The 1,153,433-nt window shown below is 41.8% G+C and overlaps 2 protein-coding genes, 1 non-coding gene and 1 pseudogene across 11 annotated transcripts; 1 reads left to right on the top strand and 3 right to left on the bottom strand.

Moving 5' to 3' along the window:
• The first annotated feature begins 36,160 nt into the window (after nucleotides 1-36,160).
• LOC118617982 lies at nucleotides 36,161-36,223 on the top strand. The gene has a single exon (XR_004956929.1). It is a non-coding gene; the product is annotated as a U7 small nuclear RNA (small nuclear RNA).
• Nucleotides 36,224-72,012: 35,789 nt separating this feature from the next.
• TPRG1 (tumor protein p63 regulated 1) lies at nucleotides 72,013-206,248 on the bottom strand. The gene is made up of 6 exons (XM_036243153.1): nucleotides 206,063-206,248; nucleotides 174,598-174,815; nucleotides 168,377-168,468; nucleotides 145,515-145,691; nucleotides 85,569-85,722; nucleotides 72,013-73,070 (listed from the first exon to the last, which is right to left on the bottom strand). The coding sequence occupies exons 2-6, from the start codon at nucleotides 174,805-174,807 to the stop codon at nucleotides 72,876-72,878; spliced, it is 828 nt and encodes a 275-aa protein (XP_036099046.1). The 5' UTR covers nucleotides 174,808-174,815; nucleotides 206,063-206,248; the 3' UTR covers nucleotides 72,013-72,875.
• LOC118617552 lies at nucleotides 115,199-115,688 on the bottom strand (annotated as a pseudogene).
• Nucleotides 206,249-450,646: 244,398 nt separating the features above from the next.
• On the bottom strand, nucleotides 450,647-1,086,427 carry LOC118617124 (LIM domain containing preferred translocation partner in lipoma). Of its 9 annotated transcripts, XM_036242751.1 has the most exons (13): nucleotides 1,086,297-1,086,427; nucleotides 1,039,416-1,039,538; nucleotides 1,022,890-1,023,014; nucleotides 925,274-925,336; nucleotides 868,699-868,900; nucleotides 807,926-808,038; nucleotides 779,734-779,856; nucleotides 691,827-692,516; nucleotides 602,979-603,105; nucleotides 555,540-555,709; nucleotides 461,026-461,204; nucleotides 455,138-455,258; nucleotides 450,647-452,385 (listed from the first exon to the last, which is right to left on the bottom strand). In XM_036242751.1, exons 5-13 carry the CDS (start codon nucleotides 868,889-868,891, stop codon nucleotides 452,257-452,259), a joined length of 1,845 nt encoding a protein of 614 aa, XP_036098644.1. In that variant the 5' UTR covers nucleotides 868,892-868,900; nucleotides 925,274-925,336; nucleotides 1,022,890-1,023,014; nucleotides 1,039,416-1,039,538; nucleotides 1,086,297-1,086,427; the 3' UTR covers nucleotides 450,647-452,256. The 9 variants fall into 9 exon arrangements, with proteins under 9 accessions (XP_036098644.1, XP_036098648.1, XP_036098651.1 ...); XM_036242755.1 differs by lacking the exon at nucleotides 1,022,890-1,023,014; XM_036242758.1 differs by lacking the exons at nucleotides 1,022,890-1,023,014; nucleotides 1,086,297-1,086,427 and adding an exon at nucleotides 1,023,064-1,023,262 and having other exon boundaries at nucleotides 1,039,416-1,039,434.
• Nucleotides 1,086,428-1,153,433: the final 67,006 nt, after the last annotated feature.

Below are 1,153,433 nucleotides of genomic sequence, written 5' to 3'. Positions count from 1 at the left end.
CAAGTATTCAGGTATACGCACCATTAATATAATGCTTCAGATTAACCATCAACCAAAGTCTCATATAAACATATGATAGAATCATCTCCAGTGCAACTATGCAAGAAAAATATTTCTATTCATTCTGTGTATCATTGCCCACAAAACTGGTTCTGATTGAAACATATGAGTAGTTTTTTATACTGAGGAAGTAAAAATATCGGAAATACAAAATTTAACCCAATAACACACATTTATAAAAGAAATTAATAATAGTTAGCCAAGGTTAATTCCAAATAAATAGTTCCAGAAGTAATATTGGCCAGAGAGAAGGCAGTTTATTTTTTAGAACCATGAGTTACCCCAAGAACCTTGGCAGAAATGACCTCATTTGTATTTGCACCATTCCTTCTGCAATAGCCCATGTGGTTCAAGAGAGAATATTAGGCAAACAGATGGCTATTTGTTTTCTGCTTATTTTGTTTGTGATAAGTACTGCTGTGATTGTCAGGTACTTATCACAAGCAAAATAAGAAGGAAATCTCTGCATTGGCATAGACCTTGCCTGAGGGCTCATAAGTAAGAGGCCAAGAAAGCCAGTGATATCACCTCCAGACTCAAACCTCGGAACATCTCACCTTTCATATCAAATACCCTAATCCCTCTATTCAGTACAACTTCAGGTCAAGGGATTAGAATGTCCTGGGCCTTAAAGAAAGTATTTGTCATCACAAACAGGTTCATGTCAGGAGTCTACTTTTCATTAAAACGGTTATATCTGAAATGGAAGCTGGAAGCTGGACTCTGGGAAACAAGGGATTTTCACCAGCTCACTGGGAAGTCCCCCTGGTTTCTAAATCCATTTCTCAGTTCATTTGATGAAGCTCTTAATACAGCTGGCCCTGTCATTTTAAACCACATAATCAGTTTTTTTCATCATTGACCTTGCAGATGGACAATTGAGGAAGTCAAGTCTTCGATTTCTACTCAGTTATAGTCATTGGATTGGCCTGGTCATTCAATCCTAATCTGTTAAACTTAATTTTATAGCAGAGAAACCAGAAGCCTAACCTGGGTAAAAGTGTTCCCCAAATCAGACAGAAAGGGTAGTACTAGAAACCAAATCTTAAACCTCCAAGGACAGTGTCTTGCACCATGCTACACTGTTTTAAATATTTCAGACTAGCCTGGTTGGTGTGGCTCACTGGTTGAGTGTCGGCCCATGCACCAAGAGGTTGCCGGTTCAATTCCCGGTCAGGGCCCAGGCCCAGGTTGTGGGCCCGATCCCCAGTGGGGGGCGTGCAGGAGGCGGCTAATGGATGTTCTTTCTCATCAATATTTCTATCTCTCTCTCTTTCTCCCTTCCTCTCCCTCTGAAATCAATAAAGAAAAAATATATTTTTTTAAAATTCCAGACTAAGATCACATATGCAAATAAATGTAGATTCATTTTTGTCCATTCAAAATTGTTTTCTTAGATGTTTGAAACTATGCTACTACTATTTAAAATGTATTTAGGAATCCTCTTTGGGCATAACCTAGTCAGGCACATTATTAGTGATTTCTTTAGCTACCAGACTGCAGGCTCATGAAGGGTTCAGTCTGTTTAATTTTGCCTGTCTCCCTAGCACTTAGCATAATACTTGGCAAATGGTAGATGATCACAAATATATTTTGAATAAAATTTGTCAATGTTTATCTTTTAATGGAAGATTTAACTACTATGAACATCCAATATCACAAGAAAAAAATATCAAGTACATAAAGCCACTTGTTGAGTTGGATATTCCACATCATATTATTCAGGGTCCCTGGCTCTCCTGGACAGTGCAATTTGAGCAGATAGAATATATTCACCTCAAACTCTTACAGCACCACTCCTAATGATTGCTCAGAAAGAGAACCCTCATAGATATCCAATAAATGTTTGATGAATAATGAAACAGTGGGTAGGAATTTGAATGAAGGCACAGACTATTTATTTACAGATTGCTAAAGCAAGAATGTAATACTAATATTTCTTCTTGGAAAATAAACATTAACATGGGTTACTGCCAAAGTTCTAACCCTCAACTAGCCACTTTGAACAGTGACCTTGGATAAAAAGGCATTGTGTGTATAATAGATTATACCAGGAGCTGACATCCAAATATCCTTAGCAGTCAACATCTTGATCTGAGAGTATTGCTAAAGACACAGGTTTTGCCCTGGCCAGTTTGGTTCAGCAGTTGGAGCATCAGTGCCTGAACCGAAGAGTTGCAGGTTCAATTCCTGTCAAGGGCATGTCATATTTTAGTTTAAGTTCAGCCCCAGCCCTGGTTGCGGTGGTGTGGGAGGCAAGCAATTCACGTGTCTCTCTTACAGTGATGTTTCTCTCTCTCTCCTTCCCTTCCTCCCTTCTACTCTATCAAAAAAAAAAAAAAATTAATGGAAAAATATCCTCAGGTGAGGATTTAAAAAGACACAGAGGGTTTTTCTTTTGCAAAGATCTCATCCTACCCTTTCTGGGGTGAAATACGTACTCGTTACCAGCAGAAACTACACATTAAATAAGGAGCACTATGACTATAGTTGAGTTCTTTGATACTTGTTGGTGCTGGTGTACATATATTTATGCTTATGTGGGATGTCAAGTTATTAACAAATGCCACCTAGAAATAATGAACCCTAGGATATTTTCTGAAAAAGCAAACAAACATTCACACACTTAAGTAATTGAAAGTTGTTTAATAAATGAGCTTGGGCAAAACCATGAGACCTAGTTGCCCAGAGACATTTCTTTTAAAATCTGTGGTTGAATGATGAAACTCAGGTCCACATTTCCATCTTATCACATCTTCTTCTAGAAATAAGAGTTAATAAACCTTACCTTTACCACACATTATTCTGGGTAGAGATTGATGTGAATTAGTCCTGGGACTAGATAAACTTCAGGGCTTTGAGATGCCATGCAGCTTCATTAAAACTATAAAATAAATAAATTCAATTTTGGTATACCTATCAGGGTAGTTAACAATGCCTTAGGTGTTTCTCACCATCCAAAATAATTTTTCTTAATGGAGGAATATACTTATAATATTTTGTTCTATGTCTTAAAAGGGGTCTCCCTTGTTTGAGATTCTTAATAATTTAACACACAGAACTTATTTTTAACAAAGTGCATTTTACCACTGAACTGGTTTGTGGAGGAGACCAAGAGCTGGTTGTGTTGAGTTCTACCCACATACAAATACGGTGTTTGGTTGGGGAGGAAAGGACTTTTGTCTTCCACAGTTTTTTCCCCTCTAGTTGTCCTGACATAACTCTCCATCCAGAGCACGTATAAATATTCTGGCACATTAAGAAGAGTGTCCGAATGTGGGCAAGTCAGATGGGGACTGAACAAAGTGTCAGGACGGAATCACACTTCTGTTGGACAGCCGGTGGCACAAACTTGCTGGCTGCTGACCTGTCAGAGAGAAGCCAAGAAGAAAAACAGGTAATAAAACCCTTCCATCCAGGCCATGTACATTCCTCATTCTAACAAATATTTAGTGAGTGGCTGCGGCTGTGATTTTCCTCCCATGTGGCTTTGCAACCCAGGCCAGCAAAGGTCCTGTCTGGATTGCGTGCCCGGCAAGATCTGAAGGTCTTCGGCTGCGGACGCTGCTACTGTCTGTGCCACTCGAGACCAGCTCCTCTCTTCCCCGGACCTACAGAGCTCCCTGCTCACCTCGTCAATGTAGTCTCTCCTTTCTCCACCACTCAAGGGATCTGCTCAAGTTTCCAGGATGGAAAGCATTTGCCTTCCTCCTCCTGTCCATAGTCTTTCTAATCTGATTTCAGGCATGTGGATCTTACCCAACCCCTCCGAAGTTAAGACTTTCAAAACTCAGAAGCCAGAGGCTAATGCCTTTATTTCTGCAACGTCATCCCTTCTTTCAGACAACACAAAGAATGTCTACCTGGAAGAATGGTGCAGTCAAAGAGAAAACATTAGGGGTAAACATCACATTATAATACTTCAAAAATATTATCTCATGATAGCGTGTGCATGCCTGGAGAGAAAGAAAAGAGATGTGAGCTCAGAGAATGCATTAGTAATTTGTTATTTTAAGAGTAGGGAGATAAATAGAGATCACCTGGTTTAATTTTTCCATTGATTGTGGGAGATAACAAAGATTCAGAGAAAGAAAGTGACTTGTTCAATGTGAGAGTATAAGTTATTGGGGGAAAATTGGATTTTGTGACCCATATTTTTATTGGTTCAGTTTACAGAAAAAAAAATACAGACTTTAATGTTAGTCAAATTCACATTTTATTTAATATCTGAAAGGGATTTTTTTAAACAATTATTAAACATGCATACGGGTAATCTTTGATGATAATATTAAACTTTGTGAAGTATCTAAATTTGTGGCACATACAAGATGCTCAATAATTCATAGCTATGGTATGTAAGAGAAGGCTGCCCTATAACTTTTATATTTATAGTTACATATTGTTATATAATTTTATAGGCAAAAGATGCTAGCTAGATGTTTAAGTAACATTGAATAATATGTTATTTTGAAGGTTAGAATATCCTTTGACAGGCAAAGTTAAACCAAAGTACTTTTGAACCTCTTTAATTCAAGTCCAAAAAGTATACCTTAAATTAGACACATGGAAGCATTCACAAGTAGGATTTTCTGACATTCACTTCAAACAGTTCAGCTAATCAGAATATTTGTTAGTTGAAAAGGAGCAGGATTAAAAACGACAGCTTAAATGTCTAGTATCTTTTCTTTTTCACACAAGAAAACTGAACCCTACAAAAGGGAAAATTACTTTCCCAAGGTGACAGTCCCTTACAGAGCTAGGTGTAGAATCCCAAAACTCAGGTATCTAAACTGTGTCACATTACATTCTTGGTCCCATTTGTAACTTAACAGTTAGGAAACACACATCTCAGAATTAATACAGACCCTCTCTCTGCCTTTATACTATACCCTCGGTGGACTCCCAGCTATACTGCAAATGGCCTTGCGTAGCTCTTTAGACTCACTCCACACCAGCAAAACGTGGACTACGAGGGACAGCACTGACTGCCCCAGACTTCCTGTCAGTAGATTCTTATTTCCATACGTTTTTTAAAAAAAAGTTTCCAATGCCTTCTAAAACTAGCTATTGACACATTATTTTAAAATCTTTCTAAAGCAATGATTTTGCTTATTAAATTCTCACAATTCTATTTCTTTGGTATTTGCTCATTTTACTTTTCCAGATCTTCAATTGAGAGAGAGAGAGAGAGAGAGAGAGAGAGAGAGAGAGAGAGAGAGAGAACTGGTTGCTTTCCCAGAGTTTCAACCTATTACTAAAATAAAGAAGAAACAGTTATTTTCTGATCACTTTCTTTTCTTAAACAAATTGAAAAGATAAAAACAAACAAATGCAGGAGTGATTCAGAGGGAATAATGGAATTTTACCTAAACAATCTCTATCACAAAGACACAAACATGCCAGTTAAACACACAGGACACACGATGGACAGTGACGAAGGCTTTCATCACAGACACACCTGAAGCATATTCTCAAACCAGCCATGTCCATTTTACAATAGTGAATACAAGCTAATGCTAGAATAATTTTATAAAGATTTTTTGAAAATTAAACCCCACCCATTTATAATTCATATAAACAGACCTAAAGACAACACACAAAACTGTCAACATCCGCGTCCAGGCGAAAAAACTAACAGAACAAGCCGCAATTCCCGCAGTGAAACAGCAACAGCTTCCACATCACAAACTCGTCTCCTGACGCTGCAAGACGTGTGTCCCTTGCTTAGCAGGAGGGAACACTTTTTTCCATTTAAATAAGAAAATGTCTTTATCAACACGGAGCACAAACATTATTATAATAAATTATCTTTATATTGGAACACAGCAGAGAATTTGCTGGGCAGGGAGGAACCTGTATGGCTGATTATTTCCCTGTTTACATCTTCCAGCTTTTTCAAATACATTTTGCTGTGTGAATTTGGTTTTATCATTTAACCTTCTTGAATCTTCTGTCTCAAAATAAAACTGAAACAGTATCTTCCTCACTTGTCGTTAGGTATATATTTTGAAAAAAAAAAGGCCAACAGAATTTCTTCAAGGACTGGACTTGAAGGTGAGAAAAAGAGGTGTCAAGAATGACTTCAAGGTACTGAGCCTGAGGGTCTGGAAGAATGGCATTGTCATCAGGGGAGTTGGAAAAGCCTGTGGAGGGAGCTGATCTGAGATACGCACTCTTCCAGCAGACAGTGGCCCAGCTTGCTGACCGCATTTAACAGCAAATGTCTAGACATTTGAAGGAGTCCGAGTTCTGTGCAATCTGCTCTTTAGCTCAGGCCTAGCACACGTGGACATGGGCTGCTCACGGTATTTCAATGAGAAGAGCCTATTTCTAAGAAAGTTCTTTGTCTTCCAATAAAATTACCTGCAGAAAAGCAGGTCACGGTTATCTCAATGGTAGACTCTATTTCATGGGATACTTGCATTTCCTAATTATTTTATCATTTAATGCATTTTATATTTGTAAGGTAAGAACCGATAGTATGTATTAGAAATCATATCCACAATACTGTTTTTATAGAATTGCCATAGACTTTTAGACATAATCAGAAGAAACAAATTCCAGCTGGCATGCAGGAATTAATGATAAAAAACCAAAAACATTTTTAACAAGATATTTTCTAATAATAATTGTAAGAATGCACAACTCCTCTCTGGCTGATAAATTCCTTCCTTAGGAACTATAAGGATATGACATTATTTATCTTTCCAATTGGGAAGTCAGTGAATATATAAAAGGTAAAAGAAAAAAATTGCAATCTATTATTTAGAATTATAAAAGTATCCAGCAGAACAATAAAGAATAGAGATGTATAAATCTGTGAGACAAGGTTGATGAGAGCACACTTTTTATAAAAAGAAGTCCTTAGACATGTCAGTTGGAATCTGAGCAGAAAACAGATGGCACACTGTTGTTGAAGAGAGTTTAAGGAAAAGCAATTTGCAAAGTTGTGGACCATGTTTATGTAAAACAACATGAGATGATATAGTACTCAGATTATACCAAGGGTCAGGGGGAAAGAAGTAATTACCGGTACCTGGAGTGACTTGTGGCTGTTGGGAAAGGTTACTTACAGGAGTTAGGGCTAAAAGGAGCAGTAGCCATGGATGGGAGCCATTGTCCACCTATTACCCAAAAGAAAACTAGCCAGTGCGACAAATACCCTCCCCTGCTTTGATCTCCTGGTGATACCATTGGTCAAACCCATTTGGAAGACACAGAGCTTGGGAACCCGGACAGTGACATCCAGAGGTCAGCCTCCTAGGTCACAGTGCAGGATGGAGAATGGTGGATAATGGATTTAAAGGAGCACAGAAAGTTCCAGCACAGTTACTCACTAATATGAGAAACTTGAACATGTTAAAGTTGCCTCAGAAAACACATAGATGACTACACAGAAATATAATTTTTAATACAGAAAAGTTGGAAAAGTAAAGCTAAATAAAAATTATTATTATCACTCAGAAATAACCATTATTTATACATTATTTACTTATCATTTCAGATCTCTCTAGATAGATAATCAAGATAAATAAATATGTAGGTGGACAGCTTGATAGAAGACATTTAAAATTATAACAATTATAATTTCTTATGAAGAGTACTAAATAAATGGAGGTTAAATCTAAGATATTTAGAGTATAACTGAAAGGAATTCAATGATTTACCAACACACATTTGTTTACCACAACTTTTATTAGTAAATATATATTTACAACATGCCCCTTAGCACATATTACTTTTTAAAAAATGTATACTTTATGTGACTTATTAAACTTTCCATTTATAATTTATTTATATATGTATGGAGTCACAGATTTTTACTTTGTTCTGTCATTATTTATTTGGGTGCTTACATTATCCCAAATTTGGTCAGAGGGGCCCCCTGTGCTTTTCCTGCCCAAGCCCTGGAAACATCCATTTCCTCAAGGATTCCTGGGTCTTTCGTGGAGAATTCTACTTCAAAACCAAAATCTAAGTGATAATTATGCTTATTCATATAGGTGTATCACTGCTCCCAAGCCGTCTTAGTAGAGAGACAGGTAATGCGCTCACACACATACCTACATTTACCGACATCTATTTCTGCATCTATTTGTCTTTTTTGAAAATCTTGAGTTCATACTGATACTTTCAATTTTAATCTAACAACATAATGTCATTTTGTTTTCTCCCTTTTTATATTTTTAATTTCCTTCTCTTACAGTGAAACACTTGGCTCCCATTAAACTTAGTAGTTTTGCTCATTTGATGGATTCCATGTATGTTAAAAGTTTCCCTCACTGCTCAGACACACACACCCCTTCGCCTGCCGGGACTCCAGTGTTCCATGTTGAACCCACACACAGAAAATCTCCACGCTCCTCTTTGGCTCCAACACCTTGTTCTAGACTCCACAACCTGCACTTGGACACCTCTCTTACACTAGTTGGGCTCTGAAATCTCACCTGGGACACCATGGTTTTCTCATCTTTCCAATATGGACAATAAATTCGCTTTAGACTGAATCATTCAAGAAGAGAACAGAAAGAGGAAAAAGAGAACAATTTATTTATCACTCTAAATGCCTATATTAGAAAAAATAGAGGTATAAAATAAATAAGCTAACTTTCCACCATAAAGAAAAGTCTAAGAAAAGAACAAATTAAAATAATGGAAATACTAGAAGAAAAAAATAATAATGTATGGAAACCTATACAATAGAAACTGGACACATAGAAAAAATCAATAAAAACAAATTTTATTTTTTTCTTAAATTCTTTTAGCAAATCTGCTCCAAAAGAGAGAAAATAATTAGCAATATCAGTGATATTAGAGGAGACATAAATACAAACAATAAAGTATAATCATGACTGAATAACATTACACTAATAAATTTAACAACTTACTAACATAAATAGAAAAATTATAAATACCAATGCTCATATACCTATAAGAAAATTGAATTATTGATAAAAAACCTTCCCACAAAGAAATTTCTGATCACAGATGGCTTTATGGTGAATTCTAACAAACAACTAAAAATAAAAAAAAGAAAGAAAATATATATTTCTGCAGAATATAAAGGAGGAAACACTTCCCAAATTATTTTATGAAATCAGCATAATCATGATAACAAAGTCTGAGAGATATTATAAAAAAATAAATTATAAACCAAAAATATAACCAAAAAGAAAAAATCTCTAGTAAAATATTAGCAAATCAAATTTAATAATTTTAGAAGACAATATATTATGACTGAGTGGTTTTTAACCCGGGAATAGAAGGTTGGTATAATAATTATTAAAAAAAATCAGTGTAACTTATCATGTACACAGGGAAAAGGAGATAAGTTATACAATTATCTTAATAGGTACCAAAAAAAAAAGCATTTATGATCAAACTTAAGGAAACTTCTTTATTTTTTTAATCCTCACCAGAGGATATTTTTCTATTTATTTTTAGATAGAGTGTGGGGTGGGAGAAAGAGAGAGAGACATCAACGTGAGAGGGACACATTGACTGGTTGCCTCCTGCACGACCTGACCAGGGTCAGGGATGAACTGCAACCGAGGTTCATGCCTTTGACCGGAATCAAAGTCGCAACTAACCACTGAGCAAAACTGGCCAGGGCTTAAAGAAACTTCTTTAATCTGACCATGGGTATCTATAAAATCACCACAGTCGGCATTATTCTTAACTATGAAGGGATGAATGCTTTCTCTCTAATAGTGGGAAGAAAGCAAGGTTGTTCCTCTTCAACACTTGCCTTAAACTTTCTTAGGGAGAATCTTAACCAGTGCAATAAAACAAGAAAAGAGGAAGAAGAGGAAGAAGAAGAAGAAGAAGAAGAAGAAGAAGAAGAAGAAGAAGAAGAAGAAGACAAAGATCAAAAAATAAAACTATTATTATTCATAGATGACATAATCATTCATATTAAGAGCACAATAAAATACTCCTAGAATAAATGTATTTACCAAGTTGACAGGATGTAAAATTACCACTGAAAAATCAATTGTCTTTCTATATATAGGCAACAAATAATTGGAAAATAAAAATGTTTAAATACCACTTAATATATTATCAAATCTATAAAATATCTAGAAATAAACCTAATAAAATACCTTTGCTGGAAACTACAAAATATTGCTGAAACAAAAATAAATGCATAGCCCTGGCTGGTGTGGCTCAGTTGACTGGAGCATCATCCCATACAATAGAAGGTAGCAGGTTAGGTTCCCAGTCAGGGCACATACTCGGGTTGCAGGTTGGTCCCTGGTTGGGGCATGTACAGGAGGCAACTGACTGATGTTTCTTTCTCACATCAATGCTCTCTCTCTCACCCTTCCTGCTCTCTCAAATCAATACATATCCTTTGGTGAGGATTAAAAATAAATAAATATATAAATAAATAAAATCTAAAAATATAGAAAGATATTGGAGAGACATACAATATTCATGAATTGAAAGATTCAAAATTGTTATCCTCTCTAAATTGATCTCTAAATTCACTGCAATCTCAATAGACTCTTTGAAGAAACTGATGAGATTATTCTAAATTTTATACAGGTATGTAAAGGATCTAGATGATTGTAACAATTTAATATTTGTACCCTGTAGCATTTATAAGATTCTAGAATAAGAAAGTGACAGTTACCATAATGACAAAATGACCTAAGGTAAGAAAGGTCCTGAAAAGGGATTTAAAATAAAAATTTGTAGATATCTGCTTGCTAGCTTCCAGGCATTATGTAGTTATTTGGTATATATTATACTTTTTAGTCCTCACAATAATTCTTTAAGCCATCCATAATTATGACCTCTACTTTACAGATGAAACAACGGTGTTAAGTAACTTGTCTGAAGTAATAAATCTATTACCTCGCAGACCCAGAATACAAAGTTAGGACTTTCAGATTACAGATCTTATCCATAAATAAAAATGAACAGATAAAAATTGCATTTACATTCCATATGCAATATAAACAAACTGAAACATGTTTATCTTTCCAATGCATTATTAGTATCTCTAAATAAGAAATGATGTGTCATTATAGCGTGACACCTTGCTCTTCATGTATTTCTTTCCAAAGTCTCTCAAAATGGTTGAGTGAACAATATGCTGATGTGAAGACTGAATGATAAAATGAAAGTAGGAATGACATGAGCGATGGTGGGGAAGGATAAACCCCAAGTGATTATTTCCAAAGTCATGCAGTAAAGAGTATAGACATGGACAGTCCCAGACTTCCATTCATTCCAGAAGTGTGGAGCTCTGAACTAAAGAATTTTGAAGGAACCAACCTTTATCATTATACAAGGATTATTCTTAGAAAATAAAAAAATCAATAGGTAGGCTTTCCCTGTATCATTCAAAAAGAACAGAAATAACTTCCGTTTGTGTTGGGAAAAAATGTAAATGTATCATTAAATATTTATTCTAATAATATCTGTTGAATCTTTTTATAGGGAGAGAAAGATTTAAAGGCAACACTATTGCATTTGAGAAATTCAGCTTAGTGGTTAAACAAATGCATATGCCCATCACTACACATAGAGCAAAATCAGAGGCCTAGAAAAGGGAGCAGTCAAGCACAAATGCAAGAAGAAGAAAGGAAATGTGATAAATCAGTAGTAGGGCAAGGAGAAGAAATACATTCTAAATAAAGGTTCATCCAAATCAGAGACATGGTGGCTTAAAAGAACACAGCATGCTCAGAGAACTGCAAGCAATTCAATACGACCACATAAATATGTGGTGGATGGGCAGGCAGTGAGGCTCATGAGCAGGATGTGCAGGAACTGGAATTGTATCCTCAGGTTGCGGAACCATGGAAGCTCTCACGCATTGGGGTAATCTCTTTGGAGTGTATTGCTCATCTGGCTCAAGATGGAGTTTGGATGATGATTAAAATGTGATTGCAATAGTCTACAGGAAATATGACCTGGGCCAACTCCAAAGACATGGAAGTAAGACCGAAAAGTGAATCTGAGAACATTGGCCAGTAGAATCAACAGAAATGAGCAAACTATTGAATGTGCAGGGACTGCAGAAGAGAGACTGACTCAGGGAATCCGTGGAACAGGTAGAGAGATGAACATACACATTGCTAAAGGATGACTTTGATCATCCTTCCAATTACAGACTCCTAGAACTAAATTAAGAGACCAAAGTATACGTACAACCACCAGTTTCTAAATGGGAATTTCACCCTCATATCTTTCATGAATTGAGCTTTGACAAAATACAAATAACCTTGAATTCTCTAAGCTTTGACTTTCACCAAATGGCAGAATGACCACTGAAAACTTTGTTCGGCAATACTACTTTCACCCAGAAACTGAGATGTCAATTTTCCTTGTCATAAGGACTCAGGCACATAATTCCTTTCTAAACATTGTGCATGATTCACTCTGCCTGACTAATAACCTGACAATAGGTAAAAGAGAAGAAGAGAAGAAATTTCCTCAGAACAGAAAAAGGAGAGGCCAACAAAATATGTTGAATGTAACACCTGCTATTCCACACATAATGAGTTATTTCAGAACTTTCAAGTTGAATAAGCACCAAAAGCCCGAGCGGAAATGGAAACATCTCCACCCAGAATGATCTCTCCTTGTACCACACTCTGAGATCTTACTCTATGTTGCTAAAAACGAGTTAAGCACCGACCTTGCCCTGTTGGCATTATCTGCATATGGCCCAAGCTACTGTGAAGAGAGAGATCATTCCCCTTTCCTTCTCCATATTTGTTCATACCTTGATCTCATCTACAATCTTAACTAAGCTCTGGAAATTCAGCTTCATCCCCATGTCTGACCTCAGGTCAGTTTTCCAGGGAACCCCCCATCCCTTGGCCTCTCTTTACCACAGAGGAATCCCAGCACAAATTGGTGGTTTAATGAACTAGCATCACCTCATCTCACTTCAAGTTTCCATTTCTCAAAGTGGAAACAGTCATGACTCAGCCACTGCATCACAGTTAAAACCAAATAGAATTATGTTGTAAAATGTTCCTTGTAAGCTTAAAATGCTATACAAATGTGAAGGATTATAGTTGTCATCTAAATTTTCTTAGCCAGTTTGTACATTTTGTCTGAACTGCATTGACAGAAAACTTCATTTTCCTCTTTTGTATTCTGAGGATAAAAACAGTGCCTGAACAAGTGGGTATAAGAACAAAATGAGTAAACATGCGGAGTATATGACATAAGCCTCAGAAGTACTGAACACTGAGTACAAGGTAGTGCTCCTGATAGAAGCCTTGCTGTTATCAGTATTACCCTTACTGAGACATTCCAAAGCAATCAGTATGTGGTTCTGACCTATTTACAGTGTGCAAATGCAGTGCTTGGTGGGGAGTCTTCAGGCAGACTGTGCAAAGGGATGATGTAATAACACTCTGTGTGCAGGATGTATATCGCATTGCTTGTTTAAGTAGATGTAGCCCAGGCTGTGGCCCTTTGTTGGTACTAGTACAGCACTACCCACTGCTAATAAATAGGGCTTGATGACACAGTGAGTCTAAGCTTTTTTTTCTTTTTTAATTTTCTTTTCTTTATTGATTTTTAGAGAGAGAGGAAGAGAGATAGAAACATCAATGAGAAAGAACATTGACTGGCCGCCTCCTACATGTCCCCCTCTGGGGATCAGGCCCACAGCCTGGGCATGTGCCCTGACCGGGAATCAAACTGGCGACCTCTTGGTGCATGGGTCGACGCTCAACAACTGAGCCACATCGGGCAGGCTGAGTCTGAGCTTTCTTAAAATCGAGCCTCCTGTGTGCATTTTGACTCATCACTGGCAGTGAGTTTAAGTTGTCCTTTTTGGACCTGCCCATAAGAAAGAAAAGCTGTGGTACATATACACAATGGAGTCCTATGCAGCTGTAAGAAAGAAAGATCTCTTATCCTTTGAGACGACATGGAGTGACCTAGAAAGTATTATCCTAAGTGAAACAAGCCAAGCAGAAAAAGACAAATACCACTTGATCTCACTTATATATAGAATATAATGAATATAACAGTCTGAGGAATAGGGTAGACCCAGAAACATGGAATAGGGTAGACCCAGAAACATGGAAGTAGGGTACAGACTGACAACCCTCAGAAGAGAGGGTGGTGGGGGGTGGGAAGAGATAAACCACAGAACTTATATGCATGTACACATAACCAATGGACATGGACAACAAAGCCGGGGATGGGGCGGGGGGGGGGGGGAGGGTTGGGGAGGAAGGGGCCAATGGGGTAAAAAAGGAGAAACATCTGTAACAAAAATAAAATTTAAAAATTAAATTAAAAAATAAATAAATAAAATGGTTAGGCTGCTATGGAAAAATAAAATAAAAAGATCACTGCAGGCAAGTAACATTATCTTTTCGGTAAATGCTTAAGCTGCCCATTATTTCAGGTTATAGAATTTGAGAATTCGACAAGACCCTAGAGATCATTTAGCCTAAATCACTTATTCCCCAGATGATGAGACTAATGCAGGAGAGAGGTGACTTGCCAAAGGCAGTTCAGCTCATGAGTAGAAAAACTCGGCAGGGTCTCCCGATTCTCAGCTAGGGCTTGCTTCCTCTTCTCTTTTGCCATTAGTTAATTTGGCCTTCTGAGGCTGAGCACCTGGGTGGTTTCTTATCTGAGTCTTGGACAGTAGCCAGGCATGTGGCCGGGCAGGGGTGGCTGACTCAGACATCGGAACACTTTGCGCCTAAGGGGCTGAGCTACAGTCTGAAAGAAGGGTGTGGGCTCTGGGCGCTTCCCCATAGCTCCAAGTTCTGTCAACATGACTGCGGGCAGAGGGGGAAGGAAAAGGAGTATGGTCTCACCCCTCAGGGCTCCTGCTAATGAGTTCTGGGACATGGAGCAGCTTTGATTACTCACCCAACTCAAGGTATATTTGGTCCAGGTAAGCTGAGCCACTGACTTAGGAAGGCATCACTCAGAATGAAGAGAATGAAAAGAGAGTTTTGCTTTTGCAGAAAACAATCCTTATTATATAATTTTTGCATTCATTCGTTTACACAAGAAACATTTATTGATTACGTGCCACATGTCAGGAAGTGTGCAAATGTCCAGTTATACAAAAGCAAATAACAAGACTCCTGTTTTCAAAAAGTGAGAGATGGCAAGAAAATTGCCAAATTATACAGAGTAAGATATGTGACAGTGATAAGAACAAGGCATGTCAACGCTCCACAGGGACATGTGTGCATTTAAGTGCATGTTGCTTAGGAAGGTTTTCCTGAAAATTATGTTTGAATGGAACCTTTAAAGATACAGAGGGAGTAAGACAGAGGGAGTAATAATAACAGAGGTGTATGCCTGCTCTGGGCAATTGGTAACTCAATATGACTGGAGCGCAGAACCGAACGTAAGGATTATTAGAAGATACTGGGCGCCTGGCTGGTGAGGCTCAGTGGTTGAGCATTGACCCATGCACCAAGAGGATACTTGGCATGCACTATCAACTCATGGTAGAAATGTTCCTTGTCACGTTGCTATTGGGCAGACTGAAGCTGAGGGAGATGAAGCCATTCTCCTAAGACTCAGGAGCTATGAAGCACCGATCCAAGATTAGGTTTGACCTCCATTTCTTGTGTGTCTCTAATCCTAGATTCAGAAGGGCACATTGGAAAAAAAATTATTTTCTAGTCTTCCTCAACAGAGAGATTGCACAGCAATTTGTAACTGAGAGGTCATTTTCTTATGGAAAGCATGGCATATATGTTGGTTAAGGACACAGGTTTATCCCATGAAAAGCTCATTGGTCTGTGATGCACCTATAACACTGTATGTATCAAAATAGTTACAGTAACAGACTGTCAAGCACAACCAAGTTTGTGTGGGAAAATGCGCTTAAACTTGTAATGCTTGGAAAATCTCACCTGTACCCTCCTGAGGTGTGAGGTGGAGATTTGAAGACCATGCTGACAGGGTCAGTAGGACAGGGAGTGAACACATAGAATGTGGCCAAGAGGCACGGGGGACCCAGAAAGCACAGGGCAGAGAAGCATTTCTAGAACAAATTCTTCAGAGACACCTCTCAGCCCTGCAAGACCCATAGTCATCTATCCTTTCTTTTCTCAGTCAACCCTTTCATATCTCCTGGGATGTATGGCCATGTTTCCCTGAGAAACTGGTATCCCATAGATCTTTACCTTCTTTTCTGAATCAAGCATTTCAACATTTGGGAGTTTCATAAAGGGCATTTGCTGTTAGAACCCATGAAAAGAACTTGTTCCCCTTACATTTGTTTTTCAAGTAGATGATTTGGAGAGAGTCAAAAATATATAATCAGATCCACCCTTATTGTAAAAAGGCCAGGAATTCTCCTTTGGCTAACCATCTTACACCAGTCTAAGTGCCTAATACAAAGGTGCTTGGTAGGTTTTCTCTCATCTTTACTTTGAATTTAAAAACAAAACATGGTGTTAGAACAAGTCAGTATGCTGATAACTCTGTATTCCTGAGGCATCCTGCCACCAGATCTCCAGATGCTCAGAAACAGAAAATGGGAATGGGGTGGAGAGGACGTCATAAAGTCACCACATACCCTGATACCATTGTCCTTTCACCAGTTTTATCTTCCTGCTCTACCAATAACCAAAACAAATACTTATCTAGTGCTTCAGCATTTCCAAAATGTTTAAGCACTTTAAAAAAAAAAATTTAGGAATCAGTTATTTTTATTTTATTTTTTTAAATCTTTATTGTTGAATGTAGAATGTATTACAGATGTTCCACATTTTTCCCCCATGGACCCCCTCCTCCCCACTCCCGCCCTTCTCCTGCCTTTTCCCACACTATTGTCTGTGTCCATTGGTTATGCATATAAGTTCTTTGGTTTATTTCTTCCCACCCCCCACCCCCACCCCTTTCCCTTTGAGGTTTGTCAGTCTAGCAATGAATTTGTACTTCTTAATCCCTTCACCTTTTTCACCCATTACCTCACCCCCCCTCCCAACTGGCAACCAACAAAATGTTCTCTGTATCTATGAGAATGTTTCTGTTCTACCTGTTCATTTTGTTTGTAGATTCCATTGGTTTTTTTTTATTTGTTTTATTTTTTTATTTTTTATCCTCACCCGAGGACATTTTTCCATTTTTTGTTCAGGTAGAGTGGGAGGGAGAGAGAGGAACAGAGAGAGAGAGAGAAACATCGATGTGAAAGGAACACATCGAGTGGCTGCCACCCGCACGACCGACCAGGGCCGGGGACAAACTGCAACCAAGGTACGTGCCCTTAGCGGGAACCGAACCCCGGTCTCTCTGGACCGCAGGCCGACGCTCTAACCGCTGAGCCAAACCGGCCAGGGCTCCATTGTTGATAGATATGTATTCATTGCCATTTTGTTTGTTCATATATTTTATCTTTTTCTTCAAAAAGACCCTTCATCATTTCATATAATAATGGTTTGGTGGTGATGAACTCCTTTAACTTTTTCTTGTCTGGGAAAGTCTTTATATGGCCATCGATTCTAAATGACAGCTTTGCAGGATAGAGTAATCTTGGTTGTAGGTTCTTGCTTTTCATCACTCTTAATATTTCTTGGCACTCCCTTCTGGCCTGCAAAGTTTCTTTTGAGAAATCAGCTGACAGCCTTATGGGAACTCCCTTGTAGGTAACTAGCTGCCTTTCTCTTGCTGCTTTTAAGATTCTCTCTTTGTCTTGAACTTTTTGCATTTTGATGATGATGTGTCTTGGTGTGGGCCTCTTGGGGTTCATCTTGTTTGGGACTCTCTGTGCTTCCTGGACTTGTATGTCTGTTTCCTTCACCAAGTTAGGAAAGTTTTCTGCCATTATTGTTTCAAACAGGTTTTCAATTTCTTGTTCTCGCTCTTCTCCTTCTGGCACCCCCAAGATCCGAATGTTGGCACGCATGAAGTTGTCCCAGAGGCTCCTTACACTCTCCTCATTTTTTTGGATTCTTTTTTCTTTTTGCTGTTCTGATTAGGCGTTTTTTGCTTCCTTATATTCCAAATCTATGGTTTGCTTCTTGGATTTACGTACTCTACTATTGAATCTGTGTTAATTATTCTTTATTTCAGTTAATGCCTCCTTCAATTCTGACTGTGCATCCATCATTTCTGACTGGTCCTTTTTTATACTCTTGAGGCCCTCACTAAGTTCACTGAGGTTCTCACTAAGTTCATTGAGCATCCTTATAAGCAGTATTTTGAACTCAGCATCTGTTAGGTTGCTTATCTCCATTTCGCTTAGTTCTTTTCTTGGGGTTTTGTTCTGTTCCTTCATTTGGGACCTGTTTCTTTGACTCCTCATTTTGGCTGCCTCCCTGTGTTTGTTTCTATGTATTACTTAACGAGTGGTATGGGGCTAGCTGAGACCAGATGCTGCTCGTTTAAAAGAATTTAGGAAAAACCTGAAGCAGGATCCAATACAGGCCAATTCTATGGTTAAGCAAGTGGCAACAGCTTGGGTGGGCCTGAAAGTTGGGTGGGGTGGGGCCTCAGGGAGGCACCAGGGTGGGGCTACCAGTGTGAGCCAGGTTGCTGGAGTCCCAGATATGGCGACTGTCTGCCGCCCCAGGGAAGGGCTCACCAAAGGAACAAAGGCCTCTGACAGCACGTTTGTCTCCGAGAAAGCCCCCTCTCCAGCCCTTGCTCCAGTGCCAAACAGCTCAGTTCTTCCCTGTGTGTCTCTGGCACCCCTGGAGCTGCCTCCCCTCCAAGCATAGAGGGAGAGAGTCCGACAAGTCCGTGCGCGGGCCCTTTAAGGAGCTGCCTGGGGCTCCAGCCGGGTCAGCTTCCCTGAGCCTCAGTTCCCGCTGATTTTTCCAGCCAGAAGTTATGGGGATTCTCTTCCTGGCACTGAAACCCTGAGCAGGGCTCCTGGTGTGGGACGGGGACCCCTCAGTCCTCAGGGAGGACCTTCCCAGCCGAGGTGTCCTCCTGATTTTTATCCACCACACGTGGGTATGGGACCAGCCCGTCGTGCCTCCGCCCCTCCTACCAGTGTGGATGTGGCTGCTGCTTTAATTCCGTAGTTGTAGGACTTCCATTCAGCTTGATTTCAGGCTGTTTGGAATGATGGTTGTTCTGTAGTTTAGTTGTAACTTTGATGTGGTTGTGGGAGGGATACCATGTTTACCTACCCGCCATCTTGACCGGAAGTCTTTAGGAGTCAGTTCTTTTATATATATATATGTATTTATTTATTTAATCCTCACCTGAGGACATTTTTCCATTTTTTGTTCAGATAGAGTGGGAGGGAGAAACAGGAAGAGAAAGAGAGAGAGAAGCATCGACGAGAAAGGGACACATAGAGTGACTGCCACCCACACAACCCAACCAGGGCCGGGGACAAACTGCAACCGAGATACGTGCCCTTAGCGGGAACCGAACCCGGGTCTCTCCGAACCTCAGGCCGATGCTCTAACCACTGAGCCAAACTGGCCAGGGCGGAATCAGTTCTTTAAGTGTGAAATATGGGTTAATTCAATATAAATACTAGAAGGAATCTCAGAGGTGATCTGGCCCATCTTCTTCATTCTGCAGATTATAAAACCAGAGCACACGGAGAGAACTCCGTGTATCCATGTTCACCATGAACAGATATGACCGGAGGCATATTCAAAGTCAAAACAGCACGTTCTTAATCATTGTCTCATTTGCTATTCACAGGACTCTGGGTTTGCCCCAAATCAAATTGGTTAAAGCGATTTGCCTCAAGCCACACAGTTAATGTGACATCTATAAACAGACCTTAGCTTTTTTAAGTCCCCATTCCAGTGCTTATAAGACTCTGTAAAGAGACCTTGTGGGATTCTTCCCAAATAAATGATAACCACAGAAAATTTATTCTTTTGATAGTCCCAATAGCAAACAAACAAATATAAAACACTGAAAGTCAAAACTTTATACCGAACTCTTCTCACAATTAGTATTAAATAAACCACCTGCTTTTATTTCTTTATTTCCTATAACAATTCAGAACACTTTAAAAAATAGGATTTCTAGAATGCTTTCATTATAAAACATTCTCACACATGTTAATCATGTTAATTCATTTGGTTTGGCCATTCCTTAGAACAAATTGCTATTATTGTTGTTATTATTATCATCTCTTTGAAGATGGGACACTGAATCCCACAATCTCAAAGGTAATCAATGACAGCAGAAATGTAGAATGTCTAATTTTGTTTTTTATTTTTAAAATTTTTTAATTGATTTTAGAGAGAAAGGAAGGAAGGGAGAGAGAGAGAGAGAGAGAGAGAGAGAGAGAGAGAGAGAGAGAAACATCGATGAAAGAGAACATTGATTGGGTGCCTCCTGCATGCCCCCCACTGGGGATTTGGCCCACAACCTGGGCATGTGCCCTGACTTGATGCTCAACTGCTGAGCCACACTGGCCGGGCAGGATTTCTGATTTTAAATTCAATAGATTAACTTATTACTTCTGGCACCCTTCAAACTATTTCTCTCTTTTTTTTCATTCTTTTTCTTTATTCATTTTAGAGAGAGAGAAAGGGAGAGGGAGAGGGAGAGGGAGAGAGAAAAATCGATGAGAGAAAACATCAATTGGCCACTTCCTGCATGCCCTCCACTCTGGATCAGGCTCACAATCTGGGTATGTGCCCTGAATGGGAATTGAACTGACAACCTCTTGGTGCATGGGTCGATGCTCAACCACTGAGCCACACCAGGCTCAAACCTGGTTTCTTGTTGTATTTGTTTTAGTCTCATGAAAACACATTTTGGCAACCACAGTCCTGAATAACACTTGTGTATTGAAATGTCTATTTTCTTTTAGAAAAATAGTGGCCCTATAGATTAGAGACTATTGAGTCTTTGTGTGCTATATAAGGAAAGGTTTTGCTATAAACACTAGCATTGAAAACTGGGTTTTCAAAATGCATTTATAAGTACTCGCCTACCAAAATCAAGTTTACAGTTAAATTTTTATTTTCAATCTGTTCCTCAGGAAAACATATAAATTAATAAAAAAAATAAAATGTATAGATTGTATATATTTCTCTGGAAAGCAAAGACAAAAAAGGAAACATGGTAGAAAAAATAGTAAACTCTCAGAGTACAGTAGTGTCCCGTGTTTTTAATCATTTGGGTATTACCAGTCCCTTTCACTTGGTCAATGTAAAGTTGTCTTAAATTTTACTTAAGTAACTCCTTACTTAACCTAAATTAGTGCAGAAAATAATATATAGTATATAAATATATATATGTACATATATATAAGGAAAGTGATAGTGTTCTCAACTTAAAGCTATATTGAGTGAGAGTGGATCAAATGGTGAACTGAGTACATGTACCTACCTTCTCACCTTTAGAAATCTATCTATCTATCTATCTATCTATCTATCTATCTATCTATCTATCTGCATGTGTGTAGATACATGCAAAATATATTAAGTAGGTATACCTACTACGACATAATTTAAAACCAATAAAAATGAGTAACAAAGCTGTAAGAGGATTCATCTCTGTTGAAAGAAATTATGATAGATGTGTATAAATGTGTATATAAAATTATATATATGTGCATAAAATGTGGAAAATATAATGTGTATATTTAATGTACACACATACACACACAGGCTTTGATTACTAAGAAAATCACAGCTCTATACACCTAGTTGATTAAATCCCATCCCCACCTCCAGATCCTCTATTTTGACTTTGGGTTTATTAACTCTCTGCAGGCTGTCTTGGTTTTACTGCCAAACTCCACATTGTGTTTCTGAAATATATCCACGTTAATATATGTGGGTTTTGTTCGTCAGCATTAATTATACATTCTTTTGGTAGATGTTCGGTCGTTTGCAACTCTTCACTGATGTAGCGCTACAGTGAACATTCTAGGACGTAGATGTCTCTTAGGCGCAATACAAGCACATCTCTTAGGGCCACTCTGATGGGTGGCTAGATCAGCTAGTTAATTTTTGTTTTCAAAGTTTATCTTCAGCTTTAATAGATATATCTAAATGGTTGTGTGGTCTTATTCTCCCCCAGCAGTGGAAAAGAATTTTCATTTTACCACTTACTCTTAAAATAGTATGTGGCACATCAAAGTATCATGTAATATTTTACTATTATTGAGATTAAGCTAAAATCTACCTCATAATATGACTTAAATAAAATTTTCCATACATTCTGTATAATGCCTATATGTTAGCAAACCTTGACTGTTTGCTAAAAATAAACATAAAAACACTTGGGTCCTGTATATTCTGGAGGGTATTTGATTTTCAATTCAGTTTTATAATTGCTATTTGTTTAATTCTTGTTTATTATTTTATATTAAGTCAAATTTATAACTAATATTTTTTTTCTAGAAAATAGTCATCTCCTATTTTATTCCTAATTTTATTGACAATTTAACAATATTTATTAAATATTTATATTTATTTTTTAATAATTACTACATTTATTCACTGCCTTTTCTTTTTCTTGATTAGTTTGAATAGAACTCCATCCAGTTAAAATTGGTTAATATTTTTTAAAGAATTGACCTTTGATTTTGTTGTTTACTTTCCAATTTAAAATTATTTTGGCTAAACTAAATTTCTTTAGGTTTACCTATTTCCTCTTTTGTGGTTTCTTGAGTTGAATGTGATTTTCTCATTAACTCATGACTTATTTTAGAATTTGTTTCTTAATTTGCAAACATATATTCTTAGTGGGTGTGGGTATTTTCATATGTAGATTATTTCAAATTTAAATCCACTTTCATTCAAGAACATGTTATTGATTCTTTGAAACTTAGTGCAACTTCCTTTGTGACCAATTGCTTACATAGTTGCAAAGAACTAGTTTAGATCAGCTAGTTTAGATCAAATCTTCTACATTCAGAGCTAAATTTTGTCTGATTGATAGATCACTTCCTGGTATATGCATGTTAAAGATCATTCACAGTGATTATGAATTTGTCCAATTCACCTTGTGAAGTATGTGTATTTTGAGGCAATATTGTTTAATAACTACACGTTTATTATTATACTAATCATAAACGTGTAGTTATTCTCAGTAAGATGTTGCATGCATCATTATCAGTATCATTGCAATGTTGTTGCTGTTGTGTCTTTCTTAATTCCATTGAATTAAAATAATAATTTGTATTTTGTCTTTTAGGAAATATCTACTGAATTATCTGACATATTTTAGTGTTTAGACTATCTGTGTTGAGTCTTCTTATTTTATGTATCCCAAAGGTGATAAGAAAAATTTCGTATTGTTCAGCAATCCAAAATTATGAAAATAATTACTTAACCAGAGGAATGAATGAGCTCTTGCATTGAATTAGTGAGGTGGTGGCAGTAGTACCAATAATGTGTGTATATGTGCACATGTATGTGTAAGTATGATATAACTTAAAGAGTCAGGGGCTAGATAGGTAAAACCTGGTGGATGCAAAAGTTTTTGAAGTGTGATGAGGACGTCATTTTATAAATCTTCACGATTTTGGAAAAACTTTGTTGTAATAGTTATAAGAGAAAATCCTGGAATAATTATTTTTCACAGTCAGTAAAAATTAATTGGCATCAATAGTTTTAAAAGTAATATCCTTAAAAGTCCCTTTCTCTTCCAAGTTCAACCTTTGTATCATAACCTTGATTGTGGTATGAATTTGCTTAAATTATTATTTCTAGGTATTTGGACAAACTTCAGTGATATCTTTGTTGGAATTTTCATGATTTCTGATGATTTTACTTATTCTAGTATTGATATACACAATGTATCAATACACAATGTCAGCTGCTCCTGTCACTGGAGAAATGCAAACTTGTGAATTATTTCAGGCCCTTGCAGAGCCATAATTAATTCAATGGCCATACATATAGTGTGTTTTTGAAACAGGACCTTCCCTAAGTCTCTGGAAAGAGGAGAATAAAGAGCAACACTTTGTGGACTCAAGAAGCTCACATTTCAGTAGTGAAGACAAATAAGGGTGATACAATGCGGCAATGCTATGTGAAGAGGTGGTAGTTAGTTCAGCTAGGGCTTGCCAGAAGAGGGCTTGTGTGAGGACACTCCATAAAGGAAATGTCACAGGGCCCAAAGGCCAAAGAATGAGAAAATTTCAACAAGAGGTTTAACGAGGGAAGTTTGTTTGATCAGAACACCCTATGCAAGCAGAAGTAAAGAGATGGGAATATGCTTGGCTGGACTAGGAAGAGTAGGTGCTAGTCAGTGTAGTTGGAGAATGAGGGCAGGGAGAAAGCAGTGCTTGATGCAAATTAATTAATTAACTAATAATTATTATTGTAGCTAACACATATATAAGTACCATTCTAAGTTCTTTAATATAATAAATCATTTAAGCCTTAAAATAAATTTATGCTATAGCTATTATTATCCCCATACTATAGATGAAGGAACTAAAGTCCAGAGAAGTTAAAACTTTACCAAGGTCTCAGAGCTAGAAAATCATAGAAATAAATTAACATCTAGGTATTGAGTTCCAGAGCCAGAGCTCTTAAAGACTGAGTAGAAGTAACAGCATATGGGAGGGAAATTTACAAGATCAGCTATCATCAGAAAGCATACAGACTTCATGTATTGTTATATTTCCTTGACATAAATGATTCCCTTAGGACAATGGCTATTTGTAACTACTACCAGATACAAAGACCGAGGCAATCCAGATGGGAACTGACAAAAACCCTACAGCCTGGTGAACCTATTCCCATTTTTTAAGAGTGTTGGTTTTCCTTATGAAAAGCTAAACCTTATAGGCTGTGAAAGTAAGATAGTTTTAAAACGAGCCCTCGGGAGAAAAACCAGAGTAGACAATGTCAGCTGCTCCTGTCACTGGAGAAATGCAAACTTGTGAATTATTTCAGGCCCTTGCAGAGCCCTCAAGCTCTTATGGGCAAATGTTTTTATTTAAAACTATTTAAATCACGTTACGTTAATTTACCACCATATTTCTGAGTTCTGGCCTGAAGCCAGCATCTTCCCAGTCCTAATTTGGTCCCCACTTGAATTCAAATTTTAAATGTCATGTTTCCAAAGAAACTAAGCTAACTTTCGGGACTTGGAGAAAGCTACGCCCTGTAGCTTCCTCATGCTTAGGTGTGTTGTATGGAAACATACAAACAATATACATGTTTTCCCAAACAGGGATCTAGCTAACTTTGTCCACCTCAAGTCTCTTTAAAACTACAAAATGGATTTTAAGAAACTCTGTGTCCAGAGCTCACTCACATCATTGCCTGTTGCCTTGAGCTGCTACTGATAACTCAGTGACTGCCTCTTCCATGGGAACGTCCAAACCCCAGGTCTCATTTCTTGTAAAAGTTCCCTCCCATATGCTGTTACTTCTACTCAGTCCTTAAGGGCTCTGGTAATGTAGATTTTGAGTCAAAGCCTGTTTTCGCTGAAGAAGAAACTGAGGTTAAAGAGACGAGTTATTTGCCTGTCACACAGAGAGTGGTTACTGAACACAGGCTCCAGTCCAGAGTCCTCAGCTTCCAGCAAGAACTTTTTCCATGGGGATTAAGAATCTCAATATTTAACTGACTTAAATGGCTGAGTTGGAGGTAATGAAGAGGAAAAATAAAGAGACAAGGATGTGTTTAGAGCTTCATCCGGGGTAGTTTTATGTGGTGGAAGTAATCATTGGGTTTTTGAAAGGAACTATAATTGTAGTGTATGTGAATTGTAATTCAAACATGCAGGTGGGCAAAATGTTCAGTTTTCTTTATTTTTACATAATTTAACCTATTGTATATGTAGGATTCCTGTTCTACTAAGCGGTGGAAACTTAATCTTGGTCACTTTAGGGTTCTTGTTCTTATTCTTGGTTTTCTTCTAAGTGCTAAAGGATGTATTTTATGCTACGGCACCAGGAGGCATCTGGTCCTCTGCTGCCATTAATCATTCACTGAGATACCCACACAGATTTGATTTCTGTCCCTCGTCCACATGGATCACTGCTCAGTCATCCCTCACTCTCGTGACCGAGAGGTCTGGTTCTCTCTCTGTGCCCCTGGGCCACCTGGGACTGTGAGGCCACGCCCTGTTCGCATGCACTATGCAGTATTTCCACACGGGACTGTGTGTTTTGCTCAGACTTTCCTGGGAAGCAAGGACAGGCGTCTCAGCTCTCTAATTCTACAAATCTGTCTGAGGATTTGATTATCTTCCCCAAGGGTTTGGTCTGGGGTAGAAAAAGTGGTAGAAAACTTTTTCAGGGTCTTAGCATATCTATGTATATATATTGCTTTGTGACTCAGTAATCTGCCCAACCTAGGAAATTGTTTCTTCTTCTTTTTTTAGCTTTTAATTATAGAAAATTTTAAATATATACAAAAGTAAAAATGTATAATGAACCCATGTATCCTACCCAACTTCAGCAATCATTGATCCCAAACCATTTTTTTTCTTATCTGTACTCTTGCTCATTTTCTTTTTTTTATCCTCACCTGAGGACATTTTTCCATTTTTTGTTCAGGTAGAGTGGGAGGGAGAGAGAGGAACAGAGAGAGAGAGAAACATCGATGTGAAAGGAACACATCGAGTGGCTGCCACCCGCACAACCGACCAGGGCCGGGGACAAACTGCAACCCAGGTACGCGCCCTTAGCGGGAACCGAACCCGGGTCTCTCAGGACCGCAGGCCGACGCTCTAACCGCTGAGCCAAACCGGCCAGGGCCTCTTGCTCATTTTCTACCAGTGTTAATTTGAAGAAAATCTCAAATATTATATACTTTCATTTGTAAACATTTAGGTAATCTCTAAATGATAAGAATTTTTTTAAAAGGCAAAATATAATACTGTGAGTATTTAAGAAAACAATTTCCTAACATCAAATATCTACTTAGTATTTACATATTGCACATTTTAATGTCTAATAAATATTTTGCTTTTCAATAAAACACAAACAAACAAAAACACCTTGACATCTTGAAGAAACCAGGTCATCTGTCATGCAGATTTTTAGGGAATCATTATCTGAACCCCAGGTGGGGAACTGCTTCCCCATCCCTTTCCCCCACCTATACACATCCACTAGATATCCTCCTAAATCTATTGTTCGAGCTTCTTGCTATTGTCACAGAAAACCCACATCAGAGAAGCTTACCACCATAGAAACATATTTCTTCAAGAAAAGCTTAAAATAGTTACTGATCCTCTAAACAGTGGCTTTCTTCCATATAGTGATACAGGGACCTGCTCTGTTTTCATGCAATGATAAGGTACTAGGATCTTTATCTTTGTGGCTCTACTGTGTCTATCTAACATGTACCTTTAAATTGGTCAAGCAAGTTGACTCATTCCAGTTAGCCAGCCAGCAGGGAGGGAAAAAAGCATGGGTGATCTCATGTGGAGGTGTTTATTTCTCTAATGTGCTAGCCTGGAAATGGTGTGCATCGCTTGCACTCATGTTCCATGGCAACAACTGCAAAGGAGCCTGGGAAGTAACACTGGGCTATGTGCTAGGAGGAAGAGGGGATAGGTTTCGTGTAAAATCAGCTAGTGTCTGCCACTCTCCAAGGGCTGTAATTTTGAAGTTCAAAAGCCAAAATAATAGTCTCTTTTGTTCATGCTGTTCTGTTATCTGTTCCCTTAGTTAATAAATTCAGATGTGCCTACTTTGGCTGGGCAGCATCATGGCGTTAGAGGAAGTACTAGGGTTGAGGCAGAAAAATATCAGTTACAATTTCAATGTTTTTTTTTCCTGCTGTGCAATGTAGTACTTTTTAAACAGGCTTATAGCATAGTTTCATTGAGTTTGGATCCTTGACCTACCATGATTTAGTTGTATAAACTTGGTTAATGTTTCTGAGCTGTGTTTTCCATATTTATAAAATGACACCAATCATGCCTTATTTCATATGCTTGTGGTAAAAATGAAATAAGATAAGCAAAGATTTTAGTACAATGCCTGATATAAAGCAGAATCTTAATAAATGGTAGATACTAATAGTAAAGAAAACGATGAAGTTTCATCTAACAAACCATTCCCCATTACTTTAAGGCAGATGATATAAACCAAGTGTCTAGATATACCTAGTTTTCTGAATGTAGTCATCAAAATCCACCTGGAAAATTTTGACTGCCTGTCTCCTCATCCTGAATATAAAACACTTTAAAAATCAGAAGCAATAGAGTTGAATGACATATAAATAATTGTCATTTTGAATAGTATAGATTGTACTATGCGTATTATTCACACTTCCAAATGGATTATTTCCTTTACAAAAGGAATCAGAGATGATTTTTCTTATTACTGTTGAGATTCTTGTTTCTGCCTTGTTTTGTTTTGCTTTGAACTTGACAGCTATTTGCCTTCAGCGATATACACAGATGCACCTCCAAATGCCTGGCAATGAGCATTTGCAAGGAAACTCTTGCCTTGCCCTTGCTCACTCCCAGGCCGAGAGATGCAGCTGGAAACAGGAGCAGCTGCCTCTGGTGCCCTAGTTTAGGACACTTAAAACACAGCTTTAGCTTTATCCCGTTTTAAGTACAGACATTTCAAGATCCCATGGAATGGGACACGACCCATCTGCTTTATATTTGGATGCTTCTTTTACTGAAGATAGACTGCAGGGGGAGGGGGAGGGGAAGGAAGGATGGAGTTAGAGCCTCTTGATGCCAGGTCAATGATATTTGTATTTTTAGAGTACCTTTCACTTCCAAGAATGTGTCTACTCTATCTCAGTGTCCACAGTCACATTAGTCCCTCAGCTATTACATGTTGTTGTTTTTTTTAAAAGTTAGATGGTGGTGTTTCATTTGAGTTGAAAAAAGGTAGATCCAGTTGGGAATTGGACCTGTACAGCTTTGTGGGTTGCTCACCTCACAGAGCATCATCCTTCTTAGGGTGAAGGGGAGTCACCATTCCACTGTTCTGCTAACAGCCTATTTTTATGTTCAGGAAGTCAAGTTATTGTGGAATCATGAGAATTGGATATGGAAAGAATTCACGAAGCAATCTATTCCAGCTTCAGGCCACTTAAGAATTTTTAGTTTGTTCTCCAATGGTTTGTTCTCTTCTCACCGTGTGCTGAGCTGATTTCACCCAAGGCTAAAATTCTGTCAATTTCATAAACAAAAACACAGAGGTGTGAACAGTCTATTCACAGCGAGATTTAAATGGCTTTCCGTGAAACAGACTACTTTCTACTGCAGTTTTCTTTCACAGGACAGTTATCTTTCATTAAACAAAACCCAAGTCACTGTACATAGATGAGAATATATAAACATGTTAAAAATAAACAGAACAAAAATCAATGAATGAGACACAACCCATTAAAACATATATGACAGGGCCCTGGCCGGTTTGGCCCAGTGGTTTGAGCATTGGCCTGCGGTCCAAAGAGACCCAGGTTCGGTTTTCACTAAGGGCACGTGCCTCAGTTGTGGTTTGTCCCTGGTTCTGGTTGAGTCGTGTGGGTGGCGACCACTCAATGTGTCTCTTTTGCATCGATGTCTCTCTCTCTCTCTCCCCCCTCCCACTCTATCTGAACAAAAAATGAAAAAATGTCCTCAGGTGATAATTAAAAAAAACCAAACATGTATGACAGGAAATACCCTTTAAGATAATATGATTTATCTTGTCATTATCATTCCAAATATCGATACAATAGCCAAATTTGAGCTATAGTATCAAAATAGCGAAAAGAATAATTGATCTTTAAACCACTTTCATAATTTTACTAAAGATAAAATGAGGACATAGAGAATTGAGAGACTTGCTTAAGGGTTCCTAGAAAACTATTTGTAGGCTTCTCCACTGATATATAAACCATGGATCTTTGTACTATAGATATATACATATACAAGCTTGGTCTATAGTAACAGCCTTAAAGTAATGGGAATCACTTAGAGTTAGAGAAAAATATGCAGTCAATTAACTGCTTAGGAACTCTGCAAATCGCTGATTGAAGTTTGCAAGTATCAATGTCACCCAATAGCTTCAGCAGGATTTGGTACAACATCAGGTGAATTAAAAGTCTCTAAAGAACTTATGATTAAATTACATTTGTAGTAAAATGGTTGGATTTGAGAAAATTACCTGCTTGAAAATGCCATTGACCTTAAGTTAGTTACAGAAAACTAGCCTCTGAGTAGGAAATCAACAGTGTATTAGTGCCATCTCTGCCTATGAAGTGTTGGATGAGTTGTGGTAATTACTGAACTTCTCTAACGTGAAGGGATGTAATTAAATTGTTCCTAACGCCCTGTGAGAGCTCCACTAGTTTACCCAGCATAGCTGTTCTTGCTCCATTAAGGAAATTTCACACATATGCTCCGTGGAAGAGTCTTTCATCATATGAAGTTTGGAGCATGTCTTTCATTGGAAGAAACTAATGAAGAAATGTCAACCAGGCTCATTGATTTATTTTACAACTATACTCCATACAATCTTTGTGAGGTTATTCCGTAATGCTCTAGAATAACACATAAATACATTTAGTTCTGAGAGAAGTCAAAGACTTGAAAAATAATATAAAAAATAAGTAATCCCTATTGACATGGCTTCTATTCACAGCAGAATTTTCAGGCTGAGAATTTACCAACCTGGAAAATATAGAATGAAGGGTAAGAGGGGAAGGGGGAGGGGGAGAATAACTGGACTGCTGTGGGAATCCCTGCAGTTGGAAATTTTTCTGTAACATGACAAAGGTCCTTTGAAGGGAGGCCATCTGCTCACTGCGGACCAACAACCTCAATGCTGCGCAGAGTACTTGAGACAGGCAACACCCTTCCTCTTTCGTTAGCTTCATGTTTTCAAAATCACATTTCGAGTTGGTTATCACTATGGAACTATGTCTGATTTGTAAACTTGTAACTTATGTGAAGTTGTAACTTATGTGAACTAATAAGTAGTATTTGTTTTACAGATTGGGCATCACAGTTAATATTTCTGGAAGGCATTTATTCACCTAAATTCTTATGCGTATGCACCCTACATTGTTGAATATCAAGAAATAGGATCATAATAAAATGCAGTCTACATACCTGTCACACAGGACCCTTTCCCAGCTGAGAGATTCCTCTTCCGAAGTTTTCAGTGGCACCTGTTACTCATTATTCACCCACTTGTTTGCACACTTGACCTCCTCCCTGAATGTATCCTTTATGACTGAAACCATATCTTATCTATCTTACACACCCAGGTAAGTTTGTTTCCAAAACATTTAAATGTTTTTAAAGTAATTAATGAAAATTAAGGTCTGTAGTTTGGTGACATTACATCTCTCATTACATTTGGGTGTCACACACCTGTGTCAAGGAAACAAGTCCGGTATCCAATCTGATCCCATATCTCTAAGGTGAAGAATGAGAATAACAGTGATTACTTTTCTACCTTATAGGGTTATTGTAGTAATCAAATAAAAAAGAGGGTGTTATTGTGTATTATAATTTTAATGGGCTCTAAATAGGGTATTATAATGCAATTTTTTATATTTTTAATGGTCTTCACTTAGTAACAAAAAATATTAAGTCACTAAGAAGAAAAACTAAATTAGGTTTACAAAGGGTTATACTTTGGGTATTAAGAAAATTATTTTGGATAAAGAATTAGAAAGGCGACTTCCGGTCAAGATGGCGGCGTAGGTAAACTCGGTATCGCCTCCTCCCACAACCACATCAAAATTACAACAAAACTACAGAACAACCATCATTCAGAACCACCTGAAATCGAGCTGAATGGAAGTGCTACAACTATGAAATTAAAGCAGCCGCCACACCCAGACTGGGAGGAGGGGCAAAGGTGGATGGGCTGGTCCCACACCCACGTGTGTTGGATATACATCAGGAGGACACCTCAGCTGGGAAGATCCTCCCTGAGGACTGAGGGGTCCCTGTCCCACACCAGGCGCCCAGCTCAGGGTCCCAGGACCAGGAAGAAAAGTCCCCATAACTTCTGACTGTAAAAACCAGCGGGAACTGAGGCTGAGGGGGCTGCGGCTGCTAGAGCCCCAGGCAGCTCCTCTTAAAGGGCCCGCACATGGACTTACTCAAACCTACTCCCTCTGAGCTCTGAGGGGAGGTAGACCAGAGAACAGGGAAGAACTGAGCTGTTTGGCCTCAGTTCGGACGAGGGCTAGAGGGGCAGCTTTCTCCTGGACAGATGTGATGGTGGAGGCCATTGTTCCTTTGGTGAGCCCTTCCCCCACAGGGTAGGCCAACTGCTGCCATATCTGGGACTCCAGCAACCTGGCTCACACTGTTGGCCCCACCCTGGTGATTCCCTGAGGCCCTGCCCCATCCAACTTTTGGGCCCACCCAAGCTGTTTCCAAAGGCTTTACCATAGGATTGGCCTGTCTTGGATCCTGCTTCAGAGTTTCCTCAAATCTCTCAAGCAAGCAGCATCTGGTCTCAGCGAGCCACATTCCTCTCCTTAAGTGGCCCCAGGCCTGGCACTAGAAGCCTTGGTTCACAACTTGGCTTTTCTTGAACACCTCCAAGTCCAGCACAAGAAGCAGCCATTGGCAGATCACTTTGTAGCTTATGCCGGGTGGCCCTGGATAGAGTACAGGCAGTGGCTGACCTGGCCCCAGAGCCAGCACACCTGTTGGACAGCTTCAGACCACATGGAAACACCACCACTCAACCACCTCCACAAGTGACACACTCAATGAGTGGGCTCAGTGGGTACCAGAGCCCTGATGAAGTAAGTCTTGCTCTGTGTGGTGGGCCCCTACACAGCTGGTCCTCCAAGGTAGTCAAAGGCCAGTAACCAGTGGGCATAGCCAGTCCTTGCAGCTGATCAGCCTGAGTAAATCCCTCAAGAAGCAAACCATCAATTTGGAATATAAGAAAGAAAAAAAACACCCAATCAGAACAGCAAAAAGAAAAAAGAATCCAAAAAAAAAAAAATGAGGATAGTGTAAGGAGCGTCTGGGCCAACTTCAAGCGTGCCAGTATTCGCATCATAGGGGTGCCTGAAGGAGAAGAGAGAGAACAAGAAATTAAAAAACTATTTGAAACAATAATGACAGAAAACTTCCCTAACTTGGTGAAGGAAACAGACATACAAATCCAGGAAGCACAGAGAGTCTCAAACAAGTTGAAGCCAAAAAGGTCCACACCAAGACACATCATCATCAAAATGCTAAAGGTTAAATACAAAGAGAGAATCTTAAAGCAGCGAGAGAAAAGCAGTCCGTTACCTACAAAGGAGCTCCCGTAAGACTGTCAGCTGATTTCTCAAAAGAAACTTTTCAGACCAGAAAGAAGTGGCAAAAGATATTCAAGGTGATAAAAAACAATGACCTACAACCAAGATTACTCTATCCTGCAAAGCTATCATTTAAAATTGATGGACATATCAAGTGTTTCCCAGACAAGAAAAAGCTAAAGGAATTCATCGCTACCAAACTAGTGTTATATGAAATGTTGAAGGGTCTTCTTGAAGGCAAAGAAGAACAAAAATATGAACAATAAAATGGCAATTAATATATATCTATCAACAATTGAATCTACAAATAAAATGAGCACGCAGAACAGAAACAGACTTATAGATTCAGAGAACTTTTTGTTGCTTGCCAGATGGGTGGGGGCTGGGAGAAGGACTGAAAAAGATGAAAGAATTAAGAAGTACAAATTTGTTGTTAGACTGATGAACCTCAAAGAGAAGGGGGGAGGGTGGGTGGGATAAGATAAACCAAAGAACTTCTATGCATATATGCATAACCAGTGGACACCATCAATAGTTTGGGGAAGTCAGGAGGGGGCAGGAATGGGAAGGAGGGTGTTAATGGGGGCAAAAGGGAGAAACATCTGTAATACATTCAACAATAAAGATGAGTTTAAAAAAAAGAAAAAGAAAATTATTTTGCCCTGTCCGGGTGGCTCAGTTGGTTGGAGTATCATTCCATGCACCAAAAGATTGCAGGTTCAATTCCAAGTCAGGGCACGAACCCAGGTTGCAACTGATTCTTTTCTCTCTCCTTCTCTCTCTCTCCCCCACTTCTTCTCTCTCTGAAAATCAATTCAAAAAATATCCTCAGGAAATAACTTAAAAAATAATTATTTTTCTTTAATCAATACAAAATGACACTGACCACTTGCCAGAATAATTACCTAGTCATGTTAGAAATCAGTGCAATTGAAGTAAGCATTTTACCAGGCAGTTCATTTGTTTCACACATCGGGTCATCTCCCCACTGCCACTGGCATGACTCTGTGCTGCTTATTCTTCAGGCTGGTTTAGCTTGGAACATGGATATGCAGGGTGGACAGCAGCACAGACTCACGGAGTCTGGTCATGTCACTCTGTGTCACTTTGATTCTTCTCTCATATAACTATCTTTATGCTCTTTTTTTAACTGGTGAAATTAGTGGCCATCAGGATGCCTCTCTCAGATTGCCTTTAAACGTATTACTTGCTGAATAAATTCTCATTGGTTAACCTACTGAGTTATGTTACCTTCAGCCTATTAGTCTCTTTACCTCAAATCCCTACACTTCCTAGTTTTGCAGTTCCTACATGAAAGATTGCAAACTCTTGCCCTGGCCGGTTTGGCTCAGCGGTTGGAGCATCAGCCTGAGGACCACAGAGTCCCAGGTTTGGTTCCCTCTAGGGGCACGTACCAAAAAAAAAAAAAAAAAAGAAAGAAAGAAATATTGGAAACTCCCTAGAACCCAACCTGGGATCACTTAGCATGTGAAACCACCATTTAGGGATCAAACATTCAATGGAGTTGTCATATGTCTATAACTTAGACTCTCTGGGGATAAGACTGGAAATGATCAAGTTTGCTGTTTTCAATTCAAAGATGAGCTGAGTTGTTCACTAATCTTATTAATGACAGAACTGGAATTAAAACTTTAGTTTCTGTACTCTTAATTAAGAACTCTTTACATTGAACAATTCTGTCTCCTTTTCTAGAGCAAAAGTTTTAAATACTCAGAATTGTTCAATACCTTTAAAAGGCCTGGTGTAAGTTCCAAGCCATTAGGCTTCATTCCTCCTGGGGTCACCCCAGCCACACAGCCCTAAGCCAGCCATTTTCAGACCAGCGCAGGGCCTGAGGACGGTGTCTGTGTTATTGAGTGTGTGTACATTGGTTACTACAAGTATCTGCAGTTCTAAGGCCTCTCCGTGGATCGCATTTCCTTGCAAGTTGCACTGCAGTGACCCAGACACAACACTGACAGCTGTGGTGTAAATAAATAAAAACAGAGTATTTTGATCCTAACGGGGGAGGGGTAGTGAGAGGTTGAGGATAAGAAGAGAAAGAGGCAGACAGAATGAAAGAGCCACAGCTGTGAAAAGAACAGATGCTGGCCAGGAGAGAGCGAGAGAGTGAGAAGGGGAGGAGAGAGATTAGGGTTCCACCAATGTCAGAAATGTTGAGGCTCTTGGAAAAGGATACACATACTTGGGACAGGTGGGAAGTGTTTACATTAAAACCAGAATATCAGATGCCTTCCTAAACGCTAGCCAGATCATGGAAGACCCAAGTTGACCCAAAGGAAAAAAGCTGAAGTCCTGGCCTAGAGAGCCCATTACAGAGAGAGCCTCCAGAATTCTTTATATTCCATTCAAATGACTGAGTATCAGCTGTGTGTTGCTGGATATCAGCTGTGTGTACCAACACACTATGCAGTATGCCGGTAGCTCTCAAAATGTGGTCCCTAGACCAGCAGCATCAGCATCTCTAAGCAAACTGATACAAATGCAAATTTTCTGGACCCAATCAGACCTACTAAATCAGAGATTCTGAGGGTAGGTCTTGACACCTTTATTGTAACAAATCTTCCGGGTAATTTTGGTGTATGCTCAAAATTGAGAGCCTCGGCTCTATGCTCATGATACTGCTCAGCTTCCTCAGGACTCTCCATAATCATATCGCCTTCAGTCACTAGGCCTCCGGTCAACCTCATACCTTGGTCCCTCTGGGTTCTGCAGGACCCATGTCCTGACATTACCAAGCATTAGTTTTCCCACAGGGGCAACAAAGACAAGAGACTCTACAGCATGAACTTCCAACAGCGGGGGCAACAACCCAACTGAACACACAGGACAAAATCCTGCAATCTATGCATTGATGTTCCATTTAGTAAGTGGTGTCCAGCACACACCCCCGACCAGAGATTGACCCCGCGCACGGACAGCAGCCTCAGTCTCAAGAATGGCTTTCTGCAATGCCTTTCATTTAAAAAAATATAAAACAGTGCTTACAGCTCTTTTTGAATTTGTCTAGTAGGTCTTCCAGTTTCTACTGGACGGCCCTCCCTAAAAAATAAATAAATAAATAAATAAATAAATAAATAAATAAATAAATAAATAAATAAAAAACATTTTTCATTAAGTTACTGAACTTGAACACATCAATGTCTAGAGGAGATATGAACATTTGGTGGAGGAAAATTCAGTTTAATATGAAGAAAAACTTATTTCCCATCCTTCGACATTGCTTTAGGGGTTGGTAATACAGTGTCTAGGAGCTGAGAGATGCAGCTTCCCGTGCTACCGCTACTAGATTTCTGACCCCTGGCAGTCACTCTTACTCTTCCATTCTGAGTTTTCCCTCCTAAAGCATGAGGGTCTTGATTAGAGAGAATACTCAAAGCCCTTTTTCAGCTCTAACAGAGAATACCTCTGTAGTGAAACTGGCTGGTTGTAGCGCCAATTAATTAGGTGACCTTCTAAGTTTAATGGTCTAGGTCAGCGGTTCTCAACCTGTGGGTCGCGACTCCTTTGGGGGTCGAATGACCCTTTCACAGGGGTCGCCTAAGACATAACAGTAGCCAAATTACAGTTATGAAGTAGCAACAAAATTAATTTTATGGTTGGGGGTCACTACACATGAGGAACCGTATTAAAGGGTCGTGGCATTAGGAAGGTTGAGAACCGCTGCTCTAGGTGGTTTGGAGGCTGCTTCAGTACAGTCAATCCATCTTTAATAATCATTGTTTTCCAAAGGAATCTGGTGGCTCACTCTACAGTATGTGATCACTACTTCGGGGAAAATGACTCAAAGTACATACTGCTTTGTACCCAATAGTGTTATGGCCTCCACTGGAAGGAAGTCACAAAATTATTATCGAAGAAGCTATTCTAGAGGTAGACTAGAAAAGAGTTTGTAAGTTCAAGAAATTTTCTTCCTATTTCCCGGGACCTTTCCCACTAGGTTCTGCCCTTATGTTAAAAACCTCAGCATGCCTAGGTCAAGTCTCACTTTGCTGAAAGACATAATTCTAAAATTACAAAATGTCAGACCTAAAAATTTCTTTAAAAGGAGAGTGGAAGACAATGATTGTTTATTTAGTACCATCTCTGTGCAGGAACTGTTAGGTGCTTTAGCATGGCTACAATTCCATTTTACTTCATTGAGAAAATCTAGTCTTACCTTTCTCCTTTTGCCAAATGGGGAACTGGAATTCTCAGAAAAGACATGAAGGTGACAGGTCACACAATAACTTACGAGTAGAACTAGGACTAGACAGACTCCTAATGCAGTGATTTTTCAAATCTGTTTTGTTTGCTCCAAAAGCTCATTATGCTCCTAGAAAAATTTAAAGGCAACACAGAAAAAATAATAGTTAAAAAAAAAACAAAAAAAAACTTTTGACTTTTTATTAACTCCTACTGCCCACTATAAAAAATAACTGCATTTTAAATCTTGGGATCATGAAATTTTTAAGGATAGTTAAGAATTCTCTCAAAAGAGTACCTAGACAATTGCTTCAGTGTCAGGAAATCCAGGGTGAACTTCCAGAAAGACTCAGCTCTTTCAGACTTTGGGAATAATATAACCACAGTTTGTAAAATAATAGTAATAGAAAAAAAAAAATATGTTAATTGATTATTGTGTGTCATCCACTTGGCACCACTTAGTTTAACTCTCAAAATAATCAATTGAGGGAGGTAGGAAACATTCTTTTTTATGTGTTTTTTTTTCTAACTGATTTTAGTGATAGAGGAAGGGAGAGGTAGAGAGAGAGAGAAACATTGACGAGAGAGAAACATCATAGATCGGCTGCCTCTTGCACGCCCCCTGCTGGGGATGGAGACTGTAACCCAAGCATGTGCCCTGACCACGAATCAAACCGGCTATTTCTTGGTGCATTGGACGATGCTCAACCACTGAGCCATACCAGCTGGACAAGGTAGGAATTATTATTAATGTTCATTTTTCCAGAACAAGAAAACTGAAGCTTAGGAAAGTCACAGATCACCTGAATTCAAACAGCTTGTAAATGTCAAAAGCAGCATTTAAACAAGTTTGATGTAGTTGCAGATCCTGGGCTTCTCACCAGTATTCTATACTCCCCTTCTGAACAGATGGTGATAGTTAAGTATTATGTTGTCCTTCAGGGTTTATAAATCTTAATACCTCCATCTTATTTAACCTTCATCAATGTGGGAAGGTGTCTCAAAGTACATACTGCTTTGTACCGAATAGTGTTATGGCCTCCCCTGGAAGGAAGTCACAAAATTATTATCGAAGAAGCTATTGGATAATAAAAGGGATGATAAAACTGAGACCATATAAGTTTAAGGAACTGGTGGTCTTGGGTTTTACAGATGAAAAGTGCAGAAACAGAACTTCTGAGCCCTAGTGCACTGCATTTTCCCTTTCGCCACAACGATGGGCCATAGCTAACCATGGAGGGCCCTGGAGATGTGTGACGATCAAGCCTCAGACTAAGTCATTACATAGAGAATTGGAGGAGAATCCCCTGCCCCTGGGGAAGATGGGAAAGGGATGGGGGTAATTCCTGAGGTCAGGGCGATAGAGTAATACCATGGCTTTCTCCTCTCACCACTGAGTCCCATGTGGATTGGAACAGCCAGTGAGGCACCAGTTATTCCTGTAAATATGGGGGTGGGGGGAGGGTGGAAATCACAGAGTGGCTGTTCTTCCTAGTAACCTACAAGGATCTCTTTTTTGGAGGTTTCTTTTTTTTCTGTCTACATATGACCCAGAGGGATCTTTAAGCTTCCACATCTGCTAATCCCACTGGCCCTGGGTGGCTGGTGCAGAGGGGGGAGTGCAGACTCCTCTGTCTCTCTTGTATCACAGTTTCCTCAGTTATAGAGTCATGACTGCCATCGCTATTGGTTCCCCAGCCACCGGGTGCCACACCCCTTCTAGCTGTCTCTGCTGAATGAGTTTTCATCACACTTTCTGGCAAAGCATGCTTTGTGGTCTGATGAGTCCATATCACACATTAAAGTAAGTTTCAAAAGCAGAATTTTAATAATTATGTTAAATTTAATCCTTAATGGACATGTATTTTTATATCAATAAAAAGTCCCATTTTTATAATAGCATTTTACAGATGCTGAACTTCTATTTCCTAAAACTAAAACAAGCTTAAAACCCAAAGCAAAAAGAAGAGTTTCTATGAACATGGCCCTTGAATTACTGAAATACTTTAATTGGAAAGTTTTCATTGATTCTGAATGGCAAGCAAACTTATTTTGCGATTACTCCACTGCTGTTTTAAAATATCTGGAGTCCATCTTTTCCTTTTCTTCCATATGTCCACATTTATTAGTCACCAAAAGTCTAATTATACATTTGTAAACACACACAATTTGACATGCAAACTGTCATAAAATGCCAAGCTATATATGCATAGCACTAAAGAAAAGCTACCAAATGCAAGAGCTGATTACCAACCTCTTCTCTTTTCTATTTAACCTTGAGCAAGACTTTTAACATCTCTGGTCCTCAGTTTTTATGCCTATAAAATGAAAACAATATTCTCCATTCTGCCTCCTTCACTACATTACGGAATTTTTATAAAGATTAAAATGAATCATTTATATTACACAGTTTTGTAAACTATTTGGTACACGGGAGGTATTTTTACCATGATTATATTTATTTCTCTTTTTAAACTGCTCCTCAGCCTGTGCTCCATACAATATGAACCTGTTATCATACTATAGATAGTGCTCTCTTTAGCTGGTTTTATGTCTTAGAAACATATGACTTGATCATGTATAAATCTGCTTTTCATCATTATTGATTTTCTCAGTTACCTGTAATTTGTTACCATTGTCACCGGTTCACAAATTGAGTATGCCAAGTGCCCAGCTTTACTAAGAAAATGCTGGTTATAATATTGTATGTATTTATTAATGATTGAAAGAACTATTTTTATTTATCTCTCCACTTTATATATTTTCTATTTTTATTGAAAATATCACATTCAATATTTTGATCGGAATATTTATTCAAGCTATTTCATACTACAATATCCAGAACCTGATAGTAAAGTTGTTGCCATGACAAGAACAATGACAAATATATATATCTTTAGTAAAGAGTGTAGGAAGGAGGAATCGTTAGGGGACACATGACTACTGCCTGTCAGTCATCCTAAACTTGCTAAATTAGCAACTCATACATACACATACAAAAGGTACAATAATACTTAATGCCAACAAAAATTTAAATTGTTTTATTTATACAATTACAGCAGCTGTAAGATGTTGGGAAAGTTACTTTATCTCCCTGAACCTCAGTTTTTTATCATTAAAATGAGGTTCATAATGCCCCCTTCATATGCCTTGAAGATGACTGCAGAGAACAATGATAACAATGGGTACGAGTGCAATTGATGAACCGTAGAAAGTGGTCCTGAACGCAGAGAATGTGGTGTCGTGAATGTGTTGGCCTTGACGGTGTTTGCAGGTAGACCTAAGCCAGGGACCAGGGCTGGCATTCACAGTCCATGAATCATCACTAAATCCTCCGTCATAAAATGAAAGGCGAGTCTGAGCTCTTCTCTCATTTGTTGTGGTTTTATGCCTTTTCAAGCCACGCCCACCTATAGAAGAACCAAGAACTTTTGAAAAATTTATTTGAAATGCTTGTCCTGTTGGGTACAGCAATCTTAGGTCCAGCCAGCCCTTTCATGATAAGCCCAGGTTGATCTTGTTAACGGCTGGCATCTGGTTTTCAAACCTGCCCTTACATAACCTGAGTGAGTCCTAATTCAGCCTCAAAATTTAATGAAGGCAGAAAGCTTGCACATCAGGGCAAAGCACCCTTGTTCTCAGCAACTTCTAATCAGCACAAATGGGGCGTCCAAGGCTACACAAAGGAAGCTAGTGTTTCATCAGTTTAACGACCAGGCAGAGGCATAGAGATCTCACCCCGGGCTCATTACCGCAACCCGGTTTAAGAGCACAGAGACCACAAAACTGTGGCTGTGTGTACTGCAGCAGGTACTCCAATCACCCTGGGCTCCTGGATCCTCGGATAGCCAGGGAAATGTTAAAAAGCACAAGCCCTCGGGTAGCCTCTAGGGGAACTACTGGAATGTTGTTTATCTTCAGACCGCAACAACTGGTCCAGTGTTTCACAACAGGAGGATCTGTCCTGGAGCTCAGACATTGAAAGCTTAGAGAAGCACAGCCTGAAATAACCCCCTCTTCTCTTCTACCTCTGTCTCCCCATCCTCCTGGACCCCTCTCCCATCCAACAATTCCGATTAAAAAAAAAGAAAAGAAAGAAAGACAAGCACAGGCAGGGTTGTGACCTTGAAACAGATACAGTTTTCCGAGCAGCTTGCAGTTAATTTAATACTCGAGCTGGGATGGGACCAGCCTGATCCAACAGGACTCAGGTGATAGGGAAACCAGAAACTATGTCTTCTTTTATTGTCTTAACCCCTTGATCCATAAAAATGTCCCTTTACTCAACAGCAACTGTGTTTTAAGAAGTTCAGATACATTCTCTCAGATCTCTTGAATGCGAAGAAAGGAGAAACTGATTGTTATTTTTACTTTATTGTAAATTTACCTTTATTGTTGAAAGTATTACAGATGTCCTTCCTTTTACCCCCATTAACCCCTTCCTCCCAGCTCCCCTCCCCTGCACCGCACTATCGTCTGTGTCCATTGGTTATGCATAGATGCATGTAAGTTCTTCGGTGTGATTAAAATTCTAAAATAATAAATGCCTGGTAACTTCGTTTTAGTTCCATGTGATTTGGGGGAGTTCATTAAAAAAAAAACAAAACCCTAATAAGTAGCTCTGTGATCTTGGACAAGATTAACCTCTCTGAGATGTGTAGTGTCAGAAAGAGATGGCGAAAGCCCGCATGCAGGCCCGTGGCGGAGAGGCTGCAGGAGCCCAGCACATCTGAGCTCCAGGGACCTCTGAGCCTCCCTGACACAGAGCAGAGCACTCAGAAGATTCTGGGTGGTTTTATTATTTAGAGTAATGGGAGCAGATTGCTTTTGAGAAAGGACTCTTTGTACACCAGACCATGAGAATGTTCCTGAGTTTTGGAAGTTACAATAGAGAAATATTGGTTGGTAATGTTTATGACTGGGTCTTGTCACCTCAACTGTTTTTGCACAACCTGCTTCAACTTGGCTCTTCTTTCCTGTGAGGAAGAGAAGGGAAGAAGCCGGATCCAAGGAAAATGTTCTTTTTCTGGACGTGCCAAGATGGAGAAGCGCTTGACCCGAACACAGCAGAGTAAATAATACTTGTTTCAGAAAAATCTACTTCATGCCCAGCTCCTTCTTGGAAACATTTAACCCTTAGTACTCTGTAGGCCATCACAAACCTGCTTCTAAACAAACTGACAAATGAATTCATTCATTTATTCAGCAAGCGACTACCATGACTTGTCTTAAGCAAGAAATGGATTATACATTTTGCATTTTGCATCAAAAAACAAAATAAAACAAAAAAGACAGAGAGAAAAAATAGGTTAAAGAGTGAATTCTGATATCAAGCAAAATAAAATATAGATTATAAGGAGCAGGTGATGATGATGGAACACAAAGAATACACAAACAATGAATAGTGGCTGTAGGTTTCAAGAAGGCCTTCATGAAATCAGTGCAATGGTACTTGAGCCTTAAGGGACAGGCAGGTTTTGACAAGATGAGTACGGGGGATGAACTTATTTCAAGTTGAAGCCAAAAGAACAGCAAAAGAAAACACCGTGGAATACTACACAGCTATAAAAAAGAAGGAACTTTTACCCTTTGCAACAACATGATAGTCCTGGATTATTATGCTAAGTGAAATAAGACAAAGAATGACAAACAGCATATGATCTCACTAATATGTGAAATTTAATGAACAAAATAAACTGATGAACAAAATAGAACCAGAGGCATAGACACATGGAACAGACTGGCAAATGTCAGAGGGGCGGACGTGGGAGGGGACTGGATAAAGGAAGGTGAAGGGATTAACTAACTACAAAACACGTATGCATAACCCATGGACGCAGGCAATAGTGTGGTGAGGGCCATGGGAGGGGGCGGGGCTGGGTGGAGGTGGGCAAAGGTGGGGGATATGGGGACATAGGCAACAGTGTCCACAATAAAAACAATTTCAATTACAAAAAGTGTGAGCCCTGGCTAGTGTGACTCAGTTGGTTGGAGCATCGTCCCGTACACTGAAAGGTTGTGGGTTTGATTCCCAGTCAGGGCACATACCTAGGTTGGAGGTTCTGTTCTCGGTTGAGGCATATATGGGAAGTAATCAACTGATGTTTCTCTCTCTAAAAATCTATAAACATATACGTATTTTTAAGTGTGAACATATGTGTGATGCACACGGAACACTACGAGCAGTCAGTGAGGATTGCTGATACCTTCCCAATGCCTCCAAAGGCCTCCAGCGTCCACACTGCCCTTCAGGGCACCTGTTCCCCATGTATGATCTCGCTTAATCTTCAACAACCCTGCAAAATCAAAATGTCTCTCTTTACTTTTAGGATAAAATTCTAGCTCTTGGGGTTCTCACACTCGGTCCTTTAGGAGCTGGCCCTATCTACCCGGAGGGCCTCTGCCTCGTTGCTGATCCCCGACACCCTGCCTCCACCCAGCACCTCCTCCCGCCCTTGGTGCCCTTCCATGCTCCTCTAATTTAATGCATGTTACTCTTTGTAGACACAATCATCCTAATTACCCCTAAATGGCCCGCCTCAACTTTCTGAAGTCCACCGCTGCTACCATTTCCAATGCTAGTGTCGTACAGAGCTCGGCTCTCTTCCTCTGTTCCCGGTTCCCACCCCCAGGAAGAGCTCCTTCAGGCCAGAACACTGCCCACGCCCACGTCTAACCCCACACTGACGAACACAACGGCTGAAACATAGCAAGCCCTAAAATAGAATCGGATGAATGAATAAATGTGAAATGTAAAATTTCTGGACCAAAAGGATGATGCCTGACTTCTATCCTCTGAGCTGCAAACTCAGGGGAGGCTGTCGAGCCACTGAGCTTAGATCCTGATTCCTAATTCTACACTAAGTTCTGCACATGCCCCAGTGGCATCACTGTGGTCTTTTTGTCCGAAGATGTCTGAGGCTAACGGAAGGACATAGAGACTATAATTTTGCTGTGTCGATCTCAGCTGAAACCAAGGTGTGTTTGCAGGAGACAGTAATCACCTAACTGCCTTGCTGCTAAAAACACTAATAATTTGGCCCCTCCAGACAGGCTTGGGAATGTGATTAGGAATCATTTGAAAAATGACACCCCACAGTAAAACGGAGCTTTGTGGCCTCCTTTTCAATCCCAGCTTCTGAGCCTTTAAAACCTCCTTTAGAAACATTTTTCTTTTCTTTTCTTGTGTATGTTTACAAAAGGGAGAATAAGAATTCTATTCTGAAACTAGCCCTACCTGCCAAATTATCCAGCATTTATTTAGGCAATAGTCAAGTCTCTGTGTTGAAAATAAACCGAAATTCTTTCTATCGAATCAGCCAGTGAGTGTCTATGGTAGATTATGTGGGCAGTCACTATTCTTCTTTGCCAAATGCATATAAACAGAAAATGACTTCATGAGTTTTGTTCTTATTTTTGGTCTTCCCGCATCCTGCCGAGCCGTTATAGACAGCATTTGCCTCGGCCCACGTTTTCACGATGCCATGACTGGCTAATAGAATCTCAGGTCTGGGCGGGACCTGGATGTTGGATCCCTTCTGTATAGTTGTCTGCCAAATGGCTGTGGAATTTCTGTTTGAAAACTTTTAAACAGAGAACTCACTAACTCCTAAAAACAGCTTATCCTGTTTTCAAACAGCACTGACTATTTCACCTTCTGAGGTCATTTCCCCTCGAGTCTCCTTAATATTAGTCCTAATCTATCTGTTAGGGCCACAGAGCATAAGTACAATCCACTCTCCAGGCTGTCTCTTCAGATACGTGACGATGATGAGGCTATCACTTGTTTTCTGCAAGTGACTCCCTCATAGGGAAGAGTTTGAGTCATGCTCCCTGAAGGTTCCTCTGATCGGCAATATCACTCAAAAGTTTGGTCCCTAGAGTCCAGAGCTGCCATCTAGATGTTCTCTGAAGAAACAACACTGTCAAAACGGCTACATACCTCCTTCAACAACTGACATGAGCCCCACCTCTTTCCCTGATCTCGTATTTTCCATTCTGCTTTTAAATTTACCTTTCAGTTTATTCTTTTAAGAAGTTCATACACTCATTACGTTGTCTTTTCTTCCCCGTGCTATTAAAAAGTGTAGCACACAGACTATTTCCAATACAGAAAGCCCAGATAAATAAAGAAAATTGTGACACATTTGTATTTCATATTTACTGAAGCCCCATTCTGCCCGGTAGCCAAAAAGAATGCTTGATTTTTGCCATCCTGGGTTATCGCAGTTATTTTTCATTTTAATTCTGCCCAGTCACAATTTTCCTTCTGTCTTCTTTGCAAGAGAGCATCTAAGTTCTGAGAAGGTTCACATCAGGTCATGCAGAAAACATCAGGCCAAAGCTATTTTGTTGCAAGATTTTTACATTTCTATCTAGCAATATCAATGCCGTGTGTTCCGCTGCCTTCTCTCCTCACCAACCCTTCTACTTACACACTATATTCTACCTCTTGTTGACAGTGAGAAGACATCCACACAACCTATCCCAGATCAATTACTGACATCCAGAGCCCCAAATCTCTTCTCACAGCCATCCTAAGTTCAGAAACGGCAACTTTATCCTTCTAGTTGCTCGGGACAAAAATCATGGAATAATCTTTGACTTTTTCCTTTTTTTCTTATAGCCAACATTTATTCTAGTATAAAATGCTGTGCTTCTATCTTCCTAATACATCCAGAGTCCAACCACTTCTATTGATCTGCACTGTTGCTCCAATAACAAAACCACCATCATATCTCACCTGGATTATTGCTCTAGTCTCCTTGCTGCTGTCTCTGTTTCCCCCTGGAATCCTATGAGCTATTTTACTCAAAACAGCTAAGGTGCCCTGGCGGTTAGGCTCAGCGGTTAGAGCGTCGGCCCAAGGACCAGAGAGTCCTGAGTTCAGTTCCCGCTAAGGGCATGTACCTTGGTTGCAGTTTGTCCCCGGCCCCGGTTGGGGTTGTGTGGGTGGCAGCCAGTTGATGTGTCTCTCTCACATCGATGTTTCTCTTCCTCCCTCTCTCCCTCCTGCTCTATCTGAAGATAAATGCAAAAAAAAAAAAAAAAAAAAAAAGTCCTAGGGTAAGAATAAAAACAGCTAAGGTGACCCTGTTAAAAATTAAGTCAGACCATGCCACACTCTGCACAATATAGTGAAAGGCTTCCCATCTCACTGAAAGTAAGAGTCAAAGTTCACATCAAAAGGAATGGCTCCTCGTGATTGGGATGCGTGGGGTCTGCCTGACCTTGACTTCCCCCCTCACTGCTAACTCACCACACTGCATGATCCCGGCCTCCTTGGTTCCTCAAACACTTTAAAGTACTCCTGCCTCAAAGCCTTTGCACCGGGTGTTCCAACGTCTCTCTGGGGTTCTCTTTCTCGTCCTCTGCAGGTCTTTGCCAAGTGAGACCTTCCCTGACATCCATATTCAAACCCATGCACCTTCCTCCAGCATTCTCCACTTGATTTTGTTTTTTCCCATGATGTTTTTCAACTTTCCAAAATTCTTTTATTGTGTTTATATTTCCTTCTTTTGCTTGCTGCTTCTCATCACCAAAATGCTTCGTGAAGGCAGGGCTTTAAAAAATTTTTTTTTATTTTTAATTACTGGATTCCAAATTGCTAGAACGCTATCTGGCACGCAGTCAGAACTCAATAAATATTCACTAACTGAAATCCTACCCGTCTCTTACCATATGTTCCACATCATGCTTTGACATTGCCTTTTTCTGATCATGAGTCTTTTCCAGCCCTCAAGCTCCTGCCTCTGAGCTCTCCAAAGAGATGCACGAGCAATTGCTGGTACTGAGCACGCCCCCCTGAGGCTGCCAACGCTTCTGAGGCACGTCTTTGGTCTCTCCTGCCCAGACATGATGCAGTTCCATTCTTTGTCCAGTGCCACTCCTCTGGGCTGGATGAAGTACCCTAGAACCTACCAGAATCCATTCAGGAAGTAGGCTCTTGGTCATCTGTAATCTCAGATCACTGCTTTGCAGGGAAGTGTAAATTGAACCACTGACCTCTCAACTCTTTGTAGTTAACCACTGAATGGGGTGAGTCACTTCCTCGGAAACCTTCTTCAGCTTCTCACTAGTTTGTTTACCTCTCTTTTCCATCTCCAGAGTTTAATCTCACCATGGGCAATATGAAAACCATTCTAGGCTCATAGCTTCTCTGCCAATACCCATTCCTGCCAGAAACTTCATTGTGAATTTCCCAAAAGCCCAAGCTCTTATAAGCCCTGCAGCAGTTTCTCTCAGGGTTTTCATCTCTGCCATGACTTTGAAAACCTCCTTCAAAACTAAAACGCTGAGCCCGGCTGGTGTGGCTCAGTGGTTGAGCATTGACCCATGCAACAAGAGGTTGCTGGTTCAATTCCCGGTCAGGGCACATGCCCGGGTTGTGGGCCCGATCCCAGTGGGGAGTGTGCAGGAGACGGCCAATCAATGTTCTCTCTCATAGATGTTTCTATCTCTCTTTCTCTCTCCCTTCCTTTCTCTCTAAAAGCAATAAAGGGAAAAAAAATTTTTTAAGTTGAGCCTTCCTTCTTTCTTTTTTTTAAATCCTCACCCAAGGACATGTTCTCATTTTTTGTTCAGATAGAGTGGGAGGGAGAGAGAGGAAGAGAGAGAGAGAAACATCGATGTGAAAGGGACACATCGAGTGGCTGCCACCCGCACGACCCAACCAGGGCCAGGGACAAACTGCAGCCAAGGTATGTGCCCTTAGCGGGAACAGAACCCAGGTCTCTCTGGACCACAGGCCAACGCTCTAACCACTGAGCCAAACCGACCAGGGTCTTCCTCCTTTCTTATACCTGAGCTTTGACAGTAATGATTCATCCTGAGGTCATGAGGCTAAAGACAATAATCTCTCATGATCCAAGAAATTAGAGAGGGGTACACATATTAATTAATATTTGAAAATCATATTCAGCTTTTCATAAAATAAACTGGAATGAAGAAGGGGTTCAAAGCATTTATAATCCAGAATTTCCATATTCCCAGCCTTTAAATCTTCCCAGTTTTTCTGCTCTAGGTTTCTAAGAGACATGCTCAGAAGACCCTGCAATGTACCGTATTCCTATATTATTAATCTCCCACCCAGGTGAAATAACAGGACCTATTCCTATCTGATTATCTCATGTTCAGGTTAGTTAAGATACTCATGTGCAAATCCCAAGAACTCTTTTTGGCCCCTAGGGTCTCAGGTAGTGATTAGAGTGCCCTGTGCAGAATCATGTCACCATGTGGACAACAGGCCTTCCTAGAGATGCCCACGAGGAAGGGATACTGGCAGGCCCGGGATGGCAAGGAAGAGGGCAGCTAGACCAGTTTCGAATGCATCCATATGTCATAGGGCTCGGCCAAACTGGAAAGTGTTGATGTCCTCCAGGTAAAGAATGGGATGCTATTAACAAATGCATACCAGAACGGTAGGCTATTCCATCTCTCCTCATGTGCATGCCAAGGAAGGTCTCCATTGTAAAAGTGGCTTAAAAATAAAAACAATGAAGCTGATACATAATTATTAATCATTTCCTTACAGGTTGATAAACTATGCAAATTGGTGTTTTTTAGGTCCTAGTCTCAAACCCAGGTGAGTAAGAGAGTATATTTCCACTAGGAAACGCCAGGGAAATCCCAGGACGAGGGTCAGGCTAAGATGCATGGTCAGAGTGGAAAAGACAACATCATCACTGTGATGAGAGGATGCCATGGAGGAACTGGTGGGGAAAAAAAGCTCAGTGACTAGGAGAGTTAAGAGACATCAAGAAGGAAGATTTAACCCGGGGTGTTGCTTTTATTGCATTTCTAGCACATCTCTCCTCTGAATCCCAATTCTATCATAATCCGCTGTGAGCTCAGGTAATGCAAACTCATTTTCATATCAGCAAAAGGGATTAGGAAGGTAAATCTTCAGAGGAAAAAACATATTCATGATGTATTTTAAAGCTGAATGCAGTATAAATGATTTTTTATCCACTCTTTTGTATTATTCATGCCTCAGCTCCCTGTCATGGCCATGAATAAATGAAATTTAACAAGTGTAGTGTGGTTGACAATGACCCGAAATCATTCTAGAAGCTAAAGATTAGCCGCAACCCATCCCCGGGTCTCAGAGACTGTGAATGTGAAGGCTTTGGAGATCATCAAAATCACAAGATTTCCTCGGTCTTTTCAAAACTCCTTTGGTAAATAAACAAACAAACAAACAGCAAATACAAATCTACATCTAATTGCATTTGAAATTCAAAGTGAATTAAATAGCGTGACAAAGGGCAACTCAGATCAATGGAGCGAGTGTGCTGCTGTGTATTTACACTGTACCTCTCCCTTCGACGTTTTAGTCTCTCCTTTGAGGACGAAGGTGTGGGTCAGAAATCAGCAAAAGCCTGTGCGTGGCTCGTGAAGTGAGAATGGTTTGTACTTCTTAAAGGGTTAAAAAAGCTCTAAAGAAGAAGAATGCTTTAGGATATGTGAAAATTATATGAAACTCAAATTTCCACTTCTATAAATGAAGTTGCCTTGGAGCGCGACCATCCTCAGCCAGCCTGTCTGTGGCTTGCTGTTGCGCGAAGCACTGGAGTGTACGCAGCGTAGATCAGATGGCCTACAAGGCCTGAAATATGTACTACTTGACCCTGTGCAAAAAAAAAAAAAAAATCATTTATCCCTGGTGTAAGCCAATTTCTTTTTTTAAAGACAAGAACATTAAAACCCAAGGAGAAGTCACATCTCCATGCCACACAGCTGGTGTGTGTCAGAGGCAACATTGAACCCAGTCATCTGAAGCTCATCTGGCATCGTTTCTCATTACACTACATGGCCCGGGCATCACTAGGACTGCGGGGTGCAAGCCAGTGATTGAATAGGCCATAGGAAGTAGAGCCACTGTTTCAGGGTCTCAAGAGCATAAACAAATAATGTTTCCTAAGGAGAGGAGGAGAAAAATCAAAACAAACGCAGACTGGTTACCAAGGTGTGTGTGGCGAATGCATTTTGTCCCAGCACACGCCTGACCGTATGTGAAGGGGCAGCGTCACCTTCGGGTCTGAACTGAATGCTGCTTGTTTTGGGTCAGAGTACCACAGGCTGTTTGTACTTTTTTTTTTTTTAAAACATGTTTTTATTGATTTCAGAAAGAAGAAGGGAGAGGGAGAGAGATAAAAACGTCAGTGAGAGAGAAACATAGATCAGCTGTCTTCTGCACGCCCCCTGCTGGGCCCTGAGCCAGCGACAGGGCGTGTGCCCTAGTGGGCAATCGAACCAGCACCCTCCTGGTGCGTGGGATGACACTCAACCAACTCAGCCACACTGGTCAGGCTGTAAATATTCTTACATTGCTGCTGCAATTTATAAGCCCACAGAAACAGGGATGCGGGACATTTCAAATGGGGGAGGAAATACGGGGGGAAAGGGAAGCGTCTCCGAGTGGGGCAGAGAGCTGAGCTCAGTTTCCTGCTGGAGGCTACATTTTTATTTTTATTTTTTTCTGACTGGCACGTGTCTTCTTTGTTTTGAATAATGAAGATAATTATACATTCAAGGGATCACACTCTAAACCCCTTCAACGATTAAGAAATCCTATCGCAGGCAATCATGAGAAAATGCAAGGGGGGATTACCCAGAGAGACAATGGAAATCATACTTCTTCGAGGCCCTCGCTTAGCACAGAGGCCTAATCACCATTCTCCTCTCTTTCCCATGGCCTAATTGTTGATATTCCAGGCTCTCTCAGGGCAAAGCAATGTTCTCTCCTAAACCCTGTTCATATGAAGTCAGAGGTTTGGATGGGCCCCTCTTGGGAAACTGCTCCCTCAGTGGTTTTGATACTGACCTGTCAGCTCCCAGTTACCAGTCACTGGGAGGAGAACAAAAGCTTTCATTGTGTTCAGTCTGCATGGTTCTGTGTTGGTAAAAAGGAACCTTAGGTTGAGCAGCTACCAAATGGCAGACATTATTCTGGATGCTGAGGATTAAACAGGGAAAAGAATGTATAGTCCCTGACCCTAAGGGCCTATGTCTAATCAAACCAGGTAGATAGATGAGAATAAAAAATAAAAAAAATGCAAATGTGTGTCAAAAGGGATAGGAAAAAAGTAAGTGCAGATTGTTCAGGAATGTCTAGGTTCTAAGCAATTTGAAGGGAAAAATGGAAGTAACCAGGAAAAGAGGCTGGAGGAGGCGTTTGACAGGCGAAGGGCACAAGTATGCAGCCAGCAGACCCAAGTTATAAGAAGCAAGTTCTAGCTCAGCCGAGTGACTTGGTTGAGCTTCGTGGAACAAGAGGTCCTGGTTCAATTCCCGGTCAGGGCACATGCCAGGGTCACAGGCTTGATCCACAGAAGGGGGTATGCAGGAAGCAGTCAATTGATCAATGTTTCTATCTCTCTCTCCCTCTCCCTTCCTCTCTCTCCAAAATCAATAAAAACATATTTTTAAAAAAGAAGCGAACCCTGTAGAGGACTTGTGGTCCTCTCCTCTGCTCTTCCTCACCAACACAGTCTTCTTTCCTGAGGCCTGAGATGAAAATCCAGTGACAGAGTGATTTCCATAAACATGTGTGACTGTCAGTGGATCAGAAAATACAATGTCACCGGAACTTACCTCCACCACATGTCACTGTCTACAGGTTTTGTCTTCTTGGTGGTCCATCGACAGTGACAATAATCCATTACACTTCAAGCTGATTAAGGCGAGTCTTTCTCATTAAAGAAAAATCAACAGCTCTGAAAAGGCAGGTGTTAAAAGCTAACAAAAAGATTCAATGTTAAAAAATGGCTAAATCGTGTTTTCTGGATTTGGAGCGACCAACACATGCCTTTGAGTTCACAATGCTCTCCATAAAATAGAATGGGAGTCGCAAACGGCAAAACTCCTCTAGAGAACGGTGGAGAATCCTCCCATTTTCGTGCCCTCGGTTGCCAGGGTAGTATCAAAGTCCAGTTGGCTTTTGATAGTGGAAACATAACTCAGTGGTCTCAGCTTCAGAATTCTTAGACTTCCTGGAACCAAAAGTTTAAAGTCTTGGCAAGCGTGAGTCATGACTGTAAGTCTCTGTCTCCTTAGAAAAAAAATCTGAAGAGCAAGTGATTTATGGTATGTTCTTCTTCTGGAAGGGCTCCCCAACCCCTGGCCACCGAATGGACTTTGAAATATGCCCACAGGGTTCCTTTATCCAAGGACAATCTCTGAGTGCTTATTATTTACTTTACAAGTGTAGAAGCTCTTTAATCATTGTCTCTGCATTTGCTTTCATCTAGAAACTGTCAATTTATTAGCTCATAACGTGCCTGAAGCTTCTCACCATCTTACTGGAGAGAGACTAGTATAAATTCAAAAGAGGATTCTAAAAACGTCAGATTGATGTGAGATTAGGATATGAAAAGACAAAATAATATAACAACTATAGTACAGACGTAAGTTTATTTTTGAAAAGAAACATTCCATATTTTGTTTTAAGTGGAGTAACACCATTTTCAACTCCAGCCAATGATAACAATTGATGAGGGGAGTAAACACATTATTTATGATAAACCTGAAGTTAGCCATTCCAAAAGATTTTCAGCACCAAAGTTTTGGGAAGTTACTCAGAGTGCACATTGGAGAGATGCTCCTGAAAACAAAGTGATTAAGAAACCAGACAAAGACCATGAGCTACAAAACAAACAAACAAAAAATGAAATAAAATAATTTATGGAGAACAATCAGAGCATCAAGAAAAAATAATGTTCAGGATACAGGGATATGGGAACCCAAGACAGCACAAAGCAAAGCAGTATATAGGGCACATGCTAAAGAGAAGGTGCTGTAAGAGTCCAGAGAGAAAGGGCTGAGGGAATGACTTCACCTTAAAATAAAACTGCAGTATCCTTGGCTTCTAGATGACCACAGCTGGTCCAATTGCTAAGATCACTCAGAGATCTACCTATAACATTCTTTTTTAAAAAAATATGTTTTATTGATTTTTTTAAAGAGAGAAGAAGGGAGAAAGAAATAGAAATATCGATGTGAGAGAAACGTTGATCGGCTGTTTTCTGTATGCCCCCTGCTAGGGTTTGAAACCTGGGCATGTGCCCTGACCAGGAATCCAACCGGGACCTCTCAGTCCATGGGACGAAACTCAATCCGCTGAACCACACCAGCTAGTTTTCTTGCTATTTGTCTTGATCTCTTGCTATTTGTCTCTGATCTTTCTCCCCAGAGTTGTTTTATTATCAAGTAAACATTTACTTTTTTTTTTTCTTAGAGAAGATATTTTAAAGATTACCTGGCCCAACTCATTCACATTACAAATGAAGAAACCAAGACCCAGAGAGGTTAAAGTAACTTGCCCAAAGTCATCCTGGTAGAGTACCAGAAGCAGGACCAAAATCCTGGATCCTCTAATTCCCAAATCATACTTCATTCCAGGAGTCCATTGTTCCCCTCAAATAATCACTACATGGCTCTTAATTATAGTGGTGATTTCTGCAAAGATAAATAAATGCTGGAGGTGATTTTCATGTTAGGTTTTAAAATTAGCCTTTGGGAACTATATATCTATAAATAATTACTGGAAATTGGGAGGGAGACAATATCATCACATTTCAAAAGGGTCTCAATACAATCTTACAGAATACCAGCTTAAAATAATAGGTTCTGTCTGCTCTATCAGTTAATGATCCTGTAATTATTTTATTGCCAGAAATAGAATTTAGGGATTCAAGGGATTTTAGAGATCACCTAGACCTACTTTCTCATTTTATAAATGAGAAAGCCGAGGTTCAAAGAGGATGTCTTACAAAAAACACAAAATATTAGAATTTGAAGAGGCAACAGATATTTAGTCAACTTTGTTTTTAATTTAGAGAAGTACAAGAAGTATTTAGCTATTATAACACCTGTGTTTCCCATCACCTATAATCGACAACTGTTCATATTTTTCATGTTTACATCAAACATTTTTTGTTGTTAATCCTCACCTGAGGATGTTTTTTCCATTTTTTTTTTTTTTTTTTAGAGAGAGTGGAAGAGAGGGAAGGAGGACGAGAGAGAGGAAAACATCAATGTGAGAAAGACACATCGATTTGTTGTCTTCCATATGTACCCCAACCGGAGCTGGGGATCCAGCCTGCAACCCAGGTACATGCCCTTGACCAGAAATCAAACCAGAGACCCTTTGGTTTGTGGGCTGATGCTCCAACCACTGAGCCGCAATGGCAAGAACAACTTCAAATATTTTTACATAAGAAATAAAACTATGCAGATACAAGTGAAATAATCGTTTCCCCAAGCCCTATCCTCACATTCCTCCTCATCAACCCAGGAACAGCCACTATTAGACATTTGTCTGTGAATCCTTGCAATGTACTTTGTATAATTTCATATACACATACAGATATCAATAGATAATATATAACTTCTGTTAGTGCTCAGGGTTAGGGACCCTTCAAACAAAGCTATTCTGATTTTATCTGATTGTATATTATGCTTTCTAGAAATATTTAGTAGAAAATTACTGTAAAACAACGAAATTGTAAACAATTGATCTAACGCACCATTTAACAGACACGTCAGAGAGGCTAAGTAACTGGCCTCCATGGATGTACTGTCAACATTCAACAAGAACCCAAAAGTCCTCCCCAACCCCATCTCCACATTGTCCTTTCACTAGAACACCCCGCCTGATTGTTTTTTTCCTCCTATTTTAAGTGCTGTGGTTGTTTCTCCTTATATTCAGAAAGCCATGTTTCTCCCCTACACTTCCATTCAGAAAAGAAAATTCTGGGGTGGGGAAATCTCATACCAGAAACAATATACGCTTTAACTTCACACTTTGTTCCGAACAGCAGGGCAGCCAGGCAGACAGCAGGCTCGCACACCATTATGAATCTGTCAGCAATTAGAATTCTAAACCCTATTTGGTTTTTACTTGCTTCAGTCAACTTGTCACTGCAGTGAGGATTATCTGCTTTCTCAACATAAACATCAACAGAACTGAGGGCAATGGCTTGCGTCCTTGGCGGAGGCACAGCCAGAGAGAATGTTAAACAGCACATTTTGCAGACAGGAGGGATCTGGGCCTTAATGGGCCATAATTAGAGGGGGCAGAGCTACACTAGCCTTTGTGTGAGGTTTCAGAATTCTGCTCCTTAGCATTGGGAGACGCTTGGGGAAATGCATGAAGACCGCTGTCTACTTCTGACATCTGCATATCCTGAGCTGGAGAGAAAGGAACAGGAAAGAAGAAACTGTGTCTGTGCAATGTTTCAACTCAGACTAGAAGGACCTTGGGGATCAGGCCGACCAACCCCCTCATTTAAAGGATTAGGAAACTGAGATCCCAAGACAAGAGAAGGCCTTGGCCAAGGTCAAACTCGAGACAAAACCCAGTGTCCTGACTACCAGCCCTGTGCTCTTCCCACCTGACCACAGTGCCCCCTGCAGGGGAGGTGGAAAAGACCCATGAAATGAGCCACACCACTCAAATTCCCCTTCTTAGTTTTCCATGTCACCCAGTGGTGCAAAAGACAAAGCCACACAGTGCAATAAATGTGAGGACAAGGAAAGCCCACAATGCCAGGGGCCCTAGAGAGGAGTCTCATCCCACATCAAATCTCTTCTGAAGACTGAGTGTAAGTACACAAGTAGAAATTAATTTGATTCCTTTCAATAAGCTATTTTTAAACAATTGTCTAAGAAAGTTAAAGTTGGATGGGAAAAGACAAAGAGTTTGTTATTTCCTACTACTAATAATAACTAACATTATATATTGACTTATTTAACCCCATAACCATTTTGTGAGGTTAGCATTATTATTTAATCTTTATTTTACAGATGAAGAAACTGAAGCACAGAGCGTTGGGCGACTTGATCAAGGTTATGCACATTGTATGGCAAACTAAAATCTGAACCTAGATAATTTGGCTCTCGAACCTCATTCTTAAACAACAACAGTGAGGGGACCAATGATCTAAATTTGCCTGGGACTGTTCCGGTTTTAGCAATGCAAGTCTCATGATCTGGGTGACCCCTTAGTCCTGGACAAACCTAGATAGTTGATCGTACTACACATTACTGACTCTTTTGTTTGTGAACAACTAAACTCAAGCCTGAAGAGGTGATCTTGCCACTTGGGTTGCCAGACCTGTCTTTGTCCTCCTGGGAGCCTGAGATCACAGGAAGAACTTAAGTATTAATATGTGCCAAGTACTATACTGAGCGATTGTAAGGCATTGTGTATGTTTGATTCTCACACGCACCCTACCTGAGGTACATAGATAAGAAAACAGAGGCTCAGGGAGGATTGGGTCAGTTGTCTAACATCTCAGAGTCGGAAAGTATGAAGACAGGATTTGAACTTAGACAAGCTGGAAGATCTTGAAACTTTTTTGTAGGGAAATAGCTAAAATGAGGAAATCTCTAAATATAAAAATCCTACCTGCTTGGTGTTTTGATTTTTCAGATATAGGAAGTCACACCTAAAGAAACTTAAATATATAGCTCTTGAGGATTCCCTCTTTCGGAAAAGAGAGCTTTGAGCTTCTGCTTCCTTGCCATTGGCCACAAATGTGAGCCAACACCTCAGTGTTCCCCTCTCTCCATGCTGTGTCCACACCGATTCTTCCACTTAGATCAGTGATTTTCAACTGGTGTGCTGCAAGAATTTTTAAAACATGCAATACCTGAACATTTAGTCAGGGGCACGGACCTCTTTTCCCTTTGATTGTCAAATTTTTAAAAAAATGACAACAGCCAACACAAAAATAGCTGCTAGTGTGAATGAATCAAAAGTATACCTATATTTTTTGTCAAATCTGCAAAAAAATATATTTTCGGTGTGCCGCAGAATTTCAGTAATTAGTTTATGTGTGCCATGATATCAAAAAGGTTAAAAATTGCTAATTGAGAGTATTGCTCCCCCTACAGTTGAGCGCATGTAAAATTCCTATCCATCCTTTTAGACGAGTTCAAATATTACTTCCCTAAAGCCTTCCATGGACATCCTACTTTAACTTAATCATTCTCTCATCTTCTTGCCCTACGAATAATTGATGCTTTTAAAATCAGTATCCCAATCTGCCTTATTCTAGAGTCACAGGTCCAGGAGTGGGAGGGAGTAATGCCTGGATCCCTTGCTATGCAGTGAACCCAACTAAGCTTTATTCTATTTCCTCTCTCAATGCCCACAGTACCAGAGTGGGCGCTGTGCACAGGCAGTCATTCAGGTGGCTTGTTGAATGAATATGTGTACGTATCAATGTATTTCATTATGAACGATGATGTTTGTACATGGAGATTTGGATGATGAAAACAAATATCCAAAATGTTTGTGTATGTCAGGGAATAATTTCATCGGCTCTCCTAGGCCAGGCTCTACTCTAAAACTAAACCAAAAGATTAAGGCAATCAGCTAGAGGGTAGTTTGAGGTACCCACTTCTCTGAAACTTACGTTAAATATCTTTGCAAAATTATTTGGTGTTAAGAATAATGACTGTAAAAATGATTTAATAGAAATTAATGCAGGGTGGGCCGTCAGTTTCCACGTTCTCAGTTATAACCCAAACTCACTGTGTGACCCTTGGTCCTCTTTTTGCTCAAACTGGAGCATGATAGTGGTAGAATTACATGACTTCTAGGACCTCCTCCAGCCCTACATGCCTATACTCCAATAATTCTAATGATTAGACCTTTTTTTTTTTTTTTTTCTCCACCGGGACATTCTGTTCCCTACTATTATAGCCTTGGCATTCAGAAAATTTTGGATGAATGGTATTATTAATAACAAATTGGTAAAGGACCAGCTGAAGCCACCTGAGGAAGAAGAGGGTGTGATGTTTGAAGGAAGGAAGCCAGAGATTCTGGAGGGACATGATGTGTGAAATGAAGGCTGGGGGTTTAATGAGTTTGAGGCGTGAAAAATCTAAGCTTCAGGGCAGCATTCCCTGGCAGTGTGGGGCCGGCATGTTTCCATGCCCTCTGCGGCCCGAGTGCTATTTTAGAATGTACTTGCGCCTGGATCCTCTCGCACAGCTGTGACTGTCTGTTAACTTTGAGGCATGCCTCTCCATTCAAGCAAATGGCTCGTGGTCTTGTTTATATTGACAGACTTAGGGGAAAGGCAGCTAGAGGAGGACAGACCTAGAAACCATCAGAAAGCTGATTGGTGGCAAAAGATGTGGACTTCATTGAAACCGAGATGTAGCGAATTGAGCCCCATGGACCCGGGAAGATAGGCGATTTCTCTATGAAGATCAGAAGCGAATGTTATGCGAAGTCTTACTGGACAGCCCCACCCAGCAAGAACTGTTTCTTTCAGCATTTGACAGCCCCTCAAAACTACTTTGCTATTAACGTTCCTTTCTAGCTAGGACATAACCTCTTGAGACCTTAACCCATGGAAAAAATGAGAGCACAGATGAGTGGTTTCACCATGCTCCCACCCTGCTCCCTTCTGGAATCCCTTCCAGGGCTCAAAGCGCAGAGCTATCAAGTCCTGCCCTGAATGCTTTGGTTAAGTGGATGCCCAGCCCAGCTGAAGAAGCTGTGTCAGGGTTGGGGTAAGCTCTCCAGCTGCTGGGAAGGTCACCATAGAAACAAGGCCTTCATCAATCATGTAGTGACTCACAAGGAAATGACTAAGATGCAAAGGGGACTAGAGTCCCTGGAAAGACTACACCTTTTTCTTCTTGAAAAAAGCTGATTAAGCCTAGAAAAACAAGGCAGCCACTTCCAAAGCAGAGTGAAAATGGCGAGAGCTGCTTCTATCTCCGGACTTTAGGCCTAGATGCTATGGCGCTCTGAGCTTCTGAAGACAGAGAGGTCCCCATCTGTGTGCATTTTGTTTTTGCAAACAGTTCTTTTGGATACCACTTAATGTCAGAGGGAGGAGACAAACTTGTAACTGGTCCAAGTTCCACATAGTGAGTCAGCGAGAGAGTCAGGACTAGAACCAAGGTCTCCCACTCCAAATCTGTTACTGGTTCCACAATCCTGGGGTCCGAGTGGGCTTCACAGTGAACTAATAAAGATTCCATTTCAAAATAGCCCCTTCAAAGTGTCTCCCTCTCTGTTCCTATTCCCCTCAGGTTGGGAGTTAGAATGGCCTTGGGCATTTGTGAGATCTGGCTCAGGGAAAGTTGAGGTAGGTTAACTGTTAATTTAGTTGGGGTTTAGTCAGATATAATTATGTGGTTCCTAGTCACTCCCTGGAAGAGTTGTTGGTTATCTTAATGTAGGGCTGTGTTCCAAGAATACTTCTACAACCAACTAGCACCAAAATCCAAAGAAATTGCAGGGCCAAAATTTAGGTCCTAAGGAGATAAAATTGGGCCCTGGGGCATCTGCCCAGAAAACATGAGGGTAGCAGAGAAAAACAAGGTTTAAAACATGCAGAGCCTGCTGGTGGTCTGTAAAAATTCTCCCAACTCTCATATCTCATGTGTGGCAGAAACTTGATAGACATCTTCTCTTATTGATCATGAAATTTGAAGCTAAATGAAACTTTTTTAAACTATCAATAACAATTTTATAAAAATACCTTTCACGCAAATGAAGAAAAATTAAATTCTCTGTTCTCTTTACAGAAATAATTTTAAAAATAGATTTTCATAGGCAGTGGTGATTAGCCAATATATAGTCAATAATGGGTATAAAGTATTATGTAAGTGTGATAACAAAGGTATTATATTCTTTTCTGGGGTTTTTAATTTGTATAGTACTTTCCAGGTTTGTAATACCTGCAATTATTTTGTGTAGTTAATGGAGATGTATTTTGTCATTCAAAAAATATTCATTTTGTGTCTAATTTGTTTTTTTTATAGTATTATATTCTGTTTTTTTAAAGATAGCCCCCATGTCATATAAGCCACATAAAATTTGGATCTGCTTGGAATACCTCTTTAATGATTTACATTAATCATATGATTACCGAGAATGACAGATATGTCCGGATTGTGTTCTGTGAATCAGGAATCTATCCTTATTGTGCAATCACTCCAGCACTGTCTTCATTGAAATTTAGCCGTTTAGAAGAGTGTTCAGAGTCTCTTGTTTTGTGCACAGGGACAGTTCTCCAGTGCCAATCCATTTGGGTCATTTCCATTGCTGGTAACAGGAGCAAAGCCTTATATAATACTTTGCTATTACTCATCAGTGTTGTGTTTGTATACTGCTTGTTCCCCAAGCAACCAAGCCATTTAATCTCATTTGATTTTACCAAATTCAGTTTATCTTGTGAATATGCACATTTTTAAAATATGTCTGGAGGACTGGTTACCATTTACAGAAGGAGAGGACTCAATTTTATTGATGAATTATTAAAATTTGAACTACTCAATTTCTTGTCTAATATGGTCTCTACATAAAGAATTGCTGTGAGTATTGACTAAGGTAATGTATATGAAATATCCTACCTTAGATACTAGCACAGGAGTGTTTGGTAAATGTTAGTTTAATGTTAGATGATTCTTTACCCATAGGTAAACATTTGCCAACTTGAGTTCATGAAACACCCAGATGCCCGGAGGCATGTCTACCGTTCCTTGAAAGAAAATGTGGTCACAGCACACGAGCTTCTAATTTCTCTGCTCCAATTGACCCATGGATTGTAGACCTAACGCAAAAAACCATCTACAATATTTTGCAAACTTGAGTGGTTAGGACACCTTACGGAGAACAGATTTGTGAGGTGGTATGACATCAGAAAACCTGACTCCCAGCTTACCTACTTCCCAGTTATATTACCTTGGTCAAGTCATTCTACGTATTTCTATTTTGACGTATTTATCTGAAAAACCAGAATATTAATAAGTTTTGGGCCTATACAAATAAAAATAATAAGATATATAATAAATTTGAAGATGTATAGCCAATAATAATTTTGCACCAGAAATTCAGCTGGAGAACTAAGGCAAACCAGTGGGTAATGCATCTCACACTCCTCCTTTCACAAGCCCATCACTACTCTCCTCAGAAGTATTAAGTGAAAATAACTGGGACACACATAACACGTGTACAATCTGGCTAATGCAGAAGTAAATACATGTTTGACAAAAGGCAAAAAGTAAGCATTGCTGCAGAAAAGCAAAGGTTATCTCTCCAACATCTTTATGTTCATAGACAGATGAGCTAACAACCAAAGATGATTTACAAAACAAAGTGAAACATTATTTAATAAACACATGTAATCAATAAGGTAGTGAAAATAATGAATACTTAAGGAGGAAAGGTAAAGTATAGTGTATGTGAACTAAGTCTGATTCTTTCATAAATGAAAGTCAATAGATGATACCTGATGTTGATAAATCAATACATACAAATAAAAACATATGTTTTGGTGTTATGAAGGTAATTACCAACGGAACCAAACACAAAGACTGTTAAAATAAATGATCACTGCCCAGCTGGTGTGGCTCAGTGGTTGAGCGTTGACCAATGCACCAAGAGATCGCCCGTTCAGGGCACATGCCCAGGTTATGGGCCAGATCCCCAGTTGGGGGCATGCAAGAGGCAGCCAATCAATGTCCTCTCTCATCAATGTTTCCAACTCTCTCTTCGTCTCCCTTCCTCTCTCTCTAAGATCAATGAAAAAAAATAATAATCAATTACCACTACACTGGAAATAGAAAGGAGTTGGGAAGCTATTTGTGTCCAACCCAAGCTCTTCTATATCATTTTATTTTCTTTACCATTTGATAAAATATTGAAGCAAAAATAAACTACATATGACATGTTCTTGTTTATCTTTGGTGGCATCAAGATAAACTCAGATATTCAATATTGTTGTTACTAAGGATTTTCTTTTTATCCATCTCCCTCTTTTATTAATTCTATACCTGACTGTCTAGTAAGACAGTTCCTAGACACATGTGGCTATATGCAATTATGTTAATTAAAACAAAATTATATAATAATTTTAGTTTATAAGTCTCACCTGCCATATTTCAGGGCTAATGGCCACTGTATTGCACAGCATAGAACTATGGAATTTTCCATTATGGCAGAAAGTTATGTACCCTCTAAGGAATCTATACACATTTAAGGTTTTACCTATCACATGTTATTGGGTGACTTCTTGACCTTTATCTCTAGCCAAACATCCTGCCTCCAGAGCAACAAGCCTTCACATGCAGCTTCTGATTAGATTGGAATATTTTCACTTGATGTCCTATAGCCCTTTACACTCAACTTACTTAAATCTGAACACATTGTACTTCCTGTGAAAGTTATTTTTACTTCCTATATTCTCCACCTCTACTGTTGGGACCGTCCTCTGAAAAGTCACTAGAATCAGATGGCGTGTCTCGGTTGCTTGTGCTCATTCCCCCTGAAGCTGAAGGATGGTAGCATCAGATCAGCACTTTTCCTGACACACCTCTTCTGGCCAGAGCACCTACCAGGTCATCATGTTCTGATTAGTCTGGGTGTGGCCTACACTTCTGTTAACTGAACTCTGTTCTGAAACCGACAAGCTTCTGACCGATGCTCTAGGTATCACTCAACTAGTCTTCTTCATGATTTTCTTCAACCCTAGTAAAATGCCATTTCTCACTTTCTGAGACTATGATACATTCTGAGTGTTGCTATGTGTTTTGATGTAACCACAACAAAGTCTGGGAAATAAAAAGTCTTTTGGTAAAATCAAAATATGATTTCTTTCTAAAGTCAGGGAGAAGGCTTAAGTTGGTCTGCTGCTTTGTAAAACCAGACCACAAAAAAGCAGTGGTTTCACAGAGGCTTAAGCAAGTGTTACCGAGTTGAAACCAAAATGATGATGGCATCAGGATCATAAAATGAATGACTGATTGAATGCCTAATATGTGTAAAGGTCTATGTTAGAGGAGAAACTGGAATACTTTCAAAAAGTTTATCTTCAATCAGGGGAGAAAATAGTTGAACAGCTATCTTTAACATGAGCCAAGTTGTGGATTCAGTAGACTGGCCAGCTTAACACCTGTTCCCGTCTTGTTCTAGTGGGTCTTTGGTACAGCAGAGATTAGAAGACTATCGCAATACTCAGGTTCCTTTGTAGCTAGATTCTGGATGTGATTCTATTCTAATTTAATCCACATCTTCTACCTATGAGTGTACGATCTTAGCTAAGTTTTCTTAGCCTCTTTGCACTTCGCTATCCTTTGTTTCAATACAGTTTGTGACATGAATGTATTCTGGAGAGTTACCTGAGGACTGATTCATTGATGTAGTGAATGGAAAGGACTTAGTACACTCCCTGGCACCTATAAACACTCAACAACAACAAATTGCAGTCACTATTAAGGGGAAGAAATGGAATGCCCTCCCCATGTCCTGCTTCAAAATAACTAAGGAGAAAGGGGCAGAATGTAGTATATTCGTTTTGCTCATGCAGACCCCGTTGATGCAATGCGGCTCTGGATCCAGTAGGTCCAGTGGCGGCTCCTGACCCTTACATTGTACTTGGGTGTAATGTGACCCGGCACCTACTGCTGGAATAGAAGTGTCCTGTGTGTGGCAGAGATAACCAGTCCTACGGTGGGCCAAGTTTGCAGTGTTGTTCAGGGAATCATTTTTGGGGTCACAGCTTAAAGCTTGTGCCTCCAGCCTTTGTAACAACTTTGCAAGTACTTAATTCCACATGTTAAACTCTTTGTGTTTAAAATAGTAAAGTGGTTTACATTATGTTAAACTGAACTCAACCTGACAGAGACAGAACGGAAGAGGTGGCATCACGTCTCTGCCGCCGGCAAGCTGTGGTGGCTTTGTGTTGTGTGTGCCAGTAGCTGGGTCAGATCTGTTTTCTTATAAAATGAAAAGTGGTCTTAAAGCAGGACATAGAAATGGCATTCCATTTGTTCTGTCCACTAGAAGGAATTTCCTTCACCTCTGTCTTTTAGGACAACCCTGGAGTAACCGGTAACAGCTATCCGCCTTCAGGTGATGCGGCCTATCATGCAGGGCCATTGGAAAATCAAGTTCAAAATTGTTTCCTCAGCCCACTGAGTGTAGAGAACTCTCTGTGAAACCACAGGTATGGCAGCTTAGGCTGCATTACTGCTTGGTGCCTGATGGTTAAGTTTTCAGTCTCTACTAGGGCCCAGTGATCAAAAAGAAAAACAGAATTGTCATCTAAGAGAATGGAAAATCTTTAGTTAAAATTCTAAGGTCCATTCAGTGATGCACCTGTAGCGGCTGGCCAAGGATTCCATGCAGGACCGCCATCTGCACAGGGACTTCAAGCAGCATGGGGTCTACTGGGTATGCAGTGCACGGCCCAAGTGATAAAGCAGCCTGCACAGCAGCCTGGACTGCTCCAGGTCCTTCTCCTGTTCTGTGTCTCACTCAAAACTAGCACGCTTTTGGATTACTTGGTCAATGGGCTTGAATAGCAGACCCAAGTGAAGAATATGTGGCCTCCAAAATCTAAAGAACCCCGTTAGGCATTCTGGCTCTTTTTTTAGAGATAGGAGAGCAGAAATTTTCCAACTGCCTTAGAAGGTATATTTTGACATGTCTCAGGCCACTGATACCATAGAAAAGTCTTCAGTGTAACTTTCAGTGACAAAAGCCCCAGAATTGGAGGGATGTTTTCCATGCAGGTGTCACATGATTGTTAGAATACTGTCTACTTCCTGTTCACCTGGTTAAAGCCAAGTGATATCATCAGTGAAATAGACCAGTGAAACAGAGAAGTGGTCCAGTTCCCTGTTGACGAGAATATGATGTAGGTTTAGAAGGTTCATATAACCATGAATGTGTTACTGGTCCCGACAGATGAAAGCAAACTGCCTCTGATGATCTTTAATAATAGGTAAAAAGAAAAAAAAAATAACTCGCCACATCAATAACAGCATATCAGGTGTCAGGGAATGTACTGTTTTGATCAAGCAAAATACAAGCAAGCAAACAAACACATCTGGATCAAAAGCTGTAGTTGGAATCAACACCTGATTAAATGTGCAACACTTTATTCTCATTCTCTTTTGTTTCTAGACTTATCACCAAATTTAGCTTCTTACAAGGAACTTAGAAAAGTGTGATTCATGGAAAATTTTTACTATACCCAACAATAATTATGAGTTTTTTGGCAATATATACCAACAAAGTACTAAACCACCTGTAAGAGAACTGATCCCAAAGGTCTTAGTTCAGGGTGAAATAAATATAATCTTGGAGTAGGGAAAATATATTGATTAAAGTGCACTAGGCTAAGATTCTGAGTGCATTGTATTTGAGCCACTAAGAATGGCTCTAAAAGTCTGTTTGACTAATTGACTAACCCATGGGCCCAAAGCATTATACACTGAACAAATGGGAAACACTAGAGAAAGGCATCTGAGAATTTAGGGAGATTGGGACGCTACAGTGCTGTTTTATTAAATATGTTTTTATTAATGTTTTAGAGAGAGAGGAAGAGAGAGAAAGATAGAAACATCAACGTGAGAGAGAAATAGAGATCGCCTACCTCCTGCATGCCTTCTACTGGGGATCCAGCCCACAACCTGGGTATGTGCCCTGACCAGGGATGGGACGATACTCAATCTACTGAGCCACACCAGCCAGGTGCCAAGTGTTTTTACCACTTTAGACCTTCTCACCTACTTTCTGACTGTGACCCCTCAGAAGTTTCAGAGACACTTCCTTCCCCCCGATCAGGAGAAATGCAGTTGTGAGGGGAATCCCAACACTCTTCAACAGCTCCGTTGTGGCTTCTCTCTGCGGGCCAAGAATGACAATGGGAACTATTGCCACTGCATTGGGCAATCTGGATTCAGTGAGGATAATGATTTACCAGGGTGGTAGTTTCTGATTCAAGTCAGACTTCAGTTCCCTAATGCTTCCAGGGGTGGGGAACCTTGTTTCTGCCAAGGGCCATTTGGATATATATATATAACATCATTCACAGGCCATACAAAATTATCAACTTAAAAATCAGCCTGCTATAGTTGGTCAGGCTAATTTGGTGAAGCGTGTGATGTTAGCTGGTATTGATTTCTCAGGCCTTGTAGGGCCTACGGGCCAGATGTTCCCCACCCCTGAAGGGCACAGATCAAATAAGACTTGAGTGGCTGTCCAACAATTATTGTGCTCTGGGGACAAAACAATCAAGTAACCAATTCCAAAAATCTCTGTGGGTCAAACCATCTGATTATGCTTTGGCTCAGCTGTCCATCATGGAAGTCATACCCACCTTGTTCCCTAGACTGAAGCCAGAAAAAAGCAACCTAAGAATAATGGTGGTTGTCAGATACTGTAGAAGAGTCAAGTGTGACACTGACTCAGGATACAATGTTAAGCAGGTAGTTTAACAAAAAATTTAAATGTCAGAAAAGAAAAGCAATGAAGGTGGGGGACCAGAAGAGATTAACCAAAGGACTTATTTATAAGCATATATGGATAACTCATGGGCACAGACCACAGTGCCTGGGGGAGAGCTGGTTGGAGGGGCTCAATGGGGATAAAAAGGGAGACATCTGCAATACTTTCAACAATAAAGATCATTTTTAAAAAAAGAAAGGAAAGTAGTGATTACTAGGAGCTGATATAGGTTCACTACAAGTAATCCATACTAAAGTGGTCTCACTTGTTCCTTAAATGAAATTACTAAATCAGAAAACAGTGATATATCTAGAATGGGGTTGACCATGTGTTTCACTTGAACACATAGTATGATAAAGAAAACCTGGATTTTATTAATAATATATTGGCAAGTGAAGAAAAACTACACTCTAACCTGCCCTGGTCAGCCTATATATTGGAACTGCCATGCCAGGGTTGAATATGATATTCAGAAAGAAATGTTAACCAACAGAATCATCTTCAAACAAGTTCAGTAAGGGTTATGGATAATCTGTCACATGAAGAATGGCTGTGGTAACTGGGGTTTGTGTGTCAAAATATGAAACAAAAACAAGCATAAAAGTATGTTGTTGACCAAGCACAAGTTAGCTGCCTTTATTTAGAGTGTAACTATCTGAAATAGGAAATTGATTTGTTTTGGATACTCTCAACAGAAAATCTAGGAGCAAATAAATTTCCAGGGAGGAATATTTGGATGCAGTATTCAGAAAAACCTTCTCCTTGCTGCAGATGTTCAGCAACGGAATGAGCTGCTGTGGAAAGCTAGGGATTCTCTGTCTTTGGAATGTTTGTGCAGGAGCCGAGTCTGCCTTGCTGTGTGCTTTGGTGCCGCACATTCCTACAGTAGGTAGGAAGCTGGCCTAGGTTACTGATAAGGTCTCTTCTAATCTCAGTTTAAATGAATCCATGGAGAGTGAACAGAGAATGAGAAAGGAAGGAAAGGAAATTTCTGAGATGCATGCAGTTGGCATTGTGGACAGTAGGTGAGTGAGAAGGTAGTGGTTTAGGGAACCTGATCCCCATATATGCTTCATTCATAGTGTAGCATCAGGATCTCTCATATATATCTAACACACAAGAGTTAATTAAACTGGACCTATTATGTCCCCGCCTCAAATGAACCCAGCAGCTATGATGCACTGACTCAGAAGACATGCCTTTCCCTGGGAATGGAGATACATGGAAAGCGCAGTGGACCAGAAATAAGAAATTGGAGGTTTTAGAATCCAATCTCAGTATTGTCAGATATTCACCATCTGCTTTTTGAGCAGTTCTTGCAAATTCTAGTTGGCTTCACTAAAAAGGAGACTTGTGAGATGTTTACTAAGAACTTTTTATAATTGAATATAAAATAGTTCATCGGGTACAAGATCTAGACTTAGGAGCAACCTCCTGTCTCTGCTTCTCATATTTCACAATGGTTTCAGCCCTGAAATGAAATCGAGCATGCTTGTTTTCTTCCCCTGGTCTTGGGTTTTGATGCTAAAGCAAGGGTTTAGCGAAGGATATCATAATTCCTCGTTTTGACTACAGACTTGTCCTAAGGGGTTATTGCTACAATCGAATGGAATAGGATAAGTGTGGATTGAGTCTCTGTCACCCCCAAGGCCACAAAGATCTCCAAGGGAATCAGGAGACCTAGCCCGCGAACAGCCTTCAGAGCACGTTGTGGGAGGTGCAGACCAAAGGTGAGTTTACACATCAGTGACTAAAGTTTCCTGCCACTAAGCATAAGAAGTCACTCAAGAGCAGCGTCCCTAAACCACAGCTACAGGATGTGGGCACAAACCCTTGTATAATTGTTGGCCAAGAGCCAATAGGCATTCATCCCTGTGCAAATACTGGGGCTTTTTCTGTTGTTGTTAACCTTTGAAAACCACAGGCATCAGCCTCTCTTTCTTCCCCTTGGCACCGACGTCTTCTTTTCTCCAACGTGGTCTCTTATGTGTAAAGAATTTCTGAGGAGCTTTTAAGCCTAAATTTAATACGTTTGTCCTCCCCTCTCTTGCCCCACAAAATACCAGGCAGAGGTAAAAACCTACTCACAAAATATGTGCTGGCTGGGTTGGCTTCCGCAGTTTTGTTTGGGCTTCTTGATCAGAGAGCTCTGTGAGTGACCTTAGCCCTCAAGAAAATTCAGACAACTTCTGGAAATTCCCCCTGCACAACAGCAACCTGTTTGTTTTCTCGCTTCAGAGTTCGCCCCGCAACTATGATACAATAGTTTGGTGGCACGTCTTTATCTGGGAACCGAGCTATATGGAAAGAGCAGTGGACTGGGAATAAGGAACGAAGCTGTACCGTCTAATCCCAGTATTGCCCAAAATCCACCACCTGCTTTTTTGAGCAATTTCTTTCCAGTTTCTAGGCTTTTCCTCTGTGAAATAAAAGCTTTGGATTAGAATTAGCTGGTTCTTATGCTCCTATAGTCCCACAGCTCTGAATTGAAATGCTCAGGAATGTTTCAGCAGAGGGCCGATGAGAATGGGCCTCGAGGTCAGAGATCCTAAACTCATAAATTGTCCTATTTGGGGCTTTCCAGGCTGGCCAAACGTCAGGCCTCCATGGAGGTGCTGTTGCCCACCGGGAGGTCAGGCACTGTGATTCTTGACACCCACCTTGTTAAAAATGATAGAGAATTAATCAGCCGTGACTCCATACCCGAATGTCCCACATCCTAATATGGAAACCCAGGCTGAACCTACTCCAGCATAAGAATACTTTTCAATAGAAGGATGGCAGATGAGCATTGCACGGTCTGAGTAAACAAAAAAGTAACTTTCTAACCACCAGAACCAGCGGAGATGTGTTGGAAGTCTGTGGGCAATAGTAATGTTCAGGCAGCTTCTGAAAGGAGACTTCCTGGGATTTTCTAGGAGGAATTTCTGCATGGGATAAAGATCAGATAAAGAAGACCGCCCACCAGGACATTTTAATGATGATATGTTTTTTACTAAGTGCCTCTTATATCTAACCCTATTCCCAATCAAACCTATGATGACCCTTTGGAATCTTCATTGGTATAGTTCGGATGATAGTCTGAAGGAAAAGCCCAGGTATACATATAGGTCCTGTGGTTTGTGGATGTTTGCTGAGCATAGGAACAAGAAGCCCAAGTGAGAACATCAAGTGTTAGCTGAGAAAATGATGGTCAGTGGGTCCACAGTGACCAGGAAACCATTACCAGGGAGAACCGAATTTAGTTTTTTGGGATGTTGCTTCACTTTCTGCCACAAAAGTCACATCATTCTGCAAGCAGGTACTCAATGCTTTTTCTTTAATAAAATAATTTAACCTCATTCCATTAAGTCCTCACAATACCTTTATGAAAAAGGCAGAAGAGGTATTATTGTCTCCATTTTTCAGATGAGGAAATTAGACCTTAGGAAAGTTAAAGTAATTTTCCTGACTGATTTAACTCTTTCCAAACAAAAAGGAGTCTAATTAATTAGTAGCAACAATTATTTGGAGAATCATAAAACTCATAGGTTAGAGGATTACAACAATCATCTCCTCAGGAATCCCTTCCACAATGTCTACTTTACCTGTTTCTACCTGAACACATCAAGCAATGGGTACTCACTACTTCAAGGAGCAACCCATTCTATTTTTGGACATTTCTAACTTTATGAAGTTTATTCTTGTTTTCAATTGCCATCAAAATCCATGTATTCTCTCATTCTCTGACCATAATCCTGCTTTCTAGCTTGCATTTATTACTTTAGGACCTATCCCTCAAGAGGTCTTTGTGAAATGCGAAGAGGGTCCTCATGCCATCTCTGAGTTCTCCATACTCACAGCTTTGGTGTGATTAAGTGCTCATTCTGTTGTTACAGGCTGGACCTCAGGGCTCAGAGACATCTGCCTCCTCTCATCTTTTCTGATTTGATTCCATTGATGATGTTACAATGTGTCCTTTAGAAGGTCATTTGGGAACAGTCCAGCTTAGGTTACAAAGAGGACAAATGTGCAGAAAGAAGTCAATTGTCAGGCTGATCCTTAAATGGTAACTGAATAGAAAGGGCTGGACATTTCAGATGCTTCTGCCAACAAATGCCACTATCTTGAGGCAAATGGGGATTTTCAGGCAACAGTGTTATAATAATTTGCCAATTATGTGTACTTGAGAATCATTGCCAAAATAATCCAACGACTTTTCATTCCACCGCTGTTGACAGGACAGCTAAAAATTTCAACATTTCCTTTTACAGACTGAATAGAAGTTCCCTGCCTTGGGGATTGTAACAATATTTGCTATCATGGGGAAGAAAAGTGGATGCTGGGAAGGGGAAAGAGAGGGAGGGAAATACTAATGGAAGTAAACAAAGACAAAATGAAACGAGGTTTATTCAAGGCTTGGGTTTTGAAAGCCTCCATCAAATTGACATCTGTGAATGTATCAGAGGACAAATCTTAGGAATTGAGGAAGTGTTTCAAAGAAAAGACTTCAAAAATAGATGCCACATAAGCAAAAAGAAAGAAAATTACGTGAAAATTTGTATTTGAACATCTACTGAGGTTTCTCAACTTGGAGTCTTGGGACAGGCAAAAAGCTGATTGTAATAATGTTTATGGTGTTCAGCATTTAAACCTTACTTTCAAAATGTTAAAAATAAGATAAAATTGAAAAATTAAAAAAATACAAGAAACCTGAAGAGTTAAGAAAAGATGAGATAATATTCCAAGTTATGCAAAATTAGAAAAAAGAGCAATGGAAAGAGAATGAGTTAGGGTGTACCTCAAAACAATTTGGGGTCCATAGACATTCCACAGGGCCCCCCTCTGAGACCCCCATAAAAAGACACCAGAGGCATTCCCAACTCTACTTCAATCATTACGGGCCCGTTTTACCTACTGGACATCTATTAGAACAAAAGGGTCTGTTATTTTATTTTTTTTTTAATGTTTAAACAAAGAACTGCAAACAGAAATGAGCCATAGAAAATTCTTGAGCAGGGAGTGATATGATCAAATTGCGCTTTAGGAATCTGGCAACCAAGAGCAGAAGGGATCAGAAGAGAGTCAGCCTTGGAGTGAGGATCCCAATGAAAAAGCTATGACCTTTAAAAAAAACAGGGTATGACCATTCTCCAAGTGAACAGAAATAAAAAGTTGATCTAATAATGTATCTGTGAGAATGAAAAGGAGAAGACGTGTATAAACAATTTTGAAAGAAGAATGAATAATTTGACATCTGGGCACGGGGGTATAATGCTAAACCACCTACAGAGGTGGTACTTCTATGGTCTGAATGTGTCCCCCCCAAAAAATTTTGTATGTTGAAATCCTAAAGGCCAATGTGGGGCCACTCGGCAGTGATTAGATCATGAGGGCAGAGCCCTTATGAATGAGATTAATGCCCTTATAAAAGAAAAGAAGCAAAAGACAACACCGTTGCTCCTTTATAAAGTCTGCAGCCTCAGAAGATACCCTCACTGGACCATGCTGGTACTTTGATCTCAGAATTCCAGCCTCCAGAACTGTAAGAAATAAATTTCTGTTGTTTATGAGCTACGCAATGTGTGGTATTTTGTTATATCAGCCCAAATAGACAAAGACAGATACTATATGGAATGTAACTGGCAAGGAATTTAAAGAAATGAAAATTGATGTATTTCAAGGATGATGGCTGGGTCCATAAACACGCCAGAGAAATCCAGGAACTTGAAGATGCTGAAGGTGAGAGGTCGTTGGAACACTGATGCAGATGAGCAGCTGACACAAATGCAAACCTGAACATTGAAGAACATCAGGGATGCGAATATGGACTTGGGAATGATTCTCCTAAGAAGGGTAGCTATAATAATACAGACAGTGAGACCTCGCAGATAGAGAGATCGAGACCAGAGGGCTAAAGATCAAGGCCTGCAAAATGCCTACAATTAAAGGACCCAGAAACAAGAACCCAGAGCGTCTGCCCTAAGTTTATACACAGATATTCATTTGAAAATATTATTTAGTGGACTTAGGATAATTTATTTTCTGGTTTTAGGAAATTTGATGATCCTTACATAAGGTCTGAAGTGTACATCTATCATTCTAATCAAGGTTTTTAGATTTCTTAAGATACTAAATATCCAAAACCATATAATACTATTTAAAAGTAGTTCATTGTTTCAGTCCAAAAATATGATGGGCTGAACCAGAATCTTCCATAATGATATATCTATAGATGGTGTGCTTATACATCAAAAAGAGTCTCAAAAACCAATACTTCCACGGGCAAGGGAATAGCCAAGTTTGTTGCGGTTTCCAATGAATGACATCAGTCCCATGTAGGTCTCGATCAAAATGGGTTCAGTTAACACCATCAGGTCCTTTCCTCTTCCAGATCCGCGTGAACTCTTGAGGGCCTGCTGTACGGCTGGGACAAGCTCAGACGTGAACCCAGACAACTGAACAGGGAAAGAAGGCACAGAGTTAGTGAATGGAGATTCAGTCCAGATGAGCCCCCTCCCTCACCAGTCCTTATAAAAGTTGACCACTCTTGGGAGCTACAGTTATTCATATTTCTTAAGCAAGAATCATTTCTCAGAACTGTTCACGTGGCTTCTGTTAGCCTTTTAGTACATTAATCAGTTAACAAATTAGATATTTAACAGCGTCTGCCTCATCGCGTTTATTTTTGTCATTCATAGTTTGTGCGACATTAAGAAGTCAGTTTAACACATGTTTGCTGGTAGTGTGTTATGAATCAGACACATGTTGGGTGCTACTGAAGATGAAAAGACAAAGAACATATAGTCTCTGCCCTCAAAGAAGTGATACTAAAATAATCTAGGAAATGAACGTGTAATGATTATTCAAAGTTCACAAAAATAAAGAGCAAAAAAGAAGCACAAGAAGCTGAAGGAACACAAACAAGGGAGGAATCATACATGATTAGAGAATCAGGAATGATTGAAAAGAGTGTCTTAAGACAACCCTTTAATAGTTAGTAGGGTTTCGCCCTGGCCAGTTTGGCTCAGCGGTTGGAGCGTGGCCTGCGGACCAGAGAGTCCCGGGTTCAGTTCCCGCTAGGGGCACGTACCACCAAAAAAAAAAAATAGTAGGGTTTCAACCAGTGCAATAAGGATAAGGAGGGCCTACTTGATAGTTGCTGTTTTTTCTAACCCAGCACTAGTTCCACCATTTGAGATTATTCTTCTCATAAGAGTACTTCCAGTTTCCTTTGGAGAACCACTCTTCCATTTCGTCCAAGTAGTTTAAGTGGAGCTGAGTTTAGCACATGACTCAGTCCTAATCATTCAGAGGAATCCATTCCTCTGGTTGCAGAGATTGGTTCAGGTGTGGCCACATGACCACTAGAATTGGGAAATTGATAGAATACTAGCCAGTCGGTATTCATGGCCACACAGTAAGGACCTAAGTAACATGAAGCAAACAAAGGTGAAAGAGCTTTGGTATCAAGTGAGATGAATTCTTAACAGAGACATTTGAATTACTATGTCAGCCTACCATGAATTCTTAGTTAAATGAGTGAAAAGAAAATGCGTTCTGTGGTCAAGCCAAGTCCAGGTGGGTTAAGAGGAGAGTAATTCAGGTAGCAGTCCAGAGATATAAACAAGGAAATGAATTGAGAAAGCTTTTATCTTTGCATTTCCCAAAAGCTTTTTTTCTATCACCATTTATCCCCTCTGTGCCCTCTTCCACCCCCTAAAATCACCAAACTGTTATCCATGTAAACTTTTTTATATCCTTTCTCATTCTAATATAAAACTGTCAGGTTCGTAAAAGAAAGTATCATCATTTCCATGTTAGAAACCAATTCTCATATAGAAAAATGACTTACCCTAAGTCACTCTATTTTCTGTATCATAGTTTTTTGGTTTTTTTAAATCTAGGAATAAGGGTCTACTCACAGTAAGATCCAAATCTACTTCCTAAGCAATTGAATCAATAGCAATTCAAATTATTAGGCATAGAATATAAATCGCTCTTCCCCTTCCTCCACCAGGCAGCCACTCTCTGCTTTAAAGAACAAAAACAGGAGTGATGAGTCAATAAAGAAGTAGAAGCCTATAGACTTTCACCACAATCTAATTTTCTATGTAGGTTTTATCCCAGATTCTTAATTTTATATCAAGTAGCCCTTGGGCAAACCACTTCTCCATATTGGGTTTAGTTTCCTTATTAGAAAAACAAACAAAACTAAAATTTAGAACATATCTATTATTACTAGTTGACCTTGCACCTAAGTGAGAAAAAAAAAGAAAAAGAAAAGAAAAAGCCATGCAAATTAAACCTGTAATTTGCTAGCTGGGTAACACTGTAATTTCACTTTGCTTTTAGAGCCTTAGTTTGTTCTTTTGAAAAAAGGCATTAAATTCTGTTTTTAAGGTAATGTCAGAAGGAAAGGTTAGTCACTGATGATAAGACAACAGAGAGTTTGCAAAATACCTATGTGTGGGTTTTTCAGAATAAACCAAAGTATTTGTCCCTCTACTTTTATTTAAAGTAATATTTTCCTAATTGGATAATATAAAGACATTGATTTTTTTTAAAGTCTCGCTTCACTGAGGTTAAAGACTCTAACAGACAAGCAGGGTTTTGCTTGTTCTCCACGAATTTCATGTAGAGTCGCAAAGACAGACAGACAGCAGGTACATCTTATTACCAATGCCAGCACCCTCTCTGAGACCTCAGAAGAGATCTAAATATCGGTGTTACTGAATGAAACAAGATGTAGTCACATAGCCCGGGGATTCTGGAAGCAAGGACAGCGTCCTTTTCGCACAGTCTATCAGTGTTTTAGTTGATTGGATATGAAAAGCAGTAGAAAGTGTTCTTTCTTTAACTTCCAAAAGAGGAAAAACAAAAAGGAAAAAACAAGTTAGCATGGGCCTTTCATCACTGTGTTTGAAAATCACTGTATTTCAAAGTCAGAAGTAATCTTAAATTTATTAATTTCAGCCACTCACCTATGATTTTACTTTCCTTACCATATCCTCACCAAGAAGCCACACCTTTCTACACAGACATATCCAATGATATGCAACTCACTGCTATGTAAGCAAATCCTTTCCATCACTGTGTATAGTGGGAAAATGCTTGAGACTAGATACAGACATCTGGGTACGTTTTCTTGCACTCTCAGTAACTGATGATTAGTCCTAGGAAAAATCATTCAATCTCACTAAGCTTTAGTTTACACATCTGAAATGGGAAATAATAAAATGATAATGTTACTAAAACTAACCTCATCAGGTTGTTGTATGAATTTAAGTGAATTACTCAAGATTATTTTGTAAAGCATATTTATTGATATAAATATTATTATTTGTAGGTAGAAAAGATTTTAGTTCCCTTAATCCTATTCCCTTCAATCTCATACTTTGAATATGAATTTCCTTAATATGTGTCATAAATTCTAGAAAACACTTTTTTTTAAAACTGTGACATGCGTTTTTTAAAGCAATGAAGAATTAGTTCCCTGGATGCCAAAGTATACGTTAAATTCTACTCAGAAATCATGATTTCAAAAACACAGATTGAGTATCAAAGTATTTCCCCAAGACATTCACCAGTTAAAAGGGAAAAGTATTAACTCTACAGAGAAGAAACCCAGCACACCCCACCTTAAGTAAGTGATCAAGGTTAACACCACAAGTAGTAAGACACACAGGCACCACAAGCTTGCGATTTGACGCAGTGGAAGGGCACACCATCATTTCTGCAGTATCCGTGGTAACACCCACCCACACACACAACACGCCGAAATCTAATCATGAGAAAATATCAGACGCATCCAAATCGAGAGATCTTCTACAAAATAACTGAACAGTATTCATCAAAAGTGCCAAGGTCATGAAAATAAAAGAAGAATGAGAAAACTGTCACAGTGTCGGGGACAATAAAGACACAGAACACCAACATGTAATAAAGGATTCTGGACTGGGTCCTGGAACAAACGGAAGACATTAGGGAAAACACAACAGTGAAATGAAAGTTGAATAGGATCTGTAGTTTGTTAATGTCATGGTACTAATGCTTCATTTCCAGGTTTTGATCACTATATCATAGTTACGTAAGTTGTTAGAAGAGCTTGAATACAGGTCCATGGGAACTCTACCATAGCTGCAATTTTTCTTTAAGTCTAAAGCTATTTTAAAATAAAAAGCATTTAAAAACTAAGTTTTAAAAAATTCTAAATATTAGTCTCCCAAGATTTTTGCAGTTTCCATTATTCATGGAGAAAAGTTTACAAGAAAAACAGGTGCAACAGGATATTGTTACTTGTTTTTCTTATCTCTATATTTTTAATATAAACCTACATCAAAACTATACAGGCATTAGTATATTTTCATTTAATAATGTTGGGGCAGCAGATTCCTGAGGGTTTGGGGACAGGGTGTGGAAGAAAAGAAGCCAAGCAGGTAACCTGCTTCAGCCCTTGCAGTCAAATCCATTGGACAAGCTCTATTTTTATTAGTGTTATATATTTGGGGTCTGAATAAGATTGTATTTTAAAATGGCTTTTGTCTTTTAAGAAAATTGCGAGCCCTGGCCAGTTTGGCTCAGCGGTTAGAGCATCAGCCTGCGGTCTGGAGAGACCCGGGTTCGGTTCCCGCTAAGGGCATGTACTTCGGTTGCAGTTTGTCCCCAGCCCTGGTTGGTCGTGCGGGTGGCAGCCACTCAATGTGTCCCTTCACGTCGATGTTTCTCTCTCTCTCTCCCTTCCTCTCTCTCCCTCCCACTCTATAAAAAAAAAAAAAAAAAAAAGAAAAGAAAATTGAGAAACATGGTGCTAAGCTTGCCGAGGAACCTCGAGCTCTGACTATTCAATCCACAAGATCTATAGTGCCCACATTTCTATTCATCGTAAAAACCAAGCTTAAACCTTATCTTGCCCACAATGCCTTCCCACACAGTCAAGGCAAAAATTATTTTTTATTCTATTACATTCTATTTAAACCTCCACTCAGATAGTTAATTTAGTTGTCTAGGAACTAGAATAAGAAGTGTGGCTGTCTGTCTGTACCACTAGACCAAGGTTTCTCTACTTTGGGACAATTGCTCTTTGGGGCCAGATAACTCTTTGCTGAAGGAGAGGACATTCTCTTTATTTTAAGAAGTTAAGAAGCCTTCTTAGCCTCCACCACTAGGTACCAATAGCATCCCACCCCAGGTATGACAATCAAAACTGTCTCCACACATTGTCCAGTGGCCCCTGGGGACAAAATCATCCACTGAACTAAAGAAAGTATAGCATGATATAACATGAGTATTGAAATCAAACAGATCTTGTTTTAATTTACAAATATGGCAATCACTAGCTGTGTTGATTTTACAATTTCTCAATTAATTTTATAGTAAATAAGACTTATTTTCTATTAAATAAGACTGTTAATAGGATCACACTCATTATTTGTAAGGATTAAACTAACTTAAATAAAGGGATTGTTTATAAGTTCTATGTGGGTGTACACACAGGCTCATGTATTTCAGGAAGGGTTAGGAAAGTAAAATGCAATGGGCTAAAATTTGGAATCCTATTGCAAAGGGCCATAAAGGAAGCCTGTTGCTAATCATCAATAAATATTGTCAATAAATTATTGATATCCTCCTCCTCATCATCATCCTCGTCATCAACAAACTATGATTTCCTGAAGGCCAAAGTACAATTCACCTCAACATTTCCAGTCCCCACACCCTCTGGATAGTCTCAATGCCCTTTCATACATTAATACATGTTTGTCTAATAAGATTACTAAGTGCCTCCCCAGTCCTCATTGTAAGCTTCATTTCATGAGAATCCTTTGTGGCCTCAGAATCTAAGTGCTGGAAAGAAAAGGATGACACTACTTCATACTCAATGAACTTGACATTTCATGCGAACCAGATGCACTTTATTTCCAGCCATTGCTGCGAACCCCCGAAAAGGAGGAGGGGCCAGGAAGACAGAACAGGCTTTACATTGAAGGAGAGGCAGACAAAAGGCCAAGTACCCAAGCTGGCTCTTAAGCATTTCAAGCACCTGAACTCAATCTGTGAGACAAAAACGCGGTGTCATCTGATATGAATGCCACCAGCCACATACTTTTCTCTAAAAGCTTTTCTACACCCACCCCTGGCTCCTTCTTTTATTCCTGTCTCAAAAACATGGGGTCAAATTTTAACAACTCCGATTACATAGAGGCTGTATGTTGGTTAGGGTGAGGTGTAGCAGTGTGTGTGTGTGTGTGTGTGTGTGTGTGTGTGTGTGTTGGGGAGGTGGGGAGTGTTGAATGCTTTTGACTTTATAATAATTATTTACCAGCCAAGTGACTGGGCACCTGGTTTGCTTCAGGTGCTGTCTGCCAGCAGTTCACTGTCCAGAGTCTCAGTTTTCCTTATTACAACCATCATTTGCTTCCTGTTTACACTGGATAAAGAGACCTGGTTTCATGGCTGCAACCCCACATTCCTCAGCTGAGCAGGTTTTCCAAGCCTTCAGGCTATACTTTCAGTCTCCCTATGAGGAAAGTGAAGCATGCTGGGATACAGAGGAAGTCCATCCAATACCCAACACTGACAGCCATCACCACTGCACATTTTACTTGGAGTTATCTTTATGGAGACACCAAGACTGTGGGTATGTCCATGTATGTAGAAAGAAAAAGGAGGATGACAAGAAACTTCCTTCCTACAAAAGAGAGGTTTCTACACATCCTGTTACATTCTATTAACTTTCCCATCAACACACACACACACACACACACACACACACACACACACACAGAGTGAATTCTAGCTAAAATAAACTACTCTTTACCCAAGAACATTTCATATACCTTTCCAATTTGCAGCTTCTAACCATGTTTCTTTTACTTAAAATATCTTTCCCCACCTTTGATGCTTAAATCACTTACACCTTGAGATTCATATCAAATGTCATTTCATCTGTTAACTTTTGGATTTACCTGTTTCCTCTTCTGGGCTCCCATAAAACCTTGGGACTCCCTCTATGAACAGTCTTAGCACATTAAATTATAATTTGTTAATTACCTTTTTTTTTTTTTTTTTTTAGTCTTCTCCCTTTCTACTATAAGTACCTGGAGGGCAAAATCTGTTTTATTCATCTTGGTATCCCAGGTTACTGACACACTGTTCAGAGTGCAGTATGCGATGCCAGGTAGGTACTCAATAAATATTGGTGAAGGGAATTCAAGGGGCTAAGGCTATAGTTACATTTGACTGGTAAAATATTGATTTACTTCCATAATTCCCTTAAGAAGAAAGGTAAAGATGCCAGAAAAGAATAAAAACAATTAGAATGCAGATCCTCTTGATTTGCTGTAGAGCTTCCATGATCCATTGGCTTTATTCTCCAGTTCTGGGCCCTCACCAGGTGCTCTGAGCAAGACTCTTCCAACTCCAGGAACCCAGCATGGCAGTAGTTAAAAGAGGGGAGATAATGCCACAAGTTGCAAATGTTAAGTTATTGAAACAATGGAGGACAATGTAGCCTGGTCATAGTGTAAAATATCCTATTAGATATCACAGCCCATCAATGAATATGAGAACACACAGCGTTCCTTCAAATTTAAACACATTTCTCTGCATATTAGCAAATTGTTTTGGTGTAGAAATAGAGCTATTTTATTGTAATACCTTAGTCAACTCAATCACTCTAAGTACCCTAGTTTTCATTTTATTATTTATAATTTATTTATTTATTTTTTGTTAACCCTAACCCAAGTATATTTTTCCATTGATTTTTAGATAGAGTGGAAGAAAGGGAGGGAGGGGGGAGGGGGGAAGGAGAGGGAAAGAGAGAAATATCGATGTGAAAGGGACACATGGATTGATTGCCTCCTGCATGACCCCGACCAGGGCCGGGGATCAAACCTGCAACCCCAAGACATGCTGTGACTGAAAATCAAACCCATGACCCTTTGGTTCATAGGCCCATGCTCTAACTGCTGAGCCAAGCCAGCTAGGGCAGTACCCTTGTTTTTAAAACACAGATAGCTATGATATATGTTAGTGAATTTCATGAAAACATGCAAACTGCAATCAATAAAAGTAAAGTATATAATTACATAATATTACATGAGATTATGTTTATGTCTTGTAATAATTTAATCAATGCTAAGAACTCATTTTCTATTTACATAACTGTTTTATATGAACAATGCAAAGTATATGCACGCACAGATTGGAAACGGTTGGTGAGGTTCAGAGATAAGTATGACTGTCTGGGAAGAGAATATTTGACCCTCATATTTGCCAGATGTAGAAGTATTGTAGTGAGAAGAATTTTAAAAAATGTACTTTGACATAGTATCTCATCAATTTGATTGTGATTTTTAAATCAGTGAGACTGAGAGATAATATAAATTAGAATTCGACATCTATGGTCATCAGGAACATTGACCTGTACTTTTCTTTCTTTGTAGTGTCTTTTTCTGGTTTTGGAATTAGAATTATGCTGGCCTCATAGAATGAGTTTGGAAGTCTTTCTTCTTCTTTAATTTTTTGAAATAGTTTGAGGAGAATGGGTGTTAGTTCTTCTTTGAATGTTCGGTAATACTACCCCATGAAGCCATCCAAGCCTGGGCTTTTGTTTGCTGGGAGAGTCTTGATTACCTCTTCAATTTCCTTAGTTGTTATTGGTCTGTTCAAAATTTCTATCCCTTCCCAGTCCAGTTTTGGGAGACTATGTGTTTCTAGAAATTTGTCCATTTTGCTTAGATTGTTGAATTTGTTGCCATATAATATTTCATAGTATTTGTTAATGATCCTTTGTATTTCTGTGGTGTATTTCTCCTCTTTCATTTCTGATTTTGTGTATTTGGGTTCTTTTTCTTTGTTTTTTGGTGATTTTAGCTAAGGGTCCATCAATCTTGTTTATCTTTTTAAAAAACCAGCTCTTTGTTTCATTGATCCTTTGAATTGTTTTTTTGGTCTCTATGTCATTTATTTCTGCTGTAATCTTTACTATTTCTTTCCTTCTACTTGCTCTGGGGTTTCCTTTTTGTTTGTTTTCTAGTTCTTTAAGTTGTGAGGTTAGATAGTCTATTAGAAATTTTTCTTGTTTCTTGAGGTAGGCCTGTAGTGCTATAAAATTTCCTCTCAGAACTGCTTTCACTGCATCCCATAGATTTTGTGTTGTTGGGTGTTCATTTTCATTGGTTTCCAGGAAGTTTTTATTTTCTTCCTTGATCTCCTTGGTAACCCATACATTGTTGCAATTGTATCCATTAACGTTCTTTGCAAAGGTAACTTCTTAACTAGTCAACCCTAAGATTGGTTTTGACCCAATGGTGTGTAATCTGAAACCTCTCTCACCAGTTCAGCTTTTTCTCCCAAGCTTCAGACCTAAATTTCGAACTGCCTGACAACAAATTCTACTCCATGTTCCAGGGACATTTCCAATTCATGTCCTAAATTGAACCTCAAATCTATTCTTCTTTCAGTTTTCCCCATTTAAAGTAATGGAATCACCATCTACCCAGCCAGAAACCATGCCATCTTTGAAATATTCCTCTTCCTCACCTACTCTATCCTGTCAATTACTTGCTTCCATTGATTCTCTAATCTGAACATCTCAAATGTCTCCATCATCCCTCTACCCCTATTGCCCTACTACCTTAGTTTAGGCCCACACATCTACAGGGTGTGGAAAAGTAGGTCTACGGTTGTGAGTACATGGAATACAGAGTTTACTCTTGCATTACTATGTATTCATTATTGTTATTTTTCATCTGAATGACCGTAAACCTACTTTTGCCCCACCCCGTATTTTTTGAGCTATTAAAATTATGCTGGGGAATATATAAGGTTAAACTCCAGCTCAGCTGAATTATTCTGTGTCTAAGAAAAATCCTTGTACCTTAGCCTCTGTGCCTCTCCATTTGATCCAAACTTCTGTTGAAGTCCATCAGTACTCATTTACAAATATTTGCATTTTTATCTGCCTTCTCTATTAAGAAATGCATTCTGCAAAGGGAAGACTCTTATCTCATTGATTTTTGTATCCTTAATAATAGTCATAATGTCTGTGCTTTGTGGATGTCAGAAAATACTTGTTGAATCTAGAGATTCCAGGGGCTGTAGGAGAAAAGATTCTGAGTAAAAATAAATTTTGGATTTTTTTAAATAAAAAGTTATTCCATTAGATTGTAAATAATTTGAAATTTTAACTGCATGTGACTCAGCTCTACATGACTCCCTTTCCTGTGCCAGAGCAGTTTTAAATTGCTTCAGGTGTTTTTAGTTATGCAATTTTCCTCATATTCTTCTATATTTTACAGTTTAATTCATAAGGGAAATGAGAAAACTATTTTACATGACCCTTTTAACATCTTATGTTATGCCAAATTATTCATATAAAAGGTATTCTATATCCCCACAATTATTTTTCTTCTTGTTTATTCTTTTACGATAATATAACTGGGTTTAATCAAAGCCAATCTTGGAAAATGTACTAAACATAAATAATATTGTGACATAAAAACCAACAACAAAAGAAAAAATAAGGCTCTATGAACTGGATCAAAGTAATCATCTCACATTGCTTGTTTTCCTAGAGAGTTGGGACTTGGGGTGGTCTTTGAATTAAGAAATGGTTTGGCAAATGAGAGAGCCAGATTGTTGCCAGGAATTTAAAATAAAATAGTTTGCAAGAATACAAAGAAAAGCCTCAAAAGCAACACACGTAACATATCCACAAAAGAGATTGACTGAAAACCAACCAGTCAACTAGCCCACCATTTATAATGCTCAAGCTCACACATGTGGACACACATGGACACACACACACACCCTATTGTTCTTGCCTCTATCCAATAGGAGCTACAAAATTCCCTTTCAGCTTTGGCTAATAGGTAGGCTTGGGGAAATTTTAATGTTCCTGTTTACTAATTATATTCATGGGTGTTTGATAAATAATTATTCCAGCCCCCTTTCAATATTTTAGTTTGCATCTTCATTATTAAATTATTTTATTGTATTTATATATAACAGAATAAAGCAAAGCACTACTGAGTATTAGAGTAATACATGGCATTTCTCTGTAGTTCATAGAACTTGTTTTTTAATCCTTCACCCTAAGCTTCTTCTAGCAAAGGACATTCAAGGAATAAGTCTTTAATGTACCAGGTATGAGGAATAAGAGAAGATTTGGCCCAGGAAGTGATGAATGTAATCACAAAGGTTATTGTTGGTATGTATTTATTAAGTTGGTATTTATTTTTATTTACAATAAGATACAATTACTATTAATTCAAATATATATATATCTTAATGGCTAAGAACTAAATGCCCTTTAAAGGTGGGGAATGGCTTTGGAAAGTTCCATTATTAAGTTCTTGAGTTGGAATAGCAGGTGTTAAAAAAGAAACAGATAAACTACTCTATGCTATTAATAAAAATAAATAAAATAGGATTTGGGGGCGTGGCAAGAGCAAGATGGAGAGGAGAGAAAAGGGGATTATGGAGCAATGCCTTAGAGTATTATTATTAATAAGGTCTTTTAAAAACATGGAGATCTGATATTCCACTATAAGTTTGGGGCATTAGTATGATGCAAACTCCTGCTCTCTCCCCGAAGCCCTCAGTGAGTCTACCTTCATATAAATACCTTTGTATAAGGGCTATGATGTTCTTATTTGTTTTCATTTCATTTCATTTTGTTTTGTTTTGTTGACTTTGGGTGGTGATGCTGATGCTTGGGTAGAGGTATTGTGAAATAGGATTATAGCATATCCATACAATGAACTAATTTAGTGCCTGCAATAACTTGGAGCCAGGGGTAAGCTTGAAACTATACATCCCTGGGGATGGTTGCAAACATCTGGAGAGGACCGTTGACTTTTCCTGAGAGCAGAATGGGGTGCAAACCAAATTTTCCTATATATAAAGGAGGCTAAAGATCCCATGCAACCTCTAATAACCTATATTTTGCCTCACATTCTTTTTAGAAGAGGTGACTTATCAATTTAAAATACTTGTTTATGCACATATATATAAACCTGTATGAATAAGTGTGTTTAAAATAATGCAAGAAATGTATTGTATACTATCCAACCACAGAAGTCTTTAGATGCAGGTTATCATGTTCTGAATTTATATTAAATGAAGAGTTGTGATAGTTTGAAGTGAATGCTAGCATGTAAAGGTAAACATAGAAAGGTCAGAGAAGGCAAGAATTTCTAGGCCTCTAAGCGTACTTGCATGTGTCTCTGGTCTTGTTGAAATGTAAAGTCTGATCTTTCACTGTTTGTATGGCTCCAACTGTTTTACTTAGACTACTTGAAGTATTCTACCTTTGCTGAAGTTTCCTTGCAGAAGGAAAAGGGAGTCTCCCTGCCACCAATCAATTTATAATCCACTTGGGGAGATGAGATTTAAAGACATAAAATACTATTAATTGCTTCACAGTTTATAGAACATTTTTATAGACATTATCTCATTTAACCTTATAATGGTTCAATGAGCTTGGGAGGTCAGTGTTCATTATTTCCACTTAGGGATAAAACTACCAAGACCCAGAGAGAAATTGACGTAAACACTACCACACAGCCATACTTAATACTTCACACTATCCACACTCCTCTGAATAAAATAATTAAAATTTAATTATATATAGAAAATTACATGCACCCACAGGATAATAAACACAGTAGACAAACACAAGCATTGCAATTTTAAAACAATATTGAACTATTATTTCTTGCTAAGAAATTAGCAAGGAGGAAACAGCATGGTATGGTTAATTTAAATATTCCATTAAAAAAATTTTTTTAAACAGCTCCATTGTTTACTAAAAAAATGTATATAAACCTATTTGAGTTTTCCCTATATAAACCTTAAGTTGTATCTTACTTTTTTTTAACTGCACATGTTTTACAACCACAAAACTTGACCAACAAAGTTAATCCAAAAGTGAATTCCAAACTCCTTCCTACCTTGCAAATTTCAAGGAATTTCTCACTGGTGTATCTCATAGGGTGTTCAGTGAAGGTAGCATAAGGCACCTCAGTGGACCACGGGTTCCAACGGGACAGTAGAGACTGCTGCTCCAGACTCCCCCAGTAGATCCTAAGGCCTTCTCCTTGTCTCCTACAAGAAAGGAGTTTTCTTTTAGATTAGCCATTTCCATTAGATTAAAACAAAAAAGAGAGTATGAGAAAGGAACATCAGCCTTTATGTTGTTGCTGAGATAAGCAGCTTAAGTACCAACTAACTGAATTGTTCCAAAAATATAGAAGATGAAAAGGATGAATTTGTTTTTAAACATGATGAGTTCAAAGTATGGTTGAGAATTCTATGTGGAAATGCCTAGTTGGAAATGTGATTCTGGTATTCAGGACAGACACCAGAGCTGGACATTTGAACACTGAGCTCATGGCAACAATCTGATGGTAAGAATTACAGGACAAAGGGAGAAGGAAGAGTGATGGTGATGGGACAGGAACTGAAACAGTCAAGGTGGGAGATGATTTCAAAGAAGCAGGGATGTGACCATGATTTCCACAGAACTGTAAATGAAAGAAAGGACTAAGAAAAAACTTGGGACTTCCCAAATAGAAAGATGTACATGATCTTTAAGAAGAATGATGACCAATTCAAATGTTGTTACCTCAATTTCCGTATCTCACGATTCTCTATTCTCTATATACATTCCATCTAGCGAAATGTCAGCAACAAACATGTCAAACTCATAGGGAAACTGTCCCTGCCTTTTTCCACCAAATCACAGTCCTCACCCACAAAATGTGGGAGGCAGCCACTCTCTGGTCTCACCCAGGCCTGGTCATCTGGTAAACCCAAGTGCAGAGCACGAGAAAGTCATCTTGGGAGTGATGGGAGAAAAGTTGTGGCAGGAGAGTATGGCCACATTGATCAACAAAATTGTAATTTTCTGTGACCTCTGCTTTTGATTATGCCCACCAGAATTTATAGTTTGTGGTTTTCAGTATCTCTGATTGCAAAGAGATCTCTAGAAGTTAAGCCAAGCTCAGAAGCTTTGCATTATACAAGCTTTAAAATTAAGTTGCCTGTAATTCTAAACAGCCCCATGGAATATCACAGAGGTCTTGTTTCTTCTAGAAATTAAATCCTGGGATCTAGAATGAAAAACTGGAGCTTAATTGTGGTCCCTTCACAAAGCTGTGACTTCCTGTATTAAGGAAGGATTCCTTGGGAATGCTATTGTGGTTTCTAAATGTTTATCCACGTAGAGATGTGTATAAACACCATCTCACACATATGCATATGACACCCCTCTTTCAATCGGCTGGTCTCTCAGCTGCTTCTTACAAAAGAAAAGTTAGAAAGAGCCTGGCACATTCTGCCTAGTTTTCAGATTTTTGACGATTTGAAACCTGACACCAACCCTTTTTTAGTGCTTAATTCATTGCCCAGAAAGAAAAGCAAAGAAAAAGAAAAAAGAAAAAGAAGAGAAAAAAAGAAAAATATTGTACATACCTTTCTAACTTCTCACTCTCTCAGGTGCTGTACTGACATTTATCATCCCCCCTCTACTTTCCTTCATTTTTTTTTTTTCCTGACCTAATGGCAAACCCAATGCTCAGTGAATTTTCTATACATGCTGGTTAATGGAGCATTCTGGCTTGAATCCATTAAAACAACTTGCACAATGGAATTATTTACTGCTTCATATGTCAATTTATATACTGTGTGCAATTTTGCTTTTATCCAAAGGGGATGAAAATCTGCCAAGATAGCTTATCTAATAAATACACTTATATTCCTTCACCTTAGGGGAAACTCAAATGAAGTTTAAGCATGAAATTCAAGAGGGACCCTATATCTAAATAGACCATCAATTTGAGTATGGCAATGACCTTTCTCAAAGATGTAATAAACTTATAAATATACAAGTTTAGAAACCCTCTCACCTGAGCTCAAGGTGATAGATGGAAATATAAATCTAGAACTAAATAGTCTCCCCAAGGTAAAACTAAGGTGCTACTTCTCAGAAAAGCCTTTAGTACCAGAGTACTATGAAAATCTATCATCTTCTCTTTTGTCAAATGTCACTAGGGAAATTGTGGAGAATATGGATGCCTTTATGACCAGAAATGCTTTATTAAACAGTTACTTGTGCTTACTCTGAGAGACGTTATATAAGGTAGAGTAAAAAATACAGTGACCAGGATGCCAGGTAGTCCAGTGTAAGAGTCTTGTTCTTGACAAGTAATGTTGTGTGACCATGGCAAAACGTACTTGATTTTCTGAATCTGTCTTCCCATATGTTCTTTTTTATTTTATCCTCACCTGAGGACATTTTTTGTTCAGATAGAGTTGGAGGGAGAGAGAGGAAGAGAGAGAGAGAAACGAGAAACATTGACGTGAAAGGGACATATCGAGTGGTTGCCATTCACACAACCCAACCAGGGCTGGGGACAAACTGCAACCGAGGCACATGCCCTTAGTGAGAACTGAACCCAGGTCTCTCTCTCTGGACTGCAGGCCGATGCTCTAACCACTGAGTCAAACTGGCCAGGGCTCCCCGTATGTTCTTTAGAGTGTTTTTATATGGCTTTCCATGACCTCACCAACTCTGTGTGAAAGGTGTAGACAGTTATGGTCATGATACTACTAGCATTACCCAGTCAAGGATATAGGATTCATAAAAAGCCTCTGAACTTTTTTAATTAGAGGCATCAAATTAGCCCCCTCCCACCCCCAGCAGAACACATCTTCTACTGCAAAAGCTACACCAAGTATTGTCCCATGACTTCTAGGAACTTTAACATCTACCGTGTTACTCCAAAAACATGTAATAGCACCAATCATTCAGTATGAAGGAATAGCAGCGTAAGGCTTATAAAATAGAGAATGTCAGAGCTAGAAAGGCTCTTGGAAGGTAGAACACAGTGTCTTTTTTCTGAAGATGGGAAAACTGAGACTCAGAAAGGACCAGGACTTTTCCAAAGCATCACTATACACAGGGCTGAGTTGGAGAGAGCCATGGTTTCCTAAAACTTCATTTAGGGGTATTTTCACCATTCTGGGCTATTGTTACAAAATACATTCCAAGTTAAGGTCCTGCCATTACACAACACAGCTTTGTTTCCAATTAGATACAGAGTTAAAAGAATTGCCCTAAGGAGACTGCCATCTTTTGTGGGCAAAAAGCCTTCTCAGGAATTCTAGCTAAAGGTCAGAAAGCAAACCTCTGTCTCAAATGAAATTGTAGATTTTTATATGTACTCAATATTAGCATTTCTGAGTTTGTAGGAGAATCAGTTATTACTGGAAATAAGAGGGGGTGGTTACAAAAATGTTATGTCAGCAGGTTAAGAAGACTGAGTCTTTCTCACTGAGCTGCTACAGTCAAATTTTCAAGGTAGGGGTACAATCCCAGACATAGAATGTTGCCCAATTTTTAAGCAAAGAAAGATTTAGTAGCAATTTTTTCTCCAAAAACACACTCTGAGTATAAACCATGGCTTTCCCTAGCTCTGTCATTGAGCATTTCACCAGCTTTCTGATCTTTAGGTAGCAATAATATGATAAGGAACAAGAGGATAATGGATGAAAAAATGTTTTGTGTGCTGTAAGGCACTGTCCAACTAGCAAATGTTGAGTGGTATCATGTACTATAATGCTTATTGTGTACTGTTAGAGACTTCACATTTTTAAAATTTTATTTAACCCTCATAGCAATTTAACATAATTTTTTGACAGAAATAGATAAAGTTAATAGGAAATAAGATACAGTATTTGACCAGCCTTTATCAGATCATCAAGTCAAGAACTACTAGTGGAATAGAATGAAAAGGAGAAAGAGAAACGGCATTATCCCTGTGTTAATGATCCAAAGTCCATGTGTTGGATGCTTCAAAAGGCTAAAACTCAAAACATCAGAGTTTGGAGTAAGAAAATATTTATTGATAGAGACACCAACTGAAAAGATGGAAGACTTAGCAGTGCCTCAAATCCTTTTTAAGAATGTAGAAAGTTCAGGTTTGTTTTATGTCAAGGGAAGGGCAAATAGAAGCGGCAAGAGGTGAGCAATTCTGCAGATATCTGGGCACCAGCAGGGGTTCCAGAAAGATTGTGCTTAGTCTGTTGACCCTAGTTGATGTGAGTCTGGTCAGGAGGTACCTGCAAATCTTTAATTAAACAATACATACTTCCTTTATCTCCTTGGGAGAGACACATTCTTGTGAGTGGTTATTTTTGTGAAACTCAAGCTGGAAGCACAATTCCTCCAATGATTAGCATGTCTATGTGCAAGAAGTCATTTACCTGAAGGCCATGAGAACAAAGCAGGTTTGAACAAGATGGAGTCACAGAAGTTGAGCATTGCACTTTATTACAAAGATAACTTATTGTGTTCCCACTTTCTAACCTCAAGGAAACCAACCGTATCTGGGCTCCATTTCCACTTCTTACTCTTCACTTTTGGTAAATATCAAAATCTCACAGAATGGTATTGAAGTAGAGGAAAGAGCCTATAAAGACAAATAAGAACTTGATGGAAGAAGGGGGTTTATAATAGTCGGAGATTTTTAGTATCTTAGACTATTGGAGTTGGAAGGCCCCTTAGAGGTGTGTGTTCAGTGTTGTAACCTGTCAGCGAGATAACCAGAGACACACTGCCGAATTGCAAAGGAGCACTTCATTACACAGGCTGGGGGGGATACAGCTTCCCCAGATCCTCAGCATTGAGTCTTCTTGCTTGTTTGATTTTAAAGACAGAAGCGCCATCCCTCTTTTGGCTCCCCCCAACCCTAGAGAACCGGTAGAATAGTGGGTGTGATAGTGATTACAGAAGTCAAAATTAGCATTATTCACAGATCTTACAAGTACCTGCAAATGCCTTCAGAAACTGCAAATGCCTCCCAACACGTGGGGCTACTATAATCTTAGGCAAAATTCCTTTACTTCTAGGGGTAATTAATCTATTATTGGATAAATATCGAAGAAGGTCCATTGATGATAAAAACGGAATCTAGTCAGCTCAGGCTCAGGGGCCAAGGCCACCAGTTCTTTCACTGTATAGATATATAAACTGAAGATCAGAATTTCCAGGGATCAGAGTTCTTCTTTGAGTTGTTTTAACTACATGTCTATCCAGTAACTGGCACTCAGAATTCTACTCAAATACAATTGTTGGCAGGGTGGAAGGCCTACGCAATTACTACTTTAAACCATCATAACATCCCAAAAGATGATTTGCCTTCTACACCAAGAAAAGGAAAAGCATGTTGAAGAGATGAGGTTTTTACAGAAGAAACTATTACAGAAGTGGTGAAAGACCAATCATGAGATATAAATATGGTTTAGCAACACAGAAAGGAGCTCCAAGTTGAACAGAGGTGTGACTTTCTTTAGTAACAAGCTTTGTAAAACAAAGAAATTATTTCTACCAAAAAAGACTCCCCTACTCAAAGTCATTCTTATTGATATTAGAAAAATATGCCAGCCAGTCACCAGTCTGGGTTAATTTGCTCATTCCACACATTCTTCTTTCTTTGGAGAGAAGCCACACATCCTTTTTCGTAGCAGAATAGAGCCAATTTTCTTTCCTTTGACTTTCTACTCTCTGTCCATCTTGGCCCTCCCAGATGCTGGGCTGAGGCATTAAACTACCTGTTAGAAAAACTGAATGAAGATGCCAGGCTCCCTGGAAGGAAAAATGGCAGCTTCCATTATTACCTCCGTCAGCTGTCCCCTCCTTTCCACACATCTCAAATCTCAAAGCTTCACCACAGAATTAAAAACATAGCTCAAGGCACCAAAGCAAGATTTATGAGGAAGCACAGACATTAACTCTTGCTCTAAACGCAGGGCGTGTGCTTGTAAGTATGGGTGAGCAAACAGAGCGAGGCAGTGGGGAGGAGGGCGGGCAGGGAAGGGGAGACAGCAGTTCAGAACAACACAATATATTTTCTTAATGTCTCCTTTCAGCCTGTATTGTTGAAAGGCGGACCTTCCAGGCCCATGAAATGTTAGTCCCTTGCTTATTTAATTTGCACAAAAGGGGGGACTGAGTTGGCACCCTGGAGGGTATTCAATGCTCCTTTGCTCATTGAATGACCTCAGTAGTGGAAATATTTTCCATGACAAGAACCCAAAAGACGCTGGCACAGAGTCAGACAATAAGATTTGCAGAATGTGTTTACATTCTCTCCATGTCCCCAGGCTGTTCCAAACCCATCGGCAGGTGCTGCCTTTATCTGCTCTCTTTGCTCACCTGGCTCCCTCCCAGAAGTTTCCAGGGCCTTGGGCTCAGTGAGATTAACTGTTTACTGACATGGGTAACCAAGAAATTCTGTGCTGTTATGTTGCTTGAGGGAGAGGTAAGTGATAAAGTAGAACTACATCAGCAGTGTTCATGAAAAGAAAATTTAGGGGCAGTTGGTGCCATGGTAAGGCTAGATCTGCCACTAACGTGGTAGATAATTTGAACCATTTTTTCACTTTGGGCCCCTGGAGTCCATCAGTAAAACCAGGTAGTTGAACTAGATCACCTCTAAGATCCTTTCTGTCCCAATAAATTAATATCCGTGCTGATAGACCAGAATAATTTTTATTATACTGGTAATAGCTAAAGCCTTAGGATAACTTAATGAATATGAGAAATTCTCAGAGGGCTGATGGCCTGATCACTTTTTTCCCTAGAAGAAGAAATAATTTTAAACTGCAAAATAAAAGACCTAAGGGTAAGCCAAAAAGAGAGTGTAGAGGAAGTGAGGGTGAATAATTAGAACAAGGGTTACAAAAAGAGATATGCAGTCCAGTCACCCAATCTAAAATATGTTCATCTGCTTAGGAAACTTCAGCTGTGCTTGTCCTAGAGGTAAGTGGTCATATTCAGGGCTGAGGTGAAGACTAAGACCCACACCAAAAGTACAACCTAATATTTTGTGTTTCACAGTGTAAGGGTGTGTGTGTGTGTGTGTGCGCGCGCGCACGCGTGTGCTCACGCACGCTGCAAATACTTAAACTAAAACATGGGCTCTTATCCTGCTAGGTACATAGTAATCACTTAACAACTCCTTGTTTAACGACAATGAGTGAATAAATTTACAGAATAAGTTTTCTTTTATAATAATAAAATAAATATGTAAATAAATAAAAGACACTCCAGAGACTACGCCCCTTTCACTGTGCGAGGACACAGCAAGAGGTGCTATAAGTGAACCGGAACCAGGCCTTCGCTAGACACTAAATCTGCTAGCACCTTGATCTGGGACTTGCAGAGCCTCCAGAACTGTGAGAAATCAATTTCTGTTGTTTATAAGCAACTCAGTCTCTGGTATTTTTCTTAGCAGCCCAAATGGACTAAGGTACCCTGTTTATAAAATAATGGAGGCATTGGATTAGATACTCTCTAGAGGACACTCCAGTTAGGCACAAATCCAACACAACTCATCAAAGTCAAGGATTACTTACCTTTGGGTTTTACATAAATAATATACAGAAATATTTTATTTTCCAGAACTGGTATAAATAAATTATTTGAACTGAAATTATTCTAAAACTTATATACTTATTTTCTTAAACAGATCACATTGAAAAATAACTAATTCTTTTATAGCTTAATAAAAGTTACCATAAACTCCAGATTTTAAAACCCAGAAGGGATTTATTGTTAGTCATTTATAGCCTACATCCTTGACCACAATTTTACTGGTACAGAGGCTGAATTCCAGAAAGTTATTTAGATCAATACTCAAAGTCCCCATAATAGTTTCTATACTCAATGCTTTTATTTACAAAAGCCAACTATTGTATATGAAGAATAAGGCTATTTACTCAAGCTCTGAAAGACTCTGCTAAAATCATTAGTTCTTACATCAGCTGTCTCTTCCCTCACCATCGTTCTGCCATTTCTTGCTGCTATCAACATTCCGCTACAACCCTCCAGTGGCTCTTCCTCTCATTTCTTTTTTCTGAATTCATATTGACCAGGAGACTAGGAATGCATTTCTCTTGGAGTCGTGGGGAAATAAACAACAACAACAACAACAACAACACCCTCTTTCTCATAAGGGAAATGGATTCATTTTATAGAAAAGCTTTGGTTTCACAGATGCCATTTAAGTGAAGAGCTAATCCAATGATGTTGATAGTTAACAATTTTTAGATGAAAGAGAAGAATCTATGTTTTTGTTTTTGTTTTCATCTTGAAGCATGTAAATGCTCATATTTTAGAAGATCCATTTGGAGCTACACCTATAAAATGAAACATGATCCCAGGACTAATAATAATAACCTTTCTACTGATGGGGATGGCATAAAATTATGTCATCCTTAGAGTCTTACTCTAATAGACTAGCATTGCCAAATTCTGTATGAGAAGCCTCATGTTCTCATCCCCCTTCAAATCTTTTAGCCTGCAACTCCCACAATATGTAACAATGACTCTGGGTAGCAAATCCTTGCTAACATTCCTTCATGAAGTCCGGAGAAATTTCTCTGGATAAAGTTGTAATGAGAATTCAGAGGCAGGAACAGTCCCTTACAGTTGAAGATATCAACGAAAGTTTCATTCATTCTATACATGTTTACTGATCTTCAACTTTGTACCAAGGACCTTGCACTGAAGACAGAGGAAATCATGAGAATAAAGACCCAACTGGGGATGGAGTGGGGTGGGGTGGGGGACAGAAAATTCAGTGTATCTGCCATGATTTATACTTTTACGATAATCGTATTTATTTCCAGCCAGTTACATATGAGTGGCAGGGAGAGAGGTCAGAAGAAAGCTACAGAACTTTTTGGGGTTAAGGTTGGTTGCGTAGGACAGTAGGAGGTCTAGAGAAGCATACTCCTAAAACAAAAGCTAGTGAGAAGCTTGGAAATCTGTGGAGAACAGTTTAATTAACTAAGGGAATTTGTCTCTGACTGCTCTACTCAAAACTACAGAAATGAGGGGGACTGTGTGTAGAGGTAAGTGGGTCATATGGCTAAGGCAGATGCCCACCTTGATCTGCGGACCATAAATGGGGCTGAATCTTGACCATGTGGGGGCTTCCTACTGAGTATCATTAAGAAACCTAGAGGCCAACAAAAAAAGGATAAAATCAAAAGTTGGGTGGCAGTGGTGATGATAGCAGAATAAAATGGAAAGAGAATCTTTAAATGGGATATAATTTTCCTTCAACAGATTCAAATTATATCTACTACTTAACTGAATTAGCAGGCTTCCTAATCTTACAGTACATCAATTTTCCCTTCTGTTGAATAAAACTAGTGACATTGTCTTAAAAAGAGACTATAAGGGTTAAGTAAAATAAACAATGTAAAGTCTCTGATAAACAGTAGGCAGTCCTTATTTGCTAGTTGGACAGTGCCTCCCAGCACACAAATCAGCTTCTCACCCATTAGCCCATTATTCCTCGTAAAATTGTTGTTCTCATGAAAATTAGAAAGGTGGTATGAAATGCCCACAGACACAGAGCTCATGAGAGCCAGGGTTTACACCTAGATATTTCCGATCCAGGGGGAGGACTCTAACCCAGGTCTCCTAGTCCAAAGCCCTGAGCTCTGTTCACATGATAGGAACGTCGAGGAGATCCAGGGTTGGTTAGCGAAGGGTGTTGAGCAGCATTGCCAACGCAGGTATCTATACCCAGCCGTGCTCAGACTAGAGGTCTGGGCAGCACAGCGGCTGCAGTGATAGAGGAGAAAGGAGCGATCAAGGGCCACCTAGTCCAGCTCTAGTTCTTCCCCTTACAAATACCAAAGACAATCTGGCACCAGGAAAAAAGAGTCTCAAGAAAAACAGCTGAAGCCTGCTGCTGCCTTTCCGGTTCATCACACTAGACCTGAGTGGAAATCATGTAGAAGGGCTGAAAGAAAGATACTAGAATATTAACACTATTGATACAGTAGGATTATTCTTCTTGTTTCAAAAATTCTTATTTTCTATCATGAGCATATACTATCTCTGCATAGAAATGATAAACTGTATATTTAAGATATTATCATCCGTCCTCATCAGAGCAAGGGCTAACTTCTATCAGGCAGTGTGCTAAGCACCTCCACGTGTGCTATAACCTCACCATAAACTCACAAGGTAGATTTATAATCTCTGTTTTACAGAGGAGAAAACCAAGATCTGAAGGCATGAAGTAGTAAGTGCTGGAGCTGGGGTTAGGATTTAGGTCTCTCCAGTTCCACAGCCCCTCCTAACTCCATGGTACCCTATGATGTATGGGGCAAGGGGGCCAGAAATATTTATACCAACCAGATGTTTGTGTCCCAGTGAGCCTACATAGAGACACTAATTCTAGAGCTCACATTTGCATTTGCAGTCTCTCTACACCAGAACGATGCTACCCTCTGCCTTTCTCTCTAGTGCTGATCCAAGGAGCTCAGAAACCTACAGGGCTTCCAGTGGCTTCTAAAATTCAGAAACTTTCCCAGCCTGACAGTCCAGGCCTTTCATTGCCAATATTCAAAACCACGACTCCTCAAGACGCCAAACAAACAATTCAACCTGCTGAGCCTGTCTGACCGCATCTGTGATAATTTCACCAACATGAAATAATTCCGTTTACTTGCCTTATATCACCAAATGAACTGTGAGTTGTTCAAGAACAGAGTTCACGTCTAAATCATATGTGTTGCCCCCACAATAGCTATCTTGTAGTACACGATCAAACAGTCTTCCCAGGGTCTTTACTATGAAAAAAATAAAGTCAAACAAAACAAAAATCCTCAGTCCTCAGACCAGATTGAATCGGCTGCTGCTTTTGTTTTTCATCCGTCTACGTTTCTGAATTGCATTGTTTAAAACTGAGCTCTTAAAGTGCTTGTTTAAGGAGGCTGGGGGATCCTGTATCAGTTTTGAGGTGTAGCTAAAATGAGGCTTTTAGAAGGACACCCGGGACAGTGCGGCTGTGCTCTTGCACACAGGACTCTAATTCTGCGGAGAGCACTGTACTGAAGACGCTGGCCCAACAGGACCAGATCCAGCCCCCCCCCCCCCTCCCCGGTGCCAGGAGGCAGCTGGGCAGAGAGGAGACGGCAGCTTTTGCAAAGCTCCCAGGGAAAATGCCACACTATAAAGGGAACCATTTCGGGGCAACACGCTCTATTATCAATTAGGATATCTGGTAAATCAAATTGGCCTCAAATTCATGGCCTCTTAAAAGGAAGTTACTTTTAAGTATTCCAAATAACCAAGTTTCAACAGGCATGGGGTAGCTAAGTTTGAAAAGAAAAATATAGGTTCTGAGAAAAACATTTTTTCTGAATCTCAGTTCTTCTCGAGGGAGACCGAGAGTAGAAGATCTGGGATACACACATAGGCCATCAGAGAGACCAGTTGCCACAAACGTTAGGCCCAGCTCTCTGTGGCCGGGCGGGAAACAGCCGGAGCAGTCCGTCCAGGACACGGAGGGCCTCTGACAGCAAGGACCCGCTATGTTCTCCCAGGGCGGCTCTTTGGATCGTGCTCCTAAGGCTGCGATCATTTATTTCACTTTCTCTACTTCGGAAAAACAAAAAATAAAATAAAAAGATTAAATGATACACATTTATTTTTCCCTTTATGTTTTGTGAAAGTATTTCTTGGGGAAATTAATTTATGGCACTTTGTACAATAATAAATACATTATGCAGAAAAAGCAAAAATGTCCATCTAACGTCCACTCACAGATGTAGTGCACAATTAACATCATTTCCCTGTTGGACATGGTCAATGTGAGCCATTCAGACAGTTCAGCGAGATTGCATGTTCCGTGGCCCCTCCATCTCTGCCTGAAGTGGTTATATTCTACCTATCACAGGTAAAATTCACACAACGAAATCCCGTGTTATTTTTTAGGCACTTAGACATAATGAAGGATGTGATAGGGTTTAGAGGATGCAGGACTGGGTTCAAATCTCAGCGCCTTTATTTACTAAGTGACCTTGGGGAAGGGACTTGAACCCTTAGTCTGTTTCCTCATTTGCAAAATGGAGATAAGGTTGTAGGGCTGTGTGTAGGGTGCCTGGTACCTCTCTTCGGAGGTTTAAAGCACTCCTTTAGCAGAGCTCTGGAAAGTAAGTCAGAAGAGAAGACATATCCGAATCTCCTTGCATTCCTGCTAGTTTCTTTCGCATCCACCCCAAACTGCCAAATCATAAATTCGGTAGAGGGGCGGGAGGGTGGGGAGGACACAAAGAAAGAAGATGGTGTGAAATACTAAACTATGTACAAAGTAAAGAAGTTCCAAACATTTCCTGAAATACAACTGATTTACCTACATTCCACAGTGAATGTTTACTTTGGGGTAAGCGACCTAGAGTTTACTTGGGGATATTTTGATTTATCTTCATGTTGCAGTAGTATTGTTTTGCATACATACGAGCCTGGGGTTTTATGATTGTGTTTTTTACTTAAGATTTGCTTCTACCTCAGAACTTTATATTACCACCCAGGTCCAGAGCAACAGTACAGACAGAGACCTGGGATCCTCCCTCTTGTTTTTCAGTCCTGGTGCTGAGTCCCTTGTGCAGCAGCTTTGTATACATAAGTGAGAGCAAGCAGGCCGCATCTCCAAGTTCCATCCACAGGTCCACTCTCTGAATCGGTCGCCCCTCAGGCCTGAGAACATGTTTATTTTCCAGCATGGCATGCTCTAGGAAGGACAGGCCTGGAAACAGAAGCAGGGCCACCTGGACAGAGAATTCTAGGGTCTCAGGCACCCAGAGAGAGGGCTAGAATAGTACCTGCCACAGTGTATGTGTGTTTGATTATTCTGGGGGTCTTGTTAAAAAGCAGATTCTGCTTCCGTTGGTGGGGTGGGTCCTGAGTAGCTACTGAGCTCTCAGACGATCCTGCCACTGGTTTTATTGACAAGGAGCCGGGGAAGGGGCATGCGCGGTGAGGGGCATAGCCCTTGGCCCTGAGGGCTGCACACCGGTGAGATGGACTCAGCTAGTTCGGGATCAAAGGAGGGCTGTCTACAGTGTGGGCCTAGGACAGGGGTCTTGGTTACCCAGGGAAAGGCACAAGCATTTATACCTGCTGCAAGGTAGGAATCTAGGAAAAGAGGGTTCTATTGGGACAATTAAAGAAAAATTCCAAAGGATTCCATTCAAACAGTGTTCCTATTATATAGTCAAATTACCAAATAGCAGTTCTTAAGAAAATTTATTTATTTTTATTAAGAAAATAGGCTGGTAGTTTGGTTTACAGATTATTCAAATGTTTACAGTGATCATTTTTTTTATCATAAAATCTCTCTCTCAATCTCTTTCTCTCTTTTCATTAAAAAGAAAGAAAGAAAGAAAGAAAGAAAGAAAGAAAGAAAGAAAGAAAGAAAGAAAGAAAAGAAAACACAAACAAACACCTAGTTCCTTCAACCATTCCTCACTGGACTAGGTTAAAATTCCCTAACAAGCCAGGTTATCCTCTTCTGAATATATTTCAGTTTTCTAATGTCCTTATTAAAGTAAGTAGCTAAGAAAGAAAAACAATATTCTGACCGTGATCCAATCCCTGTGGAATATGCTATGAGAACAGCCTCCTCCCTTCTGCATATCTGCTAATTTACCCCAAAAGGTATTGATCATTTATCACACTGCTGACTCACCTGGAGTTTACCAGCATATGCGGTTTCTAATTGCTAAGTCTTTTCCACACCTGCTGCTGCTTGAATACATCGTGAGGAGTTGATTTTTCAAATTGACTTTTGAAGAAAGTAGACATGGAAAATATAGCTCAGAGTTAAATTCCACCTTTGGCACCTGATCTTTCATAAAGAAGTGTTTGATCAAAAACTATAAGGCAGGGGAAAAAGACAACAACCCTCCTGATACCTTATTCAGGCCAAATGCTCAAGGCAAAAGCAAAAAGAATTAAATGCATTATATCCTGGTAAGACAGACATTGAATTACGAGCCCATCATAAAGTGTAATCCATTTTAGAAATAGTTCCTGAATCAAGAGAGTTAGAGCCCAAGCATATAATAAGTAAATGAACGGATAAGTAGGTAATTAGGTAGGTAGGTTGGTAGATAGATACATACACACACACATACATACATACATAGGCAGAAAGATAGATAGGTAGATCTCCTATCCTGGCTAAAATTTAAGAAATTACTAAGTGTTTTTTTAAAAAAGACATCATCTAAAAATGAAAACAAATAAATAATCTTTCCACAACATAATTAAAAGGTGGCAGAACATTTCTGTGTCTGGAAAAACTAATTCTATTTGCATTATAAGATTATCCAAAAGGCTGTAAGAGCCACAGGGTTTGAGCATGGTCTTTAATCAATCCCGTGCCATGTTTAGTACAGCAGTGTGGACCCTTGGGAACTTCTGATCATTAAAATTAAAATTTGCACGTATATACAATTCCCTGAAGATGCCTCGGGTACAACTTCAGCCTTCTTCTACCATATCATCATGTATTTCTACAGAGAGGGAGTAGAAATGACTCTCAGAATATCAAAGCAACTTCTTCATAATTATTTAAAGGTCAATGAGACCAAGGCCTTTTTTGCAATCTTACTGAGCCCAGTAGAGTTTATGTTAACTAAGTACGGAATACTAAACAAAATGAATTATCACTTAAAGCCACAGAGACGATGTAGTTTTCAAGATGTAAGGTACTGAACTTTATCCTAGCAACAATATTATGCATTTAATAAATGTATGCTCAGTGGAATTATGCTCAGAACACTGCCCCAGGCAACTTCATCTGAGATAAGAAAATTCCTCTGTATTTCACATTGCATACATTTTCCCAGGAAAGAATATGTGTTCTAAGAAAATAGTAGGAGAAAACCACAAAAAGAGAAGCTATAATTACAGAGAGGGAGACTCCATCACTGACTTGAGGATCAGTAAGTCCTAAAAGAAGTGGCAGCTGGAACATAAAAATATCACAAGAAGTGTGCCTCCAAGAAGAACGTAATACGGGGGCATGAATCATGAGAGTGGGAAAGTATTGGAGTTCCTCCACCTCTCACCCTAAGTGGGGTAGATACTGAGTATTGCCCTTGAGCTTAAAGTCTTTAGCCAGATCCTTTCTGCTCTAGAATGAGGAAGACATTCCTTCCCCCCACTGCACCCTTCGTGAATGGGTGTGCATGTGTGCATGTGTGGGTGGTGTGTTTTCAGTAATGGGAGGTGGCCTAGAAAAGGGAGCATTCATTTCTGCATGGAAGCACACAGTTTGCACATAGCAAACTCTGATCATTCATGGCCTGATATGATAAGAAACAAAGCTGCAATTTATTAATAGACACTTTACATTTATTATAGCAAGCTTCCAAAGCAGATATAATTTTTCTATATTTATGAGGGAGTTGAAACCAAACTATACAAAGAGCCTACTTAAGAGTAGTGAAGTATTCTCTTTGGTTTGTTTGGCCTGAAGGCCCATGCATTCCCTCCTGGGACACACAGCTCACTCAACATGTCTCCAAAGGGTTTAGAGCTGGGGGTATGTTTTTCCCAGCCAAACTCCTTACCAAATTCTTGTAGGATGCAGAGCATTTCAGTCACTGTAGCTTATTCTTCCAGTTCTGCCTTTGTTCATTCTCTTACATCCAAGAAGCACAGTGGGCTCTGAGAACAAATATTCTATCGTATATGATGATATTATGACACCAATCTGATTCTCACATAATTTTGAACAGGTTCTAAGAAAAAGCTTGGTTTTTCTTTTTTTTTTTTTCCCCTCACCCATAGTATCTTACATTATAGTATCTTATCTTATCATTGCAAAGGTAACATAGTATCTAAATACTGGATTCCTAGTCTGCTTCACTTTGATCATGGTCCAAAAACTTAAACATCAGTCTTTAAAATCTGCAGTTAGTCCCCCATGCAAAGAACCATCTGGTGGGAAGGGTAAGCTGACAAAGAGACATGTGTTAGATACTCAGCTACCTCTTATTCTTAGAACTTCATACGATATTCCCATAAGAAACTGTAAATATTTCTGTGTGACTTAAACCTACTACGCATGGAAGAGGTGAACCAAGAGGGTGGATACATAGACTAGGGTGAAGAAATAGAAGACACTGAAAACTAGGCTAAAGAGTTTATCCTTATCCTATAAGACATTATCTTATCAACAACTGGGGGCTGAGAAAGACTTCGAATAAGAGGGGAAATGTGAACTTGACTACGGCTTTGATTTGAGAGGCTTGTGTGGGCAGAGATGAGAGGCAGAATGGATTTTGGAGAGCATCTAATAGGGGAGGCTAGTTCAGAGCCTCTATGTGGAGAACTGGTGAGGCCTGGATCAGGGCAGTGAGAAGAATAAAAAGGAGAATAAGGTAGACTTCAGAGTCAAAGGTAATAGGAACTTAACCTCAAGTTGCAAACGTCCTTGAAAAATTACTTAGTAAACTCTTCTCCCAACTGTTCTCTGGTCCTGAGGTTTGTATGCTCAGTGAGTGAGAAGACAGCGGTTCTCTGAACCAGGGCAGTCAGTGCAGGTCTGGGAGGGAGATGAGTTTACACCCGACTTGCTGAGCTGGAGAAGTCCGTGGGTGGCAGACCCATCCTGGACATGTCCTTGCTCCTCCCCTACACTTCTTTCCCCACTCCTCTAGCAAGCCCTCCCCAGGGGTGAACGAGCTCTGTAACCATCCGCACTCCAGACCAGGAGGCCCAGCTGCAAGAGCAGAAGGAAGGAGACCGTGGTGACCCGCACGGCGCGTTGCCCCGGTGCCCTTCCCAGTGTGGGGAGGTGGCGGTGCTCAGGAGGGGCCTCCCAGCCACGCAGACCAGGCCTCCGACTCTGTAGAGACTGAGAGCCAACCTAAGGACCCTGCCGGAGGCCCACGTCACCTCATTTATACCTGGACAACAAAACAGACATGGGCAGTGCGGAATCTCTCCTCACAGTCTGGCTTCAGGTCTCCAACTCTAAACAAAAAAAAAGCAATTCTTTTTTTTTGTGGTATGTACCCTAGCGGGAACCGAACCGGGGACTCTCTGGTCCGCAGGTGGACGCTCAACCGCTGAGCCAAACTAGCCAGGGCTAAAAAAAAAAAAAGCAATTCTTAATGAATGACATAAACCAGTTAGAGAGCTGCCTGAACGGGGCCCAAGCTCCAAACCAGCGGTTGCAGGATCCTATGAGGTGGTGTGATCTGAACAAAGACCCAAACAAGCAGACACCGGCCGCCGGGGCGCCTGAGTCCTGGCCTGTCCAGAGGGCAGCCCGATCCTCCGCACTGCAGAGGCCACTCTCATCCGTCTCCTCACATCTAGGCTGTCCTTCAAACAGTGCTCCCCAACCTTCCTTCCCCGAGCATCGGCCAGGCTTCCCTGCTCCCTGCCCTGTAGCACTTAATTACCCTGTAAGCACCTGTCACCAAAGTGCACGTGGGAAAGAGTGAGATTCGGAATAACCTGTCACCTTAAAGCTTTTGCTTAGTTGTTTTGCAATGTGTATGTTTAGTTCCATAAAGAATTTAGAGTTATGACAACAAGTGTTTGTGGCCCAGAAACCATTATAAGTGTGAAAAATAGGGAAGAAGAAGTAAGGATGGTGGTAGACGTAGCGTGAGTAATTGATCACCTAACATATGCAGGTCTTTACATTATGTAATTTATTTTAATCCCTCCACAACCTTATGGGCTGTATATTATTACTGTTCTTCTTCTTATTATTATCGTTATCTCATAGAGAATCAGGGAGGTGAAGGAAGTTTTCAAGAAGCACATGGAAGAGACACATACCAGCTCCAAACTGTGTCACGGTCGTCAATCTACTATAATCACTAGTTTTACATAACATTTAATGGAAGGAGAACTGGTGGCAAGGATAGAAAAGCAAAAAAAAAGGAAGAAAAAAAGCCAAAAATAAGGAAAATTACATCTAATCCCACCACCCAGAGATAATCACCCTTAATATTCTATTGTGAATCCTGCAATTACAGAAGTTTAACTCCCTTTTCGGAGCTCCCACATGGATGCTGCAGAAAGCTTCGCAACACATGACATCTTCTTGTTCTATTCGGAATCTTAAAGGAAAGATATTTTCAGGTTTTTTAAAAAGTGAATTTGAGAAGTAGTCACTGAGTCCTATCACACACTGCAACACTGCGCGGTATCTGGAGAACTAGAAGGCACCTGAGTTCTTTCAGAAGGCACTTGAAACAGGAGCCATGGACTAGGAGAGGCACAGCCAGAGGTCTGGGGGGTCCCTGCAGAAGCAGCCAGAGGGTCCACTGGATCCATGGCAAGCTTGTTTTGTGACCATGGCCTAAAACAATGTCCCAGGTCTGGGTGTGTCTGCCTTCCGATTCATGTTTATCATTCTTACCCTGCTTAATTATCAGGGTCGTTTTCAGGATTATTGATGTACATATTTATGAACAGCCTTAGAAACAAACAAAGCATTATGCCAACAAAAGATAATTTATAAAACCTCTAATTATTAAGGACTCGACTTCTGAGATGAAGATTTTGCCAAGAGGTTAAAGGACTCATGATAGATCCCTTTGCTACCCTAAACAATAAGTTAGTAGCAAAATCATAATGAAAATGCTAACCATAATCATATCATAACTGTTATAGGTATAGAACATGAATAGTAAGAATGATGATGATGGCAAATACTTATTCTCTCTGGCATCATATTTTCAAATACTTTGTAAATGAGTTGCATAGTTTTTCTGTGTAATCCTCAGAATAACTTTATGCAAGGATAGCCCTGGCCAGTTTGGCTCAGCGGTTAGAGTGTCGGCCCGCGATCCAGAGAGACCTGGGTTTGGTTCCCGCTAAGGGCCTCGGTTGCAGTTTGTTCCCGGCCCTGGTTGGGTCGTGTGGGTGGCAACCACTTGATGTGTCCCTTTCACATCGATGTTTCTTTTCTCCCTCTTCCTCTCTCTCCCTCCTGCTCTTTCTGAATAAAAAGTGGAAAAATGTCCTTGGGGGAGGATGAAAAAAAAAAAAAAGAATAACTTTATGCAAGGATATATTATTATCTCTATTTCACAGATAAGGAAATTCCATAAAAATGTACAAAGTTATCTTACAGAAAATTCAATCATCTCATTTAAGTCATCTGTTCCCATTATTGTTTCTATTTTGTTGGATGAAGGAACTATGACCCAGAAAGTCAATTGCCTAAGTTTGCAAAATTCTTACAAGTCAGATCTTGGTCTAGAACGAGGTCTACCTAGGGTTTTTACAACTAAACTGCAACAGTCTTGGTGTTCAGTCACACAATCATAGAAAACTCCCTATCCAGTTAACTCCTCAAATACACCAACGTCGGCACCTGTTACCCATATTTTAAGAGGGGGGTTATCTGACTTAGTTTGAAAATATGTAATTCAAAAGATATCTACAAAGATTCTCCAAAATGACCTTATCTCAAACCTCTTCTGTAATCTAGTTTGTGAAACATAAGGAAATAATGGGGCATCACTAGTAAAACTTTGAGCAAAGAGATGAATTGATCAGAGTAGTAATTTAAGATAATCTGGCCGTGTTAAATTGAATGGATCTGAAGACTGGTTAACACTGGAGGCAGTAAGATCTAATAATCTCATAGTACTTAATATTATTTGGGGCTGTATTAGACACTAAATAGTCTCAATTCATCCTCACAATCCTATGAAAGTACAGTAAATTTTCACTTAACATTGTCAATAGATTCTGTGACTTTAAGTGAGACAAGGAATAACAAACCCGATTTTACCATAGGTTGATATAAACAAGAGTTCAGTTCCTATAGCATCTTATCAACATAATAACAAAATGACATTGAAAAGAATGACAGTATTTGAGGACCTGCTGTACAGATTATCATCTTCATTCTACAGATGGAAAAAACAAAGGAAAGAGAATGTAAGAGACATTCCAAAGACCATACGGCCACTAAGTAGCTGAGCCTGACCTTAAACCGACATAGAAGGTCTGAGACCACCGTAATCGCTGAAGTGAGAGGTCCTGCAAAACCAAAATAACATCACAACAGCAGAAATGGAAAGGGTTCTGTGCGAAAAATGTGGCAAAAATAGACTTGACAGAATTTGACAACCTGATTCGATCGGAGGGAAATGAGAAGCAGGAGCCAGAGATGACAGAGTGTTCAAGCCTGAATAATTAGGAGGACAAAAAGGCCATCCTCATAAATAAGGGCCTGCAGAAGGAGAAGCAGGTTTGTTGGGGAAGCATGAGATGGGAGGAAGATGACAGGCTGAGTTTGAGATGCCTGTGGGGCACACAGGTGGAGACGGCCAAGGGGAAGAAATGCAGGTGTGGAGTGTTTCCCATCACTGAGCCCCAGACTTGCTACAGGTCCAATCAACTCTTTTCAGCCTAGATTTTCAGTCTTAGACTTACCCTGCATGTTGGTGAGTGACACGGGATAGAATTTTCCATAAATGCTTGGATTTGGGGGGGGGGGGATGCTCACCCACAGGGCAAGCACTCATAAACTCAGCCACCTCTTAACAAGCTGGATTCTTGTGCAAAAGCATCTTAAGCTGCTTATTTTCCAAACTTAAGGTATTAGGCACACAAATCAGTGGCTAGAGGATAGACCAGTAACAGCTGAGTAATTCTTTCTTTTCACAGAGACCTGTCCCTTGAAGGACATTTGCGTCTGCATCATGATGAAGTCTACTCAGGACTTTGTAAAGTGAAGGTTGGCTCACAATGTTTTCCTTTCCCCAGGTGAGGCCTAAGAGGATCCTCAACCTGGCTAAGGTGGGAAGAGAAAACAACAGGGACAAGGAAGAAAAATTCAAGGTTAGGGATGGAAAAAAGAGGTGGCTTCAGAACCCCCGTTTCCTTTACAGAGCTGATGCTGTGTCTTGGTTACTTGAGATTTATGATCATGACACTGAGTGAGTTTTCCCTTTGTAAAAAATAAACAAATCACCCCAAAATGAGATGGTAACTAGTATCTAACTGTCCATATCAGTCCTGTATGGTAAGAGCAGCATTGCCTTTCTCCGGCAGTACATGCGGACCTTTGGAGTTTGCTCTGACTTCCCCCTGCAATCTCTCTACAGGCACCAGAAAAAATTAACCAGAATATACAGGCTTTGCTACCTCAACTTATGACAAATAGGAATGCCTGCTCCTTACATACAATATATTACTAAAAAAAAAAAGGGAAGTAGCTACATTATTGGTCCAAATCTAAAAAGTTACCTTTATTTAGCTGAACTCTCAGTGAATACACACAAATGCACGCACACCCAGAGATCCCTCCGTCTCATCCCTCTCTGCCCCTTCCACCCCTTTGTTGCTCCTTGTCGCTGTTTCTTGCATACACTTTCTGTTAAAAATCGAAATGCTGATCTTAGCTATTGTAAATAGAAGTGGCAGTTCCAGTTTCAATTTTTTGAGGTAACACCATGGTGTTTTCTACAGTGGCTGCACCAGTCTGCATTCCCACCAGCGGTGCACTAGAGTCCCCTTTTCTCCACACCCTCGCCAGCACTTGTTGTTTGATGATTTGTTGATGGCAGCCATTCTGACAGGCGTGAGGTGATACCTCTTTGTTGTTTTAATTTGCATCTCTCTGATGATTAGTGATGTTGAGCATTTCTTCATATGTCTCTTGGCCATTTGTATGTCCTGTTTGGAGAGGTGTCTATTTAGGTCCTCTGCCCATTTTTTAATTGGATTGTTTGTCTTCCTTTTGTTGAGTTGTATGAGTACTCTATATATTTTGTATATTAACCCCTAATATCATGTATCATTGGCAAATATGTTCTTCCAGAGAGTAGGTTCCTTTTAATTTTGATTCTGGTTTCTTTTGCTGTGCAGAAGCTTTTTAATTTGATGTAGTCCTATTTATTCATTTTTCCTTTGTTTCTCTTGCCTTAGGTGATGTATCAGTGAAAATTCTGCTACATATAATGCCTGAGATTTTTCTGCCTACATTTTCTTCTATGATTTTTATAGTTTCACAAGTTACATTTAAGATCTGGAAACAGCCCAAGTGCCTATCAGTAGAAGAATAGATTAAAAAGCTGTGGTACATTTACACAATGAAATATTATGCAGCTGTAAAAAAAGAAAGATCTCTTATTCTTTGAGATGACATGGAGGGACCTGGAGAGTATTATGCTGAACGAAATAAGCCAGTCAGAGAAAAAGAAGTACCACATGATCTCACTTATTTGTGGAACATCATGAACAATATAAGCTATTGACCAAAAGTGATCCAGAGTTATGGAAGTAGGGAACAGACTGACAAATCTCAGCAGGATGAGAGGTGGGAGGGGTGGGAAGAGATAAACCAAAGAATTTATATGCATATATGCACAACCAATGGACACGGGCATTAGATTGGGGAAAGCAGGAGGAGGGTGGGAGTGGGAAGGAGGGAGGTTAAAGGGGAAAAAAGGGGACATCTATATGTTTAACAATTAAATATATAATTTTTTAAAAATTAAAATGCTAATTTACATGATTTCATAATTGGGTGATAAAGTAATTTTTCATCATTGCGAACTCCAGTTCTCTAAATCTTTTTCCACACTCTCACCTGAAAAATTTTCCTTTAAAAATCATACCTTAAATTGGGGAGGCAGGGGTGATATCAAAGATAGACACATTTGAGTTATGGTTATGCTTCAAGAGTTGACTCCTCATTGAAAATGCTGATATTTTAAACAATTATTACAAAAACCCAGTGATTTTTTCTGGGCAATATTAACTGAACATCTCCAATCAAAATAACATTTGTACTGACGGATAATTGCTCTTTGAACTGGCGGGGATGGAAGGTAGTTCTTGTTACTTTTCTCATCCTCCTGACTGGCTTCCACTTTCCCTCTCGTTCCTGTGTCTGTCAGTCTATTGTCACAGCATCATTTGCAGAGTTCTATTAAAACAAGCATTTTAGTAACTTTCAGCAAAGTGTGGTCTCCTTGTTTTTAGAGAGCCTTCAGTGGTTGGTGGTATTTATAGGCAAATACTACTTTTATTTTTACTTTTATTTTAATTCTAGAGAAATGTGCAAACAAGTTGAATTTTGCCAATAAATTAGTAAAACCCAACCCTCTGACGCAGAGAGTTCTGAGAGCTAGTATTCAATGACATTTCTATTCACTTGTAGAGTCATTACACTCTGACTGTGAAGATAGCTTTGTATTAGGAGTATAAACAGCAAAATGCTTACAGTGCTGTTAGGACATAAAGTTAGACAAGGAATGCTCTTGGAGTCAGATAAGATGGCAATTAATAATGAGTTAGAGCTCAGTTTTCCTTTATAGGAAATAAGGTTCTCAGGCCAAATTAAAATCTGTAATCACATTTGTATATGCATATTGTAATCTAGATCTTTGGGAAGTATTTTTTTTTTTTTTTTAGATGTTTTTAGTGCACATTAGTCTAAAGCATTCTGGAAACGCATGAGTAAGAATCTATATGACTGTATGCAGTTGGATATTTCTTCATTTACATGAATACCCTTCTGATGTGTGAGATTCCACGCTGGGACTGATGTTCTCAAAGGGCCCTTCCCCTTCCCACACAGAAAGGCTACTGTGCTCTCACTAAGAGGAACCCTGTAGCACCATAGGTCCACCTGTCATAGGTCTGGCAGACCTTGAAAAGAAAGACTCATAAGACAAAGTCCACAAACACTTTGCAAATTGCTTGCAACACCTGTCTTCTCCCAATAATGTGGCAACCAGGACTACGGAAAAATAACCAAGATCATCTTAAGAAAAAGTGAGAAATTTGAAAGGGAAAGGAAAGATGGGGGTGGGGGGAACAGGCAGGAAGCTCTCTTCTTGAAGTTAATGGAGAAACACTGATCAAGAGTTTGGGGACATGAGCCAGGGACACGAGCCACTCTGCCGATGCCTGACCTTATAATATCTGTGTGTCCATTTTTGTTAAATATCAATGATCTGCCCTTGCTTTTAATACAAATTCTGGTTATGGAAGTTGGGAAGTGTTCAGTCTTTTCTGTTGCAAAACATGAAAATAGCAAAGTAAATTTAAAGTGTTAACCTCTCCTTTCAGATATTTGATTTATTTAACTCAAGGTTTAGGTTTGGATCTTGGCTCTGCAATTTACTAACTTTACTAACTGTGATCTGGACAAATAATCTCATCTCCCCACACCTTAATTTTTGTTTCTTTAAAAGAAGAAAATAATTGTTACCTCTCAGGACTACATGAGAATAAATGAAACAATGGGTGTGACAAGCCCCTGCACTCCTCAGTTTGCACAAACTTTGTGGAATGAGAGATTGATAGGTGGCTGCTCACCATTTCCCATCATGAAAATGCCTTCTTTCTTGGCTTCCATGACTCTATCCAATACTATTTTTAAGGAAATTATTGAAATGTCAATTTCATAGTCAGTAAACACAAACTGCTTCAGTTACTCTATTAAAACATATTATTTAAAAAATACTCTTAATTTTAGAGCTTCAAAACATCCAACAAATTATATTATTAAAAAAATTCTTTTTTATTCATTTCTTTGATTTCTATAAAATAAATACTCAGTTGGCTTTTTTGAAGGAAACAAGGAAAGAAATCAGAATAAAACCAGGAAGTCGCCTTGGAGACATTCCCGGCCCTGAGCCCTTAGAGAAGCTGAACACCTGTTGAATGGATCGGGAAAACTATCACCAGTCCATTCGATCCGAGTTGTCCCAGTACATTAAAAGATGGGCACAGCCCTGGCCAGTTTGGCTCAGCGGTTAGAGCGTCGGCCTGCGGTCTGGAGAGTCCCGGGTTCGGTTCCCACTAAGGGCACGTACTTCGGTTGCAGTTTGTCCCAGGCCCTGGTTGGTCGTGCGGGTGGCAGCCACTCGATGTGTCTCTTCACGTCGATGTTTCTCTCTCTCTCTCCCTCCCACTCTATCTGTACAAAAAAATGGAAAAATATCCTCGGATGAGGATAAAAAAAAAAAAAAAAAAAAAAAAAAAAAAAAAAAGATGGGCACAAACATGAGGCCAAATAACTGAGGTTTGATATAAAAATAAAAATGAACAGCCAAAGAACTGCAAAGCCTTTAATAATTAATACATAAACCTTCTGGTAATTTAAATGATGGGCGAGGTCACGCCGATCCAATACATTAGTTCACCTTGCGAGTGGGCTGACTTCAAGTTTCCTCTTTAGATATGCACGGTTTGCTCAGTAATAACAATGAAGGAGAACCACAGAATTCCACACGCACAGCATCACTCCCTCGGAACCGGCCCCAGCACGCCAGGCTGCAGAGCACGTAAACCCACACACCAGGAGTTTAACTTGAGCTTGGCTGAGGGACTTGGACGAGACTTTCACTCTTCAGAGACAGAAAATATTAATTATCATCAAATCTGTCATTATCTTCCCATCCCCCCTCCACATCCTCATCACGCCTATCTCATCCTTCCTCCCTCCAGCCAGCAAATGAAAAGCAGTGATTTACCCAGTAGATTGTGGTTTTACTCAAAAGAAAAAGGGGGAGGGGGCTGGCTGTGTACGCCTATTCCAAGTAATCAAAACAAGGAGACGGAGAGGTATTCTTCAAAGTGCCCGGAGGCAGCTTGGTAGAAAATCCAGAAAATATGATTTCATTAAAGCACCAACAAAAGAAAGGCAAAGAGAAAGAGGGGGAAGGGAGAGAGAAAGACAGAGAGACAGACAGATGACAGAGGGGATGGACGAAGAAGAGAGGGAGAGAACTAATGAGAAAAAAGATAGAGCTACAAGGAGAAATAAGACAAAAACAAACTAGGCCCTCCCCCCACGCTCTCTGCCCTCCCCCCCTCTCTGCTCTGTCCACTCTCTCTGCCTTCCCCCCACTCTCTCTACCCTCCCCCCACTCTCTCTGCCTTCCCCCTACTCTCTCTATCCTCCCCCTCACTCTCTACCCTCCCCCCTCTTTCTACCCTCCCCCTACTCTCTCTCCCCTCCCTCCACTCTCTCTACCCTCCCCTACTCTCTCTCCCCTCCCCTCACTCTCTCTACCCTCCCCCCACTCTCTACCCTCCCCCCTCTCTCTACCCTCCCCCTACTCTCTCTACCCTCCCCCCACTCTCTCTACCCTTCCCCCACTCTCTCTACCCTTCCCCCACTCTCTCTACCCTTCCCCCATGCTCTCTACCCTCCCCTCACTCTCTCTGCCTTCCCCCCACTCTCTCTACCCTCCCCCCACTCTCTCTACCCTTCCCCTACTCTCTCTGCCCTCCCCCCTCTCTCTGCCCTCCCCCTCTCTCCCCCCTCTCTCTGCCCTCTACCCACCCTCTCTCCCCTGTCCCTTCTCTCTCCCCTCTCCCCTCTCTCTGCCCTCTCCTCCCCTCTCTCCCCTCTCCCACACTCTCTGCCCTCTCCCCTCTCTCTGCCCTCTCCTCCCCTCTCTACCTTCTCCCACTCTCTCCGCCCTCTCCCCGACTCTCTCTGCCTTTGAGTTGCTTGTCCAGGCAGATAAGGGTGCTAGGAGAGTATGTAGTAGCAGCAAGAAGACCTGGCTGGGCATACTGAAAAAACAGACAAACGCCTACAAGGTATGATTTCAGGAGCGCCTGGCTAACCCACTGCCCAAAATAACACCGCTTCACCCACTGGCTGATGCCGAAAATTCCACTGTTCATGCTTCATTTATTTTGCAAAGGGCTGTGATGCCTTTGACATTGGCCTTGGCTAGGGAACTCTTTCAGCCTCTTCTATGTGTGCCTTTCAAGGTCTCTCCTGGGTGCTGGTTTGTACCCAGGGGTAAGAGGGAAAAACATAAAAATAGTAGGTTCCTGAGCAGAAAGCTAAAGTCATTGAGAACAAAATTTACCTACTCAGCTAGCCCTCAGTTCATGTGAAACCCAGGCTTACAATGAATATTTAGTTTGTATTGGAAATTAAGGAAGATAAAAAAATACCAATTACATGATTTTATATTTATAAAATTGTATGTGTTGAATAAGGTTGCATAATTAAGATAATTATGTGGTGTCCCAATAACACACACACACACACACATCCACAATGATACAACTCCAGGGTTGTTTGCCTCAGGAGCTAAGCATCATTTTTAAAAACCAAATTTTTTCTACTTTTCTGCTTTGCTGTTCTCCACATTTCACCTTAGTGCCTCTCATGGTAGCAAGATGGCTAAAGCTGTACCAGGTTTCATATGCAGATCCAATGACCTAGAGCTTTCTTTCCATTTAAAAAAATCAATAAAGAAAATCTTCCCCTGAAATCCCCTAGAAGCCATCACTTATGTAAGAAGCCATACTTAGTGGTTAGGAGCACAGACTTTGGGGTCAGACTCCTAGGTTTGAATCCAGCTCTATCACTTATTAGCTGTGCTTCCTTGGACCAGTTACTTAAGCTCTCTCTGTTCATCAGTTTCCTCATTTATAAATTGAAGTTAACAGTATTTTTCACCTCGTAGGATGCTATCTGAATTATAACAACATCTGGATCATAGTAGGTCCCATTTCATGTTAGCTATTGGAACTGAACTGGGTAACACTCATGCCTAAAGAATTAACTCACAAGGGAGGGAATTTACCAATCATTCATCTCTTGAACCTGAAGATCACCTTCCCTGAATCTCATGACTTCTCAGAGGAGAGTTTATATGGAAATGAGACTGATTCTGGCTAGAATGGAAGAAGGGGGTTAAATGGTAGTTGAGTAGGCAATCAACATGGTCTGCTACATGTTCTCTACCCAGTAGCCCTTACTACAACCCTACCATCCCTATATGACAGAGAACATCTGAGACTTAAAGCAGTTAACTTGCCTACAGTAACGGAAACAGCAAGGGTAGGGTTGATGCGTTAAACCCGACTGCTTGCAAGTCCTGTGTTCTTTCCATCAAGACAATCAACTTTATTTTCATGGAAGGGCCAAGGCTTCTCCATGTCTCCATTCGCACAGCCTTCCTTTAGCCTTATGGAGCTGCAGGCAGGAAAGATGTGGGAGCTGGTCTGGACACCACGGCCAGGGGAGTGCAACACTGGAAGAAGAAGGGGGCGAGGAAGACAAAAGGAGCTACAAGTTCTTCAGTGCTCGCTATGAATACATGTATTAAACGAACAGCGTCTGAGGCTCATTCATGACACTCATACTTTCTTTTTTCTGATAGGTTAAAGGACATTAAAAATATCTTCATGGCTTAGAAATAAGAAAGCATTAACATGATTTGGATGCACGTTGGGTATTACATGATAATAAGTCTTATCACGTTTCCTTCTTCCTGTATTAGTTTTTATTTTATATTTTACCAAGAAGTCATCTGTTTCCTCTCAGATGTCAAATATTTTCACACAAAATTGTATGTGGTATTCCAATTTCTTATGATTATTTTAAGTTCTTCTCTAACAGTGGTTTTTACCTTTTTCCTCATTCCTAATTTTATCTATTTCTGCCTAATATTAGTGATATTAGTGACAAATAATAGTCTGCCTTTCATATTAAAAGTAGCTTTATTTTCCTTGTTTTGCCTTAAACTGAATCAGGTTTTGGATGATTTGTTTATTGCACTGACTTCTGCTTTTATTTTTTATTAATTTCTATTTCCTCGCTTTTTTTTTTTTTTTCATTTTATTTTAATGTTCTTTCTTTATTTTATAAATATGAGTACTAGGTACTTTTTAAATAGTTTCTCTTTTGTAATGAACATAAAAAAAGCTTTGCTGATTACACCACAGTCCCTTTTAGTATTTACTGTATCCCATGGGCTAAGATATACTTTTTCCTACTAATCTATTATTGCAAGGATGACATTCCTACTTTAAAAGAATTTTTTTCTCCTATACTTTACTGGGCTAGAGGGACCGAAAACTAAGTAAAACTATAAAATATCTTCTAATCTAGCATGGGGATAGTCCTGTACATAGCTGGTTCTGATGTGGGGATTTACATTAACAGCAAAATCCCTAAGGAGCAAAAGACAAGGTGTAGTAATATCACTACTTCCTTCCTTTCTCTGCAGTAGGAATCTCGCCCAACCATAGAGATAAGAGGAAGTGGCTAGAGATCCTACTCAGATATCTTCTGGATAAAGATGTGCGATCTACCAGAGTATCCTTACTCTTTGAGACCTCTTCCTCTAATCCATCTGCCTATCTGAAGGGCTGAATCCAGTTTACTCTCTCATTCAGACGTCCCCCTCTAAAACTTTACATAAATACCTCATTAGAGAGGGAGTCACCTCTCTGCACTGTTCCATCCAAAGTCATTAGCTACAGGTTGATAAATGAGTCTCTAGACTCATCGTATCTCCGACACAACCTGTAGTAGTAGTCGGAGAAGTCTGCCTCTGTGTGATAAATCAACGGAAGTCATTTCTCCCCCAAAGCAGATAATGTCCTTTGTTTTTGTTCTTGGTTCAGTGAGATTTGTCTTTTTCTTTAAAGATTGCCTTTAATATAGGCAAACACATAGGAAACAGAGCTGGAAGGTTGTAGGGGTGGAGCTGTGGGCAAACATCATCACAAACAAGCTTCCCAAACATGACCTCCTGCTGTGGAGGATAGTGATTTACCCTTGCCTCACCTCCCTGTCCTTATTCAAAGACACCTGTTCCTAGCAGGGCTAGACCCAGGGAGCCCATTTTCCAACCTGTTCTCTTCCTGGGAGTCTGGGAATGGTTGTATAGTTCTCAGGTTTTCAAGATATAGAAGACAGTGTGGAAAAGGAAAAAATATTACAGCCTTTTATTCTAATGTCATCCTCAACCCTATCCCTAGGTACTTATTTATGCCAAAAAGACAAACCGCATGGAGCTGGAGCAACTTAGGCAGCAGTATGCTGAACAAAGAGACTGTGTTGATGGTGATGTGAGCAGCATCATACTTGGTGCAGCAGCTGGCTAAGTGTAGAGTACAATAGAAGAGATGCTGAGGAATATGCGGAAAGAGGTAAATCAGAGCCCATAGTTCATCTGTTCCCAGGGTGTCAGTACCCAAACCTTTCCTTGATCAGGGATCTCAAAAGGTGTTCCTTTCATCACATGTAGGAAGACATACATAGCCAAAGTCTGGATGACATTAGTCAGAGTCTAGACAACAGGGATGCTGAAGAAGGGGATGCTGAGCAGAGCCACATGCAGCAGTCCTACTGAGGTGACACAGCCAGCCAGATGCCCCGGCTATGCATCACTCAAGGGCTGGGGTTTACTTTGCTGGGTGCCACCCCCACACTCATCCTGCCAGCTTCAGAAGCCGATCGACTAGAGGTGCAGCGCTCCAGTGAGATTTTTCAAACTACCCTTCATTGACAGCTTAGTATGTGTCAGACGTTGCATTAAACACTTTATATACATCATGTAATTTAATCCTTGCAACAACTCTCAAGACAAGTAAACTTATGCCCATTTTACAGGTGAAAAATATAAACTTTAGGGAGGCTGAATAACTTACACAAGTTAGGAAGAATTTTTCCAAGTAGAAAGTGTCAAAGCTACAATTTCGAGGTAGGTTCCTCTAACTCCAAAGGCAATGCTCTTAGCCACTAGGGCCATAACTGCCTCTTTCTGCACCATAATCATGTTGCAAAATATATTACAGAAGATCGATTTCCTGAAACCTGCAGATTTACCAGGTGTGTCCTCTGCCATCAACTGAATCCTACATAGGAATGTTGAACAGGTCAGAACAGGGCCTCACCATAGGCTGCCAAAGACTGTTCTCTGCTATGCTAACTGTCCACCCTCTGGGGCAGTGATTGGCAAACTAGGGCCTGTGGCCAAATCTGGCCCACTGCCTGTTTTCTAAAAAGCTGTATTGGAACACAGCCCCATCCATTCATTTTTATATTGTCTATTGTTGCTTTCACTCAGCCAAGTTGAGTAGTTGTGATAGATTCTGTATGGTCCGTAGAGTCTAATATGTTGACTATCTATTCCTTTAGAGAACAAGTTTGCTGACTTCCAGCCTAGAAAATACCTGACCTCAAATACATTTTGAAAGGTTTGACTTGTGAAATTTTATACTTCATACATATTTCCTAAGAACCCGAAGCATGGGTGCTAGGGGTTCTCCTTCCATGATACCACATTCAGCATATTTAATGAGCTCATGGACTGTGACAAGATGGGTAGAAACCGGCATTGTTCATAGCCTCATGTATCACAGCACTGAGATGGGACATTAGAGATCTGGATGAGCCATCCGCCCAGTTTATAAACCAATCTGCTTCCCAGCACCAGCTTCCACACCTCATATTGGACCAGAAGCCCCAGGGCTATGACAGTACAGACTCCTCGTGACCTCCGGACCCCTGAGGCTCTCTCCCAACCCAAGGGAGCAGCAGCCATGACACAGATGTTCACCTCGGGAGCACTAGATCTGATGATCCGGGCAGTGGGTTATCCAGGCCCTTCACTGTTCCTAAGCCTTGGGGTCACAGCACTATTTCACCTTCTCAAAGACAGAGTGTCATGAAATGAAGAGGCACAGATTCTAAATCAAGCAACCAAGGGTATGAAGATAGAGATCTCTGCTGTAAGTGAATGTCCTCTGTGGAGAGGGTCAATCAGCCTGCAGATACACATCTGGGAAAGCACATGATTTAGAGTTCATAAATTTGAAGCATATTTATGGATATGAAGAATTAGGCTTCTATGTAGTGACAGTGAGTTCCCCATTTCTGAGCACGTTGGGGCAGGCACCAGTGACCCATTTGCCAGCTAATATCATAGTAAATTCCTATGTGGAAGGTGGAATTGGACTAGTAAACTTAAAATACGTTCTAGCTCAGGGATCGATGCTACCCTTGCTCCTCAATGTTTTCTTTTAACTTGCCTATTCATCAATTGTTTTCCAACAGTTGATCTCTCTAATTAATGGGCTTTTAGCACTTCAAGCCCATAAACTTTCATTTAGTATTCTATGTGCTGTATACTGGTCAAACGTATACCCACTGCAAAGTCCTAATGAATGAATCATTTTGATTTGGGGAGGTTTGAGTCATAAATTTAAAACAAGACTTTTTTTTTTTTAAGTGCTTGCTTCTAATAGAATTGAGTTGTGGTGTTCCCATTCTTGACTTCTTCCTACAATCTGCATTCTTTTCTCCACCAAACCATCAGACCACCCAAATCAATTCCTCTCCCTATTTTGAATTTACTGTTTCCTGAAACATGTGTGTGGTTTTAAAATACCCCTGAGATCTTAGCGTATGAGGTATGTGCGTACGTGTGTGTTTAAAGTGCCTCCTCGTATCCAGGTAATTACGACGTTTGGGGCAAATGCATCATGTAGACTTACCTCCACCTCGCCTTCAGCGCCTTGAAAGCCCTAGAGGGTGGGAGCCTGGGGGGAGCTGCCTTGGTTGGCAAAAAGCCACAAGGCTACATGTTTCACACAAACCTCCTGTTCCACGTTATTTCCTGGCCACCCTCCTGTTGCCAAACCACCGCATTTCAGCTCATTCCTCCTCGAGCAGCGCCTCACCCAGCGCTGCAATTACAGTGGAGACAGGAGTGGAGTTGGAAATGAAGTAACGAGGAAGCACAGAGAGACGGCCACCGTGATTCATCCCGAAAGCATGTGGGGTCATTAAATCCATACGCGCGGTCCACTAGTCACTAATTTTACCCACTAACTGAAAGAAAGAAGGAAGAAATGAAAATTACGTGCTTGGAGCAAACCCTGCCTCTGTTGGTCCCTTTCCGAGAAGGCAGCTTACAGCAAAGTGCTAGCCTGTCATAACAAACAATCCCAAGGTATCATTTAGAACATCCATACACGGAGACAAGGAAGAGTACAGACTATCCCCTACTTAGAATATAGTTCAATTCAACAATGGTGCAAAAGTAATGCACATTCAGTAGAAGCCACACTTCGAAGTTTGAATGTTGACCTTTATGGTGCAGTAGCCGCAGGGAACTCTGCTCCCAGTCAGACGTGCAATCGTGACGGAAAACAACCATACTCAACAATGCACTGTGTTGCCAGCATTTTTGGGATATTGTTATGTGGTTTTTGCATCATCCCATATTATCTACAAAATGACCACCCACGTGTCTCCTGCTCCTGGTGAGAAGAGGAAGGTGATTACTCTCTTGAGATAAAACTCAGGATAATTGCCCAACTGTAGGTTGTGCTCTGAGCACATTAAAGGTCAGCTAGGCTAAGTTCTGCTGCCCAGTCCATTATGTGTATTAAAGCTATCTACAACTGATGATATTTTCAACTCGAGATGGATGTGTCAGGATAGAACCCACCGTAAGTCCAGGAGCATCTGTATAGAAAATGTTAACAAGGTATGGTTTGTACAGTTTGTAGTTAATGCACAGGATCTCTTTGCCTTAGACATCAATACTCGATTTAACGTCTGCTTGAGGCAATATTTCAGCACTTGTCCTATGGCCTGAAATTTTCCAAGAGATAAAAGGGAAAAACTATTACATCAGTAGACCAAGAAGTCTTGCTCCTGGCCCACTTTTATGAAAATTTGCCTATTCTGCTTTCTAGTAGTGACCCAACACTGAATTCCACACATTTCCCCTGAAACTATGTTCTCCTGACAGCTGCATTCCTCCTAACAGCAGCACCCTTCTCCTTGCCCCCGAGACTTACCATCGTAGCCATTGTTAGTCCCTTTCCTCGTGTTCTTCCCTCTGCCATTCCCACCCAGTCCCCACTTCAGCAGCAAATCAACGTCTGCTGTTACTGTCTCTGCATCCTCATAGACATTTCAATAGTTCAGGCGTTCGCCGCCTTCCCTGTTCTACTGCAGCAGCTTCCTCCCAGTGTCCTGTGCCCATCCTTCCTCAGGATAATCGCTCCTCCCTGTGTTCCTGGTATTAGCAATCACATAAACTGTTTCAAGGGTCTTACTGGAGCAGCATTTCTCATTTCTTCCATCTATAGAGCCCTTATTCAATTCTTAAGGCTCATCTCCTTTAAGAAATTTCCATGATCTCCTGGGTTACTGAACAAGATGCCCCGCTCAGTACTCTTAATTATATGAAAATAATTATATTTGACTTTTGACTTTGGGGTATAAAGTCTTCTGTTTTTTGCTTTAAATTCTCAGCAGTTTACATAGTACCTGACCTATGGAAAGCATGTCAAAAAATATTTGTTAAATGAATGTACTTCCTCATTTAAAATTCAGCTGTAGCTTCCTTGCTACCAAGAATGTGCAGACATTTCACACTGGCGTTCAAAGTCTCCAACCTTCATCTGGTCCCATTTCTAGGCTTATGTAGCTAGTATGTCTAGCTAAACTGCACCCACTCACCATTCTCTGCATTTCCCTGCTATTTCTCAACCACGTGCCTCTCTTCTTGCAACACTTACTACCTAGACCAGGCTTTTCCCCTAACCCTGTGTTTGCATCCCAATTCCCCACCAATGTCCTGGTATCTCTTCTCTACAGGTCATGTCATATGCCACTTCTTTTATGTTCTCCAGATGCAGCCACAGTGGTATAGATTCTCGTTGGTGTCAACTCCTCTGCAATGACATAAGCTTAATGCACCTTAAAGCATAACTGTCCATATACTTGACTTATCTCTGCTAATGAAATACGTACTATTTATGGCATAGACTATCTTACTTAGTTCTATATCACAACACCTAACATAGTGACGTACATGTATTCACACCCAGTGCGTGCTTATTCTATTCAAACAGATTATCTGAACCTGGAGCGAAATGTTACTTTCATGCATACTGCTTGGTGTCTCAGCCCAGTTGTCAAGCAGAAGCTTGATTTGGATGAGTTTGCTCAAAAAGGAAAAGGCCTCAGACCTCCCTATGCATTCCTATAGGTGATGCAGTTTTTATTCTGTTCTTCCTAGAGCAATCGGAAACCATAAAAACATGCAGTACCTTAACCTCAATACATATTTGATAAGAGAGTTTGTGAATTATAATATTTTTGGATTATAATTATTACAGTCAATAATGAACTTGATTTTCATACATATATCAAAATTCACTGAACTCTCAAGATATGCTCTTGGGAAAACTTAGTGGATCAAAATTAAAGTTAAAGTAAAAATTGATAACTATTTGTATGCTTTCAAATATAGTAAAAATCAGTCAACTCTCTCTAAATGTTTTTAAAGTGGTGAGAAGTACTTATTGCCAAGTTGAAGGACAAACCTCATTCTCTTTAGTTTAAAAAGAAAACAGGAAGTGGCAAATCCTGGGGATTCTTTTGCAAAACAATTAAATTATTGCTTAAAGTTTACTGAGATTACATTTACATTAGAAAATCTACACTCTGATATCATGGCCTTAGATCATTCTCAGTGCCGGGCCCCATTCCTCAATTACTCTCCCCATCAAACACTTGAGAGTCACTCAAAATCCAAATACCAGGAAGTTTAGTGTCCCTTTGGGTCCATGTTCTGATTTAAGTTCTATATAGTATAAAATACTCCCCCAAAAGATGGGCATTGACCTTGAAATTTATCTAGACAGGTTATACAAGTAGCAATTAGATGTTTCCTATTCCAGAGAAAATATTTCATGTAATGAGACTTAGAGACTGGATTTCATATCCCATCATTAAGAGATTTCCCTCCAGTGACTGTGAGATGTCCCACGGACCTAATCTTTTCATTTCTCTTTAGCTGCAATATATATAAATATCAGAGTGTGACTGTAGCAGGTGGGAATAATGCCTGTCTCGGTTCTAACAGACTCCTGAGACCCCTGAATCTGGCTCATTCACCTGTTTCCTTAAAACCCCTGCAAGGATCAGTGAAAAATATTGGAGTCAAGAATTTAAAATGAAAGGATTTGAAGTAGCAAGGCAATGGGGTACAGAATAACCTATCTTAGGCCATTTTTCAACATACATTTTTTTACTGGCTTGCAGACAAACACAACATCGTTTCCACATAGGAGTGGGCAGACACTGCCTGAGTCATCTTTTGTGTGCTGGGCAATGGAAAGGTCCTAGGGGCAATTCCAGTTTGTCTGGGCATGCTCCAAACTTCTGTGGGCTTTCTCTAAGTGTGCTTTTAATTCAACGATTGCTAAGCAAAAGCTGAAGGTCACCACAATGCAGGCCCGCAGTATGGAAGAGGGGGCTCAGTGGGACTCAACACAGCTTAGGTACATGGAGAATTAAGCACTGTTTTTCTTCTCTATGCTGATGAGCGAGGAGCAGAGATAAAGAGGATGCAAATATTGGCCTAGATTCATGAGATGAGTGTGTCAACTATTTATTTTATTTTTTTATCCTCACCCGAGGACATTTTTTCCATTTTTTGTTCAGATAGAGTGGGAGGGAGAGAGAGAGAGAAACATCGATGTGAAAGGGACACATCAAGTGGCCGCCTCCCGCACAACCCAACCAGGGCCAGGGACAAACTGCAACCGAGGTACATGCCTTTAGAGGGAACTGAACCCGGGTCTCTCTGGACCACAGGGCAACGTTCTAACCACTGAGCCAAACGGTCTAGAGCTCAACTATTTATTTTAAAATGTGAAGGACTAACAACAGGAAAGGATGCTACCTGCAGCCCCTGCTATGGGAAATGGATTGACTTGTTCGTTATTTTATAGGGACAAGGGCAGTAAAACTGGGATTAGAGCTCAGGCCTCCTGAGTCTTGCTATGACTTCCAGGATTACAGATGAAGGGGGACATGAATATTTTGATTTCAAACCCTGTAGGATAGCCGACCTGCTCTCCTCCTTCCTAGAATACCCTATGTCTGCATCCAGCAGAACCGGCCACATCGTACAGCAACTGACATTTCCCTCTTCTCTGTCTGCAACCACACTGTAAACCCTTCAAGAGAAAGATGCCATGTTCTCCCCAGAGCTCAGCACAGTGTATGACATGTAATAGGGAATAAACAGTTGTTGAATTACTGCACTGACTCTTGATTCTTTGTAGCAACAGAGAAAAATGCTAGGACCCAGGGGTGACAACTTCAAGAGGAGCTTATTTGAACTCAGTACAGGAAAGACCATTCTAACCAGAAGTTCCCTGAGTGGGACAGGCAAGGTGGGAAACAGTGAATTCTCTTTCACCAGAGGTGTTTAAACAGAAGCTAGATAGTTACCTGTCAGGGTTACGGTCCAGAAGATGCCTGCTTGGTGGTCTCCAATGTAAAGATCCGCAACCATTCCATTGCAGACCCCAGGCCTCATCTGAGAGAAGAGTCTCTGGTGCCACCTTCCTGTAACCCAGGGTACTTTATAAAAGTCTATCCTTGCTAGTGCTGACTAATGAACTTGCTGATCCTATTTAGTATTGAGGCCTTGCCTTATAAAAACACAAAGCCAAAAAAACACCCAATTTAGCAGGAAAGGTCTATGGTTAGGAATGCAGCCTAATCTTCCACTATTGGACTGAGTTCACTTAGAAGAATAGTAGTCCCTACCCCACTAGAAGTAGTAATCAGATATAATAAACTGTGGTCTCAATATATAATAGTAGAAGAAAATGTTTTAAAAAATCAAATCTTAAAACTGATTAGGATTTATAGATTACCTGAACTCAAATGCTCATATTTAGGCCTCAAAAGGAAGCATCTATAATCAGACAGCTGGTGCCTGGCAGAGTTGGCACAAAATTCCCCTGATTACAAGGCCAGAATTCTTTTCATTACCCAATGCTGTGAAGCCCACTATAATATAACACTTAATTATACAGGTTCAGGAATACAAGTCAAAGCAGATCCCAAATGTAATAATAGATGCTAAAACTACATGTGGCAAAAGCATGCTATAACATGGTTAACTTATGACGAGAATAATTCATAAAGGGATTGATTGCACAGTGTTTTTCCCATCGAGGACTGAGCTGCACTTCTAGATCACGTGAGTAATCTGCGCTTTAAACTCTGTAACACACGATCTCATTAGAATCCAAACCAAGCGAGAAACATTGGGGCATCAGGGTGCACAGAAAAGGCAAAGTACACACACTGCATTAGGCTTTTGAATATTCTAGTTCCTTTAGATGGGCCCCCTTACCCCCTGCAAAGTAGGTATTATTATGTCTATTTTAAAGATGAGACTAGGGCTCAGAGACATCAAGGATTTAAGTTGCTGTCATATTACTAGCAAATGACAGTCAGGATTCAATCCATGAATGTTTGGTTCCCAAGCCCATGCTTCTTTCTGAGGGATCAGGACATCCTAGTCATCCATCCTCTGTAAATAAGTTTGATTTATATAAGTGACTCCCTCTTTGGGTCTTAGGTCCAGTCTACTTCCAGAAGTTCTGTGACACAACCTCAGATATTCAGCATTTGAAAAGAATTTCTTATTTATATTCTATCCAAAAATAATGTAACACATAAGCAAGGCACAGTATCCGAGGTATTTATGTTACTTTCTTTTCTATCTTCTGCTAGGGATCATTTAGCTAGGTCTGTCTGAACATCGACACCAACCGAAAGCCTTCAGTGAAGAAGTGGCAGATTTGCAGTTTCACTGTGTACATGACGGGCCAGCCTAGGGAGGTGTCTCCCATGTGCGGGACTCCGCAGACAGCTGCAGCTTAACCAGGCGTTATCATGAGTGCAGGCGGGAATTAGCCAGTGCTGAAAGATGAGGGCTGTCAGGTCAATGGGGACTGTCTCAGCTCTGTGCACTAAGGCCTAAGACTGTCCCTCTACCTTAGGGAACTGCCCACGTAGAGAAAACAACCCATTTCTTTAAGGCTGCATGGGATAGTGGGAATGTCTTAGCCCGGGGAATCAGGAGACCCAGTTTTGCACTATTTACCAAGAACTTTGTTAAGATGACTTCACCTTCAAGTGAGCTTCAGTTTCTTTATTTGCAAAGTTCAAAATTAACCACCCTCCTGCATTTACTATGGGTTTGTGTGTGTGTGTGTGTGTGTGCATATGTGTGTGTGAATCCAATCAATAAGGAGTGTGCAAGGGCTTTGCAGATTCCAGGACACTATGAACTAAGAGCTGACATTATTATCATCTCTCTACTCCACATGGACCTGACACTTTCACTCCTGTTAATTCACTTACCTCAAAAACAGAGATGAGGTTTTTGTTGTTGGCTTAATTTTTACTTATTTAGTAGTCTTGTGATAGGAAAAGAATGGATTTTGGTGTAGTAAGGATCTATGTTTCATCTCAGGAAAAGCACTGGCTGGCTTTGTGCCCTTGAGTCTGTTTGTTGATCTTCTCTTTGTCAGTTTCCTCGCCTGTGAAATGGGGATAATAACACCTCACTAGTGGTGATATTTGAATTCACAATGACATATATAAAGAGTCTAATGCGGTATCTAGTCCACAGTGGCTGCTTAATAAACTGTAGTGGCTACTGTGATCATTTACTACCCGTTTCGAATGCCCATTGACAAACAAAGGGAAAGGAAAGATTCCCCTGACTACCTGCCAGTCCAAACCCAATCCCAGCTGCGTCACCTGTGGGGACCAGGACACACATCAGTGCTAACTGAACATGCTACTACTACCCCTTTGCCATTCTGCTTGGTCCAGGGGCCACCACTTTAGCATTCTGCTGCCACCCAGCAACTGCCCAGGGGAACTGCATGAATTTCAGTCGAGTAATATTTTAAGGGATATTTGTTTAAAAATTCTAAGAAGCAATGAGGGAAACCTCTTTTGAAAGACTCTTCCCCAATAATGACAATATACAAAGGTATGGGGGGTTAAATGCTGGGATTGGGTCCATTTCAAAACTCTTGACACTGGTATCCAGGTGTGTCTTGTTCCACATGGTATAATTTCTGTAGGAACCACCTACACTGTTTTGTTTTTCTTTCTCCTCACCATATCATTTGTCCTTACGTTTAAGAGTACCCAGATAAAAATTCAAATTGTTGAGTTTGTTCCAAATACCACCAGATCACACACTGTGCTCTCATTGCTCTGCAGATGCTTTTGTAAAAGTCCAGAGAAGAGAGGACATAGTCAATAGCCAATGTCAGGGAGTCCCTTTATGGAAAGTCAAAAGTCTAATTCCACGTCTGCTATCTATCTAACCAATGCTTCATTCCCTAGATGCTTCTAAAGAGCAGATTCCCTTGCCCTGACCATGTGGTCGAGTGGTTAGAGCACGTGCCCTCACACTAAAGGATCTCAGGTTCCATTTCCGATCAAGAGCACATCGCTGGGTTGCAGGTTCAAACCCCAGCTCCAGTCGGGGTCGTGCAGGGGGCAACCAATTGATATGTCTCTCCCACATCAATGTTTCTCTCTCCCCTACCCTTCCTTTCCACTCTCCCTAAAAGTCAATGGAAACAATATCCTTCAGTGAGGATTAACAAATCAATGGAGAGTGAGATTCCCTGTTCTCTGATGACATGAGGAGAAGAAAACCTAAACAGGCTTGAACTTAAAGATTTAGGTGAATGAACAACACCCTTAGTTGCTCACCCATCTGTAAGTTCTACTCCCAGCTCTGTCATTGGGTGTCTTGACCACAGTCCCCAAGATCACAGTTCATTTCTGCAAAATGAGGGAGATGGAACCAGACACTAAAATCCCTTCCAGCTTCTGTTTCTTATCATTACTCTCATTTGTTTAAGTATAATAACAGCACCTTGGAAGAATTTTAACAGATCATCACTAATAGTTTTTTTCTGCAATAAATTAGCAGAAACAAATCCTGAACTTTGAGTCTCTGCCAAGTGTGTCCCCCAGTCCCGTGTCATCCCTCCAGATGGCTTTGCACTGAAACATGCCCTGCACAGCCCCTGGGCTCAACCCAATCTGTTGAACAAGCCTCTTACCACTTGAATTTAATCTGCTACACACGAGTAAGGTCTCCCCTTTCTGAGACAATCTATGCCAGTGGATATTAATACCACCTCTAATAAAAAGGGGCCCAAAGAGCTAAACACAAAAATAAAATAAGGTATAGCTGGTGATTAAGAGAAGATTCAGAAAACCGTGGGGAAAGTCACAGAATGTGACTTCAGTGCCACATGTTGTTATGGAAACTGATTAAAATGAATCTTGATAGGAGCATCAAGACACTGAACTTAGACCTGGAAAGTTAGGTGAATAGTCTTTTTACTTGTGTTCCTGTCTTATGCCCTGTTTGTTTTTATTATTGTTATGCACTTTCATTTGTTTTGTTCTGTATTCTTGTCTAAAAAAAAAACAACCAAAAACAACAACCTGAGAATGTTAACTGGGTTATTTCTAAAGACAGATGATCCAAAGAACAGTTATAAGATTTAATTGCTGAATCCTAATTATCTCATTCAGTGAAAATAGAAGGAAACTATATAAGAGGATTCTTTCCATAGAGAGAACAGAAAAGGTTACTTGATGGGGCCTGAAAAGCCAACATTTAAATATTAATTACAAGCAGCAAGGGCAAAGTTAAAATGCCCTGTGTCTAAAATATCCAAATTCCCTGGCTTCCCAGACTCTGTGCTTTAGATTCCAGAAAGGATTAAGCTCTTTTTCAGAGAACCGATTTCTCTCTTTAAAGCCAAATCCCTGAGTCGGATTCCATTTATGCTTCAGAATCTTGCCATAATGACACTAAAGGCCAGAAGCACCTCCCGAAAGAAATGCAGCGTATCTTACATCGGTGGGTTTTCTTGTTAATCAGAGCAATAGATTTTTGTGACACCGCGAACTAGATGCCCTCACAGTAAGTGCAGTACAGTGTCAGTGTTCTGGTGGTTCGCAAGCATCTCCCAGCTGGGTCGGGATCCTGCCCTCTGCAGGAATTCTTAGGCAACAACTTCCTAAGGAAGTATTTCTCATTTAAATATAACCTCCTGGCAACCAAATATTTATCTAGAAGAAATTGGGAGTGGCCTTGTCCAATCAGGCACCTGGGTTCAGTCCATTACTCAAAAATAACAGGATTGAGGCATTTGGGGAACGCCTCCTTCCAGAGATTTGCCAAGAAATAGCTCAGCAATCCCCCACCATCCACCCATCCTTGTCAACACGCCTCCCTGGGCATTATGAGTGAGTGGACAGCACCACACCCAACATCAAATCCAGGGCATTCTTGGCACAGATCCCCAAAGGCAAAGTCAAGAGCATGCATGACAAAATCCTTGCCTGCTGCCCAGTTCATCAGAGTATGTGATGTAACTTGATCCCTGCTGAGGATGGTAGGTCCATAAACTCCAAGGCCATTCTGTTTTCAGACTTTACCTCAATCCAAGCAAATCTCAAGTGACTGTGCACTACTGGAGTTTGGGGGCATTAGTCAGTATTACATAGAATCTCATATATGACCTCTCCTTTCCACACTCAGGTTAAGCATCCAATACCTCTCACCAGCACTGACTCAAAGATCTGGTCAAACTATTCTGTGCTCCCATCCACCTCACACACCATTGCCTGCTTTAATCATTTACTCACCATTTATTGAGTACACATCAGTGTGCCTGCTACATACTGGTGTCATGCTACCGGCTGTGGGGACACAAAGATAGGTAAGGTCCTGCTGCTCTAAACCTTCATGATTCTCATTAGCCAATGAAAACATATAAAATTTCCATATCCTGCATTGAACACTGCCTGTGAACAAGTTACCCTCCCTCCTTCTCTCTCCCTCCATTCTCCCTACACTCCAGTCAACCAGGAGACTCATCATGGTTTCTGGAACATTTTTTCACACGTTTGTGTTATCACGTCTTTTGATAATACTCTTCCCCTAATGTATGAGGCATCTTATGGTTTTCTACCAAAAATTTTCAGCCTGTTTCTCTTCACCAACAATCCCCCCTTTTAAAAACCGATGGGCTTATCTGTGCTTCCATAACATGTTGTTTCTATCTTTCCTTTAGGGTTCGTCACATTGTGCGTTATATGAAAATGTGTTTTCTATTTATTCACTCTCCCTGTGTCCACTTAGATCTTGGGCTATTTGAAGGCAAGACCAACATATAATTCACCTCCCTTCCTGCAGAGATTATCAGGCCATTGTCCACCTGTTGTTGAATCACCTCATTAGAACTATTACAACTAAATCGTGTTTCTAGAATCTGGGTGCAGCAACATCAAATTTACCATGAAGGAGAAAAGACACAAGGAAAACACACAATGACTGTAAATCCATGAAGTAGCTAAAACAACTTTTAATTTAAAACATCAATAAATATTAATTACCTAATGTTCTTTTTTTTTTTTAAATCCTCACCTGAGGATATTTTTACATTTATCTTCAGCCAGAGTGGGAGGGAGGGAGGGAGGGAGGGAGGGAGGGAGGGAGAGAGAGAAACATCGATCTTAGAGAGACACATCAATTGGTTGCCACCCACATGACCCCAACCGGGGCTGGGGACAAACCACAACTGAGGTATGTGCTCTTGGCCGGAATCAAACCCAGGACACTTTGGTCCGTAGGCTGACACTAACTGTTGAGCTAAACTGGCCAGGGCTACCTAATGTTCTTAATGATTAGGTTTTGCATTAGAACTAGCTTCCTCTGCCTGCTGGCCCATAGTCGAACAATATAAAATATAACTGTAGGTGGCCATGCATAGGGTTTAAGGTTACTCCTCTATGCAGACCTGTAGAGTCATCCGTTTTGACTCTATTTGTCCCTGCTTAGTCTGAATTGGTGGAAACCATCCTGCTCCTAGAAGCATTTTAAGGTATGCATTCTCTGCTCACAGAGATAGATCCCCTATCTCCAATTAATTAGGGCTTAGGCTCTTGCAAACCAATTCATCAAATTCCTGTTCCCACCAGAAAACAGGGTCCAGCTCTCCGTTAGTTTGTCTTTGAGTGACATGCCTTGAGTTTAATGAATGATTAACGCTCCTCCCCTGTTAAAGTTAGAGCACAGACCTGTAGTCCCACTCAGTGACTCAGTAGCTTCTCAGGCAGTAGCTATCTGTAAGCATTTTGTAATACATTAATGGATATCTGTAAGGTGCCATCTTCCTTACAAAGGCAGAGAAAACAAACACTAGTATGTTTAGAGCACCTACAACAGCCACATGCTTGGCACTTCTCATGTCTTCTCATTTAATCTCCACAACTCTACTTGGTGGACATTGTTAACCCCATTTTTGAGATAAGAACATAAGCCTCAAAAAAGTGATGCAGCAAAGGCAACAAATGACATGTCTGAGATTGGAACTGTGGTCTGTGGAATCTGAAGCCATATGAACATGCTATCATGCAAAGCTTCCACCCCCACCATCCCTAACCTTCACGAGTTGGGAGAACCCATCTTATTTTCTGGCTCTATTAGTTAGAGTGAAGTTTGGCTGCATATAAAAGAAAAATCCCTATTACAATGAAGCAGACATTCTCTTTTGGTGAAGAAGATCAGAGGTGAGCAGAGCCAGAGCAGAAGCCAGGCTCCTTCCAGCTTCCCCCTCTGCCACCTCTAGGTTTGCTCCTTGCACCGTGGCCCCAGAGGGGGGGTGGAGCACTATCGTCATGACAGGCAGAAGGAAGGAGAAGTAGGAAGATACAGAGAAGACTGCCTTTCTGCCTTTGGAGGAGTCTTCCTTAAAGGCCCTCCTATTTCTTCTGCTTTTATTTCATTGACCAGAACTTAGCCAAATGGAGACACCTGGTTTCAAGAGAGTCTTAAAAACACAGTGTTTGCATTAGATAAATGCCTGCCTCCGATAACTTAGTGATCCTGTTAGATGGGAGAATAAGAGAATGTTGCTTCCTGCTATGTGCATTTAACAAAGAATTTTTCTACTCTAAGGACTAATTTAAGTTTTAAAGACAGAATTTTCAAGATTCTAATGTAGATGAGAAAAAGGTAGAGAAAGGAAATCAAGTCTTTTTTTATTCATGCCTGAAGACACTCTCCAGAGAAAGTGAAGGTTGCTTTTGCCTGAGTGGAAGGAGAAGATGATATAACCATGTCACAACTCATTGGCTGATGCCACTCTCCAGAACAGGGGACACACTTCACTACCAGTCTCACTACTCACTTCCGTTCACAGCCATCCCAGGACGCTGTGACCCAGGCACTGTAGAGATGATGGCCTTCTCTACTCATGTGTAAGTCAAAGGACCCACAATACTAAATCCAAAAGCAGAAAATTTGCATGAGTGCTGAAATTAGAATAGTTTCTTTTAGGGTTTATAGATTAAACATTTTGAATAAGTACATTAAGAATGAACTTCTGGGTGCACTTTGCTGTCATCACATGCCTGTGAATGTCTGCCTCTTGGATAACCCAATGCGATGGACACTTTTTCTTGAACTTCTGTTGTTCCCACTGTTTCTTATCCTGAGTCCTGTGCAGTGCAGTGATGTTTGATTTGGGGAGAAACGTACTGCGCCATATCATCTTATTTACTAAAGAGTGTTGGGGGAAGAAGACATGAGAAGCTAGGAAGTCACTCCTCAGGAAAGACAAAATACTGGACTCTTAATAGCCTTTCACCCCACTTCTACCTAATGAAAATGCTTTTGTTTGTGCGGTTAAAAATATCCCGTCTTTGGTGACGTAAGGACTCTGTTAGATGGGTAATCTAGTAGTTAGGCAAACCTAAAAGAAGAAGAATTTAACCTACTTTATAAATGACTGGGTGTTTCTAACAGAGAAATGAGGAATGCTATGATATAAAACATATGAAATATATAGCTAAGGCCAGAGGGTTTGTAGGAAGAGAAGAGAGAGGGGGCACAAAAGAGGAGACCTGAGAAGACTGTCAGTTGAAGCTAGAAAAAAGTGGCTCAAACACCAACTGGATTATTTTCTCTTCTCCCAGTCTGAAATAAAGACACAAAAGTTCGAGTTCTGATGCCGATGATAGACATTCCCAAAACAAAAACTGTCACTTGGGTACAGTGTTCCTTGACTGCTGACAAGGAGTTTTTATGGTTCTTATTTCATGGAAGCAAAGCTGGAAAGAACATTGTACATGGTTGGTTAATCATTGCCCAAGAGATGGCAAAGACCTGAAAGATCACCTATTTTAACCCCTTTCATGTTACATGGAGGTAAATTAAGGCTTTGAGAGAGGAAGCAACTTTCTTTAAGGATGCAGAGAAAACTGAAGTCAGAATAAACGGAGAATTCAGATATTCCTACTCCCTGTGCAGAAGTAGGTTCTCCATGCTGCATTTTAAAGGAGTCCTACTCACCTAACTAGGCTTAACAGGGCTAGTGCTCTTCTTCAGTAGAGTGAATGAACTAAAAGAGAGTTCTCCAATCCCCACATTGCCTGTTCATGGCTACACCCATTTCAATCACTTCCAGCACCCTGCCGCCTCTACTTCTTAACCTAAAGCATTTCTCAAAAACTCAGGTGAATTTAGCAGTTCTCTTAGTTTGGAGGAAAATTCCCCAGTGTCAAGATGCCCATCTGATTTTAATCCCTCAGAGCTGTTTCCATCATCACTGATAAAGCCTTGTGTTTATATACTACCTTTCCCCAATAAGCCCCGGGTGATTTATGAACATTATCTCATTACATAATAAGTAATTATCCTAAGAGCTCAGTGGGAAATTTTATGTGTTTTATACACTGAATGAGACCCATTTCCCAGCAGTTCCAGAGACAGTCCTATAGTTTAGAGTAAAGGTTTTCAAACTAATTTTAACTGGGAACCCCTTCACTCTCTTGTGAATGCCAGTGCGATGACAGGTAAACGCAGAATCACTCTAAATCCTCCCAAATGCCACAGCTCATCGACACCTGAACACAGACCTCATCCCCAGGGCCCTTCCAGTGAGCCCCCGTTAGCTTGTTTACAAATCCTCAGAGGTACCCAGCTCCCTCCTTCCCTCGAGCACATTCTTCCTCTCCCCAAAGCATCCTCTCCATAACCCCTTCCCCTTGTCAACGCTCATGCACCCTTCCAATCCCAACTCCAGAATCCCTTCCTCAGAGAAAACTTTCTTGATCTTCACCCTCCAATTCAGGTCTAAATCTTATGATAAATGTTCTGATATCCTTCATGTGGTGGGCTGCTTCTCAGATGACCTCCAATAATGTCTGCTTTGGGATAGTCACGCCCTACTGAGATAGCCCCCCCTCAGTGCGAGCTGCCTCTAGCGAACAGTGTGGCCCAGGCGATGCGCTGTCACTTCCAAGATTACGTTACCTGAAGACTGTGGCTTCTACCTTGCTCAGCCTCTCTTGCTCTCTCAATCTCGCCCTTGCTCCCTCTGAGAGAAGCTAGTAGCCATGTTGTCAGTAACCTGAGGGTTACTGCTCCCATGGTGGGAACAGGTATCTGTCCAAACTCCAGTGAGGACCTGAGCTGCCCACAACTACATGAGTGAGCTTGAAAGTGACCCTCCCGTTTGGGATGCCACAGCCCCAGTGACACCTTCACTGAAGCTTTGGAGAGATCCTGAACCAGAGGAGGCAGTTAAGGCACACTCATATTCCTGACTCAGAAACAGAAATAAGAAATGTTATTTTATAGTACTCAGATTTGAGGTGTCTGCAATAGATAATTCACACACTTCACATATCTCTCCTTCAAAACACCATCGTTGTTGTAATTTTGTTCTTATCAGGATGATTATTTGATTATTGTCTGGTTGTCTCTCTGTGAGCTCCATGAGGGAAAAAATTCTCTTCAGCACCATGGTATCACAATACTCAGCACAGCAACTGGCGATGCAAATGCTGAATTAATGTCAGTTGTATGAATAGTTTCTCCCAACCATCATCTTCTCCCATAGCCTGACAGGCACACTACGCAATTAAGACGAAGTCCATTCTCCACTTGGACGCTCCTTGTCCATCCTTCCCATTCCCTCTCCCACAAGGGGGAACCCAATCCAATCATCACATGCTGGAGAGTCTACTTCAGCCAAGCCTTCTCACCCCAGGCCACCTTTTCTCAGCCACTGGCCAAGTTCAGGTCCTTATGATTCCCCAACTCTACCATTAGAGAATCTCTCCCATGCTCAGCCTCTTCCTACTCTTTCTGTTTCCTCCAAACCATCTCTTCTAGTGTTGCTACCCTTATCTTCCTGAAGCAAAATGCCAATCATTTTAGGCTCCTCCCCCCAAACCTTCAACAGCTCACATCCTAGTATAACTAAAACCCAAACTCCTCATATTATTATTGTTCAAAACCATTCAGAAACGTCCACTAAACTCTCCCAGCAACTGGAACCCAGCCACCTGGTAGACCTGGCATGAGCACCTTGGTTGGGCGTTTGTCCACTTATGTCTGGACAGCACTGTTCCTCCCTATCTCTCTGCCCAAAATCTGCTCATCCTATAAAGACCTGTTCAGATCAGACTTCCTCCATAAGACCTTCCAACAGCTCCCAGGGGAAATTCTTTCTCCCTCTCCTGTGCCCATGACACTGTTGAGTTTTCACTGGAGCACTGGTTAGAGCATGGTTAAAGCATGACTGTGTGTGAGTCCCTGTCCCCGACCTCCTCAGGCACTAGGCCTGCCACCTGGCCAGGCTCAGAAAAGACCCGCCGAATTAATCAGATTGCTACTCAGAAAGAACATACCTTTAGGGAGCCACTTTTTATTTTCAGAATGCTGCTGGGAGGGCAGATTATTAAATCAGTGGCTTTTCTTTTTAAACCAAAGACCACAAACTACCTTTGAAGCCAAGAAAAAGATGTGATTGGAGGAAAATAAATCGGTAGCTTTAAGCCTCCACTGGGTTTGGAAAAACAACAAAATGCCAGCTTCCACCAGATCGTTTCTTTTTAATTAAAAGTTAGCCGGATTCTTTTAGAGGGCTCAATTTTCTGGTCAAGTCAACAAAAAGGAACCAGTGCCATCCACCCGCCTCCCCTGTCCGCCCGCCCCACTCCTGGAGTTAGGCAACCCTTGGGGGCGGCACACACTTCAGCTGTTTGCTCTGCGCTCATAATTAGATTGTCTAGACAGGAGATGTTGCTGGAGCAATAGAAAATATTTCACAAGGTGTTCCGCAGAACCGCACTTATAACAGTGATTAGAACGCACTGACAGACGCGAAGCCAGCAGAATCGGCCTGGGCCACAAGCCGATTCCCCAAAGAGCAAAGCAGAGGCCTTTGAAGCTCTTGTCTGAGGAACGGAGGCCAAATCAGACCTCCTCCGGGGCGCACAGAGCAGCTCCCTGGCCTTTGGCCCCCAAGGAGCAAGGCTGAGGTGACGGAGTAACATCTGGACCTCCCTGCGGCTGTCCACGGGGGTGGCTCCTAGCTGCTGCTTCCTTCCGCCAGCATCTCTGCAAAGAGGGTGCTGTGACCGCCGGAGGGCTTCCAGCGACCTCTGCGTCGCTGCCTACCCCATACTCTGCAGAAGGCACAGTTTAAACAACGGATTTTAAAATAGAAAGATAAATGTGTGACGCCTACTCTTGCAGGAAGACATTTCTCGGCCTGACCTTCCCGTTCAGCTTTTGTTGACAAAGCAAGGTGACAACAGCAATGTTTTCCCTCCGAAAGCCTATGTAGAGACACTTTTCCACCGGAGTAATTGATTAGGTGAAATCACGTAGCCCTCTAAAATGAACGACTTTGGGAAAATTGCTACACCAGTAGAGAAGTACCACCCAGCACAGGGGTTCAACACCAAACTAAACCTTAGAGATGGTTAAAACGAGGAAACTGAGAGATTCAGCAAGGAGAGGAGACTTGTATCAAGACAGTCAGTCAGCATCCAGCTCCCTGACTCCTGTACCAGTGGATCACTTTTACAAAACCTTACAAACTCCAAAGACTTACTGCATACCAGATATTTTTCTAAGTATTCTATATGCAGTATCTCCTTTAATCCTCAACACAGACTAATGAGATAGACACTGTGTCCCTCTCCAGTTCACAGAGCAGGCTGAGGCCAGGAGTGCACTCAGGAGCAGCTGTAGGACTGGCTCCCAGGCAGCCCACTCAGACCTGCTCTCTAAGACTGTCTACCCTCTACCTCCGCATCTCAGAGGTCCGGTGGGAATAGAGTTAAAGACAGGGGACCCGTTAACCCTGAAAACCTACAGTGCTTTTGAGGAACAACAGGAATTAGGTGCATGACAAAGGGATGATTGGAAATCAGAGGATCGTATGTTTCAGACCCACCACCATCTATTTACATGATCACTTACAAGTCACTTGACTACTCAGAGTCACGGGTTTCTCATCATTGTCTAGTATAGGCGTATTAAAAAATAGGGGGGAGATTTGACAAGTAAATATGAATTTTTAGAACTCTTTACGTGACAACTTACTTTATTTTAGCACTTTGAAATTTACAAAACACTTTCACATCCATCGTTTAAATCTACAATGAGCTCTGAGTTGGACCCAGCAGGGACTTTTTATTATCGACATTTTATAGGTTGGAAATTGAGAGTTCAAGTAAAGTGACTTGCTCAAATGTAAACAGCAAGAAATTGGTGAGGTCATGGTTAGTCATAGCTTTAACCTTATGCTTATTCTCACAGAAGCTTAGTCCTCTTCTCCCTCCTCCACTTTTTGGGGAGGTTAGAGACACAACAGGATTATGAAATTAATTTTTAATTAAAAATCTGTGAATGAATTTAATTATAATAGAAAGAAGATTTCGGGTTTGCATCTCAGATAAGGAATAATAACAAAAGATAAGGTCCCAGCAACTGGTGACTGACGCTGGTGGGTAAAGCAGGCCTTTTCCCATTGCCTGGTTTTGTGTCTAGGGAATGCTCCAATCCTAAGAGAATCCGCCTTCACCGCACAAATAAATGATCCACCGCCTTCAGTTTTCTCTCCCCATCGCCTTCTCCCTTCACACTGAGCCAAGGGCAAACAGTGAACAAAACAAAACAGCTCTGTTTTGTAAGCACCAGTACGTGGGATAGGCTCGCACATGTTCTGCTAAGTTCCAATAGTCCTCTTCCTGGCGTCTGAAGAGAAGCAGAAGGTACATTAACAGAAGTTACCTTCACCCAGAGAGACAGAGAAGAGGAAAGAAGAGGGGACAGGAAGACAAAACAGGCGGGATCATGGAGAAAAAGAGGGAAGGGAGGGGAAGGGAAGGGGAGGGGAGGGGAGGGGAGGGAAGGGAAGGGAAGGGAAGGGAAGGGAAGGGAAGGAAGGGAAGGGAAGGGAAGGGAAGGGAAGGGAAGGGAAGGGAAGGAAAGGGAAGGGAAGGGAAGGGAAGGGGAGAGGAGAGGCACCGAAAGATGGAGATCAGATATTATTTATGCAAAGAAAAGAATATGAACAGGGACCTGGAAGAACGGATTTTGAAACCCAGCTCTAACTCTAGTTAGCTGATGGTTCCTGAATCCCTGAACCCCTTTTGGCCTCACTTGTCTGGTCTCTAACATGTAGTCAATCAGCCCTACTAATTCTTGGGTGTTGATGATCAATGGCACAGGGGAGGTAAAAAGCTCTGGGTAAACACTGCCAGTTTTACCACCTACAACTCGCTGATGCTCATGTTAAATCACTGCATTTTCTCCTAACAAGGGGATTTGCTCAGACTCCGTCCAGGCTTTCCTATGAAGTCAGCTCCTGATTATTTAGCAGCTGATCTTCCCTCACCTCTTCCTCCTTTTTCTGACCCCTGACCTTATACTAGTGACTTAATTCCCAACCAAGAAGGGCCCACAGACTTGGAAATAAAGATAACAATCAAATTAATCTACTTAGTTCCGTGTTAACAAAAGCTTTTATCTGGGAGAAAATCAGAACTTGTTAACACCTGATATCTTTGAGGCATATTACAAAGTGCTTGCAAGCTCTCTCATTAGAGACTTACAAGAAGGCTGTTAATGAAGCCGAATGACAACCACTATGAATGACCCTTTGATAGAGGAGGACGCAAAATTAACAGTTGTGAAATTGTGCCTGAAATCCACGACTCTGCTCTTAGTCCAAAACTCTGCTATGAAAGTTTGCTAAAACACTGAGCCGAACATAAAATCCACCCCTTCTCCACACTCTCTGTTCCTACCTCCAGGGGCTCGGAGACAGCCCTGAACATTGAACAGCATGCCAGCTGCTGGCACAGGCGCTCTCGCTCCAACCCCAGAACGCCAATCTGGATAACGCTGCACAAGTTAATTAGGAGGGCTGGGATTGCATCAGCTCTCTGTGGTAATAATTGGGTGCCTCATGGGAAATAAAATAAAATATACCATAAAAATGAAATTTGTCTGGCACAACTAATGAAGAAAGGGGAGCGAAGGACTTGAGACTGTAGGAATAGTGTGAAAAGGCAGATTTCTTACTTTCTGGAGGGGAGGCTTAATGTACACTCTTTAAGGTGGCACATTAGTGGAAGCATATTATGTTAATACGTAACCATTGAAGCAATTAATAATGATAATTCTAAACAACAAAAAAGGAAAGACGGAGAAGTTCTCATCTTTTCAAGAAGACGAAAGAAGCGGGTTGTCAGTGTCAGTGGGTTTATAGTAGGAGTCAATAACAGATAATATTTAAAAAGATGGGAATAAGAATGCTATGTTAGGACTTCCCGTCCAGATGGCGGTGTGGGTACAATGTGGTACTCGCCTCCTCCCACAATCATACCAAAATTACAACTAACCTACAGAACAATCATCATTCAGAACTGCCTGAAATCTGGCTGAATGGAAGTCCTACAACCAGGGAATTAAAGAAGAAGCCACATGGAGACAGGTAGGAGGGGAAGAGACAAGAATAGGCTAGTCCCACACCCACATGTGGTGGATAAAATCAGAGTGAGTATCTATGGCTGTGGAATGAGGGGTCTCAGCCCCATATCAGGCCCCCAAGCCCTGGTTACAATGCTGGGAGAAGCAGTTCCCATAACTTCTGGCTGTAAAAACCAGTGGGATTCCAGGCTGAGTAAAACCAAGAGCTGCTAGGGTCCCAGACAGGTCTTCTTAGAGGGCCCACGCATGGGTTCGCTCTGACTCACCCTCTCTGAGCTCCAGCACCAAGATAGCAACTCGAAAGGCACCAGAGACATATGGGGACGAACTGAATTATCTGGCATCAGGACGAGAGACGTGGGGGCAGCTTTTCCCCAGCCAGAAGTGCTGGCAGAGGCCATTGTTCTTTGATGAGCCCTCCCCACACTGAGCCAGCAGACAGGCACCCATATCTGAGCCTCCATCAGCCCAGCTAGGACTGGTTGCCCCACCCTGGTGATCCCCTGAGACCCCACCCCACCAAACTTCCCGGCCCACCCAAGCTGTTTCCAGTACCTTTTCCATACAAATGGCCTATCTTGGCTCATGCTCCAGACTTTCCTGAACTCTCAAATAAGCAGCATCTGCCCTCAGCATGCTCCATACCTCTGGATAAGTGGCCCCAGGCCCAGCACTGGGAGCAGCCTGCTACAGTTTGCAGCTCGGCTTCTCCTGGGAGCACGAGTAGCAGCAAGCTGTAGATCACGTTGTAGCTCAAGCCAGGTGGCTCCAGGCAGAACACAGGTGGCAAGTGACCTTGGCCTGCATCTCATAGGGGACCCCAGAGCAAGCACACCCAGTGGACAGGTTGAGATCACAACAAAACACCACCCAACCACCTCCACAGTGACACACTCAAGGTGTAGATTCAGTGGGCACCAGAGCCTTGTTGAAATCAGTCCTGTTCTGAAGGGTAGGCCCCTACGCAGCTGATCCTCCACAGTGGTCGGTATTCCTTGTAGCGGATTGGCCTGAGGGTAAATGCCTCCCACTGACATGCCAACAGCAATCAAGGCTCAACTATGATAACAGAAAGGGGTACGTAGTCCACACCAGGGCAGGAGGAGCAAAACTGGAGTGCCCAGCTTGGGCGATTGAGGAGGCTGTGCTACCGGGCCCTAAGAACACATACCACACATTAGGCCACTCTACCAAACCCAGGAGACAGAGCAGCTCTACCTAATATTCAGAAACAAACACAGGGAGGCTGCTGAAATGAGGAGACAAAACAAAACAAAGCAAAACAAAAATCATGTCCCAAGTGAAAGAGCAGAACTAAACTCCAGAAAAAGAAGTAACTGAAATGGAGACGAGCAATCTGCTAGAAGCAGAGTTCAAAACACTGGTTATAAGAATGCTCAATGAACTTAAGGGAAGAGAAGTTGAATTTAGAGAAAACTTCAACAGCATATAAAAGGACATTGAAACCATAAAATGTAAAAACAGTCAGAAATGAAGGATCTACTAACTGAAATGAAGAGTAAGTTACAGGGAATCAACAGTAGAATAAATGAAGCCAAGAATCAAATTAACAATTTGGAATATAAGGAAGTAAAAAACACCCAATCAGAACAGCAGTAGGAAAAAAATAATCCATAAAAATGAGGATAGTGTAAGGAGCCTCTGGGACAACTTCAAGCGTGCCAACATTTGCATCATGAGGGTGCTGGAAGAAGAAGAGAGAAGGCTATACATTGAAAACCTATTTGAAAAAATAATGACAGCCCTGGCCAGTTTGGCTCAGCGGTTAGAGAGTCGGCCTGCGGTCCTGGAGACGCGGGTTCGGTTCCCGCTAAGGGCGCGTACCTCGGTTACAGTTCGTCTCGGCTCTGGTTGGTGTGTTGGTGACAGCCACTCGATGTGTCACTTTCATGTCGATGTCTCTCTCTCTCTCTCTCTCTCTCTCTCTCTCTCTCCCTCCCTCCCTCCCACTCTATATGAACAAAAAAAAAAAAAAAAAAAGGAAAAATGTCCTTGGGTGAGGATAAAAAATAATGACAAAAAAATGATAAAAAATATATGAACAATACAATGGCAATAAATATATATCTATCAACAAATGAATCTTAAAAAATTAAGCAAAGAAGCAGAACAGAAATAGATTCATAGATACAGAGAATATTTTGATGGTTGTCAAATGGGAGGGGAGATGGGGAGATGGGTGAAAAAGGTGAAGGGATTAAGAAGTACAAATTGGTCCAGCTGGTGTGGATTAGTGGTTGAGTATTGACCCATGCACCAAAACCTTGTCGGTTCTATTCCCAGTCAGGGCACATGTCCAAGTTGTAGGCCCGGTCCCCAGTGGGGGGCATGCAGGAGGCAGCCAATGGATGCTCTTTCTCATCAGTACTTCTCTCTCTCCTTCTCTCTTCCTCTCTCTCTAAAAATCAATAAAGAAAAAAGAATTTAAAGAAATAGAAGTACAAATTGGTTGTTACAGAATAGTCATGAGGATATAAAGTACAGCACAGAGAATATACTCAGTAATATTCTAATAACTATGTATGGTGTCTGACAGGTATTGGATTTATTGGGATGGTCACTTAATAAGTTATATAAAATTTAATCACTGGAGTGTACACCTGAAACTAATATACTAAGTAAAAAACAAAACATGATTTAAATTAAGAATGCCATGTTAAGTTACACTTAGAATCACCAGTAGGAAAAGCTAGACTATGAGGCTTCTTGTCTAAAAAAAACCAAATATATATGTATATATCTATACACACACACACTCGCGCTCGCGTGCACGCACACACACACATGTACATATATATTCAATGAAAAGCAAAGGAAATATAAGAAATATGATAATATATATTTTAAAAATATAACAATACAGAAATTTAGATGAGGTAACTAAGACCATAACTATTGCACCAATATGTATAAATAGGTTAAGCTTACCAATGAAAAGAAAAGACTCCTAAGTTGGATTGCAAAGTAAAATTCAATTATAGCTGCATAGAAGAACATATAAAAACAAAACAAAAAGATTCAGAAAGTTTAAAGTAAAAATATATAGGCAAAATATATGAAGAAAATTCAAATAAAAATAATATAAGTTTTGTCATATTCAGCAGGCAAGACCAAAAACAAGCAAAGCATTAAAGGAGATAAACTTCATAATGAAAACTTTATAATCTAAAATAAAGATTCACTATCTACAAATGTTCCAAAATCAAATAAGACAATATCAACATTCATGATGTAAAGTCACAAAAGTAAAATAAACAACCACAGGTAATCTCAACAACACTGTCAAACACAATTAATTAATTGAAATGTATAGAAAACTAGACACAAAATTCTTTTCATGAGCACATGGTATATTCACAAAGATATACTATAGTTCAGTCAATAAAATGTCTCGTATTTACAAAGATTAAAATAAAAAACTTAAAATTTAACAATATTAAAGTATCTAGAAAAATGCAAAATATTTGGAAGTGTGCCAAAACACTTCTAAAGTATTCATGGGTCAAAGAAGAAAGCACAAGAAAAATTAGAAAATATTTTTAACTGAATTATGATACATGCACAATACAACAAAACTGTGAGTCGCACTGAAGCAGTGCTCAGAAGAAAATGTATAGCTTTAAATGATCTTATTAGAAACATAGAAAGGGCTAAAATCAACATGCTTGGGTTCAAAATTAAGAAGTTAAAAAAACAAACAAATAGGCAAAGTAAGCTAAAAGTACATAAAAAAACGAAAGAAAAGAACAGAAATGCAGAAATCAACTGAATAGAAATCAAATAATTATAAAGAGTAGCAAAGTGAAAAGCATATTTTGGTTAAAACCAATAAAATTGGTAAGATAATCAACAGAAATAAAAGAGAAAGAATGCAGATTACCAATGTCAGGAAAGAAAAAAAATTCACTAAAAATCTTATAGACATTAAAGGGATAATAATGGAATAGTAACAACTTTATGCTTTCAAATTTAACTTAAAAAGTGAATGTAAATTCCTTGACAAATACAGTTAACCAAAATTAACACAAAATCAAAGAAAAATAATGAGCTATCCAACATTTATTTCAAAAATATAACTTTATGCCCAGCCAGTGTGGCTCAGTGGTTGAGTGTCAACCCATGCACCAAGAGGTTGCCAGTTTGATTGCTGCTCAGAGCACATGCCCAGGCTGGGGCCCAATACCCAGTGTGGGGCATGCAGGAGGTGACCAAATCATGTTCTCGCTCATAGATGTTTCTATCTCTCTTTCCCTCTCTCTAAAATCAATAAAGAAAAAATATTTTTTTTAAAATGTGTGTATATGGATATAGTAGATATATAGATACAAATATACACTTTATTATCAAAAACTATCCATCAAAGAAATCTCAGGTCTAGAAGATTTTCCTTGTAAATTCTACCAAACAATCAAAGAAGAGATAACACCACTCATATACAAAATATTTTAGAAAATAAAAGAGGATAATGCACTTTCAATCTTGTTTAATTTTTATTAAAAAAAAAAATTTTTTTCATTATTGAGTTTAGAGACAGAGGAAGGGAAAGGGAGAGATAAAAACACCGATGAGAGAGAACATCAATTGGCCACCCCTCACATTTCCCCCACTGGGAATTTTGCCCACAACTGGGCATGTGCCCTGACCAGGAATTGAACTGGTGACCTCTTGGTGCATGGGTCGATGCTCAACCACTGAGCCGTACCGGTCAGGCCCCATCTTGTTTTATGAGGCTGGCATAGCCTTAATACCAAAATCTGGCAAAGATATCATAAAAGAATGAAAATAATAGACTAATATCCCTAATAAACACAGAACACAACTCCTTAATTAAATATAAGCAAACTAAATCCATATGTATACAAAAGGGATAATATACCATGATGAAATGTGTTTATCTTAGGAATGCAAGGTTGATTCAATACTTAAAAATCCTAATAAAAATAAGATTTTAAAAATGCAGCCAAGCTGCTGGGAATTTAAATATGCATGAATAAACATAAATTCTTAAAAACAAGGTAAGAGGAGAGTAACTCTAACACATATTAAAACATACATGAAGGTTAAAATCATTAAAGCCATTTCGTACTTTAATAAACAGATAATGGAGTAAAATGCAGAATACAGAAGTAGACACAAATACACATGGTAAAGTATACATGATAAAGGGGGAATGGAGTATTGAATAACTGATGTGCAGACATCTAGCCTGCCATCTGGATAAGAACATAAAGCTGGCTGCACATGCTTTTCCTTACTTAAGGCAAGTTCTGTGTGAAAAATCAATTAACCATTCTTAAAAATAAAATTATAAAAACACTAGAAGTAAACTTGGATGTATATTTTATAATTTCAGTGTAAAGGAGGACTTTCTTAATTAGAAGCCTTGAAAGACTAATAAATTTGACAACTGAAAACTCAAAACAGTGGGAAATAGCATTTAAAAAGTTAAAAGAGATATAACAAAGTAGGAAAAAAAATTTGCAACATATATGGCAGACAGGAGACCATGTTCTTTGATATATAAAGAGCTCTTATAAGTCATAAGGAAATATTTAATATCTCAATAGAAAAATATACAGTATATATATGTATGGGCTATGGTCATAAATAGGCAGTTCACAGAAAAAGAAATAAAACAGCATTTAAAAAAATATGTTTTATTGATTTTTTTTAGAGAGAGAGAAACATTGATGTGAGAGAGAAACATCTATTTGCTGCTTCCTGCACGCCCCCTACTGGGGATGGAGCCTGAAACCCTGGCTTGTGCCCTGACTGGGAATCCAACTGGGATCTCTCAGTCCATGTGACTGGCGTTCAATCCACTGAGCCACTCTGGCCAGGCTAAAATCTCTTTTAACATAAGGAAAACACCCTCAACTTTCTTCAAATTTTAGTGATGAAATATAAACAAAAATAAGATATTTTTCTTTATCTCATTGACAAAGTAAAGGAGTTTCATAATATGCAATATTAGTAAAGATGTGTAAAAAAGGATACTCATATTCCACAGGATCATAAATTGGTGCCACCTGTATAGAGGGCAATGCGGCAATATCTACCATTTAAAGTTCATGACTTTTGATCTAATAATTCCACTTACAAAAATTTACATTGCAGACACATTTACACATTTGTACACAGTCCTATTGACAAGGATATTCATAGCTGCATTGTTTGTAGTAGAAAGGTAAAAATAAATATCCATTAATGAGGGGCTGAATAAATAGATTAGCCTTAAAATTAAATATTCTGCACTATTAAAAAGACTGAGGTTGATATATAGGTGATTATACAATAAAGTTTCCAAGGTATATTACTGGGTAAAATCACTTAGGCAGAACAGCTTTTGACATGTGTACCCATTGGATAAAATAATTTGTGTGTGGGAGTATATATTTACAAATGTGTACAAACACGCATGTGTCCCTACAAAGACATTTTTATTCTTATATATTTATAGACTATTTCCTTTAAAAAAAAAAAATGAAACTGCTAGCACCTATGGAAATCATTCTGGGAAACTAAAAATCTGGATTGAGAGAACTATTTCCTGAAAATAAACATTTTCTGTAATGTTTATATATGGGCTTACAGTGTGCATATATTATTGGAAAATAACACCAGTTCAAAAAGTTAGTGAACTAAATCAATTAATCACTTCTTGCATCCATGAAAAGAGTAAATTAAAAATAGGTCTTTGACATGGTATGCTTCATGTAAGGAAAACTAGTCACTTGATCGAGCTCTGACTTTTTCACTATTTTAGAAAGATTTTCAATTCCCATTATGTGGTAGGCTCAATACCATGTGCTAAAAAGTACCTGCCTTCAAGGAGCCCATGGATTAATGGGAAGAGCTCATATTCTGAGTTCAGAGGAAAACTGCATTTTTGCTTAGACCTAAAATGTTAGATCTAAATATCTTTCTGAGAACATAACAAGAACTTACGCAGTTCAACAATCCTCCTCTGTAGACATCACCAGGTCTTTTGGTAACTGTCAACATCTCTGAGATGATGTTCCCTCCACTAAGCTTCCAAGGAAGATGCAAATAGACTTCTTTTAAGACCTGTCCATTGAGCTTTACAGAATAATTTTAATTCCCAAAGGCATTATCCTTTTTCCACCTCCACTCCTTTGGTTGTGCTATTTCTTCTGCTTGGAATGTTCTTAGACTTTTGCTCTCCTTCTTTGGCTAACTCCTACCCAACATCAAATATTGGGTCAGGTGCTTCTCCAGGAAAGCCTGGCTTATTATCTGCCAAACAAATCAGTTGAGAACCTTCCCTACCATTCTCCCTCTGCTCTTTCCACTTTATATTTAACAGCTTACTTATCAGGTTTTCATAACAAAGTAACAACTTACTCAAAATGTTATCCCTGTCTGACACAGAGTAGGAATTCAATGATTGTTTGATGAGTTCCACAGTAGAACTTCAGTGTTCTCCCCTAACTTCTCCCAGCTTACAGAACTAAACTGAATGTTGTCATTGTTTTCCCTAAATGTTCTGCTCCCACTACAGCACTTCGCCAAGTGTAAGTCATCATACTCACTTGTCCAGGGACATCCCAGGGAAGGCAAACTCGCCCAGGCAGATGCGATAGATAGCACTCAGAGGAATTCGCTGCAGCTGCACACAGCTGAGCATGATGAAGTCATACTTGCAGATCAAGAGGGTCTTGTCTGTGACCAGCAAAATCCTCTCCTTCTCATTGTTCCAGTGATCTATCCTGCAAGAATCATCACAAAAAAGTATAGTTGATGGCATAATCTTTCCAAGTTAAAGATAATGGCATTCACTGAATCATCTCTAGGAACACAGAAGATGGTGAAGTTTGATCATTCAGTAAAAAGAGGAGTTGAGGAGTACCAGCTCCTCTCTCTCTCAGTCTGGCTCCATGACCAAGGTAGTGGAAGGGTGGAAGCTCACAGGGAAATGTCATATGGTCACAGAGCTCAGAGATGATGACCAATAACGGGATCCATTAGGGGAATAGTAAGTTTGTATTCTGTTGGCAGTCAGCTGATTCATGCTCCTCCATATCTTCCCAGTTCTCTAGGAAACCTACATTTTCTTCAAGAACACCAAAAACATCTCTTTGTTCTAATACAATCTGCACCACAAATTTGACTCACTTGGCACTGCTGTATGCCAATCTACCCAGATCATATTGCTGACTGGAGATAAAATGGAGATTTGAACATAGGTTCACTGATGCCCAAGCCGTCACTGTTTTAAGCTCATCCATATCCTTGTGGTGGAAACATAGTGAAACAAGTGACGTGGGATCCTTATGAGCTAAGGATAAACTAGACACTAGATACATGTTTCTTGAGTTGATTTCCTTCATACATGAGAGCCTTTGGGGGCATGCATGGAAAATTCAGTGATAGCATTATCTTGAACAGAGAACAAGAAGGAATCAAAACAATGGCTTCTGGTTAAAAGAAAGTGGACATGGCCTATAATTCCTCTCGCCCACGGCACTTCCGCCTTTGGAATACAGCACTTGATGACTTGTATTAGAATTATTTTAGAACATGTTTTGTCTTCCCTAAGAGACTAAAAAGGGTGATTTGTGATTGAGTTATATCTAAATCCCTACTCCCATCCATGCACAGTAACAACAGGGCTATTCTTAAAATACAACAGGAATAATATCACTCCTTGTTCACCTTATTAAATAGCCTCTAACTGGATTGCAGGTCCTTGAAGGGTCTGGCCTCTGCCCAACATCATCTCACAGAAGGATGAGAAAACGCGTTGTTCACATCATGGCTCACATGCCTCATCCAAAGATGATTTCATAGTCTCCTATGTAAACCTAGCCCTTATTACACTACCTCAAATCATCCTGATCTTGTTTCCTTTATGGTACTTGTCACCATGTATAAGAAGAAATTCTATGTAAAAATTTTAGTGACAGGTACCACCGGGCACTGACAAATCAGAATGGACACCATAATACAGGGGGTAGAGCAATGGCAGGGAGACAGGCAGAGTATCATCTGTGTGTGTGCATGTGTGTGCGCGTGCGTGTATGTGTGTGCGCACGCGCTTTTCATGAGGGCACCTGGAGACAAGACTAGTATTCATCTCCTTAGTTTGCAAAAAGAATTAAGGAACCTGATTCTCAATCAGTGTTCTATACATTAACGGTCATTATCACTGGCAGGGACCTAAGTCACTAAATAATTTTGGGTAACCCAAATGTATGCCATTACTCAGTATAATCTAAAGAAAGACAAGCAAGACAAAGTGAGGAGTTAAATCAATGGGAGGATAAGTAGGAGGAGATATGAAGGGGAGAAAAAGGGACAAGGAGAAAGAAAGAGGAAAGGAAGAAGCAGAAGAAGGAAGATAAGAAGGATGGGATCATTGATGGAGGTCCTATTGCATGTCGACAATGTATGTATAGGTATTAACTCTGCATCTCCCTACCACCCTTTGAAGAAAGGCATTATTTAAAGTCACTTAGCTAGAACATGCTAGTAGGTTTAGTGGTGCTGAGTCTGAGAGATCTGGTTTAAATCTTGGTTCAAAGGTTTCTATCTACTCCAACAACACTGCAGTACTCAACTCTTCACCGAGTGAAGGAGAGAATTCTTAATGATCTGTTTAACACTCTCAGTCTTAGTCAGAAAGAGAAGGGGACTCTGAAATGTCTTATCAGATATCTACATAAATGTCTCTAAATAGACTGCATCTATTTAGCAGCAAGTTATAAGCTGCTGCCTAATAAACCAGACTTGTTTTCAGTCTAAAAAAACTGCAGCTTTTGGTTGAATGGTTTTATTGAAAATGTCAGCACTCCATAATGAGATTTATTTTAAAAGGTAAAGGATTTGGAGAAAAAAGGAAATTCTTTTTAGGAACACAGAGTGCTCTGCTTTGACACAGACTCTGCATAATTCACAAGTTGGGGAAGTCTGAATTCAAGTAAACACGCAGACTTATAAATAGTTTGGGGCCACCATCACTGGCTCCTAGGTGGTGTACTTATTTATTTAGACTTCAGTCATACCCCCCACCCCCAGAACTCATGAAGAAACATTGAATTTCATATTCCTAAAATTTATATAATTGAAGTTTGTTGGTGATAAAATCTGGAACAAATATAGGAGTGGAAATAACAATCATATATGTCGTGTGTGTACAACCCGTAGAGGTTTACAAAGTCCTTGAATGACAATGCTCTCATTTCATTCCCACAACAGAAGATGCTATTACCTTCATTTTAAAGACAACAGAACTAAGGTCCAGACACCCTTAAAATGACTTGCCCAGTGCTTTATGCCCGCCGAGCAGTGGTGCAGGGACCGTAAATTGAGATGCCAGTTTTAGCCGTAGCGTTGGCTTTCTCCACAGTATCACCCACCTCCAAATAAAGGAGCCTGCAGTATGATGTAAAAATGTGGGAAAATCCACCTCTGGAAGAAGGTGGTGTGATGATATGTATCACTCCTAGAATTATTCTCTCTGGGAAACTTCTCCCTAGGACAACACTCATGACTGTCCTTCCCAAACCTTGTCCTCGTCATGTTTTCTGTCTTGGGGAAGAACCCTCGTTCCATTCAGTTATGCAAGCTAGAGACATAGGAGTCACTCTGGACTAATCGCGTTTCCTCACCTCACATGCCAAGTCGTAGACATTTTATTTCCAAAATATCTCTCAAAACTACACACTTCTCACCTCTACCTTCACCATCCTGATCCAGGCTTCCCTCATCTGCTGCCTGAGCTACAGATCAGCCTCCCCCTGGCTGGGCTACCAGTCTCCTAGACCTGGCTGACCTACATCTGCTCTCGTTGCCTTCCAACCTCTTCACCGTACTGCAGGGAGGTGGACCTCTAGGAAAACCAATCTGGGCCCTACCGCCGCACTCTGGCTTCGACCTTTCAACAGCTACATAAACACACTTTAACTATTCTTGAGCATTCTTATGAAAAAATGACAAAAATGCTCCCCCTGGTCTAAGAGGCTCTGCAGGGTCAGGCCCTACCTACTTCTGCACCCTCATCACAGACCAAGTCTCTTCACTCTACTCTCCTTGGTTTTCTTTCAGTTTCTTGTATGCAGCATGTCCACACCTCCTAAAGGGCCGCTGAACACGCTGTTCCCTCTGCTAGCCATGCTTTGCTCATCTTCTTTACCCAGCTAACTCCTACAGTGGAGCTCAATATTACTTACTCCGGCACGTGTCCCCAGACCTCTGGGACTGCTTTTCTTCTAACATACACTTTCATGGCACCTCACAGTTCTCCCTAATAGTATCTATCCCAGATGCAATTTTACAGCTATTTCTATGATTATCTAAGTAATGTCAGTCTCCTCTCCTACACTGTGAACCATACAAAGATGAAGTCCATTCTTAGCTTTGCGTCCCCAACGTCGTAGGTGTCCAAAAATATTTCTGAAATAAATTAATAAAGAATGAACAGTCCCGGTGCTGTGCAACCAATAAGCCTTGACTCATGGGGGAATTCCTGTGAAAAACTGAAAAGCTCCCCAATAAAAGAGCACCTTTAAAAAATCAGCCTTGGGCCCTGGCCAGTTTAGCTCAGCGGTAAGAGCATCAGCCCGCAGACCAGAGAGTCCAGAGTTCGGTTTCCCCTAAGGACATGTACCTCGGTTGCAGTTTGTCCCTGGCCCCAGTTGGGGTAGTGTGGGTGGCAACCACTCGATGTGTCTCTCTCACACCGATGTTTCTCTCTCTCTCTCTTCCTCCCTCTCTCCCTCCTGCTCTATCTGAAGATAAATGCAAAAATGTTCTTGGGTGAGGATAAAAAAAAAAAAAAATCAGCATTGGGAAAATGTGCATTCCATAATAGTGAGAACAAGATACAAAATGTTACCTTCAATACACTTTTAATTTTGTAACAACAACCACAGAATACATAGATCAAAATTTCTGTGTGGTGAGATTTCAAGCCACTTATTTCTTTTCATGCTTTTATAAATCAGTTTAATTCTTTTTTACAATGAACATATTCTATTTTTTTGATAAAAAGAGAATTTTTAAAAATAACAAATTTCACCTATCCTTCAAGTTCTCAGCTTAAATGCTTGCCATTTCATGGGGAGGCTCACCCTCACCTCCTCCCCCACCCCAAGTGCATACTCTCTTTCTTTTCCTTTAAATACACACGAGCCTTCATCAGTGCCTCAGTTGTGACTCTAGTCACAATCTTGTCTATAGTGTAGTGATTTCTGTGCTTGTCCTGCCATTCCCCCCACATTTGATTCATAAACGTTGACTTAGTCCTGTCTGGGTCCCCTCACTGTGCTCAGCACAGAGCCAGTGAGGAGAGAGCAGGGTCTTAGCAAGTGAGCACAGCATGAAATAAAAAATAAAAACTAGAACTGTAAGATGCAGTCATTGCGAGAGCCAGTCTCTGCTGGCAGAGGTTTTGCCACATCTCCTCCCCACACCAGTGTTCCTAGCGTCATTTAGGGACCCGTCCCCGCAATATATGAGGAACCTCCGAGCTCCGTGAAATTTGTATTTTCCTGGGATGACAACAGTTTAGCCAGCAGAGGGCAACAGCGAACTAACAATGAGGAAGGACCTGTCAGAGCAAGTTTCCGGAACATCCACCCCAGAAGCCTTCCCAGAGGTCCCAGCCCTACGCCTAACAATAATTTCAGTTGCTCTTTTAAAGCTGTGTCAAATCAATTTGTGGTTTGGAAATTATTTTCTTTCAAAAATACTTTTTTCTAATATTATTCCCACACACACATACATGTATGCGTATACACACACACACACACACACACACCCCACAAGGGTGCACACAAACACACACCACTCAGTAGAGACATCTTCCCTGATACTGACTACCCGATTGACAAGTCAGCTTTCCTTTGTGCCCACCCCCCACCCCCACCCCACCACCAGCAGCTTCTTACCATAGCCCAGTCCTTACCGGAGGAAGACAGTATCTTGGCTAGCCAGGACCAAGCAACTCAGGAGAAAAACACTGAATCATTCATTCCACACATATTCCCTGAATACCCACTGGGTTCCAGGGCCCTGAAGAGAATCCAATTTGGTTTTGCTCTTCAAACACTAACAGATGAAAAATGCATGGCATTGAAGCAAAGCGATTTCCCTTGCCCCGAGTTAAGTGAAGACTTATAAAACCTGTAGCTAAATAATCCACATGCGATTCTTTCAATCATTTGGTTACTCTTCCCCTAAGTCTCTCTGATTTATTTAAAATAGATGACCCTCCAAGTAAACAGTATTCTAATAAAAACACGATGTCCATAAACCTTCCCTGTTTCCAGGTCCCCTGACTTGACTTCTTGTGGCTTATTTTTTCTCCCTACTGCCCCAAGCAGCCAGTCATGTACCAGATTCTGTGCTAGCTACTGGGGGAAGAGAGAAAAACATTCTGCTCTTAAAGGATACACAATTCTCCTGAAATCATGTAGGGAAAAGCTGATGTGTCACCCAAAGGTGAGAGGAGACTTGATAATGGTAACACAAGACCACAGACTCGGGTTGCCAGGTTACCAGCCCGTTGCCCACAGGGTTGAGGCCAAGGGACCCCAGGCATCTAGTTGATGCCTTTGAAGAAGGTGTTCATCAACACTTCATTTCCTGCTGTTTGGTGAACATGTCAGTGTTGGAAAAGCACAACTTACAAAGTATGCATGATTCTTTGGAATGTACACCAAAAATAAGTCTCAAGAGTATTTATTCATTTCTTCAACACTTCTCTAGTGTTAGGGGACAGACAGAATGTTCCCATAAAACATAGATAGGATGAACCTGGAAACATCTATTTATGTATCCACAGAGACTACTATATTTCCTGAGTAAAGAAGTCCTATCATGGATTTTTATTGTTCCAGTTGATTGCAGATAAAAAAAAAAAGGTCAAATTTTCCCTCAGAAAACAAAAGGGTTTATGAGTTTAAACTTACACACACACACACACACACACACACACACATATGTATATGTATATACAAACATATGTATGCATGTGTGTCAGGTCTAAAACTTTTCAGATCTACATGCACATATGAATAATTTTGCCATGCATTTTCCTTAAGTTATAATAAGAACAGCCTCCATTTATTGGAGTTTTTCTCTGAACCAGACACTGTGGCAAATGCAATGTATGTGTTATCTCTTTTAATCCTCACTGAACAATCCTGATGCAGACAGGTTATGAACATGAGGCTTGGGAGCATTACAGACTGAACGTGTGCCCCCACCTCATTCCTGTGTGAAAGCCCTACCCCCAATGTGGTGGGCCTAAGAGGTGGGGCTTTTGGGAGGTGACTATGTTTAAATGAGGATAGACTCCCATGATGGGGTTAGTACCCTTATAAGAAGATAAAGAAACACCAGAGCTTCCTCTCTTCAGGTTGTGAAAACACAATAAGACAAGCTGGGAAGGGAGCCCTCACCAAGATACAATGTGAGCATAATGTCTTGGGTCAATCTCCTGGTTCTCTGTTCTGTTTCATTAATCTATATGCCTGTTCTTGTGCCAGTACTAGGCTGTTTTGATTACAATGGCTTTGTAGTATAACCTTATCACCAGTATAGTGATCCCTCCTACTTTGTTCTTCTTTTTCAAGATTGCTGTGGCTATTCGGGGACTTTTTTGGTTCCATATAAACTTTTGGAGTATTTGTTCTAGTTCTGTGAAATATGTTGTTGGTATTTTAATGGGGGTTGCATTGAATCTATAGATTGCTTTGGGTAATATGGACATTTTTAATCCATGAACAAGGTATATGCTTTCACATTTTTATATCTTCCTCTATTTCTTTTGTCAATGTCCTGTAGTTTTCTGAGAATGGGTCCATGAACAAGGTATATGCTTTCACATTTTTATATCTTCCTCTATTTCTTTTGTCAATGTCCTGTAGTTTTCTGAGAATGGGTCCTTTACTTCTTTGGTTAAGTTTATTCCTAGGTATCTTAGTTTTTTTCCCTGCAATGGTAAATGAAATTGTTTTCTTAATTTCTCTTTCTGTGAGTTCATTATTGGTGTATAAGAATGCTATCAATTTATTGCATACACTAGAGTAAAGACAGCTTCTTTAATAAATGGTGTTGGGAAAATTGGACAGCTACATAAAAAAAAAAAAAAATGAAGCTAAACCACCAACTTACACCATACACAAGAATAAACTCAAAATGAATAAAAAACTTAAATGTGTCTCATGAATCCATAAAAATCCTAGAAGAAAATGTAGGCAACAAAATTTCAGATATCACACACAGCAGAATTTTCACTGATACAATGCCTAAGGCAAGAGAAACAAAGGAAAAAATTAATAAATGAGACTACATCAAACTAAAAAGCTTCTGTACATCAAAAGAAATAAGCATCAAAATGGAAAGGGAATTCACTATATGGGAGAGCATAATTGCCAATGATACATCAGATAAGGGCTTAATCTCCAAAATATATAGAGTGCTCATACAACTCAACAAAAGGAAGACAAACAATCCAATAAAAAATGGGCTGAAGATCTAAATAGACACCTCTCCAAACAGGACATACAAACGGCCAAGAGACATATGAAAAAATGCTTAACGTCACTAACCATCTGAAAGATGCAAATTAAAATGACTATGAGGTATCACATCACACCTATCAGAATGGCTGTCATCACCAAATCACCACACAAGTGCTGGTGAGGGTGTGGAGAAAGGGGTACTCTAGTACACTGTTGGTGGGAATGCAGACTGGTGCAACCACTACGGAAAACAATATGATGTTTCCTCAAAAAATTAAAAACTGATCTGCCATTTGACCCAGTGATCCAAGTTCTAAGAGTATATCCTAAGAAGCCCAAAACTCCAATCAGAAAGAATATATGTACCCCTCTGTTCATAGCGGCACTATTTATAATTGCTAAGATCTGGAGACAGCCCAAGTGTCCATCAGTAGATGAATGGATAAAAAAGCAGTGGTACATATACACAATGGAGTACTATGCAGCTGTAAGAAAGATCTCTTATCCTTTGAGATGACATGGAGGGACCTGGGAGTATTATGCTGAGTGAAATAAGCCAATCAGAGAAAGACAAGTATCACATGATCTCACTTATTTGTGGAATATCATGAACAAAATAAACTGGTGAACAAAATAGACCTAGAGACATGGAAGTGGGGTTCAGACTAACAAACCTCAGAAATAGGGGGTGGGGGTAGGAGGGAAGAGATAAACTAAAGAACTTATATGCACATATGCATAACCAATGCATATAGACAACAATGATGGGGGACCATTGGGGGGGTGGGATCAGGAGGAGGGTGTCAATGGGGGAAAAAGGAGAAACATCTGTAACAAAAATAAATTTAAAAAAAAAGATGCAATCTGTAGGCATCTTGATCTTTGACTTCCAGCCTCCAGAACTGTGAGAAATAAATATCTGTTGTTGAAGCCACCAAGTCTATGGTATTTTGTCATAGCAGGGCCAGCTGACTGACACAGGATGTTAAGTTATTCTAAGTAACTCAGCCAGGATTCCTCTGAGGTACATTTCACTTTAAGCCTTTGAGCTTTCTACTTTACCAAACTGCCACATCCGCGGGGATGGAATGAAATCTCTCCAACTAATCAATAATTATTCCCAAGCGTCTATACTGTATTAAAGATATTATATAGGTTCTCAGACCATAAAGTAATCTACAATCATCTCTGTCCTTAAGAAACATATAATCTAATATTGGAGAAGACTGTTAAATCAAGTATTATGGTACTGAGAGATAAATAATGTGGAAATTTGTACACAGTGCAATGGAAGTCATGATTAATGGCTTACATTTCATGCTTATTTTGTATGAGTGTTTGCTCTAAGTGCTTCATATAAACTTCTTAATTTATGCTCACAGCAACCCTGTGAGGAGTGTCCTTATCCCCACTTTTCAGATAAGACATGAAGGCATTAAAAGGTTAAATCACTTGCCCAAAGTCCTACAGCCAAATACTGAAACTGAAACTGAAACTGGGGGAGTCTTTCCCCAGAGCCTAGGGTTTTAATTAAACACGTTGCTCTACAGAAAGGCATCTTAAACCACTTAGGAAGTCAGGCAAGGCTCTGGTAAAATGCGTTGTAGGTTTTGAAGGATAAGCAGAAGAGAACATGATGTGGAAGACAGAGTGATGAACTTGAGACAGAGGGAGCAGCCTACGCAGGGATGTACATGTGCAAACCTGTATAGCAACGTGTACAGAATGCCTTGCTGGATGAAACGTGTTTGTAAATTAAATTGTGTTTAAATTAAAATAATGAAAATAAAATTACCCTTAGAAAGGAGGGTAGCACCCATGAAGGTTCTGATTCAGGATTGCTGAGATGGGATCCCAGGCATATATATATCCTCGTCAAAGCTACCCAGATACAGACCAGGTTTTGAAGGACCAGGACATTTTCAGGAGCTGATCTAGGAATTTGAGTCATACCTAGAAGATTTCAGCCACCTAGGGGGATCCTTTGAGTTTAGACCTGAAGAATTTTAGATGGCATTGGAAGATTTGTGGTTTACCCAACAGTTCCCATTGGAATGCCCCAGAATAATTTCAAGGAGTGCTTGTTCCATCCAGATAATTAGTCCTGACCACCTTCACTTTATCAAAAGTGTTTTTACTCCAGGAATGAACCTCTTCTGCTCTTCACTCCCCTAGCCAGGATGACCAAGACCAGAGAGCATCACTACATCATGTTATAGTCCCAACTTGGACCTGGTAAAGATAAACTGCTTTGTGAATGTTCATATCTTTTCTTATGTCCCTTCTCTGAAGACAAACTGCACTTGACCAGCAGTTTTGTCAAGACTCCCATAAGTTTAAGGCTCATTTGAACCATATATAAGTTTTTATTTTATCTTACATTTCAAGTGCTGGGTTCTTGAGCTGTAGTAGGGTTCCTATCACACATCCTGGGTCTGGAGACACAGCTCTGACTTTTACAAGCTGTAAGGTCTTGCAGAAGTTACTTTCCCTTTCTAAAGTTCATTTTTCACATCTTCAAAATGAAAACAATAAATAATAATGCATACCTCACAGGACTGTTGTGACTTTAAGAAATAGTTCATATAGAACACTTAGTAAAATACAAAGCACATAAAATACTCAACTATTGTTGGCTACTAATATGATGATGATGACAATGAACTCCTCTAAATCCCCTTTAAACAATTTTGCAACATTTATTGAGTTAATAAAATTAATGAATGGCTGATTGAAATAAATTACTTAATAAGAATTCCTCTAACTTATTAGTTTTTACATATACAAAAAATTATATCTATTTCAATGTTCAAAAACATTGAAATAGTAGTTTAATGCCACATGTAAAAGACATGTTTTTGTCTGTTTGGCTGTTTATTTGTCTAACACAGCTGGGTGTATTTTCATTATATTAGAAGTTATGTTTGAGTTACTCTATCTTAAAATATAGACCATAATATCACATAATAATATGTGAAGTTCCCTGTACAAATGGCTATTGTGAAAGACCAGGAATAACTGAAACAAAAACCCAACAGGAAACCCATGAGAGTGTTATTTTCAGGAGTCATGTCACACTCACTTAGATACCCTGGCAGAGAAGCCAACAGTGGATTCAAATATGAGCCCAAGTCAGAAGTCACAAGGGAAGCAGCTAAGAATTATTGCTCAAAGTCAAGTCAGTGATTTTCAATTGAATTTCTTCAACTGAATAGAAAGGCTTTTCATTAGAAAAGCAATACCAGGTAGCTAGTTCAAAAATAATCCCCTTTAGCGATCCAATATTTCTTGAGCATCTATTACACTCCAGGCTCTCGTGGCATCATGATGGACCTAACAAATCTCTGCTCCTCTTGTACTTACATTCTGGGAAGGGATGTAAACCAAAGGACACAGACACATAAATATAGAGACCTTGACAAAAAAAGAGACAGGAAAAAAATCTGTGGAAATAGCATTGAGATAAAGTAAAGACCTAGTACAAAGGCCCAAGACAGGGTCCATTGTGTTCACAAAACAGCAAGGCAGTCAGTGCGACCGAAGCCAGAGCAGCAAGGAGGAGAGTGGAGGGAGATTTAAAGCAGAAGCCAGGTCACACGCTGCAACAACCACAGTTTCTTTGCAGCGTATGAATGTTTTTCACATTAAAGGGTTACTATTCCCCACTTTGCAGATGGAGGAACCAAGCCGCAATAAAGTGACAAGCACCTAGTACTGAGTGACAGAGCCAGAGCCAGAGCCAGAATCCAGCGCTCTGGCCCCCTGGCCGGGCCTTGTACATTCCACCCACTTCTTCTCCCACTTATGTTCCTACGCAGCCAGGCAACTTTGCTCTCCCTACCACATACCCTCAGTAAGAAGATATTTTAAAAGCTACACAAAAGAAAAGACTCTGGGCACACCTCATCCCCTCTCTTTCCCACAACATGACTGAATAGCTGGTGAATAGCTCCAGTCTCCTACAGCACACCAGGAGCTAACAAGAGGCCCACCCCCTGATGCACTCTCTCCTCCCCTGAATTCATTTGAGGGGATTCATTTGATCAGAAGCCAAAGAGGCTGGCAGGCAAACAAGACCTAATTTTGAGGAGGTGGTAGAAAGGGAAGGAATGAGGGACAAGATACAACAAATGCTCACATCTTGCACCTCCACTGTTTTAATTTCTTCTTTTGATGGGAGAGATGTCTGCTTACTGCACTTTGTTAGTTACAGCTCTTTGGGTACAGAGGACACAGACCAAATCAGGCAAGCCCAAGAAGAGGAGATGGGTTATAAAATACTCCACGTCATTCCACAAAAATCCAAGAACAGGGTTTATGGTTGGGCTTTATGAAACCTGAAAAGCCACAAGGAATGAAAGCTACTGTCTCAGGGGCTGTCTCTCTCATGATGCCTGTGTGTTTCTCTACACATCTCATCTGTTTTCTCTTGACTGATGTGCTCTGTCTACTTACCCACAATGTTTGTTCCTCTTTAATTCCACCTCGCCTATGACCTATAATTGTTTTCTTTATCTTGACTACACATGAATATTCAGAACTGCTCTCATAGCTAAGTTGCCTTTGTAGCTCTGTATGTCCAAGTTCAACTTCTCAAGAGAGGGAATCCTTTTAGTCCAAGTCATTCTTTAGAGGTGTCTTTTTTGGGGTCACAGTCCAGCTAGTGGATTAACATCTCTTTGTCTAATCAGCCATGGTCAGGGCTGTAGTTTTACAGTAGAAAATAGGAATTGCCAGTTGGATGCACTTTATTCTCTTTCAGAATTGTTTTATCTATTCTAATTCCTTTGTCTCTCCATAAAAATTTTAGAGTAATCTTTTCTATACCTACAAAAATATCTTGCTGATATTTTGAAGGCAATTACGTTAAACATGGTTATCAAATTTGTGGAGAATTGACATCTTTACTATATTGAGTCTTCCAATGTCTTAACACGATGTGTCTTGCCATTTATTAGATGTTCTTTCATTTCTTTCATGATCGTTTTGTAGCTTTCAGCATGTAAGTTCTGTACATATTTTATTTGATTTACACCTAGATACTTCTACTTTCTTTGAGTGATTGTAAATGTTATTGCATTTCTATTTGTTTTCATTTCTTTATAGAAATACAATTGATTTTTGTACGTTGATCTTGTATCTTGCAACCTTGCTAAACTCACTTATTGGTTCTGGGAAATATTTTGTAGATTCCTTAAAAATTTCTACAAAGGCTAGTATGCCATCTACAATTAGGAACAGTTTTCATTTCTCCCTAACTGATCTGTATGTCTTTTCTTTTTCTTTTCTTTTTTTTTTTCTTTTCTTTTCTTTTCTTTTCTTTTCTTTTCTTTTCTTTTCTTTTCTTTTCTTTTCTTTTCTTTCTTTTCTTGACTTATTAGGCTGTCTAGATATTCCAGTATTATGTTGAATAGTGGTAATAAGAGTAAACACTTTTGTCTTGTTGCCAATCTTAGAGGGAAAACATTAGTCTTTTCCTAATAGTATGATGTTAACTGTAGGTTCTCTGGAGATGTTCCTTATCAAATTGAAAAAGTTATCTTCTATTATTTTTCTGAGAGCTTTGATCATGAATGGGTGTGTTAAATTTTTCCAAATGCTTTCTGTGCATGGATTGATCTAATCATGTGGTTTTTCTTTTTTAGCCTGTTAATATAGTGGATTACACAGATTAATTTACCAATGCCAAAGCAGCCTTTCATCTCTGGAATACACCCCAGTTGGGGATGGCATATAATTTTTTTATATGTGATGAATTCTATTTGCTAACACTTTGTTAAGAATTTTTACATTTATATTCATTAGGGGTATTGGTTTGTAGTTTTATGTTTGTTCTGTCTTTGCCTAGATTTAGTATCAGGTTAATACTATCGAGTCATAGAATAAGCTGGGAAATGTTCCCTCCGCTTCCGTTTTCTGGAAAAGATTATGGAAACGATTCTTCTCTATAGCATTCTCCAGTGAAACCATCTGGGCCTGGAGAATTCTTTTGGGGGAGGTTTTAATTACAAATTCAATTTCCTAATTGTTATAGGGCTATTCATATTATCTATTTCATGTTGGGTGTGTTGTGGTAGTTTTTGTGTTTAGAGAAATTAGTCCATCCCGGCAGGTGTGGCTCAGTAGCTGAGCGTCCACCCATGCACCAAGTTCGATTCCAGGTGGGGGCGCAGGCCCAGGTTGTAGACCAGATCCCCAGTGGGGGGCATGAAGGAGGCAGCCAATCAATGTTCTCTCTCACCGATATTTCTATCTCTCCTTCCTCTCCCTTTTTCTCTCTCTAGGATCAATAAAAAAATAAAAAATAAATAAATAAAATATGAAAAAAGAGAAACTGGTCCATTACATCTAAGTGGTCAAATTTATGTGTGTAAAGCTGTTAGTTATAATCACTTATTATTTCTTTGTTGTTTTCAATGTCTGTAGTGATACCCCTGTTTCATTTCTAGTATTGGCAATTTGTGTCTTCTCTCTTATTTTTTGGCAACCTTGCTAAAAGCTTGTCAATTTTATTAAACTTTTCAAAGAACCATCTTTTGCTTCATTAATTTTCTGTATTTTTTATTATTATTATTGATTTCTACTCTTATCTTTATTATTTCCTTTCTTCTTCTCACTTTGGGTTTGTTAGGCGCTCTTTTTCTAGTTTTTTGAAAGTAAGAGCTTAGATTGTTGTTTTAAGACTTGCCCTCAATTGATTTGAGCACTTTTCCTTTAGTGCTATACATTTATCACTCGGGATTGCTTTAGCTGCATCCCACACATTGTAATATGTTGTATTTTTATTTGATTTTGGTTCAGTGTACTTTTTATTTCCTTTGACCCATGAGTTATTTAGAAGTATGCTGCTTTGTTTCTAAGTGCTTGGAGGTTTTCCTTTTATCTTTCTGTTACTAATTTCTTTTTTGCCTCCAGTGTAGTCAGAGAACATATTCTGTGTGCTTTCAGTTCTTTTCCACTTGGTGATGTTTGTGTTGTGGTTCAGGATATGTTGGATCTTGGTTTATGTTCTGTGGGTGCTTGAAAAGACATGTGTTCTACTATTACAGGGTGACGTGCCCTGTAAATGGCAGCTAGGTCCCACTGAGCTCTTCTAACTCCTTGCTATCTTTCTGCCTGTTTGTCATATCAATTGTTGACAGAACCGTGTTGAAGTCTCCACCTGTAATCAGGAATTTGTCTGTTTCTGCTTTCAGTTCTGTCAGTTTTTAGATTGCATATTTTGCATCTGTTTTTTTGGTGCCTACACATTTAGAATTGTCTGTCTTTATGGTGGATTGATCCTTTTATTATTATACAATTCCTACTCTTTGGTGATTTTCTTTGCTTAGGAGTCTTTTTTTTTTTCTCACTAATTCTCATAGCACAGCATTTCAGAAGCCCAGCAATTCCTAAACTTTGTACTTCTTTCTACTAAAGGGACCAGTGGAAACAGAGGCTCTCTCCTCTTCACATGGATTATCCTAAACCCACCCTGCCTTCCCCACTACAGGGCATTTGGGGACAACCTAGGGACCCCATAGAGTGGAGACAATTTACTGTTTGTGAGTCAGGCAGCATGTTTATTCATAAGAGTCTATAATAGTTGTTTGTATAACAGCTGTAGTGGTTTAAATGTGTTGATAGCTTCTATATTAACATTGAGGTCTTATTTGTTTTCTTTAATAAAACACACATTGGCAGGCTCCTAAATAATCAAAATTAAGTTTAAATTATTGCAAATTATTTCCAGGACCTACTGCTTTTCTAAAAATGTCAATATTCTATTAGATATTTTTCAGTAACTCAAGAAAATAATGCCTATAGTGGTCCCAAAGAAAACATAAAGGCAGCAGCATACTGTGAATGATAAACACATTCTAAAATAATAATAATAATGATGATGATGCCCTGATTTTATTTCCTGGCATAAATGTCCCTGCCACGACAGAGTTCAGTATACCAATGTGAGGTCACTGGACATGTGGCTGGAAGAGATGCGCGTAGTTGGCGCTCACACATGGTTGAGCCCACCACACAGCACTGTGCCACAGGAATGAAGTGGGTCCCACCCAAGGCAATGAGGAGTGGCAAGATACTGGCAAAGTGAGAAGACACATCCTACCTAAAAGCATTCAAATGGCCTGTGGATCTCTAATTAGTGACTCCAGGAAAAAATCTAAATTCATTCGCCTGGAATTCAAAAGTCTTGTCTTCCTGGCTCCTTTCTACCTTTCTAGCTTATTTCTAGGTGTCTCACTCTTGATCACTATAATCCAGCCATACGGAATGGCTTGTAGGTCCCTGAGCCTGCGTCTATTACGACACATATTCTTTCTTCTGCATAGAATGTTCTTTCTCATTATAACTTTTTGGAAATTCCTCTTCCTCCTTTAAATCTGTCCATACCCTTTGTCTAACTCAGCAGTACAGACACCGTGAGTTCTGTGTTCCCACGGATCACCATGGGATCACCACATGACTACCAGCATGTATCATATTCTCTTGTGTGTTCATTTACATGTGCTCCTTCCCCACAAGTGAGAGCTCCCTGAAGACAGAAACCTGTCTTATTTGCCTCTGTATTTTTGTCAGTTAGGAAGAGTGTAGCTTATGAATGGAGCTTGGAAATACTTAAATAAATGTATGAATGAGTGAATGTGAATAAATAACAACAACAATTAAAACCAGCTCTTACATGGCACATGCGATACGGCAAGGACTGTTTTGGGTGTTCGACATGTATATGTCACTTAATTCTAAAATTAATAACCCTCTTTCTATCCCCATCATATAAATGACAAAACTGAGGCCCAGAGAATATAAGATATTTATACGGCCAAGGTTATAGCGCCAGTAAGTGATGGAACTGGGCATTTAGCTGCATCAGACTTTTTTCACCTCTCGGATCTTTCTAACTCCTCCCTAATTGGTAGCTGTCTTGGGAAAACAAACACTTCCAAGTACATTTGTGACTGCAGTAACTAAATGCCCTCCCTGTCCTATAATTCAGGTCACTCAGGGACCATTAGCTATCTGGATGAAGCTGCTGCCACGGGGAATTTATAGAGAAAAGCAATGTGTTTAATTAAGTGGTTGTCGAAAACACCCACCCAGTATAAATGGATTCTGGCAACGAAGGTGCTTTCCTTGCTGCCAGAGTCCTGCCACAGGTCATTAACATCTTGATAGATTCGAGGCACTTTTCAGCTCTAGCGCTTCCACCCAAGGACGGAGGAAGTCTCTTTGGGCTTTGGGCTGCTTGGAGGGCCAGGGAAATGGAGGCAGACCTCGATGGATGGACCCTGCTCATGTCAGTGGAAGGCTCCCGCAGGAGATGACTCTATCAGAATTCAATTCAAGTCAAGTCCAGGGCAGGTCTGAGACCGACCAGGTGCCAGACGCTGTGCCCAACGCTGGGAGGCGGCACAGACGGCCTGGGCACGGTGACTCAGGATCAGACCGTCTGAAGAAACGCCCTCCTTGCACTGTGCGCATGGACTGTGCTATGAAGACTAACCTGAGCACAAAGAAGGGAGAGAAAGTTACTTTGGCTGAATTATTATTGAAATGCTTTATGGATATAACATTCCTGAAGGACAGGCAAGATCTAGATGAACACAAAGGAGAGAAAGGCAAATAAAATAGAGCCAACTGGGTCAGTGCAATGAAGAGGCCACAAAACCGTGTCAGGAACTTTGGGGACATAGCAGGCAGTTCAGTTGTCAGTCCATGACATGCAGGGTCTTTCTTTGGTGGTGGGGTTAATCCTCACTAGAAGACTTTTTCCCATTTATTTTTTGAGGGAGTGGAAGGGAGGAAGAGAAAGAGGGAGAAACATCAATGTGAGAGAGTCACATTGATTGGCTGCCTTCTGCATGACCCTTACCAGGGCCGGGGATTGCACCTGCAATCCAGGTACGTGCCCTTGCCCAGGAATCAAACTCTCGACCCTTTGGTGTGCAGGCTGATGCTCTAACCATTGAGCAACACTGGCCAGGGTGACATGCAGGGTGTTAAAGATAAAGCAAAAGAGTGCACAGGCAATGATAACCCACTGAAGTCCTCGGACCGTAACATGAGAGTGATCCGGACAAGTGCTTCTCAAACTGTAATGCATACAGGAGTCAACTGGGGATCCTGTGAAAACAGTTTCAGGCTCAGTATGTCTGTGTGGTTCCTGAGGGTCAGCACTGCTAACAAGTTCCTCAGTGCTGCTGATTCTGCGGATTCCGAGACCACACTGAATCACAAGCATCTCCAATATGTACGTAAAAGTACGCAGAAATCATGGAATTGGGTAGGAGAAACAGTTTAGAATGTTAACTTAATTTTCATAGTGTGTTTATTATTCATGACAAAAAGGGTAAGACATCCTTGATTTCCAGATTTTTAAATCTTTTTATTTGTTTAACTATAGTAGCAAACACACACACACACATACACACACACACACACATATTTTTACAAAAATCGTTCAGTGTTCCTTATAACAGAATTAGGCTGTAACAAGATAAAATGTGATTGGCATCTGACTTCTTAGTTAATTCTAGAAAAAGACTGAAAAAAAGTCAAAGAAACAGTAAAAGACAGAGTATGATCTGGAGAGGAAAGGTGTCGCTGAACCTCTTCAGTGCATCTCTGACCCTTCCCCCTGCAAACAACAAGGCAACCCACAAACAAACCGACACAGGCACAAAGATCCTTTAACCAATTCAAGCTGCGGTGATCACTGTGTCAGGGATGAAAAACATCCCAAGCAGTGAGAACAGCACTATGAGAAGACAACAAGGTTGGGTGGGCCGCCGTGAAGTCCAGCCCTCCTGAGACCCTTCATAAGTGGTTGCCCTTAGGCAGGTCATTTCATCTCTGGGTTTCTTCATTCATAAAACGAAGCCAATAGTTCCTCCCTTGCCTTCTCCTGTGGCTCTAAGGATCGGTGTGAGAGCAGGTGTAAAAGCAATCACACGCAGTGCTGTTGGGGGCTCAGCGTACTCCCAGGAGGCACCTGGTACCTGGAAAATAGTTCCAAGTCACTTGTTCCTCAAGGCCCCTTAGTCTCCCAGGATGCCTTTCTTTTTATTTAAACATCTAAGATGCAACTTTCTTCTGGGGAATATTTCTAAATTCAGGAGAGATGCTCTGCATACCACCACTTACCCCAAGCCCGAGAAACAGAATTCTGAGTTTACCCAACATGCTCCTGCCAGAGGAACCGCATGCTACAATTTAGTAAGAGGCACATGCGCAATCTCTGCGCAGGAGCTGAAGGACTATTTTAGCAACAGGCAAGCCAGCATAACGCACTGGGGCCTTCTCTCTGCTGCTCAAGGGCTGTGTAACTCTTCTGAGCCTTGACGTCCTCGTGAGTGTACTGGAGGTAATGTGTCCTATCCCAGACGATTGCAATGAAGACTGACTGAAATGAAATAGAGCACTTTTTGTTTTTATCCTCACCCAAGGACACTTTTCCATTTTTGTTCAGATAGAGTGGGAGGAAGAGAGAGAACAGAGAAAGAGAGAGAGAGAGAGAAACATCAACGTGAAAGGGACACATCGAGTAGGTGCCTCCCGCATGACCCCAACCAGGGCTGGGGACAAATTGCAACAGAGGTATGGTGCCCTTGACTGCAATCAAACCTGATGTTCTAACCACTGAGCAAAACCGGTCAGGGCAAAACACAGCACTTTTTAAACTATAAAGTGCTATAGAAATATGATTTATTATTTTTTTCAAAAACAAATTGGGAATGCCTTATATATTTTCATTTCTCTTTCTAATCATGGAGTTTTACTCTGCCCCACTTGTAAATATCCCGTACTTTGTGGTTCAAGTTTAAAGGAATAATCTAACCCCGTAAGTGTGTGTAGCCATCGACAATTGGGGAAGTAATTGTCCAATAATAGATGAATGACTGAGTCACTTTACAAAAACTGCATGATAAACACAAGGAAAAACCTAAGAGAAGTGCCATTTAGAGATCATCAGGATTATATGTATTATGCTAATACAATGGCAAATGCACGGAAAGTCCTCATCACAATACTTGGTACAATTTACGTGCTCAATAAATGTTATCTATTGTACTATAATAATCTTTGGCAAAAACGCATGGAGAAAATCTGCAATAACATATAGCAAATATTAATAGTGGCTGTGCTTTTTCAAGAACAGTGAATTTCTAGTGAACTAAAGAACATATTCAAACACAGTCACAAATTAAAAAAATAAAAAAGATAAAATCTACTCAAGTCCACCCATCTTCAGTGCTGGTGAGTAGCAGAGCAAGCTAATGTTACTGAATGACACAGCTGTCAACTTAGAGCCTTGCACAGCAGCCCACCTGAACTAATTCAGATGGCATTCCTACAAAAAATGCTTTTACTGACCTAATGTGATTTAAGCTTCTATAGAAGGCAAGATAATAAAAATCAGGATTATTCTCCTTTTTGATAAACTACTTATAAAGACAGGATCGAGACCCATATGTAAAACAATCTATTCAACATCTCTGTGGATGCTCTAATGGAGATCTCAGATACATTTTCCCCAAATCTGTACTCAACAAGTTCTGTAAAGAGTGAATGACAAGATTGTTTGGGAGGAGAAAGTGAAATTATGTGCACCAACTTCCTTTTATGATGTTTGGCATATGGTGGTTTCTCAATCAAGTGGAATGTTTTTATTCTAAACCTGGAATAGTGGCCCAGCCAACCCATCAGTTTCCCAGGACAAAGCCCAAGAGTGACCCTGGACTCCTTCCTCCTAGATGATTAAACACAGAGGTCCACCAAGCTCAGCTACCAGTTACCAGTTTATTGCCTCTCAGTTCTAAATGCACCCTTTAGTATATGCTCTATGATAAACAGAATTCTTTGAAGCATGTTTCCTTTTAAGTGTGTACCATGTTGTCTTGTGCAGTAGACAGCACTAGATGGATGGAGCAGGAAGAAGAGGATTCCGTCCTTCCCAGCTTGGGCTGGCGGGTCCACAGGGTAGGTATGAGAACAGCCAATGGCTTCGGCCTCAGCCTCAGGCCCAGACTACAGCCCCTCTACAACCTTGTAGCCTCTGCCTGACATCACCTTTCCTCAACCACCTGCCTAGTCTTCATCCACTGATCAGTAAAAAGGGTGATTTTTTTTTTCTTTCTGAATTGAATAACAGCTTTTGAATGTTGGAGGAATATTTCCTCAATATTTTTTGTGCTATTACAAAACAATAAATCAAGCTCTGACCTCTGTTATACGCTGATTGCCATGGTGTAATCACTGCCACCAGGGTGAATTCTGAGCTGCCAATGTGGCATCACTGGGTTTGCAGTTGGGAAGAGATAGGTAGCAAGCAGCACACCGTCATATGGTATTTTCATCACACAGATGTTAGAGGCATAAACAACCCCAAGACCGTACGTAACAGCAAAATAATCAGAAAGCAAGGAGTTTTGAGTATATTACTTTTGTTTTAAGTTTAATTTATTTGGTTAGAAACTTTATATAATTTAATTTTAAGAATTAACAACTGTTTTTCAAAATTCCTGCAATTGTACCATTCATTTATTTTCTTAAAAATATTTTTTCCTTATTGATTTTAGAAAGAGAAAGGGAGAGGGAGAGAGAGAGAAATAGAAACATCGATGAGACAGAACATCGATTGGCCGCCTCCTGCATGCCCCCCACTGGGGATCAGGCCCATGACTTGGGCATGTGCCCTGACTGGGAATCAAACCAGTGACTTCTTGAGCCACACTGGCTGGGCGTACCATTCACTTCTTTTGAGCCAGTGTGGACTGGCTCTGGCATGCTGCTAGATCAGACCCTCCCTACTAAAGGTAGAGGAAGTACTGAGCTGCAACTTTTGGTGATCACGTTACTAAGACAGATACTCACTAAACCAATTAAGTTCTGAAATGGAGTTCTAATTTCATTTTCCATTTAATATTAGGATTCTGTAGCAGGAACGCCTCGTCTTTTCCCCTTAGTATGTGAATAATTTACATATCATTGTAAAAATGATGGTATTCCTAATATTCTCATGGTGGGTGAAAAAAAAGGTCACACAGACACTAGAGTTTCAATACAGGACAGAGAGGTAACCACCTTCATGGTGTCATCTGCAATGAGAGCCCTTATAGACAATATAAGATCTGAGGGAAAATGGAGTATTAAAGTGATAAGAACTTAAGTTTTAACCTTGGTTTTTGTATCCTAATTCAGTGGTTCTCAACCTTCGTAATGCCACACCCTTTAATACAGTTCCTCATGTTGTGGCAACCCCCAACCACATTATTTTTGTTGCTACTTCATAACTGTAATTTTGCTACTGTTATGAATTGCCATCAGAAATACGTGTTTTCCGATGTTCTTAGGCAACCCCTGTGAAAGGGTCATTCGACCCCCAAAGGGACCACAACCCACAGGTTGAAAACTGCTGTCCTAATTGGACCGGTGGCCTGTCTTCTCTATTCTGCATGATTTTCCCTGTTTTGCTGCTCATATTATTATACACAAGATAAAATTCAAACTGTATATGTTGACCTTGTTCATCCTCTTTCCTATATTCCTTCCCTTTCTACCCAGAGTGGGATGGTTAGTAGCCTTATGTGGTTGAAGAGAGAGTGCTTATAAGAGCCAGAGATTGGAACCAGTGTCCAGTTAAGAGGCTAATGCAACCGTCCTTGAGATCTGTGATGAGGGCCTGACCGAAGGTAGTCACAGGGATACCTGAGTGAAGAGACTAGATTGAGAAACAGTTGTAGGAGTCAAACCTGGTCAAACCATCACCCATGGGGCACCATGAAACTTTACTTTCTACCTGGATATGTCAATTATCTTACATGACAACCAGAAGAAATTCTTCCACAGGTCCATCTCCTATTCTGTTACAGTGGTGTCAAAAAAAATGCTAGATTTCTACTTCCCTTCACTGAACCATAACTACTCACTCTGTCAAGAGCCAGAAGCCTTGAATTTTCTCTCCAGATGTCTTGGTTATGTGGTCTTTCAAGTCTTCCATGGCGGTCTCAATGGCCCCCGGCTGAGTGGGAAAAAGAAAATACCTAGTTTAGGGAAGACTGAGTACTGTTTGTGCTTGTGATTAGTTATTATAGTTCTGCAACTTCTCCAAAAAGCTGAGCAGGAAATATAGTTCTTAGATTGGCCTATTTGTTCTAGGCACTATCTGCTGGAGGACTTAGCCTTGAACCCTGGTATTTACTAAGCTGCTCTTCTTGGGTGAGACAAAAGTGATCAAATCCTCCTTCCATGATCGTACTCCCCCTCTCTCACAGAAACAAAGACAGACACTCTCAGAGGGCGAGTTCTTCTGAACCAACACGTGTATAAGAAGTTCAAAGCATTTAGCAATCTACACATTTTTAAAGTCAAACCTTTCTCTCTTCAAAGAGAACATGGCAATAAAACACGAAAGAGAAACCTTCTTCCAAAGTTCTGACTATTATTTTAGCTGTCTCTAAGAAAGAGACTTGTCTGTTTCCTTACTTCACTTTCTGCTCCCTTCTCTAAGCAGGTGTCCTACATATGGGCCTACCGCTAGTATAACATGGATCAATCCCTGTCCTGATTGGGAATTTGTAGATCCTCTAGCTCAGTGGTTTTTTAAAACTGCAGAGCACATCAGAATTACCTGAAGTGTGTTTTAAAACACAGATGCCTAGGCACGGTCCCCAAGTTTCTGATTTAGTAGGTCTGAAGTGGGCTTAAGAACTGGCATTTCTGTCAAGTTCTCAGGTGATTCTGTTGCTGTGAGACCCTACTATGAGCGCCATTGATCTCTCGAGAGCCATTCTCCACCTTAGCTGCTCATCAGAACAACCAGGGAAGCTTTAAAAGACCCTAATGCCCACGCAGTGCATCAGGCTAATTACATCAGATACTCAATGGATGGGACACACATATCAGTCCTTCAGTATTTTTTCAAGTACCCAGATGACTCCAATGTGTAGACAAGGTTGAGAATGAATGACTACAGCCTAGAGCTTATTTAGACTAAGCCATTTCCTTTTATAGGTGTAGAAAAACAGGGACCAGTGTGGGGGAGTAACTTGTCAAGTTCACTCAGCTAGGAAATGGCAGATACAAGAAGCCGAGACAGTCCATTTCTGTGCCCACAATGCAGTGCTTGCCTCATTCCCAAGTCTGGGTTATGGGGTTATTGCAACTTTTCATATATTCTCTATATAATAGGGCTTTAATACTAAATGCCTTCTTTTCTCTCTATATTAACATTCCTAATACTCCCAGCCTGAGACCCTTCTCTCACAAAAGGAAACAGGGACCCTGGCTAGGACCCACTCAAATACCGTTTCCTCCCAGAGGTGGGGTGGTGGTGGGTTTTGGTGAGTTTGTCTTCTCAGTCTATGATAAAAAGCTTTCAACATTTTAGACACAGAGTCCATTGATCAAGAAATATTTTATATAAGAATCCATATGTGAAAAATAGGAACAGAATGGAGCTGCCTCAAATAAGTGGGGGTAGAGGTATAGCGCTTTACTTACATGGCTCGTCCCTTCCTCCAATGCCCTGCACACAGCCCACGTTAGCCAGGAAAGGGACAGGCCGACCCCTCAACAGAGCTGAGTGACCGGGGTTCGTATTCCAGAGCTGCTGTGAATGAATTCTGTGACTTATAGACAAGTACTGTATTTGACTTTCCTTGGCCTCTGCCTTCTGATCTAAGTAGGAGGCCAAACAAAGCTTTCTGAGACAAGTTGGTGATCAAAACCTCCTTGGCATCTTTAAGAATAGATGATCGTAGCCCTTATACCAAGAGATCTGGATTCTATCATTTTAACAAGTTTCCTGTTGAGTTGGGTGGTCAGACAGTAAACTGAATGACTTCTGACCACCCCCTGCTGCTAGTGAAGGGCTGTCAGAAAGCTCCCACGCCTAGCAGCCCCGAATGCCGTGGACCCGGTGACGTTCTGACCCCCCTGCCGCTAGTGAAGGGCTGTCAGAAAGCTCCCACGCCTAGCAGCCCCGAATGCCGTGGACCCGGTGACGTTCTGACCCCCCTGCCGCTAGTGAAGGGCTGTCAGAAAGCTCCCACGCCTAGCAGCCCCGAATGCCGTGGACCCGGTGACGTTCTGACCACCCCCTGCCGCTGGTGAAGGGCTGTCAGAAAGCTCCCACGCCTAGCAGCCCCGAATGCCGTGGACCCGGTGACGTTCTGACCACCCCCTGCCGCTAGTGAAGGGCTGTCAGAAAGCTCCCACGCCGAGCAACCCCGAATGCCGTGGACCCGGTGACGTTCTGGGACGCCAGTCAGAGTCCTCGAGCTGCCACTGACAGGAGGTTGTGCCAACATCACTGGTTTGCAGTGACCGTACTGGAAGACTGGACAACCGCGGAGGGACATTTCCTATGATCCCATGACAATGGTCCCATTACGCAACCTCAGCTCCCACGGTGCGGCCTGACTCTACCCGGCCTGCTGATCAAATTCTCTAAAAAACAGTATTTTCTATAATGACTTATCATGGGTATTTTTCCTGTCTCTTCCTATATTCACATAATTTCTGCCGCAGTTAATATAATTTGGTGTTGGAATCAATACTTTACATTAGGAAAAAAAAAAAAAAAACAGACACACACAATGGAATGGGAAACTAATGAAATAATCCTAAAATAAGTATTTTGTTGAATGCTTTTATGCCAGGCACTTTGCCAAACAATATTTGAAAATGAATATAATAATGTAGAATTTTGCAAAACCTTACTTGTATTCTTTATGGAAAGCAGTTGGCAAAATCTATCAAAATAATTTATTCTTTGTTTTGCACATTACACCTCTGTGAAGTTATACTACAGATATTCTTGCATATGTGCAAAATGACATGTATACAGTGTTCTTTGCAGTCTTGTTTAGGGATGGCAAAAATTTGGAAGCAACCCAAATATCTATCAATAGGAGACTAGTTACCTATATCACGGGATACATCTACACAAGGAAATATGTTAAATATATTTAAAAGAGAGGAAACTTGTATTAACATGAAACGATTTTGAAATATATTATTAAGTGAAAGAAAAAAATGTTCAGAAGAGAGGGTAAATATGCCACCTTTCGTATAAACAGGAGTAGAAGAAATAAGAATAAACGTGTGTTTGGTTGTATATCGAAGGTAACTCTAAAAGGATATGTAGAAATGTTAACAACGGTTCTCTAAGGGTGGGGAAGGAATTCGATGGGTGGGGACTGGGGATAGAGGTGATGTTTTACTATATACTTTTCAAAAGTTAAATGGTAAAAATAAAGGATGTTCGTTACTGAATGGTTTGGAAGTCTCTGGGGTTCTGTCAATGTCCTTCCTGTCTGTGATGTTATTCCTGAAGTATAAACACTGGCCATGTCCTTAAGGAACAGTTATACATGTACTCCAACAAAGTACCTTACTGTCCTCCATTTGCTATTATTGGTACCATAATAATTAACTTCAACCACTTAGAGTTGGAAACGAAATAAAAATGTGTGTGAACGCTTTGGCTCGTAGTGAGGACAAGGGATAAATCTCAGCCCTTCTGCTCGCTGTGAGGCCCACGTTAAGTCATGTCGTCATCCTGTGTATCAGTTTACTCATTTGTCAGGTGGGTAATGTTAGTTGTAACAGAGCCATTGGGAGACGCCAAAAACATTTGGTAATTTGATAGCACTGAATAATAAAAGATTGCATTATCATTCTTATTGATAATATAAATTAAAGGTAAATAGTTATACCAGGATTTGGGGATCAAATGGTTATTGCAATGGAATAGTTAGTTCTGAGACTCCTTATAGCCTAATGGAAAATGATGACAAAATAATCTCTACTCATCATCTGATGAAAGAAATCTTATCAAAGCAATACACATATAGTTCTGATTCTAAATTTTAACAAATAAATCATTGGAGGGAACCTTTATTTTTATGTATTTACTTTTTTTTTTTTTATCCTCACCTGAGGACATTTTTCCATTATTTGTTCAGATAGAGTGGGAGGGAGAGAGAGGAAGAGAGAGAGACAGAAACATCAACGTGAAAGGGACATATCAAGTGGCTGCCACCTGCACGACCAACCAGGGCCGGGGACAAACTGCAACCGAGGTACATGCCCTTAGCAGGAACTGAACCCGGGTCTCTCTGGACCACAGGCCGATGCTCTAACCACTGAGCCAAACCGGCCAGGGTGGGATCTTTGTTTTTACGTCACTGTATAGCATAATGGACAATATCTTCTTTAATAGTCTAGTACTGAATATCCTCGTCAAAACAAATCTACTGAGAGAATTTCAAAGACATATGTCTTTGTTCCCTTGCTTTTCCTTGAACTAGACTAGCCCGGAGCCAGTTGTCAGACAAAGGATACTCAAGTCTGCTGCTAATTTCCCCCCATGTACTGTACTCCTTAACTAGATAGTGAGAGGAGGGAATAGAAAGCAATGCTCCTGGGGACTCAGATACAAGGACAGCTGTCTTGTGGCTGTCATCCTGTGATCATGCCCAGACAGGATTGCTTTGTGGTAAACACACAAAGTAAGAAAACCATCTCTAAGTTGTAATGATTTGTACAGTCCAAGTAAATGTGTCTTTCCCTGAAAATGAAGGAAATACATCCTATTTTATTATTGTTAAGTCTCTGCCGTTAGAAAGAAACATCATCTTTATTATACTCTTCAAGGGATTTTAGGATAAGGAGGGGAGTTGAGAAAACTTTTGCCCAGTGAGATATATAATTTCTAGACCAGAAAGAGGTTCATGCAGACAATTACAATACAACTAATATATTTAGTTGTTCCCAATGCAAAAGCAAGACGCAGGGAACCCTACAGTAAGAGAAGAAGGAGAGGGAGAGAGTGCGAAAGCCAAATTAGTGTCATGAGAGCAACGACATCTTGCTACACAATGGGAAGTCCCAAACCTGCTTATTAGAGTCTCGTTGCTCACAATAGAACATAGGCTATAAAAAGGCCATGGGGAACCATTCATTAAATATTAAAAGATCAAATAGTTTTCATCCCAGTCGTTTATATGTAATTTACATTCTCAAGTATAAATTTAGAGATAATTCTCCATCCCTGATCGCTTTCAACTTTCTGATAAGGTATCTGCAAATATAGAGTCCTACAGGGAGTTTAAAAATATCTTTCCCCATGTGGATCAAGCATTGTTTCTTTCACAAGAAGTTGTCTTTGAATGTGTCTCCATAATCAAATGATTACCCTAATATACCTCGAGCGATGAGCCTTGAGGAGTCCTTTGTTCAGAGGAGGCACTCGGCTTTTCGAGATAGAGCTAAGCAATCGTAGCTGATGAACCATAAGAGGAGGAAAAGGTTATCCAAGCTGATGAGAGGCCCCAGGTACCCTTGAGAAACAAGGTGGTCTCTACTGTCACAGCGCACAGTCCCCAATTTTGTCCCCAGCTGTTGTAGCCTATGAGCTAACCACTCCCCTGTTGACGAGAATGTTGGAAGACTGGGAAAGAAGACTTCTAAGTAGGAAGGAGAGTTCAAGACAGAGACAGGTACTAAAAACCACTGAAGCAGTTTCTATTGATTCAAATGCTAGAAGTTTAAAACATCATGTTTTTCCATCCAGATATACACACCTCACCCTCATTACCCACCCATCAATTGACTTTCCCAGCTGCAATGCATAGACAGTGCACTGGGCTCCAGACTGCAGCTCCAGGATTGAGATGTGAAAGCCCCTCCCCCACACTGTCGTGCAGCATCCCGATGTAGACCCTGATGAGGTTCAGCACATTCTCAGCAAGCCTTTCCACTTCACCACCCATGTTTACAAAACATAACAAATATCCACTCTGGGCTCACAGCTTTACATCTCAGCTGCTCTGGGTTTTCTCTCCATAGGACATTAATTTGTTGAAGTCAGGTTTGGCATAAACACAGGACCGAGGAGGTGAAGATGCATGGACACTAGTGGACCTGCTTCTCCTTGGCACTATCTGGTGATCAAAAACACACTCTCTTAATCTCTCTGAAATTTAGATCCTTCCCTTGTAACATGGGGGTAAAAATATCTACCTCACAGTTATTGTGACTATTACATAAGATAACAAATATGAAAACACTTGGTAAAACATGAGGTATATAGAAAGACAGGAGTTTTTTAAGGTCTAGCATTTAAGAGCACCAGTGATTTTACCCGTGTAACAAAGTACTTCCGTGCGATATTAATCCGGTGATAAGGATTAGGGGAGAGTGTGGATTCAGTTACACTTGGCTGCCTTGAAATCTGCGTTGGTCCTGGGTCCCCTTCTTCCATGGACAGTTGATCAGTCTCTGAGGGTTGGTCATCTCCCTCTTGTTTCAAAGACACAGGCTGGAATCCTTCAAAACTCCTAATCGTTGACATTTCTTTAACTTAAAACAAAGGACAAAACAATATCGTCAGTAAAGAAACAAGTCACCTGGCTCTGACAAAATAGGTACACCAGTAAATGATGTTCCTGAAACTGGCAAACCCCACACACATTAACTAAACAGACTGGATACACTGGATACAATTCAGTAACTCAGACTGCACAGTGCGGGAGGCTATTCCCTGCACAGAGGAAAGGACGCTACCAGACTTTGCTTTTTCATCTTTAATCCCCTGGTACAGGAAGTTGGATAGGGGAAGAGCTATGTGAAACAATTGGACAATTTTGTTAGAAATTTCATAGCATTTTTGCCTAAAAACCCACCAGCCTGCAAGCTTACTTAAGAGTTAAAGGCAATGATAATGCACTTTCTTTTGTACTTCTTGGGTAGTAATAGGGTGCAAAAGCACTTAAAACTGAGCATGTTTTAAGCTGAAACATGGCAATCCTAAAAATGTATCATAAGGAAATAATTCAGACAAATCCTCAAAGACATAAATATAGAAGGTTGTTCTCACAATATCTATAGTGTCTAATAGCAGAAAAATGCACAACTTTAGGTCTAATAGCTAAACATTACATGCATATAATAGAACATTATATACTAACACAACATTGTATTTATTACCAAAAAGAAAACTACATAGTGAAACTAAGTACTATCCATTGGGAACTGGCTAAATAAGATATGTTATACCATACAGTGAAATACAATGTAGTCAGTGAAAATGTAAGCATATATTTTTATTATGTAAAGATGTCCAAAATATATTGTTAATGAGAACATAAGTTATAAAATATTATAAACAATGTTATTCAAATTTGTAAAATAATTCTGAAAGAAAGAAGAGAAAAGAAATAATATTTGGTTTTATGTACATACATGTATGGTATGAGAGAGGTTACAAAAAGTCTGAAAAGATGTAAAATGAAACATTAACAATGACTGTCTCCGGATGATAGGGTTTCGAATAATTTTTATTTTTCGTTTTGATAAGTCTCTAGATGCTTAAAATGGTCATACAAGAATGGGCAAAAGAAGTTTCGTAGTTGTTTGTATGGGAAAAGACAATAATACAATAATTAATAAATAATAATATAAGAATAAATTGTAAACCTACTTTTACCCACCCCTATGTATGACCTAAAATAAATAAAAACACAATAAGTGTATTTCTATTTTGTAAGTATAAAGCAACACAAAACAAAAGTCACACGATGACCTAGTAAAAAGTGCCCCTAAATCAGGTCTCCATTTTCAGTCTGAGGCCGATAGTCATCCCCATAGCAAGCACACTCCCATTGTCACAGGAGGGAGGGTCTCCCACCCAGCTTCACCACACACCTGGAGTGCCATCCTGGTCTCAGCTCTGCCTCTGTGTTCTTAGTCAGATAAATTCAGACCCCTCGGTTCTTGTGAAATACCAGAAAGTGAGAGCCAACCCCTATTCCCAGCAGGTTTACATTCTTGAAATTGGGATTAATCAGAGTATCCAGAGGAGATGAAAATAGTATGAACATATACTGTGTTGCCTAAACCTGGACTCCTTTGAGAGTGAACAGGGTGCTATTAACAACTATACCAGGATGATGGGAATAAACTGGGATTGTCTCGGGCAAATGTGAATATAGGGTCATTCTGAGGGGTTTGAATGTAGGAGAAAACACAGTTGGTTAGACGTCGTGAATCCAAAGCCCTCTGTGATCACATTACAGGTTATCTCACCTGATCCGCCCAGCAAGCATTGGAGGATACCTGCATCTCCATGTCTTGGGGGAGCACAGACTTGGGTACTTTCAGAAACACTTGGATAATTATAGCAGCACACTCACCCAGGACTCCCAAACACACTTTGTTTCCATCATGCCCACCATGATACACACTATTTTATTTTATTTAAAAAATTTTTGTTTTTCTTTATTGATTTTTGGACAGAGAAGAAGGGATGGGGAGAGAGAGATGGAAACACCAATGAGAGAGCACATCAACTGGCCGCCTCCTGCACGCCCCCCACTGGGGGTTGGGCCCACAACCTGGGCATGTGCCCTGACGGGGAATGGAGCTGGTGACCTCTCAGTGCATGGGGTGATGCTCAACCACTGAGACACACCGGCTGAGCAATATACACACTATTTTACACCAGGAAGAGATTTGCTGGACTTTCCAGTAATTTTTTAAAGTTAGGTCTACAAAAAAGCAGAGATTGACTTCTGTAAAATACAAAGAACACATAAGGAAGTAGAAAAAATCCAGTGTGTCTGTGAGAGACAGAGAGAGAGAAAATGAAAGAGATATCAGGGAGACACTGGCTTCCCTGGCAGCTACATGCTCTGTTTATGCAGGTCTGCCACCTCTGAATCAGTGGGTGTTGGAAGGAAGTGCATTTCCAGAGTTCCCTGTAACCTGTGAAGGAAGGTTTGTGCCTTTGGGCATGGAAAGCTTGCTTCTGTATTTGCTGCACTCTGTGAACAAGCACCGAACAACAGACATCTGCGAAAGACTTCTGTGCCTGGAAAACAGAGGGAGGATTTAATTAACACCACTTCCTCTCCCTCAGGCTGTCTTCTCTGGAAACACTTGAAGAGGAGCAGAGAGCCCTTTAGAGACAGAGCTGTTTGAGATTCAGGAAAGAAGGAAACTCAGCTCCACTTAAATTCTAATAGGCATGATTAGCAGGAAATGTGGACCCAACCACCTCAATCCAAAATGATTCCAGCTCTGTTCTAGTCATGGGGACTTCTTTGCAAGGACATGTAACTTCTTCATCAACCTCCCTCATAGCAGAGGAGCAACATGTATCTAAGCAGCCCATTCCATTCTTTATCACCACCTGCCCAGTATTTATTCCCAATTCAATAAAATGTGCCCTTCTATTGTTGCAAAAATAGTCTATATACATTCAAATACTAAAAGCATATTAATACTGGTAACAAATGCAGCCAAATCCAAATGTTTCTACCGCTTACATGAATAAATTTTGCCTTGCAACAGAGCCATTTAGAATAGAAAATCATTGTTCCCTAAGACTGCTCAGCAAATTTATAAGTACTGCTAAAGAGAGTACAATTTCTAACAGAAGCAAAGGGTCAAGGCTTAGAAAGAAAATTATGTTCTTCCTTCTTCACCTTATTTTCTCATTCCAAAAAATTCATGTAGTGAAAATTATCCTAAAAAAGGAAAAGAGTATAATATTGCTTACTGTGGGTGGTAATGAAAAGTTGGAAATGAATTAAATACCTAATGGTCAAAAAATCACTAAGTGTATCTAATCAATACTCTGCAAACATTTAAAATAATGTGGGCATGAGAATCCAAGATGGCAGCAGAGTAGATGGAAGCTACACTTACCTCCTTCTAGGATCAAACTGGAGTTACAACTAAATCATAGCACAATCATCCTGAATAACGAACTGAAGACTAACCAAGGATTTACAGAAGAAGCCTCATCGAGACTGGTAGGATGGGCAGTCCTCACTCCCACAGGCATCTGAGGTCCTGGAGGTATATCTCAGCTGCAGGGGGGGTTCTAAATCCCAAGCTGGGCTCCCCATCTTGGAGCACCAGAGCTGAGAAGGTATGCCCACATGACATCTGGCTGTAAATAGCAGCTGGATTTCTGTCAGTCAGGGAGAGACAGAGGTCCACTAGAGACACAGGTGCCCTCTTAAAAAGCCAATGCACAAAATTTCACTTGTAGCCACTCACTATGGACTTTGGCAGAGGGAAGGTGGAAAGGACTAGAGTCCCATGAAAAGATTCTGGGGTTTGTGGCTCTGGGAAGGGACCTGAGGGGACTTACACCCTGCTGAGGAGTCAGCTGCTTGGCTAGGGTGTCGAGATCAGGGAAAACTTGAGAGGGTGTCAGTGACTGAGTTGAGTGGCTTTGGGGTGGGTGCCATTCTCCTCCCCTCCTTTCCAATGAATGTAACTGGAGCTTCCTCCTCATAGAAGATCCAATAGAACCACCCTGTGGGCTTCCCAACAGACCCCTTCTCCAGGCTTTGAAAGCACCACCCACCTGACTCTTAGTAACTCCACCCTACTGAGGTCTGGGCAAAGTACAGGATAGACTGAGTGATGTAGTTCTAGGGTAGAGACACATCCCCCACCTTCCCTGAAGGCTGACCAACACCTTCTCCTCACAGGATAGCTACTTTCCCCTATCTGGTGACTCACTGTGAACCTACCTCGTGCAACTCAAGTACCACCAGATGCTCTTTTAGTGACTGCCCCTAACAGGCAGCTGGCAGATGGAGGAAAGCAGAGGCAGACCTTGGGTTGCTTGGGAACTTTGGCTGACCTGCCCCGGTCCTGGTACTGGTAAAAGCAGGCCTTGGTGCATAGCTTGGTCCTTCTCTTGCATGCTCAGTCTTAGCAGAAGTAGCCACAAACTGTGGATCACTTGTAGCTCCAAACAAGTTGCCCAAGATCAGTCACAGGCAGCATCTGACACTAACCTGCACCAGAGTCCCTCCCAAAAGACCCAGAACCAACACACCCACTGACCAGTTTCAGACAACATCAGAGGAACCAATAAGCTTCACAAGCAGCATATCCAAAGGGAGATCTCAGAAGGCACCAAACCCTGATGAGGCGAATTCTGCTTTGTGTGGTCAGCACTTGCACAGCAGCTCACATGCCATGGTTGGGGATGAGCCTCACAGTGAGCCAGCCTGAAGGTAATCTCAGGTATCAATGTGCCAATAGCAATCAAGACTCAAATGCAACAGGAGGGCCCACACAAAGGATGTTCCTAGAGCACCCAGCTCAGATGATCAAGGACACTTAACCAGTGGACCACATAGGACACCTACTACATAAGGCCACCCCAGAAAGACTGAGAGTCATAGCAGATCTATGTAGTACATAGAAACAAGCACATAGAGGCAGCCAAAATGGTGAAACTAAGAAACAGGCCCCAAATGAAAAAACAGGAAAAAGTTACAGAAAATGAAATGGAGGCAAGCAATTAATCCAATATAGAGTTCAAAGTAATGGTTATAAGGATGCTCAACAACATGAAAAAGGACATAGAAACCATAAAAAAGGTCAAGTCCAAAATAAAGAATACAATATCTGAAATAAAGAATACACTGGAAGGAATAAATAGTAGATTGGATGAAGCAGAGGATTGAATTAGTGATTTGGAGGACAAGGTAGAAAAAAACACCAAACCAAAGCAGCAAAAAGGAAAAAGAATTGAAAAAAGAAGTATAGTTTAAGGCACCTTTGAGACAACATGAAGTATAACAATATCTGCATCATAAGGGTAGCCAAAAAAGAAGGGAGAGAGCAAGAAATTAAGAACCTATATGAAGAAATAATGACCAAAAACATCCATAAGGAAAAAGACACACAAGTCCATGAAGCACAGAGGGTCCCAAACAAGATGAACCCCATGAGGCCCACACCAAGACACATCATAATTAAAATGGCAAAGGCTAAAAAAAAAGAGAGGATCTTAAAAGCCACAAAAGAAAGACTGTCACCATAAGACTGTCGGCTGATTTCTCAACAGAAACTTTTGCAGGCCAGGATACAAAATTAATATTAAAAAATTGGTGGCATTTTGCCCTGGCCGGTTTGGCTCAGCGGTTGGAGTGTCCACCTGCGGTCCGGAGAGACCCGGGTTCGGTTCCCGCTAAGGGCATGTACCTCGGTTGCAGTTTGTCCCCGGCCCTGGTTGGTCGTGCGGGTGGCAGCCACTCGATGTGTCCCTTTCACATCGATGTTTCTCTCTCTCCCTCTTCCTCTCTCTCCCTCCCACTCTATCTGTACAAAAAATGGAAAAATGTCCTCGCGTGAGGATAAAAAAAAAAAAAAAAAATTGGTGGCATTTTTACATACCAATAATGAACTATCAAAAACGAAAAATAAGAAAACAATCCCATTCACAGTTGCTTCAGAAAGAATAAAATACCTAGAAATAAATTTAACCAAGGATCTAAAAGACATGTACTTGGAAAATTATAAGACACTGAAGAAAGAACTTGAAGAAAATACAGATAAGTGGAAGAATAGACCATGTTCATGGATAGAAAGAATTAACATCATTAAAATGTCCATTCTACCCAAAGCAATCTATAGATTCAGTGTAATTCCTATCAAGATACTAATGGCATATTGCACAGAACTGAAACAAATATTCCAAAAAGGTATATGGAACCACAGAGGACCTTGAATGACCACAGCTATCTTGAGAAAGAAAAACAAAGTTGGAGGAATCACATTACCTGATATCAAATTATACTACAAGACTATAGTAATCAAAACAACATGTTACTAACATAAAAACAGACATGTAGATTAATGGAACAGAATAGAGATCCCCGAAATAAACCCACATTTTTATAGTCAATTGATATGTGACAAAGGAAGCAAAAATATACAGTGAGATAAAGATAGTCAATTCAATAAATGGTGGTGGAATAGTTGGGCAGATACATGCAAAAAATTGAAACTAGAACACATTCTGACACTGTACACAAGAATACACTAAAATGGATTAAATACTTAATTGTTATTTTCGAAACCATAAAAATCTTAAAAGAAATCATAGGCAGTAAAATTTCAGACATTTCTCATAGGAACATTTTTGCAGATATATTGCCTCAGGCAAGGGAAACAAAATAAAAAATAAACAAATGGACTAGATTAAACTAAAAAGGTTTTGCATAGCAAAGGAAACTATCAACAAAATGAAAAGGCAACCCACCTAATGGGAGAACATATTTGTCAATGAAACATGATAAGGGGTTAATATCCAAAATGTATAAAGAACTTATATAGTTCCACACACACACAGAGCAAAAAACAGATAATCCAATCAAAATGGGCAAAGAACCTGAACACATACTTCTCCAAAGAGGACATACCGATGATCAATAGACATATGAAAAGATGGTCACTGTCACTAATCATCAGAGAAATGCAAATTAAAACCACAGTGAGATATCACCTGACACATGTCAGAATAGCTATCATTAATAAATCAACAAACAAACAAGTGTTGGCGAGGATGTGGAGAAAAGGGAACCCTTGTGCTCTGTTGGTACAGCCACTGTGGAAAGTAGTATGCAGTTACCTCAAAAAATTAAAAATGTTTCTCTCACATTGATGTTTCTCTATCCCTTCCTTTCCCTCCAGAAATAACAATCAAAACATATTTTAAGCTGAGGATTTTTTAAAAATGAAACTACCTTGTGTCCCAGCAACTCCACTTCTGGGAATATATCTGAAGAAACTCAAAACACTAATTCAAAAGAATATATGCACCCCTATGTACGTATGCAGTGTTATTTTCAAGAGCCACAATTTGGAAGCAGCTCAAGTGTCCATCAGTGGATAAGTGGATAAAAAAGCTGTGGACCATTTACATAATGGAATACTATTTGTCCATAAAAAAATGGAAATCTTATCGTTTGCAGCAGCATGGATGGACCTGGAGAGTATTATGTAAGTGAAATAAGCCAGTCAAACAAAGACAAATACCATATGATCTCATTTATATGTGGAATCTAATGAACCAAAGAAACAAAGTAGAAACAGATTCATAGATAGAGAACAGATTGACAGCTGTCAGAGGGGAGCCGGGTTGGGGGCTGGGTGAAAAAGGTGAAGGAATTAAGCAAAAATAAACAACAACAAAAGAAAAACAAACTCAGACACAGACAATAGTGGGTGATTACCAGAGGGAAAGGAGGGCGGGGGAGGTAAAAGAAGGTAAAGGGGGGATAAATGGTGATGGAAGGAGACTTAACTTGGGGTGGTGAACACACAATACAACATACAGGTGAAGTATTATAGAACAGTACACCTGAAACCGATACAATTTTATTAACCAATTGCACCCCAATAAATTCAATAAAAATAAAATAAATAATGTGGGAAAGCACTGCAGCAGCATGGGGTAAAGGATATATCTTCTTGGGTGAAAAAAAGGCAAAAACAAAAAGATTTCCTCGGGTAATGATGGTTTAAATTCTTTTTACAGTGGTAAAGACTAGAAAGGCAATACTGAGACTTATTGAGGTAGTTGGATTGTAAGTAAATTTTTGCTTTTTTAAAATCGTTAAATGTGTTTGTGTTGCTTTTTTAATAAAACATTAAAATGTATGAATATATGTGTTGGTTCGCAAACTTGGGAGCTTCCTGGGTGAACTCTGAAATCGGTCCCTACACGGAGGGCAAGGACAGATTCAAAAGGGTAGGACCACTCCAGATTGGCAGGTGGCAGGTTTAACAAGCCATGGAACTTACAGAGGAGACTTGCCTTGAGAGACTGCAAGATGAGTAGATCTCTCGACCCACCTGCCAGAATCTTAGCAGTTAACACAAAGGTCCTAACTGGGTTCAAGCACATGTACCATCCAGATGGTCTCAACAACACTTTGCTCTCTCAATGCAACATCCTTGAAAATAGCTCTTACGGTGGGAACAATGGGCAGAATGTTCATTCCAAGGACAGGGGAAGGGGTGAGGGGCCTCTGATCACTCAGGTCACATCCTCTCAATGACCTTCTTCAAAGAAATGCCAAATAAATACCTAGAGATGTGCTACTCTTCCTTTGCTAAGACGAAAAGAATTCTGTATTTCTCAGCTGCCAACAAATTCAGAGCTAAATTTAATACCGCAGTGCAGTAAATAACTTATTTCTGGACCCTGATGTAATTATACCTGCCTCCCTTTATGCTTGCTTTCATCTATCTCTCTGTAACCTTTTCTAACAATACTAAAGAAGCATATAGAGCATAAACTATAGCTAGAAAATTAATGTCTAGTTCAACTCCCTCATTTTGCAAATTTGGGAACACTGAGGTGAAGGACTTGCCCAAGGTCACACAGCTAAATAGAATCAAAACAGGAAACCAGACTCCCAATCTCTAGTTCACTGCTTCCTTTTGTAACATTTAGAAGAAAAGCAGAGAGAAGCAATCATCAAACTTATGCATGGGTAAACTGGAGACACCTTTGCCAAATGCCTGTTCCAGTCAACTGCTTTACTCTGGGATTGGAGATATGGCTCCCACGAAGCAGGGCTCATCCCCAGCTTCTCCTACACCATCAACCCTACACCCTCACCTGTGCTACAGGCTGAAGCTCTCTCCTTCTCCTGGGGTCAGACCGATGTACGCATTCGGCACAGGATGGGCAGTGCCTAGGGTCCAAAATCACTTAGGGGCTCAGAAAGTCTTTTCATTTATTTTAAAATCAGACAACAAAAATCAAGTCATATAGTTGAAAGAATGTTGTAATATGTTTCTCACGTCAGAAAAAAGGAAGCTTTGCAGTGTACCCAATATCTACTACATCTTATCTAAAACCAAATAAAATAAAATATTGAACCATGTAAAGTTATAGGCATATAAGTGTTAATACTGATATTGTGGTGGAGGCCTTTACAAAGGCAAAGGCGTTTTGGGCCGAGGAAGTTGCAAGGAGGCCTCGACTGGAACCCACACCCATGACCGGCGCCCCCTGCTTCATGTTTCATTCTGGGCCTCCGTGCTAGACCACCAGAGCTAGAAACTTCCCAATTTCTATTTTGGAGAATTCTGTTCCACTACTTACTAGGAGATGTCTGGTTGGAGACAAGCTATGCAATCTCAAAATATTGATTTTTGCTTTCTTAAAAATCAAAGAGAGATTCAGCATAATTGACCCAATAAATACCTGTCCCCCAGGGCCGTGGATAAAGAGCTACCCTGAGATCAGCTCTGGAAGGAGTAGCTGAACTCACTGGGTGGCCACAATCCCAGCCGGAGGCCAAGGAAGGGGGCGTTGAGGGATTTTTTCTCCCTCTCACAGGAGTTTATAATAAAGAACAGTTTGGACATAACAAAAGTCTCCCAGTTTCGACAAGACAACAGGATTGCCATTACACAGAGAGACTGGGGAAACTGAGGGCTGTTTGGGGACGGGCTCTTCTCAAGGGTCGTCGGTGCTGGCTTCCTTTCGCCAGCTCCCCGCCCCCTTCCCCACCTCGCCTGAACAGTCCTCGGACCCCTGCTCGCTCTGCCTCCCTGGCCACCCCGCACGCTCTCCTTCGCTCTCTTCACTCGCGAGTCTGACTCCCGAGGTCTCCACGAAGTGTGTTTTGACCCTCAGCAGTCCCGTTGTAGGTGTCTGATTTCCACACAGCCTCTGTAGGGTTAACAACTGCTTCAGGGCCTTCCTACTACCTCCCTGGCTCCGTGGGAAGACAGAATTCCCAGGGAGAAAGACTCGGGCATTCTGACCTCCACATGTTGTAAATGGGGAAACTGAGGCTCCGATGGGGTACGTGTGGGGAAACTGAGGCTCCGATGGGGTACGTGTCTCCCTTGAACTCTCACTTTAACCACTTAAAATATAGTGAAAGACAACAAAGAATGAAGTTATGGCCACCGCAGGATTAAAAATATTGTCTCCAGAGAAATACTTAGGGGCCGACAGGAGTTTAGGAAAGTCTATGGTTTGTGAACAAGAACTGCTACCCTCTTACAGGTGGGTAGAGCTGGGCAGGGGCAGGAGTGTGCGAGGCAGTTCCTGTGGCTTGTGTTGTATTCGAAGATGTCAACTGTGTTTTTCTGGTGATGACATCTCTATCCACCTGAAGGGGTTAACCTTCTCCAGGCATATCCCCAGAATAAAAATCCACTTTTAATTTTGACATTTGGTAGAGGTAATTTATGTGAATTTATGTGTGCACCTTTCCCGAGCCTCTCTGCGTGAACAGCGACGGGATGTCAGTGGATAAACAACGATGCTGAGCACTCGACGCTCCGACAAGCCCTCCTCTGTGCCAGCTCAGATAAGGAAACTGGCAAACAATCCATCACCGTTTCACATGTGGTGCATTAGTGATAACAAGCCAGCAGGGCTTCTCTGTCCAGGGGGAAGTGGGATTGATGGAGGGTCTCTCCCCTCCCCACTGCTCCCCTGCCAGGCAGGCCCCGCCCCTCTGCTATGAGTGCTTTCTCTCAGCGGGGGTGGGGGAGTCAAGGGCAGGATAAACAAAGGGGGGTCCCCACTGCCCCCTCCCTCACTGGGTCATCCTGGGCAAGTGGCTTCCCCACTCTGCACTGCATGTCCCTTCTCTACAAAACGAGGAGCCAGACTTTATGGTTTGCAAATTATACTCCTAGCAATGACTCCCCCCCCCCCCCATTTTAATCAATAGCGATCCATAGTTCTGTTTCTGGACATCTCCTGAAGCTTTCATGGAGGCTGGGGGTGAAATGCATTGAAGTTTGAAAGCTGTTGGACTAAATTATTCTTAAATTTCCTTCCAGTTCAATCACTGCATAAGATTTAAAAATATAAAGTTTTTCTTGATTTTTAGAGAGAAAGGAAGGAAAAGGGAGCGAGAAAGAGAAACATCTGTGTGAGGGCACAACATTGATCAGCAGCCTCCTGCACCCCCTCCCACCCCCGGAAACAGAGCCCAGCCAGGGCATGTGCCCTGACCCAGACCTGAACCAGCAACCTTCTGGGCATGGGAAGATGCCCAACCAACTAAGCCACACTGGCCAGAACATTCATAAGATTTGATTAATTATTTTTCAGTGCCCAGAATAGTCTAGATCTAAGCCTACAGAGGTTGCTCCTCCATGGTTTCCCTCGGCTCCTCTTCATGATTCGACTCCCACCTGCTCCGTCGCTCCCTGTGATTCAAACGCTGTGGGGCCCGAGAAAGACTGTTGCGATAGCAGTCACCAGTGTGGGCACCCATTGCTGCGGGGCTGGGGTGTCTGGCTGCTGACCTTGTGCTAACACAAACGGACATCCACCCTGATGAGATGGTCCAAGAGTGGAACCCTGAGCCCCTCACCCAGGTGAGGCCAGGAACAGGGACATGCCAGAGCCCCAACAACTATTCTTGCATTGAAGAAGGGGGAGGGGGGGGAGGAATTAGAGGTGAGCTGAGCTACTCACACATGAGATTAATTTATAGTTGTTTCCTCAAAAATATATGTGAAAAAGAATTAATAAAGATAAGAATATTGAGAACCTTGCGAGACTACAGATCCCTGTGACCCCTTGAGATTAATCGCCACACACACTTCCATGAACACTTCCCTAGATGCCCTGCAGAGGTTAGGACAGCCCTGCTGGGGTCAGGACAGCCCTGCTGGGGTCAGGACACGGCTCCTTGGCTTTGTTGCTCTGTTCTGCAGCCAGCACTTACTTCCCTGCCTTTGCTCCCAGGCCAGGAGCAGCTCCAGAGCACACTCTGCGCTGTGGTCATCTTAGACCCAGCACTTGGCATGGGCACGGTGGAGAGCAGGCACTCAGCACAAGTTCCCACACAGAGGGACCGATGTCCCGTGTGTCTCTCCGTCAGGTCTGTGATCTGCAGGGCAAGGCTGATGTCTGATCCATGGTGGTGTGTGCATTACCTCATACCCCAGACATGAGTGCTCAGTCAGTGTCTGCGGGCGGGGTGATGGAGTTCTGCTTGAGGCGTGAATGGAAACATCTTCTGTGCACGCACACTCACCCTCAAGCAGACACGCACAGCAATGCACGCTGTGCACGCGCACTCACCCTCACGCAGACACGCACAGCAATGCACGCTGTGCACGCACACTCACCCTCACACAGACACGCACAGCAATGCACGCTGTGCATGCGCACTCACCCTCACACAGACACGCACAGCAATGCACGCTGTGCACACACACTCACCCTCATGCAGACACGCACAGCAATGTACGCTGTGCATGTGCACTCACCCTCACGCAGACACGCACAGCAATGCACGCTGTGCACGCACACTCACCCTCACACAGACACGCACAGCAATGCACACTGTGCGTGCGCACTCACCCTCACACAGACACGCACAGCAATGCACGCTGTGCACACACACTCACCCTCATGCAGACACGCACAGCAATGTACGCTGTGCATGTGCACTCACCCTCACGCAGACACGCACAGCAATGCATGCTGTGCACGCACACTCACCCTCACGCAGACATGAACAGCAATGCATGCTGTGCACGCACACTCACCCTTACACAGACACGCACAGAAATGCACGCTGTGCGCGCACACTCACCCTCACGCAGACATGCACAGCAATGCACGCTGTGCACGTGCACTCACCCTCACACAGACACACACAGCAATGCACGCTGTGCACGCGCACTCACCCTCACGCAGACACGCACAGCAATGCACGCTGCAGCCTCTCATTTGTCGAGGTGCAGCCTTGTGGAGGTGATGGAAACACCATCAGATCAGTGCAGGCCCATGGGATAGAGACACAACAGGAGAGCGTGCCACAACAGTGGAGGCAGAGATGGGAGTAACAGGGCGGAGGGAGGGCGCTGAGAAGGTGGAGAGTTAGAGGCGTGGAGAAAGGCACCTCAGATCTGACTGCACACTACAGGATGGGTGAGGACATTCCAGGCAAAGGTGTGAGAAGTGAAGAGCAGGGTGTGTTCAAACAATGGCAGGTAGCAGGGTGCCTGGACCTGACATGTCACCTGTCCACCTCCAGCCCCCGGCCCTTGAAGGCCTGGTAACACTTGCTCCGAACGTCCACTCTCTACCATGGTGGAATGAAGTCCTCCTCACACATCCTCTGTGTCCCCTCTGCCTGTCACACCTCCACCCCTGCTCGGACAGTTCCCTCACCGTCCATCTGCTTCTCTCTTCTCTCTTTCCAAGGTAACGATTTCTTGTCTGCATGTGTCTTTGTTTAGCATTTGAAATAATATTTATTTTATCCACACATCCAGGTCTCTCAGGTTCTCTCCTTCAACTTCCTAAATAAATGGAGACCCCAATCTACCACAAAGGTAACTCCTGGAGGTAGCTATTGATGTAAACATGTACCAGCATGTGAATCAGGGGCGAGCTGGCTGGAGATGTATCTGGAAAGTAGAAGCAAGCCAACCTGTAAGGCTGGCATCAGTGTGGTGACTTGTCTCACACAGTAGCTACAGGACCCTACTTTGCAATTGGCAGGGAGGAGACAGAAAAGTGGTGGCATTTAGGGGAAAAGAATAATTAAGGTTAAATCCCCAGCTTCCCCACTACCCTCCAGAAGGAAGGGAGGGAGGGAGCAAGGAGCAATGAACTGCCCAGGACAAAGATGTTAGTCCTGGCACAGTACTTTGGGAAGGGCCTGTAAGCACTCAAATATTTCCTGCATGAACAAGCGAAAAAGAAAGGAGCAGATAAATCAAAGAATCAACCCAGGCCAACAATGCTGACGGCAGCTGCCACCTTTCTTCTCGCTCTTGAATTTGAATCTGCTGAAACTAGATGGTGACACTGCTGAGACACTAAACAAGCCTCTTTCCAGGTGCTGGGACAGCCCAGGGCACGTGTGGATCCCATGCAGCAGGGGCCACTGGCCACCCACCCAGCCTGGCTCCCAGTGCCGGGCGGGCGCATCAGAGCACACTCCACAACCAGACGTTCCGGTGGGAGCTTTGTTTGAGGAAGTCACACCAGAACCTGGGTTTCCTGCTGGACCAGCGGTGACTCACATACTGATTTCATGACATTCCAGGAAACACATTCATCCACATGCTGACGACAGCATCCCTGCTCCCACCTCCAAAATAAAAACTACATCCTTTATTGTTTTGTTTTTATAACTCATTTTAGTTAATTTTTTTCTTTATTAATTTTAGAGAGAGAGGAAGTGAGAGGGAGAGAGAGAGAGAAACATCGATGAGAGAGAACATTGATTGGCCTCCTCCTGCATGCCCCCCACTGGGGATTGAGCCCACAACCTAGGCATGTGCCCTGACCAGGAATCGAACCGACGACCTCTTGGTGCATGGGCCTATGCTCAACCACTGAGCAGCACCAGCCAGGCCATCCTTTATTATTTTAATGACATTGTTATTATAAACAAAAATCATAAATATGCAGGCCAATGAAGTATAAAATAAGCACACCCATGTAGCCATCACACAGGTCCAGAAATACCACGTTCCTGGCCCCCTGACAGGATTATTTCCTCAAAGTGATTCTCCAGCTGGTTTTACATGAGGTCCTGAGACCGCTGTTAGGCACTGGGAATACCCTCTAACTCAACACCCTCACTCTACAAATAAGAACCCAGATGTTCAGATGGGAGCAGGGAAATGATGTACTTTGGGTCACAAGGCAAGTCAGAGGAAGTGCAGAGATTTAGGCTTCTTTCCCATTTTTTTTTTTTTTAATCCTCACCCGAGAATATTTGACATTTATCCTCAGAGAGAGTGGGAAGGAGGGAGAGAGGGAGGGAGAGAGAGAAAGAGAGAAAGAGAGAGAAACATCAATGTGAGAGAGACACATCAACTGGTGGCCACCCACATGACCCCAACCAGGGCTGGGGTCGAACTGCAACTGAGGTACGTGCCCTTGGCCAGAATCGAACCGGAGACTTCCTGGTCTACAGGCTGATGCTCTAACCACTGAGCAACTGTCCCGGGCTCTTTCCCATTCGTGGTGCCTCAGAATCCTAGGAAGACCGCGCTGCCCTGTGGAGCAAGAGGAACCAGCTCTTCACATGCACTTCCTTCTCCAGGAGTCTGAGGTTCACTCTCTCTTGTCCACAATGCCAGGCTCCCAGGAGCCGTCCAGAACACACAGCCCTAAAGCTCACAGAAACAGTCCCTTTCTCCTGTGTCATGGTACTAAGAGATGCTTTTCAAGTCCCCCCCTCTTCTATTTCCATGATCTGACTGGTCATCTGGACGTGGGGACTGTGAGATGACCGTTCTCTTTTCTACAGAGGTCACCACTTGGATGGTGAGTGACTGCCCACTGTGTCCCATGAGGAACAGTAGAGAAAATGGGAGGAATTTAGTTGGGAAGAGAGAAAATGTGGAGAACACTGATCACTCTTCTCAGATATCTAAATTTTCCAGAAGGAAAAGAGCACATTTTTCCACTCTATTTTAGAAAGCATGGGAGGATGATTGGAGCCTTTGTTTTTCATGGCCAAGCTTCTCAAAAAAAATAGTCCACCTTCTCTTTCTCAACTTAATTTGATCTCATTCACACCTTAATTCACAGAAATCTTTGTTTAGTGCCAGCATACATTTGAGATATTTCCAACCAAGCTCTTGTGCCGGAACCCAGTGGGTACTTTCCACTCTCCATCTTCCGAGATCTCTTTGGCACTGTTGTTGCTGACATTATCCTTCTTGAAATTCTCATTTCCTTATTTTCCTTGGAATTGCAGATTCCCAGTTGTCTACTTCTGTGTTCATGGCTTCTAGTTTTCTTCACAGAGGCTCCTGGTTTCTCATATGCTGATGTTTATCAGAGCATTCCAGGTGTTTTCATTAAGCAATCTCCTTTAATTCTCATTGTTTAACAACAATCTATAGATCTGTGACTCCCATGTTGTATCCCCAGCAAGATCCTTCTCTCGAGCCACAAATTTGCCTACGCAACTCTCAGCTAGACATGTCATCGTATTTTAATATTTACTTCTAGCTCATCACATCCAAAGATGAACTTATCATCTTCTTACCTCCCCCATAAACTTGCTCCTCTTGTTTATTCCAATCTCAGTGAATGAGATCACAGCTGTTTGGTTCCCAGGCCAGAGACCTGCCTGATTCCCTCTTCTTGCCCAATACTAACAAATCAGGAGCCTAGTCCTATAGTTAGTAAGTCCTTAATATCTATTAGAATCTCTACTTAGCTCCACTCTTATTCCCCAGACTCAACTCATCTCTTGAGGATTATTATAAAGACCCTCTTTCGCCCTAGCCAGTTTGGCTCAGCAGTTAGAACACCAGCCTGCAGTCTAGAGAGACCCGGGTTTGGTTCCCACTAATGGTACGTACCTCGGTTGTGGTTTGTCCCCGGTCCTGGTTGGGTCGTGTAGGTGGCAACCACTCGATGTGTCCCTTTTATATCAATGTTTCTTTCTCTCTCCCTCCCACTCTATCTGAACAAAATATCATACAAAAAAAGACCCTCTAACTTGTTTCTCTCCAATATTATCTTCTCAAATTTAAGTAGCACACAGCAGAAACACTAATCTTCTTAAAATACAAGCTGGGTTGTATCACTGATCACTTAAACGTCAATAAATCCTCATTGCATTCTAAATAAAATCCGAACTAAAATCTGAACTCCTGAGCACGGTAGGCAAGACCTTCGTGGTGTGAACTCCTACTAACCTGTGAAGGTTCATCCTCCCCTTCTCCCCTCCCTGTTTGTCTCCCACCTGTGCTTTAGCAGTACTACTTTACCTGTAGTCCCCCAAATTCACCAAGCTCCTTCTTCTTTTCTTTACCTGGTAACTCCCACGGCCCTCCTCTCAGCTTGTAAAGCATCTAGAGGCTTCCCTGATCAATCTTGTTCTATGAGTTACGTGGTTCCCACTCTTTCTCCTTGTAGACTGCACTTAGCCTTATGACAGTACCTATCGTACTATAGTGTAGCTACCTATTAGCTCGTCTTAACGTTCACATTCTCCCCACTAGCACATACTATCTGGTGAGATATATATATATCAGCTTCACTCTACGGAGTACGCATAACAGAAAATGCAAAGGAGATAGGGCTGAGAGAATCTCTCCTCGGGTATGACGGAACCAGCCCTGCCAAGAGAAGGCTGGAAGCTCTTCCTCCTAAACCAGGCTCCACACTCGCCAGTTTCCACAAGCTTAACGTGAATGGCAATTTGTAAACGCCACTTTTCTATGTTCTCAAGACCCCCTGATCTTTGTTCAGCCAGTTCGCTGTCCTTGCCCGTGGCTGGGCTCCGGGAGTGGATTGGGAGATCTCTGGAGGAGGAGCCCTGCCCTCATTGTCCTCCTACATGCCCACGAAATGCTCAGCCCTTTGTGCAGCACAGTGAGCTCAATCCCAGCCAGGGTCACAGACGTCTGCACCACTGGAGACAGAACAAGAAGAACTCACTTCCGCTTCACTCGACCTTGAAGACTAAGTAACAACTATGAGAGCCTTTCCTGAGAGCAGGTCTCAGGATCAAGGGAAGAGCAGAGATGCTTATCCTGAAACCAAAGGGCGATATTCAGTAGTAGGCACTGGAAGGGAATGAAACAAGACCTGAAAGGGGAGCCAAGAATCTTATAAACAGACACTGGAGGAACCTGGAAAGTATTATGCTGAGCAAAATAAGCCAGTCAGAGAAAGACAAGTACCCAATGATCTCACTTTTATGGAACGTCATGAACAAAATAAGCTGTCAACAAAAATAGATCCAGAGTCATGGAAGTAGGGAACAGACTGACAAACCTCAGAGGTATTTGGGGTGGGAGGGGCAGGAAGAAATAGACCAAAGGACTTATATGCATATATGCACAACCAATGGACACAGATATTAGGTTGGGGAAAGCAGGAGGGGATGGGGTGGGGAGTAGGATAGGAGGTCAATGGGGAAAAATGGGGACATCTATAATACTTTCTTTTTTTTTTTTTATCCTCACCCGAGGACATTTTCCATTTTTGTTCAGATAGAGTGGGAGGGGGACAGAGAAAGAGAGAGAGAGAGAGAAACATCGATGTGAAAGGGACACATCGAGTGGCCACTTCCTGCACAATGCCAACTGGGGCCACGGATAAACTGCAGCATACGTGCCCTTAGCAGGAACCAAACCTGGGTCTCTCTGGGCCGTGGGCGGAGGCTCTAACCGCTGAGCCAAACCGGCCAGGGCACATCTGTAATACTTTCAACAATAAGAGAGAGAGAGAGACCAGACACTGTCAACTTCTCATCTTGTTGGTCACAATAACTAAAGGGCAATTTTTGTTTTAATAATTAAATATACACTGAGATCCTAAAATGGTAAATGCTAAACAAGACACCAAGTTGGAAAAAGTAATTAAATACAAGAAAGTGTTGGAATCATATCATTCTAAGGCAACTTTGACCCATTTCTACTCCACCTAGGTGAGAATGTTAACACCTGGAGTCAGCCTGTTAGACAAGATGCTGGAGATTTAAATAGGTCCAGAGAGCTCCACCCAGAGAGAGAGAGAGAGAGAGAAAAGGCAAGAGAGTTGGAGCGAAGGGATACTTCTCATGAAAATAATGAAGACAAGAGTACACGTATGGAGAAATCAAAGCAGTTCTGTTTTAAGAATGACATTCAGATTCATCTGAAATGATTTAAGAAAAGTGGAGAGTTCAGATTGCCGAAGAATGAAAACTTAAAAAAAAAAGTTTATATTAGCTTGCAAAAATTATCAGATAAGAGACACAGATATGAAACAATAACATCTATAACAAAACACTTTTTCTGTATGTCAATAATAGAACAAAACAAAAAATATGTGTCCAACAAAATATAATTATATATGCACATAACTACAAAAATAATTCCAGAGTATTAAAGTAAGGATAAATGTACACATATTTATGTGTGATTTGCTACAACTACTGTTAAAGCAATGAGGAACATTAGCCAGGATAGGTAGTAAGTACACTGAAAAAATGAAAATGCTACCTGTGATATTCACATGTTCTTGTTCTGTGAATGTGTATCTGAAGGTTGGTTTCTGGAGGGAGGAATAATGTTTGGTTTTGATCAGTAAAGCATAGCTCCACTCATAAAGCAATCAAGAGGGGCATAGAAGTGTGGGCCAGGGAAAGAGCAACCAATACAGTCACGGTTAAGTGTGGTCAGTAATGCCATCTTCCTCTATCAAGTGTACATAGATATGGCGTAGTCATACCTCTCAATGTCTTTGTCTGTGAAAAGGGCATGTTGATGCCCGCTCTGCTTATTCTATGAGATATTTTGTGAAGATCAAATGAAAAAGTTGTGAAAGTACTTTGTAAATGATGGAGTACCTTGATCTTGCGACTTTTGAAGAGCCGTTATTATATCATCATAGAGGAAGGAGGAGGCTACAAAATAACATCGGAGCAGAGCATCTTAGCAGTCCCTGAAAGATGCCCAAGGCAAAGTGCCACTGCCCAAAGCTTTCGGGAAGGCTGATTCCTATCCTGATGAAGTCAAAACTGCTGGGGAGGTGTGGGGGTGATCGTGAAGAGAGGCGATGTGTCTAGACCAGAGATGGCCAAATCCTCCCAGGAGGCAATGGTTCCTCCTAGCCCAGGGGACCAGATGGAAACAGAAGCCCACAGGGCCAGAATTCGATGCTGCCCTCGTCATCTGTACACACTTCCTGGGTCAGTTCCTGCTCTAGAGTATCCTTTCAGAATATAAAAGCAGTGAAAGAACATCTGCGGCTTGTATAATGTGTCCTATTTGTGAATGGAGAAACTCAATGATGGGTAAATCTGACCACTCCTTAGAGCTTCTCTTTCGAGATAAGTGTCACCAGAAGTAGGTTAGCTCACAGGATTACTGTTTGGCAGTATCTCTGCATCTAAGAACTTCAATTGTGACACTCCGTGGTATTTAAAGAGATCACTGAAATGTGTAATATGTCCCCCAAATATATTCTCTGCTGACTCTTTCCTTGTTGATATGCTGGCATCAATCTACACGACCCACTGCTATTCCTAGTTAATGTTGTCCCACCTAAATAAGTTCCAAACGCCATTAATGTTTACTATGGGGCATCTGTAATTCTCCCACCACCGAGCAGTCAGTGGGTCAACTTTTCAGAAAATGCTGCACATAGTTGCTGAAACCAGCTCTCCTGTTGGGAGTGACTGAACGCAGAACCTTCAATTCAGGAGGGACCTCACTTTTGTTAGTTCAACATCATCTCCAGCACAGGCATCTTTGAGATTGTTACTTTGGTTCACTAATAATATTACCCATTTATAGATTTAGGTCTCATGATAGAGAAAGTGGGATTAACCGGTACCTCCTTAGAGGCTGTGTTGGCACATTTTAAAATACGAAATAAAGAGATCATTTACAATCAGTGATATTCCTAGCTATTAACTCGTCATCTGCCATTGGCAAATCCAAGTGCATCTCTTATGCCAATGCCTTTTCAAAAGTAGCAGTACAACTTTAAAAAATATATTTACAATAGCTAAACTGCCTTGGTGTAGTTCAGATAGAATATGTGGCCATTACAATTAACATAGTACAAATATAATAGACATCCATTTTATATATATATTTATATATATATAATTATAAAATAGGACATAGCCTGATCTTAGTTTTTCTAAAAATAAAACATGGATATGTATATAAGAAAGTTTACAAGAATAGCCACCAAAATGTTAGCAGCGTTGTTTTTTTTTTTTTAAGAGGGGGGCAGATAATGAGATTATAGGTTTTTGTGGGGGGTTTTTTTTTGCCTAATTATATTTTCTAACTTCCTACAGTAATAACATTACAAAGAGGATAAAATAAGGAAACAAAGTATTAGTTCTATTCAAAGCATTTGAAAAGGTTCTTTTTTAGCCTTACATTTTCATCACAGGTTCCTTATTCTCCAGCACCCATCATCAAGGGAAAAGAAGTCTGCTTCATACAGAAAATACACCAATGTTTGGCCTTCAGAAATTCTCCAACAATTAGAGTCAGAAAAAACGAAAACGTGTACCCAGATGAAGACTGTTTCCTGTGCATGGAAAGCTGGGCTGTAGGGCAATGCCTTTGATCTGCCCACTGGTGTGCAAAGGCTCCATTCGGGCTGCGAAATCAAAGGAAACTCTGAGAGATGGAGAAAGATAGTGTCTTTTGAACAAGTTTTACCATAAGAAGTTATGCAAGTGCTACATAGGCCAAGAAGTTACAAACTTGTTATGTAAATTACGCAAGAAAAAAAAAAATGTGGTGGAAATACTTGTCTTAGACAGGTAAGTCCAATACAAGTCCAGTAAACAGCTCATCTGAAAGCAAAGCCCTTAGCTGCAGATGGACTGGACAGAGTAATTTGACAGAAATTCTAGTTTTCCTCACACAACTTCATAGCAAGTGATGTGAAGTTGGAGAAGGAAGAGACGGCCATGACCCTGTTTTAAAGGGGGAAAGGGTAGTCAGGGGGCACTGTCCACACCAGCCTGGCCTTGACATAGACCAGATTCAAACATTTGTCTGACTAACTAGAATAAAATACTTTCCTTTTTTCCTTTTGCATTGTGCCAAAAGAGTCAGAAGTCATAATATAGCCTGAGAAGAAAAGAAAATGCCTGGCCCAGCAAATTCATATCCCAAAACATGGCCCTAAGTTTCTTCCATGCCCACAAACCCTTCAATAACGCTTCTGACCCAGTGCTTCTCCCCGAAATGCATCCTCTCTCCTTAGTAGGAAGACATTACTTATATGGTATTGAGGAAGGTGTTCTTTTTTTTTTCTTTCATCCTTTTACTTTTTCAACTGTTTAAAAACTTTAATTCTTGTTTATTTTCAGTTGTTAAACTTCAATCCTGTTTGAGACCTCAGCCCATTAGTAGGAGTGGCTAAGCCACACGATTTAGCTTCCTTCTTTGCAGCCTGAACGATGTCCTTACTTTTTATTTAAACCCAACTTTGTGGGCGATGTATCAAGATCACTCACCTACAACTCAAAGGCACACCTGTTTGGAGAAGCCAAGGCTTCCTCGAGATACTGGACCAGGGGCAGTAAAGACATAGATTGATTCATTTCATGTAATCCACTCCTGTGACAAGAATTAGACAGACACAGTAGAGAAATATTAGGAGTCAGGGGGACCGGGGCTGTGGTCCAGACTCCACAAGTTACCGGCTGCCTGAGGTTGGGTAGCAATTGAAAAACCCTTAGCCTCAGTTTTCTAAAATGTATAGTGGATCCAATATCTGCCTTGCAGGACAGTAAATGAACTAGAGGAGCTGATGAACCTAAAGGCCTAGCGCAGTGCCTAAAATATAGTGGAATTTCAAAGCACAGTTTTAAAGGTTGGAGGAAAAAGAAGGCTACAGGAGTCTAACAGTCAACCGAATCTATTTTAGAGGAACTTACATCATTAGGAATAAAATATTTGATGACTAGTGATGGTGGAGAAAGCCTTGAAGTAGTAGGAGTCAGGAAATCTGGGTTCAGATGCCGGTCATTTCTTCTCTTTGGGCATTGTTTGTTTTCCCACGTGGTCTAGGAGGGTATTGAACCATGTGGTCCCCAAATTTCCGTCTAGCTCTACTAGTCTACGACTGCACATGGGCCTCGTGTGGGGCCCCCATTCTACACCAAGGTGGAGAGCTAAGATATCACTTACAAAGCAGGTCAAATAGCAAAACAACAAGGCTGGAATATATTTATTCTTATCACCTTTATCCCAACATTAACAAAAACGTCCTAGTTCTTGGTTACATTATTTCAAAAGCTTCCTTTTACACTTAACATATTGAGGAGGATACTGATATTGACCATGGTGGCCAATGCTTATTTAGAACTTACTATGTGCCAAACACTTGGCTTTAACTGCATTGGCTAATTTCAAACTCACCACAGCCTTATGGTCCAGGTGTTAAAATGCACTTCATTTTACAGATTAGGACAGGGAAGCTTGGAAGGTTGAGACATGTGCTCAAGGTCACATCGGAAGTGATGAGAGCTCTATATTGACCAAAGTCCTCTCGGACCTCAAGCCTGTCCCACCGCTGTGCTACACTGCGCAATAAATAAACAATTTCCTACAACAGCATATTAGTGGCTGCATAGGGTTCCATTCTACAATCAGTCAGATTTCTTTAACTCATCCCCTCGTGTTAGTTATTCAGGTGGCTTCCTTTTTACTTTGCTTTTATATTGACTATGCACTGAAAATCCTTGTAGGAAAATGTTTTCTTTTCTTTTCTTCTCAGTATAAATTCCTGGAAATGGAAATGCTGGGTCAAAGAGTTTGTAAATGTAAAGTTCTCCGTGCAGAGGAGCAAATCGGCACTACGGTCCTCCCAGAAATGTTGTAGCAATTGAAGTCTCAGTAAAATGTGAAGACCCTTCTTATGGGAAATCTAAAACAAACAAACAAACAAGAAATGAGCTTGTAGACACAGAGAACAGGCTGGTGGTTGCCGGAGGCAGGGAAGAGTGAAGGGAGTCAGAAGGTACAGATTTCCAGCTATCGAGTCAGTCAGTCATGGAATGGAATGTGCGGCAGGACCATCACAGTTAATAACACTCTATTGCATGTTTGAAAGTTGCTAAGAGAGCAGATCTTAAAAGTTCTCGTCACACACAAAAAATAAAAATGTGTAACTATATGTAGTGATGGGTATCAACTAGACTTACTGTGATCGTTTTGCAAATATATGCAAATATCAAATCATTATATCATGCAGCCCTCAAAAAAACATGTGTATGGTTTTACTTTCTGCAGTTTTAATTACCACAGTAAACAACAATCCAAAAATATTAAATGGAAAATTCCAGAAATAAACAATTTATGCATTTTAAATTGTGTGCTAAGTAGCATGATGAAATATTGTACTTTCTTGCTCTGTGCTTCCCTGGACATGAATCATCCCTTTGTCCAGGGATTACTTAATGATAGCCCCAAAGCCATTCACATAACTCTTATTACAGTATATTGTTATAACTGTTTTACTTTATTATTAATTATTATTGTTACTATCACCCTAAATCTATTATTATTGAGCCTAATTTATAAATTAAACTTTATACATATATATATACATGTTGTATGTTTAAGTAAAAGAATAGTGAATATATATTTTATTGCTATCTGTATTTTCACTGGGGGCCTGTGGTTCTTAGAATATCCCCCCTTATCCAGGGGAGAATATTATATGCCAATTATAGCTCAATGAAAAATACATAAAGCTCATTTCCTTCAGATCAGAAGAGGGTGTTATAATATTTTAAAAAATTACAGTTAATGGTTTAAATGAGTCCAATATGTGCTTTAATATGTAATACTTTTTTTTTTGTAAGGTTGAAAGGTTGGGGTGTGCATGTATGTTTGGATATTTTTATTAGTTTCATCTTCTTTGTCTTACTGATCACAAGAGTTCTTCATTTATTAAAACATCAACAATTAAAGCAATGTTTACTATATCATTTGCTGTTAATGATTATATTGACACTACTGAGGATTATAGGCATGAGTAATGATGGTGTGAAATTTTTCAAACACACACATTCTTTATACAGGCTTATGCACCTCTAACTGTAGAGCAAAAGGAACCACACCAGTGGCTTCTAAGATTATCAGTTTGATTTGCCTAGTTCGTTGATTCTGCATCTAAGAATATCTGGAACTTGGGTACTCCACTACTGTTCCTGTGACAGATTAACTCTACATGGTACAAATGCTCAATTTATTTATTAATTCATACACATTTAGGGGGAAACTTCTCTGTGTCAAACACTGTGCTAGGGAAAAGAGAGAGGTGGAGAGTAGAAGAAAACCAGCAAATATAATTTCCGCCCTTAAGAAGTATATTGTCTGTGAAAGAATCAGTTCTGCAAATAATAACTGCAAAAAGGCTGGATAAAGCCGTAGACTGGAATCTGTATAAAGTGAAATAGGAACATTATAGGGGCACCCTGAGCTCCCTGGAGACATGGATCTAAGAACTGTTGCACAAAAACCAATCACTGTGTGACCTGCTGCCCAAAGACAATGGTATATTTCACTCCAGGAGTTGCCTTTCAATGGTGACAACGATGAGAGAAAACAGATGCCACGGGTTTGGGAGGTGGGTGACAAATGGTGTTCAAAGCTTTTTATTCTGGACATATTGCCCAGAGCTGGATTAAATTTTATATATATATATATATATCAATGTATATCTGCTTTATGGCCATGTTGCAATTTTGCAATTGAGAACAAGGTAGGGTCGAAGACCCAGAAACGTAGGTTTGGCGCTCCATGTAAACAAACAGAACTTGAACAGAAAGCAGCAGACAGTTTTAAGGATATAGCATAATGTCAGTAATAGATACAAATTCACAGCTGGAGGGAGAGAGTAATGTGGAACTCAGTCTGCGATTACAGGCATGAGAAATGGCATTCCCATCCTCCAGCATGCAGAGGTTCAACCCGAAGGCCTGTGTTGACCGTACTTGGAAGACTTTTTCCAAATATTGCAAGTTTTCATTTATACAGACGCTGATTTCTAGTTTCCTCCCAGGACCCCAAACATTCTTCATCTGGTATAATAGCGCTTGCTTCAGGAGACATTGCTGGGAACTGTGAATCCCTTGGGGTCTATGCAAGGTCTGTAACGACAAAGTGAATACCAGAGAGCTTTGCGGAGAGTTCTACAGCTGTAAGTGACCTCCAAAATCACCTGTCTCGTGTGAAGCAGTGGCAGCGAAGAGAAAATGAACTTGACTTTTAGAACTCAGGATTGAATCCCATCTATTATTAATATGTTGTGTGATTTGGGGCACATAACGTCAACCTTTGGGGCCTTATTTTCCTTCCGTGAAAAAATGTAAGACCGTAACTCTTTTTTTTCTATACTTACCCGAGGACATTTTTTGTTCAGATAGAGTGGGAGGGAGAGAGAGGAAGAGAGAGAGAGAGACATCAGCGTGAAAGGGACACATCAAGTGGCTGCCACCCGCACGACCCAACCAGGGCTGGAGACAAACTGCAACCAAAGTACATGCCCTTACGGGAACCAAACCTGGGTCTCTCTGGAAGCGCAGGCCAACCCTCCAACTGCTAAGCCAAACCAGCCAGAGCAAGACCATAACTCTTATGAGGACAGTTTCACAGGGATAGAAAAGATAAATATTGTGTTTCAATAAAATTATGATTTCTTTATTCTTTAAATGTGTTTTTATTGATTTTAGAGAGTAAAGGAGAAGGAGAGAGGGAGATACATCAATGGGAGAGACAACTATCAGTCTGCTGCCTCCAGCACGCCCCCTAGCGGGAAATCTAGCCCTCAATCCAGGCATGTGCCCTGACCAGGAATCAAACCTGCGATCTCCCGGTACATGGGATGAGGCCCAACCAATTGAACCACATAGGCCAGGGGTCGGGTTACAGTTTGTACAAAAGTTTATTTCTATCATCTTCTATCTTAAGGGAAAAAACAAACAAAAAAAAGCCACCTCATTTTCCTTCCAACTTGTGCCCACTTCTCTGAGTCCCTTCACAAATAAGCTTATTAAAAGGAACATGTACAGTCTCCAGCTCCAATTCCTTTCCTCTCTTGAACCCACACCAGCCTTGCTGCATTCAGATCTGTGACGGCATCTCATTCCACCCCGTAGTGCATCTGTGCTGCCTGACCACGCTCCCCCCACCCCCCCACCCACCCCCCGTGGAAGGTGTCCTCACGTGGGTACCAGAACACACCACGCTCACCTGGACTTCCTCCTCCCAGGCAGTGGTGGGAGTCACAGGTGCGGCCTGCTCCAGGATACAGATAATGACAAAGTGGTGCATTGTTTATAGAAAATGTAGATGAAAAATGCTCTTCATTATACAATGTGCTGAGGATTGTAAACAATTTCAGTGACAAAATCCTCCTCTCTGCTGGCATGGGACCATTCCCATCGTGCCCCTTCCCCTTTGATATACTATTTAAATAAGAAAAAAAATATATGCATATGTTTATTATTGATTTTAGAGACAAAGGAAGGGAAGGAGATAGACTGATGAGAGAGAACATTGGTCGACTGCCTCCTGCACGCCCCTTTCCTGGGGATCGAGCTGGGAATCGAACTGGCAACCTCTTGGTGCACAGGACTATGCTCAGTCCACTAAGTCACGCTGGCCAGACCCCCACTGGTACACTATAAACTAGATTCCCCTTGCCTCCCTAACCCCAAACCTTACAGAACCTCCAGTCAATTACCACCTTTTATCTTTTCTGTCTACAATAACTCCTTTGCCGATCTAATTTAATTTCATTGCTGTAAATATCATGAATATTGATGACTCCCACTTTTTATCTTCGGCTCAGAGAGCCTCACTGAACCCTGGATTCATATATTTAGCTCCCCACTCGATATCACCAACTTAACCTGTCCAAAAGTAAGCTCCTACAGTTCCTACAAGACCTGTTTCTCTCATGGTCTTCTCCATCTCAGGTAAATGCCATTCCTTTCTACCAGTTGCTCAGCAAAAATCTTGCGATCACCTTTGGCTGCTTCCTGTCTTCCCCATTCAATGAATCAACCACAAGACCCAGTCACTTGTCATCACCTCCTCCACTACCTGCTTGTCCAAGCTTCGACATCACTCACCTGGTCTATAGCAATAACTCCCTAATGAATCTCCCAGCATCTGCCTGTCCTCTCCCTCGCCCCAACCCCATCTATTCTCAACACACAAACAGAAGGCTCCCTTTGAAATGTAAGTCAGACCATGTCATTTAAAAATGGTTCCCATTTTACTCAGAGTGAAAGTTAAAGTTCTTACTATGTCTTTCAGAGTCCATTATTGCTACCCCCAGTCCCCTCCACCATCACTTTTCTAACTTAATTTCCAAAGATTTTTCCACTCAATTCAATGTATGCCTTATTCTTTAAAGGTGCCAAGAAGCCATGCTCCTAGCCTCAGGACCTTTGCACTAGCTGTTGCAGCTGTCTGGAAGGCTGTTTCTCCAGTTACTCATGGCTCACTCCCTTGTATCATTAGGATCTTCACTCAGATAACGACTTCCTCCTCTCTAAAATCTCAACTCTCCAAGACTTTTCTCCCATTTTATTTTCCTCTTTATCTCATATATTATATATATTATTGATTGGCTTTGTTTATTTTCCATCTGTGTCATTAGAAATGTAAACTGCTTGAGGGAAGAGATTATTTCTCTTTGTTCACTGATGTTGTGTTTCCAAACCTCAGAACACACATTTAATAAATAGTTTCGAACAAATAAAACTTGACAAGATATGTGTATTAAGTAGATGCAAAATAATTTGAAATGAATGAGTCTTGTTCACATGCCTCATTTTACCTGGTGGCACATTCCCTACCTACTTCCCTCAAAGCCAAGGCCTTTGAGACATTGGTACACTTCTGAACCAAACTCACACACAACCATGCACATGAAAATGAGAAATGTTTGGTTAGTTACACAAATTCCTTGGGATATGTGTGCAAACATGTTTTGTATGTGACTGGCACAGCCCTTCATAAGACAAGAACTTTGCTTCCACACATGAGAGATTCTGTAAGCCACAGTGGAGCAGTCACACCCTGTGGAATTCCCCAGCTGCGTTTATTATGGAGGAGTCTAGGGCCAGGACATGCAAGGACCTTCTTTACCTATTTCATAAGGGGTGACTGCTTCCCAGACCAAAGGACAAAGCGTATCAACTAAACATAACCATCTACATCCCACAAGTTAAAATGTATACATCACTTTTCTAACCAAAGGAATAGACTGTCTTTTTAAAAACAAGTCCTGTGTTGTGTTGTAGTTATTTGTGTATACATTTTCAGTACTAGGAAGCCACTTTGCAGAGGGGTCATTGCTCTTCATCCCCAAATCCTCAAGCTTAGGGTCGTATACATGATAAATGATCAAGAGCTGATCATTTTATTAGTGAATGGATTATAGGAAACACATTATTGGGCTAGTTTCAGGGTTCTGAGCAATTTGTTCTGAATGTAGGGCATTGTGATGCTATCTTTGGGTGGAAAAAAAGTGATAACTGATTTTTTGTAAGAAATTTCCTTGATGCTAGATATTTGCAACTAGCTCAGTCTGCTTTACCACTGCAGTGCAAAAAATCACATCTGCAGGCTGGACGCACCTGTGGCTGCTGGTCTACAGCCCCTGAGTTAAAGGAACCCTCAAAGTCAACCATTACACCTTTTAAAATGAGTGAAACCTCTTTACAAGGATCCTAGAAGATACAAGAAAGGATCCAGATTGGTTGAATAAAATGAAGACATCACCACTGCTTACTCATCTCCCAACACTATACCTAAGGAGAAGTTCCAAATTTGATGGAAACAAATATTCCACAAGAACTAAGTTAATAAAGAAAGATGCTTTGATGGATAACTCCCTACTCTACAGGGTAACTGCTAAGAAAAGGTCAAAGTGCCCTAAAACTTTTAATTGAGAGGAATCTTAAAGGATATCGGGTGCAATCCCTAAAAGGATGCAGCTGACGCCTCTGCTTAAGGGTGCCCACCATTCACTCACGCCAGGGGCAGCCAAGGGATCAGAGATCTGCTTTTGACTTACAGCTCTAATGATCACTGGGTGGTGGCTTTGTTCACATTATGTCATCTTTCTGGGTTTCAGTTTCCCTATTTTAAAAAGGCAATTAAGTATGTGATACCTTCAAGATCATTAGAGCTTGACAGACACTAAGAATAAACAGAAGTCTGCCAAAGATTGCATAGCATTTCAACCCATAGGATAAATATTAGCTCTGTCATAACAAACTCACACGCACACACACAGAGGAAATAGTTTCTTCCACAACTAAGAATGATACAACCTTTTGAAAAGGAAGGGGGAAAAAAAAGATTGCTAAAATTAGCATCTTAAAAAATAAACTACATAATCACTGGAGATGAGATTTTCTTTAAACTGTAGAACAATAAGATATAATGATAACTGTCATAAGAGGAAATTGCAGGAGTCAATTTGAAGGGATTTAGGGGGTGTTTTTCCCTCCTGTTGAGATTTGCTTTTCCAAATATCACAGCAAGACTGAAAAGCTAAGTATTTCCTCGGGGACTTTGTAATCTGGGCCTCAGAATGCTGCTGCTGACATTCGGGGAGTGTCATCCAGCCCAAATGAAACCTTCATGCACAGAGACTCAGAGCCTGTTGCAGGCCCCGTGGAGTCATCTTCTCGCGTTTGCCTATCACTGTTCAGCGCACAAGGTCTCTTTACATACATATTCTCATTTGTTCTCTAAAAATAGTCCTCTTTGATGGAGCCTGTATATCATTATAAGATCTCTCTGAGGTGAATTAAACAATATCCCTCCCGACCTGCCTGCAAGGAAATAATACCTTTTGTTTGTCATTTGACAGTTCAGGAAGCCTTTCACCGCGCCCCTCGGCTCTTTGAGACAAGGTGTGACCCGCTGGGTGGTACAGTGAGGGAAAGAGAAGGAGAAAGCAAATCTAATCTTGGCCTTAGCCTGCTGATCAAACTTGAACAAATCACTCCAATTCACCAAGCCTCGTTCACCAAGCCACTGAAGAGAGAAAATTACACCTATCCCACTGCTTCTAAGATTAAAATCAATTTATAGATAAGTATGTCAAGTGATTGAATCGGCTGGGAAATGCTGGTCCACAAATCCTATCAGCCCCGGGCAGGGAGGAAGAGGGGACGGTTTTATGGTCACGGAGAACTATGGGCCCACATGGAGCTGCAAGGCAGTGGTGGGGGTGACAAGAAACGCAGCCTAAGGGACAGGGACAGAAACCTTATCTCTCTGTGAACTCCTGGCCAGCCAACTGGCCTTACCTGCCTGTGCTGGGCTCGTGCTCCAGGCTCTTCTTTCTCTTCTTGGGTGAAGGGGCTCAGACAACAGGCAGCCGCTGGTGGAGGTGTGGTTGGCACAGGAGAAGCCAAACAGGAGGGTGCCCTGGTGCTGTCACTCCACTTGGCGTGGATCTCGCCTCATCGAGTGGGCTGAGAGTGAAGTGCTCATGAGAGGGTCAGTGAGAAGACTGAGGAAGTTGACAGGGTGGAACCCAACCTGTCAGAGACCAGGAACTAGGCTTGTGGGTGGGGCTCTTCTCATTCTACAGTGACACACCTCTCTCTCCTGTCCTCTCCTTCCAGAAGTCCTGGGTTTTTCTGCCAGCTTCCTCTTTCATTGAAATCTTTGAATGGGGGCGGGGGGGAGTGGGAGGAGCCTTCCAGTCATTCCTCCATGGCACATGTGTGCTCCCAGTTAGATGTAAGAAAGCTTAAGTCCGAAGCCTACACTCGTTATTAAAATTCTTTGATGATGACTTGACATATTGGATATTTGTGATTTTGAGCATCTTCCCCACTTTTGTAGCAGAAGAACAGAGGACATGTAGAGCAGTATATGTCTCTGAAACAACAGAAACACTACACGCACACTTGGTATCTCTGGGCAGTAGTCCTGTTAGAGTTCGGCACACGATCTTTTTTCCATTTAAGTGGATGTCTCTCTCACTAGACTGTGAGCCCCTTGAGAGTAATGACTACATTGCATTCTCCCATAGAGTCCCCATGAAGATTAGCATGTAGTAAGTACTAAATAAATACATGTCACATTAATGATGACCAGTTAAAATCTACCAGAATCCTGATCTGCCAGTTAAGGGCTTTGCACCCAACAGCAGGTCATGTTTTTGATTCTGAGTTAATATATTTGGTCATCTGTATATTGGGGGTATCCTCACTCTTTCCGAGATGTTGAATTTGAAAGGAAGCATATGAAAACAAACCTAGAATAACACTTGACATAGCGACAATTGCTAGAAAATGTAATTGAATCTTAATGAGTTGATTTCAGAACCCAAATACGAGTTTTCTACACAGAGTCAGTATAAGGTATATACTGTGCAAAGACATCCCATGTCCACTGATCTTTGATGTACCTCCACAATGTCTAGGACATAATCAGTGGACGCTTTCATTCAACAAGTCTTCACTGAGTGACCACCTTGGCAATTCTCAGTTCTCAGAGTAGACAAGAAGAGAGAAAGAAATTGGACACTGTCTCCGGCATGAGGAGTTCAGGAAGACGAAACAGGGAGAAAGTGATGAGCCCCGAAGGTAGGATCAGAACAGGTGCTGAGGGGATACAGAGGAGGAGCAGAGAGGCTTCTCCGAGAAGAGGCAGCCTTGGATTTGTCCCGTAAGGAGACCTGGCAGCTGACAAGAGAAGATGTGGAGTTACATATGAATGTTAGCTGGGAGATGCACCGAGCCACTGTTACCTGATCTAGCTGATGCACCTCCTCCTTAACGCAGACCCAAGGATGAAAAGGGAGTTTCACATAACTGGTATCTAGGTCACTCCACTCATCCACCACATAACTGCAGGGCAATCAGAAGTAATTGCGAGACAAACACTGTTTCCACTCAGCTCCAAGTGTCTTTATAATGGCTCAGGATGGGGGCAAAAAGGTGGGGGGAGAGCTGAGAGATGCTGGATCCCAGCCTGGTCGCGTAAGAGTGGGACTAACTGATGCATTGCTGTTTGGAGTGTGTTATTTAAAGGGAAAGGCACTGTGAAAAGACATTACGTGTCCACGTGGCAGCTGTCTCCTCATCACTACTTCTCCGGTGGTCACTGAATGCTCCTCCTCACTCATGCTATGCTCCTGTCACACAGTGCCCGGTCATAACTGGAGCAGGGAACAATGCATCTAGGGCAGGCACCAGTGGTGAATGAATGTCACATGAAAAAATCTGGGCTCTGGGCCATTGTCTGCCACTCACTTGGAAGAGCAGCTAGTCGCTTAGTTTCTTACAAGCCTCAATCGCTTCTTCTGTGCAATGGGAGGCCCCACCTCCCTCCCTGGGCTGTTGAGGGAGCACATGAGATACTGGAGGTGATATAAGCACTGTAAATGCTAAGGATTGGCATGAATGTGCAATGCTGCTCTGATGGGACCGATGATGACACATGGAATTGACCTTATGTGTACTGTTTCCAATCATATCGTAGACGATGTATAGATCTCTTGGCAAGTGACATGCTCAACAGTAAGGAGCAGAGAAGCACAGAACAGTTTTACTACACAGGTACCTTGAGATCATTTCTCTTGGTGTCTTGTCACCCCTCTCTTCTGGGATAGCCTTTGCAATGTATTTCATTTCCTCTTCGACCTAAATCCTGCTGTCATTAAGACGGAATGTAGGTGTTACTTATTTGGGTGAGAAAACACCAGTGTATGAGACCCCCTCCTCTCCTGATATTTTTCAGATGAGTGACACCCCATTGATCACACAGCTGGCCCTCGCCCCAGCCCCAGTGGGGCTGTTTTCCGACCTCCATGCCTAGGGCAGCAGTTGGGAGAAGAAAGTATCAGCAGGCACAGATCCTCACCAGGTCTGAACCAGAACCTCCCCCACCCCAGGCTCTCCCTCTAAAGGATCATGCAAAGAAGGACTGGCTCACAGACAGGGCCTCACCAAGGTAAATAGGCACTCTCTCTAGGAATCCCATATCCTGCATCCCCAGCTCCAGCCCCTCCTGGGAGTCTTCTGGGAAACAAAGAACCGTGTTGATGAACAGAGCCTGGCTGTAGTTTGGAAGCAAACAGAAAACTGCAGGCACGTTATCCACTGAGAGATGTACGCAGTCTGAAGGAGGTTCGCCAACTACGCCGCCAGTCTTGTCCCTCTGAGCTCTGAAGGCACACAGCACGCAGCCCACTTCGCTGGGATTAGTTTTCTCCCCTGATCGGTACAGGTCCCCTCTCCTTAGAGGCAGGGGCCACATCTTAAACACTCTATTTAGGATCTAGCCCAGAAAAATGCCAATAATACAGGTGCTCAAGGAATGTTGGATGGATGGATGAATGAACAAAAGTACAAATCTATGAACGAACTGTTCTGTCTCCCTTTACCGCCCCATCAAGCCCGGCCACTGGAGAGGCGACAGGCAGGAGAAGGAGAAGCAATTAGTTTCCCTGTGACTTTGACAGGGGACTAAATTCAGCCCAGAGCATCTTTTTTTCCTCTCTATTTACTCTGGACAATCTGTCCCTTATCAGATGAGCTCAAGGCTGGTTGGAAATATGCGTATTTTATTTGAAAATATCTTAGTGCAGTTTTTGTTTTGCTGCCCAGACATTTGTCTGCTTTGCTGTATGTTGTATATCAGATTGGACTCAGACAAACTGCTTTGGCTTTCTAAACTGTTTTGTTTTCTCCACTCAATTATCATTTATCTCATTTCCCTTCCTGCCTTTCACTCGTATTCCCGAGTTCCAATGTAACCCACTATGACAGAGAGCAATTTCGTTGTCACTTAGCTTCACCGAGGGCTAGAAAAGGCACGGCAGTTAGGAGGCCTGAGCTCCCGTCCCCATCTGACACTAACAAGCTGTGTGATCGTCTGCGCCATGACTGCCACCAAATCTAAGTGCAATCGCTTGACACACTCTGGGCACCAGGCTTCAATAACACACGCGCCCTTGTTCACAGACAGTGCAGCTGGAGAAGAAACCTCATCATTTCTGGCCTTGGCTCCAGGCAGTGGTCTGGGGTCTGTTGTGCCCGTGAAGCTCCGGTCCGCTCCCTGGTCCAGCCCACCCAGGGTAGCTTCATGGGTGTGCCATGTGTGCACGTGCACAGGGCCCGGAATGCAGAGAGGCCCCATGCTCGGCTTTGCTGTCACTGTTCTGAGATTGTTGAACAGGGGCCCGCATTTTCATTTTGCATCAGGGTTCACAAATCATCCAGCCAGTCCTGCCCCTCCTCTGACACCCCACTCACTCAAAGCAATGGAGAGCTAAGAGGCATTCGGCAAAGGAAAACAATGGTGCAGCTCTGCCAGCCACTAAGGAAGGGGCCCCATGGCAGAGCCTTGTCCTGCAGCTCCCTGCCTCATAAATGTAAAACCAAAGAAAGGGCAAGGTGGGAGAATGGGAACTAGCCACAGTCCCAGCCCTATCACCTGTCCCCATCTTGCATAAATTGGAGGCCTGACTCACGCCCAGGGTGTGGCACACCATTCCTGCTAAGCTCTGGGCTTGTCCTTGCTCAGAAAGCTGAGGAGGAAACGTGGGTGCCCCGGAGTGGAGGTGGAAACCATCCAGTCACCAGCCCACATCGCAGAGCTGGGCAGGATCTTTGAGCTGACCTCAGGCAGCCATCCCTGTCCCCGTTCCTTTGTCAGCGAAGCAGCCTCTCCAGATTAGAGAACGTCCCGAGCCCAGTTCACACGGTGAGCCGGTTTCCCACGCTCCTCTTGGCATTAATCCTCTTGTAGGTCCTTCCCCTTTCTATATATTTGGGGTCCAGAAGGGAAGAACCTACCCCTGAGTTACATGGGCAACATAGCCCCACACCCAGTGCAGTAACCAGCAGATTCTGATGCTCAATTTATATTGGTCAAATTAAATGCAAGATAACCCTTATATTTTAAAACCACATATGATGAAATTATCACCATTGGCTCTTTTGTCCTATCCAAAGTGCTTCTAATAACCTGAGTCATCTCACATGTCTCAGCAGGAAGAAATCAAAGGAGGGAGGCAAGCGTTGACAAAATGTAAACAAGAATAGAGAGTATATCATAAACTATAATGAAAATAAGATGAGCTTTTGAAACATTGAGATTCCAAGCACAGTATGAAGGGCACTCGTTAGGATGAAGGTCTCACCCATCTGTGCAGGTACGGCCAGTTACTTCAGAGCCCTCATTCAGTAACTCTCCAGGTGTAGTGAGGCAAGTAGACACTCGGGAACGTGTCCCTCTCTGGCCTCTGGCTTTCTCGTCAACCAGATGAAGAGGTGTGTGGAAGGGCAAAGTGAGGCCCCTTCCAAGGCTGGAATTTGGTGCTTTGAGTACCAAGCTGTTATCATCGTCATGTCAGTGTCATGACTAAAAGACTGATTTTCAGAGTAAGATTATATTTGCGAACTTAAGTTGGCATGGCAAAATAATGAAAGTAAGAAAACAATTCAATTAAGAAGAGTGAGTTCTGACCACAGGAAGTAACTCAAAGAGGAATCAGCTATACAATGTTTCTGATGCCAAACAGACAGGGCTATAACTCGGGGGTGTCAGAAATGCACGGGATGGGTATGCCCCAGCTGTCCAAGAAGGGGCACTGGAACAGTGAGTGTCCCTCTCCCAAGGGACTCGGTTTAGACTGAACCTCACCCCCTGGCCCAGTCACCTCAGCAGTCATTCTGCTCTGTTGGGGTGCATGAGGAATGAAGGAGATGGTTGAGTCAAGGCCGAGGACATATTACTGAGGGTCTTAAACACTAAGCCAAGAAGTTTATATTTCATTTTCATCTTTATTATGTGCTAGTGACTGTGCTTGGTGGTCTTGTTTTGACATTTGATGAGTTCATGTGAACTGTAACCAAACTGCAAATAAACAGCCTCAGATATTTCCCAAATCACATGGGGAAGGGGTTCAGGAGTTTTGTTGTTTTTTTGTTTGTTTGTTTGTTTTCTGTCTTACTCCTGACTCTGCCACCCTCCTGCGTCTGCTTCTGCAACAAAAGGAGTTTTACACATTGGTAGCACTCTGGACCCTCTGAACCAAAGCCCGTCCCACAGTTTGGGCTTCGTGACTCCAGTTTCAGCCCAACCTTTATGCCAGGGCATCCTCTAGTGCACAGTCTGGGGAGACAACCTGAACCACCAGCCTGAGAACCTCTTGTTTAAAAGGCATATCTCAGGCCCCATTCTCGACTTACTAGGTTAGAATCCCTAGGGGTGGGCTCGGAAATCTCCACGTCCAGAAGTCCTGCCAGATGACGCTCATGAACATGGAAGTTTGAGAGGTTCCCACTTTCTCAATGTACTGTCAGTGTGGAAGAGACCGCATGAAACCCAGGGGCGGGAGCCTGTGGAATGAATCCGCCCTGCCGCAGGGAGGCGGTGTGAAACCTGGGTGTCTGGAACACTGGGTGGCGGACAGTGGGCAGTGTGTGATCAAGTTGAAAGACAAGTACTTTGCAAATCGGTGACCCACACCCTTCCATTGCTGCCGTGCTCCTGACTGTAAGAGATGAGCGTTCCTGGGTGAACTCTGAATTTCAATAGTTCGCATCCCAAATCGCAATAACTGCATCCCTGCACGCTCACTGACTTACACGTACACCAGCGAGGTCCTTGCCTAACAACAATAATAGGAAAACAAACAAAGATGCCGAGGGCCTGGGGCCAGAGCGAGGTGCATGATGCAAAGGCCCAAGAAAGAGAAAGCATGAAGCTTTTTTGAAGGAAGAGGTTGGCGAAGGTCATTCTCGCTCCCAGGGAGACTCGCTGCCACGCGGAGGACACGCCCCGGCTCCCTGGAGTTTTCTCCAGGCACGTTCGGAGCCCAGGTGACGTGGGAACTGCGGAGGGACCTGCCACACAACATGCCGCATCCGTTCTCAGAGGGTGTCAACACCCTCCTTCCCACACCTGCTGTTGCCAAATATCACAACCTGATTTTTTCTCCAACCTCCTGTCTTGATGATGATGATTAAATATTCATGGAATGCTGTGATACAGCATACTCTGTGAAATTTCAGATACTTTCTTTTTTTTTTTTTAAAGAAGCTTTATTTCTTCTTTCTGATTGTCCCAATTTTGAAGAGAGGTGAAAAAAATGACAAATGCCAGTGATTCAAAAAGTAGAAACGAACAAAAAGCCCGCATCCTAAGTTTTCACCATTGTGTCTCAAGCCCAGGGTCCCTCCGCTTTAAGAAGAGTAAAACACAGAATTTAGAAAAGATTCTAAATTATGTTGCTTATTCAGCAAAATAATTTTCCACTTTACTACAGGGTCCATTTGAATAGCAAAGACACCAACTATGTGTAAAATATAAGTAAATGTATGTAGGTAGGTAGGTTTTATTTATTATGCTAAAAGAAGTTTGCTTTATTTGAGAAAGGAAAATATTTTTATAAATATTTAAAATCCCAGATGATTAGCGAAGAGTTAATAGTCTCATCTTGCCCAGTTGCTTTCAGAATGAGTTTCAGGGACCCGTGGGTTACACAGATGCCTCAGGGGTTACCACGTGAGTCAGGCCGAGCCCATGAGCATTGAGCTAACAAGCACCCCAACCCAACCAGAGCAATTCTACTGCTACCTGGAAGCATATTAGAGGGCCCCATAATATTTAATTTTTAAGAAGTTGGTGGGGGGAGGCCCCAGTAATACACAGAGAAACCTGATTGAGTAATTTTACATTTTAGAGAAAAAGACAAGACTCAGAGAAGAGTGACTGTCCCAAAGTCGTCTAATGAGTTTCAGCTTGAGTCCAGTACTGACTTTTCCACTGTACCTTGGAGCCCCAGAAACTCTCATAATTTTATTAGAGAAGCCTGTTTAGCCCTGGCTGGTTTGGCTCAGCGGTTAGAGCGTCAGCCCATGGACCAATGAGTTGCAGGTTCGATTCCGGTCAAGGGCACGTACCTCAGTTGTGGTTCAACTCTAGCCCTGGTGGGGTCATGCGGATGGCAGCCACTTGATGTGTCCCTCTCACATTGATGTTTCCCTCTCTCCCTCTTTCTCCATCTCTCTCCCTCCCTCCCACTCTATTTGAAGATAAATAGAAAAATATCCTCTGGTGAGGATTAAAAAAAAAAAAAGAAGCCTGTTTATCTCCTAGAAAAGTGATGGCTTCAGCCTAAAACTGGTAAATCATTAAAATAACCAGGACAGCCTTGGCCAGTTTGGTTCAGCAGTTAGAGTGTCGGCCTGCGGACCAGAGTCTTGGGTTTGATTCCGGCCAAGTGCATGTACGTCAATTGCAGTTCATCCCTGGTCCCGGTTGAGGTCATACAGGTGACAACCGTAGACGTGTCTCTCTCACATTAATGTTTCTCTCTCCCCCACACACACTCTGTCTGAAGATAAATGTAAAAATATCCTTTGGTGAGGATTAAAAAAAAATAATAACCAGGACAACTGTCTCTGAAATAATCATAAACTGGGGGTAACGTGCAAACCTTCTTGCTTCCCGAACAGGTCTGACCCTCGCAAAGACCTCCAGATTAGCTAAATCATGTCAATGTTGACCACAGCTCCGTCTTAAATCACTGCACAGTCAAGTTGGGCTAGCACATTCAAAATCTGTATTTGCAATGCCAACTAAAGCAAGGTGTCATCAAGCTCTATCAATGTTCCAGTGAGAAGCAGGCACTCAGAGGAAAAAGGATCAATAAGAACCCTATGTCAGATCAACATGAGTCTTAATATTTATTTATTTCTAATTATCTATGTAATGCTTACTGTGTGCCAGGAACCATTGTAAAGTGCCTTGTAAACATGAGTTATTTAATCCCCAAACAGTCATGTGGGGTAGGTACTATATATATTGCTGCCATTTTACAGGTGGGAAAGCTGAGCACAAGACTAAGTAACTTGACAACTATTACAAAGCTGTTTGTTGTGACTAATTTCAAAGACATTCTCCTGGATCACATTCAGCATAAAGGGTACCAAACCACTAACAGGATTATTTAACCGAACTCCCCTGAAGTTACCCCAAGCCCTCCAGAAAGCAAAACCAATTAGAATCTTTGCCATTAATTTCATTATTAACCATCTGATAATATTACCTAATATTATTCCCATGCACTCTGCTAACATTGTGTTAGTGCTTTACATACATAACAATTCTATTAAGAAGAGATTGTCATTAGAACCATATTGCAGAAGAGAGAAGAGATTCAGAGAGGTGACAAAAAATGGGCAAAAGCATGGGAATCTAAAGGGTGGAGTGGGGCCCTGGCTGGTGTGGCTCAGTCGGTTGGAGCATTGTCCCGTGCAGTGACGGGGCATGGGTTCGATTTTCGGTCAGGGCACATATCCTGGTTGAGGGTTTGATCCCCTGTTGGGGCACATATGAAAGGCAACCAAGTGATGTTTCTCTCTCTCTCTCTCTCCCCCCTCCCTTCCTCTCTCTTTAAAAACAATAAAAACATATCCTCTGGTGAGGATTAAAAGAAGAATCTTGCATAAAATGTAGAGTTGGAAGTCAAACGTACACCATGCATATTGAGGCAGAGCTCGAGGTCTTTGATTGACTTCTGCAGATTTGTTTGTTTTTTCCACAGTGTTTGACCATTTTTTTTAGACAAGATCCTAAAATCTAACAATTGAGATTGCAATGAGTGATCTAGTGTTCAATTGTTCCCTCTTTAAGTGAGGCGTGCACTTTCCCAAGATGGTGAAGTTGCCACTTCTAGCCATCATTTCTCACCTGGCCACTCTGTGCCTTGGTTACGAGCCTGGCTCCTCGAGCTTTTGCACAGGATCCCCTGTGAGTATCTTTCCACAGCAAGTGATCTTGGCAGTAGGCTCAGAGACTTTCAAACTTGAGGAATTCGTCGATACCTTTTACAAGACAAAAATAGTGTCGTGAACCTCTGACATACATCCAACACCTCTGAGATTTTGCAGAGCCCTAAAAAAGAATCCAATCAAATGCAATTGTTGTGACCTATATTTTCAACTGCAAGTTATCATTGCACATACAGAAAATGAGGTGTCAATCTTTATTAACATCGAAATGAAAACAAAACGAAAAACTTAAACAGCATAATGTTTTCAAGGTTCATCCAGTTGGAGTATGTACGGATCCTTTAGTTCTTTTTATGACCACATAATATTCCATGGTATGGCTATACCACGTTTTGTTTATCCATCCGTCCATCTGCGTGTGCGGGGGCTGGGGAAGGGAAGATTGGGGAGGGCCTGAGAGCACAGGTTTCCTTCGGAGGTGATGAAAAGGTTCTGAAACTAAAGAGTGGTGACGATTGCCCAACATGTGAATGCACTTAATAGTTAAAAGCATTTTAAAGTTACATGTATTTACCACAATATAAAACATTTAACAGCACACAGACCTTCTAAGAAACTAGACTTCAAAGAAACAGTAATCAAAGGAAACTCATTCAGACTCTGTCTGATAGCTTTACACGTACTCTGATCTCTAAAAATGGAAGCCAGCACCCCTGATATAAACTTTGGGATCCTGTCGTGATATTTCCTTCAAAGTTATTTATTGTCCCAAAGTTTCCTATGTGTCTCTAATGCTCATAGCAGATTGGAAAAAATCTGCTTTCAAATGAATTTTGAGACTTTCCTACCTCTGCATCCTTACCTTCCTCTGGACTTAGAACTTGGAATGCCACCTTCCACTCTCGTATCAGCCGTCAAAGACCCAGGCACGGCCATTATCTGGCCATTGTAGAGCCAGACATAAACACCACTTCTGATACAATACAACTTATTGTATCTTCCTTGCCATATTCCTTACCCTCAAGCTCAAAGAACTCTCAATGTTTCTTCCTTGCAAATCAAACTGAGTACAAAATTACCATCCCATCATTAAAGACTCAACAAGTGTGCCTCACCCAAATCTCATGATTTCCCTTCACATATCACATACTCAGTCAAATTAAACTGTCACCGTTCCGCAATCTGTCCCACACACTGCTGCTCCCGTGCTTTTTCTCAGGGTGTCCCCTCTGCCTGGAGCCCCTCCCCACCCCTGCCACTGGAAGACGCTATTCCAAACTTTCCTTCCTCACAGAGCTGCCTCCAGCTGGTACCTCCCACCGTTCAGACCACCTGCCCCGACCTCGGCTCTTCACAACCCTTCACCTCTTTTGCAGTGTAGACAGTGTCTGTCTTACAATAAAATTCTTCCCAAACTGTGCCATTCCCCGACTAATCTGTTTGTTCTTTGAGAGCAAGAACTGCCACATTAATCACTGCAAGTACCATGGTTCCTGGCATTTAATAGGCACTCAATTAACATTGACTTCGTGGAATGTAATGGCATCAAATAAACAGACAAAAGGTGAAAAAATGGATAAAGCAGCTAGGCACAATCATTGCATTTAGATCTAATATCTGGCTTTTGGGTCTGGAGCATGGAATATTGTATACAGTCCTGACACCTGAAAAAAGGCGGTTGGTGAGGGCAAGTGGGCAGATGTAGATAAGAAAAGCAATAGAAAGAATTTACTATTTATTAAGCAGGGAGGGTGGGGGTGGGGTGGGCAGGGCAAATGCTCTGCTTGGCCCTTAATAGATTTGTATCATTTGGTTCTCACAATATCTCTCCACTTGCTAAAGCAACGGAGAGACAAGAGTGAAGAGCATCCCCAAAGTCGCACAGGTGGTCTGATTCTATAGCTTCTGCACACTGCTTCTATAACAAAGAAAAGGGAGAGGCAGGGCCGATTTCCTCTAACCCTACCCCCATGATGACTTTATACTAGATCACCTCAGCAGTTACATGTAATAAAAACCACTAACGATAAAAGCTAGGCCCTGGCTGGGTAGCCCAGTTGGTTAGAGCCCAGTTGGTTGATACGTCAAAGCTTCGCATTCAATCCCCCATCAGGGAATACATAAGAATCAACCAATGAATGCATAAATCAATGGCACAACAAAAATTAATCTCTCTCTCTCTCTTTCTCTCAAATCACTAAGTAAAATTTGTTTCAAAAATTATTTTTCTCTCTCTCAAAAAAAAAAAAAGGCAATGCTTTTTAAATACTTATCATGTACCACGTACGTGGTCCCACATTCTCCCAATCATCCTATGAGGTGAGTGTTACAACTCTCATGACAGGGAAGGAAAAGGATTCCAAGCTCGTGCCACCCTGCGAAGCCAAAATGTACCCCACATTTCTGTGAGGTGACCTTTCAATTATGGCTCACTGCTTCTTCACAAATCCTGGTCCTAAGTGGTATATTACAAGGATTCTCAAAAATGTACCACTTGAAAGGAATTGCTACCTTAAATATGAAGAACACAGTAAGAGTTTTCTGTTTCTTGATGTAAAATGTCATCCCCCAGGGAAGCAGACGCCTGGAAACAGGCCCGGCAGGTGAGCGGCGGGCAGCGCCAGCACCCAGCGTCTCCCCCGAGCCTTCCCCGGCCCTGGAGTTCTTCTATCTGATTCTGTTGCCACCACCAAGCCAACTCCTTGTCTCTCAGGGCTGAGGAGGAGGGGAGGTTGGGAGAGAAGTACTTTGTTTCTTTCCTTCTCCGTTTAAGGTAAACATAATTTTTCTTCTTCTTTTCCTTAGCACAACGAGACAGTCTGACATATTCAAAATGAAATTTACCAAACATTGATAACAATATCTAAATGGAAATAAAGAAATAACAAGAACAGGAAATGGATGACTGATCCCGAGACTTCTAATTAGAGAAGGGTTTACTGAGCACCTCGTTCTATCACGTTTCCCAACCAAAGATGATCTTACACAATTTACTCTGCAGTGGGTTGTCTTAAGTCCCATGTGGGATCATCTTTCCACTGAGGGAAAATAAATCCCCCAGTCAGATCCCCGGAGTCCACTTGCAGACTACCTAAATTCCTTCCACTCAATTCTACTTCACTTTCAGAAAATTCAACTCACAGGTCATTTGCCAAGAGTTGCGGACTGACGTCCGTAAGTCCCAGTAAGGTCTGTAGCCCATCCCAGCTCAGGCCAACAACCCTGCCCACCCCCTCTGAGCATCCGGGTGACCCTTCTCCTGGGCACCCATCATCCACCAAGAGGTGTTCCTTTGGGGTTTGAATTCCAGGATTAATCTTGACATTGAACACACAGTGGCGATCTCTGAGAGGGCCACCCTCTGCACCCCTCTGCCGTCCTGGCCGAGGCTGAGGACAGGAGACCTCTGCAGCTCTGCCAGACATCACCTTCCCTCCGAGAGTGCCGATGCAAGCTGCGGGAATGGAAGTGCAGGACCTGAGTAAAACAGAGGTCCTGGTTCTCATTTCCCATTCCGCACGGCCTCCGGAGACCAGGAACAACGTACAAGGTAACTAAACCACACCAGCCGCCGAATCAGATCATTCCTGCCTGGGACGCATGACTGACGTAAGCTTGTTGGTAACAACGAGCACACATAAGTGACAACATCAGCATTGACAAGCGCTGCTGCTCACCCTGGTGCCGCGCTGTCCAGCTTAGGGATCCTTCCCACCTCTGACAGCCTTCGGGCCTCCCGTCTCTGAGAAATCACCAGGACAGGGGGTGTAACTCTGCCCTTCCCTCTTCCCAAATGATTGAAGAATTTTCTCTCGCTTTCTCTCAGCTCACCCCTCGCCACCACCCTGACACCCCATGTTTGTGTATTCCCCTCTACATTTGTCCGTCCCCCCTCTACTGAAACACGCCTCCATCTCCCCGTCACCTGGTAGAATGTATGTCCTCCTGAGACTCATTCCCTGGGAAATCTGTGACTCTCAGAACTGTGCCTCCTCTTGCTCATCTCTTTATTTAGAAAAGAAAAAAAAAACTAGAAAGAAACTATTATCTTTTTCAAGTGCATTTCTCAGCTTAATTACCATTTTGAATATTTTTTTAGAGTAGGCTGTGACTTAGCATCGGAGTAACACTTTGTGAGTACGGAATGACACAGACCCCGGAGCAGGGTGTGAGCGGAGGGTCAGGGAGCACATTTTTCTCATTATAGGAATAACTGCCAGATCCGTAGAAAGTCCTGGAGACAATAAACATTATTATCTTAATAGCTTTCACAATGATTCTTTTAAAGAATAAAATTGCCTTTGTCTAGGGCAACAGACAAAAAATACCTTGATAAGCTCTGGGGATAGAAAATGTGCTTTTGAGGACAGCTTCAGAGAAGTGGGCAAACATCTGTGGTGAAAATGAGATTAATTTGGTTTCATTCCTCAGAAGAGAGAGTGTGGAAAGAAGACAACCGAGCTGTGAAGTGAAAGAAAGAGACATCCAACCAGATGAAGACAAACTGAACTAACTAGGGTGAGATCAGTGAAGCTAGATGTTGGTGGGGAAGCTGGAAGGTTTTTTTGAAAAAGGTGATGCCTGCTCTTCCCATGTGAAGGTCTTTATAGGCTACAGAGCTGCCCAATCTCTCAGAGCCTCGGTTCCCCCAAATGAACAAAGAGAGTAACAGTGAAACCTTAGGGCTGTTTTGGGGACTGAGTGATAAAAATTGGTGTAAGACCAGTTTGAAAACCACAGTGATGGTTATTATGTCCCACCTGAGATGGTGAGAGGGCTATTCCGATATGGATGGTGAATGACGATGACGTTGACATGCAGTATGTTTTTGATTATATTAGGTTTGGCCAGAGTCTTTGTTTTATAAGTGTGGTCCCTGAGAACCAAGAGTGATGTAAAGTCACACAGTGAACAGGTAATATTCTTTTAATCCATTTGCTTATTTATTCAAACTGTGTTTGTCTATATAACATGCATTGTGTAATATATAGTATCAGTAATTCAGTCTTTGGGGCTATGAGACAGGTCACATTCTCCATAGTCAGGAAAAAGAGAAAAGCAAGACAAAAATTATGAGAACTCCTATCAGATAGACCCAGAAGATTTCCACCTGTTCCCTCCGCCCAGGGAAGGAGACAGGGCGCAATGCAGACCTGCCCACCCTCTTGGGAGGCAGCAATACGGTGTTTTATTTTCATGGTAACTTCCTCCCAAAGGATAAGGAATGCCAACCACGCTCCCTTAGCAGACTAATCAGTTCCTTCTTTTCTTTTTCTTTTCTTCCTAGTCTTTTGCCAAAAGCACCATTAGGCAAACCAGAACAGAAGGTGGCCGGAATCTGGCCTGTGTGTCCACCTCGCAGAGCTCCAAGCCAGAAGGAGGGTGCCCCTCACTGCGTTCCTGGCATTTGATGTCCAGTCTGGACAGGAAGCGTGGCCATCTGCCTTGGACTCTATCACATGGAGTCTGTCCTCACTGCTCCATCCTGTGGACATGTGAATCACGGGCCACTTGGAATAGAAACGAGCTGTCTAACGCAGCTTGAGCAACGACCGCTCTAGGGTCAGAATGCAGCCCGGTGGGATGGCAGGGAAGGGAAGAGGTAGCTCAGTGCCTGCTTTTCAGGACCCAGAACAGAAGGTGGGCACTGAGACCCTGGCTGGCTCCACACTCCTTCCAGCTTCTTCAGTGAGAACCAGAGAGCTGGCTCCAGGCAGCTCGTGGAACACACTGGTTCAAGCACCTTCAATTCACAGATGAAGAAACTGAGGCTCAGGAAGAGAGAGTGACCAGTGACCGCAGATGAGTAGCAAAGCCCGCATCACAGTCGGGCGTTCCCTGCCCCTGGCTTACGGCTCTGTACACTGCACTGACGACCCTGGTCGCTGGCTGAGGACAGCCAGAGCAGGGCAGCCGTTGGACTCTCGCCGATGCTCAGCGTAAGAAATCCATCCCGCAGCCGAGAACCCCCTCAGCAGACCATCCACAGGCCTCCAGATGATACAGTTTATGTCAAAACAACTTGTATTTCCTAAGTGTTTTCTCAGCTGTGCCTTAAAATAAAATCTATGTGTCTAATCTCATCCCGCGCCGTGCTGCCTGCTGCCGTCACAGAACAGCGAGGAAGTGCTGATAGAAAAGGCTTCAGAGAGAGTGTGAATCTCTGCTGGGGAAACAGGGGAAGGGCGACGGCAGCCGGGAAACCATCTGACCAGCTGAGCCGGGTGCACCGCCCGTGAGCGTCGTCCTGGCTCAGGCCCTAGGCATCTAAGAGCGAAGGGCGAGGCCGGGTAGATGTGGTCTGGGTCCTCAGGCAGGTCTTGCCCATCACCATGAAGGACACACACCATCCGTCCACTTGCTCCATCACAAACTCTTAAAGGTGCTGCTAACACTCTTTTCTCACATGTTGCATCCAACTCATTGGTCAACACTGTTGGCCCTAACTCCCTACCGGAGCCTCTGTCAGTTTCCTACGGCTGGTGTGATGGCTTAAAGCAACCCATATTGTTTATCTTCTAGTTTGGGAGGTCAGATGGCTTCCAGGCTGCATTCCTTCTGGAAGCTCGAGGGGAAAACCTTTTCCTTGACTTTTCCAGCTTCTCAAGACCAGCTACGTGCCTGGGCTCATGGCCCTTCTGTCGTCAAACTCAGAGCCAAGCATCTTCTTCTCTCTCTGCTTCTCCCATCACCACATCTTTGTCTCTCTTTCTAACTCTACTGCCTCCTTCTTATAAGGACTAGAGGAACCTCCCATTTCAACATCTTTCATTTAGCCAACCCCATGCATCCCTGTTTGCTGTAAGGTTACAGGGATTAGGCCATGAACGTTGGTTTGGGGGGTCACTACCCAGCCTACCACATGGCCAAAACGTGACTGTTTTCTCAAGACCTCCAAAGCTACTGCCTTAATGTCAGCCTGCGTTATGACTGCCCTGCTTTACTGCAGTACCTCCTCATCAGTGTGCTCTGCAATCCCTCTACAGTACCTCCCTCCCTCCACACACACGGGCTCTTCCAGATACGGCTCTCAGAGTGATTTATTAGGAATGTAAGTTGCATCATGTCAATCCTCTGTTGAAAATGTCTTATGGCCTCCAGCCCCATGACCTGGTCCCGGTTTCATCTGGTGCTTACCTCCTCTCCCTGCTCAGCTCGGGGTCACCGGGCCCCCAACCACACTGGCTGCCGTGCGGGTCCGAGCATGCTGGGTGCACTTGCTCATCCCTCTGCCTGGGACATTCTTCCCTAGATGCTCACATGGCCCACTGTCTTATCTCTTCAGGCTGGCGATCAAATGTCAAATGTCTTAGGGAGACCTATTTGACTGCACAAATGAAAATGGCGACATCTCCATAACACAGTCACTTTACTACTCTCTTTCCCTAACTTATCTTGATTTCGGGTATTTATCTCCGTTTGATAGTCTACATGTTTTACTTACCTGTTATTTTCTGCCTCACTCCTTCCCCCTCGGACTCACACTGCATAAAGAAAGAGATTTTTGCCTATTTTACTCACAGCTGAAACCACAGCACCTAGAATAGTGCCTACCATAGAGTAGGCACTCGACAGTATTCGATGATGAATGAATGAGGGCACTTAACCTCTCTAACTCAACGAATGGAGTGACTTCTGAGTCTCGGCTCCCATAACTATAAAATCTACTTTGCAACAACATCTACTTTGCAAGCTTTTCAGGAAGTGGGCGTCCCTCAGGTCCCGCTGCCTGTATCCAACCCTTCTTCCCAGTTCTGAAGAATATTACATGATGTGAGGTATTGATGAGATGCAGCACCTTCCTCCCAACCAGGAAAAAATAAAAGACCTTCACACCCTTTTTCCACTTCTAGACACACAGATAACGAACGCGTGATCAAGCTTGGCCAACAGGTGTTTCTACACAGACGACTGACTTTGTAGGGATGGTAAGCATTCACTCACAGTGGCTATGCTGATGTTCGGTGTCATCAGCCATGGTGTTGACTTGGCCAGTCAGTTACGGCTAAAGGATACTCACTACACTCACTGAGCCCTGGTTCTCTTGGCCCTCGAAGGCTGCCTTGGCTTCTGCCAGTGGTCCCACTCTGGTCCACCTGCTACTTGTCAAGTCAGTCAGCCCTCTACACCTTTCAATCAGTTCCTTTTCTTCCTGCTTACACTAGACTGCGTTTCTGTTGCCTGCAGCCACGCTCCCTGCAGTAGACTGGGAGGGGGTGGGCTCTGGAGTCGACGTTGCTGGTGCCTCACCCAGAGCCCGCTGGCCAGCTGGTGCACCCACCTTGCAGCCACTGCAGTTGCTGTGGCCAAGAGCTTACACTCAAGTTACAAACAACTGCTGTGGGGCGAGGGGAGCTCTCACTAGAGACACTTGGGAGGATACGATACTCCTCATTCCTTACGTACGATGACTGGCTGATTCAGGAGTCAAAGAACCCAGACCCTTGCCACAAGTTGGGGCAACTCTCCCATGTACATTATACTCTAGACTTCCCCTGAATCCGAACAGACTAGATGTCACCTGAGATTAGTGTTGCCCGCTCTTCCCTTCCCTCTTGTTTTTCTCATCCCTTTGGAAATTTGTTTGTAAAGAGTATGCCCTCAATAAACCATGTGTACCCAAATCCCATCTCAGGTTCTACTTCTAGGGAACCTGAATTAATACAGATCTCGATTGATACTGAGGATGAGAAATAAAATATTCATTTAAAACTGTACTAGCCAGAGCCAGGCACATAAATGCTCAACAAATAGTAATAATGAGGTTTGTACAAGTCTGGCAATGACAAGCTCACTCTCTGACATAAAATCCCACCCGATTTATGTTTTGCTCTATCACTGAAAAATAGAAATATTTTCTAAGACGAAAATTATGTCCCATAGTTGTTCTATTTCCCTTTCATAGAGTGGTCTGAGGACACCTGATGCCCTTTCATAAAGTAGCCGCGCAAACAATAGAAAGTAGCAATTCTAGTTGCTACTTCTCAGGTTCCTCCTCACCCAACAAGACGTTCCCAGCGGAGCAGACAGGGCTGCCCTACCACCACACATCCCTGCAGGAAGGAAGCTGCCCGTGCACAGCCTTCACCAGGACCTGGGGTTTCCTCCAGCTTAGGAGTAGCCGCAGGCTCGACCTTGCTTCTGGCCAAAGCTTATTGGACCGGGAAGTACCCATGACACGGGGTCGCCAAAGTATAAGCTGATCAGAAACTATGCCGTGCCTCAAAGGGAAAATCTACCCATTCAGAGGCTATGGTAATTAGCCACAGCAACCAGGATCGGTCTCTCCAGATTTTATAATATGGAGCACATGGTGCAGCATGAAGAGAAAATCACGGCTTCTAAGAGGAGCAGAAACTGCCAGGAGTAGCTGAGCTGCACTGGAGAAGCACAGGCTCGTGTGCTCAGGTTTCCTCCGTCCCTAGAGCTGATCCAGGCAGATCGGTTGGATTTAGACCATCTCCCCATTCCAGGAGCTTGAGGCCCGATGGGTAAGGTTTTCTTGACATTGAAAATCCATTAAAAAAATCGTTATTGAGCATGTACTGTGAGCCAGGTCCCGAGCCAAACACGGAAGGTTTTTTTTCTTCAGCAGTTTACAATGTAACAAAGAGAGACAAGCATGGAAAACTGCAGTTACAAGTAAATGAGGTAAGTGAGCCCAAGACATCCATACAAACTGTGCGAAGATACTCCTGCCTCACTGCTTCGTCAAAGCCAGTAAGTTACGTTTTCTCTAATAAACCATAGAATGGTCCCAACCCATTCATTCTAAAGTGTGATATTCACTCGGTTAATGTTTATTGAACTTGGCACTGGGAACAGAAAAGGACACTGGTCGGTGTGCCCTCGGGAAATTGCAATTAACCTAAGTATTGCAGGCAAGAGAGGATGCCGAGGTCGTTGTTCGACCATGTGGAAAAGCCTGTGTACACAATCACGTACTGGGGAAAATCGCTGAGTGCAAGTTAACCATCATCTAGTGAAGGCCTCCAAGGAAAGGGGAGGGGCCCGAGTGGAAAAGATGTGGCAGATGTCAGCTGCCAGATGGCAAGGAGGAGGCAGTCCTGGACCCAGGCTTGAAGCAGAGACGTAAGTGTAGGAAAGTGAGAGTCAGTTGACCCCACGGAGCAGAGTGTGGGCAAGGTGTTGAGGAAAGGCAAGGGACATGAAAGGAATTAGAGGAAATGCCACGGGGTGGGTGGAATTTGTGTTTTGCATTGCAAAGTGTGGAGCTAACAGGGCAAGAAGATACCCACGCTGGTGGAACAAACAGCCTCTGCCTTCTGGGGACCCCTCTCTCTTGGTCAGTCCTTGGATGAAATCTCTCTCCCTGTGGGAGGTGCCATCCAGAGGCTAAGCATCTTCACGAAACAGAACGGCCAGCCGCTCTCGATAACTCAGCCACTCGTAAGAACACTCCTGAACACCTTCCCGGAGTGCAGTTCTTGAAATGAAAGCAATGATTTTCATGTCATTAGTAAGTCACAGTTCTATCTCGGACCTCCATCGGAGATGGTCTGTGGACTGAGGTTGACATGTATGCTGTAGACACTGAATGGGAATTAACCCACTGCAGACAAACAAGCGATGCTTCGCAAACACTGCAGAGATGATCGGTCCTTATTCACCTGTCTCTCTATGATCTTCAGCAATGTAAAGCTGGGGGCCAGGGCTCAGGTGACACGGCTGTGTGTCTAAGAAAGTTAATTTCTTCATAAAATGGGCATTGCCATAAAATGGGGTCTCCAGAACTGTAAGCAGCTCTAGCCAAAGGGGTGAAAAAGATGTCAATGTGAACAGGCTATATCCTGTATGATTCCAACTATATGACATTTTGGAAAAGACAAAGCTATGGAGACAGTAAAAAGATCCGTGGTTGCCAGGCAGTGGAGTGGGAGGGAGGAATGAATAGACTGAGTACATTTAGGGCAGTGAAAATACTCTGTATGATAGTATAATGATGGATTCATGCCGTTATACATTTGTACACACTCACAGAATATAAAACAATACCAAGAGTGAACTCTAATGTCAACTATGGACTTTGGGTGATACTGTGTCAATGCAGGTTCATCAGTTGTAACAAATGCACCACTATGGTGGGGATGCTGATAATGGGGGAGGCCATGCATGTGTCGGGCAGGAGTAAATGAGAAATATCTGTACCTACCTCTTAATTTTGCTGTGAACCTAAGACTGCTCTTTTAAAAGGTCTTTAAAAATGCATAAGCCCTGGCCAGTTTGGCTCAGAGGTTAGAGCGTCAGCCCACGGGCCAGAGAGTCCCGGGTTTGGTTCCCATTAAGGGCATGTACCTTGGTTGCAGTTTGTCCCTGGCCCCAGTTGAGGTCGTGTGGGTGGCAGCCAATTGATGTGCCTCTCTTACGTCAATGTTTCTCTCTCTCTCTTTCCCCCTCTATCTCCTGCTCTATCTGAAGATAAGTGCAAAAATGTCCTTGGGTGAGGATAAAAAAAAATTTTTTTTAAGTGCATATCATAAAATGCTTGAAAATCAATTAATTAATTTGATAGGAAAAGATCTAGAACCTAATTTATGAATACCCACGTCATAGAAGGGACAGGATGCAGTAGCCTCTAAAACCAGAGCAGGGATGATCATGTTAGGTAAGGAGTCCTCCACAGTGGTAGGTACCAGTCCAGTTTCTGCTGAGCCTTAGACATTGCCCCAAAGCATCCACATGCACCAAGGATGGGAGCAGTAGGATGGGGGCCATTCATCAGGCTCAAGACCTCCACTTGCACTCCGGTCAGAATAATTATGGTTTTGCCGATATCACACAGTGGGTTTATTTGCATAAGAGAATTCAAATAATGAGAGGGTTCAGAATGCTGGGAAGCACATATACAGCCACTTCTTGTCCATATTTCTTTACCATCAAAATCTGATCCCCTCTTCTTCTTGCTGACGAATCTTGTATAGACTTGTCTTGGTCAGACATTCATGGCCCTTCATGGTCTGGCCTCCACCTTCTTCCAGATTTTGTCTAGTGTTTCTTTCCCATGTTCCTTATTTCTCAACCAGACTAATAACTTACAGCCCGTGCTATTCCGTGTTCCTGTTCCTGTTCAGTTAACTACAGGGCATATTTCAACTTTCAAAATAAAACTGCCAGTTAAGCCTAGCTGGTGTGGCTCAGTGGTTGAGCGTCGACCCATGCACCAAGAGGTCACTGGTTCGATTCCCGGTCAGGGCACATGCCCAGGTTGTGGGCCAGATCCCCAGTGGGGGGCATGCAGGAGGCAGCCAATCGATGTTCTCTCTCATTGATCTCTCTCTCTCTCCCTCTCTCTCTCCCTTCCTCTCTCAAAAATCAATAAAGAAACAATTTTAAAACTGCCAGTTATTTTACCAGCAAATGGGTTTATTTGGAAATAGCTGAGAATCGCATTTCAGGACGAGGAACGTATGGTAAAACCATAAGCAGGTCCGAAGCACAAAGGAGAGGGACTTGCTTTTATTACATTTTGGGAGGAAATAGGGGAAGGATGCTTTGGACGAAAGTTCATTGGAGAAGCACGGAGTTCAAGGTTGTGACCATTTCTCATTGGCTGTAAACAGTGGTTTGTGTATTGTTACTGGGGCAGGGAGAGATCTACCTCCTTTTTCTTAAAAGCAGAAGATGAATTTCCCCATGTGATTAATATCCCCCCGTGTTAAAATATTCCTATCTTCCTTCCTCTTGCCGACTATGCAGACTGCAGCCAGTGCTCCTGTGGGAGGTGCTGCCCTTCAGGGCTTCCCTTTCCATTTTAAATGAGGTTTCCTTTACTTTTTTCATACATGCTTCAAGGCCCCCAGAAAGGTCCTTTGCTTTGGTAACACTTGGCACCTTTTCTTAAAATGGTGCTTTTTAAGTTGTAATTATTTGTTAACAAGTCCATTACTTCATTCGACTGGGAGCCCCTTCAGGGAGAAGCCATGTTTTGTTCATTGCTACTTTGTTCAACTAGCAGAGAGCCTGGACCCTTCTAAGAGTTGAGTGAACTTTTTCGTTCAAACTTCAGTGACCAGTAGCGTCCACCAGATGGCAGTATGTGGACATTGTTCTCTTACCAATCAGAAGACGGAAGGGTATAACAAGTTGACTTTCACCTCCATCCTTGCTGACAGACAGACAAGAGGAGACAGACAGTGGGCAGTAGAATTCCACTGCTGAATCAGAACCTTGGGAAGCCACGTTATTCCCTAGGTAATGCTCTTTTTCTGAAAACATACCTCATGTAAACTGAGAACGGATCATACTGTTCCATGTTCTAGGACAGAGGAACTTGGAGTTGAGCTCGATTGTCACAAGCAAAAGGTGACCATCTTTTCAGCACTTACGAGAAATGAACACCAGCACCCTCTGATTGCTGCCGTCTGTTGAGGTTCCTTAACCTCCTACCCACCTCCATCTGTCAGACCCAGGAAGCAAAAATGTCAGACAAATATGCCTTTTGAGAGCAGTATCCTTCCTGGGTTCCTCTCTCCTTCCCCTCTGCAGGCTCTCTAAGCATAGAGCCCTTAGCTGCTTTACCAGGGACCCTGCGCTCAGAGGCACAGGGCCCCCAGATGGAAGACATCCCCGGTGCAAATGAAAAATAAAAAAAACATCTCCCAAGGAACCTCCCAGATTGAATAAGCCCAAAGGCAAAAGGGCCTCACCTTGCCATTTCTGTGTCTCTCTCCTCACTGCGGTCTGGAAGCAGGAACCGTCCCTTCTTGCTACTCTGTAATCTCCAGTGTTGTCTCCAGCACCGTCCACCATACGCTAGCTGCTCCGAACTTGGTCTGTTTCCCTGGACTTCTGCTTTCTCCACTGCTCGAGCAGAAGTTACAGTGGGATATGAGGGAAGACGATTCTGAAGAGCTCAACTTCTCTGAACCAAACAAGGCTCTCAGTTCTGAAGGGATCTACCCTGCAGAGGGAACTCACTGGCTAACTCTGCCCATCCTGGGCAAATGGTCACATTCAGTGGACCGTAGTGTGGTTGAGACACAGGCTCCGAAGTCAGCAGAACTTGGTCAAATTCTGGTTCTGTCACATCCTAACTATGTGAGTGTGGGTGAGTTAGCCTCTCTAAATCTTAGCTTTCTTATCCTTAAAATGTGTGTGTGTGTGTGTGTGTGTGTGTGTGTGTATGACCTCTGCGGGATGCTGCACTGATTAAATGATAAGGCATGCAGTGTTTAGTACAGTTCCAGTGCACATACAAACAAATGTCAGCAATCACTGTGAGCATCAGCAGAGATGCCCTGCAGAAGACACATCTCCCTAGAAGTAATTCTCAGCGTTACATTTAGCACAGATTCAGAGACTTCTAAGAACCCAAAACCTCTTCCTAAATCATTCTGGGACACCTTTTTTCAAGAAGATCTGCACTGCTTTCATTTATTTATTTTTCTTTGGTAGAACTTGGTGAGTGTGCATGCTGCGGCGAGCTCAGGGACAGTTATGAAGACACGAGATGTGCACGTCAAGGTCTCTGCCTCTAGGAGCTCGCAGTAGGTAGAGGGGGCCCACCCACAGGCAGGTGTAACCCAGTGGGATCTGTGCTTTGAAGTGGGTGCTCACGTGGTACCACGGATGCAAAGGCAAGGAGCCTGGGCCCTGAGACGCCTTACAAGGCATTGCAGGTCCTCCATGATCTAACCCTTTCTCCCTGCCAATGTCTACCCCAGAAGTAATTGTCTTTCTGAGAATAGAATTATGACGGTTCATACCTCCTACCTTGGCCCTGACTCTTCTTTCTGAATGCAATACGCCTCCTGGGGGAAAACTCTTTACCAACCCTCTAGGTGTCCGTCTGAAGGTGGCAGCTATGGGAAGTCTTCCTCAGATCCTCCAAGGAGACTTTGGGGCTCCTTCTCCCCACTGGCTGCAATCTCATTGAAAGTGGGAACCACATACTTTTACTTTGGCCCCGACACTTAACTCAATGCCCAATACACAACTGACATTCGGTGATGGCGATGCGTACCCGGAGCCCGTCACGGTGCACCGTCTGCCCCCAGCACCGCCCAGATTCAGTCAGAAAACCAGCTGAGCTGACAGAAGGGCCCCAGTCCCCCGCATCACACAAGTCCATTATGGGGTGGCCCAACTACTGCAGAAGGTTTTCCAGTGTCCTCCAACATGTCTTTCCTTTTATCCCCCAGCAATCTGGGGCTGGTTTTGCTCTCGAGAACACTGCAGAATAAATACGTCCACATTCTCTCCAACACAGCCGTCCTCAGGCACATACAAGACAAACATGAGATCCTCCTTTGTGTTTTTTCTTTTCAAATAAAAACAGCGCAGTAAGGCATCATTAACACACATTTTTAAGTGCCTAACATATGCTGAACACTTCTTAGAGGCTCTGAGTGTCAGAAATTTAATCCTAATACCTCCACACCACCCACGCACACATACCGTTAAGTTTTGATTTTTTTTTTTTTTTTTTATCATGTTGGTTTTAGTTCTGTGTTTGGGAAGCTCTGGAGCATTTTAGACACGAATCCTTCATTACTGGTATTGACATTGCATTAATTTATTTAAAAACCTATGCCAAGCCCTGGCTGGTTTGGCTCAGCGGTTAGAGCGTCGGCCTGTGGTCCAGAGAGACCCGGGTTCGGTTCCCGCTAAGGGCACGTACCTTGGTTGCAGTTTGTCCCTGGCCCTGGTCGGTTGTGCGGGTGGCAGCCACTCGATGTGTTCCTTCACATCGATGTTTCTCTCTCTCTCTTCCTCTCTCTCCCTCCCGCTCTATCTGAACAAAAAATGGAAAAATGTCCTCGGGTGAGGATAAAAAAAAAAAAAAAAAAAAAAAACCTATGCCAAGCATGATATGAGGCCTTTTTAAAAGTTCTCATGTCGAACTGAAAACAAAAGCAACCATATATACAGCCTCTTTGTACAAGTGATGAGACTCAGTTGTCAGAGAGATGCACCTGTTCAATGCTACCTTGCAGACAGGCATCGGAGACAAGGGACAAAACTAGCCCAGCCCTCCTCCAAGGCCAGCTGACTACACCATGTCATCTCTTTGCGCCAGTCTGTGGTGTTTGCTTTTCATTTCATTTGCTCTTACCTGCAAATTTGGATGTTCCTTCTTCTAGATAACTTTGTAAGTCATGCATAAAAAATATCAACCAGAAAAACAGAATATTCACCAGGAAAAAAAAAAAGGCTCTGATTCTCTCCAGGTTGTCACCCAACTGTGAAACCAAGTGGATGCGACAGGATCCTGCTCACATGTCACCAACTTGTGACAGTCCCATCCAGGAGTCCGTGTGAAGGCCATTGCTAAACGTCCTCAGTCTGCTGATTTACCAGGTTAGCAGCACCATAGCAAGAGCCCTGTTTGTGGTCAACTTGTATTAACCTTCAGTGATCGGTGCCTTTTCTTCAGATGGCCCACAAATCAACTGTGCCATGGTCTGTCCCAAGCCTTCATCAGGAGCCAAGATAAAACTCATGCTGTTTCCTGGCTTCTGGTTTAGTTCTGTGATAAGGTACAAAGTAAACCCTTTAGTAAAAGGAGAAATATTTAAGAACCTACCAAAATATTATCCGTTCCCAGAGCTACTGAGAGGCATCCCCACCCACACCCCGTTACATGATAATGCTCAGTTTGACAGAAGAACCCCCCATGTGTTTGTTTTGAGTTGGAGACACATCAGTATTTCGGGTACCTTTTTCTCTTTACTGTCTATACACCAACTGGGAGAGTATTGAGCTAAATATTCTTGACCCCAAATTCGAAGGTTGAAAACTCTTTAGAATTGTGGAAACAAATGGCTGTGCATGAGCTATGTGGCTCTCAGAAGTCCCCCTGTGGGAAGAGCTTTCATGTCCCAAGTGTGTTCAATCCAGGAGGACCCTGGCAGTGTCTGATCATCTACCTGTATTCCCAGTGTCGGCAGCACAGCAGGTGCTCAGGATGTATTTGTGATACCGAAGGAAGAGAAGATGATCATGAAAATATGTGCACCTCTAGGAGAGGGAGCTCAAAGTTTTAAATTCACACTAAACCGTGTATGACTGATGTGAGAATCTTTGGAGAAAGCAGATCCTGGAGGTTCCTAAAGAAGGATGGAATAGTGCTGGCCGGTTTGGCTCAGTGGTTAGAGCGTCGGCCTGTGGTCCAGAGAGACCGGGGTTCAGTTCCCGCTAAGGGCATGTACCTCAGTTGCAGTTTGTCCCCGGCCCTGGTTGGGTCGTGCGGGTGGCAGCCACTCGATGTGTCCCTTTCACGTCGATGTTTCTCTCTCTCTCTCTCTCTCTCTTCCTCGCCCTCCCTCCCGCTCTATCTGAACAAAAAGTGGAATGTCCTTGGGTGAGGATATTAAATAACAAAAGAAGAAGAAGGAGGATGGAATAGCCACGGAGAAAAAAAGGTGGAGGAACATCGAAGGGCCGGGGAGCTGAGCCCGAATGGGTGAAACCGCCATGATGTTGGAGATCAAGGTCCAGATTCAAGCCCCCATGTTCCAGCATCAGTCAGTTGCCATTGGATAACTCTAATGCCTTAACAGAGCCCCATTTCCTAGGTGACGCGACAGAGACAAGAAGTCACACCTCACTGACGTGCTGTAGCATCAAGTGAAGTGCAGACTACGAGAGCACCTTGCCGAGGGAGCATCACCCACCCTCATGTGCGTCAGGGTCAGCTCGACCAGAAGACCTGAGCAGAAGAACCGTGCGTGGCAGGACCAGATGTAGGATGGAGTAAGAGACTCTCTAACTGTGGACTCTCCAGCGAAGTTAAGAAATTGCTGACTTAGGAGAAACATTGACCAGGTTGAGAAGACAGTGTTTATGTAATATGGGTTCAGCTGAGAGACAGAGAGATACAAATATTTATTAAGCTCCAGGTGCTCTAGTGAGCTAAAACTCAGCACATCCTCAGCAGAAGTCAGCAGCTTTTGCGGCCAGCTGGTCATCTCTGTTTCTGGAACTGACAGAGCAGTACCTCAAGACCTAACTCCGCATCTTCACTGTCAACCCTTCTACTACCCGAAGGGCAGGGGAAGGAAGGAGCTTCCTGCACAGACCCTGTCCTGAGCAATCCTTAACTGCTCTGAGCCGGCACCCTCACCTGTCGAATGGAGATAATACCACCTGCTCTACCTTGTTGTAGCAATTTAGGAGAATCAACTGATGGATGTAAAAACTTTTTGAAAACTGTAAAATAATGTTTAAAAAGATGGTTTTAATAACTGCAATATTATAGAACTAAACCTGAGTGACCGCCTTTGTCCAGCTTATAGGTAGAAAATTGAGAGGGGAAAAAAATCTCATATTTATAATACCAAAGATATTGGTTCAAAGAATCGTGAGTACCACTCACGATAATTGTCTACTTGTCCACTAGCAAATCGCTTGAATCCAGGGAGTCTGATGCTGAAAGAATTAAGAAAATCATTACCACATTAAAGGTGCGAAATTTTTAAGGAATATATTAATGAGGTTGTGGGAAGTGAGCTGACAGTCAAGTAGGTTTGGAAGTGTTTGGGTTCCCTAATTAAATGGAGCTAATGAGTTTCTCCACCGAGCCTGAGTGCTGGGCTAAACGGTCTCACAAGCCTGGGGTTTCTGCGATCTCGGGAGGGACGGCCAGCTGGTGCTGAGCGGCTGCGTCACGGTGTGATTCATCCTTCACACCTGTGATGAAGCCTTCCCTCCAGAACACAGAGTCGGTCACACACCCCTGCGGCGCTGCAGTGAGATCCTCCGAGGACCTTCAGAAGCTGCGACTCCTCCTGTCAAGAGGCCTTAGAGAATCGCAGAGAGAAAGCCACACACAGATCACAGATCAGAGCTGGGGACAGAGGAGCAAAGAGGAGATGGGATTTAAGTTGACCAGCAATAACTGAGAATAGAGGCAGGAGAGAGACAGAGACACAAAACCATGCCCTGCCCTCCTCATAAAGCTTACACATAGGTCGAGGTAATCAATAGAATTTTTAAAAATTAACCCTGGCTGGTTTGGCTCAGCGGTTAGAGCGTCAGCCTGCGGTCCAGAGAGACCCGGGTTCGGTTCCCACTAAGGGCACGTACCTCGGTTGCAGTTTGCCCCTGGCCCTGGTTGGTCGTGAGGTGGCAGCCACTCAATGTGTCCCTTTCACATAGATGTTTCTCTCTCTCTCTCTCTCTCTCTCTCTCTCTCTCTCTCTCTCTCTCTCTTCCCCTCCCACTCTATCTGAACAAAAAAAAATGGAAAAATGTCCTCAAGTAAGGATTAAAAAGAAAAAAATTAAAAGACAATTTAAAACATCCTCAGTGCTTCTGTGGTGACCCCAGATTTAATTAATCCCTTGACATAGTTTGTGAAACCATGGATGACATGATCCAGGTCCCCTCTTCATTCCCAGCCATGCCTTGAACGTCTCAGCGACAGGCACAGGGAGCAAGGATGGGGCTTCTCTCAGGCCTGGGGTGTCCTTCTGGGCATCCCCCTCTGAGGGCGCTGTGTCATCTTCCTGAAATGCCGTCTTTTCCTCTGGACATGTCCGTCTTCTTTTGTGGGACCACATGGTCTGAGAAGCACTTCCTGACCTTTTCCTTCCTGTCACTCTGGTTTTGTTTTTGTTTTTATTTTTTGGTTCTTCAAACTCTCTAAGCTCATTCCCTCCTAGGGGTCTTTGCACACTCACGTTCCTCCACTTCACTCATTCTTGTGTCTACTCAGGTCTCAGGTCTCCATTTACACACAACGTGGAGAGGCATTTCTTGGTACCCACCCACCTCTAAACCAGGGCTCCATCTAATTTTTTAATAAACTCCTGTTTTCTCCCTTCATGACACTTATCACAGTTGTTAAGCAAGTAACATACAAATAAACAATACGTTATGTAGATACTTGCCTGAAGTCCACACCCACAAACACTCAAGACTGTAACTTTGATAAATTTCAAGGGCTCTCTGCTTTGTTCTTCATTTAAGAGTCCAGCACACAGCGGTGCTCAATAAATATTTGTTGAACAAATTTCTCTCCTCAAAGAGCTCAGAGCACTTTCTGTAATCTTTAAATATAAGTCAGACAATTACTTGCTTGCATATTTATTGTCTCTGGAATTTTGAGCTACTCAAGGCTGGGTGAGGTGGTCCCCAGAGCATCTGGCATTCGGTAGTACAGTAGGTCTCACCACCCCGAATCTTACTTGGCTTCAATCTGTCTGCCAGCATCTTTGCGGCAGGAACAGATTGTTCGCCCCACATCCCAGGTGCCCAGCACTGCATCTGGTACACAAATAGTTGTTAAGAGAATGAATGAATGAAATTTATTTTCCCATTTTGTCCTGATCCTCCAAAGCACTCTTCAAATGTTGCAAGAATATTATGTCCCCGCACTCCGGTGTCTCATACACCTTCTGTGCCTATGTTTCCTGCTTGGAGCACATCCAAAAAAACCTATATAGCTTTAGATTTGCAGAGAGCATTAGCTTCTTTGAAAGAAAATGATTTTTTTAAATCTACAAATAAGATGCAGAGACCTATTGGCATGAAGGTCCTCTCCCTATTGAATTTAAAGTACTACATGACTTATTGAAAACTATTTGTAAATTTTCCAAGGAGAGGCCAACTTTTTAAGGCTTGATGTAATGCAGCAAATCCTCTCTCCTCACCAGGAAGGATCTGGCTGGTAACATGCCCCTCTGAGCACTGTGCTCCATGCATCAAGGACATGCCCAAACCACCCTGAGAAGGGGCCAGGCTAGGAGGGGACTCACTGCTACATCAACAGTGGAAGTTGAAGGACCCAGAGGTGTTCACTGAGAACAGAGAGTGCTCCCAGGGTACATCTAGCCCTCCCCAAGCACCTGAACAGCCAACACCCAATTTGATTTTTCTGGGAGTTCCAGAAGAAAGGCTTGAGGTGGGGTACAATTTGTGTTACAGACTAGGAAAAGCTGCCTACCAGAGTCGTACAGGAGAGAGTGGGCTGCCTTAGAGGAAACTGACATCCCCATCACCGAGGGTTGCGAGGCCAGAGCAAGAGAACAATGGTGGGTGATGCTGTGGGGGATGTTTAGGCATCTGATAGGGGAATAGGGATGGTGGGGAAGGGGCACTGAATACTAATGGCCATCGTTGATGGAGTCAGGGGCTGTGGTTGGGCATCTGACTCTCCACAATACCCTACATTGTGAGGATATCCATATCGCCCTCCACCTCACAGATGAAGAAACAGAGGCACACAAAGCTTGAGAATGTTCCCCAGGTCACCACGTGAGGGAGAGCATTGGGATTCAAGCCCCAGTGTATTTGACTGCAGAACCTGTGCGTTTAGAAGCAAAGACTGCTGAAGTCCCATGCAACTCTAATATTCTGGGACTCTTTCAACATGGAGATCTCAAGAAAAATAAATAAATAAGCAAGTCTCAAATGTGCCCAAGGAAGCTGGGTCCTTCTCCTCGGCCTCCTCCTTTGTCCTCCAGCGTACTCCTCGACTCGCAAGTACACAGCCTCTCATCGGGTCGCCAGTTCACCGTGTGTCTCTCCGTATAGGTGAGCGCAGATCTGACAGGGCTAGTTCATTTCAAGTAACCAAGTATGACTTTGGACAGCTCTTGTCAAGATCCAATAGAAGAGCCAATTCCAAAAATATGTTCCCTTAGTGGTTTTTTAGGGTTCTCCGCTCTGCACGGATTGACAATGTGGTAACAAGAGACATTCTGGAGACTGGATTTAATGCAACCATATGCTAGACAGAATGAGAACCCATATTGTAGCAGACCAGCCGGTACATTTCCATGTTAACAGAAGCTTGATTGCAAATTACATTTAGTCTCAACAGCTCAGTTCACTGCACACAGATGCCACGGGGGACTGTAAAGTTAGCGAGATGTGGGGGAGTACGGCGCACATTTTTTTTTTTTTTTTTATGAAAAAAAATTAAAAATCCTTCAGCTGATAGAATGCCAAGGAGCATCAGCGCTGATGCTGAAAAGAAAATGCTGCTATATTTGTTTTGCCAGGAAAGGAAAAATAATCATTGTCGCGAGTTGTTAGTCAAATTATGAATATGAGCTCGGCTGGTAATTGTCTGATAATACAAACAGTGGTATGAGGGCTGTCAGATGTTGCCCGCGCTGTTTGACAGCTAACATGTACATGCTCTCTGAACGGGAAGTTGGTTCACTCATTCCAAAAGTCAGGCAGACAGAAGGGAGGGTGAGGAAGGAGAATTTCTCCCAGGACCCTGGCCTCATGTCTAGGGCTGGATCTGGGTCTGTTTCCCAGAGTGTGGTCAGCAGCTCCCCCATGCAGAGAAGGATCTGTGGAACTGTGGAAAGAACACAGTATGGGTTTGAGTTGAGGTCTGTTTTTTACTTGCTGTGCAACCCTGGGTAAGTCATGCCGTCTCTCTGGGCATAGGTTTCTCCACTTCTAAAATGGCGATGATACTTCTCAACCAGGTCCTCCGCCCGAGATCACTGTGAAGGTCACAGCTAGAAACAGTGAGCACTGAGTTCTCTATAAATGTCGGAACTGTCTCCTTGGTTGGGTTTCTTTCTGTTCCCATTTTAAGATCCCAGCTGAAATTCTTTCTTCCCATTTGTTCATGGCTAGAGCAGAGGTGTTCTGTCTAGATGTAAGCATCTTTCATCTTCTTTCCTCTGAGGTGTCTGGCTATAGGCACCTCTCACCTGGAGCCCGTCCTGTCTCCTTTTCACATGCTGTCCCCCTCGGGAAGCTAGAAGGCTTTATCGGGTCCCAGCACGTGTGCATAGAGCCCTTATTCTTTCCTGTTCTCCAGACTCCAAACTGGGGTAGAGAATAGTCTGGTCAACAATACACGTTCTCTCTTTACCCTCTAAATCCCAGGATGCTTTAAAGTTAAGTGTGGCCACGTGGCTGGGTTCTGGCCAAAGACATGTAAGTAGGAGTGAACTATACAACTTCCTGGCCTTACCTTTAAACCTTGTTTTCTTCCATCCACCAGCTGAATGCAAAGGCTCAAGGACCTATGCGAGGACAGAGCCACAGAAAGGAAGGCATTCGGGCCCCTGAATGACTGGAGCAGAACCCCTTGCCCACTGGCACTGGGCTATGAATGAGTGAGAAATGGAAGTCGACTGTCTTGAGCCACTGAGGTTAGTTGTTTGGTTGTAAAAGTAACTAGTGTACCTTAAAAACCAATACCCTGGTTTATTTCACTATGCAAAGTGTGTTGTTACCAGCACACAATCAGTGTTTCCTCAAACACTCACCAACACGTCATCCACGGTCATACCTCTAATCCTCGGCTCACACGGTGACTTCCCCCTGCCTTCCCGCCGTTCTCAATGGCAACCGCATTTGCTGCTGAACGAGCTCCGCCTCCAGGGCCCGGCTTGGGCGCCCCCGCCCGGATGGAGCTCACTGTTTTCTCCTTTGGGCTTTCACAAAACATGCACGTGCCTCCTATTCGATCTTAGGGAATCATGGTTTACACATGTCTGTCTCCTCTTGAGGCAGGGCCCCCGTCTTTTTCAAAGCCTTAACGAATGTCTGAGAGACTGCTCTCTCTTCTTTCATCCACTGACTGTGGGATTCAGTGCCCTGGGCTATGACACGAGTGAGAAATAATTTCCAGCATAAAGATGAAGGGGCACAGAAGCACATGTTCATGCCCACTGAAATTTAGAAGATCTCTCATTGCAGTTCACTGGGCAAAAAAAATCACCTCTCTCTTTCTGTACATCTACAACCAAGGCCTGCACTGATGCACAGAGAGGTGAAGAGGGGAGGGTGCTGGCCTGAGGCACGCGGGCACAATGTGTTGGGGGCGTGGCGGACGCCCCTGCGCACGGAGGCCCCCTCCCTCGCCCTGCTCACCCAGTTTTGCCTTGCCACCACACTGGGACCCTATCGGCCACCCTTCAACAGGCAAGAGGCAAAGCTGCGGCCCATTGACCTCGCAGTCCAGCTCAGCCAGTCCGTCGGGACTGCTGCTTGAAAGACACAAAAGTAGAGTTAGCTCTGTTCACAGGGGGACTGCGGTGCTCACACCGCACACCCTCTGCACCATGTAAGGACACCCGCTGGGGTCTAGCTTGTAGGGAACAAACAGTTTTTGGTTTTGTTTTCCAGTGGCTGCCACTGTCATGTTGTTCCTGTTTGGGTTTGGATCTATCTGTTCCCCTCCCCCAATTCTGGGGTTTTCAGAAGCTGGTTTATTTCCTTTCTTTTTTCTTTATTGGTTTTTTTTGTTTAGAGAGAGGGAGAGAGAGAGAAACATCGATGAGAGAAAACATTGATTGGCTGCCTCCTGCCTGCCCTGCACTGGGGATTGGGCCCACAACCTGGGCATATGCCATGACCGGGAATCAAACCTGCAACCTCTTGGTGCATGGGTTGATGCTCAACCACTGAGCCACACCAGCTGGGCTTTCCTTAATTTCTTATATTTGACTCTTTACACTTTTCTGTTTCCCACTCTGACATCCTCACGGGCATTAGCGATTCTTTCCCAGTAACTCCTAGAGGTGCTCAGGGATTATCCAATGGCAGTGAGGCAGAATGGTGGCAAAGTAGATGTCTGGATTGCAAAGGAAAGCCCAGCTGAGTGCCAGCCCTACCACCCCTCTGGGACACATCATCTCCTCTTAGTCTCTTTGTCTTTAAAATAAGAGGAAAAATAGGAACTCTATCCCTCTAGACTGTCTGCAGCAGAGTGGGGGTCATGTTCATTGCATTCACTACTGTACCCTTACACCCATCCCTGAGCCTGGTATGTTGGAGGCCCTCAAAACAAAGTACTGATGAGTGACATTGTGAACTGACTGGTGACTGTGGCAACCAAATAAGGTAATAGACATAAAAACACTTTGTAAATCCTGTCGTGGTACACACAGGAAAGTGTTAGCATTGAACAGATGGGGAACGTAAGGACTGTCCCAAACTGAAGAGTTACTTAGTTACGTTAAGGTATTGGAAGATACTTCAGCAAATGTATTTCAAATATGTTTATATCCTTGGTGTCGCCCAGGCTTCAAATTCAAATGGGAGATGGGGCAGAGAGGTTACTGCTGTCCCAGCAGAGATGAGGACGGGAGAAGGCAGTGGTTCTAGGGAGGCCTGGAATATTCCTAGGCAGAAAAGAGTTACACGTCAGAGAGGAATCTTTTGCTCACTTGTTATAACAAAACAGCTTTTATTGTCTGGCCAAGGTCATTGGAATCCAGAGTTGGATGTGAATTTTCCCAAGAAGTCATTATTTCCTCATGTGTTTTATATTTATTTATAATTCCATCAGGTCTGAAAAATGACTTAAGACAGAACTTGTCAAAATAGACCATCCCAGCTGACATTTGAGCAGTCAAATCTTTCATCCCACAGCTGGGAGACTTAGAGAAATGATGTGTCTAAGGTAACTCTGCTACAGGTGATATTCAGGGCTAGCCACATTCCTAACACAGCTTTATGAATCATTAGTAGCTGGAAACACTACGGATATTTATTGACCTATAGCAAAAAGAAATATAAAACAGATACACAGAGAGAGTAAGGCCAGAGATGGAGCCACTTGCATTTCTTGTAGCTCTCCATCTCACCGTTCTAGCTCAGTTCAAGATCTAGCTATCTGCCCTTGGATTCTGACACCACACATCCTTAGAATACATTTCTTTGTAGCTCAGCTAGCAGAGTTGGTTTCTCTTCATAGGAAGCAGGAGTCATAAGCAATCCAATTACACACTAGAAGCTCCTTCATGGTTCATGCATTTCCACAGCACCTAGATCAATGCCCTTCACAGAATGGGTACTCAGTATATATAAGATGTTGATAATGGCCCTGGCCAATGTGACTCAGTGCATAGGGTACTGGCCTGCACACTGAAGGGTCACAGGTTCAATTCCCGGTCAAGGGCACACACCTGGGTTACAGGGTTGATCCCTGGCCCTGCTCAGGGTGTGTGGGAGAGGCAACTGAACAGTGTGTCTCTCTTACATCCATGTTTCTCTCTCTCTCTCCCCCCCCCCCCCCACCCCCTTCCACTCTCTCTAAAATTCAATGGAAAAAATATCTTTGGGTGAAGATTAACAACAACAAAAAAGATGTTGATATTGAAGCTTCAGGAATCTTCCCTAATATCTGCTCTCCAAAAGTGACTTTCCTTTTCCAGACACCCTCTCCTGTAAGGATCATGTACTGTAATTGCCAATATACTTGTCCCAACTCCTTCTCTCTAAACTAATGTTCCCAGCATAACCTCCAGGGTTTGGCATCTAGATGTAGGGAGCGGGGGAGGTGAGGAGGCTGGAAACCACTATGCTAGAACTGTAGTTTGTTTATTGCATCAAGTTCATCAAGCATCAACCATAAAACATTCCATCAATGTTAAAGGCAGTAAAAGAGAACAGAATCACCATTCTAGACTTGTGACAGAAAGATGAGTAGAATACAGTTCCTGGCCCTTAAGGCGCTTAGAATGTGTTGGGAGATAGACACAAACACACACAAGTAGGATATAATTTAAATGTGATAATAAACACAAGTACTCAGTCCTCTAAGAGTTCAGGGGGTTATGCTGGGACTTGGGATCAAAGAAAGCTTCAGAGAGTAAGAGACATTTCAACTGGGTTGTGAAACATGTATGGGACTTCCCCAGATGGCAAGAGTCTGGAGGAAGGGCATTCTAAGCAGAGGAAATAACAAGTGCAGTGACAAAGAGGGGTAGACAGCTGTGGCAATGATTAGGGATTCTAATTTATCTGGAATGGTGAGACTAGCATTTCCCAGAAGATGTTCTAGAAAAAAAATGTTCATGGTCAATAAATGTGGGAAAATGCACCCTATGTTCCCATTTAGAAATGTAAATACATGTGTGCCTATCAACGGCTCTGAGGAATCAGTTAGGAGTCTGCCTGGATAGGCCAGGGAAGTATGGTGAAGGGCCTGAAGGTGGCAGTGGACAAGAGTATAGAAGGGTATGCGTGTGAGAGAGTTCAGAGGAAGCATAATCAGGACTTACTAAATGCAGAAGAAGGATAGGTTTGAAAAGACCAGGTTTTAGCTTGTTGGACTGGATTGATGGCAATGCAATATGAGAAGAAAAGATAATTATTTGGGGAAGATAACACCAGTTTTGCTTTAGTGTATTGAATGTGAGCCAATTGTGGGGCAATCATGGGAAGATGTCAACAGATGGCTGACAATATAGGTCTAGGTTCTAGAAGTGATGTTGTAGTTCAAGAAGATGGTGGACAACCATTGTCAACCTAATGGAAATGACCAAGCACTAGACAAGGTTGTGGATTAAATCAGCCCCAAGGTCCCATGTGGCCTTCATGTGCTCTCCACAACAATCGTGCAGAGGGACCCACACTGAGGGCTATAGATGGCCCAGCCTCTGCCTGCTGGCCACATCCAAGTGCATAGCCTCTTGCTGTTGGTCATGGAAGTAATGGCTGCGAATGGGAGCTTGACATCTACACTTCCCAATGAAAGAAAGTGATCTTTAAAGAAATGTCTTTCACAAGTACAACTCTGTAGTGATCCCAGTAAAATGGCTCCCTTTGTTTGACTTGGCCACTTTGAGGAGAAACAATGGAAATACAGGGTATTAAAGAACGATCATGGGAATTGAGCATGTTCCTTGAAATGCCTCTTCACTGCCTCTTCCTAGGTAGTGGTCAGCCTGGGAGAGTAGGAAACACTCTGAGTTGAGAGTCAGGTGGCTGAAGATCTAGTCTTGACTATGTCAGTAAATCACTGTATGTCCTTGTGAAGAGTACTTACCTCCTATGTGTTTCTATGCCTCTATTTACACATATGTAAAATATGTTTAAATAATGATAGCTGCACTGCGTATTCCTGGGGCTCTCAGGAGGATTCAATGAGATGAGTTTGTTTTGTGAAAGACGTTAATAATGGAAACTGCTTGTTCTAAATATACATCCTAAACTATTGGAGATGCAAGAGACCCTGGACAGTAAATAATGTAACATGCCACGTGGCATCATTTTGCATATAGGAAACCAGGGCCCAGAGAGGGAAGGTGATTTACCCATGGTCAGAAAGGCAGCAGAGGGCAGCCAGCAGATAGATACGTGGGGGCTCTTCCTTCCAAGCATCACTGCCTTCTAAAGACAAAGAGCTGGGAGCATGGCTGGAAAGAAATCTAAGGCTGGAAAGAAAATGTGATTGAGTACCCAACCTATTGAATTCAGAATGCCAAGCAGCAAATACAGCCTGTAGTGCGAGTAGCCAGTTAAAACTATTTGCCTCAAATTTCTCTATAAAGTGAGCAATCTGCTTTTGTTTGTGTCCAGCTGAGTTGGCCCCAGCTGAGTCTCTAAACCCCAGGGTTGTTATGGAAATTTTATTATTTTGGCATGGTTCATTAAAGCATTGGCCATTGGTGATTAACTCAAGCTCCAGCCCTTCTTCTCTCCCCTCTCCAGAGGCTGGAAGATGGAGCTGAAAATTCTAACCCTCCAACCATACCTTGATCTTTCAGGTGAGTCACCTCATCCTGAAGGTATCTAGGGGCCTCCAATTATCTCATTAGAGAAAAAATACTCCTATCATCCAGGGAATTCCAAGGAATTTAAGAGCGCTTTGTCAGATCAAAAGACGTTCTTATCACCCCTATCACTTAGGAAATTATAAGGGAGGGTTTCAGGAGCTCCATGCCAAGAACCAGGGACCAAAACCAAATATATATCTCTTATTATTCCATAGGGGCCATAATGTTTTTCTTTCCTAAACTGTGACAATAGTTTGCTAATGGATCTTTCTGGATCTTGCTTCTCCCTCATCTTTTCCTAACCACAGTTGGCGGCATCTTCCCATAAAGTAACTGCTTCTCCTCTCCCCATCTCCACAACATGCTGAACAAAGCCCAAAATCTTCATCTGGCATCCAAATTCCTTCCAGATCTGGTCCCAATCTTTCTTCCAAGATTTATTTCTTCTATTCCCTTACTTGTTCACTACAAACCAAACTAAGCCTAGACCCATTGCTAAATCCTGAATATACACAGGCTTTCTTCACACTAGTCTCTCAATCTGGTAGAACATTTGTCCAGGTCCACCTCTGTTATCTATGCATCCTAATGATCTCATGTTTTTCCTGTTTTCATTACACTTAAATTTTTTTTTTTATTGATTGATTGATTTTAGAGAGAGAAGATGGGAGGGTGAGAGAGAAAGACAGAGACAGAGAGAAATGTTGATTTGGTGTTCCACTTATGTATGCATTCATTGATTGATTTTTGTATGTGCCCTGACCAGGGATCAAACTCACAGCCTTGGCGTATCCAGACGATGCTCTAAACAACTGAGCTATTTGGTCAGGGCCATTTTTTTTCTTTCATAATATCACGATGTGTGTACTTATCTTAATTTTTCATTAAATGGTCTTTATGTCAGTTCATCACTCCATCCCCCACAGTGCGCAGACTAGCTTTTGGAAACCAAGTTGCAGCCAGAAAAACAACTTATATTATTTGAGGAAAAATAAATATATACACAACACCAGAACTGAAGACCACTCTACAAAATAAAAACCAACCAAACAAACAAAACACCCCAGTATTGGCTAAAGATGAAAGCATTTCCAGGCAACTTAAAATCAGAGTTGAGTAGCTGGTTCTCCAGACAAACACTTGGAAAACTTTTTACCTATTCCCCATCTCATCTGTTCAGTTGCTTTGAAGTCTGTAAAATGGCCAGTGTCTCCAATCAGAGCAGAGTTTCCTTTCCAGACAGGAAGACTGCTACCGAGCAGAGAAGCCACGCTTGTTTTTGCGTCTGGGCTGCAATGTGACTCATCCGGCAAAGCCAGAGGCTGGCTATTTTGATCTTTCTATGTTCAGAGTCTATTTACGGTTATAATTTTCTTTCTTTCTCTTTCTCCCTCCCCACCTCTAGTGACTTATCGGAATGGTCACGCACATTTGACAAACGGAATTTGTATAAGGAGAGAGAGAGGGAAGGATGGAGGGAGGGGGAGAGAGAGAGAGAGAGAGAGAGAGAGAGAGAGAGAGAGCGAGCATGATTGAACGCGCTTTCAGCTCAAGCCCAGGAATGAACGCTTGTGTTTATAGTTCTGATGATAGGGTTCCGGTAATGACGTGGCCTTTTTCTCCTTGATTGAATATTCCCCTGGGCTTGCCAGTCTGGGCTCCTGTTATTTAACGAGGACATTGGAGCACAACCTCGAGATGTCTGCAAAAGTGACCTTTTCTTTGGGCTTTTTCCAAATGCAAAGAAAAGTAGAGCCCAAGTTAGACAGGGTGCTTCTGGAACACAGCTTTAGATCACTCTTTCCACTAGAAGCCCAGAAGCCTGGAATCACATACTGTCAGAGCCGGACAGAATCAAAGAGATGATCCGGCGACACGTTTTCATTCTGCAGCTGGAGAAAGTCAGAGCCAGAGGGGAAAGGCCAGTCGCCATAAATCTTAGGGCAGGCACAGTCACAACAAATGCGTGCTCGGAACCTAAGTCCCTCAGTTGTAGTCAGTGTCCCGAATGGTTTGAGATAAAATTTAACACCTGACTAAATGGCTGCTTAAATAAAGGCGAAGCTTCTCTTAGTGATCATACAGCGACAGCGTGAGGCTCTGCTTCCCCTATGCTCAAGATGAGAGGTTAGCGGAACAAGCAAGGGAACTGGCCTGTCAGGACTAGCCCACCGCCTCGCTGTCAACTTTGGAAACCTACAGAGGATCAGTGTGAGAGTCACTGATAAGGGGTCTTAACTTGGACAACGTCAGAGGTCCCAGACCTGCCTCATTCACTGTATATCTGCATGTTGGCTTCACTTGCAAAATGGGGAATAAGTTTACAATGGTGAGTGTTCTTTTAAAGTTTAAATGAGAAAATATAGTCAGAACATTCTTGATAGTATAAAACTCTGATCTACCCATGGGAAGAATCATTACATTGTTAGATTCTTATCTATCGGGTCCTCTTTTCTCCAGGATGGCGATTTCTCGTGTTCACAGAGGCCCCATAATTCTAAATGAGAGATTTTAAGGATTTTTTTGCTATACAGTTTTTTACATCATCATTGTAGACTACTTGGAAATCCAGAAACACATATTTTTAAAATAAGCTGTACTCTCATTACCTAGATCTAATCACATGTATATACAATCATGATCAAATCATAATTTTGCCTTTTTTAAGAGCTTTTTACCAGGTCACTAAATATTTTATATATACAACATGTGTGTGTTATATATCTGCATCCTATTCCAGCATCAGAATGTATTATGGTATATTTAAATGACATAATTCTTTCTTAACATGTAGGTGGTTTATTAGTGATTTCCTTAACATACCTTTAAAGATTGCATGCAACCGACGCTGGAGTTTCTCTGAGCCGTCCTCTAGATAGAGTGATCCTATATTTTCTGGTCCAAAAACAGGGCATTTTTTTTAGAGTAGAAAGTCATACTGTTGACAATTATGCTGTGACAAAAAGCATGAATCTGAACTGTCCTGGGCAAAGTGGGACATACAACTACTTTCCATTCAGGCATAAAACATTTAGGAATGTCACTGACCAGAGGCAACGCAGTATGTGGTGTAGGTCACACTCTAGAAGCAGAGCCCTGGGGTCCAAGGTCAAGGTCCATCTGTTGGCATAATGGAAATGGATCTCCTTTTTCCCATCTCTAAAGCGCAGGCTATCACCTGTATCTCAAACTTTCCTGCCTTTAAGACTATTAATGAAAGCCTCTTGTGGCTGGAATAAGCTCTAGTGTTGGGGAAGTTACTACTATTTTTTTTTTTTTTAGTGGTATTAGTATAATGGAGTTAAGTTCTCTTCACAGCAGCCTTCCTCAAGGGGCTGTGCTAAACCACTCACATGCTGCTTGAATATGCAAAGGGTTCCTCCCCAGCAGCTACGCTAGTAAACCACTGACCCACACAAGGAGAATCTACATTTGCCCCAGTTGGATCTCATTATACTCCACACAAAGGGACAATCTGTGTTCTCTTCAAAGCTGTCCTTTAGCTTTATTGACTACTGGTTAAAATAACAGGCAAAAATGTGAAAATCTTTGACAATGCCAGTCCTTTATCCTCTTGTGATATTTGGTCATTGTGATTATACCTATATGGTCTGTTGCAGTCACCTGTTAAGAACGAAAGCACCGCCCTGGCCGGTTTGGCTCAGCGGTTAGAGCGTTGGCCTGCAGTCTGGAGAGACCTGGGTTCGGTTCCCGCTAAGGACTCGTACCTCGGTTGCAGTTTGTCCCCGGCCCTGGTTGGTCGTGCGGGTGGCTGCCACTTGATGTGTTCCTTTCACATCGATGTTTCTCTCTCTCTCCCTCCCACTCTACCTGAACAAAAAATGGAAAAATGTCCTCGGGTGAGGATAAAAAAAAAGAACGAAAGCACCAAGAATAGAAGTTAACATTTCCAGGACCTATGTATAAGTTAATTCCCCATTTCCTAATGGGAAGCACTGCTTGAATTCTCTGCTGAAGCCTCATAATCTCTTCCAGGCAGGAAAGAAAGCATGAGTCCCAGGTACAGTCAAATGGTTATCTTCTAGCTGGATTCTTCTCTCTACAAATTAGGAGAGAGAGTCTGTAACACTTACAGCCCTGTGGAAGGAGGCAGCAGGATAACACATACATCATGATCATCTGGTTGGGGATGTTCTACACTACACAGAACTGACTTTGCCACGAGGGCTTGATCACTGCATCCCAGTGAACTTGTCCTGCCCATAACCATCAATGTAATCATTTATCACTTCAGCATTCAGTTGAGAAGTTTCTTTATCTCTTCTATAAAGAGGGCCCTAATATTAATCTTTGATTTCTTAATCACCTTTGGAATTTTTTTGTGCCCCCCCCCCCCGCCACACACACACACAGTACTTCACACAATGCTTGGTACAGAAATATGTGTTTGATCAGTACTTGGAAAATGAACAGATTATCCCCACCCCACTTCTACACCTGAAACAATCATACTTTTACAGTAACCCAAACTCTTAACTCCCCCCCCCCACTGGTGCTTTAGCAAAAAGAACAATAAGCTTCGAATTACAATAACTGATTTTAAGTGGGAATGAAGCTACAACTCTTTGCTACAGAAGAATCCCGATTAATAAATGTGGAAGGAATGAGAAAAATGGAAAATAACTAGAACACCGCAATAATCATGGCAGCAAGCACGATCCACCAATAGACGCTAAAATTAGTGGGGGAAAGTCTGAGTAGAAACAGGATATTTGTGTAGTCTCAAAGTATCTCCTCTCATAGTGCTAGTAATCACAAAGGGCGAAGCAGCACATTTACAGTGGAGAAACCCAGCAGATGCCATCTTTACCAAGTGACCAAGATTAATCTAACCAATAGTGCATAGCGACATCATCTGATATGCCCTGAGAAGGACGCATCGTCCCTGTGGTATCCTTACCAGTGCCTTCAATATAATTAAAAGAAAACATGAGACAAACTGGGACTGAAGGACATTCTACAAAATAACTCCCCAGGACGCTTCAAAAGTGTTAAGATCATGAAAGACAAGGAAGAACTGTGAGGAACTGTTCCAGATGGTGAAATTTTAGGAGTCTAAGGAGACATGACAACTGACAGTAATGTGGAAATCAGAACTGGATCCTGAGAAAGGAGAAGGACTCCAGTGGGAAAACTGGAGAAATCCTAATAGAGTCTGTACTTTAATGGCTAGTTCTGTACCAAGGTTAATTTCTTAGTTTTGATAGTGTTCTATAATTACATAAGATGCTAATGTTAGGGGTAGTTGGGTGAAGGGTTTATAGGAATGCTCCGCATGATTTTTGTAATTTTTTGTAAGCCTAAAATTATCTCAAAATAAGAAGTTTGAAACATAACTCAACTTCGGCACTTTCCACTGTCTCCATCTGTGGCATGTCCTCAGGTAAGTCACCCCACCTCTCTGAAGCTCACCTTTCATCATCTCTAAAGTTAGAAGAATAGTACTTATATTTTGTTAATGTTAAATCACCATAAGATAAAAAACCTGAGGCACTTTTTTTTTTTTAAATCCTCACCTGAGGACATTTTTCCATTTTTTGTTCAGGTAGAGTGGGAGGGAGAGAGAGGAATATAGAGAGAGAGAAAAACACATTGACGTGAAAGGGACACATCGAGTGGCTGCCTCCCGCACGACCAACCAGGGCCGGGGACAAACTGCAACCGAGGTACGTGCCCTTAGCGGGAACCGAACCCAGGTCTCGCTGGACTGCAGGCCGATGCTCTAACCGCTGAGCTAAACCGGCCAGGGCCTGAGGCACTTTTTAAAACTATAAACTCTTGCCCAGCCAGTGTGGCTCAGTGGTTGAGCATCGACCCATGCACTAAGAGGTCGCCAGTTCGAAGACTGGTCAGGGCACATGCCCAGGTTGTGGGGGGCATGCAGGAAGCAGCCAATCAGTGTTCTCTCTCATCGATGTTTCTATCTCTCTCACTCCCTCTCCCTTCCTTTCTCTATAAACTCAATAAAGAAAAAACAATTAATTAAAAACAAAAACTCTTTCTTTAAAAAATCATTTTTATTACTGCTTAACCCCTGGCCTTCCTGCTCCATCCACTTAGGGTAGTCAGATAAAATACATGAGGCCCAGTCAAATTTGAATTGCAGATAAGCAATAATTTTAGTATATCTCATAATGTCTGAGACATATTTATATATAAATCATATTTTTGTTGATATAAAATTCAATTTTAACGGAATGTTCTGTATTTTTATTTATTAAATCCGGCAACCCGACCTCTGCCTACCTTCCAATACTCTGCTCCTTTATTTGACACCCCTTCCTTCCCTTTCAGCCTCTCTTTGTACAAGCTGATGATCTCAGCTCTGAGAACGCACCGGCACCGGGACGCACCTCATCACGATGGCAGCCCATGCTTCAGGAGAGACCCCTGAAGGTTAGTCAATAACAGGACTCTGAGTCCGGCACAGTGGAGTTCATGGGGAATGTGTGACTAAGGGGAACTTCCTCTTTCTGGCTTGCAATTGTGCAAAACTTATTTTAAAATTGTTAAAAATTTTAAATTTTTATTACCGATGTCTCATAACAGCTCAGTGATATAAGTCTCATGCACAGCGTTAAGCCACAAGGAAAAATCAGAACCAACAGCTCAGAAGATAGAGCACTTTTAGGGAACTGTGATGCGGTTTTGGGGAGAGAATGAGAGAGAAGAAGAGAGAGCATTTGAGCACAGGACTTTCGTGCACATCAGCTAACGTACAGGGAAAGTCAGCCTGTTTTCACTTTCCTGAGAAACCGAGGCTGAGGGAAGGCGAAGAACTTAGCCTCTCTACCTCGTAAAGAAACCACCACCTTTTTGCTTAGAGTCACTCATTGCATCTGCTTCTTATTTCTTTTCCCCAGCATCTGGTCATCAAGGTTCTGCTCAAAGGCCACTCTTTTTTGAGTTTCCAACATGATTCTCCAAACCAGGCATAGTTTATTTTTCTCTGACTCTCCACATTACTTTGCAGAGAACTAAGATATTAACCTGTGGATACAGCCACATGTCCACATTTTATCTCCTTTTTTTTTTGGCTTTGAGGGCAAAGATTGCATCATGTTCACGTCAAGATTTCCTATAGCACCTTCCAAATCAATGGTGAGAGGCCCAGATCCTGGTTCCGATTGACCACTCACTTGACACATCGGTTACTGTACATATGCTTGCAGGAACAATTTTAACATTGGTAAATAGCTTCTGTTTATATAGGCAATTTATATAATTGCCTAGATGGTTTCTCTCTGTTCTGATCTTCTAACCTCTAGGACCTGGCACCTGAGGGAGCAGCCACCTGAATGATGTCCTGTGGTGCTGACACCTCCCTGGCTTCTGAAAGCAGTTTACCGTGGTATTGCATTTGCCCTTTTTGGTTGACACACCCTTGTTTCCTTGGTGTTATATCAGAAATATTAAAGTAAGGAGCTTCGGTAGGGGCTGTCTCAGACTCCCAGGACTCCACTGAACTAGCAGCAAGAGAATTTCCGTGAATAGACAACATAAAATCTTGGGCCATTTTATCTCCCAGATAACCTTCAGGAAAAGTGTTTCCTGCCTCAAAGGGAAGATGAGTTTTATTTATTTATTTTTATTTATCCTCCCCCGAGGACTTTTTTTTTTTTTTTTTTTTTTTGCATTTATCTTGAGATAGAGCAGGAGAGAGAGAAAAACATCAATGTGAGAGAGACACATCGAGTGGCTGCCACCCACACAACCCCAACCGGGGCCAGGGACAAACTGCAACCGAGGTACGTGCCCTTAGCAGAACTGAACCCAGGACTCTGTGGTCTGCGGGCCGACACTCTAACTGCTGAGCCAAACTGGCCAGGGCAAGATGAGTTTTATTTTAACCAACAATAGTCACAGGTACATATGTGGCTTCACGGGATAGTCCTGCTAGATTTAGGGAGCGTTATTCTAGTTCATCTTCCCTGGTCTCCGGTTACTGACTGCTTCACAGTGGAAAGCGTGTGAGTCAGAGCTGCTCTGCCAACCTCACTGTTTGGTCCAAAGCAAATAAAATACAACCAGCAACCGCTTACAGAGTGCACGCCACATGCCGGGTACCAAGCCCTTCACCTGCATCATTTAGCCTCCGAACATCCTATACCTTTGATATTACAATTACCATTTGAACAACGAGAAAACCTAAGCTCAGTGAGTTTAAGCAAATTATACAAGGTCACGGAGCTAGAAAATAATCAGAATGGGATCCAGATATATACTGAGGCCCCTCCAAACCCATGTTCTTAAGTGCATCCTTCCCACTTCTTGTGTGAAGTCAGAGAGCATCAAGCACATAAAGAAACAGTCTCTTAATCCTCCAACACACAGGGGGTGATAAGGCAGGTAGTTTTATTTGCACTTTATTAATAAACACAGATCAGACCTACTGTGGTCCAGCTAGCATATGACTGAACTAAGAGTCAAGCCCGTTGTCTGCTTCCATGACCACATCCCCTCAACTAAAGGAAGAGGCATAACCTTCCGGCTCTGTCCGAAAGCAGAATGTGTTCATTTTTTTTTTAATACTAGAAGAAGGTCATATCACTTTGTAAGAGCATAGCTCTATCCTCCATGTGTTTTCTGAGTTAAATTGACTTACTCTATCTGGAACAAGGAGTTTTCCCCGTGTCAGCAGCTCACAGTCCAAAATGGGCTTTTCTCTGTCTCAGGCATCATCCCCCACACGAAAGTTGCCAGCGAAGTCCTACTCCCAGAATTTGTCGCCTGCAATGATGCCGTGCGCTAAGGGAAAGCGGCGAGTCCTGTTCAGGCCTCAGCAGCGCTCATCATGCCGGCGGTGGGAAAGCCACCTTCCCTCCGTCGGGGCAGTTAACGCGAGAGGAGATGATGAAGATGGAAAGCCATCAGGGTGATGCTCTTGCAGGCGAGCTGTGCTGACCATGAAAGACATGGTTAAAATCCGACAAAACAGAAACAAACCAGAAGCTTCACTTTCGGAGCCGGCAATGTTCTCTCTCACTGAAAGAAAATAATTCTGCCATGAAGACTTCTGCCAAGGAAGAGATGGTCTTCCCCCAGATCTGGGGCCACCACGCTGGCAGGATCCCCAGTGGGGCTGCTCCATTCACAGCTCGTGATTAAGAAGACGTACAAATAGGGAACCGAAGAAGGGTTAGGCGGGAGAGAAATTGTTTGCATGAAATCTGTGGCTTTTTATTTCTTTGCCAGTCTCCCACCTCTGTGGACCCCAAAAAGCAGGCACGGGTGGGAGGAGGGTGGGAAATAATCGACTATAAACAAACAACCCTGGAAAAAGATCATATATGGTCTGGCAGGCCCAGGACTCAACAAATAATAAGCACCTTCGTTTATGTGGCACTTTATAGTTCATAATATACTATCAATTAGATCATTTCTTTTGATCCTCAAACACAGTGAGGAGAGATCAGCTGGGATTAGTACCCCCATCTTGCCCCTGAGCAAACTGAAGCCACGGAAAGGAAACAAACGTGTCCAAGATGATACAGCAGAACAAGCATCTGAACTGCTGTTTCTGACTGTAAAATACCGTTTCCCCTCATTACGCCACATTCCTGTGATAAAGTACATGCTGAAAACAGTAACATCTATTGTCTCAATATAAACTGACTTCTTTTTTTTCTTAACTGTGTACTTTTATTAATAGATACACCAATCTGATTCAGATGTAAGACATGTCTACCAACCCAGAAAGTTCCCCCATGTTCCTTCATAGTCAACCTACCCCCCCCTCCAAGCATTTGATTTTTTCCACTGTACCTTTGTCTTGCCTGTTCTAGAACTTAATTGAAAAGGAATCATGAAGTACGGACTTCTTTGTGTCCAGCTCAGCAGAATATTGGTGAGATTCATCCATTAAACAGACTTCTTTGTGTAGCTGTATAGAAATCAATTCAGTGAATAAAATCTACCTTTACCAGCCAAGGTTGGAGAACAAAAGTATAAGCCCATGAGTGTGGGCAGGTACCTAAGAGGTCGCTTGACTAAACTGAATTAAAGCGAATCATTTGGGATCTCACCGTGGGCTCTATGACTGCTTGGATAGAAAAGTTGTTTAACTTTCAGGATAACAAACCAAATGTTACAATTTATTCCCCATGGGTATCCTCCACAAAGATAAGTCTAGTCTCTACCATTGTTCGCTGCTCCAGCAGATGTTTATTCTGCTCTGTGCCAGTCGCTCACCTTCCCAAACTGAATGTGAAAAAACTTCAATTCAGTAGTTTGGTTTACTTGGAGGAGAAAATAAGGGTGACTATTTTTAGCACTGTCCACGAAATAACAAATGCTTATTTAAGATAAACATTTTCCTCATATGTAAAATGGGGAAGCCTCCTGCTACCAGGATTATTTATTGGAACATTAAAGGAGATCATAAAGACCATTTATATGGTTTGTCTGTATTTTTTTTCAGTAAAACCCTTTGTTCTAAAAAACTCTTGTAAGTATTCCATTGTGTATATGCACCACAGTTTTTTATCCATTCATCTGCTGATGGACACTTGGGCTGTTTCCAGATCTTAGCTATTGTAAATAGTGCTGCTATGAACATGGGGGTACATATATTCTTTCTGATTGGTGTTTCAGGCTTCTTAGGGTATATTCCTAGAAGCGGGATCACTGGGTCAAATGGAAGTTCAATTTTTAATTTTTTGAGGAAACTCCACATTGTTTTCCATAGTGGCTGCACCAGTCTGCATTCCCACCAGCAGGGTACTTGAGTCCCCTTTTCTCCACACTTGTTGTTTGATGATTTATTGATGGCGACCATTCTGACTGGTGTGAGGTGATACCTCATAGTCATTTTAATTTGCATCTCTCTGATGATTAGTGATGTTGAGCATTTTTTTCATATGTCTCCTGGTCTTTTTTTGTTTGTTTGTTTTTGTAATTATCTTCAGATAGAGCAGGGAGATGAGAGAGAGAAACATTGATGTGAGAGAGAGACACATCGAGTGGTTGCCACCCACATGACCCCAACTAGGGCCAGGGACAAACTGCAACTGAGGTACATGCCCTTAGCGGGAACCAAACCCAGGACTCTCTGGTCCACGGGCTGATGTTCTAACCGCTGAACCAAACCGGCCAGGGCTGTCTCCTGGTCTTTTGTATGTCCTGTTTGGAGAAGTGTCTATTCAGATCCTTTGCCCATTTTTTTAATTGGATTGTTTGTCTTCCTTTTGTTGAGTTGTATGAGTACTCTAGATATTTTGGATATTAAGCCCTTATCTGATGTATTGTTAGCAAATATGTTCTCCCAGAGAGCAGATCCCCTTTTCATGTTGATGCTGGTTTCTTTTGCTGTAGAGGAACTTGTAAGTTTGATGTAGTACAAATTGCTAGTTACAAAACAATCACAGGTATGTAAGTAAAGCATAGAGAATATATTCAATAACATTGCAATAACTGTGGAAAATGTCAGTTGGGGTACCAGAAATACTGAGGGGAACACTTATGTAAAGTATATGGTTGTCTAACCACTAAGTTATATACTTGAAACCAATACAGAATAATATTGAAAGAAAAAATAATAATAAAATAAAAAGAATTTTGAAGTGCCAAATTTTAATAAATAAAGGATCTAGTAGTAAACAACAACAACAAAAAACTCTTGTAAGAAATATGCATATATGAAACAAGTTTAAAAAAAAAGAAGTCTCCATTATAGGGGGGTGGGGAGCAGAGGTTGCATAAGAGTCCTGCAAGCCCTCCTAGCCATCCCTGTCTGCAGCCTTCCCTGGCCAGAGCCCAGCCAGAGAACCACTGCTTTATCTACTGGACAAGAGACAGCTCTCGCCACCCCTCACACCTACCAGTGCGCTTTGCACTTGCCCCTTTTCCAAGCTGCCATGATTTATGGTCATAGCATTTCCCTGTGAAGGGTTCAGAGCAGGCCTCCCCAAGATATGCTAGTTTGGCATGTGGATTATTTTGAGCTGAAGGCAATTGAGATCCCGCAGGCTCAAGAGAAACTTTGAGTGCTCCCATTAAAAAAATTTAAATTGGTGCCTTGCTCCTATTAAGAGTTATCACCAGAATAAGTTTTTATGACCTCTCTATAGGGCAGGGCAATCTACTAATTACTGAACACCTGCTTGTCTTATCGCACTGCAAGTTGCTCTCCTCTCCTCTGAAGCCCTGAGGCATCTACCTCATCCTTGGCTCAGGGTGCCAGATATACCTCTGGTGTGGTGTGTGAGTGTGTGTGTGTGTGTGTGTGTGAGTGTGTGAGTGTGTGTGTGTGGGGGGGTCCCCTATGTAGATATGTAATTAAATTTGTTTATTTTTGCTTGTTAATCTGTCTCATCAAGATTTAATTATTAGACCAGCCAAAAGAACCTAGAAGGGTGGCATAAAATTTCTTCTCCTCCACACCTACCTGCCCCCTGTGCTGAACTGAGCTCTCCTTGAGGACAAGCGCCAGGTCTTATTTCATGTCTCCACTGTGAGCCTTCCCCACGTGGTTTCTCACACATTGGATCGCATGAATTAATGTGTTCTGAAGAAATGCATAAATCAGTGAGTGAGCAAATGAACAATAGGGATCTTTAAGAAGGTAATTTCTTGAAAAATCTGATCAGAACAAATACAATTAGGATAATAATTGGTTGCTTTACTCTAATGCATTTCAAAACCTAAACAATCATAGGGTAACATCTCTGAGTTGTAAATGGAGGAGAGGCCAGCCTTGATGAGCGTGCCAAGGCCAGGAAGTCAGGATCTGAGTGAGAAGGACCCAGGAGTATAGTTCCCAGGCACATTTTCAGTCCTAAAGAGAATCGGTGCTGTCAAGTTATCAGCCAAATCCTTCTGATTATTAGAGGTCAAGAGCTCATGCAACAAATCATTTCTCCGCTGACATAGGCCAAGGAGAGTCTTGATAGTGTGCCAGGAAGTACAATGAATGTTTTACCTTACAAATGCTGTGGAGACAACATGTTCCTTTTAGCATTAATTGCTTCATTCAAAAGAAGCCATTTAGCTTCTGAGTCTGGTCTTTTTTCTTGATGAGCAATCTCAGGCTGCCTACCAAAGCTTTTGTTTGCTGGGAGGAGAGAGGAAGAGAAAGTATTTTGTTAAGGCATTTTAATTTTCGTATTTAATGAAACAGATTGGGTAGCAGGTTCCTTTGATTTTATTTTCCTGTTCCCTGAATACCTTCTTGTGTATTACATATTCTGCCGGAGCTTCCTGCAAGAACTCTTCTACATTTCACAAGTTAAGGCTGTCAAATGTTACCCACTGAATCAAATATATTTCTTGCGCCAATATTCGGTTATTATTATTGTAACAGACCAATCATAAATCTCAAAGCTGGAGAGAAAGGGAACATGTACTGATGTTTCCCCATATTCTCTTGAGCACATAAAATTATATCACTCTCTGAAGCCCTTTTTTTATTGCTGCATCTAAAATGCTTTGCATTCTTTACAGGAAAAATTCTTTAACGGGGTTACTTCTTCGTAGGAAAAGAGAATTAGCCAATCAATCTGGAATTTTATTTGTTTTAATTAATTAACAAAAGTGTAAAGATAAACACCCCTCGATTGGAGGCAGGAGGCAAGCTCGCTCATTGCAGCTATTATTTGTTATAATGTTTTCTCTCTTTTTTTCCCCCCGGTAAAGGAGGGCAGAGACTTTGTCTGTTTTGTTCATATTTAGAACAAAATGTGGACAGTGCCTAGCTCACCATAGGGGCTCAATCAATATTTGTGGAATAAAAGAATAAGATAATTCAAGAATTTGACTTACTTTTTTTCCTGGGCCTCAATTTCCTTGTTTGTTAAAAAACCCAAAGTGTTGCTAATGTCTGTGTTTCCTCCCTCAGATTGTTATTGTAAGATTTGGTTGGGATAATGATGGCTTTGTGAAACGGTTGAGTTATGCACATAATTAAAGGAGTAACATCATAAATAGCAGCAGGTCTGCACCTAATCAGCTGTGTGACCTTGGCCAAAACATTTCCCTTCGCTATGATTCTGTTTCCTCATCTATAAATGCATAGGATTGGACGGGATGATCCCTAGATTCCTTTCTGGTTTTTGTAAACTAGTCAACAAAATCTGATTTAGTATCCATTTTATGCAAATGCTCTTCTAGGAAACACACACCAAGGAATAATCAAAGAGACTTTGACGAAAAATAAAAACGATAGCTTTTCTAAAATACTCTTTCTGGTTACTTTTTGAAATACAAAAGCAGGCTATCATTAGGAAAAAGCTTGGGAAGATGCAAAAACCAGATTTCACAAGAAAAGTCATTTGAGGAAATCAGAAATCGAGTTAGCTGCTGGTATGCATCTTGTGGAGATCATTCTGACTTTCCAAACGGCTTGTGCAACAAACTTGGATTTGACCTTTGGTGTTGGCTTTTACAATCAACCTAATGAGCAATATCTTTACAAAGAGTGAGTGCATGCTGAACAAAAGGGTTCAGAGAAATGTAGATCTGGAGGGACGGGAAGCCAAGAAAAGAGGCAGAATAAATATGCTATTGTAATTTAAACAAGATACTTCCTTTGAGTGTGTGGACAACTCAAGGCAATTCCAAGCACAAAAGGAATAAGTATCTTCAGAGTTTTCATAGGAATGTATTGACTCAAGGGGTGAGAAAATTTCCTTCAGAATTTAGCTGATCCAGTCAAAGAACCAACCCATCAACAAAAACAGGTTGGGGCAAAAGTAGGTTTACAGTTATTCATATGGAAAATAAGATAATAATTAATAAATACTAATACAAGAATAAACTCTGTGTTTGAGTACTCATAACTGTAGACCTACTTTGGCCCCACCCTATATAAATAGTATAGAGATACTTGATATTGCAGGGAATTAAGCTTATAAGACAACAAGATTTTCCCTCAAAGATATTGATAAGATCATCCATGATATGAGACTTAATCCTTCTAGCATAACATGCCCTACCTTAATTTCATTCTTTTAATCCTAAAATCTACTTTACTCCATTTGCCTATCTTGAAATATGCCATCTTAACTCACCACTGTATGTGCACAACCCAAAGAACACAAGAGTTTTCTTGACTTTTGCTCCCTCACTTCCTATGACAAATAAGTTATCAAGATCTATTGTCATAAACAACTCCCACAAAACCCAAAGTAGGGCTTGCAAAGGCATCTAAGGGTAGGAGTATATTTGTGAGAATAAATCAGGCTATGACACAAAATCAAATAACCCCTGAAAAAGCAATGTCTTAACATAGCACACATTTGCTTTTTGCTCATGGTACAGACTGATGTAAGTTGGCTTTACTCAGTGGTTCTTCTAAGCCATGATTCGAGGATTCAAGTTGCTTCTGCTTTTTAGCTACAAAAAGTATAATGTTGTCTTCCAGACTCAGTATAATATTAGCTTCTAGACTCATCATAAAAAAAGAAAGAGAAACAGAATATATGAGACATTTTTAAAGGCCAGGCTTAAAAATGGTTTACATCTCGTCTGCTCACAGCCCATTGGCCAAATCTCAGTCACAGAACACTCAATCCTAATCAAACCTCAGAGAAGAGAGAGAGCTTTTTAGTGTACCCAGGAAGAGAAAATTGTGTACTGAACTTAAAGCATTGTCTATGACACGGGTCTAATACCTAAATTAGATGATATGCCATATTTAAAAAGATTTTTTTTGGCACTAAGATCCACAAACTCTCAGGGTTCTCTGCTTAACTGACAAAAGTAATTCATAATTAAACTCTTCCTAGAATGCTTGTGGTTTCATCCTCTAAGAAAACAAAAGTGTATAAAACTGTGTCTTTACTGTCACTTAACCCATTCTGGGAGAAAAGACTTTTGCTCATAAAATACTATAAATCAAATAATTTACCTTTAGATTTTACACAAGTATTCTCCTTTCCCCATATAGAATAAAATGCTTTATTATTGTCTAAGTTTTCCCATTCTCCCCACATTCCCTCGAAACTATAGAGATCTCAACAAGACCTCGGTTCAGATAAGAATGTCTGACCATGGGAAGAAATTCAGAGGATTTTCAAAGCTCCAAAATCACTCAGCTCACATCATTTAGACTGACCAGGTTTGCCCTTCAGCTATGATTTAGACAAAATTTTTCTGAGCCCTCCTAACACTCTTGCTTCTCCAATCCCATTTAGCCCACCAACCCTCATTCATCTATTAGGTCTATACCCATATATAACATTTTTTAATAAAACTTTTATGACCTCAAAAGTCTGGTTGGGTGTTCCTTTTAAGTGAATTCTAAGTACAGAGCTCTTACCTGTTTCATAGCTCTTGCCACACTGTGTTATAAGCACCAAGCACAGGAGGGGGAAGACTTTAGTATTCTAAGGACACAAGGACCGAGTTGTTGTGGTGATGGTGATGGTAGTGTTATGTCTCAATATCCTAAAGCCCCTCTGATTCTTAAAATCGTGTTTATTGATGAATGAATGAACATATGCATAAATAAGGGAAGGTAGCAGTTAAATAATTTGGGGGCGATTTAAAAGAGGTCAAATGGTGTTGGTAATTGGTGACCACAGTGGAAGCCCATGTAGATGAACATAAAAAAGTTTCAGAAGTATTAACTTTGGAAAAGGGAGGTGTCTTAACAGACGAGCTTGAACATCACTTCTTTCACAAAACTTGTTCAGGTCACCTTAACTTAGCAGTGCTCATACATAGATGCTCATTCATGATGGTGAAGTAAGTGAAAACTGCTCTCACCTCCTCCAAAGACCACATCAAAATTATAACTAGCCCGGCTGCTGTGGCTCAGCGGATTGAACGTTGTCCCATGGATTGAGAAGTCCCAGTTTGATTTCTGGTCAGGGTACAGGCCCCAGATTGCAGGAAAAATCCCCAGTAGAGGGCGTGCGGGAGGTAGCCAATTGATGTTTCTCTCACACATCAATGTTTCTATCTCTCTCTCCTTTCCTCTCAAAAAAAAAAAAAAATCATTGAAAACATATTTAAGAAAAATTGCATAACTTTGCAAACTATGAGTTTGAATCTGTATTAACCTGGCAAACATCACTTGTTTTTATCTGATGACTCCCTGAGAACCTGCCTCATGAAACTCATGTACCACCTGAGGTTTTTTAGTAGTTTAGACTAACTGGCAGGTGGCAACAGGTCACAAGGTATCATGGGTCTTTTGCTGACCTGCCCCAGATCCAATATTTGTGGAAGCTGACCTTGATTTGTAGCTTAGCCCTTCCCACTTGTATACAGGCCTAGAACAGGCAGCTATTGACTGTGGATCACTTTGTATCTCCTAACAGTTAGCACATGTTTGGTCATAGGCAGCATCTGACATTGACTTGCATTGGAGTGCCTTCAAAATGTCCCTTAAATGAACACACCCAGTAGCTGGCTTCAGATCATAACAGAGCACCACCCAATTGGCTCCAAGTGGCACACGCTAAGTAAGGTTTCAGCAAGCACCAGATCCTGCTGGGGCAAATTCAGCTTCGTGGGGTCATCCCACACATAGCAGCTTGTACACTGTGGTCTTGGCCAATCCTCACATCCAGCCAGCTTAAGGGTAAACCACAGTCATGGACATGCCAACAGTAATCAAAGATCATCTACAACAGGAAGGTACACATAATAAACACAAGACACTCCTGGAACACACAGCTAAGGGAATCAGGGAGACTGCACCAATGGGCCTGACACGACATCTACTACATAGGTAATCCTACCAAGACTGAGAGACATAGCAAATTTACCTAACACATAAAAACAAATATAGAGAGCACCCAAAATGGGTAGATAAAAAAAAAATACACCTCAAATGCAAGAATAAAATAAATCTCTAGAAAAAAATTAAATGAAATGGAGAAAAGCAACCTACCAGATACAGAGTTCAAAGCAATGCTTATAAGAATGCTCAAGGAACTTAGTGAGAGCTTCAACAAAGAGATAGATAGCAAGCATAAAAAAGGACATAGAAACCATAAAAATGAACCAGCCAGAAATGAAGACTATAATAACTAAAATAAAGACTACACTGGAAGGAATCAACAGCAGACTAAATGAATCAGAGGTTTGAGTCAATAATTTGCATGACAAGGTAACAGAAAATACCCCATCAGAGCAGGGGGAAAAAAAGGGATTTTAAAAAATGAAGATTCTTAAAAGGAGCTCTGAGACAATATGAACTGTAACAACATCTGGATCATAGGGGTACCAGCGGGGAAGAAAGAGAGCAAAGGATTGAGAACATATTTGAAGAAATAATAACAGAAAACTTTACAAAGCTTGAGAAGGAAAAAGCAAACAAAACACAAGTCTAGAAAGAGAAGAGAGTCCCAAATGAGGTGAATTCAAAGAGATCCAAATGGAAACACATCATAGTTAAAATGACACAGCAACCCTGGCCAGTTTGGCTCAGCGGTTAAGAGTGTCGGCCTGAGGTCTGGAGAGACCCTGGTTTGGTTCCCGCTAGGGGCATGTACCTCGGCTGCAGTTTGTCCCCGACCCTGGTTGGTCGTGTGGGTGGCAGCCATTCGATGTGTCCCTTTCATGTCGATGTTTCTCTCTCTCTATCTTTCTCTCACTCTACCTGAACAAAAAAAGTGGAAAAATGTCCTCAGGTGAGCATAAAAAAAACAATAAATAAATAAATAAATAAATAAAATGACACAGCAAAAAAAGTCTTAAGAGGGAAATTCACAGTAAAACATGCTTACCTCTAAAAACAGAAAATCTCAAATAAACAACCTAACTTTACACCTAAAGGAATTAGAAAAAGAACAACAAAGACCACAATGTGTAGAAGAAAGGAAATAATAAATGTCAGAGTAAAAATAAACAAAATAAAGTTTAAGAAAACAATATAAAAGATCAATGAAACCAAAGCTGTTTATTTGAAAAGATTGAAACAAACAAACAAAAAAAAAACCTTTAGCCAAAATCATCGAGAGAGAGAGAGAGAGAGAGAGAGAGAGAGAGAGAGAGAAGGAGAGCCAAAATAAATAAAATAAGAAACGAATGAGAATAAGAAAATACTATGAACAAATTATATGCCGACAAAATGAACAATCTGGAAGAAATGGATACGTTTCTAGACTCATACAATCTTCCAAGACTGAATTACGAAGAAACAGAAAATCTGAACAGGCTAATTACAACCAACGAAATTGAATCAGTAATCAAAAAACTCTCAATAAATGAATGTCCTGGACCAGATGGATATCTTCACAGGTGAATTTTACCAAACATTTAAAGAAGAATTACCCTCTCAAACTATTTTAAAAAAAAAAATTGAAGAGGAGAGAAGACTCCCAAACTCATTTTATAAGACCAGCATTATCCTGATTCCAAAACCATATAAAGACATTGCAAAAAATAAAAATAAAATAAAATTATAGGCCAATAACCCTAATGAACATAGATGAAAAAATCCTCAACAAAATATTAGTAAACTGAATTCAGCAATACATTAAAAAGATTATGATCAAGTGGTATTTATTACTAGGATGCAAGGTTAGTTCAATATCCTCAAATCAATTCATATGGTACACCACATAAACAAAATGAAATATAAAGTTCATATGATCATATCAACAAATACAGAAAACAGCTTTTGACAAAATCCAGCACCATTTTTTCATAAAAACTCTCAGCAATGTGGGAATAGAGGGAACATAATAAATACCATATATGACAAAAAACAGCTAATATCATACTCAGTAGGGAAAAGCTAGAAGCATTTTCTTTAAGTTCAGGAACAGGATAGGGATGTCCACTTTTACCACTCTTATTCAACATAGTATTGGAAGTCCTAGACAGAAAAATTAGACAAGAAAAAGAAATATAAGGCATTTGAATTGAAAGGAAAGAAGTAAAAATGTCAGTAATTGTGGTTGGTATGATACTATATAAAGAAAACCCTAAAGATTCCACCAAAAACTATTAGAACTAATAAATACATTTAGTAAAGTAGCAGGACACAAAATAAATATTCAGAAATCAGTTGCATTTCTATACACTAATAATGAACTATCATAAAGAGAAACTAAGAAAACAATCCCAGTTATAATTGCATAAAAAATAAAATAAAATACCTGCAAATAAGTTAACCAAGAAGGTAAAAGACCTGCACTCAAAAAATTAGAAGACATTGAAAAAAAATTGAAGACAATACAAATAAATGGAATCATATACCATGGGTAGAAAGAATTAACATTAAAATGTCCATACTATCCAAAGCTATGTACAGATTTAATGCAATCTCTATCAAAATATCAATGGCATTTTTCACAGAACTTGAACAAATAATCCAAAAATTTACATGGAACCACAAAAGACCCCAAATAACCACAGCAATCTTGAGAAAGAAGAACAAAGTTGTTTTGATATCTGTGATTCAAACTATTCTACAAGGCTATAGTATTCAAACCAGCTTGGTACTGGCATAAAAACAGACATATAGACCAATGAAACAGACGAGAGAGCCAAGAAATAAATCCATACCTATATAAATCAACAAAGGTGGCAAAACATACAGTGGGCTATTGGCCATCTATTCAGTAAATGGTGTTGGGAAAATTGGACAGATATATGCAAAAAAATTAAACCAGACCACCTTCTTACACCATATATAAGAAGAAACTCAAAATAGATTAAAGACTTAAATGTAAGACTCAAAATCATGAAACTCCTAGAAAATACACAGGCAGTAAACTCTCTAGTATTTCCCCTAGCAATATATATTTTTTCTGATATATCTCCTTCAGCTAGAGAAACAAAGTAAAAAATAAAAAATAGGACTATATCAAACTAAAAAGTTTTTGCATAGCAAAGAAAATCATCAACAAAACAAAAAGACAACCTGCTGAATGAATGAAGATATTCACCAATGATACATCCAATAAGGGGTTGATATTAAAAATGTATAAAGAACTCATACAACTCAACACCAAAAATCTAAACAATCAAATAATTAAAATGGGCAGAGGACATAAAGATAGCCAATAGATATATACAAATATGCTCAACATCACTAAACATCACAGAAATGCAAATTAAAACCACAAGGAGATATCACTTCACACCTGTCAGAATGGTTATTATCAATAAATTAAAAAACAACAAGTGTTGGTGAGGATGTAGAGGAAAGAGAATACTCATACACTGTTGGTGGAAATGCAAACTAGGGTTCCTCCAAAAATTAAAAATAGAACTGCATTATGACCCAACAATTCCACTTCTGTATATATATTCAAAGAGACCCAAAATACTAATTTGAAAACATATATGCACCCCTCTGATCATTGCAGCATTATTTATAATAGGCAAAATGTAGAAGCAATCCAAGTGCCCATCAATACATGAGTGAATAAAAATGTAGTGGGACATATATGCAATGAAATATTACTAGGCCATAAAAAGAATGAAATCTTATCATTTGCAACAGCATGGGTGGATCTAGACAGATTATACTAAGTGAAATCAGTCAGTCAGAGAAAGATAAATGCCTTATTATTTTAATTATATGTAGAATATTAATAAAACCCACAAAAACAACAACAAAAAAAATCAGAAACAGACTCGTAGAGGTAGAGAAAAAAACTGGTAGCTGCCAGATGGGAGAGGGGTTAGGGAGCTGAATGAAAATGGTGAAGGGATTAAGAGGTACAAATTGGTAGTTGCAAAATAGTCACAAGGGTTGTAAAATACTATAGCAAAGGAAATATAGTCAATGATATTGTAATAACTATATATGGTGCCAGGTGGATACTTGAAACAATGGGGGTTCGGAATCACTGTGTAAATTTTATATTGTTTAATTGCTATGCTGTACACCTGAAACTAATATAATATTGAATGTCAATTGTAAGTAAAAAATACAATTTAATTAAAAAAGAAAATAGAAATCTAAAATAATAAAAAACAGCCCAAAGCATTTCAGGTGTTAAGATTATATACTCATACTCCATAATCATAACACCTGTAATGCTTTGGTCCTTTTTTATAACACTGAATATATGTGATTTTGTTTCAAAGTTTTGTTTTGTTTTTCTCATGGCTCTAACTAGATAGTGAACTCTTGAAGACGAGGATAGTTCTCTGTCTCAGTATATTTTGCAATACTTAGTTCACTGCCATATGTATAGTAGGAATCCTGAATATGTATTGTAGATATTGTGCCCTATAAATGGATTGGAATTCAGTGTAGATACAACATACAGCAGAATTTTATGTAGAATTTTACATTTTCCAATCTGCCTTGTGTATCCATATTGGTTCAAATCTTATCTTAAGGTCTCTGCTCTAGTCTGTCTCTCATTTCATAGTCTTATTTAGAAATATCAATGACAAACAGTATATAGAGCATAAAGTCAATACATGGCTTTGGGCAAATCCTTACTCCCTGTGACTTATTTTTCTCCTTTGGAAGAAGAGAATAGCAAACCTTGTTCTGGTTAACTCACGAGGGGGCATGTCACTCAAACTGGATATTTATTGTCACACTTGTAGTGTGTGAAAGATGTTTAACTGTTTCATGATCTTTATTACATGCCACCTAAAAGCAGACTGGCTATTCCCCTGGGGGAAAGACCAGCAGACCCTTGGGGAAATACAGCTTTTTTCATAAGATAGTTCCCTCACCTGACCAACCCGTTCCTTTGTGGATCCTTTTGGGGCCAAGGTGTACAGTTTATCATTTGTAAAATATTCAGATGGGTAAGAAGAGTCATTCATACACTACTCTAAGTCAAACATACTTTTTATTCTAGATAATTCTCATTCACATCACATAGATGTGTGTGCGTGCTTGTGTGCGAGGAGTTTAAATGCTAAAGTAAAAACTACTAAAAAATACAATATTAAAGTGTTCAAGATTTGAACAATAACTTCATCTCATTATCAAATTCTCAGAGAAGCTGGGTTCCAAAATTTAATGCCCCTTTCTATTGTAAGTTTTATGCCAAGAAACAAAATCTTACCTATTTATTTTTTTCTTTCATTTCAACCAGAGGGTTGGTTGGCTCAGAACTCGGGCAGAGCCTGGGTTCCTGTTTCACCCCAGGAACTATCTTACTAATGGAACAGAAATAATTCCTTAAATGTTTTCCAGATTAAACTAATCCAGTCAAGAGTTTCTTATGTCCCACTAGTTGAAAACATCAGGAAGTTAGTAGATAAAAATATTATTACAATGCTTGTTCTATGCTCTTAAAATATTAAAATAAAAACACAAGCAAATCCCTAGCCCTTAGAACAGAGATCCCAATCAAAATGATGCTCCTAGATCTCCAGATCTAGAAAATTGTTAAGACATACATAGTTGTTGCAAAGACCCAAGTAGATAACCAGAATATTTGAGTAAAAGAGAGTAAAGAGAAAAAACAATATTCACAACTTTTAGCCTTACTTATTATCTCTTTGTCCAGAGCCTATATCTTGGAACCTAAACTTGGTAAGAATAAAGTATCTTATTAACTTGTACATATACTTAACTTCTTGGGAGACAGTGACTTTCATGCCTTTTTTTTTTTTTTCCTTAATTTAGAAAATTGTAATGGTAGCAGCCCCAGTCATCAAGTCATTGTTGAGTTAGTTTGTTTTTCTGTCATCCAGCACTTTAAATATCAACAAATATTCTGGCTCTATTGTGAACCTGTGTTCCTGGTACTTCAGGGCTAGACAAGAGTGTCATAAGTCCCAAACCCTATCTTAAGGAGGCATTCTTAATTGTGACTATTGCCACTGCCTCTGGTAAACACTGATATTTGGGGGTTTGCTTGTTACAGCAGCTAATATTCTTCACCCTTACTAAAATAGGGACTCCTTCATAGTGAAAATGTGGAGGCATGAGTTCCAAGTTTTTCAAATGCATATATTGTTAACCAAATCTGGTCTGTCCACATCTCCCAGCATTGATAGTTATAATTCAAACATGTTATTACATCAGATCAGTATTTATAACCAAGCCTGGACCACCTCTTACTGACTTAACTATATTTTCTTTTAGTATGTCTGTGTTAAACAAAGGTAATATGCTCTCTCAGGTCTAACAGATTTTCACTTCTCTCTCAGATACTTGGCCACTTGTTCACGGAGAGCTCTAGTTCCCACCGTTACCTCCAACACCCCCCCCCCCATCTTCTAGCATAACTTCCACTGCACCTTGCGGTGGCCGAAAGCAGAAAAGCTTCAGCAGCCAGGCCCTAGGGCTAGGACCTGACCCAACCCACAAAGGTGCTGGTTCTGTCTACCACTTCTGGACTTGGGTGCAGGGCAAACTCGTAGGGCATGGAACCTGACTTTGCCAGCTGATGCAGCCTACAAGAGTATCTCTCTACAATAAGTTTGACTATTGAATGCTAGGCGGTGATAAAAAGCTGGCAAGTAAATTCCTCTCCTGTCCTCTCCTCCTTCCAGAGATGACCCACATGACTGAACAACCACTGGTGATTTCTATAAAGATGTGGCCAGCTCAATACCATCACCTTGCATTTGCATACCCCTCCTTTCCTCTGTACTCTCTTTTCCCTAACTCTCCCTGCCTGAGTCTCTTATCTCCCAATTAAGTATTTGTATTAAACTATGCCTCAGGTAAAGGAAGCAAGACTGTCTGAACAGGAGAAAGACAAATTTCCTTTAGGGAAAGTTTGAGATCTTGGAGGACATACTAACTGATAAAAAAAAAAAAAAAAAAGGCGAGAGAGATACAGCCAAGTCTAACTTCTCTTTGAAAGAAATATTTTTAGTGCTTTTAAAATTATTTTTATTTTAAATTATGTTAAAATATGCATAACATAAAATTTACCATCTTAACCATTTTTAAGTGCACAGCTTCAGTAGCGTTAAGTACATTCACGTTGTTGTGCAACCAATCACCATAACTCTTTTCATCCGGCAGAACTGAAACTCTAAACTCATTAAATGACTCTCCATTTCTCATCCCCCCTCAGCCTCTGGCAACCACCATCCACTTCTGTGTCTATGAAATTGACTGTACTACAGAGCTTATGTAAATGGAATTATGCTGTATTTGTCTTTTTGTGACTGGCTTATTTCACTTAGCATAATATCGCTAAGGTTCATGTATGTTGTAGCCTGTGTCAGAATTTCTTTATTTTTAAGGCTGAATGATATTCCATTGTATGTAAATACCACGTTGTTTATTCATTTACCTATCAATGGACACAAGCTGCTTCCTCCATCTGGCTGTTGTGAACACGAATATAAAAATATCTATTTGAGACCCTGCTTTGAATTCTCTGGGGTATATACCCAGAAGTGAAATTGCTGGATCATGCATTAATTCTATTTTTAATTTTTTGAGGAACTGTCATACCGTGTTTCATAGTGGTTGCCCATTTTACATCCCTACCACTGTGCACTAGTGTTCCAGTTTCTCCACATCCTTGTCTAAACTTGTTATTTTCTGTTTTTGTTTGTTTGTTTAAAGTTTTGACAAAATCTGACATCCATTCCTGATAAACACTCTCAGTAAACTAGGAACAAAAGGGGACGTGTGCCTGATGCAGGTGCCCCAGAGGAGCTCAGCTGACAGCACACTCAGCTGTGAAACACTGAACGCGTTCCTCGTAGACCAGGAGCAAGACGGCCATGTCTGTTCTCGTAACTCCTGCTCATCATTGTACTGGAAGTACAAGCCGAGGCAACAGGCAAGAAAAAAAAAGTCACATAGGATGAAATAAAAGAGTCTATTTACAGGTAACATAATTGTCTAAAGAAAGAATCTAAAAAAATGTACCAAAAAAGGTGCTAGAACTTATAGACGAGTTTAGCAAGAGTGCAGGGTATATGTTTAAGCATATTTCTCTATACTAGCAATGAATAATTAGAAATTAAAAATTTTAAAGTATTATTTATAATCATAACAAAAAGTATAAAATACTTATATATAAATCTTTCAAAATATCTACAAGACTTTTATGCTGAAAAGTGTACAGTATCGATTAAAAAAAAAAAAAGGAGACGAAAATAGAGATCTATATTATGTTCATGCATCAGATGCAACATTGTTAAGATATCAGTTTTCTCTAAACTGACCTGTAGATTCATCGAAATTTCCGTCAAAATCAGAAATTTTTTTTTTATATATTTTTCCTTACTGATTTTATCCTCACCCGAGGACATTTTTCCATTTTTTGTACAGATAGAGTGGGAGGGAGAGAGAGGAAGAGAGAGAGAGAGAAACATCGACGTGAAAGGGACACATCAAGTGGCTGCCACCCGCTGGACCAACCAGAGCCGGGGACAAACTGCAACCTAAGTACATGCCCTTAGCGGGAACCGAACCTGGGTCTCTCCGGACCGCAGGCCGACGCTCCAACCGCTGAGCCAAACCGGCCAGGGCTCCTTACTGATTTTAGAGAGGGGAAGGGAGAGGAAGAGAGATAGAAACATTGATGAGAGAAAACATTGACTGGCTGCCTCCTGCATGCCCCCCACTGGAAATTTGGCCCACAACCTGAGCATGTGTCCTGACCAGGAATCAAACTGGTGACCTCTTGGTGCATGGGTTGAAGTTCAATCACTGAGCCACACTGGCTGGGCACAAGGACTTTTTTAAATTGACAAGCTGATTCTAAAATTTACAGAAAAAGTCAATAAAATAAGAAAAGCTGAAAAATGAAAAGAGAAAACAAATCTGGAGGATTTATATTTCTTAATTTCCAGACTTACCGTGAAGCTATAATAGTCAAAACAGTTTGGTATTAGAGAAAGATTACACATACAGATTAATGGAACACAGAAAAGAGTCCAAAAACAGCCCCACATGTGTGCAACTGAGTTTCAATAAAGGCACAAAGGCAACTCAACAGAGAGAGGGTAACCTTTTCAAAACACATTACGGGAAAAGTTATATGTCTGCAAAAAACAACAGAAAGGAATCTAGATCCCTTGTACCTTACGCAAAACTTAACTCAAAATGGAGCAGAGACATAAATGTAAAACCTATAAAACTTATTTTTAAAAGGGGGAATAACATTATTACTTTGGAACAGGCAAAGCGTTCTTAGATATTACATGAAAGCCTAAGTCAAAAAACACAATTTGAGATATTGCACTTGATCGAAGGTAAGAACTTTTGGTCTTTAAGCCACCTAATAAGAGAATAATTGAAGGCACAGGCTGAGAAATAATATGTCTGATTATGAACTTGTAAACAGAATATAGAAAGAATTCTTAAAATTCAACAATTGAATAAACATTTTTTAATTGGGCAAACCATTTGAACAGATCATTTATAAAAAATATAAAAAGGCAAATAAGCCATGCGAATTAAAACCGCAATGCAACACCATTATATACCTATTAGAATAGCAAGTAAAAACTGACAATACAAAGTGAAGCAAGTAGAATCATACATTGCTGATAAGAATGCAAATGGATTTGCAGTACCTTATAAAGATCACCCTAAGCCACACAACATAGCAGTCCTGTTCCCAGGTATTTACCCAAGTAAAATGAAAACCTACATTCACACAAACATCTGTATGTAACTGTTCATACTAGCTTTATTTCCAATCACCACAAACTGGAAACAACCATCGTGCCTGCCTACAGTCAAATACTACTCAGTAATAACAGGGGACAAACTACTGCACTCCTGATACACACAATTCGAGTGACTCTAAATGCATTATTCTAAGAGAAAGAAGCTGGACTCAAAAGGCTTCAATAGTGGATGATTCTGTTTCTATGACATTGTTGTAAAGCTGAAGCTACGGGGACAAAAACAGATCAATAGTTGTGGGGAGAGGGATTGACTACAAAGGATCACCGGGGAATCTGGCGGAGAGAATTGCTCTGTATTGTGATTTTGGTGGTGGTAACAGATGAAATGTTTGCCCAGACTCACAGAACTGTGTACTAAAAGGATGCATTTTACTCTATCTATGTCAATGTTTCCTTAATTTTTTAAGAGAGGAAAATAGTTCTTGATGGTATAGCAAGTACACCCCTCAAACCATACACTTAGATGTACTATAAACATTTGTTTTCTGTAACTTAGTGTAATATTGCTATCTTTTTTTTTTTTATCCTCACCCGAGGACATTTTCCATTTTTTGTTCAGGTAGAGTGGAAGGGAGAGAGAGAGGGAGAAACATCGACGTGAAAGGGACACATCGAGTGGCTGCCACGCACACGACCGACCAGGGCCGGGGACAAACTGCAACCGAGGCACGTGCCCTTAGCGGGAACTGAACCTGGGTCTCTTTGGACCGCAGGCTGATACTCTAACCGCTAAGCCAAACCGGCCAGAGCAATATTGCTATCTTAAGTTTCTTCTATTCTGCTGGGTTCGTGGACAAACTTATTTGAGATCTTCCTAACACTTACCCCTATCCCTGTTCCTCCCAAGCTGTGCTGTAGGTAGGATTCCATAGGCAACAGCAAGGTGGGAGCACATTTGCAATGATTCGCAGTCAGGTCCTCACAAGTTGCTGTATGCATCTCCCATGCTACATGGCCCAAGATGTCTGGTAACTCTTGGGGAAAGGGAATTTTTCCTACAAGGCTGTTGCATATCAGTTTCCACATTGAATTCCATGCACGAGGCAGCCCTTCCTCTGCAGGATCTAGTTGCTGCTGTATCAGCACTGCGGGGAAGTAGGGTCAGGATCCTTCTCTCTGGACTACAGAGCCCTCTGAGTCACATCCCTTCTCTCTGTCTGCCTCTCCCTCCTGCCCCCAACCCTCACACCGTCACACACATACACAGTGCCCAGAGGAATACTCTGCTCTTCCCTCTGCTTGCTTCTGGCCAAACATACTTTGTCTATACCTTTAAATACCAATCTTTTACCATCTCCACAAAACTCTCAAAATTCCCCTGAGGGCTCAGGCTTTTCTATGACAAATGTCAGAAAGACAAGTAGGCTATTTCTGAATTCAACCCTTCACTGCCTCCCCTGAGGCTATCAAACACAGAGCAGTGTTGAGAGCTGTAGCTGGTGTATTGAATTAAGAATATGCAGATGATGACCTGCTGGTGAGGGGCACCGACCACCCACTCAGGTCTGCAGCTAGCTTCCTCGGCTCCCACTCTGGGAAAGTGAAAGCTACAGGGTCATTTCTATCGAAGGCACTGTTTTAGTACACCCACACACAAAAAGTAGAGTCACAAGATGTATTACTTATAGATCCCAGAAGCAAGAAAGGGGGTGGGGCTGTGGAGGACAGTCCCCCATCCCAGGTCACAAGTAAGCAGGAAAGAGAGAGCAGGTAGCAAGCAAGCTCCTATTACTGATAAGACTTACAAGGTGGTTAGGGTGAAGGTCACTACCTTTTCAGTGGCTTAACTCTAAGGGAGGCACAGATACATAGAACAGACTGAAAGCTGTCAGGGGTGGTGGGGGACTAAATGAAAGAAGGTGAAGGGATTAAGAAAAAACATATACACACACACACATGTACATAACACATAGACGTAGACAACAGTGTGATGTTAGCCGGAGAAAGGTGGCTGGCGGCGAGGTAGGTGGAAGTGGACAAAGGGGTGAAATGGGGACAGAAAGGGCCTTTGCTTGGGGTGATGGGCACTCGATGCAGTGTGCAGACGATGTTTTATTGAGTTGTACATTTGAAACCTGTGTGGTTTTGTGAACCAGTGTCACCCCAATCAATTTGTTAATAAATAAATAAACAAACGATAAAAGGTATCTAAATGTCAAGACTCTGGGTGTGAATAGGATTATAATTCTGTAAAATGGCAAGGCAGCAACTCAGATAAACCAAGTTGTTCTTCTCATCACAAGGGTGTAAGTACACGACAGGGGTGCAGAGAGAGGAAAGAGGGAGGAGTGATGGGAGCACTGGCAGAAAAGGACAAAAACAGATTGATATCTTAAAATATTAATCCACCTCACTTGGATACAAAATTTTAAAGGTGCTACTTTTATGACAGCTTTTCTTACAAGAATATGGGAATACCTGGCAAACCATGCCATTTCACGAGACACCGTAAATGCTGGGTTTTTATTTGAGTGTTAAAATTCTGTTATGAGATTATATTATTGTATGGAATGCAGAAACAGAAAGAATTTTGAATGTAAGGAATAATGTGTGAACCCAGGAGTGAGAAAGAATGTACCTACAATTACACTAAGAAAAATTGTGGGTCTATCAGCATTCTGGACAGTTGTTCTGAAGCAAAAAAAAAAAAAAAAAAAAAAGGAAAGAAAGACAGAGTCTAAAATGTATACAAGCTGTGCTGCCAAACATTAAGTAAAAAGCAATCAGTGGAAAAGAGTACTTAATTTACATATGACATATTCTCCTTTTGGAATCCTCCCCAATGGCCATCATGGACTGTTGAGGCGGACATCTGGAAGCCTACGCCCACTTAATCCTTTCTCTTTCTAGAAAGCAGCTGGCCAGGAACCTTCTGAGAGCTGTCGTCGGCTGGTGCCTACCTCCAGCCCAGGTGAAGCCAGCCCACCTGGTACCCAACAGTCTGGACACTCGCACGTTGGCTCCGATGGCTAAGAACACTTCCTGAGGTCCGGTTTTCGGGAAGCTACTATTCAGACACAAATGAAGCCCCATATATCACAAGCCAGCATCCTGCTGTTGTAACCCAGGAGATCGACCACACTCAGACGCCGAGATGGGGTTTAATAAAAGGAGTTTATTGAGCTAAGTCCGCATGCACCTGCAGTATGTCCCACACAGGAGTAACTGCGGCCCCGGAGAGCTAAAATGGCTCCTTTTTATAGGATTTTGTAAGGGGGGTTGCTACGTGTAAGCAAGCATGTTACAGAAGCGGAATTTAGCAGTTAGTTAATTACCTGTTCTCAGTTTCCCAGACATCTCAAAGGTCAAGATGTTTTCAATAGATTATCCCTGGCGCCGACCCCAGGATTACTCAAGGGTTAGTTATTACCCCAGGGTTAGCAATTACTTAGGGATTAGTTAGTGAAGAATGTTCTTCAGTAAATGAGTAAACTGACAACCCCTTTGGTTGTCGTGAAGGCCTCTGGGAGTTTGGGTCAATGGCACTGAGTTATAACACTGCTGGTGACTTAGAGGGACCTCATTTAGTTGGATAGGCAACCAACCTGGTTCACCCCGAGTATACACAGTATAAGTAAGGTGGTGACAGTCCGTCACACGAAGTGCTCAGGCAGGGAAAGGACTTTGCAGGGCATATTGCCGCGTGGATTCCAAGGCAGTTGCTCTAAATAGCCTATGAAATCTCCTGCTACCATGAGAACTTACGATTCTATGCAATTCCCTTTGTTCAAGGAAGTGAGAAAAGAATACTACATTATGAAAAAGTTGTCTTCCTCACTGAATCAAAGGTTGGCTGATGCATTAGAGAAATGAAAATAAATGTGTCTATATTCAGAAATCATATAATTTGAGATATAAATCAGAGGTAGTCAACAAATTAGGGTATCTTTTTAAATTGTATTATCAATTCAGTAAAATCCCTGTAGTAATAGACATAATTTTTCCTTTAAAGTTCGTGCTATATGACAAAATTGGTATTCTATGATTTTCTGAACTCAGGGAAATAAGCAGCAGACTGTACTAATCTGAAATAATGAAAGAAGGACAGTATGCTTCATCAGAGAAAAGAAAAGGCGAATGCATGAAAGTTTTATAAAGGAACGATGTTGCTTTGCTTTCAAGTCTACACGTTTTTGCATAGTGACTAATAAAATAAGTCAACAAGAAAAAAAGAAATGTGTAATCGACATATTAGGAAGCAAAAGGAAGCTAAACATATGGTGAAGGAAGATGATTTGACTTTGGGTGGGGGGCACATAATGCAATTATACAGATCACGTATCATAGAAATGTACACTTGAAACCTATATGACCTTATTAACCAATGTCTCAATACATTTAATAAAATATGCAAAAAATAAGGTATGTGTGAGGGGATTTTTAATTTTTAAGCCACTGGCTTGACAAAAATGAACATTTTCATTTTGAATAATTGCTCTCGTAAAGACATTAAATGTGTTCAGAAGGAGAAATTGTTTTCTACCTTGAATCAATATAGATTACATACAGCCTGTGTGAAGTTCCTTCACATTCTTCTCCACAGTACGGCACATGACGAAATCAAGTCATACAGAGTATGGCGTTGCAGGGGGAATATGGAAAATCTCTGTATCTTTTGCTCAATTTTGCTGTAAACCAAAAACTGGCCTAAAAAACAAAGTGTACAAAAAAAAAAAGCCAGGAGATTGTCTTTTATCTTGATCTTCCAGCCAGCAGATATTAGTTTTTCCCACGATTAAAAAAATATATATCACATTGTATATATTTAAATTATTTCTAAAAGAAAATCTTCAGCTTTATTTTTATAAGTTACTAATGGAAAGAGCACTTCACTAAGAATCAACGTTTTGTCTCAGCTATGTGAATTTGTGTTAGTCCATTTCCTGGACCTCAGTTTCATCAGATGGAAGCTGAGACAATAATAACCACCCTTCCCGACATAAAATTACAGGGACATGAAAAACATCTGAAAACAACACAGTAATACAAGTGTAAGCAAGGAAGAGAGAAAACAGTAGACTGCAGGCTTCATTCATTCATTCATTCATTCATGCATCCATCCAGCACATATCAAGTGAAATTCCAACATGCACCAGGCCCTCTGCCAGGTGCTGGGAATTTCACAGTAAACAAAGCAGAAGGAATTGTAACCTTTCCAGAGTTTACAATCTAGTAGAAAAGACTGGTGCTAAAGAATTATACAAATAAACACATTTTAAAAATTGTGATGTTTGCCATAGGAGAGTTAAAAGAAGATTGGAAAACAATGATGGCTGACCTGATTCAGATGAGGACTAAGGTGGGGGTAAAGGGAGTAAAGAAATCAAGAAAAAGCTTCTCAGAGATCTGAAGCATGAGGAGTTAAAATGCAAACACGTGATTGTAGAGAAAATTCCAGGCAAAGGAAAAAGCACATGCCAAGGCCTGGGGGTGACAAAAGCTGACCTATTCAAGGCACTAGCAGAAGGTCAGGGTGGCTGTTGATGGGTTTTGTTCGTGTTACCATGATGACCTCACAGTGCTTTTGAAAATAGACTAGAACAGCTACAAATATTGACACACTAATTTTTACTTAGGCTAAACTTCCGATCTTCAACGAATGTTTCCAATTTAGAATGTCTCTATTTCCACAGCTAATTTCTAATTCCTACATATGTAGTATTTATCATGCCTGAAGGACATTGTAGACATCCTCTATTCTGTAGACTTTCTTTTAAAAAGAAAACTGATAAACCAGAACCTATCCTGAGAAACACTAAGTGGACCCAAAACCATAGCATATGAGCAACAGACTGATGGTGCTGAAAAAGAGAAAACAGAGAAGACACAACGTTACTCCCATGTACCCACTCAAGCTGTCATATGGAGAAGATGGGACTTGGACTGTCTCTAATAGTTACCAGAGGATTTTGTGGTTCAAGTTTGCAGGAGGGCAAAATGTTCCTTGATAGGTAAGAAAGAATTGGATAAGAGTGGGAGATATATAATTTGGCAGAGGGAAAAATAGGTCTTCCTCTAGAAGGCACAAATAAATCATAAATGTAAGTACAGATTAGATTGTGCCTTGAGAACCCACAGAGAAGATGCATGCATCTTTGAGGACCAATGTAATAGACAATCTCTAAAGTGTCTTCCAGCAATGAGAGATGCCATTGAAAAATGTTTCCTTAACAGAAAGATTTAAGAAACTACTCTCAGTAAAAGAAAAGTTTCATCTCTCAAAACTATTCATCATTTAGGAGACTGGCACTGTGATCAGGAGTGGGATGGCCTTCATAAAATACTACCATCGGATTGTTGTAGGGAGATTTGTAAACTATAAATGGTTTCCACAAAGCATTTACCAGGGGAGAGAAATTTTCATTCATCAGAAATCTTCTCATAGTACTTTTATGTTATTATTGATTTGGGGGGGAGGGGGAGAAAGAAACATCCATGTGAGAGAAACATCGATTATTGATTTGGGGGGCGGGGAGAGAAAGAAACATCCATGTGAGAGAAACATCGATTGGTTGCCTTCCATAAGTACACTGATTGGGGATTGAACCCACAACCTGGGTATGTGCTCTGACTGGGAATCAAACCTGCCACCTTTTGGTGTAAGGGATAATGCTCCAACCAACTGAGCCACACTAGCCAGGGCCATTAGTAATATTCTTTAGCATTGCCCAGTGTGGGTTTAGAAGAGTTTGGTAAAGAAATTGGGGTAGGAGGTAAGAGCCTCAGTTTCTTGGCCTGAGCAAAAATGTTCAGTTCCAGTTCTGGGGGGGAAAGTTGTTTTATGATTTCTAGAGGTGGATTGGAGATGGGTCAGGAAAGTTGTGGAGCCAGAAAAGGTACTGAAGGTTGAGGGTATGCAGGTGAACGTAACAGGGCCGACGAAGCATTTCAATATGAGATCAATAGTAAGTACGACCCAGGAGAGAAGGAACATACAAGAAAGTGTAAGAATCAATGGTTCAGGTATATGTTGGGTAAGCCAGTTTGGTGAACAGGTAAGCTAAAAAGCTATCCTAATGAAAGAATAAACATTGATCCAGTAAGTCAGGGATTCTTAACCTTGAGCTACTGTTAACCTTCTGAATATGTGAATAATAGTGTCTGATTGCACAAATGAGGACTTTGTTCGGTGATGCCCTGAAGCTTCTCTTAGGGAATGTGACAATTCAGACTGAACCAAGGAAGAGTCCTGGGCTTTATTTATATTGACTTAGGTGTGATTAGGAGATAAGAGGAGACAGAGAATGATAGAGATTTTATCAGATCATCATGCTGATGGAATTTTAAAAGGTGATCTGCTAGAATAAATTCCTCTTAATTCCTCTCTTAAATCCAACCCAGATAAGGGATTTGAAATTTAGATAGCACTGACTGAGTGTTTATTTTCTGCTAAGCACTTCATAAGTACGTTATTCTAACACAAGCCTGTAAGATAAATGTTATTCTCTTCTTGCAGTGGAAGAAGAGACTCAAAGAACTTAACTCTTTTATTCATTTCATTCAGTTATTCATTTATTGATCAACATACATCGGTTAAACACCTCTCATGTGCTACTATGGGCCAACTTATCAAGAACTACTATATGGCGCACCATCAGCACCCCTTTTTCTGAGCACAGTACCATTTCTCATTTTGGATATGTTCCTTTCTCCAGTCTATCAGTATGGATCACCAGAACTTCCATTTTTTCACCTAACTTCTAGTCCTGATCATAAGTAGTGGAACCTCAGTTCCCAAACTTAATTTGTTCCAGAACACTGTTTAAAAATTGATTTGTTTGAAAACTGAATCATTTTTTTCCCATTAGAAATAATATAAATTGAATTAATCTGTTCCAGGCCCTCAAAGGCAAAAAAACAAAACCCACAAAAATATTCATAGCACAATTTCCTGAGATGTTAACAATACAAGGTTTAGTGGTAAACTGAATCATACTTGCTCATTCTCTCCTTTGTCACCTGAGAGACATGCGAGTGGTCATACAAGTAGCAGCAAGGAAGGGTTGTCAGGTTGAGAACTGAAGTTTTGTTCACAACTGAAACATTTTCCCATGATAGCACATGGTCTCGAACAGAATTATTGAAGATGAGAGATGGTTCAAGAACCAAGATTTGACTTAATGATCGACTGACTTAATATTTCACAATTTTGGACCAAGAGAATATGAGGATAAGGTCTGGTCAATGGTTGAAAACTATAAGATAAAATATTCAGGATCTGTGATAGGTCATGATGTTTGGAAGCTGGAGGAAGTACATAGTGAAAAGGAGAACTCAAGTGAACACTATGGAAAGCAGCAGAGACATGAGACAAAGCCTGAATCTTTTTTTTTTTTTTTTCAATCTTCACCTGAGGACATTTTTGCATTTATCTTCAGATAGGGTGGGAGGGAAAGAGGGAGGAAGAGAGAGAGAAACATTGAGTGATTGCCACCCACACAACCCCAACGGGGGCTGGGGACAAACCGCAACCAAGGTACGTGTCCCCAGTGGGAACCGAACCCGGGTCTCTCCGGTCCGCGGGCTGATGCTCTAACCGCTGAGCCAGACCCACCAGAGCAAGACTAGATCTTTATGGCAGTCATATATCTTATCCATCGTTGTGCCGTTCCCAAGGACTTAACATTTACCTCTTTCTTAGATTCCATGAGTTTATCCAAGAATCTACCAAAAATTATTAATTATTTCTGCTAAAGCTTACCATTTTTTTTTTTTTTTTTTACTTCTAGTAGCTTTTTTTTTTCTTTTTCTTTTTTCTTTTTTGCCATGCTAGGCATGGAAGACGCCTATGTGAAAAACTCACAGCCACTACAGCATTCTCAGTGGAGTGGGTGAGGACATGACACCCACCAGTGTGTATGTGAATCACCCAACTACCCCTTTGCTCTGCCACTCATCCTCTGTAAGATCTTGACCCATTTCCTCTCTCCAGGCATGGGCATCTCTAAGAATTTGGCCATAGTGATAGAATGTAACTGATGCAAGGCCAGGGGTCTGCAAACATTTCATCCAAGAGCCAGATAATAAATATGTCAGCTATGTAGACTATTGATGTACACTCTGTCAAACTATTCAGTTCTACTCTTGCGGTGCAAAAACAGCCATGGAGAATACTTACATGCACAATCATGTCTATATTTCACTAAAACTGTTTCTAAAAAACAAAAACAAAAAAACATATGAGTAGCTGCATTTTATCCATGGGCCATAGTTTGCCACCCAGCTTTCTGTATTTGGGGGCAGAGTGAAATTAAGAACCATGTTACGACGGGTCAGTTGATTGGCAGAAGGATGTATCAGGTACTGTGGGAACTCAGAGGAAGCACCAAATTAGGCCAAGGGCATCAGGAAAAATGAGAGCTGACACCTGTCTTTAAACACAGGGGAGTTCGCTAGAGCAGGAAAGGAAGGGAAGAAAAAGCAGCACTTAACAAATGCAACGAGCCTTGAGAGACCCTGGCTTTTCAGGACTGACAATATTTTTCTGTTACTGGGGCAAGAAGTAAAAAGTTCAGGGAGCGGCAAAAATAAGACAAAGCAGGAAAGCAAGGAACATATCAAAAGAAGACAATATGCTAAGAAAGTTTATCTTGAAAGCATAAAAAACTAGGGATCTCTCTACTTAAGCAATCCATACTTATCAAAAACTATACCCAACTGGCATCTTCTTTAGCTGATGTTCTCTGCTTCCCACACCTACCAACCATTTGAAAGTACACTTGGCTGTTGACTTTGTGTTAATGCCGTGCTCTCCGGCTTATGAAAGATTCCCTTGCTCATTGCTATTGGGCCTCCAGTCAGTTCCAAGAAATCACCAGGACAGGGGCTATAATTCTGCCCTCTCCTCTTCCCAAACTACTCCTCCAGAATGGTCCCTCACTTCCCCTCAGTTTCCCCACCTCCATTACCTTGAAGATAAAAAGAAACAGGAGAAAACTGGTAGAGTGCAATTCTTGAGGAGAAAGAAGTAGGTGATGAGATCCAGAACCTGGCGGGAAATTGGCTGGAAAGGTGAATAGACCCCTCTTCCATAGGGGCAGGTGTAGACAAGATAAGGAATGAGTACAGCCACAATTTTCACCTGAGAACATATACTTCGCTGTGAGGTAGCAGGTGTAGTGCGTTGCTGAGAGTGACCGAGCTGTGGGACCCAATATTGGAGCCTTTAGAAAATTCTCGCTGTGGGACCCAATATTGGAGCCTTTAGAAAATTCTCAAGTGTATATTGTAAGGATCCAAGTTTGGAGACATACAGGGTGTATCTTACAGGTGTCACTGAGGGTCATACTGAAGTTGGAGTCATTAATTTATAGTGGCTCCAATAAATGTGGTGGCATAATTTTCCCCGACTGGCTCAGTGGTCTAAGCGCAGGAGCAGAGAAAATAGAGACTGGAGGTGATTCAAAATGTGCAGTGGCCTGGAAAGGGAGGCATGACACCAACAGGAGAATGGCCACCTAGGCTGGACGGATGAACAGATGAACAGGAAATCAGAGAAGGACCACTAGGTGAGGGAAGGGAGACGTAGGTACCACAAGCTATCTCACAGACGTAAGAGACCGCGTGAAGAGAGTGAGAGATGCAGCTAGAGAGTTTTGTGATCAGAAAACAAAATCCTGAAGTTCGTGAAAGTCAAGGAATTGGATAATCCTCTGGATACTGACCACACAGAACAACAGTAGGACTTGGGGAAGGAGAGAGAACTGCAAGGCATGTGCCTAAGTCTTCAATGAATGTGAAGAGAGACTAAGAGGGTCATGGCTGAAGGTGGAGGTGTGGGGTGTAATGCAGAGAATCAGACGGTATAGTCAGATACCATGCTCCTTTGGGAGAAAAAGGAAATTGGAGGAGTAAGAATGACTTGGAAGCAACAGTGTATAGATATGGGAGAGGTCACATTACTGGAACTTCAGGGGAAGACTTAAGAAACATGTGTTGGTATAGAGGTTCCTCAAAATTTAAAAATAGAGGTACCATATGATCCATCAATTTCACTTCTGAAATATAACCAAAGGGAATGAAAACACTAACTTGAGAAGATATTGGAACCCCCATATTGATAGCAGCATTATTTATCATAGCCAAGATGTGAAGACAACTTAAGTGTCTATCAGTGGCTGAATGCATTAAGATATTATGGTATATACAATGGAATATTATTCAGTCATTAAAAAACAACCACAAGGAGATTCTACCATTTGTGAAAGCATAAATGGAACTTGAAGGCATTATGCTAAGTGGAATAAGTCATACAGAGAAAGGCAAGTACTGTATGATCTCATTTATCTGTGGAATATAATTTTTAAAAACACTAAACCCATAGAAAAAAGATCAGATTTGTGATCACCAGAGGCAGATGGGTTGGAGGAGGGGTAATTAGAAGAAGGTGGTCAAAAGGTACAAACTTCTAATTATAAGATAAATAAATACAAGGGATGTAATGTACAATATGCTAACTATAGCTAACACTGCTATACGACATACAGGAGAGTTAAGAGAGTAGATTCTAATAGTTCTCTTCATAAGGAGAATATTTTTATTCTTTTTGTTTTACTGTATCTATATAGGTGATGGATCTTAACTAAATCTATTGTGGTCATCATTTCATAATATATGTAACTTAAACCATCATGCTGTACACCCTGCACTTATATAGTGTTGCATTTCAATTATTTCTCAAAAAAAAAAACCTAAAAAATAGAAAGAAAGAAAAGTAAATAAATAAAAATAATTAAGATGGTGAAAAGAAAAAAAAAGAAGGAAAAATATGTTTTGGAAGTCCATGTAAAAGAACCTGCACACAAGTGAAATCCCCTGGGGAAACCAGGTTGCAGTGAGGACAGAAGATAGGGAAAGAGCTCCATAAAGAGATAAAAGTATGAGACACTTTGTGGGCATGAGCAGGGAGCTCCACGGGTGCACTGCGAAGGGTTGGAAGGATGGTACTCAGAAGGAAAAGGAGAGGATGCAAAGCAGGACGGGGATGTGCCCGGAGGAGCAGTCTTGACCCAAATGCATGATTGCCAAGGAGAGCCGCGATGTGAAACCTGGCAGAGTTCACTGCCTTTACATGTCCAAAAGAAACTTTGCAATAAAGTTGTTTTGATGCTAGAAATCCGTGGCATTTGCTCACAGTTCCACACAGTACGTTGGTCAAAATATGGTGCTGCCAACTAATCTTTTTTTCTGGGTGTGCAGGGCAGAATTTTCTTTTACCAAAAACCTGGCTCATGGTGGAAGCTGCAGGGACTCCACTGGCAAATAAGAGGGCACAGAAGTCTCTTGGCGGCATCAAGTGCCATTTGAACTGGTCAAGCAAGCTGTCCCAGCCAGCGACAAAGCTTATATTCAAAGCCCTGTTTGATGGAATTCAGGTCTGTGTCGCCTGTACCGCTTGGCTCTGTAATAGAGAGTCTACATGAAGCAGACGAGCAGGAATTCTTCTAGCTATTTCTCAGGATCATCATGGAGAAAGGAAAATTGAGTTAATATTTGCAAAAGCAATACACTTTGCTCGTGAGATACATCATGCAAATACTAGTCGCTACCATGACCAAGTAATTTATTATATGACAGAGATACCTACTAGAAATAAAATATGAAGCCAACAGAGTGGGTGGAGAGGTGGAGCTAGGACCCATAAGGAGCAATTTGGCAACGGTTCCTGGAGCAGGTGAAACTGGAGCAGGTCTTTCGATGAGGGTTCATCTTCCCTAGAGGTACCTCTCTTCTAGACGCTCATACACGCCCCATTGCCATTCCAGCTAAGCCTAGGTAGTTCGGCCCTCAGGAGAGGGTGGAGGAGAAACCCGCAAGGCCTCACCAAGCTAACTTAAGCCGGGTGTGGGACAGGGGAACAGAGCCCACTTACCTCACAGGCCATCATCTTCCCTTGGCAAAAACACTCCTCACCGCTCAAGCTCAGCTCTTGGGGCCTGACCTCTTTTTTGAGCCTGTGGTCAGCCTGCTTATCGGGCCTGACCTCCACCAGCTGGATCTTGTTTTGCACTTGGCGTCTTTCTTCTCAGCTGTTTCCATTTTAGGCCTCTGTTCCTGATTCTTGAAAGCAGCAGCAGCCAAGCCCCTTCCCTCTGCCCAGACCAAGGCAAAGGGAGTGTTCTAGGGCACCATGGATCTATGTGGGACAAAAGAGACGGATCCATCTTGGGTCTTCTGGTAGAGGCTTCATCTGGGCACTGCTGAGCTTCTAGGAGTTTAAGAGTCAGAAGAACAGAACTAGATAACCAGCATGTAGGGCAAGGTGAACTGAGATTTCAGCAGGGAGGAAAGAGGAAAGGCCTTCTTCCCCCAGGGAGTGGCTGAAGACACGCAAGGTAGCAGGACCTTGAGCATCGAGCCTACTTTTTCTTGAATTTGAGCTGTTGAGCTACTAAGGGAACATCAAGTCAGGCCCCACTTATTACACAGCTTTTATCCAACTATGAGGCCCAGTATGTATGGAGCCAGAAACCTACCCATCCTGCCTTATAAACAACAAATACACACAGAAACCTTTGCCTGCATTTCTCTGCCCCAGAGTTGGGGGTGTGTCTCCACCTCCCGGAGCAAGTGGCTTCCTGAAAGACTAAAGGGGATTAAAATAAAGCAAGACTGATTCTCCTTATTGCCCACTCTCATGCTGCTGCCTGGCCTCCGCCCGCCCTCTTCCCACCCCGCCCCTCCTCCTCCCCCAAGGGGCCATGGTGGAGCCAAAATCTACTTTGTCAGCGCTCAAGAGCAGCCCTGCCTTCTCTTGCTCCACACCCCATGTGACCCTGGAGAGCCTCCAGGGCATATTTCATCTGGCATCAGCACTAGATGTCACCGTGACCCAAAACTTCCTGCATTCTCAGGCCTGGTAGCGCCTGCCAAAGCCAGTCATGGCAGGGGGAGGAACGCCGCTCGGGGGAGCTGACCAAGTGTGGCGTCGGCCTTCCTGTCTGCCAGCAGACAGCAGCACTGGTTTTCCACTGCTGGCCATTCATCGGAGTTGGCCCGCGTCGCCCCTTCCCTGGGTCGTCAACAAGCCGAGAGCAGGGAGCTGCCGGCCTAGCACACAGGGAGCCTTTCTCTGTGCGTGCACACCACGCAGCTGTGCTCAGCGGGCCTGGACTGACCTCCCACCTGCCCTACCTGCTGGCCCCTGCGGGGGACAGGGGTCAGGAGGACTCGCGGGGACGGCTGCTCCTCTTATTGTATTTTTTCTGTATAGGGAAGACACAATTACTATAGAGGCCGTAACTTCATGTTGAATTTGCTCAGAGTCAAAACAATGCAAGTAAACCTCTGAGGCCAGAAAGTGATTTTAGTATCAGTTTACGGGGTCCCTGTCTATGCAAGAATCATAAAGTTTTGGGGTTAGAAAAGATGGTAAACCACCCAAGTCAGTGGTTCTTCATCCAGTTCGGTAGAGACATTTGAGTAACTGGTGGAAACAACCCACTCCTTGCCCTAAAAAAAAAAGAAAAAAGAAAATCCAAGGACACATGATTTTGCTTAGAATTTGGAAGGGCAGGGACTCCTGGAGCCATCTGTGGAGGTTCTTGTCTGCCTCCAGCACGATTCCTTCCCCGACAGCCCTCTCATTTTGCAGAAGGGAAAACATGAGACCCAGAGAGGATGTTGACTTTTGCAGAGATCAAGGCTAGATGTGGTGCTGCTGAACCCAGATCTCCTAACTGAGTCTGTCTAACAGAATTCATCACCCTCTCTCACCCCTGGGCCACCCTTCCCTTTGTCTTATTTTCTTTACTCATATTGACTCTCTTTTTCTTCATTCTCCCCCTCCCTAATTTCTCTCCTTAGTTCTCTCTTTCATAGTTATATTCTTTTTTCCCCCAAAACCTTGTTTCCTCTTGTGCTTTTCCTCCCCCGCCTTTTTCTTCTTTCTTTCTTTCTTTCTTTCTTTCTTTCTTTCTTTCTTTCTTTCTTTCTTTCTTTCTTTCTTTCTTTCTTCCCTCCCTGTGCCCTGGGCACCCAATCAACCGATCATTCTTAGCTCTGTGGTCCTCTCAATAGGTCACTGGCTTCTATTGAATTAAAAGATGGAGTATTTAAACAGAAAGAAAAAAATATTGCAGAAATTAGTGAAATCAAGAATAAAATCTTGTCTCTCTCACTAAATCTTCAGTATAGAAATAGCGTAGCCCAGCCGGTGTGACTCAGTGGTTGAGCATCGACCATGCACAAGGAGGTCGCGGGTTCGATTCCCAGTTGGGGCATGGGCCCAGGTTGTGGGCCAAATCCCCAGCTGGGGCATGCAGGTGGTGGCCAATCGATGTTCTCTCTCATCGATGTTTCTATCTCTGTCTCCCTCCCTTTTCCTCTCTCTCTAAAATCAATAAAGGAAAAACAAAAGAAAGAAAAAGAAAAAGAAATAGCACACATCGGTCTTTTCATTCTTGGTAAAGATGAATACACAAAGGGGAAAAATACAGAAACCAAACCTATAGATCAGTGGTTCTCAAAGTATCACACAAGGACCCCTGGGGATCTCTGAGATCCTTTGAGGGGGTCCACTTGCCAACATTGTTTTCACCATAATGCTGATATTATTTGCCATTTTCACTGTGTTAACATTTGAACTGATGGTGTCAAAACCATGATGGGTAAACCTTTGGTTGCCTCATCACATATCACGCCATTGAAACCAAATACGACCCATGTTCATTGTAATCTTTACTGCCATAAACATCAATTTTTTTTAAAGTAAATTTTACTTAAGAATAAATGGCCGGACTTTCTTCTTTTTATGGCTGAATAATATTTCATTGTATATATAATGCATATACGTATATGTTACATTTCCTTTATCCATCTGCCTACCAATGGACATTTAGGTTGTTTCCACATTGTGGCTATTATGCATGATGATGCAAATGATCATAAGGAGTGTAGGTATTATTTCCTTTAGATGTGTTCCCAGAAGTGGAATTGCTGGATCATATGGTAGTTCTATTTAAACATTGTTAAGGAAACTCCATGTGTTCCATAGTGGCTGCCCCAATTTTTATTCCCACCAACAGTCACAAGGCTTCTCTTTTTTTCACCGGCTTATCAGTACTAAGTTCTTATCTTTTGATATTAGCCATCGTGATAGGTGGGAGGTGATATCTCATTGTGGTTTTGGTTTGCATTTTCCTCACAATGAGTGACACTGAACATCTATTCATGTACCTGTTGGCCATTTTCAAGATCCAGTTTTGAATAAGACACATATTAGCTATGCTCTGGTCTATGACTCTCCACTCTGTCCTTTCCCACCCTTAAAAATCTGTCAGTCACTGGTCCCCAAAGCAGCCATTGGCGGACAGCCTCTCCTGGACTGGTAATCAAAAGGTACGTGGTGTCCTGTTTCATGGCAGACAGGGCCTTGTTACCCAAAGCAACGGAGACAGTCGGCACTGCAGATCCAGTCTCTGTTTCCCCTTCCCCCAGCCTCTCTCATTTCTCTCTCGCACCAGGCTGCCACAGAAGAACTGCATTGACGCCCTGGTCGTGAACCAGAATCTCCCACGGAAAGACCACAATCAATACACATGACAAAGACTGATATGATGCCCGGAACCGAGGGAACATCTGCAAAACTAATGCCAATCATTTCCTTAGGTCGAGCACCACACTCCCCCAGGATAGATGGGCCTGCTCCTCACGGCGGCCAGAGCCAGGTGCAAGGCTTCAGTGATGGATGACAACAAGGAGACTATCACCCCTGAAACAGGGGTGTGATGTAGTCTCTCACCACCTCCATCAGCAGTGACGTGCAGGGAGTCAGCCCTACGCACCATTTGTAAAAATGCCCACATTTAAAACACTTCCCCCTTTGGGGACTGGCTGCCAAGGCAAGTGACACCATGAGAAAATTAACTATGCCTGGATGAAGTTTGGTGTCATAACTCACAGAACGCTGATCATCAGAACAAATGACACAAACTTAAGATGCAAGCAGGAGTCACAGAGGAGATGGGGGATTTCTGCAGGGTAAACAGTGAGTCAAATTACAAACCCAAGGACTCGAAGCAGTTCAGTCAACCCAAGATTTTCTAAGCGCCATTTAAAGGGTAGTCTCAGCTCAGCTAGACTGAGCATTGTCCATGGACTGACAGAACCTGATTCAATTGCCGGTCAGGGCACATGCCCAGGCTCAGTTCTCTGTAGGGTTTGTGTAGGAGGCAGCCGATCAATGTTTCTCTCTCACATCGATGCTTCTATCTCTCTCTACCTTTCTCTCTCTAAAAAACTCAATTAAAAAAATATATATACATATATGATAATTTCAGAGCACTTTGAAAATATAATTTTGTTTATAAACAAAACTTTAAAAACTGGGGGATTTAGAAGGGCTATGGAGCGAGGAGGGGTGGATGGGGCAGTTATGGAGTGTTTGAGAAATTACAAGAAAGGACTACATGGAGGGACCTGGAAAGTATTATCTTAAGCGAAACAAGCCAGATAAAGACAAATATCATATGATCACACTTATTTGTGGAATATAATGAACATAACAGTCTGAGGAATGGGGTAGTCCCAGAGACGTGGAAGTAGGGTACAGACTGACAATGCCCAGAACAGGGGGTGGTGGGGGAGAGATAAACCACAGAACTTATATGCATGTATGCATGAACAATGGACATGGGCAACAAACCTGGGGACAGGGCGGGGAGGGAGGGGGAAGGGCGTATCAGTGGAGGGGAAAGGAAAAACATCTGTAAGAAAAATAAATTAATTAATTAATAAAAAAAAAAAAAAAAGAAAGGACTGATTCTACTGGGAACCCCCTGTACATCCTGTGAGGTCCAGGGGGCAGCCGTCTCTCCTGGACTGCCCCTTCACTCAGGTGGTGCGAGGCCTCTCTCCACTGATCTCATATGACGCCCTGCACACAGCCCTGTGACAGCACACGCCATGGGTACTTTATTCCCCAGTCTGCCTCCCTGCACTCAGGAACTTGATGGAATTATCTGTCCCAGGGCTCAATCCTAGGACTAAGCACATGGTATGAGCTCAGTTTGTTCAGAGGCTATATTTCGAGTGAGACTAGAGTGACAGACTGGAAAATGAACGATTGATTAGAAGTCAAGGTAGACCTGGACAAAGCCAACGTCCAAGGGCTGCTCCGGCCGTGTCCTTTCTGTTAGGCTGCCTCCTTGACCAAGAGTTAATGTCTGATCTTAATGAAAGACGATGAGCATGGCTCCTGTAGGCACACAAAGTGTCACACTCGAAAGAAACATGAAGGAAACTGGCAACGTGTTTGCTTTGCAAGACAAATACCTTTTCAAAGAGGGGAAATGCTTTTAAGGGTGTCAGCTTCAAACTTCCCATATACCAACATGTGGAAAATTAGTGGCCTGAGCCCAAAATATAGATGCCTTCACCTGTCCTTCCATTGCACATTCACATTCTGCAAATAATGGGAAAATCCTTGAGATGAAGATTATCTGAAGCTGCATATTCAAATTGGTCAGGCCTTGCCCGGTTTGGCTTCGAGGTTAGAGCGTCGGCCTGAGGACCAGAGAGGCCCGGGTTCGGTTCCCGCTAAGGGCACGTACTTTGGTTGTGGTTTGTCCCCAACCCCATTTGGGGTCACGTGGGTGGCAACCAGTCGATGTGTCTCTCTCACATGGATGTTTCTCTCTCTTCCTCCCTCTCTCCCTCCTGCTCTATCTGAAGATAAATGCAAAAATGTCCTCGGGTGAGGTTAAAAAAAATTAATCAAATTGGTCAGGGTCCAAGATTTAAACGGCTTTCTCTTTGGTGTCTAAGTAAATATAACCAATAAAATCCTTGTAAGCAAAAAAAAAAAAAAAAAAAAATTCTTGTAAGCCCACAAAATAATAGACCATTTTGTCCAGCTCATAGAAACAATCCATACAACATAGAACAAAATGTGTCTCCAATAAATGTGTGAAAATCTGCCTTTTCCGGAGCCAAAATTAATATTCTGCCTGTTCTCCTCAGTTACATCTGTACGGTCACTGAAGCCAGGGCTCGCTCGCTCTCTCTCTCTCTCTCTCTCTCTCTCTGAATGTTGAAGGCTACTCAAATCTCTCCTTGTTTGCCGCGGTTTGAAAGCAGGTGCAGAAGGGCAAGGAGTTAACGCCAAACAAAGTGCAGCTAACCCCCCACTGTTGTGCGAGCTTTGCCTCCACTCGTGTTCTCCTTCCCCTTCCCCCTGTCTCTTCTGGATTCACCCTTTCCCCCCAACTTCTCTGCTTTTTATTTTTTCTCTCTCCTCTCTGCCTTTCTCTTTCTCTTATTCTTCTTACTCTGTTCCCTTCCCATCTCACAGAGTTCGGCTTGGGAGTATTATCCAATTTTCCTGGAATATTTGGCCTATCTCATCCTGATAAATGTCTGTCACTTCTTTTACTCTGAGGAGTGGGAAGAAAGAAAAGAGGAGGTGATTGAAATAACCCGTGTTCTTCAAGCTTGGTAAGGTGATAGGCACTGGAAACACACAACGGGTTGATGTGGTTTCCATGTTCAAAGCTTGACAGGTTCCATCCATTCAATGAGTGAATACATATCAGACTTAGAACAGTGCCTTTTTTTTAATCCTCACCCAAGGACATTTTTCCATTTTTTTGTTCAGATAGAGTGGAAGGGAGAGAGAGGAAGAGAGAGAGAGAGAAACATCAACGTGAAAGGGACACATCGAGTGGCAGCCACCCGCTCGACCAACCAGGGCCGGGGACAAACTGCAACCGAGGCACATGCCCTTAGCGGGAACCGAACCCGGGTCTCTCTGCACCGCAGACCGACGCTCCAACCGCTGAGCCAAACCGGCCAGGGCAGAACAGTGCCTTTTATGCCCTGGGCACTCAAAATGTTATTTCATTGTTTCTGTCATCATAGTGATTATTAGCTGTGCTGGTCAACCCAACCCCAGCTTGTGCGAACCAGCTGATTACAGGGTTTTGTACGGAGGCTGGAAGCAGTGCACGTCAGCTCTGAGGTCGGGAGAACTCAATGCAGAAGCCTGCTCCTGCTTCTCAAGCTACTGTGCACCCTCGAGCGGCATGCCTGCTCCTCACCTACAGCAGCAGACAAGCAACAGGTGACTCTGACAACCAAGAATTCCAAAAGAAGGGGAAAGAAAGGAAAGGGAAAAAAAATATTTGAAATCACCAAAACCAAAAGAGAACACAAAACTTAACAAATATAAGTATTAACATTCAAGAAACAGTGAATAGAGGATAGAAAGCAGACACGTACGATTAGTGATTAGCATCTCCATATATATGGAAGAGTCTATCATATTTTTACAAGATCCATGGGTGATTGGTATGCCCACAGTGTGAGTGGAATACTGTGCTAGAGAGCTTGGCATGTGAAACTTTGATTACTGAAAAGCAGTAACAGATTTGTAATAAGCTGTAATAAAATGGAGGTAGTCACTGTTAGTACTGCATTTGAGCCTCATTGGCAAAACTAGGCATTAGGAGAAAGTGAAGAAAAACATACCTTTCTTAGAACCCTATACTTACATATGAACTATTAATAAATTAACAGAAAAAAATAAAGATATGCTTAGGATTGCAAAGATTCAGAAAAGTTACCACCCTCCCAGGAGCAGGGGAGGTGGGGATGGAAGGTATCTGAAGGAATTGCTTGAAACACAAGGGTAATAACTCAAAGAATAAATAATATATAAGATACAAGAAAGAGTGGTAAGTAAATGAAATAGAAAACCTATAGTGGGTTTAAATAACAGTTGATGCATAATGTTAAAATATTTATAACTAAAATCCAAGATAATCTCAATGTGGCAGGAAACAGATGAAAGAGAGAGAAAAACACTCATGTATTTTTGTATTCTTGTCTCACTTAGGGAAGAATAGAGGTATTGAGTAACTAGATAATAATGGCAAAATACGTTTAGATGTGTATATGTCATAAAAGACTGCATGCTGCATGATTCCATTTATGTGTAACTCTAGAAAAGACAAATTGCATCCATAGTGACAGAAAGCATATCAAATCGAATCCACAGTGACATGGCACTAGAGAGGGGGAGGCAGTGGAGAATGGGAGATGCATTATGGGAAGTGATGTAAGGCCTTTTGGGGGATGATGAACTTTTTAAAAAACTCTCATTTGTGATGACTGTCCAGCTGGTGTGGCTCAGTGGTTGACAGCAACCCATGCAGCAAGAGGTCACCAGTTCAATTCCCGGTCAGGACACATGCCCAGGTTGTGGGCCCAATCTCCATTGGGGGGCATGTAGGAGGTGGTCAATCGATGTTCTCTCTCATCATTGTTTCTATCTTTCTCTCTCCCTCTCCCTTCTTCTCTCTCTAAAATCAATAAAGAAAAAAATTTTTTTAAATTGTGATGACTGAGTATATAAATGTTAAGTGTCTATTTATTTATATATTGATATTGTCTATTATTAGAATATCTAATTGATAATACAACAATAGTGGGCACCGCTTACTGAGCACCTACTTTGGTCCCAATGCATTGTACATTGTTCATTGATGACCCTGCAGGAAGTGTTACTCTCCTCATTATACAGATGAGGAAGCTGAGGATGGCGACGGTGAAGAAACTTGTTCAGGGTCACATCTCCAGTGAATGATAAAAGTACGACTTGAAGCTGGATCAGCCAAGCATCCCAAGTAACGACATCATTATAATTTCACGTCTGGATTTCTCAATAGAAACTTGGCATAGACACTTGGAAAGTATTTGTTTAATTAACTGACAATAGCATCATAAACTTAGGAGATGAATAATGTTAGATCTAGGAAGAATCTTTCAGATCAAATCCGAAACCTCACTTCACAGACCACAAAATATAGATCTGAAGAGGGAAGATGACTTGTCCAAGGCAACCGAGTAAGCCTGGGCAAAGCTGACAGGATTTGTACGTCTCCTGACTTCCACTCCAGCTGTTCCCGAGGAACCTTGGATAGACCAAGCACCGGGCCCATAAGTAGTCGGCCAGTGAGAGGGACCGTGAGGCACCTGCCCTGCCTTCCCTCTCCTTCTCTGGGTCTGTTGCCTGCACACCGCCAAGCAGAAGCCCCACTCCTGCCGCTCAGCTCTCTTCAAGTCGTGTCCAAGTCAATTACATACAAATTTCCAGGCCTCTGTCTCCACCACTGTGCTGGCATCCAGTCTGCACCAGTTAGAAGTGACGTCTCTCAGCTCAGTGCCACCCTTAGTCACCTGGACTCCGGTGGCTCTGCTTATGCCAAGAATCTCACAAAATATTTTTTTTGTTTTTTTTTTTTTGTTTTTTAACTGTTTAATCTACCTTATTTTTTTCCTGGCTAGAAGCTGCAGTGGTGCTAAATGGGTAAAATAAATGAATTTAACTTCCAAAGACTTTTTTTCTTCTTCTTCCTATTAGGGTTATGTAATGCAGGCTGACATTAGAAGTATTATGGGTTATACATGCTAAAATTCATGTCACCTGTTCAATGGCTTCCATGTTCCACCCACTGTGAGCTATTGTGAGAATCAGGTTGTCTCTCAGAAAACATACATCTGTTTGTGGTGTGTGAGGAGGCACCGTTTGAGGTTTGTTCTGTATCTGTACATGAGAGGCACCTCCTCTAGAACTATTATGATCTTAAAATGATTCCTTAAGTTATTCATACAGTGGCTATTATAGTTATTGGAATATATATATCTCCCAAGACACTTAATTTTTATGCAGCAGACTTAATAGTTTGTAAATATCTTCATGATGTCAACAACAATGGTTTTTCTTCCACTGTCCATCTTATAGATGCTAATTGAAAAATGTAAAAATCCCCCAAATTTCATGTTTGTTCTATGTTGCATTCAAGTGAGGGAAGTAGCCCATAAAAAAACAAAAAACAAAAAAAAACCAAAAAACAAAAAACAAACAAACAAAAAAACACTTTATGTCTAAGTAGATATTCTGAGTTTCCATACAATTATAAAGGGTTAATCACTGCATCATATCACTTCCAAAGTTCTTGCTGTGTGACGCCTGCTATCGTTCTCAACTAACAAAATATTTTTTAAACAGATCTGTCAGCCTCCACCTGCCCCTGCCCCACCGCAGCCCGTACTAATTATAGGCACTCCAACCCAGTCAATGGGAAAATGTAAGATAGGAACCGTGCCATCTTCTGTCTGTTTCTTTGCTTTCTTTGTCCCAGGCTCAGTCCACTCCCAAACTTCACCTCTCTTCCCCCATCTATGCATATGACTGAACATAAATACAGGTACACATCTGCTGCGTGTGTGTGTGTGTAAACACAGCAGGGATATTGTAAACAGTCAAATACTCTGCTGCGCTTAGAATTAATTTGCTGGCCTTTTTAAGTGTCAGTCACACAGTTAATGGCTGATACAACTGCCTTTATAAAGGTTCTAATCACTGGAATTTAACTCTCTGAGTTCAAAAATATTCAAAGTAAGTTGTGAAACATGAAACGAAATCAGTCCAACCCAGTCGCTGTGAGTGGCAGGGCACCTGAGCGTACCTGTCTCTTGCTCAAGAATGAAGTGTCGCAGTCTTGACTGGACTTGGCTCAGTCGTAGGAGCTGCACCCACAGGGATGTGTGTAGATACAGGCCGGAGACGGCCTGCAGCCTGGGGGCGGTGAGGCATCAGAATATCCCTACTGTTAACAGTCTGGACTTCTGTCAAGAAGTCTAATATGCTTCTAGGTTTTGGCCTCCTTGGATGAAGTATATTAAAGAACAAAAATGTGTAATGCTTTATGCTCCACACATTTATGTTCTCTTGGTTACACTTCCCAAAATCCATGTAAAGCCAAGATTACTTAATGATCTGCCCCGGATCATGCAGCCAGGGACGGCGAAGCCGGGCACGGACCCAGGTCCTCTCATTTCCAGCAGCCTGCCTCGCCAGGGCACATACTTTCTTGGTCCGCTATTTGGCGGTCCAACCACCTTTCCACGTATGAGATGACACGCCCTTCCATCTTCTCACCTTGTGCGCCCCTCTTGTCACTCAGCACTGACACCCCCTCCTCAGAGAGAGAGGCGTGGTCTGCTGTCACCACTGAGCTGAGGGCAGATGGGTAGCTTATTACCCAGTGGCACTCAGCTTTTTATAAATGAGTTTAATACCCTACATCTCTTCTGATCTCAAAATAGTCATGAGTATAACCTAGATGACGTCCAGGCAAATTCCAACCTCCACAACAGATACATGATTCTACGAAAAGAGTTTCATCACTATGGAATTACCAATAAGGAAAACTAAAAAACGTGCACTCCGCTGATGTTCTGGCACGTGACATAAATTGTAACGTACTGTTTTCACGAGGAAAGAAGCAGCAGACGAGAAGATAGCGATACCGGGTGGGTCCAGGTGTGTGTTGGATTTTCTTTTTAATGGCAAAAACATACATCATTTTGATTTCAGAGTACTTGAAGATAGAGAGGTAATCTTTGTTACTGAATGATACAGAGTGAACCTAGGGAGGTGTTTTCTCGCTCTGTATCGTCATCAATGTTTGTATATCATTTAACACTTTAGACCATACTTTTCATCGTCTATTCTTTCACACATTTTGGACAGCCTGTGATGTGAGCAGACCTTGCCAATTGAACCATATTTCTTGTCCCTGGTCAATATTGATGCCCCAACATGCCTGACTTGTCTTTTCACAGTTCTTTCCATATTTCTACCTGCCTTTCTACCTTCTAATGGCAGTCTGTTCTCTTCACGGATGCCTCTTCCTCCTTCTCTCTTGCCTCTTCAGTGACATCTGCCAAGGCTGGTCCTTTGCTCTCACAAGTGTCTCTCTCCTGCACATTCTTTCTTCTCATGGCCAGTGCATGACCCCAAGCCACATCCCCACTTCTGTTCTTCCGATCACGTTCCAGTAGTACGTCTTTCTTGTTTTCCCAGATTTGTCTTTTCAATCTTGCCGTTATCTCAAATACAACTTATCTAAAGAGGAACGAAACATCTCTCGCCAGCGCATCTCAATCATAGTTATTATTCCAGTTACCCAGGCTGAAAAAATTTTAACCTGTTCTTCATCTTCACCTCCTGTAATTTGAAAAATTTCTAAACACTTAATCTGTTTATTCTTCCCTATACCTGCTGCTGCGACCTCGACAAGACTTCCTGGTCCACGTGTGAGTCATCGCAGTGCCTTCCTTTGTAGCTTCCCTGCCGCTGGCTTCTTCTCGCTTCGATCCACCCTGCATGCCCTGGCCAGAGATTCTTCCTTCAACATTATTTTTATCATGTCACTCCTCTACTCCAATGTCTTCAGGGCTTCTCCTTTTCACTTAGCAATTCTGAAGCTCTGTCTGGTTTTCAAAGCGCACCACATCATGATCTAACCCCACTGGACTAGTTTAATCGCAGGACTACTCGGCATGTGCTTCCTGATCTACCCAGACTGGCCCCCCTACATGGCCATGAATATGCCTCATCCCTCTGTTTTTGCTCACACGAGTCTTGTTTTTCACAAATGCTTCATTTTTGCTCCTTCAAGTCTTAAAATTCAGCCTGTCCTTCCAGACCTAGCCCAAGATCTCCTTTCTTTAGGAATGTCTGATGTAGATTACAAGTGTGCTCTCTGTCTCCTCCCCGCTCTTCCCTCGCTCTCTCTGCGTCACTATGATGGAACAAGGTTTCCAAGCCCTCTGGCTTTTATGAAGATTTGACCCGCAGAATGCATGGAAATCACTCAAGGGAAAGGAGGAAAGCCTGCGTTTTTCTTTTTCTCTGTTTTTCTATGGAGTCTCCAGCAAAGGCTATGTCTCTTCCTGGCTCCAGTTTCTATGAACAGTCCTAACTTTTGAGCTTTGGAAACACTTCTCCTCCCTGCGGTCCTCCCATCCTCGGGGTGGTTCTCATTCTACCGGTTGCCTTCACAACTCCTTTTTGATTTCTCAGCTCTTCTGTCACAGGTATGACCAACTTTCTACATTAAGGTTTTCTTCATTTAGCCCTGGCCAGTTTGGCTCAATGGTTAAACATCCACACGCAGAATGAAGGGTTGCAGGTTCGATTCCAGTCAAGGGCATGTATCTGGTTGCAGGCTTGATCCCCTGCGCAGTAGGGGTTGTGCCAGAGGCAACCAGTTGATGTGTCTTTCTCACAATAATGTTTCACTCTTTCTCTCTCTCTCCCTCCCTTCCACTCTACCAAAAAAAAAAAAAAAGGCAAGCGAGAGAGAGAAAATCAATATCTTCGAGCGAGGATTAACAAAAAAATATTCTCCATTTAGAGATCTAGCATAATTTCTGTCTTTCTGTCTAGACTTAAGGAGGGTTGAAAAAGATGACATTAAACATCCTTTCTAGCTCTGACAGGCTTTGTTAATTACCACAAAACGTAAACCTTTATTACATACAGGCTAAAACTGGGCAATATTTTCTCATTTATTCAACAGATGTCTATTTAGCTATATTATGTACATTTAACCACATCAGGTCTTGAAGATAAAAAAAAAAAAGGGCACAAGAAAATGTTAGATACAAAGCATTTATAATCTGGTAGTAGGAAAAGTTATCTACAAACAACTCAAGCATCACCAAAGGTAATGCTTAGTTATGGGCCAGGTGAATGCCACAGAAAATTCTGCTGTTTTCTATTTAAACTTTTCATTCTCAGTGATGAGGTCTTAAGTATGTGTTTAGAGGAGCGAGTTCATCTCTTGAAGGTTAATAAATATGTACTGGTTTATTTTTAATAAATCAGAAAGTGTATATGATAACATTAGAGCATAAAGAGTATAGAATGTTAGTCAAAATCTAGAGAAACAAAAAGATTTTTAAGACCAAGAATCAAACACAAAATAATCCTTTACTAAATGGTTATTAATATATGTTGATATTGGATTAACAATGAAAAGAGAGCCCCCAAATGAAAAAATATATATATATTTATTTAACATTTATTGTTAAACTATGCTAGGTGATGGTGAAGAAACACGGAAGTCGTGGTCTCTGCTTGTGAGAAGCTTATAATCTAGTAAGAACAGGACACAAGTAAGTGTGCAATAACAGAACAGCATAATGAAGGTGAATGGCTACCTGCTACCAAACATCACACTTCACCTAAATATAAAAACAGAACCTTTTAGGTAGATATTATCATCACATGTAATCATATATCACATATTACTATTGTAGAGAAATCAATAAATACAAACATGGACTCAGAAACAAGTTTATTTAAAGTGACATAGCTAGTAGGTGGTGGAGCCAAGATATTTAGAAACAAGTATGCCTAAGCTCAGAGCCACGAGTTACTAACTGCATAAGGCAGCCTAATACATTCATTACTACTAGAGCATCGTCCTCCTTACTGCTCCGATGTATACAGCAGTGAAGAGCTTACAGAACTTAATATGGCAAAGGAGTTCAGACGGTGACTTGGCTAGTGCTAACTGCCTTCACCCCAGTCTCATTTTTCCTCTGTTCCCTTCATCCTGTAGGAGACCTACAGAGAATTAAGAATGCACATTCAGGACATGTTAACTACAGAAACACATCTTTAAGGAAAAGGATTTCAGAGGAAATGTAAATAAGACCAACAGTGCTCTTCACACAGATCGGTTGGTCAGTGGCTCCACGGCCGTCTTTGTTGGGAAGAGGCACTAGCTTTGCTTGAGACACTACATTGAATTTGAGCCACTCTGCGTTTAGTTCCCTTCATACAATGCCACCAGTGCCATTTCTCAGTTCTTCTACTAAAAGTCCCATATCTAGTAAGAGACACCTTGCATTTCAATGTAGATTGATAACTATCTAACCCAATACTGAGTGTCTGAAAACTGTGAGGTGTGCATGCTTCCTAGCAATAGATAGGCCTGACTGGATTCAGAGCCTGGGATATAGCAGTTTCTTTATAGGCACTTTTTAATTGAGGCATAATTAAAACATATCAAAATGCACATATCTTTTTTTTTTTTTTGGTATGTGCCCCTAGCGGGAACTGAACCCAGGACTTTCTGGTCCACAGGCTGACGCTCCAAATGCTGAGCCAAACCGGCCAGGGCAAAATGCACATAGCTTAATTAAGTGTTCAATTCAATAAGTTTTGACAATTTTATGCACCTGTATAATCACTCTCCCAAACAAAATATTCAATGTCTTCGTCACCCCGGGAAGTTTCTTGTATTCTTTTTCAGTAAATGCTTTTCACAGAGGCAACAACTTTCTGACTTCTATCACCATAGGTTGGTTTTTCTTATTCTTGGAATTTGAATAAATGGAATTATATAGCACATATTTTTTTGCATTTGGATTTGTTTCAGTTAATATGCTATTTTAATATTCATCTATTATGTTATATAGGAGTAGTTTATATTTTTCTTGCTAAGTAGTATTCCACTGAATACCACAATTTTTTTTTTACTATCCTGAGATGGACATTTGCATTATTTCTAGGTTTTAGATGTTATATACCTGCTGGAAATGTTGTTTAGCCTTTTGTGCACTTATGTTCTCATATGTTTCAAGTAAATACCTAGGAGTGCAACTGTGCAGTCGGGATGCACCTATGTTTAACTTGCTAAAAAACTGCAGAACGCATCTTCATAGCCACGAATCACTTTACTCTTCCATCAGTTCTGCCAGTTGCTCCCATTTTCACTGACATTCAGTGTTGGTCTTCTTGATTTTGGCCATTTATAGTTTATCTCGTTGTGGTTTTAATTTGTAATAAGCACTTCCTCAAGTCCTTACTGACTATTTATATGTATTCTCTTTTGAAGAGTTTACCCATTTGTCTGCACAGAATAACTGAACTTCTTTTCCAACCTGATTTAATGTCATAATATTTAACTCTTAATTTGAGAGTTCAGGTATTCAACAATCATTTTCAGAATAAATAGTGATAGATTTGCCTAGGTGACCCATGAGTGTCTTCTTGGAAACTATTGGGCATGTATCCTGGGAGTGATATATTACCTTATCACTCCCAGGAATAACCTGTGTGATTAAAAAGGGGAAAGACAAGACCATTAAACCCAGGGCTTAAAGTAAATTTCTATATGGAACCATTAAACACTTACTAACCAAGTGTTCATAGTGATGAACCCATTTTGTTTTATTATGGAGTGTGTGTGTGTGTGTGTGTGTTTAAAGAACAGCCTCTACAACAAATAATACTTAAATACATAATAATATCTTTAAACTACAAGTGGATATTCAATCCGCAACCTGTAGCTCGTTGAGAATGGGGCAGACAAATGTGCACTCACAGACCATTGCCGCTGAACGGGAGCCTCAAGTTCATCTCAGCCAAACCACTTAATGTCCTAGAAGAGAGAACCGAGGCCCAGAGACTTTGCTAATTTTCCAGCTAAGAATAGAAACCAGGTAATTTTAATTACATCCCTTCCGCCAAGGCATGATGCTTTTAGAGAGGAAAAGTGTTCTCATTCATTAACAGTCTAAATTAGAAAAGAAAGGCCAAAATCAATAGAAGTTTAGAAAAATACCAAATGGAAAAATAAAAGCTAACAGAAAAGCTACTTGGAGTCACTAAAAAAATATGGACTTTGAAGCCAGGAAAACTGACTGTGAGTCCTAGCACTTTCACTCATTAACCACGTGGCTTTAGTCAAGTCATTTTATCGTACTACCTTAACCTCCTCAGCTGAAAATTGGGGTTGAACATAATGATTATGTTGTTATATTCAGAAACAGAACGTAAGTGTAAATTGGGAAGGGGATTTGAAAAAGAGCACCTTGCCTTGGCCGGTTTAGCTGAGCAGTTACAGTGTTGGCCTGCAGACCAAAGAGTCGTGGGTTCAATTCTGGTCAAGGGCACATATTCAGTTGCAATTCGATCCCAGCCCTGATTGGGGTCATGTGGGAGGCAACCAATTGATGTGTCTCTCTCACCTGCATATTTCTCTCTATATATATCTTTCTCTCTCTCTCTCTCTCTCTCTCTCTCTCTCTCTCTCTCCTTCTCACTCAATCTGAAGATAAATGAAAAAATATCCTCGGGTGAGAATTAAAAAGAAAAAGAAAAAGAGAACCTGCTGTCCTCTAGGGCTAGAAGCTGGCAGTCAGAGAATAATGGGATATAAGTGTCCCATGCAAGATGGGTGACAAAAAGCAGGCTCACTGCTTGAGGCTAGGAATTTGCTCTGGTGAGGTATCCTCATGCATAAAAGGGGACAGAAAAAAACGTTGCCAATTTTATCCCTGAGAATATAGTTTATAGAAAGCTGTTGTCTCAAGGTGGCAAAAATACAGCCTGATGTGGAACGAAGTTAAACAATCCACTGACTCAATATTGGATCTCAATGTCTCTAAAATAACCTTAGAGCTGACACCTCAAAATGCCATTATATAATTAGCTCAGGACTTGCGTTATAGGGCAGTAGTTTCTAATGCCTGCAAAATTACAGAACTACTGATAAGGACGGGAGATAATCTCTCTGACTCAAAACAGACCCATCTGCCCAAAATTTAAATCAATAAAAAATCTAGAGTTAAGAAATACAACCAGTAAAGTCAGCAATTAGAATATTAATTTACTCCTTGTGAAATTAATTTTAAGAAACAGTGCGACAAAGACTTTAAAATAAGAATGTTAGCATAGTCAAAGATTAATGAAGAAATGACAAATGATCCAAAGACATGAAAAAAGCATAAATAATGCAGGAATAGGTAGATATGACAATAGGATCAATAAATGAACATGGGTGAAGAGAGGACAACACAGAAATTAAAAAAAAAAAAAAAGAAATAGGGAAGAACAAATTAGCACCATAGAGAATAAACTGAGACTTCCAACATATACCTAACAGATGTTACAGAAGAGGAGCATGGAAGAAATTCAAGTAAGACATCAGAGAAGTTTCCAGATTTAAAAAATAAGTTTTTAGAATATAAAAATACTCAAATACCAATGTGAATTGATAAAGACAAATTTACACCCTAGAACATCTTAATGAGTCTGTAGAATTTCAAGAACTAAGAGAAAAGCCAAATTCTACAAGTAACCATTATACTGGTGGAAGATTTCTCATCAGTGTGAATAGATTCCAAAACTATCAGGGTAATATATTAAAAGTGTAGATGACAATTAACTTTCAATTGACAAAGTTAACCCCCACACATCTATCATTCAAAAACGATGACACACTTTGCGAAGCAAAATGTAGTGTAAACAGAATATGTTGATAAGTATAAAAAGGAAAATACAAAAGAGAATAATGGTAGCATATATACTATTTTTAGTATATATAAAAACATATTAATTTTGTGTGTATTTTTCATTAAAATTAAGAAAAACAACACATTATTGTGCTTTTTACTAAAAAAAAAAAAATTGGAAGGATAAACCAGAAAATAATGAAATTGTTTACCTACAAGGGATGTTAAAGGATAGGAGAGAATATGATATTTCTATGAGGATACTTTCTGTAATGTTTTAACATATGGGATCTTGTTAATTACATTCAAATTAGAAACTAAATTAAATAAAAAAGAATGGTAAAGAAAACAATCAACTAAGTGCAAACAGAAACAAATGAACATAAGTGTAGATCAAATGAAAGCATAATCACACTAAATGGCAAGAAACAGAACTATTCAGGCAACTTTTAGTAACTGTACTTCATCTATGTACCTTTCACCCAAAGAAAAAAAGGGACTGCAAACATATCTTTAATTCTTTTGAATGGGTTTGTTTTCACAGTGGTATAAGTGTGTAGCAATATTGAAATAATTTTTGTGTGTTGTGGGATTGAACAAAAGAGTAAACATGTTAATAATGTTGGCAGCTAGCATTCTTGGCTGAGAGGAGGAAGTACAAATATGGAGGAAGGCCAGAAAGAGCTCTGTGAGGGTGGACAGGAACAGAGGGAACCAGCTTTAACTCATGTTTTCACATGGATATCTATTTCCTAAATCTATCTACTGAAAGATCTTAAAACAAGGACACTCCCATAGAAATGAACGCACTTAGTGCCCAGGTCTTGGTTTCTAAATACCATTCCCACTAAAGAAACCTCTGCTCCATGGGAAAAGGGTCTATTCAAGAACTGGGGCAGGGAAGATGTTTAAGATAACTGCGGAACATCTTGAACTAGAAATGTAAAAAGTATCTTAAAAATATGGAGGCATATACCATATACACAGAAGCCTGCCTGAAAGGGATCCCACTTTAAAATCTAGGGCAATTTCAGTGTCAAAATTAATAAGGAACATTGTGGATTATAATCAGTTACATATAATAAAAATCCATGAGTTGGTGGTACTAATAGATAGATGGATAGAAGATGGAGGGGGTGGGGAGGTTAGAGAGAAAGTGAAAAAAATGCTTCCTTATAGATGAAGGCCAACTAATAAATATAGAAGGGATGCTAGAATTAGAAAAGAATGATTTACAACCATTATAGTAAAAAATAAATATTGAGACCACAAAGAATAATAATAATAACTTAATGGATCTCAGCTAAAGAAAGGTAGTTTTTTATGAGAAATAAGATATTTGCAAAGGCTAGAGGTATATAATTACAAATTACTTATAAATTTTAAAATAAAAACTTGGGGCCCTGGCCAGTTTGGCTCAGTATTTAGAGCATTGGCCCATGGGTGGAAGGATCAAAGGTTTGATTCCCAATCAGTGGCACATACCTGGGCTGCAGGTCCGATCCCTGGCCCTGGTCAGGGTTGTGCAGGAGGCAACCAATCTCTGTGTCTCTGTCACATCAATGTTTCTCTCTCTCTCTCCTCTCTCTTCCCTTTACTCTCGAAAAGAAAAGAAAGAAAGAAAAAAACAATGGAAAAATATCCTTGGGTGAGGATTAACAAAGAAAAGAAAGAAGAAAAGAAAACCCTGGGGAAAATGAACACTTTAACCAAATGATCAAAATCAGCATTACCAGTGAAGGGCAAACGCATCATGTGCCTCTGGATGTAATGCACCAAGAAAGACAATATTATTAATAGAATAAACAAACTAAAAATTAATGTCTGCATTTTATCCTGAGGAAACATCAGACAAACCCACACTGAGGGACAATCTTAAACACAGCAGGCCTGTATTTTTCAAAATTATCAATGACACAAAAAACAAAGAACAGCTGAAGATCTGCTCCTAACTAAAGGAAAAGAAAGAGACACGTCACCCAAATGCAATGCATAGCCTTAGACTGGTTTCTGAACTGGGGGGAAATAACAGTTATAGGGCAATTGATAATTTTGGGGTATAATCTGCAGATAAAAGTATTGTATCAATGTTAAATTTGCTCAAGACATTGATGAAAGGAGAATGCTTGAGTGACAAGCTCATTTATTATGCCTTTTCCTCTATATAATTCAGTGAGAACATTAAATATGTTTTTTCCCTGCATCACTATCCAGTCTGCCTGATGACTAGGCACAGTAGGGCTAACATTTCACGTTCCCTAATCACGACTCCTCAACTAATTGAGGCTTAGCTTCATTCTTCATTCATACACCAAGAGGGAGAGAGATGATCTCAGGCTCTGCAACCTGCCTGAACCCAGCTCCATGGAGACTCCTTCATAGACATCCAGATTCTAATTGTATTTGTGGGAACCGAAGCTATATTGAATTGAGCACACAACCTAATTAGCAGATTTTGAACTTTAGAAACCTTCATTATGTTAATCCCACATCATCTTTTGAAGCTCAAAAAAAAAAAAAAAAAAAAAAATGTAGCTCTCTTCATTAATTTATCACAATAACTACATCATCTCTGCCTTTGAATATGCTGAGGCTAATGATATGCCCAAAGGTATGATGCAAAGGATGACTCATAATAGTTTTTCTTCTAGGGAGATTACTCTGACTGCACACATATATGCTACCGTGAATGCATTTTTCTGTACCTGTGACATTGCCTCTTTCAGTAGAGTGTGTGCTTGTGTGAGTGTGTGTGTGTGTGTGTGTGTGTGTGTGTGTGTGTGTGCGTGTGTTCAGATGCACACTGGTGATTGTAGGTATTGGTTCATGCCTCTGTGGAGATATGTGGACATCCTTATGTAGATAATGCCTCTGTATTGTTATACTGCTATGTGTGCATGTATATAACTTACACACTAATGAGTATAAAGTAGATGAACAATATATCTGTTAAGTGTCTCTTAATTGCAAGTGACATAAAACTGAACTAAAAATTGTTAAGCAAAAAGCAAATTTATTGGCTCATTTAACTGAACTGTCCAGGGTTAACTTTAAATTCTCAGTTAAAAAAATTCTCAACATCCCTAGCTATAAGTGAAATGCAAATTAAAAACACAATGAATTTTGAAAACACTTATTCATAAAAATATATGGACCCTTATGTTCATTGCAGCATTATATACAATAGCCAAGACATGGAAAAAACCTAACTGTCCATCAACAGGTGATTGCTACACATATACAATAAAGATGTGGTACATATACACCAAGGAATACTACACAGCCCCAAGAAAAGATGAAATACTGCAATTTTCAACAACATGGATGGATCTTGAGAGCATTATGTTAAGTGAAATAAGTCAGACAGAAAAGAACTGTATTATTTCACTCAAATATGAGATATAAAACAAAAAGCAACAGACAAATAAAACAAACAACAAACTCATAGATACAGACAACAGAATGGATGTTACCAGAGGGAAGAGGTATGGGGATGAGGACAAAGACAGTAACCGGGGTCCAATGTATGGTGACAGAAGGAGACTAGACTTGAGTTGGTGAGCACACAATAGAGTATACAGATGTCATAAAATGGTACACCTGAAATTCATAGAATGTTATTAACCAGTGCTGCACCAATAAACTTCATTTGTAAGAAAGTTGAAGTAAAAATAAATTCCCGTATGGGAAAAGGGGAGCGGGGAACCACACCTGTGGAAACGGCTCCTCAGCACCCAGCAACACGGCTGAGCACGTGCTGCGGCTCCCTGCCTGGGACCCCTGCTCTGCTAGCTGGTAGGGTGCTTCTGCTGAGCTCTCGCAAGGCGCTCTCCTCTTCTGCGTTTCAGTCTCTGCTGCCAAGCAATTCGAGGGGCAAATGATAAATCCAGAAGTCTTATCAAGTCACCCTACATATATGAACCCAGAAGCTGGTCTGGGAATTTCTGTTTCCTAGCAACAGGCTTCTGTTCACCCACTTCACCCTCAGCTTTGTGTCCTGTGTCAAAGGCCATTTGGAAAATGGCCACCCAGGGAGTCAAACTTCCAAGCCCTAGTTCAAACTCCTACAGTATTTCTCAGGTCACTGCCTTCGTGCCCACGAACTGAAGATGGGGGGACGTCTTCTTTTTTACGACGCTGGAGTAGCCAGGTGTTCAGATATCTTAAATTTCAGGCTATAAAATAAGTGAGGATTTTCTCAGCAAAACTATATTGTCATTCCCTCATTCTCTTTTTTTTTACTACATATTTTTATAATTTAAGTTTTTATAGAGATTATTGTTGATTCATATGCAATTGTAAGACATACTACTGAGATATCTCTTAGACACTTTTTCCATTTCCCCCAGTGGTTAACATTTTGCAAAACCCTAGTATAATATCACAACCAGGATATCGACATTGGTACAACCTACCAATATTATTCAGATTCGCACAGTTGTACTTGTAATTATTTGTGTGATGTTTGTGTGTGTGTGTGTGTGTGTGTGTGCATGTGTATAGGCTCCAGCCAGTGCCATGTCCAGAAGCTGTCCCCCTAGCTGAGGCCTTGCACTCTCTTTTTTAGAACAAAGAGGATAGACTGTGAGATAACATGCTTACTATTTAACTGAGTTCATCCATGTGAAGTGCTTAGAACTACGCCTGGCGCATAGAAAGTATTCGGTGGACCTTCACTGTTCTTATTGCCATTACTGAAACCTCCTTATGTGCTGGGCACTTGGGACCATCTCATGTCATCGTCACGACAACCCTGTGAATTAGATAACATCACATCCACAGTTTTTAGGCATCAGGAAACTGAGGCTTCAAGAGATTAAATAACTGGCCCAAGATCACACAGCTAGTAACGAATAAAGCTAAAACCCGTACCTAGGCAGACACCCTAATGACCGATGGAATCTCAATGCTACTCAGGGGGACAAAAGTAGGTATGCTCACAGAAGGGGCATTGTCTAAATGAGACTTCCTCAGTCTGGGTTTGTTCCAACTTGCTAACTGGTCTCTGCGCACATGGGCCTTTCTCAAAGCCTCTGAGTGTGCCTTCTAGTTAATATATTTTGAGGTCCATTTCACCAATTCAGCCCAAGCAGCAAAAGCATAAATCATCCCCGGCCTTAAGGATAAAGGCTGAGTGTGTGTTTTAAATACAGCTGTTGTAAGTTAGCCACATCCTGGGTAAATCACCTTTACCGTTAACCTACTGCTTTCCCAAGAAAGCATCAGCCTTAAGAAACAAGCATTAGGATTGTTTTTCTTAGAGCAGTTTTATGATGCATGCTTCTTTGCAGGGACCCTTGTTTGTAGAGACTGTATTAATCCTAACAGTGCCGTGACCCTTCCAAATCCACGGATCGAATGAAATCCTTTATGGGCCCCAAAAAGGAATACATACACAGTTGTAGATATAAAGAATAAAAGATAATTCAGCAAGGCTGGGCATTTGGTTCCATGTTATAATAACCAGCTACATTTTTCACTTTCTACCTGATTATTACACTGTCCATCAAGGCTAAACTACATTGTAGGGACTTTCTGTGTCCCAGGATTGCAGTCCTTGGTCACATAGACGGTATCAATTGTTTTAGTGGTCAGAGAAGGCTTCAAGGAGAGAAAAAACACCAGGTGGTAGAAAGATCCCAGGGTACTAGGTTGAAACCTTGACTCCCGCAAATATTTAAATCAATGTCGTCTCTGGGGCATTATTCTTTTGTGTGGGTCATGTAGGGGGATGTGTATTAGATCATCTCTAAGGCTTCTTTCTGGCAAGTCAGTGGGTAGAAAACTCACTATCCAGGTAATGGGTGGCCCAAACTAAACTGGTTTGAGTTAACTCACAATGGAGGCAAGACTTGGCAGGTTGAGAAGACATTCCTGACATACATATATTCATGGATATACATCTAGCAATTTGGACTGTGCTTCAGAAATGGGAATAACCCCCTCTTATCTTCTATCTGTGGGTTATTTCTATTTTGGTGTTTTCTTTCCTTTTTTTCAGTGAAAGTTTTGCTCACAGTCATTAACACCTTTTCCCTTGGGCCACAAAGAAGAGTGGTTGGAGAAGTTTCAGAAGATGATAAGATTGTAGAAATGAGGCCACAGAATGTACAGAAAAAAAAAGAGAGAAAGAGAAAATTATGGGCCCCTCCCGCATGTGCCATCTTATTATCATGTCTGATGATTTTCCTCTTTTTATTGCCTTCTGTCTAGACAAAACAAAACTGCTGGAGGTTTACAAAATGATTTCCAATCCAAAAATCTTTTCATGTTCCAGCCCAGAGGGGATATTTCCCACTTTAATGAATTAGACCTGGAGAGAGATGGTACCAGGGCAAACACCAGCGAGCACATTGTGGCTGAAGCGTATACATCATGTGCCGGCAACACAAACAGCAATAAGCCCAGGGCCTCAACACCGCCGTGGAGGGAACCGATTGTTGATCCCCTAGCGGATTCCCAAGGAATTTGTTCTGACTTAGCCTGGACCGGGTTCCCAGCAACTCCCCAATCCTAATGGGCCTTCGAGAGCGTAGAGAAAGCATGATAGATGGCATGTCAAGCTGTTAATTTAGCTTCAAGGAGGAAGCAGGAGTGATTAATTCTCACACTTCAGAAATTATCCCCCTGGGGAGGGAGAAAACTCAAGATACCATTGGGAGAGAAAAGGATGAGGGCTAAAACAAGTCCGGCCCTTGGGAGTACACATCTTTGATATTCACTCGGCACGGATGCTTTCCAAAGGTCCCGCAATCACTGGGATTAGTAGCCCGAGACAATACAGCCCCAAAGGAGTAAGTGTGAACAAGAATAAAACCCAAAGATCCCACTCTGGTCCAGGAATCCATATTCAAACTGCTCATCTGTCCACACCGGCGGAATGTTTCAACCACTCCGATCAGCCCTCACCATGTTCAAATACCCACCCTAGGTTCTGTCATGGGGAATCCGACATGATTCTTGACCGCAAGTTGCTTATAAACCAGCAGGAGATTTAGCACATGCGTATAAATAATTATGATCCAAAGGAAAATTATGTAATCACAGAGGGTTCATAGGAGAGAGAGATTACTTCAACGGGAAGAAGCCTGGAAACTGTTCATTCATACATTCAACATTGATTGAGCCCTATTTACTGGGCCCAGCTTTTCACTGAGAAGGAGCCGCACCCAAATAAGGGTAAAAAAGAAGAAACAGCAAGAATACCGTTGCTAATACAATGATAGAAGCAGACAGGAAGTGCCCTGACTTGGTCTCATCTTTTGGGTTCCCTTTTCCTGCGGCCCTTCTGGTTGTCCCTGGGAACACTTCCTTAACACTGGCTTGCGTGGGAATTCTTGCCTCGGGGTCTGCTTCAGGGACCCGGACCTGTGTAGGAAGCATGATAGTTTTTAGAAAGAGGAAAATGGAATGTGAGATGAAGTAAGACAGCCTGCTGTAGTAGCAATGTCTTTAGACTGGGAGTAAGGAGGTGTTGTCCTGTAGGCACATGGTAACCTTGGAGAAGCACCTCCTTTTTCCCCTGGCTGGTGTGGCTCAGCAGTTAGAGCTTGGCTGGTAGACTGAGGGTCTCAGGTTTGATTTCCAGTCAAGGGCACATACCTGGTTTGCAGGTTCCATCCCTGGCCCTGGCCAGGGGTCCAGGGGGCATGTGGGAGGTCGATGTATCTCTCTCACATTGATATTTCTCTCTCTTTCTCCCTCCCTCCCTCCCTCCCTCCCTCCCTCCCTCCCTCCCTCCTTCCCTCCCTCCTTCCCTCCACTCTCTCTAAAAAAGGAGAATAATATTAATGGAAAAATATTCTTGGGTAAGGATTAACAACAACAAAAGGACCTCCTATTCCTGGTGTAAGTGTCCCTACACAAAATTTTAATTTGTTCCAGAGGAACTATATAACTATATGCCAAGTGTAATTTTATCTTTGTTAGAAAGAGAGAGAGAAAAACATTGATATGAGAGAGAAATATTGATTGGTCCCCCCCCCCCCCCCGCATATATGCCCCAACTGGGGATCGAATCCCCAACCTAGATATGTGCCTTGACCAGGAATCAAACCCACAACCTTTTTGGTGTATAGGATGATGTTCCAACCAACTGAGCCACCTGGCCAGGGCAAGTATGACTTAATTTTAAAAGACAGTTTAAATTCTTTGTGTGACACTTGAAAAATTATTAAACATATGCCTATATAAAAATCGAGGAGAAGTTGCTATAAAAATTAAAATGTTCCCATTTAAATGACAATAGGAAACCAGGAGAGTTTAAGGCATTTATTTCTTTTTTTTTTTTTTTTTTATCCTCACCCGAGGATATTTTTCCATTTTTTTGTACAGATAGAGTGGGAGGGAGAGAGAGGAAGGGAGAGAGAGAGAGAAACATCGACGTGAAGGGACACATCGAGTGGCTGCCACCCGCACGACCAACCAGGGCCGGGGACAAACTGCAACCGAAGTATGTGCCCTTAGCGGGAATCGAACCCGGGTCTCTCCGGACCGCAGGCCGACGCTCTAACCGCTGAGCCAAACTGGCCAGGGCTTTAAGGCATTTATTTCTTTCATAAAAATAAATAAATAAATAAAAGATAGTTTAGTTAGTGCAAATAGATATATTTTTTAAAAGACTACACATACCCCTGGCCGGTTTTGCTCAGTGGTTAGAGCGTCAGCTTGCGGTCCGGAGAGACTTGGGTTCGGTTCCTGCTAAGGGCACGTACTTCGGTTGCAGTTTGTCCCCGGCCCTGGTTGGTCGTGCGGTGGCAGCCACTCGATGTGTCCCTTCATGTCGATGTTTCTCTCTCTCTCTCTCTTCCTCTCTCTCCCTCCCACTCTACCTGAACAACAACAACAACAAAATTGAAAGGTGTCCTCGGGTGAGGATAATAAATAAATAAATAAATAAATAAAAGACTACACATATACATGTCTTGGTAATAGACATGGTAAGTCTCTTACTTCGATATCAATTTTTATAGCATCTTGCTCTATCTACTTGGCCTTGACAGAAAGAGCCGTATCTGCATTTTCAGAAAATAAGTAAATAAATACAGCTGCCTGGATTCCAAGATCTTCCTCTGCCTCAAACAGGGGTCTCCCTGATTCCAACACTTGCCTCTTTCAGGAAAGACTCAGGCTTTTTTGTGTCAATTTTCCTTGATGATAGTCTGAGGTGGTGGTGAGGGAGGCAGTTGAAACAGTTGACTAATAGCCAACAATGACCTTCTCTGTGCCACTTCCACTACAGAAAACAGATCATGAAAAATAACTTACATCTTAAAACTTTTGTAAAGGAAGCCAGTAAGTCTTGTAGAGAAGCTTTAAAATCCCTGTTGTCATGTTTCTGTTACACAATCTTTTCATTTTCCCTGGTTGGTCCGATGAGTCATTGCCCTTTCACTCTATTTCCCTGCTGGGCTTTTGACTTAAAGAATTCCCTGCAAAACTATCCCTTACCACTCAGGCCAGGAAAATTTTCCTAGATACTTCCCGGAGAAAGAGCTCGCTCTGCCTCACATAGTCAGTCCTTGGATCTCGACGACAGTCCTGAGCAGCAGCCGTGCCTGAGAGCCCGGCTGGTGATGCGGTTCCCTGAGCCCACACAGGCTGTGCCTACCTCAGCACCTCAGAGGGGCAGAGGTCTACCCGCAACCAGCGACCTGAAACGAAATTCTGCTGTTATTCACCTAGAAGTTCATTGCACAGGATGAAGCACGGAACCCAAATGAAGACTTTTGCCTTGGTTTTCTCAACATCCTGGTCCCCGCATCCTGCCTCTTCTCGAGCCCCCGGAAGTCTGCTGAGCTCTCGCCAGTTCCATTTCCAGGAGCTGTGCCCCCAGCTGCCCATGCCCTCTGGGTCCTGCCCCTGCCTCTGGCCTGGGACAGCACCCTCCTGCTCTGGACTTTCCTTTACTCCTCCCCTCCCACCCTCCACCCCCTGGGCCCCTTCTCTCCTCGCCTTTCCTTTCTGGCTCTAGGCCCTGCCTGAACTTGGTGTGGATGTTAGACCCTTGAACGTAGACTTCAGAGTTTCCTTAGCCTCCAGCCCATTCAGTCCCAGGCTTGGCACCCCCGTTTCAGTCCATGCCGTGGTGATCCAAGAACACCTGAGAATGCAACATTGTTTCAGTTATCCCACAAATAATTTTTTACTGTGTAGCTATGTAATCTAGGTGAATATATAGTATTAATGATGATGATAATGATTAAAATAGCTACAGTTTAACAGATCCTCTATGCCGGCTTCTATTCCATGTCTATGCAGATGTTTCCGCATGTCACTCATTAAGAATTGAGGTTTACAGAGGCCAGTTATCCTTATCAGTGTCACTACTAACAACTGACAGAGTCTAAATTGAGTCCAAACATCTAATTTCAATATCTGTCCTCTTTCCCACATATACCATAAAATATAAATCCTGATCTTATTATTTAGACTTTTTTGAGATTTATAGTTCTTTTTCCCCAATGAAGAATAGCAATTATGTAAGTCATTTACCCAAGCAGATGAAATGGAAAATTGGACCAGGATATAGATGAACCTGTAGTAATTCTTGCAACAGAGTGCTATACAGTTGGCAATTACATTGTATTAATGCTGAAAATAAAATCATATTTGTTCTTAAGTGTTCTTAGAACTGAAATATCATGTTTGCCACACAGGATGTTTAGTGTGCTACTTTAAAAATATATACATATACACATATATATGCACACATTGATTAAAAATAGATCTTAGCCAATGCAGGGCATGGTTAAATAAAGTCTCTAAGGGCATATTTTTGCTTATGCTAGATAAATTAGATCTACCAGGGTAGAAGCATTTTATTTGGTCATTTTTCCAGGAATATTAATGAGTACTCTGATCGCCTGAAAGAGTTTATTTCCTCCACCCAGCATGAACATTACACTTTCAAAGAGAAAATCACACTTTGACATAAAATATAATAGCACGGCTCTTTCATGGTGTACATTTATTATAGGTTGAAACGAATCAACTCTGATCCTTTGCTCTGATCATATCATGCTCCTTCTCAAAAACATCCCATGGTGCTTTATTTTTACTGAAGCCCAAAGAGTCTGTTATTCTAGTTCTGCCAAGAAGGCCACCAACTGACCTTTCCAAACTTCTTCTCCACTTTATGCATCCTAGACCACGGTTCTTTTCTACACAAAATAGTTCTTTCCTGCCTTTGCTTATGCCTTCTTAACCTGGGTATTCTCTCCCTACTCTTTACCATCCTTACATGTGAAAAACATACCCGTCCTTTAAGGTTCAGCTCAAATTTCTTTTTAGTTTCTCCAGCTCTGAAATCCCTGTGATACTTGACTTATCCTCTTTCTTATTGCACAAGTCAAAGACTACCTTGTATCATTAATTTATGTACACATCTCCTCTCTTTCTTTATTGTTAATTCTTTGAGGAGATGGGCTGATTTTAGATATCAAAATGCATTTTATTGTCCTGGCCAGTTTGGCTCAGCAGTTAGAGCATCGGCCTGTGGTCCAGAAAGACCCGGGTTCGGTTCCTGCTAAGGGCGCGTACCTCGGTTGCAGTTTGTCCCCGGCCCTGGTTGGGTTGTGTGGGTGGCAACCACTCGATGTGTCCCTTTCACATCGATGTTTTTCTCTCTTCCTCCCACTCTATCTGAACAAACAATAAAAAAATTTCTTCAGGTGAGGATAAAAAAAAGATTCATTTTATTATCAAACATTTCCTGATATCTGCTTTGCACCTACTATTAATAGGAGACAAAGATGCCAGTAAAACATGAATATTGGATTATTAGATAGAAAAATGAAACATGAAAAAAATGAGTTTCTTACGCAAGTCCCCACTACGAGGCATAGCTCTAACGCTGTAGATGGCACTCGTCCTTCATGGACCTTATGATTTTGAGACAGCCGGCTTTCTCCTCTGGTAATAAAAGTCACTTCTCTTAATGACATCCCTGTGGAAACTTTTGGCTCCAGTCAGTAGCCATCTTTGGATCACAACCCAACTACTAGTTTTAAAGGGTGATTCAACCACTAGCCCCAAGCAGAAATGCCAATGTCACTGTGCCCTTCTCCAATTCAAAAGAGTGGGCGTCACGGAATTCCAGCCCGAAATTGAGGTGGTGAATGGCAAGCTCTCAATATACACAAGCCAGTCCCTGGGGGCAGCTGTCACCCAAAACATTTCAATAGACTAAGCAGAGGATGGACTCTGGTGACGGTCTGCTTCATAATAAATCAACAAATTGTTCTTTTACCTGGGGTGAAAATATGAAAAATAAAGAGAACACCTAATGTCACAGAAGGTCACGTCCCATAAAGAGCCTGTGTGATATGTGGTCCAACCTTGTCATTTTTGGCAGATGAAAAAACTGAGGCTCAGAAAGAAATTGCTTGCACAAAGTCACAAAGAAAACCAATGAGAAGTGTAGGGAGGCTGAACAGACTGGTCCCCCTCATTCCCAGTCTCAGGGTCTGTGTAGTACTCTTTGCCCCCTTTTTATCTGTACCCCCTCCGTATTTTTCCTTTTACAAGAAGAAATTCTTTTTCATGACAACTCAGACACCACTAAGCCTTCTATTCAAGTCAGTGTTTCTGATTTACCTTATCTCTTGGTTTGAATGTAATCTAATAACTTTCCTGTGTTTTCTGAACACGACCCATTTACTTGTGACTCTAGACGCCAGGCGAACACAAAAGGGCCTTAGATGCCACAGTGCTCTCCTTTGCTTTACAAAATATTTAGAGACTAATCAGTGGATGAACAGCATGGTCAGTGTCACTAGTCACAAGTGGGGCCCCGAACCAGGCCTACTCTGGCTTGCGTATGTAGGTCTTTGGGTCAAGACCAAGTTCCGATGCGTCTTGCTGATGAGCCACCTAGCACCTCAGGCAAGTAACTCTCCCTAGACTAGAATGAGTTTTCACATCTGTAAAATAAGCTTCTTACCAGACTTGCAGATGACATACTGTGATATGATGCTGTATCTAAGTGCCTAGAGAAACCTCATTTTCTATTTTATTGAATGCTTGTATTCAAGCAAGACTCAGTTTGATTTCACCAGGATCATTGGGTGCATCCTGAGCATTTGAGATACAGTGTAAAGAAGGAGTCAAGACCTGGACTGCAGGGCCAATTCTGACACTGGTAGACCAGTGATTGACATAACTTCACCAGCACGATGTGTGCTCATCTGCAGAAACAAGATAACACCTTCCTCCTTGCTCTTCAGTCAAAATACATTTTTCAAAAAGTCTCAAATGGACCAGGGTCAATGTGAAATTTCTGAGATATAACAGCAATCTATAAATTATAAAACACATTATAGATGAAAAATATTACCAGTGTTTTTTATTCACCTCTGACTTAAACTCCTTATGTGTCTAGCTGACATGGATGACCCAAAGGGGAATAAAGCACAGGCTAGAGCAGTAGAAAAATGAATGCAACTTAAAGAAATTCATTCTGGCCTGGCCGGTGTGGCTCGTTGGATTGAGCATTGTCCCAAGGACTGAGAGGTCCTGATTCAATTCCTAGTCATGGCACATGCTCAGCTTGTGGGTTTAATCCCCATTCTTGATACTTCAAAAAATATACTAAAATTGATAGAAATAATTGTCAGATGGCGGCAGGCAGGACCGGAGGGAGGGTCAGTGTGTGAGAGAGTGAGCGAGTGTGTGAGACAGTGTGAATGGACATGAAGGTGGATGACCAAACCCGAGCAGTGCAGAGCCATGGAGCAGAAGGTTCCTGTGCTATGGACGGATCAGCTGGCTACTGCGGTAAGCGGCCCTTAAGGGCGCTTCTCCCTGCACTGCGGGGTGGTCCCACCATTTTGGAAGATCCTGGGTCAAACCTGGGAGGAGGCAGTGGGAACAGTTAGGGCCCAGCAACCTGAGCCCACCAGCGTACCTGGCACCATCCGACCGGTGGACACTCTGTGTCAACACAGACTGGTGCACAGTAGTACAGCTGCCAAGATGCTGGTCACAAAAGCCATGGACAGTCCAGAGCCCAGCACCATCCTCCACAGTAGCAGCCTGATCAGAGTCAAGATATACCCCCAGCAATAGGCTGGGTAGCAGACATTCATCCCCAGGCAACAGAAGCACAGACCAGTAGCTGAGACCCATCCCCAAGAACTACAGCAAAAGCTGAGCAGGAGTTGAGCCCCATGGGGCAGCAGCACTCCCCAGCCACCAGTGGCGGGACCTGGGGCTCCACAGAGGCCTGTGCGGTCCAGTAGCCCACAAGAGCAGTGAGAAGCCTGAGCCATAGAGAGACTGGTGTAATCCAGCTGCCCGCCCACAGGAACTGCAGGGTGTGGAGGGCACCAGAGAGGCCTGTGCTACCCAGCAGGGACTGTGTGATCCAGTTACCCATGGGACCTGTGGGGTGCTGAAGCACCAGAGAGGCCTGTGAGACCCAGCAGAGACTGTGCCATCTAGTTAGCCAGGGGACCTGCGGGGTGCTGAAACACCTGAAAGTCCTGTGTGACCCAGCAGGGACTGCGTGATCTAGTTACCCACGGGGTCTGTGGGGTGCTGAAGCCCCAGAGAGGCCAGTGCAACCCAGCAGCCCATAACAGAGGCATAGAGCCAGGTCCCAAAAGAGACTGTGTGATCCAGTTACCCACTGGACCTGCAGGGTGCAGGGGCACCAGAAAGGCCTGTGTGACCCAGTTATGCACAAGATAGGCTTAGAGGATGAGAAAATGGAGCCAGAGTAAATAGAAGCTACACAGGTGATCTCTCAAGACCAAACGAAAATTACAACTAATATAAAGACAAATCCTCAGAAAAAAGCAACAGAAAAGCAGCAGGACAGGACCATATGGCCAGAAACACAGGTAGGATCTACGGAGGCACGAGAAGTTGGTGGGCTGGGAGCCCATGGACAGCAGCAGTCTTAGCTGTGAGCAGCGCCCTTGGGGAATAAAGACCAAGTCCACTCCACAGCATAGAGAGCCTGGACAGAGCACTAAAATAGTCATAGCAACTCACCTGGGGATCTGGCATAGGAAGGGCAGAATGGCTGGAACTCTGTGGGGACGCCGGGGATTTTGGGGGCACTCAGAGGTTTTGCTGAGTTGTGGCCACAAAGGACTGTGGCCAGAGCGCTCCTTCACAGAGCTACAGAGCTGTGGGGAAAAGCAGCAGGCCCCCCTCCCCCACCCACCCTCGGAGATTCAGCCTTTCCCAGGTGAGGAAATGAAATGCAAATTGAGGCTCATTAACAACCAACATCTATCCAACACTCTGGAAATCCTCTTATACAGAACATCAGGACTACATTCCAAGGCCCTGAGTAACTGAGACTACTAGCCACCAAGAAAAAGCTAGAGGATAACTGAACCTTTCCTGGGCTTGCAAATTTACCCAGGAAAGTACATCTTGACAGAGGTGTTTAACGTGGGCCCACCCAGGCTCATCCAAACTCAGTAGAGGGAGCCAAAAACAACAGAACAACAACACCCACAGGAAAAATTTGGCAGGCTCCAAAACCAACTGAGATAGCCAAAATGGTGAAACAAAGAAACAAATTCCAAAAGAAAGAACAAGAGAACTCTATCGAAGATGACATCAATGAAATACAGCTAAGCAAATTACCGGAGGTAGAGTTCAGAACCATGATCTTGAGGAAACTCAACAGCATGAGTACGGACAACAGTACCATGAGTAAATATATAGAAACATTGAAAAACAACCAAGTGGAAATGAAGAATGACATAGCAGAAATTAAGAACACATTGGGAGGACTAACCAGCAGAGTAGAGGAAGCTGAGGACTGGATCAGTGAATTAGAAGACAGGGTAGAAAAAATCAGCCAATCAGAAAACCAAAAGGAAAAAAACAATTAAAAAACAGGAAGACAGCTTAAGAGAACTGTGGGACAACTGGAAACATAATAACATTTGCATCACAGGAGTCCCCAAAGAGGAAGAAAATGGGCAAGGGTTAGAGAATATATTTGAAAAAATAGTGACAGAAAACTTTCCTAACTTGGTGAAGGAAGAAAGCATTCAAGTTCAAGAAGCACAGAGAGCCCCAAGTAAGAAGAACCCAAACAGGTCCACACCAAGACACATAGTGATTAAAATATCAAAAATTAAAGACAAAGAGAGAAAACTAAAGGCAGCAAGAGATAAGCAACAGGTTACCCACAAAGTAAACCCCATAAGGCTCTCAGCTGACTTCTCAACAGAAACACTACAGGCCAGAAGGGAGTGGCATGAAGTCATCAAGGTCATGAAAAACAAGGATCTGAATCCAAGACTACTCTACCCAGCAAGGCTATCATTCAAAATAGAAGGTCAAATAAAGGGCTTTCCAGACTAAAAAAGGCAAAGGGAATATATTAACACCAAACCAGCACTGCAAGATATGCTAAAAGGAATGCTATAATTAGTAGAACAAATAGGAAGAAAAATAGAACCACACTAAACAAAAATGGCAATAAATAAGTACATATCAATTATCACCTTAAATGTGAATGGTTTGAATGCTCCAATTAAAAGACACAGAGTAGCTGACTGGATAAGAAAGCAGGATTCACATATATGTTGTTTACAAAAACCCACCTCACAACAAAAGACTCACATAGGTTGAAAGTGAAGGGGGGTAAAAAAATCTTTCAAGTAAACAAAAAGCAAAAAAAAAAAAAAGCTGGGGTAGCAATACTCATATCTGATGAAGTAGATTTCAAAATGAAGGCCATAACTAGGGACAAAGAAGGCCACTACATAATATTGAAAAGATCTATCCAACAGGAAGATATAACCTTGGTAAACATATATGCACCCGATATAGGAGCACCAACATATATTACAAATTTTCTGGAGGACTTCAAAGGAGAAATCAACAGCAACACAATCATAGCAGGGGACTTCAATACCCTACTGACATCACTGGATAGATCTTATAAACAAAAAAATTAACAAGGAAACACAGACTCTAAATGAAGCGCTAGATCAAATGGATTTCATAGACATCTACAGAGAATTACACCCCAAAAATGATATACATCCTTCTCAAGTGCACATGGGACATTCTCAAAGATAGACCACATGTTAGGGCACAAACTAAGTCTCTACAAGTTTAAGAAGATTCAAATCATATCAAGCATCTCAGATCACAATGGCATACAACTAGAAATCAATTGCAACAAGAACATGCAAAGACATTTGAAAACATGGAAGCTAAATAGCATGTTATTGAACAATGAATGGGTTACCATGGAGATCAAGGAAGAAATTAAAAACTTCCTGGAAACCAATGAAAATGAACACACAACAACACAAAATCTATGGGATGCAGTGAAAGCAGTTCTGAGAGGGATGTTCATAGCACTACAGGCCTACCTCAAGAAACAAGGAAAATTTCTAATAGACTATCTAACCTCACAACTTAAAGAACTAGAAAGCAAACAAAAAGAAAACCCCAGAGCAAGCAGAAGGAAGGAAATAGTAAAGATCAGAGCAGAAATATATGACATGGAGACCAGAAAAAAAACAAAAAAAAAAAAAATTCAAAAAATCAAGGAAAGAAAGAGCTGGTTTTTTGATCAGATAAACAAGATTGATGGACCCTTAGCTAGACTCACCAAGAAACAAAGAGAGAGAACCCAAATACACAAAATCAGAAATGAAAGAGGAGAAATAATAACTGACACCACAGAAATACAAAGGATCGTTAACACATATTATGAACAATTATACGGCAACAAATTCGACAATCTAAGCAAAATGGCAAATTTCTAGAAAAATATAGTCTCCCAAAACTGGACCAGGAAGAGTTAGAAAATTTGAACAAACCAATAATAACAACAAAAAATTGAAGATATAATCAAGACTCTCCCAGCAAACAAAAGCCCAGGTCTGGATGGCTTCTGGGGAACTTTACCAGTCATTCAAAGAAGAACTAATACCCATTCTCCTCAAACTATTTCAAAAAATTCAAGAAGAAGGAAGACTTCCAAACTCGTTTTATGAGGCCAGCATAATTCTAATTCCAAGACCAGAAAAAGACACTACAAAAAAGAAAACTACAGGCCAATATCCCTGATGAACATAGACATCAAAATCCTAAACAAAATACTAGCAAATCGGATGCAGCAATACATCAAAACAATTATTCACCTCGACCAAGTGGGATTCATCCCAGGGATGCAAGGCTGGTACAGTATTCACAAATCAATAAATGTGATATACCACATAAACAAAATGAAAGATAAAAATCATATGATCATATCAATAGACACTGAAAAAGCATTCAACAAAATCTAGAACCCATTTCTGATAAAAATGCTCAGCAATCTGGGAATAGAGGGATCATATCTCGACATAATAAAGGCCATATATGAAAGACTACAGCCAACATCATACTCAATGGGCAAAAACTAAAAGCATTTCCCTTAAGAACAGGGACAATACAAGGATGCCCACTTTTGCCACTCTTATTTAACATAGTACTCGAAGTCTTAGCCAGAGCAATCAGGCAGGAAGAAAAAATAAAAGGGATCCAAATGGGAAAGGAGGAAGTGAAACTGTCCTTATTAGCAGATGACATGATACTATACGTAGAAAACACCAAAGACTCAATCAAAATTTTACTAGACTTGATAAATAAATTTGGCACAGTAACAGGATACATAATTAACGTCAAGAAATAGATGGCATTCTTATACACCAATGATGAACTCACAGAAAGAGAACCTAAAAAAAAGAATCCCATTTACCATCACGGCAAAAAAATTAAGATACCTAGGAATAAACTTAACTGAACAAATAAAGGACCTATTCGCAGAAAACTACAGGTCACTAAAAAAAGAAATAGAGGAAGATATTAAAAAGTGTAAGCACATACCTTGTTCATGGATTGGAAGAATTAACATCATTAAATTGTCCATATTACCCAAAGAAATCTATAGATTCAATGCAATCCCCATCAAAATACCAACAACATACTTCACAGAACTAGAACAAATACTTCAAAAGTTCATATGGAACCAAATAAGACCTCGAATAGCCACAGCAATCTTGAAAAAGAACAAAGTTGGAGGGATCACAATACCAGATATCAGGTTATACTACAAAGCCACTGTAATCAAAACAGCCTGGTACTGGCACAAGAACAGGCATATAGACCAATGGAACATAACAGAGAACCCAGAAATGGATGCAAAGCAATATGCTCAATTAATATTTAACAAAGGTGGCAAGAGCATACAGTGGTGTAAAGACAGCCTCTTTAATAAATGGTATAGGAAAAATTGGACAGCCACATGCAAAAAAAAGAAACTCGACCATCAACTTACACCATACACAAGAATGAACTCAAAATGAATAAAAGACTTAAATGTGACTCATAAATCCATAAAAATTCTAGAAGAAAATGTAGGCAACAAAATTTCAGACATCATATGCAGCAGAATTTTCACTGATACATCACTTAAGGCAACAGAAACAAAGGAGAAAATGAACACATGGGACTATAACAAACTCAAAAGCTTCTGCACAGCAAAAGATACAATCATCAAAATGGAAAGGTAACCCACTGTATGGGAGAGCATAATTGCCAATGATACATCAGATAAGGGGTTAATTTCCAATATATATATATACAGAGTGCTCATACAACTCAACAAAAGGAAGACAAAGAACCCAATTTAAAAAATGGGCAGAGGAACTAAACAGACACCTCTCCAAACAGGACATACAAATGGCTAAGAGACATATGAAGAAATGCTCAACATCACTAATCATCAGAAAGATGTAAATTAAAACAACAGTGAGGTATCACCTCACACCTGTCAGCATGGCCACCATCAACAAATCATCAAACAACAAGTGTTGGTGAGGGTGTGGAGAAAAGGGGACTCTAGTACACTGCTGGTGGGAATGCAGACTGGTGCGGCCACTATGGAAAACAATATGGTGTTACCTCAAAAAATTAAAAAATAACTGTCATTTGACCCAGTGATTCCACTTCTAGGAATATACCTTAAGAAGCCTGAAACACCAATCAGATAGAATATATGTGCCCCCATGTTTGTAGCAGCACTATTTACAATAGCTAAGATCTGGAAACAGCCCAAATACCCATCAGTAGATGAATGGATAAAAAAGTGGTGGTACATAGACACAGTGGAGTACTATGCAGCTGTAAGAAAGAAAGCTCTCTTATCCTTTGAGATGACATGGAAGGACCTGGAAAGTATTATCCTAAGCGAAACAAGCCAAACAGAGAAAGACAAGTATCATAAGATCTCAGTTATTTGTGGAATATAATGAACATAACAGTCTGAGGAATGGGATTGTCCCAGAAACTATCAGTACGGTACAGACTAACAATCCCCAGAAGGGGGGGGGGGTAAACCACAGAACTTATATGCATGTATGCATTAGCTATAGACATGGACAACAAAGCTGGGGACAGGGCGTGGAGGGACGGGGAGAGGGGAATCAGTCGGAGGGAAGGAGAAACATCTGTAAGAAAAATAAATTAATTAATTTAAAAAATAAAAAATATACTAAAGTTGCCATCATGGGGAAAAGCTCATCTTCCTCCAACTCTCAGATATTTATTTTATAACAAGATTTTTTTCAATTTCCAAATTAAAAGTTTTTTATTATAGTTTTTTAATACTTAGGGTTTATAATGACTTAATCAGTTCTGATATCCGGCAAAACTCAATTCACTTCAACATTTGTTTATAGGGTACTCCACTGGATCAGAAACAGGCTGTTAAAATAGTATTAACTACCCACAAGGATGCCAAGTTTGGGGGAGGGAAAGTTGATTTTTACATCAGAATCCAAATTATCAGGCTTGAAATCTATGCCTGGTTTTATATTTGCCATTAAGCACCCTCAGGAGATATACCTGCAGCAAAGGGTCGAATTGGCTCAATGTGCAAATCCCAGGGCTCTGTGCAGGACAGGTGCTGAATCAGTGGGTTTCTCCAGCTATGTGACAGCAGATCAGAGAGAGCTCAGGCTGCCCCCAAAGAACTTACACTCACTTCTGCCACTAGAGGGCCCCACCACCCGGTAATAGGGTAGAAAATCCCTGTCATGGGAGTGAGTGTCTCAGACCAGGGAGCTTGACCTCCCCACCTGAAGGAGGCATTGAAGCCATGAGCACCTCAGCCAGCCTTGGTTAGCTCCCTACTTAGAAACACAACTACCCCTCACATGTGGGATGCTATATGACATACACTACTTAATTCATCCCCAGATAGTCCCGTGAATCATGTATGATTGCCATTCTCACTTTATGGAGAAGGAAACAGACTGAGAGTGGTCCAACGATTTAGCCTGATCACTCAGCCGGAAAGGGACAGAACTGGGATTGGACCCTGAGACTCGGCTGATTTCAAAGTTCACATTCTTAGCTCCAATGTTCTATTTTCCCTGGTACCTGGTAACTCAAGCAGCTTTTAGTTCATTATCTTGAGCCTGGCAGTGAGTTTAAGGGGTGCAAGGACCATGCTCAGTGAGCATCCAGATTGTGAAATTATCCAGTTTCCAGGGAGGGGTGGACTCCTCCTTAACTGAGAAGGATCAAAAAAGAGGGGAGAAGGAAGAAGAGAGAGGAAGCAGAGGAGCCTAATGCTACCCTGACATGGCTGTGGCCATTCTGCACTGCAAGCGTCCCCCAATCTGCTTTCTTCCATCCATCTAGAGCTGGGATGTTATCCATAAAGTGAAAAGGGGTCCCCGTGCAAGCCGAAAGTGGCTCTCAGCTTAGAATTGAGACAACTCTGGGGACGCCCGGAGGACCTGAAGAGGGGTGCTTAGAACAGAACAGTCCTGGGGAGCCTCCTGGGAAATAGTTTCTGAGGAATAGTTGCCAAAGCCCAGGCAGAGATGCCCGACACTGCCGGTGAGCTGGAGAGGAGGGATGACATTGACATTGATAATGATATTGAGAACCACGCAGTCTTTCCCTTATAGTCCACCCAGCTCGGTGCCTAGGGACTTACACCCAAATCCTGGGCAAAGAAAAACCTGCCAATCAGGCCTGAAGGGGGTGTTTTCACCTATTGTCTCTTTAAAGTTTTGGGAGAAAGGGGTCACACCACGGTGGGACCAGTGTAACAGATATGGCACAAAGGTGGGAGAAAGGACTTTTGCCCAGTTTGCAGACCACAGCGGCAGTAGCACCAGTATCAGCGGTGGCACCAGCATCGGCGGTGGCACCAGCTGTAGCAGCCTCAGGCACTGAATGGCATTGTGATTCCATTGGAAGGTGCCAGGGGCCTTAGCCATAGCAGGAAGCAAAGCAGTGGCCTGAGGTGGGATTAAGAGAGCAAGAGAGGACAGAAGCCTTGGTATAACTCTCTTGGCACCACCCACTGGGCACACCAGCAGCAGGGACAGGGATGAAAGAAACTACCAGGGAAACAGACACTTTGGCAACCAAAATTGAGGATGCCTATTTGTGCATTGATAGGTGTGCCTCTGGGGACACCTGAAAATAATTGAAGGGATGGTTATCAAGAACTAGAGGTCCAGTCTGGCTGGTGTAACTCAGTGGTTGGGCATCTACCCATGCACCAAGATGTTGCCAGTTTGATTCCTGGTCAGGACACATGCTCATGTTGTGGGCACGATCCCCAGTGGGGGGCATGCAGGAGGTGGCCAATCAATGTTCTCTCTCATCGATGTTTCTATCTCTCTCTCCCTCTCCCTTCCTCTCTCTCCAGAATCAATAAAATAAATAAATTTAAAATAAATAAATTTAAAAAAAGAAATGTTTTTTAAAAAAGAACTCGAAGTCCAATATTTTACTTTTTTCTTGAATTTCTAAGGGGAGACAAAAGTCTATTTAATTGTCATTAAAATTAAGTCGTGTTCATTAAAAGCTATTTCACTCATCCACCACAATGAGGACATCGTGGAGAAGACAAGATTTATAGCATCATGACCTCTCCCTTCTGAGTTTCATGGAGGGAGGTGAGACCCAAGAGGAATAACCTGACCCCAGAGTGGGGAGGCGGACTCCCTGTCAGAGCCTCTATCTGGGAGAGCTTACACCGCCCTCCTGAGGATGGGATGATGTGTCTTAATGCAGTGAATCCATGACCTGGTTTCAATAGATTCTTGAAGTTAACTTATTAGGGAATGGATGTTTTTGTAGAGAGAATTCCATAGTAGGCTGAAGTTATATTAGTTAACATTTTGGAAGCTACTTCGGCTCTAACGTTCCGTGGTTCTTTGAAAACTCAAAAAATCTTGGGGTGAGAGAGAGATCTAAGAATTGTTTCTGGTGTGATATCTGGATGAGGACAAGCTTTACCTGTTTTCTTGGCTTTCTGGAAACAAGAGGAAAACAACATTCTCTATTGATAACTTGGTGATCAAAACTAGAATCATGCTAAAATTGCAAAAGCTTTGTGGCTCGCCGTACGTGTTTTTCCTGCCATATTCACCTACAGGATTGCTTTCCTTTCACTGTGTGACGGGAAAGAGGAAGCGATGTCCCCAGACTTCCATGAAACCTCCCAATGTCTACACGGAGTGATCTGGCCGACACTGAAATGCATGTTCTACCATTTTCCCCCTTGGTTAAGAATTACTCTCATCCTGTGGTAACATCCACTTTTTAAAGTGTTCCACCAAATTTCTAGCACTTTTCATCTATTTAACTTCCTAGATAGTTTTCCCAACACTGAACATTTTGGAGAGTTGCCAGGGAGGGGGAGTGTCTGGACCCCAACATGCCCTCGGACAGAGGTGGAATTGTGCAGCATCACTTCCCACATCCTGGAGATTCAGCAAGGAGCACAGCTCTAGTTCTGCCACACTCTGTTTCTCTCTGGATGTTTCTGGAGAGCAACCTCTCGCTACCTGAACTGTATTCTGACTCTCCTTGCACATGTCCCCAGTGGCCCTGTGTAAGTGCCTCCAGGGTGTAGGACAGGAGAGAAAATTCTGGGTCATGGGATATGCCCAGTTTCATGATAGATTGCTCTTCAGGGCAGCTCACCGGGTGGCACCCCAGCGGTGTGTGAGGATCCTCGTTGCCCACATCAGTGCCAACGATGGTACCTACTGACTCTAATTTTACCTGTCTGATGGGAGTAGAATTAGTCTTATTTTGGCTTCAATTTATATCTCTCTGATTACTTGTGATGTTGGGGATCTAGTCATGAGCATGTAGGTAATTTGGGTCTCCCCTTTTGTGAATTATCTATTCCCATTCTTTGCCAAATCCTCTCTTTTTCTTGTTCATTTTCAGAAATTGCTTAATTATTTAGATATTAATCCTTTGTCAGTTTTAAATGGTGTAATTATATTCTTCCAGTATGTCTTCCACCTGCTAACTTAATCTACAATGTTCATTGTTAAACAAAAATTTTTTGTTTTCATGTAGTCAGATTCATCCACTTTTCCATTATGGTTTGGACATTTTGGGTAAGGCTTAAGAAATCATTTCCCACCGCAAAGTCACTTAGGTATTTTCCAAGGTTTTCTTACTGGCATATAGTTTATCTGCACATTTAAGTGTTTAATGAATTATAAATATCCGTTTTCATTTTCCTATTTATTAAGCCACTTTTGACAATATTAAATGTTAAAAAATCTTTCTTCCACATAATTATTATGTCAATATATTATATATAAGATAATTGTATAATTTCTAATCTAAACTGGGAGAAATTTGAGAGTAACAGGGGACATTATTTGTTATTTTGCTAGGCAAACAGGCACAATGTAGAACTTCTTCATGCAAATTAGACTAGTCACCTCAGATTTATGTTACATTTCATATGGAACTATGTACTCTGTTCCACTGTGCTGTTTGTTCGTGTCACAGGCCACACTGTTTTCTTCTGTGGTGATACAGTAACATGGAGAGTAAACATTCCTTTTTGCTCTTTTTCCCCAAACTTGTCAGTTACTCATGGACTTTTATTTTTCAAACTTTTTTTTTTTGGACACAGTAGTTCAGGTTTCTCTGGAGAATTTTTTATGGGAATTCCATGCATAGTTTATTTAATTTGGGAATATTTGACATTTTTTTGTGTTAAATGGTCCCATCCATGAACATGGCTTATCTCTACATTTATTCAGCTCTCCTTGTGTGCCTTTTGATAGAGATATTTACTTTTCCAAAGCCATTTTTTATTAGGTTAATATATTTATATTTTATAGTTTTATATCATGAATGATAAATATGTTTAACTTATTACTTGTGAGAATAATACTGTGGGTTGTCATAAGACCTTATTGTATAATGAACTAGGGTTCTGCACCAAATAGTGTAAGGATATGTTAGTTTTCTTAAATAATTATGTCATCTGAAACTCATCTGAAACTCTTTCTCCTTCTAAGTATTGCTATTTCCCTGCATTTTTTTTATTTTCTTGTATTGGTTATATTTTCTAGCACTAGGTTAACTAGTTGTGGCAACGAGATTCTTATCTTATGTGAACTATATCGAAAGTTTTTTCTTTAAATAGATGTTTGCTGGAAATTTTCTATATATGGCCTTTCAATAATGAATGAGGTTCTCTTTGAGCTTTTTTTTTTTTTTTTTTTTTTTGTAAAAACTGTACTATTAATAGGAATTAAATTTTATAATTATTTTTATCTCTGTTGAGTGAAGCACATGATTTGTTTCCTTAGTAAAAATGAATGTGCTATGTTACACTGATAACTTTTCTAATGTGGAAAACTTTTTATGGTACTGATATGAATCATTTAAGATCATAATTCATTGAGGTTTTTTTAAATAATGTTTTAATTTGTGATCTACTGATTATCTTAGAATTTCACATCTATGTTTATAAATAAAAGACCAATAATTGTCTTTATAGGTAATCTTTTTATATAGTATAACATCAGTTACATTAGCCTCAGAAAACGATTTAGGCACCTCAGCCTCTGTTAGTCTGTTATTGTCTAGGACAACCTAAATAAGAAGATTATTTGTTTCTTAAGGGCTTGTTTATGGTTTCTTAAAAATCACTTGCAAACTCTTTGGACCTGGGATCTTGGTGGAGCATAGGAGAGAGGCTTGGGCTGAAGATTTTCTAATATTCATTCAGTTACTTTTATAATTTTTTAATTAGAAAAAATAATTTATTTTCGTTAATCCTCACCTGAGTATATTTTGTCCATTGATTTTTAGAGACTGGAAATTTTAACTTCAGATTTTCTATTTCTTTTGCTGGTTCTGGAATTTTTTTCAAAAATGTATCTAGTCCACCTAGGTTTACCAGTTTATGGATCTTATTAATAGTATTTGCTGTTGTTGTAATGTCCATTACACCTATAATTGTACATTATAATTATACATTATACCTATAATTATAATCCTACAACTGGACATTACATTTGTGGTTTTATTTTTCTCCTTTGCTAATTTTGATCTATTTTTCTTTCTCTCTCTCTCTCTTTTTTTTTTTTATCAGAATTGCGAGTATTGCCAGGAATCTACATATCTTATTCATCTTTCCAAAAAACTCAAAGGTATTGATTTGTTTGTGCTTATTTAGGTATTGTTATTATTTCTTACTGCATTAATTTCATTTTCTTTATTATTTCTTTCAACATTATAAAATTAAGATAATGTTATGCTGTTGCTGTTTTTCTAGCTTTGTCAGTGAAAAGCTTCTTTATTTTTTTATTCTTATAGATATACTTAAAGCACAACATTTTCTCCAGATGCTGTTGTTCAAATCTATTATGCCTTTGCTTCTTTTTTATCTGTTAGAATTAACCATTTTCCAGGATTCTCCAACTCCAAATATTATTTTACCTTTACTCTGCCGTGGTTTTGTCCCTTGTCACTTTGTGCATTTTGAACCTACATTAATATGTTGGAAACAGGTACGATTATGATCTCTATGTATTCTTGATCTGCTATTTGTGTCACCACTATATTACATCTATCTATTTTTCCTGGTGATGCTTTACTGTTATTTATAATTTCTTCAACTTTGAAATTGCTATTCTGCCTTAGTAGCAGATCAAACTCATCTGGTATTTTTCTTATGCCCTTATTTTTAATTGTCCTGTATAATTTTGTTTAATTGCAGCTTGTATACATAGATAACATAGGGTTGGCTCTTGTTTATAATCCAGCCTGAAAGAGTGGGTTTTGGGTTGTTGGCTATAATCCAATCACATGTGCCTGGCCAGTGTGGGTCAATGGATTGAACATCTTCTCATGGACTGAGAGGTCCTGGTTCAATTCCCAGTCAGGGCACAAGCCTGGGTTTCGAGCTCAATCCCCAGTAGGGGGCGTGCAGGAGGCAGCCCATGGATGTTTCTCTCTCACACGGATGTTGCTCTCTCTTTCTCTCTCTCTCAAAAATCAATAAAAACTTATTTTAAAAACAATAACAATAAAAACACATAATCCAATTATGTGTGCTTCAACTACTACTTTGTTAGAATTTATTACTGCCAAATTGTTCTGTATTTTCTATTTATAAAAATTTCATCTCTTCTTTTTTTCCCCTCCCAACATAACTTTTTATCAGATAGATCAAATTTTCTTCTGGTTCTTTGGAAATTAAACATTCTATTTTTATATCCTAGGGTTATTCTTAAATTATCAAGATACATACCTATATTTAAATCACCAGCATTTGAAAGCTAATCAATGTCTATAATTTTTCCTCCACGAGACAAGTGCTCATGTACCTTTTGTCTCCCCCTGCAGCCTCCAGAGCTTTGTCGGCAGCATTGATGATCTACAGCATAGATGATCCTGTACCTTTTTTCTTGTAGTAAAAAAAGAATAACTTTAATAAGTTACTTGCTTAGTTGTCTCCAATATCCAGTCTCCCTCTTTCCAATGGTGATGGAGCCCCTGGGTTTTAGTTTAGCACACAGCCACCCCAAACCAAGACTACGCTTTCCAGCCTCTTTTGAAGTATGACCATGTGATATTATTCTGGACAAAGATATGTATGTAAGAAACAATGTGTGCAATTTCTGGAACATTTACTTCAAGAGAAGTGAGATGACCTTTTCCCCCTCTTCCTTCATCCAGCTGCTTGAAACACACTGTAGTTGCCAGACATTTTTGACCATCAATAAAAGAAGCACTCTTAAAAGGGAAGAATAGCAAGATATAAACAGCCAGAATTCTTGGCAACTTTCTCAAACCCCTCCCACTGGCCCTGGACTACATACCAACTGATTCTTGGAAGAGAAAGTAATAACTCAGCCCTTGTATATTAGTTTTCTATTGCTCCTATAACTAATTATCACAATCTTAGTGTCTTAAATCAATTCCTAAACTTAAGGTATAGACAGGGCTGTATCTCTTCTGGCTACTCTGGGGGGAAATCTGTTTTCTTGCCTTTTCTAGCATCTAGAAGTTACCTGTATTTCTTGAGTTATGACCCCTTTCTTTTTATCACTCTATTCTCTCCTTTCATGACATCTCCTTTTTTGACTCTGACCCGCCCCCCTCCTTCTTGTAAGAAAATTTTTAGTTACATTGGGCCCATCCAGACAATCGAAGGTAATCTCTTTATCTTAACATCTGTAACTTAATCACATCTGTAAAGTCCCTTTTACCAGGTAAGGAACCATATTTATGAGTTCCAGAGGTTAGGATGTGGACATTTTTGGAGGGGCCATTCTTCTACCTACATCTTATTGAACTAACTGTTCTTTGGGTCAGTTTTATACATCCCTAGTCCTAAATTTTCATATTCCTTTTATCTCCCCAGACTTTATTAGTTTCTTCTTATTATTGCTCATTAATTATTATTTTCATTACTTCTTTTCTTGTTGAGATGCTTCTTCCAAAAGTGCTTGCAGAAAAGGTCTTTGTTTAGAAAATTCTTTCCAGGGTCATATACACTCTCTGCCTCCCCACTTCAAGGGCTGCCTATAACTTCCTCTTGGTCTCAGCCACCTTTCCACCGAGCCCGTTACCAATGGTATTATTAAAGAACCCTGTCTTGTACATATTTATATTTCATGGACCTAAAACACAGTATTCACTTAGTCCAAGTCTGCTGAATGAACCACTGAGGTGTTTTTCATGTGACAGCTACGACAAAAAGGGAGAAGCCAGTAACATTAGGGATGTGGCAAGAAAAACGCTAGAGAAAATGTTCATCTACCACTTGATTTTGTATGTCTTGACATCCAGAAATATTCATGTCTATATAAAATAGGCTCGACGTTAATATACATGTAGCATTAACCATGTAGCATCAGATATATCTGGACCATATAGCCTAGGAGGTAGGTAAAAATTGTCTTGCCCACTTTTCAGTTTTGCAGGATTTTCAGTGCCCCTTTTAAATTTTTATTGAATAAAATGTCTAGCAGTGGGTGACAGAGTGCTGGCACTGACACAAGAGCCCTCTAATGTTGGCCAAGGGCACAGCCCCCAGAGCCGGGAGTTTGGGTTCAGGTGCTGACTTTGTCTTTTACTAGCTATGTGATCTTGAACAAATTACTTAACATTTCTGTGCCTTAACCTCATCCGTCAAATGGGATGATGATAATAGTAGCGAATTCATAGGATAGATGAATAAATTAAATGAGTTAATACTATAACATACTTAAATAGTTTCTGGCAAGTAGCTCTATATGTGCTGGTTATTATAATTTTTTTAAAAAGTGGCATTTGCAAAGTCTTCAATCAAGATTAAATAAAGGACTTAAATCTCCAATTTCTTAAACTTTCTCGTGAAGTTTGTATGAGAAGCAGCAAAATGAAATCCATCTCCTCCCAAGAGAGATGGTCACAGAGGTTATCTGCCATTAACACGTCTTCCTGCTTCTGGGAGTGGGGGTCAACTCCCTGGAGTAGAATGGGGCTGGAGGGGTAAGGGGGCAGGCCTGGAGTAACAATTCTAGCTCTTCTCATTACTTCTTCCCCTTCAGGAAGATTGCCTGCATTTCATTTTTAGTAAATTTATTTTGGAATAATAGTTGGAAGAATGGGCAACTGAATTTGGGTTTCACTCAAAGTCACATTATCCAATCCAGATTTTTTTAGAGAAAATAGAAAGTTGAATCCAGTGTATTTTGATTCCTAAGTCCAGGAACTATTCAAAATTTCTATTAGAAAGAGGTATGATGGACACTTCAGAGCTAGTATTGCCAGATAAAATACACAATGCCCCAGTTAAATTTGAATTTAAATTGAACTGTGTGTTTGTTGTGTTTTGTTCTTCTCTTTTTGCTAAATTTAACAACTCGACTCAAAAATCCCAGTTATCCAATTATCATCACTCCCAATTCCCTCATTTTACGATGGGGAAACTGAAATTGACAGTGAAGTGGAGTCTCCTACAGCTAGTGAAGGGCACCCAGGTGTCAAACCCAGGTCCTGCGATGTCTTTCTTAAGTGAAACATACAAAATGTCGTCAGAGTAGTCAGGGAAAGAAAGAAAAAAAGGAGAGGAAAAATCTCTGGTTTCTACCCTCCCTGACCCAGTTACATAAAACTATTTTTCTTAAATTTGGAATCCAGTTTCCAAGTCATTTGAGAAGCCCAATATTACATTCATTACCTTTTGGTTTTGTTCCTAACATCATTAACCCACTCATTAGGATCATGTGTGCCTGCTCTGGAACAGCTCATTGAATTGCCTTTGTCTGTTGGACAACAAAGGACAGCCCAGAGGCAGGTGGGCATTAATTATGCGAAAGCACTGTTCATCTCTACTGATGATAGTTCACACGGAATGTTTTACAACATCCACATCTTATACTGTTTATTCCCTGCTCTTTTAGTCAGAGGCCGCAACATCGTAACACGTCGCACCTACAACTGGACCACATTTCCACGTGCCTTTGTTGGCTGTGAAAATCACCTCACACATAAACCGACTCCTTATTCTTTCCCTTTGAATGAATTTAAATTTCAAGAAAAAAAAATGTGATAATTTTCCTCTCTCCCTTAGCACAGGATAGCAGACATGATCATATTAATAATTTCAGGATTTAAAAAAAAGGCTCAATTTTCATTGAATCTCTTCCAAAACTGTTCAGTTTGCCTAAAATAAATGCTCACATCCAGCCCACTAAATCAGTTTGGTGTGTGTGTGTGTTTCTTTTCACTGAAAACAGTTGTTCCATAGAAAATAGACCATGATTAGGGATAGGGAGAAATTTAAATGCCTTAAAAACACCAAGGCACCAAGAGATTATGTGTAGCATAATCTCTTCTATAGGCAAGTTATTTATGCATGGGTCTGCCTTGTCGGCATGATTGGAAGCTCCCTGAACGCAGGGGCTATGTTGAACCCCAACACATAACACATACAGCAATATTAAATTACTACAGCCCTGGCCGGTTTGGCTCAGCGGTTAGAGTGTCGGCCTGCTGTCCGGAGAGACCCGGGTTCAGTTCCCGCTAAGGGCATGTACTTCGGTTGCAGTTTGTCCCCGGCCCTGGTTGGTCGTGCGGGTGGCAGCCACTCGAAGTGTCCCTTCACGTCGATGTTTCTCTCTCTCTCTCCCTTCCTCTCTCTCCCTCCCACGCTATCTGTACAAAAAATGGAAAAATATCCTCGGGTGAGGATAAAAAATAAATAAAATAAAATAAAAAAATAAATTACTACAATTTTTTTTAGAACTTCACTATTTACAGGAAAAAAATGATCATGCTAAACACCATTTATTAAGCCTACCACACTTCAGGCAATGTGCTCATTTCTTTATCCTGAGTACATCACAACAATACTGAGAAGTAAGAAATGTTACTAGCACACCTCAATTATAGGTAAAAAAAAAAAAAGTGTATGGAGAGGGGTGATTAATAACAGCTAGAAAATGCTAGAGTGGGGGTTTAAATCTCCTTGCACTGGAAGTTTCCTGTCTTCTTAGCCATTGGCTCTAATGGGTGAAGACCTCAGAGGTGATAGACCGCGATCAGGATCCTCTTCATCCCCTGCTTAGTATTAAGGAATACGTAAGCCATGCGTGCTATTTCAAGGGCAGCAGAAAATGACCCTACGGAGAAGTGATCTTTAAGTGACACCACTCACCATCTTCCAAGGCTTCATTATCTGACCTTTCATTGTTTTCCCCACAGTGAGCAATGTGAGAACTACCTAAAGGTCTACCTCGAGCACCAGTGTTATGTGGTAAATAGAGCACTGGAATGGGGTCAGGGGGCTGGAAGCCTAATCCAGATGTGGGGTTGGGCCTCATTTTCCTCATACGTAAAGTCATGAATTTAAACTATATGATCAAACTTCTCTTCTAGCTGTATCTTCCTATACTCCACTAGAATGAGTTTCCTGAGAAAACCCAGCACCTGGCACACAGTAAGCTCTCAAAAGTAAATACTTGATGAAATAAGGAATAAATACATGATACAGTCATAAGTAAACGAACAACAATAATAAATGCCCTCTAGCTCAGTTCCCAGGAGTCATAAATAAGGTGGCCCTTCACGTCAAGGTATGAGAGAGGAAGCAAGCTCACTTCTCATGCTGCTAGCTCTTTCCGCCTTCCTACACACTTCCATCTGGCCCTCGGTTTTTATTTTCCCAATTCGGAACAACTTTTCCCATTCATTGGAATCCCTTCCTTTTATATGTTTACAAAACAGATGATTTGGGGATTTTACATAATTCATCTTAAACACAGACTAACTCAAACTGAGTTCAAGTTCCATCCACCAGCAGCATAGAGCATTGCATCGGATGTAAAAGACGTGATTCTGTATGCCTTCTAAAACTTAGTCAAAACTGTCGGGAGACAATATTTTTAATGACAATAATGTCGCCTCTGTGGGCAGGTCTGCGTGCACCCTGCATGTGTTTATATTCCTTCGCAGAGTTTATGGTGTTTTGGTTCATTAAGCCCGGTTGTTCAAGTGAATGAAGAAAAAATGGTATTTTTTAGCATGGTTCTGACTTCCTATTTACATACCTTACTTAGTCCAGATGTAAACTTTTAGAACAGCTGCATCCCTTCATGCAAATGATTTATTGGTTGCTTGCAGGCATTCTGAATCTTGGTGGGGTATATTTTAGGTTTCTTTCGGCAGAACCCAACCCTGCTGGCGCCTAAATCTTGGAATTCCAGCCTCCACACCTGTGAGAAAATAAATGTCTTTTAAGCCACATACTCTGGTATTTTGTCATGGCAACCCAAACTAACTCATATACTTCTCGTATTCTTTAAGGTGGGGACTCTAGATCTCATGTTCAATGACTGTTCCTGAGCTCTATAAATTCTGATAATGTGCTATAAGGGACTAAAAATTTGAAAGAAAAATTCTAAAATAACCACTTTTAACAACAAAACAATCACTTATGAGGAAGAACAATGTCTCACTGTTTAAAATTTATCCACAGCTATTGCACTTTTCTGGGGCATCGAACAGCACTGTGTTATTATATTTTTATTTTAGACATGTTGACTGATCTGATAGTGCTTTCTTAAATATTTGAAAGGCAACAATCTTAAACATTCTAGAAAATATTTTAAAAGCAAGCATAGTCTTGATCGTGTTATTATCTCTTCCTTGTCAGTAAGTTATTCATTGTTCTCTCCCTTATTTCAGGAGAGATGTCAATCATAAGAGTGTGTACACTCAGTTATATCACAATTTGGTTAACACACTATTCACATTACATCAGCATCCTTGAAAAGACACATCAGCAAACTAATTGAGAATTATTATATTTGGGCATTGACTATCTGAGAGTCATAGGAAAACACTATAGAAAAATATCAGAAATAAATATAAAAATGTATTTCAGCTGGTAAATCTTTTTGCAATAATAAATGAATAGAGAGACATCCATCCCCAGGCAACAGAAGCACAGACCAGCAGCTGAGACCCATCCCCAAGAACTACAACAAAAGCTGAGCAGGAGTTGAGCCCCACGGGGGCCAGCAGCACTGCCCAGAGGTGGTACATGAGACTCCACAGAGGCCCGTGTGGTCCAGCAGCTCACAAGAGCGGTGGGAAGCCAGAGCCTGAGAGGGACTGGTGCGATCCCGCTGCCTGTGGGTCCTGCAAGGTGCTGGGGCACCGGAGAGGCCTGTGCAACCCAGCAGCTCACAAGAGCGTTGGGAAGCCAGAGCCCAAGAGGGTATGATGCAATCCAGCTGCCTGCCCGTGGGACCTGCTGGGTGTGGGGGCACCAGGGAGGCCTGTGCGACCCAGCAGCCCACAAGAGTGGTAGGAAGCCAGAGCCCAAAAGGGTATGATGCAATCCAGCTGCCTGCCCGTGGGACCTGCTGGGTCTGGGGGCACCAGAGAGGCCTGTGCGACCCAACTGCTTACAAGATAGGCATAGAGGATGTGAAAATGGCGGCAGAGTGAATGGAAGCTATCCTGGACGATCTCCCAGAAGCAAACGGGAATTACAACTAAAATAAAGACAAATCCTCAGGAAAAAAGCAACAGAAAAGCATCAGGACAGGACCATATGACCAGGGACACTGGTAGGATCTGCGGAGGGGTGAGAGGGTAGTGGGCTGGGGGCCCAGGGACAGCAGCAGTCAGCTGTGAGCAACTCCCTTGGGGAATAAAGACCAAGCCTGCTCCACAGTGAAGAGAGCCGGGACAGAGTGCTAAAATAGTTACAGCCACTCACCTGGGGCTCCAGCAAAGGGAGGGCAGACTGGGCTGGAACTGTGTGGGGACACCTAAGATTTGGAGGGCACTCAGTTTTTGCTGAGTTGCAGCCACAAAGGACAGTGGCCAGTGTGCTCCTTCCCAGAACTGTGGGGAAAAGCAGCAGCCCCCACCTCAGAGATTCAGCCTTTCCCAGGTGAGACAAAGAAATGCAAATTGAGGCTCATTAAAAACCAGCATCTGTCCCACCCTCAGGAAATCCTCTTACTCAGAACACCAGAGCTATATTCCAAGGCCCTGAGTAACTGAGACTACTAGTCGCCAGGAAAAAGCTAGAGCATAACTAAACTTTTCCTGGGCTTGCATATCTACCCAAGAAAGTAAGACTTGACAGTGGTGTTTAATGTAGGCCCACCCAGGCTCATCCAAACCCAGTAGAGGGAGGCACAAACAGCAGAACACCAACACCCACAGGAAAACTTTGGCAGGCTCCAAAACCTAAATAGTCAAAATGGTGAAACAAAGAAACAAATCCCAAATGAAAGAACAAGAGAACTCTATCAAAGATGACATCAATGAAATGCAGCTAAGCAAATTACCAGAGATAGAGTTCAGAGCCATGATCTTGAGGAAACTCAACAGCATGAGTAAGGACATTAGCCCATGAGTAAAGATATAGAAACACTGAAAAACAACCAAGTGGAAATGAAGAATGACATAGCAGAAATTAAGAACACATTGGGAGGACTAACCAGCAGAGTAGAGGAAGCTGAGGACTGGATCAGTGAATTAGAAGACAGGGTAGAAAAAATCAACCAATCAGAAAACCAAAAGAAAAAAACAATTAAAAAACAGGAAAATAACTTAAGAGAACTGTGGGACAACTGGAAATGTAATAACATTTGCATCATAGGAGTCCTCAAAGAGGAAGAAAATGGGCAAGGGTTAGAGAATATGTTTGAAAAAATAGTGACAGAAAACTTTCCTAACTTGGTGAAGGAAGAAAGCATTCAAGTTCAAGAAGCACAGAGAGCCCCAAGTAAGAAGAACCCAAACAGGCCCACACCAAGACATATAGTAATTAAAATGCCAAAAATTAAAGACAAAGAGAAAAAACTAAAGGCAGCAAGAGATAAGCAACAGTTTACCTACAAAGGAAACCCCATAAGGCTCTCAGCTGACTTCTCAACAGAAACACTACAGGCCAGAAGGGAGTGGCATGAAGTCATCAAGGTCATGAAAAACAAGGATCTGAATCCAAGACTACTCTACCCAGCAAGGCTATCATTCAAAATAGAAGGTCAACTAAAGAGCTTTCCAGACTAAAAAAGGCTAAGGGAATATATTAACACCAAACCAGCACTGCAAGATATGCTAAAAGGAATGCTGTAATTGGTAGAAGAAATAGGAAGAAAAATAGAACCACACTAAACAAAAATGGCAATAAATAAGTACATATCAATTATCACCTTAAATGTGAATGGTTTGAATGCTCCAGTTAAAAGACACAGAGTAGCTGACTGGATAAGAAAGCATGACTTACATATATGTTGTGTACAAGAGACCCACCTTACAACAAAAGACTCACATAGGTTGAAAGTGAAGGGATGGAAAAAAATCTTTCAAGCAAACAGAAAGGAAAAAAAAAAAGCTGGGGTAGTAATACTTATATCTGATAAAATAGATTTCAAAATGAAGGCCATAACTAGAGACAAAAAAATGCCACTACATAATATTGAAAGGAACTATCCAACAGGAAGATATAACCTTTGTAAAGATATATGTGTCCAATATAGGAACACCAACATATTTTACAAATCTTCTGGAGGACTTCAAAGGAGAAATCAACAGCAATACAATCATAGCAGGGGACTTCAATACCCTGCTGACATCACTGGATATATCTTATAAACAAAAAATTAACAAGGAAACACAGACTCTAAATGAAGGGCTAGATCAAATGGATTTCATAGATATCTACAGGGAATTACACCCCAAAACTGCAGAATTCACATTCTTCTCAAGTGCACATGGGACATTCTCAAAGATAGACCACATGTTAGGGCACAAACTAAGTCTCTACAAGTTCAAGAAGACTGAAATCATATCAAGCATCTTCTCAGATCACAATGCCATGCAACTAGAAATCAATTGCAGCAAGAACATGCAAAGACATTTGAAAACATGGAAGCTAAATAGCATGCTATTGAACAATGAATGGGTTACCATAGAAATCAAGGAAGAAATTAAAAACTTCCTGGAAACCAATGAAAATGAACACACAATAAAAAATCTATGGGATGCAGTGAAAGCAGTTCTGAGAGGGAAGTTCATAGCACTACAGGCCTACCTCAAGAAACAAGAAAAATTGCTAATAGACTATCTAACCTCACAACTTAAAGAACCATAAAGCAAATAAAAAGAAAACCCCAGAGTAAGCAGAAGGAAGAAAATAGTAAAGATCAGAGCAGAAATAAATGACATGGAGACCAAAAAAACAATTCAAAGGATCAAGGAAACAAAGAGATGGTTCTTTGAAAAGATAAACAAGATTGATGAACCCTTAGCTAGACTCACCAAGAAACAAAGAGAGAACCCAGCTTGGCTCAGCAGTTAGAGCATCGGCCTGCGGTTCAGAGAAATCGGGCTAGGGACGTGTACCTCGGTTGCAGATTGTCCCCGGCCCTGGTTGATCGTGCGGGTGGCAACCACTCGATGTGTCCCTTTCATGTTGATGTTTCTCTCTCACTCTCCCTGTTTCTCCCTCCCACTCTATTTGAATCAAAAAGTGGAAAATTGTCCACTGGTGAAGATAAAAGAAAAAACAAAAACAAAGAGAGAACCCAAATGCACAAAATCAGAAATGAAAAAGGAGAAATAATAATTGACACCAAAGAAATACAAAGGATCGTTAACACATACTATGAAATATTATATGGCAACAAATTCAACAATCTAAGGCAAATGAACAAATTTCTAGAAACACATAGTGTCCCAAAACTGAACTGGGAAGAGATAGAAAACTTGAACAAACCAATAACAACTAAGGAAATTGAAGAGGTAATCAAGACTCTCCCAGCAAACAAAAGCCCAGGCCCGGATGGCTTCATGGGGGAATTTTACCAAACATTCAAAGAAGAACTAATACCCATTCTCCTCAAACTATTTCAAAAAATTCAAGAAGAAGGAAGACTTCCAAACTCGTTTTATGAGGCCAGCATAATTCTAATTCCAAGACCAGAAAAAGACACTACAAAGAAAGAAAACTACAGGCCAATATCCCTGATGAACATAGACATCAAAATCCTAAACAAAATACTAGCAAATCGGATGCAGCAATACATCAAAACAATTATTCACCATGACTAAGTGGGATTCATCCCAGGGATGCAAGGCTGGTACAATATTCACAAATCAATAAATGTGATATACCACATAAACAAAATGAAAGATAAAAATCATATGATCATACCAATAAATGCTGAAAAAGCTTTTGACAAAATCCAGCACCCATTTCTGATAAAAACGCTCAGCAATCTGGAAATAGAGGGATCATATCTCAACATAATAAAGGTCATATATGAAAGACCTACAGCAAACATCATACTCAATGGGCAAAAACTAAAAGCATTTCCCTTAAGAACAGGAACAAGACAGGGATGCCCACTTTCCCCACTCTTATTTAACATAGTACTGGAAGTCTTATCCACAGCAATCAAACAGGAAAAATAAATAAATAAAAGGGATCCAAATGGGAAAGGAGTAAGTGAAACTGTCCTTATTCACAGATGACATGATACTATACGTAGAAAACCCCAAAGACTCCTTCAAAAGTTTACTAGACTTAATAAATGAATTTGGCAAAGTAGAAGGATACAAAATTAATGTTAAGAAATCAATGGCATTCTTATACAACAATGAAGTATTTTCTTTTAGAATCAGGGGGGATAAAGAAAGAAATTCTTACTGAATAGAATACCTAGCTATCGAGTCTCATGGATCCATCCTTATTGGTCAGTAGTGCTACCTTCTCCAATTAGTACACCTTTGCCCTGCTCCTTGATCTAGGATCTACTCTGTTCATAACCATTATTAAATTCACCAAGCTAATGTATTTCCCTCAGGTCAAACAAATTAATCATATTAATTTAAGGGAATGAGTTAATCGAGTTAAGTACATCACCATCCTAATTAATATATTTGAATTTTTATTAAGCTTTCAGAAAATATCCTCAAAACTTGGATTCTGTAGCTCTGGTGCTAGCCAGGAGGCCATAAAAGTGTGGCTGGAGCTAAACCTGCCCTTCCACCACTAACCAGAATGTGGTCACTGATGCAGTAGCCCCACTCTGTGCTGGGGTAATTACTTAGTCCTGTGGTGTCAAACGGGCCTCCACACTACACTCCCAATTGCAAATACCTAGTTTGTTCCCACACCTCTCATGGCCACCTTTATTGACTCACTCTCAATCTGGAGGAGTAAAGAGGCTTTAGAAAGAAAAAAATAACGTAAATAATGAGATGACAAGCCTTACTCCGCTGGGAGTAAACAGAAAGTAATGCTTAAGGGCCCTAGTCAAACACACAGATTTTATTTTGTTTTGTTTTACTTAGTCTATCTTAAATTCCAAATGGACTTGTTCCATGACCATTTCCTTTTCCATGCCCATTTGATGCTTTCCAGAATCCATAAACTCTGAAACCCATTGTGCCTGGAGCAAGAACAATCTCTGAAAGCAAAGAGCAATTCCAAAATAAGAATGCCGTTACTTTAGAGCCTTCCAGGCATCGTCCAAGCCCAGAGAAGACAGTAAAACATTCTGTTTTAGAAGGAAGAAAGCATAGAATACCAATTTATTTCTCATTGAGACATTCCACTATTTAGTTAAAATAGTTCCAGAGCTTGGGTTAGAACTATATTTTTTAAACCCAGGCCAAGGTTATTTCCACTACATGAATGATTCTCAATCTTAACTGCACATTGGAATCACCTATAAAGCTTCCATAGTTACCTATGTCCACTCACACCCCAAGAGATTATGATTTATTTGGTCTAGACTATGGCCTGAGCATCAAGAGTTTTTAAAGGTCTCCAGGTGCTTCTAATATGCAGCTGAGCTGGCAAACCATTGATCACAATGTGCTGCCTCTCTTAGTGACTAAGGGTCAACCAGCTGGGTCCCATGGATAGTGAACAAAGAAGGAGATGGCTCCACATTGTTCAACTCTCCCTGCTCCTTCTACTTATCCACATGATACAGATATAATTAGCATAATGAGTTGTTTATCTAACCAATGGCTGGTCTTTTATAGCAGGATTTTTTGAACATTTTCTTAAAGGACTAGTCTGATGTATGTGTGTAGAAATTACAACTGTGCCATTGTAGCAAGAAAGAAGCCATAGAAAATATGTAAGTAAGGGATATGGCTATATTCCAAGAAAACTTTATTTATAAAAACAGATAGCCCAAACCATAGGTTATAGTTTGTTGAGTTCTGATTTATAGTGTCTAAGGCATATAAAACAATTACTACATATTTTTTAAATTGAGACTGCAATGATTCTAAGCCAGTGGTCTTCAGAATTCCATTATGGTTGTTGAAGGGTATCTGCCCATCCGAAGAAAGACTTGCTGTAGAATACTTCACCTCTGCCTATTTCTGTGTTGAATAGAGCCAATTTTTTTTCAGACAGAGGCCATGGCAACTCCCCAAGAGCCCACATCCACATAGATTTAGTTCTTCCCTAATCTCCCAACAGGGAGGTCTCTACCTCAGGACACTTCTAGCTCCTTCTCTGTACCTGTATTGCATTACTTGTCATTTTTATGCTATGATTTGACATGTTCTATTTCCCATTCTGGATCATAAGCAACAGAAGATAATTACTGTAAGTAAGACCACTAGTGATTATCATGATTGTTATTTGCATAAGTATGGTGCTTTATAGCTCTCAGTTCCTTTCATATCTACTAATCCTTTGGATTAGGATACCACCCTGGAAGAAAGGTGGAGCAATGATGACCATCACCTACATGTCAAGATGAGAAAACTGAGTCTCAAGAAGCCGAGTCCAAAACTGTGACTGCAAGAAAGTATTTGGTGGGGGCAGGGAAACTGCGTATGGATTCAGAGAGAGCTGTATTCAAATTCACTTGCTATTGACCATGAAGAAGATAGAAGACGACATACTTGCATTCACTGTGGATGTCAAAGCCAACAAGCATCATATCCAAAAAGATGTGACAAAGTTCTATGGCAATGACCTGGCCAAAGTCAATACCCTCCCTGAGCAGGCCTGATAGAGAGGAAAAGCCGTATGTCCAACTGGTCCCTGACTGTCGTGCTTTGGCTATTGCCAACAAAATTTGGGCACTGAATCCAGCTGGCTAATTCTAAACATAAATATTTTTAACATAAAAAAAGAGATTAAATTGGTAGTTTTGTAATCTTGAGCAAGTCATTCAGCCTCTTGGAATTTTTGTTTCTTCAACTGTAAAAATATAAATGCCAGTTCATACTTACCTTTCAGGATTATTTTGAGAATTATAAACAATCTGATTAACATTTCCCACCTTAATAAAGTGCTCAAAAGTGGCAGCTACCATTACTAGTATAATTGTACTTGTTGCTGATTATCTAGGGTTCTTTCCATTTGGGGCATGCTTCCATTCACTGTTACATGCTTCATTGTATTTGGTACAGTGCCTTTAATTTAATAAGTGTTCAATTAATGCTAAATGAACTTATTAATTAGTTAGTTTACTAATGACTTGGTTATATAGGCCTATATTTAAAAGTTTCCTCCAGCATAAGCCTTTTAAAAGTAATGAAAATATCCCCAGAGGTAGAGGAAAATTAGATAACTTCCTTTTAAAAAGACAATACATAAAGGGAATTTCCTTCCCATTTCAAAGTGAATCTCCTTAGCCAAGTGTACATGCCCAGTAACACTTTTGTTAAGTACTTAAAATAAGGGAACATCACCCCCAACTGATTTTCTATTCCTTATGGAATCATTAATGCTTAAAAGTCAACAAAAGCAAAGCTGTCAGCAGGATTTTCTGGATTAGTAAAGGCTTAAATGTGACTGCATAATCAGTAGTAATGGTAAATTCCCCTTGATTTATACCTTTTCTTGGAAGACACTCCAAAACACCCCCCAGGGAGCTCTGGAAGTAGCCAAAAGTTCAGCCTCAGAGCTTGATTTAGAGATACCTCGTTCAAGCTTCCCAGCCACCTCTCATCTGTTCCACCGGGAAATCAAGGAGAATCTGTTACTTAAGACGTACTAGCACCCACTATGTATCAGACACTTTTCCTAAACACTGAGGTGATGAAAGAAGCACAAGATGTGGTCTACGAGTTCAAGCAGTTTATGATCTGCTGAGTAATAACAGATGTACAGTTCTGAAACAGACTCTAAAGTATGCTCTGGGGTGTTGGCTTCACATTCCAGAGGGAGGGAGGGAGAGAGAGAGTGAGAGAGGTTGGTATGGGTCAGATAACTGAAGAAAGCTTCTAAGGGCAAATTCCCAACTTCAGTGGTGTACGTATTAGTACTGAGTACTGACATCTGGGCAGGCATTCATGGAGGTAATGGCTATAAAAAAGATGAAGAATCTTTACCAACTGGCTCAAAAGGAGGTCTGAAAATCAAGATCATGAAGAGTTCTGCTCTATGTTGTCATCGAGGGTTCACACTATCTTATGTCTCTCCTAGGTCTCTGAGTTCTCACCATTCAGCCAGAGGGTGAGTTCTAAGAGAGAAAGGATCACATGAGGAAGGCTTTTATGGGCCAGGCTTGGAAGTGGGCATATCACTTCTGTTCTTATTCCAGTGTCCAGAACTCAGTCATGTGCTTGCCCTGAACCACAAGAAAAATGAGAAAAACTTTTCTGTATGCTCAGGAAGAAGAGAATCAATCAATATTGAAGAGCACTAGGAATTCCCACTGCAGTGTGCCATTCTGGCCATTAAACTTCTGGTTCACTCTTTTTTCAACACATTGATCATATTTACTTCTTCCCCAAAAGACAACACAAAGTCCCATCTAGTCACTAAACCAAACTCAAAGTCCAGGATGTCTGAATTCATCCTTTGTCCAAACTGGATATATCTCCTGTGGCCCAGTGGCCTTTGAGCTACATGAAATACATAATGGTGGGATAATGAAGAATTACCAAAATAGGAATATTCATTTAGAAAAAAAGAAAAATAAGAGACTCATAGATGTAATTGATCCATATGAATTCCAACATCCCTCTGGGAAGGCCCTTTGAAGGCCACCTACTATGGATGTGGGGAAAATCAGTTGACTAGATGTCAATGCTACCCTTAGGAGGAGTTTTCCTGTCCATTTGTTTCCATGGCCACTGACTCTCTCTCTGGGATGTTCGTCTTCATCCATCATCCTCAGGCCACATTGAAGTGAGTGTTTGTGCTTTTTTTAAGAGTAGTCCATATTTCACAGCCATTTCATTGCTGGTATAAATATGAAGACCGGAAGAAAATAGAGCAGCATATCTAATCCTGAATCAGAGCTTTCTGATATGACAATGCACTGGAAAATTTGGTAGGTTTATGATCTATTTGCTTCTTGTAACTTCCTCATACAAATACACACACTTAAAGTCTTTCCCAGATAGAGGACGGCATGAATGTTAGCGAGCACTACTGGTTTCTGTTATAACTCTCCATTGTGTAAAAAGGGGGAAAAGTAAGAATATGTGTTTATATTTGCTTCTCATTTTAAAAATAAACAGTAGAATGATAAATACAGTGAGCAAGGAAAAACAGAGTGAATACAAACAAGGAGGGAGCCATATTTTCAGTTTATATCTGTTAACAATGTTTGGATTCTTAAACCACACAACTGTATATTACTGTTGCCAAAAAAAAGTTGTATTATGATTTCCAAAAAATAGTAACTTTAAAAATGAGCATAAAGGAAACCTAGTGCTGTGTCTCCTTCAGCTCTTCAGGATCATCAGTTCTCTCTGGTGGTTTCACTACTAATAATGTTTATTTTCACCAAATTTTGCTTGGACAGAATTGTGAACAGATCGAATCAGGGGCAAATGTTACATGGTAAGATTCACTCCTAAATTATTAGTCCTAGTATAACTTTCTCCTGCTCCCCTAAGGAGAGATGACAAGAACTAGGCATATAGTTCTATGTGTTTTACATGTTATTGAATCAGCTCCAACTCCTGGAGATTCTATGAATGGGTGATGTCCACAAAGTCCTCTCCTCAGCAGCCCTGCTCCGACACTGTAAATTCATAACAATGACATTTTTAATGGATTAAAGCTATCTCATATTTGGTCTTCCTCTTTTCTGCTGCCTTCTATTTTCCCTAGCATTATTGTATTTTTCAAAGAACCATGCTTTCTCATGCTACATCCCAAGTAGGACAGCTTCAGTTTTGTTATTTTTTCCTCCAACAATGTTGCAGGCTTAATTTGTTCTAGGGCCTACTTGTTTGTCCATGTAGCAGTCCCAGGGTATATGTAGAACTCTCTTCTAACAGCATCTTTCAAATGAACCAATTATTTCCCCACCGTCCTTCTTCATTGTCTAACATTCACATCCATACATAGTAATTGAGAATACAAGAGTGTGGATGACCTTAGCCTTGGTTTTAATGACACATCTTTGCTCTTGGTTATCTCTAATTCTTCCATTGCTACCTTTCTGAGTCCCAACCTTCTCTTGATCTTTTGGCTACAATCTCCTTTGAAATGATGACTGAACCAAGGTAAGCAAATATTTATCATTTTCAATGTCTTCATTGTCTACATCAAATCTATATATTTTTTCTCTAGTTGTGGTTTTATAGATACCCCTAAAAAAGATTACAGCAAGGACAAGTCTTAGGAAAACAATAAATATAAATACTGAGCCAGGGCATTCTCTGGCATACAAAAAGTTCCCTTAAAAAAGGTCAGATTTGGATAAGTAGAAGAATGAGCAAGAACTTCCCAGACCAACCTGCAAGAGAGAATTATGTGTGTGTCAGAGGGGGAGTGTGTGTGTGTGGGAGAGAGAGAGAGAGAGAGAGAGAGAGAGAGAGAGAGAGAGAGAGAGAGAAATGTACAACCAACCATCTAAGGATTCAACTAAGTAGCTAGTTCATACCTGGCCACCAAAAATTAAGCAGGAGTCAAAATGGCATTTGAAGTCAGCCAATATATAAGGCACAGCTTTACAACTGCATTTTAGAATGATCAGCTACAGTAGGTTTCCATACATCTTGAAGGGCACTCTTAAAGAAAAGTGAAGAGACTTGGTCTGTATGGTACCTGAGAGCAGACCTAAGATCTTGGATAGAAGTTTCAAAGCTAAAGTTTGTCTCCAATTAAGAAAAAATTAAAGAGTTGTTCAGAGATCGGATGGACTGCTCTGTCCTTTTCAAAAGGAGTAGTGTAAAGGCATAGGGGTACCCTGGATGAAGGAGCTGTTGGAGCTCTTGCGGTCAGATGGTTTCTCAGTCCATCCCAACCCTGAAGCCCTGTGACTCAATGCCTTGTCAATGACTTTGACACTGTCACTCTCTTCTCTCCTTCTCTATGCCACTGCTTGAACAATATGCAGAGGACATGTGTGGAGCAAATAGTAAGTAGTACACAAACACAATCATTTTTTCTGAAAGTGCAGCTTCAGGTGAAAATAGCACATAGAGAAAATGTACTTGTTTTGACTTTAACACACCTAAGGTGATAAGCTGTAGTATGCGAATTACAGAACTTCATTTGTAAGATTCAAAAGCCATTAAAAAGATAATAATGATAATAGCTAATATTTATTGAATTCTAACACATATATTCCAGGTGAGGTTAAGGGTTTTTCATATATTGAGTCCTTTAGTCCTCTTGTAAGTAAGAGGCAGACATTGAGCAGTTTCTTAAAAAATAAATAAGACACCAACATGTCAATATGTGGGCAGGTAGAATGTAATAAATGAGTTCAAGTCCTGACTGTTTGTTCAGAGCAAGGTCCCAATAATGTCCTCAAATCCTCTAAGTGCTGAAGAATTCTACTTCAGTATTCACCAGAGGGAGGGTGATGTCTGTAGACACAAATGATGTAGATTCAGAAAACTCCTTAAGGTAATCATTTATCAACATGCACCTCCAAGGACAATAATCATATATATTTTTTAGTTACAGAGTTTAGAGAGACATTTAGAGAACTTGGTATTAAGTATTCTGTTCTATAGTGGAAGCTGTTAAATCTTCAGGGATAAATTTAAATGATTTTCTTGTGGAGATTGAGCATGAAGATAAATAGATTGAGCTAACTAACTTGGCAGCTCATACCTAAGAACCACTAATACTCTAACTCATGTTGTCCTAAGAAAGAGTTTGGAATCTAAGATCAAAGGAGAATGGTAAATACAGTAGCTAGAAGCAAGAGAATCCTGATTTCAAGTTCAAGTTTCACAAGTGTTGATAATACTTAGACAATAATCTCTAATTCTCACTTTCAGCAAGGATCTTGCAATGAATGTGGAAAGGCATAGCCTTTATCCCCTTCAAGGAAGGTCTTCTTGCCCAGTTTCTGGGATTGTTGTCATAGACACCCATGTCCTGTCAGCCCTTCAGAAATTGCCTTGTCCAAGGTGACTTCCTTCCTGGTGTGGCATATATTCCAGAACTGATGCAGGTTGGGCTCTAAAGGCCTGGCCATTGCGTCAATGTGGAACAACTCTAATAAACCATTCTAGCTCCAGAGCTCTTTGTGGTGTAAGTTGAAGAAGCTACCAGGCAACTAAGTTCCTCTCCCTCTCCCTACTCCTGCATTTGACCCCTCCCTCCTACAGGCATAGTTTCCAAGGACAATTCTTAGTAAATATCCTATCCTCTAATCTCTGTATCAGCATCTGCTTCCCAAACAACTCAACCTTTCACAGATTGCCAGTCACTAAATTAGAGGTTACTATCTTTGATAAAACAAAGGTCAATTTGCATGGAGCAATCTTGAAATAATTAGTTTACCTCCTTGAGGCTCAGTTCCCCACTTACAAAATAAGGGTACTGCATATAAGGGTGCTTCTATATTATATGCCATCTTCCTGGTGGCAGGCAGAACAGGAAAGCTCTACCTACGCAATGTAAATCCAGAAACTCAAAAATGCATCCTAATTAAAATATAACATTTGGAATTCAGCTCTCTGGTGCCTACAGTGTTTCTGCTCCATGATGTAGACTCCAGATCTGCCAATAGCTGAAATACAAGGAAGTAGCTGTGCAATTCACACATGTATCAGTTCTTTTCACAAGAATGGATTTTGGAAGAGGCAAGTAACAAGAAAAACAACAACCAAAACAGAAGAACTCTGGCATCTGCACACAGGAAAAGGTTTAAAATGTGAAAAACACATTTTCCTGAAACAAGTATACGTATCAGAGGACCTGAGTACATGAGCCTGGGTACTGCATGTTTAATTATCTTTGATCTGAACCCATCATTTACTTCATATCCAGAACCCACTAGACTGAGGAATACTGTGGAGCAAGCACTAGAATTCAAACGATCTACCTTTGAGCCAGGAGCTGCATTAGCTATCAGGACCATACAGGACAACTTGAGCTCTCCGAAGTAAGTGTGTCTTATGTAAAATGAACAATTTAGCAAATTGCTCTGCTTTCCTTTAAGAGATAATGGGAAGATAAAGTGACAAGCGGCTATAAAAACACTTTCATAAGTAAAATAGCAACACATACATGTAATACATCTTTTTTGACATTTTTATATTTCCAATCCTCACAGTTAGGAAGATTTCCTGGTGGTTGAGTTCATCTTATCTTCAATATCTTTCAGTAAAACAAAGGTCTAATTTCCTCAAGAGAGAGGGTTGCAGGAAGACAGCGGAACAGGAAGCACCAGGAATCTTTTCTCCCCATTTAGACATCTAATTGCATTGGCAGAATCTGTTGGATGTAACTATTTTGGAATTTTGAAGTCTACTGAAGGCTGGCAATTTACAAGGGAAATGTAGAAGACAAAGTCAGTACATTTCAACTCTTAGCACAGTAGTAGCAAGTCATCCTTACCCTCAGCCTCCTGGCAGGCAGCTATGAATATGTTCCTAGAGCAGCTTGCATAAAAGTTAACTCTATTGGAAGCCAGGGTGGGCAAAAAGGCCTCTTGCCCTTCAGAGATCTAGGATCTGTGCTCTGGTCACTTATTACTCCTTCTGCCACAGTTGTGCAGAAAAAGAGGTGGGTGACCATTGTAGTAGCATCTCCTTCCATTGTTGCATGCCCCTCACCTCCAGTTGAAGTGAAGTTCAGGGGAGTTAAATGGCCAGTGTTTTTTTCTCTATCCCTTTATTTTTCTTTTTTTGCCCTTTTTGGTGGAGGCTTTTTGGTGGAGGAGGATGGAAAATATTAAAGAATAGGATATTCACAAACATCTGAATATATTGAGAAAATTAAAAAGTGACTGTGCATGCCCAAGGAAAGACACAGACTCTGAAAAGTCCTGAGAAGACCTTAAATTTACATTTCATGCTGATCTTTATAATAGAGGCAACTTACAACAATAAAAAAAAAATACAATAAACAAAAATAATAGCAAAATAAAATAAACATGGAGGAGAATATAATAGGATTTCCAGAGTTACCACATTACCAGATTTGAATATCTAGTTTATTTTAAAAATCACAAGAAACAGGAAAGTATAGCACATTCAAAGAAAAAAATAAATCAAAAGAAGCTCTCCTTGAAAAACACTTGATAGCAGATGTACTAGACAAAGACTTATTTAAAACACCTATCTTAAAAAATAAAAAAATAAAGCAACTATCTTAAAAATTTCAAAGAACTAAATGATGATATAGAAACATCAAGAAAATGATGTATAAATACAATAAAAATATCCATGAAGGAAACAAAACTTTAAAAGAAATAAAAAACAAATTCTGGAGCTGAAAAATATAATAACTCAAATAAAAAATTCACTGGAGAGATTAACAGATTTAAGTAGGCAGAAAAAAGAATCATCAAACTTGAAGATAAAGCAATGGATACTATTGAATCTGAGGAAATGAAAGAAACAACGTTTTAAAAAACTAAAAGAAACAAAGGGACATACATACTGGACACCACCAATCAACCAATATACACATTGTGGAAGTCTAAGAACGAGAAAAGACAAAGGGAGTATTTGAAGAAATAATGGTAAAAACTTTACAAAGTTGATGAAAACATGAATATATACATCCAAGAAATTCAACAAACTCCAAGTAAGATGAACTCAAAGAGATCAACATGGAAACACATATTGTAATCAAACCTTTGAAAGACAAAGAAAAAGATAATATTGAAAACAGCAAGAGAAAGAAGAGTTATCAGAGAGAAGAGATTCTCACTAAGATAATGAGCGGACTTCTCATCAAGAATTTTGAAGGCCAGAAGGCAGTGGGCAGCATATATACAACCCATCCCCAATTTATGATGGTTCAATTTAAGATATTTTTTAGTCTTTTTATGTTCATTGTTATTTGCTTTCATTTTTTTATTATTGTTGAAAGTGTTACAGATATCCCCCCCTTTTATTTGCCCCCCACCACCCAGTTCCTGCCCTGCTCCGGGTCTTCACCCCCTATCATCTGTGTCCATGAGCAATGCATATATGCATATAAGTTCTTTGGTTAATCTCTTCCTGCTCCACCACTTCTTCCCTCTGATATTTGTCAGTCTGTTTCATGTTTCCATGACTGGTTCTATTTTATTCATCAGTTTATTGTGTTCATTATAATTCACATATAAGTGAGATGATGTGATATTTGTCTTTCTCTGACTTATTTTGCTTAGCATAATCATCTCCAGGTCCCTGCATGCTGTCTTAAAGGGTAATAGATCTTTCCTTTTTACAGCTGTGTAGTATTCCATTGTGTAAATGTACCACAGCTTTTTTATCCATTTATCTACTGACAGGGACTTGGACTGTTTTTCAGCTTTACAATGGTGCAAAAGTGACACACATCTAAACTGAGATTTAATATTTTCCTGAGCTAGAAATGTGAGGTATGTTATTTCCTCGTAATACTGGACATTATAAAATGGGCTTTGTGTTAGGTGATTTTGCCCAACTTCAGGCTAATGTAAGTGTGCTGAACATGTGTTTAAGGTAGGCTAAGATAAGCTATAATATAAGTTAGATGTATTAAATTCATTTATTTACTTACAATAATTTCAACTTATGATGGTTTTATCTGGACATAGCCCCATTGTAAGTCAAGGAGCATCTGTATTCAAAGTGCTAAAAGAAAAAAAAATTGTCTAACAGGAATCCTTTATCTGGCAAAACCCTCATTCAAAAGTAAGGGAGAAATGAAGCCATTCCAAAGTAAACAAAAGTTCAGGGAGTTCATTAGCACTTGACCTGCTCTATAAAATACTCTCAGGGATGTCGTACGTAATAAAATAAAAGGATACCAGACAGTAATTCTAAGCCACATGAAGAAATAACTATCTCAATAAAGGTAAATATATGGGCAACTATAACATTAGTATTATAACAATGGTTTATAACTCCTCTTTTGTTTCCTACATGATTTATGAAACTAATACATTAAAAATTATTAGTTTCAAAGCTAGCATTATTGTAACTTTGAATCTTATTTTCACATTTTGTTTTCTACATAATTTAAGAGAAGAATAAATTTTAAAAAGCATTTCTTTATGTTTTGAGGCATACAATGTATAATAGTGCAAGTTTGTGAGCTCTATAGCCAAGAGGTGGAAACAGAGCTATAAAGAAGTAGAGGTTTGTCTGGCTCGTGTGGCTCAGTGGTTGAGCATCAACTCATGCACCAAGAGGTCACTGGTTCGATTCCCTGTCAGGATACATGCCCAGGTTGTGGGCCAAATCCCCAGTGGGGGGCATGCAGGTGGTGGCCAATTGATGATCTCTCTCATCAGTGTTTCTATCTCTCTCTCCTTCTCACTTCCTCTTTCTCTAAAATCAATTTTTAAAAAGTAGAGGTTTTTTGTTTTTGTTTTTAATTTAAGTTAAACTAGTATAAACTCAAATAAGATTATTTTAAGATGTGACATGTAATGTCCTGGTAGCCAAAAATGAAATAACTATAGAATATACTCAAAAGAAAACAAGAAAAAAATTTAAATATTTTGTTACAAAAAACTAAACACAAAAATGTAATGCAGAAAATGAGGAGCAAACATCTGTAAGGCCCATAGAAAACTAGTAGCAAAATTACAGAAGTAAGTTCTTTCTTACCAGTGATTTACTGATAATAGATTCAATTATTCAATCAAAAGACAGAGATTATCAGAATAGATAAAAACACATGTTCCAACTATATGCTGCTACAGAAAACTCACTTCAAATTTAGAGACAAATAAGTTGAAAGTGAAAGGATGAAAAAAGATATTCCATGCAAATAGTAACCACGAGAGCTCAGAGGTGGTTATACTACATAAGATAAAACTTTAAATCAATAAACGTTTAGAAGAGACAAAGAAGGATTTTCTATATTAATGAAATGTTTAATACAAGAAGAAGATATAACAGTGATAAACATTTATGTACTATGACAGACAATAAAAATGTACAAATCATAACCTACAGAATTGAAAGAAGAAATAGAGAAGTATACAGTAATAGTTGGAGACTTCACTCCCCCACTCTCAATAATGTACAGAATAATCAGAAGATAAGAAATACAGGATTCAACAAAATAAACTGACTAAATTTAACAGATATACAGAACACTCAACTCAACATCAGTAGTATATACATTCTTATCAAGATAAAAAAGGAGCCCTGGCCAGTTTGGTTCAGCGGTTAGAGCGTCGGCCTGTGGTCTGGAGAGACCCGGGTTTGGTTCCCGCTAAGGGCACATACCTCGGATGCAGTTTGTCCCCGGCCCTGGTTGGTCGTGGGGTGGCAGCCACGCGATGTGTTCCTTTCACATTGATGTTTCTCTCTCTCTGTTCCTCTCTCTTCCTCCCACTTTACCTGAACAAAAAAAAAATGGAAAAATGTCCTCAGGTGAGGATAAAAAAAAAAAAAAAAAGAAAAGAAAAGAAAAGATAAAAAAGGATATTTTACAGATAGACTATATGTTACACAATTTGGTTTACTAGATTTTAAATGATAAATATCATAAAAGTTACCTACTCAAACTACAGCCAGATGAAGATGAAGTTAGAAATCAGTAGCAAGAATAAAACCGGGAACTTCACAAATCTATAAAAATTAAACAGCAAATTCTAAAATGACTAATGAATCAAAGATAAAGTCACAAGGAAATTAGAAAATACTTAAAAATGAATGAAAATGAAAACACAATGTAACGAAATGTATGGGACACAGTGAAAGCAGTGTTTTACAGTTATACTTCTTACATTAGAAAGTAAGATAGGCCTCAAATCAACAACCTAACTTTACAACTTGATGAACTAGTAAAAGAATAATAAACTAACCCAAATCTAGCAGAGGAAAGGAAATAATGAAGATTAGAATGAAGATAAATGAAATAGAAAATTTAAAAAACAATAAAAGTCAATGTAACCAAAAGTTGACCCTTTGAGAAGGCTAAGATAATTGACAAGACCTTAGCTAGCTGAACTGAAAGAGAGAGAGAGAGAGAGAGAAAGACAAATTACTAAAATCATGTATGAAAGTGAAGACATTACTATCTACTTTACAGAAATAAAAAGGACTATAAAAGTGCACTATGAACAATTGTACACTTATAAATTTGTTAACCTAGATGAAATGGACAAATTCTAGACATAAAATCTATCAAGACTAAATCATGAAAAAATAGAATATATGAATAGATCTATAACAAGTAATGAGAATTAATGAGATTGTATAAAAACATTCTCCCAACAAAAAAATGCCTCAGATTGAGAGCTTCACTAATGACTTCTGTTAAACATTTAAACAACTAATACAAATTCTTTAAAAAAAATTTTCAAAAAAAAATTGAGGAGGAAACACTTGCTAACTCATTTTATGAGTCCAGTGTTACCATAATACCAAAGCAAAACAAAGACAATATAAGAAAAAAAGAAACTACAGATTAATAACTCTTAATAACATTGATGCAAAAATCCTCAATAAAATACTAGCAAAGCAAATTCAGCAGCATATTAAAAGGCTTATATACCATAACCAGGTGGGGTTTATTATTGGAATGCAAGGATGGTTCAGTAGGTGAAAATCAATTAATATAATATACCACATAAAAGATGAAGGGAAAATAAAACTATGTGATTACCTCAGTTGATGCAGAAAATTCATTTGACAAAGTTCAACACCTGTTTATAGTAAAAACAGTGAAAAGACTAGGAATAGAAGGAAACTGTCTCAACATAACAGCCATAAATGGACAACCCACAGAGAACATCATACTCAATGGTGAAACATTGAAAGCTTTTCTTCTAAGATTAGAAATAAGGCAAGGTCATCTGCTTTCACCACTTCTATTTAACGCAGAACTGAAAGTTCTAGCCAGAGCAATTAGGCAAGAGAGGGAAAAAAATGCATGAAATTGGAAGATAAGTAAAATTATCTCTGTTTTCAGATATCTTATATGTAGAAAACCTTAAGGATTACATGCATACACATACACACACACACACACACACACACACTCACAAAACCCAGCTAAAACTAATAAAGAAATCAACAAAGTAGCAGGATACAAAGTAAACCACAAAAAGCATTTGCATTTCTTTACACTAGCAATAACAAATCCATTTACAATAGCATAAACGAAGAATAAAATACTTATGAATTAATTTAACCAAGGAGGTAAAAGACCTGTACAATGAAAACTATAAAACATTATTTAAAAAAGGGGGGTAATATTTTTTTATTAGATTTTTTTTCTTTATTGATTTTTAGAGAGAGAGAGAAACATCAATGAAAGAGAACATCATTTGGCCCCCTCCTGCATACCCCCCACTGGGGATGGGGCCCACAACCTGAGATGTGACCTGACCGGGAATCGAACTGGCAACCTCTTGATGCATGGGTCAATACTCAACCACTGAGCCACACTGGCTGGGCAAGGGGGTATTATTTTTAACAGGAAATAACATTTTCCCAAAATTCCCTGTAGGCATCTATTTTTATCTCCTTGGGCAGACTGTATTTGGGGGCAATATTTGCTGCAGCAGAGACTAGTAAATAAATTTGTAAAGCTACATTTTACTGCCCTGAATAAATATCAGTTTTCCATTAATAGCAAGAAAGGGAGAAAGAATCTTAGCTACATAACTAACACTGTTGAGTACTAAATTGTTACATTGGACTTTATGGGTGACCTAGTATATTTGACTATATATAAAATAATAATGCAGATTATTTTATAAAACTACAAGGGCATTTGGGGATTATATGTACTTAAAAATAAGGAAAATTAATAAATATGGCAATTATTTACTCCAGGAAAAACAAAAAATTATACAAGAACTTGAGTGATTATGATTTACTGTTGATCTCAACAATAAACTTATTATTATAATCATAATAATAGAAATTCTGAATTCTTTTTGACTTTAGAAGAGAAGAAAAATTACTTCAAACACAACCTTTAAATTCTCATTTTTCCATCCTCGCACGCGCCCTGGGCTCCGGGTTATAGTGTATCAAGTACTGTCCTGAAGAGCCCTGGTGTGTTTGGCTCAGCGGTTAGAGCGTTGGCCTGCGGACCAGAGACCTGGGTTCAGTTCCCGCTAAGGGCCTGTACCTCAGTTGAAGTTTGTCCCTGGTCCCGGTTGGGGTTTTGTGGGTAGCAACCAGTAGATGTGTCTCTCTCACATTGCTGTTTCTCTCTCTCTTCCTCCCTCCCTCCCACTCTATCTGCGGATAAATGCGAAAATGTCCTCAGGCGAAGATAAAAAAAAAAAAAGAAGAACTTCCCTGAAGAGACTAATAACAAGAATAATATCACAGACACTCCGGGATCAAGTGGATTTCACATCAGTCAGGACAATTCTCTAGTTTAACTTTCTCTACAGTACCCCTGATCAGGTTGCTTAGCTTCTGCTTGAATATATCCACTAATAGGGAGCTCACTACTCCTCCGGACAGTCCATTCTATTCCATTCTATTCCTGGACAGCTTAATTATTGCCAAATTATTCCTTAGAATAAGGTTAAGTCAACCTACTATAACTTTATTTATCTTTCCCACTGCCTAAAGTCTTACAGAACATATCCAATTCCTCTTTCACGAGAAACTAATCAGATACTTGAAGACTGTTGTCAAGCTACCCATTCATAATTCTCTCCATTTCAAATTCTCTCCAGGCCCTCTAACCATTTCTAAATAACATGGTGTCCAATTCCAGTGACGTTTGGGGTGCCTCTTTTCCGATGCACTTCATCTGGTCAATGTCCCTTTTAAGACGAGGCACCAGAACAGAACATATGATAGCCAGATGGAGTGGGAAAGATACCAGAAACAAATGTCTGAATTTTACATTACATTAGGAGGTATCTTGTAGTATGTTTCCTTTGGAGGTCCTTTTGGGGATATTATGACAAAAGATAAAATAATTACTTTTTATATAAAATTGTGGAAAACTATGCATTCTAGTCCCCAGACCTTTACCAAACACATCTGTCCCCATTCACTGCCATGATAAAAAAGTGCCAAAGTCTAGGCATGAAGTAAGAAAGGATGAGGTCTGGGTAAGCCATGTTCTCTTTTAGGAATCAAAAAAGAATTGTAAACTAAGATTCTTTTTTTTTTTTTTAATCCTCACCCGAGGACATTTTTCGACATTTTGTTCAGATAGAGTGAGAGTGAGAGAGAGAGAGAGAGAGAGAGAGAGAAACATCGACGTGAAAGCGACACATCGAGTGGTTGCCACCCACACGACCCAACCAGGGCTGGGGACAAACTGCAATCAAGGTACGTGCCCTTAGCGGGAACCGAACCCGGGTCTCTCCGGACCGCAGGCTGATGCTCTAACCACTGAGCCAAACCGGCCAGGGCCCTTCTTTTTAAAAAAAATTTTTTTTCTTTATTGATTTTAGAGAGAGAGGAAGCAAAAAGGAAAGAGAGAAAGAAACATCGATGTGAGAGAAACACATTGAGTGGCTGCCACCCACACGACCCCAACTGGGGCCCGGGGGACAAACTGCAACCGAGGTACATGCCCTTAGTGGGAACCGAACCCAGGTCTCTCTGGTCCATGGGCCGACACTCTAACTGCTGAGCCAAACCGGCCAGGGCTAAACGAAGATATTTTTAAGGATCCTGAATATCAAATAACTCCCAGATGAGATCTTTTTCCAATTCCCTGCCCTACCCACAAGGAGAGCATGTCCCATTTCGCCAGATTCTAACAGCAGGGCTCTGTTTCTGAACGGCAGTCACTGTCAGTATTCTTTTACTTCATACCTATCCACTGATTCCTCTTTGTATACTAATTTAGAATGCACTAATGGAAGTAGCCTGCCACGTGGCTTTCTTTTTTGGCACTTTTTCTCAGGAAATGTGATTAAAGAACTTGGAGTGGGCTGTTTTACGCACAAATATTCAGACAGTCTCTTAGCAATAAATGGCTGTCGCTTCTATTATCTGTCTGGCTTTGAGCTCTATTATCTGTTGTGAATTGGTACAGGGCTCTGTGAAACCGTTTTTAGGCAGCCTCATTACTCCCTTCTACACCTTCTGCTCCTTCAGAGAGTGCTGCTGCTGTGATTGCTGGATAATGTTTGCCATTAGACAAGGCACATAAAAGAATCAAGCTATGACTAATTCACTTGATGGCTGTGTGCCCTGTGTCATGCTCATTAACACCTCTCGACTCCGTTATTAAAGAGAATCACACAGCAGACCTCGGCAGGCTCCCATTTATACTATGGGATGCTTCACTTTCCCATCTGAGCCGCATTCGGATCACCAGCTTCTCCTGATCACCCTTACCTTCCATCCCAGGCCCGTTCCACACCTAACTAGGTCTCTCAGTGAATAAATAAAGGCTTGTTAGAGAGTGTTGCCAAGTGAGGCCTTTAGATTGTCTGGAAATGAGGTTTATGTCCTGACTGAAGAATTATCCATTCGGCTTTCAGTAAAAGGGTCATCCAGAGATGCCCCTAGTGAAAGTCCAAAGAGAAAACAGTAATAACACCTTAAAATATTAAAGTATATCCAGCCCTTTGATAACTATTATTTCACCTGAGATTTACAGCAACCCTGTGTGGGAGACTGCACACATAGTACTCTAGCATTAGTTTGAACACTAGATTTCCAACTCAGAAGAGATGTACAAAAGACAAATGGGTTATCTACAATGCTGGGCCAACGCAGAGAGAGAGAGATAGAAAGAGAGAGAGAATTTCCCTTAGGACTGATTAGTGTTCTGACAGGAGACTACAGTGGCATCATGGTTAGCAACTTAATTATTAACTCTAACTGAATAGTCATAAATCCATATGACAGCCATTACTATTGTTCACCGATATCTAGGTAACTTTACTTCTGAGTACACGGATGATTGCACTAATCCAACTCTTGAAGTGGGTCATGGCCATGTGATTTGATTTGATCATGAAATGGAAATGGAAGTGACATGTAGATTCCATGTGGAAGCATTTAATTGCAGATGCTTGAATCTATAGCTTGGCATTTCCTTTGCCACAGGAATTGTAGAAGCACACATCCATATGGATGTACCTTAAGATCTAAGTAGCCTAAAATACTAAGTTACTACATGGAGGATAGTTGCCATGGAGAATGCCTGGACTTTAAGTAGGATTTCAAGGAGTACTAAAAAAATTGTGTTATGCTAAATTACTAAGATTTTAGAGTCATTTGTTACCACAGCATAACCAGTCTATACCAACTGATGTAGTTTTCATTTGTTCTAGATGTATCATAAAATTAAGCTCTTAGTGGAAATGAAAAACAGATGCAGAATGGCTGAGTGAGAAAAGAAATAACTGAATTTAGAGTCAAAAGTTCAAATCTAATCTAAGCCATGAACTCTGCCGGGTACCATGTGATGGTTGCCAAGGATTTTCACTGCACAAGGGCAACCATCTGGTGATGACAATTGAAGACTGAAATGTATTCCATGCTCTGTACACCAAGCTATGCATCCTGGTTGAAAGCTGTGTCCAACAGCAGGGTTAACTGTCTCTAATTCACACAAAAGTCCTTTATGTAGGAGCTAAATTCCTACACTCGAATCTCACTTACTTTTTGGATGACCTATGAAACATTACTTAACTTCTCTAAAGCTCCCATTTTTATCTTTAAAATATGAACAAATATTTTTACCACTTTGTTTGCTGGGAGACTTAACGTGTATATGTAATATTTACAACGTAGATAAATAGCACTTAAACCTGAAAAATCAACTTTGACTGCTGATAGACTGCATCCATGAATCCACAGGTAATATTGTGAGTAGGACAAATGACCACTTTTCAAAATAACTGGTTTGAGAAACTTTACAAATATGAATCACACTGCACTTGTTCCCCTGTTATGATACTATGTTTTGAAGTGACAGGTATCTGATATGAATTAGTTTAGTGCAAAGGATAGAGAGAGAGAGAGAGTGGTTATTGTTTCACACGAATGAAACAGTATTTGAGTAAGCAAGCCATGAGAAATGGAACAATGAAGCATATTTGGAACAATTAGAATTGGGGACTTAAACATGACCACACCCCTCTCTCTTTCCATGCCTTTTTATTTTTTGTTCTTCTTCTCTCTATGTATCATTTCTCTTTAATTTCACTGCAAATAGTCTTTTTCCACATAATAGAAAACATAGCTGCCAAGAGTTATTAAGTTTTACCCTGGACAGTTTGGCTCAGCGGTTGGAGCGTCGGCCTATGGACCAGAGAGTCTGGAGTTCAGTTCTCGCTAGACCCTAGAGGCTAGGGGCACGTACCAAAAAAAAAAAAAAATAGTTCCTAAATTTTCCACCAAAACACTAACTCTTTTTCTCAATTACATTTCAAGAAATTCTGGAAATAATTTTAATTAACTAGTCTGATCAGTGACCCACCTTTAGAACAAGAAACAAAACATTCTGATTGGTTAATTGGTTCAAATTGTGTAATATGCCATCCATAGACCAATAAACTCTGGCCAAAGATGGAATCAGGGTCATGGTTAATCATGGTAGCCCCAACTAAAACCAATTGGTTGGAATGGGAAAAATGTTTTAAAAAGAAATGAATGGTATAGATTCATTATATATATATATATATATGTGTATATATATATACACACATATATATACATATTATATATATTATATATAATTTAAAACATATATATCTTTTTTACATAGTTACATCAGATGAATCAGTTGAAAAAGTGATGATAACAGAAACAAATTCATCATTCTTTTGGAAAAGAGAGACCATTATCTCTATCATGGGTCCAGTGGCAGAATTTAGTAGTGTATTTCTAACTATTGGAGTAATTTTCCAGAAAGACAGATTGCTTGGGCCAGATGGATGTTTTCCCATCTACTTTCTCTCCTGTTAGACACAACGTACTCATCAGGGAGACTTAGGTAAGCCAGAAATTATCCGATTACATTTCCCAGAATCCCCTTTGTTTATGAGTCTAGGTTATAGAATTTGCCAATAAGAAAAACTCACATGAGATTTTGAAAGGCAGGAGTGACTTGGGAAGTCAAAGTGGCCACATGAGTGGCCACAGGCAAATCACATAGCTAACCAAAGGAGGTGATTGAGAACTTACCCTAAGACTAAAGACTTGCAGTTGTTTCCTGGTAAAAATTTTTGTAACTACTCACTCTAAGGTTTCAGGTTGCCTCTGATATTTTGACTGCACCCTTCCTGATCTTCCCTCCCCCCAGGTGAACCTAATTTCTCTATTAAAATATTAATATATATTTTATATAAAAATATTATTCTTGCAATACTTAGAATGACTCTGTTTTCCTATCCTAACAAAGACTGGCACAGGTGGAGATCTAGTTAAATACAAGTAAAGAGATTCTAGACTGATTGACTATAAAGTACCTACAAACAATTTGATAAAGAAAAAGAACAAGAGAGAAAGAGATGCAGGAGACTGACTGCCCAGTAAAATAATACAACAAATCTCAGAGTCCAACATGAGAGAACATACTTTCCTATAAAATGTTTGAGTTTAATTATTTCCAATGTGCTATAAAGAATCTAAGTGATACAGTTGGAAATTGTAAGATTAAATCATATTCAATGTCAACTTCCTAATTTTGACAATCGTACCATAATTATTAAAACTTTTTTTTTAAGGACATTGAAGTTGTTGGGTTTTGCAACTTATTCCCAATGGTTCAATAAAGTTGGATAGAAATAAAGAAAAATTAAAGAAAAGAAAACTGGAACTTCAACTTTAGCCAGTAGTAATCAGGAGACCCCCTCATGTTGTATCATGGAGGCCAAGTTTTTAGTCCCACGTGGCAGTAATAATGTAACGCCTTCCCTTCCCCTTGCCAAAGTGAAGTAACAAAAGGCTAGCCAATAGACTCTATTGAATAGAGGTTTAACTAAGATTTGGTTTCTCATAACATAGTACTCAAAATGCTCAGGTTTCAATCGAAAAAGCACTTGTGCCAAGTACCTGCAAGATCTCGAACTGAGTGAAAGGAGATGTCGGTAGATGCTAACACCGAGATGCCAGTGCTGTTGGAATTATCTGACAGATACTGCACAGCAGCCATCAGAAACTGTTTCAATAAACAGGACACAGTTGAGGCAAAAAAATAAATAAATAAAAATTTCCAGAAAGAAACAAGAGATCAGTCAAAAAATAGAAAGTATAAAAAAAAAAAAATTGAGATTTTAGAACTTAAAAATACAATACCTGAAATAAAATAATCAATGGATGGGTTCAACAGTGAAATGAGCTGGGGGTGTAGGTGTGGGGGAGCATTTAGTGTACTTTGAGAACAACAGAAATCACTCAATCTAAACAACAGAAAAAATAGACTGAGAAAAAAAATAAGTAAAGCGTCAAGGATCTGTGGGAATGTAACAAAAGATCTAAAATTTGTGTCATTGGAGTTATAGAAGAGGAAAAAGGAAGGGGTGGGTGCTTGAAAAAATAATGATGAAAACTTTCCAAATTTCACAAAAACAAACAAAAGATAAAATATATACACACACACATACACACAACACTTAAACCTACCGATTCAAGAAGCTGAGAAAAATCCCAAAGAGGAAAAACCCAAAGAACTTTACACAAAGACATATAGTCAAAATTTGAAAACTAAAGACAAAGAAAAAAATATTGAAAGAAGCAAAAGAGAAATTAAATGATGCCTATATGAAAAGCTCTATTCAGAATATAGTGACGTTCTCATAAGAAATCACAGAGGCTAGAACAAAGCAGCACAACATTTTTCATCTGTTTAAATAAATGTCAACACAGAATTCAATGTCCAGTGAAAATATCCTTCCGGAGTGGACGGGAAATCAAGCTATTCTCAGAAACAGGCAAACTAAGAGAATCTGCCATCAAAAAACCCATTGGAATGGCCGAAAAAGATCTCTAAACAGAAAACAAAATAATGATCTTTTAATATCAGAAAGGAAGAAAGTACATGGTAAGCAAAAATATGGATACATAAAAATAGACTTTTATTCTCCTTTTGAGTTTTCTAAATTATTTTGACAATGGAAACAAATATTAAGACTTCAACATATAAATTCTGGGGAGAGGGACACAATTCAAATAATAATAAGCACGTTTCATTGTAGTATCCCATAAATGGAAACAACCCAGATGTCTTTCAACAGGTAAATATTTAATCAAACTGTGGTATATACATACCACAGAATATTAATCTGCAACAAAAAGGAAAAAAACTGTTGATACACATAACAACCCGGATGACTCCCTCAGCTAAGTGAAAAAAGCCAATCCAAAAAGGTCACATACTGTATAATTCCATTTATATAACATACTTGAAATGACAAAATTATGGAAATAGAGGACAGATTAGTGGCTTCCAGGGTTTAGGAGGGATGGACCAAGAGGGAAGTGGGTATAGCTAAAAGGGCCAGAAGACTGATCCTTATGAGAATGTTCTGTATCCTGACTGTATGAAACTCAGTATCCTGATTGTGACGATGTACTATAGTTTCGTAAGATGTTACCATAGGTAGAAACTAGGTAAAGAGTATACAGGATCTCTATGTATTGTTTCTTACAACGGCATGTCAATTTAAAATGATCTCAAAATAAACTTTAAAAATAAATAAATAAAATGTGTTAAAAAGTATGTGCTAGCCCTGGCCGGTTTGGCTCAGCGGTTAGAGCGTCGATCTGCGGTCCTGAGAGACCCGGGTTCGGTTCCCGTTAAGGGCGCGTACCTCGGTTGCAGTTTGTCCCCGGCCCTGGTCGGTCGTGCGGGTGGCAGCCACTCGATGTGTTCCTTTCACATCGATGTTTCTCTCTCTCTCTCTGTTCCTCTCTCTCCCTCCCACTCTACCTGAACAAAAAAAAAATGGGAAAATGTCCTCGGGTGAGGATAAAAAAAAAAAAAAAAGTATGTGCTAATTTCCCCAGATTGTATGAAGAAAACCTTGTAAAATACTCATAATCTAATATTTGATTGGACTGTTACTTCCCAAAAGGTAATGATGTTACAGTATATATGCAACCTAGATAATATCTGGGATCACCCTACCACTTAAAGTATAGATCAGCTTGAATCAAACATATCCTTACTCTCATCTCCCTTTTGGTTTTCTTTCTTTCTTTTTTTAATCTTCACCCAAAGCCATTTTTGCATTTATCTTCAGATAGAGGAGGAGTGAGAGAGGGAGGAAGAGAGAGAGAGAAACATCGATGTGAGAGAGACACACTGACTGGTTGCCACCCACATGACTCCAACTGGGGCTGGGGACAAACTGCAACCGAGGTACGTGCCCTTAGCAGGAACCGAACCTGGGACTCTCTGATCCGCGGGCTGATGCTCTAACCGCAGAGCCAAACAGGCCAGGGCTCCCTTTTGGTTTTCTATAAAACATAGTCACGAGAATGTAAAGTGCAGCATAAGGAATATAGTCAATAATATTGTAATAGCTATGTATGGTGTCAGATGGGTAGTAGACTTATTGGGGTGATCATTTCATAAGTTATATAAATGTCTAATCACTGTGCTGTACACCTGAAACTGATACAATATTGTATGCCAATTGTAATTAAAAATAAAAATATATATATATATTTTTTAAAAAAATGGAACCATTACCCTGGCCAGTTTGACTCAGTGGTTAGAGCATCGGCCCTTGGACCAAAGAGTCACAGGTTTGAGTCCAGTCAAGGGCACGTACCTTGGTTGCAGTTTGGTCCCCGGCCCTGGTCAGGGTCATGTGGGAGGCAGCCAGTCAATTGATGTGTCTCTCTAGAATCGATGTTCCTCTCACTTTCTCTCTCTTTCTCCCTCCTCCCCTCCCACCTTCCACTCTATCTGAAGATGAATGGAAAGATATCCTCTTATGAGGATTTAAAAAAAAAAAAAGGAACAATTTCCTCAGATTTCTGTTCTTGCCCGGAATAGGAGTAGAGAGTGATTACAGATACCTGCATTTCTGAAACCCTGTTTTGGTTGGGTTTGTGGATCATCTGCCGATTCCGCTCATGACAGAGCCAACACCCTTCCAGCCCAGCCCCTTCCCGAAAATGCTGTTCTCTTGAGATACATGTGTTCTTCGTATGTTTCATTGATTATCACAGGTAGGTGGCTGAGGAGACCATCATACTAACAAAAGTATACTTAAACAAAACACAGGACTCCTTTGTTCTAGGAAGCCTCTGATTTACCCTCAACTGGGTGATCACTGTCCACTTTTCTCCCAAGGGCCTCGGCCTCGTGCTGCCTTCTAACTCTCACCTTTTCCCTCTTTCCTCTCACTCTTCTCATATTTCCAGTTTATGATTCATTAAAAAAAGGTTAGTTTTCTTTTGGTTCCTGGTAGCCCATAACCTTCCTACAAAGCAGTATGTCAAGGATTTTTTTCTAAACCAAGACATTGTTTTCCTTGAAATTGTGTGCCATTTTCAATGGCTAATTCATCTGTTTTTCTTACCACACACTTGCTAAAGAATATGCTCACAGCAGATACAAGCTGGCCATGTATTGACAGGGACATATCTAGACACAGAGGTGATCAATTAATCCTGATCTGTTTCTCTGAATCAGTTCTTTTTTTTTTTTTTTTTTGTGGTACGTGTCCCTAGCAGGAACCGAACCTGGGACTCTCTGGTCCGCAGGTCAACGCTCAACCGCTGAGCCAAACTGGCCAGGGCTGAATCAGTTCTAACATTGGTCTCTTCAAAACTGATTACACTTGGGGAAATGAGAGCATCCCAGCAACCACTGCATTAAAATAATAATGCTAGTAAGTAAGAATTCCTGTGACATTCTTCCTTCTTTCTTATTAACCAAATCCCAGTGTTGTCTGAGCAGTACTATGGTAAATCCCCGGGGACCAATTATGATGACTGTTGTGGGCTGAAATGTGCCCCGCCCCAAACTCACATAATAAAGTCCTAAGTCCCATTACGTCAGATTGTCACTATATATGAAGACCTGTCTTAAAAACGGTAGTCAATTAGTCTTTCAGAAATGTCTCTCATATTGTGCTTTAGACATATTTTATGAAGAGATAATGTTTGCAGCTGTAACAGCCATCTTGAAAGCATGAAATAAAGAAAATTCAGGAACATTAATTTTAAAAAAAATGTTTTTCCTCTAATGATTTTAGAGAGAGAGGAAGGGAGAGGGAGAGAGAGATAGAAACATCAATGAGAGAGAACATTGATTGGCTGACTCCTGCATGCCCGCACTGGGGATCGGGCCCACAACCTGGGCACGTGCCCTGAGTGCCTGACTGGGACTCAAACTGGAGACCTCTTGGTGCATGGGTTGATGCTTAACCACTGAGCCACACCGGCCGGACTGGGACATTGATCTTAACCTTTGACATTGGTGAGTTGCTGATTCAATTTGAGAACTGCTAATCTCTGAACATCTTGTTTTATAAGTCTGATTAATAAATATGAATTGTTCCAATCAGTTTGTGGAAATACTTTCTTATAGACAGCCCAAAGTATCAAAACAGTTACACTTACAAATACTGCATTACCTCTTTTCACATGAAGTCAGTCCAATTCTTTGTCTGAAATCTGGAAGAATTGCTGGTAATATTATATAGCAATCACAAGAATAAATTCCAGCCCTGGCCAGTTTGGCTCAGCCATTAGAACATCGGCCTGTGGTCCTGAGAGACATGGGTTCGGTTCCCGTTAAGAGCATGTACCTTAGTTGCAGTTTGTCCCCGGCCCTGGTTGGGTCATGTGGGTGGCAACCACTAGATGTGTCCCTTTCACGTCGATGTTTCTCTCTCTCTCTCTCTCCCTCCCACTCTATCTGAACAAAAAATGGAAAAAAAGTCCTCAGGTGAGGATAAAAAACAAAAAAGAAGAAATTCCATCACATCAGGAAGTGGCGGAAAATGGACAGAGGAACACTAGGAAAATACCATTAAAGTAAATCTAACATCACTTGGTAGACATTACTCTTTCTCCAGCCTTGGCATATTTATTCCTTCCTTCAAGAAACATTTACTGAGCACCGACTACTTTTGCTATGCTTTGTGCCATCTCCATTGAAAGGGATATTGGGCTTATTTATACTATTTTCCTCACTCCCATTCAAAATTCTTTATTGTGTGTATGAAGATTAAAAGTTTTCCTATGACCCATTCGGCCAACACAACCAAATGAAGGAGGTAAAAACTGGCCTGTTGCCTTTGGCTCTAAAATCAGCCAGACACCGTCCTTTCCACTTTCTGTCCCACGTCGTCACAGAGAGTCCACCTATAATGGCAAAACCACCGGTCATACTAGACAATACCTGAAGAAGCAACCTCCAGTGGCACAGACGGGGTTGGCCCCATGGGTCTGTGCAGCTGCAAGCGTCTTCTGCGGAGGGCAGCCCAGTGGCAAAAGCATGCCGGCGCCACTCATGGTCAACCCCACTCTCCCTCGAGCCCTGCTGCTCCAGAGGTGGGGGAACAGCTAGCACAATTGATGGCAAGTTAAATCATCTTTCTGAACCAAGCAATTCATAACTGGAGTGAGGAGGGAAAGGGTTTTTTTAAGCCTAGGGGTTTTTGTTTTTGTGTGTGTGCGCGTGATGACAGCCAAGGACTCATTAGTTTCCTGCCAGGTGCCCAATAACTGAAGAGCCACTTTTGAGGGCGCCAACGCTACCGTCTCAGTATTGTTGTTGCCCCACTGCAGGGTGGGTAGGGGCTGGCAGCGAGACAAGCTGTGTTTTAATTGGCCTCCTCCTGGAAGGGAAGGAGCCAAACGTTTGCGGGATGCTTATTGGAGCCAGTTTCAGAGTAATAAAAGTGCATCTTTGATACACAGAGAGTTTATGTTCTTCATAAAAATGCTAATTGCAATCTTTGCAGAGAGGAGTGGCAAGAATGCTTTTCCCCTCGGCTTTTTAATATGAATCTGGTTGTACGATGTGGATGACCTTGTAGTCATTAAAGAGGGGCAAAGCTCGGTCCTCTGTGCAGCCTTTCGAAACCCACTTTAAGGACTCTGAATCGGAGAGCCTTCAAGCTCTTTTCATGGAAAACTGGAAAGCAATCTATTTGTTTCTTTTTTAAAAAATCTCTTAATACAAATACACAGGGGGAGCTGAGAATATTTTTTCCTTCAGTGAGTATGTTTTTCCAAGGTCAATTTGGAGGTTCTTCCTATTTGGCTGAGAAAAACTGGAGCCCTGGTAAGCGCGTTCACAGCCCTCTCTGTGGCTTGGACACCTTCCCCACCTACAGATGCTACAAGAAGCTGCTGATGTTTTTCCAGGGCCCCACTGTTTGCTTCTCTCGCTGCAGAGAAGGAAGACAGGGTGATGAGTGAGGTTTTATTTGTCCTGCGGGATGACTCATTCAGCAAGAGTTTCCGACCCAGAATTCTTGCCTTGCTTTGCTCCATCCATTCCCCCCACCCAAAGGCCCCAGCCACTGTTATTTTTCTGTCCTTGGGCAGGTTTTCATTCACCATCTCTTATCATCATCTCCCTCAAATCTCAAAAAAATATTAAGACTTTTTTTTTTTTTAAGTTGACTTTCCCACAATTGCACTCAATTGACTCTGGAAACTCATTTAAAGGGCAAGGGTTTTGAAACATGATCAACAAAATAATCGGTTCTGGGTTACATTAAATAGCATCCTTCCAGACTGAGCCAAGCCTTAAGAGGGAAAACAGCTCCCTTCAGTCCCTCCCACCGTGAATGAGACTCTGTCTCAAACACTTTTTATTGAATATTTCCCGAAATGACGCCTGTCTTTCCAACAGAGAGAGTGTGCAGTCTTTCTCAGAACCCAGTCCCGTCTTCGGTCCAGCTGCAGGCAGGTGTTACTCAGCAGCCGTGGGCTGCTCCGCTGATCACAATGTGTCCATGGCAGATGCTCTGTGTTCTCAGAAAGGCACATCATTTTTTTGAAAAGGAGTAGAGTGAGTGGACACTAAATATAATGAACATAACAGTCTGAGGAATGGAGTAGTCCCAGAGTCGTGCAAGTGGAGTACAGACTGACAATCCCCAGAAGAGGGGATGGTGGGGGAGAGATAAACCACAGAACTTATATGCATGTATGCATGAACTGTGGACATGGACAACAAACTGGGGAAAGGGCAGGGAGGGAGGGGGAGAGGGGAATCAGTGGGGGAAAAAGGAGAAACATCTGTAACAAAAATTAATTAATAAAAAAAAAAGAACTTCATTTACTTAGTAAGGAAAAAATAAAAAATAAAGGATTCAAAGCATAGTAGACTAACTGGACAGAACATCATGCCACCTAACCAACCTTCGCTGCAGCCATACAAATCCAGGAGAACAAATATTGAAGTTTGTGTTCATAGAATCTGATTTCTAACATCTCTATCATTTCTTCTAATTCATCGTAACATTATACAAGATGTTGTTCTTTAAACCTTGTCTTTCTCTATCAGCAAATCAGACAAAGAGAAAGAAGAAAGACAGAGAAGTAATATTATTTCACAAAGAGGCTGCTGCCCAGCTTTATAATGCATCGCCCTTTATTCTAGGTCACATAATAGTCACATGGAAACTGTCTCTTCTGTATGTTTTAAATCTGGCATATTCACATAGTGACCAAGGAGCCCAGGTTAATAGTAGCTTCTTTAGACTTCAAATTATAGGAGACAAGTTAGAGTGGCCAAAATTAAGAGAGACCAGTGAAGTCAAAGACCATGTGTGAGTGAAAACAGGAGTTTTAACTCAAGGAAGACTTACTATACACACCAAGTTTAGGTGAAGGTAGTGTCACAGAATGAAGAGTCCACCAACCAGATTAATCAGCATCAAATGCTAAAGGTTTAAGGAATAAACAGGTACCTAATGGGTGGGATGAGCTGATGAGTGTGTTATACTTCTATGAGTAGTGGATAGGTCTTCCTAGAAGTGACCTTATTTGCATTAATAATGGCATCTCTTCAATTTACCAAATGAAGAATGGCTGGGTGTAGTGAGGTGAAAAGAGAGCACCACAGGAAGAAGGAACCCCATCAATGAGGGTATGGAGACGATGAACAGTAAGGTGTACAGAAGAAGCACAAGCAAACATGAGTAAGGAATAATAAGCGAGTGACTGCGTGGCATGAAATGAGAAGGTAATAGCAAAGGGCTTTGATGGCATTTGAGAAGGCAAGTGACACATTCCGAAAAATGAATATGGCAACAGTATGTTGCAGGACCTTGGGAGGGTCAGAAGACTGAGAGATTTATGACTTCCTCTATTTTTCCCTTATGGTCACACTAAACATGCCATTTGATCATTGGATTTTTATTTATTTTTATTTTTATTTATTTATTTTTTGTTCAGATAGAGTGGGAGGGAGAGAGAGAGAGAGAGAGAGAGAGAGAAAGAGAGAGAGAAACATCGACGTGAAAGGGACACATCGAGTGACTGTCACCTGCACGACCCAACCAGGGTTGGGGACAAACTGCAACCAAGGTACACGCCCTTCGTGGGAACCAAACCCGGGTCTCGAGGGACCGCAGGCCGAAACTCTCACTGCTGAGCCAAACTAACAGGGCGATAATTGTATTTTTACTATGCATCTTCCCCTACGAGAGCCGGCACAGATTCTTTTTTGCTTTTGTCCACTTCTATATTTCCAGAAGCCCCTGGGTGTCTGCCATATACAAAGTACATTTCAATTTGTTTGTTGAATGAATTAGGATGTGGATAAATAAATATATAAAAGGTAATGAAGTCTAAGGCATCGACCACTGGGATAGAAACAGAGATAGACCCACGCAAGTCTTTATGAGGTGTTAAAATCAACAGCATTTGGTAACTGATTATCTTTGGGCCAAGAGAAAGGGAGGAGTCAAAGGTGACACACTTAGGAAGTCTCTGAGAGAAGGATGCTGGTTTGGGTGGGGGTGGAAGGCTACACTGGCGGGCCAGAGTGGGACCAAATCCAAATGGAGATAAGGTAGGCTGTGGTCCTGTTGAGTCAGGGCAGTGACAGCTTTCTTGCTGAAATGTCTAGAAAAGCAGAAAATATAGCCCTGGAGCTCAGAAAAGAGGCAAAGCTAAAGAGAGGTTTGCTCCTGCCTGTTGAGAGACAACAGTTCAAGCTGTGGGCAAGGATGAACTTGTCCAGAAGAAGGGCTGAAAAGGAGGAAGCAAACTAAGGGTGGTGACAAGATGAGCTGGGGTGTAAAGTGTGGGGATCAGGTCTCGATGTCCAGATCCAGGTGTCTGATCTCTTATCAAAAACACCACGGATACCTGTCCTGCCCAGGGAGGTGAGGCATTTAAATACATGCTGCCTTCCAGCCATTAACGACCATCACCAGTTCTTGCCTCAAACATTAGCAGTTACAGAGCAGCCGCGAGATTGCCACTCGAGGCTGTACACTGCTAACTTATTTTTCCCTCTGATGCTATTTAGTTTCTGATGATGTTATTAAAATAAAAGGAATTTTTTTTTAATGAGCTTGGAGGGAATCCACTTAACCAAATTGTTCCTGAAAGAAATAAAACACATCAAGACTTTTTGCTGTGTGCCAATCCAGGAATATGGGATCCTGCATTGCAAGAACCTTTTTATGTAAATATTTACAAGGCGAATAAAAAAGGAAAGTGGTTTGGGGAGCCACCAGATGGAATAATACAAGAACAAACTTGAATACAGTCAAACTGGGCTCCACCAACTCCAAGCGCCCTCTCAGAAATCTACGACTGCCTGGGGGGAGGGACGGAGAACACGGAGTTAAAGGAACCAGCAGCTTCTGGCTGTGCCTCTGGAGCCCCCGTTTCAGCTCACCTCTAAAAACTGGGCTTTTGTCTTAAAATCTTGAAAAACTAATGATAAAAAAACCCTTATGAGTATGTACAAGTTGATTCATTATCCATTATTCCTCTATAATCACTTCTACTCTTTCTCAAAGTCTTAACAAAAATAAATGCCTTTTGGGCGCTTAGGAGTCTCCCCGAGTCCCCAGGCTGGCCCCTTTGCATTTGCTTCTGAGGTGCCGGGGTCCGTCCCTGCTGCTACACACGGGTCTACGACGCTTGCTCAGTTCCGTTTCTCCATCTGCCTTGGGTAGCTTGAGTCCTAAGAAAGGACCAGCAACAGAGAGATCAATTATATAATGTTTTGCGACTGCTCTCCTGCCCTCCCCTCACCTCTCGCCGGGCTCCCCAATGTGATCCTCTTCCAATTCAGAGCACATCTGAAGCGAACTTGGCGCACAACACATTTTGAAAATAAACCACAAAATAACATGATTGTAAAAATGTTAGCTGCAGAAGCAATAAATAAGGAAATAAATAAGTGTGTAGCCACAGAGGCTTGTCTGGCTCCTCGACCCTCTGACCACAGGGGCCCTCTGCTGTCTGTCCTCACCAGTGGGGAGGCCAGGAGAGTGGGAGACACCTCATCCTTGCCCGAGGGTCTCATAGGTGAAAGTTACACAGAAATAGATTTTTAAGAAATCTCATGTGAGATAGACAGTTCTGTCAGAAACACTTCCAGGAGGCGGGCGAGGCGGGCTGCGGGCCCACGCACCGGCCTAGAGCACGTGCGAGGGCCTGGCTCTGCGCCCGGACACGTGCACGTGGCATCTCTTCGGTAACCCCAGCAAATGGATTGATTAGTCCCAACATGAAGATGAGGAGCCTGACGCCCATCAAGGAACCAGTAGAGCTTAGACGGCAAGATTTCACAGATGCTATGAAATCTCCTTAACAAGTGAAGTATTGGGTTGGGGTGGGGAGGGGGCGAGAACAGATATGTGTGATTTTTTTTTTTTTTTTTGCTTACTCTCAAGCCTGGCTGTTGAAATGTCCCCATTTTCAAAAATTTGGGGATTAAAACACCAAAGTATAAACACCAAGCTTGCCAAGTTTTTAATGACTGTTACTTTGAAACCCAGATAGCCCTGACCCCTCTTTATCAGAAGACTCGTGTGGCTAGCGGATCCTGCCAAGGGTATGACCAGCTACAGTTCGATCAGAGGTGAAGGGACAGCTGAACGCTGGGCCTGAAGCAGAATAATAAAGTACAAACTTTTTCATTCAGGGCCCAGGATCCAGTAGTCGACAATATGCCCCAGGACAGGGTTCAGATATTAAGAAAGAAAAGAGAGCCCCTGATGATTAACACTGGTAGAAGCAGCAGCATGCTGGGCACTTTCGCCGTGGCGCCTCATCACACGGCCTCGGGACTCTAGTCACACCCTAGCCACAGGAGCAGTGCCCTTCCCGCGCTGTGCACACGAGCTGCAGGGCCAGTGAGCACCGCCTCTCCCAGGGAGGCACACAAAGACCAACACAAACAAAAGCCAAAGAAAACAGTAAAATACCACTGAGGAAAACGCAGCCTCAGATCAAAGTTAACGATCCAATGCGGGCGACAGGAGCATACGAGTGATAACCAGGAGCGGGTGGTTGGAAGTGCAGGGCATGGACGGAGAATGAAACCACCGGTCCATTTATCAACCTCACATCTGTTAATATCTTTGGCTTTCACAACTCATACATAAGTTATTGTCCCCATTTATTTTTTTATCCTCTCCCGAGGAGATTTTTCTATTTTTTGTTCAGATAGAGTGGGGAGGGAGAGAGAGAGAAACATCGATGTGAAAGGAACACATCGAGTGGCTGCCTCCCGCACGACCCAGCCAGGGCCGGGGACAAACTGCAACAGAGGTACGTGCCCTTAGCGGGAACCGAACCCAGGTCTCTCTGGACCACAAGCCAACACTCTACTGCTGAGCCAAACTGGCCAGGGCTATTATCACCATTTTTCCAAGGGGGAAAAGAGAATGTCAAAGAAGAAAAGTGAGTTTTCTAAAATCTTCAGCTCCTAGGTAGGAAGACAAGCCCAGTGGCCAAGTCTCCGGGCCCCACCTCGGGGATCCTCCCTGTGACCTCTCCCCGCCACGTTGGAAATGCTGTGGAAGACCTTCCGTGGGTAGGTTGCCGGACTCCGAATGGGAGTAGCTGGGAGACACAGGCAGGGAAGAAAAAAATCCTTAGGTATGAAGCACTTTTGGATTTATTAAAAGTCAAACCAAATTACTTCTCTAAGATGTAACATTCCAAATGCTGCAGGTTTATGGTTTTAATACAACTTTCTGTAACTCAATCAGGACGGAACTCTTTCAAAAGTCAATTATGCATTTGTCTCTAGTCTACGAAAAAAGGATAAACATTCGAATCTAGCCTTTTTTGGGGGGGGGATACACGTTAGGCTGCCACTGTCTTCACTGAACTCCCATGTACAATAACATTCTAGAGGACATTCTAACTTAGGGAATGGCTGGGCTTCCACACTCAACCCAGACGGCAGCGATTTTGTTTTTATTCTTGAGAATTTGTGGCAGGGTTTGGCTTTGTTGTTCTGCCTCCTCTCTTTCATCAAGAGTCATACTTCGCTCCGTTTTCAGGAGCCCGCCGAGGGCAGCCCCTTCTCCACGATTTGCTGGCTTGGGTGTCACATATATTTGTAGGTAACCAAGGTTACTAGCAGTTTGTATAAACTAAAATTAATCAAGCTCTGAGTGAAGGACGATACGGGCACCTCCTTGTGGCTGTGCCCACGTCCTTTGCATATTTTCTAGGTTCACACGTGTGTTTCCAGTGAGAGGCCCTCAAAACCTAACTCAAGTGAAACCTCCTTCAGAAAACGCGCCATAATTCCCCGCGGCACAAACGGCTTCTGTTCTGAGCTCCGAACTGACCAGCTGTGCCTTCAGTGGTGGCGGGACGGGGGGCGGAGGACGCTGCTCCTTGGGTGTGTTGTCATTGGGTGCTCCCTCTGTGACAATGGAGGGTTAAAGACAGGATTTGCGTTTTATTGTCTCAATATCTTCCCCCAAAAGACCTTTGTCCATAATGAAGCCATAAAGGTTGTCCTAGAGGGGATCCATCCCTGTAGCAGGGGCCAGTGAGGGGAGGAGGTGGGGAGGAGTTGGCAGGGAAAGAAAATCGCAAGGGTGGTGGGGCAGGGAGGAGGAGGAGAGGTAGGAGAACTTCGTCCCTGAGCTTCGGGCATTTCCCGAGCCTTTGCTAGATTCTGTGCCGTGATTGCCAGCAAACACAGCCAACTGCAACCAGAGCTGAGGCTGAGGAGCACAGGCACCCAATTCGAGCCCCCGGCCATGTGCACCAGAGAGGACACCAAAGGTCAGGAGGCCCTGCTGCCTGGAGGCTCTGGGAGGAGGGAGCAGCCCCAGCTGGCAGGAGACGGTACACTCCTGTGGCTATGGGCTCGGCCCCTTCCTGCCTGTGGCAGCCCGCTCCACAGCGAGCTCGTCCTGGGGTGAACCCCTCGGAGGCCCGCCTTCTCTCAGGCAGGTATTCAGATGAGTAAATGTTTTATTTTAAGAGATTTCGTTTAAAGAAATTGGTCTCCGAACGTTCTCTGTTCTTGCTCTCATGCTCCCCAATGCCAATATAAGAAAACTAGGCAAGTCTGAAATCAATAAAATCATAGCGATTACATACTGGTTAGACTCCCAACATATGCCGTACGAATATCCCAGCTTTGGAACTTTTCACAGCCTGCCTTCCTGTCTTCCTTTAGATCGGTTGTTGAGCAAATTGCTATACACAATGCAACGTGGGTTCGGACTCATCATAGCATTGTCTCAAGATATGCAGCATGGTGCAGTCCCAGAGGGTGTTTGCCCTTTTAAGACCTCATGGCCCTGATGGATAAGCTGGCCGTGGTGGGTGCTGCAGAGAGTCTCTGCCGTCTCGGCCTTTCCAGTACCTACTTTCTCCTATTTTAGCAGCAGCATTTCACTTTGCCTTTGGAGAAGAGCCCTTCCCTCCTTCCATCTGTGTGGTTTATGAAGAACCGACCTTACTCCTGTAGGCTCACTTACAGAAAAATCCAGGCTTGGCCAATCAGAGTGCCTAACCTCGCTGAGAAAGAGTTGGCGTGTGTCCATGACAGTGCACTGAGTCCATTGCGGAATTTCTGCCAGAACTACCTCGGGCGGGGGACCCTTGGTTAAGGCTTTTAAACTGATATAAACATACTGCTGCTAAAAAATACCAAGGAACAGAAATGCCTGACAGAGAAGTCAACACAGAGAAAAACATCGCTGAGAGAAGAGAAGCATCGTTCTGAGTCTCTTACTTGTTACTTGTAATTATTCAGTTATGTGCCCAAAATGGGTTTGTTTGTTTTGTTGTTTTCACCTACTTTGAATTGAGTTTTTCTTAGTTGCAATCAAAAGATTTCTGGTTAATACAGGTGCAGAGACAAATGTAATATACATTTCCTATATTATAATGCTTAATAGTTTACAAAGTCCCATCATGTGCATTACCTCATGTGAATACCATAAAAACTCCAAACATTAGCCATTAACACGCTTCCTGTTTAATACACAAAAACATGGCAGCTGATTTACCCAAGCGCCAATAGCCAGAACTGGAATCTCGTTTTCCTTCCTGCTCTAGATTCGGTGGCACCATCCTTGTTTCAAGACATTTATAATCAAGTGCAGGAGACAAGCTGAACTCATGTGTAAAGCTAAACAACACAAACCAGACAGCCCATGCAGCGGTGAAATAAACCTAATGAGGCAGCATTTGCTTGTCAGTAAACCTGACGGTCCTTAGAGCCAATGATTTGTGTGTTCAGAGGGGACAGAGGGCTGAGGCTTGGCCAGTGTTAAGAGAACGTACGGAGGAAAGGAGATTGCACTGTCATTAAATTTTCCTAGAGAATTTTAAGGTATCTTGGGATATCAGATCCGGAAAGACCTTTAAAAAATCTTCTAGCCCAATACCATTTTCTTACAGAGAAAGGGAGGAAGGTAGGGAGGGAGAGAGAGAGAGAAAGGATATGGTAAGAAAAAAAAGTATTATTATTGGCCATTCACTGACTTCTAGATTTCAGGCTCTACTTTAGGTACATTATTGCCAGTGTTCACATAAACATAGCAAGATAAATATTATTTAGATGTTTCAGATTTGGAAAATAAAACTCAAAGTCTTTCCCTCTGGTTTCTTTGTACAAACTGAGCTCTTACCTCCAATGTCCCTCCTTTTTTTATCCGAATGAGAAGCACCTGCTTCTAAGACATCCCCGAAGATCCCTTCCCTCGAGGCATTCCCAGCCTTTCTCCTCTACTGCATTCTTCCTCCACGGAAGCCACAACCAACCGTATCAAAGCACAAAGAGCTCATTAGACTTCTAGTTCTTTGTTCCCACGTCCAGCTCCCCTCGACCAGACTGTGGGTTTCTTGAGGTTAGATGCTGTGTTATTTGTCTTTGCATATCCAGTGCTCCCTATAAGCGCTGGCACCAGAGCTGATGAGAGGAGATAAAGAGGAGAAAACAGAGAACACCGGCTTAGACAGAGGGAAATATCCAAAGTTATGAGGCTGCAAAAGAACTGAAGAGGCCAGAATGGAGGTTTAGAAGAACCAGAGCAATACTGGGTCTCCAGAAACACAGGAGAAAAGATTGTCGAAAGTATGCAATACTGCAGACAGACAGAAGAGAAGGGGACTGGAGAAAAGGTCAGGCAGTGGGCAGCCATGCTGGTTTTGCAACCTGCTGGTAATTCCTCGGAGAAATTAATTCTCAGGAGTTTCAGATTTATCAAGAGAAATGCTTTTCTCTGCCAGCAATCTGGAGGATGTATGAGGTTGAGCAATGGTGTAGTTACACTTTTATGTCTGGCTTGCCTAAATGACCCAGGTTGAAAGACCTCCGGGGCACAAGGTTTCCATCTTCTGAGCAAGGACAGGTTGTATCAGCTTAGCTCTCACAGGAGAAAACCCAGCACAATGATGGAGAAGCACATGGTGTGCCAAGGAAATTAGAACTTAAAACTAAAGTACAAGCAGAACTGATGGTCAAACTTGCTGGTGAGAGGTTCTTAATGGAGTGCTCTAAGAAATCTAGAAACCTCAGGGCAACTCTCCTAATTTGGGTTGTTGCAGTCAGAGAGACAAACCAAGCTTTTCTTCAGAGTGGTCTCCATGGCCACTACCAGAGACCCAGTCCTGGGGTCGATCAGCCTTGAGTCTGTTCCCAGGAGGAGGGATGAAGGATGAGCCAGAAAGTTTCTAATTCTAGTGCTTCTACTTACAGATGTGTGCTGGGTGAGCAAGACATTTCCCCTCCCTGCACCTCAGTATTCCTAACTATGAGGTGCATAGTCTACGAATCACTTCCCGGCAGGGCTGATGAAGGGAAACAGTAAGATACGGGCCTTAAAAACTTTTTGTAAACTCTAAAGTGCTTTATCAATACTACAAATTTCCAGCAGTAGAAATAAAAGACAGAAACAGACCCAAAAGCCTGGCTTAGTGGTTGAGCATCGACCCATGCACCAGGAGCTCACAGTTCGATTCCTGGTCAGGGTGCATGCCCAGGCTGTGGGCCAAATCCCCAGTGAGGGGCATGCAGGAGGTGGCCACTCGATGTTCTCTCTCATCGATGTTTCTATCGCTCTTCCCCTCTCCCTTCCTTTCTCTATAAAATCAATAAAGGAAAAAAAAATTTTTAAATAAATAAATAGCCCCAAAGTTTGAAAACCCAGCCCACATACCTCAATCATTTTCCATTTTTTCTAATAATTAAGATTTGTTCAACTCGGTATAAGTAATTGCTGATAGGGACTTTCTTTCTTATTCTTCCATTAACCTAGTCATTAAATAACGATTATATGCTAAACATTGTTTTAGGCCCTGCAGATATAAAAGAGAAAACAAAAGTATGAGCAATAATAATGATACATACCCAGTATTTCTGGAGCATTTTCTATGTTCCAAGTTTTATATTAAGCACCCGACAGGCACAGTTGCAAGCCCACCATATCCATGGAGGTACATTCCAAGACTCCCAATGGATGCTTGACACTGCAAATAATACTGAGACCTATATATACTGTTTTCTCCTATACATACACACTTTTTCATTAGAGGAAGTCCTTTCCAGCTTTTCTTTGGCATATTCAAGTTTTTAGCATCACTACACTCATAATTTGAGGACATTATCAGGTAAAATAAGAGTTACCTTAACACTGCAGTGTGATACCTCTTCAGGTAATCTAATCACTGAAACGGTGGGGAACTTACCCAGCATTGGATGCGCTGGACAAAGGGAGGATTCATGTCCCGGTGGGATGAAGCAAGATTTCATCACGCTACTCAGAATGACACAAATTTAAAACTTATGAAGTATTTCTTTCTGAAATTTTTCCAGTTAATATTTTTGGACAGCAACTGGTCCCAGGTAACTGAAGCCGCAGAAAAACAAAACTGTGGATAGGTGGGGACAACTGTACTGAGTCATTTCATCTTTCTAAGGTCACATGAGGTAGGCATATTTATTTACTTCGTGTTATAGAAGAGAAAATGAAGACTTAAAGAAATTCAGTAATTTGCCCCAAGTCACACAGTAAGTGGCAAAGCCAGGACGGGAAGCGGGACTGGCCCAGGTTGCCTGCCCTCCGTCCTGTACGTTTACCATTGTGCAGTGTCACAAGGAGCAGGATCCCTGCTCTCATGGAACTTACAGCCTCAAGGAGGGTGCGGACAGGTCAACAGGCAAGTACAGCGGCTGCCGCCATGGGGGAGCTCCCTGGAAAACAAACCCTGCCAGAATGGGAATAGTAAGTCTGCTCATCAGTGTCTGGGAGCCAGCTCTGATGCATAAAGCAGCACCTAGCTTTACCCATGTGCTTTGAATACTGAGTATTTCCCTCTGAAATATTTACAACCTTTTAGATCTACTCATAATACTACCCCTCACATTTTTGTAGATTTTATGACCTGTTTACAAGGTATTTTAAACTTATGGTTTCATTTGATCCTTAATGTGAGCTGGGAGGGCCTGGGACAATTATTCCCATTTTACATAGGAGGAAACTGAGGTCCTGAAAGAGAAGGCTTCTGGTCTTGAGTCATCCACTTAGTAAGTGGCAGACCGGGGACTTGAAAGCAGATTACCTGTCTTGGGTGCAGGCCTAACATCCAGCTTCAAGGAAACATCTGAACATCTTGGTCCAGAAGTTTTGACAAACTGAATTACCTCTCTTGTCAAACCTGCAAATGTGTTATAAGAGATCTCACAGTAGGGTTTTGAAGTTCTACCTTCCACAAACATAGAATTTGTTTTTAAGTAAAGCTACTTTGTATGTATAGAGTATCTTTTGTCACTTACTTCTAAACACTTTCAGGCTCAGAGTTTAGAGAATTTTGTACCCTTGGGATTACTTAGCCATTGACTTTGATCATGCCTGACCTTGTCTAATGTTATCATCGAATGTGATCATTTGAAAATATTGCTGGTATAGTACATATCATTTAGGAAGGCCTGGCACACACAGAACATACTGGTATCAGAAATGAACTGTACTTATTTCCCAGAGCAAGGCGAGCCCTCTAAGCAGAGTCTTCCATGGGCCAGAGCTTAAGAATTGCATTAGGATAGGAAATTGATTTCCAAGCATCATGAAAAAGAGTCTTCGGAGATTTTGAACACATTTTCTGCCTGCTAAGTATAGCCCATATAGTTTTAAATACTAGAATAATTTTTAAAATAATTTTTATGGCTGTTGCACTTTTAATGGAGGGAGGTAAAAAAGCATCAATGCAAAAGACTGTTTTGTATACTCATTAGCACGGTAATTAATGTAAATTTAGGAATACGTGGTGTGTTAAACCTCAACAACTACAAAGTTTCCTGCACCCTAATGTAATGAAAAGGCTCCTTAAATTTTTACCCACCACCTGTTTTAAAGTTCTGAATGGTGTCTGGGAGGTGGGGGACTAAAAATAATAGAAGGCCTTTCTGCTGTGGTTCAAGAATGCCAATGAAATTGTATGGCAAATGACACTGTCGGACTGTGAAATTTCCCCCAAAGGGCTTTCTAGATGACAACACCACAGACTTTAAGTATTTCCAATACCATATACCAAGGCAGGTTGGGTGGCTTAATAGTTTAAAGGTCTGGAAAGCCGCTGTATCAGAGAATTTAAAAACATTATAAATTCCATTTCTCTCCTAACGGAGAAACTTTTAAAGTGCAGGCATGACTTTAAGGATATTGAGAAAATATCCATTTTTATAAAGCTTCAATAAACATCCCAAGGCACAAGTGTTCAAAACGGCCTGCTCACCAAAATGTCACTGCATTATACTTTTAGAAGTAGAGGTACACTGTGCTTACCGTAAGAGGACATTCAATTTATCCCTAGTTAGAAGCACCAGGTGTCAAGCTGAACAGAATAAGTTTTTTTTTTAATTTCTCTCTTTCTCCCTCTTTTCCTTCTTCATCAAAAAGCACCGAACCATGTGGCCAGGAGAAGGTCCATGTAGGCAGCTACTTTTATAGCAATTGACACCTGGTAAGGGACAAAAAATGTTACAACTGACCCTTGGCATGTCTCAGTGGTTACGAAGGATAAGAAGGTGATGAATGAGTGGGTTCTATAAAATAGTTTGAAAATTATCAATTTATTTATTTTTCTGGTTGTATAATGTTTTGTTTTGTTTTTAATTTATCTTTTTTGTTGAAAGTATTGCAGATGTCTCCCCTTTTCCCCCCATTTACCCCCTCCACCCTGTTCCCACCATCCCCAGGCCTTCACCTCACTGTTGTCTGCATCCATGGGTTATGCATATATGCTTATAAATTCTTTGGTTAATCTCTTCCTGTCCTCGTTCTCCCCTTCCCTCTGAGATTCATTAGTTTGTCCCATGCTTCCATGTCTCCAAGTGTCTATTAGTAGACGAGAAGATAAAAAAGCTGTGGTACATTTACACAATGGAATACTATGCAGCTGTAAAAAAAAGAAAGATCTCTGCCCTGGCCATTTTGGCTCAGAGGTTGGAACATTGGCCTACGGACCAGAGAGTCCCGGGTTCAGTTCCCGTAGAGGCTTATACAAAAAAAAAAAAAAGAAAGAAAGAAAGAAAGATCTTTGACTCTTTGAAATGGCCTAAAGGGACCTGGAGGGTATTATGCTAAGAAAAATAAGCCAGTCAGAGAAAGACGAGTATCACATGATCTGACTTACATGTGGAATCTAATGAATATAAGAAACTAACAAGTGAAAACGATCAATTTACATTTAAAGCTCATTCCCTTCTAAATTTTATCCAATGTAGTTATATAACCAAACATCGTTGAGTTTGATCTCTTGCTCCTGCGTATGTCAGAGAGCTTCTGAAAATAACCAAACTTAACTATGGATTCCTGTTTTTAGGAGACCCAGGCTAAAATATATTGTGATCTTATTTATGAAGCTCAACATTTGGATATGTGATCTAAAAAGTATGAATATCTTTACAGTGACAACGGAACAGAAATCCAATGCAACCTATAAAACCCTGGCTTACGGTGATCACTAGGAGGAGAGGGTATGGAAGTGAAAGACCAGCCAGTCTGCAACTTGAATGCTTATCTTGAGGACTCAAGGATACCAGGGCAAACCACTGGACATCATCACTGTGTAAAGGAGAGTTACTGAAATCCTTACCCTAACGTCCAAAGTTATCCTTTGAAAAACGCAGCTCTGATCATGAAACTCAACAGTTGAAAATTCATTCTTTTCCATTTAACTCCTGAGTGGTCTATGTTTCTTCCCACGCCCAAGTCATTGCACATGCTATTCCATCTACCTAGAATGGCCCCCTCAGACTTTGTCCTCCCTGGAAAACTCCTACATCCTGATCATTGGTAAGCACAAATGCTACCTTCTCTGAGAAATCTTCCCTACCTACCAGGACCGTTAGTTCCCTCCTCTGTGCTTCCTTAACCCTGGGTACGTACATTCAGGGTAGTGTTAAACAGGTCGCGTTGCAATTTTTACAGGTCTCTCTCTTTTGCTACTTTAGTCTAGAAATCATACCTTATATATTCTCATTGTCTTACATAATGACTGGTACATAGGCACTTAAATGTTTGATGGAAAAAGAAATAAAGAAGAAAGAGAGGGAGGGACGATGAAAGGAGGGAGGGAGGAAGGAAGAAGGAAGGGAGAAAGGAGGGAAGGGAAAGGGTAGGTAGAAGGGATGGAAAAAAAGAAAGAGGGATGCCAGAAGAAACGGAAGAAAGGATGAGAAGATCTTGGCTTCCCAACTGCTAATCCTGCTGTGAAATAGGAGTAATCTCTCCCGTCTCCACAGATATGGAGAATCTATATTTATTTCACAGTCTGCCAATTAAATTGCTCATTTGGATCTAATAAGACATTTATTGACTCTTGGCTTTCTATTGATTCTGAAGAGGCCCCTAGGAAGATTTAATAAGTGTAGAAAAAATAAGTGTACAGGTAATAAACTCTAGATTACATAAGCAAAACATTACTTAATTACATTCCTATTAATATACTGACTCTGTAATGAATTTTTGAGGCATTTAATTATCAATTTGACAAGATAATCTAGGGGTAGTTAATGATTATACCAGTAAATTGTTTTTTAAAATCACTGATAATTATTAAGTTTCGTAACAGACATCAAATTAACTTGCTAAACTGTCTGGTTAAATAGACAGCAGTTAATTATGAGGTACTTACACATGCCTCAAATTTTAATATTCAAGTCTTTTTAATTGTGTGACGTCAAAAATGTTGTGTAAGGAAACAGTTTACCCATGGGGAATACACGCAGTCCGTGCTGTGTGGCCACTGGACAAGCAGGAGCATGACCTGTGATGCTTATCATGATTTGTCTTTTTTTTTTTTTTTACATATTTTTTATTTATTTTAGAGAGAGGAAGAGAGAGATAGAAACATGGATGAGAGAGAACATTGCTTGCCACCTCCTGCATGCCCCCCGGGAATTTGGCCCACAACCTAGTCATATGCCTTGACCGGGAATTGAACCGTCGACCTCTTGTGCATGAGTCGACGCTCAAACACTGAGCCACACCAGCTGGCCTCACTTTTTATCTTGGAACAGAAAAGATAGAACTCCCCAAAAGAGACAAATACTTGTCACATGCAGTCGGGCCTGTGGACTTTCTCTCAGAGGGAACTATGGATAAGTGGTCAGATTACAAAGGTTTAGAATGATGATGGTGATAATGACACCTTCTGAGCACCAATTATGGGCTAGACACTGGGCAAGGTGCTTTACATAGGCTGTTTCTTTTAATGGTGAAATGACAGAAAATTCCATCAATTTGCAGGTTTTCCTTGGAATGCTTAGTGGGAGAGAAGGAATAAGAAATCACTCACACCAGGTAAGTGAGATGACTTGATTACAGTCGCATGGCAGCCCAAGGATGCTGGCCACAAGGTCTAGAACCAGACAGATGTAATAGTCACAGTGTTAAAGACAAACCCAGTCTAGGACCATATGCTTTTCAGGGGTCTAGTGTACCTGTTCTTATTGCTTTCATTTTAGTTTTTGAATTTTTATTGAGTTTAATGAGGTGACATTGATTAATATAATTATATAGATTTCAGGTGTAAAATTACATTATGCATCATCTGTATATTACACTCCAACTCAAATCTCCTTCCATCACCATTTATCTGCCCATACCCTCTTCTAGCCCCCAACTCCACCCCTCTTACCCTCTGGTAATCACTGTACCATTGTCTATATCTATGAGGTTTTTGTTCTTTGCTTAATCCTGTCACCATTTTCACCCAGACCACCAAGCCCCCTTCCCTCTGACTGCTTTTCAACTCTCCCACTCACCCAAACTCTGTGGATCTAGAAGACCCATATCAAATCCTAAGTTTCTTGGGTCAAACTTCTCTCTGTTAGCTCTCACATGGCTTAACGCAGTTACCACTATCACAAACTAAACATTGAAAAAAGTATTTCTTGAGTTGTATTGAATTAAACTAAATAGGATTAGATGGGATTGGATTGGATGGGCTAGAATGAGATGGGATGGGATGGGATGGGATGGGATGGGATGGGATGGGATGGGATGAGATGGATGGGATGGGATGGGATGGGATGAGATGGATGGGATGGGATGGGATGGAATGGGATGGGATGGGATGGGATGGGATGGGATGGGATGGGATGGGATGGGATGGGATGGGATGAGAAAGAATGGGATTGGATGGGATGGGATGGGATTGGATGAGATAGGATGGGAAATAGGATGAGATGGGATGGGATGGGAAATGGAATGAGATAGGATGGGCTGGGATGGGATGGGATGAGATGGGATGGGATGGGTTGGAATGAGATGGGATGGGATGGGATGAGATGGATGAGATGGGATGGGATGAGATGGGATGGGATGGGATGAGAAAGAATGGGATGGGATGGGATGGGATGGGATGGGATAAGTTGGGATGGGATGGGATGGGATGAGTTGAGAAGGGATGAGATGGGATGAGAAGGGATGGGATGGGATGGGATGGGATGGGATGGGATGGGATGGGATGGGATGAGAAGGGATGGGATGGGATGGGATGGGATGGGATGGGATGGGATGGGATGACATTGGATGGGATGAGATGGGAAATGGGATGTGATGGGATGATGGGATGAGATGAGTTGAGAAGGGATGAGATGGGATGAGAAGGAATTGGATGGGATGGGATGACATGGATGCGATGGGATGAGATGGGATGGTATTGGATGGGATGGGATGGGATGGGATGGGATGGGATGGGATGGGATGTCATTATATTTGGTTCCAATGTATTAGATTGGATTATATTTAGTGGAACTTTGTAAGTAAGGAAAAAAGATTCTAGAACCTTATAGTACTTTACTTTAGGCCAAGACACTTTCAGTAATAGTAAAGCAGCATGAGAACTTTGCAAAGTCTCATGTTCAAACCTCACTTGTGAGTTCTATAATGTAGGGTAAATTTTGTAACCTCCTTGTGCCTCCCTGAGCAAAGCTAGGATGATAGTAGTAACTATTCTAAGGACTGCTATCAAGGTTCCGTTCAGTTAACCAATTTGTGTGAAGTCCTTGGAACAATGCATGGCACATGCAACTTACCTTACAAGTGTCTCTAAGATAAAAACAAATTAAAAAACAACAACAAAATCACTACTTTGAATTGTATTCCACTGTACATTTTACATAGCCCTTTCACACACGGTAACTCAGCATGTGCATAGGAAGGTTTATTCCTTTTATCAGTATCTGGCCAATAAGAAAGCTGAAACTCATAAAAGCAAGTGCAGATCAAGAAGTCAAGCAGGAGATAAATGGCCAGAGATCTTGAACCCAGGTCTGTCTTATTTAAGGCTATTTTTAGTCCTGTTGGTACTGACTTCTTAATGTGTCCCTGACAGTTTCCATATGTAGTTCTGCAGACAGTGTGTGCCATTAGTCACCTGATAGGCAAGCATTATGAGAAGTCATAGTATCCTCAGTAATGTTGCAATAGTCTTTTTGTTGCCTCGTATTCGGCAAAGAAAATGATTCCAGCCTGGATTAAGGTGAAACGTCTGTGATGTGGTGTGATAGAAATAGCCACAGTGAGTAAGTCAGGAAATCTGAATTCTGGCCCTGGCGCCACCACTGACTTTGGTGATGTTAATAACTAACATTTATTGAGAGCTTACTTGGTGCCATGCCCTGCGTTTATATCATTTAAACGTTACAACAAACCATGGGTACACATACTTTTATTATTTCATTTTTTAGATAAAGAAGTGGAGGTATAGGGTGCAGAAGTAATTTGTTCAGGTCAAGTTGCTGGTAAGTGCCATAATAAATATAATTTGTAGAATGAGAAAATCAGACCCGTATGACCTCAAAGGCACTTCTCAACCCATCCCATCTATAATTGAGAGAGCTCTTGCCCAATCCTCACTCCTCTGGGGGGTAATTCTGTGGTTCTGGAAAACTCTACATCAAAACTCAGACATCTCAAGGCCTCCCAGGACACCAAGGTGAAAAGCTGAATTGTTGCATAATGCAGGATTTTCTAATCACTGAAAGAATAGATAGAAGAGAAATTGGCCAAAGATGAAAACATCCTATCTTGCCCAACACCAATTTCATATATACATTTATTATACCTGTAATTGTGAGGTTCATTCCATTTGGCATTTTTCTTCACTGAATATACTATCAAAAATATTTTTCCAATAATTTTTGTGGATATTCTTCATCATTATCATTTCATGACTTCATAAACAACCAGCCACAGCTACCAAATGATATTGGGTCAAAACATCATAATGAAATGATTACCCTGTCACTAAATACTTAAGTAGTTTTGATGTATTTATTATTATGTACAATGTTACATGAATATCTTTGCCCAGTTCATAGTTTATCAGTCTTATTGTTTCTATGACATGAACACGCCAGAGAAAGCTAAGGCAAAGCGCGTGTCCCTGTCTGTGGCTCCTGCACTCTGAAAGGGGAGCGTATAGTATTCACAGACCACAGACGGCCTTGCAGGGTTGGACTCCCAAGGCACTGAACAGTGCACCTGGTTCCAGACTTTGAGTGAATCTGACTAGTTTGCTAAGGTGAGCAAACATTCATTTAACAGAGGTTCTGAATACTGAATTCTTGGCACCTGGATCCAAGGCAAAGCTCACTTACTATTAAGGAGAAAAGAGTCTGTGAAATGCCTGCAAGAAACAGACTCAGAGCAATAAAAGAAGATATTATGGGAATTTTTAAAAGATCCAACCCTCAAGAAATTAGCACTCAAGAGACACAAGTAAACCAGTTTTCTTGGACTTCACGTTGATATTTTCATCTTAACCATAAAGAATCACCGTCACCAGTGTTCGCTAATCAGAACAGTTGGTCAGGCTGGGGATCGTATGAACGCGTATTATTAACTTAAGACATTCATTTGCCAGTCAGCAGGCCAAGTCCTTTTTATAAGCACATATTTTCCAACTCCAGAGTTCTCTCGCGTTGTTCTTGAAGAAAACACTTCCATAATGTACCCTCCACTGTTTACCGTTTTTGTTTTTGGGGTTTTTTTTTAATTTGTCTGCTTTTGTTTTGTTTGTCTTAATGGAGTAAACTTCAAAAACTTGCAGAATTCTTCTAGTTTTCAATTTTTTGTCATTCTTTTGTGGATACTTCACCCACAAACTCATTTTAGAGCCTTTTTCAGCAGCTCATCCTCTTGGAGCCTTTTCAAAGCAATCGACTTCGTTTTTATTGAAACGACTCTCTTTATTTTCACACTTATATTTTATCTATTGGCATAGTATTTAAATTATAGAGTTATAGTAAGTAACACAAGTGACATAAAAATGTTGGGGGGAAAACCAATGAATCCTTCGTAAGCATACAGCGCAAATGTCAACTGGAGGGAGGTGATGGGCACCAGGACACTGGAGAGCACCTACCACCCATGAGTGTTCAGTATGCTAAAGCCCCTGTCAAAATACTTTGCAAAGGGAATGGAGGGCCTCTGTCAGCTAAGTGGGAGCCACATCCACTGAAAAACCAGTGTTCCTCAACACAAAAGAGAAGGAGAGGATGAGACCTGGGTTCCTGTCCTTTGCGTGTCAAAGCAGCCATCTCTATGGCAACCAGGGCTAAAGACACTAAGTCTTACGCTGGAATTAGAACCACGTGTCAGAGCTTGTGTCCTTCACTTTCTTGGAAATCTTGTTCCAGTGTCTATTTTAACTCAGTGACTTTATAAATTTTTATATAGTCCTAGACCCTTCTGATGAAATCTAAGGATGTTTTTCTCCAAGAAAATGCACGGATGCATCAACAACTACATGCTGCTTCAGAGAGCTCGTAGATCTCTTCATGGAGCCGGATCCTCCAGGATTCCCTTGATCCCAGGTTCCAGATCCCTCTTCCAAAAGGGAGGAGTGCTGCTGCAATGCTAACAGTCCCATCATTTGTTATGAAGTCTGAGCCAAGAGAAAACGTGTGCTTTAAAACCTTAAACATTGGAGCTAGACAAGGCCTTAGAAATCATGTCACCCCACCCCCACCCCCATTTTAATAAATTGAGGCTTACAGAGGCCAACAGTTTGTCTGAGGTCATCTGTCCATGACAGAGTGCTCAGAACAGAACAGATTATTTTTCTAGACTCTACTAGCTTAAGAAAAATAACTCCTTTTTAATGGCTAGTGAACAGGACCATAGGTGTATTTGAAGCCCAAATATCTGACCAGGCTCCAGCTTCCTGATGCACTGAAGGTGAGAGACTCTAGAAGATAGAGGAATTGGATCTTGAACCTAGAGCACCAGCATAAGGTCCTGGGTTCCCCGTCAAGCTTTACCACAAAGTCACTGATGTTGGAGCATTACATCTAGTTCTTTGATCTAAGCCCTCTTGTTTGTGAAATTAGATCATTTGACTAGGAAATTCCTAAGGTTCATTTCCAATTCCACAAACAAAGTCTGGTTGTCCTCATTTTCTCCACCTTTTTTCCCTTCAGTGCAACCCAGAGATGGTGACCACTAGGGGTCAGACTTGCAAAAAGAAACCTAAGTCTTGGATTTTTTTTTTTTTGTTTTTAACTGGGAAGAAACAGATCTTCTAGCCTAGCAAGTAGTGCCACATTTAAACTCTTCCAACATATGACACTATTATATTTTTAAAAATTTCAAAGAAATAGAGGTTTCACAAGATTCTTTTCCAAGAAAGTCTTCCTTATATTTAACCTAGACCGCTCAAACAAAATTTTAATCTTTCTCTCATTGTGGCATCTCAGTGAAGACTGGTAATCAGTGGCTATTCTCCTCTGAGTGAGATATATCTTCTGGGCAAGCGTCAGTTCATGTCTCGGTTTTCATACCTGTAAAATGGGGGTCCAGGATTAGATTTACTCTTTCAGTAAATAACATCTTAGTACCTAGGTGCCCCACTGTTCACCGGAAACAGGCATGAGCCAGCCTTCAAGGGGCTTCGATGATCTCTAAGACCTCTGGTGTCAGCTCTAAAGTCCAATTATCAGGTGAGATTACATGTCATTTTCTCTCTTTTTAATTTTTTTTCTTTATTGATTTTAGAGGGAGAGGGAGAGAGAGATAGAAACATTGATGAGAGACAACATGGATTGGCTGCCTCCCGCATGCCCCCCACTGGGGATCGAGCCCACAACCTGGGCATGTGCCCTGACCGGGAATTGAACTGACAACCTCCTGGTGCACGGGTCAATGTTCAACCACTGAGCCACACCGGCAGGGCTACACGTCATTTTCTTAAGTAAGGTCTCAGTTTTCAGTTTTCAAAATAAGGGAATCACAATATATGTCCCTTAAAACCTCTCACAGATAGATGGCTGCAGGGACCCATAGTTCTACGTTCTGAGCTATTCTAACTCTATTCGTTTTCTTTCAGAATTCTTTCTTTCAACCATCTTAATTATCCTTTAGACTTTTCCCCCTTAAAACCTGCTCATATTTTAAACCTCTGATGGACGTTTCCTGTGAGCATCCTTCTCATCCAGAGCTGGCCATCATCTGCAGGCCTTGTTTATCCGGCAGCGCGGACAGCGCTCGGGCAGCGGGGAAGACTAGAGTCATGCCCCTGGCTGGGCAGCACCAGACACTCGCCCTCTTCTCGTCTCACAAGAAGTTTAATTTAGCTGTTTTCTTTTTAAAATGTTGTTATTGCCCAGCCAGTGTGGCTCAATGGATTAAGCATGTCCCATGGACTGGGGGGTCCCGGTGGATTCTGGGTCAGGGCACATACCTGGCTTGGGGGCTAGATCCCCAGTAGGGGGCATGCAGGAGGCAGCCAATCAATGTTTCTCTCTCACATCTAGGTTTCTCTCTCTCCCTTCCGCTCTTTCTAAAAAAATCAATAAACATATATTAAAAAGAAAAATAAAATTCCCCATTTCTTCCTCTTGCTTTAATTACATATCTTAAAGGCACATTTTGGTAATTATCCTTCCAGGTTTTTTTCTCTTTGTATACACACGTGTTGGTTATTTTAACCAATTCAGTATTTTCTAGGTGGTATGTGCACTACTCGCTAAAGACAGCTTTCTAGTGGGAATGAATGAACTGTCAGTACACATAGTTAGAAGAATAAGTATTTAAAATATTATGTGAGTAAATGAAGACTTATACAGGCAAGCACATACTATATTATTCTATTTATAGAAAATTCTACAACCGGCCTAATTAATCTGTGGTAAAAAAAAATAAACAAATAAATAAATAAGAGCAGGGTTTTCCTCTAGGTGAGGAAGACAGGGAATCACTGGGAAGAGAGATGAGAGAACTTTATAGGATAGTAACATGCTATCTATCCTAATACAGGTTTGGGATACACAGACGTATGCATTTGTTAAAACTCGGTAAATACATAATTAAGACTGCATTTTATTGTATATAAATGTAGATTTTTTAAAAAGCAGTAAACAAGTGTTGAATTCTAGCTGGTGATACTTATGCTGAAGAATTTAAGGGAAGTATGCCGATGTCTGCAAATTACTTTGAAATGCATAAAAATGTGGATTGATGAAAGGAATGGATTAATGGATAGGCAAACAGTAAGGTAAGTTCAGTAAATGTTAGTCGTAGAATCTAAAAAGTGAGTAAATGGGTGTTATAAAATTATCTTTGAATTTTTTCACAATGCAAGAGAAAATGGAGTGCTTTGAAAACATTTAAACACATATAAATAGAATAGGCTTTTGTTGACAATAACAATAAATCTTCATATTTTTGAGACCTTATAAACATTATGAGGGCAAGAGGCCTAATGCTTTCCACTGTATCTTCACAAATTAGTAGCTACAGAGTTTCTGGGAAGAAAAGACCCTCAAGAGAAATAATAGGGGGAGCGTGGTGTAGTATGTAGATGGTGCTTTGTTGAATAGTAACCTGTATGGTTTTGTGAACCCAATGGAACCCCAACAAATTTAATATAAAGAAATAAAATGATTCTACATATAAGTGAAATCATATAGAAAAAAAAAGAATAAAAATAACTATAATTTGTTGGACACTACTGCATATTATTAATTTCAAATACATTACGGCACTAAAGCCTTTTTCTTTGAAAAATAAGTATTAGTATCCCTATTTTAAGGAAAAGCAAGGATAAGAAGGCTCAGAGTTAAGCAACTAATTCAAATTCACATGGCCAGTGAGGAGCTAGGCCAGAAATAAAACTGGGTCTTACATAAGCCAAAAGCCAATGTTCTGGAATATGCTGTCTGTCGCTTCTGGCCTGTCTGCTAGGGAGAACCCTGGACCTCGCATCAAGGAATGCAGGGGATGAGGGAAGAGGGGTCCCCAGAGTTGTAATGGAACAGTCAGTAGAGCAGGTGCTGTGGTCATCTTCACCCCTATGCTGATGGGCTGGAGTTAGCTACAAAGTCCCTTAGCACCTCTCAGTGTAGGCTTCAACACAAAGGGGCAAATGTCAGGCTTTGCGAAGGGAGCTCAAGGCATAAAACTCTAAGCCAGCAGTAAAAATCAAATGTACTCTGATGTGTTGGATCAAAACCTGAGAACCTCATGGACTCCACCCTCGCCCCTCCCATCATCACAGCTGCACATGTTTATTTCTCTAACATCTGGCCAGCCCATGTGTAAACAGATGAAGGGTCAGCATGCGGAAAGGATCTGAATGCCCCGTTTCTCAGCCTCTTAAGGATGTCGTGAAATGGGACAGAGCCCGTGTTAGGAAACTCTTCCTAATTTCACTGGGATTTGGGTAACAGTCTCCAAAGGCACTTCGGGATCTCGTACCTTTGAGTTCTTCCACACACCGTCGGGGAAGGTAGTGCTGGGCAGTGGTGAGAGCTCTGGATGGAAAACAGATGACCCAGACTCCGATTCAAGCTCATTCTGCCCATGAATTTTGGGAAAATTTTTTCTTTCTAAGTCTCATTTTACCATTAGGGTTATATGAAGGTATAGTCCTCTCGAAAATTTCATCCAGCTTTAATCTTCATTTTGGGGGGCATAATGTTAGCAACTACCATATTACTGTCTCTGTTTATTCAGTAAGTACAACCCTAACCATGTCCTCTCCCAGGGTCCACATGACAATACCAAGATTCTCAACCCTCTGATTGTTTTATGTCAAATAAGTTTTAGCTTGTTTTCCCTCCTCAAGAACACGTTAGGACTAACTTCAGTGCTAAAAATAGGAGTCACTCTATCAATTATTGTGCCATTTAAAAAGCTAATTATTGAACAAAGATATGTTGCTTTCTTCAAAAGTCTAAGCAGATTAAGCATTAGCTGAGTCTAATTTTTAATGTGAAATATATGACTTTGATATTCAAACATTCTTTAAAAAATCGAAATACATGTTGATTTCTTAAAAACTAGATCAAAGTAAAAGTCTTGTTTAAAATAAATATGCTATTAGCCATGATAAATGATATGCAAACAAAATAATGCACTATGAACTTAAGGTAAAGAATGGTGAGATAATTTAGTAGGCAATGAATGGCTGCTGAAAGTTTTTAACCTAAACAGTAATACAAGCTGAGATTAGAAATTGAATTATTTCAAGAAATTGCTCTTTAGGCCTCCAGAAGGTAGAACTCATAATGTTGCCATTTCACTAAACTCTATTTCCCCTCTTTAAATTCCCCCCTTTTTTTTTTCATCTCAAGGTGATCCCCTACGTTGAATTACCACAGTGAATTGTTTTCCCAAATACCAATCAGCAAGATTCGACAAAGAAAGAAATTGAAATGGAAGGAATGATAAATGGAGAGATGACAGAGCCTCATGGCATGGACTCATCTTATTTTGTGCTTGTGTTTAAGGAGGGGTAGCTCAGCGTTTCCCTGAGTGGGAACCGGTCTCTCAGGGAAACCCAATCTTTCTTTTCATCTTTAAGAGTTCCTGTTGACTCCACTTCCAAAATATTTGAGACTGCTGGGTTATGCTCCAATCCAGCAGAGGGCGCGCTTGGAGCAGAATTGGGGGCGGTGGTGGGAACTTGGGAGGACATTCTCCGCCTCCTTCACCAGAGGGCCGACTTGGTGTTATCTGAGCCTTCCATGCTGACCTGAAAGACAGATCATTCATTGATCCTTCTTGCCTTGACCTACAGAATTCGGCTCATAGTCGAATTAAACTCTGCTCAAGACCCTGCTTTCCAGCTCTAACTTTCTTCCCACAACGAAGAGAAAAATGACTGACTGATCTTCACGGGAGAGACGATGAGTTTCAGAAATGTCACATCCAGGCAATTGCACAGAAAAGCTGCTGGGAACTGAGAAAATCAGGAAAAGATTAATCAGGTTGGGTGTGTGTGTTGAAAATAGTCAAATCGGCTTAAGCAAGAACACCTGTTTACCTTTCCCTACCTCACCATCTCATTTTTTTTTTTTTTTTTTTTAAAGTGGTGGCAGATATCATGGACAGAACCCAAATAATAACATAAAATGAACCTTGAACTAGGAGGGTAACAGAAATCCACAAAGGTTTTTGAGCCCCAGAATGATGTCATCAAAGCTCAGCAACTGGGTCGCCTAGGAAAAGATACATCCATTGCAACCTAGAGACTGAGCTCCAGCTAGTAGCAAAAAGGAGCACCAAGAAGCAGTGCAGGTCTGGACTCCAGCCTTGGCCCTGGGACATGGCTTTGTGTCTTGGGCCAATTTCCTTGGGCAACTCTCTTTAAGCCTCAGTTTCCTCTTCTATCAAGAGAGGGAGTTGATCCACACGATCTGTAGATTCATTTCACATTTCATATCAAGTCTATGGGTTTCTAGCATCTTAAAATTAGAATTTAAATTTTCTTTAGGGAATCTATGTAAAGTAGGTTAAAGACAGCTTCATTCAGTTATTATTTAGTTAACACATATGTCCTGGGGGGAGAAGAGCTTGTGACAGAAACTTCCAGCCACATCCCTACTCCCATCCATACCTGCCCTTCACCATCAGCAGTGAGGGTGTGGTGTGGGGGCTACAGGCAAGGGAAGCACATTAGGTTCTGAGCTGGTTTGTGGCCCTCAAAGTGGCTTGGTGAAGTTTGATCGGCCAACTCATGTAGGCTCTGACTTTTCGGCAAATACAATGGCACTAAAAGAGCTCAACTCTTGTCCCTTATCATTCAGTATATGCTGAGACATCGATCTTGAAGACACAGTAACTGGTAGGATAAGCCTAGATTCCGGTGTCCATAGGCTAAATGTAACTTTCACCAGAAAACCTTCTCAATTGCCAATTCCAAAACCCTTCTAGGACTACTTAGGTTTTCTTCTTCCAGTTATCACTGGGTCCTTGCAACTGCTTAGTGATAATCACAATCCCTTCAAACCTTCTCACACAAAACCACAACTCAAACATAGGAGCACTCAGTCAGTGGTTTGAGTGAAAGTTACTTTCGTCCGTGATGCTGTAAAATCTGGGTCTTTTGCTTCAGTTGAAGTTAGGAAGGCTTCAGTCAGTTCTCTATAAGTGGATTTGTTTCTTCACTTCACACACTAATTTGGTCCAACTTTCTCCTTATTTGTTTACTTAATTATGTAAACTTACTTGATAAAATATTTAAGGAAGCTTACAATAAAAAGTATTAGTATCTTTAAATCCAACTATAAAACAGGAGCATAAATAATTGCATTCACTATCCCTGAACCTAAGGGAACTCTTGCAAACACCAAAAAAGACCAACAAATATCTTTTCATGATATTTTCTTTTTTACTATATGAGTTCACTGAGGGATTTCCTATGTGGCTCTTTACATAAGAGCCATTAAATAACAGATAATATCCTGATAGCACCTTCATAATAAAGGACCTGCTATATGTCAGTCTTATAGCAGACCTTGGTGGATGTCTTCCAAGGCAAAGTTCTGAAGACCCAAACCCTGTATTCCTGGCTGATGGGAGGCTTCCTGTAAACCTAATACCGGGTAGTGAGCGATCTGAAGCCTCTTGAGGAACAGCTGGTTAGCATAACTTCAATGCAGTCTCCTCAAATATCAGCTGTCTCAGCTGGGCTAGGAAGTGGAGAGGAGACAAGTCTCAGTAGAGGTGGCTGAGCAGGCCCTAAAGGGCAGACGTACTGTTTTAGGCTCTGGAGACACAGGGAGGCCTTCATACCTGGCTGAGATTGAGAGACTGGTCAGGCTTCCTCCCTAAAACACAAGACTTTGTGTCTAACAGAGCAGTTACCTCATTCCTACCTCTACCCCTCACCCAGACACACGCACACGCAAGCTGTTTCCTCGTCTTTACTATAGAATCACAGCATGTTAGAGCCTTTCAGGGTCACCTTACCTATTTATTTTAGAGATGGAAACTGAGACTCAGATGAAGGGGCACCACCAGTTACTTAAGGCCAAACTGGGATGTGACAGATGCCAGCTCCAGTGTCTGCCTCTTTCTCTAACAGACATGTCACTGAGACACACTGCAGATCATGCCGTGCTCATGCTCAGTCACCTCCATTGATGTCCCCTGGCCCTCAAGAGAGAATAAAATGTCCCAGCCTAGCATGGAAGCCCCCCATAGAACAGCCCTGCTTGTTCTGTATTTCTGTCTCCCTCTTCCCTTCCCGAATGCTTGTAGAACTCTTGCTCCCACTCAGACAGACCAGACTCCCTCCCACTTGTCTTAAGCCTGATTCCTCTGCCCATTTCCGGTTTCGGAGAGGCTGCTCTCTGTGAACTGAGGTGTCCAGGAGCTAAAGCAGCAACATAAAATGGCCTCACATCCCTTCCATGTGCCTCTGCGGAGAGTCAAAAACACACAGCACATTTTTACTTTTAATGATATTATTTTGTGTAATTACCAAGACCTCTTGAAGTCTCAGCCCCCTCCTGTGTGGTAGGAATGGCAAATACGCCCATTTTATAGGGGAGATGAAGGAAGTGAGACCCAAAGCTGAGAAAGGGCACATGATTCATCCTCCAGGAAGCGGTGAGTCAGAGGAGAAGGAGAAAGAAGACCCAGGCTTCCTGATGCTCTGCTACATGCACAAGGCCGGGCATCTTGCCTGCTGTTATTTCCAAACGCTTGATATCTTTAAAAATAAGTCAACAAACACTCACCCCCATTGGCTTACTTTGGGGAAAACTTTTTATTATGATGCAAAAGGGCAAGGGACTTGTCTTTCTTAACCTCTGAGCTGTACCTAGGATATTAACATAGTTCATAATAAACCAGCTCTCAGCTTTCCAAGCTGTGACCTCCTTCCGAGGCAACTGTATAAATGAAGATAGTTCTGAAGAGAGAGACTGTCAAAGAAATTAGGCAGAGCCAAAAATCCAGCCGAGGTTGGACATGAGAGCTTCATCCCACAGACCAGGTGAGCTTCTCTGCTGCTTGATATGTATTTCCAACATCCGGCTGCTGTCCTGCTGGGTGGGGGCTGAGAAGGATGGAAAGAGGGGAGGTAAGCAACTTCTTGCTGGGTCAGAGCATTTTGAAATCCTGGAAAGGCCTGTCGAAAAGAAAGTGGTCTTAGATCCTTCTGCTGTTCTTCCCCAGGGAGGAGGAGGAGGAACAAAGGGTAGCATGCCTTCAGGCTGGTGCAAAGGGGAGGGACGAGAGCCCCAGGGGACTGGGCTCTGCCAGCCTTCTTCCAAGCGGGTCATCACGATTGCCTAGTCCCTACTAACTGTGCTAGGTACTTGGATAGAGACCTCAGTGAGATGACCATGCATGTGATCATCCAAACCAAAACACGTCAGGGTGAAAGAGGGAGCTGTTAATGATGATACCAGGACAACAGGCATAAACTGGGAAGGCCAACCAGGATGCTGTACACCGTTGTTTTAGCTTTCAGGATTAAAATCAATAGCAAAGGGTCCTCTAACCACAGAGAAACCTTTACTTCCTAAAGATATAATAAGTATAAAGGTGGCATAATCCAAGGCTGGCTAATTATATTGAAACATTATTAAAACAGTCCCAAGGAAGAGTTGGAGAAAGGCACGACATCTAGAGAGAGGAGCTGGCATTAGAGCTGAATTTTAAGGATTTCAATATGCGGCAGGGAGATTTTTTGTTTTTTAAGCCAGGTAATTTTTTAAAAGCCTCAGCCAAGGCCCTGTGGCAGGGGAGCATGGGGCCTCTGTGGGGCATGGTGAGGAGGCAGAATAGATTGATGCATCTGCAGTGGGAGGTGTCGTGAGACCAGGGAGGGATGGCCCAGGAAGGCTGCTGATGCCCCCGTTGGACCCGGTTCTGTGAACACCACCAGGCATGAGCCGTCCTTTCATAAGTGGGTTGCACAAATCAGCTTTCCCTGTCTTGGGCCTCGGTTGAGATTCCCCAGCTGTCTAGACTCCTGCCGAGACGTGCTGCAGGCCTTACCAAGCTGACCAGCTTCCCTCCAACAAGTAAATGAGTCTCATTATTTGAGGAACTAACTACAGGACCTCTTCTAGTTTTAGTACCAAGTACTTTCTCCATCGGGCGGCTGGGGAAGGGGAAGTGTCCGTGAAGCAATCCAACAGGGCCAGACAGCCTGAGGGAGGTGAATTTTAGGGGTTATCACCTTATGAATATTCAAACCTTGGACGCTTCATGGTAAGATAGCCACTTATAATCTTATTTTCCAGGAGTACACACAAGTCCAGAGGAAGTTTAGACCTTGGGGCTTTCAGACAGGTGAAGGTCACGGTAGGGAGACTCTCTGACACTGAACAGAGCTTTGTCATTTGTAAGCGAATCAGACACGTGGGTCTCACAATTCCTTGTAACTAGGCCAGGAAGGTGTTATTACTGAGAACAACGGACATTCAAGGGAATTAAAGAGCAGATAAATACGTGACTCATCCAAGATCACACAGAAAGTGACAGAACTCAAGTCTCCTGGAGCCAGGACATGTCCTGGTGTACCAACCACACAGCCTGCTCTCCAAAGAAGGAAACAAGGGAGAAAGGAGGATGAGGAGGAAGAGGAGACAGACAGAGAGGGCAGGAAGAAGGGAGAGAACTGGAGGAGAGGGATGGCAAAGCCCTTCACTGTAGTGTGGGGGTCTAGGATGGACCTGGAACCTTGTCCTTTAATCCTTTCTTCCCCTCTCTGTTTTTCCGCAGGACCCCAGAAAATGGGCCCCAGGCTGTGCGGTAGGGAAGGGCTGCCTGGCAATGTCTTTCTGCTTTCAAAGGCCACTAGTACATTGGGACTCAGCACAGGGCGGAGGAGGGCCCAGGGCAGGAGGAGGAGCCAAGCCTGCCTTTGGTCCCTAGAAATCAAAGCAGCCAACCTTGGGCTTTTTATTTCCTTCACACTGAGGCACTTTTATTGACGAGATGAAGGGAGGCAGAGCGGGCCTACAGTCCTCGCTTTGCTTTTGGAGGTTAATGACCCAGTTAGCAGCTCTTGGCTGCGTTTCCGACATTTTGCAGACATCAAGCCCTACGCCTCTGCCAAGTACATTCTGTTCCCTGGAGCTCATCCAATGCATCTCAGATTACTATGTAATGCGACAGAGGGAGAGGTGGCTGGGAGGGGCCTCGGGGATAGGCGGGGCGAGCGGGCAAGGGGGGGGGGGGATGCCGGAGTTGCGGGGCGGGGTCAGGGAGATGCCACTCTAAATATAGCTGCCCCCTGGAAACGCATCTGCCAAGGTGCTTCTTCACTGCGCCGCAGCGATCGCAGAGTGAGGGTGCGGAGGGTCCTGGCGTCCAGGCAACACTATTTGCAGGAATCCTGCGGCGTGGAGCCAAGACCCTGACCCAGGGTGGTGCCGCGGCTGACTCCGGCCAAGGAAGGGGGGGCAGGGGAATGACAAGGGGGAGGAGCTAGGGAAATAGGTCCCGCCCCGAGGCCCTATCCTCGCAGAGCCAGCGGCTGCTGCAGCCTACATGCTAATTATAGACGTGAATGGGAAGCCGCAGTTTTTGAATGATCCTGTTGCTCTCGCTGCCTTTGGAGGCTGAGGAGCAGGTGCTGCCCTGCTCGATGCAAAGTGATTCATTGAAAAGCCCTCTGTCAGGCACGCACACTCACGGGCCTGCAGGAATCCTCTAGCTCAGGCCTACCACCGCCGCTGGTGGATTCCAGAACTGGTTTGAGACGCTTGGCCCTGGCCAGGACAGAGACTGGGTGGTGGTGGTGGCGGTGGTGGTGGTGGCGGTGTGTGTGTGAGTTTGGGATGCTTTTCCTACCTTTTTCACACCATTCTTAGTAAAATACCCCTGAATGAGAGCTCTGTGCCTTTTCAAACGATTGGCAAGTCCGCAGTATCTTGCTTTACAAATGGAGAAACGGACGCTGGGAGACAAACTGAGCTGTGCCTGGGGTCGCGGGGTGAATCGGTGCAAAGCGGAGAGCCTGGTCTCCTGGCAGCTCTCTGCCTTACCAGACTGGAACCTGAAGCAGGCTTCCCTTCCACGCCACTCGTTTGCAGGCATGAGTCCTTTGCACAGGACAGCGCCCTTCTCTCCTGATCCAGCCCCTCCCCCACACTCCCCTGCACCCCACTCCACTCCAACACTGCACACTTGCTAAGCCAGCTGACTCTCACCGGCAAGTTATCCGGTTCCAGACCTAGAAACTGGGTAAGGTGAAAACGATGCCCATTTCCTGTGAGTTCTGTGCGAGTCCATCTGGTGTGCCTCGCAAGCACAACCTTGCCGAGGGGAGGCACAGCCGAGACTCTTCTTCCTCAGCATCTCACAGTTAGCCAAGGTCGCTCAGGAACACTGACTAATGCAGGCCACACAAGCACAGTAAAGAGTCATATGCCCCTTGAAACAAATCCCTGTGGAAATGGAGTGTTGGAGGGGAAGTGGCTTGCTCACGATCATCTGAGGATGAGTGGCTACTTTGGGAGCCAAACTCAGAACTCCCACCCCATCTTGGACTGTGTCCTGGACTCACGCTGTGATCTGCAAGGTGGGAAGGGGGTGGGTGTGTGTGTCAGGATCCATCTAGGCATAGAGAGGAGTTGCTCTAAGTGACTGTGGCCTCCTCTCTCCATTGGCCTCGGGCCACGACTCCCGCAGCTCCCTCCATCCTAGCCCACAGTATGAAATGCGCAGGGACAACTGCTGTCTTCTCCAGAGCCAGCCTGCAGTCACTGCTCCTGACTCCAAATAACTAGGCCGGTCCCACTGGCCCCTGGACCTCTCCACATCCCTTTCCCTTTGGCGATCTCTCGGGACTTAACTCTTCCATCCCCTCAAGATCTCTGCCAGGACAGATAGATGAGGAAGCAGCATCAAGCACCATGTTGAAAAAAGAAGGGAGAGGAGGGAATAGATGTGAAGAATATTTTCATTGTTTTTTTTTTTACTTGCCTCTTGGAAGCAAGGAGTGTATCTTAGTTTTTGTAAGTCCCCACCCTACTCAACATACAGAGAGTCCAGCCTGATGCACTGAGCATAGCGAACACACAGAAATATTAAAGAAGCATAAAACCTTTACGTGGCTGAGGAAGTGTGAATATGCCAAGGCTGGTCGTTGTCACATCTCTCTGATGATGCGGGTGAAGGGTTGAGAACATGGGCATTGCAGTTACCCGACCAGGCTCTGCCCTGATCGGTTGTACAATATTGGCCAGGTCTTAGCTTTCTCATGTGTCAAATAGGCGTAAGTATACCTCGCAGAGTCAGTACTGAGCAGAACTGGCAGTGCTGAGCCCAGAGAAAAGGGAAATGCTCACATGTGAATGGTTGTCTCTGTCATCACGACCTAGTTTGGAAACCAAATTCAGCTATTGGACTTGGGTAAGTTTTTCAACCTTCATGTGCCATAATTTCTTCATGTATAAGATGAGGATCACAAGTGTACCTATCTTATAGAGTTGTGTGAATTAAGTGAATTAATAGATATAGAGGGCTAGAAATTGTGCCTGGCACAGAATAAGTACAGATGACTATTGTTTTTCATTGGAAGTGGATGAAGATGGAACAATGTACCATGTGGAAAGTTCCAGCATAATGCCTAGCAGAGAGTCAGCACTCAGTAAATAATTGCTATTACTTCTTCATCTGTAAATGGGATTATAATGGTTTCTCTCATCAATCATTGTTCTGAGGATTAATTTAGATGATATATGTGAACACTCTCTGTAAAACTCTGTAGGGCTATTCGCATGTTTTATTATTAACTTTAACATTGGGGATTGGATTCGCCAAGTATTGTTGTGTGTTAACTGTGCCTGGTCCTATTTGAAATACAATGATAAATAATATCCATGCCTTCAAGGTGGAGCCAAGTAGGTAAAGCCTAGGATGGATATATAAATAACTATATAACACCAGACAGAGGGTGATGAGCACTCTGAGTAGCACAATAAACCAAATGCCAGGAGACATCAGGGAAGGGAAAGCAGATACCCCGAGGCAGAGGTAGGGAGAGGAGCTTAGGGATGGCTTCAGCGAGGAGAATAGACCTGGGAAAAGGAGCAGGATTTGGACGTATGGAGGTGAGAGAAAGACATTCCTGCAAAGAGACTTGCAAGCTAGGATTGCCAGGCAGCAGAGCCCAGAGAGCCAGGGCTGGCCCAGGAGGGTCCTGTGATCCTCACTGATGACATGGGGGTCAGATGAGCTGGGGATGCTCTTGAGACGATGATTCATACTCAGACTGAAGAATCTCGTGTAGCAGAAGTGGAGACAGAGCGGAGGAATGTTTCTCCAGGGCTGGAGCTGAAGTGGCAGAAACTGGGGTGTTTTCATAACTCCTTCATAGCACCTCTCAGATTTCATAATTGCATATTTACTTTTGTGTTTCTTTGTGTACATTGACATGTCATACCATGACAGATGGGAATAGGAATCTTTTCTTCCTTATTTATCTCCAGAGCTCACCACAGTGATTGGAACAGGGTAGGAACTTGATAAAAACTTGCTAAGCCAATGAATGCCTTCTTGATTCCAAGGTCAAGACCACCAAAGTGGTCAAAGAAATCTCCAGGAAGGTTTTTTCTACCTTTAACTTTGGAAAACAGGTAGCCTCGAGGTGACGGAGAAGTGTTTAAAACTCATTAAACAGGAGTGCAGAACTTATTTTATGATCCCCCAAATGTATCTATTTTTAGAAAATAAAACCAGAAAGAATTGGGAAGAATGGAAAAAGAAGGGACCTGGAGTAGAATAAAATTCCTTTCGAACTCTCCATCTCTTATTTAGTAACTTTAATTTGCTATCTTCTATTTTTAGTCCACTTTTTCTTAAGGAAAAAAAGGGAAAAAGAAGAGAAGAAAAGAGATTACCCAAGAAAGCGAAGAGTGCAGGCGCTGGTTTGGTTGTCTTCTAAACCGTCTGTGAACTGGGTCTCTTTGCAGCTCACGGTGAGAAGCAGGAAAGAAACCCAGCAGGCTCCAGCTATTAAGGGTTTGGAATAAACAGCTAGCTGATAGAAGAAGCGTTGCCTGCTTTGCTGTGGTCGCCTTCTTTCAGATACCAATGCCATTGCCTTTCTTATCGCTCTTGGGAAGGCACGTTGGTGCTGTGGTTCTTGATCATAAGCACATAATGCCAGAGGCAGAACAAACAGCACCTAGAAGTTATCTGTCAACTCCTTTATGCTAGAAATGAGAAAACCAAGAAAAAAGAGAGGGGAAATGAATTGCCCAAGGTTACCCAGCTGGTGGAGAACAGAACCCACAACTTCTAATGTCAAGTTTAGTGCTCTCTCCAAGCTCCACGACACCTCCTCTAACGGAGTAACATTCATGTTATAACACATCACATTCAGACTTCCTTGAACAGAGGGTAGCTTTCAGGGAAGCAGACCTGGGTTTAAATCCCAGTTCTATTCTACACTAGCTGTGTAGCCTTAGGCAAGAAGCCAGATCATCTACAGTAACAATAGCCATTATTGCTGAGCACCTATTTGGTGCCAAGGAGTTGAGACAGTTTGGGGGCATTTGTAATCAGTGTTTCAGCGGAAAGTCAAGCTCATCTTATCACACAAACACACTTCTGAACACTCCATTCTACATTTTTTTCTGAGTCCCTATTGTGATCAGTACTACGTCAAATCCTGGAGATACACAGATGTGTAAGAGACATGGGATATCTCTCTCACCACTGTATATCTGGTGCCTACCTCCACCTCTGGTACCTACATACTGGGTGCACAGAAATATTTATTGGAGCAATGAATTGTTGAATTAAATAAGTAACACACAGTCCTTACCAAAACAGGCTCCTCTGTCTGGTGGATGACAGAAACCTGTGCAGTTCTCCCTGATACAGAGCAGGTGTCAGTGCACGTGACCACCAAGGTGCCCAGGGCTCTGTGAGCACAGGGGAGGCAGTGCAGTCGGTCCTGACCTTAGACATGGGCAAGGCCCTTTCCTTCCCACTACAGGGCCCTTGCATACGTATTTCCCCATCGCTGCTCGCTGCCTGAATCCTGTTCATCCTCAGAGCATCACTTCCAGACAAGCGGTCCCTGATTCCATGGACACAAGCTAATGGCCCTCTTCCGTGTCATTCTGCCTCATGGCATCTGGTTTTTTTCTTGAAAACACAGAGCATACTTGTTATTAATATTTATTTATATGTTTATTGGTATAAAGTTCTACTCCTGCAATAGATGAGAAGCAGCAGTGTGTGTCTGGTTCATGGCCGCCGCCCCATCACCTAGCACAGTGCCTGAGGCCCAGAGGAGCAGAGTAAACATTTTCTTTTTATTATTATTATTTTTAAAAATTTTTTCTTTATTGATTTTAGAGAGAGACATAGAGAGATAGAAACATCGATGAGAGAGAACATCCTTTGGCCCCCACCAGGGATTGGGCCCACAACCTGGGATGTGCCCTGACCAGGAATCGAACCGGCGACCTCCTGGTGCATGGGTCGACGCTCAACCACTGAGCCACACCGGCTGGGCTTTTTTTTTCCTCAGAGTAAATATTTTTTAAATGGTTCCTGAATTATGAGAATAACTCCTTATAAAGAAAGTAGAAGCTGAGCAGCTCCTTGAAGAGGGTTCTGGCAGAGCTAGAGGAGAGTCCGGGAGGCTGGAACAGCACAGCCCGAAGCAGGGAAGGAGAGAAGCTCGGCGGAGCCACCGAGGCGGGCGGGCGGGCGGAGCAGACCCGGTCTCCCCACACACCACACGCCAGAGGCAGCGCTGGGGACCATCAGTGGCTTTCTGAGCAAGAAACATAAAATTACCAGAGCTGGAACTTAGAAAAGTGGCTCGAGAAGCTCTGTGAAGGATTGATTGGTGGAAAGAGGAACTGAAGAGAAAGCGAAAATCAGGAGGCTGCTAACGTGATCTGCAGAAAAAAAGTGATTAGGGGCCTGGCCAGGGCATTGCTCGTAGAAATAAACGGCAGAGACATGGCTGGAGAAAGTCTGAAGAATTATATGTGAGGAGGAAGAAGAAGGAAAATTCATCAAAATCCCTCAAGGTTCCACCTGGGAGCACGGGTCAAGGGAGCTGACGTTGCACACGCAGCAGGAGGAGGAGGTTGGGGATGACGGAGGGGATTTAATAGGAACATCTGGAGTTTGAGGTGTTGAAGAGCCCCCAGGGGGAACCACCCAGCAGAAAGAAAGAGGTCAGGACAAGGTATCGCTGACCCCTGCTCAGGGTGGGGACTGGAGTTGGTGAGCCCTGCATGAGAACACCCTGGGTCACTGGTCCTCCGTTTTTCCTGCACAGCAGCTCGGCCTGAGCATCAGGCAATACAATAGAAGAGGAGTTCCAGAACCCTCCAGGACACGAGAGTCCCATTTCTGCCCCCTTTGCTGGACACTGGACGGCAGAGACGCACCTGCTTGTCATTACATTGTTGGCACGGATGCACTGCTTTTGGATACTGAAAAATTGCCTTTCTGCCCTGAAGACCTTGACTATCTCTCCTCCTGCTGTGCACTTCTAACCAGTGCATGCAGCCTGCACAACTGTCTGCCACCCCGCACTCGTCCGAGTAGCCACAGCTGAGATCCCCTGGCCGTGAAGAACCCTGTGTCTTCATCAAAGAAATTATGAATTTGGGAGAAAAAATAAATCCCATACAGGGCTAGGAAAAAATTATCCTAGTAGTAGAAACATTAGCTTTGATTGACAGAAAGATTATACTCCTAAGAGTTTCCAAACTTAAATTATAAAGAAACCCAGCCAAGTGCCAGACCGGTGTGAAGAAATGTCCCAAGGTGAGGGTACCACACAGTCTGTGGGTCATGACAATAGACAGCATTGTTTCTCACCAATCATCCAGGGTCAGGCTTGGGAGGGGTGCAGACATGCTTAGCTCTCAAGGAGTTTTTCCTTGAAAGAGAAAACACAAAGGCAGGATGAGAACTCAACCAGCTGCTTCCTTTAGGAGACCTGCTGAGGCAGAATGGCCCCTCGCAGACCTGCCAAGAAAGAAGCGTTTACATCACTGCTGACGAGGACACAGGGTCAGAAGTTCCTAGAATTACTTCCTACTCGGGTCAGAGAAACACAGGGGGCGGAGGGAGCTCTGCTCTAAGGGGTGAGTGACTTTGAACCATGGCTCCCAGTCCGACCCTTCGAGGCAAAGGGGACACTGCCTCTCGAATGGCAGCTGCACGAGTCCTTTGTTCTCGGGAAGACCCCAGAATATTTAGCTTGAGCCTTTCCCCGGGAGCCAGAGCATCAAGTAAGGCAAAGGGCCCTAGGACTGACCACAGCTCTCCCCTCGGCCTCTTTAAAGGATGTCCGTCATTTTCGTCTCAGTTAAAAACTCTCCCCTTCGATGTTGCTATTCTTTTTCTTCCCATGGGAGGCAGCAAAACCGATGGGAAGCAGCCCGAGTTGAAACCTGCTCTGCCACTTTCAGGCCTCGGGTTTCCCTGGGCCTCAGTGTCATCAAGCGTCAAAACGAGGGGCAGCCCTTGCCTGGGTGTTCTCAGGTTGTTATGAGGAATAGATGATGCGTGTACAGGGGAAGGGCTGTGTACGCCTGTCCACACCTCCGAGGCTGTAATCAGGCCCCGGCTAAACCTGTCAGCTGCTGCTCCATTTTCCCTGAGGGTCGCTTGCCTTCTCCGGCTGCTTTCTCTCTGCCTCTCTCCGCGGTGAACTGACACGTCTGGGGAGCGCGAGGCTACTGAGCTCCTCCGTCTGTGAGAGCTGCTTGCACTGCTTACGTTAGAGCAAAGGAGACAGGAAAAGCATGCCAACGTATTCCCCCCATTAATACCCCATCGCAGTGCGTGGCCAACCTGATCAGAGGAAACTTGATCAACCTGCCTGGAGCGTTCTGAGAGTAAGGGAGGTCATTCTGATGGGTGGGAACTCGGGGCCAGTTCATCCTGGGTTCCAGTCTTAGTGGGGCACTTCCTGGCTGGCTGACCTCAACAAGGTCACCTCACTTTGCACAGTTTCCTTATGGATAGCATGTGGCTAATTATAACAACCTACGAGAAGAGTTATCACTATTACATTAAATGAGGTAATAACTACAAAAGTGTCTGTCACGTAGTAAGTGTTCGACCATGTGGGTTTCCTTCCTTCTTCACAGGTGCAGAGAAAAGAAGTTATAATAATAGCAGGAGTAATAATGTTCAAATAGCATTTATGATGAAGAAGGTGCTGTTCTGGGAACTTGACTTGTACTGACTTTGTTAGTGTTCTCAATCAACAACCGTTTTTACCCTATGACACAGGTGGGTGAGCTGAAGCTCAGTGAGACCGAGTACTTACCTGAGGTCCAAGGGTCAGGGGACAGAGCTGGAATGTGTCACAGGAGGCCAGACACTAGACCACGGCAGGGCTCCCCATGACTGTGGCTATCAACCCACAGGGATTACATCTTTAGCTTCATTCTGAGATCTGATACCTAGAGTTCTTTCCTCTTATTAATATGGGATGGCTTTCTAGAAAATACGTAATTTACTTCACTTTTTAATATTTCAAATGTGCTTTCCTGTCATTGATAATGATTCAGCTTCTGACAAGCTGGTTAATTGAATGTTATTTTTTTTCCAGCCTAAACTACCTTTGCAAAGTTCACACAAATACAGTTATTTACGGTTTGAGGAAGAACATCATATATGTAAACTGAAGAATGTTTATAAAAGTTAGAATTAACAGTGGTTGATTTGATTTCAATTGATTTGAGTAGGTAATGGGGAAGTGAACAGGTAATTGGGTATTTACAGAATAAGATGAGGAGCAGTTTCTGGGCGGGGCCAGTCAGATCCAGTCCACCAATTTTAGCTCAGCCTTTTCCTTCCCCCAAACCACCCCACTGATGAGCAGGAAGGAAATCATCATGTCTCATTTGCTTATGGCTGATTCACTTTTGTCAGGGAAGCTGCACTCTGATCTGATCTACCCTAACACTTCCAAAGGCAGGCACTGTTATCTGCAGATAAAACCAAACCTCAGCTGGGCCTCAAGGGTACTCCGCCCGTCCCTGGCTCCAGAGGGCTTCTCCAATACTCTCCTCTCCGCACTTCAGACCCTGCTCTTCCCTCACTGAGCCCTTCCTCCGCCTTTGCACAGGCAGGCCCCGCCCCTTTCATTCTCCATGGTTCTACTGTGATTTCAGGACTGTTAAAATGCACTTTCCCCACGCGAGTGCCCCGATACCCCCGATTCAGAGTGAATCTGTCCTGGCTGGAGTGTCCACTGTGTAGAACTATGTCTCTGTTCAGCACTGATCATGGTCACCTGGCATTATATTTTGTGTGTCTGCCCCTTTCACCAGAGTCGGCCCCTCCTGTCTCCGAACACCTCCCAGTCCTTCAACAACACGATTTCGGATAAGAGGAAACTTTCCGGAAATGTTGGTTACTTGAACTGAGCGTCTCACACAGCCAAGTGGAATCACTACCTGCGAGCCCACCCCAAAGTCTAAACCGGCCAATGACCTTTTCCCACAGTGGCTGTAAGACTGTGTAAGCTATCCGTCTCTGAGAGCCAGAGGGACACTCAGCTCTAAGTACCTGGGGATTTACTTAACCAAAGGAGTCATTCCACCAGACAACGCAATTTTGATTTCTTTTATTTTCCACAGTATAAATAACAATTATTATAATGATAAATTAGTGGCAGGAGTCATTGATTTTTAGAAAGAGAAACTGATAATGCGCAATGGAATAGCATATATAGACTCATTCAGGTATTCTTTGCACATACGTACTCCCTAATAATATTTTACTCTATAGCACTTTTCAGTTGTTATATCAACATATGATTTCATCCTCATACCAACACAGAGAAGCTGGGCTCATCACCAATTCATAGATAAGAAAACTGAGGACTAGGCAGACCGAGAGATAAAGAATTATTTCAGGCTGGAATTGGGTCTTGAACTCAGGGCCCCTGTCTAAATCCTGGGTTCACTTCTCCCACGCATTGTGCTATAGACAGAATGCTTCTGTCCCCCCAAGATTCATATATTGAAATCGAATCCACAGTTTGATGGTATTGAGAGGTGGCCTTTGGGAGGTGAGTAGGCGTAGAGGGTGCACCCTCCCTAGAGATCGAGTCAGTGCCCGTATGAAAGAGACCCCAGGGATCTCCCTCACCATTCTGTCCTGCGAGGATGCAGCCCTCTGTAAACCAGGAAGCAGGCCTCACCAGACCACGAGTCTGCCCAAGCCTGTTCTTGGATTTCCCAGGCCCGAGAACGGTGAGAAATAAAGGATTGTGGTGTAAGCCCCCCCAGTCTATGGTGTGTTTGCTAGAGCAGCCTGAACAGACTAAGACACCTTGACAAGAATCTCTGGAACCTCCTCAGGGTAAGGTTTTCAGGTGAGCAGCTTTCTCTCCAGGCCTGGGTCCCTGTCAGAGGCCTGGGTCCGCGCCCCCACGGACTTGGTTAAGCACACTTCAGGTGTGTTAGAGCTGTGGAATTGTTCACTCAGGGTGTTTTAGTATCCACGGTTCACTGATGACCTTTCAGAGACTTACCCTCAATGCTTTGGGTCCAAGTGCCCTGCCTTCCAGAAATAACCAATGTCCTAGCTCCCTAACCTGCTCCTCCCTGTGACCTTCACTGTGCACAGTAAATGCCACATTCTTTCCAATCTTTTTGAAAAGTGAAGTTGGTGACATAACCATACTCAGAGGAGGGGCTGTTCTAAGTGAGCTAAACCTTCATCCATTCTAGTAAGACAGTAAGTTAAGTCCCACGATAGGCTCCCTGGTTGCCTAGAACAGGGCTTGGCACACACACAGAGGGTGCCCGATGCATGTTGATCGTTGAATGAAGTTAATAAAACAGAAGTAATAATACCAACAAGCGTCTCATTCAGAGTTGTGGAGGTAATCACAATGAAAACTCGAGTCGGGATGGTTAGAAGTTATTGCCCGTGGGGAAAACGAACCCTGGGAAGAAGAGCATGAACCAGGGCACTGTTGCCTTCTGGAGCACTTGAATTCCGGGAGGGTCAGCCTAATCCAAACAGAAGCCTTTTCTTGGTCTTTCTACCTGCAAACCGCACCCCCACACCTGAAAACTGAAAACCGACCTCTGGGGAGCACAGAGACCCCAGGTCTGCACCTGTTTTAACCACGTGGCTTTATTACTTTAGTAAAAAGTCAAGCATTAAATACATTTTACATATCAGGCAGTTTAGATTCTTTGTGACTTGTGGCTTCTGAGTTGCATAAACAAAGGACCTGAAGCCTCTAGCAAAAGTCCTGTCTTTCATTATCCTTCCTGAAGTCCAGAACAATGAAGCCCAAAGGAAGAAATAAACAAGCCCCAGCGGGGCACCCCAGCCCTTCGCACATGGCCACACTGTTCCTTTCAGCGTGGATTGCTAACCCTCTCCTCAGCAACTCTCTCGTGAACCTGCGCCCCACTCGCCCCCATGTCCTGCCGTCCACGTTGGATTCTGGGCCTCCTTGCCCCTGGGCAGCTCAGGGTAGGGGAGTCTCTCCTGCTGGTCTCCCCGAAAGAGCCCAGGACACGGCCACATGCCTTCTGATGAGCTGGACACAGGCTGAGTGAGGGTGGCATTCCATACTGAAATGACCCCGCTGAAGCCAAAGCTCCAAATAAATGTGTGAGCCTGAAATGACAGGAGAGAGACAAGTGAGGGCGCTGTGTGCCCTGGGCGGCGTCGGCTGCCAGAGGTGCTGGGTCCCTGCATGTCACTCCTCTGACCCACAGGCAGCTCCCACGGGAGACAGGAGAGGGTCGGCCTGGCCGACCTCACCGGGTGGCTGTGGCGGTTGGAGATCGTGGGTTTTAAAAAGCTACAAGGCCCTGTCTATTTTGAAAGATTTTGCTATCCTGCATCGGGCTACAAGGTGGAGGAGAAATCAGTTTCCTCCCTGGTCTGCGACTTGGCGTCACAAAGCAGCTAAATCAGCAGCTTGGGGGAAGACAGGGAGGAATTCTGGCCTGCTGCCTCCTGTCCCAGTTGTTCAACCCCAGCACACAGCTCTAGAAAAGAGTGTATCATCAAGATGTCATCTTTAAAGCAAACTGCTGCCCTCCAGTCCCTCCGGCGGGCCCCGGGGTCCTGCAGACTCTCTGAACACTGGGCCTCCTTCCGCGGGCTTGACCTTACAGAACCAGATTCAGAAAATGAGCTTTGAGGACCTATTGTTTCTGGTCCAGATCCCGGCATTTCGCTGACTCCCAACAACCCCGCGAGGCAAATGCTATCATCACCCCATTTTTCCAGATGAGGACTGAGGTTGAGAAACAAAGTAGTTATACTCAAGCCTACACAGATTTCAAGGCCAGATCTCCTCTGTCTGAGCTCCTGGCCTCCTCGGTGATTAGATGTGTGGCCAGGACACCAGCCTGTCTGGCGTCAGAGCCCAAGCCTCAGGCTAGATTAGGCCAAAGGTAGGTAGACACCCCAACCCCCCGCAGTAAAGCCTGCCTTCTGAGGAGGCTCTGGAAGATTCCAGGAGGGGGCTCTGATCCTGGAAAAGTGGTGTTGCCAACAAAGAGGGAGATGGACAAACTGCCTTCTCAGGTTTGTTCCTGCTGCTCCCCTCCAGGGGGCCTTTGCAGGGGACTGTTACACCCACGACAAATCTCTGGGTGTCTTCCCAGGGCAGGGGACCCTCCCAGGTGCACACCCATCTCTGTCTTACTCGGGCTGAGTAGGCACAGTCTGCAGTTTCTCAGCCAGCCATGGCATCTGAGAGCATCCTGTTCTCTGCAGAGCCTGGGTACACCTATTCTAGGTTCCAGAAGGGCTTGGCTCTTGGTCTGTGGTCAAGGCAGCACTCAGGGGAGATGGCTGCTCAGAGACTCGGGTAGTTACTGGGGTTGGGGGACCTAGGAGCATCTCTAAGGATCTCGGGAGGCCCTGTGATTTTGGTCTCAGAGTATATCCCGTCTGCCTCAGCCCCTGATGATACAGGTTCCATTTCAAGACCAGAGGACACTGGCTCCACGGTATTCTTCAGGCAGAAACTTCACCGAATATTCGGATCTGGAGCTAGCTCCGGAGCCAAGGCTGGAAGGAACACACTCCTCTATGGGCGGTGGGCGTGGGAGCTCCCAGAGGCTGCCAGGCAGTCTGCCGTGTTCCCCAAGAAGTGTCCCCTGTGCCGGTCACACTGCAGGGCAGCATGGCTGCCTCCAGTTTCCACCCCGGGCCAGGAGGAGGAATGTGAGCCTCAGGGGACCTCGCAGCCCCTGGCTCCATCCTGCCTGTCTGACCATGGCCGAGGGCGTCCTGGTCTGGGTGTAGGGGAGACAGGCTCTAATGCTATAGGAGACGTCGGCCCCGGGCTGGCCTGCTTCTGGTCCTGGGCTGCAGAAAACACAGCTTTGGGCTCGCTGCCCGGGGCCAGGCCCCGGGGGAAGGGATCTCGGAGGGCTGAGGGAATGAGATGGCCAGCTCAGGGCTGCTGTGGGGGAAGACGGGCGAAGCCACTGTGCAGGCCTCTCTGCACTCAGCCTCTTGTTCTTTGGGGAGGAAGCAGGTTGGCTCCCCCAGCCCCTGGCCGTGGGCTGGAGGGGCTCTAACTCTGGTGGCTGCATGCTGAAAGGCAGCTGTGTGCAGCTGGGGCAGGCGGGGATCCTGGCGGGGCCTGTACACACAGCCAGGAAAGGGGTCCCCGGGGCTGGAACCGGGCAGGACCTCCCCTCGGCAGTGCGGAGGCCGCAGGGCCGGGGCAGTCACAGAATTCTGAGATGCATCAGAACCTGAGGGATGCTGGTGGGTTCCGGGGACCGAGCTGAACCGGAGGTGGTTCCGAATGTGTGTGTTTCTAGCACCAGTGAAAGGGAAAAGACTTGGTCTGGAACCTGCCTGGGCTCGGCTGGAGGGCTGCAGCTGCCAGTTCCTTCCCGCAAGCTCACGGGTCTCTCGTTCTGGGTCCCCCTGGGTCAAGCAGGGGAGGCCGCTGACCGGTTTCTCCTGGCACTAATCCAGGAGCTCACAGGCGGGAGGGCCAGGCGGGGAGAATGTGGTTTAGAGCGACTGTCGTGGCCCAGCGGGGAGGGCATGAACTTTCAAATTCAGTCAACCCCTTCCTCCTCCACATTCCCACCCCAAAGGCTAGGAAAAGCCCAGACTTGTGGACACAAGCAATTGTCAGGAGAGCACAAGTCCAGGCAGAGGGAGAAGACTGCCAGGCCAGGGGCGAAGCTGGGAAGGTGTCAGGGAGCTCCTGGGTGGCAAGGAACATGGTTGGGGACAAGCTGTGATCGGAGATTCAGGTCGTTATTGGGGTTGGGGGACCTCGGAGCAGGCATACATTCCCGCATGCGGACGAGGTGCAGGGCTAGGCCAGTCCTGTTAGGTGGGGAACAGGAGCAGAAAGGACATCAGCTAGAAGACGGGGTCCATTCCACAAGCTGCTAACGGCAGGGCCTCGGGCAGAAGAGGAACAGGGTTGAGCCAGGATGCAAGCCCCTGCAGAGGAGTCGCCGCGCCAGGACCCAGGGGGGCGAGCAGCGGCCTGGCCTGCTGCCCAGTCCCCAGAGCGACTGAGCCATGGCTTCTTAAATTCTAGCTCACTCTGTCCTAGGGCCGGGCTGAGGCTTTACCAGGCCCGTGTGGGCCCTGGGGCAGGCTACCGGACGAGCCGAGTAAGCCAGGAGCGGCCTGGTAGGGCCCAGCTCCATCACTGCCTCCCCGTTTGACTTTTAACACCTTCCCTCACTCCCTGGGCCTTCGGACCCCAGGTGAGAAAGGAGGGTGTAGGAGTACAGCTTCCACGCTGCTTCTGGAGAACCCGGTGGTCTGAGGGGGGCCTCGGCGGCCTCTGTGGGGTCTGACAGAGGGGAGCTCAGAAAGGGAGACCAGCAACCCCTTACTCCAACCGCCCGAGCGGTTCCGTCTCTAGGTTTAGTGAGTTGGGCTTCCACGTAAGATTTCAGCTGGAAGGCACAGGAAAGGAGTGAAAGGAGAGGACGGGGAAAATGAAGAACAGAAAAGGAAGAGGAAGGACCCCGGAGACGCTGGGCTGCCCAGCTGCCCAGTTCCACTGTTCTCATCTGCACCGTCTCCCTGCCCACGTTTCCAAGACCCACTTCTGTTCCTGTGTGCATTCCTCTCGCGGAAGGATCCGCACATTTTCCCAGAACAGCCCCTGGTTAGGCGTCGTTGCCCCGCTCTGAGCAGCGCTGGCTCAGAGAAGGAGATTGGAGTGATGAGGGCTGGAGGGAGTCGGTCTGAGGCCAGGCTGTACAGGCTCAGGGGATCAGGTACCCCTCTCCCACGCAGCAACCTGCACACGCGTGCTCTGGATGTCGGGCCGCTCCGGGGAGTTGTTTTGATTTTTCAGGAAACACTATTCAAAGCCAAACTTTCCCTCCCCGAGAACAACCCCAGGCAGGGATTTTCGACGTGCTTGGCAGATGACGGTCCTGGGAAGCTCCTTGCCATTACCTGGCCACTGGGACCCACAGGTAACATCCACACCTGAATCAGTGTGCAAGGTTCATAACTGCTCCTCCTTTTTATTCTAAATACCTCCCACTCTGGCTAAGCCTCTGGGCTTCCTGGTACATTGTAAATGGTTTTATTCTAGTTTCCCATTCTGACTGTGCTGTTGTACATCTCTTAATAACCGGCTCACAAGTCCAGGAGTTCCACAGGGGCGTGGAGATGGGGCAAATCCAGGCTGAACTGAGGGTTTCCCTCGCTGCTCCCCCACACCGAGGGTCTTTGCTCAAAACCACCCGAGAGCGCAGGACAGTGGATCGAGCGCCAGTCTGGGAGCCAAGAGAGGAATGTCCTGGAGTGGGCGCCCACTGACTCTCCCTGTGTGTGAGCAAGTGAGGCACCTCCTCTTTCTGCCTGTTTCCTCCTGCGTGAGACAAGGGGACCCTTCGCTCACTCAGCCGGCATTCACCATGTGCCTGCTCTCCGGTGAAGTGGTTCTCCTTGACCAAGGTCACAGCTCCAATAATGGCATGAAGAAAAGCCACATCAGATAAATGAACTCTGGAGCTCACCGGGCGCTCGGATGTCCAAGTCAGCTCTGCCTCTGTAAAGGATTAGACACGTTCCCATCCTTCCGAAGCTCACAGTGCAGTGCAGGAGGCGCCCTGTGGGAGACAGTCTGCAGCGCGGCCGTCCTCGATCGCCGTGACCCAGCCACTGTGGGGACACAGAGGGGCTGGCCCTAGAGTGTGTCCAGAGAGGTGACCCCTGAGTCGAATTGTAAAGGCTGAGCCCCAGACACAGAAGGGAAGGAAGGCAGAGGGAAGAATATGGGAAGGATAGATGTTGGTGGGTTGGAGAAACTAAAGTAATTCCCTGAGGACGAGTCCTTGTGGGGAGAAGGGAAGAGGAAGGAAGACATCCGGTCAACCACACCTCCAGGCATCCGTGTATATCAGGCTACGGGGATTAGTCTTTGTTTTGTTATTTTTTTCCCCTGCACGTTCAATAGGAAAACACTGACATGCAGGGGGATAACATGATCACATTTGTATTTTAGCGAGCTCCCTCTGGCTGCCTTGCAAGGGGTGGTGTGCAGAAGAAAAGAAATGGAGGTCAGGAAGCAAAGCCGGAGGTGACGGTCACGAAAGCAGGGTCAGGCCCCATGGGAATGGAGAAGAGAGAAATGACATTAGAGTACTGCAAGGGCCACGGCTAGAGGAGCATTTCCATGTCTGACTTTCTAGGACTCCACAGGGCAAGAAGTCTCCCTGCACACATTTGTCCTCCCATTTCGCCCCCCCACGTGCCCCCCACGTCTGGCTGGCCCCTCCCCCGCAGAGGCTGGGATAATAGGTGTGGCAGCCGGCCCAGGCCTTCCCGCCATCTTCTCCACCAGCATGTTCTTCTGCCTGAGCAGTTGGCTGCCGCCGCGAGTGTTAATTGGAGAGACATCTGAAGTGACCAGACTGGTTATGCCGCCGCCATGATAGACACACTCCATCTGCTCCGCACGTCGCATCCCCCCGCACACGGGGCCAGCCTGATTCCTGCGCCCGGGGCTCGTTAGAAGTGAGACTCCAAGAAGTTAGACTCGCAGGCTTTTAAACCGAGCACTGCCTCCGAGAACGCCGGGTGCCTGGCCTTGGGTCTGACGAGGAGGGAAGGAAGGCCCCGTCTTGCCCAGGGTGACCCTCAGAGCTCAAGGCCACAGCTCCCGACCTGTGCGCTGTCCTCCTGGGTGGGTAAGGCAGGAGGCTGGGAACTGAGCTTCTAAAAGCATCAGCTGGTGGACACGGTTTCCTGCAGGGATTTGCTCAAGCCGTCCACTCACTGGCCAGTGACAGAGCAACTGTAGGATGGAACTGTGTCCTGACTCAATCAACGTCTTAGACATTTTTAATTTAAGTTATTCTGTTCTTTAGCTGGAGGGGACTTCAGGAATAGTCCAGTCCAGGGATTTTTCTCCCTGCTCTTTGCTTGGTTTTTGTTTGTTTGTTTTGTTTTAGTAGCCACGCCCTTCTCAGAAGATGAAGTTGAGTCTCAGCAAGGGGAGCGCTGGGGCAAGATGACATAATAAAGACGTGACAACGTATGATTAGAACCAGCCTCTTGGAACCCCGAGCACATTATTTCACATCCATTATTTCATTTGGTCTTCGCAACAACCGCCCCCGCCTCCCACACCCTGTCTACTCTGGGAAGGGACAGGGAGGAGGAGGGGGCCACGATGAGTAAGCATTGTCTTATTTCGAGCCCTAAACTCTTCCAGAAGGGAGTCTTCCCTGATGGTCGCAGGGCGTTTTCGAAGGATTTTCACATTCACACAGATAATCTGACGTTCGCTGTGAAGAAGGTTGTGTGTGCCTATCTCACAGGAGACCAAGGACATGAATTGCCACCGAGCCGAGGAGTGGGAGGGCCAAGACCCAGCTGCCTCGGTGTTCCAGCCCCACCCGGGGACCCCGTCCTGTGCAGTTACCGCGTGTCTGCAGAGTAGCCGTGCTAGTCAGCTGCCTTTGTGGACTGAATTCCAGCGACAAATAACAGAGAGGCCCTGTTGCTAAGCGGCAGGATGACAAATAACACTGCAACTTCCTGAATTGTAGTCCATCAACAAGGGAGGTGGAAGTCATTAAAGTAGCAGTCAGGGACTCGTACTTAACTCCGAGGAGCAAGAGCCTGCTGAGGAACCAGCGGCAATCGGAGGACTCCGCGAAGAAGCGAGGGAAGCCTCCCTTCGGGGAGTCAGACGCCACGCAGCCTGGGGGGGCCCTCTCGGCGCCCCGCGTGCCGAGAAGCTGCGTATGTCTGCACCAGCCCTGCCGAAGGGACAGAGGGAAATGTACGATCTTTGTCCAGAGGTGTTCATGTCAGCAAGATCTGCCACGCAGCCGAGATTGGATGCCAGGGGACCGAGGAAGGGCTCCCGGAAGACCCTGGTCACCCGTGTTCTGAAGTGTAGCCTCCACCCGGATGGGAGAGAGAGGAAAGGCCTCCGAGAGGCTTGGAATTGGGTCAAACCCTGCCCCACACGCACTTTCGTAATAGGTAAAATCTGGCTCGAGTGGTCCTGAAAGGGAGCGAAAAGCAGGGGAAAACTCAGCGAGAACAGGGCCCCGGCTTTTTATGGAAGGGTTTTCAAATGCGCTCTAATTTAGCCTATTTTTGATCGTCTAGTGATTGAGTCACTTGGTAATGACAGCTGCCTGATTCTTGGAAGCAGCTAACAACTCTCCCACGATAATAATACTGATAAAAATAAGAAACATAGCAGCAGTAATTATTAGTATAAATATTATATTAAAATAACCACTGTTACTTTAAGGACAGCTAACAGACAAACAGTTTTTAGTCTGCTATATTCTTTACTGTTCAAATCGCATTTGCCATTACAGGGTAAATCTGGGGCAGAGCAACCAGGGTTTGTAGGTGGGCGAGGCTGGGAGGAAGGTTCATAGTTTACACCTGCTAAGCCCCCGTGAAGCAGGTCCTGATGTCTCTTGAGAAGGGATGCATATTGTTCGTCCTTCTGGGCAAGGTGACGTTGAAAGGCTGCCCTATTGAATGGGGAGTCGACTCCCAGGGATCCAGCTATGTGTGTGGAATGTGACATAAGAGGGATGCTTCAAAAGGAGAGATTCTGGTCCCTGGGCCCAGCAGAGAGGACAACATTTACGGGCGCTTTGACCTCACTTACACGACAGAAACCACAGAACCAATGGAGAGAACTCATGAGCAGCTGCGTGTGCACACGCCTGCAGCATTGCTCTCAAAGATCACGCTTACGTCCCACCCTGTCCATCCCCTCCCTGTGCCGATGTGCGCTCCTCATTGTCCAGGACTTGATCTTTTCCCTCTCTGGGTCGTTGGTGCCTATTCCATTGCTGAGTCATAGTCCATTACACGTTGAATTCATGGATGCATAAAGGAATAGACAGATACGTTCAGAGTCAACTGACTTGGGGACACACTGAGTGCAATTCCAGACTGAAATAACCTGCTCCTTCCTGCCATAAACTTGGTCTCTGTGTGTCTTCCCTATTAGAACATTAATACTTGCTCCCCTGGAAAGTCAGTGAGAACAAAGCAATGTGGAGTCTGAATGACAGGAGCATAAAGCAGCATAAGCCCCAGGGAGCCATGAGAGGGGCTGCTTGATACATGCACTCAGGTCCACCACCACATTAGGCCTGGCAGCACGACCAACCCCAAAACCAGCCACCTAAAACGATGCCCAGGTACCAATTCCAGCCCACCTGGGTTCACATGTATAACAATTTCAATCTAGTTCTGGGACTTCACCCAAAAGACCATTTGATTTAAATTCAAATACCCAAAAGAGGGCATTTCATTTAAATTAAAAGGAATGTTATCCATTGACCTGTGCAAAGCCCCCATGTTCAGTAGCCAGGGATCAGACAATCTGATTGGTTCTTGCTTTAAAGGAGTCTATGATAGTATTTTCACCAGGCAAGAATAAATAATTGCTAAGTAGAGTGTTTTAGTTTCTTCTTGCAGCTTTAACAAAGGCTTAAAATGAAGCAAACTTATCATACACTTTAGAAGGACAGGAGTTTCAAATGGGTTCATAGGGTTCCTTCTAAAGGCTGTAGGGGAGAATCTCTTTCCTTACCTTTCCCAGCTTCCGGAGGACACCTGTAGTACTTGTCACCTGGACCCCTGTCTTCAAAGCCAGCAGCATAGTATCTTCTCTCCTCTCCAACCTCCTGCCTCCCTTTTATAAGGATCCTTGTGATTATACTGGACCCACCTGGATAATCTTGGAAAATTTTTCCATTTCAAGATCTTTAATCCCATCTGCAAAGTTTCTTTTGCCATGTAAGGTAACATGGTCACAGATTCTGGGGATTAAGACATGAGCATTGTTGGGGCCATTATTTTGTTGACCACATTACAGGGACAGTTAGACGCTTCAGGAGTCCAAAGAAAGCCACGGTGAGTTTCAGCAGGATCCGGAAAGCCACGACAAGGAAGTGGCATTTGGACTGATCATGGAGAATGGGTAAGAAGACAGAAAAAGGGGACAATCTGGTGAGGGTGGAACATAAGATAATATGTGGGAGGGAGGCGGACATAGTCTAGGCCAAACTGAATTGGACCGTGGATGCCACCTGAAACCACGTGTGTTCCTTACGCAGAGAGAGACCAAACATTTTTGAGAAATGCTCTGTTCTTCTGAAAGATCCTTCTAGCAATAGCATGGGGGATGTACAAGAAAGGCAGGAAGCTAAAGGCAAGGTGACCAATTTGAAGTTGTTGCAATAGCCAAACCAGCAGATGATGACCATAACCATTACTCATGGGGCTGGAAAAAGGGAAGATTTAGAGACAGCAAAGAAGGAAATTTATCAGGATTTGGTAACCAATTATATATAGAAGGTGCGAAACCTGGAAAAGATAGAGCTCTAAATGCAATAACTTAAATTGATACCCTTGTATCAATTGTTACTTAGGTGAACTATTAGCCAAAATGTAATTGGAAAAAGGAGTAGTTTTGGGGGAGGAAGAGGATGAGTTCTGTGTAGGACAGGCTGTTGAGTCTAAGGTACCTGTGGGCTGGCTTCCAGGTGGAGGTACCAGCAGGTAGATGGGGTTTCAGAACTGGACTTTAACTGGGAGATCAGGACCCCTTACATCTGGCTGTGACCCATTTGTCTGGTATAAGGTCATAGTTACCATAAGTTTAAAAAAATGAGTCATTGGAAAGTATAATCATATGGCAGAAATTTCAGTTCTTAAAATTGCAGAAAGCATGACAAGAAAACCCACCACTACCCCCAGGCTAGTGATTCCCAGACATGACATTTCAACATGAAGAAGCTATTATGGGTGCTGTCTTCAGAGAAGCAAGAGCAGTGCCCCTGTGTGTACCAGTGATCAAAGGCAGCCTATGCGGCTCAGGCCTGTGAGCAGAGGCAGAGAAATGTAGCAAGAAATGTGGCAAGAAATGTGGGCAAGAAGACAGAGCTCTCTAGGGGGTGGGTTTACTCTATTCTCTATATATGTACATGGTGTAACTAATCCCTCCTTTTCTGCTTTAGTTACTTTTCTGCCTCTATAATTTCTTAGATTATAGATTGCTCTTTCTTCCTTTCCATCAAGGCTCAGCTCACATGCCACCTCCTCTGGGAAGCCTTCTGTGGTTCACATTAAAGGAAGTAATGCTCTCTCCCTACCATTGTTGTATTCCTAAGATGTTTCTCTGCCTTTAGTATCTATTACTTGTATTCTAATCTGTGTATTTAAGACTCTTTTCCTCACCCAACTCAGAATTTCTTGAAAGTACAGATTCTGCCTGATCTATTTCTGTGGGCGTGCTAGCACCTTACATCATGCCTGGCACTCTGTCAGTGCTTCATAAAAGCCGGAAGAATGGATAAAAATGGTCATCTGCGCACGTATGTTAACCCCTCCTCTCTCTCGAATTCTTTAATCAATAGATTTGGTGTGATCTTCTGTGGGTAAGGCCAGTTCTTACTAAACTTCCAAATACCTCCCATGGACACCTTAAGTTTGACCAGAGCTCAGTCATTGCTGAACTCGATTGTCCTGATGACGTGTGACTTGCAGCAGGGAGACCAGAATAATGAGGCCTGTGATATGACTGTGACCCGCCAGCATGCCACAGACTGGCTTAAGGATGGTTCAGCTTGGCCTAGGCTTGAGGGAAGTGAGGCATCGGGGACCCTGGAGAGAAGAGGATCTGAGTCAGAAGCAGGCAGAGCTTGGTGAACTGGGCAAACTCATGGTCTCAGGAGGAAAACCGGCAGGGGTCAGTGAGGACAGCAAATGAAGTCTCAAGTCCTGGATGTTAGGCCAGGGTCGATTTCTGATTAGTCCCATGACCTTGAGCAAACCTTTCCATGACTAAATTCTTCACATCATTCAAGTTTCTCCCTAAGTGTTGTTTTCTCATAGAGGCCTTGACCATTCAAGCTATAAAGCACCCCCCGACACATGACCTTATTTTTGATACATGTGCACCGAGGACATGAAGTTATTTATACATTTGCTTATGTGCTTACTTCCTGCTTTCCCCACTAGAGTACAAACAGATTGAAGGCAGGGATTCTGTCTATCTAGTTCATATCAGTAGCCCTATATTTTGTGTTTGTATTCTAGGTACTCAATATTTGTTGAGCATTTGACGATAGGATAAAGAAAGCTTGGAGAGTAAAAAGAGGTAACTTCTAGGAAAGTTCTATCTCTCCTATTATCTTATTTTGTAAGTGAGAACATTCAAAGCTCAGGGGGGTGCAGTGACTTGCCAGGGTCACAGAGCTTGGCTGTGGCAGACTTCAGGTCTCTTGATCCCAAGTCCTCTGCTTTCCCATGAGGCCTCACTACATCGTAACCAACCTGGAAAGTAAATGTCTATACCGTATGAAAAACAGGTGTTTGCAAGGCAAAGTCTCCAGTCTGCAGTTGCTGACTCTTCCCCGTTGGCCATAAGCAGGTGGGTTCACTGAGCCAATTAATTATTCTCGTTGCCAACGCAAGATCAGTCCACCTGTGCCACAACCCTGGGCTGTGAGGCCAGGGAGGCAGGGGCTGTGACAGTGGAAGGTAGATTGGTACCTAGATAATCACCTACTTTTAGCTTTTGCAAAGAAATGGAGAAACCGAGGCCCAGAACAGGAAGTGACTTCCCAGTTCTCCTGAATCTGCATCCTGAACTCATTGCGCCTCAACTACTCAGCGTCTCATGAAGACACAGAAGCCATCTAAACGGGATGTTCCGCTTTAGAAAGGGTGAGCCTGGTCTGCATTTTCCCTGCCCTTGTGGAGAAAACCTGAACTGATGAGGCAACAAGACCCATGAGCCCTTCTCTTCAGAAGTTGAGGAGTGTAAACCTGGGTCCCTCAGCAAACCCCACAACAGAGCTGCTCTTAGAGTCCAGGGGGATGGAATGTGCTGTTCCGTGAGGAGTGAGTGGGACAGCCCGAGGGTCTCTGACCCTAGCCACACCTGTCTTTACCTGAGCAGGTGGCAGGAAACAGGGCATGCCCACCGGTAAACCTCAGTGGTGCCCCCAGGAGAGGACTCACCTCAGTAGTCCCTGATCTAGACAGCCTCCAGGGGCCAGGAGGTGCAGGATTTGATTTTCCCTAAACTCACTGAGGAGGCCAAGCTCAAGTCCACCATATTCTCCTCAGTAGAGCACAGGAATAAAAAGCGATTCCATGTGTGACAGAAATGAGCACAACGGAACATTACCGTATTACCGTCTAAAGAAATGAACCACTTGGTCAACAAACAAGGCAAGAAGAAGGTGCTTTCTGATTTTTGGTGTTAAACCGTATTTTCTCAGTGCTTAGAGCACAGGATATACAATCAGCATTTTCTGGTTGATTAAATGTTTTCATAATCAAGATATCACTTCACCCTGCTAATAACTCTGTGGAGGAGGAAAACCAGGAACTCATTCATGCACCAAGGGGTTACCAGGTCAATTATGAGAGTTGACCCTGGGCCAGGAGCTGTGCTCGGTGCAGGGAACAGGTGCAAAGTGTGACAGAAGGGGAAACCAAGGCTCAGGAAGATGAGGTGACTTTGCCAAAGAGTACAGAGCTATTCGCGGGGGACCTGGGACTCACACCCAGCTCTGCCATGTGGCTCAGGGCACTTTCCTTGTCTACACAACGGCACCGCCCATTTCTGCACACAGAGATTCAAAGTGGCGATCATTCCTCTGCCGTCACTCTCTCCATCTCCCTTTCTTCTCCTGATTTACATATTGCTAAATGATGAAATTATACAGTACATAATTCCACAGCAACTCTGCTGCTTAAAAAAAAATTGGGAATGGAGTAATTAGGCAGAAAGGATTCTCAATTAGGCAGCGGATTCTGTTTCTAAAGCAGTAAATGGGGAAGAGATATTTTTTAACTGTCTCTTGAATATATTTTACGAAATGATTGCTGCCCCAGAGAGCAGCGGAGCGGTTCTGGCCGGGACCCTTCTGAGACGGTGTCAAAGCAGCACTTTGTCTCTGAGTTTCCTGCCTGTGTCTAGGTTTTCAGATTTCAGAGGTAACCTCATGTTTTAGGATCTCGGGCACCAAGATGGGTAGTTAAGACCACCACTTAATTTTCAGTGCCTTCTCTAGTTGTCTTTGTTTTGTTTTAAGGTGGGAAATGCGAGAAGGAACATCTAGAGGTCTTGCCAGGATTTTTTGAGCTGGCCCACAGCAGAAAATGTTGGAAAGTACTGGGCTTTCCAGGGCTGGTTCTGAATTGTTGACAAGCCACCTTCAAGTTGAGGGGGGGGCGGGGCTCTGCAGAATTCCACCTCTCTGAGCTTTATTTAGAGAGCTAATGAACACTGGGTAATTCCAACCACATACAATAACAGTGAGGATGGTGGGAGGTAATGCAAGGTGCTAGCACATGGCAAGCTAAACTGATAGTCCCTTCCCTTCCCTAGGAAGGGATGTTCACCGTATTCAAATCAAGGAAGGGTTGCCATTGGGAGAAGGGGAGAATTCTTGAACTGACTTCTCTGTGGCATCTGAGGGTAAAACTGGAACCAGTGGGTAGAAATTCAAGTCAATTAAAGCTCAATATAAACTATGACTTTTGCAGAGTAGAGCTCATTAGAGGGTGTGTTTCTCGTTATTGGAGATTATCAAGAAATGGCTCAACAATTATTTGGAAGAGATGCTTTAAAGAGGATTCCAGTTGCCAGAAAAAGTTGAACAGTTTGACCTCCTGGGTCTTTTCCCAAGCTGAATTCCATAATTCCAACCAGGGTCACTTTTCTTTTGTAGCATGAGGGAAAGACTAACACCTGTTTCATTTGCAAGAGCTTGTCTCTGCTCCAGTGAGAATGAACCCAGATGTACCAACTTTTAAGATCTCGGCCCTCCGCTTTCAGCATTACCGCTGTGCATCGGGTTAACACAGACAGCACCTCACTCTGTCCCGGGGCCATAATTTCCAGGAGATTGTTAAAGGGGACCACAAGTCAAATTTAGACTGAGGGCACAGGAGGAGGCCTCATGGCCTCCTGCGCTGTTTTATGCAAAATAAGATCTGAAGGGCCCGTATAACTACCCACAGTGGAATACTGGCTTTGCTGATACTTTATTTACTTGGTTATTTCCTAGAAGACAAGTCATTTCTCGGGTGTGGACACCAGCACGGAGGCTACTACTCATTATTACAAACACCACTCTTTTGGATTAGATTGTTTTTGCCACGGTGCCCAGTAAAATCTTCCAAGTGTTGCCTGGCTGGTGTGGTTCAGTGAATTGAGCATCATCCCATGGACTGAGAGATCCCGGTTAGATTCCCAGTCAGGGCACATGCCCTGGTTGTGGGCTCGATCCCCAGTAGGGGGCGTGCAAGAGGCAGCCAGTCAATGTTTCTCTCTCACATCGATGTTTCTCTCTCTTCCTTTTTCTCTAAAAAAAAAATCAATAAAATCTTCCAAGTGTCTTTAATGGATAAGCCTCACAAAACTAAATGAATTTGATGCCAGACTTTGAGTGAAATAGAAAGCATAACCAACCCTCTGAAGTCGACACATCTTAATATTTGCATGAAAAGCAGAACTCTTCCTCTGAGTTTCTTGGCAAGGTTCAGTCAGACTTAAGCACATGATGGGAGAAACAGCGACAAGAATAATCCTCCACGTGGGCCGTTATTTCAAAACCACGTTCATTAAAAATGTGTGAATGCCCCCATGTTTGGTTGGTCACCAGACTTCCCCAGGAAGGGATTATATAGTGTCAGAACCAGGAGAGTCAGAGGTCATCCATGGCTTTAGTGCCAAGGGTTCAGAGCAATTAGCATCTTTTTGGTAAAGTCTTATGCAAAGCCCACCCTCCGTGAAAAGAGGTAGGTGTGGAGCTACTGCCCTGCCGGAGGTGGGAGGCCAGGTACTTGTAGTGGAGCAAGCCGAGTCAGGAAGTGACTCGCTTGGGGTCATATAATGGCAGGATCAAAACTGAGACCTTTGCCCTCTTTGCTGGGAAAGCATGAAGGGACTGGGGAAAGTGAGAACCAAGAGGGAGAGCCTAGTCCTGAGACTCCGTGGAAGCCAAGTGTGGGAGGATGTATCACAGACTTCGAAACTGTGGGCCGAGCCTTCAAACACCTGCTGTGGGAGAGAGTGCAGCAACGGAGCCTCGGTCACCAGATTTTCACTGACAAGAAGGTCTAGACGACCAGGAAAGCACCTGCCGAGGGAAAGGAAGCAGCAACACCCTGCTCCCAATCGACGCAGGTTCTTTCACACCTTCCCTACCAGCAGTAATGATACCTTACGTTTGCGTTGATCTGCAGTTTTCAAAGGACCTTCACGTTCACTGTTTGGTTTGATCTTCGCAAGGATCCTGTGAATTAGTCGGGGCTGGTATCATTATCTCATTTTACAGGAGAAGAAACTGACGCTTGGAGGGGCCAAGGGATGAGACTCTGGCCCAAGTGTGTAAACAGAGGTTCTTGAGTGATAACTCAGGTCTTAAACCCCCTGGGTTGTTCTATTTCTACACCCTGGTCTCCTGCTGTTTTTTTGTTTGTTTGTTTTGTTTTGTGTTTTTGTGGGGGCGGGGGTGGGGGGGTGGGGATGTGGGAAACAAAAGAGCAGGTATGAGGAATTTTTCTGAACATGAGCAGAGGCTACCTCTGATGTCCTGGGGAGATTTACACCTTCCTTTGTCCTCCAACCAGAGGCCCGATGTTGTTTAAAGGGAATGCATGCCCCCAAGGGGGACATGAAAACCTTTTTTTTTTTTTTTTTTGCTCTTTTTTCCTAAATGTTATTAAGGGGAGGGTGTCTGGCAGGGGCGCTTGGAAACAGGGGTTCTGTGAAGTTCATCTTCCCGGGAGATCATCCAAAAGGGCCCTGGTTCTCACTCTGCTTGGAGGATACACAGCACGCATTCCAGAAGCGATTAGAGACACACCGATGAGAAAATGTGTATGTGAATATAGCTGTGAAGAATACACACACATATACATTTCACATGTGGAAGAAAACCAAATCGTTCTTAAATGAAGGTAGTCTTTTGGTTTTGAACAAAGTAATTAATTCACGGTGTTTCTGTGCCAGTATTGTGAATTTTTGTGATGTCATATAACATGTATGACTATTCTATGCTAGGCGCTACACTGAAGGTTTCAAAGGTGTTAATAATACTAACACATCCCATGTTTTCCTCATGCCACATGAGCCTGGCATGCCTGGGAGAGAAATGCTGGCATTCAGAGGTTGGAAGAGCACAAGTCAACTCCAGAAAGATCTGAAATAAAGAGGAACATGCCAAAACAGGAAATTGGATGCAATACGGGTAAATAAGGGCCAGGAAACCAAGTGGAGAGGCAGATGGCTAAGTAGGACCACACATTAGGCAGGATCACCAAATGATGTGCATTTAGGTGGGAATCGAACCAGCCAGGAGGAAAGAGATGGTGCACAGGCATCGGAGAGTCTCCAGCACAGGTAGGCATCTGGAGAAAGTTGGATGGGCATCACCGATAAAGCAGAAGGGGCAGCTCAGGCCCTCAGCTGGACCTGACGACCCCGCGGGGGCCCTTCATTGGCTGGGATTTGCTGTGTAATTCCAATTTGACAAGGCTCCAGTTTTGGGGGGGCAAGTCTGAGTAACTTGATCAAGGTCATCTCAAAAAAGATTGCGGGCTATAAATAGGGCCCTGGACTCCACAGATTGTCCCTGCTGCCTGAGGACCCCGGAGGCTGCCGAAGACAGGGCCCCGAGAGCGCTCTCTGATCTGGGATGTGGTGGGGAAGTAGAAAGCAAGCCATTTGGTGTGCTGCAGCATTCCCAGCTCTGGTTAGCACAAGGGATGTGTTTCCGCTCACAAACTGGCACTGAGAGCTCATTTACATTTAAATAAGAGGCTTGTTAATGCCAGCAGGAGGACGCCATCAATGCCAAGCCTGGCTCCGGATCCCTGCCAAGGAGTTTCTAAGAGCATCGCTCTAGGAAACTCCCCCAGAAGAGGAGCAGCCGTGCCTCCTCATTAAGACAACTCCACCACAGTGACATTTGCCTCAGAGCAGCACGCCTTTGGCTGGGCTGGAAGCAAGTTGTGGAGTCTTAGAAAGTTATCTGTTGCCAAGACAGTTGTTTAGTTTGATTTGGCCCCATACACTCAGAGACCACCTGGTGCATGTCGGGTGGCCTGGTCAGGAGGAGAGCAGGCTCAGTCCTGACCTTCGGGCCCTTCAGCCCTTTGGGGAGGCCTGGGTGCTACTGAGAAGCACATGCAGGAAACCATCTTAAATGTAAAGGCAGAGAGGTCTTGCTGCATTGCCAGTCAACTCTTAATGCTGGAAGGTCCTCCCTGGCATTAACAGGAAATACATTTGGCGGTTGCCAGGATGGTATACTCAAATGCCTACAGGTGTCAGGTGGGGGACTTAGAGGAGCGAGGTAGACAGTTTATAAACCTTCTAAAGTTGTTGGATTCTGGTAACCTAGAGTGTACCTGTCTAGTCTACTGAGGAATGCATTATTTAGTAAGAACTGATCTTGGTTTTTATAAACATGGGTCTAGTCCTATGTAGCATAAAGACTAATGGGGAAGTTAAACAATTAGACAAGAATTACAACACAGTTAATAGGTATTATCACAAGAAGTAAAAAGTGCTGTAAGAGCACATGGGAATGATAGGGGTACATAAACCAGAAAGGAAGGTCACAAAGAGGTTGATGTTTACATTCAAACTGAAGGTCAAGCAGAAGTTACCCAGGCCAAGATGGGTTGGAGAGAGGGAAGAGCAAGTGCAAAGGCCCTGAGGCAAGAGAGAGCGCAAAGTATATGTGAGGGCTTGAAGACGTTTTGTATGGTGAGACTTGGAAATTCAAGTAGAGAAAGGATAGAGAGGTGAGTAGAGACCAGATTGTGAAGGGCTTTCCAAGTAACTGAAAGAGTTTGGATTTAGGCTTAAGAGCAAGAATCAGGTTTGATGCCGGCAACTGAGGTCCGTGCCCTTGACCGGAATTAAACCCACGACTCATTGGTCCATGGGCCTTTGCTCTTCTGCTGAGCCAAACCGGCCAGGGCTATGTAATGTTGTTTGTAAGAGCAAAACAGAAAAGTGTACTCTAAGTCTCTGCTGACTGGGTATTTCTTAAGCCCCTTATCCAGCTGAAGTCTCTTGGGCCTGTAATATTCACACAACACTGGCTCAGGTACTCATCTCATGATCCGGGAAAACCCTGGGCCCCAGTCCCGGTATCTCTGGTGGTTCTTTGTGTCCCAGTTGCCCCCGCCTCCCAAATATGTGTAACTGTCCTCTCTGTATTTGCACCTGCACCCGCTGTCCCTTGTTCCCAATGGACCAACACAACCCTCACTCCCCCAGGGCGCTGGCCACAGGCGGGGGTGCGGTCACATTTTACTAAGGGTTTGACAGAAAAGGGGTTGACATTCAGCAGACACCCACCTTTCTCAACCTCCCTCCCCCATTCTAAGCCTCTTTCCATCTACCCTCCTCTTTGTTTTCCAGGATCCCTCGTTCTTGGTCCCCTTGGCTAACCACCCCTGTGCTATTTTCCTTCCCTTATGTTTTTCAAATTCATCCGGCTCTCTGCTCCTCAGTTGCTATGCCATCCTAACCAGAGGCTCACGAATGGAATCCACTTGGTACCCACCCATGCACAGCTCCGAAGAGTCTTAGATTTCTCTCCTTCCTTGTTCCCACGGCGGTCTCCGCAAGCGGGAGACTGTGGCATGAGGACTTATTCGCCCATGTGTATGCCTTCGGCCCAGTCTTTTCCATTTTTAGAAGGCAGAAGAGGAACAATAATTTTGTTTTAATATCCTTTCTACACTTGCAAATTATCTTTGTGTCGCCAAGTGGGGGATGAATCAAACCATGGTTCAACCCAGCAGTGGAGCACGTGAAGAGGTTAAGATGATGTGGAATAGGTATCAGCATGGGAAAATGTTCAGGGTCTATGGTTAAGTAAAAAACAAAAATACAAAACATTGTATATATGCCACGATTTCATTTAAAGTGTGTGTTTACTTGTACATCTGCAGAAATAAAGACTGGAAAATGGCATCACTGGTTCTCTCTAGAGCAGAGGTTCTCACAGGGAGTGGTTTTGCCCCTAAGGGGCATATGGCAGTGTCTGGTCACATGTTTTGTTGTTCCAAATGCGGGGGCAGTGTGCTAATGTTATCTGGTGGGTAGAGGCCAGGGGTGATGCTAAATGTCCTACAATGCACAGGACAGTCCTCACAACAGAATATGTTCCAGCGCAAAATGTCAGTAGTGCCGAACTTGAGAAATTCTCTAGATGATGAAAAACTGAAACTTATTTTTGCTTGTTTTTATGTTCTACTTTTTCTACAAGGAACATGCAGTTCATGTGTGGTTATTTTTGAGAACACATTATGTGAAGATTTCTGAACACGACCTGGAGCAAACGCCTATATTTTTGCTGAAAGTACTTAGTACAGTGTCTCAGATTTCCTCACACCAACCTACCTTTCTTTAAACCCACTCCTTGAAATTGGGAGGAGGAGCAGGGGACCGATACCCAGAAGGAGTAGAAGACTCTCCCCAGCTGGCTACGCTTCTAGTCTTCTCTCCACATGGCTCCAAGCCTTTGGCCAGTGTCATCTCATAGTCGGTCCAGTGACGTTGCTGTGCAACCTTGTCACGCATGTGGTCCCCCCAAGGCATCAGAGGTGGAGCGGAGGTCTGGCCAGAAGAGACAGGGTGCCTACGCGCACCCAGAGCTCCAGGCTGCTGGTCCTCCATTCACAGAGCCATGTCTTGGGGATGCTATTATCATGGAGAACCTTGCCAGGGAAAGGTGCCCGTGCTAATCAAAGTGTGTTCTCTTGGAAGTTTAATCGCTTGAAGAAGTGGTTTATTGCCCCACAGACTCCTGCGCTGTGAACATCAGACCTAATTAGTGACTGAAATAGTGATGATTTAGCACAGCCTCTGCATTTGATGGCTGTGGTTTCTGGGCCACCAATCGCAGTTGAAAAGGAAAAGGCAATCATCTCTGCCATGTAATGAATCCTTCTTCCCAGTTCCCAGGGAGCTGAAAGGCCCTGTGGGGGCTGGCTTTTCTTTTAATCCTAAAACTGGTGGAAACTCAGAGGTTATAGAAATGACTCACACCCTGAGAAAAGTCAACTCTGCAGTTGCAAGAGGCCATGGTTGATGTTTTGAGGGGCATGGTGCCTTGTTGTGAATACATCTAGCTTCAACTCTCAGGGAGAGGAGATTCTCCGGTGTGCCCAGGGATAGCAGGCTTCCTCCGAACAGAGCGTGGGGCAATCAAACCTCTGCCACCTGATTGGTTAGAGGAGAGGAGACGCTGAGGCTGCTGGTAGAACCAAGCCTAAAGGTGGCAACCAATTGGGACTGCAGCTGGGAGGAATTGGGTGGAGCAGAGGCTGCCATTTGCCCAGGTTTTGGAAGGAGAAACAAAAAGTGGAGGGGATACTGGGATTAAAGGGCTTGAATTAGACAATTTCAGCTCTCCATCGTCACTCACTCACGCGGGAGAAGGGACTCTTCTGATCTTCCAAAGGCACATTTGATGGGGGTTCGTTCTCTGTGTCCTCTCTTTGAAGACATTCCCAGAGCTTTGTTCTGCTCATTTCTCCACTTGCTCTCTGAGAGAAGTCATTACCCATCTGCCTCCAGAGACCTAGTCCACATGGAGCAGGCTCTGAATCTCTCTCCATTTCTGCAAACACCACTTGTTTCCCAGACAGCAGAACCGAAGGGAATAGTCTGCAGGGAGGCAGAAGCTGCTGGCAGCCCGGAGGTGTAAGGACTGTTGTGGAGGAAACAGAGTTCCCTGAGAAGGAGAGTGTTTACGTGTAGCCTGACTGGCTTGGGGGCGGGGGGGTGTCATGGTGACACAGCAAATCGCAGGATGTGCAGGATGTGCAGGGAAAGTGTTGGCTCCTCACTGGACAACCTGGACCAGGTTCTCCTCAACTCGGAGGTCAATAGTCCTTGTTACCCTTGTGAATAACCCAGGACAGCAAAAACAAAGATAAAAAATTCCAAGAACCAAAAGTTCTTGCTAAATATAAGGGAACTCCCGGGATGTCCCCCGCCACACACACACACACTCTATTTTTCTCCTCTCTCAAGTGATTATGATGTGTAGGAAGTCATTCTGTCCAGACAGTGAAGTGTAACAACAGCCTGGAACTTGTCCATTCTCCTGAGTCAAAAAAAAAAAAAAAAAGTGCCAGAGGAAGTAATATTAGTCAGTACTTAGTCACACTTGAACACAATGGGAGAGTTTAGGTTGGCTTGACATCACACATCTGCATCTGGTTATGGCCAAGATGAAGCCTTTCGGCTGCCAACTTCTGTCCTGTGTTTGAAGGGATCTGAATCCTCCTTCACCCTTGTATTACAGTGAAAAATACAAAATGGTTCTTCACAGCCCCTGAAGGGAAAAGGTGTTGCATTCAAACTGAGAAAGACTTGGGAAGGGAGAAAAGCAGAGTGGAAAATACCTCCTGGGTACGAGAGAACAAGTCCACACTGGCCAATCGCCTCTCCTGGAGGAGTGGAATTCCTCCTCCGCAGCTCCACCTCTGTCTCTCTTTCCCTTAGGGACAACTCGCTGACGAGAGCACATCTTAACCCTTGATTTCTCACTCGCCCATTTAGTTCATCCTCTGCCTATTGGATATGTATTCAGGGCCTGTTATAGACCTGGGTCAATGAATAAAGAGGTGAGAAAAACACAATTTCTAAACCTTCAGAGTTTAATTCAGATGGAAGTTTGACTAGAAGAAAAAGTATATTTCAGGACATATCTGTTCAGAGTTGTATGGGCTTACATATAAGCGTGACCAAGTACCATCCCAGAGGTCAGGGGAAGAACATTTCCTAGAGGAGGCACCTGGAGGCTGGGCAATGGAATGTGAGCAGTGACACAGGTAACAAAGCCAGACATTAGTGGACGTGGATTCTCATTTTATTCTGTAACTAGTGATAAGTAGGGAAAGAGCTGAGCTCTGTTCCCATTTGTGCAAAGGTGATTGGGCATTTTCAAGGGAGAATGAGGCAATGGGGAGAGGGAGTGGACAGGGGTTCAATGAGAGCCGAGGAAGTGGAAAATGACAAAGCAAGACGGTCAGTAAACGTGATTAGTTCAGCTGTGTCTGCTCGCTGTCGGTTGTGAAGCTAGGATTCTGTCCTCCCTGAGACTGGGCGACAGAGGCCCTCTCCTTCCTGATAAACACATTCCACAGGAAAGGCTGTCAGGTCCTTGAGAAGGACTCTCCTGGGTTGCAGGAGAGATACATATGTAGCTCAGAGGGCACAGGTAGGTTGCACAGTTATAAGCCCTTCTTCGTAAATGCTCGAAGAAAGGGCATCAGGTCTTGGCCAGAACAAATGGTAAATTCTTTTGATAACCTTGAACTTTTCCAGGAACTCAAAGGGGGCCTGGGTCCCTGGGATGTGGACTTAGGCTGCCAGCAGCCATGCTGGGGTTGGTCAAGTCCCTTCTTAGTGCAAGGATTTGGAAGGAGTTAATAGCCAGAGTTCTTTTGTAGGGCTCAGTGGGTGCCAGACAGGAAGGGAAAGGGGCAGTCTAAACACAAGGAAGTTGGGACAAAGGCAGGAGAAGTGAGAAGGCATGATCTGTTTGGAAATGTTGCGTGGTTTAATGGCAGGATGTTGGGGGAGGAGTGGGAGTAAATACGTCTGGAAAGATAACCTAGAGACTTGAAGGTCATGCCGAGAGAGTTTAATTCAATCCTGTGGGAGATGAAGAGACAGTGAAAGTTAGGATCAGGGGAGCAGTATGGTTCGATTTGTGCCTTGGAAATAGGTGGCCACCGTGGAGGATGGTTTAGAGGCGATGGTGAGTTGGTGAGTTCAGAAAGACTGAGAAAGGGAGATAAGTGTGGACTCTGTAAAATGCTTCTCTAAAGAAATGAAAGCCTGGACTATGGCAGGGTAGACAACGGGAGGGAGAGATGGATTATGGAGAAGGAAGAGATAGAATGTAGGGAGCCATGAGATGAGGAAATGAGAGGGATGAATTTGGGACAAAATTGAGGTTTTGGCCCTGGGTGACACAAAGGACATGGAAGACTTTGTTGACATGACTGTCCGGTGTTTGTGTCTTCCTTCTTCCTATCTACCTGGATCATTCCCTTTACAAGAGAGTTGGGTGGGAGGCGGCTCTCTGACCTGAATTTAGGAATTTTGACTGTGGTATTTCATACTAGTTTTATATCATCACAAGGAAGCAATGAGCATGCCATTTACTTTCCGAGCATGATAGCCATGGCTGAAAAGGTGAAGTGCTTTGCTTTGGACGTGAATCTGGGGTGATGTTGAAAGAGGATCAAATTAATATCACAAGATAAAGATTGTTTAATGGGTCTTAAAGTTTTACCTACACGCGGTAGGCACTGGATGCCATTTTATGTACATAACTGATGACCTCACCATCTGTCCTTCTACACTGATCTGCCCTGTATTAAGTTATCATCAATGATGGTTTTGTGTTAGAATTCTCACCTGTAATCCATTAGTATATTTGTCATTTATATACTAATAATACACTCTCTTAATTACTATATCTTTGTATAGAGTCTCATCTGATAAAGAAAATCACCCTTCCTTGTTCTTCAAAAATGTCTTGGGTATTTCAGCACTTGCTTTTTCTAGTAAATTTTTGAATCAGCTTGTCAAAATCCATAAAACATTCTCGTGGTATTTAGATTATAATTCTATTACATGTATGAGTCAACTTAGAAATAATTTACATTTTTATGTTATTACTTTCCTACGTTTGAATATGGTATATCTTTCAACTTATTTAGACTTACTTTAATGTCTTTCAGTCAAGTTTTATGATTTTTTTCATTTGGTCTTTAACATTAAAAAGATATACTTAGGCACTATGCATTTTTGTTAATATTACATATGGTTTATTAAAAAATATATTATAAAAGTCTTTGTGGCTGTTACACAGAAATAAAATGGAATTTTGGTATATTAATGTTATAGCTTCAAAACTTGTTAAACTTTTTTTTAATCCTCACCCGAGGATATTTTTCCATTTATCTTCAGTTAGAGTGGGAGGGGGAGAAAAAGAGAGAGAAACATCAACATGAGAGAGACACATTGATTTGTTGCCTCCCCCATGACTCCGACCAGGGCCCAGGATCAAACTGCAACCAAGGTACGTGCCCTTGACCAGAATCAAACCCTCAACTCTTTGGTCTGCGGGCCGACGCTCCAACCACTGAGCCAAACCAGCCAGGGCAAACTTGCTAAACCTTTTAATGCTCATTATTTACATGTTATCTTGGGTGTCTATGTAATGTTTCCTATAGTTATAGCGTCTATGATTAATGACAGTTTGGTTTCTCATATTCTATTCTTGTATATATTTCATTCATGTTTCTATTATAACTACTGGTTAGAAAGTCATCAGATCAAAGTTGAATAGAAGTGATGATAGTGAGCATCCTTGTCTTGCGTATGACTTAAAATAATTACTTCTAATATTTTACCATTTGGGGTGATTTATTTAAATAGATAGTCTACTCAATTAAGAACATTTCTTTCTATTCCTAGTCTTCTAAGGAGTTGCTTTTTTACTTTAAATGTTTGTTTTTTATTATTTTTCTGCATCTATTGAGATATGATTGTAAGACTTTTCCTGTTTTGTTCTGTATAAGTGGTGAATTGTATTATTAGACTTTCTAATATTCAGCTACTCTCAGATTCCTGGGACAAACCCAATCTGTTTGAGATCGGACCACATGGTTGCAATTTTCTTTGCTTGCTATCTCCTGCTGCAGCACTAACATCCCTTCTTGGTTCATGTCCATTCTTTCTAAAATCTATCTTCTAGAATTTCTGTTGGTTAGGGTCTATGGACATTAACCCTTCTCAGGTTTTTGTAATGTTTTCATTGATTTTTAGAGAGAGAAGGGAATGGGAGAGAGAGAGATGGAATCATCGATGAAAGAGAAACATGGATCAGCTGCCCCTCTCCACCTCCTTCCCACATCCAGGATCAACCCACAACCTGGGCATGTGCCCCAACCAGGAATCGAACCATGGCTCTTGGTCATGGGTTGATGCTAGCCAACTGAGCCACATTGGCCAGTCCACGTTTTTGTTGATTTTAAAATGTCTCTGTTTTTCCTAGAAATGGAAATCATAGATAGATCTCTTTTCTGCTCTCTTGTGTACTACTGGAGTCATCACGATGGCAGCACTGGACTGAGATCAGGAGGCCAGGACGCAGGGTGCAGGCTTGTCAGTAACTTACTTTGTGGCCTTGGGCAAATCCCTTTTCATCTCCAGGACCCACTCTTCCCTCACAAAATTAGATAATGCTGTCTAAGGGCCTTTCTAGCTCTCACATCCTATGAATAGGAGCAAATGAATACATAGTTCGAATGGCAGTGTTAGGATCCAGAGAGCAGAGAAGGCCACAGCACATAAAATGGGTAATTTGAGAGAAATAGATAGGTAGAAGGCAAGGTTACATGTTATATGCCCTTCTTTGTGTACAACTTTTTGGCAATAAGCGGCGAATGCTCTGAGTCCCTGTGATTTATCCATCATGCGTTTATTCATAGATGTATTTTGTGTCTGGCACCTCTGCACATGGGGGTCTCTTGCAGAGTTCTTCCGTCTGTAGTTCTCAGATCCCTCAGCCCCAGTCGGCTGAAACTGGTGTTGGAGAGCTGAGACCCAGGGCTGAAGAGATGTTCCCTCCGGAGTTGCATGGAAGGAGGTCACTACCTCGAGTTCTAGTTACTCCTAAGGTTTAGTGGATAGACCACTGGGCTGGGCGTCAGAAACACTGGGCTCTGCTGAACACCTGACACGTAAAAAATTTAAAAATTGTTCAGTGAACAAACAGTGATCTGCAGTTAACTTTATTTCTTACATTCTCAGCATTTTAATCTATAACATGAGGATGAAACAATTCCAGATCACAGGATTATTTAAAATAATATAATGAACAGTGGTAGCACTGAAAATGCTAAGGTGCCCCCCCCCCAGGTGTTTGTATTCCTTAAGGTGCCTGGTACGGAGCAGCTTCTCGATGCTTGAAAAGTATGCATAGTACAATTGGAATAAAAGTGAGAAAGTCAGCCAGTGCTGGGGATGAGAGGGGCGAACCTCCACTCCCCGTCCCTAGGGACCCATTTATGCAGATCCAGCTTTAAAGGAGAAACATGCTTTACTTGCAAGGTTAAGACACAGAGTGGTCAAGTTCAGAACACATCCAGCCTTCAGGTCTTCTGCGCTAACAGGAGAGGAGAATTGTCTCCATTCTCCTGTTGGCTCGAGTGACACCGTTTCTCCCAGGCCCACATGGAAAGCAGATGACACACAGGTGAGTGAAAGAAATAAGAAGTTTATTGAATTCTAAATATAATAAAGGAGTTGCAGTTCTTTTACAGAAAAAAGAATGATTTTCATAATTATTCTTACAGAGCATTGGAAAAATATAATTGATAGAAAACAACGGATGGAAAGTAAATGGAAACATATTTTCATAAAGTTTGATAATACATAAATACAAAAGAAAATACCCAAATCATTGGCATATAACAGGCTTTATCCTGTACTTTCATTAGGAACCAGGTAGGTCACGTTGGATATGTCATGATGGTTTGTGATGTAGTGGAGAGATGCAATTTACCAAGAATTAAATAACAAATGGAAACCTGCACTGTGAATGCCATGACTCTGTCAGTATCACGCATGTGAAAAAAGGCAATTTCCCTATGCATTTTTTTGTGTGGTTCCCACTAAGTCAGGGAGTGTTATTCTGAATAGCCGATGATCATGGTGAGCTATGACTATACTTAGTGAGAAGTTCTTGCTCTCAGTAGACGCATTTAGCATGAGAAAACCTGGCTTCTCCCTGTCGCCCCCTTTTCCAAGATCTATCCAACTCTTAATGTCACTTAACATTTACATAAAATTCTCTCTCACAGCCATGATCATCAGACTGAAACCAGGAGGAAAACCTCTCTATCCCAATGCCCCTGTGACATTGCCCAGAGATTCTGAACTCTTATCTAGCACTGGAATTTGATTTTTTTAAAAACAGACGATAACTAGTGTTCAAATTGGATAAGGCACAACAATCAAAAGAACATGAACAGGAAGAACTGAGGCCACTGGTGAAGAATCTCACTCTGCAAGAAGCCACCTGGTCTCATGAAATGAAGGCGGTTAAAGTGGGGTGAAATCGTGAACTAGGAATTAGTCTCTTTCCCCTTCATCCCTAGTTTATACAGCGGGGCTCTGTCTACGGAAACAGAATGGTGACTGCAGGGGCCCCTCTACTTCTATTTGGTGACACTGGGTGGGGTAGGAGACAACTTTGTGAGTAAGACGTCAAGAGCTTTCTTGGAGAAGAGCGAACTGGAGGTGTCTCACTTTCCCAAAGCAGAGGCACATTCAAGTGGACCCGGAGCCAACTGACTTAGAAGGAAAGAGCGACTTGGCAGATGCAGTTCGCCAGCTGGTTGAGTCAGACGACACACTGAGAAAGATCTTTTTCGGGAGCACGTCCTCCCTTAACCCTTTTCCAAAATCTCGTGCACCGTCTACCTTGTCCCATCTACCTGGACCCTCTCCTGCTGCCACAGCTGTGCGGCGGCTCCGCGGGTTATAATGTCAGCGACAAAACTATGAAAACAGAAGCCATTAAGGGACACGTGCTACTGGTTTCGGAGTCAGAGGAAAGATGCTCAAAGGCTGTGCCAAGGACATTTGGCACCGCGAGCCTGCAGCCCTCGCAGCCCAGGCTTTCTCTGTAGTTTCCGCCGATGTTAGCCTGAGAGATGAGAGCTGAAGAAATGTGCTGACATTCTCAACCCGGCGACGCTTAGTTTATAAAACATACACATGACACATATCCTAACACAGGCCCTGGCTCTAGCTCATCAACGATTTCCACCCCCCACCCTGACTAAATGCCCCATTGCATAAAGCATATATTCCCTTGAAGCAGAGTACAAGAAACCTCAGCAATATGCCACGAGCCAGTGGGATATAAATATAAAGTGGCTGTATCAGCAAGGAATGCTCAGGGAACGTGTTTGCGGCCCATTTCACGGTGCCGCTCGAGAGGGATATTGGAAACGAGCGACTCCTCCCGCCTCAGCACCGACTCCTGCGGACGGTGTGGATTCGGGCCGCACAGTAGGGCTCTGGGTGGCGTGTGTACATACATATGGAGGAATCACGTTTCTGTTTCTCAGAATAGGCACTTTTTGAAGGCAGTAAATCTAAAAGTGAAGTTAATAGAGCCTATATTTAGGGCTCATCTTCTCACTTTGCTGATGTGTATGCTGAACAGAAGATCACAGATTTGAGTCAGTCTCGCAGAGGCCGGAGTCGGCAAATGGCTATATTCGGAGCTGGGGAAGTCTTGCCAGCTCAACGGTAGCTGTTAAAAGGCAGACTTGGAGAAGGTGCCATCGTTTTTCTCCAAGGTGATGGCACAGAAGGAGAAAAGCCGGGGACAGAGCCATGAGATTGAAGCGTGTGTGGCTCAGAGGAGATGACTGTCCCCAGGCTCTGCACCCCCACGTCTTGTCTTTTTCACGGCGCAGCTCTGCCACTCAGAGAGCTTTCTCCTTCCCCTTTTGGGTGCATCTCATGGCGGCACATATTCCCACTAGAGAGAGCCCTAGATCTGTTGCACTAATGATAAAGGTGAAGTTGAAAAAAAACAGAAAGTCAAAGTGAATCCTGGCATAGATGACGTAAAAGCTCCGTACAAGTTCTGCATCTGGGTTGAAATTTCACCGAAGGCACATGAACTCGCAAGATGGTCTCACTCATGCGAAAGCATCAGGCTATCCAGTGTCATCTCTAATTCTATTTGCTCTTTGATATGTTTCTGGAAAAGGAATGAAGGCATACTTCAGGTTTTTCGGGGGGACATATTCTGACTTTGTTTAATAAGGGAATAATTCTTGGATAATTTGCCCACCAGGCTTTCCCAAGAGAATAAATGGGTAGTCAAAGAAAGTAGTTTAAAAATGAGTTTGCAGTCACTTCATTATATGCTATTGGTGACAAGGTCTGGTTTCCAGGGTTCTACATCTTTTTCACCAAGAATGCACCTCGTCTGAGTTAGAAGGCTGGCATCGTCTACACCAGTTTCAAGTTGCTACCTGGTAAGGGAGGTGTAGGGCATTTTAACTCTTGGTGGCATTTCCCTCGTATGTTGGTGTACTTTGTATTCATCTAAAAACTAAGCAGAGGGTATACAGAATTAGTAAAATGCAGACACTGCCCGCACATCAACTCATCTTTTACTGTTTGAAAGATAAAATATAAAGTCATTCCTATGGTTGGCATTGAAATTATAAAAATCCCTTTCCCTCTCAATGTCTATGTTTGAAGGAATAAAACACATTGGTGGATTCATCATAACCTGGCTAGGCTTATGAGGATTTCATGATTTATGGATTTTTTTTATAAGAACTTTCATAAGTCTTTTACTTCTGGTTTATTATTATTACTTAGTGACCATCAGCCATCACCCACAGAGAAAAAGAAATGAGAAGAAAGGTATCCATGAACAACTAGCTCTCCTTATTTTGCACTTTCTAAACTAGTTCAGAAATGGAGTTAAATCATTTGGCAAAGAAAGACACAAAGACTTAATATTTACTCTCTCTTGATGGGGGAAATGGAGCCAAGAAAGCAACTATTAATGCTATGCTCCAGTGTGCAGCGGAGCAGACCCTGTACAGAGTGGCAATGCAACAATGGCCCAAGAATAGTTCCTTACCTTTTCCCAACAGATAAAAATATAAAAAGCGAATCAAGCAGGAGAGAAATACCTTGGTTTCCACCCTCATCTCAAATTGCTTTGGAATATTTTAAGAGATAATTGGATCCATACAAAGTTTAAATAACTTTTCCTTTTCCTTTTGGCAGCCACAAAAAATAAAAAAATAAAAAAAATGGGTCAAGTCTAGGAATTATTAATTTTCTGGCCTGGAAACCCAAGTGTTTGAAAATAAGATTTCCTTTTTTTTTTTTTTTTTGCAGGATCAGCTTTCTTGGAAGATGTTTGTGCATGCATGTTGTGTGAAAGTGTGTGTGCATACTCCTGCGTGGGGTGTGTCTCAAAGATAGCACAATTGTATCTCCCCAAACACGGGGGGCTAGATTGCGTAGAATGGAGGAAGAACAGTTTTTATCAATAATTTTCTTTACATTATGAGAAGATAAATCAGGATTGGTGGCTCCTTTTATTATTCTTTTTAAAGGGCTGCTTTTGCATATTCCCTGACTCACTGTCCTGTTACGGCCTCTAGGACGATGTCACAGGTTCCATCCAGGCGAGTCTCCTCTCAGACGTACAATTCTGCAAAGTTCTCAAAAACACTTCTTCTAGTCATCCACTCCTGGTGGCAGTGTTCTGTCTATCCTACAAGAATTGTTTTCCAGTCCATCAGCCAAAGCATTTACCAAACTTCACAGAAAACGATGCCCCTTTCCAGACTCTGAATGTTGCCATCTTAGCCAAGGTTACTGCTCTGCCGGCCCGGCTGGCCCCTCCTGTATTTACCAGGTGTGAAGATTGGAAAGAGGTGCAAAGCCATTTGTTATTTAACGCGGCCTCAATAATCCCTGGGAATAAGTAGAAAGATGATGAGACAGGCTTGATGGATGATAGACTCTAGGGAGGGAAAGTGCCTAGAAAGCTTTTTAGGTAAGATCATTTCCTGCAGTAGATTTCACTTAGATGAAGAAAGAATAGTTTCCGATCAGAGTCACAGATTTTCACCAAAAGCCAAACAGCTCTAAGGAAGAAGTGGGATGAAATGACAACCCAAGAGCGTACATCAAGAGGCACAGCTTCCTGAGCGGTGCAGGTGGAAAGAAAGAACGGCCAGTTGCGGAACTGCCGTGTAGGGCAGCGTCCAGAATGCCACAGAGGTTTCCCCGTGGGTGTCCTGGAAACACACAGCACCCAAGTCCCGGTGACAGCATGCGCGTGGAGCCCGGTCTGCCCAACGGCAAAGGCCGAATCTCGGAGGCGCAATCAGTCCCCTGGTCTTTGGTCACAGACAGGTGCAGGTCATGGGTTGGCCGGCTGGTCTGGAAAAGCCTGACGCAATGCCATACACTTGGTGGGCCTCACGACGGTGAATGGAGAGAATCACATGCACTGTTTATATACAGCAGTCTTTCCCTCCGTGGGGCGCACGTTGCAGCCCACAGGAGAGACACTTTTCTTAAGGATCAAGTCACCTGTGCACCCCACTGAATTCTGAACGAAAGGATCTCGGTGGATATTCGGAACCTCACAGTCCCAGAGAGTTTTCAGTTAATGTAAAGCAAACCCGTGGTCTCCGGGGACATTTGCGCAGTGTGTTTCAGCATCACAGCCGTTCGTTCTTCACGGTGGCCTTTCCTCGTCGTCTTCCTCCCCTGCCGATGGGACAGAACACCCAGTCGTTTCCCACGAGGCGACGCGCTAAGCAGCCAGCTCTGAAGGGTCTCCATCGGCGCACACCTGGGTTTGCCCCCCGAGAGCGCAGTGGTCTGTGCGCATGTCCTCAAGCCTGAGATCGTACTGCGGTCTGTGAGAAGCATACTCTGCGCCCTGGCATTTGGTGCCCTGAGAGTGGCCAGCGAGGAGAACCCTGGACTTGAAGACTGGAGCGTCACATCCCCAGATCCGCCACTTACCAGCTGTATCGCTCTTGGCAAGTCACTTAATGCTCCTGAGCCTCAGCCTTCTCCTCTAGGATAGGGCTATTAATAACCTTCCTCCTGGGGCGGTTTCGTGTGCGAAAGACGTTTGTAAGCTCTCTCAGGAATTGTTATTTTAGAGCTCAGAAAGCCACCCCCAGGTCCTGCCCAGGAGACTGCCGACAGGTTCTGCCGACAGGGTCTAATTCAAACAGGCCTGGAAGAGGCCCAAGCCTCTCTCCCTTAGGCCGGGAAATGCTGTTGAAACTAAATAGTGACCCAGAGCAGTAATAGAAAAATGTATACCTTTCTACATAAAACCATAACATAATATAAGCCCTTTCCCCGAGAATAATTTCCTTTCGCACAGGACTGGCCGGAAGTAATGAGTTTTTACAGAACCACTGTCTTTTGCTTTTGAATTCTTCCTTGTGAGAAGTGGGGATCACACACTGACATTTCCCAACGTTTTAAGGTCATTTTCAGCAGGCCAGGTGACTAGAGTGTGCTGTTCGTGGCCTGGTTACTGGGCACAGGCACAAAGCTACATGACAACTGACAGAACAGTTGTCTTTTGAGTAAAAAAGTAAACAACAGAAAACTCATAAGCTCTCAACCTGATCCTCATAAGATATTTCACTACTTTTAAGGATGTTTAAAGAAGATTTTTAATGATCGTCAGCTAAAAATCAAAGCTGTTTTTTTTTTTTTGTTTTTTTTTTAAAGAAATGTGTTGCCAAAAACAAAAGATGTATTTAAATGAAAGTGGAGGGAGGAAGCAACATTTCATTTTGTGCTGAAGACGAATTCTGTGTGGCACCAAGGAGAACATAAGCCGAAGGCTGGTTCCGGTAGCGTTGGGGGTGAGCTGGAAGAGAGTGGACGGAGGAGATGGAAGACGTTAAGAAGTGATGAGCTCACTGACACAGGTGATGTTTAAGCAGAGTCTGCATGGTCACTTAGCAATAAGTATGTAAGGGAATTTCAATACCAAATGGAATAGGTGGCTGGGGTCCTTTCTAATTGTGCACCTAAAAGCAAGAGGAAAATAGGGGTGCCTTGCTTATCTTTGTGTAGGGGTTCAGAAGACAGGTGTGTTTGCTGCAAGAGTGAAGTCTATGGCTGCGGGCCAGTCAGAATGTACATTTCATGTTATAAACCGAGCTTTCTGTGTGTACTGTATGTGTTGTGTTACCTTTTGGCAACTCATCCTATCTTTCAATTATGAAGAAATAAAAAAAAAAAAAAGCAAATGAAAATTGAATTAGGCTTCCTCTATGCCTCTCCCTTTCCACTGACCCTGCATACCTGGAGACCTTTTTCTTGTTAAAGAAGTCCCAGAACCCGTGTTCGTCTTCTCTGAAGACGGCCCCTGCTTTCCTGCTGCTTCTGGTGCATTAAGTACTCTTCCTGTCCGTCAGTGCATCAATTCAAGATTTCTTACCAAATTCCACTCCTCTGTGGCGCTTCACTGATGTCACAGGGAAGAATTGCCCTTCCTGACACTGTATTCCTTCCCACAGAGCGCCAATGGAACCTGCATGATCTCACGGCAGCTGAGGTACTCAGGGCTGATTCTCTCACAGTGATTACATTAAAGAAATGAGTAAGGTATAAAGATAGTAGAAGGACATGTGTAAAGAAAAGATCCGGACTCCTAACGATAGTTCCTAATCGATCATGTAGAAAAGCTGGTCTACTCTGGGTATAAACATTGGAACACAGAAGAATTCATGTGCCCCTCAAAGCAAATCGCCAGGAAAGGTTTGTGTTGAACCTATAAAGCATCCAGGAGCCTTCTGCATATTCAGTATAGAACCATCAACAAGCAATGTCTCACTCTTAAAAAGACAGGAAAAAAGGAAAGGGTTGAAGAGACTTGATGAACATTTACCAAGTAGCTCGCTTCTTGTTTTCAGAATGATTTTGATTTTGGCAACATCAAACCAGCATGAGACATCAGGTTTTGAAAACGTGGGCAATCTATCCTGATCTAGCATTCTCTCTCCTGGGTTTGAGTCCTTGGGGGAAATTTTCACGTTGAGCATCAGTTTCATTTTGGTGATTCAAATTCCATTTACTTTCAACCCTAGAGAAAGTATTTTTACCTGGCCGGAACCAAGGTGATTTCTATGTTTCGCTGAGTAGATTGAAACAAAATTAGAAATACTTGTTGGTCCAGCCGTTCAAAGGAAAAGCAGAAAGGTAATTGGCCTTGACATCATGTCAATACATGAGGGAACATTGAAAGAGTTATTGATATCCGACCTAGAGGCAAAGATTTAAATATTAGATTGGTTTTGTGTAGACCAGAGTCAGATTTTTGCTCAACATGAGGAAGAACTTTTGTAAAAAGAGCTGCCCTGATGGTAGAATGGACTTCTGTGAACAGTACCACAGGTCTAAGACGTGGGGTGATATGTCAGTAAAATAACAAAGGAGATTCAAATCCTTAAAGGGCCATGATTCTAAAGGTCATGATGTTCCTAAGGGTCTAGGAACCACACTGGTATTTAGGGTCAGTTTCAGCCCTCTGCACTGGTGGAGTATACAAGATGACAGAGACACCTGTCTTATTCTTGATAGATCATTGTATTCCTGGGGTTGAGAAATGAATTAGAAGCTGTGTTCAGTGCCAAGTTGGCAATGCATTTATGGATGCTTAATAAGGCTTACATTTGGGTATATTAGGTAAATGTCTACCAGAGTTAGGTGAATGAAGTTGTCTCTTGCCCCCAAATGGGTGGGAACCTTGGAAAAATTAACAAAGACATACAGTAGGGAAGTATTAATGCAAGCATCTTAAAGTTTAACAGAGGAATTAGCTGTAGGGTTTCCTCCTCTCTAGTGTATGTTTTTGCTTATAGAGTGTTAATTTTTGTTTTATAAAGGCTGGACGTAGAGATATTTATTAGTGTGGTTAGAGACTGCTGTGCATTAAATAATCAGAACAAAGAGCAAAGATTTTAGTAATTTTTTGCAACTTCAAAGGGGAAATGTCACTGAGTTGAGTAAAAATGTATCTTCTACACTTTTCCCCCAAATAACTACTTGAATGTTGAATAACTAAAATAAAGTCACGACTTTTTGGCACAGGGGCCAGGAAAGTAAAACAGAGAAAGGAATAAGTGTCCTTCCTTTCTATATTGAAGGAAAAATATGTCATTTTATACTTCCTTTTCTGTGTTTGCCACTAAAGAGAGAAAACAAGTACAAATCAATTATAGTATAGATGTTAGGCAAGACAGTACAGAACGTCGATGATTAGATTTGAACAAGACAACCACAGACCAGAACAGACCAGAAAAAATCCTACTTTCTGTGCTCCCCAGGTAAGTTCACTGGAGAGGGATAAAACATTGTGTGAATACAAAGACCTCTAACCTGCCGAGATGCTTGGTGTCTAGTGAAGCTGGCCTAGCATGTGTCAGAATATGCATCACCATCTCTCAGAAGGAGGCGAGCTAAGCCCCGATCGGAGGGGATGAGAGGTCATGCATCGTGAAATTTCTAGTGCAGTTATGGCCACACCACGGACCCTAGCAGCAGCCATGGTGATTTTTAAATACCTCATTAACTGAAAACACACATATTTTCCCTTCTTAAGGGGCTGTGATTGCTGATCCCTAAAACACCTATAAAATTCTCAGAGTTACTCTATCCAAGAGCTGTGTTGCCATCATTTTAATTGTAGACGGCCTCTCCTCTCAAATCCCCCTTTCTCCTCCTGAATCCCACTCTTCTTGGAGACAGGTTTAAAAATACAAAAACTAACAAACAAAAATCTGTCTGTGTATCAAAACATACTGACTGGGACTTTTCATTAATCCTTGACAATTTCATTTGCGTATTGAATTAAATATGTATTATGTTTTTCTCCCCCCATATGTGGCCCTCCCCAAAAGGAAAATCAATGTCAACCTTGTGAAAATGTGCAGAAAATGAAAATGTGGACAGAAACCAAAAATGGAAATACAGTCCTGGAATTTTAAGTTTTCCAAACAAACATACGAAAGGATTCTGAGGGCATACTTTTATCGGGATTAGCCAGAATTCAAAGAATCTCAGACCCAAATTTTAACAAAATAATTCAGTGACAGACCAAGGCTCGTCCTCGGGTTGCTTTTATAAACAGACTCCAGGCCTGCAGCATGTGCTCTAGGAATAACTCAGGTGCCGACCTGCCTCTTGCAAATTACTGTGATTCAACGACTGAGGTTTGATATCACATCGTGGGCAAAATGCGAAGGAGAATAGTTTTCCCTTGCCTTAAGAAACATTATCAAGTTCCAGTGGAATAAAATAACATGCAACCACTAAAAATATCATTGTTTTGTTGGTCAGAAATGCTGTGGATTAAAAAGAAAAATAATCTTCACCCAGTCTTAGAAAGGTCACTTTGTATTTAGCTGAGAGAAAGAGGGTGGTCATAAATGAATTTACCAGGAACTCCATGATCTGAGTCCCTGATATAAACTCATTAAAATAAAACCCGAAGACTCTATTATCTCATCTCATTTTGCAAATCAACACAATATGGAAAATATGCCCTTTTAAAGAAAGGGTTTATGGATGTCACATGTATTTTGTGGTAGCCTTCTTCCCTTATTATGATCATAATAGCATAAGGACAGTAATGCACTGATTTATTTATGAAAAGTTGAAGCAAGATAGAATGAGCAGGTATGATGGGAAAGAGAGGAGAGAAGGTGAGAAAGGAAGGAGGGAGAAAAGGGATAGAAGGAGGGATTAAGAATTCTCAAGTTGCAGAGCTTTAATCAGATAATCTTTTAAATATTTAAAATTATATGCTAACCAAATAACAGCCTTATGAGAAAAACTTCATTCTAGTTATCTGTCAAGTAAATGACCTGACCTGAAATGTTCCTGGTTGCACTGTAATGACTCAGAACTAAAATTCTCAACTTGTTCTGTCCACTGTTAAATTAAACAACACCCAAACCAAAAAAAACCTATGGCAATTAAAAATAAAGCAGACGTGCTGAATGGCTCTTAAAGGTTCAACATGAAGTCTTGTCTTCATTATCTGACTGAAACCAGAGTGAGACCAAACATAATCACCAACAATATCTGATACATCACACTGTGGCTGTTAAGAATGTTTCTCTAATTCAGGAATCAATAAGGTACTTCCAAGACATAAAAGAGAAAAGAAATACTATTGGAAGAGTTTAAGATAAAGAGTTCAGACCTCTCTGGATTTTGTTGGACTTTACTGATGAGTCTATCTTTGAGATTTGGGGATTCCTATTCATGTTATAGATGCTTCAGAAGAGTATCCATAGTAGTGTAACGATTCTTTTAAAATAAGGCACATGCATATGTTGCTCTCTGATTATCCCCATGAAAGTGCATCAAAAGAGCAATCTCAGGAAGGGACTCGAGGAACATTCACAGAGGTATATCTTTTTCAGTCTACTGGTTTTCTACAGATGGCTAAAGCAGGGTATGGAACATGCTGTCGTATTTCATAACACACATGTACTGTAGCTCTAGGCAACAGATGGACAATCGCTTGTTTAAACTACAAATGTGAAATACTAAGGTAGTATAGCAATATTTCTAGAAATGTATATGGAAAGAAAGCCTTTCTAAGCCAAAAGGAATGCTGAGAGGCTGTGAGGTTACATCAGTGTTTCCCTGATCTTCCTAGCAGCTGCCGTAATTTCCTCAACACCCTTCAGAACTTGATAACAGAGGGATCAGGGGGCAGCAGACACAGATTTGACAAGAGAAGCCCAAATCATATCAAATAGAAATAACACTGTTATTCCTGGATGGTTCACATTAAACAGGATTTTTACTAACTAGGAAAACTGTGGGAAGTTGTGTTTTCAGAGTCCTCTCTATATTCCATAAAACCCTCTACTATAGCCTCATGGTAGAAGTGATCTTTCTCTTTCTTCCTCTGGACCAAAATAAAAATACTTGTTTAAACGTAGTTAGAGTTCTATATACTTGAAACATCATCATAAGCATCTCTGAAGGATCTTTCATAGTGAGAAAACAATGACAGGGTTGACCACTCCACTGCATTAATCAGCATAAACCCAATGAAGTCATTTTGATCACAGAAGTTGCTCCAACAGAAAGAATTTGTTAATGACAAGAAAAAGAACCCACATCTTTGCGCTGCAGAGATTTCCAGCATCTTAAAGCCTTTGTGCCTTATGCTGGAGCCGTGACTTCTTTTTAAATGTTAAAGGTAACTTTGCACACAGGACTCCACACTGAGGAGTCTATACATCTCCAGATTCAGGCAACAAACAAATATGATTTTGAAATGATCTGCAGAGCCCATGACAGAGTGGGTTTTTTTCCTTTTTCCGTGTCTCTCATGTTATACAGAATTACCAAATATGTGTGTTCTTGACAAAATTTTAAAACTGGTATATTATTTACCAACTTCCTCTAATAGACTCTATGACTTTTTCTATTATTTGACATTATGAATTTAAATGTCAACAATTAAGATACGATATCAAAAGACAATAGAATTATAATCATTAAGGTAATATGATCTTTCAATCTCTGTTACAGGCAACATTACATGGAACTAAAACAGTAAAGAGTGATTTGGCATTGTTTAACCAAATGATTAATAGAAAAGACAAGAAAGCAATATAAATCATATGTTTCAGAAATCCTGGAATAAAATATTGTAGGATCCTTTCCTTACTATATACCTTGTGAAAGAAAAAAAAATCTAAGTCTAAATATTTCTGCATATGTATGTGTGCACATTCATTATTATATAAAAGTATAATAAGTCTATATTAAAAAAGATTTGCTTTAAAAATCTTTGGTAAAGATACTCTGAGGTTACGTGATTAAAAACGCACTATAAAGATTGTAACCAAGCAGTACACTGGCAACGCCACAGTGGGGGGTCTGTGACTATTTTCTTATAACTTTTTTTTTTTGGCTTGTAAACATTCAGTTACATAAGGACTTAAATGTAACAAACAAGTAGAATGTTATTGCATTTCATAGTATAAATATTTCATAAATTCTTCCATTTTTGGCAAAGTCTATAATAATATGACTGCTATTCAAGAGATAAAATCCATCTCTCAATAAATTGGGCTCTTTGCTTTTGGCCTAAAGACAGTTTTCCCCAAGCATATCATGGAAACTAAGGTTACTGAAGTGATTCAAACAGATTCTGTTATCTCCCGGATTGTCTAACGGTGAGTGCCCTTGAGGCCATCAGCATGGTCTGGTCTTTCATCGGAAAGACAGAAATTCGGAGATACGGTCGCCATTGTCTCCTGAAACTCACATGCTGACCAAGGCGAATCCCGTTGCATTTCACATTATGGTACATTTAAGGTCAAAGAGCAGGAAGGTAAGAAGAGGGACTGGTAAAAACCCCACACTTTAGAACTTTAGAAAGCTACCACTTCCGTGGTTCTACAACAAAACTGTTTGGCGACCAAAGCCAATGAGCCACAGATCAACTCAGATGAGCTATAGTGAGCACAGGCTTAAGAATTTCTTATTGAAAAAAAAAAAAAGAAGAAGAAAAGAAACCATTGCTATGATGATTCTTACTAAAGTAAAATAAATTTAATTAGCGTTCCTGAGGCATGGGTTCTGATTCAAAACATGCAAAAATAATTTTTTTCATTTCTCTTCTGGGTGTTAAAAATAAAAATTAAGGAGAGTCAGATTAAAAAACTATCACTTTATAATTATGAAAAACTCTACTTGTGGAATCAGGGAGGGTACACAGGGGAAGGTAACTATATTTGATTTCTTAAACTGGATGTTACATATATAAGGATTCATTATATTATTATTTATACTTTTGTGTATATTTAAAATACTTCATAATTTAAAAGTATATATTTGTGGAGGATTTGAAGAAAGGTTTAAGAAATCGCAATCCGAAATACTTAATTAGTTTAAAAATCGGCAACCTGCCATTATTAAGGTAGGTGTCTCTTCTTCAAAGAAACAACTTAGAACCGAGTGAAACGGTTCTGCAGCTGACAAGCCAGCAATTCACTGCCCAGGAGAGTTTGAATAAAGATCCCAGGCAGAGACTCTGCGTATTTTTAGCTCAGAAAGGCAGTTTTTTTTTTCAGTGATTGTCTTTGCAAGTATGGTGTAAATGTCACATCGATGGTATGAAAATGTCTCCTGTAATATGTAATTTGAGTTGCAGAAGCATTAAGAGAATAATGAAACTGCAGCTTCACAATCTTTTCAAGTTTTCCTGTCTTTTTAAAGTAAACCAAACAAAACTACACAATTTTATCTTGTGTGCCCTGATTTGCAATTATCAGGAAAAAAAGGACCTGGGCCTGGGGAGAGGGGTATTGAACTGCTCGTTAAAGCTATCATTCACCAAAGACAAAGTCAATTTTGGTAGTCATGTTTAACATTAGGAAAAACCCCAACATTTCTGATATGAAAAGTGGCGCAATATAGAAAATGTTATATTCAAGGGACAACCAAGTTTGTCTGCACTGTGTCCAGGCAGTACGGAAAAGGGACATGGTAAGATGATATTGTAGGATAATAATGGGCTTTTCAAACATACTCCCAAAATGCTCTTTCCAGCATATCTCACCTGCAATTTCTTTAGAAAAAGACTGATGTTTCGATCTCTTTCACTAATATCTGTTTTCAAATGAGCCCTGACAACTGGTCATTATAGATCTTGATTTAGATGTTTACAAATTTGGGCTTGTTTGAACCTATGTGACTTACAGCTTAAATTCTTTATAGCCTAACATATAAGTGGCATATGTTTCCCCCCAAGAGACATGACCAGTTTATAGCAACAAAAACATATACGTTTCAGTACACAAAGAAAGAATGGCTCTGCTCTGTGATCACAGGCGACGTGGACATGATAGGATGGAGAGACTTCAAGCCTAAAAGCACCTGTGAGTTGGCAGACTTGCCCAGGGAAATCTGTGTGACAGCAAATCCCACGCTAAAAAAAGCCATTCAACCAGATGAAAAGTGAGACAAACACAGGGATTAAAGGTTACAGGAATGCAGAAGTGAATGGGATGGAGCATAATCCGTGCAAAAATGTGGAAGTCCTTGGGAACAAAGGCCCATCAAGGTCCTACATAATTAAATGTGAAATGTGTAGTTGGCAAGCATGTTTTTAAAAATCTCATAATCTATGTGTTTCTACAGAAAGGTTACTACTACATGAAGAACAGAGACCATCCCATAGCTTGAATGCCTTTCTTCTCTCCTCCTATTGCGTGGAAGGATTACTTGATTGTTGGTGTTTCATTCTTTTCAGTGCCACCTACTAACCCGCTGAACAGGCCACTGAGCTTAAAGGTCGGTGCTGGCCTTGGCGGTCAGCACTCTGATGCGGGCAGAGTTGCAGGTCTTGCAGAGGATGTGTCCATCCAAAGGGTAGCAGCCTTGGTTATCTCCCTCAGACAGGAGACCACCGCAATCCTAGGAGAGCAAAGCCAGATGGAAATGATGTAAGTGAACATGGAAACTACACAGGTGAAGATCAAATTCTTCAGCTTCCCATTCAAGGCCTCCAGAAGGTGGCCACGTATCTTCCTACTGCACATACCACCACGCCCTTCCAACCCACCCCCAGTAAACAGTGTGTCTGGAATACAATTGCATTAGATATTAAAGACATATATATAAACATGGTAAAATAACCCTCCTAAGGGTTATTTAACCCTCCTCAATTAAATAGGAAATACAGGTTCAGGAAGAGAAGAATCCAAACCTCTGGGGTCTCAAATGGAAGCTTTGTTCCCTAACCCAAATGACAATAGCAAGAACAAGAGATGATAAAACAGATCCTTAACCACTCATTTATTGTTACCTTTTATCATCAGTTTAAGGATCCCTCAGAAGGAATTTCTTGGCCATTTCTGGGCAAAAGCAAAGCTCTAGTGGCTCCCGACGAAGAGAAGGACCACCAATGGGCTCTGCATACTTAGCCCCATTGTAGCACAAATAAAATCCTAAGGTTTGTGGAGAGTAAGGTTTGTTGTGCCTTGTAAAGGAGACATCACAATGGAGGGTGAATGCTGGACTGAGAGATGGCCCTCCTGGTTCGGACACTGACTGTGTCACTGTGGGTAAGGGTGACTGCCCCTCTTAATTAAAACAATCCCTGCATTTCCTACCTTACCAAGCTGTTGGGAGGATCAAAGAAGATAGTGGCTATGAACGTACTTGGGGAAAAAATGCAAAGAGCTACCTACCAGTAAATAATCATATTGTTGGTAGCACCTCTGAGGGTTCATTTCAGAAAGTGTTAAATAACAGTTAAATGTTGGCCCTTACTTTGGGAAAAAACTGAAGTTTCTTTAGGGAAAAAAAAAGTCATGCTTCCTCTAGAGGTGCGTGCCCTCGCTAACTTCACTTTGAAAATGCCACGGCTGCTGCATGCCCCGCCTCTGCTGTCTACCAGGACAGCAAGGAGGTCATAAGGCGTCTGCATTTGGCAAATCATGAGATTTAGGTTCAAACAGGGTGTCGCCGAGAATGCGACAGCAGCAGCACAAGGCACTAGTTGGGCTCCACAGAAAGGGAGGCTTTACCAAAACGGACGAGCAAGTGTTTTGCAGCTCTATAGGCATGCAAGAAACTGAGCAGCAGAGCCAGCCTCTTCAGCACAACAGAGAGCAAGAAGGACATTTTAAAAAGGATGCAGTTTAAAGCATTTAATGAAGTAACATCTACAGTCGCCCGGGCACTCTGAAGAGCCCAGAGGCAACCACAGTGTTGGGACTAGCAATGCCTCGAATCTCAGAGCCAAAAGGAGTCAGAGGGGGCATCCCCTGCAACCCCTCATTTTAGAGAAGGGGGTGAGGAGCAGAGAGGGAAGTGATTTGTCTGTCCAGTGTGATGCAGTGGCCAGAACAACGGTGTCCTCTCTTCTAAGTCCACGTTTCTCCCATTCTACAGTATTGTTCCTAAAGAAATTCTCAGCATTTTAAAGCAAATGGAAGTTGTTCAGCTGCCATTTAATCTGGAAGGAGGAAAGGTACATTCTATGCAACTGTTAGTATAAAAAACCCTTTAAAAGTCAAAGCCCACTGGCGTGTGTGGGAGAAATGTCGGGAACCCTTACTTCTTAGAGCCTCAGTTTCCCCATCTGGAAAAGGAGCTCTAAATTATCCACCAGCTCTTATACATTTACAGTTCAGGTCAATTTTAAAGGTGATGGCTGGACACTGTTGTTCATTTTTAGTCATAAAAGCTTACGTAAAAGTTGGTTGTTTTCTCACGTTAAGGCCGCGGCGGGTCCGAGGACGACACCCAGCCCGGTGGGTAAAACAGGCGCCCAGTCACAGCTCAGGCAGCGAGCGGGCTGGGAGCGGTCCCCGGAGCGTCTGGGTCTGGGGAGGGCTCCTTAGTGGGGCTGGGTGAGCTAACTCAGATAGCAGAGGCCGCTGCAAACCGCTGTCCTCAGGAGAGCTAGAAAGTAGGAAAATTGCTCCAAAAGAGGAGGTCTGGGGAGTTTACAGAACCAGGATAAGAAAATGTTTCAAAATCATGTTCTGAACGTGGCGGCCTTTTGAGACCTAGATAATAGGGGAAAGACTGGCTGCCCTTTGCTGTATACACGACGACATGTCCCTGGGGCAAGAAGCCTGGATTACAGCTGCTGTGAGGATCTATTCCCATGGCGCCTGGTGCATGACCCTCCTGCAGCCCCTAGCAGTCGCCTGGCCTCTGGGAGGTGCTCAGTCAGTGCTGGCGAACTCCAGGAGGCTGAACACGAAGTCCCAACCCCTCTGAAAGGAACCACCACTTATCCTTCTCAGTGAGTGACCATGGCATCTCTGTCCCACAGGAGTATCAGAGACAAAGTTAAAGATACAGCGTAGCAATAGCAACAACAATAATAACGGCAGCAATAACTTTTCCCGTTAACTTAGCACTTTGCGATTTCCAGGGTCCTTTAATATGCAAATTTGAATTTAGTCACACAGCCATATTTGGGAAAGATAAGAATGAGTCCTCATTACAGGTGTGGAAATTGGGGGGGGAGGGGTAAAGTCACTTATCCAACATCATTAGCATTAAATGCCCATGTCAGATCTAAAACCCAAGTCCTGTGAACACAGGCACTCAGGGCCGCCCCAGATTTAATAATCGCTATGTTTGTGGACACCTGGCTCGCATGGGCCTCCCAATGCCTGCCCTTGGTTTGGGGGTGCAGACCACAGACCTCACACCGGTAGCAGTGAACATGGAAGTCACGATCCAGAGCTACAATCCGAACGGTCTCCTCCTGGCCAGGGGCTGGCATGATAGGCTCCTTGCACACAGAACATCGGGGGGCAAATTTCCTGAAAGTGGAGAAATTGTTTTGGTTAGATACTGAGCATAGACAATGCCAAAGAGATAAGGCATAAAGAGAGAAATAAAAGAATAAAAGGTGTAAACCGAGAAAACATCTGATCTACCATTCTGTGACCTTGAGCAAGTCATTTTCTTTCTCTGGATCTGCTTCGTCAGCTCTAAAACAAGGGAGTTAGACCGGTGACTACTGAGGTCCTCATAGATCATACATATTATGATACTGGACGAGGTGGGGGAGTGAGTGCATGAGACCACCTAGGAGCGCTGGGCCATGTGCTGCGTGGCATGGAGTTCACCTGTGCACAGATGTCAAACACGAACCCTGGGCCTGGGCAGGATCACCAGAGGGGAGAATATAAGTCCTGGAGGTCTCTACTTGTCTCGGGCATTTGCTTCTAGACTTTTGCCTGTTTCCTAGGCCTGACCTAACCGTTCCGAGCCTGGGAACTTTGCCTCATTACCCCTTACTAGAACCTCTTTCTTTGAAATGTGTCTTGAATTCTAGGTATTAAACTTCAAATGACTATTTATCAAAATAGCAGAGGTTAGTGAGTTTACATAGTCTTCACACCAGACTATGGACAAGTCTGTACTTTTCACATTCTGGTCGTGTTAAACTTCTGTTTGGAAAAAAGAAAGTTAAAACGTTAAGTTCTTTATTCTTTAAAGAATTTTAGCACTTTCGAAAGGGAAGTGTGTGTGAACACATATATACTGACACTTACATACACAAATGTGTGTGATTTTGTGGTTAACTGTTGGTGAGGAATTTTAATACTTCTTAATTTCTTAATATTCCTTACTATGATTATAAACCTAACATTTTTCTTCCATAACAGATTAATAAGATGCAAATATAGACCATATAGCCATCCGTATCTCCTGGAGATTAGAGGTGTCATTTGTTAAGGCATGAAATGAGACATGATTTGCAATAGGCATAGATAAGAAGTGAAAAGATTAAAAAAATGAAAAGCAGACTGTGCAACTTTGTTTACTCATGGTAATGGTTTTAAGGTTGATGATGTTAAAATTAATTTATTTGTGGTGGGACTTACAAAGAAATAATGATCGTAATCTAATACTTTGCAGAGCACTTTATGGTTGTCAAAGCATTTTTACATAGATTATACTCTATATGTACATATTAATTTTCCTGGCAGCACCCAAAAGACATCTGTATGGCTGCAATCTAAATAAATATGAATTAAGCAGCAGATCAATTGATTGCTATGAAAGAAAAATTAAAAGGACCATGGTACAACTGCGGCAGTAATCAGAGTTGTTATAATTGGTATTTAATGCAAGAAGTTTATACTTGGTGGCAAATAAAAAAAAAAAATTGCTTTGGACTATCTGATTATTTTTGAATCTGGGTCACCAGCAGTGATATGTGCAGGTTTCTAGAATCAACTGCGAAGTTTCCTGTGAGGTCAGAAGTATGTCTTGCCCATCACTGTATCCATGAGCTTTACCCAATTTCCCTAAGCAGGGTTACTTGCTCTAGAATATTTCATTGCATATGCTTATTATAGTAGGAATTATTTGCATATCTTTGGCGACCACTAAACGTGACCTTCCATAAGACAGGATTTTCTCCATCTCTGAGTTCCTCAAAACAACCATGGTGACTGGAGCAGACAGCAGAAATCCAGGCTATATCTAATGAAATGAAGTATCTGCCATATTTATCTCTAAATAAACATGTTACTTGGGCCTTCATGTTCCATTTCAAGGTGGTTCCTCTTTGGAAAGGCATAAACTGTATTCTTTTTTTTTTTTCCTCACCTAAGGACATTTTTCCTTTCTTTTTTTTTGTTCAGATAGAGTAGGAGGGAGAGAGAGAGAGAGAAACATTGATGTGAAAGGGACACGTCGAGTGGTTGCCACCCTCATGACTCATCCAGGGCCGGGGACAAACCACAACCGAGGTACGTATCCTTAGTGGGAACCAAACCTGGGTCTCTCTGGACCGCAGGCCTACGCTCTAACCGCTGAGCCAAACCAGCCAGGGCATAAACTGTATTCTTGCTGAGTAACGATTCCTTCCTCCCAAGTGGCCGCATTTCTACGATGAGAAGTAAGTGGAGAGACAGGAAGTGGTTTCCACAGTCCCCACAGTGTTCCTCGACCAATATTTCAAGGATTGTTCACAATCCCAGGTGGTCTATTTCAAGGTTCAGCTCAGTGAGCAGACGATAATAATAATAAAAATAAATTTGATAACACTTTGATGGCTAAAATAGCGACCATTTATTGAGTGCTTATTACGTGCCAAGCCCTGTTAGGCACTTGACCTTATTTTCTACCGACAGAAAGGTGATGAGGAGCTACTTCTATCATTTTTACTTTGCAGCCACAGGAGCCAAGGCTCAGGGAAAGATGGTCTTGATCATCCTGTGTCCTGGCACATTCCTGGCAATCAACAAATGGGCGTTGACGAGCAAGTACATGGCTCATGATAAGAAAGCCCAGATCGTGGAATAAAAGCTCCACACAATGAAAGGGTCAGTTAAATAGGCTTGCTTTTCTGGGCTCACTGTATGGGCACTGGGCATACAGATGTAAATTAGGATTCCGGCAATCAGACAGGTGAGAGAGTTCTACCTGTTTCTGCACTTGTTCTATTAATTTATATATACATATCCTGTCATACTGCAAAAGTCATTTAAGGCAGTCCCTTTTTAGGAGGGGTGTATGTGTGCATGCATGTGTGTTTTTTATTACTAGCCAGACTATGTTGAGCGCTATCTACAGCCAGAAGGGGATATAAATTGAAACATGGGGATAAGCAGAGATTGAGATCAGAGGAAGCTTCTCAGGGAGATGGCAATTAAGTTGTGCCTTGAAAGATGGTCTTTTGGTTGAAATGGGAAAGTGTGTGTGTGTGTGTGTGTGTGTGTTTGGGGGAGATACAGTCAGTCTGCCCAGGACTGAGTCTTCAGTAGTCCTCTGAAATGCCAATATGGGAAAGAGTTCCCACCTAATAGGCTGGAGGGCTTGCGCCAGCCTTGACTGAAGGTGGTTACATAGGGAATAATGACCCATTAACAAGGCCTCAAAAATAGTATTTCAGAAGTTTGTTACTCAAAGAGCAATCCAAGACCACCTGGGTGCTTCTAAGAAATGCAGAACCCTAGGGCCCACCCAGGACCTCCTCAATTAGAATCCGCAGTTTAATAAGATCCCCCAATGGCTTGTAAGCACACTGCAGTTTGGGCAGCCCTGGTTAAAAAGACAGGACTGTACGCAGGCAAAATAAATCCTTTCTCGTGGGCCCCTTCTATCTCCTGGGAATGTCTTCTCCTAGGCTGCTCTAGTTGGAGCCAAGCAAATCTTCCTTGACGTAGAGAAGCCTTTCCTAACGCCGTTCCCTTATTTATTGCCTGGGCTGTCCTTTCTGCCAGGAATCTCCGTGTTTCCCACTTAAAACCCTCTTGAAGTTCTGCTTTCAGAAGCCTGTTCAGAGCCCAGCACCAAGTGATCTCTTCTGACTGTGGCTCCAGCTTTGCCTCTGCCTCTCTCCTGGCTGTGAGCCCTTCCTGCCCGATATCACATATTCCACACCCTCCTCCTGACCAGCTCCTTGCTGACAGAGGCATTTCCCTCGGTATCTGTGCAATTCCAACCTATGCAATTTCTCCCCTTGTATCTCTCTCCTTTCGCACTACTTAGTACCGTAATGAGCACACAGAAAGCTCTTTGTAGAGAGGTTGAATTGAATTAAAATACATTTCCGAAAAGCTCACAATGGGAGCCCAGTTCAGACTGACCAAAAACAAGTCCCCAAAACACTGTTTGCAGAAGGAGGTGCACTCCCCTAAGACTACTCGCTCCTTCGTCTTGTGTATCACCCTGGGCTGGACGTCTCAGCTGCCTTGTGTCCCAGTAGTTTCAAGGCTCAAGACAGAGTTCTGTAAAATTTTCTCATATTTTTCTTTGAGGAATGGGGAGAGCTTTCCCTTCCTAAATACTTGCTAATCATACAGACATTATTTTTTAAAAATAATTTGTGTTTTAACATGCCACTGAATTCGTGGTGGTGGGTGGTGGGGAGACACTGGGGGCTTGAGATTATTTTCCTTTTCAGTTGCTCAAATCTGCTTTTCTGGGACATTCAGGCACACTCTTACGTCACCAGTTGCAAGTCTCTAATTATGTTTCCCACTTCTAGAAATGAAAGATAAATGCAAAGATGAAAGATAAACTTACATTTGTCAGAACTGATTTCCTGTTTTAATCGAGGGCGTAATATATCATTCTTTTTCAGCCACAGAAACGTGTGCTCTGATTAGATCTATCAGTCTTTCCTGGATTGGGGTAAGTCTAAGAAAGGAGAGAAGCAGGGAACAGGAACATACTCCCCATTGGTATCTTTTCAGTTCCCTTAAATAGATGCAGGTTTTCTTTTTCCACGTGTAATTACAAGCTAAAAATATCAACAACGTGAAGAGGGTGTATGCTCTGCCTGCCCTTTCAAAGCAGCCCTTCCTCGTCTCATTCAGGTGGAGCATTTCTGCCTCTGGGGCTTTTTAATTCATTCGGCCTCGCGTCTGTGGGTGAGGTTTTCACTTTCTTTGCTACTTAGAAAGTGGTCGGAGAATTCATTTTTAAACTATGAGTCTCAGGTCCCCCAGCTGCTTGTGGCAAATACCTCCTGGTTGTTGACAGTCAACAGAGCGGTGAGAACCCACAAGACTGCACATCTGGGGGCCCTAGAACGGATTCCCGAGCTGGCGGGCCCCACCAGCTCACGCCGTCTCTCTGAGCCTCAGGCTGGAAAGCCAGTGCCCAGCAAACATCGTCTAGAAAGCCTCTGTGTCCCTGTCTACAAATCACATCTCAGCTTTCGTACGGTTCCTAAAAATACGTTCAGAAATGCGACCAACCGAGTAACCAACTAACAAAGTGGTCAAGTGAAAACAAGCAAAACAGAAACACCGTGCAATTTTCATGAAAACCCAAGCTGTAATAAACGAAAGAGAGACCTGTGATGAAAGAATTGAGGAAGTGAGGACATCTTTTTCCAGGCCCATGAGTAAGTGCCCTTGACCTTGAGGCTCTACTTTCTAGTCCTTCTCAAAAGACTGCACAGTTCTGCATTCATTCATTTTATTAAAAAATATCCCGCGGAAGCGAAGACCAGGTGGGAGAAGAGGTGAGGGGCCGGTATGAATGTGCTGACCAAAGTATTAAGCTGCCCCTGAGTATGTGAGAGGCTTGCCTCACTGAGGACCAAGTCGTCCTCTGTGTCTGTGCCCCATGATTTCCTGTCTGGAGAGTGGCAGGACCTAGAGAGAACCCCGGACTCTAGAGAGAATCCCGGGCTGTTGCATTTAGAGAGTTTGAAGATGGGCTCTGGTCTAATGACCAAGTCCAAGAGCTCAGAGAAACTGGGGATTTGTTCCAAGTCGTACATCTTGTTCACGTTTGGGCCAGGGAGGGCTAGCCCAGGATCCCGCCTCTTTCCAGCACAAATCCTAGGTATGAATGAGCTTGCTCACAATCAGAGCCACACAAAGATGCCAGGAACAAGCCACAGGGAAGCTGTGACGCAGGCGCCAGGCGGGCAAGACCACGGGGACCACCTGATACCAATTCCTGCGATGCATGAGAGGAATCGGGACATTTTTCTAAGGTCCCATCCAGTCCTGAGGCTCGATAGTGCGGAGAGAGAAGGCTGAGCGGCCCAGGTGCCAGGCAATGAGAACAGACAGAGACTGGCAGGCTGCAGGAGGGGCTCAGATTGCCTACTTGTGGAAGTCCTCGATGCAGTGGATGAGGCCTCCGGCGTCCACGGTGAAAGGGATCCCATCCAGGCTGCGGTGGCACATCACACAGGTGAAGCAGTGAGGATGATAGGCCTTGCCGGTGGCTCGGAGGATCCTCTCCATGATGGGCTTGGAGCACACGCTGCACTGCTCCAGGGTGTTCTGCAGGGAGAAAGAAGGCCAGTGACAGGCTGGGACTCGAGGCGTTTCACTTCATCAGTAACTCACAGCATGAGAGCACGGTCACAGAACACACCGGCTCGGATGCATCACAGCCCGTACTTTCATAATCTTTATTATAGAGAGAAGGAAGTGCAATCAAATGGGTCAAGGGGGTTTTCTCGGGTCACCCAGGTAATAGATGGCAAGTGCTGAATTTCACACACGCCTTCTGACTCCTGCCCTGTTCCTTTCCGCTACAGGCAGGATGATGGCAAACTTTTCTGTAAAGGCCCACAGGGTAACTATTTCCATCTTTTTTCCAACAGCACGATTTTGCCACTGTAGTGGGAAGCAGCCCTAGACAGTCCATAAGCAAATGGGCGTGGTTGTGTTTTCATAAAGTTTTATATACAAAAGTCCATGCTGTAATTTGATGACCCCTGAACTATCCAACCCAGGTTCTCCACTAGAAGAAGCCTTCAGGATTACTTCTAAAACTTGCTTCATCATCAAAGACCTAGAGGGGTCACCAAGGATCCTGACATTTTAGCGAGTGGTCTGGCTGATAACCAGGACACACAGAGCATGCCAGCTGCAAACCCCAGTCACAGCTCACTCGGTGGGGCTTCTGATCAGGTAAAGCCCTGCTTCCAACACCATCTCTGAGCTTCGTATTGGAAACTCTTCGTGGAAATGTTGAACCTAGAGGGGTTCCAGTTTTGAGAAGTCAATTAAGCAAGCTAATCTATCTGGCTTTAAAGATATGCTGAGCTTTAAAAATACATGTCCTCCTTCGGGAGGATACTGTTTACTGAGTCAGGACTCAGAAAGATGAAATGAGCTGTAAACGTCTCATCCTTCCCTAAAATTTCATGTTCTCTTACTAAACAACCATGGTTCACATGTACTATGCTATATTCCAACGGAGATGTATAGACTGACTCACTAACCTTACAATCTAGAATCAACCTGGGGTGGGGATCTGATTAGAAAGATGCAGAACTGGATGTAGACATTAAGGAGCAATTGTCCTCTCACCACGAGGACTTTTACATAGTCATCAGGTAAGACGTGCCTGTGCGTGGATAACAAGTGTGCTAACGTCTCGACTACAGAATGGTCTCTGATGGGCTTCCTTATTTGCATCTCTCTTTTTCTGTAATACTTCCCTGTCCCCAAAGTGACTTCCAGTTTCCTTTCCAAACCACAGACGTGACCAAATAATTTTCTTGTCAGCAAAAACGTAGATGGCTCCACAGTGTAAAAAGAGCTAGTTTCGTATCTGACCGTCAGCCTCCCTAGTGTCTCAGACGGCTCACACATGTTCAGTCCTATGAGAAACATCCATACCCCTGTGCACTGGCTAATGTCTGGGATTAACTGCAATTTGCCATTTTGACCGTTCAGTCTGGATCAGAAGGCAACTCCACAATGACACTTTCCTTGATGTCCTCATTGGGAATAAACTGCTTCTGTCCCTCCCCTTCCTGAGCACTTAATTTAGTTTGCTTGCAGCTCCTATGGTGTTCACTGCATTCGTGGTATTTGCACATATGTCTATTTCCTCTACTAGACTGCGGTTTCTTTAAGGGCTGGGACTATGTCTTAAAAATGTATTTCTCTGCCCCATAGTATACCTAGTACACTACCTGGATCAAAAGAAGCCCAGGATGAATGTGTGCTAGAAGAACGAAGGACGGAACATTGTTTACATGTTTGCCTGATACCCCTGACTCAGAGATCTTTCCCAGGATGAACTGGTAAATCCACCGCCATCCTTTCTTCACAGCTGCGGTTGCTGGGGGTTCTGAAATTGCTTAGTGCGCCTCTGGGCACATCTGAACCCATGGAAACTATTAACCTCTTCCCTCCACCCCTTATTTTAAAGTGGTGAAGTTAAAATAGCAGGAACACATCAGATGAGAGTCTGGAGACAAAGATGGTCTGGACGAGGAGGGCCTTGCCCCTTTCTACCCCGGTGATCTAGCTAGTGCGGCTGGAAACTGTCTTCTCGGGACTTGTGTTTTGTTCTTCTGTGGGTTTTAACTTTTTTTTTTTTTTAAGGCAGTCTGTCATGGAGTTGAAGAAACCAGAAAATGCCTGACCAGAAAATGTTTTTGTTTGCACTGAGGCTTGGCCGCAAGATTCAGCTCATTTGCTTAAAACCATCAACAGTATATAGGGTTGAGTCAGTTTCTAAGGAAATTCTTCATGGTCTATGGGATCACGGTCCAAAGGACAGGTAATCTGAACATTTCTTCTACAAAGGCAAAACAGTGCAAAATATGCCTGAAGTGAGACCCCTGGGAAATGCCCAAATATCAGAAAACATAGGTTCGAAGAATGCAGCTGACTGTTAGCTTGTGCTAGCAAATGGTGAAGGGCACATGAACCTTGTCTGGATGGCTCCTTTCACTGTACTCTTTCCCTTCGGTCTTCAGTTGGCCCAGTAGGACCCTGTGGCATATCTTCTATTAGAGAAAGGATGGACTCTTACAACGTCAGGGACGAGGGCACTGAGTGTTCCCCTAGCCCAGGCCTCTGATTTCACAGGTGAGAAAACAGACCTGAAGTACTGATGCAGTTGGACCTGAGTCATTGAGTTCAACAGGGACAGAGGTGGCACTGGTATCCTTCAGACAGGGATCTGATGGATTCATTATGTAGCTACAGAGAGGTAAAGTTGCTAGACAAAAACTGAGTTATCCCCTGGCTTTGCCAACATGCAGTGTACAGCCTCGGGTAAACAATCTCTTCTTTCTAGATTGCAGTTTTCTTGTCTGTAAAACAATGATGAACTCTAACTCTGCAATGTTATCACTCCGTGGTTCATCAATGTTCACAACAATAGGAAAAGGCCAATGTTTCCATTACTGGATAGATAGCAGAAACAACTGGATTACTGCTCATCTGAGATTTGCAAGGATTCATGTGCTACAATACGGGACTTTGTAACCTTTACTATGTCCTTTCAATTGGAATTCCAGAAACTGCTACTGGCAGAATTTCAAGCATCATGTATGATCTTTGTGTCTTCTTAGAGAAGATTATTTATAGAAGAGTATTTATTTTAAAGCCAGATGAAAAGATGCAGTTTTCATAGTTTCTAAAGTAGGTTAAAATAAAATGGTTAATACATGCTTTTTAAGAAAACAAAGCCAAAGAAAGTCTTTAAGCAAAAGAGTGGAAGAAGGATGTCACTGAGGACATCTGCTCAAATCGCACTTGCATGTGGAGTGGGGGTCCCATGAGGACCACGGGGAGGCAGGAGGGAAGAGTGGACTCTGGCGTAGGAACCTTCACCTGCAGTAGAGTGTTTCATGAGCTAACTCTGGATCGATCCCTGCTCTCCCCGCGGACCCCACCTTCCAGCTGTCACGGAGCTCTCTTTCACATCTTCCATAAGCTACGTTGTCTACAAGCCCAGACTACTCCACATTGTATTTTCTCTGCCTAGAGAATACCTATTCATTCTTCAAAGTTAAGCTCGAATGTTACCGCTTCTGCGAAACCTTTCGGAATTCTCCCTCTGCTATACTCCAAGCTCAGTAAGTCATTCCTTCTATTCCCATAAGATTGCATCATGGTTCTCCTATGACACTAACATAATGCACTTGATTTAATGGTTTATGTCAACCTCCATGTCCAAACTGAGCCCACACCTCTCCCCTGCCGCCAACGGAGCCACTGTCATAGGTTGAGTTTCCTAGGAAAGAGGTTCTCAAAGAGAGATCTGCACAAGGGAATTTACTGAAGAGTGTCTTTGAGACCAACACCTGTGGGAAAGAGCAGGACGTTCGGGAACAGAGGAGTTGCACTACGATGCAGTTACAACAGAGGATTCCGATGGATCCCTGGATTAGACTGGAGCTGGAAAAGCCCTGCAGAGTTGTTCTTCCTTGAAACTAGGAGATAAGGCCTTTACGTCACTGCATCTGCCAGTCAATGGATACATTCTGCTCGCAAGAGGGAGGAGTGAAGAATCTTAGGTGAAGATGAAGTTCCCTTCACTTGAGGGTAATTACCAGAGGGACTCAGCTATGAACCATCAACTGCCAACAATCCCAGCTGCTGGAGGAATGAGAGCCTCCATCCTGCAGAGGGATCCGGGTGGTATGTTACAGCATCTGCAACAGTAACCATCCTGGCCTACGGGGCCTACGCAGTCCAGGGACACAGCAGGCAACTGGTAACAGCTATGAAATACCTTATAGTTTATCCTGAATGAAGCATCACAATTTTAATCTTTTTTTTTTTTTTTTTTTTAAACTAGGCATTGTTTGAACATTTTAAAAGGATTTTTATAAATTGTTTTGGGCAGCAACTCTAAGGAAAGTATAGTTAAGAGGAAAAGATGTTATAGAGTAGCAGGAAAAAGCCAAACAAGAGATTAGCTGCTACAAAGGCACAGCTTATAAACTTTTCTGATGTGATGGCACTACAACTGTGATTAAAAACAAAAAAGGTAAGTAAAAATAAAATTCAAGTTACACAAAAAATATCTTGTACACAAAACTCCCCAAAGCAACTGTTTTTAGAGATACAATCTGGTTGTGTCTTTCTATCCTTGGATATTGTATAAATAACTTCTCTAATTCACAGTCAGAGGAGCTGGAAGAATCATCTGAATATAAATGAAGCATATAGGTAGCATAAGCATTAGCTCCTAGTTAGATGATAAAGAAAATAACATTTCTATAATTTATATACTGCATAGGTATACATGTGTTCAGTGTTAAGTATTTTATTTAAAGAGACATAAGTCTTTGAAGATTACAAAAACTATAAAGTGTTGCCATTTAGAAATGTTAAGTTTTTCATTTCATAAAATTAAAATGTAACCTTATATTCAAGCTTTACTTTTTTAAGGTATAGAAGCTACACTGAAACAGGAAAGATAAGGGCGACACCTCACATTCCAGATACAGTTTTGGTTTTGTTGGGATAGAATAAAAAGAAAGAAAGAAAAGAAAAAAGCAGAGTTAGAAAATACTAAATTTTTAAAAGTCTTAAGTGATTATTCTAGTCCACGAATCTTCAACATTCCTCACTTGCTTCTCTTTTCTATAAACCTTTGTTAAGGGAAATAATTTATGAAAGAAACACATTCAAAAGTGCCCAAATCACTTCTGGATGAAGAGTGTGAAATGATGGAGCTTTGAGGGATCTATATTGTACAGCTTATAAACCATGACTCTAAACCAACCATCAGACTCAAGAAAAGAAGAGGCAGAGAGGGAAAGAGCTAGTGACAGATTTGGAGTTAGAATATAGGTCTCCTAATTCTTCATACAATGGAAACTCCCTCTCCTACATCAGTCTACACAGAATTCATATTTCAGTAGACACAGTCCATATTGCAAATATAAGGCAATCAGATTGACTGCCTGCAAGTTACATGCATATAAATAAAGGGAGGAAACATGTCCAGATCTCAAGACAGTTTGTCTACTGTTAATTTCATTGGTTTTCACAGGATAAGATAGAAAACTCATTGTTAGATCCCCAGCATCAACAATAGTATCTTTGCATAAAACTGATGCTCCACACATATGGGTTTGATAATAAATCAATGAATTCTGGATAAGTACTTTACATGAAGTGAAATTATCCTATTTAGCCATGCAAAAATAATTCTCTAGTCCAGATCTGGCCTCTCAACTGAGAGGCTAAGAAACAGTGTAACTCAAGTGGGTTCCAGGCGTGCCACATTTAGGAGGGTTAAAGGGGCCAGAGGTTTCCATAGCCCCTGGTGGTCACCTTGGGCCAGGAGAAGCCTCATTCACTTACTCCAGTATGCTGAATGGATGCCATCATTTTCCACATGCATCACAAATTAAAAAGGGTTGGGTGAATTAGTCTCTCCTTCAAAGCCAAACTCCTCAGTCTCTACACAATGGAATACTATGCGGCTGTAAAAAAGAAGGAAATCTTACTGTTTGTGACAGCATGGATGAACTTGGAGCGTATCATGCTAAGTGAAATAAGCCAGTCAGAGAAAGACAAATACCATATGATCTCACTAATATGTGGAATCTAATGAACAAAATAAACGGACAAAATGGAACCAGAAGCATGCATGCATGGAACAGACTGGCCGATGCCCAGGGGAGGGTGACTGGATTAATAAGGTGGAGGAAATAGCTGAAGAACGTGTATGCAGACCCCACAGACACGGACAATAATTTAGTAAAGGCCAAGGGATGGGGAGGACAGGGAGAGGGTGGCAGTAGGCAAAGGTTGGGGGGAATGGGGACTGCTGCAATAATATCAACACTAAAAATATATTTAATGAAAAGAAAGGGTTGGGAAGGGCAGGTCCAGTGCAGGCACTCCCAACAGAAGAGCAGTGTCGCTCAATGCAAAGAGCACGAGGCTATGACTCAGCAAACCCCCACGGAAGCGCCAGGGCCATTATTTAAACCCAAATAATAATGTCATTCAACTAAATTTTGGAATACAAATGTATTCCTCATTCTGGTCATCAAGAAGGCTTCCCCAGTGATGGCAGTACTTTTGGGTTTTCTTTGCAGATAAAAACATCATCTTACCTTGATCACTCCTCCAATGAGCTATGGTAGAAAACCTCCCAACAGCTCTGCCCCTCAGTGAGTCATATACTTCCTGTTAAAAGTTTCCTAGCACATCTGCTCTGGCCAGGTGGCCTGGTTGGTTAGAGTGTCATCCTCTACACCAAAAGGCTGCAGGTTGCAGGGCAGGGCACATACCTAGGCTGCTTGGCAGGGTGTGTATTGGAGGTAAACAATCAATGTTTCTCTCTCACATCAATGTTTCTCTCTCTCTCCCCTCTTCCTCTCTCTCTAAAAATCAATTAAAAAAAACATCCTCCAGGGAGGATTGAAAAAAATTTTTTCTTGCACTTTTCAAGTGTCCTTTATCTACATCTAAATCTTAATCTTCATCTATACCTGTAACTGTATCTGTGTTTCAAAACAGACTGAAAATACTAATGGCAATCCTAATGTCATCAATCCCTACGAATATAATGTTCTCATCAGAATCAAAATTCCTTCCCTATAGGGAAAATTATATATATATATTTTTTTTATCCTCACCCGAGGACATTTTTCCATTTTTTGTACAGACAGAGTGGGAGGGAGAGAGAGGAAGAGAGAGAGGGAAACATAGATGTGAAAGGGACACATCGAGTGGCTGCCACCCGCACGACCAACCAGGGCCGGGGACAAACTGCAACCGAGGTACGTGCCCTTAGCGGGAACCGAACCCGGGTCTCTCCGGACGGCAGGCAGACGCTCTAACCGCTGAGCCAAACTGGCCAGGGCGAAAATTATAATTTTTTAAGATAGGAAAATGTTTGAGTCAACTTATGAGGTAGCATCAAACCCTTAGGATGCATTTTCTTTTGATGTCATGAACTACACACAAAAAATGATAGTTATGAAACACGTAACTAAAATGTCAGTAAAAAAAAAACAACCCTTCGGTTTTCTTGTTTTTGCTCCTCTCCACTCCTGTCTTTGAGTCCACCTCTTTGCCTCCAATGCCTGTATCGCCTCAGCTTTTTATTCAATCCCCTTCGCAGAGACTTGCACAGTTCCGCTGAGCAGGGCTGCCTCCCACTATATTTAGCTTTGCAGAAAAGCCCAAGGAGCGGAACAAAGTGTTCGACATCCTGGCAGGTACAGAGGAAGAGAGAAAGGACAAAGACTCCATCCCTGCCCTCAGAGATGCCCAGTGTAGTGGGAGAAGTAGACACTTCTATAAATAGCGGGTCAGAGGCAAAGGGCACAGCAAATTGCTGTTGGAGCGGCGTGAGTAATGTGTGATGGGAACACAGAAGCGAGAGTAATTACTGATGAATGGCGAGGGGCAGGCAGTGTGGTGGCATGTGATTCTGGGGACCTATCCTGGGTGGGATTTGAATTGGCTCTTGAAAAAAAAACGCATCACAACACTCTTTGAAATAAATGCTGTGTTATAAAAAGAGTGTTTGTTCCCTAAGTCCCAGAAATGCCTACGTTTGAAATAAAACTTATTTCACAGGAAGAATATTTAAACAAAATCGGTGTACTGGGCAGCTTTGGTGAAGGGGCACTCAACATTGCCAGAGATAAACATCTGTGTGTCAAACACACACACACACAAGCACACCTATGTCTATTAAGAAGGAATTTAGACAAAAAAATTCTTACAGGGTTTTGTTTATATTTTGACTAAATAAACTAAAATTCAAATGAAGAAACATGTCCTGAAACCATGAGGGAAAAAAGCCAATGAAAAGGACAAAAAGATCAGAACAATTAGGTCATTTGATTTAACTTTGCCCTGAGCTGCAAACCACATTCTTCACAAAGTAAATAAGGCCTGTTGTTTATTCTGAAGAACATGGGTTGGAATTATGAGCTGAGATTTAGTAAATTAAAAACAACAACAACACAAAAAAAGATAACAAACAAGCAAACAAAAAATACCCATTAAAGAACATTTAGTTTGTCTATATCTCAAGGCCCAGCGAGATGCTCTTTTACCTTACAATATGTAGCCCGTGTGGTGTGCTGAAACACCTCCCTTGAATGTCTCCTAACCCCAATCTGATGGGGATCAGGGACTGGGACTTAATGAGAGTGTCATCCCTTCATGCTAAGAGAAAAATTACAAGATCACGGCACCCCATTGAGACTATTGTTGAGCCCTGGCCAGTTTGGCTCAGCGGTTAGAGCGTCGGCCTGCGGTTCGGAGACTATTGTTGAGAGGGAAAACAAAAATACACTCCCTTCCCTACTAAGCCAAGTCTGATCACAGAGTCGGCTTTACAACATCTTCAAGGTACAGCCTCTGGGGCATGTGGAGTCAGGACCCAGAGCAGAGGTTACCATATGTGGTATGAGAATAAGTGATGGATTCAAGAGACCTGGGTCTGAAAGTCTAGGAATTTTCCTGACTTTCCTTGCCTTTAGTTTTCTCATCTACTAAACAAGATTGAAAATATCTACATTGCAGGTCATGAGGACTAAAGAAGGTCACATATATGAAAACAAATGCCCAATGTCTGGCTGTATAATAAACGTTAATTTCCAGTAATTCTTCTCACAGATTCTAAGGGGGCTAGAACTTATATCAAATTAACTTGTCATTCTGATCACTGAATTGAAATACCATATTTACGCACTATATTTCTAATCTTTTTTTTCATTCGTCATGTATTCTTATATTTTATATTTCTACTTTTTAAAAAATAGATGATTTAAAGAATCTTATTATGCTACTCTGGGACAACTGGATACTGCCGTTAACATAAAATGAGCTAATGAAATCCTAAGAGATTTCCCCCTGTTTCACTGGTAATTTTGTGGAAAAGCTGTTCTTACTTCTATGTAAACATGATTATACCTCAAACCCATAATTTTTTTTAGCTCTTAATAAAAGTTAAGTTACATTATTTTTTACTCTTAAAACAAAAATTGACAGCTTGCTCTGGTAGAGTCTTAAAGTTTACAAACAGGAACTCATTTAACCTCCACAACAATGTTGTGGTAGATAGAAAGCTAGGAGTCTGATTCTTGTATGCCACATGACTACAGACATGGTCAGGACTGAAACCTATGTCTTCTACGTGCAAAGACAACTTGTCCTTGGACTTAGAAGACATAGGTACATTCTTCTGCTTCACCTTGTCCTCCAATTAATAATTTTCTCCTATATCCTTCTAGTCCACATAATGGCAATCATACTAAATGCAATTATTGATTTTCAGCAAACTGCTGTGGTACAACCTTTCACAAATGAATAGTTTGCTTGAGCTTGAAAAAAATATTAAAATCATCTTGTCCGACTCTCTCACCTTATATACTGGACCACTGCATTTAGGGAAGTTGATTGCCTGATGTGATAAACTAGTATAAGAGCTGAGTTCAAGACCCAGATAGATACTCTGATTTCTAGATGGTGCTCATTTCCAAATCCCACACTAGGTCCTTTTCGGAAGATCAAAACATCTCTCTGATATTTTGGCCATCGTTAGTAATACTAAAAGGACAACTAATGTTAACTAGTTGTTAACAAAATTATTTATATCACCAGTGAAAAATTATTAGGCTGAGTATATTACATGGCTTGGGTTTTTGCTACTGTCAAAACAAGACTGTCATTAACTGATAAATATGGAGGCCCTCTGGCCAATAATTCAGAGAACCTAATGTTATTTTCAGCTTCATGGCATGATATCTTAGGTCTAGCTTCCATAATTCCTTCTACTAGCAACTTGTAAATAGATGTGATTAATAGACACTCAGACCAATGCACTGAGAGTCACTTTCCAGAGTAGCTAGAATTTCACAGCACCTTGAACAAAATTCCATGATCTGAGTGTCAATTTTACCATCTATAGAATGGGATACTCATTATTCTGCCCTGTCTACCTCACAGAATTGGGAAAATGTAATAAGATAAATGTAAAACGCGCTCTTTAAGAATGTAAAGAGATTAAAATATTGTTTAAAGTCCTTTTTACCCTGGTAAAATTACAGTTTCATGTGAGGACTGATGTTTAATTCTCGGTTCTTGAGTCTCTGACTAATCTGCTGAGCCTACTTCCCTATACTCTAGTTATTGGAGAGAAACAGACAATGCGTGATGCTCACATAGACATCCACAGGCCTATGCACAGTGAGTTCGGGAAAATTCATGTTCTTTTCCCTTCATTTGTGTTGTTTTGTTTTCAACAGATACTTTTTCTTGTTATATTTTTCTTTGATTTATGTACTTGGAACACCTAGTAAGTGATGAAGTAGTCCCATTCATTCATTCAGAGTGTGTGCAGAGAAGTCTCATGGAACATACAGTTTGTTGCAGGAATACTTGGCAGGGTCCATTTTCTGGACTTACCTATAATCAAGCCCCACTCAGCCCCCAATGCCAACGCCTGGGAGGCACCGTCTTGATGATGCTCAGTCACGCTCTCTTCAATTCAGAGTGTACAGGAAGCCCCAGGGGGTAAAACAGCTTAACGTTTGGGTCACAGTGCTAACCCCAGCACTGTTTTAAACTAGAATTACTGAAATAGATGTTCATAGGCTCTGCATGGTATAGAGACAAGAAGAAACAACCTTAAGCGAAGGGTTGTTTTTTGTCTTGGGAAAACAAGCCACTGGCAATAATGTCTGAGCAAAGATAATGTTTCTCTGAGCCTAAATCCGTTCACCTATATAATAAGAGACTTACGTTAATAGACTTCATGGTCCCTGAAAGCTCTGTGAGTGATCTGAGGACTGAACAGAGTTTCAGTAGTGTGGGGCTCTCTGTTATGTTCACTATTTCACTGCCTGAGTTTACTCAACAATGTCTAGAACATAGAAGGTGCTCAATAAGGTTTTATTAAATAAATCAATGACTGACTGAGAATGAATGGTCCAAAGAGTCATCCAATAGCACCTACTCCCATACATGTACCCAACACCACCATCCTCAGATGGCCTTCCGTCACCACCCTATGTAAGCGGTCCCGTGTCCTGAGCCAGAGTCTCTCATACCCTGTTATTTTCTTCATAGTCCTTTTCACTACCCGATATCATCTCATGCACTCAGTTGCTGACATGCTTATTGCTTATCTCCTCACCAGTCTGTTCGAAACGCCCTGTATACACAGCCTCTGGAGCAGTGCTTGACACACAACAGGCACTTAACAAGTATTTATTGAATAAAAAATGTAAATGACATTCAACTACCTAACAAAGTTCTCTTCCAACTCTTGAGTTCTTTGATTCTATCTCAGCAAGAGTACCTTTGTAAAAAAAAAAATTTAACTCTACAAATTTTTAATCCTCACCCGAGGACATGCTTATAGATGTTAGAGAGAAGAGGAAGGAGAGAAAGCAAGAGAGAGAAACACTGATGTGGCAGAGAAACATCATACGTGCCCCAACCTGGGCCAGAACACCCAACTTAGGTATGTGCCTTGACCAGGAATCTCCACAACCCTTCAGTGTACAGGATGATGCTCCAACCAACCAAGCCATGCCAGCCAGAGCAGAGCTACAAATTCTGCTAAGGCTATAAATGATCTGAAGTTAATCACACGACATAGGTAGGACAATGTTCTCCATCCAGGGGCAAAATGTAAACCCAGGGTTTAGGCAATGATGATTTACTTCAGCTATGTGTATACCTAACAATGACTGCCACCCTGTGCATTTCGGATCGCAGTTCAATCCATTGTGAGTCACCCTTTAGACTCAAGCCCTGCAAGCAGAGACTGGAAATGTTTCCAGTACCATTTTGCTCACGTGTCGGTTCCCTTCAGAGTTGCCTGAAACTCAAGCTCCAGCAAGATGGTTATTTCTACCTGGCTATATGAATTGCAATTATTTCCTAAATTATAGCAAGCCACACGTGGTCTGAGCCAAACAACCCGGGTCACGGAAGGTCTTTCCTTGTACTCCTGGGGATGACAGAAAAGCTTGTTTGAACCAAACTTGATCCTCTTTCAAAAGAAAGGAAAAACTTTAAGCCTCTAACTCCTGGGAGTGGCAAAGAGAACAGCCAGAGGGCCTTGAGCTAACTTCGATTCTCTGCAGATCAGTGGCACAGATTTGGCAATGACTTGACTTCTGTCGAAAACAAGCCCTTCTAATTATACTTCTGCCCGAAGAGGACAAAAGACAGCACCAAAGCTTAGAAGGGCCGTGAAGACATGCCAGACTCATGCCGCCAGTGTCATCCTTCTGAGCACAGCACCGCTGGTGTGTACAGCACTGCAGTACAGAGCTCTGCTGGTGTGTACAAACACCGGCTCTGGAACCCATGCCCGAGACTGTAACCTTCCGAAGAGCACACAGGGAAGTCGGAGAAGCGACTTGCTTCCCTTCAATTGTATCTTGGCTGTGAACTATTTTCTGACACTAGAAATAAAATAATTCCATGTTTTGGTTCCTCTCACCACCCCCACTGTGACCAAAGTGGTTCACATTAAGTAGGTTCGAAAGGCTCAGACAATGAGTACAGGGTTGTCCATCCTGTAGCTGCTGGAGGATGGAGGGGGCAGAAAATCCAGATGTTTTCTCTGCACTGCTGCAAAAGGGTGGTTGGACTAACTCCCTCCGTGTGTCTGGAATGCAAATGTTCCGTCACAGTTTCGCAGTCTTTTTTGGATTTCAGCACAGTGAACTAACACTTGCCTGGATTCCAAGACCTTCAGAGAACCAGATGGATGAGAGGATTTGGGGAAAAAAAGAACCCACACTGCTTGAAAAAGGTATGAATTTCTCACTCTGCCTCTAGCCAAAAGCTCTGAGCATTAGAAGAGCGAAATCACTTTTGGTTTGTTCAAATGCATGCCATCCTCGCGTTGTTTGTGGTGGGTGGAAAAGAAAAAAATCCAAAGTGATTTGATGGTTGAGAGCCCGCGTTCCGTTTCAGCCAGGAAGCAAACTTTCGCAGAGATGGTATGTTTACTATCAAAGGCAGGAGGGAATGTGGATGGAAAAGATGACTCAAGAGGAGCATTCTCTCTGTACGCCTTGCTCTGAAGCCATGCCTGCGCCCCAACACCAGGCTTTGCAAGTTCACACTCAGGGCTCCTCAGGGTCCCGCCTCACTTCTCCTTTCCAGGCACCTGTCCCGTCATTCCCCCGACACACTCTTCACGCCCGACAACCCAAACTATTCAACGCTTCACGCTGCTCTCGCAGGTGTTTTCTTCCACTGTTGCCTTCTAAACTACTTAGATGGCTCAACTTGTTTAGGGCCCAGGTCATGCGAATGTCACCTCCTTCTTTAACCATTTCCTGACTCTTCTGTGCTTCCACAGTACTCTCCGTACGTTCGTTATAGCAGGGAGCCTTGTACAGTGCTACCCCTTTATATACTATGAGGGATGCTATGACAAGTGCACTCTCCACGGATGATGATGTTATCGCTTCTCCCACCCCACATACTCTTCTTCTAATGTGATCCTGATGGTCCTCTGGGGAAGGGTGGGGGCCTGGGAGGCCATTTGTAACTGTCTGGCCAACGGAATGTGGTGGAGGTGATATTATGTGAGTCCTGATGCCACTCATACAATGTGATGTGGTTTTCTTGAGACGCATACCTTTGAAGGCCTGAGTTGCCAGGTTAGAAGTTGGGTTGTCCTGAAGCTGCCATGATAGAGGGACTGCATGATGACAGAGGAAGATGGTTGAAGAACCCCATTTATTTCAGAACAGCTGTGCAAGTATACCCAGCCCAGGGGCCAGGCATGTCCGTAAAGAAGCCTTTGTGAGGCCTCAGACTCAGAAACCTCATGAGGGGCCCTAAAGCAGAACTGCTCAGTTAGATGCTATCAAATCCCTGACCCACCAAGTTGTGAGATAATAAATGGCGATATTTTCAGCCCCTGAGTTTTGCAGAGGTTAGGCACGTAGCATAGTCAGTGGAACACCGGCACAGCTTCCATGTTTAATGATACCTTTAGAGACAAGGAATGAAAAAATATATATTTCTTTTTCAGCATGAACGTGGGTGAATTAAATATGGAAGAGATTGTTTGTTAAAAAACATTTGAATGAATTAGTATTAACTCGTGGACATGGCCACATAGAAGCAATGCAGTCTGACTTCATGAAGCTAAGTGGGTTTATTTAGCTAGGGTATTTTGAGCAACAATAATATCCAAACTATCTGATTGCAAACTAGATCTTCCTCCTCCACACAGGGGACAAAATAGTTTTCAAATTCTGCAAGCTGTTGTTTATTCCCAGTAATAGCACGAGAATAGATTGGTATAGGAACATATGTATAGAATTCCTTTTCTTAAAAATAATCCAGTGTTATTCTTCACCTCTTTAGATGCGAAAAGATAATGGCTTTCTTTTAGTGTGGGCACCGAGTAATAAAGCAAATTATCTGTTTAACTGTACAGTCAAAGAAACGAAGTTAGCTATAGTCGCGTGCAGAATCATGGAGTAGCATCACAGTGAGGATGACCTTAGGGCTCCTCGATTCATAAATTCCCTCGACAGCACCCCAGTCAGTCATCCGTGCTCTGCTGCTCCTGGAGCTGCTTGCATCAGGGCCAGTCACAGCAGACTCTCCCGGAAGGTGTGCGTTTTACTAAGAGGTCCAATAGTAGAATAGTCTTTATTATAGTGATTTAAATACCTTCTACCTCATTAGCCCTCCCTCTGCCCTATAAGGACATCGGTGTGAGAGAGATACATCAATCGGCTGCCTCCTGCACACCTCCCATTGGGAATCCAGCCCACAATCCAGGCATGTGCCCTGACTGGGAATCGAGCCAGGACCTCTCAGGCCATGGCACTACTCAGTCCACTCAGCCACACCGGCTGGGCTAGCCCATTTAATTCTAAAAACAAGTCCAGGCTGATAATATTATCACTATTTTAGAGAATAAGATACTGAAGTTAAATTTATGTGTATGCACTCAAAGTCACAAATTGACACACGGGAATTAAACATGGGTCTGACTGGCTCCTATCTATAAGATATAAGGATTAATAAATACAAAATTTTCTTAAGCAAAGGAGAAACCTTGTGTCTAGTATGGGCACGTAAAATGATGAATGCGTACATATTCCAAGAGGTCTTACGGTGTTTAACTAACGATCACATCTCTATGAAAAGAAAAAACCTGTGATGTAGTAAAAAGATCATTCAACTGGGAGTCAGGCAACAACATGAATCCTGGAAATGTCACTAATCTTTTGTGTTACACCTCGATAGTTGTTTCCCTGTAGCTGTTCTTCCTTTCTTTCTTTAGAACCTTCACATTTGAGCGAGGTATATGGCTGCCCAGAATAAATATTACTTTTTTTTCCATCTTCCCTGAAGCTAAGTTTGGCCATGAGACTGAGTTTTGGCCAAAGGGTTGAAGGTAGACTAGAAGTGACCTCAGAGGAAAGGGGTCTGACCTCAGTCCCCTGGAATGAAGGAGCAGCCGTCTTGGACCCCCCAGAGAAGCCCTATTCTGAGCACGGCAGAGGAATGCAGGACCAGACTGGGTCCTTGCCTCCCGCTGCCCTGGATCTCCTACTTCCTTCAGTGCGAGAGAAGCTGACCTTGTCTGTTTCACCACTGTCGAAGTCCTGTCACTCCATCCGAACCTAATTCTAACGAATACACTTCTTCTGTGATTCAAGGCCAGTTGTTTCCCTTCTCTGTGCCTCAGTTTTCTTATTTATGTAACAAAAAGGTTGGATTAAATGATACTTAAGATCCATTCCGAGTCTCACATTCTCTGTGCCTGAATGAGACATACCATAAGGAGAAGATTCTGCATTTGGATCTTGAAGAGATATCTGCGTTCCCACATTCATCGCAGTACTAATCGCAATAGACAAGATATGGAAACAACCCAAGTGACAACTCACAGATAAATGAGTAAGGAAAATGTAGATGTCTATACTGGAATATAACTTAGCCTTAAAAAGGAAGGGAATCCTGCCATTCACAACAACGTGGATGAACTTGGTGGACATTGTGCTAAGTGAAACAAGTCAGTCAGAGAAGGACAAACCCTTCATGCTATTCAATGGGTGTAACGCTTCAGTTCTGCTAGATGAGTAAGATTTAGAGATCTGCTCTACGAGAACAACTTATTGTTAACAATATGGGATTGCGTACTTTGGAATTTCTTAAGAAGGTAGGTCTCATGTTGTGCTCTTATCACAGAACAAAACAAAACCCAAAGGGATACATGGAAAGCCTGGGAGTTGTTGGACATGTTTATTTCCTTGATTGTGGTGTTGGTATCACAGGTATTTGCATAGGTCTAAACTCATCAAATTGTACACATTAAATGCGTGCAGTTCTTTGTATATCAATTATACTTCAATAAAACAGTAAAAGTAAATAAATAAATAACCCAGTCCTAACACTAAAAAAATAAAAACAAAACAAAAAATGTCCTTCCTCCAAAAACTTGGCACACCATTCTCCTGGTGACTAGCTCAGTCCCATTTGGAAACTCATGAGACAAGCTTGAGGCTTTGATAGTATCCGTAAGTCTCAACCCGAGCTTGTTCTACCTGTGTAACTCACCGTGGGGTATACACAACAATTAGAGAAGATTATGTCTCAAGTGATTAGTTATAATCATGTCCATGGAATCTCATGGGATGGAGAATGACATTATATGACTTACGATCATAAACATGTATGATTTGTTGATTTTCAAAAACTCCACATCATCACCAGAACTAGAATGAGGCGAGTGAGGCCCCTAGAAAGTAAAATCTAAGGAGGTGCCCAATTTCAGGGCACTGTAAATGCCTGAGACTACCCTTCAATTTGTTTCTCCAGAAACCTCACTTGTCTTATCTTCGTTCTGATCCTGCTTCTTGTTTTGTATTAACGTTTTTTTTTTTTTCCTATAACAAATTCTACCTGATGGAATTGCCTATAACTCATTTAAAATTTGCATTTTAACATGACCCATTAATTTCACATCAACTGAACCAAGGACAGGTGCTGCAGTTTCCACTGTAAAATGTCACTCAGAGTTATAAGCCCACTCCAGGCATTGCATGCATCCCCATTTTCTTACTTGCTTTCTTGATTTCAAGAACAGATATTTGCCTGGTAACTTGTTAGAGTTCAAGATAAAGTATATGAGACCATCAATGAAAAAAAAAACATATACGACTGCCCGGGTCATAACGATAAGCTTTCATCCTTTAGCACGATACTTTCTAACCAATGAGGCTACTGGCCTACACATACATTTTCAACAGTCTTATCAGTATTTCCCAAAGCCCTGAACTACAAAGGGACACAGTGAATGCACTGACATCCTTCCAAAGCGTCTCTTCTCCTGTGTTTCTGATGGTGTGGGAATCCAGCTCGCTCACTCTGCAAAATAAAAAGCCCAGTCTTCTTCGAGTTCCCCAGCTCTCTTTCCTTACACATCTAAGCAATCGGCAACTCCCTCCTTGCCCTTTTCTCTGTCCCCAGCTGGCAGCCTAGTTCAAGATTGCGTTATTTCTGGCAATAGAATACAAGCCCCAACCCAAGGGAAAGGTACTTCTCGCTTCTAGCTGATCACTTCCAGGCAGAAACTGGAAACTCCACTTTTTAGCAGAAGCTGGAAATCTAAATTTTTATATGAATTTTCTGAAATTTTGAAAGTTTATAGCCAGTTAAAAATTTTTTTTTCCTTTATTGATTTTAGAGAAAGAGGAAGTGAGAGGGAGAGAGAGACAGAAACATCGATGAGAGAGAACATTGATTGGCTGCCTCCTGCATGACCCCCTCCTGGGGATTGGGCCCACAGCCTGGGCATGTGTCCTGGCCGGGAACTGAACCAGCAACATCTTGGTGTATGTGTCCATGCTCAACTACTGAGCCACACTGGCTGGACTCCAGTGTAAATTTTTTAAAAATCTGTTGAATATAAAACAAAATACAACTGCGGGGATCTGGTCTGAGAGCAGCCCGTGTGACCTTGTCCTTACTTCAGTTCACCAGCTCTGCTCCCCTGTCAGAGCATGTTTCTAAAGCAGAGCCAGCGTCAGAGCTCTCCTTGCCTAGAAAACATAAAAAGCAGCCCCTTCTTCCTACAAGAGAAATACAACTCCTCGGCACTATGGTACGAATGTCTGTAACTTTGATTCTGCTGAACACTCAGCCATTCCTCTTATGTACACTATACTCCAGCCAGATCACATTAATGGCATTTTTCCTGAACACATCTTACACTTCTCCCCCTTGGCACCTCTCTTCGTATTACTCTTCTCACTTTATCTCTAACTGGACCACTCAGACTCCAGTCACATGTGCCCTCTGACCCCTCCTTGAGTTAGTCCCTCTCAGGCAGAATTGGTCGGTACCTCTTTCTTCATCCATAAGACATTTGCAGGTATACTCTTCTGGCATTTTTTTTTTTTTTCCTCACCCGAGGATATTTTTCCATTTTTTGTACAGATAGAGCGGGAGGGAGAGAGAGGAACAGAGAGAGAGAGAAACATCGATGTGAAGGGACACATCGAGTGGCTGCCACCCGCACGACCAACCAGGGCCGGGGACAAACTGCAACTGAAGTACGTGCCCTTAGCGGGAACCGAACCCGGGTCTCTCCGGACCGCAGGCCGACGCTCTAACCGCTGAGCCAAACCGGCCAGGGCTCTTCTGGCATTTTTACATTGTGTTCTGGTTTTGTGTACATGCTTGTCTCTCCCACCCTATTTTGACTCCTTTATTTATTGATTGATTGATTTATGCTCACCGAGGACATTTTTTATTCAGATAGAGCGGGAGGGAGAGAGAGGAAGAGAGAGAGAGAGAAACATCAATGTGAAAGGGACACATCAAACGGCTGCCACCCGCATGACCCAACCAGGGCCGGGGACAAACTGGAACCGAAGTACATGCCCTTAGCGGGAACCAAACCCGGGTCTCTCTAGACTGTAGGTGACGCTCTAACCACTGAGCCAAACTGGCCAGGGCTATTTTGAGCTACTTGAGTGTCACCCACCTTTTGCTTCCCTGAACACTGTCTGGTACAGAATGGCAGGTATGCGGTAAGCGTTCCTTGACTAAGGAATGACTAACTAAAAGTACAAATGCACAAAAGACTTTAAGTGGATTCTGTTGAGGTTAACAGTGGGAGTCCTCACTGAGCATGGCTGAGAGTAGAGTTCCTAGAGTAAAACTGGATTTAGAAGACAGGGAATAGGCTGGAAGTTTTGGCAGCAGTGATAACCATTTTCCTTATCTGAGGGAAGCAATCATAATAAGCACCTTAGTCATGAAGCATCTGTCTCAGATGAGGTCTCCACTGATGGCAGATCTCCTTCACCTTGTCGTGAATCAACTTGCTCAAGAGTCAGCCAGTCTTTGGCTCAAACAACAGATGTAGGAACTCACAATTCTCATGTCCGTGCTCTGAGTTCCAGGGCCTGCCCCTCCATGACCAGTATTCCCCATGTCAAGGGCACACGGCGCATCCACCAAAGGACATTTATGAAGGAAGTTGGCTGCCAGACCTGGTTAGATGTGTTTCTCACTCATGTTTGATCAAGAAGAACAAATCACAGACACTCCAGTTACCCGAAGAGAGGACCAGTCCAAAATTCTGGGTAAATAATGTCTCTTGCCAGTGAAAATGCACTTTACAGTGTGGACTTTTTTGGTAGCTCACTGATCCTCCCTCGAGCCCACTGACTGCATTTTTAATCTCTCTCAAGCTTTCACCATCTTCTCTTACACTTTCTAGTTATGGGGGATGGTTTCCAAAATCTGGGGCTGTCTGAGCCTCGACGACAGAATCAGGAGACACATTTCCCTGTACAGAGGTTTGATCTCTGCAATGCAGCAGAGTGCAGCCACTTCATAAACATTCGGACTACGGCCCTCGGGGTCCCTCAGTAGAAAACAGCATGCGCCAGGCTTTGCAAATATGATTTTCTGGATCTAATCACAATTTGGTAGGATATAAGGCAAGAGTAAAAGGTCTCAGAAGCTGTGAGTGTGAAAATGAAGTTTTACACTTCATTTTAGAAGCCCCGAAGTTAGAGTTTGAAACTTTGGGCTCTATTTTTGATGTTATAAGAGACTGAACGGAAATGACATCTCCAAAGTAACTGCATTGCCACCTTTGCTGGGTTCATACCTGATGTGTCATGCATCTTATATGTGTTATCCAAGATCCTCAAAACAACCTTGAAAAATAGACAGTGTAATTCCCAATTTACTGAGGAGAACACTAAAACAGGTCAAGTGACTTTCCAAAGTTGTTCAGTTGGAATGCAGCTGGGTCAAGATGAAAAAAATTAGCCTTTCTGATTCTCCAGGTCCATGTTCCTTCCTACCCACTGTGCTGCAAAGAATATATCCAAGGAGATGCACAATCAAAAACGACAGATACTTCCCAAACCCATTTTTGCTTAAGGACGGAATTTTCCACTATACATGGGAAATTATATGAAGCTCCCAACTCCCCTAGTGTCCGAAATAATTCTATGATTGACTTAAGAGAAGCTGGGAAAATATCCTCTTTCACTGATCAACTCCCTCCAGTTTATTTCATGCTAAGGACAGAAACTATTTCTTCAAATGAAGCAAAGTTGGCCTTTAAAATAAAAAATTCATAGAAAGCATTTTTCCATAGTGAGAGGGATCATATTTCAAAAACCTTTTCTTCTAAGAATTGTGAAGAGAAGGAGGACGTATTAAAAGGTGAGTGCTAAAGTAGAACAGACATTGCCAAATGAGTAACATTAGCCAGGACCAGCTGAACTATATAGGTAGGCCAGCCACTGACTATCTGGTGCTTAAACTCATATCACACAAGTACTACGACAGATCAGGAGAAAAGATTTCAAGTCTATAGATTAGAAGCTACCACCAGAGACAATGATTAAACATGGGAGGGAGACAGAAAGAACACATCCATGATGTAGTTTTGAAGTGTGATAAAAAGTACAATAAAGTAAGATACTCCTAATTAGCTTAGCAAATTAATAGTGCCTTAAGAACTTGACAAATAGGTGAAAATTTAAGACACAGTACTTTTGCCCTGGCCAGTTTGGCTCAGCGATTAGAGCGTCGGCCCATGGACCAGAGTGTTCTGGGTTCGGTTCCCGCTAAGGGCACATACCTCGGTTGCAGTTTGTCCCTGGCCCTGGTTAGGGTCGTGTGGGTGGCGACCAGTCAATGTGTCTCTCTCACATTGATGTTTCTCTCTCTTTCTTCCTCCTTCTCTCCCTTTCACTCTACCTGAACATAAATATAAAGAAATGTCCTCAGGTGAGGATAAAACAAACAAACAAACAAAACAAAACAAAACAAAACAAAACAAAAAGACACAATACTCTTTAGGGAAATCCTGTAGCAAGCTCCTTGGACATTTCTTCTCCATGCTCCAAGTTTACACAAGGGAAGTGTAGGTCTTGGGAAAAGAAGTGGGACCAGACGCGTTTTCTTGAATAATCTGATGCTTTGGATAATTTACCACAGAGATGCAAGAGTAACATTCCAGGACTGACTGAGAAGAATGAGATATTCAGAGGCCAGAGGAGGGATTGTCTTAAAACCCCTTTATTGATTTTTTTTTTTTTTTTAAGAAAGAGAGGGAGAGAGATACAGACACTGTTGAGGGAGAACATCAACTGGCCGCCTCCTGCATATCTGGGGGTATGTTCACGCAACAGTATACTGCTCTGTAACACAAGGAACAAATACTGATGCATCAGCACGGGTGAATGGCTGAATCTCAGAACCTGCATGTTGAATGAAAGAAATGCCAGGTACAAAAATAAATATGGTATGATTCAATTTACCAGAATCAAAAGAGTAGACAGGAATTATTTATGGTGACAGAAGTCAGAAAGGAGTTGCCTCTAAGGACGGCAGGTGGAAATTCGTTGGAAAAACTCATGAAGCACATTCTGGAGTGATATATACAATTGTCAGATCCCATCAATAGTTTAGAGGCCACCACTAGAGACACTCATGATCTGAGAATTTCGTTGCATGTAAATTATGCCTCAATTAAATGAGAAAAAGACAAGGTGAAAATAAAGGATTTTAATAAGTGACATTGTGAATAAATATATTGTTATAATATACTAATATATAAAAATAAAAAACATGGCTTTTTAGCCTATTTAACATAATGAATGTCCTACCTAAGCAAGGATTTAACTCTCAAGGTGAAAAAAAACTAAAATTATGCTTTTTTTTAAAAAGAACAGACACCATTGGAAAGTGATGCTCTGTGTTTCTGCTGCCTTCAATCACTCTTAATCACCACTTCACCTTTTTTTCATAGTGAGATCTGTGGCGCTTTAGGTCAGCTCTTTGAGTCAACTCCTTGCACAGAAAAGTTAAAGAACACTTTCAGAAAAGAAGGGATATTTGAAACCATGTGGTCCGAACTCATAACGGAGTAGTTGAGAAAACAGATTCGGAAAGGGCAGGTGACTTTACCTAAAGAGGCAGGACTAGAAGCTAGTTTCTCAGTTTTTTTTTTTTAATAACTTATAAAAAAATTTTTTTCTTTATTATTTTTAAAGAGAGAGAGAGAGAGAGAGGAAGGGAGAGGGAGAGAGGGATAGAAACATCGATTGGCTGCCTCCTGCATGCCCCCCAATGGGGACTGGGCCCACAACCTGGGCATGTGTCCTGGCTGGGAATTGAACCAGCAACCTCTTGGTGCATGGGTCGACGCTCAACCACTGAGCTGCACTGGTCGGAGTCCTCCCCCATTTTTACTATCTGATCCTCTAGCTCAGTGAGGAAGACGTGGTTGTATGTAGGTAAAAACACAGCCTCCAGTGGTCCCCAACTACCACTGAATTCACAGGTATCAATTCCCAAATAGATAAAAGCACAACAAAGATCTGAACATATCACTTTGTGCCCCCATCACCAGCTAGAAAAAGTTCTAAGGGAACCCTGGCCTGTGTGGCTCAGTCGGCTGGGCATGGTGCCATGCGCCCAGAGGCCCCTGCTTTGATTGCGGTCAGGGCATGTGCCCGGGTTGCAGGCTCCATCCCTGATAGGAGGTGTGCAGGAGGCAGCCGACGGACGGTTCTCTCTCATCCATGCTTCTCTCTCTCTCTCGCCCTCTCGCCTCCTCTCTCTCTCTCTCTCTCTGAAATCAATAAAAAAAAAACTATTTAAAAAATCAAACTTAATAAAGTTCAAAGGGAATCCTGAGTTTTTTTAGAATATGAGGAAATAGAAAATCATGGGGCTGGGAAAAAATACGTTGTCTAGTGATAAATCTTTATGTCTCTGGGTATTCCAAGAACTAAACAAATTTGATTGGTGTATTTTTCTCATATCTTACATGTAAAGCTGAGATTTGTAATTTACTCTTTGTGGGTAGTAAAACTAATGTTCAGGAAAGGTAAGTACTTATCCTGCATGGGTGTATATCATTTAAGTGGTTAAGCTGGGTTTTATACTTAGGCCTGTCTGATTCAATCCTATGGCTTCCCCCATTGCTGTTTACTCAAATAGATAATCCTTGTAGAAGATGCATTAGCCCAGTCTAGGCATTAATTGCCACATTGATGGCTAGTCCTAGAAGTGCAGCATCTCTGCTGGAGCCTAGGGGGCTCTAACTATAGAACAAACATTACTTATCCTTGTTGACTTCCTAAGGGAGCTGTGGGCCTTGAAATCTAACCTAGAGTCACAACCGACCCTTGCAGAGAACTTTTAGATATTTGGACAAGACTCTATTAAAAGCACCAAATAACACCATTTCCCTATTCGTACACCAGGCTGTCCGCCTGTTTCAGAGTTTAAAGCAGCTTTGCATAGTCCACATGCCTTTCCCTGCAGTCAGGATTTTAGGTAAAGAAAACAACCCTTTCTGGTGATTTTTATCAAATCGTGAGAAGAAAGAAGTGTGGAAGATGCCACTGGGAACTGTGACTCCGATCCCCAGTTTCAGCTTCCTAAATCTTCCAAGAAATTGCATTTCAGATTTTCAAGTGGAGAATGAAAACCACTCGGGAAATGCAGTGGCTTCCCACCCAAGGCTGCAGGTGTTCAAGGAGCCAAGTTCTCTCTAGAGAATTTTGAAAGAAAGAGGACACAGTGAGGGGCTTGGGGCTGGCTAAGCCACGCCTTGCTATGTGACTCTGATTATATCAAATGTTTAGGACCACAGTATTAGTGAAGAACATGAGTTTAGGGGTTTCAAAATGTGGGTTTAAACCTCCCCCACTCTTTAGAAGAAAACGTATGTCACAAAGTCCTTTATCCTCCTAGAATCTCTCTTTTTTTTCATCTATAAAACGCAGATCACAGTGCATCCAACAAGATTAGTTAGAATACTAAAGTAAAACAGACTGTTTAATGCTAGAGCAATATTATGTAATATTAGCAAGAAGAGAATGATAAAATAATCAAGTACCTTGTAAGCCATAAACTGCTAAATAAATACTGGTTGTCATTTCTGATAGTTATTTATCAGAAGCTACCTGACCAAACAAGACTCAGAATAGGAACCAACAGACATAGTGTTTTTTTATAGTAAGAGTTTGCATAGATTAAGCTGTTCCACATTTTCCCATACAAGACAGATAGGAAAGCAAGGTCTCCAGGGTTCCCGACTCCCCTGAAATCATAAAGCTAAAAGAACGCAGCACTAGAATCCAGGCTCAGCCCTTAGACAACCCAACAAAGGCTCTCCTCATTACATTATCGTTCTATCTCCCTTTCTTGACAGGTGAGTAATGATTCCTTTGCATATATATATATATATAAATATATATATATTTTGTCAGAGTAATGACCATATTTAGAAAGATATCAAAGGTGGAAAAGATTCTGAAAAGCAAGGTTAGTGGCATAAAAAAGCAAACAGTGGCTTTACTACTTGGTCCTTGGCCATCAAATTTGAAAGAGGGGCAATTTTAAGATTTATCACAAAATAGAAACAAGGTCAAAAGAATAGACTGAATTTCTCAATGGTTTGTGAGGGTGACTCTTTTTCTCACTTCCTCTGAACAAAGGCAATCCAATTTAGCTATGTGCACGAAGGTCTTGCCTATCAGTAAGAATAGAGATGCTGGAAATTAGGCCGGTAGTCCAGACTACTTCTCTATTCTTAGAACCAGTCAGTCTAAGACTAGGCACAAAACACAGTGATCATACATTTTTATTGAAAAAATATGTTGACTATACACATAGCATCTTGCTTGATAAGAGTTGTGCAAACTCCCGCTTCATTCACTAACTATGAAGAGTGCAAATCTGTCAGCATCCTCATCTGTAAATGATAAAGCTTTAGAAAGTCTGAGCAGACAGTTTAGGACTTTATGCCACATGAACACAGTTAGGCAACCAAGCTAACCATAAAGCCCAGGAATTGAGTCTCATGGACCCAACACTATTTTGTGGGAAGGTATTGAAAAGATTAACTCTGTAACTGGAACCATTTCAACTTCTATTCATTTGGGCTCTACTAAAAGTAACATAAAACATTTATTGAGTATTAAAAAACAAAAAGAAATATGTACCAATTAAATGTTTTATGAAAACCTAGGTGGTGCATGTAATAGAATTAAACAGCTCATGGAATGAAACTAGAAAAATCATCCATGCATTCAATCATGCATTGAGCCTCTATTGTGTGCAAAGCATAATCATAAGCCCTGCAAGGACAGAGTGAGGAATCAGATCATGGGTGCCACCCTTGTCAAGTTGTTCACACAGAAATAAGAATGAACTCCATACAGAATTGGAAAGTTGACAAAACTGAGAAGTCATGGAACACCAAGTGCTTATGGTATGAGGCTAGGGCAAATGTAGCAACTCAAAACCGGTATCAATTATTGCTATAGAAATATGAACACAGAGGAATGTTTTCTGTTTGCCCTCCTCCAAGCCTGTAGACCAAAGAGAATAATCTTTTACTTTATGCTTAAAGGGACAACATCAAAGAGTTTAAGGCTCAAGATGTGGGAAAGCCAAAGCTTACACAAAGAGAAATCAAAACAGTCGTTTGGCAGTAGAAGCTTTTGATACATTTTTCTTTATTGTCCCATTTCTTTAAAGAAATTTAAAATAAACATTTCCTGGAGTTTTGAAAAACCTAACATGACCCTATAGTTGTGGACAGAAGTACTATATGAAATATTACTGAAATAAAAGGCATATTGCCTGAAAGCATTTGTTCTAAATCCTTGTAGACAGGTGTTCACTTGATATGTAACAAAGCCCTTGTTTCTTTATCAAAGATGCAAAAACATACACAGGATAAGAAGTGAACATGAGACCACTAAAATGGTTTCCCTGCAACATAAACTACTGTTCTTGCCTGCGAAGAAAGAACAGAAGGCTGCTACCTACACCAACAACATTTCTGAAAAAGAAATAAGGAAATTGAATCTATTTACAATGACATCAAAAACAATACAATACTTAGGAAAAATTTTAACTAAGGAGGTGAAAATCTCCCCATGGAAAAGTGCAAGATTACGGTGAAAAAAAATCAAAGACAAAAATAAATGAAAAGGTATCCACATTAATGTACAAGAAGAAATAATATTGCTAAAATGTTAATACTACCAAAAGCCATCTATAGATTCAGTGTAATCCCTATCAAGATTCCAATGACATTTTTCACAGAAGTAGAAAAAAACACTCTTAAAATTTATATGAAATCATTAAAGACCCTGGATAGCCAAAGAAATCCTGAGAAAGAAGAACAAAGCAGGTGACATCACACTTCCTAATTTCAAGCTATATGATAAAGCTATATTCATCAAAAACAATATGGTTCTGGAATGAAAAACAGACACATAGACCAACAGAACAGCATCAAGAACCCAGAAACAAACCCAACCAAATGCAATCAACTAATATTTGGACAAGGGAGCCATGACTACTCAATAAAAGGTGCTGGGATAATTGGATATTCACATGCAAAAGAATGAAATTAGCCTGGCACCTGTGGCTCAGTGGATTGAGCATTGTTCCATGGACTTAGAGGTCCCAGTTCAGTTCTAGGTCATGCCCAGGTTGTGGGCTCAATCTCCAGTAGCGGGTGTGCAGGAGGCAGCCAATCAATGTTTCTCTCTCACATAGATGTTTCTATCTCTTCCTCCTTTTCCTCTCTCTCTCTCAAAAAAAATAAATGAATGAAAAAAAGTAAAAATAATAATAATAATGAAATCAGACCCTTATCTTACATCATTCACAAAAATTAACTCCAAATGGAATAAATATTAAATGTAAGACCTGAAGCCATGAAGCTCCTAGTGTAAAACACAGAAACAAAGCTCCATGACATGGGTCTTGGTAATGTTTTTTTTAGGTATGATGCATAAGTCATAAGCAACAAAATATAAAATAAACAAGAAGGACTACACTCAACTAAAAACATTTCTGCACAGCTAAAGAAACCATCAACAAAATGAAAAAACAACCTATGAAATAGAAAACAATATTTGCAAACCATATATCTGATAAGGAGTTAATATTACAAAATTTAAAAAAATTCACGCAACTCAATAGCAAAACAACAAGTAACACAATTTAAAACAGGGTCAAAGGACCTGAATAGACATTTCTTCAAAGAAAATATAGAAAAGGCCAACAGGTACATGAAAAGATGCTCCACATCACCACTAGTCATTAGAAAAATACAAATTAAAACCACAATGAGTTATCTCCGCACACCTGTCAGAATGGCCACCATTAAAAAATAAGAGGTAACAAATACTGGCGAAGATGTGGAGAAAAGGGAACCCTGTGTACTGCTGGTGGGAAGGTAAATTTGTGCAGCCACTATAAAAACCAGTATGAAGGATCCTCAAAAAAGTAAAACTAGAACTACCATATGGTCCAGCAATCCTATTTCTGGATAGATATCCAAACAAAATAAAAACAGAATGTCAAAGAGCTAGCTGCCCTCCCATGGTCACTGCAGCATGAATCACAATAGACAAGACATGGAAACAACCCAGGTGTCCATCAGTGGATGAGTAAATAAAGAAGTTCCATTGTACATATATAATAAAGTATTACTCAGCCATATAAAATGAGAAAATCCTCCCATTTGTGACAACACGGATGGACCTGAAAGGCATTACACTCGGAGAGATAAAGTGAGACAGAGAAAGGTGCCTTCTGTGGGATAGCACTTACATGTGGACTCTAAGACAAGACAAACCAAAGCAAACAAAAACCAAACTCACAGAACAAGAGATCAGATTTGTGATTACCACAAGGGAGGGGTCAGGGGAAGGGAGAATTGTAGGAAGATAGTCAAAAGATACAAAATTCCAGTAATACAGTAACTGAGTAGGAGCATATACTGTACAACATGATGACTAGAGGTAATACTCTGCATGATATATAGAAAAGGTATTAAAAGAGTAAATCTTAAGAGTTTCCATCAACAGAAAAATTTTTCCTTCTTTTTTTTTTCTTTTTACTGTATTGTATAAGAAGATAGATATTGGCTGAACCTACAGTGGTATCATTTCACAATATATGTAAATCCAACCATCTTATACTTATATAGTGATAGATGTCAATTATTTCTTGATAAACTAGAAAAACATTTTTTTTTTTTTTTTTCTCCTCACCCGAGGATATTTTTCCATTTTTTGTACAGATAGAGTGGGAGGGAGAGAGAGGAAGGGAGAGAGAGAGAGAAACATCGATGTGAAGGGACACATCGAGTGGCTGCCAGACGCACGACCCAACCAGGGCCGGGGACAAACTGCAACCGAAGTACGTGCCCTTAGCGGGAACCGAACCCGGGTCTCTCCGGACCGCAGGCCGACGCTCTAACCGTTGAGCCAAACTGGCCAGGGCTAGAAAAACATTTTAAAAGTCCTGCTACTTTATTACAAACACCTGTCCCTTTCGATAAGAATGACCACAGCCACTTTGTCCACACGATACCTCCATTGCTATCCCCGTGGACAAAGTGGATGTCCTTGCTGTCACTACTGATGGCTACTGTAACCATGACTCACTTGCCTTTGGCTTATTCTCTGGTAGTGTCAGGACCCCATGAATAAATCATCTTATCTAAAATGGATTAAGTGTACCTCCTTGTGGACTAAAAGAGGCAACTAATTGGTATATGTGTCTGTCAAAATGAGAATAGGCAGTAAGGAATGCATACTGAACCATGTAGGAGTTAGTTCTTCTACAAATTCCTCCCAGGACTTTCAGAAAGACACTACCTCTTTCAGGGTGGAGTCGACTCATCTGTGAAACGGGAAGTCTGAAATTAATTCTGTCCAGCTCTATGCTGTGATACTCATTCATCTCTGAATGAGCGAGTCATCATCTATCTGGAATTTGGGAGCTGCCCATGTGGATTTTCACTGATCACTGAAATCCTCTCATGCGGTATCCCAGGTGATATGGCAAGATCTAGAATTGCATGAACTGTTCCATGGGAAAAGCGTAACCTACTAACATTTATTCATTTATGAAATGAAGAGTTATGGAACATTAGCATTCTGCAAGGCCCAGTGCTGGGCATGGGGTTACAATGAACACAACAAACAATTCTCTGCACTGTAAGAGCTCACCACCTAGTGGGGGAAACTGAGGCATTGCATAGATAAACAGGAATCTCAGTGGTAGGTTTCGTGGTTGGCTGGTGAAAAGTTCTCCAGGATCAGAGATGAGAAAGCAGGAAACGTCCCCATAAAGCAGGCTGGAAGCACGGCGTCAGAGCCACCGAGAAAACTGGCAGAAGACCCCCAAGGGCCCAAGCTCAGACATTTCATAGTAGCATAGAAATCAGCTCTGGACCTCGGGCCTAGATTGGAAAACAAAAACAAACAAAAACAATAAAACCCCAACCCCACCCAAGCAAACAAACAAAAAATGAAAACTGAAGTCATCGACAAAAACGACACTGAATGACAAGTGAAGATACAAAATAGAGCGCCCACAGCACGTTTCCATGGGCTCCTGCCACTCGATACACGACATGTATCATCATGCTGACGAGAGAACAGGGTGTGTGCAGACATAAACATTCCGACCACAGGTAAGAAACATTTCTGTGGGACCGAAGATAAAAGACACTTGGCTGACGGAATAGTTTTTAATGTAAGTTTTCAAAAGGAGGGGCTTGTGGAGGATTTTGGGTTTTTATAATGATATCTTGGTCTTGTTCTTCTTAATAGGGACAAAACAAGTATACAATAAGGATACTTTTAATAGTAACGTGAACAGAAACACACGGGTACAAAATATGGCCTGAAAAATACACGAATTAACATCTTTTTCTCTTCCAGAGGAGGAAAATTGCGTGATGGAAACTGTCTACATAAAAGAAATTAACAGTGCTGGCAGGGATGCCATCAGATGGGCAGATTAAACATCCTCAGCATTGCTTAGACTCTTGAGGATTCATTTATTTCTTCGTGGTTAGTGGTTGTAGGAAGATCTCTAACAAAAATAAATGAATTTGGGGCTAAATTGGTCAGGGCAGACATTTTGCTCAGTGAACCCTTTCATCAGAAAAGCTGTGAAGCAGCCCTTCAAGAGCACAGAAACATGTTCAAACCAGTTTCACCTGCAGACAGAGGGACGCTTACTTCTTTCCCCAGATTCTCTTGAACCTGTTTGCATGCAGAAGCATAAAAATAGCCAAGCCGTATACTGTGCCTGTGGGATCCAGCCCTCCACCTGTGGAAAGGAATTCAAGTTTCAGCTCTGTCTTGCTGCCACAGGTTTGCTTTGGAGCCTAATTACCAGCTAAGTTTGATGACAAGGTAACTGGCTCCAGGGGCTTCTTGTTCTTCCCAAGCAAAACAAAAACAAATTCCTGAAGCAAGACCTGAAATGTACCAGAATGAGTGATGCAATTCCGAACAGGCTAGCCTCTGCCTTATCTTCACATCGGCAGCTCCCCGGAGAGCCTGTCTCCATGAGTGTGGACCAGCTTTGACAACATTAACAGACAAATGACAGTTATTTTAATCATCGTCATCTGTAATCATCTGAACAGCCAACAACACTCTCATCGGTGAGCTCTCATCTGGTGGCCACAACTGTGTGAGGGAAGCATGCAGAGCGGGGCTGCTTCTTACTTAACTGGGTGAAAGTTTACACTGCTGCTGAGTCGTAAAACTGGGAACAAGAGATACAGTGTCATAGACACATCACAGGCATTCCTCTCTAGTCCCTCCTTTATTTATTCATTTTTTCTTTATTGATCTTAGAGAGAGAGGAAAGGAGAGGGAGAGAGAGATAGAAATCAATGAGAGAGGACATCGCCTGGCCGCCTCCTGCATGTCCCCCACTGGGGATTGAGCCCACAATCTAGGCATGTGCCCGGACTGGGAGTCGACCTCTTGACGCATAGGTCAATGCTCAACCACTGAGCCACAGCAGCCGGGCTCTAGTCCCTCTTTTTACAAAGGAAAAAGATTCCGGACTGTTACCCACTTGGGACAGTTCAGGGCCGAGAGAGCCAGGACCTGTCACGTCCTACCTGGGAACCCGTGGCACATCCTAGGCTGCCTCTGCAGGGGTACTGCCCTCAGGAGGGTGGGGCCGACAACACGCAGTCCTGTTTCCCCCTGGAACGGGCTGCCCTCTGAAAGGTAGCTCCTTCCCTGAAGATGTTGAAGCAGAAACTTGATCATCACCTACTCGGAAACGGTAGAAGAGATTCCTTTACTGGGCGAGGTTTTTCTAAATCACATCTGTTTAGAAAATACTAGAGTATTGGATTAGCTTTCAGTTGCTGCCTAATAACCACAGTGGCTTCAAACGACATATATTTATTGCTTATCATTTCAGCGGGGCCACACCTGGCTTTGCTGGGTCTTCTGCCCAGAGTTTCACAGGCTGCAGTCGGGGTGCAAACTGAGATACAGTCTCATCTGGTGCTGGACTGGGGAAGAAGCTGTTTTCAAACATATTCGTGTTCTTGGCAGATTCTTTTCTCTTTCATCTGTATGACCCAGGACCCTGACTGTTTGTTGCTGTTAGCTGGAGGCCACCCTTAGATCCTAGAACAGCCCACAGTTCCTGGAGCCTTTCTTCATAGGCTTCTTCTCCAACACCCTCTCCTACTTCCTCAAGCCTACAAGAAGCGTCTCTCCTCCAGCCTGCTGAAATGAACTCTGATATAATGTGCAGCAATCATGCACGTTACTTCTCAATGCCTTCTCCACCTTCTCCTGATTCAAAGCAAGGCACAGGCCCCACCTGTATTCAACAGAAGGGGATTAAATAAAGGAACAGCAGGAGGTGTCACACTAGAGCCTGTCCCCCACCGGCATTTGTAGAAAATCCAGTATTTTTTGTAACATGCCTTCAGAATAAATATGACACCTTCCTATCCACGGCCACCTCATCAGAGTCTAAGAGACACATACTGAACACCACGTTTGAGACTCCTTACTGGCCCGAGGGGTGGCAGGAGCGGTGCCCACCCAGCGCGTGGCCCTGCCAGCATTCCGAGGGCAGCCGGCGACACTGAGCGTAAGACCCAGCAAAGCCAGGCACGGACCCTCTGAAACTATGTGATCATAAATGTATGTTGTTTTAAGCTAGTGTTTGTTAGGCAGCAAGTGCAGTGCTTAGCTCATATGGCCTGCAAGATGCTGTACGAAGAATAGTAAGGGCCATATAGCTTCATAAACTGTCATAACACAGGGAGGTACTGCTTTACCACAGAGGGCAAGAGAGACGGAGAGTCAGAAGACTTGGGTTCTCAACTGTTCTCCCATGGATTCGCTGTGTGATGGTTGGCAAGCCACATCCAAAATGCTGTGATTCTAAAATTATGATTCTAAAATTAAGCTGAGGAAAAACCAGTAAGTGCTGATAGATCTTTCTAACCTGGGTCCCCACCCAGTCAACACTGTAAATACCTAATACCATGAAGGAGGAGGGGGGGGGGGGCAGGCCCACAGGGTTCTCGGCTTGCTCCAAGCTCCCTGCTTAGAAAGCATATCCTTGTCAGATGGTACAGAGAGGAAATGAGCCTGGCTGGAGACCAAAAACATCATTTTAAATCCAGGGAGATGGAACCGAGCTGAGGTCTGGCTGCTCAGTCCTAAAAGAATCAGGAATTTTTAGCAGCAGTTGAGACAACTAGTACCAGGGAACCCCCCTCTCCCCTGATGATGGGCCCGAACTCCTTGAGCTCTAACCCCTAACTCTGCTCTCCATATAAGGTCTCCATGACCTTCTCCACGGTACTCCATGGCCTACTGCTGGTTTCAAACCTATGGGGATGTTGCCATGTCTGTGAGGATATACTGCTCATCTCCTTCCTCTCCATCCTTGCCAACTCTGATGATCTGGACCCAAATCCATTAAAATGTGAAGTTTTTTCCTGGCACAATTTTCTAATAGTCCCTTGTGCATTACGGGGAGCATAACAACATGCTGACAGAGAAATCTAAGCACCCACACACATGCTCCTTTCACATCCAGGCCACGGATACTTGCTACAAATACTACTCAATTTAATTTTACCTAGATCTACTGAATCCCTATTATAAAATATAAAATGCTAAGGGTTTGACATTCTACAAAAATCTCTATACAGCTTTCATATTTCCAAGTCCAAAAGGATAGTTTGTGACGCACCAGGCGGTTCAACAACATCCAGAATAAGCAAAGAATGTGAATAGGTTCCCAGACTCTGCAATGAACTTGGCCCACAGCGTTGAGCCTCTTACTATAACAAGAGAGATGAGCACGTCACTTAGAATCACTGAATTTTATAGGGCGATATAAAGGGACCTTTGGGGTTTGCTCAGTGCAGTGAAAGAAACAATCTACTTCACTGTTTATCAAGTGTGTGTGTTTCTTGGGAAGGAGGCTATTTTTAAATGCTATTTAGTCCCTGGGTTTTCTGCATACTCTAAAAAAGCTTTCACGGAGTCCGTATTCTTCACCAGTAGTGTCAGTGCTTAGATGTGCCCGAACATTCAGAAGAGCTTTTGCTTTCCGGGTGGGTGTGGAGATCACAAGAAGTGTGCATTTCTTCCCTTTGCGTATATCAGTTATTATATTTTTACAGAGCTTATTCATACTTCGGACATGTACACACGACGTGGTACTTTCTGAAATTTCTAGCTTGTTTTTTCATCTTCAAAGCACTGTGAGTTAGGGAGGGTAAGACTTACTTTTATCGTATAGAAGTAAAAAAACTGAGGCTTTAAGGCATTTTCTAGGGTCATATGATGAGGAAATGGCAAACCTGGGGTGAGAATGCAGGTCAACCCAGGGGCAGAAATGCACTTCTTCAACCCTGTTATTGCTGCAGATAACAGGGATTCAGGTGTCGACTCGGAAATCTTTAGCCATATGTACTTGGGGTTTCATTCCACCTCTCCGAGCTTCTGTTTCCTTGTTAGCGACAAGCAGCTGATAATATCTGAAATGTGTACCCCTCACAGCTGTTCTAACAACCAAACAAGAAAACGCACACCGTTAGGTCTGCCGGTGGAAAGTGTCCAGCATTTGCGGAAGAGCATTTTTCCTGAAGGCTTACAGCGCGTGTAGGTGTGGGGAGGGGAGTGGGTGACTCACACTGGACAGAAGAGGTTAGATTGTGTGCAGGTGGAATGAGGCTCCGGGAACCGGCTGAGTCCACAGTGAAAGAATCTATGAAAAGCTTACATGAAGGAGCAGAGGGTCACGTGAGTCCGTGAGACCAGGACATGAGCTTGGACTTCTGTCGGAGGTGGGAAGGAATGGTGACAGTCGGCAGACAGAGGAGGTGGGCAGGATGAGGCTCTTGTTCAGATGGGATACAAGAATGAGAAGAATCAGAGGAGGGTACTAAAAGTGGGCTTCACCCAAAGATTGTTGTGCCTAGAAAAGGGGTACCCCATTTATTTCTAATTTAGCAGGCCAACAGAATCCCCTCTGTGCCAGGCACTCTGCAGAATACAGAGATCAACAAGATGTGGTCCTTGCCTTCAAAAGTCTAACAGAAGAAAGATGAAAATACAGGTATTTTTGGGGGGAAAAGGAATATTACTAAACACATAACATATACATATATATATTCCACATATTATATGTAATATATATAGCACAATATATAACATCAGATAAATAATAATACAAAGTCACAGTGTTTGTAGGGAACCAGGCCCTGTATTATGCATTTTACATGTATCAGGTCAATTTATCCCCATAATCACCCAAGAAGATACCAGTTTCTCTTATGATCTTGATACACAGATGAGGACTCTGAGGCCCAGTGAGGTCTATTAACCTGCCCAAACCACATGACTGGGAAGGATGGATCTAGGATTCCAATCCCAGCTCGAGCTGGAATTGAATGAGACCCATAGCCCCTTCTCCCCCAGCACACCCTTTCCCCTCCCATCTTATTTCTCTCCCAGCACTTACTACCTTCCAATATTCTATATAACTTATCAGTGATTTAATTTATTGTCTTTCCATTCAAATGGAAGGCCCAAAAGAGCAGGGACTTTTGTCTATTTTGCTTACTGTTGTATCCTCAACAACTAGAATGGTACCTGGGACATAGTATGTGTTCAATAATATTTGTTGAAGATACAGGAATAAATCTTAAGCTATCACATTATCCTATTCTGCATCTCATAGCTTAGGGGAAATGGGGCCAGATGCAAACATGTGAAAGAAGAATGAGATGCACCATGAAAAGATAGACAGAGAAAAAGATAAGAAAATGGAAAAAGTTATGTTATGTAGATAAAGAAAGACTGAAAAGCAGGTGGTAGGGAAGCAGATGGGAGGAACAGGGTTGTTTTCAGGTCAGTAAGCAGAAGGATGATGAAAGAGATTTACAGTCCACATTCCAGCAGGCACTCAGCTCAGAACACACTCAAAGATCTGAATTCACTCACGTAATGCTCTGTTACATAGCTGGAGAAAGGAATCCTTCCCCCGCCCTAACATTTGGCTCCTGCCCTCATTTCTGGCTGAAGTGTAGGACTCCCAATACTTTTTTCTTCTCTCCCTGTTGTGGGAATGTGAGTCAGCTCAACTCCCACTTCCTGTAGCACTGTCAATGACCAGAGAGCCTAAATGTCAGTCATTAAGTCTTATACCAAGTTCAAAGTTGAGTGAGACTTATCTCCTTACCTGGGCTTATGATTCAGCTGTGCAGAAACATCATATATGATGGAGATAGTCATGTTTCCCTCTTAAGTTGTTGCCATTTTGTTTGTACTATTCATATCAAGAAAAATAAATGTCCAGAAGTAGTATGTTTATGTCACTATTGTAGTTTTGTTTCAAAAAAACATGCTGGGTTAGATGCTAGGTCTGAGTTATAAGTCCTAGCTTTATGATTCTGTTACTCTGTGATCCAGATCAGTCACATAAAAATCTTAGTTTCCTCATTTGAAAATGAAGATGGTATGAGAAGGAAGGTAGTGGCTAGGTTGCTTAGAATTTTCTGCTAACTCTCACATTCTATCCTACTAAAATTTCTTTATCTTCTATATAATCAATCTCTCTTCAATAACCTCAGTGAATGGAACCACTTACATCAGCATCTATATATGTTTTTGCCTTTTTATTCATTCAGTAAGTATTTTTTAAACAGCTACTGTGGCCCTGGCCAGTTTGGCTCAGCGGTTGAGCGTCCACCTGCGGACCAGAGAGTCCCAGGTTCAGTTCCCACTAGGGGCATGTACCACAAAAAGGAAAAAAAAAACACACACACACACACACACACAAAAACAGCTACTGTGTATGAGGAAATAAGCCTGCCCTAAGCCCAATTAGGGAGGAGGCAGAAGTAGATAAGATAGAATCCACTCAATGAAATTTCATATCTAGTGATAGAGATAAAGCATATTTAACTAAATAACACAGATAAAATGTGATTGAGGATATCGTAAGAGAGAAGTACAGAGATGACAATGGGAGTTCAGAGGAGAGAACTGTCACTTTGAGGCATCACAGTTAGGGCATTACCTTTTCAGAGGAAGAGGTATTTTAGTTGGGTATTAAAGAATAGGATATACGCCCTGGCCGGTTTGGCTCAGCGGTTGGAGCGTTGGCCTGCGGTACAGAGAGACCTGGGTTCGGTTCCCGCTAGGGGCGCGTACCTCGGTTGCAGTTTGTCCCCGGCCCTGGTTGGACGTGCGGGTGGCAGCCACTCGATGTGTCCCTTCACATCGATGCTTCTCTCTCTCTCTTCCTCTCTCTCCCTCCCGCTCTATCTGAACAAAAAATGGAAAAATGTCCTCGGGTGAGGATAAAAAAAAAAAAAAAAAGAATAGGATATATGCTGGTGGTGGTGGTAGAGTTGAAGGTGGTAGTGGAAGTGGAGGTGGTGGTGTTGGTGACAGAGGTAGAGGTGGTGGTGATAGTGGAGGTGATGGCGGTGGAGGTGAAGGTGATGTGGTGGTGGTGGTGGAAATAGAGGTGAAAGTGAAGGTGGTGGTGGTGGTGGTAGAGGTGGAGGTGGAGGTGGAGGTGGAGGTGGAGGTGGAGGTGGTGGTGGAGGTGGAGGTGGTGGTGATGGAGGTGGTTGTGATAGTGGAGGTAGAGGTGGTAGTGGAGGTGAGGTGGCAGTGGTGGTGATAGGGTTGGAGGTGGTGGTGGTGACAGTGGAGGTGATGGCAGTGGTGGTGGTGATAGAGTTGGAGGTGGTGATGGAGGTGGAGGTGGTAGAGGTGGTGGTGATATTGGAGGTGGTAGTGGAGGTGAGGGTGGTGATGGTAGTGGTAGAGTTGGAGGTGGTGATGGAGGGAGAAGTGCTAGAAGTGGTGGTGACAGTGGAGGTGGTGGTGGTGGTAGTGATAGAGGTGAAGGTGGTAGTGATAGTGGAGGTGGAAGTGGTAGTGGAGGTGATGGCAGTGGTGGTAGAGTTGGAAGTGGTGATAGAGGTGGAGGTGGTAGAGGTGGTGGTGATATTGAAAGTGGTGGTGGTGGTGGTGGTAGAGTTGGAGGTGGTGGTGATAGTGGAGGTGGTGGTGGTGGTAGAGGTGGTGGTGGTGGTGATGGTGATGGGAAAACCTTTTGCTAATTGAAGAGAGTATGAAGGAAATCAGATAAATAGAGTTAGAAGTCAGATCCTGGAGAACCTAGAATACCAGGTTGAATCATGAAGAACCTAGAATATCAGGTCAACATATCTAGATAGCACATAATAGATATTATTTACATTGCACATTAAGCCATATTCCTCTTTTTTTGCAGTTTTTGGACTATTAAAATGTCTATTTTCAGATACACTGACTAATAGGACAGAAATTTCCCTATGAGACCTTAAACTAATTAATGATGACAGTTAATGGGGCAAGAATCTACACTGAGGATGGCAGGATGTCTCCAATAAGCACATCTGCAGAAACCAGAGAATATTTTCTTAGTCCCTCTTACCAAAACCATAGACTGGATGCATTCACAAATGCAAACACACAAACAAGCCAATGTATCAGAAAGCTGCTCCCTCCCAGGGGAGCCTGCCCACTGGAGAGCCTGCAGGAGCTGGCAAGTGTACTCACGCTCCCCAGGCAGTCTTCTGGAAGCTTCCTTTGAACCAAAATAAGTGACAGGCTATAGAGTACGAGCTGTACTCCATGTAGAGTGGGGCATAAAAACCCAGGGCAGGGTAGGCTAGGGTGAGGGCAGGGGCTGAAGGGAGTGGAGAACGAAAAGAAAGGCTAGGTATGATTGTGTCACCAGGTATCCTTGGTAACCGCAAAACATCTTGTACATTCTGCCTGGGAGCTCAGTGGCACGTGGAGGGAAAACGTGCCCTGCTTCTTTCAACACCAACGGCATGGGAACAGGACCTCTCTGTGCCTCAGTAAAGGTGGGAACAGAGATTCCCAAGGCCCTTAAACCTCACGCATCTGGCAAAAAAGAAACACAAAGAGCTGAAGTGTGTGTGTGTGTTTTCGGGGGAGTGGGAGTGGGGTGGTGGTGATTTAGAGTACAAAGGTGAAGAAAATTCTCAGAATGCAGAAGTTCAGAGGGAGATATTGTGAAGAGGCCAGAGCGCTGGGTTAATTAGTTTTGATGGCAACATCCAATCAACTTAGTTGGGCGGATAGCCTGCAAAGGGAAGCACTTAACCCAAATGGCTTACACTCTCCAAAGACAGGACATGAAGACACCTGCTATCACCTTGGCCTCAGTTTGGCAGACCACAAGGTTCTGGGGGAGACAGTAGTGGACTTTGTATGTCCACCAATGAGTAAATTAGTGTTCTAATAATTATGGCTCATTCATAGCTAATGCTTAAATAGTACTTATAATGTGCCAGGAATAGTACTGAGATATAAGTATACACCCACACATATACATATACTCACATATGTATGCATATACATATAAAATGTACACACACACATTCTCTTTTAATCCTTGTACCAATCCGGTTATAGAAACTCTAACTATCCTCACTTTAGATAAGAAAACTAAAACAGGTAACTTTGCCAAGATCACCTAAACCAGTGTGTGAGGATTTGAATATAGTCAGCTTCAAAATCCATGCTGGGGGAAAAAAAGTTGAAAATGCCATCCATAAATAAAACATGTAGTTTCACAGCTATGTGAGCTCCAGTGTGAGTAGTGCACCCCCCCCCCACACACACACAAATACTCAAAAAAGGTCAGGCACCAATGCACTTGTAAAGAAATGAACCTCAGACAGTCAAGGGAGCATAGATGGTCACCCTCTGTGACTTTATCATAATGTTGTAAAAAAATCATTGATTAAATTAATAATCAGACTAACATTGGTATACAGTTTTATAGCTCCTAAAGAACTTTCAAAATCAAACATTTACATAGCATGTGGTGGAGTAGCAAACCATGAACCGAAGAGGCAAATGTTTTCTGCTTATTATGCAGCTGCTTCTGGTCACTTAAGATGACTTTCCACCAATCCATAATAGCAACACGAGTCTCAGAAGAAGTCCGCTCACTCCTCATTCCCAGCACTGCCATGCCGCTCCACTTCAGCTTCTAAAGCTCAGAATGGCATCATCACCTTGGCCTTTGATGGCTAAATTTATGAAGGAGACCAGGAGGTTTCATTTTAGAACTCACATGAAGCCAGAGAAATGTGCCAAAGACGACACCGGACATATGGTACTTAAAAATGATTTTGATGGAATTCGGAATGAGCATGCCCATGGATTCCCCTTTTGTGGTGATACAGCTGACATGCCATTCAGCATAAAGTAACCACTCCCTTGTGCATGACAGGTTCATGATCTTGCTTGTGGTTCAAGGAGAGACAGAGTTCTTTGGGGCTTGTTTTATCCCCAGCAGCTCACAGGGCAACTTAAAGAGATAGATGCCATTCAAACTCAAACAGCAATTCCCAGAATTCGGGAAGGGACTGTCATTCTAGACCAGTGTTCTCCAACAGACTCTGCGATGATGAAGTAGTCCTTTTGTGCCATCCGAGATGGTAGCCACTAGTACACGTGACTGCTGAGTATTGGAAATGTGGCTACTGGGACTGAGAAGCTGAAATTTTAAATTTGAAAATTAAATCGTATTTAAATGAATTAGAATAAGCCACGTGTGGCCAGTGGCTACCACACTGGAAAGTGCAGTTCTGGATCACCGAGGCCAGCACATTCATTCTACTCCTACATGAGTCATCTCACATCCCCAGATGAGTCAATGCATTTTTCAGAGGACAACGCTGAGGACACAGAGGATAAATTACTTGTTCAAAGTCAGACAGCCATTCCACAGCAGGGCCAGGATTACAATTTAAATTTCCTGATTACTCTGATTCTTCTCCCACTTAAACACATACTTCTGAGATGAGATTATGATATACATAAATAGATTATTGCAAGTCAAATCACAATCATTAACCTCCTATTTTCTCCCTAAAATGAATGACTTTGGTGCTGGAGTGCACTTAAGATCTAATGGTTCTAAGAATTTGCAATAGCGACAGCAACAACAGAGTAAGTCAGTTGCCGAGATTGGGTAGGTACACATAGGGTAGAATATATGAGTTTATGACAAACAAATAACAGAACTGGAAACTTGAAGACATAATTTGAGGATCCTACATTAAAAATTATTAATAGCATAATCTTTTTGGACTAATTATAAAACCCATTAGAATCTTTGCCAACTGACAATAATTCCACATCTTACCTCTGCTATTCTCTGACTTTGTTTACCTTCATTTGTTCTTTGTTTTTGTATACTAAAACAGTTATAGGTTGTCATCAAATCCAAAAGTATTTTGGAGTCATGGGAATGCAAAAAAAGCCTCATCAAAATAAACTATTTTAATTTGTTTTACTTGTGCTTTATTTTTTTTTTATTAACATTTACAACATAGAAATTGTGTTTGTTTTTTCCTCCCCCCCCCCCAACCCAAATCTGTACCCAATAAAAAATGTTTCCAAACTGGGATGCCAAGTTTCCACTCAAATCCCATTTTATTTTATATCCCTGGGTGAACTCTCTTTAAAACAGAGATTTACACCAAAGCTTGGATGGACTTATTGTTGAAACAGCGAGACGAAACACCCTGTGGCCATTGGATCCCTCCAAGGATGGAGGGCACAGGAAGGGCCCCTTCAGCCAGGCCAGTGACCTCTCTCTCTCTGGCTACTAGAGAAAGTTGCTATGATCCTAAAGACATTTATTCTCACCCATTTCCTCTAGAAAGATGTGAAAATGTCACACCTCTTTGCCACATTATCTTGATTATTATCCTGGCTTGCTCCTATCTGGCTTACAGATTGGCTGAGTTTCTAAATGGGACTCCGGGAAGGAAGTAAATTAAATAAAAAAATGTCTAAGCAAGACCTTTACAGAAAGAGATTGCGCCATCCAACCTGTGCCCAAACTTTTGTGCAGGACTGCTCCCCTCCTAAAAAAGTTACCCTATTATCCTAGGATAAGGTTTATATCTTATATATGGGATTTACTTTGGAAGGATTTCACATTGACATAAGAAAGAATTTCCTGTACATATGGTTCCCAATTTTAGACACAATGCATTCCTGGAAATTTTATCATAAAGCAGATCACCAGAAGGGAAAGCTGTGATTTGTGTGTGCTTCTTTCATTCAACAAACAGCTACGGAATGCCCACTCTGTCCCAGGCATAATGATGAGCTCTGTGCCATCCACATGGCCTAAGAAATGATCCATGCATCAGAATGGGTAAGAACAGAAATAAGTGTTAGAACTGGGGAGCAGAACTTTAAAATTACCCAGATAATTCTAAAATATGTTTATTTTAACCATATTATGTATTTAAAATATGCACATCCAAAAAAGAATTTAACTTTTATTACACTTCAAAGTCACATTCATTAGGGTTGTAACTAAAATCTGAAACAACAACAACAAAGACTACAGAGAGGAATCAAGGAGAAAACTGTACCATAAATTAAAAAAAAATAGTTACTATAGCACAGCATTAAATTTAGCCTTGAGCTTCCTGGCAGCCAGGACAAAGAAGGACACTTAACATGAAATAAGAATAATTCATTTGTGTTAAAGAAGCCTAGAATTAAAGTCTTAGAGAAAATTATTTGTACATTAAAAAAAATGACATTGACATAGTGAAAAACGTCTTTCACAACAGTTTTACACACACAAAAATACAAAGACACCTTTTCTTATAGAAGTTTCTTACACTTATTTCTTATAATGGCCAAAGGTAAGAAAATAAATGCAAAATATAAAGTGTTAGATTTTAATTTTGTAAGAACACTTCAGTAGCAAACTGAGCTAAGACTGGACTTAATATAGGTAACATTGTATTTATTTACAATAAAAAAGGATTATTCAAGAACACTGAAAACTAAAATGTGTATCTTTTTTCATTGAATCACATCTCAATTTAGCACTTTCTGATCTGTACATTGGCCAGATTAAAAAAAATTTATTTGGAATATGATGGGGTGCGGGATGTAGTGGGGAGAAGCCAACACAAAGAATGTAATAATCCATATCAGCAAATATCAAAGTAGGATTTTGGGGAAGACTATTTAGTGTGAACTTTTTAAAAAAATTTATTATTATTATTATTGCAATTTTTATTAATTTATTTTTGTTGTAGATGTTTCTCCTTTTTTGCCCCTAGAAACCCTCCTCCCCATCCTGCCCCCTCCCCAGCATTGTTGTCTATGTCCATTGGTTGTGCATACATGCATATAAGTTCATTGGTGTATCTCATCCATCCCCCTCAACCCCCTCTGCTGAGTTTGTCAGTAACTTTTTAGAACTGCTTTCCACCTTTTACACCAATTGATGCACACCGATTCAGAGACGTGAATACAAATTAGACACACACGTTTTGTTTTTGCTCAGTGTTAACTTCCAAAGTATATTTATAAACATTTGGGTCAAAATGACATTTTCAAGTTGAATCTATTCCTATCTTTACGCAATTGAACACATATGTGCACATACATACACACAACTTTGCAGGACAGCAAACACACACCAGGGAGTATAGAAAAGAAGTTGTAAGGAGGAAAAATTTTGACCTTTAACACAGAAGCAGTGATTTATTGCCAACAGTACTTATGTGAGGGCTTTAGAAATGTGCTTACCACACTTCTTTAGGAGAATCTGCTGAAAACGAAACTGATCCTATTACACAACAGTGAAAATGACTCCCAAGTCTTGTGGAGGATGCATGAGTAGTTGAAGTCGCAGACACCATGTAACCTTTTGAAATCTCTAGTCGGCTTCAAGTCAGGGCCATAGCTTCCTTTTCATTAAGCATTTAAGTGGATGGTTGGCAGAGTTGGTTGCTTAAAATACGGGTTTGTTCACGCTACTCAAATGCTCTCAAACCTTCCTGTTGACCGCCAGAGGTGAGCTCATCATTCAGGACCCTCCAGGAGCCCAGGAGCCAGCACTACATGATCTCCTTTCATTCCTCCTCCTGCCCTTTCACATGCCTGCCCACTGGTCACGTGGTCCCCACCCACGGGTTGATTTATCCCACCTCGAATCCTTGGCTCAGACTCTTCCACCTTTCTCCTCCTTTCCACCCAACATTATCTGTCCGAGAGCCTACTCAGTCTTTAGGACCCAGCTCCCACCTCCTCGCAGAGTGTTCCCTGGCTAGTTATATTCCTTTCTCATGCAATTTTATATTTCTATTATAAAACCCTTTGAATTCAGCTTTTATTTTTTATTTACATGTTTTCATTCCTCTTACAAATTCCCAGAAGGCAGAGCCTTGGTGTGTGGGTCTCTGTAGCCCCTACAGTGAGGCATACAATAGGTATTTGATAGATGTATATTTTTTTGTATCCTCACCTGAGGACATTTTTGCATTTATCTTCAGATAGAACAGAAGGGAGAGAGGGAGGGAGAGAGAGAGAAACGTCGACGTGAGAGAGACACATTGAGTGGCTGCCACCCACACAACCCCAACTGGGGCTGGGGACAAACTGCAACGGAGGTACGTGCCCTTAGTGGGAATTGAACCCGGGCCTCTCTGGTCCGAGGACCAATACTCTAACTGCTGAGCCAAACCGGCCAGAGCTCGATAGATATTTTTAAAAATGCGTTTGGGTTTTTAAGAGAAGGCCAATCAAACAAAGTCATACTGAAATAACAGAGATCGCAAAAAAAAAATATTCCTAAGTTATACACATACACAGATAACATATGTGTTGCAATTCTTCAGAGATGAGAGAAAACAAAACCGTAAATTATCAACTGAATTCTCACAACAATTATCTGACAATTATCCTCAAACAAATGACCTTTTCCTCTTCTTATAACCCAGTCTGCGTTGAAAACAGAAGCTGACCATAGACGGCTGGAAGGAAGCTGGCATGTGTTACGTGTTGACGAGGAGTCAGGTGCTCCACGGTTATAATCCAACAGTAACACTGCAAAGGAAAGACTTACCCCCATTTTTTTTTTATTTGAAGAAACTGAGCCTGAGAAGGATCAGAAATTTGCCCAAGGCTGCATTGCTAAAAACAATATACACCCTGGTGTGTAGAACTACAAAGTTTCCACTCTTTCCAACACACCAAGCTGCCTCCCACATGTACATAGTTAAGAACTTAGTTGAATATTAAAAAGAGAGTGATTCTCATACAGCCTTATTTTTTGCAGGGCTTTACAGGAACACATGTCCAATTGACATGGAGCTATAAAACCCTGGCAATTGCTTAGAGACAAAAGGGAAGAAATAGCCTAAGAGACAAACAGCAATAGAAACTATCATAGCACTCAGAAGAGTTTGAAATTTAGAAATGATAAAAATGAGCACACATACTTCTGTCATCTGTTAAGTAGTTCTGATAGGTTTTCCAGGTTGTATGTCATTATTCACAAGAAAGCATAAGTAGATGTACTAGAAAAATGGAAACAGCATTGACGAGAAGTCATGAAATTTGGAATTCAGTACAGAAAACCATGGACTTCCTCTGCTACCCACTCAGAGCAAGTACCCAGAGCAAGCCATTTCCTTCGCTGAGTGCTTGTTTTTGCCCATTTGTTCAATAAAATAGTTGATTACGTGATTTGCAACACACCCTTTATTTGTAACATTCTATAAACCTGAGACACTGATGATAGAAATGTAGGCTATCACTAACAGCGAAGGGATCCCTGCTCGTGCCTCCTGATGAACCTTATTTGATGGGCATCAGCTGATGATCCCCACCACTTTCCTAAACGTACTTACAGCTCATTGCAGAGACTAAGTTAAAAACCAGAAGGAAGAATAAAAATGTAAACTCTTGCCCTGGCCAGTTTGGCTCAGAGGTTAGAGTGTCGGCCCAAAGACCAAAGAGTCGCGGGTTGGATTCTGGTCAAGGGCACGTACCTCGGTTGCAGTTCATCCTGGGCCCTGGTCGGGGTCATGCAGGAGTCAAGCACTTGATGTGTCCCTCTCACATCAATGTTTCTCTCTCTCTCTCTGCCACTCCCTCCTCCCACTCTATCTGAAGATTAATAGAAAAAATATCCTCGGGTGAGGATTTAAAATATATATATATATAAACTCTTAACATCGGTGCCTGACTCAGGTGATCCCCTCCCTGCTTCCTTCCGAAGTGAGCCAGGCATCTCTCTGCACTGTGGCATCTGCTCCTTCACTTCAGGTTCGGATTTGGAATTTCAGTTTGAAGACAAACACAGGATCTGGTTTTCCATTTTTGCTCTATACACAAAGCAAAGCTATAACCATCTAAAATGCAAGCAGAACTCCTTTCCAGCCCACAGCCCACAAGAATGCCAGCAGGGCTGGGTCTGGTTTCGGGGTGGGGAGTGGCAGTAGCAGCGAAAATACCTGTAAAATCAAGAAGGTGTGATGTGCTGCAGAAAGCGGAAGACCTGCCAGCGCAGCGGGCGTGGGAAAGCCTGGCATCCTCCTGCAAACAGCTGCCGAAGAGGCATCCAGCCGGCTACATTCATGTGTGTATCTCTGCACTACAGAGCTCAGCGCTTTCGCGGCCCTTTTGAAATCTGAAAATGGGTTTCCCATTCGTTCAGAGCTGTGCATTGGCTCCAGCTAGCTCTTGCTCAGAGAGGTCATCTGGCAGGTCGTCGCCTCTGGTACGTTGGGGTCTGCATTTCGCTGTGAAAACAGGGTGTGTGCTGCTGGCGGGACTGGCAGAACTTCACCAGCATCTCCTCCAACCCAGCCGCTGTGGTAGCCAGTGCCCACAACACCCGGTGTTCTTCCAAACAATTAGAAATAGTGGAAAGAGGGCCCATTTGCCCTCAACACTTCATGCGGGCTTCTGTGTTAGTTCAGTTGCAACGTATTTAAAAACGGTCCTGTCTTTCCAAAGAGCCAAATTGTCCTGCTCGATTCTTTTTAAGTGCCTGGTTCCCTGCAAGAATGACAAAGGCAGAGGAGCTCCAGGTACTGCTTGCTTCTCACGGCTTGGTCTTGACGGAGAAGAGAGAGGAGCAAAAGTCGCCTTTCCTCTGTCGTGAAGGGGTTGTTATCAATGTTTTATAAACAATTCGGATAATTGCTATATTCTGCATCCCCTACTAAATGCCAAGCACGATGCTGCGTAAGATTTTTATAGTATTTAGGACCACAGGATCAATTATTTCATATAACTTTCCAAATATATTCAAGTTCTGTTTCCTCTCCAGCAAGTAAATACAAAACATGAATTTGCTTGGCACGGATTGCCAATGGCATAGGACTTAGAGGGGGAGGGTACAGGAGCAGATCTCAGGGAAGCTTTCATTAATGTCGATTTTAACATATGTGGCGTGACGGGGAAGCTCTGCCTGGTGTAGGGGGAACTGGGAAAGCAGGTTGGAGGACCTCCCCAGCGGAAGAGGAGGCGACGCGTGCGGGCTGGCTCAGGTAAGGGGCGTCACAGCGCTGACGAAGAAGCACAGCAGTACTTACGGAGCGTTTCATAGGTTGCCAATGATAGCTTCTGATTTCCTATCGATGATCTCATTTGTAGACAAGGTCAAACCTGGGCAGAAACTTGACTCAGTTGAAAAGAAAAAGCCGCGATAAAGTAAAAAAAAATTATATGGACAGAATATGTCATTTTTTTTCTTATAAAATTTACTTTTGAATTCTCTGAAGAGAATGAAAATAACGTAAGTGATGTACTGATGTGCAGACGCTCCGCAGTGATGTATCCTGGACCGAGGCAGAGACCGGAGTCTGCCTGGACCGAGGCAGAGAAAGCGGCGCGTCTACCCTGAACAGTTGCTAAGGGAACAGCCAGCGTTTTATGATATTACGGTCGGATTAGGGGGAGACAGGCTGACCTGTAACAATGCCAGAAGAAGACCAGCTGCTTGGAAAATCACAATGATTATCCAAAGTCTTCTTTCAAAACATGCATGCAACAACAGAAAACTCAGCCCAACACACATGACCATGACAACAATTGCTTTTTCAACAAATCCATTGTGGAGCCCTGGCCTTTATAAACATGAAAGTCAGCGATTGCTGCTGCTGCTTCTTTTTCAAAGCAGTTACAACCCCCTGTTATTTTGTCTCATCCAGAGACATAATATTAAGCCCAGACTTACATTATTTTAACTAACATCAGCCAGAAAGCACACGCGTCTGTCAAAGTGTTTTAAGGACAAACCTATCCCTGGCCCCGCAGTCCTTGAACTCTTTGGCTCTCCTCACAGAACACTCCTGGGAATAGATGCAAAGTCTACTCGTGTCTGTATCATATCAGTGTATCACATCATGGAAATGCCAGAAAAGTTATCCAGTACCTAGGATGGTTTGAACACAGGGATAAGCTTGCGTTCAGAACTAAATCCAAATGGCATAATAAAGCTTTGTTATCCACATGGTAGATACCAGCATGACATGTCAGGGCACTCAATTCTCGTCTACTGAGTAAGTTCTTATTTGGTGACTGGACCTTTGTAGATGTTTACCACATGTTGGCTGAGGATAATAATGACTCGTGTTTATTAAAGCTCTTACTATGTGTGGAGCACTGAGTTGGTTGCTTGGCATGTGTTTTCTCATTTCATTATTACAATCACCCAATGGGAGGAGGACATATTATCACTGTCTCCACTGTACAGATATGAGCATCGAATCTCGGAGAGGGGTAGAGTAGCTACTTGCCCAACACTCCACAGCTCTTCTGATCACTGCCTCTAACTACTCTACAGTATTGTCTCTAAGGCTACGAGACTGAAGCAATGCAAGGCCCAGGTGCCCGTGGTGGGTGACAGATGGATCACACGGTGATTCCTGTTATCTAAGAGCTTACGAAATAGTCTGCATTTTAGTGAATATGTGTATTTGCATGACAGCAAAAGAGGGATCAAGAATATGCACATATAGAGACAACTCTTATCCAAGCCAGATGAATTGATACTGCAAAACAGGAAAGAAGAATTTGGGGAGCAACTAAAAAGATTTCTAATCCCACTTGACCTAGAGTGAGCCATCTCATTTATTTGAAAGGAAAATATGAAATCCAGGTGAGGAGCCAGTGGAATGGAATTTCAATTACTAGGAGTGAATACAAATGCTGAATTCTTTATCCCAGTCATTCCCATGAGCGTGGAGTTTAATACTGAGAGGGTACAAAAAAAAAAAAAAAGGGAGCTCTGGTCAGCTTTGCTCAGTGGTTAGAGCACTGGCCTGTGGAAGGAAGAGTCACAGGTTTGATTCCCGGTCATGTGCACGTGCCTGGATTGCAGGGTCGATCCCCAGCCCCAGTAGGGGTTGTGTGGGAGGCAACCAATTGATGTGTCTCTCTCACATCGAGGTTTCTCTCTCTCTCTCTCTTCCTCTCCTTCTCCCTTCCACTCTTTCTAGAAATCAATGGAAAAATATCCTTGGGTGAGGTGGGGAGGGTGAGATCATAAATTTGCTCCTGGGGTACTAATTATCTTCGCCTCTACTTCTGAACTGAGTCAGTGCCATAGGAATGATACTGGTGAGGTAAGGTTGTAAAATTGCTCCCAAGTTCACTCCTCAGTGTGGCTTGTCTTCTCATGACTATCTCCGTGCATAGTTTGGGGCACCCTTCTAGTGGAGGGGCAGATGATCTCTCCACTAAAGGCCTCTGAGCATCTCCTGAAATGACATTGGCATGAACTGCTCAAGATACAGACTAAATGAGTGTTTTGTTAACCAAATCCCCTTGGTTACCTAATTCCTTTAAAATATGTTCGATTTTGCTCAAGTGGGTACCTGAACTCTGCAACAACATTAACCTTGTGAAGCCGGGCAGCTCCAAGGGGACGGAGTGGAGCCTTTGTGTGGTATCTAGTATTATTATGGCTGGGAGCTTAAAATTGTAAGCATAGCTGATAGCTTTTCTACGAACTTGGCAGTGTTCTCTCCTTAATGTATGCAATGCTAGCCAAGTCTGTGGTCACAGCTCTTCTGTCATGCGGTTTTATCAGTTACTTTTGATAGTTGCTCTCATTTATATGAATTTTTAGCTTTTGAATAGAATAACATGTTAAATGGTCATACTTCTAGTTAGTATAAAATACTCAAATTTCTAGAACTTTTCAAAGTTAAGTATATTCAAATTTAAATTGACAAGATTGTGTTACATTTTTGTTTTTAAATATGTTTTATTGATTTTTTTTAGAGAGAGAGGAAGGGAGAGAGAGAAACATTGATGTAAGAGAGAAACATCAATCGGCTGCCTCCTGCATTCCCCACTGGGGATGGAGCCGGCCACCTGGGTATGTGCCCTGACCCAGACTCCATCCGGGACCTCGCCGTCCAAGCGGCGACACTCAATCCGCTGAGCCACAATGGCCTGGCTTTTTTATGTTTTTTTAAAATGTTAATTTAAAAAAAATTTTTTTTCCATTAATTTCTTGAAGTATAAAATGCAACGTTGAATCAAAAAACGCAACTAGAAGAGGGTCTCAAACTCTGCCTCACGCAGAGTTCGAATGTATGAACAAATGAGTACTAAGGATTCCTGTTGTGGGGGCACTACTTGGAATGATATTTTCCACTCCCTACTGGCCTTTTCACTCACCAGGAACCTGCTTTTCTCTTTAACTACCAAGTAAACAATCATAATGATACTGATTTAATAGATCACTGATACAGCTAACTAAGATTAGGTATACAAAACCCAGCACAAAAACTAGTACAGGATAAAACATGTATTAGTAATATTACTGAAGAACCCAGAAGGATATGCATGAGTGAAAAAATAAATGTTGGCATTACTGTAATTAAATAACCAAGGGATTTATTCATCTCACTAGAGACTAATAAATTCATGCATATGAGACTATATGTAGCATATAATTTCTATTATTCAAAGATCGTTTGTAATCTAATTCATGAATTCTGTATATGTATGTATGTGTGTGTGTCTTTTTGTGTGTATGTGTGTGTATATATATATATACATATATATACATATATATATAGTATCCCAAAAAATGTATATACAACTTTGAATAATTATCAAGCCAGTGTTTATTAAAATACATTTCATTTCAATGTAATAGAATCTACAGATAGCCTGTATACATTTTTGGGACACCCTATATATCAGTGTTGCACAAGTCTGTAAGCTCTAAATGTGACATCTGTTACTGGGACTGGATCTAGAAATTGGAGGAAACAACAGAAAACTTCACACTGATTCATAAACAACATTTCATACATGATCTATCAATTCCTCTATTTGTTTGGGCTCATTCTCCTCCCCTTATCTTGTCTTCACTGATTGGTGCTTCAATTTAATGAAAGAACATAAAGAACATTAAAAAAAGTAAACAGCCCTGGCCATTTTGGCTCAGCGGTTAGAGCATTGGTCCGTGGGCCAGAGAGTCCTGGGTTCTGTTCCCACTAAGGGCACGTACCTCAATTGCAGTTTGTCCCCAGCCCTGGTTAAGGTCATGTGGGTGGCAACCAGTCGATGTGTGTCTCTCACATCGATGTTTCTCTCTCTCTCTCTTCACCCTCTCTCCCTTCTGCTCTATCTGAAGATGAATGTAAAAATGTCCTCAGGTGAGGATGAAAAAACAAACAAAACAAAAAAGAAGTAAACATTTTCTCTTGACTTAAACCTGTGCCTGGAATAGCAGATGTCTGGAGTAAAATTTATTAGATATAATATATAATAATAGCAAAACATAAGTAGCTCCTGGGGTGAAGGGAATACAGTATTAGAACTTACCTATGAATAAGGGGGAAAATGTCACTCTGGTGTTAGGCCCTTGAATTATTTAATAATAATATCTACAAAGAACATACTAATTTACCCACCATTGAACATTTTGGAAACTATTTACTTGATTTTTAAAATATAATCTTAAAAAATCCTCAACATGCACAAGAGAAAGAGAAAAATAAACACAGATGTGAAAGAAACAAACTGAAATGTGCTTTTTTAGGTCCTCCCAGTCATCTTTGCAAATTCCTTCAAAGTCTGCATTTAGATCTTTTTATGTTCTGATTACATTCGCCATTAAAAACATTGGGCAAAACCCACCACGGCTGCCATTGTAAAATGGAAGGTTTATGCTAACTGCAAGAAATACGCTTTCAGAATCCTCGGCTGCGCGAAGCATGCTGTTTGCCCACGGGCGCTGCAAGCACCACTGAAAGGAATCGGGAAGCATTATAACGGATCATCTTGTAGCTGAAACACACAGAGTAACAAGAGTAACCGTGATTCTCCAGATTTTAATTTACTTCCTGTTGCATAGATCGTTATCCTTCTAAATGACTCTCGATTTTGAAACACAAACATATTTACAAAACATTATTTACAAACATGCCCCCTCTTGCCCTTGAATAGGCCAGGAGGAAGGTAAGGGAATAGGAATTTTTCCCTTATTTCCATAAAGATGCACAAAGCATACTACACAAGGTTTTGTGGAGAATAAAGAGATGAGTAAGACAACGTTCCATCATTCGGAGCTTTGAGAATAGCCAGGAGATTTCAACAGTTCATATCTCAGCAGAGAGCAACCTGGGCAAGTCCCTACCTCTCTCTGGGCCCCAGTTTTCTCTTTTATAAGTGAGAGTTTCGGAACCAGTTATTCCTAAGTTTCTGCCATTCCTTAAAGAAGAGTACTAAGATTATTTCTTTCAGAGTAAAAGACCTAGATGTCCTCAATAACTCCTATAAAACCAGGCTATATGTTTCTTTCCTGACACAATGACTCTAAGCTCTACGAAATCTCAGAAGGTGACTCCAAGAAAAAATTCATGTAGGATGTTTATGATGATGATTGTGGAAAACATTTCTTGAGCACTTAAGATGTGCATGATGGTGCATTATTTATGCTAATATTATAATTATTTACCTGTCAGAGAAAGGAAGACTAAGTTTTACCAGCTAGGATGTGCAGAACTACAATATAAGCCCATATCTCCAGATTCCAGTTATCTATATTTAGCTGATATCTATACTACTACACTCAAAATGAAAGAGAATTCGCTATTTCAGGCAAACAAAAATTAAGAGGCAATTCATTTCCAGCAGACCTACACTGCAAAAAATGTTACAGGAAGTTCTTGAGGAAGAAGAAATATGATACCAGACAGAAACTTGGATTTACACACAAAAAAACAAAGAATTCTAGAGAAGCCTAAATAAATACATATTTTTCTAATTTTTAATTGCTCTGACACCATTTAAAGCAAAATTAGCAGCAATGTGCTGTGTTGTTTATAGCACATGTACCAGTAAGAAGAATGATGAGCACAAAGGATGGCAGGGGCTTGAGCAGACACTACTGTAAGGTCCTGACACTGTACACTGTACACATAGTGATAAAATAGTATTGGAAGGTGACTCTGATGAATTAAAGATGTATATCACAAATCAAAGGGCAACACTAACATGAAAATGGAGACTATAAATAATAAGAAAATAATAAAAATAAAATTGTGAAAACACACATTCTAAAGAAAGGCAGTAAAAATAAAATATAACAGAAAAAATTTAAAAAGCTAAAAAGATAATGAATGTTAATCTAACTATATCAATAAGATACGATTATAGTCAGGGGATTCAGTACCCCTGTCTCAGTAATTGAGTAAGCAAATAGAGAAAACCAGCAGAGAAAATTGAATATCATCAGTGTACTTAACCTAATTGACACAGAACACTCAACAGAATGCAAACACTTTTGACATGCATGGAACGTTCACCAAGATAGACCACATTCTGGGACCTTAACAAATTTAAAAGAATTGATGTAATACAAAGTATGCTCATCGACCATCAGGAAATAAACTAGAAGCCATTAATAAAAAGGCATAGGAAAAGAATCCAAGTACCTGGAAATTAAACACTATATTTCTAAATAACCCATAGATCCAGAGAAAACCGCAAGGGAAATTGGAAAATACCTGAAGTGAAAATCAAAGTACAACACATCAGCATCTGTAGGATGCAGCTAAAGCAGAGCTTGTTAATTAAATGTTTATATTAGAAAGGACAATAGACTTCAAATCAATGAGTGACGATTTGCCTTGAAGGGAATAGAGAAGAGCAAACAAAACCCAAGGCAAATCAGAGGGGTTAGACAACAGAACAGAAATCAACGCAACTGAGAGTGGAAAAACAAGAGAAATCTTTGGAACCAAAAGCTAATTCTTCTGAGAAGAATAAAGAAAGGATAATCTGTATCCAAAGTGATCAAGAAATGATTAGATAAGACATGAATGATAAATATCATGAATGAGAGAAGGAACAACACCGCAGTACCTCTGCAGGTAAAATAAGGGAATACGGTAAACCTCCATTCTGCCTACAAATGCAGCCACTTAATTAAATAGACCAATTTCTTGAGAGATGTAAACCATTAAAGTTCACTTAAGAATAAATTAAATTGTAGATAAAACCCTTCTGACAAAAAAAAAATTCCAGGTCCAGATGGCTTCACTAGCAAAGTCTGCCAAACACTTAAAGAATAATACCAATTCCTACAAATTTTTCCAAAATGTAAGAGAAAAGGGAACACTTGTCAACACCTTTTTGAGGCTAGCATCACCTTGATACCAAATTCAGACAAAGATATTACAAAAAAAAAAACCCCAAAACCACAGTTGACCCTTGAATAATGCAGAGATTAAGGGCACTGGCCCCTTCCCCTTCCTGTGCAGTAAAACTCTGCACATAACTTTTGACTCCCCAATAGCTTCAGTATCATAGGGGGTAGTTTCAGGCCTCTCCCACACCAAAATCTTCTGATGCTCCAGTCTTCATATAAATCAATGTAGAACAAGGCATACAGCCGGCTCTCTACATCCATGAATTCCCAAACAGGAATTGAAAATACTGTTTCCCATCTGCAGTTAATTGAATCTGCAGATGTAAAACCTGGGGATGCTGAGGTCTGACTGCATATTTGTTGAAAAAAATGTGTCTATAAGTGGACATGCACAGTTCAAACCCATGTTGTTCAAGGGTCAACTGTATACACCAATAGCCCTCATGAGCATAGATTTAAAATCCTCAACAAACTACTATCAAATTAAATCCAACTATACATAAAATGATTAGTACAACATGATCAAGGGGGGTTTATCTTGGGAATGCAATGTTAATACAATATTAAACAAATTAATCAATGTCACTCACAATATTAATAGCCTATAAGAAGAAAAAGATCATTGTCATATCAACTGATGCGGAGAGTCACTTGATAAGATTTCATGATTAACACTCTCAGAACTAGGAGTAGAAAGGGCCTTCCTCGATTTGATAAAAAGCATCTAAAATAACCCTACATCTCACATTATACTTAATGGCAAAATACTCAATGCTTTCTCCTAAGACTGGGAACAAGGCAAGAATGTCCAATCGCACTACTTGTATTCAACATTTCAAGTCAAGTCCTAACCAGTACAATAAGACAAGAAACAAAAAAGGCATATATTTGAAAGAAACAAAATTGTCTCCATTCACAGGGAATATGCCTTTTTTCATTAACCACCCACTTAAATTGAAAAAAAAAAAAAAGCTCCTGGAATTAATAAACTAGTTTAATAAAGTCATAGGATAGAGGGTCAATATACAAAAACCTTGTTGGGTTGCTCTATGAATACCACTTACAGACTTTCCCCTTCTCTGTGACTCAGCTTTTCATATACAAAATGAGGTTCAATTAGACTATTTTGGTTCCTTGCTTAAAACAAAGTGGAAGCTTGATATTTCTCAGGTTGAATTTAGTTGGTTTAATATTTTATACTTGAGATTGAAAGAATAAATAATTTCCATTTCTGTCAGTGATTTTATAAATTGGGATCAGGAGTTAAATCTCACATAACATAAGTAATATAATTCTTCAATGAATCTTTAAAAGGGCTTCCAAGGGTTCTAAAAGACCAGTGCCCGTTGCTATCCATCCCCTCTGATATCATCTACAACCTCTCCCCTCCTTGCTCACTTCTTCACGGTTATGCCGGACCCTCTGGTGTTCCCCCAACAATGAAGGCACACTCCTGACTGGCAGCCTTTGGCGCCTGGCACCCCGATTCACTGTTTTCAACTCAGTGCTCAAAGGTCATCTTCTTAAAAAAGTCAAACCCCCACCCAATTAAGAATTGTGACCTCTGTGTGTGCTGCACTCCTGGTTCCATGTATTGTTTACTCTTTTTTCCTCTGCATACATCACTGATCTATAGTCTCATTTCACAGTTATTTATTCAGCTGTAGAGTTTTTTAAAGGAATAAAGGAAATTTGGGGGTAGGCAGGGGTAAACTATCTTATAAATATCCACCACTTTCTCATTTAAAAAATGTTTCAAATAAGTCTCTGAATAAATCTGTTATAGTAAGTCTTATTTAATGATTAAACTGGTACAAAATAAGTGTTGTAGATGACTGTAGAGATTAGGTCCTTCTTAAAAGAACAAACAGAAAGAAGCAGTCAAAAGAATGCCCTCAGGCTACTACCCTGGTGTTTAGAGTTATTACTCCGCTTATTTCAGAGGGAATGAAAGAATAAAAGCCATAGCTACATCTATTTTTTTTTTAATCTAAAAAAAAATTAAAAAAAAAAAAAAAGAAACTGGGAAAAATCAAGCCCATTTTAAAGGGGACCAAAGCTAAAATATCAAAGTTGGTCTACATGATAAGGGAATGTGCTAAATACAAAATGTTTTATTATCATAGTGACTTTTCAAACTAGCAAATCACTTTTAACACCATAGGAAAGGAAACAGATACTTGGACTGTTCCTCACATTTTTATAAGGTACTGTGTTATTCGCAAAAGGTAAGAACTTTCATTATCCTACCAACCCTTCCCTAGTCAGGATGAAAATGCATGCATTAGTACTTCCATTGAAAGAGACAAGAAAGAACTGAGATTAAAAGATGTGAAGATCTGCCCAAGATTAACCGACAAAGAATGGCAAAGTGAGCGAAGTACACTGCACTAGGAGTCAGTCCACTAAGGATCTGGGTACCACTCTGTTTTTAAAGCTGAGCGTCCACAAAGATTCACTCTTCACTTATAGATTTGAGAGCTTGACCCAAATCAGCCACTCACAACTGTAGGCATCAGATTCCTGCTGAGCCTTGAGTTAGCAAAGCCCTCAGATGAATGCATCATCTATAGACTAAATAACACAATGCATAACCATAAACAAAGAAATAAGCATCAAAACAATGATAAATAATCCCTAAGCATTGTCTATAGACAGATACGTATATTTAGTTTCAAATATATGTTCAAGCTATTGTAAAGAATAAAATACATATTAGTATGAAAGTATGAAATTTCTGACAATTTATTGTCAGCATTTAAAATATATTAACAGTATGGTCTATATAATATAGGTATTTGTAATACAATAGAAACTTAATATTTTGTCTCTCAGGGCGCTTCCTTCCATAGCAGTGTTGTTTTTGTGATATGTCTTTATCCCAGGAGCCATTTTTTTAATGAAGTCCAAAGCCCAACATGAAGTGTAGGTTAAAACGGGGCTACCTGGTGGAATCAGTGTTTGTGTGTGGTTGGAGTAAGGAATGGGGGTGGGCACCTGGAGAGTCCTGCCAGTCAGGCATTTCTCCCAACTCGGGAACCCCCGGGGCTCTCTGCCACAGCTTCAAAATAACCACTGAGAAAAGATTAAAACTCATATAAATGCCAATTAATTAACAAGAAAAACATGAACAATCCCACCAATGATATGCACAAAGGTTATAAATAGGCAAGTGTCTACTAAGCATATGAAATGATGCTAAACCCACTAAAAATTATAAAAGTGTAAAAAAATAAAGGGACCCTACTTTTAGATAATATTTTTATAGAAGTTTAAAAGATAAGCATGTTCAAGTTTAGTGACAGTAAGTGGAACCAGATATTCTTACAGAATTCTTGCCTTTGAGAAGAATGAATAGGTACCCCTTTTGAATGGTTATTTCAGTAGGTATCAAAATGGTAAGGAACATATACTTTTGACTCAACAAGCTCATTCTACAGAAGGTCTCAAATGACCAAAAAAAAAAAAAAGGAAATAATTTAAATACCCATCAGAAGAGAAATGACTAAGCAATGGTTTATGAATACTATAGCATTTTTAAAAAGACAAAGGTCAACTTATATGTACTATGGTTTTCAGAAAGAGACCAAGCATACACTGTTATGGGGGAAAATAAGATATAGAACAACATGCATATTACCATCTGTGTGTATATTTGTGTTTAGATGGCATGATAATTCTAGATTCTGAGATTCTACATACACAGAACTGTTAACAATGGCTTCCTCTAGGAAGAGGAATTGAGAAGAATTTCATTTTTTATTTTAGATATTTTTGTATAATTTTATTTTTTTAAACTAGAAAATGAATTGCTTTTATTAGTAAAGACAAAAACTCTGCATTGTATAGCATGCTGGCTTTCAACATACAAGTTGCCTAAATGAGGAGACGTAGCCAACATCACCCCGAAGTGCACGGGAGGATTCTGAACCCTTACTTACACATCCTTTAGCTGAGAAAGCCTATAAAATGAAGGTGGAATGCACGCTTTATGGGAAGTTCAGCACTTACACATTCCGAAGACAGAAAATATTAATTAAATACTTCAAATGAGGGAAAGAAAAAGGACTTCAACAACAACAATAAAAAAGGATCTAGTGGCATTAATAAAGAACTTCCTGAAAACAGCAAGCCACTGGTAACATAGTTAATAGAGCGAAGAGGATGTAGAAATGGAAAGCAGTGAATATCGAAACTTGGAAGTTTTAGGTGACCCCCATAGGATGCTTCACAACTCTGAAGAAAAATATCCCCGAGAAAAAGCGGATCAGGACACAAGCTCATAAAAAGAGAGGTTTAAATTTCAAGTGGTTTTGTATCTGTTGCAAATGTAAAGGTTAAACGGGTATTAAAAGAGCAATACTTCTTTCTGATTACATTTTTATCCGAAGAGAAAGTAAAATGTTCAAAAAGCCAGGACTTTATTAACAGGAGAGGCTGTGAGAGTTAAAATCTAGCTGGCTGAGTGGGAGCTCTCATTTATTTATTTTTTAAAGCTAAAGGTGATGTAAAATTGGAATCTTCTCGCTGCGCCAGACTGAATGAAAACCTGTTAAAAGGCAGTTGACTAATTCTGGATTATTTTTATTATTGAGAAGACTTGGCTCACATTGAAGGGAAAGAAAGCAAAACAACTACACGCATGTAGCTGAACTGGCAATTAAATAATTATTCATCACAAATAGTTAATCACCCTTTTAAGTGAAGAGGGTGGAACCCAAACTGCAGCTGTATTTTACCAGAGATACTGAGCATGAAAATTCACCACCAAATGACAGAGTTCATAAAATCTGAACATGTAGAAGCTCCACAGAGGAGAAATCTCCATTCTCTTAGGCATCATTCTCTGACTTCCACTCAGTATCTCCCCAGCTCGGGAAGCCCCTGCTGTCGTAAGTGCTGACCCAAGTCAACAAACGGCCACATTAAGGTCTCACTGAAGTGTTTATTGACACCAGGAACTCTACCTTGTCTTCCTCCCACGTCTTCGAGTAGTATTTCAAAGCAACTGTATCTAGCACTTTCGGGGGCACACAAAAGAATTGGAGCCTGTCCAGGGTAGGGAGACCCAGAGAAACACAGGGATAGAGCTGAACCCCTGAACTGCAAGGACAGACAGAATAGACTTGGGTTTTTACCTTGCAGAAAAGGCAGCTTATTAGGGGAAAACAGAGATTTCTCTCTTTTGTTTTTGGTATGTGCTCCCGGTGGGAACTGAACCCGGGACTCTCTGATCCGCAGGCCAATGCTCCAATAGCTAAGCCAAACTGGCCAGGGCAGAGATTTATCTTTAAATGTCTGGGAGAGTAAACAGACTTTAATTTGTCCCCGGACAGGGCTAGATTTAGGAGTTGCATTGTCTAGTAAGTGATAATTCAATGCGGAGAAAAGTACTCAGAAAGCCATCTCGAGAGTACAGGTCCTGCAGCCTGACTGCCTGAGTTCAGGTTCCGTTTCCCTGCTACCTGTGCCACCGTGGACAGATTACCAAGCTTCTCTAAGCCTCAGTTTTCTCTTCTATGAAATAGGATGGATCAGAGTACCCATCTCATAGGATGAAATATACCATATGTGCATCAAATGAATATTAAAATTACCATTATTACTTATACATTTTTTTTGTACTTCACATAAACACTATATACCAACCACAGACACAGAAACATATGCAGGATATAAAGTATTGTTTCTGATTATCCACTCTAAGTAAGCCAGACCAGGAATTCTCCTAAAAATTTTCTCATTTATTCCTACTCATGAGATTTTTCCCATTCTCTTAGTGAAGAATGTAGGAGGTTAAGATAGGTTAAGAAATGTGTCCAATGTCATAAATAACTGTTGTAATCATAGAGCTCAGTTTGAACTTAATTCTTACTGACCTCAAAACACTTTTTCCCACTAGAATGAGCTCAAGAAAACAGATACAAAGATGAGCTACAGGCCCTTCTCTCAAAAGCTGCACTTTTCAGAGAACATGAGACATACACATATAAATGCAAAAATATATAAAGAAAGATAATCTACATTATAAAGTGAGCAGAAGAGGGAATGATTACTTCTAAATGGCGAGACAAAGGACACCGCAGGGATGAGGAGATTCTAGAGACATCTGGGAACAGGCTTTTCAATGCATGGTACAGAGAGGCAGAGCAGAGGGTCAGGAAGAGTGGGACTTTGGGGGAACACAAAGCAGGCCAGGACAGCTGCCATGCAGAATGTATGAAATCAGATGACACTGGATAAAGGGACCACAAGCAAAGCTTTGATCTCTCCAGCTCTTCTGCATCCAGAAGTCTAGAAGAGTCCATGATTTATATCTGTAGGAATGAATGTCATTAGGCAGGGTGTACAGGATCAACTGGATTAACTGCAAAATGCCTTTACCACAATTTTAATCATATGAATCTCAACCCTCTTGCATGGGATGTATTACTACGTATGTATTGTAACACGTGGGATGTATCAGTCTGTGTATGAACAAAGTGAGGATGAGTACTTAACCGGTTGACCATGGTTTTCCAGCAAGTCCACAACAAAGACCAACTTCATGTCCTGTCAGTTTCTGTCTTCCAGTGCTTTGTTAAGTCATCAAAGCCTAGTGTGTTTTCAAGAAAATTTGCTGAAGACAGTTCCCACAAGCAGCTTTTCTATTCAACGAGAAGAAAGTAAAATCAATCCATTTGTTGTCAGGGCAGAGTCTGTGGAGATGGGAGTCTTGGTTTCTAATTTCAGGTAGTTCAAATGTTAGAAGGCAAAGAAAGATCATTTCAGTGGGAAGAAAAAGGGATGAAGAATAAAAGACCCAGTTCAGTCAGAGGAAATGTTTTTAAGGTTATGGAGAATGGACAACTGCAATTGAATCTGTGTGCAAAGTATACTGAACAAGGAATCAGGAGGCTGCGATCTAGAGCCATTTTTGGAAATAACTGCTAGAAAGTTGCTGATAAGATGGAATTGGCTCGCAGAAGGATGGCCTAGAATTGTGACTCCGAATTCAGAGTCTTCCTACTGAGTCATGTAGTAGAAAATGCAGACACAGCTCTCACTTAGAGCAGGGACAACGTCACTGTCCAGCATATGTTCTTCTCTGAGCCATGTTTCCTTCAGGTTTGTCTTACCTGTAGCTCTGGAAAACAATGAGAAGCCGAAGAGATGGAGAATACATGGCGTGTGGCTAAAAACCACAACACTTAAGGAAAAGGTTCTACCATTCGCTTACTCATTTGCTTCTGTTTCTCCCTGTTGCCAAAGACCTTTCAGGAAAAGCCTGTGATGGATGAGTGGTGTGGGAAGTAATGAAATGGCTGGGCTTTCCTTTCTTTTGGGAGAAAGGCCAAAATCCTTAGCATAGCCCAAGTCCTCATGGTCTATCTCTGAAAACTTGCCTTGCCTTGTGTCCCCCCTCAGCCTCTGGGCTCTAACCACATGGGCCTTCTCTCAGTTCCTCAAATCAGCATGCTCCACTGTCTGAATGTCTGAGCTTCCTACTTGTTCCTCACAGCTCCGAGAAGCAGCACTTCCTCAGGAATGCTTTCTCGACCCCTCTGTCTAGATCAGGTTCCTTTGTTTGAATCCTTTTAAGACTATACTCTTTTCTTTAAAAACACTGTCCATCACTCCTAATAGAACACAAACTTTCTTCTTTTTTTTTTTTTTAAATTCTCACCCGAGGACATTTTTGTATTCATCTTCAGATAGAATGGGAGGGAGAGAGGGGGAAGAGAGAGAGAGAAACATAGATGTGAGAGAGATGCATCAATTGGCTGCCACCCACACGACCCCAACCGGGGCCAGGGACAAACTGCAACCGAGGTATGTGCCCTTAGCGGGAACCGAACCTGGGACTCTCTGGTCCGTGAACTGATGCTCTAACCGCTGAGCAAAACCGGCCAGGGCTAGAACACAAACTTTCTGAGGGCAGGCTGATAGTCTGATGTTGTTCACCTCCACCAAACAGCCAGTCACTGACGTGTGGGAGGCTCCCAACTGATAATATTTGTTGAGTAACTTGAATAAACATTTTCTTCTACAAAAATAAGGTATATACATACCCCAATGGTGGACAAAGAGGAGTTAGAGTTTAAATTATCTAGTTGGGGCAAGTTAAATCTTATCTGTTACTCATTATTTTAAAGCAGATCAAGATAGAAAACACATAGAAATAAAAAACACATTATATAGAAAATTTATCTTTTACATATTTTGTTAAGCTATTTAACCCAAAAAATTTGATTTGGCAAATTCCAAACTTGTGATCCAAAATTTGATTCTAATTGAACTGTGATGATGATGATGATGATGACGATGACGATGATGATGACGATGATGATGATGAAAGCACGGCAGACACTAGCTAGACAAGCATAAAACCACTTCCTCTTATTTTGGAGTGTATTTACATTTCCAAGCATTCTTTGAAACTGTAGCCAAGTGACTGAGTCCCAGACAACAGGCTACCAGCATAGCAGGAACACAATGTCACAGTTCCCAGTCTGGCCCATAGCCATCCCCCTTCCACCTCATGAGATCCTTGATGCTCTTTCCTCATCTGCCAGATGCAGAGAACCTAGCAGAGGACCCCCAGGTTCTGGGGAATGGTGGAGCCAGTGGATGAAATAAGCCAAGGCCCGATTCCCCCAAGTGGAATGCACCTGCCACACACCCAGCTAGATTTTACCAGAGAGAAACAAACTGTTGTGCTAAACCACTGAGAATTGGTGGTTGTTTGCTACTACAGTTAGCATTAAGGCCCAAAATAATATACTAGGTAAGATATTAAGAAAATTATATTTATTTTTATCTTCCTCAATAATACTTGAGGTGAGAGCATAATGCTAGATTTGATTAATTAAATCTCCTCACATGGCTGTTCTACCCAGTTTTACTGCTCTATTTCTCCAGCACTGGTAGATTCCCAGGGCTGGACAAGATGTGGGGCCACTTTGGCTGGCTCCTAGCCAGTGAAGAGAGCTCGTTGTCATCATAGGTCATCAACAGCCTCAGCTCAAGACCTTCGTAAGATAGAAGATATGAGGACCCAGCGAGGTAGCTTAGCCTGTATTAATTACTAAATGTTTTTTTCTTCTGCTGACTCCCAAATCTCCTCTATGGCTTTTCCCGTGAATTTTCTTCTAACACTGAAAGAAATTAGTTTTAAAAAGGTTACTTTTTTCCATTTGCCACCCTTTGGTTTTGAATATGAGTCTAAATATAAATTAGGAGCAAGATAAGAACAGTAGAGGACAATCACAGAATCATAGTTATACTTAAAATTATAGAATATGCCAGAAAAAAATCTAAATTCACTTGTTATGCAGGTAGTACTTGAGGACTGGGACATTATCTTCCCTATAAATGAGTCATTAAAAGTGAGACTTTTATGTGATACTTGATTATTAAATGATTTGAAATAATATATTGCTGATGTCTGGGCCTTACTTTTAAGGATTTTAATTTTATTATTCTGGAGTGAAAACCTGAGCACAAGAGTTTAAAAAAAAACAACAGTCCTGGTGATTCTAATGTGCAGAGAGTTGAGAAGCAGTGAAATCTATCTCTACTTATCAACTATCAATATAATTACCCATATAGGAGTACTGCAGGGAATAAAATACAATATTGCTTATAAAGGTATCTGCCCAAAACATCCTTTGAAGTCAAGCTGAATCCATTTCTCAAAGAAAAGAAAATCACCTCTTCTTGTCGCACCCTTCACTCACTGTCTGAGCAAGCTGTGTCGGCGGCTGATGACAGTGTTGTGAGAAATGCAGGGCCAGACATTAGCTAAAACAAGGACCCCGTCCTGCACGACACCGCCAAAGGACCTTACACACCAAGTCACTTTATTCATGACACAGGAGAAGCCCAAAGCCCCTTTCACACATGGGAACTGTGCGCCCCACGAAGGCAGGGACCAGTCTGGTGCCGGCTTTGTTCTAACACCTTCATCACCGGCTCCAGCACCCAAGGGTGCAACGTCACCTTAACAGTCCTTTGAAAGGGACCGAAACCGGCTGGGTGGGAGAGCAGGAACGCTGCCCGCTCCCCCATACGGGAAGGGGATGGCTTTCCGAGGCCCCGGCTCCCCTTTGCTCTTGAACAAGCTCCTGTCCTGGTAGGAGCAGGCTGCACTGCAAGGGCAGGGGGTGTTGCTCTGGCTTCAGAACATCGGTGACAGGATTGCTGCAGCCCTCAGCGGGGCCTCAGTTTCACTCTCAGTGCGATGGGAAAGCAGACTGTCTTCCTCCTCGATTTCCCAAGTGAAGAAGCCCTTCCCTGTGCCTCGGACTGCTGTCTGCTGCCCCTCTGAAGGGACCGGCCACCACAGCTGGGCTCCCTGTGATGTGGACCAGTGCCCACCAGAGGGACTAGAGGCACGCTCACTGCCGTCCGTGGCCCTGACTCCCCCTCCACCGAAGCTTCAGGAAGCTGCTACTTCAACTGTTTGTGAAAATCGTTCCTGGTGCCAGAAAGGAAGGACGTTTTAAATTAAACGTAGCCTCCTCTTTATCTAACACTGTCCGTACAGCCGATACTCGGATGCCGTTGCCTCACGGATCCCAAAGGTCTTATTAGGAGGGTGGGGTGACTGAGCAGGGAAACTTGCTTTGATTTCACTTGAGTTCTGATTTCAATACACGCTACGAGTGTGGAAAAGGAGGGGCACGTGAATCTGATCCGTTCCCCGCCCTCTGCAGTGTCCCCTCTGCCTTCCGGCTGGCTGGGTGGATCTGTTTACTCCTAGAAGCAAGCGAGGGCGTGTGAGGGTTTCCAGGGCACCGCACCGCGCCCGGGAAGGTGGCCCTGCCGCAGGAACGGTACCCCTTCTGGAGACAGAAGGAGAAACTCAAAAAGTCTGCCAGTGCAAATATGAATTCTTGTCTCTAGACTCTGAATAAGAAGTTTACCAAAAACCCTAAGCAGAGAGGCAGGATTTGCGGCCTCACTTCTCCCCAGGGCAGAACCGGAGCTGCCCTGCGTGGTGGGGTGGAGGCAGTAAGCCTGTGGCCGGCCCGGGAAGAACCTTTCCTCCGCTGTGCCGCTCCCCGAGCCCGGCATGCTGGCCTGCACACCATGCACCCACGTGGCTGGAGAGGAGACTAGGGTCCAGGTATTCTGTCCTGTCCCTGTGAAACAAGATCTTTGAGGATGTTAAACTGACGATCTATCCTGTCCTAACAACTCCGAGGATAGGATCTACGTGGACCGGCTGCACGCAGTGCTTGGCTTGGGGAAGAACAAGGGGAAGGCAGTGGGAAGAGAGCCTGGCAGAGAGGCAGAAGCAGGGTGCTTGGGCTCAGCAGACGGGGGTCTGTCTTGCCTAGAGCTCAATCATTCAGCAATATTAATAGAACATCCATGGCATGTGAGGTGCCTGTTAGGGCAAGGGACATACTAGTGTCCTCAGTATGAGGAAGGGCAGAACGTTTCCCTATCCTCTAAGAGTGAGATGCAGACATGTGAAACCCACAGAGTGTTGTGAGCGGCACGGATCAGCAGGACAAACTGTGGAGAGGCCAGGGAGGCTCCGTGGAGCACGTGAAAAACCAGCTGAGACCTGAAGGATGGGAAGGTGTTGGCCAACTAGAAGCCCAGGAGGGCGTGCATTAGGCAGAGAAAGATTATGCACCAAGGCTGTGGGTAGACCAATCCTGGTGCAACTGGAAAACTGAAAGTAGCCCAATGCGATTACAGCATAGAGTGAAGAGACCAGGCTGCAGGGATCCCCAAGGTCGTCTCTCTTATTTCAGCCACTTAGTCCCAGAAGCTCATGCATTCAGTGCATCCATCACCAGCTCAAGGCCAATGACCAAAGGTCACATAAACAGGGCATATTGAAATGCGTTAATTTACATATAGAATAACTAGGGACAGGATGCAGTGGGACCAGGAATCCATTAAGGGTTTTAATAGGGAAGCGACACGAGTCTTAAATTTCAGAAAGATTATACCTTCTTCACTTAATTCTTTGTTAAAAGGAGAATAATATTTGGTATAAAAAATGAAGAAGATATTTTGGCAAGCACATGCCTTTAGGTGGCAAAGGGGCCTGAGGGAGCCAAGACTCATATCTGGCAGATGCAGGACACTGATCTGCAGCAGGAGCTTATTGTTGAGAGGTGACAGGTGGCCTCCAGGGCCTTCCACTCTGAGGCCACATTCCCTGACTGTGGACAGATACAAGGTGCAGGAAAGGCCAAAGATTAGTTACCTGCTTTCTGTTAGGCGTGGGGGCTGGCGGTGGAAATTCTGACTTCCTGAATGGGATTATTACTTTTTTCCTTTAAAAGTCATTTAAATCTAGAGCTTCTGAAGTGAGTTTTTTATTTTATTTTATTTTTTTCTTTAAGGTTTTTCTATTTGGGTCAAAGCAATGAGAACCATAATAGGTCACTAGAATAAGAACAACCATCCAGGCTAGATGCTAACTTTTTAAATTTATATATATATGTGTGTGTATATATTTATTTAAAAACCAAATTGGCACAGAAGGATATACAATAAAAAGTAAAACACTTTCCAAGAGATAATTGCCAAAAAGTTGGCCATTCCTACAATTTTTCTATGCTTGTATATGTATCTGTGTGTACGTGTGTGGGAGGATGTATGTACGCATATACACACACATAAACACTCATTCTCAACGTTTTCTTTAAACACAAATGAGATTTTTATGCACTGTTTTGAGCCTTGTTTTTCCTTAAGCTAGTTTTTCTTGGGCATCTTTCATAACACATACAGATTTACCTTATTTTTCTAATAGCCTCCATGTTAATGGATGAATTTGCCATATCTCACTTTTTTTGTAATGTTACCTAACTGGTCTCTTCACACTGTTATAAACAATGCCACAATGTGTATTCTTGAATGGGCATTGCTGTGCCCTCGTGCAAATGATGAAACAGAACACTAAGCTTTGAAATTAAACCGCAGTGGCAAAATATGCGTTCAATTAAATTTTGAAAGATAATAAATTTTGTTAGCAAAAGGTTGTATCAATTTGCACTCCAATTAAAAGCACATGGGAATACTACGTTTCCTCACACTTGTCGAAACCAAGTGTCACAGCCATTCTGAGAAGGGACAACTGGTACTTTAAATTGCATTTCTTTAGATAGAATAAGGTTGAACATCTTTTCATAGTTTTCTTAGCTATTTTCATCGCCTCTTCTGTGAATTGCCTGTTGATGTCCTAATTCTTTTTGTCTAATGGGTTGGCATTTTAAAAATTAAATTTCATGAGATCTTTATACGTAATGAAAATTATTGGTTCCACTGTTGATTAATTTGGTTCACGTGAACCAGTCACTGAGCTTCAGTCTCTGAATGTGTACGGATTCGGTGAGATTACGGCTGTGAAAGCAGTTGAGGACTGGGAAGCATTGTACAGACATGTCTTCTATTTAATAAGATTTATTCTCTGGAGTGTTTCAAATCACTTCACATGCATAATCTGGCCTCACAATGGGACAGACTAAGTGCTCATTTCCATACAATAAAGACGCTTTAAAGGGATCCTGGTGGCTTTGTGAATTAAATGGACGGGCACCATCCACTGCTCCCGGAGGCCCTGGTCCACGGAGTCAAGGGGACCCTGCTTTCATAATTCCCGGTTTAATGTACTTTCCACGAGGCCAGACATGTTATAATAATGGTTATAAAACAAAACGAAACAAAAAACCAACTCACTCTGGCTAAGGTAACATATCAGGTTGAAACAACCACTGAGGTTGGAGGGACCACAGACCGGGAGGCTCAGTCAGGTCCCCCGCCAGGAGCTGGCCAGCCCAGCAGCCAGCACAGAATGAATGGGCTGCAGAGCCGGTGGTGCAACACTCACAGTGAGCGAGGGCTGGACCCTGACCCCTTCTATACATTGCAGGGGAGAGCTGGACGAAACAACGGAAAAGAGTGCTGGCAAGATCCAGAGGAAATGACTATGAGGTTGGAAATCGGGGGCTGCGCAGCAGGGTTATAAAACTGGGATCATTTATCCAGGGCATGATCACTTACCCCGCAGCCCCCCTTCAGTGCTCATGCACGTGGCTTTGCAGCCAGTGACCTCATCTTAGCTCAGTTCAGTATGATCCACCAGTCAAGAAACACGCACTGAGTGCTGACTATGGCACGCAGTCATAGTATCATCCATTGCAAGGTATCATCCCTGCCTGAGGGAGCGTTTGGAGCTAATGGGGTATGGGAGAAATACATAGGTAATTTAAACACAATCTTCTAAGTGGAACGACAGGGGAAAACAGAAGATGCTATCACAGAATGCGGAGGAGGGTGGGCAGAGGAACCACACTCACTCTGGAGAGCAGAGTGATGTCTAAATTGGAGCCTGGAGGAAGAGAGTTCTTGGCAAGGTGATGGAGTTGGAAATGAGAAAGTCTAGCATTGCAGGAAGGGAAAGTGTCCGCCCAGCCCCAGAGGTAAGCAACGACCTCCCCATTTGGGAAGTAGGTGTGTACGTACGTGTTTGCGGGCACACATATGTGCGAGTGGGGGTGAAGTATTACATCAGAACTTGGTGAGTGAAGGGACAGGAGGAGAGAGAGGAAGGGCAGGGATCCAGGGCAACTCCTGTGCCTTGGCTTAGGGCAACCAGGTGGTGCCATTCACTGAGCGGGAACACAGGCGGGAGACGTTTTGACAGGAAGAACTGTGAGCTGTTTTGAAGATGTGGAATTTGTGGGCCAGCGAGCCTGTTTATGAAGACTGTCTGGTAAGCTGACAGATACATAGTCTGCAGCGCAGAGAGAAATCTCAGCTGCAGATCTCCACTACGAAGTTCTCAGCACATGGATGAGATCTGTAGTCATGGGAGCAGATAAAATCATTCAGGAGCGTGTATGCAAAGTGACACCAGAAGGGATTGGGGTAGACCTCAGAAAAACATGGAATTTAAGGAATAAAGAGAAGCCCGGCCAGTGTGGATTGAGCGTCATCTGTCCCACAGACCGAGAGGTCCCGGTTGGATTCCCAGTCAGGGCAGATGCCCAGGCTGCAGGCTTGATACCTGGTGGAGGGTGGGCAGGAGAAGGCTGATCAATGTTTCTCTCTCACATTGATGTTTCTATCTCGCTCTCTCCCTTCCTCTTTCTCTAAAAAAATCAATAAAAACACATTTTTTTTGTTTGTTTGTTTAAAAAGGAAGTCTGTTACAAAACAGTGGGAATTGTGAGTAGAGAGGGAGGAGGGCAGCCCAGGAGTGTATGGTGTCATGGGAGCCAAATGAAGGAACTTTTTCAAAGAGACAGTGTCAACAGCTTTAAATGCTGCAGAGGGCTCAAGAAAGATAAGGGCTGAAAAGCCCACAGTGCATTTAGTAACAAAGAGGTCGGTGGTGATTTGGAGGAATGCAGTGCAAGTGGAGAGGTGAGGACAGAAGCTGGACTGCAGGGAGCTGAGTTGCAAATAGGAGGTCAGAGAGCAGAAAGAACAAAGGTTAAACGTGTGCACGTGCATGTGCATGTGTGTGTGCACGAATATACAAGTATGGACATATGCAAGTTTATTAAATGCATAGATTTCATGTGTCTACTGCCATGGCCAAGCTACAGAACAGTTCATGAGGATCCCTCCTGATGCCCTTTTATAACCATATTCACACCCACCTGTTCTTAGACCCTGACTCCTCCCATCAACCACAACCCCTGACAACCTCACATCTGTTCTCCATTTCTATAATGTCATTTCAAGAATGTTACACAAATGGAATGATACAATATGTAACCTTTTGGGAATGGCTTTTACCACTCAGCATAATTCTCAAGATTTATTCAAGTTGTGTGTATCAAAACTTCATTCCTTTTTATTGCTGAATAGTAGCTCAGGGGAAGAACATATCACAATTTAGCTCTTCACCTGTTGAAGGACATCTGGGCTGCTTCTAATTTGAGGCTATATACGAATATAGCAGCGATAAACAGGTTTTTGAGTAAACTTGTCTACACTTCTCTTGGATAAATGTCCAGGGGTCAATTGCTGGGTCACATGGTAGTTGCATGTTTCGTTTTTAAAGAAACTCCCAAACTATGTTCCAGTACAGCTGTACCATTTTACGTTCCTTCCATCAAAGTATGAGTGATCCAGTTTCTCCATATCCTTTGTAACATAGAGGTTCAACATCATTAGCCATTAGGGAGATGGAAATTAAAAATATGAAATATCACTATCTGTCTATCAGAATGGCTAAAACAAAATAAAAAAATTGTAACACCACCAGCAAGGTACCTATTTGAGACATGTTTGTATGTTGATGGCACTTAAAGGCTTGGGAGGAAATGAGAGTTACTAAAGAGAGAACTGAGGAAGAAATGGAGCTTAGTCAGACCTGACAGTTTGGGGATCATAAAAGAGGGAACTAAACAACAAATGAAATAGAGAATTAGATTAAATAGAAAATGAGAAGACTGGAGAAGAAATTTGGGAGGAGAACTTTGTAGGATGACATGACCATCGCCTGCTGAGATATTAGGTCCAATGAACACTGATATTAACCACGAGTTTTGGCAATATGGAAGTCACAAATCACAGATGTCCTCAGCTAGGGTAGTTGAGCAGGAGCAGTAGGTGACAGGGGCCAGGCAGAAGGAAAGACAGAATGTGAGGTAAGGAAATGGAGGCAGCCTATGTAATAAACAGCTTTCTAGAGTCTAGCTGTGTGGGGAAGAGAAAATAATAGCTAGAGAGAGCTGTGCAGTCGGATGGAAGGAACACGTGCTAGAACACAACAGGACGTGGATGCGAAGCCAATCGAGAGAGAAAGGCAGGAGAGGCAGGATGAAGAATGAGTGTCCCGTGGAGTGAGGGCCCCGAGAGTGGGGGAGATGGGATCAGCACATTTGTGTAGACCATTTGGCATTTGATAATCTGATGGCTTTTCTGCTACTGGAACAGAAGGAACAGAGAGCACAGGCACACATTTGAGGGCAGAAGTTGGAGGAGTGTCTTCTAGTGGCTTGCACTTTCACTGTGAAGAATGAGTCAGCTGACCCTAGAGGAGAAGGAAGTAGGGATGAGGAATAGTCTAAACTGGGGTCAAGTGGAGAATGTAGTAATAGGTGAGTGCAGAGTGTAAGAATGTTGGTTGTGAAGCTGGTCAAGGCTGGTCACAGTTTCTAATGAGGTCAATGTGCCTGGCTGTGCGCTTTTCTCCAGCAACACTCGGCTGCCTTGATGAGTAAACAGGTGGTTGGGTTCAGCCCGATGGCTGTATTGCTAGTTTCATCCCTATTGCTGTGTTGCCAGGAGAGAAAAGCAAAGGCTTGAGAGAAGGAATTAATATAAATTTTCATATTTACAGTCTACTTGCCAGAGAAGGTATGATAGGATGAGTCTTCAGGGTGAATCAGTAATAAGAGCTAGCACTTATTAAACATTTATTAGGGGGCAGACACTGTGTTTGGCACTTAACACACATAAACTCATTCAATCTTCCTGGTAGTTCCGCAAGGTAAGTACCATCAACCTCCTCTTATAGACGAGCAATCCTTGTTTTGGAGAACTGAAGAACCTTGACCTCTGCCACAAAGTAGAAAGTGGTTCAAATTAGTGACTCTTTGAGTCGAAGGCTGAGCTCCAGGCACGGCCTTGCAGCCTTCAGGTACACTGACACAGAGCCACGTGGCCAGAATGGTCCTGAATGTCACGAAACACTGGGTTTAAATTTTTGCATCTTGATATTTCCTGGTGTGAATTTGTAATTGCAGGTGAAGCTGAGAACCCTTCAACAGCAAAAGGCATCGACTAGGATTAGCATTATTCCACCTAGGGCACATGAGTAACTATGTTACTCTCAAGGAGATTGTATATAGCATGTGGGATGTCAATGCAAACACAACAAAGGAATCATGTACAAACTTTAGGTCCTTATCCGTGTTCTACTTTCATGTTGAAAATACTAATACAGGTTCTTTTCTCCACTCCCCCATCCTTTACGAGAGTCCTGTCCATCACATCCCTGTCGAGTGGTCAATCTAGTCTCTGCCTTCCTTCCGCTGGCAGGATGTTCTTGTTTTACAAGGTGCGTCTAATCTCTTTGAATATCTCTTAAGAGTCCACCTTCCTTTTAATGCAGTAAAAGAGGGTTGAATATGTCCCATAAATGGCACTAGTCTCTGTCCTCCCAGTTTTTTATTTTTTATTTTTTTGTATCCTCACCCGAGGATATTTTTCCATTTTTTGTACAGATAGAGTGGGAGGGAGAGAGAGTGAGAAACATCGACATGAAGGGACACATCGAGTGGCTGCCACCCGCACAACCAACCAGGGCCGGGGACAAACTGCAACCGAAGTACGTGCCCTTAGCGGGAACCGAACCCGGGTCTCTCTGGACCGCAGGCCAACGCTCTAACCGCTGAGCCAAACTGGCCAGGGCTGTCCTCCCAGTTTTTAAAAAAAATTTTTTTCTTTATTGATTTTTAGAGGGAGAGAAAGATAGAAATAGGGAGAGGGAGAGAGAGAGAGAAAAACATCAATGAGAGAGGACACTGATTGGCTACCTCCTGCATGCCCTCCACTGGGGACCAGCCCCCAACCTGGGCATGTGCCCTGACCGGGAATCGAACCAGCGACCTCTTGGTGCATGGGTCGACACTCAACCACTGAACCACACCGCTGGGCTGTCCCAAAAAGTTTTATTTGATATTCATAAAACCCTTATTATTGTGTTATAGCCATTTTATATAATGAAGAAACTGAAAACCTAGTTTACCTCTCTCTGTGGGTTCTGCCCAATAAATGAATCCACACAGGAGCAGTGTAACTGCCCTTTCATCAAAAACCATACAATGCTGTCATTCTGGGTCTAGAAGGGCCTTTCAGCAGCCAGTCATACTTTAAATACTACTTAAAAAGGGGATTGCTCAACTCCTTTGAAAGTATAACCCATTGCCTAACGGTTGAAAGTGTCTCCTCCATTACTGGAATTGGCTGCCCAGGACTGGGATTACTGGAAAGGGATGTTATGACTGAGACACTTAAATAAAATGCAACTTTTTAGGAGCATTCCGAAAGGGACAGTGGGCTTCCATTTGGTAAGAACAGGGATGCAGAAACAGGATGGTGTGATGAGAAAGTGAGGGCAATACTGAGGGATGGGTGTGGAGCGATGGTGATGAGGTCAGAGAGGCAGTGAGGAGGAGGTTTTTTCTCTAGAAGGGAGAAACAAATAGAACTCTTGGACTTTTACTGAAAGTCCAGACTGAGCAGAAACTTGGGCTTTTGTAGGACTGTATCCAACTGGCTTGAGAAACTTGCTGGAGTCTAGGAGGCCCGAGTCTGAGCTCCCCCTGACTCCATAGCTGGTTCATTTGGGAACATCACCCTCCACTGAAGCCTTGTTTCTACTATTTGTGCTTATGGATTTGGATACTAAATGAGCCTCCTGCTGGGAACACTTCAAGAGGCTCCACTCGGTGCCTCAGTGCTGGCCCTCACTGGTTACCCATTCTCACACATTCCTGCAGATGTATTTTGGATAGAGAGACTGCAACGCTCCGAGGGACTGCCGAACAGCTCGTGGAAACCCAGAGGATTGCTTTCAAATGGACCAAAAGTCCTTGAATTTGAATAACACCTCTGACAAGGGTATAAAAATCAAAGCACTCTCTCACCCCAAGCCATTTATAAATATATTCTTTTCCAGCAGAAAGCAAGGAGGTGACGGGACACTGAGTTACAGATGCGTTAGTCTAAATGACAGGTTAGAACCACAACGCCTTGCAAATCCTCTGACCAGCTCTATGTTCTTGGGCAACTCCTTAAGCCCTCTGAGCCTTGTTTTTCTCCTGTTAAAAATAAAAACTCAGCCTACCAAGCTCAAATGAAGGTTGGAAATGTTTTACAAACAGAAAAGTATTAACTGGTTATCCTTGTTATTATTCCTTAATTCACCAGTAACGGATATCACCTATATCAAGACAGAGCTGAGGACTAAATGTGCAATGGAATAAGTTACCCCTGGATGGCGATGAAACATAGTTTAAGTTACAAAATGATAAATGTCATGAATCTCATGTCACTGCTTAAAATAGAAGAGAACACGATCTAATATGCAGCCTTACTAGAATAAGAAATTAGTTATAAACTTTTCCTTCAACTTTAAAACATGCAACATAACTCAGAATTTTCTTGTTTTTTTGTTGTTTGTGTTTTTTATCATTTTTATGTTTATTGATGTTAGAGAGAGAGAAGCATCCATTTGTTATTCCACTTATCTATGCATTCATTGGTTGCCTCTTGCATGTGCCCTGACCAGAGATCAAACCCACAGTCTTGGTGTTTCTGGAAATTGCTCCAACCCACTGAGGACCTGGCCAGGGTTTTGTTGTTTGTCTTTTAAATAAAGTTTTACATGTCCCTGTAGGTAAATTTCTTTATTTAAGGCAACTGAAATTCTAAGCACTACACTGGAGGAATATTAACGTACTAGATAGCTCCAGAAGAAAGTGGCCAAGATGGTAAGAGGCCTTGAAATCAGGATGGACAACAAATGGGTGGAGGAATTAGACTTTAGCCGGGACAAGGGAAGATTCAGATGGACTGGGGAACTTTCTCTAAATAACTAAAAGGCTTTGAAGTAGAAGATGTATTAAGCTGTCTTTTAAGTGGACCCCGATGAGTGGATATTGTCAGGAAACAGACTTCTGTCCTAAATAAGAAGTAGCCTTATAACCTTTAGAGAATTCAACAAAGGAAAAGGCTGCCTTGAGAGCTAGTACATTTCCCATCGTCAGAATTACCTTACTTGAAAGAATGCAATGGTAAACCCATTGCAAAACAATTTTGCAAAATTTCATTGCAAAAACACTCCTTTTGAAAAGTGAGTAAGCACCCCTCTGTTTGTTTCTTTACTTAGCTAACTGGCACAAAATGAAAGTAGACCTCCATATGCCAAGACCCACCCATAGAAAGAGAACCAAAGGGCACACTTGATGAGTTTGAAGGGGCCTTTCATGTACTACTCAGTGAGCGCTGCCGTCATCAAATCTCTGTGCTCCTGCCCACATTTGATCCACATCCCTTCCTGATTATCTGCTGTCAATTGTACTAAATGAAGCAATTCATTGTCCATAAAGTCTGCTTTACAGTCCAGTTTTACTTATCAAAGGACTGCATCTGTAATATATAGTTTCTCCAACACCCCAATTTCTTGAGCACATTATCATCAGGTACTTTCTTAGAAGGGGAGGTAGCAAATTACTCCAAACTGCACGAATTTCTAAAACTGCAATAACATTCTTCAGTTTCTAAAGGGCATTTTTTTTTTTAAGTTGTAATTTGAATTGAAACTCTCTGGGAAACATGCATAATAATCTCAATGATCCCATTGAACAGTTTAAATTCAAATTGTGGAGCATTTGAAATACCATGTTGGCAGCACTTTCCATAAATTACTCTCCAATTCAATACACCCCCTGCTCCCCCCACCCACACCAGTACCGTGCACGAAAATCTTTAAATTACAGTTTCCTTTTCTTGTTCCATTTAAATTGTTATTTGGTTGATAAATTAGTACCATCGTGTCCGCTTATAAATTTCCATATGATTTCTCAAGAACATAATTTTGTGGTAGGCATAACTGGTTATTTCCCCTCAGGGTAAGTGAAGCTTTGTTTTGTGGTGGGGTTCCTGGCTCTGGCTCTGGCGTGGCCTGCACTTGTGTTTGAATGCACGCATGGGTGTGTGTCCGGTGTTCGGTACTCCAAGCCTGATTGACTCATTATCCCCAATTTGCTCTGTACATGACCGTTTTTAGGAAGTTTACTCATTTATGTTGTAATGCATTCTGCACACGAGCATTTTTAGGAAATACTAGGAGACTGAATCCAAAGGTCACTTGGGCTAGAGAGACTTACTCAGCGAGACTCTTTATAATAAGCTCCTATCGACAGCGGAATTGAACCAATTACATTTTGGGAATGTAATGATCAACGGAAGCTCTTTCAGACATAGGAGAGAAAGGTCTCATTTTCACTTTATTTCTAGTATCTTTCAAAACTAGTATTTGTTCACAAAGCTTGCCAATAAAATTTCAGAAACCAAAAGTGCATATCATTGTGTTGGGAATTCATTCTGTTTGTAAAAAATGGCCCAAATAAAGCAATACAGAATCCAGGCATTGCACACCAGAATTCCAAGCTTGTGCAAGTCACAGATTTAACCACAACTTTGCTCTGAGGAAAATTTCCCCATAATTTTGAACATATGGGTGTTCTCTGCCCCTGGACTGCGCTGAAATGTAGCCCCTTCCAGTGGAAACAGTTGGAGTACTGATATCACTTACAACATCAGTGGAAGAGTAATGATTAGCTACTTGGGAATAATTAGAAAATTTTTACTGATTAGAGGCTGTTTTGATGTGTTAACAGCCCTTAATGGAAGTTATAATTCTGTGATTTAAGGAGAGAATAGTCAATACAAGTACAACCCCCGAGACTGTAAACGCTGGGCATTAATGGGTTAAAACAGACTCTCTTGTATTGAGTACATGAGCATTTAGAAGCTATCCCATAAAATTGTTCATTTTTCTTAAAAATGATTTTTAAAAGGTTAACTGGCATTTGTGAATTAAAGTCTATTATACCCAAGGGTCAGCAGAACACCTCTCCAGGGTCCTAGAGGTCAGAGGAAAGAATCAGCATCATCAACAAATACTGACTGAAGTCCTGGGAGTGGGAGGCCTGTGCAAGGAGCTTCCCGGGAGGCAGAGAGAACACGACGCCGTAAGACACTTGTCTACTTGAGCAGATAGGACAGAAACACGCGTAGATAAATAGCTACAAAATGTTTCTCTCAGTCTTAGGTGTCTTCCCCTGCCCAACCCCAAAAGACAGAGCATATACCCAGGATGCATGGAGCGTTCTGCATGTTGGTCTGTTTGGATGGCTACCTCTTTCCAATGGGGAGCTCCTCAAGGACTGGGGATTGTGCCTTTCTCAACTATGTACTTCCAATGCCCCCTACAAAATTTAAATATAGAGGTGCTCAGTAAATACTCACTGGATGGATAAATGTCTGAAGACCATTTAGGTAGGCAACGGAGAAGCAGAGGTAAGAAAACTAGACTCATAGTGAGTAAATGGATGTCAGAGACCCATTTTAGTGTCTCCGTTCTGTGGGTTACCTTGTGGAGCCTCAGTTTTGTCATGTTTAATCTGGAATAACACCTGCCTGCTCGGATTGTTGTGAACATCAAATGAAAAACAACCATAAAAATGTACTTTGGGCCCATGCATTTAAGTATAAGGTATTATTATGCTAAGCAATTGGTACAGGTGGTAAATGCTAAAAGATATATAATTAACATAGCTTTAAAACAGGTAGATTATTAAGTGAAGTTGCCTAATACCATCCAACGGTAACTCGGAGAACTGGAGTTAAGTTATTCTTGTCTGAAAAAGCCTAATTCACCATTCTCTTCCATGTGAAAGTAACATAAATACCATATAACACACTGGTTGTTACATGATTTTGGAAATTCACATGACTCTCTTTTACCTGGAAAACTTGTATTTTACTGGGCTTCAGTTTACTCATCGGCAAAGCGAGGGGCCTGGGTCAGAACACCTTCAAGGTCCTTTCCAGCTTCAGTGGCATCAATACGACTTCCATTCAACTCCACCCGCAAAACGGATTTAACTTGCCTAGAGGCAAAATACTGCTTCTTTCATAGCTTTTAAATATCCACCTTTTTCAGAAAAGGAAGGACAGCAACCAACATGGCTTTTTGAGCGGGGGGGGGGGTCCTGCTATTTTTTTGTGGTCCCCAGACAAAGAAATTTGGCCTTTTCATTAAACGTCAGAGGAAGGTGATGAGACCAAGAATGACTGTCACGTATGTAGAAAAATCTATGAACCTGATGATATTTTTAACCTCCTCCACTCCCAGATTTTCTACAGAATAAATCACATATATAAGAATGTTCAATAAATCCTCAGTTCTAAACAGGCTGATTTCTTTTCCTCTACTCCCAGAAGTTGTGAAAAAGTTTAATGTAAAAAATTATTGTTTAGAAATTGGAATTGTGCTACTTCCTCTTTTTCCCCCCCTAACAAATCCTACCCCACTTTCAAGACCTTGCTCAAATGCTGCATCATGACCTGGGAGGACTTTCTGGGTGCGGGTCCCCAGCCCCGCCCAACCCTTTTTTCTGAGCTCTCACAACTGCCTGAATCTCTCTCCCTGACAGGTTTCGCCTTGAATGACAGCTGTGTGCAATGGCTGGTGCTTCTCATTCATCAAAGGGCTCTGTGAGAGCATGGGCTGAGTCTCACGCTGCCTGTGTCTTTCCTAGCATTGAACTCAGCCCTTTGTTCACAGAAGGTGCTCATTTAATGGCTCTTACAATCAGCAAATAGTTTACTTTCCAGTGAAAAATATTCAAGAGATACATGACACTTTTGTGTATCTTTTCCCAAGACAAGAGACAGTGATCATCTCTGTTTCCTGGATTCTTCTCTAAGAACTCAGAAATACCCTTGAGAAAAACCTGACAGTGCAATACACAAAAACTACCTTCTTCCTTTTATCTTATTTTGAACTTAATTAATAATAATGACATTGGCAGTTGGTGAGACTTATTGATCGGTGCATGAGGAGTTCATTTCAAGAGAGACTTTGTCAACAAGCACCTGATAGGCGAATGCATGGTTGTTCCAGCTTTGCTGGAATGACCTGCAGACACTGCCCTGCCAGACTCAGGCTGGTCTGGCTTCTTGCCACCTGTGCCCATTTCCTAACGATCCAATAGAAATGCACAACAGCCCTCTAAATGTAGCTTCTGTACTTAGAAACAGGATATTCTAATCAGGACTTTATCAACCAATGCCAATAATGCATTCACAGACCTCTGGCCAAGAGGTATAATTCATTGTGATGGACTAAATTGTGCTCCACTCCCCATTCATATGTCAAGACCCTAACTCCCAATTTGATGGTATTTGCAGATGGGGCCTTTGGGAGGCAATCAGACGTACCTGAGTTTATGGGGGTGGGGCAATCATGATGGGATTAGTGCCCTTATACGAGAGATCGGGAAGAGACTGCTCTCTCTCTCTGCCCGTCCTATGAAGACATGGTGAGAAAGTTGCCCTGACGATCTGCAGGTCAGAAAGAGAACTCTCACCAGACACCCACCATGCTGGTAGCTACAATTTTTTACTTTTAGCCTCCAGAACCATGAGAAATAATTCTGATTGTTTCAGCCACTCAGTCTACGGTATTTTGTTATAGCAGTCTAAGCTGACTAATACATTGTTCTTTTTTTAAGTACTACATACCCCCAGGGTAAGATGTATCTGGGCACCATTTTAAGAGACACACAGCAAGGTCTGGGGGTGAATACAGAAAAGAACAATGGGAAAATGAGCTTGCTCCCAGGAGCTCACAGTCTGCATACACAATGGTGAGACTGTCTACCAACGCAAGGTGGCAAGAGGAATGGGTTAAAATATGGTGAAAGAGAAAACAATGGTGTAGATACAAGCTCTGAGCATACACGGGAGGTTTTGCTTGTCTTCAGTTGGAAGGGCATACTGTAGGACTCTCAAAACAGTGGCAACCAAACAGGGACCTGAGGGCTGTTAAAAAAAAAATACACATACACACTAAAAAACCTTGCTGATTTTTTCTTTTTTTGAAGTCCTATCTAATGACAGGCCATCTGTTAGCTTGAATTTATTTAGGAGAAAGGTAGGGGCTGATTTAGAGTGCAGGAGCCCAACATTCTGCTCTAATCCTACACTAATTCCTCATTTTCCAAAACCCTTGGTTTTCTAAGCCTTGCTTTTGTTACTTTGTAAAAAGGGATAGTAGCAGTTCCCACTCGTCTGTCAGGAGTGGGGAAAGAATTGATGTGTGTCACTAGGAGAAAATAAGACTGACCATATGACCTACTAGTATAGTCTCTTCCTCCATGAAGACTTGCCTGGTGAATTCCTCCCTTTCTCCCAAATGTTCCTACTCCTTTGCCCCATTTCTGTCCTCTGAGGCCCTGGCACTTTTAGCATTATTTTGTGAAAAAAATTACCTGTTCTTTTGTTGTGGTTTATAATAAAATTTAGAGTCTGCCTAAACTAGAGAAAAAATATAAATTTTCACTTTTTTATGGATTAATTTTAGAAGAGTCAGTTTTATTTTAACTAACATATCCTAATGGCTTTATTAATATAAATTGCCTCAAATATCTTTTAGCAGTATTAAAGAGCTCATAAAATAATAGCTTCTGTGGAAGATATTTACTATCTTTTCAAAAATATATTTGATATAATTATAACATTATTACTTATGTGTTAGTGATTTTCCGATTGCCTAAAGAGTTCTCAGTGAATCCATTCAATTGCACCACCCGAAGCAAGTCTTGTCCCCTCTGCCAGCATCCTATTTTCCCATATTGTAAACACAGGAGACTGAATTTTTAAATAATCTCTCAGTTAAAAAGCAAACAAATGTTTTGAATACCTACAACATACCATATTTGTCACTATGAAGTGTTCAAAAAGAGCACGCGCCTCTCTGTAGTGACGATGCCAACCTCCACTGGCCCTCCCTGACTCTGCGCGCAGGTGAGAAAAGACAGAGCCAGGAAGCCAAGTCTTTCCATTAAGGCTGGACATGGAAGAGAATTACCATGTCCCATTCAAAGTCATCGGAACATCTGAGAACTTCCGCTCAAACTACTTGGCAATTTTCATCTGCAGGTTGGGTCTGCGCACTTGACCTTGAGTGCTGCAGCTCCGGGATAAGTCTGCAGCTGGAGTTCCACAGCTGGCTTCACCGGCGCACCGTTCCCTTCAATCTTTATGTTTACATTTCAGCAGTGACTGCTCTTAGGCTCCCAGAGCCAATTCTGTTTGCTTCTTATACACACATAAGAGCACCAGATCCAAGGTACATCTAAGGGCAAAGAGTCAAATACACTGGGATTGAGAGTGAAATAGGGTTTTCCTCCAACGTCCCCACCCCACTCCCCATAAGTATCGAAGTAGCAACAGGCTCACCTATTGTGATGAGAACAATGGAAAAAGAAAGATGAATAAAATGTGACCCCCCTCAACCCAACACAACTCTCTAAGGGTTTCACATAAGTAAAAGACTGTGTCAAAGACTCAAATCATTATAACACCGGTTGTAGAGATATAGAGGGTTAAATCCAATGAGAGGGAGAAGCAAAAACCTTGCATGTTCAGAAAGGCCACATCTATCTGCTGAAGTTCCAGGAAAGCTTTTTAAGCTTGGTTGATATGGATGTTCAAAAGATCGATTTGGGAAGAGGCACAAGGCAGACAGTAGCTTGGGGGCACAGACAGAGATGCCTGAAGGTATCAACATCCAGGAGAAAAGAGCACAGTTTGGCCAAGTGTTGCAAAAAGAATGCGTAGGAAAGAGATGGGAAGTAAAAGGGAACTATTTTGAGACTTCTTACATGAACTGGGCTGGATGGACAGAGGTATGGATCTCAGACCTGAGCGTGCACCAGAAACCTCCCCAACAGTCTTATGAAAGATGCAAATTTCCTGACTCCCTGTGCAGAAGTGCTGGGGAGTGGTCCAGAACTCCACTTTTTAATGAAGACTTCGGGTTGATTCCAAAGCAGGTGACCTTCTACATGTTTTGGGAAAACCAAGCTTCTAGAGTCTCATGACTTGCCTCTGCCCCTCAGACTCCGAGCTTTCAAACCAGCAGCCTGCAGGTAACATTCCAGAGATGGAAATGGTGACTAATAATTGCCTTTTGGTGATTCAAGTTAGACACAATTCTCCTTTGCAGATTTTGTATGTGTGTCCCTGGGGCCTGGCCCTGGGTAGCTACTTACTGCTCAAAGCCCACACACTGCTTTTTTTTTGCTCAGCCTTGTCAGCCTCTCTGAACCCTCATTTAGCCACAGGGTAATAAATACTACTCTCATTCTATTTGTGGGGAAATTTCAGTTAAAATAAATGACATGAATGCAGAATAGTAGATGGTCAAGCTGGGTGACAACCAGGTCAAATTTTAAGTTCCATATTCTTTCTTAAAAATCATTTGCTGCCTCATACCAGGTCCCCCTAAGTTGAATATCTTACCTAGGGCTCTTGAATTTATTTTCAGTTTAGCTTAAGGATCAATTTAAAGCACAATCACAACACACACACACACACACACACACACACACACACACACACACACACACAAACTCTCTGCTGCCCCCACCCAATCTTTGTTCTTCTATTTGGAAATGATATAAAGGTACAGACTCGTTTTTCTCTTCTGAGGTTACAGAGCAGTTCAGAAGACTCTACTAACAGATTCCATGTTGTAGATGGGAAATTATCATTCCTTTATCCTTTAAGAGATATAAGGTAAATATGAAATAAAACCAGGAACAGACTCCTTCTCTATTTTCTTTCTATCCTTTTATCTCTAAAGTAGGAAGTTTATTGAACCACTGCCAACAATTCACTCAGCCTAATGAAGTGTATAAGTAATAGGATTAAATAATCTTAAACCATTATTACAGTGGCCTGATGCTGACATTCATCCAAACTCTGGCAAACTCTGAGTGGTGAGTTCATGCTTGATTTAAAAATAAACAAACTAGGGCAGGGGGAAAGTTCTAGCATAAAGTTTCAGAGGCATGTAACCTGGAAACCTGAGACACTCCATCTTGGTTGGGGCTGAAGCAAACACTGTCCTATTTCTGCACTCTCCAACCAAAATTTATGGAATCCAACATTTGCTAGGGATGTTTTTCTGGAGCCTGGAGCCACATATGGTTAAACCTCTTCATGTCAGTCCCAAAGAAAGCAGTTTTTTGAAGGCATCATCAAGGTTTATGGTTTCTATTCCTGCCTCTGCCATTAATAAACCATATATCCTCAGGCTAATCAGTCAGTTTTCTTGGGCTATAGCTTTTCTCAGTTATAAATAAAATGTTTAAATTTCTAAGTTGCTCTTAGACCTTAAAAACATTCTAATTCTATGATAACAGAAATGAATGTAGTTTGGGATTGGAACTGGAAGGGAAGGTTATGTTTAGGTAGGTCTCTTTCTTGTTCTGTGCATTCTACTTACAGGTGTGTGAGTCAAAATCCTTACCTAGGGCCACCTTGGAGCCTGCAGGATGTGGTGAGCAGCAGCTAAGGCCAGCAAAGGACTGGGGGCTATTTGGGGAAAAGGGCTAAAGAAAAAAAGCATTAGCAAAGGACAGTTCAATAGCTATTCTTCCTCCACCGAAAGTCTTGCTGCTGGATAATTACAGGGTGCTAATATGGATGCCTATCAAGGGGAGAGGTGCTTTCCAAATCATATTCCTTCCCAAATCATTTTGCTCATGAGCTAATTAATCCTGTAAAATTGCATAGCATTCTGCCCGGCCAGTGTGGCTCAGTGGATTGAGCATCGCCCCATGGATCGAGAGGTCCTGGTTTGATTACCGCTCAGGGCACATGCCTGGGTTTCAGGCTCCATCTCTGGTGGGGTTTGTGCAAGAGGAAGCTGATCGATGTTTCTCTCTCTCATCGATGTTTCTATCTCTCTCTCCCCTCCTCTCTAAAAAAAATAAATAAAACATGAAAAATATTTTTAAAAAATTGTATAGCATTCTTAGATCATTTACATTTTTAAAGGTTTGCGTAGTTATTGTATATTTTTTGTTAATTCTCTATAAGATTTTTTCCTGTTATATTTTCTAAATATAAATTTAAATTTTTATTTTGTCAGCTTACTGAACTTTTATTATTATAATATTTTAGATTTTCTAGAAGAATAATCATATCATCTATAAATATTTACATATCCTAATCATATAATACTGAGTGAAAAACTCTCAGAAAAAAGGTATAATGCAATTCCATTTGTTTAAAATTAAGAAATATTATATGCACATAACACTATATACTTTTAGAGATAAGTAGAAAAAATAGAAACAAAAGCATGATATATTTAAAATTAGCATAGTGGTTATCTCTGTATAGAAATTTTAAGAGGGTGATTAAAGACAAGAACCTGAAGGATTTCATCTGAATTGCTATTTTATTTCTTAATATTTTTTTATTTATTGATTTTAGACAGAGAGGAAGGAAGAGGGAGAGAGAGAGAGAAACATCAATGAAAGAACATCGATTGGCCGCCTCCTGCATGCCCCCCACTGGAGATTTGGTCCACAACCTGGGCATGTGCCTTGACCAGAAATTGAACCAGTGACCTCTTGGTGTATGAGTTGACACTCAACTACTGAACCACACCAGCTGGGCTGTTTTGTTTCTTAAATAATGGATACATGAAATTTAATCATATTATGCTTTATATTTGTATCTGTGTTAGAAACATTACATAATAAATTAAAAAATATATATCAAAGAAAAATTTATTACATAAAAAATATATATATGACATTTTCCCCCCCAATTTCTTATAGAAAGGCTAAAATGTTAAGAAAAATATGAATATAATAGTCATCATCCTGTGTATAACTAGAAAGATTTAGGAAGAAGGCTGGCCATTAGTTTATTTTATATTATTGAACACATATTTTTTCTTCTTTTTTATTTAGATCATATTTTGTGTTGCAATTTTTTAAAAACAAGAATGTGTGATAAATTTCATTAAATGCCCTTTTTGCATCTGTAAATATAACTATCTAGTTTTTAAAAAATTGATAAATTAATACGATGAAGTATGTTACAAATTCCTAATATTGTCTTAACATTGCCATCATGGAATAACCAGGGATGTTTCATTATGTACATTCCATTTGTTGATACTTCATTCAGGATTTCTGCACTGGTGAAAGATCAGCATAGTTATCCTTTAGGTGCAAGCTAGATTAGGAATTATTAATTGAGATCAGGCTGCTTTTATGAAATTATTTGTGAAGCTTATCTTTTTTTCTAGGCATTGAAAGTTGAAACAACACACAAATCAGTTCTTTAAAGATCTGAAAAAATCTTGTTAGTAAAATTTCTTGGTCCTTTCTCAGGTAGTAGCTCTGCATTTCATTCATGCTTTTGAGGTTATTAAAGTTTTCTTCTACTGCATTTAAGATTTGTACAGAAAATAGCCTCTTTTAAAGTTTACTATCAAATTTGAAGTATAATAATTTTTAAATGTCTTATATACCAATGCAAAGAGCTTCTTTTTAATTCATAATTTTCTTTTCTCTTTCTTATTTAATGGATGTTTATTTTATTGCTCTATTCAAAGAATCATCTCCTGTACCTAACAATTCTGGTGTTTTTCAGTTTTCATTATTTCTAAGAATTCTTCACTCGGGACTGTGTTTACTTGTTTATCCTTCTATAAGACATATTATTCTGCCAGTCCAAGTTGGACTTGTCTACCCTTCCATTTCAAACTGTGATGATATTTTTTTCTAAATCTTTTATAGAGATTTGGGAAGAAGATACAATGTCTTTGGTTATATAGGTTAAATCAATCATAATATTCAACTTCTATAATTGGTTTGTCAAAGACTGCAAGAAATGAGTTAAAGTTTTATAAAAAATATGGTTTTGCCATTTTCATCTCATATATATGTATATATATTTTAATGTAATGATATTTAATAAAGAGAAGCTCAGGGCTGTTCTTCAGGAACCATGACATTTAAAATAAAATAATGTTCTTTGGCTTATTTGATAGTTTTGTCTTGAATTGTAATTTATCTACTATTAATGCTGTAGTTAGTAGGTAATTAATATAGTCTTTTGGTCAGAATTTACTGTTACATCTTTTCCTATCTCTTTATTTTTATCTATTAGTTTTATCGGTTCATTGCTTATCACCATTGTATTTGCTCTGGTTCCCCTTACCAATGCTTTATTTTGATTATGTTATTTGTCTGCTGAAATATTTGAGTCATTTTTTCAGAAAGTGATATACATTCTTCTGGAATGTCCATGGAATATTTAAAAGAAACTATTTCTGTAGAAGGCCAAGATTGATACACTGTTATGAAATAAAAACAAGCTACTGATTAGTTTAGATGGTATGATTCCATTGTGTGTGTGTGTAACCACATGTAGAGAGACATGTGGTTACAGCTATAAACATATATCCATACACAAATACATTGAAATACAAAAGGAATGTGTGTTAAAAATATGAACTATTATTGAGATGGGAGAGTTATGTACCTTTCTATGTATTTTCTATTTTTTCTCTCCTAAGCAGATCAGACTTAAAAAGAGTTTTCTGGATTGTTTTGTTTTGAAATTACATTTGGGCTTGGCTGGTGTGGCTCAGTGGCTGACATTTGGAAACTGCCCAAGTGTCCATCAGTAGATAAGTGAATAAAAAGCTGTGGTACATTTACACATTGGAATAGTACTCAGCAGTAAAAATGAAGGGGATTTTACTTTTCACGCCAGCATGATGAACCTGGAAAGTATTGTGCTAAGTGAAATAAGCCAGTCAGAAGAAGACAAGTATCACATGATTTCCCTTATATGTGGAATCTAACGGGCAAAATAAACTAACAAAGTGGAGAGAGACTCATGGATACAGAGAACAGAGTGATAGCTGTCAGAGGGGAGGGGGCTGGTTGCTAGGTTAGAAGGGTGGAGGGACTAAGCAAAAAGAAAAAGAAAGAAAGACTCATAGACACAGATGACAGTATGGTGATTACTAGAGGGAAGGATGGTGGGGGAGGTAGAAGAGGGTAAAACGAGGATAAATGGTGATGGGAGGAGACTTGACTTGGGGTCAAGTCTCACACAATACAATATACAGATGCTGTATTGTAAAATTGTGAACCTGAAACCTATAATTTTATTAACCAATGTCACCCCAATAAATTCAATTAAAAAAATGTAAGGAGCCACAGAAGGGTTTTCATCTCTGAAGTGGCTCTGTCAGCTGAGTAGAATGTCCGTAAGGAGAAATTAATGAAACATAAAAGTATATATCTGAATAAAAAATAAATAAATAAAATACTACTACCATATGAAAGACTATTCTGAGCTCAGTATTTCTCTAAAAATAAGGTGAAAGCCATATCTATAACCTTCAGAGTTTGGGTTAACCATATATATTTTTAACTTGATATTATAAAAAATGGTAACAGGAAAAAATTAATTAGGAAAGAGAAACCTAGTAATAACAAATGAGATTCCCAATGAATGTTTGGATGTTTGGAAAAAGCTGGGCTTATGAATCAAAAGCCAGGGTCGAGACTTGGATCTCACACTCATGCTCTATGGATCCGAACAGGCTTTTTCTAAAACTCTTACTACTGGAAGTGAAGGCAATTATAACTCTACCCACTTTCTAGGGTCATCAGAGGGTGACAGGAGATCAAAGAAAAGTACTCTGTCAAAGTTAAAGGGTTACACAAATGTTAGTTGTTGTTATGATTATTTTTAACAACAACAACAAAAAAGATTTTTGCCTTAAAACCTGAAGCATTTCAGGGAAAGCCACATGTAAATACTCATGTAAATTGGTGTTCGTTGGTGTAAATTCAGCATTTCAGATTTGGACTACAGTAAGACATGATTCATGTGGTCGGCGACCGAAAGGTTGGAAGCAGAAAACTAGTCACAGGGGGTTGTTGTACGTGCAAGCTGATTGTCAGTTTGAGGGTCGGAGTGTGAACCCAGCAAGTTAGCAGATCCGTTCCTAGTCTTCATTTTGTCTTTTACTTTGAAAATAGCAAAGCGGCTGCACAATGGGACTAATCGTCTCCTCTTTGGCTATTTCCCAAGGTTCTAATAGGTATGGTTATGTACAATGATAAAGGCTCAGAACTTTGTAAAATGCAAGGGACTATATATATGGAAGCGAAAACGATTCTTACACATTTTTATGTTTCTTGAAGAATTCTTTCTCTGTTTCTGGGAAAGTACTTGTGGAGAGATTATATAATAGCACGAATATGCCTTTGCATGTGTTTGTGAGCCTGTGTGTGTGTGTGTGTGGAGTGAAAAGAGAGAGACTGAGATTCCTCAGAGAGGAGAGAGCAGAGATGGGCAATTAAGAAAAGAGGAGGGAAGTTATGTGGATTTTTCAGGTTTAGTCTGAACTTTCAGTTCATTTCCCAATACTCACATAAAGGCCTGGCCATAACTGCCTTTAAAACATTTTATTAGAAAGAATTGAGCACAGGAAAGAACAACTTTCCTGAAGTGATGGAACACCCACCTCTTCATGTAGGTTGAGAAGTTAGAAAGTTTTCACTGCAGGATTTCCTGACATCGGGAAGCAAGAGGCTACCAGTGTGTTGGTCACTAATGTGTCAAACTGCGGGACCTCAAAGTGTTTAGTCTCCTGTGGAGTTGGCCTCCTGTTTCCTGAGGCTTTTTAATCACTTGGATCTTAACTCGAATAAAAACGTCTGTGCAGCCTCCACAGCTGGAGAGCTGGGGGCTGGGCTTGCTGCACTCTGAGGAAGAGCCTGGGTGAGGGGAAGACCTTGGCTGCCATTTCATAAACAGACTCGCTGAGAATCTCTCATGTGCTGCTTGCAGGCCCAGACTCCTTGGCTATGCTAAAGAACACAGAAACTCTTTGTAAATCTGCACTTATGAGTCAACCTGTCTCCTTAAGGGCAGAAGGACCCAGCAGGAGGAGGTGCTGTTGCTGCTTCTCATATTGATACCAGCATAAAAATCTCTTAAGCAAAGCAGGAACATCTTCTCGTATAGGTCCTCATATTTCTTATACGGCGTCTATTTATGTCTGTATTTCCATAGAAACGGCAGCTATGAAATTACCCCAAACTTACAGGATTTCTGAATTGTGTCAGATTATGCTGAGGGGAAAAGCAATGACATTAATTCTGTCGATCCAACTAAACCCTTATATTAGTAAACAAGTTCATGATGCACAAAATATCATACTTGTTCATTCCTTGTCTTTGAAGACAAGAAAAAAGTTAGCATTTCCCTTAATATATGTGGATACTGATACTCAGAAATTAAACGACTTACCCAGTCACACCAGGAGAGCAAGGACTAGAACCAATATAGTCTATTTTTATCAATTTACTTCCCAAGGAAGCTTAGTGTTCTTAATTTTAAGTTGTTCATTTATACAAATCCATAAAAATCAAAGCTAAGCTTTTTTTTTTTTAAATCTTCACCCGAGGACATTTTTCCATTTTTTGTTCAGATAGAGTGGGAGGGAGAGAGAGAGAGAGAGAAACATCGACGTGAAAGAGACACACCGAGTAGCTGCCACCGACACAACCCAACCAGGGCCGGGGACAAACTGTAACTGAGGTGCGTACCCTTAGAGGGAACCGAACCCGGATCTCTGTGGACCACAGGCCGACACTCTAACTGCTGAGCCAAACCGTCCAAGGCAAAGCTAAGCTTTTAAGACATGTATCACCAAAGTAGAAAGGCATCTCATTGGTTTGACTAATAATTATACAAATTCAAATGAAAATAACTATTACATAATATACTTATTAAATTGTTTCTAAATAAATATAAATAAACCTTTTCAATAGTGTATAGGTTATAGTTTAACATACGGTCTCATTACTGTGATGGTTCTATAAACTGAAAAATCTTTCTAAAGAAATCTAGCACATGTTCTCCAAATTGCCATAATCCTAGTAACATAAATTTTAAAAATTATGCTAAAGAAGTAATTCAAAATAAAATAATATACACATTTTAGTAATTTCTAGGCATGTTATGTACAATACTAAACAATTAGAAAATAGCCAATGCCTTTACAGTAGCAAATGGTTTCAAAATTTATTTATTTATTTATTTGTTTATTTATTTATTTATTTTGTGGTACGTGCCCCTAGCGGGAACCAAACCTGATCCGCAGGCCAGAGAGTCCAAGTGATTAAAAAGCTTCAGGAAACAGGAGGCCAACTCCACAGGAGACAAACACTTTGAGGTCCCAGAGTTTGACACCCATGCCTAGCTGCTTCTATAGTCTGCTGACCTCACTGTCACAGGGCTCACTGCGACACGTATTTCATAGTGGTGATCCTATGTGAATGCCACTGCGAACAACAGTCCGCACTGTCTGTTGACAAAGGCAGGGAATTTGTAATTTTCTCTCAACGCTGAGCCAAACTGGCCAGGGCGGTTTTACAATTTAGTGTGTGGATGTAATGTAAAACTAAACAGATAAAAAGCTGAAAATAATTATTAACCATGGAAAGCTATATACATACTTATATGAAGTCAATTGATAGGAAATACAAAATAAAGCATGTATTCATGATTAAAGAAAATTTCAATGCTGTACAGAATAAAATTTGTTTAATTATAGCTATGTATGTGCAAGGATTACGGAGTTAAGAGAATATAACAAAATATGAATAACCATTGAAACAAAGATGAAGACATTATTGACACAGTTTTCCTCAAATTATATAAATGTTTAACTTATATATGATTTAAAGTAGATAAATTTAGGCAAGAATAAATTAAGTTTACATTAGACTGGTCTCTTTCCTGGACCCAGAGCATCAAACATGGGTGGTTTCTACAGAGAGATAAGTAAATAAACCACTCTCTCCAATATTCTGTTTCTATCGATTTAAAAACAGAAACACAGACTGAGGCCCAGGGCCTGGTCTTCTTGCTTCGTGCAGGATGTCTTTCAGACATCAGTTTCCACCAGTGGAAGGAGAGGCAATTCGGATGACACTGCAGGTGCTTGTTCTAAGGGCTTTGGTTCTAAGAAGGACACACACAGCTTCCCCAAACCCTGCACACAGAAACCTCTCCACATTTCTCATAGGGCAGCTTATTGGACTTACAAACGTTCCGAAGAAATTAAAATGCTAACACATCCATCTGGGGGCTTGAGAGCTGGGCTGAACTCTGAAATCAATATTGAACAAGGGTCTTGAGTAAAGCTTCACTGAACTCTGATAAGAATTAAATGACATTTTAGAGGTACCATGGATAGATCTCATTAAAGCAAAATCATGATTAAAGTTTCTTATGAGGGAGAGAAGTCAAAAGAATGGTAAGAATTTCCATTATTTGAATTAACCCAGGTCTTCCAAGGGTGTCACTGAGTATCTTCCAGACAATGTTCCTTGTCATAAGCACAGTGTAGTATCAGGCACCCAGAGCAAACAGTTCTAGCAGGAGGAATCACCAAGCTCCTCTGCCTCGAAGGGGGATCGAAACCCGAGCCCGCACACTGCAGAAACCCTCAATCTAGCCAGACTGGATTTTCTTCGGTCTTATTACACACTCCAGAGAGCAAGCAGTGCATTTAAAATGGGAATGTTATGTCTGACAGGTTAAAACAGTTTCCTAAAGCCCAGTGAAATCCCACTGCACATGTAAGGTCCTCGTATTCAGAAATGCTAAATAGGCCAGAAATCCTGTCAACACTGACCTCCGAATAGCATTCATTTCACCACCATTCTTTGAGCACACCGAGTGTGTTTGACCAGGGTTGCCTCATTTCATATTCACAAACTTGTGCGGAAAATCCTGCAAGTGCCCCACTTACGTCGATGAGGAAACTGAGGCTTAGAAAGATCAAGTACCTCTCCCAAGGAGACAAAGCATTGAGTGATAGAACCCAATTCAGACGCATGTTCTTGACATCACGTTTCATTCCTCACATTGTTCATATAATTCCTAGCTCACAAGGGATAGAAGAAAAGTGAAAGGAGGCCTTGTTACATTAGCAAGAATCAACAAGGCAGTCCCGAAAGGGATGAAAAACAGACACCAGGACTACAAAATCACAGCAGTTTGCGGTCACTTAGTATAAGGACAAACACCCATGCCTAGCTGCTTCTATAGTCTGCTGACCTCCCTGTCACAGGGCTCACTGCGACACGTATTTCATAGTGGTGATCCTATGTGAATGCCACTGCGAACGACAGTCCGCACTGTCTGTTGACAAAGGCAGGGACTTTGTAGTTTTCTCTTTTCAACAAAGACTTCAAAGGGTGATATTTGGAATATTCTTATTTACTTCGGAGGTGAGTTTTTGGTTCACTAGACTTCCCTGATATGCAACAGCTCCTTCCAGATCAACAGGACCTGACTGTGTTTGTGTTTATGTTCTGAACAAACTAGAACCAGGTGATGTCTGCATAAAACAACTGGAGACAGCCCTGACTCAGACACTGATCCTAGAAGGTACGAAGTCGCTTTCCTCCTCTGTGTCTCTGTGTTCTCACTTCTCAAGAGAGGGGTTAGACAAACGGTCTTCAAAGGTTTTTTTCCAGCTCCAATATTGTGTGGCACTGTAATGATGCTATATATGTGCTTAAGTTGCCTTTGGGGAGAAGAAGGAAATAAAATTGAACCGAAGTAGTACAACGCAGTATTAAATCCTGCAAGATCCTAATCTTGAAAAATCTTCAGATCTGTGCTACAGACTCCAGGGCTGACAGGAGTTAGAGTGGTCAGGTTATGGGGAAATGCCAACAAGGCCAGAAAACTTCTGCAATAAACTAGAAACAGGGATCTACAAAGCTATGTATAACTCCCAATGTCTTGCTTCTTTTATGTTAACATGCCTGGGCACTGAGGGCCAAACCATAGCTCTTTTGCGGGTTTGCAAAAAGCACGAATTTTTCCACTAGTAAGTGTTAAACAGGCACATTAAAATCTTGCAGAAGCTCCCAGTCGGTGTGGCTCAGTGGATTGAGTGTCGTCCCATGGACTGAGAGGTCCTGATTCGATTCTTTTCCCGTGGCACATGCTTGGGTTTGGGGCTTGATCCCCAGTAGGGGGCGTGCAGGAGGCAGGCAATCGATGTTTCTCTCTCACATTGATGTTTCTATCTTTCTCTAAAAAAAGTTGATGAAAAACATTTTAAAAAATCATGCAGAAGCATAACAAAGGAATTTAGGTTAAAAAAAGATTTCTGTTCATCCATTAAATTGCTCTATCATACAACAGCTTAATGTATAGATTTAAATAGCCTGGCAAAAAGCTAAGATAATATGACTATGAGTGTTTTTTAGTCACCTACCAGTGTTACTAAAGTATAGCTGTCATGTTCTTTATGAAAAACCACACAACTGTTAGCTCAGTCAGCATTACTATTCATTTCCTTTCAAGGTGCTCAATAATAAAGAGTTTCTCTATTTGCATCATTGAAAACATTCTGGGTATGATAGGTAAGAACTCTTCTGGGTAGAAAAGAGGTGATTCAAAGGGCCCAGGCATTTGAAAGTGCATTGACAAGTCCAGAGGCCCTGTAACATTTCTCAACAAATACTGATGACTTCAAATGCAGGCTGGGACCTAATAAGAAGACTGGTGATGCTGCCACTTGGGAACCTCTCTGATGCTACAAAGGGTAACATGGTAGTGAGTACACACATGCTTGATACAGTGTGTTGGTCTTCCCAGCAGATCAGTAACTGAACGGCATTCCCATCCCAACACACCTTTTTGACTTCACATGAACACATAGAAAAAATTAAGTTACCCCAATTCACACACACATAGTAAAGTCTGGAGCCAAGAACAGATCTGATGGCTACATTCTATCTGGAGTGATTGGCACTTTGCCAAAGAAGATATCCTTGCAAAGCACCTGAGGACCAAAGCTGAACTTACAATGTAGCAGGGCTCACAGTAGGCTTTCTTCTCCACAGCATAGAAGGGCTGCCCCCGGAGCTTGTTGTTACAGATGATGCAGGTGAAGCAATCCACATGGAAGACCTGATCCATGGCAGTGCAGCCTGTCCCTTCCCCGACGACATTTTCCCCACAGCGAGCACAGCGGCCTGAAAGAAAAAAAGAATTGCCTTTCAGGAACGCACCGGGGAACACTGTGAGTCCTGCAGTAGAAGCCAACACGGGGAAGGCAGCAGATTTGTAATGCCTGCAGCAACCGCAATAGGACCACCACTATCGCCATGACTACCACGAGCAAGATCACCAGAATACTCATCAGTATCCCCTGTGAGGTCAGCACAGGGTGGGGGGGGGGGGGGTTACATGAGTCGGTTGAGCAGTTGACTGTCACAGGACGAGATTCCACAGAAAATGAAAGAGTAGAACTCAAGTCTCCCGACATCGAGGCCGGTGCCCTGACCACTCGCACATGGAGGTCTAAGGTAGATGGATCAGGATGGTAGGAGCTGATGGCTTGTCTAGGAAAGCCTTTCTCCTTGGAGAGTCTACGTGTCCAGTTAGACTGTGCGGGAACAGGGTCCAAACTCATGCTTCGATTCCTTGTAGTGAAACCTCTGTATCCGTGACAGGCAGCTCCAAGGCAATTGCTTTGATTTCCAGACAGCTCTTACTGTTAGAACTTTCCTTCTCACGCTGAGCCGGATGCTTTCCCGCTCCAACTGCTACGCAATCGTCCTGGTTCTGTCTCCTGGGGATTCAGGAAACAACTCTCATCTCTTACACTCGATACCCTTTAAACTATGACACTTCAGTCAGCGTCGCCTCCAAGTCTGTTCTCGGTTTGAACATCCTTAAATCCTGCAACATTTCCACACACTGTAGGGTTTGAGTCCCTCATGGCCCTGTGTTCTGCCAATTTCCAATATTCGCACATTGATTCGTGGGGCATCTGGACCACATATGGACATCAAGATTTGCTTTAAAGGATTCACATTAAGTTTTAAAGAACCATAAATTGTAATTTAAGAGAAAGATTTATGTTAGTGAGAGGCATTGTACTGGTTGCAGTCTGTATCTGAATCTGGCTCCATTGTGGGAATCTTGAGTCAGAGGTCAGATGTACATCCAGGTTCCCATCTTGCTCTTTATTTCTACTAAGTAACTGGGAATGTCCGCAAGAATCTGCAGGCTTTCCCAGGAAAGACTCAGCCAAACTAGGCTGCATATGTGTCAGGCGTGTTCTAGGTGCTTTTTACAGGTTAACTCCTTTCATAGTCACAATAGCCTATGTGACAGGGACTATTATTATTCCTATTCTACAGATGAGGAAACTGAGTCACAAAATGGTTTACTAAATTCAAACGCAAGCAGTCTAGTTTTAGCATCTATGGTCATAACCACTCTGCAGTCTTGCTTCTGCCTGGTTCTGTGCCTCAGGATTGAACACCGACCTGACGTTATGGAGAGATTTCGCACTGAATGAAGACTGCTTTCAGCACCCCGTCACATTGGATTGACAACCATTTCACACCTAAAAATAGGAGGGCTAAGTATTTCAACTTGGGAGAAGAGAGGCAAATGTATTTCTAGTTGCATTTGGCCCTGGGAAGGATTTCTTTATATTCTGTTGCAGGATTAGAATGTCTACAGTTTAGCCCATCATTTCCCCCTAAAAAATAATACTATCAAGTGTTGGAAAGAGTTAAACACTTGAAAACGAAGTCATCTCCACAGTAATTGATATATTATGAAGTCACTATATTCTTGACATTTGATCAAAACATTGTGGCTTGATGTGCAAATGTCTATCCAAGAATTAACGTGTACCTGTTTTTATTATAAGATGCATAACCTTAGAAAGGTACATTTAACATTTGGGATGTTCATTGCCTTTAGTAACCAAAGTAGATTATTTCATATGGCACTATTTTGTGTGTGTGTGTGTGTGTGTGTGTGTGTGAGAGAGAGAGAGAGAGAGATAGAGAGAGAGAGAGAGGGAGAGATAGAGAGAGAGAGGGGATTTTCAGAAAAGAACACTTAATTGGTTTACTAGAAAGTTCACTGAGCTATGTTTGAAAATAATGCTAAGCCCAACTGTTGTGGCTCAGTGGCTGGGCATTGACCCATGCACCAAGAGGTTGCCGGTTCACTTCCCGGTCGGGGCACATGCCCAGGTTGTGGGCGGGATCAACAGAGGGGGGCATGCAGGAGGCGGCCAATGAATGTTCTCTCTCATCAATGTTTCTATCCCTCTCCCTTCCTCTCTCTCTGGGATCAATAGAGGAAAAAAAATTAAAAAGAAAAAGATGCTAAAGTTCTGAGAGCTTCATGGTACTATCTGACAACATTTCATTACAGAAAACATATTGAGGATTACAGGCCATCCATAATGTCTAATTTTTAGTCATCATCATACTTAGTACTTAAATTTTCTTTTTCAACTGCTTGTGCGAAATCATCACTTTCATTCCAGCACATACAAATTCATTTCCTGTATATATTGGAAGCATGTTAACTAAAATTTACATTTGTAATATTAATCTGAAGGAGTATTTACAGTATTATCTTTAGTACTATTTTTTCCACCATCAATGAGTCATATTCAAATCACTGATCTCTTTTGGTTGATCTGAAGAAATAATGCAATAAATAGTAATAATGAAAAATGTGGGTTTAACAGTAGCAGAAAAATATCATACCAACGACATGAAAATACTCTGAGCAGAATGGCACTGTTACTGAACACTGATTAAACATCATTCAACAGGGATTTTGTGGCACCTGTGAAATTTTAAGAATGTGATTATTATTATTATCATTATTATTGTTTTAATCCTCATTCGAGGACATTTTTAAATTTTTTCTTGTTGTTGTTGGTCAGATAGAGCGAGAGGAAGAGAGAGAGAGTGAGAAACATCGACGTGAAAGGGACACATCGAGTGGCTGCCTCCCGCATGACCCGACCAGGGCCGGGACAAACTGCAGCCGAGGTACATGCCCTGAGCGGGAACCAAACCGGGTCTCTCTAGACCGCAGGCCAATGCTCTAACCGCTGAGCCAAACCAGCCAGGGCAAGAATGTGATGATTATTAAGAATAAGGTGGATTCCTGAGAAAACTGCAATTTTAAAATGTAAAATTTAACAAATGCTAAATTTGTTAAATACAGGTCAACAAATTATTTTTAATTATTTCCCTTTCTAGATGCCAAACTGGATTCCCTGATACTCCACAGGGACTACCAGCAATCTGTGTACCACACTTTGGGGGGTTGACCAAATGTTATCAGGTCTATAACGCATATAGAAGTAGCAATTATGATCTAGACCACAAGTGCCCAAAGTGTAATATCTGGAATCTGAGAGTCTGTGCCTGCAAGGTTGATGGAAAGTTTGAGAACCTGGGGGGAGATTTCAATCACCGATCAGATGGAAAGCTCAGAGCAGAACCCTTGAAGTCAGGCTGAAAAGATAAGCACTGGAATTCTCATTTGATTCAAGACATTCCCCAAGCATCTGCTCTTTGTCCCGAACTATATTTGGCTTCTGTGTGACAGACAGAAATGGATCAGACAACGTTGGTACCTTTTATACTCATTATGAGACTACATACATTCCACAATCACATGAGAAAGTGCGATGGAAATGTGGAAGGAAAATCACATCTGAGAAGGCTCAGGAAAGTTTTTGTGAAGAAAGAGGCATTTGAGCCCAACCTTCAAGGATGGAATGTTGACAGGTGGGCATGGAAGAGAAACACACACACACACACACACACACACACACACACACACACAGAAAAACTAGTTTTTGCAAAGGCTTACTGAGCCCAAAACTCTGCAGTGATTTGGTGCTGGCACAACAAGGTTTTGTCTCCTCAGCTATGAAAGCCGATGAACTAAATTCATAAGGAACAATCTTCTCCTTTATATTTTGGAGAATATTCTTCCAGACTGGGTCAGGCTAATATGCTGGACCCAGACATGACCAGTTCTGCTGCCTCCGGTATTTTTCCTATTCTTGGGAGAAATCAGGGACACTAGGCTCGAGGGCAGTCAGTCTGGCACCTTTAAAATCACAAGCACAGAAAAAGAGTGAAGAACAAAAATTAAAAATAGCCCTGCACATCGACAGGACAGTAAAGGTGCCCGAATGTTCCCTTTTTACATTAACAAAAACGTACAAAGTACGGCTTTTAGGGAGGCATTCGTAATGGGAGAAACGCACTCAGGCATGGCGCATCCGTGCCCCCCAGGGGTGCACACCGCACTTCACTGGGAGCACACCACCCTCTTCATGTCCTCTTAGACCAGTGTCTCAGCACTTCCAAACGAGGAACACCGGGGGAATGGTACGAGACTGGCAGGCACTACAGCATCAAGGAAACGTAGTTGATTAGGGGCCAGTAGGAATCCCAGGGTCAAATTCAAATGCAGGGCTGCTATGAGGAGCTTAGCACAGTAATTAAAAAAAAAAAAATCCAATGACAGAATCACACAGCCTGGAGGGAATTTTGTCGGTGAATTAAGATGCCCAAACAGCCCTGGCCGGTTTGGCTCAGCGGTTGGAGCGTCGGCCTGCGGTCCGGAGAGACCCGGGTTCGGTTCCCGCTAAGGGCACGTACTTCGGTTGCAGTTTGTCCCCGGCCCTGGTTGGTCGTGCGGGTGGCAGCCACTCGATGTGTCCCTTCACGTCGATGTTTCTCTCTCTCTCTCCCTTCCTCTCTCTCCCTCCCACTCTATCTGTACAAGAAATGGAAAAATATTCTCGGGTGAGAATTAAAAAAAAAAAAAAAAAAAATGCCCAAACAGCAACAGAAGAGCTAGTTTATATATTATTGTTTGTTTATATATGTTGCTTTATGTCACTTGTGGAGATAGTCACACATTCTTCTCGCCCCGACTCCCCCTTTGCCTCCTGACCATAGCAGCCTCTGCAGGGCCTCTGGATCGCTTCCTTCCCACCGCAGGCCTGCGACGCAAATTGGGCTTCATTATCTCTGATGGGCCATTGCAGTGGCTTCCTGATTGTTCCGCTATCTCCAATTGACTTCCTCTTAGACATGGGAAGGCTTTATGGGAGTCTCAGTACTTGAGCTAAGTCTGGAAGGTTACGCAGTTTTTGAGCAAGTCATCTTTACGAATGGCATGGGTAGCGGGTGACGCTACCAGCCAATCAACATGCTGAGTAAGGAAGGTGGAGTAGTGGGTTATACGTTTACATGGTTCCAGCTTTCTCTTTTCGTAATGTGAATGTATTCCCCTTACAATATGAAAATAAAATGCTATTCTAAAATGTTTTTTTCCGTGATCAGTATACCAATAGACCACAGAGTGACTTTGCAAACAATGCTTGCTTTGGAGGTGGGACCCAAAATGTCCATAGCCATTTGCAGAGTTGGTGCTTTGCTGATCGGGGGTGGCATATTCCCAAACTCGCCCATTATTCAATATCAAAAGTAAAATAGCAAATTTATGCAGAGAGCAAGCCAGGTCATATTTGTCTTCATGTCCTCCTTGCTACTTGACTTAAAATAGAAATTTTAGGCTCAAGCAAAATGAATAGTCTATCTTTAAATATTATTATGAAAAAGGAAATCTTTACATGCCAATTGTATGACATATCAGATTTCTCATAGATACCTTCTAAAATATATTCTGAATATAATCTTGTTCCAAAAGCTAAATCGATACAGTTATATCAGGGGAGTGAAGTGACAGTCAGGTATACCTAGAAACAAAGCTTGCCCCAATATATCATTTTATATATGGCCACAGGAATTATTGTCCATAAATTATCTTCCACTGAATGTACAAAAATATAATAGAACACGTTTGCATTCCCTGTGTGACAGGTCCATATGATGTTCACTGACAGTTCTGGTATGATAGCATTTGCTAATTGCCGAAGCTTTTATTTTTTATTTCATCGAGCCCTGCAGCCTCAATGCGTGTAATAAGCAGTTTTTTAAAAGCTTAAATTCTAGGACAGTGATTCTCAATGTTGCCTATACGTTGGAATCATCCAGAAACATTTTAAAGAAATACTGATCTCTGGGTTCCGGATGCAGAGATTCTGATTTCATTGGTCTGAGGTGGGACGTCCTAGAACGGCCTTTTTAAAGGCTTCCACGTGACTCTGATGTTCAGCCAAGTTGAGCCACTTTCCAAGGGGTGCCTATTTCTGTACTGCTTGTCAGGAAAACAGCTGACGAGTATCACCCAAACGGGTTTTGTCTGCATGCAAAACAGTTCAGAGGCAGACTGGTAACAATGAGTTGGCTGGAAAAAAAACAAATTCTGTGGTATTGTAATATCTGCTGCTTTTCACCAACAACAGTAACCTCTCCTTCATCTTAGTTTAAAGAGTTTTCAGTGGCTTTCCAGCCATTGATAATGACAGGAAGAGAATCTGCTAAGTTTTCTTATAAACTATTTCACCTGCACTGAGCCAGAGACAGCAATTCACTTACATTAATTAGAAGCACTCCTATAGAACAGGTGTCTTTTGTGTTACAGAAGAATTGATTATATGGCACTTCACACTGCATGGCCTTAGACAATACAGAATCTCCAAAGACTGTCAACTGGTAGCCATGTTGTAAGGTGTGGTTTCACAAATTACATCTTGCATCAAATTTAGTCATTACTATTTTCTTGGACTCTGTCTTTAAATAATGTAGCAAAATTTAGCCTCTTACGGTTAGGGTTATGGAGCTCTGTGAATACTAGAATCCTCATCAGATTTTCAAAGCTGGACTGTAGAAATACCCAGTTCTGTCACTCAGCTTGTTTGTATGTAACTGCATTATACTACTTCACTATGTTATTGCCTAGGTGGTCCTTACAGAAATACTTGCAGATTCAATGAGCACATGGATAGCAGAGAGAAGCAGGGGGCAAATAGCTGGTCCCCTCTCCCTCTTCCCTCTATAGCACACACACACACACACACTTTCTCTCATGCACACACATGCAGAGACACAAAGGAAAAGGGAAATCACTACCACAGCGCTAGGACCAGTGGCAGACACGTGAAACATGGCCAAGGAGAAACAATTGATCGTCTCTTGTTCCATTGACCAATGAGAGACAAACTAAGAAACATTTTAAGTACAAAATAAGAAATTGAGCCAGGGTAACATCCAAACAAAATAAAACAAACCCCCAAAGAGTCAGAGGGAACAGGTCAGGAATGAGTAGACAAAGGCCTGAGCAAGAAACCTAATGTTATGAGGGGAAGGCTGAGTGGCCTATTGTTAAAAGGAAGTCATTAGGAAGTCTAACCATGAGGTGATTCATTTATAGACGTATATTTGCTTAGGATGGATCTTCAGGTAAGGAGGTGAATTGGAGGGGGAGTCCCACTTAGGGCTGCAAAAGCAAGCATGCGTTACTGTTCAAATGGACTGCATTGTGAAGCAGCATTGCAGACACATGAAAGAAAACCACGGTGATGCTTTGTGTGCCAGCGCTGCCCTGCGCTTGCTCTCCACGTGCGTTCTTTCATTTAGCACCATCAGCCCTTATCAGTTTTCATGTGATAGATAAGAAACCTGAGGTTAACTGACTTGGCCAAGGTCTCAAAGGTAGAAGGGGAATTAGCGTCAGGTCAGACTTGTAAAGTCCATCTTCTTAATCGGCATGTGATGTCTTGGGAATGTATTTTATTATTCAATCATAACTCGGATGCTTTTAGCATTGTTTAGGAGTGGGGCCCATTCCGCCTCCCAGGGAAAGAAGAGGAGCCAGGATAGCATCTCTCCTCCACCCCCATGCCTCAGGAGCGCTCAGTGAACCCCAGGATCTGCTTAGGAGAGGGGATCATTACAGGCGAGGGTTCTTCAGAGAAGATCTTGAGGTGTTGAATCTCACACTCTGGCTTCCCATCAGGAAAGCTTTTAAAAAAAAAACACACACGCAACAAAACAGAAAAACACATATGCCCATGATCCACTAGCAGAGATTCCCATTTATTTGGTGTGGGTGGGGCTCTGAAACGGTGAGGTCACCGTGCAGGGGGTTGAGAACCATTGCTTTAAAGGGAGCTGTGCTCGTATGGTCCACAAAGCGAAGCCTGTCCTGGAATATTCTTAGAAAGCAGTGAGGGCTAGGACCACAAGCCCTGACCCTGTGAGCTACATTCTAGGAAACTGCTCTTTGTGGGGACCATGTATCCTTGTTCCGACCTCCCCTACACTAATTAGCATACAGTAGCCAGGAAGATCATTTTCTGACAACTTCAATTCTCAGGAAAAGCAGCACAAACAAACCCAAAGAACACGATATGGGCAAAACAAAAGAACACTGTTTGCAGTTTGGGATAATGCTACCCTTTGAGCAAAGGGCTATAGAACAGAGTGGAACAGCAATTGGACAGAAGCATAGGCGTGAACTCCCTAGTGATGGGAGCCTGAACAAGTTTCCTAAGTTTCTGAACCCGAGATCCCTCGTTTTCAATACAAGCAACTATGTAGACTCCCTCAAAGGACAGGTGGTCTTAGTGAGTCATTTATCCAGCCATTCTGTCAACCCTTCAAAACACACCGAGTCTATTCCATGCCACGTACTCTGACGCTGTCTCCTTCTCTCAGCTTCTATAAAAGGGGAGATAGCAGTAAGTACCTTGACTACCTGGCCATGAAGTTCAAAGAAGGTAGCAGCTACAAAGTGCCTCCTGCAGCCCTTCTTTCTCCCTCCAACTACAGGAAGTGTAGGACAACTTCCAAATGAGGAGCTTCTTATGACAAGGACCAGAGAGGTACGTTCTGGACCCTCCTCTAAAGATGACGGTCAATGTGGGATAATAAAGACAGTTGCATCTGGAAGACAGTTATGTAAGATTTATATTTACCAATAGGCTACACATAGAGTCTAGTGCTAGAAATTCAATCCCAAACCTGAAAATGTTGTGGACCCCGGAGAGATGATAATTATCAAATGTATGCCACATGTATGATTTTCTAAGCATGATTTGAAGTATCTGAGTGTATTATCTTGTAATTTTTTGAACAACCCCTCAAAGTAGGTCCTATTATTATCTCCACTGTAGGTGAAGAAATGTCAGTCTAGAGAGATTAAGTAACTTGCCCAAGGCCACAGAGTTCAACACTGAAGCTGAAATTGGGGCCTGGACAGTCTGGCTCTAGAGCCCTGGCCTCTAACCTGGCTCATTGCTTTAGATCAGCACTTCCTGAGACACCCCCCCCCCCCCCCCCGGTCTGGCCGCATGCTTGTGTAGACCTCATCACACTCCATAGGAAGATAGGCGTCTGTTTTGTCTATAGCAAGATTTCTCTTCAAATTAACTGTTACACATGGATATCTGCACATTCCCATTCTTAATTTTTAATCTATTATATTTAAGATTCACTTCATGATTAATCTGCTGACAGAAAAAAAAAAATCAATATCTAGGAGTAGAAGAATTACAATGGCTACCGCAAGGAAGCTTTTTGACTAATGATTTGAATCTGGGGTGCGATATCTTGAGGGAATTGATGATTCCCTCAAGCTCCATTCAGAGCTGAAAAATCTTTAAATTTGCCCAGATACTTTCGGTTTTCTTGGTGGGAAGTCGCCATTTGTGTCCTGGTTATTTGAGAGCAAACCTGGCCCTAAGGTAACTCAAGAGAGTGTTTCTAAAGCCACTGTGTTTCAGTGTCCCATGGTCATGAGCTCCTCCTTGGGAGGTTAACAAGCATCCCGCTATTTGAACAGTGCCCCATTATAGCCAATGTACTTTCTCACCTGACACTACTAAAAAGAGCAAATAAAAGTTACAACCAATATCACTTCCTTTAAATTTCTGATGCACAAAGATGGAGAGAAATTCTGCCAGTTCACATGGAACACATTGCATGCTGTCATTTGAATCTTTATAAGAACTAAAAACTAGAAGAGACAAGTATCCCCTTGGAACACATGAGTTAACTTTGGAATAACCTCATGCATGATGAGAGCAGTAGGCAACAGAGCTGGACTTCAAGCTGTTCACCTGGCCCCAAGCCTCATGATCTTCGAGCTAGAAGACATTACCTACGTACCTGGTGCTGGACCCAGAGATGGGTGATGGTCTCACTTGACACTGTCCCACAGAAGCCAGTTAGTCTTATTTGAGTTTTGGTTTTCTACTGCATGCTGAAATGCCTATTATACACCATTAAGGGGATTTAAAAAGCCCTAGAATGTAAGAGCTTGTGGGAAACTTAGCCAGCCTTCAGTCCAACCTCATTTACAGATACAAAAGCAATGGCTCAGAGAGAGAAAGTGCCTGGATTAAGATCCAATGGCCAGCTGAGAGCAGAGATGAGAACTAAATTCAGACTTCAGGCTTTCACTATGGTGCTCTTCCGTCTGCACAAAGCCATGTCCCAGGTGTGCCACTTCCAGTATTAGTTCCTTCCCACTAGTAGGCGCTGTTGCCTGAGCATGAGGAATTTCTCCCTCCACATAAGGTAAAATTTCATTGTAAATGGGATTGTTAGGTGGAATACTGTAGTCCACAAGAATGACTCCTATATGATTCCAGAACAGGGTTACCTCCACTACCATCGGAACCAGCACAACCATTTGATTTCTGTTAAAACATCCTGGCATGTGCTGCATTTGAACATCAAAAAGTCAAAGGAATGACAGCAGAATAAGAAGTAGTGGGTTTTGCAAAGGTACCTCAGGGCCAGAGAAGGCCAGGCTCTGGTCCCTGTTTGACCAAAGCTGGTCTGAATTTGTCTGTTTTGTACACTGGAGGTACATTTAATATTTACTTGATAGAAGGTTTCTGATTTTATTTTGTCATTTATTTCTTTAAAGAATAGAAAGCACTTGAGTGGTAGATTTGTGGTTAGGAGAACTAGGTTCTAATCCTAGCTCTATTACATATGTGATCTGTGACTTTGGGCAGCCTCTTTCATCCATCCAAACCAGCTCTAGGAACCTCAATAGTAATCTCAGCCCTAGGGAACTCCAAGTACTACTGGGAGGAATATATATATAGATATAGACATTTAACACCATCATACATCTATATGATTACACATGACAATAAAAAGTAAGGAATTACTTCAAGATATATCACTGTAAATAAATTTTATTACGCACATTGATATAGATCACATGCACAACAGAGCAGAAGGTCCTTGTGCATCTGGGGCTTCCGTCCAGAGATCACGTTCTGAAGAACGCCTAGGCAAAATCCGCAAGATGGAATGCGGTACCGAAGGTGAGTGGACAGACTCTGAGGACCTAAGCCTCTTGGAAACACTGGCAGTGCCATTTTTCTTCCCAGAGGAGCAGGCAGTTGGATAACATCAATATTTGACACAGATGCTACATCAGACCTTAGCAGGAGACCCAGGCGCAGAGCCTCAGAGCTCAGGCCATCCCCACCCCGAGTGTTGTCAAATCCTCCTTGCTAAACTGCAGTCTGCATTTATTCCATTTCCAGCACTTGCATAGCAACACAGAGCTCTCTTAGCGCTCAAGTGACGTCTTGGGAACAGTTATTAATACACGTATGTATGCACACAGTATGTGAAAATATGCAGGATTGAAAGCGATTAGTGTATTACTTTTAGGCAATACTTCCCACCGGGGGTACGCTCCTGGAAAAATCTCTCTCTCTCTCTCTCTCTCTCTCTCTCTCTCTCTCTCTCTCAAGAAGCGTGCATAGTCATCTGCTCTCACTTACCAGAATGTTTGGGATAAAAATGGTGTCAATTTTAAGGAAACACACTTCTCAATTTTCTTTGTTAAGATCTGAATAAAACATGAGAAGCTTCCTACTTTTCCCTTCTCCCTTTTCATTCAGAGAATAAGTCCCTTCACAGTCTTGCTTTGTGTGGAGAGGAAATAAATAGTCACCCTTGTTTGCCACCTCCAAATTAGCAGAATTCACTGGGTTTGAAAGCAGAAAAATGTAAATTCCACTCTCAAAAGCTCCACTAGCTATCATTGTTTCTGAGGCACAATGTCTTATCATAAGTACACAGCAAGAAATCATATTTCTACCTCGTAGGAGCTCATAGCCCTGTGAGATCACGAGAGAGCAGAAGGCAGGCACCAGCATGGTCTACAGACACGATCTGGTTGGGATTGGAAGATCATTTTCTGGACCATATAAAAAATTTGGAACAATAAGACTTTTTTTTTTTTTTTTTTTTTTAAGAAGCCACGTACCTAGGCTGGACATACACTTTCTATCTCATTCTATTATAATAAAGACACTGAATCAAGTGTTTTTCTAAGCACATTCAAATTTCCATTCTAAGATAGATTTTATAAGATGAATAGGCAACTTGAAGTCAGATTAAACCTGCTTGACGGTAAGGAGAATCTGCTCAATGGTCATCTTTGAACAGCCCTTCAAGACCCAAACTTTGTGAAACACTGTAAAAGTTAAGAAATATAAGCCCCAAGAAAACCAGGCAATAGGCATGTCCTATTTATGTTGGCAGATTATTTCTGGGAGATTCCTCTTGTACTAATGTAGTTTCCATTTTTAGATTATCATATTCGGTAAACACATTTAATTTTTGCAGTATGACTAATACACAAGTGCCTAATAACTAGTGAGATAAGTTAAGAGCTCTCCCTTCCTACGGCTTACCGGGAGCTCCCAGAAACCACGTAAATCCACAGAAACTACACAAAAACAGATAAGCTCAGTAATGGGTTCTTGCATCAGCTTCTGCTATGTGCTTATTTGTAGTTTTGTCTTGGGCAAGAGATAGCACACAGGGAGAATGCAAAGTTGAAGGTCTTTGGCAAAAATTTGGACTGTAAACACAGCTTGGCATTATCAGCATTCTGTTAAGTTCAAAGAAGAGATAGTTACGACAAATACAGCTTGCTTTATTTCTGAAACAAAACTGTGCACATATTTGTGGCTATACTACTAATTAACCTGTAGATTGTTCCTTTCATCTATTCAGTGTTTTTCTCCTCCCTGTTCCAACATGTTGGGGTTATTTTTTCCCATCTGGAACATAGTCAAACTGTTCTCTGATAGGCACTAGAGAGTAGAATTGTACAAATGATGAAGACAGTGGAGAGACTGACTTGTACAAAAAGGTTGAAGGAACTACGTGTACATGAAATGAGGCTGCAGGATGACTAAGGGGTGCCATGATGACAGTCTAAAAATATTTGAAAACTAAATACCGAGGAATAATTCAGCTTGGTGCAGGTGGTGCAATTGGGAGCTGTGGTGTATATTCAAGGAAAGGGAAGGTCGCCATTAGAGAAAAGTCTTTAAATGTGTAAGATGTTATTCATGGAACATAACAAAATTGGAACAGAAGGGTAGTTGAAAAACCAATGGAATGAGAGTCAGAAGACATGAATTTAGGGATTGGTTTTACCATAAATAGCCTCAGGAAGGTCATCCAACCAACATGGGTCTCAGATCACTCTTGTGTGATCTGAGTGTGAACCAGAATTTGAGATTTTTAAAGTGTGTTCCAATGAACTTTTCAGATTCTTGAGAATTGAGCTATATTGGATCCTTAAAATAAGAAGAAGAGTGGTGATTGACAACAGCCCCTTGATCAGTTTCATTTCTATATTATTAGTCATTTCTTCAGAATAATTGTTCAGGAAATCATGGGCTTAAAAAATGTTTTCACAAGAGATTTACCGACTTCAAAAGTTTAAAAAAGGTATTAGAGATTGATTTTAGATCTGTTCCTGTTCAAGACTCCTGACAAGGCAGAAGACTTATTAAAGTTTTTACAAAATATTTATCAATACCTACTATGGGCCAACATAGCAGTAAGACAGATAAGCCCTTTGGGACTCAAATACAACTTTTCAAATACAACTTTTAACATAGAATTGCCAAAAATTCATAAATGAATCGAGGAATCACTCAGGTAATTCCCTGTAAGCTGAACGTAGTTAATTCTATTTAACCTTTACTGAGAGCACCAAACTACCAATCCTTAAGGCTCATGATGAATAATGTAGAGGATAAATATTTAAATTAAACAGATGTTGAGTGCTTACTGTATGTCAGACACTAGCTGTCAAACTAGGAATCCTCAATTTACATGCCAGTGGCCCCTCAGTCGTGTGTCTCTGTGCACAACCAACCAACACTGCTAGGAGCGTAGCCTGACTCCTGCTCCGACCTGCTACCAAAGGAGGACGTACTGGATCTCAGATCTTCCCGTACCACTTGGACTTCTTATTGTAATTATGCTATTTAAATATCTATTTTGTAAATGAATAAAAAAGAGAACAATGTTTTGATTTTTTAAAATAACAGCTAAATGCTTTAGAAAAGATCCATAAGTTCACCTCAACCAGGAAAAAAAAAAAGATAAGTTGTTCAATTCGGTATAAATAAACAATTTAAAAATATTAGAAAAAAAAAGTTTAAAAATCACAAAGCATTCTCTATTCATATTATTTTACAGGTATCTCTAACTTCTTACTTTCCTTTATAGAAACCCAACCTGGAAATTTAGAGGTCCCATTTTAATGTTATGCATTGTAAATCAAGTCAGGCACAAGGCCAGTAACCCTCTCAAATGTGCCTTGGTCATTTAAAAAATATGATAAAATATGCATTTTGGTGTATATTTATTAACATAAACTTTATTAAGGTAGAATTTATGTATAATAAATTGACCCATTTTAAGTGTCTTGAATTTTGATAAACTTCAAGAAATTCATACGTCGTTGTGCCCTTGTAACTACTACCATGTTCAAGTTCTACAAAGTCCCTTTACCGCTTCCCTCAAAAAATTCCCTTGTGCCCCATTAGAGTCAAATATTTCCCCTGGTCTCAGGAAACCACTGCTTCCTGTCATTAGAGATTACATTTTATAAAACATGGAATTACAGAGTACATAGTCTTTTCTGGGTTGGGAGACCGGTCTGGCTCCTCTTACTCAGCACAATGTTGTGAGGTTTTCCAGTGTCGCTGTCCTTATCAGTAGTTCATTTCCGTATTACTGATGGGTAGTATTCCACTGTAAAAAAATAATTTGTCCTTTCACTTGTTGATGGACATTTGAGTGGTTTCAAGTTTTTGGCTACTACAAATAAAGCTGCTATGAACTTTTGGGTAAAGCTCTAAGTGTGGAAAAAGTTTTTTGTGTCTCTTGGGGTCAATATATGAGGGGAGAAATGCTGAGTCATATGATAAATATATGTTGACATTTTAAGACCCTCACACTGTTTTCCAAAGTGGTTGGACTATTTTACATCCTTACCAGCAGTGCCTGAGAGTTCCACCTGAACCTTCCTCTAGTTAATAGTTGGTAATGCCACTCTTAAATCTTAGCCGTTCTAATCAACGTGTGGCGGTAACTCAGGGAGTTTTAATTTGTATTTCTCTGAAGATTAAAGGTTTAGAGCATTTTTCATTTGTTTATTGGTTATCTGTGTATTTTATTTAGCAAAGTCCGTTAAAATATTTTGCTTAATTATAAATTTAATTGTTTGCCTTTTTGGGGGGTTCTAAAAGTCATCTTTATGTTCTGGACAAAAGTCATTCATCAGATACATATATACTACATTTATTTTCTCCCAGTTTGTCATTTAATTTTTTAAAAGCTGTCTTTTAAAAAGCAGAAATTTTAAAATCTTTGTGATCCAATTTATCTTTTTTGGGGGCCTCTGGTTTTTTGTTTGGTGGTTGGTTGGTGTATCTTCTCTAGGACATATTTTCTTCTCTCAATGTCATAAGGATTCTCCAGGAAAAGTTTTATAGTTTAGCTTTTACATTTAGATCTACAATTCAAAATATGTGCAAGACCTTTAACATGAGAACCATAAAACATTACTGAGATAAATTAAATAAGATCCAAAGAAGGGGAGAGATATACCATGTTCATGCATTAGCAGAAAATGTAGTTAAGCTATCGTTTCTCTCCAATTTGATTTATTAAATGTTATATTGGTATAAATTGCCAAACTGTAAGATTTATATGGAAATGCAAAAAATACAAAACATGCCAAACAACTTTGAAAAGAAGAACAAAGTTGAAGGACTTATATTACTGATATCAAGATTTGCACTAAAGCTACTGTAATTAAGATAGGGAGGTAGTGGCACAAGAATAAAGATTAAAATATTACAATTAAATGATCTCTCTCCGCCCTCTCCATTGGTATTCCCCAATTCAAAGTCCATTCTGATGAGCAATTTGGGTCCAAACGCATTAAATAAGGTTCCACTGTATCTTTCCATACAATTTTGACGTAGAATTTCAAGGTTTTACTTTAAATAACACATTAAAAAAACACTATGCTTTCTTTATTCATTTCCTCTATTACAATTTTAAAAACCAGCATTTTTTTTGATGGTGCATAACAGTAAAACATACTAATGACATTTTATTTACTTTTTTCCTCCAGAAGGGTATTTGTACTTATCAAGTACATTGATCTTTTGTCTTAAATTTGTTTAGTTTCTAAAAACAGTAATTGTGCATGGTCATGGAAACTAGGAAGAGGCAGAGGATAAGCAGAGAAAGTCTACCTTTTATCAAGAGATCAGAATTAGTACCTGATTTTTGATGTTAAACAAACAAGAAAACCCACACACACTTTTTCCCCCTGGTGTGGGAAAGATGATGATCATTTCGCAACTCATAAGAATTGAATTTAAAAGTGTTTCATTATGATGAAGTCATCTCTCATGGATCACTACAGAAAGATATAAATTTTACAACCTGCTGAGCACATCAAATAAGTGTAACTGTACAATCACAATCTGAAAAGAAAAGACTTCAAATGGTTCTTACCCTATGAATTCTGGCTTCTTTTTCATTTGTTACCATTTATCGTGCCTGACATATTTAAAGTAAGTTATGAGGTCCTAAAGTATAAAGCACTCCTTATAAAAGAAAGTTCTTCTCTAATAAGGGAAAGTAATTTTTCTAACTATGGAATAAAATATTCATAATGAGTTAATGTGAAAGGATTGAGACACAATTAAATGTAATTTATCTTTATTAAAATTGATGTCAGAAATTGGGCTTAGATAGGTATCCTCTAATAGAAAATATGAATATAACAAAGCAGAAAACATTACATTTTTCTTGCAGACCTAAAATGCAAGAACAGACTCTGAAGTCCACAGGTAGATCCATTTACTCATCATTATCATGAACATATTAAAGTGCAGAGCCCATTAGGTAACATAGTCCCTACTGCAAAAGCAATGTTTAGTGAACTATAGCAACAGAGTAGTTGGCTGGATGCCTCTGTTAATGCCCACATTAGCTGTCATATGGACAATTTGGAGGAAATTGCCTTACAGAGTCTGTTTATATACAGGGGGATCCATTTTGGCCTTGGGTGAACATGGATACCACTGCTGATTTCTGTGGACATTCTGCCTGAGAAGCAAAAAGCACATTTTTTATAACTTTAGTATCAAGGAACTTAAGCCAATAATGGACACTGAATGATAGTCATTAATCACTTACCTTCATGAAATGTGAGATACAGAAGACCTAAGAAGAAACCTTCAGATATTTTTATAAAATGGCGTTGTTGTATTATTACCAAGCAAGCATAGATATTACTCCACATTCTGGGCTTTAGCAAGAGATAAAGGTGGGATGAATACAACTTAAAGAGCTATTGCAAATTCTGGTCTATAGCAGGCTCACAGATAACACTGTTACATTCATTCAGAACTGATTAATTGTGGATATTTTGTGACCCCAAGGTAACTAAATCCCATCTTAGTTAGGAAGTAGCCCATTCTCCTGGATGGGAACCCATTTTCAAGAACTTCTTGATTTATCTTAACAATCCCCCCTCCCACACTTCCCTTTAATTTCATATCCTAAACAATTATGTGCTGACATGCTATTTAAGACTTAAAGCTCTCCATTATAAGACTATGAAATGTGATCCCTATACATCTCCTAAGAACAAGTACAAATCCTCAAGTCTTAATGGGAATTACATGAGTTTGTTTTATGACTTGTTCCTCAAGTGCTTCATGTTTTCCGACCTCTTTGTCTTTGCTTAAATTATTTCTACCTTCTTGATGACCTGCATCCCATTTTCACCAATCACAATCATATATTACTGTCCAATGTCTATCTCAAATGCTGCCTTTTCCAATAAGCCAGATAAGAAATGGGTCCTTTCCTTCTCCCTCCCTCCTTCCCTCTCTTCTTCTTTCCTTTCCTCCCTTCCTTCCTCCCTTCCTCCCTCCCTCCCTCCCTCCCTTCCTCCCTCCCTCCTTTCTTCCCTCACCTTCCTTCTCTCTTATTAGTGAATCCTGCAATGTTTCCCCTTCTGTGAATTCTTTGGCCAATTTTTCTATTGGGTTGTTCATGAAGCCCTTTTTTAACACCTACAAAATGTCTCACTTCTTCCAATTATTGTAGAGATTTTTAACTCTTCTTACGCAAACATGTTAATTCACTTTGTGCTACAGGCACTTATATACTTGCCTCATCTTCCCTGCAAGACCTTGAGGAACTTTAATTGCAAAAATTGTCCTCACTGCTCACTTGTTTATGTTCCATGTGGATCCCAACCAATGCCTGATATCAGAAAGAATTCACTTAAGTATATCCAGTGGCAAGCCATCATTTTTTGAAATATTTTTTAAAACTTACTCAGGACAGGAAATCTTTGCAAGAAAGAAGTTTGATATTGATGCCAGCTAATATTCTCATGGTAGGAGTTGAAAGGCACAACACTAATTGGTCTACAGGAATTATGTCTTGCTGATGTCACATGAAGGAATAAAATGAACATAACTTTCACAACTGAAGTGAAATATACTTAGACTCAGAGATCCAATTAAATGTTCAAACTTGGATTAGGGGACACCAGAATGGTAGTAACTAAGAAGCTGCTTTTGTGATTAAAAGCAGCCTGTATTCTATCAAGTAATGATGTACGGAAATGGGTAACCCATACACCTATTCAAGTATTAACATAGTAAAATAAAAAGTTTTAAACTCACAACTTGGGTTGAATAAAACTCCTCAAATATTCTAAGACATATTACTATATTAAAAAGAAAAAATAGAAGAATGGTTTTGGAAGTCATTCTCTGACTTGGCCTTGGGAGAATCACCTAACTTATCTGGGTATAGGTTTGCTCACTGTACAACATGGATATAATCAGAGACTCTGTGGGATTATATAAATAAATGCACAAAAATAATGTTGAATAGCACCTAGCACATTCACAAATCCACTATTATGGTTATTGTTCTTTTTTTATATATACAAACAACATAGGAAATCTAATATTATTGTTTTGCTTGTATTTTGTTCCTTGATCACAACACCCCTCCTTTCCAGAAGTAAACATTGCCCTAAATCATTGTTTAGCTTTACATATTTTAAACCTTCTATAACTAATGTCATACTAGTTTTTATTCAACATTATGTTTGCAAAATTTCTTCATGATGATTTTTTTTAATTCCAATATTTTATATCACAAAAATTGTGGTTATTGTTCTTGTTAAAGATCTGCAGATTCACTATAGATCATTTGGAAACACTCCTGAGAACCTGTTTCGTATAAAATTTTATTTGCTTACAACAACAGATCAAGATAGTCAACTAAGAACACACCTGCATTCCAAGACTCTGTTGAAACAAAAGCATACATGTACCAAAAACAATAACCACAAAAAGTAGGGGAGGGTAAGAGAAAGAGAATGTATGTGGGGGAGGGAGATTACAACAGACATTCTATTTCAATTTGTGTCTGGAATAAAAAAATATGATAACAGGTTGAGTTAGTGGAATAGAACACATCTTAGAATAAAGTAGGTTGGAGCAGAGAAAGAGGTAAAAAGAAGGCTGATCTGTAGACCATTCAAAGAGCACAGATTTCTCTCAAGGGGTTCCTAGACATGCCAACTACAATTTCAGTCTGAAGCACATGGTTGGAAAAGGTGGACAAAGCTTTCCTCTGTCCCATACCTACAGGGCACTGACACATTTCCTAAGTTTACTAAACGTTTCAAAAGCCCATGATGGGAACCCTGGCCAGTCTGGCTCAGCAGTTAGAGAATCAGCCTGCAGACCAAAGGGTCACAGTTTCGATTCCCTGTCAAGGGCACATACCTGGGTTGCAAGTTTGATCCCCAACCCCAGTTGGGGTCTTGCAGGAGGTAACCAATGGATGTGTCTTTCTCACATCAATGTTTCTGTCTCTCTCCCTTCTTCCTTTCCACTCTATATAAATGGGCAAATATTCTGGGGTGAGGATTAACAACAACAACAACAAAATCCGTGCTGGGGATATGCAACAACAAACCATACCCAAACCAGCCAAAATCACTCTGCTGCCCAAGTGGTATCTGGGTCTGGAACTGCCTGAGACCAAAAACACTGCTGAGTATTTGCTTCCCCCATCTCACAGCTGAGGCCAAGTGGGAAGAGGACAAAGGGCATCAGCAATTTCTCACTTCTCTTTCAGAAAAGTGAGAAACAGGTGACCAATGGGAGGAGTTACGAAATTCATATACAGGACATGTAAGCTAGGCTGCTTACCTGTCTACCAGGGTGGGCAGACCCATGAGACACCAGCAAGAGCTCTTTTGTAAAACATTGGTTCATAAAATTTTTGAGCTATAAGAGACAATTTCAACAAATCTCTCTGGATTCTAGGATCCAGGTCCTTGACCCTCAATCTGGGGATCTCATCACTCACAACTTCCCGTACTTTTCCTTTGAGCATTCTTATTTTGGTAGTTAGCTCTATTTCTTTTATTTTAAGAGTATTTCATGATTATAAAAATAGCACATGTTAATTGTAGATAATTGGAATATTATGGAGAAAACAATAATTATAATGCTCACTGAGGAAGTCTGTCTTTTAATATGTTTTCTTAAAGACTTTCTATGTATATTTTTTTACACAAGTTTGATCATACTGAATGTACAAATTTAACCTATTTTCCCCCAAAAAATCATTTTCATAAATATATCAAATTCTTCATATTTTATAGTATTTTAATAATATCTCATTATCTGAGATATGAGATATTTTATGAAACAAGTACTTATTTTTTGGTCACTTAGACTATTGAACATTTTTGCAAATGGATGTTGTTCAAATTTATATTTCATTAGGCTATCTATCTTTATCTGTCTATTTTCTATCTATATTGAGAAACATGAAGCATTTAAATTCTTGCACAATATTGCCAAATAATTTTCCAGAAGGGTGGGGCCAATTTACACTCCCGCCAGCTGCAAATAAGAGTAGTTTCCTTTCCTAAATCTTTGCTAATTTCATAGATAGAAAATTAGACTTCAGTTGTTCTAATTTTCATTTCCTACTCGTAAGAATAAAATTTAATTATCCATTTCCATTTACTTATTTAAGAATCGTTCACATCATTTGTCTTCCCTATTGGGATTTCAGCAATTGCACAAAAAAATTCATTTCATATTTACCATATTTATTGCAACTATTTATCACATTTATTGAAAATGTAATTCTCATTTCTTTCTTAATTTTATCTTTAATATTTACATATACAATTTTTGCTGTGAAGTCTGCTGATGATTTCTTTTGTGATCGGCCCTTATTGCTTTATAAGCATAAACAAAATCCTTCTTCCAATACTAGATCAGATCATTATTTATATTTCACCCCAGGTTTTGTTTGTTTGTTTAAGTAGTTAGTTTTTAAAGATTAAATTCTTTACTACATGTGGTTTGGATAGATAGTGGGACTTAAGGAACCATCTTTTTTTTTTTTCTGAAAGCACTACTCTTTTGATAAGACTATAAGCATTCTTATTTTTTTTTAATGTTTTTTTCCCTTTATTGATTTTTAGAGAGAGAGGAAGTGAAAGGGAGAGAGAGATAGAAACATCGATGAGAACATTGATTGACTGCCTTCCACATGCCCCCTACTGGGGGTCAGTCCCACAACCTGGGCATGTGTCCTGGCCGGGAATCGAACCGGCGACCTCTTGATGCATGGGTCAATGCTCAAGCACTGAGCCACACCGGCGGACTCTAGGCATTATTTTTAAAGCAGTATAGAAATTCAGAAGAGGTCTGTGTCTGGTCCTGTCTACCTCTCCTACTTAGAGAGGCATTGCTATTCTACTCATCCAAAGCACCTCTGCCACTCAGGGCTGCCCCACATCACGATCTCGCTAACTCCGCTAAGGTAGTTAAATGAACCAGTTAGTTGCCTCTCTCATGTTTACCTTTGTCATCTGGCTATTTTGACACCTGTGTAGATACACAGTGATTTTCCAATTGTTGGTTTGTAACTCCATCTTTATGTCTGACATATCCTTCTAAAAATATTTGGGGTCATTTCTCTTTCTCCATGACTTTAAAATAGATTAGTACATTACATACAATTGAATTTGGATCACAATAAAGGTGATTTAACTTTATTCATTAATTGAAACATTTTGTCTTATATCTATAACACATTTATTGTTGATATGTTTTGGACAACTCTGCTGAAGGATTAATCTGGCCATTTAATTGCCTATAAGATACACAAAATATCCTATAAAGAACAAGAGTAGTAAAGTCAAGTTCATTCGGTCAGGGCATGATGCTCTGGCTTAATCAAAAGAATCAAACTCAACAGTATATTTAAACTTCTAGGTATGGATCAATTGAACTATCTTTTAAAAGAGAATTCTGTTTATAATCAAACACTTGAACTACATATACCTTTCAAGGATGGAATAACCGACTGCCAGGTTCACATGCAGAAGATGGCATTCTTGAATTCAGGGAACAGGGTGACACTGAGTGGCTCCAATTTCAAGAAGGGCTAAATATCTTCAGGCTCTTGACCATATGCTCCCCAAACCTATCAGTGTTCCTCCTGGACTCTTTTCAAACTCAGCAAATGCATCCTTTCCATTGAAGTCAGTGGGATGGATAACAATCTTCACAGGTCATCTAATCCGTGCACCTGCCTTTAGGCAGGGCTGCTCATAAAACCACCCCAGACAGATGCTTCTTTGCTGTTCTCAAAATTCCCCAGGGACAGAGGTTCCACAGGCTGTCACAATAATCCATTCCCATGTTTCCCAGTTACCCCTAGGACACTGAATCCTAAGCATTTAGTTAATAGCAGGTGGCAACGAGACAACTCTTTGTCTCTCCCTGAGGAACTGGAAGTTGGCCAAATTAGCCATGGGGCAATTGTCCCAGTGTACAGGAACCCCAGTGCTGCTCTGAGCTTCACAAGTATCAACTTAAGTGGGAGTATTTAGTGTTCCCAGCTGACATGATACCAAGTTCTTTAATGAACTGGGCAAGTTTTATGATGTTCAGGCAGAGATTTCTATGTCAGTAATGAAGTTCAAGGCTTAATGTCTTTCTATTTTAAAAAATTGGAAAAATTAAAAAAACAACTTGGAAATAAATTGCTAAATAATTCTTAAATGGAAAAACTGATTTGTAAAATATTTATAATAAAATTTAAAAGTCATATCAAAACCCATGGGATACAGATGAAGTCAGAGAAACATTTATTACTAAAACAATGAGAGTAAATAAACCAATGTACAGATTAAGCAACTACAAAAGTGAACAATTAAATAACCTAAAATAAAGCACAAAGTAAAAATTTTAAAAAAATTTTTTTTCTTTATTGATTTTAGAGAGAGAGGAAATGAGAGGGAGAGAGACATAGAAACATTGATGAGAGAGAACATCAATTGGCTGCCTCCTGCATGCCCCCCACTGGGGATCGGGCCCACAACCTGGGCATGTGCCCTGACCAGGAATAGAACCAGTGACCTCCTGGTGCATGGGTCGATGCTCAACTAGTGAGCCACACCAGCCTGGCGGGAAGTAGAAATTAATAAAGCTAGATACTAATAGTGTAAGTTAGAAGACAATTAAATTCCACACACACACACATAAACACACAAGAAAACTCTTAGGAAAATTTAGCTAAAGGGAAAACAGAAAAAGTAGACAAAATAAGAAGATACATTTTCACCTTCATTTATGATGAAGAAATATGAACCAGGCACTTTAGAAATGTTTACCTTTTCTCTTTTCAGTAAGATACTCTTTTATAATCTACATTGGTTAGCCCAATTGTCATAATCAGCATTAATATTGCAAGTTACAGTGTATAGTGGTTCCTAGAACAGTGGATTTTTGAAATATAAATGAAAGTGTATCCTTAGGACTATTAGAACACATTCCCTCCTGTCCTGATCTTAGAATAACTGTATTCATTGGTTGCATTGAACTGGTTCTCCCTGGTGAAAAATAGAATTTCCACTTGGGAGCCTCTTTGTTTTCTAATTCAGAAAAACCTATGCTCTGATGAACACATCCTTATCTACAGTATCAATCACAAGATTCCTTAATTCTCTTTAGTACCTTCCATGGAGTTTTCTACTACAACAAATTCTGGAAGTCAAGTATTAATTATTTTCAGAAAACAAAATTTCCTAATTTCCTCCTGACTACTTCTCTACCCATATACTCTTTAGCACATATATTTCCCATCATCTTTCTTCTCTCTCTCTTCTTTCTCCTAGTACTTCTCTGTAAATAAAAGAAAGAAACAAAGAGAGATAGTGAGGGAGAAAGGAAGGAAACAATGAATGAAGGAAATAAGAAGGGGGAGGAGAAGCCTAGGGTATTAAGTGGAGGATTGGACAAGGATGACCAATGATGAGGGAAACCACATCTGGTTTTCTAATAACTTAGGAGCTTAAATGTTCCATCAAAAGCAAATGTTCCTTTGCCGTAGTGGATCTATCAGTACCATTAAAGTTTTAGGCAAGCAGTCCTGTCCAGTTTGGCTTAGTAGTTAGAGCAAAGGCCCTTGGGCCCAAGGGTCGAGGGTTCAATTCCCGGTCAAGGGCATGTACCTGGGTTGCAGGTTAGATCCCCAGTCCCCATCCTGTGGGAGCCAACCAATCAATGTGTCTCTCTGACATTGATGTTTCTCTCTCTCTCTCCCTCAATAAAAAAATATCCTCAGGTGAGGATTAACAACAACAAAAGTTTTAGATGATCTCAAGCTTTCCTTTACTCCAAGGGTAGAAGCAACAAGATTTGTCTCACTAACAATCAGGTTTCTGGGGAGGGAGGCGCCTCCATGCACGGCCCAAGGACCAGCCTAGCATTGTTGTCTCTAGAGAACCATTGGGAGGACATCGTAGTCTGCAGCAAAATGATTTGCTGAGGATTACCATGTCCTAATCCCCGGAGCCTGTGAATATGTATATGACAAAAGGGACTCTTCGGATGGGTCTAAATTCAGAATGTTGAGATACAGGTATTCTTTAACATTACCCAGTTGGACCCAATCTAATCACATGTGTAAAAGCAGAGAACCTTTCCCAGCTGTGGTCAGGGGGTGACTTAACTATGGAGAAATGGTCAATGACACTATGTTGCAGCTTTGCAGATGAAAGAAGGGGGCCATGACATAAAAAATGTGGGCAGTCTCTAGAAGTGGGAAAAGGAAATAAAATGGATTCTGTCTTGGAATGTTCAGAAAGTAATGCCATCCTGCTAACACCTTGATTTTAGCTCGTACAAACCCACATTGAATTTCTGACCTACAGAAATAAATAAATTTGTATATTCTTTTAATGCAAATACTCTTTGGTTTAAATGTGTATTGTTCTAAGTGACTAACTTTTTGGTAATTTGTTACATTTGCAATGGGAAACTAATACAGGCATCGAAGACTAATACTAAAACAATCTTTTATGGTTGGTAAAATACCCTCACATCATATCAAACTAGTTTGAGAATGGAGAAGGGATGAGAAACCTTAATCTCAATTTTTTGCCCACCCATGCCTCCCTCCCCCATTTTTTGGTTAATCTTCCCTAGAGGATATTTTTCCATTGATTTTTTGGTAGGGTGGAAGGGAGGGGTAGAGAGAGAGAGAAAGAGAGAGAGAGAGAGAGAGAGAGAGAGAGAGAGATCGACATGAGAGAGACATATCGACCAGTTGCCTCCTGCACGACCCCTGACCAGGGCCGGGGATTGAACCTGCCATGCAGGTACTAAGGTATTTGTTACCTTGAAAAATTCACTAAGTTCTCAACTACCATACACTTTCCAAGGAAATGAGGAAATGATGGAAAAAGGAAATACGGTTTCCTGGGATAAAGGAAAGGACCAAGTTTTAGCATGGGCATTGTTGGTTGGTAGTTGTGGCTTAGACTCCTGCTTCTCCCTGAACATCATTTTCTTCATCAAAAAAAAGGACAGAATTACCAGATGACTTTAAGGTAATTTCCACTCTAAACACATATAAATTAATAAGTAGGCATTAAGTGCTTGAAAAGTTTTCTACTTGGACAGTGGGGCCAGCATAGACTACACATACATAACAATAATTTTCTGAGGATTTGCTTATTTTTTCAAAATAAAAAGTAGTCTTTAAATCTGCATATTCGCTTTCAAAATGTGATGGTCCTCCTTCATCTGAAACAAGTGGGTTGTTCACATAACAGTAATCGGCAGCAGTAATGCTGATGTGCAAAAATCAAAATACACAGAAAACACACTGAACACATCGTTGACTTAACTTGCATTTCTGCACACCGAGGCACTTCCTGTTTTGAATTATGAGAAAAATGACAGCAATACCTTTTTTTTTCTCACCCCATAGGTCCTTAAATGTGTTCTCATGCAATTTCCAGCTCCACTATCACCTGTGAAGTGGCTTTATAAAGTTATCTAGGCCATTGGTCATGTTATATGGCAATAAAAGTGGTTATTCCCTCTGCTTTTTATAAATCACTAATCTGATGTTGCTTTCTGTTTAACAATAGTCACCAATTTCCCATTTGCATAGAAAAAGGACCTTTCTATGATATATTACACCAGAGCACTCATCATTGAACCCCAGGTTCTCTATCTCCCTGTGTCCCACCACTTTTTCTTCAACTCAGTTTTGCTTCAGTCCCAGAGAACCTCTTTATGAAGTCAGCAACACCTTACTGTTACCCAAATTCACCTTGTTTTCCTACCTCTATTCTTTCGCACATGCTATTTCTTCCATATGTAACATCTTTCCTTCCATCCCTACTTGGAAATTCCAATTCTGTCTTCATTGAAGATTTCACTGAGATCTGAACCCTTAATATGGCCCCTCCCCCAGGGCCCCCGGTTATTCTCTCTCATAGCCATATGTACAGAGCTACTTTATAACACTTATCACATGGTTAAAGGATTATTATATATTGTTCATTCCTTAACGCCTAATAGTCTATGAGTTTCTTGGTAACAGAGACCTCTGAATTTAATTATTTATAGCACTTTTTTCCCCCAGAAAGAATTTATAGCAACTCTTGATTCATCCCACCTAGGTCAGTGATGGGCAGGTATAAGCTCTCAATAAGTATTTACTTAAACAACCAAACCAAATAACCTTATAATGTATTGTGTCATTACTAGACATACTGACTCACTAAAAAAGAGAGATCACAGAAAACTTAGGAGACAATTCTCCCGCTGAGTTTCACCATTTCTGCTATTTGTTTAGTTATCAAAGAAATAGAAATTGAAAACAGGCCAAAAAAAGCTAGGCAACCCACAAATGTACCATTATGAAAATGTGTATTCCATATTGATGAGCTGTTATTTAACTAGACACAAGTGAATATGTGTATAATAGCGTAATATAATTATCGTATCCTCTCTTTACCATCTGACTTGTTATGGAATCTCAGGCAATTCAATCACCTCTCCCCTTGTCCCCCTTCTGCTCCTCTAGAACCTCCCTGGAGAGCACCGTGCACCCCACTGAGGCAGTTTTTCAGTGCCCTACACTGAAAGTCAGAGGAGGAAGGTTCTACATGTAGATATATCATGAATGAGCCATGATCTTGGGGAAGTTATTGCCACTCTCTGGTTCTCAGTTTTCATAAAAATTGATTACTAAGGTGATTACCTTCCTCCACCCCCATCTCTCTGACACCTGGGAAATGTGGCACAAGCCATCAGCTAAATTTTCTCAGTGTGACAGCATGTCCTCAGTGGAGGTGGGCCCAGGTTGTGTCAAAATCACAATCTGTGTGAACACGGTAGGTGTACAAGAGTATGTTTTACAGTGATGAAGCTCCCTCAGGTGATCCTTAGTCTTCCAGGTGAGCAGCAGGGAACTCTCAGCAGCTCTCCAAACCTGTAATTTACCATTCTATGATGGGGTATTGGGAATGGCACAGAAAGGGCAATAGTGCAAAGTGCGGACTAATTGCAAAATACAGTTACTAGTTGAGAAAAGTATCTTCATTAAAAATAGACATACATGCTCAGAAAACAGGAATTTAGACTTGATTTATGAGAATCTAGGTTTTGCCTTTTACTATATTATCTGTGTGACCTTGCACAGGGTCCTGAATTGCCATTGCACTGCCGTTTCTCATCTGTGAAATCCAGACACGAAGGCCTCCCTGCAGTGGGAACTGGGTGTGATCACCTGTGCGAAGCGTTCGGCACGGTGCTGGGCACCGGGTCAGTACTCGTTACGTGGCTGTCTACAATTTGAGACCAAACTAGGTAAAATGAATGTAAGTGAACGAATAAGACATGTCCCTGTCCTGAAAGGCTAGGGTTCTACTTCTGGTTGAGAATCTCACATAACTCAGCTCAAGATTATACTAGCAAAAACTTCTGTGAATGAAATGAATGTCAAAGTCATTTCCATGTGTTTTATATTTACTCAACAACCCCTAAAGAACCAGTTAACATTTTAATATCTTAATTTAAAATTCCAGAAGATCTTACATGTGGCCATCATCAGTGATTGGTTTCAAGTTTATGTGCAGACACACAAAGCCGGAGTGACCTACATCCTGATGTTCTAACACTCGGTATTGTAATAATGCAGTGGACATTTTCTGAAAATCAACTGTGTGTCAGGCACTGTTGTAAGAAATTAACATGTATTACTATTAATTTATTTAAACCTCAAAAAAAATACTATCATAAATACTGTTATAATCATCTCTATTTTTCAAATGAAGAAACTGGTATAAAGGGAAGTCAAACTTGAGGTCACTGTGGCAAAGTTAAGATTCAAACACAGAAAGTCAGATCCCAGATCCCAAACTTTGGGCCTTTCTGGTATGGTGGATCATAAGATCTTTAAGAGAAGACCTGAATTCTGGACCTAGCTGGGTGATCTCAAATAAGTTACTTTCTTGCTAGGTCCATGGTTTCTCTGTCTAAATGGAGGGATTTGAATTAAACAAAAGGTTTCACAGCATTAAGAATACCAGAATTATTATCCTGATTCAAATTGATTATCTTCCTCCTTCCTATGACTCTCTAATTCAAACCATCCTGTGATTTGAATGACAAGGATTGTGTCTGAAGGAGCCTCCACACCCCCCCTTTTTCTAGCTGTTTTTTGTTTGTTTTTCCTGGCATGTGTTATGTTGGCAACACAAACCATTGTGTATACATCTATGTGTTTGCAAATGTTCATGTTGCTATTGCTGTTTATTTCCTTTGTTTAGAAGAAAAAAAATAATTTGTAAAACAAACACAAATGGAAAGGAAACAAAATTAGGCAGACCAGATTTCACCAACAATGGAAACCTCACGGTTGCATTTGTCATGTTATTTACAGTGTTATTTTCATCCTCACCACCACCATTAAGCCCTTCTCCTGCTTAATGCTCTCTGTGGGATATACCACCATCTGACGTACTATATCTTTGACTTATTTATGTATTGTCTCTCCTACTAGAATGGAGGCCAAATTACAGAGGCTGTCTGTCTTCTTCATTCAGGCTGTTGTGTCAATGCCTATAACAGTGCCTGCACACAGTAGGTGCTCAATAATTATTGATGAAGGGGGCTAAACTGCTTCCTGATTTGGAGGCTATCTGGAGACGGATGGCATGTCACTATTAAACTTCTTCTGTTTTCTCACCTCAATTAATATCATCATCTACCCAAAACAGAAGCCCAGAAAGTAAGCCTCAATTCATCCCTCTTACTCTTGCCTGAAATGTCACCACATCATTGCCTTCGGTCAGGCCCTGTTGGTCCTAGTAAATTAGTGCACAAGGCACCCCAGCTAACTTTCAGTATACTAAGTCCTCTCCTGTTTAACACCCATCCCCCCAACAGTACCCAGAGTGATCTTTAATCAATACCTGTCTTTCCTGGATCCTCAGGGCTTTCAGTAAGGAAACCAAAAGCCCTCTTAAACTGACCATGGATCATCCTTTTAGTCTCATTTCCCCTCCTATATTCTATTTTCTAGTCACATTGCACTTTTTGCAATTCTCTCTTTGGTCTCTTTGTAGCCACTGAATTGTTTGTCTGTGATGCTTTACCTGGAAAATTCGATTAACATTCAGCTTCAACATCAGTAATATTTGAAAACCTTTCCCCAATTTGCCAATCATAGAAGCCATTCTAACTTTTTTCTCCCCACAGCACTGGTAATACATTTGTCATACTGAAATTGAGGTGTTTATAAGCACTCCCTCTATTCTGCTGACTAATAATGAACGACAATGCCTAGTGCAGTGCTTGGCACAGAGTAGGCCTTCAAGAACTATTGGATAAGTAAGTGAAGGAGCAAACAAATGCCATAACATTTTTTTTATCTAGAGCTCCCCATCCTTCTCATGTAAAACATGTCTGCAAATGAAATCAGATTCCAAACCCTTACCAACACACACAAAACGTAGAATTCTCCTCGTCTTACCTAAACAAGTCTTGTGGCCTGTCTAGAGTATCTCTTGACTTCGCAAGTGACTGCAATGCTGAGGCCATTCCATCCACAGGTATCTTCTCATGTGATCTCCCAAAGAAATCCACCTGGGGCCTACTGTCTCAGTGAGAAAGCTGCCCTTGCAAAGTTGGGATGGCAACTGGATGCACACACCTGAGTTGTACTTCATTTCCTTGACCTGCCAGAGGAGACCGGAAGCAACAGTATCCCAGGTGCCTGTGACCAGAGATGCAGAGTGTGGGAGCATCCAGGAGAGTAGGACATGGTGTAGAATGTTCCCAGGATTGCTTTAGAAGCATAAAAAAAGTTTTCTTTAAAATCAAGGTGTCACAACAGCTCCACACATCCAAAATTAGGAGTGGGGACTAAGTTGAAGAAGCAGTTCATCAGTGTCTGGCTTCCTGAACCACCTTAGTGAAATAAAATGCCAAATTCACAGATACATTGACACTCCTGCTGATGGCCTAAAATAGCATCAACTTCCGACTTAGCGAACCAATTGCTAGCTATTGCATTTAACTCTTCTGCCTGATGACATATCAATAGGGTGACCTTAATTTCAAGATGACTTCCCTTCTCCCTCTTTCATATCCACTTTGGCACTGAGACTGGACTTTGGTCTTTCTAAGGCTCATTAGACTAGAATATGCCACTGTGGATGGATTTATGAAAATTAAAAGTAACTATTTCCATAGCACCGGATTGGGACGAAGCATTGGGAAAAGGGGATTTCTGGATACAGATAGGCTCGAAGCATAAGAACCAGGTTTCAAGTTCAAGAGGGAACAGAGGAATAGAGATGTATATCTTAAGTGCTGTTCCCAAAAAGAGGACTGCATTCAGCACTTGTCTTTTATCGCCTGGAGTAAGTGGCTCAGCTGGGCACCATTACCCTTGTAGGGGAGCCAAGAGAACGTTCCCGCAGACATCTGGTGTAATGAAAACAGAGTGATGGCACACCTGGATTTCTACCCACTGCCTGGTCAGTCATGGGACCCTTCCATCAGGGAAAATCTAATCATATTTAAATAATCACCTAAGAGAAGCAGAGGAGAAATAAAATGGGATTTGGCAGAGAAGTCATATGATGAGCACAGACTCTGTGGGTCCAGTGTTCTGCCAGGCCTAGTGAACTGACGTCTGCAAGCCATCAGCATAGGCACAGTGTATCCTGGGGTTAAGAGCCAGGCTTTGGGCTTAGATTGCACCTGAGATACTTACTAGACCCTGGGAAAATTATTTGACTTCTCTTTGCTTCAATAGCTCATCTATAAAAGAGTAGTGCCTACTTCATAAGGTTAGAGTCAAGAAATATGAGTAACACATATAAAACTTGTAGTATATGGTATGTGCTCAATATATGTGAGTATTATTTTAAACAGAACAATTAGTGGAAATATTTAGGTTCAAATCAGACCAGAGAACCTCTACTGATGGAGTGGCACTGAGAGAGCTAAGCTCTCTTCTGGTCCTGTCTCCTCATTTTGCTCAAGAAAAGAAAGCTGTGATCTTTCTTCTCAGTGATCTTAAAATAAAGTAGGGTAATATATATATATAATATATATACATATGTGTGTATGCATATATAGAGAAGTAGAAACTATGCAAGTTATGAATAAAATGTAATACCATGAATTAGAAAGAATTTAATTCTGACTTATTTGGAGACTATGTTCTAGGGTAGGTTATAGTGTCTCTCTGTACAACTTTTTTTTAAAGTTATACTTGCAAGCAAAGTAGATTATACATTTGGACCCTGGGTCCAAGCAGGACAACATCTTCATTTTTCTTTATCATTCACATCAATAACCCAAATAAGTTAAATTCAAGGAAGCAGCCATTTCACCCTGGCCAGGGTTCTGTGGCTTTGCTGCCGCCCTGCTCCCTACTGCCTGACAAAGGGACACTGGAATCAGTGTAGTCACGCTGTTCATCCTCTGATTGGCCTCTATAGAGGTGACAGGTACATTTCCGAATGGTTTGAGCAACAATTGCTTGATGGGTTCCAAACTCTCGCATGGAATGTTTTAACCAAGACAAAAAAAGGAGAGACAATTTCAGTAGACTACAGACAAAGAAAACATTAACTTGGGTTACTACCTACAATTCTCTACCCAGTGGTAATGCATCCTTTGTTCTGCTGAAAAAAACACTACACTGATGGTGTGGACGGTGACAGTAAAGCTGTGTGGTAGTTGGTTTTCTTTCATTTCTTTCTTCACATTTCAGATAAGAAAGTGGGTTATGATTCATCCTGCACAATCTGAGTCAAATTCATTTGTGTCTCTTTTAAATTAGTTCTCCTGCATTCCACATTAAAAAGCAAGAGTAGTTTGCTCAGCAAATGAGAACATGGTGGTATGTCTTTGTGTGTTGCTTTCTCACACATAATGACTGAAAAATGTTTTTTGTGTTCTCTAATGGTATCCCAATAGCAAGAGAACATCATAAACAGAAGTGCTAATTCAAACAGAGGCAAACACTAACACTGAAAAGTCAGAGGGGTTGGTTATTACACTGGAGTCATAAATGGCACAAATCCAACGAGATGCTGCTCTAGGAAGTGATACTAACATCTCTTAAATTTTTCAGCTATTAGTTTAGGATACACTTTAACATCTATTTACTTAAATTAATCCTCACAATAAGCAAATACAATAAATAGAAATGGTAATAATTTTTTTTTAGTAGGTGAAATAACAAAAGCTCAGGAAGTTTAAGAGATTATATATCATTGCTGGAAATACAGGTAATTTATCTTGAAAACCTAAATTAAGAATTGTGTTCCATCTCTTAATCTGCCCTTGGATAACTGATTTCTCTGGCAAAATGATAACTCTCATCTTCAAACTGGCAACCAAAGCACACTGCAAATGTCAAATGTCACCAATGTCACACAAAGAAGATATCAGACTTACCCTTGGATTTCCTGACTCCAGGTCCAGCGCTTGTTTCACTATTATGTAACCAAAGATGAACTGTTCATCTCTACGGTGGTGCTGTCTCTACTGAAGACCACTGTCACAGTCATGTTTACCAATATTATATCACCATGTATGGAAAGTACCATGAGCAAACCATTATTACTGACCCAGGTAAACTTCAACAGTGATGCTAAGGTATGCCTTATTCTGCAATCCTATTTCATTTTTATTAACTGGCACTTAAGGCTATTTTACATGCAGTGAATCTTCTCATAAACCTTCAGAAATGAGGAACAGAACTGAACAGAGTTGTAAGTGGTCTAGGAAATATAATTCTCGAGTTTCTTTTTCAAGTTTTCTGAGGAACTCTGAAGCAAGTACTTCTGTAATTCTGTACAGGACAGCTGTTTTCCTACCCACCTACATTTTAACGGTGCATACAGGACAACATACACAAAGTGAGTTTTCAAAAGTATCTTTATGGTTGAAAGCATTACAGATGCCCCCTTTCTTCCTCCACTGACCCTTTCCTCCCCGCATCCCCCACTTTCACCCCACTATTTTCTGTGTCCCCTAGTGATGCATATAAGTTCTTTGCTTTATCTCTTCCTGCCCCTTCTGCTTGAGAGAAATAAATTAAGAGGCCAAAGGACCCTAGTCGACTAAGCAGTCTAATTTCCTCAGATGAGAAATGAGACCCACGGGAAAGGTCAGGCCTTAGATACCACAACAAGTTGTTGGGACAGGGCCAGGCCCAGACTCCAGTCCCTGAATGGTGACACCAGGCCCTTTCCGCCACTGCGCCGCCTCATGATAACATGACAACAGAAAACAAGCCAGTGGATAACCTTAAAGACAGCATTTTGCTTTGGTGCTCATCAGTGTGCCTTCTTGCTTAATTATATCCACATATCTCAATCTTTTGGCTATTAGAGGGCTCCTGGATGAGTATTTTTATATTTAAATATGGTATTTGGTTTCATGTCTTCTGCAGGAAAAAGCAACAAGTACTTCAACCTATAAAATCAAATTATGTATACTGTTGACACGAAGATAACATAGGTTGAACGTTAATTTATTTAAACAAAAGTATGAGGCAAACCATACCATAAGTAGTTTATGTTTAGGGTAAAATTATGAAGGGGCCCTCCAATGACCAGAGAATGGGAAACCCTCAAACTAGATGATTTCTAAGTGCCCCTTTATTTTTCCATGAGTCTAAGTCCGAATAGGAGAGAAAGAGACAGGCCTTGGAGGTTAATAAATGTTTTCCATTACCTCCTGCCTACGGCACCAACTTAGCCTCCTTCAAGAAGTCACTCCCACAGTGTTTCTGTTCTTTCTTCCTGAATTGTAACAACTGATGCTCACTTCCAGACAGAAGTGGAGCTGGGCCCAGGACTCACATCCTGAAGGCTGACAGGGAGGCAAATGAGGGCAGAGATCGGAGGTGTGCAGTGCTGCAGTGAATCTGGGAGAATTTAATGCATTGTGATTGACGTCGGAGTCCCACTTAGGATGAGGAGCAGGATAAGGCCATTGGTTTGGACCTGTTTCTGGGACTACTGGTTTATTGGCACTGTATTATTTTCAGCTTGTTTTTGTTTAAGAACACTCAACCGTCTTTCCTGAAAATTCTAACCAAAGAGAGTTCATTGCCAACTGGTCTCTACTCTCCAGCAACAGTGTCTCTTCACGTGGATTCCTCTGGCATTTTATGTCACCCAGGTGAGCTGGTAGTAGTAGGGGTAAAAGCCCTGAACCTGGATGAAAAAGAAGGTATTTCCATGCCAGTCATGAAATCTATTTTCCATTAAAGTTCTTGGTGCTAGAGGATTTAAAGAATGCTTTCTCTTCTAGGTCATGATGGTAGCTCATTTCCATTATCTCTCATAGTACACACTACTAATGATGGGTGTATAGTAGGCACTCAATAAATATTGGAAATAAATGAACCCATTCGATTAAAAGTACAGCAGATACCTACCAAGTAGAACACCACAGATGTTCAAACAATGGCTTTGCTGACAGTCAAATAATTATGCCTTCTGACAATTCTAATGTCACTTCAAAGTCTGGAAGGAGATGATTATCTGAGTGTTTTAGAGAAAGTTATGGGGAAAATGCTGGTGAGGATGTAAAGGGGTGGTTTGGAGGGGAAAGGGAGTTGAGTTCACAGTTATCAGCATTTGTACATTTAAGATCAGAAAATGCATAATTAGCACTTGTAGGTTCAGGTCTCAGTTCTCACTGCATCTCAGTACACAACCATAGACAACCGATGAAATGAGACTTTTCTTTGCCACACACAATGTGCACCCCCACCAGCTCTTTCTCTTCCAGAATGTCAAATGGTTTTCACAGTTATTAGGTAAAGGGATTTTGATTATAAATGAGGAATCTCTTTTCTATTTTTCTTTTTATCCTTTGATAAAGAGAATGGTGATCCCAGTGTAACTGAATGAGCGGGTGTCTGCTATTTGCATTAAGACAGCATGAAACTCCAATCCAGGGTGGTGTTTCTTTCACATCCTTGAAGAAGCCTAGTGATCTTTCAGAACTGGTTGCTATGGAGAACACATTTCACCTTGGGGAAAGGACGTTTCTTTCAATGTGATTCCCTGCCCATCTGACCCAATTAGATTAGACCAGAAGAAAATCAGGAGGTGAACGATTGTCCTGAGAACCAATGACCACAGATGAACCCCAGACTGGGAGAAAATGGAATCTAGAACTTTAAAAAGAAAATCGTAACTGTGTAACCTGTCCTTTGACCGATTTCCATCCTTAATTTAAAACACATGCAAAAGAGATCAAGTCTAAAGATGTAAATCTAAGTTTGATTAAAGTTCAATAAATGTATCAAGCATGTTTTAATCTATACATTTTCCAATACATTTAAATGATTTAAAAAAAGAAATGAGAAAGTCTGAGTTATCATTTATGGCTCTGTCACTAACTAATTTGCTAACCTATAAAACTCACTAATTTTCACAGCTCTAAAACTGAGGGGATTTTCCTAGACAGTCTCTCAGACTTCCTCCAAATCTAATAGTTGACGATTCTATAAGATGCTACATAAATATCTTCTTAGTGAATTAAGTATTTTTCCCCTGTTCTTTACTGTATACCATGTCCTTACACAGAGAAGATGGAATGTCTGCTCCCAATTTCACTTACAGGTTCATTAATTAAACAAATGTCAAATATCTCCTATAAGCCAGGCAGTGTTCTAGGACTGAAGACACAAAAGACACAACAGTGAACTAAACAAAATTATTACCTTCCATGACACTTACATTCAAGTGGGGAAGACAGATAATAAATATTACAAGTAAGTAATTTTTACAAGGGCAAGGAAAAAAGACATTGGGGATCTCTTAAGTTATTTTGTATTTTAAAATCAAAGAACTCAGGACAGCATGTAAATGTAGGTTCTAAAAAGCTACTAATTTTATTTCACCATTTTTCAAGGCAAAGTATTCTTTACCTAAGTTTGAATCAGGTGCACCCAGGTCTGGGTTCAACGGAATAGCTGACCTTCACCTACCTTCTCGCCGTTGTGCATAGCCTTACCGCACCTTCTCTCGCTAGCGGAGGGCGATTTCTGTTCTTTATTAGAGAGGACATTTAGCCATACAGTTCAAAACACTCCCAGCTGTGTGACCTTGAATGAGTCATTTGGACTTCAGTTTTCAGGAAAAAATGAAAGGTTGTTCTAGATAGTTTCTAAGATTAAATCTTTTTCATGGTAGCTTCATTAATTTGGATTTACAAATCAATGCTTACTAACACCCTATAGGACCAAATTAATTAAAAATTAACATGTGCTAAGATGGAACACATTAAAATGCTTAGGATTATTTATTTAGTGCTGTGACACATATTTCCCTGAACAAACACTTTACCAGAAATCACTACCACAGAAGGAAATAGATCTAAGATGTCTCGTTAACTAGAAAACATTCTATTCCCATGACCCACAGATACCTTAAACCAAGATCTGGAGAGAGACAAAAACCAAAGAATCTATTTTTTTTCCCCCCAAATCAATACAACCTTTTCTCTAAAGCACTCATTTTCTAATTTTTCTTCTAGCGTGGTTTTGGGTTTTTAATTAATTAGGTCATCTTTTTTTCTGTGGGAAAAAAGATCCTTAAAGCCTCGGGTTCCATCTGTACTAGAGGGAGCTACCTACCTGGAGTCGATCCCCAGCCCGTAATTGACAGAGCACTCTGGCAATCATTTTCTTGACACAAAATAATAAAAAATGATACAATATAAATTACCTATTTCCTCTCAGTTCAGACCCTCTGAGCACTTATCAAAGCAATCACAGTGTCCCTTGTACTGAGGACAAACAAGCTTCAGCGCAGGTCATGACCTTCTAGTGCATGACCAACCCAGCGAGATGGTGTCAGGACAGTGGGGTGGGTGGAGAGAGAAGGGGGTCGGGAGTCAGTAGGCCTGGGCCGCGGGGAAATTCTGCTGCTTAGGGGATCTGTGCTTTTGTTGGGGTGGTGGTGACCTGGGAGAGTGGGGAGTCTCGTCATCACTCAGACCCTCCGTGTCTTCACCTACCAAATGGAAATAAACATACTGTGTATTTTGCAGGGCTGTTGTCAAGCTCAAACGATATAAGAAGTATTAAAGTACTTTACAAAACACTCTATCAATGTTAGTGTATAATCATGTAATGACAATGATGACCTTGGAGTCGAACTAGAAATTAGATGCAAGAGGCTGATTCCCAGGCAAGTGTAGTTGCCTAAGTCACTGAATAGCACAGTTGGGCAGTACTTCTCAAACGGACTCTCATAGTCCATAAGATCCTGGATACCTATCTCTACTTCCCCAACATGGGGTTAACTGAACTGTGGCCTAGACTGCTTCTGTCTATTAAAAACCAGTCAATTCATTACACTGAATGGGCATCTGTCAGCTTCCCGCACTCACCTCTCTTTGGTGCTAACACTGGAAACCCCACCCATTCCTCTTCCACATGGCGCTTATCCAACTGCACTCAGCGTTCCAGGGTTTCTTTTCTCCACACCTTCAACTGTCCCTCAAACAGGGGTTTTCGTTTTTTCTTAGCATCTTAGTCTAAGTCCTCCAGGCAAGCTCACTTATTGATTGGTCTTACTAATATAGAAAATAAATTAATTATCATCTCTGTTGTCTGGGGCCCTCTGCTTCTTATTCAGGATCATTTCTTGAATCTCTGTTTTGCTCTCGGTTGAGAAGATAAAGAGTACAGCAGAGTTGGTTTTATCAGTGACCACAGCAGGTGTCTTTCCTCCTCCGAGCCGACCACGTGCCAGGCCCTGCAGCCTCCCATCTTCCACTCTGTCCAGTTGTCCTTTGAGGCAGGAAGGCCTGATTTCCCCTAGAACCAACTTCTGGGTATTTTCTCAACATACCTCACTAACTATACTCAGAGAAAAACAAAATGATTCTTAGAAAAATGTCCTCTTCTGTGAAGACAATGTACCAGGTGCTTCCTGGAGGCATAAGAATTCTTCAAATACCTCACTCAGTAATTTTCAGACTCACACTTCAGTTTTCGTTTTTAAAAAGGAACAAGACAACACATTGTAAACAATGCCAAGATAATTACAGCTTTCTGCTTAAAAATAAGTTGGTAGATATTTTCAGTCCATCCTCAGATATATTATACAATCCATTTCCAGAAATACTGTATTCCAATAGGGCTGTCTGCAGTGTTAGGATCTGAACAGGCCGATCACCATTATGTTAGAGTGAATCATGCCACGGTCACAGACTTAGACAGGTGGGATCGCTCACATACAAACATGTGTTCTCTTTCAAAATGTAGGGAAGCCCAGAACTTAGAGGCTCTGGGTGTATTGATCAGCATGGAAAACTCTGGGGTCAATGCAAAGAGATGTGTCCAGAACATCTATGCAACAAACTCAACTTTACATTTCACCCTCAAAACTGTCTGGATATATAAGCTCCACTGCTGGCAACTTGTCCTGTAAGCTCCCCAGTTTTCAAGCTGTGATACCTCTCTCCCCCATTCATTTCGATAGCTAGTTTAAAAATTCTCTCTCCTATGTTACATTCTGTAATTTACCCTCACTTATAATAATGTATAGTTCATCACCCCGGATCCTTTCTATGATTTACCCCTGGAACTAAGAGTGTCCTCTGGTATTAACATACTTTTCTGCTTATCAGAGAAGCAGGTTGCTCCAGAACCAAGGCATGTCGTCTTGCTGCAAATGATTCGTGCTAAAGACCAGCTGCCTGAGTAGTTGAATTAGATGAGAATGTTTTCCTAGTTCCACCCTTCTTCTGTGTTTCCTTCCTTCCCCACACAGGGTGTTGTTTTGAGGCCCACTCGAGGATCCCATTGCCAGTGGGAATTAATAGGAGTATTCTGGCTACAGATAAAATGTAAGCTAAAGTCAATGGAAAATATTCAGGGCACAAGAGACTTTATCTTCCCTTCAAAGATATGGATTTGCCCAACTGCTGTATAATGGTTCATTCTTTGTGGCATTTACCTAATATCGTAGTGGAAGTCAAAATTTTTTATAAAGATGGAAAAGAAAGACTGTGGAAACACTAAACTAGTTCCTTTTCAGAAGAAATCATTTAAAAAAATAATACACAACTAAGACTTAGTTAAAGGTTTCTGCTTGTAATATTATATCAAGAAATCACTTGAGAAAACAAGATCAGCTGTAGTTATCAGTGATTCGCTCTCCCGAGGTTAAGAGCAGGGTTACAGTTAGCTGACATGGTTGACTGGGAGCTATTAGGTGTGCTATCTTCCTAAAGTATAAGTCTGGGCCGTGGTAAAAGCCTATGCTCAGTGCCACATCAGTTAATTCAGTAGTTGTACATAGTCAAACTAGAATGTCAGTGACATTGAAGTCCAGGCTACAAAATTTATGGCCAGGGCACAGGTGGTCTCTCACTTAAAGATCCTAACTTCAGAAGGGGAAGGATGACATGAGGCAGGGGAACCAACTATCGACCAGCTGCAGGAACAACATATGTCTTTCTGTCAGGGTCAGAGTGAACTTAAGATTAAAAAATAGTAAGTCTAAATCCTGAAACGTATTAGTTATGTGACCATGAAAACTCACTGAGCCACTCTGAATCTGTCACCTCGTGAAAAATGAAGATACCGTCACCAGATCAGTCAGTCTCAGATCACAGTTGTGAATAGGCTTCTAAACCTGTAGAGTTTTAGGTAAATAACAGCTTTTGTCATCACAACCGTAACAGTTATCAACCTACCTGCAATAGAAAGGTTATATGGCCTGTAGAGAATTAAAAAAAAAAATACACAAGAAAGGAAAATTTCAAAGATCCACTGTAGTCATTAAAACAATCAAGTTTAGAAGGTATAGGAATGTGACTTTCTCTGCTTCTACCACCCAAGAAAGGAGTCTGGAGATAATTCATTTTTGACAGACTTCAATACATTTTTGGGGAAATAGGGTGTCCTGTGTAGCTGTAGAGTAATAGCATCTCAGGCTGTTTTAATGTGAAGTTTATTCTGCCCTCCCCCAAATCAATCTATCTATCTATCTATCTATCTATCTATCTATCTATCTATCTATCTATCTATCATCTATCTATCTTTCAGACTGTTTCAAAGCTCTTTCAGGAATCATGACACTTCACCCTAAGACCTTGAATGTACCGTTCCTAAAAATAAGGATATTGTCCTATCTAATCACAATGTCATTACCATAGTCAAGAAATTAACACAGATACATTATCTCACATACAGTTCATAATTCAAATTTCTTTAACGTTGACCCAAATAAGTACAGTGTGTTTTTTTTAAAAATCCAGAATCCAATCAAAATGTATGCCTTGCATTTGAATGGCATGTTAATTTCCTTTAATCTAGCATAGTCTCTTCTAACATGGACTTTTGTCAAGAATTCAGGACAATAGTCTTGAAGAATGTTACCTCATCTGGATTTGTCTATTTCCTAATGGTTGGATTCAAGTTAAATATTTTAGCACTACTATCACATAGGTATGTTGTGTAATTCCTATTATATCACATCAACTGGCACATGTCAATTTGTTTCATTACTGGTGATGCTAAATTTCATCATTTAAATTAAGAAGTTCTCCTCCAGATTTCTACATGGTAAAGGTATCTTCTTTGTACTTAAGTCATCACTGAGGTAATTTTTTTATATCTCTCCTCATACTTTTAAGCATACTATAACAACAGTTCTGTAATTATAAAGATAAACTGTTAAAAGTTATGAGAAGCTCCATAAAGAAAACAATCAAACACAAAAACAAAAGCATATTCATGAATTGTTTTATGTAAGTTAAAAAAGGGCGTGGAGACTTAACTGAAACAGAGCAGCATGATCACAGGGGAACCTACTCCATTCACAACATTTATTTATATTTTGTTCCCTTTCTCTCCTGGTGCAGCCTGTAATCTAGTAGGAGATTTTTTTTTTTTTTTAATCCTCACCCAAGGACACCTTTCCACATTTTGTTCAGATAGAGTGGGAGGGAGGGAGAGAGAAAGAGAAACATCAACATGAAAGGGACACACTGAGTGGTCGCCACCTGCATGACCCAACCAGGGCCGGGGACAGACTGCAACTGAGACACGTGACCTCAATGGGAACCGAACCCGGGTCTCTCCGAACCTCAGGCCAATGCTCCAACCACTGAGCCAAACTGGCCAGGGCTCTACTAGGAGATTTTTGACAAGAAAGCACTTCATGACGATCAGCAAATCAGCTTTAGTGTCAATGAAAATTCTAGCATTAAATAGGCAAAATTATGGAAAAAGAGCAGGTGATGGGGTTAGGTGGGGCTGGGGATGATAATGCAAGAGCTTGAAGTTCTCTTAGAGTGGAACTTGGCAATGCTATTTCCAGCCCAGAGTGGAACTAAGGTAAAATTCTCATAGAGGGCAAGAGAGGACTTTCATCCACCTCCCTTGGGTCAAGTCCTCCTACATACACACTGATAGGTAGCTCTCCTTTCTACATCTCCAGGCAGACTTATGGACTCCGTCTTCTACTCTAGCATAGGCTTTGGAAGACCCAACACTGCTGATAATCTGCACTGACATCCCTGCCTCTTGCCTGGCCACCCAGGAACTCATGGACCCAGCGATGACAGAGCCTCTACATCTAGATGTTCCGATACCCAGCACAGCGGCAGGCATGGAAAATGTTCTCAGTAAGTGTTGAATGTTTACAATGGAACAGCGAACAATAGTTCCGTTCACTCATCCTTTGCTTTCTGCTTTTACCTAGCCAGTAAGAGATAGTAGAACTGACATTTGAATCAAGGCATTGGAACCCACATTCTTAGCCATTACTGATGGAACAGTTCCCATAGCATTTGACCTCAATGTGCACAGTTTCATTATGTAAGATAAACTCTCTAGCCTTTAGAAAGTCAAGCATTACAAGTCCTCTCCACAGGATGGAGGTTTCTCAAAAAATTAAAAAGAGAACTACTTTATGACACAGCAATTCCACTTCTGTGTGTATACCCGACAGAATCCAAAACACTAATTCAAAAAAAAAATACATGCACCACTATATATTGCAGTGTTGTTTACAAAAGACAAGACATGGAAACAACCCAAGTGCTCATCAATAGACAAGTGGATAAAGAAGATGTGGTACATAAATACAATGCAATAATACTCAGTCATAAAAAAGTATGAAATCTTACCATTTGTGACAACATGGTTAAACATAAAGGGTATTATACTAGGTGAAATAAGTGAAAGACAAATATCATATGATTTCACTTACATGTGGAATCAAAATAACAAAATAAACAAACAAAACAGAAATAGACTCATAGATACAGTGAACAAACTGAAGATTGCCAGATGGGAGGGGTTGTGAGGTGGGTGAAAAGGTGAAGGGATTAAGACCTGCAAATTGCTAGTTACAAAACAGTCACAGGGATGTGAAGTACAGCATAGGGAATATAGTCCATAGTATTGTAATAACTACATACGGTGCCAGGTGGTTATTAGAATTATAAAGGGGATCACTTTGTAAATTATATAATTGTCTAACCACTGTGATATACACCTGAAACTAATATAAAGTCATACTGAATGACAACTGTAATTAAAAAATAACAATTAAAACAACAATAAAAGTCTTCTTCATATTGCTCCCAACCTACTTCTCCAATCTTATTTCCCAGTATTTGTTCCTTTCAACACAGGTGATTCTCTCCAGTGGTTTTATTCCCTATATGTTAAACATTCACCTGATCAGAAATGACATCATTTTTATAATGTCGTCCTACTTGCAAATCTTTATTAGGATAATCTTAAAGACTTGACTCAAAGGCTAACTACTCCATAAACATTTTTCCATTCTTGCCTTGGGACGTCCTTTCTCCTTTTTCTGAATTCTCAGAGAACTTTGGCTGAACTTAAAGTCCCTTGTCATGTTCTATCTTGAGTTATGATTAAACACCATGACTCTGTATGCATCTGCTATTAGACTATAAGCACCTTTAAAGGTAAGACCCACACATGTCTCCATCTGTCTCTAACACTGAGAAGATTAACCTGCACCTAATAGGCACTTAGTGTTTGTTTTCTACATAAAGTAAACATTTCTTCAATAATCCTGGCCTCAAGTCATATTTTGTTCATTCTATTTACTTGGAGAGAATACCTTCTTTTCTTTTCCAACTGTCCAAAGCTGTTGTTCTCCATAAAACCTTTCTAAATACCCATCCTAAACTTCTGGAGGCGCCAGATATATTTGTAACCTGAATTGTGGTGATGGCAATAGAAGTGCATTCATATGTCAAGTCCATCAGATTGTATATATTAAGTCTGTGCAGTTTTTTTGTTTTGTTTTGTTTTGTATATCTCAATAAAGGTGGGGGGAAATCTTTGAAAAGAAAAAAAATGTATAGACCTGGAGCCTGGATTTAATCCAGCCCTGAAATGCATTAGCTGTTGTATATATTTTTCAGTAAGAATTAAATAAGTTAATTCTCATAAAGTACATAAAATAATGCAGTCATATTGTAATCACTCAATAAAAGTTAATCGTCATTCCACATTTTTTTCATGGGTTGTAAACATCATTTGGCAATGATTATTTACCAATCGGTGACGTATGTTCTATTTTTGATAGAAACTTAAATCAAGTATTATTAATTAATTTTAAGGGAGCATATCTTGTCTTCTTAAAGTATGAGATAACTTTGATTATTAAGCATATTTTACATGCCAAGAACTTGGCTGAGAACCCTGGCTGGATTGCTCAGTGGTTAGAGCATTGGCCACGGACCAGAGAGTCACGGGTTTGATTCTGGCCAAGGGCACACATACCTTGGTTGCTGTTCATCCCTGGCCCTGGTCAGGGTCTGTGGGAGGCAACCATTTGATGTGTCCCTCTCACATCAATGTCTCTCTCTTGCTCTCTCTTTCTCTCCTTTTCTCCCTCCTTCCTTCCCTCCCTCCCTCCCTCCCTTCCTCCCATTCTATCTGAAGATAAATGGAAAAATATCCTAGGGTGAGTATTAAAAAATAAATAAATAAAATAAAATAACTTGGCTAAGTGCTTTCTATAAATATTTCAGTCAATACAATAATAGTATAAGCTAGCTACTATTTCCACATTATAGATAATGCAAAACACAAACAAATATTTAGAGAGAGTAAGCAAGTTGTTCAAGTTGTCTAAGCTAGAAAATAGTAGAGCTAGGACAGTTCTTGAAGGCAAATATGAAAGTTGATTTATATTTGTTTCCCAATGTGCTTAATATATGTTGATTAACACAATTTTCCTTATTGTTATGTATTTTTGTATGATATTTGAAGCATATATACTTGGCATTATTACTTTTCATTTTTAATAAGCCTCAATGTTGAGAACATATTTTTCACTTTTAACATGCTTTTTACAAAGTATCTTAGCCCAGCTGGTGTGGCTCAGTGGTTGAGCATCAACCCATTCACCAAGAGGTTCCTAGTTCGATTCCAGGTCAGGGCACATGCTCTGCTAGCAGGCTTGGTTCCCAGCAGGGGGCGTGAGGGAGGCAGTCGATAGATGTTGATATCTTTCTCTCATTGATGTTTCTATCTCTCTCTCTTCCTTCCTCTCTCTCTAAAATCAATTTAACAAAATAAAATAAAATACATTTAAAAAAAGTTAATCTCAGACTCCAATATAAACCCTTCTGTCATGTTACTGACAAGACCATAATATATTTACAGTATGTTTTAATGTAAATAGAGACTTTTTGTTTACTGTTTTCCATGCCTTTGTGCTAATCTATATCAACTTATGTTTAGCTTTTAGCATTGTTCTATTTGTTTGGATTGATGCTGTTTCCACATGATCTTACTAGTGTAGAAAGAAATACTAGAGGACATTTGATTTATCAAAGTGGGAAACAGGGTTCGAGTAGATCGGAAAGATGGCAATGCTGCTTAGTCAGCGAGGGGAGAGAGGGACAGCACCAGGACTCTTCATTCTCACTCTCCTGCTCTTTCATCTAAGCTACGCTGCCGTCTGCATACAAACACATACCATGATTTCCACATCCTAACCTGGTCCACCTACTACGCGGCTTCGGACCAGTGCTTTCAGTTTACCTTTCAATACATGTTCCCACATAAGCAGCGAGTGGGAAGACAGGCAAACAGGAAATGCTTGGACAAGTAAAAGCCCCGTGCAATGTGCCTTTCTACCCCAATGCTCCCCCAATGCTGTACCCTTTCTCCACATGTCCTTAAAGCAGCACTACTCAAAATGAGATCGATGGATGGGTGTGTAAGCAATGTGTGTCACCCTGCAGTGAGCCAGGCACAGAGAGTGTTCAGAAAATACCACAGCAATTTAATAATGTATCCTTGTTAAATCTAATAGTGGTAAAACTTGGTCTTCCATATTGTTTTTGTAAATTTTATGTTCTTAGTAACTAATTTTAATCGTAATCTATAAAAATATGATCTCCAACAGACTGGGCAGGAGTCTTTCATAACAAAAAGACCAGAGCAGCACCGCTTTGAAGGGTCCGGGTTCAAGAGCTGCCAGTTCTTCAGTAAAGCATTCCCGATGTTCAGGTGAAGGGTTTTGCTATGATATTTGAAGCATATATACTTGGCATTATTACTTTTTAGAAGAGAGCTTCTAAACTCTTATAACATTTGGCCTAAGCAAGCCTCTCTCAAACCTCTATAACATTTTACCTAGATTAGTAATTACTTCTGTTTTTCTTATCTCTTCTGAATAATTGCAACCTCCCTGAGGGCAAATTATGTATCCATAACACCTTATAATTGGCATGCATTTTATAAATTCACATTACACTGATGGACTGGATGGATTAATTGTTCATAATTATTCACAGGTTTGGAGAAGGGCGAAGTTAAAAGATATATAAAGGGAGCATCTTCCTGAACTTGGATAGGGAAAGGACTGAGAGCCCAGAGTTTAGACACTACCCGATTCTACATTTTGCATATTAATCTTTGACCTGAACATACATAAAAGCCCTATTTCTACCTAATAAGACATTACAATTTTTCCAAAAACTAAGTTTTAAATCAAACTTGTGTCTCATGAATCTCTGTGGTACCTCTGAGATTTTAGCACAAGCCAAACAGATATCACACTTAAGGCAGTCTCTCACAAAGCAATTTCCAGAACACTTCGTTGTGTGCACACGAATACCAACTCCAGCGCATCCGGTCTCCTCCAGTCCTTTGCCATCGGAGCTGATACTACTACTTACTAACTGAGGGAAACAGAACAGGGCACTTACTGCAGAAGTCAGCTCTAGAACCCACTCACCAAAGTATTCATCGGAAGGTGGATTTTCCATGTCATACAGCATCTTCTTGGTCAGATGCTCCAGCTCATCTTCAGGGCGGAAGGAGGGGGTGACCGCCGGAGGCCCCTTTGACCCACTTTGTCCACCCTGTAAAGCAGAAAACACATGGTCCTTTCAACGCAATTTAGACACCAACCATGACAACAGGTACTGTTTGCACTGCAGAGGAAATGCAAAGGGCATGGCTGTTAGGAGTCCTGGTTTTAGAATTGGTTTCATCAGTCATTCAGTAACTGACCTTGGACACAACACTTTATTCACATGTCTGATCTACAGAAGTTATCTAATCAGGCTTTAGAAATCCATGTTTACAACGGTAAGACTCTACTTCATTCAGTCATTGCTAGGAGTCACTACGTACCAGTCATATATTTGTTACAAAGATAAATACATTGTCTCCCTCTTATAGTAAAATGAGAGATAAAGGCAAATTAATAACTAAAGGCAAAGCAGCTGTAGAAAGTGCACTGTGAGGTGCAAATGGAACCTCTCACGTAGCCGGAGGAAGAATTCCAGCAGACAGGTGGTGACGGAGACTAGGACTCATTCAGCTAAAAGAAGTTTCTCACATTAAGGTGGCACAAGGAGCTCCTGCACTTGTGTCTTTCTGGACTATTTATAACATTTGAGGTAGAAAATGAAACACATCTATTGAATACAGGTGTCCAGAAAGTGAAGGGCCTTGTGTTCCCGTCGAGGAGGTTGAGTAATGTTTTTCCTACCAGCACTGCAACCAGCTAGACAGCAAATGGGGAAGGCAAACCGGCAGTGTCGACACCGGGCTGGGGCTGTGATCCGTGGGTGAGCCAGAATTCTAGCAAAGTAAGGGAATCAAGTGTCAGGTGACCGACTGGGAGTCCAAAGTAAGTAGAGAAAGAAGAAAGGACAGATGTAAAATAGCTTTGTGCTGTGTAAATAAAAGGGAATTGAATATTGTTCCTTTGCTATAGGATGGCTTGGACCATTTCCAATACTGCGCTCCAACATCTTGAATCAGGGTGTAAAAAGAGAAAGACTGTTAGAAAAGGTTCAGAGATGCTGATGATGTCTACCATGGCTACGGGGCAGAGGTGAGAGCATGGTGCTCTTCCTTCATGTTATTCATCCTTTAATTGTCAACCGAGAGTTTCTTCTGCCATGAATTGTTTACAAGAACTAGTTCGACAAAACATGTATATTCATTCACCAGTTATCTTCATTGTACCAAATGAGGTCTTGGATGTGAAAATCCAGTAAAGTACAAATTCCTGTATAAATGCTTCATTCTTTTATGAGGGGTGGGGGGCGTTAATCCTCCCCCAAGGGCAGAAAGACAGAGAGAGAGAACCACTGATGTGAGAGAGACACATATCAACTTGTTGCCTCCCGAATGAACCTGACTCGGGCCAGGGATTGAAACTGCAACCCAGGTACGTTGCGTCCTTGACCGGGAGTTAAACCCAAGACCCTTTGGTCTGACGTTCGACACCGCTGAGCCAAACCCAGTCAGGGCCAAATATATTTTATTCTTACTACCAACATTTATTTCAATACCTCCAAGATGGACATTGATTATTTGTGTGATATCTAAGGCATGAACTGCCTTCTAAACATACGTAAAATTGCTATTTAGTATCTATTTGGCTTTTTCTCTACAATTATCATCCATTTTTAAGTTTTTTAATTTTAAAAATACACAGAAAGTTGGAGTACGAATGTGCAGAAGGCTGAAAATGCCAAGACTTTTATATGTTTGTCACTACCCTCACCCCTGGGACTATATGTCACTGTCGGACAATTTGGATTGGAGATTCAAAGCAGTGAGTAAATCATGACATGTGGCAGGTGACAGACAAACATTAGAGCTGCCTGCCAGGATCTGAAGAATCGTTACCTCAGTCTACTCACTGTGAGATAAGAAAATTGACACCCCAAAAATGTAGGGCACGGTTAATGACAATAAAGCCAGGACAAGAGCCCATCTTAGACCCACTCATTTATTCAACAGACGTTAAATGTTAACTTAGGGCCTCCTCTTAACTGCAAAGGATGCCTGCCTGGTGTGAGCTAAAGGAGCTACGGCTCACTCACTTATTCATGTGCTTCTTAGTTAGTCCACTAATTCTTCATGTCTGTTTTCTGTACCCTCTGTAAGCATCAGGGAGGGACACAGAGGTGTATCAGCCATTGCCTCTGAGAGGACAGAGACTGGGGGTGGGGGGTGGGGGTGAGAGACATACACAAATGGTTTGTTATTAAAAAGCATACCATCCTGGTAGGACTGTCTGTAGATATGAACATTGGAGGAATGACTTGCTAGTGTTATTAAACTTTACATTGCACATATGCTATGCACTTCTAGGAACATTTTATGGAAATACTCATACAAGAACATAAAATTATATGACCAAGGCTGGTCACAGAAACTATGTTTCAGAGAAAAAAGAATAATGTAATTATCCACCCACTGGTAAAAGACCGGCTAAATACACAATGATAGATACATACAATGAAACATGAACAGGCTTTAAAAAAAAAACATTGTACATCTCTATGTACAAATATGCAAAGACCTTGCCACATTACGAAATAAACGGATCCAGGATTAGAGCATCTAAGTGAAAGTGTCATTTTTGTAAAGGCAGCACAGTTTAGTTATCTGCGGATCTATACGCAGACAGAAAAAAAGCCTGAAAGGAGATATACTCAAGCATTAAAGGGATTATCTCTGGGGTTGGAATCCTGGCGGGCTTTCACTTCTTAAGTTTGTTTCTTTATTTTACAGTATGCAACTGTACTTCTGCAGTCCATGAAATAGAACTTTTTAAATGTGATGACTCCAGTGATAAAGAGGCTGGGCAGGCTTGTAGCTGGGCTCAAGTGGGGAACTGTGAGAGGAGCAAAAGGTCAGAGGCCGGGAGCAGGTGGGTGCGGAAGGGGAAATCTGCAAGTGGCTGAAGAGGGAGGCCGTTAATCACGACCATGCCACACTGACGTGCTTAGGGCCCCCGCGGACCAGAGCTATAGGCCCGGGTGCGACCACAGACGGCTCCGAAAATCTGATGAGCTAAACTCCCTTTGGCAGAGAATGACATCCAAAAAGAGGTACCTAAAATTTCAATTGACAATTACAAATTGTAATTATTATGATAACTACTTACAGGTTCAGGAATTTCGTAGACCCCTGGGAACACATCGGAGGACCCTCAGGTAGGAGCATCCAGATATTAGAATCTGCAGTAGGGACTCTCAGCAGGGGAGGGAGCTAGTCAGATTTACGACGTTCTCCCTGGGGTGGAAGGTGGACTGGAGTGAAATAAAAGTCTACCATAATAGATTTGTGGCCACTGATCGTGAAGGGCTATGCTATGCATCAGTCGCTATACTATACATTATGGCTGCAGACAGAGATTTAACTGTGACACAAGCTTGGTGTCCTTAGATGAGCCGCTGGACCTTTCATAACTTCAGATTCCCTTCTGTAGAACAGCCTCACAGTCTGTGTGCGAGTTAAAATGAAACAGCTTGCATCTCATGCTATAGAGAGAGCTTAACGACTCTCAAACCAGGGTTGCAAAGGGACTCTCTTTAGATTCCCAACCTGTCTCTGAGGGTGGAGATTATCCTAGCTCAGCGGATACATGAAGTCAAGAATGAGAAAAGGACCTACATTTTGTTTTCCAGTCTTGCAATAAAGAGAGAATTTGAGCCTAAATTTGGATCATCTGACTCCATATTCCATGCATTTTTTTTTTCCCAACCAAACATTGCTTCCCATAGAAAAAATTGCTAGAAAAGTATGAAATAGTACCTCCAATATTAATGGTGCTGGCTGTTCTAATTTAAATAAACAACTATTAAAGTAAACCTGATAATTATTGCTTCCTGGGTTAGGATGGACCCTCAGGGAATAGATACATTTTATCATTGTATAAGCCTAAATTCTGCTTCCCTTTTAACCTAAATAAAGGCACAAGAGGCTAACTCTGCCCTCTGTAAATCTCTGCAGTTCAGATTCTACCCTCAGCACTTCATTTCAAGTACAGCTCTCATTTTAGAGTGCTCACCTTGTCAGTATTTCTCAGATTTTAAGAAAAATATATCATCATTTTATTCGTCCAAAACTCCTTCCTATTTGCTTGTGATACTGTTTCTGAAATAACACAAGGGGAATCTCTTTTCTTTGAGACTCTAATCTCATATAATGCTGATCTTGGATTCCTGGTATTTCTTTTGAGGAAAGATCCCAAGAGATCATTTCTTCCAATGTTTCTGAGAGTTCTTGGGCTTTAGATCTCCCTCTAATTGCACACACACCCAACGCATAGTACTTGACATCCATGGGATACATCGTGGTAAATACACGTGCTCCTGTTTCCAGTTGGCTCTCACACCGAGAGGATATAGCCCGGGACTTTCTTCAGGATTCAAGTCCCAGAAGGCAGTTTAGAGCTTTTCTCACTGCAATGAAGAGACACCCTTCCGCTTCATTTCTCTCTTTCAGTAGTGCTTAGAACTCAACATACCCTAAAAAGATTAATAACTGTGTTCAATTCATTTTTAATAAGAAGCTTCAGGCATTGCATCTGGGTAACAGAACGCACTTGCTAATGTGCGTGGTGGGGCCAGGAAGGAGATAGGTTGCATTATTTTTTGTATTTTTTCAAAAGTAGAAGGGCGACTAGCATCAGTATTCTATTCATTGTGACATAATAACAATTCCTCAACTTTTCGAGATGCCTGCCTTCACATACATGATTTGCAGTCCCACTCTACAGACGAGAGAGATGACGTGCAGAGAGGATGAGTGAGCAACCCTGTGTGAAGCCCCGCCCCCGCAAACAGCCGGCCCTGGCTGAAACAGGGGTGCTGCGTGGGCTTGTTTCTGCTACACTGAGTGCCTCTGGGGTTCCCGGTGTCATCCTCTCCAGGCCCTCTGACTTCTAATGTTCTGTAGTAACTTGGAATTGTATCTGTGGACTCGATTATCTAAGCAAAGATGTTTTCAGAGTGGAGGTTTAGCTAAATAGTGAAACAATAGCACTTTCAAACAAATAAAATCAAAGCCTCTAGCCTTTTCTACGAAAAAGACGTTTTTATAAGTATCAATATTAATCACTAATATGCGTGTTCTTTGAAATGCCTAAAGGTGAAATACATTACATAACCCACAGGTAAGTCATTGAGAAATAGATTTCAGAGGACTCGTTTAACATACCTTCTCTAAGAAACTGCCAAGTGCCAAGCAGTATCATTTTAAAGTCACATTACTCGGGATTCCTGCCTCTGACAACTCAGTGTAAGAAGAAAGAGACATGAAAATAGATAATTACAATAAAGTGCAAGTACTAAAACACAGGTATGAACTCAGTGTTCCGAGACGGAAGCTGCTGGAAAGCAGAAGCCCTCTTAGTTTGATCTTGAAGGATAAATTGGATTTCACCAGATATTAGGAAAGAAGAGAGGAAGGAAGGGAGGGAGCAAATGAGGGAGAATGGGAGGAGGGAGGGAAGAGGGAGAGAGAGAGGGAGAGAAAATGGGAAACAAAAAAGAAAAATAGACAAAAAAGTGAAGACATTCCAAGAACAGTATGTATAAAAGAACGCGTATATCAGCAAAAATGTTAAGAAATAGAGGAGGAACAGGGTAATGAGCTATGGTCAATGTCAAGACTGTTTAGGCGAGAGAATCATTAGGAGATTTAAAAATGGGGACTGCCTTGATTAAAGCCATGCGTCTGAAATATGCATATTAGCAAACATCTCAAACATCAAGGCCCACGATGCCTTAAAATATGCTACCAGACATCATGGAATTTCTGAGTAATTTAATGGCTAATGTGCTTAAAAAGGATTGTGATATTTACTAAGTGAGGCAGACTGCTAACTGCTGACCAAAATCTGTTGCCTCTTCATTCTGAGCACATGGAGAGGCTACAGGAGCTGCAGCCGAACGAGGTGGCAGAGGAAGGTGCTGCCCTGTGGAGGAGCGCCATCCACGGACCAGGCTGGCTACCGCAAACTGTGCTTACAGAAGGGAGACCGGACAGAAACATGCTCAAAACCTAATGGGAAAGTGATGGGATGGTGGTCTGCAGCCTATGTATACTTTTCTATATTTTCCTTTTTCTACAATGAAGATCTTATTGGAAAACGTTCACATATCTGCAACTGGTTCTTCTCTGCCAAGGTTCTTCTCTTGCTGGGGGCCCAACTCTTTATCATTCTAGGGAAGGCTTAAATTTCAATTTAGGTCCCTGGTAAAAGTAACGGGTGAGACTGTGCAAAAACGAGGACTGTTTCTGCGAGCAAAACACATGGGCAGAATCGTTCGTGAACAAGAAAGCTGCCAGATAAAGAATAAGCCAAATAACAATATCGGTCATATTTATGTAACACTTCATGGTGTTCTTACATGGGAACCCGCAAGTACAGAAGACCTATTTATCCCTCTAATCTTAGCTCTGCCTCTACCTTGTCCCATCATTTTGATCAAATCACTTCTATTCCCTGCCTTAGTCTCTTTATATGTAAAATGATGTTTTCAAGTATTCCTTTGACTCTATCCTATTTCTGTGTCTATAATATGCAGGGCACATATCATTATAGATGTTTATTGTGAAATCACAGATATTCATACCCTTTATAGTCTATAGAAAGTCACACCGAGTAAGTGGAAACCTCATTATTACTGAGATTTCCATTTACAAGAGGATTTGAATCACCTGTCAGCAGCCCACGAAACAATCCAGAACCTCACTCAGCATTCTGAATCTGAGTAAGCCGCTGCCAGGTCACAGGGCTGCAGCAGCCCACTGAACTTTCACTACACGTGGGGCATGAGACCAAGGACATACAGAGGTCAACCACCCTCTCCTACCACCATGCCCCTTGGTGGGGAAAAAACTCCACTGTCCCACCTAAAGAGAAAGGGATGCATGATATACAGCCAGCACTAATGTGCAAGCAGGGGACACCCCCTGGAAGAACACCCACTGCCTGGACTGTTTCTTATCAACAATGCAACTATTTTAATATATGTGGTAAGGATCCTTTTTACAAAATGGCTACTGATAGCTCGTGTTACTCTGATGTTGACCTCAGCGTGGGTCATTTTTCTCTGGTGAGTCCTTACCTGCTGTTGATTTCCCCATTACAAAGTGCTAGAGAGCTTGAACTTACTGCAAATCTGAACCTCACCAGAAAAGCACAGCCCAGGCAGATAAAATACCGGGAAAAGGCAGCCAAGATATTCAGAAACATTACATGGTAATGAATACTCTATCACTCTGGGTACCAGAGCTGCTCATTTTTCTTGTCCGTTTGTAATGATGTACAAGAGATTCCTCTCTCAGAGGGAAAATAACTTCAATTATGTGTTCTTGAAAAAAGAAACGTGGAAATTATCTTCTTTCAAAAGGTAGAATTAGCCCCATTTTGGAGCTGAGAGCCTGCCAGAAAAAATATATTTCTGATATTTTCATTCCCCCCACCCCCTATTTAACTGTGTCAAGTTTGCAGTTGGCAATTTCCTGAGTCTGCTTCAAACTGCTGACTCTCACTGGATTAGCCTCCTGGCTCCTCAGGGTGTCAATGTTTAATGGAAGGAGCACCCCCGGAGACCAGGGGCAGGACGTTTGCTGGACGTCCACTCCAGGTCAGCAGCAGCAGGCCACAGAGAAGGAAGGGACAGGGCGAACTGCCTATTAAATTACAAACCCGTACATGAACATTCCCCACAGCTTCACGGGAGTCGAAAAGCATGCTCTTGGTTGTTCTGATCACGAGTTCCATTTTCTTGGAGAATACATAGTAAGTGCACAGCGAAGGAGATCCAGAAAGTTTGACTTGAAAAGTTGGATTCTATCTTTGAAATCGATTCCAATGAGCCTTCAACTTTCAATGGCTTGCTTTTCTTACGTTTTCCCTTTTCGCCTCCTCATGCTAGGCACGGAGGCCTCCACAGCACCTTCCCAAAGCTGCATCTGGAATCACAGCCGAAAAGCGATGGATCTGAATCACAGCACGATGCCATGTCTGGTGTCAGCGCAGCCACGGGAGAGTGCTGGGGGTCCAGCGAGGGGTCCACGGTGTTTTGACACCAGGCTTTCATTATGTAGGCTGAGCTGAGAGCAATTGGCCTGTCTCCACGCCCACCACTCTCGGTTTCCGCGTGTCGAGGCAACCTCCAGAGTGTTTGGGCTTGGAATATGCTTGTTTCTAGGCCTGGTGTCCGGAGATTCAAAGTTCTCATTTCACTGTTCCCGCCCTCTTTACTCCCAGGAAGACCCTCCTTACTGTCCCTAAACAAGACTAGAAGAAGCTATTTCCACAATACTACAGCTCAAAGTGACATACATCCCCCTGCCATTAATCAGGCTTTTAGGCATGTTAAGCATAAGTGATTCGATATCACCAAGGCAAGGCAATTTAAAAACATTATTTCTATTGGTAGGTTTTACCTCAATTAGACTCAAGACGTAGAAGTTTAATGAATGAAAAAACAAAAAACAACTGTTGCTCAAGGCTGTGTTTCCAAACTCAATCAGGCCTCGTCTTCGCTGCGCCCCACCAGCGTCTGGCGGTGACTTTCTCTGCGAAGACATTCCATGTTCAATTGCCAGCCCGGAGCAACGGCAAGGGCTATTTGGTCCAACACTGGGAAGAAAGGTTTTATCATCAGGCACTACTTTCTGTGCATTGTCCCACAGAGAAGTCATCCTCAACCAGAAGCTCTGCTTGCAATAAAGCTGTATCAAGCAGATATCAGAGTGTTTCTCTTACCAGGGCTCCAGCCCTAACTGTGGTTCTAATTCACTGTGCTCAAAATGGAGCTGTGCCAATTCCTTATTGCTAGATGATTTTTTTCACCTTTTCTAACAAAAAGTTTTCAATGACAGCTGATATTCAACATGACTTTGTATTAGCTTCAGGTATACAGTTATTGAGATTGTCTCACAATCCTTGCTATTATCTTGTTTTAAAAGGAGGGTGTCAAAATACTACATCTGGGAAGATGATTTGACTTTGGATGGTGGGCACACAATGCATTATACAGATCACGTATCATAGAAATGTACACTTGAAACCTATATGATTTTTTTTTTTTATCCTCACCCGAGGACATTTTTCCATTTTTTGTACAGATAGAGTGGGAGGGAGAGAGAGGAAGAGAGAGAGAGAGAGAAACATCGATGTGAAAGGGACACATCGAGTGGCTGCCACCCGCACAACCAACCAGGTCCGGGGACAAACTGCAACCCAGGTACATGCCCTTAGCGGGAACCGAACCCGGGTCTCTCCGGACCACAGGCCGACGCTCTAACTGCTGAGCCAAACTGGCCAGGGCGAAACCTATATGATCTTAATAACCAATGTCGCCCCAATAAATTTAATAAAAAAAAGTACATCTGATCATTATAAATGTATAAACATATACTGCGTGGGACAAACGCAGGCTTATACTTGAGAGTATGTGACACACAGAGTTTATATTGTATTATTATTTATTAATTATTGTATTATTTTCCATACGAACAACTGTAAAGCTACTTTTGCCCCACCTTGTATAGGCAAGAGTGCCATTGTATGTGTCCATGTGGGTATAAGAAACAGATAGATACTAAAGGAAAAATACCAAAAAATAATAGCTCATGTGAACTAATGGGATTATGAGTAATTTATACGTTTTCTTTATAATTTTTAAATTATCTAAATAAAATACAGTAAAACATGAATTTTCAGTCTTTTCTTTTGTCTTTTCAGGTATAAAGCCAGGAGAAAATGGGGGACCTAAAGTGAGGACAATTTGTTGGAAACAACAACAACAACAAGGCACCTAGATTTTCAGGCTGATATGCACAGAAACACTGTCGGGCTCTAGGAGCTGCCTTATCTAGTGGGCTTGGCAGATGCCTGGAGGTGACACCAGGCACTGAAGTAAGATGCAAATCAGTTTTCGGTTTTAATATGCAAACACAATGCTTGGCACATCACTTTCCATGGCTGAGGTAAATTTCTGTTTTTGAGTTTTTCGTGGGAAATGCACACCAGCAAACAAATGGTTAACTCCAGCTATTTCACCTGACTCAAGGTGGTTTTCATTTGAGTCAGAAAGGTTCTTGCTCAGAGATCCAAGTCACCTTGGATGCAAAGAAAGCACATGCTCTTTGCTCAACAGCAATGCCACCTGTGGCAAACAAGTCCGCCCTCCCCCGGTGCTCTGCTCACAGTGGGTTTCTGGGCCTTGGAGGGAGGCGGGCAAAAGGTCTCAGGGAGAATAGCAGAGACAATGGGCTTTCCCTTGACCTGTGAAAAGCAAATCAAAGTGACAACATGGTGGGAAGATTAGCTTCTGGCCTGAGGCCAAGCAGAAGGAGTCTCCTAAAGTGTTCAGCACCGTGGAAAACTGTCCGCTGGTGAAATGTACATGACATGTTTCACCAACACCAGTAATTAGGTATTAAGCCGGTCATCAGGATAAGTGAGATATATCCAGTTCAAGGAACATGCGATCCAGTCAGGAAATCAAGGCATATGAGGGAGAAATGCAGAGCAAAGCAAAACTTGACTGTCCATCAGTATGATGACGATCCAGTCTGGCTCAGACACTCAAGAGCATAGGCGCCAAGGGCTACCCGTTTAGATCCCACCTTCATTACTTACGGGTTATGTGACCCAGGGCAAGCTGCTTCATTTTACTAAATATGAGTTGCTTAATCTATAAAATGGGGTCAACAGGATTTGCCTCATGAGTTAAATGCAATGGTCACAGAACCCATTTGCTGCCTGCACTGATTAACAATGTATCATTATCTTTAAAGATGTGCGAACAGATATGCCATGTTGTGTAAATACCATGTGAATATCAGTGGTTGGTATGGATACAGAGGAAAGAGAGGATATGATGGACTGACGCTTACCCGAAAAGTGCTTGAATTGGACTTTGAAGGAAAGAGAAAACCTTTCACATGTCTATGCTCCCTTCCAGGCAACAAGGAACACTGACAACTCACGCACACTAGGTTTAACTGACTCCTTCCATAGCACGAGAGCCCTTTGAGGGGGGGGGGGTAGAAAAAAATAAATCAAGTTAGTGGTTTTGTTAAGTGACTATGTTAAGTGACTGAGACAAAATCACACCCATCGTAAGGGGCAGAGCCAGGAGTGAGACACCAGTCTTCTGATCCAAGCGGAGTGTTTTTCCACTCATTAACAGCTGCCTCAGTATACTCATTTAGAAATACGAAACTTACATGATCTATCACAAAGGTTAATCAGGACAGTCAACCTCACTGATTAAAGCATGATGCTAATTATACCAATGTGGCCCCTTTTACTTTCAGAAACATTGATTGTGGTGTAATGGAGAAAGTGTGGGCTTCAGAAGCAGAAAAAGCTGGTTCAAATACCAAGTTACAGCACTTCTTTTGCATAAAATTTCACAAGTGTTTTCAAACTTCTCTTAGCAATAGTTTTCTTTCGCCTGTAAGGGGTATGGAAGGGTAGGAAGGCAGGGAGAGGGAACGCCTCCATGTCAGGGCCAGTGTGAGTGCTGCCTAAGGTCAGCCCGGGGATGCGCCGACATGTAAGAGGGGCTCAGGACTTGTGTCGAACGCTCGCAGCCTGTGAAAACTGCACTGCGATTGCCTTTCCGGTGCGGCAGGAGGGTGGATGAGGGAATGTGAACGACGGTGTCATTTTAGCACTGCACCAGACAGGGAACATCCTGTTCTGAGACCCAGTCTAAAGACCAGTAGCATTTACTATTTTCTACTGATCATCAACCGTGATTCAAATAATAATAATTCTACTGAAGAAGTAGCCCTTCCCATAAACTCTGAAAGGGAAAAGGCTACGCATTGATTTTATACACTATTGATTTCTATTTATGAGAGTGGAAATAATTAAGGTATACGTGCAAAATAGTTTACCTGAATTACATTTAATCACCACAGCAGCCCCATCAGATGGTTACTACTTTGATTTTACAAACGAGAAAGCGGAGGCTCAGAGATCACCTGGGTAGTAACTAGCAACCTGGGGTGGGGATCCAGTTGCCAACTCCAGAAAGCGCACGACGGGCCACCGCACAGGCAGCCTCAGCTTCCTAACCCATCTGCATTTTTTTTCAGAGGGTTTTATTACCTTTCTACGTATAGGTCATAACATTTAGGGAAATTTAATCATACATTACAAAGGCTTGAACTATCAAAGGAACTTTACTCACGGACGGGTACTCCTTTTTTAATATAATATCTCCTCTGTGTCTAAAGGGCAACTGACTGCTTGACCAGCTTTCTGGGTAATTGGGATGGAGGTGGACCGAGAACAAGGCTTGGAGAGCTGTGGTCGTTTTTGATGTCTTCACTAATGATTCAACAGGAAAAGAAATGCTAATCTAAAGACCACTTTCTTTACCAGTCTCTGATGCAAGCTGGAGGGTTAATGCTAAATCTTAAAATAGTAAAAGGAAATGGTAAACAGCGCTATACTTCAAGGCGGACAAAAGGAAAAATCATGTAAAAGACACTAACACTCTTTCATACGAAAAGCTGAAAAAGTAATATTGTTTTTCTACTAGATTATGGTCTAACCATGAATAAAATACTATAAAAATATTCTACTCTACAAGAACTTGAGCTTCTCCAAAATGTACCAAGCAGTAGTCTATTGGGGAATAACCTAGATGACCCATATAACTGAATTTCAGAAACAGAAAACACACTGGAGTTCATTCAGTGGTAGATTAAATACCTCCGTTAATAGAAACATAGTCAAGGAGGGGATCTGAGTTGTCCAAGGTCACCTAGGAAAGGCGTATAGATTCAAGAAGAAAGCGCAAATCAGGAAAGCGGGTCTAATTCTGAACTAGTTTACTCCTTTTTCCAACGTGAAAGAGCGTCTCCAAACAGTGATGCATTCTTGATGCCCTATAAAGTATGCCCATTCTTGGCAACACATTTTGGGAGCCCTAATCTACATTTATGCAGCATTCTGAGATCCCGAGATGGAAGTTGCTGCGAAGTGAAAATCATTGCTGTTATTCTTGGCAAGCCCACACAGACTGACAACAGCTGGCACAGATGTGGTCCACAGAGGACCCGGCCAGGCGGCGCTGGTGCCATCCCTGTGCAAGTCTCGTTTTCCCTGACTGACAAAGGGTATTTCTTCTCTGCAGACCCCATGACCTTCTTATTACAGGTGAGTCCAGCATCCTCATCGAGCTGGCCTCCATCTCTCCTCTCTCCTTTGTCTTAACCACTATTTCCCACTGCCATGACTTTCAAAGGGAAATACCTCTGTTACGTGGTGATTATTTTCTTGATCCAGGGCCTCATGCAATGTCTATGGATTACAATAATAACATGTATGGAGTCACTACTCCGTACAAGTATTATCTCCTTTAATCTCTGAAAAAATCCAATGACATAAGTACTTTTGCTACCCCACTTTCCAGGTGATGAAACACACAGAAGCTAAATAACTTGCTCAAAGTCACAGAGCTGGTATGAAAAGGAGCTATGATTTGTACTTGACCACATAGATTCTAGAAATTGCCTCCCAAGTTTTAGTAACTGGAGATGGAGACCTGGAAAGATGGAGTCCAGAGTGTCACCCTAATCAGAAGGAAGTGAGTTTGATATAATTAAATGCAATGAACACACAAAGGGTTATTATTATAAAACCACCATGAATATCATCAAAAACCCTATATGCTTCACCATCCCTCTCATTCTACCCAGTAATAGATAGGAAACAAGTTATTACTGGTTTTATTCTTTTTCTAATCAAGAAAGGTAATGTAGTGATTGACCTAGGTCATTCAGCAGTGCCTCATTGTCGTGACTATACTTAATGTTATGGACTCAGCCTCCAACATCTCCTGAATACACAGAGAGCCTTTTGGAGAAGAACCGCTAATTAGATGTTACAGTACATAGAAAACATTAAGGAGCACTTATGAGATGCAACCTAGCAAATGTCTAATCAATGGAAAAACTAAATAACTGAGGAGAAGACAGAAAAATAATACATTTATTCAAAGTATACTTGCTGAGTGTCTACTAGGTACTAGTGCTAAAAAACAATTGAGACTCGACCCTGCTCTCTAGGAGATGTAGTAGGACATTTTAGACATCTGAAAATATCCCACAGTAAAATATTGAAAAACATCCCAAGTAAAAACTCTCAATCATTGCCATAAGAATACACACAGAGAGGGGATGGCAAGTTGGGGAGCTGAAAGGACACTCACAAGAAAAGGTGGCATTTTAGACAGGTCCCGGATGAAGGTGGAATTTAGACAGCAGGGATGTGGTAGGAATGGCACTTGAGCTGGAAACCCCACGAAGAGTCAAGCTGATGAGCTCTCCTCTTTCATTTCCGGCAAGAATACGTGTGACTGACCTCCAGCTCTTATGCGTCCCACTGTGTCCCTTTGTTCCTTGTTTCACTGTCTACACTGTCCTGAAAACCAGTGACATTTTAGTGAAAGTGAGGGACTGTCTCCTGGTACAGTCGACCCGTGTCTGAGAAGATGCCTGCAGAGCAGCCCAGGACCCTGGCACAGCAGGTCAGCTCGTCCAGAGCAGGGCACACACTGCTCATGGAAACGTATGCTTTCTGCTGATCTTAAAAATGGCCATTTTAATGAGAGGCTGGGAGAAACGAGCATCGGAGTGGCTGTGATGAATTCTGATGCTCAAAACTCAATGCTAGAAGCAGCCAGGGTAGAGAAACACCAGTGCCCGAGACAGTGCTGACACACAAGGGGTGAGGACTGTGATGGAAGCTGTTTTTGTTTGCTTGCTTGACCACTTGTCTTTGCAGGTTCCGAAGCGTTATGTGCAAGTCTTTACATAAAATCATGGCTGTGAGTTTCCAGGGTCCTCTCCATTTGCTCCTTGGGCATCTCTGTTCCAGTGGATAGAAAGCACCATCCCACAATGGCTTCACTATCATAAAAGCAAGAATGAAAACTCAGTGTGCAACTTAACCTACAATCTCAGATAGTAAACAGGACTCATACATAGATATGGACAGAGTTCTAGGTCCCTCTCTGCCACCAATTGGCTGGGTGCTATCTAGTTAGTCATTTCACCTCTCGAAGCCTGGTTCCCTTAAATGGCTCCATCGTTAGCCTCCTAGTATACACGTTTCTTGTGACAGACAAAGGGAGTAAGAGAAGTAAAAGTACTAGAGTAATCTGTGAACGGCAACATGCATAGGGGACACTCAAATCATCACTGTCATCCTTGTCATCATCATCTAAAATGATCACAGCTAAAATTTGTTCAGCCAGGCACCTACTTTAAATGCTTCAAATGCACCTCACCCTCTCAACCTCCTGTTAGGTGTTACTCTTATTGCCCTCATTCAACGGTGAAGAAATTGCAACAGAGTTTTAAGTAAAGTACTCAAAGTACTGCAGCCAGGATTCCACACGACTATATCCCATGGCCTTGACGGCTACACCGTGAGTGCCACTATGTGCTGCATGGTGGGTATTTGCTTTTACTTCTCTACTTTCTAAACTTTTGGCTATGTTGGTATGTGCTCTCATACTTGAAAATTAAAAGTTGTAAATCTAAGTATCTACTGAGCAGGTACAAGGTAGCAGATACTGCCTTAGTCAGCACTTTGATTACAAAGATAAGGATAAAATTAGAAATGCAAAATACCCGATTACTCAGTAGGTTAAATTGATGATAAGTGTGGCTGATATTATTTCCCCTTTACGGAAAAGACACAGATGAAAATATACGGTAAGGCAAAAGAAAGGGTTTTAGATGAAGATGAAAACAGTGATAGGTAATCGCAGTTATCAACTAAGAATGTGTAGGCATTGTACTGAATGGATGTTTTATAAACTGCATGTAGTATCATGAAACCTCGTTCTGCAAATGAATAAGCAGAGGCCCAGGACAGTTAGATGCATTCCCTAAAATCTTGCAGGTAGTATAAAAAGAGCCCAGACTCAAATCCAGGTCTGTCTGGCTCTTGCATTGTGCTCAACCACCACACTACCTCTAGAAGAGGGAGGATGATGGGGAAGGGGAAGAGAATGCTTTGCCTGTTCTCTTCTGCCACCTGGTTCTGACTACAGTGATTTTGGTGAGCATTTACAGAGCCCATATATATTGTACGCTGCTATTTATCATCCTTTAAAATGTGTTATCTCTCGTGCTCAAAAGGTACATAGAAATTAGGCCAACCTTTCACTTCCAAGATAAAAAAAACTTGGGACACATTTTTGGACATTATAAACTTAAAGGTAAAACTGGGAAATAAATTAAAATTTCTCTTTAAACACACATGGAACAGTCCCTTATAAAGAAAATATTATTTTTCACTTCAAAGAGTGCATACTAGCAATACTTTGGCAAATTTAGAATCTCATGGGTGTAGGCTTACCAAGCTCCACTTCCAAAAGGAAGCCTAACCCACAGCAAACAGCAAGAAGGTCAGATCGAGGCTGGGATGCAGAAGCCAGAAGATTAGGATTTAAACCCCAATCTGCCCCATACCAGTCACGTGACTTAGCATATGTTCTATAATCTCTCTAGACCTCACTTGCCTGTTCTGGATCAAATTGGTTCTACCTCCACATCACAAGGTAGGTTTGAAGATGACTGCCCTTGGAAGTATTATATAAATATTTAAAGAGTTTGTCAAATGCAAATATCTTGACTAGAAGACATGACCTATGATGAAATAGGTTTACCTGCGATTAAACATGGGGGAAGAGACACAATGATTTCACAGGTCAGAGGAGCCCATCCGTCTGATCCAACTTAGAAATCCCATTCTAATTTCCTCAGCTCGTGCCCGGAGCCAAAACATGAGCTCAGCTTTCCTGATGTACCATCAGCATGTGCTAAGCAGACGGAAAGTGCTCAACACTTTCTCGCAGTTGCTCCCGTGTACCAACAGACCTCTCACAAACAGGTAGCAAAAAAAACTATGACTTTGGTTCAGTCACTTTATTCTGTGGGTTTCTATCTCCCCAGCTACTGAATGAATCTAGTGAAGGGCACTAATTCCTACCATGTGGGCCTCAGAGAAGGAGTGAAGCAATAGACTGAGGAGATGCTCTGAAAACAATGCAAAGTCAAACAAAGGCCATGGACAGCCAACACCCCCTCTTCCAGCCACTGTGAGGACTCAGGCCCTTGCCAAACAATTGATCACACAAGCGTAGGCAATCAGCTTCTCCTGCCAAAAACATCTGTTGCCCTTGGTGAAATAATAGCATTCTGGCCAGAGAGGAAATTTCGTCATTTTCTTTTGACTTTGGTAGTGACTTCTGTAAGAGGCTTGCCTGGAATTTAGGAAGTGAGCATCTAGAACCCAACACAAGCCCTGACTGTAGATCACAGCCTGCAGTAAACATCTTGATCTCCAGTCAGCTTAGAAGGGCTCTGCCCAGGCTGAAACCTCCGAACCCGAGGCACCAGAACACACAGGCTTTCCAGCCGGCCAGGCCACAGGAGAGAACTGAGTGCCTGCTACATGCCAGCCACTGTGATAACTGGAGGCAGACGCTGCTGGCCCAATCTACAGATCCGTTAACTGGGGTGAAGATAGTAAAACTAAGAAAGCTAGGATTGTAATCCAGGTTTAACTCTGAAACTTACATTTTTTGTCAGTTGAACAAAAGTGCCTGCCCTCCAGGAGCTCACAATCTAGTGGGGAAGTCAGAAAGGCAACTCAATAGACTGTGAGCTCCTTGAGGGCAAGGACCATGCTTTATTCTTTCTTGTATCTTCAGAGTCAAGCATGGCGTCTCCCATGCAGAAGGGGCAAAAGTAGGGATTGTTGATGAATGAACCATAATCTAATGTTTTCCGTCTCAAAATACTAATCTTACTATATTACTCCTCTGTGCTCACAAACCTCTGCTGGCTGCTCTTCACCAGTGCCGTGAGTGTTGCTTAAAGGAGTCCTTTGCAGTCCTACCTTCATAACCTCTACTACGACTCGCCCGCTTCCGTGTCCGCTCTGCATCACCTCCATCTCCACCAATCACCATGGGATGGTGGTCAACAGATGTTTTTTGAATGAACAAACATATATGGGAAGGGAGAGGTGTGCACCATATATGAGCCATGAATTCAAGAATTCCTTATAAACATCAAGCTTAGATCTATTAGGAAGCTTCACAGAAAACAAGACCACTGATTTGGGCCACCTAAATCTAAAGTCTCAAAGGCCAGATGACATTGCCTAGGAAAGATCCAATTTTTACTATTAATTAGACAAATGACATCAGAACAAAACATTTTTCCTTAAATCAGAATATGAGCTGTGCCAAATTCTATCTTCTCCTAAAGGATATGGGTGTGGGCCAAAAGTCCATCATATACATTATTGTTTTGCTTCTCCTAAGTACTCAGGGAAAATTAAGTCTCATTTGGCGTGCCGTGGTTCTTAGCAAGGTCACGGTTCTTCTGCAGTGAAGCCTGGGGCAGATAAGGTAAGGACTATGTTTTCCAAAGGAAGAAACTTCAGGCATCTTGGAAAATAAGACATCTGGGTAGCCAGGATAGCATGGGACTAGTCAGGGTTGTGGTCTAGGAATGAGAAAGTCAGGGAGAAATTTGGAGACACCCCAAAGCCAGCCCTTCCGCCCTTGAACCCAGCACCGAGTGGACCATGGTGCACTTCAGGAAGTGCAAGAAGCCTGCTATCTGCCTTTGTCGTGCTGGGATGTCCAGCCTCACTCGGCCCGCTCCTCTGGAAAATGAGGTGACTGGAGTTGAACTAGACCATCTCCTGTCATTTGGAAACTGAAAATGAGAAAGCATGGAGCAGAGAAGTAAGCAGCAACAGGCATATACGTCTGAAGACTCATAAGAAAGCCCCAGAATTCCTTTACTATCTCGACAGCTAAGAACATCTCTGTGCTTTCAGAGCCTGGCACCGAGGCTCCGACATACACACACACCAAGGGCCTTTACTGCTGCCCAGGCCAGTCTTCAGGCCCCTGCCTAATGCCTACTTGAAGATGAGGAGTATCTTTCACATCCTTTTTTGCTGTACCGCCTGCCAATGTCACACTGAGATAAGAGGTCGGGCAGAAGCAAAGCTTCCGCCGGCGCAGCGATGCTCAACCTTTTTTGTCTCGCTGCACATAAACCAATTACTGAAATTCTGCGGCACACCCAACAATATATATATATATATTTTTTTTTTGCTGATCTGACAAAAACAAAACGTATACTTTTGATTCACTCACACGGGATGGCTATTGTTGTGTTGGCTGTTGTCAATGTCTCATTTGACAGTCTAAAGGAAGAGAGGTCAGTACCCCAACTAAATAGTCAGGTATTGCATGTTTCAAAAATTCTTGTGGCACGCCAGGTGAAAATCACTGGGCTAGAGGAACACTTGTTGAATCTGTTTTACATGGATTGTTCTCATGGTCGCTGCCAGAACATTTCCATTTCCTCCCTCCACTTGCTGGTCCTCTAAGTCATGGGTTCACTACCCTCATTGCCTATAAGGATCACAGGGGAGCTTAAAAATCAGTAATGCCCACCCTCCCACTCCCAACCCAAGAATAACTAAATCAGTACCTCTGGGGCTGAAGCTCAGAAACTGGTGTGGTTAAAAGGCACCCCAGATAATTCTGATGAACAAACAGGACAAGAGCAATAGCTAGTTTAAGCATTGCAAGCTACACGCTATGTTCATTTCTCTATCTTTTCCAACTGGCATTTATCTGAGGGATTGTCCATCTGTCCTACATCCACGATGCCCATTAGGTGTCTCCCCAGACATAGCTATCAGGGTCAGAGTTGTAGGAGAGGCTGTGGAGACAAGTTGGAGCCACTCCAACGTAGTTGAAAGCAGCCTAGAGCTTTCTATAGCTTCCCTTTATCATCTCTGCCTTTGGTATAGGCCTGTGGCTACATAAAATAAAATGATTCAGAGGAAAAGTCATGTACGTTGACTAACATGATTCATCCTCAAATCCTCCTGTTATCAATAACAATAATGGCCACATTTATTAGGCCCTTATTATGTGCAGGGTACTATGCTAAGTATTTTAAATTGACTGTTACATTTAATAATCCAAAAATCCCTCTGAGGCAAGTACAATTACTATCACCATTATACAGATGAAAAAACTGAGGCTCAGTGAGAACAATGCTCGGGGCACTCGAGCCAGGGCTGCCTGACTCCAAAGCCTGTGAGAGACCCTGACCTAATCACTATCTTCCCAGAAATGGAGGGACAATGACAATCTCCATAAGTGAACATGTGACTTCAAGAGTAAGAAGTCATCCTTTGGTTCTGTTTACGTGCCTGATAATGCCCCAAACACTGGTCTACATAAAAGCCCAACTTGTGGGGAAAAGCAGTGTGCGGGTTGGTGGGGACAAGAGAATTTAAGAATCTCTGGAGGGCGATGCAAATTAAAACAACAATGAGGTATCACCTCACACCTGTCAGAATGGCTGCCATCAACAAATCATCAAACAACAAGTGTTGGCGAGGGTGTGGAGAAAAGGGAACTCTAGTACACTGCTGGTGGGAATGCAGACTAGTGCAGCCACTATGGAAAACAATATGGTGTTACCTCAAAAAATTAAAAATTGAACTTCCATTTGATCCAGTGATCCCGCTTCTAAGAATATACCCTAAGAAGCCTGAAACACCAATCAGGAAGAATATATGTACCCCCATGTTCATAGCAGCACCATTTACAATAGCTAAGATCTGGAAACAGCCCAAGTGTCCATCAGTAGACGAATGGATAAAAAAGCTGTGGTACATATACACAATGGAGTACTATGCAGCGGTAAGAAAGAAAGATCTCTTATCCTTTGAGATCACATGGAGGGACCTGGAAAGTATTATCCTAAGTGAAATAAGCCAAGCAGAAAAAGACAAATACCACATGATCTCACTTATATACGGAATATAATGAACATAACAGTCTGAGGAATACAGTAGACCCAGAAACATGGAAGTGGGGCACAGACTGACATCCGTCAGAAGAGGGGGTGGTAGGGGTAGGAAGAGATAAGCCACAGAACTTATATGCATGTAGGCATGACCACTAGACATGGACAACAAAGCCGCAGATGGGGTGGGTATAGGGTGGGGAGGGGGGTGCCATTGGGGTAAAAAAGGAGAAACATCTGTAACAAAAAAATAAATAAATTAATTAAAAAAAAAAAAAGAATCTCTGGAGGAAAATCAGTTGGTAAGCTAAGAACTGTTTGACGCATCAGTGATGGGGCTGGCAGCTAAACTCTACACGGGCGGTGACATCAAATGTTTCTCCCAAGGACTCCAGTGGCATCTGAAGAGTGGGCCGTGCCCCTCCCAGACAGTGGGTCTGTCTTGCTGGTTAGTCGAGCAGGTTCCACGGAGAAAGAAGAGGAGCCGGGCTGCGTGAGCAATAGGAAACCGTGCCAAGGAGATGCTTTCCCTGGCACGTGGCCCCTCCGGGGGCCTTTTCGTCCTGGCTACCTCTTCTCAGTGGAGACTGATCCTTCCCCAGCAAGGGGCAAACCAGAAATCACTATTTTTTTAAAGGAGAGTAGAGAAGGTCGACATAGAAAGCAAGCAAAGTGTATACAACTCAGAAATCCTTGCTTCTCGTGGCTCACAGGTCGTATGGCAGCAAATGGGTTGAATTCAGAAAGTTTCTTCACCGACAGACGTGAGGACTTCCTAAGGAGACGGCCCAGCTTGCCTCATGGGGTGTGTGCAGCTGAGGGGGTTCCCTCTGAGAACAGCAGGTGTGAGCAGGGGTTTCTGGGCCTCAAGCACGGTGCGGCTGTGCACAAGGCAGGCTCTTCCTGCCACGCTGGGCTCAGACCCCTGCCTCGTGGCCTCGTTGATGTGTCTAAGCATTAGACGAGGTGGATGGGCTCCTTGACTTTCAAAGTCCCTCATATTCTGCCCCTAAGCTTTGTTTTCCATCTTTTCTTCCACTTGCTATACCTCCTATTCCAGACCAGTCCACTGATGATTCTCTCAATATAACCACAGAGGCCATTTTCCACTCCAAGGCCTCTGCCCATATCATGCTCACTGTTATGAATGCCAAGAGCCTGGTATTCTTGAGCATCCTCTGAAGGGTCACTCTAAGTCCTAGTTCAGATGCCTTGTTCCTTGATCCACTGAGCCCGTGGAAATCTCTCCCTCCTCCTCCCCTCAGAGCATAGCATTCTGGGAAAGAGCACGCATGCCCGAGTCCATTGCCCAGACCCACTGCCACTGACTGTGTGACCTTGGGCAGATTACTTACCCTCTCTGTGCCTCAGCTTCCTCAGTGCAAAAGGGAGGTAATCATAGTACCCACATTTCCCAGGGCTCTTTTGAAGATGACAACGGTTAATAAAGTACATAGAACAATGTTTGACATGTAACAAGTGTAATATAAGTACTTGAAAAATAAATAAGTACCTCTTCTGAGGCACCGACTACTGTCTAGCCAGTATCACATCTGACCTAGAGAAGGCAAACAGCACATGTTCATTGAATTGTGTGGAACTATTGAATAGCAATATTGCATTTCTATGATTTTGCAAGCTGTATACTAAAAAAAGAGAGGCTTTGGCAAAGTCTGAGCACCTTCATTATTCTATAGCATGTTCCCAATAACACAGAGAGAACTAGTCAAAAGGAAATGTTTTGCTTTCAGTGTTGTATAATTGTGGTTTCATATTAACATGCCTCGGGGAATAAAATATGTATTTACATAGAAATTTCTGGTAATGGCATCTTCTTGAGAAGTAATTAAATGACACAATAGATTCGATCTGCTGAGGGTTGTGTTTCCAACACCAGGTGTGTGATGATGTCCTGAAGTGGGACTGGACAGCTGCTCCCCTAAACTGCCTGTGGCCATGAGCCACAGTGAAGGATCTGGCCCACCTGCCTGACTTCTGGAACACAGAAATCTCCTAGGAATATGAAAGAACCCAGCAGGCATGAGATTCACTGACATAACTCCACGGGCGAGGTAAACATAGGTGTTTCATAATGTAAGAAAAGCACACGTCCTTCCCCTCTGCCAGCTTTCTCTCCCCAAAAAAGCTCATGAGAGATTTTAGCAACTCAGACCCCGGAGAAGATATTAGACATTGTCTAGGTTGACGGTTCTAAATGTGGTTGCCCCTGGAGCCTGACATGTCCATAACACCTGTATAGAGAGCTTCGGGGGTTGATTTCAATTTTTAACGAGCCTAAAAATATACAAGCATTTATCTGGGATTAGGCTATTTCTTGTTAGATTACCATCTCAGTGCAGTGACATTGATTATGTCACTCTACACAGCTCCGATTGGTCAGTGTGTATGTGTCTTAGAGTATAAAAACTGGAAAAAAAGAATGCATATTTAGTTAGTAAGTACAGGTTGTTTTGCAGACTCTTCAGCACAAGGGGTCCGGATTCCAGAAATAAAATTAGGTCATCTTGTTGATGAGAGATTCAGGCTGAGATTCAAATGACGCAACCACTCAGATTTCCTGACTTCAAGTCTAGTGTTTCTATAACTACGTCATGGCTGATGCTTCTGTCTGGAAGGCTTTGCAGGAATGTTACTGTGTCACTGTCTATCTTTGTATTTTATGTGTAATGTCTTTGCATCTACAGAATATGCTTTCTTGGCCCTCCCACTTGAAGTCACACTGGCTTTCTTATTAGAGCACTGACTGTCAATAGACTGACAACTGGGAACACACCAACAAAAACCACCCTCCCCACTCCACCCCCACACAACTGCAATTTCCTAACTGACCATTCATTCACATAAACTTACTTTTCACACATTTCAAGGGGCTTTCCCTCATTTTGGGCTTTTTGCCTTCCTGTCAGATTAGGAAATAATCAGGGTGCACACTCAAAACCCCAGACGGGCAAGGCAGATGGACAGAAAGCAGCAGCTTCTACAAACTGTTTCCCTAGGAAACCAGGCAAAAAGCAGGATTTTGACCAAATATAGAACTAGCCTTCGAAACGTGGAAATAGAAACCCGAGTCCTGCCCTGGTGGGAAACCCCGACAGCCCATCTCTGCAAACCACACCCAGGAGGTGAAATGGGAGCAGAGGTGCTTCACGGGGGGGCAGGAAGCTCGGGGGCCATGCACTTGCACAGTGACGGTTCTGGGAAGAGAAACACATGTAGTTCTCCAGTGAGTCGCCTGAGTCATCGATGAGAAAGGAAAAGGGAAAGAAATGAGTCCTGCTGCCGCCGAGAAGCCAGTCTGACTCACGGTCACAGACTTTGGACAGACATCCCTTTCACCTCATCAACATTTGTCTGAGTGAACAGGAACAGAGGCCCTGGAGAGTTCCTGGGCTACTCACCGCCACTGCCACCATCTTGTGACAACTCCTGACCTAAGATCCCCTTTGTGCAGTTTTTCACTGACTCATCCCTTCCCACATGGACTTCAGATAAACAAATGTTTGTACTTTTTTTAAAATCCTCACTCGAGGATATTTTTCCATTTATCTTCAGATAGAGTGGGAGGGAGGGAGGGAGAGAGAGAGACATTGATGTGAGAGAGACACACTGACTGGTTGCCTCCCACAGGACCCAGACCAGGGTCTGGCACGAACCGCAATCGAGGTACGTGCCCTTGACCAAAACCGAACTCGCGACTCTTTGGTCGGCAGGCTGACACTCTAACCACTGAGCCAAAACGGCCAGGGCCAAATGCTTGTACTTTCATGTAGGACCTATATCACTGGGCAACTCATTTCCTGTCAGAGTCGTCCTGTTTAAGGTAAAAGAAAACGGAGAGGTGCCTGAGAGTAGAAAGTGATGGATGCTGCCCCTCAGTTTTGCTTCCAAGTACCAGGTGTGTGTCCCCAGTTCCTTTCGTGCATTAGGGCCGGAAGGGGTGCCCTTGCCTGGCTGACATGTATGTACCAGATCTGTGGACAGTGACAGGGAGAGACTGTGTGTGGGGTCTGGCTTCTGTTGTAGTAAAAAGCGATATTTCACTTGGATTTCAAGGTCATTATCGGCATCCTTGGATATGCAGTACGACTCAGTCACTTGCATGGGGGTTTACCGCTTGCCAATGTTAGCTACAATTAGGGTGAATATAAACTTTTTGCAGCAACAATCCAGCCTAGTCCTACTCCTGAAATGCCTGCTGTTTCACTACCCTCAAGCCCTTTGCACTTGCCAAAGTAACTATAACAAACCAAGCAACAGCCCTGACAGCCACTGGGGACGGTCAGGGCAGGGACAGCCTACAAGAGGAATTAACCGAGACTGGAAAAGTACAAGCTGAGAGCTGCATAGTCTGCATGTGCGTGTGTGTGTGTGTGTGTGTGTGTGCGTGTGCGCTGACACATATGATAATGAAGGCATGAGGGTTGAGAAGAAAGGTATTTCCTCCTGAAAGCCACACAATCTGCGTTACCACTGGATTGAAAAGTCAATTTCTTGTGTGCACATTATGAATTTAAATTTGGAAACAAATTTTCCTTGTGTGGCATTTCCAGCTTTGCTATTAATATAGCAAATTCCCAGAAGACAAAAAGAGGTTTTTTTTTAATCATCACCCGAGGACATTTTTGCATTTATCTTCTGAGAAGCGAGAGGGAGGGGGGAGAAAGAGAGAGAGAAAAACATTGATGTGAGAGAGACACATCGACTGGCTGCCACTCACACGACTGCCACCGAGGTATGTGCCCTCAGCGGGAACCTAACCCGGGACTCTCCAGTCCGTGGGCGGTCACTCTAACCACTGAGCAAAACAGGCCAGGGCGACATAAAGAATTTGAAAATAGAAAATCTGAGTTCAAGACTTGGTCTGTCTAATAAGTAGAAATTCGACCTTGAGCAGGTTTCAAGACCTCAGTTTTGCAACCTTCCAAAAGAAGGATATAGTATGAGTAATATATTCACTTCACAAGTTATGGTGAAGAGCAAATGAGGTAACCTTCATTCATTCACTTAAAAGATGTTTATTGAGCTTTCCCTCCTTGTCAGGCACTGCTCAAGGAGTTGAAGATATAGTTGAACACAACAATGTCTGCCCTCACAGAGCTTACGTTAGTGCACGCACATGCGGTTGTGTGTGTGTGTGTGGAGGGGGGGGGGGCAAGGAGAGAGTAAGCAATGCACACATACATTAAAAAGATACACAGGCATATATATTCACACTACATATCCATGTACACAATATCATCACACTGATGAATGCTATGGAAATAAATGTGAAAAAACTGTAAAGAGTACAGTGGCATGAAAGACAAAAGTATTATTTAACATTATTACATTAGGGCCTTAGATATAAGCTTTTTGTAATTGCAATCTTTCCTTTTCCTTTCTTCTTTTTCCTTCCTTCCTTCCTCCCTCCCCCTTTCCTCCCTCCCTTTCTTCCTTCTTCTTTCCCTCCCTCCAGCATATTGGTTAAGACCTTACTTTAAGAATTGTTTTAAGGTATGGTTAAAAATGCTTGGGGTGTAGATTTATTAGGAAGCCAATAAAGCAGAAGCAGATCCTGCCCTCGGGAAGCTTACAGATGGCATAAATATAGGGCATTATGTAAATGACTCCTGTCCTAGGTACCTAGTGATAAAAGTCATAAGGAATAGTTGCTCTAGTGCATGAAAATGTCTCCACAGAGAGATCATTTCCACTTGGGAGGGAAAATGTACAGGAGGTGCCTCCTGGAGGTGAGTGGGATGCAGAGCCTGGCGTGGGGAGGGCTGTCCCCGGCAGTAAGGAAGGGATAAGCAATGCGAGAGTATCCTAACAGCCTGGTGACACTGGGTGGCTCCCAGTGTACAAGAGAAATGAACCTGCGAAGATGAGCAGGCGATCCATGAGCTCCCCACAGGAAGAATCTGACTACTTCATGTTCTCAGCTCCATTTACTTTGTAACAGAAAGTCCTCACTTCTGCTGGGAAACTCAGCTCTCCAGACTCTACTTTCTGGTCTTAACCAGAGCAAAATAAAATCTATGTTTCACAGAGAGATTTCCCCCTAAATTTGAAGTTTCTGGTAACTATACAGGGTAACAATGGCACCAGGATCCTTTCAAAGACAAATTCTAAGTACAATGATAAGCAAAGGCATCTTCCTCTATTGAGTCTGCAGCTCTCCTTTCTGAAGATAGGCTTTCAGGAAAGCCAAGGTCTGTCCTACAAATACAAGCAAGTGATTTTTTTGCATCACTGTTATTTTCTGCTGCTGATTTGGGGTTACGGTTGGGTATTATGAAAATATTCTTCCATTACCTCAGGCATCTGTAATATGAAGTTAGAGAAGTAAGTTATGCTTTTTGGCTTTATTTCAAACATCCTTCTTATTATGAAGGGTGTGAACTGGAAATAAAGATGTCTTCTTTCAATTGAAAGATTGTGAGCATTCTTGCTTGACAGTCCAAATAAATGGATGGAAGCTGCCAACAGTATGTGGATTCAAATCAGCTTGTTCTTAAAGCCATAGAGAACTGAGACAATCTGAAATGATCCAATTTAGAAACACTCCTCTAATTGTTAGGCTTTAAGAACAAAATATTAGCAATTGGTTCCAGCAAGATATTAAAAAGATCATACATCATGATCAAGTGGGATTTATTCTGGGGGTACAAGGCTGGTACAATATCTACAAATAAATAAATGTATTATATCACATAAAGAAAATGAAGGATAAAAACTACATGATCATATCAATAGATGCAGAAAAAGCATTTGATAGAATCCAGCACCCATTCATGATCAGAACTATCAGCAAAGTGGAAATAGAGGGAACATATCTCAGTGTAATAAAGGCCATATGTGATAACCCACAGCCAACATCATACTCAATAGGTAAAAACTACAAGTGTTTACCTTAAGATTGGGAACGAGACAGAAATGTCTGCTTTCATCACTCTTACTCACTATTGTACTAGAAGTCCTAACCACAAAAACAGACAAGAAGAAGTAAAAGGCATCCAGATTGGAGAGGAAAAACTAAAAATGTCATTATTTGGACATGACATGATATTGTACATAGAAAACCCTAAAGACTCCATCAAAAAGATACTAGAACTGATAAATGCATTCAGTAAAGTAGCAGAATACAAAAATAAATACCCCAAAATCAGTTGCATTTTTCTACACCAATAATGAAGTATCAGAAAGGGAAAATAAGAGAACAATCTCATTCACATTGCTTAAAAAAAGAAAAACCTAGGAGTAAATTTAACCATGGATGTAAAAGACCTTTACTCAGAAAATTATAAGACACCAAAGAAAGAAATTGAAGAAGATACAAATAAGTAGAAGCATATACCATGTTCATGGACAGGAAGACATCATTGAAATGTCCATACTATGGAAGCAATCTATAGATTCAATGCAATTCCTGTCAAGACACCAATGGCATATTTCACAGAACTAGAATAGATATTCCAAAAACTTATATGGAACCACAGAAGACCCCAAATAGCAACAATGATCTTTAGAAAGAAGAACAAAGTTGGAGTAATCATGTCACCTGATATCAAAACATATTACAAGTCCATAGTAATCAAAACAGCATGGTACTGGCATAAAAAGAGACATATATAGATAAATGTCTCTATAGAATAGAGAGCCCAGAAATAGACCCATACTTTTATGGTCAATTAATATTTGACAAAGGAAGCAAGAACATACTATGGTGTACAGATAGTCTATTCAATAAATGATGTTGGAAAATGAAACTAAAATACCTTGTAACACATACACAGACTATACTCAAAATAAATTAAAGACTTAAATGTTAGACTCAAAACCATAAAAATCCTAGAATAAAACATGCATAGTAAAATTTCAGACATTTATGGTAGAAATATTTTTTTGATATATCACCTCAGGCAATGGAAACAAAAGAAAAAATAAACAAATAGAACTACATCAAGCTAAAAAGAGTTTGCACAGCAAAGAAAACCATCAACAAAATGAAAAGACAACCCACTGAATGGGAGAACATATTTGCCAATGTTGTATCTGATAAGGGGTGAATATCTAAAATTTATAAAGAATTTATATAACTCAGTACCAAAAACCCAAAACAGTCCAGTTAAAAAATGGGCAAAGGACCTGAATAGATACTCCTCCAAAGCGGAGATACACACAGATGGCCAATAAACATATAAAAAGATATTCAACATCACTAATCATCAGAAAAATGTAAATTAAAACTACAATGAGATATCACCTCACATCTGTCAGAATAGCTATTATCAATAAATCAACAAAAAAGTGTTGGCGAGGATGCGGAGAACAGAGAACACTTGGGCACTGTGGAAAGCAGCATGAAATTACCTCAAACTATTAAAGATGGAACTAACTGCCTTACAATCCAGCAATCCACTTTTGGGAATATATCTGAAGAAACACAAAACACTGATTTGAAAGAATATATGCACCCCTATGTTCATTGCTGCATTTTTTACAATAACCAAGTTTTAGAAGCAGCCTAAATGTCCTTCAATAGATGAGTGGATAAAACACTGGCACATTTACACAATGGAATACTACTTGGCCATAAAAAGGAAGGAAGTCTTACCACTTGTGACAGCATGGGTAGACCTGAAGACTATTATCATTATTATTATTATTATCATTATTATTTGGTACATGCCCCTAGCAGGAAACGAACCCAGGACTCTCTGGTCTGCAGGCCAATGCTCCAACTGCTGAGCCAAACCGGCCAGGGCTGGAGAGTATTATTCTAGATAAAAGAAGCCAGTCAGGAAAAGACAAGTACCATATGATTTCACTCATTTGTGGAATCTAATGAACAAAATAAACTGACAAACCAAATAGAAACAGACTCATAGATAGAGAACAGACTGACAGTTGTCAGTAAGAACAGGGTTATGGGGCTGGGTAGAAAAGTTGAAGGAATTAAGCAAAAAAAAAAAAAAAATCATACACAGACAAGAGCATAGTGATTACCAGAGGGGAATGGGGTGGGGGAGTAAAATAGGGTATGGGGGGATAAGTGGTGATGTAAGGAGACTCGACTTAGGGTGGTGAACTCACAATATAATATACAGATGATGCATTATAGAATTGTATACCTGAAACCTATATAATTTTATTAAGCAATGTCACTCCAGTAAATTCAATTAAAAATAAAATAAAATAAAATAAATTGAGCAAAAAGTAATAAAGCATATAATTATAGTCTATATTTCCAATTTCCCCGAGAGTGGAAAGAGAAAGAAAAATAACTTGATGAAGGAGAAGAAGCAGCAGTCTCAACTCTGTGTTTGTAAAATAGTGATTTAAAAAATAGAAAGAAAACACCAGAATAACCTAGTTCTTTCTTCTGATGAATACTCCTCTAGTAGCAATAAGCATTCAGTGCTTATTGACTCATATTCACCAACAATTCTAATGACCATTTTGCTGCCTCTTTCTTGTACCAGAGGAGATTAGAACCACAAAACAGTAGAAGGTGGTAGAGAAGACTCCGAGAGGCAGTGCAGTGAAGTGACAGCAGAAATGGCAGCTGACAGCCTGAGGGGACAGCAGAGAAAAATGAGTGCATTTCAGCAGAGCACGCTACTACAAGATCATGATGATGACCTTGAGTCATCAAGGATTTCAAATGCTTAGAGTGATTTCTATGGAAAAAAGAAATATAAAATGAATTTTGATTAGGTTTTCATTCAAAGCCATAAAATTGTTTAATTATTATCATTAATTTGGTCTCTGATACAGGAGAAAGCTTAAGCTTTGTGAAAAAGTCAGGCGTAAAGTACAAAGTGACTATTCATAGCATCTATATAACACATTTATGTGTACAAGAAAATTCACCAGTTCCCGAGAGAGGCCAAGTATACACACACACACACACACACACACACACACACACATGCACGCACAAGTCTTCACTAATTTAAAGCAAGATAATGACAAAGACTAAAATGCTATTTGCTTGGCTAGTATGGCTCAATGGTTGAGCATCAACCCATGCACCAAGCGGTTGCCAGTTTAATTCCTGGTCAGGGCACATGCCCAGGTTGTGGGCCCGATCCCCAGCAGGGGGCATGCAGGAGGCAGCCAGTAGATGTTCTCTCTCATCGATGTTTCTATTTCTCTCTCCATCTCCATTCCTCTCTCTCTAAAATCAACAAAGAAAAAATATATTTTAAAAAAGGATAAAAAAATAATAAAAATAGGTGAAAGGACACAATCTTAAACAATGTGTCTTCCATTTGATAGGGTGGGGCAAAAGTAGGTATATAGTTGTGAGTACATGAAACAGTTTATTCTTGTGTTGTTATTTAATTATTGTATTATTTTCCATATGAAAATACTGTAAACCTACTTTTGCCCTATTCTGTATGCTTGACAGTAAAAAACAAAAAACAAACCAAACCAAAAAAAAAAAAAAAGAGTGAACTTTTCCACATATTTTCAAAATTTACACCCACATCTGTTCCATTATCTACATTGTTTTCCTAACCACCTTCTAGGATGAGACTTCCAATGGGCCTTTAATAGCTGACCAGTCCGAGGTGTCTGTGCAGTTAGCACTTGGCCCACAGTCCCAAGGCTTCTCTGATTTCCAACCCCACATGCCCTCCTCTGCCCAGCACTATTCCCTTTGTCAGGGCTCCTCTGTCCAGAGATCCCCAAAAGCTCATGTTGTTACTCCTTATTATGGGTTACCTATGAAATGCCGGCCACTTTCCATGTTTTCTCACTCAATTTTCCCAACCTATTTGTAGAGAAGAGATTAACCCCCATTCTTCACACAAGGAAAGAGTTCCTGGAAAGGTCAAGTTGCCGACTTATATCAGCACATTTATAATCTATTTGTACTGCTTCAGCCTGTTCTTCTTTTTGTCCATCTTTCTCTTTCTCCCCACAAAAGTCAGGATTTAACCTATTCAATTACCTTTTCCTTCTAAGGCCTGTGCTAGGCTCAGTTCATCTGCATGTTCCTCATCATATCTAACACGGTATGTGGGACAACAGTGTGCACAGAATATGTTAGCTGAACACATACGTGTAAATAGTGGTAAGACTATAGAGTTTGAAATCAGAAAGACTAGACTTTACCTCTTCCTTGCCATTTCTGAACCTTGTGTTCTTGGGCAATTCCTCATGACCACCAGGTGTTCTCTGTCCGCGAGTGAGGCAGAACTGAATGATGTATTCTGACCAGAAAATAACCAATACTTTCCTCATTAAGGTCCAGTTGATTTTCCCACATTCTCTGAGTGACCCACTCAGAAATGTTTTATGAATACTTTCCTAAAATGCTTAACCTGTGAAAACCGATCTGAGCTATGCATAGCTATACCAAATGTAATGTCCTTCAAGAGAAAAAGAATTTGTGTGTTACACCAATGCTTGAGAATCCTCCTCTGCTCCTTCATTCATGCAGAATCGCGGGAAGCCTACTGTAAGACGGCACCCTCCTAGAAACTGGGGCTCCAAAGCAGAGAAACTCTGCTGATCCTGAAACAGAGACTAGAAATATGTGATAAGAGTTACAAAGAAAGACGTAGGAAGTGCTATTTCTGGGAGCTTTCTCAACAACTCTTGAATCTCCAGTAGATTGGATGAGTTAAGAAATGCTAGAGAGCATAGTTGAGAGATCGGCAGTTTCCCACAGAGTTTGCAGGACCACATGGGGGCCAGGATTGGGCCACTCCATGGCAAAACTTGTTTCAGAATATCAAGGACCTCTGTCATTTTTAAATGGTCAAAACTTTATCTTCCAGCAAATGACACCAGGGTCACCTAGGTCAAAGAGGCAGCCCTGAAATAGACATTTCTAATATTTAATGATTTCAAAGTTCTCTGTGTGCTACTAATTGCCCATTGTATTACATGGATATATATTAACTACCTTAATACAGCCAGTGTGGGTGCCTGTTCCAAGTCCATAACATTCTTCAAGCTGAAGATTGACCTTGCAGAATGGCTGCTTTATTTTAAGGCTCCTCTCAATGTGATTTTAAACTTAATTTCACTAGTATGCAAATGAGAAAAGCCTGGAAGATGATCTTCCCACCCCATTTCCCAGCAGGGGGAGTTCTGCTATACCATCTATAACATAGCTACAAAGAGATATAAAAATAACTTTTAGAGAAATTCATCTTCAGCTAATCCAGCTGGATTCAACACGTATTTATCAATGATTTTCACTTATAAAGTAGAGTCAAGAGGCATCTCCATTAAAGACATACCAGAAACTGAGGGGCACATTTATGTCCTACACAAAGCCATAGATAAATCAACTTTTAAAGTACCCCTAACACTTGTGAGCAGGTGAGACCAGCCACATTCACTTAGTAACTAGAATGTGGAAAATATGAAGAAAATGGTGGGTTCTAAAAATAACAGCAGTGTATGAACTATGTATTGATGCAGAACAATAAAAACTTCATGGAGTCAAGTGACACACATTCATTGTCTCACAGTTTCTGTGGGGCATAAGTACAGTCAGGGCTTCAGTGGGTCTTCTGCCTCAGGGTCTCACAGGCTGCAAGCAAGGTGTCAGCTTGGGTTGTGGTGTCACCATTAGGCTCGACTGGGAAAGGATCTGTTTTCAAGTTTACATGGTTGCTGGCAACAATTAGTTTCTGCAGGCTGCTGCACTGAATGGCTTCAGTTTCGTCCTAGCTACTGGCTGCCCTGAGCTCCTTACATGGCCATCTCCATATAGAAGCTCACACCATGGAGTGTTTCTTCAAAGCTCTTGTGGGAGAGTCTACACACAGGATGGTGTCACAATCTGATATAATGTAATTATGTTTAAGTAACCATGGATATCCCATCACCTTTGCTTTATTCTATTGGTTAGAAGCAAGTCAGTAGGTACCGCCCATACTAAAGGGGATTTCCATACACAAAGGCATGACTATCAGGAGGTGGCAAGAGCTGGGGGCCACCTTACAGTCTGTCTTCATGACATTTTCTACTTTCTGCATAAGCATCTTCTATGAGGCCACCTCTGTCTTAAATGCAAGAGAGGGGCTTTCATTTACTGATTGAGAAAGAGCTTTAGGTGTTCATGTACATTTTACCCTGTCATAATTTGTTTGAAACAGAATGCATATTTTTCCCTTTATCAAGCACAAAGATAAAGAATAAAGAAAACACTTTTGTTCTTGATGTTATGTGAATCCTTTACCATAGACAGAGTTAGAGAACTCAATTTTTGTTGTTGTTGTTTTGAGATGTCTTAAGGATCTTCAGAAGCTCAACCCTACACTAAACTTCATTGCTAATGGCCTGTTGTATACCTATCTTAAATCCCCTAAGAAGTGAGGACACACAGGGTAGGGAATTGAAAACACTTGAGAGTTAATACAACCTGCCCTTGGGATAAAGTGTACTTGTTTCAATAATATGATACATCCTCTCAAAAAGTATAACACAAGGATTACCTAGGGCATTCCATGAACAGACAAATAAACAATGATTGAATTCCGTCAGAATATGGTAGTGATTGCTGCCTATTTTCTCTCCATGGTACTTTTACTAATGTTTTCCTCTTAAGAAATTTATATTTTTATCTAGTCTATTTCAACATAAACTTTAAATTAGAAATGAGAAAATTTTCACTCTGATTATTGTTTTCGCTGAATGATAAGAGGGATTTCAATGATCAAAATTTAAAACTGGTTTCCAGTTTAAGAGGGAGGAAGACCACAGCAGAGACATTGAAGTGAAAGCAGAAGGTCTCAATGTGAAGAATTCTGAACACACAATTTCAGAGTGTTTTCTGTAACAAGATTAACCTGTAGCATTTTTTGAGGAGAAAGATCATACCTCTCTCGTTGTGCATTCCAGTAGTTAATATATGTCCAAGTAATGCCTCGGGCAATTAGAACACACTAAGTACTTTAAAATCACTCAGTGCTGGAGTTGAAATAGAACTTTATGATCATGCAGCCCCATCCTTCACATTCATGAAAACACTGGGGCCTGAGAGGTGATCTGATTTGCCTCAGTCTAGACAACGACTCAGTGGTAGAGCTAGAACTGGAGTTAAGGTACACTGACTTCTAAACCAAGCCTACTTGGCCACTGCCACTTCTTGAGGTTTGTCCTTCATACACAAGCATACATACATGATCCAGGATATACAGACTGAACGCTACTCCTCCAATTTGCTTGAGCAGTCTCTTTTACTCTCCGCTTTCTTTCCTCCTTTCCTTCCTCCTTCCTTCCCATGCTTTTCTTTTTTTTTTGTTCAGATAGAGTGTGTGTGTGTGTGTGTGTGTGTGTGTGTGGGAGAGAGAGAGAGAGAGAGAGAGAGAGAGAGAGAGAGAGAGAAACATCGACGTGAAAGGGACACATCGAGTGGCTGCCACCTGCACAACCAACCAGGGCCGGGGACAAACTGCAACCGAGGTACATGCCCTTAGCAGGAACCGAACCCGGGTCTCTCGGGACCACAGGCCAACACTCTAACCGCTGAGCCAAACTGGCCAGGGCCCTTCCCATGCTTTTCTATCTACTCTTTTGAACAGGTCATGAAGTACATTAATAAATACAGAAATTCAAGTTACCTGCTCATGTCTTCCCATTCTGCAGGACTGGTTAACCCCACCCACCCCTTCTGTGAAGTCTTCGCAGTGTACCTCAGCCCACACTGACTTGGCCTGTAGCCTCGCTCTGTTGATAAATCTAATCAGTGCCATAAGTCTGAACACTTAAGTTATTCAATTGTTTCAACCCTTACATCTTTTTATCTACCATCTGGTAGGACTACCCTCTACTTTCATGTTATACAAATAACTAAGCCTAACGTTAAGTATGTAGCCATTGCTTAAAACTATTTCTGGAATATTCCTATGACTTCATGGTCATAATTATTCTAAATAACCCAGGATCAGAATGGCACCAACAGGCCATTTTGCCAATGACTTACACAATTCTAATATTTCACTCACACACCTCCAGTTGCTAAGGCAGCATGTGTGTTCTGGGATTGTAAACGTTGAAGTAATAAATATGTCATAACCTCTGAAGGCTCCCTGTCTTGATCCTCTGTATGGTCTTTCCACGAGATGAAAAGAGCACAGACTTTGAAGTCAGAGATTCCTGGGTTCAAAGCTCAGCTTTGTCACCTATCCTCAGGCAAGGTATTTAACATCTCTGGGCTCCAGCTCCCATATTGCAAAGTGGAATGGTAATCCATACTCAGCAGAGCTATCGTAAAAATTAAATGAGAAATTGCATGAAAAGAAGCTGAGCCCAATGTCTGTTGCAAACTAGGTCCTCATTCTATATTAGGGTTCCTTCCTGTCACTACAAGTATGAGGTTAACTGAGGTTAGGCACCACAGTGTCAACAAAACCAAGTGAGATTTACAAGGGAAGAGTTTCCCTATCTAAATTACACTGTGGTATGCTACAAGATGTATCAAATGCATTATTATATATTTAAGGAGGGATGGAGACCAAGGAGGTAAGTCAAGCCATTTCTGCTATGAATAAAAAGTGAGGAGAAGGGAAAGAAATCAAGTATCAAATCATAAAAACTTACCCTAAGTATTCCAGAAAAGAAGTTGAGAAATAAGGATTTTGAGAACAGTTGGAAGAAAGAGTATTAGGAATTTCAAAGACGGGAACGCCTTTGTCCAAAATTGAGAGCTTAAAAGTTTCTAACGATATTTTTGGAAAATTGCTATATCCCTAGTGTCCCAGCATGAACTATGTAAACACTTACCCAAATATAGCTTGTTCACAATGGGGCAATTCAAGAATGCCCATGGCTATAATGGATTAAGAATATTCTTCCCTACGCTATACAGGAATGAATTTTATATAACATAGAGGATATATTTCACCAGTCATCTCCTGGAAAAATAAATCTTACTCAATCTTTTTTTGAAGGCAAGACAAAAAACAAACAAAGAAAACAACACAATGATTACCAAAAACAAAAGCCAAAAAAGGCTCTAATTTTTCTTAGGAGATTGGGTGTTGGGCCTGGCCGTAATTCAACTTGTGTCTTTTCGATCACTCAGTCAATACAATCCACCCTCAGTCACAGCAGGGTACGCCAAGTTTTCACTTCCTGTCCTCCGCATGGAGAAGGAGCAACTGGGCCCTTTTCCTCTGTGTGTGTGTGTGTGTGTGTGTGTGGGGGGGGGTTAAGGCAGGTAAGAAGGTGCACAGAATGCAGGACCATAGCTTCAGGGAGAGAAAGATAGTCAATTAGCAGTGGGTTAAAGTAATTCTGCCCAATGGCCTCGCCCATGATGTTTCGAAAGACTCAGAAAAAACAGAAAACACAAGTTTGATTATCATTGATATTGTTGATAGTCACTTAAAATGAGGAAGTGTCATAGAGAAAGTACTATGTCCATTCAAGACTCTGTATTGTTAAACCATTTGATAACTATTTAATAATTTACACTAATGTTGATGTGAATGAACACATCATTATCTTTCATTGACTCTGCTCTACTGTTTTTGTTTGTTTGTATGTTTGCTTTTTCACATGTAGGGCCCTCAGTCATTCAAGAGGTAATGAAAGCTGACCAAGCTCAGAGGGGCCCTTAGAGTAAAAATATGAAAAGGGAGCATTCTTTATTCTGAATTAGCCTAATTCAAATTGAACTTCTCCCAACTAGAAAAACGGTTTGTCTCACTTGAACCTGCACAGGTTCATTTATTTGTACCTCCCTAAGTGTACTCATCACTTGTACAAACATTAACTTATATTTTATTTCCTCAGACAGACAATGTTGCATCCATACTAGTGTCCCAAGTGGGACACTATAGAGGAAGAAAGCAGTGTTCATTTTACCAAATGAAATGGGACTTAAGACTGGGATTCTCAGTGAATGAGGGTCAAATGGAAGAAAAGCAAAACAAATACACAAAACAAAATTTTTAACTTAGTTTTATCCTTGGATATAAAACTAAAAAGTTAAATTTTATGTAATGAAATGTACAGTGATTCATATACATGTCGACTCATTCTTCCTCTTGCTCTTTCTCTAGGGTTCAGACATGGAGAACAGAACTCGCAATATGCATTCATCAGCAGCCTCGGCAGCACCCCTACAAGGTTGTAAAACCAGGAGAAAGATGTGAACAAACTTTTTCTGTGGAAAGCACAAGTGTTTCAAGAACAGTGTAGATGCAAACCTTCAAAGGCATGGGGTAAGTGAGAGGCAAAACACCTGCCTGCAACTTCCCCTGTTAGGAAACAAATTGGCGGCAGCAAATAGAAACAAAATGGTGCCTGTAAAATCACTCTCTTCACCCCATACAGCACAGACTCTAAATGGGAGGAAGCAGCCAAGAAAAATACCTTTCATACTTCTAACACTTCCTATTTCCATACAGGAACAACGACAACATAACTCATCAAAAGAGTAGCATATGTTAAAACAAAACAAAACAACAGCCTAGAAGACAATGTCACCGTATTCAACAGAGTAAGCCCTGGGAAGTGAATGGGGGTATGGTCACCATTCTATTTATTTCCTTCATATGCTTTTACATTGGGTTTATTTAAAAAAAAACAACAACAACTTTGATAACAATTTAAAAATTAAAGGCAAAAAGCTCAGTCTAAACAGCATTTGGAAAACAGATTCTTTTATTAGTCCCATGAAGAATTCTAATAAACCTGAGTTCTGCCTTCCAGGAATGCAAATAGCTTCCTCATTTCTACTCCTCCCAGTTCTTGCTTAAATTCTTGTACAGTCAGTTCAGACTCATTTGGTCCCTTGATACCTAAAGTGTGAGCAGGAAAGCAATCAAAATGCAAAAATAAAGATGAACGGAGGATTTTTAAGCAATTCTGTTTAAACAAAGTCTTGCACGGAATAGATTCTTGCTCCCTGAGGCAAGAGACCACTGAAGAACATTTGTTTTTTAAAAAATAATTAGATGTCCCATAAATGCAGTAAAATGGTGCCAAAGAGTACAATGTTCAGAGCTACGATGTATGATTAAATAATTAGTCAATATTGCATTTGAATGCTACCTTCAACACTACGGCCATTCTGGACCTGAGGCGCTCTGTGCTTCCATGGATATGGGGGACTGTCACAATAATTTGTCTGAAATAGACTCCTTGCTGTCAGAAGAGAATAGGTCAACCCCTCTACGACAGTGCCATTTAAAAACAAAAATTAGAAACAGCAAATAAGTTTCTTTTAAAAAAAAAATATATATGCAACTGCCTCTTGATTCCTTTTCAGTAAGTCATCTCCTTTATTTACCCGCCCCCACACACAAACATATACAAACACGTGTGTGCACATACACATGCTAAATAAAAGTATTAATAGATGATCTTCATGTCAGGGAAAAAAAATCATATTTGGCAAGTGGCAGATAACCAAGCAACTCTTTTGAATAAAAAGTGAGACACAGGTATTGAAATTAATTCACTCATTCATGTAATATGTATTGCACCTGCATATGAGAAAACACTGTGCTACATACTGTGTGGGGAATCAAAAGACGGAAGTGGCACAGTGCCGGCAGAAGTGTGCCAGCACAGGCACGAGACAAGTGTACAAGTCTTAACACAGGGTGTCTGTGTGCCATGGCTATGTTTCAGCTCCTGGGGTTTTCCAAAAATGCACTGATTACTGATAATTCTAAATGTAAAATTGTACACAGTTTTAACATCTATAAAAATATTACAGAAGCTCAGAATAAAAAGGCACTTTGCCAGTTTCACATAGAAAATGTGACATTTTTGTCCGACTGGTGTGGTTCAGTGGTTGAGTGTCAACCCAAGCACCAAGAGGTCGCTGGTTCAATTCCTGGTCAGGACACGTGCTTGGGTTGTGAGCCAGATCCCCATTGGGGGGCATGCAGGAGGAGGCCAATTGATGTTATCTCTCATTGATGTTCCTGTCTCTCTCTCTCTCTTTCACTTTCTCTAAAATCAATAAGGGGAACGTAAGGCAACAGAAACAAAGGAGAAAATGAACACATGGGACTACATCAAACTAAAAAGCTTCTGCACAGCAAAAGATACCATCATTAAAATGGAAAGGCAACCCACTGTATGGGGGAGCATAATTGCCAATGATATATAAGATAAGGGGTTAATTTCCAATATATATATAGAGTGCTTATACAACTCAACAAAAAGAAGACAAAGAACCCAATTAAAAAGTGGGCAGAGGAACTAAATAGACACCTCTCCAAACAGGACATACAAATGGCTAAGAGACATATGAAGAAATGCTCAACATCACTAATCATCAGGGAGATGCAAATTAAAACAACAATGAGGTATCACCTTACACCTTTCAGAATGGCCACCATCAACAAATCATCAAACAAGTGTTGGCGAGGGTGTGGAGAAAAGGGGACTCTAGTACACTGCTGCTGGGAATGCAGACTGGTGCAGCCACTATGGAAAACAATATGGTGCTTCCTCAAAAAATTAAAAATTGAACTTCCATTTGACCCAGTGATCCCACTTCTAGGAATATACCCTAAGAAGCCTGAAACACCAACCAGAAAGAATATATGTACCCCCGTGTTTGTAGCAGCACTATTTATAATAGCTGAGATCTGGAAACAGCCCAAATGTCCATCAGTTGATGAATGGATAAAAAAGCAGTGCTACATATACACAATGGAGTACTATGCAGCTGTAAAAAAGAAAGCTCTCTTATCCCTTGAGACAACATGGAGGGACCTGAAAAGTATTATCCTAAGTGAAACAAGCCAAACAGAGAAAGACAAGTATCATATGATCTCACTTATTTGTGGAATATAATGAACATAACAGTCTAAGGAATGAGGTAGTCCCAGAGACGTGGAAGTGGAGTACAGACTGACAATCCTCAGATGAGGGGGTGGACGGGGAGAGATAAATCACAGAACTTATATGCATGTATGCATGAACAATGGACATGGATAACAAAGCTGGGGACAGGGTGGGGTGGGGGGTATCAGTAGGGGAAAAAGGAGAAATATCTGTAACAAAAATAAATTAATTAAAAAAAATAAAAAATAAAAAATAAAATCAATAAGGGAAAAAAATTTTTTTTAAAAGTGACATCTTTTATTCCTCTCTGGCCCTCCCATCCCACACCCAATTCACTAGCAAATCCTGCCCATTTTGCTTTTGAAATATTATATCCACTATCTAAACACCTCAGCTGATACCACCTTAGTCAAAGACATCGTCAGTTCTCAATCAATCTATTGTAATAGCCTCTTAATTGTTCTCTTCTTGCTTCTGGCCTGTGCCCCTACAGCCTATTCTCCACAGAATAGCCTTTGAGTAGATCAATGTTCACATCAGCTCCGAGATGCTGGGAGATGTTAAGACACCTCTCAAGGAAGTTGGAATCTAGTTAAGCACCAAGGTCTATAATGTCAGTTATCACCTAAAAGGTGAAGGCTCAGAGCACTTGATTTATTAATGGTAACATCAACCCAACAACATCACTATTCTATATCCTTATGATGCCTGAGCTGCATGGAGCCTCAGTAACCCACTTGACCAACCTTCACGTCAGTTGGCATGAAAGTTATATTTTCAGAACACCTCGCTTTACTGCCATTGCCTAATTGGGCAGTTTAATGGAGAAGTTGTGAGATTTACCCAGGTTTTCCCTTCACCCAGGTTTGAAGAGTAATCTGGGCTAGATTCTTAGAATGCATGAATTGGTGGATGAAGGGGACAATGAGACAAACTAGTAACAAAAGTGTCTCTCTTGATCATCCTAGGGTGTAATTCTTCCTACTGTTGCGAGGGGAAAAGGAAGGGGAAGGCATTGATTGACTGGATTCGTGCATTTTTAGGAAAAATGGCTTATTTTCTTTTAAATATCAATAAAGTAAATATTGAAATGCAATGAAACGAAGGAAATGCCGACAGCTTTGCCACACACCGAGATGTCAACTCTTATAGTTTTTAACCTGATTGCAAAGGACGTCGTGTGAAAATTTGAGGGGTAAGGGAAATTGCGCCAAAATAATTTATTTCTCATACGCTTATTAAGGGAAAGAGTCAGTGCTAGGTCCTATGGTCGAGTATCTAAGAATACAAACTATATCTCTTTCAAGCTTTCAATATCTAGTATCAGCCACATAACTATAATCCAAAGTGGACTTTAATCCATGTCATAAAAGAGGCAGAGAAGATTTAGGCTAGTTGGTATTTGAGCTGAGACTTAAACACTGGAAGGATTTTAAAAGGTAGAGAAATCCAGGAAGCACTAAATTGCATAAACAGGTATGTGGAGAAGAGGTAACATGCAGTACAAGGGGGGTAACTGAAATCGGTCTATTAGGTTAGAAACCTGTAACTGCTAAGAAGTAGCAATGACAACCAAGGCCTAAAGGGCAACAAAAGACATTTTTGGAAGTCTTAGGATGGCAATGGGGACAGCATTAGTCATGGAAGTGACTACAATAAAATGCCCAAGGCCATGAGATATGACAGTTTAGAAGCCCATTATTTTATCTCCCCACCCCTTCTAACTATCCAGTTTGGAGGCAAAGGAGGTTGTGTACAATCTTCAAATATGCCTGTGGTTAAAGCTTTAGCAACTGCCACATGTGTTAAATCCAGTGGCAAAACTATAAAGGGGAAGAGGAAGTCATGCATGTGCCAACATGGAGGTGAGTTTGGTTCAAAAGGAGATCCCTGTCTTAAAAAATACCCTCATCTGGAAACGGTTCAAACTCCACTGGCTGGCCTGAAGTAGCCTTGGACAAAAATACAAAATTAAAAGTGGAAAGACCATTGGCTTGAATGGCGAGGAACCTGGGTTCTCATCCTGGGTTTTTTAATGAAATAATATTAAACATCTGTATGACCACTGGCGAATCTCTTCCTCACACCAACTCTCACTTTTCTCCTCTGCACACAAAGAACTTTGGCTAGAAGATGTAGGGCATGTCTTCAGCTTCAATAATCTGAGGTCACATGCTACATGCTCTGAGTAAGACTCTACTACAGCCTCAGGGTGACACAGAATTTGAAAAAGCCTCTTCTGTATCATGATCCCATTGTTTCTGCCCAGTGTCAAAAGGCTCTCTATTTCCCTTCTCAGTTTCCTTGAAATTATACCTTCACATACTCCTTCTCTACTAGTCCATATTCCACATTAATGTTCTGCTGAACTCATGTTTGCGTTTGAGAGCACCTAGTGCAGAGTCTTCCACTCATCGAATATTTGTGGCAAGAAAGGATGAATGAAATGTCAGAGTTTTTGAGTAATGTAGCAAGTTATATTCATCCAAAAGGATTTCCAGAAAAATCTTAGAAGAAGTATTAACAATAAATATCGAGAAACATAACACATCCCTGCTCCTATTATTTTTTTACTTTTGGATAGGTCTTAGGAAATTGTCCCAAAAAGAAAAAGTCATTGTCCCATGGAAAAACAGCAAATCACTCAGCAATCTTGAATTTGTGTGGCAGGTTGAGATTCCCTACCAAGGGCTTGATCCACGGATTCATGCATCAGAGAGACAATGACAGGACAGTGATGAGAACTTCCGGTCTCGCCTCTGAGCTCAAATGCCTACTAGTAAGGAGGCTGGTTACATCATGGCTGTTTCAGGGCCACTGGTAATTCTGGAATAAAGAGTTGTTCAGCACTGAAAATTACTTGTTTGCAAGAGATGACATGTACCGCACTTTCTAGGTCATCTAACAACTCTGCCATCTGAGGAGGTACACATTTCATGGAGAAACCATACCATGGAGGGCAGAATAGAAGTTGGTTACATTGCTGGCTATCCACACCTCCCAACGCCCACTCTGCATGTCACATGGTAGGTGCAAACTAAATGACTTCCCATTGTACATTGTTCATGTCACAGGCATAAAATTATGAGTTTCCATCTTCAGAGTAAAAAAAAAAAGGAAATAAAAAAAAAACCCCACGAATTTAACACATCATCTTTGAGAATAAATGAGGTTACAAATCTACATTTGGAAGAACAGAATCTAGTCCATATGTACCAGATACCATTTTTTTCTTTCTTTCTTTTTTTTTTCAAACTCAAACTCCGGATTCCAAAATGTATACTCTCTTCTCTATACTGAGGCAACAGCTTGTCAGAGAAATGTGGTACCAGCAGCAGGACTCACGCAGCAGATGGGCTGTATTTTTATACTGGCTTTTAAGTGATAATGTGAGTTTACATAGGGTCATCCTAAATATTGTTCAAGTGCACGGAATGACTCGAGTCACTGTCTAACCTTGAGTAGGCTGTTTTGCTTTCAGATCCTAAATTTGCTGCCGTTAAGGCTTCATCGAGAGAAGTCTATCTTTTATTTGAAATAGGAGCAGCACAAATGTCTCGGGAACTCTTTTCAGATCCTTCTATATGTTTTAAATTGACATTTAAAATGTGGTTAGAAAACCGCTAGGAAAACGTCTCTGGTTGACACAGCAGACGAACTCAGTCTCTGTCAATAGGCCACCAGTGATATGCCTCAGGAGAGAAACAATACGTATAGCACTGGATGGTGGTTGGGAGCCTAAGTGTTCATTTCCGCTCCCCTACTAATTGTCTCCAGAGCATCTCTGAGCCTCGGTTTCTACGGCTGAAAGAGGTGCTTGTCAGTAACTAGTGTACAGTGTTGCTAGGGTGGGAGGTATCAAACGCCAATAAAGCACCCACCGAGACTCTCTAGGTCCATGCCCTTCCCTTAACACCTGTGCCTGGTTCACGTCACGATAAAATGGAAGGGAGAAACTTGCTGACCTTCAGTTTCTATTTCGAAAGATTTTTATGGACTTTAAAACAATCCTATGTAGTCAAAACAAAATTTTCCTTGTTTATTCACAAATCATGCCCATGAAACGTAAGAAAATCTTAAGAGCACCCTGAGATAACTTGTATCAGTGTTTTCCTTGGCAGGCATGCTGGAGGACATAACATGTAACCACTAGGAACCGGGCTTCCTCTAAAGCAAGACTTCTCAGTGGGGATGGGAGGTTGGAAGAGCGTAGAGGGGACGATCTAGGATTTTAGCAAGGTATTAGGTACTATGTCCTTTGAAAAGCTGGGTCCCCAATATAATACAGTCAGGATGTAAGCACCAGGAGGCAGGTATTTTTGATGACTATGTTTAGTACTGTGTCTCAAGTGCTTAGAAAAGTGACTGGCATATAGTAGGCACTCAAAATATTTACCGAATGACCACTGAATAAACAATAGGTCCCATTCAAGCATATTCCTTTCACTCTTCACTTAGAAAATAATTTTTTTTAAAGAGATCTGGGAGGTATGGTCTCCCTGCACACCCCCCACCCCCACCCCAAACACTGTGTTTAGAATTCAGCATCTTTCTTACGTTTCCATATTCAGAGACTGCCTGAAGCAGGACACCTGAAAGATGTACATACCGCTTCCTTTTCTCTCTACTAAACCATACAGCCTTCATGGACTTCAGAAGCTGCAAGGCAGGAATCAACTGATTTGACCATGAACAAGGCTGGGAACCCTGTAACTTTTCAAGCTCCACACCTGTAAGGGTTGATGACGCAATACTTCAGAGAGTCCTTGGATCAAAAGAGATCAAGTCACGCGTGAGTAAATGGTGAAATAAGAATATGTTCTCTGGTCTCTTGGAAACAAGTAGAAATATGTGATTTTGCCTTGTAAATTTTAAAACATTGCAGAAATGTTGATAGTTACTAACATTATAATTCTTAATTTATACATTTCTTGAGTCAGGGTACTTAGTCACCTACTTATGAATACAGTAACCAGCACTACATAAATAGTATTTAGCTGAGTAGGCAGTTTGAAATTGAATGACTGAAGAAATGTATAAGAATGACTGAATCTTAGAGGGATAACATTAATGACAGCATTTCTGAAAAAACATTAATTGGAGAGTTATAAGATGGGTTAGATCCCACCAAACAAGGCAGAGGCTAAGATAAAATTAACGCATTAAATACAAAATTTATAGTTTCCCATTTACTTCTTCAACAAAACTGATTCATGTCACAAGGAAAAGACAAGTTAACCTCAAAACACGTATTTTTAAAATTATAGTTAGAAGCAAAATAATACATTAGCTATGTTGACAGAGGAAATTCCGATTTTCTAACAGAATAGTAACTAGTGAAACATGAATTGTAGAAACTATGATAAAATAAAGTGATTTGTCAGAACCCCTTTTTTCTTTGTCCTAAAAGTCTATAGATTATCTGGAAATTTCACATTTTCTAGAAATTAACAATGTTCAGCACAGAAAAGGGGTCGTGTACAATTGACAACAATTCAACACATTCCATTCCATTTAAGTTAGATTGATCTAGGTCACACAGGGCACATAGCAGGGGATGTGATTGTGGGAGGGGCGAGGGGAAAGATAAGAACAGCAGAAGGTGCTGCTCAGGCATTCCTGAGCCACCATCAGTCTTAGTGGCCCACACATCTGGACAGGGGTTCTCAAAGGATGCAGGGGATATACTCCTCTAGGGAGCTTAATGCATGGGAGTAATTTGGTTGTCATTGTGTGTGTGTGTGTGTGTGTGTGTGTGTGTGGAGGTGTTACTGGCATTCAGTGGGTTGAGACCAGGGATGCTAATGCCCTGCCATACACTGGGCATTGCTCAAAACTGAAGAATTCTCTTGCCCTTGTTGTGAAGAGAAGCAGTTTAAAAACACCAGTCTATACTCTAACTTACTCCCCAGTTTTCCATAACTGTGATCCCTGGTAATCTTTCGAAGGCTACTGTGATGGGTAACTTTATGTATGAACTTGACTGGGCTAAGGAATGCCCAGAGAGCTGGTAAGTCACTATTTCTGGGTGCGTCTGTAAGAGTGTCTCTGGAACAGATTAGCATTTGGATCAGTAGTCTGAGTAAAGATCTGCCCTCACCAATGTGGGTGGGCATGAGCCAACCCGCTGAGGGCTTGACTGGGACGAGAAAGGTGGAAGAAAGGTGAGTATGCTCTCAGGTGGGTTGTGATAGCCATCTTCTCCTGCCCTGCGACATCCATGCTCCTGGTTCTCAGGCCTCTCAGCTCTGAATTATACTGCCAGCTGTTCTCCAGTGTGTAGACAGCAGATTGCAGGACTTCTCCCAGCCTCCCAGTCTCCATGATTGCTTGAATCAACTCCTATAATCTATCTATCTATCTATCTATCTATCTATCTATCTATCTATCTATCTATCTATCTATTTATCTATCTATCTATCATCTATCTATCTATCTATCTATCTATCATCAGCATCTTATTGGTTCCATTTCTTGGAAAATCTTTATCAACAAAGTGTTCATAAGAAAAATCAATCTTTGCCCTGGCCAGTTTGGTTCAGCAGTTAGAGCGTCGGCCTGCAGTCCAGAGAGACCCAGGTTCAGTTCCCGCTAAGGGCACATATCTCGGTTACAGTTTGTCCCCGGCCCTGGTTGGGTCATGCGGGTGGCAGCCACTCGATGTGTACCTTTCACGTCGATTTTTTTTTCTCTCTCTCTCCCTCCCACTCTATCTGAACAAAAAATGAAAAAAATGTCCTCAGGTGAGGATAAAAAAAAAGAAAAATCAATCTTTGATACAAAAAAATTCACTAACACAGAACATAAAAAAGACTATACTGATAGTCTCCGAATTACTTAAATATTTGTAGTTTTATATAACTAGAGGGCTGAGCCAATGGGCCGATCAAACTCTCTTTCATATGCAGAAATATTCTCTATCTCAAATGGTAAGGGTAAGTGAAATTTTAAAAAATTGTTTTGATCAGGCCGCTGAGTATATGAAAGTGTTAGACTACATAGAATTCGAACTTCACAGTTGTTTTAATAAAAGCAGAAGTCTTTGATACTCAAATAGGTAAACTTGAAATACCTTGTATGATTTTGTTTGTTCATTCATTCAAATAAGGTTATGGGACACCTTCGAGGGTTTTAGGCACACAGCAGCATACCAAAATGAGTCAGTAAAAACTCAGTTTCATAGAGCTTTACATCTAAGAAAGATGCTAAGACATACACACAGCTTCAATACGAAACAGAGGATTAAAACTTTCACCAAAGGCGACATTCACTTTTAGCTCAAGGATGTGAAAAGGCTCATAGGCAAGATGCCACCTGAAAACCAATTGTTTCTGCACTACCCTCGCTGCCACTCTGAGCATGGCATGTGGCCATAGGTGGCTTGTGATGGGTTCAGTGTGCATACCAGGTCATATTTAACAGTAAAAATTCCACAGCCAACTCATTACAATGCCTTACAAAATCACTTGCACCAAATGCAGTCTTCAAAAAAAAAAAATCATTGTGAAGACACAAATGACAATTTTTTTGTTTTTTCCAACTTAGGATAGCTGTTCTTATTACACCAGAGAACAGTGTCATTACCTTGTGTTCTGAATATGTGTGTGATATTTATCATGTGAACACATGCCACATACAAAAGCACCCTAATTCTTCAGTTTTAAGCAGCAATGTGCTTGATACTTAACATGACAAAATAGAATGAAGGACAGGATAAACTTGCTTGAAAGAGTTTATCTTTAATTTATGGGGTGCAAAGATTTTTAGAGGCAAAATAATGTAGAAACATTTCATTTACCTAACAGCTTGAAATATTTACTGAGGATTATTTTGTATATGAAGCTCCCTATTGACTTTTGAATTTGTATATTGCATTTAGAGGAAATACAAGCTCAACTCCCAGAGACATCAGGGCCCCTTAATCATCCAGCTCTGAGACCCATGGGCATGGCACGGAACAGGACATCCACACACAGCCTCGTGTTCACATAAAGCTGCCTTCCGGTGATTTGCATCCCCCACCCCAATTACCCTCCAAAACACACACAGTCTGTTGTGGGTTTTTTCTCTCCTCATGCTTTCCATTTCCCTTCAGTCTTTCAGGGGGCCCTGAACTGTCTTCTGTTCTGTTTGATGACACCTTGTCACTCAGATGCAGTCTGTTCAGTTCAGAAGTTCATTAAATTCAGATAACACACCATTCTTGCAAGCTGACTGATGTTTATTCATGTAACATGTGAAATGGCTAATTCAGCAGGGAATTTGGGCTTGTTTTTTTTGCATTGCTCAAGACACCTAAAATAATGCAATGTCTCTGGAATTCATTGGAAGATTTATAATAGTATTTACATATTTAAAGAATTCTTGAAAGTCACATGCCTTTGAGAAATTCAGGAATATGTGCACTGGGCAAAAATAAATCAGTTATAGGCAACATGCTGATTCACACATCCCTAAATAGCTTTGTATTTTGTGCCTGCGCTGTGGGGGATGGAGAAGGAGAGGAGCGGGGGAGGGGCAACACAAAGCTGATTAGCTTTGGGTTTTTAACAGCTTAAGGAACAGCTAGGTAATATCAACCTTTTCATTTAAATAGTAAGTGCAATTTCCAAGGTCCCCCACCCCCAATTTGTTATCCCATTAAGCAGGGGTTTTCTACTATGCTTTTCTGAAGAATGAAAACAAACAAACATGAATAAAACAAATCTTAATTGATTCATCAGCCCTCAGTCACTTACATACTCCCATCAGCAGGAAGGACTTCCAAGTACAAGTGATAAAATAACTGAAACTCAGAAATTCATAATACTACCCCCTGTAGGGTTCCGTCAAATCTTTAAATCTTTTCTGCCAATGCAGCCCATTGAGATAAAGATGATGATAAGAAGCCCAGTGGTGCTATCACACTTCAGAATAAATAAGGCTAGCCAGCCTAACTCAAGAAACACTGCTTAAATGACTACTACCTGCTGGGCACTCTTAGATACTATGAAATAAATCCCTTCCTCTTAGGGAGTTCATACTTCAGGAAGAAATATACAAGTACCATGACTGCATAGCTCAGAGAAATTATTCAATATTGTTATTGTTTCAGATAAGCAGAGGATTGAGCCAATGGTTCTTCCTTCTTTTCCTTTTCTTCTCCCCCCTCTCTCTCTTGCAACACTAATAGCAGGTGTTGAAATGTCAGCAAGTGGGTACAAGTACATTGCAACAATAGTAAAAAGTTTTACTTAAGTAAGATTTAATAAAAAGATTAAGCACTCACTGAGTATCAAAATACCCTTCTACTGTCCACCCCACCCAGGGCTGTCTTCTATTACTTGAAAGAAAAAAGAAAAGAATATAGAGTTATCTAAGAAAACCCAGCTGCTCCCATTTAATCCTTTAAATCTATTGCAATATACACTATAGATGAGGGTACATTGCAGTAATATGTTTGGCCAAAAACATATCTTGGTCAAGAGAATGAGAAGACAAGTCACAAACAAAAATAAATTATTTGCAAAAGACAGATCTGATAAAGGCTCATTATCTAAAATATACAAAGAACTCATAAAATTCACCAATAGGAAAATGAACAACTGGATTAAAAAATGGGAAAAGGTATGAACAGAAAAATGCCTCACTAAAGAAGACATACAGATGGCAAATATGCATAAGGAAAATGCTAAACATTAAATGTTATTAGGGAGATGCAAATTAATATAACAAGGAGATCAGAATGACCAAAATTCAAAACACGGACAACACCAAATGCTGACAAAGATGTGGAGCAACAGAAACTCTCATTCACTGCTGTGAAATGCAAAATGGGACAGCTGCGATAGAAAACAGTATGACCATTTCTTACAAAAATTAACGTACTCCAACCATAAGATCCAACAGTCGCATTCCTTGGTATTTACCCAAATAAGTTAAAATCATGTATACACAAAAACCTGCACATGGATGTTTGTAGCCGATCTATTCATAATTGCCAAAACCTGGAAGCAACCAAGATGTCCTTCAGTAGGTGGATGGATAGATGAAATGAGCTATATACACACAACGAAATATTATCCAAGGCCATAGAGAAATGAGCTATCAAGCCAGGAAAAAATGTGGAAGAAAGTTAAACACATATCAAAGTGAAAGAAGCCAGTCAGAAATGGCTGTAATACTGTACAATTTCAACTACGTGACCTTCTGGAAAGGTAAAACTGTAAACACTAGAAAGACAAGTGTTTGCCAGAGGTTAGGCGAGAAGATGGGATAAATAGGTGGAGTCCATAGGATATTTAGTGAAGACTTTTATCAGTGAAACTATTCTATATAATGGTGGCTACATGTCATTCATTATATATACATCCAAACCTGTTGAATGTGCAACACCAAGCCCGACCCTTACATGGACTTGGGTGATTATGATGTGTGAACCCAAGTTGTAGGTTCATTGATTGTAACAAGTGTACCACTCTGGAGCAGAGATGTTGATAATGAAGGAGGCTGCGTGTGTGCCGAGGCAACAACTTCATGCTCCATTATTCTGTAAGCCTAAAGCTACTCTAAAAGGTAGTCTTTTTTTAAACACACACACACCTTTGGAAATCTACTGCACGCTGGGAAGGAGAAGTCCTAGAATGCTTAGTATTAGAGCCTAAAATAGTTGAAAGAGGGTTTTAAGACAGAAAGAATGAATTTGATCCTAGTTTGAATCTCTACTAGCTGTTTAACAGCTTCTCTAATAATCTCCACATCTGTACAATGAGAACAAACCTATGAGTTTTGTGAGGATGAGAATCAGATAGTGGACACACAAATGCTCCACACTCTTTAAAGCATGTACACATTATTGAATGGTTTTAAGACAGAAAGAATTATTGAATGGTTTTGCTTGAGGGTGGCTGACAGGATGTTCTTAAAGAATTGGCTCCAAAGATCTTAGGTTTTCTGTTTGCATGTGCAAAAAGAGAACATCACGCTGTTGTTGGGGAAATAAAGTTGGAGTAGTGGTGACAACTCTGTGATTGTTGGTCTTAGGAGAATTTTCACATATCTTGAAAAAAGAGGCACAAGCAAGGAGGTTGGGACTATAAAACCAAAAGCATGCACACAAAAGCAAAAGACGTAAGTCGTGCCATTCCACAACTTGTATCGTTACAAGTTGCTTGTATTGCTTCACTTGATGGTTCCACAAAGCTGATTCCAGGGCAAGGATTCCCCATCCTGTTTTACAGACGCAGAACTGAGGCATGGATACCAGATGCAACACGTGAAGACGGCCTTGCTGAAAAGCAGCTGAGTCCAGGTCCCTGGACTTGGATAGTAACATTTTGTCTACAGTATCATATGACAATAATCTCTACATAATAATCAAGAAGTCAGAGAAAAATATCAAAAATAATCAATCTAACGCTGAAGGAAAATTATCCCCAATAACTAGCAGGGTATTTTATACTGCAAAAAAATAAATAAATAAAATACAATCAAGATATACTACTTTTTGTTACTACTTATTAAGCAGCTCAACTGCATTTGTGAACAAAGTTGAGGTGTGGATAGGCATCTGTGAGTTATGTGGTCACTAAGAGCACCTTATATTTTCTGCATGTCCAAGTCATTCTATCATTATTTCTCTAAATCCACTCTTGCAACTTTCAAGCCTGAGTGTTGTGTGGAAACAGGGCCCTAGAGAATCTTTAAGTAAATCTTGGCTCAAAGGCAACCATACTTGACCTAAAATACCAGGTGACCTGGCCAGCAATGTAAACAGCAGCAAAAAAAAGGCCCGGCATGCACAATTTCCTGGTTTTGGTGAAAGAAGGGCTCATTCCCCTCAAAGTAGGAGGCTCTAAGAAGTTAGATACACATATAAATGGCATATTCATATCTTTTGTATTGTTAATCCAAAGATAATGTCTAAAATGTATGGATTCACACATAGAAAACATGTCTTTTTTGTGGGGTGGGGTGGGCATGGAGAAGGACAAATGTTGGGGAGAAGCAGCTAAGAGACGAGAGTCTTTTGTGAAGTAGGACTGGGAGAGCGAAGGAGGGTGGGGCAGGAAAGAAATATGGTTTGTTTTATACCTATTAGTCCTATTAGACTTGTTAAACTAAGAGTATGTTACTTAAATAAAAGCAAACAAACAAAAAAAAACCAACTTGAGGAATATGGAACATTTACCCACAAGTTTGAAGGACCAGAACATTGGTTGCTCATTCATCATTATTGTCACTGTGCTGATTAATAAACATCAGATGACCTCTAGGAAGTCAAGAAGATCACAATTTAGCAGGATATTAATACTACATTCATGTAAGCTGCACTATCATATATTTTCATATGTCCCTGTTCACCCCTAGGGTCTTGGTGTGGGGGGGGGGGTTCAGTAATGTGCTGTGGCTATGCAGAGGAAGAAATTATTTTCATCTAGAAGAATTTGTGATGGCATCATAAAAGTGGTATCTTTGAGCTTAGCTAACAGATTTGGGAAAAAATGGTATTCTTCAAAGAGGGTCAATTTGATTAAAAATAGAGGAATGAATGACAGGGGTTGTATGCATAGGGTCCAGCTCTTTGATTGGTTTGAGTCAACTGCAGGGACTGTGAAGAAATATTGGGAGAAAAGACTGGAGAGGTCATTTTAAAAAAGCCTGTGGGTATCAGCTGTACACAGTTGATTCCACAGTGATGGGAAGCTGTCCAAACCTAAACTGATAGTGAAGTAACTAAATCAGAATTAAAACGCATAAAAAATATGGAAAACTAGCAGTTAGGCTAAATTTATACTAGCTTAATATCAATATAAAATACCAAGGAAGGCCAGGTATTGCAAACCATGTAAGGGCAAAACATTCTGAATTTAAGGTTGTAATAATACTTAAAAATTTTTTTTTGCTTTTTTTATACTATTTCTTCCCTAGATCAAAGTCAAATAACTATTATGAGTGTCCTGTACTCTCTGTTTTGGGGTATACATTCCTTGAGAGCTTGGAGAAACGGATACCTCACTACAGTATTAAGGAGAGTGTGTACACTGAAGGGGAAAGAGAAGAAAACAACTGAATTTAGATATGATATACAGGAACAACTTAAACCCCTCAAACAGTTAGACAATTAATAAAATACCTAAAAACTTGCAAAATATATCATGGCAATGGACCAACATCTCTGTTTGGTAAGCCCTGTGAGAAAGTAGGGATCTGGTATTACCTTCAAAGGATGTAACAGAATCTCTTTTTTTCAAGTGCTATTGAATGGATGGTTAGCTTAGAAGCAGGATCATGTAGTAGAAAGAGCAAGTGATATAATATTGGAAAACCTAGGCTTGAATTTCTGCTGCATATATCACTGGTCCTGTGACCTGGAGCAAGTCTCTTCTCTAACCTCAGTTTCCTCACCTATTTCACAGGGCTGTGGTGAACCCCCAGCGACATACTTCCAGTGAATGCACAATGCCAGTGTTGGTAATCATTCACCACTGTTTTCTTCAAGGGTAGAGGTTTCATGGAACCTTCGCTCCAAATGGAGAACATGAGCTTCATTTGCTCCATATCACAATGCTAGCCAGTGAGAACCCCTCTGGATTCAACCACCAGAAATAGTTCACCTGTCAGTAGAACATGGTCTGATGTCATTTGCTATAATTTGGCAAAAACACAAGCTTAGCCAGGAGTCCTTGGCAGGTGAGCAAAAAGGTTGTCACTGTTTTCCCTGAACACTTTGTTTGTAAATGTAATTGTTTGTTTGCTTTTTTTTTTTGAGTCTACACAATCTGTTCTATGATTTGGGATCTTAAACAGTTTGCTATTGCTTCACGGCTTTGAAGATCAGCTTTAAGAAATGAAACCAACGAGCTGTCACAGACTGAGCATTCGAGCAGCCAACATTTGCAGACGTTGCAAGTGGAAGGAACGCTCAGGTTTGTCTTCAGGACCCTCATCTGGAGGCCTGGCAGCGTCTGGGTACTCCTTGGCATGGGGCATCTTAAAATCAAAGTGTTTTCTAAATGTGACATTTTCACTGCTTACTGTTTGGACAAGGAAATATCAACATCACAGGTTGATGTTTTCTGAAGTCACACTTTAAAGCTGCGTAGAGTAGGTATTGCCTGAAAAGTGCAGAGTAGTGTCAGCATTATTTAATTGAAATAAGCTTGCAGGTGGACCAATTCTCTCTAATCTCTAGTGGTTATCTTCCTCTAAACTTTGCGAACTCATTTCAAATACCAGAATTTTAGGATCTTCGTGTAGGAAACGACCTCCTTGGTGATCTATTCGACTGCCAAGCTCTGCTTCATTTGATGACTGAATCCCCTTTTAATGCTCCAGACTTTCCAGGAAAGGGAGTCTCACTACTTTCCAAAGCAATGGAGTCTTCTTTCCGAGAGCCATGCTTTGCTTTTCCTGTCACTGACCAAATTTACGTTTCGTCCATGCGTTCCCACTCTTACATTGTGATATTTATTAAGTAATCTCCCTAATTCTATCTACAATTTTGTCTCATTCAATTCTAAAACCCATATTAAATTTTATTTCTTCCTTAAAGCCCAGTAAGACTAGTCTACCCTTTTCTGATGTCTCTTCCCTCTCCTCGAACTTCATAGCACTAACGACCAAGCTGTGGGCTTTTTTTCTAGGTGCTATTGGGAATAGAATTGTCTCTTCTGGGCACCTTATTACCTTGTAGTTAAAAGAGAAATAGAGTTATATTTTAGAATGACACTGATATTAGGTGGCTAAGTGTGCACGTGTGTCAAATTAAAACTACAGAAAGAGTACATTAGATCCTTCACTGCAAAACAAACATGAGCCTAAGAAAAGTTCATTTTGCATCTACTATTCACAGTTGGCTTCCCAATGGTATACATACCTTTACTCAATTAATAACTTGTACCATTTTATTTTATACATGTATAGGTCTTTTTCATAAAATTACCTGCCCCCCCCCCCCCAGCAATTTTCTCCTCCTACAGGATGCTGGTCCAACTACATGAAACAATCCCACGGAAACTCTTCTATTGTTCTGTTCTATGAGGTTCGTTAGGATTGTTTTCTCCTTGCTTGTGTGATAAGTGGAAACTCTCTTCCTAATTCCTGGTTCACTACAGGCACAGCAGGTTGAAGTGGTCTGGATGTGACTCTTGTACTTGCAGGTACAGAATCTCCTATCCTCAACTACTTACCCAGGAAGGACTGGCTAAGCTGTTAGAGACCATGCAGGACTGAGACATATTGATGGACCACACCACTTTGCTGAGTGCAATGCTTAAACATACAGTTACTTGTAGAAAATTGTAGAAAATTGCTCCATTTAGTATCGGCATTGATTTGTGGAAATGTGGAGTGTGCGTGTGTGCGCGCACGCACACGCGCAATTCAGGGTGATTTGACTGTCTGTATTTTAAGAGTTTTGTTGATTTTTTCACCCGGAAGTATGTAGGAATCTTGAAGTAAAATATGGCTACCTTAATACAATGTACCGTTTTTAAGGCATTCTAACAAGCACAACCAGATATCATCTCTAGAATGCCTTACCTCCCTGTTTCCTCATAGTATTTCCTCTCAGGAATGTCATTCTCCTAATGCTCCCTACTGTACTGAGGTCACTGGTCACCCAACCTCAGTTGATATAAGACCCAATCAACACCACTTTCCTCCTGAACCTTCTCTCAACTACCTAAGGTCATTGTTCTTCTTCATGGCACTTAATACACTCTGCTTTTGTTTGTTTGTTTTTCCTTTATTGATTTTACAGAGAGAGGAAGTGAGAGGGAGAGAGAGAGATGGAAACATCCATGAGAGAGAACATCAACTGGCTGCCTCCTGCATGCCCCCCACTGGGGATTTGGCCCACAACCTGGGCTTGTGTCCTGACCAGGAATTAAACCAGTGACCTTTTGGTGCATGGGTCAACACTCAACCACTGAGCCGCACTGGCTGGACCACTCTGCTTTCTATACCCATTTGTGTAGTGGTGCAACTCAGTTGGATTAAGTTTTGTATAAACTACAATATATTTACTTGTTACAAGTATATGAGAGAATCATCAGAAAATCTTTCATGACTTGTATTTCCGAAGTATAAAATTAGGGTCATGGACAGTTTACAAAGCAAGCAATGGAATACTTTCGTTGACTCTGAGCTCTCAAAGGATGAAAGATGTGTGTATGGTAATCTCTCACCCCATTTTACCACCAAGCAATGATTGCAATCATGGCAAATCATTAACTGAACTCAGTTTACAAGCCTGAGGGCAGATATAATAGAACAACCAATTAACAATTTGTGAGTTTTACATTTAGATTCATGAATAGATGCCATCCAACTACTGAGTCTCATTTTTTATTTAATAAATGAAGAAATAGACAAGGCCAAAATGCAAAGAAGTAAAACCAAAAAGGGAAATACATTTACTTCTTAAACTAAATGATTGTGGACTGTATACATGATCCTAATTGGTTGCATTGGGGCAGGTACATTAGAAATGCTATCAATGCAAATTTGAAACTACAGTGCATTTAGCAAAAATATTTTTGCAGACTTTCAATTATCTTTCACCATTAGGGTCCTTCTTCAAGTTGGATCATCTCTTATAGGTGAGTGATTTCAGTCCAACAGTTTCTTTGCAACTCATCTGTTTGGAATGCAGAAATTCATTCTCTCGTAAAAACAATGTTATAATTGGATATTAGGTTCCAAGGCTAATCCAAAAATTCTACTAAACCCATGATTACGTTAAACATATTTTTCTGAACCCCAAAATAGAGACATGGTCTAAAAAGCTCAAGTACAAAAGAAAAATAATGATGATAATAATAATAACTAAAACTTGCCAGGAACTGTTCTTAGAACTTAACATGTATTCATTTTACCCTTAAAACAACCAAATAAAGAAAGTTCAAGACTAGAGACATTAGAAGAGGTGCTCAAGGTCCAGGGATATTAAGTTACACAGCAAGACTGGAACACCGGCTAGCTGATCCCAGAGCCCATGCTCTATGCTCTATCACTTCTGGCTAAGAAGAAATGTACTGAGAGGGCTTCAACTTAAGTTTTCAAGGTCGTTCTTGTTGGGGTAAGAATCGGCAGAATAACCTGTTCTTCCTTTAGCCGTGGAGGGGCAAATGGGGAAAGATATATTCCCAACACGTATTTCCAACATAATGTTAGAGGTCTCCATAGCCCAACACAGAGAGCGAGGAAGAAAACAGAGGTGTGGTGGTGGTGGTGTGGGGGGTGGTGGCGAAGAGCTTGACTATTTGGAGTTAGGGATCTGGAGAGAAGGCGTCTGAAATTGTATTTGATAAGGGGAGTGGGCATAAAGGAGGAGGTCAATGGTCACTATCATTGTGAATACTGGGATTTGGTGAATGGTAGAACTTGAGGCCCCTCCCTCTTCTCAGACATATCTCCCCCCCTATCTAAAACTTCATTAACGAAGGAGGAAACTATGTGATGAGGGGGCACACCTGGTATAGACAGTCTATGAGATATCATCTTCAATAAGAAAGGGGGGTGCAGAACGTAGAGAAATTTCCCAGGAAAGGTGAGAGTAAAGAAAAGTACTATGCAATCTAATGGAGGCACCCATACGTACAGACGGTGGAAGCCCATGGAATCCTGACCACTATCATTTCACCTATCAGCATGTGCAACGTCAGGTGTGGAAAACAGTTCTTGGCAATGTCTGTAGTAAAGCAGGTTACTCTAGTGCAGGCAAAGTAAAAGGCCCCTTTCTCCTGTAGTTCAGACCAATTACAGGTTCCAGGGAACATTTGTAGACTTGAGCCAGGGACATTTGACTCAGGAAGACAGCCCTGTGGCTTTGGAGTAAAATAAAAATAGGGTCAGATCAATTTTATTGTTTATAAGCAATGGCACCTTGAAAAACTCACTTAACTGACCTTGGTTCTTAATCAAATGTAGAAAATTTGTATAATCAACTCCAATGTAAAGGCCAAAGGGATTATGGATGAGACAGAGTTTCATAAACTGTAATGCGGTTATTCGCATTCCCAATTACTTTAAAGTAAAGGTGAAGCTTTTAGAAACAAAACATTTGTTTCTATCCTTGCTCATCTATCAAGGCTCATCCTTCTAGACACAGGTGACATGTCAACAAGCCTATGATATCTCTCCCAGAATACCAAGAAGTCAATTCCTGCTCCCACCTCCTCTCTGTACCGTGACTCTACCTGCTGTATAGCACCCATCATGGGGAGAACATTTGCTGGTTTGCATGACTGTCTCCACTAACAGACTGAGAGCTCAGATTGTGTTGTATTTGCCTGACTATCCAGCATCTGGCAGAAGTTTTTGAAACATACCATTTCGTCGGAACAAGTTGGTTGAAGAAGAGGGGTATTATATTCTATAGATTTCTTGTCCATCACCTCTCAGCCTAGTTTTCTTTTTCCTTTTTCCTCCCTCTCTTTTCAATTGTTCTGAGTTTTATTGACTGAGTTTCAGAACAAAATGTTGTGTAACTAAAAAATATGATTAGGGGTATCTGATTTTTGTTTGTTTGTTTTCTTTGAGAGATTCGTAAGTGTTCCTAAGTTGGCAAGCCTTTTTATAAAGAAGCAGACAGTGACTTCTGTGGGGTTTGTGTGCCCTTTGGTCTTGGCCGCAGCTACTCTGTTCTGCTGTGTGTAGAGGTATCAACTACAGACAACACACAAACAAACGAGCGTGATGAGTTCTGATGAACTTGATTTACAAATACAGGTAGAGGTCTGGATTTGGCCCATGGGCCGTAGTTTGCGGACCTCTGTCCTTGGTACGTAACTAAAATCCCTCTTTCTCCTGTTTTCAACAGTCCCAAGTCCTGTAAATCACGTGAAACACTATCCAGCAAATGCTCTACTGCTCAGAAACCACTCCTAAGTTGCAGTCAAGTGATTAACACTTGTGAAATGCTGTGTTCTTGTCGTTTCTCACCTCTCACAGTACCTGGTATGTGTTCACTGAAACCCAACCACAAGGACAGCAGATAACAGGAAAGACAAACAGTGGAGCCAATGTGTACATCCTTTGGCTATTATGTGCAGAAGCAGAGGTCCAATCACAATGAGAAGCCCCAGAGTTAAAAACAATGTCTATCATGCACAACCAATGGACATAGACAACAATGCTGGAGGAGGGTATCTAGGGGGGCAAAGGAGAAATATCTGTAACAAAAATAAATGAATAAAATTTTCAAAAAAAAAAAAAGAAACAATGTCTATCAGAAGATCATATGCCTCTACTTCATGCAAATACAGTGCCTGACATGGAATGAATGCACAGCAAACACTCATGGTGTGACGATGGGAAAACACGATGCCCACTCCAGGTACCATCCTCAGCAGGGACTGCTGCCTACTGATGAGTATCATGACATCACCTTCAAGAAGCGCTCCGTGCCTTTTTCTTTAACACTTTTATGGATCCATAATATTTTCTCAGCTGTTTTTGTCTCCATTACTAAATTACATATTTGCCTGACTAAACTGTGAATCTTTTTTGAGATGTAACAAAATATCTGTCACATAAAGGCATGAGATTTTGTAGGATGGATGGATGGATGGATGGATGGATGGATGGATGGATGTAAAGTACCAGTCAGACTGTGTTACCAAGTGAGGAATCTTTCTTAATCTGAAATTCCTGATGGGTGGGAACTTGGTAGATGGATGGATAGATAGATTTTAAATGGCAATAGAGATGCAGACATGAGAAAAGACAGAAGCCAAGTTAATAATTACTACCTATGACTGAGGCAAATTCCCTCAGGTAAAATTCATCAAAGCCCCCTGTGTGCTTCTTTGGTAACCTGGCTCATTATATTGAGTTTACAAATTTGGAAATAGCTATTTACATGTCTCCATTCCCGGACTTTGAGCCCCATGAAGACAGGAATCACAGGTGGCTCAAGAATGAGCTACTTCATCCCTCTGTCTCTCTCTGCTCAGACCCTGCTTGCTCACTGCAGGACCGGACAGAGTGAAAGCCTTCGTACTATTTGGGAACTGAAGGATTTGGATGCCTGACAGAGGAATGTAGGGATTTTGCTATCACCTCAGTACTAGTAAGATGGTGTTTCACTAACTCACCATCTCACCTGTGAATATCACTTCCAACCGGGGGTTAGATTTCACTGCAGGAGCTCTGAGTTCTCTTATGGTCAAGGCCAGTCTTCTTCAGGGAGGCTGAGAGGAGGGCTGGTTTGGTGGCAACTGCTGAAACTAGAGAAGCATTAAATCAAGGTGCCTCTGCTGTCATCCAAAACCTGGAGGCCACTCTGGCAAATAGCCCTATCTCCCTCCTGCAAGGACATGTTTTTTTATTATTATTATTATTATTGTTATTATTATTATTTTTTTATGAGTAGTCACAATGTAACAATAATCTGAGTTAAGCATCATCTTTTTTTTTTTTTTTTACCACCTGTGAATGATACTGTCAGAGAGAGCATGATGCAACTGGAAGCTTAAAGCTATTTTAACTTGAGGGTTTTGAGAAATGTAAAACTAATTAGCTTCTGTCTTTTACTTAATTAATTTATTTTTTCCATTTGAAATTTTCTGTGTTGAATTTACCTAAACTATGGAATATCCTCGGTACCAATAGAACATTCCTGCCATTAGGCTGCAAAATGACAGTGTGATAGCACTCTGACAACATAGCAGGGTGATACAGACACTTTGTAGCAAACCTTTCATAGGCCAGAATTAGAATCAAGCAAATACTCTTTTCCCATACTGAATCATTCTAGAAGAGGGAAGACCTTTTCAGAGGGAAAGAAAACATAATTTTTGACATGCGCATCTTAGCTTGGTTACAAGAGCTAAGAAACCAACACAGCCTAGCAACATGCTAGCCCGAACTGGCCAACAGTGACATAGAAGGGGGAGAAAATAAACGCCCTGTGCCAGACCCGTCTCAAGTGGAAATTTTCTTGGTGCTTGGGCACTGGAACCATCAGTAGCCTCTGGAGAAATCTGCCAGCCTCAGGAATACTGGAAACAAATATCCAAACGAGGGTACCATTTATTTAAAATAAGGGTACCATGTAGACAGTTGTTTCAAGAAGTGTGAGGGCTAGAGAGAGCAGCAGAAGGAATGGAGGAAGGAGAGACCAGCAGGACAGAGAAGAGGCTTTTCTTGCAGTGCACCGAAGCTGACCTCGTGCTGGGAACGGAGAAAAGCTTACCAACAAGCAGCTCACGGTTCCCCACCAATCTCCCTTGGTGTGTATTCATGATCCGAAAATAAAGACACCAGAAGCCAGCCATAAGCAGCAACCAGGACCCCTCTTCCCTCCTAAACTGGCATTATGCAAACCCCTGTGAGCTCAATGAATTCCCAAGGGCCTGGGCTCATCATCTACCCAGTGGAAATGAGGCACAGCCCTTTGGGAGCACGTGCGGGTGGTGGAAAGGACTCACCGTTCTTTGTGCAGCCTGCAAGAGGTTCACAAAGTCCACCAACAGCTCATTTTCTCCTGATAATTCTTACGTAAAGTTTAATCTGAAGTCAACTTCTTCAAATGCTTAGATCCACTAGCACTGCAATGCAGAGTGTCCATTTATTAATGGAACTTGAGGAAAGTCCAACAAAAATGTTCCTACTTATATAATACCCTATTGTCTACAAAGGACTTGCTATTGAGTCCCCCATTTAAACCTCACAAAGAGCCCTGGCCGGTTTGGCTCAGCGGTTAGAGCGTCGGCCTGCGGACCGGAGAGTCCTGGGTTCAGTTCCCACTAAAGGCATGTACCTTAGTTGTGGTTTGTCCCTGGCCCTGGGTGGGGTCGTGGGGGTGGCAGCTACTTGCTGTGTCTCTCTCACGTTGATGTTTCTCTCTCTGCCTCCCTCCCTCCCTCCCTCCCTCCCTCCCTCCTGCTCTAGCTGAACTGCAAAAATAATAAATAAATAAAAGTAAACCTCACAAAGAAAGAGTAAAACAGGAAAGTTAAATATAATCAGCCCAGATTTCCAAATCAAATCATAGAGGCCCAGTATGACCAGGTGACACAATGAAGTCCTATCTTCTGACCACAGGCCCCGTGTGCTTGTCATCAAACCACGCAGCTTCCTTCCCTGCTGCCGCCTGGTCTTTAATTATGAAAAAGTAACACGTTTTGAGAAGGGAAAAAAAATATGCTAGGGTAGCCAAGGCAGAGCAGGGACGGATCAGGCCAGGACAGCAGTGATGCCTCGGGGAAACGACCGGCAGTGACCCTGTCATTGAAAGAATGTGCTTGAGGTAAGCTCGGTGCGTGCGCCTCTATGAGAACCTTGTGGACAAGGAGGAGGCGGAGTTTGTTCGGATGTCCCGTAATAGCCAGGACTCATGTGACACATGCTGCGTCACCCCCACACCCCTCGCATTGTCCCTTAAAGATGCCCAAGAGGAAACAGGCGGAGTGGCAGAGAAAGGGTCCCTGAACCTTGGAAGGGCCTCAGTACCAGCTGTGTCTTAAGGAGTAAACACACTAAATTAAACAAAAACTAAGAGAGGGCAAGAGAAAAGGAGTGACTGAATCAAGTCTTCTCTGCTGTTTACAGTCCCTCCCAGCAAATATTTTGTTGCTAATGAAAGATCCATTCACGAAGCCCTATCTCCCAATTAGGCAGCCACTGCGCTCGCAGAGCCCCTGTGTGCACGAGCCAGGTCTCCTGGGACAGGAGCACGTGTGCCAGCGTGCCAAGGTGGGCAGAGTCCCGCGCAGTCCAGGCCCAGGACCGTCATGGCGGGCGCTGGGGAGGGGGAGGGGGAGGGGCACCATGCCCCTTTCCAAGGGGCTAACAGGAAAACCCAGCGTAGAAATGAACAGTTCAAACCAGCAGCCCCAACAGTGTGAGAGGAGGAGCGAGCCAACCAAAGGAAGCACCTAGTAATTGAGCCTTCATTAGGGACCAAGCATTAGGCCAGACACCAACTTATTATCTTGCTTAATAAGAACCGACACCCTGCTTGGCACATACTCTTTGCAAGGAGGCTCAGGGAGAGGAAGCGACCTTGCTAAACAGACATACCCAGATAGTGGCAATGCGATGTGCACTGAGGTCATGATGATTCCAAAGACTACGCTTGGTCCTTTCAAAGTTTCCTGATGATTTCCTGGGTTTACTCATCCAAGCCTCAGCACAATATGATAGAAAGAGAACATGTGTTTTGTTCCCAGTTCAGAAGCTTTGTGCACTTCTTTGGCCAAATGGGGGCATCAGATGAGATGATTTCTAAGAAACATTTCAGATCTGGAAACACTCCAATTCTGTGGAACTCTAGGGGCTTTCTGCACCTAAAGTAGCAAGATAGCAGTGGTTTTGAGGTTGTATACCACAACATACCAGCTTACCCTGAGTAACCCTGTTTGGAATCCTTGCCTTTTGAGTAACCTTACTTCTACGGGCTTTAGGTGCCTCATTTGAAAACCAGAAACAATAACAACTCTGCCTTAACTAACTCACAAATGTGCAAGGAGGATCAAATGAGTTTTAGTACTCTGTATGCAAAGATTTATTTTGCATATGTTATCAGCACTCCCGCTTCTCTAGGGGTTAGCTTGTAGGGTTCTTAATCACTCGCTGGTAGCCAGGATGGTGTTGATATGCAGAATGCGGGGTCTGGTTTTGTCTACGGTATTGCTGTTTCAGGTGACCAGTTGGCGGCCATCCTTGGCCACTTCCCCGGGTAAACCCTGAAGGAACATAGAGGGCAACTTGATACTAGGCAAATTTGATCCACGTTCATTCTTTTGATTTAAATTATTAAAATCTTTTTTCAGGGATTTCCTTTTCTTTCTTTCTTTTTTTTTGCTGTTCAAGGCATAATATTTGGCATTCAGGGTAAGGTGGACTATACAATCCTCACAGGGTAAAGGAATACGTTTCCTACAATACATTTCTTTTAATTGTATTAATCCTTTGCAGATATTTCCTATGAGCAAGGTAAGGAGGGCTCAGAGGTTTCCCTAACACTACCCTCAGTAACAAAGAACAATGTGGCGAAACTGATGGTAGAGAGAAGGGATTCAGGTTCCTGCACAGTAGACACTATCACTGGCCCCCTATCCTCTAATGAAAAGTAAGTGACCGTGCGCTCCAGGGGGAGTCCACACTGCACAGACATCTGAGTGTGAGCCCTTCATTTCTTAACAGGGAGGAGGGCAAAACCCTAACTACAGGTGGTTCTCAAAATTATATGAATGAGGAATTCTTTAAGGACTGGTGGTGGCCACCCAGGTGAAGAGGGTGTTGAAAGCACCTGGAAGTACTGTCTTCAGTATAAGCCAAGGGGACAAGGACGTCTGTTCCTTTCCCTCTCTGCATCACACACCAAGCCATGGTCATGGAGAAATAGGTCTTTAGAACGAAGACAAGGTTCAGAAGAGCTAGTTGTCCGTTTGTTCAGTTACTTAATCTGTTATAATCAGTTTTATGCCACCCATCACCCATTAGCATGTCATTTCCTCCCAAATGTTAATCCCTTGAGTTACAGACACCATAAAGCCATAGAACAAGCATCACACACGAAGCCAACATGTCCCGAATCCTTAACAAAGGTCAACCCCCTAAGCCAAGACTTCACCAAACACTGCATGAGGACATTTATTCCATTTCTTTCTCTGGCACTGTGTGTGGCTGCAGGAAAGTTGTTGACTACTCAACGTTAACCAAACATCCCATTTTTAGAAGAATTTTTAGCTCCATCTTTATAGTGTCTGGACTTGTAACTACCCATTTCTTGAACATTAAGCTGAGCCACATGAGAAAATTACTACAGTGATAGTATTTCCAGGGCACACTGAGTCACTGTCCAATGTCTAAAATGGGAAATAAATAATTTGTGAGGATTTGTTGGCGTGAGGAGAAAGAGGGGACTCCGCTGTTGGTGTTCTGTAGCAAGCCTCGGGGTTTAACGTGGGGTAATGCTCTTTTTTTTCTTCCAAAGTGGGCTGTTAATTTTATATATCTATACACTTCAGACTTAGGAATAAGAAAGTAAGAGTGTGCTGACAGTATCACCAATAATTATCAAGCTTAACTGTGGTGAAAGCAAGGATGCAATTCGCTTCGGAGGGTAACAGGCCTCCTTGGAAGAATGAATGATCAGAGCCACCCCACCCAGCAACCAGCCAGGAGAGAGGCCAATGATCAAAGACCTCTAGATTCAAATCCCAGACCACACAGAAAGAAAGGGGTTTCTATCAGAACAGGCCAAGTGTCAGAGCTATTGTGGGAGGTTGCCTGGTCCCCATTTGAATGAACAGAAGCCTTGTGTTTATACTCCGTATCCATCTGAAACCTGCCTTTGCTGCCAACTTTACCTCCAAAAGAGAAGAGGAAAAACAACACAACCCCAAGTGATCATAGAGGCGACGGTAATGTACCTGTCTTCATTGTGGCCAACCCTGTTTTGATCAAACCTAAGCTTCTTTTAAGATCACTCTCCAATAAATATTTCTCTACAATTTTGTTCTTTTCATAGGTGAAAAGAAAGAAAGGGATAAAAGAAACAAACAAAACTCAAAATACTATTTACTCTCCCAGGAGAACAGCATGGTGTAAACAAAAATAATAGTTACACTTCTGGGTTCCGAACCCTCATAGTGTTGCTGTAGAAAATAATTTTAATGGTCATCCAGAGCGCCTTGCAAAACACACACAAAGCCATAATAAAATGGGATACTTATCCTGCTGCACCTATTAGACCAATTCCATTCAATAGTTGTAACTAATGACTTGTTTTTCCTCTGGTATTAGGGGCCCCATTACTTTGCTAAACATAACATACCTCATTTTGTTTCCCTAGCCTTGCTTGTCTCTTTCACAGATGACTGCAATTTGATATTTATAAAACCACATTAAAATAATGCGTAATCCTCTCTATAACCCCCTCCCAAATGGTATGAAATTATTCAGAGGACAATAGATTAATGTACACTCCAATGCATGTGTCCCTTCTCTAACCACTTCTAAGTCAGTCTCTCTCTCTCATTCTTGTGCTTGCTCTCTCTCGTTCTGGCTAGAGAACACACTGTACTTTGGAGATAATTGACTGTGGAATATAATGATGTTTATTCAAAAACAGGTCACACAGACTGCAATTTGAGAGTCCTCCTTTATCCTCCTTACTTAGTCTCATCCAAGGGAAATGCATAACACTGTTTCCTGCAAATCAGAAATGCAGAGTCTTAATTACTTCTTTAGGTTTAACCAACTGAGAAGAAAATCCACGGCAAATGTACCCTCTCCTTCCTTGAGAAGGGCGACGTTTAAAAGACTAACTTCAGCTTACTCATTTAGGGCAAACTGGAATGAGAGAGAGAGAGTGCATTCGTGTCGTCTTAACAGCATGTTCTCCTGTTGCAAAAAAGAGCACTTTATGGCATTAGACTGTTTTCTCAGGAATAACACAAATGGACAGTAATTACTGGGTGGAAAGGTGTGGTTGAAAAAAATAATCTCTGGCTACCAGTAATCTCTGCCATTATACAGACATGAAGCCCGGCCTCTGACATGAGGTTAGAGCTTTTTCTCCAGACTGCTGCCAGTTACTGTCATTCTGGCTGATGCAAGTGAAAAATTGAGTTGTCTAAAAGAGATACATGGTAAGGCGATGAGAATTCTGCCACCCAAAGTGTGCCCGTGTAAATTTCTTATGCTGTAAAAGAGATGCCATATTGAATGGGTTGGATAGTCGTCCTTTAAAATTAATTACATGGGACATCTTTAGGGATCCAGTTCTCAATCAGTAATATCATTCAACATGCATTTCAAAGATCTGGGCCAGTCACTGAGACACTGGGTGAGGCCAGTGACTAATACATGTTTATCATGTACTGGCTAGGTCCTCAGAAATATGCTAGATAATGAGATGTACGCCTGAAGTCAGGCGAGAAGAAGTTAAAGCCTGCCTACTAATTTGTCATTTGACATATCACTATTGATATTTCTTTCCATGGCAGCATACTTAGAGTAGTTCCTGATGAATGGTATGCATGTAGATTGCATAGGCTCCTTAGGGCCTTTTAAAAAAAAGTAGTCCAATCTTCCTGTTTTACAAAACTGAAGGAAAGAGAGAGAGATGACTTGTCTAAAATCACTTATGGATTACTAACTGGAACCAGAGCCCAGCACTGTCCACCTGGCCTGGTTCTCTTTCCTGTTTCCCACACCGCTTCCTTTTTTATCAGCTTGGTCACTTAAACACATCCAACATTAAACACACATCAGGTATTAAAATTCACTTAACAAACACCTACTGAGCATTTATTGTGTCATTTGAGAAATTTTGAGTTATATAATAAATCTTCATTATTTCAACTCAAATATACATCATTCTCCCATCTTTCAGGACATCGTCTCATTCCTCACTGTATCCCATTACAAGAACGAGGACTTCTCGATGCTGCTATATCAGACATAGTACATGGGATGCGAATGTATTGAGGCAGTTCTCACACCCACGGGAGTGGAACTCCCTAGAGATTCGAGTGTTGTCTGTATTTCCCTCTTAAGCAAATGCTCAGCTCCCACATAGCTCAGAACACTCTCCCTGAGCACATCACAACAATCCGACCATGCCTGTTCTCTCAGTATCTGTGGGGGACTAGAACCAAACCTACAGTAACCTCTTGAGAGCAAGCTGTTTTGTGAGCTTTATGCTCCAGAATTCAAACGCATGGGCTTTAGACATACATCCAGACTCTGCCTGTCTGGAGGCAACTGGAAGCTCCCTAAACCGCCCCCTGACGCCCGCAAAGCATGATCGCAGAATGGAACATTTCTAACAACCCAGAGTGTGAGGACACAGGCTTCCAGGCGGTCAGAGAAGTCGGAAATCTACCCTTTCTCTTCCCAGATGTCTATGAAGTTAATATTGGACACAAAATGTATGTATTTTAAGCATAAAGTTTCAACATGGAATATGACATGAAATTTGTAATAAGGAACAAGACTGATTTCAGTCCAGCTATATGCTCTCTGCTCTGTCCTCGGTTAGGGAGATGGAGTGATTGAGCAGAACCAGGACTAAACAGTGGGCTGGAGACATTTTACCAGGTCCCTATTCTTCCTTTTATGCCTAGAGGAACTCCAGCAAATTCCCCCAGGCCTTAGTTTCCTCACCCATTTCTTCCCCCACTGAAATCTTTGGATTATTTTCCATTTCAGTATATGCAATACCTCGCACAGGGCGTGGCACATGGGAAGTAACTAATAAATGTCTGTGAAACAATGAGAAAGAATAGGCTTGCACTAGACGTTACATAAATCCTTCTCCATGCTAAAGTGTGGCTCAGTTGCCTCATGCACCGAGAGGCTGCAGGTTCAATTCCTGTTCAGGGCGCATGCCTGGGCTGTAGGCTCTCTATCTCTCCTTCTCCCTTCCTCTCAGTAAAATCAATAAAAACATATTAAAAAGAAAAAAAAAGGTTTAGTTTAGCGAAGAAAACATCAGGGTGGTCACTTGAATGTCTGAGATAAGGGATGAAAGAAAGAAATCTTATCTGAGGTACTAAGTGTTTCCTGGTACTTTCTTTCTATTAAGGTTTATATAACTACACTTAACATGGGCCATTCTCATCCAGCCTTTTGTAGATTTCCCTGAAATGTATCACATGCGGAACTGCTACACTGACTGAAGCAGGTCTTCCAGTCTGGTCTCATCGAGCTATGGTGTGTATCTGATCATCTATGACTGACAGAATAAGCCAAGTCTGGAACAAAATAAAAATTGAGATCAGAAAGTCAAAAGCCTCCAAATTAATCTTCATGACTAAAAACAAAAGAGGAAAAAGGAAGAACACTCTATTAAAGTATATAACATATGAATGAGGCATCAGAGAGAGATCTGTGAGTCTGATGAATTACAGCAAGAATGATATACAGATATATTTTTCAATTAGATACCTGACGTTTTACTTCTAAATATTGCTACTGTATTAACTGCCATTTGTCAGAAAAGCGATTGTTTCTTTTCATTGGTAGGTTCCCTTCATCCCACCTCATTTTATTTTAATATACTCGTGCCATTAGAGGAACTTATCTGCAAAAATCACCATAGGGAGCAAAATTATGTAAGATCTAAACGTGATGGAGACAAGTGTGTTCATTCAATATAAATGGAGTAGTCTTTCCTATTATTATTACTCCTAAAATCTCAGTATACTGATAGCCATTCCCACCAGACAGTGATAGTAATAGTATTCATAGGGCTGCTATCTGCCACCATTAAACCTAAAAAACAGTCATGTCAGCAACTGATTCATCATTGCCTTTAGTCCTCAAATTACAGTAAGAGTCACAGAATCCATGGCAAAATCAACATTTACTGAACACAGGCGCTATGCAAAGAATTGTGTTTCGGTAGCTCAGTGGGAGGCACTGGTTTCTGTTGAGGTTACTTGGTGCCTGTGTCCTTCCATCATGTAGACATTCAGGTTTTATGGCACAGTTCCTTGCCCTCAAGCATCTCACAAAGCCATGCCTCAATGACAAAAATACCTCTTTCACAAACATTAAAGTCACCAACAGATCTATATGACTCAGTAGAATCATGCAAAGATTGAACATTCACGTCTCTCTCTACTGATTCGGTCACTGGGTCACACTGAGAGATGCTGGGCCACCCGCTTGCCTCTGATTGCAAATGAATGAGACATTTTGGTGGATTCTTCTCCCTCTGGGCCAAAGACAGTTCAGGAAGGGGGTCAGAACCAGACTGTCCTCTATGGGAGACAGAAGAGTCACTGGAATAAACAAACTAAAAAAGCAAATGGGTCCTTGGCAGGTGTTTCTCTGTGGTTTAGAGCATTGTTCCATGCTCCAAAGGGCTATGGGTTTGATTCTCGGTCAGGGCACATACCCAGGTTGTGGGTTGGGTCCCTGGTAGGGGCACATGTGGGAGACAACCAATCAATGTTTCTCTCTCTCTCCCCTTTGAAAAACATATCCTCTGGTGAGGATTAAAATTAAAAAGCTGTGGACACCATGTGTGTCTTATCCCTCCCAATGCAGGCTCTGCAATGTGGGGTGCACCGAATAAATGTTTGGGAAAGAGAAAGGGAAGGAGGGGCAGAGAGAAAATGAGGGCATAACTTCCCCAGCAAGTCCCCAGAGTGGCAGAAATACTCAAACATGGATTGACAGAGTCGGAAATGAAGCCTCAGGGCTCCCCCTGGCTCTAGCCCCCTCTTAGGTCCCATGGGGGTGTAGGGCAGGGAGTATTTTTGCTGCCATCTGGTCTCGTTCCACGCTGGCTGCCCTCTGTCACACGCTGTGGAGCAGTGTGGGAATGGTTGTGGAACTTCTGGGGTTGGTTAGGGGAAGTTCAGTTACAGATACATTTAGTTGAGAAGAGAGGGACACTACATTTACATGGTTTGCAATCACTATGGTGGGTGCTCAAGTCATCGCCAGTTATCGCTGTGTAGGAATGGCTTTAGTAAAGGCCCCTGGGCCCGCTAACTTCCCAGCTCTGAGGCATGAAGCCAGAAGTCCTTTGACAGGACTGTGCTCTACAGCACCCAGGCTATGGGGTAAGCAGGGGGAGGAAGGCAGCAGTGTGTGCAGTGTATGAAGTCAGAAGCCAAGTCAGCTGAACGGTTTGCTGATGATCAGATGTATAAAAATATACACACAAAAGATGTTTCTCTTAGCGGGAACATGCTCAACTACGGACTGGAAGCAATTAAAAATGCACACTGACTTGATTTTCTTTTTGAATCAAATTTTACAAAATAGAATTTACCAATAGTGCAAGTATTTTTGTAACAGCTTACAAATTAAAGTTAATAGCAGTTTCCCTAAATTTGACCATTGTCTTAAATTTCACAGTTACCAACACAAAGTTGTGCAGATTAAAGAAAGTTTTCCACACTTTGAATGATAATCAATGTAAAATGTGTTGTGGCCCTGGCCAGTTATTGTCCTGATACGCCAAGATTACAGGTTCAATCTCCAGTCAGGGCACATATAAGAATCAACGGATGAACGCATAATTAACTGGAACCACAAATTGAAGTTTCTCTCTCTCTCTCTAAAATAGAAAAAATAAAATGTGTTGCATTTGCTTTTCTCATTTGAAATAAATGTTTTATTTTTTAAAAATTTATTTTTATTGTTGAAAGTATTATAGACATCCTTCCTTTTTTCCCGCACTGACACCCTCCTGCTGATGTGTGCCTGCCCCATCTGCCTTCACCACACTGTTGTCTGTGCCCATTGGTTGTGCATATATGCACATACGTCCTTGGGTTTATCTCTTCCAGGCCCCACCTACTCCCTTTTCTCTGAAGTTTGTCAATCGGTTTGTTTTCTTACATAATTGTCATGGGATGAATTATGCGGTCTCCCAGGATTCATTGGAAGTTCTAACCCTGGTACCTCACAAGGTGACTATATTTGAAGAGAGGTCCTTCAAAGAGAAGTTACGTTACAATGTGTTCATTAGGTTGTGCCTAATCCAACATGACTGGTGCTGGTACAGGACAAGGACAAAGCCACACACAGAGGAAAGACCTAGTGATGACAACAGAAGGTGACTATGGAGCAGCTAAGGACAGAGGCCTCAGAAGAAATCAACCCAACCAACACTAGGTCTCAGACTTCGAGTCTCCAGAAATGTTAAGAAAGTAAATTTCTGTGGTTTAAACCATCCAGTCTGTACTACTTCGTTATGGCAGCTCAGGAAACTAATTCAATTATGCCCTGGTCAAAAATTTTTTTTTTTTAATCCTCACCCGAGGACATTTTTTCCATTTTTTGTTCAGATAGAGTGGGAGGGAGGGAGAGAAAGAGAGAGAGAGAGAAGCATCGACGTGAAAGAAACATCGAGTGGCTGCCTCCCGCACCACCCAGCCAAGGCCAGGGACACACCAAAACCAAGGTACGTGCCCTTAGCGGCACCCGAACCCAGGTCTCTCTGGACCGCAGGCCAACACGCTCACCGCTGAGCCAAACTGGCCAGGGCAAAATTTTGTATTTTTGAAAGAAGTCTTCCGAAAGTTACAAATTTCAGAGCTGTAGGTCCCACAACATCTGAACATATCTACACACACACACACACAGTATTCTCACTATTTACTGTTGGGTACATTAACTGTAGTAGCTAAGGGCAATGCCACTTTATGAGAAAGCCTTACTTTTCATACATACTTCTTTACAAATGCTTTCCATCTTGAACAGTCATTTATATTGTAGTACCTATCAAATGGTTAATAGAACTGAATAATTTATTCAAAAGGTTTATTTTACTTCTGTGGTTTGTGTAACCTTAGCACCAATAGAGTCCCCGACAGACTCTTCTCAGAGAGAACACTGAAGAACACTTAGATATGACCAGGTATCAGCCCAAGTCTCTGAGGCAGTGCTCTGCTTAATGAATTGTGTATTTTTCAATCTAAGTAGTTAGCAACTGCAAGGGGCAGTCTGCAAATAGAAAAGCTAAGAACTGTGATGTTTCTTAGTTCACATGTTTCATCTTATGGATTTTATAGGCAAAGGATAAATATTCTATGATTTATACAGTGTGAAAAATTGGGAAAATGACTTCTCTGAAGTCATTCTCTGTCCATCTGAATAATTTTTGAGGAGCAAATAAGGCAGTGAATAGGAAAATGTGTTGCAGTAAAATGCCACTGTTCTTTTATAGAAGGCAATAATAAAGCACTATCAATGTAGACATAGAATTGTCTGTGACCTCCCACATTTGGAGAACTCAAGTCCTACCTCTGCCGTGAGACCCTGGGTAGTCATTCTCTGGGTCTCAATTTCCTGTGCGTGGACAAGACGGCTCCTTAGAAAAGCAAAGGTAACACATTCATTCATCTCTGAAAGCCGAAAAGTGTATGAACTCCCATCACTGAGCAAGTTAGTTGTGGTAGTTATTATGTTCCAGAAGATTCTTGGGAAAGTTTGTTTTAATATCTAGGACTCCTTTTTTTGATTTTCTAAGTGGTTAACTCTCAAAATAGACAAATAAACTTCTATTTTTAATAGAAAAGGTTAACATTAAGCATGGATAGACACATTGAAAAAGAGGATATAAAATGGAAAGCAATAACTTCTTCACTTGATAACCTCTTGATAAAACAGGGGGTCCCTTTTAAATATGATTCGTGCAGTTAAACACACGCACAGAAGCAAGCAAGCAGCAGCAGCAGCACCCACATGCTTGAGGCCCTATTAATAGCCCGGTGCTAGAACTCATAGACCTGCCACAGAAGGCTGAACAGGCCTGGGCTTCCACGTGATCGAGTTCACACTTCCACGGTTCTCCAAATAAGGCTTTCCGAACACACTGGGCCTAGGCTCACTCCTTTGGCACTTTTTTTTCTCCCTGCAGGAATGCAACTCAGTGTTCTACCGAAAGGTTTCAAGAAGGCCAGTTTTAGACATTTATTAATTTATATACTCTTCTCTCAGTACAGGCTTTTCGAATCAACGGCAAATATGATTAGAAATGGAACAGTCACTTTGCCTGACTGTAAACTTGGGAAATAAAAGGGCTGGATTTTATAGCATATTTTTAACATTTTATTTTCGCTCCCCCTTTTCTGACCAGAGCTTCAATGATGACGCAAATTATGCATACAAATGTACAGAACGATACTACTCCAGGCATTGAGCAAGCAGTGCACATTTTAGGTGAAATTATATCACTCTTGAAAAGGAGTCATTGTTGGTTTTGCTGCAAGTCCTTCCTTGTCACCTGGAGACACGGCGCTGACTCGCTCCTTGGGTTCTGAGGAGGTCCTCAGCGTGTCTTGCCTCTCTCGGAGCTCGGTAGTACTCTCCTCTCTGAGGTTCAAGGTTATTAGCTAGACTGTGTCTTTGACATTCAGCTTAGCTCCATGCCACAGCCCACTAAGCACACCCCTCACACTGCCAGTTGCTTCATTAGTGCCTGGCAGGACACAATGATAAATGAAAAATAGAGAGGTGAGTTTAAGTATTCTGCTAGAAACATGATTAGGAAGGTTTCCTAGCAGATAGCCTCCCAACAGCCTCATACCAAGAAGAGGGATTTTCAGTAGCTTGGCATATGAGACCTGCTCAAGATCAGAAGAGAAAGTGATTTAAGGTTTAGAGCTGGGTTGCTGCACAGCAATGAGGTCTCTTGTTAATATCCTTTCATAAACAGGCAGTGTAGTATAATGGCTAAAAGCTTGGGCCATTTTGCCTTGGGAAAGGAACCTAATCCCCCTTTATCTCAGTTTCCCGCTCAGTAAAAAATCAGGATAGTAATAGTATTTTCTTTGTGTATTTCTTGTGAGGACTAAATAAGCCAATGAACATGAAGGCATCACAAAGAGAAATGATATATTATCACGGGTGATTCATACTCGAGACCAGGTTTTAAAACTTCAGAATACATGGACATTTAACCACCAAAGCATTTTAAGCACGAAGATCCCTGAGTGTTTTGAATATGCTTCTTAAGAGACATGGACTCCCAGTAGTTAAGGATACAACCACAGAATATACAACATTGGGTTAAGTATTACTTACCTATTAACTTTGGCCAGTAACAAAAAGCTGTGGTACGGTCCTCATCATGCATGCTTGTCTTTATGCTATCACATGCAAAGATTTAAGTAGCAGCCAGCCTCAAAAGCAATCTTATTTTTAGAGGCAGTTGGCCAGATATATGGACAATCAGAAAGGCAGTCCATTCATATTGAGGTAAGTCTAAGTTAAGGAACATCTTTAGATTCCCCACCATCAGAGGTGTTGGACAGTTATACAGTCTAATCTTGTCTAGTTTCTCACCCCCACTTCCACTGATTAAAGATGAGTACAGGTCCCATCCTACATAAAACAGTGCAAAATTGATCCACTCTATTTCTTCTGAAGATAATTCAAACTTTCTCAGGACCTTTCATGTAGCACTTTTATAATTCCTGTTTTGTGTGAACAATTTGTCCATGTGTATCTAACCATGAGGGGAAATGATTTATTTTCTAAAACAGCAGGAATGTTAGCTCTATTTTTTAAAATAATACATCACATACATCACACTGATGAATAAGAAGGTTAGAGTGGTCCGAGGCCAGTGTCACCAATAATACATATCTGATCTTATGTATTGGACTTTAAGCTCTTTGAGAATGAACAAAGTAAAACTTAAAATGAGAAGTTGACTTTTGTATATTCTTTGGCAAATATAAAAATAGCATTTAGATGGTACATGTTGCTTATTGAATGTAAAATTTTAAGAAAATATTTCTATGCAGCAATATAGTAACATGGGTAGTTATAACTAAAACCATTCCACATTTTTTTTCTACTAAAAATTACTATCTAACTCATATATGGTTGGCTGTAGTAATGAAATTATGTGGCTAAATTACATATGGCCTTGTCTACACAGAGTTAATTTGTAAGTAGCACATGAACTACACAGCCCTTAACGTATCCCGATTCTGGTGGTGAAAACGCAGCCCTCTGTTGATAAACACTGTGAGCCATTCATACAAAGAGCTACTATGGAGACTGCAAAGAATTGCAGTAATCATCTCAAGGGAAAGGATGACTTGGAAAGGAAGGAGGGACAAAGGAAATCAAGCTGATCAGCAGCACATGTCACACCTGGTGTGAACAGGAAGTCTCTGAGGACAGATGTCATCACGTGCTTTTGTTTGGATTATATTGCCACTTGGGGTGGAGATTGGATAAAAAGACGAGCAGAATCCATGGTTGCTTAGAAGGAGGCCCCTGTTAACCTACTGAGTCTGCCAGAACTAGAAGTAGGTGAAATCTTCATCTTATGTGATTATGCTGTCCCCGAATTTATTCAGTTTTTAACCATTCAATACCATTGGGGAAAAAAAGTAGGTGTCACAATATGTCTTTTGTGGTTAAGTAATTAAAATGTAAAGATTTTTAGAAACATGCAACTCCAATTCTCATCCTCCAAACTCGTAAGTAACACGGCATTATGGCTTCCATTACTGCTTGTCTTGGGAATACTTGCCCCTCCACTTGCGAGAGAGCAGTGGTGTGCCGTTCACACTTTCGCTTCTCATTCAACAGCCACACTCCTCCACTGCCCTGGGACCCGAGGCTGGGAATCTGCTTAAGTGTATACAACTACAGAATGTGAGATATGGACTCAATGCTAACAGAGTGGCCCATAGCTACACATTTCCTAATATAAACGTTCTATTTACAATAAGAAAGTTCATAAGACCTTCTTTTCAATAGTTTTAAGGGAAACCACAGGGCACCACAGCCTAACGGGTCTTCCTACGCTGATCTTACCCAGCAGCTCAGGTTATCTGAAAACACAACCGGACCCTATCACTCCCTGGCTAAAACACTCTGGTGGACTCCCATTTCACTTAGAAGAAGGACAGACTCCTTACCACAGTCCACAAGATCTGGGCCCTCTTGCCTGTCCCGTCTCATTTTGTTCCATTCTCTTCCAACGACTCTGTTCCAACCACCTTGGTTTTCTTTCTATCCCTGTAAATGCCAAGCTCAGAAGACTCATCCTTAAAGTCACCTGCCTGGATTATTCTTTCCCAGGACGTAGAAGACCTAGCTCCTTTACATTCTTCAAGTTTGGGCTCAAATGTCATCTGTTTGATGACTTTCCTGAGTTGGCTACCAAAAACAGTCCCACTCTATCCCAACATTAAACTCTTTCTTTTTATTCAGAGCAAGGTGAAATTATGTCTTACTGCCTCTCTTCTGCAAATACTACAGAATGTAAGCTTCAAGAGGAAAGATATCTTATCTTGTTTCTGACTCTAACCCCAGCACCAAAAAAGTAGATGTTGAGTAATTTTTAAATTAATGAACAAATTAACAAATAAAGTCATGTGTTGGCACCTAATAATGTTGATCTCTTTTGCTTTAACAATTAACTTTGTTTATACTCATGGAAGTTTTTAAAATAATAAGTTTCTTATTAAGTGAACTACTTAATCTCTCTAAGACTCAGTTTTTATCCGCAGAATGAAAATAGTAACCATATTCTACCAGGAAGTGTTACAAGAAGACCGTATGAACTAACCCATGTAAAGTATTTAGCACAGCGTCTGATAACAAATGCTCAGTCAATATTGGCAGCTACTAATCCATACAGCTTAAAAATATTTACAGTCTCATTTACTGCTTAGGTTTTTAGTAGCGTAAGCCCCTCAAAATGTAGTAAAAATCTCTCACACAGGTGTGGTATTTTATGGGCAAAAAGTACCTTCACTTTTGTCTTCACAGTCCACTGTACTTGGAGCTGGGAGCTCAAACTCAGATTTGATTTGAAATACTACAGTCTTCCTATCATGTAGACATTATCAAAATAGATAACACGTGGTGTTCAAAGGCAGGCTGGAATGCCGAGGTAGCGGCAAGTAGGTATATGGGAATATAAAATTTAGGGAAATCATGCAAGAAATCAGTGTCATGCACTGGGGAACCTCAAGGCCTCATGCCCTTTCCTATGTAAGAGTGATATGGATAAAAAGTTATTAGTGGGAATGATTCTGTCTTCAGCACTTTCTCATTTAGTTATTAACTCATCTTTTATGAGGACTTACTATTGGCCAGACATGGTTTGCTATGTCACTGTTAACAAAACAGAGATAAATCTCTACTTCCATGACACACTCTCGGGGGAGAGTCACCAAGACACGTGGTTAGCACGTGCTGGATGGTGAGAAGGGAGAGAGAGAAACCAAGTGAGGCGGGACAGGCAGACAGAGCGGAGCGGGGAGGCAGCTGGGATAACCCGGAAGATGGGATGGGGCTCGGACCATCAGTGAGGGTGTTGAGAGGTGATCGGATTTTAAATATACTTCCGAGGTGAAGATGAAAGAATTGGCAAAATTACAGATACAGAAAGTAGATAGTGGTTACCAAGGGCTGGAGGGCTGGGGGGAATGAGGAGCGACTACTAGTGGGGGTGGTATTTCTTTCTGAGGTGAGGAAATCTTGATGGTGGTAGTACAACCCCAAAAAGGTACAGAAAAAAAGAACTGAATTGCATGTTTTGTGAATTCCATTGTCTCTGAATTATGTCTCAAAAAAGTCATTACATATTTAAAATATTCAACAAAACGCAAGTTACTGTAAAGGGAAACAATGCCGTGAGAAAAATTTCAGAGGGATTAGGTGAATGACCAAGCTTTTCCAAGGAGTTAATATGAGAAATAAATCTTGAAGATGACATAGGAGTGTACCAGGCTGGGAGAAACCGTAAGGATGTACTCCTCTTCGAGAAACAGCTTAATTTTCAGTTTTGATATTTAACCCAAGTTCCCACTGACTGTTGCAAAAACCTCCAGCTCACAGATCAGGATGTACTACAGACAAAAGAGTAGGTGAGCAATATTCAAGCAATGTTAATGAGAATCTAAATTTTGCAAAGTACTTCCCATATTTTGGATAAGGGGTTGGTAAACATTTTCCATAAAGGGGCATACAACACATGTTTTAGGATTTGAAGATCACACAGACTCTGTAGCAACTTCTTCATCGTATTGTTGTAGTGTGAAGGCAGCCACAGCTTGTTCAGAAGCAAGACAGCATGGCTGCATTTCAATACAATATTTATAAAACTAGGTGGCAGGTGAGATTCACCCATGGACTATGCTTGTCTGGGCCCTTGTGCATATTCTCAGCCTGTCTTCCTGAACTCTTCTCCAGGTCTCTGCTGGCCATGAGGCATCCCTCTGCAGGGATGACCAGCTTCAGCTGTCCTACACGGTCTGCTTCACTAATTCTTTGTGTCCTTTGGATGGGATGGATAGCAAGGTTACAACAAAACATTATAAATATCTTTATAGTAACTCTAGCAAAAATTTAAAAAATATATTATTGTATGTATACACCATGAAAACCAAGTAATAGCTAACAGACCCATAAACAACACAACTAGCACACCCTCTTATCCTACCTATTTCAAAATAACCCCTACAGGTTCATCAAAAATTAACATGGTGTCTATGTTACGCAAATACAAATATATCAAATATTTATAAGAACTAGATAAAAGGGGACCTATTACCTTGAACTTAGATTTAGGGCATATTTTCAACTCACTGATTCTTGAGAAAATGTTGAATAAATCTTGGGTTTCAAATAATGTTAAAGATATGGTATGTCCCAGGAATACAACTCTAATGTTTTATTCTTTAAACTGTGCAATGAGCTAACACATGTAAACACGGAGAGCTCTGAATGGAGGCAAGAGTCACAGAGTGGAAAGAACACTGAGCTAGCAGTGAACAGACATCCTTCTGGTGTCTCTTATTGATAGGATAATAGGCAAGCTGCCTCCAGACATGTCTAGAGTTTCCCAGATACATAAACGTTTCAAAATTTTGTAAGAGGTTACAAAAATGTTACGTATTCTTGTTATATATTTAAAAAATGTTATTTAGGAAGTAACCATCTGCAAAATAAAGCTAAACTGTAATTGTAGGTTCTGAAGAATATCCACTGAATTCCAAGGATGAAACAGAACAAATATCCTATTATATGCTAAGAGTATATCTAAAAGTTGGGTCTCCACATTCTAGAAAATCAAAGGGCTAAAATATTTATATAAATTTATTTATAAAAAGTAAATATTTATTTCCAATACAATGGCATTTTTAGAAACTCAAGTATTTGACTTTCACTATGGGATACTTTCTAATATTCTGTGTGTAAAATCTTTCAACATCTTTATATTCACCAGGAATCATGATATCCCAGTTATTTGCTGGAAAAGAAAACTATAGTCTGTCCTTCGAAATAGGAAAATCTGAGTGTTTGCAGAGGGCCAAGAAAGAAATGAGGTTCCTGAAGGGACACATCAATGAGTTGGGTCTTTGTTTCATTATAGAACCAAAATAAAACAACAGCAAAACACTGGTAAAGTGAAGTTAGTACTCTCACTCTGTAAACACAAAAAATTACATTTTTCTAGAATCATTTGTTAAAATAATGCAGTTAGTCTTCCAGGAAGGTTAGAGACCTGGGATATTTTTAAATATATAAATCTATAAAAATGATTAGATGGATAAAATGGATAGACACCCTAGTGTATTAGAACAGCCATTTTGATAGTAACTCTTAAAATCACACACAAAAAGAAATTGTGATCTTAGTCAAAATCATAGTTCATAGACCCTAAGAACTAGTCTTTTCACAGGATCAACTGCAAGACAAACAAGGATCACTAGAACATTGGCTGTTTTCTGTTAGTCGGACGCCTCACTAAGGCTAAGGGATAATCTCTTTTGGGTAATAATTATTACATCTTTTAAAGGTCCATTAATACTTCTGATTTCACCGGTCTTAAAGCAATGTAGAGAGGAAATATGGTATAGAATGAAGTGTTAGTTTTTTAATAAAATCTGCTACTTACTAACTCTTCAGGCCTCAGTTTTCTTATCTGTAAATTTGTAAAAAAAATAAATATAACCTAATAATTTTGAAGACAGATTTTATGTTTGACAGTTTCAATAGGCTGGTCTAGAGCAATGAAGAGTAAAGGTTTACTATATGTTTTGCAGTTTACATCATTCAAATTTGTAGGAAACTGTTTCTTTTTCAATCAAGAAATAAATCTGCAAACATAGAAAGTTGATCGAGACTCTTATCTATAAAGAAAATGAGCAATTGAATCAAAACATTTTTTCAGATGTGGTGATCAGATAGACAAGTCCAAGGAGTCTTTAAAAAAAACCTAGTAACTATTAAATTCAGTAAGTCATAAGATACAACAGTCAATATTTTAAAAAATCAATTGTATTTCCATATACTAATGGCAAGCAATTGCAAAATTGAATTTAAAAATACCATTTACAATAGTATCCAAAAGATAAAATGCTTAGGGAAAATTTAACATCTATGCAAAACTACAATCAGTTGTTGAGAGGAATTAAGACATAAATAAAATGAGAGATATACCATGTTCAGGGTTTGGAAGACTCAGTATTATTAAGATATCAGGTTTTTCAAATTGATTTATAGAGTCAATGAAATCTCAACCATATTCATAGCAGGTTATTTTGTGTAAATTAGCAAGCTGATGCTAAAGATTATATGGAAATGGAAAGGACTTAGACTAATCAAAACACTTTTGAAAGAACAAAGATGGAAAATGGACACTACCTGATTTCAAAACCTACCATAAAAGTCAGGGATCAAGACAACCTGGCATCAACCTAAGGATATATAAATAAAGTGATGGAAGAGACTAGAGAGAGTCCATATAAACCCACACATATATGGTCAATTGATTTTTGTCAAAAGTGTTTAGATAATTCAAAGGGAAAAAAGAGCCTTTTCAACAAATTTTTGTGCTGGAAAAACTAGCTATCCCAATGGGGAAAAATGAACTTTGACCTTAAACTGGAGTAAATCATAACCCTAATTTATGCAGTTAAACATATAAAAGAAAGCATGGAGTAAAATAGTTGTGACCCTGAAGAGGCAAACATAGCTAAGGAAAACAAAAAGCACAACTTATAGATGATAAAAGTGATACATTGAACTTCATCAAAATTAAAAACTTCTGCTCTTCAGAAAACATCATTAAGAAAACAGAAAGGCAAGTCACATCCTAGCAAGAAATATTGGCAATGCATATGTCTAGGAACTCTTGTTCAGAACATGTACTCTTACAACTCAATAAAAAAAAAAAAAAGTTATCCAATTAAAATGGGCCAAAGATTTGATGACACTTCACACACACACACACACACACACACAATGCAAGAATGGCCAATAAGTGGATGAATAGTAGGTGCTCCAGATCATTAGTCAAAAGAAAACTGTAATTCTAAGCCCCAGTGAGATACACCTATGCAGCATGGAATAGCTCCATTTAAGAATGACAACAGCAGGATTGAGGTGCATGTGCACCTTTCATACACTGTTGGTGATCATGTAAACTGATAAGTTTAGCAAAATTACGTGACCCAGCAATTCCACTGCTAAGTATTTATCCAAGAGGAATGAAAACTATGTAGGTATATGTACAAAGACATGTATCTGAATGTTTATAGCAGCTTCAGTCATAATTCAAAATGGAATACAAAACAAATGCTTCAAAACCAGTGAATAAACAAAACATAGTATATATCCATATAATGCAACACTACTTAGTAATAAAAAATGAATGAATTATTGATACACACAATAACATAGATGAATCTAAAAATAGTATATATTTTTTTGAGTAAAAGAAGCCCAGACACGAGAGTGCATACTGTATGATTCCACTAATGTGAAATTCGAAAAAGGACCGAAATGACTGATGTTAGAAAGCAGAATGATTGCCTGGGGCGGAGGGTAAAGGGCACTGCAGCTGGGAACCTGGAAGGTCTGGGGGTGGTTGAAACGTTCTCGATCTTGGTTGTGGTAGTGACTTCATGGGCACATACAGTCAAAAGTTTCCTGCCTTATACAATTAAAATGGACACATTATTGAATGTAAATAAAACCTCAAAAAGTGGATGAAAAATATGAATCAACAAATTCCATTGACGTTTGGCAAGTGTAAAATATAAAAAAGATCCTGTCTATACAATAACATGTACAGAAACACATGTATCCCAGAAGGAAAGGAAAGTGGTAGAGCAACAGTGAACCTGAGATGTCGTCTTGCTACTCTGGATGCTGAGTTGCTCATGAGACAACACTTGGGTTACTGAGGTCACCTAAACTGATATGGTGAATAGGTTTCCGTTTTGGCATTTTGCTCAACAGCTATGGCGGTCTAAAACAGGGCTTATGCCTTATTTTAGGAGGACGTAGAAAGTTACCTCAAGCGTCTGCATTAAACAAGAATGCATTATTCACTGGGTTAATTATTCTGGGGAAAACAAGGTTGTTCAGATACCATCTCTAGCCCATAAATCTCCAAGTCTGCTATATGCTGGGGCACAGGTTGGTGGAAGTCAGGGATATAATTGATTCTAGTATAGTTAAAAGTATGAAAACTTCTACAAGAGAGGGTAAAATGATATACAACTCAATTTTAGGAAGAGGAAAATACTTCACAAGAGAGATTAGAACCTAGTTGGGTCTTACTGGGTCAGATTTGAATGTGAAAATATTTTATTTATTTTGGGGAGGCATTCCAGGAAGAAAGAGCTCCATGACCACAATTATAGAGAGCAGAAATAACTAGGAATATAAATTCTTAGCTGGAAGCCCAGATGCTTAAAAAGGTAAGAGAAAACTTGAAATCCAGGCTGGGGTTTCAGTGTCTTTGACAAGTGGCTGGGAATTTCTGAAGGTTTTTGGGAAAGGCAATTAATGACAAGGGAAGAACTGTATGGTAATTAATCTGGTAGCATGTGTAGAATGAACAGGTGTGGAAAGAGATTAGAGGGGAAGATACCCATGAAGAGGACATTTCAAAGGTGCGTGTGAGAAATGAGAACTGAGCTAAGCCAGCCACAAGGGGGATTTAGATAAGAAAATAGAATTGATGTATTATGAAATGTGAAAGAACCCTGGGACAAATTGCACATGGATAATGAGGAAGTCTAGCCCCCAGGCCTCAAGCGTGGGTGTCTGGCAGGGATTTAGCGGGTGCTTCCCCTCCAACTGTTGATCTCGTGACACTGCAGCAGGATTGCCTGAGACCATGTAAATGCCCTCTTGGGACGCCAGCCGCAGCTGAGCCACATCGGGTGGTTGGTGATGCTGCGATCCATGAGGACAACCTTCAGAAGACCTGTCTTGGAGTTGTGGCTCTCCCACAAACTTGACATATCATCTTGGTTGAGTGACTCTCATGACTGAGCTTTTGAACTCTCATCAGTTCAAGAGAGAGAAAGCCCTGTACGTCACGCACATGGACTCTGGGAGGTCCACGGAGCACTGCGGAAACTGAGAAGCCCCGCACAAAAGGAATGACTAACATCACTGTCGTCAGCCTCCTCAAGCATTCTCATGCCCACCCGTGTCCAGGCATTCATATCCACGGCGGTCCTGCTCCTCACCCTGACATCTGTTTTTGTTGTTTGTTCCTCTAAGCTTGGAATTGAGAGAAATTTAGCACCTAGATGACTGTTAGTTCTCTCCAAAAGACCACCAATTATTTGCAATAGACTTAATTTATAAGTCCTTCCCTGTTCCACACACATACATGACGTTAAATAGTTTAATATTACTTGAATGTTTGAAATGCTAGTATATCATCATTATCAAATATTTTCTTAATCTTAACAAATTACAGGTTTTGTGGATCTTTCAACACGGACCCTGGGCATTTCATTACCTTGACTCTCTTCTCCGACCTATTAAATATTCCCCATTTAAAAAAAATAAATGAAGAGCAGTGATCTGTTCTAATTCTGAAAGAGCGAATAACAACTTGGTTAGGTTTACTGAAATGTGGTTCGTTGTTGTCCAAGGTCTCAGTTACCTGAAGGATTTTTCAAGGAAATTTTAATAATAGCTGATTTTAGAATGTAACCCCCACACTAGATGGGCCTCTCTACCTTCCCCAGGATGCATAACATCAGTGCTTTTCACACGGAGTGGGAGTGGGGCAAATCTCCGTCTCTAACTGCCCGAGGCTGCCCCGGATCAGGTTTAGGACCAGCTCCTGGCTCTGGGACGTGCAGCTAACTCACCTTAGCTGAACAGTGGAGAAAACACACATCTCTCTTCACAGGGGCGTGAAGATAATGCACAAGACAAGAGTTCCACGGACTACACAACAGCAGGCAGATAGTAGCTTTTATAAAACAGCAGAGATAAAAGATCCCCTTGTTTCTACTTTTTAAATTTTTGTTAATCTCATTGCTTTTTAGAGACGGAGGGAGGGAGAGAGAGGGAGAGGAACATCGATGTGAGAGAGACACATCCATTGGTTGCCTCCCGCACACGCCCCGACCAGGGCCCAGGATTGAACCTGCAACCTAGGTACATGCCCTTGACTGGGAATCGAAGCCACAACCCTTTGATCTGTGGGCTGACGCTCTAAACACTAAGGACACCAGCCAGGCTCCACTGTTTCTTTAAGAAAATTTTCAGGGAGAAGGGAACATTTCTCCCTTTAAAAGACTTGCTTATGACAATATTTTTCAAGGAACTCAGCTCAGATGGTACAGGAAACACATTATGGTCTACTGTGGTATGCAAATTCACTGCTCAGCACATTATCGGAACACAAATACGCACGATCCTCCAAGCTCTGAAGGTTCTGATTCTGTCTCCTTCTTGATTCATTCTCTTCTTCATTCTTCCCTTTTCATTTTTTTCTTTTCTTTCTTGCCCTTTTCCTTCCCTTCCTCTCCCTTTTCTTTTAAATTGCTCTATGATGTAGGAAAATTAAATCAGCCCATCTAAAGTGCAGGGGAGATTGATTTCTTTCATTAAAAAATTGTCCTAACTGAGTTAAAGGCCAAATTCCTCAGAATGTCTCAATGTAACAAAAGATGATTGTTTGAAGGCATGAAGGTAAGTTTTCCATCAGTGACTAAGAACTGGAAATAAAGGAAAGCCAATGAAAACTGAACAGTCCTCACTTGGCAATTATTCAGCCTTTGGAAATTTCCAAGCTGTCTGCAATCATTAATAAATTAGAGAAGATGACGTTCCACTTTACTGAGGCTAGAAGCGTGACATAAAGAGGTCTGGAGGCTTTCCTCAAGCTGAAAGAGGAATGTCACGGGAGGAACTGGGATTAGACCTCGGAGCTCGGTTTTCAAGCCAGTAGTCACATCGCTAAGCCAAGCAGAGTCAATATTGGGACAATAAGGTCCTCTGTGCACAGGTGCAGTGAATACAGCAGTGTTCTGCCCAAAAACTAACTGTGAAAGAGCCTGTCCCCGCACTCCCCAGTGCCCGCAACTCGGTGTATCTGTACCTCATCAGCCTCTCTCCCCTCTCCCAAAACAGACAGATGGCTAAATACCAACTTCTAACCACTCTTCTTAATAATTTCAGAGAAAAGTAAGATGATTTGGTTTTAATTTTTTAAAATGCACAATGTGATGTGCAAACACACGACACTGTTGAAAAACAAATGTTTCAAAAAAAATTATTTCAATGACACGAAATTCATCGATATCCAGAATCCATCATAATGTAATAGATCGTCTTGAATAATTACAAAAAGAAGGAAAATACAGTTTCGTGCTTTCTGGTGAGTGGCTATTAAGAGTTCATTCCATCACCCTGAGTACGTGCGGAGACCAAATGCTAGTGATGTGGCTGGACCCAACATCTTGGATCCAGGTCTCGCACTGGGTGTTGATTCTTTTACTATACCCCTGGATCGGCTCCAGTGTTGAATGAAAAGGGACTGTCCAGAGTGCCCGGCGACATTATGGGAAAAGAGGAAAGTCAAAGACTGGTCCAGTACGTCTCACAAGATCCCTCCCTCCATCCAGATACGCTTTTGCTCTGTCTCACATCAGTTTCCCCAGGTGGGAGGATAGGATCCCGGAACAAGTCAGGGCCCATCTCTTTCCATTAGGACCATCACTCAGCCACCCTAAGAGTCAGGCTGCTTTAGATGGAGCAAACCTGCATAGATATTTGAGCTTAAATGTTCATGTTAATTATCCGAACCTAAACTTTGAATCTTTGTAGGGGGATTTATTGCAGGTGCACCAAAGCGAGGGAAAGCTGAATAATCCAATTTTTGTCTGGACTGCTTGCTTTGGGGGCCAGGAAGGACTAATGCAAATATAATGTAATGTTAACAAAGGGCAAGGCTATTGAGATTGGCTATTTTGGACAAAGTTTATTTTAACACAAACAAGCAAAGTTAGTGATATTTATTTTCATAAAGTGGTTATAGAAAGAAAGGCTTTCCAAGAGCGACGTTTCCAAAACACTCGACATTTAAACTCGGAAACATTATGTTGGAATATGATCATGACTGACCCACGTGCAAGGCTAGGGTATTTGTTAGTCCCCCCACTTTCTGGGAAGGATTCTTTTGCTCTAAGGAGCCTAAATTTCATTCTGGAGCACCATTAATAGAGCAGACAGTTCCATGTGAAAATAGTGGTTCAGTAAACACACTACTGGGAGAGCAAGGACCTGACAGATTTTTGTCTTAATGTTGAAAATGTAAATGAATGTGTATGTACATGGATAATGTCAAATGTGTTACGAATTTTAAAAAATTACCATTCAGTTTCTATTTCTGATTTCTCACAGCTGTAATGAAAGGCGAGGAGTGTTCTGTTCCAACCCAATAGCTGGAAACCAGCTTGGTTCATCCACCTCCCTCCTTCCAAGAACTACCTCTTGGCTCCTCTTGTCATGATAAGAGGTAACGTCATCACGCTCATTCTAGTACTCATGGAAAATCAAAACTGTAGGTTAGTAGGTGTGTGTAATGTCATATCTTACCTATTCAAAGGAAATAACTGAACAGGTGGACTTAAGAGACATATATGCTTGCAAGTAAATCAAATAATGAAAAAGGTACCCGTCATAAAAAAAAATTAATTTCCCAATAGGGTTAAAGGCTAGAGAGTAAGATTCTTGGAGGATCAGTCGTGTGGATAAACAGGTACTATGATAGTGCAGCAGCCTCTTCTTAAAGGCAACTAGACATGGTGTCTGCACTACCTTAGAGCTCCTTGTCCTCCGTGTCTCCTGGGCTGTTCACCACTTATTATGTCGTAGCAGCCACTGTGGTTGCAACTTTGCTTGAGTTCTGACCACCGTCACATAAGCCCAACCTGACAGCAGCTCACATCCTGTTTGCCCTGCATACTTGTCACCTCCACATCTGTTGATGCCCTGCCCCTGTAAGGCAGATACTACAGATCTGTTTCGTGCCCAAGTCCATGCAATGTGTAAGTGCAAGGACATTTCTGGCTCACAGAGAAGCTTGGCCCAAGAGGAGACAGGAGTTGGAAAATAAATTATTTTCTTTTTTTTTTTTCCCCCACCACAAAAAGAGCATCCTGAGCTGCTACAGTTCACTTAATCATTTGGAAGATGATCTTTCAAGGTTGAATGAGTAGATGCAACTGGTGTTAAACGATCGCCATATTAGTAACATAACCCCATATCCTCAGTAGGCTCTCCTTTTCCTACCTCACTCATGCTTCTCTGGGTCTGTACTTTCCAATGAAATTAAAACAGCACATACATTTTTGCTTTCTGGAGAAGGCAGGGTAAGAAAGGCAGCCCTTCCTTCCCATCACAATGTCAATGAGTTTCGTACCTTGGGTTGCAGTGGTGGCGCACAGGGCGCTGGAACAGGATCGGTGATATAGGTCTTCTTGGGACCAGCAGCTGGATACATCCCAGCAGGGTGCTGGTTTCCTGTCCCAGAGGGAGTATACCCTTGTTCCCGCTTCCAGGTATTGGGGTGGCCTTGTTGACCATAAGCAGGATCTGAATCATTTTTGGCCCCATATGCAGGCCCCACTGGGCAATAGGCTTCATAATAGCGTCCTTGGTTGGGGCCATACCCATACCCAGGTTCAGGCTGAAGTCCTGGTGGTGGAATATATGCATATTCCATGCCTCCCCGTGTTGGAGGAGGTGGACACTGCCCAGAAATAGGAACTGGTTGAGTGTTATAACCCTGATGCCCTTGCCCTGGGCCATAAAACTGCCCTGGTGAAGGGGCAGCCATGTAATGAGAGCTGGGCTGGGCTGACTTCACTTGCACGTTGAAGGTAGGCCTTGAAGGGGTGGATGCTGTAGTGTAGGAGGCTGGGACTGGCTGAGGCTGGGGCTTTAGTGTTCCAATTGGAGCCACAGGGATGGGTCCGGCCTGAGGTGCAGGCTGTGGTTTCAATGTAGACTTCTTGGTTGCTGTTAGAGGAGGCTGGTTTGGTATGACCATTCTCTTGTGTCCTGTTACAGGGGTGGAGACTGGAGGAGAGGCTGTTGCACCTGCAGAGCCCTAAAAAGGGGAGAGAGAGAGAGGAAAAAAATAAAACAACAGAGATTATTGCCAATAGAAAATTTAAAAAAATATTAAAAATTGCCAATTATTATTTTTGTATTAACTCCACATAATACAAATACAGCATGGTTTCTGCCTTCCAAGAGTTCAGAGACTAACACAAAAATCAGCTGCATTTTTGTGGATGATCAATGAATAATCTGAAAAGGAAGTCAAGGGAACAATTCAATTTACAATATCAAGATAAAAATACTTAGGAATAAACTGAACCAAAGAAGTGAGAGACATGTACTGAAAAGCACAAAATATTGCTGAAACAAATTAAAGAAGATACACATAAATAGAAGGACACCCTAGTTCATATAGTTGAGATGTTAACACTACCAGAGTGGTCTACATATTTAATACTATCCTTTAGAAAACCCCAAGGTTTCTTGCAAAAACAGAAAAATCTGTCCTAAAATTCATATGCAATCTCAAGAAACTCTGAATTGCCAAAACAATCTTGACAAGAAAAAACAAAATTGGAAATTTCAAAATGCTCAGTCTAAAAATGTATTATACAACTATAATAATCAAAATAGTGTGGTCATGGCATAAAGACAGATCTATAAACCAATGCAATAGAACAGAGAATCCAGATATAAACCAGTGAGTGCATGTTAAATGGAGTTTTACAACAGTGCTAAGACCATTTCATAGGAGGGAAAAACGGGCATTTCAACAAATGGTGCTGGGACAAGTGGATACCATATGCAAAAGAATGAAGTAGGACCCTTACTTTATAGCATATACAAAAATTAACCCCAAATTTTAGCCATAAATATAACTGTGCAAACTATAATAGTCTTAAAAGAAAACATAGGGGGTAAGCTTTGTGACATTAGATTTAGAATTTTTTTTTTTTTATATTTATAACACCAAAAGCACTAACAAAAGAAAATAAATTGAACACGATGATCTTAACCAAACTACCCAAAGACTTATTCACTATAGTGCTAAAAGGAGGTACTAGAGGAAGAAGGCTGGAGGACTGGGCAGAGGGAACAACAATAACAAAAAAGCAGAGAGGTGTTGAGAGAAATAAACACTCTAGCACAACCTAAGAGATGCTAAATTATAGATCAAAGGTTCCTGTCAAAGAGTCATTTACCAAAGATAACTCAAAGTCAGCCTCCTCTTCCTTTTATATCTTCCTATTGCACTCATTTGTTCAACTCAGAAATACTTAAAAACTATACATTGGAATATTAGGCAGCCCTAAAAAAGAATGAAAGCTTACCATTTGCAATAACATGGATGGACCTATTGCATATGCAAGGGAAGTAAGTCAGACAGAGAAAGACAAATACCAACAATAATAACTAAAAAACAAACAAACAAACAAACAGTAATAGATTCATAGATACAGAGAATAAATTGATGGATTGCAGATGGGAAAGGGCTTGAGGTATTGGGTGAAATAGGTGAAGGGATTAAGAAGTATAAATTGTAGATGCAAAATAGTCATGGGGATGTAAAGTACAGCATTGGGAATATGGTCAATAACATTGTAGTAACTATGTATGATGCCAGGTGAGTACTAGACTTATAGGGAGATCACTTTGTTATTATGCAAATATTTAATTACTGAGCTGTACACTTGAAACTAATATTATATAATATTGAATATCAACTGTAATTGAACAAAACAACATAAAATATAACCTTATTTTGGCATTACACACACACACACACACACACACACACACACACACACACTTACTGAATGTCCTAATGACACAAAGGAGAAAATACCTTCCTTCTGAACTACAGGAGGCTATAATAATGATGGGAGATAAGTAAAGGCTTAGGAAAAGCTTGGAGATACAAACATTTGTCCTCAGGCATTAGTCTATTAGAAATGTACAGCATTTTAATTCTGCTCTGAGATATTATAATCAGATTTGTTGCTATAACAAATAAGTGGCCACACTCTAGTTTTGTTATTTTTTTTAATTTCCAGGTAAATTCTAGTATGTATAGGAAGAGAGGATGCAAAACTTAGGTCACTCTATTGTCATTTACCCGCACCAGACCACAAGAAATAACAGACAGGTGGAGCGGATGCTGCTAACTGCTTCCTCATCGTACACACGCCCCTTCCTCATTCCTCAAAATATTTCAATTTTGTTCAGGGCAGCAGTGTGCCCAAGTAAAATCCTGCCCAAGATGGCTTTGAAGGTAGAAGCATCATTCCATTCTACCTTTCCCGTTTCCTCTTTCCTGTCTGGAATGTGGACAGGGGGTTGTAAATGGCACGACTATCTAGCCCCTACCATCTTATAAAAGTATACTGATTCACATATTTAGCTTTCAGTGAAGAGCTTTCTGGAGATGTAGGTTGATCCAGAGATAAAAATTAAAACATTCCCAGGGCCATTTGGTTAACATTTTATTTCCAGTTGCTGTCAACTAGACAGGAAATCGCCTACTGACCAGGAGAACTTTAGAAAAGAGTGAGGATATTTTTATTGCCACAGTGACTATGGACGGTATGCTATCATCATTGAATGAGTGAAGGGCAAAACACATCACTGTAAAGCCCAAGATGACAATAGTGCCCCTGTTGACAGTGATAGACTCTTTGGACATATCTTTTGTAAGCTGACTATGAAGGTTCCAGGTGCCAAGGAGGGTCACGGGTCCTCTCTAGGACTCATGCTCCACAACACTTTCTCTTTCCTGCTTCAAATAACCACTCTCTCCCCTGGTCCCCTGGAGCCTTAAGAAATCACAAGTCTGACTCTGCTAGCCCAAGATTAGCACTCTGTTCCTATGACTTCTCTGTACTTCTGTGTACAGATGCCTTTATAAATTAACTCCTGGCGAGAAGGCAGGTTCAGTGTGCAATGATTTTTGCTGGGATCCTGACTGTACGGTCCTGCTTCCCACATATCTGCCGCAATCAAAGTTTCCCAGGGATTTTGCAAATGTAGATTTAGTTCTGTTAAGTTATAGGAGGCTGTTGAATTGAGTTCTATTTTTTCCCACTTAAAAAAAAAAATTAGCCATTCAGGGGAAGGCTTGCAATTTACTTTTGTAGTTTAAGCAACCTGCATATTCTTGTTTTGGTAGAGTGAACTTTCCCTCCTGCATGAAGGTGGTCCCCAGTAGTGCCTCTAAGAAAATGATGCAGTGTTCTCATTAAGAAAATTTAAAATATATATCCTGAAGAAACTCTAAAATAAATACTCAGTGAAGAGTATTTTTCTAGTCAACCATGTCAGTATTAAAAACTGTCAGCATAGATGGAATTGAATGAAAGAGAAGGGATAAAGCTTTTCTTTGATGACTCAAGATCAGCAGAAACTCAGAGTTCCTATTTGGAATACGTTAAAAACCCAACTATAAATGGAGACAGTTTGACTGAGCAACTGGGCTAATGACAGGCACACTCTCCGCTGCAGCTGTAAAGAAGTCTGCCTCCAACTCTGATGCCTCAAAAGTCACATATTTTTTAAATGAAAAGCAATCACCTTCATAAAATGAACAACAAAAAAAGGATTTATGTAGATCTCACACCTTAGAAGCACCTTTTTCACAAACCTCTTTTTCTTTCTTGGTGAGCACATACACACTCCTTGGAACCGGAACCAGCTTGCATCCCTCCTCCCCCCACCACATACACACACTATTCAAACATTCCTCAAGGCTTTGAAGGAAGGCATCAGGACAGGATTTCAGGAGCTGATGCTTTCTTCTAGGAAATATCTCACCAGTAGAATCCTCTTCCGGGGCTAAGGTTTCTCACACCTTTATTATGAATTCTGCTGTCTATGTGTCGGCATGTTTATGAGTATTTCCTATATCATAACTACATGTGTGAGAATGGCAGATTTAGCTCTATTTTTCCCTTTTCGATTTTATATTCTTTGCCTCATTGGAGGTGGAAGGGGTAAAGAGGCGGAGTCATTTGAAAGCATATTTATTTATGTTCTTCATGGTTAAAGAAAGCTATGGCAACACTTTTCCTGGCCCACACACTCAATTACATGCATAGTGAATTTTTTCTACTTACTGGATTAGTTGGCGCTTCCAACTATATATTTTTGGCGTTCCATTTCATTTTTGTTTTTGCAGGAATTCTTAGAGTTTTTATCATGATTTCACATTTTCACTTTGAAAATCAAGTGCATTTAAAAATTAAACTCATAGGGATATGTGTCTGTGTGTATATGTTTATTTTTTCTGAGACATGCATCTATGTAGCAGTATTTTTATGTGGTTGCTTTTCCATTAATTACTTTTGAAACCATTTCAACACGTAGAGCTCTATGAAGCAAAAAGGAGGAGGACAGTGTTAGGTTAGGGGACAGTGGCATGGAGTGGTGGAGGGGCCGACACAGAAGCAGTAACTGTTGATTCTGTCTTCATTACTGGGCAGAATTGGTGTAGCCATGAGACAAAAACAGAAGAGGGATACGCGAGCACCTCTTGTGTTCCCCTTTTAGAGCAGGCCCTCAACTTCTTTTTAGCCCAGCATTTTACATTCATCTCTCTTACCCTTGTCCATCCATCCCTTAAACATACCTGCATGTACACACACACACACACACACACACACACACACGCCCCTTACCCAATCTATATATAACCTCTGATTATTTATAACCTCTGATTATTTCTCACATTCCTGCACTTTATTCCAGTTTTGCTTCTCTCCCTTCTATCTGGCCCTCATCACCACTTCCCTGAGCTATTTATTACTACGATCCTACCTCACTTCTCTCTCATCTTTCCTCCTTAACACCACCACAACGCTCTCTCTAACATGACCCCCTGACTGCGGCTCGCTGACGCTCCAAACTTGTCAATGACTCTGCCTTGTGCTGAACTCTCTGCGTTTGTTATTTTCCGCATACTCTATAAAAACTTTATGATGTAGCGCTGGCCTCATGCACTCCAGCTATACTAACCTCATGTAGAGACAGGAATAGACCATACAGTTATGTCTGTGCTTGTATCTGTCAGCCAGGACCTCCTTCTAGAGTCTGTGATCCTTTCTAACAACTCTGCCTTGATTCTCTGGTGCTGCTCACACACGGCCACTTTCTTCCGGACAGCTGCCTGCATGTTCTCCAAGTCTCCTAGCCAACGGCTCTTCTTTTGTAATGTCTTTCTTGACTCCCCTGGAAGGATGTTGAAGTTCTTTCTATGGCTCTTCACTTATACTCCCAATAGGCTTTTTATACACCTCCATTAATATAATCATATGGTATTTTAATAATTGACTTGCATGTTTTCTAAGTAGGGAAGAAAAACTGTAAGCTCTAAAAATCAAATTATGATGGTCTCAAACAGAAATATTTATGTTTTGTAATAGAAAATCCAGGGAAAGGCTGTTAAGAACGACTGTGTCTGCTCAACAGTGACAGCAGGGACTGAGGGTCTTTCTGCTGAAAGCACTTTTCTAATCTTTCTGTACAATTGACACTGATGACGTTAGCCAACAATCTGCCCAACGGCCACTGAATAATTCTCCTCGTCATCTGACCCGGGACCTCCTCTCTTCTCTCTCACTAGTCACTCTTTCCAGCACCATACTCAACTTGAAAAACCTTCCATTATGAAGACTCTGTTGAGTTTCTATCTCCAGAATTCTCTGTATTCTGAATGCTATGCCTAAACACTCAACTATTCATGTGTCTACTTGGATGTCTCATATGCCGTTCATGCTCAACATGTTACAAACTGTTCATCTTCCTTGGATCTACTTTTCATGCATTTGTTCTGGTTTTCTCATTCACTTGTTGCTCAAATGAGAACACTAGGAGCCATTCTTTTTATAAAAAATGTATTTATTTATTTTTGTTACAGATGTTTCTCCTTGAGCCTCTCCCTCACATCCCACTCAAGTACTAAATCCTGCTGATCCTATTCCCTACATAGAAAATACTGTAACTCTAAATGTGCCCACATTTGACAATTTCAACCTTATTCCAAGATACTACCACCTCTTACCAGGAATGCTCCAACATTATCCAAATTAGTGTCCCAGTAACTACTCTTATTCCCCTCTGTGAATCCTTCATTCTGTAGCTAGAGTAATTTATTAAAGTGAAAATATTATCACATTACTTTCCTGACTTATAGTCCTCACAGGCTTAGTGAAATGACTTAGACCCAGTCACTCTCTCTTGCCTCTACATGACAGTCACCCTCTGACACGGACTTTCTTTTATATTCAAGGTGCCAGGCTCTCTCCCAGCTCGGGGATTACATCCATGCGCTTCCCTGTCTCTCTGATCTCTATGTCTAGCTGATACCTAACAATCCGTATGTCCCAACCTGAGTTTTAGGTGTAATTTGCCTGAACCCACTGGCACAGTGAACATCCTTTACTCCTCCGCTTCTGCACATATCACACTTGTATGTATCTATTTCCACAGGGTTAGAGACTGTCCCTTTTATTATGCTACCCCGTGGCTTTTTAAAAAAAATCTTCAACCAAGAATTTTTTTTTCCCCCATTGATTTTTTTTTTCTTTTCCATTTTTAGAGAGAGTGGAAGGAGGGAAGGGAAAGAGAAAAAGAGAGAGAAGGAGAGAGAAAAACTGATGTGAGAGAGAAACATCGATTGATTGCTTCCTGCATGTGCCATGACTAGGGCCAGGGACTGGACCTGCACAACCAAGTACGTGCCCTGGACCAGGAATCGAACCCGTGACCAGTCCGTGTGTGGGCTGATGCCCTAACCACTGAGACACAGCCGCCAGGGCCACAGTGGCTTTTTATATCTTAGAACATAGTGGATGTGCTTAAAAATTTTTGAATAAATCAATCCGTGAATAATGGTCTTCTAAGAAAAAAATGCATTTATCTTTTCAGATTATAACATACAAATTATCAGCTGCTTCATTTCTCCTATTGACAATCAAGAAACTCTATGATGCATCTCATGCATGCTTAACTACAGTAATCTCATTAGTTTCTTTCTCTAAATAATTTAATGACTTTACTTTTTGAATTTATTAATAATACTAGTTTTCAAAGACACATTTGAGACATTTATTTTCATTTTAATGGTCATATTGTATACATAACTTCTATTGGATGGTGGCTGAAATCTGTTGCAGAAATAGTCAAAGAAAAAAAAGATACCTAAATGCATTTTTTAAAATGTAACAAAATTTACTGAAACATAATATATTTTGAATTAATTGCCAAATAATTACAAAATCCCAATCCTTAAGAATGTAATTAATCCAAATTATTTATTCAATAAAAAATATTGAAATTCTGCTATGTGTTAGGCAATTAATTAGATGCTAAAGTCACAATAAGACAAAGGGGATCAGAATCAGTGCACTGAGAAGATTCTTAGTTCAATTTTTTGTACAAAATTTAGTTTATTGAGCAAAAATGACTTTTACTTGAATAGGAATCTTTCTAAGATAACAGAGGAATAAAGCATAGAAAAACTAATGTTTTATATAGAAACAGCAACATAAAACCCAAAGCCCACGCTGGCCAGTGTGGCTCAGTTGGTTGGGCATCATCCAGTGTACCAAGAGGTCACTGGTGCAATTCCTGGTCAGGGCACATGCCCAGGTTGTAAGCTTGACCCCCAGTAGGAGGCATGCAAGAGGCAGCCAATAGGTGTTTCTCTCTCTCACCAATGTTTTGCTTTCTCTCCCTTCCTCTCTCTAAAAAAAATCAACAAAAGATATTAAAAAACAAAAAAAAGTTCTGGCCTGTTTTGCTCAGTGGTTAGAGCATCGGCCCTCAGTCCAGAGAGAGCCGGGTTTGGTTCCCACTAAGGGCATGTACCTTGGTTGCAGTTTGTCCCCGCCCTGGCTGGGGTCGTGTGGGTGGCAGCCAGTCACTGTGTCTCTCACATCGATGTTTCTCTCTCTTTCTCCCTCTTCGCTCTATGTAAAAATGTCCTCGGGTAAGGAAAATAAATAAATAAAAATAATAAACAAACAAACAAAAACAAAACTCAAAGCCCCTTCATTACATTTTGATTTCAACTATGTAATGATGTGGGAAAATGCTTAAAGATGTTAAATGTAAATACAGAATGTTAATGAAAAACACAGAATGTAAAATCATTCATATGTGCAATACAATTGAAGCTACATAAAATGATATTTCCATATGGACAAGGAATAAACAAAATATGAACAGGGACATGGTGATTTGTTAGAAAATAGTATTATGAGTATTCCATCTTCAGTTTTATTTTCCTGACCAGGGTTTAAAGTTTTTTGAACAAACCCGATGACCATTTTCCACTGGCAGTTATGTACTTTGTGTGTCCTTCTGCCAGAAAACACATGTGGAAATACCTCTTAGTGATCGAAAAATATATAATAACACCAAACATTTATGTAGCATTTATTTTGTGTAAACATTTTGTGTCAAACACAGTTTATACTTAATCTTCCCAGGCATCCATGAGACAGGAACCATAACTATCCCTATTTTCGAGATGAAGATACGAAAGCATAGAAAAATTAGGTAACTGCCCAAGGTTACAACGCAAGCAGTTGGCAAACCCAGGATTCAAACCCAGATAACTGGGCTCCATTGTTTGGGGTTTTAAAAACTGTTCTCTCCAAAGAACGTATATGCATGTATGCATAACCAATGGACATAGCCAACAATGCTGGGGGTTGGGGGAGCGGGGATGGGGAGGAGGATGTCTGGGGGAAAAGGAGAAACATCTGTAACAAAAATAAATTAATAAAAATTGTAAAGAAAAACCCCCCAAACTGTTCTCTCTCTCTCGGGAAAAGAAAGAGTGAAACAGACCACATATCAAAAAACAGAAACTAAGACATCTTCTCGGTTTATCTATGGTTTCCTATTTTTAGGAGATGTGCGCTCAAGATACAGGTACAGAAGAATAATTCTCTCCTAGGAGAAAGAACACAGAATTAACAGGACAACAGACACTCCGGGCTCCTCCCTGGACAACAACAGTGACATGGGTATGCAGAACCGAAGAGTTCATATACTATCTAAAGGCAGCTTGTCTACTGTGTCCAGTGATTGCGCCAAATGAAATATGAACCCAGTGTTCCTCTTCTTACTTTTTTGCATTCACTGGGAAGCTGAACAAAGGATTTCTGTCAGCCAAATGTAGTGCATGAGGTGCACTTTACAACTCGCAGCCTGAGTTAAGGACACCAGAAAACAGAAATATCACCAGGGAGGATGATCACTGAACTTAAAGGGTCGTGCACTAGAATGCAAGGAGGGAAAAAAAACAACAACACAGGTTTGCCACTGTTCAGAGTTAAGTGACGCTGAAAAAGTCACATTACTTTTCTAGATTGACTCTTCATCTGAACAACAAAGAAGATTTAAAAATACTGTTATTTTTTTTTCCTGCTTTTATAATGAGTCTGTCTTTTTGTTCAAATCAAAGTCTTTCTATAACCTAGATAAAAGATGAGCTTACTGAATGACGCACAGGGTTGAGAGGAGACCACCCACGTTTCTTGTTCTTCTAATGCTATTCCTTTGTAAAAGAAGACATAATGACATTCAAAATCCAGTGATTTCAAGAGTAAATCCTGAACATTTGCAATGAGTTTTCAGGGCCAATAAGAGCTCAATCTCATCTCTAATGATTCACACCAGGCAGTACCTAATAATCACTGGATAAATGAATGGATAGATTTGGTTTCTCAGTTTGTACAATTAAAAAAAAAAAAAAAGCAAACACAGCTTACTTACTTTAGTTGTAATGGCATGCATTCCTCATGTGATACTTGTTTTTTGCTTAATAAAAGACTACTTCATCATTTTCTCCGAGCTCTTAACTGAAAAATAACTTAATTTTGCTTTCTTGCATCCCCTCACTAATTATCTTCCATGATTCAGAGTTTATTACTAATAGCTCCATTCTTCACTTATGTGGGTCACTCAGATTATCCACTTGACAGATGACCCCATGAGCTAGAGAACAACCTAACAGGTTAAGAGTATAATAAATGAACATACTACTATATATTTAGAGAAGTACTTCTCAAATCTGGCTGTAAGACAGAATCATTTAGGGCTTTTTAAATACAAAGTATCTTTCATTTAGGGCATTTAAAATACAAGTTATTTCAGACCCATGCACTCTGAGAGTGAAATCTGGAAATTAAAAAAGGAAGGGACAAATAATTCTTTGTTAAAACCAGAGTTCAGAAACACCTTTTTAGGTACTGTTGTGGAAGAAGAATAAGAAATCCTACCAGTAGCTGGGGGCTACCAGTAATGGGAGAGTTACCCTGATTGTCTTCAAAGTACAATGTTTGTATCATTTAGATTTAGAGACCAAGGTAATGCTTGCATGTTTCAATAAACTCCTTATGGGCAATCTGTCTGTGGGTTATTTTAGTGATATGTATCATAAGCACTAAAAAATCCATACATTTTACTTCTAGAAATTTAGCTTAAGTAAATAACCACAGATGGCATAAATCTTTAGTTTTAAAAAATGTTCATGCTAATGGCATTTGTAAAAATGAACGACTATAAAAAAATTTAAATAATTATATGGAAATTGGTTAAATAAATTATGGTACATTCATATAATGGAATACTATGCAACAATTAAAAACTGTATAATTAGCCCTGGCTTGTTTGGCTCAGCAGTTAGAGAGTCCCGGGTTCGGTTCCTGCTAAGGGCATGTACTTAGGTTGCAGTTTGTCCCCAGCCCTGGTTGGGGTCCTGTGGGTGGCAACCACTCTATGTGTCTCTCTCATGTCGATGTTTCTCTCTCTCTCTTCCTCCCTCTTTCCCTCCCGCTCTGTCTGAAGATAAATGCAAAAATGTCCTCGGGTAAGGATAACAAAAAACAAAACAAAACTGTATCTTAACATGCTTTAAAACCTATCATCCATCCAGCAATTCCACTTCTGGGTATAATCAAAGGAACTGAAAGCAGGATCTTAAACAAGTGTCTGGACACTCCGGCTCAGCAGCATTTTTCACCACAGCCAAAAGGTAGAAGAACCAGAGTGTCCCTGGACAGATGAATGGATAAACAAAATGTGGTGCATACATACACTGCTGCATTATTTAGCCTAAAACAAGAAAGTCTGACACATGCTAAAACATGATGGGTCTTGAAAACATTACACTAACATGAAACAGGCCAGTTACAAAAGAACAGATACTGTATGTTTCTAATTATGTAAGGTAACTGGCATAGTCAACTTGACGAAGACAGAGTAGAATGTAGGTACCAGGGGCAGGGGAGTCATTATTTAATGGATACGGAGATTCAATTTCAGAAGATAAAAAAGGTTTTGAAGATAAATTGTGGCGATAGTTGCAGACCAGTGTGAATGTACTTAACATCACGGAACTGTATTCTAAAAAATGGCTAGGATGGTGAATTTTGTTATGGAAAGAAAGGAAGGGAGGAAGGGAGGGAGGGAGGGAGGGAGGGAGGGAGGGAGGGAGGGAGGGAGGGAGGGAGGGAGGAGGGAAGGAAGGAAGGAAGGAGGGAGGAGGGAAGGAAGGAAGGAAGGAAGGAAGGAAGGAAGGAAGGAAGGAAGGAAGGAAGGAAGGAAGGAAGGAAGGAAGGAAGGAAATAATTCAAAAATATCTAGAATTTTATATATTTTAAAATCAGTTTAGGAAACACTTTTATATCTGTTAATATATGCATCTCTATCTCTCATATGCACATACATAAATATATCGCTAGAAAGATTTATTCTCAAACTCATAACAGGTTATTTTAAGGGGGCGATTTTTGGATGTTCTGTGTACTTTTCCTGTTTTCCAAAGTTTCTAACACAACCACATGTTACTTTTTTAATCAGAGGAAGATATACATTTTTATATATCTATATATACACATATAGATATATATAGATGTGAATATATATTTAAAATAATGTATATGAAATATATAATTTTTTAAAAACAAGCACATACTGAAAAAAATGGCATTGTAGTATCCAGTAGTATTTGTATGTGTGTGTACATAGACAAAAAAGAAGAAATATGCTAAAACATTAATAAATTCAAATGTTTTTAAAAGGTTAAAAAATGCATCAGCTGATACAAACAGATTTTTGTTTTTATCTTCATATTTTTTTCTGTAATTTTCACATTAAAATGTTACCTCATAGCCCTGGCCGATTTGGCTCAGCGGTTAGAGTGTCAGCCTGTGGACCAGAGAGACCTGGGTTTGGTTCCCGCTAAGGGAATGTACCTCGGTTGCGGTTCGTCCCCGGCCCGGTTGGGGTCGTGTGGGTGGCAGCCACTTGATGTGTTTCTCTCACGTCGATGTTTCTCTCTCTCTTCCTCCCTCTATCCCTCCCACTCTATTTGAAGATAAATGCAAAAATGTCCTCGGGTGAGGATAAAAAAAAGAAAAAAAATGTAACCTCATAAATGGTTGCAGAAAACTAGTGTATGATAAAAATAATCTCAAAGATGACTTTTAAAATTAAAATTACAGGATTTTAATTTGTGTCGCTGAGTTCAAAACAATGCTGCCAAAACAGGGGCAGCATACTAATGTACTAATTTTTCATCGTTGATGGACATCTAAAATACACACACACACACACACACACACACACACACAATCTTACAAGTCCCACAAAGACTTCTTGTGAGAGAGTTGCAGGCATAATTATCTTACATTTGTGCATTGGATCAGCACTTGCTCATTTCACAGTGCAATGCCCTGCTAACATGTACTGCATGTACTACAGCTAGTGAGGGGTTATGCTTAATAGCTTCACAGGAAGAAATAGCAAAACTGTACTGTCTAGGGTGGCACTGCAGAACAGTTTTTGTCTTAGAAGCTTTTCCATTTAATTAATTTTCACAACTCTTCTGAGCAGGTATAAGATACTTTGAACACCAGCAACTCCCAGGACTACTGAGCACATCAATGGGAGTACGCCAAGAATTGTTTTCCCCCAGAAATAAAATCAAGTCCATTGGGAGCACCAAGATGCTACCTTGAAAGTCCTCATTCCTTGATCCCTAACTATTGAACACAGAGGCAACAATCCAGGTGAGACCCTGCACTCACATGTCTATAGAACTAGCGTGTCCTCGTGTTGAAACAAAGAAAACCAACATTTCAAGGAGTGTTCCTCCTCCAATAACTGTAACGTGAGATGGTGTGTCATCAGTTTTTAACTTGTGAGGTCTCCGAGGCTCTTGTTTATACAAATTCCCATACAGCACAGTACACTTAGTCCCTCTCATGCATGTGTCTGGGACTGCATCAAATGCCATCGTGATGAGGGTTAATTCAATCTGATTGTGTTCCATAACCTAGAAATGTCGTGAGAAAAGGAGCTATTTCTATAGCAAGTGACCTCATACACTGAACCATCCCCTCAAAGGTCTAAGCACTTTTCTCCAGCAGGCCAGGGGTTTAGTGAAAGGCACTACACCAAGTAGCCAGGAAATAATAAAGCACAAACCTCGATGAGACTATGCCAGAGAGTACATATGCATTTTTACATGGCTGGTGGCACTGGAAGATGAAATAATAATTTTGGTGAGTAAACAGGCAGTGAAAATCCATTAATATGTCCATAACTTATTAATTATTATTTTCTAAGTTAGAGGGTGGTTGAAGAAATCATGGGTCATTGATCTGATAAAATGTTACAGAGCTGGTAAGCAAGGGAAGCTGCATTAAAAATAACAGTCAATAGTCTGGCCAGTGTGGCTCAGTGGTTGAGTGTCAACCCATGCACCAAGAGGTCACCGGTTCAATTCCCGGTCAGGACACATGCCCAGGTTGTGGGCCTGATCCCCAGTGAGGAACATGCAGGAGGCGGCCAATCGATGTTCTCGCTCATTGATGTTTCTATCTCTCTCTCCCTCTCACTTCTTCTCTCTCTAAAGTCAATGAAAGAAAAAAAATAATAGTCAATAAAGAAAAGTAAAATAACAGTGTATATGTATAATAACAAACATTTTGAAAGTCCATTGATTTTTCAGATAGAGTAGGATGGAGGGAGGGAGGAGAGAGAAAGAGAGAGAGAGAGAGAGAGAGACATCGATGTGAGAGAAACACATCAATTGGCTTCCTCCCACAGGACCCTGACCAGGGCTGGGGATGGAACCAAAGTATGTGCCTTTGACTGGAATTGAACCTGCGACTTTTTGGTTTGTGGGCCAATGCTCTAACTGCTGAGCCAAACCAGCCAGGACATAAACTAGCAATATTTTAAGATGAGTAGATATCTCAAAGACTTATCGTAATGCTATTAAAGGCTATAAATATGGCCATACCATCGTACTCCCTTTGTGTTGTAAAGGTTGTTGATTCTACATCCTAATTACCGTCCATCTTTTCCATTTTCACTATCAACGTATCAATACCTTAGTTCAGTCCACGACCTTCAGTGACCTAGTTTATGGTGATACATATATACATATATACATATTCCTATGTATTTTTCAAACAGATGTCTTATTGTCTTCTCGTATTTTCTCTATGCTGCAACCAGACTATTTCTAAAAATCAGTCTTTATTTTTAATTTTTTAAAAATATGTTTTTATTAACGTTTAGAGACAGAGGAAGGGAGAGGGAGCCATAGAAACATCGATGGGAGAGACACATTGATTGGTTGCTTCCTGCATGCTCCACACTGGGGTCGAGCCTGCAACTCAGGCATGTGCCCTGACCGGAAATCAAACCAGCAACATCTTGGTCCATGGGTTGATGCTAAACCATTGTGCCACACTAACTGGGCTGCCATTCTTTATTAAAATCTCCCAAAAAACACTACTCTTAGGATGAAGCCCAAGTTCCTTCCTGAAGAAGCCACTGCTTAGCTTTCTAGTCTCCTCTCCTACTTCTCTCCCCTTGGACTCCATGTTCCAGCCATCCCGTGGCTACCCTCCTCGGCCACTTTCTGACCTGCTCCCACCTCACAACTCCTACACAGTATTCATTCTTCAGCTTTCCAATGAAGGACTCTTCTGGGAAGCCAGTCCTGATTCACTAAGCCTAGGTGAAGTGTCCATCACTGGTGTCCCTCTAACAGGCTGAACTTACCTCATGATAACCCTTGTCCTTTGTTTTGCAATTTTTTCATTAATGTTCTCTTTCGCTCCAGCTTCATATGGATGAGGACTTTGTCTTTCTCATTCACATGATGCCCTTAATGTCTAGCAAACAGATAGTCCATAAGTATTTGTTCAAGGAACGCAAGTTATTTCAATAATGCACGACTGACACATTCTAGGATATTCAATAAGAAGTAACAACAGAGTTGGCTAAATGATAATTCCCCCATGCTCTTCTCCTTCTCACACCAGTTTTGTCAAGCCGAACCCTTATTCATCTGAGGACTATTTAAGTCAAATAGAGGATTTTGTAATTCAGCTTAATTTAACAAAGTATTCTGAGTTAGTTTATGCCTTCTAGGTTTCTTCACTGTCGAAAGTAGGCAGTGTGGTGAGCGTGATTCAGTAGTGTTGGCTGTAATAAACTACTATCATAGGACCAAACCATTCTAGTCCACCACTGTTATCAGAGACCATTAGTAAAAGAGCAGGATCCTTTCTCTCATTGCTGAAATTTGCTTGTTAGTGGTGGAAGGTAAAATGTGACCATCTTTGAGACACAGTATGAAGAGGGTGGTCTGTAGGCACAAAGGAATTTTTGAAAAAGAAGTAATAAAGTTGACTTATTTGTGAATCATCAAAATATACAATAGTCTTATGGACTCCTGGAGTAGTAGAGCTTGAAGGAATTGGAAGATCAAATTTCTACTTTTTCCTCCAGAAAAGAAAGCTTAGGAAAAATGTGCCCAAAGTAGTGAGGCCTTCACAGGGTCATAATTAGAACCCAGTTTTCCAGACTCTAAGAACAGTGACCTTGCCATTACAGACTTGGCAGTAACCCTACCAAAAGGCAACAGACCCGGTTTTGTTTGTTCAACCAAAGTGGACTTCAGTGTATAGACACCAGGCAGGACTGCATGGAAGTCACCAACAAGGCACAATGAGGACAAGTCTGGTTGCTGTGTTTTCATGCAGGAGTTTCCAAAATAGTAGTGGAATTCAGCAAGGGAAGCCACCAGTGAGAGCAAGTGGCTATATTTGCCGCAGTGGAAACAAACTGACCTTCGTTCACATATTTCCAAAGGAATTTGGGTGACCGAAAGCAACACAAAAAGAAATAGGTGGTGTTCTACAGTCCTCAGAGGATTCCATGGGCAAAATTTGTGACGACTCACCCAATAGTTAAAATGAAGTATTGAAAGAACACCACATTCACAGCACATTCATCTCATAGCCAAGTCATTAAAGATTCGCCAGTTGTTGTTTTTTTCCTTTTACAGGAAGCACGCTCATTTTTACATGATCAGTGCATTATTTGTTTATTTATTTATTTATCCTCACCCGAGGACATTTTTCCACTTTTTGTTCAGATAGAGTGGAGGGAGAGAGAGAGAGAGTGAAACATCAGCGTGAAACACACATCGAGTGGCTGCCACCCGCACGACCAACCAGGGTCGGAGACAAACTGCAACCGAGGTACGTGCCCTTAGCGGGAACCGAACCCGGGTCTCTCTGGACCGAAGGCCGACGCTCTAACCGCTGAGCTAAACCAGCCAGGACTGATCAGTGCAATATTAAGATTTAAATGTGCATCATCCACATAACATATTGTATGGGAACATAAAGTTTCTCTTCTCCTCACACAGTTGTTCTCAGAAATGGAGGCTGTTTGTCCACCTATTGTAGATGGATAAAGGAGCTAAATGACAGAAGGGTATAATTTCTAAGGAGAGTGCACTTTTGCCACAGAGTAGGAGGAAGGATAGAAAATGTTTTTATAAAAAGTGACTATTAGGGACAAATAAGAGCTCTATTCACCAAACCTGTACATATCCCTTTATCCCTGTAAAACAGGCTATGAAAGCACATAATGACTAACTGCAGCAAAATTACTCACATTCTAACTTTGCATGATCGCTAAAATGGTTCTGTTTTTGTAACCCTCCCCCTTCAACAATTCTATCTACACTCTTAAAAAAAAATTTTTTTTTTTCAACCACAGCACAAATGGTGATACAAACGAGTGTACCAGGCACATCTGCTGTTCCAGAAAGAATTCACTCTCCGGTGCCAAATCCACGTCTATCGGAAGAAATAAAAATAAATTGTGAGCAGGTTCAGCAAACGCCCAGATAAATCCTGCAGTGACCACATGGGGTACATTCACTTCTGGTTGTTGGTGCGGCCTGAAAACTGAGGTGACGAAGGGGCTGGGAGAGCAAAGGCTTTCTCACGCCTGTCTTTGTCACTCAGTCACAGAGCACACTGTTACGGCAGCTCCCTTCGGACTCCCTCTGGGCGACTACTTAGCTAACAGGATTGAGTGCGTAACCTCAGCGGTGAAGAGAAATTGGCAAAGTGTTTTGCAATAAAGAGTCTTCTTAAAAACAATGGCAAGGGCAACAATGGTCCTCCAAATGACCCCTTGTAAGAGTAAGAATGGTCCCCCAAACCACGCCTGGCTATTGATTGTGTCCATATATGTTTGTGAAAGCTTTGCTGATGTGGTCCATGTAATATTTTAGATCACGCAGTACAGGAAAGGTGCTAGAATTTAAATAGAAAAGAAGGTGTTTTCTTTGTTCTAGAGAGCCACTGTCAGCTGGGAATTTCAGGATGGCTTGTGGGAGAGACCACCATTATTTTGGTCATGACACAGGGTGACACAGCTCTATGGACGGAGGAGCAAGGGAATGGTGGTTGACAGAGGCAGGGTGTCAGCACCAGTATTAAAGTCCTTCCACAGGTGCGGGGTACAAATGGCTAACAGAGTTCAGTCATCTGGGACTCAGTCCTCCAGTGGAACTTCCTTCCGAAGGTAAAATGAAGAGCTATTTTATCCTTTGTTCTTTATTTTAAAATTACAAAATAGCAAACAATAACAATTCAAATATACAAATTTTTTGGAACACAAGTTAAAATTGGAGCAACAAGATTTGAAAGTCCTGGGTCAAAACGGATTCACGTATGTTGTTCTCTGAGTGTTAATTTCCTCTTTGTAAGATTAGGGGATTTGAATGAAAGAATTCAAATATCCTTGGTAACTCAAAGTGTCTAAAGAACACCTTTGACTTCAGATAAATTCTGATACCTGACAACCTTTGGAATGATACTACTTTCTAGATTGGTTTTGATAAATCCCAAGCTCTATATATGTTACAGAATGCTCAATTCCCTTGTGCGATACTGTTACAAGAACATAACAGGATATAAACTTGTGCACACATCACATGATTAAAGTCCAGTATCTGAATAAAATAAAATTAAAAAAAAGTGCTGAGTGGTTACTATTAGGAATATAGGTATTTTGCTCTTTTTTCCCCTTCATTTCCTTTTATAAAATGAACATGTATGTTTATATTTAAAATAAAATAGCCTTATTGACAGAGAAAAACAATATCTTCAAATATCATTTCCTTTCAAAGAACATACTGCATTTTCCAAAACCATCTAAAAGAAAAGAAATATGATATTCGTTGCCTCTAAATATATAACCTTAGAATTTCTTTTTGGAAAATGGTGTCATTCATACAGTCATCGACCATTGACTGACCACCTTCTAAATACCAGGATTTTGGCCAGCTGCTGGGTAACAAGTTACCATTCCTGGTCTCAATGAATTCAACTATAGTTGGGGGAAATAGTCAGAAAACCAGTGGAGGCTTCTCAGATTCCCAGAAGTCTGACAAATTCTACTTGGAATACAATGGTCTAGTGGAACCCATTCATTTTTTAAAAAATGTTGAGCTGAGTTCCAGCCAGTCAGAAAATACTGGCTGAAGAGGCCAAAAACCAGGGTCCTTCAATGTACTCTGTAACTACTGGATAAAATTAGGCAAGTTCCTGTCTTCTCTGTTACTCTGCTCCTTCCCCTTCAAAAAGGGTAAAAATGCTTTCTATACTTAACATGGGTAGCTGAATTCAAACCTCTTCCCTTAGCCTGTCCTTCCCCTCAATATCCTGTGTATCTCAGATAGATGCCACCACGTAAGTAATTCTTATGCACTCTCAAGTTTGAGAACTGTTGTTCTAAACTATGTAACTCCAGAGTAGGACCATACTCTAATATTCATCTATTCATTGTTTCATAACAGTTAGAAGGTGGTAGATCAATGATTAAGCCACAGCAGGCTATCAAAACATTAATAAATGAATGTATTTCAGTATGAGGTTGTCCCCATTTTCTTAAAACTCTTGAGTGTGAGTGTGTGTGTGTGCAAGTGTGTGCACACATCTTTGTGCTTTTTTAGGAATATGATAAGCAGCATCAACTGTAGTTAGTAAGAAAAGGGGAAAATCACGGGGGGGGACACCCACAAATGATCTCAGACATGAGAGGTGTAATGTATAGTATTCATTTTATTGCCAGATTTCTTCACTCAATACCCAGGGATATGATCCATTGAGGACAGGCCACAAAAGTATTCAAGAAGATGTTTTGCTTTTATGAAAAGATAATTCAACTTTGGTTGTATGTATTCCTGTGCCACCCATGGTTTTTGAATGATGTTTGAACAAAATGGTATCACCAACTGTTTCTTAGAGTTTCGAATGAAAGTGGTAGTAAGCCCTCATGTAAAATACCATTTTTCCATTAAAATAGTAATACTCATTGTAGAAAATATGGGGAATATTAACCAAATTAACAAAGAAAATTGAAAACACCCACAGTTCAAGAATCTTAGTGACAATAACTGGTAACTTTTGGTTAATTTCCAAGTGTTTTTTTTTAATGCATTTACCTATGTGTGTTTGTGTGTGTGTGCTTTTTGTATGCACGTGTGTATAACTGGGATGGGTGCTGGTGTTTAAATGTGAACCCTTTTATATGCAGTTTGATATCTTTTATCTTTTAACATAGTATAGATTACACGTTCTAAAATTCTTCAAAAAAGCTGTTTAAAGTGTGATAACCAAGTAGTCAATCTGCTTTAACAGATAGGAACACTCAAACAAACAACCTGCTATTTATCATACATAGCTAATTGCAAAGCCAGGATGGAACACACTGAGATGTTCCCACTATCCTCTCTTCCCAAAGCAGTGTGTTTCTGATAACGAAGATTGGAGGCGGCGCAGTGGTATCTCAGAATACCAGGCATGCGCTTCCAAGCAACACGTCAACGCCCCACATACTCCCTTCTCATGTATATCAGATGATCTTTCAATCACAGACGGGCAGTCCTGGCCCATGCCAAATGCCTCTGTGCTAAACCCTCTGATATTGAATTTCAAAAGCCTTGTTGTCTCAAGACATTTGGTATTTGAGATGGAGCCTCTAAGAGCATTTGTTTATTATCAGTGCTATTACTATTATTATGATCACATTCCTTCCATTTCTGTGACAGGTAGATTGTTAGGAAGCCAACTGCAGAATGAAAGCATCAGGCCTGTGTCGAATACATATTCTTGAGGAAGTCATATGTTTATAAAAGGCATAAGAGGGTCAAATAAGAAGCTACTGTGACAATCAAGGCAAGAACTGATGAGGCCTTAACAAGGGACAGGGTTTGAAGGAAAAGGGATCCTAGAGCATTAGCTAAAGAGTTTATACCTCTACAAATGCTGTCCCAGCGTATCTTTCCCCAGAACCTTTTACTTTTCACAGTGATGTTTCCAAATACACACAGGAATGGAGCCAGTGATTCACTGGCGCGGCTTATATGAAGGATGCAAAGATAACATGCTAGAAACAACCACTGCCAGGACAGGTACTAAAAGGGGTGTCAAAACAACAACAAAAGTGGAATTGTGGGATAAGGCTGTGTTAAACCTGAAGGCCTCCAATCTGGTAGTTAAAATTAAGAGACGTTATTTACATTGAGTGAACTGTGGCTCTTTAAAGGAGAGGGTGATGTGTTTCTTTCAGGAAATCCAAGTAGCACAGTAACCATGCATATGACTAAACAGAGGAGCCAAACAATTTTGTGAGGAAGCACAACTTATGTGGTGGCCAAGTGACTTCAATGATTTGACTTCTGGCCCAAATTCAAGGATATAATCTCACCTCTGATTTGGAAAGTTGTCATCTGGTAGTAGAGATTCCCATGTGAAACCTCAGGGGGAAGGGAGAAATGACAATAACAAAACCCCCAAATTATACCGTATTTATTTCACATACTTATTAGACTTTGTCTAAATACTTTAATTAAAATTGGGATTTGGGGTTAGAAAAGAACCAGCATTTTGCTGTTGTTAAATAAAGCCCTAAACTGTTTTTTTTCCACTTTTTCCAAATCTCACAAATTGAAGGACCGAGGTCAAGGGCCATTTAAATAGACCTCAGTTCCAGCAACACCGAGTCTTCGTTTCCACATGCATCTGGGGTTAAGGCTGCCACATTCCTGACCACACCCCACTATTCCCCAGTCAGAGGCCAGGTGTCAACCATGCATCTCCTTGCTGGCCCCGAGGCCTGTCCTCTAATGAAAGGTAATGTGAAATATTTCTTTTGTAATAAGTTGTCTGCTTAACAACTAAAAAAAAAAAAAAAAATCATGGAAAAAATGTGAATACTTAGATGTCCTCTATGTAAAAAAGAAGCATCTATGAAAGAGAGAACATAACCTAAACTACCATGATAAAACAAACCATATTTTTGGTCTTCTTCCATCACTGACCTGGATCGGTGATATTGCAGTATCACCCTAGAATAAATGAAGTGTCGTTTTGCACTAAAGGACCGGAGAGGTTCCCTACGTCTCTGTACAGAGTACTGTGCGGAGCAACAGAAACAAGTCGCGGGCAGGCCGACAAAGATGTGAACACAAACCAAACACTGAGAACAGAAAGCAAAAAACAAAATCAAGCAAAAGCCTGCAGACAACAACAGCAAAACCTTTGTATTTTCAAACCTTTGTATTTTCAAACTTTTGTATTTTCCATACATTTCACCTCTTTAATTCACAATTTATTTTTTTAAATGAAGTCTACGGTCTTTGAAAAGTCCAATAATAAAATATCCTCCAAAAGAATTTACAAAACTATGATGCTTTATAGATTTAATGTATACAAACTATTTTGAGCCTCACACATTTTCAGCCATCAAGAAATAATGCAAAATAATTTTTACCATGAAATCTAGAGTGTGAGAACTGTTTCAGAGTATGATATTTTAAAAGACATGACAGCATTAGAGATTTCAGACCATAACGGCTGGTTTATAACACACATGAGCGTGGCACACAAAAAAATCACACAGGTACCAAGAGCGTCTTGGACAGTTTTCATAAATACAGCATATATGCGAATAAACTTTATACGTATGTCAATATTCTATTTCTCTACTAATACAGTGATAAATGTCATTCATATGACAGAAGTAACAGACCTGCTTTCATTTTCCTTTGCACAAGGAATTTGTCATTCTTTTGCAAAACCACTGAAGCCCAATGAGGGAAGGAAACACAAGAGGAACTCACATATTGCTTAAATGGACTAAATGTATTTCTTTTTGTTCCTCCTAATTTTCTGGCTTTTGCCAATGCCCAGAAGTGATAAGGATGAGTGTTAAAAGAAAAGACCACACCATGTACAATCAAAAGTGTCTAGAATAAGACACATATTAAGGAAAACACTCCCCACTAATTAAATAAGGACGAGATCACAAGGAACTAGGGGGGTCTTTGGAGTAGGGGGAAACTCATCACGTAAGTTCCCTGGCCTCGAGAGGATCCATATCTCAGCAAATGAGACACAGTAACACTAGTAAATGCCTATAACACAACAGTTGAGAATACTGAGCAACACAATCTGTGTATTAAGGTTTCGTATGGAAAGCTCCCAGACTGGCAGTCAGGGAGGTTCTCTGAGCTGTCCTGTGGGAAGGATAGAATTAGGGCACAAAGATGGCTTCCTGTGGTGTGAGCACAAACATCTGCATTACAGGGGAAGAAGGGTGGATTCTGCGTCAAGCATACGATGTGAGAAGAGGCAATGACACATTAAGGAGACCAATCAAGTTTGGTAGGAATTTAATAAGAGCTGAGGACATACTATGGGCCAGTCCTTATCCACGTGTATTACATACAACTGAAGAAGGGTCTGCCATTGCTCCCATTTTACAGATGAGGAAACTGAGATTAGCTTAAACTTCATGAGTTTAAGAAACGGTCCAAGGTCACGGAATAATCTAATGTTGATATCTGAGTCTAGACTTTGTGCTTCCCAAGTTGTTTGGTAGCTACTTCTACACTAAAAGCAAGTACCAAAAATGAGGCTACAAAATTAGATCAGGACAGAGTGTGAAGGGTAACATCTGCCTTTAATTTTAGTTGACAACTAGTCTGATAGAATTAAGGGACACATATTGGGCAAAGAAGGGCAGGAGAGGAACTCAGTGCTGAGAAAAATGTACATTGCAAGGAGATTACACTCTGAAGAGAAAAACTGTTTCATTAAGAGTAAGGACACACGCACCTCTGATGCAAATTACTTCTGTTTAGCTGAGGGTGACATTTCAGTCTTGAAAAAAGCTGCTTACAAAATGTTATTGTATTAAAGCCCCATTGTCATGGCTATAGCCACTATTCTGTACCCACACATGATTTCAGTTTAAAAGATAATATTATTTTTAAATATCAAATTTTTCCCATGTGTGATACCATTTAAAATTCTTTCCTCATAGAACAACCCAGGGAATTTAATTATCAGGTTAACACATTGAGAAAATTAAAACATCACTGATGGTCACAAAACCAGAAGCATTATCTCCCATTCATTAGGAACCATGGAAGTCCAATGGACTATACATTTTAACTGAACAGTTTTTGCATTGCCTGGGGTTTTTAGAAGGAGTTAGAGGAGGCGGGGGGGTACAGAGCAAACAGGTGAATTATTCCCTAAACTGGTTAAATAGAAAGCCAGCAAAAAGGAAGAAATCTATTGTATTGTAAAGGAAGCAAAATAACACTAGATCCCACAAGATTCCTTGCTGATTCAAAATCCTGAGGACATCGTATCAGATAATTCTGGTCATCAATCTCTTAATCGAAATTCAAATTTAACAGACACAAAGCACATAATCATTTTAGAAAAGGCTGGTTCAAAACACACTACTGTTTTATTAGCCTATGATATCAAAATTATGGTAATTTCTTAATAAAGTTATGAAAACAGGCCACATTATTAATTGTATTGCAAATATAATATTTAATTAAAGATACATTATGTTGATAGAATTTAACATCTGGCGCTTGGACTTTGCAGACTGTGTAGAGTAACAACACAAAAATAATCACCATAAATGCCCTCCTGCGTCCCACTGCTCAGTAGAGTCAACTTTCTGTAGAACACCTTTTAAGGTCTATTACATTTTGTGAAAAATGTCTAGGATGAGGGGAGAGACTCATCAGCAACTGTCACATATAACATCACCCAGCATTCTGCGGGTTCATTTCTCTTAGGAGACATAACTGGCTTTTCTATAATCATGTGTTGGTGATATGGGTGCTGCTCTGTGGACCCTCACACACAGTCAACTATTTCTAATTTTTAAAACAGACTCTCTAACGACTTATTAGTTCAACACCAAGTTTTTTGGTTTTTTTTTTACAAATATGTCCCAAAGTTTTCCAGATTCCTTTCTCATGTCAATTAAACATAGTCAATGGTGAACGAATGAGCCCTATGTAGTAGCGGTTCATCATTTACTGTGCTTGTACCTTTCCCCGCAGGGTTTTTTCTCTCCCACTAAACTGCAATCATATCTCGTTACTGTTCTTTCATGACTGCTTTCTGGTCTCAATGTTGTCACTCACATTTAGTTCAAAACAAAACAAGACAACAACAACAACAACAAAATTTTCCACAGTATCTATAGAACCATTTCTTTTTAAAAATGTCAAGTCAAAGCATCCTATCTTCAAAATAGTGCAGTCAAATTAATCTCAACAACAATAAAAACAACAAAGAGGGCTTTTTCCTTTGGTGTAAGTGATGTTCCATGTTGCTATGACAAACCTGCTCACAGCCACCTCTGTAGGTAGCCGTGACCTTGTTTTCTACTTAGAAGTGGAATGTAAAGGATTTCCACACCTCATCCTGCCCCCAAGGAGACACCTCCAAAACTGTAATCTTTTATTACAAGATGCAGTGTGACAGCATCTTAAAGATGGATGAAGCAATGGTGTTAGCCATGTTAGCTAATAACGCTGCACTTTATATAGATTTACATATGCATATGTTTATGTGTGTGTGTACACGTATTTCACACACATTTAATAAAGGGACAGAAACAGTCTTGGCGGGTCAGATATAAAACAAGTACATTCATATGTCCTCTATTTTTCCCCTATGAAAGACCCATATAAATAGACAGTAAAAGCGGGTTTTTAATTGTAAGGTTCTGACATTGTCAATTTCAAAAATTTTAAAACCTGGCTGTGTAGCCCAGGGACAGAGTGGAATGTCTATCTAAACTTGAGGACTAAGAGAAGAAGGCTGAGTCCCCTGGCTGGTCTGCCTGGTTGGAGAAGACAGAGTGTCCCTCTCCCCTCCCCTTCCTCACCGGGGACAGCACTGCGGACTTGTGAGAACCTCTCTCCACTGTACCCCCATGGTCCATGCAGCTGCCAAGGGAATGGCTCAAGCTCAGAATCAGTCCTCGAAAAGGAGAGGAAGGAAAAAACACACAGTCAGGTGAAGGGACACGCCCTGGCATAACACGGGAAGCTCAGGAGTGGAGGATGGAAACAGAAGATGGTCAAGCCACGGCATCTTCACCGCTCATTTGAACTTGTGATAAAAATCAGGCATTAAAAGGCTAAAGGCAACAAGTCAAATGAACATCAAACAGGTTATTCTACCTTTCTGAGGACTCCGAATGCCCTACAAGAGTCTTCTCTGTGGAATTATAAAAACGCTTATGCCATGTGACTTATTTATCTTTGTGCTCCCTTAGGTTGCCAGCTGAAATGTGAGGTCCCTAGGGAAAAGTTCAAATGACATGTTTATTTGCCATAAATAACCCCATGGAAAAGCTTTCGATCTGCAAGTCATTTTTAGAATTTAAATACATAAATACATAAATACATAAATAAATAAATAAATAAAAAATATGTCTAAGCTCTTAAGGTGATGATGTTCCATTCTGAAGTTTTTTAAACTGTTGTAGAAATGTTACATGACTGGAATTTGTCAGAGAGGGAGGAATTTATATCACAGAAGGAACTAGACCATCTTTGTGAGTTTTAATGTTTAAAAAAAAAAAAGTTGGTTGAAGAGATCTGGTGTTGAGAAATAAGATGATGTGGAAAGTATTAAAAAGTAAGACCCAAATATAGAAATATGGAAGGGAAAAAACCGAGGGAACATGATGTAGAAATGAATAATTTAGATATAAAACATGAGGAATAAACCTTGCCAATAAACAGGCATAATTTAAATAGAAAATGTCCTATGATTGTTTTAAGTCATGACCAAATCCACACTCACACAGAGACCAAAAGTAAAAAAAAAAAACACATACACCTATTTTTTTTTTCAAGTTTAAACTGGAAGTAGAAGCTTTACTTTTTAAAGAAAAAGAAAAAAAATCCCTCATTTAAGTCTTGCTCTTATCAGAGAACCTTTTTGTCAGTTGTTAGCAGCAGATTAATCACTTTCGCCACCTACGGAAAAGTTTTCTGGAAAGCATAGCAGCCTGCAAGTGTGACTGACAGCATCACTTCTCCTGCAGCTCCGCCGCCTACAAATTCTCTCATCCGTGACTCAGCAGGAGGTAAAAGGAGCTAATGAAAAGGGCCACATTGCCTTCTAAAATTTGTGAACTTTTTTCAGCACACAGAACTGCTAAAAAAAAAATCCCCCAAAGCTCCACCGAAGAGAAAGCAGGTCTCCATTCTGTTTGTCAGTTACAGACCCAGCTACTTCCATGTGAGGCTGGAGGTGGGTCTGTGGCTTGACCCCACCGCTGAGGCCTAATGGTGTAACCTATTGGGGATTTAGCGGGTACACATTTCGCTCTCACATGTGTAAGGAACATGGAAGGGGGAAGATGAAGACATTGTTTTGCTGAAACCCACATTTCAAAAGGAAAAATAGAAAACATAAAACTGTGGTCAAGAAAAGGGACTGGTCCTGGGGCTTTCCCTCCGAGCAATTACCACTGAATTTGATTGTGTAAACTGCTCTCTAGAAGGAGCCAAGGCCTTAGGGAACCATTACAGAGGCAGAACTGTGTGTCATGATATATTTTCTCCTATGGAAGGAAATATGTGATCACTTTGTTGGAAATGTATGTGCACTAGTGATACAATTCATTTAGAAACAGTTATCAAACATTTACCGGGTGCCAGGCCTTTGCTAGACAATGTGCTGAGCACTGGGCAGCAGGGACAGGACACTTAACAAGATGGTCAAAATCAATGGTCAGTACCCTTATGACACTTATAGTGAACGGGGGGGTGTGGGTGGGCAAGTAGGGAAGGAAGCTGTACGTAGAGGAGCGCACACAGCAAGGACACCTAAAATACATAAGGGCAGAGGAGGTTGCTGGACATTTCTCAAGAGAATGGCATCTAGGCTGAGACATGGCAATAAGGGCATGGACACGGCACTTGGCAGAGAGACCAGCAGTGGCAGTTCAGTCTCTTTGGGGATCTGAGAGAAGTCCAATGAGGCTACGGGAAGGAGTAGCGAGAGAAGCCTACAACGCATAAAACACCTAAGAGGGAAAGTGCTATTACTATTCCTTTGATTATGGGAATGACCAAAACAAACAAACAAACAAAAAACGGCCACTTATCCAAGATCACATACTATATGGGATTCAAAACCATTTCTATTTGATTTCCAAGTATGTTTTCTTAATCCCTCTGTGCAGGGAGATTTTCACTTGAGGAATAGTTGAGTAAATAGATGAGGCAGGGGGCCCAAGGGCAGTGGCCCAAGGAAGCCAGTGAGGAGGGTATTGCCAATGCAAAACGTGCTCTCCGTGGGATGATGATCTGAAATAGTTTACATACAGTAGAGATGGGAAGAAGTAGAAAGGGTTGTGAAACGTTTAGGAGGTAATTGACAATAAGGGACAGAAAGGGGTGTAGAAATAATACCTGACTTGGAAATACCGTGGTTAGAAAACTGGTTAGATGGTGACACCATTCAATTTGACGACACGGGAGGGAGAAGTTGATTAATTTATTGTGGACACGTGGAGGCTCAGCTTTCTGTGATATATACAACTGGCTGAACAGAAAGATTGGGATCGGAAGTGAAAGAAAGCTTGCTAAAACGGATTTACCTAACAACAGTACAAGACAAGGAGTTGAGGCCAGAGAAGTAACAGTCTCCACACAGAACAAGGGCAGTAGAAGAACAGACTGTGGAAAAGATGGGCCCATCACCATCATCATCAAAGGAAATCCAACATCTAAGGGGAGGCAAAAGAAGAGAAGCTAAGGAGATTTCTGAAAGTGGAATTGTGCAGAAAGATAGGGAGAAAACCTAGAGACCATGGTATGTAAAAACCTAGAAAAGCTGGCAAGATGGTCTGCGTATCCATAGGTATAAGCAGGGCATGCAGATTACAGAGAAACTGGAAAAGTCTCCTGAAAGAAAATCAGTAGTAGTGGGAAAAGTGAGCTAAAGTATTGAATCATAGACTCTGTAAGAAAAGAAATACAGACAGGGGCTGATGGGGAAATAGAAATAAAGGTAATGGAAGATAAAGATGCTGAAGAAGAATGAGAGCTGAAAGAATAGGAGGTTATGTTCAGAAGGAATTTTTTGTTTTGTTTTACTTTTAAATTTTATGATTAATGAGCCAAGGGATGATAAGATCCAGGGTGCAACCCTGGGAGTGGTGGCTGCAGCTGAGATTAGAATCACAGAAGGTAAGAGGTCCAGAGACCGAGAAACCAGGGAGTTGAGCTCTGAAATCTTCTAACAATCCTGAAAGCCTGGACTCAGAGGGAAGACAGTGACCCACTGCCAAGTGGTCAATGAGTGAGAGCCAGAAGCAAGAGATTAAGGAATGATAGCAATGTGAAAGAAAAAGCATTTTAGTCCAATGCTTTCAACCTTGAAGGAGCATATGAACATATTACTAAATTACAATGCAAGTTAAGAGCACAAAAGAAAGCACCATCACCTCTGGTCTTTGTAATTTAGAACTAACACAAAGGAACCAACACACAGTAGTTCTCTCCCCAAGCCAGTGAGCAAGCCTTTTCAGGTCTCAATATATGCCTGAGGTAGAAGACTAGATTGTGCACATTTACTGGACCCCATGGCTGTGATCACTTCCGGCTGCCATCCCCAGTGATGATGCCGGCATTCTCACAGTCCCTCCTGCAGCTTCTCTGCTTTTCCTGTTTCTTACCTCTGGTGCCCACGGCTCCTCTGCCATAGGTTCATCTGCTATAGAAAATGGCTAGCCTTCTGTGATAGTCAGTTTTCTTTGTCAGTTTTGTTAGGCTACAGTCCCAATAATCAAACACTAATCTAGTTATGGCTGTGAAAGTATTTTGTGGATGTGATTTAAGTCCATAATCAACTGATTCTAAGTGAGGGAGATGGTCCTAGAGAACCTTGGAAGTCTGAATGAAGGTTGAGAGGCCTTGACAGCAGAGCGGAGGCTTCTTTAAAGGAGAAGAAATTCTACCTGTAGACAGTGGTGTGAACACCTGAAGCGAAGTTCCTGCCTGCCCTTCCTAAGAGCCTACCCAGTGGATGTCGGGCTGCCTAGCCAGCCGACACAACCACATAAGCTAATTCCTTATAATAGACCTCTTAAAATGTATCTCCTACTGGTTCTGGTAAAACACTGATTAATAATGTAACTTTGGTAGACATCATCAGTCACACTAGCTGATCTTGGACTTTTGGTAGAAAAACAACCATTCGTAAGGACTGCCAAGGTTGCTGCAAGACTTCGAGCAGCCCATGCTTGCGGCCTATGACTCCCACCCTGAATACAACTGGTAGGTTGCTCCTGAAGAAACATGTCTTCCTCCCATAAGTCAAGAACACTAAGCATGCATCCCCTAAAGGGCCTTTCAATAGGATGGGGATTTCCTAGGTCTCCTGGAAGGTGTCCCAAAAGGAGGGGGAAGCAATTACACTATGTAGAAAGCTACCAAGATTATCTTAATACTCTACATAGAATATGAAGTAATTCAAATCATAAAGAGGAGGGAAAAAAGGTAGTAATAATCATGGAGAAAAGCATATCATTGAAGAGGCAGAAGTCCTAGACATTGATACATCAATCCTGCGGAGGTTATATCTGCCTATAATTGTAACTAAATGCTAAATGCTTTGGGTCATGTTTTTAAGAATAGGAAATAGAGAAACCTGTTGAGAAAAACAATTTCAGCAGTATTGCTCTTATGGGAAATATGGCAAAATGGTGTTACCTTTTGGTAAAATAAGTCTTAGATGTCAATTGTATTGCATATAGTATTATAGTTCACATGAGCCATAGTTGAAGCTGAGCTCTTAACTCAATAATGTCTTTAAAAGTATCTTTAAATCCAGAATTTCAATGGCATTAAATGTTAACTAACTAGATGTACTATATATAATTTTCTCATTAAAAAGAAAAAAAAAGATGTGATTGCTTTTGTTCTTTTTAAACTTTAGTTTGGTTTAGTTTGAACACAGAGACGTGATGAACGCACATGACCTTTTTGTTTTGGAATCATCGGAAGCACAGAATGTCAATGGTGAAAGACCTTATTTTGCCATCCTTACATCACACACAATAACCAAAGTTCCAAAGAAGGTACGCAACTTTTCCAATAACACAGAGATTCGTTGGAGCCAGGTCTAGAATGCAGGTTTCCCAGCTTTTTGCCAGTGTTCTTTCCACTACACACTGCTGGGTAAGAAAGCTTTAAAACATATTCATATACACACCTCCATATCCCTTGCTTTCCCTACCCTTAGCAAAACCCAGGGGAGGCTTTTGGCAGGATCCAGGGATTGCTTTGGCAACTCTAACCACATTCCTGGAATCCATTTGCATATGCTGGTCAGCAGAGCCTGCTTCATTCCCTTTTTGGTATTACTCAGTAAAGGTTAAGTGTATGTGAATTATGATAAGTTTATTTTTATTCTCCCACCACCCCCATTTTTTGGGTAAGTGATCATTGACTACCAGGCACAGGAAATACATTTCACTGAATGATTTTCTAAAATCAAAACTCCATCTGGGCTGGAACTAAGACAGACTCAGGGATGATCATTTATAACACTAATACTGGCTTACATTATGTCCTTCAAAGAAAATCAGAGTGGGAAAAAAGTCTCTACCTTTCTCTGAAAGTGCTCCCCAGGCTGACCCTGGCTACCCCGAGATCGAAGGTGCTGTGTGGCAGCTGGTGATTGCATTGTGACTCAGTGCACCGTGGGGGAGGGGGTCAGATGAGGAACTAACTCAGAATTGTAGAACACAAGTCTCAACTAGCGAGTACTAAATGTGGTCTCTTAGTTGGACAGATCAAATTGAAAAAAGAAAAAAAGTGAGAGGATAGACTTCTAACGTCAGTCTCTTGTGAGACCGTGAGAAATGCTATTTCCCCTTAAAAAAAAAATCCAGAGAGACACACAAACACTTGTTCCCCTTTACTCTGGATTAAATTACTATCACAATAGCTAAAATAAACAGCATGAACATGGATTGATGAGGAAAACATTGTACAAAGAAAAAGATATAAGAAGGGCAGGGGTGGTCCCAGGAAGAGGGAATACAATTCATATCCATAGCAGACATCTGGAGAGAGAGAATAAAGGATATAGGCTTCAGTTCTTAACACCCAAAAGCCTGCTACAAAGCTAACCAACAAAGATCTAACAAACAACTTAAAAAGAAAGGAAAATAAATCATAATGGCTGCTGGGAACCATAAAGTTCATTCAAATTGGAAGTGGGTTACTGTAACCAACAGACTTATGCTTAAGTGTTGTTTTCTCTCTCATCAAGGTGGTTGGGAAGGAGGGTCCCTCTATTCATTAAATACTGAAATTAGTGTTAAAAATCATAGTTATACTTTTGTTTTGAGATATGTTCGAATAGCATACTGATATATAGATTCAAAAACAAGCCATCTTCTCTTAGCAAACTCAGGCTATTTTTTTATAGTTTCTATATTGAAGATGAAGGTTGTTATCAGTTTCTGTTCTGAAAGGTGCTGGGCAGTGACGAGAGCGCGCTAGAGAGACAGAGAGAAAGCAGAGAGAGAGAGACAGAGAGACAGAGAGCAGAGGGTGGGGGGAGAGAAGAGAGAGAGAGAGAGAGAGAGAGAGAGAGAGAGAGAGATGGAAAGGCAAACCAGGAAAAGAGGGAAGAAAAATAATTGTTTTAAAATTTTCCCTAGTAGATGCTTATCGCTAAAAGGTGTTTTATTTGTAAAATACTGTGTATATACATACGTACATATATTTATACAAATCTATAAAAATATACACACACTATATATACACTTACAAAATTATTTATATAAATTACAATATACATGCAAAGAAAAGCAAAGTAGGCTCATTATGGAAACTTGGACAATATGTAGAAATGACTAAGAAAGAAGTCCTATCTCCCCAAATCCCAGGAATACTTCATCATCACTGAACGGCCTGGAAATGAGCGAGGCGTGTCTTCTAGCTCTGTCTTTCCTCCTCTATAAAATGGAGCCAAAGAGAGAGCTGCCTGAAGTAACAGAGGTAATAGGTAACACAGCATTCCACCAGCCTACCGGTTACTATCTAGGGGAGCGAGCTGACAACCAACTAGAATACAGAACGGTATTTCCTCCAAGGTGGGGCCACTGGACTGAGCACTGACTACATTCATTCTGTTGAACACTGTGTGTTTGTAAAGGAAACTCACCAACTGGTTTCAATCAAAGCACATTCTTGGTCCATCAGGAGTTTGTCAAGGGTCAAAGAACATCAAAGAGCCATGACTTCCCCTGAATCAAGTTGAATATAATCTAGTGGCCTGGAGTAGTAAAAGAACCGCTTAAACCGAAAACCATGAGCCTCAGCTATTCAGGGCCCTAAATGAAGAGACCACTGGGGTGAGGATGCCTACCCAGAAGACAGGCAGGACCCAGTGAGCTTCCTTCCATGCACTATGCGTCCCCAGCCACAGCTGAATTCCTGTGGTCCAAAAAGACCACTCCAGTTTATTCCCCAAATCCATTGTCACCCAAAGAAGCATTTTTATCTTGATTCATTTGGTGGAGTAGGGAAGAATGATCCCGTATGGTTCTAAGAGGCAAGAACATGGGTGAGAACTCATTTCTCATCATCCTTCGGTCAAGAAGTCCACACCATCAGCAACGCTAATTTAATGAAACGGGAGCAGTGGTGCTATAATTGAACTGCCATTCCAGCTAGTGGGTTTCCAGGGCAACTGTGTTTTTGCCATGGATGAAACACACCTAGTAACTCAAAGATTAAGGGCTTAGGAAGAGTCAGCATCAAAGCAGAGGTCAGGAATCCAGGGGTGAAGCGAGCTATACCCAGAGCAAGTGGCGCCCGGGGACTGGATTCAAAGCGCCAGTCTTGCCACGCAGCGGCTGTCTGAGTCCAGGAAAACCACTGAACTCCGGAGGCCTGCGTCCTCCCCTGTGACAGGAGCATAACCATGACAGCATGTCTCATAGGGTTAGCACACAAATAAAACAGGGAAATTAAAAGTAATTTTTACATCTTCAAACCTGTCTAAATGTTTAGGGAGAAAAGAAAGAAAGAAAAAAGGCTAGGATGTCCCCAGACCTAAATATTCAGAGGTCTGGAAAACTAGAAGAGTAATTTTTGTTTTCTTTTTCATTTACCACTTTGGAGGGAAAGCACCCTGAGGCTTCTGAGAGGAGCCAGAAATGGCTCACACGACCGCCTGTCTCAGGCCGAGCTCCTGTTCTTACTGCCCCCACCCCTCTGGCTTCTGGGAATGCGCTGCCCCGTCGGAGGCCCTTGGGCAAGTCTCCGCTGAGCAGAGACAGCCTCTCAGGCCACAAAGGCGGGATGGGGAAATGGCCCTTGCTTAGGGTGTAGCAGCTAACTGGAATGTTTCAGAGCCATAAATACAGCAGGCCCATTCAGCTGCTGCCCCTCAGGGAAGAGGCTCGGAGCTGCAAGAGGAGCAGCTATGAAGAAAAAGGGGAATTTTCCTTTTGAAAATAAATAAATTAATAAATAAATAAGGGCCAGGAAAAAAAAACCGAGCACTTTGATTCTTTAATATATACATTTCCGGAGGTGTGTGTGTGTGTGTGGGGGGGGGTACTTTTCCTTGTGTCTATTACTGTGAGAACAGTGTCTAAAGGTGAGCACCATGAATTACCTTAAGATGTGAAACCCAGCAGGCTGCCCACCACAGAAACGGAGCGAGCAAGGGAGACGGAGAACTATATTAATATATGCCTGTGCTCACACTTGCAAAACAACTTCCAGGCAACAAACAGCCAAGCAGCGAGAGAGATGAAGTTTGAGAAGGAGAACACACACACACACACACACACAAAGTTTCTGTCGTCCTAAGATTAAATGCTGAGGCAGGAAGAGATACTATTCTTGAATCAAGTGAGAAAAGATGGTAAAGTGCGATATTAAAATGCAGCACACTGGAATAAGTTTGCCTCTATAAAAACTGTTCTGTGCTGTATGTGATTTAAATTAATGCCTATATTTGTTGGAGATAAAATTAAAATGAAGATAAACGGTGCCAACCTATAACGTGTGCGCTGGAGCGATAAATCAGGCAGTGGAAGGTACTTTGCATTCAGTCACATCTATCCAAACAAGGAGCTCGGAGCATTTCAGGAACATTTGTTAATTAAATGCCATAATAGTTTTGTGAGGCACCCAGATTGTTAGTACACGTGTCTGTTAAAAAGAGACAGGGGGGTCGGTGACCCAGGGCCCTCTGGACGGTGCTGCTGTGGACGCCGGGTGACGAAGGCAGCGGCTTTCCTGTTCTCTGCCTGGGGCCAGGGCTCTGAACACACAGCTCGCTTGTCTCTGCCCCAAACCAGACCTCAGACGCCTCGCTCTCTGTTTATTAACCACCTCAGTAGTGGGCAAGATTGGTTTTAGCTCGGGATAAAGGCGATAGTTTTGATATACATTAACAACATCCCTTTCCTTTCCCCCTTTACCTTGCAAGGACGTCCCATGAATGATTAAATACTGTCACATCATTTATCCTCTGCTTGAAAACTCGTGTCAAGTATTGATTAGTGATGCCCTCTCTTCAACCCTGTCCTCCATGTCCTCTCTCACCCTGCCCAGCACAAGGCCACCAGCTTTGGGTTTTGCGAGTCCTGCTCCTGGAGGCACGCACACCCAAGGAGCACAGGCTGTGTTCAGAGCTCTGCTTGAAAAGCAGCCAGATTCACTTGCAAAAGTGAAGTCAAGCAAGATTGGGTGCGCGTGGATAACTGATAACTGGGTTCACGTCTCCTTTTACATATGTCTGAAGTTTCCCCAAACAGAAAGTATAAATAAGTCCAAAGGAGAGCATTCATGGAAACCCAGGTAGCTCATCTCCTGGGACAACACTCTGCAGAGCCGGTAGGAAATGTGCTGGTCAGGAGAGGGCCCCAGCTTCTCAGGAGGAGGCTGCAAAAGAAACACAGGAGTCACCTTTTTTGCAGGTCATTTTAGGTTAACCCAGAGGAAGTTTTAAGGAGCCTTAGGGATCACCTGGTCTACTCCTTTTTTTTTTTTCCTTTTTTCAGAATGGAAGAAGTTGAAACTATTTAATATCTCCCTTCTACAGTTTTAAAATGCATTCAGTTGCATTCACGTTTGATACACATATTGATGTAAGGTGCAAAGTCCCTGCCCTGCCTCCTGTGCACCTCACTGTGCACCTCTTGGTCTAAGGCTTTGTGCCTTGGTTTCCCACTGAATTAACTTGGGCAAGTCATGCTGGTACAGCTGCAAGTCAATTTCTCCAGGCTTTTGGTAAATCCAAGGTATTCTTTCAAAGCACTCTATGCAGATTCAGTGCACCTTTGACAGTGTACCTACCCATATTAACCTCAGCCCAAATGCTAATTAGAATTGCTAACATTTCCTGAATACTTAAACAATATCCCATGGAAACAAGATGTCACTAATTATAAAATGCATCATCGGTTACTGCACCACGAGAAACAGAAAATACTGCCGTTTAAATTATGCAGTGTTTTGTTGTTACTTAGAATTTTTATTATACATTTAGTGAAAGAAATGTCTTTAAATTACTTAGACATACTTTTGTTAATCTTATGTCACCGCACCACCCAAACCCAAAAAATAATAAGTGAAACACATCAAAGCATTTGCTAAAGCTTCTTCATATTTGCAGTTCAACCCTTAAACTGGTTTGCAACTGAAAATCATGGGAGTTCTACATTTTTCCCTAAAACTGTCCCCTGGGCCATTAACAGCAATGATAAAAGAGGGTTTCACTACAGTCTCCATGATTTTCTTCTATGCAAGTTTTGATATACATTTGTAATGATGACAACAATGTCATAATCGCCACCTCAGTAACAGGAAGGAGAAATGTTCAGGGTGTGAAATATGGGTCTCAGAGCTGACAAAATACAAGTAGGTGAGAGACAGCGTGCTTTTCAGACTAAGTTCAGTCCTGATTTATTCCGCATGACAACTGCATGAGGATATATGTACTGTATTTTTATAAGCATTTTGAAATCAGGAACTGAGGCCCACAGAGGTTACACTGCATGTTGATGTTCACACAGATGAACCCTGGAATGAGGGATCCAGGGTTCTCCATCCCAGGTTGTGGACATCCTTAGAGGAACCGCTCTCAGCAAGCATGCAGTACAGCTTCTCATATTAGCAACTAGATCAACTTTTCTTTTCTTTTTTTCTGACAGTGAAGCACAAGAATTACAAACTCTATGAAAAGTACTCACACACTTAAATCTCTTAAAATGTACACATTGGGCTACTGATTTTATTAAAAGCAAAGCAAAGTGAAATTGAGCCTCAAATTATGAGTGACTCCTCTTTTTATCCTCACCTGAGGATGTTTTCTATTGGTTTTTGAGAGAGTGAGAGAGAGAGAAACATCGTTGTGAGAGAGAAACATTGATGTGAGAAACATTGACTGGTTGCCTCCACTGGGGATTGAACTCACAACCTAGGTATGTACCCTGACCCAGAATTGAACCCCCAAACTTTTTGTGCATGGGATGCCACTCCAACAAACTGAGCCACCTGGCCAGGACTCCTTTTTGAGAAACATGAACAATTTAGCAGATATCTGGGCATCCATCTTGACTGAATTAGAAAGATCTACAGAAGGGCCTAACTACTGAAAATACTGAGATGTATGTGCAGTGAGCACAGGTATATAATGTCTATACCTACAAGGACTACATGTAACAGAACCTAAAACACATTTTTATCACATTTAGTTTTATTGGTATCTATGTTTCTACATGAATATTATCTATGGAAAGGCAAAAATCACCACTTTTAAATATTTAAAGACCAACTGGGAGCATAAAGTTAGACTTGATCTATGCCCAGAAGACAAACCTTCATGAACTGCTATATGCTATAACAATAGCTTTCCCCCCCTTTTAGCAATGCTTTATCTCTTCTCCTTTTTTAAGGACAGTTAGCACAACTGAACAATTACTTAGGAGGCACAATGCAAAGTTTTGAGCGTAGCTCTTTTATACTTATCAAATGAGTATTATAATTAGCTATAATTCTTTCACCTGATTACATACAGTAGTGTTTTTCATTCTAGAAATAATACACTTTTTTTTTTTTTTTAGAAGTTGGTTAAATTGCTTAGGAGGAGAATAGCAGGCTCGGTTTCTTTGAAGAGTAATACAGTGGGAGTGACTGTATAATTATCTCGACTGGGCTCTCACCCACCATGCATTGTCATCTCCCGTATCTATTGCTTTCCTATGGAGCGCCCCTGTTAATCCGACCAACCAGCACACAGGAAAAGGAGGCAGGCAGATTTTATTTTTAACTTGGGACTGAGAGAGTAAGGGAAAGAAATACTAAGACTGATCAAATCCGGTGCATTTGCAGTTTTTATTTTAAGCCATGTTAGATATATGTGTTACCAAATAGGTGCAGCAATTCAGACATTACTGTTCCTTGTGTAGTGGTACCTTTATGGTACTCTCTGCCTGAGACCAGTTGTCCTGTAAGCTACTCCACTGCTGCACGGGTTTATGCTTGGCAACTACCAGTCTATTCTGGAGGGGACATTTTATTTCGTTTAAAATTAATGTGGATTTTATTTTCAAAATGCCAAGCATTCCAAATGCTTCATATACACTAGATTTTAAAAAACAGTTCAATGGCTTCCAGGAGAAAGATGTTTAACACAAGTCCCTCAACAAATACATCAAGATTTAAGAAAAATTCCGTTCTCCAAAGTTGTTTCCTAATGTGTCCATCTGTGTGTCTGCTTCTCAAAAGACTGATGGAAACTCCAGGACGGGGCTGGGCAGTCTTACGCGTGCGTGCGAACAAGACTGACACGGAGCCTGGCACCCTCGACCTTTCTGCCCCGGGTTAGGAACAGAGAACATTAATTCCATGCAGATTTTAGAAGTTGGGAGTTCAAATCAATCTTTAAAGGCTGATTACCAATAAAGTATATTCAAGGTTACCTAAAATTGGAGGTGAGATTAGAGTAACTAAATGGGTATGGGATTTCTTTTTGGACTGGAAGAAATGTTCTAAAATTATATTGGGATAATGGTTGTAAAACCATTGAATCATTATATTGTAAAAAGCACAACAAAAAACTGTCTTCCCCAAATCCCACTTCACCCACATAATCACCACTAGTATTTTTCATTATGTTGTCTGTTCATATGGTCAGGGGTAGGAGCTAGAGTGTCTCGACGGAAGGGCCAGCTCTGCCCGGCTCCGACTATACCTCTTTGAGCCACAGTCTCTTTATCTGCAAAATGGGTGGAGTGGAAGGCAGCCTCACCGGGTGGCTGAGAGGATTAAGAAAATTAATATATAAAATGGAAAAGCACTCAATGAATGTTGGTTAGCATTACATATATTTTACTTAATTATAATTTTTGTTATTGTTAATCCTCACCTGGGGATATTTTTCCATCATTTTTTTTTTTTTTTAGATAGAGTGGAAGGGAGGGAAGGAGAGAGACAGACAGAGAGACACAGAGAGACAGAGAGACATTGATGTGAAAGAGACACATCCAGCATGACCCCAACCAGGGCCAGAGATCAAACCTACAATCCAGGTACATGCCCTTGATGGGGAATCAAACCCATGGCCCTTCAGTCTGCAGGCTGGCTACCATTGAGCCAAACCAGCCAAGTCAAATTATAATTTCTCAATATTGGAAATGATTGACCATTGCTGCAAAGAGTAATTGACAAGTATAATTTTATATAAAATGTTGGCTAGATAATCAGTATCCTAAACTATATAGATGACATACCCTTAAGTTTGATTCACCACCCAGGGCTACTTCAATTCAAGTATATCCAAAGTTACCTTTTCTAAATGCTCTAGTCTTCTCCCAAACTTCTGCCCCTACCACCCCGAGCTGCCTAAAGGGTGAAGAGCACAAAGTGTAAACTCACTGCATTGCACAGAATCCATTTATAAGCTGCCTTTCCAACCCTCACCCATGTATTCTTTTGACAATATTCCTTCTCTGTTTCACTTAACTCATTCTCCAAGTACTTCAAATTCCTGACCCAGTTGAAAACACCATCTTTTACACACATTGATTTCTGCAATTGCAGTTTCTTCTTCCTGGACTAATTATAGTCTATCTCAAAGAAACTCCTAAGCCATCCTTTGTGACCAAACTCAAATGTCACATGCTCTAGTTGGCCTCATTCTTCTTTGCCATCTCATAGTAAGACACACACATCCCTCTGAAAGCATACGTTGACAGATGCTGTCCTGCAAGCCCAGGAGAAACTGCCCTCCCCACACTAAACCCCATGCTCTAACCTTACATGTGGTTTACTTACGTCTCACCTTTGTGCCTTGGCACATGTCATTTCCTCTTCCCCAAACACTCTTTCCTCTCTGTTTTCCCCATGAAATCAACCCAGCAGACTCTCAACAGGTTTCGAAGACCTCTGAATAGAGATGGCCACCTCTGTCATGTCCAAAGACCGAGTTTTCCTTGCCATTTTGATGTGTTCCCAGACTACTATTGTTGATCTTGAATCTTAATGCACATTTTATAAAATTGTTGTCAATCTCTATAAACCCAGCACCTAGAAAGTTCCTGGCACACGGAAGATGCTCATAAAATATTTGTTGAATAAAGGTGTTAATGATCCCTTTAAATGTAATTTGAGTCAATAAGTTGCATAAGTGAATTATATCTCAGAAAAAATTCTGAGTTACCAATTTATGATTTTCACTTTTCTGGGAAGAGGTCTTACATGTTTGCATCCTACTGTTGATCTAGTACATATAAGATGCTCAGTTATATTAGCTGAGATTTAATAAAAATGGAATGTTATGCCAGATTCAAACCACTGAACCACTTTCTATTTTTTTATTTAATCTTTTTTCTTTATTGCTTTTTAGAGAGAGAGGAAGGAAGAGGGAGAGAGAGAGAAAAAAATCGATGAGAGAGAACATCAGTTGGCTGCTTTCTGCATGCCCCCCACTGGGGATCGGGCCCACAACCTGGGCATGTGCCCTGACCGGGAATCGAACCGGCGACCTCTTGGTGCATGGGTCGACACTCAACCAGTGACTCACACTGGCTGGGCAACTGAACCACGTTCTACAAATAACTAATTTATATGATGCTCCTTAGTAAATAAATTAACAGTGATATCACAAATCATACAGAAAATTCTTTTATTGCAATATCCATATTTTATTAATAAGAAATTAAGCTCAGTAAAAGAAGTGAATAACCAAAGATCATATGATAGATCCCAAAAGCATGCCTTCTCCCAAATCAATATCATCAATGGTGTCTGATTTAGAAAGAGCCACGTCACCACTAAAGGCAGATTTCGAGTTATGAGCATGAACGATGCAAAGCACTGGTGCTAAAAGCTATGTTTGGAAAGAAACACATCATCAGTTTTTCTAAAACATGATCAGATTAAACAGGTGTTGATAATCATGAAAAGAGGAATAAATAAACTCTTGGCTTGACATGAGTCATTATTTGATGGACTATTTCAAGACAGAATTGATATTTCTTAACAGCTGATACCAAGAGAGGCAATACCAAAGAACCACAGCGGTGGGGGAAACAAAATCACTAATGATTTCTTTTATGGAACAATTCCACAGACTATGAAAAGTTACCATTTAAGGATTCATCATTTTAGAAATTTCCACTTGGAAGATTTAAAGCTCGTTAAAACCCTCCAAAATTGACCTCTAAAAGTAATATGTGACTCAACTAGATTATCATTAGCACTGTACATCACTGGAAAAATAAACAGGGAAAATGATTTTATATCCTCGTTCTTAAGCATGCTCATCTAGAAAAAAGGATAAAACAATTCATGTGCTCACATCTCTCTCCAGAATACAAAGACTTCCCTAAAGCACCAAGAAAACACAAGTTTATAATGTATAGTAAAGGATACAGAAGTCCTTTGTTCCTGAGACACAAAACTCAGCATCTCTTATCTGAAACCTAAAGTCACAGTGATCCATCTCCCTCTCCCCAGACTATAGGCACCTGTTCACATGGCCCACACAGGCTCATTCCAGTACCTTAAAAGATCTAAGCTCATTATTCCTGGTGCAAGGCACATGCATTGTTCTGCAAGTAAAAATTACCCACCTGACATTGACCTATCACTTCAAAGTCAACCCCCCAGAGAAGCATTGCCTGACTCATTAGCAAACATCATTCTACATACTCCCACCGCACTTCTTGTTCTGCTTAACCATCTGGATTTGTTTACTGGCTTATTGTCTATATCTTTACATCCCCCCAACCTCCCTTCAGCATTTGAGGGCAGTTAAAGAAATAATCCTTTCTGCCTTAGTTATTATCCCTCATCCCCAGTACTCAGAGTTCATACGACATTGTAGGACTGAGAAATATTTACAATAGCCACAATTGGGAAGCAGCCCAAGTGTTTTTCAGTAGATAAGTAGATTAAAAAAGTTGTGGTGTATTTACACAACAAAATACTACTCAGTTGTAAAAAAGAAGAAAATCTTATCCTTTGCCACAACATGAATGGTCCTGAAGAGTATTATGCTAAGTGAAATAAGCCAGTCAGAGAAAGACAAGTACCATGTGATTTCTCTCTTATGTGAAATCGAATGAACAAAATAAACTAACAAGCGAAAGAGAGACAGACTCATAGATAGAGAGCAGGCTGACAGCTGCTGGGGGTGGGGGCTGGGGAGGTGGAGGGATTGCGCAAAAAAGATAAAAGAAAAAACTCATGGACATGAATATCAGTGTGGTGATTTCTGGGTGAGAGGGGAGGGAGAGGGGGAGGAGGTAGAGAGGGGATAAATGGTGATGGATGGGGACTGGACTTGGGTTGGTGACACACAATACAGTGTACTGATGTCTTATAGAATTGTGCACCTGAAACCTGTATAACTCTGTTAACCAGTGTCACACCAACACATTCAATAAAAAGGAAAAAAAAAAGTAAGATGAGTGATGCATACATAAAACAACCTGAGTCCAGGACCTAGGCCTTTTATTTACCAGCTGTGTGATCACTGGCAAATCTTCCAGGCTCTTTTTATTCACATCAGATCAGAACTCATGAGTATATCTGCCTCTAAGTGCAGAAGTCAATGAGATTAGATACCAAAGTCTTACGCCACCTGTGTACCAGGTGCTGTTGTGCTGTTCTAATAAGCACCTTGCACATGAAATATGATGCCTTTGATTGTAAGTGCAATGTTTTAACCATTAAAAAAGAAACAACTGGTGTCAATTAGTCTATAACACAATGGTTTTTAATCACACCAATTATAAGGCTCATTTCAATCTCAAAGAAATTAAACCATGAAAAAAAAGATGTTTTATAAAATAGAAGAAATACAATATTGTACATTTAACACTCCTAACAGTTCTATAAGTCTTATTACCACCCCCATTTTTCAGATGTGGAAACTGAGGCACAAAGAGTTTAAATAACTTATTCAAGGTTATACAAGTTTTAGTAATGAGGAGAAAAGATTAACAGGGACGCCTGAAGCTCTACAACTTCAACTTTCCATAAAATATCAAAAGTTAGGTTTGCTCCCTCCATCACCATTTATTCCCCTTTTACCCTCTTCTACCTCTCCCCACCCCCTTTTACCTCTGGTAATCACCACACTGTTGTCTGTGTCTATGAGGTATTATGTTTGTTTGTTTTGCTTAATCCCTTCACCCAACTCTTCCAACCCCCCTCTGACAGCTGCCAGTTTATTTTGTTCATTAGATTCCACATATAAGTGTAATCATATGACACTTCTTTTTCTCTGTTTTACTAACTTAGCACTCACTACACTCCACGTCCATCCATGCCGTCACAAAAGGTTAAGATTTCCTTCTTTTTTTATGGCCAAGTAGTATTTCATTGTGTATGTGTACTACACCCTTTTTCATCCACTCATCTACTGATGGATACTTGTGCTGCTTCCAAATCTTGGCTATTGTAAATACTGACCCTGAGGTGCCTCTATTCTTTTGAATTAATCTTTTGGGTTTCTTCAGATATATTCCCAGAAGTGTAATGGCTGGGTGGTGAACACACAATACAATATAGAGATGATGTCTTATAGAATTGCACACATGAAAGTCATATAATTTTATTTACCAATGTCACCCCAATAAATCCAATAAAAAGTTTCAAAAATAAAGTAAAAGTTAAAAGAGTTAGGTTTGCTTATCTAAATGATACAGTTGAACCAGGAAATTCCTTCACTGAAATGTATGGTGTTTAAAGTTCTAAAAATTTACATAGCAAAGTGTTATGAAAACAAAAGTAGAAAGATAGCAGTTTTCAATACTCAAATTCAAGTTTTCTTAATTTGTACCTTCTTTGCATTTACATATTCAGTTTTGCCCTACCAATTTGCACTCATTTTGATTTTGCTTGTAAGTTTTCTTAATCCTTTCATTTATCAGTCTTCCATGGACACAAAGACACTGGAAGCTATTATGGGGTGATAGTCTATTTGTGTTTAGATCAACTTTCTACCCTTCTCCACTCTCCAGTGCCTGAGTTTAGTAGGCATTAAATAAATGTTCCTGACACAAAAGAGATCAGATTTGGTATCACATCCCACAGCATGTTATAAAGAAACATAACAAAAAAAGAAGCAAAGCATATAGTATTGTTAGCTTTTTAAATGTGACTAGTAGCAATCTAGGTGTAATTTGCATAAGGAGAGATCATGGCTTTTTGAACTAAGCAGAAAAATCCAAGGGTGTGGTGTGTATGTTTAGGTAGGGAGTGGGGGAGGGGGATTCCATAAACAACACACTTTCAGATATGTGACAGTAATATTACTGAGACTTGTTTATTGAATAACATGTTTAGACTGATTATAGTTGAGATTGAAATAAATTTTTAAAAATCTGTTATTTGATGAGGTTATAAGAAACTGCTAATGAAGTTGACATATGAAATATGACACAGATATTGAAAAGCACAGTCCTCATTTTCAAAAGAATATTCCTTTATGTATAAAATACCTTGGAGCACAGAAAAGTTATTTGTAGATTTCTGCTTCCACATTTAAAAGACAAGATGGGATATTCAAAATCAGTGTGACACCTGGGTTGAAGGTTTGATCCCTGGTCCTGGCATGTGTGAGAGGCAAGAATCTATAGATGTTTCTGTTCTCCCTCTCCATCTCCTTCTCCCTCTCCCTGTCCCTGTCCCTGTCCCTGTCCCTGTCCCTGTCCCTCTCCCTCTCCCTCTCCCTGTCCCTGTCCCTCTCCCTGTCCCTCTCCCTGTCCCTCTCCCTCTCCCTGTCCCTCTCCCTGTCCCTCTCCCTGTCCCTCTCCCTCTCCCTCTCCCTGTCCCTGTCCCTCTCCCTCTCCCTGTCCCTCTCCCTCTCCCTCTCCCTGTCCCTGTCCCTGTCCCTCTCCCTCTCCTGTACCCTTTCTCTAAAGTCAATTAGCATATCCTCCAGTGAGGATTAAAAAAATACAAAATCAGCTGCGAAATTCTGACATACTTATTAGAAAAAGCAATCAAGATATAAGCCCTTTTATGTTATCATATAATCATGTAAGAGAAGATTAAAAGAAATGCAATTGTATAGTTTTCTAATTGTTCCTCATCAATGATCTTGGCTAGTTGAGAAGTTGTTGAGAATATAAAATTAAGTCTTATTCATCCATTTTTCTATCATATAAAAAGTTCTATTAACCACATTATAAATCTTCCTTCCTCACATACAAGTTAAGAGCTAGAAGATGTTCAAAGATCCCTTTGTCTCTAAACCCTAAGTGACAGTATCCAATCCCCCACTCACATCTCCTAGTGGCAAGTATTGATGATTAGCATATTATGGTACAGAGCTTTGACCATATCTGCAAAAGTATGAAAGTCTGTGAGTAAAGGCATTTCTACACACTTTCCAATAATACCTGTTAATACAAATAACCTCAGGGCACAGTCAAAGTCCCTTTGAGTCATCTAATATTTAATACTTTCAATTGTTTTAATACTATGTTTTTTCCTATTTGTTTTTTTAAATGTGTTCTCCCACAATCCATAAGACACAATATGCACATGACAACATATTTATGAACATATAAAAAACTACCCAGAATTTTTTTTAAAACCTACTAGAAATATTAGATTTCAAAGGATATAAATAGAATAAACTCCTTTAAAAGTTATCAAAGTCCTAACTAATAGCATACAATTGCCTTTTAAGGGGCTCATTGCTGAATTAATTCTGTTCACCAGAAGTTTGTAAAGTAGCTATGTGCATATTGCTGATCTGTCCTTTTTCAGGACTGTTGGCACTCTGAAAGAAGGTTCACGTGGACAAGCACCTACTTGCCCTGCACTTGTAGGTGTGTGTGTGTGTGTGCCAGGGGGCATGCTCCGTGAGGGGCCTGGCATTAGGCAGGACACGTTGGAATACACAATGCAGAAGGTCAAGGGAGCCAGGTTTCCTGCAAGGATTTCACTCTCTGAGCTTCGACTAAACCTCTTTGGCTGCTAGTTACATCACCTGTAAAAAGGCAAATACAAAAAGTTGTTCTTGTACACCTTAAAGAGGCATTAACATGGGGACATTACCTGAAACATAAGGTGTTAGCAATGACAGTAATTTCTTTTATTTATCATGCTCTTATGGGAAGATTTCCATTTTAGATACTAACAAAACCTCACCAAGACTACACATCAAAACTAAGCATTCCTTTTAATGTCTGGATCAGCCAAAGTGGTTATTTTACAAACCCATTTTAATAATCTGTCAAAGTAGGTACATGTTACTGCAGACCAGGGAGCTGAGCTATGAAGGGACGCTCCCATTGGAAGGAAGCCCACAGGAACTTCCGTTTAAATTTGACATTAGGGACGACCCTGTGGTCCACACTGCCTTTCGGCTAACGCGAAACTGCTGAGGGCTGCCCTACCTGGTTACAGATCAGCAGTTTTTGGAACCACAGTGAAAACCGAGTACTTGTAGAAGAATATGGACCTAAAGTCCAAGGCAGAGGCAGTAGGATAAATGAGAGAAGCAAAACTCTAAATTACAGAATCTGTTAACTTGTGAGCACAGGGGGAGAAATCCCACCACAAGCACTCAGTTCACTCTGACTTGATAAACTTGTCCCCCTGTCTTACCACAGGGACCATTCATGTCCACTGGGCAATACCCACCACCCAGCGACATTTCCAACTTCACCCCCCCATGTAACCACCCCACCTCCAGACTCTGTCCCCTTATTGATCAAATCTGTCTCAGCCAGGTGGAATCTCTTTGTGTTCCACGACATCATATTGCTCCGTCTTTTCTGGGCCCTGAAACCCTGTTTGGTTTTAGCAGGCTGGAGGCTAGACCCCTAACCAACACTTTGAATAATGCCCTTACTAAATGAAGGGGGGAGTTCACTGTCTAGTCCTTGCGTGTTCCCTGCGGAAGGACCTTGCATGGAGAAACAGTGCAGGGAGACCAACGCTTCACTGCTGTTCTCCTGAGGAGCAGTGATTCAATGGACAGGTGTCTCAGGAACGAACAGGGCAGGTGAGCTCGGCCCTTTCCAGAGTTTCACTTGTACCTGACTGCCTGCAAGATCAGTCTCTGTGTGTGATAAAACTATTGAGCTGAGTATTTATTTATTATTGAATTTTTAGTTTTATAGATGTACACATAATAGTTTTATTTTTATTGTTGAAAGTATTACAGATGTCTCTCCTTTCTCCCCCACCGACACCCTCCTCCCTGCCTGCCCCCCACCCCAGCATTGCCTGTGTCCATTGTTCATGCATATAAGTTCTTTGGTTTAAGAAAGATCTCTTACCCTTTAAGAAGACATGGAGGGACCTGGAGAGTATTGTGCTCAGTGAAATAAGCCAGTCAGAGAAAGGCCAGTATCACATGATCTCACTTATTTGTGAAACATAATGAACAAAATAAGTGGATGAACATAACAGATTCAGAGACATGGAAGTAGGGAACAGACTGATAACCCTCAGAGAGAAGCGGGGAGGGGGGTGGGGGTATATAAATGCAAGATCACTCTTTTCTCCACTTTTTCAGACCCTAATTTGTTGGTAGGCAACACTGTTTCAGGATAAGCTTGCAGATGACCAGTGTAGACCACTCTCAGGAGAGACACCTGCCTGTTCAAAGGTGAAACAGCAGCGATGTCACTTGACCTAAGGCTAATGTCAGACATCCAAGGTGTTTTTCTCCACCATTTTGGTCTCCATCCGTCTGATTCCTTTATTTCTCAGTGGCTTCTGACATGGGTAGAGAAGAGGGGTACTATCTATTGTGTCCCTTAAAGTCACAACAATGAACATACAGTCAGCCTTGTTCCCTGTTTTCACCATGCCTTTCCACTGACTTTTAACTAGCAGTCACACACATTGTCCTTTTCTTTTTTTTGGTAGCTGTGGGGTTGTACAGATTCTTGAGACAGCCAAGAAACAGTGCAGACCTGGTCTTCAGATTTCAAGCGGGCCTTGTTGCTACCCCATAACCTTTCCTCGTGGATCCGTTTGTTTATGCCCTATCCCAAAGGGTCCATCTAAAGGCCCTTGGCTTCCCACACTTCCATGCCTCCTTCACCACTCATCCCTTTCCTTCCAACTTACGAGAAGAGTGATGCTATGTAGAATAACGTTTCTCCTTTAGACACTCTTCCCATCAACCTGTTTCTGTTTCTGTAAGCGTACTCTTCCATCACTGCAGGGACAGAGGGACAGGTGCCTACCTCTGTGCTGAGCAAATCTTTGTGCCCATGTTCTTGATCCCAGGCCCTCTGTCTTGTCCAGAACCTTGCTCCTCCTCCATTCCCTCTCACACTCAGTGTCCCCGACCCTGGCTCCCACTCTGCCAGTGCCTTCCCCACAGCACTCGGACACAGCCTCACTTTTCCTTGGAGGTGGAGGATAGCGGGCACTTCACTTTAGTCCTCTTAAGCCATCTTTTTCCTTTTATACAGCAAATTTCTTCAAAAGATAGAAAAACGGAAGCTTGGAGGTGAAATCTAAGCTCAAAGAAAGTTTCACTGCTGGTGAGAGTAATGTTAGGGGCAGAAACTAAGTCTCCTGAATGTTTCTGGAGCGTGTGGATGTGAATGCTGCATCTTCAGAACCTTCCATTTGGCTGAGTTCAAAACTCACTATGAGCCCTGGCCAGTGTGGCTCAGCTGGTGGAGCATCGTCTCATGCACCAAAAGGTTGTAGGTTCGATTCCCAGTCAGGGCACAAACCCAGGTTGTGCATTTGTCCCCTGGTTGGGGTGTGGAAGGGAGGCAACTGATGGATGCTTCTTTCTCACATTGATGTTTCTCTCTCTCTCTCTCTCTCTCTCTCTCTCTCTCTCTCTCTCTCTCTCTCTCTCTCAAATAAATCAAATCAAATCAAACAAAATCTCGCGATGATAGAGGAGTGCATTAAACGTTGAGTCTCTCCCAAAGCCACAGCTTTGTTTAAGGAGTCTCACAGAGTTGTTTGTTTTTAATAAATACATTACTGCAGTTTTGTAACAGGTCATTCTGAATTCTGGCCACAACTAATAGGATCAGCAGCTGAACCAGAACTAGATCCATGAGATGAGCTGGAGAAAGAATTCCTTCCCAGTTTGTAACGGAGCGGAACCAGCTAAAATAATGAATCCTACTGCTTTGAGCATTGAAGTGCAAGGGATCCAGAGAAGCAACAGCTGGTAGCAGAAACACACTGCAGCAAAAAGCAAGAGATACGCAGCGTGGTCTAAAGAAGCACCGAGACAGGAGAGGACATTTTTTAGTGGAAATCATGGTGTCCAGAAGAGGTCTAAATAAAATCAATGGCAGGAGGAGCAATAGAAACCAGAAAACAAACAAACAAGCCTAGGAAAGCTAAGTGGTAAGAATGGAGACCCACTGGATAATGAAACACTGAGTGTTTGCTTATGAGGGGATGACCAAATCAGCTACTGCTGTGTCCTCAAAGATATTCCAACTGTCCAGGAAGCTGGGTTGTCTGGCTGCTGACATAGTTTCTGGGACTTCTGTCCCCCCTGTGTCCTCACCATACGTTCTCACCATCTGAAGTCAGCCGAGGTAGCGTTAAGCCCAGCTTGGCTTCCTGCAACCTGAAAGGACCTAACTGCAAGAGACCTAAGAAACAATCTCTTATCCCAAACGATGTTAGACAAGTATAATTCTGACCCACGCTGCTATATAATGGTTTAAAAAAAACAACTAAGCCTTTTCACAGAATGAAAAAGAAAATAGTAAGGTGGGGGAGAGATTTTATGTTGTGTCTCTCTGTTTGCAACCCAGTATCCATGATCTGGGAAATAGCTGTGAGAAGGCTCTTCTGCAATCTAAAGGCCATACAAGCCGTTCGGATGAGCTCTATTCTCTTTCATCCCATGTTTTCAGATTTTAGCCCCTAGTAATTACCTTTATATAAATATGAAGCAGCTAGGAAATGTGGAAAGAGGCTGCATAGCTTGGGAGATAGAATTGACCCTCTGGGCCTTCACATCATATAATCAGTACAGAAAGTTTAATGGTACTTTCTCAAAAGCCTGACTACATGAAAATACTTGTCTCTGAACAAAGAATACGCTAAAGGTATTTTTTAGTGCATTGCATCATTTGCATTTTTAATTATGGTAGATATTTTTAGTGCATTAAGTACCTTTTTCTAGCCAAGTAAAGAGCATGGTTATTTTAAGTAAACAAAACTGTCACAAGAATGCCTACTCTTCTTCTCTGGTGAGTGCCTGTATCCAAACCACAGAGCCATGGAAAAAAACATCCCCAGCATTTACTCTCCTGGCCACAGTGTCTGTTTAGAAAAGTGTCTGGATTAGTCTGAACAACACATCCTCAAGCAACTATGTGGAAGTTTGGGTCGATAGCATGAGCTAATAAGGGAATTTTAACACTGTAAATGGTGGTGAAACTGACTTTGACAAACCTCAAAAACAAAAACCAAAAAACAAGCAATTCCAATTCTGGACATTTAATTTTGGCTTTACACAAACACAAAGATACATATGCAAGCAAACTCATCTTAACATGATAATAAAGAAAAGCTAGAGCTCACCCTCAATACCCATCAGTGCAGAAGAGGTTACATGATGGTACATTCATACTTTGGCAAACTGGACAAGTGTTAAAAACAATATGGCAAATATTCAATACTATTTTAGTAACTATGTATCATGTCTGCCGGGTACCAGACTTATTAGGGTTATCACTTTGTAAGTTACATAAATGTTTAATCACTATATTGTACACTCCAAACTACTATAATACTGTACATCGGTTATAATTAAAATTTGAAAAAAAAATTTTAAAAACCCATTATGGCAAATCCCTGTTTACTGACATAAAAAAGTCTAGAAGGAAAGAGCAAATTAGAGATATAGATAATGTTTTAACATTTACATGTAAAATAAATGTTACCTGTTTGGCCATTGCCGTATGTGTCTATATACTGGCAAAAGATTGGACAGATGTACAGCAAACAGACAGTGGTGATAACTTTATGAAAACATATGGAGTCGGGAATGTGCACGTTGGGGGAGAAATGAACCAAGTGGGTAGTGAAGGCAGGATGTTAAGTTCTATTTTACACATTTCTGAGTCTAGGATATGCTGCGAAAAGAATTTATTCACATACTCCATACATATATATGTTCCAATAAAGTTAAGAAACAGAATGCCTCCAATCTACTTCACACATATTTGACTGGGATGAACAGGACAGAATAGTGGAGGAACCTCAAAATTCAAACTCACCAGGACCAAGCATGAAGCCCACTTTAGAAGCAGGATTTGGTCAACTCATTCAAGGTTGGGTGCAATGCTGGGATAACCATTTCTGGCCAGGCAACCTCACAGATCTGATGCGAGGGTGGACTGAGATACCAACATAAAGACTCTCTACAAATCACCAACTGTTGTTATTCGTGTTTGTATTATTTGACCTCCCAAATTTCCCTGGAGAGGAATTGATGCTTGCGATAATAGACGATTTGTTTGAACTTCTCCATTTGAGCCACACTGTTTATCTTCTCTGCCTCCCTTCACTAAGGCCTGGAATTTAAACAAACATCAAATGAGGCCGTAGGATTTTATTTTATCTGTCACATACTGCTGTCATTAAACACACTTGAGATGAGTGGGTTCAGTTCAAACAAAACTGTTTCTTTCCCAAACTCCACACACACGAAGTGGGGAGGAGAGGGAGCCGCACTTGAATCGTGCTCAGAAGCACAGCACGTGCCCTTTGCAGAAGCCCCATCTGGCAGGCTGACACAGTAATCAGTTGTTTTAATTGTCAGGTCAGGCAGATTACAGATTCAGGCTGTCAAGTCTTTCGTTGCAGTTGTATTTTGTTCTTGCTAGCTCATTAAAAAAAAAAAAAAAAAAAAAAAGATCTCCTTGCTCTTCTGTGTAAGAAAACCCACCTTCTCTCCTTCCTAGGAATTTGGGAGAATCAGGGCAGCACGCGCTTACTACTGAGCCCAGTGATGGTGAGATAAAGCCTGTCGGTAGGAATTCAAAAAAGAACTTATAAAAAATCCTGTCCTGCACTGTCACGGACAACAGAGATAAACGCGTACGACCCAAAATAGCATGCATATCGATCAAAGGTGTTGGTACACTCGATTCCCCCCCCCAAAAAAGAATTATTGATTGATTTGAGAGAGAGAGAGAGAGAGAGAGAGAGAGAGAGAGAGAGAGGGAAACATGAACTTGTTGTTCCACTTATCTATGCATTCCCTCATCTTTTTAAAGACATTCCTTCTGAAAAGTATAAAATCTCCCTAATCTTGACAGTTTGTCTGGTTGTAAAAACAGCAACAGTTAGGAGAGCCTGAGAAGGGGGGTGCGTGCGTGTGCGTGTGCGTGCGTGTGCCAAACCACCTTCCTTGCATCTGGGGACACCCTCGCACCCCCTGCACTGCCGACTCTCAGCGGTGCCCTCTCCACGGAACCCGCGCTTCCAAACCGCCACATCTTGACTCATGCAGTTCCCACTTCTGAATGTCTCCCTCCACTAAACTTCTATTGTATCTTAAATATATTTCGATCAATAGCTGTGGAATAAGTAAAGCCTCCTAATTTTACAAGCAACAAGCGTGTCCTTGCCAAAAAAGAAAAAGGAAAAAAAAAAAAAAAGATAATATTTCTTTCAATAAGAAAGGAGAACAACATGCTGGAGATTTCACCAAACATTAGAGCCGAAAAGAACCTTAGAAATGGCCCAGCTGGACGCTTTCTAGAAGATGAACTAGATGCTCAGAGAAGTGAAGGGATTTGTCGAAGTCTAATAATTAGCCGAAGATGAGGGTTCGGAAACCGCCACCTGCCTGAGCGGCGCAGAGCCCTTCGTCCACCACGCTCCTCCGTCCATCGCGGAGTGCCGGCAGGGCGAGCGCCAGCGGGCCCCGCGGCCCGTGCTCCGTGGGCCAGAGGAGAGGGAAAGCAGGGTGCCTGTTCAAACAAGCGTGCCTTCCTTTACATGACTGTCTCTCAGGACGAGACCGAAGACAATGTGACCTCGAGCAGCACGGGGACCTCTCTTGCTGACCACGATGCAGAAACCTGTGTGACTACGCTCTGCAGCACCCAATGGGAACAGTGGGTTTGAACATTGGGGTGAAATGTTCTTTCCGATTAATGAGGAATTTAAGGTTAAGAAAATGCTTAAACGTTTCATTTCCTTCTTATGATAAAAAAAAAAAAAAAGGCAGGTGTTTGTTGTTATTTGTTTTTAGGGACGAATGAGCACACAGCTACCCTCACTTGGGCTGGGTGTCCTATTCACACTCGAACAAAGGCCAAGACACTGGTGTGGGAGGAGGAGGATGTTGCCCGAAATCTAGCCCTATAGGACCCCTGAGCAAATAAATCTTCTCATCTCTCAAAAGTGGATGAGAACCCACATCATCAGGAGGTATTGTGAAACTTCAATACTAACAAATAAGTAAAGATGCTCTGTAAACTCTAAGGTTAGTCATGTGAAAATGCTGACTGATCTTAATCAGGAAGGAAGACCAGTCCTTGAAGGGACCCCGGATCAGCCAGGTTGATAAATGTTACCTGGCTGATCTATTTCAGGGGTAACAGTGGGAACAAATACACTTTGAACTCTAGGAAAGGAAGGGAACGCAGAACAGGATGGCCCTCAGTGCCTCAACATCCAGTAAACACAGGCATACACGAATGAGCCTGAACAATGATGTAGCTCTGGACAGACCTCAGAGGTAGGACTGTCATTTAAATACGTAGAAGAAAATGACTTGGCACCTGTCAAAGGGCAGGTGAATGTGAGAGTTAGGACTGGAATTCGGGTCCGCTAAATCCTACAGTACATGATGTCGGAGACTATGAAACAAGAGAAGCCTGAGAAACATGTAAGAAAACCTACATCACAGTGCTGCACGGGCCCCACTGAATGCAATGGGGTTTTAAGGGGAGCGACTGCACCCCTCCTTTTCTGCATAGAGGAAGACTCCTTGAGAACAGCAGAATGCAAAGGAAAACAGGGTGAGGCGACAGAGACCCGGGCCATCGACAGGAGAGAAAGGTGTCAGCTTCTGGGTTGGATGTTCTCTGTGCATTTTCTCTCGTAATTCTAGCCATGGCAAAAGGAAATATAATTTGTCCTCTCTTCCCGATGGGGAATTCAGGATCCAGAGTAGGTAAATGTCCTCCCAGCGCTCACAGAGCTGCTGAGGGTTAATCCGAGGGTCTAGGTCCCAAACCAGCCTGAGACCAGGGGCTTTCTCTGCTCTGCCAGATGCGTGGCCCTGTCCACCCACGTTGGAGCCCAGCAGGCGGAAGGGTCGGAGGAGCCGGAGTCGGAGGTCAGGGGAGTTGCCCTGCGGATAGTTGGCATTCGAAGGAGAAAGTGGTTCTGGGAACAGCGCTCCATTTACATTTTTCTGAAGTGAGTTTATGTGAGGTAAGTGTTTTTGCTTTCTCTAATGAGAGATTAAGGGATTCTGGGTACCTTTTTCAAAGTGAAACTATTTCTCTGTCTGGCACTGACATAGTAAGAGAGTAACAAAATGTGCATTACTATAAATGGAGAAGGCGTGGGTGAGGAGTCAGATGACTTGGACAAAGGTGTTGATAGAAAACTTTGTTTCTGAGCTCGGAGTGAGACAGTTGAGTTGACTCTATCAACACAGAAGTACAAGAATGGAAACAGGACGTTCTCATCGGTTTTCCTCACTCCCCACGACTCCCCGCTGGAGCTCCAGGCTTCACGGGACCAGAGGTCTCACCACGCCATCACCCTAACTCATAAAATCAGATTGTATCACTCCCTCTTCATAACATTCCAAGGCTTCCTCGCTTGGTGCCTATTGCACACATCATTTTACACGCTAATGAGATCCTGAGTAGGTTACATTACACGGACATCTGATAGAATATTTAGGACTCAATTTTCACCACCATTGAACAGCTCTCTGCGATTCATATATTCAGAAGTGTGTGAATAATCAGGTACTTGTGATCGTGATGTGGGCCAATTAAGTGCTGAAGGTTGGGCCATATGTCATTGGAAAGAATTACCCCACAGCCCAAACTTGGAATTCCACACGTGTGTGTGATGGCTGGAAGAGGCACCTGCAACCAACTGCTTCAACGGCCTCATGTTCATCTGGGGAAACAAAGGCCCAGGGAGGGCCAGGGACAGAGCGAACGAAGGCCACGTAGCTAGACAGGGGCTGAAGCCGAGCACAGACTGGCATCCAGATGTGCTTCCTTACCTCTATAATACCTTCTTGTCTCCCCCTTGAGACACACAGCTGAGATCTCTGTTTTCTCGGGAACTCCTCTTTCCCTGTGGACTCGGAAGGGACCAAGCTGGCCCCGCTCTGAGAAGCCAAGTCGTGCACATGTCTCTCGGTAGACAGAGTGTCAATCAAACACAATCAGGGCAAACCACTGTCCTTTAAATCATTACATTCATTTTTGACCTTCAGGAAACCTGTGGTTTTACTTCGCTTTTATTTAGAACAGCAAGTGGGAGGTAAAAATGGCAAAATAACGACGGCCTGGCAGTCATGGTAACTCTGTTCACTGAATTGTTTTCAAGAATGTTGAGGGTTTTATTTTTTTTCCCCCATCTGTCTTCATTTGTTCAGCAAACATCCACTGTGAGCCTAACCCACCCCAAGCACTAATGCACGAGACACATGGAAAACCCAGAAACGGAAGCACACACAAACGCACTGCACGGGTCTCCAGTCAAGTCAAGAAGCAGAACCCACACGGCGGACCGTGGCCCTGACATCGTCCGGACTGCGACACGTGCCAGGAGAGACGTGTGCAGCAAGTCCAGGGGCAGGAGGCGAGTTCAAGGCGAAGGGTGCAGGCTGAGAGAGGCCGCAGACGGAGATCAGAGGCACTAAGCTAGAAAACACTAACAGAGGAAAGACCAAGACTGGAAAATTCTACAGCCCCTGGGGGAGGTGTGCAACGAGAGAGAGGACAGGGACTGGGAGGTGGGTGGATGGGTGTGCACCGGGTGTTTTTAGTATGTAACAGTTTACCCCAAATTAATTTCGATTTAAAGGAAAGGCTTCTGTTTCTGTGGAAGCACAGAAAGCACTGAGAGACAAGCAAGGACTTCCTGGCCAGGACTGGAGATAACTGCCCGGTGTCTATGTGGCCATCAACAAGCACGTACGCACACTTGCTCCCCTCTGCTCAAGAATATTGATCTTATCTATTCCGCATTGACTGGTGGGCTCTTGGACAAGCCAGCGCCCTTCTCTGCACCTGTTTGACTTTTGACATGAGTGCAGAGACTGGGCCCTCTCAACTCCCACCTCCTCTGACGTTTTGCTTGTGGTGTGATTACAGAACCAGAAAAGGGAACACCAGAACATTCCTTAGCACATTCTAGGGCCTTGATGGCATCTTAAAATTACGGCATTCGCCACAACAGGATTTGAGTTCAACAGCCCATGGCTTCCCTCAGGTTCTTCTTGACTCAGGAAAATGTGATGGTCAGTGCACTGTGGTGGCACAGACTCCAGTGTTCTGAGGAGGAACAGGCCAACGGGAAGAGGGAACGTAGCCTCTTCTCTAGAAACCTATTACTCTCATGAAGCAAACTGAGGAGCTAAAGGTATTACCTTTACCACCTACATGGCACCCATGTGAGGAAGGCAGGAAACACCTGTTGTCATTTTTTGAACTGGTAAATGAAGGTGTGGGACTGGAGCCGGTATGTGCTCACATATCTCATTCTGTCCATAGACAAGGCTCCTGACATACAGCATGCATTGCTGGAGTTGGTGCTCCGTGTATCCCTCCTGGCCCAGTGTTGATTGAGACTGGAAAACCTGCTTTAACAACCCAATAAACACAGTTTTGTTATATTTCAGAGTTTCTTTTATTCCTATATTTCTAAGAAGAGAAATGAAAGACATATCAACAACCCTTTATTTTCTAACTCATGAGGTACTTCTGAAACTGCTCAAAGTATCATTATTTGAGCTTTTGGGACTATGAATGGACATAATTCAAAATGAGGATTCACTTTAAGTTCTAGGTACAAAAAAAAAAGGTACATTCACCATAGAAATACCTACCATGGGCAAGACTGCCAACTCCAAAGGTCAACTGTCCTGAACAATAGCTCAGGACCCCTTAATAGGGGTGAGAAAATTATAAGCGTTTATTTGAAAAATAATCTATAGAAGAAGAACATGATAGGTTTAAAAGATACTAAAAAATAATTTAGAAATTAAAACCCATTTCCAGGAATTGAGAGTCTATCCCAGCATTAGTACATTGAGGATTAGAACAACCCTGCAGGCGACAACCTGGTCAGTCAAGAGGACACTCAGATCACAGTCATTAAGCCTGAAGTGCCAAAAGTATCGAGCCCTGTGTGAAGTTATGAGATAAGAACAGGATGTGACTTCTCAGGGAGGTCACGGTCTAAAGGGGAGAACTTTGTGGAAGTAACTAGATTGCAATGCAGTCATGATGAGAAAATGCGCGCACACACACACAGACACACACACACACATGCACACATACAGATACACACCAAAAAACAGAAGATATAAAATACAACAATCAATTCAGGCTCACCTCTAGAGGTGTTATATGATTTTCAGGATAAGAACAAACTATAAGGCAAGCTTATTTTTGTTAATTGTACTGATTGATTTATTCTTGATCATTAGAGCTAACATTTATTAATCATTTACTATGTGACAGTTACTGGGCTAAGAGTTGATCTCATCCAAGCCTTTCATTAACCTTATGATATGGATACTATTTCCTCCCAGGCAGTGTAACTCTAGAGCCCTTGCATTTAACCATTATTTAGTGTGGGCTCCACCTGGACAAAAGAAATGTGAAGCAAAGGTAAGGAAACAGCTCAGAAGAGTGGTAAGAGCTGTTTTTGTCAAGGTATCTCCTGCCAAAGATCTAACTCCAGGGGCCCATTTTTAATCCTCAGGGCATTTGACCCAACAGTGCAGATAACTTGCTCACTCACCCACTTTTGAAGCACTTTTTTCACTTTGTTTATGGACACTGCCATCCCTTGATTCTTCTCCAGTCTCTGTTCATAACATCTTTAAATGGGTTCCCCTTTGTGTTTCTCTGAGACACCAAAATATTAGCCCCAGGGCTTAATTCGTTACCTTAGATGATGTCACTCAGTCGCAAGATTTTATATTTATATCTGCTGACTCCTAAATCTCTATCAAGCCAAGACGTTGCCCTTGAACCCGATACTCAAATATACACTTGTTTATTCAGCCACTACTTAGAAGTCTAACAGGTCACACAAGTTTATCATAATCAAAACCAAATTCTTGATCATGCTTTCTCCTTTCCCCTCCAAAAAGCAGAGACAACTAAGTCTCTGCTGTCCTCCTAACATCTCACTAAATGGTATTCCTCAGGCTAAACCCCAGCAGTCATTCTTGATTCTTCTTTTACTCTCACGTTCTATACCTAACTTGTCCGAAAACTTATTGATTAAACTATATGCAGAAATCACGACTTCTTAAAATCTACCCATACCTACTAACTATCATTTCTGGTTTAGTTTATCACTATAGCCCACATTCTATTCTCCACAAAGCAGCCAGAGTGATCCTTAATGTAAGTCTGATCACATGAGTTCAAATCCTCCTAACAGCCTACAAGGCCCTTTGTGGTTATCAGGGTCTCTGCTCCCTCCCTGATGTCATTTTTTCTCACTCCCCTCAAGATCACTCAGTTCTAGTACCCTCACCTGCTTGAGATTTCTGCTCAAATATCACCTCCTTTATATAACTGCCTTATGTAGAGTAGCAATGAGTACTGCACACCATCCAAAGCCCTCTCTCTCGTTTATCATGTTTTTTGTTTTTTCCTACAGCACTTAACTCCATCAGACAAAAAAGTGTACTTGTTTATCTGCTTATTATGACACTCCCCAGAGAAATATGAACTGTTTGAGGAAATACACCTTTGTTTTATTCATAGCTATACCCCCACCTTCCACAAGAGAGCTTGCCATCCAACAAGTGTTCAATAAATATTTGTCATAATAATGAATAAATGGCTCCTCGGGTTACTTATCGGTGCTCTAGAAATAAGACTCAACTTGAAGAATCCGATAGGGAAAAAGTAATGCACCAGTGTAGCACTTCTAAAAGCAGTTTGTTGATTGAGAATCAAAGTAAAATATTCTATGTCACCATGGATTTGCACTGTGAGTCATGGACTAGAAAGACAGTAACTGGGAGTCCAGGGGACGGGGCTCCAGTCCTGGTGGTCATTGACCTACTGCATGACCTCAGACAAGTAGCTTCATCCTGCAGCTAGCTCATCCCAATAAAAAACAATTCACCTCAAATCTCTAATGTTCTATGGCTGGATGTGAATAGAACTACCACTCATTCAAAAGATGCTCTTTCTTGTTTGTATAGAGGAGATCATTTCACTTTTGTCAACTCTACTTGCAAGTTAGAAAAGAAGTCATGTTTGAAATTGTGTGCCTTTTCTGAAAAAATTATGTCACATCCTTAATATCTAAAGTGGGAGACAGAAGGGTCTTCTTCCCATAGTACCACAGTAGATCTTAGATATTACCAACTACAACTTAGAAGGAACAAGTATTCAGGATGCTAAATTATTCCAGAAAAAAAGTGAAAAATAATGATAATAATAAATAAAATTCACACTTGAAAAACTTGAGTTGTCCTCCGAACGTTCTCAGTTCCCATTGTGATATGCGATCTCAGAGACAGATGTACGGGGATGTGTTTTCTCCTACGTAGTCGAGATGACCTTTGAAAACACACCTGCCTCTTTATTCCCCAGCGTGCAATCCCATGAAGATCAAAGCCAGTTTGCTATTCTGCATTAACGTCGCTGTGATCAGATATAATGTGGGTACCTTGATTCTATCTGTGTCAAGACATCTTCACACAAGTGACTCACTCTGAGCAGCCCAGACACTTAGGACGCTGCTCTGACACCATCTCCTCTGAGGCGGATTCCGCCACAGTGGGGCTACAAGACAACATCCTGTTTAGCTGCTTTCCCCTGCAACACCACAGTCTAACTGGAACTGACTGAAAAATAAATCTCAATTGCCCTGTTGCATCAGGACAATCTTTCAATTTATGAGGCTCCTTCTAGTCACCAGCTCCTCCTCTGCATTACGAATCATTCTTGAACAAGCACACAAGTTAACTTCCCACTCTTACATTAAAGGTACAGGAAAACAGTGCCCTTTCTTTCATTAGACTTCCTAGATCTATTCCGTAAGGACTGGGTGTGGCTCCTGGGGTGAATAAGGGAGAGGCCGTCCACCTCCTCACTCCAGCTATGTCAGCTCCAAGAAGCATGAACTCAGTGTGTTGTTGTTCCAAGGAACAGGCATCTCTCTGTCCTCCTGAGTAGCCCCTGCTGCTACCATGTTCCAGTTTCAAAACCTGAGGCAACTCTGCCCAGTGAAAGTCTTCCTGAACTTTTACCCAACAAGTCAGAGACCCTAAATGGCATTCCCTCAGGCTCCAGAAAAACCAAGTGCGGGGAGAGTGTAGAAAAAAAACATGGTAAAAAGGAATGAGAACTTTAATGGTATGTATGTGGCTATGTAATGTGTCCCAAGTATACTGAGTTAAAAAAACAGATTTAAGGAAACAGACTTAATTTTCCCATAGAGACAAATGTGAAGGATTGTTGGGCATACAGCTATTATTATTTCCATAGTTAAACCTCATTATAGATTAAATATCCTCATGCTAAACAGAATGGTATAGCTTCCTAGTACCGTAGGATGAATTCAGAAGTCTTTTTTTTTTTTTTTTTGTGGTACGTGCCCCTAGCAGGAACCGAACCCGGGACTCTCTGGTCCGCTCGACCGCTGAGCCAAACCGGCCAGGGCCAGAAGTCTTTTTAAAGCATAAAACACAGTTCATGACGTGGCTACTTTGTCTCTCTTCACTTACATTCTTGCTCTCTATGCAAAACAATGTGAAATTATTTATATTCCCATAGACAAACTATGGCAGGTGGATTAATGGCCTCCCATAGATTGCCAAACTTTCCTTCCTGGAAGCTGTGAATATGTTACTGTACTTGGCAAAAGGAACTTTGCAGATGTGATTAAGGTTAGACCCTGAAATGGAGAGATTATCCAGGATCATCTAAACAGGACTAATCTAATCCCAGGACCTCCTACAGGCAGAGAACCTTCCCAGCTGTGATGAGAGTGAGGCATGACTGTAAAAGAAGAGTCAGGGAGGGGCTATGGTTCTGCCTTTGAACTCAGAGGAATAGACCACAATCCAAGGAATATGGGTGACTTCTAGAAGTTAGAAAAGGCAAGGAAACGGATTCCACCCTAGAGCATCCGGAAAGAAATGCAGTTCTGGTGACACCTTCATTTTAGCTGATGAAACCTCTACTGGACTTCTGACCTAGAGAGAGAGCTATAAGATAATAAATGTGTTGTTTTTACGTCACCAAGATTGTGGTATTTTGTTATCACAATGTAGAAAACGAATACGTACACCAGGCTCACTTCCACTTTCTGGACTTTGTTCTTTATGTTTCATGAGCAGGTAATGCTCCCCATAGCACCCTCTACTTATCGCTCACAGAGTTTTGCAGATCCTATTTAAATCAGCAACACATGCTTGTTTTCTCAAACCCAGTTCCCACGGGACTTATTCCTTGAGCTTATTCAATGCCGGTCCCTAATATCTAGCACATGATACTATATATCTACTGTACGATCCAGTGCCGTTCTACTATATGTATTGAATAAGCCATTCTCAATAGGAACTTAATATGTATTAATTCAAGGAATTATAAAAAATTAGAGGTCAGAGTCACAACTTCAGGATTAGAAATAAAAAACTCTGGCCTGGCCGGTGTGGCTCAGTGGACCGAGTGTCATCCCAAGGACAGAGAGGTCCAGGTTCAATTCCCTTTAGGGCATGTGCCCAAGCTGGAGGATTGATCCCCAGTAGGGGGCATGGAGGAGGCAGATGACTGATGTATCTCTCTCATATTGATGTTTCTATCTCTCTCTCTCAAATAAATCAATAAAAATCAATAAATAAATAACCCTCATTTGACGGAGAAACTGGAGCTCAGAGATGAAAAGTTCTCATGGACATAATGTAATTTTCTTTTAATCAATTAATATTCAAGTTATTTGCGTGAACTCCTTCACCTGGCTTGCAAGGACCTCCAAGATGGTATCGTGTGTTTGTAACTTGGGCTTTCACCATCCCTCCCTTTCCACGCTCTATCCCAGGACCGAGCTGGATGGCCCAGGGCTGCTGACACGGGTCGGGCTCCAGCTCCCTGCTCCTAGAGCATCGCTCCTGCCAGCATTACCGAAGCGCAGAGTTGAACAGTAAAAAGGGGCCAGGCTCAGGCATGACTTTGTTCAATGGAGAACAATCTCCTGGGCAGAAAGCGACTCTTCAACAGCCGTCACCATCCTTCCCACTCCCCTCTACACACCAAGCCACACATTCCTCCTATGGGTCAAAGTTCCTCCTCTATGTTCCCTATTAGGACATATGTTATAGTTTCTCCACTAAAAGGTAAGTTCTTGAAGGGAAGATGTATTTCTTATAGCCTGGTGACTAACAGAGCATCTGTCCAACATATACCTACTAGTTTGATGAGAGGCCAAAATATGAAGAAAAAGGAAATATTAGATACTTTATAGGCAACTAGGTTTTTTATTAAATTTAATAATAGAATATAGACTCTCTCCAAGAGTACAAAATTTGGATACAACTTGTCTATGTAGAAATTTATGTAATTCTTACTAAAAATGTCCTACAACCAAGTTTCTTTCTGTAGATACAACAAGCTCCCTGAAGCTCATAAGGGTACACTTTGCCAAAGGAAACATGAACACCATCTGGGGATGTAATAAACCACTTTCATCGACATCATCTCATTTAGGCAGGAGCTGGGCCACACACCTACACCTGTAACCATTCTAGAAATGAGGGCAATGTGTTCACATGTATCTCATCATAGTCTACATGCTCCATCACCTCAACCAACAGCCTTTCCTGTCAACTCACCAACAACCCGAGCTTGTAAGTACAATGGACCAGCAGGTTTTACGAAGATCATAACCACCAAAAATAAATAAGTGCCTGTTTTGTTTATCTTTCAAAAACTGTTGTGTTGTTAACCTGTTGCTCTATTTGATTTGTCATTCTGCTCTATCGCGAATTACATGTTTTAAAATTTTACACAAATTGCTACTTATAACACGGGGGCTTTTTCAATTAAAAAAGTGTGGAGAGTGTTAAACAGGGGGTTTCTGTTAAGATTTTGATAAAATAAGATTGCCTATGAATTATCTGGATCACATTAAAACCAAAACAGCATCCTTCTTCTCTTACAAGTATGCTATCATAAATACTATAAAAGTATCCTGTCAAAATCATCTGAGACATGAAGTCTACGAAAACTTTATGACCAGTGTACAAACTGATGGTGTCCATATGGTAACAGTCACAAACACTACTTTCTACCAAAGTAGAAATTAATGTTTAGTACTAATATTTTACTGTCTTCCAACCCCGAAGCTCCATGTGTCCATCACCTTTCAAGTAGGAATGATGAACTACTGTTCAGAGACCTTGACTAGTAATTATAAGTCCAATCTTCTGAGCATTTAACTCCATAACTGTAAGTCAGTCATGTGTCTCAGGTCTCACGTACAGTAAGCACAACACGTGCGTGGCAGGGCATCGGAAAAGATGGTGCTGGGTAGGCCTTCAGTACTGGTTCTTGCAGTGAGAGGAGTCGTACACACCAAGGCAGGGTTGAGGCTTGGTCCTGAATATCCCTGCAATGAGGTAAGCGTGGAGCCATTCCAACCATTTGCTAGAATAAACAAGAGGTCACGGATGAAACGGGCGATAGTTTCCCTCCCCGAGGCAAACAACTCAGTGAACGTGTTGAGAGCAGAACTTGGCCTAAGAGGTAAAGGGACAAGAATAACCACGCCTCAAATGCGGATAATGCTGCATGGCTTCTAACAGGCCTTTTTGGTATCATCTCCACAGAGTTTAATTATAACTCGATGAGGATATGCATTGAGTTATTTTCCCCATTTTATGGACCTTCCCTAAATCACCAGAAAGAGACAGAGAAAGTGATAAGGACCGAGATGTTCTGATTTCTAGTCCAGATCTATTTCCAGTGTTTTCAGTGTAGTAGGTCATCTCCCTGTCTAGAGAAGTCACTCAATATGAATCTTACTGTGCAAAACATTCTGATTTATTTGGAAGGTTCTTTCACATAGGGCTTATATCTCTTCTGAGTGCTATTCCAGAGTACCATGGTGTAATAGGTAGGAGCATGGGTATCGGAATGAGACAGCCATGATTGTAATTCCCATTTAAATAGTGATGCCGGCCGGTGTGGCTAAGTGGATTGAGTGTCGCCGCAGGGATTAAGAGTGACCTGGGCCCCCAGGCTAAGGTGACCAGATTCCATTCTTATGTAGGCCCTTTGGCTAAGGCGACTAAATGACTCCATTTTTATCATCAGTGGACCTTCCTTGGTATTTTTCCAATAACAGATTAATTACCCTTAGAAGTAAAGGGATTTTGCCTAAGGTTATAGTTGCCCCACATGTTGGGAGGTATTTGCAGTTTCCCAGTATTGGAAACTGAAAATCATGAGCCCAGTGATTAATGCTAATTTTGACTTCTGTAATCGCTGTCACACCCACTATTGTACCAGTCCCCTGAGGGGGGTGGCCAAAAGGGGGATGGGGCCTCTGTCTTTAAAAGTGGATGAGTAAGAAGAATCGGGGCTCCGATCTGAGGGGACACGATGCCCGCCCCCAGCCCGCTGGTGAGAAAAAAGTGCTCCTTTACAATTAGGCTGTGCGTCTCATCTCGAGGACACATTACAAGAGGTCCTGGTTCAATTCCTGGTCAAGGCACATGGCCAGGTTGCAGGCTTAATCCCCAGTAGGGAGCATGCAGGAGGCAGCGGATAGATGTTTCTCTTTCATGTTGATGTTTCTGTCTCTCTCTTGCTTCTCTCTCTCTCTAAAAAAAATAAAATAATAAATAAAAAACAAAAACCATAAATACTCATGAGTTGTGTGACTTAGGGTAACTTACTCAGTCTCCTCATGCCTCAATTTCCTAATCTGTTCCAGAGGGATACTACTGGTACCATCTCTCAAGTGTAAACACTAAATAACATAACACATGCAGAATATTTAAAGAGATTCTGACAATTAATAAGAACTTAAGCAAAAACAATTATGACTATTAGGTCCTCATACATGAAACATTGTACCTCTGTCTAGTGCTCAGAATGTATGGGTAGCTGTGTGTGTATGTATGTTACATGTGCAGGGGTGTGCCCATTTGTATGGAATGTGCATTGTACATGTGCATGTGACTGTGTGTATGTGAACGAGTATGTGTGCATACATGTATTTGTGCGAGTGCGTGAATACAGAGCCATGGATGTTTGAGTGAATGTGTGTATGCTTGTGTGCATGTGAGATGACAAGGGCTAGAAAAGGGGAGAAGGAAAAATGAGAGAGATTAGGGTCAGGGAATGGGAAGAGGCTAGTTTATAAATAAAGATTCTGACAGATAACAGCTTTACAAACACATATCCTGACAAGCAGAAGGGCAATTAGATATCTTGTATCACAACAATGACACATCTTTTGATTAAGTTTCCAAATCTATTCTCCCCATCTAAGGCCTCTCTCCCCAGACAGTGTTGAACAGGGAGCAGGGACAGACGTGTGAGCCTGTGCATGTCTGTTGTTTTCATCCTCTTCATAAAAGGATGTGAGGAGTCATGAGTTTAAACTCTTATTTTTAATGAAAAACCCCTCTGGGTTTATCAGTCTTTTCTCTTTTTAAATTTTTTTTTCTTTATTGATTTTTAGAAAGAGAGGGAGATATAGAAACATCGATGAGAGAGAACATCAAATGGCTGTCTCTTGAATGCACTACTGGGCATTTGGCCCACAACCCGGGCATGTGCCCTGACCAGAAACTGAACTGGTGACCTCTTGATGCATGGGTCAATGCTCAACCACTGAGCCACACCAGCCCGGCTATCAGTCTTTTCTTCATCTCAAATGCCATACTCTGAAGACAATGAGATAAAGCCCAATGCTACAGCCATCAGTGGTAAAGACAGAGCATTATTATAGAGTAAAACTTCCTGGTAATCAGGTTCTGAACTACCAAAAACATATAAACTACCTAAAAGTATTTATAAAAAAATCACTGTTTGCAGATCTGTGAGCAGTCAGTCAAGCCAACATCCTTTAATCCCCTAGCGTCCATGGCACCAGAAAACAAAAATTGGAGAGGTAAAAGCACCACAGGGAGGCTCCATCAATGTATATCTTTCTTGGACTAAAAAAATAATAATATGGAACTTTAATATGTAGGGTGATGATATATTTCAGTACTGCAATTATACCTTAATATGTCTCAGGCAAATAACACAAGAATTCTCTCATTCATTATACTCATATTCACGGTAGCAAAACAAGGCAGGCAGAAAAAGTCTAATAAAATATTTGAACCTAATGAACAGATTCATGGATTACAAAGTGAGTAAGCATTTGCATTCCTGCATAATGATAACTGACCAACGCACTTGGTCAAGCTGCCTCAACCCACTGAACACACACTTCAAAAACATCTACCACAGGAGGTCAGGACAGAGTGTATGAAACACTGGGTTTGATCTTCCTTTTGAGGTCTGAGGTGTGACAAACATTTCCTCAGGGAACGATGGCCTCATGGAATCTTTTCTATCAGTACCTGTGAGGAGCAGAAGTCTAAATCCTTAATTTGTGAATTGAAATGCAGCACGAGAAGGGTAGTAGCTTGCCTCACAAAAGTCACACAGCAAGTGAGGGGCAGAATTAGGATCAATGTTCATGTGCTCTGTCTACCTCACCACATTGATTTTATCATCTTCCGATTATTTTATTTTCCCCATTATTCACTCATGGGTTAGACCTTTGAACTACATGGACTCCTAGTGGGACCAGTGTGGCTGATACCACATGACAGAGGTTCGCTTCCCACGCTAGCTCCACCCTGGGCAGCAAAATGATCATTAGATCTTTCCGGAGATCTCCGAGGTAGGACGTGAATAATGAGCACAGAGACACAAAGCTGGTTTCCACACTAGAGATGAAGATGCTCCTGAGTGACCTCTGGAGTGAGCAGGATGATACTCAGCAAGGCTGCAGAGCCCCAACATCACTTTCAAGCAAATTTGTCCCACTTTCATCATTTCTTATATCAAGTTTCCAATTAAGAATTCATTTGACCAGAGTTCCCAGCTATGGAGGTCCACTGATGTACTAGAAATATCTTGGGAATTATAGACAGAAGATACACATTTACACACTAAATTGTCTAGTTTTCTTTTTATGAAAATTGAGGTAAGTCATTTTACATTCCTTGTCCTCAATTTAGTCATATATCAGATGGGTTGACAACTAATTCATATGTACTAAGAGACGACTTATTATAAATGTGCTTCGTGTGCAGTAAAGCACTTCCAAATCGTGCGTTTTAACACATAACACTGTTACAGACAGGCCCAGCAGCTTTAAAAGAATGTTGGAGGGAAGAAGGCTGGCCCTGTTATTCATAGTGACTTATGATTGGTGTGATTTTACTCTTATAGGACACAAGACTTCTAGCCCCAAATCAGACAGTTTTTAGATGAGTTACTAGCATTGAGGTATTTGCACTGAAGACAGATAGATTTGGGGATCACAGAGAAATGTAATATTCTGTATGCTTGTGATTCGTTGCCTGAGATTCCTGGTATTGAGTCATCACTATGTGTATAAGGAAGACAGAAGGAGAGAATGAATTTGCAGAAACTCATCTACTTGCCTTCCTTTCCAGACTTGTTTCATAGCACTTGCCCTACATACCTTGAGATCTAACCAGGTTGAATGATTTCAGTCCCTTAATATATCTACTTAAATACCAGCCTCCGCTGACCTCTCCAGTAGGAGTGTGAAGCGTCTTCCTCTATGAATCCACAGCACCTTATGCAGACATTCATCACTGTAGTTATCATATATTCTCGTCATCTGTTTGTACATCTATTTCCTACATCAGAAGTTCCTTGTGTGATGGGGAACAGCAGAAAGGGCACTCGCCTTGATTTCAGTCTGCTGTGCCTGCATCCGTTAGGGTCTAAACAATTGCTGGGTGAGTAAAGTATATGATTCAGTGAATTAATACATTGAAAAAATTAATGTGAACTAGCACATAATTAACTATGATTTTCTCAATGTGTGGGCTGGACTCTGACAAAAATCTGAACAGAAAACCAGTAAACTTTAATTCACTGAACAGATTACCAAGTAGACTTCCAGACAGCTGAACTTTTATGGAATAAGATGTCCCTCAATTTCTTTAGTTTTCAAACATTGGCCCTAATTTCTCATTGTCTCTTTTTGCTCTATCTCTCCTTGCTCAGCTGCTCTCCTTGGATTCCCCCATATTCTGACATGTCTTTTAAAATTAAAAGCAAAGTTATTATGGCCACCAACTCTGCCTGCTGCACTGAGGGAGAGGTTCACACCCCCCACTTCCAAAGGTAATACTGATTCTACATTCAGTTCCTCCCTAGTCAATCTGCATCTCCATCTATTTTCACTCTTTCTCAAATAAAGAGATGGGGATAAGGATGGAAAGAAAGAATGGGGGTAAAAGAAAGGTATAGCCATGATTTGAGATATAGAGATAGATTTTTAAAAAACATAGAACCAATCTGGTGAAGGTGGGTTAAAAGTATGGGCTGCAGAAGATTTGAACCTGAACTTTGCCACTATAAGCTAAGTTAACCTTGGGCAACTTACTTAACATCTCTGTGCCTTGCTTTTCTCATTTGTGTAAATAAGAATAATAACAACCTCACTGGGTTTTTGTGTGAATTAAGTAAGCTCTAAGAAAATTACAAAATGCATAATATGTCTGACACATAGAAAATACTCAACAATGGAAACCAATATATCAAAACATAAGCCATAATCATATTACATGATAAACTATGACATAATACAATACAACACAACACAACACAACATAATGGCAGAATATATTTTTCAAAGAGAAACATAGGCTCTTTTAGAACCCTGTAACAATGCCATCAAACAGTGGAGTTGATGTCCCCTGCCCTTGATCCTAGGCAAGCCTTTGTTACCAGGTCAACCAACAATGTATAATGAAATGATACTATACATAACTTCTAAAACTAAGTCATAGAAATGCATGTTTCTCACCATGTTTGTTTGGAACTCAGCTACCATGTTACAAGGAATCTCAAGTAGCTCCCGGAAGAATCCGCCTGGAGAGAAACCCTGGTCCCCGAGACACAGCTCTCGCAAAGCTCCATGAACCCTGAAAGGGAACTCTCCACATCCAAGTCAAGCCACCTCAACAAAGATAAACCGTACTCACGGAGCACTACCAAAATTGTAGATTTGTGAGCAAAATTAATAATACTATGTTTGGGGTAGTTCATCATGTAAAGATAACTAATATATGAGGCTTATCATCAATATATGACTGATACAGATGTCAATATAAATAAAATTATCTATATTTGTATGAACATAAAACTCGTCTATTCTGGCAAAAGGGAGCCATTGAAATGCCTCAAGCTACACATTATTGATTTCAACAAAACATGCTTTTTTCCAAAGGTTGTTATACTTTATAAAGAATTTTCACAAACCAGAGCTAATATGTTCATCAGATATGACTATATAGATATTAAAAATGATGACTCCCTATTGCAGACCATATCTAAAGGAAGTAACTTGATCAAGGTCACAGAGCTATTGCAGGCAAATCAAAACCTTCAAAGTCAGATCTTTATACCCCAAATCCAGAGCTGTTTTCATTATATCAAACAATGTGGTAAAAGGAGTGTGAAGATTTTTGATTCAACTCTTGACTCAGCTACAATCTGTGTGGCTTGAGAAGGACCACTATAAGCCTTGAATTCCTTGAGAAAACGAGGTGGTTAGATCAAAAGACCTCTAAAATCCCATCCAGACCTAACATTCTCAGAGTGTGCAATTCCTCCACCACCTGTTAGAGCCTTTCATTGGTTCTTATTCCTTCCAGTTTTATTCTTATCATATCCCACCTGCCTCCTCTGCTCCTTCACTTAACACAGCCATCAGATTTCACAAGCAAATTCATATGTGTGCTAAATTCCTGTGGACAATAATAAGTCTAACTTCACCCTCTTCTGTGATAGGCAGGTTTCTAAGATGGCCTCCGATAACCCCACCTCATGGTATGGAGTTGCTTACAAAATCCCCTCTTTCTGAGAATGATCTGACCCCAGGAGCTTACTTCTAACTAACAAAAACTGGTAAACATGATGGGATGTCACTTCCATAATTAGGTTTCAAATGACTAAGACTTGCATCTTGTTAGCAGACTCTACCTAAACCTTCTCAGCTTCTGTGCTTTCATGTGATAAGCTGCCACACTGGAGAGGTCCACATGACAGAGAGCTGAGGGCACACCCCTGCCAGCAGACAGCTAGAAACGGAGCCCTCAGTCCAACAACCAAGGAGAAACTGAACCTGCTAACAACAAACAACTGGGTGTAGAAGCGGATCACTCCCCAATTCAGATGACATGGTGGACTCTGGACCAATACCTTGATGGCAGACTTGTGAGAGACATCCAGCTAAGCTCTGCCCAGATTCCTGGGCCACAAAAAGTATGATAAAGTGTGTTTTTTAACACACTCTTAAGCTGCTAGGTTTTTAAGCAATTTGTTGCACAGCAATAAAGAACTAGTACTTTTTTTTTTAATCCTCGCATGAGGTCATTTTTGCATTTATCTTCAGATAGAGCGGGAGGGAGAAAGGGAGTAAGAGATAGAGAGAAACATTGATGTGAGAGAGACATTCTGACTGGCTGCCACCCACACGACCCCCACCGGAGCCAGAGACAAACTTCAACCGAGGTATGCGCCCTTAGTGGGAACCAAACCCAGGCCTCTCTGGTGTGCAGGTCAATGCCCTAACCGCTGAGCCAAACCAGCCAGGGCAAGAACTGATACTTCTTACTATGCATTAGTGAGGCAGAGTCTCTGAATATCCTAAAGGGAGAAATTACTCTAAATATGAAAGCCTTGTCCCTGTCCCCACCACCCAACATCTCTACCCCAGAGGATCAGAAACAGGACTTAGTCTTCTTACATTCCCGTTCATACCAACAGAAACACAGCCCAACACAATCCAAAGAGGCTCTGCTAGAGACCAGCTATATCTTGAAGAAAAGGTGTGGAGGAGCTTTCCAAGTCAGTATGGAATGCAAACATAAACAACAATTAAGCCTGAGACATGAAAGGGGAAATATCTCAGTAGAAGAGAGCCAGGTCGGAGTTTCTCAAGATGGGAAGGGACTCCATTTAAAAGCTGCCTTATAACTCTAGTGTCATCGAGATGCAGAATGAAAGACATGAGTAAGAACTAGCCTCATTTGCAAATGGGGACCTGAGGCTTAGAGAGAGGAACTGACTCACTTTACATAGCCTGTTAATTGCAGAACTTGGAGGAACATCCATTTCTCTTGGCTCCACTCAGATCTTTCCAATGCAAATGCTTAAAGAAATTCATTTCAAGCAAAATAGCAAGTCAGCTATTTTATTCTTAATACATGTAACTTGTAGGGAGGATATCTCACATAAAAGATACATGTATGTATTCAAATGCATAAATAACTAAAAGACAAGTCCTAATTGTTTATTTTTAAAAGCAGATTAGGAGAGAAATCAATGTAGGAAGGAAATGAAAGCATTCTATGCAAAAGATGACAAGTTTGTAACACACGATTTGCTCCTGAAAACACTTAGAAAAGTCAATATTCACCTTAGATGAGTGGAGAATGGATGTACTTATCACAAAACTTATTATGTTTAACGTGATATTGTATCTGATAGCTGGGATGAGTTTGAAAAATGCTTGTGTAGCGTTACAAAAATTTACAAAGTAATTTAATGCACAATATTTCATTTACTTCTCACCAAACCACATATGGCAAGCAGAGCAGGTTATCATATCATGAATGAAAAAAAAAAAAAAGAGGTTTGGAGAAATAAAACAGCTAAAATTTACGCTTCCAAACACGGCAGAGATGGAATTGGAATTTTAGTTTTCAAAATTTAAATGCTTAGTCCAAGAACTGGAGATGCAAATAGCTCTCAATTAACCCAAAACTTCCAGATTCTGTCAATTCACTATGTATCCAGGGAAGACACCCTCGAAGTTAGGGTTTTCTCCTCTAGAAAATGAAGTCATTCGTCTAGTGTTTGTGACAACCGGCTCAAGCCTTAAGAGGTCACTGCTGTAGAGATAAGCATCAGGAGGAAGAGGGAACTGCTTACAGAACATTTGATGAGCAGCTTTGAAGGATTCTCAAAGGGTGGTCCCAACATCAGCACCATCTGGGAACTTCTCAGAAATACAAATTATTGTGTCCACTGCAGGCCTACTGCATCAGAAACTCAGGAATTGGAGCCCACCATTCTCTGCATAACAAGCTGTCCAGGGCATTCTGAACAGTCACTTGAACCAACTGTGACAAGTTCATAATCTATTAGTCTTGATTTGTGCTTTTAAAGCCAACCTAATTCAGTTATCAGAGTGATTACCTCGTAATCCGCAGAAATAGATGTTGATGATTCATGTATGTTACGACTGGTCCTCACTCTAGGTTTGGCTTTACAGTTCATGCATTAGCAACCAATGAAGTAACCAAAAGGACTAGACAAAGGCTCAGGAACAGCTAGACCCACACACTTTGGGGTAGTGTAAGAGTGATGCCCGTAGATTATCAATCTATAAAACAGATAATCTGTTTCAGAGATTTGCAGAGATACCACGGACCAAACTTATGTGTCACTCTTATTACATGAAAAAAAATAACTCAGATATTTTAAGAATAAACATCCGGCTCCCGATAGTAAGATCTGCTAATGCAAATAGTGCTAACAATATGCCAAACACTGTTCTAAGTGCTTCAGACATTTATTCCTCATTACAATCCCATGAGGTAGATACTATAATTTTCTTTATTATAAAGATGAAAAATCACAGGTATCAAAAGTTTAAGTGACTGATCCCAGCTTACACAGAAAGTAGTAAAACTAGAATTTGAACCCAAGGCAATCTGGTCCTAGAATAGATCATTTTAATCACTACAATATACATCCTTTCAAATAATCTTAAAGTCCATGAGTTTGGTTCCAAATCATCCTGAACACCATAAATGTAGGTGCAAAATATCTTAAAGAACATGAACTTGATCATTCAATGTGCAGATACTTCCCTCTGGTTGCACATGATGACTTCCATCAACTTCAAACCAGTCTGAAAGAAAAATCTTCTGTAGTGAAATAATAAAAGCACAGAAAGAAAAATCAATACAAGTTTTTTGTTATTTTTAATGCAGGACAAAAGCCATACCAACTCAAAACTCGAATCACCATGAGGGATCAGCTCACTCCTCAAGTCTACTTTACAGATATCGAAAGAGAACAGACAAGTAGTGACGAACCACAAGATATCTTGGCCAAGCATGGAAATTCTGGACCTCTTAAGATATTTTAAATAATTGTTCCCAGAATTCTAATCAAGATATTTCACTGGCCTGTTTTTAAGAGATAATATGTTCTTTGCAAGGCTGAGGAAGTAAAGTGTACAACAGCTTGACCCTTGTTTCATGTACAACCAATCTGTGTTCACTCAGAGCTCTATCGATAGTCATAAAGACCATCTGTTAAGGTCATTGGAGGTTGTCAATAACAATTTAAATAAATAAAACATCTATGTCAGTGATCATGGAAAACAACACTGAGTAGTCTGAGGCTGAGTAGTTTGCCTTAGAAACAGAAATAGTCAATCTGAGGACCTGGAATAGAATCAAGGTCTTTTTGTCTTTCCTTCCAAGTTTTATATCAGGGAACAGAAACTCCAAGTCTTGTAACCAAGAATGAGAATACCATGAAATCCTAGTATCATTCAAACCAATTCTCCCATCTGTTGCCTGAATTCCTTTTCCAGCACTATTGCCCAAAGTCATTTGATGATGACGATGGTGAAAGCAACAGTAGTAATAGTGTTATTATGGGCAAGATAGTGTATTCACACATTATACGCACACTCATTATTTCAGGTGGTCCTTGTGTCAACTCTGAGATGTGTTATTAACAGGTTAACAACTGAGGTTTGGAGAGTTTAAATCACTCACTTTGTAAATGCTGGGGTATAATCTCAAATGCCTACAACAAAGGCAAACAAGCCACCTTCTAAGGCAGCCTGCATTGAACTTCAACGGCTCTTACTGTTAGAACGATGCTGTCTTTACAGTATATTGCTCACTGCCTTTCTCAGCTCTAAACACAAGTCTTTCTTCTGCTTCCTGAAGCTGCACAGAAGTCTGATCCTACCTGCAGAGGTTCCTATACAAGTAAGGATAGGAGGCACCAAGGGCCTCGGTGACATCTAGGCAAAGGTCTACCTCTTCCTCTATGTTCTCCTTCCCTAGGATGTATATTCTTTGCTGTAACTGGCAATTTGTATTCTTCCAATAGACTGAAAACTTCTATAAGGCAAGAGCCATGCACAATTTGATGTGCGTATTTCAGGCACACTGCTCAATGCAGCTTTTAATTTTTTGAGATTTAATTCACCTACCTTAAAAATCCACCATTTAAAAATGTGAAACTAGTGGCCCTCAGTATATTCAAGGAATTGTGCAATCCAGAGTACTATCTAATTCCAGAATATTTTAATTATTCCTCAAATAACTCCTGTATCCATTGATATTCACTCCTTATTCTACCTAACATCCTGCCACTGGAAACTACTAATCTTTCTGCATCCAGGGTTTTGCTGATTCATATAAATGAAATTATACAATATGAAGTTGTTTGTGTCTAGTTTCTTTCATAGGGCATAAAGTTTTGAAGGGTCATCCATGTTATACCATGTATTGGTATTTCACTCTATTTTACGGTGAGATAATATTCAATGTTATGGTTATATTACATTCTGTTTATTCATTCATCAAATAATATATATTTATGATATTCCACTTTTTGGCTATTATAAATAATGCTAATATACACGTTCATGTACAGGTTTTTGTGTGGACATAGGTTTTAATTCTCTTGGGGATAATAGGAATAGAATTTAATAACTCTCTCTCTATAATAACTCTATATCTAATCTTTTGAGGAACTGTTAAGAGTTTTTCCAAAATGGCTGCACCATTTTATAACCAACCAGCAATGTATGAATGTATGACAGTTCCAATTTCACTACATCCTTGCCAACACATTTTCTTGCCTGTCTTTTTTATTATAACCACCTTAGTGTGTGTGGACAAGCCTCTCATTGCAGTTTTGATTTGACCATTTTCTAGATGATGAATAATACCAAGCATCTTTTCCTACACATATTATCCTTTTGTATATCTTTGGAGAAATGCTTGTTCAAATCCTTTGTCCATTTTAATTGGATTATTTGTCTTTCTCTTATTCGGTTATAAGAGTCTTAATATATTCTAGATACAAATCCTTCATCAGATATATAATCTGCAGTGTAATCTCCCAGTCCCTGGATTGCTTTTTACTTTCTTGATCTCATTTGAAGCATAAAAGTGTTTAATTTGGAAGAAATCAAATATACCTAGTGTTTTCTTCAGATGTTTGTGCTTTTGGGGTCAGAGTAATCTAATGTCATGAAGACTGCTCCTATATTTTCTTCTAAGAGTTTTATAGTTCTGCCTCTTACGTTTGTCTTGATTTATTTTAAGTTAATGTTTACATTTAAGGTAGGGGTCCAACTCCATTCTTTCACATGTGGATATCCAGTTGTCCCAGCATCATGTGCTGGAAAAAACTGAGTGTTCCCCACTGAATGTCTTGGCATCTCTGCTGAAAATTAATTGGCCATCAATGTAATGGTTTATTTTTTTTTACTTTTAGTACGATTCTACTGATCTATGTGCATGCCTGATGCCAATACCACACTGCTTGATTCCTCAAGCTTTGTAATAAGTTTTATAACTGGGAAGTGTGAGTCTTTGTTTCTCTTTTTCAAGATTGTTTTGGTTATTATGGGGCCTTTGATTTTCCATACGAATTTTAGGATTCACTTGAAATCTTCTACAAAACAAAACTAATTTGAAATTCTGATAGGAGTTGGTTTCGATCTGTAAATCAATTTCAGGAGCACGACATCTTAACAATACAATTGACCTTTGAACCCTCACACAGTAAAAAAAAATCCACATGTAACTTTTGACTCTCCCCAAACTTAACTACTAATAGCCTACTGTTTGACTGGAAGCTTTACTGATAACAAAAACAGTTGATTAACACATATATTACATATGTGTTAAACTTAAGAAATGCTACGAAGAAAACCATAAGGAAGAAAAAATATAGTTACAATGTTTATTTTTAAAAATTTGAATATAAGTGAACCCACACAGTTCTGACCTGTATTATCAAGAGTCAACTAATTTATGGCTTCTAAGCAATGAAAACAGGTTGTTTTTCCACTTATTAAAGTCTTTAATATTTTTAAAAATTCCATAGACATTGTATGTTCAACTAATAGTCAAAGAACAAACGAAAAAAGTAAAGAAATATCTGAACAATGTAATCAATGAATAAGAGAGAGAATCTAAGCAGCTCTTGGAAAAACAGACACAATGATCATATTCTTAAATCCAGTGCCCTTCTCGGAAAGCCGCCCATTATCAGTTTTCAAGATATATTTTAGTCTTTTTCTCACATCTTCAGCCATAGATTCAATGTTCTTTCCATTTTGCCCATCTGATATGATGGACAGCGGTAGAGAGGTGATGGCCGGAATAACACATTTCCATCCACACCCTGCCTTCTGCATAGCCCACACGGACCACCCGACTCCCCCCACTTCCTCCCCATGCTGGCTGTAAGGGCCGACGTGCAAGTGACTGGAGAAGTAGACTTGCCCATAAACAAAGTCAAGCATTGTACCTTTAGCCATTATAAGCTGGCTGATGAGAAAAGGGAGCCCTAAACTTAGTATTACAGAAATATTAAGTCAGTCACAATGCTGTTTATAGAAGACGTCTCCTGGCTTTGACTATCTTGGTAAGAAACAGTTTAACCTGTCGGCCATTTGGGAAATAAAGCATTACTTTGTGTAGGTTGGGTGGTCGAGAGAGCCAAGATGATTCCGAATTGTTAAGAAGCTTAGCACCTCTAGCAGTATCTAAGAAGTATCATTTTCCATTATTTTCATAAAGTAGTACAATATCAAGATGGAATTAGGAAAAAAACTCAAGACACTTCAGGTAAAGGCTTATGGTCTAATACTAGTACTTCAAGCTTTCTGAAATAACATGATTCTCAAAAGGAACAAATAAATATTCTATCTCTTTAGCCACTTTAAACCTTATATTTTATTTATATCACTTAATATGTTACTTTAATGGATCCATTGCTTACCATCAATATGAACAAAGAATCCATTTAGAATTAAATGATCTCTTTTTAAAAAAAGTCTGAAGTTTACATATTTCAAGGATGTTCAAAGGCACCTATAGATAGAAAGTATATTTCCATTTTTATTTATTTTATTATTATTATTATTTTTTAATCCTCACCCGAGGACATTTTTCCATTTTTGTTCAGGTAGAGTGGGAGGGAGAGAGAGGAACACAGAGAGAGAGAAACATCGACGTGAAAGGGACACATCCAGTGGCTGCCACCCACATAACCGACCAGGGCCGGGGACAAACTGCAACCGAGGTACGCGCCCTTAGCGGGAACCGAACCCGGGTCTCTCAGGACCGCAGGCCGACGCTTTAACCGCTGAGCCAAACCGGCCAGGGCAAAAGTATATTTCCATTTTTAAAAGCATGAGGTAGATTTAGACATTTCGTTTTGAAGTGGCTTACAGTTGGCATCTACTTATATCAAATATTAGGTCAGGAGGCTTCATAAACAAGGTGGTCAAGGAAGGAGGACGTGAATCATAGAAACTCAAGCAAAGAGTCAGATGATGAGATAATGATTCGGCAGACTTTTTTTTTCCTGAAAAAAGGAAGTGTATATATATTCTTCAGTCAGGTACCTATTTTTCTCCTATCACTGAATTCAATAATTTGTCACATTAATTTTTGTATTAGAAAACACTGAGTAACATAATGGTCCTCTATTCTCAGCTATGCTCTTAAGGATACAGAAAAGAACCTGATGATATTTTATATTTTCCCAATAATAAGAGAATGGGTACAGTACTGTGTTATAATCCAAAATGACATCTCAGCCAAGTGTATTGCTTTCAAGTGATGTAAGGCAAGGCAGGCAGAAAGCTAGACATTTAAGCTGAATCAGCGGCTACCATCAAGTTGCCCTTATAAAATTTATTTGCCTCCGCTACATTTATTTTTTATTGATAAAAACATGTTAATTATGGAAAAATCAGAGAGCAGGTATCCTTTGTCATTCAATATCTCAATATCAATCCAGACTGGATTCCCTAGCAGATTCTAAGGTGTAGATACTTACATCATTACTGGATTGAATGACAACATTTACAGATTTATTCAGCAAATATGAATTGACATGCCTCTTATAGGTCAGGAGATGAAAGATAATTTTGCCTTCAGAACTTCGATCTGGTATTTATCACAATCATGTCTTTGTTGTTCAAGCTTAAGGCATTATACACTTTTATATTGTCTCTATGAGATAAAACCACTACAATTTTTACTTTATACTTGAGTCCTTTGTGATTCAGAACAATAAGACACAATCCAATTCCCTTCTGTCTTGAAGCTCAGTGTGCTAGCTGCGGTGCACCATGGAGCCGGAGCGCAGGGACTGGGGAGAGACAAACCCTGAGAGTCACACGTAGCCCCGTCGGCACACAGATGGAAAAAGCACCAGCTGGCTGAGTATGTGCCCAATCTGAATTTTTCATTTCCATAAAATTCCAGTTTACGGTTTTGTAATGAATATGTGAGCTCAAATTATAGAATGTAATAAAGAAAAGTTTTGTATTTATAATTAATATATTCACCGAAAGGCAATGTATATGCCTTTCCTGATTGTTTGCCCCCAGTGTGAGAAGAACCTTAGTGGTTATGCCAATGTGATATTTTGTGCAGAGGACAGATGAGTTACTCACCATGACAAACGGTGCTGTGCAGGGCTGGTTATCAACCACCTCCAACCTCTGTCTAGAGAGACCTTTGTTACCATCATTATGCTTTAATTTGGCTATAAAGCATATGAAAGAAATGGGTGTCAAAATGGATAAAACAGTAACATCTTATCTGAGGTATGGCATTTTCTCTTAAAACACAACACTCCTCTGTGTGTGCCATGGTAAAGTCTAATCATCTTTAGTTTAAAAAAAAAAGCTGGATTTGTATTTTGTAGTTTATTTGCTTCTTAAATTACAAAAAAGGGGTACCATGGGGTTTCAGACTAAGGCTACTACCAAAATAGATATTTTAACAGTAGGAGAGAAAGAAAGCAATAGGAAAACCAGTACTGACAAGAAAGCTCTTTAATTTTGCAAATGTGATGTGTGCTTCTGCATGGACATAGAGCTAATTATTTCCACTAAGATGCCGTTGTAAAATGAAGAATCTCAACGGGCAGCTTTGTGCATTTCTTTTTAAACCAATGCCTGAATCGAATGATTCAGTGTAATGTCACAGAGTCGTCTCTGAGCCAAGGTCTTGCAAACAAATCAGAGCTAAAGGCAACCAGAGAGACCGGTGGCCAGAGTCCCACTGAAGACACCCCCACCCTGCCCCAGGCTCCAGCAGAGCTGGCTTCATCCTCCATAGTACTGCTGGGAGCTAGCCTACACCATACCCCCAGAGCACTCTTGGCTGGGGCACGTAACACGGACATTTTTATGTGAAACTTTTCTAAAGGTGCAATCCAAGGTAGATTTTCGGCTTTAGTTTCCACTCTGAAGATGTTACATCCAAACCAAAGATTTAAAGTTAACTTTATTATGCTCATCACATATGACAAACACAAACATCATCATCTCCTAAAAAAGGAGGGGTAGAAATGTTATTGCAATGCAATTATATACAATCTAAAAATTAATTGCCCTTCATCAAACTCAAGACATGCAACTCTGAGTCAGCTAACCACTCCTCCACCCCCATCTCATTGTTATTTAACTGCTGAAGTTACTGGCAGGTCCAGACTAATTCAAAATCACCCAGAGCTTCTAAACATGAGCATTGAAAGAATTAGATCCTTTTTTTTTTTTTTTTTTAATGGTACCTTTGCACATTTTATTTTACTGGACTCCAGTTGGTATCTTGTATATGAGGTTTCTACAATGCTGTCTTTCACCACGGTTCTCAAAGAAAGCTAATGGTAACCAGACGGTAGAGACACAGACACATCTGTATTTTTCCAGGAAATCCCGATATACTCCTGAATTCTCCCCCCCGAGGACACAGGAAGAGGAAGATGACACTATCCACATCTATTCTCTTTCTCAACAGCATAAGACCCAATTCCTATCTCGTTTCTCAAGAAGCCAGGTAAAGAACCAGCAAGGTCCCAGCCTGCAGGGATAGCCCACGTGAATCTCATCACTCAGTATCTGCGGGTCACAGTTCCATCTCCCAATAGCCTACATGTTTGGGTTGCACTGAATAATATAAATATTAAAAATTTAATTATTAATTAATCTCCCGTGCAGCTGCTCATGACTTTTGCAAGCTGGGACAGGGAGCACAAGAGAAGAGAAGATCCATGGCACCACCAGGCTCCGCCCTGATTACGCTGCCTGCAAGCCCTCAGGCCACATGAATTCCTCATAAAGAGCCTTCCATAGGACACACACACAACTGAAATAATTTCTCCGGTTGCCTCATAGGTTATTGCTCTATGAAAGAAACTCAGCGTGGGAGCGCGGAGATTGCAGCTGAAGGCATACACGTGTGACCAAACAGCATTTATGTACTCTGCTCCCAAACAGACTAAAAATTTACGACGCTTTTTAAATGCTTTAAATGAGGAAGACAAGTAGAGCATTTAGAGGGTGACCAGCCTTCAGAAAAGATAAGCCCCAAGCTTTCAAAGACCTGAAGCTTTAGAGCAAGCTTCAGACTCCAGCTAATAATCCCCCCCAAAATGGGAAGGATTGAGTGAACTATTGCCTAAAGCCAACATCTTCTTTCTTATTGCTTTAGTACAACATGGTATTTCTGCAAAGGGGAATGACTGTAGTTACCACCCCCACTTTAGGACTAAAGGAAAGGCACCTCAGACTGGTGTTGCGTACGGTTCACCCAGATGGAGCTCTTTCTAGACAGGTGACCACACAGAACTGAGGGGACAGTGCTCTTCTTATTGGCACACCTGGAGTCTAGGCTAACAGATCTGTATTCCCAAAATCTCTCCAAAGTTCTTCATACTAGTCTAAATGAGGACAGTTGAAACTGCATTTGATCAATTAAAAAGCAACCTGGTTCAAAAGTTACTAAACTCCCAGCAACCATGAAATGTTAATATAAAATATCTAGAAGTTCTTCTATGTCAACTAGGCAGCAACTCTGACCCTACAAAACTCCCAGCAGGGAATAAAAGGCAGCTCTGTACTAGGAACCAGAAGACCAGAACTCTAGCCCTAGCTCTGCCCAGAGAAGAAAATAATAATAATAATAATAATAATAAATACACGGATTGAGCCTTTGTCTTCTAAGAAATCAAAAGAATTTCATTCTGACCCCTTGCGCAGCTCTTCCAGAGAACCTAGGCTGTACGTCTGCTAGCAAACGTTGCCAGCTGGATGGGGTCTGGATAGACACTAACTCAGACACTACACTGCCGTACACTTTCTGTGTACCTTTGAGTTATGTGTTTGATGTATCTGTGTACTTTTATTTATCGACTCTTTTATTATGATCCCAGGACATGTTTTAGAGAAAGTACCACAAAAGAGAGACATCCTGGAGTAAACTAACTGAAATTCTAAAGGAAGCCACACTAGCCCTTGGTTGCCGTTGTCATCCACGGAGAAGCATTACCTCAGGTGTCAGGGAAAGGAGAAAGAATCAGTGCCCCTGCTTCTAACTGAGCCTCATTGGGTAGTGTGCTGTTTCTCTCTCTGAGCAAAAACTTTTCTTCTGTAAACTAACAGTTGGTTGGCTGCATGACCTCAAAGGCCCGCCTAAGCGCTCACAGTCTATGATCATAGTAACTCTGCAACTCACTCCACTGAACTTCTCACATCTACCTCTGAACTTCTCACATCTGTTCTTCTAAAAACACTCCCTAATACACACATTTTAGAATGGCTAGGACTTTCAGTTCCAAATACTAAGCTAGTTTCATCGCATAGCTCTGCGTAGTGATACAGGTGTATATTTTTACATTTTATTTACAATTTGCTAAAGTAGTTACCCCCAAACCAACTGGAGCCAGAAACACTATCATCCCTAAATTCCTCCTCTTGCTATGGGAGTTCTTGGGCATCAAGAGAGCTATATAGGTACGAAATGCATGTGGTTCCATCTGCCCTTCGTACTCCACACATCCTATAGAGCATTTGAACTAACATGTCCTTCAAACAAGACATTCGCTTTCAACATTCCTTGAATTTTTCATTAGCGTTATTCTCCACCTTGAATCCCATGCCTTTGCCATGACATAGGCAGCCAAGTAAACTCAAAGGCTCTCTGCTCTGTGCAGTCCTTCTTGACTCTTCCCTAGAAAAGTATAAGGTATGCCCTGGCCGGTTTGGCTCAGCAGTTAGAGCGTTGGTCTGTGGTCCAGAGAGACCCGGGTTCGGTTCCTGCTAGGGGCACGTACCTCAGTTGCAGTGTGTCCCCGGCCCTGGTTGGGTCGTGCGGGTGGCAGCCACTCGATGTGTCCCTTTCACATTAATGTTTCTCTCTCTCTCTCCCCACCCCCTCCCACTCTAGCTGAACAAAAAATGGAAAAAATGTCCTCGGGTGAGGATAAAAAGAAAAAGTTCAAGGTATAATGTCAATATTCCTATTTTTGATTTTCCAACAATTTCAACATCTGGTGAGCCACATGATAGCTTAAAGTAGCACACTGATGCCCTTCTTTTGAATTTCTATGAGTTTGTTTCCTCTTTAAGAGTAAGAATTAATCTAGAACAAAGACATGTTGACACCAACTGTTATGTTTCTAATGCCTGATTTATATAGGATCTCAATAAATGTCAGGTGAATGAATGAAAATGTGAAATTAAGCCACAGTTCCCAAGTAAACATATGAATAAGTAAATGAAAAGAACTAAAGTTGGGAAATCTCAGAGTAGAAAATACTCTTTTGGGAAAAGGAGTAAAACGCCCCATAAAATAAACATTTTTCAAAGTTGTTATGTGAATAGAGTTCCTTTGGACCTCGAACAGTACAAAATATTCCACATATATGACAATTTTCCCTGGGTCCATTAGTCAAAGCAGCCCTACAAACGTGATTCAGATGTGGGTTTGGGAACGCACACAACACATGCTTGAATAATGAGAAATCATAGCCCTACTAGCCTAGTTTAAGTAGTCAGGTGATTCAATCGGTTTTGTAATTTGCTTTGGATCAAAAATGGAAACATCAAAGTTGGGTATTAACACTACATTTCCAGGGCTTTTAAAGTATCACTTAATTACAACACAACACAGTCCTGCAGACATCATCTTTTTTGGCACGTATTTTTAGTATTTTAGGTATGTGATTATCATTCTCCCAGCATATAATTATGTTAACCAATAAACACTAACACATCTAATTCACTTCCACCAGAGTGAAGATAATTCAGAAGAATGAGTTGTAGCTCCCTATTAACTCTTGCTTTCCTACATCAGAATAATAAAAAAGTTAGAGAAGCTCACTGTGTAATTTCTGAGTGGAACAGGCTCATCGGAAGCAGATTTTTACTTCAGTTCTCAACTTACTCTACTTAATAATTATCATTATTCATTTAAAACCTTCTGAATCTTTTTCTTTTTATCAGAAAGCCTCAAAGGACACTGTTTCACAGACTTTGCCACTGATAAAAATATTTCCAAACTACTGACATCCTCAATCTGGGTCTAGAACTTAATCAAACACAGGTGTCAATTCAGGGTCCAGCTGTGCTCATATTGTAATCCTATGTCCTAAGACAGGCCACTTACCTTCTAAGTATTGGTCTCTTCGACTCCAAATAGGCATTTCATCCATATCAGAGTTCCAGCCATATTCAAGTGAGAATAGATGTGCAAGTGCTTCCCAACCAGCAAAGCATTGTCCGAATATCAGTGAGTATGAATTTGTGTGCACAGTCTCACTGTGCACACAAAGTGTAGCTGCTGAATAAACCCATTAAAATGCAGTGGTTTGTGGGAGGTATATGCAGATGCAGCCTTAAGGAATGAAGGTTATATTAAGCAGCATCCTCTAAGCAGAAGCTCCCCAGTATATATTAAGGCATAAGAATTGAGGAGAGCCCATCCTGTGTGGCTCAGTGGTTTGAGCATTGTCCCATGAACTGAGAGGTCTCAGTTTGATTCCCGGTCAGGGCACATGCCCAGGTTGCTGGCTCGATCCCCACTGGGGGACCTGCAGGAGGCAGCCGATTGATGTTTCTCTCTCACATCGATATTTATCTCTCTCTTCCTTCCTCTCTCTCTAAGAAATAAAATATATAAATATATTTAAAAAATAATAATAATTTAGAAGAAATAAGATGATTATTTTATTTATTTATTTATTTTTTTATCCTCACCCGAGGATATTTTTCCATTTTTTGTACAGACAGAGTGGGAGGGAGAGAGAGGAAGGGAGAGAGAAAGAAACATCGACGTGAAGGGACACATCGAGTGGCTGCCACCCGCACGACCAACCAGGGCCGGGGACAAACTGCAACCGAGGTACGTGCCCTTAGCGGGAACTGAACCCGGGTCTCTCCGTACCGCAGGCCGACGCTCTAACCGCTGAGCCAAACTGGCCAGGGCAAGAAATAAGATGATTAAGTAAACACCTTATTTTTAAAAAAGGAGGGGGTCACAGACAGGTGGCTCCAGGGGCACACTCAGTGGCCTCGCTGTCCTGAGAAGCAGCCTGAGGCACGTGCTTCCGTGGACAAGGGAAACTGCTGAACATCACACAACAGCCAGAGGCTATGAAGGAATCAGGGCTCACCAGAGAATTTCTCAGACCCAGGCTCTTGCATTCTTCCAGAGCCCATCTTGCTTCCTACGTTCCTTTTTTGGAATGAAATTTAGTCTTGCCCTTTTTGAGAACCTTCCACTATTCCCAATTATCTATAAAAGACAGACCAAAAGCTCAATCGGGCATTCAGACTCATCCCCTTGCTGTCAGCAGGAGACCCCAGTCCTACAGCCACCTCCAGTCTGCAGTGGCCTCGTCCACAGCCACCTGGCAGCTGGACCTTCTCCTCTGAGGCTCGGGCTGTTCTCCATTACTGTTTCCATCACTACTATTATCACTACTATTGCACCCACCCCTCAGTCTGAGCACACAAGTCTTCTGATGAATCTTCTCAGACTCCATCTCTCTCAAAAGTATTCATCGCTCTCTTCCTTACGTTTCTGCAGTATCTGCCATAGTTTAATATCATGAGTTCCTGGAAGATGACCATGGGCTCTGAATTATTTCCCATTCAACCGGCCACTTTTATTCTCCTAAGGGTTCCCACAGAAGACCACAGCCCCTGCCCCAAACCTGCAGCTCGGTAGGTTTAGAGAAATGAAGTGCACTTCACTCCCTACAGGCCTGGCGGGCCGAGAGCGAAGAGGGAGCTATGGAAGCGCTCCTGTCCGGGGTGTTTTGTTTGCGCCCCCCGAGCTGACCGTCCCATGGCAGGTCTAGGGGAGGGAACGGGATGTGTCTAAGGAAGAAAGGCCTGCCTGCCGCCCGTGTGCCCTCAGTGCCCACAGCAGAGCAGCGGGCTGGTTTCTGATCCGTGAAAGGAACCGTTGTGAATCCAGGGGCCGCCGTTCAAGCACTGGCGAGAAACTCAGCAAGCCGGATGCACTGTCCCTGGTCCAGCAAGCGTCTCACAGGCGTGAAACAAAGCAGCGACAAGAGGTCCAGCCAATCGTTGGCCCCCAGGGCCCTGCTGGCCGTCTTCTGCGAGCAGGGAGCCCCGGAAAGGACTGGCGTTGTGTCTCAGGCCCTGAGAGACTGGGAACGGCCCCCAGCAATGGGCCCAGTTCTGACGGCAGAGAGCAAACCGCCATGCAGAAAAGTAGCCAAGCTCCAGCATAAGTAAAAACAAGCACAAAGCAATGCATACAAAAACGAATCGCACGGTACCATCTGAACTTTAAAAATACAGATTAGTGGCTATCACCAAACTCTGGTGAAATTGAGGAGAAACTGGTATATTCAAACTGCCAATATAAGCTGTTTACAACCTTTGGAAAGGAAAATAGAGAAAGTGGTCGCACTCCTCAGTGTAGAAATCCCACTCGCAGGAATCTGAAGCAGGGAAGTAACTCCTAAGAAAACACCTGGGGACATGCCCTTCGTAGCATTACATACAACTACCACCAAAATACTGACACCACCTTCCACGTCCAGCATGAGAAATTGCTTTACAGAGGATGCAGCCCTCACGCTAACTTGAACATAGCCACGCCAAATCCTATTTGTAAAGACTACCAACATGCCACGAAGCATCCCCATACTCAAAGCCCGAAAAAGCGCAGGGTGATGGAATAAGAAGAGATCTCATTTTCATAAGCTTTTTGTGTAATGTTGCTATGGTATTTTAAAGACAATGCTAATAAAATGAATGTTTAAAGTCTCTGTCTGTTAACACACATATGTTGATATTAAATAAAAAGACAACGTAGACCAGTGACTCACAGAAGATTAAACAAAAAGCAAAGGAAGGGTTATAAACAGCAGCTTGGACTTGCAGATCATCAGACTCCTGCAGCTGGCCATGTGGGGACACTCTGGCACAGCCTTACCTGCGGGGGCCGAGGCTTGTAGGGGGAGCTGCACTCCAGGTCAGCCAGGATGCTGGTCAAGGAGTCGATCTCGGCGTCCAGGCTGGAGCGTCTCTCCTCAAGGGTCTTGCCTCCAGGGTTTCCCTGCCAGAAGAAACACAGACACGTTCAAAAGGGAAAGTTCCAGTTTCCATTGGTATCAGTCTGAGTTCAAGTTTCTCAAGTTATAGTGTGGCTTTGTCCAACGTTTTCTGCATCTTTCAACATCCCGGGGAGGTAATCTGAAGGAGAATGATCCCTTTTGGACAAATAAGAAAACCGAGAGGAATAAGGTGATTTTGCTAAGGTCACACATTTATTTTTCAATGAGTATAAAAGTCAGTAAATGTCTTCATCCTGTACTCAGGGAACATATCCAACTGGGAAGATATTGCAAGTTCTTTGTGTTCAGAAACCGTGGCTTAGAATGATGGCATTTTTGTTGGAACAGGATGGGCAAGGGTGGAGACGTACAGACCAGGAGGAGGAATCTGGGTGGCACACAGAGATGGCAAGTCCCAAGCAATGAGTCTAAAAAATGCACCAGCATGGGACTGTCCAGGTTCTGGCCACGGGGCTGCAGAGCAAGCATGTGGCAGTGGTCGCTGATTCTGAGGCTGGAGCTCTATGGACTTCACATGCTGTCAGAGCACCGACTTCTGCCTGCACTCAGAGCTGCCAAGAGCTGCGAAGACAGCAACACGACCACGAGGGCATCCCCAGGCACTGTGAGAAGGTGCAGGCAAGCCGTTTGCCTAGAGCTTAAGGCAAGAAAATAGAACGCGAGGTGGCCCTGGAATTTGAAAATATGAAGTAAGGTGTAAATTACTTTTACAAAGTAATTATGATCATGGATTTTAATGGAAGCATCCTTAACACTCCATCAAGAAACCAAAATGCATCAACAGCAAGATGTGATAAAAATAAAATAATGGGAAGTGAGTATAAACAAATCAACCCTATTGATTTGTCTAAGGCAGTTAAACATCAGGATAGTGTCTCAAAAAGGTTAAAAAAAAAAATTACCCAAGAAACCAGAATATCCTCAGCAAAAAAACAAAAAACAAAAATAGGGTACCCTGACATTAAACCTTACAAACCTCAATGGTTCTTAACCTGTGGGTCACAATCCCTTTGGGGGTCAAAGGACCCTTTCACAGGGGTTGTCTAAGACATAACAGTAGCAAAATTACAGTTATAAAGTAGCAACAAAAATAATTTTATGGTTGGGGGTTAACACAACATGAGGAACTTTAAAGGGTTGCGGCATTAGGAAGGTTGAAAACCACTGCGTCTAAGTAAATGTATCTTTCTAGTAAATATACTGCATCAGGCAATGATAGCATGATAGAATTGTCTATTAAGACCACTAGTTTCTTTCATTCTAGTAGCTTCATCATGATACCACCTTCCTTGAGTCCTGGAACTTATTTAAGTCTCTGCATCAGACAGCCCTAAGGGGATCTGGTACATCAGTCTCTTGTGAATTTAGCCAGCATGAACTAGTCCTATGGACTTGATCTAACCCAGACACACTGATAACTTCAAAGTCTATGAAGCTGTGGTCCAGGTGCCTTGAAGCCAAACGCAGTGACTGCTGCCTGCCCCAGGGGCAGCTGGCATCCCTCTTTCTGAGACCTCTGTAACTATGGCTAACTTTTACCACATTATTGAAAGCAGCCTTCTCATCATTTTCTCCTCCTGGATGTATTTGCATGACCTCTATGGCACTCTTTCCCCTCACCTGTTTGATTTTATTTGTATTATCTATCATGATCTAATACCACCATTGATGTATAATTATCTATCGTCAGTCTCTCCAAGTAGAATGCAAGCTTCATGAGGGTAAGCTTCATGTCTGTTCTGCTCCTTGCTCATTCCCCAGAATCTTGTGGGGGGCCTGATCCATGGAAATGTTCAATGAATATGTTTAAGTGAAGAAATGAATGAATACTGACAGATGATGCCATAGGTCCAGTCAGTAACCTTTTCTCACATCAATATTTTTTTGGAAAAAAACAACTAAAGGTACAGTGAGAACAGTGGATGCTCTAGTATAGAGAGTATATGTCATATTATAGAGAAAAAAACAAAAGGCTCAGTGTACATGTATGCACACCTGTGTATGTGTCTGTGTATTTCAGACTGTAGGGCCCAGATTTGAAGGTTGCCCCTTTGAAAAATGAGAGATTTTCCTCAGCTCTGTTGCCACAGCCAAAAAACCAAGTGAAAGGACAAGTCGATTAAGTTTTCTCAGACCCTAGATTCCCAGTTTGACCTAACTCTATAAGGCCAGTGGGTATTCGCCTTAGAAACAGATGTTTTGGAAGAGCTAATCCTTCTATCAGAAGCAATCTCATCTTTATCCCACTGAAATTAATAATTAAAACATTGTGATATAATTCAGAAAATCTGTTACATGTTTATAATCCTTGTGAATATCCTGACATTGGGTCCAAGTACAGAAAGGAAAGGAAGGACATTATTGTTATGGAAGGCAACCGAAAAATGTGTGGCCCCGTTCCCTCATGTGCAGATATAAAACATCATAATAAATAAAAATTTAAAAAGTGTTTTCCATATACTCATCGACAGCACAATATACTGGTAAAATAAGAAGAATATCACCTGACATACCTAAGACAGAGGGCTACTAAAAAGTTCAGGTAGCCTTAGCCGGAGTGCTTCAGTGGTTACAGCATCGGCCCATACACTGAAGCATTGTGGGTGTGAATTCCATTCAAGGGCATGTACTTGGGTTTCAGGTGTGATCCCCCGGCCCCAGTGGGGGTGAGTGCGGGAGGCAACCAATCGATGGATATGTCTCTCTCACATTGATGTTTCTCTCTCTTTCTCTCTCTGTCCCTCCCTCCTTCCCTTCCCATCTCTCTAAAAATTAATGGATTAAGTATCCTCAGGTGAGGATTAACAACAACAACAAAAAATATTCAGATAAAAACATGGATGGGAAAATACTTTGTAAATTATAAAGTGCTATAATTATGATAATTTTCATAAATAGCATTAATTATAGCAACCAGTAACTATAAATTAATATGAATAATATGGCTATTGTTAATTATTCTTCTTCTTAAGGGGAGCATCATTCATTAAGTGTTCCCTGGGGATATCCGTAAGGAGACAGGATTTAATAAGGTCTACAACATCTTTAGCAGAAAGCACAGCTATTGCCCATGCCCTAAGTCCCTGGGATAGCTAACCACAGAGACTCAAAGTCACAGAATTACCCTGAGCAATACAATAAAACAAGTAATTATAGTGTGCAACTAGCCTGTGCATGCAAGACTTCAATTGGCATCCAGCTGTTTATTCTCCCATCTCTCTGAGTTGGGACAACTCCCCATTTTTAGTTTTTCATATTAGGTTGATGCAATTTAATAAGTTCCAGCTTAATGCTGTGGAATTTTGCACCAAGAACCCCTTGTGCCTTTCCTGACCTTCTGATAAGAGCTTTGCTCCTACATGTATTTCGATCCCCGCTGTGGATTAGAAGAGGCCTCCTTATCACTATATAGTTTCTATTCTGTATCTCAATTCAAATAACTGAGCACCTCCCAAATCCCACCAACAACCCTTCTCTGGAACACTCACCTAGCCTCTCAGCACCACTAGGTTCGGGCCTATCTTGCTACTCTCAACACTGTATACTAGATACCAGGGACCACAGTCCTACAACCAGCTAACAGAACCCTACACACCTACCAACGTGTCTTCCCCATAACTCATCACTGTAGCCTTACCAGTCACCAGATGGCTAAATGGCCTGTCAGAGGCCACATAACAAGAAGAAAGATTCTGTTAACTTTTCGCCTAGTGATTTTTCTAGACACCACACAACCTCTTATTAAGTGGTCATTGTAATAATAACAATTCTTCGTATTCTACAACCACAGAGAGATGCCACTGTCTTGGTCCAGATTCTGCCAAAAAATCAAAGCCTGATACAAAGACTTGCATGCCGGTCCCAAGAAGCATTGCTGAAGGACTGGAAGAGTTAGGCAGGGAAGAGAAAAGCCCATTCAAAGGTGGTGGATTGAGCTGGTCAGCAATGCAGGCAAGTAGGTTTCCTTTCTTCTGAAAGCTCTCTGAGGAGCCCTGCATGTGCCTCAGATCTTCCCACCACGAGGTGAAGGAATAGATTACCCCCACGCTCCAGTTCTCCAAGGGCATGTGCTGTCTATGGGGTTATAAATTCCCTCATACTTGCCCCAAGAAGTGGAGTGGTGGCAGAGAAGCCCCAGGGCAGAAAGTGAGAGACAGGCATTGCAGCTGAGACACGGCACCGCCAGGTCATAGCTGTGCAGAGGGGGCTGCTGTAACAATGACCAGCACATGAACGTGGGACAAGAGGACAAGAGGGGTGGTACAAAAAGTATTATTTTACTAACAGCTAGAAAACCCCTGTGGATAAGTTATCCATGAGATATTTTCTAGAAGATAATGCATTTCATTCACTCAATAACTATGTATGTGATCAAAGCTCACCAAATCACAAATGGGGTTTCTTATCACTTAGATGATTTTTGCCTGAATCCATTATTGCATTGGTTGTTGAAAAATTGTGAGGGTGCTCACTATTAATGAATGGAAATAAATGAATCCTGCTTAGCATAATGACAATTTAATTGTTAAGAATTCATTTCCTTTTTGAGGAGAGGAAATAGGACTATCTTTGGCTATGAAAAAACATCCAGCCCTGGCTGGTTTGGCTCAGTGGTCAGAGCATCGGCTTGAGGACTAAAGAGTCATGGATTCAATTCCAGTCAAGGGCATGTACCTTGGTAGTAGTGCAGTCCCTGGCCCTGACTGGGGTCATGCAGAAGGTAACCAATCAATGTGTCTCTCTCACATCGATGTTTCTCTCTCTCTCTCTCTCTCTCTCTCTCTCTCTCTCTCTTTCTCCCTCCCTCCCTCCCTCCCTCCCTCCCACTCTTTCTGAAGATAAATGGAAGAATATCTTCAGGTGAGAATTAAAAAAAATAAAAATAAAAAACCGAATGGTCACATCAACCTTGTTAAAAAGTGAGTTCTTGTTCAGGCTCTTAAGAGAACAGTCAAGGGGAATGGTCTAATTAATTAAGAAATAATCTCTGCTCTACAAAACTCACATTTTAGAATTAGAGCCAATACCTTGAGTCACACTCAAAGTATTTATGAGCCTGACATACAGGTGAGGCCAAGTAATCACAATGACACGGCACAGAAGGGGATTTGAAGAGACAAGAGCTTAGGTGACAACTCAAACCATACCTGAGAAAGAGGCCAGATAATCAGAGTAAAAACTTGATGTTAGAAGAATTTTTAAGTTGTATTTCACAAAGCTCAAAAATTTCCTCCAGACCCCAGGTGTGACACGCAGGGACTCCCAGCTCCTAGCCAATCTAGGGCTTCCGTTTTGTGATTCCTTAAAGGGAGAGAAGCTTTCCCTGATGCTTAGGAGTGAAAAATGACCCATCTCAGGGAAGCCTAGAAGGCTACCACCCAAAACAGTGCATTTTTTACATACAATTTTGATTTTTTTTCAATGGCATTATTTAAAAGCTAATAATGAAATATGAATTTTGTTTTATTTTTATTTTCTTTATTTATTTTTATTTTATTTTTATTTTATTTATTTTATGGTCTATAACATCCATCGTTCTATTTTATCTAATATTAGTTTTTTAAACAGTTGGTGATAACAAAAGGGATACCAAAAATCTCTATAAATAACAAAACTAAGTACATATCTATTCATCATTTATCTCTCATCTTTCTATCCTTGAAGAGGGCAGGGAAATCATCAACAAATTTCTTTGTTGGCGATCATTCTTATTAAGTTTTCTACCCAAAGCATACTTAACACAAAAAGAGTAGTGGTAAAGGTTCTGGAGTCATACTTGTTGGAGTTTAAAATCTGAATCTGCCCCTCACTTGTGTTCTGACCTCAAGCGATTTCCCTAAGCTCTCTGGGTCTCAGCTCTTGATGAAGTTGTTGTAATGATTAAATGAAGTCACACGTGTCAAGTACTGTCCACATCATAAGTATTCAATACATGTGAGCTACTCAAGTATTGCCTTGACCACAGTCTCAAAAGAAATGCTTGGGCTGACATTAGTAAGTCAATTGAGTATACAACGTTTTAAATATTTTGATTCAAAGTAAAAATCTGAAGCTGAAGTCTTCGTTAGATGGAGTTCCTGTGTTTCTTAACACAAGGAATGGTGCTAAAAAATTAGCTGTGAAGAACATAATTCTAATCAGTGGTTCTTAAACTTTGGCTTACACGTAACCACCTGGGAAGGATGGGAAAACATAGATTACTTGACCCCACCCGAGTTTTGACTCTAGATCATATTTTTCTAACAAGTTCCCAGGTACTGCTGGTAGTGCTGGCCTGTGGACCACACGGAGGGAACCACCGCTCTAAGTGGATTTCCAACACAGGAACATTTAAAAGGGCAAGTGTTGTGCACATGCGTATGTGCGTATGTGTGAACAGAAGTGGATTGATGAATTTTTATTTTAAACACAACTTAGGTTACGTTATAAGGTTAGTGATACCATGAAAATACAATAGACAATCCAAGTAAGAGGTAAAAGAGATCTGAGTAAAAATAAGAACAAAAACAGTAGCATTGCTACTTAATACAACCCCCCATGCTAAGAACATGAGCCCCCTCTCTACACTGATTCAGGGATGCCGAGTGAAATAGGCAGCAGTTGATAGTGAGAATTACAGAAAGTATGACCTATGTAATCGAGTAGAAATGTCACTTTATTGAATGAGACTCAATATGTAGGAAGAGAAAAAAAAAAAAAGTTCTAGTTCTGACTTGTGCGCTCTCTTTCCGGCTCATTTAGTTGAAGGACTTACCTTTCCAAAACCCACTTCTCTTTCTAATCAAAGGCACTCTCCTCCACGAGACAGTACTGATAACGCAGCTGATGCGATGGCTGTGTGCTCTTTGCCTAATTCTTTATGATAGCAAAGCTCATCGGGGGCCCTCCTGCCGGCTGGCTGCATGGCTTCTCTCCCATGCTGCTGTATGACCTGGTGTGTGCTAAGCAGTATGCAGTCTAAAGTAAGCATGATCCCCAACCTCAGGAATCTACAGTTTCCTGGATAATACTATGTTCACATCTGCCCAATGATATCAAATACACCATGTTCTTTGAGACTCTCTGTGAAACCATGTGGAGGAGAAAGAGATTGAAATATGAAAACAACTCCTTTCGCTGAGAAGCTTATGATATAATGCTGTCAGAAATACAATGATACATTTCCAATGTGCAAAAATGGGCTAAAACTCGAGCTCACTGTTATCAAAGAAGATTCACTTACCCCACAGGTTAAGGACAGAGGGTAAAGGTGCCTCAGAGAGCTATCTTTGGAACAAACACGGCAGCATTCTAGAGACAATGAGTTCACAATTCGACATGGAATAACATGGAATAATAGCTTGACAACTGGAAATATAGCATTGGATAGGCAGAAAATAAAGTAGCAACAGGAGACAAAAAGTTTTTCATGGTTCCAGTATATTTGGGGAGGGAAAAAACCAAAAACATATATCAAGGTAAAACCTAAACCGGGCTCGATATATGCCCCAATTATTTTTTCTCTTCATATTTTCTATCACTCATCCTTTTCAACCCTCATACACAGTCTTCTAAAGTGATCATGTTTGGCCAACACACTTCTCTTTAAAGGTCCTACCCCCAGACTTTGTTGACAAAAGAGCCATGTGTTTGGACCACGTGATTCTACTTCAAAACACGATGACCCACAGAAGAAAGGCTGGACACTTAACCATAGGTCCATGAAGAGTCCGGTGAACTTAGACTTTGGTCTGTAACAAAAAGATACACTAGGCAAATAAACCTGTCTTAGATCAGAACTAAGATATGTAAGAAAACTGTCGTGAGGGTGAACTGCAATCATGATAAACCAAAAGGATCATGTTCAAAGCTAATTATCAATCAGCAAAACATATATAGAGATAAGACGCCAATTGTTGGAGAGAGGAAAATAATGGACATACAAATAATAGAGAAGCAAAGGATCAGAGATGGCGGAGAAGAAGGGATGGAGAAAAAGGAATAAGAAGGAAAGAGAGCCCTGTCTGGTTTGGTTCAGTGGTTGGAGCATTGGCCTGCGGACCAGAGAGTCCCAGGTTCGGTTCCCGCTTGGGGCACGTACCAAAAAATAAATAAATAAATAAGAAGGAAAGAGAGCTGGCCCCATCCCTGAGCCTTCCAATGTCAGATCACGTCCATTACCCCTTGTATGGCGATAGCTCAAGGGGCTTGGGTTCCACAGCCGCCTTACTGACGCTGCTAGCCCCAGACCCGCTCATCCACAGAGATGTCAGCACAGAGCCAGCTCCACCTGGGATGCCGTCAGGCGGTCATTTCTCCTTTCTGAATCTCAACTTTTACCTCTGTAAAATGAGGGCTAGGAACCGGCCAAGTCTGCTTTTACATTTTATGTCACCATATTGTATGAGTCTATAACATTTCATAACATGCCTGGCATCATCTTTGCTGCCCACTTGCAACCAGACCCAAATTCGCCAGAGTTAGACAAACCAGAGTTTAAGTCAGGTCAGTCTTGGGTAAGGTCAGGGTCGTCGTGAACGTGGTGCGAGTACACATAGGCAGCCTCGTTGGTCCCTGTTCTAGTCACACAAGAGAGCAAAAACACAAAAACAAAGGAAAAAACTTGCACTTTTCACTGTGTTTACCTATTCATTGAATTATTCTACTAAATGTTAACCTTCATGAAATAAAAAGTATATTGATAATGTACTATTACAGTTGCCCCTTTACAGTGAAAATAAAGGTCAATTTGCATAAAACAGCTACAAAACAACATGGAAAAATACACATGTTATCTATCTATCCTTCAAAAAATAAGAACCTTGAGATTAACCACAATAACATTAATGATCTGAAGGTAAAATAGACATTTTTAACCAGAAGAACCCTCCAGCTAAAGAAAATCATATATGAAACCCCATTATTTAAAAAAGGTAAAAATAGCCACTCTGGTTCAAGTTCAAGCAGAGGAAGCCCAAGAACCTACCTACTGGGTGCTCCCCATTGCCTCCAGTAATGTCCCCTGAACATTTCTATAAAAGAGCTTGAAAATCACGGCTGCAGATTTTCTAGACAAGCTACAGATGAAGAAGTGGGATTCTGCAGAACTATGTTGTCAGTCAGTCCACACACGTAGTTGAGCAGCAAACACTATTGTGTGTGTGTGTGTGTGTGTGTGTAAAGAAAGTACATCCAATTGAAATATCTATAAAGACATACATAAAATCATCTGGATCATAACAATGTCTCCAGGAATGCTTTGCATAATACAACTAACACAAAATAACACAAGTATTAGAAGCTTTAAAAGGTAGAGAACAAAAACAGTTTGGTTTTCCATTGAGGAACATTAATTGGGAAGAGAGGGTTAGAAAAACAGCAGTCTGAACCTATGAATTAAATACACTGATTAAATATTTTAGGTCCCCACTGTAGGATGCAGTAGAAAATAGACCATGGTAGGTATTTTTGCTATTGACTTTGTTTTAAAACCTCATGAAAGATAGTTTTCTTATTTTGCATTTTGATAACGTAGGACCGATGAGTTGGGTGAGTTGAAGCATGATAAGTCTCAGAATCCACTTTCTCACATTCCTCAGCAACACAATCAAAATAACCAGAAGCAAAGGTTTGAAAACTTAGAAATCTGATGTCAGTTTTGTATATTAGCTCATCATCCTCAAATTTTTTTTCTCAAATACTTCGATGAGTCCTCAAAATGTTATCAAGACTGAAAAACAAAGAAAGCATTCAGTTCCCGTGTCAAGCATTCCACATGAAGCAGCCAGAGCTACAAGCAGGCATGCCATCAAAGTGATCAGGGGTGGGAAAGTTCTTTAAACACTTGCGGTTCTGAAGCTAGGTACTCAGTGTCATCAATCAGGACTCTCAAATAAAGAATGTTTGGGAAAATATGAATAGATCATAGATGATTAGCATAGAACAGGTAACTCGATCTCATGACATATTAGAACTGGGAGGAGAATTTAAGCAACTATTCCAACATTTTTATTTCAAGGTAATAAAAAAATTCCCCCAAAAAAGTCTAGGAAAATAATTCAGTAAAGAGACTGAAATAGGCCTAAACCCTTGTAGGACAAGGTCAACAGAGTTTAGAAAGGAGTCAAGTCCAACTGCCAGCCAGTTCAGAATTCTGTACTGTCACAGAGGTGCAAACAAGTGAGACAGAAGTGTCAGAACGGGTGGAGTCACTTAGATCTGCAGACAGACATTGGAGGTGGGAAGAATAGTAGCTGGCATCTATTACAATCCCACTGAGGTACCAAAAAGAAACAAAGGACCCGAAAGCTTCAGTTACTTACTAATGGTCAAACAGCCATGAGGGAAGGTTGGGACAGAGAGACATGAATCAAAGCTTCTTACTCCCAGTCTTTCCACTCAAAACTCACCCTCTGCACGTACTACTGATTGAGGTGTAAGTAGCATGCCCTAGAAAGAAAGGAATCGTACCCTTTGCCACAGCGTGGATGGACCTGGAGAACAGTGTGCTAAGTGAAATAAGCCAGTCAGAGAAAGACAAACACCATATGATTTCACTCATATGTGGAATTCAGTGGACAAACTGAACTACCAAGCAAAATAGAGACAGACTTATGGAGAAAGACAGCTCTGGTGGTGGGCAGAGGAGGGAGGGTATTGAGCAGAAAAGAATAACAAAAAAGAGAGAGAACGCCTGGACACAGACAACCATGTGGTGATTGAGGGGTGGGAGGGGGTAGGTGGCGGTGGAAGAGGCAGAGAGGGATAAATGGCGATGGAGGGGAGGGGGGGGGGGAGGATGGGAGGGGAGGGAAAAGCTAAGTAGAAAAATCAGAGAGAACTCCATGGACACATTGAGAATTGAGAAAACCTTGGAGGGAGAAAAATATGCTTAAGATATTTCACGCTTGAGCATAAAGATAGAGGAAGAACACCGCAACGCACGCTAACACTTGGCAGAGAACAAGTGTCCCTTCAGGTAAAAACAAAGGAAGGTCAGGCTCAAAGAGACAGCTGTGCTCAGATTGTGCAGATGTACAAACCCTAAGCACAGAAGAGGCTGGCTGGCATCCAGGGTACAGATATGTGAAGGATAAACATGGTCCCCATGACGAAGGAGAGAGTGGGCAGGAGTAATTGTATCTCAGGACTTAGTGTTGAATGTGGGAACAAACACATGGTATGAGTCACATATATATTTTAGGCAGTGCACAGAAAATTTACATTAATAACACTTCTAGCAGGAACTCCTATTTTTATGAAGGAGGTTGCCATTGATAAAAAGTGAGCTTGGGAGCATATCAGAAATCTACCGATCTCACCTTAATCAGAGATGAATGTGAATCTTTAAGACAGACATTTCTGCCTTCAATCTTGGGAATACAAATTAACTGGCTGCTTTGAAAGGACCAATCTTTACACAGGGAAAGGCTGAAAAAAATCCAAACGAGGCAAGAAATGATGCTTTCTCAAGTCTCCCTATTCTGACATCAACTTAAAAAGCCATTCTTGCCCTGGCCGGTTTTGCACAGTGGTTAGAGCATTGGCTGGTGGCCCAAAGAATCCCGGGTTCGATTCCAGCCAAGGGCACGTACCTCGGTTGCGGTTCGTTTCCGGCCCCAGTTGGGGTCATGCAGGTGGCAACCAGTCAATGTGTCTCTCTCACATCAATGTTTCTCTCTCTCCCCCTTCCACTCTGTCTGAAGATAAATATAAAAACATCCTCGGGTGAGGATTAAAAGAAAAAAAAAAAGGCACTCTCTGTTCTAGAAGTTCATTCATGTCTCATTTCGGGCTTTCCTTAGAAATGTTTCCTTTTCCATAGAATATTCAGAGTCAAGGGACAATTCGAATGACTATTAATTACTTAGCCATGGTTTAGTCCCTAGTCTGCATCAAAGAACCAAGACAAATAATAAAGGAAGAATGAAAACCTGAACTCATTATTTCTAGATGTCCTTCCCTCCTCTCCCCGATTGCAATGTGCACTTTTTTTTCTTTATGATGAATTTCACTTAAACCAGTTCTAGAGGCTCTGTCCCCATCTGTGGTTCAAACTTAAAGCAGAATCCAGGTTGCTACCTGAATTTAAATCCCAAGGATTTACAGCAGTGAGATGTTAGACCAAGTCATATGCCCCTCTCACAGTTTGATTGCCCTCCCATGATATAGGGAGTGATAATACAACCCCCACAGGGACATTTCGAAAACCACATGGCATAAGATCCTGGGAACCACACATCCAGGAGAATGTTAAGTGAACAGTAGGCCGTCTATCAATGCTGGCTAATAGTACGTTCTGTAAATGAGAGGTGTATAGGATTCCATACAAGGTGAGCCCTAGAAGACCCCACAGCTGTTCAACAAAAAATCTTGGTCTCGAAATGAGGCTACATTTATGTGGCTGATGACAGATTCTATAAGAAAAAAAAGGGTAGGGTTTCAAAGGGAAGCTGAGCCTCGTCCAAGGACAGAAGACCTTAAATGCCCCTTGAAAGGGAACATTCTTTTTTTCTAAATAATCACCTGAGGATATGTTTAATGATTTTAGAGCGAGAGGAAAGGGAGCAGGAGAGAGAGAAACATCGATCAGTTGCTTCCTGTACATACCCTGACTGATGATCGAACCCACAACCTTTTTGGTGCACTGGGATGACACTCCAAACAGCTGAGCCACCCTGCCAAGGCTCAAAGGAAGAATTCTTAATCCTCTTCCTAGATTTATCAAATCTGAACCTTTGGAAGCAGGGCCTAATATTTAACGTTTAACAAGCCCTCCATCCCTCTCCTAGTTCTTTTCTATTCTGAACTTGAAGTCGGCTGGCCTAGAATTGGGTTGCCTAGTGTTAATACAAGTGCTAACAATAACTGGAACAATTTAATTAAAATCCCACAACTCTGATAGCATTCAAGGAGAATCCTTTACTACTGTATGCTAACCCAGTTCCCGGGGACAGGGAAAATACTTTTCTCTCATGCGACAGGTCTGCGTTCTCACCCACAGTGCCAACAGAGCAAACACAATCTACTTCACATCTCGTCTGTAGAAACGGCAGCGTTTACCACCTCGCAGGAGTGCTGTGAGTTTCCATTTACTGGTGTTTATAAATTCTTCTGAGCGTTCAGAAAAATCAACTATAAGTTGGCATTATTCAAAGCACCCTGTTGGAGCTTAATACATATTCAATTAAAAACAATGACAACAATACAGCAATATCCACAAATTAGCATTAATTACAGCAATGTATTATTCTCACCCTATGCCACAATTGTATCTAGGCAGAACTGTCTACATCTGAAGGTGGCACAGTCCCTCTCAAAAACGAGGTGCAGTCTTTGCTCAGTGGTATCAACATTTCCTCTAGGAAAAATTCACGTCGCCCTGGCCTCGGAGCCCTGATTTCAGAGGACCTTCCTTTTCGGCAAACACCAAGACAGCAAGCAAGTGCCTCTCCCCTGACGAAAGCCAGGGACCTGAACAGCATTCTAGACTCCTTCCTCCCTTTGCCAATCACTCCCCACTGTGCAAAGTGCTCTGGACCCCAGCTCCCCTTCACCGTGGTCATGGCCACTGCCCCAGTCCAGGGCCTCATCTGCCTCACCAGAGTCCTGCAGTCAACCCAAGCCATTCTAGCATTGCCACTTCAGAACAGTCAAGAAGTGTACTGTCACAGAGGTGCCAGATTACAGAAATCCATCTAAATAGAGATCAGGTAATTTTATTCTCCTTCATAAGGGTCTTTTTTATTCCCTAATGAACTCTGAGAAAGTCCCCAAACTGTAATCAAAACTACTAAAAAGAAGTAATTCATGTATTTGAATTGGGGGAGTGGCTGTCAGACACCCAGATAATCTTTTACCAAAGACATGTAGCAGAGAGACACTCAGGCAGAAGGAAAAGTTTAAGCCAAGGGCTGTGGTGCTCCGTGTCTCTCCATCCATGTAGTTCAGGTTCAGTTTCCTCCAGGGGGCAACAATCTGATGGCTGGCCAAGCCATTGACTGATCAAGGAGTGTCCTGGTTCCCTCCCCCTGCCTCCCTGCTCGGCTGTCTCAGCCACCAGAACACAGCTAGCGGGACTGGGTTTCGCTGACGCTGCACGCGCCTTTGACATGCATAGTTGAGGTTGAGGAATCCGTGCCTAGTGGGTTTGAGGTTTCATCAAGAGAAAAAGAAGGAACTTGTGTGATTTCACTGAGTAACTATTTTCACTACAAAAAATTCCCATATTTATTTTTCCCCTTTTTGAAATGGCACTAAGGAGACATGCCAGACTGCCATGAACAGAGCTGTGCTTTTCAAAAAGCAGCAAGGACTAAATATAGAAGAGCTGGATTTGCTCATGATGCGTATAACTTCCTTTCCTATTTCCTTTCTCCTCCACTTGAGCCTGGGCACAGAAGTGGTATATGGCACATGTTGAACACTGTTCATGTTACAACTGCTTCAAAGGGGTGATAAGCCCATGTATACTACACACTCCATAGATTTTCCAGAGAATCGCTGTTGCAAAGACAAAGAATCAGTCAAAGCAACCCACGAATATCAACCCAATATCTCTCAATGAGACAAAGACCACAAGAGATGAAGGAATATGATCTGTGACCCAGCCTTCAGACAGTTTCTAACAGGGAAGTGAACAAGAGGGTAATAGAATGATTTCAGATCTATGAGTCCTACAAACTTCAGCTGGGGTCGGGGCCAGCTCTTTGCTCATCACAAGAAAGATGGCCTGGATTAGGATCCTTTCAGGTACGAAGCACTATGATTTGTGATGGTAAATGATTTCCACAGGACTCTCCATGTCACATTATGATTCTGGCTTTATGATATATAGTTTGGAGGCAATATTAACGTACATGATATAATTACATCAGTCTACAAGAAGACATATATTAAGTGGCAGGAAAATGAAACATTATTAACTGATTTATCCATTAAATGATTCATGGTAGCCTTTACTAAGAACCACAGACCACTGGATACTTCATACTCTTCTATCTTTTTCTTTTTTAAATTTTTTCTTTATTGATTTTAGAAAGAGAAGAAGGGAGAGGGAGACAAAGACAGAAAAATCGATGAGAGAGAACATTGATAGGCCACTTCCTGCGTGCCCCCCCACTGGGGATTCGGCCCACAACCTGGGCATGTGCCCCAACCAGGAATCAAACCAGGGACCTCTTGGTGCATAGGTCAACGCACCATGGTGCAACCACTGAGCCACACCGGCCGGGCCATACTCTTCTATCTTTATTAATGCTCAGACTAACTGTTCCCCTTTTTGCACGTGAAGATGAGTAATGCAACTGGTAAGCAACAGGGCAGGCTTCCTAGGCTCAGGGCACTGCACCACACGATCCAGTCAACAGAGTGCGGAGGCAGAGAAGGGAGAGCTGGGATGAGCTGGTGGTATCACAGGCTGTGAGAAAGAAAGTGAGATCTGAGTTAGGCTTTTTAAAATGGGAAGGACTTCTGATCCATTTGAGAAATGAGGATACTCTAGCTAGCAAAGAAGACCCAAGGAAAATTAACTCAGCATGAGAAGCGGACAGTTAGAACATCCGCCTCACGAGGGCAAAGACTGCAGAGAGCACAGTGGGAGATAAGGTATGCTTTAAAGGGCACCACAGGTCATGAAGTACTCTAAAAACCAACTAAGAGAGAAAAATGTAATGGGGTAGGCAATAAAAAGCCATAGGAAGAAAACCATTTTTTGGAGACCAATTGCTTAAAAATGTGCAACTAGAATGGGGAGGGGGAACAGACTCAAAGCAGTGAATCTATGGAAAAGAAATGAGCTAGGACAATGAATGGGAAAATGAAGAGACTAGAGCAAACCTGAGAGCCATTTTTGAACTAAAAAAAAATGTCAGATCATGGTGACAGATAGATTAAAATAGCAAGACAATGACCACAGAATTTAGAGTCTGGAAGGATAGACAATACTGTGGTACCTCACAGAGGAAGCCTTGGGGGAACGAGATGAGTACAATTTGGAACACACTAAATGTGAAGCAGCAAAAGGCTTTCCCTGTGGAAAGCTGCTATGGAAAAATGCAACCTAAGGTGTCAAGCAAAACACAATGCCGAGAGAGAGAACTAGTTCAAGTCATTCAATAAAGAGATCAGAGTTGTCTCTGTTAGAGTTGTGACTTCTACCTAGAGAAGACAGAAAGTCAAAAAGAAGAACACTGAGTGGACATATAAATCGGGGTCAGAGAAAGAAAAAGAAGAAGAAGAAGGGTTATCTGGTAAAGAATGGAGAAAAGAAATAGCTGTGGATATAGCACAGGGACAAGGATGTTCTGCTGAGTGAAAATTGAAGGAGGGCGTGAGGAGGCTCCAATCATCCAGGATGTTACCTGCCTGAAAGACGAAGAAGAACGTGGCTAAAAAGAACAGTCATCAGGGAATCAGAGGAGGTGTAAACAGCAAGGACCATTTGAGCAGAGTTGAAATGAGTCAAGTTCACGTTAGGACTGTGGTTTAAATCCCAGTATACAGAGAGAAGTGTGGTGGAGCAGGGGGTTTCTTCCTTTCATGAGTCGGTAACTCCATAAAAATTCTTCTCCACGACCCACAACTGGTATTTATCCCTACTGGGTCCAAAGAGAATTTCAACAAGCTGAAAGAAAATGAAAACAATCCTCGCAGGCACGTTTCAACTCACAAAATGGCTTGATGTAACATAATAATAAAAATGATGAAGTCTCCTGAATGGTCACAGAGGTTTGCCTTTTTTTTTTTTTAATTCAATTGTTTGATCATCTCTTCATGGAATACCTAAGTGAGAGCCTACCAGGTATGCTGAGAAGTTCTGAGACAGGCTTTCAGAAATCAAGACCCTGACTCCAAAGTGCACATATGACAGTAAGCTTGGCTTGAATCGATACATCTCTGTTGAAGCGGTAGTTTGTTATTCCCTTTCCAATACATACAACACCAGCAAATATACCATTTAACCACCATGCGATTATTCATTGCTCTGTATCTGGGGGTGAGATAATTTGTAACAGAATTAAAGCTCAGAGATATTGAAATGATATTACAAACAATATATTTTTAAGGTAAATTCTTTACTGATTTAGAAAGTGTTACCAAATGGATTGCTTTCACTAATCATTAAAAACATAGTAATAATAAACAAACACAGAAGAAAAGAAGTTTGATTATTCAACTAGCTCTATGACAGAGGACACCGAGATCTGGTTTGTAGGGAAGATCTGCCCCAGATCACGGTTCATCCCAGTGTGTCAGCTGGAGTCCAGAGCAGAATGTGGATGTAGGGAAGGTGGAGCCCGCTTAAGCAACAAAGGCAATGAGACAAATGACGGGAAAAGAAGGGAATTCCTGGGCTCGTGCTATGTCTCTCTCTTTCTTATTTATTTTGGGGATGTGGAGACTCAAAAACCAAAACCTTTAAACAATAACAGTAAAATTACACTTCTTGTACGGTGAATCCTCTCTTTCCTGTGTCACCTGGTTCCCCTTTTTAAAAAATTGCCATAGAAACATTTTTTTTTTTTCCAACAGATACCAGCAACTTTACTTTTTCCTACAATAATAAAAACTAACATCTTTACTATAGTTTATTGGTAAAATAAATTTAACAACAAACAAAAATTATAGAAAGAATTTTCGTTTAAAGGTCTTAAATCGCTTTCTTATATTTTAAAGCCAAAACATGTTGTTCCAATCTGTGAAGGTACAACAGAAGAAGCTGCAGACAACCTGTAATGGAGGTTCTACAACAGAACCCCTCAAGAGTGCCCAAATAATAAAGTACTTGGAGACATCCTGCCAGGTGGCTCAACTGGTTGGAGTATTGTCCAATACACCAAAAAGGTTATGGGTTCGATTCCTGGTCAGGCTGCCTATGGGAGACAACCAATCAATGTCTCTCACTCTCTCTCTTTCCCCCCTTCCTCTCTCTCTAAAAATCAATGGAAACGTATCCTCGAGTGAGGATTAATAAAGAAGAAGCACTTGAAGAGGAAAGCGACAGGTGATATTTTGTGTCCTTCACTGAAACAGAATATAATGGCAGAATAACAGTAAAGCCACGGGGTCCAAAGGGGAAGAAATGGACTGCACAGCTCAGAAAATCACGGGGTTCCAGCCCCGCCTAGGATGCTTAAGGCCATGGAAACCTAGACCATTACGCAAACTCTCCGGGCCTCAGTCCCTTCACTAGGACAAGATGGAGAGTTATCGCTACCCTTCACTTTTCATAAGTTATTTAAAAGCTCAGACAAGATCAAGTATATGAAAGTCCTTAAAAAAAACTCAATTTTGGAATTTATGGAATTTACAGGGTAAGAGCCTTGGACAGGTCAAACTCACAAAAGCTACTGATATAATGATAATAGCTTAGCACCTCAAAGACTGGTATATATATATATACCACATGAAGAAAAACTATATTTTTTATCTATTAGGGGTGCATAAATGCTTGACTTTTGAATGGATCAAGCAAATTCAGCTATGTACAGAAAATCTCCCTAAAACATTAAGGGTTTCAAAAATAAAATATGAGTTAAATCCCTAGGTTTTTGGTCTTGGCATCTTCTACTCCCTCTTCCACCCCTTCCTTCAGACCAAGTTGTTGTGTGCCTGTGTTGAGTGGATAATGTAAATTGCAAGGGGACTCCAGGACGTGTGAGCTCAGAAGGGTTTCGGTAGCAAAGCCAGGATATGATCTGTGAGGGGATTGGCAAAGAAGATGCTGGAGGCCAGGGTGGAAGATGAGCTTCTCCCCACTAAAGAATCACAAAGAAATCTATCTCCATGGCCCCTGACCACTCGCCATGAACACATATTGTTGATGACTTTGGCTGCTTTCTGAGAACTCAAAATCATCTGCCTCCTCTCATTTGTAAGGAAATTGATACTAAGCCAAGAGACTTAAAAGTTCCCCAGATGCATTTTGTTTTTGTTTGGGTCCATTTCAGATAAATCACGGTTTCCCGGACATTTGCTGTGAGAGCTGAACAAGTTGCCTTGACTCTCTGAGCTTTAACTTCTTTTTTTATTGGTTAAATTATATTTGTGATTTTTCTTATTTGTGAAGATCATCAAACACAATATAAAGAATTTTGTAGTTTCTAAATCATATCAAGTTATAAAGAGGTAATGTTTTATTAAATGGCATTGCATTTTAAAGCCGGAAGAGCTCTAAAAGATTATTTAATCCAATCGTTCATTTAGTGGAGGGAGTTTGTGGGAGTATTTCTGTAGCGAAAGGACTTAAAGTCCCGAAGCATCGAAGAGCAAGGAAAGGGATCACTAGTAAACTTTGCGAAAGTATGGTATAAACAAAATGACAGCGCTAACTGTGTCAGAACTCAGCACAGATACCAGCTAGCCCAGAATAACTCGAAAGCAAGAGCATCAACAGTAAATATTTACTAAGCCTTAGAATATGTCAGAAACATACACTCATTTTTATGTGCATTATCTCCTTGAAACTTCAAAGAGGTAGGTAGAATAATTTTGCCCATTTTACAATCCAGCAAACTGGGACATGGAAAATGTAATAACATGGCCATAGCCCTGTAGGTGGTGAGTGGGGAGCCAGGTATAAATCCAGGCAGTCTGGATCCAGCATGTACAGTATTAGCCATCATACTCTGTTGTCCCTGAAGCTCGACTTGACTTATGTAACGCAAGCACGAAGGACTTTTCTGTGGTGGCGCCCTCAAGGACAGCAGAGTGAGCTTGAGATAAATAGCAAAAGGCAGAAATACCTGAGCTGACTGCGAGCTGCTACAACAGAAAGGGTGAGGGGCTGGGGAGTCTCTTTGGAAAAGCTATGTAGGATACACAATGAAAGCCAGCCAAAACAGAAGTGAAGTCACTTAATGAGTTTGTCCTTTCTAATAAAAATGACTTTGCCATATTTACTGACACTCTTGGTGACAGAATTGTTGACGGTAGAATTGTTGACGGTATGAATAGGGAACTAGTGGGGGAGGAAAATCAAAAGGCTTGAAATTTCGACCCCACAGAAGGGCTAGCTACAGCCTGCGGCCGCCCTCCTCACTCTGCGTTTTTGCATGATGCGAAAAACACAGGCTTTGCTGCCTGCCTGTTGATCGTCACAACTAACAAATAACCTTGCGGGCTGGGGTAAGACTTGCTGGTCTGCTCTTGGCACGTGTCCAAGGGCAACCCCTTCACTGGCCTGTCTCCCCTAATTACACACACAGGGTGAAGACCAGATACAGGTGCACTGTGGCTGCCGTGATATTTAAAGGGCTACATAACCTTCTGTAGACAAAAGATAAGGTGTGGAGGGCAAGCTCACCAGGCCAACCAGAAAACCAGGGCCATTGCCACAAAAATGCAAGCTAAAGAAAAAGATTCAATAGGATTCTTCCATAAGGTGAGACTATTGAAAAAGAATACCAATATGAAAAAGAAAACATCCCAAACCATAGAAATAGGAGTACCATAAGGAAGAAAAAAACAAGCAAACAGAAAATTAAGTTGCTTTTTCCAAATAACATAAGAAAATCCTCCTTAGCTAAATAAAAACCCGACTCCTGAGACCAAAGAGATTCATTGAACACTGAGTAGAAACATTGAGGTGAGTGTCAGGGAACCTGTATCTATATATATTATAGAAACATTTGCCGAATCCCACAAATAAAGCTTATAGATCAAACAAGAAAACATTACTAAATTAGATGTGGAATTTAATGAAGAAACTGAACTATAAGCAAAATAGAGACAGACTCATGGACAGCAGGCAGACAGCTCTGGTGGGGGAGGGGAGGGGCCGGTGTGGAGGGATGGGGCACAAAAGACCACGAGAAAAAAGAGAATTCATGGACATGGGCGACAGTGTGGTGACTGTGGGGGGTGCGGGTGGAGGCAGAAGAGGGTACTGGGGGTGTAAATGATGACGGAAAAAGATGAAAACAATTTGCCTCCAAAAAGTAAAAATAAAAAATAAAAGAAAGAAAAAGAATCAGACTGGCATCTGATTTCTCACGTACAACATTAAATACTAAATGACAGCATAGACATCTTCGTAGAATATTGGTATAAGGAAACTTTGATCCTAAAATTCTAATTGCAGCCAAACTTATACTTAAATATGAAGGCACAAGTAAGTCATTTTCAGATATACAAGAATTCAGAAAATATATCACCCACATGATAAAAGAATCACTAGATAAAGGTCTGGGAAAGAAAAAGAAAAAACAACAACAACAACAAAAGAAGTAAAGAATAAGGATAATAACTTAAAGAATAAGAAAGAGTAAACAAAAAACACTCCAATAAACAATGCAGCAAAAGTTATAGTTTATTAATAATGCAATGATACAGTTTAATGTGAAACATTATTATTTAAAAAGGAGTTTTATAATGTTTAAAATATTACAACATATTCACCAAGTTGTTTTGGATAAATCAGGGAGAAGAATGTTCGAGTTTCATATAGAATATATATTGTAGGTGGGGTATATATTCATGTCATAATTTTTTCTTGATAGAGGAAACATATTTCAAAATGCTTAATCCATGTTAGTACCTTTTAGACATAGAAAAAAATATATGTCAGCTTTGAAGAAATCACTAAGATTCTTTCTGGGAGAGACAGAACAGGATAAAAATTTCCATTGACAGAAAGAACCAACTGTAGTTTCACTTAACTTTGGGCAAGGAAAATTTTCTGAAATATACTAATAGCATTAATTACCTCCTATTAAAAAATTCAAGAGCTAAAGCAAAGCTAACTTTCTTGGTTATCCTTGCATAGAGCAGAACTAAGCACGGCCAGTTTTCCCGGGAGACTTTCCCTGGCTGGAGACTAACCGTCCTGCACTGCAGAGAGTGAGCATGTATCCTAGGCTGTTCCAATGTGGCAGCATCACAGGTACAGAGTTGATAAGGGTGCGTGTGAGTGCCTGCGTGCTACTCCACGATCAATCCCAGAGAACAGGTTTATCTCTTTAAATACATTTTTAAAAAATAAGGAAGAGAAACTATGGCATTCCATGAAAAAGGTTCAAGTTGCTAAATAAAACATTAAAATAGTCCTTGTCAGCTCTAGGCCTGCTACTTTCAAAGAAGTTTTTACAAGTCTAGACACCAAAAATACCTCTTTCTTCTCGACTGAATACCCAATCAGACGATGATTCAGAGCGAAAGACAAACAGGAAAACTTTGACATTCGCTTCTAGAAAGTCACATTGACCAGAACCAGCTACATGCCGAAGAACCCACCAGCCCAGCTAAACATACCCTGACCTACATATGCGAACCATAAAAGGAGGAGATGATGGCAAAGCGCGCTGCTGCTGCTGCTGCTGCTGCTGCTGCTGCTGCTGCTGCTGCTGTTGCCAGGGTCACAAACAAGGCACAGAGCAACCGGGGCTCACTAACCCGCCGCCCAGGGGAGCAAGGAAAAGGGCCAGGAAGAAACAGGCATCTCCACCACCCCTTTGGTATGTTTCATGAATCAAGATATCCTTCTATTCCCACGGCACAAAAAGGACGAGCATGTCAGAGTGGAATCAAGCTTTCACCGGCCTTTGGTTTTGCTCCGGCAATACTGCAACTACTTCTGCTCTTCGCCTGCAGCACCTGGGCAAGCTCCTGCTTCGCCCCCCCCCCCACCCGCCCCAGGTGCAGAACGGCCTCTATAATAGGATGTCTACACCTTTAGCAGGTCTTGTTGCCACTTCTGTGAGTTCATGAATGAGCACAGTCATGGCTGTGGGCGAGTTCTCTATGCCGAAAAGTAAAATTCTGTCATTCAATATCTGTGACCAGAATAGTACCAGACTAAGGGTCACTTGTCACATGACACAGATTCCAGTCCCAGTTCACCAGGTCTTCTGTAGATTTGTATGTTATCATTAATAACTAAAATACATTAAATGACTAAGTGGTTAAATGACTACAATCCACCATTCACCCTACACAGATATGTATTGAAATTGATTTCATGAGAATAGAAATGAGTGAAGAGAGTAGCCAAAGAACATATACGCACAGCCCGTGGACACAGACAACAGTGTAGCGAAGGCCAAGAGACCATGGGTGGCAGTGGGCAAAGGGGTGTGTGTGTGTGTGTGTGTGTGTGTGTGTGTGTGTGTAAAAAAAAAAAAACAAAACAAAACTAGAAATCAGTTGGCTTACAAATTCTTGAAGACCGACTTTAAGCGAGACCATAAATGATTCCAGAGTTTTCTCTCTTCTCCTTTCAACTAACTCTGGGCATTTCCCCAACTTCAATGCACAGCTCGCATTGCACTGTGTTTGCTCTCTCCTCAGAAAAGTCACCTCTTTCAGTCGCTTTTTTTTATCAACTCCTTGGGGCAGACACCATCGACCTCATTCCTGGCCTGACAGTGGCTTTGCAGGTGCACCCTTTTCTAAGAGGGTAGGAAGGAAACCGGTGTGAGGAAATCATAAAGGAACAAGTAAAACGATTCAACACAACAGAAAGTGTTAACATTTGGAGTCACCAGTAACAGACAGAACAGTCTGTTTCCTGAGGTGGAGCGACTGGAGCTGCAGTAGCACACGTGTAGTAGCCATGGAGTAGCCATGCTGCCTGAGTGCAGAGAAGGGGACACATAAACACTGAGAGTGTAAAACCACTGGAGAGCAGGCAAGTAAAAGCATGCCGCAGGACTGAGTCACAATGGGAGAGGCAGAGTTAAAAGTTGTCAGCTGGAGGTCACGAAGAAACAGTCAAGTAGAGAGGTAAAAAGAGGAAGTTAACCATGGGGCACCTGAACCCACGGGCACCAGGTATGAGCAGAAAAGTCCCTGAGGAGCTCCAGGAAGTCCACCAGACGATCAGAGCCGTCTGCATGGGGTTTCCCACAGTGAACACGTTTTGTCTTCGGGTGTGTTGAAAGCACCGCTTGGCATCCAACACAGACCTGGGGATGTCATCCTCACATTTAAAATATTACTATTTGAAAGACCTGCGATAGATGGTCAACGGTTGCAGAACAAAGGGCAGATTCCACAGCCAGAACAGCAGACTTAGCACGTGTACGGTGTGCTTCCCTTCCTTTGTGTTCTTATCACCCTCATTTCATTGCTGAAAATTCCATTCACCCATCTGAATAGTAAGGTCCTATCCAGCCCTCGAAGTTCAGTTCAGTTGAAATTGTGTCCAAAAATCCTTCCTGCATATCTCTCGTCAGAGTTCATTTAAGTCCCTGACCCTCTACCACAGCCTACGACTTAGCTGGTGCTTCTGATCAAAGGACGGTGACGAAGGCATAGTTTACCATGAAACACCTAAATTTAGAAGTGGTAGCTGACCCATCTCTTCCCTCAGCACTGCCTTATCTGTAATAGTCACCCATAAATATTTTACAAAATTAGGAAAAAAGTTAGGAGATTCAAACAACAGAAAGGGACTTGAGTTATGACCTCTAATTCCCTTGCAAACCTGAAATTTCATGACACATTCTCCCCCTTCGAAACTGTTCTGAAGAATGCTATTCACCTGTCAGTTGTTCCCGAAACCAAAAGAAATTACCGACCAAGGAATCAGCTCAGAACAAAGCTAACAGGCCCAAGAATGAGACTCCGGGCACCAGACCCATGATGCCAAGTTCTAAGGTTCTAATCCCTAGCCTGTGTTCCTGAGTTGACGGAGGTACTCGATTTCTAGCAAATGCATGAAGAACAGTGCATGAGTGAAGTGACTGCTACATGGCCACTCCAGACCTGACAGCCCCTGAGGTCAAACTGATCCTGATACGAATGACCAGAAAAGGTCCCATTTGTTTTCCAAGAGTTATCCTTTCCCATAAAAATGAGAATTCTCAAAAGAAGAATTCTTGATGCTAAATATTTATTTGCACTTTTCACACAAAAAGAAAGTCCACAGCAAACATCAAAAGTCCAGTGAGTCAAGCAAGACTCCCGCCGCACCTGGTCCTTCCAAACAAGAGCACGTGACCCCTTCGTCCGCATCGCAGAGCCTGATGGGAGGGACACAAAACCAGCGCCCAGTGACAAGGGCACATCCAGGAGTCAAGCTTTCTCAAACTCAGTAAGAGTTCAGTCAGAAAGAACACGATCTACGCCTTCCTGGGTCACAGGCTTTCGGTGTGTAAAGAGGGGGAGTGAAGTCATTCAGCAAGTGCTCAAGAAGGCCTTCCCTAGATGCGTGGGGCAGGATTAACTAAACCATCTCTTCGGTGCCTCCCAGCTCTGAACGTCTTAGAATTCTTATAGACACACGTAGTAGACGCTCTCTTGGCTCCGACCTGAAAGTGTGGCCTGAAACGTAAACAGACTTTTACAGAAAAACACCCATTTAGCAGCTATAATCCGGAGTTGGCAACAGGAGGTTTCGCCACACTGAGAAAAAAAAGTATAACAACTCTCTCCGGTGGTTGTGCTCCTTTGGGCTCCGTCACAGCTCCTGTCTCAGAGGTGGTGTGGACAGAGCGGCCCAGTCACCAGCCCATCGCGTCTCTGCCACTCGAGGGACGGGCACCCGTTTTCTACTGAACTCGCCCACAGTCTTCTGCACACTCAAGAATAGCAGGCCTCTCCTTAACAGATTTGTCCTTTTCCATTTGGCACACTCTATTTTATTTTTTATCCTTCTTCCTTCTGTTTTGCAGGGAACATAAGCCAACGTGGCGACAGGCGTTTTGTTTATTTCCTTCCTTTTCAAAAACAAAGTCGTGGTTTCAGAACAGTGATCGGCACAAGGTCCATACAGAACAAGACTTTCCGGAATTTTAGGAAAGCCCAGCATCTGCATTTTTCTTAGTTAAATACTTTGGCAAAGCCTTATCATTATTATTTTTGCTGCTGTTAATTTTATATAGTAGTAGTTTTAACGTCAAAATATCTGTACAGCCATTACAGTTTAGCAACTTCAAATGGGTCTGTATTTCATTTAATGATTAGACGTAGATACAGTTACCTTGTTTTTTGTTGTTGTTTTTTTATCCTCACCCGAGGACATTTTTGCATTTATCTTTAGATAGAGGAGAGGGTGAGAGGGAGGAAGAAATAGAGAGAGAAACATCATCGATGTGAGAGAGACACACCGAGTGGTCGCCACCCACATGACCCCAACCGGGGCCGGGGACAAACTGCAACCGAGGTATACGCCCTTAGCAAGAACCAAAACCCAGGACTCTCGGGTCCATAGGCTGATGCTCCAACCACTGAGCCAAACTGGCCAGGGCAAGTTACCTTGTTTTTAATTATTAGAAAACTGGGCCTCAGTGTGACCAGCTCAAAATGGCATAATGGAAATAAACTGCTCGACAATTATTTAAACACAAGTCTTCTGTCACAAAGTCAAACAAATTTTTTAGAAATGAAATTTTTAAACACAACGAAATTGTTCCCGTAATGATCCGAGAGAGAAGATTGACTAAGTAAAGCTTTTAATTGAGAAAATTAAATTTGCAAAGAACCAACCCCAACAACATAAGACCAAAAATATACAAAAGGCAAACTCTAAAGTTTTCCTTTTCATTTTAATAAAAATGACCAAAAGTAAGGAAAATTGATCATATTGTTTTGATTTGCAAAGGATCTCGCTGATGCATAAAATAAACTTGGTAAGACTCCTGTCCATTGCTGGCATCTGATCTGTTTTTACTAGCTTACAGCAAGATAGAATGGAGGGAGTTTGTGACATATATATTTAAGACAGAAAATCTGTAAGAGTTTTTGTAAGATCTAGCCTCCAAACTCAATTGGAGCTTACTGCTTATAGCTGAAATCTAATAATTTCAACTGATCTATTAAAAAAAAAAAAATAATAAGCATCTTCTATTTCCTAAGATCTAGAATATGAAAATATACTCTCAAGAAATCCACATGGCTCACCCCCCTTCTCCTACTCCAAGTCTCTGCTTAGGTGTGACCGTCTCAGTGAGGTCTCCGCGGCCACGTCCGCCCTGCACCCTTTCCTCATTCAGTAGCACTGAACTGATTCTAATGCACTTTATAGTGTACGTATTTTAATTACTTTTACTAGTTTTAAGAACATAAAGTGTCAAGAGCAGAACACTGACTTTTCTGTAGACGTCCTAGTGCTATCCGGCTGCTCTACAGGAGCACAGAGTCTTTGTGGAACAAATAAACCATTTCTTCCTTTGTCTCCCCCAAACCCAAAATTTCAGGCAAAGAAAGACAGACCATGGACTGACCTATTTAAGAGGTAATTTCCTAAGGCTTTTCCTCTTTAAAACTTATTATGGGAAAATTTAAACATAGAAAGGTAGATAATAGAATAAACCTCCAGCACCCCAAAATTCTCAACTCATAATGAATCCTTTTTGAACCTATATTCCCACTAACTCCCTACTTATTATTTTGAAACAACTACCAAACACCATTTCACTTGTCCTCAAATATTTTCAATGTTTCTCTAAAAGATGAGGACTGGATTTTCTTCACCCTATCTAGAGTAACATCATCACCCCTAAAAAATAACAATGGTTCTCTGATTTTGTTATTTAGGTTTCCTGCCTGATATGAAGAGCGTTTGGCTTCTTGAGTGGTGGCAGGTGGTCACCAGTGCCCCTACACGGTCACAGGCTGAGAACTACTTCTAATGTTGTTTCTGGCTCTAGCCTAGCACTCTGCAATCAACACCCTCTAGAGCACAACAGTTGCATGTAATCAATACATTTCATTACGTGCATCCTTGACCTCACTCAGAAGAGAAAATCCTAGGGTTGTTTGCTGCTGCTTTTGCTAGAAAGTGTTGCTGACCACTTAGGACCCGCAGTGACTAACGAGAGCCTTAACAGAGCAGATTTACTCACACAGAATGTCATGTTTGTGGAGAGAGGGGGAAGAAAGACAACAAAAAAGGTATGCCTGTGTCCCTAGGATAACAAGAACACATGAACTTCTCAAATGACATTCTTAAAAAATGGCTTTCAGTTTCAAAACAAAATTAGTAGGTGAAAGGACTTCTAAGGCTTCGGAGCACAAGCTGGCAGAACTCCGAGAAGCTGGAGTTGGGCACTTATTTGCCACAGAAACAATCACTGAATTCATGAGCTTCTTAGCATGGCTTATAAACATGACTTCAACCGCAGATCTTACCTGTGCCCTGAAAGCACCTTCATCAAGGGGTGGTGGCGGAGGGAAGTTTCCAGAGCCAGATGGAAGGGTACCGGGATCATCTAGAGGTGGGGGTGGGGGTGGAAGAAAATCACCTACAGAAAGGAAACACAGACATGAAGTTACTATGGGCACAGTTTTATAGGCACGCTTCAAAACACAAAGTAGCTGGTATTTTGCTGTTTTGTAATTGGCATTGATGCATAAGTCTTCGCCTGGCATGACAATTATTCCCTATCCTACTTCTCCTCACTTTAATTAGAAGCCTTCACTTCCTGAAGATTGAGGACCAGATCTGATACTTCATAGTGACATAAAAGCTAGTCTATAGGGATCAGGTACACTTAGCCAGAACAGGAAAAGTGGTTGGGTGGTGGATTACTGAAGTGTGTAAGACTTGGTCCTTACCCTCAACACACTTTCAGTCAAGTAGAGGAGGAAAAAAATAAGTACACAAGTAAGGATAATACAAGATGCAATTTATTAAGATGTACAAACAAGCTCTTCTGGAAGCCAAGATGAAAGAAACCTTATGCCCAGGTGGAGAATCAAGGCAGGCTGGACTGAGCATTTAAATTGTTCTCGAACAGGATGATGCAGAGGTTAAGTCCACTCTAGGTAGAAGGAGAGAGGGATAAGGCATAGAGATTAAAAAAAAAAAATGTTAGAGCCTACAAAATAAAGAGCAAGTGACAATATAGCATAAGTAGAGAAAGAAAAATAAACTAGTAGGTTATAAAAATTAGGACAGTGACAAAGTAAGCTTTTAAGCATGTTGTACGACTAGTGAAGAGCTTGAATTCCATCATGCGTGCACTAGGGATCCATCGAGGACTTCTGTGGTTGCTACATGGTTTACTAAAGACTAATCAAAAAGTACATGCAGGGAAGGTTTTAAGAAACAAGAATAAGAAATATTGATTTGGTAATCTACATGCAATCCAGGTAGAAAGTAATAAGGCTCTAGGACAATGAAAAACCCCAAGAGTGCTGACCAACATGAACAGCTTACTGAAGTTTGAGTTGTTGGAAGAATGTGCCTTATCGCCGATTTGAGGTATAGACATATCTCCAAGAGCTCTATGGAGTCATGATACAGAATCTTTTTTAAATACTCTGCAAGAAATTCTATTAGGAAAAGAAAACTCGCACTAAAAAAAAAAAGAATATTTGTCCTTTTCCTTTTTTTCCCCTTTAATCAAATTTATTGGAGTGACTACGTAACACATTTCAGGTGTACAGTTCCACAACACATCATCTGTACACTGGGTTGTGTGTTCACCACCCCAAGATGAGTCTTCGTCCATCACCATTTATCCCCCTACCTCTTCCACCTTTTAAAAATAATACTTTAAATATGTTGGAAACATTATTTCCTCTATGTATGGATAAGTAGCTTTTCCTTCCATTTCAGCAGTTTAAAACTTAGTGGTGGGGTTGCAGTCTCTGTCACTCAGTGAGTTGCTTTCGGATAGCACCAAAGCATCGCAAGTTAAGTCTTCAGGCAAAATTGCTCAGTGAAAGGATGATGACTTAGATTGTTTGGTCTGATACACCTTCAGATGGTTTGGGTGGGCTCCGTTTGCCTTGTAAATAGCAGTCCCGGAGCTGGGAGAATAGTCTCCACTGTGAGTCTCGTTCCCCACCAAATTCAACTATCAAGCAGCCAAACACTCTCTTTAGAGTACTCTGCTCTTTGGACTCTTACAGTGCACCAGGCGGTGTGCTAAGATGCCCATACACTACCTCTTACTCCAACAAAACTCTCTATGCTGATGGTTCTCAAACTTTAAGATTCATCTGGATCTCTGGAAAGTCTTGTTCAAACATAGATTCTTGGGTCCTACCCCCACACTTTCCGATTCAGTAGGTCTGGGGTAAGGCTCAATAATTTGCATTCTTTTTTTTTTTTTTCCTTTATTGATTTTAGAGAGAGAGAAAGGGAGAGGGAGAGAGAGAGAGAAATGTCGATGAGAGAACATCAATTGGCCACCTCCTGCATGCCCCTCCCCACTGGGGATTGGGCCCACAACCTGGGCATGTGCTCTGACTGGGAATCGAACCAGCAGCCTCTTGGTGCATGGGTCAATGCTCAACCACTGAGCCACACCAGTGGGGCAATAATTTGCATTTCTAATAAATGCCCAGGTGATGCTGATGCTGATGCTATTGGTCTTGGGACCACACTTTGAGAAGTACTGCATTAAGTAAAGTACCACATTGTTATTTCTACCTTCGACCCCAAAAGATTAGTAAAATTCAGTGACTATGTTATAAAGAAACATTTCTATTTCTCTTACCCTTCTGAGTACACTAATTTCAAGACATATTTTGTCCATATCCTTATTAGGGTTATAAGTCTCATGAACCTTTCTTAACTCCAGCCAGTAGTTCTAAACATTGCCTACTAACTAGAGTCACCAAGAAAGCTTTTCCATAGACATTGATGCCAAAACTCCATCTCACCTCAATTCAATTAGGATGATGTGGATGGGGAAAGGGAGTAGGGAGCAAGAGTCAGATGTTAGTATTTCGTTAAAACCTTATTGATTCTAATGTATAGCCAGGATTGAGAAACTCATTTGGCCTTCATTTGGCTAAACACTGCACTAAAAAATATTATAAAATCTGTTAAATACAAAGAATCGTCACCAAGTCCTTTTCTGACTTTTAAAAATCATGACAGCCCAGGCAGTGTGGCTCAATGGATTGAGCTTGTCCCATGGACTGAGAGTTCCTGGTTTGATTCCCAGTCAGGGCACATGCCTGGGTTGCAGGCTCAATCCCCAGTACGGGGTGTGCAGGATGCAGGCGACCAATGTATCTCTCTCACATCAATGTTTCTAATTCTCTATCCCTTCCTCTCTCTCTAACAAATCAATAATATCATATATACTATCTTAACATATGAGGAGAATGCACACAATGAGATCTTAAGTGATCAGCAAAGGTGATCAGGTTGATGGAGACTTAATTGTCAAATTCTAGTTCACAGCCTAATTTTCAGGTTCAAATGTCCTACCCGTACCTATGTGTTCTTCATATGCCACTTAAAAGAAGATTTCTTTTTTTTTTTTTTTTTTTATCCTCACCTGGGGACATTTTTCCATTTTTTTTGTTCAGGTAGAGTGGGAGGGAGAGAGAGGAACAGAGAGAGAGAGAGAGAAACATCGATGTGAAAGGAACACATCGAGTGGCTGCCACCCGCACAACCGACCAGGGCCGGGGACAAACTGCAACCGAGGTACGCGCCCTTAGCGGGAACCGAACCCGGGTCTCTCAGGACCGCAGGCCGACACTCTAACCGCTGAGCCAAACCGGCCAGGGCTTAAAAGAAGATTTCTGAGCATCATCTACTTCTACAAATCCTATTATGTCACAGAGAACTGTCAGCATTAAATAGGATCAGCACTGAATGAATCTTGGAGGTCATTTTATAACAGTATAAACAGAGGCCCACAAAAAGCACATAAACAGTCCAAATTTTCACATAAAATGGGTCTATGACTAGAAAGCACACCTAACTGCCTGTCTTTCAGGCCCCCTCCAACTATATACTTCCCGACTACACTTCTGTCACAGAAATTAAACACAGTGAGGCAAGGTTGATGACATGGGAGAGTGAAAAGGAACAGAAAATAAAAATGGAATGTATTTTTAAAAAGAAGTAATTTGTAAACAACAAAAATCTAGACTGTATATTCTGGGAAAAATTAGATTTTTAAAAACCCCAGTGATGACCTCATAATAATCATGTGCCTTATTTCGTTCAGCTATAAAGTTAGAGCAAAGCGTTCGGGTCTTCAAGCCATAGACTTCTTAGTGAGTTCCTCAGAGTGGAGCTCACATTTTCAAGTGACGTGCAAGAGTGGTAAATGTCTTCAAAACAGACACACGTGATACAGGAATAGAAAAGACAATGGGTCCTTTGGAGGGAAGCAAAAGTCTGAGATATTTGGAATGGAAAAGGCTAAATAACTATCACAAATCAGACTAAGAACTATTGTGAGAATTCTGACTTTAGCTCACCATTCTAACAGGCAAGTAAACAGGAAAATGCCTCTAAGTTACAGTAAGAATAAGTTCAGCTTGCCCTGGCCGGTTTTGCTCAATGGTTAGAGCATCAGCCCGTGGACCAGAGAGTCCCAGGTTTGGTTCCCACTAAGGGCACGTACCTCAGTTGTGGTTTGTCCCCGTGTGTGGGTGGCAACCAGTCAATGTGTCTCTCTCACATTGATGTTTCTCTCTCTCTCTCTTCCTCCCTCTCTATCTGAAGATAAGTGCAAAAATGTCCTTGGGTGAGGATTTATTAAAAAAACAAAAAACAAACAAACTTCAGCTTAAGAGAGAAGGCAAATTTTCCACATTTATAGGAGATGGCAAAACAGAAAGAACCGAGTGTGTGTATCTGTGTGTGTGTACGTGTTGTGTCAGTGTGGTGAAGAAAGGGGATACTTTCCATTACGTTCTTTTAAAACAAGCAGACAACATCTGTCCTAGGTGCCTAGGTAGGTGATAACCCTCCTGGAGAAAAGCAGCTGAACAGAACCAGCTGCAGTACCTTCCAAACAACTGTGTCAGGCTCTAGACCTTCACTGCAGGGCAGACCCTGAGAGGGAACTCCCAGACCCTGTGCGTCACAGGGGCATTGAACAAATCCAACAGGCAAGCCAAAAGGATCACAGCATCAGGCAATGGGGACAGTGCAGCGATACATAACATCTCAGGTAGAAACATTTGGTTTTAGAAGAGAAGTCGTCACAGACAGAGATCTATCTTCCCCCTTTTCCTGCCATTCAAAGCCCACCTCAGGCAAAGTACATGTATTCATCCATTACCAGGTAAGAAGGTTTACTCAATGTTATGCAGCTAGGAAAACACAGAGCTGGAATTGGACCCTTCCTCTGCCTTGGCGAAAGCTAGAAAGGATCTCACTCAACGTCCTCCATAGCATCTCTCAGCATTCAGCTCACTGATTTTTCCCCTTTGTACCAGAGGTAGCACCATGAGGCAGTTAAAGGGTGAGCTGGGCAAATCAAGTATTATATCCCTGATTCCCAAGTGCTGTTTATGCCAATTAACTTCAGAAAATAGCCTGTTGTGCATACTGTTCACTAGAAAAAAGAGTGAGGAAAGCTCCCAAGAACCCAGCCAGCTATGCATATTTTTTCAAGCTCCCCTTTCTAGCCTAGAGGTAAAAGGCAGTGAGTGACCCTGAGAACAAGGTGGCTCACCGGTAGTAGCTGAGTTACCACCCCTGTATTACCCTGGTAGTATGGGTAGGCATATATGAAGGGTACCCGAACAAGGAGCTTGTTATCCCTTCATGGAATAAGGGCCTCATTAGGTGAAATAATAATAATAATAACAACAAGAATTAACCAGCATAGAATGTGGTGAGGTACTGGTTAGGTGTGATTGCAGTAGAAAAACACAAGTGAGTAATTAAGCTCAGATCATCAACTAAAGTCTAGATTCATTTACTACGGTTAAAAAAAAAGTCATTCTCTTCTTCATCCATACATCCATGTAACCCTACACACAAACACAGGAATTCCTACAGCAGCTTCCTCAGTGCCTCATAACAGCTCTGTCAGAGCATCTCTTGACTGCATTTCCAGCCATGTGATCCCTCTCTCCTGGTTAGAACTGAAGCTTCTAACAAGTAGAGCCCACTCATAATTTATCTTTATAGCCCCATCACCTGGCACAAGGTTTGGGCCATTGTACACTCTCAGTACATTCAGGATGAATAATGAAATAAATAGAAAGCCATTTAATATTTTTTTTAAAGGCCTGATGCCTCAGGCGCTTCTCAAACATCAGTGGTCAGATCATCAATGGAATATAGGTGAAGGGTAGACGCTGGGTCAGCTCCCCAATGAGGCAGGTGTGGTCACATGCACTCCACACCGAGCAGCACGGCGCTAGGCTCTTCCGGCTGGCACCTGTTGGCTCTCCATGTTCTCATGGAGAGAACCTTTGGTTGCTTAAGGAAAATCTAAACTTTAAGGTAAGTATACGTGAACTCACTTAGGGGCTCCTCAAATTAAGAATTTAAATTATGAGCACGTAAGAGATTAGGTTGGAACACACACACGGAGGTGAAAAAAATATTAATTATGATGAGCACATAATAATGTTGAAGTAGAGACAGTTATTCATGTCCATTAACAGAAACAAATAGAGAAAGAAAATATGTTTGAAAGAAAAGAGTACAAAATGCCGAGACCAAAAACTTAAAACGCAAACCCCAGTTCGACCCTTTGCTTCAGACAAGGCAATGCCACCATCCCCGGTGAGATTTTCCTCACCTATGAAATGAGGATAATATCCACTTCGTGTGTCACTCTGCAGATCAAAGCAGTTAAAACAGTGACTTTGAACCTTTGTTGACCAAAACCCAAAGTAAAAAAATAACCTTTTATGTCATGATGCAATACTACTCTCTGGACATAAATGTTAAAAATAAAACTTTTCTCAAAAAAAAAAGTCATAAAAATATTTACACACTTTGATGCAGTAATAGCACTTTTTATAAGTTATCCTACTGAAGAAGTAATGGAAAAGTGTACAGAGAAGCATGTTGAAGAATCTTCATCACACCTGGCCGGTGTGGCTCAGTGGTTGAGCATTGATCCTTACACCAAGAGGTTGCTGGTTTGATTCCTGGTCAAGGCATATGCCCAGGTTGTGGGCCAAATCCCCAATGGGGGCATGAAGGAGGCGGCCGATCGATGTCCTCTCTCATGGATGTTTCTATCTCTCTCTCCCTCTCCCTTCCTCTCTCTCTCAAATCAATAAAAGAAATAAAATATATTAAAAAAAAGAATCTTCATCACAATGAAATATAATCAAAGTCATCAGAATCTTCTATTGATCAACTATTGATTAAAAACATAAATTGCAGTCTAACACAAGAAAACCACGCAGTCATTAAAATGATGATGATGTTGACCTATATCTGACGTCTATTTCTACACTGACTGAGTGCTTTCTACATGTTAGGCGTTATTCTCGACACTAAGGAGAGATCAAACCAATTAACTAAAATAAATTAATTAAGTAAATAAATAAAACAAAATGTGCTATGGTCATGAAACTTAAACTCCATCAGGAGGAGAATAATACTTAAAGATAAATTAAAGATTCTTAATATAGGTGACATCTACTACCTAGAAATATAGAACAGGGAGAGAGGACGAGACAGTGGTGGTGGTGGAGGAATGCTGCAATTCTAAAGAAAACAGGTTGAAAGGCTGAGAAAGGCCTCATTAGGGTGTGTTTGAACCAAGACATTAGTCTAGTGAGGGAGTAGGTTTCCAATATATTATCATGTGAGGGGGAAAGGTGGGCTACTGAATAGTGTTTATAATATGGTCCTTTTTTAGGAAAACCTCTATGCTAACAGGGGTTGTCTACAGCTTGAGCAATGATGAGTTGATTTTTTTATTCCTTCTCTTTTGGGTTTCATTGTTATGCAACAAATGTGAATTACAAGCATGCACTTATAAAAAATCAAAAGGAAGATACTTTGAAATGAATTATAGAATCTAGTCGAAGCCCAGTGTTTAATTTTAATGCACCACTATATTTACCCAAGCCAAAATGTAATGTCTTTGTCATCTTTCTAAATAACTTAGCTTGAAATACTCTTTGAAATTCTCAAATTAAAAGCAAGGAGAATTATTATCCTAAAGTAGATGAAGTCTGCCTGATTTTCAAATGGACAGTTTCACTCTACATTTAGCTAATGCAGAATCCCTGGGTCTTTATTGAGTTCAACAGTTCTCATGTTTAACCACAAGTCACTAGTCTGTATGAAGGTGAAATACCTTTCTGCATTATTACATCTAACCATATGCTATTTCTCTGTCACAGTGGTTTCCATATGCTGAAAAACAAATTCAATTCCTTAGTCAAAAACATTAAATGATTTTCGAATGATGTAAATTTAGAAGGACAGTTTGGTTCAACAAATGGACCAGAACCAAATAGCATTTTTGAATCCACCAAGTATCATTTGTCTTACAAAAACATGGTAATTGCTACCCAAACAACAAACCACATCGTTGAATACCAAATATGGGCATTCAAAATAAATAAAACAATGAGTTAAACCTAAGCATCAATCTGCTACCAGCCATTGAGTTATCTTCAGCCCAACACCAAAAAGTGAAATTCCTGCAGTTTAAAAATGAAATAAAAGTTGTTAAAAACCTATGATATGGACAGAGAATGAGGCAACGGTCCAAGGTAACAAAAAATATGAAATCTACCACTGAAAGGAGAAGCTGGAAAACAAGCATCAGTTGGCTGATAGACTACCAAAAATATCCCTTTCCTTTAGAGATGGGACCTCACCCTGGGTGGCCATTCAACCAGATGCTTTCCTTCCCTCCAAAGGTGGTGATGTAGCTTGAGGGAGTGTGATTTTACAATAAAAATACTTTAAGTAGTTCATCTGACTTATTTCACTACTGCTATATCTAGATAGAGTGAACCATCCTCATTTTGAATGACAAAAGAGTGTTCCTTCTTGACTTAGCTCTTTCATTAGAGCACATATTCTGCTCTTTGTTAGTTTAATTGCAAATCAATTGGTTTCTCCTACATTATAAGCTCCTTGAGGGCAGGCCCTCTGTTTTACTAATCTCTACATGGAGCATTTATAGCACATAGGAGATGCTTAATAAATGGTCATACTGTCAATATTATAATTCCAAATCTCCATTGCATTACATTGAATTGAACTCTGAAAGAATGAACACATGTATTTTATGATTGAAAACTTTGTCCTTTTCTAATTATTGACATAAGGCCAATATATTACAGTTTTGGTGTAACAGGTCCTGCATGATATTTATAGTTGCACAGTTAATACCATTAGTCCAAAATAGCCACCCTTTTCCTGTTGTTGTTGTTGTTGTTGTTGTTGTTGTTACACATTATCTTACTCAAAACACATCTTTAAACACAAATACTAAGTCTTCATCCCCAAATTACCTCCTGGTTATGGGGGCACCCTCACCTCTGGAAACATTGTAATCATATGTACTGCTTTGATGTTTCTTCTGCAATAAAAGATCTATACAGAGGTCTTAAAAGTATTTATAGCCCACAAGTTATCTTAGAAACTCCTCCAGGTCCTCCAGAAATGTTGGAGCATCAGATCATCTCCCATCAAGGAGAGATGGGAATAGAGGAAGAGGAGGAAAATGAAGAAAGAGGAGGAAGAGATAGTATGTACATGGAAAAAAAAACCTCAACATGTGAATCCCTGATGCAACATTTCTGACTTTTACCTGGGGGTGTGCATCAAAATCTCACTTTCTCATACTGCATACAATCAGTCCTTGCTGTAGAATTCTTCAATCAGACCGTTGTGGTGAGACAGATACAAGCATTTTGACAAGCTTCCCGGATGAGTCTGATAGTAGCCCTGGTTGAGAGTCACTGGCCTCCATGAAAACAAACTTAAGACTGAGGAACTATTCTGGGTTAAAGAATATAAGGAGACGCAGCAACAAGTGACCTGTGACCCAGGGTAGGATCCTAGACCAGAAAATGTATATTAATAAGAAAACTGATAAACTCTGAATAAAGTCTACATATTAGCACGTAGTATTGTGTCAGTGTTAATTACCTGGTTTGGGTAACTGTACTGTGATTATGTAAGACATCGACATTCACTAAACTAGAGAAAGGCTAAATGAGAACCCTTTCAACTACTTTTCAACATTTGTGTCAAGTCTGAAATTATTTCAGGACGAAAAGTCAATTTATTTGTTTGTTTGTTTGTTTGTTTGTTTTTAAGAAAAACGTCTTTGACCTAGTCTAATCCTCTTACTTTATAGATGGAGAAGTTTCGATCACTGTGGTAAAATAAAACAGTCCAATAGTGTAGAACCATCCCAAGAAAGCACCGTAACCCCAAATCTCCTGCCTCCTAGCTGGGGATCATTTACCACAGCTCATGGCAGTTCAGTGCGACAAGCTAAGGCCTCTTGGGAAAGAGGAGGAATCTGGCTCTGCCCCTACGACCTGGGAAGACTGTGGAGCAGGGAAGAGGGCCTTACGAGGTAGAGGGCCTGACACAGATGATCAGAAGCACATGGCACGTCTTCAACAAGACCCAGGCTGAATGCAGTGACCTTAGCCTGGGGAGCAGCGGTGAGATCCCACAGAGCTTCCCTTCCCCACAGCTGGAGCCCCTCCCCTGCGTCAGGAGACTCCTTGAGGATGAGAATGAATATATGAGACCAGGACCTTCTGTAATTTCTCCAGTGTTCTTTTATGCGCAAATGCCATCAGATTCTTCTCATTGAGAAATTCTTGTTACTATTTCCACAAAACAATGCCAACTGCCAGAGCATCGGCCTGGACACCGGAGGGCCGTGGGTTTGATTCCTTGTCAAGGGCATGTACCTGAGTTTCAGTTCCAGGTCTGATCCCCAGCCTTGGTCAGGACACGTGTGGGAGGCAACCAATCAATGTCTCTCTCACATCGATGTTCCTCTCCCTCTCTCTCCTTCCCTCCCTCCCTTCCACTCTCTCTAAAAATCAATGGAAAAAATATCCTTGGGTGAGGATTAACAGCAACAAAAATGAATGCCAACCATTACACACTCTCCCTCAACCTTGCCATTTCATCAAGTCTGAGGCTCAGCAAATGCACAAATGCTTTAAAAATAATCAGACACTCATTTCATTTCAAGGTGGTTGTTTTTTGGCATGTATTTTTTTTTTTTTTTCAAAGGAATACAGGAGCTGACAGGTACTTGCTCTAAAAATTTACTTCACCACCTGCTAGCTAAAATATTGCTTTCATGGATTTATATTGTATTAAAAGGTCACTGGCTGTTTAAGTCTTAAACAGTTTTAATCATTTTAAAAGTCTCTTAACAGTAAGAAAAGGAAGCTCAGAACAAACAGCAGCAGGGACTCTAATTAAAAGGGCCAATTCATCTAATTTTATTTGGGGTTAATTATTCAGGATTCACTCTTTGATGTGTAAGGAATAGCAATTAGTAATTTTACTGATTTGAGAATCATTGGAGGTGTAATCAGTTAAAATGAGTGAGTGTTTACAACACAAGATGGTGAATTAGTCCCTCTCAGCTAGAGAACAGGAACATTGGGCTCCAAGAGATCAAGGCTAAGGATTCCAGACCCTAGTAATAACAGTCACTTCAAAATAAAACACATGTCAACAGCACGAGCATTCTGTGTACTCTTGGCTAAGGCAAGGCACAGGAGCTTCCTGAAATTACCTTTAACCAGATCTCCATGCCCCAGTCACATGCCTTGATTTGCATTACATTAAAAAACAGCAATTCTAAATGAATATACCATTTATAAGCAACCCAATACCCAAAATAACCATGGCACTCATGTATGCCATGTCTGCATCTCTGAGTGACGGCAGGGCGTGTCCACTTGCACCTCGATCTGGCCCTGTGCTCAGCACTGAATTCAGATACCCTGACCCACATACCTGCTTACCTATTCTTGCATCTTCTATTTTTCTATTTACCTCATTACAATGCTCCCAATCAGAAAAGAGTGGGAGAAAACCCTTTTCTCCATTTTGTCCCTCCCATCCACACAGAGAGAGGAAGGTATACTATCTTAAACCACATTTTCAAATCCAGTTACTGCTCCCCAACCATATCTACTACCATCAAAATACTTACTGCCTAGTTACCTCATATCTACTCTTAAGAAACATCCTAAACTGTTTCCTTTCTTACTAACCTAGCCCTTTCCAAAAAATCTCTTACATTGTTGCCCAATTAAAAACTCCCATTGGCCCCCAAAGAGCCAAAACAATCTTTAAAAAGAAGGACAGAATTGGTGGAATCTCCCTTCCTGATTTCAAAACTCACCATAAATCAAAACAGTGTGGCGCTGGCATAAGGACAGATATACAGACCAATGGGATAGAGAGCCCAGAAATGAAACCTCATGTATATGGTCAATTGATTCTATGGCAACTGTGCTGGAATTGTAGAGAAAGATGGTTTGGGAGTTCTAGACCTTTGATCAAAATCCCTGCTCTGGGCTTTCCACATATAACAGAACCTCATTCTGGGTAGGCAGAGTCCTGAGACAGGATGGGCCTCCTTGGAGGAAGTGGACAGCAAGCTCGGGCCACCCCCTAGCATGCTCTGATGACTGCATTCTTTGAGATTACTGCAGCAAACAGCAGCTCTGGGGGTTTCGCACTGCAGAGGGCTTGCTTTGGCTAAGCCACCTACCCACTCATCTGCCTGACTAGCTTCCCAGACTCAAAGAATTTGTTCCTTGATACTTTGGCTTCCCTGACACTAAGAATTTACTCTGTCAGGACTTCCCTCTGTACCATTTCTTCACATCAGAACCCAAGCTGTTCTTGGAGGCCCAGGTCACCTGCCAACTCTGCACAGCCTTCCTTGGCTGCCCTTTGACAAAGGCATCTCCCTACCCCGACCCTCTGCAGCATTTCTAGTATACATTCACAGTGCATTTTGTTGAGAATATGAGAGCCATTTGCCTTACTGCACCCTGCATTCCTAGAGGGCACCCATCAAGTATGATTCATCACTCCAGCCCAACAGCACCTCTTCAGTGCCTCATAGAGTTGAGATGGAGAAGTCTTTAAGAAAATATTTGTCGAGTGGGTATATGCATGGTTTCTTGACAACTCCAAGTTGAATCTTTGCCCAATACATTATTCTTTGAAGGAAGAACCTGAGAAACTGCGTAGATATCAGTTTCAAACTATGTGTATGTATATGGTATGTATGTGCATGGGTGTGTGTGTGTGTGTGTGTGTGTGTGTGAGAGAGAGAGAGAGAGAGAGAGAGAGAGGAAAGAGAAAGAAAATAAAAGATTGCAAAAGAGAGACTCAGTTGAATTGAACAAACATCCCCATGGAGATGATTTCTACAAACAAAACATGTTCTTGACTGGACCAGTGACTCAGTTAGGTGACCTAGGTGTGGAAAGAAAAAGCACTCTGGTATTAAAATGCATCACTGTCCATTAGACTTGAACCATTTACTAGCTGTGTGAACTTGGGCAAATCAGGAAACTTCTGAGCCTCTTTTTTCTTCTTTGTAAAGTGTGCGTAGCAGTACTTGTCTTTATACTGCCCAGGGTAAATTTAAGAATACTTTTAAAAACACAATGTTCTACACAAATATAAAATACTTGTATTGTGAGGCGATTCTCTATGCAACTTGATCATAGACACTTTCTTCACATTTAGAAATTCAAATACAAAATGTAATCATTTACTAAGTATATGCTGTACTCAATATGGCTCTTCACATACAGTAGTTCCAGAGTTGGGGTAAAGACAAAGAGAGACAAAAAGCAGACAAAGACTATAACTAAAACAATAGCAAAATCATGTCTTAGCTAAATAAATAAATAGTGTGCTCTCCCCGGAATGTTTAGAAATCTTGGAAAGAAACCATGGGAGGAGCCCTGAGGTGGCACTAACTTGGCACATCAAGGGCTTCTGCAACTGATTAACCCGGCATTTCCTTGGATCTGGGAGTATTACTGGGTCATTTTTTTTTTTTTTAATGGACAAACTGTTCTTGAGCAACTTGCAAGACATAAACAAGCTATTGTGATGAATCCATCAAAGAGGGCAGTTTTGTCCTCAAAATCCAGTGAAATTGCCAAGTCAAAACACCACCACCACAACCAGGCAAGTCCGACAAACAAGAACATCCCCAAATCCCAATGCCCTTGGTCAGTTCTGGAGGGGCTTTTCTTTGCCAGCTTTGATCTATAAATCCACATCCCCATGTCTACAATGGGCAAGTCCCACTCAGTAGCAACTTTCAAAAGGCCTCCAAAAGCTATTGGATGCTTATCTTCCATCAACTTACATTTTCTGAATTAGAACAGAGAATTCAACAAGTAATCTCTTGAAAATCAAGTTTTGTCTCTAGGGAAGCACTCCAAGAAAAACCTCATTCTTTGTATTTCATTCACTCTGCTTTCTTCACTCCCTCAGATTAGGAAGTCATGTGATAGAAGAGAGCCCCAGATGCAACGTTTGTGACATGTTCTGGGCAGAAGTTCAGGCACCTTGTTATTTTAGCAGACCTGATCTGGCTGCCCAAAGACATAATTTAGCTGAGTGAGGAACTCGTCCCCTCCTCCTGCTTCATTTGGCCAGCTGCCTCGGAAGGTCTTTCATTCCGAGGGCAATGGATTTATTGCTCCAACAGTAGTTCCAGTTCTCTGAGTTTCAAGTTCAGTGAGCTCAGCCTTGGCATTCAAGGATCTCCTTATGTCTCATCCTTAAGAGCATTTGTCCCAGGTCTGTTTGCCAAGGACAGGGTGGCAGTTCCCTTCCTGGCTCTCGAGTCTGCAATATTATGCTGCTGCTTATAAACAGACCCATGACGTCACTTGAGTTACCTCTCCCAGTCCTGGCACTGTCATGGCTTAACTGGCACTAATGGTGCAACTTTATAAACTCACAAATTATCAGATTAGAAGGGAATGTGAACGGAATAAAGAGCTGTGCTAGTCTTCAGGTTGGCAAACAAGGGTTGGGCTGCCAAATCCGGCCCATTTCCTGTTTTTGTAAATAAAGTTTTATTGGAATGTGTCTATAGTCATTCACATACTTATAATCACTCCATGGCTGCTTTTGTGTTCTGTGGGCAGAACTGAGTAGTTGACTTTCTGACAAGCAAAACCTAAAATAGTTCCTGTCTGGACTTACAAATGTTTGCCAACCCTGATCTAGCCCATGAATTCATTTTATAGATAGAAAAATTCAGATTTAGTTAGGTTAAACAATGCTTCTATAGAATAAGTAAAATTTTCAAAGCACAATAACTAGAGCAGTGCTGGGGATATAGTACATGTGCGTGCAATAAAGACTGGCTATCTCCAGTGTCTGACAAGAAATGTTGTGTTTCTTCAATGTGGAACAGTGCTAAAATGATATTTTAAAACAGACAACAGTGTTGCCATTGAGAAATCCATTGTCTAGAGGAGAGAACAAACATATAAAGAGATAATTTCAACATAATAGTTTACGCATTCATTTTCTATTGTTGCTGCAACAAATGATCATAGAAAATTACTTAAAGCAACGCAATTTTATTATCTTAGGGTTCTGTAAACAATAAGGCTGTCCTGGGTCTCACTGGGCTGAGCTCAAGGTCTGGGCAGGGTTGTGTTCCTTGCTGGAGACTAAAGAGAATGCATTTTCTTGCTTTTCCAACTTCCAAAGACTGCCCGCACTGCTGGCCACCTTGTTCCATTTCCAAGGCCAGCAAAGGCCATGGAGTTCTTTTTCATATCACGTCACCCCAATGCCGTCTTCTGTATCCACTTTGCACTTCTAAGGACCCTCGTGATAACACTGGGCCCAAACGGATGCTCCGCGATAATTTCCCTAACGTAAGGTGAGCTGATTTAGCAACCTTAATTACATCTGCACTTACTTCCCCTTCTCCACGAATCCCAACACATTGACAAGTCCTGGAGTCTAGGGCATGGCATCGCGGAGGCGGGGAGACGTGGGGGTCTGCCGTGCTCCCCGCAGGTGCCGAGAGGAAGGGAAGTGTGCACAGTGCCAGCAGCCCCGAAGGACACCTCGTCAGCACCGGGCACGGCGTGGACAAGGGCAAGAGCTCTTTCACGGTACACATTTTCTGGAGTTTCCCACCATTTTCTAAAAATCCCATCATATTTCAGCATCTTTTTAAATTTAAATGTACTTTAAAATCCCATTTTTTGCCCCATAGACATTATTCTTTTTATAACTATCATCTTGATACTGTATTTAAGAAAAATTAAAAAAAAAAACAACACTATTAGATATTAGGTTGAGAAATTTTAGGAAGTAAGTTGGAGTAAGAATTTCAGTAAAACCAGTTACAGACTGGCCCTGTGGAATTCCACTTCACAGGTTCATTTTGTGGGTAAGAAAACTCGGAAAGACTCGCCGCCTGCCCACACAGACCACAGCCAAGACCCAGAGGAAGGAACGTCGCTTCTCTGAGGCTCGTAAACAGAACGAAGTATGTTAGTGCAGCCCTTTGTGACGGTCTATGTGGCAACGCCTTAAAACGGGGGAGAGGTATTATTGAGAAAAATAAATGCACGTGTTCACAAAGAGCTGGAGACGTACACAGCATACACCCGAGATGATGGAAACGTTTTATTTCAAGTACATTTAGCTCTTCAGACAAAAATATCACTGAGACGAAAAGACATGAAACGATGAGCCTTCACCGCTTTTTATGATGAAGACAAATTGTTTGCTTAAAAAAAAATATACAAAGTTTCGCAAGAATATTGATAAATACAGAGAGTGTAGTTGCACTTGCAAATCCTCAGTCGCAACAGCGAGGAGTTACCTGGCTGGAGGAGGTGTGAGCCCCATCACGGGAAGTACACAAGGGGGGGCAAGAAGACTTACTTGACATGAATGTCATAACAGAGATACAAGCTATAAATTCCAGAAACCTGGAAAATGGCCTATAGAGGCCCTTTCAACGCTAACAGTTTATGATTCCATGATTCAAAATACAAGGGCCAACTGCTGGCAATAAGGGCCTCAGGTTTCTTTTTATTGGGTATAGTCAGAACCCCCCATCCCATGCCTTGACGGGACCGTATCTTAACTGCACATAAGTGCTTCCCAATGGTAGGATATAAAAATAATTCTCTAGGCAAGACCAGGCAAAAAACAACATACAATGTGGACAATACCATGTGCCTAAAGCCACATGTCTAACTCCCTCATCTTACTGCCCCCTTAAAAATGAAGATTTTATACCCAGAATGTCCCAAAACACTACTCTATTATCATTTAGGCCATAATTCTTCAGAGAACAAAATGCGTATTCTCTCGGGGGTGTGAAGGGGAGCACGTAGGCAGGCGGTCAGCTCTCGCACACGCTGCCCTCTCCCATATCTGTAAACTTGCTTCATGGAAGCAGCCTGTTCCCTTTGACTGGCTAGGTATAAAGATCTGGTAGAAAGGATTCAAAAAACGCGAGAACTTTCCGAGCAGGCCCTTGTTAACTGAGATGAAGGTGATGCAACCATATTTCTTAAATTAAGGTGTACACATTTCCACCCTTTACAATAAAAAACCAAGTGAAATACCAAATTACCAAGACGGAAAATTCCCACCGTAAACAACTAGAGCTACCCAGGAGAGAAAAACAAGACATCCAGTCACAAGAGCTAAATGCCCTCCTGTTAAGAGAAAATATACACACATTCCCACGCAGAACCCTTTCCTTGTGAATAGAGCTGAAGGTGCAGGAAATAGTTCGATGGAGACATTATATTACTTAGACAGAACTGAACCAGATTATCTGTTTGTTTATTAGATTGTGGCTTTAGGCACATTGTTCTTTACCAAGAACTCTTGACAGGAGCAGACACACACATTCTTTGGAATGAAGGCTTTTGTGAGAGTATTTTATGGTACTTAGAAGCTTGAAAAGACTTATGAAAGCTGTCACACCAGAGGATTAAACCCAGTCTTTGGGGCCACCCCATCAGGAGGGTCCAGTTCGCTTCACACAGCTTGAACTAGGACATGTGAGCTCTCTTGGACAGAACCCCAAATGGTTCCAACTCTTTCGTTGTGGAATTTCTCAGGTTACCCCCCTCCCACAAAGCAAACACCAGCTCCTGAGGGCCCACAGACGGAAATGAGAGCAGAGGACTCTGGAAATGGAATTCAGCTCCGGCTCACTTCTAACTGTCACTGAAGGGGGAAATATGCTCTCGGCTTTATTTTTATTTAGATTTCAGTCAGGAACATCCATAGAATAATAAATAAATTCCCGCTCTGATTCCCTGTTTTCCTAACTGATTAAAAGATCACAACATTCACTTGGGTTCTAGTTTGTTTTCAGTGTAAGGCGCTTGAAGCCTCGGATCGGATCCGAAATGAGATGAGTGTATGGAATTCAGAACCTCCTTTTAAGCTTTCCTAATATTTAAGGGACACAGAATGGCAAATCATCCCTAAACCAACAGATGTGTACATGTGAGAAGACCCCAAGCTCTGGGAGCAGAAGGACTTCTGACACTTCATTCAAACACCTGTACCCTTCGTTCCTCTAACTTTGCAGGTGTGAGGCTGTGGGATGCCTGTTTATCCCATCAGTTATAAAATAGGTACGATAAGTATTGATCTATCCATGTAGTCAATGACTTATCCGTTTTGTTGCTCTGATTATTGTCAATTAAATTATTTGAAATCACTATATCTCAATGTTTCATCAATGATCGATATTTTAAAGTAAAGGTTCTTTACATCGAAACTTACAGAAACCTGGATAGTCGCTCTTCCTTTTTCCTAACTCTTCCATTTGTAGAATCAAGTAGATCAATACTGTTTTTCACGGTTTTAAAAATATTCTCTATTGTGCCAATATTCACCATGTGCAGCTATCGAAAGCCTGAACTTTCAAATTTAATTTTAATAAACTTAGATTCAAATTAAAATTTGTAGCTCCAACACTGGACCTCGCAGACTTAGTCCTATTAAACTAAAATGGTTTGTGCCAGTCCCCAATGCCCCTAAGAGAAACATCTCCTACAAAAGAAATCCAACTTGTCTGTCTGACTCAAGATTTCAATAACAAATAACTTAAACCATATTAGACATTTTAGAGTAGGAGCTAAACACGTGAATGCACACCTGCATCTCCATTTATGTAAAAAGAGCAATACCTTTGGGGAAAAGAATCATACCTTACTTTCTCTAAGAATTCCAAATCCAATACTGTGTCAAGCACACTTACAAACGCGAGACTGTGAATGGGAACAGTTTTCTGAGCAGGCACCGCTATAATGGAAAGTAAAAGGCAACAGAGAAAAGCCCCAGGTGCCGGTGCTGGCTCTGCCATGGGCTTGTGAACCTGGAACAAATCCCTCCACAAGACAGTTCTCAGGCTTCATAAGGATTTTGTGATGACCAAGTTATAGAAAGAATGCAAACATTTCTCATGAAAGCCTAGCACAGAACAGGTGATGAGCAGAAGCCAATTAAAATCTCCTCTCCATCTGACCAAAAGGTAGATGAGCAAGTGGGTTGTCCAGATGCTAAAGTTCTACACAAGTCTTGTCCTAGCCATGACTAGCTGGCATGCTGCTCATGTCCTGCGACACAGAGGAGGGAATTTAATCAAATTAAGTGGAGCAGAACTTAATTCTGGTGAATCCTCTTTCTCTCTTGCTTTTTTTTTTTTTTTTATCCTCATCCTCACCCGAGGACATTTTTGCATTTATCTTCAGACAGAGCAGAGGGAGAGAAGGAGGAAGAGAAAGAGAGAAGCATTGATATGAGAGAAACACATTGACTGGCTGCCACCCACACAACCCCAACTAGGGCTGGGGACAAACTGCAAGAGAGGTACGTGCCCTTAGCGGGAACCAAACCTGGGACTCTCTGGTCCGTGGGCTGATGCTCTAACCACTGAGAAAACTGGCCAGGGCTCTTTCTCTTTAAAAATACTATAAAGATAGCTAAGAAAATCTAAAATAAAATGAGTGGTGGGGACGTATTTATACAAGAATAGACAGAAATTGATGGAACAAACATGCATGCATACACACTAAATATATAGTAAAAGAGACAGCAATATTAATGAGTATAGGTAAGATTATTCATTAAATGGAATAGGAAAAACATACAAGTCATTTTTAAAATTAATTTATATCCTTACCTTAAACCAAAAGTAGTTTCAGCTTAAGAGCTGGATATTAAAAAAAAAAAAAATTGAAGCCAACTTATACATGCTTGCAAATTGGAAGAAAACTAAAAATAAGCAGCCAATACGGCAAGACACACATTCACTTTTAAAGAAAGCTTGCACAAATTGTCTAAACACACTGATACAACAAACAACACACAAATTATTTTTTTTAAACTAAGTCAATAAAAATGACACACATGTGAGAGGCAGTAGCATATCAGGCTGAAGACTACACGGTTAGAAATCATGACAATGATCTTTCTGAGGACCCCTGACCATTGCCTTTTAAATGGTCACCCATGGTGTCAAGTACCCTCTCTCCAACATGGCTGGTTTTCTCTGGGTGACATTATCTAATTGCTGTGGAGTGCTCAGAATTAAATACTTAGTCTCCCAGCTGAGGCCTGGCTTGGGGAGAGTAAACAAACATGAAGGGAACTCCACTCCATTAGTAGATACCCCTTGTTCTATATTGCTAATTCATACCAAGTCTGTCCAGAGCACACTCCTAATCACTCAATCTCAGGCATCATCAAGTGGTTCCTTATCATCTTAATCATGCTCCATGTTTTCAAACTTTATCAGTACTCTTTCAAAATAAAAGTTTAGGGATTAAACTTGCACATATGGTTTTAGAAACTAAAAACGTGGTTTCCTGAAATTTTACATTGCTTTATAAATCATAAATGAAGAAGCTGGAATAGTCCATTCCCCCAAACTAGGAATAAAATCAGTGCTGATTTGGGGGTCAAAGGATGAAGGAGAATGTTGTTCCAAAGGTAGCTGGCCCTGGAAGAAGTCAACATTTCTGCAATGAGCAAAGCCAGATTTGCATGGCTTACTCTCTCCAGGTGGAAATGTTTAATCCAAAGATCAGTCAATTGAAGTCTTCAAAGGCCAAAGAAGAGAGAGTATTTAGAGTTATCTTGTCCTATCTCTTTGTATAGGATGGATAACACTGAATCTAACATAGAGGTGCCATTCTCAAAGACACCTGGATGACTTGTGAGGACAGCGCTAAGCAGCCCTGATACCTGTATTCTAGCCCCAGCAAAGTCTAAGAAGTATGTACCCTTTGCTTATGAATCTCATTCAAATGCAAAGCCAGGAAAGACAGACATATGCAAGAAAGTTGGTATTAGCATTAGTAAACAGAAAGATGTCTTCAAATTAATGAAGCGATGACTTGTTTTCCAAGAATCTTCATCATAAGGCAGACAAAACTAAAGCTAGAATGTTCCCACAATTGACTAATTTACTTAATGTGCAGAAGTGATTTCATCAAACTGTTGCTAAGAAATTGTCAACCATCTATCCATCCATCTTTCCTTGAATGTAGACATTCCAATTTCAAGCAAAAGATTCAGGAATGCAAGACAGGTAAAAACTGTTGACAAAGGCACAATATGGACATGTAAGTGGGGTATTCTTTTGATCTTAAAAGGAAGGATCCAAAATGAATGATCAACATATATTACTAAGAGGAAAATAAGCATGCATGTAATCTAATTCTCTTGATAATAAATACTGAAGTTCAGAACTACATGTGGTGGGAAATATTATAAAACTCTATCTATCCCTTGAGGTCACATTAGACTAGAAAGGATCTTATGACAATGGATTCCCAAAACATCCTGTTTTTATTTTTTTATTGTTGAAAATATTACAGATGTCCCCTCCCATTTTTCCCCCAAACTTCCTTTTCCATGGTCTTTATTTTTAAAAGTAATCATACTTATGAGAACTGCTTTTGAAAATAAAGCTAATGAAGCAGGTTTTTTAGAAAAGTCAACACTAAACAGAAAACACAGATGTTGAACAAAGGGAATTAGAAAGCAGTGCATGACATGAATTCTCCCTTCCTCCTATTAATGGACTATTCTGAGACACACCAGTATGTAAGGACTTTGTGAAGCTGTGTTGTTAAACCAAGCAGTCAGGCTGGCTGGTGTGGCTCAGTGGTTGAGCATCCACCCATACAACAAGAGGTCACCGGCTGGACTCCCAGTCAAAGCACATGTCCAGGTTGTGGGCCAAATCCCCAGGTGGGGCATGCAGGGGGCGGCCAGTCGATGTTCTCTCTCATCGATGTTTCTCTCTCTCTCTCCCTCACACTTCCTCTCTCTCTAAAAGTCAATAAAGGAAATAAATAAATAAACAAACAAACAAACAAACAAACAAACAAACAAACCAAGCTATCAGCTGCATGTGTTAGGAAGTCAGGGCCAGTTGGTTAAAGACCCTTTTGTATTTGCCCTTTCTTCTTCTGTGTCTCTATCTTATTTTTCCTGCATTCTTGTGCCCCTCAGTCTGCTTCTCCTTCCTATCAAGGGCATAAGCCTTTGCATCAGGCTTTGCTTTCTCAGTAATCTAGTCTAAGACAAACACTGACACTGTGCCATGCTTGGTTAACAAAAACCTACTTCCTTGACTTAGGGAATGGGACAAATCACTGTAATTGAGAGAGTGCGCTTAACCTAGGCCGACTTCGGGATCTTTTCTTAGAGTAATTTGTAAAATAAGACCACAGTGTTGCTATAAATAGAATACTAAATGATATTCTAAGTTAAGAATGTTAGTTGTATGAGTTCAATGCAAAAGGATTGCTAATATTAAGCTAGTTTAGGTAACCATCATTAACTCAGAGCAATCTGGGATGTCTCCCAACCAAATATGCCCCTTAGAGTTTAAACCTTGAATCAATATCAGTCCTATATTTTGCCCCTAAAGCTAAGCCTACTTCCAGAAAATAACAAGGCAGAACAAAAGATTACATTTTCTCATCCCCTCTTCCATAAAACAGTAGCCACTCCCACGCTCATGTAAAACCACAGGATCAATACTTTTCAAAAGAAGCCTTCTAGCATGTTCTTCATGATTGAGAGAAGCCTTTTAGACAAACCCACGAAAGATTAAAACTTACAATAGCAATTCAACGATATGCTATCTAGGACTAGCTTCGAAAGAATCTTAGAAGAGGGAAAGGAACCGGTGGAAAGATGAAACAGGAATGGCCATACGTCAAACCACTGCTGAAGCTGAATAAGATAGTCATGGAGGTTCATTAGGGTGGTCTTGTTGCTTCTGTATATGTTTGAGTTCCTCCATATTAAAATGGTTAAAAATAAAAAGTATACATTTTAAAGTTGCAATAACAGCCCCCACTATCCCAAGGCTAAGGCTAAGAAAGGTTATGCAGTTTAACGGTGCTCACTATTTCTTACTCAGATGCCCTGTCCTCATCTTGTTTTATAAAATGAAAAAGTAGACAACTCTTCAGAATCAAGAAAGAGCCCATCTTCAACCTAGTCCCCGCCAGAATGTTTATTGTCTCATGTGGCTTGGGTGTGCCTTAAATCCCAGCTGAATCTTTTGTACACATACACAATTTAACCTACACCTGAGTTCTCCTTCGATCACTTCTTTAGAAACTTGAAAAGGTGACTAGTGGATGCAAAACCGGTAGTACCACTTGGTTCAGATTTACTGGAAACTGTTCATACTGGAAATCTAACTTGCGAACGCCTGAGGTAACTGCACAAGTACAATATTTGCATTTGCCTAAGGAAATGAACTAAAAATATCATATCTTCTGCTCTGAATATCAGCTCACAGCTAAATACTCATATACTGCACATCGGTGATATCATTATTATTTGTATAGCACCACTCGAGTGACCTCAAAGGACAAAGGGAACATTACCAGATTTTAATTCTCAAATCATCCCTGAGAATTGCCATGTGTTGGAAGAACTGACACTCAAACAGTGTGATTCCGAACCTGGGAGGATTTCACATGCTGAGACCCATCTGAGTGCAGAGCGAGGATTTAACCCTCAGTGGGACAACTCTGTGGAGACAAATTCTAGCATTTTAATGCATTTTTCTTTCTTTAAAAAATAATATGCTTTTTAGATCGGCACCCAAATGTACCAGTATCCCAGTACATATTTCCTGTGTGCTGGACAATTTTGAAAACTGCATTATTTAACTATACAACAAGATGGCAAGTTTCGGGGGGGGGGGGGTGTAGTGTAAAAAAAGATCTTAATGTCATGTCACCAAACTATGACCCTACTGAAATAACTTTTCTCCCGGATCTCCCGGGAACAGTGTTGTCCAGACTCAATTCCAAGTCTTCAGCACCTTCTGGGAACCTGCTCCATTGTTTAACAGGAACATGTTCTGGGGAAGATTCCACCATGCCAGACCTCCTGCCCACATGCATTCTGATTGTTCACAGAGAAAACTGAGTGCTTTTCTCTGATGGGTCTCAAATGAGTCTCTTCCAGGTATCAAATTCTGTGACTCAAGCAAATGTCTGTTTGGATACCCAAAGGTACTGCCAGAGTTTCTAAAGGGTTAATGCAAATACTAGAACCACCTAGGTCTCTGTAAGGAGTAACTCCAGCCCTGCAATGCCCTCTTGTACTTTCCTCAGAGGATCTGGTAACTGACGGCTGCATCCTCCGTGTAAGCAGTCTTCCAAGTAACCATAGACTCTTAGCATGTCACTCCGTGCACTTTACTTCCTTGAAATGAGCTCCTTGACTTGTAAATCTACAGGCCTTTCCTATGCCCCTGCTCCGTTTCTTTAGCTTACTTTTTTGCTCAATTCTCACGTTCTTCTTCTACTCAGAAGTCAAGGTTCTTGGCACCACCAAGGACATTGCTTCTTTGAAAGATCATGAAATATTTTCATACCTATAAGCATACTGATACACACCAATCTCTATCTTGACTCCATTGTGAATTAACCAACTCTTCAAGTCGAGCATCAACGTCATCAGCACCATTAAGCTTTGGCTGATTTCTTCATTCAAATTATTTCCTGTTTGCATTGCTTTCTCCTAGTAGATACTCATATCTTCCTTATGATGTGACCACTTTCTAACTTATAATTGTATCTATTTCTACTTACTTGTGAGCTCCCTGCTCAAGAAAACTATGATTAATTTATATGTTCCTTATAGCAGTTTTTAGATAATTTTGACCATGGCCCAGTATAAGAAATACATTTTACAATGAGATCAAATACGTATGTAAGTACATAAATACACACAGATACATAACTGAAACAAAAGTTGTCCCGAATAATACTGATCTCAAGTACATGCGAAGTGTCATATCACAACCCATTGACGTGATTTATAAATCTATGATGTGACTCACTTTGGTAACACCCTCAGAGTGTGTAGTACAGGGTTGCTTACACAGTGTCCATAAAAACCAAATGAATGAATGAGCCAGCCTACAAAGAGAGATTTACTTTTTCACATCATATTTGTCAACTGTAGTTTTCTTTGTTCCTTATAAAAAGACTCCCTGTTTCCCTGGCCAGTGTGATCAGTTGGTTGAACATCGTCCCACGCACCAAAAGATTACTGGTTCGATTCCCAGTTGATCAATGTTCTGTTTTCCCATCGATGTCTCCCTATCTCTCTCCCTCATCCTTTCTCTGTCTCTTAAAAACAGAAACAAAAACAAAAACAAAAACTCCCTGTAAAATATTGCTCAAAACTAACATTACCTTTGTAGGTTAAGCACTGAAAGCTGGTTTTATCATCTCCAGAGCAGATCACGTTCATTATTTTGCTCCTCAAAATTCACCAGCATCACCCTTCTCATTCTCTAGTCAGTATATTATGATGATTTCACTTTAATCCTCATTTTTAATGCAGTTCACATAGTGAGCGTTTTCAACCACAGCTTATGTCTTACACAGAACAGGTCATTGATAAAATTCCACTGACTGACATGTCATCAATTACTGCACCAATCGAGGAAACCAAGGATCTGAGCATTCCTTCTCTGTGCTATATGTATTCAAACACTACCTCAGCTCTGTTATCAGAAATGTGTAAAACCCAGAGTTCGGCTTCAGGAAAATCACATCTGGGTGTGTGTACATTCAACTGCACCTGAACCATTTAAGAATCTTTCCAGGAATAGAAGGCCAACAATATTAGGTCAATTACTGTTCGTCCCCAATGTTATTATTAACATCCACTTGAGATTTCATCAGGCTCACAAGTAAAATTTAGTCTACATCAACTGCCCTGAAACTATCCAACTCGCTGAATTAGACCTATGCTGTGTATGAAACTGTTTTCCACTCTGTCTGGCCCTAGAACTCTGATTCAATTCTAGCTCAGCTCTTATAAAGACACATATAAAAACAGGGCACGACAGTTGTGTCATCTCATCTGTGTAAAAGATGCTTCTTCACATGCCCTTGACATGCAGTTGTTTTCCCAATAATGGATTGTGACTACCTTGTAGAGTATAAGATAAGCAGTTAGCTCACCTTTGTGGGTAATACCTAAAACTGGAGTTGTTTTCAGATAATACCAATGAAGATGTTATAGCTGAATTATTTCCAGGTAAAAAAGTTTTAGCAATTAGTTGGTCTCAAATGTTAAATTTCAGATGTCCACAACTGAGAAATCCTTGAAAAGATTAAAGTCTTGAAAACAAGTCAAAGAGATGCATTGGTTATCAATTGACAAAAATTACTGAAAATTATCACAGCCCACAATTCTCAAATAATAATTAACTGAGAATGTCAGTTGCTGTAGCCTTCTATCTATAACACTGAATAGTTTGAGCACTGAAGGGTCTCCAGTCTACTCTCCTGGGTGGTGCAGGCTCGGGAATTCTCCCCAGACCCAGGACCATATTACACAACCTGACACCCCAAATGAGAGTACATGGTCATAAGAGCAGTAGACATTGCACTATCCCCACTACATTGTGTAGCCTGCAAATCAGGAGACGTACGTTCTCGTCCCTAAGTCTTCTATGAGAACCCAGGCAGATCACTTTGGCTTTGAACCTTATTTTCCACCTGTACAATCAGGTGCTGAGATGAACTTGATTACTGTCAAACCTGGTTTCACAGAATTGTATGGAAAACTTTTATAAAGTGCTGATGTGTAGGTCCACAGCAGAAAGGTGAAATCAGAATCTCCGGAGGGTGAAGCCCTGACATTGGTATTTTATAAACTCTCTAAACCTGATTGTACAGTGTAGCCAGGGCTGATGGCCCAGATGATCTTTGAGGTTTATCTCGGCTCATTCTAAGCCTCTCCACCCCAAAGAATCAGTGTTAAACCACTCAAGCCACAACTCTCACAAGCCTCCATGCTTCAGAAAGCCTCTCCAATGCCAATAACTGAAGAAGAGACACCTTGTCCTCTTCAGTCGCCATGTGGTCACCAGCAGAAGTCTAGAAAGCAACTACGAAATAGCAGTTCAGCCATTCCATGGGCAGCATAGCATTTCTAGAAAGCCTAAGAATAAGAATTAGGGCTAAAAACATGAAAGGTAAAAAGAACAATCAAAACTCTCCAGTCCTACTCTAGACAATTCTACCTCATTACCATTTTAAAAACACACATTTTAGCAGGGAAAACATTTTTGAAGAAGGGAGAGGGTGAGCTGGGACTTGGAGAATGGCAAGGAATGCAATGCACCAAAGACAAGCGAACAGATTTTGGAATAGGCATAGTCTTTTAATCAGTCAGTGAAAAATTGAGGAAGCTCAGAGAAATGCAGTTAAAGAAGTAGAGTGGGGCTACATTATTTAAAAAATAATAAAATTAAAATAACAAATTAAAAAAGAAAACCAAGAAAGCCCACATAAGTTTTCAAATGGCCTTGTAAAAGCAGCCACTTCAGGAGTTCAAGACTGAGAAGTTAAATGTCATCCACAGTAACCAACAAGCTTTTACAAAGAGCTGAAATGATCTATGGTCCATTTCATGAGGTGTTGACCCTGACATCCCACTGGCACAAAGCCTGGAAAGTGACAGAAAGAGACATAGTTGAAAAAAACTAAAAGTGAAACGCCACCTGCTACTTTCACTGGTTCATAAAGGCCATGTGAGATCTGAGTGGCAAAAGGAAGCCGAACCTGCAGGCTCACTTCAAATCATGAGACAATTCCAGAGTGCTTACTAAAGAGAGCTGTTTCTAGTCATTTCAGGGGTGCCTTGTAAAGGTAAGTATTGTGGACAGGACTCTCCTGAGATTATTAAGCACAAAACACATGTGCAACGCAGAGTATGGGAAAGTTGTTTTTACTGAAAAGTAAAAGCATTGGGTGCAAAAGTGGAGACAACTCCCACTCCCACCAGATGGGACATGGAAGAACAAATTATTGCATCTATTCTGTATCACAAATGACGGGGGGATTCTTTATCCTCTTACCCTGGTGTGTGTGTGTGTGTGTGTGTGTGCGTGCCACTTGAGCCATTAGATATTTGTTTCTTTATAGTCTCTTCTCTTCCTTTTTACAATGTATAATTCAGAAGGATGAGGGCTTTGGTCAGTGCTAATTCCCAGTCCTAAAATGGTACCCGGTACATGATGGATTCTCAAATATTGCATGACTAAATGAATAAATGAATGAATGTATGAACAAATTGCTGTCATGAACTTCTGCTTGTTCAGGTGAAACAGTCATGTTTCCCTGGTTAACAGGTCATCAAAAAAGTAAGACACAACCTACTGATGTCAAGTGTAGGATTTAGATGCATAGTGAAAGTTATAAGGCTATTTTGTCCATAATTATGTTTTAAGTTTTCAAAATTTACCTCTATACCTCTTAGCAGTATATATATATATATATATATATATATATATATATATATGCATATATGTAAAGCCAAATGCACATAGATATAAAAAGATTGTATTAGAAGAATTCAGCTCAACCATATCAATGTTGTGCAAGGCAAATATATGTCATCCTTGTAGCTTAAAATATTGAAATCATTTACTTGTTCTCTTTGCAAGAAGTGATTGGTGTCCAAATTTCCAGGTTGGAACATTTTAATGAAGAGCAGAAAAACACAGATTCTGAACAGGTTTGAGGCAGATTTAAAGGCCTATTTGAAAATGATGCACTGTGTCTGCAGGGTGAAGAATCTCTACTTAAAGTACATTCTTTACACAGACGCTGATACAATTAAGGGCACACCACCCTTTGCTGAATGAGAGCTTATTAGAAGTGCTAGAGTGTGAGCCATTTCTTTTTGTTCCCTGGAGAAACGCTACAGCTTGAAAAATACTTTGTTAATGAATCATTTCAGGCTTGCAAATTTAAAAGTTAAGTCAGTAAGATTGATAAATTAAGGTTCTGATGGCAACACGACTCTTTCCTGTCATGCACACAGTGGAGCTATAGCAGGAACACTTGTTTCCATCCTGAGGAGTGGGGAGGATTGATACAAGCCTGAGGATCGGCATTGCTAATTAGGAACGTCAGCAAGACAATTCTGAAGTTCTCCGAGCTGCTGGAGCCCACCGAGCAGAGAAAGAAAGGCACGTAAGACTCACGCTACCATTTTCTCCTTAGCCAGGGGTGAAATAATAACAGCCCTTCTATCTGTTCTATCTGTTCAGCAATTACACTTTACATTTCACTTTTGCGAACAACGTCATCTGAAGCAGAAGTGCCGGCCAATGCTGTGCATGCCCACTTGATAAAGGGAGAATCTGAGCTCAGCAGAGCAAGTGACCTCTCCATGTCCCACCCAGCTAGTGATGAACCCGGGCTCCAACACCAGGCCGGCACTGGGTTTCTGTATAAACACAGCATTCAACTCCAGCTATATAGGCAAGAACTTGCCTTCTGCTCTCTCACGGCGCTTATATGATTTTCAAGAACAAACAGGGATTGTCATTTTTATGGCGGGGATAATGGTAAATGAATGAAACATGAAGTGGACCCAGGGACAGAAGTGGCCTTTTCTCCTCTTAGCAAGGGCTGTGTGTTCCTTTGTGTAGAGGTGAGTAGGCATGTAACCCCTTCTATATGTTCTCGAGCAAAGAGGCCCCAGGAGCCGGTCAGAGCTCCTCTGGGTGTCCTGCAAAGTCTGCTGCTTTGTTAAACCAGTTCCCATCCTCAGGACACCCCCCACCCCCCGCCAGTCTGACATGCAGCAGGGAAAAAGAGGAGGCAGCTTGGCAGAGCAGTTTCCATAAAAGGGGGATTATATAAAAAAATTCATACACAGAACTTGATTCTTGAGTTTAGAAAATTCCCCACAGTGGAAGTATGAACCAAAGCCACGGCTACATAATAATCTGAGCAAGACAAGCAAAAGAAACCTACTTGGGGAAGAGCATCCCTTAGCATCACGACGCAGATGATGGAGAGGATGGTGTTGCCCAGGCTGCCTGTCCTTCCCATCAACATAGGAACAATGTCAGCCTTTGCAGCAAACTATTCACTCCCCAAGCATCCAATTCTGGCCTCAAAGACAGAGGGAGAGAAGCGAAGGGAGAATGGTGGCACAGTTGAGAGGAGGAATAACAAAATGCAATGATTCGTGGAAAAGGAGCAGAACCAAGGGACATCTTTAACTTTGCATAGTCACCCTGAGCCCTGACATCAGTGCTCACAACTCCCATAGTCCTTCCATTATGACCTGGTGATTCATGCCATTATCCATTCACTAAACAGACTGTTCTCCCCTAACATCTTTCCCATTCGCAAAAAATCTACCTTCCAAGATCCAGATGCAGTACATCTCCAGGAAGCTTTGCCTAATGTCCCGATCAGAAGTAGTATCTTATCTCTCTTCTGTTCCCCATAAGCTTTGCCTAGTGCTCTGTTATAATTCATTTCACATAATTTAAATGCCTTCCCATTAAATTATTAGGTTTTGATGATGGAAATTATGCCTTGTTTCTCAATAAACTCTAAAGCATCCGGTTGGAAGAGAGGAGGTTTTTAGCAATATTTTCTTAAATTGAATTCAAATATTAAAAGGCTCCTTCTAGCACTGACATTCTGGATTTAGAAGTCTGTGTCTGTCTCACTTAGTCATTTATCCATTCATTCACTGAGCAGTCATTTACTAAGTACCTATTACCTGCCACGCATTGTGTAGACCTGTAAGATGCCTTTGCATCCCATGGAGTTAAGAGATGAGTCTGGAGGAACCCAGAGATCACACAAGCACACACCATGTGATTAGTAGCTGTGGAAAGTACTGCAGTGGACAAGTTAAGGCGAACTTGAGAACATCCATTCGATTCTAACACTGCACCTGTCAGGGACCAGTTATCAGACCACAGAAGCAACAGTGATAAAAATAAGGAGTGTGAAGGCCCAAAAATGATGACACATGTAACTTTGCTGTAGTTTTATTTTTATTAGGAACTTAAGCAACATTACAAAAGAAGAAGTGAGCGTTCAGCTTCAACCTATACTCATGCTTCTAAATGATCTTCTGATACGTTCTGACATAGATCATGGTGCAAGATTCTCACTGCCTCAGGATTCAGTCCTCGCTCTAGAACACACTCTGAGGTTTCCCACCCATGGGATGGAGACCATAATCTCTGCTGCAACAACTAGACAAGGTTGATGCGCAAGGATTCAATCACAGTGGCGCATAAACACATCTTGAAAAGTGCATATTGTTAGCACTCAAAAATATGTCAATTCAAAAGCCTGATATATATAGACATATATGCATATATTCATGTATATGCACAATATATTCATATGTGTATGTATGTATGTATGTATGTAGTTTGGTTTCTCATGTTACAATGTTTTTGTTGTTTTAATGTACTAAAGAGAATTTTATTGGTGATACAAGCTGGGTGACCAAACCAGCTTCTTGAGGTAACTGACAAAAACAATGAATTCACAAAACTTCAACATATATACCACTCCAGGTTATAGTACAAGGTCTAAAAACATTTCACACGAGAACAGAAGCAAGGGAAGCAGATACACCTAAATAGTGAGTCATAGATTTAGGAAAGCGTATTATTATAGCAAATTTCAAAAGCATAATTCACTGAATGCACCCAATTGGTTCAAAGACTCTATTTATAACCAAAAATTAGGCATTCTTTCTATTTTAGTAAAAAATTGTTTTTTTAAATTATTGAAAGTATTACAGATGTCCCCCTTTCCCCCCATTGATCCCCTCATTCCCATTCCCACCCTCCTGCCTTCCCCACGTTTTAATATGTTTTTATTGATTTATATATATATATATATATATATATATATATATATGTAGAGAGAGAAACATCGGTGTGAGGGAGAAACATTGATCAGCTGCCTCCTGCACATCCCTTACTGAGGATTGAGCCTGCAACCCGGGAATCGAACCGGGACCTCCCAGTCCATGGAACAATGCTCAGTCGATTGAGCCAAACTGACCGGGCTACAGTGTTTTTTTAATCACAGCAAATTTTCAGTCACTCTATTACCCTTTTTTGCACAACATTTTCTCTGCCAGCAAAAGATGGGATAGGGAGGTGCGAGAATGTCAAGGTCTTTCTGCCTGTCTCCTCTGCTCAGAGCCAGGATAAAGAAAGAATCAACAACCAAGGACCTGATGATGATGACACTGATTAACATAACCTCTGATGAAAATGCTATCAGCAACAAGGACAAGGGAAAATTCTGAGACTTAAAGATAGCATGAATTGACACTGAAGGGGAAAAGGGAGCACAATTTTACTTAATGTTTTGTCAGCAATCACACAAGAATATGAGATGTATACAACCAAAACAGCACATTTACATCTAGTTTCCTTTGGAAAGAAGGCTGATGTGAAATCCTAGACTGCGTGTCTCTTCTCTATCCATCATAAAGAGCTATAAGGAAATCCTACAAGGAAATGCTACCACTTCCTAAGCAGCAGAAAAACCATTTGTTAATGATACCATTCAGTAAATGCTTACTAAGTGTCAGACACTATTAAAATAACTTTCAATATAATACCTAACCTTCACAACAATCTTTTAGGATGCAGGACTTACCATTCTCTTTGTTACAGAAGAGAACACTGAGCCTCAGAGTTCACTAAGTTGTCTAAGATCACACAGCTAGCACTGACTGAACATAATAAACAGCTACCATGAATCTGGCAACATACAAGGGGAACAGAACAAGCGGCGGAAGGTAACGTCAAAGGGGCCACATCCCTCATCCAGAAATAAGTCACACTGATTCTACCCAAAGAATTCGCAAAGAAGCTAAGACGTGGACATGAATTCCTATAATCCAAAGTTGAAAAATTTTAAGTACCACAAGAAATGCACAGTTAAGTTCCATATCAGTGTTTATGTGTATGTGGGCATGGTGAGTAGGTCAGTGGGAGCAGAGGAGATGAATCCCACGCAGAAAAAAAGTAATGAGTTAACATGAGTAACCTTATCTTTCACAATGTTACAAATGTCACATTTGTAACACTTTAGGAAAAGCCTATGGGCTATGTATTCTCTGAGTTTGTTTTCCTTCTGGGTGGATAATTTAATAATCTAGTTCACCGTAAACAGCCTGAAAGCCCCCTGTGAGCAAGTACTCTGTACGGTATTTCCAGTTCTCAGGATGGAGTCTAGTACACAGAGGTGTTCAAGAGATATGGAATTAGGCATCGAAGAAATCAAGGAGTAAATTAATTAAAAAGTGAGCAAATGAATGAATACAGAAACATAAAGCCAAGCGTACCTCATTAAGAAGTACAGACTACACTGGAGTTCATGAACTCCAGTTCCCTGAGGCTAGAGCCCCAGCCCCAGGGGAAACTTTCAGAGATGAGTGCCAAGGCCCTTTTGCTAGACAGCAGGTGGGAGTTCTCCTAACACAGAGCCCACACTGGTGACCCAGGTGGTCAGTGATTTCAAGAATGTCAAGAAGCAAAACATAAACTTTTATTTTATTCACCATGGTGGCAGGAAGCACAGGGAGAACCACAAAGACTTGTTATCTAGAACTTTCTTGAGGGCTATAAAGTAACTCATTTGCAGAAGTCGTTGATTTTTGTACATTGGGACTGTTTGGTGAGATTGAGGAAGCGAATGATGGTTGACTTCCTGGAGTGAGTCATGGCTGTAACCCCCTCTGACAGTATTAATAGAACGAGGGAAAATTTCCAGGAAACATCAATTACCACAACTACCAAAATAGAAAAGGCAGTCAGTCAGTGATTTAATCACAAATCTTTAGGGGAGACTACTCCCTTTCTTTATCAGAAAAAGACAACAATAAATCAAACTAATACATTTTGAAGCTGGTTAACAACATCCTTTCCCAGCGTGCAGTTATCTTTTAATCCTTCACTAAGATTTTGCTTTAGCAAAAACGACCATACAAACTCGGGGCTAATTACAGCTGAACCAGGTTCTGAGGTCAAGATTAGAGCTCCAGGAAATAGACATATGCATTAAGTGATTTATTCACCCATTCATTACTTTCAAACCTGAAATTAATAGGCGTGTCATGGGCACCTATACTATGTTCCAGACTCACACTCCCTAAAAATCGAAGAAATAAATACAAGAGGTAATAACTACAAAAAGTGCTTTGATCTCTGCTAGTGCTGTTGCTAAATCTCTTCACACTGTTTGTAGGTTATACTGACGTTAGGGCTAAAAGATGAGTTCTGTTGGGTCGATCTAATGGGTCTAACAGCCTAAGGAATTTTCACACTGCTCTAAAGGTAAGCCATGCCTGCCTTCAGAGTTTCATCACCTCACAACCGGGCAGCACAGTGCAGTAGTGGCTGTGTGTCCAGCTCTGGGACCAGCATGCCTGGGTTCAAAGGCTAATTATACCATTTAATAACTACATGACTTAGAGCAAGTTATTTCACTTCTCTCTGCCTCAGTTTCCTCATCCATCAAATGGAAATGAATGATAGCACATTTTCACAAGGTCATTATGAGAATTAGTCAAATTAGCATACATACTGATTGATATATACTAATTTAATGAGGATATATATATTATTAAATTATATATGGCTCATTAAAATATATATATATATATATATATATATATATATATATATCTTGAAATAGTACCTGGAACATAATTCACACTTCAGAAAATGTTACTGTCACTCCCACTATCATCACCACAGTTAGTCTGAGATCAGAGATTTTCATTCCTCTTCAAAGAAGCAGAATCAGTTCCCCAGCTGCTCAGCTATGACTCTGATCGTGTATGCCAACTGATCTCCGTTAGTTTGCTCAGGTACGATCCATCACCATGCTCTGCCATCCTGACAGCAACAAAACTACACAATCCAGCCCACAAGAACATTTTAACATTCTAGCTGGACCACTCTCCCTCATCGCAGGTGACTTGCTTCCATTGCTTGTTTAAACTCAACGAGTGTGGCTAAAGCAACAGCCTGCCCATCCCATCATCATCCACCTCAAACACATAAAACTCTTCTAACCTAGCCTAACCAGTTTATACATCTTTTCTGGCGCCCAAGTACTTCACCACAGCTGTTGCAATTAGTGCAGAATGAAATCTAGTTAAAAGCATATTTGGGCAAGTACTAACAATAAGCTGGGAATAAACATCCCAATTTCTTCAACATGCTATCTCCTCAAAAAGCTATGCCCATGAAGACCTTCACTGTGGTCTCTAACAGAAACACGCAGGAGTCACACATCTGACCAGCAACGTGGCAACAGGTAAATAAATTCAGATGCATCTACTCCACGCACTGTAATGCCACTGCTACATAAGATAAGAGAAATTCCTATTCTAGAACATTAAACTTAAAAAATGAAAAATTATATCTCTCCCTGATAACACATTAAAACTATAGATGCATATTGCTGAAGACTAAAGTGATACATAGAAAACTGGGTTGATGCGTTATGGTGACAAGATTGTGGGAACATATTTTAAATAAATTTGTTTTCTTGTTCTTGTGAAATAAATTGCGCACATTTTTTTTTTTTTTTTATCCTCACCCGAGGACATTTTTCCATTTTTTGTTCAGGTAGAGTGGGAGGGAGAGAGAGGAACAGAGAGAGAGAGAGAAACATCGATGTGAAAGGAGCACATCGAGTGGCTGCCACCCGCACAACTGACCAGGGCCGGGGACAAACTGCAACCGAGGTACGCGCCCTTAGCGGGAACCGAACCCGGGTCTCTCAGGACCGCAGGCCGACGCTCTAACCGCTGAGCCAAACTGGCCAGGGCAATTGTGCACATTTTTAAACGTATGGAAAAATCTTCTTTACCTAAGTGAACAAAGAAAACATATCCAAGAAGGACTTATATAATTGAAATGTATTAGAAAATTTCAAGTGCATAAAAAATTATCCTAAGAGCGGAAACTTTTCCTCTGAAGGACACACAAGTACTCCCCAGATGACATCTAGGCATTATTAGCATGTCACTCAAATGCAGCCACTTTGGAACGGAAGCTCTCATGTCCTCCCAGTCAGGCCCTAAGCCTACAGAAGAAGTAGCAACGTGCCTAAGTCTCCTTCATCAGCAGCATCAAGTGCTATTTAGGAAGGTTGCTCATATCAAAGAGCATCATCTTAATTTCTAATCATTACCATGTGAGCAGTTACATAAATGGCTGAATGGGATGTGGTCCCTAATGCCAAGGAGAGCACATCCTTAACTCACAGTATGGTTCTGGGCTACAGGCTTCATGAAAGGCTGGCCGAATGCTTACCTTTTCCTCTCTTTGATCAGCCCTTCTACACCTAGGAGACCTAGAGCTCCCTGTTGCTTGTGAACCTCATCCCATGCTCCCATCATAGTCACACGGCTCTATTCCTGGGGACCAACCCACCCCAACACAGCCTGCTTACCACCCACCATCCCATGCCCATCACTCACCCCTTAGTGAATATGTACCTTTCCAACCTTTAAAACCCAGGTATTTTTGACCATCCAGACCTAAAACAAAACATTTTTCTCAAAATGTTCACTTAACTTAAAGTCTGGATTATTTCCTATTTGATTCATTAATTTTTTAAATTAAAAAAATAACATTTTTGAGCCTTTCAAATATAAATTACAGATGTTAAGTTTTTGTTGTTGTTTCCCAGGGCAATTAATAGTACTGGACAAATATTGGGTCCTCAGTAAAGGTGTGCTTAAAAGAACAATAATACTTAGGCGATATCAACAATCAATAGGAGTTATTTATGAAATGCACATATACTTCTCAAGTAATACCTACTCGGTACATGGCTATGATCAGAACAGGGAGTCTGGGGGTGTTATATCTGCAAGATACTATGTTAAACACCTCAGACAGAGAACCGAAGGTCTGCTTTTGTGAATTGAGCTTTGAAATACTAGTAACTCCATGTCTCGCAGCCTCTGTTTCTTCATCTAAAATGAAAAGTATTCAAACAGAGCAGATGAATTGTACATGATCAGCGAACTTCCACGATCCACCTAATCTCCCCTGGGGCAGGAATCAGGAGCCCTATCATTCAGGTCTTGAGACCTAGACTTGAACGGTGACCGACACTAGGTGACAACACCTCTGGATGCTTCAGCTTAGTCATCTTCAAAATGGGAAAAGTGACCTGCCATTTCATTTACCTATCAAAGAAGAGTTCTGAGGGTCGAACAAAATAGCTGTGATATTAAGTACTTTTATTTACTTCTGTCATTGCTAATAATTAGGTTTGAGACAGAGAAGTATTGGGAGTACAATCTGTGGGAACACTGCTCCAAGAGGCCTGTGGAGAGAAGGCAGGTTAGTAAATGAACTCCGAGGCAGTACCACCTTTCTGCGTCCGCACACCCACGGGACAGCTTCAGAGAACTGGGTGGGTGCGGAAGACAGTGCAGAGCCTGCAGCCTACTCAAGCCAAGGCGCAAGACGGGAGCCAAATTACAAACACAAAGCCCGCAAAATCATTCCGGTTTTTAAATTAATTTCCCTTAACTGACTTGATACCCAAATCATTCTTATTCAGAAAGTGACATCACTGAGAACATCATTTCCAACATCCCCAATAATTCAGGATATTTCCATGCTTTATAAACTACTAAAAGATCAAACTAAATTAGTCCTGCCTCAAGGGGAAAAAAAAGAGATAAAAAATATCCAAGCATTGCTTGTTGTTGTTGTTCTGAAAATATCACAGGTATTAATTTGTACTTCCTTATTTAGATTTTTCTGATTTAGAAAAGTGCTATGCAATGGGCGATAGACCATTATTAAGGGGTCATGTTAGTTGGGGAGAAAAAAAACATAAAATATAAAAAAAACCTCAGGAGGGGGAAAACAATCAAGCTGGTAAATTCAATGAGATCAGAAAACATAACCCAGAGAAGGCAACTGAAACCCCATTCTTCCATTACTGACCATGTTGTTTACCTGCAATGCCCACCGTCATCCACCTCTCCACCTATGAACCATTTGCCTCCCTCAAAGCCCAGCCCGGAAGCTTCCTCCTCCTGTTTTAGTGTAGCCTTCAGCCTTTATCTTCTCAGTCAGATCATAGTACCTGTCTTCTGAATCTTTATGTTTTCATTCTTCCCTAACTGTAGTGTTTAACAAATTGTGTATTTTCCTGAACTAAGTTTGAACATACATGTTTTTACTCTTATATTAAAGTGAAATGTCTGAAGTGAGGAAGTAGAATTCACTTTTTGGTGTATATTTTTATTTTTTGTTGAATTGATTGGGGTGGCATTGTTTAATAAAATTATACAGGTTTCAGATTTATGATTCTATAATGCATCATCTGTATACTGTCTTGTGTGTTCACTACTCCAAGTCAAGTCTCCTTCCATCACCATTCTTCCTAGCATGGAGTCTTAAAAGAAACAGGAAAGTTCTTTTTCTAGAACTAAATCTTATAAATAGATTAGATTGGATGATGTCTGGGGTTCCTTCTAGCTGTAAATGCCAAGATACTACAGTCAGAAGGAAGTTGTGACATTATCTAATTCAATCCCGTCATTACATGAGAAAAGGGTGTGTCCAAGTGGGAGCAAGTCACGCGAGTCCAGTCTAGTGGTCCTTGGCCACACTGCAGCCCCTTTTAAACTGCTAACAGGCCAAGAGGAATCGTCTCAGGTTTACTCTTAAATTTCAAGCCAAGATCTTAGGATTTATCTACTTGACAGATGACAAAAAAATATTTAGCTTAAATAACCATTAGTCTAAACATCACGATGCTGGCCCAGGGCTCTTGACCATGACTGACTTGCCGCTTGGCATCATTTTAATAAAATTGAAATGAAACACAAGAGCTGACCCTAGACTAGTGTTTTTCAAACTATGGAAAGAAACTCATTAATGGATAATAAAATCAATGTACTAGATCTCCAAATTTAATTTCTAAAACTGAAATAGAATAGAAAACAACATTGTACATCATGTAAAGTAAGAGCATATAGCATTAAATAAAATTTTTTTTCATATGTATATTTCATATATTTGTAGATATATGAATGTGTGTGTGTGAATGTATAATTATCAATGTAAAATTTATTTCTTACTGAAATTTGTGTAAAAAATTTTTGAAAAAAAAAAAAAATGCCCTGGCCGGTTTGGCTCAGCGGTTAGAGCATCGGCTTGCAGTACAGAGAGACCCGGGTTCGGTTCCCGCTAAGGGCGCGTACCTCGGTTGCAGTTTGTCCCCGGCCCTGGTTGGTCGTGCGGGTGGCAGCCACTCGATGTGTCCCTTCACATCGATGTTTCTCTCTCTCTCTCTCTTCCTCTCTCCCTCCGGCTCTATCTGAACAAAAAAATGGAAAAATGTCCTTGAGTGAGGATAAAAAAAAAAAAAAAAATTTTTGAGCCCTGGTCAGTTGCTCAGTGGTTAGAACATTGGCCTATGGTCCAGAGAGACGCAGGTTCGGTTCCTGCTAAGGGCACATACCTCGGTTGCAGTTTGTGCCTAGCCCTGGCTGATTGTGCAGGTGGCAGCCACTCAAAGTGTCCCTTTCACGTCAATGTTTCTCTCTCTCTCTTCCTCTCTCTCCCTCCCACTCTATCTGAACAAAAAATGGAAAAATGTCCTCAGGTGGCAATAAAAAAAAAAAAAAATTTTTTTGAAAGCCACTACCTAGGACCAAAGTCTGTAGTGATAAATATTATACCCATTTTATTGAGTGTTTAAATCATAAATGGATGTTGTATTTTATCAAATGCTTTTCCTCTGTTGATAAGATCATATGATTTTTATTCTTTTTGTTAATGTGGTGCATTATTTACATTGATCAGTTTGTATATGTTGAACCATCCTTGCCCTTGTGCCCCTGGAATGAACCTCACTTGACTGTGATTTGTATTATTTTTTTTAAAGTATTGTTGTATTTGATTTGCTAGCATTTTGTTAGGATTTTTGCATTCATCAGACATATTGGTCTGTAGTTTTCTTTCTTACCGGGTTTTGGTATCAGGGCTCTGTTGGCCTCATAAAATGTGTTAAGGACTACTGCCTCTTCTTCAAATTTTTGGGAGAGTTTGAGAAGGAAAGGTATCAAATCCTTCCTTGAATGTGTGGTAGTACTCACTAGTGAAGCCATCTGGTGCTGGACTTTCATTTTTGGGGAGGCTTTTGATGGTTGTTTCAATTTCCCTGTGGTGATAAATTTAATAGCTAACTGTTACAGGCAGGGAGGGCAAGAGCAAGTTTATAAAACCATAATAGCAGCTCTAGGTTCACATTCCTGTTCCTCGGGAGAGAAATCTGGATATCAATTCGAAATTCTGGGCACAGTAAAGTGACACCACCTCCCTCCTCCCACATCCTCTCATGCTTTGGACTACGAAGTTTCTGTTTTAGAAAACAAGAGACTTTGGTCCCTGGTCACCCTTTGCCCCCCCCCCCCCCCCCGCCTCTTTCTCTCTCTTAAAGGAAGACTGAAATCAGCCCATAGGAGCTACCACAAAAAAGTCCTGTCTCTGAGCACTTTCAGCAGACTTTCAAAATATTTTTTCTTTCTACTTCCCTGGGTGGATGGCTGGGTTTGAGTAATTTTCTCTTTCTCCTGGGGTTGGTTGCTAAGAGACACTCTATTACTTCTCTTTCTCTTATGACCCTATTACTGTGATCAGCAAAGACAGTGTGCAGACAATATCCTGACATGGCTTATACAAAATCATTGGGCCTGGTTACAAAATGGTGGACTTTCTTAACTCTCTCACAACCGTGAGACCAAGATGTCAAAATTTCTGTTTTTTACAAGGGTCTAAGGATTTTCTCACATTCCTTTAAGTGGTGGTCATGATGGGTCAACTGTATCCATCAGTATAGCAGCTAAGATTCATAACAAAATACATACTAAGGTTGCATGCCTCCTCCTTATATTTAATAGTGTTTATCTATTTTTATTTCACAGGTAAAGAAATTGACCAAAAAACGTTCTGAGTACATCTCTAGCTTGAATAAGGACAAGAATGCAAGAAAACCTTTGCATAGCTTCTTAGCCAGTGTCATCCAGTTCCTCCTCCTTTTTCTGAAATAAACAGCCAAAGTAAGGTTTACATCTTGATTATCTCCAATTCCACATAGCTCTTGGCTGAACACCTTATATGTTCAATATGCTCATTGGAGGTATGCTGAATAAATACAAGAATTAATGCTAAGTTTAAGCTCTTCTTCCCGTCCCTTAAGGCTCCTATTCACTCCCCTTAACCACACATTTCAGAATAAATAAATAAACTATATATATATATATATATATATATATATATATATATACACACACACATTTATAATAACAGATTCCTTTTTAAAATTTTAATGCCCTCGAAGCAGACTAGGAATATAAAAAGAAGTAAATGGAAGAAAGCAACAAAGATTCTGGAGCACCATCCAGTATACCAGCCCTTATCCTACCTAGAAGATTCAAGTGGCCAGCCTGCCATTCATTCATGTATTTCTTTTACTCTCTTCCTCACTACGAGGTTAACTGAAAAGAACTTTTACTGTGACACTCTTCTTACCACAAGGCCAAGTGTATATATTATCTACAGCATATAACCAAGACATCATAACCCCCAGATTCTTCCCCTAATTGATATATAAATTATCATTAGATAATTTATCATCAGAATTTCATGGCTTCAGCTTAAAATTCTGGTTTCTATTAAAAATGGAAGCCCTTCTGGCAAGGTTCCACTTTGTCATAATTTCAAAAAGATGTAGACCTCTCAGACAGACAGACAGACAGACATGAGTATTTAAATAAGTAGATGTAGACATATACCTACATCTCAGTAGGAGCACATTCAACAAATATTTCTGGTACAGATTTTGGGACTCAGCATATAATATACAACAGAAAGATCGTGAAATTTGGATTTAGAGATAGCTGGATTCAAATAGAAGATTCGTTATTTCTTAACAGTGAAATATTACACAACTTTTTTATCTCTCTGAGGCTCAATTTCATTATTTAAACATTGAAAATAGTAATGCCAAATTTCAAATGAAGAAGATATATCAGATAGCAGGCATATAGTAGGAACAAATATAAATGTTAGGTCCTTCATGAACTATATGTAATTAAGAACATTAATTTACACTTTGCTCTGGTCCCTTATTAGCCTAGAATGGAGGAGCTGAGAGGACATGAGGGTGACAGAGGAATACACTGAGGCCATGCAGAATGGAGAGTCTATGGCCCATTTCACAGCCTAACTGAATCCATGATATTCCATGGGAATGATGTTACTCCATGCAGGAAAGAACTGAAGAGATAATATTGTTCAGTCACATTGTTTTACAATTGGGGAAACCAACTCAGGGTGGTTTGGTGATGTACGTGTGCCATAAGTGTGCAAGACCACGCTGGACCACACCCCTGGGTTACTTGTGCCACGTCCCGGGATTGCCTTCTTGACCGGTTGCCACCTCCTTTCTCGTGTGGCTAAGGTAAAATTTCCTTTAATCTGTCAGCCCTTTTTGTTCCCTTTCAGTTAAGTATCCATGCACACTTCTGAAACTGTATTCAGAACAACATGTCAAACTTTGCAATAGACCCTAGCTATTCACTAGGAATCATATCTTGACATCCTATCTGGGGAAGAAATAACAGGGGCTACTAGGGTTGGGTTTATTTCTGAAAATAGAATGTTTGAGGAGCACTTCAAGTGTGATGTCCAGATTCCAACTACAAGCCTTTTGCTCTGAGATTCTCTTTGTGACTCTAGCTTCATCCTTCCTCTACTTCCAGGAATGCACTGGTCTATCACCATTAAGAGTCCTGGCTGCTGTTCCAGAGAAAGCAAATTCTTTGGTATTCTCCAAAACAGGCACAGGTTCTAAGGCGTCTCCTTCCTCAACCTTGGATTGATACGATTTTCTAGGATAAGAAGCAATATAATCCCAATGGCAAGTTCAGGATGGACCTGACAATATTTTCATACAGGTTGATTTTTATCTGGGCTATATCCAATATAGAGTAAGCTGCATGAGATAGATAGACTGCTTAGGAATAATACAAGGTCACCACTCGCAAAATATTAAGCCTCAAAAAAACCTTATTCTTAAAGGGAACTATAGCTGAGCCCTTTAAACAAGAAAAGTATTAAAAATCCAAGAAACCTAAAAGAAAAAAAAATCTTAATTCTGTCATGGTTCAATGAATTGAATGGAAAAAGCAGAACAAATAAAATTTATGTAAGCAAAAAAATATCCAAATCAGGAAGGGGGACAGTCAGAGGGCTCACACTTATCAGTGGTAGTATAAAGAACTATTTTTTATTTTGTTGAACGTAGCTGGATCCACTGGGCTTTGAATGGTGCCTGTGTCTTCTCCAGTGGCCACAGAGCCACAGAAAGATTTTTAGAAGTCCCAGGACATGATCTCGCCAGCGCTTCCTCTCCAGATGTCTGTGGGTGTTGAATCGCACACCTTTACTCCTCCATGTGTTCTTTACATTCTAAACAAACTCATGGAATAGTAACTCCCAACGGTAAGTATAATTGTGGAATGACTCTGCCACTTCATCACCTTAATGGTATAGTTTGTGTTTTAAGAGTTGTGTTCACTGTTCCAATTAACCCCACGCTCTGGGCAAACTGCAACCAGGGAGTGGTGGCTGGTGAGTGCAGCACCCAAATCACAAACCATCGCTCTAGCCAGAGGGAAAGTAGCACTTCAGCCTTCCTACTTAACAGAAAATATAATTAAATTAAAATTAAACAGCTATAAAAAGAACTTAGACTCATGAACATGATAGGCCAGGAACAGCTATTGCAAAAAATAATCACATAAGTAATTCTGAAATTTTTAATAATATAAGTTTTGCCTTTACTATTACTCATTCTGAACTCCAGGGTTTCTCATTTGTTTCCTCAAAGTTTAGATTTGCCTGGGATCCAAGAATTCTAACTTATTCATTCAACTATAAATCCCATCTGTCCTCATCAAGCTACTTAATCTAATCACAGAAAAGGTCTAAATCCATCTGTTGACTTGAGTATCCATTCAAGACTGTATTCTTTTCCATTTTCAGTAAAGAAAAAAATAGTTTTTTCAAAACTATGTATATTACTTTTTTCTTAAAAGTCAACCACTGTAATACCACCTAGAGCAGTCCTATTACTGAGTCTGGCAAACTGTGCTGAAACTGGAAAGGCAGTTCTTGGTACCTGCACCTTTGTTCAGAAAAGAACTTCTCTTGGAGAACTTTGCCGTGCCTCAACCATTACCAGGCCATGTGAATTTAATGGAGACCAGCACAGGCCTGCTGCTCTTAAGGCCAAACCCTCTAGTTGACAAGGTAACTCTGAGGTTGCTTCACTAGCCTAAGCGCCTGTTTTATTTGTCTGTTCGCTCCTCACCATTCCCTTCCCAGAGTTCATGACTCAAAAGTGGTGAAGGGGGAGCTCCCACTGAATGAGGACTGGTCACAATTATAAAAGTATGATCCAGTTGTTGTAGTTTTCTGTTGTGTTATGTTTGTTGCTTTTGTTTTTTCTTTTCCGTTTTCAGAAGGCAGATGCTTATAACTAAACTCCAAGGATAGAGATTATACATATGTAAGACTGAGAGACATGCCCAAATTTTATGAAGATGTCAAATCAAAATAACGATAAACAGCCCCTAAAATCAGAGCTATCCAAAGACAGAAAGGGCAGTTTCAGTTTCCTGCGCTACAAAATAGTAAAGAGAAGCCCGGCGAAACCTCACGAGAGATGGTGTGAACTCAAGTATCAGGTGAGAGATTGGCCTACCTCAGTAGTTCCTAAACTTGGGGAGGGTCGACCCAAAAAAAGTGCCCATTCCAGACAAACTATATTAGAATACCTGAGGGTGAGGCCCAAGTCTTGGTATCTTTTGAAGCTCCCAGGAGACTACAGGTAGTGAGGGTAGAGAACCACTGAGAGACATTTAAGACATTCTAGACTTTCTTAAGCCCTAAAGTAAAAGGAAATTGATAAGGGACATTGGCATAACCTTTTCCACTGTAGCAGGTCATCAAAGGAGTAAGCAAATGGGCTAGAACACTGGCTCTGATAAATGAGCTCAGGTTCCAGAAGGGCCAGAAAGATCAACAAGGCACTGGACGCAGACAGAGAAAAGGGGGCGCACACGTTCTGAAATTCCTAAACACCATTGTTCTACCTGGCTCTGCTCTATGGAGTAAGATTTGCAGTTTAGGTGTTAGGTGCTCTTCTTCCTTTTCACCGGAAAGCTCCCAGTCATAATCTCACCTCTTCCAAAACTGCATTTAAGTTAATGAAATGTTTGCAAAATTTCCTGGGATTTTGGGAAAACTGGCAGGAGAGACCAATTAGTGAAATTATTACATCAAGAGAAAAGCTATGGCTTTGGTATTGAACACACTTCTACCAAAAGCATAAAAGCAAAATTACTAATAAAGGCTGTAAAATCAGCTCATAGAATGTCTATGATTTCCAAGTACCATAACATGCTAACACTAGAAAACAGCCTATTTTTAGTACTCAGGGTTGTTTTTGAAAATCACCATGCCACAGACCCCCTTTTTTTTTCTTTCTTTCTTTCCTTCCTACTACATCTCTTCCATTCCTTCCCAATGACTGGTGATTATTGACCAAGACGTTACAACAAAAGGGAACAGTGGTCACAGGTTGGCAGAACCTGGGAAAGCAAAGGTCCACGTCTACCCATCGGTGGTCTAGAGGAAGAGAAAGGTAAATGGGGAATAGAAAGGTAAATGCGTTGGTCAAGGCCAGCATGAAAGGTGGCACTGGCCCAAGGGGAAAATGCAGAAGTGCTGACTCTCAGCCCTCATTGCAAACCGCCAGCTATTCTCACTTCCCCTGCCGTCAGAGATGACTTTTCCAGTGAGGGAAGAACTAGTTTCACAAACAATTATCACAATAAAAAACAAGGGTGGGGTACCAAGGGATCATAACCACGGTGGGTGGCTGGTTGACTACAAGACCATCAGCAGGCTTTACAAAGAAATTGGTTCGTTCCTTCAACAATGTACTAGACCAGTTTACAATAAAATCAAATCGATCATTGTTAATGGTATTGATGTAGTAGAACCCTTTGACCAGGAGTATCAAAAGCTTCATAGGTTGGAGAGAGGCAAACTTTATTGGAACAGTTAACTTTCATAATATTAAAGCTGCTGAGAGCCACCACACATGAGCCAGGGCAGAAAAGCAAAGGGGAGTTTTTCTGCAGCCATTAATTGCCTTATTATTACTATTATTATTATCATCATCATCATCATCATTATATAACACAGTAGCATATGGGGAGCATTAAATGGTGTACTTTCCAAAGAGACTCTGGCCAACTGGGTTAGGCAATGACCTCCTTGAATCAAAACCTATTGCTCCTTGAGGCTTGCATAGCTGCCTTGATTAAACCCAGCAGCAGGCTCCAGTTGAAGGGACGATTCTTCTTTTTTGAAGGGAGGTAGAATAGAGTAATTGCCAGATGTTTGCAATTTCAGCTATAAAAAGATGGCTGCTTTCCATTCCTGAGTATGTCGAATCTTTTTTTTCTTCCTACCCAAGCTATTGTGGTTCACTAAAATAGGCCACTGCACTGATGAATCATCATTCAAAACTGCAATAATGGAAGCAGAACAAATATGACATTTTAAATTCACATATAAGAGAAATAAGGAAAAAATATATTGGGGATTGTTCTATGCTAAGCGACAGGAAGCATGGTGCAGTATAAAGAATTCGAGAATCTCCTCTTGATTACTTTCTACCTGTAATGTAGGACCGGTACAAGCAGCCTCATCACCGAGACTCCATCTGCTCAGTTATCAAAGGCGGTGAGATCCTGCATGGCCTCCCTCTTAGAGGAAAGAACCCTTGCTGTATCCATCTCACCTTGCATGTGCACTGCCCAGAGGATATGTGCAAATACATATAAAGTTGTATAAAACGATATATAATGATATAATAGACTACAATGCTATACATTATATTGTATATGCATCATATTTTCTTGTATAATTATTAGAACCCCAACTACCATCACCACCAAATACTCAGTTCTCTCTCCAGACATTGCCCCTCAAGTTGGTGAGAGGAAAATGCAAACCTGGCTTTTATTTAAGCAGCATTAATATAACTGGCTTGGGAAACTGGTAATCTCTTACATAGGGGATGTTATCTTTCTTAATGAGTGAGTTCAGCATCTCTTTGAGGGTTTGATGACATGAGGGCCCTTCCCTGTAAAAGACATACACATGGACCAAGTTTAAGCACAATGTCAGGAGACTGGCTAAATCCCAAGTATGAATCCCAGTAATGAATGGGACCCCTGATAAAATTCCTAACTAAATTAATCATTTTCCTGTGATGATATAATTAATAACATCTCTAAAATTTCTCTGCCATGTTAGTTTGAAAAATAACATATTTTTTAAATTAACAAAAATCACTAGTTTACTTTATATAGTTTGCAGTATATAATGTTCACTAACATTTGTAATAATTTAATAATAAAAATATTCCTTCTTAAAAAGATACTATAAATATGAAAGTGTTATTTTTCCTTATTAACATAGTTTATGTAAAATCTCTCTCTGAGAAAGGCATAACTATGCAAAGTCAAAAAAAGGACATGTCAACACATCACAATTCTAGCAGGGACAAATGTAAGACAAGTCAATCCTAAAATGTCAACGAGTCAAACACTACTATAAAACAAAAAAGGATAAAAATAAGATTCTTTTCAAAAATGGCCAGCATGAGTCATATTTAAACAATGATAATTTAAAATCTATGATTGAAAAATCTATGGGTTGTGACTCCCTGAGCTAATGTTCACTCTTGATTTTTAATGATAGCAACAAGAATGATGGCAGCTTTCTGTGGTTTAGCCATTATTTGGTGACAGATATTGTGCCAACTTATTCATTCAATTTTGAAAACAACTCTCTGAGATCCGTGTACCTCTATTTGAACAGAAGAACAAGTTGACAGAGCCTGAGTAGCTACTTAACTGGGTCAGTGCACGTTCCTGGAGAATAAGTGGTAAAACCCGAACTTGAACCCAGATCTTTCTGATGTGAGAGTCTACATGCTTAACCATTGACTCCCCTGAGTCTTCTCTCTTTTCTCCTATCAAAACTGCCCTGGTCCTTTTCATATGTCAACTTTCTAAAAATATAAACTGTTTAAGGATGTGTTTTCACTCTTGTCCTATCTATTACAGAGCCCTGTTCAATCAAAAGGGGCACAGCATGCATCTGAAGTTGTCCTCATAGGGGAAGTATGGTCAATGCAGGGGGTGAGAGAAGAAAAAAGCAAAATCCCTCTGCCAGGGACCACAGTGGGTGGGCATGTATGACATTTCTAAGTCACCTCAAATGGTAACATTTCTAGATAGACTTTCTATGACTCGAAGATTGCTTTCCCAGTAAATATTTTTTATGAAGGAAACAATAAAACGAAATCATTATAACATATATGAACAGATAAATAACAAAAGTGTCCGCAAATTTAAATGTGATTTTAATTTCATCTTAATGTCAATAAAGCGACCAATGACATCTAACAAGTTTAAGCAAGATGGCGTAATTCACCTGAATTCATGGATATTTTAAAAGGTTATTCCAAAAGCTTTCTGCAACAATGTCTTCTTGGTTATGAGTTCTAGAGATTACTTTGGCCATTTTATGCATTGGTCCATCATCCCATACACAGGTGATTCTAAGCAATTTTCACATGCCACTTGGAGAAATTCGATCTTCAAACACTTCTGAATGGTAGTGATTGGGGAAAAGAGCAGTGAGAATTTTCTCTTTTTTAAATAAAAATAATAATAGCACTAATAAGGCACACAGCATAGTGCGGAAGAAATGCACGAGGCACACGTGAGGGGCCAGGGCTCAGGTCCCAGCTCTGCTCGTCCCGATGGTTTCACTCTGCATCCAATCTCTGCAGCTTGAGGGTGAGGTCACCGATCTTCTACCGCGTTGCTAAGGAGATTACATCACCAGTAAAGCAGCGTGGACTTCAGGTGAAATACACTAACAAATCCACTAAAAAGTTCTTCATATCCAGCCCTGGCCAGTTTGGCTCAGCGGTTAGCGCATTGGCCTGCGGTCCAGAGAGACCCGGGTTCGGTTCCCGCTAAGGGCACGTACCTCGGTTGCAGTTTGTCACCAGCCCTGATTGGGTCATGTGGGTGGCAACCACTTGATGTGTCCCTTTCACATCGATGTCTCTCTCTTTCTCTTCCTTTCTCTCTATCTGAACAGAAAATGAAAAAATGTCCTCGAGTGAGGATGAAAAAATAAAATAAAAAGTTCTTCATATCCTTACAGCAAAGTTCTGCCAGAAAAACTGCTATCGTAATAGTAATATCGATGATTCTTATACAGTTATTATTTTATATTTCCAATACTTCACTTAAGGAAAAACACTAAAATTTGGTCAAATGTGGCTTCTACATTTCCTCACTGCAGGTCCCCTGAATGTCGGATTTTTTATTTGTCTCTAGGAACTATAATAATGTAGGAACCGTAATGTTACAGGATATTGTGGCGATTAAATTAGATATTATGTGGGAAAGTGCTTTGAAATCTATTCTCACACACACACATCTTTGTTTCATAATAAAGTCCTTCTTTTTTGCTTCCTGTTTCTCAGGATCACCCCAAACTGGAGAGAAGTTAAGAAAGCAAAACAGAACCAACAAACAAAAAGTTCCAGTTGGCCCACATCTCACATTCTTAAGGGTGTGTTGGATTAGGTAAAAAGGCTGCTTTGACCTCGTTTGGGGAGAATTGCTTTTTTGTGCTTCTTCTTGTTGTTTTAGTCTTAGGATCTGTATATACAGAAACATTTCATTCTCAAGCATGATAGAGGCTTGGAGAGAAAAAGCATGATCCTTCCAGCCAGGAACACCGCCGGGAACATGCTTCTTGCCCGTGGTGTGATGAGGTTGATATGTGCATGTTCCCTTGTGCTTCCTCCCTGTAGCCACCCAGCTGCCTTGAGCTATCGCTAGAGCTATCTTTCGGAGCATACTAGATGTAGGAGTCCATTCATGGTGAAGTTCCTCTGCTCATATTGCAAAGCTACTCCCAGGAGTCCAGATACACTGTCTAAGGACATCAACAAAGAGCTGCCAACATTACGAGGGTTGAACAGGCACCTTTCTCTGCTTCTCCACATGCTGTTCCCTTTGCCTGGTGCCACATGTCCACCGCCCTTAGCTGCCTAGCTAACAACTGGTTCGTTCTCCAAACTCGGCTCAGCTGTCCCCTCCTCTGTGCAGCTTTTCAGTTATTCCCACAACATTTCATTTTCTTTTGTGGCACCAGATTTACAGAATGCAACTTCGTAGGTTATGGTGGCTGTTAGATACATGTCTACCTTGACTAGCAGTCTGTCTGTTCCACGTGAAACAGCATCATACAGAGCAACGTGGAGAACGGATAATAAGAAAGAATGCCAGAACGTCCGAGTGCTAGGAGGCTGCAGGCGTCACCTCTCAGGGACCTGTCCCTGGTACTGTGCCCTGCTGGCCAGCTTCTGACTACAGAAAATTTAAGGAAGGATGATAAAAATATAATACCATGATTTTTTTTTTTTCTCTTTTACAGCTCCTAAGGTCAATCATTGTTCCAGGGTATGATTTCTTTATATGGTATATTTGCCCAAAGGCTCAGGTGTCAGATTTATTTTTATAATATCCATAATGTATCTATTTATAGATGATTTACATAGGCCTATTCTGACCCCAAATCAGCTGAGATTCCAGGCATCACTACCTGAAGTTACACAATAGCAAGTGCTCTATAATGCAGAGGCATTCTAGAAGAATCTTTAATAATTAAAAAAAAAAAATGTACTTGTTTTTGGATCCCAATTACAATTCCTTGGGACAACATATGCAGAAAACGCGTTTATGATGCAAGTACGGAGGGAAAGCATAGCAACACGAAGGGTGGTTTCAGTCCCCGAATCTCTACATTGTTCATATGATAAAAGAATGTATAAGATTTCCAAAGCCACTGTTACTGATGAGGCAGAGAGTGCGTACCCACAGGACTTGGAGAAGATGGTCACGGGGCACTAAAACACTGGATGCTGGAGTTATTGAAATGAACAAATGGTTCCCAAACTTTGGTTGAGCATCAACCAGAATTATCTGGGGAGTTTGTTTCAATGCAGGTTCCTAGGGCCTTTGTCCTGATTTTGATTCTGTGCAACAAACATGAGATCCAGAAACTGCTTTTGTTTTGTTTCTTTCTTTTTTCAAAGTGTTCCCTGAATTTTTGCGATGGCTGGTCAGCTTTGAAAACCATTGGTATAAACCATACATTATACTAGTGATCTTCAAGGTGTAGTGTAGGCAATTCAGTGTGCATGCAAAATAACACCTTGAGAAGAAGACAAAATCATGAGGAAATCCATATGTATGTATTTATCTTTTATTATTCAACTTTTTATTTTGCAATAAGGACTAACAGGAAGTTGTAAAAATAGTACAAAGAGTCCCATGTGCTGCTCCCCCAGCTTCGCCCAATAGCAACATCTGATATAAATACAATACCGAAGCCAGAACACTGACATTGCTCTATTACTGTCAACTACCCCTTATTTGGTTTTCATCATTTTTTAACCTGCATTCATTTGTATATGTTTATAATTCTTTGCAATTTTATTTCATACATAGATTCATGTAGCCACCACTACAACCAAGATACAGAACTATTCCACCAACACAAAAAGGCTCCCTGTGGCTTCTTCCAGGTTTGACCGCCCACTCCCTGCCCCACTCCATCCCCCATTCCTGTTCTGTTCTCCCTCTCTAGAATTCTGTCGTCTCAAGAAGGTCTTATAAATGGAATCAATGGTATGTAACCGTTTGAGATTGACTTATCTTTTTATTAAGCACAGCGCCCAAGAAGTCAACCCGCGTTGTTGCAGGCATTAACGGCTCATTCCTTTCTACTGATGAATAGTATTATTCTCCTGTATGGATGTCCCAGTGCCCGTTTAAGCATTTACCCATTGGAGGACATTTGGATTTTCCCACTGTTCTGCCATCATGAGAAAGTTGCTATGAACATCCATGTACAGGGTTATGTATAAACATAACTTTTCATGTCTCTGGATTAAATTTCCAGAAGGACAACTGCTGAATCATATGTTTAGTACATGTTTACTTTGGTAAACAACTGCCTAAGAGTTTTCCAAAATGATTATACTATTTTACACAACCAGCCAGTGATGTATGAGGGATCAAGTTTCTTCATATCCTCTCTGGCACATGATATGATATTTTATTTATTTATTTATTTATTTATTTATTTATTTATTTATTTATTTATTTATTTTTGCTGTTCTAAACAAACAGAAATATCTTGTGTGTGGAAATATTTTATTGTGGTCCTATATTTATTTTTATTCTTGAAAAATATTAAGCTTGCTCAGATTTAAAATATTAGGTGACAGTAGTATTGCACATTTATATGATTTAAAAATAAAGAAGATTCAAGAGCACCTCACTGCACAACGTTGCATCATTCAGTTTCTTAAGTCAGACAAAGATGAGGGACACACTTCAGTAATTAATTAAGCTGACACATTACAAAATGAGAGAGATTTTGTCAACAACACATAAACTACTTTTTTTCTAAAACACCTAATCTACTCTGTTTTCGTGTACTAACTAACTCTGTCACTGTAGCTTCCACACGAGTCAGCCACGAAACATCGGTGACAGAGAACTGTGGCAGCCATGGAAGGACTCCGCAGGGACCGGCTCAGCTTTACCACTTAGAGTTCTGCAGCACTGAACACGCAACCTGACCGCGCGGAGCCGCCCAAACCAGGGGGATAACCCCTGCCTGTGTTCAACAATTCTGACTTGTTATTTACACCATTGCCAGGGCAAAGGTTCTATAACACCTCAAAATATATTAGTAAATCAACAAGTTTCATCTAGGAAAAAAAGGGTTTCATTAGATTATTTTTTTCTGTCCTCACCTGAGGATATGTTTTTGAATGACTTCAGAGATAAATAAAGAGAGAGAGAGAGAGAGAGAGAGAGAGAGAAGAGAAGAGAAGAGAAGAGAAGAGAAGAGAAGAGAAGAGAAGAGAAGAGAAGAGAAGAGAAGAGAAGAGAAGAGAAGAGAAGAAACATTGATCGGTTGCCTCCTATATGTGCTCCAACCTGGGATTGAACTGACAATCTAGGTATGTGCCCTGACCGGGAATCGAACCTACAACCATTTTAGTGTATGGGACAAAGCTCCAACCAACTGAGCCAACAAACCAGAGCTGTTCATAAAGCATTTTCACACTCATTATTATATTTGATCCTCAAAAAAGTCATATAAGATCATTCATACTACCAGCTAATTTTATAAATGAAGTCTATGTGGAATTGTAAAGGGTCATGTTCAAGGTTAAGTGGTTCAAAGTGAGGCTGAAATGTAATGCCCTGACTATCAAGTCAGTGCTGAATGCTGGCCATTTGAGTGTCAGTATAGCCTATGAATACTGGGTTAGCTCTGATGTCACCCAAAGAATCCCAAGTTTTCTCTTCAGGAACATGTAACGTAAAAATCAAATTAATACAAGCAATACCTGACCCTTTAATGAATGAACAGCTTGTCCTTTTTCCCTCCTGAGGCTCTGAAAGTTAAAACTCACGCACTGCATACCACAGTGACAGATGAGGCTCAAAATGCTTACCCTGAACCAGAAAAGGGGAGGCCAGTCAAGTCCAAGTCTGATTGTGTCCCCTGATATGTCAGTGACTTGGTGACTGTTCGCATGACAGACCACACATAATTAAAACAAATATCTGAGAAACTGCCATCGCTCTTCTGTGATTGCTGGCCACTTAACAGAATTGGCAGGACTACAGAAAGAAGATGTTTTCCAATTGTTCCTCCAAAGTCACAGTCCAGGTTCCCTGGTCATGGTAGGGAGCAGAGGCCGTAGGGCCCCAGAGACAGGAGAGCACACTGAGGGTTTTAATATGTAGATATCACTGTTCACCATCCTCATATATTTTCAACCACTGATAATTCCAGGTTTAAAAAAAAGAAAAAGTTGTACTAACTGTGATAAGAGAAGCAGCACCAAATTGGCCTGTATGCTCAGCATTAAAAATGGCAGGGGAGATCCGTTCTAAATCATGTCATTAATTATATTGCCATAGGTGGCCATCCACTTCCCCCACATTTTAGCTGTCAATTGAGAAATCATACGTCCTGCCTAACCAGATTACATGCCGTCACATCACTAGTGGCTAGTTCTCCACCAAGTATCAATAGCCCAAGACTCGTCGATTCCTGGGAACTTGCCTCATCCAGTGAGAGAGAGCAGAGACACGGTGGAAGGGGCGCATTTAGGAAAGCTGGATTCTAGACCCAGTTCAACCCCAAACTCTTGGGTAACTTTGGGAAGCCATTTTCTTCCCAGTCATATTGAATTTCTGTATCTGAAAATGAAAGAACTGGGCTAGATAACCTTCAGATTCTTTTCTAGTTCTGCTGCTCAAAGTATTTGTGATTAAGACACGAAGAATGGCTCTGGCATGAACACAGAAAGGACACGAGCGTGGCTGTCACCTCTATCATGGGAGACTCACCTGTTTACAATGGTATTTTGTTTGAGTTACTATGTCTACTCCAAACTAGCAATCACCTATAACTACCAAACTGCCCATCCACAGAATGAATTAATAACCCCAGAGTAGCAATAAAACACAGAGAAATCTAGCAAAAATCTTCTTCATTGAAGGGAATTCACTCCACCCATTCTGATCTGACTTTACAAGTCTAGGTGAAGCGATATAGGCCAAGACTGAAAACAGAGGCATTATTTATATCACATAGTAGAGTATAAGGTAATATGTGTAAGGATAGTATGGGGGAAAGCAACCCTTTTGAAATTAATTTCAAAAAATAAAAATAAAATAATAAATAATGAAATTAAAATAATCAAGGTGATCTAATCCAATCTCCAGTAAATAAAACCCTTTAAAATCAGCAAGAGTCCCAGAAATGAAGAGCAGAACCTAGCTCTAGTACTTTACTAGCTACGTACGTGATTATTGGCTAAGAGATTTCACTTCTGGTAGGTTACCACTCAGTAAAATGGCCATGGCATCTGTTCCATCTACCTCAGAGAACTGGAGCAAGAATTCTATTTTGAGAATTGAATGATATCACTATGGAAGAACTGTATAAACCACAAAGAAGTGTTCAAACATAAAGGCATTCTACTGAAAGGGTCACCTTGAATCTTTACCCAATGTATTTACTTTTTCAAAAATCTTACATTAAAAATGTTTTTTGTTTGTTTGTTTCCTTTTGTTTTTTGTTTTGTTTTGTTTTGTTTTAATTTAGAGAGTGGCCCGGCTCATGTGGCTGGGTGGTTGAGCATTGACCCATGCACCAAGAGGTCGCTGGTTCAATCCCCAGTCAGGGCATGTGCCCAGGTTGTGGGCCCGATCCCCAGTGGGGGGCATGCGGGAGGCGGCCAATCGATGTTCTCTCCCATCGATGTTTCTATCTCTCTCCCCCTTATTCTTCATCTCCCTCTAAAATAAATAAAGAAAAATTTTTTATTTTTAATTTAAAGTGGAGAAAGTCAACTCCAGGACATAAGACAACTCCAACTTTACAAACATTACAAATCAGTCTATGATAATCTGTAATAATGGATAAAGGATGACAGGTCAATTTCAAAATCATCTCAAGAAAACAACGTGTAAGTAGAGTAGGAAATCTCACTTAGTTTGCGCTCCACCACAGGAACAGAGAAAGATCTGTACCCTGTTCTGCCATCAAAGTCTAAGACTCTGGGTGGATTTTTTTTTTTTTTCCAAAATTGAAGAAGAGAAAATGGAGACCCCGATTACAAGATGAAGAAAACCAGTGGCTAGTACCTGAAAGGCCAAAAGAAAAATCACATCATCCCGTTGCCCTCATTAGTCCGGAATACAAGGTGATGACACACAGCCATACATACATACCAAAATCGTCCCACAAAAATGACAAGGGTATTCAACATGGTAACATTTGTATGAAGACAAAACTTAATAAAATATAGATATAGATATATATGGGCTCATAAGCACATAGTATAAGACACAGAAAAGTGTTTGGAAATGCAGGAGTATTCCAAACAGGTGAGGAGACACGAGTTGTTAAAAAAAAAAACCAAAATCAATGAAAAGTATGAGGACAATGGTATTAAAATGAAAGGACCTTATACCCTAAAGAGCTACTAACTGGGGAGGAAAAAAAGCACACCCCACTTTTAAGTGTTCCAAAGCCCTTTAGAGAAATATGATTAGCAGAATACCTTAGAAAAGAACATTACAACAGTCCAGCTGGTGTGGCTCAGTGCACTGAATATCGTGCCATGGACTGAGAGGTCCTGGTTCGATTCCCAGTCAGTCCACATGCCTGAGTTGTGGGCTCAGTCCCTGGTGGGGGGCATGTAGGAGTCAGCTGATTGATGTTTCTCTCTCACATCCATGTTTCTATCTCTCTCTCCCTTCCTCTCTCTCTAAAAAAAAAAATACAACATATGGTATCACATACATATAAGTTGATATGGAAAACATGTGGGTACTTTTCCACTTTCACAGTCAGAATTAAAAAATGAGAATGCAAACCCGAGATGACAGATATAATAACCAAGGTGAGAAATGTTAATTGGTAACTTCAAGGTAGCAGTAAAGCAACTCCTGGGCCACAAAGCTCAATGAAAGGAGGCTAAAAGTGACTCACTTAGGTTGAGCTGCAGAACCATAAACCCTAGTAAGTATTTGAGAAGCTAGAACCTGTGCCTGGGTAAGCAGGTTTATGTTGCTGTGGCTTAACTATCACCTCAAACAAAACTGAGTACCCGCTATGTGGCAAGTGCCTTGCTGGGTAATGTCAGGTAGCCCTGCCTCCAAAAGTCCTGAGTCCACTGAGTCTAATTCAAGTAAGTCAATTATAAGACACATGATAACGGCATGGTGAAAAACAGACCTCACTAGAATATAATAGGAAGTCCTGGATAACTGAACTCACAGGGCACCTGAGGTTTGTTCCCAACTTGGCACTGAGCAGGCTGTGCGCCCTGAGCAGGCTGTGTGCCCCTGAGCAGGCTGTGCGCCCTGAGCAGGCTGTGCGCCCTGAGCAGGCTGTGAACCCTGAGCAGGCTGTGAGCCCCTGAGCAGGCTGTGAGCCCCTGAGCAGGCTGTGCGCCCCTGAGCAGGCTGTGCGCCCTGAGCAGGCTGTGCGCCCCTGAGCAGGTTGTGCTCCCCTGAGCAGGCTGTGCGCCCTGAGCAGGCTGTGCGCCCTGAGCAGGCTGTGAGCCCCTGAGCAGGCTGTGAGCCCCTGAGCAGGCTGTGCGCCCCTGAGCAGGCTGTGCGCCCCTGAGCAGGCTGTGCGCCCCTGAGCAGGCTGTGCGCCCCTGAGCAGGCTGTGCGCCCCTGAGCAGGCTGTGTGCCCCTGAGCAGGCTGTGAGCCCTGAGCAGGCTGTGTGCCCCTGAGCAGGCTGTGCACCCCTGAGCAGGCTGTGCACCCCTGAGCAGGCTGTGTGCCCTGAGCAGGCTGTGAGCCCTGAGCAGGCTGTGCGCCCCTGAGCAGGCTGTGCGCCCTGAGCAGGCTGTGCGCCCTGAGCAGGCTGTGTGCCCCTGAGCAAAGTACTCACACTCTGCACGACAGCTCCCACATGTACACCAGATAAAGGTGGACTATTTGGCTTCTATTAGTTCTATCTTTCTCTTTTTTCAACTGAATTCTGGAGGCCAGACTCTGAATTAAGCTATGAATGAAAAGACTTTATGGAACAGAAACCCAGGAACGTGTATCCTGAAAGCAAAAGATAGCGTGAGTTGAGGCACAAGATCCGGCATCATCAATTCACCCTGTGAATCATAACTACTACCTGCTCTCTGGGATTTTACTCATGGTCTAGAACATCCCAAATGGACAAAAATAAAAAATAAAATGAATATTAACTTTAAAATGTATAAAAATTTAAACAAAAATAACATGAATTATAAAAATGTTTTGAGTAACAGAGAATGCACTACCATTTAAATTAAGTATAAAGTAAAGCAAATCTTGTACTTCTAACAAGTATCCTGTCATAATATGCAGCAGATGAAGAGACGTAGCTTCATTTTAAAAAGTCTGAATATCCATAAACCTTTCCCCATATTTGCCTTTAAAATGTATATATGCAAGGGAACTGTTCTTCCTTCACATAGTCAAAAAAGGTTACATCAAAAAGGGGGAGAGATTGGCAGCATTGCAAGAAAGAACCTAGACTTCAGAAATTAAATGAGACTGTGTAGCTTCAAGGGAGGGTGCCATATTCCAAACTGTTTACTGTACGAAAAGAATTACTGAGTGCCGCATTCACCCATCCAGCCATCCGCCATCCATCCAAATATATACATACATAAGAACATACAGACATACATTTGACCATACACAATCATTCCTACTAAAAACACAGTAGCAGAGTAAGAGCCAAGAGGAACATAAGGACGAGTGAGAAACCATGCCTTGTTGCTTAAATGGGGAAACAAAGCTTACATGCTCATAAGGAAGTAGGAAGTAGGAAAGCGTCTCCATCACATGGGGCACGCTGGGTAAGGACAACGGCCTCCGTCCAAAAACTCAGGAGCCAGGAAACCACAGAGAACGAACACATCCCCCCTCTCTATGCTACACTGCTTGATGGGAAGAGCCGCTTGCTTCACAGGGTCGCAGGAGAAGGCAGTGCAAGGGTGAGAAAAAGGTGCATGTCCCACACAGACGACATGTTCAGTGCCCGACAGAGGAAGAGCAGGGGGAATACGGAAAGCAGACATGCGATCATCAGAGTGGGATGTGTGTGGGAACCCAGGGAAGGAAGTGATGACTTCTGATCTGGGCCACGTCCACACATTTTGGAGAAGGCGCTCCAAGTAGATTTTGGTAGGTGACAAAAGGTGTGGAATGGCATGTTAAGAAGAAGCAAAGAGCTGAGCAAAGAGATGCCGAGTAGCAGAGATTACAGTGTCCCTAGAGGACAAGGCAGGCAGTAAGTGAATGTCACACAGCACGGTGAAGAAGGGGCACCTCAAGGCAGGGCCAGTCACCCAACAGCCAGCTCCCCATAACGTGGAGCATTGGGAGTGAAGCAGCGAGGGAGACCATTCTGTGCAGCTCTCCTCCCTCTCCCGCATGCCACGGGTCGGCCAACCTAGCAGGACCTGCCCCACCCTGAACCTTGTGAGTACACCGACTGTCACACCTCCTGAAACGTCCTCACACGCCTGTCTCCTGCTCGATAAGGGACCCTGTATTTCCTCCTTTCATGTTACAGGGAAGTCCATTTTAGCTCTCCCCAAAAGTTAGGAGACCAAATAGCGATGCCCCCAGGGAGCAGACCAGGGGAAACATTGAGAAAACACACGAGGAAGCCAACATATGGTCTTCCTGTCCGTGTGCAGGGGGATTCTTTCCAGATCCCATTCCCGGTTCCGCAGCCACCAAAGAACAACGAGCAAAAGAAAAGCAGGTGCACAGAGTCCCGCTCAACTGCAAAGAGCAACCTGCAAGGCCACTCCGACTTCAAGCACTGCCCCGGAGATGGGGGCACCGAGGGGACCGTCTGTTGTCTTCCACAGCAGCTCCCTGTTGGTCTTGGCATTGCCCTTTCTGCACAGAGGATGTCAAGAGACCCACAGCCAGAGCTCACGCGTGCACGCTGGTGCCTGACCTGCTCACCAGCTGCCTGAGCACTGCAGCCGCCTCACACACCGGACAGTCCTAATGTCCTAAGAGACGATCCAGGTGTCGACTGGGGGCAGGGAGAGGACCAGAATGAAAAAGAGAGGCTGCACTATATCACAGGGTGTGACACTGCTGGAAAAAAACTAACCAAACAAAACACAGGCATCATCTAGGAATGAAGCAGAAACACGCTAGAGAGAACGCAGTAATTTTTTTTTTTAAATAGGATAAGGGCAGGGAGAGAACATAGAGAACGGGGAGCTGAATCTCCATATACTGCCTCTTCTCTCCCAGCCACCAGAAACATAACGTTCTTGTTTGTTAGCTCTAAGTTGCTGTTTCATAAGTTGGGAGAAATGGCTGACTCTGAGGTGCAAAATGTGGCAGCATGTCACCCACACAGCACGGCATTCCGGGTGCTCCCTGGGCGGCCCCGTGTGTGGATGGCACACGTGTGTGTGTGCCTGACATGCTGAGCTCATGTAGACCGTCCGACTCCACCTGACGCAAGCTGAATGTGCTGCTGTGAAAACTAAAACTAGGCTTCACTCACATGTATCTGTGCGCTTCAACAAACGCAGATCTCACGGGGCTCTCCTGACAACTTATCCTACAGCAACTTAGAGGAGGAAAAAATAGCCAGAGAAGGCAAACCAATCCCAGGTGCCTTATTAGGTTCACGGCAGATGGGTTTTCCTTAAGATCACATGGCAGCATTTTGAGACATTCATCCAACGGCAGGAGGGAGAGTCCACTGGGGGGCAGACACATTTCTGCAGGACAAGGGAAGGGGGCAGAGGACAATGCAGTAGAAGGACAGTGAGTCTATCCCTAATTGTCCGTGTAACCATAGCCATGTAAACTCTAAGAGGTCTCAATCTCTTTATCCTTAAGGGAAGCGTTGGCTTTGATGGTTCCTGGGTGTTCTTCATAGTCAATCAGAAATGAGAAACACACTACAAATTCTTGAGCTACCTTTTCCTCCTGTCAATCACTTTTATCATATTGAACCCTCCCACTTTGGGCACCCAACTCTGAAATCCCTGCACTTACCGTCACCTCCAGATTGCTTGTATGGGTTGTACTTGGGCTTTGGAGCAACTACTGGTGCAAACTTTTTAGGTGGCTGTTGTGTGGACACTGAAATGCTGGGGGTCCCAAAGGAGTGGGTGGTCTCCATCCGTGCAGGCACATGGCCAAGGGGCTCTCCAGTGCTTTTGGGTGGCAGCCAAGAGGGGTGAGACATTGTTGGTATCTGGAATTAAAAAAAAATACAATTGTTTTTATGGAAGCATGAACATGAGGCAAACATACCTTACTTCATTATTATTTCATTTTAATCCATACTTAACGAAGTCTTAATAAAGCGCTCTGAGAAGAAGAAAGAAGAAAGAGAGATGATGCATGAAGAAAGAAGGAAGAGGGGAGGAGTAGATCAATTGAACACTCCAACTAACTAACCTTAAATACCTCTCTTCTAGCAGGTGCCTATGTTAGTGCCTAGGGCCCTTGGGAAATAGATATAAATAAGAAATAATCCCTAACCTGGAGTTTCTGCAGTAGGAGAATTTTATATCAGTAAGATTGAAGAAAGCTTTAACTGTATTAATAATCTATTCAAGTAATGATCACATCAATTAAATGATGATATATACCTAACTGAGATGTTGTTAACTAGGTGAGGACTGAAGTGTTGCAGCAAAAAAATAACACTTCTTGGTGGCAGCAGCAGACCTCGCTGATACGGTGACCTTCAGACAGAGCCTTGAATGCTGAGGAGAGGTTGGGCCTGAACAAAGTGAACGAAGTGACATGGACAGAAAAGTACACAGGCCTTACCCTTAGTGTGGCTGGAGGGGGACGAGAAAAAGTTGCTAGCAAAAGAGCTGAACTGTGAATGGAACCAGCACGGTCAGCTTGGTATGCAAGCTCGAGGAGCTGAAACTCACTTAGGCATTAAGAAACCTCCAAAGTTTATTCTTGTAACAGGGCATAAAAAGTGCATGGCAAGATACTTTAAAATGGTCCCTCTGGAAGGAGTGGTTCTTCTCTCCACCAAGGGGCACTTGGCATTGGGAGGATGAGAATATTGTGTGCCACTATGCCTAGGATAATTACTGGCACTTAGTGGCCAGGGGCCAGAATATTCAATACTTGTAATGCACTGGTCAGTCCCACATGACAAAGAAATGTCCCATCAAGAGCTATGCTAAACTGAGCTGCTATCATACTGGACCTTTATGAAAAACGTAACCAGGAAGGGGACAAATCAGCCCAGCCCAGATGCTGTTCTAGACAGATTAAAATACACTAGGTGAGGAGGAAAAGCGAGGCCTGCGTGTCAGAGAGCCGATCACCCCGAGGCAGCCCGTGCTGGGGCTGAGGAAGGCTCTCCCAGCCCGACTGCGAGAGCTCGGCCGACCAGGCAGGCCCGCCAGGCACCCTACCCGCTCCAACCCCAAACCCACCCACCACTTATTAATGGAACTGAATTCATTGGGAGGGCTTTATGATGCTCTCCAGGTGTCTATAAAGACAAAGAGTACAGAAATGCAGGAAAAAAATAAAAGCCTCAGCACGTGGCATGGAAATGGAGGGCTGTGGTAAAGGGGCAAGGAGGGGAACAGTGTTGCCTGGGGTTAGCATCAGGTCACAGGAATAAGTGCATGACCTTGAGCAGCCTCCACGGCCCCATCAGGTGCCTCCGGTACGTCCACTCCCTCAAAATTAAAATAAAGGCCTTGTCCTTTTCAACTTCTCCTGAAGGGTTTTATGGCAGCCAATGAGATAACAATATTCAAGTGCTTTGCATATTGTAAAGTGCTATTCCAACGGAGAGAAGGTAACTGATGGAGGTATAGTTTTCTCAATAAAAGAAGGTAACATTGCCCTGGCCAGGTCGCTCAATTGATTGGAACATCATCCCACACACCAAAAAAGGTTGTGGGTTCTATTCCCAATCAGGGCACCAAGGTTGCAGGTTTGATCCCTGGTGGGGACATGTATGGGAGGCAACCGATTGATGTTTTGATGTTTCTCATGTTTCTCTCTTTCTCTCTCTCAAATCAATTTAAAACTTATCTTTGGGTGAGAATTAAAAAAAAAAAAAAAAAAGGAAGCCCTGGCCAGTTTGGCTCAGCGGTTAGAGTGTCGGCCTGCGGTCCAGAGAGACCCAGGTTCGGTTCCTGCCAAGGGCATGTACCTTGGTTGCAGTTTGTCCCCGGCCCTGGTTGGGTCATGCGGGAGGCAACCACTCGATGTGTCCCTTTCACCTCCATGCTATTCTCTCTCTCTCTGTCTCTCTCTCTCTCTCTCTCCCCCCCCCACACACACACACTCTATCTGAACAAAAAAGATGGGGGAATGTCCTCGGGTGAGGATAAAAAAAAAACAAAAAAAGGAAGATAACATTAATACCAATGAAAAGAACTTTAAATTGACAATCAGGATTTGTTACTGAAGCCAGTAACTGGCTTTTCAGTTTGGTTACAGGGCCTCTTTTCCTCTTCCCAACTGTGTCTTGTGCACATGCTGTGTACATATACGTGCACTAAATTGTGATTTCCTTGAAAGGGCAGGGAGCATATTTTATGCATCCCTAAATCATCATTACAAGGCCTAGCACAAAACCAATATAAAAAAGCATCCACGAATGTCTGGCTTACTCACGATTCTTAAACCTAGCTGCATTTAGAATCATTTGCGAAGATTTAAAAAAAAAAAAAAACAAGCCAAACTCTCTGAGTTGAGAAACACTAATTTTGGTTTTGCTTAATTTTTTGACTTAAAATAAAAAAAAATAAAAAAATAAAAAGATTCTCGGTCTTCTACTAAAAGGGGATAAAAGTGTTTGTTCTGCTTTCAACATGACTCCAGTGAGTATAAGTGGGGACCGAGTAGGGTGAAATAAAGGTTTGGAAATGGTAATGCCCTATGCACTCCTGTAGTATAAGTTTTACTTGTACATTTTTAAAAAATGGGTTAATATTATCCTTGGCACATCTCTGTAACTCTACAGTTATTCTAAAATAGAAACTTTAAAGATGGGTTCGTATAGGATGTGGCGATTTTGAAAGCAAAGCAGCCCATTTCCAGAGCAATCCCACCTGCCCCCTGACAGTGGAACCCTGGGAGAGGAAGGAGCTGGACACCTAAGCATCAGTTTGCAAACCACTGGCTCCACCCTCTCTTCAGTCCTCCCCAGCACCATCGATGAGCCCGTACTGCCTTCCCCATGGAGGCTCCTCCGGGAGCGCCACCTCCTCAGAATGCCGGGGTCTGGCCAAGTAGCCGCTGCAGGTGACCGTCACAGCCTCTTCTCATGTCATTCTTCAGTATGTCGACAGTGACACCCTTCCCAGGATTTGTAACGAATGTTCATGACCCGGAACCTTGGCTCACGCTGTGCCCACCATCTACAATGCCATTTTACATTTTACATTTTACTGAGCATTTTTTCTCATCTGGACCCAGCTTAAATGTCTCTGATGCTATCAACATTTCCCACCGATGGGAGTAGCTTAAGTCTGGGATCTTCTAGTACTTGTTTCGTACTTACAACAGTCCACACAGAAGCTATTTTTTCACCGGCCGATCTGCTCCAATAAGCTGGAAGCTCATGAGTGGTCTCACCCTACCAGCGTGGTGTCTGGTTAGGAGCCCTTAGAAAAATCATGCGATGCATGAATGGGTGAGTGAATGAATGCTCATCTCCTTGGTTACTCATCCCTTTCGAGAATCTCTCTGTCCCCCTCCTTAACATCCACTGATATAATTAACTCTTTTTCCCCTCCCTTAATTTAGCAATATAATGAATCAAGCAGCTAGATTTCTAGATATTGAATAGCTTTGCACTTCTAGAAGAAAATCCTACTCAATTTGTTGTAGTGTTACAATATATTAATAGATTGAATATACTATTTTATAGAGAACTTTTATACATATAATAATAAGTAAGATCATTCTGCAGTGTTTTTTCTCTACTTGTTTTATTTGTCTTTATTCAGTTTAGATATGAGGGTTCTGCCTCCTTTCTATTCTTTGATCGTGTTTAGTGATGAGAATGAAATTGTGTGATCTTTAAAGGTTTATCAGAATTCAATGTCATCTAGATATAAAAAAATTCTTAAATAATAAATCTTCATCATATTTCCAATAACTTTCATAATTGTAGAAGTTTTATGCTTCTTTTGAAGTCATTTCTGAGCATTTGCATTCTGTGGGAAATTCTACTGAATCTTTGGGTTTTATCTCTGTTCCCTTTCAAGCAAGCTAATTCTCAATTTAACATGATGGCCATCTACTATGCATCATTTAGATCTTGAGCATCCCTTCCTGCTAGCCCTTAAAGACATATGCGAGTCACACACCCTTTCCCTACACTTCCACGGTGCCTGGAACACTGCCGTCACCACACTCCTCACACCCTCTGCCTCTCTGCTTGCCTGCGCCTCACACTACACTCTTGAATCCTTGAGAGGAGAAGTAATTATCTTCTGTAATACCAGGGCCTAATACATGATAGGTACTCAGTAAATATTTCTGTTAATGTAGTGAATGAACGTATTTATTGGTCTAGCACTGGAGCTCCAGATAAGTCAGATTCTCATCCTATACTCAATAAGCTTAAAGCCTACCTGAGGGAGGTGTATTTATGTATGTGAAAAGAGAAAAAGAAACACACAGAACATACAGAAAATGTGGAACATGTCGCAGGAGCCAGCACAGGCTGGCCCTTAACAAGGACTCTGAAAACCAGATGGCCCTAAAAGGGAAATGGAGCAACAGGGACAATGGCTGGAAATACTGTGAGCTCACGGAAAACATAAGGCGTTTCTATGGGGCGTGGAGCAGACCACTTACACTAAAATGAGGGGCTTAGGAAGATTACTTAGGGAAAAGGTATGAAAGATAAAATAAGCTTGTTATTAAAAGTTTTATAAAGAGAAATAAGAAGCCAGAACTTTTATCTTTGAACAGGAATCTAATAAGAGTGAAAACTGTATGGAAGGAAGACGAATCCATGCAGGATGAATCCAGGGAAGGCACTAAACACATCAGAGGCCCCATGGCCCCAGTCCTGGCCTCAGCTTTGCCAGGTGACCTTCAACAAGAAAGGATACTTATCTGCAAAATGAATGTCTATAAGGTCCAATCAGCTCTAACATGCTATAGTGTTTTCCTTCTCTGAAATCTTAATTACAGCCCTTCATTTTGATAAAAGGGTTTGAGGGAATCTCAAGTTTAGTGAAGAAGTAAACTAGAACATGCCAGTTGGTGTTTCTTAGTTGGTATTTCTCAAAGAAACACCCAATGTAAACACAAAAAAGTAGTGGTGAGAACTGGTTTTGCTGGACCAAAACGTACCCCTCCCTTACTTCCTCTGGTTCTAGATGAGTTTCACTGTAAGCTTATAATCATCATGAAATCAAGAAGTGAAAGGGAAGATCTCCACAGAGGCTCTGAAAATACACAAACACAATGAGAAGAGAGGAAAACAAGAGAAATAGCCCTCCTCTCAGCAAGATGCCTGCTGCTGAAGCTAGTCAGAGCTGGGGTGCCCAAGCACCGGTCTTTTAGGAACTGTAGTCAAATGCAAAGAAATTAAGAAGAACCTAAGAAGTTTCGATTATTACCTTGTCTGATGCTCTTTTGTCTCCTCCTAGCTGTTTAGCAGGTACCAGAACACCACAGGCTGACAATAAATAACCAGTGTTTACTAAGTACTTACTATAGGCTAAGCAATTTTCTAATGGCCACATAACCTTCAGAGCCATTATATGAGGTACTATTATCATTATTCACATCAGATCTAGAAACTAAGGCTTTAAGAATTAACGTGTTCAAATATCAAAGCTGAAGCTTGGGGATAAGTCTTCAACCACATACCCATGGTCTTCACCACGGTACCACCCTTCTGTCTGAAGGGTAAAGGAAACCACCACAACCCAAAGGAAGCCATTACTTAGAAACAGTAGAGTTTGTTCGCATTCCCAGCTCCTGGATCTTACTTGCCAAAATGTCTTCTCTGCTCTATTCCATCAAACGTAAACCGTCATGAGTCCCAGGGTCACAAGCTGATGGCGCTGATAGTCTGACCACACGAATCAATGCACAACAGAACACGGAAGACTACAAAGGGCCATGTGGTAACCAAAACCCTTCCTCTACAGGTGGGAAAACTTAGGGCTACAGGGAAGGTAACAGTAATACTAACAAAGCTACTGGGGTGCACTAAAGACACCATGTGACTGTCATCGTTGTTCTCCACATAAATAGAACTAAATGAGTGTTTGCTCAAGTTTTCCTTCTTTCCTAAAATCAATATTGTACTCTTCTTTAAACATTTACTTAGATCATCAAAATTTAAAAACAATCAACCGTTACATGGTATCATCTGACACCAAGTGCTCAAAGATCAAAATAGTGGATTTCAAAACTGTCCGTATACTGGTCTCATCCAGAGATCTTTATGTACACATTCTGAATCAAGGGTTGAGTATAATTGACTTTGAGCACTTATATCAGTCTTTAAATCACGTGTTAGTCCCTAAATCTCCATTGGCAATAAACCCAAGACTTAACTGTTGGTGAGTGCTGAATAAATGAATAATACTGGAGAAAGACACAGAGATTAATATCACTATCAGTGGTAGAAGAAATGAGAAACTGAGGTATTATAGGACTTAAACATCAGAAGTAGTTGATGGCAGACTAAAATTTAGTATTCATGTCCCTTAGCAACAGTCTCATCATTTAAACAAATAATTACAATTTAAATAACACTCTTCTATAACTTTGAAGGTTTTTCACTATCTTCCCACTATATAGCAAAGCTAGTACCTTCCTAGAATTTCAAAACTGCCCTCTTAACAATCTATTAAAATGCTACAATGTGTTTCCTTATGTGGCTACAGCTACCCATCCTTTGCTACTTCTTGATGTTCAGCTAAAGGATACCTGATCTTCTGAATTCAGACTTAGCTTACAGTCTGTCCATGAGGTCAGAGTGCAACCTTGGTTCTTCCTGGGATCCCAGTGTCCTCTTCTGAAAAGAACACTAAAAACAAAGTGAGGGGCTCAGATGAGTATTAATGACACCTCTACTCACAAACTTATGATTCTGTGAAAGAGCCTGACTATAAAACAAGCCAAAAAAATGCAAAAGTCATCCATGGAGATTCCAAGTCATCCATACTTCGCTTATCTCATCAGCGAGGAAACACAGTGCTCCCTTTCTTTCTTTCTTTCTTTTCTTTCTTTCTTTCTTTCTTTCTTTCTTTCTTTCTTTTCTTTTCTCTCTCTCTCTCTCTCTCTCTCTCTCTCTCTCTCTCTCTCTCTCTTTCTTTCTTTCTTTCTTTCTTTCTTTTTCTTTCTTTCTTCTTTTCCATCACGTTTCCCTGACTCTTCAATCTTCTCCATTGTGGGAGTGCATTTTAGATGTATCTCAGAGATTACCAAGGTATCAATCAAGATTTATTATGCACAAGTAAATAAGTACGTTAGGCAAACCTTTTCCAAACGATGCAGGTAAGTCCCTACCAGGGTAATTACGAAGCAAATATGCCCTGGCATGTGATGGAGGCGTGGGAAGATAACGTTAAGGAATGAGGCAGGCTGAAAATTACACACAATTGTTAGTTGAACAGCAAATGTAATCACTCTTCCACTGAGGCACCAGGTCAGATGAGAGCCAGAAGGGCAAAGCAGAATCTGCCCTGGGCTGAAAATGTCAGTGTGTTCACTCAACTTCTCTTTACAGGCAGCTTTGGCCCAGCACTGGCTAAGTGCCCTGCTCTCTGCATGGACAGCTGGTATTACTCAGAAGGGGTGACTAGAGAACAACATTACAGAAATGTCAAACCTTTATATAGACTATCTGAGAGACAGTTGGAAATACTGGAAAAAGCCCTGGACTTCCATGCAGGGGACTTAGGTGCAATTTCTAGCTCAGCCACTAGTTGGCTTTATGATTTTATTCCCTGGACCTCCTTGAACCTCAGTATCTCTCCCTATCTGTAAACTAAAGATTAGATGCTTGCTACCATTCCTTCCAACTCCCATGCTCCATGATTCCTCCTGCAAGTCTGCAAGCTGAGTGAGAATAGGTTTCTTGCAAAATGACCTCAGCTCCTAGGAATCCCACTGACCAGGGAGTGTAACATGCAGGGAGGTAGGAAAGGAATCAACACATTAAACGCCAACTGGCCTTGCACAAAGTTAATATGGATACAAGGTAACGCTACAGGCTTAATCCTCAATACTGGCAACACTGTTGGTTGCCAACTGCATTTGAAGATCTCAGGTAAACTATAAGCATCAAGGGGGAGAAGCATTAGTCCAGTAAACAGTGATCTCTGATAAAGAAGTGAGGCAGAATGGAGACTAACTCCACACTTCATTTTCATTATAAATTCAGAATGTCACCTGAAAAGGGAACAATCAGCTCAGACAGGGAAACAATATCAGAAAGACCAGGACTCTTGGGAGAAGGTAAAGGAGAGAATGGAACTAAACCAATTACTAACTAACTGGTCTTTGTGGCCACAATTCCTATCAGTCATGGACAATAGAGATGATGCCAACAGACAGGACAGGATATTCAATGCCAGGAGGTCACAGAGTCTCAGCTGGGAGGAATCAATAATTAATCTATTCCTTCTAATTTGAATATTCAAAAATCAAGATTTAGAGCCCCTGATGTTGCTTATCCAAGTTAACACAGCAGCTAGTCCACATCAGAACTGGGATTCAAACCTAGTTCTTCTTCCAAAAAGAGTTTGCAGGGGGCAAGTTTCCTTTAAAAAGCTAGTTGGTCTACTGATTGCTGAACAACAATGAAAATGATTGGGTAAAAGTCACTGAAATGAACACGTAGTAAAGAATTTCTCTCCCAAAAGAGTCAGTAGCCATGCCACTGAAAATGAGCACAGAAGTCATATGACCCCAACCTTGCACTCTGGGTCGCATGTAACAACAATGGTTGTACTTGGCTAAGTGACCCAGAAAATGTTTACCCACTCTGGACCTCAATTTCTCCAGCTCTACAATAATAAGCATTAAGAGGATGATCCCCAACATCCCTCCTGCAAAAACATGTATGGTGTATGGTGCTATGGCTGGTCTGTAGGATGTACTGTCCTTTCAAAAATATGTATTCTTAAGAAAAATGTATTCTATATCTCTGATTCTAACAACACATGGTTTGTTTGTTTCTGTACAAGGCAGAGAAAAAGGGGCAAACAATACCTTGGGTCCTTTGAACTCAGCACATCTACTTTTAAAAGTGGAAATCTGGATTTATAAAGACAAGGTTTCTGATATATAAGGGGTTTAAAATCCTGGTTTATATCTTGCCCCTCCCCTAGGATGAAAACAGGACAGTGGGAAAAATCACCAATATAATCTCTGATGAGGCCTGGTAATCTCCTTGGTGATAATTGGAATCATCTCATTCCAAACCCACAGCTAAGTGGGTAAATCCACAAGTTAATTACTGCTCCCTACTCTGCATTCCCCTGACAACTTGTTCAAACTTGTATTAAAACACATAAACACTGAATTTTAGTTATCTGTTTACAAGTCTGTTATGCCCATTAGACAGGCCATAAAATTTTACTAGCAGTTGAGGGATGTTTTAATGTTTTTAAAGTTTTAATAATTTTGTTTGTATCTTTCTTTATTACAAATTCACTTTGGTAGTCTAATAAAAGTAAACAAAATAACAAAAAAAATTTGTTTTAGATATGACTGCTCTCTGCATGGACAGCTGGTCTTATAGAAGTACTTTTACTTATAGAAGTATTTTTACTTATAGAAGTAAAAATATTTAATTTTGTCTTCAATGAATGAGCCCATGTTTTGACAAATCTTGGGCCATATTTATATGTGACAATGTTGCATGGGACTCTGAAGCAATGTTTCTTCAGGCCACAGAAATTGCTGAGAGCAGCCACAGCAACAAGACACAGAGCTCCTATCATACTTCAGCCTTCTGAACATTATATTGTCACAAACTCTCGCCTGTCAACTGTGGGTTTGTATCCTGTTGTCACAACTACTGGTCATAAACTAGTTTAAGCCTTAGCATAGAGTTTGGACACTGTAATTTGAATTAATGTTATTGAATTTATGTAATAATATTATTATAAATTAAAATTTCCAATTTAAACATTGTGTTTCTAATGCTTAATTCCCATATTAAATTTTTATTAAACCAAAAATCTATAATGATGTTGTTAAATTAAATAAAAATATCCAGATATTTAAAAAATAAAATGGGAGAAAGGAGAGATACACATTTTCAATCTTTAAGGACCATGAGAATACAGTTTTAAAAAACAAAGAGATTCAACTTCATGCAGTATATGCTCTGAAATAAACTTTTTGTTTAACACCAATCCAAGAGGCTGGAGAAATGCCTCAGTATTTGAAACGGCATGAAAAACAGACAAGCTTCTTATCAGAATGTGTTATAAATTCAAATTATGTAAGAGAAGCTAGTTTTGCAATTTCACATTTAATAGCAAAACAATTGAAACCATTTTCAACTAGTGACCTTTTTCTCAAATCACGTTGTAAGTTGTTCCACTTTTATCCAAAGATTTTGAAACAGAGACGAAAACTGGGTACGCGTTGACCAACAGCAGCTGAGTGAAAATGAGCCAGGTTTCAGAATGACATCAGTGAATGTTATTCCCTTCTCAGTTTCTCTCGACGAGAGTGTGGGTATTGTATCTTCTGCTTTTTTATCAGTCATTGACTGCCATGCAAAAAAGACGATGCAATGTGTGAAGAATGTACTAAATTAGCTAATATTCTTGAGAAATAAAGCACACACACTTTCACTTGTAGACATTTTTAAGGTAGTAAGCAAAGACACAACAGTCACTAATAGAGAAGTTTAATATCCAAAGTGTCAATGAAGATGTTTCTTCTAATGTGGAGTTTAAGTTGAAATTTAAGTCATCTATATGTTTGCTTACACATATCCAATGACCAGGCGCTCAACACCTCAAGAGACAGACAGCCCCTTCCTGGCAAAAATGTTGTAACTGTTAGAAAGTTATGTGTAGTTGAAACCTGTATTCCCAGGAGAACCACTTACCTGTTCTACCTTTGCCCTCTGTAACCACAGTCCCCATACATATGGCAGACCTACACATATTAAAAGTAGCTTTTTAGTTTCCTCTTTAGTTTATTGTCCTGGGTTCCAAATTTTAAAAGTCCGATTCTTCTTTCTTTTTAACTAGTCTTGAGCTTTAGAACAATAACATAGAATTAAAAACCTCAAACCTATAGTTTTCAAACAGTTCTTTAGTAAAAAATGGTTTCTTCATGCCAAATCTTTAAAAAGACCCTAAGAATCGATTGATTAACAGAACAGTTCCTCAGACTTTACTTGAATCTTTGTCCTTGGCAGAATACATTTCACTTGTAGGGGAAGTATAAAATGCAGTCCCATCACCCCTAAGGGGAATGGTTCCAGGACCCCCGTCAAACACCAAAATCCAAAGATGCTCAAGTCTCATATAAAATGGTATAGTATTTGCTTGTAACCTATGAGCATCCTCTTGTATACTTTAAATCATCTCTAGGTTACTAATAATACCTCATATAATGTAAATGATATGTAAATTCTTGTTATAATGTATTGTTTAGGGAATAATGAACAAAAGAAAGTCTGTACGTTCAGTACCAGTGTAACCATTATAGGACTAAGTACGTAAGTACACAACAGCCACAATACAACATACAAAAAAATATTTTTGAACCATCATTGATTGAATCCATAGAGGCAAAACGCCTGGATACAGAGAGCTGAGTGTGTGCCCCTTACCTTCCCATGACAGCTCTGCTCTGATTCAGGTAAAAACCTGCTGCTCTAAAACATTACAACAGTGACTTTAAGTAAATAAAGAACAAAGATGGTGCCTTCCTGTATTTTGCTAATCACGCTTATTATCAGTGCTTAGCAAGTGATTAGTAGATAAAAGAGAAGGTAACTTAAGGATTTGGGAATACAAAGAGGCAAGCTCCGCTTCTGAATCATTTTCGTTCACATTTCAAATATGTTTGCTACAGTTCCTCATAACTAGGGTGACCATACATCCAATTTATACCTGCTGTTTCGGTGTAATTATTAACAGTGTCTCTTTTCACTCTCGAAAGTGTTCCCGTTTGGATGATAACTTATATAGTGACTTTACTTGTAACACTGTGAAGATGAGGTTTTGGTCACTGAATCCAAGAGACTCTTGCAAACGTCCTCTCCCACAGCCTCTGTATGGTCAAAGGCCTCCCACACTGGGTTGGCTGCTGCAGGGTCTCGGAGAGCAGACCCTGCAGCAGGATGTGCAGGAGAGCAGACCCTGCAGCAGGATGTGCAGGGGCCTTGGAGGCTTCCCGGCACCAGAAGCGCGCCGCCCACTGAACAGGGATGAACGGGCCAGAGTGATTCTGCAGGAGCAGAAAGCAAGGCACGGTAGAAACTGAGCAGAAGACGGTAGCAAACTCCCCTACACACTCAGCCTCCTTCTCCTGAAGTAAAGAATGTCGCCTTCTCTAAGGAAATCAGACGATTTACTTCAGTTATGTCTGTGCCACCTGCCCACTCCTACCCTCTCCCCCATCATATTACGATTACTTGATCAGGTCTACTTGGTTCCACATAGAAGGATGATAGGTTTGTCTGATTCTTAATTAGAAACAGACAAATAAGGGAGTGGACAAGCAACAGAAATGAAATGTGTCCAAATTGAGTCGCTAGGGTATAAGAGTAAAGGCGGAGGGCATTTACTTATCACCAATTTACATTTCCAGATAAGGGTTACACAAGAGTTAAGGGAAAGAAAGTCAAAATCATTCAGTGCAGGCCCACAGGCTGTGTCTATTTAATTTATTTTAAATGAGCTATTTTATATTGATTTCCATTGCAAATTTTAAATATGTACTCCAGCCCTGGCCAGTTTGGCTCAGCAGTTAGAGCGTCAGCCTGCGGTCCCGAGAGACCCGGGTTCGGTTCCCATTAAGGGCACGTACCTCGGTTGCAGTTTGTCCCTGGCCCTGGTTGGGTCGTGCGGGTGGCAACCACTCGATGTGTCCCTTTCACGTCGATGTTTCTCTCTCTCTCTCCCCCTCTGACTCTATCTGAACAAAAAATGGAAAAGTGTCCTTGGGTAAGGATTAAAGAATAAATAAATAAATAAATAAATAAATAAATAACTATATACTCCAAAGGGGTGTAGGGGTGTGTGTGTGGGGGGGGGGGGTGCACAAGATGGAACGTGGACAGCCCTGGCCAAAGACGGAACTCTCAACAGCAATGTTATATCATAACATTGTGTGTCTCCTTATAGTACTTTCCAAGATGTTGAAACCAAAACAGTTCAGAAGATTCTCCCAGCTCAGGATCTTCCCTCCTCATGGCCTTTTTTCTGATAAATAGGAATTCCCCTTAGGGATTCCCTAGAGTGAAGCTGCTGCATTCCCTTCTGTTATATAATTGATTATATAATCTCTGCCAAACAGAGATTTCATAGAATATCATTGTAAATCCACCCTCAATTTAGTATCTACTACACACGGAGCCTTATGGAAGACACATTCAAAATGTGAAACCATAACCCTTACTGTGCTGGGTATGGCGAACAGGCACTCAAACTTGCCATGTGGCAGAGCCTACCTTGCAGGTAGCATTTGATTGCAGAAGAGATTCTGCCAAAAGAAATGTACTGACTTGACATAATGGAGTACTATGCAGCTGTAAGGAAGAAAGATCTTTTATCCTTTGAGACGACATGGAGGGACCTGGAAAGTATTATCCTGAGCAAAACAAGCCAAATAGAGAAAGAAAAGTATCATATGATCTCACTTATTTGTGGAATATAATGAACATAACAGTCTGAGGAATGGGGTCGTCCCAGAGACGTGGAAGTAGGGTACAGACTGACAACCCTCAGAAGAGGGGGTGGTGGGGGAGAGATAAACCACAGAACTTATATGCATATGTGCATGAACAACGGACATGGACAACAAAGCTGGGGACAGGGTGGGGAGGGAAGGGGGGAATCAGTGGGGGAAAAAGGAGAAACATCTGTAACAAAAATAAATTAATTAATTAAAAAAAAAAGAAATGTACTGACTTCAGATTTGGAAGACAAAAGTAAGATGGAGGCCATGTTCCCGCTACCTCTGCTGTTTTCTGCTGGAAGAATGGCCATGGAGACCAGGGATTGTTCTGAATCCACATTCTCACATTCAGTCTTCAGCCCTGAGGTTGTCAAGAAGCAGCTGTGGCAGAGGGAGTAGCTGGGCTCCACGTCTCAGGGCCCAGTTACTGCCTCCCCAACTGTGGCTTCTTCATCTTTGGTTCACAAGGACGGTGCTGTATTCAGCTGTGTCTTAGCCTCATGATTGCCTGCTGTGCTGATTGTGGAAAAGGTAGTAACTAGATGGATTCTGGGATTCGTGACTAAAAGCTCAGCCTTTAACCTCTCTACATAATCCTTCCAATTTTTTTGAATCACCTAACATGGTATAGTAAATCTTTCCTGTTGAAAGTAGCTAGAATGGTTTGTTTCCCATAGCAAAACCATGTCAACATCCTTAAAATTTAATCTGCCACATTATCAACAGGATGCAGGTTCAAATCGTGCACTGTGCAAGCAAATCCTTAGTGCCGAGGCAACGTGCTCTGGTCAGCACTAGGGAGCAGAGCCATGCACAGAGACACGCAGTGCCTCTCTCTCAGAGCCCCGAGCCGGGTAGGAAGAGGCCTGCTACCACAGGGGAGATACTCAGTGTTAGGGAGCAAGCCAGTAGGAAGCCTCATCCGATCCCAGCCTCAGCTCTATCACTAACCGGCCATGTTTTCTGATCAAGAAGGCTATACAGATGAAAGTCCCTCCAGACTCTAACATTCCACCACATTCTGAGTGTTTGTACTCATGAGGGAATGTACTTGGATTCAGGTCCTAACAAAACTTCTTAAAGTTGCAGTTCTCTAAATCTGAAGGTCAGAACCCAAAGGTCACGAAACGCACAAATCCCATATAGTTAAAATAGGAACAGGAATCAGTGACTCCCAAATGTTATGCCTTGTGGAGGGAAATCCAAAGTCACGGAGAAGGCCAGAGAACAAACACGGTCTCTTCGGCATCTCTTTCTCCTTGGAAAAGGCCTGCCTCACTGCCTGATGAACAGGGCGATGTTCACACGTACCATCCTCTCTGCAAGTACTCAGACCAACCACAGGGGGAAAGAACTATCAGGGAAATGCAGTAATACTTAGTGCTCTCAGGGAAAAAATCACTAATTTCTTCACGTCTTGAACAAAAACATCCGTGCTACTCAAAAAAGAGAAGCAGCTTCAAGAACAGGAAGAAAAAGTCAGGAGAGACAAGGTCATACATGTAATTGGCAGTTTTGGTACCAGCTCCGAAGATGGCCTGGTAAAGGCTTTTCGGACCTCGCTGGGCTTTCCTGTCCTCACTTGTGAAATGGAGAGTGTCTGCTGTCCTTACCTCACAGGTGCTCACGAGGGTCCGGTGGCAGACTGGACACAAGAGCATTCTGTGAACAGCACATGGTATAAATCTAGATCTAGATCTCAATCTAGATATAGCTGTGTTTTTTAAAACAAAAAGATTATTAAGAAAGGAATTTCAAAGGAAAGCCATGAATAGTACTTGTCAAGGCCCAGCAGTAAAAGGAAATATAAATATAGCCGTGATTTTACAATTTCATAATGTGGGGGAAGAATGGTGATCAGAATTGTGACAAACAATGATGTCCAAACGAGAAGAGAAACCAGCTCAGCTCTGTCATAATCGTCTCAGTTCCTGTAGCACACACAACAATGGAAAGATCGCAGGTGGGGGCAGGAGCAGCCTTTGTGACTGTGGCACACCAGGGACCTGGGGACACTGGACCAAAAGAGGACATTTCCACCTCCGTGATTACAATAATCTCATAGTGTGTGTCCTCGAAGAATCTTTGTGTGACTTCACCACTTACTTTCTCAGACATATCTCTTGGAAAACAGAAATAACGGTCGTAACTCAGAAGTGAAACATAATACTGATAGTTCTTTGAAGTAGTGCAATTGGGGGGTATGAAGCCAACTTTAGGTCTGCTCAACTGAAGGGACAGAAATACAAAGGCAGATAGATCACGCCCACATCTGGATTGCAGGACCCAAAGGACATCAACAGCCTCAGGTAATAGTCAGGCAACAAGTAACTCTAACAAAGGTGGAGGCAACCTAAGCAATAGGTTATCACAGCCCAAGCCACTCAACCACTGAGGCAAAGCAGCCCTCCACCCTCAGCTACTGGCAAGCAGTCAAGCAAGGACACAGGTGAGATGGAGGCTAACAATCAAGTCCCAGGCCCCTGGGCACACAGTCACAAAAAGAGTTACAATTCAGGAAGCAAAATGGGTGCCCTCATGGTCTGCATGGGCTCGGAGTTAGCACAGAGGTCTCCAGGGTCTTGAGATATCACGTCACAAAGAGAAAAAATAAGCTCAATAAATCAACCCTTCCTGTAATTCACTCAAAAGAAGAACTCAGTAGCAAATGAATAAAGCAAAAAAATTAAAATAAAATAAAATAAAATAAAATAAACAAAAATAAAGTGCATGCACATGAAGAGCTTTAACAGCAGTCAGGGAAATATAGATTGAAACAACAATGAGATACTACTTGTCAAATAGTTGAAAAACTCATCAAATTCACTTTGGGATTAGATGAGTAGAGAACCTGATGCTCAAAATATTATATTTCGCCCTGGCTGGTTCGGCTCAACAGTTAGAGTGTCGGCCCATGGACTTAAGAGTCCCAGGTTCGGTTCCCGCTGAGGGCATGCACCTCGGCTGCAGTTTGTCCCCAGCCCCAGATGGGGTCGTGCAGGTGGCAACCACTCAATGTGTCTTTCTTGCGTCGATGTTTCTCTCTCTCTCTACTTCCCTCCCTCCCTTCTGCTCTATCTGAAGATAAATGCAAAAATGTCCTTGGGTAAAGATAAAAAGTAAAAAAAATATTTTTTCCCCCATAAGCAGATATGTCCTCTATTTATTGGACATATAACTTGTCTACGGCTACTTGGGTGCCACAGTGACAGAGTTGAGTGGTAGAGACAGAGACCGCTGGGCCTTCAAAGCCTAAAATATTCACAACTGCCCTTTTACTGAAAAATTCTGCAACCTCCAGTCCTAAACTGAAAATTGTCATTGCTTCCAATTGCTACAGATATAATGAATATGTTCTTTTTTCTTACGCCCCTTGCCAGTTGTTGCTTTTTTAACATGACTTTTTGTTCATGTCAGGGTGGTCTAGTTTGATATATATTCATGACCTAACTCTTTTTCTCTAGTGCCTACCAATGATCCCAATGCCATAAGAATAACCCTGCCTTTGGAGAATGTTTCGAGGTAGCACCTTTACTGCACATTCAATTCCACACCCAGTTGCTCTGTTTCTGGGTGGGTTATGTTACTGCAGTGGCCTCCATCTAGTCCATCACCAACACTTCACCATCTCAATTAGGGCTGCTTTATAATGTGCTTTAGCATCTGGCCAGCTGGTCCCTGTTCCTCATTACTCTTGTTTTTCAAATTTCTCTTAGCTATTTGTCTGTTTTTTATCAAAACAATTTTGAATTTCTTGGTTAATATTCAAGAACAATTAACTTGAGTGTTGTCTTGAGATTACATAAAATGTAAGAAAAAATAACTACTTAACAACCTTTGTATTTTCATTTAGGGATAAGATATGTCTTTCCATTTATTCAAAGGGTCCTTTATATGACTCCAAACATTCTAGAACCTCTTTATACAAGCCATGGACAATTCTCATTAATATAGTTATTCTTTGTTTTGCTATGCATAGCTTCCCCAGGATTGCAAAGGATTCATTTTCCAATGCCATATACGAAATAGAGCTAGAAATGAGATGTGAAGAGACATGTTTAACCTCACAATAACTAAAAACAATGCTAACACCAAGAAACAATGTATCTAATGCTGCACAACTGGGAGACACTGACTCACATACTCCTGCTGCAGAGTTAAAGAAGCATCCTTTTTAGAACAGGAGTCATCAGCAAGTTTCAATAACCATAAAATGTTAACCTTAGACCCTGATATTTCAACCCACCAACATCAAGACTTTTGATGGACTAAGTTACATTTGTACATAAAAATGTTAATCATAGTAATATGTAAAAATAGAGAAATGATTAAGATATGGGATAAACACGAAATATTAAACAGATATTAAAATTGTAATCATTCAAGAATATGCAGCAATATGAAAAACGCTTGATGTCGTATGCTCAGTGATACACAGCACCATGGTAATTTATGCTAATAGCTGAAGACTGGAAGGGAATACTACACAAAAATGACAGCTTGCCCCTGTATTAAGGTGGTGGAATAGCGGGTGACATTTTTTCTACTAAATGTTTGGAGCTTGACACAGTGTTGCAACATTATTTACACAATTTTTTAAAAAAGTGGGGACCAATTTTTAGGTGACTTCCAGATCTATAATTTGCAATGATTTTGCTGTTAAAGGTGGGAAAATGGGGCTCAGGCATGTGAGTCGGTTTTTCCAAGGCCTACAGATCAAGTCCCAGGCAGCACTGGGGCTAAACCCAGTCTCCAGACTCAAGAGCAATATTCTTTTCTACAGAGTATTTTATGTTGTAATTTTTCTAAGGGTTAATAAACTCTGAGGTCACTTTAATATGTTCATATATTATAAATAAGTATATAAAAATAACAATGTCCGATCACTGCTCTAAGAGTCAATGGCTTTAAAAATCCTACAACATGCTTTGATATGCCGGAGTTTGAATTCAACTCCTTTTCTAAATAAGGCTGTTCAACAGAGTAGAGGACATCAAAGTATGTCTTTTCTACAAAAGCTTGCTTTTGTACAAATAGTCATTTTCTCATAAAGTCACAAAGCAATTTTAAGTTAAGAATTAACTTAATATAAGGGTAAACTTTGGCATTGCTCACTTTAGAACCAACAAAGTCTCAATGTGCAACATTATCACTCTAGGGGGAAACCTTCTTTCAAAATTCACAGCTAATGAGAATGATTTCCTTGGTTTTTCTCACTGCAGCCTGAGAACAAATTGGCAGAAGAGGTGTTTAGATACCTATATACACAATGGATAACCATAATTAGTGTCTAATATTTTATAATGCCTAAAGATAACATTTGGAGCCCACCTGCATTCTAATGGTTTCTGAATTTTGAAGGATTCTAATTAGATCCCAGTGGAGGTAAGTATGTGTATATATGAGTGTGTCTGCACTGTGATTTAAGCATTGTATCTTTTTTTTTTTTAAAATCCTCATCCGAGGACACTTTCTCCATTTTTGTTCAGATAGAGTGGAAGGATAGAGAGGAAAGAGAGAAAGAGAGAGAAACATCGATGTGAGAGAGACACATTGACTGGCTGCCTCCTGCATGACCCCAACCAGGGCCGGGGATGAACTACAACCAAGGTACATGCCCTTGACAGGATTCAAACCCGCGACCCATTGGTCCGTGGGCCGATGCTCTAACCACTGATTCAAACCAGCCAGGGCAAGCAGCATTGTCTCTTGAAAACACATTTTCCAAGAGTCTGATCAAGCATGTCTAGTGGCTGGTGATTTCCTATTTCCTGACATTCTACAGGCCTTTCTCCCTAATTTCTGTGGTTTTCTAAACATTGATGTCATCAATTATCAATCATCAATTATCCCTCATAACCTTTTGTTGTTGTTCCTCACCTTCTAAAACAAAGGCGTACATCTTTCATTCCTCTTTGCTATTATTCAAATCATGATAAAATAAAAATTTCAGGACTGGACAATGGAATGAGGCAGAAGCCAAGTAAATATTCAATACCAGAGGGAGAATGTGTGCATGTGGGGGGACAATAGGTAAAGGGGTGTCAAATATATGGTTATGGAAGATTTGACTTCTGGTGGTAGGCACATAATGCAATATACAGATGATGTTTTATACACTTGAAACCTATATAATTTTATTAATAAATGTCACCTCAACAAATTTTTAAAATTCTCTATAAAAGAAGAATCGTTTTGGCAGAAAGTTAGAAATTGGGAGTTAAAAATACAATGAAAAATGAATATACTTGGCAACTTCCTGAAAGTCTCTACTCAAGTTTAATCTTTTTTTCTCGCATACTCCTAATGCATACTCTGTGCCTTTGGTTTTGAAAGTGCCTTAGCCCAGCTACTGTTAGAACCTTCTTGTGAAGATGTCTGTGTCCTCCACCAGAGGCAAAGTTCCTTGAGGGCAGAACTAGTCTTTTTTTTAACCTTTATCTTCAGACAGAGTGGGAGGGAGAGAGAGAGAGACATCGATGTGAGAGAGACACACCTCGACTGGTTACCACCCACATGACCCCAACTAGGGTCAGAGACTGACCGCAACTGAGGTACATGCCCTTGGTCGGAAATGAACCCCGGACTCCCTGGTCTGCAGGCCAATGTTCTAACCGCTGAGCCAAACCGGCCAGGGCCGGAACTATTCTTTAATCATCTTTTAAAGACATAAAGCATCTTACACAGTGCCTGGTAGAGAAAATACAGTTTCTTAAATAAAATATATATCTACTTGTAGCAAACCATGCTAAGGAGGTGAGGATAAAGTAGAGAAAATTAAGAATAATATTTACTCAAAAATAAATTTAAATGCATTCTGTGTGTCCATGCTGCCTACATTACACATCATAAGTCAAACAAACTAAATTTCCCACTAATACATGGCAAAATACTCTCTATGTCTGGTATCATTCCTGATTATGTCTACGAACAAATGTACCACAACAAGTTGGAAAAGAGAGTGTATTGTGAGTGTAAGTCAGAATGGAATGAATTAGATTAAATAAAGTAATCCTCATCAAATTTTATTTATTTATTTTTTAAATCCTCACCCGAGGATACTTTTCCGTTAATTTTTAGATAGAGTGGAGGTAGAAAGGGAGAGAGAGAAACATCGATGTGAGAGTGACAAAGCGATTGGTTGCCTCCCGCACCTCCAACCCAGGTACGTGCCCTTGATCAGGAATTGAACCCGAGACTCTTTCATCTGCAGGCGGACACTGAGACAAACCGGCCAGGGCTCTCATCAAATTTTAATGTGACAAAATTTAGTAATTTCATACTAAAGACTGAAAAAAAATTTTTAATAGCAAGAAGATGCTGAACACCAGTAAGCAACATTGGAAAACACAGAACGGCATCTTTGCAGAACCAGCAAGCCGACTGACTTGAACCAAACATACATGAACCCTGTCTCTGAGGCAGTTGAGCCCTATGTAGCTACAGGTTTCGGAGTGTCAGCAAGAACACTAATGTCATCAGTGCTGGGGAAGAGTCCCAGTGTCAGGAGACTCTTAGATCGTGGGATGACAGCACATGTGCAGAGTAAGACACCACAGAAGGGACCAGGAAAGTCAAAACATGAACTCTTCAAGAAGTTAACATCCCACTAACTTCCAGGAAAAACTCTTTAGAAAAAAAAAAAAAAAAAAAAAAATGCTAGTCTGGCAGGTGTGGCTCAGTGGTTGACTGTCAACACATGCACCAAGAGGTTGCAGGTTTGATTCCTGGTCAGGGCACATGCCCAGGTTGTGGGCCAAATCCACAGTGGGGGGCAAGCAGGAGGCAGCCAATTGATGTTCTCTCTCATCAATGTTTCTATCTCTCTCTCTCCCTCTCACTTCCTCTCTCTCTAAAATCAATAAAGGGCAAGAAATAAAAATAACAATGCTAAAACAATAACAACAACCCCTCCCCCAAAACAAAGCAGAGGAAAAAAAGAAAAAAAGACCCTAGTTAAAGCCACGCCTGTGAACATCTAATATACATAGCATTCATTGTTTTAGTTACTGAGGAAGCTACAAAAGAAGTATATATAAATTCAAAGGACCTTGGAGTTTACCTGGAGAGTGAAAACAAACATCATGATTACTCTATGTAAATGTAGAAAAAGGTGATCTATTTAAAGAGTCCTTTCAAAAAGCTTTCAAGTCCATTATCATAGTCAGAAGATAAACACCAACTCCTGAGATAGCCAAGGTAGATGATATTATTAACTTCATTTTACAGGCTTGGAATATGATTCTGAGAGAAAATCAATCAATCAATCAATCAATCAATCACACAAATAGCAAATAACTGAGCCTGGACTTGAACAGGTCTACTAATTTCTAAATAAATACAAGTTCCACTAGATTCTGCCACCTCTCTTTCAGCTTTAGAAAATATCCATATAACCTGGATGAACACATAAGTAAATGACAAAAGGAGATTTACATGAGTCCAAAATGATGGACACTGCCTAGCTCAGGATCGATTAGCAAAGGTTATCTGGGCAAATGGATCTTGAGGAAGGTGTCACACTCTAGCAGAAAAGGAGAAATAAGGATTTTTTTTTTTTCTCTTTAAAAGTTCCTTGAGCCAACTTGTCTATTGCTATGCTTTCATTATATTTTGACAAATCCCAACTCTAGTCCTGATCTTTCTTCTAAACTCCAGTCTTGGACATCAAGCAATTCATTTGCAAAATCCTCAAATCTGAAAAATGTTAATAACTCGCATTCTTTTCTCTTTTTTTAAAATTAGTTTATTTTTGTTACAGATGTTTCTCCTTTTTCCCCCACTGATTTCCCCCTCCTCCTCCCTCCCCACCCTGGCCCCACCTTTGTTGTCCATGTCCATTGTTCATACATACATGCACATAAGTTCTGTGGTTTATCTCTCTCCCCCACCCCCTCTTCAGGGGATTATCAGTCTGTACCCCACTTCCACGTCTCTTGCATTCTATTCCACACGCACATGAAAGTGGAACTTCCTTCATTATTGCCTGTCCCAGTGAAGGGAACCCCAAATCGGATATCAGGAGCCTACTCAGTACCAAGGTAAGGCATTGGCTTCCTGCACTTGGCTTTCCCTCAACATTGCTTCACGTGTGAAGGCTCCACTGAGAACCTTCTAGGATAGAGAGGCGTGGAATAATCCCCAGGTCTCCTGACCGTAAAACCATTTTAGGAACAGTAAAACACTCCGCTTCTAATAATTCCAACTTGGCTCTGAACGACAAAAGCACTCAATAGTACTCATTGAAGCAAGAAAGCAAAGGGAAAGGACAGAGGAGGAGAGAGGAAAGGAGACAAGATGAGAGGGAGGGAAGGGAAGCATCAGTGGCAGAACCAATGGTCAGAAAAGAGCATTTTTAGTTGAATTTAATTTATTTTTTTATCTCTTATTATTTGACTTACACATTTATTTTATTTTTATTTAATTTATTGGGGTGACATTGGTTAATAAAATTATGCAGCTTTCATAAGTAACTTAACTTTAAAATACGTGTTAAAGTCTCCCGGTTTGACTTTGGGTTTGTTTGTGTTGTTGTCACATGTTGACAGTTATATCTTTAATCACAGCACTATCTTGGACATGTTCCACTTCTCTCTGGGCCTCTATTATACGTTTATTATAAGAGAGTCAATCAGTTCCAGGGTCTAAACAGAGTAATGCAAAGGGCATAAGGTTAAGAATGCAAAACTGTGCAGAGCAAGGGCGCTGGCATCAGGTTGCAGGGTCTGACTCTAGGTTCTGTCTCTTACTAGCTCTGTGACCTTGGGCAGGATGACTTAACTGCTGTAGAACTGAGTTTCCAAATCTATCAGGATCAATTATAGAAACTGAGTGATATAAAGAAAAAGTTTAAATCATTATATAAGTGATTCTTCTTCTTTGGAGGAACATAAACCACTTGAGCATCTTATGCAGGTGGTGATCAGGAGGGTATACATTTCCACCAAATATAGAAAATTGTTGCCTAGCCAAGGTGTGGCTCAGTGATTGAGCATCAACCCATGCACCAAGAGGTCACCAGGTTGATTCCTGGTCAGGGTACATGCCCAAGTTGTGAGACAAATCCTCAGTGGGGGGCATGTAGGAGGTGGCCAATCGATGTTCTCTCTCATCAATGTTTCCATCTCTCCCTACTTCTCCCTCCTCTCTCCATAAAATTAATAAAGAAAAAATTACAAAGGAAATTGTGCAAACAATCTCAGAAAGCGCATGGACAACTCATCCTTAATGTAATAGCCCTTGAACCAGATGGCCATTAAAATCCCTCTTCTTGCAAAAGCCTATGTCATGAGCAGTACAGAAACAACAATGAGGGATTAATCTGGGCTCATAGGTCAACTACAGTTTGGATACTTAGAACTTCTATTTGATTGTCTGGAATTTGTCAAATGAATGTAAGGGACACATCTAAAGCCATGAGTCCAAAGGAAACCTAAACAAACTAAAACTGCTATGGACGGAATTGCATCTCCCTAAAATTCACATGTTGAAGCCCTAACCTCCAATGTGCTGATATTTAGTGATGGGGTATTTGGGAAAAAAATTAGGTTTTGAGGAGTTCTGAGAGCAGGGCCCTGAAGATGAAATTAGTACCCATCTAAGAAAAGTCACCAGAGCCTGGCCAGTGTGGCTCAGCGGATTGAGTGTCACGCCATGGACTGAGAGGACCCAGTGCAGTTCCCGGCCAGGGCACATGCCCGAGTTGCAGGCTGGATTCCCAATGGAGGGTGTGCAGGAAGAAGCAGATTGCTGTTTCTCTCTCACATCGATGTTTCTATTTCTCTCTCCCTTCCTCTCTCTCTAAAATATCAATGAAAACATATAAAAATTATTAGAAAAGAAAAGACACCAGAGAGCTGGCTCTCTCTATCCTTGTCACATGAGTACATAGTGAGATGGTGGTCATCTCACCAGAAGTGGCTATACTGGCACCCTGATTTCAGACTTCCAGTCTACAAAATTGCAAAAAGAGTTAATAAATTTCTGTGTTTAAGCCGCTTGGTCTTTGGTATTTTGTTGGGGCAGACCAAATTAACTAATACAGACTGTGTCCAGGGTCCTACAGAGGAAACCAAATGGGCCAAAAGCGCCTATTTTTTCATGATGTGATAAAACACACAGAGTGGGCTTTAACATGAAAGGGCTGCCTCATCTCAAGTTTTCAAAGGATAGTATTTTTTTAAATATTTTTTCTTTATTGATTTTATAGGGAAAAAGAAAGAGAGATAGAAACATTGATGAGACAGAACATCAATTGGCTGCCTCCTGCATCCCCCCCCACCCTGGAAATTGGACCCACAACCTGGGCGTGTGTCCTGACCAGAATCGAACTGGTGATCTCTTGGTGCATGGGTTGACGCTCAACCAGTGAGCCACACTGGCTGGGCAAGGATAATATTTTTAACTACAACCTATAAAGGTTTATTTTTCACATGCTTCTAATAGTTTAAAAATACTTATGATAAAAAAAAAAAAAATCACCTGTACATTTTCTACTTGCTCCACCTAACAAATACAAAAAGTAAGAGACCGTGAAATATGAGGAAATAGTACTTGCAAGTTAGGTATTCTTGATTTCACATCTGCTGCTCCACTACCAAGCTGAGTGACCTTATAGTATTTTTTTTAATGTATCTTTATTGTGGAAAGTATTATAGATGCCCCTCCTCTTTTCTCCCATTGACCCCTTCTCCCTGCTCCCACCCCCTACCTGCCTTCACCACACTGTTATCTGTGTCCACTGGTTATGTATATATGCTTATAAATTATTTAGTTCATGTCTCTGTGCCCTCCCCCCCCGCCTTTTCCTCTGAGGTTTGTCAGTCTGTTCCCTACATCCACGTCTCTGGATCTATTTTGTTTGTCAGCTTATATTGTTCATTATATTCCACAAATAAGTGAGATCATATGGAACCTGTCTTTCTTTGACTGCCTTATTTCACTTAGATAATACTCTCCATGTCTCTTCATGTTCTCTCCATGTCTCTTCATGTTGTCTCAAAGACTGAGAAATCTTTCTTTCTTACAGCTGCATAGTATTCCTTTCTGTAAATGTACCACAACTTTTTTATCCACTCATCTACTGATGGATACTTGTGTTGTTTCCAGATCTTAGCTATTGTAAATAGCACTGCTATGAACATAGGGGTATTTAAATTCTTTCTGATTGGTGTTTGAGGTTTCTTGGGATATATTCCTAGAAGTGGGATCACTGGGTCAAATGGCAGCTCCATTTTTAACTTTTTGAAGAAACACCATATTGTTTTCCATAGTGGCTGCACCAGTCTGCATTCCCACCAGCAGTGTACTAGAGTCCCCTTTTCTCCACACCCTCGCCAACACTTGTTGTTTGATGATTTGTTGATGGTAGGCATTCTGTCAGGTGTGAGGTGATACCTCATAGTCATTTCAATTTGCATCTCTTTGATGATTAGTGACATTGAGCATTTTTTTTAATGTTTCTTAGCCATTTGTACATCCTGTTTGGAGAAGTGTTTATTCAGATTCTCTGCCCATTTTTTATTTGGATTGTTTGTCTTACTTTTGTAGCACTTATATATTTGGGAAATTAACCCCTTATCTGATGTATCATTGGCAAATATGTTCTCCCATACAGTGGGTTCCCTTTTCATATTGATGATGGTTTCTTTTGCTGTGCAGATGCTTTTTAGTTTGATGTAGTCCCATTTATTGATCTTTTTCCTTTATTTATCTTGCCCTAGGTAATGTATCATTGAAAATTCTGCTACTTGTGATGTCTAAAATTTTGCTGCCTACATTTTATTCTAGAATTTTTATGGTTTCATGAGTTACATTTAAGTCTTTTATCCATTTTGAGTTTATTCGAGTGCAGCATTTGGCAAAATTCAGCACGCATTTTTTATAAAACCTCTCAGCAAACTTGGAATAGAAGGATCATACCTCAACATAATGAAGATCATATATGAAAAACCTACAGCCAACATCATACTCAATGGGCAAAACTAAAAGCATTTCCCTTAAGAACAGGAACAAGGTAGTGATGTCTGCTTTCACCCTGTACTGGAAGTCAGCCACAGCATCAGACAAGAAGAAAGAAGAAAGAGGATCCAAATTGGAAATGGCTAAGTGAAACTGTCATTATTTGCAGATGACATGATATTGTACATAGACAATCCTAAAGATTCCATAAAAAAACTACTAGATTTAATAAATGAATTTAGCAAATTAGCAGGATACAAAATTAATATCCAGAAATTGATAGCATTTTTATACATCAATAATGAACAGTCAGAAAGATTGTTCTGAAAAAACAATCCCATTTTCCATTGTAACAAAAAAATTATGATACCTAGGAATAAAGTTAACCAAGGAGGTAAAAACCTGTTCTCAGAACTACAGAACATTACATAAAGAAATAGGAGAAGACATAAAAAAGTGAAAGCATATACTATATTCATGGATTGGAAGAATCAACATCATTAAAATGTCCATACTACCCAAAGTAATCTATAGATTCAATGCACTCTCTATTAAAATACCAAAGGCATAATTCATAGGTCTAGAACAAATACTCCAAAAGTTTACATGGAACCAAAAAAGACCCCTAATAGCCACAGCAATCTTGAAAAAGAAGAACAAAGTTGGAGGGATCAGAAGTCTGGATTTCAGGTTACACTACAAAGTCACTGTAAGCAAAACAGCCTGGTACTGGCACAAGAACAGGCATATAGATCAGTGGGTCAGAACAGAGAACCCAGAAATCAACCCAAGCCATTATGCTCAATTAATATTTGACAAAGGAGGCAAGAGCATACAATAGAGTAAAGACAGTCTGTTCAATAAATGATGTTCAGAAAACTGGACAGGTACATGCAAAAAAATGAAACGACCTTATAGTCTTAATTGTCAATTTTTTAATTATACACATTGAGCTATATTACTCTCCTTTGAAAAACATCTGTATCCTGAAAAAAGTTCGAATTATTCCTAATTCCATAATCTGCTAAAATTATATTTCCAACTATTTTTCCCATAATATCTTCCAAAGGTCCTACTCTATAGATCCAATACTCATACTTCTTATGAAGGTTATTCTCTTAGCTCACTACAATGCATTATGTTGGGGTAAACCTACTATCATGCCACAGCATGTATGAAACTGGAAAATACTATGGCAAGTGGAAGTACCCCACCACAAAGGAGCACGTGTTGTTTGAGCCCATTTATATGAAATGTCCAGAAGAGGTAACTCTGGGGAGCAGAGAGCAGATTAGTGGCTGCTTAGAGCGGGTAAAACACTTGTGGGAAATACGAAGTGAATGCCATTGGGTACGGGGTTTCTTTCTGAGGTGACAAAAATGTTCCAAAATTGATTTTGTTGACGGTCGCGCAACACTGTGAATAGTATAAAATCCATAGAAATGTGTATGACTAAAATCTCAATAAAGCTATTTTAAAAAGAAGAAGAAAATGAACCTCACCCATCCCACTAGGTTCTTCAAATGGGCTGTATAAATGTATTCTCCTGCTCTATCAGAGTGAAAATCCTTCAACTCAGCCCCATCAGAATGTATTTGTACCTCTGGTTAACATATTTCATTCTGGTTGGCAACATAATTATGTTTAGTTATTCCCCCGTCTGCCTCCCACACTAAAGTATGAGTGCTTTCAGAGAAAAACAAACCTGTGCCAGACATTTCCATACCTGGACCTCTCTAACCATTAGGTTCTTTTGTGCACATTAGAAAAACCCACCCGGTCTTGCCTTGGTAAGTGGAGGGAGGACAGGATCTGAGTCCCACTTGCCCTCCTGCCCCCGAGCAGGACATGGTCTGAATGGCAGTAAACAGCAGCTCTGCCTACACCCTTCTCTCACCTCCAACAGCCCAGTGAAATCATCCATGGGAGGCACTCCCCATGAATATACAAATACATGTGGAACAAAAAGACTATGTCTGCTACCATGTGTTACAACCAGACACTCCCAGATTCCAGCAGAAAGCTCAAGGCATTCAGAGTTGGGTTTTTCTTTACCAGCTGTTTATTTTTCTGTTACTTAACAATGGCATGAAAAACGTTTTTCTTGCTAATTAGGTTCAAGGACTGGAGGTGTACGATGAAACATAGCAAACTTACTTGAATACCTTTAGGTAGTAAGGAAAAACGGCGAAGCTTTTTCTTGAGTCAGTTTACAATTGCTAAAACAGGTCACAATACCACAAAAGTCCACCCTTTACAGAGGGAACAGCGAGAAAATACACGGAAAGGAGTTTTAGCATCAACCCCATTTTTCAAAGTTCTCTCTCGGCTTCCACCACAGTTGAGCTGAGCGCTGGTCCCCTACCTTCTCTGAGAGGTGCCTGTGTCCTCGCCTGCTCTCCTGTGCCCCCTTTACCTGGCTAACCCCACTCCTTGCAGAAAATGCACCTTGCCCCATAAACTAGGCCAGAAAAAGGGAGGGGAAAAAAAAAACTGGGTTAATATTTCCACAAGATCTTGTACTTTTCCTTTGTGGCACCGATCGCAGCCATAATTACATAATTATCTATGACACGAAGGTGGTGGTTGTCACCCCTAGACCAGAAGCCCTGTGACGAGAGGGTTTCTTTCTGCCTGGTATCCAGGCTCGTGGTTAAGGGCCTGATACCTGGCCGTGGCAGGTACTCGGGAATTAGTTGTTGATTGAAACAATGAATTCCCTCCTCCGCACTGTCTTACAGTATTAGGTCCTTTAAAGCAGGGATTATGACTAATTCATTTTGGTATTTCTATTGTGCCTGGCTCAGTGTCTGATAGGTTATATCAGATAATTCATATGTAGATGAATGAATAAATGAACTCCACAGTGGATCAATTATGGGGATTGGAGAGGCTATTCATGGTTCATTGATGGTAAAACAAGCACACTGAGTGGATTAGGAGTTAAAGGCAACCATCCAAGAAAGCTGGTCCCAATAAGAGATCTTGGAACAGCACCACACAAAGAAGGAAGAGAGTCAGAGATGAAAGATGTCCGTGGATTTATGTCAATTTCCTTGGGCTCCAAGAGTCAATTTTCACCCAATTTCAATGGGCGTGACTCTTTCCCAGATGCAACTGGACTACAAATTCCATGTTGTATCCAAGCAGAGCCCCAGAAAACGAGGCCTTAGAAAAATAAAATAATGGCAAAGCAAAAACAGAACTAAAACAGCCAGCAGACTTGCAGAATTCAGCGGCCTGAAGCAAGTCAGAGGGAGCCCTCCTTGCCAAGAACAAAAGGGCCACAACATGAAACCGTCTCCCCTGCGCAGACTTGTCCAGAGTGCACCACAGCAGCTTCCTCAAGGGGTTTTCATATGAAAAGGTCATTTTGCCAAACACAGTTTTGGTAGACGCCGAGAGCAGAAAACATACTGTGCACATATAGGAGGACACTACCATCTGCCAAACCCTGCTTAGGACACTGGAAATGCACATTCCAGCACTGAAATCCTGCAATCAAGACACGGAAAATCTAATGGTGGAGTTAAATGTCAACACCTCCAAAACCTAAAGAGCTAAATGATAATTACTGAGGCTGATTAGATGGGGAGTCTGACAATAGGACACACCTGGGATCACTGGCGAGCTCCCCAACTCTAGCAGCCATCACTGCGGGGCACTAGACCAGGGTTTGAATCCTGGCTCCACCCCCACTCCCTGGCTGTGCAGCCTTGGAGAAGCTATATGAGCTCTCTGTGCTTATGGGTTTCCTCATCTGTAAAAGGAAGATTACGATAGCCCTCAGTTAAGTATAAGCTCCAATTAATAGTCAGTAGCTAAGCCTGTGAGGGCCAAAACACTGCCCTGCACAAATGCCAAAACAGAGGGCCCTCACATTCAACTGGAGCCCAGCGCTTCTTTTACAAAGAGAACTACTCAGGCCCAGGCAAGGGAAGGGACCAGAGAGTAAATCACCAGCTGATCCAGGAGAGTGGCCAGGCCGGGTGATTCACGATGACCAGTGCTATTCACTAACACGTTGGTGCTGTCAGAATCGAGTAAGCTAATAGATGTACTGTGCTTAAAATGGTAGCTGGCTCAAAGGCAGCAGTGTGTATCTGTTGGCTATGATAATTGATAATAATAATGCCCACACATATTTATAGGGTGTTTTGTACTTTATAAAGCCTTTTTATACCAATTATCTCAGCTATTCCACACAACTCCAGGACCATGACTGTGCAAGTCCCCACGAAGAGACTGGGTCGAATGAGGCTCGATGAGGTCCTTTCGTTTTCCCAGGACTCAGAGCGAGTTGGCAGGAAAGTGCAGCTCAGAACCTCCAGTTTCCCGTGCTAACTGTAATGCGCTTCCCTTCCCCTTCACACGATACGACCCCGCAGACATAGCTAGCACCAGACTGCAGATTCTGTAACATCTTTCTAACGGGGGATTTCCCATGACCTGTAACCTAGCAAATCCTTCTACCTAAAGGAAAAAACCTAGAGGCATAAGAATTTTATATTGCTTTTGTTGCAAGTAGGTTAAACCTAGCAGAAGGAATCTCTGCCTTGGATCTGAGCTTTCTTTCCTGTCTAAGGAGAGAGATAACCCCTCTGCTGAAGATGCAGCAACAGAGAAAAATGAGAGGCTAAGGCTGGAAGAAAGAGGGAGGGGAAGCGGAGAGAAATAACCCCACAATGATAAATAATAAGCCAAATCCCTCAAGCTCTTGGTGATAAGCCGGTTCTGATGTAGCAAACGTGGACACCCCCTTGCTGTATGAACCTCTCAGCCTGCCTGAAATAAGACAGAGTGATAAAATGGGGGGCACAACCCTCTCTTTCACACATATCTCTTGAGTGAATAAGTTTCTCAGTTGAACAGTATCGAAGGACCGGCCTGGGGTGGGTGAAGTCTTTCTGGAAAGGAGATAGCCAAGAACCTCTGCAGGGTCCGTCTCCTTACCTTGAGGGTAAAAGAGTTTTTAATTGTGGGCTTTTACCTAGATTTTTTTGTATGTATGTATGTATGCATGTATGTATGTATGTATGTATGTATGCATGAGTGTATGTACAAATGTAGCTATCTTCTAATCAACAGAAGAAATTAACTCCTTTCTTTCGAACAGCATGTACAATAAGAAAAAAAGGTATTGGACAGGTAAGTGGGGGACCTTAATTTTAGTTCTGGTTTGGTCACTCGTAGAGAGACGTGGAAAGGTTACTAAAGCCTGCTGGGCCTCTGTTTTCTCCTCTGTCAAGTGTGGGCTTGAACAAGATCAGCAAGGACCCTTCCACTTGGAAAGAAAAAATGCTAATATCCCAAATAAACAGAAAAAAATGTGACCTGGTGGTCAGGCCAACTATTTCAGAAAAGTTAAAGTAAGTGTTTGTTTCCTCTGCAAGCCCTGGTTTTGAATACAGGAAACAGATCACACTTTCAAATCACCCATAGTCGTGGCTTCAGTGGTGACGGAGTCCATGCCAACAAAGTCTGCTTGAAAACAAGCTGGGCTAAAGCTCAAGTTCAGAAACCGGGCTTGGCTTGGGTAACGCCGCCTTCTTTCTGTAGTTATCAGGCTCTGAAACGTGAACGTGTGAACGTGTGTGTCTTCATTTCTTCTCCCAAGAACAATTCATTTCAAAAGTGTTTGATCCTGAAATAAACCTGCCATTTTTCCTATGGAGAAGGGAGGGCACATGAAGTCCACAGTTTAGCCCACATGGCTTTATTTTTCACGCAAAATTATTTTAAGATGACGATGTAAACCTTAAAAATTTTTTAAATCCAAAGAATGTTCCACACAACACAATCTGGGAATTCATCCGTAAAATGGTTCCGTTATAAAATAAATCTGACGAAACCTGAACGTCACAGAACAGAAAGGAAGGTCGTGGTGATGGTTTTCACCTGTAGGACATCTCCGAGCTAATCTTGCTAAGGGTTGGTGGAGGATCTTCAAGACAGGTGCTGTAAAAGCAGCTGATTCCCAGACTGATGCATCGTTTGTGGAGCTAGCATTCTACAGAGCACACCCTGGACAGCACTGCCATGAAAACGACACAGATTACGACAAGGACGTAGCTTTCTTCGTGACAGCATCCCCGCCTCTAAACACTAAGTTCTACCCAATTCGGAACGTGCATGTTTAACTCTATTTTTATCTACACCAGATTTTATAATAAATACAACAATACCCAGCTAACAACTTTGACCATCAGAGTAATTTCTATTTCTTGAGACTTTCTTATGATACAGAAGCACTACCCCAGGAGGGTGGCCATTTCCCTACGTGACGAACATTGTGATATTAGGCAACACTAAGGGGAACTTTCCCCTCTCTCTACCCTTCTCTCTCTTTTTATTTCCAATTATTCCGAATCAATTATATTTAAGGCAGAGAGACAATGAAAAGATATCAGGCAGGGAGCTGACAAGGTAATTGAAAACGGATGCTGCCCTATCCAAGGCAAAGATCGCTGTATACTGTACATCAATACTTGTCCCGGGCCTCTGTTTACTCGCATTCAGAACGAGGCAAGTGGATTTCATGATCTCACATCACATGATTCTGTGACTTTCGGGGGTGACTCAGCGTTATCTCTGAAGACAGTTCCAAGGATGTTTTGAGCAAAGGCAGCAACTTTGGAGAAAGGATAGCCTGTGCTGGAATGCGGCCCCACAGAGCACTGCTCGGATAATTCTACTACTTGCGCGTTCACGTCCCACAGCATCGGTTAAGACCCCAGTCTAGTCTGCCTGGTGTGGCTCAGTGGAATGAGCATCTTCCCATGGACTGAGAGGTCTTAGTTCAATTCCCGGTGCCGGCTGCGGGCTCCGTCCCCTGTGGGGGATGTGCAGGAGGCAGCCGATAGCTGTTTCTCACATTGATGTTTTTATCTCTCTCTCTCTAAAAAAAGTCAGTAAAATATATTTTAAAAAACAATAAGACCCCAGTCTCGTTACTTTGCAGCAATGCCGTGTAGTATTTGGCCAGCAACACGCACATTAAGGTGCCTCATCAAGTCACTTGCTAATAGCAACAGTAAATTCAAAAACAACTTGACATAGCAGAGAGCCAAGGCAGGGCAGCCAGTGTTGAAACACACTCAACAAACCTGCACAGGGCTGCAGGTGGCACGTGACCCCCAAAGGTCCCCTTCTAGAGAAGGGTATTTAAACGTACACATCTATTGCCCAGAATACAGAGTACTCCAGGAAACACTCTCTTGCCTAACCTCCACTCAGATTCAATTTTTAGGACAGGGGACAAGAATTATTTTAATACTGGCTCCTAAGAAAAAGAAGAGAAAAATGACACTTTGATAATCGTTTTTGAAAAGCAAAAGCACTTATATCACCCTCAAGAGTGATCTGAGGCAGAAAATAAAGAGCACTCAATAATCTTCATTATCATCCCTCTAGAAACATCCAACATTTTCTGCCTCTGTCTCTCCAAGTCGTCCTCTCTCATGCCCTCCCGTAGAAACAACCCCCTGCACAGAGCAGGCATTAGCGTGCGCCAGCGGGCTGGCTCCTCTCCGGTCTCGTGCCGGACCTGGAGGTTGTGAAAACCTCACTCACTCCCTCCCTGCCTCCAGCTGAGGTTCCACCTGCAATAACAGTTCTCCGAAGGGCCTGGATGGCGGCCAGAGGGCAGCACAAAGGAAACCTGAACAAATCGAGTGCAGCTCACTTGACTGCGCCTGCGAAGGCTCTTCCCCTTTTCTAAGAGGTCAGTCTGCGTTCAGGTTCCGGATCGAGTCCCTCCTCCTTCGGGAAGACTTCCTTCATTTTCTGCACATTTGTCTCTGATCCCAACCAAAACTAATGTCTCTCTTCTGGAACAACCACAAATCCCTTAACTACACCTCCAAGTATTTAAAAATACTATCTAAATATCTTAACTCTTATGGAGATATCTCTAGTACATTAACGTTCATCAAACCCACTCTCCCACCCAAAAAATTCCCTGAAGGGCAGTGACTGAGTCTGGTTGATATCTAAAGAAAGAATTCAGACAAGTATACAAATAATTATCATACAGGAAAGACTCTACTAACGACAAAGCATAAGAATAGAGTAACGATTCCAGGCTGGAAGTTAAGCAAGTCCAAGTCAAAAGTGTCACAAAGGCTCAGCTGGTGTTGCTCAGTGGTTGAGCGTCGACCCATGTACCATGAGGTCACCAGTTCGATTCCCCGGCAGGGCACATGCCCAGGTTGTGGCCCTGACCCCCAGTGTGGGGCATGCAGGGGGCGGCCAACTGATGTTCTCTCTCATCGACGTTTCTACCTCTCTCTCCCTCTCCCTTCCTCTCTCTCTAAAAATCAATAAAAAAAAATTTTTTTTTAAGTGTAACAAAGATCTTCACACACAGAACAATATGTTGCCGTAAAAAAAAAAAAAGAAAAAAGAAAAGAAATGAAGCCAGTTCACATGAACTGATCATAAGCTATGAGTCAGGGAGAGCCTTAAACAATCTCCAGGTATTAACTCTTAAAATCGTCAAAGTAACCTTTGAGGTGGGTAGTGTCGTTGTGTCCGTCAGATAAGCGGATAAAGCAAGTGAATTGCGGGGAGCTCATGCAACTTGCTGAAGCAAACAGAAGAGCTGCCTTCAACATTCAGCCAGGAGACCCCAGCTGATGTGTCTGCCCATGAGGCTCCACTGCTGCTAACATCCCTCGAAAATGGAGGGGGGCGTGGTACCATCTAGAACCCACTCAAAGGAGGGCATCTGCCAAAGGACTCCTGACATGACATCATACAAGTTAAGGAACACGTAAGGGTGAACATCACATTCCATATGTCCGCACCCGCATTCAAGGTGAACCCTTGGCAGTGGAGAGCGGAACACGAACACCGTGACCTTTTCTGCTTCACCTGACTTCCCCAAATGAGAACGTGCTCTTAGCTGAGATCAGTGAGGCAGAGCTTGCTGTTGCACCGTTATCTTGTGAATGACAGGAGTGTGGTTGGTACCTTGACTGTTAACACTAGAAATGCTTCCTGATGATTTGCCAGCATTTCCCTTCCAGAAAAGGCTCAAGACGTCTCAGCAAAGAACTGGATGTGAAAAATCAAACTTAAGTGGTCAGAGAGAGCATCGTGTGGCCAATCTCAATGATACTTAATTCTCAGTTGGGGAATTCTGTCGTAAACAAACTCCTGATTCTGTGCAAAACATCTTTAATTTCATGCCCTGCTAATCACACAGCTGTTAAATTTCCCTTCCCATCAGTTGTGAAAAAAATAAATAGATAATAATTGTAATAATAATTTAAGAAACAGTTGGGCCTCACACAAAATTTGAGCCTGAATGGATTTCCCATCTGGAATTAATCATGGAGTATGGATCGTGAAACAGCCTGGATTCAGTTGATGTGAACTTACATCACATTGTTATAAGTATCGAAATGGAAGGCTTTGAACATCAAACGCTTCTCACATGCCTGAATGTAAAGGCTACACTGCATTCTCAGACAAGCCTGGCACCTGAGTCTCATTCCAGCCAACGTTAACCACCTGTGTCCTTTCACTGTGCCCTGACCTCTCGTCGCGATAGGCACTGTGTAAGTACGGCCTGAACTTGGCCCTGTGCGCTTGCAGATCCAGAGCCCGGAGAAGAGACGATCCCGTCTTCACACCACAAACATGTTGCTCTAATCAGGTCAGGGAAATGGGAAAGAAGCATTGTTAATGCCGAAAGTCAGAACAAGAACCGAGGAGTAAAGGGTGCAGGAGGACATTAAATACTGGGGCACAAGAGAAAGAGGAGGGCTAAAGGAGTGTGGTGATGAGCATGAGCCCGCTTTGCAGAGGAGAGAAGCTGATGACCAGGGGAGGAAACTGGAAGAGGGGAGTGAGAAAAAGAAATACCCTGTAAAGAAGGACGGGATAAATGTACCAAAGGAAATAAGCTTAATCAGATGGACCCGAGTATCAGCAGAAGAGCTTCAAAGGGGATATTCTCATATTTCTACATATTGATACTTTCCCCATAACCTCAACTAGGGAACACGATAGGAAATGCCTGGAGTAGTAACACACTGTCTCTTCATGTGGCATGTTCCTATCTAAAGTTCATTTGCTGAGATCTTTTCCATTCTTCAATGTGTGCTCAAATGCCATCGACTTGAGGGAGCCCCTCCCCATCTGCACACCCCCTGCGACCCTACTTCAGGTCCCCCAGCATGCTGTCTGTACCTCTCCTCTGTCACCTGGGTCATTTTGCTTTTTAAAACAGCAAGTTACTTTTTATTGGATCTATTAGGGTGACATTGGTTAATAAAATAGTGTATGTTTCAGGGGGTACAATTCAATAATACATCATTTGTATACTGGACTGTGTGTTCACCACCCCAAGTCCAGTCTCTTCCATCACCATTTATCCCCCTTTCACCCTTTTCTACCTGCCCCCACCCCCTTTCCCTTGATTATCACCATATTGTTGTCTGACTATGAAGTACAAAACAGCTAGTTATTTATAATTGTGTCTCCCATTGAATCGTAAACTCCATGAAGGAAGAAATTACATTTAAGAGTGTGTGTGTGTGTGTATATGTGTGTGTGTGTGTGTGTGTGTATAGTGTGTGTGTGTGTATGTGTGTATATATATATATATATATATATATATATATATATATATATTATCCTCACCTGAGGACATTTTTTTGCATATAACCTCAGAGCAAGAGTGAGAAAGGGGGGAAGAGAGAGAAATATCAATGTGAGAGAGACACATGGAGTGGTTGCCACCCACATGACTCCAACCGGGACCGGGGACAAACCACAACCAAAGCACATGCCCTCAGCGGGAACCAAACCCGGGACTCTCTGGTCTACAGGCTGACGCTCTAACCACTGAGCCAAACCGGCCAGGGCCATTTAAGTATATTTTTATTCCTCAGAGTGAGGCTTTGCATAGTAGGTACTAAGGAGTGGAAATGTTATCTTGAGAAAACCTAGAAGACATTCCCTTCTGTAGGTATTCTTGTTATAGGAAACATAATTTTAAGGATTTATAAATTTACCCACTAGCAAACACCCTTCAAACCCTGTAAATGACAACCACTGTTCATTGCTCTTCTCAAGTTTACATCAGAAGTTCAGCATATGAACACAATTTTCATAATCATTATCATGGTCTACCTGAAGAAAAAGTACACTACAAATATAGCACTGCAGTTCTGACCTGAGCCCAGGCTACAACTGTTGGTGTGAAAATCATTTCCAGGAACCTAAGATCATTTCCTGAAATCGCAGCATCCTTCAGCCCCACCCTCCGCTCGTCTCATTGAAAACCAAGAGCACTTACTTCATGTCTCATCATTAATGATAAAGTGAATGAGTCAACTATACAAAAAATTTTCTAAATGATGTACTAAGAACATCATTGCATTTATATGGTGCTTTATATACCTACTATCTCATTTGATCTTTCCCATGAGCTTCTGCAGCAAGAGAAAATGAAATAATTATTTTAAAGATGAGGAAACAACTCTACAAGATGTGATTTGCCCCAAAACACACCGTTCATAAAAGGCTCTGGCAGGATGCAGACTCAGGATTTGAGATACCCACCCAGGCATATGTTCATTTACACAAAGTTGTCTCCCTTATCTAAAGTGTTTAACCAGGCACACAATGTTGATAATGGAGCCCCTGAGACTTGCATGAACAAAGAGGTATCTAATTTATAGGGCATCCAATGGGTTTTATGAGAATGTAAGAAAAGAAGGAAGGGCTAGAGGGAGGGAGGTAAAAATGAGGGGGAGAGAGGAAGCACTTTGGGTGAAGATAGTTAAATTTCCTGAAAAACAGGGGTTCTGAACTATACTTTAAAGCTGTACTCATCAAAGTGAGCCCACAAACTGACAGTTTCAGAATCATCTACGAGTTTGTTAGCAGTACAGACTCTCTCACACTGTGTTCCCAGAGCTAGTAGACCATAATTTCTGAGGGTGGGATTCCCCAGGTGATTCCAGGGCATGTCAAGGTTGATAACTTGTTTGGTAACCAGTTTGATAACAGTGTTGTTTGGAAGTTAAGGGAGGACCTGGCCAAAAAATAAGAAGGTAACTGGTATATTCCAGGGGGTGGGGAATGATGTTATAAAAAAGGAGAGGCGTGTCCAGTTGTTGAGCAATGCTCAGTGGTTGAGCATTGACCCATGACCAAGACGTCACCATTTCCATTCCCAGTGAGGGGCATGCAGGAGGTGGCCAATTGGTGTTCTCTCTCATCAATGTTTCTATATCTCTCTCCTTCTCCCATCTTCTCTCCCTCTAATATCAATAAAGAAAATAAATAAATAAAGAAGGAGAGTGGGCCTAGCCAGTGTGGCTCAGTGGATAAGCATTGGTCCATGGTCTGAGAGGTCCCACTTCAAATTTTACTTAAGATAATAATAATAACAATAAGGAGGTTCAGGATCCAGGAAACTCAAAATATATGAACAAAGAAGGTCTACGACAATGGGCTAGAGAGGATGTGCCCGGTTAGTTAAAGGTCCGGTTCCAGAAGGTTACTGTGAACTCATTGCAGAGAACGCTGAAGACAGACAGCAGCACAGGCACATGGATTCCAGAGTCACTAAGACCCAAGTCCCGGATCTTAAGGGGAGAAAGTGTATAGACATAAAGAACAAGATCATCATGCAGTTCAGGACCAGAAGTTACATGGGGTTCAGGGGAGAATCTCTCTTACCACCTGGAAGAACATGAGTTCACCATAACCTCAAGTAGAGACAGACAGGTGGGGAAAGGAATATGGCACACCAAGAGGTAGAGCATGATCGACTCTGGCCAGTGAGGTACCCTGGGAGCCACCACCCTCATCTTTAAAAGAAGAGATTAAATCTGACCCAGTCCGAGTGTTGAGGCGGTTAAATAATGGCTCCTAACATAGAATCCAGCATGGAGTAGACACTCAATACAGTCCACTGACTTTCTTTCCCGTTCAGGCCAACGCAGGGTGAAAAAAGGAAAGAGGCCTGATGCCCGCCCTGGGGCTGGCTGGTGAGCGGCTGACTTGAACAGTGTTTTCTCATCGAGCTCACAGGGCACCCTGCTAAAGGCGTTCCTGTGGTCGGTAATTATCTCACGTAGACACATTCCATTTCAAGACCTAAGCCTCCTTCACTTCCTGCTTCTCACTCTTACTTTTTCAGAGGGGCTGTAGGTTCTCAAGTTTATCTTGAGTATAGCTCTGTTTCTAAATGACACATAACAATTTCCACAGGCAAGAGTACTCTCTCTTCTTCTTTCAGAACGGGGCTTTTGGCTGCCCTGAGAATGGATCCATTGTACTCTCAGACAATGTGTCTGAACGTGGACACAAATCAGTGCAGCTGGTTGGCTGGAGGGCTACTGAAGTGTGTCTTCTAGGACATGGAACTAGGGTTGCTCAAAGGAAAACGAAGTCCCAGAGTCCAATGGAAGCGAGCTGACGGCTGTCCGCGGGGCTTCCTACGAGACTTAGATGCTAACGCATACTGCCAACACGTCAGAGGGTGCAAGGGTATGTGGCACTTTTCAGGTTTATGTGACCACTTTTCAGAGTGGTATCCTCTGGGACTAGTATTTAAGGTCCCTGCATGAGGAAATGAAGAATCAAGCATGATATACGTAAGGCAGGGATCATCTATTTGCCTAGAGTCAGCTCCCGGAAAGATTGTAAAGATGGTAAAAAAAGATTTTGGTATGCTTTTTCATCTTCCCATTCACTACCCTACTCACTGCTGTCTCCCCTTCCTGCACCAGCCCCGCTGCCTCCTATTCCTCAATGCACACTAAACTAATCAGCATTCGATGAACTGACGCCTTCTTTTCACCACCCTGGACATTGGTACCTCTGGTCCATTATCATCCCGTTTGCTTAGAAACCATCTCCTTTTATCATATTCCTACTCATTCAAGGCCAATTCAGACGTCATTTCTTCCACAAAGCCTTCCCTCCACTCAAATTGGAAATGATCATTCTTTCTTCTTCTCTGAACTTTCTCAGCATCAAGTTTCTACTTTCTATTTTATAGTTAGCTATGTGCTATCTCACCGTCATCGGTTGGCTCCCCATCTCCCTAATACTTGCCTACCTGTCATCTTGTTTCAGCCTTACAACGTGCTGCGAGGTACCGCAGGCAGGTATAATTATACTCATTGTCCAGAAACAACGTAGCTTAGTGGTTAAGAGAATAGCAGATGGCGCCAGACTATCTGGGTCCAGGTCCTGGGTTTACCTTTTATGAACCAGGTGATCTCGAGCAAGTTGTATAATGTCTCCAGGTCTCAATTTTCCATCTGTGAAATAGTGGTAATAACAGGACTATCCTCAGAGGCTGGTTATGAGGATTAAGTGAGTTAACGATGCAAAATGCCCAGAATAATGCCTAACTCCATAAGCGTTTAGTAAAAGACCCATGAAATTTAGAATTGGCCAGGTCAGAATTTGTCAGATTTATGTCATGTTTCTTCCCGCAATAATGCTACATTTTGAGAGTGTTTGGGGGGGGGGGGGAGGAGAAACATCTGTAACAAAAATAACTTAATAAAAATTTCAAAAAAAAAAATGCTACGTGTTCATATCCCTCATCTATTCAGAAAATATTTTTTGAGCTTGTAAATAAGCCAGGTGTGACTTTAGGCAACTGGGAAGCAAAGAAGATGGATAGGGCCTGAGCTTATAGGCTAGCAGGGAGGAGAAGGAGGCAGAGGGAGTCCATGCAAAAGTAAGATAACTCAGCAAACAAGACAGCAAGTGTTTTTTGTTTTGGTTTGTCCTCATGTCATCCTCTCCATCCCAACAATCCATTATCCTATTCTACTTTGACCAAAACTATACAAAGAATGCTTCCTGTTTGACTTAAAAAAATGTACTTCTAGAGTCCAACATTTGTTTAAAACATTCTGCCTCATCTCACTAATTTCTTCGGGGAATGGGCCAGAAATCACTCCTGGGTTTTTCTGTAATTATCCTCTACATGTATTTTGGGCATCTCTCCCCTACCTCAATAAACACAAGATGCATCCACAGTGGCCGATCTGTGACTCAGTAAGAGAATATTCCGTCTGAGCATTCAGCAACTGCTTCTGGGTTGCAACTGTTTAAATGAGATTTGTAACCAGAGGGGCATTTCACGACAAGAAAGTATCATGCACAAAACTGTTGACCATTCTCTCCCTTTAGAATCCCCGCCATTAAAGGAGTGGAATGAAACTAATCATTTAATTTCTGAGGAACTTTGAAAACGATGCTTCTGCATCTAGCAAAATAGCCATTCACCTCTCTCCCATCTTTAAGACATGGTTTTTAGTCTATGAGAAACCGTTTCTCCAATTTGATTGTATTAGGTTCATACTCAAAGACTTTTGATGTTCCTTGATCATTTGTCATTTATACAGTCTCTACCTGGATTTTTAATTCACAAAGTTTTTAAGTTCCTGCCACACCGTTGTGGGGGCTACACACAGAGCTATGCCCTGCATAGTGAATGAAGTGGGTAATGGTTGCGTGTGTCTGAGATGGAGGGAAGGAGAAAGGAATGGATGAATTAACACTGCAAATGGTGGGTGTCCACCTCCTCCCCAGACTGGCTGAAACTCTCTAGCGTAAGGAGTAGCCTTCATACCCTTAACCAGAAGCAAGAGAACTATCTGCCAACGCTTCTCTACCTTCCTACGTCTGTACTGATTCTAAATACCGATCTCTGCTGACCTGAAATGTGTTAAATGGAAAAGTTTATTAAGACTAAAAAGATGTAAGAATTGAAATCAGACAGAGATGTGATCTCAGCTCTCCACCTGGAGAACACTTTACCTCTGGAAAAACTTCCACGGAGGCCTCACGAATGCATGGGCAGAACCTGAGGCCGGCTTAGACAAATCTGTTGCCATGGTTACCCACAGGAAGCCCCGTGGAAATGAGCCACGGAGTCAGAGAACACTGGCTCTCGATCATCTAGTAGAGCGGTTGCCAGCAGGTAGGCAAGAGGGTTGTTGAAGCAGTGGAATCATTTCTTTAAATGTAACAGTATATAAAACTAAATTAAAACAAGTCCACAGGTGGAGTCACTCAGGGAGAAGGGCCCAGAGTTCTCACAGCTTGTTCTGCACCCCATCATCTGAGACCATCCATCCACCCAAAACTCTGGGGATCCCTGAAACCTAAGTTTAAAAATCACTAATGCGATCTAATTTCAACACTGACACTTCTTCAGAGGAATCGAAGGCCCAACGAGCAAGGGTGGTCCGTGGACAGAGACAGTAAGGAGCACAGCCATACACATATTCTCCTGCAAGAAACCACGGGTGGCCTTTTTCAAAATATAAAACAGTTACATTCTATAATTCTGCCCTTTTAGCAGGATGAAGAAGTCGGCAGAACCAATGTGCCAAACAAAATTTTACAATGCACCCAAGGTTGAGGAGTGGGTGATGGCAAATCAAACCATGTAAATTATACCTTGGGAAGCCCAACTTGGAGAAACTCACACATCCAGTCTGTATGTAAGTTTCAAGGGATGATTCTATAGTGAAAATAACAAAACTACACAGAAGAATTTTTTTAGCTACTATACATAAATGTGTCAGGCACAACATCAAACCACTCCAAAATGATGTGAAATCCATTCAATTCTAAGTACAGAAAAACACAGCAGCATTTATGTAAGGTGTGGGAGACACGTAACCTAAATGTGTTCCTTGGGTTAGTAACTTGAACTAGGAATTCACTGAAAAAGTGTGAGAAGCCTACAAGAAAGAGCATTGAGCAAGAAACATTGTGAGACACATTTGATATAATACTCATATGATTAACAAACTGTCACATCAAACTTTCCCGCAACGTGGGAACACTTTGACACTTCATATTTTTAAAACTGACATTTTGATTCATTACTGTAAATAGCACATTGGGTAAAATATTGTGACAAGGAGCAGATCATATATATGTACATATGTATGCACTCTATATATTACATGTGTATATTTTCCCTAGCTCGGTAACATTTTAGAATACACGAAACTTTTTCTTACAGTGACAGTTTGGGCCAGTATGTAAACAGGCTATTGCAGTCCTAAACTAGCCATTTATCTTGTAAGTAGGCAGATGGACAATGTTTCCTCATTCCACACAAAGCCCATAAAGCAGAGGGATTTTAAAAGTAATAGGATGACTTCTAAAGAGATTCTGAATATGCCTGCCAACTCCAACCAAAAGATCTTATAAAAGTCGTTTTAATTTACTGCACCCGAGTTCACAAAATTCATTGTCACAAACATATGTAAAACGTTTCCCTTGTCTTCAGGGTGTTCCCAGTCTACTTAGAGAAACAGATACACATTTGTAAGACTGCTTCAAACATGCAACAAAGGTGCAAGGTGCTGCTACTTTCCCCTTTTCTTTTTTCCTTTCCTTTATTTAGTGTGTGTGTGTGCATTGTTTGTAATAAATAATGGTCTCTAAATCATTATTCAGAGCTGATTCATCAAAATTAAACAAAGTATAAGCATCAAAGAGGACTGAAAATTTTTAGAAAGCTTGAAAGGATATTCAGATTCCCAAAACAAACTTTCTTCTCAACGAATATGTTAAGGTGTTTGATCCCCATCTAATACCTAACAATATAATTTTCCAACTTTTCACTTTACCCACAACTCTGAAACAAACAATAAAATGTCCATCTCCTGAACATCCAGGTTCCTATTTTAGTTTTTTTCTTTGGTAATTCTAAAGTTGTTATGTACTTTCAGAGTAAAGACAACTTTATAATGACACACACACACACACACACACACACACACACACTGAGCATATTTATTTTATGTGTTTTCTCTCTGGGCATTGTACCATTATCATTCAACTCATCCTCTTCCTTAAGCACCTGGAAAGTTAGATACTAAAAGGAAGCAGAAGATCTATATATATCAAGACCTTATACTCACTACAAGTAAGCTTTACCTCTGTACTAAACTTTAAATCAGTTAATGATGCTCTTCCTCAGCACATAATTTAAAAGAAAAGAAAATAGAAGAAAGACTGCTCTACATCTATGACTTTTCAGAAAGGATGCAGAAATGTTATCAAACTCCTCAAAATCACATAGAGGTTAGAAAAGCATAATAGATATTAATTAATGAGTATGGAAAACATTAGGAAAAACCTGCTAGACATCAACATCAACCAAAATCTGGGCTTTATTGCAGCACTCAAAAATCCTTGCATTCTTCTTTGTCATCAAAAAAGTGGTCTCATTTTGTTCTTATCTATAGCAATCCATTCATTTAGGGCAGACGGCCTTTTCTCCTGATATTCTGAATGTATCAGATTTATTTAAAGTCAAAAGAGTCTTATACACTGTTCTGAAGTCCATTTCAAACAAAGGACACAGCAAATAAGCAAATTAAAGGATATAGCACTGTTTTTCCCTTGGCTTACTAGAAAAAAAAGTCAGCTAGAGGATTGTCCAAAGGATGATAGTAAGTCAGTTTGAACCTGAGTCCTCATAATTATTTTTCCAAACTCTGAAGTGGGAAGATTATAACCTTGCAGGTTGGAGACCCCTCAATGGAGTCTGAACCACTGTCTATGGACAACACCCCTTCCGCACGCAGTGGGAAAGAGCAGAAGTAACATCCTACTACTTGAAAACAGAAGCCCAAGATGTGAATACGTCTTCGCCATACACTACGTATATCGAGTGCATCTGAGCAGCTCACGTGACTTCAGTTTCTTCATTGTAAAATGAGGATCATACTGGACAGCACACTGAGTTTTATGAAAATCAACTAAGAATGTACAAGAAATCCTGTGGGATCCAAATTTGTGAGAACACTGTTCCTCCAAATCATGATTTGCCAACTTTTATTGTCAATTAATGAAAATTGTAACAGGTCACCTGAACCCAACTCACTCAAAATTCATTTGATGCCCGTCATATGTGATGTAAGACTATGCCAGGTGCTATGATTGACAGGTAGGGTGGGTGCCTGGAGGGGGAGTGAAGGAGGGAGGAAGAAAGGAAGGTCAGAAGGTGTGTCTATTTTACAGTTTCTGTAATCTTGTAGAGGGGACAGCATTTCTCATATGAACTACCTGAAGAATACTTAACACTGTAAAGTAAAACACACACATGCACACGTGCACGCACACGCCCACACATGCCCACACACACTCACACACACAAATAGAGCTGATAATGGCTCTTTGGCAGTTTAATGCAAGGTCTTATATCCAAAAGGGAGCAATAGAAAAGATGACATTGTTTTCCCCCTACCCTCTAAGCATCTACTTCTCAGTGACCAATCTCTGAAATCAGATAGGGAAGAGTTTCTGCAGGTGGGCACTGCGGAGTGGCATACCGGGCATACACGCTGGGCATATACCAGGCACCGACCCTGGGCATCTATCTTCTCCACACTACCCCTGACTCCCTTCATTCCCTCGCTCCCTCCTCTGCACTCGGCTACTCTCCCTCTCTTCACGTCTCTGCTCGTTCCTAGGGACAGCGACTTCTCCAGGCCTGGCTCATCTCCATCCACAGCTTCTGGGCTGAGAAGGGCCCTCAGGCAGGGGTAAGTATGATATGACAGAGTTCTAACATTCCAGGGCTGGCAATCAGGAGACCCGAGTTCCTGTCCCAGCCTTGTCCCTACTTCACTCTGGGACCTTGAGCAAGTCACTTCCACTCAACGAACTTCAGTAGCTCACCCATCAAACAAGAGTAGAGGGTATTTAAGAGCCCTTCTTGCTCCTAAATAGTCAATATCTGTGTCCTGACCTGCAGCTTCCAACAGTTTCCGAGTGATGACTGGGGCTTACCGGTCACACGGCTGGCTCCCCAAGAGGCACAGGCACTGACATGACCGCATCAATGGCTTCTATTGTGGGGAAGGTCAGGGACTCCTTCAGTAAAGAGCTGATCTAAACAGAGCCCAAGGAGTGTCATGGCAACACCCTGAACGCTGCCGGGGGAGGGAGATTCCAGAAGAACAGCAATCAAACTCCGTCCATGTTGTCTTCCTTAAAACACAGTTCCACAGGCCATAAGCTTTTTACTGTGTATTTAGCAGATTTGTGTCATCTCCCCTGCCACAGTCCAGGACGGAGGACTCTGCCATCAGAGAGCCTGCAGGACGGCAGGCCGCCCAGGGTTAACTCAGGAGAAGGGGAGCCGGGAGAAAGATGAATAGGAGGAAGGAAAATATACTAGGTGGGGTTGGAGGCTAGCGGGAGGAGGGACTTAGATGGAGTAAGAGCAAGTACAAGCCAATACTACAAACACTCAAGTGTGAGGCCCTCGAGCCCCAACTGTCAAAGACTCAGAGCTGAGTGTGGGAGGGGAGAGTGGGAGAGCTGAGTCCTCCCTTATACTTGGGTCAACACACGTCCTGACACCTCGGTTTGATCACGGCCTCTGCTGGCTTTCACTGGTCTTCACAATCTTCGACTCATCACGTGTGCCACTCTGCAGAGCCCTGTGCCCACGTTGTAGGGGGTAAGTGTGCTCTTCGGAGCTTATAGGGAAGGGCTTTTGCTGAATGTTTTGTGTACAACCTGGCTCCCTCAAGTAGGAAGGGGCATTCTAGCTATGGCAACTGACCCAGGTACTCTACGGAAAAGCCCTGTCATACAGTAGATACCCAATTCTTCTCTGCTTGTTTGCATGGGTTTCATACAGCAGCAGAGCCACGGGCACCATCCTTACTCTCAATGGTCTTCATCAAGAGGAGGAGCCTGGCCAAGGCCTGCAGAGCGGTGAGCAGCAGCTCGGGCCCCAACCACCCCTCTGCTGCTTGGTCAGATGGAGGCACCAATCTCAGACCTGCTGCTGTCTGGGCAGGAAAAGGAGGGTAACTCATTTCTTTCCTGGTGGGGGGAGCTCAACTGAACAGATAGGTGTTATGTTTCTTTCCAGTTCTAGACGTCTATAAGCCTGTACGTCGTATATCCATTTTAAAAACAAGAACAAACAAGGAAAACCACTGAGGAACACAATGAGGTGCGTCTTTATGGAGCACGATGTCTAGAGCACTGTGCCAGGAGCAAAAGGAAATTCAGGGAAGCAGGGAGACGTCCTAAGATTCAGAAACTGAATAATATACGTGTGCAAGGGGCAGGAGGAGAGAGGGCTATGCAACACGGGAAGATGACAGTACAAACAAAGTTCGGTGACAGGACAACGCCCAGGCTGAGACTGCCCTTCAGGGCCAAGGGGCTTCCCGGGGAGAAAGCATGAACCAGTCCTCCAGGCAGGAAAGCAAGGCCCACCTGCAAGGTACAGAGAGGCAGCATTTCATCAGAGCTGGCCCACTCCAGTGGAAGGGTCATCAGTATCCAAGGTGTCCTCTTTGATACCTTAGATCATTTGAAAATTCTGTTTCATACATTAAAGGCTAATAATAATGATGATCATTACAATAATGATCCCTAGCCACCCATCATCATAATGCTATGTGGGGCAGGAGGAAGAGACAGGAATCGGGAACAGGACACCGGGTTCTGGGCCCGGTGCCGTTGCCACCAGCAGCTGCCAGGGTTCAGCTAAGTGGCTTACTGGCTGTGGGATGGGAAATCTTGTAGAATTCCAGTCGGAGTTCTTGAGACTTCTTGAGAACCAAACTGTCTAAAGCTCATGTTTTGCAGATAAAAAGAGTGAGGCCCACCAGAAAATAACTGATTTCTCTTAAATACACATTTCAGTCATCTATGCCCAGTTCTCTGGACATAGCTGGTATTCGCCTGCCAGAGATTTCTGCTCAAGTTCCTGTAGTATCCCATTAGTCCATGTAATCATTTTTCAAAGCCAACTCCAGTCCCTGGTTCTTTAGTATACCCCCGGATAGAAAGAGCCCCCCAAATTCTCTCACTCACAAAGTATAGTGACTGAGCTCACACATCACACTGAGTCTTGGCTGGCCCGGAATCAAACTTACCTCACACACCTGCCAGCTCCTTCCTTCAATTGCTTAGCAAGCCACCTTGCTTGGTCGGGGCGAAGTAAATGCTTGTTAAGTCAGGTTGTTCCAGAACCTCGGCTTCCTGACATGCAGCCAAGCATCTTCTCAAACATCTTGCTGCCTCTGAGATCATCACCAGCCTAGGTGTGCACAATCCTGGAGCAGCCAAAATAGTTTCAACTGCCTCCAGACCCATCAGGCTATTTATCAGACCAACTAAGTGTGTAGCAGGAAAGGAGAGATGTGCAGAAAAGGAGATGAGAAGCAACGTGCTACAAATAGAGTGGACAGCCCTGCCTGTGAACGGAGGAGCACTGGTATCATCATTCCAACGTTACGTGAAAGAAACGTGCCGTGCAGAGCGTCAGTGGCCGGCCCAGGTCCCACCCAGAGTCCCCAGTGGAACGAGGAGGCCCAATTCTGCAGTCTAAAAAGGATGCTGCTTTTCCCCACCGCAGTGAACTGTCAGATGGACAGTCTCCACGTGCAGCCTTGAGCTGGGCAGGCCCATTCAGTCTACTGCAGAGGTTGACAGCTCTCTGCAAAGAAAGAGCATGGCAGCCACTTACAGCAATGCCTTTACACCGAGGGACACTCGACCAGGGATGTGGGGGTGAAGGCAAGGCAGAAAGACTTAGGAGGCGGAGCTGTGTAACTCCAGAGGCAACGCGCGGCACACATCGCACAGGAATCTGTGAAATCCCTGTAAACCCTCGAGAACTCGGATGCCAGCACTCACAGTGATGGCCCCAGCCAGGCAGCAAAGGCAGATTGGCACCACTGTAATTTGTCCATTCACCAATATGCTTCCCCCAAAACACCCATATGCTTTCTTTTAGCTTCCATATGCTTTTTTAGCAAGGAAACTAAAACATTTCATTAGTTGTCAGTAATTAATAATTACTTATTTCACAATAGTCACCCTCATTAAAAAACGAAAATAACTGATTAAGCTGCAGGATCCTGGCTTTCAACTCAAGCTTTTACAATTCTTTTTTTCTTTTTTTTTTTTTTATTCTTTCCCTCTAGGAATTGAGTAATAGAGTAAAACAGCCAGTCTGGAAATATTCACACCATGGGGAACGAAGAGTTATCATACACACAGCCCAGCATTCCTCTTGACTGAGACATCACGGTTTAATGAAAAGAACATGGACTCGGAACAGAAAGACTTGGGATGCGATCCCAGTTTGACCCCTGGTGAGTAGTACTTCTGAGGAAAGGCAGGGCGTTGAAAAGCTGAAGCCTGCTGGATGCCTTCAACCAGGCTTCCAATGTTCCCAGGGAGCAGCCTCGCGGGGTTTCTTCCCGCTCTCCCCAAGCATGGGCAAGGCATGTCCAGAATGCTGGCGGCGCGCCAGACATGTCGGCAGGCCGTGGCCAATAGCCTTGGAATTGGTCTGGGGCCTAAAACAATTCTTCTCAAACTCTGATGAGCTTATGAACGACCTGGGGATCTTGTTAAAATGCAGATTCCGGAGGTGGGGTGTGCGGCCTGAGATCTGCATTTCTTTCTTTTTTTTTTTTTTTTTCTTTATTGATTTTAGAGAGAGAAAAAGGGAGAGAGAGAGAGAGAGAGAAACATCGATGAGAGAGAAAACATCGATTGGCCGCCTCCTGTATGCCCCCCACTGGGGATCAGGCCTACAATCTGGGCATGTGCCCTGACCGGGAATCGAACTGGTGACCTCTTGGTGCATGTGTCGATGCTCAACCCTGAGCCACACTGGCTGGGCCTGAGATCTGCATTTCTAACAAACTCCCAGGTGAGGCTGATGTTTCGGGCCTTCAGACCAAAGCCTGAGAAGCAAAAATCTAAAAAGTATCAAGATAAAGTTAGGAAATAGAATCTATGAAACCAGCACAACTATGCCTGTCTCACTGGGCTACGAGGAGGATTATTAAGGATATTGACAATAGTGCTTCTGAATATTGAACAGCACAAAGGTATTTCACTTCTCTTAACAAGAGTCCTGTCAATCAAGTATGATTTCCATTTTATAGGCAATAAAACTGAGACCCAAAGAAATCAAGTAATGCATGCAAGGTCATGCAGCTAATAAGATGTTTTCCCACTTCAGGTCTATCTGCCTGTCAGTGTCAGTATAAGTCAAAGAAAGATGGAAAATCTGAAAAACAGACATACCAGTAGAGTGCTGGTATGAAGTCTGGTTCTTGTTCTGCCTCTGTGCCCCCTCTGCAAGGTGCAGGCGAGCCCCTGACCAGCTCTGACGCCTGCTCCATCCCTGACACCAGCCTGCACGCTCATGGCTCCCACATGTACTCACCATGGGTCGCTCAGCACCAAGCTTAGCTTCACACATGTGGCAGTCATTACGTCTTGGCGCAATCCAAGTTCTAGCTGCTCACATCTGCATTTGTGCTGATTTATGCATGCTCAGAAGTCTCTCTCTGTTAAAAATCCCACGCTCAATATAACAGAGAGAAAACAACAAATGGAGTCCCCAAAGAATTGAAATTCCAATTCAGTTGATAACTCACAGTATGATCGGGGCATTATGACTCTAATCACTCTCTGTCTCCTCCTTATCTCACTTACAAAAATGGGAAAATTGAGACCACGAACCTGATAGAAATGTTTAAAAAGGAAATATATGAGTTATTTTTAATGCATTTTATACAATTGTCCAACATTTCTTGTTCTGCCTTAAGGTACCAGACAAGCATCTAATTAATTAGCTATCATATTATTGATTTCTAAGGGTTATAAAATTGTTTCATTGTTCTTATTCATATTCAGCGTTGTCTCTGCAGGTACGCACATATTTTAGAGGAGATCTAGATTTAAATCTAGACTGTGTTATTTTATTTATTTATTTATTTATTTATTTATTTATTTATTGTTAATCCTCATCTGAGGATATTTTTCAATTGATTTTTAGATAGAGTGGAAGGGAGGAAGGGGGAGAGAGAGAGAGAGAACATTGATGTGAGAGAGACACATCAAGTGGCCGCCTCTGGCACAATGCGGACCAGGGCTGGATCCTTCGGTTCCAGGGCTGACGCTCTAACCTCTGAGCCCAACTAGCCAGGGCCAGACTGTGTTATTTATTAGCTCAATAACTTTGGGCAAATTACCCACCCTTTCTGATGATTTTGGTTGCAACATATAAAAAAATGGGAAAAATAATTTTGTTTTATGAGATTAAATAAAATAATGTATTAAAATGTCTAACATTTAGCAGATTCAATGTTATAAATAATTTGAGTGAATACAACATTACTCAACTGTTTGAAATAAATAAAAGTCCAGAGTCATGCTCACAAATAAGGCTGAGACCCAGAGTAGAAACATAGGTGAACTGTGGGAAAAACCCCACAGCCGTAGGAAATGTGTGTTACCCAAATGTCATCTCTGACTTCCCACATTCAAATGATCTTTTCCTTACCCTAGAACCTATGTGTGGCCTTCCAAAGGTCTACAAAACTAAAATTATAGACAACATTCTAGATACATGTGCACTTTCTATTTTGTAGATTCATATATGAGTTTTCAAATACTCCATAATCCTTTCCCAAGTACACACACTCAAGCACATGCACACACACACACACAAATTAAGAACAATGGTGTTAGGCAAGTCCCTTCACAGAAAAGGACCCGTCAACTGAGAGAGGAAATGTTTATTTAATAAAACAGGCTGAGAAATGCAAACACGTGACTTAGAGAGTATGAGCAGCAGAAGTCATCAAAATGATGACTTCCAAACCTGAGAGAGGGGTCTGAATTCAAGACGGGGTTCAACTGCAAACTTGCGATGGGACTTCGGGCAAATCAGAGACTTGTGAAAGTCAGGGCTGGGGCAACATTTGCCCTCAGCTCTTCCACTCCCCCCTTCTCCCGTACCATACATGGAGAAACTGAGGTTCAAAGGAAGATCATCCCTTTACCAAAGTCCCAGCCGATTAATTAGAGGCAGAATCGGAACCTCAGCTTCAGTAAAACGATTTCCACATTTTGTCTCTCAGTATTAGGAGGACCATGATTACTGTTTACATCCACTGGCCTCTACGTTATCTTCTAACTAATGGATAATTACTACTCTCCTCTCTGGACTTAGAAATGTCATGAAAACATGAGTTTCGTTTTGGCAGAGATCGTTCCAGCTGCTTCTCGGTCCCAACCCAGTCCCACAAGAACGAAGTGGAGAGAAAGCCTGAAAGAATGAGAGATGCTCCTCTTAACCTTGTGTAGCACAGCGACCGGGAATTGCAGGCCTTGGACTCGATTCCACTGTGTTGGCTGTTACTCTCCTGTCCTCCTGATTATCAATCCTTCATCTAGCTCCTCTTTATTGATGTTTACAGCTATGCACAGCACACAGCCAGCTAGGAGCTTATCCTCAGCTTCCTATCATTCTTTGGATCAGAAAAGGGCAGACCAGAAGATGGGTGGAGGAAAGAGGGGTGATGTCAGGGTCAAGTCATCTCTTACAGAAAGAACTACAGGGGAATCCATGTTCTCCTAGTAAACACAGAGGGCCGAAGTCAGCCAGAACCCTCTATTCCACTGCCCCAATGGACGCCTATAATCCATTTATGTTTTAAGGTATCTCACATCCCTGCGTTGACATTGGTTTTACCTGAAAGACAATGACCCTTTATTTATTGGGTTGAGAAAGGACAGTTTACAGAAAGAATTCTCTCCGAAAATAGAGATACAACTATAAAGTCAGAAGAAAGAATTTTAGTCCAGGTTCTGCCACTGATACCTTAGACAAATTGGATTCCCTCCCTGATCACCAAATCTCTATATCTGAAATGAGAGAAGTTAGCTAGATTGATTCCTAGTCTCCTCTGGCTCTGACATTCTGAACTCTCCTTACAGGTCAATGACGCAACCTGGAAAAGTCAAACAACAGAACAAGGAATGAATTGATGTTGCCAGTGGATAAGTTTACCAGATCCTCTAAGAATGAGACCAGATGATGGAGTGGAGAAACATGGGGAAAGAGTAATTTAGTTTCCCTTTCTAACCAGAAACTGGATGTCACTGGAGGTAGCGGGTAACCAATGCACAAATGCCCAATCACAGCACATCATTCAAATCCCTAACTGCTCTTCTAGTGTGTAAAAGATTCAAAAGCTAAATAGAAGAATAACTATGTTCACACAGGCTTCCTAGAAGTCCTAGAATTTTCCTGTGACTTTGGAAACATGGCAGCAGGAGGGAGAAGAAAGGTCAGGCTAGGAAATGCAATTGCAGACAGTAGGCCATATGACTAGAAGTAATGCCATAATCAGGGGTCCTACTCCATCTGTTGTGAGATGCTGAGGTGACCCTGCAGAGGGAAAGTGACGTGCCCAAGGTGACACCTTTCGAGCTGGGGTTAGAATTAGATTCTCATGACATCCGGTTTACATACCGTAACATAAAACTTATGCTTCACTTCCCCAAAACAATGATATCCTATCCAGCTAACTAAAATAATAATAATTTAATTTAAAACTACTGCCTCTAACTCCACCTCAGAAAATAATAACTGATTAGTTTGATTTAAGGCAAACTAGGGTTGTTCCATCAAAAGGTAATAAATAAGTCACTTCAGCAATAGAAACAAGTTCATAGGAATTAAGTGGGTATTAGTCATCCTTGCTAATGAATCACACTGTGGAAAACAGAAACAATCAACAGTCTGCAGGAGACCAGAAGACTGTTCTAGTTCAAGTACAGATCTTGCCTATTAAAGAACATTGGGTATCAGCTCTAAATAGTAGATGGGGTATACCATTTCAGATTCCATGAAGTGCAGCTTTAAATAGATTTGGTTTGGAAATGGGACAGGGAACACACCACAGTCAGTGGAATAACATTAAGAGCAGAGAAAAACAATGATTATACTCATTAAGTGGGTACCTGTTGACACATCTACTGTCAAGTCTAATTATTTATTTAAAGTGTTATTCTCTCTTCATTACTGCCACTGATATCAATTATTGCCACAAGATTACTTTAAATTCTGAAGCATGCCCCACGAAACTTTACTTCTCCACCTTCCAAAGGTTATTTGAGAAGATTTTATCCTTCTCTCCCCACCAGCACCCACATTTCAAAAAAACAGAGAACATATAGATCAGTGATAGATAGATAGATAGATAGATAGATAGATAGATAGATAGATAGATAGATGATAGATAGATAGATGATAGATAGATGATAGAGAGATGGAAAGCCCTCTTTCTCATGAGCGATTTTCCTGATTTTTCAAGGCTTGCTTAAACTCCTCTCTGTAGTTTCAAGATGGGTTTCAGTGGAAAGGGGGGAGGGGCAGAGTTAACCACTTTTCAACACTTATTCTATTAATATTTAACAATAGGCATTTGGAGAAAAGTTAATCTAATATTTACAGTTTCTAAATGAACAAGTTAGATATCTACCTCACAACTATCAAAATTTGTGATATTACATGTCTACAGTGTGTTCTTTCCTGATAAATGTATCCATGTAAATACATGAATTACATGAGAAAGAAGTTTTTCTCCAGAGGTGTTTCATGGACTACAGAGGGACCAAATGACTGGCAGGAGCCATTCCTGTACTTTTAGCCACTATCATTTCTGCTAACCCTCCTTTTGTAGTCACAAGAATAAAATCTAACCAACAAAAGGGACTGTGACATCTGACCTGATTACAGAGGAGTTTCGCCATCCATAGGTCACCTACCTTATTTGCATATGATGTGTTTCTTATTCAATGTGTATGGTGAATATTAGCTTTGAAAACCATATTAATGTAATACCATAGCTTCCACTTAACCCTAAACCGCTAACACCTACAAATATGGGGCAGCACCAACGAACTTCAATCCTCTTCAAGGTCCATGGAACTAAAGTCATGTTGACAAGTTCACAATCATGAAAACAACATAAAGAAAATAGAAATATCCAACAGGACAAGTATTTACATTATTTTTATGTTGATATCAGATTTTCCACAAAGATGTTATTCTACAAACCCTGCAGTTAGGAATACCATATTGACTACTTCACCTCTTTCTGCCTAAGACTTCTAAACCATGACTGAGAACACAACAGCGTGAACCTGGAAGTGCAGATATCAGCTAGATAGCCATAGGAGAAAATTCACATTCTGCAAATTCTACAACTATCATGCTTCTTTCCTACTTTTTTCCTGGCCTCTACTTTCTTGACAAATTCGAGAAGAATGCATTCAGTGAAAGGCTCATTTCTTTCACACTGGTCCCCCAGAACAGGGGCTTGAAGATATTATGGGTCCCGGGTTTCAGAAGACTCTAACTCATTTTCTTATTAGGAATTTTTGTTGCTGCTGTAATCTTGGATTATGTCTTTTTGAGATTGGGGGAATGGGTAGTTAAGAGATGGTAATGGACATCACTAGTACAGTTTGGCCCCTTCAGAGCTAGATAACAGTGGTAACATCATGTAGTGAAAAACACACTAAAAAATGGACCATAAACTAGAGAGGAAGCTCTCCTGCCACACACTAGCTGGGCATACAAGAAGGCAATAGATAAGAACATTCTAGCACATGGCATATTACAGACACTTAAGTACTCATTAAATTAAATACTGCTGTGTGGCCCAGATTTTTGAGCTTTTTGTATTAAACCTTAAGGGCTCAAATTTGAAAGGGAAAATTAAATCTGGAAGACATCAAAGGAGGGCAGTTCATTGTCTTGGCCATTTTTCAGTTTTGATGTTCATGAAAGACCTTTGTGTTTCTTCTGTTGGGAGTGAAATCAACCTTAAACAGTATTGGCTAAGATGCTTATTAGCATTTCATAAGCATGAAGCCAGTCCTCTCTTACCTCAGATAATAGCTCTTGGAATGGTCAGTGGACACAAGGTTCAGCAAACTGCAATGCTCGTGTCTGTAAACGAAAGATTAGGTAAAAGTTACTCTTAGACACTAAGCTATATTTATTTATAAAAGATCATGAACTCATATCTACATAGCAGCTTCTTATTTGGAAAAACATTTTCACATTCATTATCTCATTTCATCCCCCACCAACATGATGAAGAAGCAGGAAGAGATTATTCTACTTCATCAGTAAAGAAACAGAAGATCACAGAGGGATAGAGAAGGGAACAAACATCTCTCTCACAATTAATTTCACACATACCATGTGAAATGGGTATTATCATACTCATTTTACAGATGTAAACTGAGGGCAGAATAGGTAGATAATTTGCCAAGACTATACAGTATATACACGGCAAGGTGTGAGTTTGGACTCTTTGGTCTTGTGGCTTTTGTCCTTTATACCTCAATGTCTTTTAAGGCATTAGGTTGGGAAAATACAAAGACAAACAGCTCATTGACTTGATCCACTAGGCTGGGTGAAAGGAGGAAGGATAAAATAAAACTAGCTATTTGACTGACACGAGGAAGTAGCACACACACATGGGATTTGGAGCTGGTCAGACTTGTCTTCCTCTAACCAATGGCTGTAGGCAAGTTACTTCAACTGAGTGTCAATTTCCTTATATGTAAATGAGGATTATAATATCTACTTCATAGCCAAAGCTCACTTAAACATTATTTGGAAGACTGTCCTCCATTATTTCACATCGATAGATATGAACAGTGGTGGTACACTCAATATATCTTCCTATAAGACTACGTTTTCATGATCAAAGAATGATGTTATAAGCACACCATACTAGGGAATATCTCTGGACTGGGATTTTGTGTCCCTAGTTTTAAAATACCATAATATTTCTCTATGCCAATTTTACATGGCCTGACCTAACAACAACACAAAGAACTTTTGTCCCCAAAGCCAAAGCCTCAAGTTAGAAATCAAGTGACTCCTCAATCCCAAAAGCAAGAGGTACTGCTTTAAGTAAAAGACCACATGTGTGTCCTGGCAGGTCTGGCTCAACGGAACCAAAGGGTTTCCCAGAACCCTGGACTGCAGGCTTGATCCCCAGCCCCAGTTGGGGTTGTGAGGGAAGCAACCAATTGATGTGTCTCTCTCACATTGATGTTTCTCTCTCTCTCTCCCCCTCCTTCCCTTCCACTTTCTCTAAAAAATAATGAAAAAATATCCTCAGGTGAGGATTAACAACAGCAAAACTAGACCACAGTTGTATCTCAAGTCCTTTTGGAGTTTTACATCATGCCTTAGGGTCAGAGAGATGGTACATCCAACTGGACTGCAATGAAAGCATTTGCTTTAATACAATGGATAAATTTACTGAGCAGTATATGACCTCTGGGAAGTTTTTGTAATATATCCTTTTTATATAGGACTCCAATCAGATTGAGAACAGGACATGGTTGATAGGATGCATGACAATAAATTCTTGTCATATGCCACCAAAATCAAAACATGAATCATCTTTTAGCATTCTACTTCATAGCATGAAAAATATTTTATGACCGTTTTATCTCAAATCATCCTCACTATAACTCCAATGAGACTTATTTACCCTAATTTTATCAAAACCTATCTTCAAGGATTATATGGTTAATATGAAACAGATAAAAAAGTAACCTTGGCCCAGACGGTGTGGCTCAGTGGATTGAGCATCACCCCATGGACTGAGAAGTCCTGGTTCGATCCCCAATCAGGGTACATGCCCGGCTTGCAGGTCCGATCCCTGGTGGGGAGGTGCAGGAGGCAGCCAATCGGTGCTTCTCTCTCACGTTGATGTTTCTATCTCTCTCTCCCTTCCTCTCTCTCTAAAAATATCAATAAAAACATATATTTTTTAAAAGTAACCTTGTACCTTACCACCAAATCTAGTAAGGGCCCTCCTACTCATAGGGCAGCTCCCATTTGCGAGTGCTCTATTTGGAAGGAAAAGGGAAATGAGTATATACTATATGAAGGTAAATTGTCAAGGCACCAAAACACATTAAGTATCACCCTGGCCAGTGTGGTTCAGTAGTTAGAGTGTCAGCCTTTATACTGAAGGGTCACGGGTTCGATTCCGGGTCAAGGGCACATATCTGGTTGCAGTTTGATCTCTGGAAGGCAACCAACTTATGTGTCTCTTTCACATATCTCTCCTCTCTTTCCCTTCCTCACTCCCTCCCTTTCACTCCTAAGAAAAAAAAGGAAAAAAGTAATGGAAAATATCAAATATTCTTGGGTGAGGATTAACAACAACAAAACACAGGGGAAAAAAAAACATCTAGTATTGAGTCCTGCTTCATTAGCAAGTGAAAGGACAGAAAGAAGCCTTCACATTTGTGGTCTAACCAGAGGGCAACACATTACTAAGCTGATGCAGAAGGTGTATTTGATGCAGGGTTACCAGGAACACTTTCTCAGCTCGCCCCAGTGAGGTTTCAAAGATGCAACATCCTTGTGCAAGCTCTCAAAACACAAGCCACAGAAATAACAGAGAAGTTGACACCATTAAACTTTCATGAAGGGGCCTTGATCAGTAAGTCTCATCTTAAGCAGTAGAAAAGCGGAAGTCTTCCAGCTAAGAAGTTCACCAGTCCCCTGCACATGATTTTAGTGGCATGTGTCCTCAGTGACTCCTGAGTGTTGCCTAATGCCATTGAGTTCTCCACTAAACCCAGAAAGACATCTGGGACAACTGACAAATCCCACTCTAGCATCTTGGTAGTGGAGCCAGTATCCTTGGCTGCGTCTGTGTATTTCATGACTGCTGAACCAGAGTCTGGCAAAACACCCATCCTGTCCCAAGAAAAATATTCTCATCTCCAGAAGCAACTTCAACAACAACAACGATCAACCTCTAACTCACAAAACTTCCACCTATTAATTAGAATCCATGCAAAAGCAAGACTCGCCAAACCTAGTTGGGACTAATATAGAATAACTGATAATTTCTGCTACATTTTGGGGCAAACAGGAGGGAACAAATAAAACCAGAAAAATAAAAATGAGTGGAAGAAAAAATGATGAGGAACAAAGAAAAAGAAAACAAAGCAGAAAAGAATAGAACATGATAAATGAAAAGGTCAGAAAGACCTGTTTCAACAAGTTTTTCACAAACCATGCTACCTTTTGAATCAACCACGTCACCCTAAGATAATTTTCAAGTAATATTGCTTTAGCATGATGATTCTAACATTATGAACAAAAATTCCAACCAACTAACATTAGATTGCTGAGGCCAATGTAAAGGTGCCTCTTAACACTTAATATTTATGAGTGCTATAGTACCAATGCAAAATATGATATAACCTATTGACACTCGCACTAATCCCATAAATGGGTAGTTCCTCGGCCCTGTGGTCCCAGATGTTCTTTCTGAAAAGGGAGTGATACCTTGAAAACAACACTGGCATGTGGATTGAGGACCCGGGTTCTGCTGTTAGCCCTATCATTCCCAAATATAAATTTGCAAGAAATATACATTTTTGTTTCTCTTTGCACAGGCCTTGACCATGGTTATCCCGAAACCACTGTGAAAGGCCAGCATTTTTTTTTTTTTGTCTAGACTGTGAGCATTTGGGTAAGTTTTATGTGGTGGTGAAAGGATTACTTGTACTAAGATGTGTTTAAATTAAACAATGTCATAGTCTGAAGCATGATTATTAGGACATCTGTCCCCCAAAGCAATTGAAATGTTAGGGTAGGGCAAAAGGAATAGATGACAAACATGGACTGTCCTCCGCCACCCTCAAACCTCCATGAAGAACATTAAACACACTCTCTCACCACCTCCCTAAGATACTTATCATGAATACAACATATTCCATGGCTTATGAATGATTTGGTTGTCTCATTAAAGTAATGTTTGCCAGTATTTAATTGCTTCCCTCCCTGATTTTAATTTCCTCACCTGTCAGCATCTATCAGAGGCACTGAGATCTTCTGACATCCTCGCTGATTGTGTTGAAATTAATCAGATTTTTGAAAAGTAAATTGCTTTGGCCTAAAGGTAATGCTCAACTTCTTCATGTGATATTTATAAGGATTCTATCAAAAGAACTTATGATCTAGAAATTAAATAAGAGGGTTTTAGGGATCCTAAGCAAAAATATCAGTAGTGCCTTTAAAAAATAAATCAACAAGAGCTTATTAAACATACAGCACTTGCCAGCAATCACTATGGGGTAAACAGAAGAAAGTAAACATGAAGGTACCTCAGAAAGTTTAAAGAAACAGTAAAAAAAAATTATTAATTAAGCTGAATTCACCTTGACTTAAGTAGCTGACAATCTGGTCACTTAAAAAGTACATTATGTATTTACAATTAGGACCAGTTATACACATTATGCTCTCACGCAGATTAATGATTTTACCCTCTACCTCAGTCCAGTAAGGTAAAATTGGTGTTATTATTAGTAATAGTAGCAATATTTCCATTTGAGAAGTGACAAGACTGATGAAAAAAATGGTAAAAAAAGACTTTTGTCTAGATACCCACTTTAGGGATCTAAGTAAATTCAGAAAACACAGCATGATTACTTTGGAATAAAGAGAGATAAATCATTTGCAAATCTTCCATATATAATTATTCAGTGCTAATCATTGTGCTAATATCTATCAGTAAGAGTTCTTAAGACACTCAGGAAACTCACAAGCACTAAGCTGTTATACAAAAAGCAAGTGAAATAATGGATAAAAAAGGACTTGGTGATGTGTCCTACCATCAAGAGATTGTTTTTATGTATATTTGTACCTTGGAATATGGATATATGCATTCATACAGTAGGTCCCAAAAGTGAGTCTATAATATCACCCCACATACCTTCAGTTATTATGTTGATCGAAGGACTTTAAACTAAACAGAAAATAAAAAATATTGCATGTGTGCAACTGTGGGAACGGGTGAGGGTAACACATGGAACTTTGGAACCTAGAGGTTGGTTTTTACAAAAATGACTTCATAACCAAATATAACTAAACTCAGTACAGGTCTTATTGTTCTAGTGGACTCTAAGACCCTACTTAATCTGTAAGCATCTTCCCAGCTGTGAAGGTTTTCCTGATCCAGAAAAGTTTGGGAAGCAGTCTTTCTGAAAATTAGCATGATGCCTGGTTCCATATCTAGATCACTAAAATTACCATACTACCTGATCACTTTTATTTGTTTGTGTGTGTTGAAGAGAGAAACCTTGATTAACTCAGTTTCTTAAATCAAAATTTCAAATCCAAAATATGGTCATTAGTAGGTGCACAAGAAAAGGTCTAATGAATAAATGCATGAACAAATGAAAAAAAGCATTCTGTGTGATTCCTGCAGCATTTAGAGTGTGTTGGCAGTGGTGACTCAAAAAGGGCACCAGGAGTTAGACTGATGCAGTCAGACCTGACCTCCGTTTAGCAACCTCGGGACTTGAGTTCTGGCTAAGAAAGAATTCAGAGCCAAGACTCAAAACTACAAGAAAAAGATTATTTGGAAAGTCTCAGAGGCAGAAGATGTAAACTGTAAAGGAAATGGGCTCAGGAAACAAGTTACCAGAGGCAAAAGCCCTCAGAGCTTCAGAGATAGAGGCAAGGAAATGCCTGGGGGAAGGGAGAGCCACACTGGGTCCTCCGCCTAAGGGTATTTATCTGGGGGTCTCAGGGGAGGACCCCAACAGAATGTTTATCAGCTTTCCAAGTGTGTCCTTTTAGGATCCTGGTGTCTACTGATTGGTCAGCACCAGATCAGGAGGTCATTTGTAGTTGTTCCTGGACAAACCTGGAGTCACTTGTCTGGTTTTGCTGCTTTTCTGGGACTGTAGCTAAAACACAACTGAGGCTTACATGTATCTGATACAGGTCAGAATTTCATTGTCCTGGGAGCTTAATGATTAAGGGCTATTCTCCAGTCCCTTTGTTCATTCCACCGCTAGGGGAGTCTAACACACATGACTAGTGACATGCCAGGTGAGGAAAGTCAGGAGAGGGTCTAAACAGCATGACCAGCGAAATAAAAGGCCAGTTTCTCTAAATGGCATGACCAGCAATAAGCTAGGGAAGGAAAGGTTACCCTGGGGGTGAGGTCCTTGTTTTCCTAGTTTTGTCCATTGCTAGGCACCCAGGACTTTCTTCCCTGGTGAGTTCTGCACCTGGCCCATTGTCCTTGCTCTGCTCTAGTCTGTCTAACTGCCTACTACAAATGCATGTCATATGTTGCTTGGCAAATGTTGGTTGGGTTGAAATTAATTGAACATTTAATATTGAAAATTTGTTGCTCAATTGAATGATTCTAAATGCTACTAAGTGAGGGGTTCATTGAGGAGTTAAGTAATGTGCAGTGACCAATCATCCCTAATCCATTAAAGGGTGAAAAAAAAATGTTTTTCAAAGAAATAATAATAAAGGATGAACTCATGAATTGAAATGTTGAGAAAATTTGTGCAGAGAAAAATACTACTTGTCAAGAAAACCATGTTAAGTTTGCATCTTAAACCAAAGCTTAGAAAAATTAAGTAACTTGATCAAGTTCACAAACCTCATACATTATGGTACTAGAATTTATATCACAGCTTCCAGACCCACAGACTCATACTGTTGTCAATATCTAACAGAGAGAAAATTGGGCTTGAATGAGGACTTACAGTTGGATGACATGATGACAACAGAGAGTGATGTGGAAATGGGAAAGCATAAAAAAAGATAGCATGCAAACCTTAAGTCCTGGGATGTAAACAGTTAAAAAAAGACTGAAGGAAGAGGTGAATGAGGTTGTGTCACGTGCAAGCCATATTACACTTTTTTGAAAATATACAATCTAGACCAGTAGGGTTGAAACCATGGAAACTAGTTTCAGGGAAATATAAAGGAAGACTTTAAATCAGAAGCTGCCCAGCAGTAGAACAAAGTGCCTCACAAAGAATTGGAAGTGTTCAAGTAGATGCTAAATGACCATTAGTCGGGGAAGGCATGTATGATGTCTTGGCAGTGGGAGGGAGTCTGCATGAAAAGATGGACAATCGCAGTTATATGTTTCTGAGATTCAGCTGCCCAATAATGAGAGATGAACAATGGCTCAGGTCTCTAGACAAAAATTTGAAGAATGCCCTTTGAAGAAGCAACCCTGCATAAGCATAACATTCCTCAGTACATCCATGGAGCACCTATAATGCACCAAGCACAGGACAGTCCCCATGCTCCAGGAGCTTAGACGAGGAGGCAGAAAACACATTTTGAAGAGTTAAAATAGAACTGCTGCTAGGCAATTTGTGGGCCTAATAAACAGTGAGGAAAAATCATAACTGTAAGTCTAAGAAAGAAAGAAAAGGAAAGAGAGAAAGAGACAGAGAAAAGGAAGGAAGGAAGGAAGGAAGGAAGGAAGGAAGGAAGGAAGGAAGGAAGGAAGGAAGGAAGGAAGGAAGGAAGGAGGGAAGGAAGGAGGGAAGGAGGGGAGGGAGGGAGGGAGGGAGGGAGGAAGAAAGAAAGAGAGAAAGAGAGAAAGAGAGAAAGAGAGAAAGAGAGAAAGAAAGAGAGAAAGAAAGAGAGAAAGAAAGAGAGAAAGAAAGAAAGAAAGAAAGAAAGAAAGAAAGAAAGAAAGAAAGAAAGAAAGAAAGAAAGAAAGAAAGAAAGAAAGACTCAATGGTTGACAGGTCACTGAAGGCAGGAAAGATCAGTTTTGTGGAAAGGAATGGTAGTCACCAAAGGCCTAGGTTTAGGTTAGAGCTGATGCACAGTAACCAAAGGTCAAGTCAGATATCACTTTGAGTAACCAAGACAGACATGGAAAAAGAATCAGAAGAATGTTAGAAAACAGAGTTTAATTTTTAAAAGCTCACTAGTAAGGGAAAACAATAAAATGGTGGATGAGAAACAAGAAAGAAAAAAGATATTACAGAAGAACATCCAACTTATTTGAAATTAAGAAAACAATACATTTGGGAGCCTGCAAGCCACTCTCACGGTTTGCCAGATTTACTCATTTCCACACACTGCAGCCCCTCTCAGGAGCCAAGCCGCCCAGAAACCCACTCTAAAACAGGAGATAGGTATTAAAGAGAAAGGATCTGGGTCTGGTTCCTTCGCCTTTCTCGGCATTCTTTATTATGATTTCAGAGTCTGACCAGTTTTTATTGAAGAAAACACATCACTTAAAATGTTAACATAAGCAAACGCAAAATTAAGAGTAATTTGTATTGGGCAATCTCCCTCCCTCCCACAGGGAAGAAAGAAGAGAAATGGGGAGAGACGCTTTAATGGAGAACTGAGGGGCAGGAGGGTAGCTGTCCAGGGACATGTAGTGATATGAAAGACAATGGCTGTGTGTACAATGTCCCTTCCTGTGACTTTCAACTAACCTAGTGAAGAAGGAAGTGGCTGCTTCAACCCAGACTCTGATTTTGTTCCCCACAAAGCTGGAATTTTAAACCAAAAAATGAACAAACAGTCAACTCCTTGCACTTCTCAGCCTAGGCCGAGACAAAGCATTTCTGTTCAAAGAGGAGGCAGCGGTCACCCCTGAAAACAGAAGAGGGAGCCGCGATGCGGTGAGTGCAGGGCAGGGGAGTACGCAAAGGGTTTAACATGCAAAAAGTATGGGACTCCTTCCGAAGAAGCTCCACTTTCACGAAAACGAGTTCAGAAACATCTACTTTAAACCTGAAACTGAAGCAGAAAGACAAATGGGGAAAAAAGAAAAAAAAAAAAGAGGAATGCAATAACAACGGGCTTCTCGTCCCGGTCCCCCACTGACGAGTGTGGTGTCTTAGGTAGGTCTCTCAGCTCTCCCCTTGGATAAAATGAAAGGACTGGTTACATTAGTGGGTCTCAATGTCCACAATCATGTGTGTGTGTGTGTCGGGGGGGGGGGGGGGGCAGATCTAGACTTTTTCAAGGGTCTGCAAGTTCATAATACCGGCAATGTGAGATTAGCCATTTCCAACGTGTTGACATTGACACCAATGGTACAAAAGCAGTAGTGGGGGGAAATGGTTGGGGTTTTAATATATATCAAGCCAATGCAACTGAAATGTACCGAAAGTCATTGTCCTTGTAGTCATTGTACCACCAGGCACCCAACAGTAAAGGTGGGTCCGCAAGCTAGTTTCACTTAAAACTGTCCTTCTGGTATTAAAAATTATTAATTTCATTAAATCTCATTTCTTAAGTACATATCTTTTTAATATTCCATGTGATGAAATAGGAAGTATGCATGAAGCATCTCTGCTGAATCCCAAACTGCAAAGGTTGTTTCCAAGAAATGCACTTGGGTCCTTGTTTGAATTAAGGGCTGAACTATCAGCTTTTTGCATGGAGCATCATTTTTATCTGAGAGAATGACTGACAAACCAAGGTCATTCGGACTTTCATTTTGCTGGATATTTTCTCAAAAATAAAGCGAGAGAGCCTATCGTTTCAAGGAAATCAACTAACAATTTTTGTTGCCAATGATAAAATCCAAATTTTAAAGTGGAAATTAAAATTTTGAAAGTCTTACATCTCCTGTTACACACTTGACATCTTCCTAAATCTTAAAATACTTTCTTGACGAAATTAGCAGTGGTATCAATGAACGTGATTTTTCTGTTATAGAGCAAAATGTGAACAGTTTCCTAATGGTCAATGTATGTTCCAGAATCATAGGTGGGAATCCATTTAAAGTAATACTTAGACCACTAGATTTTAATATAACAGAGAGGAAAACATTTATTGATTTCAGATTTCACAATTTACCTGAACTTCAGAAAACTACCATTTGTTAAGTTTTGGTGTAGTATCAAAGGCAAATAAACCACAGTACCCTCCTTTTTCCTTCCTTCTTTAATCCTTTCTGGAAATCCTTTCTAGATTTTCTTCATAAACTTGAATCAAAACACATATCACAACAACTTGAAAGCAGAGTGAGAATCCAGTTACCACTTTTCTTGATAACTTTTTAAATTTGTTTTGGGAAATGCACTATTTTTATACAAATATTTTGCATTTAAACATATTTTTAAAATTTCTGTTATAATTTCTAACATGATGAATATCATTAACTATAACTTTCATAAATAAAAATTCATATTTGAGAGCATGAAAAGATCCCGACACTGAAACGCTGTCCCAGGAGGGATGGATGTCGTTTCTCTTCCTGTCTAGTACTAATGTCCTTTGGTGGTTCTGAACCATGAGGAAAGACAGAGTGGCTCTGCTTCCATATCCTGCTACCTGTTTTCCCTTATGGAGCTGCCACTTCAATAAGCATCTGAAGCCCTGGCTGGTTAGAGCATCAGCCTGCGGACCAGAGAGTCCCGGGTTTGGTTCCTGCTAAGGGCATGTAACTCAGTTGCAGTTTGTCCCTGCCCCGGTTGGGGTCGTGTGGGTAGCAACCACTCGATGTGTCTCTCTTGCATTGATGTTTCTCTCCCCCCCCACTCCCACTCTATCTGAAGATAAATGCAAAAAATAAATAAATAAATAAATAAATAATAAATACTGAGACCTCTCTATGACTTCACCATGAGTTAGTCAACAAATATCGTGTGCCCCCTATGGGGCAGGCACTGACTCTTGGGGCACCTGGAGCAGAATCCAGACTCTGCTACTACTCAAGGTATACCCGTAAGAAAGATTAAAAAGCTCTCTAACCCGGTTTCTTCAATGTAAGGTGAGAATGACAGTAGGACCTACTCATAAGATTATTGTGAAGCTCTGGCAAAATGACCCATTAAAGAGCTTTCTATGTACACAGTGCCTCCCAAGTGGTAAAAACTCGGTAGATCTTATTCATTGTTATTATAACTAGGATGTCTCTTACCAGTGCTTGCAGTGTACATGAAAGAAATAAACAGTTTAGCCATATAATCAAAGGCTCAAAAATCTATCCCAGAGGCCAAAGCACTCTGCTCCATTTAAACAGAGAAGCGAAAGTATCCAGGAGTATCTGTTTCTCACCTCAAGAGGAGAAAATCTGTCCTACCCAGCCTCTGCATACCTTCCTCAACTTTCTGTGGTCAGATAAGCAAGCAGTTCATACTCAACATCATTCTCAGCACTATGGCGACAGGACAAAGGACCACAGGGAAGTGAAAATACAAACCAAGTTCCTGATTAGACAAGAGAAGACTTTTACTTTTCCTTTGTTTAGAAAAACAGTCATGTTCATCTGATCTCTTTATTCCACTTAATTTAAAACCCAGAAGAAATGAGGTTGGAGAAAAATAAGGATGCTTATTAATCTGAAGTCAGACCAAATAAAAATAAAAGTTCTCATGTTGTTAAGGATAGATTACAAGTAGGAGAGAGGAAGTCCTTAATAAATTATTATATAATATTAAATATAATCTGAAGGAATAGATGCATGCACATTGAGCTACAATTTCTTTTTTATTATTACTTATTGATTTGAGAGAGGAAGAGAGAAAGAGAGAAAGGCAGAGAGATTTGCCATTCCACTCATTTGTGCATTCTCTGGTTGACTCTTGTGTGTGCCCTGACCAGGGAATAACTCACAACCTTGGCGTATTGGGACAATCCTCTAAAGTACTGAGTTACTAGGCCAGGGCTACCTATAACTTCTTTATAAAGATATAAAGGAATTAATCATTAAACTAGTTATACTGGTAAGGCCTAATTTCATTTTTAAAGGAACAAACATGATGCCACCTTTATTTCATGTTATTTCATCAACTGTAAGTACAACTACTTCAAGCACCAATATCTTACTATCCTGATAAGACTTTTACTGGTGATTTAATAGAATGATGTAAGTTTGCTTCCAGAATAATGTATAGAAATGATCATGCCCCCTTAACAGCACTTGGATCTTCAATCAGGAAATTCAATTTTAGCTGCAAAACTATGTTTTGGCAAAAGTGCAATTGAACTCAGTGTACTTGTCACATTTCTAAATATACTCCGGTCACCATGACAACAAGAGAGACTGATGGATTGCTTAAAAGACTACGGTATATTTAATTGTCAGCATTTTAAACTGACTCAAAAAAAAAAAAAAAAATGCTGTGTGATAGGTCTACTCACCATGGTTACTGCCACTAAGTCCATAATAATAAAAGGTTCACATACGCACACTGACGATGTGTGCAAGAGAACATACAGTCAGAGGCCTTGCATGTTCAAACACACCAAATGCCAAACTTAAGCCTTTAGAAAGGACTTATTCTCATAAAATGCCACTTGAAAACTGACTCCCAGACTGTCAGGATCTGCATCTGCACCCAAGGCCCCTAGATCAGACCCTTCATGAGATTCCAAAGCCTGCTTGCTCTCTTAGACTAAAGATGAAGTTGAACTTAAGGTTATATTCTCCTGGAACAGGTCTGGAATAGGGGGTGAGAGAGACTATTCTTTCCTTCCAAGTAGACCTGTTCTTAAATGCTAATCTTCTAGATCCATTCATTTCCTAGACAGCCATTTCTTGATGAGCCGGGCAATCTTCTACAAGCTGGGAATATATGCAACAACAAGACTGGTCTCCACCTTTAGAAAGCTAACATCCTAAGAGGAAGAGAAAGATATAAATAAATAATCCATTAAAGAGAACAAAATAATCCAAGTGAACTGATCCGTCAGAATTTACTGCATACAGAACCTAGCATAAATACCTAGCAAATCTTCATTATTATTATTATGCCTAAGATATTTCTCAGCAAAAGTGTTTGCATTGTATATAAAGAAAACAGACATACAACCATTTTCTCTCATAGAATATATTCTACTATGTAGAATATAAAACAAAGCGATAGGAAAAAGTGATGGGGAGGCGAGAGGTATGCTACTTCAGGTAGAGATTAAGAAAGATCTCTCTGAGGTGACATCTGTACCAAGCATTGGATAATGACTGCAAGCCAGCCATATACAGAATCAAAGGAAAGTCAGGTAGAAACGAACTTGACTTAGACACAGGACAAAAGAGGGGCCAGTGTGTCTGGAGCTCACTGAGTGAAGTGGTGAGAGGTGAGAGATAAAGGAGAAGACATGGCCCATCTGATAGAGCCTTGCAGGCCACAAAAAGGTCTTTCAAAGTTTCTAGATACCATGGAAACCACTGTATGGTAGGGATGATCCAATGAACATTAGATCTTGCCATGTGGTATGGAGAAGGGCCTCAAGAAAAAAGCATAAAAGTGTAGAGACCACTTCACACACTCTATAGCCAACTCAAGGTAAGGGAGTGTGACTTGCACTGATTTACTATGCTCTTACTCCAGGGCTCTTCCATGGCCCCTCACCTACCTCTCAACCACCTCTTGCAAAAGAGGTCATGAGAGCAATCAAAATCAGGAAATACTCTGGAGGCAGAAAACACACACACTGGGCAAGCATGGACTGTGAGCAAGGGTGGTAGCATCACACCTAGGCCCACAGCATGATGGGAAACATGCCCCATGATTCAGCAACTCTGGATGGGACTTGAGATGCTACATTTCCAATAAGCTGTGAGGCCTGAGGGTGATGTTGCTGCTCCATGAACCACACTTTGAGAAGCAGGGCTCTAAGGGAGTCTGGAGGCAGGAACACCAGCAGAGCAGGAGGCAGTGATAGCCTGAGGTAATTGTAGGTGAATTAAAGAAAACAGGAAAAATCCAAAAGATGCAGCAACAAAGAAACTATTCAAGACTTGAGGACTAATGACATATAAGTGAAAATTAAAAAGAAGAAAGTAGAGTTGATTTTAAGCTTTCTTTAATGGCATTATTCATTACGTAGACAGTTTCTATCCAGTACAAAGCATTTTAACAAGTAATATTTCCTATAGCCACAGTCTATCCCCATAAGAGGATGAAGGGAAAGCATTGTGGTTACAGATAATAACATCAACAAAAATGCCAATTATTTATTAAGAACTTATTCTGTACCAGGCATATTACAACAGATACTATCTACAATTCTGACAACCATCCTATTCCAAATTTCACAAATGACAAAACTGATATTCAGAGACATGATGTAGCTCACCCAAAACGCTCCTGCTTCAGTTAGATTCAAACCCTGGAAGGAAGCCTAAAGCCCACGACCCTCATCTCCATTCCACCTGAGAAGCTGAATCTATAGAATTGGATGCCCACATGGGACATTCACCCTCAAAGGCCGTGTTCCCTTAGGGTCTGATTAAGCTTCAAGACTGCAAGTGGCAAAATTTGATCCATGAACCCTAGTAGCATAGGAGTGAAGCCCCAAGTGGCCAGTCAGTAGCAAAACTGTGACTCATTCCATGCCCTCATAAAGCAAACATGGTGAGTGTTTCTATGCTCATGCTCAGAGTCTGTCTACTCCAGTGTCCTTCCATGGCCCCATGCTTACCCTCTTAACTGTGCTCTGCTCTTTCTTTACAACTTTTTCTGCCCAGAAAGTAACTGGCTCTCTATACAGTGATGCATTTACAGTGAGGATGTGAGGAAGAGGCCCTCATTTGTAAAGATGCATGGTGAACGGTAGTGGATATTGACAAGGCATCAGTAGATAAGAATGATGAGCTTAGACATTTCCCCAGCCCAGGAAGTGGGTAAAAAACAAGCCACAAGATCTTCCTTCTAGTCACCCACACTGTGCTTTCCCAGGATGATTCACAGGTATGGCTCCACGAACCTGACAAAAAGGACCATCATCAGAAAGATAAAAGGATGTTTTTATGCCTGCTCTCTTTTTTTTATTTGTTCCTTCTTGAGTAATAACTATTAATTGTGCTATGTGGGCAGTACAGAGATGAGTCTACCGGGAAGCCAGCACAGATCCATCAAGTGCTTTTAGTCCGAGCTTTTTAGAAGCAATTGCTTACCACATTTTCCTTGCCCTTTTTCTCACAGCTAGAATTAAAGTGGATTTTACCACACAATACCCTATTGCCTTCCTCCTCCACATCCCAAATGAAGACATGAGAAAACCAGTTCGTTCACTGTTTATAAACCCTAAGTATTGGTCCCTAAATAGGTACTCAACTTATATTAACATATGAAATCTTTGTGAAGTAGACATTGTCAAAGTTGGGTAGATAAAGAAATTAACACTCAGAGGTGATATGTTCCTTGTCTAGAACCCACACCTAGAAAACTCGAGAGTGAAGAAGTAAACACAGGTCTTCTGGCTTGAAGGCCAATCCTTTTTCCACTTATTAGAGCTGCTCACTGCCAGGAGTTTCCACAATCTTCTATTCTGTTCTGTAGAAAGAATCAGAGCTTCACATATTTCTTAGAAATAAGGATGTATATAACCAAAAGACCTCTTTCAAAAGGTTTTTTCTAGAAATAGTAGATAACAAAGCCATTGTAGAATCTGTAAGACTGGCCTCCGACCAAGGTAACATGCTCTTGACCATAGCTGGATTCAGAGATCAGTTATAGTATTCACCATACTTAACCTGGAATCATAAAGGCTCTTGAACTTCCCAGCACAGGCTTTGACCAGATAACATCATCACACAAAGCCCGCTCCCTCACCCAGACCCGGGGCCTGTCCTGCAGAAGGCAGAATCAGGGCAGTAGAGGTAATAGAAGACTGATAGCCTATAGGTCATGTTCACAGAGGCTCTGGCTCCTTAGGAAATGGATAAAATGAAAGACCCAAATAGAAAGTTAATATAACCAAGCTTAAACTCATCTTTCATTATGATTCCGCACCCTCCATAGTATAGATAGATGCTGGAGAAGATCAAACAAGAGGAAAAATGACAACAGTCCAGTTTTCAGGCTCTTAAATATCATATATAAACAAAGTGAGGATTGAAATGTGCAAGCAGCAACCTTGTCGGTATCCCCTTACCCAGAGAGGTGCTGAGGTTAAGCATTTTGAAAAGATTTTTTATCATAAGCAGGGCTGACAGGGACACCTGATGAGAACGGTGATTCAATCAAGAAGTAAATAAACATCTGGATCAATGTTCTTGACTTTGGGTGGCTGACTTAAGAAAAAGAGATGCCTTATAAAGGTGGATATTTCGCCTTCCCAACCATAAATATAGGGTAGCTCCACAGGCTTTCTCTTTTTTTAAAAAATTATTTTGTTTCTCAACAAATGCTAGTTAACCGCCTTCTACGTGATAGTTAGTGTGTGGTTTTGGGGAAAGGATGGTAGAAAGAGAAAAGGACACAACCATTATTTTCAAAGAGTTCAAGTCTGGTACCTAAGCCCAAGCACAAAATGTTGTGATTTTTTTTTTTTTTTTTTAAGTCAGCAAGTTATGTTCTCAATTATGAAAATACCAAATGTCAGATTCTTCTCTAGTCCAAGCAATAATGCAAAATGAGCCAATTCTTCTGAATCAGACTTTTTAAAATGAAAATTATGACTGTTGAATCTTTTCCCCTTGGTGCCAACATTATTAGAACTCAGGAAAACACAGGGTCAATTCCTTGTGCTCTATAAACTTCCCAGGTTCTAACCACCGTCCCATAGAAATATAAATGTAAGCCACATATAAAAATTTAAATTTTCTACCACCACATTTAAACAAAATAGTAAAAAGAAATTGATTTTACAAATTTATGTGAAGTATTACGCTTTCAAGATGTAGCGCTAGCCACATTACAGGCGTCCAATGACCACACGTGGCTAGTGGCTACCAATTTGGACAGCACATCTCCAACCTCTCCTTAACCTTCATCTCTCAGTAAATGAACAGAGAAAAACAGCTGTTAGGGAAAGAAGACACATTTTATAATATTAATCAAAATAAATGAACTCACACAAGTATTTTTTTTTTTTTTCCAATCTTATAGCTCAAGACGAAGAGATTATAGGACACAGTGACGGCAAATGCCAGAGAGGGGAAATGGCTCCATCTCATATGTAAGGACCAGGAAAACCAAGCAAAGTCAAGGACTACTACCAACAACACGACAACTTAGATACTCTACTCATTGGGATACTGATATCATCACACACAGGACCTGAGATTCTTCCCTCATCTCTTTTGTAGCTTGAATCAGGGTTGATTTTCCAACTCTAGTCAGCAATACTTCCTCTGCCCAGCCCCACTCTGCATCCTTTGAGTATGATGGCGCATAGGTAAAAGTTCAGTAAATGTGCAATGCATCAGTGTACAAGCTACCAAAAAAGGAGGAGGAGGAGGAGGAGGAGGAGGAGGAGGAGGAGGAGGAGGAGAAGGGGAAGGGGAAGGGGAAGGGGAAGGGGAATGGGAAGGGGAATGAGACGTAAGGAACTCTTCACCTTTTCATACCTTCTGGTATCAGTCCATACATATGGGAAATTCTGCTTCTTTGTCAAATAATAAAGAGCTAGCTCTCCATCACTCCCTCTCACCTTTTCCTCCAGGATAGGAGGTGATGATAACTCCTGACTTTCATTAAGCCATATTAATCAAGGGGAAGGATTATCTCCTAAAGCCATCTGGAAGGATGGGTGGAGTCCCTTTCTCCCTTTCCTACTTTCCCTAGTATTCTCCTTACTGTTGGAGATTTGGTTTCTGAGGTGAGTTCCAATTCCTGTGTTTTTCACTGGGTAACAGTACACAACACCAGCACTGTCACTCAACTGTTTTTTCAGGCAGACCCAGGGTTAGGACTGGAGGGCAGATTGTGATAAGCCTCAGTACAGGCTTCAGGTCCAGAGAACATTTTCTAACTGAGCTTTGGGAGCCACCTGCTTTGGGAGACTTGGCCATCCATGCAAATGAGACAGGTAGTTTGAAGTCTAGTCAATGACTGTCATAACTAATTTACAAAGATGTTAGCGTATTAATAGTCCCAGACAACAGATCTTTGGACAAAACATAAAACAAAAGTGATCAGCAGCAATGTTGATATCCCAGTAATAGGTCATGCTGATACCACGTACTTCCTGATATGAAGCCATGAGAAGGGCTTCACCTCTTCGGTGATATTCCCCCAAATCCACAACCCCAGTCCAACCATGAGAAAACACCAGATAAATTCAAATTTAAAGATGCTCCATACACTTAAAAAAATGCCTGTCCCATACACATAAAAAATGTCCAGGTCATCAAACAAGGAAAGGCAGAGAAGTAGTCACTGACAGGAGGAGAGTAAGCAGACATGATGACTAAACACAGAGTAGGGTCCAGAACTGGGCTGTGGAACAGAAAAAAGGCATTAGTGGAAAAACTGAGGAAATCCAAATATAATCTGCATTTTAATGAATTATATTGTATTGACAGTAATTTCTTAGCTTTGATAAATGTACTTCGGTTATATAAAATATTAACAATACAGAAACCTGAGCAAAGAGCACAGAGAAACTCTTCTATTTTTGTAATTCACCAATAGCAACAGATAATCATTACTGGGAATTGAACACCCTCAGGCTGCTTCCAGCCAAACCAACACTCATCCGAAAAAGAGCTGACAATAATGAACAACAGGAAAAGACATTCAAGTGACTTTTCCCTTTTTGCTGTTCTTATAATAAATTAAACAGCATTTAAATGCATTTGATGCCTTAAAAGGTTCACTGGAAGCTAGAAATTAGCTGAATTAAACAGACTTTAGAAAATTCAAATAAATAAAGAGACAGAATGAGAAAGGCCAATTTTGTCAAAAAAGAAATCAGTGATGGAAAATTTAACAATTTTGCTAATTATTGAAAATGTTTATTTTGTATTTGGACTCACACTGTATAGAGAATCATCTTCCCAAACCATGTTTGAAGGTTTCAAAGATAAAACTGGCTCAGTTTTACTAAAAAAAAAACAAAAAAACAAAAGGTCCATCTCCACCTGTGCTAGGAAGACAAAAGGCTTTGCCAACACGTTCACAGGGTGTCAGGGCTTCGCCCCGTCCAGACCTTTCGTCCCCAGTCCCAAGTGTCTGAAACTATGTAAGCTAGCCTAGAAAAGTCCTTTCCAAAGAATCACGTTACTTTTTTTTTTTTTTCCTTTCAGAAATCAGTTTTCCTTCAACTCAGTTTACCTGATTCACCAAACCAACCAAAGACTAAAAAAATAAAAGAAATTAAATTCTACCATTTTCCAAAGATAGGTAGGTAGATGAATGGTTGGATGAATGGATGGACGGACAGACAGGTAACAGGCATAAAGGCTAAAATGATCTGAGCTCAGTGTACCAGCTGAAGTCCTCTGCTAAAGGAAAATGACTTTTGGAAAAATTTTACTCTTTCTCGAACCCTCAACACTGTAACAAAAATATCAACATATTCATTGAGTATTATTTTAAGCCTACTTTTAGAAAAAAATATTTTCCCTTCAACAATAGTAGTGAATGTTACAGAAATCGAATCATGGCACCCAACACTTTCTAGATGAGGAAACTGTGAGTCCAAAGGAGAAACAATGACCCTACTCAGCCTTTCCCACTCAGAACGCCTCCTAAACATTTCTCCAGAGAGTCAAACCTCACATTTAAAAAAGCTCAAAACAATTGTAAAAAGGAAAGAAAAGGCAGGTGCTGTGAACAAAGTACCATGTCATCAGCAGGACGCCCAGACGAACAGGACAAAGCTCTCCTGGCCCCATGGCGCTTGCTTTGGAACCGCTCTGACTCTCCTTGGAGGGTATTTGAAGGGGATCTGGAGGGCTTTTTGGAGATGGCTCTTCTCTGAAGATGTTGTTTTCCCTACAGCCTCTCTATTTGTGTCTGCTTGTCCTCCTATACTCCAGATCGGCAGGGTCCAACGCCAGGGCCTGTGTTTTTCTAGTTGCCTCCTGTGGCCTCTCTATCACTGCGCCACGAGCACACACCCTGACTCTCGCCTATAATGTTTATTTTCACTTCTCAAGTGAGACTTCCAGATCCTGAGACCCCCTCTTTTCTCCCTGTATGCTCCCCTCATGGCAGCATTGTTTCTTCTTGGGTCAAGGGACAGCCCATACACTACAACATTTCAGACATTCTTTTGGTCATTTTCCTGCCCTAACCCTCCTCAATCTTGGATTAATACAGCAATCTGCCTTCCTGATTCTCACACTTGCAGTGTTTGATTGTACTGCACTAAATAGAACTTTAAGAGGCTGAGATATCGAACAATGCAAAAATAACTTCAATAACAACACTCTCAATTTATACTGGAGAGTTAATGAAGTATTTCCTTACTTATTACCTCACTTGAGTCCCTCCACCCTACTCCATGTGGGACAATGGAACTGGATATCTAACAGAAGGGTAAACAAAGTTGCAGAGATAGGAAATAACCTCTACCAAGGGCTCACAGGAAACTTTTGGCACTACCCAAATTGCCTCATACCTGGCCCAGATGTCTTCCAGTACCCCATGCACTCAATGATCTAGGATCCCCTGCACCCCATAAAATTATATACCAGAAATAGCAAGGACAAATCTTCAGCCTACACCAGAATTAGACCAGCATTTTTAGTTGACTTAGAAAGGAGAATAAAAAAATCTATATTAAAAAAAAAAATTTATCCAACTGATTCTGGTAGAGACGATTAGCAGAAATATCTTGCAAAGAACGTGGGTGTCCTGGAAGATTCATTGTCGTCATCATTATAATTTCTAATCATGCTGTGTGGGCAGGTGTCCATGTAGCAGAAACACCACTGGCACCCAGATTAGCAGTTTCATCAGTAGACTAGAAACTAACTCTGCAGTTCTTAGACTTCAGAGCCTGAATCACAACTTTCCCCTCAGGGATCAGCAAATATGCAGTCTGTGCCTCAGCCAGGATTGTGGGGCCTGCACAGGGAGGTCATCAGCTATCGGGTCCATCAAAATGTGCACATGGAAACAAGGTATAGGAGGCTTTCTGGGAGCCTGGAAATGCCATTAGGTGTGGACAGAAGGCCACAGTTATAGTCTCACATCATGCCTCTAATGTGCTGAGTAACTTTGAATGAATCATTTGCCTTCTTCACATTTTTGTTTTCATTCTCATTTAAAAATTGAGAGTTTTTAAACGAAAACTATTGGTTTTCAAATGAGATACGGGCAGAGGTCAGATGGGAAGGCAGCCAGCAGCAGGGATTTGGGCTTCAGGCTTCGGGCTTCCTCTGGCTCTGAGCCCTGCCCCCACGACAGCAGGTCTGTTTTTATCATTTTACATTCTGGACTTGGGCCATTCTGTACGATTTAGTTTGAACAAAGTGTCCGAGTCCACAGAAATCATGGACACAATCTCTGCTAACCCATCAGTTCTAACACTCTGATTCTACTCAACTAGGTCTACCCTGAGTAATTTTTACAAAAATCCTTTTACCCAATTTACTTGATTTGGAGAAACTGTACTGGTAGAATTTAAAAATCTATCAGTAGCATACTCTGAAAATGTAACGTGAAGCAGGTCAATACTTTCTTATGCCTCCACTTTAGTATATTCCTAGAGAAACTATCCCTGCATGGAAGAGAGGGACCAGAGTTACAGGAGAAACTTACCACAAACCCCATAATTATTTCACAGGGATTTATTTATTCACACAGAAATATTTCTTAGGTCCCTGCCATGTGATAGCACTAGGGTAGGATTCAAATGAACAAAGAAACAAGGTTCTTGTCCCCATGAGGCTTACATTAAATCCAGTCTGGCATTTTCAAAAACTGTACATACTCAAAAAACTAAATCAAAATCACTACTTAACAAGTAAGTAAGTGGCATACAGCTAAAGCAATCCTTAAAGAAAAACTATACCTTATTTATATTAATAAGGAAGCAGAAATGAAAATATGTGAATTAAGATTCAAGTTCTGATAATCAGTAAAACAATAAAATAAACCTAGGCAAAGCACAAGAAATGTATTATTAAAGATTTTAAAGATAAAATAAAGAATGCCAAGCCAATAAATAAATAAACCCTTGGCTTTTTAAAATAAATAATAAAACTTTTGCTAACCTAATCAAAAAGGATAGAAATAAAGCATAAAACTCAAAATAGTGATGTGGAAAAAACCATAAACACAGAGGCGACAAATCTAATTACAAGAAATTATTCAACTCTTGGCAAATCAATTTGAAATAGGTGACTTTCCTAAAATACAATGAAGAAAAGTATTCACAGAAGAGATATAAAAGCAAATGATCCCAATTATTATAGAAATAATATGTTGTTAAAGAGCAAATACCTCCACCCCTCCAAAAAAGGCATCAGGTCAAGGCGGTTTCATTGGGGAATTCTTTCACATTTTTAAAGAATAAATCACATAAATACTATTCAAACAATTTCTAAAAAGAAAAGCTTCCAAATCATTTTTAGGATTTAAGCAAAAACACTAAGACTAGAACTTGACAATGCTGACACACACATACACAATTTTCAAATAATCTCACTTATGATAATTGATACAGAAATTGTTAATTAATCACTGACCTCTTGATTCCAACACCACTAAAAAGAACAATGCACACATTCTGACTAAGTGGATATTATTTCAGGAACACTAGGATGATTACCTGTTTGAGAAATGTATTTATACATTTCACCAAATTTGAAGAACAAAAGAGAAAAATCTAAGATATTTTCCAAAAAAATAAAGAAAGAAAAAAAGAAGAAGAAGAAAGAAAAGGAGACAATGTATGATTATTTCCATCATTTCCAAAAAATGATCAGATAAACATTTAATAACCAGTCCCTATTATTATAAATAAAAATAAGAAAACAGTCTCCGAACAGGGATGAATAGTTTGACACACTATATTTCTCAAACCAAACACGGCAGCACAAGGAATAGGGAACTTAGAAGCATCCCCATTAAAGTCAGGAAAGAGGACACTTACTCTAACATGGCTGTTTAATAGTTACTCTTCTAGGGGTAGAAGAAAATAGAATTGAAAGAAAGTTGTAGGAGTTGTAAAAATTAGAAAGAAAAAGGTAAATTACAGCTACAAATGAAATGATTACTTCACTGGAGGTTCAAAGAAATTCATCTTACAATTATTCAAATAATGACAGAATTCAGTAAAGTGAGTAGAAAATCAATAATCTGAAATCAATAAAACACACACACACACACACACGTACAATTAGCTAGATGCAATGTCAGATGAATAAAACATAAGGTCCCAAAAGTAATACAAATTCCTAAGTATTAAATATTTAAATAGTTAAACATTAAGGACTTAATATATAATAAAGGTGACTTTTAAATCAGGTGTGGAAAAGATGAACTACTCAATAAATAGTGTTTGGAGAGGATGATCTGGAAAATATCAAAATAGTTCCCTACCTCACATCATTTACCAAAATATAATATATAATTTCTTTTGTTTTTTTAATTTTTTTCTTTCTTTATTTTTGAGAGAGAGGAAGTGAGAGGGAGAGAGAGATAGAAACATCGATGAGAGAGAACATTGATTGGCTGCGTCCTGCATGCCCCCCACTGGAGATTGGGCCCACAACCTGGGCATGTGTCCTGACTGGGAATTGAACCGGCAACCTCTTGGTTCATGGGTCAGTGCTCAAGCACTGAGCCACACCAGCTGGACCAATATATAATTTCAATGGATCATGTCGGGGGGGGGGGGGGGAGAAGGGAGGAAAGAGAGAGAGAGAGAGAGAGAGAGAGAGAGAGAGAGAAAGCATCAGATAACTAGAAGGAAAACTTTTTTAAAAAAATAAGCAAGTGGAGAAGACATTTCTAAGTATTACATAAAACCCAAAAAACATACAGCCAAAAGATTGAATTGACTATATAATTTTTTAAAATTTTAATCTGCAGGTTTAAAAGATAAATGCAAGATAGGAGATTACTGCACCTCTTATCACAGACTGCAGCTTACTTTTTTATTTTAACTTAATAAAACAATATACAAAAGTCCAACAATCCAATAGGAAAGGAGGCAAAGGACAGTTCACAGAAAATATATGCAAATGAGTATAGCCTATTAAAACGATGTTCAAAGTCACTAATGACAACAGAAATGAAAATTAAAACTGTAAGATTCTGCTACAGAATAATCATCTAGATATATGATTATATGAGAATAGGATGACAGATCACATGTGTAGTGTGCTACCCTTTGTGTAAATATCTGACAATCCCCAGAATATAAAGAAATAGAATACATACATATGTTTTTTTATGTCCCATTTATTTCTAGAAGGGGATAGAGGAACTGATACAGCCTCTGGGTGGGAAAGCAGAGAGATGAGACATGACGAGAGAAAGATTTATTTTTTTCATCACACATCTTTTAGAGATTTTTAATTTTGTACTCTATTTTTATGGGGATTATTCAAATTAGTTTTTATTTTCTTTAAAGAAAGGCCGGTCTATCAGATAAGGGGTTAATTTCCAATCATATAGAGTGCTCATACAACTCCACAAAAGGAAGACAAAGAACCCAATTGAAAAATGGGCAGAGGAACTAAATAGACACCTCTCCAAACAGGACATACAAATGGCTAAGAAACATATGAAGAAATGCTCAACATCACTAATCATCAGAGAGATACAAATTAAAACAACAATGAGGTATCACCTCACACCTGTCAGAATGGCCGCCATCAACAAATCATCAAACAACAAGTGTTGGTGAGGGTGTGGAGAAAAGGGGACTCTAGTACACTGCTGGTGGGAATGCAGACCGGTGCAGCCACTACAGCAAACAATATGGTGTTGCCTCAAAAAATTAAAAATTGAACTTCCATTTGACCCAGTGATCCCACTGCTGGGAATATATCCTAAGAAGCATGAAACACCAATCAGAAAGAATATGTGTACCCCCATGTTTGTAGCAGCACTATTTACAATAGCTAAGATCTGGAAACAGCCCAAGTGTCCATCAGTAGACAAATGGATAAAAAAGCAGTGGTACATATACACAATGGAGTACTACACAGCTGTAAGAAAGAAAGATCTCTTATCCTTTGAGACTACATGGAGGGACCTGGAAAGTATCATCCTAAGTGAAACAAGCCAAACAGAGAAAGACAAGTTTCATATGATCTCACTTATTTGTGGAATATAATGAACATAACAGTCTGAGGAATGGGGTAGTTCCAGAGACGTGGAAGTGGGGTACAGACTGACAATCCCCAGAAGAGGGGGTGGTGGGGGAGAGATAAACCACAGAACTTATATGCATGTATGCATGAAGAGTGGACATGGACAACAAACTGGGGAAAGGGCAGGGAGGGAGGGGGAGGGGGGATTCATGAGAATGTCACAGTGCAGGGGAAGGGAGCCAGCTACACGGCCCACGACTCTCCCACTCTTCAATGTATTACGGCATATCACACGGAGGCTGACTGAGATCTCAGGGTTTGCAGCCTCATGCAGACACCTATCAGCTCTAACTTTTGGGAAGTTCTTTATTTTGCAGTGTCTCAGTTTCCAAAGCCGTGAAACAGAAAGCTGAAATGTACACCTCAACAGATGGTTGTGAAAACTGAATTAAATAACATATATAAAGCACCTAGTCCAAGATCTGGCAAGGAATATACAGGGGTGGGCAAAAATAGGTCTACAGTTGAAGGTCTGTTCCATGTACTCACAACTGTAAGCCTACTATTGCCCATGTCTCTATGTTCAGTAAATGTTAACTCCCACTAGGATAAGGACTCTTCCTAATGAGAGTTATTGTTGTTATATGTATTATCATTATTATTATTACAGTGCTTTCTGCTTAACCACATGCATCCAACCCAACACTCACGGCCAACCACTCTGGCTTCAACTTCCTGTACAATTGTCACAACATCCTGAGTCCCCATAAAGCAAAAGTTGAATAAGTAGCCTGGCCGGTGTGACCCAGTGATTGAGCACCGATCCGTGCACCAAGAGGTTGCCCCTTCGATATCCAGTCAGGGCACATGCCCAGGTTGTGGGCCTGATACCCAGTGGGGGACATGCAGGAGACAGCCAATCAATGTTCTCTCTCATCAATATTTCTGTCTCTCTCTTCCTCTCCCTTCCTCTCTCTAAAAAAAAAAAAAAAAAATCAATAAAAAAAATTTTTTTTTTAAGTTGAATAAGTAATTACCAATTCTAAACACCAGTCACGAGAATAAATGGAACACATCTATTTCAACTCCCACATTTCACTGAGAAACTACAGAGGCCAGATGAAATAATTCAGTGGCTGGTCACAGGGATAGAAATTCAAGTCAAGTGCCTCTGCTCTACAGACCTCACCACATGTCACGTGTCGCCAGGGAATGGCCTCTTCCCCTGAACCTCACTGAACCCTCAGTCTACGGGCCACCTTGCTGTACTTCCAGAGACCTCCATTGTGACTCTGAAGCACCTGCAGCACACCCCTCAATCAGGCACCCATGGCCTCACTCCCTGTGAACAGGAATAGCCCTGGTACACACAAAGGCACTGTTTGCAGTATGACAAAAGGCTACACGTGTCAATCTTCCAAAAGGAGAGTCAGGGGGATTACCGAAGACTATCCTGACAGACAGGAACACGGGCTCCTTTGCCTAAACCTGATGACTTAACAATGGGTAGTTAGAGACCACGCATCCTTGGAGTGTTGGGCTTTGCTAGCGGTGATGGTGGTGGTGAGGTTTTTGTGTGTTTGTTTTATTTTTCTTTCTTTCTGTGTTTGGTCTTTGAGAAAAATTCTATTATGGTTGTTATCAATTCTCATTTAAAGAAATAAGGACAAATGGTATTAAAAATGAAACAAAAGTACTCCTTTCTTACTCTGTGGTCTGCAAGGAGTTTCACATTTCATTCAGATCAGAACTCCATGTTTTACTGATGTGAAAGTGTGTGGTTTTTGCGATTTCCAAGTTCTTCTAATATTCAACTTTCTGTTGTTTCTTACTCGCAATTTACAGTAAACGTATCCCAATTTTTCCCCTTTGTCAAAATCAGCCCATGTTGAAAACAAGCAGGCCCCCTCCGACATGGCACTTTTCATAAATATAATTCAGACATGAGCCTATTTAGACCCAGTTTGTTGTGTTAAACAATCTCAACTATGAAACCGCTTCCCCTAGTTTTATCTTTAGACTCCACAGGGCATAATATTCTGGAGGCGCACAGGAGAGAGTCCAGCCCTGACTTTGCTTATCTCTCCTTTCCCCCAATGTCCTCTCAACCTTCATTTTTGGCTAAATTTGAACAGAGAAATCAGGGATAGTTAGTCTACAAGAAAAGAAAATCCATCACTTGTCATCATTTCCTTCATTAATCATAATCCTTACCTGGGATGACGATTCATTTTGAAAAGTTCCTCACAGGTGCTTAACTATTCTGTCAAATCTTAGAAATAGAGGATTACAAAATTATTCCCCCCAACTATGGATTAAAGGAAACTCAGGCTTAGAAAGAGCAAGTAATTAATTGCCGAGGAGCCCCCAGCAATAAGTGTCAAGAATAGGTCCTCAACCCAAGTTTTATCATTCCAGAAGAAAGGCATTTTCCATTCTCTGCTCTAAGGAGGGAACCTTGGGCCTTGCCTGGATCTCTCTACATCACAGGCCCCCTGCTGTTTCATGAGGATATACTGTGATTCCATCAGCAAGGTTCCCCATCAGCTCATACCTGATGGGGTGCATTTCGACTGTTCACTACCTGGGCCTACCAGGTCCCTCAATTGTCAGATGCATCACAGGCAATTTGTTACTCATCACTGTTCTAGTCCGAAAGTTCCAAACGATTTGTTCCTTAGAGGCTAGCACTCTTCAAAGTTATCCCTATGATACTGTCACTCACACTCCCATTTACTCCAAGTGGGAGAACAAGAGGCAGAGTTATGGGTCTCCAGTTATTCCACTTAACCTCAGCCTGCATTCCCTTGGTCACAGCCCACCGTGTGCTGTTAAATGAGCATTATCCATCATAAGAGTCTGATAAATAAAGGCAGAGAAATACTGCTGTAGATGGAGGGGGCAGAGTGATGACCTATAGAAGTTGGCTTTCCTAGAAAGAGATGAAAATATCTGAATTCCCTATAGACTGGTTAAACCTCTACCATTAGTTCTGAATTTGAAGTTTGGGTAACAAAACTCAGAATGCCCTGCCTATAATCTCAAGCAGTGTCACTAAAAAACTATGCCCCAAAAATGTAACACGAGCGTGTCACCTATTACTCAATTCACACACACACACACACACACACACATGCAGAAAGGGTCCAGTTTAGTACTTCAGATGACCAGAAATGTCCTACAGTTCATTCAGTACATGTCAAGTCAATTTACCCTAATGTCTAAGAGATAAACAGCAGTCTTCTAAGTTTTAATGAAGCCAGCTTGACCATCACTGTTATCAGCTTATCTCATTGGACCAAATATGTATTATCCATCTCCCTCGCTGCACTGTAAGTTCCTTGCAGTGAAGGATCAATTATTCATTCAAATAAATATTTACTGAGCAAATGCATGTCAGACACTAATCTAGATGGCAGGAATATAGCAAAGAACCAAAAAAGACTAAATTCCTGTACTCATGGAGTATATAACCCTGTAGTGAAGGCAGAAAAGTCACAAACAGGCCAATGAACAAAGTTTTCAAAGAGCAATAAATATGTTAGAGAAAAAATAAAAGAGGATGCAAGAGATAGGGAGTGGTAGATGTGGGGAGAGGGGTTGTTATCTATGTTAATTATACTTCTAACCACTGATTTGGAGCTATTAAAACAATAAAATACCCACCCTGGCTTGTGTGGCTTAGTTGGCTGGCTGTCATCCGGTACGCCAAAAGGTTGATGGCTCGATTTGGGGTCAGAACATATGCTCAGCTTAGGGGCCTCAGTCCCTAGTAGGGTCCATGCAGGAAGCAGCCAATTGATGTTTCTCTCTTTCCCTCGCCCTTCCTCTTTCTTTAAAAGGCAATAAATAATCTTAAACAAAAATACCCACCCTGGCTCCCAACTCAGATATTCTGATTTGTTTAGCTTGGAGTTGTGCTTGGGCAACAGTATTTTTAAGGGTGTTCTGATGACGCTAACATACCATCAGGATTAAGAATCACTAGTATACTTGGTTTTGAAGGAGAATAGTCCTGGGTTTGAAATCCACCTGTTACATGTCATTTGTGTGATCTCAGGAAAAATACTTGATCTCTCTGAGCCTCAGTGACCTTGTCTGTAAAATGGGATAACATAGTAACATGTTCCTCTTTGGATTACTGTTAAGAATTATATGATATATGTGAAATCCATAGTAGAGTGCTTAGCTAATGGAAGGAACTCCGTAAATGCTGGCCATCATGTACTGTTACCTTTACCAGTTAAAAATATGCACAGGAGCCCTGGTCAATTCAGCTCAGTGGTTAGAGTGTCGGCCTGCGGTCCAGAGAGACCCGGGCTTGGTTCCCACTAAGGGCACATACCTCAGTTGCAGTTTGTCCCCGGCCCGGGTTATGTCGTGCGGGTGGCAGCCACTCGATGTCTCCCTTTCACGTCGATGTTTCTCTCTCTCTCTCTCTTCCTCCCACTCTATCTGAACAAGAAATGGAAAAATGTCCTCGGGTAAGGATTAAAAAACATATATGCACAGGAGATACAAACTGGAGAGCTGCAGGTCAAATTTGGTCTTTAGATGGATTCTGTTTTCCATGTATGGTGTGGACTTTTTATTGCTTTGCTGATGCTTTGAGTTAAAGTGGATATCACTGAGATAAGTTGAATTTTTCTCCTTCAATGAAGAAGTATCTCTTACACATTTTTTAAATATTGCAATGAGCCAGGTTTAAAAACTAAAGATTTCACATAAAGATCTAAGAAAGCATTCCCATGTGGCCACAACTGATCAGCGACAGGCAGCTGCCACCTTTCTCAGAGAGAGCCCTCTCAAGCTTTCTATGTCGCGCACCACACCCTGCAGCTCTCTCCCCAAAACAGATGCTGAGACCATAGCCGAGGACCAGTTGCCCTTCATCAGTACAATTGCACTATTATCTTTGCCAAAGTAAGGAGGAAAACAAAATATTTCCTGTGCTCAAGACTCTAAAGTGGAAAGAGAAAATCTAGATGAATAGGCTTTGTGTTTCAAAAGAAAAGGACTGGAAGAATGTCTTTGTGGAAGTCAAGGAGATTTCCATGTATTAACCTTGCCAACACAGTATATCTGTGTTCACACTTTTACATAACTTACGTGGCCCTGTGGACGGATGCTATGTGTCCTGGGCACTGAAATAGGAGCTTAGCAAACATTAGCTCGTTTAATCCCACAACCCTGTGAGGTACTTTCCATTATCACCATTCTCAAGGATGAGGAAACTGAACCTCAACTAGGATAAGCAATGGTCTTGGGTCACATAAATAATAAATGGTAAAGTTAGGTATGGAACCAGAGCTGTCTGACATCAAATTCGAAACTTCTTCCACCAGAGTATGCTCCCTCCACCCAGGACCTAGTTAGTAATTTAACTATGGAAGAGAACAACAACTAGATGGGAAAATTCTTGGAAAGAACACCATTTGTTTAGAACAGTATAGGACAGATCCTCAAATAACACTATTTTCTCCAAGGTCATTCTCTTACCATGTTGATATATTGTAGGAATTGCACTCATTTTTCTATCAATTAGCCTATGGAAAAATTGGTTACATTATACGTTGTTTTGCTTAAAATCACAGAACCTACCAATGACAAGTAAGGGAAGACTTACTGTCTGTCTCTTTCTGGATCTCCACGCCCCTAATAATAAAGGAGCGCCCCGATCATCTGGCAGCTGTGTCTTTCAGACTTTGAGAAACCTGCAGATTACACAATGAAACCTGCTCCTCTGTTCCTTTTGTCCTATGTAAAGACAGCTCTACTCATAAATGTATAGTTCAACAGGTTGCAAAAAGAAGACATTACTGTGTGCATGTGTGTGTGTGTTGTTGTTGTTGTTGTTATGTTGCCAAATATCAAAACCAATAACTGAATTGGGAGACCAAGTTACATTCAGGCTCGTCTCACATGTTACCTCTTTGCTAAAGCCTCCCTTGGTTCATCTTGTCAGACTTAACCTGTCTCCAGATTCCAGTCCAGGTTGTGCGTATCCACTTCAGATTTCCCCATCACATTATATGTATGTATTATGTGTCCAACATCCCCACCAAAGAAGAATTCCCTGAAAGAACTATCTTTTATTCACTTTTACCTACCCTCCCCAATCCAGTCTCACCACCAATATTAAGCAAAAAACAAGGCACAAAGTCAGAAGCAAAACAAGAGTAAATTAAGTGAATAAGTGAAGATAAGATTAACCATTTTCTAACCATGCTTCTTCAAGTAAATGTACATTTAGTATTAGTACCTTTAGAGCTAGGCTTTGTGGGAGTGCAAAGATTAAATTTTTTAAAGCTTTTATTCAAGCTGCTCACCATCTACTGAGAGGAGCAAATACACATATAACCATAACACAGAAGAAATTTAAAAAGTAAGCCTCCTAAGAGATATAAGAAAAATTCTGGTAGTTGAGAGAAATGTGCAAGATATGAAATTTCTCAGGATTTTGCTATAATCTTTACTTTAATTGGTCAATTAAAATACATCTACCCAAATAAATATGCAATTTCTTTTTCTGATAATTTATTGACATTTCTTTTTTAAAGTTGCTGACATTTAACTATCAAAAGAACTGTTAAGAAAAGGTCTCAGCTATAATGGAAATTCAACTTTTTTTTTTTTTTTTTTTAAGGGAGCTTAAAAGAAAGTACCTTTGTCTTTCAGCAGTTCTGGAAGAGCTTGGCTTTTCTGACAATATAACTGTAAAGAAACCTGACTCAAAACACACAAGAAAGGACAAAATGCTCAAGGTATTTTAAGTCTACAATTATTTGCCGAACACATGCTAACTGCCAGGAAATACATTAAGCTCACCAGGGGAACAGAGATCGGTCTTTATTTGGGGTAACAGTGGGGTACTAATGCAGGAGACATTTGGATATAACTGTATGATGAGCAGCATAGAAAGGTATGGGCAAAAACTGTGAGGTTCAAGGAAGAGAGAAATTATGTAAATTGGGAGCTTTCTTGATTAATAAAGCATGGCACGATGCAACAAAAACTAAAAACTAAATGGAGTACCTTGGCATTTGTGTTATGCCCCTAGTTCTGCCAATAATTTGGTGACAAAACTTAAGCAAGTCACTGCCTACATTTTAGATTTGTTTTCCCCGTCATTAAAAAGGAGACATATGGCCTTCCTGGTGGTCAGTCTACAAATCCACTGCCTTCTGAACTGGATTAGCAGCAAGAGAATATACATTTTCTACTCTGTCATTTGAATCCATTTGCCCTCTTAGATGTTTGTCAACCAAGACATTCAAAAGCAATAAATCTAGTATCTACACCCAGTATATTTTCATCATAATTTGCACAACTGACTAAATGTTATACCATTGCACTGCAAAGGCTAAAGTTCTCCCACAGGAGAAACAGAAAGACAGGCAGATGAGTAGGGTGGATTTCCACCAGGCTCCCGTTCATTCTGTGGCAAAGAGTACAGGGCAATTCTAGGTCCACTTGCCACAGTCAATACTGGTTCTGTTGAGTAAGTACTTCTATTTCCCATCAGAAATGGCCCCAGTATATCTTTCCAATGCCATCTCCCACTACTACTTCCTTTCAAATCTTTATTTTATGAACTAGTCTTGGCCAAACTTTCCTTCCTAAATCAGAATCTCCAAGGAGGGTGCGGGACTGTATCATTAATAACAAGTGTTTTCAATAATCAGACAAGTCAGGAAAATCCTACTACAGAACAGCTGAACTGTGCATTATTCACCACAAATGTCCTGCTTCTTGTGTATTTTGTGTGTCTTCTGCCTGCATTATGTTTCTTCCATCTCTGGCTGATGACATATACTTACCCATCTCTCAGGATCCAGTTAAGATACCACCTGATTTCACTACCTTCCACACTCTTATGCATATATTTCTTATCTCCTCTATTGAATTATAAGATCTTAGAGATTACAAAGGAATCTGATTCATTAGTTCACTTATTCAACAAATACGTATGGGGTATCTACCACATGCCAGGCAGTGCTGTAGACATTGGTTACATAGCAATGAACAAAACTGAGTGCACTGTTTTTATGAACATTCTAGTACAGGTGCTGGCAAATCATGTCTCACAGACCAAATCTGGCTCACTGCATGTTTTTGCAAAGAATTTTAGAGAAACAGAGCCACAATCAATTGTTTACATGTTGTCAGTGGCAGAGTTGACCATTTTACATGTCGTCTCATAGAATGAGTAGCTGCAAGAGAGGCCATATGGACCACAAAGGCAAAATATTTGCCATTTGTTTCTTTACAGAAAAATTCTCTGACCCCTGTTCTTATATACTCTCCCCACCCAGCACAGTGCCTGGTAGACAGTAGGCAGTTAATACATACTTAAAGAATAAAACAAAAATGGAAAGTGAGAATAGGATCATACAAGGCAGGTCCCATGGCAGAACCTCTTTTACCAGTCTCCATCTTTGGAATCTAATTATGCCAAAACTAATTTCCACCCAGGATAGAATGTTATTAGCAATGCTGTCGTTCGGCATAATAAAGTGGGAGTCTGTGGCAAGCTTTTGAACCTATGTAAAAGTTAAGAACTAAATAGATGTTCTGCGTATTCAAAAGTCATTACTATTTCAGGCTCATTTGTGATCATAACAGCTGGCCTGGCAAAACATATTACAATAGCTGTCTTTTCTGACTGTCAGAGCTTACGGAAGTTTGGGAAGAGTTGTTATGGTATTTCACTGGTTTGTTTACCTTCATAAGATGCATCCAGTGGAGGGGACCTTTGCGTCATTTGGATCAGGCTGACTAATGAGACTCACGTTAAGTCAAACACAAACACGCAGTTGCACAGGAGAAAAACATCATTCTGTCAAACACCAAGGTCAAGTTTATAGATTCCAACTAATATCCATATCCTAAGAACTGTCTTCTTTATCATGTCCACATGCAAATCATCTCATCTTTTGGAAAAGAACTGATAACTATGCTCTTTGCAGGATCCTTTTCAGAAGCTGAGCAACTATAGCATGTAAAGTGGAGAGGTGATATACAGTGAAGGCTGTACAAGGCTTATGCACAGTGTCAGTATTGTTTACGACAAAGAGTAACCGTTTTAAAGTCAAACAAGTCTCAATTCCACAAAAGCTGTGCTACTCATTAACCACATAAACATGGGCAAATCATTTAGCTTCTTTGAGCCTCTGCCTCTCATCTGCAGAATGAGAATAACACAAGATGCATCACAGGGCTGATGGAAGAATTAAATAAGTTAGGTTGGTGCAAAGCAACTTTCTCAGAATCAGAAGAACAGAGGTTTTCAGTAACAGTTAGTTTCTTTCCTTCCATTTTATCCAATAACAAGTGCAACATAGGTACTCACACCTCAAAAATACCTTTGTGTGATATATCTAAACTCCCTAAAGAGGTTACAGTATAGTTTTAAGTAAGCACATTTAGAAAGATATTATTTGTACATCTTTGATTCTTTCTTAGTCCAAACTGAAGAAAATTATTTCCCTTCTCAATTTATTACTCAGAAGCTATATAATAGCATTTGTTTAATCTATCTCCAGGTGGCTGATTTCTAAGAAAATATTGGTTGAAACAATGGTCCCTAAAATGCATTATATTAAGAACATCTTGAAGAGTATCATAGAGAGGGTAATCAGGTTGGTTTTAAACATCCCTCGTGATTTCAAAGGGAAACAACAATGGTCAAGTTCTAGTCATCTAAACTTTCTGGTTCTCATGCCCTTGGTTGCTGTGATTCCCCTCTTTAAAATGCAATAAAGAAATGAATATGTTCCCATCAAAAGAGTTTCCATTCATTTTACAAGTACATGTGGAAAGGTGAATAGATGGATATGGATGGCAGATGAAGATGCAGAAGATAGTTGAGAAGGGTGGGTAAGAATGGCCAGAGGACAGACAGACAGAAGGATAGATGGGTGGAAGGATAGATGGGTTGGACCATGGACAAATAGAAGGATGGAATTCAGGAAAATATAGATGACAAGATGCTAAGCAGACACACAGAAATGCATAAATAGAGGGGAAAAATAATAATAAATCCATGACCAAAAAAATCAATCTCAGGACTGAAACACCAGCACAATTCCCTCTAACCTACTGTTTCTTAAATCTCTATTTTAAAAAATGCCCAGAGATCTCGCTTCATCATTATGTCAACACATCTGAAGATGTGGTAACTACAGTATTAAGTATGTCCCTAGCAATGGAAAAGACCCTTTGGGCAAAACAAGTTTACCACATCCTCCTAATAAGAGAAAATTAAAAGCTTTCCAGAAAGCATATGGCAACTTATCTAATGTAGTACATTCACAAGACTACCCGTACTATTTTTCAGTGTTACTCCAATTAGTGTTATGTTAATTAAGAGAACTTGGCCTAAGATATTTTTTACATTTTCTAAATTAACAGTTCTATAGGTCTAACTTTTCCTTAGAGCTGAGATCTTCACAAAAAGTGCTAAGTTCCAGTCCAATACATATTAAAGCAGAATTAAATAAAATGGCAAATTCCTGTACCGCAAAAACAATGTCAAGTGCTGCTGTTTTGTGTTAAAGCAAGTTCCCTTCTTGGTAAACAGCACTTAATAATGGAAACAATGGTCAAATATATCACAATACTTGCCAACCCATCACTCACATAATGCAACATTATGCAGTGATTAAAATGTTTACTTCCAAAGAATGTTTAATGACATGGGGAAATAATTACAATATAATACTATGTAAAGAAAACATGTGAAACTAAATATGTATAACGACCACACATACCCCTTCAAAAAAAGAATAAAGTGGTTATAAGTGTAAAACGCAACAGTGGTTATCTCTAGATGATGGGTTATGGGTGTTTCAATTTGCTTCTTTATATCTTTGTGCATTTTAATTTTCTAAAATTAAAATGTATAATTGAAAAAGAAAGGTTTATTTTGTTTTAAGGAAAAGATCAGCATCTGTGTTAAGACAACACATAGGAAGGTTCCCCCTACCCCCCCGCATTTACAGGGTATTTTCATATGCATTAACTCATCTAATTCAACCACTCAGAGAGCTGGGTTCAAGGGTCCCCACTGACAGCCAAGCAGTCAAGCTCACACAGGAGACCTGACTCAAGGTTTTCCAGTGCCCTCTGCCTTCCTTACAATGTCCATTCATTTATCTCAGGAAAAGAGTTTTGTCTTTTAGTTTTTGTTTTTTCCTAAAGAAGTTCCAGAGCTCTTTTGCTTTCCCTTCGACCCAAAGTACCAAGACTCCACTTACAAACAAACAAACAAAAAACCTGCACACATAAACCTACTTAGGCCTTTAACACCTCGCCCACAGTGGGAGGAGAGACTCTGTTCAAGAATAACATTTCCTACTGTTGTTATTTTCATAAACATATAAAGCCAATTATCCTAATGGGACCAGTCCAACCTATTAAGGGGATGTCCAGGCACCATTAAAAAAGAGACACAGTCTGACCTAGATAACAAAATCAGAGACAAAGATTCGAAAGCTGCTTAAGACGGCAGAACGTGGAAGGAGGTTTAGAGTCAGCACCGAAAAAGCACCACAGCTCAAACATAGCTGGTCCTGGGATGACTCACCATGCTCCTGTGCGCCTCCTCCTAGTCATTAGACAGGTTTTTCCATTAGACTTTACTGATGACATGCTCCTGGGTAAGGTGGTGAGATCAATTCTGCAGTTTTAAAATAGGAAAGATATGACTGAAAAGTCATAACACTGATTCCACACAGTACACTCAAAAAGCCCAGGGAGAGTTACAATGATGGCGGATGGAACCCTGGCCTCCACCTCCTCCACCAGTGAGCAAAGTCACCACAGTCTGCACGTGGCTGCCCCTTGAGACTGACAGCATGTGGTTCCACTACTAAAGGTATAAGATGCATTAATGATGTCGGGAACGTTTATATATAAAAAGGGTGGATCTGCTTAGGGTCTGGGGGCAAGAAGAGAAGTTGAGTCTTTGAGGAAAGGTTAGAGCCTATAGAATAAGGTAGAACCTGACAATGGGCTTAACCCTTAGTGAGGCTGAGCTAAGAACTCCTACCCTTAGTCTGCCTCCTGTGGAAACTTCTAGAACAGAACCCATAGCACATACATGCAGAAACAACAAAAGTATTGCTAGGCAGAGTAAACACTCATTATAAGAATGAGCCTGGGGTACATGAAAAGCAGATGGTGAGGACACTGAGCCTTTGTTTCGTTGTAGCCTCATCCAGCTTCCTCTCCAGCTGAGACCACATCCTTTTCAGACCTACTCACTCTCTTTTCATGCCCCGAGTGTGTCTTTTTCAGCCAGGAACCAATGGATTAAATATCTTTTTACAGAAGCCTTTATTCTGAGCATAGCACACCACAAGGAAACTGATAACAGTAGATTTAGAAAAATAAATTTTTTTCTTTATTGATTTTAAAGAATGAAGGGAGGGGAAGAGAGAGACAGAAACATCGATGAGAGAGAACATCGCTTGGTCGCCTCCTGCATGCCCCCCACTCGGGATTTGGCCCACAATCTGGGCATGTGCCCTGACCAGGAATCGAACCAGCGACCTCTTGGTGCTTGGGTTGATGCTCAGTGCATGGGTTGACGCTCAACCACTGAGCCACACCGACCAGGCAACAGTAGGTTTTTAGGCAGAGACGCCCATCAGAATTACCTGCAAAGAATTTCAAAGTATAAATGCCCAGGCCCACAACCAAAGATTTAGGGGTGCAGACTGAAAATCTGAATTCTGGTGAAACTACTGCTGTGTGGAACCATTATCAACATGGACAATCAAGAGAGTCAAAGAAAAGGAAAGCAATGAGATACCCGGGCTAGTGTTCATAGTAGACAACGGGAATGAAGGACCAGAGAATGACCAGGGTCATGGGGAGGTGTCTCCAAGGCCACAAAAAGCTGCCCCAGAGAAGAGCAGCGTGATCTGCCAGGTCTCCAGAAAAGAGGAACTCCACAGGGGCCCTCGAGTATGGTCCACAGGGAGATTCGGGCAGGAGCTGGGTTGGCAGAGATGAGTTCGCAAAACGTATTCATCTTAAGAAAGCTAATTAAACAATCTGTGCACTACATTCAGCTTATCTTGAAGAAGATGACAGTGAGGGGAAGGAGATGTGCACGCTCTGCGTGTTGCTTGCAGGCGTGTTGAGAGCACAACAGGCTCCAAGAAACCCCGGATTGGAAGGACTCTGTGACAGGCCCCAAATAACAGAGGCACGATCCATCATGGCCACTAAATTTCTGTGGCAAACCTTCCAGCCAAAACAAGGTAGAGAGCTTATCTAATTCCACCTCCTCGATTCCTCTGAAGGTCAAAGCCAAGTCCAATTCAGTTGTCTTGTGAAAACCTATGAATAAATCCCACTGTTTCACTTCAAAATAAAACCCCCAATGTAAAATAATGGATTAAGCTGGCTAATGAAACCTAGCCCAAGTGTCCTTAGGTAACAATCTTTAAATTTGCCTACTGTTTCTCCTTTTATAAAATAAGAATAACAGACTTTTCTCAGCCATGAATGTCACAAGAAGTAATATCTTGGGCACCTGTTAAGTAATGAAATATCTAGTTCTATTTGCTAAAGTATTTAATTTTTGAAATCTAACGTATATTCCTTTGTTTTCTATAAGCAACATATAGTTCCTAATTTGCATGATCAGTCTATTCAATTCTCTTTTTTTTTTCTTATTTTACTTTGTTACAGACGTTTCTCCAGTGTAGTCAATTCTTGATTTGCAGGAATCCCTTCTGATTTATACAAAATCCCGACGATGGAATGAATGTATCTATTCGGCTGGACTCTCCCACTTCCGCAGTCACTATAGAATGTATGCCTTCGCACATGGTTTTTTATCCTATGGCACTAAGTCTGGGAGGAACACAAAGAGTCCAGAACTCACATGAGATGTCTGAAGTTTAGCACTGAGGGCTGGTTGTTATTTCTGACATGGAGACTGATTCTTGCACCACAGTCCTTGACAGGCTCTGTTTACCCCGGTTTGAGTTATTTAACATGTCCCTCAATTGTATTTCTTAAGTAGAGTAACCAGACAGAATTACCTTTCCCTGCTCAGCAGCCTGTCCCTCACTTCCACAATATGGCCCCGTCCTACCGTCCAGCCTCCCATTTTTCCCCTAAAGGAACCCTTTTGGGATGTGAGAAATGAGGGCAAGGTTCCTAGTCGTGGTAGAACACTTCCTTCCTACCTTGCTTTCTGCCTTTTCATGGTGTTCTCCCTCTACCCTCCTCATTCTCAGGGGAGGTGGAGGTGAGTTACTCAATTATCGAGTTTGGAGAAGGAACGAGGTCTATGCAACTCAGCCCCTTGCCCAGCCTTGGGATTTACCTGAAGACTGAACGCCGAGAAGCCCTGCTGCTCATGATAAGACGTTTTACAGGCACAGTCTCCTGTGGGAAGTTGTCACAGGTAGGAGTTGTCTGAGAGAGGGAGTTGATTATTTAGGAATGCCTTGTTAGCAAGCCCACTGAGCTACAGATTTAAAGTCCGTTCTACCAGCCAGTCTTTATCTCCACCTGCCTGGCTGCTGTGTCACTTTGAACTGATTTCTAGATGGGTACAAAAACACGGGAGGCAGAACAGCAAAAAGAGCTGAGACTGTGGCGTGGGGGTCTAGGCAGAGGCTAAGTTCAGTCTCAATTAGCCCCTCAAACCCAGACAATGTTTACTCTGATGACACTGAACGCACCTACCTTATGCCTGGGTACACCTGGGCCTCTGCCTTCACTCGTGCCTTTTGTTCATCCCCAAACTACCTTCCCAAACCCTTAGCTTCTTCCCCTACCCTGACTCTCCCCTGGCCAAGATCACCCAGCCTTCTCAGATGCCTCCAGCTGCAGGGATCTTTCCATTCCCTGAATCCTCATAGCTCATTCTCTCTCCCAAGCGTGTGGTCTTTATCACTCTGTAATTACAGACATTTCTAAGTATAAGACAAATATCTAGGAGAGTCTAAGTTCCTTTGTTGTCAAGGACTGAGCCCCATTCATCTCCATACTCTCCTCCCTAACCCTCCTCCTTGGGCACAAGTTAACTAACATTGACTGGGAACTTCTATGCCCCAGGCAAGAGACTAAGAGCATTATATTCATTATCTTGTTTAATCCTCCCTAGGAAGTAGAAGTAGGTACAGTTATCACTCCCTGAAAGGAACAGGATCTGTCTTCAGAAAGATTCTCCATTCCAAGATCTTGGTGTCTCGGTGTAACTGTGGGGATGCTTGCGGACGAAGCAGAAGAGCAGAAGAGGGGGCTGAGACTCAGGAGGGCTTTTAGTTCAAAACTGAGGGTTCCACCTTCACTGCCTTGACCTTCACCTACACTGCCATTGAGTTTAAGCAGAAAAAGTATTCTCACTTAAAAAAAAATAAAAATAAAAAAAAGGAAGATGGAGGGAAAAAAAAGTCCATATGGGTATTACTCCATGAAAGGCCTAATTACTCAATGGGAACAAGTCTCCTCGTTCCCAATCCTTGCTCTGAAAACAGAAATCTGGATAACTGTGGTTTTGTCACTAGATGAATAAGCCCCGAGGATTGCTAGAATTACAAGGCCCAGACCAGATCCACTCAAATATAGCTGGAAGCTTTCTAGTAACTCTACCCGTGCATGGGGAATGAGCTGCTCAGAGAAGTGAGTCACTTACTGGAATTTGTACTGCCTGCATTACTCAGCTGATATTAATACACCCACTTGTTCATTAAAGTTTAATTGGAGTTCATGTGAATTGGTTTCACTGGATACTTAATCAAAGAGGAATGCTTGTGTATGAACTGTCCACATTCAAAGCTAGAAAGCACAATGTTCTGTCAGCCTCTACACACATTCACACATGTCAGTCAAAGAGGGTGGGACAATGATCACAAAGGAGAAGGGGGAAAGCTGTCCAGACAAACCCAAAACAACAATAAACGAAAAATCCTTTGTACGACACCGGCAACAGTTCATCCTAATTCATCAGCTAGCCTAAAATCAGCCAGGACTCCAAGGCCAGCTCCTACATAGACCTTATTCTTGTCTGAGGTTCGCTAGCAAAGATACAGGTCTCTTTTTTAATCTGGGCACCTGTCTTCCAGACGTACATCTTTATTTTTAAAATGGGTGGATAAAGAAATTAACCATCATTCAACATAATCACACATTTCTCTTGTATTGACAAGCAAACCAGGAACACAACCCCAAACGCCTATTTATTCAATCAGGCTGTCAGTACCCTGTTATTTCTTATTGAGAATCTCACTGATCAACATTTCTGGGAGTATAAATTTTAAAGCTCCTGAAAATATTGTGCATGAAGTTGGAAGGAAATAGATGTCAAGTTCGGTAGCTCTGGTTGTGTTCATTTTTCCTTAGGCCTGGCCATCAATGTGAAGTATGCGTGGCTTCTTGGTCCAGAACAAGCCAAAATGAATTATGCTATACACTATTTGACCCTTCAGAGATTATAGACTGAAAGGCAATCTATTTATTTTTTAACTAGCTTTATTGAGATAAAATCACACACCATGCAATTCACCCACATAAAGTCTACAATTTAATTTTAGTATATTCACAGAGTTGTGCAAACATTGCCACAACCTAATTTAAGAACATTTTTATTGCCCCAAAAAGAAACCTATACCCACTAGCAGTCAGTCCCTACCCCCTACCCCAGTCCTGCCAGCAAGCACCAATCTACTTTCTGTCTCTATAGACTTTATGAATTTGCCTAGTGTGGACATTACATGTAAATGGAATCACATAGGATGTTGTCTTTGGGACAGGCTTCTTTCACTTACATAACATGTTCAAGATTCATTCATGTTGTAGCATATATCAGTACTTTATTTCTTTTTATTGCTGAATCATATTCTTGGAGGGGGTGTCATATTTTGCTTATCCATTCAGTAATCTACCTTTTAAAAATAAATAGACCCCCATCTACCAAAGGATAATAAACCACCTTGTACTCAGCTTGACAGATAATTTATGTGCTAACCCCCTCAATGATCCATTCACGACTATCCCCTACATGTGTGAAGAAAGTGAGGCTATGTTAGGGAATTCTCAAGTGTGACGGGAGGTAGCAGAGCTGTAGTGAAGCCATTCTAAAGTTACAGCTCATCAGGATGAGCCATGTGTACGTTGTTTCACAGTTAACGAAGTGGTCTCCTGACATGATCTAGCTCGACTGCAGCTCCCTAAGGAAGGAGCTGGGTGTCTACGTCTCTGACTTCTCCAAGGTGCCGAGCACAGCTTGGAATGCACTGAAGGAGCAATGCTTGCAACCACCTTTCTCAAGGAAAACCACCTTTTCAGCTTCTTAGGATATGATCCACCTACTTCGTAACAAGGACCTACTCTGTGCCAAGCACTATCATGGTGATTACTAAGATATGAAACCTGCCCTACGAGACTTCAAATGTAGCAGAAGGCACCAAACCAATACACACAGGACAAATCCAGGCCAGATTAAACAGAACCAAGCATGTGAGAGAAACATATAGAACGGACTCTTCAGCATGTTATATCTCATTCGCCATCCCAGTGATTCCATCTCTGACCTTGTTTGTAGAGTGGGTGCTATTTATTACATGAGAAACATAGATGGAACACGGACAGTCATGGAGACAGAGAATTCACAGCTATCTGTGTCCTGAAAAAAGTACAAGCTGATCTGTATTTGGGCATAAATCAGGGCCAATTTCAGCACCCACGTCAGTAACATCACCAAATAATGTAGAACAAAAAAGAAACCATCAAAGATGGAAAGTCAAGGGGGTCATCTGTCCAAACCGAAACACTATCTGCCTCCTTCTAAAGTAGGCTTTTCAAGACACTGTCAGGAAGCTGGCAATTCACTCAAAAGTAGTCACCTAAGAAACCATGTGGTGTGAAATAAAGAAATAGGATTCCAAAATACATGTGACCTAACCCACACTCTGGGACATGAAGCTAATAATACAGCAGTGGGCTCATCTGGTGCCATGTGTCTAAAGGACTCAGAGACATGTGCCAAAGAAGACTCAGTCCTTCCCCCCTCCAGCAAGCATAGCGTTGACTCTTAGTCATAAGAAGCTCAAAAGCATCTTCCACTCCTCTGTTCTGTATTCTGAGGATACACTGGACTTCCAGATAAGGGCACCTTGCAATCAAAATAGTAAGTCCAGCTCATGCTTCTAGTTTTTAAGAGTATAAGGATGCACACTCATGGAACAGATTAGTGTTTCACACAAACCAAAAACAACTGACACACTTAATGAGAACGTCTTTCACTGGAGATCTCGATCAGTATGAGAGCCTCTGTAATATACTCATCCAGTTTGTTCATCGGTGTAAGTGTTCCTCTTTAAATTTCTGTAGCAAGTTTGCACATCCTGTTTCCTAGTGACCTCATGCAAAAAAGGAATTTTATGTTCACCTCTCTTATACATTAAAGCAAGTTTCAGGAAATACTTTGACATTTGATTTTGAAAAACACTTGCTGGTTTAACAGAAAGTCCTAGACATTCATTGCTGTTTTATACTGGGGGAAAAACAAGTTAATATCAAATCATAGTTAATGTTTTAACCAATGGAAAATAAAGGGGAGAGTTTTTTAGATGTATGACAACTCTCTATAACCTGGGTAGTGCCTGGCGAGAATGAGCAGGAAGAGCAGGTGGCAAAGCAGAAAGCATCCAGAGGTAAAGTTCTGGGTGTGCACTCATCACTGCTTTAGGAAAACTCCCTCTATCTCTCTGAACCTCAGGTACATCATCCCTAAACAGAAAATAGTAAGCTCGGCCTTGCTTACCCCTAGGGATACCAGAAATGCACATTAAAAACGTGTATTTAAGTGCTTTGAAAACCACAAAGACCCATACACCATGTAAAGTATTATCATAATGTCTCTTCCTATAAAGACATGTTTAAATGACATGAACAAACATTTTGCCTTTCTGTTTCTATTTTGAATAAGCCAAAGAAACACCCCCAAAATCAACACTACCAATTCCAGGAAGCTACGCACAGACTTTGTAAAGATCATTGCTGTTCAGGAAAAGAAGCCCAGGATCCTTCCATCATAGAGCTTATCCTCAGCAGCACAACTTTAAAATTAAATGTCCTTGAGTGCATTCTTATTTCCTGAAAACATGTAAAATATATATTAGAGTGTGTCACCTTTCAAATAGTGCTATGCCAAATTCCCACCCCCTCCTCTGGTGCAGGGGAAACAGCCCCCCCCCCCCCCCGGCAGAGATGGTCCCAGTACATCATTGCCTTCTACCAAGGAGGAAAATGGGAGACAACTCTGAGGAGAGGACCCACGCAGGCTGAGGAAGAAAGAACACGGATGACAGAGAAGCAAGTACACCGTACAGGCCATCTTTGACCAGCAAACTCATCCTCGGTGGCACCTGGCAACTCTCTATGAACAAGACTGTCAAAGATATGGATGCATTTCACTCCCAAGCACACCCCACCCTCTGAAGTTTACTCTCTCAACTATTATCTGCAGAGAGGCAAGGGCCAAGGATGGAGACGCCAGGAAGTTTTCCAAGGTCATCAGTGGCTGTGCAAATGCAATTCTTCTGTCACAGGCTAAACTGGTTCACTGTCCTTGAACAAACAGGCCAGAGTCCTAAAACAGCCCTAACGTGTTCACTTTCTACCTGTTCTTCTTCATCGCCGCAGGACACAGAACAATAGAGCTAACCTGTATGTAGGGCCCCCTGTGTCAGGCCCTGGTAAATGTGCTTTACATACACTTTTATCTTTTAACTTATTTAACTCCACTTTATAGATGAGGAAATTGAGGCACGAAAAGTGAAGTTTGCCTAAGGTCATACAGTATTTCGTGGTAAAGCGAATTTAAACCCTGGCAATCTGGATTGGGTGGCCGTTCCTAACTACGACTACCACCTGTTCGTGGGCTACTTCCGACACTGGCTCGACACCCACCATGAACCAGACACCTTTCCAGAGTCTCACATACACACATGTTCTAATTTATACTCACAATGACAATGAGAGAGAGAGATTTTGTTTTCCCTAATTCAAAGGAAGACACTGAGACTATAAGATAATTTAACCAAGGTCCTGTAAACACTAAGAAACATACTAGGATTTGAACCACTGTTGAGTTTTATGTTTAGTGCTCTTTGTTTGTTTGTTTTTTAAATTTTTTTTCTTTATTGATTTTTAGAGAGAGAGGTAGGAGGAGGGAGAGAGAGATAGAAACATCGATTGGCCGCCTCCTGCATGCCCCCACTGGGGATCGGGCCCACAACCTGGGCATGTGCCCTGACCAGGAATCGAACCAGTGACCTCTTGGTGCATGGGTCAATGTTCAACCACTGAGCCACACCGGTTGGGCTGAGTTTAGTGCTCTTTCTAAACATCCACCAGCTCTGACATCAAGAAACTGCACAGTTCTCTACTCATCATCATCAGTGTCCATCTACCTATTTATCTATTCATGTGTTTTTTTGCCAAGAGCTGCAGTGGAAAGAACAGAAGACAGGAAGACCAGAGACTCCATCACTTACGAGCTGCAAGACTTGGACAAGTTACTTACCTTCTCTTGGTGCTTCAGTTTCTTCAGCTAACCTGTGAGAACAATGATCATGGTACCTGCTGCAATCTCATAGGATTCTTATAAAAATTAAGTGAGAGGATACATGTAAAATACTGACAGTGACTGGTATATAATAACTGCTATAAAAATGAATTCCATGAATAATTAAGAGAAACATGCAGATTACATGGCACAATCTAAGAAAAATCACTACTAGCGTTTCTGTCATATAATAGCTGCTCAAAAACAAAAATTATGTTCATTTATTGTTAATATCCTCTCTAGTAGTCTAAACCAGTCTTGTGTCTCACAATCCCATTTGATCTAGTCTGTAAACCCACAGTGGCCAGCACAGTACCTTACATATCAGAGGGGCTCAGAATCAATGAGCATCTTCTTCTGAATTTACCAAGGGGGAAAAAAAATCTAAGATGTGAAGATAACTTCTCTTAAAGTTTAGGAGTTTCAGTTGTCCATTTTCACTCAAACTTGTCCCTTTAATTTGGAAATTATTACCCACAAGTAAAGCGTAATACACACTAAAAAGCTTCAATGTAATGTTCTTATTTATTCCTAAGATATTTCTCAAGAAATAAAGAAGGAAAGTGATTTCCCAATCTCCTTCCAGGTTTTAAAATCTTATCTCTGTCTTATCTAAAGAATGCTGCATTACTCATGAAATCATGTGTCTTGAACCAGGTCCTTCACAGATGGTAATCACAACTGCTTTCCTGAGTCAGCAGAGAAAGAGAGAGAGAGACAGAGAGAGAGAGACAGAGAGAGAGAGACAGAGAGAGAGAGACAGAGAGACAGAGAGAGAGACTGAAGTGCAAAAAATAGAAGACATGTGATATTAAGAAAAAATTCACATGGCAAAATTACTTCAACTAGGAAATCAAAGGAAAAATGGCTGCAGAGTACATCATTAAATTTGATCATAAATACGTCGTGTGTGTATAGCATGTATGAACACGTGCATGTGCACATGTACACATAGGCGTACTCATATGTGGGGAAGAGCTAGGGTGAAAACCATCCACCACAGGGCAGGAGAGCGCGCCCACACCAGGTCTGTGGGCGGCAGTGTGAAGGGTCCCACTGCCGCAGGCCTGGGGGCTGACAGAGCGGACCTCACAGCTGGGCCCTGCGTTCAGCTACCCCATCTGGAAGAAGTCACTTCAACTCAGCCTTCTCTTCTCAGGACGGAGCTCTCGCAGGACCGGTGAGAGACTTAGGCAACAAAGAGATGGGAAAGTGTTTTGGAAACATCAGTAGAAACATAAATGGGCATTACTGCCGGTTTATTCCCATGCCTCAGAGAGCGACTTCTGTCTGAGCCAACGTGCCTCACAAGTGGGATCTATTCGGATCACAGACTGCTTTCAGCAAAGAAAGGAGGGATGCGGACAATTTTGCAGAGAGGCAGTGCTTTTTAATTTCTCTATTATTTCCAAAACAAACCAAAAAAAAGCAACATCTTTCCCCTGCTTTTGTTTTTCCAAATAAAAAGAAATTATAACCCTGACATGCTAATAAATACAGGATGGAGCTGTCCTTAAGTAAAAGCTTTTGATAACACACTGCCTGCACTAACTGCTATTTTACTGCTGAATTTTTTATTGTTGCTTAAGCACAGCAATTATGCTAATAAGCCTGGGAGGATGGTACATGGAGTATTGACTCTGACAGATAAAATACTCAATAAAATGCTAATCTCACCTGAAAATTGGAATCAGACAGCCTTATTAGTATTTATGGATATGGAATCTTAAACAAGTTTTTTTTTTTTTTTTTTTAAAAACATGAATACATGTGAAATCAATGTTGTCTCCTAATACAACCTGCCATCTCTAGAACTCTGTGTGCTTTCAATTCCAGGTGACGATTTTTCACTGCGCTAGCTTTGCTTCTCGATGCCGAAATGAGAGCTCTTGGTCATCTCTGCCACGTGCAGAGTCAGGCCATAAAATGTTTTTCTTCCTTCAGCCACCTCCCTCCCTCTCGCCCAGCCCACCTCATCTCCCCAGAAAGGGAAGGTAAGAAGCGTCTGTCTGAACAGAAAGAGAAGGCAGATTTGACAGTGACAAGAACCATTTGTCAGACCATCTGGCTTCTCTCCTCACCTGACAGGAGGGATGATGATGTGTCAGAAAGAGCAGGGAACAGAGGTTCCAAAGAGCTGGCTTCTCGTCCTGATTTTCACCGTGTCCTCAACGCGTGGCCTTACCAGCCTCAGCGTCCTAAATAATGACCTTCTAGAGCTCCATGATCAAGTCTCTATGAGAAGCAAATATCCACGTGTTGCATTAAGAAACGGGGCCCCGGCTGCAGTGTCCGTGAAGAATGGAAATGATAAACTAAGGAAGATGGGTCAGCGGGGAACCTGAGATTCCAGAACGTGTGTTTTATTTACATGGTCCCTTCATCCCATGTGTCCCCAATATGTATATGAAATGGTCCAGGCTGAAGCTCAAGGACACCAAATAAGAAAAGACCATTCACCACTACCCTCAGGAATGTAACTGATGTTCTTTTTCTGCATCAGCACATTTATTCTGGGAAGGAGCAAAGACAGAAGTCAGCTACCTGTTTTAAGTAGCAGAAACTAATGATATCTGAATACTACAATATTATTTACCAAAAAAAAAGTGTCTTTTGGTTTCCACATAAACCCATGAAGCAGAAAGAGAAAAAATCTGATTCTCCAGAAGTTGCCGTCAACAGGGCAACTGAGGACCAGAGAGGACTTCTTCCACCCAGAGCACACGGGTTCTGGGGCCAGGACGAGCAGCTCTGCCCTCTGAGTGATTCCAGCCTGCACCCCACACGTCGTCTGGGTCGCAGGCCTGTTGACGCACCCCAAACCCCAACACCCAAGTAACTAGTCACTGCTGGACACAGGGCATGGCGGGGGCGAGGGGCGGGGGGCAGCAAACAGGAATCTCAACACCCGTAGCAGTGGCCGCACCAGAGATTTCTTCAAGGCTTCAAAGAGCTGACGGCCTTCCAGAAGTTTCTTGCCCCCCTGGGTAGGTCTCAGGCATGGACAAACCAGACTTGCCCTGAATGGTGGGATTGGACACGTGACCAAGCGAGGCCTGGATCCCAGAACGGTTCATTCTGAGCCTCAGAAAGTCGCTTTTCTCTACAAACCCCATGTCTTCCTCGGTACCAGCTCATCTTTTCAAGACGAAAGGTGTCCCTTGGACATTCGCAGAAGGAAAAAGGGAGAGAAAAGGAAGAGTTCCACAGACCTTACAGAGAGTCTTTGTACCCCTTTCTTCCAGGGAACCCTCACAGGACAGGCAAAGCTGAGCTGATCATCATCCCCAGTTTGCAGACGAAGCAGCGCAGGCCTAGAAGTTCAGAACTGTTCCCCAAAACAAAGCAGGAGCTACAAGCTCCCCATCCCATAGCTGGCTGGTGGGGGTGAAGTGGGGTGCAGAATGCTGGTGCTTGTGGTTAGTACAGGGCAGGGGAGAACCAAGCAATCAGTAGATTCGACAGTCATTAACCCCACCCCCCCAAAAGCAGATGCTGGTATTACCATGCTACTAGAGACCCGCAGCACCCACACGTGCTGACTGATTCACCACTTCCTTCTACTGCTTCAGACACATAGAAAAGACTGGTCCAGACACTCCTTTACTGTGACTGTACTAGGACCAACATTGCGATTTGCAAAACACCGTCACTACAGGCTTGCCAGATAGGAATCACTGTCCCCCAGTTTACAGGAGAAAAAGTGGGGGCACCAAAAAGTAGACTCTCTTGCCCAATCTCATAGGTCTCCAAAGGCAGGGCCAGTACTCGGACCCAGGTCCCCTCACCTGAATGCCTTGCTCTTTTCACTTGACTAGGCCAGCTCTCAATCGCCTGGGCCCCCTCATCTTCTGTGAGCAACCAGAGCAGAAAGTCAGCTCTGAACTGAGACATCTCCCAACAGAGTAACGATTCGAGTCATACTTCGAGGAATAATTTCTGGGAAAGCAGAGGAGCTGATGCTATCAAACAGTGAAACTTAAAACTCCTACTCACTACCTGCCTGGGAGGGAGCAGGAAATGGGGCCGAGGCCCTTTCCCTACATGCTCCCCCTGCCCATTTCTATCGCTCACAGTCATTACTAAACTCAGTACTTCAAGCAAATGAGAAGTGTTTTCTAGCGCTTTGGCCTTGGGTAAGTCCCTGATTCTTTGGTCCTCTTACCGATACACACTCAAGCACACATGCACATACACAGATGCACACACACACACACACACACACACACACTTAGGATCATCCCTTCATTTACCTGGTGGGATGGTGGCAATAGAAAGCTTCTGTCTTCCTATCCTGCAAAACACTGCAGCTACACCCTTGTTATCCATGTAGTGTCTCCAGCTTCTGCACCTAACGCTTGAACCCAAACCCTCCACCTCTGCCCTAGGCCCCCTACTTCCCATCCCTCCCCGTCTGCTCAGGCCCTCCTGCCAGACCCTCTTCTCCATCCTCACCGGCCACTGTTCTGGGTTAGACCAGTTCACCTCCAACCAAGACAAGCACAAACTCATCTCTCCATCCCCAGTCCCAACCTTCCCCTCCCACCCCAAACCATCTGTCTCTGGGAAAAACACGGCCAACTCTTCAACAGCTCTCCATACAAAGCTGTAAAGCCCCTTGGCCATGCTGGCTGCAGTTCTCCACACATGCCATGTACGGTCTGTGTCCTTCTAAAAGCAGCATCTCCAAATCTAGGTCTGTTCTACCGGTCTGCTTGCTAGAGAGAAAGGCTTTGTGCCCAGGATACAGGAAGAAATTATGGTCATAGAGGGGGGTTCAGTCAGCACCACAGAGGCACGTCACCCCAGAGCATGTCATCCCCCAGAGAAGCTGGGCAGTGGTGTCAATCCCTGGGCCAGATACTGAGGAACACCACTGTGCTAGGCCTATCACAAACATCACCTAATCTTTACAATTTAGCAGGCAAGCTATCTTTAATCCCGCACAAAATCCATTTACACTGCGACTTGGGTTTAATAACTCATTGACGTTATGTAAATCATCCCGAACAGCTATTGGAACTGGGCTCGGCACCGAGTCTGCGCAGCTTCACTGGGATACACCAGAGGTGAGAAGAGTCAGGTGTTCCGCCACACCTTTTACCTGAATAGCTTCAGGTGACTTATACACCACCCTTCCGAATAACTGTTAGTGTCCCCATTTCACAGGCCTGGGAACTAAGGCTCTGTATCACCCAAAATGTCTCCGGCAGATTGAGGACTGAAACCAGGTGTCCCGGGCTTGCTCTCTTCCTTTCCTCTGCAGCACGCGCCCTCCTTCCACATTTTCTGCACATGAGTCACTGAAAGCAACATTCAGCTGTACATAGAGTCTGAGCTGCGAGTCAGGAGAAGGTGTTTCACAAGCAGCACCTGTGTTAAGATCCCAGCATGATAGTGGAAAGTGGATTTATCGAGATCAACATGTGAGCACAGCCTGACCCTGGACTATTCCCAAAGGTCAGAGTGACAAAACATGGAATTTCACTCAGTTCCACGCACCTTGGCGCGTCCACCTTCCGCACAACAGGGACAACTGCCAATTCTTCTTCAAGAAGGTTAATAATCAGAGTTAGAAATCCAGACGTCATTGTGTAAACCACTTCCTCCTTCCTCTGCAAAGGCTGAGCTCTTCTGCTAGAAAGAGGGTTGGAACCCTGAGAAGGTGAGACTAGGAGAATGAATGGCCCTGCTGACCTCATCTCACCAGGAATATCACCAGCACCTCAGAGATACCACCTTTCCTCCTTTCTCTGGAGACACAGATCATGGGTGTTGATAGCTGCTCTTAAAAGCTGGATGCTCCTAAACCAGTTCCCAGTGGCTCTTCTAGTTCTTTCGGTTAACTGTAGTTAACCTCCCGAGTCCTCGGGCCTCCTGAGTCCTTCACTTTAACACACTTTCACAGGGTGCCATTACATGCCAGACACTGAGCTATGCTCAGGAGGCTCAGAGATGCCTGCCCGCGGGAGATCAAGCTCAGAAACAGATACCACTCATTAAAATGCAAGGTGGTCTACGAACAAGTTTCTAAAAATACAAGCCATGGGATAGGGAACATAGTGGGAGGAGAAACCGATTCCAAGTGGGGAAGCTGCTGTTTCTGAGAAGGTGGAGCTTGAGCTGCACGCGGAGGATGTAGCCTGGCAGAGCTGGCCGTGCAGGGTGAGGATGGGGTGGGCAGAAGGAGTGAGGGAGTGGATGGAAAGGTCGCCTGAAGTCAGATCATGTAGGGCCCTGAACAGGGTTATCACTTATGACAGTGATACTGGGAGGCCAAGAAACACCCTGCAAGTATCATGACAGAGGCTCTGAGCTTACTGCTGTCAGAGCACCCCACCAAAATCAAAGGTGCCCCTCCATAAGCCCAAGGCATATGCATGTGCATGCAAGCCCACCTCTCCATCACCCTCATATGGGGCAGGGAGCTACAGAAGACACCTGCCATTCAGGCCCCACCCAGCACGGACAACAGCATCACAACATCCAGTGTTGGCAACAAGGACACAGAAGACCAAGGGAGTAGACTGGTAAAGACCTGACAGTTCAGAGCTAGAACTAGGTGGCCGGAACCTGCTTCTCCAGGGGCCTATGACATCACTGTACAAGCCCAGACATGAAGACCCCTGTTTAAACCAAGGGCAAGAGATTTAAAAAATAATAAAGAAAGGAAGAAATGTAAGGTGGTAGACAGCAAGAGAGGGAGGGCAGGGGAGGGGAAGGGAGGGGAGGGGAGGGGAGGGCCGGGGAGGGGAGGGGAGGGCAGGGGAGGAAGGGAAGGACGAAGAACAAGGAAGGTAGAAAGGAGATAAAGAAAGGCCACGGTGAGAAGAAGGGAAACAGAAAAGGCACCACCCTCTGAAAGTAAGGACAATGAAATGAAAGCCGAACATGGCACTGCAGTTCCAAGGGACTGTTTCCATTTTGATCATCCTGGTATTTTCTGCACAGAGAATGTAAACTTTGCATAAACAGCTTTTGAGTTTTTATTAACAAAAAATAAATAAATATATATTTATATAAATACAAACGTATGGGGTAAAACTAGACACATAACAAGTTGTAAATGATTCTTACTTCTTGAAAGAAGAAAGGATGGAGGAGTGGCGAGAAGTTTGGGGAACTGCAAAACTGGTCACAGACTCGCCCCTCCCTGGATCCTCACCCCTCCCGTGTCACTCGGAAGTTTCTCCCGTGAAGAGGGACCCTTTCTCCACCCACACTACTAATAAGTATGTATTTCATTCTTGGGCCCATAGATTCATCCACACTCCAGCTTACAGGTCTCCATCTTACCCATAAACATGTAAAAATTTTAAGTGCTTTACTAAATCCAAACATCTCCCTATTAAGACTAATGATAGCAACATTTATTGAATGCTTAATATGTGGAAGGTGTCGTTTTAAGCTCTTCACATGCATTATTTCATTTAGCCATAACAGCATCCTTTTGCAGCCCTATAATTAACCCCATTTTAAAAGAAGAGGAAGCTGAGTCACAGAAATCAAGCAATTTGCCTAAGGTCATGGGCCTACTAAGCAAGGAACCCTGGATTTAAACCAAGACCTAACGCCAAAGCGTACACTGTCTACACTGTGTCCTGATGTCATTCTAAGCCACCAGCTGGTTAACCCAAACAAAAAGGGAAATAGCTAAGTAACCCTTTTCTGGCTCTTGGTGAACACAGTCCTTTCAAAGACTCATGAACCGCCTATAAGCCGGTCCAGACGCACAGCAGGAATCCCAGCAGAGTCAGCGGGGTCTGGACTCCGGATACCTGGCTGTGTGATAAGGGATATCTACTTCCCCATCTCTCACTTCTGGCATTTCTGCTGATTTCCAGGTTTCCTCAGAATCCTGGCAGCGGTTCCACGGTCACGGTCAGAAGGGCTGCTCCGCGTCCCGAGCTGCAGGGTGCGCAGCCCACAGGCTCTGCGATCATTTATCAGCGCTCACGAGGCTCCCCTAACCCCTCATCTGCTGTGGGCATCAGCTCTTCTTAATGATATCAATGCCACCCTTCCTCGTTCAAGGAGCCTCCCTCTTCCATGATAAACATGACGGACAGAGGCAGAAAACAGACATTTTCTCTCTGTCTTCTGGGATAATACATCCCCATGCCCTGGTTACAGAAATGCCAAGCATCCCTGCAAGTGACCTCCCAGTCCTGAAGCCCAGACGAATCCCACCGCTGCACAGGAGGGAGCTGCAGTTAAAGGATGCGATTGGCTGCCAGTTACGTCATTGCTCTATAGGCCTGATTAAATTCTTAATTAATTGAATGCTACTTTACTTCTACACCTGACTCCATGGGCAAATAAATAACCACAAAGAGAACAACATAGAGTGAAGGCAGTAATAAACTACAGCTCCTGGCTCCGGCAAGAAAGAGGAATCATTTGCTGGAGTTACCTGTCATTAAGAACGATTTGGTCACCAGGTGGGGACATACAGTTCTCTATATTAAATTAGAGGCATGATTCAAAGGGGACCCGTTTCAGCTGACAAGAGCAAAAAGAAAATCAATTTCAGGTTGCCAGGACAACTAGACTTTGCCTGCAAGAATAAATTTGATGCAGCCCTAAAATCTGACAACTAAATGTTTCCTCACGTTACATCACATCTCTAAGACGTGTGTTGAACCAGTGAGATAATCAAGCCTGCTAATTACTTTCTACAACACCCATAAGATCCGGGATGGATGGTCCGGGCTCCAGCCTGGCTCTCCTGTAGCAGCTCCACTCACTCTCTCCGTTTTATAGTGAACGAGGATTATGGGCTTTTAAAATGAATCTAAAGGCACACTGTCATCCGCTAGTCCTTGGATTCTGGAAGTAGGAAGGTGAGCACCTTTTTAATACATATCCACTAATGATTTAGATCTATACCCATGTTCTCTGTCCTATAGTTCATTGGCTACCCCTTTGGGAAGGGGCCCAAAGTTATAGAATTATATGTAACAAAATGTTGGATCTAAAGGGAGCTGGGAGAGAAAGCTTGTTTTACCAGAGGGTAAAGCCAAGACATTGACAGGCAAAGCGGTTCTCAAGGTCAGTACAGCTGGTCAAGTGCAGAGTCAGGATTGGAATACAGGCCTTTTGATAATGGCTTCTATGCAGTTCCCTTAAATAGCTGCCATCATTCCACCTCTGTCTTACAGACTCGGGGAGCTGAAGTTAAGTCCACTTAATCTCCCATTAATCCTCATGAGGCGATGACCCCAAATGGCCTTATCCCACAAGTGCAGAGTCCTGACCCCAGATCCAATAATATCTGACTAGATGAGCCTTCTCTGTGCATTTATGTTCTCAGAAGGCTGAATATCAACTTACCTCCAGGGGCTATTTAAAAAAAAAAAAAAAAAAAAAAAGAACAGCTAATAAATCACTGGAAAGCACTTTGCAAATATAAAGTAAAACAAAAATGCTAAGCACCAATGATATAAGTGCCGCGGGCTGAGGCAGTTCCCTGGAAAGCGTGAGCACGTCAGTATGTGGTGCCCACCAGCCTCCCCCAGCGGAGGTGAGGCCATGCTGCTCTCCAAGCCGCACCCTCCTCCGACGCTCCCAGTTCACGTAGGCCTCGAGATCGCATGGCGACATACTGCATCGCGACGGACACGCAGAAACGCGCTTGCTGTTAATTCATATGGTCATAGGTCTTTGTGAAGTGTGGAGAAAGACTGAGATCTGAATTCAACAGACAAAAAAGCAAATGTCAAGCTGTCCCTAGCTGGTGATACACCGGGTACCATGTAACACAACAAACCCATTAGAAGGTGCTCGTCGGTGAATTCAGCCTTGAGAGCCAATTTAGAATCTGGTGAGAGGTCGGAGGAGTAGAGCTCACACTTAGGCTCTGGTGACAGGTGCCAGCGGGAGAGAGAGGCACGGACAGAGCACTCCTTCCAGCCCCTGCGTGGTCCTCGGTTCTCATATGCAGACCAAGCAAGGCAAGCAGAGAAAGGCAGGAGAGGGAAGAAAAAAAGAACAGCTAATAAAGCCCTAGTGTCAGAGTGATTTGCTTCTAACCCTGACCTTGCCATTACAAGCTGCATGACATTGGACAAGTTCCTTAAATCTCTCTAAGCTTCAGTTTTCTTACCCATCTAATAGAGATAATGTGCGGACGCGCTGCACAGGCTGGCTCTGAGGATTAAATGAAACGAGGTATGGAAAGTAATTTACTCAGTGCCTGACATTTAGTGTGTGCGCAGTAAATGTGAGTTATCATGGTAACAGTGCGTGATCTAAAGAGAGGCTGGGGCTATCCAAGCGCAGAAACAAAAGGCAAGAATAAAGCCTGAAATTAGAAGTATAGATCGTGGGGACAGAGAAGAAAAGATCTATCCCATAATCTGCTAAGGGCTTCCCGCTGGTCCCATTGCTAAATTTCTAGTTTAGGGGTGGATGCCCGTGTCCAGGGATGGTCAGGCTTCTGCAGACCTCAGGCTGGAGTGGAAATCTGTGGCACTTAGGAATTCAACGACGTGGTCACTCTAGCAGTCAGCTCTCAGCATATGAGCCACTAAAAGCTAGGACTAAGCATTAAGTGTGGCTCCACGATCCTCATCCCAAAACAAGAAACTCGTTTTCATAGGAGGAAAATGCTCATTAAATGTGAATCAGACTGACCCCCACAGAGAACAAAGGAAAGGCCATCCCTGGATGAAACCTCCAGGGGAAAATCAGGGCCTCTTTGTGAAAACAGAGGGTGTGTGGGGAAATGCAGTCTACACAGCTAAACCGTGTTGTACTCTGAAATGGACGGTTCAAAGCCAGAAGGGCCTGGGCTGTTTCACCATCTCCCTTGGAGAAAGGTGCCAGTTTCCACATCGTGAGGATACCATGTGCTCTGGAACTAAAATAGAGATGACTACTGACACCTTACAAGAAATAACAGCTGAGAAAGAAGAAAGGGTCGAGAAAGGACTGGATTTAAGCACCGAATGAATGGACTGAATTCAAGTCTTGCCTAGAAGACTTGCCTTTCAATTCTCGTGGTGTCCCTTCAGTCCCTCCCAGTGAAATGTGGGAGGATTAATTCCTAGGTGATTCAGAAAGCAGACTCTACCCAATGAGAGAAGTGCACAGTGACTTGGAGATGAAAGTGCTAATTACAACATGATGAAAGGAATCAATGTCAACCATTTCTCTCTTCCACAGCCGGTCTACCAGAAGTTTCCATAGCCTGCAAGGTTGGCACGTCTTTCTTTGGCTGTGCCTAATCTTGAGAGACCATTATTATTTATGACGCATGAAGCACTTTCCATCTGCAAAGTGCTTTGGAATCGCGTTTTATTAGTGACTCAGCATTCTTAAAGCTAAACACAGCTAAAGCCCTGGTGGAGGGCAGAAAACCCCATGATCTACATATTCATCACACTCAGCACATCTCCTCCCAATGACTGGACAAGTTGAGTAGGGGGCAAAGAAAGCACTACAAACGAGAAATCCAGATCAATCTAACACTCATTTATGGAGGCCGCCTGGCCCTGGGCTAGGTGTTTGGAATTGCAGCAAGAGGACGTACAGAAATAAACCTGACACGGCTCTTGACCTCAAGGAATTTTTAGTCTACGGCTATTTGAGGGACCATCATGATCCCTTCCAACTTGAAGATTCTGTGGTTCTATGAAAGTATAAATAGGTTTCAAATATCATGCACAGGAACATGTTCCTACATGACTCAAAGTTTGAGCAATTATATTGATTCCAAAAAATGGAATCAGAGGGGGGAAAAATACAACATGGGCGTATTTCCCCAATTTTCAATTTCCAGAATCAAGATAGGCCCACCTCAAGTTGGAAGACATTTTAGGACAAATGAGAGCTAATAATCTCTCTGGAGAACAGAAAGCCATCCCAAGAAACCTAGGCAAAGAAGAAAATATAAATTTAATATAAGGGTTTAGTTTTCATAAAAACATTTAATGGATGCATAAATAACCATGCGAAAAGGCCACATATAGTTTGTGTATATCTCTAAACATTAAAGGTCACAGTCTTTGGAAAAACTATGCTCTGTTGTAAGATATCACAGAAACTAATCAAGTCCAGTTGGACTTACCACCTGGCAAGAGTTTCAGAGAAACGCCTGAAGGAAGGGACGGTAGATGGGGTAGACGGCATCAACTTGAAGTCCTTGCCAACCCTTGGTTCATGGCTCTCTGCCATCGATCAGCACCTAGCACAGAGCCTGGCACATATTACAGGTTCAATAATGATTGGTCCTCGTGGTTACCGTAAAGAAACGAAAGCACACATGTAAGGGTGAACAGTCAGAAACCAGAACCCTCAATCCCGTTCTCCGTCAGAGTGCCCTCGCTGGTAATTCAACTGTGAAGGAGAACTCACTGACACATCACCCACCAATCACCAGGACTGATTCACCAATATTATGGCTCACATGATTCACTTCTAATTAAATAACATCCTCAGGGAGGGGGGATGCATGTGTACGTCTACCCTGTTTCACTGGCTGCTGACGCTATGAAAGGCAGGAAACACGGTGCCGCCAAGAGAGCACGAGACAAGTCTTCGCTGTGTCGTCTCTTTACCACCGGACACTGGGCAGCCTCTGCACATATGTTGAGCATCACTGTGTTCTTCAGTAAAATGAGGGTAACAGTCCACAGCCTGCCACCTTCATGGACCTGCTGTGAGGACCTGATGAGTTCCTGGATGTGAAAGGGTTAGTCAGTCCACTGCAAAGCCCTGTATAAACTTACGCCACATATACTCCCCAAAGGATCCGTCATGGTCAATACATTACTATTGTTTATGTGATTGGTCTTCCCTGTGGTTTCCTCATAAAAGCACCAAGCATTTGTAACCATTAAAATGTATGCTTTTTACTAAAGCCTAAGATACATGGTGTTCAGTTTCCCTAAATCTCCCCAAACTACTAGTAGAGTCTATCACAAAACCCCAGAATCCTGATTCATTTCTTCTCACTTGCACTCCCGACCCAGTGACACTGCCAATGTCATCCTGTGCAGTTTCCTCTTCTTACACGAGCACCTACTTCCACAGTACCAAAGAGCTCACGGAGAGCTTCAAGTCAAGATGAGGGCCACACGTGGACGAAAGGCTTCTGCAGCCCCCATTCCCTAAACCTAGAACCACCCATTCGAACTAGATTGTGCAGGGCTTGAGTGCTGCTCTAAAGAATTTGATGGTAACATTATGGGGAGCAGGACTTTGTGCAAGTGAATGAGCTCGATATGACTGGGGATACCAAGTAGGAGACATGTGAGGCATGAAGAGACAGTTTGGAAATGTATTAAATTCATGCTTTAAGAGCTAGAAGAGACCCTCCAGGCCCCTTCACTTCACTTCCAGATGGAGAAACAAAGATCCAGAAACTTGAAGCATCTTGACCGCATCACAAGGCAACCTCATGGCACAGTTGCCATGAGAACATACCTTTTAGCTCCTCTCTCTAAGGCAGTCACCATCCACTTTATTACTACTTGCCTGCTTCCATCTCATCCTCCCAGAACTCGGAGGCTGTGTGGTAGCCAGCTCCCAGCAAGGGGCATTGCAGCGAGGCAAGGCAGGGTCGTGGCCGGGTCTTCAGCCTCACAGGGAGGAAGGGGACTCCTTGGGTCTCCTATTGAACCACTGTGGCTTCTGCAGAGTGGCATCTTTCCACAGTTGCCATGCTGGCGGGCACAGACTGCCATCAAAACATTAAAGCCCAAGGGCTAAAATATTTTGTCAAGGAACAAAGAAACCTCCCTTTATCTCATCTGAGAAACTAAAGCCATGCTTTTGGAAAGGAGAGGGGAGGGGTCAACTTTTAGAAGGAGCAGAAAATTACCCACTTCTGTAGCAAGACTCCTATCATCTGTTGACTACACGCTGCAGAACCCATGAAGACAAAGAGAAGCATTAGAAATCATGCCTGGTTACATGAAGTAGAAATAACTGCAGTCCTCTTTGAGGCCAGACTTTTGTATTTCAATTTCTCCTTAACCTTCTTAAACATCTGTGACAGGCAAGTGACTCATCCAATTACTAACTGGAAAGCCAACACTTGAGTTTCACATCCTTAGTTCCACTTCCCAAGGTGAGAGGAAGCTGTGGGGGCTGCCTCCTGCTGGTCCCACTTCTCCCACAGAGAAGGCAGCATTTTTAAGAGAAGTAGACAATGAACAGGGTCATCACAAGGGTGCCTTTGCTAAGTGCACACCTGTTCCTACAACTCTTTGGGGCATAAGCCCATTTCTTCTCCAGCAATGAAAGGGATAAGTGGAGGGGGAAGACCATGAAAATGCAGCAAATGAACTCATCTCCAGCCTCAGCAAGAAGTTCTCTTCCAAGTGAAGGCTAATAATGTGTCCAAAACATATTTAAGGAAATCACAAAGAAAAATTCAAGACCAGGGTTTTATTTTGTCTTTTTCAGTTTAAACCACAGAAAGAATCTGGAAGAATTGGAAACCACGTTCGGTGGGGAATTCCACAGGAACTGGAAAATCTAAGGTGAAATTAGAACCAAAGAAAACAGAAATAGCAGAGATCTTGACAACCATCAAATCCTGCCCAGCCACTCGGACACTGAAAAACACAGTCCAGAGAGAGAGCTTCACAGCTGGATAGGGGTCGAATTGGGCTGAGAACCCACATATGCTGACTCCAAGAATAAATTCTTAGCCCTCATTCCATGCTAGCAGTGACTTGAACATGGACTGCAAATTAAACCTACATGCAACTGAAAAGAAAAGGGAAAATAATCTGTTCCCTGTGGCAGATGCTGGGAACACTGGCTTCTTTCTCAAAACTTCACAGTTCGTGTTCTGCAGAAGATGGAAACCAATGAAAGCCCTTTTTTGTCAGTAACGAATGCACATTTCTTAGGAATGCATTCTATGTCTGGTATTCTCCCTCAGCTCCCTCTCCCTGGTTCTCTTTTTGCCATATATGGAACTAAACTCCAGTGTCTGGGTCACAGAACTCAGGCCTGGGGTATGAACACAATCTGGTTTCTGAGCTGTTTGTCTTTACTGGAAATTTGATTAATCCATCTAGGAAACATTTACTAAAATGCAAAAGGCAGGGAGAATTGATTCACACCCTGAACTTGGCACAGAGAAAAAGATTTTTCTTTCGCTCACCCAAAGGTATGCTAACCAGATTCTGTGGAGAAAGTGACAAGTTTAACACATGTAGGAGGCTTTCTTTCTCAAGAATTTTGTATGTGCACACACACACACTCACACAGGTGTGGAAGGAGAGGGGGAGGGGTGTTGTTCTAACAAGAGTTAGAAAGACAAAATTGACACCGAGAAAGCAAGACTCCACAAGCTAGCCAATCAGAACATATATGAGGCATTCACCTTTCCTGATATGACTTAGTTATCTCTTCATGTGGTGTCTGACTTTCAAACTTTTGCAAACTGTACTGCAGAAGTAGAAATCTCTTTGAAAACAGGGATAACCTGCCGTTGTCATTCCAATTTAAAACAAGAATTAAGTATATAATTAAGTATATAACCCCACGTAATATTTTCAAAATGAATTATGGAAAAATAATTCAATAAACACATTCCCTAGACATGTAAACATAGAAGGACAGGCTAGAAGAATGACAAGGGAAATTCAAGACCCTGGGAACAGAAATGACTTTCCCAATAGCAGACAGTTCGGTAGGAGGTAGAACTCATCATTTCAATGAGAAGCACATAAATCTTTAGAGAAAGAAGGGACTTCCGAAAGATGTTGGGGCATCTAAGGGCAAAGAAAGAAAACAGTCACCTGTCACCCCTTAGCAATATGCTCACTCAGGATAGCATGCGGTCGCCACACACTAGCTTTGTCGTTTTCAGTAGTCTCAAGAGTGAATGTTTGTCTTCCTAGGGAGGACTAAGGATGGACAGTGTCCTGTACTCTGGAGGCAGAGAGACCTCATTAGACTTTAAAGTCCAACAATTCTGTGAGGTAGAACCTTGAGCACGCTATCTCAATCTCTCTAGTGATTCATCTGCACACTGGACATAATGTCTACCTTATAGGGTAGCTGAAAAGTTTAAGTGGGGTTTTTACAACGTGTCTCCCTTGCAGTGTTTGACATAGAAGTAAGCACTTAATCAACGGTGCCTGTTAATGGCATCCTCGTTTATCATTCCTGCTGCAAGGAGAACGAATGACTTGGTGCAAAGGCATGAGTTAGAGCCTAAAGGTCAGGTGCCCGAAATTCTTCTCAACCTGTGAACTGGGAGCCTACCTGTGACTTACACGTATCATCTCATTGAGTCTCCTTTGCCCCAGAGTTGTTGGGAGGCTCAAGTGAGATCGCAGCTGGGAATAGCTCTCCAGAAACCATCCTGCCGTGTGAAAATGTAAAGTGGGGTTACACAGGTCAGAACCCCTTTGGGGAAGAGTAGAGTGCCCTATGCATGCAGGTGCTGCATAAATATCAGTAAGAATGAGCAGCATCCAGGCTTTACTTTTAGCACTTGCTTTACCTGAAAAGCCAACTCAGCACTTAAAAAAAAGGGAGAGGGGGTTTCTAAAAATAACTTCAATGTAACTCCTTTCATAAATGTTCCTGAGGCAGACGCTGTAGGCCCAGAGCCCAACAATGGTGGCAACAATTCACTGAGACTTCCACTCAGCGCAGTGTAATGAGCAACAGTGAAGTGCTGGCCAAGGGGCGCCCTGAGTCTGGGACGGCCTGGGGGCTGACGGCCGAAGAAGGACCACGTGCAGTGAGCAAGCTGAAGGGCTTCCGCAAGTGCAACTTCAAAGCCACTGTGAGGAAACCAGCAAGGGCCGCATCTCTCACTGGGCCCGTCGCCCCATCCGTGCAGGTACCACTTCCTCAACCTTCAGAGATGTATGGAGAGGCAGAAGATCTTTTGTTTTTGTTTTTTTATCTTTACCCGAGGACATTTTGTTCAGATAGAGTGGGAGGGAGAGAGAGAGAGAGCAACATCGACGTGAAAGGGACACATCGAGTGGCTGCCACTCGCACGACCAACCAGGGCCGGGGACAAACTGCAACCGAGGTACGAGCCCTTAGCGGGAACCGAACCCGGGACTCTCTGGACCGCAGGCCGACGCTCTAACCGCTGAGCCAAACTGGCCAGGGCGAGGCAGAAGGTTTAAAGAAGGCAGCAGCATGGCCCTCAGGCTGCCAGGGGTCTTGAAGGGCCGCCAGGACAGCGGTTTTCACAGAGGGCTCCACAGGACACAGGGTCCTAGAAAGCAACTTGGTCCTGAATGGAAGCCTGTGGGATCTCCCCCCACCTGATGGCAGCATCACCATGTCACTGCACCTTGGGTATTTTATACACCGGGATTTCACATCACTGTTCATGCGTGTGGAAAGTAGTCCACGAAGGAAAAAGATCTGGGAACACCGAGGCCCAAAGGGTCTGCTGTCAAAGGTCACGCAGCCAGCCGATGCCTGGGCCACGCGGAGGTTTCTCAGAGGAAGGCCAAGAGTGAGGGGCTAACGAGAAACGGTCAGGAGGGCTAAGGGAGCTCCAGCCAGCAGAGAGGCCCGCCCGCCCCTCCGAGGACTGGAGATCCCCAGAAGGAGCTGAGGAGCAGGAAGCGAAGGATCATGGGAGCCAGAAGGAGCAGGTGGCCCAGGTGGGGAACTCCTTCAGCTTCTCTCTAGGCTCCCCTCTGGGTCTTCACACCCAGGTGACTGCCCTTGAGGAAGGGTCTCCTGCGTGCTGGTGAGACCCTGACGGGAAAAGTGAACAGAGGAGAGCACACACTTTTTCTCTTTTTCTGACCCCTGAGATGGCGCACGAGCATCTCAGGGAGAGACCCTCATGGGCCGCCGTGGACTTCGGCTCCTCATTCCTCCACCTTGCCAGTGCCAAGTAGGGGTGAGGAGATCCGCATCAGCCCTCGAGTATTCTGGTGAGTGCGTAGGGAGGACTCTTCAATCTGCTTAGTAACGGCCACGGAAAGTGCCAAATCAGTGAGTCAAGAAATATTTCTGGAAGAGCTATTCGGCTGGAATGCTTGGAGAGCCGCCCGCGTGGCAGCGTTCTGTCCTCATCTTTTAGAGCACACAGGAGCCCAGGTTTAAGACAGGACTTCGCGCTCCAGAGGCAGCCAGATAAATAAGTAAACACAGAGAAATCTCTCAGTGGCTTATGGAAGTTATTAGTGAGAAAGTTATATGCACAATAAGGACGCAATTCCATTTCTCTTCTCCCCCCCACCCCCGGCTCTCTCTCTCCTCTCCCCCCCCTCGCGCTCTCTCGCTCTCGTTTCACATCTTTTCCCCAACCACTTTTGGTAGTGAGCAGTTTGTCATGTTTCCAAGGGAAGCGACGCAGTCTCCTGCGTGGCCAATCCATCTAAAAAACATATCATCTGTCTGTGCGGCAGAAAGCCCAGTTGGAATAAGCAAGTTCTGTGCGTTCAACTAGAAAACACTTCTTGTTCTCGCTGTCAAAATAATTCTGTATTAAACTTCTGGGATATGTGACTAATGTGCTTAGGACCTTTTGGAGCGACTGGTTTATTTATTTTAGGGAGGGGAGAGCTGCTGCTGGTGGGGGTGGTGATAGAGAAAGAGGAGGAGGAGGAGAAAAGGGGGAGGGGAATGGGGGGAAAACAGTGAAGAACAGGCCAAGAGTCTGCTCAGAGACCTCACATCGGCTTCGAGGAGCCAGCCCTGCCACACTTCATCATTAGAAGCCTGGGGAGGAACTGAGCCAGGCCGGAAGAGAAAAGAAAAGACATATAAAGACAGACAGTATGCATTTCCCAGAGTTAAGGTTGCCTAACAGTTCCTAAAAAGACCAGGAAAATTAAAAGTAAGAGCAATACAACACACACACACACACACACACACCACACACACCACACACACACACACACACACACTCCAAGTCATCACAGCTCATTCTACAACCCATAACAGCTCCCTACTGCTTACAGACCTACAGACCCCAATGTGATGGGGCAGTTAGCACTCGGGTGATGGGATGCAGATGCCTTGTGCTGTGCCTGGTCCTCACAGCCTGGCGTTCCACGTTCTCCACACACACTCATGCCTCCGTTGCTCCCTTTGTCCTGAAGGCTCATCTTTCCCTTTACTTGTTGGTTACAATTGCACCCCTCTGCCCAAGCCTAGAACACCACCACCACCCTGGCACTCTGGGAATCCTTCCTCAGTGGCAGCAAACAGAACCTTGCCCTCCAGCATGCTCATCATTCTACCAGCGATCATCACTGTACAGCCTGCCTCCAGGCACACCTATCTGCCTATTCCCTGGCCTACCTTCTCTCCCTAGAAACTAGTCTCCCCATAGCACCTACTATGTACACAGGTGCACACACATATGCACATGCACCATTTCTGAGACAGTCCCCTAAATTTCCTGTCTCTGTCCACCTGAGACCCTCACCTTGGAAATGTTCACTTTCTCATTTCTGCCTGCCAAATCTTTCTCATTCTTTTAAAGACGGGCTCAAATGCATCTTCATCTATTTCTTTTTCCATTCATTCATGTATTCATTCATTCCTTTAACAGATTTTTGTAGTTCTGCTGTGTGCCAGGTGTGTTATCTAGAAAGGCTTCATGGTTTCCGGGACTAGGGGAGGGCGGCCACGTGGGGCTGTCTAGTGGAATATCATCATTGACCTCACTTCATTTCTCATGGCTTCGTTTGGTCTCCTCTACCAGGACGTTAGCTCTTTGAGAATAGGTGCTTACTGGCAGGTGCTTCTGAAGCTTCATATAAAGTGAGTGAATGAATGAGTAAAGAGTGAGCCGTTGTGGGTATTTATTAATTTGAATGGAAAGAAGGAATGGTTGAGGGCAAAGGACCTCTTCCAGGTTGAAGGAAGGCAAGAAGATCGGGATGAGCCGAGAGCTGCAGAAGTAGAGAAATGGGATGAGAGAGTCGATTATTCTCTGGACCATAAAGCATTTGCTCCAAGAAATGGTTTTCCTTAAGTGGTGTAAAATGTGAAGTGAGCTGGGTCTCACTTTTCCTTTTCCTCTTTAGGATGTCAGAGTTGATTTTTAAAATGAGGTGGGGGAGGAGAAGGAAAGTGAAAATTGTTTTCTGAAGTTCTCTTTGCCAAATAACTCTCTGGAGAGACTTTGAGACCGAGTGCCTGCCAAAGCTCGCCAGCAGCACACACTCTTTCTTTTGTCGTTGTCCTGGTCACCTCCCACCACTGTTCTCCACCTCCAAACACCTCTATTCCTTCCTTCCTTCCTTCCTTCCTTCCTCCCTCCCTCCCTCCCTCCCTCCCTCCCTCCCTCCCTTCCTTCCTTCCTTCCTTCCTTCCTTCTTCCTTTCCTTTCCTTTCCTTTCCTTTCCTTTCCTTTCCTTTCCTTTCCTTTCCTTTCCTTTCCTTTCCTTTCCTTTCCCACCCCTCCCCTCTTCCCCCCTCCTCTCTCTCCATATATTACATATAAAAAGCTTTTTTTATTTTTATTTTGTGAAAAATAACACAAAATACAAAGTAAGCAGATGATTTTAACCTGTAGTTATTTGCCAGGTTATAAAATGACGTGTTTTGATTTTTCATGTGGCATTTCATTTGTTTTCCACTGGAAGCATCCCCTGCTGCCACCCCTCCTTGGACAGTCCCCAGCCATCACCACTGTCTGACTCAAGGCCGGACAGGGGACTTGCACAAGGATGGAGGAGGGAGGAGGGCAGCTTGTGACTGCTGACTCCATGTGCTTAGGGTAAGCGGACTCCTGCCAACCCCTGGCCTTTTCCTTCTGAGGATCTTTCCGTTGATGTTTTATGTCTCTCGAGTTGATTTTTTACGATGGGTGTGCATGGACTGAGAGCTTGGTGCACGCAGGCCTCACGCGACTGAGGAATGAGCGTAGAGAGATTCAATAACCTGCCCAGGTAAGAGTCCTAATTGGTGGTGGAGCAGCCTGGTGTCAAAGTCTGGCTCCTAACTGCTACATTATTACATCTCACGTTATATCTGCATCTGCGAGACAGATCACAGAGAGCCTGAAATGCCAAACACAGGAGTCCATGCTTAGTTCTATATGCAAAAAAAGAAACAACGGAAAGTTTAGAGAGCTAAAATAAGAAGGTCACGTTTAAAGGAATGGATAGTTTGCATTCATTCATAAGACATATCAGAGCCTGTGAATGGATCAGAGACTAACAGATGAATCAATCCCAACATCACCTCGTCCCCTCCCAGCCACACACTCATAAATCACTGTTCATTGTTACGTGCAAAGTTCAACAGGATGCGCAGTACTTTATTTCTGTGTACGGTCAGACCCGGAATTTGATTTTTATATTAGAATAGTCTGTTCCCATCCAATTTCAGGCCAAGAACTCGGTGGAGCCAGCCATGGGGGGACAGCGTGCCTGCAGTCAGCGCTGAAAGGCCTCCCAGTCCAGCGAACGCTCCGAGAGGGGGCACTGCGCACCGACCAGCAGCCCCAAAATAGCTCAGCTAAAGGCCGGGGAAAAAGGCACTGCTTGGAGCTGACGTATTTCCCTTCCTCTCTCGACCGCTCTTCTCTGACCTAGTAAGGAGGATCACTGTAGGGTACACGGAGCTCTGGACCAGAACACCAGGGACCTGGGCTTGACTGCTAATTGCCACTTTTTTTATATGATGTTGGACAAATTCTAGGCCTCAGTTTTTCTTTCTTTCTTTTTTTAAAATATGTTTTTATTGATTTTTTTAGAACGAGAAGAAGGGAGAGAGAGATAGAAACATTAATGTGAGAAAGAAACATCGATCAGCTGTCTCTTGCACGCCCCCTATTGGGTATTGAGCTCCGACCAGGTATCGAACCGGGACCTCTCAGTCCATGGGTCAATGCTCAATCCATTAAGCCACACCAGCGGAGCAGACCTCAGTTTTAAATGTGAGTTTGGTGCTCAACCAGAGTGACCGTCCCCCTTCATGTGTGTGTGCAGGAGGTGCAAGTGCATTCTGGTTAGAGAAGATTGTTTTTCAATCTTTAATCTTTTAAAAATGTTACATAAAGTGGAGCTGAGAACTAGAGTGGGGAGGGTGAGTTCCGATAAGAATCCTGGGGTCATAGAGCCAGACTTCCACAAATAGGAGGTTACAGCAGTGACCTGTAGAGGGTGCGATTACGGATGATTTTCATTTTTTATACTTTCTTGCACATTCCAAATTTATAACATGAGCACCTGTTGTTTTTACCCATAAAAAAATGCTATTTTTAATATTAATTTCATTATTAATTAATTCTAATAACACCCAGACCCATGCCTGCAGGAAATATCAAGAGAGTCAAGCAGCTCACTAGCAACGTGAGAAACAGCCTTCGCCTTATTATAAAGGGACAGGATGGAGACTGTCATCACCACCTCTGTGGCCCTGAGCCACCCACAGATCAGGCGCCACACTTCCCAGCAGGCTGCGTCCCTCAGGGCAGGGGCAGCAGCGTCTGCTCTGTAAATCCCGGCACCTCGCACAGTGCCTGCCCCGTTCTAAATGCAGGAGCTCCTAAATTTACAAGCGAATGTGCTAAGAACTACTACAGTAGTAATGCAGATAATATCCAATTGTGTCTAAAGAACTGAGTTTTTCCAATCATGCAGCCACACACACACAAAGCATACATGTACATATATATGTACAAAGAAGAGTTTAAGTATTACCACTAGACTCTAAGAAAATTACTCTTTATGAATCTGAAATATCTATATTTATTGATATAAACTGTAAGCAGGTTGTTGAATGAAAGGGCACATTGTAGAAAAGCCTGCAATTATTTGTGCAGCTGTAAATGCAGTCCTTCATGTAAATATTATGTGTGTGCATGCATGTACACACACATATTTATACATATATACAGCACATATATGCAGAGAGAAAGACTTTATAAGATGTTTTCCACAACTTGAACAATGATTATCACTGAGTGTATTTGGAGATTTTTGTTCTCTTTTTAGTACTTGGATGCAGTGTTCAAAATCTCTTCAGTGGTGGGAAAACTTTTTTAAAAATATTACTACCATTTAAAAATAAAAGATAAGACCTAAAAAGAAGAAGAAAAAGTAAAATAAAAGCACACCCACTAGCCCCATGCATTTGCCCAAACATTTTCTAAACACAAATCTTACTGTCCACCCCACCCATATCCAGCGTACACAAAATACACTGTGGGAGGGAATCCCTCAATGTTTAAAATCACCTCTCTCTTGCCCTGGCCGGTTTGGCTCAGCGGTTGGAGCGTCGGCCTGTGGTACAGAGAGACCCGGGTTCGGTTCCCGCTAACAGCACGTACCTCGGTTGCAGTTTGTCCCCGGCCCTGGTTGGTCGTGCGGGTGGCAGCCACTCGATGTGTCCCTTCACATCGACGTTTCTCTCTCTCTCTCTCTTCCTCTCTCTCCCTCCCGCTCTATCTGAACAAAAAATGGAAAAATGTCCTCGGGTGAGGATAAAATAAATAAATGAATAAATAAATAAATAAATAAATAAATAAAATCACCTCTCTCTCTTCTCAAGTAGCTAAAATCCATAACTATGTGATGAAAAGTACTGTGAAGGCCATGGCCACTGAGACGCAAGGGCCTGCCACTAGTTCAGGGCACCTTTCTACAGGAGCAAGAGCCCCGGGCATCTCTCACAGGAGGTGCTTCCCACCCCTGCTCCCTATGGCCAGACCTCACCTGGACACCTCCCGGCCCGTACCCCAGAACACCTCCGCCATGCGCCAGAAACACTGTCGTTTCTAACACTGGTTCCACCGAAATCATCCTTCCCTCCCACCGCTGTTGTGGAGGCACCGCTGTTAAAAGAAAAAGACCACTAGCACCTTGTAAATACAAGGTGCTTCATCACAGCACAGCGCACGAAGTCCTTCTTGAGGCTTCAACAATGGTGACGTATTTATTTTGGTTTAACTTCAGTGACCATATTGATGATGATAACAACAACAACGACAATAACAACAGCCCACCCACTGGACATACCGGCCTTGCCACAGTTATGCACAATCCAAAGAAGCAAATTCCTTTCTCCGAGCACCAGACACCCTACACCAGCTAGGTGGATGTTAAAATAGGACAGGTTTTGTTCATGATTGCTAGGTCGGGGTATTAGAGATGCTTTTCATTTTCTCCTTAGCCCTCTGAAATTTTCTGACTTTTCTACATGAGAGTGCATTGCTTATATACTTCAAAAGAAAAACAGGAAGGATCCTTTAAAGACATGGAAACACCAGGATAAACAAGGCTTTCCTGTCCCAGGGTTCAGACGGGAGCTCCTCATCAGCAAGCCTGCAGGGGATCGGCTGTGAGTAGGTCACGGATTTCCCTCCAAATGTTCACCAAAGCTACCACTATCTCATGAGGTGACTGTCGGGCCACCGCTGAGTTGAACTAAAAGCAACACCTGTATTCAAAAGACAGTTGGGCCTGGGCTTTTGTTTGCTACATCAAACTAAAAAGCTTCTGCACAGCAAAAGAAACAATCATTAAAATGGAAAGGTAACCCACTGTATGGGAGAACATCATTGCCAATGATGCATCAGATAAGGGGTTAATTTCCAATATATACAGAGTGCTCATACAACTCCACAAAAGGAAGACAAAGAACCCAATTAAAAAATGGGCAGAGGAGCTGAATAGACACCTCTCCAAACAGGACATACAAATGGCCAAGAGACATATGAAGAAATGCTCAACATCACTAATCATCAGAGAGATGCAAATTAAAACAACAATGAGGTATCACCTCACACCTGTCAGAATGGCCGCCATCAACAAATCATCAAACAACAAGTGTTGGCGAGGGTGTGGAGAAAAGGGGTCTCTAATACACTGCTGGTGGGAATGCAGACTGGTGCAGCTGCTATGGAAAACAATATGGTGCTACCTCAAAAATTAAAAATTGAACTTCCATTTGACCCAGCGATCCCACTGCTGGGAATATACCCTAGGAAGCCTGAAACACCAATCAGGAAGAATATATGTACCCCCATGTTCATAGCAGCACTATTTACAATAGCTAAGATCTGGAAACAGCCCAAGTGTCCACCAGTAGACGAATGGATCAAAAAGCTGTGGTACATATACACAATGGAATACTATGCAGCGGTAAGAAAGAAAGATCTCTTATCCTTTGAGACGACATGGAGGGACCTGGAAAGTATTATCCTAAGTGAAAGAAGCCAAGCAGAGAAGGACAAATACCACATGATCTCACTTATATACGGAATATAATGAACATAACAGTCTGAGGAATACAGTAGACCCAGACACATGGAAGTGGGGCACAGACTGACATCCCTCAGAAGAGGGGATGGGGGGTGGGGGGGTGGGAAGAGATAAACCACAGAACTTATATGCATGTATGCATGACCAATGGACATGGACAACTAAGCCGGGGACAGGGTGGAGGGGGAGTGGGGTGGGGGGTGCCAATGGGGTAAAAAGGTAAAATATCTGTAACAAAAAAATAAATAAATAAAAAAAATTTCAAAAAAAAAAAAAAAAAAGACAGTTGGGGAATGCCTCCAATATTCTTGGCTCAGCAGGAGACACCAGAATTAAGAGGCTGCCCCGCCCTCCCGAAGCCTTCGGCAGGGGAATAATCATACACACTCAGGAACCAGAAGAGCCCGGGTACAACATGGCGAGTTCCGAAGGTGCTCCTGGTCAAGGCAGTGCAGGGTTCTGGGAAGGAAGGTGACTTCTACAGGCTGGGAAGGGGAATGGCTTCGGGTCAGAGGTGGTGCTTTGGCGCAATGAGATCAGGAATAAAGGCGGGAACGGTGCAGATCTAGTCCAGGGCACAGTTTTGCCGCCTGAAGCTGACCTAGGGACCGTGAAGAGTGGCCTTACTTCTGGAGAGAAAGACAGGGTCAGGATGGAGAGAAGGCTGAGTGCCAGGCTGGGGAGCCTGGGCGATTCCACTGGAGCAAGGTAGTGTCTCTGTACACATTGGTAAACAAAAAATAAGGAGGCTCCAAACAAACGTCCTCACGTAAATAAGCCACAATATATGCCAGAGTAAAACTGTTGGAAGTGATTATGAATACCCCCCCAAACTAGGGAACATACCCCTTCAATGCTCAAAATGGGGTAGGGACGAGGAGGATGAATTACGAGGGAGGAGACTCAAGTCATGGCCGTGGTTTTTGGTTGTTCCAGTGATCTGATCCACGGGGGCTCATTTCTGTCCTCTGGAACCACTAACGTCAGCATCCGTGCCCATACCCCAACACCCTCTCCACGGTCCAAGCTGCATGAATGGAATGATATAACATCAAGGGGTTGAGGGCTCAATGGAATCAGAAGAAAAGTACACCACCTCAACAAGAGTGAAGACAGAGCTTTTCTGCCCCTGAAGCACTGGTTCACATCCCTGGTTGGACATTAGAATCCCCTGGAGTATGTATTTTTTTAAAATGTTGATTCCCAAGGCCCTACCCCAGCCCGTTCAAATGAGAATGTCTGGGGGAGCAGCCAGGCCCAGTTATTACTTAAAAGCTCCCAGGCGATTTAACATGTTCCCGGGGTTGAGAGTCACTGCTGGAATACTGCGTAAAATGCTCAAAGGAAAGTGAAATGTCAAGTAAATGAAAAGAACTGACTTTCGGGCGAGTTCAAGCATCACAGTAATACCTAATCACACACAGGTTCCTTTCCAAGGACTCTTTCCTCCGGTTGGAGAGTCCAGGGTGAGCTCTTTCTACGGGAGTGGCTGGTTCCCCTGGGCCTGTCGGCAGCTGCTGTGGGACAGTCATGAGCATCATGTACTCAGTGGAGGTGTGTCCCCGCATCAGAACACAAGTCAAGGACACTTCAGCAGCAGGAGCAGCCCTGGCCCAGGCAAGGACAGGGGGAGGGGGGGAATGTAGATTCGGTTGCCAGCCTTCGATGCTTTGGCAATGTGGGGGTGCAAGCAGGTTCAGGCCCTGCAATTAAGCAAATGATGACTCTGCCTATTTATAAGTGAACTTAAGCAACTCCTTTAATTTCTCTGAACCTAAATGTCCTGGTTTGTAAAGGAGGAAATAGAATACATGCTTTGCATGTTGTTTTTCTTTTAAGATCAGGAATGATGCATGTACCTAGTCTAGCACATACCAGACATGACGATACATGACAGTAACTAGGTTATTACTATTGCTGAGCAAATAAACCAACCTGAAATTGTCTCCAAACTGAATTCCATGACCAAATTGCACACTGAGGACAAAAATGAGAAATGCAGGGGGTAGACTACCAGTTTCATATCTCATTAACCAGAAAGAAGTATTATTTACACTTCCAGTATCAACCAAAAACCAGCCTATTCTAACCAAGATGTCAATTTATCTCGCGTGGTCTTGTCTCTCAGCAAATGCATACCAGCTTGGACTGCAGCCGTTGTCAGATCTCGCCTGTCCTCTGTTCAGCCCTCATCACGGACAGAAAGCACAGCTGCGTGGGTAAGAGAGGAAACCCAGGATTGCTGGGCTGCGTGGTGCCTCAGCCTCCCTCAAGAGATGGTCAATTTTAGTTAAACTCAGAAGTCACTAGCAGTCAGAATAAAGCTGTAATAATTAATGAGTTTGCCAACCATTCTTCTCATGTAACAGGCAGTGTGGAGACGAGAGCCTGACTCCCTGTGTGCAGGGACAGCTCTAGAGCCAGGACTCAGAGCCAGGGATGGAGATGCTCAGGCCCCACCGTGGCCTGGTAACCTCGGACAACGAATGCCCTTCACTGCTCCCAGCCACGCATTCCCTCTGTTCAATAACACACTTGATGGCATCTTTTGGATTACTGGAGAGTTCGTGGATGGTGACCATGAAACCATTTGTAAACAAACTAACGGTAGATAAATGTGAGGGATTTGTTCCAGTCTGACTATGACACATCTGTGTGTTGGCTCCTGTTTAAAAAGGAGTGGGGGGGGGGGTGCATTAAAATCCACTGATAGAAAATGTGTGCCCATTACCCATTTTGGCCAAATGTCAAATAGCTTGAGTGTTAAAATCAATATTAAGCCAAAGCTGAGGCTGAAATCCATTTCCATCATTATCTCCTCAACTTCCTTGACACAAGCATAAATATGATTTTTTTTCTGTGTTGAAGATACTTTATCACTGATGTTGTTGTACATGATTCTGGAGGTTTTCCTGATCGCAGAATGTTAAAGGAACAAAGTTATCTTAATTTATCTTCAAAAAATGTAAAAAGTTCTTAAATAGGCATTTTCTGGAAAGATTCATGGCCTTGAGTATAATAAAATAACTGAAACTTAAAAACAGTTTTAATGAGTATTCTTATAAATGTTATAAATTCATTCACCAACCAGTTCTATAATAATTAGAATTATGATATAATTTAATCTCACAATAATGCCCCATTACAATTTATGTCTTTATGAACACTGTTAACTAAAAAAGAATATGATGTTCTTCCCAAAGTTACCTGGCTAATGTGTTCTATTAACTAAGATTAAACTAATCTAAGAATACTATTAACTATCAATGTATCTCCCTAATTATTTAACTATTTAAAGGTTCTTAATAATTGTTTTACCTATAGTATACATCGCTTTCACAATCACCATTAAATATTGTTGCATTTTACTCTTATGATATATACCTTTATATTTCAGTTGATTTATAGAATCTCAGGGTATAAAGCACTTCAAGAAGATTCTTCACTTCAAGTTACATTTTATTTATTTATTTTTTTAATCCTCACGCGAGGATATTTTTCCATTTTTTTGTACAGATAGAGTGGGAGGGAGAGAGAGGAAGGGAGAGAGAGAGAGAAACATCGATGTGAAGGGACACATCGAGTGGCTGCCACCCGCACGACCAACCAGGGCCGGGGACAAACTGCAACCGAAGTACGTGCCCTTAGCGGGAACCGAACCCGGGTCTCTCCGGACCGCAGGCCGACGCTCTAACCGCTGAGCCAAACTGCCCAGGGCTCAAGTTACATTTTAAAGGTTCACTTATTTTTTTAAAGTAATTGGAAAATAATATCTGGAAATATACAACAAATATGAAATACATGTTTGTTCATATTACTGATGGTTTTATGCTGACATGACAGTAGCCTATGTGATGGTAGCATCATTGATCATGCACTCGGTCAATTCCTGCACAGTATCAGAGATGCCCAAAATGTTAACGACATAGGCATCTGGCTACCCTTCCAAAGGCCGAAGCAGAGACTGAAGCCAAAAAGCAGCTGTGACTACTACCTCTATGACTACTACCTAAAGGCTCTGAGCCTCAGTTTCCTCCTCCGTAAACTGAGGCAGCATCTCTACGTTGAGTGGGTGCTGGAAAGACTGTAGCAGGTATCTAGTGGAAGCACCTAGCACGTCCTCCACTGTGGATACCGCATTCCACAGCCTCCTTGCTCCTTCCTTAGTAGGAAACCACACATTCAGTAGATGCATTCACCAACTAGAGAAAAACTCTGCCCTACGAAATGGTTCATAACTTCTTTGCTGAAGCAACCAAGAGGCTATCCACATCTCCACCTAAACAGAGAGGACTTTCGCAAGAAGCTACAACAGAAATAATACTGAAGTAGGTAACACAAACATTGTGTAACGTCAAGGCAAGAGTGGGTCCGGATGTAGAGGCTTGATCTGCGTTTATCCAGCACGACACAGAGGAAACAGTCCCTGTGCTGTGACTGTGAGAAGGGCTGAGATAAACAAGGCCTCCAGGGGTCTAGATACTCAGTATCGGTTTCTGTTAGAGGTCCTGTTGGGAGGTTACACTGCAGGAAGGGCATGCTCTTTTGACAATGGTTGCCTTGGGTGCTTTTTTTTATCATTCTGCTACACATGTCCCATCTTTCACCTGCGGAAAGGTGTTGAAGGAATTCCACCCACTCTGTCTGGTAGGCACGAGCTTTTTGCTGCCCCGAAGAGGGAGATGCCTGCGGAGCAGGGAATAATCCCCTTTAGATCCTATAAACTTTTTGCTCTGATTCTTCCTTCACTATGCAATGTGTCTAATAACCAAATCCATTTCCAAGTCATCCAAGGCACAGCACAGACACTGGCGAGCCAATTAATGCAAAGCTCTTGCTCCCAGGCATGTACGAAAGTGGAACTGAGTTGATCCTGGGCTGCCGTAGGCATCTCACTATTGCTAGCCAATCTCCTCCCCATTCCACAACTGAAACCCCGATTTGCTATTTTAAATAAAGGGGTGGGGAGTTCCAGGCCCAAAATGATGAGGACCAGATGCAAACTGTGCTGACCACACAGTAAAGTAAGGCCCTGTCTCATAACTCGCAGACACTTTCAAATCACCTTAGGTAACACCTACTGATCTAGTCAAATCGTATGAAACTGTTCCTGCCCTGATGGCTGCGTCAACTGTTTCGGTTCTCACCTTCTTTTGTAGATTTGGAGCACATCACTTGTAGAGTTTAACTCCCTAAGAACAGGAGGGCAGATCCAGTTCTAGTTTAATGTCTAGTCACTTAAATTCATCAGGCATTTATTGAGCCAAAACTGTGCGCACAGAGGACCCTGAGCACGACCCTGGAAGTGTGAAGGTGAATTAAGATATAATCACTGACTTCACCGCACAATAATTTATCTTGCAGGTACTAGGTAAAGGTTAACAATTCAGCATTGTAATACTAATTAATTATAAATTAATTATAAATATTAATTTCAATGTCGAAAGTATAGGACGTATTTAACAATGGAGGCCTGCTTCAAAAAGCAAGACCCAGAACAGTAGAACAGTAGTCTGCAGTGTACACACACACACACACACACACACACACACAGGAACATTATTCATTATCATGTATTTTTAGGTAATAAAATTACAGGTGATCTAGATTTTGTTCCTGGTACTTTTTTTGTGTTTTCCAAATTTTCTAACATTAAAAATTAATTATTTATATATTCAAAAAGAGCATCAATAAAACACTGAAAATAAACAAAGAACACTAATAGCCTCAGATTTCTGAGGTCCCAAAGAGCTCCTGTATTAAACCTAGATATTTGACTTTCCATCCTCACTCACACACACACACGTGCACACACACCTAAGTCCACATGTATGGTTAATACTATGTAACCTAAAACACAGGATCCATCGGTGGGATCCAGGTTAGGATGAGGCGGGGGGCAGGGAGGACTGGATCAGTTCCAGGAGATAGCCATCGTCTTTGAGAACTGCTCAAGTTAGAGTTCATCAGAGAGGCCGCTGACCAGAACAACTGCTCAAACCCAGAAGACTCAGGGCCAGAGGAAACCAGCAGTGGCTCCCGCACTAGTCCTAAACTGAAAACGCGGGCGGGCAGAGCTCCCGACGGCAGGCTCGGGCTTGTGAACTAGCCGCTTCTCCCAGGGCAATTCCATGCGCCTGCTCTTGGGCAACACGCCGCCAACGATCAAAGCAGGTATTTAGTCGTGATTCATGATTAAGCCCCACACCTCCAGAGAGGCCAGAAAGGCATATACATATTCTTAGCAGATATGTTTATCTGATTGTTTACACATATGCATTTATAAGGGGTACCAAACCAGAAACACCGCAACAAGCAAATGAGAACTGGCGACTTTGAGCTCGGAGCTGCGGAATGAGCACCTGCTTTGTGCCGGAGGTGGTGTGGCTGTGCTCTGGGAATGAATAAGACCGGCAGAGTCCTTGCCTCCACAGAGCTTAACTTTAGAAACATTTGGGAGGAAACAATAAAACCAAAAAGTAGATGTGGACTCCTGGTACTATGTGACACAATATCACAGCCCTACAAACTGGACTGTGCACATCAAAATATCTAAGCAAGGAGTCAAGGAGAGACAGATGTTTGTTCCTCGTCAAATAAATTTGACAAATCCATACTAAGTTCCACAGTAAGAAGACATCTAAATTTGCTTAAGCTGACATTTCCCGAACATGTCTGACCACAAAAACTTCCCTTTTTTGTGGAATCCCTATCAACAGATCAGAGCAGACTAACATTTAGCAAAACGCAGCTTGCAAAATACACAGTGCTGGCTGCGCCATCAATATTAAATCATCCTCCGCTGAGAGAAACTTTCTCTTTAAAAAGAGAGAAAGTTTATTATGCTTGCTATAAAAATTAACAAATGTTTAAGTTTTGACTCTCAAAGGTATAAAAACTGATTTATTTGAAATTCTTCATTCCCCAAACCATAGGAGAAAGAGACGTGGGTACATTTCCCAACTTGGCAGAGAATTATGGACCTAACCAGCCCTCCCGGCCCAGAGCCCCCGGAGTCCCCTTCTTACCCAGCGCAGCGATGGGCTGCAGGACAGGCACCTCTGCAGCAAGAACATTTGGTAGAAGAGGGCACAGTGAGCAATCAGCACGCGACCAGGTTCGAGAGACGAGAGACGTAGTCCCAGGTGCTCACAAAAACAGTGTGCAGCCTGGTTCTCATCATCTGTTTCAGGGTGAAGGGGCAGTTACAGACATCACTAAGAAGAGAGAAATCACAGATAATGCCTAAACCCTCCCTTTGCCTGAAACGCCTTTTCTGTTAAACATGTTAATCAATGTGACGGGAGAAATGGATCAGAGAGGTTGGTTTGTAACAGGGAACGAGTTCTGGGTTGACAGTGAGGAGATTTGGGTTCTAATTTATTTTAAATCATTACCTAGTCAGAACCTAATTTTCCTCCAGTCACTCTGGTCAGCTGTTGACTATCATTCATTCTCCTTCCCACCGAGTCTGGTGTAGGTTAAAAAGTAACCACTGAGGCAAAGGATGTTCTCACTACACACATGGTGTTGGGACACTAGATAACTATGAGAAAAAGATACAATCAGATCCATTCATCACAGCAGAAACAAGAATAAACTGCGAATGATTCAGAGACCTCAGTGTGAAAAATGACACAATGGAGGTAATGAACATGCTGTTGGGAAATGCTTTTTAACTATAACCAAAGTCTAAATGCAATAAAAGATTGTCAAATTCACAGTACAAATATGAGAACTTTTGAATGGAACTTACTCTCAAAAACTTTAGAAAACTATTATATATATTTTATATATATTTATTAAAAATTATATATAAATATATAATGTACAGAAAGGAGGAAGGATGCAAATAAGATAAAATATTAACAATAAATGAATCTGGATAAAAAAGCATAGGGATATTATTTAGACTATTCTTATTCTTGGAACTTTTTTGTGTTTGAAATCATTTCCGATAAAAAAAAAATTAAAGAAAAAAACACACTGAGAAAGAGAAAGAGAAAAAAAGTCGTAACTAAGATTTAGCTCTCTTTTCTAATAGTATTTAAAAATAATAAATTAAGTCCAGGCTACTTCATCCCATATAATATTATATGTACATATATTTTATGGCTACACAAATTTCTTAACACAGAAAAATATTCTATGAACAACACCTAAGATGTTCAAGGCCATGGTGGATCTGTAACCAGGGCTACAATTACAAGATCTGTAGGTCAATTCAAGCCTCTGAAATTCCAGTTCACCACATTTGCAATCCGAGTACTAGTTCCCTTCTAGAAAGAGCAAGTTTAACGTTGGAAGATGAACTACATCTAACAAGGTTATAGCTAGCATCAATTTTTAAAACTCTATCTTCAGTGGCCTTTGAGGTTAAGTATCACAAGTGGATGGGGGTGGGGGCCAGGAGGACTCTTTTTGTCAGAATATGGATTAGGTCACAGGTGTTGCCTTCCACTATACACCTGAACTTCCCAGCAGAAGGAAAAATTAGTGAATCAGTCAATCAGGCCTTGGAGTTTCCTTCCTTGATAAGGTTAGAGAGGGGGGATTAAAAGATATGAAGATCAGACATTATGAGGTCAAGAGCCATCAACTCAATGAAACTTGATGTTAAAATTGAAATAGGTAAAATATTGGGGAAGGCAGCAAAACAGGCTCTGCTGACTGGGAAAAAATGTGTGTATGTCCACACACACACACACACACACACACACACTTAAAATTATACTGCAGCTGAATACTAGGTATTGTTCCCTTACAAAAAGCATTAAAATATAAAGGTCAGTTAACTTAAATGGTATTTTATTGCACATACTTTTAAAAGGCCTTGAACAATTAAAGCAATGAAATATATTCTTTGCTATCATCTTTAAACATTCTTAGAAGTATAAAAAAAAAGGCATGTCCCAACATAAAAATGTTAGCTCCTTCTCTTCCTTGCACAACATTTATTTTATGGCCCCACAGACCTTACGAGCCTTTTCAGTAGAGTTTCCAGTGCATTCATGTCATCTGGGTGAAATTCTGGGCTGGCTGGCCGTGTTCACTTGGGTGTCAAGGAGATGATAGCTCAGGAGGGCAGCCCATGGAGTGAGATGTAACCAAGATTCCATCAAAGACACAGATCTAAGATCCAGGCTAGATCAGTGGTTCTCCCAGCGGCTCTCAAATAAAACTGAAGTCCTGCGCACCCAACACCCCCAGCTTAGGAACACCGCGAATTTTTAAAGTTCCTCTGGGGGGGTTAATAGGTGGCCAAGTTTGCAAACCACTAGACTAGAAGATTCTAAACACCTTTGCTGCTCCTAATTTCTAAAAAAGCTTTGGCCATCTGCTGTTTTACAGTGTCCTTGGACCGACGCTGATAGCATCATTTTACTTCTCTCCCTGGTTCAATTTTCACAACAACAAAAATGACAAACCAATTTCAGTAGCCTATAAAAAAATTAGTAAATATCGAAGTACCTTACATATGTGAACGTCAGTCTTTATCACCTTTCTTATATAATATATAAAACTATTCCTTAACTTTACAAAGATATTTCTCTCTTAACAACTAGTCTATAAATAGTTTAAGACTCAAAAAATAGCCTTAACCTTTTTTTCCCACCAAAGTACCTGGCAACTAGTACCTCTAGGTGTGGGTTTTAGTTGCTCACGAAATCATAGATCCCAGGGTAGAAAGAACTCTCCAGAGGTTGTCTGGACAATATTTATGCAGGAAAGGGGTCATTACCCCATTTTACAGATAGGTCAAGTGAGGGTGTTTCTGCTCAAGTGATTTGAGCTTAATCACACTCAAGTCTCAACACCATACTGACATGCCTCTCCGATTTCTGGCGGTCAGAGTCTTTCTTGCTAGGCCTTCAAATATAGGCTGAATATAGTCCCTGTTCTAGTTCATCTGGGTAACTTGAGACAGCTGGCATCCCCTCTCCTGGGCTTAGTTCACTAATCTCTAGCAAAGGAGGCTGAGACGCCATCACCTCTCATCTGAGGCTGTTAAAAGTTAAAGGAAAGCCTTAGATGTCAGTAAATTGTTAAGTCACTTAATGGGTTAAGAACTTTGAGCAAGATGTTTAGTGCAAGAGGGGAAAGAATTCCCTATAATAAAATTTCAAAACCTGAGCTTGGGAAACAAGAAGGGGCAGAGGATGTTAATCACAAACAAATTAGTACAATGAATTGCAGGATGTCTGCTTCCTAGAGAGGACTGAGAGTTACTGAGGCTTATGAGCACAGAGACTTATGGGTCATCATTCCCACTCAAAGGGCAGAAAAATAAAGTAGATGCCTAGAAATATCTGCCTGTTCCCAAAGCCCTCAGGTACCATGGATTTAATGTTAATAATTAAAAACAAACAAACAAAAAAGAGTTGAGGGGATCATCTTGTCCTATAATCTCATTTTGGAGATAATGAACTTACAAGAGACAAAGGACATGCTCAAGATGACAGATCGATGAAGAAGCATGTAGATCATTCAAGGAACATTCTAATAGAAACCCTCCCACCATCTCATACTATTTTATGGTATCAGCCAAAAAATAAAATGGAAAACTTGGAAAATATATTTCAACAACTACAGTCAGGAAACAGTGATCTTTTTGTTTTCCTGACATATTAAGAAGCTTTCATGGACAACAACGAAGAGTAGTAAGGGTAGGACAATATAGTTGCCATTATGTGATCTTTGAAAAGCAGGCACACCCAAAAACAAAGTTAGTTTGATCCACAAAAAATGTGGAGGTTGGCGAAGGAAACACGCTTTGCAGTTTGGTTGGTAAGTTCACTCCGCAGCCTGCATTGTAGGGGTGGCATTATCACAACAAGCTCCTAAGAAGAGATGAAAGGCAGGAGATTGAAGGTGCTGGAATAAGATTGAAGTCCGCAGCCATCCACGGAGCATTTTCTCTGTAGATGGCTCTGTGCCAGAAACACATAGAACACAATAATTATGAGAAAACACCAGTCCTGCCCGCAAATCGTTTAAAATCAAATAAGGCAGAATTATGCAAACAATTTACCCTAATTTAAGCCTTGAATGATAAAAATGAAAGAAGACGGGGGGGTGGTGGGGAATGACACTCACACATACCAAGGATGAGAGACCATCACTAGCACAGCCAACCCAGGGGGTCTGCATGTGACCTACAGGGGGCATTCTGGAGAAGCAATGACCCCCACACCCCTGTGCTCCAGCAGCGACCCACAGGTGCTCCGTGACCTCCATCAGCCAGGTTTTCCAAAGATACCCAATGTGACCAAGCTACGTGACTTACCTCTAAATGTGACTTCCCTGCTCCAGACCCACCTCCACTTCTCTTCAAAACAGTCAACCAACAGCAGTCGACGACACACTGCATTCAAAGCCTTGGGCCAGACACTTGGTGAAAGAAAGAAATTCAATAGACGTGGTCCATGCCCCCCCAGGAACTCAGGATCTGGTGGGGAATACAGAATCATCCATCCACCATGCGTTCATTCCACTGACATTTACTGGACGTGTATTATGTATCGGTCACTGACGAACATGCTGAGGCTTCAGCAGGTCCACAGTCCAGCAGGCGCTGAGCAGTGTGGTCAGGCTGAAGGACAGGTATTTGCACCTGAAGCTTCATGAGAAGGGGTGGGCTGCCAGGAGTACCATGGAAAGGATCACCTCTACAGTTCATTATACTTCTAACTCGAAAATAAGGTAGAAGGAATGAGGCACCTAACCAAATGCCTCCTGTCTGTCACACAGGGACCCCCTTGGCGGACCACACACGTGCAGACACCGTGAGAGGGCCCTAGGAGTATTCTAAGCAAAGACCAGGCCTTGTGGGCAGAGTAGAATGTTTGCTCATTGCTTCGATGACTCACAGACCTACCCATGGAGAAGGTCCCACGTGGTGAAGAGCAGAAAGAAGTAGGACTGGAACTCAGAACTCCAGACCCCTAGAGCTCTTCTCCCCAAGCCCACCCTGCCTCCTGTGGGGCGGGGAACGAGCGGGCCACCCCGGCTCTGACGCACTGGCATCTGGGCTACCAGGGGGTGGGGAACAATTTCAGCAAGAGGCTGGGAGACTGGCTAAGAGGTTCCCCCCTGGGCAGCGTGCACTTTCTGTTCTTGCTGTTTTGAGGAGGCATGTTTGTTTGTAAACACTCCCAGATGAAAAGCCATCACCAGCCTTCCTGCAGCTGCACAGTATAAAAAGATGTGCACTTGAACTCAGATTAGTGTCAGAATGAACCCTCCGGTTAACCTCCTTTTTCCACAGTGAAAAAAACCGAGGCCCAGAGAGACGGAGGTCCCCCTGCCTTGTCACACCACAAGTTAGATGATAACACCTGAACAGAGCGCCAAGCACATGTTACTAAAATGCTCCCAGCTTGGTGGCCTATGACTCATTCTTATAGCTCACAGTTTTGGTCGACTCAAGAGTGACAGGCACCAGGAGGGCGAGGATCACGCCAAAAGGATACCTTAGTTAACTGTGTAGAGCAGAGGCAGAGCATAAGACACTAAGAAATAAAGGAAGAGAAAGACAGAAACCATTGCACAACTCTTTTCTCAAAAGTTTCTGGAAGGTCTGTCCCCGACCGTGCTTTCTGCTACACGCCCAGGTCCTCTGATGTTTGCTCTCTAAAGAAATTCCCCAAATTGTACCGTTTCTCAGCAGTATCCAACAGCACAGGTGGGAGAGGGCTGCCAGTTTCTATGAATCTGTAAGATTTCCTTTATGAGTCACAGAAAACTGAAATCACTTGGGGGCCAGGGATGATTTTAGGAAGAAACACAATTTTCAACCAGTTTGTGTCTCCGTGTGGTGTAACTCCTGGAGACAAGGAAAGATCAAGTTTGTAGCTGACACAAACAATGGCATTTCTCTCATTTTTTTTTTTTTCTTTATTGATTTTAGATAGAGAGAAAGTAAGAGGGAGAGACAGAAACATCCTGCATGCCCCACACTGGGGATCAGGCCCACAACCTGGGCATGTGCCCTGACCAGGAACCGAACCAGTGACCTCTTGATGCCTGGGTCGACGCTCAACCACTGAACCACACTGGGGGCTTCCATGGTATTTCTTTTTTTTTTTAATCCTCACTGGAGGGCATTTTTCCATTTTTTGTACAGACAGAGTGGGAGGGAGAGAGAGGAAGAGAGAGAGAGAGGGAAACATTGATGTGAAACGGACACATCAAGTGGCTGCCACCCGCACGACCAACCAGGGCCGGGAACAAACTGAGGTACGTGCCCTTAGCGGGAACCGAACCCGGGTCTCTCCGGACCGCAGGCCGATGCTCTAACCGCTGAGCCAAACTGGCCAGGGCCCACGGCATTTCTTATTAGGATTTTTCTTCTGCCATTTTTTTTTGTTGTTGTTGTTATATTAATTACTGTTTGATCAGTGTAGGAGCTATTTTGAATCCATGGGACTTTCCTAACCAGATTGTTTTGGCATTTTAAAGTCACTCACATTCGGGCCTAAACAATATGGCAAGTATCTCTTTTTCTCTCTCCTTTATACTCAGATTCACAACAAAGAAACCATCTGTTCTCTCCCTGCAAACAGCGGCCTTGTTTTTATGTTTCTGTTGATAATAATGCCTCAAACTTATATCATGTCTTTCTCCAACTTGCTTATTAAAGCATTTTGCAGATATTGCCTCATTCATCTTCAACATCCCCTATAAACTGGGAGAAAAGGGAAGTGTTTGCTAATTTTTAGTCAGATAATGATTGCTGGGTGTTTAACAAATTTTGTAGAAATGAGTGCGTAATAATGAAGGGGCCTGGCACCAGCTCGCCCAGTTCTGGGTATCACAGACAGATGCAAAAGGGGGACCTGGAGTTCCGTTTGTGAAGTCAGCTCTCCACCCCTGACTATAAACCGTGAAGATACGAACCACATCTTATGCTTTTCTGTATCTCAGGATGTGTAACAGGGCTTATTGAAACACTTGTTGAATAAGTGGAAATGTCTATGATGGGTCCGCAGGTGGTTGAGGCAGAACTGGGGTTGGAGTTCAGCAATCCTGCCCTATTATTTCACCTGCTATTTTTAATAATTCTGATGTAGTCCTGAATGCGAGAGGAATAGAGACACCTCAAAAATGGGGCTGGGAGTGTCTCTAGGTCAGAAATCTGCTCAGTCTGGCCACTGGCCATGCTGACACTACACCGGGTTCAGGCTGACTCTCTAAAAGCTCTGCATTCCTCAGGTGCTCCATGTATCTGGGGGGTTGGGAGAGCTCTTCCTTAATATCACCCGACTGGGAGGAAATGATATGTCTTGATGCCAAAGGATGGCATGTCTCCATAACACCACTGAGCCCAGTAAAAGAGCATCCCCTACCCTGAGATTCACCCTCATTACTCACTGTAACTTGAGAGCACTCAGTCTGGGGATCATGAAATCCACCAGCCCAGAGTTTTCCAATGAGCAGAGAGGTCACTGAAATAGAAACCTTTTTTTCCATGGGCCCAGCTGGAAATCGGCAACGCGTTTGGTATGTTTTTCTTATTTTCAGAATACCCTCTTCCCCACTGCCACTCCTTGAAGGTAAAGGAAAAATAAATTGTTGCTAGAAAAGCAAGTTAAATGTGGGACTCTCTCATCTGAATTGCTTCTATAGTAGCAGTTCCAACAAAGTCAATAACTCCCTAAAGATTCTTCAAAACAGATTGTGGAGACGAGAAAGCTGGACGTTGGAGGAGAGAAGGAAAGTATTTTTCTAAGTAAAAGAAAAAGAAAGAAGCCACAGAGCCGAAGAGGACTCAGGTACATTACAACACAATCTCACATAAAGTATATTAATTACACATATGAGCAGGAAACAAACTAGTTATACAACACAATAAAAATTCAACATTAATTAACCTTCAGACTACCCTGATGCTTTTCAGAGGGGGAGGTGGGGAAGGGTGGTGGAAAAGGAGAAGAATAAAACATGGGGAACAAGCCTGGGGACACATAAACCCCTAACAGGTTGTGTGTGACGGGGACACAGAGGCGGTGTCTGGGACTGTCAGCACGCTGTGGGAGCACTCAGGTCAAGCCATGCAGCAGCTGCAAGAGAAACAGACACGTGTGCCTCCGGGCACACACCTGCAGAGAGGCCCCTGCACAGAGAGCAGACACGGCAGGTTGAATTCATGCTATATCAATACTTCGTACCTCGCTCTCCATGCCCCGCTCCTAGAGACCTTCAGAATCGAGGCTGTCCAGGACCATTTATTACTCGAGTGGCCACTACACAGAATGGTAACCCTCTCCCAGTGTGTTCCTGACAGAAGCTTGCCCTTTCCATACATACGGACCTTCCTGTTCTCAGGCTACCTCTGAAAATATCACCTTTGACTCTGCACACCCCATCACTGAGCATCTAAACATTTCACACTTTCAAGTGAAAGGGTCCACATTGATGAACATATATACCAAATGTTACTTAATTGGCCTAGAGTTCCAAACCTAACTCTTTCAGAGGATCATCTGTAAGCTAGACACTGGGAGCAGACGGTTAAGTGTTCATCTGATGTCTGATTATACATCAGCCATGTCTGCAAGGACACAGAGCCCTGGCCACGCCCCTCCTGCCAAACCCGGTCTAGGGAACGAACACCGGAGAAGGCAGACACCTCATCTCCCTGCAGCAGCCCTGCCAGCTAACTAATGAACACAATTTGATAGTGATGATGGATACTTTTCCCAGTAAAAGTTCCTTTCAAAGGATGTTGCTGGCCTAAAATTCTAACTACTCAAAGTTGAATGACTTGGAGCTAGGCTCTCAATCACTCCAAACATCAGACTCTTTCAAAAGATGTGGCTGATCTAAAATTCTGACGACTCAAAGTTGAATGATTTGGGGCGAGGCTCTCAATCACTCTGAACATGCTTCCTTTTCTATAAAATAAAGCAGTCATTTCAGTAAGTTTTAGACTTCCCACTGGTTCTGTGTCTAATTATGAAGTCCCTGCTGCCAAATGTCCTACCCTTCTACACACACACACACACACACACACACACACACTCGCCATTTCAGTCCATCACCTCTGCTTGAGATCTGACACCAAAAAAAAAAAAAGTAATTAGTTTATGAGATAAAAAGGAGATACAGAGACACCACTTACTCACAGACCTCACCTTGGATGAGATCTCCCGTGCATTCCAGCAGCCTCTTCATCACCCCAGGCCCCAGAGGCTGGCATTTGTCAGAGTCCCAGCTGCTCAAGTCCAATGGCCACCTCTTACTCTCTGAGGCCCTGAACAAGTCATTGCACCTCTCCAGACCTCAGTTTCCCTAACTATAAAATAAAGTGTTTGAGATAAAGTAAATGCCAAGGTATCTACCAATTCGGACCTCCCACTCTAGAGCTCTGAAATTTCATTAGTCACCAAAGCCCTGGCTTGCGCATATTGATGTTTACCTACAGAGTCCCAGATAAATGGAAGTGACTTTTTGCATGATCTTGCACAATAAATAATAATAGCACATTAATAGGGGCAAATACTTCTAATTTGTGTTTGTTTGTTTATTTCCAGACTAAAGAAGTTGTAAGCACCACCTGCCAAGGGCCTTGGGAGATTCCATGGTGCCCCCCACCCCCGGCCCATCTTTTTTATACCGTGGGCCAGAAGTTCAGAAGCTAAAAAGATGCGAGTGGAAACCACACAGTAAAAATATGGAGCCTCAAATATTGAGAAAATAATTTAGGGAAATAATACCACATCGCTCTTTAAAACCGTTAAGATATTAAGAAGGGCTCAAGTAAAGTAAAAATTAAATTGAGCACAGAAAAGGCTGATTTGCCTAGGATCCCTTTCAGCCGTGTCATCAGCGGGAATACAAATACTTATGTCTCTATTTGTGCTCTCAACTGACATGGTTGATCGTTTGTTTTGTTTTAAATAAAATGGGGAAGCAACAAATACATTAAATCTATCTGCAAAAAAAAACCCATATTTGCATGTGGAAAACAAATAAGCGGGTGCCTGAATGGGTGGTTAGGCATGCAATTGCCCATCTGCACCAGGGGCCCCAGCCTCCCTGCAGGTGTGCCTGTCTCCGGAGCAGAGAATCCGAGTTCTCCACCGTGGAAGGCGACACACAGCCGGGAAACCAGTGCCCTCCACACTGGACCTGCTCTGAGGTGACCACCACTGCTGTCCCAGCTCCCCACCCACGGCTCCTGCATCTTAAAGCTGAAAACCAGAAATACCACATATCATCCTTGTGTTACATTTCTGGGGATTCTTTAAATCACAAAGGCTTTTTTTTGGAGCACCTTCAATGTGTACTTAACAAACATTTGTTGCTGCAACTATTTTAATGAGCACGGGGAACTGCCTCTCCTATGCCCTTCCCCTTGGTCACTGCATTCCCGGCACTCTGGCCTCTTCACTTCTCTGGAATGTACCCAGCATGCTTCTGCTCCAGGCCCTTCGCAACAGCTTTCACTCAGCCTAAAACATTCTCCCCCTCTCATCTCAGGTTCCGTGCCTTACTTCATTCAGGTTCCTGCTCGAGTGCACTCAGCAGTAAGACCTTCTCGGACCAATTAATATAAACCTGTGTCCTCTGTACCCTCTGTGCCCTTAACCTGATTTATTGTTCTTTTGAAAATAGATTACAACCTAAATTATATATTTACTCATTAGCATGCATATTATCTGTCTCCATCAAATAGGTTTGTTTGATTCTGTTCAAGGTTTTAGTCCTAGCAGCTGGAAGAGTGTCTAGCACACAGTAGGTGCTCAATAAACAGTTATTAAGTTAATGAGTCATCATTTCCAAACCACTGCACTTGGCACCCAGGGTCTCTTTATAGAATGAGACAGGACTCATGCTCTTAAGAAGCTCCTACAGTCTGGTGGAAGAGGAAGAAGACAGGACTCATGCTCTTAAGAAGCTTCTACAGTCTGGTGGAAGAGGAAAACCAGAAACCTGCAGATACAGCATAAGGACATGAACGTTCTATGACGTATACACAAAGCACCAATAGCACAGAAAACGCAAGCCATTGACTATAGAATGGTGGGGGAGGGATTGAAGGAGGCCAACAGAACAGAATCCTCTGGAAGCATCTTTTTAAAAAGCACAGAAATCATCCTCAAAAATACATTCAGTACGAAAATATTACGAAGACACCCCAGCTCGCCTCCTTTCCTCCATCAATAATGCTAAATGGGACGACAGATTGCCCAAGATAAGTCAGCATTTATGTGTGCCAAGACTATGGAAAAAGGAAGAATCCCTTTCATCCATAAAGCCTTCATCATAAAAAGGAAATTATTTAAATGCACACAAAATGTCCCTTCTGAAAATTTCAGACTCTGCAGACAGGGAGTACTTTAGAGGACAAGCCGTCCAACTTCTTTGTCCCTCTGCGAGGGCCCATCAGTGGCAGCCTCTGCCTAAATACCTGAAGGACAGAGGCTGTGTCCCTTCCACGGCCGAGTCCTACTCCGCCCCCACCTCCTCCATCCTCTCTTCTCCACTCTAACCACTTCCAGTTTCCTTTTCATCATCGCTCAAAGGCTCTGGGTTCCAGTGCTATCAGCCATCAAAACTACTGCCCTCTTCCTTTCTCCTCTGTCTGTTTGCCTCTCCCACTATTCCAGGGCCTGATTTTGTTTGTTGGTTTGTTGGTTTGTTGGTTTGTTTGTTTGTTTGTTTGTTTGTTTTTGCAGCTGACCTGGTGCCAAGCAATTTAGCATTCTGCTGAGAGCTAAGCATTTTGTCAGGGGTTAGAAGAAGGGCACAGAGGATCCAAAGGATTCATGGGTTAACTTCATGAACCCTTACAAAATAGTACCCTGGCAGAGTCAACTAACTTTGTGACCTTGATTTTAAAATGCCATCTTTGACATAAACTAGAACAGTGCAAACATTATAACTCTTTGGAAGGAAAGAAGACAAAGAGGTGAATGGCATCTCCTGACACCACTCCACCTCAAAAACAGAGAGAATTTGGGGAGCCTTGTGCATCTAATAAACCGTGACCCTGTAGGACTGTTTATCCCAGCTTCTCAACTCCTGCAGCCAGCCTGCAAGATAAATGTGAGATTAGAATATGTCATTTTTAACCATCTCTATACCTGAGAATTGGACTCAAGCCACTACTTGCTGCGTGCCCTTGGGCAAGACACTTAAAGTCAGAAAATCAACGCATCCCAGAAAGTATAACAAAAAGGGATCTCTAAATATCTAATCCAAAAATAGTCAAGAGACCTCTTGTATGCCTCCACCCTCCCTCCCTCACCCACAGCCTTTACAGATATTGCTAAATAATCATGGACTCGTTCCTACCCAGTTAGGATATGGTTTCATATCCCTTCTCAACACTGCCCCTCAAGGAGTCACTGCCAATACATTATGTGGACACATGAAATGAAATCCAAGCCACTCATTCTTCAAATAAAGAAAGTTGAAGCTCAACGATGGGCCATGACCTCCTCATGTCCCAGTGTGAGGAGCAGACCAGAGCTCCAAAGGTTCCTCCCCACATTCTCCTAAATCACTTCTCTTCTAGAGCTACTGTTCTGTGACTGTTCCTTGGAGTGGGAAAGGGGAGCTTTCTATTGTATTAAGTTGTAAGAAAAGGCAGATAAAGGGCTTCTAAATAGAGGCAGAAGCTTCAGAGAAGTCTTGGCGGAAGAGGAGCATGTGAGCTGGCCTGAGGAAGCATGCTATCTACAGGCACCAGCACACTGTCTGTAGCAGAAGGAAACTCAGGGTCAGGGAAGCATTTCCAGTAGAAGGAACAGAAGAAGCACAGGAATGGTGAGGACGTCGGTGCGCTGAGAGGACCCGGTAGGCTGTTGAGCAGAGCAGTAGCCATCACAGAGGCCATGGATGGAGGTAGGGGAGGGGGAACAAAGATGATGACAAGACAAGATTAGAAGAGTCAACCAAGGTCTTTGTGAGGTTTTAAATGCTCATTTTAAAATTTGATTTAAAGGCCTTAAGACTCGTCAATGGGAAAAGAAAGTAAGAGAGAAGTGAAGGAAAAGTAAAGAATATATCTCCATTCTCAATGAGGAAAGATCCTTGCTATAAAACGTATTACAGGAACACTTTCATTATGTAAAAGCCTATTTTGTTTTCATGTCATTCTTAGATTACATCATAAAGTGGCTACAGCCGTCTTGCACCATATAATAAATAAATCACTAGCTTAATCATAGAACGAGCCAGAGCCCTAGATTTAAGAGGAAAATATTAGATCATTTTTAATAACTGATATAACTCAAGCCAGTCGCCATTGAAGCCGAGTGAGGTGATGTCATCCTAAAGAAGTCCAAAGAGAAGCCAAGGAGGGTCACACTGGGCAGGTCCCGAGAAGCTTCCATTTACAAAAGACGAGGAGGCTGAGAGCAGCTGAGTGGAGCTCATCCTGTAGACTAGAGCATCCTGCCATGAAACCCAACAGTTACTTTTTAAGTAGAGATGCCCAAAAGGCCTTCCTCATGAAAGACCATGTGTGAATATTTTGTTCCCAGAACTACTGTATTTCCAGATACCAGAAAACATGAGCATATTATGATGTCTGCATTTGTGTCTTGGGAGCAAAATTGTAAATGTGAAGGCTTTCAGTCATTCAGGAAAACATGAAATCAGAGGATATATGCAAATGCTGCGGGTCTGGTCCAAGCCGAGGGGACAGTACCAAGCGGGGGCTTTGAGACAGTGGCTGACAAAGAAAAGCTGAGGGTGATGTTCAGCGGGTACGGATTACGGAGGAGATCGAACACTGAACGTTTAATGGGCACCAAGTGTGTACTAAGCACGGTACTCAGGCACTTTACATATGCTATGCTGCTCTGTGAGCACGAAAGAGCCTGTAAGAAGGGGCTACTTTCCCCATGGTTTTAAGCTTGGAAACCACTTTAACGAGTAAGTAAGTGACTTAAGTAAGATGATGTAGTTAATGCATGATGGTCTTCCTACTTCAAATTTTGCTTTCTCTTCTTGCCTTCAGCCAATTAAAACTATCAAATTACTGATCAGAAACACCTCTAAAGCATTCGTATAAAAGATATTAAGAGTTGAAAGGGGCCATGGAATGGGGGACAGTGTTCACAGTCTGGCCAGTGACAGTCTCCATGACCAAAGCTGGCTTTCCTTATTTTGGCAGTAAGGCTACTAATGAGCTTGACCATGATTTTAAGTCTCCCACTGCCATGAATTGTTTAGGAATGTTAAGGTGGACCCTAATGGAGCCTGTCATCTTCCATAACATGTACTGCCAAAGCCTGGCCTTATAAAAAGACTGTTTGGGGGCGGGGGACAGATGACCTGGAAAAGAACTTTCTGCCAGACAGAAGGTATTGGTTGAGGTTTTAGGTCTGACCCTGTCAGTCTCACAGTGATGTTGAGTATTGGCTCACTGCTCTTAACATAAATGTTATTCATAACTGCAGACACACTGTCTGCGCCAAATAGTACTGATCTGGGCAACTTCTCAGGACACAGCGAGACCCAGCAGGAGATGCGGACCCTGAAACCGACCTGAAGGGACGACATGAAGGCTCAGACTCCCAATTTTGACCTGTTTTCCCCAATTTCTTTCTGGGACAGGATAGAGGTTGCAGAAAGCAGTGAAAACATGTTCCAAAGTTGTATGGACTGATGATGAAGCATAAACTGTGTGGAGAGGTAGAAGGGATGCATTAGGCCAGAGTCAGAAGAGCCTCTGATGGCTGTTCCCATGGCTACAATGCTCCGCGGCCCTGGAAGAGTCTGTCTCCTCTCTGGGTCTTGGCGTCTCACCTGCACAGTAAAGAGTTCAAGTGAGAGCACGCAAATATTTCTACCAAAGCACCTCTCACCGCTAAAGAGGCTAAAAATGTAGAAGCATGGGAGCATAGCTTTAATTGAAAACTTGTGTTTTTCCTCTAAAAAACCATGCCAATTTTGTACTCTATACTATTATACATCAATGATTATAATAAGATCGTAAGTGGAGTTTCACCCCAAAAGCCTTCAAGTGAAATTGCTTCGCAGAGGTGCCAAGCTCATTTGGTGGCTCCATGTGACCCCTCCGCCCACCTGGCACCTTCTGTAACCTGGGTAGCTCCTAAGCTGGCCCTGTATTCATGCCCTGGTTCATCCCTCTCCTGGAGTGTGGGCTAGATCTACTGACTTGCTTCTAGCAAACAGAATGAGGCAGAGGGACCCATGTGTCTCTTCCAGGAGCAGATGACCGAAGGCTTTGGCTTGCATTTCTTGCTCACTAGTTCTGGGGGAAGCCAGCTGCCATGCTGAGGACGCCCGTGGAGAGGCCCACAAAGCAAGAAACTGCAGGCGGCCTCCAGCCACTTGTCAGCAAAGGAGCCCCGAAGTCCAACCACCAGTGAGGAACTGAATCCTGCCCACAATCCTGGGAGTGAGTTTGGTATAATTCCCCCCACCCCCTTCCTCACTGAGCCTTCGAAGGAAACCGCAGATCCGGCACCCAGACTGCAACCTCAGGAGAGACCTTGAGACACCCATCTAAGTGCTCCCGATGCCTGACTCACAGAGACTGGGAGACAATAAAGGTTTCTTGTTTTAAGGTGCTATATTTGGGGTAATTTGTTATGCAGCAATAGATAATTAAGACAGCATCTAAGTTTGCGATTATTTTAATGGCCCCTACCAACTCCAGAACTGCTCATGAGGCCTGGGGAGTAGACTATAAGAGAGTCACTATCAGAAACTCTCAAAAGGAAACTTTGTGCCCCAGAATGCAGAGATGGCTTCTAGTTTGGTGGCATTAACCCAGGCATGCTCTGGTCACACAGAGATGGCCATGGAAATGGTAATGAGGTCCCAAGTCAAACGTCACTTCTAGCTATAATCCATTGATTGGAATGAACTAGAGACGGAACCACACATGCAAGACGAGAGACTCCTTACCTGCCCAGCTGTATTTTGCTATCAGCTAAGTCCACCCTTAGAACCCGCCCAGCCATAGTGAGCCAAACTACGCCCACAGGCCCTCCTGGCCTACCCCCTGGGCTTATGTCATAAGGCTCCACGGCTCACTGAGAAGTTCTGAGATCAGCTCTTCTCCCCCTGAAACTTTTCCCAATGTTTCCAATGATTTCCACTCTCCCAACCTTTCATCTAAGCCCCATGAGCTCTAAGACTATAAATTACTTACCTTGATTTCCCAAGCACCTGATGTGAGACCTGAAACAGATCTGGTGCTTAATGAATGTACATTGTAAATAATACTTTCCTAAGGTGTATTTCATTCTCATGTATATGTTTTTCTGTCTGACTGAGCTTCTCAAGATCAGGGACCATGCCTAATTCACTGTGGTGTCCTAAAGATCCTGAGGTTCACTGACATCCAGACAAACACTGAGATCAGGGCACAGAACACTTGCTGTGAGCCAGGGGCAGATACTTGGCAGGAATTTACAAAGGACTCATGAGGCTCCCCATGCATTTAGCATCAGACCCTGTCTATTGCACAGTAATCCAATAAGAAAAGACCTGAGAATTCCTCTGACCTCCCACGCCCTTCTCAAGATAGAGGTATCTCCACTGTGCTCAGGTCAGGATATAGAAGATGTGGAATTAGGAGGTAAAAAATGAGAGAGAGAGAGAGAGAGAGAGAGAGAGAGAGAGAGAGAGAGAGAGAGAGCGAGCTTTGTCTTTTACTTTCATGAATAGACAATACCTCATACAAGACATCCTTGGGCTGCAGAAGGGCCACAGAGCCTCAGGAGGCTAGATGGGTCCTTGTTCAGACCCAGCAAGTCCTGTTGTAATTTCTGAAGCAATAATATAGAAGCAACAAAAGCTGACTAAGCAGATGGTCGGTCACACATGCCCAAAAAACATTTGATCAGATAATTGTAGGGACTCAAGACATTCACCTCTGAAGGTCAAGTGGAAGTGACCAAATGCTTTGCTTCCGGCAGAGACCAATACCTGATTCTTCTGAGAACCAAAGAGGAAATATTAAAACTCAAAGCCCTTGGCTACCATCAGCAATTGTACACTAGTATCAACAGAGGGAAATAATTTCCTTCCTGACTCCCACTGGGTAAGTCACGCCTGGAGCAGAAGGTAATCAAACAAAGCAAGAGCCAACCAGCTAGACTGTAGCTTCTAGGGGATTTCTTAAGCATTGATGCTTCATCTCCAATCTACCTCCCTCCACCTCCTACTGTCCAGAACAAAAATAAATATGAAAAGTAATAATAATACAACTTCAACCACCATCATTAAGCAAGATTCTAGATCAAGCCCCTTTCCGAGACTGAGAACAAATCAGTGCCCATCCAGTCCTGAGGAGGGTGGGGGTGCAGGGTTAGAAGAAAGGACATACACTGAGCATATCCTATGCACCAGGCAGGGTGCTGGGGACTGCATATTAGATCATCTTATTTTTCTGTATATTCGTGATGAGTCTTTAAACTAAAGAATTAAACAACTGTAATAATCTATCATGTATGGATCACACTTTATTGTTTGAAAAACAGTTTGGCATCTGTTGACCCATTTGCTCTAAACAAACATGAGAGGTAGACAGAGCAATAATTATTATTCCTAATTCTCAGTTCAGGGAAATGAAGACAGACGACCTTGTTCTTTTATGGTTGCACATCTAATCATTGTAAGAACTTCTGATACCCCATCCCACCACCATACTGACTGGCTTTTTATGAACTCACAAACTTTTTAAGCCATAATGTCCCAAAAGCCTCTTTCTGATCGGTCATTTCTTCACTCTCATAAAATCATGCAGTCTCGCTTCATCTGTGCTAGAATTCCTAAAACACTCCAACAGAGAGTTAACCAGTGCCTGATGGAACACCCTCAGGGAAAGGGCTTTATTCTTTCTCCCTATGAAAATGCACTGTGCACAAATCATGTGCCAGAGATCCCACTAGACTCTGGGGAAAACATGTGAACAAGAGGTGTTGTCCCTCTTCGGACTGTTTTCTGCTCTTAAAGACCCTAATCATACATCCCCTGCATCCCATCTTCTCTAGGATTTCATTCCTTAACAGTTCCTGGTGGGACATCATTTCCAGTCCTCCCGTCATCCTCATGTGGACAGTCCAGCTGGCTCAAGTCCCTTTCAGAGGATGAAGCAAGGACTAAAGTCTGACACTCCAGAAGAGCTCTGACAGGAGGGTTACAAGGTTAATAGTCACCAACATAGCTTTAGTCCTCGGTCCCCTTCCTATTAGCACCCAGATATGCTTTCGAGGGACCACCAGATCTCCACTGTATAGCTGCCATAAGGTCGGGATGGGATTGGTTCAAGATTCAGAGCAGAGCCCCAGTTCACATGTGCCAATTAGCATAGTGTCCTCCTCGTGGCCTTGGCAACTCGTGCAGAAGTACACAGTTACCCACGTCTGTGGGGAGATGGCAGGCAGAGCTCCCTTCCCCCGATGGCAAGGAGGTGGCCTGCAGCCCCGGTTGCAGTGAGCAGCCATCTCCTGACCATGAGGTGAAACATTCTGACAACAAAGCCAACGCACAGAAGAGGGTGGAGCAAGGATAAGAACAGAGACATAGCTGTGTCCTGCTCAAACGGGGCCTGAGCCCACATCACCTCTGAGCTCGCTGGTTTCCCCACCCACTTGGTTGGAGGTGACACACTCTATCCAATGCAGCCTAAGCCTGCATCCGTGTTCTAGAGCACAGAAGCCACGGGGCTCATAGCTAGCTCACAGACGGCAAAAACTTCTGCGTCCCTCCCAGCTCACTCCTGTTTAGGTTCTCTCTCCTATGCTGTCACTACACACTAGATTTTTTTTTAATCCAAAAGCAAGGCTTCATATTCATCACCATTTAATTTCAAACACTGAAAAAAAAAATCAAAGTAGAACAGGTAACAAAGATTCACATTTGATGCTTAAAGTGTATGCTGGGGGCAAAGCATTCAAGACCATGTTTGAAATTTCACAGGCTAACCTGTTTAAGAGTCAAAGCAGAGGTTTCCAGTCTTTTATCTTATGCAAATCTATAGGCACACAGAAAGGCCACTGTTCTTTTAAGAGAGAAGAAAGAGGGACAAAATGTAACTATAAGCTGAACCACACTTCTAAATGAAGTCCAGTTGTACCAATCACAGCAGCATGTGTTTTGTTTTGGAAAACTGCTTCATGAACATGGTAAGCCGTCTTGTTCATTCAGTGTGAGGCCAGTGCGTGGGGCACAGACAGACTGGCCCTCAGGATGGAAACCACAGATCAAGAATTCTAAATAGAAGCCTTTCCCAGAATTACCCAGCTATTTTTCTCAAGTGCCCCCAACAGCCCAGGGTATCCCACACCACTGATTCTTTTTTACCACCTCTCTTTTCTAAAGCATGATGTTCTATTCTACCCCCTAAACACAAAGAAATTCCAAAACACAAGGGAAAGCTTAGCTTACCTGGTCACCATTCCCCTTTCTGAATGTGCAACAGGATTCAAACTCAGATCCCAATGGAGCCCTAGCAGACCCTTTGAGACAGTGTTCAACTCTTTGCCTAAGCAAAGTTAGCCTCCCCTACCTCAAAGGATTGTTGTGAAAATAAAATGAAATAACAGAAGCAGCACCTTACACAGGGGTAAACGAGGGCCACTCAGTAATATTCCTTTCCTCCCTTACCCACATCCATAAGACTGTTCATTGACATTTTTATTTTGCTCTTTCAATTTCAAGAACACTTCCCTCCAGGCCAAAGGAGAAAGAAAGACGCGATACAATCATCAGCAACCGGAAGTCATCATTACTCCAAATTTTCTTCCAATCTCTCTTCATGCCAGCTTCCAAGAGCTGAGTCCTGCCTTTTCTTTGCCACACATTTTATTAGCATTATTATATTGCATCCATTGCCAATGAAATTAACTTAAGAAAAAAAAGAGAGAACATTTCGGTTCATCTCCAGCTCTTAGTCCATGCTTTCCTTAAATGAAAACACTGATTTTTGAGACATTAAAACATGCACATTGATTACAAAAAGAAAAAGTCTTCTTTTCTGCATAAGACTCACCAATTGAGAAATAAATATCTTCCCTCCAACGAGTGCCCAGTAGAACAATGGGAAAAAGCCCTAAACTGAGAATCAGGACAGTGGATCCCGTCTTCAGTTCTGTTCCTGAGCCTCAATGATCCCGCCTGTGGAAAAATGGAGAAGAAAGTTGCTCATGAATCTCTAGAACCTTACCTGCTTTAGAACTTTGGGGTTTATGAACTCGCTGACTAGGCCACATGGAGAATGATGCCGGGCTTGAGACCCACACATCTCTTCCTCCTAAGCCCCCAATCAACTCCTGGCGATTTTATTTCACCCATCTGTCTCAGAATGGTGAGGAAAGAGAATGCCAGTATTCCAGTGTTCATCCTCAGCTCTCCTGGGGAAACGGCTTCATGGTAATATCAGAGATGAGAGAGAGATCAATTAATTAGATACATTTTAGGCAAGAAAAAAATTAACAGCAAAATCTGAACTACAACAAATAAAAAGAAACAAGGAATATGAATCCGCAGATAATTTTTTTTTTAATATCAAGAAAAATGCTGTTTTATTGAAACATAATATACATAAAGAAAAATGCCTATATTATAAGTATAAACTTAATGAATTTTCACAGACTGAACATACTCATTAACAGGCATCATTTGGAGAGTTCTTTTGGTGTTTCTTTGAAGATACAGCTTTCAGAACTTTTTCCAGACTCATTGAATCAGAATCTCAAATTTTGAGACCCCCAAATGTATATTTAATGAATTAATTAATTTTTAAATCCTCACCCAAGGATATATGTTTTTATTGATTTTAGAGAGAGAGGTGAGAGAGAATCATTGATTAGTTGTCTTCCATATGTGCCCTGACTGGAGACTGAACCCGCAGACAAATTTCTAAGGATAGGAGCTAGCAAGCCCCCTGAACCTGAATTCCATTGCCGGCAAAGTAAGAGCGAGTGAGGAGCAGACAGCGAGACAACCTGACCCTTCCCAGTAAGCCCTCATTACAGGTTTCACTTAATTAAGAGCTATTACTATTTTGCTAAGGATGATACAACACATATTCCAACACACACAGATGTCAAAGCAGCTGGCTGCATTCAATGTGTCTTTTATATGCAGGAGAAATCCACATACTAGAAAAACTACTAGTCCTATTTTCATTGTCATTATTTTAAATATTATTAAATCAGTCATACAATTGTTCCACGTATATTTCCTCATACAGTATTTAAATAAAATACAAGATAAAAGATGAGGGACTTTAAAAAATGACCCACCTCGACTCTTCCGGCCGCCAGGAGGAGAAGCTGGGGCCAGAAAAGGAAGGTGGCCACTCCAGGAGCCCACCACGAGTGTCAGGCAGGCCAGGGCTCCAGGCCAGGACTTTTCCACTGGACCCACTTACCACCACTTTGACAGAGGGCAGGGAGACTCGTTGGGCAGAGGGACTTGCCCTTGGTCACACAATCAGCTTTGGAGCAAAATCCCAATTCCACACCCAGGTCTCTGAACACCTGCATCAAAGCTCTCCCAGTATAGCCCGACAGCAGAAAGAAATTAAATTTAAAAAATGGAGCATAATCAAGATGAGCCCAGCAGAGCAATGAGTTTCCTGAGAGCTCGTGGTTTTCAAGGACATTAGGATTCTCATAGCCATTCCACTGACATGAGAGAAAGGCATAATTTCAAACTTGCTGAGGAGGCCAGCACCGGCCCTGTGGACAGTGCCATCCCACGGAAAACAAAAGACAGCCCCACCCCGAGGCCCAGGAAACCTATGCTTCTGCTTGCAAAGGGGGATAAATCAGAACAGTTTCTATAATTCCCACTAAAGAGGTCTGAGATCCCAGATTTCTCACTTCCCAGGTGTCTAAACGGCGCTGAAAGCAAGACTCTCCCACTTGGCCCCAGGGCACTCTCCCACACTTGCCAGCTTCCCTCCACGCATAAATGAAAGTGGCCTCCCTTTTCCATAATCAACTTCTCTTTTAATATTTTTTTTTTCTTCTTTTCCATAAAGAGAACAAGCAGCTTTGCTCAAGAACCGCTGTGAAATGATTGAAGTTCCCATGCAAACAAACGATTAACAGAGTTCAAATGCAATTTAAATTACCAGTTGTTAAAGTGCTCCTCAATTTCATGGTAAGTTTCCAAGGAGAATTACATGCTATATACTATTTAATTGGTTGTTTTCTATTTTTTAACATCCATTTATCCCCCACCACCACCTTTATATTTCAGAAGTGTCTATAAAAGCTTCCCTTTAAAAAATTATACATTGTTGAATAGATTAAATCTAAAGATTGAAAAGTATCAGAGAAACAGCTGCAGAATTACGCGGCTCAGCAAAATGGATGGTGTTGACACCATAAAACATGCAGAATTTTAAAATCTTAGGAGTCATCCCGTAGTGCCATCATTTTTTACAGATGAAGACACTGGGACCCCGACAGGAAAAGGAGGGGTTGACTCGAAGTCCCCTCACTGGCCAGTGACAGCATCAAGATGAGTACCATGGCTCCTAACTCCTAGCCCGTCCTCCTCCCACCACCACATGGTTGGGGGAAATACTCAATGAATTTTCCATCCATAATTTTTTCAAAGAAAATAAAAAGTCCTCTTCAAATACACTCCTAACCTCAAAAGCAGAGATGGGCAAAGGCAAATATCTCCCCCAAAAAGGGAGAAAAAGGAAAGAAAGGCTGATGGATGAGTACAGTCAAAGAAGTTCAAAATGAGCAGATTCTTGGCAGGAAAAGTCAAGACACTCATCTATTCATTAATCAAGTTATGAGACATCAAGAGTGCCGATATCCCCTGCTTTATCTAGCCTGGAATGAGGGCCTGCCCCGGGATGGCAAGGATGAAAGATCAACAAAGTAAAGGCAGGTCTCATCACATCTGTAAATAGAAAGGATTTCTGGAGAACGTCATGAGTACAGGATGAAATTCAAGACTTGATATTGGACTTGTGTAAGCAATTTACCCTCTCTGAACTCAAGCTGTCCTGTCTGCAACATGAGGCTATTGCCACCTACCTATCAGGGGGTATGTAATCATGTCCAGGGATTCCTTATCCAGCATGCCCAGCTCCGGCTGGCACAGAGTGTGCATTAGAACCTTGACTGCTAAGGTTTCTATAATGTCTCAAAGCATATGGTTCTGTGGTTCTAATTATATGAACTATAACTCAGTCTTACAACCCCTGGGTGTTCCCTGAGGCTGTTAGATACTGTATGTCCCCTGACTATACATTCATTTATTTAGTCATTCAAGAAAATAAAATAAACTTAAACATCCGAGCATTTTCCTCCCAAAGCAAACTTTTTGGAACTGCTATTTAAAAATGGCCTTCAAACTCCGTTTGTGAACCATACAGCAGTAAAAATCCCAATTTAATGTCCAAAACCTCGTTTAACCGTTCATCAACCCTATGAGAAAGATTTCCCAATTACCCATTGAGGAAACTGAGAGTCAGGGAGCTCAGGCAAGGTTTTGGAACTAGGAAACTGGAAAGCCAGGACTTGAACCCTGGTCTTCTAAATAAAGCTCCATGGTACAGGTTTTATAGCTTTGCACATACAACCATACTAGGGACAGCTATTCTGCTAGAGGCAGAAATATACCTTAAAAAAACAAACAAACGAAAAAAACTTTCTGCTATTTTCACATTTTGAGGAGCTTTGGGATAAAAAAAATTAAGGCTGAACTTCCAAATTAAAAAACAGTGTTCACATCAGAAGCAGACAGATCCTTCCTGAATTCCATCTTCCTGTCATGCTCCTCAGTGGGATAAGCTCAGAGCCCTGGCACGAAGCACACATCTGCGGGGTATATGGGAAGCAGGCCTGAGAAAGGTTAGCAATGAGCTGACATCAGGCCAATTCAAACGGCTGGGCTCACAATCAGACAAATCACCAGTAACCCTATTATGAGCTTCTGAATACCGCTCAGACACAACTGTTAGCTAACAGGATGTCATGTGCCTCGCATTCGGCGGTGCATAAAACAGACCCTGTTAGCACCTCCTGTCCTTAGTAAGGCACAGGTATGGACCTAGCAGGTGTAGGTGCTTAGTTAGACGTGCCTTGAACTCTCCAAGGGCTCATAACCTCACTGGAGATGTGCTCAAATACACAAAAAGACAGAAAAGCGTGCAAAGCCTACGTACATGCAATGTCACGTTGAGGGTCAGGAAAAGCTCTGCAGATGACTTCTAAGCTGAGCATGAACACCCAAGAGGATTTCCACGTATGCGGGGGAGGAGATAGGCCCAGGGAACGCGATGTGCTAAGGCCTTGAGGAGGATGAGTTCAGGGTGTTCTCAGGGAAAGTAACTAATCTGCTGAAACCATCGGCCACGCACAAGGAGGGATGCGGTGGAACATGAGGCTGGAAAGGTATGTTGCAGCCAGATCATGGAGGACCTGTGCACCAGCCTCAAATACTTGGATCTGGAGGCTCATGGGTACTGCATTTTGAGAAATGACTCTCAAGAGCAAGTTAAATGGCAGCATTATCCTTTTAGGAATGGAATCGCCGTCTGAGGTCAGGGCTCAGCACAGCAGTGGCGGGAGTCTGAAGCAGAGCTTCCTCCGAAAGCACCACCCACAGAGGAGTCAGAAGAATAGGAGGCTCAGAGTTTCCAACCCCTAAACTCCAGGGACCCTTTCCTCTAGTCTGGACTTCTCACCTATGGAAGACCCAGGAGAGAAACGAAATACTATGTTCCAAGCAGAATTTCCACTCTACTTTCAGGGAAGTGGCAGCACTACCCAACTTGGTAAGTGAGAAGAACAGGCTGAACACAGACCCTGGCCTCTTTCTTCTCACTAAAGAGGCAGGAGCCAGGGGCCTATCCAGCAAGTACTGTGCATGCCCCAAACTCCACACCTTAAAGCGCCCAGCCAGGCCTGACACCATGTGACTGGAACTTCTCACTAGGAATGAGCTGCACTGACGTCACCAGTTAAGTTGTGTGAAATCCCTTCCTTAAAGGGGCCTTTGTAGCAGGCCCCATGTGTCAAAGACACAGGGAAGGTGTGATTCCCTTCCTGCCCGGAAGGAGCTCCCAGTAGGGAAGGAGCTAAGATATCCACATAGTAGGAGAAGGCAGGTGCCTTAGAAGAGGGACAGATAATAGTACAAATCCTCATCACAGTCCTATGACTTGGTGTGATTATTTATACCTATGTGACAGATGAGGAAACTGGAGCCCAATCAGGTTAACTACCCTGACAGATCACACAGCTAAGAAGTATCACAGCCAAAATATGAATCCAGATCCTATGTTTATAAGCACCACAAAGTTTCCCTATTGCCTCACAGCCCATTGTGAAGTGAGTTAGCTGGAGAAAGAACAGAGAGATCCCTTCTAGTGTGGGGGACTGTGGACGGTGGAGCATGGAGGGTGGAGGGTGGATGGTGGAGAGCGTGGAGGGTGGATGGTGGAGAGCGAGGAGGGTGGAGGGTGGATGGTGGAGAGCATGGAGGGTGGAGGTTGGATGGTGGAGAGCGTGGACGGTGGAGGGTGGATGGTGGAGAGCGTGGAGGGTGGATGGTGGAGAGCGTGGAGGGTGGATGGTGGAGAGCGAGGAGGGTGGAGGGTGGATGGTGGAGAGCATGGAGGGTGGAGGGTGGATGATGGAGAGTGTGGAGGGTGGAGGGTGGATGGTGGAGAGCATGGAGGGTGGAGTATGGAGGGTGGAGAGCGTGGAGGATGGATGGTGGGGAGCGTGGAGGGTGGAGAGTGGATGGTGGAGAGCATGGAGGGTGGAGTATGGAGGGTGGAGAGCGTGGAGGGTGGATGGTGGGGAGCGTGGAGGGTGGATGGTGGGGAGCATGGAGGATGGAGGGTGGATGGTGGAGAGCGTGGAGGATGGAGGGTGGATGGTGGAGAGCATGGAGGGTGGAGGGTGGATGGTGGAGAGCGTGGAGGGTGGAGTATGGAGGGTGGAGAGCTTGGAGGGTGGATGGTGGGGAGTGTGGAGGGTGGATGGTGGGGAGCATGGAGGATGGAGGGTGGATGGTGGAGAGTGGATGGTGGAGAGCGTGGAGGGTGGAGGGTGGATGGTGGAGAGTGGATGGTGGAGAGCGTGGAGGGTGGAGGGTGGATGGTGGAGAGTGGATGGTGGAGAGTGGATGGTGGAGAGCGTGGAGGGTGGAGGGTGGATGGTGGAGAGGGTGGAGGGTGGAGGGTGGAGAGCGTGGTGGGTGGAGGGTGGATGGTGGAGGGTGGATGGTGGAGGGTGGAGGGTGGAGAGCGTGGTGGGTGGAGGGTGGATGGTGGAGGGTGGATGGTGGAGGGTGGAGGGTGGAGAGCGTGGTGGGTGGAGGGTGGATGGTGGAGGGTGGATGGTGGAGAGTGGATGGTGGAGAGCGTGGAGGGTGGAGGGTGGATGGTGGAGAGGGTGGAGGGTGGAGGGTGGAGAGCGTGGTGGGTGGAGGGTGGATGGTGGAGGGTGGATGGTGGAGGGTGGAGGGTGGAGAGCGTGGTGGGTGGAGTGGATGGTGGAGGGTGGATGGTGGAGAGCGTGGAGGGTGGAGGGTGGATGGTGGAGAGTGGATGGTGGAGAGCGTGGAGGGTGGAGGGTGGATGGTGGAGAGTGGATGGTGGAGAGTGGATGGTGGAGAGCGTGGAGGGTGGAGGGTGGATGGTGGAGAGGGTGGAGGGTGGAGGGTGGAGAGCGTGGTGGGTGGAGGGTGGATGGTGGAGGGTGGATGGTGGAGGGTGGATGGTGGAGAGCGTGGAGGGTGGCAGGTGGATGGTGGGTAGCGTGGAGGGTGGAGTGTGGAGGGTGGATGGTGGGGAACATGGAGGGTGGGGAGTAGATGATCGGGGATCACTTCACTCAGAAAGCGCCATCTGTGCAGAAGCTGACAGAAGCAGCAGGAGGTCTGTAGATGGAATGGGAGAGGCTCACTGGGGCGAAAGGAACAGCATGAACTAAAGCACGAAGGGAGCCGACGCAGGCGTTGTGAGGAGGGACATGGACTGAGGCCGATGAGGGACGAATGCACAGGAGCGTGTACTGCAGGTACACACTGCTCTCTGGTTATGATGGGCCCTGGGTTCCAGGAGCAGTTTTTATTTAATGCCCCAAATACTAGGAAAACATTATAAATAACAAACTAAATAAACTTATCGTCAGGGACTGTACCAGGGAAACAACAAATGTTTCAAAGCAGAACCGTGGCATGGTTTCAGCTCTACTTGCGATTCTGGGCTCCAGTGCTAAGGGCATTATTAACCTTACAGAACCTGGGCCAAAATCAAGGATAGCAGGCCTTCAGGTCTTTTCAGGTCAAAGTATAGAGAGGCACTGTTCCCTGGCAATGATTTTGGAGGTTAGGACTTCTGTACCCATTTCACAGATCCTGATCTTCCTGAGAAGCACCCCGATAGCTCACTAAAGGAATTCTAGGCCCTGGTGGAGCATAGGCTTCCCCTCATTGGTGAGCAGCGCATAGAGAACAGGATGGGAGTCACAGAATCCAAAGGCCTGTACGTGGTTCTTGGGATCTCCACAAATTGACTATTCAAGCCTTTGCCAGTTCTTTTCTTTAACGAAGGCACAGCTTCCTCATTCCTAAAACGGAAACAATCATACTTACAGAGCGAGGTTCTTGTGAGAATTAACAATTTACTTGTGAGATCAAATATAGAACTATGTGTTTCTACATGCAGGCTGATGTGTTTAGGATAGGTGGTCCCTCTGAAAGGCGCCATGTCGATAGGGGTAGTAGAAAAACTGCCTGATCCTCCTGGTAAAGAATCTAAATCTGGAGTTGTCAACCATTTTTCCCCCCTGATGAAAATTGAGCTGTATTCCCCAGGCCGGTCATTACATCTTTTTGTGCCAAATTGTTTTCATCTTTTAAATGACCCAGTAATCCCACTCTGGGCAATATACAATAGGGAATAATCCAAAAGGAAAAAAAAAAAAGGCAATTTGTTCGTAGATGTTATTCACGGTGCTATTTCTAGCTCTTTATATATCCCTCACTGTGCTGTAATTATCACTCCCCTTCCAGACGCCTCCAATTATCTCCGAATGCATCCCCAGCACCTAGCACAATGCCTGGCATACAGTAAGAACTCAATAGATGTTTGTTGACTAAACGAATGAAAGAACATTTTTAAAGACATTCGAATGAGCAAAAAATAAAACACTGTTTTTAAGAGATGATATTAAAGAATCTTTAAAAAAAAAAAAAAAAAACCCGGTATCTACAGACTGCTAATTATGGGAAGAGGAGTGTGTGAAGAAGCCTCAAGAGTGAAGTTGAAGTTCGGATGCCTGAATGGGTGCTCTCTGAGCATCTCTCAGCTCAGGCTGAGTGTAGTACAAGACGGCCACGAGCACCAAGGGCATGAGGCCACCCGGGAGGTCACGTTGGCCTGGTGGCCAGAGCACAAGGCTCTATCCGGAGTCTTGGATTCTCACCACATCGCCTGCGTCTCTGAAACCGGTTTATCCACTGAAAGGTGGAGCACGCACTGGAAAGCCCGACACACGAGAAGGAATTACAGGGAGCAGGCAAGGGCCGCAAGTGTAAATCCCATGTCAATGAGGGGGTCTGGGGGTGCCCTTGGACCAGAGCCCTCAAACCAAGGTGGGGTTTGAAGCCCCAGCTCATCTGGGCTCCCACTAAGCCTTCCAGACCCATCTGACAGGTTGCTTCGTCAAAGGCCCCTCACCAGGGAGTTCACTGGAGGCAGGAATCTCTACAAGAACAGACGACACATCAAGGAAAAACACGAAGTTAAATATGGCCCATAAAGTCAACACCACTCTGAATACTCCATATTCTTGGTGGGAAAGAATGCTTTATACAAATACCCAGGGAGAGCAGAGGAAGCGGCCTGTTCTGCAGGGCTTATTTGGGGGCATTCCAGCAGCTCTCAGCCAGGAAGTCAGAGGCAGGAAGCCACGGCCCTCCATTCATTGGCCAGAAGCTCAAGGTTAGAAACCAAAGTGGGGAGCACACAGACTCCTTAGTCCAGATCAGCTGCAAGTCTGTGCACCCCTCACTGTACATGTTTTCACCTCTGCTAGGGTCTCCAAGAGTCCTGCCTATTGACCTGGACGCTTCTTTGAAAAATACTGCACTTGACATCTTGTAGACAATCCCTCCAAAACATGGCATGAACTCAGCCCCTCCTCTCTGGCCCTACTTCTACTACCCTAATCAAAATAACCACCACCTCCCACCTGGGTAATTACAACAGTCTCCTCCTAACCTTCGTGCCTCTCCTAGCAATCCACTTCTCCCCACAGTCGCCATAAAGATCTGGTAAAACATCACTCAAGTAGTTTCCCATCACACTTAGACTCAGGTCCCAGCCTCCGCTCTAGCTTACTAAAACCTACCAGCCCCTCCCCACTCCTGTCTCAGGCTTCCTCCCCTGCCGCCCTACTACCTCCTTGCACACTGGGCTCCTTCTGTTCCTCAAACACAAACCCATTCTCACTCCACGGCTCTTGAATTGACTGAGCCCCCTGCCTGCAATGCTCTTCCCCTGACTGGCTCCCTGTCCCTCAGGTCTCAGCTCAAAGGATCTCTTCCCAGAGCCCCTCCTCCATCCCCTCAGTCAGAGAGCCTTGTGCGGGTCCTCGTGAGTGTCACTTACCATTCTCTCCTGTTTACGCATTCATTTGTTATCTGCCTCCTCCACACACCCCAACTGGAATGCAAGTTCTGAGGGATCATTGTTTCCTGTGTTTTTCTACTCACTCTCAACCCAGTGCTGGATCGGCGCCCAGAACAGTACAAGGCACATACGTGGGAATCCAATAAAGATATAATACAATTAGACGAATCCATGCCACGGATGAAAGAAACTTTACAGACTGCTGAAGGGCAAGTAGCGCAGACCTGTGGCTGACAGGCTGGGCTCGGAGTCAGGCATGGAGCACTACTGCTTGCACGCAGGAGGTGGAGGATTCGGGCGAGTGTGCTCACTTCTCTGGGTCGTGTTTTTCTAACTGAAAGAGGTAAGTCCTGGAGAGCGCCTAGTGTAGGGTGCAGCACAGCAGAGATGTGCGCTGTCCCCGCCAACAACCCCATCTCCCAGGAGGGAAAACCCAGTCTCAGAAAGGAGCCTGCATCACCGCTGGAGTTATACACGGAGTGAGCGGCAGAGCCAGGTCAGAAACTCGCATCTTCAGTCTCTGTCTACAGACCCGCTGTTCCTTAGACATAATAACAAAAATACCTGGAAGCATGTCACTGATTTATATGTTTTGCCTGGTTCCAGGAAGGATCTACAGTACCTGACAAAAGAGGCACATAGTACATGACTTTTTTTAAGTGAAAAGACTGGGAAGAAAGATGGAAAAATAAGGTGAAGAAAAGAACAGATGGGGGTTACCCAAAAAGGAGCCAAAAGTTTCACACTATTTGTTACAAGAAGTCTTCAGATTTGGCCCTGAGATTCCCAGAAGCCAATACAAAAGAGAGGAAAATACCTGTGCACACTTCTTTAGAACACCTGTTACTGAAATGTCACAGTGTGAAGAGGTGCCACTCTCCAGTTGAGAATTGCTGGTTTTTCACATGGCTGGCAGCTCAAACCCAGTATGTGCTTGTTCCTGATCACACGCACTCAGAAGTCACATCACACTACTGGGTTCCAATCCCAGCTCCTCTGCTGACAGCGTGACTTTGGGAGATTTAGCCCTCGAAGCCCCAGGTTCTTCCTTCATAAAATGGAGACTAAAAACAAATAGTACCCAAATGGATGCAAAAGGAGGTATACACATGCAAGGGAACATCATCCATCCTTTAAAAAGAAGGGAATTCTGACACACGCTACGACATGATCAACCTCAATGACGTTATTCTAAGTGAAATAAGCCAGTTCACAAAAAGACCACTTAAATGAGATACCCAGAGTCATCAAACTCAGAGAGAGAGAAGGCAGGAGAGGGTTGTCAGGGGCTGGCGGGAGGAGAGAATGAGGAGTTAATGCTTAAACGGGTCCAGAGTCTCCGTTCTGCAGGATGAAAAACGTTCTGAAGGTTGGCTGCACAACACGCAACCACAGTTAACACTACTGAGCCGGGCACTTAAAATGGTTAAAATGGTAAATGTTATCTTATGTGTATTTTACCAAAATTGAAAATTAAATTTAAAAATATAGTATGTACTGATGGGTAGCTGTAGTTGCAACTGTATGATTTAGGTTAAGAGCTCAGCACCAAGCTTGGCACCCAGAAGCAATCAATTTATATTATTTCTTATTATCAGGAAGAGCGCTCACATGGGTACTACTAACTCGAACCTCTTAGTGCCCCTGTCCATCAGCACCACAGCAGGAAAACATCCCAAGCCTTCATGCTTCAAGGCAGCCTCCTCCCACGCGTGAGCAGGGCCACCAGTCCCCACCTACCCCAGGCCATGAAGAAGACAGATGGCCTCCAGGCCCAGGAGATCTGGTCTAGGCCTGCCTCCTCGGGGCTTCACAGTGGCTTAGGAAACCGATGCCCCTCTCTTCGACACTGACCAGGACAAACGTAGGTCTCAGAGCACTGTCTCTGCTCTGTCAAAATCTGCCACACAGCACCACCGGCCTCCGAGTGCTTCCCCACATCACATCTCCATCATGTTCCCTGCGCTGAAGCCAGGGGCCCCCTGAGTTCACTGGAAACTGAACTGACCACAGAGAGTTACTCATTATGGCAGCTGGTGGACTGGAACAGAGTGGTGCCCTCTTGGTCTCTGTGGAATGCTGCCACTGCATCAAAGAAGGCTCAAGAAGTGCGTGCGTGCGTGCGTGCGTGCGTGCGTGTGTGTTTCCGCTCAGAATCGGAGCTCACCTTTTAATGGGAGGGAGCAATACTCCAGAATTCGTGCAGCAGAGAACAGCAGTAGAGGTTTAGATGGAAAGCCCTGCTCAATTTCTCTCAAGGCCTGTTCACTGCCAAGGATGAAAACAAAACAAAGGGCTCCACTCCTTCGCTCTGCCTTTTGGACAAGCTATCATCCCTTTCCGAAGAGAAAAAGATAGAGGCAGCCAAGTAGATCAGAAGACAGCAGCTCACATTAAAACAACATTCACATGATCAAAAGCAGGAAAGGTAAGTAGAAACAGAGAAGGGGGGAAAAAGTAAGATTTTAGAAAAACGAGTTCTGGCATCTAAGCCCATGGAACATGAGGAAGAGATCTGAACTGGGAGAATGTGGTTTTAGCTCTCAATTTCTCCCCAACGAGATCAGTAAATATGGGCAACTCGGGCACCTCTGAGTCCTCATTTCCTCATCAGAAAGAGATGCGTGTTCTCTGCCTTTGCCTGAAGGAACAGCGTCACTGTAGTGGAAGAAGAATGTGCATCGAGTGAGAAGACCTGTGTTCTAATCCCACCGAATTAGCCATGTACCTGCAAGGCAAGGTAGCTCACTCTCTGGGACTCCACCACCCACTGTCATGCTGTAAAATAAGACAGACTGGCTGAAAAGTCTCTAAGTGTCCCTCCTCGGGCCGTCCATCAGAAATACACAAATATCCTGCATACCAGCTATTTTTCCAGACTGTGGATGCTGTGCAAACGCCATACAGCAACATTCTGCATACTCTTAAGTCCAACCACAGATTTGTTTTTCAAGCTAAAACTATCCATGTCCAAGCATTCCAAAATATCCCTTCTGGCTTGTTGTTTAGCCCTAGCAATCAGACAGACAACACTCCTAAATTGCCTTTCTATCTCATTCAAGTTGATCCTCAGGTGGGAGAAAATCTCTCTCTGATTTTTCTACACATAAACAGACTTTTCCCTCAGCTCAGGCAGAACCTGTCTCTAAATCCCACTGTGAGGAGTACTCCCCTGGGAAAGCAGCTGTCCACACCCCAGATGAAAGCACCAGAGCTCCCAGCAACAAGCCGCATCACCAGGCAAGCGAGCCAGCTGTCAGGGCTGTACACCCAGGTTCTGGGGGCAGAAACGCCATTCACCCTGGCAATAATGATTTACTCACGCGACGTCAGGGCCCACAGGCAGCCGGCCTTCCGCTGGCTCTCACACACCCAGAGTCCAAGTGCAAGGAGGTGATCCCAAGGCCAGAGGGGAACAGCACTGAGACATTCTCTTCTTAGCTTTCGGAACAAGGGGCAAAGGAGTGGAGTGGAGGGATGGGGGCGGAGGGGGGAGGGGCGCGACTTTGTTTCTGGAAACAAGAATTCAAATCCTGCTTCTCCTAAACCCTGAGTCACCTCCTTCTCTTCCAATAGATCAGTGTGGTGGGTAAACATTTCCATATATGGGGAAGAAGGCTGGAGATGTCAGAAAAATCACCCTTCTGTCCTCTGGCACTTGAAGAACATGCCCCACTTAAGACGGAATTCCTTACTCGGAGTAAATGATTAACCCCCAAAAGAAGTGGAGTCTAAACTCTTGCGTATGTTCCCCCCACCCAAACAAGGAAGGGACTGAAAGTTCACCTAAGAAACGGGGTCATCTGAAGTGTACCTACATGAATGAAGTCAACCTATTAATTCAAGGGGGATTCACCTGAAGGTCACCAAGAGTACAGTCTGCAGTTCTTTCAATGACAGATGAGTCCGAAAACAACCCCCACTCTTGGACTCCAAGCCCTGGCTTTGTCGGGCAGAGGATCCTCATGGGAACTTAGTTTTACATGAGGTCTTCACAGGACAGACACCAGGCAGAAAGACCCAGCGTAGAAGCAGTTCAGGAGAACCCTGGGAGGGGGTGTGTGGAAAAGGAGGGTAGAATGCCCAATTTAATTTGTAAGATTAATTACAATCTGAAGTTCCTGAGTAGTGCTCAATGACTAAACTGGACCGGTGAAGTCAGTTAGGAATGAATGTGGTCTAAAATAACTCCAGACTAACTCGTGGGGGCGGGGGGGGGGGCAGTACGGGTGAAGAGGGGTCTGCTCAGAGAAGGGAAGCCATGTCTTGGCTTCCTAGTGGTTCTATTTCTTAGCATGATCTTGTTCTACTATTGGCTGCAAAGGCTTCTGCAGGTCAGATGAGCCGTTTTTTTCAGACTTATCGCCCACTTCCTGGCTTTTGGGCCTGCACCATGAGGCTGCTTGTTCTCATCCCTGGAGAATCTTCTAGCAATAAAGAGTAGTGGTCAGGGATCAAGGGCACCCAAGCCCTAAGCCCAGGTCAGTCACTCCTTAGAATCTGGGACAAATCAGTTCTCCTCTTGTAGCTTATGTTGTCTCATCTACAAATTGGGTAGCTATCCCCCAACTGTCCAACTGCGTGCTCTAAAAGCAGCCTCAACTTTGTCTAGACAAACAGTCGTGACACATTTATGTTGATTACTTGTGTCTGTAGGTATGAGAAAAACTGCAAGTATTTCTTATTTATTTCATGATTAATAAATTAACGCAGATATAAGTGACTATTAAATAAGAGAAGGAAACAGGATGAGAGAACCTTCCACCACAGGCCAGGACCAGAGCTCGGTACAGAGGCCGGCCTGAGAGGGGAAAGAGATGGTTCTCCCCCAGGACTCAGAAGACGACACCAGCCGTCCAACCCGGTGCCTCTGCAGAAAGAGGGGCATCCTGTCAGGAGCTCCAGGGCCCTTCCAACATTGCAACAGATGAGGGAGATATGCCATGAAAAATAGCTGCCCCTGGATGGCCTGGGAATTCGCAAAACCAAGAGCCAAGGAGGGAGCAATAGGGATGGGTATGAAAACCAGAATGACAGTGTCTCTATCTACCCTCCATTTCGCAAGTAGCCTTTGGAGATCAGTTCCCACATCCACAAAGGGGCCCTTCATTCCTTAATGCGTGTGTGCCTCTCTTCCTCTTGACCACTGAGAACCACTGGACCTGGGATCTCCCCAGGAGCAAAGTCCAGAACGGCCACTGAGCCAATGTCCCCCACCCCATTAATGAATCCCTCCATTATCCCAGAGGTCTCCAGTGGGGTGGAGAGCACCTTCCGCAGCTGCGAATTCTGTCTTTCCAATAGAAAGTTCTTCCTTATATGGAAACACACTCTGGCTCCTTGTGAAGCTCTCAAGACCTCATTCCTCAGCAACTCTGGCTGTTTCCTGACCCTATCGCATTGCTAGCTCCTAAAGCATTGGGTTGCCAACTTAAAGTCCACCCTTGCTGGGTTTTCTAATAAGTATTACTGCTGTGCAACCTGTTCTGCGTACATACAGCAGGCCTATGGATTCACGAGATGTGCCCTATTAAATGCCAGACACTGAGAAAAGGAGAAGTCAGGCCTTCCAGACCAGGTCCTCATCTACCACTTCTTCTTCACCACGCCACATGCCCATTCTTCGTGGACAAAGCTCAGGATCCCGTTCCCAGCTCCCCGCTCCGGCTCTCTGGTCCTGCCAGACCAAAAACTGTCTCCAAGAAACAAGACTGTTCCGAGGAAGCGTAGAAAAAGGAAGGCCTTCCCAAGTCCAGTGTTCTCAGCGGCCTGCAGGCAAGACAGCGGGGCCCATCTGCTGGTCACCGGACTGGGAACTCGTGATCCCTAGCAACTCCAGCACCACTCCAGATCTTGGTGTCTTTACAAAAAGGGGGGAAACATGTTCCCTTCTGCCACGGTTCTTATGTCACTATTTGGATTTAAGGTACAAGTAGCAACAATGCCTCACATTGGAAGCACGCTTTACCGGTTAGTAAATGCTCTCCCAGATGGTCTCCTTTATCCCCCTGGCAGTTGCCCCTGGAGGGAGTCTTCTGCTAATTAAGTTACAGGGGAGCGGTGGCTCAGAGAGGTGAAGTGTATTCTCAGGGTCGGAGCACGAGTAAGTAGCATAAAGAACACTGGTTGAGGAGGTAGGCTGCTCGAGGAGGTAGGCTGCTAGCGGTATGATCACTAAACTGTCTAACTTCGGCAAACCTTGGTTTCTACACCTGAAAATTAGAGATTAAAACAGACCCTCTGTCTACCTCTCGGAGCAGGTGTGAGGATTTCTCTCTGGAAAGCTGGGAAGGTAGTACAGAGCGTAAGGGGTCATTGTGTGATTACTTGTACATGACTATGCATTCCATCGCAAATTCAGAAGGCAGTGAGGTCATTCTCAAGACAAGAAACACTAAGGCTCTGGGAATTAAAGGGTAATAATCTGATGTTCTACAGAGTTGTGTCTATATACTACCGACTCTCACAGCTGAAGGTCAGCAGTGGCTGTCAGATTGCCTACTGCCAAGTCACACATGCCTACAGGAACACTCAAGACAGACTCTCCCTTTCAGCTACATGCAAATACCAGGCCCAATGGAGGTAATGGAGATGGATGTTTGGAAGACCCCTGAGATTCTTAGTTCCGGAAACGTGACCTGCAATGTTTTCCTCGGAGAGTTTGTTAGAAACACAGGCTCCAGTCTCTCTGCAATAGCCTGTGGGGGAAATAAGCGTACAGTAAGGAGCTAGTTAGCAGAGAGCACTGAGGAAGCTCCTAAACATGAACTATCAAGGGCACAGAAGATTTAAAGTTGCAGATACCAAAAAGACAGAAGTTCCAACCCATTTAAAACCTCCCAGCCACTCCTTAAGAAAAAAACTTAAGGCAGCAAAGAGGCACATTTACATACCAGAGGTCCTGCTGCAGGTCACCTGGGAGCCAGAGGGCACCCAAGAAGCTCTGAGAGTAGGGACTGGTCTGGCTTCCTTCAGTCCTCTGCCAACACGCTAGTCATCAGGATGCTCTTCAATTTCTGCAAAAATTCAAGTCATCGATGTCATTATGAGGAGCTGGATTTTCCCCAGAAATCCATTTCCAAGGCAGATAAACACACAGCTCAAGGATGATTGTTTTCTACTTTGCATTTTATCTAAGCTTAACACTGGAGAAAAACACTAACTAAATTAATTAGTGACACAGATGTGTGTGCACTACCGGGAGGGGTGGACAGTGGGGTAGAAACAGACAAACTTGGGAAAGTCAACTGAAGCCAATACCACAAGTGTTGCAGGCCAACATGCTTAGAGTCTATTTCTTTTTCTTTCTTTTTCTTCTTCTTCTTCTTTTTTTTTTTTTTGTTGACACTATTAGAGTCTATTTCTAAAAGTAGAGTGTTTTTTTGAGACGCAAAGCTCTAATTACACCATTGATCACTTTTAAAAATAGTCTCTTCAGCTCCTCACTGCCAAATACTAATAATAACAATAACTATAATTTAACGAGTGTTTGCTCTGTGCTGGGTGTTGTACTTAGCAGGTTGCATATATCATGCCATTTAATCCCATCAACAACCCAGGGAGCTGGCTGGCCAGTTCCATTCCCACATTACAGAAAGAGAAGATGTAAAGAAAATGTAGACTGCCAATCCCAGAGAGAGTAGTGGAAAGGGATTAACTAGCTCCCAGGACAAGCAACCCCTTACAATTCATTCCCATGCCCTTCTTTTTAATATTTTTTCTTCATTGATTTTAGAGAGAGAGGAAGGGAGAGGGAGAGAGAGATAGAAACATCAATGAGAGAGAACACTGATTGGCAGCCTCCTGCATGCCCCCCACTGGGGATCGGGCCCACAACCTGGGCATGTGCCCTGACCAGGAAGTGAACCGGCGACCTCTTGGTGCATGGGTCAATGCTCAACCACTGAGCCACACCAGCCAGGCCATTCCCATTTCTAACCTCTCCCATTGCCCAGCCTCTCCCCATTCCATTTCTTTGAGATGAAATCATCCTCACGTAACTATCACACATGATGATCACATATAACAGACAGACTGTTCAAAAATACTTGACCAGCTCCTTGTTTGTTTCTGTCTCCCCCCAGTTCTTTTACACCAGGAACCTCACCTGTGTTCTCGACACTGTGCACACAGGGAGTGCTCAACAATCCCAGGTATACAGTAGACACGGTGTTTGAAGGTTGGGCCAGGAAACTAATCTCACCGGGTTCCCAAGGTCCAAAGGGGAGACAGCCAAGTTGAAAGATACAAGTGGAACAGTGTGTACATGGGGCAACCTGAAGTTTCTGAAGGAAGCTTCTCAGAGGTTGCCTGACCTTAGGTGCTCCAGAAGCCTCAGAGAGGGGTGGCCAGAAAGCACACCTCCTTGTAAAGGGGGAAAGTTCCAAGACCCCTCGCAACTGTGACTTTTGCCAAGCCACATTGTCTCCCAGATTTAGTAAAAAGACGAGCTAGCAGTAGGTTTCAAACTTTTCTTTCCCTAACAACAGAGCTTTTCCTTTCAATGAAGTGCTTTGTGGATGCTCAGCTTGTAAAATAAATAACTCAGACTGGGCTCCAGAGCTCCCCTCCCTCCTATCCCTCACCGCTTACCATCTCCCTGACCCAACACCGACCCCAGCCCCAGGTCCCTCCTGGAGTCTGCCAGGCTCAGGCAAGCCCAGCTTGAAAACCACCAGCTTCGGAGCTCTTCGTGGTCCCCTCCGGCTCTGATCTCTATAACCTCCAAGCTCTGAGACATGCCTCCTTCGTAAGCAGTTCTGCATTTTTTACCAGTGAGATAGGCCATATGTAGTGTAACAGCGAATAAAGAATTCTCAAACTAGAAAACTTACACTGTAGTCTATTTAAGACCTCCGTTCTCACAAGCTAGCTATTTAAATCTCACTCAGGCTCAGTTTTTCTCATCTGTAGAATGGGAAATAATATTGCTATCCACTGAATTAGGTTTTTGTGAGAATTAACTAATTTAATATGTACATACATAAGCTGCTTAGCAGAATGCTACAATAAATACTGTGTTGTGATCACCTCATCTATAAGCCCACTGATGGAAAAATACATAGACTGTGCCTGGGGCAAAGAAGATGCTCAGTAAGTGACAGGGGCCCTTCTCTTTCCTTCCTGGCTCTCTTGGACATTTTCAACCTGAACACACCGTGACAGTTCTAAAGAGCCAGAAAGAAGAACACATTTGTGTCCCAAATTCCCTACAGTTCATCTTTTTAAAATCTTACAGTTTGTCTCTAGGACCTTAAAATTCGTGGCCATCTTGAGCATCCAGGAATGTCAACCAACACAGTCAAGGGTGAAGAGGTGGAGAAAGAAAGAAAACGCTGACCCAGACACTTGGCACAGGAGAGGGTGCTGGATGTGGCAACCCCAACTCCCGGCTTCCACACCCACCGGCTGAGCAGCCGAGAAACCCCGTCTGCTCTGAGTCCCCATCTCCTTATTTGTGAAATGGGGGTAAAAGCCCCATCTTCCACCTTCCCATGATGCTGAGCAGAACCAAGGGCTCGATGAGACTGAAACTCTTGATAACGTCACTGCTCTGTCTCTATATAAAATGTTATCATTTGTATCATAACCGCAAATAAAAAGTTAAACCACTGCAAAAAAATAACTTAGAATGTGCCCAAAACTTGGGAGTCACCCTGTCCTGAGACCCCCTGCTACACCCACAAGATTCTGTCTCGCCCAATTCTGCCCTGCACATGCTGGAGGTGGTGTCAGGTGAACCCCATTTCAGCACAGCTTCCCCAGCGGACTCCTCACCAGTGCTCTGAACCACACAGAAATAATGTGCAACTGCCCTCGGGCCAGCTCTCCTGGGGCCCCACCCCATCTTCCTGGCCCTGGCTCCAGGCAAGTGTGTACCCCCAACTTCTCACAACTCCAAGATTCGGCCATGCTTCCGCCCAGGGCTGTGCTTCCAATCGCTGTCTCCTTACTCTGCAGTGGGGAAGTGCCCCCCCAGGCAGGGTTCTGTGACTGGGGGTAGTCAGCAGTGTCTTCGGGGCCCCATCCTTTCTCTAAAGCTGGTCCCAACAACCACTGGTCCGTAAAAAGAAACATCTGGATAAAAAGAAATACTTCTGTGTTTCTTTGTAGTCAACAAAGCTTTCAAGGTCCCCTTTTCTCAGTGCTCAATGCCACATGTGACCGTGACACCCACCCACACCCATCCCACCGATGAGAGACCTGAGGGTGCACAACGCGGAGCGGAGCTGAGCTTGCAGCCAAGTGCAGGCCTTTGCACACGACGCTCTCCCTCAGCGGCAGAGGGCCCTGAAGACCCTGCCACAGGGGGTGCCGGCCTCAGGGCCAGCGCTCTGCATGGCCCTGCGCACGGCACTGTCCTCTGAGACTACCATGAGGGCTCGGGGCCCTACGCCACCCTCCCCTGAAAGATTTCAGAAATGAAACCTTAGAGAGGAACTGCAAGGTAATGCTCACATATGTGTTTGGTCAGCTCCACCCCAAGCTTTCCTCCCCAACCTCCAAAGCCCATCCTGTAAGAAGGAAGAGGGACTGACCCGAATGCCAAAACACCGCCACGCCTCTGCAGGACGGCACAGGGGACGCCGTGTGACAGCTTCACCACGCAGACCAGCCAGCCGCTCCCCAAGAACAACTGCAGTCACGGTCACGGCGCATGAACCTTGTCAGCAAATTGCCAGTTTGATTGGCAATTTTTAATAAGCTCAAGATGCAAGGGCATTAAGGCGGACGACACAGCAGGCAGCTGACATGCCTCGTGGCCTGTGGGCTCCACGAGGGAGAGCGATGAAAGAAACCCTCTTTTCTTCGAGACTCTTAAGACAGTAGCATCTCTCCTTTTAGTGCAGACAACGAGGACTACTGTCTGACCACAGCACTCTTGTCTGGATGCAGACAAAGTCTGCAAAGCAGGCTGCTGCACCCTGCCCTGGTGTTCTCCTGAAGTCCACATGTTGACTGCTAGGTTCTCCCAGGATGACCAGGATCCCAGATCCGACAAGACTCAGGTACCAACTATTCCAACTCCTGTAAACAACTTGTCTGGGGCATTCATTCATTCGGAAAGCATCCCAGTGCCTGCTGAGGCATGGTGAGAAGATGAGGCTGAGTTTTGCTTTCCAGGACCTTGCACCAATATCTTAAACTGGCTTCCCAGTGGCAACAGAGTAAGTCCAAGGGCTTTACCTAATACCTCAAGTTTCTGAATAGCACAGAGTAGATCTCCTGTTCCCACTATAAACTCCTCCACCCCCACCTGCCACTCAGCACACATTCTTTGCTTATTCAGACTGAACTCTTAATTCCCAGGATTCCCTTACTTAACCCCCTGCCCCTCCCCACTCTGAGATCCAATACAGATATATGATGCATCCTTCAAGGCCAATGGCAGTTTTCAACAGAAACAAGCGTGTCTTTGAAGAAAGGAGTTACTTCACAGTCCTCTCACGTTACAGGACACCCTGCATCTCTGGCCCTGAGTGCACTGCATGGCCCTGGTGGTCTGGCCTTCAGCACCGAGACAACAACAACAATAAAAACACACTGCGCCACGTTTGCAGACACTCCTCAAAGAGATGGCACTGCCTTCAGCGGAGACTCACCTGACCACTGCCACATGGCACGAAACCTCCGCTGTCTCTCAGGCCAGTCAAAAATCTCCCTTCTCTGGAATTGCTTAGCCTGCTGTCTAGGACACTGCTCATGACCTTCCTGGTGCTATTCTTACTATAAACTTGACTTATTCCCCCTCCGTGAGTGGAAGAGCCCATGCCTGGCCTCTGCCCAAAGGGCCTAGCCCAGTGCCAGGCTCATAGTAAGTGTTTAATAAATGTCTGTGAACAAATTATATAAACAGAACAAGGTCCAGGGCATGACTCCTGGGGGAGATGAAACTGAACTAAAAAAAAAAACAGTACAAATAAAGTCAACCACTGTTGTCCAAACTAAAAAAATAATAACAATAATTCAGAAACTGAATTTGGACAAATGTCCCGCTTTTTCGGGATACTGAGTATATTCATGCTCTATATGTTATGTAAATCAATATTAACTAGAATATCGTACCAAATTATAATACAGTATAATTAATTGTGCACATTAAGTCTTTGGGAATCGTAAGCCCTGGGCATTTTAAAAGGAACTGGGGGTGGCAGACGTATCTTCTCCACTGGCTCAGTCCGAGCTCCCTCCTTTCCACACTCCCCCGGAGCCAGGAAATTAGGTTCCCGTGATGAGATGTGCTCTGTGAGATTTAGGAGGTGGACATGGAGCTGAACCACCCTGCTGCTCTCTCCACTGGCAACCAACACTGTGAAACCCCGAGAGCCAAAGCACCGCCCCCCTGTCCCGTGCCACCAGCTCGGAGGCCTCGCAGTGACTTCCTGGCGCATCTTCTTTGTCCCTGGGTGGTGGCTGTGGAATCAATGCTCCAAGTCAATAGTTCCAGACGCAGCCTCCACGCTCCCTCTGCTCCGTTCTCTCCAATGATCCTGTTAGCATCTTTTCCCCTGAGGTCCTCTCTTTCCACTTACATTGTGTGGAACATCTTCCCTGCAGCCTGATAGATGCAAGAGCGAGAGTAAACACCAATAGATCAATGAACTGATCATCCATTCCTCTACTGCTTAATCTTCTCAAGGAAGACCTGTGTCTGTTCGTTCCTAGGACCCTCCCTTGCCTCTGTGAAGGGAAACTATCTCACTTGACTGCAATGTGCCAAACACACCTAAGGGACATGAGTGGCAGGTGTTATAAGCTAATCAGAACAACACAGACTAGCTTGTGGTCAATGTAAATTCTAATTCACATGACAGGAAGCATGGTTACAGCAGAAATCCTCCCTCTTTCCTGAGAATTCCTGGCTTGACCTCTTTCTTTTCCAGATTTGCCCCTGAATACTTCAGCACCTCAAAGGCACGGGCTGCACCCCCAGCCGCTCCTGTCTGCTCCTGTCCTTAGTTCCTTGTTTGAAAAACAGGGCTAGCGCTAGCACCTTCTTCGTAGGTGTGTCTAAAGGATTAGCTGAACCACCATGAATAAAGCAACCACAGCAGTGACTGGCACAGGGTGACTGCTAAGTGTCACCGAGTAAGTAAACCAAAGAGCCACCTTAGGGCACAGGTGTATGTCCTATTTTACAAAAGTGGAAACTGAGACTCAAAGAGTTTATGTAACTTGCCCAAGGTCAACCGGCCAGTAAGCAAGGGGTGGAGGCAGGATCCAAATCCAGCCCCGTGGCCTTCCCTCCACCAAATCCAAAGCACTTTGCTCTTCAGCAGCCTGCCTGCTGATCTGCACACCTAATGGAAAAATGTATTAAATTGGAGGAGGGAAACAGCCCAGACATAACAGGGCTGTACCTTGGGAGCTCTCTGGGCATCACAGGATGATAAGGCCAATGTCATAAGCCCTGCCCTTCAGCACAGTCAGCTTCTGTGGGTAAAATTAGCTCAGCTCTGCTCCAGTGCCGCCTGGAGCCCTGAGGCGAAACTCACCCTGGGCACAGCATAACCTCACCTGACCCTCAGTCCCAGGAAGGGTCCTCATGAACCTCATTAGGGCCTGCGATGACTCATTTTGCTCCTTCCTGTCTGGCTGCTGAGGTCACCCCTCTGCTGTCCACAAAGGCAGCTCCGAAGGAGAAGTAAAGATGAAAATGCAAGCAACCCTTCTGCATCCCTTCCTCCTGGACAGCTCATGAGGAAGGATGGGGTGCCTACTGCCGTGCCAGCTGTGTGCGGGGGAGCAGGCTCTGCTGAGTTAGAGAGCCCAGCTCAAGACCAAAGGCAGACACTAGCCCCAGTGGACGCCTGAGATTCCCCTTTTTATTTTACTCCGAGGATGACGGTACCGACCAGGAGAAGAGCCCGTTCTATACCCTGTGTCCTGTGGAACACAGCACATGGATGACGACCACCAGGCTCCTAGACATCCTCCCGCCTGATGCCACCAGACTTGAAGAGGAGCACCAAGGCCATTTCTCCGGGGGCTTCCTCTGCTCCATCCCCACCTCGCTAGAATTTCTGTCACAAATGCCAAAAGCCTTGCTATTTAGCATTCATTTGTCCGACAGCTATCTCTTGCACAACTATTGTAGATTTGAGGTTATAGAAATGAGGGGAATGACCATTGCCCTCAGGAAACTGAACCGATTTCAATAAATAGCTGAAAATGGGGAGAGGGTGTTGGGATAGCAGGAGTCCGAGGTAGATTCTAAGCAGAGGCGATGTCAGAGAGAAGTCTTGAGAGGCACCTGAGAGCTACCCTGACAAGGAGGGGAGAGGAGCAATGCTTCCATAAGGGAACAGGATGTGTTAAGTCAGGGAAGCTACAGAGAATCCCATGTTTATTTCTGGAGCACAGGATCTGTCTCAGAGGTTAGCGAGATGAGGCTGGAAAGAGACAAGGGCCAAATTACCAAGAGTCTTCTGGTTTATGCAAAGGAGAGGATTTTACCTTGGGTGAGGAAATCGTTCAAGAACTTTAAAAACAGAGATATGGCAAGAACGGGTGTGCGTTTCTGGAAAACCTCTCTGGAAGAACAGAGAATGGAATGGAGAAGGGTGAGACCAGAAAAGAAAGGCCGGGTGAGAGCTACTGAAACACTTTAGGAGAGAGAGGCTGAGCGTCTGGACCGGGCGGGACAGTGAGGGTGGAGGGTTAGGTAGGAGTAGCTACCGTGGTTGACTCACCAAGAAGTGAGGATGACGAGATAGAAAGGTGAGGGGGAGGAAGGCACCCAGAAGGAGGCCAGGTCCAGGTCTGGTGACTGAGAGCGGAGATGGTGAAATCATTCGCCGAAGTGACAACACCGAAAGACGGGTTGAGTCTCAGGTGCTTACGAATTCTAACTGGAGTGTCCGAAAGGCACTCACTGACACGGATCTGAGATCAGGAGACACCCTACCCCCAGGAGTTCAGAACACGAACACAACAAAGAGGCCTGAAGGCAAAGCTCTGCAATATTGACACGTATGGGGCCTGAGGAGGAACAGGAGCCCAAGGGAACCTCGAGGACAGGCCAGTGCGACAAAAAAGGATCAAGGAAGCAGGAGTGGTCAACAGTGACAATACTGCCGAGGCCAGATCAGAGCGGCCCTCAAAATAAATGAACTTGGCCCCCACAGACCTGGGTGAGAGCAGCTTCCATCAGCCGGAAATGGGCTCAGAAGCCGAAAGGAGGTGAGGAAGTAGACAGGTAAAGGCAGAGAAGGAGCGAGGAGGGATGCCTGTTGGCAGAGCATGTGGGAGCATATGTTCCTTCCCCTCCCAGACAGCAAGGCTCCAGAGCAGTGCTGCCCCAGAGAAACACACTTCCCCCCACAAATGCCATGTGTCTTTTCTAGCAGCCATATTATAAGAAACAAGTAGAAACGGGAGTAATTAATTTTCATAATACATTTTATGTAAATATCCAAAATATTATCATTTCATAGGTAATGAACATAAAACTTACTCAAGATCGTTCACGTTATTTTTTGTACTGAGCTTTTGAAACTGGGTGAGTAGTTTACCCTCACAGCACATCCCGATTCGAACTGGATACACGTTCCATCCTCCACAGCCACGTGTCGTTAACTTGGATGAATCCATTCATTTACTATAATAAAGTGAATGGATAGGTGACGGATGGATGGATGAATGGATGATCTGTCCTTCAACTGAGAAAATTAGTGAATTCTCCATGGTTCCTTCCCCTGTATTAACTACACTTTCAATTTCCAGTCTTGGGTCATATTGTGATGGGAGTCTTGGTATAGCTCAGTGATTTTCAACCATTTCATCCCATGGTACACATAAACTGATTACTAAAATTCTGCGGCACACCAAAAAAAAAAAAAAAAATCTTTTGCCAATCTAACAAAAAGTAATAGGTATAATTTTTATTCATTCACACCGGATGGCTATTGTTATGTTGGTTGTTGTCATTTTATTTGACAATCTAAGGGAAAAGGGGTCAGTGCCTGTGACTAAATAGTCAGGTGTAGCATGTTTTAAAAATTCTTGCAGCACACCAGTGTGATATAACACACAGCTTGAAAGTCGCTGATACAGATTAATATAAATAGCATAACTTCCATTCCTTCTAAACTTATTTTCCTTCAAAACTCACAAAAAAAATGTTGTCAGTCTCTCTTAATTTTCTTAGAACAAAACAAGCCTGTCAGACAGCTGTCGAAGGACCTACCACTCACATGGGTCTCAAGCAGGCCACCTGCGCTCCCTCTCTGAGCCTCCACTTTCCCTGCCATAAAAATGTAGCCCCAACACCACAGACCTCGTAGACTCATTGTAAGACGCACAATAGTGACAACACCAAACTATTACACAGAAGTAAGACATCACCCAAAAGTTTCCCTGTGTTATAAACATATACCATACAAGCTTATAATATTTTAAACTGTAATCGTGTCTACATGCACGTATACGTAAACCAATGAAACTCTGCATGGCGACATTAACACTAGTATTTTAATTTGCAACATCACTCTTCTTCCCTTCCCCCTTCAAACACCACAGGAGATGCGGTCACTCTGGTTTTCCTAGGGAACAGCTAGGTTTGCCCTGAGTCAATGCACTCCGTGCTTGCAGAACTGGACAGAGCTCACCTACAAAGTACCGACTACACAGTGCCGGGGTAGGACATGAGCCAGCCTGGAAGATGGTATGATGGAGGACTCAACTGCCTTTCTACAGAGGGGACACAGAGAATGTCCTGTACTGGTCAGGCAACACTTAAAATTTGATAGTTAAAATCTTCTCCACTCCATACAACTTCCAAGAGGTGAAGGGCATGATACACAGAAATATTCGGGGGAACAGAAAGGTGTGAAATTGAAATGAGGACTTCCTAGGAGTGCAATTGCCACGTGGAGAGAAAAAACTTAAGATGATCATTTCTTTTGCTAATCAAAGTCGCTATCAACGTTTAGATTTTTAAAAACTCTTTCAAAGTTGCAGCTAATACACCAAAAATGAGGGCCACACAGAGACCCCAGAGATAAAGGAGCTCATGTGACCATCCGCAACATAATTTTAGCAAGGGAAAAATAAAAGAACGAGAAGAGTACGTGAAGGTCCAGAGACGGGGGGGGGGGGGGGGGCAGGGGGGCCTTGCCAATACATAAGTGGTATAGCAGAGCTTTAGACGCTGCTGGTCAGAATCCAAACCTTTGGTTGTTTCTTTTTATGTGAGCCAAATTAAACCCACATTAAAAAGCACCCCCTGACTGACCCAACCAGATAAAACTATTGATGCACAGACTAGAGACCACACCGCCAGGAAAAATGTAAAAGTAGATAAATTCAGCTGTAAATTCTCTTTACTCCAAACTCTGTTCTATTAGCAAAAGATACATTCTCGTTCCCTTGGTATTTCTCAGCCACATATTTTCCACAGCCAGCGAAGTTCTTGTGGCAAAGTAGGCGTCGCAACCAGTGTCCACCAGACCACGCTCAAGAACGTGTCATCCCTCAGTACCTGACCACACACGGCGGAGGTCAGACTGTGCCCTCACCGGTCAGGTCTTGAAGAAAACCCAGAACGTTCAAACGTACCATGACATGACACATTTTAAACAGCGGTGGAAGCGGGGCCAGTGGTTGAACAAATACAGGGCACTGTTACACGCTCGGGGATTTTCTAAGCACTTTACAAATATCAATTCACTTAACCTTCCCAACGGTCCCTATGAAATAGGTACCATTATCATTATCCCTACTTTACAGATAAGAAAACGGAGGCACAAACGGACCCAGAGCTAGACAGTGGGGGAGCTGGACACTGGATGGAGGCAGCCTGGCTCCAGGTGTGTGCTCTTCACCACCAGGCTACACTGCCTCTCACTCGGGCTTGCTTGCCTTTCCGTCTGTGTGCTTGGGGGAGGAGCACCAAAACACAGACATGCATATCCAGCAAGAAATACGGAGGGCTTGCAGACCGACACACTGTCCTCAGCATGACTGACAGTCTCTCCTTAAAGCCAAATTACAGGTGGAGCCAAATCGTAACAGGAACCATGGTCTTGATTTACTGAGAAAGCCCTGTCACGAGACCAGAAGCACGCAGCATCCGTGTGAGCAGCGCTAACTGTCACCATCAGGATGGTCTCAGGAGATTGAAGCTCAAGTCAGAGGCTCGGCAGACAGGCTGCAGCGGCCACCTCCCCACGCGTGGTCTTGCTGAAGGGAATGGAAGGCACCCGCGCCTTCCTGAGTCCTCCCAACACTTGGAGCAAGGACTCCGGTCCCCATTTCGAAGAAAAGGATACTGATACTCTCCATCTTCGTGATAAGCTACACTTCTGTGCAAGAAGAGCACCCTGTTCCTCATGGTCGTTACTATAAACTCATGAGACCCAGACATGACATAGTGCAGGAATGGACTGTATAGGCTTTGCAGTTAGACAAATCCAAGTTCAAATCCTCTGCCATTGTATGACATTGTGCAAGTCCCATTCTGAGCTCTGATTTCTTCATCTGTAGGATGAGGGAAGAATAAAACTCCCTACCTCGTGGGAGATTAGAGACAATACTATCAAAGAGCCCAACACCTGGCATATGGCAGTTATTATTTAAAATAAAAATAAAATTAGCCTGCTTTCCTCACTCAGAACCTTTTCCCTTCCCTTGTGAGATGGATGAAATAAATATACTGCTCTTCCTTTCCTTCCTGCTGTTTCAATGGTACCATTGTGCTCAGTCACCTGAGCACAAAATCTCTTAACCCTCAACCCTTCAATTATCCAGTCAAGTTCTATGTTGTGTCACACACTGATGCTCTTACCCAGGTTCTCCCTTTCCCTAGAAAGATTTTTACCAAACTCCTATTCATCTTACAAAACCCAAGCATCACTGACCCCATGAAGCCTTTCTAATGATTCCCTCCTCTTTGCTTCATATGCACATTAGTTATTACACCAATGACACTAAAAGATGAATGAATACCACATGCACGGTTGATATACACTGGCACACAAACATATGGCAACACAGATTGTTAAAATATTTAAATATTCCCTTGCCCATTGGTAAACAGCTTCTCTTCCGAGGCCCCCAATATTCTCACACCACCCCAGTTTTCCCAGTGTCTCCCGTAGGACCCCCAAACCTCCCCACAATCTAATGAAAAGGTTCCCCCTGGCAGAGCTGGCACACGGGGTATTATACACATTTAAATATCATTTCCCTCTACAGGGATAACTCAATCTCTAATCTAAATGGTGACATACACACTTTTTGGAACAGGACAGATAGTCATTACTGAGCACAATGCTCCTTGAGGGCCAGAAGCGCGTGGCCCCTCAACATCCAGGTCTCTCCACCCAGGGCAAAATCACAGCAGATAAATTGATTCACAGTGTCACCTGTTCTTCTCCCTGCTCAGCCACGGCCTGGCCCATCATAGGCCTTCATTCGGTATTTGCTGCCCAACTGCCCCACCGTAGGCAAATTTAAAGTCAAAACCAGTTTGACTCCCACCTCCCCCAGTTACCCAATCCACCTCCCGGGCCCCAGCTGCCGCCCCTCCAGTCCGTCCTCACCCCCTTCAATGGCACGAACCAGAGGCCGGCCTGTGCTCCACCTCTCCAATGTTCCCGGATGCTGACAAGTCCAACCCAAACTCTCCTGAGCCTGGCATGGAAGAGGGATCCTCATTCTAACCTCATCTTAGGAACATGGGGACATGTTTCCTCAAAGTACACGAAAGGCAGTAAATAAATGTAAGAAGCTATCCCTTTAAAAGTTAACCAAAGCTGTGCCAGAAAAAAAAAACAAACAAAACACACACACACACACACACACACACACACACACACACAAACAAAAAAACTTCTTGTATTTTCATAACCTAATGAAGTTTTAAAAACAGCTGCAAATCAAAAGGATTTACTCCCTCTCCCTTCCTCATGCAGTGAAGTAGGAAGGACGGGGTTTACTCTCCTCGATATTAATGACAGGGAGGTGACTACTCCAAGTGACACAGTTGGTTCACATCATGGCCAGGGCTAACCTCTAACCTCAAGAATCGCAACCCAGAGCCGTTTGGTGTCCTGAGTCAGTTCATCTCATTCACGCACCAGCTGATGGGCTGGGAAGGGAAAGGACCGAGTCAGTCTGTCGCTCTCTACTTGGGAACACTGCTTCCTCTCCAGGGGATGGCTTCCACCCTCTGAAAGCATGGATTTGTTTACCTCCTTCATCAACTGCAAACAATACGCCATCACGACTCTGCCTGTCCCCTCAACACCACAGCCCCAGGACCCAGAACACAGCATTTAGAGTCAGCCCCAAAATTGACTCCATCCACCTACCAGTGGCTTAACATAGACAAATAACTCAATCTCTCCAGGCCTCATCCTTTAAATCCAAATAACACTTACTCCTCAGTGTGTTTGGGAGGAGTAAAAAATAACATTTATTAACCAGGAGTCCATACAAAATAAGCAGTTAATAAATGCCTGCTTCTCCCTTTTTCTACCAGTCCCCAGCTGTGCTTCCTTCGCCAGACACCCACCCCCAACCGGCTTCTCCTATGAATCACTCATCCTTGCCCGCAGCACTTGGGACCACAAAGGTGCCCTTCTCACCTCCTGAGTATCAGCCCCTCCCACAGAGCCCTCTGAGACAGGTGTCTACAACTGGGACCCATGCAGAGTTCCCAGCTGAAGTCAACCACATTTTCATGTCTGCCAAGCTTTGACCTACTTCCCAGCTAGAACAAAGCAGGTGATGCAGGTAGTGTTCAGCAAGGTCTTGCTTTCTTCCCCCCTCCCCCAAGTCATCTTAAACGTGGAACATAACACATGAACTCACAAGGTCAGAGCTGAATGGTCTACAAAGCCCAAACCATCAAGCCCAACTCTCTTATTTGATACAAATGGAATCTGTGTTCTAGAGATTGACAGTGTCTTAGCCAAACTCCCCAACTCTCCAAAGATGAGAAGCAACAGCATGTCTTCTCTTATGTCCTAAGAAAGGGCCCTGGCTTGCCTGTCACTTTCCCTCCTCTCAGAAATGACTCATGTCTCAGAACTTACCTTATTTCTGATTCCATTCTAGGCAAATGTATTCTCTCCATTATTAACTATTCTGCATCATTCTATATTATGGAAAATTTCTGTTATTTCCAGTTCAATGAAGTACAATTTACAAACCTAGATATAAAATTGCAAATGTTTTAAATTATAAGAGATGGAATAAGAAAAGAACAACAGACTAGAAGCAAGGAGATATGGAGTCTAGACCTGGTTCTGCCACTAACTACTTACATGACCTTGATTGAATCCTTCTCCCCTCCAGGTCCCTTTTTTCTCATAGTAAAAAATAGGGCTGTTAGACCAGAGCCTCTCCAAGTTGCAATATACTGTATCTATGTGTCTCATCATCACCTTTAATACAATATCATCACCCACTAGCCAAAATAATTAGACTGTGACTCATTAAGCTCAAATGTTTTCCATAGTGTAACTGAGAACATATCCTTTAGCATATGGTCAGTGTTCATCAATGAATTGGAATAAAGCTATTCAAAGGCAAGCGTCCCATTTATGTAATTATGTCACACAGACTTCATAAATACCATAGAGTAAAGGCTGCGGACCGATGAAGTGTTAGAGTAGTGCCATGCTGCAGGTGACCAGACGACAGTGTTCATGATATCAGAATTCAGTGGCCCTCTCATTCTAATAATCCCGCCATGCCTCAAAGCCCTGCCTGGGAAACTCTGTGCAGAAGCAGCTATAGATCTTACAGAATATTCTTAATGGGAGTACCTCTTTGATTATTTTAAAATAATTCTGATTTTTTTTAACAGTTCCTGAGAGACAATTCCAATGAATAAGAGAGGTGATCCAGTTGGAAGAGATGTCAAAAATAATTGGCCCCAAAAAAATGATTACATAAGTTTCGGGGAGATAAAGAGCATTGTGAGCATAACTGCCGGAGCCTTGGCTGACCCCGGAGGCTCGTTTAAAGAGAGTGATTCTCCGTGGATTCCTAGACAGTCCCAGGTTTGCAGTAAGTCACACCAGCACTTCCTAAGGCAGCCAAGAAAACTCAAGGTGCTGATTCATACGTGGTACTTCTCCCCTGTTTCCTACTGCTCCTTTCAATAATAATAATAATAATAATAATAATAAAAAGTGCCAGGCGATTCAAGCACAGCCATTGGAATATGTCCTCAAACAGGATGACACAGTTTTCCCGGATTTCTTCCCCTACTAAGCACTCATAAAATAAATTAATGAAAAAGACATTGTGTATTAAAATGTTCATAACAGTGTTATTTATAAGAGCAAATAACTGACAATAATACATATTGAAAAACATGTAAAAGGCTGAATTTTAAAAATAGCATTCCGCACGGTGGAATATGAGAGTGGCCATAACGTATGAGAATTGCCCTGGCTGGTTTGGGTCAGAGGCTCCCAGTCAAGGGCTCGTACCTGGGTCGCAGGTTCCGATCCCTGGCCCAGTCGGGGTCATGTGGGAGGCAACCAATCAATGTGTCTCTCTCACATCAATGATTCTGTCTCTCTCTTCCTTCCACTCTATTTAAAAATCATTATTTAAATCATCTGAAAATTTTTATGAATATTCAACAGAGAGAAAAGGGCAAACAAACTGCCTAGCAAGAATATGTATAAGAAAACATGGATGAACAATATCTTAATAATATACCTTCTTCTGAATAACGATGGTAACCAACAGCTATTCTCCATGACAGTCTAGAGCTATCTGAAGCTACGACAAAGACACAGAAGGGGAAGGCACTCAGAAACTCCAGAAAGAAACAAAAGACTGCATGAGAAATCATGGCCAAATTTAAAACCAGTCCAAAATCAAAGACAAAGTTGATGGAACTTCAAGAAGAAACAAGAATAGATTACAAGCAGGCGAAAGAACAATTAGAAAGACACACAATATGATATAGTAGAAAATACTTCATTTTCATCTCCCAACAAAAAATAAATAAAAGAACCTTAAACTCTAATGCACACACACACACACACTTAGCTGTACGCTGCACATATACAATCACACATACGCAAGATGTTCATTATAGAACTAAAACAAACAGAACCTGTGATACTGTTGACTAACTAGAGTGGAATTAGAAGGATGTTCAGTCGTGATGCTGAGGGAAAGCCCTGTAAGTGGCTTGAAAGTGGTGACCTCAGAGCCCTGGAAAGGAAACGAAACCACAGCACATGACTTAGCCCCATATTGGGCAATATTTACCTAGAAATCATCATGTAAATGTTGATTGTTTTCAGCTTTTACAATCGACCCACAGACACAGCCGAAGACTCTGGCTACAAAACAGTCTACAGCTGCACGTACACATGTAACCACTATTAAAGCTGGAGATGCAGCAGGCAGCAAAACAGAGGACAGACCATAGGAGCAGGAGTGGCAGGGGAAAGGCGGAGAGAAACCCAACATCCTCCCCTCCCAAAAGGTAAGTGAAGAGATACTGTCAAAGTCGATATAACAAAACATGAAGATTCACGCACATTATATTAATCTGTAAAGGGAAGTAATAGAGAGAGCAAACCAATGATATAACTGTTAAAAACTAGGAAGGAGGGTGGAAGTACCTGTGGGTGTAAAGAGCTCGTCCTTGGCTCTCACGAAAGTCAACAAACATAAAAAACTGCGAACTCAAAAACTAGAGAGGTAAGAGTATTACTAGAGATGTGACAAAAACCACTACAAGTATTAAAAACAGAACACAGTTACAAGTGGGGAATGGGACGGGGGTGGGGAGAGATGGGACAAGAAATTCTTGGCTTCATAAACAAGTTTCGTATTATCTGATTTGATTTTTATTATGCGCATTTATTCTAACGTTCTTTAAAATGAAAAAGGAACGACTGTTTCAAAGGCAGATGGAATGGCCGCGAACAGCATGACCGAGAGGTCCGACTCAGACGTGCAGGGGCTCTCTTGGGAAAACCGTCACGAAATGTCCCTCTCAGGGAGACCACTGCATGCAGGAGGTCCCCTCCGGAGTCACTTCGCCACCTTTTAAAAGCTTCTCCTCTCCCGCGTCTCTCCCCAAGCTCTTCAACTCTCTCCTAACTTCTTCCTATAAAATCTTGAACATTCTGTGCCCCTCAACTCTCTTCCGAATAAAAAGCAGCCCCTAACGAAAACTTGACAATGTAAAGAATCCCCGAGGAAACCTAAAATCAACAGACAGGCCAGGCTGCAGCCCTGTGGCCTAGAAGCTCCCAGGCAGGAGGCTGTAGCTATAATTAGCTGCTTCTGGGCAGACAACAAGCACTCCTGTTCCCTGGAAAGGAGGTAATTAAAGGAGGCAGTTTTAGGCCTGAGGTGGTAAGTCTCAAGGAACCGTGGCTCTGGGCGATCCCAACCTGCACCCTGAATGAGGAACTAGGAACCCGCAGGCCTGACACTCCATTCCTGAGCCATTTTCCATTCTCCTCTCCGGCTTCTCAAGCCAGGGGGATGCCAGCGGTCAGCCCCATCACCTGTTTTTTCAGTCACCTAGGACCGTTCCCTGGGCACTCACTAAGTGCCAGGCATTGTGCGCAGGGCTACAGGAGGGCAGAGGTGAAGCAGACCGAACCCTACCCTCCTAGAGCTGACAGCCCCATGGGGGTAAACAGAACACAGAGCCCCCAGCACAGGTAAGGAAGGACCCACGTCAGGACGAAGGGAAGGAGGCAGGGGCCTGCTGGGATGCCTGGGTGGGCCTCCTGGAAACCAGGCAGAGGCTCACCTGAGCACATGGAAGTCACATGAACATGTGAAGGTGACGTGCCCTTCTAGAAGGTGGAAAGCACCTGGGCAAAGGCAGAAAGTCAGCAAACTGGGGCATGTGGGAGGAGAGCGTTGTCCACTGTGGATGAACAAAGGCAGGTGGGGAGACTGGTGCCCGTGACTCTCCTTTACGGGCTGCCTCCGGGGGCCAGCAGACTCCCGATCCCCGCAACTGCCCCCAGCGTAAGAATATGGCCCCCCTACTTTACAGATGAAGGATCTGGAGCTCAGCGGGGACAGACAACATTCCCAAGGTCACAGAGATATAAAGTAGTAACACAAACTCAAAGCCAGGCCTTTGGGGCTCTCAAGCCCGCCCCTTTTCCCTTCGTGCCGCCGGAGCAGTAGTGATGTCTCTGCAAACGGAACCAAGGAGACAAGCCGGTGCCCACGTGCGAACACGCCTCGGAGCTCAGAGCAGCACTCCAGGGACTCCCATTGTGAGGGGTTTCCGAAGTGTCACAGTGCTCCTGTCCCCGTGTTCAAGGACTGCCTCTCACAATGTCCAACACCTTAGCTGTCACCATCTCAGCATTCAGAGCCTTTCAAAACCTGGGCCCCTGATGTCACACGTCTCCCAGAATTTCACACTCCACAGGCTCCTTGCTTTGTGAAGCAGGAAGAGATCACACAGCGTGACCCACCAAAACCTGCAGCTCCGAGCTCCATCGCCAGGAGCCTAGGAAGTCAGGAGCTCCAGCTTCATGCCCCTGTCTCACGTCTCAGCATTCATCCACCTGAGACCCTCCAAAAGCAGCCCGGCTTCATAGGTGAGTAGCCCAGGACAGAGGCTCTACCTGCGTGTCTCTCGAAGCAATGATCGGGGAGGTCTGCCTTCTGCAGTGCTGTGACCATCTGCTTTTTTTCCTGCTTATTCACCAAAAACTATCCCCTTGGACTTGACAGGGGTGACACCAGATGTCCCCTATTTGGGAAGAAGAGGTCCGGGGGAGGAGAGATGTCAATAGGACTGAATCATGACCTGTCACGAGAAAAAGATTTGAGATCCAGCTCAGCTACAAGATGAACCAAATTCCCCATTATAAGTGCAAGTTCGTGATTTAGGGACATTGCTTTGCTATTCTTTAAAAACAACAACAAAATTTTGGAATTTAACTTATAACACAGCCTGAGAATGGATGTCTTTGTATCATCATTTTCTCCATCCCAACCCTTCTTGTAGACACATGAACACTCCTGGCCCTTTACTTGGACATCATGACATCTGAACCAAGATCGGTACTGAGATTCGGTACTTAAATACCGCTGGGACTGCATGCCTTGGCCCATGTTTGTAAATAAGTTTGTGACACAGTAGCAAGTGTTCACCTGGCTACCAGCTACCCAGAAGCTCCCATGAGAATTTTTCCCAAATTCTACAAAACTTTCCAGGGTATACATTTAAGAGTACTTTCCAGGTACTGTCTCCCCATCCTTAGTAGCCTTATACTGTCACAGGAGGTAAGAAGGAGCTTACACTGGGGATGAGTGTATGAAGGCAGATGAGAGGCGTCCTTCACTCAGACCTCAGGTAAACAATGTCGAGCAATTAGCTGGCACAGGTACCGTGCTGTGTTAAGGGCCAGGAACACAGAACTGAATAACCCCTGCAGGTTGCCCTCAAAATATGCAGCCTGTGGCTGAGTAATGTTTTTTTATCCACTTGTCTATTGATGGGCACTTGAATTGTTTCCACAGCGTGGCTATTGTAAATAACACTGCAGTGAACATAGAGAGGGGTGCATATATTCTTTCGAATTAGCATTTTGGGTTTCTTCAAATATATATCCAGAAGTGGAATTGCTGGGTCATAAGGCAAAATCTTAATCATATGCGACAGCATGGATGGACCTAGAGGATATTAGGCTAAGTGAAATAAATCAATGAGATAAAGACAAATACCATATGACTTCACCTATGTGTGGCATCAAAAGAACCATATAAGTGAACAAACAAAGCGGAAAGAGACTCGTAAGCACAGAGAACAGACTGATGGTTGCTAGAGAGCAGGACGGTTGGGGGACTGGGTGAAAAAGGTGAAGGGATTGAGAAATACAAATTGGCAGTAACAAAATAGCCACGGAAATGTAAAGCACAGCATAGGAAATAGAGCGAATAATATTGTAATAACTATGCGTGGGACCAGGTGGGTACTGGATATAGGGGGGGGGGGGACACTATGTAAAGTATATGATTGTCTAACCACTAAGCTGTACACCTGAAACTAATACAAAATAATATTGAATGTAAACTATAATTGAAAAAAATGTTTGATTAAAATATATATATATATTTAGCCTAATAAGAGGGCATGGAACGAGCAAATTATTAAACAAGGGTTAGTACAGCTGAGTCCGTGCCATGCAGGCTCCTCACCAGCAGCCCTGCGCGTCTCCCATAAGCCAGCGTTCCTGCGCTGTTCTGACAAAACGCTGAAACGCACCCTTCAGGAGCCCAGCACTGCAACCAGCTGGAAGCGGGGGGCGCGCTAAAGTACCTGATAGGTTCGTGGCGCACAGTGGAATCTATTTCACGCGGAAGGAGGGGAAAGATAGCGATAACGGGAACTTTTTCCGAGAGCGTCAGGTCACTCCTGCCCCTAGGCTGCCCATGACTGAAAGGTGCCAGACAGGGCAATGGAGGCCAAAGTTCTGGGAATTTCCCAGCTCGCTCTGGCTCCACACACCGGAGCGCTGAATCCAGGTCCCCCGGCTCTGTCAAGATCAAGGACAGCGGAGAAATAGGTGACCCTTCCACTGAGATAACCCAGTCTCATCCATGCCTTCACCTACACTGCTTCCTCTTCCCGGCAGACCCCTTGCCTACCCTTCCAGCTCATTCCTGCTCCTCCTCAGAGGTCGGCTCTGCTAGCTCCAGCCTCAGTAGCCACACAGCAAACCCCTACGGAATTAGACAAGGCATCCCTGCTGTCTCCACCACCCCGCAAAAAAATGCTTTAACTGTTTCCTATTAACTTTAAGAAGTCCAAGAGACTCACTCTTCAACTCCATGTCCTGAAGGTCCTGCACACGAAGGCCTGCTGTGCCCTCCCAGCACACAGCTCAGTGCGCTCAAGCTGAAGGAGTCCCCGTATCCTTCAAAGTCCAGTTTAAGTCCAGGAATTTAAAAGCACAATTCTCTACTCATAGATGCCACCTCTTCTAAGCTCCAGGGCACACTCTTGTCACTTCCCCCACACTGTCTAGTCTTGGACAGCTTATCTTTTCCTGGGTGCGTTTCCTCCCACCTATTGGACGGGAGCTCCCTACGGGCAAGTCCTCACGCCCAGGACACCTCCAGAGCCTCACAGTCGGGGCCCACCATAGCGCTCAGAAACCATCAAAACAGTTCTCATGGCTAGAAGCAGGCCAGCGCCTTGCCAGTGCCCACTCTACACATTTTCACCTAATGTGCTTTTCATTGTTTTGTGACTATTTCCTCCAGTTAGGGTCACATCTTGGCCAGTTGAATCCCCCCTGACAGTCTCCCACCAAGAGGCACACGATCTGTCTGTGAACACTTTCAACGACCAGAAATCTTCCACCACTTGATATGGTCTACCCAATTGTTGGATATCTCTCAGCGTATGTCCTTAAATACTGAGTTCAATCTATCTCCAAGGGCTTTTTGGTTAAATCCCTAGAAGTAGCTGGTGAGGGGGGTGAGCACAGGGCTGGCTGGGGAAGCAGTGTAGCATGGCAGAACTGGGTTCACACACCAGCCTGCCAGTTCGGGAAAGACATGGAACCTCCCCAGGGCTCTCATGGCTGTTCGAGGAGGAACAGACATATAACTCAGGGGGAGCATCAGCACTCTGAGCACTCGATAAATAGCAACTATCATGGTAATTAGTTCTATTCCTGTCTCCCATTCCAGCCTAATCATAATCAGAGAGCTGATCACGCCTCTGGCCTCTCCATGATGTCTGTACACCTGTCCATAGGATGCTTCTGCAAAGCCTCAACAACATCCTGCTCTGTTCGCTGCTGGTCGGCATGACTGGAAGCGAGGGCTAACCAGGCTTCCTATCCAAAGCCTGGCACTAGGAGGACAGTGGAAAAAATAGAATTGCATATTCTTTGGCTACTGTGGGTAAGGGTGCTGTCCACCACTCTGCCAAGGAGGACACCAGATGCCACGGCAGCTGCCTCAATCACTGGGAGCTGTCGACATTGCTCAAGCCTCCCCAGTCATAGCCCTAAAAACAGACAACAGCAAGGAGGGCAAAGGTGGAGAGGGAAAGAAAGAAATAGCGCGTGACACAGTGACTGTTCTCTGCGATCAGGCTGCCAAGTCACTGGCCGCATTGCCACGGCTGCCTCGGAGCACCGAGGACAGGGCACGAGCTCCTCACCAGTTCCGCTGCCGCCCAGCACTGCAGGCTGCAAGCAGCTCAGGGTGCTGGGAGGTGCGTCCTTGGGCCAAAGACACAGGATCCCGCCCTGGCTGTGCAAGAGAGTCTCTGGGACCGCGGGAGGACAGGTGGCCTCTCCAGCCTCTTTCGGCATCTATAGAACATGACACCGACCTAGGCAGCGGGATCTTCAAACAGGGACGCCTGAAAGAAACACTTGGGCAATATTTTTTTAATGACCTGTGACCTATCTCTCAGAGATTCTGATTCAGAACTGGGGGAGAGGGGGCATGTATATATCTTTTAAATTATCTGGCTGTGTCTGAAGGTTAAGCATCATCAGCCATAAAGATCCCTGTGCTCCCTTCAGCTGAGACCATCCCGCCTCACCTTAGATCCTGGCAACAGGTGCAAAATAAATGGCTGCTCCCTCCACCATCACTTCCACCTCTGCCAAAAGCAACAGGCTCCACTAGACAAGATGGCAGCTGGCGCCACACAGGAAACCAGCTGCGTCGACCCACCAGACCGTGCCTGAATGTAAAATACCCGTGGTCCATTACCAGGAGGCTCCTACCAACGGAAAGAATGAGGAGGGGATGATGCCTGTAAGTAAGTACGTGCCCAGAAGAGCGGAGCTGAGCTCCAGGACAGAGTTTCTCTGGAAGGATGTGTTTAATGTAGATTCCCGAGTGGAACTAAGACTTCATTTGTAACAAGTCCCACATGATACTGGTGCTACTGGCCCAAGAAGCAAACCCTGCATAGCTATGTTCTGAGCACAGTCATGAAGGGGCCCACGTGTGCACAAATGTTGGGCATCTACTAAGTGCCACTCAGGCACTGTGCTTGGCTGGAGAGACAGAGACGAATAAGACACGAAAAAGAGACATCTCAGCACACGTTAACAATAAACATGCTTTAAATGCTGTATCAGAGGCAGAGCTAAGGTTCCATGAGCATTCCAGCTACAAGCCATTTATAATATTTGGACAGCATGAAGCAGAAAACCATGAGGAACAGGGAGAGGTAGGTACCCTGCAGATGAGAAAATTTACCAAATGGGATGTACGGCATGATCCCACTTGGAGATTATGACCAGGTCTGCAAACTGTATTTGTATGACCCACTAGCCAGGATGGTTCTTATATTTTTAAGTTTAAAAAGAAAAAGGATATGTGATAGAAACCGCATGAGACCTGCAAAGCCCAAAATATTTACTATCTGGTCCTTTACAAAAGAAAAATATTCGCTGATCTCAGGGATAGAGAGATAGAAAAACACACAGATACAATTATACACCAGATTTCATGTTGGTAATTGCAAGTGGCTACAAGTGGCTTTTATTTTCTTCTCTGTACTTTTCTGTATGTTCCTAATTTTCCTCAGTGACCATGAGTTATTCACAAATTAAGGTTGCAAAAATGTTCTTGACTTTTGAGCAAGCCATTTCATGTCCAAATAACCTATCTGAGAAAATAATCAGAGACACAGATAAAGAATTTGGTAAAAAGGATACTCATCACAGTGCACTTTACAATGATGTAAAATTAGAAACTCAATATCAGCTACCAAAAATAGATGATTAAAAAGTATGATATATATTCTTAAGATGGAATAGTATACAGCCATCAAAAAATAAGTGTACAGCCTTGGCTAGTGTGGCTCAGATGGTTGGAGCATCATCCTGTACACCAAAAGGTGGCAGGTTTGATTCCCAGTCAGGGCACATATCCAGATTGTGGGTTCAATCCCTAGTTGGGTGTGTGCAGGAGGCGAATGGTCGATGTTTTTCTCTCACGTCAATATTTCTCTGTATATATCTATCTCTAAGAACATTTTTTAAAAACTACATGTGTGAAGCATTCCTGATGCCATGAGAAGGTGCTCATGCTCCACTATTTAGTGAAAAGGAACATATAAAACACCGTATAGATAGTAAGACGTCAATTCAGTAAAATGCAAATGCACCAAAAAGTAATGAAAGAAACGACTCAAGAATATTAAAACCATAAACAGTGTTTGTATCTAAATAGTAGATTTATGAGTGATTCTCATTTCCTTCTTTATTTGGTTTTGTATATTTGAAACATTTTATTATGTGCATGTACTACTCTTGGAACACCACACATAGTGTAATAAACATTGGGTTTGTTTTTGCTTTCAAGTCTTCCTGAGGGATTGAGAGGAAGTTCAAAAGGAGACATCTGTGCTGTATTTTGAGGGATGAGCAGGCTGTAGCCAGGGAGAAACAAAGCGCCCTGGGGCCAATAGGCAATCACGTGCTAAGACTCAGGCGCACAAGGTGGTGTGACCAGTAACACGCTTCGGGTAGCTGAAACAGAGTGTGACTGACGGGATGGCAGGGTGAGGGTGTGCCTGGGAAAGGATTTTACCCTCCGGCCGTGGGAGATGGTGGGGGAGAAGGCAGGAGGCCGGCTAGGAAGCTGGACGAGAGATCCTGTCCCTAAGGGAGAGGCAGGCAGATCCATGGAAGCCCGTGCCGAGCAAGAGAACGGGTCGGTGTCTTCCGTTCAGTTCCACGCACAAAACGGTTCTTTCTCTCTGAACAGAGACGTACATATATGTGTGCCTAGGAACAAAGTTGATTGGGAAATCAAACCAACACATCCTTACTGTCCCCGGCATTGCTAGAGGGCCGTTCTGACCTCCTCCGAAAACTAGCCCCAACAGTCGTCCACGTTGCTGCACCGGTTACTTCTGACTGTCAGGCACAGGCACCCGGCCAAGGAGAGCAAGGCCTGAACGTGCCATTGTCTGCCCAGTGGACCCAAGACAGGATGAGGCTGAGAATAAGAGGAACAAAGGAAGACAGCCTCACACGTGGGTACGGGGGAGGGGGGGTAACAGGCCAGGCCGGTTACTTCTCCCCGGAGGTCGCGATCTTGGCGGAGAGAAGAGGCTGCAGAGCGGCTGTGCTGAAGTCCCCTTCACACTGGATTCCTGGCAGAGTGAGGACTGCGCTTCCTGTAAATCACAAGGAATACTGCTGGCACCAGACACTCAGACCTGCTCGAGAGGGCTTTAAATGGAAATATGAGAGCCAGCGAGAAACCTCTAAGTGCTGAACAATGCGTTGGACAAACAAGTATGTCCCAGATATGGGCACTACAGATGGGCAGGGGTTCTGGGATCAGAGGAGAAACAAAGGGAGGGAGAGACCAGCCTGCACGGCCCTGCAAGTCCCCAGGGGCAAGGTGGCAGAGGCAGGAAATGAGCTGCAGAGCTGAGGCAGGAGCCTGGGAAGCGAAGGTCATGGTGCTGTGATGGAGGACTGCCTGGCAGAGGCGCGTGCATAGGCCAGAGAGGGACGTTCTGCTCTGAACATGGAAGATCATAAGAGGACGTAATTATTTCCTGCTGAGGGGAGCAAAGTGAGAGAATGAAGGTCAGCTTCTTGGAGGAGGTACTGGACCGTGAAGATCAGTTCACATGCCCAGGTTGTGGGCTCAATCCCCAGAGGGGGGCATGCAGGAGGCAGCTGATCAATGTTCTCTCTTACTGATGTTTCTGTCTCTCTCTCTCCTTTCCTTTCTCTCTAAAATCAATAAAGACAAAAAATATTTTAATAAAAATAAAAATAACTCATACAACTCAAAAAAAGGAAGACAAATAATCCAGTTAAAATGGGCAGAGGGTCTAAATAGATACCTCTCTAAAGAGGACATACAAATGGCCAAGAGACATAAAAAAATGCTCGATATCACTAATCATCAGAGAGATGCAAATTAAAACAACAATGAGGTATCATCTCACACCAGCCAGAATGGCCACCATCAACAAATCAAACAACAAATGCTGGTGAGGATGTGGAGAAAAGGGGATTCTAGTGCACTGCTGGTGGGAATGTAGACTGGTGCAGCCACTATGGAAAACAGTATAGTGTTTTCCCAAAAAATTAAAAATGGAACTTCCATTTGACCCAGTAATCCCACTTCTAGGAATAAGAAGCCTGAAACACCAATCAGAAAGAATATATGTACCCCCACGTTCACAGCAGCACTATTTACAATTGCTAAGATCTGGAAACAGCCCAAATGTCCATCAGTCGGCGAATGGATAAAAAAGCTGTGGTACATACACACAATGGAGTACTATGCAGGTGTAAGAAAGAAAGATCTCTTATCCTTTGAGACGACACGGAGGGACCTGAAAAGTAATTATCTTAGGCAAAACAATCCAATCAGAAATAGACAAATATCATATGATCTCACTTATTTGTGGAATATAACGAACAAAACATGCTGATGAACAAAATAGACCCAGAGACATAGAAGTAGGGTACAGACCGACGAACCTCAGAAGAGGGAATGGGGTGGGGGGAGACAAACCACAGAACTTATATGCATGTGTGTGTAACCATGGACATAGACAACAATGCTGGGGAGGTGGGTGTCTAGAGGGGGAGAGGGAGAAACATCTGTAACAAAAATAAAAAATTAAAACGTAAATAAAGTGAATATAAATAAATATACTCTGCAAATAAAAAAAAGTCTTTAAAATTAAAAGTAAGTTTTAAGAATATACAGAGGGTTTCCTTCTCTGAGGTTCTGCCACTGCCTTCCGCTTCTTCCTCCCAATGGAGATGGCTCCCTCCATCTCCCCTGGCACAGAGCGCCAGGCTGGCACCTGCTGCCTCCTGCTGCCTCCTCTGGCTCCCCAGCTCCCGCGCCTTCTCGGCTGCCTCCTCCATGTCTTCCTCCTGGTATCAGTGCCTGCCACAGGCTTCACTGCACTTACTCTGCCACATCTTTACACTACTGTTTTCTGTAATTTATAAAACACATACTGCCCACGAGTTTATATTTTTAATTCCTGTAAGCAGTTCTGGGATCCAGTCTGTGTGAAAGTCAAACGGCAACATAATGTGGTATTGTATGATAACAGCCTCCAAGAGGAAAAACAGACCGTGTATCCTGCTTACCCAAAACTCAAACGTAGTTCCCTTCCCGAGCGTCACAGATTTCCTCGTGAATGATTGTTCTTGGTGTTGCATCAGCTTGTCCCAGTCCTCTTGACATAAGTTCTAAGGATAAAGTTTCCTAATATTCAAGACTGCCTTTTTCAAACCTTTACTGAGAATCTATGCTACGATAAAATCCTTGGCTCACCTAACTTTCCCAAGGTAAAACTGTAGTGCTTTGTGAGCATTGTGTACGGGGAGGTATCACTGACCACTGAACCCACTTTACAGATAAGGAAAACTGATAAGGGATGTAGCAGAAGAGCCTGAAGCCAAACCCAGCTCTCTCAGAGTCCCTGACTGCTACTCAGGCGTCCACCCAACTGCAGGGACAGGATCAGGGCACTTGCACCATTCTATTCTCTTTCGACCTTCTCTGGGCTTCCAGCGTCACCCAGCACTGTCACTCCCCCTTTGAGGGACCCAGTCTCTTCCCTAGAAAAGATGTGGTGACTTTTAAGCCCTGCTTTGCCAGGACCCCTTCCAAAAAAAGAAAGAAAAAGCAGAGGAAGGCAAGAAAAGTGAGTCCCACCCTGTCCCACTTCATCCTCAAGCACTTTGGTTTATTCATTCTACACCGTACAGTGTAACAGGCTTCTCTATAAAAAATCCTTCCCCAGTCATTAAAGTAAATAAAAATTTTAAAGCCACAGAGATATGACAACTAAATTTTATTTTCATTCAACAGTATTTACAGAGCACCACTCGGTACCAGGTGCTGTGCTAGGGGATGCGGATATAATGAGAAGGAGGCACGCGTGGCCCCGAATCCACAAAGCTCCTATTCTTGCGAGGAGACCGCCCGCAGAATTGCAGTGGTGGCAAGCGCTAGTGGAGTGTGGAGCACTAGAGAAACAGTGGAGGAGAAACAGCCCAGCTGTGGGGTAGGGATGTGGAGTGGAGGGAAAGAGGCTGCCAAGTGTTAAGAATGACTAGAAATCAATCCGTCAAAGGGACCCATGTGGAACCCTGGACGGGATCCTGGAAAAGAAAAAGGGCGTGAGTGGAAAAACTGATGAAACCCAGAGTCTAGAGCTGAGTTGACGGTAATGTACCAGTGTGTTCACCGTTTTCACAAATGCACCACGGTAATGTAAGATGTCAAAAAGGAGGGAAACTGGGTGAAATGAGTATGAAAATTATTTGCACAATCTTTACAACTTTTCTGTAAAAATTATTCTGAAATTAAAAGTTTCTTCAAAAAGATGATGAAAAGAACATACTCATCCCTTAATACCTTTTCAAGTCACAGTTTTCTGACTCTATAAGGCTAGCACATGATAACAGCAGACAATATTGAATGGGGTTTACCATGGTTCTAAGGGCTTGATATGTATTAACTCATCTAACTCTCACAACAAGCAGACAACTAGTTTTCTTTTTTTTTCGATGAAAACTTTTTTTTTTATTAATTAATTTTTGTTACAGATGTTTCTCCTTTTCCCCCACTGATTCCCCACTCCCCCTCCACCCCTGCCCTGTCCCCAGCTTTGTTGTCCATGTCCACTGTTCATGCATACATGCATATAAGTTCTGTGGTTTATCTCTTCCCCACCGTCCCCTCTTCTGGGGATTGTCAGTCTGTACCCCACTTCCATGTCTCTGGGACTACCCCATTCCTCAGACTGTTATGTTCATTATATTCCACAAATAAGTGAAACAAGCCAAACAGAGAAAGACAATTAGTTTTCTTACTGACATTTTGTGGATGAGGCAACATGGGCCCAAAGAGATGGAGTAACAAGTTGTGGTATTAAATGGTAGAGCCAGGGTGTAATCTAGCTTCAGAGCCCAGGTTCGTAAGAACTACACATTTAGATCAAAGCTTTCAAAATGTTTCTTGGATTTTTCAGGTGGCATATATAACTGGGAAAATCCAAAAGATTAACCACAAAGGCTGAGAGGTGAGTATTATTTGTAATACAAAGAAGGAAAAACAAAAGGACTTTCAAGGTACATTCCTAACTTTTGAAAATCTTTACTGGAGTGGAACTAAACCTCACTGCCATTAACCATGGCCTCTCTGCAGGCTGACAGTATCTCTGGGCTGGGCTGTGTGCTGTGCCCTCTGCCACGCCATCCTTGAAGACTTGTACCACCAGCCTTCATTATGCCCTCTGGTCTGCCCTCTTGCCAGGCTGCCTGCTGTCATCTTCATCCCTGAATTGTCTGGCCAGGTCTATGGTGTAAAGAAACACGCAGGCTGCCTTTTCAAGGTCTTCAAAACAAGCCGAAGCTTTCCAGTGACTAGTTTTCCTAGATGCTCAAGAATCCATGCAGAGACTCTAGCGGTGCATCACTTAATTCTAGAAAGCAAAAAATCCTTCTCTCCGATGTATAATGTTTCTCACTGACTGTGGTTTCCATCTGTGTCAAAGAGAAGTCAGAAAGCCTCTCACCTCTGATGTGGGGTCCTTGAGGGCAAGACTTGGTCCCATTCATTAAAATATTTATTCAATAAAGAAATGGTTCTGAAGAACAAAGTCTCCTGGAAAGATTTGCAGCTAACCAGGACTGCTGCTCCCTGATCTGGACCACCATTGTAGCCATTTACCTTTAGAAGGTTCTCAAGTAGACACCCTCCATAGGCAGAGCCAGAAGGAAAAAAGAATCCTCAAGAGATAGGGAGAGGGAGCTATCCATCTGGGGAATGGGAGAGAACATTTTACAGCAGGAAGAGCATAGACAAAGATAAGCTTGAGTGGCAGAGGAGATGGAGCTATGGCTAAAAAATAACAGACAATTTAAAGAAAATGAGTCCAAAGGAAGCTGGGGGTAGAGGAACCAGTTTTCACTGAATGCCCACTATGCAGAGACATGCTATGCTCATTGTGTACTTCCTCATGTTGCCAGGCTCAAAGATATGTGTCTGATCAAACAATCCAGATTGACTCCAGCTTATGTTGACTTAAGCAAATGTTAACACTTGACATTTTTAGTTGAAAGGTCCTAGAGTACACCTAGCCTACACCTAACATTTCATAGACAGTCTCAGACAATGGAAAACTCAGGTCCAGGAAGAGAACCAGATCTTCCCAGTCCTTGCCTGTGCTCTTTTCTGCACAGATATGAATAACAAGGTAGGTACTGAAAGAACACAGCCTGGGATCAAACATCCTATGGTACGGTAGACCAGATGTGTGGATGATCTTCCATTTCACCTAGTATGTTCCATCTGCTGATTACTGCTAAGTGAAGAAAATGAATAGCACTGTTTTAAATAAAGTAAATGACTTTTCAGGAAGAATATAAAAGGGTAGCCTTAAATGAAAAGATTGATACAGATGGATGAGAATGATTTATCAGAATAGAGGAAACCAGGGAGGAAGAAAAGGTGGAGAAAATGGCATGTTATAGTGGAAACTAGATCTCATAGAATCAAGCCATTCACCAAGTAGTCAAGACCCACTCTGAAAAGAGATTGTGATTCACATGGCAGAGGCCCTGCCCCAGTCGCAGTGTCAGAATGCCTTACAGAGTGGGTGAGTCTGAAGACGGGCAGTCACTCCATTGGAACAAGGCTGAAAGCAGAGTTCTACACCAAAAAGTCTGTTGCTTCTTACCGCTCCAGATTTAGGCTACAAGGAAAATCATTCTAAGTTGCATCCATGTGTTAGGGTAGCTCAACCAAATCAGTCATGTCAGAATTTCGCAGTTGTTCAGTTCCCAGCGACTCTTTGGCAATCCTCCAGGCCTCTCTCCTTATACAAATGCTCTCTCCCTCTCTCTCTCTCAAGCTCGGCTCTCTTCATGAGGAAAGTCTGCTCTGATTTCATACCCTTGACCCCAACCAGAAGTCCCTATGTCTGAAATCATTCACTTCATCTGTACACCTTTCACACAAATTAGAACTTCCAACCATGAAACAGTCACTAAGGTGCATGCCTGAGTACCCTTCCCAGGCTGAGATGCTGGTAGGCAGGATTCATGGCTCACAGAAGCTTTTCCCAAAGCACACTGGAACACTAAGCCCAGTAGATGTCCTGGGAGGGAAAGGAAGTCTGATCAAAGAACTTTGAGAAACAAACCTCTTAGAAGATCATAATGTGCATGGGTGTACTAAAGGCTCAGAAAAGTCCAATGTTAAAAATATCCATTTAATTCGGTTTAACTTGGACTTTTCCAAACTTACATGGCTATAGGACCTTTTTGCCATAAAACACTCTTAACATTTTGGGAAATACTATCTTAAGAATCACAGCATTTAAGGAAAGTCAATGCTCCTACAGCAGCACCTTATCCAATATTTCTCCTACCGCACCTCCCATACTAGACCAAGTGTCTTCCGTAAGAGCGAGGACCTTTGTCCAAATCATGATGAAATCCCTGACACCTGGCTAAATGCCTTACAAATGTTAGGCCAATAAATGTGTTAAATGACCTAAATCCAATCCTCTCAGATCTTAAGATGAGAAAATAAAGACAAATATGTCAGCATGACCTCCTCTGTATATTCCGAAGTGTTTAAAGGAATGTCTGACACAAAGAATGTGCTCAATAATTCTTGAAGAATGGAATGGAATGGAACAGAAGTTTCTCAGTTATGCCCAAAGCCAGAAGTTCCCATAACACTATGAACTCCTGCCTCTTCAACTCCTTCACCCAAGTTAGGTGTCAACCAGAAGAAAATGAAGATGACAAATCAGGAGAGGAAAGCCCAGAGCAAACCAAAGGCCCTTTGGGATGGGAGGTGGGGAAATGGTGCCTGCAAAGTGAGAGCGAAAACAAGACCTGCCTGTATCTTATTTAGACTTAATAAGATAGTTTGCTGAATGTTAATTAAATACTCAGTGGTTGTTACCAACTGTGGTGATTAACTTAATTTTGAATTAAATAAGCAATAAATGCTTAACTGAAGTTCTATTAAATTTTACCCAGCAAGTGAGGAATCTGAGGCTCTTAATTGACTTTAAACTAGATAGTTATGGCAAGTTAGTTGAATTTTTATGACCTGAAGATAACTGCCTTATTAAATCTACATTGACTATTTTATTTGATAGAGAAACATGTCATCTGTTCCTCCTGTTTACCAAAAGACGAGTCCAAGAAGGTGTACAGTTGGTTCACACTGCTTGGATCCAAAGTACTTTGTTTTCTAGTCCTGTTTTAAAATAATTTTGTTCATTTAAGTATGAATAAATAAAAGAGGCAGAGAGGTCTAAGAAGGAGTTCTGTATGAAACCGAAGAACATGGTAATCATATTTTCTAAACTAAAACTCAGGACACTGCTTTCTCAATATAGATATGGGTTGGAGATGTTGTTTAGTTATTCAGAACTTTCCAGGATGTTTCCATGATTCAGAAGACTACAGATACTAAACATTTTGAGTCACGGTTACTGTTCAAATAAATGGTTGGCTCGCTCATCTACAAAACAAGCTATATAACCCTAGGTGATCAACCTCATTCTCCCAGGTCCCAGCTATCACCCATGTTAAGTGAGAAAGTTGAACTGGAGATCACTGACTGATTCCCTCTCTCTCTCTCTTTTTGTCTTTTGTAGTATGGATAGCCCCTGGAATAGTACCTGGCACACCATAAACATTGACTGAACAAGTAGAGTAATATGTAAATAGAATCTTTGGCAACTCAAAACACTAAACCTTTTTAGCCCTTTCATAACAAGCGTCTCCAGCCCAGACCATTGTTAAATATTGCCATTTGACAATTCACACAAGGGGAAACACACCTAAACCATTTCTTGAGAATTTGCTGCAGTAATTAAAAGAATCCAAATTAAAACTATAATGAAATAGCACTTCTTACATATTAATTTAGCTAAGACAACTGCAAGTTAAAAAATAAAGTCCTGGTGAGGTCAGAGAGAAAGGAGATGCCCACACCGCTAAGGACTGCAAATGTCAGTCTTTCCCGAGGATGTCTGGCAACCGGTATGAAAAGGAATAGAAATATTTGGTGTTTTTGTGCCTATCATTCTCCTTCGAAAAAACATACAACTTACTTAGCCAGCAATTAAACATTTACTTAGGGCCTACTATTTGTCATACTCTATGGTAAAATACAAGGGCAAAGACATGGGTTGTCTTAGCGTCAAGTGGTTGACAAAGAGCAAAGAGGACAGAGATAATATTGTTTTTAGCAGTACCACCTGGCAGGCTCTGGTGCTCTCCCATACTGACCACAAAATTCCTTTCACTATCACTTTCTGTGGAAGACAGTATTGTCCCCTTTTACAGATGATGAATTGGAGGTTCAGAGAGGCTAAGTAACCACATACCTCATACAAGGTTATATGGCTAACAAGAGGCAGAGCCATGATTTGAACCCAAACCTGTCTGACCCTACAAGGGGTAAAATGCTCACCACTGTGGGGGACAGTGGAAGTGCTAAAGAAATAATTGTCTTTAGGAAATAATTCAGAAGGAAGAAAAAGCTATTTGTCCACTCCTATTTATTGCTGCATTTTTTAACGTGTTGAATTGTAACTAATTGTTTTAACAAATGAACCCTATCCTAGTGTCCACATGGGTAACATTTAAAGCAGGATTTATCAATTTCAAAAATATATATATTGTTGGGTAAAAAATAAATACAAAGCCCGGGCAAAAAGGAGGAACAGCTTTTTTGCAACAATACCAAGTGGAAGGAAACACTGGAAACATACAGAAAAGCAGACATGCACTTTTGGGGGGTTGAGATTAGGGTTATGGCATGGGAAGAGATCAGAAAGCGGTATTCAGGTAAAAGAGTTTTGATGGGGTTTCTTTGTTTGTTTTTGTTTAAAGGAGTTGAATAAATATATTCTAAGTAAGTTCTTTTCCATTGTCTGATAACAGACTAATTAATGTTTAGAGGAGTTCGATTAGGTTTTTCCATTACTAAAGATATTCTTAAAACTCAAGCTGTCATTTATTACTTCACTTACAGTATTCATTCATATGTTTATTCAACCTATGAATTTATTACTTATTAAATATGTAAGAACATACCAGGATCCACAGTGAATTGGCTATGAATATGAACAACAGCTACAACTGGGGCTAGGGATCTTTCCAGGCTGAGCACAGGAGGAATCTTAAATTGTGCTCATAGAAAACTCAAGTTGAAGTCCTGGGTCAACATCTAATTAGCTTGAGCCCTGGGCAAGTCACTTAATCTTTCTCAGTGTCACATTTCTTCTGCTCGGTAAAACTTGGACAATAATAAGTATTCACAGGACTATTGTGAAGATTTACCTGTAGTCTGTAGGTAAACACGTGGTTAATTGTACAGCACTATAAAAATGGCAACAGGCAGAAAGTGTCATAACGACATTGGTGGATTCCATTTTGAGCAGGTCCATGAAGGCTGGCCTAGGCCACATGATCTCCCCGGTAAGCGGGTGTTAACTTAGTGGCACCAAAATGGTGTTTCCTCACTTTTCCACATGAACTGCAGCCCACCATTCTCAGGGCCTAATCATCCACTTTTAATACTCTATGCCTTTTGTCCTTCTGTGAAAATGATCCTGAGGAGCCAAGTGGGTAGGGGACCTCTGGATAAGGTTACTATAAGTATCTTTTCCAAAGACAGAAAGAAGAAAGGGAGAGAGAGGGAAGAGAGGGAGGGGGTAAACATCAGGATTGATAGACTTCAAAGACATTCTAAATCAAGTCTTCAACTGATGCCTGAGTTTTCACTGTAACATTTTACCAGACACTGCTTGGAGATCTCCAGTGATTAGAGATTCAATAACTCTTTAAAAAGCGAATTCCATTAACAATCAAGAGGTTTCATGGAATTCTCGAAAGGCAAAACTGGATGGAGAGCTTCTCTTTGACAGAGCACTAACTCAACAGCCATGCACTCTGTCACCCTTCTAAAGACACTGAGCAGCCCCGGCTGGTGCAGCTCAGTTGGCTGGGCATCATCCCCTGTACTGAAAAGTTGCTCGTTTGATTCCTGGTCAGGGCACATGTCTAGCTTGTGGGCTTGATCCCTGATAGGCGGCATGCAGGAGGCAGACAATCAATGTTTCATTTTCACATTCTCTCTAAAAAATCAATAGAAATGTTTTTTAATATAAATAAATAAATAAAAACTCTAGGCAGAGGATGGGACCACCTTGGGGTTATGCTGGGACCAGGGCTGTGGACTTTATATGTGCCACCTGTTCAGAGTCTGCGGTTGCTCTTGTTTGAATGAGAAGAATGGGGAACTCTATTCTACCTCTAAGCGGTCCCTCATATCCATTTCCTCCACCCTAATTCAGCTTGGCTTTATCTCTTGTCTGAGCTACAGTACATCGTAGCGTCTCCAGTACCCTCCCTCCAATCCATCCAGCATACCATAATGGTTCCAGGGAACATCCAGCCTGTGGGCCGTATAAGGCCCTTGAAATCAATACCAGCTAACATCACACGCCTCACCAAATTAGACTGACCAAATATAGCAGGCTCATTTTTAAGTTGATAATTTTGTATGGCCCACGAATGATGTTATAAATATCCAAATGGCCCTTAGCATAAAAAAGGTTCCCCACCCCTGCCAGTTATTTTCCTAAAGCACAGATCCAACCACCCCACTTCCCTATGCGATGCTTCTATTATAGTGCAGTCTCAACTCCTCAAGGCAACAAGCAAGGCCTTTATCGATCTAAATCCCACTCTTATCCCCAAGGCCTCTCTACTAGGCAGGTACCCCATTGACTCCAACTTTCCACGTACTTTCTCACCCCTATCTCTGCGCATGGTATTTGCCACCTTCTCTTCCTCTGGCCCACCAAACAAATCCCCACTCATCCTTCAGGACCCAATTAAATGACAGTCCTTTCATTTGCACAGTTTCTCCCAGACCTCTAGCACTGGTCACCACTCCACTGGAACCACCAGATAGTTTTGCACATACTTTTTTTTTTTTTTAATGAGTTTATTTGAGCCAAACTGACAACAACTGCCAGGAAGCAAAATGTCAACAGATTGAGAAAACGCTCCAGAGAATGGCAGATTTACAGCTCATTTTATACATTAGAATCAAAGAAGAAGATGCAAGTGAGGTTACATGAAATTCACTGGGGTAGATTAGGCAGGCAGGAGAGAGCAAAGCATGGAAATCTCTGAGACTGGATAAAGATTAAAAAGGAGAGACATACTTCTTTTACATTGGTGGGTATAGAATAGCACATACTGCCCGGCTGGTGTGGCTCAGTGGTTGAGCGTCGACCCATGCACCAAGAGGTCACAGGTTCGATTCCTGATCAGGGCACATGCCCAGGTTGTGGGCCCGAATCCCAGTGGGGGACATGCAGGAGGTGGTCCATCGATGTTCTCTTTCATGGATGTTTCTATCTCTCTCTCCCTCTCCCTTCCTCTCTCTCTAAAATCAATACTAAAGAAAAAAAAAATTAGAATAGCACATACTTTCACACACTGTATTGATTTAAATGACCTCCTAGAGGTGGGGATCACATCCCCCAAACCCAGACTAGATTTCCACTCAGTCATTCACAAGTACCCATGGCATGTGGTGTTGTGTGAACAAACACAGGATTGTGTCAAATAGATGGGAAATGTATCATCTGCCTTGACTGGAACCCCGTCCTCCAAGTACAGCTGTGAGGCTGTGGCCAAGAAGAGAGATTTCCAGGTTGGAAACGAGCAGCCTGCTGGAAAGCTGACCTAACTTTCACCTCGTTCTAAGAAAAGGTACTGCTTACCCTCCGGGTCACTGCAGAGTTTGCCTTTCCCATGAGTCAGGGTAGACCCCACCCTCTCTGTGGCAACTCCCTACTGCAGTTCCTAAAAATGATTACTTTTCATACCAAACAAGACAGAAACTCCAGGTGCCATGTACTTTTTTTTTTTTTTTTTCTTCTTGAGAACTAAACAAGTACCATATTCAGCAGAAATTCATCAGGAAGAGTAAGCACAGATTATTCTGTGACCTCTTGGCACAGAATGTAGTACTGTATTGGGCTAGCTCAGTTAGAGCTGGAGATCTTTATCAAGATGGGCCACTGGATGCAAAACAATAGATTCAAAAACCCAGCTAAAGTACACAGGGACAGAGACTCCATCGTAGTTCTTAACTCTTAGGAGCCAGAGCAATTGTAGCTGGCCCATCGCATCTTGGACTACGCCTCCTGCCCTTCGATGTCTGACCCAAGGCCCCGCACTCCCAACAAGCCTCTGCGTGTGTCCCAGTGGGCTCGCCCATCCATGGTCCTTCCTTTAGACCATCCTCATGGTGCTTTCTTACATTTTAAACAGTAGTAACATGTTTTTATCAAATCTAATGAACTCTAAGTGCCTGCCATCTAGACATGCCCTTCAAACACCCTCAAAGTTTACCTTTATGAATGTAATTCACCGAACAAACGTTTCTTGAGCACCTACCATCTCCCCTGACAAAAAGACTATACGTATGTTGAGTCCTTACCTTAGGGCTGGCCTTTGTACAGTACTTAGACTATCTCACTCAATGCTCACCTACAAGTAGGGTGACCCTATAATGTATCCTCCAAATCAAAGCATCTCTGAGAGTAAAAGGAAATACAATGGACATAACGTCAGGACACAAGCGTAAACCAGGGCTGTCCTGGGCAGACCCGAAAGAGCAGGTCCTCTACCTCTTAAGCAAGTACTATTGGCTACAGCCATTTTTACAGACAAGGAAATGCAGGCTGATATTGAGGACAGGAATCCCTTAACATCCAACATGTGAAAATGCCAAGGAATTCACACTGCCTTTGCCCGCAGCCACGGTCTCCTAACGGGGGGTGCTCTGCCCCTGAAGCCCTCTGCAGCGTGGGAGCTGAGCTGCGGGCTGGTGGCCTGGGGGACTAGGGGACGCTGACCACGGCTATGGTAGAAACAGAGCCTGTGCTGCAGGTGAAAGGAGGCCGCAGCGCCTTTCTCAGAGGTCAGTAAACAGCCCTGCCCTGTCCTGATCCTTTGCTCAGGTGCCCAGGGAAAGGTTCCCACGCAAGTTTCTGAAGAAGGCCTGACCTGCCACCACCCCTGAGAACCAGTTTTCCATTTGAACCACTCGTGCGTTGGTGCGAGGCCGTGACACAAGCACTGGCTGCAGTGGGAGCAAACCCAGCAGGACTGAACATCGCAGTGCAAACTCAGTCCAAGGGTGGGACGGGCATGGTGGGGGGCGCACACTGCCCCGATGAGGAGCCATCTCCGCACAGCCAAGGGGGGCCTGCGAAGGTCTGTGGCGCTCACCTCACTGTGCAGAGTGCACTCATCTCAACAGCAGTGTCCTCACCAATGAGAGGTCTACACGTCCGTGAGTCAGTACCCAAATCGTGCCTGTGACCCCGGGAGCACAGCTGGGATCTGAGCATGCACCTGTCTGGGTCGAGGTCCCACAGTACCCACCAGAAGCATGAGGGCGGTCCCTGTGTGGTAGGCTCTGTGCTAGGCACCAGAAACCGCCATATTACATGATACATTACTTGTTTTGTTTTTCTAATCTTCACCCGAGGATATTCTTTTTATATTTATCTTCAGATAGAGCTAGAGGCAGAGAAGGAGGAAGAGAGAGAGAGAAACATCGATGTCAGAGAGACACATCGATTGGTTGCCACCCGCACGACCTCAACCAGGACTGAGGACGAACCGTGCCCTTGGCCGGAATCAAACCCGAAACTCTTTGGTCCATGGGCACCACTCTTACCGCTGAGCCGTGCCAGCTAGGGCGATACATTACCTTTTATACAGCACAGTCATGCATATTTCTCTGGGTCTCACAAATGCACTGTGATATATCATACATTCTGTTTGAAGGTACCTGAAACCCAGAAATATTCTGGAACTTGCTTAACATCACAGGGCTAGTGGGTGGCTCAAACACAAGTCTTTGTTTTTCCTGTACCAAAAACAATTGATGGTGATACTGCCAAAATGATAGCATGGTAAAGCCCAGATCCTCAGGATTCTAGAGTCTCCAAACTGATTCTCAGTTTTCTTCCAAGGTCACAGCCGCAGGCAGTAATGTTACTGATCAGAACACAATAAGACAATAATAATGGTTTCTTGCCTATGCATGCGCCTTGCTAAGGTCTTTCACATCAATTGCTCATGCTCGCTTGCAGAAGTTAAGGAGCAGGACAGGAGCTTTTAAGACAGGAGTCTGATTTTAACTCCTCCACCCTCGGCCAAGCACCCTGTGGGAAGGTTTCTTCACCCCTGAATGCTTGCCCACACTCAGAGACAGGACGGATCCTGCTGACACATCTCTCGGAGTGCAGTTGGGAACTGAATAATAAAAATGATTGTAAAATGTATTCGCCACATAAAAAGTGCTATGAAGGCTATGAAATACTAATGGATCCTGGGAGATGGGTTGTGATGGGCAGGTTTAAGAGGAAAGAGAAAAACTGGAGGATCGGATCCAATCCTGCCAGCCTGGAAATCTTTAGGCAAGCAAAAATAAGTAAAAATAAAAAAGGAGTGCTGGCGGTAGGAAGGCAGGACACTGTCACAAGCAAGGAACCTGGGACTTATCAAGGACTCAGAAGCTGGGTTTTTGCAAACAAGCCACAGGCACAAAAGGCAGTAAAACAAACAAATCCCCAAACCACACACAAACTCAAACGGAACCATCTTCACCACTTTATTTTCAAAGTGAAAAGCACAAAGTTCAGGCCTAGTAACAGTGATCTCTAAGTTATATCCCCTCCCAAATTCTCCTAAGCAAAGCCCCTGAGGGTGGGGGCGGGTGGAGAAGGAATGTGTCAGGCCAGGCTCAGCAGAAGCAGAATCAAAAACACCTTTGAAAGAGAGCTGGCCACAGCCCAATTCCAGCTCAGCTGACAAGGATGTGACAGAGTAGGTCTGTCACTTTCCCCTGGGCCTCAGTTTCCTTCCCAGTACAATGAGGAAGCAGGTCGCTCTGGTCACCCAGGCCCCAGCCCACATTTCTAAGGCAGGAGCTGGCTTCCAGCTTGCTGGTTCTCCTACTGCCTACAACCTTTGGTCACATAAAACAGCTTTTCCAGCCCAGGCTGATAAGCTAGCAAATAATTAGAAGGACAGGAGTAAGAACTGAGCTGCCTAATATGATTCTAACAGCAGACAGCTTCTGCAATCTGCTTTTCCCTCTCTGCTCTGCTGACCTGGTACAGGCCCAGTATCTCCAGCCCTGGAACACGTCAGCAGCCTCCTAAGCAGGACCTTTGCCTGTGAGTTTAATCTGCCATCATCCTGCCAGCAGAGCTCTCTGAAGCACAGATGCCCCGAGGCCCTCCTTTGCTGGAGGAGTAACAATGGCCCTCTCCTCAAAGTGCTGCCATCCCCTTAGCTATCCGATCAGCCTTTATCCTTCCCAGCGATCTTCCAGCACACCCTTCTATTCTGCAAGCACGGGTAGGCCTCAGCACTATGCATGTACGTATATCAAGGTCTCTGTGCCTGGAAAGTTTGTCTACCCCGTCTGCCATATGAACTCATACTCTTTCTTCAAAACCCTAGCCAAACTTTTCCATAAGTATCCATCTGTTCTTCCAGGTGCTTGGTCACTCCATTCTTAGTTCTCCCATTAGTCCTGTGTCCATCACTCTAATGAAGCCTTACCATGATTTATTTCCATCTCTCTTCTAGGCTGGAGTCAAAATTCTTGAAAACAGACCCTTGTCTTTGTAAGCCAGTATCCAGCATTTCTGTCTAGCCTACGATAATCACTCCGTACACATATGTGGACATGAATACAAGAAGTTGAGCTAGATGCGATTTTGTATATATGTGTGTGATAGAAGGGGGCAAGACGTTCAGAAATGGCATCATGGCACAGAGTAGGTTTGGCTTTGAACTTAAAGAGACATGGGTTTACAACAGGCAGAGACAATGGACAGGCCAGAAACTCCAAGTAGAAAAAACAGCATAAGCAAAGGCAAAGGCATTGATGAAAACAGAACGCTCGAAGACAGCAGAACCACCTGTCCGCGTGAGAGCAAAGTGAAGAGCAGTGTCAACTGCAACCACTCTTAGAGTAGCTAGTTTAGAGACGCAACTCTGCACTTCTAACCTCGACCCTGACAGTGGGATTGCCCAGTGCCATCTGTGGCAGGTACAGCACAGCTGGATCTCTATGGAGTCCTGTGCCCACAGGCCCAAATTTCTGGGTCAGTAAACAGTCCCTTCCCCCAACATTGCCATCTGTGTTTGCAGTGAACTTAATCAATCCCTTTCTCCAGCTGACAAATATTCCAGAGTGCCTAACATGTGCAAGGCACTCACTCCTCTGGGGCCTGGGAACATGACCATTATCCTTGGGATTCTCCTGAAGCTTATTTTAAAGTGCAGTGGAGACAAAGACAAGCAAACACATAAGGCCAAGTGGTGATTCGTGCTTATATTGTTTCAGTTCATTCATTTCACAAAAAACTACTGAACATCTTCAGAGCACGAGGTGACAGGGATTCAAAGATGAGAAAACCATGGTCTCATCTCCTTTGCTGGATGTCATTCCTGCGGACCCTCCCCAGTAAACGACTGCATCTGTGAAGCATCAGAATGCAAATGACCCACCTGAAGCAGGTAGGCCGCAGGAAGCATTTCAGTCCTGAGCCAGCAAGCCTTCTTGGGAGAAGGGGTCTGCATGACCCAGGGAGGGCAGGATCCCACAAGAGCTACTGGGCTCAACTCAGAGGACATCTAGCATTTTCCCAGGAGCCATAGATCAAGGGTAATGTCTGAGATCAAGACACTCCACCAAATTCTTATCACTGAAGTACTAGGGATGTAATGTACAACATGGTGACTACAGTTAACACTATTCTATAACATATATGAAATTTAGAGTAAATCCCAAGAGTTCTCATTACAAGGAAAACTTTTCTCTTTTGCTTTTTACTTATTTTGTATCTATATAAGATGACGAATGCTAGCTAAACTTACAGTACTAATCATTTCACAATATATGTAAGTCAAACCATTATGCTGTATACCTTAAACTTATACAGTGATATATTCAATTATATCTAAATAAAACTCGGAAGGAATCCTTATCACAACAGAGGGCCAGAGAAGAGGAAATATTGGGGAGAGGGGTGTGCAGATCATTTGCGTGAGGCTCTGCTTCTCCAATTTGGAGAGAGAGAAAACACCCAAAGGGTAGAGGGAATGGTATATCTTATTGGAGGGAATGGTAGAGCCCCACACCCCCAGTGTGAAATTGCGAAGACTGCTCACCCACATAAACCCTCGATTCTGATCCCGCCAGGGTCCAATAAATGTATACTGAATTACATTCCAAGGAAGAACCCTAAGAATCACTGTTGATTTGAATTTTTCATTCTGTGGGCACATAAAAGAGTGTGTGACAGATCAGGCCAAGGTTGGAAACTGAGTCCTGTCCCTTAGTAGTGGTAAAACCATATTTAACCAAACTCATCATCTCATCTGTGAAATGAAGCTTATAATCATAAAACCAACTTTCATAAATCGGTATGAAAATTACATAAGCACATGCCCAGCACTCAAAAATTTTCCAAAGCTATATTATTATTACTGTTATGATTAAGAATGAACAATAGAAAGATTAACATTTTCTAGCCTCCATTCTGTGGGTTAACTGCTTCCAAGCATGAATCCAATTAACTCCCTGGCCACCCACTCACCCTATTTGTGGAAAGTCAGAAGAGATGAAGGCCTCGAGGATACAGCTGTGTCCTTTCTCCTTTCTGTGAGCTGCATTAGGAATTCACTGGCCATTTCCTCCACGCCTAGAGACGACCCACACCACACTTCCCTTCCTTCCCCTTTCCTCGCACATCAGGTTCTCTGTCTCATACACACCTTCGAGGCCTGGATTTCCACCCAGATAGGAGCTTCCTGCAGACAACACAACTTCACTTCCCCTTCCTCACCTCGGTTTCTTCCAGCAAGGCACAGCCTCCCAAGCCACGTTCCAACAAAAATCCCCACCCACCAATGCACACACAGAGCTCAGACTCCTAATTACTGTCCAAGGTCAAAGTCTCAGGTTCACTCAACCAATTACTTAAATGTGTTACTATGCTTCCTGCATTACTATCCAAATACCTATTCCCAGAGATGGTTTCAGAGCTCCTGCCCAGGCTTGTTCTTTTGCGAATCTCTAAAGAACCCTTTAATGGCCCCTACAGCCCACAAGGTAAACTTAAATCTACTTAGAAAAAGAATAAAAGTCCTCCCCTTTCTCCAGTTCCCACAGCCCACTTCAAGCTAGCCATACAAAATACAGCTTCAAGAATTAAACACCCTCTATGTCCCCATGTCTCCATCACCTCACAGACGACACTTATCTGTCCTTCCTCCACTTGGGCAATTCCTACTTAGCCCCAAAGATTCTCTTCAGGCACCACTCCCTCTGTCCTGGCTTGCCTGACACTGACCCTCTTCAGTGCAGAGCAGCTGAAACATATCCCGAGAACAGCGTGCACATGCGTGGAGATCCCAGCACAGGTGTGGTCCTCAAGGAAAGGAACTGTGTACATCTTTGCACTCTGGGGGCCAGCCAATTCCTGGTTCACAGTAGGTAGACGCCTGAACTTGTGAGCTTCCTACACTGCTCTTCTCCCTTATGTAAAAATAGCTGTGTTCCATCCTCTGGTTTTACCATGCTACCTGGCATCTTCTCTAGCTCTGTTTTCCACTAAATACTGCAAATTTCTAGGTTGTTTCCCAGTCCGTGAGTTACTCTGCCCTTGGCCAAACACCCATCATCATTTCAGCATCTTAAACCATAGTTCTGAAATCAAATCAAATCTGACTATTCCCCAGTTCCCCATGAACCCATGTGAGTTCCACAGCAGGGTAAAGTCACATATTAACACCAAGAGTCAAATTTCTGAGTTGTAATTTTGAGCACATTTTTAATTAGCTGTGTGACCTTGGGCAAGAGTTCCAATGGAGATGAGGGTGTCACCAGGCCCAGTTCTCAGGGGACTTTTGAAATTAAAATGGAATATCTGATGGGAAAGTGTTTTATAAAGTGCAAAGCCCTATACATTCATACAGGGAATGATTAACAACTTTTATCAAATCTAAACCATTGACTGTAAGATGTACCATCATCAACTTAGAATGAAAAATTGCTCAACTATGACACATCTGTGATTATAACACAGCCCAATTTCAGTGATATTAAAATTTGAAAAAGTGTGCCTTAGAACTGATGAAATATAACTTATTTGTCTCTAAAATACAGGAACATGCTATAAAATCTTCACATTCACCAATGGCGCGTAATAGGCATTCAGTAATATATGTCAAGTGAGTGAATACCCAGCGATAATTTTCGCAGGCTAAATTATTGCCTCTCTCCAAAAATGGGCAGCAGAAGACTTCCCAATGCCAGTCCCTCCCCTCTCAATCATGTCCCAGCCTGCTCAAAACCCTCAAATGATGACTTCAAGTCGTATCCAAACTTCTGAGCCTGGCGTTCTAAGGCCCTTCATTATCAGACCTCCTTTCCCACCAATCATTGCCTGCACCTGTCTACCTCCCCCAGAGAGATGACCTCCCTACCAGAATATGTCACCCTAAGGGTTCTAATCAGTCCCAGCCATAGTAATCAGCTCAGCATCTCAGCTTCTTCTCCCTCTACCCATCCCCAAAGCCAACTCTAGGCTGGCCAGCTGTTTATACGGAGCATGACCCTGAGGGACTGCCTGACCCGAAGTCCCAGGCCTGTGCAGCTACCATTCAGAAAGCTAACCCCAACTACTTATCTCCCATCTAGAGTCTACATTCCAGACTGTAAAGGCCTGGGCATTGGAGTTGAGGGACTGTCTTACATTGATTAAATAAATGCAAGACACACTCTTCCTTGTAATGGTTCCCAGAACTGGCAAGAACCCTGGAGGGAGAAATGCTGGTCATAGAGTAGAGTAAACCCTATTGGAAATTCTGCCTTTCCACCACCCACCATTATTCACTGTAGCACCCGCCTTCTTTGGGCCTTCATTTTTGTTCCCCCTCTGTAAGACTGAGGGAGGGTGAGGATTGGGGATGCAGAGAGGGAGTTAGGTGCTTCCCTTCCCTCCACTTAAAGGCTTTCTTAAAATGCACAAATTCTGGGAGAGGTAAGCCATTAAGTCGCTAACACCTCACCAAGGATTTGTTTATTTTTTCTATTTATCTTCAGATAGAGTGGGAGAGAGAGAAACATAGATGTGAAAGAGACACATCAACTGGTTGCCTCCTGCAGGACCCTGACCAGGGCCATGGAGGAACCACAACAGAGGTACGTGCCCTTGACTGGAATCAAACCTGCAACTCATTGGTCCAGGGGGCCAATGCTCTAACAGCTCTAACGGCTGAGCCAAACCGTCCAGGGTAAAGAATGAGTTTTATTGGAAAGCAAGCCACTTGGAAAAGGAGGTGGGTGGAAAGAGAAAGAGGATTGGAAACAAAGTGAGTATGGTACTAGGAAAGAAACTCAGAGATGACCCTAAATTTTTGCATTTTGCTTGAGGGCTGGAAGACAGTGATCCCTGGGAAGGGAAGCCAGGAAGTTCTTTCTGCTCTCCCTAGGACCCCAAAGTCCCAAAGGCCCTGCTCTGTTAGAGTACTTAGGTACAATTCCACTGACTAACTCATCTCATGTACTCCCTCGCTCCAACCCCATGCCCCCAACCCAGTTCATCTCCACTATTCACATTTTATTTAGTATCTTTTGTCTACAGTCCCCCACCCCACCCACCCCAGCACAAACTGGCTGGTTTCAGAAAACTCCCATCCTTCAAAAAGCCCTGATCAAGCGCGCGGGGTGGGGGTGGGGGGGGGGGTGTCTCTCCAAAGGACCATCTCTGATCCCCCTTCAGGGACCAAGAAATCAAACTCCTTTTCCTGAGCCCATTACAGCGTTACCCATGCCTTTCCCCCAGCACTCAGCACTTTCCGTCTGGGGTCGGGTTTGGCTCCACGGTGGTCTGAGCTCTCCCTGTGGGCAGGAACAGGACCTTATCTGCCTTTCTGACCCAACAACCCACCACAGCGCCTGGCACACAGTGGGCGCCGGAGAAATGCTTGGAGAAAGAAAATTAGAAATTGGCAGCCATTTATTTTAATTACAGATCAGCCTTTAGTGACTGACTTCTGAAGAGGCCCTCCTTCTCTCTGGACCTCAGTTGCCCCAACTGTAAAATGGGGGGCTTGGATGCCTGGACTCCGAGGCCCACTCCACAGTGACAACTGGGATTCCGCGAAAGCTCTAAGCAGCTGGGTGTGGCCCCGCCCCCTGGGCGCCCAGAAAGGCCCAGGCAGGGGGCGCGAGGGAAGGGCTCCATCCCCGCCCAGACCGCGATCTGAGCTTCCCGAAAACTCGGGGTCTCCCTTCAATGGCGTGCACCCCGTGAATGCCCCGCGGCCGGCACTTCCGCACCGCGGGCCCTTCGGCCCGGGCAGGGTGTACACTCCACACCCTGCGCCCGCGCTCCTGCCACCCCAGAGGCGCTCGCGCCCGGGGACGCTGGGGGTTCCCGAGACACCCGCAGGCGGAGGGTGGGGGGAAGGAAGGAGGATTTGCAACAATACCTCTGGGAGGAGGCAGCCGGGGCAGCGGCGGCGGCGGCGGCGGCTGGAGGCGGAGGCAAAGGCGTAGGAGGAGGTGCCCGGGCACTCCCCCTCCCATTGTCCCCAGCCCCGGACAGGCCCGGCCCCGCGCCCCGCACCGTGCCCCGCGCCCCGGGCCGTGCAAACAGCCCTTACCTGGCAGCTCCCGGCTGTCCCCCTGCTCGTTAAAGCTACTTATCCCGGGAAAGCTCGCGCGGGGCCCGGGAGCGAACCCACAGACAAAAAGTGAAACTTCGGCAGGGCTGGAGCGGCTGCTGGTTGGTGCCTTTCCCCCTCCTTCCTCCCCACCGTCCCCACCCCCTCCCCTCGGTCTCCCGTGCGGTGCCCTGAGAGCTGGAGGCTGACGTCAGGGGCCTGAATTCCTGACTTTGCCTGCACGCATTTGTCCATGTAAGGTATGGGAAGGCGGGTGCCCGCCGAGCCGCCGCGCGACGCTCGCCGGGGGGAGGGGGCCCGCGGCGGGCAGCGGCTTCGCCGAAAGGTGGGCGCACCGCGGACATTTTATTTCCTGGGCACAGAGGAGGGGACGCAGGGATGCGGGGAGCTTGCAGAGAGGAAAAGGAAGAGGGAGGTGTGGAGGCTTTGCCTGCACGGGAAGAAGAGGAAGGAGATGGAGGAAGGAAGAAGCCGCCGAGGCGAGGGGCTGTTTAAGACACGGGAGAACCTGCCTCTGCTCTTAAAGGCGCCAAGTTAGGGCGCCGAGGCCGAGCAGCAGAGGTCCTGCTTCGGAAACCCCGTCCGAGATCCCGGTCCTGAGCCCCGCCCCGGATTCCCAGCAGGACTCACAACGTGCTGGATGTCGGAACTGGCGGACACCAACCTCCCACCGTCCACTTCACACAAGAGAAAAGTGAAGCCCTCGAAAGAGAAACGATTTGTACAGGGTCCTACACGCCGCCGACCCAGGCGCGGGACCTGGGTGCTCAGGTTCCCAGCCCAGTTCCCGCCGTCAGTCGGGGCTCTGCCTGCCTCCTTCCCACCGAGCGGCGAGCCGGGTCCGAGGGGAGCGGTCTACGCAGACCACCCAGGGAAGAGATGTTTCGAACTTCCTTTGGCCCGGAATCAGTTCCTGGAAGGTCTGATTGACAACCCTGAATAGCAAGGACGTTGCTTCAGGGCTACTTCCTCTGTCCTTTGCTCCAATAAATGAACTCCTGGAGCTGAACGTCTGTTTCACAGCCTGGTCCTGTAGCCCAGAAACCTCATTCTGTGCTTATAGCTTTAAAACGAAATCAGCGACCTGGGTGAACTGGTTTGAATAAAGTCATACCTGTTCTTGGAAAGTTAGACTTGGATTCGTTTTCCTCTGACGGTTGTAAACGTGAGCAATCACGAACGCCACCATTTACTGTGTCAGGGTTGGACTGTGCCCTTGTCATTGCCTGGAAGGCTTTCCGAGGCTGGGGACGTTGTTTCCTTGTATTTCTGTTCTGCTGGTATCTACAATAATTCTCACTTCGGCACATCATTAAACCACTTTCTGGTGGTTTTTTAGATCTTTGTGTTAGATAGGACAAAGTATAGTCCCCCTTTTACATTTGAGGAAAAAATGTAAAGTAACTTGCCCAACACACAAGCACCTGAACTCACCTCCACCCATCCAAGTCACCTGACTAATCCTATGATGTTGCCACCCAGACAGGAGGCCCTTACCTCCAGCGACTTAATTTCCATTCATGAATGTGGGGAGTACACTGTGAGTTGCCTATTCATGAAACTTCCAAAACTTGGTTCTTCTGGAATTTGGCGGGATTTTTTTTTATCAAGAATTAAAGAAATAAATGTAGGAACATATATTATTGCACTTAACATTTATTTAACACCTTCCTTGTACAAGGTCTTTGAATTCCTGGGTTCAAATTGCTTAATCTCTCTTCCTCTCAAATTCTCATCTACACATACAAAAATATGAAAATAATAGCAGAGAGATAAGGTCAAGAGTACCTATTCCATAGTGTACTATTTGAAATATTTTTCTCTTTGCAACTAATATAGTTTGAAATAGGAAAAAAATGAATTTAAAAGAGATTTTGTTGTGGTGCTTTAAAAAGATCAGATCCTATTCATTTACCTTCAACATTGCAGCAAACCCATGTTCTAAGGGCTTCTGTTTAATATGCAAAACACCTGGTATCACACAAAATAAGAATGGATTCACCCAATCCTCATCATATATAACGGCACTTGACCAGAATTTCTTCTTCTTTCCCCCATTAACCCACTTACAAAGAATAATAGGATTCTAATGAGGATTAATAAGATTTAATAGGGTATAATTAGAGTCATTCATTTCCTCCATCATATGCATTATAAGAGTGCTGTGTTGGATCCAGAAATGCTACTAATTATGTTGAAACTGTTATATGGCTGTGTTGGGGAAGATCACTGTGTTTCTCCTCCTGAAATATTTATGAGTTGCTCAGGTGAGCATGGTGTTAGCATAAGCATTGTATAAAGTTAATCACAAAAGATGATTTCAACGCATGAGGCACTCACCAGGAGTATGAGAGGTAAAGTTGTAAATTGGATGCTTGGCAAACCACATGCAGTGTTGTCATCAATGCAAGCTCAAATCAAAAGCCTCATTGTCATTTGCTGATCTGGTTTCTTTTGTATTCTCACTTTTCTCAACATCCCTATTAAAACCTGCTGTGTGCAGGGACTTGGGAAAGACAGGAAGGGTATGTCAATTTGCAGGCTCAATGATAGAGAAATACAGATTTACCAATTGAGAGACTAAAGGAAGCACAGAATTTCAGGTGGGGCAGAGGTGGGGAAGATTGCACAATCGTGGCCTAAAGGCTTACAGAGGCCTTCTGATTGGTCCAGTGATGGTGCACAAAACTTTGAGGAAGGCCTGGCTGTCATCCCACCATTCCCTTGCATCCATTATAGGCCCTTACCCAAAGGCCCTTGTATAGCTCATGTCAATCTTTTCTTTGTGTTTATGGTATGGCCGGGCAATACTCTAACGATTTTTCATAGGCTCTTCATTTAACCCTCACAAAGCCCTTCTGAGGTTGGCACTATCGTTTTCTCTATTATGTCCATGAGGAAACTAAAGCCCAGAGAGTTGAGTAGCTTGCTCTTAAGACAGAGCTAGTAAATGGGTAAGCTGAGATTCCTCCTGAGCCAGGAAGCCTGGAGCCCTGCTCACTCACTGCTGAATGACCATCTGGTCTCAGTTGGAACACACCAATGTGCAGAACTCATTATCTCCAATAGCTAACCAAGAGGAAAAGCTATGAAGAGGCTACGGGAGAAATAACAAGGATGAGAGGGGCATGGAAGATAAACCCCAACCTGATGTTGCCTCTCCACACTTAACACCCCTCAGGCCAAACTGCTCAATGTGGTTTGCACAGCCCCTCAGATATTTCTGTCAGTCCTTCACACGTACTCACCCTCCAGCTAATTGAAAGTCTAGTGGTTTCCCAAACACATCTTACCTGTTCATGCTTATCTGCCTTTACACAGGTTCTTCTTTCTCCCAGGAGCCCTCTTCCTTCTCCCTCTACCTGGCAACCCTGATCCAACCTCTTTAGAATCCCTTAAATATTGCCTCCTTTGAGAGGCCTTCTAGCCCATACCACATCTTCAGTGGACACATTGCCCATACAGAGTGCTCCCGTAACTCTGCTTACCTCAATCCAGATGGCTCTGAATAGTGTTATTGGTTACCTTGCTACTGGACTGAGAGTCTAATTCATCTCTGAGTCCTTAAGACAGTGCTTTCTCCTCCTCTTCCTCCTCCTCATCCTCCTTCCACTTCTTCCTCTTCTTATTCTCTTTCTTCAATTCTATATCTCCTCCTCCTCTTCCTCTTCATCCTCCTTCTTCTTTAATTCTACTTCAAATGCTCTTCCTTGTCTTTGTCTTTCTCCTTCTCCCACTCCTTCTTCCTGCAGAAGGTATGAGGCCTGGGCATTTAAATAACATTATATAACTTCTTCAAAAGATGAGGCCTGGATATAATAAGACCAGTGAGGAGGAAAGAGAAAAGTCAGAGGAGCCTGACCACTGGGAATAGAACCAGGGTTGGCATGGGGAGACAGAGGAGAGGAAGGTGTGTAGTCTTTTCCTTGCCCTAAAACTGCTATGTAAACTCATAACCAGTAGCCAGTCACTTCATCTTCATCTCTGGTCTTAGTTTCTTTAGCCATACAATTAGGTTCTTAGATTTGATGTTCTCCAACATTCTCCCAGCTCTTTGATTTGATGCTATTTTTAACCTGTTGACCAAATTCATCTTCCCAAAAGATAGCATGCCACATTGTACTCTGTTCTAGGCCTTCTCACATTTATAAATTTTATAAATTATAGAGGATATAATTCTGCTATATAAACAGACACAAATTAAAGCAATGGTTATTTTGCAGTTTTATATTAAATAAATTATTTTAACAAATACCCAAGGTTATTTTTCCCAGGAAGAACTAAGCACAAGTGACAGTTTTAATATTTGATATACCCTGCTCTACAGTTGAGCTCATTTCTTTTCCCAAGACTATTGTACTAGCATGTGATGCAAACATGACCTCTTGTTTGGTCAGATAAGCATCAGACTTTTGCAAAGAGATGAAAACTTGATATGGTAAACAATAGTGGTAGACTTTTAGTAAATGCAACATTAAAAATAATGAAGCAGTTTGCAAAAGGTTTGTTTATTTCCTGTTCTGCACACCTCATTGTACCATGGGAAAAAATGATCTCAATGTAAAAAACAATACATCATCACACTTCTCAAATGAACATTTTCTCCCTTGTCTGACTAGTAAGTCTTTTCTTGAGGGGAAAATGATGTCACAAGCTACTTTCTTTATTGGTTTTAAACTTTAGAAGAATGTGCCTCTGGTTTTCTGAACAATTTTACCAAGTTTTTAAGCCCAGTTTTTAGCCAGTGACTGCAAAGCAATCACTGTTTGCATTTTGCCACCTCACAGAATCAGATTATCTGAATGTATGTTAGCCTATCCCGACTCAGCCACCTGTACAAGTCTGCTGACTTCGGAGCTCATGTAAACCCAGAACATAGGACAGCTGTGATTGTGCCTGGAAGCCAATGAACCTTCACAGGTCAGGCAGTTCAGTCTAACCGGGGGCCAGTCTTTGGTATCAGAAATCTTGATGGATGGAGTTTTAACCTTGCTTGGGTCCACTACCAATGAAAAATTTCAAGGAGGCTTACAAAGAGAGACAGTTTATATACCACCTTTTTATTCTAACAACAAGTATCAATGATGTACCCACTAACTGTACTAGGCCTAAGAATACAGTGTTGAGCCCTGGCCAGTTTGGCTCAGCGGTTAGAGCGTTGGCCTGCGGTCCAGAGAGTCCCGGGTTCAGATCCCGCTAAGGGCACATACCTCAGTTGCAGTTTGTCCCCAGACCTTGTTGATTGTGCAGATGGCAGCCACTCGATGTGTCCCTTTCACGTCAATGTTTCTCTCTCTACCTAAACAAAAAATGGAAAAATGTCCTCGGGTGAGGATAAAAAAAAAAAAAAATACAGTGTTGAGAAAAGTAGATGCCATGCCTATCCTACACACTAACACAAAGATAGTAGAGTTGACCCTTGAACAACACAGGGATTAGTGGTGATGGCCCTCAAATGGTGGAAAACCCATGTATAACTTATGACTCCCCTAAAACTTAATTACTAATAGCCTACTGTTGACCAGAAGCATTGCCAATAAAATAGTCAAACACATATTTTGTATCTCATATGTATTATATACTATAGTCTTACAAAAAGTAAGCTAGAGGGAAACATTATTAAGAAAATTATAAGGAAAAGAAAATACTTTTAAAGTACTGTACCTACTTATTGAAAACAATCCATGTATAAGCAAACCCCTGCAGTTCAAACCCATGCTGCTCAAGCGTCAACTGTACGTTGTTAAAAAGAAACAACAGACCCAAAGTGGAGTCACTTCTGGTAAGCCTCACTGAGACTTAACACATAACTTAATTGCAGTTTTAGTCTCCCAGGAGTGGAATTTTATTTATTTTAAATCATTTTTATTTTTATATGTTTTTATTGATTTTTTTTTAAGAGGGAGAGGAAGGGAGAGAGAGATAGAAACATCAATGTCAGAGAGATACGTTGGTCGGCTGCCTCCTGCACACCCCCTACCAGGGATTGAGCCCGAAACCGGGCATGTACCCTAACCAGGAATCTAATCAGGACCTCTCAGTGCATGGGACAACACTCAATCCACTGAGCCACACCAGCCAGGCTCATTTTTATTTTTCAATTACAATTGACATACATTATTATATTAGTTTCAGGTATACACCCAGTGATTAGACATTACATAATTTAGTAAGTGATCATCCCCATAAATCTCACACCCATCTGACACAATACGTAGTTATTAAAATATTATTGACTATATTTCCTATGCTGTACTTTACATTCCCATGACTATGTATAGCAATCAATTTGTACCTGTTAATACTATCACCTTTTTCACCAAACCTCCAATCCCCCTCTCAACTGGCAACTGTCAAAAAGTTCTCTGTATCTATGAATCTGTTTCTGTTCTGCTTGTTCATTTCTTTTGTTTATTAGATTCAATTTTTGATAGATTATGAATTTATTGCCATTTTTGTTCATATACATATATTTTTTAAAATCCTCACTTGAGGATATGTTTTTATTGATTTTTAAATAGAGAGGAAGCGGCGGTGGGGGGAGAGAGAGAGAGAGAGAGAGAGAGAGAGAGACATCAATGTGAGAGAGAAACATCTATTGACTTTCCCCCAGAAATATGTGCCCAGACAGGGGATCTAGTCCTCAACCTAGGTATGTGCCCTGACCAAGAATTGAACCCTTAACCTTTTTGCTGTATGGGACAACACCCCAACCAACTGAGCCACCTGGCCAGAGCTCACTGTTCATATTTTTTATCTTTTTTTTTCTCCTTCTTCTTCTTAAAGAAGAACCTTTATTTAACATTTCATACAATACTGGTTTGGTGGTGATGAACTTCTTTAGCTTTATCTTATCTGGGGAGCTCTTTATCTGTCCTTCAATTCTAAATGATAGTTTTGCTAGTTAGAATAATCTTGGTTGTATGTCCTTGCTTTTCAACACTTTGAATATTTCATGCCAATCCCTTCTGGTGTGCAAAGTTTCTACTGAGAAATTAGCTGGCAATCTTACGGGATCTCCATTGTAGTTAACTAATCGCTTTTCTCTTCCTGCTTTTAAGAGTCTCTCTTTGTCTCTAACCTTTTCCATTTTAATTATGATGACTGGGCTTCTTTGGATTCATCTTCTTTGGGCCTCTCAGTGCTTCCTGGACTTGTGTGTCTATTTTCTTCACCAGGTTAGGGAATTTTTCTGTCATTATTTTTTCAAATAAGTTTTCAATTTCTTGTTCTTTCTCTTCCTCTTCTAGCACCCCTGTTATGCAAATGTTGGTATACTTGAAGTTGTTCCAAAGTCTCCTTACACTATCCTTATTTTTTTTTTTTTATTCTTGTTTATTTTTGCTATTCTGATTGGGTGTTGTTTTGCTTCCTTATATTCCAAATCACTGATTTGATTTTCAGCTTTGTCTACTGTTCATTTCCTGTAAGTTATTCTTTATTTCAGTTAGTGTATCCTTTGTTTCTGACTGGTCTTTTTTATGCTGTTGGGGTTCTTACTAAGTTCTTTGATTATCCTAAAACCAGTGTTTTCAACCCTGATTCTAGTAGATTGCTTGTCTCCATTATTTTTTTCTGGAATTCTAGTTTGTTCTTCTATTTGGGACATGATTGTCTCCTCATTTTGTCAGCCTTGCCTCCCTGTGTTTGTTTCTATGTATTAGGTAGAGCTGCTAGGTCTCTCAGGCTTTGTAGAGTGGCCTAATAAAGTAGGCGTGCTGTACTGTCCAGTGGTATAGCCTCCCTGATCACCCAAGCTGGGCACTGGAGGTGAGCCCCCATTTGGCCTGTGTATACCTCCTTTTGCAGTTGAGCCTTGATTGCTGTGGGCATGTCACTGGGAGAGATTTAACCCCAGGCCAATCAGCTGCAAGGACAGGCTGAAACCATGGTAGAGGAGGAGCTGTGCAGAAGCCCACGCCACAGAGCAAGACTTACTTCAGCAGGGCTCTGATGTCCACTGACTCACCCCCTTGAATGTGTCACTTCTGGAGGTGGTTGGATGGTGCTGGCTCTGGGGACTCCCAGAAGATGCAGACCAAGGTCAGTCACTGACTATGTTCTGTGTGGGGCCATCTGGCATGAGCTACAAAGTGATTTGCAGATGGCTGCTGCTACTTGTGTTGGGCTTGGAGGTGCCCAGGTTAGGCCAAACTGCAAACCAAGGCCAGCTGCTGCTAGGGCTGGGCCTGGGGCCACTCAGTGAGAGGTATGGGGCATACTGAGACCAGGTGCTGCTTATATGAGAGATTTTATGAAAATTTGAAGCATGAGCCCAAAAAGGCCATTCACATGGAAAAGCCACTGAAAACAGCTTGTGTAAGCCTGAAAGTTGGGTGGCCTAGTGTCTCAAGGAATCACCAGGGTGCAATAAACAATGTTAGCCAGGTTGATGGAGACTCGGATATGGTGCCTGCCTGCCAGCTCTGTCATGGGAGGACTCATCAAAGCAACAGTGGCCTAAGCTAGCACTTCTATCTGGGACAAAGCTGCCCCACAGGTATCCTCCTGATGCCAGACAATTCAGTTCCTCCTCATATGTCTGTAGTGCCTTTCAAGCTATTGCCCCAGCACTGGAGCTCAGAAGGTGTGAGTCCAAGTAGGTCTGTGCATGGGCCCTTTAAGAGTAACTGCCTGGGACTTCATTATGCCCCTATCTCCCTGGCCACAATCCCTGCTGGTTTTTAATTCAGAAGTTATGGGGACTTCTTTTCTCAGCACTGTGACTCTGGGCTGAAGGGCAGTATGGAGCTGGGATCCCTCACTCCTCAGGGGGAAGCTAGGTAGACAAGATATCCCTTCTGATTTTTATCAGCCACACATGAGTGTGGGACCAGCCCATTCCACATCTCTGCCCCTCCTACCAGTCTTGATGTGGCTTCTTCTTTAATTCCCCCTTGTAAGACTTCCATTCAGCCAGATTTTGATGTGGTTGTGGGAGGAGGTGAGCACCGTGTTTACCTAAGCTGCCATCTTGACTAGATGTTCCCAGGAGTGGAATTTTAAACCATTCAGCCTGGGATTTCCTGGTCAATATTAGTGATGTAATCTGCCTAATAAGACCTTCTGCCTTCCCCTAAGGAAAGGTGACTTTTTCTCAAATAATCCACTCCTTTAGTCTCCTTGTCCTATCATCCTTCTGCCGAAATAACCTTCCATTTTATATAACACCTTGGAGCTCCCTTCTCTTGTTAGATGGGATGCTGTCTGATTCATGAATCATTTAATAAAGCCAGTTGGATTTTCAAATTTACTTGCTTAAATTTTTGTTCTTTAACAATTTCAAACTCACTGCAAGGGAAAGGGTTTGTAAGATAGCTTGTCTAAGGCCTCTCAGGGACCGCTGGATGGACTAGACCAGCTACTTCAGCTGTGAGCCGCCTTTGATGGCGTTGGAGCAGGCAACTGTGAGCCTGGAGACATACCCCAGGGCCTGATGGAGGAACACAAACACGGAACACAGAGTTTTTGTCTTCACCCAACAGCAGCAGGTGGTAAAGGATGATGTGTAAGGAAGGGATCCATGTCTGCCTTGGCCATGGTGGCCTCACTGGTTCCTTTAGGAATCTGTGTAGAGTTTTGTGACTGCTGAAGAAGGTCTGCTAGATCTTAGTGGTCTGGGCATCTGGGGATAGACTTTAGGATGTGCTTTGCCTCATTTGTAGCTGCAGTACACAGCCTCCCCACTGCTGGAGAATTAGAGCAGATACAGGGGCAGCAGAGAGCACCTCTGCCCAAATCAGGGATTTGATCAGAGTTATGCAGGGTAAGGCAAAGTAGGTTTATAGTTGTGTATACATGAAACACGAAGTTTATTCTTGTATTATTATTTATTAATTATTGTATTATTTTTCTACACAGACAACTTTAAAACTATTTTACTCCACTCTGTGTCTCCAATTACAGTTTTAGTTCATGAATGAAAAGAGGTTCATGATATATATTTTGACAGCTTAATTGAAATATAATTTATATGCTACAAAATTTATTCATTATAAGTATATATGTGATTTTTAATAAATTTATGGAATTGTATTGCCTTCACTGCATTCTAATATTAGAAAAGTTCCATAATCCCCAAAAGAAATCTTGCACCCATTTACGTCTAGTCACTGCCCATTCTTAGCTACAGCCCCAGGCAACCACGAATCTACCTTCTGTCTCTATAGATTTGTGTATTCTGGACATTTCATGTAAATGGAATCCCACCATGTGTGAGCTTTTGAATCTGGCTTCTTTCACTTAGCATAATGTTTTCAAGGTTTACCCATGTTGTAGTATGTATTAATACTTTGTTCCTTTCATGGCCAAATAATACTTTCATTATATGAATACACTGTTCTCTGTTTATCCATTCATTAATTATTTCAGATTGTTTCAACTTTGCGGTTTGATGGTTTGTGGTAGGATATATTTTGTACTACTTCATGAGATTTTAACCCGTATTGCTAATTTCTAGACCTTTACTCACCCTACTGGCTTAAGATACTCTGGGTTAGTACATTCCCAGAGATAGGATGGGGTAGATTTCACATGCAATGAGATTAAGTTTCTCCTACTTTGCAGAATAAATTTAATATTAATTGGAAGTTCCCAATTATAGATAATTTTCAAATTTGTATTTCTTGCTTTTGAGTTAGGTTCTAAAATTAGTATCCTCTATAGGTTATCCAGCCTTTATTTGAGAATCCTTCCACTCAACATGACTCTAAATTGAACTCGCCTCAGCCCTCCGTTCTCTACACCTTCCTGTTTCCACCAATTTTCATCACAACCCAGGGGCATTCTTGACTTCTCTCTCTCTTCACCTCCTTCCTTCAATCCATTGTCAAGCCTGACCACTACTGCCCTAACAAGTCATTAACATGCAGTCTCATCATTTTATGCATTTAATATTCACAAATTCAGCGTGGGTGCAGGGAGAGGAAGAGGTGACAGTGTAGGTGCTGCAGGGTGCTTCTCCACCTGGGCTCTGTGAGCAGCACATGGCATATGTGAACTGCCATCCCCCCAGGGTCTCCCAGTCTCTGCCTGCTTTCCGTAGTGTGCTCTGTCACCTCACTGATTCTGTCATTTGAAGATACCCATTGTTTTTCATTTGGCGTGGCACCCAATTAAAAGCCAGCGGCTTCTTCTGGTGCTCAAGCAATAAACATCAATGAGTCCCAAGCTGGAGGAAAAATGGGCTGTGCTGGGCTCTGACATGACACCTTCCTAAATATGTTTCTAAGATAATTTCAAGTAAAAATGTCCACCATATGCTTTCATTTCAATCATTAATGCTAACATCAGATGGGGCGCCACTGGTCACCAAGAAAATGCAAATGCATTTTGAAAGCACAATATTAGCACAATTCTACCCCCCCCCCAAAAAAAAACTTGAATAAAAATGGATATACATAGAGAAGAGTAGGTCCATAGTTCATGCTTGCATTCCTAAAATGATTTTTTAAATCAAGGAGCCTTTGGTTTCACCTTCCATCTGAAGCTTATAGCGTCCCAGTCGGGCACATGGTATTATCTCATATTTCAGGTTGACTAATGGAGTACAACCCAACCTTTATATGTTACCTAGGATCCTGATCCTCTCTAGTTCCAGATCCCCATGTGGATGCAACTGTGTAACTTGAGGCTCAGACGCCGTCAGGGCACAGAGAAGGCTCTGGCTAAACATTTAGCAAGCTAGTTATTAGAAGCTTTCTCTGTGTGTACAACACATGGCATAATACACAAACAGGGAAGGAACTTGAACCCTTGAGCAAAAAGAAAAATGGTAGGATTGGCTTTGGTAGCATTTGAAAAGTCCAAGTAGGATAGGTCACATTTCTTTAGGTCTCCAGTACTGTGCACAGAAGCAGCACAGAGGAAGTTGCTCAGGCTAGTAGTCAAGAGAGTTGAGTTCTCGTACCAACTCTGCTAATAAAGATATGACTGTGATTCCCTGGCCTGTTTGGCTCAGCGGGAGAGCGGCAGGTTCCATTCCAGCCAAGGGCATGTACCTCAGTTGTGGTTCGACCTCAGCCCTGGTCAGGGTCATGCAGGAGGCAACCAGTTGACGTCAATGTTTCTCTTTCTCTCCCTTTGTCTCCCTCTCTCTTCCTCCCACTCTATCTGAAGCTAAATAGAAAAATATCCTCGGGTGAGGATTAGAAAAAAAGATATGACCCTGAGCAAGTCATTTTCTCTGCCAGGGTTTCATTCATTCATTCATTCATTCATTCATTCATTCACTAGATGGGGATTTACTGTCCCACATTTCTCTGTATCTTTATGGTACGAATCCAATAAAATAATGAATGTAACAGCACTTTGCAAACGGTAAACACTATGGAACTATTGTTACTGGAGTTCATAACCCTAACACTGCTTGTTTTACCTCCTCTCAACCTTTTCATCACTGCTTTCAAAGTTAGCCTCAGTGTTCTCTCACGCTCTATTTGGCCCTTATTTGTCAATATTGATAACAGTGGGCGTACAAAACCACAAACTGACTCTAATGTAATATATATTGAGCCTTGAGTTCCCCAAACAGAGGGTGGAGGGTAGGACTTTCCCGGATCAAACTCTCAAATGAAGATTACTCAGCTGATGTCTAAATGCTCCAAGAGTTTTCCTGTGAGGAGAGAAAAAGTGGTTGCTGCGTTGCAGTGATGGCGGAATCTCCAATTAAATTCTTTAAAGCCCATGGTTTTGACTTCATATTCCTACCTCTGATTACAATTAAGGGATTATGCTGGACCACCATGCAGAGGTAGGAAGAAGAAACATATTTGATTGTGTTTCCTTCTAGTTTATGATGACTAATTATTAGAGTACAGACATCATCTACATTACAATGTCTCCCATTGCATGACCCCACTCAACCGAGAGGCAAGGAGCATTCACTGGAGTAAAGAATGAAGAGGATCAGCATTTCTGGGCAGCTTATCTGTCCCTGTCACTAACATACTGCTCACTGTTTGACTCTGAGATGATACCTTTTCATACTCAGTTTGTCCTTCTAGAGAGTGGGTATAATACCAGCAGCTCTTTCTGACCCACCACCTCCTATCTGAAACCAAAGTCTACAGAACAGTTATTAATGATCTGGAAAAGGAGTGTTGCTAGGTAAATAGGGTACTTGTATGTCCCACTTGTCTTGGAAAATCCTAACTTATATCTGTTGTCTCAAGATAATTATTTAATAGCACTACCTTGTACTCTCAAAAGTGGCCCAATTTGGACAATTAACTTGTTTTTCTTGGTCTTGCAAAGCACAGGACATTTGCAAGTAAACATGTCCCAAGTACTTATTAATGTGCAAGTACCTAAGCATGACATGGACTTGAGTCAGTCATGGATTCTACTCTAAATAAAAAATGTCCAATAAGCTGTATATGAATATTTTACACAAAGTTGATGAAAGTTGTTATATTTTGAGGTGCTATGCATGTTCAGGGTTGGGGAGAAATTACTTCTAATTATTCATGTGTTCTTTCATAAGCGTTTTTAAGTACCTATTACAAGGCAGGCACTAGACTAAATATTTGAGATATAACAGAGAATAAGACATAGCCAAAGGGGTTGCTAGCGGCTAGTTGGGGTTATATTCAAGGGAACATCTAGGAGGGACACTGGGTGTTGGGGAGGAGAAGGGCAGAGGAGGATTTGCTAAAAGAAACAATAGGTAAGATGAGATCTGAGAGAAGAGTGGGCGTTAGTTAGGTGAAGAAATGTAGGGCAAGGAGGGGTGCTCCAGGGCAAGGGTCCAGCACAAGCAAAGACAGAATCGTGAGAACGTGGTACAAGGGGGGAATTAAGAAGAGTTTATTATGGCTTGAGAATGGAATGTGAGAAGGCTAAGAAAAGAGGAGCTTATAAAGGAGGAGGCAATGGAGTCTGCAAAATGTAGACACGTGAGAAGGGGACATGATTCAGAGAAAGGAAAAGGGAAAAGCATCAGTTATAACAGAGCAGCAGACTATCTGTCCTAGACATGGATGACTTTATCAGTGGGACCAGGAGTGTGTGAGTTCACTTCCTGTCACTGGTCCCTGTTAGCCTGCCTCATCACCTGTGGGTCAGCCTGCATGCATATTCAAGTATGCCTTTAGAAATCACTGAACCCCATCCTTTGATTTAATATGTGAGGAAACTGAGCCTCTGAGCAAGGTTTGGACAGAGTACGTTGTACCTTTCCCCATCAGATGTCTATTTCTACTTTCTCAGAGCTAGAAATCCCAGCCCCAACCAACAGACCTGCACAGAACGAAGGCCTGAAGACACCAGGAATTAGACCAAAAATGGGGAATGAGATCCAGCTCTCCTCTGGGAGTGGGTTTGACTAGTCCCCAGGTAGAGAGAGTAGAACCCAAGGGTCTACCATACAAGGATAGCAGATGACCCCTCATTTGAAGAAAGCTATGCAGACAAGATCACTAGGGAGCTATTTTTTTAAAAAAAATATTGATTGTATCATATAGCATTCTTAGTTGTAAGAAGCGAATAGACTCTGACCATATGAACCCAAAATTAAATTTATCAAAGAGCTGTTGAGGAGCTTCTAATATCTACTTTGAGACTAGAAAACAGGTTCAAAAACTATACAGCCAGGAACAAAGCTATACGATCTTTCCCACGGTGACAGTGCCAGTGCCACAACCAGCCTGTCCCACCGGCATCCCAGCACGAGGTGCTCCTGTTAGAACGCTGGGATGCTGCCTCGGGGAACTGGAGTTGGCCAGTCTGCTCACTCCCTCGAACCACGCGCGTAGTCAATGCCTGGCGCCGAGGCACGGGACTGGCAGAGCCCGCTCCGTGTGTGCTGGTGGTGGCAAGGGAAGCTGAGAAATTGAGTTTCTGTCATTTTCAATTTTTATACAGAAACAAGCTTTGCTTCAGCAAATGGGAGACTCTCCAAACATAGAAAGGGAAAAGATTCAGATGCTGAGATGCACAAAGAAGGACACATGTTCCTTATACTACAAAACACCGGAAATGAGAACATTGTCCTGGAACCAAGAAGGAAGGACCTTCTGGATGTCAGTCATCTGAGGAACCAGAAGAAAATGATGAAGTTTTGGGCATTCTCTAAAAGTGTAACAGTAATGTCTTTTTGAAACAAACGCGTAAGTAATAAGAGAGAGTCCAATAGGAAAAGACAACAGAATAACTAACATGGGGGAAATAGAAAAATATTTTAGGAAACTTCAAAAGTGCAGTAGCATCCGCAGCAGGGGCAAGAACCAAGGGCAGAAATGACCTGGAAAAATCTAGTCTAAGATATAGAGGATACACTTGAATCTCTTCTAGATTACAGAGAAAAACCTGGAGGTTAAAATAAAAAAAAAATTATCTATGTAAGGCAGAAGTCAGAGATTCAACCTGAGAATTATTGAAGGTCCTTAGGGGAAAAAGTAGGACCTTGGGCAGAAACTGTCGTCGGTCAGAGACAATGTTTGAGGGCATAAAGAGAGGAAACCTTTCTGAACTATGAAGGGTTCACCTGAGCATTCCAACCTAAAGGTCCGCTGCATTCAAGACAAAGTCAGAGACAAGAGAGTCCCACTTAGACCAGGGAGCTCAGGAGTAAAATGTAGCAGAAAAGCCTTTACACATCCAGATGAAAAGTTCACCTAGACAGGGATGAAAGTCTCATTGGCCTTGGCTTTTTCAGCCAGAATAAAATGTCAAAAGTAAATAAAACAAAATTTACACAGATATGTGGGAGAAAAGTTTTGGCCAAGGGGATTTATTTTACTTGTGTGAAAGCAACAAGAAAACATCTGAGATACGAGAAAGAAAACATGAAGACCTTGCTTCTCAAAGTGTGTTCAGGGGAACCACAGCACCAGCGTCATCTAGGGATTTGTGACAAACGCAGAATCTCCAGCCCACCCCAGACCTACTAATCAGGACCTGTGCTGTAACCAGATTCCCAGCTAACCCTATGCATGTTACCACCTGAAAAACACTGATTAACATCTACTCTACAGACCAAAAACAGAACCGATGTAAGAACTCAGGAAAGTGAAGTGATAGCTTTAATGATTGACAAAAGTCTCGGTGAACTGTCACCACAGCACCCCCCACCCTTATTGGGAGGTCCCTGAGGAGCATGGTCGAGATCACTATGGCTTAACAGGTATGACATCCTCTGCAAGGACATGGAGTTTGGTGTCCTCTCACAGTAGCATCTGGGTCAAAGATTCTCTTTTATTCTTTTCATTGTAGCTTTTTCTCTTATGAGGCTAGTGCTATACTTGGACATAAGAAATCTCTCTTGCCCTGGCCAGTTTGGCTCAGCGGTTAGAGCGTCGGCCTGCGGTCTGGAGAGACCCGGGTTCGGTTCCCACTAAGGGCACATACTTCGGTTGCAGTTTGTCCCCGGCCCTGGTTGGTCGTGCGGGTGGCAGCCACTCGATGTGTCCCTTCACGTCGATGTTTCTCTCTCTCCTTCCTCTCTCTCCCTCCCACTCTATCTGTACAAAATATGAAAAATATCCTCTGGTGAGGATAAAAAAAAAAAAAAAAGAAATGTCTCTTGTAGGACCAATCTTCATGTGAGGCTTAACGTTATTGAGATAACCAATTAAGTATGATTAAAACAATGTTTTTTTTTTAATCAAAACAGTGATGTCTATTTAAAAATATTGGAAGAGCACATTATTATATAACAGAAATTATTTTTAAAAGATCTTTATACTACTTAAGTTTTCTTGAATGAGCTGATTAGCCTAGATTTATAAAAATAAACTTTAACAAACTGTTTTCTATCATTATGAGGGTATCCAAACAGGAAAGCAAATCGTAATCTGTATGTGACCTTTTCCCTAAGCCTTCCTTTCCAGCATTCTCTCTCCCTGTTCCCTTCCCATCCTGTGTTCTGACAAACCTGCCTGTGCTTTTCTACCTCCAGTCTTTGTTTACTAAGAAATCCACCTCTCCTAGCCTACCCAAAGGATCTGTGGGTATAAATTGAAAAGATCTGTAGGTATAAAACCAGTTCAGGAGATGCCTTCTCCAGGAAGACCTCCCTGATAGAGCCATTGGTATTCTAACTCTCCTTCAACACTGGACATCTCTTCAGGCTTTCAACACTTTATATCTCATATTATTATTTTATTAGTAGTAACAGTAGTGATAATATTCTAATGCCTTTTCTGTACTGTGAGCTCTTTCAGTCCTTTTGGAATTTTAAAAATACCTTGATTAGAGTAAGCATCAATAGGTGATTGTTAAGTGAATGATTAATAATTTGTCCTAAGAGTTGAAACAGATCCAAAAGATTGTGAAAACTTTATGCTACTTCTTGATTTTTTTTTACCAGCTGTGTAGCATTGCTTTGAATTTGGTGAATAGAGCAACCTAGTTCAAGTATCAATAGCTTTTTAGGCTTGACAAATAGAAATCCCAGGAAAATACTACATGTTTCTTTTTGAAAAACATCAAAAGAACATGTTGTGTCTTTCTTTATTTAGAACAATTTACTATCTTACCTCGGGAAATTTGCTTCCTGGGCTCCAGAGAAAATTTGCTCTAAAATTAGAAGAAATGACTTTGCATTAAGAGCTCTCTAAGGCCCCTTTCAAATTTAGCCTTCTATAATCTTAAAATGATTGGCTTTTAGGGACTTCAGTAGCTGTGTTCAATCTGATGCCTTCTTGATTCTCACATCATCTAGTCTCTGCTATAGTGTTATTATTTTTTCTTTCTAGAAAAACCTAAAGCCAAAGGCTTCCTCCCTGTTGGTTTGCTTTCTCAAGTGGAGGCATGCCTTCTGTAAGCTGTCCCCAGCTAACCTTTATCCCAGCTGCCAGGGCATGGGCCCCATGACTCAGCAATCCCAGCCTCGGAAGGAGCCAGTCATCATGACAATCAACAATTACATTTTCTTGAACACTAGTTCTAAGTCAGGCAAGTACCACTTTCTTCACAATGTATAACTCCAGCTCCAATGAAATAACCACATTTTAATACATTCAATGGAAATTTTATTAAGAATCTATTATGTACACTGTGATACCTTGTAAACTGTGGATAATACATAACAAATAATCTACCATAACCCAGACAATTAACATTTATTTCCAATTTTATGTTTATGGGTGGTTTCCACATATATGTGTAACATATCCCCTAGAACGCATAACAGTGATTGTTGAATTGACTTTCAAAGGTGTTATAGTTAGGAAGTATCAAGAGAGCTTGCTGTGTTGTATCCAACACAGAGCAGAGTCCAATAGTCTGCATGGCTGCATAGATAGAGATGGAGAATTTCATTTTGCTATTCAATTATAGCTGATCACTCAGTATATCCATAAAAAGTCTCAACCACCCAAGTTCTAATCAAATTTTTTTTTCTATATAGCCTTTCTAGATCTCTACCTCTCCAACCAGACATATCCTCCCCTTTCTGAATACCCATAAAACTTGTCCTATACATCATCTATTATATTTTTATTTTTATTATGTTTTGAATTTTTCACTATATTGTTTCTTCCCATTCATATTTGATATTCTATACTACTCTAAGAATACCTACCCTACACCCATGGAATCTGTCATTATTAGAAAGCCTCATGGTTCACATGGTTAACACATCTGTGTTAAGGGCAGGAACCGTATGTATAAGTCGCATGTCCCTTGAGACACAATAGAACACAGTGGTCAGGGGCCCAGAAGATGGCATGTCCAACTGCCCAGGTTCACATTCCAGCTCGGTCACTTACAAGTTAGGCCTTTGACAAGTCACTTAACCACTGGGAACTTAATGTGTAAATGGGGTAGAACGGTACCTGTCTCCTAGGCTTACTGTGAGTTTAAATGAGTTAACATGTGTAGGTACTAAGAGCGCCTGGCACTTGGTGTGTGCTATGTGTGTGCGTTGCTGTTGTCTGCTGCAGCAGTCTGTGCCCAGGAGCTGTGTTGAGACTGAATATATAAAACCACACACATAGTCCTACTGCTGTGGATGTGGCACAACCAGATGCATATTCTATCACATATCTCTCAGGAGATTTAAGGGGACTCATTGCTTTAATCTAATAAATCAGAGCCCTCTGTGATCTTTCCAAATCATATATACTAGTACATGCATTCCTTCATTTTTATGTTTTTACAGCACCTGACCCCGTTCTCCTCTCTGTGACAAAGTTCATTCACAGACCATGTCATTGTCAGCAGGCAATAAGCAAGGGGCTTTGCCGAAGGCTTCACTGGCCTGACTGTGCCATGGGTTGAGAGTCCCCCAGCAGAGGAACGTTCACGGGTCACTTCCCAGTCACATGAGACAAACTGGAACCATAACAGAGGCCTCAGGTGAGTGAGTGTACAGGTATGACATGAGTAAGCTGTGGGCAGGTTAGGCTGTACAGTAGGGACTCGGGTTAATTTTCATTTTCTCGACAACTTGTGTATATTTCAGTCCCCAAACTGCATTTTTTGTACACCATACCTTGTTTAAATATCAGGAACTAAGAAATCCAAATGTAATATCTTTCAGCAAAAACTGGCATCGGTTAGCACAGTAGCATGTTCTCAAAGATGGCCACAGTAATCTCCCCTACCCCTGTGTGCACATACCTTCGCAAAGTCACTTTGCTCTTCCTCCCATAGAGAGGTCCAGTCTGCTTATTCATCCTTTGAATTTAGGCCAGCCTTGTGACTCTGACCAACAGAAGAATACAGCTGAAATAATATTTTGTAGCTTCTGAGCCTCGGCCCCAAGAAGACATGCAGCATTAGCTCTTAGCCCCTCTTTCTGGGTTTACAACTCAACTAACTGCATGTGAAAAAGCCTGAGCTAGCCTGCTAGGTGATAGTGACACACAGCCTGGCCAGAAGCCAGCACCAATCAGCTCCAAGCAGACCCGCTGGTTGACTGTAGCTGTATGAGTATACCCAGGCAAGTTCATCAGAATGACCACCCAACTGAACCCAGCCCAAATTACTAACCACAACAATTGTGAGCTAATAAATGACTACTTTAGGTCACTAAATTTTGGGCTGGTTTGTTACACAGCAAAGACTAACTGATACATAATATTGTGTGTCCTTGAAGGAAAAATCTGTCCTTTAGTTCAGTGAAGATATTTGGACAAGCCTCCTAGGCCTTTTAAAAGGGGTCTGAAATGAAAGTAACCATTATAAGAGGGTAGGCACAAGCTCACCACGGAGAAAAAAATATGTAATGTGTGGTTCTGAGGGACAGTTTTCACTGCAGAGGCCCTGTCTTTTTGTGGGGATGAGGTAAGTACATACTCAGGATTTACAAAGAATTGGCTTTTCAAATGATTCATAATAATCTTTACATTTACATTTTATAGGTTATCAAATATTTTCAACTACAATATTTCTTATGATTTGGAAATAAGAAGTTTTCAGAGCTTACCAGGGCCATAAATTCAGGGGTTTTAAAACTTGGCATCTCGGTGTTAGAAATGACTTGGGTGCTGTCACCCCAATATTCCCTTTTATCAACTTTTAAATATTGATGAGCCACTTAAGATTTCATTTGAAGGAAGTGTTCAGTGGCTGCCAATGAGTGTAATGACACTCAGATAGCTCAAGCAGTTCATTCACAGACAGAAAGTGAAGTAGTGAACAACCAGCCCCTCTCCCACACACACAGGAACCACAGATGCTAGCTCCATTGCACAGTAATCTGCATTTCCACAGATGAGGGACTTGGGCCAAGATGCTTACTCAAGATCATTCAGATTGGACAAGGTTCTAACACAACTTCACTGATTCTAAACCCAGATCTCGCACCCTCACCAATGTTTGGAAACTGGTAACCCTGTTGAGCTAAAGCTCAACCACAGAAAATTATACACAATATAAAAGTATACATAGCCTGGCTGGTGTGGTTCAGTGGTTGAGCATGCACCAAGAGGTCACTGGTTCGATTCCTGGTCAGGGCACATGCCCAGGTTGTGGGCCAAATCCCCAGTGGGGGGCATGCAGGAGGCGGCCAATTGATGATCTCTCTCATCGACATTTCTATCTTTCTCTCCCTCTCCCTTCCTCTCTCTCTATAATCAATAAAGAAAAAAAATTAAAAAAAAAAAAAGTATATATAATTGCTCACTTGTCATGGTCACCAGAAACCAAGATCCATGATTAATGTTTAGGGAGTGAAACAGCCGATGTTTTGACATTTTTGTAGAAACCCTTTGTCCTAATGTTAGAAAAGCAATGGCTTTCTTCCTGCAGCAACCCACAAAAGAGGAACGAACTTGTCCTTGTGACCCCAGAGGTACAGAAGTAGAATCAAAAGTTAGAAGTAGCAGGAGGTAAGTTGTAGCTTACCATTTAAAAAAAAAAAATTATTTAACAAAAAACAAACACCCTGGTTGCTGTGACAAAATTGGCAGCTCCTGTCCCCAAGGTGTCTACTGTGGTGCAGGGGGACTCCAGGGCCAGGTAGGAAGCTGGATAATCTGACACCTGAGATTCCTACAAGGAAGTTTGTAAAAGCTCTGGTCCTTGGTCTTAAGTAATAAAGATTACTGCTTTTATTGACTCTTTGAAAAAAATCTTGTTTCCAAAGTAGAGGCCTGTTGCATCTGTTTTTCCAAACATTGAGGAACCCTTTATTCAGGACTGTTTTAGAACCCAAAAAACATTTGTTCTGACCAGTCAGCCTGGCATCTGAAATTCACCACCCCTTCAGATGGGCACACTGCTTTCCCAAAATATTTATGGTAGGGACTGCAGGGGTCTTGAATATCCCTGGCCAAATGTCTTCTGTCCTGGGGAGACGGGCTTCTACAAGAGGAAAAGCCTCCTGGTGGTTTTGTCTCTTTCCTTTCTCTCGTACATGCCAACGGAGAAGAAGTGAGACAGGGAGGGGCAGAAAAGGAAGGGAACTTGTACTGATCCTTGAGGGCACGCCAGGCACCGGGCTAGGGGCTTTGTCAAAGCTGTGTTCTTTAGTCTCCCAGACAGCTATAGAGACAGCGAGTTGTATTCTGTCTGTTTTGCAGACAGGTCAACCAAAGCTCCGAGAGGTTAACCTGTCCAAGGTCACGTCACTAAAAGGGATAAGAAGCCCTCACACCACCACCTTTCACCCCAGCAGCCCCGTAGGAAGGCTTTGATGAGAGTAGCTCAATTTCTTTGCTGGAGTTGAAAAGAAAGGTGCACTAGTAATCTTCAGCCACTTAATCTGTGTCATACACACAAACCCTCACCACCTCAGGAAGCCACGGGGAAGGGAGAACTGTTCTAATTCAGCGGAAAACCCACTGGGCTGACCAACTGCCCTTCACCACTGAGTTTGCTCACTTGTAAATACAAAGATTCTGACTATTTGCTTTCTTAGGTCCTATTTATAGCTCTGAAAAATTTCCATGGAATCAGTTAAAGAAAGAAAGTATTACCTGACTAATAGGTGTTAAGGAATTTCTTTCAACAGCAGAGAATCCCTACCTCTGCAAGTTTTAATTTTAAACTTTTTTTTCTTTTTCACGTACCTACTTGGTACGAGTAGTGTTAGAGCGGGGACCATTATTTATTCCCAGGGTGTTTTTGACATAAGCAGGAACTGCAGTGACAGCTTGTTCCATGAAGGAGCCTCATGACACCTCTCTGGGGGGGGGGGGGTGCAAGCAGAGCCCCACTCAGCCTGTGCTGAGAAGGTAGCAGCCCTCCAGGTAGCACCAGAGGTGACAGAGAATGTGGTGGAGGATAGTAGGAAAAGCACAACATTAGACGTCATGAGATGCTGGTCTAGTGTGGACCCCCACTCAATGTGTGATGTTGGACAAGACCCGGTTTTTCACGCCTCCAGTTTCTCAGGTCTAAAAGGGGGTACTCGGGCTGACAGATGGCTAAGGAACCCAATAAGATGTGCCGTGCATAGTTGTGTAACTTTATTCATTGGTTCTAGACTTCAGTCGTTTCGAGTTGGGTTTAAAATATGCCTTTTGGACCCTCTTTTAGCTTTATAGATCATTGTGGACTAGTCTAGTTTACCTAGTTAGCTACCTTGTGAATTATCTGACTCAAGATTCAAACCCCAGGAAAAGAATCAAATTTTATTCTTTATAAAGAAAAAAGGCATCATTGAGAATGTGCAAAGAACCAACTGGAGCGCACCTAGAATTAGCCAAAAATGGTCCTAGGCAGATTGTCTGTTCATCACTGAGAAAGGGGCTCACTGCTTCTCACAAACAATCTAGGTCGATCTAGATTTAACTGAGTCTTAGGAAAACCAGAGAAAGCTGCTAGCCTCCACCCTTCCCACTGGTACTCAGTCCAAGTCCTTAGTTTTCTAGCTTAAGAGCCTCCAGCCAGCTGAGAGGCACAGCTGGACAGGGCCATAGGTCTCTAGCACTTGGAAAGCATTTTCATAAAACCTGTTGATGAGGTTCTAGTCCATTCTGCTGCCAAGTCCAAGAATCCTTCTAGAGTGACCCTGACAAATGGTTGCTCCCTCTTTGTGTCAACTTTTCTAGAAACTGGAAATGCACCACTTTAAATGTGGCTGCTGGTCCCATTCTCATATAGCAATTCGTTGGAAAGTTATACCATGATAGCAGTCTCTCTATAACTGGGCAAAGGATGTCATTCTATATCATTCACTTGTATCAAGCTCCCTAAAGAAGGACTTAATTAAGAACTTCAGAACGAATTAAGATTGTCAGCTGCAAGTAGCAGAAACAGACTGTGGTTACCTCGTGTGTAAAGGTACTATATTGAAGTTATATTGGGGATCACAAACAAAGTAGGAGGCTAAAGAAATGAGGTTGGGCAATACGCAAGATGTACAGTTAAGGTCATATATCAGAACAGTCTGGTCCATGTGTATGTCCTCTCGTCTGCCTGACCTGCAAATGTTTCTTCCAACTGCTTCTCATTCACTAAAAAGTTGAAGTCCTGGGTGACAGGTGATTGGCTAACTTCAAGTCATGTGGTTCAGACTTAGTGAATATATAGGTCAGCCCTTCTTCTAAGGGGGTGACCTTAAAGCCTTTGTCATTGAATTCTCTAAGTACATGTATGTATATGCTTACTTTTTTGTATCCTAATTGTACTTTACACAGATGAAGTGCCCACCACATGTCTCCATAGAGACACATAGTTCTCCAAAAGACTATTTTGGAAAGGTGAAGAAACGAATTCTGCCACCAAATCTAGTTGTACCTTCCAGCATATTAATGCCATGTATAACTTTGCCTTTCTATTACCTGCACTAAAACACTCCAGTATTGCTTAATGAACTTCTAAATTGACTCTTTAAAATAGTAATGCAATCAAACTCCTCATTTGATTCATGCATAGAAATCTTCAGAGAGGCTGAAAGGAAAATGTGAATCACAGTTTAAGTAGATGCTTCTCAACTGCTCTGTAAGACAAACAGATATATTAATTAGCACATGCTTTAGGGCATGTTTTATACTTCAATGGAGGAAGGAGAACAGAATGTCATCTCACCCAAAGCAATAAGAAAGAGTTGAGCTCTGACCCCAGAAATAAAATGGCATCTTGTTTTCAGAGATGCCTGGTTCTGAGAACAATGAATCAGGGACTTAGAGTAGGGCTCTGAGGGCCTGAACAGGCCAGAGAAATGATCTCTGGATTTGTGTAACAAGGAGGCTGTTGTCTGAGAGGCATATAAGAAGTAGACCACAGCCTTAGTAATGTGGAGGAAAGCCTTGAAATAGAGATACATCGGAATAAATCCAGTAGTCATCGAGCTAAGACATTTTGAAAGATCTTTAGAAACACAATTGTCCTCTTATATGGCCAGAACCTAAGTATAATAAGATTTAGACTGAGGATAGAGGTGAAATCCTGGGTGTACATGGTATTATGCTGAGTGCTATTAAGATAATAAAAATGACAGGGTTCCTACCTTGCAGATTTGAAGGGATCACATAGACACAGGCATGAATTTTGTGTAGTACGCTTTCTTATTATGGTAAGTTAGTATTCTTATTGTCACTAAAGGATGAGAAGAACACTTTTCCTTCGAATGATGATCATTCTTAAACTTCGTCTTAAACTTCTTTGGCATCCACCCCACCCCCCTTGGGTCATTATTTGTGGCTAGGCCTTATCTTACTGGACTTTAGTCATGAGAAACAGACTATATCCCATTCCTTTCCTTTTCCTTTCCCCACAATGTGTGCCTAGCAAATGCAGGGTTATTAGTATGTGTATGCTGAATAAATGAATCACGAAACAGAGTAATGAAGATATAGGGCTCCTTGTAGTCCAGGAAGGATTCTCTCAGATCACTTTAGTCAAGCTGTGTGATCCTGGCAAATAAATTCTTCTCTCTGGGGCTTTTCTATAAAATGAAGGATTAAAGTGGTGGCTGGACTGGGGAGGGTAAATAGGTTTCACTTCACCTGCCTACTAAGATTGGTAGTGGCTGATCTGAGCTCTAGTTTGAGAAGAAATTGAAGGACACATCTGGGCTTTGCCAAGAAGAGGGCTGTGATTGATTAGCCATGGCTGTCATGGGCACTGCAGTAGCAAGTTGGTCACAAGTGTTATCTCTCAGCCACAAGATGTATAAGTCTAGGACCTTTTAACTGTTACTCAACACTGAAGGCTTCAGTGGGAAAATAAGATAGATGGACCAAGAAGAGGGTCAACTTCTCTGGGCTCTTAGACTGGATGCTCTCTTTTGCTATATAGCATACTTCTAGCATGAGAGGGCAGGTTGTTGCCTAATGGAAAAGAAACAGGACGTTTTGGAGCTTCTGTGCATCTGCGAATGCATATGCTCTGCTCACCTTTAGGTTACTGTACCTGCCTTGTTTTATAGAATGAGGAAATGAGTGATTTGTAAAAGAACAACATTAACAGAATGCCAAATGTATGGGAGAGTCATTGTCTACACTTCCATGTAGATATCTTCTTACCCTTCAGGCAGTTCCTTCAGAAAATCATGTTTATCAAGTATGCAAGTGAAACTGAGTAGGGGAGGTGGTGAGGTAGCTTGGATTTCTAAATGCAGGCTCATGAATCCTGATGACTGACAACTACCTCAGATTCCTGTTTTAGATATAGCTTTCCAGGTCCTACCCTAGAACAAATGAATCACAATCTTGATTCAGGAGGATTGTTTTTGCTAAAAAATTTCCACGATGATTCTGACCTACAGCCAGGATTGGAAAGCACTGTTTTTGATGGCTGAATCATAGTCCAAAAGTCTCTGTAGAAGATGAACAAACAAGATAAAATGTCAGAGACAAATGTAAATTCCTCAACTTTACAATAAGAAGAACTGGAAGAACCTAAGCTGACAACAGCATGTGTAATACGTCTGCAGTTTTTATATGTCTGTAAGCACAGGATGAACCAACTCTGAGACACAGCCTACCAAAAGCGTTACCGTAGTGTTAGGCTGAATGCATGCACATCCAAGATCCAGAGCAGGAGAGGAGATCCCCTTTTCTAGTTTGTACTCTCAGAAGACAACTGAATTATGTTCTTGATTTAATAGCAGCAATTACTGTTTTTGGTAATAGGATCTAGTAGCAGTACTACTTTTTTATGCAGCACCTCATCATTTACAGGCTTTCTGTGTCCATGTTATTTACTCTAAATAAAAACTTTAATCCAGATGTTGTGTTGATAGAATGTAGCCCATTGGTGGATATACATCTCAAACCTAGGTCTTTTGTCCCCAAAGTCCCATGTCATGCTCAACAATTTGGAGAATTTACAGACCAGAAGAGTAAGAGCTAAAAACCATTCTCATGAGACAGAGTTCCTTATTCTGGGAAGACTGAAGGCCTTTCCTGTTGTCTCCAAAGCCTGGTGGGCTTCCATGGGGAAAGCGGACAGACTTTCCATGGGAGGACTCAGAAGGTAGACCTGACTTGTGATAGAAATGACAGGCAGACAAACCTTAACCCACACCTTGACCCAAGATATTTATTTTATTCAAAGCTCTCTAAGATGCAATAGGCTGTCTTCAGGCAGAGGCTGGAGAAATATTTACTAGAAATGTCCAGGCAAAAAGTTTGGACTTGCTGACTCCAGAGGTCCTAGAAGGGACATGGGGTTGTTGTGAAACCAAGGACCATACAATCTTCTGATGATCAGAGCTACAAGAACAGCTCATCTGGAGATAGGGATTGTGGGGGAGAGTGGTGATCTCAGATGTGTAAGCTCCCAGGCTGTGTTCAGCTGGCCAAGAGCCTCCCCCCTTTGCCCTCTCACTTATGTTGGAGAACCTCATGCCTTAGGCTGAGCTGAAACACCAGGAGCAGCCTGATTTCCCTTACGCTTTAGGCAACCACAACCCCTTTCCTTTTACATCTGTTTTTGACCTTGACTTAGTCACAGAACCACAAATGACCCAGAGCTAGAGGTCACTTAGAGGCCACTTGGTCCAATCTGGTAACCATATTTAAACAGAAAGTGAAATATGTGACTTGAACCCTTGAATATGAGGGTTGGAGGAGAATCTTAGGGACCCTCTGGTCATGCCCCTCTGTTTTCCCAAGACCTCAGGAGGGGAGTGATTGCCTGTGATCACAAAGTGAGTTAAGACATGGTTACATAAGTCCTTCATTTCTCAACATGGTGTTCTTGTTGGTTACACATCTCACCTCCTGTTTTTCACTGAGGATCTATTCTTTCTGTCTCACTGGAGACAATGCCTTCTGCCATGGGATGGGGAATGGCTAGAGCTGAGCTCACAGAGGGCCAGCCTTGTCATGCAAAGTGCCACCTTCACTACAAACGGGGCCTTGGGGAGGTGTGCAACCTTACCATGGCTGCGGGCAGAGTTCTCTATGCACACGGAAAAGTGTAAGTGCTTCACAAGCTGTCACATCACTGACTAATAGTTTTAACAAATAAACAGACTAAACAGTTTTTGGGTAATTCTACATACTAATCCTTCCCTGGTTTAGTTTTCTGTGGATTTGGGTGTTTGAGGCCAGAGTTAGCATTATCAGTGGAAATAGAATTTAGAATAGAATAGAGTTGACCCTTATAAAAGTTAAGAATTTTTAAAAAGAGTGAGTAGAGAAATAGCATTTGGCAATTTTCTCTTCACTCTTCACACCCTCCCTCCCTCCCTTCCTTTCTTCTTTTCTTCTTTCCTTTCCTCCAGCATTTTCCCACTCAGAGCTGCTGGTGTTTATCAATTGAACAATGAGAGTCCTCACTCTAAAAGCTAGTAGGTATCTTTCTAATATAAGGATGCTCTATTCTTCCTTTCCGCTTCCGTGCCTATCTAAGAACACAACTCTAGAGAATACAACTCAGATACTTTGGGGGGGGGGGTGAATGTCTATACCCAAGGCCAGTGCAAAATCCCTCTTAAGTTTAATTCCCTTTTTTCTGAAATTATTGCTGCAAGGCCTGCCATTTGTAGTAACAAATACCAAAGGTTACCAAATGCCTTTCCTGTCTATTTCAAAATTCCTCTTCACAATTGTTCACTGCTCTTTGAGAAATTTTCCTTTCTCCACTGGAATTTTCCATTGAGTACTCTACCTAAAGGTGATTTTTTTTTTAGTGAGGAAATGCAAATATTCCATCTAGAGTTTTTGTTTTTCTTTTTAATTATGAGTGTGTTTGCCATGTTTAGCAGAAAAAAAATTCCCAAACCAAAAGACCCAATTCTCCCACATCTAAACGCCCTAGGAAGTGACTCTCCAGGGTAAGAAAAAAGGTTTCCCCAAATGTGCTCAAGAAAGAGGAGTTTGTAAGCTAGTCATGTCGCTTCCTGAGAGAATGGAACGCAGGTGAAAGAGCAGGCACCTCCTTGGGGTAGAAGACCTGGGCTCATCACCTGTTTCTCCTCTTTATAGCCTAGATGGCCAGGTCTACCACTTACAAGCTGTGTGGCCTTGAGTAAGTGATTTAACCTCTCTGTAACTCACATAGGGATAAGAATTCTACAAACTGCATAAGTCTGTTGTGAGAAATAAATGAATTGCTAGATCTAAAGCATAATGAGAGGGCTTCCTGGTACAGAAGAGTGAAGCAGAGGCCTGGTGAGTGGAGTGAGGTGTGTGTGGGGTGACTGGACACTGAGAAGAGAGGGATCTGATCTGGGCCAGGCTACAGCAGACAAGTTGGACAGCAGGAGGTCAGACATGGCCAGACCTGCTCGGGAACACCAAGCTTAACTGAGACTGCATCAAAAAGCTGGGCTCCCTCTTCTCGAATGAAGAAATGGAATTCACAACTGGGAGTAGGGAGTGGGGTCAATGAAAATTTTAGAAATTAAACCATATTACAACAAAAGAGCATTGGCCTAGATAGGAGATCTTGACTTTGTCTTAACATGCTAGGAACTTGCTATTTAACTGTGGGGAGGTAACTTCATTTTTATAAGGCTTGATTTCTTTGTTGCTCAATAAAAGGAGAAGGGCTAGATGGCTAGAATATCTCTGGCTCAAATATTCAGTGGTTTCTGATTTGTGTGCATCCTCCTTCATAGTTAACAAGGAGAGAAAAGGATTATGCTGAATTGTAATGAAGGGAAGAAAGAGAGAAAGAAAGAAAACCCTAAGATTTAACAGAACTAATGAACTGTGTACTTTTTCTAGCAATTCCTAGCAAATGTTTCATAACAGTAGCAGCTTGCTTAGCCCTTATGAAATATTTGTAGCAAAGGAGGTACAGATTGTAAGCAGGGAGACACTCAAGATGTTGAATATCTTTGAATGTCTGATAAGAAAAGGGAAAGGGGAAATGGCATTTGACGTTAATTTTATTCACTCAATAAACATATGTCAAGTGCACACTATGCGACTGTGCACCCAGCCCTCCTGTATCCCACTTGCTTTGGGTCTTAAAGAAGTCACAATTTAGAATAGGAGACAGACATGTAAGAAAGACAACCCACTCTATAGACTTAGTAAAATAAGAGCTTAAAAAAGAAAGGATTTATCCCAACTGGGGGGTTAGGAAAGGCTTCATCCCGGGTGACATTGAACCAGCCCTTAAACAATGAGTAAGGTTTTGATAGCTTGAGAATGAGGAAAAGGGGGCATTCCAGACTGAGACAACGACGTGAATAACAGATTGCAAATAGGAAAGTCTGGGTTTTTTTTAGGGCACAGAGGTAGGCCATGTTGCCGAAACACGGAAGCCTGGGAGATCTGAGAGAAGGGACTGGGAAGGTAGAATTTGTGTATTTTGTTTTTAAGTTGTTTACATTGTAATTGACTTTCCTATGGTTCTTATTAGAGGATTTTGCCCACTATTCCTTTGAGGGATAAAGAACCATTAATACAATGCTTGGGAAGGTGATGTCAATATTTAATAATCCAGCCAATGTATGATCTGCATGTTTGGAGTTAAGAGGCATAAGAAAATTGCTAATATTTTAAAGAAATTGATCTTAGTTTTTATTATTTGGCTTGTTATTAACAGTGAGAGGTCTATGGTGCTCGGAGTGACAGGTTGGGAACTCAATGATTGGGTTTGGGCATTGGGAAAAGTCAATTTATATCTCTAGGTCTCTCTATATGAATGACCTGGAGTGAGTTAAGGGTAATTTTTAAAAATAAAGATTCTGCCCAGCTGGTGTGGCTCAGTGGATTGAGCATTGTCCCCTGGACTGAGAGGTCCCGGTTAGATTCTTGGTCAGGGTACATGCCCAGGTTGTGGGCTCGACCCCCAGTGGGTGGCATGCAGGAAGCAGCCAATCAATGTTTCTCTCTCATATCGCTATTTCTATCTCTCTGCCTTCCTCTGTCTCTAAAAAATCAATGAAAAAGATATTTAAAAAGATAAATAAAATAAAATAAAGATTCTATGACCACATATTCAAAGCTCATCTGGCCCTGTCACAAATAAACTCTATGACCTTAGGCCCAACCAACTGACCATTGCTTTCTTAGCTTCTTCCTCAGAAAACTGTGGCAGAGCTACAGTGTACTGAGTCACTGTGGGAGGCCCAGGGTGGGGGTGTGAGGAGCCAAAGGGCAGGAGTCAGGAGATGGGGCCTCAGAGAGGTGCTTCAGGTAGCTTGTGTAGACCTCAGGCTGGCACCGACCTGTATGTAGGCCCCTCTCCTCATGCTAAGAGCAGTGGTAGAACTGTCTGTGGCGTGGCTTTGCATGAAAATTAAATGAGGTGATAAATATGTAATTAAAACTGTAACAAGACTACAAAAATGTGAGTATTTGTGATTATTTTAAAATTAGTTAGCAAACATAGACATGAGTATATTCAATCAAAATACAAGTTTACTAGCCAAATCACGTATATTTAGTACAAAATTCACCTGTAGTGCAACAGTCAGAAAAGCTTAGGATGGGAGATTGGAAGGAATAGAAAACTTTTCTTGAATGATTATAGATGCAATAGCACCTGTTCAGGTTCAGTTTAAGACCTGGGTTGGATAATGCTTTGGAAACTGCCCTCCCCCCAAACACAGGCTGAGCATCGTTGGCACAGGGCAGGCTGGTCCTGTGAGGGGATCCACTCTCCCTTGGAGCAGCTCTCAAGTTTGAAAGGTTTTTTTCACATGCAGAGCCAGAATTTGAAATCTTAGAAAGTAAAAAAATGGAAGCACCCTTGGAATTCACCTAAGTTCACCCCCTAGAATGCAAAAATACCTTCTACAACCCAGCTTGTTGGCTTGGGGATCTCCTGGTCTCTACCAGATTACTTTCCCTGACTGGATTCTCAGCACTCCAAGAGAAACCCATGCCATTAGTTGGCAGGTCTAATTGTTAAAAAAAAAAAAAAAAAAGATGTGACTCTTTCTTGGCCTTCGTCCTGGTTCTCTGAGACCACTATTGACTCTGTGGCCTTAGGTCCAATTAATTGATATTTGAAATCTTAACATTATAGAGCAACTCTTACCTGCCTTTGATTTGCTTATTCTTCAAACACATGGGACCCCAGAATTATCTGCTTGTATTTTTTTCAGCTAATGATCCCTGATTGTTTCAGGCATTCTTCATTTCACCTTTTTCCTCAAATCCTTCTTCATGTTGGGATTCCTCTTACATTCTGGTTCAACTGCCTCTCCCTTAACATCTTCCTGTTTTTGTCTTCCTATTCATGGAAGCCTGGACTCTTTCTCCAAGACACTTTCTCGTTCCTCCAACCCTGTGGAAACAATCCCTCCTTCATTCAGGCTGCAGTCTTGCCCTGCTACCTGACATCGGCACTTTCTGCCTCGGCTCCATTTCTCCAACTGCATATTGAAAGGAAACATCGTACTCTCTTCTTTTTGACCTACACTTTTGGGGAGTGTTGAATTAATCATTCACCTCCCACTTGAGGAATATATGAAGGTCTCTATGGATAAGCCTTGGCTGATTATACTACTTCCTATTTGCACCCATGATGGGGTATGAGAAAGGGAGCACCATTGCCTGACGCGCTGTTACAGAAGTTTAGGTGGGGCAGCTGACCTTTTGTGAGCGCTCATATGCTGCTATGAGCACAAACCAGAGACACGGGTATCAGCAAGTGGTGATCAGGAGTCTGCTGCTTAACCTTCTTGTGCCTCATTCTATTTTAACTCTAACATATGGAATAGTGTCCTCAAGATAGGGCTGTTTTGAGGATCAGATAAGGTACTAGGTGACAGCGCCTGGTTTAGTGAAACTATTCTGTAAATGTTAGATGAAGTCAAGTAACAAAGAATTGAAAGTCAGTATGATCCCTTAACTTACAGAAGTTGAGAGGAATGTGCAGGGTGATGGTTAATTGAGGGAAAATGAATCCTCCGACAGAAGAAGAGTAAACAACCATTATACAAGGTCGGGGGAGACATGTATGCTCCAAATAAGTATCAGAGTACCATACCAATACCAGGAGGTATTATGGGAAGAATGCAAAAATCAGAAATGAGCACAATTTAAATATTGTTTAGTGATACATTATTATCAAAATTCCTTAGGCCTTGTTTACAATGCTAGGTCTCAACACTATGACTGTGGAACATTAAGCAAGGTCATATTCCTCAGAGCCTCAGTCTCCCAGTGTGCAAAATCTAGATGTTTAGAAGAAGGTCTCTCTAAGATCCCATCTAGCTCTAAAATCCTCAGACTCCAGCATTGTTAACTCAATGTAAAACTCTTGGATTTCAAAAAAACCAACAGCAACCAAAACCCCACTGTATGTATGTGCAATGAGCATTGGGAAATGCTACGAAAGAGCTATCTCAATACGGGTCACCAGGCATCAGAAAGGCTATTACTGTAAGAGTGGGGGGTGGGAATGTGTATGAATAGCTTTTTTCCATTCTCATTAAAGACAAACCCTAAGCAAGTGTACTTAAATTGCATAAGGGAGGTCTTTCCAACTACCTGGGGTGTGTAACCAAGAAACAGTTACCAAAGAGAGCTTGGGAAATCAGATCCTTAGAAACAGCAGAGCAAAGGGTTTCAGCGAATGGCTCTGCACAGGTCTTTCCAGCCCATCGGCGCTCAGGCACACCTGTGTGCTAGATGGGTGGTCAGGCCCTTGCCGGCTCTGTATTCTGGCCTGGTTCTGGTTACTCTCATTTTCATTCGAAGTTACTAGAGAGTATGACTCAGAGCCAAAGGGGTGTGCTAGATTCCTGGTTGCTCAATGTTTTATTACTAGCAGATGATATTGTATGTAGTGCTAATGTGCTTTATAATGAGTTTTTTTAGTTGCTCCTTGCAATTATTTTGTATACTGTTTTCCTATTTTTAAAGATGGGAATGCTGACACCCAGAGAGATGAGGATAAAGTTAGAGATGATACTAAAATGCACAATCTCCCAGGCCTGAACCCTTAACTTGGTCTCATATCCATGTTACCTAGTAAGTCCTATTAAGTCCTAATAGTTCTCCATTTAACAAACATGAGAAATGGTATAGGAGGGTATGAGCAGCTGGAAATGAATAATCTGCATACCAGAGGACTTCCCCGTGCATACCCCAGACACAGAAAGAGAAGAAGACCATCCAGCCGAATGCTGTAAAGATTTGGTGTCATTAGAATCATTGTGACAGAGGTAAACATGGTCTTTGGCCTGTGCAAAGGTTCCTGAACTGGGTGCCTGGGACCACGGAATTATGGGAGTATGTTCAACACATCCGTCCTTGACAAGACCAGAGTGGCCAAGGAAAAGATGTGATCCAGGAGTGGTATTCAGAGACCTGCGTTGTAGTCCTGGCAATGATGTTAAACCTGCTCTAGGAACTTGGGCGAGTACCTTCCTTTCTCAGTGTGTCTACAAACAGGTTTTGGGGAGCAAGAGTTGTGGTCAGTTCTTAGGTGAACAGCTTTTTTCTCTTTCCAAGGCAGTAAGTAACGTGTAGACATGCGGATGCCTCTGGGGCCAGGCGCTGTCGCAAGGTAGGTCTCACAGCTTCTGGAGGATCATAAATATCAGCATCATTCAGGGTTTTCAGAGCACGTCCAGCACCACTAGGCATGGCAATGCCATGGACAGAGTGGGTATTCACCAAGCGCCTGGTACAGGAATGCATTAGGCTCAGCTGTGGGCAACAAAGACCTGAAAAACAGTGGTCTGGACAGGATAAAAGTGTATTTCCATACCACTGTGGTAAAGCAGAATAATGATCTCACAAAGACATCCATGTCCTAACTCAATCCTGAACCTGTGAATATCTTAGGTTGTATGGAAAAGGGGAATTGAGGAGGAATTAAGCTTGCTGTTAAACTGACCTTAAAATATGGAGATAATCCTATATTATCTAGGTGGGCCCAATGTAATCTCAAGGATTCTTAAAAGTGGAAGAGGGGATCTGAAGAAAGAACTAGAGTGCTGGCAGCCTGAGAAGGAGCAGTAAGACTTTACTGGCTTTGCAAACCGAAGAAGAGGGCCATGGTACAAGGAATGTGGGCAGCTTCTAGACACGGGGAAAGACAAAGAAATATATTCTTCCCTAAGCCTCCAAAAGGGAATGCACCCTGCTGATATTTTGATCTTAGACCAGTGAGATCCCTGTCAGAATTCTGATCTACAGAGTTGTATAATTTAAAAAAAAAAAAAATTGCATTGTTTTAATCCATTAATTTTGTGGTGATTTGTTAAAGCAGCAATTAGAAACTAATACAATCACCGAAGAGCCACCTGAGGTAGAGAGCCTGGGATAGAGAGTTAGAGTCCCGTGGGTCAGAGACAGAGGTTCCTTCTTTCTTGTTGTTCTGCTGAGTAACTTTCATTCACGAGGTCACTTCAAGGACAAAGATGGCTGCCCTGGAAGCTCCAACCATTGCATCTACAGTGTGAGTAGGAGAAGGGATGAAAAGGGGAAAAGTGTTCCTCTAAGGAGGTTTCTGGAAGTCACACATACATCTGCTGACTTCTCACTGACTAAGATTTAGTCATGTGGGCATACCAAGCTGCAAGAGAGGCTGGGAAATTCAGCTGACTGATTTGTTGCCTCGTCAGAAACCAGAGTAGTTACTAAATAGGAGACCCTGGGTTCTGGGAGGCAACTAGCCAACTCTGGCACAATAATGGCAGTCTTTTTCTCTCTGAAATAGGTTTTTAAAGATCTGAGTTCTACTCTCAAAACCTGCCTTGGCGCACAGTGAAAAAGCACGTGATGGTCAGTGTGTCATTTCCTTGTCTTCCAACCCTTTCTTCGTGGCTTGGCACAAACTCTCAGTGTTCTTCACTTAGCTGCCTTTGAGAGCTTTTCACGCTCTACCTCGATTTCCCCTGTCTTTGTTCAGGCAGAGGCTCATCACCTCTTGTCCGGATTTCTTCTGATGCATGAGGCACTTGAAGTAGATGAAGGAGGTGTAATTATCTCCAACAAAGAATTAATCAGAATCATTCGGAATAAGAAGTTCAAGTGGGGAGGAGTTCAACACATTTGGTAAAAGCTCCCAGAGTGATTCTAATCGGCATGCCTCTTTTGGCCCTGACTCTGATGAGGGCTGGAACAGGTCTATTCTATCTTGTGTTCAAGCTACTTGTGTGTGTGTGTGTGTGTGTGTGTGTGTCTTTCTCTGCTCACCCCATACTAAACCCTGAAAGTACTGAGTTGTGTCTAATGCCTCCCTGTACCTCTCCCCTCCAACACCTTGGATGTGCCTCCCATTCAGGAGCTGAAACACTCACGAAGGAGATGCTAGGGAGAACCGCATGCTGCAAATTAGGAAACATGGTTTTCTTCTTTTGCCCAGAGCCAAGGAATATTTAAAAAGCCCAACCTCTTGCCCTGCCAGAGAGAGCGCTTTTGATAAAGAGAATGCTTGGTTATATATTTTTTTCAAGTTTCAAAGCAAAGGCCAAATATCTCAAAAAGTGAGCAGACGGGCCCTGCAGGTAGTGTTCGCTGGCTGACCAGGCTGCTTTCAACTGCTCGCGCTGAAATTGGCGCTAGGGGCTGATGCCTCGCTTGTCTTGCCTCATTAGAAAGCCTTTCTCTTTCTAAGATGTGTTTCAGGAAAAGAAGAAAGAGAAATGAAGGGGAGAAAAAGAAGACAGCTGCTAAGTTGCCGCTGGAGGGAAGCAGGGTCTAAAGATGAAGAATGTTGTTGAAGAACTGACTGATCCGTCTGACCTTTTATCTCTTTTTATTACTACTCCGCACTCCCATGTCAAGCCTCGTTTCCTATTAGGATCCTTCCACAGAAAGGAGCTTGCCTTTCTTTTGCCTCCCCTAAGCTTGCAAAAAGACATTTCTGATCTCTTTAGCTAGATCTAGCTGAGCAGGGCCACGACCTCCCTCTTTCCTGCTGCTCTGAGGAGGAACAGAAAGCAGAGAAGGTGACAGGCGCGTGAACCTACCTACCAGTGGGAGTAGGAAGTGCTTTGTCCATATTAGCATCCCGGAGAGTTCCAGGCGCTCCTCCGTGATTCCGGCATCCGTCTGGCTCGCAGTGGCAGCCTGAAGTGGATGCAGTGGGCGTGCAGCAAAGAGAGGTAGAAATAGTATTGTAGTGCATTCACCATTCCACACACAGAAAGAGAGGGCAGCGGAAGGGTGGCAACAGTGTATGCAACAGCAAATAGTGGATAATCTCAAATCCACATGCATAACCATCTACTGAAAGCCGTGCACAGAACTGGTTGGTAGTCTGAAAGAAATGGGATTGGGGAAACACGTTGTTACTGATTTTCCCCAAAGTCAGTGAGTGAGAATTTACCCCATTGTTTGGACAAAATTCAATCATGTAATTGTAATATTCTTCTTTCTACTTTCTACTGCTGAAAAAAAAAAACCACTTAATTTGGGGATGCTTGGCTATTGGTGCATTGATCTTAAACTCATCCTTCCCACTCCCCAGGGAATAACTGGACTAAAAGGCAGTTCAAAGCATGCCAAGAGGAATTGTGATCATCTGCTCTAGGAACACTGGCCACACCATGAGTTATTGGGCACCCTGGACCTTGCTTTGTGGAGTTATTGACACGTGGAGAAGATGTTTAGTTTTTAAAACTGTGGCTTAGACTCTAGCCAGTGCAAATGTGTAGACCATGTCAAATTAACAAGAAAACCATCCCCTCTTCGTGAGGATATGATGAGATGGCAGAAGCAGCAGTTTCTTCCTCAACGCACCAGGGTCCATCCTATAGAAATGACTCAGCAGCGGCATTGGGCCAGGGAGATGTATATGCACCACCCAGACACACCGCTTCCAGCAGAGGTTGTTAGAGAGGCACTGTAACAGAAACACAGGACTATCAGAAGAACCTGCAAGAACCCTCTATCCTTTCTGTGAACATACACCAAACCTGGGATGACTCCTTCTCATTAGGAGATGAGAGAAGAGAAAGAGCCCCAATATGGGTTCTTTTACAAAATTCTATTTTGGAAAAGAAGGAATACATTGCACGCATGATGCTGAGAGAAGACACACATTTGGAAAGACTTACAGTCAGGCACAGGTCTGCGGTTGTTCCTAATATGCAGCCTTCTTGCACACAGCTGTGAAACCTGGAGCCAGCCCCTGAAGAGGCAAATAAAATCATGTGAGCTGGAATTCAGGCTGCTTTCACTGGATAACAACCTTGCTCTTAAAGCCGTGGTGCCCTTCACCTTCAGCCTTGCCTCTCTACAATCCCTGGAGCATGGACCCAATACTCATGGTCCAAGATGGTGGCTAAAGTTCCTACCATCGCATTAACATTCCAGGCAATAAAACAATGGTTATTGAGATGGTCATTACTAAGTGATCCTGATTGCTCAGTAAGTGGGACCACACTTCTAAGCAGCCTTAGAAACTGTGAATAAAGACTATCCATTCAATAGGGGGAGAAAAGCGAAGGAGTTTATCTCCTGGCTTTTGTTTCCCATTGGTTAAAGGTTTACTCCACAGGGTATTTAATCCCCTACACTTCTAGTTTGTGCATGCATATTTTGGTATACTGACCTGGTGCTGCAGCAATGTTTATAAGAGAGCCCTGCAGTAGGAGATGGCAGTGTTCAGTGTGAACCAGAGATGGTCAGTTTGTATCTATATAGTTCATCATAATCCACACAAAACTGAAAAAAGAAACATGTGAATTCAAGAGGATCTGCCCCAGTACAAGGGGTGGACTGTACTAGTTGTCTATTTTGTCTCCCCTGCATATCTGTTTATTCTCCTTATTATCTGCTTCCCATGATGCAATAGGGAATCATCTTTATAGGAAATAGATGTTCTCACTTTTTTTATTTTTAATGAGAGGAGATAAAAGTTCAATCAGTCAGATCTTCTTCAAGATGGTCTTGAAGCCATCATTGAGATTTGTTATATTTCTCTTTACCCACTCTTTCTGAATTTTCCTCTCCTTGGCCAGCACTTCAGCTGGTCCGGTTTGCATGCTTAGTAGAGTGACCTGTTACATATCTCACTTTAACATCACAATATACCCTCCAGCCACACGCATGCTACCACTACTTTAGTCCAGACCTGCTTCTTCTCTTACCTCAGTTATTGTGATAAGCTTTTAACTGATCTCCCCAGTTTTGATTTCTTCAGCTCTCCATTTCATACACATGACTATTTCCAGATTAAAATTTATAAAACTACAACAACCTTATGTATATGATTACACACACACACACACACACACACACACATACACAAATATGGCATCCTATTATATAGGAACTCTTTAGCTGCACATTTGAAACCCTTGTTATCCCTGACTGGCTCAGCTCAGCAGTTAGAGCATCGGCTTGCAGACCGGAGAGTCCCAGGTTCGGTTCCCGCTGAGGGCATGTACCTCGTTTTTTCCCCGGCCCCATTTGGGGTTGTGTGGGTGGCAACCACTCGATGGATGTGTCTCTCTCACATTAATGTTTCTCTCTCTCTCTCTTCCTCCCTCTTTCCCTCCAGCTCTGTCTGAAGATAAATGCAAAAAAATGTCCTTGGGTGAGGATAAAAAAAAAAAAATTAAAACCCTTGTTAATTATGTTCTGACCCCTACCTGATTCCTCAGCATTATCTCGTCCTTCCTCACTCCATCTAATCCCATGTACTGTGTCCCAGATAAAAACTCTGATTCCATGCCTTCCTGTTTTCATGCCCTTTCTCATGCAGTTCTTATTACACATGTGCATATCCAAATCCTACTTATCTTCCCAAACCCAACACAATGAAGGTACTTACTAAAGTGGAGAGGTGAGGGAAAGAGTCAGTGTGAACTTGAGGAGATCAGGGGCCATCCCAAGGCAAACAGGGGTACCAGTCAATAGCCAGTTTAGGCACCCTTTGCTTTACCTCTGGGTATCCTGCTCTCTCTAGCTCCCTACCCATAGTGCTCTTCTCATAAATTGTTTTTAATACACTCCTCTAGCTTTGATGCTTCATTCATTGTTTATGTCAAAATCCTCGGGAGGAACAGATTTAATGCTACAATTAAATATGTAGTACTTTAGACTAACAGGATAAGAATAATTTCTGTGAATTATTTGATTTACATGGGAAATCACACAATTTTACTCTCATGTTTAATTGACTATATCACCTAAATAACTTGTTTTATTTTTTTATTTTTTAGACAAATCAACCCAATAGAAAGATTTGAAAGGCTTTACATATATGTGTGCTAGAATTTTTTATGAGAGTATATTCAGCAAAGTAGCAACAATTATTTATAGATTATCTAGTATAATCTATAGAAACTCTGTAATAGTAGTTTATAAGACACACACTTTGCTACTAAGGGGCATAAACAGTAGTCAATAAAACAGACATGTGAAGAAGAAGTTAAATATAAGAGGGAAAATGCTACTATGGGACTCTTTGGGGATGGGAATGTGTGACACCTGGAGAGGAATTTAGAAAAAAATGACAAGTGAGCTGTGTCAGTCTAAAAGTAGGTCTCTGCGTCAATCATCCATTCCTTTCTTTCTTCAGTCATTATTCAGTCATTCACTGTTGCTTCTTTATACCATAGGCCCGTGGCAGGATGAGAGCTGAGGCAGACACTCTTCATTGATCCAACTTTCACTTCCTACCCTTCTGTTCCTAATCTTCTTTCAAACAAGGGTGGCCATTTGACCCAATTCTAGCCAATAAGTTAAAAGGTAAAATTGCTGCCAGGGTCCTAAAAATACTTCAATTCCCTCACATAGATGCCAACGTTTTCTTTTCCTCGTTTTTTTTTTTTTTCTTAATTTTTTTTGTATATTTATTTCTAGAAAGAGAAGAAGGGAGAGAGAGAGATTGGTCACCTCCTGCATGGCCCCCACTGGGGATCAGGCCCACAACCTGGGCATGCGCCCTGACAGGGAATTGAACCGGAGACCTCTTGATGTATGGGTCGATGCTCAACCACTGAACCACACCAGCCGGGCTTCCTCATTCTTTTCACTGGAATACACATATGACAGTTGTAGTAGCATCAACAGCTAGATTGTAACCATAAGGAAAAAGCTCAGATAATTTCAACTGAATAGAACTGTAGTGACTTTATTGAGCCTCTAAACAAGCACCAGCAACAATGTGCCTCTACATTTTATGTGAGACAAATAAACTTCTATTTGTTTAAGTCGTTGTAGTTAAGTTTTCTGTTACTTGCAACTGAAAGCATTTTTAACAAAGGTGGGAATGTGCTTTAGGCCAGATCTTTTTTTGGTGAGATCTTAATAAAGTTGTTTTTTGCAAAGAGCTTAAAAAACGAGAGCCCGCCTCAAAAGAGCAGGTGATCACATCCCTTCAGTTGCTCCTCTTCAGTGAATGAGGCGGAAAGATTTATAACTGGGAGACTGGGACAAGAGTTATAGGTGTCTGCCCCCTCACCCCGTCTCAGCGCCATCGTATATTTCTTTAATGAAGTGTGAGACCAGAACTCCATAAATTCACATAGTAACAGAAGTGGGCAGCAGCTCATCAGAAGAGCTATTCAGGGAGCCCAGCATCACTCTTTGCGTATTGGAGAAGTTCACAGCTGGTTAAAAATAGGCTTGGAGAGAAGTCGCTTTTAGACCACAGCTCATTTTGGATTTCTCTAGAGCCCCATTCTGGGCCACGATGTATTTCCTTTTTCTTTTCGTTCGAGTAAAAGCACCCAGGTGGTTCAGAGACAATACATGACTGGTTATCTTTAGGTCTGTTGTGCACTGAAAGCAGTACTAGGGAAAAACAACAGGACCCCTGGGTGCATGGAGTGTTACAGCTTTAAGTGACAACACTGAATGAGCCTTTACTATGGGCCAAGCTTTGGGCTTTAAAGCCTCAAAACCACCCAATGAGAAAAATGCTGTTTCTTTTTAAATGTGTTTTTATTGATTTTTTTAGAGAGAAAGGAAGGGAGAGAGAGATAGAAACGTTGATGCGACAGAGAAACATCTACCGGCTGCCCCCTGCACGCCCCCTACTGGGAATCAAGCCCACAACCTAGGCATGTGCTCTGACCGGTAATTAAACCTGGACCTCTCAGTCCATGAGCCACATGAGCTGGGCGAGACAAATACTATCAATCACTTCCTTTCTCTGATGAGGAACAGGGCATTTGGAGCAGATAAGCAATTTATTCAGGTCACACAGCTAGGAAGCAGCAGGGCCAGGACTTACACCAGGTCTGTCTGATTTCATTTAGAGCCCGTGTGCTTAGCCTCCACTCATGCTGGTGAGGCAGGCTCTCTGCATCACTTCATTTTGATCCTCAGAGAAGCCTTGTGAAGTAGGCAGGGCAGGAAGACTGCCCATTTCACAGAGGAGAACACTGAGGACCAGTGAAATGGTTTGTCAAGGTCAGTCTGTCCATGCACAGTAAACCACACCTTCTGACTTGGAGTCCTCTGCTCTTCCGGTCCAAGCTGAGTGCTCAAGGCCTTCAGTTCTTAAACAACATTGTGATTTTGGAGGAGGTTTCCTTCTAAGGTTAAACAGCAGGTCCCACATCAAGGAACCAAATATCCTAGGCTAATCTGATTTATTCAGTGTCTCTTATTGATAAGTTCCTCCATTCTATGGTATTTGGTACTGACATTTAAAATCCCAAATATAATATTGTTTGCACTATCAATTTAACAGTCCTTCAGATAATGGGAGGAGACTGAGCTGGCAGGGCTAGGCGTCTTTCACAGGGGACTGCTATTTTATCTTATAGAGCTGGAAAAATATCTCTTTGAACATTTAAATTATTCAGTGACAAAGAAGCTGAGAATTAGCTTATAAGGGGCAGGAATAGGTATTGTACATGTGAATATTTTTTTCAACACCCAAGTTTTGAAAAATAACAGTGGTCTGCCCACATTTTCAAGCACAGTGGTAATCAAAAAAGATCTCCGTGGAGGTAATAATACCTTGCATTTAAAGGCGGCTGGTCTCTGAAGAGCTCGGAGCACTCTGTAATCATTTTCTTATTATGATTTTCAAAACTTCCTGGGTCAAGAAGTTACCAAGTTTGTATCTTAGCAGTCTGACCTCAGTTTCTTCTGGGAATTTGACATGAAAAACCAGGCTCCTGTCTAAGAGCCAAAATTTTCCGACTCTCCACCCATCCCCTCCCATCTCCCTGGACCCCTGTTCGTCCTACTACCTTATTTAGCTTATCTATTTTTTCTAGATCGAACTGGTTACTCTCATGACTTAGAGCCATACAATATTTTAATTGAAAGAGTTTCTCACTCCAGTGAGCTGGAGGTGGAGCAGGTGAGGTGGGGGGAGGGTCCTTTCAGTCAGAGTTGTTCCACTTTTATATGTTTTTTTATACATCGGAGAGCTGTGCAAAATTTTATCTTTAAAAAGAGATTAAGAAAAATCTCTGTTTAAAACAATGGAATCTGCTAGTCCAATCTAACCCCTTCATTTTGCCGATGAAAAAACTGAGGCCCGAAGCAAGTGAGTACCGGGTTCCACTCCAGCTGTTCGGTGGCCCGTCTGTCCTGGAGCCCCGCTCTCTGGGTGCCAGTCCGGGCACCTGACATTTTCACTGACATAGCCGCAGTCCTGAGTGTGGACTCGCAGCTGTGGGCTCACACCTAGTGTGATTTAAATGCTTCCTGATAGAATGAAATCTGTTTCTTTTTTAGAGTCCAAGGGACTCATTTTACCTGGGGACATTGGACTAGACCATGCAGGAAGGAACAGGTAGAATTAGTATGTGCTCTTTTCACCTAGTCCCAAAATGGTTCTCCACCTCAACTAGGTCATGAAGAAAAAAAGTGTAAGTACAAACTCACATATATTTATATAGCTCCTGCCTTCCAGTGAGAGCAAGGTACACACACACACACACACACACACACACACACACACTTTATTCTATATTAGTTCTCCTAGGGTGAAAAGAAGAACAGTTATTACCAGTCTCATTATGGACTAAGAAAATCAAGGCACAGAATACACTGGATTTGATTTAGATCATAGCCTGGATTGGAGGTCTGGGCATAAGAATGTGTAAATATTTTGTCTATCCTATTATGCTCGAGGAGTAAGGCCTGGGAAGTTGAGGACCCAACCTCTAGACCTGTATTGAGCTGTGACCTTGGGCAAGTGTTTCACCCTCTGAGCCTCAGTTTCCCCATGTGGCAAATAAATAGAGGAGGGGGTGTTGGCTATTTTCTCTCTATGACTTCTTTCTTTGTCCTGGAGGTTATGTGTGAAGAGGTGAAAGGAACAGGGCTGAGCCGGGGGCAGCTCACCTGGATGGGATGTAGCTCCCCTTGCTTCCCTGAGCCTGGGTATCCAGCCTTTGTGGAGTGTGCAGCGTGCATTCTGGGACACGGTTTTGTCAGGGCCTGGTCCACATTACGTACCTGCTCCATAAGGGAATCCAAGTCTCAGATGCTGCTATGTAGCCCTGGGGCAGCAGGACTGAGAGTGGGCTGTGTGGATGTGTGCTGGTTCAGGGAGGAGTGATCAGTAGGGGGTATGTAGTGGGCCCAAACTCCAGGGCATGAAGTTGCCGGAGTGATTCTGCTGGTATGGGCAAGGTGGGGGACCCCAGAAGTACTCCAAGAGGTAGAAAGTTTGAGCTATTCTAGCAATACAGTCATAGCAGGGGACTTCAACACCCCACTGACATCACTGGATAGATCCTCTAGACAAAAAATTAGCAAGGAAACACAGACTCTAAATTAAGCACTAGACCAAATGGATTTAATAGATATCTACAGAGAATTACACCCCAAAACTACAGAATTCACATTCTTCTCCAGTGCTCACGGGAGATTCTCAAAGATAGACCACATGTTAGGACACAAACTAAGTCTCTACAAGTTCAAGAAGATTGAAATCACATCAAGCATCTTCTCAGATCACAATGGCATGAAATTAGAAATCAATTGCAACAAGAACATGCAAAGACATTTGAACACATGGAAGCTAAATAGCATGTTATTAAACAATGAATGGGTTACCGAGGAGATCAAGGAAGAAATTAAAAACTTCCTGGAAACCAATGAAAATGAAGACAAAACAACACAAAATCTATGGGATGCAGCGAAAGCAGTTCTGAGAGGGAAGTTCATAGCACTACAGGCCTACCTCAAGAAACAAGAAAAATTTCCAATTGACTGTCTAACCTCACAACTTAAAGAACTAGAGAGCAAACAAAAAGAAAACCCCAGAGCAAGTATAAGGAAGGAAATAGTAAAGATCAGAACAGAAATAAATGACATAGAGTCCAAAAAAGAAAAAAAAAAATTCAAAGGATCAAGGAAACAAAGAGCTGGTTTTTCGAAAAGATAAACAAGATTGATGGATCCTTAGCTAGACTCAACAAGAAACAAAGAGAGAGAACCCAAATACACAAAATCAGAAATGAAAGAGGAGAAGTAACAACTGACACCACAGAAATACAAAAGATCGTTAACAACTACTATGAACAATTATATAGCAACAAATTTGACAATCTAAGCGAAATGGACAAATTTCTAGAAACACATAGTGTCCCAAAAGTGGATCAGGAAGAGATAGAAAACTTGAACAGACCAATAACAACAGAAAAAATTGATGATGTAATCAAGACTCTCCCAGCAAACAAAAGCCCAGGCCCGGATGGCTTCACATTACCAAACATTCAAAGAAGAACTAACACCCATTCTCTTCAAATTATTTCAAAAAATCCAAGAAGAAGGAAGACTTCCAAACTCGTTTTATGAAGCCAGCATAATTCTAATTCCAAAACCAGAAAAAGACACTACAAAGAAAGAAAACTACAGGCCAATATCCCCGATGAACATAGACGCCAAAATCCTGAACAAAATACTAGCAAATCGGATCCAGCAATATACCAAAAAAATTATCCATGACCAAGTGGGATTCATCCCAGAGATGCAAGGCTGGTACAATATTCACAAATCAATAAACGTGATATACCACATAAATAAAATGAAGAATAAAAACCACATGATCATATCAATAGATGCCCAAAAAGCCTTTGACAAAATCCAGCACCCATTTCTGATAAAAATGCTCAGCCATGTGGGAATAGAGGGAGCATATCTTAACATAATAAAGGCCATATATGAAAGACTTACAGCCAACATCATACTCAGTGGGCAAAAGCTAAAAGCATTTCCCTTAAGACCAGGAACAAGGCAAGGATACCCACTTTCACCACTCTTATTTAACATAGTACTGGAAGTCTTAGCCACAGCAATCAGACAAGAAGAAAAAATAAAAGGGATCCAAATTGGAAAGGAGGAAGTAAAACTGTCATTATTCGCAGATGCCATGATACTATACGAAGAAAATGCCAAAGACTCCATCGAAAATTTACTAGACTTAATAAACGAATTTGGAAAAGTAGCAGGATACAAAATTAACATCAAGAAATTGATGGATTCTTATACACCAATGATGAACTCACAGAAAGAGAAACTAAGAAAACAATCCCATTTACCATTGCAGCAAAAAAATTAAGATACCTAGGAATAAACTTAACCAAAGAAATAAAGGACCTATTTGCAGAAAACTACAGTCATTGAAAAAAGAAATAGAGAAAGATATAAAAAAGTGGAAGCACACACCCTGTTCATGGATTGGAAGAATTAACATCATTTAAATGTCCATACTACCCAAAGCAATCTATAGATTCAATGCAATCCCCATCAAAATACCAATGACATACTTCAGAGAATTAGAACAAATACTTCAAAAGTTCATATGGAACCAAAAAAGACCTCGACTAGCCACAGCAATCTTGAAAAAGAAGGACAAAGTTGGAGGGATCACATTACCAGATTTCAAGTTATACTACAAAGCCACTGTAATCAAAACAGCCTGGTACTGGCACAAGAACAGGCATATAGACCAGTGGAACAGAACAGAGAACCCAGAAATGGACCCAAGGCAATATGCTCAATTAATATTTGACAAAGATGGCAAGAGCATACAGTGGATTATGCTTTAATAAATGGTGTTGGGAAAATTGGACAGCTACATGCAGAAAAGTGAAACTAGACCATCAACTTACACCCTACACAAGAATAAACTCAAAAAGGATAAAAGACTTAAATGTGACTCATGAATCCATAAAAATCCTAAAAGAAACTGTAGGCAACAAAATTTCAGACATCATACGCAGCACAATTTTCACTGATACATCACCTAAGGCAATAAAACAAAGGAGAAAATGAACACATGGGACTACATCAAACTAAAAAGCTTCTGCACAGTGAAAGATACAATCATTAAAATGGAAAGGCTACCCACTGTATGGAAGAGCATAATTGCCAATGATATATCAGATAAGGGGTTAATTTCCAATATATATAGACTGCTCATACAACTCAACAAAAGGAAGACAAAGAACCCAATTAAAAAATGGGCAGAGGAACTAAATAGACACCTCTCCAAACAGGACATACAAATGGCTAAGAGACATATGAAGAAATGCTCAACATCACTAATCATCAGAGAGATGCAAATTAAAACAATGAGGTATCACCTCACACCTGTCAGAATGGCCGCCATCAACAAATCATCAAACAACAAGTGTTGGCAAAGGTATGGAGAAAAGGGGACTCTAGTACACTGCTGGTGGGAATGCAGACTGGTGCAGCCACTATAAAAAACAATATGGTGTTACCTCAAATAATTAAAAATTGAACTTACATTTGACCCAGTGATCCCACTTCTAGGAATATACCCTAAGAAGTCTGAAACACCAATCAGAAAGAATATATGTACCCTTACGTTCATAGCAGCACTATTTACAATAGCTAAGATCTGGAAACAGCCCAAATGTCCATCAGGAGACGAATGGATATAAAGCTGTGGTACATATACACAATGGAGTACTATGCAGCTATAAGAAAGAAAGATCTCTTATCCTTTGAGACTACATGGAGGGACCTGGGAAGTATTATCCTAAGCGAAGCAAGCCAAACAGAGAAATACAAGTATCATATGATCTCACTTATTTGTGGAATATAATGAACATAACAGTCTGAGGAAGGGGATAGTCCCAGAGATGTGGAAGTGGGGTACAGACTGACAATCCCCAGAAGAGGGAGTGGTGGGGGAGAGATAAACCACCAAACTGATATGCATGTATGCATGAACAATGGACATGAACAACAAAGCTGGGGACAGGGCAGGGAGGGAGGGGGAGGGGGGAATCAGTGGGGAAAAAAGGAGAAACATCTGTAACAAAAATAAATTAATTAATTAAAAGAAAAAAAAAAAGCTTGAGCTATTCTTAGTTTACTTCCCTTTCATTATCCCTGGAATATTAGCTACCTCATTACAAGTTATTCCTGACCCGACTCCAAAGGAGATATACAAATGACCAATGAGCACAAGAGAAGAGGCTCAATATTATTAGTCAATAGAAAAATGCAAGTCAAAACTACAAAGTGATACCACTTCTCACCCAATATAATTAAAAAAAAAAATTAACACGTGTTGGCAAGGATGTGGAGAAAAGGAACCCTCATACATAGCTGGTGAACATGTGAAATGATGCTGCCACTGTGGGAAGCAGTTAGGCGGCTCCTCAACAAGTTAAACATAGAAGTCACATGATCTAGCAATTCCGCTCTCATGTATATACCCAAGACAGTTGAATACAAGGACTCAAACAGATATTTGTACACCGATGTTCATAGCTGCATTATTGACAATAGTCAAAAGGTAGAAAGCCCAATGTCCAGTAATAGATGAATGAATAAATATATTGCAGTACATACGTACAATATAGTGTTACTCAGCCATTAAAAGAAAGACATACTGTAGCTTTATACCTGTACATTAGATTAGATTAGGATGAGAAATGAGGAAGAAAGAGGGAACAATGTCTGACTGCAACATTTGTAAAGTCCAAGGTTAGTGGACAAAATGCAGCCTCTGGCTTGTAACCTGACTTTGCCTTTTCCCACCACTGCTTGCTAAAGTCTTGTGAGTGCCTGACACCCATGCACATGGGCTCCAGCCTCAGGACAAAGATCCACCCACAATCCAATCCCTACCCCAGCCCATCTCTGCACCCTGCACACAGCTGCCCTTGGCCTGAGTATACACATACTAGCATCAAGCTTTGTCCTCCACAGGACAGACTTGGGGGAGCAAGGTTGTAGCAGTGGGCTTAGGGCCCCGTGGGCAGGGAATTCTGGAATTCTGGGTTCAGGGAGGGTGGTCTGGAAACTGAATATGTCTCTGGGTGAGCATGTCTCCTAGGCCTGTGAGCTCTTCACTCAGTGGAGAAGAGAACACCTAGAAAAGGATAAGCCTAGGGCCTCCAAGGTATGAGGTCCCGCTGGTCAGGTGCCTAGTTGCTCTAGTCTAAAGCAAGACTAGAAGGAACTCTGATTTATTGAGCCAGGCCACGGAAGGCACTTTTTCTTGTCATTGAATTCTTATTACAATCTGAGAAAGTATTACTTGCCCCATTTTACAGATGGGACCCATGAAAGTCAAGGGAATTATTTAGGGCCACACAGTGAGTACCCGGCTATGATTGTAACATCTGTGCTCTTTTCCAGAACTGTGTTTTTCAAAAGGTATGTCTTCCACATGACAACAGAAGAAGGTACCAGAAAATTCTCAGACTGCTTTCTAGACAGAGGTGGTATTATTTTGCCATCAGAAGTCAGGCCATACTGAATGCTAGGGTAGACATTTGTCCTCATATTCACTTGGAGTGCCTTTTTTTTTTTTTTTTTTAATTCTCACCATATTTTTATTGATTTTTTTAGAGAGAGGAAGGGAAAGAAAAAGAAAGAGGGAGAGAGAGAGAGAGAGAGAGAGAGAGAGATATTAATTGGTTGCCACCCGTAGGCACCCTGACCAGGGATTGAACCTGCAACCTAGGTATGTGTCCTGACTGGGAATCAAACCCGCAAACTTTTGTAGAGGACGATTCTCCAACCAGCTAAGTCATCGGCCAGGGCTTCCAGAGCATGTTGCATGTGCTCCCGGAAGTCCAGGTTGACAGTCCGACAGTGAGTCACGGTGCAGTACATCTGTCCGGGACCACACAGCCTTCTGTCTAAACACTTAAGTCCAGCACAGCTGCATGAAAGGCACCCTTGAGTTCTCTGGTAAACAATGCAGGGTGGTTGCCTTGGTGTGTTTCCATCCCTCTCGGTCTCTTAGGAGATTATCCACATCCCAGGCCAGAGCTGAGAAACCTCCGAGCAACATGGCGAGATGATCGAAAGCAGAACTTCCTTGTTCCTTACACAACAGTGTTCTATTTTCTGAAGATGCCTGGCTTTCCTTATTTAGAAACGAAGCATGCAGGTACTAACTTCAAAGGCTAAAGTGCCTTAAAATGTGTTCTTCTTGTTGCTTTTTAAATGATCAGAGATGTTCAAGTTTGGAAGGGGAGAATGGGTTACCTGGGAGGTAGCAAGTTCCCCCAAACTGTGGGTTTTTAAACAGATGACGGAAGACTTGGCAATGGTGTGTGGAAGATTTAAGAACTAAATGATCTCTTACGTTTCTTTTCGCTTCATGACTAAATTATAAATATTCTTCATATGAAAGAAAAGAAACTGTATTAAGTACCACAAGGAGGCACAGATATCAGGAGGAGGAAAGGTTGTTTCGGACTTGGGGAGTGCCAGGAGGCTATCTGGGAGAGATGTCATTTCAATCTGGCCTGGGACACGGGGAAGCCAAAGTGTGAAGTGTGGGCAGCAACGTCTGAGGGCCACTTGGAGAGTTGAATGGGATTCCTTTATTTTTTCTGAAATGTGATGTAGAACGTGGAAGAGATTGCTGGTTTAGTACATTGAAGTTAGATGAGAAGATGGAAAGTCTTTAGTCTAAGACATTTTTACTTTATTTCGGAAAACAAGGGAAATGATCAGCGTGATTGTTAGCTTGCTTTTTACGCAAAAGAGTGGTCTGATAGTCATTAATGCTATTCACTAAATATTTCTGGGTCCACACCTCTGAGGTAGGTGAGAGGACCACGTGTCCTGGCCCCCTGTGGGTGGGGCCATGACATCAGTTCTGCCTGATGAGCTGTGAGCTTTTTCCCCCTGCAGGCAAGCATGTTACTATCAGTGGAGACCATCTAGACTCTCCTCTCTTCTACAGCTTCAGCAACATTTCTGACTGTGGCTGGTTCATCCGCCTGGGTCTCAGAGTGGAGTCACTAATGATGGACATGTAGGGAGAGTGATAAATAAGCCTTTGCTGTGTAAGTCCCAGGAGTGCTGGGTTTGTTTGTTACTGCAGCGCAGCCTACGCTATCCTGACTGATACACGTGACGAGGACAGGGTTGTAGTTAAGCAGTGTCAAGCTTGCTGTGGTTTGCAAGACAGATTGTCTTTAGGAGAGGTTGGAGGCAGGAGGAAGAGTTCGGCCCAACAAAAGATCATGAACACGGGAGGGAGGCCAGGGGGAGTGGCCAGGAAGATGGAATGGGAGGTATAGACAGATGACTCTCAAAGGCGACTTTGAAAACGGAGCAGTCGCAGGACAATTAGATTTATCTGCAGACAGATGATGGACTCCTTTCAGTGTCCCACTCTGGAGCAACGAGCAAGATTGCCCAAAAATATCCCTGGGAATCCGTTCTGGATTGCCTGGACAGTTAATTCTCTGGGACTAGAGGCTCCCACTTCTCCCAGCAGGAGGAGCTACACCCAAATTCAGCTTCCAATAGGACTGGCAGGAGGTTTCCTCTCTCAGGTAGGAGGGTCTGCTTCTGAACTCAACTTCCTATGATCCCTAGGATTTGCAGGCACGTTAGATAGTTAGCTTTCTTAGGTAACTCCTGTAAATATCAAACTTCAGTGGCATATGAAAACCAGACAGCCTGGCACCCATGCAATCCACAGTCCCTCCTCACCTCGGCCCCCACCCCCGTGTGTGCTCTCAACTGTGACCTTTAAGAGGAAACAGGCAGCTATGTCAGACCTAGCAGGGTGTCCTCATAAAAAAGTAAGAGATTGGTCCGCATACCTTCTACTGCTGATCTGGACTTCGTAAGTTTTTCTAACAAACTCTGCTCTATAACCCATAACCTGTCCTGGGCCGTGCTGCATGTTGCGTGACAGGTGTGACAACAAAGGGACCCATCATGCACAGCCACCATGACACAGGTTTGCTGAGCCGCTCCTCAGACCGGAGAGAAGGGAGAACAGACAGGCAGAGGGCCTGGCAGATGTGCCCTGGGCCCCAAGTCAAACAGGAAGATGGTGAAACCCCAGATCTGAGTGAAGCATAGCACCTCAAGTGCAAATGTGACAGTCATCCGAGATGTGTACTCCACTCCATCTTGCAAAACAATCATTTCATTGAATTTAATAAATCGCCATTTTCTTTGAAAAGTGGGTTAATATTGTTCAAAATGATTCGCCTACACATTTACTTCCATTTTCAGCTCTATCACAGAGCTCCTGAAGGAATTCGCTAAGGATCGCAAAGAGCTTACCTGCGAACTGGTCTTTGGGGCTCAGGGCATGCTTATTGGAAAATGCTTGAAACGGTCAGCAAAGCCCCAGCTCCTGTCTCTAAAATCTCTGGGCCCTGTAATATAATTGAAGCATAGTAGGTTTGTGTGAAAAATAGTAAAACACACTGGGGTAATTTAAAATATAGAGTGGTATTTTTGTTTGAGTTTTTAGGTGGCACATGGGTACTTGAAGAAAACAAAAGATGAAGGTATTGCTGGGGAGTTTTGCAGATTTTCTCCACGTAATTTGTGGGCATTTTCAAGGACTTCAGGGGGTGAGGAAACGGGTTCCTTATAATGCTGACTTCCCTGCGAATGGAAGTCTTCCTCTGCCTTTCACTTGGGGTCTCATTAGCACTACACTTAGGGCTGTCGGTCTGAGAGAGTGGTTTAGGGCTCATGCCAGAGGTGATGAAGGAAGAAGAAGAAGAGAGATTTTCCTGTGGTAAATGGAGAGAGCTGAGAAGAGACGAGGAAAGGGCCGAGGCAAAGAGAAATGGCTTGAAGGTTGTTACCTCAGAGGTAAGTGATGAAAGGGGAAGGTATGGCAAGGGAGGGGGAGAAGCCTGTGGGAAAGACAGCCCATCCGGCCATTGAGGACTGTACTAGAGGGTGCGAGAACCAGACGCCATGCGTGTGGGCACGTGCACGGCTGGCGTGGAAATGGCCTCTGACAGACCGGACAGTGTATCTTGGTGACCACAGCAGCAGCTAAGTTCTTGTCCTGGCTTTTCCTTTAAGTCACTGACTGCAGAATGAGGGCCAGCTGTGTGGCAGGCCCGGTGATAGGTGCTGGAGGATCAAGAGTGATGCCAACATCTTTAGGAGCTTGGGCCTGATGAGGAAACAGCTGCCCCCACCCACTGCATTCTGTGTTCCTTAACCTCTCCGGAGAGTGTGGCTTCTGTCTCTAGGGAAGTGGGCTTCCTAAAAGCGAACCCAGGATTGTGCTGACTTATTCATCCTGCCCCCAGCGGTGCTGGACCATTAGCGGCCTCTCATGTGTCCGAGGCCTGGAGAGCTACGTCCACCCTGGGACAAGGGCGACCAAGAGCAGGTCTTTTCTGAGGGCAGGCTGCCAAGGAGAGGAAGTGGGCAGGTGCTCATCCAAAATGGCCCATCAGAGAAGTCACTCTGGTTCTCTCTACGCAGGGAGGGGTACAGAGAGAGCAGGGGTATCCCACCTTTGTAGCTCCCTACACTGATAGAACCATCAGCATGGAAACTAGGGCAAGGTCTTCCCCATCCAACAGACGTATGGTAGGGACACTTATTCCAGCCAACTGCTGTCTTAGGATAACTGTCCTCTAAACTGCATAGAAAATGAGAGCAAAATGTGACCACATGACACATATATACTGATGTATGCAGTTCAACTTCAACACATTCTAGTGGGAAAGAAATAATTAAATGCTGACCAAAAGATTGCTCCAGTATCTACCTGATCTCAGATGATTATAAACAGAAATAAATGATATTTACTGATTTCATTGAAAGTGTAATAGCTTATCTATTTGCCTGTCCAATTCTAATTGTTTTTGCATATTATAAAACTGAGCACCAAAGTTCCTCTCAACTGAAATAGATTGGAGCCCGAACATGATCAATAAAAGAAACTTGGCCACAAAATGTCCTCAAGCTGTTGGAGCATAAACCTCAACTGATGTTGTGTCAGTTGCAATTTGCTTTTATTTATCCATCAGCATCCTCTCCAACTAAATATAAGTGTGTGTAAAGAACAGTTGCAGGTACAGACAGGCATTGGGTCTCTAGAATTATTAAGAATCACTGACCTGTGAAATATTTGTTCAGAAGTCCTGAGGTACTTTTCATATTTTATTTTGATAACTGAATGCAAATGAGCCTCAGTCAATCCTGCCTCATCTGTGTTCTTTGCACGGTGCTGCAACTGTGTCTGTTTATTACAGACTATTAACAAATATCCAGCCCAGTTTAGATTTATACAAATCAACTACATTAGAGCAGTTACCGAAAAAAAGAATTGAAGGTAAAAACAAGCCCATTTTTAATTGCAGCTCTGTCAGTTTTTGGCTTTCTATAATTATTACGATTGTAACAGTGTGTGCAGTTCAATGGCAAGAACACCAAACCGAGAGTGGAGAGTTTGTGTCCAGGCTCCACCTCTTATTAACTCTTGGATCTGGAGCAGATCCTTCCTGACCTTGGGGAAACTGGGATAAGCATCTTTTCCATGCCTATCTTTCTGGCTTGCTGAGGGGCTTAGAGGACAAGATAGATGAGATAGTTCTTGATGAAATTATCCAAACGCGAAAGGAGCATGGCTCCGCTTAGAAGAGCCAGGGAGAACAGAGGGGAACATCTGGCTCATCCTAGGAGATGCACAGACAGAGAGCTCTTAGAGGAAATTACCTTGGTTATTGATTCAGTCATTCTCATCATTTGGTTACAGAATGACCATATGTAACGGTAACTCCACCTCTCCCTATTAGGTCTCTCATACATCTTGAATATATGTAATTCAATGATCATTGGTTACGTGCCATCCACCATTAAGAACCACCAGGTTCTGTTGCAGGGGATACAGAGTTGGGTAAGAAACGTCCTTACAGCACACGGTGATTCTAATGAAGGGCAGGTTGCCAAGAGGCTCTTTTACAGCAGCACAGTCTCTGTTGAAGGAGAGCTTCGTTCCCCTGGTGGCGTGTTGGAGGGGTACTCATGGGAAAAGTGGGATATAAGCAGTCCTTAAAGGGCCTGACACAAGTATCTTCTCAATACTTCACGGGCGAATGGACAAGAGAGTCACTTTCAGCAGCATGGGTAGCTAAACCTGCCCTGGCTGGCAAACTTGCTGCGTTCTTCTTTCCTCTTCTTCATGTCTGAATGCCCAGGGGTTAGCAGTGGACCAGCACATATTGGCGCTGAGCAAATGTCATGGAGGGAATTACTGAGCTGAGTCATATTGTGTTTGGAGTACAGTTGGGTGGGTCAGATATTAAAGAGCAGGGGTTCACCTCGCTCCAAGACCTTAGCCAGGTCGCTTTTCTTCTTTTCTCATCAGGACACGAGAGAGACTCATCTGATCTGCCTTACAGGCTTGTGAGCAGTTTGCTGCCTGGGAAGTCTCTGGAATTGACTGACAATAAGCAACTTCCTGGTAGCATGCTGGGGATGTTAATGACTATCATAAGGGAGTCAGAATGGGGAGAGCATCCTAGGAAGCAGCTATCAGTGTTTTTTCAGGAGAGCTAACCTGAACACTAATACTAGAATAAAAGAAAAGGGTGATTAACAAAGGTAATTGTCTATTGTTTTGAGGAAAGCTTCCTAGGGCACTTTTCTTTAACAAGGTTAATTATCTTCATAGATAGCTAGAATATTAGGGTTATTAGAGAGGGAAAAACTGCTGATGTTTAATCTGTAATTATCGATGGCATGCTAATGAGTTGATTGGCCCAAAGGCTTCACCTGGAAAGCTCATTGTAGAATAACAGAAAGTGGGTTGACCAGGGCTTGAGTTATGGCCGCACAGCTGTTAGGTAGTCCATGCTTCTGGCTTTAGCAGAGACAGCATCTGAGAAGTAGGCAGGGGTTTGCAGGCACAGTGATTGTCCTTTATGAAGAGTCTCTGAAAGGTGCAGAAACATTGTCAAAAGTAGCCTATGTCTATATCCTCACCCACCTGCAGGACTAATTTTGTTTTTGTTCTGGCTGCTAGTGGAGTCTTTCAGCTGCAAGTCTCTCTTGCATAAAGTGTGATGTTTTAGAATTATGTAAACCACTTCTATATATTTGGATTAGTTTTGTCCAGTTTGCAAGAGTTAGAGAAGTGTTTTTTGTTTGTTTGTTTTTACCTAAGGTTATGAAAGTTGAATGGAGTGGAGAAATTTAGAGTCAAGCCTCTTTGTGGGTGTGCTGCTGGGTCTCAGGCTGTAGAAGTTTGCTACCATTCTAGAAAAGCCACTGTGACTTCTGGCATGCCCTCATCTGTGCCCGCCCCTCGCTGCTCCTTAAGTCACTCTGATTCCTATACCTCAGCTTGTCCTTGCTCTTAGTACTTCTTCCTGCAGTGGCTCCTGACCTCTTCCCTCTACCTTTCTCCTATGTCATGGTTTCTCCTGTCTGGTGCTTCTGCTCACTCCTTGGTCTCAGAGAGTCTCTGTTTCAGCACCTATTATCCACACTGTGTTTGTATTTCTATGCCACCCAGAGGATCTCTGTTGGCAGGACTAGCTTCATGGGTATGCAAACTGTGCAGTCCTGCAGTGCCCTATGCTCAGAAGAGTCCAACATTTGCTTTAGTTCTCTCCTCTAGAAAGATTCTTAGTAGTGTTACACCTTCATAAAAGCTGCATTGCATTGTAATTTGTTATCTGCTTGTTTGTCTCTCTTGTCTAATATACTGTTAGCTCCTGGAGAGCAAGAAACAAATCTTTCTCATCTGTGTCCCTGGCACCTCGCACAATATTCAGCATATAGTAGGTGCTTATTACATATCTGTGGAATGCAAAAAAAAAAAGCCCACAGTTGGTTGGTAGTACTGCAACTATAAACAAACTCTCCCATCTCTCCATCTTGAGCTTAGACAACTGCATGAAAATATGCAAATAAATTTTCAATTGACAGCTCTTACAGAGACTATCTTCTTTAATGTTATTTTGGAAGTGGGTTTCTAAACTAGCAAAACTGCATCTTCTGCTTGCCTCTTTCTTGAAAGTCAAGTCACATCCAGGTGAGCTCTGGATTTCCAGCTAGCCGGACACTGCCCACAGGGTGATAAGGGCTCGCTCCAAAGGACTCAGAGTGGTTCTCGGACCCTGCTGGGGCATAAGTTGCAAGCAAAGAAGAAAGCACAAAGATAATCTCAGTTTGGGAAGGCTGGAAAGGAAAAGAAAGTTGTGGAGTACAGAGACTGGCCATTTTTCTCTTTCTCCAGGTTTTTTGGTTTCTGACATAGTTCTTTTTAAATATTTTTCTTTATTGATTTTTTTTTTTTTTTTTTGAGAGAGAGGAAAGGAGAGGGAGAGAGAGATAGAAACATCAATGAGTGAGAACATCAGTTGGCTGCCTCCTGGGATTTGGCCCACAACCTGGCCATGTGCCCTGATTGGGAATCGAACCAGCGACCTCTTGGTGCATGGGTCGATGCTCAACTACTGAGCCACACTGGCCGGGCTGACATAGTTCTGTTATTTAATAATTGTGTGACCTAGAGCAAATCACTTAATCATGAAGGAATTTATCAATAACATAATGAAATTCACCAGTGAAATCTCTATTGTTCACTTTGTGGTGTCTAATAGGCACACACTGGTGCTTATACAAATGCTTTGTAAAATTTGTAAATCTTGATGCTCGGATAAAGGTCTGTTATTACCAACTATACTTATCTCACACATGGCTTTTCCACAATACTCTTTCACTGCATGTTAGCCAGCTTGCAGATCTCAACTGAACATTGGTTTCTAGGGCAAAAGTAAAGATTTGGGGGAGTCACAAAAACCCAGAAGTGCCTTTATTCACATGAAAATATGGATTGTAGGCAGGCCTTGTTATTGTCTCTGGGGAGGACAAATGTTATCAATTTTGGTTCTTTCACCTTGTAGAAGTTGTCTGCCGCTCTGACTTTTCCCCACCAACCCCACTTCAAATAAAATTAAAACATATTTACTTATGACCTCATACTCTGAACCAGGCCTAAGGGATAACGTAAGATATCCTTGTCTGAAGTCTTAAGAGAAAAACCAGACACAACATAAGTAATTATAACCCAAGGTAGACCACAAAAGAAGTAACAACAATGGTCCTCAACGGCTTTGAAGAGGAGGAATGACATCCCTTTGGACGGCTGATGCATGATTCATGGAGCCTATCTCCCGCTCCCGTGGTTCTTGGATGCAGCCCCTTCGTGAAGAGAAAAGCCCTCCAACGTTCTCGCAGGGCTTGTGGACCAGCATGAAGAATGCCTCTTCAGGACTCTTTCTTTCTCAGAGCTGGGCACAGCTCTGCCAGGTTGTCTCAGTCGCGCTCTCCCTGGGAGGCCCAGAGCTCTGCACAGCCGAAGCTTGAAATCCTTGGCCTTTTAGATTCTCGGTTGCGGAGCCCTAGGCAAGCCCCTTAGACTCTAAGTTTTCTCATCTGGAAAATGGACATAATCATACTTACTTCAAAGGAATGTTGCAACATTTAATTGTTATTTGCAAAACCTTCTGAAATCTACAGATGAAAGACCTTGGAGAAGAATACAACATGATTATTATACAAGAATTAATCCCTTCATCAACCTTTGGGAGTTCTTTCTTTGTTCAATCTGCACCCTCATTGGGAGTCGCTGTACTGCAATCCCTGATGCTAAATGTCCGTATAGGAAGGAATGAGTGGCTCTTGATTTTCTGGTCACCCCCTGGGACTTTCTCAGTCCAACATCATCCCTAGACCACCACCTTCTCTCTTCTTCTTTTCCCACTTTTATGGCAAAGGTCTTGCTCCTTTATCCCTGGGTAGTGGTCAAAGTGCTGTGAGTAAGAAGAAGCTGACATTAGTAGTAAGTTTGTTAACTTCAAAGACTCAGTGTTTTCTGCTTTTTGAGCTTTGGAGAAAATGTCATGCCCAGTCTTGGTTATCAGTGACAGCGTCTTAGCCCCTAGGAAAACATATCTCCCTTGTCTGGAATCTGAATCTTCATCTCTTCATTCTGAAAATGAGATTAATATTCTTGGCCTGTGATTTCATAGTGGGAAGAGTGGGACCCCACTGAAGTCTGAGGGTGTCCTTTGATTGGAGCACAGATTTGTTTCTCTCAGCCTTTCCTTTCTTTAGATTCCTCAACTATAAAGTGAATATAATAATTCTTCTATTGATACTATCAGAAATGTGTCCTGAGGAGTTAATGAGATCATATAATTAAAAACACTTTACAAACTATAAAGGATGTGTAGATACACAGAAGTGAAGCAGAGTATTATATGATCTGCAATACAGAAATCAATGACTACAGCCAGTGCTCATAGAAAGAGATTTGGAATGAGAAGTAAAGTCATTAATGTCAGCCCATGGCTCCAAGTTTGCGGAAAGAATCTCCTCTGCAAACTCTCTGTCTCTTGATCGTCTGGACTCTGAACACCTCCGGTAGCAGGGAATTCACTACCTATCGATACATTCTATTTCATACTTGCAAGCTTCTCACTGATAGCAAGTCCTTTCTCTAGGGGAGATGACATCAGTCTGGCTCTCATTTTCAGAACTGGCTTATAATTCTGGTTCCTGACTTTACACCAAAAAAATCTATCCCTCCTTTTCTGTAATGGCCCTCAGCTTTGTGAAACCAAGGATCATGTGGCTCCTGGGTTCTTTCATCACCAATTAAAACTCCCCATTTCTTTCATTTTTCTCATGACACTGTTGCCCAGCTTTTCACCATTTCGGAGGTAGGACTGGTGATTTTCCCAACGAATGTGGGCCACAGAGCTCCAGGACCAGCAGTAGAGCAGGGTAGGGATGGCTGGGTCCTTTTGTACTCAACATTATAAGAAACAGCACGGAAAAGACATTTTTATCACAGACTATAGCTGGGTAGCTCGGCATCCAACCCGCCCAGTGCCTTGCACACAGTTGGAGCTGCATGAATAAATATGGTGCATTAATAAAGGCAGCGAAAGCTTTGTTGTCCAACATAAATATGCATATTTATTCCTCCAGAACACTGTGAGTCTTTTAATAATTTTTCAGCTGCTGTACCACTATGGGGGGACAGAAGAGTTTTAGGTTTTTTTTTCAACCCTGAGCTATACTGAACCTCTCCAAAGTCCTGCTTTTGGGACTCCTCGTACTTGAGGTGCACATGACAAAATGACATATGAGGACAAACTGAAGAGTAGTTCAGATAGGGTGTCATCCCAAGATGATTTCTACTGCTATTTGTAGCTCTTCCCCATAGCGTCTAATAGTGACAAAACTTTTGGACTGGAATGGAAATGAGGTCCCAAAACATTAATGAGGAGGCGGGGCCTGAATCACAGATCCAAGTGGAAAAGACATTTGATGTTACCCAATCCAATCCAGCACCTGATGACTGATCCCCTGCATAACACCGGATTCTATCTGGTTACTATTTACTGAGCAGCTACAATGGGCCAGGCACTGTGCTAGATGATTTTACATATAATCTCGTACTTAATCCTCCCTTAATCTCTATGCAATGAGAAAGGTGTTACAGTCTTCCAGATTTGAGAGAAATTTGACATCAACAACAATGACCTGCAGTGAGTTTTCTCCTCATTTTCCAAGGGAGAATGTTTCATTCATTCATCCAGAAATGTCTATGAAGCCGTCAGCAATGGTTCCCAAAATCTGGATTCTTTTAAACCTATGGAGTCATTACAAGAGAATCTCAGAAGCCATATGTGTGCTCAAGTACAGGCATATTTTACTCACATGTACTTGGCATTTCTCAAGTGTGTATGGGTGCTGTTCTGATTAATAAAATACAATTTTAAAAACCATGCTACTAAAACCGTGGTGTTTTTGTCATGTATTTTATCAGTCATTAGAATTTTTTTATTCATATACATTATTATTATTATTTTTTTAGCAGTTTTAGGCTTACAGGAAAATTGAGTGGAAAGTACAGTGAGTTCCATACAAAATGTACTGAAGGACATTTTGGTTGCTTCCATGATTTAGCAATTAAGAGAAAGGTTGTTATAAACATCCACATACAGAGGTTTGTGTGGACATAGTTTAAAACTCATCTGAGAAAATACCAAGAAATGTGATTGCCTGATTGCGTGGTAAAATCATGTCTGCTTTGGTCAGAAATTGTCAAGCTCTCTTCCAAAGTGGCGGCGCCAGTTTACATTCCTGCCACAGTGAGGTTTGTGGTTGCTCTTGCTCTGCACCCTCATGAGCATTTGGTGTTCTCAGCGTTCTGGGCTTTGGCCATTCTAACAGGTGTATTGTGTTACTTGAAACTCTCTATTGACATAGGTTGTTGAGCAGCTTATTTGCCATATATATAGCTTCTTTGGTGAGGTATTTGTTCAGATCTTTTTGCCCATTTTTAAATCGACTTTTTTTGTTCCTTGTAATTGTTGAGTGTTAAGAGTCCTTTGTGTACTTTGGATATGATTTCTTTATCAGATAGGTGTTTTGCAAATATTTTATCCCAGTGTGTGGCTACCTTTTTTATTTTCTTAACAGTGTCCTTCACAAAGCAGAAGTTTTTAGTTTCAGTGAAGTCTCACTTACCAATTTTTTTCTTTCATGGATTGTGCTTTTGGTTGTTAAGATTTTCTCCTATGTTATCTTCTAGTAGTTTTGACCTATATTTAGGCTTATGACCCATTTTGAGTCAATGTTTGTGAAAGGTATAAAGTCTGTATCTAAATTCTTTTTTTTTTTTTTGCACGTGAATATCCAGTTGTACCAGCACCATTTGTGAAAGACTATCATTTCTCCACGGAATCGTCTCTTCTTCTTTGTCAAAGATCAGTTGACTATTTTTGTGTAACTCTGTTTCTGAGCTCTCCCTTCCATTCCATTGGTCTGTCTGTTCTTTTGCCAGGGCCACACTGTCTTGATTACTGTAAGTTTATAGTACATCTTGCAGCTGGGTAGTGTCAGCCTTCCAACTTTGTTCTTCTTTAATAGTGTGTTGGTTACTCTGGGTCTTTCACCTTCTCATATAAACTGTAGACTCCCTTTGTTGATATCCACAAAGTAACTTGCTAAGATTAATACTCTCTTACCTGAAATTGCATTGACTTGATAGATCAAGTTGGGAAGAACGATATCTTGACAATATTCAGTTTTCCAATTCATGTACATAAAATATCTCTCCATTTACTTAGATCTTGTTTAATTTTTTTCATCAGAGTTCTGTAGTTTTTCTCATACGGAGCTCATGAGCTCACACATACTTTATGAAAGTTATACCTAAATATTTCAGTTTTTTGGGTGCTAATGTTAATGGTGTCATTAAATTTCAAAAGTTTAACTAGTATTTAACTGGGAGGTCTGTGATATTTCTCAGGTTGAAATGTGGTTTGCATAACCCAAAGGATGAAAAACTGCTGGCACACGTGATGTTGGACATGAGATAACTAACACTAGGGCTCTGAGGTCCTGCTGGTAGAAGGGTGTCTGATGGTGTTACTGTGACAGTGTCACAGTGCCCTGAAAAAAGATATCCCATTTGCCACCCAGACTTTAAGAATGAAATAACTTTCTATCCAAATAAGTTTAAAATTTGCATCCCCTGCCACAGACCCCATAGAGAGAAATAGACAAGAAATAGCCTGTACAGAGGGTATGAATCAGAGGAATGGAGAACTGAGGCATCACCCAACCACCCGCCCCATATATATATATACTAGTAGAGAAAATAACTCACATTGCTTGTAGGATAAAGATAAAAATTCATACCATAGCCTACAAGCCTGTAATAGCTTGACCTCTATCAACCTCTTAAACCCTATGATCTCTCCTCTACTTGGCCACTCTGGCCTTATACATCCTTTTCTTTGCCACAGTTCTTCTATGGGGCCTTTTCATAGGCTGTTTCTTCCCTCTTTAGCAAGGTCGTGTATCGATCCCTTCCTCAGCCCTCTCAGGCCAGGCCTCTGAAAGCAACGTACACTTCTGAGCACTTGCCACACAGTGAGTTTACATCTATTTGTGTGATTAGATGAGTACAAGACTGTAAGATCCCTGAGGAAAGGCACGCTGTCTGCTTTGCTCACCATAGAGTCTCAGTGTTGTTGAGTGGATGGATAATTGATAGGATAGCTACAGAATCATGAGCTGCATATATTTCTCATTTGAGACCATAGGGACCATTCAGTGAATCATTTTGTTCCCCTACAGGGCTTTTCTAGGTATTATGATACATAAAGATACCTGGTATGGAGGGTGTCTCACCCAAACACTATAATCAATATTCTGTTTCCTAGAGCAGGGGGGAACTGAGTCAATAGTTTTCTTCACACAGTATTGGTTTAGTGAGGCTTATCGTGGTTTGGGTAAAAATTGACTTGATTTTTTAAAAAGGTTTATTTAGAAAACGTTTATTAAATATTGTCTTCCATGCACAGTGAACCATGTATGGAACTGTTCAGCCACGGTCCCCAGCCTGGAAGACTGGTGTCACAGTGTGGGCAGGATGCTCATCAGTTCCATGCCAAGCTGAGCGGCTGGGTGGAGTCATATGGAGGCTGTAAGCTGTTGGCTCTGGGCCCAGTCTGCGGGGTTGTTTGGGCTGTACATTCTTTCTGAAACATTTGGACTTGAAGGCCTTAGGCAGGTCCTGCACATTTTGTTCCCTATTGTCTCATACCTGGCTTAGAATTTCTTGTGTTTCTACTGCCTGCTTAGTCTTTAGGTACATGTTGTCTGTGACCCTTGGTTGAGTTTATTCTTCCACTGGGGTCGGTGGTTGGCCAGAGAGAAGAACTGCTTTTCACATTTCTGTTCTGTACAGGGAACTGGGGAGCCACACAGCTGGATCACACAGGCCCCTGCAAAGAACTCACAGTCCTGGTCATGGAAGTGACATAAAGCCCCAGACTGTTTACAAAAGCAGCTGTGAGGAGAGCAGTGATTGGCGTGCATGCTTCCAACCTGCATGTTTGGGGTGCTGTGCACAGCATGGCGGAGCGTGGGAGAAGGTAGGGCAAAAGCAGCTGTGACACCCTTATCTTGTCCTCAGTCAGTGAAATTAGGCTCTGTTGCTGTGGGACCCTGGGCAGGTTACTTCAACTTCACCTCGTCGAGCCTCAGTTTCTGTGGCTATAAACTGGAGGTGATATTACGGTGCAATAGGGTGAGGTTTGAAAAAAGAGTGCATATGAAAAGTCTTAGCAGAATGCTTCATATAGAAGAGACAATCAATGATTGTTGCAGCTGAGCCCTGTTTTATAGGAACCTCTCTACAAACTATTGCAGAATATGTGTTGGCAGCTCTGGGACCCACCTTTCATCAGAAGCCTCAGTAGAGGGTCGGGCAATCCTCCTCTTTTGCCCAGCCACCGGCTGCATAGAACATCCTGTGCTGGCAGTGGGCCTGGCCATGTGACTTCTTCTCCTTCTTGGCTGTTCCCACTGGCAAGCCATGAATAGCCAGAGAGGCACCCTTCATGGTGCTGAGAGTGTTTCCCAAAGAACCCAGAGGGAAAAATGTTCTGTGTTTTTGCAAAGCCTGACCTCTTCTGGAGCCAATTCTGGTGGAGATACAGAGAACCTGATTGTTTTGCGTTCTTCAGGTCCCCTCCATTGGTGGCCGCTTACGCCGTCCTTTAACACAATGAATGAAATGCTTCAAAGAGTCAGCGTCCAACAACCTCAGCTTCCAGGGGTCACAGGAGCACAAAGAGTTTCAAGTTTACAGATTCAGAGTGTCAGAGCAGGAGGGTGTCCTGGGCTTATTTGTCCAACTCTCTCACTTTACAGCTATGGAAATTGAGGCTCCAAAAGTCAAAAGCAGTGACAGACCTAAGCTCGCTGCCTTCCCGCCGGGGCTCCCGCCGTGACACCGTGTGCCTCCAGGTCCGGGAAGGCGCACTGAGCATGGCTGTGAGGGTGTGGGTCCACCGGTACCAGTTCTTACAGGTGACGGAACAACAGAGTGTCTGCGTAGAAGGAATTTTTCAGCTTGTGTAACAGACTTCCAGGAGGACATCTGGTTTGGCAGGGTTCTTGTGTCTGGTTTTGCTCTTTCTGCCTCGAAGCTCCTTTCCCTTTACATTACCTCCATCTAAGACTCTTTTCCTTCAAGAAGTCTGTCAGGCCCTGGCCGGTTTGACTCAGCGGTTAGAGCGTCGGCCTGCGGTCCAGAGAGAGCCAGGTTCGGTTCCTGCTAAGGGCATGTTCCTTGGTTGCAGTTTGTCCCTGGCCCTGGTTGGTCGTGCGGGTGGCAGCCACTCGATGTGTCCCTTCACGTCGATGTTTCTCTCTCCCTCTCTCTCTTCCTCTCTCTCCCTCCCACTCTATCAGAACAAAAAAATGGAAAAATGTCCTCGGGTGAGGATAAAAAAAAAAAGAAGTGTGTCAGACGTTTCCAGGGCCAAATCCCTTCAGGGTCATGTGCTATGGGAAAGTCTGGAAGTTCTCTGTTCCAGGTCCTTCTGCAGAAAATGTCACAGTTCACTCTGATCCAGTTTCTTGTATCACGTGCCCTGTGTAAGCCAGTCCCTGGCTGGAGTTCGCAACGTGCTGACCGACGTGGGCCTGGGCGGTGCGCTCTATCCCAGGGTGGGGATAGGGCCCGCTCAGACCCTGTGCAATGAGAGAGGATGCTGCTAAAAGAGGAAAATCGGCTCATTTGCCCCCACATGAAACATGTCCTCTGTGCCTCAACAGTGTTCTCATGGCTGACATTAAATTTAGTTGTTTCTTAGGTTTACCAAATCCTCCATCGCCTCAAACTAGGGAGGGCTTTGCTCTCTAGCAGTGTGCAGTTGCAACAGTAAAAATGAACTCAGAAGATACTACAGCCTTTCCTTGGGTGAAGTTGAGATCCAGGGTTTAGGTAACATAACATCCTACTGTTGATCAAATAACCCAGGTCTTGTTCTGTTCCTGTTTTTATTAAATAAAAAATGAGATAAGCAAACAAATCAAAACCAAAACCAACCAACAAACAAATCAACAAAAATTCAATGTCTAGTCTTTCAGATTGCTCAGAAAATCGAACTAAACATAGTTCAACATAGGGAACGGGCTACTGCAGCAATGTGAGATTTCTTGCTGCTTGGGAATATGTAACCCACCTCACTGAGCATCAGGTTATTCACCTTATAAAAGTTGGGCAATATCTAATACTTGCACAGAGCTAAGCATGTATAAAGCACTTTTTATTTATTTTTTAATCCTCACCTGAGTATATTTTCCCATTTATCTTCAGATAGAGTGGGAGGGAAGGAGAGAGAGAAACATGAATGTGAGAGAGACACATTGATTGGCTGCATCCCCCATGACCCCGAAGAGAGCCAGGGACCAAACTGCAACCGAGGTACATGCCCTTGACCAGAACTGAACCCATGACTCTTTGGTTTACAGGTCAGTGCTCCAAACACTGAGCCAAACCAGCCAGGGCTATGAAGCACTTTTTAAAATTTTTGTTATTATTTTTCTTAATCTTCACCTGAGGACATACTTAGAAAGAGCATGGGAGAGAGAGAGAAAAACATCAATGTGAGAGAGAGACATGGATCGGTGACCTTCAGCACATGCCCCAACCAGGAGTCAAACCTGCAACCTTTTGGTGCACAGGACAACACTCAACCAACCAAGCCACTCTGGCTAGGCATTATGAAGCACTTTCATAACAACTATTTCATAACCTGGATAAGGGCAAAGTACTGCCTATCCTCATTCTATAGAAATGGTGACGTTCAGAGAGGTTGAGTAACTTGTCATAGGCCATTCAGCTTGTCAGTGGTAGGTCTAAGGCACCAAACCAGGTCCTTTAACCACAGAGTCCTTTATTTTTCAATCTGTTGTGTTTTCTGGGGTTAACACATTTTAAGTGTTAACGCTTGTTATTATTTTCCATTCTAAACGGGAATGAATTTGAAATGCAAATTAACATCAATTATGCATATTATTCTTATTATCAGATTGGCAAAAAAGATTTTAAAGATTGATGACATCAAGTTTTAGTACGGGTGTTAGAAAATAGGACCTTTCATAAATTATTGTTTGGTATGCACATCAATATGATACCTTCGAGGTCACATCTGGCACTTACCTTTTAGAATGCAATGTGCATGTGTGTGTGTTTCTAAGGAGGCACATACAAAATATTCATTGCAACATTGTTTGTAATAAAGAAAAGGTAGAGACAGTTGGAGGTCCATTTGCAGAGGAATGGCTTAACTGGTGTAGCAATACAATGAAATGCAAGAAAGACAGTACATCTAAGGCAGCTAGCATGGCTAGAGATCTGCCCCACGTGTCA

The sequence above is a fragment of the Molossus molossus genome, unplaced genomic scaffold (assembly GCF_014108415.1).
Source record: "Molossus molossus isolate mMolMol1 unplaced genomic scaffold, mMolMol1.p scaffold_m16_p_5, whole genome shotgun sequence".
NCBI classification, from domain to species: Eukaryota; Metazoa; Chordata; class Mammalia; order Chiroptera; family Molossidae; genus Molossus; species Molossus molossus.
This window is presented reverse-complemented; position numbering and strand designations above follow the sequence as displayed.

What these genes read in the sequence shown, in the direction of transcription:
- TPRG1 (XM_036243153.1), bottom strand. Translation starts at nt 174,807, where the DNA reads ATGTCAACGATTAGGAGTTTTGAAGGATTCCAGCCTGTGTCTTTGAAA. An exon ending in GGCTTCTGGCTCTTGACAGA is followed by an intron (nt 145,692 to 168,376) that starts GTGAGTAGTTAT and finishes TGATTCTTGCAG; the next exon opens with GATAGATCACTGGAACAATG. An exon ending in CCTGGGATGTCCCTGGACAA is followed by an intron (nt 85,723 to 145,514) that starts GTGAGTATGATG and finishes CCTTTCTTGTAG; the next exon opens with GAGACAAGGAGAAGGCCTTA.
- LOC118617124 (XM_036242750.1), bottom strand. Translation starts at nt 882,824, where the DNA reads ATGGCCTCCATCTTACTTTTGTCTTCCAAATCTGAA. An exon ending in CGCCACCACTGCAACCCAAG is followed by an intron (nt 603,106 to 691,826) that starts GTACGAAACTCA and finishes TCTGCTTTACAG; the next exon opens with GGTGGACAAAGTGGGTCAAA. An exon ending in ACTGTGAGCCCTGCTACATT is followed by an intron (nt 461,205 to 555,539) that starts GTAAGTTCAGCT and finishes TTCTCCCTGCAG; the next exon opens with AACACCCTGGAGCAGTGCAG.